Raw genomic sequence first — 1,073,607 nt, forward strand, 5'->3', positions numbered from 1 at the left:
TAAGCCTGCTCGCCCTGCCAAAATGGCAGGTGCCTGGGGGAGAGGGCCGCTGCGATTCTGGCCGCCCAGCTGCGAAGATGGGTGCTGCTGGAGCTTTCTGATGTACGAAACCAAGTGCAGGAACAGCAGCATGAGTAGCGCTTGGGTCGTGGTAAATAAAAACACTGCCCCGCCCGCTTCACGAAGGAAGAATCAGCAGGGCTTCCGCAACGAAAAGGTCCTGGTAGAAATGTCAGGGTGCAAAGAGGTGTCGATTTAACGTTTTGTTACATTTCTGTACTGCCCAATAGCCAAAGATCTCTGGGCGGTTCACAAACAAAAATGGCTTCTACAGATAACCCGATGGGCTCCTTCAGCAGCAGTCCCACAAGCAGCTGTTTGCATCGCTTGCAGCACAGCTTGACTGGGCACAAGCCCAAATTAAACTTTGTGGCTCTGGTTGTAGCATTGCTGAAGACTTGTATGTCGGAAACCTGGGTCCACACCTCCCCTTTCCAGCTTCGATTGTGAGACAACATACCAGGCAAACCAGAATCTGAAAAGCTCCTCATAGAAAAGGCTTGCACTAGCCCTTGTAGGGGTTTCTTTTAATGGGCAGTTGACCACTTTCAAGAAGCAGTTTGGCATAAGGCATATAGGGCTGTTCGAGAAGAATCCATCTAAGGACCCACCCGCCCCAGGCTGTGTTCTTTGCAAGCTGCCATTCTGGGTGCAAATGTTAAGTACCCCACCAATTTATTGAGCAACTTAAGTAACAGTAAATCCAAATCTTTTCTGATTGTGTACATTTTCAATATTGCTTGTATCTTTAAAAACAGCCAAAGTTAAGAATTTGTAAATTAAGTTTTATTGGTATTGAACATTGTACTTCGATGTGAAGGCCATTAAAGTGAAAATTATATACAACATAGATTTTACAAGAGGAGCCATGGCACAGACACTTTTTATCCTTTGAAGGAAACAAAAAAGATTCTACGGTAAAGAAACCCAAAATTGCACATCTATATATGGAAGCTTGATACTCACGTTTTGTAATGTGGGTAAATGGTGGACCACAGAGCTGGATGGCCAGTGAGTGATGAAGTCCCCCCTCCTCATATATACTGATTTGACATGATTTCAGCTATCACTTGCAGGTATGAAATCCTCTGAAATGCTCACAGGACTCACCTGTACATGAACATTTGCTTCAATGGAAGGAGAACCTCCATGCACAGAAAGGGATACATGTATACACGTGTTTCCTCCACTGAACGAACGTGTAATTCCGCTTGCACAGGAGCAACATTTTATGCCTCAAAATATATTGCCATGTTTTCATATGAATCTATACAACCATGAGGACTAGATACTTGCTTATATACACACAGAGGGTACTGAACAGTTGCCAAACGGTGCACCAAATACTGAGTTATACACATACAGAGCCACCAAAAGTTACCATTATAGCGGCACAGCTACAGTATATATCTTAAGAAATTAAATTGTTCACAGATGAAAAGTTTTTAAAAGCACAATTGCTTGATTCCTACAATATTTGGTCATATGCTGATTTACTGGTAGACTGCCAATTCCATGCCAATGTTTGTTGCCCAAAATACAAATACCTACTACTTTCCATTAGCAGAACCATATATATATTTTGAGATTTCATCACTAAACATAGAACTCAGTACTTGGCATAGAATTCAGCATTCTGAAAATCTTGGATGCTTTCCCCCCATTTTAAAGGAAGTTTCTAGTCCTTAGGATAGCAAGGAAAGGTATGAAAACACATTGGGCAATGAATTATGAATAAATGTGCTTAGTTTGCAGAATTGACACAGGGTACACAATTCAGCTTTTCTTTGCAAATTTTGACTTTCCCCCCTTAAACATAGAATACACACAGACCTGCTCATAGGTTACAATATTCATAATAAGATAATAGGCACAACAGTCATTTTGTTCTAAAGGGAACTGTGTATCATTAAACACTCCCAACTATGAACATTTTAAAACAGCAGCAATAAGAAAGCAGGTGCCAATGTTTTTTCTTAACAAACTTTAATAATCTTTGAAGACCAGGTTGTCTGGGATAAAAACACAAAATTACAAGATACTGCAAAATGCTACAGGAAGAAGCGCAGCATTGCTAGCAATATCCCAGTGGTAAGACTGCTTGGCGCTTTGTTGTTGTTGTTAAACAAAAACTGTTGATAACAGATTTTGTGCAACGAAATACGTTCGCAGTATTTGGGGGTAAAATATGTTCTTGTACATAAAAGTACACCGTTATAAATATTGAAATGTATACTACTTCTATGTCCAAAAAAATTGGGCATGAAAGACTCAAAATTAAGATCTGCATACAGTGAATTAGAAGCAAGTGTTTTTGGCCGTCTTCTGATTACTATGGTTCTTTATTGGGAACTACTTCAAAAATAAATCTCAAGACTATCAACACACTTATAGCCCAAAATGCCAAAAATGAGGTAATGCAAAATACCAATAGTGGCCCTCATATTAGATAGCTCAATCACATTTCTACTATATACCAGCACTGGGCACAAGTGTAGACTGTCAGAAATCTAGACTCCATATTCCCCCCACCCCCACCCCAAGACATGGAACCAAAACAGTTCTCAACATTTTTCTGCTTTTTCTTTCAAGCATAAAAATATCCTGAAGACAGCGGACAAACTCCTTGGTATTCTATTCAATACACATAACTTCACATGATATTCAGGGACACAGTCCTGAGTGGCCACACAACTGCATAGCATTAATAAACGTAAAATGATTTCTCACTTTTTTGGAACAGAATATTGCATGTCTTAAGCACACAGATGAACTGTACTTAAAGCTTTAGTATTATTCTATTTGTGTATCTCAGAATTACGGACATTAAGATGCAAGGCTACCTGCAGGAAATAATTATACATATAAAATATCAGAAACTGGTAAACTTGATTTGGGGTTCTTGTTTGGTGTCACCATTGTAAAGATTAACTGATTTAATTAAAAAATGGTTTTCTCTTCCTGCTGTTAATACTATATAGGTTCTTAATTCCACAATTTCCACACAAAAAACCTCTAGCATTACTGCCATGCAGAATGCTGATCATTTCTAGAATTTCAGGTGTTGATTTTAATGTGAGATGATATGATGTCCACAGTACAATTTGCAACTCTGGTTGTACAAAAGTTTCAGGCCGTTCAGAAAAAAGGTTTTTCATAACATGTTCCATTCCTAATGTTCTCTGTGCTCTTGAATAAACACCAAATAACCAACTCCAGTGTTCTCTAGAGTAAATAAATCCCTGTAAGCATTTCAACTGTATAGCTTCAAAAATTAAAAAGGAAATATTGGCTTATGCATTGGAAACAGATTCTTCTACAAACCTCTCAATTAGCCGATTTAAGTATTCCTGCCACTTAGCTCTAATGAACTTTGATTTAAGTGCTTAGAAATTCATTAAAATTCTGTCTTCCAGTGCCAAGGAATTAATGCCTCACAGCCAAACAAGCAATGCCAAAATTGTCTGAAGGAGAAAAAATTGTCTTGATTTACTGTACAATATTACAAACTCAGACACATGGAAAAATACTCAGGCAACGGAAAATGTACAGCTTTGATGTTATACAAAATGATAAAAAAAACTAATGAAGCTTGTGTGCTTGCCACAGCCACTTCACTGCTATGGTTATTTCATTTTTATATCCTTGATGAGCCCCCAGTTTTGCAAAAATTACGTTCTGGAAACAGCTACAGCCATCATAAAAATGCAGTTGATTAAAAAAAAAAAAAACATACGTGTCTTGCCTCTTGCAGTATTGCTTTGTGGCACATATGTCAACAGAACAGCAGTCCAAAATAAAGTGTCAACTAGATTTAATAAATTAATATTCTTTAAGATGTACAATGAACATTCATTTTTAATCCAGGGTTTTAGAGCATGGGTACGGGTATTGCTATTTACACATTTACAGATCTCAGCACTGATAACTTCAGAAAATGCAGATAAAAAGGTGCACAGCCTTGACTGCTATCTGAATGCCATGAGAAAAAAAGCCAAAATTAAAAGATAAAAACCCAGCTGAGAGGATTTGGGGGAAAGACACCCAAAGAATGAAGACAAGTCTATGAAAAAGGACACAAAGGCAAGGGAAGATCAAGTAATTCCATGTGACCATTTCTATTCTTGTGAAGACTGAGGTGGCGGCGGCGACATCCCTTGTTTCCCAGCTTTTCGTTCATAATTCACAAGTCGTTGCCCAACAAGGTACCTAGGATTTTAAAGTTTTAAAAAAATATATATGTTCAGTCCATCATTTCTACAGTTGATTACATTTCATTCTTTTTATGAAGTGAGTAGACTGAATGAGGAAGGTTCCACAACAGGCCGTATTTAAAAGATTTCAATGCTGCTAAATTTACTTAAAGCCATTAAGGTCCAAATAGCTACTATATAGGAAAAAATTAAAAGCTCTTTCTATAAAAAGAATGGAGATTCGCAGTTTGGTCAGTTGTAGGCATTTCTTTTTATTTATAATGTCTTTTTGGTCCTCTTTCCAAATTCCAAATGTAGGGAACTCAGATATGGCTTTACCAACACAAGCATATCTCTTCACAAAAGATCTGATTTCACTAACATTTTGAAGAAAAGCTTCCACTGTTTTCAAGGACAGTATGAAGACAGACATTATCATCCTTACCTAGTCAGACTACAGTAAATCTAACACAGTATTCTATTACATAGTGGTTACTTACAACTGCTTCAGAAAAAGCTTATAGCACCACTGAGCACTGCCAGAGTGCTCTAGATAATATCTATCACTTCCCAGGATTTAAACTTTCTAACAGTTTAGGAGACTATTATAACTATCCCAGCAGATGGATCTCTCTAGGGTAAGTACTCACTTGTCATTTTTTATGTGTTCATAAAGGCGCTTGAACTGACGGACTTGGAAGGATAAGATTCCCATCAAAACCACCACCATGAGTAGAAAAGGATAAATTCGACGCTGTACTAGGTTTTGCATTTCAGGAGTGACACCTGAAAAATAATTTTTAAAAGTGTGTGAGTAAACTGAAGGTATTGCCTTTGCACTTCAAATACTGACTGACATCGTTTTTTTATTATTATTAAGCTACACTGTCCTCCTTAATGAATTACAGACACAAAAAGGCACTAGTGAGCATTGTATAAGGGAAAAACAGTTTATCTACATTTGTAACAATTACGCTAATAAATTCCAGTTAAAACAAAGATGGTTTACTTGGATTTTCTCTTTCTTTATACAGTTTATGTACTTCAGAAAGACACAATTAAATTCCTTCAGGAAGGAAACAACTGTAGATAGACTGTAACAATATATTCACATTAAAATCAAAATAACATAGTGAATTGGAGCAACCAACATGCCAAAACTAACAACATAATACTTTGATTTGTAGTTTTATAGCTTTCTCTACCTCTCACCCAGTGACCTGGTATGTATTACAGAGACCTAACTGAATAAAGCTGGGGATGTTAATCTATCTCAGCTTTGTCCCCCCAGGGTTTTCTGTAGAACAACAGGCTAGACCGGGCGGGCGGAGTTGCAGTGGTCTATCGTGATACTATCCCCCTCACCAGGTGCCCTGGCCCACAGTCTACCAGGTTTGAATGTGTATACTTAAAAGTGGGTGCTCAGGACAGAATAGGGATTCTGTTGGTGTACCGCCCACCCTGCTGCCCAGCAGTCTCCCCTCCTGAGCTAGCCGGGGTGATCTCAGCGGCAGTGATGGAGTCCTTTTGGCTTGTTCTGCTGGGAGACTTCAACATCGATGCTGAGGCTGCCCTGTCAGGAGTGGCTCAGGACTTCATGTCCCCCATGACGACCATGGGTCTGTCCCAAGTGGTTTCTGGCCCCACTCATACAGCAGGTCACACTCTAGATCTAGTTTTCTATGCTGAGCAGGACGACGGTGATCTGGGTGTGGAGAAACTTTCGGTTGTTCTATTGTCATGGACAAAGCACTACCTAGTGGGGTTTAGACTCACTGGAACTCAGTGCCTCTGCAGGGATGGGGGACCGATTAAGCAGGTCCACCCCAGGAGACTGATGGATCCAGATGGTTTCCTGACAGCTCTCGGGGATTTTCTTGTTGCCTCAGCAGGTGATTCTGTCGAAGCCCTGGCTGATCTCTGGAATAGGGAAATCGCTGGGCAGTGAACACAATCGCTCCCGAGCATCCCTTCTCACGGAGTGGAGCCAGACGAGCACCCTGGTTCTCCAGGGAACTGGCGGCGATGAAGCGAATGAGACGGAGACTAGAGCGACGCTGGTGGAAAATTTGGAACGAGTCTGACTGAACACGGGCTAGAGCTTATTTGAAAGCCTACTCCATGGCAGGGAGGGCAGCAAAGAAGTCTTTCTTTTCTGCCATCACTGCATCTGCAGAGAGCTGGCCAGCGGAGCTGTTTCAAGTGGCCATGGGCCTTCTACATCCTGGCCCATGTGATGAAAATTCTGATGACTCAACAGCCTGCTGTGAACAATTTGCTCAGCACTTTGCTGATAAAATCCCTCGGATCCATTCTGACTTGGATGCTGTCATTGATGCAGATCCTGTGGATGTCACTTTGGCTCCTGCTTGTACAGTGTTGATGGATTCTTTTCAATTTGTGCAGCCTGAGGATGTGGACAGGATCCTTGGAGCAGTGAGAGCCACCACATGTATGCAGGATCCTCGCCCCCCCCCCCGGCTTATTAAAGGGGCCAGAGGAGGACTGGCCGAGTGGATAACAGGAGTGGTTAATGCCTCTTTGGAACAAGGTATTGTTCCATTATGCTTAAAAGAGGCGGTTGTGAGACCTCTGTTGAAGAAGCCTTCCCTGAATCCCACCATACTACACAACTATCGTCCAGTCTCTAACGTACCATTTTGGGCCAAGGTATTAGAGCGTGTGGTGACCTCCCAGCTCCAGGGGTTCCTGGATTAAACGGATTATCTTGATCCATTTCAATCTGGTTTCAGGCCTGGGTATGGGACGGAGACAGCTTTGGTCGCCTTGGTGGATGACCTATGCCGGGAACTGGACAGGGGGAGTGTGTCCCTGCTGGTTCTGCTGGACCTCTCAGCAGCATTCGATACCATCAACCATGATATTCTTCTGGGATGCCTCACTGGGATGGGACTTGGGGGTACTGTTTTACAGTGGCTCCATTCCTTCCTAGTGGGGCGAAGTCAGAAGGTGGTGTTGGGGGATGCCTGTTCGACTCCATGGCCATTAGCTTGCGGGGTCCCTCAGGGTTCTGTTCTGTCCCCCATGCTATTTAATGTCTACATGAAACCGCTGGGAGAGGTTGTCTGGAGTTTTGGAGTTTGGTACCACCAATATGCTGATGATGCCCAGCTCTACTACTCCTTTCCACCAGATTCCAAGGAAGCTGTTTCTGTCCTGAACCAATGTTTGGCATCAGTAATGGACTGGATGAGAGAGAACAAATTGAAACTTTATCCAGACAAGACAGAGGTGCTCCTGGTCAGTCAAAAGGCAGATCAGGGAATAGGGATTCAGCCTGTGTTGGATGGGGTTACACTCCCCCTGAAGACTCAGGTTTACAGTTTGGGGGTGCTCCTGGATTCAGCCCTAAGCCTGGATGCTCAGGTTTCTGTGGTGGCCAGAAGTGCTTTTGCACAGTTAAAACTAGTGTGCCAACTGTGCCCGTTCCTGGAGATGTCTGATCTGGCCATGGTGAAACATGCCTTAGTTACATCCCATTTGGATTACTGCAACGTGCTCTATGTGGGGCTGCCTATGCAACATGCTCTATGTGGGGCTGCCTATGAAGAGTGTTCGGAAACTGCAGTTGGTTCAAACAACTGCTGCCAGACTGTTGACTGGGGCTGGTTACAGGAAGCATACAACTCCCTTGTTAAAACAGATTCACTGGCTTCCAGTCTGTTTCTGGGCACAATTCAAAGTGCTGGCTATGACCTATAAAGCCCTATACGGCTCCAGTCCAGGTTATCTGAAAGACTGTATCCTCCCTTATGAACCTGCCCATGTCCTGAGATCTTCTGGGGAGGCTCTTCTCTCAGTCCCACCACTGCCACTTGTACATTTGGTGGGAACATGGGAGAAGGCTTTCTCAGTGGCTGCCCCACGGCTGTGGAACACTCTTCCCAGGGAGGCTAGGATGGCTCCTTCCTTGATGTGTTTCCGGAGGCAGACTAAAACATTCTTGTTCCAGCAGGCCTTTGGGACATAGTTGGAACCTGGGGGTAAGATGCTAAAATGCTGTTTTAAAATGCTCTTTTACTGTTTTAATATAATTTTTACTATAATATAATTGAAATCAGTGGTTCCACGGTCAGCAGTATTCAGCCAAATTAATGGAAGCTGAAACTAATAAAGTTGTGGCCCATTTAAACACAGTCCCATGTTGGGTCTCATACTCCCTCACCCCTCCCATACTTGCCTCCTATGTAGGCATAATCAAATCTTCCAAGGGAAGATCACAGTATGAAAATATCTTCCTGTGCTATAGATGAGCCCTTACTTCCAACAAGTTACTGCCATCTACAGACCAAAATAAGTAATGCAGTTGTTTTCTGGGGAGAACATGTAGCTTTTCTGTAAAAAGGTAATGGTGTCCCCAACCAGTCGTGTCCGACTCTAGGGTGCGGTGCTCATCCCCGTTTCTAAGCCGAAGAGCCAGCGCTGTCCGAAGACGCTTCCGTGGTCATGTGGCCGGCATGACTGAACACCGAGGTGCACGGAACGCTGTTACCTTTCCCGCCGAGGCAGTACCTATTTATCTACTTGCAATTTCTTGCTTTCGAACTGCTAGGTTGGCAGGAGCTGGGACCGAAGACGGGAGCTCACTCCGTCACGCAGCACTCGGGTCTCGAACTGCTGACCTGCCGACCTTCCGGTCTGCAGTTCAGCATCTTAACCACTAAGCCACCGCGGCTTTTCTGTAGGCGGAAGCTATTCACTGCTATAATGGCTTCTATATGACTTTCCTATTAATGAACCTTTAAGTATCAGTTCAAGCATTAATTTCCAGTATGTCATGTCAACCAATTAAAATATGCAGCCACACTGCAAATACCTGCCAGTTTCCCAACCAGTCATTATATTTTAGTTGCCCACAATCAACATTACTTGTGTATCATTCACATAAACAGAACTAAAATGGGTAACCTCAAACGTGAATCATCTCAAGTCAGTCAGTCAGTCACTCAGTCTTGAATGCTCCAGCCATATTTTTCTTGAAGTGTTTGTGGACTCTAGGTTTCTTAATTATATACCTAAGACTACAATCCTAAACACACTAGGGATTAAGCCACGTTGAATACAATGGGACTTACTTCTGAGTAGACCCAGATAGGATTTCATTGTAAAGTACTATTAGACTTTGAAGTAGAAGCTATTTTGCAATCATTTTTACTGGGTTGGATCCAGATATGTGCTCACAGAAGAGTTGTTATAGTGGTGAAGTACCGCAAAAACTCTGCACGAGTGGTGGCACAACAGGCACAGACTGAAATCTGGCCTTGAGGTAAGAGCACATGTATTGGATGAAGCACGTTGTGTGATATGTTGTACAACGTTGTGCAAGGATCTAGTGCTTGAATCCAGTATGCTGGATCAGGATCCCAGCATTGGCAGAATGACGTCGCATAATAAGGAAAACAGTTGTTGCATTTGTACAATGTGCCTTTCATTCGGAAAGGATGGAAACTGGATCCAATCACTGTAATAAAATTGTAGGCTTTAAAAAAATAACTCCAAATCTTATCACCTTTATGTGCTGCTTACACAGTTTCTCCTACATAAATGTGCATATTTAACAAGTTATTTTTGTGTACTTCGAAGAACTCTTTTAGGGTGATCTTTTATTTATGGCCTCCAAACCTAGCACATATTCCCAAGGCTAGAAATTTGAAAATAGAAGTTGGGAATCTAAATTTCACCTAAAGCTCATCACCTGCTCAAGAGAGTTTCAAGGTTTGTATCTGGGCCACAGTCTATGTTGACTCTAAAAGATATAATACGAAGTTCACACTCAACTAGTAAATGAAATACTTTTTTAACCTTTGGGCAAGATACAAATTAAGGTAAATAAAGTGGAACTATCTATGCATATGTAGAGACCTGAAGTTATGCTTGGCAGAACACTCAAGTTGAATTGTGCCAAGTGAACATTTGTCATTCTAGCAAGAAATGGATGATCCTGTATTTCCACTGATTCGTCTTAATCAAGCCTGGGGTCCAGGTGAAGAAATTTGCATGCCCATCTGCACTTACCTAGTAAAGGTACAACACCAGAAGCTATGATGTAAGGTACACAAAGAGAAAGCAACAAAACCGAGATGACAGGTGCTGCAAGCTTCCGTATTATAAAGTGTAAGTCAATATTTCGAATTCCATTTGCATAAACCTGAAGGAACAAGACAAAAGTTAAGATGCATGAAGGAAGATTGTCCAGCACATGCTGTTAAACATTTAAACGACCCAAGTACATCTTTGTGATTGGAAAGGAATATTAGGATAATCCTGAGGACATGTCACCATTACATGAATTAGTTAATATTTCACTAAGTGAAATAAGAAACCTTCTAAATAGGTGTGTCATTATATAAATTAACCAATCTAAGGCTGTGGTAATCAGGATTCACGTTCATATGCTAAAGAACGAGAACACAGATTAGCTCTATCTGCAGGTGGAGTACTAAATGCAGAAGATTTGTTGTTTATATTTAAAGTGAATTTATCTATGGATCTATGAAGGCCTAATTTTAAAAAGTGAAGATTTAAACTAGTAGGTCCATTTTAATTTGTCTTGTTTTGATATTTGATATGCTTTAATATAAAAGAATATTGTTCCAAAATTGTTGTTTTGATATAACTTAAAAGTGGTAGAAACATCTTGCACAGGTGAGAGTAAAAAAAGAGGCTGGACACTTCTAAATTTAAGCTTATATCATTATGCACCAGTTGGTAGCAATGTCATCCTGAGTAAACAATGTGATAAATTCGGTGTAGCGCAATATGAACATTTTTTTAAATTCTTTGAAATCCCTACTATTGTTATGAAGGGTGGAAACACTGGGTTGGAGCCAGACTAAGTTAGTCACACTTACAGTGCAATCCTATACATGTCTACTCAGAAGCAAGTCCCACTGAATTCAATGGGACTTGCTCCAGATACTGCAGCTCTAATTCCCACTGAAAATAACTGGATTTAAGTTCATCACAACTAACTTTTCATATTAATTTCAGTGGGACCTAATTTAGTCTGGATCCAAGTCATTCTTTTTCCCAATGTTATCTATTTCCTCAATATAACTGTAACTTGATTTCTCCCCCACACTGGGGATCCATGCTAAGTAGCATATTGGAAAAACAATGTAGAAGTTCAAGATTGCTGTTTCTGCAGCACAGAAAAGTAGGTGGGGCTCCCCAGGCCACAGAGAGACTATCTGAGGGTCACATGTGGTCTGCAGATTGCCCACCTGTGGCATTTACAATTCAGTGATCAGTATGTTCTGTCTGTTTACCACACACCAAAGAAACAAAGCTAACCTGTTCAATAACTGTTCAATAACTGCTCTCACCTGTTCAATAACTGTTTTCAGCCACCACTGAGGACCCATCAGAGTTATGGCAGCAATTATTTTGGCATGCAGAACACCAAGAGCCCAATCCTAATTCAAAACAAAAACAATTGCTATTATTTATATAACACTATCAATGTGCATAGCACTTTGCAGAGTACAAGAGAACAAGTCCCTACCTAGAAAGCCTGCAGTCTAATTTGACCAAGGTAGACAACAGAGGACGGGGAGGAAAAATGCGGCACAGGTAAACAAGAATGTGCATTATTTCAGTTACATATTCTGTGTTATAGTAGGTCATGGAAACATCCCTGACATTGGAGCAAGTGTGTAGTGTAGGATTTACTGAAAAAGCAGAAGTCCTAATGGATAAAAATCTATCCATTAGGAACTGACCTATCCTATGGCCAGCTGCTGATTGCAGCAGTTCCTTGGCATCATTAGAAAGGCATTTCTTTACAACATAGGGCAGTAAAGGGTATTAGCGGGGTGAGAGACAGGGCTGTGACAAGACATGTTAAGGGCGCAATCCTATCGGGATAGGCGGTCGCCTCCGAACTCAGAGGCAACTGCCTATCCAATGCAGGGCAGGAACAACACAGAGGGGATCTTCTCCTCCGCACTCCAGCTGCCCTGCATTCGCGGCTAGACAGCTGATTTTGGCTGTCTAGGTGCAGGAAGTCAGAGCGGGGGGCAGCAGAGGCCAGATGATGCAAAGGAAGCATAGGAAAGCCACTTCTGCCCTCCCCGCCCCACCTCCAGGAATGCCCTGTTTTCACTGCTCCACGCTGCTCTTATGAGAGCGGAGCACAGGGCCGATCAGCCCTGCCTACCAGGCAGCACGGGAGGGAGTGGAGGTCAGTTCTCAGGGAACCAACCTCGGAGTGTGGGCTCCAAAGTCAGTTCCCGGGAACCAACCTATTCTATGGCTGTCTAGCCGCTGACTAGCGGCCACAGGATTGCGCCCTAAAAGGCTTTTCCGAACACTGAATGAAAGGCACTTCTCAAAATAACTAGATATATTAAAAAATCATTTACAAAAATTGGGAATCATCTAACAATGAAGTACGATAGCTAATAAAGTATAGAATAAGATCAAATTGTTCTCAAATAAAGTGCTGGATTTTAGGACAAGGCTCATTTCTTTCAATGTGCAGCCTACTGAAACACATTTTATTACATTTGATCTTCCTCCAAGGATCTCAGGGCAGCATCCATAGTACTCTCTGCACCTCTTTTATCCCAATCACCACCCTGTGAGGTAGGCTAGGTTGTTCTGTGTACAGTTCTGGTCAACACACTTCAGAAAGGATATTGTAGAGTTGGAAAAGGTGCAGAAGAAGGCAACTACAATGATCAAGGGACTGGAACAACTCCTCTACAAGGAAAGGTTACAACAGCTGAGATTGTTGATCTTTGAAAAAAGGTAAGGGGAGACATGATAGAGGTGTACAAAATTATTCATGGTGTTGAGAAGGTAGATAGGGAGACATTTTTTCCCCCCTGTCATAGAACCCATGATCATAACATGAATCTGATTGGTGGAAAATTCAGGAGAGATAAAAGTACTTCTTCAAGCTGAGAATGAGCTAAGGTTAGCAAGGGATGTTAAAAACAACAAAAAGGCTTTCTTCAGCTACGTGCATAGTAAAAGGCAGAGGAAAGAAATGGTGGTTCAGCTATTAAATAAGGATGGCAAAACGATAACAGATGACAAAGAAAAGGCAGAGTTGCTCAATTCCTACTTTGGCTCAGTCTTCTCCCAAAAGAGGGTCTATGACCCCCCTGGCAAAGGCGAAGTACAGGCTGAAGGGGCAGGATTGCAGCTTGAGATCGACAGGCATATGGTCAAGGAACACCTCATTACTTTGAATGAGTTCAAATCTCCAGGGCCAGATGAACTGCATCCTAGAGTCATAAAGGAACTGGCAGAAGAACTCTCAGAACCGCTGTCTATTCTCTTTGAGAAATCATGGTGGACGGGGGAAGTGCCAGATGACTGGAGGAGGGCTAACGTTGTCCCTATCTTCCAAAAGGGTAAAAAGGAGGAACCTGGGAACTACAGACCAGTCAGTCTGACATCAATCCTTGGGAAAATTCTGGAGCAGATCATAAAGCAATCCATCTGGAAGCACCTTGACAACAGTGCTGTGATTACTCGAAGCCAACATGGATTTGTCAAAAACAAGTCCTGCCAGACAAATCTGATCTCATTTTTTGATCAAGTAACCTCCCTTGTAGACCGTGGGAATGCTGTAGACATCATATACCTCGACTTCAGCAAAGCTTTCGACAAAGTGCCCCATGATATCCTGATGAGCAAACTAGCTCAAAGTGGGCTAGATGAAACAACGATCCGGTGGATCCACAGTTGGCTACAGAATCGGACTCAAAGAGTGCTTATCAATGGGACCTTCTCAAGCTGGGGAGAGGTAACGAGTGGGGTACCGCAGGGCTCAGTCCTGGGCCCAGTGCTCTTCACATTTTTATTAATGACTTGGAGGAGGAGGTGCAGGGAATGCTGATCAAATTTGCAGATGACACCAAATTGGGAGGGATAGCTAATACTTTGGAAGATAGAAACAAAATTCAAAGTGATCTTGGTAGACTGGAGTGCTGGGCAGAAAACAACAGAATGACATTTCATAGGGATAAATGCCAAGTTCTGCACCTAGGAAAAAGAAACCAAATGCACAGTTACAAGATGGGGGATACGTGGCTCAACCACACTACAAGCGAGAAGGATCTTGGAATTGTTCTCGATCACAAGCTGAATATGAGCCAACAATGTGATGTGGCTGCAAAAAAGGTAAATGCTATTTTGGGCTGCATTCATAGAAGCATCGCTTCCAAATCCCGGGAAGTACTAGTTCCCCTCCACTCAGCACTGGTTAGGCCTCATCTGGAGTACTGTGTCCAGTTCTGGGCACCACACTTTAAGAAGGATGCAGACAAACTGGAGAGGGTTCAGAGGAGGGCAACAAAGCTGATCAGGGGACTGGAAACAAAGCCCTATGAAGAGAGACTGAAAGAACTGGGCATGTTTAGCCTTGAGAAGAGAAGACTGAGGGGAGATATGATAGCGCTCTTCAAGTACTTGAAAGGTTGTCACAGAGAAGAAGGCCAGGATCTCTTCTTGATCATCCCAGAGTGCAGGACACGGAATAATGGGCTCAAGTTACAGGAAGCCAAATTCCGGCTGAACATCAGGAAAAACTTCCTGACTGTAAGAGCAATACGACAATGGAACCAATTACCTGGGGAGGTGGTGGGCTCTCCCACACTGGAGGCCTTCAAGATGAGGCTGGACAGCCATTTGTCAGGGATGATCTGACTTGGATTCCTGCATTGAGCAGGGGGTTGGACTCGATGGCCTTGTAGGCCCCTTCCAACCCTACTATTCTATGATTCTATGACTCACACAGAACAGAATTAAAACTATGGAATTCACTACCACAAGATGTAATGATGGCTTTAAAGGGGGATTAGACAAATGCATGGAGGATAAGGCTATCAATGGATACTAGTCCTGATGGTTGTACGCTGTTTCCAGTATCAGAGGCAGTATGCCTATGTACACTAGTTTGCTGGGGAACACAAGCAGGTAGGTGCTATTGCCTTTGTGACCTACTTGTGAACTTCCCACAGGCAGCTGCTTGGCCACTGTGTGAACAGAATGCCAGGCCCTTGGCCAAATCCAGCACAGCTCTTCTTCTGTCCTTATGAGAAGTAATGACTGGCCCAAAGGTCACCCAGCAAGCTTTAACCTGGGTATCTCTGATCCTAGTCCAACACATCAACTTAACATGTGCATCAGCAACTCCCAATATTCCTATTCCCATAGCTGTGTTATCTGCCAGCCTTTAAGTGGGCAGAACAAGCGGCTTTATTTAAGCAGGGTCTTTTAGAACCTTGATATTATTGTATATACTGCTGCAGCTTTTTTGCTGGTTGATTTTTATTTCTTAGGCTGAGTTTTTATCTTATTTTGTTTTGGACTGATTTTCTGTAGCTGTGCACTTTTTGTGAAAAAGCAGTGTACGTTACTATAGTTATTTTCATTTACAACAGTGCCCATAACACTAGGGACACATCAATTAGCCAGTACTCTATGACTCAGGGGCCCAAATACCCCAATCACATTTGCAACAAAGAGTGTGTTGCTCACCTGCCACGGGTAGAATAGTGGTGTCTGATCCAAGGGAACTCTCAAAGGAGCAACAATAACCAGCTCAAACAAAAGTCCAAGCAAAAGCGGAACTACACCTGCCAGCAACACAGCAACTATTAATGTCTTCATTATCTAAAGGGAAAAGAAGAGAGCTTCATTTATTGACAGTGCCATAACAAAATTCTTTAACAAAATTCTTTAAAGTGTTTGTGTCTGTACTTATACAGCATTAAAATTAAGGGGAGCGCAGAGACATATCAAAAAGATTATTGAAGTAATAATAAATAGAAGCGGACTTGGAAAGAACCCGATGGATTACCTAGATCAGTAATTTCCAAGACAGAGCTTTTTGGCAAAAACAGGCACCAGTTCAAAGGGAGCAGTGGATACCAGAGTACTCAAGGAATGGAAAGTGTCCTTCTTTTTGTTGACACATTCTAATTCAGGCTAAATCTGAATCAGAGTTCATTAGGGTTTATACCTGGAATCTGTTCTGAATGCCTGAATTCCAGTCCAGAATATGTGGAAACATGAAAAAGGATGGATGTACTTCTGAATATGTGCTGAATGAGGTTCAACACTAAGGAACCTCTGCCAAGCTCAGCACTTCTGGATTACAACTAGGACTGAAGTTCCTAGGCAGCCTTGAGACCTGAAATCTCTCCTTCTAGAAATTAAATGCTAGTTCTGGTCTTTCCTTTCTCTCCACTCTTTCATGCCCAAATCTTTCTTGCCCAAATACTTGAAGACCTTCAGGCTAAAGTTGCTCTTTTAATTATTTTAAAAGAGCATGTAATTTTATTTGTTGCTTTCCTCTCTCCAGGGGAAATGTATTTGTCACAGTTGCAGCCAGCCAAGGGCTTTTTCACCACCTATTAAGTGTTTTCTCCAAAGCAGCATCATTTCCCCAACAACTTACCATGAGGGACCATTCCTTGACTTTCTGAAAAATCACTTGGCGGCCTTGTGGCATCCAAGCAACAAGCACTGTCACAGCCCGAATAGTAAGCCAGCAAACGTACAGCCCACAAGCAGCTGTGTACAGTTCATGGATTTTGGCAGTCCCTGTCCAAAAGGACATCAGCCAACGGCCAGCAAATACTAAAAGCAGAAAGGTTTGTTAATATTTAATGAAACATACACTGCCATACAATCATAAAATGATGCAGCCAGGATCCAAAGGACTGTGAAACACATTCCATAAGCAAAGTAGCATCAGTCTCCCCCTCCCCTTCAACAGCAGTCCCAGACGACAGTTTCAAAATCAGTTTATAAGTATTATTTATAATATAAATATTTATAATATAAAATCAGGGAGATCAGTTGTTCTAAGAAAGAAAGGCCAAAATTACACTACATTATCACAACCCTTTTGTGTGAGCTTAAGCAGCTAGTTAGATCCCAACTAATAATTCAAACAAATTTGATTGTTTTCATCCCAATATTAAATACTTAAACCGCATTACAAAAAGAAAATTAAGTCAACTGATATTTGCAAAACATTTGCCTCACTTCGTACTAACTTCTGAGATGCTATCAAAGTCCTGCCCAGGTTAAAAGTACTGCCAGCTATGAGATCACACAAAGACAGTAAGAACTATTTATACTATTGTGTCCCAGACACGTAGTGCCTTGATTCGTTTTTTCTTCACTAAAGCTGTGTGATGTAATGGTTAGTTGTTAGACCAGGGAGATCTGGGTTCAAATTCCTACTCAGTCACAAAGCCTACTGGGTAACTTAGGGCTAATCACTTAGGGCAGCCTAATCTGCTTCACTTGCAAAAATAATGGAGTGCGGGGGGAGAGCCACATATGCCACCACAAGCTCTTTGGAGGAAGGGCAGGATGAAAATGCAAGTGATCAAGGCAAAGCAGTTGCACAATTTTCATTCTCAAAGATCCATTCATTCTGTGGGCTAAATCAAGATTTTTCTTTACGATCTCCAGTGAAGTTTGTACAAACAAGGTTGAAATGATGTTACGCTTAAATGAGTAATACCGCTTCCCTCCTGCATGAATACTAAGGAACACAAGAGAAGTAACTAGTGTAATCTGATTACGAAAATTGGATATCCCAGCTACTCAAAGCCAATATTATTAGTTAATATAAAATAAGGATTAAGATGAAGGATATAGGCATTGTATTACTCTACCTCTGTAAGAGTTACAACACAGAATTCTGATTTATGAACAGAAAATGTCAATGGGCTAATTCAAAGTAAAATGATTATACTATTTTAGTTACTAGTTGGGAGGCACAGGACAGATAAAATAGCATGTTCAAATGACTATTATTTAGATGTATTCCAAGATTTACGGCTATAAGTATTCATGCAGCCCAATCCTATACATATTTACATGGAAGTTATGTCCCATTGAGTTAAATGGGGCCATTATTCCCAAGTAAGCATACATATGATTGCAGCTTTAAATAACTAGCTGGTCCAATAATAATTCACATTTTGCCTCTCTCATTGTGCGCAGGCTGCAAGGTACACACAACTCTTTTTAAAGACTTGCTAAAAATGTCAACGCATCAACATGATTTTTTTTAGTAAGCTGCAATCCATAACACACAAAGCTAATATGAATTTGTGAGATGCCAGAATAGGTATTATTTTCATTTTTACTGAAATAAAACTGATCTAGACACCGATTTATGAAAAGAGATTAGCATGTTCAAAGTCAATAGAATATATGCTGATTTTTTGCATTGTGTCTTCCTATTTAATTTTGCTGTTCAAGCAATATAAAATTAAAATGAATTCAAGTGTTTTAATAAGAAACAGCTTGCTATTGTGAAATACATACCTGGTAATGTAAGGCAGATAAAACTTGCAATCAGCAGTGTAATACACATGAAAATGATCAACAGAAATATCTGAAATGCACAGAAGCCAAAGTAGGGAATTGATTAATATATTTACAAAGAACAAAGCATTAAATGGTGACATCTAAAAGCAACCTAGGAAACCATTTTATTTTAATTAGAGCTGTCCTATGGATGTCTACTCAAAAGTAAATCCTATTGCATACACTGGAACTTACTCCCAGGTAAGCATGTATAGCAAGGGTAGGAAACCTGGTGCCCTCCAGATGTTTTTGACTAAAACTCTATCAGCCCCAGCCAGCATAACCAAGCAGAGATTATGGAAGTTGTAATCCAAAAGATCAGGAGGACACCTGGTTGCCTACTCCTGGTATATAGGATTGCATAGGTAGGAGACAGCCATCATAAGTATGTGTCTGGAAGTCATTCAAAACATTTTATGACAACACAATAGGATCTTGTGTCCGAACAGGAATAGTCAACGTTTCTAGTTATCTGAATGCCCACATTTAAAGATTTTGGTTTTTTACTCTAAAACCTGGCTACTGCAATCTGAGCATTCAGTTCTTACAGTCAAAAAACTAGTTTTTAAAGAATCAAGCTAACTTTCTACCTAGAGGAGGCCAATTTCTAAGCCTCCACTCAGATGTGCGCGCGCGCGCACACACACACACACACACATCTGGAGGACAGATTGTCTTCAAAGACTATCATAATATTATCTACAGCTGTAGGATTAATACAGAATTTGGATATGCCTCCCAATTTCTACTGTACGAGTCTTCCCTGTGTGAGCATAATTTGACCAAATGGAAAGGAAGGGCTGGATGGGCACAGGGGAGGCGACCCAGACTACCCATTCTCCACAACAGCCAGCTGTGCTGCTTGCTCCTGTGCCTGTGTGCATGTGCCAGGAGGAGGGGTAACAGAAGCAGCTTCATTAATAATGGGGATTCTCCCCCCCCTTTCCCTCTGGAGCCATTTTATTTTTTATTTTTATTTTTACAATGCCGACAAAAGTATATAAAAGCATACAAACAAATAAGACCAAGTATTATCAACACTTAAAACAATACAGAGTATAATCAAATGTATGATGATTATAACAGGGATTCTTCTGCATCTGGGTGAAGCACCCACACAGTGAAGGATCAACGCCCAATACCCACATTTACACATTTTCCTCTTTAACTAAAGGAAAGCCTACTTTCATTTCCTGAGATAGCAGCCCCCACCATAAGCAAATAGTTACGATGCTTAATAGTCATCCTTTTTATCATTGCTCATTTATATTATGCCAATAGATTTCAGACTATTGAGATGAGGGCAAGGAGAAGGAGAAATGGGAGGAAGATATTAAACATTCACAAATAAACTGCCTTTGGAATTTTTTTCCTGCAGGTACTAGAAACAAGCAGAGAATTAATGAACAAGATGCTAATGAATTACGATATGAAGAGAAGACCCTGCTCAGCAGCAGCAGCTAAAGCAGATGAATTATGCTATGTGATTAAAGCGGCATTTAAAACTACCTACCCTGAGTGGAAATTTTAAAGGCCTACGATAAGGCTGAAAACCAACAGGTCCTCCTTGCTGTAATATGGCTTGGTGGGCTGCATGAAGACCTTCTCCCACAACTGGAATGGCATTATTATTGCGAGCAGGCTGGTTATTCGGCTGTTGGTTTGCATTGTTTTCATTCTCCTCCTGGTCTCCAAGTAAGTAAGAATGCAAATCCCTGGAACAAGGTTCAAGAAACTGTTTACCATTCTGCCTATTATAAATGTCTCTATGATACTGCTTAATGAATATACAGACATGATGATATTAAGGGCAATAATAAGCAATATAATATGGACTAATCAATGACACCCTTTCAATCTATTTTTCATCTGCACCAGTTTCTAACATTATATGGTTCTGACTCCAAAGATCTCATTCTGAAACACTGAAAAGAAAAACAACCCTAACCACAGAATCACACTTCTAGAATGGAGATGAAATCCACATGTGGCAAGGAATATGACTGAAGCAAGCAACCCAAGCACATGCCACTCAGGAAAGCAGGATCTTCACCACTGATATCATCATCATGATTGCTGTATCTTCATACTATTTACCTAGTCAAGCTGAAATCCCCCAAGATGCTCTTTAAAAATCATGAGGATTTTTTCTTTCCTTCCTTCTTAAAGAAACTGGTATGCAGAACCTAAATAATTGCACTGAAGTATCTATCTGCAACTCCAGCCTCACATGTTACAATAATACACTAGTATAGCTATCAGTACTTACAACAATCCTTAGAATTGGGCTCTTAACATTTTATTTTGTGTGTGTGTGTGTGTGTGTGTGTGTGTACACACACGCACTTATAAATTATACCTATCTATATAATATATAAAATATAAAAATGATTTCAACAGTAGTTGCAGAACAGTAGCATCCTTATTTTCTATTTAAATTTAAGAGAGGTCATCTTTATTTAACACCCTTCCATTTTGGTTAGCCTTTAGTGGGCCAAGCTGATGCCCAATCTCTTGTGTGCAGGAATTACTTATTCTTTCTATTCTCAGAGATTGCGCAGACTAGCTAAAAGCCTCAGTTGAATTCAAAGCCTCAGAATTCTTGATGTTTTTCTTTAATAAAACTTAAGGAAAATAAGGATGCTGATAACTGATGGGCTTGTGAAAAAGTGGACCATATTTGTTGCATTTTGGAATGCCAAATTTCAAGATGCTACACACCCATTTGAGAGCTGGACTATAAGGCAGGCTGAGCGCCGAAGAATTGATGCTTTCGAACTGTGGTGCTGGAGAAGACTCTTACGAGTCCCCTGGACTACAAGGAGGTCAAATCAGTCCATCCTAAAGGGAAATCAACCCTGAGTGCTCATTGGAAGGACAGATACTGAAGCTGAAGCTCCAATATTTTGGCCACCTAATGCGAAGAGAAAACTCTCTGGAAAAGACCCTGATGCTGGGAAAGACTGAAGGCAAAGGAGAAGGGACGGCAGAGGATGAGATGGCTAGATAGCATCACTGATGCAATGAATATGAACTTGAGCACACTCCGGGAGAGAGCGGAGGACAGGAAGGCCTGGCGTGCTATGGTCCATGGGGTCACGAAGAGTCGGACACGACTGAACGACTGAACAACAACAACAACAACACACCCATTTGTACTTTTCTCTTTATTGTGAACTGCTGCATTTAATAAGCAACCAATGAATTCATATTTATAATAAACTACTTTTAAAAGCTTCATATTGCCTCCCCTCCCCCTCCTCCCAAAAAGAGAGGAGGGGAGGATACTGCCTCAAGGTCTACTGAAGTTCCAGGAAGCAAGCTATAATTAGAGGAGCCATTACTAAGGAGGCTCTGTCCTGAGTACCCCCCAAACTGACTTCCCACACAGTCTGTTGCAAAAATCTCAGTGGTCAGGTCAGACCATGTGGGAGGCAATGAAGATATGCTGGGCCCAGGCTGCTTTAGAGGTAAGAGTGTAGAATAACCAAAACAAAACAATTCATTTTTTGAAAATGAAAAAAAAAAAATATTTTTTATTATGCAAGAAAATATTCTTGCATAATCACAAAACAGATGAAGTGCTAGTTAAGTTGAAGAACTTGCACAGCAGTTAGACTTACACTGTTATACACTGCTATAAACATTTAATTGACAATGTCTAACACTCCATTTAGGTCTGGCCAATAAAAAAGCTTTAGACCGACAAGTTATTTGAGAGGTACTGGTTCTTTCTACTTACAGTAAGTACCCAGCAGTAACAGTCCATGCTCGTACAAGACCCTTCAACCACTGCCGCGTGTGTCCTTGTTCAAGCAAAGCTGGCAATACCACCTGAAGCAAAAGTAGTTCCAGGGAAAGCTCACTCACAGGAGCATCACTGTGGGAATAAAAGCAAGCCCAGATATTATAAACAACTACCCAATTGCGCTGGTGTAAAACTGTCATTGAGGAGGGCATTATTAACCATGTATAGCTAGGTTTTTTTGTATACATTGCTAACTAGTGGCTACATAATTTTGTGGGCCAAATAAAATAATTGTTGCAGCAATACAATTTGAAAAATCAAGTCTACCATCGTCATCAAAAGGACCCAAAATATAGGTGGATCCTTATGATGCATGTTAATCCCATAAATGATACGTTCAACCTTCACAAATGTAGAAACACCTTGGGTTTTAAGAAGAGGCTTTTAATGAAAATATACTGATCTGACTCAGATGTAATGCGAAACTATGAGACTTGTGCTCTCTCCCCTCACGTAGCCACGAGGACATCAAGTATTCATTCTGTTTTCAACTACCTGTGGTTTATCATTATTTCCAACCCTAAAACTGTGGTTAATCTTAGCTATGGTTTAGGGAAACAAGCCAGAATTCCAAACCATAGTTTGAAGTTGGATTGTTTCCATAAACGGTAGTTAAGATTAACTATGGTTAGTTTAAAACTGAAGCAAAAGCTTCCAATATCCTCCTTGGAAGAAGAAGGAGGAGGGGGATGAGGAGCTCATGAGCCCAAGGCTCATTCATGTAATGCTCAGCTATAGTTTAGCACAAGATCCAAACAAAGCCACTGTTTAACAGAAGTTCGCAAATCCACAGGCAGCAGTTCATTTCAAGTAAGTATACAAAATGCATTTGTAGTCAAAGAGTTAGCAAATTATGGAAGACAGAAAATATTTCAGAAAGTAATTCATCTTACCTGTAGAGCATTACATTATATGGAAGAAAATGAGGCAGCAGATATTTAATAATTCGTATAGGAAGCCAAAGCATGAGCAAGACAATTGACCCGAAGACAATCTGCAACAAGTAAGATACTTTGTAAAAGCTTTCCTACCTATGGTCTTAAGATAAGGTCTGTTCATATACTAGCATGATTCATACAGTGGTTTGGAGGATCATGAACAAGACAGGAGCTCCCTCCTCCCCTCTTGTGCATGGCTTCCATTCCAGTTTACACCACTTCTACCCAGGCTGTATGATTCTTGTTGGAAGAACAAATGCCAGCCAGAGCTTACTGATTCAGATGTCATGGCAAGCCATGGTTACCACTGGACAGGAATCAGAAGGGAGTGAACAGTCCTGCAGCTCATTTACAGTCCCCCCGTGGTTTTGAGAATCGTCTGAATGAAGACACTGTCTTGATTATTTATTTTGTCTTTCCGGTTGGCACAAGTGGTCTACTTGCATAAGCAACAATTTCTGAGCCAGCAAAACAGTTTAGCTACAACTCTGATACTGAAGGCATATTTTGAAGGTTCCTTGATCAAAAAAGCTGATGCAGCAGAACTCTCATTTTCTTGGTCACAGTGTAGGGCAGGGGTGGGCAACTTCAGGCCTTCCAGATGTTTTGGTCTACAACTCTCATCAGCCCTAGCCAGCATAGCCAATGATGAGGGATCATGTGAGCTGCAGGCCAAAACATATGGAAGATCACAAGTTGCCCACCCTTGGTGTAGGGAAACTGCTAACAAAAAGTGTAAAAGAGAAAAACAAGCAGCCAAATGTAATGTGTGAAATGGCAACGGTAAGTACCTAAAATGTGGATTATCTAAATGTGGATTATCTAAATCTAATCTAAAATTATGGATTATCTATTTCACAGAACGCCTATGTCAAATTCTTTTTGCACAAAATTTAAAAATGAAGCAAGAATGTTTATTTAGGTTGAATAATTATTTCTGCTTAGAATATATAAGCTCTAAATTTGAGATACATAACAAAACTGAAGCAGTTACATTTTAAACCTTCAGACAAATATGTGAAACCAAAGCACTTCATTAGGAATGTTGCATATATTATTTAAAAAAACAGTAACAAGTGACAGACCCAGTTCACATTTTTGTTCATACCAATTACAACAGAGGGGGAACAGAAATTGTTCCAACTTTCATGCTTCAGTAGCAATGCTTGTGCACCTGGCACTAAAAAACACACATAAGAACATAAGAAGAGCCATGCTGGATCACACCAAGGTGCCATCTAGTCCAGCATTCTGTTCACACAGTGGCCAACCAGCTGGTGACCAAGAAGCCACAAGCAGGACACGAGCAGAACAGCACCCTCTCAACGATGCTCCCCAGCAACTGGTGTACACAGGCTCACTGCTTCTGGTATTGGAGGTAGCACATGGCCATCAAGACTAGTAGCTACTGATAGCCATTTCCTCCAGGAATTTGTCCAACCCCCTTTTAAAGCCATTCAAATTGGTGGCCATCACTACATCCTGTGGTAGCGAATTCCATAGTTTAATTATGTGCTGTGTGAAGAAGTACTTCCTTTTATCTGTCCTGAATCTCCCACCAATCAGCTTCATGGGATGACCCCAGGTTCTAGTATTTTGAGAGAGGGAGAAAAATGTCTCCCTATCCACATTCTTCACACCATGCATAATTGTGTACACCTCTATCATGTCTCCCCTTACCCTCCTTTTTTCCAAGCTAAATAATCCCAGCTGTTGTAACCTTCTCTCATAGAGGAGATGCTACAGCCCCTTGATCATTTTAGTTGCCCTTTTCTGCACTTTTTCCAGTTCTACAATATTTTTTTTTAGATGTGGTGACCAGAACTGGACACAGTATTTGTATAGGGGCAGTATGATATCAGTGTGATATTGAGCTGAAGCTCAAATATTTTGGCCACCTAATGCAAAGAGAATCATGAGAAACGCCGGGTTGGATGAATCACAGGTCAGAATTAAGATTGCCGGGAGAATTATCAACAACCTCCGATACGCAGATGATACCACCCTAATGGCAGAAAGCAAAGAGGATCTCAAGAGCCTCTTGTTGAGGGTGAAAGTGGAGAGTGCAAAAGCTGGTTTGAAACTCAACATTAAAAATAACTAAAATCATAGCATCTGGCCCCATCACTTCCTGGCATATAGAAGGAGAAGAAATGGAAGCAGTGACAGATGTTATTTTCTTGGGCTCCAAGTTCACCGCAGACGGTGACTGTAGCCATGAAATTAAAAGACGCTTGCTCCTTGGGAGGAAAGCTATGGCAAACCTAGACAGCATAGTCAGAAGCAAAGACATCACCTTGCCAACAAAGGTTCATATAATCAAAGTTATGGTTTTCTCAGTAGCAACGTATGGCTGTGAGAGCTGGACTATAAGGAAGGCTGAGTGTCGAAGAATCGATGCTTTTGAACTGTGGTGCTGGAGAAGACTTACGAGTCTCCTGGACTGCAAGGAGGTCAAATCAGTCCATCCTAAAGGAAATCAACCCTGAGTGCTCATTGGAAGGACAGATACTGAAGCTCAAATATTTTGGCCACCTAATGCGAAGAGAAAACTCTCTGGAAAAGACCCTGATCCTGGGAAAGACTGAAGGCAAAAGGAGAAGGGGACGGCAGAGGATGAGATGGCTAGATAGCATCACCGATGCAATGAATATGGACTTGAGCACACTCCGGGAGAGAGCGCAGGACAGGAAGGCCTGGCGTGCTATGGTCCATGGGGTCACGAAGAGTCGGACACAACTTAACGACTGAACAACAACAGAAGTATGATATTGGATTAGTTTTATTCTCAGTTTCTTTTCTAATTATGCTTAACATGGAGTTTGCCTTTTTTACAGCAGCCGCACACTGGGTTGACACCTTCATCGAGCTGTCCACCACAACCCCAAGATTATTTTCCTGGTCTGTCACCAGGCTATACTTGAAGTTGGGATTTTTTGCCCCAACGTGCATCACTTTACACTTGCTTACATTGAACCGTATTTGCCATTTAGATGCCCATTTTCCCAGTTTGGAGAGATCCTTCTGGAGCTCTTCACAATCCCTTCCTATTTTAATCACCCTAAATAATTTGGTGTCATCAGCAAACTTGGCCACTTCCCTGCTCACTCCTGAGTCCAGATAATTTAAGAACAGGTTGAAAACCATTGGACCTAATACAGATCCCTGTGGGACCCCACTATTTACTTCCCTCCGTTGGGGGAATTTACCATTTTATTCTTATTCTCTGCTTTCTCTCCTTTAACCAGTTACTGATCCATAAGAGGACCTCTCCTCTTATTCCATGACTGCTAAGTTTGCTCAGGAGTTGTTGGTGAGGGACTTTGTCAAAAGTCTTTTGGAAGTCTAAGTAAACAATGTCTACTGGATCACCCCTGTCTACATGTTTATTGTCATGCTCAAAGAACTCTAAAAGGTTAGTGAGACAAGACTTACCTTTGTGGAAGCCGTGCTGATTCTTTTTCAGCAGGGCTTGTCCTTCTATACGCTTACTAATTTTATCTTTAATAATGCCTTCAACCAATTTACCCAGAACAGACATTAAGGTAACCGGCCTGGATCCCCTGTAATTTCCTGGATCCCCCCGGATCCCTTTTTGAAAATTGGTGTTACACTGGCCATCTTCCAACCCTCTGGAACAGAGACTGATCTTAGGGACATGTTGCATATTTTGGTCAGAAGCTCAGCAATTTTATATTTGAGTTCTTTGAGAACTCTAGGATGGATACCATCTGGGCCCAGTGATTTATTTGCTTTCAATTTATCAATAAGGTTGAGAACTTCATCTTTCATCACCACTATTTTCCTTAGTTTCTCAAACTCCCTTCCTGAAAACATCAGCTCAGGCACAGATATCTGTCCTTTATCTTCTGCAGTGTAGACAGATGAAAATAATTCATTTAGCTTCTCTGCAATCTCATACACATAACCTTATCAGAAATTAACCATTTTCCTCTTCTGAAGTACAGTGTGCTCCAACATTACAACCTGCATTTTTCATTCTATTGCTGGTGTACCTTCACATTCCTCACTAGCAACCTTAATTCCTCACTAGCTACCTTTTGCTTCCCTCACACTTACTTCCATTCTTACCCACCCCCACATGTTTGATCCTATCTGCTAAACAAAAAATTTGTTAGAAAAAGCTGATTTGGGACAGGATGTTGTCAACTGGGGGCACAGTTAGGATTTTTTTTAACCCAAAGAACCAAATTATCTTGGGACTACATCTGCTTAGAAAATGTTTTGTTTTAATGAGAGGATTATTTATTATGTATGATTGTATGTTTGCCAGTAATTCAAGTGATCATAGGATAAGTTCTCTTCCCCAGAAAAAATAACCTACACACTCACTTCTGAATAACATTTAAATTATTATTTTCCTGGTCTATGGACTACTTTTCCTAGGCCTTAAAGTCTTTCCTGGTAGCAGAATATGGATAGAAACTGGAAATATGCCCTTACCACTGATAAAATAAACCTCCTGAGATGTCTATAAATAGGCAAGTGAATCATTTCTTGAACTGGATTAAAGTCTGGATCATTTAAATTCCTCAGAAACCAAAGGACGCCAGGTCTCAGGACCTGAAAAGGAAAATTAACTCTTGAAAGGAAAGTGTAAACAGGTTGATATTTGAATGATAAAACATTATTTTTTCCAATAATTTAATATTTATTTTAGAAACCTGAACGTCTTCCCATTGATTTTCAATATGGCCTACAGGCAGGCCTTGCCCAAAACATTTTGCTGCATGCAGTAAAGAAGATGACACCCCCTCTTCCCATTCCATATACAGACACCAACTGGACTGGCAGCTGAATCAAGTGAGCTATTTTTGCATACTGACTAAAGTGAAATTGCTGGGGGGAGAATTACTTTCCAGCGGATCGATAGATGGAATTTGAGACAATATACTGAAGGAGGGGGGGGAATCATAGGGTTGGAAGGGGCCTATAAGACCATCGAGTCCAACCCCCTGCTCAAGTGTAGAAGGAGGTGCTGAATTGTGTCCAACAGGATCAAAAACTGGTAGGGATTTTGATAAGGGGGACTGAAGGCATAATATCTTCAGGGAACCATATTTTGGGAGGTGATGAGGGTCTGAGTACAGGGTATTATGGCAGTGGAGCAGACATGTGAGCAGGGTATGTGTACCACTGATCACAGCCACTTAGATCAGTGGGGAGATTGGGAATGTGCTGCAGGCTCTTGTGCTCCCTCCTTCCCATTCATGCCATGAATTCCCCCCTCCCTTCCATGGCTTGCTGAACACATTTCTCTCCACTCGCCAGTGGTACACCAACGGCAGAGTGCAGATGGTTTGTATATGCAGAAATACATAGAAGGCTCATATCCAGCTCCCAGGAGCAAGAATCATGCCCCACAGTCTACTGTGCAATGTATTTTCTTCCACAGCGGGCCATGGTACAGCAAGACTTTGCTGATTGACTTTGCAGCTTTATCTGTGGGGTTAGCTGTTTCTCCAACAAAAAATTGTTATGTGCCTGGGAGAGAGGGTATGGGGCCAAATCGGGAGACTCGAGGGGGGCCCAATTAGTGTGCTTACGGATCAAGGGAGATATGGTATTGGGAGGAGGGCTACCCAATTTAGGGGAACATGGCCCAGAGAGTTAATGGCTCTGTCATATTCCGCCCTCCCCTCACCTGCAGGCAGCCTGCCCTCAAGCCTCCAGATGCTGCTGTTAAATGCCAAATCGGTTCAGAATAAGATCTCCCTTATCCATGATTTAATAGTGGATGAGGCGGCCGATCTGGCATGCGTAACTGAGACCTGGGTGGGTGAGGAAGGAGGAGTTGGTCTCTCTCTCAACTCTGCCCATCAGGGTACTTGGGTCAACATCAGGGTAGGCTTGAGGGCCCGGGAGGGGGGGGCTGCTGTGGTCTATAGGAGCTCCATCTCCCTCTGCAGGCTCCCTGCTCATGTGATTACTGGTCTGGTGTGTTTGCACCTTGTGCTGGACCAGCAGGACAGACTGGGGATTCTGTTAGTGTACCGCCCACCCTGTTGCTCAACAGAATCCCTAGCTGAGCTGACAGAGGTGGTCTCAGGTGCATTGTTGAGATCTCTCAGACTATTGGTTCTGGGGGATCGCAACATTCATGCTGAGGGCACCTTGTCAGGTGCCCTCAGCTCAACAACCATGGGAATGTCCCAATATGTCATTGGCCCAATGCGTATAGCAAGGCATATGCTAGACTTGGTTTTCTCAACTGGACAGGGAGATGGTGATCTGAAAGAGGGGGCCTTTGCTTCAGTCCCTCTGTCATGGTCAGATCATTGCCTGCTGAGTTTAGACTTATGGCAGCTTTTGCCCTCTGCAATGGTGGAGGACATATTAAGATGGTCCTCCCACAGAGGCTAATGGATTCAGATGGTTTCCAGAGGTCTCTGGGGAGCTTTCCAGCTGATATGGCTGGCTCTCATGCCAAAACCCTGATTGATCTGTGGAATGCAGAAATGACCCGGACAGTTGACATGATTGCTCCTGAGCGCCCTCTCCTAAGTAGAGCTCATACAGCTCCATGGTATACCCCAGAGCTGAGAGCAATGAAACAAAATAGGAGATGGCTTGAGTACAGATGGAGAAGAACTCCTAGTGGGTGCAATTGAACTCTGGTGTCTGCCTATGGTAAGGTACACACGGGGCAGTGAGGGCGGCAAAGAAACATTTTGCTGCCTCCATTCAGTCTTCCATATGCCACCCAGAGGAACTTTTCAGGATCACCTGTGGCCTATTACATGCTGGCCCTAAGGAGACTGTAGACCCATCTGAGGCTCGCTGTAATTCACTTGCTAGGCACTTCTAGGATAAAATCTCCTGCATCCACCGGACTTAGAATCCAGTCTTACAGCAGGTGAATCTGGTGAGGTGTCCAGAGCACGGCCTTGTCCAGCTTTCTTGGATGAGTTTCAGTTGGTACAGCTCAAGGATGCTGACAAGGTGATTGAGCTGATTCATGGAACCACTTCTGTATTAGATCCTTGCCCCTCTTGGCTTATAAAAACTGGCAGGGAAGGAAAACTGGCTGGGCCAGGAAGGTGACAAATGTCTCCTTGTGAGAGGGAGTGGTCCTGGGCTGCCTCAAAGAAGCAGTGGTGAGACCACTCCTAAAGAAACCCTCCCTGGACCTGGAAAATCTTAATAATTTTAGGCCAGCGGCAAATGTTCCTTTCCTGGGCAAGGTTCCTGAGTGGGTGGTTGCCAACCAGCTCCAGACACTCTTGGATGAGACTGATTATCTAGATCCATTTCAGTCAACGTTCAGGCCAGATTTGGGCACGGAAACAGCCTTGGTCACCATCTTTGATGACCTATGTCAGGAGAGAGACAGGGGGAGTGTGACCTTGTTGATCCTCCTTGATCTTTCAGTGGCTTTCAATACCATTGACCATGGTATCCTAAGGGATGACTGTCTGAGCTGGGAGTGGGAGGCACTGTACTGCAGTGGTTTCGCTCCTACTTGGAGGGTCAGCTCCAGAAGGTGGTACTTGAGGAATATTGTTCGGCCCCATGGATTCTCCAGTATGGGGTTCCACAGGGATCAGTTCTGTCCCCCATGTTATTCAACATCTACATGAAACCATTGAGTGCAGACATCCAAAGTTTTGGAGTATGTTGTCATCAGTATGCTGATGACATGCAGTTCTATTTCTCCTTTTCATCTTCTTCAGGTGAGGATGTGGATGTGCTAAGTTGGTGCCTGGCAGCAACAACAGACTGGATGAGGGTTACTATACTGAAACTCAATCCAGACAAGACTGAGATGCTGTTAGTGGGTGGTTCTCCTGACTGGATGGAGGGTGCTCAACCTGTTCTGGATGGCATTGCACTCCCCCTGAAGGCACAGGTTTGCAGCTTGGGGGTCGTCCTGGAGCCATCTTTGTCACCTGAGGCTCAAGTAGCCTCAGTGGCATGGTGTGCCTTCTACCAACTTCGGCTGATGACCCAGCTATGCCCCTATCTGGACAGGGATAACCTGGCTTCAGTTATCTATGCTCTGGTAACCTCCAAGTTAGATTACTGCAATGTGCTCTACGTGGGGCTGCCTTTGAAGATGGCTCAGGAGCTCCAGCTTGTGCAAAATGCGGCAGCCAGACTGATAACAGGGACCAGAAGGTCTGAACATATATAGGTCTGGCTCCCTATATACTTCTGAGCCCAATTCAAAGTGCTGGTTTTGACCTATAAAGCCCTATATGGCCCAGGACCACAGTACCTGACAGAACGTCTCTCCTGGCACGAACCGAACCACACGCTACACTCTGCATCTAAGGCCTCTTCCAGGAGGCTCGGAGTATGGCAACAAGGGAGAGGGCCTTCTCGGGGTGGCTCCTCATTTGTGGAATAATCTCACTGACAAGGCCCACCTGGCACCAACATGGTAATCTTTTCAGCGCCAGGTTAAAACTGCCCTCTTCTCTCAGGCATTTGGCAGCATATAATGAGTCTCTTGACTGTCTCTGGCTGATTGTTTTGTTTTAAATATCTGTTGCTGTTGTGTTGTTTGTTCTATGTTATTATGTGAATGGTTTTATATTTTATATAATGTATTTTAATGGTTTTTAATTTTTGTAAACCGCCCAGAGACCTTCGGCTATGGGGCAATATAGAAATACAATAAATGAATGAAATGAATGAAGACACAGTTCCCTTCAGCTGCCCATCCAGCAGCCAGATCTATTGCCTGTCCTCACATACAATTTATGCCCTTTTGAAACTCGTATAAAATTCACTGGCTCTGCTGAGACAGAAACTCCATTTGGTTCCTCTTCTCCCTGAACGGCTTCCATTCCAGCTAATCATTATATGAACTCCTATATAACTTTTAAGAACTGGTCCCTGAGGTTCCTTGTTTTCCTCTTCCCTCCTCATCCCCTTTTCTTTCTGTGTCATGTCTTTTTAGACTGGAAGCCTACAGGCAAGGACTTTTAAAATGTATTTTATATAAGCTGCTCTGGGAACCTTTTTGTCTGAAGAGCCGGGTAAAAATTTGTTAAATAATTAAATCTGCAATTGCAGCAACCATGTTCCTGTTCTCTAGTATACTGCAATACGATAAGCATATATATTTAAAGCCAGCACACCTTGCAATTCAGTATTATGCTCCATCCCTAACCATTTGTTGTGGAAATGATACAGCTGACACCTAAAAAGTAGTTTCCAAATTAAAGTAACATATTTCAAAGGCTAGTAGACATAGCTTTATGCAAAAAAAAAAAAAAACAAATGAGAGAAAAGTTAACCATTCAACACCCACAGTTTTTCAGTGTGCTTTCAGGAAATCATACTCTAGTCAATGCTTACCTCTCTCAGCAAGAGTATGAAGGATGCAAAGTAGAAGACATATACCATTCCCACTAGCCAGTGTAAGAACATTGTAGTGCCAGGGGCAGACTGAAAGCTCAACTCTCTGTCCTTCAAAGTAGCATCAAACATTTCCTATGAAAAAGGTAATACAGGAAACAGACATGTTTTTCCACTGTTGATTCAAGTAAAATCGCATCAGCTTTTACACTTACAAAACAATGAAGTTTAGTCATCATGAAAAAACACTGAGCCCCTTCCCAAGTCCTTATGTAATAAAGACACCCAGTGCTCTGTAAAAGGATTTTGTAGAACACTGATATAAAACCATCTTTTTCAGCACAGGACTGTAGATTTTAAAATGAATTGTCTTTAGTACAAGGACATTAAGAAATAATCCTCCATCTTCCATTGTGTAGAGAAAATCAGGTTGTCAACAAATCAAGCTAATCCTTGCTTAAAGGGTTTTATAGGCCTTAGGGTGCAATCCTATGCCCTTCTAAAGGCCTTACGGTGTAATCCTACAAGTTTAGTCAGAAAAAGTCCTACAACTCCCAGCAATCTCCAGCCAGCCCTGGAATTTTTTTCTCTCTAAACATGCATAGTATTGCACCCTTAATCTCTTACTAGTCAGAACATACTTGTGCACAGCGATGCATTATTTTTTTTCCATTTTACCAATATAAGCAACCCTCCTCTTTATTGGTTGTTCCTTTTAAAACAGGGGTGGGCCATGCCTGGGAGCTGCACCCAAACCCCACTGCCAAAATTGCTGCCAAATTTGCTGCAGGGGCAAAAAACAAAGCAATTTTGCCTGGGTGCCTTGTTTCCTTGAAAAATCACTGTCATTTTTGCTGCTGCGCCTGAAAATTCAGCAGCAGCAGGGGCTACAAAAATGGCAGGGGGAGGGGGCTGCATGCAGTCCACAAGCTACATGTTGCCCACCCCTTCTTTAGAACGTAGTATAAAACAGTTGTCCCCCAATAAATACGAATCTTACCAAAGAACATATGTCCAGCCACCAGCCACAGATGAGAGGGAAAACACCTATTTCTACCACCACTAACAATGACACCTGCAGCAGGAAAAAGACAAAGGTTTTGTTTTGTACATGTAGAACAACTATTGAATATGGCTTCATTTTAGTAAACGTACTTGCTTTTAAAGACTAGAGTACCTTAACAACTATATAGCACACTCCAAGCAAGCGACGTGATCTCTGAAATTTTACAAGTGCGGCCAAGCCCTATATAATATGGTCAAGGAAATGCAAATACTCCTTAGTGAAATGTTGTTTTGTGGCAATAGGGTAGGAGAAGTTCATAGGAAAAAGTATCAGCTAACAGGAAGTTTGTAAGCAGGAAATCAGTTGAAAAGAAAGTATTTTTTTAACACTGCGGTGATACATTTGCCTGTGTGATGCTTCTAAAAGGGGATAGGACATTTGGGGACATTTAAATACTGGGGAAGCTACATTTACTCAAGCTTTAAATCACAACGTAAGGTTCTCAAATCTACTTGTCAATTCAGCCATTTAGTTGCAAGCTAAGTGAGAACCCCACACAAATAGATGCTAGAAGGATAGGTAAGGAGAAAGGACTCTGTTTTCAAAGCACAGCAGGATATATTGCAATCTCAGACCTAGAAACAGGTTTTGTTAAATGAATCGATTAGCATGTAACTGTAGACTCACAGCCTTATCACATAAAAGTTTATTTGAAAGTAAATCCTATTGAGTTAAAGTAAATGCACACAGAATTGCAGCAGTAGAACACTGTTTCTTCTCAGCAGGAAGCTAATTTTCAATTATCTAGTGATACAGATTAAGCACAGTTTAACAGATATTCCCTGTAAACACATATGGCCAGTGCAAATATAATGCTGGGGATCCCTTCACTACCATTAAGAAATCAGGAATGGGCAACAGGAATGCACACTTCCTCCACCCAGACTTTCCTCTCTCTGCAGCAAGTTTTCTCCCACCCTTAACTGTTACATCAACACCAACGTTACCCACGGTTAAAGCTAACAAGAGTTCCTTCTCTACCAATATTTGAAACCAGGATTTGAAACTGGTGTAAAAGCTTTCCTAAGAGTGCATGCTGGTAAGTGTAATGGTGGTTACTGCTGGTGCCAATGTAACAAATGTAGTTAAGGCCAACTGGGGAAGAGCAGAAGGAATTTGTGCTTTAACAAGAAGGAGCTGGATGGAGCAATCCTGCAGCCTCATCCTAACATCTTAAGGGCAACTAAGAGATTCCCAATGGTGTGTCTGTACCATCTGCACACAGGTTTTCCTCAACAGGGATAAAAAAAGAAAAATCCTGCTAAGTCTTAGAACAATGTACTTATAGTGACCATTCATAAATCAAATACTGAATAAAATAGCAAGTCGGTACTTATGAAAGGATACATGACAAACAATTAATGAGACTGCCAGCAGGACATAGCCAACTATTGTTGTGATTAGGCCTTCAAAGTGAGATGCCTGAACCTGAAAAAAACAGAAAAACATGGACTGTTTACTCCTTGGGGCACAAATCTGTGTTTGTTGCTTATAAAGCTGAGTCAAGTACCATGTATATTGATGGCACTGTATACATCAATATTAGAATTTCCTATTACATTTTTATTTCATTCCTAAATAGTCCGGGTACATTTTAATACCACTTATGACTGCCAAATGTATTGCTGCTTGCAAAACATCTTCATTATTAAGTCACAGACCATCCAAATATTTCATTAATTTACTTAGCTAAACACTACATACATATTAAACTACCATGGATCAATCACAAATTTAAACAGAGATCTATGAAGGATTAACAAAATCCCAACATACACAGATAGTGCAATCCTAAAGCCCGGAGTGAGCACCTTCACCAGCAGAGAGCACTGCCAGAAAGGGGGGACTCTGTCTGCCCTGGAGGTCCCTTTCCACCCATGAATGGAAAGGCACTACTGACAGTTCTTCCACTGGCAGTAGCAAGCATAAGGTTTTGAAACAGGGTGCTGGACCAACTGCATCTAAAACCCCATGGATCCCCCCAAAGGGCCCCAGGAACTGGGCCCTTAGCTATGCCAGCCTGGAGCTGGTGCAGCAAAATCCCCCTCATTGCTTGCAATGGAGGGAGATGCTTAAAAACCTTGCTCCACCAGGGAAAAAAGAAAACTCCACATCACCTTATACCCTGGCTTGTTTGAGCTGGCAGGGCTGAGGATAAGATAATAGGTCTGTCTCATTGCTCCCGCCCCCGCTTAAGTTTGCCCTGTAGGCCACCATTACAAAAATCTAGCATAAGATAATTACTTGAGATAAAAGGAGTAAAACCAGGAATTTCAAAAATCAAATATGGTTTAAAAGGTAAGATTCAAGCATGATGTAGGATTCCATATTCCATGGCAGGGGTCCATACATTTTAGCTTGGCTCTTCCTTTCAAGGAGTGGTGATTTCTCTCCCTCCCTGCTGAGCTTTTGTGGGAAGTGGCAGCAGCAGCAAAGCGCTACTGGTGCTTTCTTCAAAAGCCCTGTGTTGGAGAAAATGAGTGGTCGGCCTCTCCCTCACAAGCGGGACTTTTGCAGGAACAGACAGGACAGTAAAGCATCACTCATCCTTTCCTTCCCCAAGTTCTCAGTGGAGATTCTGCTGGTAATTTCTGCACAAGCCCAATTCATGTGAGAAACACCATCTCTCCTTTACTCCATAGAGAAGTTGGGGAGGGGGAGTGGAGAGTGATTTCTCTTCCACAAGGAAGGCTTTTGACAGAAGCACAGGAGCACTTGCCAGATGGGGAAGAGGCCCACCCTCACTGCTAGCAAGCAGGCAAGCAAATTTATTATATTACTAAAACTGTACTCAAATTTTCATTCTGAACTCACAAAATGCAAATACTTACATATTCTTCAAAGCCCAGCCCAACAATAGAGAAGTGACCAATGTGATAGGGACAAAATGCTAGGAGAAAAAGAGAAAAAGTAATGTAAATGGCTCATTTTGACAACTCTATTATGTGGCTCATTTTTCAACAGCTTGCGAAAGGGGTAGAAATATTTCTGTGTTTAACCAGTTCAGTCTGCTGTATGAACATTGGCCATGTGTGCAAGTCGCTCTTGTGTAATATGCAAGAGCAGGAACGACCCACAGTGAATCTCAGACTCATGCACTCCCACCCTCCCCTCCTCCTCCAGCACAGCTGGGAAGATGGGTTCAGAAGCTTTTGCTTTCCCTTAATCATGTTTATCATAAAAAACCCAAAGGTAGCTATGTTGACCATAAGAAAAATTCCAAAATCTGTATTAATGTAATGCCTTTATTAAGCCAACCAAAAGATAACAAATATGTGCAAGCTTTTGAGAACTCTTGATCTCTTTATCAGACAAGATGTTACAAAAATCAGGTTTGGGGGAGAAAGAATTGGGGGAAACTGACTTGATAGTGAAGTCACAGTATCTCCATGTTCAGATTGCCAAGATGAAGTGGGGGAGGTGGGTTCTGTAGACATTCAAATTAGGCTCTGCAAGTCATGTGATGAGCTACCCTAGGACAGTTCCAGGTCCAACCTTGGTGACTAAACTTTTAGTTTGATTTCTGGGAACGTGCAAATGAACTGTGGCAACTACTTCAAAAGAAAATCAAATTTTCTTTTCTTGACAAGATTACAGAACTGATGCTTAAAACCCATCTAACTCTACTCTAATTTGGACCCATAGGGTAGTACCCAATGTTAGCCCTACTTAGAGCAGACCCATTGAAATGAACAGAGGTTAAGTTAGTCATGCCTAATAAGCCCCATTAATTTCAATGAGCCTACTCTAACCAGGAATAACACTGGATACTACCCATATGTATAGCAATTATCCTGAAATAACTGAAAATATAGTCACTTACCAAAGACAAGTATGAATAGTGTGTTTAATGACACCACCCAGAATACATGTTCCTGAGGGGGAAGTGGAGGAAACAAGTCAGAAATGACAACATATTTGATACGCAATCTTAATTTTTTTAAATCTTTTGTTCTCAACAATGCCTCTCTTACTTTTTTGCTAATTTGTATGTACTTAAATATGGGCTTTTCTCAAATAAAAATTAATGATCAACTCTTGCTACAAGGGGGCTGCACTTTCAGACCAGCATTCCTCATAACAGGACAAAGGCTAGTTCAAGCTGCCACACAGGCTCAATAGAAAGAATAAGAGAAAAAAATACTTAGCATACCTACACAGAAGTGTGCAGTACATGCAGCTGATACTCGCATGATACTCACATGCCACATTGGCATTCAGTGGCAAATCTTAGGTTAATTAAGTAACCCAAGATTTGTAGGGATGAGCACCATGCACAAGCCACTTCCAGTTTTCAGAAACAATCTAACGTAAGGACATAAGACGAGCCATGGTGGATCAGACCAAGGGTCCATCTAGTCCAGCATTCTATTCACACAGTGGCCAACCAGAACTCACAAGCATAACATGAGCACAACAGCATAGGAAACCTAGGTTCATAGGTTTTTAGCGTGACATCTGAACCCAGATACTTTGGGTTGTTTGTGGGTTAAACCCAAAGTTAACCTAAGAACAAACCATGGGTTAACTCTGGGTTGTTTAACCTACCAGCAACCCAAAGTGTCCAGGTTTGAAAGTCACACTAACAGCCTACAAATGCCCCATTCATGGGTTGTTTCTGAAAACTGGAAGTGGCTCACATGCAGCATATATCTCTGCAAATCGTGGGTTAAATAACCTACAATTTGCCAGCAAATGCTGCCATGACGTGCAAACCAGGTCATAGTAACATGTGTAACATGTGTTGAATGTTTCCAGGTTTAACTATTTGGATACTACTTGTTAGATCAATAAGACAAACAGATCATGCAAGACATATTTCAATTACAAAGAATTATTTTAACACAGTACAAATTCACTTACTAAAAAAACTAAGGATCCATCAAGCCCAAGCATCTAGAAACAAGAGATAATGTTGATTACTGACCAAAAAATTATGTGAATCCACAGGAAGTTCAAGCAAAAACAAGATGAGGACAGCAGTTGCAGATAAAAACAACCAAGAAATGCTAAAGAGCAGTTGTGTGCTCTTTAGTATTTGCCAGCTGGTTTTGCTGTTTTTCCACACAGGGTTCAACGGTCTAAGCTTCAAGCAGCTGCTTTTCCCCACCATTTTAACAATACACAGGGGGAGGATCCAGAGAAGCACAAGCTGAGTTCGCCATGCACAATGGGATTTCCTGCCTTTTCCTGCTGCACCCCCACCCCTCAAACTGTTCTTGAGGGCCAGAGCATGAGATGGTACATGAAGGCTGCCGTGGGTGGGGGGAATTGGTGGAATTCAGGGGAGAGCACTTCACATGAGGATTGCCATCCCACTCATGCAAGGCAGCTTTGGGTCCACCCCAGTATCTTTCCTACTACAGAATCACATATCGCTCTCAATTAATGCTTTCCAGTTCTGAAAGGAGCATGAGGATCACTGTCCAGGAGCAACTACACACCGAGAAACATTGAGACCCAATGCTTTAGATACAGACAATGCCCCAGCAATGCTATACTACTAGTGGCCCAGCAAAGCCCCTCAATTAACATTCCCATATTGGGCAGGAAAAGGAAATGGTGAACACGGATACCAATTTGTCAATACAAAGATAGCAGAGACAATGACTGTATCTTGTTCATATAAATATTTGATCTTACAATCACTTCGGTGAATTGTTCGTCCATTTATGAATCTATAGCGTTCACCTGACCCATGTGATTCCCAGTGCTGTGTGGGGTACAACCATGGGGAAGCAGCTCTCATGCCACAATGGTAATATGTGAATTGGGCCATATACACAACCAAGGTCACAAGAGTTTCTATACGGCTAGATGAGGAAAACTATACAAAGCAGAAAAGATAAACAACTCAAATAATAACTGCTACAGTGCCTGCCACCTACACTACCTACGAAAGAAAAACAGCAGGTTCCCTGCCAACGAGATACAGAGCAAGGAGTGCCATCCCACAGTGCTGCTGGAAGGTACGATGACTGGGATACAGCAATCATTGGCTTGGGTGAATCTTAATATTTGGAGGAGTCCATGCAGATACATCTAGGGGACAGATCCTAATGAAGATATCTGAGCTAACAGGTGCAGTTTATGTAATCCTCCCCTTATCCCTTACACACTACCTGGCTATCTATTTTGTTCATCCAACTGCTTGCCTCATATTTAAAGTACAGACCATAAACCTGCTTTTATAGGCTATCTATTCTGTTCATCCAACCAAGACAGTAAGCCCCAGGTTCTCAAATTGTGGAGAACTTCAAGGAGTTACAAGGGCTTACAAGGTTTACTGGGACTCTGGGAACGATCCAATGCTGCTCATCTCTTTCTCTTCCAAAAGCCTGAGTGGGAGTTCTGCAAGCAGCAGCTAGGAGGAGTGCCTATCCCTTTAGATCGGTCTTCCTCAACCTGGTACCCTCCAGATATGTTGGATTACAACATCCCCAGCCAGCATGGTCATTATCAGCCAGGCGCTGTTGCCAGGCAAGACAGTGGGAGTGATGGGGCAGGTGAATAGATGAAGAATCAGTTGCACTAATACAAAAATAATCATTATCCTTTAAGATCCACCAGTGTGATGTATGTTGCTATATGAGAATCTTCACACAGCTGCCAAACAGTTAGCAGTTTGTTAAGGCAGCCCCAAAATGTAGAGCAAGTTTAAGGGGGAAGGCCAGGTTAAAATAAATTAACATATATAAGAACTATGTTACTTCTATGTTCTCTGCAACACAACACTCAACACATGTTAAAAGGTAGAAGCATCAGATTACACATTCCTGAGTAAATGGACAAAGTGGAGGGGGTTGAGAGACTGAGGCCTTGTTCAGCTGTCACTTTAAGCTATGGTGGCTTAATAAACTGTTCACAGTAGCTTATTTTTTAAATAATCCACGATGCCCCGCCACACGAGCAGGCTAATAAGCTACTGTGCGTAGCTTATTACACTACTGTCTGCAGCTTATTGCACTACTCAGCGTAATCAGAGTCATCGTCCCCGCCCCCTATCCCATGGCGCTGTTTCACCCATTAACAGAGGGGTGAAAATCCTGGGTGATTCACAAAGGAACAAAAATCCCTGGTGCACTATCAAACCCCTGCGCAATCATTCACCAAGGAGTGAAAATGCCATGTGCACCAAAAAGGGGGTGGTGGCTATAAAACCTTGGGGTGTTGCAGAATTGGGACCAAACCTCATACAACACTGTAGTGCTCTTTCGTTCATTCACTAAAGTGCTGTAGCATTTTCTCACTAAAGCACTAAAGTGAAATTGCGCATTTCTCCCCATAGACTTTACTGGCATAGAGGCTTTTAAGTGTTCCCAATACCGCAATTGCAAAAATGCAGGAATTCTCACATGTGCAAAAGTGCAAAGGAATTTTTTTTTTTTTTTTGAAGTGGAACAGAGGCAACTGCGGAATAGGGGAAAAATATGCTCACTTTTCACCCCATTCCAGCAAACTGTCAGGGAGTTTCCATTACACAGAGAACTCCCATGAAAAACAGCGACGGCCGTGATCTCAACCGCTCTTGCTGCGCGACTCTGTAGCAAGTAAAATAAACTTCGCTGCCCGACAAATGACACGATAACCCATGGTGGGTTAAATAACCCCTACTGCAGATAGTGGGTTATCAGAGTGGGTTATCTGGGCCAAATAAGCCATTGTGGATTTTAAAATGCCTGACAGACAACACAATAAGCCCATCGTGGCTTATTTAACCCATCATGGGTTATCATATCGTCCGAACCCAGTCTGAGTCTGAATTAGTTGAAGGTCAAGAGCAGGTTTTATAGATGCTCAACAAAATATTTCATGACTACACAGTTAAAATGAAGTTGTCATTCACTGGGAAAAAATACTCTTTTCTACAATAATGCAGGCAACCTTGACAGTGATTTTTCCATATTCTTCAAAGAGTACAGCATGCTTTGAGGGAAATGTATTAATCAGCAATACAAGAACACAGTTGCCTAGTTACCCAAGACAATTTTACTCTGGCAAAGCAAATCATAACACCTCTGAAACCTCAACATTCCGCATTTTGTAAGTTTCAACTTCTCAAAGTTATGGGGGAGGGGACACTTTAAAATGGATACATAGCATGCATCCGTATTCTCATTTTCCAAACACAATCACCAAATGTTACTCTGCTGAACATGGTTGCAACAACGTTCAGAATAATGAAGACTGCACATTCAATTAGTCATGGGATCTCCTAATTCAGACATTATTTTCTATGCAGTGGGAGGGGAACCAAGGAAGAAGCATGCAAGGCTAAGGACTGCTTCCAGTCTCATCACATGTAGAAGCCTGTAAATGTCCCAACAGGCTCCTCGTTAACACAAACTTTTCCAAACCCAGAACATGAGAGCAGTGAACAGACTTAAAGCACAAAACGGAGTTAAAGTTAAGAGGGGGCCAACCAATGTGTTACATAAAAACACAACTAGTGATAGACTGATGCCTTTTTTAAGAAGGAAAAGCAGCTTCGGGAGGATGTAACTGGGATCAGAGAAACAGCAAGGGGGAAGGGGGTACTTAACCCTGCCCCAAATTGCTGCTTTTCACACTGTGTGTGTACCCTTACAAATGTCTCCTTTTCAGCAATCCCAATCTCCCAGTCCCCAAAGGGCTTTTTCCTGTTAAAAAGGAGTTATCTGGCTAATAATATATGTGTTTTGGATGTAACACGTAGCTTGGCAACATGAAGAGAAGGATGCAACATGAAGTGGAGAATGAGGTCAAAGTACAGAAAACCATCCTCAATTGCCAGGTCTGCAAGGCTAAGAGCAAACAGTCTCTGAAATATACGGGCCTTACTCACTCTCTCCCATGTAAGCTCTTCTGCTGCTCGATCCCATTCCAAAGCATTCCAGTTCATGTCATCTAAATAGATAATTATAATTTTAAAGTTGCTAGAGGCAAAGGTCTACCAGAATATCAACACTGCATAACTAGACCGGGATATTATAGCCATTTTAAGATGTGTAGGTGTTCTAGCAATAAAATAAAAAATGATGTTTTCAGTGTTCACACAGATGGATACCAGGATTATCACTTGTACTAGAATCAAAGGTTAGGTTTAACCAACCACTCTGAAAACCTGAAGCATCTCTGTTCATACTACGTTCCCCTTATCACAATCCATTGCTTTTATTATACACTTCCATAAAAATGTAAGGCCACCTAAATTTTTTGTTTTACTTAAGTGTGACAATCAGTATTTAATATTGCTTAGGAAACTGAAATCTGTTTCCATGAAGTAAGGTCTGAAATCAAATAGGCCAAAATACAAACCTACTATTCTCGAATGTGGCATGAATATAGCTGTTAATAAATAATATACCTTGTGCTCCATTGTTTGCATCTGCTGCATCTTCTACCACTACATCTTCTTCATCTTCATTGTCTTCCTCTTCTTCATCTGGTTGTTCTTCTTGGATTTCTGGATTTTCACCCACAACTGCATTCTCAGCTGGCTGGTCCATGGGCTGGTCAAGTGCAGCATTTTCAGCTCCACCATTTCCCACACCTTGAACCTGCACAGAGAAAACGTCAACACAATTTCAGCTGAAGTAGAGTTCTGTTATATTTTGGTGAATGTCTAAAATGTTAGAAATTGTCAATAGCACCTTTCAGCTAGTACAGACTTTTAAACATTAAGAAAAATCATTTTAATTGTTTTAAAAGGTTACATAAAAACATACAAACAGTTTACATACAAACATACAAATAAATCATTTAATACATGAAAGAATTATGTATTACGACTCTCTCAACAGTCAATGTCATGTGCATGAAAACTATGTCAGTTATTTTGTAAAACTAACATGATTTTGAGTGTGTTTTAGGGCTCCACTGCCACAGAGGCCAGAATCCAACCGAGCGCTTCTGCCTCCATTGATTCTCTTGTGCCCTGCTGCTTCTGTTGCACAAGCAGTGGGTCCCGCCAATTCTGTTGTGCGAGTGGGATCCACCGCTTGCATAACAGAGATTTAGTGCTTCCCAGAGGAAGCCCTGAAATGAGCAGAAACGCTTGCTTCCAGTTGCCCCAGAAGTGCTAACTCTTCCTTCTGCAAGCGGTGGGTCCCTCTTGCGGACGAGAATTGGTGGGGCGTAAGGGAATCGGTGGAGGAGTAGCAAGGTGGAGACCAAGAATCTAGAAAAGAAGAGAGAGGATCTCACAAAATATATAGTCCCAGAAAAAAACTCTTCTTAAAATACACTACTATATCTTCTACCCTTCAGAAATAAATCTTATTTGGTACCAGCTGCTCAACCGCACCATCTACAGCTTAGACTTCCTGACATACAAAGGTATCAAATACAGCCAATAATAAACCCCATTTATCAGGGCATCCTTTCCAGGCAATCAGCTGGTGACTTCCCTGGGGAACACTATCCTACATCAAGAACTGAAGGGAAGCAACCAGAATAAACTCAGTCTCAAGTACTTAGAAGGATGCAAGATGCCAGTCTCTTCAACCTGAAAAGGACTGGACAAATCAAGCCTCTGACACAGAAATTATTCTGTGTTTTTCAAGTGGGTTGATGATCACTGAAATGGCAGCAAAACATATGTTTGATTTAGATTAGTTTTCACATGCCACTATCCACAGGTATCAAATCTTGAGGATTTAACAAGGAGTCTGAAGGCATCTTCTCCTAATTTGCTCTCATATCCCTATCATATAAACAACATTAAAAGGTAAAGGTCAAGGTGTCCCCAACCAGTCGTGTCTGACTCTAGGGTGCGGTGCTCATCCCCGTTTCTAAGCTGAAGAGCCAGCGCTGTCCGAAGACGCTTCCGTGGTCATGTGGCCGGCATGACTGAACACCGAGGTGCACGGAAAGCTGTTACCTTTCCCGCCGAGGCGGTACCTATTTATCTACTTGCAATTTCTTGCTTTCGAACTGCTAGGTTGGCAGGAGCTGGGACTGAAGACGGGAGCTCACTCCGTCACGCAGCACTCGGGTCTCGAACTGCTGACCTGCCGACCTTCCAGTCTGCAGTTCAGCGTCTTAACCACTAAGCCACCGCGGCCCTATAAACAACATTAGAGACATGGAAAAGAACATGTTAACATTAAAGGTGCAGTCCTATGCATGTTTAGGCAGAAAAAAGTCTACAACCCCAAGCATGCTTCAGCCAAACACACTAGTTGACGCATGCTGGGAGTTACAGGACTTTTTTTTCTGTCTAAGCATGAATAGGATTGTGCCCTAAAAGTGAAAACCAAGAAGACAGCACTATACAGCTTTCCACAAATCATCTTCAAGGTATCTATCTTATGTAATAAAATCATCCTAAGCTAGTCCTTCCTTGTAAGACAAAATATCCAATTTCTATAAGTTCCTCTTGAAAGTATCCTACTGAATGTTTCTGTATCACAAGCATGATGACATTGCTAAACCATTGTTTAGCATTACAAGAATATCAAGCCTCAGCCTCATGCATCCTTGCTGCCCTGCAGCACAGCCATGAGGAGGTGCTGAGAAGCTCTGGCTTCCATTTTTGAGTAAGTGCAGCTTCTTGTGATGTCCAAACCCTTAGCTATGGTTTAACTATGGGTTGTAACCCACGAACAAGCTGGAGTTCACAACCCAAAAACAAACCATGGGTTTTCTTCCTGGATTGTTAGGATGAGAGTCAGTGGGCAGGTTCGCACAATCACAGAGGGAAAATAAACCACAGTGGTACATGCTGGTCACAAGCTGCCTAATTAGCACAAGCCATGGGTTTCAGGGTGGTTTGTAAACCATCCCAGCCAGCCACCCTTGCCAGGTTCGGATGTCACGACAACCCACACCTGGTGAGGGTAATTATGCTAATTAGGCAACTTGCAACCAGCATGTACAGGGAAGGAAAATAAGCCCACTGGGGCTTATTTTCCCTCCGTGATCATGCAAACCTGGTCAGTGACTGGCCCAAAGTCTCCCAGTAAGATTCATGGCCAAGTGGGGACTAGAATCTGGATCTCCCCAGTCCAACACTCTAACCACTATACCACACTGGATCTCTGAACACAACCATTCTAAGACATTTGATCATGGTAAAGAACAAAACTTTCATGTTGAAAGTAGCTGATACGCCTAGCAATTCTCTGGGTCAAACCCAGACCACATCCATGAAGTTTTTGCAGGAAGAATGCCTTATGCAACAGCCTATATAGATTAATCAAACACATCTTATTGACTGTTCTGGATGTTTGGTGAATGGGGGCGGTGGGAGAGAGAACAAACTAATGTGCAACAGAGAAGAATTCAAGCTGAATATTAGATCTGATAAATTGAAGGGCATATTACCTCATTCTGTTGCCCGACACCATTAATAGCCTGCTGCTGGTTTTGTTCCAGCCACTGTGGTGCTCCTCCATGGACAATTTGTTCACGCAACCATACGAGGCTGATAAATGCACAGAGTGTGCATGTAACCACAAAACAACCTTGCAAACAGTCTGCCAGTAAATTCTCTCTATTAATGAGATAACCAACAGGTTATTTATGACATCACAAATGCCACCTTTCCATTGCATTACTCTTGACTCACTCTGCAATCAGCCACAGTCACTTAGGTAAAGCCCATGAGACCTGTTTTTAAACAGAGGAATAAGGCAAGATCTCCTTGTTGCTCTCCTTGTAAAATAGCACACTGGGGAAGCCTTTAGCTATTTCAGTTTAAATCTGTTTCATTTATTGTGCTTATTACAAGCTGCTCACCAGGCACCTAAAACTAATTATTGTCAAGTTTCTTTGCTGTGTCGTCATGCATTCATCCAACGTGACTGATCGATCCTTTATAATATTGATGCAGCAATTAAAATAAGGGAATGTTAACCCTTTAATTAAAAAAACCCTATTATTTATCTCTTGGGAGATCGCGAGTTCAAGAAAAAAGTGCATGAGAAAGATATTCGAGGTCTGTGAGATGCTAGAGGAATTAAAAGTGGTAATCATTACAGACCACCAATACCTTCCCTGTATAGCTGTATGCCTGTACTGAATCAATCAATATGCAAGCAATGTGATGCATATGATTCAGCACTCCAAAGCAAAACACTCCAAAACAAAACTGTACTGTAAATAATAACCCCGAATAACATTTCATTGTTGTTGTTCAGTCATTAAGTCATGTCCGACTCTTCGTGACCCCATGGACCATAGCACGCCAGGCCTTCCTGTTCTCCGCTCTCTCCCGGAGTGTGCTGAAGTTTAACATTTCATATGTTTACACTAAATTTTTACACTAAACCTTATTTTATTTTTAAACTATGACAATTGGGGTCTGAGCCTAAGATAGTATTCATATATAATTAAAAATTAATAGCCTGCTTTTCTGCCATAGGCTCTGTTTGCGGTGAGCTGACCATCTCTTCTACAAGGCAAATTGGGCTGAAATTCTACAGGCATATACTTCTCTTTTAACAATACAAATGAGATACCACATCTAGACTTCTGAGTAAGCACCACTTAAATCAATTAGATTTATTTCCAAACAATGTGTTTAGCATAAGAGTAACAATCTTTTAAAGGACCGATACATCAATATTTTGTGTACACTAGAAACCAGAAAATGCTTCATTTGTACTTTTGCACTTTTTAATTTACCCAATAATACAGGCTGAATAACTATTCCCTAGTTAATTTGTTCAACCATTAAGAACTCTGTTCACTTATAAAACAAGCATACTGGACTATAAAGGGGAATAAGTCGTTTTGGTCTCCTACTGTATAAGTAAGTGTGGCAGCAGTCAATGTAAGAGAAAGGCAGTGAGCAGCTTAGAAGCACAGTATAGAAAAAATTGCATTAGCCAATACTTACGTTGACAGCATATCTAATGGTAGTGTCAGTAATGAGCTCACAGAGCCAGTAAACAAGCACTTGTAGATACGGCCTAAAGAGTAAAGAATGACAAAAAGGTCAACAACTTCTGCCAATCAAACCAGGGTTCTAAAAGGGAATTTAGGTGCATCCCAATATTTATTTTAACCAGGATTATCAATGCAATCACAATCTGGGGAAATAGTGGAATTGTAGGGGGATGTTCCTACAGTCCAATCCTCATCCCTAAAACCTGATAGTTACACCTCTTCCATGTTCCAAATGGTACTTTTAAATAGTTACAGGAAAATGCATCAGATCCTCCAAACTTCATCATATCAGGTTATTAATGACCGAATAAAATATTGGTGAGAATTTACATGTGTGCGATTTCAGAAGAGTGGGATAACAATAAAGTTGTCCCAGAAGTTGCTTGAGCAGAACAGGCACATATGCAAATAAAAGATGCAGGCAGGCAGTCTACAGAAGAGGAAAATAATATAGGATTAAAGGCGTGCATAAACCAGGTAATAACCCTCAACAACTTTTTACCACTCAAAATCTAATGTTAGACTGCAGCCAACAATTTTAGCAAATACAGGAAATCCCACCCTTGCTATTTGTTACGCTTGTAAGGACCATACCCCAAATAAGGTTGCCACCCTTTCACAGCGTTCATTATCCTCATCTCTCTGCCACTATTTACAACTCCAACATGACTAAAACAGGAGAACAGCAAACTTGCTGTAAACTCCTCCACTGAGTCCCTCAGGACCTAGCGTAACAGGTTCAGGTGTGGTATTATTCCTGTTCAAGCACTAGCAATGCTTGCAGTATCCTAGACTCACTTTGGAAGAATTGTGCACTGAAGTTTGATAGCTGCTTTTACTGCAATGAGTGGTCTTATCTTGCTGATAACCACTGCCTGAGAGCCCAGTGACAATACAGTATTCTTCCCACTACCTTGTAGTGCCCAGCCATTATGTAAAGAAGATTAGATACTTACATGCTGTAAGAGGTACAACTCCCAACCATGCAAAGGCCACAAGCGTATAGTGAAACCAGTATCGTATTGCTGTGCCAATACTTGTAACCAGTCCAGCAAATATGTCTTGGATTGGAAGCCGGGAAGGCATATCTGGGGAATAAACTATGAAAAGGAAAAACACATACAAATGAAAGGAATATAAAATTGTAACAATACATAAATGTATGTAAATATAAACTGTCACAATTTATGTGGGTAATCACTAAGAGTGTTACTTTTGCTCTTTGAAATTAGTGCTAAATCTTAGGAAAAAGCTGCCTTATATTGGCCCCATTCATAGGCAAGTCTTGGGTTAATTCCAAGATTTGGTGCAGCACATCTGCCACCATTTTGAATATGCAACCTCTGATCAAAGATTATTCCATTACATAAGAGCCAAGACACTATGGGTTAATCCAGTTAACTGACAAATAGGTCATAGAGCCCAGGTTTGCACATCATGGAATAGCCTCTGATCAGGCAGATCAGAAGCTGCATATTCAAAATGGGGCAGCACCCCCCCCCCAAATCATGGGTTAATTAACCCATGATTTGCCACCGTTATGTGCAAACCAGGTCACTGAGTTAGATTACTGGTCCATCTAGTACCGTATACACCACCTGGCAATAGCTCTCCAAGAGTCTTTCCCAGACCTCCTTGGAGTTGCAGGACTGAATCAGCGACCTTCTGCGTACAAAGCAGGTGCTCTGCCACCAAGCTACAGCCCATCCCAACCATTCCCTGGCTCAAACTGGGGAAAGAGTAGGATGGATCCCTACCCAGATAGTGTTATTGTTTTGTGTGGGTGCCCTCAGAGTTGGAAGAGGGGGTCAGTTCTGAAAAAGTGTCACTCTTCACAAGCAATCACAAAGAGAACAGCCAACAGTCTCCAAGATCAGTATCTGCACATCACAATAACCAACAGATGGCACACCTGTTCTATTCAGAGGCTTCAGAAATAGCAGGAAACAAAGTAGGCAATTCCTGACACACCACAAGGGCCTGTTCAGTGCTATCCTGCTGCAAGGCACTAAAGTTAGCAGGGGAAGAGACTGAAAAAGAACAGAGCAGAGCAATCCCCTCCCAAATGGTTTGACACTTTGCAGTTGGGGCAGAAACAATATTTTCAACTCCTGCCTGGTTGTCCATCTCCCTTTCCTGACCTGTGTCTGCTTGTATTGTTGTTTGTCACTGCATATGACAGCTGCAATATTAGCTGTTCCTTGAGTGGTTACTAGAGCGTTTGAGAAGTTAACGGCACAGCTGAGTGTTTGCTTTTCAATTTTTTAAAAAACAAACCTTTTAAAAAATGATATTTTTCTGCATATCTGCCGAGTGTATCCATTATAAAGCAGCCACAAGCCCCTCTCCACAACCCTGGTAAGTCCTGTTATGTCACTGCTGCATGGGATTGGGTGAAAGGGGAAGAGGCTACACTAGTATACAGATGAATAATGGAAGAATGTTTACTGAAACATTTGCACACACTTAAAAGTTGGTATAGAAGTGTATTTCACTAAAAGGTAAAGGTATCCCCAACAAGTCGTGTCCGACTCTAGGGTGTGGTGCTTATCTCCATTTCTAAGCTGAAGAGCCAGCGCTGTCCGAAGACGCTTCCGTGGTCATGTGGCTGGCATGACTGAACACCAAGGTGCACGGAACGCTGAGCTGGGACTAAGACGGGAGCTCACTCCGTCACGCGGCACTCGGGTCTCGAACTGCTGTCCTGCTGACCTTCCGGTCTGCAGTTCAGCGTCTTAACCACTAAGCCACCGCAGCCCCCATCATCAAAAAGGTATTGTTACATACATTAAACAAAACTGTCTATACATAGGAAAAATACACCTTTTGTCATTTACAAGCATAAAATCCAGGACAGCAGATTGGTTTTACATATAAAATTCAATTAAAAAAAAAATCTTCCTGTCTTTTGAGTTGCTTTCAGTTTCTTTTCCTTCCAGTATTTCTAATCACTTTTATGAGAAACATCCTAGTATTTCTCCAAGGTTTCCTATTCTAATGAACTAGGAATAGTATGTGAAGGTCAGGCATTATAGTTTAAAGCTTCAAAAGTGTGCTGTCTGCCTAATTTCCACCAAGGCAGTATTCTTTTCAAGGGGTTCCAATGACTTGGTTGAAAATGGTCATACTGCACAGGAAGCCACCTCATACAAATGGCTTAAACAGATTGCAGCAGCTATGTGATTTCATTTTCTGGAAGCAAATATAGCCTTAGCGAGCCTACAGATATAGCTAGGGACTCTCTGTACACTAAAAAATAAAAACTACTTCATGCTAAGCAGGGTCAGCCCTGGTTAGTACTTGGATGGGATTCCGCCTGGGAATCAGGCTTCCTGCATTGAGCAGGGAGTTGGACTCAATGGTCTTGTAGGCCCCTTCCAACCCTACAATTCTATGCTTCTATAAAGGACAGGACAGGACAGGAAAGGTTCCTCCTGTGCAAGCACGGAGTCATTGCTGACTCCTAAAGGGATGCTGCTTTTGCTGGCATTTTCATGGCAGACTATAGCAGGGGGGGTTGCCATTATCTTCCCCAGTCATGACTACCTTTCCCCCAGCAAGCTGGGTACTCATTTTACCGACCTCGGGAGGATGGAAGGCTGAGTCGACCTGAGCAAGCTACCTGGGACCCAGCTTCCGCTGGGATCGAACTCAGGTTGTGGGGAGAGTTTTGGTTGCAATACTGCCACCTACCACTCTGCGCCACACGAGGCTCTATGATTCTATAAACATAATATAAATCCATGCCATATACTTACTTGGTGTGAAAGCGAATCTGTGTTTACATAATTCACAGTATTCTTTTCTGCTGTGTTTGAGCCACTGAACTAGGCTGCAATAAAAATGTATGAGAATAATGCATCTATAGCTTTAAAAACTGCAAGAAATTTTTTGAGTGCCAGGAATTAAGAAAATAAGCAAAATAATTAGTAAGATGTACATTTAAAAAAGGAAATCATTAGTAATTCAAATATTTAGGGAGACAAGAATGGAGGTAATGGTTTTCTTTAAAGACAATTTCTATTGACAGCATGTTTGAAGAACATATGCTTGTAGATCATGAACTGGTTCCAGAAACCAGTTCTGCTAAGCTATAGTTATAGAAAAGATTCTTAAATGCCAACTAGGGCAGAAAGGTGACACATGAGTTTTTAAAATAAACAGCACACAAATACAAAGGGCAAGATCCAAAGGGTAAAACATCTTGCACCCCACATTCATTTTTTAATGCATCCCTTTCTAGTATCAGCTCTCTGCACCACACCTTCCTGGAAACCTATCCCTGGAGCTCAAAGGACTCTCTAGTGAGGCATTCCATAAAACACAAGGGACTAATGCCACAAGGGGAAAATTGGCATGCACGCAAGCCTCTTTGGATTGTGGCAAAGATAAACATTGTAATCATAAGAAAAGAAGCAGCAAGCATTTAAAAAAACAATATTAATGCACAAACATAACCTTTGTAAGAAAAAAAACTTATTATGTCATTAATGTCTAGTAATTAGATAGACTTAAGAATTTTCCAGCCATCTTGGGTAATCCCATTAACTATAATGGGATTAGACTAGTATAAGCAGTTTTGACTCCCCCTCCCCACGCCCTTTACATCTGGTGACTTTCTTGATATGTATGCACATGCTTATGTGAAATCGCATTAAAATATTCAAACCCTCAATCACTGTTTTTTCTTGTTTTCTTTACCTATTAAAATCTGGAGTAAAGCTCAGTAAAAGCAGCTAACGGGCAAGAGTTACCTAGAAGATAATAAACCATTGTTTTTCTGCACAATTACTAAAGATTTCATAAGAATGCCAAGTCACATGCGCACTTAAAGAATAGGTACAGATATATTTTGGAGGAAAATGAAACTTACCATTCTTGATGAATGAATTTAATACTGCCAGTGCATACGCATGGATGATAGAGGGGCTTCTCGGGAGTTCCTTCAGACCGACATACCCTGCATATGTCTGTTGAACACAAACAAGCGGAGTTAACGTAATAAAGCTATAATATAAAGAACTGTCATTATGAGATAATTTTTGAAGCCTCCTGGTGAATCAAAGTTTGCTAAATTATAGAAGGAACAGCCAAAGCAAGATTGCCATCACCTTTTATCCCTTAAATCTTCCATTTGTGAGTTGTTCATTCCAAAATCATGATGATTTCTGAAAGACTACTTTAAAGGAGCACCTTTTGGCATATGTCCTTGAACAGCCGATTGTTAGTGTACCCTTAAAATGCAGGATGTCATAATAAGCCATAAAGGAAAAACAATAGCAATCTCCACACCTGACTCTTTTGCTGACCAACGCAATGGTAAAAGATGCTTCATTCCATATTTTTCCTGTAATCTTAAAACTATTGCAGCAATTCATAATGCATGAGGCTTCGGATAAGCCAAACGCAAATACAGGAAGAATATTTAAATACTCCTGACCAGCAACCTCTTCAAGGTGCAGAAGCTCCAATGTATATACACCAACTTCCCCTCTTCAATTCAATGGATCCCTCCCTCCACTGGAATGAATGACACCACTGCACTCTAGGCACCAAATGATAGAGTGGCTAGAGCAAACAGTATATTGCATTTCTGTTTCCCCTGCATTTTGTAGTATGCCATGCAAACGTTACTAAGGAGCAATTTATAGTGGTAGTACCAATCTTTGCAGCATTTTAAAATACTGAAGCAGAAACCGAGGCACAGTGGAGGGAAAGGGCTGCAAAGCAGGCTGAAGCAAAGCTGCCTAAAGCAGCCAGGCTGTAACCTCACCAATAGTAAACCATGACATCCAGCCTCAACTACCTTCTGCAGCAAGTTCTACCCATTCCATATGGCATAAATCTATAATCATGTACTGTTGGTGGACTACAAACAGGCGCCCATGGTGAATGTAATAGGCAAACTCCACCCCACCCGAAACTTAGACTACTTCCAGGAGGAATTGGCAGAAACCACATTTTTCGAGGCTTGAGGTATGATTTATGAAAAGCAATGCTTTAGACTGCTATTTCACAAGACCTATTTCTATACTAGAACCAACAGCCAAAGTCCCAGGGCTATGGTCTGAGGAACATCATGCAGCCACCTTGCTGAGGCTAAAGCTGGTCTAACTTTAGACAGAGTCTGGATGGGAGACAACTTGGAGACCCCATGTACACCACCTTGAGTTCCATGATGGAAAAAAGATGGGATATAAATGTACTAAATAAATAAAAATGCCAAGTTGTGTTTTATTTATTTATTTACAATATTTATATACCGCTCCACATCAGAAGATCTTGGAGCACTGAACAACAAGGTAAAAGAATAAAACACCAGGTTAAAAGAGTTAAAACATTTTTTAAAAAGACAAATCCCAATAAGGTGGAATTTAATAAACCGCAGCTGGTCATGCAAGGAAGGTGTGACTGTCTTCCTTTGTTTATAATGGAGGCAGATGCCAGTTCTGCTAGAGATCCCCACTCATAATGTAGATTTTAGAGTATATTCTAAGGTGCCTCTATTTACATGTACTAGTGTGCAGGAAGAGTTCTACAAAATGAAAAGCTGTAATTTAGGACTTTTGCTGCTTGGTCAGGCTAAGACTGCAATTTTATTTTGGAAACAGTTTTAAATGATACCAGGGGGCTTCAAGACTTAATCACATTGTAATTAAAATTCTAAACACAAACAAATTGGGAATCTCTTAGATTGCCCTTCATGGGTATCAGTCAGAATACAGCCAGTTCTACTTTCTGAATATACTTACAGCTATCTTTAGAGTAAGACTTCTGGCTCTGGTTTATATGTCGCATTCTACCTGATTATATACTACTTTAATTCTCCATTATAGGTCACATCAAATGTTCAGGGTTAAATGGTATCCCACCAACCCAAAAAAAACATAAAGAGAAGAGGATAGTTTAGAAGGGGCAGGGAAATATATAAAAACATTGCAAATATTAAATTTATCAGCACAGCCAACATTATAAATATAAGGAAATCTCACTACCATCCAGAAAGGTACACAGAAAAATAGGTAGTCTGACTGGTTTTTTACACACACACACACACACACACACACACTCATGTTAAAAGCACAGGCAAGTAAGAAAGCGTGCTTGATCATTAAAACTATGCTTCAGTGTGCAGACAGTACTGGCTCTCCACTTGCCCTTTCAGGATATTAGTGTCCATGGCTTCCATGATAAACAATATGCCAAAACACCGTTTCACTGTGCTCTGCAAAAAGATAGGTAAGAGGCTGGAAGAGGGTTATTACTAGCATAAAAAGTGCAAAAAAATCAATCAGATATATGAAACGAAAAGCAAGTATATTGATTCCTCTATTTCAGAAGGGTCGTGAATACAGGTTAACCAAAGAACCAGTTTAGCATAGAATTTTGCTATTATAATGATTATAAACTTGCTAAACTAAGCACTAAGGAGGAAATACATTTACAGAAGCAAAGTTATGCAGCAATTATGTCTTCAGAACAGCACTTTACTTGCCCATTCTGCTATGCACAATCTAAAATTGTGCACAAAACCTCTATAAAAAATTGAAAAGCTGGCATACTTATATTAAAAAATTAGAATCAGATATGGAAAAGATATGAAAAAATGTTTTTTTCTTTTTTTAACCCTCCTGCAAAAGGGGGGGGGGATTTCGGCATGAAAACAGGAGGGGAGAAAGCTTAAATCCCCCACCTCCTGAATCACCATGGTCCTGAATTGGGGCCACATGCACTTACCTAGAGGTTAAGTCCATCACACATACATGCATAGCTGTGCTAGGAAGAGAAACATCACTTATCCCCAGCTGTGAGGAGCAGCCAAGGAGGCTTTTTTTAAAATGTTAAAGTAAGAAAATAACTAAAACCCTCAGCCACCTCACCCTAAAATTAAGTTAAGCCCCCCACTCCACTCTGAAGATTAATACCAGAGATGTTTCTGTCGTACAGCAGATATATATGGCATATATATGTCAACGCAGGTGCTTTGCAAGGCAAGAAAAGGTGGGGTGAGGGAATCTCATCACAGCAGGAGTATAGACGGGTTGTGCCACAAAGGCCCCGGGATACGTGCGGGAAGCAGCATAACTTAGCAAGCAATTAACCAAGCCACCGTGGCTTGTTTTTCGATGTGGCTTACCGTGATGTGAAACAGGCTCAGTGAGGCAAAAGAAGAGATGCTAACAGCATGCACCTAAAAGTATAAAACTGACCTTTTTGCTATAACCAGCCTTTGACATGCTTTTTTCAATGATGATTTTTTTAAAAAAAAGTACTAGTATACTGCACCCTACAGTGCAGATACTTGTATCAACAAGTCATATGGTTCAGCTAAGTTCATAAACCAATTCATACATTCTCCAAAACTGAGTAACAATTAGGCCTGGAAGCTAGCATCCTAGGTAAACAATATATGACCCTAAGAAAAAATGTTTAATGCTGTATTGAATTCTAAGCACTCAAAGAATACCAGATATATTTTCTCAGTAGTCCTTAACAAATGTGCAAGGTGGACTAGGCTTGCCCGATGCTGTAAATGGGGACCAGAGGCTGAGAGAAGCTTTTTGCCACCTAGTGAGTTCATGCCTGAAGTAACATTTGAACTGCGACATCTGGCTCACAGCTTGCCCTCTGAGATACCAAGGGCTTTTCTACACTGGGGAGGGGGGCGTTATTGTGCACTCGTCATTCCCTATTCACAGTGGTTTGCAGGTTCTTTAGATGCGTTGTCACCCTCCACTTTACTTCTGTGCCTAAAGAGCACTTTCAGCTTGTATTTTTAGAGCAGGGAAAGTGCAGTATTTAATTCTAAAACGGAAAGAAAACACTTGTTTTACTTGTGGTATTTGTGCTATTCTGCTATACCACCGTGCCACCTATTTATTTATTTATTACATTTCAATAACACTCAATAGCCAATGCTCTCTGGGAGGTTCACAACAGTTAAAACCATAAAATAACCTAGAGGCTACGTAGCAGAAAAGCAGGAAAGGAAACTCTCCTCATGCAGTGCTTGGATTTCAATTCTGCCACAAAATTCTGCCACAGATACAGCAGATGAACAGCCTCGTGTAGAAAAGCTCCAACCCTACATCAACTCCCCAAAATCAGGGTTCCTATATGACAGTTCTTTTTTTAAAGCAAATCTAAGTTTCCTTCTTGAAGATAGGAGACCTTCACAAAAGTGTCGAAGCATATGCCATCTTCTCATCTCCCCTGGTGTATGTGTTTTGTCTGAGATTCTGTAGGCCTCTGCAACATGGCTGATTTGATTTAAATCAAATTGATTTGTATCATGATATAAACCGCTTCTTTGAAGGGCTCATTTTAATTATATTAAAATTTTAATGTTCTATATATTTTAAATTGTTTTATTGTGTGTTGTTTGGTTTTAATTTTTGTGAACCACCCAGAGAGCTTTGGCTATTGGGCGGTATAGAAATGAAATAAATAAATAAATAAATAAATTATTTAAATCACAGTTTAAAACAGTAGTGAAGAAGATTCTATTTAACCATTATTTTTAGTAGAAGTACATTATTGTTTAATATAACCTTAATACATATTCAGAGATGTAGGTTTCATTAGAAGGTAGGTACACACTAAGCAATTATTTTGAATTGTTTTCAGATTAATTTTCATCAAAAAAATGGAATAATTTTGCCATTTTAGTACAAAAGCAGAATGAACTTGTGAGGACATTCAGGAGGTGAACCAGCTCCAAGTGATCAATTAATCATGATATTTTTGTCATGATGTGCCACAGTCGCCACCACCAAAAAGGCTTTTCCATTGTAACAATAAGATTGTAGAAGAACTAACCAGAGGAATAAACAAACAACAACATTAACAAAACACACCCGTGGATTTATGTGGGGGATACATGCAGCAGAAGTTTCCTCAGGAGTCAGGACTGCATGTTCTACTCATGTTTGGTTTCACTTTCTATTCCCTTCTCCCACCCCTTGCATTTATATCCAGACTCCTCCTCCTTGTTCAGATCTACTCCATCTCCCCAAATTCTCTATTCATTGACCTTTTCTATCTTTGCACTTAGAGGCAAGGCCGAGAGAAAGACAAAGAGCATGTGCACTTCTGCACACCACCTGAAGTGCAGAATAGGACCAATCAGGTTATCGCCCATCTCCATAAACTGCTGTTAACACATTCATAGACTATAATTACTATTCAATATGATATCTTTGACCTAGGCTCTTTTTTACTAATTGTTTTAAGAAAATTTCAAAATCTGATTTAAATCAAATACATCCAATTTAAATCAAACAAATACAATTTTTTTTAAATCACTGATTTTTATCAACCCTGCTCTGCAATGCACAAAAGTCGATGAGTTAGAGCGGTTTCTGATGACTTCTCCCCTCGCCTAAATTCCACACATTTTTAAAAAGGGGGGAGGGAGGGACGAGAGAATAACAGAAGGATCGCATCCTCTCTCTGGAAACTTTTAACAGCTCTCCAAGTGTTGAGGTAGCATCAAACCTGCTTCCTGAAGACGCTTGGGCTTGGGAACAATACTGCAGGATAAACTACCGCCAGCTATTCATCTATGGGTTTAACCTGAAAACAAAGGAGTAGCTGAGGTGAAGCAGAAATCTATCCTTGTGATGAATACAAAAATGGACAGCTCTAAGATCCTACTGTCTAATGTAAAAGTCACTAGAAAAGCAGAAGACAAGGCTGTGGTTCTGGGAGAAGGGATGCCATACCTGTGGGATGCCAAGTATACGGCGATGAGCCCACTCAGATAAAACGATGAAGCTGAAGGAGGGAACCTACTTTCCCAGCAAATAGGGCTAATTTGTAGTAAGCTTCTCTTGAACACAACCCTAATATCTATTTTCAGGGTTACATTCACACAAAAGACTAAGCCATGATTTAGCATCACAAGGACAAGTCACAGCCAGCCTCAGATGTGTGCACTCCCACTCTCCTCCTCTTCGAGCATGGCCGCAAGGAAAGCGGAAATTGGTAACAAAATAAATCATGCACTGATAGACTCAGATTAGTATGGGTGTCACTGGATAGACTTAAAATCCAAAAGGAAAACTTGCAGAAGGCTTTGAATTCAAAAGGTAAAGGTCTTGGCTATCATCCTAGTAGACATAAGAGGTTTTCAAAAACTGAACTCTCAATTGTGACATGTATACTCTTCAGGACTTTGCATACTGCAATAGAACTATAAAACAACATTTTCTTTGTACTACGGCTCTATGACAGCAGTGACAAGAATGAAATTACCTTCAGGAAAAAGATAAAACTGGGGAAGGGGGAGAGAAAAGCTCATCGTCCTTGCCTTAGCTGGCAAGAAATTGAGAAACTGGATTTCATGTCACTTTGGGGGGGGGGGGAAATGCCTCGGGACATGAAATTGTTGCAAAATATCAAATAGCTGGGCTAATAGGAGGAGTGACCTATTTGCTGGAATCACATCAAAGGATAGCTCTCCAGGAAAGCCAGTAAGCCCCACCCCCACATCCACACAAACCTTATATATGTTGGGACCCTAAGAAACATTTCCATCTTATGTCCTTTTTCCCTATTCATACTCACAACACCTATGTGGGGGAGCGGCCAAAAGTATCCACAAACACCTTTATTAGGGTGGATTGATTTAAATCAGGGGAGAGCAACCATAATGGGGTGGGGAGCCAGGTGACCTGCCCACCCAGCCCTCTATGGGCAGTATGAGGTCAGGGGCATGGTCCCGCCTCTGATGTCAAACAGGTGGGACAATGCCCCCTGACATGATCCTCCCAATGTGGCCACTGGGAACAAACTTCCCCTGCCCCACGCCTTCTCCCACTGGGGAGAGGACATGGGGCAGGCAAAGCCTTTTGTTCCTGGCAGCTATGTTGGGGGTATCATCCTCCTGCTGCTGCTACCAGGAACTAGCCTCCCCTGCCCCACATCCTCTCCCCAGTGGCACAGGGCAGACGAAGCCACTGCTCCACCAATCTCCACTGTTCACCCTCCATCACCCTCTCACAAAGCCTCTGGTAGCCCCCAGGCCAGTGGGGGCGAAGTTCAGCAAGGGGCTGGGGCTTTAGGAGGGTAGTGGGTGGAGCCCAAACCTCCACGGGCTGGAGTAGATGTTGGGTAGAGCAGTTTATGTTCATAAAATGCTCATAAAATGAAATGTCCTTGTCTATAGCAGGGATGAGCAACTTCCTTTGATTCAAGGGCCACGTGTGGTGTTGGCTGGGCAGCCAAGGCAGATGTTTGGTGGGCTGGTGAGTGTTCGTTTCTGATGGGAAACAGGGCATGCATGGTGACTTGTCCTCACATACCTGTTCCCCAGCAGAACCTGTTCCCAGCAGCGGCTTACAAAGTACGGCAAAGGCCACACTAATCAGGCACTTGGAGGCAACACAGCGCAACTGACTGCAGGGTGCAGGTAAGGCCTTACCTACATATAGCTCACAGACTGCGTGTCTATACCCCAAGGTGTACAGAAAGTATATATTCATAACTAAACAACTGAGGAAACTGCAGAGCTCAAATACATAAAGGGCATAAAATCACCCAGCTGAGACAACAGATGATATCTAGCTGTATACCTTAGATTCTTCTGAAAAGAGGGCCTTTTCTGTGGTGGCCCCCACTCTGTGGAACTCCCTCCCTAAGGAACTCCGTCATGCACCCTCTTTAATGAGCTTCCGCCATGGATTAAAAACGTAGTTGTTCAGGCAGACATTTGGGGTGGGTTAGGGTATTTTAGAAAATGTTTTTATTGTAGAATTTTATTGTTTTAAACTGTTTTATTATATGTTGTACATCGCCCAGAGTGGCTGGGTGACCGGCCAGATGGGCGATTAATAAATTTAATAAATAAATAAATTAGCGGCTGGATTACAATGCTTCTGATGACTTACCAGCCCTCGGTCTCCAGTATCAAGCCCATAATTATATTGTTATATTTTAAGATTTTTAAGTGTTGTGAATCATCCAAAGAGCTTTGACTATTGGGCAGTACAGAAATAAAATAAAAAATAATACCATCATATATTATAGTATATTTATAACAACAAAAGATGTACTTCTTCACACAGCACATAATAGGACTATGGAATTCGCTACCACAAGATGTGGTGACAACCGCTAAATTAGCCATCTTTAAAGGGGATTAGACAGATGGGGGATAAGGCTACTAGATATGAATGGCTACATGTTACCTCCAGAATTAGAAGCACCGTGCCTCTGAAAACCAGTTGCTGAGGGATAACAGTGGGACAGGGCTATTGTCATCACGCCCTGCTCATGGGCTTCTTCAGAGGCATGTGGTTGGCTTTTGTATGACACAGGATGCAGGACTACATAGGCCTTTGATCTAATCAAGCACGGCTCTTCTTATGCTCTTAATGCCTGACCTTAAAAAGATTTTCCTTAAGTTCTTTATTTACATACAAAACAACCTTCAAATCAATGGCCCAGTTCACACGTAATGTTAAACCATGGTTTAGGATTATATGCAGGAACCTCATGCTCCCCTCTCTCCTCCTCCAGAATGGCCAGGAGAATATATGGGAAGCATCCACTTCTGCTTTCAAATAACCACAGTTGGTTGTTATGTCCAAACTAGGAACTGTGGTTAGTGGTAATTAAGGTCTCTTGAAACAAGCCATTATTTGAAGATGATTGTTTGTTTCAACATACCATCATTTTTACACTTACCAGTTTATCCAGCTTTGAACATAACAAGCCAGTTAGTTGAAAACAGATGCAAATACTCCCAATATTCTCCTTACAGCTCCACCAGAGGAGAAGTGGGGGTAGAACTCCATCCTAATATTTAATCAGATGAAAGTCCGAAATATGTGATTGGGAATAACACAGCATTATGGCTTTTGAGAATGTTTTGCCCAGAATAGTTAAATTCTAAATAAGAACAACTGCATCTCTGTTGGTCTGACATTAAATGTGAAAAATTGGGGTTCCTGGACAATATATGCTGAGATTCATGAAAAGATGTTTGGGGAGCATCCTAGATCTACTTCTAGATTAGAAGTAGGCAACCCGATGCCCTCCACATATTTTGGACAACTCCCATCAGTCTCAACAGGAGGCTGTTCCAAGTGGTCCGAAGCCTGGTTGGTCCAGTGGCTCCAGAACCACTGGAGCATTCTAAGGCCTCCTGTGAGGCCTTCGCAAGGCACTTTGCAGATAAAATTGATCGGATTAGGAGTGTTATTCCATGCGCTGTGGATACAGCTAGTGAGCAAGAGGTGGCCTGTGGCAAACCAGTTGTGTGGGATCAGTTCCAGCTTCTTCCTTCTGAGGAAGTGGACAAGGTGCTTTCATCTGTAAGGCCGACCACCTGCTTACTTGATCCTTGCCCATCTTGGCTCATTATGGGCTGCAGAGAGAGACTGGGTGAGGGGATCAGGGAGGTGGTGAATGCCTCCCTTGAGGAGGGAGTGATGCCATCAGCCCTCAAGGAGGCAGTGATAAGACCACTTTTAAAGAAGCCCTCCTTGGATCCCCAAGTTCTGAACAACTTTTGCCCAGTCTCGAATCTGCCATTTTGGGGCAAGGTGATTGAGCGGGTGGTGGCGGTGCAGTTGAAGGCACACTTGGAAGAAGCCAATTATCTAGACCCATTTCAGTCGGGCTTCAGGCTTGGGCATGGGACAGAAACGGCTTTGGTCGCCTTGGTGGATGATATGAGGACGGCTCTGGATAGAAGTGAATGCTCCTTCCTTGTTCTCCTCGACCTCTCAGCAGCTTTTGATACCGTTGACCATGGTATCCTCCTGGACCGCCTGGAGGGGTTGGGCATAGGAGACACCGTATTGCGGTGGTTCCGGTCCTTCCTCTCCAGACGGTAACAGAGGGTAGCACTGGGAGAGAAGGTTTCGGACCCGTGGCCGCTCACTTGTGGGGTGCCACAGGGTTCCATCCTCTCCCCGATGCTATTTAACATCTATGCGAAGCCACTGGGGGCTATCATCAGGAGGTTTGGGGTGCGGTGTCATCAATATGCGGATAACACGCAGCTCTACCTCTCATTCAAATCTTCACCAAGGTTGGCCGTAGAATCCCTGTCCAAATGTCTGGAGACGGTGAGTGGCTGGATGGGGAGGAACAAGCTGAAGCTGAACCCTGACAAGACCGAGGTACTTTTGGTGGGAGACAAGAGGAGGTGGGGGGATGTTGACCTGGTGTTGAATGGGGTACGGCTACCCTTGAAAGACCAGGTCCGCAGCCTGGGGGTCATTTTGGACTCCCAGCTGTCCACGGAGGCTCAGGTGTCAGCTGTGAGCCGGACAGCACTGTATCAATTCCATCTGATACGGCGGCTGCGCCCCTACCTTCCTGACCATCTGCTCCCATCGGTAGTACATGCCCTGGTCTCCTCTCGTTTAGACTACTGTAATGCGCTCTACATGGGGTTACCCTTGAAGACGGTTCAGAACCTGCAGCTGGTACAGAACGCGGTGGCTCGCTTGATTAAAGGCAGCTGCCGGCAAGATCACATCACTCCAGTGCTGAAGGAGTTGCACTGGTTACCAGTTGTTTTCCGGGCCAAATTCAAGGTGTTGGTTTTGACCTTTAAAACTCTATACAGCTCCGGCCCATCCTATCTCAAGAAGCGCCTTCAGCAACACCAGATAGGCCGCTCAACAAGATCAGCCTCGGATGGCCTTCTCTCTGTCCCATCAGCCAGGACAGCTAGACCGGTGGGGATGAGGGAGAGGGCCTTTTCTGTGGTGGTCCCCACTCTGTGGAACTCCCTCCCTAGGGAACTCCGCCATGCCCCCTCTTTATTAGCTTCCGCCATGCATTAAAAACGTGGTTGTTCAGGCAGGCATTTGGGGTGGGTTAGGGTATTTTAGAAAATGTTTTCATTGTAGAATTTTATTGTTTTAGACTGTTTTGTTGTATGCTTTGTACATCGCCCAGAGTGGCTGGATGGCCAGCCAGATGGGCGATTAATAAATTTAATAAATAAATAAATAAATAAATAAATAAAACCAGCATGGCCAATGGTCAGGAGAGTTGAAGTCCAAAATATATAGAGTACACCAGGTTGCATAGCCCTGCTCTAGATACTGCAGAAACTGAAAAGTTAGAATGAGGGCATCAGGTTGTTTAACCTTAAACAACCTGGAGTGCTGGGTTTGCACGTCATGACAACAACCCTGGAACAGGGCATTCCTGGAACGTTTAGCAAACAGGAAACAGGCAGGTGGGCGCCGGCATGCTTGCTCACTCGCACTCACAAATTTTCCACTGTTGTTTGATCGTGCGAACTGGGTCACTGAGTTCAGTGGCTCTTGCAGCCCTAATGTACTTTATTTAAAATATATGTATCCCACTTTTAAACACATGTCCAAAGTGACTTACAAAAAGAAGAGTAAAACTCATCCCTTATTCCTTGTGTGTCATGTCTTAAATTTAGATTATAAACCTGAGGACAGGAACTATCATGCTGTTGATGAGGGGCAAAATAGAGTTCCACGAAACCCACACAGAGGTGCAATGGAACAGAGCAATGATCTCACAGTACTATCTTCGGGGGGGGGGGGGGACCCTGCCAGGTACCTCACCTGGTATCTGAAATACTGGAGTGCAGACACTATCATCTATCAATATTTTAGAACATGTTAATTGGGAAATAGTTTAATAGAAGTACAAGGATACGATGATAAGGAAACCATTTATAGTAAAACCATCTCCCATATATATATATATATATATATATGAGAATATGAGGTGGCTGAACTACGCATGATTTACCCAGGAGGGCAAAAAAGAAGAAAAGTGGGTAGCACATGTTTCACCAGCTATGTCCACTATATCCTTTGCATCATCGGGGGAGGGGGGGACTGTCTTATCAAATTCTGACCTCTTACCTCCCATTATGAAGTCATAGAAGAAAATCCAGCAATTGCCTACTGCTGTAGCAGAAAGCAATTACCTCCAACCCTGTTCCTTATCATTCTGCTGTTTTGAGTTGATTCTCCAGAAGTCATAAAAAGGTATGGTTGTTTCTAATATTGCACGAGTGTGAGCTAGCCATTGGAGTCAATTTGGTAAAGTGGGAACTGGAAAGACAGCTGGACTTGGATGTGACCAAATCCCATTCCATCAGTTGAGAGCTCCCACCCTCCAGCTACTAAATGGCACAACTGAGGCCATCAGAAGGAAAGGAAGCGGCCACCAGACACCCTCCATCATGCTCAGATGAGACCCAACCTCTCCAGCTATCAACTACCATTGCCGAGGCCATCTGAGGGAGGGGAAGCAGCAGCCTTCTATTGTGCTTAAATCTAGCTCCATGACCTGCTGAATTACTGCCCGCTGAATTTTGTAACTAGGAATCTAGCACCTGAGTTTGCTTTTTTTCTCCTCCCTTCCAATCCCTTTCCCTTTTGTGTCATGTCTTTTAGATTATAAGCAGGGACTACCTTATTTCTGATCTTCGTAAGCTTATCTGGGAGCCTCCTCAGCTGAAGAGTGGGATAAAAAGGCTTTAAATAAATAAATCTCAATTACAAATTCACTAGATGGTGAGTGCCGTTATAACTTGTCTACCAGTTCCACATGCAGAAGAAAACTGACTAGTGTCTTACTTCAGAGAATGACTAAGGAGGAAAATAAAAACTATAAAGCACATTGTACAACGTGTTATCAAAATGATCCAAAGCAATAACAACTAAATAGTATATTTGTTTTTTACATTTGCTTTCAACTCTTCTTCCATGGAGCTCAGAGCAACTTCAGTTCAGTCTCAGTTTCCAGCAGCTTTTAGTATCTCCACACAGCATCTTAAAGACTAATATATTTATTGTGGCTCCTACCTATGAAAGCTCATACCACAATAGGTATGCTTAGTCTTTGAAGTATCCAAGACTTTGCGTTTTTGCTACAAGAAGACACTCACACACCCTGCTCTTTTGGAAGTTGTGCCAACAGCTTTTGGAGGACAAACGGTTACAAGCACCCCTTCTTTCAGCAGCTAAGAACAAAAACCAGGAGGCCATCCTACCTCCTGTTCCAACTGCAGCTGTCTTGTACTGTAGCCTCACCTCTCTGAAAGGTTACATAAGAGACACACCAAGGGGGGGGGGAATGCAGCCAGCTCCTTCACGCCGCCCCAATCACAAATGCCAAGCCCAATCCAACCCCACAGGGCATACCTTTCCCTACCTGCCAAGAAGTAGTCTCTCTCTCTCCCCCACATACACTTTTAAAGCAAAACGAGCCCAATCCCATCCACGTCTTGTCCTTACATTCTGAACCACCAACTCCCCCTCCTACAGGAGCTGCGAGACAAGCCCACGTAAACCAACACACACCCCTCTCTAAGGTCACCATGTCTTCAAACGAGAGAAGCCCCTTCCCATGTTTGCGTTTCGACCCAGCAGCCCCCCTGGGCAGCCACAACGTGCCTCCCTGTACGCACACGCACACCTCCATGTTTACTTCGACGCTCGAACCACCGCACTCGAGCAGCCGCAGCAAACGCGTACACCCCGGGTCCCCAAGCCCTTCCTCCGCCGCTCACGAACACACAGCAGCGCCCGCCCGCCCGCGCTCCCATTATACTACGGAACGACCCCCGGTATCTGGAGGCGCCCACACCGGCCGAGGAGGGGAGCCGGTGTGCCGGCGAGCTGCACGAACTCGGCCTGGAAAGGCGCGCGTATTCCGCCGCCGCCCCGAGCTCTTCCTCCTCCCCCCCCACCCGGGAGCGAGAGCGGGCTCCAGGCCGTTACCTTCCTCGGCGGTCTCCATCTTGTCCGGGTGACGCAGGCCGGCCGCGCGGGCGGGTGAGGCGTGATGCGATCGAGCGAGAGTGGGACGGCTCGGCGGCGGAGAGCGCGCACGATAGAGAGGAGGCAGAAAGCGGCCGCATGGAGCGGGCCCAGCTGGCTCCGGTAGCCTGGGCCCGCGGCGGCCTTGCCGCGGGCTCCCCCTGGAGGTTTCGGCGCGTCACTGCTTCGTCCGCCGCCGCCTCGCTGGCCAACGTCACAGAGGGGGTTCTGAGCACGCAATGCAATAGCAGCCGCAGCAGCAGCAGCATCAAAGCGGTAAGACGGCGGCGCAGCGACCCACATAACGCTGTATATAGATACAGAGCACTTAATTACGGCGCTCAGACAACAAATGCATGTATCGTTATGTTATGTGGAGATCAGGCAGGCGCCAGCACTGTGTTGTTTCCGGCGCCCCCTGGAAACAGCACTGTTCCAGGAGGCATTCCTTAATTGACCAGTCATGGCTTCTACTGGCATTCTATTTTTTAAAAAGCGTGATTTTAAGATGGCGTTTTAATCTTTTTATTCTTTTATCCTTTGTGTTCACCACTCCGAAATCTGTTCTGGATATGGAGCAGTATTCAAATATTGTAAATAAATAAATAATACATGTCATTACCATATACACAAGATGCATCATGCCTAATTCAATGTACCTCAGGCTTGATACATCGGATGTATGTTTTGTGTACAAAAGAACATAAGAAGAGCCCTGCTGGATCAGACCAGGGGTCCATCCATTCCAGCATTCTGTTCACACAGTGACCAGCCAGCTGTTGACCAGGCACCCACAAGCAGGACACGAGCGCAACAGCACCCTCCCGCCCGTGTTTCCCAGTAACTGGTATACATAGGCTCACTGCTTCTGGTACTGGAGGTAGCACATAGCCATCGGGACTAGAAGCCTTCAATAGCCTTTTCCTCCAGGAATTTGTCTAATCCCCTTTTAAATCCATCCAAATTGGTGGCCATCACTACATCCTGTGATGTGCATGTTTGTGGTATGAAGTGTGCAGTATGTGCTCAGTATGCGATTTTGTCACATTGTGCCAACACTGCTGTGTACACACATCAGTTTGACTGGGATTGCCACCCTTTCGTAATTTCCACAGACCATTCATATTATTTATTTATTCTATATTTAGGAGGTTTTGGTCATGTCATCTGGGAAAAGGGAGATAGTTGTGTATCCATCCAAACATGTTTCAGTTTCAGAAATATGTGTGTGGAGGAAAATGACTTCTTTAGGTAGCAAAGAGCAATGGCAGATATGCTTTCTAAAGGTCACGTACTAAGGATATTTTGTGGAAATATGTTCTAACCCTGTATTTTATAATTTCCTTGATTATTTGGAGTATTTATGTCCTGCCTACTAATTGAAGTTGTCAAGGCAGCTTGTAGTATATTTAAAATACAACAAAATAAAACAAGAGTTGTTGGGGAGGGGCAAAGATGCATACAAATTTTCCACAGACTTCGGATGTTTCACCTGCCGTTCTGCTTCAGAATCTCTGGCCCATAGCAGTTTCCAGAGGAAATGGCTCCTGCAGTAGCCAGATATTAGTCCCTCACAGAACTAAGTGTCCTCACCCAGAGGCTGCTGCTGTGCCCTCTTGCAGTTTTGCGCTTGGTGGCAGACTCAAGAGACACTGGGGGTGGGGTGGGGGGAACAAAGCTGTTTGCATGCTTCCTCATATCCTCAGATGTGCCAACTGCCAGCCTGCTTCTGAATGTTTAAGATCCCACAAGATTTGTTGTTGCTGCAACAGACTAATATGGCTACCCTCTGGAAATGATTATATTTGGTGGCAATCAGCCCCTTCATATCATACTTGTCTTGCTCCAACGACACAGTGAATAGCTGAGCATAATTTCCTAGGTTAAATGGCGGCCAGTGGTACAACTAGGATTGGACCTCAGGGCCAAAGTACGAGGCTCCCAAATGACCACCTAGAGCAGGGATAGGCAACTCATGTCCCTCCAAATCTTTTGCCTACAACTCCCATCAGCCCTAGCCAGCATAGGCAATGGTGAGGGATGATGGCAGTATAGGGCAACACATCTGGACTTAGAGAGTGGCAGGTGATGGGGACAGTGCAAACAGGCCAAGCATCAGCACTTGGGCTGGTATGGCTATATCAGGGCCCACTGGGGGCTGATGCTAACCACTGCAACATCCTTTCTTACTTTTAAAAACATTGTATACTCCAGAGGCAGCTAGCTGGGCATGCAACGTGGTTACAGATGTGATTGATATTATTTTTGCTTTAAATATATACTAACTGCTTCTACAACAAAATAGTGGTTATTCTCAAGAAAATGTGTTTAACATCAGGACAGCAGAAGCAAACTCCATTTTATTCCTCTAGTCATGACAGTGCTGTGGTTTAAGTGAGTATAACATGTGATTTTTTCACAGTGCCTCTGATACACATCCCACAGAGTCAATCCAGGAGGATACCATGGTCAATGGTATCAAAAGCCGATGAGAGATAGAGCAGAATTAACAGGGTTGCACTCCCCCTGTCCCTCTCTCGATAAAGGTCATCCATGAGGGTGACCAAGGCTGATTCAGTCCCATAACCAGGACAAAACCCAGATTGAAATGGGTCTAGATAATCAATATCCTCCAAGAGTGCCTGCAGTTGCTCCGCCACGACCCTCTCAAGTACCTTCCCTAGAAAAGGGGTATTTGTGACTGGGTGGTAATTGTCTAATACCATTGGGTCCAGAGAGGGCTTCTTAGGAGTGGCCGCACTACTGCCTCCTTAAGGACAGCAGGCACCACCCCTTCGTGTAGGGAAGCATTTATCACTCCCTGGACCCACCCAGTCATACCGCCTCGGCCAGCTTTTATTAGCCAGGAGGGACAGGAATCGAGAGGGCACATGGTCAGTCTCATTATTGCAAGCATCTTGTCCACATCATCAGGCCGCAACAACTGGAACTGATCCCACAAAATTGGGCAGATGGTGGCATCAGACAGTTTGACCAGTACTGTACTAACAATGGAGTCAAATTCGCTGCAGAGACAAGCGATTTTGTCCTCAAAGTGCGATGCAAAGAGGTCACCGTGGGTTCTCGATGGGGCCAGGATCCCATTTACTGGGGAAGGTGTTAACAATCCCCGGACCACCCGGAAGAGCTCCACTGGACAGCTACTTGAGGACGCAGTGGAGGCAGCAAATAAGCCATAAGCCAGCAAAATAAGGCAGCAAAATAAATCTTTTCCTCAGTTCATGGTCTTTTCCCTCTTCCTTTCTGTCAGATTCCTATATCAACTTTGTCCCTTTCTTTTAGGCAACCTGCCTCTGGGCTCTTTGCCCCTTGAGCCTCCTACATTCTAGGACCTTCTCCCATTCAATTTTCTAGCCCTTAGCATCCCCTACTCAGCTCCTTCGTCCATAAGGCCCATGTGAGGATTTAATCATTGCCAAACTGACAATTACTCCTTATCACAGAAGATGGACTGTGAATACTTTTTTTTTTTCTGACACAGCAATATTCCCTAAATCTTAATGATATAGGGTGGGATACAAACGTAATAAATAAATAAATGTCAGCTTGTTTGTGGATGTCCCATTACATCACACCAGTTCAACCAGTTGATGTTTGGACACTTCACTTCCAAATGTGCAATACAATATTGATTTTAAAACTTTGGAAGATCCAAAAGAAATACTGAATAACTACCAGGTATTATTAAGTAATAATTATAGTTGCACTCTGTGCCTATAATTAAAGTTGTAATAGTTGACTACACTCATTTTCTGATATTCCCAAATGGACCTTCTTCCTGTAAAGAAGAGATGAGTAAACACATCTTTGATCACAATTAATTTGGTTTTCAAAATGCAAGTTATGAAATACATTGAAAAGAAACATGTCAACCTTGGGGGGATCTTAACAACAGAATGAGAAGCATGTTGGATTATTATCCTGATTTTCATGGAATCAGCTTTCGTCCGTCAGGGACACATGAACCAAGAAAAGCTGAGTGTATCATACTTTTAAAATCCGCTCCTCATGGGTCACAGAGCACTTGAAAGCAACGTACTTCCAGGTTGGGTGGGGGGAGTAGAACTGAACATCATCAACCTGGCAGGTGCTGCTCAACCACTGAGAGAGGCTTGTTTCCCAGCCCTGTCCAGGCTCCCTCTGGCTACCATGTTATTATCCCCAACAGCATCTGAAAGCTCCCCATGAGAGCACCCCACCAGTGCAATTTCGCCCCATTCCAGCCAACAGTCAGAGAGTTAGAGCTCCCACCCCCTTTCTCCTTTTCCAGGGAGTAAATACAGGGAAATACAGGGAAATGCTTCACCCATTGACAGTCTGCAGCCTGTGTTGCTCAGTCATAAAACCCCAGTTGCACACTTCCAGGGAGTAAATACAGTGATCTAACTGCTTTACCCATTCTCATTCTGCAGCCTCTGTTGCCTGCTTTCCCCCTCACTGAGAATCTATAGTGTCTTTTTCCCATTGAGAAAATTGGAGCCGTGCTGTTTCAAGTACTAGCTATCTAACTAGAGGAGGCACCCAGGCTTGGGAACCTGCAGCCCCGGTATTTTGCTGTATTGATACAGTGATACACTAAAAACTAAAGAATGCAGAGAGGGAGGAGAAGAGGTGGTCAGCAGAGGCAGCAGCGCTAGCATAGAATAATAAAATCATAGAATAGTAGGGTTGGAAGGGGCCTATAAGACCATCGAGTCCAACCCCCTGCTCAATGCAGGAATCAGAGGGAAGCAACTCCAGCTAGCCCTTTCCCTCCATGCAGAGAAGCAAAGTTACACAAGCATCAGAGAAGGTTCTCAAGGGGGAGGAGCAGGGAAATGGAGGCTAGCTATTCCCATTGGCAAAAAAGAAGTACAGTATGATTCTGAAGGCATGCAACAGTGCTCTAGCACTTTGATGAGTTGGAAAAGCAAGCTAGTTGCTCTAGTTACCTAGGTTACTGAGGTCACAGCCAGGTGAAAGACACACCCTTAGGAACACCCGATCATATCGAATTTAAAGCAGAAAGGTGGACACACAGCAGCTGAACCGCAGGGGAGCCGAATTAAAGAAAAACAACGGAGTAAAAGTACTCTACAAACATGTGGCTTCCCCACAGGTAAACTCCAGGGTGGCTGCAGACTGGCCATGACATCATGTGCCACAAAAGACCTCCAAACATTCCCTATCCTCAACAAATCACCTGTGAAGACAGGCCCCTTATTCCACCCAGACAGAAGGGAATTGTAGCAAGATTCTATTATTTAAATTTTACCTTTAATGCTGCAGAATTACACAGAATTGTTTATATATTAGTATCACTGTACATGATACTTTTCATAGCTTTACATAAGCAAAAGATAGGTCTCTGCCTGGAGGAGTTTACAAGCTAAATGTAGACATCGGGAGGAGAACCTAGACAAAAAGATAGTCAGTGCTGCTCAGTATTGTCAAATCCACAAACCAGAAAAAAAGACATTCCACACTAACACTTTACTCTTTCACATTTATTTAGTATCAGCTATAGGGTAGGCATCGAACAAGGCAGAATGTACATGTACCACCAACAGAGCTGTTTCGCCAGCAAATATATGTCAACAGAATGGCTGTTTTCTCTATAGTATTGCTATGCCCTTACAAATTATTAGTTGATTAACAAGCTCAATTATTTGTTCTGGTTTGGAGCTCAGGCACAGCTTATCTGGAACTCAGATATAATTAGGGCAAATTTCACTATAGCCTACTCAGCCTAGAGAAGGTGAGAGAGCAAACCACCTAAAAATAAAGTCAACTCAGTCTGTGTTAAAATATGTAGATGTTTTTACATGAGCAAAATTCATGCTGCATCCAGTATTCTGTTCCCACAGTGGCCAACCAGATGCATTAGGAAGCCCGCAAGCAGGACATGAGTGCAATAGCACCCTCTGGCTCATGCTCCCAAGAGGCTGTATTGCTAGGCATACAGCCTGAAACTGGATGGAGGTAATGTACAGCCATCATGACTAGTAGCCATTGAGAGACTTATCCTCCATAAATTTGTCTAATCCCCTTTTAAAACCATCCAAGTTGGTGGCCATCACTACATCTTATGGTAGTGAATTCTGAAGAAGTACTTCTTTTTATCTATCCTGAATTTTCCACCATTCAGCTTCATTGACTAACCCTGGGTTCTAGTATTATGAGAGGATTATCCACTTTCTCCACACCATGCACAATTTTATACACTTTTAGCATATCCCCTCTTACTTGCCTTTCTAAGCTAGAAACTTCAAATATTGTAACCTTTCCTCATTAGGGAAAGCTCTTTTCTGCACTTTCCTCAGTTCTACAATATCCTTTTGGAGGAGCAGTGACCAGAACTGGGCACAGTATTCCAAGTGTGATCACACCACATATTTGTTTAAAGTGATTATGATATTGGCAGTTTTATTTTTTATTCTTTTCCTGATGATCCCCACCATGGAATTTGTCTTTTTCACAGCAGCTGCACACTGGGACAACTTTTCGTTGAGCTATCCACTACAACCCCAAGGACCCTTTCCTGGTCAGTCACTGCTAGCTCAGGCACCATTAGTTTATGTGTGAAGTTAGGATTTTTGCTGCAATGAACATAATTTTAAGCTTGCATACATTGGACCACATTTGCCATTTTAATGCTCATTCCCCCAGTTTAGAAAGTTCCATTTGGAGCTCTTTGCTGTCCCTTTTTGTTTTAACCACCCTAATAATTCGGTGTTTTCACAAACCTGGTCACCTCAGTCCTAACTGCAGATAATTTATGAATACGTTAAAAAACACCAGTCCTGATACAGATTCTGCAGGGACTCCACTGTTTACATCTCTCCATTGCGAGAACTGTCCATTTATTCCTACGGTCTGCTTCCTGTCCTTTAACCAGTGAACAATCTGTAAGAGGACCTCTCCTTCTATCCCATGACTGCTAAGTTTGCTTAGGAGTCTTTGGTGAGGGACTTTGTCAAAAGCCTTTTGAAAGTCCAAATTTCACCGTTTACCGAATTACCCCATCTACATGCTTGCTGACATTCTCAAAGAACTCTACAAGGTTAGTGAGACTTGCTCTTTTATATGCTTGATACTTTTATCTTTAATAATGCTCTCCACCAATTTACCAGGGTCAGACATTAAGCTAACCAGCCTGTAATTTCCTAGATCTTCCCTTGATTCCTTCATAAAAATGGCTGTTACACTGGCCACTTTCCAGTCCTCTGGTACACACACCAATCTTAGGGACATGTCATGTATTTTTGTTAGAAGAACAGCAAGTTCCCACTGAGATCTTTAGGGCACAATCCTATGTATTGTGCCCTCAATGATTTTAAGCCCCTGAACTCAGAGGCTTATGAGCAGCCTATGCAGGGCAGGAGGAGCAGTGGAGGCAATTTTCACCTCCCCATCCTCCCGCCCTACATTTTTCACTAGATGGGCTTTTTTGCCCATCTAGCTGGGGCGTTCTGGAGGGGGCTGGCAGAGGCTTAGGATAGCTTGTATCCTGGCCTCTCTAGTCTCCTCCCCTCCCTGCCCACCAAAATGTCCCCTTTCCCCCTCTCTGAGGTCGAGTTTCTGATCTTGGAGGCCAGCTGGCAGTTCTTTCCACTCCCCCTCACAGGGGGAGGGGGCAGGGGGCAGATCTCCGATTCTCCCCTCCAAGATTTTGTTGCTATCTCCTACCTTGGATCGGGGAATCTGAACTCTCCTATGGCCCCTCAGAGGCTGTCTAGGGGCCTTAGGATTTCTCCCTTAACAACTTTTGGGTGGATACCATCTGAACCTGGTGATTTGTTTGTTTTCAGTTTGTCAGTAAGGTCTAAAACCACGTCTCTTATCACCACCATTTGACTCAGTTCCTCGGACTCCCTTTCTGAAAATACCAGTTCAGGCATGGGTATCTGGTCTACATCCCCTGCAGTGAAGACAGATACAAAGAATTCATGCAGATTCTCTGCAATCTCCATATCCTCCTTTAGTACTCTGTTTAACTCCCTTGTCACCTAACTGAACAAATGTCTCCCTTGCTGGTTTCCTGATTCTGATGTATTTTTTTAAAGAAATATTACTGTTCTTAATGTTATTAGTGATATGCTCCTCAAAATCCTTTTTTGCTTCCCTTATTGTTTGCATGCATTTCTTTTGTGCAAGTTTGTGTTCGTTTTTCTTCTCATTTGGGCAACACTTCCATTATTTGAAGGAAGCCTTCTTTTCTCTAATAGTTTCCTTGGCCCTGCTTGTTAACCATGGTGGTAACCTCTTGGACTTGGTGGTACCTTTCCTGAGCTGCAGTATACATTCTAGCTGAGCTTCTGTTGTTGTGGTTTTTAGTATCCCAAAGAACTCTGGAAAGATATGACCCTGTTGACTTTCCCTTTCAATTCAATTTTTACCAGTCTCCTCATTGTAGAGAATGTTTCTCTTTTGAAGTCCAATGTAACTGCCTTGGACTTCCTTGGCACTGTGGTCACTGTTTCCAACAGCGGAAGCAACTCTTAAGATCTCACACTAGGTCCTGGGCACTGTTTAGGATTAAGTCCAGGGTTGTCTTCTGTCTGGGTAGTTCCATAACTAATTGTTCTAGGCCACAGTTTAGGGTATTGAAACATTTTACCTCTTTGTCATGACCAGAATACACATGTATCCAGTTTATGTGAGGTGAATTAAGTCACCCATTACTACAACACATTCTCCTTTGGATGCCTCCCTGATTTCATTCACCATCTCAAGATCACCCTCACATTTTGGTCAGGGGCCAATAGCATGTCCCTAGCACTAAATCACTTTTGGGGCCTGGTATTGTTACTGACAGTGATTGTGTGGAGGAGTCTGCCAATGTGCACACCACAGGAAGCTACGTGTTCAACATAACATGCAGTTTAGCAGAGTTCTTGCAAATCCATCTGCCTCTTATATGGCATGGCATAGCTTGAATACATCTGCTGAAACATCAGTGTACCCATAGCAGATAAGATGCATAATTCATATTAAGCAGCCAACTTCATCTACCCTGATATCTGGACATCGGGGGGGGGGGGCACGGTGGAGAAAAGAAACTGGGACTTACTGTGGGACATGAATAATAAGAAAAAAATTACGAAGATAAATATAGGTAGAGGGGCTTCAACAATTTGGTTAAAGTTTTACTGTTCAGTGACTGATTTCCACACTTTTCAATGGCACTTACTTCCAAGAAAGTATGTGTAAGATTGTAGCCTTACACCTCATACTAGTCATCTTACATGGAAGTACGATCAGTTTAAATAATTGGATCTGAATCTGTGTGCAATGGATAGTACGCAACACATCCTTCTATGTGTGTCAGTTTTCCTTCAGCTGCTCCCTTCACTTGAGCAGAAACCTTCATTTAAAGACCCTTCCCTTTGGATGGTGGTACAAAATTATCTAACACTGAGATGATCAGAAAAGTGGTGTTTTTGGTTAAGGTTGCCACCCTAAGCATACTTCTGTGGAAATAAATCCATCTGAAAGCAGAGAAACTGAGTGCGTACTTGTATAACATCACCTTAGAAAACTGGAACAGTTGATTTCAGAGGGTTAGGGTGGGTGGCACTGGAATTAGAAAAGTAATGGTGGGAACAAGTACTTAACCCTTTTCCTGCCCACAATTTCCCCTCCCAAAATAGCCCCAAAGTGCCTTCCCCTACCCCATTGGGATTTAAATGCATGTTTACCTGCATTTAAACCTCTGTGTGTGGTGTGGAAGCCATTTGGGGAACAATTTGGAGTGGGAAAACAGCGGGTTGAGTCCCTCTTCAATCCCAGTTATCCATCTGAAAGTGATTTCCCCATTTTCAAAAAAAGGTGCTGGGGTGACGTTACACATTTCTGCTATCTGTAAAGTTTAGTTATTTTACAGTTAATTTGTTTAGGCTAGAGGCAAACTGATACAATACATTTCACATTACACTGAAGTTAGGTAAATCCTGTCAAGAAAACTCAGAAATTTCAGAAGCCCTTGAGTGAACTCTTTTTGTCTAGAAGGCAAGCAAAATATATCTGGCAGTTAGATGGTCATCTTATCAATCAAGTTCCTTCATATAAATATTTAGGTATTTATTTTCACAGATTAGTTAAATGGGGGGGGACCGTGGTGGCTTAGTGGTTAAGACGCTGAACTGCAGACTGGAAGGTCAGCAGGTCAGCAGTTCGAGACCCGAGGGCTGCGTGACGGAGTGAGCTCCCATCTTCAGTCCCAGCTTCTGCCAACCTAGCAGTTTGAAAGCAAGAAATTGCAAGTAGATAAATAGGTACCGCCTCGGCGGGAAAGGTAACAGCGTTCCGTGCACCTCGGTGTTCAGTCATGCCGGCCACATGACCATGGAAGCGTCTTCGGACAGCGCTGGCTCTTCGGCTTAGAAACGGGGATGAGCACCGCACCCTAGAGTCGGACACGACTGGTTGGGGACACCTTTACCTTTACCTTTTTAGTTAAATGGGCAGTTCACAGGAACCGTGTTGTGGGGAGCACTGAGCATAGTAAAGTCTGGCAACTGCTCACTGGCGAGTCTGTTCACCCCTATGTGGTGTTGAACATTCCTAACCCATGTGACCGTGCTTCATATCTGAGGTTTTTCAGGGTCCTGAAATATAGAAGGGCTTTTGTTCCTGTGGCAAGGTTTCATTTTCTCCCGCTGTGGCAGGGATGAGGAACGTGTGGCCAGACCGCAGCTCCCATCAGCTCCAGTCAGCATGGTCATTGTTGAGGGATGATGAGAATTGCAGTGAAGTCCAACAGCATCTGGAGGGCCACATGGTCCCCTCCCCTGTATTGCAAGGTTGGCTTTCAGCAATTCCAACTTAACTAAGATGAAGTCCCTCTAATTCTGGGGAGCCTGAGTTTATTTCCCATATTTCACTGTAGCTAGGGAACATTTGTTAAACCATTAGGCTCTTTTCCAGGACAATCTGATGAATGTCTCCTGGTCTTTTGCTTGGGTAGATCCACATGTAGTATAACATTAAGGATGCAATCCTATGCATTTTTATACAAAAGAAAGTCCTACAGCTCCCAGCATTCTCCAGCCAGGATAGCTGGCTGAGGAATGTTGGGAGTTGTAAGAGGTTGGGTTTTTTTTTTGTCTAAACATGCATAGGATTGCGCCCTAAAGGTTGCATAGTTTTAATACTAGACCTCTAACTGTGTGAATCAAAGGTACTTGTGCTTTATTAGATTTTTTTTATGGTTAATTGGCTAACAAGCTGCTGGTACTGCAAATAATTGTGCAGTTCTGTACCACCCCAATGTTTTTACTCATCTCTGCATCATGAGTTGTTGCCTGGACTTGTGAAATTCTGTAATGTCTTGTACCTCTCAATGTCTTTAATCAGATTATTGTACAATGCAATCGACTGTGTTGAGAGATTGTTTGCTACCTCTGTGTAATCAGATGTAATCATGAGTTCTTTGCATAAATACAAATATTTAAAAAAGGACAGATATTCATCATATTAATATTTCTTTGTTTGGTCTGAGGTCCCTGGGACCAAAAATTTGCTAGCTTTACAATGTAATCCTATGTATGTCTACTCAGAATTAAGTCTCATTGAGTTCAGAGGAACTTACTTACAGGGAAATGGGTACTGCAGCCTAACTCACCTGGTAATCAACCCAATTGAAGTCCATGGCTTCTGAGTAGACATGTATAGGATTGTGCAGCAAGATAAGTAAAACTTTACCTCCTATATCAAACCTGCATAACTTGTAGGCCACAAAGTGCTCAGCTTGGTGGATCGCAACTGCAAATTAATCGATACTCACAAGAGAATCACACCTATTTCTATTGCTGCCAAGAGTTTTTACATATATGAAAGTTCTTTCATTACCATGAAATGTATATTATATATAATCTTTAAACCTTTTATATATATATATATATATATATATATATATATATAATTATTATTATACCCTATCCTGCCCTGCCCCTGCTGATGCCTGTAAGCTGCCCAAGGATGCTAGGTGCTGATACCAACCCTGTACTGCCCACCAATGATGAAACAACCACATACACTGGAGAGCCAGTGTGTGACAGTGGTTAGAGTGTTAGACTGGGACTTGGGAGGTCAAGGTTCTAGTCCCCACTCAGCCATGAAGCTCACTGGGTGACTTTGGGCCAGTCACTGACTCTCAGCCTAACCTACCTCACAGGCTTGTTGCAAGGATAAATTGGAGGGGAGGAGAACTATATAAGTTGCCTTGGGTTCCTTGCAAGAAGAAAAAAGGCAGTCTATAAATGTAATAATAATAATAATAATAATAATAATAATAATAATAATACACAAATACGGGTGCCATATCTATGCCACAGGCAGGACCCACTTCAGTTGTATCATTTGTAGGTGTCTGTGTATGTGCGTGTGTCCCTTCAACACATATCAGCATGTGGTAATGAATTCACATTGTGTTTAAACTTTTTGAGCCCTCATTCTGTGCCACCTAAGAACAGTGCAAATGAAGTATAGATAGTTCTTGAAACATTTATAATTAACTGGTTGGGGAGGTTTGGGGTTTTTTTTAGCATTCCCTTTTATTGTGTTTTCTCCAATAAAGATAATCCTAAGGAGCAGACATGCATTATGGAAGCTGAACTATGTTTCTTTACGCATGTACTCCCTGTTTTTGAGAAGTGAAGTTCAGTTGATCTTTAAAAAGTGCTTGGTACTCACTTTTGCGCTGTGAAGTATGCATCGAGCCACCCAGAAGGAGTCTCAGAATGGAATGGAGTGGCTCAAATACCTCTAGGGACCTGGTAATCCCCTGAACAAGGAGTCTAAAGCCCAACCTTAAGAAAGGGCATATCTGAGGCAAGTGAATATTTTGCTTGTAACAAGAAAATGACAAATTGATTATTTCTTCTGCATCCATTAAAAAGCTCAATGCAAGATTGATCAAAAGGAAAAGTCAGAAAGAAAGCAAAGCAAAGCAAGACATCTCCTAAGTCAAATGTTTCTTGTGCAGATAAAAGATTCCCTATTAACATGGGGTGCATAACCTTAGAAACATTCATAAATGTTATTACAGTAATTAAAAATAAGGCACTGGATTTCATAATAGCTATAAAGAACAAACGTAATAATATGCGTCCATACAAACAGATGCTGACTTGGTAGTTCTTGGCAATTTCTTTGATGCCAACAAAGATACATTTGGCATGAAGTAGCAGCCAATCTGATGGATGCTGAGAAGTCTAGTGTTTCTGCCAAATAATGTGTGACAGGCCCACTGGTAGTTGCCCACATCTGGCAAATACAGAGCATCCTCCCATAAAAATCCTGTATAAGATCTTATCCATGGCCTCCTCTATATGGCACCACTTTGACCCCCCACCCCATCACAACTGCGCAGCAATGCAGTTTCAAATCAGCATGCCCTGCGACACACTCGCAATATACTGCACGCTTCCCCAACAGACTCGCCGTGCCCTCTTTTTTTTTGCTATTATACTGAAATGTGCAGCTGTGCAGTCCCGTGAGTGTGGGGGTGCAACACTTCAGTGGCTGTTTTGTATTTGAGTGGCTCTGCTGTGTCTTTCCATCACTTTTTAGGTAAAAAGTGGGTGTTTTCTGCTCCTTCATTTCCACACTGTCAGTTCCCCAGCCTGAGACTCTCGCGATGGTTCGCACTCACAAGCGTGAGTGATACATGCCTACCCATTGCTCCAAAATGGTGGCCGGAGCGATGTTGGTCCTCCCTCCAAGACCCCCCCCCCCGGCCCTTGGGCACTGAGTCCAAAAGCAGCCATTGTGAAGATATGAAGCTGCAAAAATATGTGAAAGTGTGGTTAAACAGATGAAAACGCCTCTCTGTGCCTCTGAAACTGCGCAGCTGCGAAGGGATGGCCGGAGTAAAGGAGCGTCACGGGGCGACTCGGGCACTACACACGCCTACAACACACCCACCACAAAATGCAAAGTTGGTTTGGGGAAGGGAGAGACAGCTCGCAACCGCAGCAAACCCACAGCAAATCAAAAACATCGCAGCAAAATGACTCCTTGGAAATCTGCATTTTCCGGGCGAAAACCATGGATGGCTGCGAAGTGGCGACTGCGTTGTCTAATAAAAAAGACCTCGACTCGCACCCGCCCCAAAGTAAAAGGCTCGTGTAGCTGGCCCCTCAGATGAGGCTCTTTGAGGCTCAGTTTGGAGTTGCCTTGTCCTGAAGTAACATTTGAGCTCTGGTCTTATGAAATTAAGGACCACGGTGGCTTAGTGGTTAAGATGCTGAACTGCAGACCGGAAGGTCGGCAGGACAGCAGTTTGAGACCTGAGTGCCGCGTGACGGAGTGAGCTCCCGTCTTCAGTCCCAGCTCCTGCCAACCTAGCAGTTTGAAAGCAAGAAATTGCAAGTAGATAAATAGGTGCCGTTTCGGTGGGAAAGGTAACAGCGTTCCGTGCACCTCGGTGTTCAGTCATGCCAGCCACATGACCACGGAAGCGTCTTCGGACAGCGCTGGCTCTTCGGCTTAGAAATGGAGATGAGCACCACACCCTAGAGTCGGACAAGACTGGTTGGGGACACCTTTACCTTTACCTTATGAAATTGCCCACCTGAGCACCATATGGAGCTGTCCGGGGTGCTATCTGAATTCTGAACTCTCACCTTGCCAGAACCTAGATTTTGCCCTAGTTGCCTTGCCTTTCTCTGCTTTGCTGCACCCAGACAGCTTGCCTGGAACCCCCCGCTTAGGCCAAAAGACTCATACTGCTGAGGCCATCGCTTGAAACGAGGGGGGGGGAATCCATTATAAAATAAATAAGTAAAACCAGCGGGAGATACTTACTGCTCTTCTAAAAAGAACTAAAAGGATGGGCATAGTGGATTTCTCTCAGAAGGGAATTCTCTAAGAAGGGAGATTAAAATTGGTTGTGCTGTTAGGGGATGACATTAAAAGCTTAAACATGTGATCACCGGGCACTGGATGTATATCTATTGCAGCACAGCATACAGTCAGGGCCAGAAATATTGCAGCAAGGATAACTGTTTTGGCAGTTGGCCTTTGTACACCACCACATTGAAGTTGAAAGGAAACACACCCAGATGGGAGCGAAGTCAGGACTTTCAGCTGTAATTCAGGGGCTTTGACAAGAGTGGGGCACTAACCATTCAGGAAGTACAGCCAGTGGCATACACACACACTCATCGTTGGTGGCTCATAAGTAATGGAACGAATGGCTGACAAGCAGCTGTATGACCAGGTGTGGCCTGTTTCCTGGGTACACCATGACCAATCAAGCAGATAAAAGGCCTGGAGGTGGTTCTGAGGGTTACATGTGCGTCTGGTAGCTGTTCACTGGAACTCCCAACATGAGGTCCAAAGAGGTGTCCATGCGAGTGAAGGAGGCCATCATTAGGCTGAGGAAACAACATAAACCCATCAGAGAGATAGCAAAAACAGTGGGAGTGGCCAACACAACAGTTTGGAACATCCTGAAAAAGAAGGAATTAACTGGCAAGCTCAGCAACAGCAAAAGGCCTGGAAGACCACAGAAGACAACTAAAGTGGATGACCACAGAATTCAGCTCATGGTGAAGAGCAACCCTTTCACAACAGCTAGCCAGGTCAAGAATGCTCTTGCGGAGGTAGGCATGTCACTGTCAACATCTACAGTCAAGAGACGGCTTTATGAATGTAAATACAGAGGCTTCACAACAAGGTGCAAACCACTGGTAATGCTCAAGAACCGAAAGGCCAGATTAGCCTTTGCCAGCAAACACCTAAAAAAGCCTGCCCAGTTCTGGAATAAGATTATTTGGACTGATGAAACCAAGATTAACTTGTAACAGAATGATGGGAAGAGAAAAGTATGGAGAAGGAAAGGAACAGCTCATGATCCAAAGCATACCACATCATCTGTCAAACATGGTGGAGGCAGTGTTATGGCATGGGCATGTATGGCTGCCAATAGAACCGGGTCACTGGTGTTTATTGATGACCTGACTGCTGATAAAAGCAGCAGGATGAATTCTGAAGTGTATAGGACTATACTTTCTGCTCAGATTCAGCCAAATGCTGCCAAACTGATACGATGCCACTTCGTATTGCAGATGGATCATGACCCAAAACATACAGCGAAAGCTACCCAAGAGTTTCTCAAGGCAAAGAAGTGGGATGTTCTTCAATGGCCAAGTCAGTCACCTGATCTCCACCCAATAGAGCATGCTTTTCACTTACTGAAGACAAGACTGAAGGCAGAAAGACCCACGAACAAGCAGCAGCTGAAGGCAGCTGCAGTAAAGGCCTGGCAAAGCATCTCGAGGGAGGAAACTCAGCATTTGGCCATGTCCATGTGTTCCAGACTTCAGGCAGTCATTGACTGCAAAGGATTTTCATCCAAGTATTAAGACGATCTTTAAGTTGAAATGATGTTGGTTTGTTCCATTGCTTATGAGCCACCAACGATGGGCAGGGGGGTGCATGCCACTGGCTTTCCTTCCTGACTGGTTAGTGCCCCACTTTTGTCAACCCCCTTGAATTACAGCTGAAAGTCCTGACTTCGCTCCCATCTGGGTGTGCTTCCTTTCAACTTCAGTGCGGTGGTGTACGGAGGCCAACTGCCAAAACAGTTATCCTTGTTCCAATATTTCTGGCCCTGACTGTAATTTCAGGCTTCTGTGGGGAAGAGAATCAAATATTTTAATGCTCCCCCATTAAAAACAAACCTCCCACCAGCTATCCAAGGTGCTGAACCCTATCCCCAAAATGGGTTCAGAATCTTGGATAGCTCCTTTAGAGTTCTGGATGGCTCTGACTAAAACCAAGAATAGAACCACAGCCCCACTGAAATTGGAGCCACCAGTCTCCATTACCTCCCATCCTGAATAATAACAGTATATCAGAGAGAAGGCACCCACCTGCAGACTAAAGGGGTACAATCCAGTAGCATGATACATCAGTGGCTGATTGTTCAGCTTGACTCTAAGACTGGAGCTACATTGAATAGAAATGCACTACTAGAACCGAGTCAATATTCATTTTTAATGCAGAATTGAACCAGGAGGTTGTTTGGTTGCTTGTAAAGTCCCTTTAGTGTATTTTTCCAATGTACAGTTTGGAGGCCGCTCTGAATTATGCCTTGATTTTATTAGGCTAATGCCAAATCATAAAGAGGAAGGGGGAAGCCATATAAATAGTGGGCGAGCTCCTTAAAAATACATACAAATAAACATAGGGTTGTAATAGCCTGATGTCTGATCATAACATTTAAGACAAAGAATGGTTATAATTCTAACTGGTTCAAATTCTTGGAGGTTTGAAAACAAAACTCTTGAACATAGTTTAGTCTTTTGCTAACTTGTCCAGTTAGCTGGGCAGAAGATGGTCATCTGTTGTATTTGTGCCTGTTATAATCCACATAATTTTATTATGTGCTATTTTTCTTCATTATTTCATTGTTTGCATTTTATGTTTTTAATGTATTGTACACTGCCCAGAGAACCTGGATTAATTGGGCAGTTTAAAAGGGCAATAAATGAATGAATGAATGAATGAATGAATATAATGCTGACAGCTGTGTTGATCTATATCTATGTGTGTATTATCAAATATCTATGTAGTGTTGTACATACACATGCACACACATACCTCCCCAAACAAGAGCAGTATAACAGCATAATGTCCAAATTATTAGGATCAGCTGACAGTCATGGAATAGTGAGCTGCCAAAGGGCAGTGTAATGGTTAACATGTTGGACTTGGGCTGGAGAGGCTTGAGATTGCATGAGAAAAGGACAGAGAGGAACGCAACATATTCCCAAACAGCCTAAGACCACCAGCTCAAGATTTTCCAGGGATTTCTTTTCCCAGCATCTGGGGAAAACGTTTTTTCTCAAAGTAAAGAAACCAGTTCTAGCAGATTTTTTTTCTATCAGGAGCAGGTGTTTTGTGAAGTTAATGGGTCTTAATTGAGCATTCATGACCAAGCCATCCCCAAATACTTTTGATTACAACAGGGATAGCTCACAACAATATTGTTGCTGGGAAAATCCATTTCTCTCCCCACCACCACCATCTACTGTGAATATTGCAGCTAAGCTCATATGGAACAGAAGTCTGAGGGGTGGCAGATGATGGGCCTGTTCAGATGTCATGCTAAGCCTTTGGTCCAGCGCTCTCTACAGTTTTGGCAAATTTTAATTTCCTTCTACAGCAGCCACAGGAACAAACACTGGAGTGGTACATGGGAATTGTGTCTACAACCAGAGACCATGTCACAGGGCTTATCTTCTTCACTTAAACAGAAACAAAACAAAGCTGAATGTGGGAAGGGACAATGCTGCTTATTGTGTTCCTCTTGGAAACTTCTGGTCTGGAAATTATTTCTCCTCTATGCAAAACAAAGCTAAAAAAAAAAAAAACAGTAACGAAACTTGAGGTACAAGAGAAGCCTGCATCTCTGAATCATGTCTCCTCCTCTTTCCTGTCTTTCTGGATCAGGCATTTAATTTTAAAGCAGCTCCTCCTCCTTATCACAACCTTATATTTCCCCGAATATCAAGAGGAGTGGAGCTAGAAACTGAGCAACGAACTATAGAGAGGTGTTGCTGCTTTTGACATCAGTTGACATCTCGCAAGTTTCTGCCATCACCAAAGGAGTCTTCCTTGGATTCAGATCACAACTCCTCTAACCCAGGTATGTGCAGGTAGGGAAAACATGCCACCCACACTTTCCTGAGGGAAAAAAGTGGTAGTTCTATAATGCTGTGGTGCAATTTGAAAGAAGGAGATCCAAGCACGGCAGATGTTACAGTTGAAGCTGGTATAGTATAGTGGTCTCACCTTCAAATCCCAGCTCGGTCGCAAATTCATTGGGTGGCCTTAGGCAAGCCCCTTCCTTTTAGCTTCAGCCCCCCTCTGCAATAAGTGGATAATAGTGATCTATTTTACAGGGGTGTTATGTTTACAAGGTAATATACCACATGAAGTCTTTGAACACTTAGTAGTGCTATATAAATGTTAAGTAATATTGTTGAAATCAGTGGGATTTACTTCCAAATAAACACACATGCAATTAAGATGCTATCCTTTAAATATGAGGTAGTGAGAATCAAGACATAAATATTTGTTTTCATTGATATACCTCCCACACACAGAAAGATACCTAGAGTCTTTCAAGAGCAATAAATGGAGCATTCTTACAATCATTATATAGCATTTTTAATATCCAAAGTGGTTCACAATCTTCAGAGGGGTAGCTGTGTTAGTCTTCTGTAGTAAAAACAATGAAGAGTCTTATGGAGCCTTAAAACTAACAAATCTATTATGGTAGAAGTTTTTGTGGACTACAGTCCACTTCATCAGATGCATAAAGTGTTATCCTGACTTAAAAGCATATATACACACTGTGTTGCGGGCACTGGGAGAGATTAAAAACAGTGAGGACAGAGGAAAATGAAATGCGGAAAGTACAGGCAGTGACAATTAGCTACAACTAGTATAACTGATGTCATATCTGTTTTGTGGAGGATGGAGAACAACATTTATAGTCTTACACAGCTCGGGACCACAGTACCCAGTGGAATGCCTCTCCCAGCATGAACCGACCCATGCACTATGCTCTACATCTAAGGCCCTGCTCCAGGGGCCTCCTCCAAGGGAAGCTTGGAGGGAGGCAACAAGAGAGAGGGCCCTCTCAGTGGTGGCCCCCCATTATGGCATAAACTCCCTGACGAGGCCTGCCTGGCGCCAACATGGTCATCTTTTTGGCACCAGGTTAAAACTACCCTCTTCTATTACAGTGTGCTCTTTGTTCTATGTCATTACATGAATGGTTTATACTTTATATAATGTATTTTAATGGTTTTTTATTTTTGTGAACCACCCAGAGACCTTTGGCTATGGGGCAGTATTGAAATATAATCAATGAATTTAAATTAAATTAAACATTTTCCATTACCACCAGGCCTGTCTTCTCTTTTGAGCCATAGTAGATTTGCTCAATGTAAGCAAGAAATCTGCAAATATCAAAAGAACAGAGACGTGGTGTTGTACTCATGTACATGAAAGAAACTGCCAATGTGGTGTAGTGACTGGAAATGTTTGGGTGTGGGAAGTTAACTCTATGTTAAAATATCCACTTCTCCACCAAATTCACTGTGTGGTTCCTATTATTATTATTTACATGTTATCTTTCTCTAGGGCATTCAAGGTGGCATACATGAGTGTCCCCAGTGTGGTATAGTGGCAAGAGTGTTGGACTAGGAGCTAGGAGAACCGGGTTCTAGTCCCCACTCGGCCATGGAAGCTCACTGGGTGACTTTGGGCCAGTCACAGACTCTCAGCCCAACCCACCTCACAGGGTTGTTGTTGTGAGGATAAAATGGAGAGGAGGAGGATAATGTAAGCCGCCTTGGGTTCCTTGCAAGAGGAAAAAAGGTGGGGTATAAATGGAATAAATAAATAAATAATAACTCTGTGAGGTAAGATAGGCTGGAAGAGAGTGAGTAGCCCAGGATGCCTCAGGGCTTATTAGACCAGGACTGAACATTGTGCCTCACACTCCCTCCACTCACACACCAAATAGAACACTTCTGTGATTTGCTGAACCACAGTTTCCCATTATGTCCAAATCAGGAAACTGTGGTTTAATCTCTGCTTTCTAAGCAGGATATGACACCAGGATCTGATCCTGGTGTCATATCCTAGTTTATAAACACAGGCTAAACGATAGCTGCCTGCTTTGGATGTAACAGGAAATTGTTGTTAAAACCCCATAATAGTGCTGAAGTTGGGCATCCAAGGGGAGGTTCATGGATGGAGTGCATAGGCATAAGGCTCATTCTCATTCTAATAATACACCATGGTTTATTGAGTCTCTGAATCGGCCCTGGGTTGCCACTCCCACTTCTCAGGGTAATTATTGTAGGGATAAGAGTAGTAAAGGGTTTTGTATATTTGAGTGTTCTGTATATTTATTGCTAATAGTAGCCCAGTTCAAACATACAGAACCAGCAAATAAGTGCATATAATGGAATGCACCAGCTCGGCACTGTAGACAGAACACTGACAGTATGTCACAATTGCAGACAGAAACACTAGAGCAAATAGTAATCGTGCCAATTTGTTAAACAATTTCTTGATATCAAGAGAATCATCAGTGTCGTAATCATCATCAATCATTAGCCTCAAGTTTCAGGTGCTTCTGAATTAACAGTGTGATCTTATGCACAATTACTCTGAAGTATGTTCCCCCCTATGTGCAATGGAGCTTTCTCCCAGATAAATGCATGTAGGATTGCAGCCTAAACTCTTGCTCTAGAGTTGTCTGATATCTTATCTCAAATAATAATACTAATCCATGGGCATCATCCAACACAGTTACTGCACATATGCAAGCGACGTAGCGCCAGCATAAGTGCTCTATAGCGCAATGCATGAGAGTTTGCTTATGCTGGCACTATGTCAACTGTGTAAGCTCAGCAGCCCGGCTGCATACTGCCCCATGCTTTTAATGGCTGCCCTGTATTTCAGAATATGACAAAATCTTACAGATATTACAGTATTGTAAAATAACATACTGCACAGCAGAACAAACATATCTACTCTGTAACCTCCTTAATTTTAGAAGATTGTGAACTCCAGATTTCCTCCACAGCATCAGCCCAATTATTTGGGTTTCTTTCTACATACAATTGATCACTAAAATGCTATTTTTATCGTGTTGACTTGTTGCTATGTAACTACCAGAGAATGTGAAGAATGAAGTAGATTATTACTTTGACTGAAGAAAAATCTAGTGGTGAATGAAGATGCAAACTTGAAGACAGCATCTGTAAAATTAAAGAGTTTTCATCTTCTTTGTTCAACAGAAACCATTCTAACATAAAGTATCAAGGGGATTAGGGAAGGGTTTCCTCACTGGTAGACCCACCCCTGATCCTGACTTCTGCATGCTCATATAACCTTCTGACCTGTACCTGAACACATACAGAAGGTCAGATGAACATGTGTTCTCCATTACCTCCAACAGGTACAGAGACTGTTGCTGCCGTTCCACATACACCACTACACATATTCATTCTCCCTGGATATGTTGTTGGCACAGGGTTCTTCTTAAGTATAAGTATGGACTTCCATTGGGCTTTCATCCATCTCTTGGGGACCAATATTATGTAATAGGCAAGCTGGATCTGGCTTCCAAAATGATGACATTATTATTATTCACAATAAAACATCCCATAATATAATCTAAATAAGCCAAGCACCAATAAAAACAAAACGTAAACTGAGAAAAACATGCAAAAATTCCATAGAACTTATCTGGGATTCCAAATTTCTTCCTGTTGGCCTTCTACATTTTCTTTAAGAGCCCCATGAATACCGAAGTTGGCCATTCCTGCTCTGTACCCATGAAGTATAAATGGGAAGTACAAGTGTTTGTTTGTTTAAAATATTTGCATACCACCCTTCATTACCAAATCACAGGATGGTATACAAAATTCATTAAAACAACAATGAAAATAAAATACAAAGCCACAATAAAAATAAAAAGTCTACTGAGCTAAGTATTAAAATCAGCAAATACCTGGGTAACCAGATTATTTTTAATAGGTGTTGAAACACCTCAAGTTTGGTGCCTGTCACACAGTAGTGGCAGAGAGAATTCTGAACATGTGCAGGTGATAGAACAACCAGGAGGCCTTGATCTGTAGGTCTCAGTAAAAGTTGCTGATTTGCATAGTATTGCTGATGGAAAGTGTGAATAAGAAGGAAGAACAATTGGAATGGCGAAGCAGGAAGAAAGGGTGCTTCCACTTCTGTCTACATGTAGGGTGAAATCAGGGTAGGAACAAATCATTTGTGAGCAAGCTCCTTCTGGCTCAATAGGGCTCCACCAAAATTGTCCAACTTAGCATAGGTAAGTTACTTGGTGGAGTTAGTTGACCAGAACACAAACAAGGAGGTGAGAATCAGGAAATGCTGGAAGAAGAAATGGAGAATGATTGTGCCAACAGCCTTATCTCGATGAGGCATCAGCTTCCAATTCTACCAAAGCCTCTCCACTCCAGACAGTTTTAAGCAAAATAAATGGTCACTTGTTATCCATTTGCCTTGAATGGCCTATACATCTTCTCTAGGGGTAGTAATCCTGTTGTGGAAATAACATTTGAAGTGCCATCATTTTTGTAACTTCCAACAACAATATTGTAAGTGCAGTGTAGAATGTTATTGTGTGTCATGACATCAACTGGCTATGCCATGTGATGTGGATGTCTATGTGTGAATCCTCCCCTCTACCCCGCAACAGGATCCCACCACTGTGTGACTTTAGTTTTTTAGTTTTCTTCTTCCCCAACCCAGTGCCCTACAGATATTTTGAACTTCACCTCCCATCAGCCCCAGCCAGCTTGGCCAGTCATCAGGAGTGCTAGGAGTTGTAGTCGAAAACTTCTGGAGGGCACCAGGTCGGGGAAGACTGCATGAGACAGCATATCAAATGCACAGAACCAGCAGAGGCAGGAGGGATGCGATCTTACAGCCCCTCGATATATTCCATTTACCCCATTTTTGACTATTCATTTACTTACTTAAAATATTTATACCCACCGCACTTGTCCACAATGCGTAAAGCAGCTTACAATGAAAACTATAATGGAAAGCCATTGTAAAACAATGTAGCAACTAACCATAAACAATGTATGAATATGTCTTCCTCCAGTGCTTGTCTCTCTTCAGTGCAAACACACACTTTATTGCCTCATATTCCTGGCTGGAATGTTTGTGTCAGCTCCAAGGTATTCCTCGTCCCAACGTATTATTAGTGTAGATTATATCAACATTTTCACCAAGATCCCTTTCATTGAGCTTGCTGTCTGCAGGCAGTTGAACAATTTCTGTGCCCCAGACAATTACAATGGTTTAATCTTTAGCTTAGTAGCACTCCCCTGGCTTTGAATCAGATCCACACTTTTCTGCGTCAAGCTGCAAGGCTTTTTTAGTCACTGCCACTTTGATGCACCCTGCCCTCTAGCCATCCACTCCAGATACAATAACAACAGCATTCTGATGTGCATGTTTATTATTAATTATCGTTTGTAGCTGGTATTCATTTTGTCTGTTCCTGGTTTGCATACTGCTTCTTCAAGGATGCTGAACAGACTTTTATCCATTTTCATAATCACTACCATTACTATTATAACTATCATTACGACTAGTAACCCTTGTTTTAATCAACACAGTACCATCAATGTGGTACCATACACTTCATGTTGCAAAGAGGCAGGCTGTTCGCAATAACCCCCCATCCTCACTTTTGAATGTTTGCCAAAAAAAATTATTACATGGTTGAATTTAAACATTTTATTATACAGGTTGAAAGGAACAGATCCTTCTCAACTATCATTTCTTCCCAGTGCCTTTCAAAATTGGCAGACCCACAGTTTAGCTTAGTATGATTCTGCTCCTAGCTCAGTATTCCAGGAGTACTTTAGATGTCTTTGTCCCTCTGGTTTGAACCTCTTTCTGTTTTCTGAGCATTCTTCTCTTTCCCAGTCTTATAAGATAGAACTACGGAACACCAAAACACAAGGATGTAAGGCGACAGACAATAGTTTTTTAGAGCATTTGAGGGGTCTGTGAGAGAGGCTCTGTTGCCTGCAATGCATATACTTATACCACTATTGCCTTTGGAATACAGGTCTAGCAGGTTTTTGTAGTTTTTCAAAAACCTGAAAAACCTGTTCAACCAGAGGCAAGGGTGGAACACAAAGGGATGCCACCATCATTAAACACACACACACACACACACACACACACTTGTTTCTTTCCAGCCTCTGCTGCTTCCTGATTAGTCTAGGAAAGGGGGGGGCAATATCGTAATAAAAGCATTTAAAACTGTTTTCCACTCAGAAATGATAGCTGCATAGCATATCAAAATCTGACAAAATTGAAGCATGGGAAAACCCCCAAATTTGCATTTAAAAATGGTGGCCATGTGCTAATTTGCAGTTAAGTGTCATGAACACTATGAGGTGGCCATGATACCTCATGGAGTTCAGTATTTTCAAGTAATTTATGGAAAGTTGTAGACTTTTCATTCTCAAAAAATCATGAGGTGGTATCTGAACCTAACCTGTGAAGGTATACAGAAAAAGTACAGTTGCATGTTTCATCGAGTTACTGTTGAATGCTATAAATGCTGGTTATTTTATGCCATTATCATTTAATATTTTTGAATCCCTCATACAAGTGTTCATATTTTTGAGTCACCCTGTATCTTCTATAATAATAAAAGAGGATGTGCGTCCATCCGTCAGCACCATAGTGCCATGACCGTGAAACCTAGACACCTGAAACTTGGCATACGAATTAAGGACACCCTAGGGTTGTGCACCTCAGGGTTATTTGGCTTATAAAATGCATTAATATGTTTTATTTGATTTAAATGTGCCCATGTGATTGAAGCCTGCAGTAACACCTTCAGCCACTAAGGGCAGACTTCCCTAACAAGCACAGAGGCTTTCTGTCCATACAGTCTGAAGTCAGGGAAGGTTAGTAGGCAGAGGGACAGACTTATACAGCTGACCCTTCCCCCTGCTGTGAGGCAGCCCCCCCTCAAGGAATAGAGTGCCTCGGAGGCAGTGCGGAAGTGCGGGGAGGTCAGTTTGCAGAAAATCAGATATTCTACAGCCATCTAGCCGCTGACTAGTGGCCATAGGATTGCTCCCTAATACAACTAGTATTATAATAATAAATTAATACAACAGCATGGGGAGGGACTCTGTCCTTTGGACTACTCCCTCATGGCTTCAAACTGTATGGACTGCAAAGCTATGTGCTGGTTAAGGAAGTGACTGAAGATAGTACTGCAGGTTTCAAACACAAAGATATTAACATTACTTAATGCATTTTACAGACAAACAAAATAACCCTGAGGTGCACACTCCTGGGGTCCCCTTAGAATGCATAGCAAGCTTCAGGTGTCTAGGTATCAAGGGCTTGGCACCATAGAATCATAGAATAGTAGGGTTGGAAGGGGCCTACAAGACCATCGAGTCCAACCCCCTGCTCAATGCAGGAATCCAGGTCAGAGCATCCCTGACAGGTGGCTGTCCAGCCTCGTCTTGAACGCCTCCAGTGTGGGAGAACCCACCACCTCCCTAGGTAATTGGTTCCATTGTCGTATTGCTCTAACAGTCAGGATGTTTTTCTTGATGTTCAGCCGGAATCTGGCTTCCTGTAACTTGAGCCCATTCTGTATCCTGCATTCTGGGATGATCGAGAAGAGATCCTGGCCTTCCTCTCTGTGACAACCTTTCAAGTACTTGAAGAGCGCTATCATATCTCCCCTCAGTCTTCTCTGAAGACACACATTCCCTTTTATTATTAAATATAATATGCTTATTATGTATAATAAATGCAATTCTATGTTTCTGGGTGTGCAATAGTTATTCCTTAGACCTTTACAATTAAATACTGGCCATTGGGACATTACAAAATAGAACAAGAAAAGCTTAATGAGGCGTTTCACTTAACTGCAAATTAGCACACGGCTGCCATTTACAAATGCAAATTTGAGGGTGCTCCCACGCTTTGATTCTGTCAGATTTTGATATGCTAATCAATTGTCATTCTCAGTGCAAAACACTATCAATTGCTTCTGTTACAAGTTTGCCCACATCAAACTGTATTTTTCCTATACTAGACTGAGACTCAGTCTTAATCTGCGCACAGCTAGGCAGATTGGTTAAAAAAGGGAGATAAAGAAGATCACTATCACAGAATTGCTCACTAGTGTTAATAGCCTGGCTGGGCAACCTTTTGGCATTGGGGAGTGCCATGGGTCCCATGGAGCCCTTTGGGGGCTGCACAGGTGGACAGAGTTGCAGGTGGACCTCAAGATAAGGCAATTGAAATCTCATGTAAGATCCCATCTCACAGTGAGATGCAGCCATATAAATCTACCCCAAATTAGCAAGCAGAGGGAAGAGTTTGTGACCGCACTTGTGTACACTGATGTTGTGTAGGTTCCATTCCTTAAGAACAGGAAGGGAGGCAAAAGGGATCACCAATGAATGGAACAAACAGATGGTACTGGGGATTTAAAGCAGGACTAACATTATATATCCCATTTTATTTTATTCAGAACGTTGCTCGCATCTTATGATGATCTGATAGGGATTGCCAGATGCTAGATCATCTAAGAGCTTCTGTCTCTTTAAGAGCTGCATAGAAGGAAATATTTTACCGGGTGTTGCTGTTCCCTTCACTGTAATACTGAGATGAGAGAAGGTGTATCTAGGAAAATGTTCCCTTTTGTGCAGCCTTAAAGGGACAGGACCTGGCAGGTCTGATCACTGCCCTCAAAATTTCAGTTTAATCTTACCTTTCTGCTGCTTGGTGTGGTATTTTTTACAACAGCTTGTGTAGGTTTAAATAAGTTGAATATTATTAATTGTATTTTGTTTCCATTTCAGTTTTTTAAATGACTAGTGAAGGCTTGCCTTTTGAATATGACGTTGGAAGAAGAAGCAATTATGTGGGGGGTGGCCAGGAAGTGCAAGTCGAGCACATCAGTGCTTATGTTTGCCAACCCAATTATAACACAAACAAAGCTGTGATTCTGGTTCATGACATATATGGATGGCAATTCCCAGATACCAGATACATTGCTGATATACTTGCATCTAATGGATATATGTAAGCTGCTGCCATTATTATTATTATTATTATTATTATTATTATTATTATTATTATTATTCCAAGTATTTATAACCTTTTTATGGCTAAGTCCTTACATAGCAATGCACACAAAATGAATGAAACAATGGTACATTAGTCAGATCATGTAAGTGTACACTAGACGCAACAAACAGATGTATGAGAAAACTGCTGTAGATCACACATGGCTTTTCTACATGAGGCCGTTAATCTGCTGCACCTACTTTTGGTTTTGTCAGAGAATTGAGATCCGAACACTGCACAAGGAGTGTTTGCTTTCCTGCTTTTCCACTACATAACTTCTAGGTGGCACTGTGGTATAGCGAAATAGTACAAATTCACAAGGAGAAACAGTGTTTTCTTTCCACCGTCAGAAATAATACCTCATTTTTCCTGCTCTAAAAAAAAATCCCCAAAAGTGATGTTTACACACAGAAGCAAAGCTGGAGGGTCACAACATTGTCTAAAGAACCTGTAAACAACTGTGAGTAGGGAATTACAAGCACAGTGAAAAGAAACATTTTAAAGGACTTCTTAAAGACCTATACTGAAGGAACTAAGCTAATGCTAACCTGTTCTTTTTACTCTCCTCAGACTCTCTACTCAGTAAGTTTGACCTGGCATGTGGTGGTTTTCATACAGAAAGATTACCTGTGAACTTTTTGTCTGAATGCCTTATTCAAGGGCACTGAACTCATCAAAATGTATATTAGGGAAGATTGCCTGAAAGCTGCCGATGTATAGTGTGTTGTTTGTCTAAAGTCTATAGCAAGTCTGAAAATGAAATTGCTTCACAAACAAAGAATCCCATGGCATCAGCAGGGCTTTTCATAAGCAATGCTGCACAACCCTGCCCCTGCTCCTGCCCAGCTAGGGTCAGCTCCAAAGGGTGGGGCAACATTGGTCATTTGCCAGGGCCTTGACTAGGGAAGTCCCATTTCCTCAACCATTCTTCCTTTACACAGGGCATGCAAGAAATGCAGAGACACTGTGACAGAACAGTGTCCTTTCAGACAGAACAGTATTCTTTCTGGGTGAAAGAACTGAGGGGGCTTTGCCCAGTGACCACAAAATCCTGGAACCTACGCTATTGCCCATCATGCAGTAGCCAGCCCCCCTGCAACCTAAACTGAGTCTCACAAACGTTTTAACATCTTATTGTTGTTCTATACAGAACCATCTGCCCAGACTTTTTCCTGGGAAAAGAACCTTGGAAACCTACAGATAAATGGAAGGATTTTAGGGACTGGTTAAACCACCGAGATCCCATGAAAGTGGACAAGTAAGGCTAATATTTATTTCAAAAGTATAAGTAATTGTATCAAATGAGGAAAACATGCAGTTAAGTGATGCTACAAGGATATACTTCATGGAGTTTGGGTGGTGGTGGTTCATGTTACAGTTCGAGGGCATAATGTCAGGCCTGGGGCCAAGTCCAGCCCTCTTGGGGTCTCTATCTGGCCCTCCAGGGGTCCGGGAAGGCCACACCCCCTTCCCCCAACCACCAATTGTTTGCTGGTTCCCCAGCTTTTGTACAGTTTTCCCCCCTTTCTGAAAGGCTGAAATGCCTCCCCTAAGGCTTACTCAGTTACTGTAAGAGCTTTAAGCTAAAATATGCTGGCATTTCTGGTATTTTGGAACTGCCCCCTTCCCTTTGGCCCAGGCTCCTTTGCTTTCAGTCCCATGCATCACTCCAAACTAGAATTTGGCCCTCAGGCTGTGAGAGGTTCTGCACCCCTGATGTAGCATGATCCTAAGCATATTTACTCGGAGGTCAATCCCACCAGGATCAATCAAACTTACAACCTAGTAAGTGTGGATAGGATTTCAACCATATCTGCTTTTATGAGAACATACTAATCTCCTCAGCAATGCAGATAAGGACCAAGGTTTTGATGGCCTGGGAAAGTTTTTGTCTATATGGGATTCAGCAAAGCATCACTCATGTTCTAAAAGAGGCCTGCACAACTTGTGACCAATTAAGCCAAACACAGCCCAACAGCCATTGATGTTAAGTCCATTAGGGGCTTGATAGAGCTCCTGGCTTTGTTGCCTGCCTGTGACTGCATAAACAGCAGGTTGTCAGGCACTTGGCAGACTACAATACACGGTGACTGAGTGGATCTGGGCTTCTTCCAGACTTGGGGCTTATAGTGTTACCCACTCACTGCTCTTCTGCTGTAAATTACATGTGGAATTGCAGCTGATATTCTACACTCTTCAGGTGTAGCAGTTTTGGGGCCCAATCCTAGGTGTGTTTAAACAGAAAAAGGTCCTACAGCTCCCAGCATTCCTTAACATGCCACGCTGGCGGGTGAATGGTGGGAGTTGTAGGACTTCATTCTGTCTAAACATGCATAGGATTATGCCATTTCTGTGTGAACATCCCACTATGTTCTGTCCACGCTAGAGGGTTTAACATAGTCATATGGTGCAGGAGGGACAGTGCACCTCAGTACACTATTTTAGCAATGTGTTTGTTTTAATCAAATGTTAAATTTGCACTATTATTATTATTAAATTTATTAATCGCCCATCTGGCTGGTCACCCAGCCACTCTGGGCGATGTACAATATACAATAAAAACAGTTTAAAACAATAAAATTCTACAATAAAAACATTTTCTAAAATACCCTAACCCACCCCAAATGCCTGCCTGAACAACCACGTTTTTAATGCACGACGGAAGCTCATTAAAGAGGGGGCATGACGGAGTTCTCTAGGGAGGGAGTTCCACAGAGTGGGGGCCACCACAGAAAAGGCCCTCTCCCTCGTCCCCACCAGTCTAGCTGTCCTGGCTGATGGGACAGAGAGAAGGCCATCTGAGGCTGATCTTGTTAAGCGGCCTGTCTGGTGCTGCTGGAGGCGCTCTTTAAGATAAAAACACTAAAACACATTTTCATTTAAACCATATATATATATATATATATATATATATATATTTCTCTTTTTTAGTGCAGGTAAAAAAAGGATATTAGCACAAATTTTAAAATGGATTTAAATTTTTTTTTTTACACACTGCTAAAATGGTGCTGACTGGAAAAGTAATAGTGAAGGTATGCCAAAGTGAACACCTTGGGCTAAAGGCACCCAACAGGCCTCAATAACCTGAAACATCACTGCTTATGTAAAAAATATGCCCCTTTAAAAGATGGAAGAATAGCACTATGGCAATCTACATCTTCAGAGATTGCTCAGCTGCTGTTTTCCTTTCCTTTCCTGGCCAGGGGTGGGGGGTGTTCAGATTTTGTGAGCTCTAAAAAGAAACAGATTCAGAGAACAATGGTTTGCTGCTGATGTCATGTAGATGCCTTCTAGGGACTGAACAAAGAATAGCAATTCAAGAGTAAACTAAGATCACAAGTTAGACAGACTTGGTCTAAAATATTATGCAGGTGAGAGTGCATTCTCATGATGACTTAACAGATTTCAACTCTCATTACAACATGATCAATCCCTGTCATTCTTCCATGCTCATTTGTTCTTACATGTATGCAGAACAGAGGACTAGAATGAGATTTTCCTCCATTCCTCTTCTGTGTTTCTATAAACTCAGAAATGGGGTCCCAATGCTTTCCTGATTGCCACTCCTTATGTTTATTATGAGGAACCCCAGACATTTAGAAGTGCATGTGCATGCATTTAAAAGCCGTTTCTGAGAACATGAATTCAAACACTTAGTCTGAAATGATAAACCACACTTAAGAAATGCAGCCTCTGAGTGGGACAATGTTCTGTAAGGCCATGGAATTTTTTAATAGGTAGGAGAAAGTTTTGATAATATTGTAATTTCTTTTTAGATATTTGTGTAGATGTCTTAGTTCCCTTTTGTTTATGTCTTAGGACAGCTGATATTTTTATGAAGTATCTAAAGGAGCAGTACAATGCAATGAAGATTGGTGTCGTTGGGTTTTCCTGGGGTGGAATGGCTGTACATCACTTGATGCTGACAAATCCTGAATTAAAGGCCGGGGTATCCCTCTACGGTAGTGAAGAATGCTTGTTCACTTGCGCAGGCTCATATGCTTTTGAATATTTAAGCACTTCTAGATTAATTCCACAGAAGGATGAATTGCAGATTCCAGTGCAACCATTCAGTTCTACTACTACACTGTTCTCGCCGGGAAAGAGCAGGATATCCATTCAACTTTGAGCGCAACATGCCTTCAGGTGCAATCCTATGCATGTTTAGACAGAAAAAAATTCCTACCACTCCCAGCCAGCCATACTGGGGACATCTTTTCTGTCTGAACATGCATAGGATTGCACCCTTAGGAAATTTGGGTCTATGGGGGCTGTAAAGACTGGCATAAGGCTGCATTTGCCAAAATTAATGTGAAAGGGTGAATACAGGACTTCCCTGGCATCAGACCTCACATTTGCTGCAGTTGCATACATCTGTACGTTGAGCTGCTCCATAGTACTGAATCATCCAAGTCTCAAATGTTTTTTCTTTTTATTTGTATGTTGTTAAAACTGATATCCTTTTATGTTGAAAGCATGTGACATAACAGAAGAGACACACTGCTGAAGAAAATAGAAGCCTTTGTTCTCTGAGTTTGCAGTTCACCTTCAATATCTGTTGATGTAAGCTCTTCATTTAAATATGTTTTAGGAATCATCAGGGACTCTAATCAGAGGTATGATTTGCTGAATCCGACCTTTTTTATTTTTGGCGGAAATGATCACACGATTTCTCTTGATCAGGTAAGCAATTGTCTTCAGATTCTAACTCCCTTGGTGACTGATATGCCTGCAGTACATATATGGAAGACAGAATGGAGTACAAGGATCACACCGAGTCCCTACTCTCATGTACCACTTCCATTCAACCTTTCCCACTCAATGCAGTGAAGCTGGGGAATGACGGGGCAGGGCCTAGCGTGCACGGGGATGTTGCAGGTGGGGCCAGCATATGCAGACCCATCCCACTTCTTTGGAATGCGTAACTAGGGCTATAGTAACCTGGTCATCTATACCACCCTAACAAATAATAATTTTACCAAGCATCCAGTGCAGATTTAAAGGATCCATGGGAGTATCCATGTATATGGAAATACCACCATAAGTTGTATGCTTACATTATTTGTTAAAAATATTTAGACTATGTTCTCAGAATTGTTTAGAGGGGTGTGTTTTTAAACTTGGTTTTTTAAAAGAGATGGATTGAGAGTTGTATGAAAGCCATGGTATGGCATCTGCCTTGGAACCTCCTGTCTTAATTCTACATCTCTGAGATGTAGCCTGCACAGGCTGTAACTGTGCAGTGGTGCAGCGGGACAGATAGTCTACTTTGTACATACTCAGAGGTACTTTTCTTATTTAATATTATTTTGCATCTGTTTCTGTAAAGAAGGGGCATCACCACAGATGGGAAAAGAGTACTGCTGCATTGTTGTGGTTAAAGGAGAAGGGCAGAGGCTACAAGAGCAACAATGGCTGAATAGCAGTTACCATTATCATACTGCAGTGATAACTGTTGTTGCATATGACACCAATGGGCACCAGTTGTTATCACTGCAGTATGATAACAGTAGACTGTTGTGTGTAGATTCAGCCAATATCTACAAGATATATATATTTTAGGGCACGATCCGCTGGCTGGGGAATGCTGGGAGTTGTACGACTTTTTTCTGTCTAAACACGCATAGGATTGTGCCGTTTACTTTTTAACTTACACTCTGGTATGAGGGAATCTATTGTTGTTTAGTTGCAGTTAATCTAGCACTGGATTTTAAAGCAAAATATTCAAGGAATCCAGGTTGCAAGTGAGTAAATAATGAAGTTTAATTTTTAACTTCTTGTAAATAACCTATGAATTTGTTTTATGTTACAGGTTACCTTATTGGAAAAAAAACTGAAAGAATACTGTAGAGTGCCCTATAAAGTTAAAGTCTATCCTAAACAAGTTCATGGGTTTGCTCAGTGTAAGCCTGAGGACATGAAGCCTGAAGATGTGCCCTACATGGAAGAAGCAAGAATGGATATGATTGACTGGCTGAACAGATACATTATGTTTTGAAGCAATATATATCACTTCATTTCCCCCTGCCCCCAAATACACTATATTTTTTTCTCTAAAATAGTTATGGATAGCAGTGTTATCCATCAGACTGAAGAAGAGAAATTACATTTGAGAGAACTTGCAACAATAAGTACTAAAATATTTTTATATAGTAGTCCTCAAATAAAATTGTAATTATCTTTGAATGTCAACCATTCACTACTGAAAATCTTTTCTGTCACAGCATCTCTTATAACAAACTTGATTTTTTAAGGGTTGCTCAGTTGTTCTTGGCTTTCCCCCTATTTTATGTGCCATTATCTTTCCCTGAAATGTTAACATGTTCAGAATCTCAACAGTCACTATATTAGTTAATTTCATCTTTAAACATTTCCAGGGCTCTAGCATGCCTTGAAGCTATACTCTTTTAGCTTCTCCAGAAGAGGTTAAAATCCCGCACCCTTACCGGGGCTTCTGCTTCCAGAATCATTGCGGGATTAAGATCGCCTCCTTTACATGTGGTTGTTACCAGGTTTTTTCTTTCTGGGCAAGATAACAGATATTATCATGCTTTGAAGCGCAATAAATTTCCAGTTAATTTCCGGAATCCGGAAATTTATCGCAGCGCCTTCTAGTGGCTATGTAATGAAATATATAGAACTTGCCCAGAAAGAAAAAACCTGGAAACAACCACATGTAAAGGAGGTGATCTTAATCCCACAAGGAATCTGGAAGCAGAAGCCCCAGTAAGGGTGTGGGATTTTAACCTCATGTGGAGAAGCTCAAAATCTCTTATCAAGTTATCCCCATTGAGAATTATGCTGCTATAACGGCAAGAAAGCATGGGAGGGGCCCTGGAGGTTGACCATGTTGTATAAAGGACCCGCAAAAACCTGTGAGTGACCAATCAGGAGTACACAATAAAAACCTCATGTAGAAATGCCCTTTGGCTCAGAAACCCTGCCCCTTTAATTCCAAATAAGTAGAGTTGCTGTGGTTACTCCTTGGCAGTGGGGAGAAGTAATTTTTAGCACTGAAGCAAAATAATTATACAGAAATTCAAAGCTGGATCCTGGCTCAAATTAAATCCTGTCCAGTTTTCAAGCAATAAAAATATAAATAGTGAAGATCAAGGAAGGGAGAGAGATAAAATATGATACCCAAATTACAAACTTGGAAGGACAGAGAAGTAGTGCTATTATCAAGAGATAGTGCGGACGGCCATTTTAGCACACATCTACTACAACATTTCAGGATGATACAGACACCCTTCCGCCACAGTGAGAATGCTGTTCCATGCAGAGAGATTTCTCAAATGGTCGAACTGGCTAGCAGTCTTCCATGAACATAATTACCACCCCCACTCCCATAGTGTCATTATAATTTTAAAAAATTGCACAAGGCTGTATAGAAGAAATTAATGGAGCAGATTGCCTTGAGGTAGGGATGTCTACTTGAAGAAAGAATCTAATGAAATAAAGTACACAAACAGACTAACAATTATGAACTTTCTAGAAAAGTAAGGATAACTTTAGATTTCCAAAGAGGTGGACAAAGAGGTTAAGCATTTGAGAGAAGACCGTTTGTAGCACTGGGAAAGAAAGAGATTGGCTACATCATAAGGAAATAAGATCTCTTTAGACAGCTTCTCCTATGTATAACATTTCCTATTGCAGCGGCACCTCTCTGTATCAGGTTATCTTTTTGGATCTGAATGGGAAGAGAGGCAAAACATCATCACTTCTTATGTGTATTCCCAGACACTTTGATTGGTGAACCTCCCATGGTTCCACACTCACCCCTTTTCAGACTGGTATGCAAACTTCCAAAGTGACACACAGGATTCCTTCACTGGGCTAAAATCCCACAACTTTACTGGGGCTTTCTACTTCTGTTTTCTTTGCAGAATTATGATGGCTCCTTTAGACAGCAAGCATGTGATGTGGAATTGAAAACTTCCTTTCTTGGCAATGCTCTATATGTTCAATGAAACAGCACCATCTAGTGGCTGAATTATAGTGCTACGCCAGCATTACACACTGGCAATATCTTGCTTTTTAAAAATTCCAGCTTATCTCCAATCTTTTTGAAAGTGGGATAAATGGGGAAAAAGCAGGATATGTCCTGAAGGTTGATGATGTCATGTAAAGGACCTGCAAACTTCCATGAGTGGCCAATCACGAATGTGCAATAAATTGCTCATGTAGAGAAGCTCTCAAGCTCAGGAGAAAACATTTCTTCCCATTTCCAGCAGAAACCAGCTGTACAGACCACAATTTGGATGATCCTTGCAGCAATCATGAAACCACACTTTCTACCCAGAGCAGTATTTTACATTTTTAAAAAATTGATTGGTATGCAGTGCAGACAATTAATCACTCATGCCATTAATTAGTTAATTAATGACATTGTCCGACCCCCCCCCCCGGTAACAGAATATTAACTGGACAGCTTACAATAAATAAGTATAAAACAAAAGCAAAACAAAACCATAATATCAAAAACATAATAAATACAAGCATCAGAGTCTCCGTTGTTATTGGAAGGTCTTGTTGAGACTGGTCAGTCAAATTGACCTACAATCCTTGTCTATAAATACTTATTATTGATAACTAAATATGATACACAGGGTCCTAAGCGGGATTGGAAAGGGAACTAGATTGTCCCATTTTGCCAATCAATGGATTGCCGCCTTGGTGTCTGTAACTGATGTGTCCATGGATTTCAGGTTGCATCTTATTCAGCAAAAACTTTTGTTGCATGCCTATTTGACACTGCAACATGTCTTTAATAAGGGTTTGTCTAAGTCAACTAATTGTTGGATGTGTCAAACAGAAGAAGGCTATCAATGGCTGCTATTCCTGATGGCTATATGCTACCTCCAGTATCAGAGGCAGTATGCCTATGTACATCAGTTGCTGGGGAACATGGGCAGGAGGGTGCTGTTGGTTGTACTCATGTCCTGCTTGTGGGTTTCCTGTGGACAGCTGGTTGGCCGCTGCATGAACAGAATGCTGGACTAGATGGACCCTTGGTCTGATCCAGCAGGGCTCTTATGTTCTTATGTTCTAATGCTTCTTTTAAGCATATGATTTGGCAATGCCCATTGGTTCCCCATTTTGGGAGGAGATCATTATATGGATAAATTCTGTATTGGAACACTCCTTAATATTTACTGATGTACATGCTCTTGCCTCTTTTAAATAATCTGCCTGCTTCCTGGAAGTTCATGCATGGTCAGCACAAATAGATTCTGTCAGCTAAACAACTGATATTACAACACTAGAAGGATAAATGGGGGTTCTCCTAGAACCATCCTTGTCACTTGAGGCTCAGGTGGCCTCAGTGGCAGGGAGTGCCTTCTACCAACTTTGTTTGGTTGGCCAGCTACGCCCCTAACTGGACAGGGATAACCTGGCTTCAGTTGTCTATGCTCTGGTAACCTCCAAGTTAGATTACTGCAATGTGTTCTGCATGGGGCTGCCTTTGTAGACGGTTCAGAAGCTGTAGCTTGCGCAGAATGTAGCAGCCAGATTGATAACAGGGGCCAGAAGGTCCAAACATGTAAGACCAACTCTGGCCCGCTTGCATTGGCTGCTTATATGTTTCCAAGCCCAATTCAAGGTGCTGGTTTTAACCTACAAAGCCTTACACGGGTTGTGACCGCAATACCTGATGGAGCACCTCTCCTGGCTCAAACATGCTCATACACTACGCTCAACATCTAAGGTCCTCCTCCAGGTGCCTACTCCGAGGGAGGCTCAGAAGACAACAGCAAGGGAGAAGGCCTTCTCGGTGGTGGCCCTCCAATTATGGAATGATCTCCCCGATGAAGCCCGCCTGATGCCAACACTTTTTTTTTGACCTGGCACCTTTTGGTGCCAGGTCAAGATTTTTTTTTCTAAGGCATTTGGTAGCATGTGATGAGTTTTAATTGATCTTGGATTTGTTTTATGGCTTGGCTGATTGCTCAAAGTTGTTTTTAGATATATATTGTTTTTGTGTATACTGTCTTTTTGCATTTTATTTTTAAAAATTTTGCATATTGTATTGTTAATGTTTTAACCTTTGTAAACTGCCCAGAGAGCTTCAACTATGGGGTGGTATAGAAATATTATCATTATTTATTACAACAACAACAACAACAACAATAATAATAATACACTCATCTTCTATAATGCAATGAATTGAAGATTTACAACGCTTTCTACATTTGAACGGATGGTGTATGGATACTACCTGTGAATGGATATGTATCTGGATATTTGGTCTGCTTTTGTTGAAGTTTGCAGAAACCTGTATTTTCGTGTGTGTGTATACACACACACAGGTCGCCAGCATGGTTAATGAGCAGTGTTAAGGGAGCTATTAGAGAAAAGAAAGCTTCTTTCAGAAAATGGAAGTCTTGCCAAGTGAGGAAAACAAAAGGGAGCACAAGCTTACACGAAGATGATGCAAGCAGACAGTAAGAGATGCAAAAAAGCATTTTGAAGAGCATATCGCTAACAACATCAAGGCCAACAATAAAGAATTCTTTAATTATATCAGAAGCAGAAAACCAACTAGGGATGCAGTTGGCCCATTGGATGACAGTGGAGCTGAAGGAATACTGGAGGAGTACTGAAGGAGGACAAGGAGATTGCAGAGAAGCTGAATGAATTATTTTCATTCGTCTTCACTGCAGGAGATATAGGACAGATATCTGTGCCTGAACTGATGTTTTCAGGAAGGGAGTCTGAGGAACTGAGGCAAATAGTGGTGACAAAAAATTAGGGGTGCACGAAACCCACTTACCTGGTTTCGCAGCTTTTCGCGGTGGGGGGGAGGCGCTTCGCTGCTCTCCCCCCGAAGTTCAGGCCGGGGGGGAGGCTTCCCGCCTCGCCCGGCCGAAATTCAGGCCAGGGGGAGGCTTCCCACCTCGCCTGGCCAAAATTCAGGCCGGGGAGGAGGCGCCTCGCCTCGCCCGGCCGCGAAATTAAAAGTTTAAAAAAAAAAACGCCCCCGTGATAGGCTACGTGACGATTAACGTAGCCTATCACGGCTAGATCTGCAAAGTCAGCCATGATAGACTACATAAATCGTCATGTAGCCTATCACGGGTGACTTTAAAAAAAAAAAGCGCGTACGGATAATGGCGGCCCCCATAGGGAGCCGCCATTCGCGTTCCTTATTTGGTCCCTGTAGTCTACGTAAATCTTTACGTAGACTATGGGGAAAATAAGGGCAACGCAAATAGCGTTGCCCTTATTTTCGCCGTAGTCTACGTAATCTTTACGTAGACTACAGTGACCAAATAAGGAACGGGAATGGCGGCTCCCTATGGGGGCCGCCATTATCCGTACGCGCTTTTTTTTTTTTAAAGTCACCCGTGATAGGCTACATGACGATTTATGTAGCCTATCACGGCTGACTTTGCAAATCTAGCCGTGATAGGCTACGTTAATCGTCACGTAGCCTATCACGGGGGCGGTTTTTTTTTTTTAGTTTTATTGGAATGGCGGCGGCAGCAGCCGGTCGAAAGATCGGCTGCCGCCCCCGCCCCTGACAAAGACCCGACGAACCGCCGCCAGGAGGGACATTTGGGAAAGGTAAGTCCCATCCCGGGGGGGGTGCAGGGGGCAGGGGGGGTGCGGAGAATTTCTCCCCAAAACTTGTTCGGGGGGCCGAACACGTTGGCGCTCGGCCCCCCAAAGTTTCGGGGCGAAATTCTCCGCCAACCCTACAAAAAATGAAGTTCTCAACCTTATTGATAAATTGAAAGTAAATAAATCACTGGGCCCAGATAGTATCCATCATAGAGTTCTCAAAGAACTCAAATATGAAATTGCTGATCTTCTGACCAAAATATGCAACATGTCCCTAAGATCAGCTTCTATACCAGAGGACTGGAAGATGGGCAGTGTAACACCAATTTTCAAAAAGGGATCCAGGGGGGATCTGGGAAATTACAGGCCAGTTAGCTTAACGTCTGTTCCGGGTAAATTGGTTGAAGGCATTATTAAAGATAAAATTAGTAAGCATATAGAAGGACAAGCCCTGCTGAAAAAGAATCAACACAGCTTCTGCAAAGGTAAGTCCTGTCTCAGGAACCTTTTAGAGTTTTTTGAGAGTGTCAGTAAACATGTAGACAGGGGTGATCTGGTAGACATTGTTTACTTGGACTTCCAAAAGACTTTTGACAAAGTCCCTCACCTAAGACTCCTGAGCAAACTTAGCACTCATGGAATAAGAGGAGAGGTCCTCTTATGGATCAGTAACTGGTTAAAGGAGAGAAAGCAGAGAGCAGAGAGCAGAAATAAATGGTAAATTCTCCCAGTGGAGTGCCACAGGGATCTGTATTAGGACCAGTGCTTTTCAACCTGTTCATAAATGATCTGGATTCAGGAGTGAGCAGTGAAGTGGCCAAGTTTGCTGATGACACCAAATTATTTAGGGTGGTTAAAATAGGAAGGGATTGTGAAGAGCTCCAGAAGGATCTCTCCAAACTGGGAAAATGGGTATCTAAATGGCAAATGCTGTTCAATGTAAGCAAGTGTAAAGTGATGGACATTGGGGCAAAAAATCCCAACTTCAAGTATAGCCTGATGGGATTTGAGCTAGCAGTGACTGACCAGGAATGAGGTCTTAGGGTTATGGTGGACAACTCAATGAAGTTGTCAACCCAGTGTGCAGTTGCTGTAAAAAGGGCAAACTCCATGTTAGGCATAATTAGAAAAGGGATTGAGAATAAAACTGCCAACATCATACTGCCCCTATATCAATCTATGGTACGACCACACTTGAAATACTGTGTACAATTCTGGTCACCACACTAAAAAAAAAGATATTGTAGAGCTGGAAAAGGTGCAGAAAAGGGCAACTAAAATGATCAAGGGGTTGGACCATCTCCCCTATGAGAGAAGATTACAACAGCTGGGATTTTGAGTAGCCACTATCTTGATGGCTGCTCTGTCTGTAACCCATTTATCTTGTCTATACAATAAAAATGTAGACTAAAAAAAATACAAAATAAAACTCGTCTTTGGCCCAGAATATAAATAGACTTAAAGTAAATAGTGATATAATTTCCTACAGAGGAACCACAAATGCAAAATGTTTTAGCAGAATTTGCTGGTAGCACCTTTCCAAATTTTGGAGGCCATTAATTGTTGATTTAATATTGCCACCCTTTATATTTCAATATGTGGGTGATATATAATGAAACTTGCCTTTAAGTGACTGAAGATTAAGCAGGCAATTAAACAAAAAAATTGTGTGTTCTTTAAGAGCTTGGCAACAGCAAAACACAGAATAGCCAAACATAGCTGAACTGTGTGTCAGGACAGGCAGTGCGTTTTGTGCTCCAAAAATGTGCCTCTCCCTGTAAAGGGGAGGAGATGGGTGTGGTGAGGAATAAAGAGATCAAGGACACAGTGAGGAATATACTGACTAAGCATGATTGGAGTGGAAAGCCAGAGAAGAGGAGGAGTTCCAATTCCCTCCTACCTACCTGGGTTATCCTAGTTATTCTTTGGTGACATTTTGTAATAAGCAAACTCTCTCTCTCTCTCTCTCTCTCTCTCTCTCTCTCTCCCACTCCCCCCCCCCCGCTCTTTTTCAGGAGAGCTGCAGCAAGCGCAGTGAGCATTGCCAGGGAAGCTGTTAGAGAGAAAGTTAGGCCCTCATTGACAGCCAATTTCCCTCTTTTTAAGATCCTTTGGAGTAGAAAGTCAGTCTTCCTGGCCACCCATAGGAAAAGAAGACTCTTCATTCCAGGTATGTAGGAATCCAGTGTGATATGCCAAACTGTTCTCCACGGGAAGATGAGCAGGAGACAGAGATGCCAGGCAAGTCTGTGGTATCTTGATAACAACAGCTGGCTGACAGATCCCCCAAACTGCAGCAAAATATTTTTTTGCTAAGAGAAGAACCAGTGCTTTACTGCCACAAGCTGTGACAGGGATGTGACTTTAGGAATGTGGTGGTGCAAAGATATGTATGTCAGGCATATGCTGCTGAATACTGTATTGTTGTGGTCAGTGCTGACTGTGCAGCTGGGTCCTTCTGTCATATTACTTCAAATCCAGCGGCTGTGAACTTATGATGAGGCAATAAGCTTTCCCTTGGTGAAAATAAGAGCTTGCTCAGAGGTTCTCCTTCACATTTAGTGTAGTAGTGTAGTGGTTAGATGCTGGACTGGGAGCTGGGAGATCCGGGTTCTAGTCCCCAGTCAGCCATGAAGCTCACTGGGTGACTTTGGGCCGGTCACTGACTCTCAGCCTAACCTACCTCACAGGGTTGTTGTGAGGATAAAATTGAGAGGCAGAGGATCATGTATGCTGACTTGGGCTTCTTGGAGGAAAAGGTGGGATGTAAATGTAATAAATAAATAAATAACTAGTAAGACTTAACTTAGTCAAAGTGTGCAGAGTTCATGCGTGGTGATTGAGAGGGCGTGCCAGCTCCAGGATTTGGGGAACCCTCAGGCTCAGCACCCTCACTGAGCCTCCTTAATCAGAAAGAGGTGAGGCACAAGAACAACAATTATCTCATACTGCCTCTGAGTTTTGCGGGGTTTCTAGGCAAAATCAGAATCCTGAGACAAGGCCCCAATAAATGTTCAACCTCACCACCCCCTGGAGCTGTGGGCTGGGACTGCCCCTCCACTCCCGCCCCGCCTTATGGCCACATGTTGGATATAATATTAACTGGGGCCTTTTGGCATAGCATCCAGCATATGCAAACTTTCCCTTCATGGAGTCGCACTTTGTCGCTGCATGAAGACACTACCCATTTTAAGATAAGTGTGAATACAGGCTCTGCTTTGCTACTTAAGTTATCTAAGCACTTAGACACAACTGTAATGTCATAAAGATCAATGGCTCCTCCCTCACTGAAAGGCTATAACTATGAATAGCCACGCAGAGCTAATGAGAGTTGTGAATACTACAAGGAAACCCCCAAGGCTTCTCTGAAGGGAGAAACACAATTATTTCAGTCACGCATTTTTTTTATTACTGTTAATTGTGTGAGAAAATGCCACGTATGCCAAGGAATGGAAATTATATTGCTTTTTATCAGCAATCTCAAGGAGATTATGGGAACAGTGCCTGTAAGGGCTTTTGTAACTAATTAACTAAAGCTTCCCATGGTTGTGCTAACAAACGGCAAATATAAGTAACAGATATACTAAATAGATACAGTTGATTCTGTGCTGTGGCCTGTTTGGTTTTAGGCCGACAGGCTGCAATGCTATGCACACGTACCTGGGAGTAAACCCCATTGCACTCAGACATTTCTGAGTCAACATGCTTAGGATTCCACCATCATTTTATTTTACACACAATCTGTTGTGCAATCCTAAATTGCTCCTCCTTTCATATTCCACCCACTCTCCCTCCATCGATAGGCCCCAGTACTATATCCCACACCATTTCCAAGGGTCTTCCAACTTGCAGGAACAAATTTTCAGGGGTGTGTGTGCAGAGGGCTGTAGGAAAGGGAGATGCAGGAAAGCTCTGTTCTGTGAATCGGTTCCGTTGACAGAGGATCCACGTCTTTAAGAGATTTCTTTAAGAAGAAAGGTTTGCCTTAACAGTTAAAATCATAGAGTTTGATCCAGACTGCGTCTTGCTTAGAACAGGTCTATTGAAATCAATTATACTTAGTGTAGTCATGACTAACTTAAGTCCCATTGATTTCAATAGTTTTCCTCTAAGCATGACAAAGCCTGGAATGAACCGATAGCACCTAAAACATTATCCTGTCATTTCTGCTAGCCCTAGGGCTTCTTCACATGGAGCTTTTATCCTGCGATTAAGATGGCTCTCTCTCAGCAGTTAGCAGGCTCTTTACATGATGCCGTGAACCTCCAAGGCATCTCCTGCACTAAATGCCCTTTGTTCCGTTTTTAAACAGATCGCAGGTAATGAGCTATCCCTTGTGTTCCACTTGAGTTCCCTCCATGAAAAGAGGAAAAGCAGCAAGGAATGGAGCGAGATCAATGAAAGATAATGGAAGACTCAGATACAGGGAGGAGGGGGAAAGGGGAGGGGGAAAAGAAAGCAGGTGAAAAAGGGAGTCATTGTGATCCTGCATTTAAAACAGAAGCAGAAAGTCCTGTTTTAAATGCAGGATTTTAGGCTGGTGTAGAGATGCCCCTGGTTAAAAATGATCATGTGTTTGGCATCTAGGTAAGGATGTACGAAAGTCACTTACCTTTTCGCGGATGTGATTCATGGGGGGGGAGGCACTCTGTCCCTCCCCCTGGAATCCTTGACGGGGGGGAGATGATCTGGTCCTCCCCCCTGGAATCCTGCCCGGCCGGCTCCGCTCCATGGCAGCTCTACGGAGCAGCTGGCCAGGGCCGTCCACAGCCAGACTTCCAGCTGCAGATGGGCTGCTGCGGACGCAAATGGGAGCCGCCGTAGTGGCTGTGTTCCCTATTTTTCACCGTTTAAGCCTAGTAAATATTTACGTAGGCTATTACGGCGGGGGGGGGGAACGCAAATAGCGCCCACTACGCTATTTGCGTTCCCCTTTTTTCGCCGTAATAGCCTACGTAATTTTTTTTTTTTTTTTGCCATAATAGCCTACGTTTGCTAAAACGGCAAAAAATAGGGAATGCAAATGGCGGCTGCCGTAGTTGCCGCCATTTGCATATGCTGTTTTTTTTCTTTTTTTTTTTTGGTTAGCCGTGATAGGCTACGTAAATACTTACGCCGCCGCATCCACCCCAGGTAAGTGCTGTCCCGGGGGGATTCCACGGGGAGCAGAAGGCCGTTCCGCCATGGATTCCGGGGGTCCGGATTCTCACTGGAATCCGTGGCGGAATTCTCTGCCATCCCTACATCTAGGACTGATCTCATGAGGCTTTTGCTGACTCAGAGGCTCTCTTCACACCTGGCATTTTATCCCACTACAAACTGGTTCTTTTGATTTGGATCGTTTCTGGGATTTAGACTGGCCCTGTATACAGGCATCTCTCAGTGCTTCCCTCCACCCTATACCTTCTCATGGCTGTACGGAAGGCTGATCACTGGTTCCTGTAACATGATTGATGGCTCCGCCCATCCCCCCACTCCTCCGCCGCAGGAGGGAAGTCGGAAGCCCTTCTAGTGACTTCAAAGGTGGAGGGAACCCTCCTTCCAGGTACGTTTGCCTGGGTCCTCATGTTGCTTCCACAGGAAATTCCCATCTCCTGGCTTTCTTCCCACCCACCCCCAACACGCTGTTGTTGCTCTTCAACCTTATTCTGGCTTCCCAATGACCCTGTAAGGTGGGCTAGAAGAAGAGATAGTAGCCGGCTGGCTTCCTAATCGTACTGATGTTTTCACAGGCAGGAGTGCAAGTCCATTCAACGGCTGTAGGCACATACATGCCAACCCTCTGAAGATGTCTGCCCCACCTTCTTCCATGCCGTCCTAGATGGTTGCCACTCAGAAGATATGGTTTGAATCAAAGGAGCGCCTTCCTCCCTGGCATGCGTGCAAAGAAGCGGGGGGGAGGGCAGTCTTGTTTTCATCCCTTAACTTGTGCATTACTGTTTCATTGCAGACCCCAGGAAAGCCACGGCTTACTTCTGAGTAGACATAAAATCGTACTGTAAGTCTACAACCCTCAGCACACTTACTTGGAAGTAAGCCCCACTGAACTTAATGGGGTGTCCTGAACCAACAGAGAATGTTGATTCCAAGCTTGGTGGGATGGGGGATCAGATCTGCCTCCCTTTGTTGCAGGGAGGCATCTTACCCTCTTCTCCCTCCAATCGAGAAATGTGCTCAAGCATTTACATGGCAGACACGTGGTTTGAATCGAGGAAAGTCCTTCCTCAGCAAGACTTGAGCGAAGGCAGGAGTTGCCCTCCAACCGTGCACCCCCCCTCCTTGCAAAGAAGGGAGAGAGTGCAGTTGGAGGGCGATTCACCTGTCAAATCTGCTTGGTCTCCTTCTGTGCAAGGAACCCTCCTGCCCGTTCTTCCCTCCTTGCCAAGAGGATCCCTGCTTAGGATCTCCTGGGTGCTACATGCCCCGCAGCCCATCCTCAATGCCTTTGTCATCCTGATCGTACCCCCAACAACCAAAAACAAATGACCGCAGCTGCCCAGACACAGCAGTTTCTTCTGCTATTAGAGAATTTCATGGGGAGGTCATGGTGCTCCTGTTCCATGGGCTGGAAAAAATACCACATCCTTTGTGTTTGGGGAATACATGGGATTGTTGTTGCTGTTCAGTCGTTCAGTCGTGTCTGACTCTTCGTGACCCCATGGACCATAGCACGCCAGGCCTTCCTGTCCTGCGCTCTCTCCCGGAGCGTGCTCAAGTTCATATTCATTGCATCGGTGATGCTATCTAGCCATCTCATCCTCTGCCATCCCCTTCTCCTTTTGCCTTCAGTCTTTCCCAGCATCAGGGTCTTTTCCAGGGAGTTTTCTCTTCGCATTAGGTGGCCAAAATATTGGAGCTTCAGCTTCAGTATCTGTCCTTCCAATGAGCACTCAGGGTTGATTTCCTTTAGGATGGACTGATTTGACCTCCTTGCAGTCCAGGGGACTCGTAAGAGCCTTCTCCAGCACCACAGTTCAAAAGCATCAATTCTTCAGCGCTCAGCCTTCCTTATAGTCCAGCTCTCACAGCCATACGTTGCTACTGGGAAAACCATAGCTTTGATTAGACGGACCTTTGTCGGCAAGGTGATGTCTCTGCTTCTTACTATGCTGTCTAGGTGTGCCATAGCTTTCCTCCCAAGGAGCAAGCGTCTTTTAATTTCATGGCTACAGTCACTGTCTGCGGTGAACTTGGAGCCCAAGAAAATAACATCTGTCACTGCTTCCATTTCTTCCCCTTCTATACGCCAGGAAGTGATGGGGCCAGATGCCATGATCTTAGTTTTCTTAATGTTGAGTTTCAAACCAGCTTTTGCACTCTCCACTTTCACCCTCAACAAGAGGCTCTTGAGATCCTCTTTGCTTTCTGCCATTAGGGTGGTATCGTCTGCGTATCTGAGGTTGTTGATAATTCTCCCAGCAATCTTAATTCCGACCTGTGATTCATCCAACCCGGGGTTTCTCATGATATACTCTGCATATAAGTTAAATAAGCAGGGCAACAATATGCAGCCTTGTCGTACTCCTTTCCCAATTTTGAACCAATCGGTTGTTCCATGTCTGGTTCTTACTGTTGCTTCTTGACCCTCGTACAGGTTTCTCAGGAGACAGGTAAGGTGGTCTGGTACTCCCATCTCTTTAAGAATTTACCACAGTTTGTTGTGATCCACACAATCAAAGGCTTTAGTGTAGTCAATGAAGCAGAAATAGACGTTTTTCTGGAATTCTCTTGCTTTCTCCATGATCCAGCGAATGTTGGCGATTTGATCTCTAGTTCCTCTGCCCCTTCGAAACCCCACTTGTACTTCCGGTAGTTCTCGGTTCACATGCTGCTGAAGCCTAGCTTGTAGGATTTTGAGCATAACCTTGCTGGTATGTGAAATGAGCGCAATTGTACAGTAGTTTGAACACTCTTTGACATTGCCCTTCTTTGGAATTGGGATGTAAACTGACCTTTTCCAGGCTTGTGGCCACTGTTGAGTGTTCCAAATGTGTTGGCATATTGAGTGCAGCACTTTAACAGCATCATGTTTTAGGATTTTAAATAGCTCAGCTGGAATACTGTCATCTCCGCTAGCTTTGTTGTTACTAATGCTTTCTAAGGCCCACTTGACTTCACTCTCGAGGATGTCCGGCTCAGGTTCAGTGACCGCACTATCATGGCTATCAGGGACATTAAGATCTTTCCTGTATAGTTCCTCTGTGTATTCTTTCCACCTCTTCTTAATCTCATCTGCTTCTGTTAGGTCCCTGCCTTCTTTGTCCTTTATCATGCCCGTCTTTGCACAAAATGTTCCCTGAGATCTCCGATTTTCTTGAAAAGATCTCTAGTCTTTCCCATTCTGTTGTTTTCCTCGATTTCTTTGCATTGTTCATTTAAGAAGGCCTTCTCGTCTCTCCTTGCTATTCTCTGGAACTCTGCATTCAGTTGGATATATCTTCCCCTTTCTCCCTTGCTTTTTGCTTCCCTTCTTTCCTCAGCTACTTGTAAAGCCTCATCAGACAGCCACTCTGCTTTCTTGCATTTCTTTTTCTTTGGGATGGATTTAGTTGCTGCCTCCTGAACAATGTTATGGACCTCCATCCATAGTTCCTCAGGCACTCTTTCTATCAGGTCTAATCCCTTAAATCTATTTGTCACCTCCACTGTATATTCATAAGGGATATGATTTGGCTCATACCTGAATGGTTTAGTGGTTTTCCCGACGTTCTTCAATTTAAGCTGAAATTTTGTAAGAAGCAGCTCATGATCTGAGCCACAGTCAGCTCCAGGTCTTGTTTTTACTGACTGTATAGAGCTTCTCCGTCTTTGGCTGCAAAGGACATAATCAATCTGATTTTGATATTGACTATCTGGTGATGTCCATGTGTAGAGTCGCCTCTTGTGCTGTTGGAAAAGAGTGTTTGCTATGATCAGCGTGTTCTCTTGGCAAAACTCTATTAGCCTTTGTTCTGCTTCATTTTGTACACCAAGGCCATGCTTGCCTGTTATCCCAGTGATTTCTTGACTTCCTACTTTGGCATTCCAATCGCCTATGATGAAGAGGACATCTTTTTTTGGTGTTAGTTCTAGAAGTTGTTGTAGGTCTTCATAGAACCGATCAACCTCAGCTTCTTCGGCCTCAGTGGTTGGGGCATAGACTTGAATTACTGTGATGTTGAATGGTTTGCCTTGGATTTGTACTGAGATCATTCTATCGTTTTTGAGATTGTACCCCAGTACAACCCTTTTCCCACCCTTTTGTTGACTATGAGTGCAACTCCATTTCTTCTAAGGGATTCTTGCCCACAGTAGTAGATATGATGGTCACCTGAATTAAATTTGCCCATGCTTGTCCATTTGAGTTCGCTGACTCCCAAGATGTCGATGTTCAATCTTGCCATCTCATGTTTGACCACCTCCAGCTTACCTTGATTCATTGATCTTACATTCCAGGTTCCTAAACAATATTGTTCTTTACAGCATCGGATTTTCTTTTCACACCAGACACATCCACAGCTGAGTGTCCTTTCGGCTTTGGCCCAGCCACTTCACTCTTTGTGGCCCTACTTGGAAATTCCCTCTGCTCTTCCGCAGTAGTATATTGGACACCTTCCGACCTGAGGGGCTCATCTTCCGGTGTCATATCTTTTAGCCTTGTGATATGTTCCATGGGGTTTTCTTGGCAAGAATACTGGGTTGCCATTTCCTTCTCCAGTGGACCACATTTTGTCAGAACTTTCCACCATGACCTGTCCATCTTGGGTGGCCCTGCACGGCATAGCTTATGGCTTCACTGAGTTACGCAAGCCCCTTTGCCACAACAAGGCTGTGATCCATGAAAGGGAAACATGGGATAGGCTGGGAAAAATGGTGGGAGATGCCCTGGAGGTTCACAACATCATCTAAAGAGCCCATAAACTTCTGTGAGAGAGCCATCTCAATAGCAGGATAAAAGCTCCATGTGAAGAAGCCCTAATATTAACTGCCTACCTCTGAATCTACAGGGCACAGAGCATCCATGCACACACACAGACATACAGCAGTACCTAAGGGCAGCTTCAGCTTTTGCCCTGCATTGAGATTATTTCCAACTTGCTGTATCTTTGTGCATCTTATTTTAAATTTTACAGATGGCTGATGAAGCGGGTCCATGCCCATGCAACATTGGAGACAAGTCTGAATATGAAGGGCTTGGGCATGAGGTTTCTGTGGAGCACATCAAAGCCTACATAAGCATGCCCTCCCTCAGCACTGACAAAGCGGTGATTGTGATTCATGACATATTTGGATGGCAACTACCAAATACCAGATACATAGTTGATATGCTTGCATCCAATGGATACGTGTAAGGAATTGTCCTTATTATTCTCACTCTTACCTTCTCCAACTGGCCTCTCCTACAGTATATTGTGTATTCTGAACACAAAGTAAAATTAATCTATTTGTTTAAGAATGCTTTGTATGGCTAAGATCATACACATAGCGTAAAAACTAAACGTGAAGAACAATATATTCTGAATAATAATACAAGTTGGGGGTCCCACAAGGAATTGCAGGAGGAAGAAACAACTGGGAAATCCCTCCATAGCGTAATATTACAAGACCGCCAAGCTCTGGGGCTAGATGAGTAGCTCCTTGCTCGCCAGGGGCTCATCTACATAGGATGTTTTCTCTAATGCTGCTGCGGTTCAAAGTTGTTAGGGACACATGACGTCATGGCCAATCCACAGCCAACCAGCTGCATCCCTCCTAAAAAGCAGCATTTTCTGAAAGTCCTTTTACTCCATATGTTTTACTCAAAGTGGCTCCCAGGCAGTTCCCCTGCAGTATCCCATCCCTCCACATTAAATCCTGAACATGCCTCTGTGACGTAGCTGTGACCTGGCAGTGAGGTGCTCCAGGGGTATTTTCCCCATTTGCAGTAGGGCTGCTTTCACAATAAACAGCCTCCTTTTCCCATTCAAAATATCAGTAGCCCTGTTTCATTCACAATAGTGGAGTAGCCAGTTTATATGTAGTGGACAATAAAGAATACAGAGCAGAAGGAGAAAGGGCAGCCAGCCGCTATTTCGCAGTGGTGATACACCTGCAACTTCGTAGTCGCGCAATACACCTACAACTAAGGAATACACAGAGGGGGATGGAGAAAGGGCAGCCAGCTGCTGTTTCTCACTCACGCGATACACCTGCACCTTCACAGTCACGCGATACACCTACAATTAAGGAGGGGGGAGAAAGGGTGGCCAGCCACTATTTCCACAATTGCGCAATACACCTAAGGAATCATAATCCTAGTACTAAGGAATCATGGGGGGGGGAGGGGAGAAAGGGCGGCCAACTGCTATTTCTGCAGTTGCGCAATACACCTGCAACTTCACAGTCACGCGATACACCTACAACTAAAGAAAACACAGTACTTCCCCAGTCAGAAGTAAATCTCGCTCCCCTGCAGTCTCAAGCAGGGGAGTAAGCCCCACGGAGTTCAATGAGACTTACTTTCAAGTAAGCCTTCATGGGTATCATGCTGTGAGGTTTACTTTTTTCTCCAGATACAGGATGGGGATTCACCCAAATGCTGGATGAGATAGGAAAGGTGTGGGGCAAACTACCGGGGCTTTCTTCAGGGCTTCCAATAAACTTCCCTGAGCAGGGGAGCATGGACAGGTGGGGAACAAGTCTCTCATTCGCTTAGCATCACCTACAGGGTTGATGACATTTTTCAGGAAATTGGCTTTGGCCTGTCAGGGCACACGAAGCAAGAAAAGCGGGGTTTTAGGTAGCGCATACTCAGCTTTTCTTGCTTTGTGTGCTGCTGATGGACCAAAGCCGATTTCATGACAATCCGGATAATACTCCAACTCGCTTCTCATTCCACTGTTGTGAAGATCCCCCCCTGGCCCTGAACCTGCAGGCTAAACTGGTCATAGTGGTACATGTTCCTTTACATTTAATGTGGACATTTTAAAAAATGCAAATAGCTGGCTCCTGGAGGACGCGGTTATTGGGACTGCAGCAAGCAGGTAAGGGAAGGTTAACCTTTTCCACCTCTGCTGCAGTCCTAATGGCATTTGCTCTTCTGAAGCTGTTCTTTGCATTGGAAGGAAAGCTCCCATTGGGTGTTGACTTTAGCTGTCCTTCTTTCGATGCCCAAAGAGATAAGAGAATAAAGACAAATCCTGCTATTCCTTTGTTGGGCTGCTATGATTTGTTCCTCTAGATATTCCCAGTTTCAGCTTCCATCTTATTAGCCACATGTGTAGTTAATTATCAAGTAGGGAGCTGAATTCCCCAAAACTGAATGCCCACCCTTTCCCACTGCTGTTCCACGAGTGCCTTGACGTTGTGTCTCAGTCGAGGCTTGGAACAGCCACTTCAAGGTGCATGGCAGCAGCTCTGACTGGAGCCAGCTTCCCTCTCCCTACTCAGAGGGGCCAGGGACTTTGGGGAGAGGCATCAGCAAGGGCCTCTCAGGCTGGATGTGGTGGGCCGAATCCAGCCCAGGGACTAGAGGTTCCCCATCCTTGTCCTATGATCACCCAACAAGGAATATTTGGATTGCACAACCCTGGCCTCACTTTGTTGGGATGTGTGGAAGGAGAGAAGAGCAGTGAAATTAATGAGAAGAGTTTATGGACAACACCACAAAGGGTTTAGAAAAATGAAATCCCACCCCAGTCCACCCTTGCCCCGTATTCTTCTGCATGTCACCTTGCTACAATTTTTGGTTTTGTTTTAGCAGAATATTTTTAGTTTTTCTCCATCTGCGCTACTCCCCCGCCCCCAAACACACACATACACACAAACACTTTTTCTAACAACTCCTCTCCCAAAGCAAGGAGGGATTTCAGTGATTATATGGATTGTCCATCCAGTAACTCTAATCCCCAACAGCTGGGTGGTAGGAAAGGAAATAGAAGTCCAGGGCTTAAGCATTCAGTGCCAGGAAGAGAGTGGGGAAATCTAGCAGACCTTGTACCCAGTCTGAGTCAGCCTTTCCAATTCACCCCCTTCCCCCAATCACATACACTTTAGGCTATACGCTGAAAAGAAGCAAGCAGCAATCTGTTTACTTCCCTTCAGTTTAATAGGTAATGGGCAGAATTAAGGCTTCTTCCTGTTCAGGGCTCCAGCCAGCCTGCAACAGGAATGCAGTTCAGAACTTTGGGGTGAGGGGGATTTCAGGAGAAGGGACATAACATTTATTTTTTTATTTTACTTATATACCACTTTATGTATTAAAATCTCTAAGCTGTTTACATATAAATATTAAAAATCAATTTAAAATACACTACCAAAAACAATTTCAACTACAATAACAATAAAAGCAATACAAGGAACAGTAAGATAGAACAGCATATGATTAATTACAATTAATTAATTATAAGCCAGAGAAAACCTGGGTGAACAAGTGCATTTTCAGGTGGCGTCTCAAACATACCACATTTTCTGCCTTCCTAAGTGCACTGTGGAAGGAATTCCAGAGAGTGGGCACCTCTTTCCCCTTTGCTTTCCTCCCTGCTACAGGATGGGAGTCTTTCAACCTCATGGAGCACAACCCCTAAGCCTAATTTCCACCTCCAGGATACAGAATAAGCCTGAGCACAACTCCACTATTGCCATTTTCTTTGCTTTTCTAGCAGATACCCTCAACATTCCCTAGGTCAGCCGTTCCCCAACCTAGTGTCCTCCAGATGTTTTGGGCTGCAATTCCCTGCATTTCTGACCATTGACCATGGTGGTTGGGGCTGATGGGAGCTGAAGTCCAAAACATCTGGAGGACACCAGGTTGGGAATGGCTCCATAGGTTTTGGAAATTCACAGATTCACATTTTGGGAGTCTGAATTGTTTGCTTTAATTTACAAATGAATATACATCTGCATACCTAGGTAGTCCCCCAATAGCTGGAACCAATGACCTTATTCTTGTGTGGCCCCATTTCACATCCAAACTGATAGGCAAAGAATCACCCAAGTTTGGTATTGAAGGTGGCAATGACTTACATGTTTCATGTCATTGATTTCCATTCATACTTACCTGGCAGGGGAGACATCTTGATCATGAAGGAGGTTTTCCCAGGGTGAGGCTCATCCATTGCACTCTGGGTGTGCTGACCCCTGCAATTTCCCCAAATGCAGAAAACTCAACTGCATAATTTTCCTGGGTTCCTTAAGGAGGAAAAAAGGTGGGATATAAATGTAATAAATGAATGAATGAATGAATGAATGAATGAGTGGTAGTGGGGAACTGCGTTCATGCTTTTAATTAAAAAAAAAGAATGTCATTTCCATTCTGCTAATTTTAACATTACAAAGTAAAACTTACTAAGAAATGAATAGTAACCAGCTGCTATTGATTTTCACATATATATTCAATAGGTCAATAGGACTGATCCAGAGATACATGCAAAAGGGCACTGAGTGCAACTAATACCATGCATGGTAATTTATTGAGGATGTGAATTACATCCAGAGAAACGTAGCTATTCATAGCTGACACAATCCGCCACCTGCACTGATTGCCCTGTCTTCCTAGGACATATCTGGAACATCTTGCACTGCTTTACACAGCAGGAAATTGTCCCGTTATGCTCATGCAGTGATGTCCAGTGTGCACATGGAACAGCTGCACTGCAGTGCAAATGCCTCAGAATTCATACAAACCAATAATTGGACAAGGGCAAATATTTTAAACTTGTGCCAGGTAATGGTGCTTCTAATTTTAGTATATTGTAAATGGCTCATTCTCCCCAATATGCACTAAAAGAAATGGTCTTGATATTTGTACAGTTTAAAAACAGAGTCCTTTAAAGCAAACCTTTTCTGTTTCTCTTAGGGCGCAATCCTATGCATGTTTAGACAGAAAAAAGGCTGGCTGGGGAATGCTGGGAGTTGTAGGCCTTTTCTCTGTCTAAACATGCATAGGATTACGTCCTTAAAGAATGTTGATAAGAAGGTGGGGGGTGGGGATGACCCTTCTGTAAAAGAGAGGGGGAAAAACCTTCTGTAGTAGGCTAATATTAAGTGATTTCAAAGAAGGTATTTGATAAGTGAACTTGCATTTATTTCTTTGTACAGAGCAATTTGCCCAGACTTTTTTAACGCACAAGAGCCTTGGAAACCATCTAACGTCCAGTCTGCATTCAAAGATTGGCTAAAGTCACGAGATCCCAAGAATATCAACAAGTAAGAGTACTCTTACTACTCTGGATATTTGAGGCTGATGGAAGGACTAGTCAGTTTAATCTGAACGCATTCAGGGAGGGTTTGCAGATGTAGACCTTGATCAGCTCTGGACATTTCCCTGTGGGGAAGGTACATATGGATTACAGCTCCCTCATTTGTTGTATGGGCAACCTAATGGTGCCTGCCACCATAACTGTTACTCAGCAAGCCAAGTCTTACACTGACTGCAGCCACTCAGATGGCATCTAGTAGAAGAAAAATGGGACAGAGCTAAGCAGCTGAGCTTTATTTGATTTAAAACAGCATATAAAATTCCCTCACTACAGCTTGTTGAGGAAGGGGACAGTCTCTGTGGCCTTGAAAGGAGCTGTGGTGAGGCAGCTCCTGAAAAAAAAATCCTCTTTAGATCCCACTAATTTTAATATCTTTCAGTCGGTCTCCACCATTCCTTTTTTGAGCAGGTGCATAAGTGTGAGTGGGGACCATTTGCAAACTTTCCTGGATGACACCAAGTATCTAAATCCTTATCAGTCTGGTTTCTGACCTGGTTTGGGGAATGAGATAGCCTTGGTCACCCTGATGGATAAACTACTCCGGGAGGTGGGCAGGAGGAGTACAAGATTATTGTTTCTCCTGGACCTTTCAGTGTTCAATACTACTTAGCATGGTATCCCTGGACCACTCCCTCTTAAGTCTTGTCATTTGGGGTGCTTTTGGATTCAGTACTGGTCCTAAATGCTCAGGTGACAGGGTACCCAGGGTACCTTTTACAACTTTAGGCTGATATGCAAGCTGTGCCCTCTCCTATGAGAAAAAAAAAAAGATTGGGCCACCGTCACTCATACCTTGGTAACATCCAGATTAGATTGTCAGTAGCCCTCAACAGTGGCAGCAAGAGAATGTTAATTGCTGCACAGGGTATGTATATTTCATTTTACTTCAATGTCACTGGCCCCCAGTTGATTTCTCAGCCTAATTCAAGGTGCTGTTTCTGACCTTTAAAGTCCTAAATGACCTTGCCCCAGGATATCTTAGGCACTCCCATTTGAACCTAGCTATTCACTTGACAATCTTTGGAGGTTCTGCCCTGTATTTCCTGCCATCTGATATGTGGTGAGCCTTCTCAGTGGGTGGTAAACTTCTTCAGAGGGATACTTGCCTGTCTTCCTCACTAATGGCAAGTCAAGATCTTGCTAGGATGTGTATCAATATATGTAGAATGAAATAGGAGAGTTGAGGTAGCAGACAGGACGAATAACTCAGTGATACAGATCAGTGAGAGGAAGGCTAGAGAGAACAGCTACCAGGAAGTGACTTGTTATTACCTGTACAGAACCAGAGGTGGAGGGACACAGAGAGTGTGGAGTTAGAAGCATGCTTGCTAAATAAAGAAGTTTATTTTACATAACTCCACTTGAAACATAGTTGCAAAGGTTTAGAAGTAGAACCCAGCTAGAGCAGCTCAGAAGAAAAAAAATGCAGCAAGAACCTTTTACATCATGGAGTGAGGCCTGAAACTCCCAGCACCATTAGATTTCACTGCAACTAATCTGGCCCAGACATGGAAGCACTGGAGAGAAGAATTTGAACTGTATCTAGATCTTGCCTTGGAGAGAGAGAAGAAAAGGTAAAGGTAAAAAAAACTGTTATACTACGTTATAGGAGAAAAGGGGCAAGAAGTATGCAAGTTTCTTGGTTTGGGCACTGAGCACTCCTGGAGGAGTTATTCAAGATGCTAGATGAATACTATATACCCAAACAAAATGAAACAGTGGAACACTATTTTTTAATGAGGAAGCAGGGTGCTAAAGAGGAGTTGGATGTTTGTGTTGCAGTATTAAGGACTCTAGCAGCAACCTGCAATTTGGGGGTGATAACAGACTCTCTTATCAGAGACAGGATTGTATGTGGGACAAGAGATCAGCATCTCCATGAGTGACTGTTGCAAGAAGAAGAATTAACATTGAACTACTGCCTGGAAATTGGTAGAGAAGCAGAACTTTCTAAAGAGAGGATCAGAATATTAGCAGGCACACCAGAGATGCAGGTGCATGCTGGCTAACAATCAGAACATTGCTATGAGCGGGATGTGCAGCCCAGTGAAGGGGCACCCAGAATACAATGACTATATTGTGGGAAACAGCATGCAAAGAGGAAGGAAAAATGCCCAGCCTATGAACATGGTCTTTACATCCTTTTTCAGCCCTGTTGTTTTGTTGCTGCTGCTGTGTTTGTACTGTTATTTTATTATACTTTTATATGGTTTGTTTTTATATTAAGACACCTTGCAGATCCTCTTTGGATGGAAATGCAGAATAAATACAAAAAAGATGTGCCAGCATGGTGTAGTGGTTAAAATGTTGGGCTAGGACCAGGGAGACCCAGGTTCAAATCCCCATTAAAGAGCTACATAACCAATTCTCACCTTCTCAAGTTGTCTCCAACTATATCCTATCCATTGTGGGCTATTAACCTGTACCTTCTTTGATAAAAGATGTGCCTGACAACTCTGCCACTAACTAGTAAGGAAGTTTCACACTCATTCTGGCTCCATTAATAGTCTCCTGTCCATACTCCCAGTCTTATAGCATTATGTCCATTTATGGGTTCCCCTCCTCTGGACTGGTGGTTTTCTTGATGATTTCCTCACTCACATTTTTGTATCTTAGGGAAACAGATGTAGTCCTGACATATCTGAAGCAACAATGTAATGCAAAGAAGATAGGTGTCATTGGATTTTGTTGGGGTGGAGCTGCTGTACATCATCTGATGTTGACATATTCTGAATTTAATGCAGGCGTGTCCCTCTGTGGTATGTATCAGATATAATGGGGTATATGCAAATTGATTCCTCTGCATGCATTACAGAGAGGGATTATGGAAGGAAGGTGATACTTCTAACCCAGGACATCTTTTTATCTGTATCAGAATGCAGCCATTGAGGTTTAGACATTCTCATGGACCAGCTGTTCAGAGAATATATCCTGTTCCTTGTACTTTTCCTCTGCACAGAAGCAATTCACATGAAACACATCATGTAGTCTGTACTTTATAACCCGAAGGAGTTCCATCTAGCTAGGTTTTGGTCATTGTTATAAATTCTTGGCTAGCACAGAGATTACATATTCACTCAAATGACACACACTCACAACCCCAACCCCCCGCAGAAAACACGAGTATTCTGCATCAAATGGAAAGCCTCCACAGATACCGGAGGCTCTCCTCTTCACAAAGGCACCCTTCCTTCCTGTCTAGAGGATGATGAAAGCAATGAATGAGGGGGTAGAGCTAGTGCACTCCCCTTCCTCACTTGTTTATGGTCATTGGTTTTTTGAATACCTGAATGAGACTTCTCCTCTGTCAACCAGTAATAGAGGATGTAATGGGGAAGAAGAGAGGGGAAGCAAGCACAGTGCACTGCTGTAACCCTTCTTGGGAGAGGTGAGTCACCAGCCCCTTTGCCCATAATGTCAGGCTGTCTCTGCAGGGTATTTAAGAGAGTACAAATTTGATTTTGGGTTTGACATGAAGTAGTAAAGTATCATTATAAGCTGCTTTGTTGCAACTCATATGATGTGGCCCCACGACCCACCTCTCAGTCATGACCCACAGGCTGAAGACTTCTTCTGGGCTAGATGACTGTTGTTGGTCTGATACACCTGGGCTCTTTTCATCTCCTTACGGTCGTATTTAGCGGGATGTTTGAAAACCTTATTCCTCTTGAACACCAGACTTCCATGCCAGATCACGAATTGCTTTTGAAAGTCCCCCAGTGTCAAAAGCAGTTAGCCATCAGGCATAACAGGCTGCTAATTGAGAGAAAAACATCTAAAAGCTCCCTCAGGTTTACAAAGGTGGTTTCATGGTTCTTTAGATCCTAAACTCCATCTCTAAAGCTAGTGAACTCACCTACTCCATGGTGAGTAGTTGAACATTAGGAGATGGTTACAGAATCAGATTGACTTTGTTTAGGGTGTGATGTAGAACAATTATATCCCTACTTTTAGGATAAGGACAACTCCTGCTTCTGGTATATCTCATGAAGGGCAGCTTGCATATTGGGTGGTACAATATATATATGTGTGTATTGGGGGGGGGGTTAATGTCTGGCTTTGCATAAGTAACAATAATGGATGGTTGAGTTGATAACCAGGTCAAAATATTTTATGGGACTCCTGACATGGAATTTACTTGCAAGTCAAACTTTCTGCCATGAAGCTGTCTTTCAAAAGTCTTTTTTACTCTTCAGGTCATTCTTGTCTCGATGGGATTTACTTGAACAAGAAAAGTGGGACATTTCTGTATAACATCTCTGGTTTTGAACTTTTAGCACAATAAAAAGGTGTTATCAGATTTCTGTGTTGCCAAATGTGTAATACTACTCACTCATTGTATGAAATGAAACAGTGTACAATCAGTAGATGTGATTGTAATTTCCCTTTTTTGTCAAATGTATTCTAGGAGTTATCCTCCTTATGGAGGACAATTACCACCTGCTAAATCCCATGTTTTTCATTTTTGGAGAGAAGGACGAACTCATTCCTCTTTGCCAAGTAAGGTGTTGTTTCAAAAAGCAGATGTTATGGGTTGGTCAAATTTTCCTTTTAAGGATTCCCCTCCCTCCAACCTTGTGAGTCTGGATGATAAAAAAAAAGATTGCTAGAATGGATCAAACCAGTTGAGTAAATTTAGCCTGGCAGATTCCTTATGCTATGGAGATTAGCTGAGTGATGTCTATCCTCAGAGATGGCCATAGATTGGGGATGAGCAACCATTTTGGGCCTGAGCACCAAATTCAAATTTTGGAAGGTTTCTGGGGGTCACATTCCAAAGGTGGGTGGGGCTAAAAGCAAGGGGGGGGCTATCCAGTGGGCAAGACAAAAGAAAAAATTAAGATCTACTTTTTAATTTACAGCACTAGTAAATTTCTGCCGAGTGTAACCTCCACTTCCCCTTCCAGTCCTCCATTGTTGACATGTGGCCTACTGTGATGGTTGTGGTCTTTTCTCCTTTACAAGCCATGGCATAATGGGATGGACTGGTAAAACTGCCACTCACAGTTTTCTTTCCAAGTTGTCATCTGTTCATCTGGAACAAAGTTGGCTTTTGGCAAAGGTTAACTTGGAGGAGAACTGCAGAGATACTGTTCTGAAGGGGGCTTGCCTATCTTTCCCCCCTCCCTAAGAAATGTGCTAATTGAGTCTGGGGTAAGAACAAAGAAAGCAGATGTGTGTAGTAGGAAGTAGTCTATGCTGGAAATGGATCTGAAAAAGGAAGCAGAGAACTGACTTTGTTCTTTGCAGAAAATAGTATAGCACACTGGGTTCCCCTAAACATCTGATGGTGAGACAGAATCTCTTGGGAGTGTTAATGCTGTGAACCCTGATCTTATGCTCAGCCTATATATATGTGCAGTCCTATGTCACAGAAACACCATAAGTCTCCAGTGACTTCCTTCTAAGTAAACTGAATTCTGGGAAAGTGCTGGAACCCCTGAAATGTCTCACCACTCAGGAATGGGGTGGACACGCGTAACATATTGTTACTGGATCACATCCCAAGAAATGCAAGAGCAGTGTTCTGGACATGGAAAATTGACTGTGGAAAATTGATCATGTGGGTGGGAATTGGCTCACAATTCTCTCCTCTTTTTAAAATTCTAAAGGATACTCTGGCTGAATGCAGCTGATGATCCTTTCAGACATTTGAAGGTTGTAAGGTGTGCCTACACATATCATTATTGTCTCTGCTCAAACAATTTTTCAGATAACTTTTTAAACTACATCCTCTTTGCTCAGTACTGGAACCAGAACTTGACCTTGTTTCATACCTGATTTTGTCTGCCTTGGGTTTGGGTGTTTAATCCTATGAGAATCAGTTTAATGAGACCGAGGTGCTGGTGTGTGAGTGAGAGAAAAGCAGGTAGCATTTGTGACGAATGTTTGTTAGGGCAAGATAAGCCAGGCCTTACAATCATATTGTAGGTCTTCAAAACAGTATCATGAATCACAGCATATATTTTTGCAAGTTTCAGGTTTTTAAGCAATACAAATATAATAACAATGTAAATAGTGGCTTGTTGTGCATACAGGCTCAGCAGAGGTGTGCAGAGTTGGGCATCTCATGAAGCTTCGACTGTTATACCAGCTGCAGCCTCTCCTGGACAGGGATAGTTTGGCCACAGTGGTACAGGCACTAGTAACCTCAAGTCTGGATTACTCTATGCTCTATGTGGGGCTGCGCTTATGGTTGGTCCAGAAACTGCAGCTAGTGCTGAACGTAGAAGCTCGACTGTTGTCAGGAACTGTCCCTTTTCAGCAAGTAACACCTCTACTGAGGGAACTGTACTGGCTGCCTATTTGCTACCAGGCTGGGTGTAAGGTTTTGTTATTGGTGTATAAAAAAAAAAAAAACCCAGGATACTTGAGAGAGTGCCTTCTCCCTTACCAGCCTGGCTGGTCACTGAGGTCATCAGATGAGGCACTCCTGGTGGTTTCGCATGGACCTGTGGTCCGTTTAGAGTCCATGAGGAGTAGGGCCTTCAGTGTATTGGCTCCCTCTCTATGGAACCCCCTGCCTGTTGATGTCAGGCAGCACCAACATAGTTTCATTTTCAGTGCCAGCTGAAGACATTTTTAGTTAAACAAGCCTTCTCTGACTGACCAGCCATGGTTTTATTGGTATAATTAGATTTTAAATATTTTAATTTTCTATTTTGAGCCTTTTAAATTCCTTTTTATTGTTCACCACTTGGAAATTTTATTGGATATAGAGTGGTATATAAATCTTGTAAATAAAATAAGTGATCTTGTGATTGCTTCACCATACTCTGTCAGGGTGAATATCAAATCTGGGACTTGTACTAGAACTTTGTCCCCTAAGCCATTGGCTCTGTTCGCATGTAATGATGGCAAATTGTAGGTGGTTAACCCATGTTTCGCCATGGTGTGTGCTCGGCACATGCCACCACCATTTCGAATATGTAACCTCTGATCAACCCAATCAGAGGTTGCTCTGTGCTGTACAAACCTGAACACTATGGGGCTGTTCACACATAACGACAAACATTGGTTTAAAAAACGATGGGCTGTTGGGGACATATGGCCATGCTGCATATGGCCATTTCTTCCACTTTGGTTCATAACCCGATCAGCTCCTTCATAGGTTGTGAAACATGATGTGAATCCAGACTGCTGGGTTGTTTAGGAGCTAAACAACCTAGTGGTTAACCCATGGTTTGTTGTTGATTAACCACTGGGTTGTTTAGCCCCTAAACAACCAAGTGGTCAGTGTTCATACATCATGCTGTATTATTGACAAAGGAGCCGATCATGGGTTGTGTGCTAAAGCGGAAGAGGCAGGCACGGTGTAGGCAGCATGCCTGCTCGTGCACTACAATCTATCCATCTTTAAACCCATGGGTTGTCATTATGTGCAAACCAGATCTATGGGTTAATTGTAGGTTAAATAACCCAGAGTTAACCTAACAACTAATTGTAGGTTATTTTCGGGTTATTTAACCCACAATTAACCCATCGAGTCCAGGTTCACACATCTCGAAGTAATCTCCAATCAGTCCTATCAGAGGCTGTATATTCAGAATGGCAGTCATGGGATAATTAATCATGGGTTAACCTAGCATCCTAGGTTTCTAGCCCTCATAACTGATGCAAAAATGGTCTGTGGCTCTTATCAAAGAAGTCATTAAAAAAGATGTACCCTTCCTCAGTCCTAAAAATTATAAAGCATCAATCATGTGAAAAACTGTACTGATGTTTGATCTTTATGGACAAGTAGAAATGGGGAAAATTGAATGTAGGAAGGTTTGATTCTAATACCACAGTGCAATAAAGGTATGTGTTTAACCATTTGAGCTGGAAATAGCATAGGAAACCTACAGGCTGATGGAGCTAAGATTTCATGACCTCTTATGACATAGAATCTATGTATGGACCAACAAGAGCTCTAGCAACCACAAAATATTACATTAATTCGGTACCAGTAATGAGAGGGTGTTTTCTGTCACAGGTCACTGAGCTGGAACAGAAGCTGAAACAGCAAAGCAAAGCTGATTTTGAAGTGAAAATTTATCCTGGACAAACCCATGCTTTTGTGCATCGCAAAAGAAAAGATATTAACCCTAAAGATAGACCTTATATTGAAGAAGCAAGGAAGGACATGCTGAATTGGCTGAATCAATATATCTAACAATCTGCACTAAGGACATACTTTTCAAATGTCCTTAAAGAAGGATTGTAACACTGAGCGTATCTCACACCACACTGACATAAGCCATTTTCCCATTGCACGTGACCACACACACACAACACACCATCTCTCGGGCTCTCATTCACATGCACACAGCCACAGACAGATCCAGCTGCTGCAATAGTGACCTCCTCCACTGGACTCTGGATGAAGTTCCATCATTTGACCACTTTTGGGAGCTGGTACACAATCCTTGTATGTTCTCAGTGTTAACTTCTCTATGGTGTACTGGTAATTTGATAGATTATATCCCTCAGGCCACCAGTTCAAAACATACAGTGGGCTTGAAATCTGAGGATGGGGCAAGAAGGGACTACAAAGAGATAGATTTAGGCTGAGCATTACCAAATAAAACTGTAAGAAGAGTTCACCAATAAGACACACCACCTCGGGAGACTGACATTCTTTAGTAGTTTATGGCTTATATGTTTACGGTTTTTATGGGACTGTTAAATGGAAGAAGCAAGCTTGTCCTTAACCTGTATTTGCTCTATGCTACAGCTTTGGTGGGATAAGGAAATAACTTTCGTTATCTATTTTCTATGCTGATTCCTTTATTCAATAAAGTTTTAAATGTTTGCTTGTATGTGCATTGGATACCTAAGGGTTTTTATTATTAAATGTATTGAAGAAAGTTCATATTTAAGAATAATTACAAGTAATCCTAGATCAGGCTGATAAATATACTTGATTACTTGCCAAGTACACTTTGGGGGGAATCTTTCAAATCAAAGTTGGATATTTTCTGTATAGCCAACAAGCACGTACACTGGAGAGTCAGCTCCCTTTCTATTTTGTATGTTTATACACCTCTGACAGAACTCTTGGAAAACTTGCCATTGCCAATTCTAATCTCAGCCTTTCTCAAATTTCTACCTTTCCTATTAGCACTTGCTTACATCAGTGAAACAAATAACCTCTCCTCCCTCAGAGTACGCCTTGCCACCGTGACCTGGCTACCTACTTACCCCCTAGTACCTCAGCTTTAATGTCATAATATGTGAGGTTGATCACAATGGAAGAGAGGGAGATAAACAGTGCCTTGGAGCCAAGCAGCTTCATTGCTGGCTGAGTGGCTATGGGAGGCAGAGGCTGCCATTGAGTATCCTGCTGTGGATAGCCAATTACTTAATATTTTCTTGGACATCTAAGTCTTAATGTATGCAGTTGTGACTTCAGAGAGTACAAAGACAACAACTCTAAGGCCAGAAAATCTCAGATTTGAAAGGTTTCCCCACACATGGATACTCACACATACACTGCATCATGGAGCAAGGAACAGTGACGCCTGTGGCTTTCACTGAAGTTCAGCATCAGGTGAGCAGTAACAATCACTGGTGTGGAATTCTGGGACACTCTGTGGCTGGATACTATTTATAAGGGGGGTGAAGAAATTAAGGAAAGTATTGGGGTTTGAGGCATCTGGGTTCAAAGACAGTTGTTTAGAGAATGCTACATTTGCTGCCAGCCTGTTTCCAAGCCCAGTTCAAGTTGCTGTTCTGACTTTTGAAACTCTGAGAGCAATCCTGTGTCCCCTAGACAGTGTCTGGGGGAGATAGGATTTTTCCGTTTCCCAGCTCCGAGCTTGTAGGCAGTGCTATGAGCTCGTAGCCGGGAAACTGTGCTCTCCTCCCCCTCATAACCGTGGCAGAGAGAACCGTGGCGGCTGGTGTAACATGGAAAGGGGCGTTCCCGAGGGTGGGGAGGGGAGGAGACCACGGAAGCTGTTTTACACAGCTTCCTATGCGGTCTTCAGCTCCGTTCCCACCCCCTCCCCAAAGCTGTGCTTAGATCCCGAAAATTGGGTATCTAAGGAAAACTGCAGGGTAGCTGGAGCATGGAAGGAATCCTCTCCTCCGTGCTGCAGCCGCCCTGCATTGGATAGGCAGTCGCCTTCGATTTCAGAGGAAGTCAGAGGATAGCGACCATCTATCTCAATCGGATTGCACCCTAAATGGCTATGGTCCCGCAGACCTAATGGAATGCTTATTTTTTATTATTATTATTATTAAATTTATTAATCGCCCATCTGGCTGGTCACCCAGCCACTCTGGGCGATGTACAACATACAATAAAACAGTTTAAAACAATAAAATTCTACCATAAAAACATTTTCTAAAATACCCTAACCCACCCCAAATGCCTGCCTGAACAACCACGTTTTTAATGCATGACGGAAGCTCATTAAAGAGGGGGCATGATGGAGTTCCCTAGGGAGGGAGTTCCACAGAGTGGGGGCCACCACAGAAAAGGCCCTCTCCCTCGTCCCCACCAGTGTGGCTGTCCTGGCTGATGGGACAGAGAGAATTGGTTCCATATGCAACTATTTGCCCCCTTAAGTAGTCTACTGCAGCTTTGTTCCATCGTCCCTCACTTTCAGAAATGATGTTAGCAATGTTTCAGACCAGAGACAACTTGGTTTAAAATACTGTGAAAGGGTAGCCCTAGAAGATGACAAGGGAGGTGGGAAAATCCACGAGAGCAGAGGCAAATGCTTTTTATTGCAGGAAGTCCAGTTGCTTCCAGCAAACCCTGTGGTATAGAATAGCATCTGGAAAAAATATAACTTCAGAGGATGGGTTGAAGGAATTGAGGAAGATCCTTGCTGCCACCCGCTAACTCAGCTTTATAGCCCTGAAGGGATGACACCAGGGAAATCACAATGACCTCACCAACCCAGGTTATAAGGGCTTACTGGCTGATGCCATGTAAATTATTATGCTCACCAACTCAATTCAGCAGGGCTCAGGGCCTGACACCAAGCAAACTGCTATGACCTCATGAACCCTATTTATCAGGGTCCAGGGGCTGACACCATGTCAGTCTTGAGAACTTCACCAAATTAAGGCACAATCCTATACACGTTAAGATAGAAATAATTCCTACAACTCCTGGCATTCCCCAGCCAGCATAGCTGGCTGGGGAATGCTGGGAGTTGTAGGACATTTCTGTCTAAACAGGCATAGGATTGCATCCTTAGCTGATCAGGGTCTGAGGCTGAAACCAGCCTTATATTCAGGCACTAGCCTGGTAGTAATAGGTGACAAGGAACTGTATGCTTGTGAATGCTGGGTTGGTGAAGGAAACATAGAATGCTCTGGCCCATCTCTTGGCCCAGCATAGAAAGTACGCGGGGTGCTAGAGAAGGAAATCCCGCTCCACCACAGAAATAAAGTAGGCGGTGCAGGAAGGATAGATGTTCTCTATCTCTCTGCCATCTCCAGACAGGCTAGTAAAAATGGCTGCAGTAATGTTGTGGGCTTCTTTACAAGGCTGGGTTGAAACCATGTCAGTCATTCTGACCTCATCAACCCAATTCAGCTGGGTTCTCAGTTCCTGTCACCACTTAAACCATTATGAAGTCACCAACTCAGCTGATCAGTGCCCAGGTGCTGACACCTTGTAACGTGTTATGATTTCACCAGCCCAGCTTAAGAGGGCTTAATAACTGATAACATGCAAATAGACAGCTTGCTACCTGCAACTGTAGTTCTTCGAGTGGTCATCTGTGCATGCAGATATATGGGCTCTGTGCCTACACGGAGCCTCAATTCAGGAAACTTCTATAGCTGAGGAGTTTGGGCCGGAATCCTTCCCCCACCGTCCCAGTGTGCCTGTTCCCAGTGGGTTCCTGCCTATTCCCTCAGTTCCTCGAGACCAACATTGTGGCCTCAGAACTAAGACAGAAACCAAGGCTTTCGAGTACCCAGCACCGAATTCAAGGATGACACCTAAGAAGGGACCGTGAGTGGGTTGTTTTTCTTCTTCATGGTCTCTATGCATCACACATATGGGTGAGTAGCAGGCTAACTTACAACATTGGTGGGTCAGTGTCCTACTACAATACAGCATGACCAAAAGCACAGTCAGCTCCAGCCCTGACATCTAGTCTATAGTGCTTCACAAAGGTAGATGGTGTTGACCAAGTCGCAGCATGGCACAGCTCAGGGGTGGCAACCCCCCTGTCGAATGCAACTGATGTCGCTACCGCACAAGTAGAATAAGCTCAGCCTGGGGCAGACAGTTTGAGTCCAGCTAGCTCATATGATAGTTCAATCATCTTTACAACCCAGAATGTGAAGCACTGAGTTGAGAGAGGCTGACCTTTGCACTTCCCACCAAAGCAGACAAACAGTTGGGGGGATAGTGTAAATTGCTCAGTCCTCGACTTGTAGAAGGCCAGTGCCCAACAGATAATCAACATGTGAAGAGTCGATTCCAACAGCGAAGATGGGGATTTAAAGAAAGCAGGCAATATAATGTCTTGATTCGAATAGAAATCTGATGCAACTTTTGGTAGAAAGGCTGGGTCAAGTCTGAGCACTACTTTCTCTTTGTGGGAAGTTAAATAGGGCTGGCCCACCCTAAGTGCACAGAGTCCACTAGCCTGTCTTGCAGTCATAATTGCAACCAAGAACACCACCTTCCACAAAAGAAGGCATAAGTGTTATCGCCAGTGGCTCAAAGGCTTAGATCATAGAATCATAGAACAGTAGGGTTGGAAGGGGCCTACAAGGCCATCGAGTCCAACCCCCTGCTCAATGCAGGAATCCAGGTCAGAGCATCCCTGACAGATGGCTGTCCAGCCTCCTCTTGAACGCCTCCAGTGTGGGAGAGCCTACCACCTGGTTCCATTGTCGTATTGCTCTAAGAGTCAGGACGTTTTTCCTGATGTTCAGCCGGAATCTGGCTTCCTGTAACTTGAGCCCATTATTCCGTGTCCTGCACTCTGGGATGATCAAGAAGAGATGCTGACCTTCCTCTCTGTGACAATCTTTCAAGTACTTGAAGAGCACTATCCTATCTCCCCTCAGTCTTCTCTTCTCAAGGCTAAACATGCCCAGTTCTTTCAGTCTGTCTTCATAGGGCTTTGTTTCCAGTCCCCTGATCATCATTGTTGCCCTCTTCTGAACCCTCTCCAGTTTGTCTGCATCCTTCTTGTGTGGTGCCCAGAACTGGACACAGTACTCCAGATGAGGCCTAACCAGTGCTGAGTAGAGGGGAACTACGAACTAGTACTTCCCAGGATTTGGAAGCTATGCTTCTATTAATGCAGCCCAAAAGAGCATTGGCCTTTTTTTGCAGCCACATCACATTGTTGGCTCATATTCAGCTTGTGATCGACAACAATTCCAAGATCCTTCTCGCTTGTAGTGTTGTTGAGCCACGTATCCCCCATCTTGTAACTGTGCATTTGGTTTCTTTTTCCTAGGTGCAGAACTTGGCATTGATCCCTATTAAATGTCATTCTGTTGTTTTCTGCCCAGCACTCCAGTCTACCAAGATCACTTTGAATTTTGTTTCTGTCTTCCAAAGTATTAGCTATCCCGCCCAATTTGGTGTCATCTGCAAATTTGATCAGCATTCCCTGCACCTCCTCCTCCAAGTCATTAATAAAAATGTTGAAGAGCACTGGGCCCAGGACTGAGCCCTGCTGTACCCCACTCGTTACCTCTCCCCAGTTTGAGAAGGTCCCATTGATACGCACTCTTTGAGTCCGATTCTGTAGCCAACTGTGGATCCACCAGATCGTTGTTTCATCTAGCCCACTTTCGGCACTTTGTCGAAAGCTTTGCTGAAGTCGAGGTATATTATGTCCACAGCATTCCCAAGGTCCACAAGGGAGGTTACTTGATCAAAAAATGAGATCAGATTCGTCTGGCAGGACTTGTTCTTGACAAATCCATGTTGGCTTCGAGTCATCACTGCATTGTTTTCAAGGTGCTTCCAGATGGATTGCTTTATGATCTGCTCCAGAATTTTCCCAGGGATTGATGTCAGATTGACTGGTCTGTAGTTCCCAGGTTCCTCCTTTTTACCCTTTTGGAAGATAGGGACAACATTAGCCCTCCTCCAGTCATCTGGCACTTCCCCCGTCCTCCATGATTTCTCAAAAAGAATAGACAGTGGTTCTGAGAGTTCTTCTGCCAGTTCCTTTATTACTCTAGGATGCAGTTCATCTGGCCCTGGAGATTTGAACTCTTTCAAAGTAATTAGGTGTTCCTTGACCATATGCCTGTTGATCTCAAGCTGCAATCCTGCCCCTTCAGCCTTTGCCAGGGGGGTCATAGACCCTCTTTTAGGAGAAGACTGAGCCAAAATAGGAATTGAGCACCTCTGCCTTTTCTTTGTCATCTGTTATCGTTTTGCCATCATTTAATAGCTGAACAACCATTTCTTTCCTCTGCCTTTTGCTATGCACGCAGCTGAAGAAAGCCTTTTTGTTGCTTTTAGCATCCCTCGCTAACCTCAGCTCTTTCTCAGCTTTAGCCTTCCTGACGCCATCCCTGCAATTCTGAGCTACCTGCCTGTACTCTTCCTCTGTTACTTGGCCTTCTTTCCACTTCCTATATGTGTTCTTCTTTGTTTTCAGGTCATCTCTAAGCTTTTTGTGAAGCCACATTGGCTTCTTCTGTTGTCTTCCACCTTTTCTTCTTGTTGGAATTGTTTGTGACTGTGCCTTGAGAATGTCCTTTTTTAAAAGCTCCCACCCATCTTGGACTCCTTTTCTCGTTAGCGTTGCTTGCCATGGGACCTTACTGATCATTGATCTGAGTTTATTAAAATTGGCTTTCCTAAAATCCAAGGTATGTGTTTGGCTACACTCAGCTTTTGCTTCCCTTAGAACCAAGAACTGAAGTACAACATGGTCGCTTTCCCCCAGAGTTCCTGTAACTGCTACTTTATCCACTAAGTCATCTCTGTTGGTTAGGATCAAGTCAGGGATAGCCAATTCTCTAGTTCCTTCCTCTACTTTCTGTAGGAGGAAGTTATCCACCACACAAGTCAGGAATTTCCTGGAGGGGCCATGTTTTGCAGAATTTGTCTCCCAACAAATATCGGGGAAATTGAAGTCCCCCGTTACTACTACATCATGCTTCCTTAAAACATTGGCTATTTGCTTTTCAAAAGTTTCATCCTCGTCTTCTCCTTGATTGGGTGGCCAGTAGTAGACTCCGACCATCAGGTTCCTTTTATTCTTTGCTCCATTTATTTTGATCCAGATGCTCTCAATGGGACTACCAAGCTCATCCTCCTGTATTTCTGTGCAGAGATATGTATTTTTCACATACAGTGCAACCCCACCTCCCTTTCTGTTCCTCCTGTTCTTTTTGAACAAGTTATATTCAATTGCTGCATTCCAGTCATGAGAGTCATCCCACCAAGTCTCAGTTATACCTATCAAGTCATAATTTCCCTCTTGTATTAAGAGTTCAAGTTCGTTCTGTTTGTTTCCCATACTCTGGGCATTAGTATATAGACATTAAAGCCTCTGGGCATTAGTGTATAGACATCAAAGGCTTCATAGTCTGGCTTTCTTCCTACATGTGTCTGAAGACTATTATTGGGCGCTATTAGAGCTGTTCTCTCCGTTGCAGTGCATGAGCCTACGTCCATTGTTACCCCCAACTTTACATCTCCCTTCCCCGTAGGATTCAGTTTACAGCCCTCCTGATGAAGTTCTTCATGCTGTGGCCAAACACATTCTTCCCAGCCTTTGTGAGGTGCAACCCATCCCTTGCCAACAGTCCATCTTCCTGGAAGTATAGCCCGTGGTCCCAGAATCCAAATCTCTCTCATCGGCACCACCTTCGTAGCCAGTCATTCACCTGGAGTATTTTTCGTTCCCTTTCTATCCCTCTTCTAAATGGATAACTATGGATGAGAAAACTATCTGGGCCCCAAAGTTCTTGAGTTTCCTTCCCAAAGCTTCAAAGTCTGATGTGATTTCTTCGCAGCTCCGCTTGGCAGTATCATTTGTTCCCACATGGATGAGAAGAAGGTGGGCTTTATGAGTGCAGGCAACCTTTCAGTCACGTCTCTAATCCGTCCTCCCAGGAGACAACATACCTGGCTAGTCCACGGTCGATCCCACGCAGCAAGGAGTCTCCCACTACTACCACTCTTCTCTTCTTCTTCTTGTAGGCCTGGGTTTCATCACCTCTGTTTGACTGACCTTCAGCCTCTTGCTCACTCTCATGTAGGTTCCCCTGTGATTCTTCCTCTGCAGGCTGTCCTCCAGTCTCATCCACAAGTATCTGGAATTGGTTCCACAGCTCCACTGCTTCCACTGGTGCAGAGTGGCGTCTATTTCTTCTTCTCCTAACTGTCACCCTTTTCCAAGGAGTATCCTCTACTCCATTTTTCTTCACCTCAGCATTTCCCACTTCTGCCTCATCTAGCTCTTGCTCTTCAAGCTTCTGGTCTTCCCTTTGCTGCTGTAGTTCCCCCATTCTGTCCAAGAACTCTTCGTGTTCTCTTATTCCCCAGAGGGTTGACAGTCGCCACTCCAGTCCACTTACTTTTTCTTCCAGCAGCGTGATCAACTTGCACTTGTTGCAGGTGTAGACCATGTTGTTCTCAGGCAAGAAAACAAACATTGCACACACCTTGCAGGTCACCACCACTGGAGAGTCTTGTCCTTCCACAGCCTCTTTTCCCTTTTTGTGTCTAGCTTTGTGATTGTTCTAGACTAGCCTGTGCCTGCTCCTCTATTCAGTAGAGGTTAAAAGCAGAGTCCCACTGGTCCATAGACAGTGATCAGCCACAGAAGAGAAGCACCACAACAATCTGCTAGAGATGAAAGTGCTTTAAGCACAACCAAGGGACTCCAGCATGGTACCGCAGGGCAAACTGGTGGTTCCAGATTTCTGATCGCTTTAAGGAAGCTCTTTGCCATCGGGTGTGAGAAAAAAGAAAAACCCTCAATAGGAGGGTGGTATGCAGAAATAGCAGACAAATAAACTTGTAACGACAACAATTTCAACCCTATGTTGAAAAACTACAGAAGAAACTGCAGTATCTGCGGCAAAGAGCATTGGGGAGGGTGAAACTCCTGGGTATGATCAAACGCAGCGAAAGCTGTTCACTTCCTTACATACAAGTGCTGTGTTGATGGCTTATGAGCAGTATTGAGGATTCTGTCCTCTGTCAACCAATGTTGGGACAACTTTGACTCCTGTCACCCAATCCTCCATGCTGTCAGTTGGAGGGCTGTCAAATCGGGGTGACGGATCCGGCTCTTCTCCCTGGTGAAAAGGGATGGGTGAGATGGAAAGCAATGTTACTAGCAGTGCATCATACACAGTAGTAGAGCAAATCACAGCTGACAAGGCCACTAGGCTGTTATTAAGATGCGTTTGGTGCCCTCCCTTCCAATCTTTGTCAGGATCCTGGTGATAAGGGGGAAAGGCAGAAACATGTAGAATAACATTTCTGTCCAGTCGAGGAAAAAGGCATCCCCCAGTGAGTCTCAACCCTGTCTTGCTCTGCTGCAAAACTTGCTGCAGACTGTATTGTTCAGGGTGGCAAACAGGTCGACTTGCGGTTTGCCCCGATGGTGAAACAGTGTTCTCAAACTCAACCTGTCTAACTCCCACTTGTGGGAGGTTGATGCAGTCTGACTGAGTTGGTCCGCTTGTCCACGCCTGCTACGTGCATCACCACTAGTCCAATTCAGTGAAGTAGGCACCAATGGAAAATCTCCATCAGAGCTAGGAGCGGGAGTGATCTTGTTCCCTCTTCCTTGTTTAGGTACACGCCAGTTGTGTTGTCCGATGAGACCTGGACTAGTCTGCTCACTAGATCCAGCTTGAATGCCTGAAGGGCTTTCCGTACCGCTCTGAGCTCTAGCAGATTGATGTGGTGCTTCTCTTCCGTGGCTGATCACTGTCTATGGACCATAGGACCCAAGCAGTGAGCTACCCATCCCGAGACTGAAGCATCTGTAGTCACTACTCGGGATGGTGAGGGCTGCAGGAATGGCATCCCCTCTCACAGGTTACCCGGAAGTGTCCACCACTGTGTTGTTGTTTATTCGCTCAGTCGCTTCCGACTCTTCGTGACTTCATGGACCACCCCAGCTCCCCCAAGGTCAAGTCCGACACCTCCAGAAGATCATCCATCCCTCTTGCCCTTGGTCGGCCCCTCTTCCTTTTGGCCTCCACTTTCCCTAGCATCAGCATCTTCTGCAGGGTATCCTGTCTTCTCATTATGTGGCCAAAGTACTCCAGTTTTGCCTCTAATATCATTCCCTCAAGAAAGCACTGTCACTGCCTCCACGTTTTCTCCTTCTATTTGCCAGTTATCAATCAAGCTGGTTGCCATAATTTTGGTTTTTTTGAGGTTTAACTGCAACCCAGCTTTTGCAGTTTCTTCTTTCACCTTCGTCATAAGGTTCCTCAGCTTCTCCTCGCTTTCAGCCATCAAAGTGGTATCATCTGCATATCTGAGATTGTTAATGTTTCTGCCAGTGATTTTAACTCCAGCCTTGGATTCATCAAGCCCAGCACGTCGCATGATGTGTTCTGCGTACAGGTTGAATAGGTAGGGTGAGAGTATACAACCCTGCCGTATTCTATTATCTTCTTTCTTCCGCTTCTGCGCATTGCTTGTTTAAAAATAATTCCTTATCTCTTCCGGCTAATCTCTGGAATTTTGCATTTAATTGGGCATATCTCCCCCTATCACTGTTGCCTTTTGCTTTCCTTCTTTCTTGGGCTACTTCCAGTGTCTCAGCAGACAGCCATCTTGCCTTTTGGTTTCTTTTTCTTTGGGACATTTTTTGTTGCCGCCTCCTGAACAATGTTGCAAACTTCTGTCCATAGTTCTTCCGGGACCTATCTACTAAATCTAGTCCCTTAAATCTATTCTTCACCTCCACTGCATATTCATTAGCGTATTTGTGAGCTCATATCTAACTGATCTAAGAAATGGAGTAGCACTCATAGTCAACAAAAGGGTGGGAAAAGCAGTACTGGGGTACAATCTTAAAAATGATAGAATGATCTCAGTACGAATCCAAGGCAAACCATTCAACATCACAGTAATTCAAGTCTATGCCCCAACCACTGAGGCCGAAGAAGCTGAGGTTGATCAGTTCTATGAAGACCTACAACACCTTCTAGAACTAACACCAAAAAAAGATGTCCTCTTCATCATAGGGGATTGGAATGCTAAAGTAGGAAGTCAAGAAATCACCGGGATAACAGGCAGGCATGGCCTTGGTGTACAAAATGAAGCAGGACAAAAGCTAATAGAGTTTTGCCAAGAGAACATGCTGATCATAGCAAACACTCTTTTCCAACAGCACAAGAGGCGACTCTACACATGGACGTCACCAGATGGTCAATATCGAAATCAGATTGATTATGTCCTTTGCAGCCAAAGATGGAGAAGCTCCATACAGTCAGTAAAAACAAGACCTGGAGCTGACTGTGGCTCAGATCATGAGCTGCTTCTTGCAAAATTTCGGCTTAAATTGAAGAACGTCGGGAAAACCACTAAACCGTTCAGGTATGACCTCAGTCATATCCCTTCTGAATATACAGTGGAGGTGAGGAATAGATTTCAGGGATTAGACCTGATAGACAGAGTGCCTGAGGAACTATGGACGGAGGTCCGTAACATTGTTCAGGAGGCAGCAACAAAATCCGTCCCAAAGAAAAAGAAATGCAAGAAAGCCAAGTGGCTGTCTGATGAGGCTTTACAAGTAGCTCACGAAAGAAGGGAAGCGAAAAGCAAGGGAGAAAGGGGAAGATATACCCAACTGAATGCAGAGTTCCAGAGAATAGCAAGGAGAGACAAGAAGGCCTTCTTAAATGAACAATGCAAAGAAATCGAGGAAAACAACAGAATGGGAAAGACTAGAGATCTCTTCAAGAAAATTGGAGATCTCAAGGGTACGTTTTGTGCAAAGACGGGCATGATAAAGGACAAAGAAGGCAGGGACCTAACAGAAGCAGATGAGATTAAGAAGAGGTGGCAAGAATACACAGAAGAACTATACAGGAAAGATCTGAATGTCCCTGATAGCCATGATAGTGCGGTCACTAAACTTGAGCCAGACATCCTAGAGAGTGAAGTCAAGTGGGCCTTAGGAAGCATTAGTAACAACAAAGCTAGCGGAGATGACAGTATTCCAGCCGAGCTATTTAAAATCCTAAAAGATGATGCTGTTAAAGTGCTGCATTCAATATGCCAACAAATCTGGAACACTCAACAGTGGCCACAAGACTGGAAAAGGTCAGTTTACATTCCAATTCCAAAGAAGGGCAACGCCAAAGAGTGTTCAAACTACCGCACAATTGCGCTCATTTCACATGCCAGCAAGGTGATGCTCAAAATCCTACAAGCTAGGCTTCAGCAGTATGCGAACCGAGAACTACCGGAAGTACAAGCTGGGTTTCGAAGAGGCAGAGGAACTAGAGATCAAATCGCCAACATTCGCTGCATCATGGAGAAAGCAAGAGAATTCCAGAAAAACGTCTATTTCTGCTTCATTGACTACGCTAAAGCCTTTGATTGTGTGGATCACAACAAACTGTGGCAAATTCTGAAAGTGATGGGAGTACCAGACCACCTTACCTGTCTCCTGAGAAACCTGTACGAGGGTCAAGAAGCAACAGTAAGAACCAGACATGGAACAACCGATTGGTTCAAAATTGGGAAAGGAGTACGACAAGGCTGCATATTTTCACCCTGCTTATTTAACTTATATGCAGAGTACATCATGAGAAATGCCGGGTTGGATGAATCACAGGTCGGAATTAAGATTGCTGGGAGAATTATCAACAACCTCCGATATGCGGACGATACCACCCTAATGGCAGAAAGCAAAGAGGATCTCAAGAGCCTCTTGTTGAGGGTGAAAGAGGAGAGTGCAAAAGCTGGTTTGAAACTCAACATTAAAAAAACTAAGATCATGTCATCTGGCCCTATCACTTCCTGGCATATGGAAGGGGAAGAAATGGAAGCAGTGACAGATTTTACTTTCTTGGGCTCCAAGATCACCGCAGACGGTGACTGTAGCCATGAAATTAAAAGACGCTTGCTCCTTGGGAGGAAAGCTATGGCAAACCTAGACAGCATAGTCAGAAGCAGAGACATCACCTTGCCGACAAAGGTCCGTCTAATCAAAGCTATGGTTTTCCCAGTAGTAATGTATGGCTGTGAGAGCTGGACTATAAGGAAGGCTGAGCGCCGAAGAATTGATGCTTTCGAACTGTGGTGCTGGAGAAGACTCTTACGAGTCCCCTGGACTGCAAGGAGGTCAAATCAGTCCATCCTAAAGGAAATCAACCCTGAGTGCTCATTGGAAGGACAGATAATGAAGCTGAAGCTCCAATATTTTGGCCACCTAATGCGAAGAGAAAACTCCCTGGAAAAGACCCTGATGCTGGGAAAGACTGAAGGCAAAAGGAGAAGGGGACGGCAGAGGATGAGATGGCTAGATAGCATCACGGATGCAATGAATATGAACTTGAGCACGCTCCGGGAGAGAGCGCAGGACAGGAAGGCCTGGCATGCTATGGTCCATGGGGTCACGAAGAGTCGGACACGACTGAACGACTGAACAACAACAACAATCTAACTGATCTGTGGGTCTTCCCTATTCTCTTTAGTCTGATTCTAAATTGTGCAATAAAACGTTCGTGATCTGAACTACAGTCAGCTCCAGGTCTTGTTTTTACCAACTGTATAGATGTCCGCCACCTTTGGCTACAAAGGATGTAGTCAATCTGATTTCGGTGTCCACCACTGTAGGGAGTCCTTTATGTCACTTGGGAGACGGAGCCTGGTGCGGCGAGCACCTTGCTCAGTACTGAAGTTGCATATGAACCAGTTTTGAAGAGGTCTCATATGCAACCGGGCATATTGGACCACCCATGTTGTAGCAGCCATTAGACCTAGCAGACGCTGTACTTTTAATGCAGAGACAATGGTGTGATAGCTGAGCTCTGCTGCTATTGAAGTCAGTACTTCCAGTTGGTCCTGAGGGAGGAATACTCTGCTTAACTGCAAGTCTAAGTGTGCCCCAATAAACTGCAGATTGAGTTGGCTGTAGATGCGACTTTTCGACATTGATTCAAAGTCCCAAATTTTGTAGAAGATTGCAGGTCACCCCTATCAACAACTAAAGACAACATCATGTTGACGCTACCAGCAACCAATAGTCGATATATGGGTACACTTCGACTCCCTGTAGTCTGGAATGAGAGCAGACCACCGCTATACATTTGGTAAATACTCCTGGCGCAGTAGAGAGGCCAAAAGGAAGTACCTGAAACTGGTAAGCATCTGGACCGATGGTGAAACAGAGATAATGCTGGTGCAGTTCCATAATGGTGATGTGGAAGTAGGCATCTTTGAGGTCAATAGAGGCGAACCAATCTAATTGAGTGAGAAGGAGCAGAATTGAAGCCAGAAATGTGAACTTTCCTTGGTGAGACATACAGATTGCATCCTCAAAGGTCCAAGATCAGACAGAGCCCGCCATCATTTTTTCTGTACTGTGAAGCACCTGGAATAGAAACCGTCCTGAAGATGTGTCCTTGGTATAGGCACAATGGCTCCCTTCCCAAGCAATGTTTCAACCTCCTGGTGAAGAACGGGAGACGGGTCTGTGACTTTCATGGTGCCAAGAGGAGGAAGGGCATCGAAATTGGTCCTGTAGCCCTTCTGTACAATGGAGAGCACCCAAGAGTCCATTGAGATCTGGTGCCAGGTTGGAAAGAATGGGTGAGGTGAGCACCAAAAGTGAGGAGACAACTGGAGGGCTGAGCAAGAACGACATTTGATTAGAAAATGCAGCTTGCTTTTAAAGTCTGGTTTGCAACAATAGTTGCGCAGCTTTGATTGCTGGAATGATTTTTTGGAGCCCAATTGTTATGATAGATGCTGCTGAGTTGAGCCTGGCTGCTGTTGCTGGTACCTGGTGTAGGAGCTCTGGTACCCACGCTTCTGTTTAGGAGACTGTTGAGGAAAGAAACTAATACATCATGCCATGGTCCAGGCCTTCTATACTGAATCCAATGTGTCATTGGTTTTAGCATTAAATAAGCCCAGTCCATCAAAAGGCAAGTCCTTGATATGGGCCCTCGTTTCCTGTAAGAGTCCAGCAGACCTGAGTCAGGCATGACGGCATAGGGCAATGGATCCAACTAATCCTTTCATGTCGCAATCGACCTGGTGATGTGATGTATTAATTTATTGCCTCAACCATTGCAAAGCCTCCACTTGGAACAGGTGTCCCAGTTCTTTCTTCTCCTCAGGGAGATGTTCCAGAAGATGACCAACTTTGTCCCAAAGCAGCAACTGATATCCAGACATCGCTGTTTGATAATTGGGTATTGCCCTGGATGAGTAGAGCCTTTTCCCTAGTAGGTCTAGTCATCTACCCTCATTATCAGTGGGTGATGAATGAGCCCTACAGGCCTTGCTTTGAGCTGCCTCCATGACCATTGAATTTGGTGTCGGGTGTTTAAATAGGTATTCGGCAGATGATTCTTGTAGGCAATACATCCCTTCCAAGCATTTGGATATTGGTGGCATTGCAGATGGGCACTTCCAGGACTGTTTTATTGTGTCTTCTCGTGCAGGGAGGAGAGGAATGGCAACAGGTGTAAAGAATTTGTATTTACCAAATTAAACATTGGGTCTTGTATGGTTAAAGCCACTTGTTGGGTTTCCAGCCCGAATGCTTGTGCCATCCTGAGCACCTGGCTGGAAAATTAGCCCACGTTCTCAGATGGGGAGATGGACTCATTCATCCCAACCAATGCATCCGGGGATGAAATTGAGAGGGGCAAGAGGACTGCGATGTTGCGTCACACTGGTAGTCCTCTGCAGCAAAGAGGGGAGATTCTTGAGGTGGAACCTGTAATGGGGTTTGCTTTTCCTCTTGTCTATAGGGGTGAGTAGACATATCATCAGTGCCAAATTGCAAAAAGAGTTGATGTATGGGCTGCAGTTGTGTGGCAGGCAGAGAGGTAATGGCTGTGGTGGCACCAGCTGTTCTTGTGGTGTCAGATCAGTGGGTCTCGACACCATAGCTGACAGTTGTGACCTGCATCAACTGACTCCAATATAAGTTGGGTCAGGACGACGAGGCATGTAATACAACTCGTAGCATTCATCTACGTTCCTCCATCCAATCTTGTGATCTCCCATATCACGAGTCTCTTGATGGATGTTCATCCCACCTATAATGTGGGGATCTGGACCTGTCACAGTAGCGGCTGCACTCGTAAAAACTAGGGGCATGACCCCAATAAGACAAAGTGATGGAATAGATCAACTCAAGTGATCTCTGAAGTTGATCATAGCTCTGACTGTAATCATCCCTTTGATAAGGGATGGTGATGGGTCCCTAATCTTGCCCTCCATCATACAGGCATTCGGTACTGTCTCTATTGTTTGAGGTGGATTCATTGCATGTGTTGGTGAAAACATCACTAGTGGAACAGATGGAATAGTCATCAGTACCAATGTCAGAAGACAACCAGGAGACATTACTGGAGCAGTGGGTGGAGTTGGTATCGATGGACACTATTGAGCCCAAGATACCAATGCGAGTTGTCAGACTCGAGGAGCGCAGCTCATCTCAAGTCAGAGTTATGGAAGACTCTGCCAAAAGTGAAGGCTGCTGTCAATACTGAGAAGCCTGGACTGTTTTCAGGAGAGTCGGAGAGCCTGATGGGTGTGCTCGATCCTGGGATAAAGCGGCAGACTTATCACCAGTCTTTTTCTTCTTCCTGCTTGGGTCAGAGGAAGGAAGACCTGCTTTCCTTGGCTTTTTTTGAAAGCTTCTTAGCCAGCGCAAATGCCAAAGATTGGCCCAGTGTGGGGGGATCTTGTGTACCCAACAGAGTATTGGGTACACTAATACAATGTCTGCTCCACCCAGCAGAGGTGTGGCAGACATGGTTTTTGAACTCTTGGTTCATCAACTGCTTCCAGCGCATGTTTCCAAAGTGCAGCTTTAAGGTGGTTTGCCTATATTCTACGGCCTTGTTTGGAGAAAGCCTGACAATTTGGGTAGGCCTTGACTATGTGGCCTTCTCCAGGGCCCATCTGAGGGCGGCAACTTTGCCCCACAGTGGGAACACTTCTTAAAAGGGGCCCTGTGGCATTCTTGCCCCTTCTTAGTGAGAATTCTCCTTCTCTAAGGCTTTTTTCACCTTCAGCAGGAACCACCTTCTCTCCCACACACCAGGTTTCACTGCCAGCAGGACCTTTATGGCTTAGGTCTAACTCTTTACTCAGTTCTCTATCTGCGAGGACACACAGACTTTACTTATAACCCTCTACTGTTCCCGTTATACCTTCTTTTTACGTAGCCAAGAGCAGAAGGTATAGGATTTGGTTAAACAAATAAACTTGATTAACTACTGCAAATAAGTTCTTGAACAGTAAATACACAACTCTTAATAGTGCTATTAATGTATGTTCTCTCATACACTATATACTGGATCACTCTCAGTCACTTCACAAATCCCCATAGACTTCTCTCTCAGTTCTCAATCGCAAAATTTTGCCTCTTACAAATCTTAACTCTGATCTAAACCATCTCTCAAACTTATCCCATCACTATCTCTGATCTTATCTCACACTATATCTGACTCTCTCAACAAAGAACACAGTTTTATATAGCACACACACTGCACCCCCCTTTACTGTCTCAGCCAATCAGCTCACATATGCAAATCTACCATTCTTCTTGCCAATCATCTCTCTCTCAACATAGTTATACTCACCATAAAATACAGAGATATAACAGGAATACATAATCATAACCATAGACTCATAACAGGCACCCATTACTATGCTTACAGATTATACATATAGAGATGTGTAACATCACACTTCCCCCCTCCCCCCTTTAATGAAAGCAGAAACCCGATCTTACGCCCAAGGTCAGGTTGTAGCATCCATGGGGAAATGCAGTCCTTTCGTTGTCTCAGGTCACAGTTCTTGCTTCTTCTTATGTCGCAGGCACCTTCAAGGCTCTACTTTGTCACCAAACGTCTACCATCAAACTGTTCTTTTCTGGAATATGTGCAATACCCAACTGGCATTCTCGCCGCTTCCAAGTCCCTCTCTGAAACATGACACTGGTGTTCTTCTTGAGTTGAAGCCAGGTCTACGCATGATGATCTGTCCAGAGGATTAATTCTTCTCTCCATGCACACGCACACAGCTAGTCCACCACCTACATGATCGCTACACTCTTTGTCCTCACTGATGGGTAGTCTTCCTCTCACCAATCTCTTTTGGCTGAGATTGGGGTCAGGATGCTTCACACCTCCTCTCTGCTTCAGCTGCCTCACTCTAAATCTTGAATCTACTTCTTCTGTAGTCACTAGGCAGGGCCACTTCAGATCAGATGCAGTCACTAGAGATGCTGGAGAAATTCAAGATGGACTAAAATGAGCTTGGATATCTAAGAATCTGACCTGTGGAATCTGCTGCGGACTGACCTCCTCAGGCCATGCAGAGTCCATGGACTTTCGGATTTTTTTTTACTTTCCAAAAATTTATACATATTTATTTGTAGGAAAATACACAAGTTTCTGCTGGGGAAAGGTTGAATGGAATGGGGAACAATACGCGAATTGTTACGCACTAAGGAAATTTATGTAAATTGTTGCAAACCCTCTTATGGAATTATTTGCGTATTTTTCCACATAATGAAAAAAAATCAAATCCATCTGTGAACAGACGATGGAATAAAAGGTACCTGATAATCTGTGAAACACAGATGAAGCAGATTTTACACAATCCATACATCCCTAGCAGTCACAACTGGCTTTGTATTGAAGAAGTACAGCTGTGTTCTAAGCTTTTGAAAATAGACTTTATAATATTGATTTACACCTTGTAGTGTATGATCAAGTGACTGCCTGCCCCAGTCGATAGCTTTTATTTTATGCTGGACCTCCCATTGCTTCTGATAGGCCTAACTATGCTTGAACAGCCAAGGATATAGAGATTTATATCTTGGGTGCGTAATTCCCTGGACTCTAGGATCATCACACAGTTCTAGATATAGCTCTGCTGTCAAAGCACACTACCGCCTAGTTCTATGTTAAACCTTCATTTCAAATTTTTGGAACTCATTCACTCTATCACTAAATGAATGGCCTTTAGCTTTTTCAGATGGGACAAAGGGGTCAAGTTCAGAAACTATTTGGTTCTCTACTTCTATCCACAGCACTTTTCTAGATGGGGTCATGTATGTTACATTTGCCCTACCAAACATCTGAACTGGCAGATTGTCAGACTGCATAGAGGCCCTTAATAATATCTTTGGGAGTCTCTTTAACTTGTTCTCTCAAGCCACCACATTGCTGGTGGTAAGCAGTAGATTCCAGCTGTTTGCTTCTATAATTCTTCTACAAACTTTGCACTACTTCAGACTCGCACACACTTCTATGAGCTGAAAGTGACTCAGTGGGAAAACTTAATCTCATGAGTATCTTCAGTAGGGCTTCAGCCACAGCTGGAGCATCTAGTAATCTTAGAGTTTTTCACATCAGGGTACTTTATGGTGAAATCAACCTAATGAATCATTTGCCCTTGCTAGTAAATCGAGTGAAGGCGCTTACACTTGCCTGGCAGTATGAGGCTCTGGGAACATTATGCTCATGGAATGGGGCTGACAATCTTTGCTCAGTCTTTCCAGTTTCTAAATTACCTGCATAGGGGATGTCACAGGCTAGCTAGAGTAACTGAGGCCTGAGTCTTCGTGGGACCATCAGTTGTGTCACCAGTTCACAGCTTTATTGTCTCTCCCCAGGCAACTACAACATATCCAATAAACCTTGTCCTCACACAATCTGTTCTTTGGTGTTATCAGAAAAGGGGATTTCTTGTGGTAAGGCCTGGTCCTTTATTGGCTGTAAACTAGTGTCAGTCTCCCCCTCCTGAATGAATTCATTTGCTTCACCTAAGTCCTGTATAGGCAGAGTCTGCTCTGTATCAGCCTCCATACCCTCCTTCTCCTGTACATCAACTGTTTCAGTCTCTTCTCTCTCTGATTCAAGCACAGAGCTTGTCAGCTCTGATACAGTCAGGGCCAGAAATATTGGAACAAGGATAACTGTTTTGGCAGTTGGCCTCTGTACACCACCACATTGAAGTTGAAAGAAAACACACCCAAATGGGAGCAAAGTCAGGACTTTCAGATGTAATTCAAGGGGGTTGACAAAAGTGGAGCACTAACCATTCAGGAAGGACAGCCAGCGGCATACACACACACCCATCGTTGGGGGCTCATAAGTAATGGAACAAACCAACATCATTTCAGACTGAAGGATCGCCTTTAATACCTGGAGGAAAATCCTTTGCAGTCAATGACTGCCTGAAGTCTGGAACCCATGGACATGACCAAATGCTGAGTGTCCTCCCACGAGATACTTTGCCAGGCCTTTACTGCAGCTGCCTTCAGCTGCTGCTTGTTTGTGGGTCTTTCTGCCTTCAGTCTTGTCTTCAGTAAGTGAAAAGCATGCTCTATTGGGTGGAGATCAGGTGACTGACTTGGCCATTGAAGAACATCCCACTTCTTTGCCTGGAGAAACTCTTGGGTAGCTTTTGCTGTATGTTTTGGGTCATGATCCATCTGCAATATGAAGCGGCGTCCTATCAGTTTGGCAGCAGTCGGCTGAATGTGAGCAGAAAGTAAAGCCCTATACACTTCAGAATTCGTCCTGCTGCTTTTATCAGCAGTCAGGTCATCCATGAACACCAGAGACCCGGTTCCATTGGCAGCCATACATGCCCATGCCATAACACTGCCTCCACCATGTTTGACAGATGATGTGGCATGCTTTGGATGTCTTTCCTTCTCCATACTTTTATCTTCCCATCATTCTGGTACAAGTTAATCTTGGTTTCATCAGTCCAAAGAATCTTCTTCCAGAACTGGGCAGGCTTTTTTAGGTGTTTGCTGGCAAAGGCTAATCTGGCCTGTCTGTTCTTGAGTGTTACCAGTGGTTTGCACCTTGTTGTGAAGCCTCTGTATTTACATTCATAAAGTCATCTCTTGACTGTAGATGTTGACAGTGACATGCCTACCTCTGCAAGAGTGCTCTTGACCTGGCTAGATGTTGTGAAAGGGTTCCTCTTCACCGTGAACAGAATTCTGCAGTCATCCACTTTAGTTGTCTTCCGTGGTCTTCCAGGCCTTTTGCTGTTGCTGAGCTTTCCAGCTAATCCCTTCTTTTCCGGGATGTTCCAAACTGTTGTGTTGGCCACTCCCACTGTTTTTGCTATCTCTCTGATGGGTTTATGTTGTTTCCTCAGCCTAATGATGGCCTCCTTCACTCGCATGGACACCTCTTTGGACCTCATGTTGGGAGTTCCAGTAAACAGCTACCAAATGCAAATGTAACCCTCAGAACCACCTCCAGGCCTTTTATCTGCTTGACTGGTCATGGGTTACCCAGAAAACAGGCCACACCTGGCCATGCAGCTGCTTGTCAGCCATTCGTTCCATTACTTATGAGCCACCAACGATGGGTGTGTGTGCATGCCACTGGCTGTACTTCCTGAATGATTAGTAATGCCCCACTTTTGTCAAACCCCTTGAATTACAGCTGAAAGTCCTGACTTCGCTCCCATCTGGGTGTGTTTCCTTTCAACTTCAGTGTGGTGGTGTACAGAGGCCAACTGCCAAAACAGTTATCCTTGCTCCAATATTTCTGGCCCTGACTGTATATTGTCATCCTGTGTCAGTGTGTTAAAGCTGGCTGTTACCGCTCTACTCTTCTGATTAGGGATGGTGTGGATGCCTGACTGCGTCCGGGAGTCCATTGGGCTCCCCCCCTGCCCATACCCCCAGACCGCACTCACCTAGGGATGTACGAAAGGCACTTACCTTTCGCGTATTATGTTTATGGTTGGGGGGGAGGCGCTTCGTTCCTCCCCCCCTGGAATCCTGGCCGGCTGGCTGTGCTCCGCAGGGATTCTGCGGAGCCGCCGGCCGGCTCCGCCAGCAGCCGGACATCCGGCTGCTGGCTAGCAGGGATGCAAATGGCGGCGGCCATAGCCGCCGCCGTTTGCGTCCCTGCAGTCAGCCGTGATAGGCTACATAAATGTTTACGTAGCCTATCACGGCTGACTTAAAAACAAAAAAAACAAAACGCGTGTAGATGCTACGCTATTTGCGTTCCCCTTATTTTCGCCTTCTTAGTCTACGTAAATGTTTACGTAGACTAAGACGTGCCAAAATAAGGAACGCAAGCGTATGCACGTTGTTTTTTTTGGGGGGGGGTTAAAGTGAGCCGTGATAGGCTACATAAACATTTACGTAGCCTATCACGTTTTTTTTTTTTAAAACCTAGCCGTGATAGGCTACGTAAATCTTTAAGTAGCCTATCACGTTTGTTTACTTGTTTGTTTGTTTTAAATTGGAAATGGCGGCGGCGGCAGCTGGTCGGAAGACCGGCCACCACAGCCGCCGCCGCAGCCGCAGCCGCACCACTGCTGTAGCCGCTGCCGCCGCCGCCAGGAAGATCCGCCCAAGGTAAGTCTCGTCCTGGGGGGGGCGGGGGGGCAGGCTGTTCCGCCACCGATTTCAGGGGGCCCAATGCCCTGGCATTCGGCCTCCCCAAGATCCGTGGTGGAATTGTCGTACATCCCTACACCCACCAAGCCCCTGGCCTCACTTGCCCCCATTCATGCCCTCCTGGACGCTCCCCACACTCACCCTGGGTCCCATCTGCGACTGTCTGCTATTTTGCTGAGGTTTTTTTAACAAGAAAAAAGAGCTAATTATAAAGGTGCATATATGTGCACATTCGGACTGGGAAAGCTTGATCTACGCAATATTAGAGCATTATGTCTCTAATATTGCATAGATCAAGCTTTCCCAGCCTGAATACGTGTGTATTTAAATATGCGCATTTTTAATTAGCTCATTTTTTCAGGAAAAAGACTCAGCAAAATGGCAGGTGCTTGTAGATGGGACCCAGGGTAAGTGTGGATGGGTTGCCAAGTTTGTGGGGCCTCAAGCACAGGTCTGGGGGGGCTTGAGGGGGGTGGTGCTTCAGCAGGTGCCCATTGATACCAGGTCGGGGTGGGTTTGCACATCCCTACTTCTTACCTCTGGTGACAATATATATTTTCTCTTCTGCTCCCATAATATCTCTCCTAAGTATAACTGGATCATCCTAGTCAGAATTCACTCACACACTGTAACTCTCTTCCTTTCCCCTCCATGAGATCTTCACCAGGGCCAGAGGAATCTCATTTGGACTCCCTCTGACTCCTTTTATTTTCACAGAATCATGGGAATTATGTTTGCTGATTACATCTTCTCTGAGCAGTGTGATTTCAGCACTAGTATCTAGGATACCCAAATGTAACAAGAATACATAATCATAATCATAGACTCATAACAAGAATACATAACTATAGTTACAGATTATACATATAGAGACGTGTAACATCACAGGCCATATGCCTGTGAGGGCAATCGCAGGGTCGCAAAAAATAAAAGGAAAATAATGTAAATGCAGATATAAAGACAGAAGAACAATAGGGAGAGAAAGAGAGAGAATAAAACCTCAGCTTTTGGCCAAAAAAAAAAAAATGCTCTCAGAACAGAGTCTGATCTCAGAAGTTCCCAAATGAGGCAACCACAACAGCAGTCAAAAGAGAACTGAAGGAAAAGGCAGGAATTCACTGGGGACATGCGCACTGGGACGGTAGGGGAAGGGTTCCCGCCAAAACTCCTCAGCTATAGAAGTTTCCGAAATCAAGGCTCTGCACAGGCACAGAGCCCATATGTGTGATGCATAGAGACCACGAAGATGGACATTAGGACCTCCTCAACCCAGCTTGAGTCTCAGGGGCTGAAACCTGGAAATCATGATCTCACCAGCCTCAGTGAATTGGGTTCTGGGCCTGACACTATGGAAATCATCAGGACCTCACCACCCACCTTATCATGACTCACAGGCTGACCACCTGTAAAGCATGATGACCTGATCACCCATGGTTTCCTTAGTGGTAGTCCTGACCCAAGCCCTTGTTTACAATGTAGAGTTCCATAGATATTACTGCTAAAACTTCCATTTCCAGTTAAGAACAATGCTTTTTCTTCTCCACATAGGGCACTGTTTACCAAGCATTTATTTTTGTGCTGCAAACAGTGATCTTCTGGATTGTGAAACATTTCAGTGACTTGACACGTCTTGACATCTTCACAGTTGTCATGGAAATAGAAAGTGAATTACAAAAGAAATCCAAACTAGTAAGAAATTAGCATTTAAAGATCAGGGGCATGTTTCTACACTATTGGCTTCACTTTGTTTGCAACTTTGTTGCGATGTTTCCCCAATCGCATCTTCTCCTTTTCCAGTTTTCACAGCCCTTAAAGACCCGGCTTGTCATCACTGTAGCCTGGGGCTCTGTGCTGTTTCCACTGAACTCTAATCAAATTATTTTCTTGATGGCTGGGTGGAGTCTGGGTTGGGTCTGATTACCTCATCAGTGTTCCCGCCTCCTCGGCCGTGTTTCCAGGACAATGGAAGGAGAAGCTAATGGAGGAGTACTGGATTTTTAAAAAGGAATCAGCTTTGCTGTGAAGAGAGGCTTCCCCCCTCTCCCCCATTTCTCCTTTACCCTGAAAGTCCAGATGCATCTGCATTTCAGGAGCAAGCCTCATTGAGCACAATGGGAGTTACTTCCAAGAAGACACATATATGCTTGTGCTGGGGAAGGGGGGGGAGAACACAAAGAGGGAAACTAGCCCCCATTTTAACCCAGAGGACCTCATTGACCACAATGGGAGTTTCTTCTGATGAGACAGTAATGGGTTTGTTGGGGGAAAGAGAGCAGTAAACACAAAGAAAGAAACCAGCCCCCGTTGTAACCTGTAGGATATCTACAACAAAGCTGTGAAGTACTTTCTTCCTAAGGCAATTCATTGGATCCTCGTAATCCTACTTGGTCACTTAATCACGCTTAAGGAATTGGGCTTTAACATGTGCCATTTCAATTGAGGGGGAATCTCTGTCAGTTCTGATGTGGGCATTCAAAGGCAAGTCTCATTCAGCACAATGGGAGTTTCTTCTGATGAGACAGTAATGGGTTTGTTGGGGGAAAGAGAGTAGTAAACACAAAGATGGAAACCAGCCCCCATTGTAACCCGCAGGATCTCTATAACAAAGCCGTGAAGAACTTTCTTCCTAAGGCAATTAATCGGAGCCTTGTAATTCTGCTTGGTCACTTAATTGCACTTGAGGAATTGGGCTTTAATGTGTGCCATTTCAACTGAGGGGGAATCTCTGTAAGTTCTGATGTGGGCATTCAAGGCCAGCCTCATCAACCACAATGGGAGTTATTTCTGAGGAGACACTAATGGGTTTCTTGTGGGAAAGAAGGAAACCAGCCCCCATTTTAATGCACAGGATCTCTATATGGAAGCTGTGAAGGAGTTACATCCTAAGGCAATGGACCAGAGCCTCAAGATTGTGCTTAATCTCATTTAAGGAATTGGGCTTTGATATGTGCTGTGTCAATTGAGGGGCTTCTCTGTTATTTCTGTGGTCATTGAGAGGGCAAGCCTTATTCAGCACAATGGGAGAAAACACCCCTTGACTGGGGTCATGGGCTGTGTTCTGGTGCTTATTTTTAATGATGTTTTAAAAGTTGGTCCCTCGGCATCCTGCTCCAAAACAGTGATGAAACTTCTGGAAAACAGGGAGGGAAAGGGTTGGGTCACTGAGGTCAGAGCGACACACCCACAAAGGCTGGGCTACATGCTCCATGGGCAGGACTATGATACCGAACCTAGTGCAGTTGTGGAAACGAGTCAGTAATGGGGCTGAAGTAAGCTGGAAAAGTTGGACCATAACCAGTCTCAGAAAAAGTGGTTTTTCTGCGTTAAAATGTGGGGCTGGTGCTGAATGGCCACGATGTCATGGAAACACAGAGACCTCAGTGCACAGCCAGGTTGGAGTAAATTACTGGTGGAAACACAGCCCAGGAGAAGCAACTTAATACCATATTGACAGATATATCACTTTCCCGTAGCTTACGGAGGGAATTGAAAAAAGCAAATTCCACAGCTTTTTCATAAAAGAAATAAAAATTTGTTTGTAAAATACATACCAAGTTATTGGGAATTAAACAATAGAAGTGGATCTATTAGTTGGACTGAGATGGTGACTTATTGAAATAACTGTTATTTTGAGATGTGACCTATACATGAAATGGGATTTATACTATGAAATTCCTTGCTTGCCTTTCTTGTTTCTTGATGGCCTTGGCTGTAGTTTGCTTCCTTAGTTGGATAAATTTTATAATATGCTAATTTTCCAACACTAAGAATATATATTAAGATCTTGATGAAATATTAGCAATGAATTTTATATTTATTATATCAGTGCTTTATATTGTATATGGAGGTGATTGAGAGAGAAAGGTGTGTGTATAATGAATTCCTTAAGACCACACAATTTCTAATGATCCTCCAATAGAGGTTATCACCACTTTAGCAAAACGAGCCCTCACTTGTAATAATTTTACATTCAATGGAGAACACTGCTTATAACTACATAGTACAGCAATGGACACTCACATGGCTCTTTCTTTCCAAATCTATAAAAGAGAAAAAGATAGGTTGCTCACCTGGGCCCAATCTACATGGCTGATTTAGTATGGAGCGACAGCACATCAGGGTCGTACATGACAGAAGATGTTGTCGCCAATCCATAGCAACCCTGCAGCTTCCCTCTGGAAAAGCTGCATTTTTGGAAAGTCTTTTTAGTGCATCTTTTTACCTTAAAAGTAGCTCTTGTACGGTTTCACTGCAGTGTGCCCTGTCCCCTACATTAAATCCTGGGCCTGCTGCTGTGACCTGGCAGTGACCTAGCCAAGAGGTGGGGCTGCCCCCCCATTCCCTCTATTTCCCCATTCGTAGTAGTACACTTTTGGACACAGGCTTTCTTCCCTACTTAGCACTACTCTGTGCTGATTCACCCTTTCATTATATCGCAGTAGTACTATTTTCCCATTCACAATATGTAGCCTAGCGCAGTAGCTGCTACACCCATTCAGAGTATACAGCCTAGCACAGTATGCAGCCTGTTTTTCCCATTCATAATAGTGCAGTAGCGCTGTTTCAAGCATTCACAATAATGCAGTAGCTGCTTTACCCATTCACAGTATGTAGCCTGTTTTTCCCATTGACAATAGTGCAGTAATGCTGTTTCAAGCATTCACCATAGCCAGTAGCTGCTTCACCCATTCATAGTATGTAGCCTGTTGTTCCCATTCATAATAGCTCAGTATTTTTTAACCTTTCACAATATTCCAATGGTGGTTGAGAGGGGAGAAGCCTGGGGTAAACTACAGGAGCTTAATTCAGCACTTCCAGTAAACTTCCCTGAGCAGGGGAGCAGGGGCAGGGAACAAGCCTCTTTCATTTTCTGAGCAGCACATACAGGGTTGACGATGTTCAGTTCTACTCTGCCCACCCAACCCTGAAGTATGGGGGTTTCAAGTGCTGTGTGACCCATGAAAGTAGGTTTTTAGGTAGTGTATACTCCACTTTTCTTGGCCCTGATGGACCAAAGCGATTTAATGGAAATCTGGATATAACTAGAAAGTGCTTCTCATTCCGTTTCCATGTAAATTGGGCCCTGTTCTTCTTCGTGGTCTCTGTGCATGATACATATGGGCTCTGCACTTGTGAGGAGCCCCATTCAGGAAACTTCTATAGCTGAGGAAATTTGGTTGGGAACCCTCCCACACCGTCCCAGTGCGTATGTCCCTGGCAGGTTCCCGCCTATTCCCTCAGTTCCTTGAGAAGTTTCCTGAACAGGGTTCTGCACAGGCTCAGAGCCCATATGTGTGATGTGGGATCTTAATCCTGCAAAGAATCCAGAAGCAGAAGCCCCAGTAAATTGCGGGATAAAAACCCTGGTGTGGTGACGCCCAAAGAGAGGGAGGAAAAAGAAAAAGCTATGCTGGAATCCTGTACAGGCTTACTCAGAAGTAAGCTATTCTGAACATACAAGGACATATCTATTCATCTGTACACATCTACTCAGTTAATGACTTGTTTGTGAAGGTTTTTTTTTCTTTTCAGAACAATGTAATAATAAATGTCCTTTTTAAAAACCAGGGAAATAGAGCAATCAAAGTAAAAAATTATGCCACAAACAGGCATGGGTCAACTCACAGGAAGGTTTTTCTAAGAATACAGTAAGGTTCAGATGCTTCATAAAGCAATACAGGACCAGGACAATATGGGGCATATTTGCTGTACCCAAGTACTCCATCCTCCCCATTTGGATTTGGGCCTGAAAGACGAAGGAGAAAAAAGCACAAATTGTGACATTGTACAACATCATTACTGAACACGGGGCACAACTGTCAAAGCATCAGCCTAAGCTTCCCGTTTCATGAAATAGCCCTAGCTCTCGTTTTAAGCAGGTAGTTTTTAAATAATTGAATATATGTGTGTATGTGCATGCACGTGCGTATGTGTGTGTTCCACATATAACTTATGAAAAACCAATCGATCAATATTCATTCACATACTTCATCATGACCTACATCATGAGAAATGACATAAGTAATTGTCTTCAAAACAATTTTCATAGCTTTAGCTTACAGAGAGATGGATGCACATAGAGCAATGAGTAATCTGAGCAGTCTTGAATGTATGTAATTATTATTAAGCTTCAGTCCTGAAATGCCATCTGTCTGCATGTGCAAACAATGAACAATTGTTTTGTTAATAATTGCAGAAGAGAACAGTTTACAAAACCCGTTCTAAGGCCTAAAGAGATTTTTTCATTAGGTTAGCAAAAAAGAAATTAAAATTAAAAATCCAATCAGAAGTGAAGAATAAAGGAAAATAGTAATTTATTTACCAAGAAAACAGGTGTTCTCAGCTAACTTTTTCACTTGTCTTTCACTCTAACTCCACCCACCATTCCATCACACTCCCCTGCTGTCAATCATTCCTCCACCCATTCTTCTGTTACCTCTTAATAGTGGTGTACCCTTTTCTTGGTTTGGTGCCTTGAGCACAGCTTCCAGGCTTCTCCATCCACGGTACCTACTATTTCTGTGTGTAAAATGTACACACATGCAGAGAGAGAGAGAGAGAAAGAATATTAAATGCAACGGGAAAGCCAGGCAGGGCAAGAAAACTGCATGAGTCAGACACCATGCTGGTTATTTTCCAGCCAGCTGGCAGCAGTAACAGTAGATGATAGAATCTAGAAGACACATCTCATGGAACAGGCTAAAGGAATTGTATAACTTAGAGAAGATTAAAGGATAAGTGCAGGAGAGGGGGGTGCTGATGGTTGAAAGGTCAGGGATAAATATCCTCTCTCAGACCTGGATCCCAGGTGTTAATTTAACTCTAAAAGGTGTGCTTGTTGCTCAGATCTGCAAACAAGCCTGACCTGGAAAATTCAATAGGAGTCAGAAAGTGTCAGCTAATGTGTTGTGGCTTATCAACACACAAGATCAAACTTTGATCCAGTTTGCATGTAATGGTGGCAAATCATGGGTTAATTAAATTAATTAATCCCACAATTTGCCAGGGTTACATGTCAGTGCCATCGTGAATATGCAACCTCCGATCAGCCCAATCAGATGTTATTTCGTGATGTGCGGATCAGGACACTACAGGTTAATTGTGGGTTTAACAACCTACAGTTAAACTACAATTAGTTTTTATATCAAGAACTTCTTAACTGTAAGAACAATTTAGCAATAAGACAAACCACTCACAGTGATGTAGTGGTAAATTTTGAAGTGCAGGCACTCATCATGACAGTCCCCATAGCCATGACCCCAAGGGGAATCCAAAAACCCATATCTACAAACCAGGTCTAGCAGTTTTCATCTACACCTGGAGCAAATATTTTGTAAAACTAATTAGTCTTAATTGCCCATTCAAACCCAAGACATCCAAAATACTTTGCATTACAACAGGGAACAATATATTATTGCTAGGAAAATGTGTTGCTCTCCAACTACTGTGCAGATGGAACAAGGAATTCTAAGGGAGATGACAGGTGATGTCAGCTTCCCTGCTAATCAAAAGGTGCCAGAACCCCTGAGAGCCCTGGCTCCTCTATACCACTTGCCACCCAGGAAGATTAGGGTGTCTTCTTCTGTAAGTTATGACTCCTAATACATGGCAGTGGAAATGGGTTATATAACCCAGCCTTTCCCAACCTGGTGCCCTCCAGATGTGTTGAACTACAACTCCCACCAGACCCAGACAGCGTGGTCAATGGCCAGGAATGCTGGGAGTTGTAGCCCAACACATCTGGAGAGCACCAGGTTGGGAAAGGCTGATATAAGCTCTTCATGAGCCTGTTAGAAGACTTTGGCTGAACTCACACATAATCTTGAAAAAATTGGCAGTCCTGCTCTACTTGATGCATTCCTAATCTCACCCTTCCTTGAATTCCTACTTTTCCCATTAGCACCTGCTTACACCAATGAAAAAAATAGCCTCTACTCTCTCAATACTCTTTGCCACCTGGCTACCTACTCACTCCCTAGTAGGGACTTCTACCTCGGCCTCAATGTCATAATATGTGGGGTTGATCACAATGGAAGACAGGGAGATAAACAATGCCTTGGAGCCAAGCAGCCTCATTGTTGGCTAAGTGGCTGTGGAATGCAGAGGTTGCCACTGAGTATCCTGCTGTCGATAGCCAATTGCTTGATCAATATTTTCTTGGACTTCTGCTGTTTGCAAGGACAGCAACTCTAAGGGCAGAAAATCTCTGGGAGTTTTCACCACACTCCTAACACCATTATGGAGCAAGGAACAGTGTCTGTGGCTTCCACAGAAGTTCAGCATCAGGTAAGCAGCAATGGTGTGGAGCTGTAGGATGAGTGTGGCTAGATAAGTTTGACATGAGGGAAGAAAAAATTAGGGAAGCTAGTGGAATCTTGAGGAATTTGGATTTAAAGGCAGGTAGATAGAAAGAGTTTCATTGGCTGCTAGTTTCCAGGTTCAATTCAAAGTTCGTTCCAACCTCTACAACCCTAGGGCCTCAGATTGGGGCATTCTCATTGTAAAAAGTAGCACTGACATATAAACACGAGAGCTATGAAGGGAGGAGAAAATCCGAAATACCCCAAAGCAAAAGACTTTAGAAGGATCCAAATGTATTTTCACCAAAAGTTCTTTTGTCACACAAATGATTTAAACAACTATATAACAACATATTTTATTTAATGTAACTGCTCCCTAAAAACTGCTCCCTAAAATAATTTAACTGCTCCCTAAAAGAAGGTTTATAACAGTTACTGCTGCCTTTTTTCCTATTCAAGAAACAAATTTCAACCAATTTTCTAATACAGCTGAGCATATGATGTGTTCCTATGTAGTACTAAAATATGAGAATTTATTTAAGATTTTCACCAATTATATAATTTAATGCAATGGTTTGTAATATTTTCCTTTATAACCTTTTAAGTCGTTCCCTCTGGAGAAAGGAAAGCATTGGGATCCTTTAATTGAAATGTCATAAAAAATTTATTCGCTAAATTTTTTATTTTTCTCCTTCTCCCTTGTCAAGTTCTCAGTTGTAGCACAATTGTATCTCCCTGGGGCTTAGCTCATTCCCTCAGAAGCATTGGGGGGGGGGGTGTTTCAGAAAGCTTATAAAGCTGTATGAGGAAAATACGTAGGATTGTATTGTTTTGGATTTGTATTGTTCAGTTGTATTTTGTAAGCCACCATAGGTCCAGCTAAATTGAGGAAAGGCGGGATAAAAGTTAAAGTAAATTCATAGAGGAGGTGGGGTAGGAATATGCTGAATTAATTCAGATATAAAATATAGAAGATGGCATCAATCAAGTGCATCAACAAAGAGAATGACCAACCCAGCTCAAAAGCGGCTGATACGATTCAAATCAATTATTGTGACCTCATCAAGAGGGCTCAAGGGCTGATATCCTACAAATCAGTATGAACTTACTATACATGGTTTCCCTGGTGGAGGTCTCAGATTTGTAACTGCATGGTCCTGAACCATGGTTGTTTACAGTTTAGGTTTTTGTAGATGTAATTGATAATATTTATATGTCCAGTTCTGAATAACTGTTCTTCCTCTCCACACAGGGCATCATTTACCAAGCAATTATATCTGGGCTGCAAATCATGCTCTTCCAGATGGTAAAACAATTCAGTGACTCAACAGGTTTTGACATCCTCATAACTGTCACAGAAATAGAAAAATTACGAAAGAAATCCATACTGGTAAGAAATTCAATTTTAAAGACAGGGGATGACCAGGAAGAAAAGCAACCAAGTTCTATTATGTATCATTTTCCTATGGCTTCAGGTAGAAATTGAAAGAAGCAAATTCCAGAAAGCTCTAAAAAAATATTTTGTGAAAGAAACATGCTACATTATTGGGAATGAAACCTCTGAAGCAGATCTTTTGGTGGGATTGAGATGGTGTCATGAAATTAGTTGTCAGTTTGAGATGCTATCTATGATTGGGGTTTGAATTATGAAGTCTCTCTTCCTTGCTTATCTTTTTTGCTTTTGATTGATTTAGCTGTAGATTGTTTTTTAAAACCCATCCAATAAACAATCAGTGACCTTATTAAATGATTATATTAGGGTAATGATGAAATATCAGTAATAAATACTGTCTTTGATCCTAACTAGGGATCAGTGAATGGAAAGGCTCTTGTATTCAATGTGTTATATACTATAATCAGTACTATATTGTGTGTGAATGTTAATATGTGTGTTTTATATGTATTAACAATATGTTTATAAGTAAAATATAAGTCATATTGTCTATTCTCTGTGTTCTCCTGACGATTATGCTGTGGGTCTAGATTGGGCAATTCCCCTTATCTCTGAATCACATCACTTGTCCACAGACACAGACCTGTGAATTGAGTTCCCATTTGTTCAAGCGAAACCTACAAGGGAGGCTAGGAGGGCAGCAACAAGGGAGAGGGCCTTCTCAGTAGTGGCCCCTCTTTTATGGAATAATCTCCCTGACAAGGCCCGCTTGGCACCAACACTGTTATCTTTTCAGTGCCAGGTTAAAACTGCCCTCTTCTCTCAAGCATTTGGCAGTATATAACGAGTCTTTTGATCAGGTCCTGAATGGTCTCTGACTGATGGTTTTAAATTGTTTTAGATATATGTTGTTGTTGTGTGTGCTGTTTTATGCCCTTATGTGAATGGTTTTATACTTTAAATAATGTATTTTAATGGTTTTTAATTTTTGTGAACTGTTCAGAGAGTTTCAGCTTTGGGGCGGTATAGAAATATAATAAATGAAATGAAATTAACTAGGATAACTGGCAGCATCTTAGATGTGGCTGGAAGTCCTATCTTGTCTAAACCATATTTCCATTCAAACCCGGCCAAATTAAAAATAAACACATTCCATTCTGTCTGCGGATTGAACAACAACAACGCATGTTTTCTTGATGCTGTCTTCCAATCCCTGCTTGAAGTTAGTTTGTTTAAAGCAGGAGTAGACAACGTGTAGACCAAGAGTGCAGCTTTCAGCCTACTTTTAAAAGCCCTCTGCATGCATTTAGATTGTCAGGGTGGAAACTGAGCCCATAGAGCCCCAGAGCAGTTCTGACTCTGAGGAAGAACAGCAATCCGTGGGAGAGGAGCTCGCTCATCTCTCACAAGCACAGCAGCGGGCAGAGATTTCTCCTGCCAGCATTCCTGGGAGAGATAGTGACCCTGGCAGCGAGAGAGCACTGGAGGGGGGCTTGCTGGATGCTTGGCGCAGACGCAGGGAGCAGCGACAGATGGAGGGCGCCGAAAGAAGGAACTAGAGTGGCGTGCGGAGCGCCAAGCTGGGACATTTCGCCAAAACCTGCTGCACCAGACCTGCAGCCCCACTGCCTCCTCCTCCTCTCCTTCCTCCTCCTCTTCACCCCCAGGCCTGACTAGGCTGCCCCCCAAGCCTGCTGGGGGTCTCCAGTGTGGGGGTCGGTTCCCCACCAGGTGGGTACCTTCCGCACCCCCCCACCCTCCCATCTGCTATTGCATGTTCACCTCCGCTCCTCCCAGTGGGGTGCGGTGGAGGCCCTAGCTTTAGTGGACTCTGGGGCTATGACCAGTTTCATGGATGAAACATTAGCTCTTTTCAACAAGATTCCTACCCTGCCTCTTCCTGTCCCCTTGGCAGTGGAGACCATCGATGGGCATCCTCTTTCTTTGGGCGTGGAGACCCAGATTACAGCTCTGCTCACTCTGCGCACCCAGTCCCATGTTGAGTAGGTTCAGTTTCACTTGGCCAAGGTTCCCCAATACCCGTGCTGGGTGTTTCCTGGCTCTCTAAGCATAATCCTCAGATTTCTTGGGGGCTTTAGCAAGTGGAGTTCTCGTCTCCCTACTGCCAGGAGCATTGCCTCCTGACCGAGGCACCAATCCCAGCCCAGGCCTTAACCCTTTCCTCCTCCTCCTTGTCTGCTTCTGGTAGTTCTTCAGCTACTTCTTCAGCTGTCATGATCCTCCCAGAGAAGTATGCGGTTTTTCGGGATGTTTTTGACAAGAAGGAGGCCGACCAGCTCCCCCCTCACCACCCTTTTGACTGTGCCATTAACCTCATTCCTGGGGTGACCATCCCTGCCAGCCGGCTGTATTTGATGTCGGAGCCGGAACTTCGAGCTCTGCAGGAGTTTTTGGACACAAACCTCAGCCGTGGCTTTATTCCCCCCTCCTCCTCCCCCGCCTGCGTCCCTACCATGTTTGTGCACAAAAAATTGGGAGAACTCCACCCAGTGCATGACTTCCGAGCACTTAATTCGGTCTCAATCCCCGACAAGTATCCCCTCCCCCTCATACCAGAGATGCTGGAGCGCCTGGGGCGAGCCAAGATTTTTACAAAGTTGGACCTGCGTGCCTCCTACAATCTGATTTGCATCCGGGAAGGCAATGAGTGGAATACCTGTTTCAGCACCTGGTACGGAGCATATGAATACCTACTGATGCCGTTTGGGCTCGCCTGCGCCCCCCTCCCCACGTTTTCGTGTTTTATGAATGCCATCTTCCGGGACTATTTGGACACTTTCCTCATTGTTTATCTCGATGATTTACTTATATTTTCTGAGAACCCCCATGCCCATCAGCACCACGTCTCCGCCGTCCTCCAGCGCCTCCGCGAGCACCATCTTTATGCCAAGCTGGAGAAATGCGCGTTTGACCTAACCTCTTTGGACTATCTTGGCTACATTATCTCAGCTGACGGTATCAGGATGGATCCTGCAAAGGTCCAAGCTGTCCTCTCCTGGCAGGCTCCATTCACCAAGAAGGATTTGCAACATTTTCTGGGGTTTGATAATTTTTAGAGAAATTTCCTGCTCAGCTTTGCTTGGCTGACATGTCCTCTCACGGACCTCCTTAAGGGCAGGAAATCTCCTTTTCATTGGACGGCATGTGCCCAACAGACTTTTGAGGAACTTAAGAAGCTTTTTAGTTCTGAGCTGATCCTGTTACATCCCGACCTGAGGAAGCCTTTTGTAGTGCAAACTGATGCCTCTGACTTTGCGGGGGGGGGGCGGTGCTTTTTCAGCCAGATTGGGCGGGCAGCGGGTTGCAACCCTGTGCCTACCACTCCAGGAAGCTGAACATGTCTGAAAGGAATTATACCATCTGGGAGAAGGAACCGTTGGCCATCAAGTCCGCTTTGGAGACCTGGCATCATCTTTTGGAGGGGGCACAGCACCCAGTCGAAGTTAGTACCGATCATCGCAACCTAGAACATCTTCAGACAGCCCGTGCCTTAAACCAGGGGCAGATTAGGTGGTCGCTTCCCCCCCCCCAGTTCTACCTTAAGATTTGCCATGTGAAAGCCTCCAACAACCTACAAGCAGATGCTCTTTCTCATAAGCCTGACGTCCAGCCAGGGGGTGAGGGAAATCCCCCCCCTCTGATTCTTCCCCCCCAGAGCCTGGCGGCAGCTGCAGTGCCTCACTCTTGGGAGGAGCACCTTCACGCTGAACAGGCTCAGGATGCTTTTGTCCGCACAAAAGTGGAGGAATTGGGGCTAGCCTCTGCCCCCCCACTCTACCCCCTCCTCTTTGCGAGGTGGCCTGCTTTACCATTCCGGCCAGGTCTATGTGCCTTCTAGACCCCTCCATAAGAAGGTCCTCCATCAGTGCCATGACTCCCCCACCGCTGGGCATTTTGGCTTCACCAAGACCCTGCATGGAGTGATGCGGGATTTTTGGTGGCCTTGTGTGTGTCGGTACGTCAAGACCTATGTCGCCTCCTGGCGAAGGCCCCCTCAGGCAAGCCCACAGGCTTGCTTCACCCCCTGTCTACCCCTTCAGGACCTTGGAAACTGCTCTCCCTTGACTTCATCACTGACTTGCCTCACTCACACAGTAAGACCACTATTCTGGTGGTGGTGGATTTTTCTAAGATGGCCCATTTCATCCCCTGCTCTGGGTTGCCCACAGACAGGGAGACGGCGGAGCTTTTTTTGGCGCATGTTTTCCGGCTCCATGGATGGCCCGAGGGTCTCATTTCAGATAGGGGGCCCCAATTCACTGCCCATTTCTGGAGGGAGCTACTTGGGCTTCTCCATGTGATGCTCTGTCTTTCCTCCGCCCACCATCCACAGACGGATGGTCAGACCGAGCGCACCAATGCGACTCTGGAGCAATTATTTGCGCTGTTATGTCAATTACCAGCAAGATGACTGCTTTTCCTTGCTGCCTCTCGCAGAATTTGCTTATAACAATGCCTGCCATGCTTCCACCCACCAAACTCCATTTTTTGCCAATTTTGGTTACCACCCCAAGGCTTTCCTGTCCACCCAAGCTCCCTCTTCGGTGCTGGCGGCCCATGAGTTTTTAGAGGAGTTGCGAGCGGTACACCACCTCTTACGGGACTCGCTCAAGCAAGCCAAGACAGCCTACAAGGCCTCTGCGGACCGGCTGCGCCAGCCGTGTCCGTCTCTGCAAATGGGGGACTGGGTTTGGTTGTCCACCCAATGCCTCCCCTCTCACTTGCCCGCAAAGAAGCTCGCATCTTGCCACATGGGGCCTTTCCAGATTATGGCCCAGATTAACTCTGTTGCTTTTCGCCTGGCTCTTCCCCCCTCCATGAAGATCCATCCTGTTTTTCATCGGTCCTTGCTGTCCCCCCTGGTTCTGGCGACCCTCATTGCTCGGCCAGCTCCCCCCCACCGCCAGTGCTGGTGGAGGGGGGGAATTTGAGGTCACGGAGATTCTGGACTCCTGCCTGTCTCGCAGCTGCCTGCAGTATCTGGTGGACTGGAAGGGGTATGGGCCAGATGAACGATCCTGGGAACCCACGGAAAATGTGCATGTTCCGTTGCTGCTGAGGTGTTTCCACCAGCTGTACCCACACAAACCTGGGGTCCCAGGGGAGGAGCACGAGGGGGGGCCTCATGGGAGTGGGGATGATGTCAGGGTGGAAACTGAGCCCATAGAGCCCCAGAGCAGTTCTGATTCTGAGGAAGAACAGCAATCCATGGGAGAGGAGCTTGCTCATCTCTCACAAGCACAGCAGCTGGCAGAGATTCCTCCTGCCAGCATTCCTGGGATAGATAGTGGCCCTGGCAGTGAGGAAGCGCTGGAGGGGGCTTGCTGGATGCTCGGTGCAGACGCAGGGAGCGGCAACAGATGGAGGGTGCCGAAAGGAGGCGCTCTTCTCGTTTGGCGCTAAAACAACGGTCGCGTCCCGAGGACCCAAGGGTAAGAGGGAGGATCTCTCCATAGCCCATAAGTTCAGAGTCTCCCTGCGGTTCTCCTTCAAATGGGGACCAACTGCCTTACCTGGAGCTTAGGCTACTCTGCTATCTATCCCCAGTGCAGTTCCTTGCTTAGTCGCTAGTGATAAGTATCTGTAAGAGTCATAAAGGAATAAAGGAATAAAGCCTTGGAAAGAATCCTCATCGTCTGTGTCCTGAGTTGGCTATTGGAGAGGGCTTCAAGAGGCAGCTAGGGCGCTCCTGACAGCGACCTCTCGCAAGAGCTATCTGTCCTTTCCCTGGCAGCCCGCTGCTTAGGAAGAAAGATGCAGAGAGAGAAAAGGGGCAACTCACCCACTTTTGGCTTTGGCCCCGCCTACCATAACAAACACCCTCCAACAGAGATTACTCACAAGGGAATGCAGCTATTGACAGAAAAAAGATTGCCCACCCCTGTTTTAGGGAATAGACAACTTGGTCCTCTCCATATTTCCTCAGAAGAAAGTCTCAGCGTGTTCAGTTGACCTACCCACAAATAGATGCCCATAAGATTGCAGTCTTATTAAAAATATTGATACCCCAATTTCCCAATGAAATGTTCAATGGAAGTCACAACATATTAACATAATAAACCATAAAATGAATGAAAAGTTTTTTAAAGTTTTTTTTTTTAAAGGAAGAGACACCGTAGATAAAATAGCTTAACAATGATGGATTCATATGTCAGTGGAACTAGGGAACTAGGGAACCAAATGTCTGTCTAAAAAGAGAGGTCTCCACAGAGCAAAGGAAGGGCATTGTTAGCAAGGCAGACTTCCCTAGGAAGGGAGTTCTAGAGCCTAGGTGCAGAAAAAGCCATCTACTACATCTCAATCAAATGTCCATCAGATGTTGGTGGGTGTGAAGAAAACTGTATTTTTACCTGCTTGCTTATGTTTTGCAATATGTGCCATTCCTCTGAGCAAGGCAAGTAGCCTAAAAGCCAGGCTTTGCTACTGGGCGCAAGATAATAATGGGAGCCTTGGTTACAGTTGCTATGGAAGGGAGGCTTCAAGGTGACAGTTTGAAAATACCTGTGGGGACAGGCTGCCTTTGTTTATACAAGTACCAGGTGGATAATAAAATGCAGTGGGGGTTGGAGGTGAGAGGCCAACAAATTTGATTAGTTAGAAGGCCCATAAAGAACTGGTTTGGTGAAAAGTTGTGGCCAGGATTTAAAAAAAATAAAGGTAGATAATTTGGGGCTTGACAGGAGGAGAGATGGTGTCTGAAGAGAGCAAAGCTGAGGAATGAGAAAGCCTTCAAGTCTAAGAGCAGTTCCATAGCAGTGGGCAGTTCCATAGACTTAAGCATCAAAGTTTTTAAAAATGGAACTAGGTAGGATGTTGTCCCATTGCAAGTGGTGGCTTTGACACTCCTGCCCTGGGTTCTGCCTTCTCCAGCTTCTACCTGATGGAACTGAGAAGAAAACCCCCTCAGGACATCTGCCTCCGCTAGGTCAGTTGTCCTCACTTACACAGCCTCAGCCCCTTTTACTCTCCAGGTTAAAGAGACACCCAATATGCCTAATTGGTTCCCTCTACCCAATACAGGAGAAGTAACAAGGAAATATGTTTTCTAATGGTAGGGCAATAAGACAAATTAACATGTGGGATTTTGTATTAAAAAAACAAACGAATAAAAATGTCTTTAATACATAAAGAGTTAAATATTATTATTAATATATGCTTGGTCCTCCTAACCTATGTACCTACTCTACCCCTTCTAAATCCTAATTCCCAAACTCCACTAACTAGACATAGTTTCCTCAATCCCTAAGGCCCCATCTGACTTCTGTCTGTTCATTCCTTTTATAACCTCAGAATCCTCTCTCTCTCTCTCTCTCTCTCTCTCTGACACACACACACACACACACACACACACCTCCCACCTTTCCTTCACTCCCTAACACTCTATTAACCCTATCTTACCTGGGTCACCTCTAACAATGCAACCACATACTTTAATATAACAGGCATAAGTTACAGTGGCAAATGGTGGGATTACCTATATTGTATTGTTACAGTAGGACAAATTCTCCATAGAAGAATTTTATTTTATTGTTTATTTCACAAATTTATACACCAGTTCCCAACAAAAATATCAAAGGGTAAACGTACCAACTACTTCAACATTAACATGTAACAATAGTATAAGATATGACAGTAGTATGATCATTCTATTGATCAACGAACTATAATTGCATCTGGGTGGATCACACCTCAGCAAAAGTCCGTGTAAAGAAAGAAATCTTAAGGAGATGTTCAATAAGCAAAACTGTAGATGCCTGTCCAATGTCATGGGGAGAATGTTCCAGAAGGCGGGTGGTGCAACGTTAAATCCTCTACTAGTAGCACTCCCAAGGCAAGCCTCAGGTCCATGCGGCACCATCAAAAGTGCTCCTTCTGAGGATCACAAAAAATGGACAGGGACATAAGGGGTGAGACAATTGCTAGGGTGACCTGGTCTGAGGTTGTTTAGGACTCTGTATTTTTACAACAAAACATTAAACTTGGCCCAGTAGTTTACTGACAGCCAGTGCAGTTCTTTCAGTAAAAGTGTAACATGCTGTTGAAAGGAGGCCCCTGTCAACAGGCTTGCAGCTGCATTCTGCACCAGCTGCCATTTCTGGACCAAGCCCAAAGGCAGCCCTACGTAGAGCACAAAGCAATAATCCAATCTTGAGGTTACCAATTCCTCAACCACTGTGGCCAAGCTATCATGATCCAGGAATGATTGTAGCTGGTGTACCAGCTGAAGCTGGTAAAAGGAAGTTCTAGCCACTGAGTCCACTTGAACTTCCAGTGACAAAGATGGCTCTAGGCACCCCCCCCCCCACTACATACCTGTTCCTTCAGGGGGAGCACAAGCCCATCCAGCCCAGGCAACCAACCTACTTCCTGGACCTATGACTCACCCGCCCACAGTGCTTCCATCTTGCCAGGTTCAAACTGAGTTTATTGGCCCACATCCAGCCCACCATTGCATCCAAAACCTGGTACAGAGCCTTCACAGACACACTTGATCCAGTTGTGATAAATAGAGCTGGGTGTCATCCACATACTGATGACACCTTTCTCCAAATCCCCAAATGACAGCTCCCAACAACTTCATATAGAAATTAAACAGCACTGGGGACAAAATAGCACCCTGTGGCACCCCATAGCACAAATGCCAGGGGGCTGAAGCACACTCCCCCAACACCACTCTCCTAAACTGACCCAGTACATAGGAACAGAACATACAGTGCCCCTGATACCTATTTCACAGAGCTGGTCCAAGGGGATAACCTGGTCGATGGTATCAGAAGCCGCAGAGAGATTGAGTAAAAGGAGCAAAGTTGAACTCCTCCAGTCCCTCTCTCAATAACAGTCATTCAACAGAGTGACCAAGACAGATTCAGTCCCCAAACCAGGTTGAACTCAAACTGGAACAGGTCTAGATAATGGGTTTCATCCAAGAATGCTTGCAGTTGCCCCACCACAACCCTCTCAATCACCGTAAAAGTGGGGTATTCGTGACTTCTTGGGTCGGCTTCTTCAGGAGCATGCTAGTACCTCCTTCAAGACAGCAGGCACCACTCCTTCACACAACAAAACATTAACCACATCCTGGACCCACATGACCATGCTCCCACCAACTAACCTTGTTCGCGTTGTCAGGTTTTACTATATTGGCAGGTTCATATGCGGGGAGGCAGTCCATAGACATGCAGGTCCAACTTCAGTGCAGTGGAGTGGACCAGATGGCCTTCATGTTCCATTTCAGCCCTATAACTTTCTTTTATCCCTCACACACATCGAGAGTAGACATAGTACAGTGACTAAGAATATGAGCTATGATACCTCAAGTTCAAATCACATCTCACCCACAAGTATAGAATAGCTGGTCCACTCTCAGGTACCTCCACTCCCCATATCTGAAATATGGGGACAATACTACTGATTTCGCTTCCATGGCTTTTGTCAAGATTACTGGAATACCATATTTGAAGTGGTTTGAATGCACAAAAAGTATTTTAAATTATTTTGCAATAGCACAAGTTTAAACCCATCTGGCCTCTGTGATATGTTCCATATTACAAATGGAAGCAAGCTCTCAATCAGTCCCTTATTCATTATTGGGATTATTTTGCTAATTGACCTATTAAAGCAAGATTCTTGGATTCTGAGAAGTCAGGAGGTACCTACTGAGATGTTCTTCTGCTTTATCTCTTTAAATTGCTGAGACAGCCTCAAGACATCTGTGCAGTTTGCTCCTTGTGGTTGCTCAATCGTTGTTGTATGTGCTATAGTCCATATTGGTTTTTGAATTATGTATTGATGTGAGATCTAAATGCAGCCTTTTTGTTTGGATATAACTTTTTTCTTCTTCTTGAAACAGGGAGCCTTGGTATTTGCTGTTTCATTTATCCTGCGGCTACTTTTTAGATGCTTTTTGGCAAAATATCCTAAAGCAAGAGCTACCTGGGTAAAAGTAAATATGTTAAGGCAACAGAGCATGCTGTCCATCCTGGTAAGAGGTTTGCTGATCAAGTGAAACTTCAATAAAACCAATACAGTAAACTCTTATTTGTCAGATTCACAAGCGCCAGACAGAAGAACCTTCCCAAATTTTAATCAAGTAATATTAGTAATACAATATCATCCATAACTATTATTTCATATCACTCTTAATTCCAATATGAACACAGAGCTCTTCTGACTGTTCTCACAAGTGGGCAAATGAGAAGGGCCTCTCTGATCTTAAAGTGCGGGCAGGCTGATATGGGTGTAGGCGATCCTTCAAGTAACTTGGTCCCAAACTTTTTAAGGCTTTAAAGGTCAAAACCAGCACTTTGAATTGGGTTCGGAAAAGCACCAGTAACCAGTGCAGCTGGTGCAGTATAGGTGTTATATGATTGAATTGCCTCGCCCCCACCAATACTCAGGCGGCCACATTCTGCACAAGCTGGCATTTCTGAACCGTCTTCAAAGGCAGCCCCACATATAGCGCATTACAATCATCCAGCCTGGATGTGACTAGTGTGTGGATAACTGAGGCAAGGTCCGTCCTCTCTAGAAAGTTGGTGTACCAGCCTAAGCTGGTAAAAAGCACTCCTGGACACCACAGCCACCTGGGCTTCCCCAGTTAGTTCAGAGTCAAGGAGGACTCCCAAACTATGCACTTGGTCTTTCAGGAAGAGTGCAATCTCATCTAAGACCAGTTGTAAACATCCAAAGTAGTTGGTTTCCCAGCCCCCAGTACCTCCATCTTGTCTGGATTAAGTTTCAGCTTGTTCACCTTCATGCATCCCAAGACAGCCTCCAGACACTGGTTCAAGAGTTCCACAGCCTCCCTGGGATGTGCAGATGGAAACAAGGGGTAGAGCTGAATATCATCCACACACTGATGACATTTCAGCCCAAACCTCTTGATGACTTCCCCCAGCAGTTTCATGTAGATGTTAAAAAGCGTGGGGGACAAGATAGGACCTTGTGGCACCCCACAGACTAATGGCCATGGGGTGGAATCGAAGTCCCCCAGCACCACCTTCTGAGACCGCTCCTCCAGAAAGGACCAGAACCACTTAAAAACTGCCTCCCAAGCCCAATCCAGATAAATGATCCAGAAGGATACCATGGTCAATGGTATCGAAAGCCGCTGAGAGGTTCAGAAGAACCAACAGGGTAGCACTCCCCCCATCCATTCCCCAGCGTAGGTCATCAACCAGGGCAAACAAGGCTGTTTCCATCCCATAACGAGGCCTGAAACCTGATTGGAATGGATCTAAATAATCAATTTCATACAAAATGGCTTGGGGTTGTGAGGCCACCACATGCTCCAGCACCTTGCCCCAAAACGGCAAATTTGACACAGGGCGGTAATTATCTGGAGCCATGGAATCTAAATTTGGTTTCTTCAGCAAGGGCCTCACCACAGCTTCTTTCAAAGCTGCAGGGACCTTGCTGTCCCTCAAGGAGGCATTTACCACCTCCGAGGTCCAGATATCCAGCCCAGCTCTGGCAGATTTCACAAGCCAGGATGGGCAAGGATCTAAAGGGCAAGTAGTAGGCCTCAGTCCTCCAAGCAGTTTGTCCACATCCTCAGGCTGCACAAGCCCAAAGGTATCCATAACATGACTAGATGGTGCACCAGCCCCGTCCATATCAGACTGTCAAAACAATATCATCCAAGTCAGTGCGAATACGAGCGATTTTATCTGCAAAGTGTCTGGCAAACTGTTCACAGTGGGCCTTTGAGGGTTCACGTTCTTGTGTTCCAAGGCCTACACCCAAGAGGCCTTTAACCACATGAAAGAGCTCCGCTGGACGACGGAGCAGATGCAATGGTGGCGGAGAAGTAGGATTTCTTTGCTGCCATCACCGCCACAGAATAAGATCGCAAGTGGATTCTTACCTGTGTTTGATCATATTTGTTCTGAGTCGTCTGCCATTTGCACTCTAACCATCAACACAGTCGTTTCCTTGCCCTCAACTCCTCAGAATACCAAGGAGCTGACACAGTTCTAGGGCTAGGTCGAGCATGTTTGGGAGCGATCACATCAATAGCCTGGGTCATCTCCTCGTTCCAGGCGGTGACCAGGACCTCAGCAGGACCGCCAGCTAAGCCTGCAGGAAAATCCCCAAGAGACCTCAAAAATCCTTCCAGATTCATCAGTCACTGGGGGCGGACCATCAAATTTTGTCCCCCACCCCTGCGGAGGTTATTGTGAATTTTTACAAAACAAACTGAAAACATTACAAAACCTTAAAAAAAGGAATGAAATAAAAATACAACATATTCAAAATCCTCAGTTTCTAACATTACAATATTCCAGAGAAGAAGGGGGAAAAAGGGAAGAAAAAAAAAGGTTAGACATACACTTCAGTGAAAGCAGACCAAATATCTGCATATAAGTCCATTTGCAAGTTATGCCTATATACCACTCTTTCAAATGTTGCTAGTGTTAAGTCTTCAGTACATTGCGTTATAAGTGTGAGCTTTTATCTTTCCAATATCACAGTATCAGTCTTTTAGCAACCAAAAGGGCACGCAAAATCCATTTACGCTGACCATGTGTTACGTTCTAAGAAACAGGTAGGTAATTTAAGAGAACATTTACATCAGTAAATATTAAAGAGCTTTCCAATACAAAATTTATCCGTACAATAACTTCCTCCCAAAAGAAGGCGGCCATTGGTCATTTCCAAAACATATGAATAAAAGAAGCATTGGCTGCATTACACCTCCAACAATTAGCCAAATTTGACAAGCCTTTACTAAAAAGACGTTGTGGTGTCCAATAGACCCGAAACAAGAGCTTTTGCTGAATAAGGCATAACCAAAGATCCATTGAAATGTCCAATACAGACGCCAAAAATGGCAGTCCACTGATTAAGCAAAATAGGACGTTCCAATTCCCTGTTCCATTCCTGCTGTAAACTACTTGTCATATTTTTTTCATTGATAATAAATGTTTATAAACATGAATTGTAGGTCGATACATCTGATCAGCTTCAATAAGTATTTCCATAGCAAAGGAGACCCTGAGGCAGTAAAAGCAGCAGGACCGAATCCACATACCAACAAATGTTTCAGTTGCAAATACTGCCATTCCGCTGAAGCCAGCAGATCAAATTGATCTCGCAAAATTGAAAATACCAAAACTCATCATCGGCCCGCACTAATTGATCTAAAGTAATGATCATCTTATCTGTTCAAGTCTGCCATAAAAACATTTTCTTGCCAATTCTTAAATCTGGATTTCCCCATAAAGTCAATTTAGCATGGGAAAATGGATCAAACTGTCATTGACGTGACATTATATGCCAGACTTCCCTAACTACCAAAATTGTAGGAGGAGCTCTGTCTACTGTAATATGCAAAGAACCTAATGCCATCCACTTAAAGAGAGGCTCCAGACAAGAAGATTACAATATGGAGGAAAATCTAAATTGAGTGAAAAAGACCAACATTTAGTAAAGGTCAGCAAATAGGCCCGATGGTACATAGCTAGATCCAGAAAACCGAACCCACCTTAATTAATTGGAAGTTGCATCCTTTTTAAAGATATTCTTGGTGGAGAGGAACCCCAGAAGAATGTACAAAACAAAGCATTGAGGTTTTGGAAATATCTGCCAGATATAAGTATAGGGATCCCTTGTATAACAAATAATTCAGGGTATGCTATACATCTTAAGTGTGTTCACCTTACCCCATAAACTCAGCTTTAAAAATGCCCATCTCATGAAATATCATTAATCAACTTTTTAAAATTTAAACTAATAATTTGAGATATATCTCTAGGAATAATTATTCCAAAATAAATAATGAACTGTCAAAATTGCCAATTGGCTAATACACTAGAATATATCCTATGTCCAATCAGCATTATTTCTGACTTTGACCAATTAATTGAATAGCCGGACAATTCACCAAAGGTGTTAATCAATAAAACTGATCAGATAATGATCTGTCCATGCGAAAGGAGTCACCACTGGCTTCCCCACCTGCAGATCATTTTCTCCCAATCCAGCACAGAAAACCAGGTCCAAAGTGTGCCCTGCCACGTGTTGGGCAAGATATTATTTGAGACAGGCCCATGGTTGACATGGCAGCCATGAAATCCTGAACCGCTCCTGACAAAGTAGCCTCAACATGAATATTAAAGTCCCCCAAGACCATAAGTCAATAATCAGTGACTGCTAGCATAAAACAGAAAACAGCTTCAAAAACACATTTGTCCAAATAACAGCTCAATTTCATCCTCAATCAACATTGTCTCAAATCAATAAAAACATAGTATTGGGACTCTCAATACTATTTTTATTGATTTCAGCTACTGTTTCTGTATTCAGTGCATACAATGCTTTACACTAATCCAACACACTTGATGACCTTCCCTCTCTGTCACTTCACCCAACAGGAAACATTTAAAAAAGGCACCAGATTCACAACTTGTGTGGTTGTTTCCTGGGTTACCTGCTTGCTTGAGGAAGCTTGTTTAATCAGAGGATTCATGTGGTGTGTTGAGGAGAAAAAACAACGGAACCTGAGATCATTCTGGGTAAGATTCCTGTAGTAACTGTGTTGATGGAGAATTCAGAGCAAGTATGCACAGCGATGGGGGATGGGGAAGAATATCCAAAATTTCTCTAGTGATTGCCTCAGAATTGCCATATAAAACCCCAGATTAATTCTGTTTAGTCTATGCATCCAAATGCTACCACTGTTGTCCCCAGTTCAACTGTGTCCATGTGCATGATAGTATATGCTGCATGCATATAGTCTTTAGCTCTAAGGAAGTGTGTGAATACTTTAAAAATTATTATTTCCAAAAGCTTTATGTACCAAATTTGGTTTTAGATGGCATGAATGTAATAAGATTTTTTTTTAAAAAAAAAATCATGTGTTCATGATTTCTTGTTTTGTAATTTTTATTACAATGTGTGTTATATGCTTTGTGTCCATCACTGGAGAAAGCAGAATATAAATATTTTGAGCAAGAAAGCAATTAAAAATGCTGAGATTAGCACAGTATAGGAAATACTACCAACATGTACCCTAAATAAATTTAACTGAAATTGTGTTTACAATGAGAAGTGACACAATGTGATGTAACCCGTCTTTTTCAATTAACTCAGTACTTCAGAGGTGAAGGCCACATGAAATTACTTTTCAGGTTTATGCCTGTGGTACAATAACTGTGTTTTCTCTATTAAATAGAGAACCCTCCTTTCCCTGTATTTAGTCTTCGTACGCCCCATTCTCTCAATTCTGGAGCTCTGGAACAGGATAGTAGGCAGGAAAACCGAACCCAGAAATGAAGCAATGGAAGAGCAGCAGAAGAGCATGCCAACTGGTAAATTTTCAGTGATTAATTGGGCTAGAAAATTCAAAATGGAAACCCACTTGGGAGTCAGGAGAGCCCTAGGTTTGGTCAGCTCTGACTGCAGCTCAAACCAAAAGGACTTGGAAGGTGTGGTCACCTTTGCTTGGCAGAGTAGTGAAAGTTTAAGAACTACTGGAGGGGAAATGTTGCAGGGCTTGTAGGGGATGTCACATCAGGTAAAATGGGCAAGAGAAATCGTATAGGGAGAAGAATTTGGGGAACTTCCTGGTGAGAATAATTTGGCTATTGAGGATAGCCTTGGGCTACAGCTTTCTCTCATTAAGTGGTGGTGCTGGGTGAGAGTAGTGTAAATATATGAAGCTTCCATATGGAGTCTGACCAATCTAGCCCTGTATTACTGAGGGGGGTGGGTAGAAAGGCACACTAGATGACTGGGCTGGAACTGATATGCTGTGCAGTTTGATTTGTGCCTTCTTGGGGCATTATACCCCTACATGCCTTTGGATCCAGGTACCTTCCAAACACCACCTGTCATATATACACCACTTGGGGCACGTTGAACAGGCCCTACTCAAAGTGCCCCAACATGTGAAGTGAGATGGCCACTTACAAGAAATGACGGCTCCTCCATCATATTGTGAAAGTTACCTGCTAAAGCAGCCTGCCAGGGTTATTCTTGATTGAGTTTTAGGGAAAAGGTTAAGACCTAGGTTTTTAAGAAGGGAATTTTCTGCTCTTGTTTTGCTGTTGAGAATGCTAGAGAATGGTTTCAGTGTACTTGTTTAATTGGGTTAGCATTCATTGTTTTATTTTGTTTTTATACTGTTTTACTATTTTATTTTTCAGCTTTGAGAACTTTTAGATGATAAGAAAAGAAATTAAGCAAACAGGCTACGACACTACATCAGTTAAGCAGTTTATAAAAGAGCAAGCCAAGTTTAGTTTAGTTTGTGACTTGTTCCCTTTGTGCCACCAAATTCCCACTTGCTCATGGGAAATCCTGAGAGTAGAAGTGTTGAAAACACTACTATCTTGATTTTTAAGAACCAAGACTACTCATTAAGGCGCAATGTTAATGCTGCTTAGAGAGCGCTGAGAGGAAGATTGCTAGTGGACCCAGTCAAGGAAGGCTGCTTCCCAGCAACAGCAGAAGCCCTATCAGGCAGTACAGAGAAGGATGAAGGGGGCAAGGGCAACTAGGCTAAACATCCCTCAGGGCCAGTTTGATGTAGTGAGTAATATACAGTATTATGATTTGGACAGAGGCCCAAGACAGAGTATTGGGGAAGACAGATCTAAGGTTCCTTCACACTGAGCTTTTATCCTGCGATTGAGATTGCTCCTTCGTGGAAGTTTGTAGGCTCTTTACATGACATCGTGATCATTCAAGGCATCTCCTGCACTAAATGACCTTTGTTCCATTTTAAAATAGATTGCAGATAATGAGCTAACAAATTACCCCATTGTGTTCCGCTTCGGTTTCCTCCATGAAAAGAGTAAAAGCGCCAAGAAGAGGAGCAAGATCAATGAAAGATAATGGAAGACTCAGATGAAGGAAGGAGGAGGGGGAAGGGAGTGGGGGGAAAGGAAGCATGTGAAAAAGGCAGTTGTTGTGATCCTGCATTTAAAATGGAAGCAGAAAGCCCAATTTTAAATGCAGGATTTTAGGCTGGTGTAGAGATGCCCCTACTCTATACCACTACTCTCATGCTGTTATGTCTCATCTCTCCACCAAAATAAAAACTTACTAATTAATAACTTTTGTTAACTGTGGACTAAAAAATATATCAAGTGAGCAAGTGAGGGCTGCAAAGAAGGCTTACTTCACTGCCTCCATTGCATCCTCATGTAGGCATCCAGCAGAGCTTTTCCAGGTGGTATAGGGACTATTAACATCTATCCAAATAAGTGTGATGCTGCAACCCTCAGAGGCCTCCTGGGACAAAAAAACAAGGTATTTTGAGGACAGAATTGCTCACCTTCATAATGCTCTTAATGCTACTGTTGTAACATGTCCAAATGAGGTGTTTGGTGCACCACCTTATCCAGTTTTGTGGGATCAGCTTCAGTAGCATGAGGACGTGAACAAGATACTTGTAGCAGTTCATCCCACCATGTCTTCTTGATCCTTGCCCATCATGGCTTACTTGAGCTAGCCAAGGGGGTTTGACTGGGTGGGTCCAGTGAGTGGCGAATGCATCATTGCATGAGTGGGTGGTCCCTGCTGCCCTTAAGGAGGTGGTAGTATGATTCTGATACTATCTCACAGTGGCTTTGGATACCACTGATCATGATATTCTAGATTCCCTCTGTGGACTGGGCATTAGGGGCAGTTTTGTGGTGGCTCTGATCCTATCTACAGGGCAGGCCCCAGAGAAGTGGTGGGGGACTGTATGGGAGTCTTGTTGTGGGGTGCCTCAAGGTACCATCTTGTCTCCAATGCTACTTAATATCTGTGTGTGTGTGTGTGTGTGTGTGTGTGTGTGTATATACATACATACATACATGTCAGGGCCAGAAATATTGGAACATGGATAACTGTTTTGGCAGTTGGCCTCTGTACACCACCACATTGAAGTTGAAAGGAAATACACCCAGATGGGAGCCAAGTCAGGACTTTCAGATGTAATTCAAGGGGTTTGACAAAAGTGGGGCACTAACCATTCAGGAAGGACAGCCAGTGGCATACACCCCCCCCCCATCATTGGTGGCTCATAACTAATGGAACAAACCAACATCATTTCAAACTGAAGGATCGCCTTTAATACCTGGAGGAAAATTCTTTGCAGTCAATGACTGTTGACTGAAACAGTGTCCTGTTTCCCGCCTCCCAGCTGAGCAGAGCAGAGCAGAGCAAGCTGCTCCAGCTGGTCCAGGGACTACAGAAGCAGGCAAGCTCCCAGAGAGCGAGCTAACAGAGCGAGCGACCAGGGGGAGCAAACAGGAGTTGGCCAGGGGAGTTCGGCAGGGGAGGTCAAGGGGGAGGCCCCTAACATTTTTTTTTTTTTAAACTAACTTTTTCCCATTTATTTGTCTTGTAACACACACTTCCACACCAGTGGGACTCTGCTTTTAACCTCTACTGAGTAGAGGAGCAGGCACAGGCTAGTCTAGAACAATCACAAAGCTAGACACAAAAAGGGAAACGGGGCTATGGAAGGACAAGACTCTCCAGTGGTGGTGACCTGCAAGGTGTGTGCCATGTTTGTTTTCTTGCCTGAGAACAACATGGCCTACACCTGCAACAAGTGCAAGTTGATCATGCTGCTGGAGGAAAAAGTAAGTGGACTGGAGCGGCGACTGTCAACCCTCCGGGGAATAAGAGAACACGAAGAGTTCTTGGACAGAATGGGGGAACTACAGCAGCAAAGGGCAGACCAGAAGCTTGAAGAGCAACAGCAAGATGAGGCAGAAGTGGGAAATGCTGAGGAGAAGAAAAATGGAGTAGAGGATACTCCTTGGAAAACGGTGACAGTTAGGAGAAGAAGAACTAGACGCCACTCTGCACCAGTGGAAGCGGTGGAGCTGTGGAACCGATTCCAGGTACTTGCAGATGAGACTGGAGGACAGCCTGCAGAGGAAGAATCACAGGGGAACCTGCATGAGAGTGAGCAAGAGGCTAAAGGTCAGTCAAACAGAGGCGATGAAACCCAGGCCTACAAGAAGAAGAAGAGAAGAGTGGTAGTAGTGGGAGACTCCTTGCTGCGTGGGATCGAGACCCAAGTATGTCGCGAAGACCCATGGACTCGCCAGGTATGTTGTCTCCCGGGAGGACAGATTAGAGACGTGACTGAAAGGTTGCCTGCACTCATAAAGCCCACTGACAGGTATCCCTTTCTTCTCATCCATGTGGGAACAAATGATACCGCCAAGCGGAGCTACGAAGAGATCACGTCAGACTTTGAAGCTTTGGGAAGGAAACTCAAGAACTTTGGGGCCCAGATAGTTTTCTCATCCATCCTTCCAGTAGTTAGAAGAGGGATAGAAAGGGAACGAAAAATACTCCGGGTGAATGACTGGCTACGAAGGTGGTGCCGACGAGAGAGATTTGGATTCTGGGACCACGGGCTATACTTCCTGGAAGATGGGCTGTTGGCTAGGGATGGGTTGCACCTCACAAAGGCTGGGAAGAATGTGTTTGGCCACAGCATGAAGAACTTCATCAGGAGGGCTTTAAACTGAATCCTACGGGGAAGGGAGATGTAATGTTGGGGGTAACAATGGACGTAGGCGCATGCACTGCAATGGAGAGAACAGCGCTGATAGCGCCCAATAATAGTCTTCAGACACATGTAGGAAGAAAGCCAGACTATGAAGCACATGGTCTTCGATGTCTATATACTAATGCCCAGAGTATGGGAAACAAACAGAACAAACTTGAACTCTTAATACAGGAGGGAAATTATGACTTGATAGGTATAACTGAGACTTGGTGGGATGACTCTCATGACTGGAATACAGCAGTTGAAGGATATAACTTGTTCAAAAAGAACAGGAGGAACAGAAAGGGAGGCGGGGTTGCACTGTATGTGAAAAATACATATCTCTGCACAGAAATACAGGAGGAGGAGCTTGGTAGCCCCATCGAGAGCATCTGGGTTGAAATAAATGGAGCAAAGAATAAAAGGAACCTGGTGGTCGGAGTCTACTACCGGCCACCCAATCAAGGAGAAGCCAAGGATGAAACTTTTGAAAAGCAAATAGCCAATGTTTTAAGGAAGCATGATGTAGTAGTAATGGGGGACTTCAATTTCCCCGATATTTGTTGGGAGACAAATTCTGCAAAACATGGCCCCTCCAGGAAATTCCTGACTTGTGTGGCGGATAACTTCCTCCTACAGAAAGTAGAGAAAGGAACTAGAGGATCGGCTATCCTTGACTTGATCCTAACCAACAGAGATGACTTAGTGGATAAAGTAGCAGTTACAGGAACTCTGGGGGAAAGCGACCATGTTGTACTTGAGTTCTTGGTTCTAAGGGAAGCAAAAGCCGAGTGTAGTCAAACGCGTACCCTGGATTTTAGGAAAGCTGATTTTAATAAACTCAGAACAATGATCAGTAAGGTCCCATGGCAAACAATGCTAGCGAGAAAAGGAGTCCAAGATGGGTGGGAACTTTTAAAAAAGGAAATTCTCAAGGCACAATCACAAACAATTCCAACAAGAAGAAAAGGTGGAAGACAACAGAAGAAGCCAATGTGGCTTCACAAAAAGCTTAGGGATGACCTGAAAACAAAAAAGGACACATATAGGAAGTGGAAAGAAGGCCAAGTAACAAAGGAAGAGTACAGGCAGGTAGCACAGAATTGCAGGGATGGCGTCAGGAAGGCTAAAGCGGAGAACGAGGTGAGGTTAGCGAGGGATGCTAAAAACAACAAAAAGGCTTTCTTCAGCTACGTGCATAGTAAAAGGCAGAGGAAAGAAATGGTTGTTCAGCTATTAAATAAGGATGGCAAAATGATAACAGATGACAAAGAAAAGGCAGAGGTGCTCAATTCCTACTTTGGCTCAGTCTTCTCCCAAAAGAGGGTCTATGACCCCCCTGGCAAAGGCGAAGTACAGGCTGAAGGGGCAGGATTGCAGCTTGAGATCGACAGGCATATGGTCAAGGAACACCTCATTACTTTGAATGAGTTCAAATCTCCAGGGCCAGATGAACTGCATCCTAGAGTAATAAAGGAACTGGCAGAAGAACTCTCAGAACTGCTGTCTATTCTCTTTGAGAAATCATGGAGGACCGGGGAAGTGCCAGATGACTGGAGGAGGGCTAACGTTGTCCCTATCTTCAAAAAGGGTAAAAAGGAGGAACCTGGGAACTACAGACCAGTCAGTCTGACATCAATCCCTGGGAAAATTCTGGAGCAGATCATAAAGCAATCCATCTGGAAGCACCTTGACAACAATGCCGTGATTACTCGAAGCCAACATGGATTTGTCAAAAACAAGTCCTGCCAGACAAATCTGATCTCATTTTTTGATCAAGTCACCTCCCTTGTAGACCGTGGGAATGCTGTAGACATCATATACCTTGACTTCAGCAAAGCTTTCGACAAAGTGCCCCATGATCTCCTGATGAGCAAACTTGCTCGAAGTGGGCTAGATGAAACAACGATCCGGTGGATCCACAGTTGGCTACAGAATCGGACTCAAAGAGTGCTTATCAATGGGACCTTCTCAAGCTGGGGAGAGGTAACGAGTGGGGTACCGCAGGGCTCAGTCCTGGGCCCAGTGCTCTTCAACATTTTTATTAATGACTTGGAGGAGGAGGTGCAGGGAATGCTGATCAAATTTGCAGATGACACAAAATTGGGAGGGATAGCTAATACTTTGGAAGACAGAAACAAAATTCAAAGTGATCTGGATAGACTGGAGTGCTGGGCAGAAAACAACAGAATGGCATTTAATAGGGACAAATGCCAAGTTCTGCACCTAGGAAAAAGAAACCAAATGCACAGTTACAAGATGGGGGATACGTGGCTCAACCACACTACGAGCGAGAAGGATCTTGGAATTGTCGTCGATCACAAGCTGAATATGAGCCAACAATGTGATGTGGCTGCAAAAAAGGCAAATGCTATTTTGGGCTGCATTAATAGAAGCATCGCTTCCAAATCCCGGGAAGTACTAGTTCCCCTCTACTCAGCACTGGTTAAGCCTCATCTGGAGTACTGTGTCCAGTTCTGGGCACCACACTTTAAGAAGGATGCAGACAAGCTGGAGAGGGTTCAAAGGAGGGCAACAAAGATGATCAGGGGACTGGAAACAAAGGCCTATGAAGAGAGACTGAAAGAACTGGGCATGTTTAGCCTTGAGAAGAGAAGACTGAGGGGAGATATGATAGCACTCTTCAAGTACTTGAAAGGTTGTCACAGAGAAGAAGGCCAGGATCTCTTCTTGATCATCCCAGAGTGCAGGACACGGAATAATGGGCTCAAGTTACAGGAAGCCAGATTCCGGCTGAACATCAGGAAAAACTTCCTGAGTGTCAGAGCAATACGGCAATGGAACCAATTACCTGGGGAGGTGGTGGGCTCTCCCACACTGGAGGCCTTTAAGACGAGGCTGGACAGCCATTTGTCAGGGATGCTCTGACTTGGATTCCTGCATTGAGCAGGGGGTTGGACTCGATGGCCTTGTAGGCCCCTTCCAACCCTACTATTCTATGATTCTATGACTGCCTGAAGTCTGGAACCCATGGACATGACCAAATGCTGCGTTTCCTCCCTCGAGATGCTTTGCCAGGCCTTTACTGCAGCTGCCTTCAGCTGCTGCTTGTTTGTGGGTCTTTCTGCCCTCAGTCTTGTCTTCAGTAAGTGAAAAGCATGCTGTATTGGGTGGAGATCAGGTGACTGACTTGGCCATTGAAGAACATCCCACTTCTTTGCCTTCAGAAACTCTTGGGTAGCTTTTGCTGTATGTTTTGGGTCATGATCCATCTGCAATACGAAGTGGCGTCCTATTGGTTTGGCAGCATTTGGCTGAATCTGAGCAGAAAGTATAGCCCTATACACTTCAGAATTCATCCTGCTGCTTTTATCAGCAGTCAGGTCATCAATAAACACCAGTAACCTGGTTCCATTGGCAGCCATACATGCCCATGCCATAACACTGCCTCCACCATGTTTGACAGATGATGTGGCATGCTTTGGATCATGAGCTGTTCCTTTCCTTCTCCTTACTTTTCTCTTCCCATCATTCTGGTACAAGTTAATTTTGGTTTCATCAGTCCAAAGAATCTTCTTCCAGAACTGGGCAGGCTTTTTTAGGTATTTGCTGGCAAAGGCTAATCTGGCCTGTCTGTTCTTGAGCATTACCAGTGGTTTGCACCTTGTTGTGAAGCCTCTGTATTTACATTCATAAAGCCGTCTCTTGACTGTAGATGTTGACAATGACATGCCTACCTCCGCAAGAGCATTCTTGACCTGGCTAGCTGTTGTGAAAGGGTTCCTCTTCACCATGAGCAGAATTCTGCAGTCATCCACTTTAGTTGTCTTCTGTGGTCTTCCAGGCCTTTTGCTGTTGCTGAGCTTGCCAGTTAGTTTGGAACATCCTGAAAAAGAAGGAATTAACTTGTGCCAGAATGATGAAAAGAAAAAAGTCCCACTGTATTTGCTATCTCTCTGATGGGTTTATGTTGTTTCCTCAGCCTAATGATGGCCTCCTTCACTCGCCTGGACACCTGCGCACGTTGGGAGTTCCAGTCAACAGCTACCAAATGCAAATGTAACCCTTAGAACCACCTCCAGGCCTTTTATCTGCTTGATTGGTCATGGGGTACCCAGGAAACAGGCCACAACTGGCCATGCAGCTGCTTGTCAGCCATTCGTTTATTTACTTATGGGCCACCAACGATGGGTGTGTGTGTATTAGGGATGTATGAAAGTCACTTACCTTTCCGTGGATTATGTTGATGGTGGGGGGGAGGTGTTCCGTCCCTCCTCCCGGAATCCTCGACGGGGGGGAGGCGATCCGTTCCTCCCCCCCGGAATCCTCCATGGCCGGCTGTGCTCCGCGGCAGCTCCGCGGAGCAGCCGGCCAGGCCCAGGCCAGAGCCGTCCACAGCCAGATTTCCGGCCGCGGAGGGATCTGGGTAAAAAAAACAACAAACGCGTATGCAAATGGCAGCGGCTACGGCCGCCGCCATTTGCATTCCTTATTTTTGGCCGTCTTAGTCTATGTAAATATTTACGTAGACTATGACGGCGAAAATAAAGGGGAACGCAAATAGCGTAGCGGGCGCTATTTGCATCCCTTTTTGATTTGCTGTTTTAGCCTACGTAAATATTTACGTAGGCTAAAACGGCGAATCAAAAAGGGACGCAAATAGCGCCCGCTACGCTATTTGCGTTCCCCTTTATTTTCGCCATCATAGTCTACGTAAATATGTACGTAGACTAAGATGGCCAAAAATAAGGAACGCAAATGGCGGCGGCTGTAACCGCTGCCATTTGCGTATGCGGTTTTTTTTTTTTACCCAGCCATGATAGGCTACGTAAATCTTTACGTAGCCTATCACGTCTTGTAAAAAAAAAAAATAACCCCGACAAGACTGCAAATGGCAGTGGCGGCAGCCGGTCGGAAGACCAGCTGCTGCCGCCGCCTGGAATATCCGCCGCAGGTAGGTCTCGTCCCGGGGGGGATCCGTGGGGGTGGGGGGTGGTGGCAGGCCATTCCGCCATGGAGTTCGGGGGGCCGAATGCACTGGCATTCAGCCTCACCGAGATCTGTGGCGGAATTCTCTGACATCCCTAGTGTGTATGCCACTGGCTGTCCTTTCTGAATGGTTAGTGCCCCACTTTTGTCAAACCCCTTGAATTACAGTTGAAAGCCCTGACTTCGCTCCCGTCTGGGTGTGTTTCCTTTCAACTTCAATGTGGTGGCGTACAGAGGTCAACTGCCAAAACAGTTATCCTTGTTCCAATATTTCTGGCCCTGACTGTATATACATATACATACAGTATGTATGCATGTACGTATGTATGTATATACATGCAATCATTAGAGGATTTGGGGTGAGGTGCCACTTATAAAGCCCTATGCAACTCAGGACCAGGCTACCTCAAGGAATGTCACTCTGTATACTACAATCTTCAGGGGTGGTCCTGCTGTCTGCACCGCATCCTCCAGCTTTCTGTGTGGCAGTGACACAGAAACTGCTATCAGTTGAAATGAAAACTTCAAGCCAAATTATTCTTCACAAAAATGTATCTTAGTTAGAATGTCATTTTTCCTACACTCTGCTGTTCTACCTATTAGGCATACATGTCCACCTACTGGGGGTTATTGCTAAAAAGTATGTGTTGGAATAACTACCATGAGATATTTAGCACTCCTAATAATCCATGGAGAGTTGTCAAACAATAACTACTTGAATTTTCTTCTCATTAACTACCTAGAACAAAGTCTAAATTGGTGTTACTTGTTTATAAATGAATTCTTATCCAATTCTTCTGCAGATGGCAGATCTTATCCCTTTAATTGCACTGTGAATGTTCTGAGAACGTACATGTCTGAAACACCATTGAGTGTAAGTCTCATGTAGTGCATCACAGCCCTTCACTTCAATGCAGTCCAGTGTGCTTTCTTCCCTCATACTATCTTTATATTTCATTGAAGGCACCAGCCGGCAACACTGACTTTGAGAGACCGGCAGACTCAACTAGGAACTGGAACATTTTGGGGATTCTTCACACGCAAGGAAAAAGAGTCATCATACAACCAGTTGCCTTCCTAGTAAGAGAAATGTTAATGTAACTTTCCCGATGGATGAGACACCTCAGTCAGTCATCTAACTCAGGGTTCAGCAGACTTCACACATGCAGGAACAACTTTAGTTTTTTATTAGAACCCCGAGATCCACCATCCAAAGCCTGGTGCAAAGACATACCCTTACAATTAAAAAATTGTTTTGTGTATCAGAATTAAACAGAACTCAGTCTCTCCACACAAAATTCCACTCCTAGTTCTCCCACCCGCTCAGCCTTTTTAAAAATGTAAGCAGTATAACTTAGGGTCAGAGAGGGGAGTAATTTTGTTGCTGCTACTGTTAAATATTTTTGAATCAGAAATCCTTGCCAATCTACTGCAAAGTAATGCAAGATCTACCAATAGATCCAGAGCTACCCCTTGCCCAGCCCTGACATGCAGCATCTTAATTTATAAACTTGATGTTCTGTTTTGACCAATTGATGCGGAAACTGGTATTTTTTTCTTCATCCTAGTTTACAGAAAGCCTGTAAATTAGCATTGGAAGCAGACAAGGGGAAAATAATGGCTACTTCAAATTTCAGAGGGAACCTTCACTCTTTGAACTCAGTGATAGACAAGTGTTTGTTTAAATTTAGTCTTTTAAGATTGCATTCTTAATGACAATGATCCTGACAGTAGTCATCACCTCTATACCTTATTCCCATCATATGAGTGTTATGTGAAGTACCATGCACTCCATTCATATTTGTACTTTTGTGACAGTGGCGACCTTTATTAAATGAAAGGCATGGCTATGGCTCAGTACGTCAGTATGGAGATCAACGATCCATGTTGCGTCTGCCTTCACCTTCTGCAGCTCCATCTAAGGTAGGAACAATCCTGACAGCAAGGTGAATTATAGCCCAGTGTAATGGTATCACCTTACATTTCACTAGATGTGCTCATGCTTATGGACAAATGAGCAAGTAGGTTTTTCATAAAGGGGGTGGGTCTACTTTTTATATAAAAATGAACACTTGGGGGAGGGGAGCAAACCACCCCCTGCCTTAATTCTTCCTCCTTTGTTGCTTTAAGCTGTCCCCCCCCCCCCCCAGCTCACTTCTGTGGAACAATTTCTTAAAGGAGTAGAGCACCATGAGGTAAAGTAGGGGAAGGGGCTGGATTTCACTCCCTCCCCCCATACACCCATTTTGATATTGTACCTGGTGTAAGCAACACAGAGATATAGAAATTTTTTTTATATATATTTATAGGGCTAAATGGAATAGGTTTCTTGGACTGAAAAAGATAGCACCGATACAGCTGGTGTCTTCTCTTGAGTACAGATCTGCCTTCAAAAACATTCCATCAGGCATAACAGTCTGAAAGTGCTGTTCCTTATTGTAGATATTTTGATCACACGTCACACTTTTCTGCTGCTTACATTGGTTTCATTTTGTATTAATTGAACTGTTTAGCTTTATTTTGTCATTCTCTTGCTCCATTCCATCTTTTCTTTCCCTTGCTTTTCTTATGACTTCATGTTTTCCACATAATTGCACCAGATTACTAGAATTCTCACACTCCCGGAAGTCCCTTGAAACCTTTCACTGCTTTAAGAAGTTACTGAAATGCCCATCTCAATTAATTTTTGCCTTTCTTCCTTTGGCTTTCTACCTGTGTATTGATCATCTGCAGGCCAGGTTTGCCTTGCTTTTATAGATATTTAAAAACAAGTAGGATTAGTAATTCATACAAGACCAACACTCTACAAGCCTAGTTCTTGATACTGATGCTGATATTCCTCATTAATTAGCTCTTTTCCAGTACTACTGGCTTTGATTGGCCAGAATGATGTGTGTTTCTCAGGATGCTACCATCTTAAGAGTCTAAGACTTTTGTGCACACACGTACACACACACACACACACACACACACACGCTTTTATTACATTTTGTGAAAAATGAAAGCTTGCAAGGTGAACATAATAACTCAAGCATTAACCTAGCCCAAAGTCTTTCTATGATCTACACGAGATCCAAAAGGTATTTCCCCCTTTCATAATGAACTACCATGTATCTTGTGTATTGCCACGTGCAAGCTAGCTGATGGGACGTAATGTAACTTTTAAATCTAGCACTAAAATCAATTTCCTATGACAAAACCAGACGTATTCTTTACTGCACCAGTTCCCTCCCCCGCTTCTTCTCTTGACTTACCTTGTGCAGGAAGCTGAAGTGGAACTGTCAGCGCTCCAGAACAGAGTCTGCCTCAGAACCTCTTCAAGACCCTTTAACTCTACCATCCTCAAATTCTTGGATCCTGAAATGGAAATGGGGAAGCAAATATCACCACTGCGTCTCCAGAGACTGAGAAGATCATCTCAGTGTGCCTTCCAAGGACAAGCTTTATGGACAAGATCTTCATGACTTTAATGTAAAACACTCCAGACATGCCATAGGGGATTGCTTTTCTGTTGGAGATGTTTCTAGTGCTGAACCACAAATTCTATACAGTATATAGAATTTTTGATATTAGATACTGGATATTTTGTCTGAGTGAACATTTCTGTATTATATGTTTTTTGTTTTCTCTTTAAATGCTTTTGCTCAAGTTTGATTGGATGGTGGCAGAGAAAGTAAATGGACAATCTTGATGTCTCATGAACTATAGGGATGCTGATAGAAACTTGAGACACCATTGAGGATAATCTAGATTTTCATGCTCTTTGAAATCAGAAGCATTGTCATTGTAACACTCTCATATTATTTCCCACTTAGTTTTCAGTTTACCTGCACTCTACTAGGACAGAGGACTTGAAAACACCACTAAGATGCTTCACCATGTATTGGCTCCAGGAATGAGCTGATAAGATCAACTGCAACACCTTCATGGTAATGGACTTGCCTCTGTCAGCACTTCCCCGTCAGCACTTGCCCATTTTGCCATCATTTTCTCTGCAACAATGTCTGTCATATCCTTCCTACAGACTTTCAACTATCTTAGTATTAAAAAAAAAAAATTCTTCCTCTTTTAGTTGCTTCTGAATTTCAATAAAGTAGTGAGTTTCTGGCAGCCCCAATTCTTTTCTGCATCATCTCTGCTTGTTTCCTTGGGCACTCTGAAGGATTTCCTTTATTCAAATAGCAAAGGATGGACCTCACACAGCATGCATGTGAACTACATGCTGTAGCTTGATCTGGAAAGCAGAAAAAACGTTTTGCAGCACCTAAGGATACAATCACTGCATCATTTTGGTGTGCTTGAGTCTTCTGCTGAAATTGATTCACATTTTCAGCCCTTTTCAAGGCTGAGTTGGGGTTTCCTACAGCTTATATCCCATCAGTCAACCTTAGAGGAAAGACAACCTGGCCAGGAGGAAAGAGGCTAAGAATGGATGCTTTTGCTTTCTCCTAGATCGGTGGTAGACAACATGAGGCCCAGGAATACAAGCATGCCTCTGGTCAACCTACCCCTCCCACTTTAATGACAAAGCAACAAATGTTGTTACCAGCAAATGGGATTATTTCAAAGCAAAGCAATGGCCTTCTACCACTGCCATCTTCATTTCCCATGAATGCCTCTGGGCCGCATGTGGTGTTCAGAGACATTGTTAGGAAATAAAGATGGCAAGCAGTGACTTCTTCTGCAGTGCACCCAGCCATGAAAAAAAAAAATGGGGGAAAGAGGACACTTCTCACTGCTGTCTGGTAAGCTGGAGAGGCTAGAGAGAGCAATAGGGGGCTAGGAAGGACTACTGTAAGCTTGGGTAGGGTAAGAAGCCAGCAGGGACTAGGGGAGAAAGTAGTGAGAAGCCGATGAGGCTGGGAGCCAGTTGGCAGTAACCTGGGGGGGGGTTGGGGAGGGTTATGTGCTTGTATCTTTGAATGGATGGGGGCTGCATGGGTGTGCGAGAAAGGGTTTAGGGGTGATCCAGAGGGTTTTTTTTTTTTTAGGAAACCTGAGAGTGGGTGTGGCTTTTCATGTGCTTGCAATGAGGGAGTGTGTGCGCGTGTGTGCGCACATGTGAGAGAGACAGACAGAGTCTATGTGTATGGGTGATGAGCCGGGGCGACAGAGATAACAAGATGGGGGGAATGAGCTGGCTGGCTGAGAGAGGGGGAAGAAAGTTTGCTTTCTGTGAAATGGGTTTCTGTTGGCACAGAAAGCTGTGGTTTCAAAGGAGTACTTTTGTGTTCTGCTTTGTACTTAAGTCTTTTGAGCAGATTATTTGTCCTCTGTGGCTAGCCATGCCTCCATGGCTAGCCAGTTTCTCACGTTGCCCTGGACAGTTTCTCAAACTGTCAAGCGTGCCCGAAGAAGACCCAAAGGTTTGGAGATCCAATGAATGGCTGTCATTCCATTCTGTGGGGGAAAATGAAGTGCTGCACTAGGGCTGGGAGGACATTGTTGCTGTAGAGGCAAAACCTACCCAGCAATCCAAACACCATACGGCCCAACCTCCAGTGGCAAGAGCCCTATGGGGACTATATGTTTGTGCACATACAATGTACCTGTACAGATAATTGTTATGGAGCTGAAAATTTCCCACTACTTCATGTTTAGAAGGAAAATTTTCTATGCATTGTTTTATAAAAATAATTAATATAATGAACACAATACAACCCAAGCTGGGCAATGGAATGGATACAATTCTAGTTAAATGTGAAATAAAAAGTTAATAAAGCTTTAATTTGAATATTTAAATCACACAAAGTGCACTTTATTGAATCCCCCCTCCTATTTTAGTTCAACTATCTTTGGAAAAACTACTCAGGAATTTATATAGCACTAGGTCCTAGGTCATAATCTGAAGGCACATGAGGCAACCACCTTGCTGAAGCTAAGCAGGTCTGGGTCTGGTCAGTGCTTGAAGGGGAGATCACCTGGGAACCACATGTAGCCACCTTGAGTTCCACAATGGAAGAAAGGTGGGGTATAAATGCAATGAATGAATATAGCACATAAAATTAACATGACTTTAATTTTTTTTTTTAGTTTTGGTTGCTAAATTAAGTCAAATATGTTAAATCAGGTCTCCATTAATTTAGGGTAGTGGAATGTTTTCCTATTCCAAGTTTCCTGGAAAACCCACATTACTGGCAGAATACACAGAAATACAATAAATAAAGCTTCACTCCACCAGAACCGTACCCATCATGATGGGCATTTTGTCTTGTATTAAAAACAAGCAGCGTTTAATGCCACTTCTGGCATTAAATGTCTAAAGATGCAGGCAAGTAAGATCTAAAATCACGTAACTGAAGGTTGTTTTGAAATACGTGACTAATATCTTTAATTCAAGTCATGACAGCCAGCACTTGTAAAAGAACATCCATTTGAACTTTCAAACTTTATTACAGATTTATAAAGTCAGGTAGTTATTACACCATTGAACTTGAAAGCAAGCAGGTTGTGTGTTTGTGTATATAAAGATTCAACAAGTAAGTTATTAAAAACCAATCATAAATCGATATTCTTTCACTTTCATCATGAAGTACATCATGAGAAATGGCATAAGGAATGGTTTCCATGGTGATTTTCACAATTTTAGATTACACACAAATCAATGCACATACAGCACTGAGTAATCCAAGCAGTTTTAGATATATGTAATTATTACCAAGTGTCTGTCCTGAAATTCCACCTGCACCTATACCAAACTGCCTTGTTCATAATTGCAAAGTGTTTTCTTCTACAAGACTTATTGCAAACAGACTTCTCTCAATTAAGATACCAAAAATGCAAAAACCAAATCATAAGTGAATGAGAACTGAAATTTCAAAACAGCTGAGAGCTCATCTCCATATAAGACATCATACCAAGATTGTGCAAAACCAGCTAAGAAAAATACCAGTTTAATTCCTTAATGTTTACATGGCACTTTTCACCAAGCGACAGCAGAACCACCAATCACTTTAAAACCACAATCGACATAAATGAAAACCACTAAGTATTAAAAATGAATAAATGTTTCTCCGCTCATGGGACCTGATCAAGAGAGTTCACACACAAAAGGGTGTTCCTCCTAATTAGCACCACTTGCAGTAGTACCCATCAGTTTATGCAGATGTGAAAACCCTGTCTAGAAGAGATGGACAGAAATGTGCATCTACGTTATATTTGGTTGGATAAGCACAGAACTCCACATCCACATGGGATCTGACGGATCCACTCATTGACAGGTATTTGTTGTCTTACCTGTACATAGCATCCTCCTTTGCGCATATGTCTGCAAACTGCCCGGGAAATATGTGTTGATGGGCAGCCTTATGATTTAATAAAAACTGACGTCTACGGGATGGGGGCATGAGAACTGTTGTGTGTGTGCAAAGACCCTATCATGCAGGAAACCAACTCTTTGATTGTAATAACAGTGGTACAGATTCACTTACACGTATAGAAAAGGGAGTGGGTTCCCCCTTGGGAATATTTGGAAAAGGCACAATTGTGCTCAATGTTTAGGCATTTTGATGATAAATCCAAGTAATTATTTGCCTCTGCTCTATGAAACAAAATTCCCTGTTCCCTCTGATGAAACATGTCCAGAATGCTAGGCAACGTTGTAATGGGCTAGTTAGATAATGTGTACGTGAACAGCAGGTAAACCAATCTTCAAAGTGCAGAATATTAGGTGTAAACCTATTATAGACCACTGCAATCCTATACCTCTGTGTACAATGTCTTTAAAATTCTATTAGGATAGTGGATTTCGCCCCTTTTCATGTTACAATTTTTAGCATAAAGAATCCTGTTCAAATCACTCCTCTGATTCAAGTCACCAAAAATTTCTACTTGCACGTATTCACAAGCCAGATATAGGTAGCCCAGTGTAAACACTGGTACTGATGTAATTATGAATTTCAGTATTAGAGGTTTCCCACAAGGAGAAGGTAAAACAGATGATGGTACATATATGCCTGCATCTTACAGCAGGAAGGGTGTTAAGGGAATTTAGAGGTTCCAACAGGACTCTGTTGGCTAAAAAAAGTACCTGAAATGAAATATAAAGCCCAACAGCCATATTCAGTGGCCCCTTGACCACAATTTCTTCTTGCACTAAGAAGAATCAACTTAAATCCAGTTTGTTTACCACTGCAAGCAAAGCATAATTCTATACACTACCCAATATTGTTGACAAGCTGCACTAGGCTGAAACTGTTCCGGAATTATCTCTTGTAACACTTTATGATTTAAAAGTTGGTTTTGATAATTTCATCTAGAACCATCATATAATCTGAACTCTTCATTCACATTTCACTAATAATAAATCCATTACATGTTTCTTTCAGATGCAATTTATTAATGATAGTAGCCCCTTTCAGATGTTCTTCCCTCATGTTTGTGTGGGGAGAGGGTGGGACCACACCTGATTGCCCTGCCCCGTGTCCTCAACAGGGGCAGGGCCAACAAGTGCAGCCCCACTCCGATGTCGTGTGTGTGTGTGTGTGTGTGTGTGTGTATGGGGGAGGGGGAAGAAGGTCTGAAGTGGAAAGCCTGCGCTACATCTACAATCAGGGTTCTAAATCATGAGCGGGGCTGTGTATGTAATGCAGGCAACCCCACTTCAGATCTTCCCACCCGATGTGTGTGGGGTGGGAAGAAATGAGGGGGCAGGTGGGAAGAAATGAGGTGGAAAGAAATGAGGGGGCAGGTGGGAAGAAATGGGGTGGGAAGAAATGAGGGGGCACTTGCCAGCAAGTGCAGCCCCACTCTTTCCTTCACGTGACTGTAATCGTGAGTGGTGATCACCTGAGTAGGGCTGTTGTTTCATCTAGTCTTGTATCAAGACAAAAAGTGTATAATCCTGATGAGAAAGAATCCACTTGTTTTCTATAGCAGAATGTGTTAGACATCACTTGTTAAAATTGCTTGTAGTTTTGCATTACTCAAAGATTTACGTCAGAAGCTGGCTATGGATGCACATATACAATTCTCACCACATTCTATTAGCAAATATGCTCATCCACCAAAAATCAGTTATACAGACCAGGTTCACACGATCACAGATGGAAAATAAGCCACCATGGCTTATTTACCCTCCCTGCGCGAGCTGGTTGTGAGCCTCCTAATTAGCGTAATTACCCTCACCGGACGTAGGTTGTCATGATGTGATCATGCAAACCTGCCCATAGTTTTATCTCAACACATAGAGGGTTATTAAGTGATGAAGAATGTAATTTCATCTGTCGTTTCCATGATGAACTTTCAATACACCAAGTTGAATGCATTTTGGACACACCAGCAGCTTCACTTCCACTTTCAAACAGCATAATTATACATTCATCTCTTCAATCCTGTACATCAAAGTAGTCAATCACGGGCTCCTCTTTGAATCCTCTCTCAATGTGGCTACTCCCATGCCTGAAACACAATAAAATGATTTTTTTTAATGTATGGAGAAATGAAAGTGCAAAAGTTTTGTGTGAAAAGGGAAATTTGGTCTTACCTAGGAATTCCTAGGTAATTCCTGCCACTGTGAACATGCATGCGCGCATTTTACACTTGGATGGGTTGCTCTACCCCACCATCACTGAAAACAGAAATTATCTGCTAAGACTGAAATTTTCTACAGTGATGCTGGATAAGGAGGGATTAACATAGTGTTACACTGAGACTACCTTCTGGAACACTCTTCTGCCATATGCTGCATCAGCCAAAGACAACAAGACAATATTGTGTGGTTAATAGCTGTCTTACAGGTGGTAAAGATTGGAAATCTGCTTCTACTTCCTGACAGGACCAGTATATATTTGGACAACTATGTATTTGTGAGCTACAAGGTTTGTGGCTGAGGTTACGGCTGAAAATTGTATAGATTCTAACCAAGAGTCAGGTAAGTATGCTGTAGATAGGAAGAATTTATGTTGATCATTTTAAACTTCTTTGGGGAGATCACTTTAAACTTCTTTGGGGAGATCTATTTGTACTTGTATTAAGCTGCCTACCCACCAGTATTCATTCAGCATATTGTCTGCCACAGAATCTCCTAGCACTTACAAAGGAAGCTTCAAATTCCCTCTTGAAGGCACCTTGAATAACTTTTGTTACATAAATTCCTGGGAAGGCTGTAATTGTCAGCTAAAATTATGGAAGTAGTGCTCAGGGGAGCCACTGGGGCACCAACTAAGTGCGTCTTTAGTGTTTCCATAACAAAGGCAGCATCTAGACTTTGGATGTCAATCTATAAACCGTCTAGCCACATGCCCCTTGGAACTACCCATTCTGATTTAAGCCATTAAAAATGCAGCACACAGGATTGTTCGGGATTTAAGAACGCCCTAGGGAAAGGCTACATCACAGCACTTGACCTACTGTCCACCCACCAGAACCACCACCCTCGGCTCCTCAGCAAGCTCTAAGATCTGATTACTTTAAGCAGGACCTCTGGAAAAGAGAAGTTTCTGACTCACCCCTTCCACTGGGTACTCTTCTGCCAAGAGCCTATGTCAGAACGGTTGCCAACTACTAGGCACTGATCCATGAGTAGGCTACATGGTCTTTCAGCTGTAGGCAAAATAGTGAAACTAAATTGCCTCAGCCTAGAGTGTTTGGACAGGATCTCAGGATCCATGATCTGGGAAGGTTAAGAAGTGACCTGCCTGAGCAGTTAGAAGAGCAGTTGCAGGTGGATCTGTTCCTTTCTTGATGTCCCTTGCTCTGAGATGTGAAACCTCCACATTATCTGAGGGGGACCTTCAGTTAATTTAAAGAACTCTGAGACTATGGATACATTTATCTCTTTAAGATACAAGGTGCTTGGGCCCAGGTAAAGAGGACACAACTTTGCCCTTAGATAACTCTGGTTCCATGGGGCTGCTGCTAATCTCAGCTATACTTTCTGCCTGGATTCTGTTAACCAGGCAGGGCCTCTCTAAGAGTTGAGGGGAGGCCCTTCTCATTGTTGTCATTTGCATGTCACCCTGCTCGCCGGCCAAGAGGAAGTTCTATCACATCAGTCAAGACTGTCCAACACTGTCCAACACCTACTTTAAACTTGTCAGTAAGTAGCTCATGCTTATTTATCTAAGTTTTTCCAGTGAAGAGTATGAGTGCTCTCTAATTCAAAACTACAGGGAATTTTGAAGGTAGTACAATTCGAACACACCATAGATTTTACCATTCTATACATCAGATGCTGCCTTCTTGATCCTGTACTAAAAAATCTGTCCAAGCATCTAAAGGAATAAACAGCTCTTTATCATGCTTCTGGTAACTGGAGAAAAGCAAACGTAATTCAAAACTAGCAAAACTGCAAATACAGTTAACCGAATTCTACCTATTTATATGAAAATAAAGCACTGTGGAGTGACTGAATAAGATCTCTATCAAATAGCAGAAAAGCTTCAAGCTACTATATCACAGTAAAAAGGTAGCTAATGAAGGGTTTTAGGCACACTTTATGTACTAAAACTCTGTCAAAGCATGTAAAGAGTACAGTATATTATACTACTGATGAATAAATCAGAAGGATAACTAAAACTAGCAAGATTTGCAGTTAAAATTAAGCTAGGACTTAATAATAACTTGCATTTTAATAAAAACTTGCATTTTAATGCAAGCCCATTATAAGCATCGACTTCTATAGACGAACAAGCAGAAGTCAATACAAATATTTCCTCCTGCTTTGAGAATCTCCAATGCAATTTCCAGCAGCCTGGGGACCAATTTTGCCCTTGCCCTGGAACCCACTGGGGTCCTCACAACTTGGTGGCGTGGCATCATGAGCAGAAAAAACAACTGGAGGTTTGCTGCCAAAATCTGGTGGTGTTGTGGCAAAGAAGGCCTATTTAACTTTGTTTTAAAGCTAAATAGGCCCTCTTTGCCGCTGTTCTTGCGCCACCACATTTCGGGGGCAAACCGCCAATTGTTTTTTCTTTTTTTGCTGCTGCAGCAAATTCACCAACGGTGGGGGCAGTGGGGGCTGCACAGAAGGGGAGAGGGGTCGCATGTGGCCCACCTGTTGCCCTTTCCTGTCCTAAACACACATCTCTGCACCATTTCCTGCATACCTGAGAATGCTTCCTTTATGCTCCTCCACACAGACTGGAGTCACACCACAACAACATAGGGACCATGTTAGGATGGTGCTGCCCAGCATGCCACTCCCTTTCAAATGATTAGGCTCTGGGCAATGCAAGGTATTTCCAGGTCAACCAGAGGCACCCTCTGCCAAGCATGTTGTTTTTGAGCGATCTGGAAATAATATGGGTCACATGGTGACTGTTCCCTTGAGTAAGGAAATGCATTGGGGAGAAACATGTTCACACAAGCAGTACGATGGACTGTGCTGTACTGTCAGCTGGGCAACTTGCACATGAACGCATCCAGTGTCAATCCAAGAGAAACCATAGGTAAAAATACATCAAACCAACACAAATACCTGAAAGTAGTACTTACTTCTCTGATTGTTTGTGATGAGGAATAGGTGGTGGGGGCCTAGTCTGCCTCTCCTTGGTAAGTAACGATGTCAGAGTAACTGCTGGGCAAACTGATTTCCCTCTAGAAAAAGGAAGCCATAACATGAATGAGCTTTGTCTTAAGATACCTACATGACTGCAGCTAGACTGGACTTATCATTCCTTCAGCCAGTAACTATAACAATAAAAGAGGATATGTATCTGTCAGCGCCGTAACACCAAGACCATGAAATCTAGATACCTGAAATTTGGCATGCGTACTAAGGGGACCTAGGTGGTGTACCTTGGGGTTATTTGATTTTTTAAATGCATTAATTTTCATTAATTTAAATGTGTCTGTTTGAAACCTGCAGTACCAACTTCAGTCAGTAGGTGGCAGACTTTACACATAGCTTTGCAGTCAATACAGTTTGAAACTGGGGGAGTAGTTAGAGGTACCGAGTTACACAGCTTCGTACCGAGTTACACAGCTTCCCCCTCTACCCTGCTGTGCAGTACCCCCCCCGCCCCCTGGGAAAGGAGTCGACAGACTTCTCCCTCAGGGGCTAAAGAGGTGCACTACGTCAGGGCTGTGCCTAGGGTGCTGGCAGGTGTGGCTTCACTCAGATGAGCCAGCCACAACATGTCCACCTCTGACAGCTGTGTAGCTTTGCTTGAAGCCTTTGCTGTCTTGAATCAAGAACTATTCCAACCCATACGAAGTTGGGTCCACTTTCTAGTTTTGAAATACGAGAGTTTTGAAGGGGAAAGCATTTTGTTAATATAGATCTCTTCACACAAGAAACTCACAGGTTAGGATAATGGTTTCATTTAATATCATTCATCGTTTGGAAATACCAGTAAGCACTTCTGTCATACAGAGAAATTCTTTGACAAACACCAAAAAGTGCAATACTGAGACACAGAAACAGAGGTTTTACCAATAAGACGACAGACAAGTCTACAGAGTCCATAAACATTTGGGTTGGGGGAGGCTGTGTAACTAACTCATGATTCTTAGGTTGACTGTTGCTTTATATGAAAATGTAGGTTGATGCCAATTATTACACTGTTCAAATATGTAAAAAGAAACTATATGAACTGAATAGCATTTCTAGCAACAGAAGTGTTCATGGAATATACTTCTCTCAACACAAAATGTTATATTAAAATACCTGTCATATAAATAATGTGTAAGATGTTTACACAGTGGAAATGTAAAAATCAAATTGCTTTAAATATAGCAAATACAAATATTATTGCATTTTAAGGTGATTATTTTGCCACTTATAACAAGAAAATGGAACAACATACTTCACCGCACTGATAACAACATTGCGCTTTGGTTCGTTATCATAGCTCACACTCTCAATGCCGTAAGCCTGAGCAAGCTCATGGATGATTCGGCGGTGTTCTCTGTTCATGGGTGGGAAACAATGGCTCTTCTTTGTATGCTTGCTCTGGATTAGAGAGAGATGTTACCTTTATGAAGATTAGGGAAGATTGAAATATGTAGCTCCTAGATTTCTTTATAATATGGATCTATCTGGCAATGTAGGTAGGACTAGACAATTATCTCCTGTGAATACATATCACTTCTTTGGATCCTGACTATTAACTCCTAACAATAAAAATATTTGATACTAAAGTTCATGTAAGTTTTTATAAATCTACATTAAGTCTCCTCCTCTTAGTTAAAATCTTTAAAAAGCCAATTTTATTTTTGAACACGACTGAAATGCACACACATCTCTTAAAATTAGTATCTTGGAAATAAACAGGTTTTCCCCATTACTAACCTTATTGACTGCTTCTATGAGGGCTTTCATTTCTTTCTCAATTTCACTGACAAACTTTAAATCTTTTCTGAAATAATGAATTACATAATTAACTACAAATACAAGAGACAAGATCAACTGTTATCCACAGCATTTGAAACATACTAAGGATGTTTCCAGCATAATTCAAACAGGGTATCTTCCACTGTTTAAGTGCCATTTCATCATGACTTATTTTAGAGCCATGATAATGTCACGTCTTTCCAGTCTGATTTTTAAAATCTTTTTCCTCTGTAGAAATAATTATTATGCTGGAATGCAATATTCATTGTGGTTTTAGATTCTGATCCATGCTGTTTCATACATATTGAGCATGTTTCATGCAATTCTTCTATGCAGAGGAGAAAAATTATGGAGGAATAGGCCTATAAGAGCATGCAGGTACATGAAATATAAAATCATCCCTTTCTGTATTTTATGTCTGTTAATATTAGGATCAGCACAAATCAGCATTTGGGGGAAGTAGCATAGTCTTTGTGCTAAAGATTCCTTCTGCTTTAACTCTCCGGTAATGTTGTCTGTGATGTTAGCGTGTACATGTGTTTGGGATGACTGATATCGTATATATAGTGACATAATGGGGGGGAAACAACAAAGAGTCTTGGTGGCACCTTAAAGACTAACAAATTTATTCTGGAAAAACCTTTTATGGACACTGTCCACTCCACAAAGCCAGAATGCATTTGTTTGTCTTTAACGTGACAAAAGACTTTGCTATTTTGGCTGCAACAAGCCAACAGCTACCCCTCTGAAAATTATTATAATGGGGAAAATATTCAAAAGCCTCAACAATTTTCTGTGGATTAGCAGGTTACTTTGATGATGATGATGATGATGATGATAGGAACAAACAACAAGCATGCTTGCCCATAACTAAGGGCCAAGCTACCTGTGACAGCAGCAGATCTGTGTCTTCAAGTATGGGTCTGTGCTAATCACAAATAAAGCACTGGGTACAACTGAAGGCACAACAGGAATGTGTAGGCAGGAGGTTCTGAACCTGCTTTCCTGCTCAGTCTATCTCACCAAGGTCCTTTTTCCACCAAGCCAGACTCAGATACTGTAAGTGAGCTGGTTGGAAAGCAGCTACAGAAGAGACACAGCAGGTAGTATCCCACTGATGCTTAAAATACAAGCACCTGCTCGCACTTTCCATGTGATAGGGCAACTTGCTTTTAACAGGGCTGGTCTGCCACCATCACATATAATTTGACCCTGAGCTCCCTGGAGAATACACACAGTACTAAGTATCAATGATACATACCTTCCATCTTCTTTCAAGATATCACTGTACTTGGATGCAGAGGCACGAGCATTAAAAGGATCAGAATTGTCATCAATATGAAGAGCCTCAGCAAACCGCCTATTTATTGAATATTAAAATATATATTATCCAAACACCTGACTACCATCCTATCACATGCCAACATTCAAATAATTCCCAGCATTTTATATGCCATAAGAGACTACCCCACACCACCATCTCTGTGATCTGTCCATACTCTCATCATTGTATAGCAATTACACTACTGAATCTAGTTCTGGGATTTTTTTTTGGCATGATATGGGGAACGCAAAATGATTTCAGTAACTACTGATTCAAAATTATGCCAAATACATGCCCTTTATTTACACAAGCAGTGAATTCCTGTTGACACCTTTGTCATTGTCAGATTACTTCCTGCTGCTGTTTAGACTAACAAAGCACTCCCCTCTGCAGTCTGACCCCAGAGGCTGATGCAATCTGATGGCCCTTGGTGAGCCTCCTATTAGCATGGGTATTGCTCTTATTGAAATCGTTCTGCAGAATGTGGACATGACAAATGGTTGACATACTCACTCCTAAGCACCCTCTCCTGCTGGGCAGAGCCTGATCAGCTCCGCGGTTTTCCAGAGTGCTAAAGGCTATGAAGCAGGGAAGTGGTTTGAATGCAAGTGATAGAAATCTCACTGTGAGTTAGACTGAACACTGCTAAGACCTCTTTACTGCACCTACATTGTAGCAGAGGTGATGGCAAAGAAGCATTACTTCTCTGCCACCACTGCATCACACCCCAACAGAGCTTTTCTGAGTGGTTTAGGGCCTTCTCCAACATGGCCCAGCAAAGAGTCCTGGAGGTACATAGTGTCACACTCGCTAAGCACTTCGAGGATAAATTGCTCACAATTGCCATAACTCTAATGCTTCTACTGTGACAGATCAATCTATGGATGTTCCCAGTTTTCTGTCTATTCTTGTTTTATTGGATACGTTTCAGTTACTGCAGTCTGCGGATAGCACGTATGGCCTGCTACCTGTGCACTCAAACCTTGCTCCTCTTGGCTTATAATATCGATCCAGAAGGTGGTAAATGCCTCTCAGTGAGAGGGGTCAGTTCCAGCCACCTTGAAGGAGGTGACAACGAGGCCGCTCCTAATGCTTATTGATCCAACTGTCACTGGAGACCCAACTGGCCTCTGTGACATCAAGTGCTATTTCTGGCCAGAGAGAGTTTGGCAAGACTTATTAATGCAGTGGTAACCTCCACGATAGGTTACTGTAATGCACTGTACACAGGACTACCCAGAAATGGCAGTTAGTTCAAAATGCAGCTGCAAAGCTGGTAACTGGGACTACTCTCCATTTCCAGGCACAATTCAAAGTGATGGTGCTCATCTTCAGACAAGAATACCGGATTGCTAACCTGCCCTATAGAAATGATATCACCTCTGGAGGTCTTCCTCTTGTTGCCTCTGCCAACTGAAGTATGGCAACTGGCAACTAGGGAGATGGCCTTCTTAAGGTAATTTGCCTGGTGTCTACTTTATCTTTTTGGTGGAAAATCTTTTCTCCAGGCTTTTTAACATTTTAATTACTGGTGACTGGTTTTATGGTGCTGTTATCTTTTTTCTTATTTGTTATTAGTTTTCTGTTATACATTTCATTTATTGTATTTAGTTTTAATGCATTCGTAACTGACCCTGCAAAAAATTATTTTGAAGGGTGGGACAGCAGTCTGTTTAATATAATATAAAGTAATTCCAGCATGTTCTGGTTACCTTCACTTTCTTCAGCATGGTATTTAAGCACTTGCCTGTTAACTGAGGGCGAAAAGGAATTGCACACAAGCAAATGCATGGAATTCCACGCAGATGAGTGGACTAGAGGAGGCAGGATGGAGCGGTCCTTCCCTTCCTCTGCACCCAGCACAGAAACCAATAGGGCTGTCGGAGTAGGGAAGCTCCCTCCTCTCCCAGCATAGAAATGCATTGAGCTATTCCAGGAAGGACTGAGCACTCCCATCCCACAGAAGGCTAGTAACTTTTTTTTGGCAGGCTAGTAACTTTTTGTGAGCTTATTTACAAGGGTGTCTTACTACTCTTACATAATCTAATTGTACATATTGTTATACAGTCTAGAAGAGAGCTGATTTATTAGTCATGTTGAAATAAATGATAAGATCATTACCTACCTGTTTCTTTCAAGAGCTAAACATTCTTCATCACACTGCAGCCTAGATGAACAAGGACACAATACATAAAGTGATATTTACCTGAATACTCTATCACACCCATATACCAATAAATACTTTTTCAGCAAAGCAGCAGAATAGTGCTTATGTTTGCCATGGCTTACCATCAACTTGGCATGTCACAGAGAGATTGTAAATGATAGTATCTGGTATTATTTGGACATGTTGTTTCACTGGAACAATTCTATGTAGAGCTTCTGAGGAACATAACAAGTTGCCTTAAACTGAGTTAGACCACTGGTCCATCTAGCCAAGTATTGTTGACACTCTCCAGTGACTCTCCAGGATTTCAGGCAGGAATTTTTCTAGCCCTACCTGGAGATTCCAGGAATTGAACTTGGGACCTTCTGCATGCAACGCAGGTGCTCTACCACCAAGCCACAGCCCCTCCTTCCTCTCTCACCATCCACAGATGATGGAAAGCTCATGAGCATACAGCTACTATATGGTCAGCAGTGGCAATAGATTAGAGAACAACTTCTGTATCACAAAAGTTCCAGTGGCAAGCCCACAGCCAAAATAGCTAACAATGGGTAAGCCTTGGTTTATTATTTTTTTTATTAAATTCACACCCTGCCTTTCTACAACAAATAGCAATCAAGGTGGCTAACGCTGAAATACAAGATAAAATACAAAATTATATTTCAGCAAACAGCTTAAAAATCAAAAGCCTGCCTAAATAAAAACATTTTGGCTGCTGGTGGATGGATGATAAAGTATTTCATGTCAGTAGTAAATAGATTATATTTAAGCATTACTATCAAGATGTAATTACCTGGTTTGCTTCATTTCCTTTTTTGTAATCAATCTGCTTATCTCTATTGAATCTCCAAGTTGTGGATCTGTTAACTTAGAGGCTATAGAAATAGCAGCTATTCTGGAAGAGAATGATACCGTATGATATATATATATAAGGTGTTTAAATGGTGTTCCAAAAAATTACTGGGTATGTCAGGGAAACTAGTGCTGAGTGCAGTGGCTGAATACACCACCTTAATGAAAGAAACATTAGCCTCAGAAAGCTTTTGTCATTCTGGAATGAGACACTGTCTTCTATCAGGGAGATTTGAAAAATAAATGGAACCTTGCCATAGGAGATTCCATCCATAATTGCCCCAGATCCTGTATTTGAACCCTTGACATTAATTCTGCCATCTGAAAGTCTTAAAAGTTGCATCCATTATTCCATTCAGACAATTACTTTCTTATATACCAAACGAGAAGATGATTAAATCAGCATCTATTAAAATGCCAACTGATTTCCTGATAGGATTTATTAAAAGTACTAGAAGTTTGAATAATTTTTCACTCAGAATCTACAGTTGAGAAGAAGAAATTTTATACTTTCTTTATATAATTTATATATAATTTATATTCAGTAAATCATTCATGCATTTGCTGCTAAGCCAATACACAATCTGTAAATGTGTGAATCAGAAGTATTGTGGAGGTGGACTTCAGTTAAATCAAATTTAGAAATATTACATAGTTGTGATTAATATAACCAAGTATAAAACATTAACAAGTTAATACAGAACCAAAACAAGTATTTCCATAAGAAACCTCCAGCTTGCCATAGTAAAGAGCAGGAGGAATACGAACACTTGCATGTAGCATATATTGCAGAGCTACTACCTATCAGCAGCAAAAGAACACAATTCAATGCCAGTATGAAAGAGTAAGGGAACAAAATTAGTTGAGGAGGAATAGTATTTTCCAGGAGACATGGATCAATTGCTACCATATTAATGCATGCAGAGGCAAAATGACAGCTACATATGATTACTGTACAGAAGCAAGGTTGTCAAGAAAATATATGTGCAGAAATCATAGTCCAAACATACCTTTGATAAGTGCTTGATGCTTCTGAACAAATCATAGTCTCCTTTCTTCTTCCACACTCACATTGAAGTTCAACCTGTTACGTCACAAAAACAATAATTTAAAAGTTCCCCTTAACATGGCAGTAACGTAGCATATTTTTTTTACTGCCTTAAAGCAACAACAGTTAAGCACTCCTTTATTCCCCAAATGAAATGGATTCCTTTCAAATGGATTCATATTTTTAAGACAGTTATCAAATTGAAAGTCAAACTACTATGCTATGACTGAAAGCATTGAAGTCATATCTACTATGATGCCCCTTCATGGATCACTGCCTTGTTGTGGCGAAGGGGCCTGCGTAACTCAGTGAAGCCATAAGCTATGCCGTGCAGGGCCACCCAAGACGGACAGGTCATGGCAGAGAGTTCTGACAAAATGTGGTCCACTGGAGAAGGAAATGGCAACCCACTCCAGTATTCTTGCCAAGAAAACCCCATGGAACGTATCACAAGGCTAAAAGATATGAGGCCGGAAGATGAGCCCCTCAGGTTGGAAGGTGTCCAATGTACTACTGGGGAAGAGCAGAGGGTATTTCCAAGTAGCGCCAGAAAGAGTGAAGCGGCTGGGCCAAAGCCGAAAGGACACTCAGCTGTGGATGTGTCTGGTGGTGAAAAGAAAATCCGATGCTGTAAAGAACAATATTATTTAGGAACCTGGAATGTTAGATTAATGAATCAAGGTAAGCTGGAGGTGGTCAAACATGAGATGGCAAGATTGAACATCGACATCTTGGGAATCAGCGAACTCAAATGGACAGGCATGGGCGAATTTAATTCAGGTGACCATCATATCTACTATTGTGGCCAAGAATCCCTTAGAAGAAATGGAGTAGCACTCATAGTCAACAAAAGGGTGGGAAAAGCAGTACTGGGGTACAATCTTAAAAATGACAGAATGATCTCAGTACGAATCCAAGGCAAACCATTCAACATCACAGTAATTCAAGTCTATCCCCAACCACTGATGCCAAAGAAGCTGAGGTTGATTGGTTCTATGAAGACCTACAACACCTTCTAGAACTAACACCAAAAAAAGATGTCCTCTTCATCATAGGGGACTGGAATGCTAAAGCAGGAAGTCAAGAAATCACCGGGATAACAGGCAGGCATGGCCTTGGTGTACAAAATGAAGCAGGACAAAAGCTAATAGAGTTTTGCCAAGAGAACACGCTGATCATAGCAAACACTCTTTTCCAACAGCACAAGAGACGACTCTACACATGGACATCACCAGAGGGTCAATATCGAAATCAGATTGATTATGTCCTTTGCAGCCAAAGATGGAGAAGCTCCATACAGTCAGTAAAAACAAGACCTGGAGCTGACTGTGGCTCAGATCATGAGCTGCTTCTTGCAAAATTTCGGCTGAAATTGAAGAACGTAGGGAAAACCACTAAACCATTCAGGTGTGACCTAAATCATATCCCTTATGAATATACAGTGGAGGTGAGGAATAGATTTCAGGGATTAGACCTGATAGACAGAGTGCCTGAGGAACTATGGACGGAGGTCCGTAACATTGTTCAGGAGGCAGCAACGAAATCCATCCCAAAGAAAAAGAAATGCAAGAAAGCAGAGTGGCTGTCTGATGAGGCTTTACAAGTAGCTGAGGAAAGAAGGGAAGCAAAAAGCAAGGGAGAAAGGGGAAGATATATCCAACTGAATGCAGAGTTCCAGAGAATAGCAAGGAGAGACAAGAAGGCCTTCTTAAATGAACAATGCAAGGAAATTGAGGAAAACAACAGAATGGGAAAGACTAGAGATCTCTTCAAGAAAATCGGAGATCTCAAGGGAACGTTTTGTGCAAAGACGGGCATGATAAAGGACAAAGAAGGGGGACCTCACAGAAGCAGATGAGATTAAGAAGAGGTGGAAAGAATACACAGAAGAACTATACAGGAAAGATCTTAATGTCCTCGATAGCCATGATAGTAATGTCCTTGATAGCCATGATAGTGCGGTCACTGAACTTGAGCCGGACATCCTCGAGAGTGAAGTCAAGTGGGCCTTAGGAAGCATTAGTAACAACAAAGCTAGCGGAGATGACAGTATTCCAGCCGAGCTATTTAAAATCCTAAAAGATGATGCTGTTAAAGTACTGCATTCAATATGCCAACAAATTTGGAACACTCAGCAATGGCCGCAAGACTGGAAAAGGTCAGTTTACATTCCAATTCCAAAGAAGGGCAACGCCAAAGAGTGTTCAAACTACCGCACAATTGCGCTCATTTCACATACCAGCAAGGTGATGCTCAAAATCCTACAAGCTAGGCTTCAGCAGTATGCGAACCGAGAACTACCGGAAGTACAAGCTGGGTTTCGAAGAGGCAGAGGAACTAGAGATCAAATCGCCAACATTCGCTGCATCATGGAGAAAGCAAGAGAATTCCAGAAAAACATCTATTTCTGCTTCATTGACTACGCTAAAGCCTTTGATTGTGTGGATCACAACAAACTGTGGCAAATTCTTAAAGGGATGGGAGTACCAGACCACCTTACCTGTCTCCTGAGAAACATGTACGAGGGTCAAGAAGCAACAGTAAGAACCGGACATGGAACAACCGAGTGGTTCAAAATGGGGAAAGGAGTACAACAAGGCTGCATATTGTCACCCTGCTTATTTAACTTATATGCAGAGTACATCATGAGAAACCCCGGGTTGGATGAATCAGAGGTCGGAATTAAGATTGCTGGGAGAATTATCAACAACCTCCGATATGCAGACGATACCACCCTAATGGCAGAAAGCGAAGAGGATCTAAAGAGCCTCTTGATGAGGGTGAAAGAGGAGAGTGCAAAAGCTGGTTTGAAACTCAACATTAAAAGAACTAAGATCATGGCATCTGGCCCTATCACTTCCTGGCATATAGAAGGGGAAGAAATGGAAGCAGTGGCAGATTTTACTTTCTTGGGCTCCAAGATCACCGCAGACGGTGACTGTAGCCATGAAATTAAAAGACGCTTGCTCCTTGGGAGGAAAGCTATGGCAAACCTAGACAGCATAGTAAGAAGCAGAGACATCACCTTGCCGACAAAGGTCCATCTAATCAAAGCTATGGTTTTCCCAGTAGTAATGTATGGCTGTGAGAGCTGGACTATAAGGAAGGCTGAGCGCCGAAGAATTGATGCTTTCGAACTGTGGTGCTGGAAGAGACTCTTACGAGTCCCCTGGACTGCAAGGAGGTCAAATCAGTCCATCCTAAAGGAAATCAACCCCGAGTGCTCATTGGAAGGACAGATACTGAAGCTCCAATATTTTGGCCACCTAATGCGAAGAGAAAACTCTCTGGAAAAGCCCCTGATGTTGGGAAAGACTGAAGGCAAAAGGAGAAGGGGACGGCAGAGGATGAGATGGCTAGATAGCATCACCGATGCAATGAGTATGAACTTGAGCACGCTCCGGGAGAGTGCGCAGGACAGGAAGGCCTGGCGTGCTATGGTCCATGGGGTCACGAAGAGTCGGACACGACTGAACGACTGAACAACAACAACAACTATGATGCACTATGCATTTTATTAATTATGCCTTGAGAAAAACTGGATGTGGTGCATGTCTATGGGAGAAATGGCCAAGGTGCTCTGGTTTTCCACTCCCCACCCCCCGCCACAAAAAAATACACTTCAAAGCCTAAGATAAATCTTCTTCAATGCAACATACTCAACTGAATGGATAGGGAAGTTAAGCAAACAAGGGAGGGGAGGAGAATTAAACAAGAACTGGACTAATATTTTAGTGGCTCTTTTAGGAAATAAAGCTGTGGACAGTGAAGCTTTGATACTTGGATATAAGTATGTGGAACCTGTATAAACACATATGGTGAAATCAGTTTAAACCCAAGATTGAAGCTTTTATATTCTGTAGACTGGAGCCACAAGGGAAGCTTAAAGTTTAAGCTATTCTATGCCATCAGTCAAAATGACATGAAATGTAAACTCATATTTTAAAGACATGTCTGGTTACTGGCTGAAACCTGCAATGCATTTTTGATGCCACCTACCTTTGAACTGCAAGATGTTGTAGGACAAGGTAAAGATGGATGGCACGGAGATGTACATGGATGATTACAGTGAAGTCTAAGAATAGTACAAGGCTGCCTGCACTCTTCGTCTATGAGGCATTCCCCCTTGTGGCAGATCCTTTTACATTTGTGCATTCCACATTTTAACATTCGATCACAAGGAAGACCACAGGAGATGTCAGTGAGGTAACAGGGAATATTGCTCCGCAACTAAGTCAGGAAGGAAAAAACAGAGATGATTACTGGACAGGCTAGTAACGAATTAGTTAAGAATGCCTACTGCTGATAGAATATTTAAAATCAGATATACTATCTCCATAGGATAGACTCAAGAGGCCCATCTCACACTGCGGAGTGACATTTTGGCGGACATATGAAGAGAAACATCTACACACATCCTGGACTCCTAAATGGGTTCATCACATGTCTAGCTCAAAAACCAGGCACCTATGTTGCAGTGAGACATGTGACAAACCCATTCACAAAGCATATATCTGCACAGAGGCTGCTATCAGAAGTTAACTTAGGGCGAGAACTATAGAATCACATGCACTACCTATTAGTTCCATTTTAGATAGAGGGCAAATCCAATTCAGAGCTCCTTGAACCATATACTTTTGCTAAAGGATTTTTTTTATTATTATCAGTGAGTCTCTGGGCAAGGGCAACTTATCACACTTCGTCATCACTAATTGTGACTCCAGAAGCAAAAGATTTTAAAGAACAAAAGCAAACTTTGTGGTGCATTCATTTGTTCGTCTGTTCCTCTTTTTTGTCTTAGCTGAGCTGAAAGCCTTCCAGTTCCTTATGTATTTATTATTTTGAATATGCCCAATAACCAATGTTCTCTGGGTAGATTACAAACAGTTAAAAGACTAAAATGCCATATACATAGCTAAAATATAAAACACAACACAAATATTTAAAAGAATAAAATACAATATGATACAAAATAACAGCACAGAATCAATAAAACAACTATAAAAATATAAAACTAGGTCTCTAAAATGCCTGGGAGAAAAGAAAGGTCTTTGCCTGATGCCAAAAAGATAACATAGGCACCAGGCAAACCTCTTTTGGGAGGGTAGTCCATAAGAAGGGGTGCCACAACTGAGAAGGCCCTCTCTGTTGTAGCCACCTGCCTAGCTTTCTTTGGCAGGGGCACCTGGAGGAGGTCTCCAAGGATGACCGAAGGGTCCAGACAGGGACATACAGGAGGAGTTGTTCTTTAAGATACTTCAGTCCAAGCATTGAGGGCTTTGAAGGTTAACAACAACACTTTGAATTGGGCTAACGAAGCACTGGCATCACGTGATCATATTGGCCAATCCCAATTAAGTCACCAAGCAGCTCTATTTTAAACTAACTGAAGTTTCTGAACCATCTTCAAAGGTAGCCCCATGTACAATGCATTGCAGTAATCCAACCAGGAGGTTACCAGAGCATGGATAACTGTTACCAAGCTATCTCTGTCCAGACAGGGATGCAGCTGGTATATCAACCTAAGCTGATAAAAGGGGCTCCTCATCACTGATGCCACCTGGGCCTCAAGTGACAATGATGGATCCAGGAGCACCCTCAAGCTGCGTGCCTGATCTTTCAAGGGGAGTGCAACCCCCTCCAGGACAGGTTGAACACCACTCAACTGGGCAGATGAATCACCTGCTAACAGTACCTCCATCTTGTCTGGACTGAGCCTCAGTTTGTTGCCCCTCATCCAGTCCATTACCCAGCTCAGGCACCGATTCAGGACATTCACTGCCTCACCTGGGTTAGATGAAAAGGAGAGGTAGAGCTGGATGTCATCGGCATATTGATGGCACTTCAGTCCACATCCCCAGATAATCTCCCCCAGCAGTTTCATGTAGATGTTATATAGCATGGGGGATGAAACTGAGCCCTGTGGAGCCCCGTGACATAACTGCAATGGAACAGAGCAGTAATACTCCAGCACCAACTTCTGGAAGGTACCATCCAAGTAGGAATGGAACCACTGTAAAACAGTGCCTCCAGCTCCCAACCCAGACAGGCACTCCAGAAGAATACCATGGTTGATGGTACTGAAAGCCACTGAGAGGTCCAAGAGAACAGGATCACATTCACCCTGTCTCTCTCTTGGCAAAGGTCATCCCATAGGGCAACCAAGGCAGTTTCTGTCCCAAAAGTGGGCCTAAAGCCAGACTGAGATCAATCTAGAAAAATCAACTTCATTCAAGAATGCCTGGAGCTGTTCAGCAACCACGTGCTTGAGCATCTTGCCCAAGAAGGGGATGTTAGCAACCGGCCTATAGTTGTCCTCCACTTCTGCGTCCAGGTCAGGTCAGGTTAAGCTCTCCCAAGGAGGAATTTACAACCTCCTGGACCCAAGCAGCCATCCACTCCTAAATAAATGTAGCAAGCCAAGATGGGCGAGAGTGGTTGGTCGAACTTGGCCAAGCACCCTGTCTGCATCCTCATGCCTCCACAACTGAAATTCATTCACTACAGCTACACGGTGCTGTGGGTATCTGGACTGTTTGAACTACGCTAATAGAAGAGTCTAGGTCATGCAAGAAATGAAAAATTGTATCTTCAAACGGTTGTGTGAATTTATCAGAGTGAGCTGCTGAGGGTGTGACCTATACCAAATAACTGGTCTTGGTGGAATACTTAGGATCCTTATAGGAATCCTGAATAACAGTCAGATATTAAAGCGTTCCTTCCACTATATGAGAAGGGACACATTCTTTGCTGCCCACCAAATGATGTCTTTGCTCCAAGTAGTAAAAACCTAACAGATCTTATGTAAACACTTCCAACATCCTCAGTTCAAGAAAAGAAATGAAATACTGTTCTGTGTGTATGCTGAAAGTGAAAAAAAAAAATCAGTATTAACTTTGCTTTCACTTGCAATCTGAGATGAGGAAACATTAGCTTTGGTTTTGATTGGAATTGCACAGCCAATTAGATGAATTCATAACTTTATCTTTGGTTTAGGATTATGTACATCTGTGGTTTTATTTTGTCCTGTTTACAAGTCAATAAAACATGTGTGTACTCTTTTGCACGGTCTCTAGGGATATTCACCTGAAAAACATTAATTATAACTTTGAAACTGCTAGGATTGCCCAATATTGTATCAGCATCCATCCATTGCTACTAATGAATTTTAAGAAACAATGAATTTCTAGAAATGGAAAATGTTTAGCCCCACACCAGTGTCTGTACAATCGAAAATAAAACATGGCTCTAATTTATCTCCAAGATAAAAATGTGAATCCACTTACTTCATGCCTTCCCATACACCATTTCTGAACGAGGTATGTACATGGTGGACACTTCTCTTCACTATGACAGGAATGATATACTGCAGCAACAGAATAAGGAGAAGTTTAAATAATGGAGGAAAATGTTTTGTAAGTAAAAACAAAAACTTGTCATACTGGATCTCAGTCCTGTAAGCTTAGGAGAAGAGCTCTATATTAGCTCTTATATTAGCACACACAATCTAGGTTAGGGTTTCAGGGGATACTGAACGTCTGCACAAAACACTGCAAACTGTGGCACTATTATTATTATTTTTTTTGCGAGTGTGGTCTTTCTTGACATGGTACATTGCACCATGAGAAGAAAGCAGATCAGATTAACTCAACTGGTACTATAGATCATCTCCCCAAAACTACATTGTTCCATGCTAATTGAAAAAATAACTAATAACAATTAGAGAGCAATCCTATGGTCCCTAGACAGTGTCTGGGGGGCAGGGACGGCACAGGATAGTTTGGATTTAGGGATCCAAGGTCTGAGACAGTGCTCTGACCTTGGACCGAAGAGTCCAAGCTCCCCACCCCTTCTTCCTCATAGCTGGCGCAGAGAGAACCACACTGTCTCAGGGGACTGGGGAGGCCGACTTACAAAGAATCCTCTGGCCTCTCCAGCCTCCTTCCCTCCTGCTTCACAGAGCCCCAGCTAGACAGGCAAAAACACCCACCTAGCAAAAATGCAGAGCGGGAAGAGCATGGAGGCAAAGAACACCCCCTCACTCCTCCCACTCTACATAGAATGCCCATCACCCAGTCTTCAGAGGCTGATGGGCATCCCAATAGGAATGCGCCCTTATTCTACTAACAAATATTGAATATTTTATTCAACTCCCTTTTATCTCAGATAAAAATGCCTAACTGAATGCCTACTTTTTAATATTTCATGATGTTACAACATAATATCTCACAATAAAATACAACTACTAATGGTAAAGATGCTTTGAATGCCCTGACACCTGTATTTTATTATAACAAAAATGTCATGGAATTCATAAATTAATGGATTCCAAGATTCAAATTCAAAACTTAAATCTGCTTTTGCTTTTTCCTTACACCATAATTTTGAAAATGTTCTTCATCTGTTTCAAAATTCTGTTTTAACATCTACAATTTTTTTAAAAATACGGTTTAGATGTAGGTCTTACCTGGATGATCACATTCATGAGGTCTGGTACATGAATTTTTACATTCTGGTGGTCGAGTACCACAGGGAATTGGGGGATAAATCACTGATTCACCACAGTAACAAGTTAATTCCTCAAAACCTGAAGTAAAACAAAAACAAAATTAGTCCTTACTTTAACCATACTTAACAATTAACAGCTTTCTAAGACATGCTGTTGAGCTAAAAGTCAAACTAAAATGTAGGAAGGTAAGTAAATATAGCAATATAGAGGCCAGACACTTTTTTTAAGAAACAAAAATATAGCAGACAAATGATAAGTGAAGCAGAAGCCATGAAAGAGCCTGAGAAGAGCAGAACAGAAAAAAGGAAGATGCATTATGTAAAGAGAATAAGTAAAACCATGGTTGTAAAATTTGTTAAGGATACCACAGAACATCAAGGACTTAAGGCATTGCCCAAATAAATTGAGGAAGGCCTTGAAGATCCTCTTTAATTGTTCTACATAGCTACCTTGGGTTTCAGATTGTAACTAACTACAGAAAAACAAAGAATCAGAAAATTGAGAACAGAGGTCTCTCCGGTAGCAGTTTGCCACTGGCTTCCATAAATAATGCCATATGTTCAAAAGGAGAGCAGAATTAAACTACCTTTCCCCCCCTTCTGCACAGATGTGATTAGTAGCTTCTAACCATGAAAATAAAGTATGAAATAAGGTACAGAAGCTAGAATAATGGATCTTCTCAGTGTCATACACACCCATCTTCCTTCTGGAATAAATCATCCATCTGGGTGACCAATGCTATCTGAGTGCCAAATTCAGGACTGAAGGCAAGATGAAATGGACCCAGATACTCTTGTGTCATGCAAAATGTGTGGAGTTGCATAGCAACCACCCACTTCAGTATCATGCCCTGAAGAGGTATACTTGAACCAGCCAATAGCTGTTACAATCTTCTGGGTTCAGGGAGGGCTTCTTCAGAAATGGTTTCATGTACTGTGTGGAGGATTGCAGCCTTAACACAGTATTTGCGGAGAGGGGGCAAATTCAAGTGAATCAATCCTATGTATTGTACAAAAAAACCCTGACATCCTATTAGGTAGCTAACCAAACAGACCATATGTCAACAGGTAATAGGCACTTATCTAGAAAAAACTGTTGCAACTAAAGCAAATGCTATGGGACTTAGTCACAACTAACTTTTGCTGGATTGGGCCCAATGTGCTTAACCATCAAAATGGAGTTTTAAACAAATTATTATGAATTTGAAAACTAAAGAGCAAACAATCCTAATGTACACTCACTGGTCTGCCAACACTTCTGACAGTTGCCACGGTGACAAGGTTCTTCGCATCTATGGATACCACAATTGAGCTTGCGTCCGCAAATCAAAGAGCACCTGTGTTCCTTATCCTGGGGGAAAAAAGAAGGGAAAATACTAAGTAACAAAACGACAAAAAAATACTAAATATTCCTATCCATAGGTATGCTAAAACGGATCAAAAGTGTAAGAGATGTCTGGTTTCCCCAATACCAATTGATATGACAGTGAAAGGAAGCGTGATTGGAAGTATTTTATTTATTTTATTAAGGGATTTTTGTTCCACCCTTCAAATTAAATTTTCCAGGACATATAAATGAAATATAATCAAAGAAGAACTCAACAATATAAAAATTGACAATAAAAAATATTTTTCATCAAGAATTAACTATTATTTCATTTTTAAAGGCCTGGCAGTCCTTGTGCAGTCCCCTAACTTATTGGTGTTGAGGGACTTCAATGTACATTCAGAGGCCATCCTCACGGGGGCACCTCAGGACTTCATGGAGACCATGGCTTCCTGGGAGCTGTACCCTATTCCAACTGGGCCCACCCATGTAGCCGGTCCTGTGTTAGACTTTGTGTTTCTTTCTGGAGAAGTGGGGAGTGATCTGGAAGTCAGGGGTATATCCACCACCCCCTTGTCATGGTCAGATCACTATCTGGTGACATTGGACTTCTTGGTTCCACAACCCCTCTGCAGGGGTGGAGGACCTATTAAAATGGTCCACCCCAGGCGTCTTATGGATCCCAATGGATTCCTGAATGCGCTTGGGGATTCCCTACAGCATGCAAACAGCCACTTGGTCGAGACCCTAGTGGGTGGCTGGAATGCCGCAATCACTGGGGCATTAGCTCAGGTGGCTCTGAAACGCCCTCTTCCCCTGAACAGGGCTCGGACTGTACCATGGTCCAATCCGCGGTTATGAGCTCTGAAACAGGAGGTGAGACGGCTACAGCACCGGTGGCGGACGTCTCGCTCCAAAGACGATCAGACACGGGCTAGAGCTGTATCTTCAGCCTATCACGTGGCGGTGAAGGCAGCAAAAAAGGAATATTATGCTGCCTCTATCATGTCTGCAGGGTGCTGTCCCAGGACACTGTTCCAAGTGGTCCGGAGCCTGGTCGGTCCAGTTGCTCCGGAACCGCTGGAGCATTCTAAGGCCTCCTGTGAGGCCTTGGCAAGGCACTTCGCGGATAAAATTGATCAGGTTAGGAGTATTATTCCGTGCACCGTGGTTAGTTAGCGAGCAAGAGGCGGTCTGTGACATACCGGTTTTGTGGGATCGGTTGCAGCGTCTTCCTTCTGATGAAGTGGACAAGGTGCTTTCATCTGTAAAGCCGACCACCTGCTTACTTGATCCTTGCCCATCTTGGCTCATTATGAGCTGCAGAGAGAGGCTGGGTGAGGGGATCAGGGCGGTGGTGAACGCCCCCCTTGAGGGGGGACTGATGCCATCAGCTCTCAAGGAGGCAGTGATAAGACCGCTTTTAAAAAAGCCCTCCTTGGATCCCCAAGTTTTGAACAACTTTCACCCAGTTTCCAATCTGCCATTTTGGGGCAAGGTGATTGAGCGGGTGGTGGTGATGCAGTTGAAGGCACACTTGGAAGAAGCCAATTATCTAGATCCATTTCAATCGGGCTTCAGGCCTGGGCATGGGACAGAAACGGCCTTGGTCGCCTTGGTGGATATGAGGACTTTGGATAGGGGTGAATGCTCCTTCCTTGTTCTCCTTGACCTCTCAGCAGCTTTTGATACCGTTGACCACGGTATCCTCCTGGACCACCTGGAGGAGTTGGGCATTGGAGACACCGTATTACGGTGGTCCCGGTCCTTCCTCTCTGACAGGTATCAGAGGATAGCACTGGGAGAGAAGGCTTTGGACCCATGGCCGCTCACTTCTGGGGTGCCACAGGGTTCCATCCTCTCCCTGATGCTATTTAACATCTATTTGAAGTGGCTGGGGGCTATCATCAGGAGGTTTGGGGTGCAGTGTCTTCAATATGCGGATGACATGCAGCTCTACCTCTCATTCAAATCCTCATCAAGGTTGGCCGTAGAATTTCTGTCCAAATGTCTGGAGACAGTGAGTGACTGGATGAGGAGGAATAAGCTGAACCCTGACAGGACTGAGGTACTTTTGGTGGTAGACAAGAGGATATTGGGGGATGTTGACCTGGTGTTGAATGGGGTAAGGCTACCCTTGAAAGACCAGGTCCGCAGCCTGGGGGCCATTTTAGACTCCCAGCTGTCCCTGGAGGCTCAGGTGCCAGCTGTGAGCCAGACAGCACTGTACCAACTCCATCTGATACGGCGGCTGCACCCCTACCTTCCCATCTCCTCCCATTGGTAGTACATACCCTGGTCTCCTCTCGTCTAGACTACTGTAATGCACTCTACGTGGGGTTACCCTTGAAGACGGTTTGGAAACTGCAGCTGGTACAGAACGCGGCGGCTCGCCTGATTAAAGGCAGCCACCGGTGTGATCACATCACTCCGGTGCTGGAGTTTCACTGGCTACCAGTTGTTTTCTGGGCCAAATTCAAGGTATTGGTTTTGACCTTTAAAACCCTATATGGTTCCGGCCTAGCCTATCTCAAGGAGCGCCTCCAGCAACACCAGATAGGCCGCTCAACAAGATCAGCCTCGGATGGCCTTCACTCTGTCCCATCAACCAGGACAGCTAGGCTGGTGAGGACGAGGGAGAGGGCCTTCTCTGTGGTGGCCCCCACTCTGTGGAACTCCCTCCCTAGGGAACTCTGCCATGCCCCCTCTTTAATGAGCTTCTGCCATGCATTGAAAACTTGGTTTTTCATGCAGGCATTTGGGGTGGGTTAGGGTATTTTTAGAATATGAGGTTTTAATGTTTAATTTTACTGTTTCAGATTGTTGTACTGTTGTACATCGTCCAGAGTGGCCGGGTGACCAGCCAGATGGGCAAATAAGAAATTTAATAAATAAATAAAATCACATATTCACGAACTTACCACGCAACAAATTTCACTACACTTGTGTCGTCCACATGACAGTTTCTTGTTACATCGCTTGTCACACAAGAATGCAACTTGAACTACAAAGCAAAAACATTATTTAAATTACTGTTATGCATTGAAAATTAACACGCTTACCCTTAGACTGTAACTAATTCTATCTGGTAAGAAAACGCTTTTAGCTATTGCAAGACTTATACAAGGACTGTATTCAAAATATGCAGAAAGAAAACTACATTGACAGCATAATGTAATATTCACAGACAAGATGCCTTTGCATTTAAGAGAAAACTGTTATATATTCATTGTTTACCACTCATTTGAACTTAAGACATAACTTTCGCTTATTTAATGTAAGATAACTTTAATGGTATCTCATGAAATAAACAGCAAAAGGGGTTATCAGTTGTGGGCAATCCTTGGGGAATATCTGTGTACTTCATACACATGCAAGAATTCTGTTTATCAGCTTCCATGAAAACTTCTGAAAGCGTAACCTTAATGTATACCAGTATATTTTGAACACAATACATCAGTACCTATTCTACTGTGCAATGTTTTTTTCCCCTCAACTATTTTAATAACTATGGAATACCAAGATGACAATGGCCATGATTACATTTATGATATTACATTGGGTTCACAGCATTGGCTGTGATCAGCAAAACTCTGGAAGTGAAGGTGGCTCCTTCTCTTTCAATAGTTAGTAACTGAAAGCTTCAGCTGAGTGCACGGAACTAATCTTGTGAACTGCAACCACAAAATGTAAATACGAAGGGAGGAAGGGGGTACCCAAACTCCCAGCAGTAGTAGGCAGAGACAAAAGGTTGCTTGGATTGAACATCAACTCAGCAAGGTAGGCTGCTACCACCTCTTAAGTCCAAGCTTGCCAAACTTTTGTTGCCTTTGTCCAACTGATCGCTGCTGCTGTCTCAATCGGGAATGGCAAATCCCCAGAGAACATCCTTTCCTCCGGCCAGTGGCACTCTACTGGCTCCTAAATCCATAGGCCAGTCAGCAATGTCTCCCAGACCATGAGCCAGCTCATCCATTCTCTCCACTCCTGAAGAAGCAGCTCCTATGACCAATAGTGGTTAATTCCACAGTTGCTGCTGAGCCTGTTAGGGCTGTCTAGATAGAATCAACCCTAAGCACTTGGTCTTTAGCCAAGCTTGATCTAGCCTGCATTTTTCCTGACTAGCAAAATAACAAAACCCTGTAGCTATGTTTCCAAAGGCTCTCACACCATCTCCCCAAGAGAATACTGTAACCAAAATATGTGCAATTCCAAATCAGCCTTAGTATCTTATCCCATCCCTACCACCATGTGAAGGGAGGAAGGGGGGTACCCTAGTGGTAGGCAGGTACAAAAGGTTGCTCAGATTGAACACCAACCCAGCAAGGTAGGCTGCCACCATCCCTTACATCCAACTCAGCCTGATCCAGGGGACTCTCAGACTGTATAGAACACCCTTCTGGCTAGTAAAACAAGAGCCCAAGCCAGCATCCTCTAGTTCAAAGCCCTAGGCCTGAAACCTTGAAGAGTAGCAATAACCAAGAGGAAAGCTCTGGACTCTTAAATGGAATGAAACACACACATTTGATTATGATAGGTGGCAAGTTTCTTTACAATAAAGGGAGTAACATAAAGAAGAACCAGAGTGAGTACTGTTTGGAAACAGAACTTACAGGGCAAAACAACAAAACTGACCAAACCTGTCTATACATACCAATGGCATGGGTCTTCAGTAGAACAGGACCTCAGGAAGCCAATAATCCAAAGCAGACAATGGAAAGGGCAAAACAAAACTAGATAAAGAAGGTGACTCTCCCTGCTGCTCGGTTTTCTACCCAAAAGCCTTTAGCAAATCTGAGGTAATCCCTATTAGCCAAATATGAGCTAGCTGGAAACAACTTGCCCAGGCTTTCTAGAGGGACAGAAAGTTTTCACCAACCCTCACCCAAATTTATTCATCTCAATTAGTAAAGTTTTACTGTGGCCTTGAAACCAGGGATGGTATGAAATAACACCCCCAGGTGCCTAATGACAACATGCAGACCCAGGCTTATGGAATGGAACTATACAGACTGCAAAAACACAGAAGAATGGATTTCTTTACAATAAATATTGCACATGCTTCTGATATCATATTCATTATATGCTATTACTTTTTTGTTAAGATTATTTACCTTGATTTTTGAGAGAGGCACAGGGAACTTCCTAAAGGAAAGACAATTACTTGCATTATAGCTAAGTTATGTATATTTGACTGACATTCAAAAAAGATAAAGCATGCTAGGATAGCCAATTTTAATCACTGGAAAACCCCAGTACACTAGCCTGATTATGGATGAAGAGATCCAGTAGGCTGTGAGGAAACTGACTGATCTCAGAATTACTCAAAAAGCAGTCAGCTTCTTACACCAAACACTAACAGGTGGGGAGAGGAATGCAAGACAGTAGGTTTTTCACAATCAGCAAGCAGCCTGGAAGTACTAACCCAGGCTAGACTCTGTCCCTGGAACTTCTAATATATAGAAGAGCCTATCACAGTACCTATAGGCAGGAACTTGAACTGGGTAAATGACTGAACACATCAGCAATAGGCTGCACTATGTGCTTCACAACCCCATGGGTGAGTATACCAAAAAATAAAAAGAAATGTGTCCTCTGTAGAAGGACAAACTTCCTTTCTTTGAAAGCAACATTACAGAGTGCTACAGGATTCCCCAACAGGAGATGGTATATTTTCCTAGAAGCCAGTGTGAAAGTGAGTTTATGTCCAGAAACCCAAATACTGAGAACACATGGAATCAGTCATGGATTGGATAAGAAATACTCATCAGATATTAAAATACAGGAAAACCAGCAGTATTTGGGAGTTCACACTTAAATATCACCTAGAACTTCTCCACACAGAGGCTTTATGCCCCATGATTTTATTGGGGCTTCGGCTTCCAGATTCTTTATGGGATTAAGATCGCCCTTTACATGTGCTCCCCTCCCCACCTTCACCTTGATCTACGAGTTATATATGCTTCATTTATACAACCACGAGATGGCACTGTGGTCTAGCTCCTCTTATTGCAGGATTTCCTCTTTTCATGGAGAAATGGAAAACGGAACGTTTGTTGCTTCATTATTTCCATTTCAAATTAAACCGCAGAATTGCTGGGAAAGTATGAGAGTTGCTGAAGGTTGATGACATCATGTAAAGGACCCGCAAACGTCTGTGAATGACCAATCTCAATCGCAGGATAAGTGTGGGGAAGCCCCAAGTTTCAGGCAAGCTGCATGACTTGAATTTTCAGATTTGTATATCATTGGTTCAAGCCCAGTTCACAAGTTAACAAAACAACTTTGATAGACCTACCAGTCACTTCAGAAAAACGAGGAGGAAAATGCCAAATGATCTGTAGCTAAGAGTTACAGATACACACATTTCAAAATATAACACTCTGATGAAAATATTATGTAGGACTGCAATAATTAGAAATTCAATAAAAGTAGCAAAATATATTAATAATGGAGCACACACACTACATACGACAGTGGGGGGAAAACACAGTTTTGCAAGGTGAGATTAAAGGATAACCACACATATATAAAAACACATAGATAATATGTTTTAGTCTTCTGTATGCAAGAGGATGCTAATGTTTTTACTTTCAATATTGTTTCTTATTCTTTTCACAAATTACCTTTGTTTTTAAAGCACATCTGCAGTAAACTTTTGATGTGCGAGAACACAGCCCACATTCTCCTTCATGGCAGAGGTTTTCACATGTATGAACAGCATCTATGCATAATTTAAAAAGTGTATTTTTAACTGAAGCTTTAATATACTGAAACAATATATCTCCTGACAAAAATAATCACAGAAGACAAAATTGTCAGAAACAAAATACTAGTTATACAGAACACTGCTTTCAAAAGCCATTTTGAAACATTTTAACATTTATAATGTACTGAGATGAGTAACATATTATTCACAGGATCTTGTGAAGTAGGTTAGGCCGAGATATTGACTAGCCCAAGGTCACCCAATGAGCTTCATGGTTGAGCAAAGATCTGAGAGTAGGCTGCCCTGGTCCAAATCTGATACTTTAATTGTAGCCTTCCCCAACCTCGTGCCTTCTAGATGTTTTGGACGTCAACTCCCATCATCCTCAACCAGCGTGGCCAATGATCAGGAGTGCTGGGAATTGTAGTCCAAAACACCTGGAGGGTATCAAGTTGGGGAAAGCTGCTCTATCCATTACATCACACTGGCTCTTCACATCACAATGGGAAAATGCTCTATTTAGCAGCTCTTGTTCAGAATTCACCAACTTGGAAAAAATATTGTCTTTATTACAATGCCCACAGGCTTTATCCTGGTGGCTAGAGAGGCAAGAGGTGGTGCAGGAGTACAAACATCTGGTAAAAGTGTTGTTTTCAGCACCTCCTGAAAACAGCTCTTTTCCAGGAAGCCTTCCTTGGTTGAACAGTACAGTACAGTTCAGTTTATTTATTTATTTGATTTTTATACTGCCCAATAGCTGAAGCTCCCTGGGCAGGTCACAAAATTAAAACCTCAAAAATACAACAGAAAATATAATAAATTAAAACCACAGAATGAAAACTCAATCACGGTAAAACCTAACAGCGCTGCAGATATTTTAAAATGCAACAGCAGATTTAAGTCAGCAGAGCAAAAAACTGGAATGCTAAAATGCTAAAAATACCTGGGAAAATAAAAAGGTCTTTACTTGGCGCAGGAAAGAGCACAATGTAGACACCAGATGAACCTCTCTAGGGAGTTCATTCCACAACTGGTGTGCCACAGCAGAAAATGCCTTTTTTCTGGTAGCCACCTGCCTTGCCTTTTTTGGCAGGGGGTCCTGGAGAAGGACCCCTGAAGATGACCTTAGGGTCCAGGCAGGTACATATGGAAGAAGGCGACCCTTCAGATAACTGGCCCCAAGCTGTTTAGGGCTTTGAATGTTAATACCAACATGTTGAATCAAGCCTGGAAAGGGATTGGCAGCCAGTCCCCGTTAACAATCTTGCTGCCCTGTTTTGGACCAGCTGCAGTTCTCGGACCATTTTCAAAGGCAGCCCCACATATAAAGCATTGCAGTAATCCAGACGAGAGGATATCAGAACATGGATAACTGTAGCTAGACTATCTCTGTCCAGATAAGGGTGAAGTTGGTATATCGGCTTAAGCTAGTAAAAAGTGCTCCATGCCACTGACTTCATCTGTGCCTCAAGTGACAGTTCTGGGTCCAAGAGCACCCCCAAACTACAAACCTGATCCTTTAGGGGGAGTGCAACCCCCTCCAGAACAGGTTGAATATCACCCAGCTGGGCAGACGAACCACCCACTAACAGTACCTCAGTCTTGTCTAGATTGGGTCTCAGTTTATTGGCCCTCATCCAGTTCATTACCATGCCCAGGCACTGATTTAGAACAGCCACTGCTTCACCTGGATTTGATGAAAAAGAGGTGTAGAACTGGGTCTCATCTGCTTATTGATGACACCTCAGCCCACACCTCCGAATGACCTCCCCCAGCGGTTTCATGTAGATGTTAAACACCATGGCAGATAAAATAGAGCCCTGTGGAATCCCATGGCATAGTTGCCAAGTCACAGAGCAATAATCACCCAGCATCACCTTCTGGAATCAGCTATCCAAGTAGGAGCAGAATCACTGCAGCAGAGTGCCTCCAACTCCCAGCCGAGACAACCTATCCAGAAGGATACCATGGTCAATGGTATCGAAAGATGCTGAGAGGTCAAAGAGAATCAACAGGGTCACACTCCCCTGTCCCTCTCCAGGCAAAGGTCATCCCACAGGGCCATCAAGGCAGTTTCCATTCCAAAACCAGGTCTGAAGCCCAATTGAAATGGATCTAAATAATCCATTTCCTTCAAGTGTGCCTGGAGTTGTCCTGCAACCACCCATTCAAGTACTTTGCCCAGGAAGGGGATGTTAGTCACCAGCTTATAGCTGTTAACATCCTCTGGGTACAAGTTAGGCCTTTTCAGGGGTGGCCTAATTACTGCCTCTTTTAAAGAGGCTAGTACCACTCCCTCTCTCAAGGAGGAATGTACAACCTCCTGGACCCAGCCAGATATCTGTTTCTTGTTTGATGTGACAAGTCATGAAGGGCAAGGGTCAAGTACACAGGTGGTCGGCCAGGCTTGGCCAAGCACCTTGTTGGCATCCTCAGGCCCCAATAACTGAAATTCATCCAATAAAACTGGACCAGACGATGCCCTGGACACCTTTACTAATGGAACTGCATTAATTGTGGTGTCCAATTCACGACGAATCTGAGCGACTCTATTTTCAAAGTGCCATGCAAACCCGTCACAGCATGCTACCGAGGGTTCCATGGTTTCTCTCCCTGGCCCAGAATGTAACAGGCCACAAACCACTCAGAAAAGCTCAGCTGGATGACACCAAGAAGATGCAATGCTGATGGAGAAGAACTGTCTCTTTGCCACCCTCACCGCCATAGAGTAGGCTTGATAATGAACCCTAACCTGTGTTTGATCAGACTCAGCACAAGTTTTGCTCCACCTGTGTTCCAGCCACCTCCCCTCTTGCTTCATTGCCCTTAGTTTGGGTGTATACCAAGGAGCTGGACAGGCTCTGCTCAAAGGGGGAGGGCACTTGGGCACAATTGTCAACCGCCCAAGTCATCTCTGCAAGCCACAGAGCGTCTTGGGCTCCGACAGGAGCACCAGCCATACCAGCAGGAAAATCCCCCAGAGTCCTCTGGAATCCATCAGAATCCATTAGTCACTGGGGGGCAGATCATTTTAATAGATCTCCCACCCCTGCAGAGGGGAAAGGCCGCTGAGAGTCTAAACCTCAATAGGAATAATAGGCACTCTGTTTTTAAAAAGAGTAATTATAATATCCTGTTCTATTCTTTTATTCTTCGTATCGTTTTATCTCTCGCTGTTCAACGGTCCAGAATCTGTTTAGATGAGGAGCAGTATACAAATGGTGCGAATAAATAAATAAAATATGGAGGAGCTTACAACTGCGTTTCCATCCTCCTTCTTGTATACAAGTTTCTGCTATATAAATTCAATTTGCCACCATGGAAAGTAAACATTTTTATTTAAGATTATTTTTTTAAATCTTTCAGTTTGGAAATGAGGAAGTCTCAAGGAGCTTAAAATATGTAAGAAAGCAATATCCTAATTACCATAGCTACTACAAGGTAGAGGTTTTCCACATGTTCTTCCACACGATGGGATGGGATCTGTGCAGAGTTTACGTTCTGTACACCCCAGCTCTAATAATTTACTAAGAGGTGTCTGTCCACAAGGGCAACAGTGCACTATTTCTGGAAGCCGTGGGCAGGGTTGGCATGACTGGGGATGGCATACTTGCGCACAGCTGTGCATTCCACAGGATAATTTTCTGAAATGAAAAAGATAATTTGTGCTTTGTAAGGGTCACAAGCGTTCACAGAATAAGGCACACATTCTAAGTAGAACTAGTTCCTTACTTGCCACAAGTTCTCAGACAGGAGAAATGCTCCTCGCTTGATCCACACAACACTTCTCGAGAGGTGCTCCCACAGTAACACTCTATATAGAAAATAGCAAGGGGGGCAGGGGGAGAGAAGAGAAAGAGACTTTAAAGGACCTGCAACTTTAAAGGATTCCTTAGTGAAAAAATGGCTTGTTTCTTCTCACATATGGCATATTATGGTATTCAGATCTGAAGTTCAACCACTAGAAGTGTGTATAATTCATGAAAGAAGAAAACCTTTGAAGAACTGTATATTGCTGTTACAGCAACTGGACATTCACCATAAGAAACATCATAAAATGTCTGAATCATTTTAGCAACCAGTGGACTTATTTATTATTAATTTATTTATTATTAAATTTATTAATCGCCCATCTGGCTGGTCACCCAGCCACTCTTAGTATTTGTGGTTAACTTTAGTACTCAGATTTTGCCTCTGCCCCAACTGCACTAGCATGGGGAAAGAAAGAGAAAAGTACTATTCCACTGCCAATGTTCTCCAATCCACTAAATATATTCTATTTTTTGCTGAAGTAGGAATGTTAACTTCTCCAGCCCTGTTCAGTGGTGGCTAGAACGCACTGGAGCTAGTTGAGGGGGGGAGGGCAGGGCAGGGCAGCTAGCTGCAGGTGGAGCCAAGGGTCACTGTAGGCAAAGTAACTTCAAGAGGCAAGTAACAACACATTCATGAGTACAAGACAGAGGGTTGGGCAGAGGTTCTTAATCATAGAATAACACTAAAGCACTCCTTTGAACTCTCATTTTTCTGCTTCAGCTACAGCACATTGCAAAGAAAAAAGCAAAATGAGGTAAGAAATGTCAAGATCATGAGTACAAAGCTGACTGAAAAACAGAAAAACGAGAACGCACAATTGTGAGGGATGGGGGCCTTGGCAACTCCCAACACACAATTACTCCCATTCCCAGGACACCATTTTAAATAACAGGAGAAATAGAAAGAAAAAAAAGCAAAGATCTGGGAGCTCCAGGAAAACCCCACTCACTTCCATGTCCCCATGCCTCCAGTTTTAAAAAAAGTTTTCTTTTAAAAATTAAAAATAATGTTTTTATTAAGAGCTCCTAGGTCCTCATGCCACCCCAATTTAACTTCATAAAGGAAGCAACTTGCCTTCTTGCTGCTGCTGCTTCCCTCTAGTCTCTCTCAAGGGCTCAACAAGCATGAGAAGTATTTAAAAATCCAAGTACACAAATGAATTGTGAGTATCCTGAATGGCCACTCTCTTCAAAAACAAATACCTGGATCCTGATTGGCCCTGAGGGAACCAATCAAGACCAAACTGCTGCCTTAAAAGTTAATGAGAATTTAGAGAGAGTGAACCCACAGAAGGAAGGAAACAGAGAGCAGGTAGGCATCCTCACAAGCACCAGCCAGCCCAATCCCACTCCAGCCAATACCGGCACTAATAAAAGATGGGAGGACAGGAGACTTGCAGCACCACACAGTAACTGATTTGCTCTCTCTGGAGGAAGGGAGACTGAGCTGCGGTGGCACTGTACCATCACCCCTAGCCCTGTTGCTATTGTATTTGTTATTCCCCTCCACTAGCTCTTCTACTTCTGAATACCAATCAGGGAAAGGGTACAGGAGAGCTGAACCCAAAATTCTTGCTTGCTGGGGCCCAAGACCTCCTGTTTAATTACATAATTCTGAGAAATATCCATCCTACATAATCAGTGATTCCTATAAATTTTAGTATTACTTTATTGGCAATTTAATTTCCCATAAATGGTATTAAATAGAAAAGATTTCATGCCATCTCTTACTCACCTTGTTTTACAGTCAGTTCACATGGCTGGCATTTTCCTGAATGGCATGTTTGGGTACAGTTATGTTTACCACAATTCAAAACATTGCCGCATATATTAGTACACTGTATTGCAGTAGAATGTCCACAGCGAACGGAATGACTGTAGAAGAAAACTGAATCGGTTTAGCAAATCAGAATTGTGTGGATATTTTTGCCCATCACCCGCATTCCCCCAATGTTATTGCATATATTTAGGAAAAGGCTGTTAGTATTAACAGGCAAGAAAGGCTTTGATATACACTCTGTTGTGGGTTTTGCTAAATTAAAGAGAGTATATTTTCATAAAAGTTCAAATGATAGGGAACTTTATTTAACAAGGAAAAATGCTTCTGGCAGCACAGTATTAGTGTGTGTTAAAACATGTACTTTTGCACCATTTGAAATGTTAAAACCATTATTTACAATGACATAGTTGTAGCAGCACGCAGCAGGTTATACCAAAATGTAACTTTAAAGCAGCAGATATTCTGTTTGGAAAAATACCCATCAACCCCCTCTGAGATACAAATTTGTTACAATTTGTCTGAGTTTAGCATACCTGTAAATAAGCATTCATCGCTAACACAGCTAGACATATGTTATCCAAGAAAAATTACTTGGAGTAAATCTGTAGCCCAAATGGCATTTCAGCAAACAGGACTTAACACAGCATTTTTTGTTAGTATGTCTACAAGGGATTCTGCACAATCTCAGAAGGGAGTTTGTAAAATTGACATGATGTAATCTGATATTCAATTTGATGTTTCCTGGTAGACAGGACACTGTGGTAAATGTGTGATTTCCTCCTCTCCTAGCCATATCTGGGATCACCAAATCTATATGCTAAATTAAGTCTTGAGCAATTTGAAATGGCAAGTGTTGACTGATTAATCTGATGTTACCTGTTGCATTTTGTCACCAGGGGTGGGCAGAAAGTAAACCTCCAGATGTTTGAGATTTCAGCTCTCAGGAGCCCTGCCAGCATGGCCAATGGTCAGGAAAGCTAGAAGTTGAAGTCCAAAACATCTGGAGATTTATGTTTTGCCCACCCCTGATATATGCCTTAGCCAAAAAGGCACAGCCCCTCCATCCAATTTTCTGTTTTCATTAGAAAAAGTAATCCAGTAGCTCCTTCCCATGTTGAGGTAAGAGCGGAAAGCTAACAAACTTATTCCTACCTTCCAGCGTTCTGACCAATGAGGGCAAAGGAATAACCAAAAAGCACTGGGCTTAATGTCCTAACATTACATTTTATTAATGACTGATAAAATGAAATAACTTTAAACATCTCAGGCTATGTGTATTTATTTTCTGGAGTTTGGCAATGATTCCCTGCTCCAGCTCTCACCACAACATTTCTGGCTATGGGACAATTGTGTATGAGCTGTTTGTTCTATAAAGAGGATACAATTTCTCTCCCAAGTCATAGAAACACAGAGGATTAACTGATTGGATTCAAGCTTCCTAGAGAGGATGAGAAAAGTATATGTGTTGTTCTCTTGATAACAGTAAAAGCTTTGCTACCAAGGGAAACAACAACTTTGAGACCTATTGCAACTAGACATCTTGCCCTAAGTTTTAGCAGTTTATGAAGTCAAAAGCTTTATCTAAATGACTTTGTAATTAATTTGCTTAAGAGCTTTATTGTTTACTTTATTCTATTCTGTCTTCATAAAGAAACTAGTCAGACTTTCCTTCTCTCCCCCCCCCCCGCCCCCCCGTAACATCTTGCCTAATGAAGAGATCTGGAGATCTCAAAGCTTGCAAATTTTTGGTGATCTCTGAGTTGTCCTAATAGAAGTATTACACTCTACGGATTTGGGAGCTTTTCTTATGGCTATATAGCCATTCAGCATCGGGACCACACACTGGAGGAAGAGGATTTTACACCACCTGAAGCTGGGACTCTGAAGGTTCATCCCCCAAACTACTAAGCAAAATTACACAATTTGGCTTCTATTGACTCTTTTACTTAGCACAGCTTTTACATTTAATCTCCAGCTTTCTTAATATAAAAACTGCTTGGCTGATCTCTGCTTCTGTTTTCCACCAACCAAGGAACGTGTCTGGTTCACCCAGGATGGAGACAATTTTGAGTTAACTATTAGATTTATATTTTCAAACATGGGGGATCAACAGTTGTCTGCTACTTTTTGTTTCCAGAGGTCCTAGCACAATATGCAGAACCTCTTCCAGCCTGAGGGCCAAATGCTATTACGGAGAAGTTCTCAAGGGCTGCATTCCAGTGGTGAGCGGGGCTGAACACAAAAGGAGCCAAGGCCAAAGACAAAAGGAGAAGGGCCAAATTACCAGCATATTTTAGCTTAAAGTTCTTACTACCAGTAACTAAGCCCCATTTCAACCTTTTAGAATGGGGGAAAACTTGCACAAAAGACAGGAAACCACCAAACAACTGGTTTTCAGGGGAAGAGGACAGGGGAGGTGACATTTGTCAATTCCCCCCTTGCCCTACAGCCGCTTGTACTTTCTGAAAATCATCTCCAGAGTGTGGGGAACTTTTGCAAAAGTTGTCTCTCCCCTTCTGCTAGCAGATCTAACGTCTTCTGTGGATAAGAGTCCTTCTGCTTACAGAATGTGAAATCTGTATCCAACCCATTATTCTTTAGGATAAATTGACCCCAAAGTGATATATTAAGAAAGTTAAGAAAGTGATATATGGACTTGACATCAGTTTTTCTTTTAGGTCTCCCCACCTGACTTAAGCATTAACATAAACCAAGATCTGAGCTGCAGCATGAGAAGCTTATTGGCTCAACACAATTACCTCCATTTTGTGACATTCATGCAGTTTTATTCTTTATGATTTAACATCTCATACAAAAATCCTGCATGCCCTTTTTCACATAATTAAACAATATGCTTCTTGTTTTTGTAAAGTTTGTAAAGTTGCAAGATAAATTTGCGCACATATATTCTATAATGAACAAAGGCTATACCATTAACACTAGTCTGCTACAAATTAAGGTAATTAAGGGAGGGTATAATGCAATTTCAAAAGCACAGTTAATCTAATCTAGAACTCTGCACTCTAATCATATATAAATTGATTACAGATGATACTATCATACATAAAAAGCAACATAAATCTGAAAGCCTGAGCCTAGTGACCTTAAAATATTTACCTTTCATTATTTTTCTTAGTTTTAATGAAAGGACAAATTTTCATTCCAGGGACAACCTGAGAAAACACACCCTAAGAACTGGTAAAAAAAAAATAATAATAAAGGAAAAAAAGAAAGCCAAATTTTGGCATTGTTTTCCACATCAGCAGCAGCTGTGAAAAAAGAAAACTTGAGTCATCCCAGAAATTGTCAGCTGTTTTCTCAGCTGTATCAAAACTATCTCTAAATTGTGAACTGTCTGGAAATTCTAACTTGATGGGAATCTCACACAGCAGGGGCACAATTAGTCATAACAGGAAGAGTTATTTGTGGTATACATAAAAAGGCAGCATGCAATTGCTAGGCAATCACAACAAAGAGGGTGGCATCTATTTCTGATGTGGGTTTAGCTGTAGAGTCTATGTGAGTTTTATTCACCTGTGCATACAAAAAACACATACAGAAGCATTAGCTTACAATTACAATATCCCACTGCAAGTTCATAAACTATTAATATATTTTCCATGCATTCCTTCTCAAGTAACTTTGTCTTTAATCCCCAACAGCATGCTTCTAGGATTTCCATTTTTGGTAATAGACTCGCCATCATTAAAAGCACTGGCTGCAATCCAGATGAGGGCACTACACAAAGCAAGTCAACTGCAAAGGCATATCTGCATACAGGGGGCATGTAGTCTAGGAGAATGAGACATTAGAAAGATCTAGCCAATTCCCCAAGATTGCCCATGTTATATTTTAAAATACCATTTAATTTTTTTTAACTTTTCAATGACATTATAAAAATCACTTCTAAGTAATTATTTTGTGACAAATAATCCAAAATCAAAAAATGATCTCACCTTGTACGTCCACATTCACATTTTTTGGTCATAAAGGCAGGACATGATGGGCAAGGTCCTGGATGACAGAGACTAAAAAATAAGAAGTACTTAATTAAATTTAATGTTTGCAAATTCTCATTTCAATCGTATTCGTAAAAGCTAGCAGATATTCTCACATACTATAATTAAGGCATCAGGGCACAATCCTATCCATATTTAGACAGAACAAAAGTCCATGCTGGCTGGGGAATGCTGGGAGTTGAAGGTCTTTTTTCTATCTAAACCTGCATAGGATTGCGCTCTTAATGTTTTTAATACAAACAGGATTTAGTAACTACAATGGCTAAAGCGTTGCTAATTTGAAGCACTTTATATCTAACAATATATGTGAACCCTGCACAGATAAAATCTCAATTCTGCACATACATTTATGAAAAGTCATTGGGCAAATGTTTACTTTGTAAAATTGATTCTGCTGTCAAGATTCACATGTTCAAAGAACTATGAGTTTTCTTGGCATAAGTGCAGTGGCAGAAAGTTCAGGAAAAAGGCATGAAAAGGGTAGTACACAGTAGCAGCAGAATGACAGCAGCAATGAAGGAGAAGCTGAATAGGACATTGAAACCTCTCTGTCTAGGTCACTGGATAGCTTGCCCATTTCAGCCTCAGGTTTGTTCACACAATATGCATATTTGCATTATATCCCTCATAGTTGCAGGGTCTTTTCTATCCAAATGAAAGCTGAGATTCTCAAGATGCCATATGCTATGTCTGATGCATTTGCATCCCACCCATCTACACTGCTATGCCTAATACAGACGGTTGGTGCCTGGTACAGACGGAGGAATACACATGAGCAGGAACACACACACACACACACACACACACTCACTCACACTCTTATGGTTAACAGCTTGGAAGAAGGTCCAGACATTGCCCCATTCTTCATTTCAGAGTGAAAGTCACCTCTGATCTTCTAGTCAGTCTTAAATGCGGTTAACCCAGTGTTCACATAACACTTACCCATTGTAAAAGCTAAGAAGGAAAGTGAAACTGCCAAAAAGTGGTTTTGTGAACCGCCCAGAGAGCTTCGGCTATTGGGCGGTATAGAAATGAAATAAATAAATAAAAGAAAGGGCAGAAGAAATTCACACTTCACATAGAAGAAATTCACAAAAGGGAGGGGCTGGGGGGAGGAGTATATGATCCTGCAGCTACCTATCTCTAACATGCCATTAAGTGTTCCCCATCATCAACATCTTCACCAACCTAGGGAGTCCTGCTCATGGTCTCATTAGAAACTTTAAAAACCTGTCCAGGGATAAATAGATCAATAATTGAAGTTATAAAAACCCTAACACACAAGCTCCTTTCTTTCCCTAACCTGCTAGTTTTTCAAGAATTTAGGGCATGTCATCTAGTGCACTCCACATTTAAGAAAACATACTTACATGTTACATAGATGAGGACAGTCTTGAGCTGATCTTCTTTTTCTACAGAGCTCTCCACAACTATGCGGAATTTCATTTCTATTCCACTCAGGATTTTTTACCCTACCTGGAGAAGTAATCCAATACAGAAAATGTTTATATATTTTCCAAAAATAAAGACAGAGCTATAGGTGAAACTGAAAGATTCCAAATTTTTTATTCTTCTTAATGGGGAAATTTTTTAATCAATCCTTTCATGTTTTACACAGATTTAAATAACTTACATGAGGATGGTAAAAAGCATGATCAAATGTCTAGATAACATCCTTGAAACACTCAATTTGAATCACCCCTTCTTCTCTCTTTCCCCAGTCCATGTTTACCCTGTGTGTGTGTGTGTCCTACGCACACCAATTCAAGGATGATACACAGAATTTCACTTCGTGTACCCACAAATACAATTCAGGTTTCCATCATTCTTACACACTTAACCTACAACTCCCCTTCCCCTAACTCACTCCTCCCCAAAACAGGCTAATTCAACACACTTCTCAGCTACTACGATTCAAGCTACATTCACAATGGTTAGTATTCTAGTCTAACTCTTAAACATATTATTTATTTTATTTCTTTCTTACATTTCTATATTGCCCAATAGCTCTCTGGGAGATTGTCACATATGTCATTCCGTCAAAGAATGCTTTAGAAGATGGAGCTGAACATTTCCATAGTGACAACAAACTGCACAGTAGTAGGCAAGATGGCAGCAGCCATGTCAAATAGCATAGGCATATTTCATTAAAATCTTTTTAAAAAAATAATTTTATTTATTCTTTTGCTATTAGAGGAAACTAGTAGATAAACAAGGGAAAAAATTGCATCTTACATTAATTCATAAATACAGATAACAAAGAAGAGTTACAAACATAATCAAATTCATAGCAGTTAAGTTCCCCCTAACAGAAAATAAGGTTGTACTGAATCCTGAAATTTATTGTTCCAATATAAAATAAAGAGATGCCAGTTTTCTACAAATTTACTGATTGTCCCTCTCTGACTCAAATCATTTTAGTTAATTTAATCATCGAGGTCATATCCCAAACCCTCATACACCAATAATCAATCACTGAAGGATTCTCTCTCTTCTACCTATTGCTTATTGCCGTATGGACAGCAGTCAATAGTAATTTCCACATCATCAACTGAAACTGTATCTTTAACATATCCAAATAAAAACATAAATGGGTCCAAAGAATGCTCAACCCCTACAATTTTCATAACTTCATCCTTTACCATCCTCATGCTCAAAAATTTACTATTTGGGGGCAGAACCAAAAAATATGGCATACAGTCAGGGCCAGAAATATTGGAACAAGGATAACTGTTTTGGCAGTTGGCCTCTGTATACCACCACAATGAAGTTGAAAGGAAACACACCCAGATAGGAGTGAAGTCAGGACTTTCAGCTGTAATTCAAGGGGGTTGACAAAAGTGGGGCACTAACCATTCAGGAAGGACAGCCAGTGGCATACACACACACCCCGTCGTTGGTGGCTCATACGTAATGGAACAAACCAACATAATTTCAAACTTAAGGAGCGCCTTTAATACCTGGAGGAAAATCCTTTGCAGTCAATGACTGCCTGACGTCTGGAACCCATGGACATGACCAAATACTGCGTTTCCTCCCTTGAGATGCTTTGCCAGGCCTTTACTGCAGCTGCCTTCAGCTGCGGCTTGTTTGTGGGTCTTTCTGCCTTCAGTCTTGTCTTCAGGAAGTGAAAAGCATGCTCTATTGGGTGAAGATCAGGTGACTGACTTGGCCATTGAAGAACATCCCACTTCTTTGCCTTCAGAAACTCTTGGGTAGCTTTTGCTGTATGTTTTGGGTCATGATCCATCTGCAATATGAAGCGGCGTCCTATCAGTTTGGCAGCATTGAGCTGAATCTGAGCAGAAAGTATAGCCCTATACACTTCAGAATTCATCCTGCTGCTTTTATCAGCAGTCAGGTCATCCATGAACACCAGAGACCCAGTTCCTTTGGCAGGCATACATGCCCATGCCATAACAGTGCCTCCAACATGTTGAATAGATGATGTGGTATGCTTTGGATCATGAGCTGTTCCTTTCCTTCTCCATACTTTTCTCTTCCCATCATTCTGGTACAAGTTAATCTTGGTTTCATCAGTCCAAAGAATCTTCTTCCAGAACTGGGCAGGCTTTTTTAGGTGTTTGCTGGCAAAGGCTAATCGGGCCTTTCGGTTCTTCAGCGATACCAGTGGTTTGCACCTTGTTGTGAAGCCTCTGTATTTACATTCATAAAGCCGTCTCTTGACTGTAGATGTTGACAATGACATGCCTACCTCCGCAAGAGCATTCTTGACCTGGCTAGCTGTTGTGAAAGGGTTCCTCTTCACCATGAGCAGAATTCTGCGGTCATCCACTTTAGTTGTCTTCCGTGGTCTGCCAGGCCTTTTGCTGTTGCTGAGCTTGCCAGTTAATTCCTTCTTTTTCAAGATGTTCCAAACTGTTGTGTTGGCCACTCCCACTGTTTTTGCTATCTCTCTGATGGGTTTATGTTGTTTCCTCAGCCTAATGATGGCCTCCTTCACTTACATGGACACCTCTTTGGACCTCATGTTGGGAGTTCCAGTGAACAGCTACCAGATGCAAATGTAACCCTCAGAACCACCTCCAGGCCTTTTATCTGCTTGATTGGTCATGGGGCACCCAGGAAACAGGCCACACCTGGCCATGCAGCTGCTTGTCAGCCATTCGTTCCATTACTTATGAGTCACCAACGATGGGGGGTGTGTATATGCCACTGGCTGTCCTTCTGGAATGGTTAGTGCCCCACTTTTGTCAAACCCCTTGAATTACAGCTGAAAGTCCTGACTTGGCTCCCATCTGGGTGTGTTTCCTTTCAACTTCAAAGTGGTGGTGTACAGAGGCCAACTGCCAAAACAGTTATCCTTGTTCCAATATTTCTGGCCCTGACTGTATATTTGCTCCACTGGATCCACATCTCCAACACTTATCCTCTTACCTGCCTATAGATTTTACTAACCCAGACTGGTGTTAAGTTCCATCTAAAAAGTAATATATAAGTTCTCTTAAAATTCATACAGAGTGTACTCTTTGCATTATGTTCCTCTAATCCAATCCCAAATGTCTTTTGAGTAATTTGCCTTCCAAAATCATTTTCCCATTTGATCAAACAGACGTTCCTTCCTTATCATATTAAGTAACTATAGTTTTATAAAATTGACTTAAGAGTTCCCTTATGTACCCTATTTGATATTATTGCTTCGAAGCTAGAACAGTCTCTCAGTGACCCATATTTAGATATTAAATTGGATATCATGTGCCTAATCTGCAAATATTGAAATGTTTATCTAGACACTTAAATGAAACGCATTCATGTGTATATTTATTTGTTATTAATTATTACATTTATATCCCCCCCTTTTTCCTCCTTAAGTAACCCAAGATGGCATACATAATCCTTTTCCTCCTCCATTTTATCCTCACAACAACAACCCTGAGAGGTGGGCCGAGAGTCTGTGACTGGCCCAAAGTCACCCAGTGAGCTTCCATGGCCGAGTGGGGACTAGAACCCGGATCTCTCGGCTCCCAGTCCAACACTCTAGCCACTACACCACACTGGCTCTCACTGTTATATAGATTGCCTGTGAATGCGTGCTTGCATACACGCATGAGAGAAAGAGAGAGAGAGAGAGAGAGAGAGAGTGTTTATGTGTGCGTTTATATGTATGTATGTGTACGTATATGTTGTGCATCCATATATATTACCTTGTTAGATTTTTATGCTGCTGTTCAGTATACAGCCAATATATTGGGCAAATCCCGTTGTGTGAATTCTACTCCTTCCATTTTTTTTAGTTAAAAATGATAAAAAGAGACTTAGTAATAGATTTATTCAGAAATATTATGGTTGGATCATAAGGTAAGTTAACTGAAAGAAGTTCATGGAAGTAAAGTCACAGGACCCTCCTGAACAATGTGGGATGAGGTGTGGGAGGCTGATGGGGGAAATCACCCCTAATCAGGCAGCCAGCCAGCCAGTTTGGGGCTGGCTGGCTGACCCTCTCCGCCAACAGTCCCTCACAGGCCCATTTCACATTGTTCAGGAGGGAGGTCCCCCTTGGTTCTCCAAAAAGGGAGTGCAGGTAGCTGCGGGAAGCAAGAAACTTGCTTACAGTGAATTTCCTTAACCTATATGCCTTAAGATCCAAACCAATATGTCTAAATGCTTTCCCAGAAATGTTCAACATTTCAGTGCGTGTTTTAAAATGTGTGTGTTTTAAAATGACCCCAATAGGATCTTTGTTCACGATACTATCAAGCCAGCATTTGCTCAAAACATAACAATTTAAGTGAAATGGAAACAAGGTTAGAAGCAAATGAATATAGTAGATTGTGATTACTGTCAATAAATACAAAGATGTGCGCCCTGGTAGAAACCGGTAATATTCATATTCAGTTACAAATACACTGGAAGGTTCATAATGCTAAGGTGGAAAAATACAATTTTCCTAACAGAGCACTTTCCAAAGGGATGAGACTTTTAAAAACATGACAGATCTTCACCAAGTAATGGCAAGGTGTTCTAAATATGAAAGACACTCACCACAGAAACAGGTATAAATATTAGGAACTTGGGATGAAACATTTTGACAAGTGGGGCATCTCCAACCACAATTGCCATCTGCAAAAAAAAAGTTTGGATTTTTTAAGATCCTCAACCAATACTAGACATGCTGTCTTGAAAAAGTCTCATGTACCACTGATAAATTTGTTGAGCATAAAATTATTTAAGGCATTTACACAAGACACCGTAAGACTATATGGAAGAAGATAAACCTGTGGTTCTAACACTGTGATTTTTAAAATACATTTAGCAAGGAGGAGGAAATACTAACCTTCAGTCTGTGCTGCAGGCGATCTTGCCCACTTCTTAATACAGCTCAAGTGAAATACATGATAGCAGTTTTGACAGCTCCACACTGGGGCCACCACACGGATCACCTCACAACATACCATACATTCGTATTTTTCTGAGGTAAGCTGTTCTATCAGAGACCCTAAGGGAGAGATTTCAGTACATATACACAAATATTATTCGAAGAATAAAAGACAGAAGAGTAGCTATGTTAGCTTGTTGCAGCAAACACAGGTCCTGTGGCATATTAAAGACTAACATTTATTGTGGCGTAACAAAGCTGTTGACGTCAATTACCAATCCATGTATGGCATTTCTGCGTTCTGGATATGTTTCTTCAATCTCACCTTGCATAAACATCTACCACAACTCCAGGCCCATATCTGTGTTCAACATCATACGCGTTCACTATTCATTCCATCCATCTGATGGCACAGGATTCTTTGTTAATTTTATTTTAAACTCTAGCAGATGTTGAAGGGATTCAAAACCCACTGAAATCAATGGGCTGAGATGTGCCTAACCCTGTGTAAGGATCAGACTATTAGAGTACATATGTATTACAAGAACACGTATGTATAGACTGTCAACGGGTACAGAAGTCATAAAACATTCCTCCTTTTTCCGCCCCAAAAACCTCTGTAGGGTTGATTTCCGTTTTAAAGAGAAGGGATTCTATTCCAAGCAAATACTTCAGAATGCTTAGGGATGAAATTCAGATGAAAACTAAAGCATCAGTGTTCCACACACTCTATATCAAATTTTTAAATACGCTTGCTACTTCTATTGTCACAAGTGCATGCAGTGATGTGGGGTGGAAAGTTTTCTGTAACAGATTTTTTTCCTATGCAAATGACCTTATGCAAAAAAATTCCAGAAAAGTTTACAATTCAAAATTTTCCAGAAAACCCACATCACTGCACACATGTAGTGCTGAAGTATCAGCAACTGGCAGCCCGTGGAATGCTTATGTAGGCAGGCACTTTACCTGCAGTCCGCTTTGCATCTACTTCACCCCTATAAAACAGGAGTGAGCAACTGCGGAGGATTGGGGGGATGCACTGGACCCCCCGGAACCCTCTGAGAACCACAGTGCTTCCCTGCCACAGTTGCTGCCACAAGTGGAAGTTGCTGGGCTGCAACCAGAAATAGCTATGTGGCTGCATTCCCAACATAATCTCACTCCCTGCCTGCCCAGGCTGCCAAGCAGCTATTTGGCGGGGGGAGCGCAATTCTGCAGAGAAACAGGGTGCGTGATCCCTGCGCATCTTGTTTCGCAGAAGAACCACTGGGAATTCAATGACACTGCAGCGGTGAGGGCTGCACCATGGAGGTGGGGAGCTGCAAAACTCCCCCTGGCAGGCTGCATGTTGCCCACTCTGCTATGAAAGGTAATAGTTAAAGATTACTAAGCACCTTCTCTCCTTTATGGTTGCCTTAAGGCTTAGTGTTTGCCAAGATGTGTGAACAAAATCCCATCTTCCTCCTGCTGCAAATGAAACATTAGGCTGCTGCTTCCACTTGAGTAAATTTACTCAGGAGGAGGTGCAAAAAAATTGACAGCATGCTATTTTAATCCCAAGGGGAATAATTCACCACACACCTTTAAGATTAATCAATCCTTTTAGTATTCAAAGATACTGTCATTCCCTCTCAAGTGACTTCAAGAGCAACAGTGCGCCATTACAATCCTGTAGGTAAGATCAGCAAATGGCAGCTCCAGAACTTCTGAGACTATACCCCCCCCCCCACCACCACCACCACTTGCTCAACCCCATACACAGGACAGGGGTGTGGATGAACATCACTGGTGATAATACTTGGCAGCAAATTACAGTGGTGAAGTAAGAGCATTGTCTCATCCATCCCTCCTTTTTATCAACGTAGCCCTCAAACAAAACTAGTTGCTGACCAGGCCCTAAGACATTCATTAACCTTGCAGCAAACAATGAGCAGCACAGAGAACTGTTAAGAGTTCAACCAAGTATCACGTCAGATAATATATTTTGTTATTGTTGTTCAGTCGTTTAGTCGTTCCCGACTCTTCGTGACCCCATGGACCATAGCACGCCAGGCCTTCCTGTCCTGCGCTCTCTCCCGGAGTGTGCTCAAGTTCATATTCATTGCATCGGTGATGCTATCTAGCCATCTCATCCTCTGCCGTCCCCTTCTCCTTTTGCCTTCAGTCTTTCCCAGCATCAGGGTCTTTTCCAGAGAGTTTTCTCTTCGCATTAGGTGGCCAAAATATTTGGCCTAGTTCAAACCCAAATCCTTCTGATGTTTGTTCCTCTGAAATCCTAGTCACCCAGATGCATATCAGGAAGCAAAAAGTACCGTGCTACTCACACTTGAACAACATATTTCACTTGAATACACTCGTATTTCACTCGTCACTTGCATAACGTATTTCAAGTACTGGGTATAACAGCACCTTTTATCTCAATATCCACACTTTTTCATCATTGCAGCAGGTGTCCTGATTTTCTTCAAGTACTGTTTCAGATGTGAAGTGTAGTTGTAATTGCCATCAAACAGCAGGCAATGCCAAAACACCAGTCTGCATGGCAGTAACCAAAGCTGAGGGACTTTGCACAGTGGTGCTGCTGACATTACAATATTAGTGTAGCACCTTCACAAGTAATACTGCATTGCATTTCAAGAAGTTATTTTGTTATTACCAAATGAGCATGGTCTCATTCATATACTATGTTGGTAAAATATTATATCTGTATGGAACTCTTTACATTACACACTGACTGAACTACTGTGGAATCAGTCTTGCAAGCCTGCAGAGCACCCTGAGTGCTGTAGAGAGTTTGAGACCTGTTCCAAGGCACTATGGAAAAGCCAGGATCACTGGGTCTCACCACTGCCCCACATGAACCGAGAGTGCACCCAAAGCTTCCTGGCAGCCTGAAATTGCACAGAGAAGATCTGTCATGGTGGGCAAGTTGTCTTTCAAAGAAGCTTTTTAGCCATTACTAATCTTTTCATTGCGGAACCTCTGATAAGCTTCCAAGGATCCACAGGGTCCCCCAGAAGATATTTTAAAAACCACCAATATACTATTTGGAAAGCAAATAAGGTCACTATTTATCTATCATATCCAATTCAAAGATAAGGAAGTTAAAAGCTTAGTCGCCTAATAGCCCATCATGTTTTTGTTCCTTCATCGGGGTGCTTATTCTAACATTACAATCGGAAGTGTGCCATAACAAACCTTTTCGCTCAATTGTACATTTTCCACACATCCATCCAAATTACTTATCAATACAACTAGTTTTGAATAACACAACATACCAAGAAAAAACACTTTTACAGAAGCAACTGCAGAGTCCACAACTGGGCTTTCAGTCCTTCAAAACTGATTAAGAACTGGAAATTTTTACCTGTATGAGTTTCCTTGTTCTTTGGGGCATCATTTTGCTTTTTCCAGCGCCTGCTTTTATATCCCTCTTGAAGAAGAGGTTTTCTCCCATCACGTGTAGCTGCTTCGCACAATGGCTGCGTCTGCTGTTGTGTCACACTCACAAAGTGTGGACCTTTTTCATGCAGTACAGATTCTTTCCTCTTCTCACTAGTGCGTTCTTTTGGAGGATGTGGAAGGGATGCATTCTTAACATGTTTCGTAGTTTTACTTCTGGATGTATCTTGCCTTTTGCCAGTCTCTTTATTACATGTTGGCTCCCTAAAATATCTATTTGCAAAAGGATACTTTTTCCGTGCAATGCTATTGTCAGAAAAGCCATCAGACACTGCTTTTCCAAAAGACGCTTCAGAAGAGTCTGACTGAGTTAGATCTACTACTGGTATGTTTTCAAAGGCCTTGTCCTTCCATTTAGAGGCTATTCTTTTATCCCTTTCAGGTGGATGTTTCTCTTTTTCTTTCAATCCTCTTCCACGTGAATGCATTAAATATGTCTTCTTTGGCTTTGCTCCTCTGTTATCTGCAGTAGCAGCCTCTTTTTCACTGTCTGAAGAGAAATCACTGTATTCTCTAGGATTCATCCTCCGTCCTGGAACCAATCTGGTTTCTAAACATGCAAGATTTTCTGAACCATCTGCAGTTGTTTGCTTTACCTGGTTTTTACTATGCATTCTATCATTCCTGGATCTCTGCCATCGCTGACCATGTAAGTTGCGGCCCTTAGTTTTACCCATACTGTTGAACAGAGACTGATCTGGCTGATATCTACGCTGGTTCTCTGGACTGTAAAAAGTACGCTGATCTGCAGAAGAACCTTCATATTTACTGTGCCTAGGTTGAACAGGAGGTGGTATAATGTTTCTACTTGCATCCTGATCCAATTCCAATCTGGACTGACCGTTCCAATGTAGACTGAAAGTCTGCCTCTCTCTTGGAATGAAGTCAGTTGCATCTGGATTTAAGACACCTAGGAAAAAGGAAAACAAATATACTGCAATAAGCATTTTACTATTCAGGAAAACCAAAAGTGGACTCAATGGGGCAAATTATGTCAGAACAGTGTAGGCTCACTGGGGTATGATTCCAGGCATTGGGAGAGAGATCACTAGGAGACAATGCAGAACATGCTAGCATGATTTTTAGTTCCAAAGACAATTATGTTGACTGGCATTACCACAGCCAATAGTAAGATGCAGCATTATTCCCCAATAACCACAAGCTACTGAGGAGCTATTTTTTTCTTACAGTATAGAATGTCAATGTATAATGAAGTGTCAGTATATTTTATAAATGCAAAAGTCACATTCTATAAACATCTAACCTGTTAACAAATAAATGGTGCTATTCTAGTAATTGTTCTTTCAACAACTGACAAATTCACAGTTGCTGCCTGTAGTCTACTCAGAAAATATTGTTTGTGTGAAGGGAGGAAGTGGGTTGCCCTAGCTCCCAGCAGAATAGGCAGGGGCAAAATTTGCTCAGGCTGAACACCAACCCAGCCAGGTAGGCTGGAACCACCTCCTACATCCACCTCTGTATGAGTTAGGGATTCCTAGACCATACAGGACACCCTTAAGGCTTAGGAAATAAGGGGGGGGGGACCAAGCTAACACCCTCTATTTCAAAGGCTTAGGACTGAAACCTTAAACAGTAGCATTTACCAAGAAGATTACTCTGGATTTAGTACTGAGGCAATTTAGAATGAAGCACACAGACAACCAACTATAAACAGTAGTGGGTTTACTGGGAAAGGAGAAAGGGAAACAAAAAGCACACAAGAACCAGAGTATGTTTGGAAACAATACTCCAAGGAAAAATAACAAAGCTGCCTAAACCTGTGTATGGTTTAGGTTCCTAGGCATGGGCCTTCAAATAGGACAGGGCCCAGAAATAAATAACTGGAGGCAAAAGCAAATCAAAGACGAAGAGGAAGTCAAGGGGCAACTGTAATCCCCCTGGTTATATGCCCAACCCCCTCCCAACTCTAAAGTGATCCCTGTCATGGGCTGGCTGGAATAGCTTTCAGGGGGTGGGCAGAGAGGCTTCCCACAGGAAGGCAGCTGTAATCACTCAGTCCAATTAACTGGGTCCTGTTCTGACCTTGAGACTAGAGACATCCCTAGGTAATACATACACAGGTCGTTTACCACTATTTGCAGCTTCAGCCTTGAGAAACGAAAACTTTCAAACTGCTAGGACACAAAAAGAAAATGGAGTTCTTGACTGTATGTAAAAATACAATTTAAAAATACAACTTAAACAAAACAGTTGACAAATTGCACTTCTACAAGACAGAGCAGAAATAAATGACTATTTTTAAATACCTTCCATTTCAAATAATCTTATCATAATGCTTCATTATAAAAAAAGAGGAAATAAATTATGTTTTAATGACTCTCAGAACAGCCCTAGTACAAAAATTATACATTTTACAGGATCGACAGTCTCCACCTACCAAAATTGCAATCTCCGGTGCAAACAGACAACACGAAGCAATGTGTCACTACTGCATTGCAACTATGGATAATGACTAGCCTAGGGTAACCCAGGTTGACCTGAGATTTGATATTTTAACGGTGCGAAATCTTTCCCGTGTGGACGTTTTCTGCCCCGTTTGCATCTTAGCATGGGCTGCAGCTAGCACTGGACGTTCAAGATGCCCCTTTCCCCCTTTTGCATGAGCGTCACATCTGTTGATGCAAGATGCACTGCAGCAGCAGAGCGGGCTATGGAAGGAAGATTCCCCCCACCCTCCGGGATGTTTTCCAGGGCAGGTTCCCAGCGTCTCCCGCCTAGGGCAGCATGTACCGCCTTAGTAACCTGAAGAAGAGGCGGTATATAAGTTGTAGGACGTGCGAGCGAGCGCGATGACAAACAAGTAAAAAAAACATTTAAGCAGCAGTTGGTGGTGGTGCTGCCTGTCTCTCCCCACCGGTCGCTGCAGTCGAGGGCGCAGGGCAAGAACTCGCCCCGCGATGTTTTACCACCATCCGTCGTCCCGTCCGTTCCTTAAGGCCTCGGGCAGCATCAGCTTTGCCCGGGAGGGGACATGCGGGCGGGCAGCGCCGACGGGCGCTCGGAGAGAAGAAGCAGAAGAATGGCGTTCCTCGGCTGCTTTCCTCGCCGCGATGACGGGACGGGACGGGACGGGCCCGGCCTCCGCCTCGGCCTCCCGCTGGCCCGGTCCAGCTCACGCGGCTCCCCCCAGCTTCGGCTTCCCTTCGCCAGGCCCGGCGGCGGCCATGGCCTCCCCGCTCCCGTGCCCCACGAGTTCGTACCTGAGCTTGGCATCGCCGCCTCCGCCATGCCCGGCGCCACAGCGCGCAAACGGCCGACCAGCCGCCTCAACTACGCGAGCGCCCGCGCGGCCGCCCTCCCGCGAGGCGGCTCCGAGGAGCTCCCGCCTGCCCCGCCGGGACGCGCAGGCGCCGCCGTCCGCCCGCCCATCTCCCCCGCACGCCACCCGCCAGGCGAGAGCGCCCCCTTCCCGCGCCGCGGGGCCCGGCTGATGTAGGCGCGACGAGAGGCTGCCTGAGGGGAGGAGACGCGGCGCCCGTTTCGGCGCTTGGTGTCGCGAGCGCACAGCCGCGCGTCTCGCTGGCGGAACCTTGTCCGCCCGAAACGAGGCAGCCGGCCTCACCTTCTCCCTGGAAGGGAAAGCTGAATACCCGCGTATAGACTCGCCCACACTTCCTCCGAAAATAACAGAGAAAAGGGCATCTCGGTACGGTTGTTGCTCCGCAGGAGTTGCTCTTGGCTCTGTTTATTCCTTGAGGTTAAACATTAGCCGCAAGTGCACTTAAAACACAGGATTTGTGTTTTTTCTTCTTTGCAATTTCTTCTTGGAGCTACGTGGAGGCTGTTCAACTTTGCCTCAAAAGGATACAGTCCAAAAGCTCCCCCCCCCCCCCCCAGCGTGAATGCAACCTAACAGCTGACTCCCAGACATGGCAACTCAAATTCGTCGAGCTGGCCCTACCATTAGGCAGAGGAGACAGCTGCCTCAGGCAGCAGATGCTGGAGAGGTGGGCGCACAGAGCCGTGGCAAGGTGCCTCCCCTGTAGTCCTTAAATTAGCCTGCTGCCCGGGAGGGTGCTTTACTCCCTGGTGTAAGATTCGACTACCAGTCTGGTTGGCTTTGTACAGGGAATGGTAGGAAAGGTGCCATCTTGCCCTGTACCTCAGGCAGCAAAATGTCTGGGACAGCTCCCCCTCTTATGCCATCTGTCCTAACCACTAAGGGCTTAATTTGAGCCAACCCTATATGATCCCATTTCTAATGTCAGAATTCTGTAGAATTGATGCCTTTCTGGCAGAAGTCTTTTGTCCTTACCATCTGCATGGCAGGCATAAATTCAACCACTAAAGCTTTTCCTGCCATGAGGAAATACTGTGATGGAAAATGCTTCACCTGTTGAATATTTCATTTCCATGCAGCTGTTTGCAGCACACAAGAGACTTGCCAGAATTAATGGTGGCAACTCTAGGGACTCAGCAGCCTTGAATACGTGAAGTAATTAAGAGAATATAGTGCCTCTCAGTTTGTGCAGAGTGCTCTTAACTCATCTGAGTACACATGAAGAAAAATTGTGTGGTATAGCTCTGTTGGGACTCTTCTCATTTGAGCCGACCTATGGTTTAAATACTTCTTCACACAGCACATCATTAAGCTATGGAATTCGATACCACCAATTTGGATGGCTTTAAAATGAGATTAGACAAATTCATGGAGGATAAGGCTATCAGTGGCTACGAGTCATAATGGTAGGCAGCATATTACCTCCAGTATATACTATCTACAGCTTCTGTATACCAGTTGTTGCTGAATGCTGGACTAGATGGACCTTTGGTGTGATCCAGCATGGTTCTTATGCTTTTAAATGTTCCCCTGCTCCCATCTTAAAAAACCCCACAAAACTCTGAAGGTAGAAAATCAGCATATTAGCAGGGGAAGGAATGTTTTGGTTATCCATCTCCCTGATGTTTTCAAGGTTAAGGAGCATTCCAGCATCCAATCCGTCATCGCAGTGTCAAGCAGAACAGTCCAGCAAGGTATGTACTTCCTGGTTATTCTGAATATGTAGAATTCTATAGCCCAAATCTCAGTGCTTGCACAACCGGAATTAGGGGATAGGGCTTATAAACAAGCTTAAACCACAGCTGCTCTGTTGTTTCTAGTAAGTGAACATTTTGAATGCAAATACAAATGCATTTAGAAAAAAAAAATCTTGCTACCCATCACAATTTTAGGGACTTGGCAACCTTGAATATGTGAAGTAATTAGAAAGATATTATAGCATTTCTCAGCTTTTATATAACTATTACCCAAATGGCCCTAATACCAATCCAATCTGACAGTTTCACTGCTGTAAAGCCCCAGTGGAAACAAAACCTGCCCATTCAAAAATAATGTCAACAGAAATTAATCAAGACCCCCCCCCAATAAATCTGGATTCCCTTATAAACCATGTGAACACAATATCCAATGCCCCAGTTCCCATATCATGCTAACAACCTATAATCAAAAGTTCAAATAAAACTGCATTCTTAAAATAGATTCTTTAAAAGTTATAATGTCAGAGTATCTAACTCACATTCACCCACATAAAATCATTTGTTTTGAGTGAATAATCTCTGGCCTCCCAAATAGTAAGATCTGTGTTTTAATAACAGCATATCAGACAGGAGATGGGGATACATCCAACCAAGACAACTTCCGTATTCTGTCTACAGAATTAGGAGCAGATTGCAGCAAAGATGGCACTAACAGTTTTCCTGACAGATTTCCTTCTTTATTAATTGTTTCAGGATGTCAATATATTTTCACCACAAAAAATGACAAAGGGAACCATGAGTATGAAAATCTCTAATTGAGGACAGACAAGATGGAGTTTATGATGGCGAAGAAGTCCAGATGGTTTCAGCAGGAAGTATCCGTTCTTGACAGAGTTACACTCACCGTGACCTGGTTGCACGACACGCAGTGGCTCATCATGGGTTATTTAATCCATGATGAGCCATGGCATCCATGGTCACTACTTTGCATATCCAGCCCCCACTCAGGCTTTTTTGTGTCATGTGAACCCAGTGGGTGTGGGTTACTATTTTGCATTACAACAGGGAATAAGATATTGTTGCTGGGAAAATCCATTTCCCCCTAGCTACTATGAGGATTGCAACTAAGATCAGAGGGAACATGGATGTCTGAGGTGGTGTGGTGGCAGATGAAGTCAGCATCCTTGCTAATAAAAAAAGTGCTGGCACTGGCACTTTCCCGTCAGGGAAACTATAAAGGGCAAAAAGCCTTTTGTTGGCCAGAAGTGAGCTTTGCAACTTAGTAGTTTGTGAAGAACAGATATGGCCAGACACCATTCCATGGAGAAACCCCACTTTTAAGTTTTATTGAATCACTAACAGAAATTTCTTGAAATTTCTTGAATCACTAACAGAAAGGACTGGTGTTTTGGTTTATTTTTTAAAAGGGATCTGCCAGTCATCAGTAAGTTAACACAGCAAATTCCAAACCAAGGAAGGAAAGACAGAAAGTACACCAGTTCATGGAAACCAGTGATAATGTACCTGCAATCTAACCCTGTAAATTGGGATTAGTTGAATAAATATAAAACTACATGTTTGTATTATGAGTCATGAATACACCTGTCATATGTACTAACCTGAAAGTTTTAGCCCTTAAAGGGTGAGCAAGTTGTGGGATGAGAGGGGGGTTATAACTTTTTTCTCTCTCGATTGTAATTCTGAAAAACTAAAACACTGGGTTGGATTCAGACTTAATCATGTTTAAAGTAAGACCCACTGAAATAAATAAGACAAATGAGTCATGACTAGCTAAGTCCCATTGATTTCAATGGATCTATTCTAAGCATGACTTAGAATAGATCCAACCCAGAAAGTCATAAGAAACAGGAGTGCAAATAATACAACTCTTCAATTCCTTGTTTTTTGGTATTTATTCATCACAATCCCAAGATGTCTTTCCTGGTTAGTCACTGCCAGGTCAAACCCCATTAGTTTATATACGAAGTTAGGATTTTTTTTACTCTGTATGCATCGTTTCCATTGACAAAGCTAATGAGATGTTGTTTTTTCAGGGGTAGGGAGTTCATTGAGACACTACCACTGAGAAAGCCTTGCTTTTTGTTGCCGTCTCACTTCTGAAGATGAGGTACTCTGAGCAAGGCCTCTAAAGAGGATCGTCAGACAAGTTCACATGGGAGCAGGTGATCCTTCAAGTACCCTGGGCTCAAGCCACTGAGGGCTTTAAAGATCAAGACAAGTACTTTTCAGTTGTTTCTTTAAACAAATTGGTAGCCCAGAAAGCTTTTTGAGCATAGGCAAGATATGGTCTCTATTACCTGTATCAGTTGGACCAATGGAGGGTTCTGGACAGTCTTCAATGGCAGCTCTGTGTAGAACACATTGAGGTAATCAAGTATGGATGAAATGAGAGCATGTAAAACTGTGGCCAGATCCTGTTTTTCCAATAATGAACATAAGAATGTAAGAAGAGCCATGCTGGATCAGACCAAGGGTCCATCTAGTCCAGCATTCTGTTCACGCAGTGGCCAACCAGCTGTCAACCAGGAACCCCACAAGCAGGACATGACCGCAACAGCGCCCTCCCACCCATGTTCCCAGCAATTGGTGTACGTATATAGGCTCACTGCCTCTGGTACTGGAGGTAGCACATAGCCATCAAGACTAGTAGCCCTTGGTTGCAGCTGGAGTTTAAGGCAAAGCTGGCAAAATATCCTGTGAGCTATAAAGTCCACTTAAACATCCTTCAATTGAACTAGTTCGAACAGCACATCCAAACTCAGAACCTGATCTTTTGCATGGAGTGCAATCCCATTCAGGGCCAGATCTAATTTTTTTGGTCAATGATGACTCCAGTATAATGTACTTTGGTCTTATCTGGACAGAGCTTCACTTTATTAGTCCTTCTCTAGCACATTATTGTCTCAAGATACCTGTTCAGGATAGCCACCCTGAAAAAGATGGAGAGACAGAGCTTTGTGTCATCAGAATATTAATGATTTTTTTACTCCAGATCTCCAGACCATCTCTCCCATGGTATTCATGTAGACATCAAAACAGCATGGAAGACAAGATAAAAAGTTGTAGAATCCCAGAGCACAAATGCCATGGAGCAGAGCAGCAATGTTCCAGAAACACCTTCTGAAGCTGATCAATCAGATAGAAATGGAACCACTGAAGTATAGTGCCCCCCGCCTATTCCTGTATCAGTTAAACAGTCCGAAAGGATACTATGGATGCTGATGGTGTGAAAATCAGTGGTGCCATCAGAGGAGGCTTTGAGGCAGAGCCTAGGGCCCCACTCAGCAGAATGAGCAGAAGGGCCCCCAAATGCAGTAAGACTGGCTTACCGCATTTTGAAGTAAGTGAAGTAATACAGATTACCCTTACTGTCTAAAGCGGGTGTCCGGGTTCACACCATCGGGGAAGAAAAATAAACCACCGTGGCTTATTTTTCCACTCCTCATGTGCCGGCCCTGCACCATCTAATTACCATAAATACCCTCACCGGGCACAGCTTGTCATGTCATCTGAACAGGGCAAGGGTGGGTGGTGGGGGCAGATTACAAATCACCCTGGAACCCATAGCTTGCTCTAGGGTTGTGTGGTGGTTTGTGACAAGCTGTGCCCAATGAGAGTAATTATGGTAATTAGGCGACACACAACTGGCACCTGTGGGGCAGGAAAATAAGCTGTGGTGGCTTATTTTTCCTCCCTGATCATGTGACCCCACCCAGTGTGTGTGTAGCCCATGAAGCCCAGAGTCTAAAATGATCTAACTACACCACAGATTGAATGCTAGAGAGGCCCAGGAAAACCAAAAAAGATGTATTTCCCTGTCACTCTACAAGATCACTCTCTTGGTCAGGGACACCAAGACCATTCCCATCCCATTCCTAGGTCGAAAACCAAGTTGAAATGGGTTCATATAGTCAGACTTATCTAGGAACCAGGACACACACACACACACACACATCTTTTTCAAGGCAGAAAAAGGGATCACCTCCCTCTCTCAAGGAGGCATGAACAGTCTCCTAGGTCCAGTCTGTTCCTCTTTCCCAGCATAGCATAATTAACCAGGATGGGCAAGAATCAAGCAGACAAGTACTTTGGGCGCCATTGCTTAGGGAGTAAAACCTGTAGCACTGGGTCAGGATCTCTTTCATAGCAGTGCTACAGTTGTGGAACACTTTCCTTATAAAAGCCTGCCAGGCTCCCTTTTTACACATTTTTATGTGGCAGGTAAATGCATTTCTAATTCCATAAGAAATGTAATGAATTCCTATTGGTCTTAATATAGTTTGGGCTTTTCTTACTGAAGCTTTATTATATTCTTTATTTTTCCATTAGTTTTGTAATTGTTGTCTACTGTTTATTTTTATATTATGGCATATAGTCTATATATTGCATTTGAGAAAACACTATAAATAAATAAGAAAATAAATGCATTAATAATCTGTACATTTTAAAGAGTAAATATAAACAAGTAAATCTGTACATTTTAAAGAGTAAATATAAACAAAACTTCCTGACTGTTACAGCAATACAATAATGGCACCAATTAGGGAGGTGGTGGCACTGGAGGCATCCAAGACGAGGCTGGACAGCCATCTGTCAGGGATCCTCTGACCTGGATTCCTGCATTGAGCAGGGGGTTGGACTCGATGGCCTTGTAGACCCCTTCCAACCCTACTATTCTATGATTCTAAGTAAAGAGATATTGTTGTGGAATATTAATTTCAGCAATGAAACAAGTTCATCAAACAGTACCATCCTATACATGTCTACTCATGAATTCAATGGGGCTTACTCTCAGGTAACAGGAGTACTCCTTAGGAAGCGTGCTTAAGTTTGCAGCTTTAGTGACTTACTTTAGCTAGATTGTTGTCAGGCTATTTAAAACTACCTTCTTATTTCATAGGGCTGGACCAGCCATGTGAGGAAACATATTTTTGCGGCTAGTGTCCCTCAAAACTGCTTATTAACACATCTCCCCCACCCCTTTATTACATTCCTGCCCCTTCCATATACTGGTGGTTGCAACAGCACAGCACAAACATACACTCTAAAAACTATCTACCTTTCCTCTTTAGTTAGAAAAGCAAGGAGAAACACTGCAAAACCCATTCTTAGTCCTGCTCTTCTTATGGAAAGCCTTTTCTGTGGCAGTAGCTCCACAAAGTGGCCATAATGTGCAAGAACTGCTCACCATGCATGGAGGGACAATCTAGGTGGTTAGCAGCTCTTGTATTTTATAGCAGCCACCAGGGAGAAACATTTCCAGTGGCAGCTATCATATTAGAATTGACCTGTGGGAATAGTTACATGAGAATTGTCACTTGTAGTGGATGGAATGTAGAAAAGAATATAAAAGAATATAAAAATAAAACACTTTAAGGAATAGTTGAGCAAAATAAATTTTCCATTAGCATATCATGTATTTTTATATAGTTCTGCCACTATCAGCCATTTAAAGATTGGGCTTATAAATATGATATTTGTTTTGGGAGCAGGGTGAAAAATAGGTTTCCACACAACTTATTTCAAACATGGAAAGCAAATAATGGCTGCCATCCACTATGCTGAATGTGCTCTTAAAACATAAAGTAGCATTAGCAATCATGGGATATCCTTAAATCAAGATTCATTTGTTCCTCCTACCACTGCAGTCACCCTGCCCAACCCCTTTAGCTTCCCAAACCATTTGCAACTGACTCATCCACCCATGTCACTGCTTTAACCGGTATTTGGCTATGATTTTTTTGTGTTAAAAATTATATTCTGTTACACTGAGCTCCCATCCAAGGAACTGGTTAAATTCACACCTGTTAGGTTCAGCAGTGCTGCAGCCTTAAATGCTCCCAGTCCATTCACTGGGCCCCAGTCTTTTTTACATGGACCTAACTCTGACTCAAGGAGATTGGGATGTTACTATCCTGTTATTCACTGAAATCACAAAGTCTACACTGCAGTCCTTCCTAGGTATACTAGCTCTACAAACTAATTGACTAGTGCCAGAACTATTTTTTTAAATGTGGCTTTTAACTCTTTTGGCATTTCAACGGAACTTTTGTTGGCAGGGCATATTCTGGTAGCCAGAGCTATATTACAGGCCTTTATATTATAGGTATATATTACATTATTGTAATTATCTTGCCCTCCCTCCAAGGAGCTTAGAGCAGCATTTTAGCCTCAAGTTGCATTGGTCCCTGTACTTTGCTTCCAATACTTGTGTTATGAATAATGTATATCAAGATCTGTACCCTCAGACATTAAGCTCTAGGCATGCACACAAGAGACTGGTTAGAAATTACAAGTTTTCTTCACTTAGAAAAAAACGTATTTAAATGTTCATCAATACAAATTATACTTGCTACTTAATGAACAACATGCCTTAGGCACAATCCAGTAGCATGACAACATGCCTCAGTGCACTTGATTTCTTCTCTCAGAACCGCTGCAGTTTCTTTTAAATTTAGATTCTTCCATTTGTTCCATTATCATATTATGCATAATCAATTCACAGACTCCAATAAGTTGTAGACACTTCAGTGACTCATTCCTCAGTGCTCTTTTTCTTGGCTGTGCCCACACAGGTTCCTAAGATTTTCATTCCTGCACTTCTATAAAATGATCCATACGTCTTCTTGTATTATTTTTCATTCTTGACAGCCTTCGACAGTCTTCGACAGCTTTCAAACCATCAAACTACTTAAATGTGTAATTAATTTCAGCTCTGTGAACAGGTTAATTAAAGCCAAGCCTATTTTGCAGAACGAAGGCTATAACAGTAATATCACAGAATCTTCCCAGCACATTCTGTAATTAGATGTTGTTGTAAAGGTCTGCTTGATACTTTTTCTTCAGGACACCTGGATTCAATCATCTGTGCTCCAAATTTCATAATAGTAGGGCATCTTGGTACAAAGACTACCTCTTAGTAGGAGAAGGTTCCTGTGGCCTTACCCAGGATCCAGGTGCTACAAACAGAAGGGCATTTGTTATTATTTATTTATTTATTGACAATATTTATATACCACTCCACATCAAAGATGTCTGAGTGGTGAACAGCAACAACAATTTATGTTAAGCTACATATGAAGTGCTAGAGCAAATTTAAGCTAATCTTTACTTTGCTTATGAATGAGCCCAATAAGAAACCAGTCTAATCATACAAATTAATAAAAAGGGACAAAGAGAATCAAGATTTGCTACCCTTTGCATAAACGGATGCCAAAGATTCCCTTCATGCCTTTACTTTTGTTGTTGAATCAGAAGACACAGCAGCCATGGCTTCTCCTGGCAATCCCCCTCCCCTCAGTCCTTTAGTTTCCCCCCACTCCCACTGTCCCCTACCTGGTGTATGGAACAGTTGGAGATCTACTCACTACAGCAGGCTGAGAGGAAAAACAAAATGACACAGGAAGGAATAGCTGTGAGAAGCCATGACTTTTTAATTTCCCCATTCAATGGTAAATGTGAAGGTAGAGAGAAAGTGTTTGGTTGTGACCTGGTGTGGAAATAGGGATCTCTGCAGCTTTTGTTCCATGTCCATTCTCTACTTGGGGTGAGGGTTGAGTAAGTATGTTTTCTAGTGGCTACCACACGGTTCATGGTAATATTTTTTCTCTTTTTCTCTGAGTCTCACAGGGTTGCCATGACAATAAATAAGATAAAATGTGTAAAATGCTTTATATGAGGAAACGTGCTATAGACATGATTAGTAATAATGACTGTCCAAAGTGAGGCCTTTGGTTTTAATATTGGCCCACTCAGCAGTCCATTTGCAAGTGTGTTTGCAATGCGACAACTTTGTTGAATATTGAGATATTGGGCAGTATCCTGTACAGTAGTAGCGCTAACATAAATTACGTTGCACTAATGTAAGCTACTTCGAGCACAAAACCTATAGCATTTTGTTTGCATGATGGCTTTTCCAGGGGAAATCTGTCATGCTAGCAAACACTATTAGGGTTGCACTAGAGGTAGCTTAAACTAGTGCAATGTAATTTATGTTAGTGCTAGTACAGAATAGGATACTGCCCATTGGAATAAAATTTGGTACAGACGTTCAGGCTACAAATCTCCCCTTCAGTTCAGAATACCAGCTTGATCTCCACACTGATCTTCCACAGTGACAGGAAAGATATAAACCTTAATGCAGTGCAGTATCTCCTTTGAAGATTGAGATACTGGAATGAGAGTTGGTCTGCACATCTCCAGCAAAGGAGATCGTTACCTTGTCGTGGTGCTGGAGCTTGAGCACCTCAATGACGTCATGAGCTAAACCGTGAAGGGACACCCAAGACGGGAAGGTCATGGCAGAGAGGTCAGACTAAATACGATCCCTGGGGAAGGAAACGGCAACCCACCCCAGTATTCTTGCCATGAAAACGAAATGGATCAGTACAACCAGAGATATGTCGGTATACCATCGTAAGATGGGACTCCCAGGTCGGAAGATGGTCAAAATGCTACTGGGGAGGAACAGAGGATAAGTTCAACTAGCCCAGATGTGCTGACGCAGCTAGCTCAAAGCCGAAAGGACGGCTAGCAGCCGATGGTGCTGGTGGTGAACGACGAATCCGATGTTCTAAAGATCAACACACCATAGGAACCTGGAATGTAAGATCTATGAGCCAGGGCAAATTGGATGTGGTTACAGGGGAGATGTCAAGATTAAATATAGACATTTTGGGTGTCAGTGAACTGATATGGACTGGAATGGGTCACTTCACATCAAATGACCACCAGATTGTCAAGGGCTCCTTGGAGGGCTCTCTCAGTCTAATCCAGTAGCCAAGTCCAGACACAGACAAAGGGATTCTTTTCAAAGCTTTATTCTTCTTTTACAACTTAACAACTCTACAGGTAGCAACTAGATCTGAGCAGCAGCATCCCTATGCCCTAAGTTGGAACAGTTGGTCCCTGTTTGAAAGGCAATTACTGGCAGACCCCTGAATATAAGGACTAGGGAGAATCCCTCCCCTTTTCCCTTAGATCCTCTGGGCGCAACCGTTCTTTGAGCGCCAACTGGGCGCTACGCCTCCTTTCCTCGCCCTCCATTTGGCGCCGCTCTCTGCATCTGCGCCGCGCATCCACCCAGTCTGCTATCTGTGCTGGGTCACTCCCTGGACTGCTTTCTAATCTAGGAATGTTGGTGGGAGGAATCTCTGTCAGCTGCGGGCCCTGGGAAAAAGGGGCGCGCTCCTCTCCCAGGAGCGACTGCTCTTCCTCCGAATCAGAACTACTCTGGGATTCTATGGGCTCAGTGTCCACCCTGACACAGATCTACTACTGTGGACAAGAGGACCACAGAAGAAATGGAGTAACCTTCGTAATTAATAATAAAGTGGCTAAAGCAGTGCTTGGATACAATCCAAAAAATGACAGAATGATCTCAATTAGAATTCAGGGTAAGCCATTTAACATCACAGTGATCCAAATATATGCCCCAACCACAGATGCTGAAGAAGCAGAAGTAGATCAGTTCTATGAGGATCTGCAGCACCTACTGGATAGCACACCAAAAAGAGATGTTATTTTCATTACAGGAGACTGGAATGCTAAGGTGGGTAGTCAAACGACACCTGGAATTACAGGCAAGCATGGACTGGGAGAACAAAATGAAGCAGGACATAGGCTGATAGAATTTTGCCAAGACAACTCACTGTGCATAACAAACACTCTCTTCCAACAACCTAAGAGACGACTTTACACATGGATTTCACCAGACAGTTGACACTGAAATCAGATTGACTACATCTTTTGTAGCCAGAGGTGGTGGACATCTATGCAGTTGGTAAAAACAAGACCTGGAGCTGATTGTAGTTCAGATCATGAACTTCTTATTGCACAATTTAGAATCAGACTAAAGAGAACAGGGAAGACCCACAGATCAGTTAGATATGAGCTCACTAATATTCCTACTGAATATGCAGTGGAGGTGAAGAATAGATTTAAGGGACTAGATTTAGTAGACAGGGCCCCGGAAGAACTATGGCCAGAAGTTCACAACATTGTTCAGGAGGCGGCAACAAAAAACGTCCCAAAGAAAAAGAAACCCAAGAAGGCAAGATGGCTGTCTGCTGAGACACTGGAAGCAGCCCAAGAAAGAAGGAAAGCAAAAGGCAACAGTGATAGGGGGAGATATGCCCAATTAAATGCAAAATTCCAGAGGTTAGCCAGAAGAGATAACGAATTATTTTTAAACAAGCAATGCACGGAAGCGGAAGAAGATAATAGAATAGGGAGGACAAGAGACCTCTTCCAGAAAATTAGAAACATCGGAGGTAAATTCCAGGCAAAAATGGGTATGATCAAAAACAAAGATGGCAAGGACCTAACAGAAGCAGAAGAGATCAAGAAAAGGTGGCAAGAATATACGGAAGATCTGTATAGGAAGGATAATAATACTGGGGATAGATTTGACAGTGTGGTCAGTGAACTAGAGCGAAGAAGAAGAAGAAGAGTGAGGTTGAATGGACCTTAAGAAGCATTGCTAATAACAAGGCAGCAGGAGATGACGGTATCCCAGCTGAACTGTTTAAAATCTTGCAAGATGATGCTGTCAAGGTGATGCATGCCATATGCCAACAAATATGGAAAACACAAGAATGGCCAACAGATTGGAAAAAATCAACTTATATCCCCATACCAAAAAAGGGAAGCACTAAAGAATGTTCAGCCTATCGAACAGTGACACTTATTTCACATGCCAGTAAGGTAATGCTCAAGATCTTTCAGGGTAGACTCCAGCAATTCATGGAACGAGAATTGCCAGATGTACAAGCTGGGTTTCGAAGAGGCAGAGGAACTAGAGACCAAATTGCCAATATCCGCTGGATAATGGAGAAAGCCAGGGAGTTTCAGAAAAGCATCTATTTCTGTTTTATTGACTATTCTAAAGCCTTTGACTGTGTGGATCACAACAAATTGTGGCAAGTTCTTGGTGGTATGGGGATACCAAGTCATCTTGTCTACCTCCTGAGGAATCTGTATAACGACCAAGTAGCAATAGTAAGAACAGACCACGGAACAACGGACTGGTTTAAGACTGGGAAAGGAGTACGGCAGGGCTGTATACTCTCACCCTACCTATTCAACCTGTATGCAGAAAACATCATGCGATGTGCTGGGCTTGATGAAGCCAAGGCTGGAGTTAAAATCGCTGGAAGAAACATTAACCATCTCAGATATGCAGACAATACCACTTTGATGGCTGAAAGTGAGGAGGAGCTGAGGAACCTCATGACGAAGGTGAAAGAAGAAACTGCAAACGCTGGGTTGCAGTTAAACCTCAAAAAACCCAAGATTATGGCAACTAGCTGGATTGATAACTGGCAAATAGAGGGAGAAAACATGGAGGCAGTGACAGACTTTGTCTTTCTAGGCGCAAAGATTACTGCAGATGCTGACTGCAGCCAGGAAATCAGAAGGTGTTTACTTCTTGGGAGGACAGCAATGACAAATCTTGATAAAATAGTGAAGAGCAGAGACATCACACTGACAACAAAGGTCCGCATAGTTCAAGCAATGGTATTCTCCATTGTAACCTATGGCTGCAAGGACTGGACCATAAGGAAGGCTGAGCGAAAGAAGATAGATGCTTTTGAACTGTGGTGCTGGCAGAAAATTCTGAGAGTGCCTTGGACTGCAAGAAGATCAAACCAGTCCATACTTCAGGAAAGAAAGCCAGACTGCTCACTTGAGGGAATTATATTAAAGGCAAAACTGAAGTACTTTGGCCACATAATGAGAAGACAGGATACCCTGGAGAAGCTGATGCTAGGGAAAGTGGAGGCCAAAAGGAAGAGGGGCTGACCAAGGGCAAGAGGGATGGATGATCTTCTGGAGGTGTTGGACTCGACCTTGGGGGAGCTGGGGGTGGTGACGGCCGACAGGAAGCTCTGGCGTGGGCTGGTCCATGAAGTCACAAAGAGTCGGAAGTGACTGAGCGAATAAACAACAACACAGTGGTGGACACTTCCAGGTAACCTGTGAGAGGGGATGCCATTCCTGCAGCCCTCACCATCCCGAGTAGTGACTACAGATGCTTCAGTCTCGGGATGGGCAGCTCACTGCTTGGGTCCTATGGTCCATAGACAGTGATCAGCCACGGAAGAGAAGCACCACATCAATCTGCTAGAGCTCAGAGCGGTACGGAAAGCCCTTCAGGCATTCAAGCTGGATCTAGTGAGCAGACTAGTCCAGGTCGCATCAGACAACACAACTGTCGTGTACCTAAACAAGGAAGAGGGAACAAGATCAGGCCTGCTCCTAGCTCTGATGGAGATTTTCCATCGGTGCCTACTTCACTGGATTGGACTAGTGGCGATGCACGTAGCAGGCGTGGACAAGCGGACCAACTCAGTCAGACTGCATCAACCTCCCACAAGTGGGAGTTAGACAGGTTGGGTCTGAGAACACTGTTTCACCATCGGGGCAAACTGCAAGTCGACCTGTTTGCCACCCTGAACAATACAGTCTGCAGCAAGTTTTGCAGCAGAGCAAGTCAGGGTTGAGACTCACTGGGGGATGCCTTTTTCCTCGACTGGACAGAAATGTTATTCTACATGTTTCTGCCTTTCCCCCTTATCACCAGGATCCTGGCAAAGATTGGAAGGGAGGGCACCAAATGCATCTTAATAACACCCTAGTGGCCTTGTCAGCTGTGATTTGCTCCACTACTGTGGATGACGCACTGCTAGTAACATCGCTTTCCATCTCACCCATCCCTTTTCACCAGGGAGAAGGGCCGGATCCGTCACCCAGATTTGACAGCCCTCCAACTGACAGCATGGAGGACTGGGTGACAGGAGTCAAAGTTGTCCCAACATTGGTACAGAGAATCCTCAATACTGCTCATAAGCCATCAACACAGCACTTGTACGTAAGGAAGTGAACAGCTTTCGCTACATTTCGGAAGCGACTGACCGAATAAAACAACAACAACAAAAAACTGCACATTCAGTGCAACTTTCTGCTTTTCAAGGACAAATACCAGCTTGATTAATACCCACGCCTATTTTCAAGGGGACTAGCAAACATGTAAAACACAACACAATGCAGTATCTCCTTTGAAGACTGAGAAATCAGAATGAAAGATGGTCTGCATATTCTGGACACAAATATATATTTCAAGTTGAAACCCAGCTCCAGCTCTGGACCCAGTTTCAAGAAAGCCAGAAACGAGTGAGATCTCTCAAACACTTCTGTTTTAGTAATAAATAAACATCCTGTACTTACACTGAGGTTTTCCAGGGCCTGTGTTGCTAACACTGCTTTCAAAGGAAGAGTGAAAATTATGTATGGTCTCCTGTAAAATTTTTCTCTCTCGTCCCTGTTGAAAATCATGGTTAAAACAAGAGGTAAATGCATAATCAATATGGATGGCCTTCTCTCTGTCCCATCAGCCAGGACAGCTAGATTGGTGGGGACGAGGGAAAGGGCCTTTTCTGTGGTGGCCCCGACTCTGTGGAACTCCCTCCCTAAGGAACTCCGTCATGCCCCCTCTTTAATGGGCTTCCGCCGTGCATTAAAAACGTGGCTGTTCAGGCAGGCATTTGGGGTGGGTTAGGGTATTTTAGAAAATGTTTTTATTGTAGAATTTTATTGTTTTAAACTGTTTTATTATATGTTGTACATTGCCCAGAGTGGCTGGGTGACCAGCCAGATGGGCGATTAATAAATTTAATAAATAAATAAATAAAATTTAAACATATTACTTCAACCATAAGTCAGAAACACACTGTAGTTTGGATCTTTTGAAAGGTACCCTGGTGCCCCATGATGCCAAGGAAGGAAGATCACTGTGGCGGATAGTGATATCAATGGAGTCAGCCTGTTTACTCCAGTCTGTTTTTGGCACATTACACCCTGAATCTTGGCTGCTCAACTTTGCGACCCACCAAACTATACACAGCCCATTGGCAATGTATTGTGGCCTGCCAGGGGCTTAACAAACCCCCTGTTTTGCAGTCCCCAGAAACAACAGGGTTAGTATGGCAGCATAACAGGTTTTTGAGCTGAAGAGAACTACGCTTGCTGTACAGTTGTTGCCCTGCTGGAACTGAGAGTGATGATGACTGGGTGGCAAAGACCTGCGCAGTCGGCCCTACCCACATAGGGATGAACCTGGAAACATTACAACAGCTCCTTGGGGCGGACCCATGGAAAATGGGCTTTGATGCTGCAACTGTAACTAAAGGCACCAAAAGCTCCAAATCTAGGTTTCTGATAGGCCACACAACCCACTGCAACCTGCAAATATCTGACAAGTGTAGGCTTCATCCCTGGGGACAGGATAATGTAAAGTCCCTGACCCAATCCAAAAGGGCAAAGTTTCTCAGTATCAGAACAAGAGAGCTGTGTAATCCCTAAGCCATCATGATATTACCAGAGCGTGTGCATGATCTCTCTGACTTTGCACAATCGCAGGGGTAAAAGAAGCAGTCATGGTTTCTCCCCGCTCTCCTGCGCCAATTGTTTACACAATTATCTGCACTGCAGTGCTGGTTGGCATGCCTTCCAAACCTGGTGCGCGGGGTGTGTGTGTGTGTGACTTCGTACCCACCCTACAACCCCTACTGCACGTCATGGGTTGTAGGGTGGGTATGAAGCCACCTCCGCCACACCGGGTTCAGACGATATGCCAACCTTGCCACAGCATGGGTAATTGTGTAAACAACTGGGGTGTGTGCGGCACATACAGGGGTAGGGGGAGAAGCCACGATGGCTTCTTTTCCCCCTGCGATTGTGTGAACGCTGTCTGTCTGTCTGTCTGTCTCTCACACACACACAAACTGAAAAAAGAAAATGCTCTTTTTATCATTTTTAAGTAGGAGTACTTGCTGTTTAAGTATAAGATATTCTGAAATACCTTTCCTGCATTCAGCTCAGAAATAGCTGCCAGAATTTGTTGTCTAGAACCATCAGTTTTAATTCCCAGTTCCTTCAAATCACCATCCGTAAGGGTGAGAAAAGCTTCCATATCCACCTGTGAAATAGCAATCCACAAATATATTGTTTCTCTTCTAGTTTTAGAATAAGAGAATGGAAACATTTACACTTTCCCACCTTCCCTGCCCGTCCCACCCCTTCTTTGGCTCAAACAAGCCTGAAGCCCCCATAAAGTTGTATTTTTCATTCCCTTTCAGAGTCTGAGGATCTGTTAATGCTACTAATTTCTTAACTGTCTGAAGTGCTACAGTCCTAGTATAGCAACTAAGGATGTCCCTCTTTCTAAACTTTATCTGCTGTGAATTCAGTTGGTGGTCTCATGCAAGTAGCTTCACTTCCCCCCTGAAATATGGAGATAATAACTCTATTCTACCATACAGGGTTATTGTAAGGATCACTGAGTTTACATGAAGTACTCTGTACACTCTAAAGTGCTGTATCAATGGCACATATTATTATCTATGCTTCAACCTGAACAAGTCCTAAACTTGTTAAACCATATGCAGGTCAATACATTTCAACCTTTTCCTTTTAGTAACCAGATGCTGAAAAATTAGGAAAACATATTAAAAACTTACATTAAATGAATGTTTAAATATCATTGCACATTTGTTGCTCTTAGCGACAGTTTCTATTTTGTAATATTTTGCAAATTTGCATTAAAAGAGACCATTTACTGTAGCACATTTAGGGTGCAATCCTAACTAGATAGGCGGCTGCCTCCAAACTCGGAGGCGACCGCCTATCCAAAGCAAGGCAGGAGAGGCACGGGGGGATCATTCCCTCCGCACTTCTCCTGCCTTGCTCTTTTTCGCTAGACAGCTATTTTCAGCTGTCTAGCAGCGGGGGGGCCGACCGGGAGAGGAACTTGCCATACAGCACATTGGATGTGTCGTATGTGCAGCTCCGCTCTCCCTGCCCCAGAACACCCTCCAGCCCCGCCCCTTTTAAGTCGCTCCGCGCTCCTCTTACTAGCGTGGAGGACGGGGCTTCTCCGCGCTGCCTCAGAGGCAGCGTGGATGAGGGGGGCAGGCACTTTTCCGGGAACTGACCTCACAGCGCGGGCTCCAAGGTCAGTTCCCAGAAATGAGCATATCCTGTGGCCCTGTAGACAGTGTCTAGTGGCCGTAGGATTGCTCCATTAGTGAACAAAATAACAAAGCACATCAATTTTTCTAAGGGATTGTAAAAGGTTTATGTTACAGCACATTTAAAAAGTTTGTTACAGTTCACTGAACACCACATTGTTATTCTATCTGAGCTGAAAGGCACAAAGCAATATATGCCCAAAAGCATTTGTACTTATATTCTGGGGGTACTGACCTGGAAAAAAACTGTACATATTCCTCTCTTATCTCCTGAAATATTGCTTACATTCAATTGAACTAACTGAAGCACATGAGTGTAATTCTCTCTCTTGGTTTTGAAAAGACACTGGTCTTTGAAAAGCCAGCACTGAGAATGAGGGAGATCACCAAATGTGAGGAGGAGCCCCAGTGACAAAGCATCAAGATAAAAAAAAGTTAAGCACACATGCAAGTTAGGTACCTGTTCAAGTTTAGCAACAGGGTGAGGTGGGCAGGGCAGTCACCTTCCCCACCTCTGATAGTAAGTAACTTAGTTTTTTGGGTAAACAACCCAAATAATCACAATTAAAAACAGCTATGAAAATAGAAAGCCAGCAGGCGCGTAGGGGCTATGCAGTTTATTGCACCGAGTCTCACATGCCTGCTGGTCAGAAATTGTGGGTGTGTGCTCAGTGCACAAAAAGGAGATATTGCTAATAACATTAAGACTAATAACAATAAAAAATCTTTAAATACACCAAAAGCAGGAAATCAGCTAAGAGGCAGTTGAACCATTGGATGAGTACTAAAGGAGGATAAGTACATTGCAGAGAAGTTGAATGAATTGAAGACCTCTGACTTCACTGCAGAGGATTTAGGAGAGATACAAAATGAAAGAAAGTGTTTATACAAAACTTTACCTCCTGCTCCTCAAAAATAGGCTGATACTTCTCAAGTGAAAGTTTTTTAAGGATGCCTGTGAGTTCATCTTTAAATAAAAAAGGAAACTATGTTAAATGTTTTGATATATGAATGGTTGAGAATCTTACATAATTTTATTGACAAGAGCATTTTGACTCCCACAAAGACAAAAGAACATAGCAAGTATCCTCCTTTAGCTGTCAAACTTACCCTGGAAAAGTCCAACCATGCATGTACAAAACCAACAGTGCAATGCAGAGTAAAATGGATCTTGTGCTTGTCTTTTATCTTATATGCACATGAATATAGTATTTAAAGACAAAAAGCTGCTCTGACAGGTGTTTTTAGGGTATCCCCATGGATTATTGGGGCCTCCAGTACAACACCTCTCAGCTCCTTGGAGTACACACACACACACACACACACACACACACACACACATTTGGGGGAGGCAGCAGGGTGCCATTGCTGAGGGTCAGTGAGAGAGGAGGTCTTCCTCCAAACCCACAACAGCATTGCCCCAATAGCTTCAGAACCACTAAAGGTCTTTCTGAGAGAGCAAGGATGGAAGAGCAGGAAATAATCATCCAGCAGTTGCTAAGTGGTTGTTGTCATGACCCCTAAACCTGGCCCCTTGCAACACCCTGAAGAAGATACAGATGAAAAAGAAATACAGGCTGCCTCACTCAGGTCCCTCAGGACCTCCTGCTGGGTCCTCCCAGCTTGAGGATGTGGCCCTTTCATCTTCTTCAGATTCAGAAGATGAGCATTCAATAATATCCCCATCCTCTCTCCACTGTAGAAGCCAGCACTTGCAGTATTGGAAAAGGGCCCTTTGACACGTCTGGGAGAGCCTCTATCTGGTTGCTTCCACTTCCCCTGGAACCCCAAGCCTCAGCAGAACAAAGTATTTGTCTTCCCTCAGTCACCTTTTTGCTGGATGGGCAAGTCCTGTCTAGGTGGTTCAGGGGCTTTAGTGTTTGCCTGAGTTAACCACTGGCAGTGTAGAGTACTGAGATGCAAAGAGACTGATCTCTAGTTGTCTCCTTCTGACAATCAAAGGATAGGGGATACTCTAATAGTCAGGGTGTTAGTATGTTATGGGTTACTTAAAGAATTTTGGTATGTTACAGTAACTAAGCTATAAGATTGGTAGAATCGTGTTTTGTAGTTGTGCTGGACTGTACCACTTCAGACTGTACATAGTGGTACTACATGTCTGAATGGAACCCAAACATTTTTTAATCTCCTGTAGATTAAACTAGCATGCCAGTGAGAAGGGCTCTGCCCTGGCATGCTAGTTTCTATATGCAGAGTTTTCTATATGGCAAAATATCCAAAAGCACAATCCACATTCTGAAGTAGTGCAGGCCAGCAAGAGATGCATCATGTGAACCTGCTGACTGTGTAGCCTAGGACTACTTACCTTCATCAGTCAGAGTTCCACTGCTGGAACCACCACTACTTCTCCCTTGTCTGTGAGAGGAGGAGAGAGAGGACTCTGCACTTTGGACCTTGGGGGATAGGGATGGCGAAGGTGATGGTGTGAGAGTTGGGGATGTGCTCTTTGAAGTAGAAGAATTCTCAGATGGAGGCTTTTTGTTCACATCCAATTTCTGTTTTAGTTAACAACAAATACAGAAATGTTCCTGTTATTAAAGCCATATGATCATACCATATGATTGTTCTTTTTTCTTAATTAAATGCTTAAATGAAGTAGAGAACTCGAGCACATCTTTATCCTGGATATTTTTATCTCCTTATATAAGTAGTCTTGATGGTAATTAAAATGTTCTTACTGATGAAAATATATTTGGAAATTGGCTGTACTGAAAGAGTATTGTGGTGATTCACAGAGCTAGATATGAAGACATCTGGTTACAACCTTTGAAAGAATGTGTGCTACGTGTGCTCAAAAATAAAGGTTGTGTTCCACAACAAACACATTTGCTGAAGGACAGGGATCTGACCTCTTCCTCCAGCTAGCACCCAAGCTTCCTTTATGGAAGGAAGCACCCATATCAATTATTCTTAAGAGCGCAAGGAGTTTGCTGACTGAGTCCAGTGAATCCAAAGAATTTACAAATAGGAAACACACCATTTCTCACATTGAGAGTTTTGGACTCCCCCCAGACTATACCAGCAGATCTGCTATCTCAAACAAAGCATACCTGAGATGTGCAATTTCAGAGAACTGTGCAACTATTTCTGAGCATTTTATTTATATATATAATTTATGTACAGTATTTGTATACTGCTCCACATCCAAAGACCTTGGAGCAGTGAACAGCAGACAAGGTAAAGAATAAAAATGCCATGTTAAAAATATTATTATTATTATTATTATTATTATTATAAGAAACAGTACTGATAAAACCACATTTAATAAACCATGGCTGGTTACTCAAGGAAGGCTTCCTGAAATAACAAATGTTTTCAGGAGGTGCCAAAAGCAACACAACGTTGGCGCCTGCCTGACCTCCAAAGGCAAGGAATTCCATAGGAAGGGGCTACCACACTGAAGGCTCTTTTCCTGGTGGACTGCAATTGGGCCATGGGTCCATGTGGAATCACCAGGAACATACCCTCTGATGACCTCAATATATATATTGCAATATATACTGCAATCTGTTTTTACATTATATTAGAAAGTGCATTACGATACAGTGTAGAGCAGAGGTGGACAACTTGTGGCCCTCCAGATGTTTGGGTCTACAGCTAGGGCTGATGGGCATTGTGGCCATTCAGATATTTTGTTCTACAAGTTGAACACCCATGGTCTAGGTGATGCATTTATTTTACTTAGATATTCCAAAATGTATACCCTGCTTTTCCCCTTTAGTCAAAGATGCCCAAAGCAGCTAGCAACAAACAGAAAATGATGTGCATCATTTCACATTCCAAGGAACTGTTAATATTTTCTATGACTGTGGGGAAACTGGGATATGCCACTGAAATGAGGACCACTGTCACTTCAAATCCAATGCTTCTGGCAGCCATTATTTCACAGTGTTTCTGTAGTTATTGAAAAGTCTCCATACATCTTCAAAAGATTGAAGGTTATGTTTGACTTCTTCCAGGAATAAATGATACATCAGTTTATTTTCCACTATGCCCCAAAGCTTGAGCTATCCTTTGTGCTTCAGAGCAGAGTTACTCTTTCAGTGATTTGAAAATATGGTTTTTCCTGTTGTTACTAATTTACAAACTAATTAAGGGCGCAATCCTATGGCCGCTAGACAGCGGCTAGACGGCCATAGGATTTTTCAATGTATGGGAACTGACCTTGGAGCCAGCACTCCGAGCTTGGTTCCCAGAAAACCACCTCCACACCCCGAGCCCCACCACCTTGTAAGAGCAACATGGAGCAGGGGAAAAGGGTGAATTCCTGTGGGGGTGAGGAGGGGAGGGTGGAAGCGTCCAGCCTCCCCCACACCGTTCTGACTCACCCTGGCTAGACAGCTGAAATCGGCCATCTAGCCACTAATGCAGGGTGGCCAGAGTGCAAAGATCCCCTCCGCGCTCCACCCACTCTGCATTGGATAGTCAGTTGGTCACCCTCAAGTTCGGAGGCAGCTGACTATCCCCACTGGATTGTGCCCTAAGTCAGCTTGCCAGAAGGAGGAGCTATAGTACACTAAACTAGTTGGCTTCTACTCCTGAGTACCACTACTGTAGCTGACCAAAACACCGTACAGCAGACACAATAAACCCACTATTTGTCACAGCCAGGCAGAGCCCTGACTGAATAAGCAATCTATGAGGATGGATCTAGACGTTACACTTGGGGGAGAATCCAACACTGCCCTTGTGTGTGCAGCCTGCCCTGCCAATTCCAGTCCGCAAGTGGCCCCTGCCACCTGTGGAATGGTGATTTAGCACTTCCAGAGGCAAGCTGAAATGAGTGGAAATGCTTGTTCTAGAAGGGGGCAGGTCAACAGAGCTCACATAAGGGAGCTCCTCTGACCTGCCCTTCCAGAAACAAGTGTTTCCGCTCATTTGGGGGCTTGCCTCTGGAAGCGCTAAATTGTTGTTCCGCAAGCAGCATCGGCCACTTTCAGACCAGAATTGGCAGGGCTGGCCGTGCATAGACCAGAATCAGCTACCAGCTCCACTAGCAGATGGGCAGCACTGGATTTTGCCCTTGACATCAGGCTGCCACTGAGAAGGCGTCAAGATCCCACGTCAAGATCTCCTCTTCCTCTATTAACATTTAAGCAATCCTGCCTATGTTATGACATCATCATATCATGTATTTCCTTGCCTCCACACCATATCATTGGCTGCCATTCTTGCTGGTGGAGAAACAACATGGGTAAATGTGCCTAAATGTTATATCAAGTGGTGTGGAGTGTAATGTCTGGTTCTAATGTGAGATGGTCCAAAGTAAGAATTATCCTTCACCTTGCAGCATAACCCCTCAGAGCCTACTGCAGCTCTTTAGCCTGAACGATTTGTCTCCCTAGTGCAGAAATGGGGAACATGTGGGCCTCCAGATGTTGTTCAACTACAGTTCCCATCATCCCTCACTATTGACTATACTGACTACAGCTGATGGGAGTTGCAGCCCAACAACACCAGAGTGCCACATGTTCCCCTCTCCTGCCATAGTGAGGACATGAACCTTTTCCCCTGCTCGGCAAAAAGTTGTCAAAGGGGCCATTTTGATAAGTAAGCCCCATGCTGCTTTGCCCCACTCCATCTTCTGCTGTAGCTTGCATCTTCTTGTAGCTACTCTGAGTTAAAAAAGAAGTCAGAGGAAACAGTCACATAACTGGGCATCACTCACAATTTGATTCTTAGTGACTAGATAACTTTCAGCCCCAACAAAGGCATTAGTTGTGTTTATGAACCGAGGTTTTGATCCAGCATATAGACATGTCTAGATCCCGCTAGACTTTTAGTGGGCATTGTATGTGCTGGATTGCATCCTTGGTTGGTATCCTGATGTTACTACTGGCATAACTAGTTTGCATAGAATGCTAAACCTCCAACATTCTACTTTGCTATAATTTTTTTAAGGAAGTTCTTTAAAACAGGCGTTAGTTTTATGGCTACAGATCCTGGATTAAGAATATACTTCTATGTGGTGTAACTGAGAAGTCTACAAACGAGGCATGCTTCACTACTTCCTTTGTCAGCTTCCAGCTAACAAGAATAATAAGAAACTCAAAAACCTTTAGAATGTGTCCATTGCCAATGATTTGTGCATTTTCCACATCAGGAGGAGAGGGTGAAGGAGCCGAGACTACTGGTATTTGCTGTTGGCTTACTTTCTGTTCGGGTATACCAGCAGCTTTTTTCCTTTGAGCGGCAATTTGAGACAAAACACTATCGGCACTGCCACCTAAAAATCAATAATACATAAAGATACAAAAGTCAAACATGTAACACTTTTATTCTTCCAAATTAAAAAATAACTGACCCACATTTCAACATTTTCAAGTAACATTAAAACCTGCAGTTTACAAATAAAGTGACATTTTGTTTTTTATTTGAGAGAGATGTGTTTTTATAAAATGTAATTCTGAGAAGCTAATAGGAAGGGAAATAAAACATGAGTTCTGTTGTGTGTATGTGCATGTGAGAGGGAGGGGAGTATCTGTAATTGTAAGTTTATGCATGGCATGCCTTTATTACCAGTCTGGTACTGGCTGAGCAGCATTTGCAGGATCAAGTATAAGGTGGATTCAGATCCAGGGCAGGAACAGCAGGGTTCGCTGGTAAGAGTCACACAAAGAAATAACAGTGGAAACAAATTAAGGGCAAGAAGTGGGCTTCAAGAAAAAATAAGCTACCAGGACCAAAAGAAAGGTCTAAAACAGGAGTGGGTAACCTGTAGCCCTCCAGAAGTTTTTGGATTACAACTCCTACCATCCCTGACCATTGGTCACGCTGGCTGGGCTAATGGGAGTTGGAGTCCAACCTGTGGTATAAAAAGAGGAGGGCATGTTAGGTTTATGCAGGCAAAGGCTGGTGTGATGCATAGCTAAGTTGGTCCACGTACAACAGTTAACCTCTTTCTGCTCCCTTTCATAGGGGCTGCTGGAAAGGTGGGGCCTCATTCTAGCTCATCAGTGTTAAGGACAGAGGCCTGACATAGTCATTGAATGGACTAAAGCTTAACTTTGTAAGCATTATGATATAATTCATTAACCAATATTAAATCGGATATTGAAATGACAATGCAGCCTTGTATTGAACAACTCTCCTTGTAGTAGTCATAGGGGACTAGGAATTCCATGCAGGCAGGTAAGTGAGCTAGCAGAAGAGGTAACGTCTCTTCCTGCATGACAGCACAGAAATGCACCAAGGCAGTGAAAAAAGGACAGATTGCTCTGACCCTCTCCCATCAGCCCACTTGGTTGAATTTTTTGTTCTATTAGCTTAAGAAGCTAGTAGCCTGTGTTTCCATGTGGGCTGTGGAGGATGAGCTTCCCCATCTCTGTGGCTGCAGGAAATGCAGGTTATTAGCCTCTTAACAGGATAGTAATTTTTTTTGGCAGGCTAGTAACTTTTATAGGCCTGCTGACATAAATGTGCATTTCATAAAATACCATAAATAATTAATTCACTTTTTTTGTAATAATTGTCTTACAAAACCATCCTAGGTTTTTGTTTTAAAGGGGCATCAGCACTTAAAATGAGCAACTACTATGGTTTTCACTATTCCCATCTGGCTAGCTCCTAAAACTGCCTGACAGCTTTTGTTGCTTAAAATTAATGAGAACATATTTACGTTGTCACATTTGTGTCATTCTGTGTATGGGATTGGAAAGGATACTGATGTGCAGAGTTTAGACACTTGGCATTACAAGAGAGACCTGCAACAAAATGTTCCAAAGTACTGTCACCTCCTAGTGGGTGTACTCCTTTTTGGGGTGCCAGCCAGCAAGCCAGTCATGCCTTCCTCCAGCAAGCCATTCCACTGTCCCCACCCCAGTGTTCCATTTTTCTTTTCCAAATGACAGTCAACAATCCATGGCTTCTGAGCAAGTTCAGTCCTCTTTGGGCTATTCTTACGGTGTGTAAGGGTCTTTTAAAAAGTTTTTTTTAATACTTCTGCAAACCTCAGGGTTTCCCTGAGCATGCTCCCATTCCTCAGTGACCTTGTTTTGGCTACAATCCTGCTGGCACTCACCACTACCCGAGATTGCTATTCGGAGTGATGGAATCTGAACTTTTATTTAATACTATTCGAGAAAAGAGATGATGTATTACTGTGAGTACTGTGAGTACTGTGAGTACGAGAACGCTGGAGACACCCTACAGCTGAAGAAAGGGTATGGAAGTATTATACTTTTAATCTCAGATTACCATGATCAAGTGAAGTGAATAACTGCATCGAACATGTGTGGTGGTATATTTTCATCACTACTAACTGATTTGTACTATACAGAGCCCACTGACTTCGTTTCACTTTCTGGTGGTCTTACACAATTTCTGGCCACCTTTAGGCCTTGAAGACATGGTCTTCAGTTAGGGTTCCCAGATTGTAATTTGGCAAGGATGCAGCTACAAATTCTCTTGTTCTTCCCTTTGCTCAGTCCAAATGTCATCAAGCACTCCCTCTTCCTCCTGACCAAACAGGACTTTTACACTGACCCACAGCAGATCAGGGTGGGTATAGGCAAAAGGAATTGGTGCAGAGCAAGAAGTGTAATGTTGCTGCAGGGTGGTGACCTGTCAAGCTTTACAACCTATAGGCTGTGGTCATACATCTTGACAACCCAGGTTTTTTTTTTAAACCCTGGGTTGTCGTAAATGAATGGGTACAAGTCAGCATCCTTGCTCCCACTGTTGGGGGGAGAGGCCTCCCCAGGTTCCAATCCTGGGTTGCCTCTCTCTCAACAACCTAGAATTCTGGGTTCAGATGCCACAATGAACAACCCACAGACAGAGTGTTCCTGGGTTGTTTAGCTGCAACAGGAGCAACAGAGCTGCCAGGAGCTAGCATACTCTCTCCCAACAACTCAGGGTTTAAAAAACCCCTCTGGGCTGTCACGACATGCAACTGTGGCCATAATGTTCCCTTGCCACCTGATTTCTTCTACCTACTTCTATTAACATGAAATTCTTTCCTCAGCAATGATCTCTGAGACCTTTCAGCTTCCCTTAGTTCCCATGTCCTTCCTGATCAGGACTAGGTTTCCCAACTTTTTGTCCTGGAAGGACTTTGTACCTTTAAGCAAGTACAAAGCCATCAAGGAAATCTTTCCCTGCCACTGTCTGCAGGCTGGGAAAAGCTTAACAAGCAGAATTTGAGCAGGTGAAGTGCTGGGAAAAGCTTTACTTCCTGGCTTTCTGCTTGTTTTGCAGTTCTTAAAGACATAAGAACCCTGCCAGAAATCCTAGCCACCTAGACACTGATGGGTCTGTTTCTGGGAACCTTTAAATAAACAAGGTAAGAATGCAGGCTCAGCCCCAGTCTTCAAACCTGTTAAAACAACTTGTAAGTAAAAGGAATACTGGCCCAAATAAGGGAAGCCAAATATGTTACCTATATTTGCAGAATGTAGACTCCATGTCTTAAAGCCAACTTATTAATTTTACCTCTAATGTAGACTTTGCTTGAATAGCTGAGTCAGTTCAAATATTATTCTTGATCATATTTAGATTGCATATATAAGCACCTGATTTATTATGCATTTCTCCACCATGCCTGTTAACTCCCATGCTGTTGGATCCACCAGAAGAGTGGGGTGAATGGTTGAAGTTGATTGAGTTGGAGGGGGTGGGAGGTCTTCTTGCAAAGGCTGACAGTTTAATGGGCCTAGTACCTCTACTTAAGGATGCCTGGAAAAAGAAATAGAAATACAGGTTTAACTAAACCTTTTGACCAATAATTGCAAAATGGGGCCATCAACTCTAATTCACTTCAATGTACATTCAGGCCAGTAGGTGTTTATAGAACAAGAGGAGTGAAGTGCACAGAAACAAGGCTCAAAGGCAATTCATGTAACTTTTAAATGCATTACCTCATTGTAGGGAACACTCAAGAGCCAGAGTAGCATGGTGGTCAAGGCTCTGGACTTAGACCTTGGAGGTCTGGACCCAAATCACTAGTCAACCATGATATTCTCTGAGCAGCCTTTAATGATGGTCAACCCTCTTCAGCTCAAATCGTAATTGTATCACCAAATGGAATGTTGTCTGCAGATTCTTGACAAAAATATTGGTTTTTTTCCCCAAGAGTTCTAAACTAGCTTGCATTTTTGGTGTATCAGCATTCTTATGCTGTCCCTTGAGAATTGTAGTGAAAGGAGGTGACAGTGGCCACTGGCAGGGGGGCATAGGCAGTCGTTTCACTCACCCGTCAGGTGGTGGTTGCCACCCAAGAGGAAGTGCCTGTTGCCATGGCACAGCTTCTGCAGATTCCACCCAGTCAAGCAGACTCTGATCCCAGTAAGTATGTGTTTCCAGTAGGGCAGGGGACACTCTGGCAGGGATGAGGGGGGTTAATTTGAAGACTTGCTTAGCTCATTTGTTGTTCAAGAAGCACTTTATTTTCTGAATGGTTGGTGGTTTGTTTCCCAACAACCAGTCACATTTACATGATATAGTATTCCCTGACCATGGAGTGTATGTAAGGAGACCACAGAAGCCCCAAATAGGCATGCAAGCTCATAGTACTCAATTAAAATTATGAGCAGAAGACTGTTTTCAGGTGTTCTCCCTGAAATACATTCACATATTGCAAGTTAAGCAAATTTGCATAGATACTATTCAAGCTGACACCATCACCAGGCAGTAGCCTTGGGCAAGTAACTCTTAGGACTTCTTCACATGGAGCTGATATTGTGAGATCGATTGGTTACTCACGGAAGTTTGTGGGTCTTTTAAATGATGCCAGTAAACGTCCAGGACGCCTCCTGCAGTTTACGGTATTACCCCGCAACTGAAAATTGTGGATAAAGTCCAACTTTTCTCTAGGAAGCACTAGAGAAAAGCACTTTACGTTAGGGATGGACGGGCACCTCCCTGTCTGGGTTCTCTGGGCACCTGTCCAGTCCTTGCCCCCACTTGAGCTCCCTACCTGTAAATGTTATGCATGAAATCTTGTGTATATGGGCCATTCATAGCGCCATTTTATGTACAACTAGTTGTGTGTACATTCGCGATTGCCATTTTTTTTCCAAAATGGCGATTGCAGTGCTGAGGGTGGGTCCCGGAGTGCTGACCGCCTGGGGGGACTATGAGTGGGGGCAGGGGCTTGGTGGGCATGGCATAGGCAGGGGGCCCCACTGGATTCCCAGACTGAATCGGGCACCTGCACCATCCCTACTTTCCGTACTGGCACTAAAATCAGCAGCACCATCTAGGGGCTGTGAAATTAAACATATAACTCCCCAAGAATTTATCAAGAAAAACAAAGACAAGCAGCATGTGTCAGCCCATGTGAGGAGCCAATCATGATCTCCCGAAGAATCAGGAAGCAGAAGCCTTGATAATTTGCAGGATAAGCGGTCTGATGTGGTGAAGCTCTCAGCATGTGGCTTGCAGGGTTAAATTAGGATAATCCTGTGTGTGCTGGTCTGAGCTCCCTATAAGAAGGATGCAAATGTGATAAATAAATTACATATTTCTTGATGACTGTGCACAAGCTTCAGTTTCTCAAACTCTGCAGGCTGTGCGTGAGCTGAAAGTTTATATATTCTCCTTAGAAAATAGAGTGAATAAATGTCATCTCCTTACTTTGTGTCTCTTGTTTTCTGAGGTCAACATAAGACAATAACAGTACAATCCTGTACATGTCTACTCAGAGGCAAGCCCCACGGGATTCTATGGGACTTACTCCAAGGTGAGTAGGTGTAGGATTGCAGCCTAAATTTCTATACTACATTTAATTACTAAAAAGTATAACATTTTATTTATTTATTTATATATTTTTATTTATTGCATTTATATCCAGCCTTTTTTCTTCCAAATAATCCAAGGCGGCGTACGTAATCCTCCTCCTCTCTATTTTATCTTCACAACAACAACCCTAAGAGATAGGATGGACTGAGAGTCTGTGACTGGTCCAAAGTCACCCAGTGAGCTCCATAGCCGAGTGAGTGGGGACTAGAACCCGGGTCTCCCAAGTCCCAGTCTAGCACTTGAACCATTACACCATACTGGCTCTCTTGTTGTAAAAGATCTCACATGTCCTGCAAAACTTCAAAAGGACCTTTGATTTAAAGGAGAATGAAACAATGGGTGGACTTCCACTCACACAATGGGACTTTGCTTTGCTCTCCTCCCTGCTGTAGCCCCCATGCAGAGTAGACGTGTGTGTGCGCGTGTGTGTGTGTGTGTGTGCGCGCGGGCGCGCGCGGGGGTGCATGTGGGGCTGCAGAAGGGAGGGGAAATCCATTCTACCAGTAATTTCCCATCTGCTGGCAGGCGGGCAGCACTGGATCCAACCCAATGTGTCTAAACAATCCAGAATCACATGTTATTAAAGATTAAATGAAATGATATTATTGTACTTCTCAGTCTCTTACTTTGTCAGAACTTCCATTGCCATTACTGTCGTAACTGGTAGCTCTGTGTGGATGGCCAAGCCTCGTTTGCTCTTTGCTGCTATCTTTGTTTGTTTGTGTCCTGTCAGAGTTCCACAGCTCAAAACTTGAAGGAGGCAAGAAAGGTGGAATAACAGCTTTCAGTTTGTCATTAGGCAGTCTTGTAAATGGAGCCCCACTTCTTAACTGACCAGGGAGGGAAAAGAAAAGATAAGCCTTAACAGAAGAGAGTTTTGACAGCAGCAACAAAGAAAACAAGGCAATTAATTACAAAAAAACCAATTATGTATATTGTCGCTTATGACAGAACAATCAGATAAAGGAGTTAAGACAAGCAAAAACACCCAACAACAGTTAATCAAACGTTTACAATCAATAAGTTTGAACTTAGAATATCTCTCTCAGAGATGGAAGTATTATTCTGTAACTTCTAACAGCTCACCTAGGCTTCCTACCCAGCTCCATAAACACAACCCCACAAAATATATCTATCCACCAGCTTAACTAATTCCAAGATCCTCCTGCTAACTCCCAGTGAACTCACTCATCCAACTTCCATTCATTCTGTTCTATAGAGGATCCAAATTGATCATGTGAATGATACTGTCTAAGCCAATGTTGACCAGTTTCTTCAGCCTTGGGAACTGGATTCTTTTAAATTCAAGCTGTAGAGGGACTGGAATCTCCTGCCCCCATCATGATGTCATTATCATCCCCCCTCCCTATCCAGCCTCCCAGGGTGAAAAACCTGGTCAGGACTCCTCTTATCAGAAGACCTCTAACGGAACCTCTCATTTCCCAATAGGAAACCAGTTTGAAAGTGGCATTTGACTCTCTACCAAGCTGCTTTTGGTCTAGTCGGTGCTGATCCAAGGTCCTCCCTTTCCTCAGCTTATTCAGCTTCAAGCCAGTTTTACAGGTGGACAGATGCTCCCTTAAATTGCACCCTGCCTGAGGAGGGGCCTTTACTGCAGCCAGCTATGCCACTAGTTTCCAATCCAAACTATCTGGACTATGTAGCTGCTTCTTTCACTTATTACTGGGGGAAATACTACATCATATATGATTATTCAACAAATATTGCAACTGCTTTTTCCTGTTGAGTCAAACACTACACAATATATTTGATAAAAAGCTCTGATTAATAAGAAAACTCAATTTCCTTTTGGATCAAATATTTCTTGGGCAAATGTTGCTGGACAATCTGCCAGACATTTGGGGGAGTAATGATACTGTGACTTACCACTGTTGTCAATAATTCATCATCCTTTCCTGCCTTAGTGCTGCCAATCCCTTAAGATAAAGCAACAACACACACATTAATAGTGCTGTTTTAAACATACCAAATAATCCATGCAAAGTTTAGCCTATATTGTATGCTGCTGAATATAATGGCTCAGATAATGGCTCAGATTTGTCCACAGTGTAACTCTCTTGCTTTTTGAAAAAGAGTCTGTTCCATTATTCCTCTGTATTTTTGTAGATAGTTGATATTTAACAGTTTTAAAAATATGTCTCCATTATCAAAAGTATCCCTTCGCATCAGACAAACCCTCTACAACCACAATAAAAGGTGCCTTCCTTCACTCTCTATTGCTTTTTAAAAATTCATATTTACTGAAATTTTATCCTGCTCTTACTTGGGATTTGCAGTAGTCTTTCATCCAAGGGACTAATCAGATCCATACTTGCTACAGTGTCAGGTACTTCCAGACCATTCATGGATTGTTCAATCTCCAATGTTTAACTTAAAAAATTCATGTAAATTGGACATTTTTTCTAAGCCTAATTGCCACCAGGCACATGGAAATTTTTAGGGGGTGGCAGCAAAAGGGGAAGGGAGAGCTACCACCCCACCTCCAATTACTGCAATTAGACTTAGCAGTAATGTCCCATGGGGGGTGGGTGCTGCAGGCTGGATCCAAAGTTTCTATGGGCCACATCTGGCCTATGAGCTAGCAGTTTCCTACTTCTGACATAGTGGGAAACCATGGATTCACCTTCTGATTGAGGAGGGAAATTGAGTTTATTATCCAATATACACATTCAATTCTCCCTGTCCAATCTCACCTTTTAAACATGTTTTCACATAAAGGTAATCAACACATGATACCACTTTTAAAAGATTCCAACATTTTCCCATAGTTTTGGACAGCTTCACATCTGTTTGAATAGATGACTGGATATATACAGGGCCAGCCCTACCATGAGGCAGAGTGAGGCAGCAGATTTAGAAGGGCAGCAAATTGTTAGCTATTCAGTTTGTTAATATTGCATTTTTACTACTAGAGATGAGGAAAGGTGCTTATGGGATTTTCGGCCTCATGTGGCCAAATAACATGCCTGGGTTTGCATCCTATTCATCTTGACTTGGATGGGTGAGGGGTGCCATTTGCTGCTTCACCTCAGGCAGCAAAATCTCTTGGGGCAGCCCTGAGTATATAGTCAGATACACAGACATAAGTATATTTAACAGTTTTTACCATTGGACTTGCTCTTTGTTGCCCAAGCTGTAGTGGCATCATGATTTACAGAGTTATCACTTTGTAATGGGGCTTTCATTGTACATTCAAATGGTGATGTTGACTCTTCTAGAAAAGGCACAGATGGATTTATGGAAAATCCATGATTGAAAGTTTGGGTCAACTTCAGCTTGCGAAATCTATTGGACATCCTGCTCCACCATGACTAGAAAAGAAAAAGTAACCATGTTTGATTTTTTTCTTAGACAATTATGCACAACAATAAATAATTAGCAAAAATACTCAAAATTAAGTGATGCTAATTTGAAAAATAATCCTCTCAAAAGCTCTGGACACATTCACATTCTTTTGTAAATCTAACACCAGATCTAATTGTTCAGTTCCTTCCTTGGGCCACTGCTCATGTGGAGGGAAAGACTTCACCTGGGAGCCAGGTGTGATCAACCACCACAATGGTACGACAACAGAACATTGTTTATGGAATGCTGCCAACAGTCATAAGTCCAAGAAGAGTTTCATCTATGCCTGAACACCAAGTTGCTCCTACCGAGAAGCCTTGCCAGAGCCTGGAACTTTATAGGACCAGGTGGAGCTGCATTGGTCTGCTGTACTTCCTGGTGTTTGCTGAGCTGCAATACTGCTCTTATGCCACCCACGGTAGTGGTGCTGCAGTGTAGCAGAATAGGCCAACAACGTCCTCCTCTGGCAAGCTTCCATAATGGACAAAGATAAGGCAGCTATGGCTTGCTGCTAGATTCCCCTGCTCAAGACAAAGCCTTATTGAGACAGCACATATGAAATCTACATACCTTCAGTCCTCCCTTGTCATCAGGCAACATTGGGATATCTACAGATTGCTTATTTCTGGTAGAGGGCACAGTTGCTTTGTTGTTCTGCTTACTCTTTTCTTTGTCTACTTGCATGCAGGCTGATGCTAGCAACCGCACAAGTTCTGCATCTGAAAAGGTCACACAGAATGTGCTCGGAAAGAGTTTTCTACCCCAAATGTATCACTAAAGATAAAACTCTCATCTTATGAGAAACACTACACACAAGAGGGAGAGAGAGGGAGAGAGAGAAATACCTGGGTCACTCAGTAGCATTATCAGGTCAAAGGCTGTGTATCCATTTTTAGCACGCAGGTTGACATCAGCTCCTTGATTTAATAAATACTTAACAACTTCTTTATTTCTTTAAAGAAAACACAATGTAAATCACACAGATATATTAAAGACAGATTAGTTTAGAAGAGGGTACTGGAAAGAAATTAACTTTGCTAGGGAAAGTGGAAGGCAAAAGGAAGAGGGGCCGACCAAGGGCAAGATGGATGGATGATATTCTGGAGGTGATGGACTCGACCCTGGGGGAGCTGGGGGTGGTGACGGCTGACAGGAAGCTCTGGCGTGGGCTGGTCCATGAAGTCACGAAGAGTCGGAAGCGACTGAACGAATAAACAACAACAAGTCCTGCCCCCTAATTCCTCCTAAGCTTTTGCTTAGTTATGTTCTATAAACAACAACTATTTCTTGTGCTAAAGGTCCTTGCAGGGCCTAAATGATCGATCTGCTTAGTAATTGATCTAATCCTGCTTGGCCAGCTCAGAGTTATCATTAGCATTCTTAGGGCTTGTTTAACACAATCGGTATCCAGATATTGCTGTTTCAGGATTGTTATCCTAAGTCTGTTTTCTTGAGATAGCACAACCCTAATCTATTTGATCATTATTATTATTATTTAATTCAGTGTATGAGTTGCCCCAAAGCTCTCAAGGTGACATACATAATAAAAACAAACACAATCAAACCAATAATGAAAGCAATAACAAAAATAATTTAAAAGAATGCATAAAGAGCAGCAACAATAACAATCTATGCAAATAGAACATTCAGAGTTCTCCAGCCATAGCTCTTGCTATCTAATCCAATATCATCCATTGTGAATTGTGAATTCTACCCACCAGAGGTAACAGACTTGCTGTTTACATGATGACTTATCCCAGGATGAAAGAGAGAGAGAGAGAGAGAGAGAGAATTCCTTCTGATCTGGACAGACTAGCCAACACTCCGTAATCTCACTCTCATTCATCCCTTTAATATGTAAACAAATCAAAAGTTGTAGTGAGTTCAGGGGCTGTTACCATAAAATAACTGATCCAATAAAGACAGCTTTATTCTATTTAAACAGGGTATTCCATTTAAAACATGGTTTTAGACAATACGTCTTTAACTTGGCTGAAACAGAACTTTGTAAATATTGTGACCATCATTCCCATCCACTAAATCTAGTCTAACAACAACAACAACTTCGCACAACTTTGGTCTATTTTGGACAACCTCTAAGAGTGATACAACCTCATAGCAGGCAACTTTGGTTACCTTATGGTTTTTCCACTTTCATGCTGGACACCGATGCATTGGATGTAACATTTGTATGCGTGCTGTTAATTCCAACACAATAGACTTGGACTTCTCATTCATTTCCTGTATTTTACGTGGGTTTATGACCTTACAGTTTGGGCCTACATGCTTTGGAGTTTACAGTGCAGGTCCTATGTAAATGGTATGTCCAATATATGACCACCAAAGCATCCTGGTGGTACGTGGGGCAGGCAAACACCCCCAGTTGTCTCATCCTTACCATTTGTTTGACCGGTCTTGCTCACATCCAGGGGCTTTAACATCAATAACAATGATATACCCAAACATCTCCATGTACAGGGAAAAAAAATACAGATTGCAAAGGTATCCACAGCTCCTTGCCAGAATATACATACATGGAAAAGTGCTGGGGATGGAGGGAACCTTGAACTTTCATCCAAAGAGATCTTTGTTGAGGTCATCAGAAAGAAAGAAAAACCTTCTTACCTCAAACCAGGAAAATAAAGATATTTACCCATGATACGTGGCCTGCATTAGTGCTGTCCAGCCATGGACATTATCTTGCTTGTCAATATCCACATTTCTTGAAACAAGTAGCTGTACAAGGCACAATTGTCCAGTTACAGCTGCAATCATCAGTGGGGAAGCACCGTCATCATTAATAACATTGGCTTGCGCTGGGTCTTCATCAGTAATCTCTTTAACCAGCTGGAAGTTCCCTATGAGAAAGTAACACTGAGTGACAAATAAAGCGTCTGGGCAGTACAAAGAAAGAGTATTTCTAGGTCTATTGCTAAACTGCTTATAAGAATTATTTGAACAATGCAAAAAAGCATGTAAGCCAAATGTACTATAATAAGACAGAAAGTTTGGTTTTGCAAGCGTTCATCAAGGGTATTTAGTTCTATAATTATTTTAGACAAACAATTTTAAATTCATTGTCTGTTGTTGTTAATCTTTACTGGGGGGGGGGGAGGAGAGGATTCCCTCCATGTTCCAGCTGCCCTACAGTTTGCCTTAGATGCTCAATTTCAGGCATCTAAGCATGGCTTCAGGGAGGGGGTGGGAATGGGGCTGGAGACCACATAGGAAGTTGTCTAAAACAGCTTCCGCCGTCTCTTCCCCTCCCCACCCCCGGGAATGCCCCCTTTTTGCCCTGTCTGTGTTCCATGTTACAAGCATGGACAGGCTGCGATCCTGTCCACCCTGGCTATGAGCGGGAGGGGGCAGGGAGCACAGTTTCCAGGCTATGAGCTTGTAGCACTGTGTATGAGCTCGGAGCTGGGAAATAAAAAAAATCTTATCTCCCCCAGTTGCTGTCTAGGGGACGTAGCATTGCTCTCTTACCGTTTATACAAAAAAGGAACTGTGAAAGAGCCAACACTATGTTTTGGCAAGGCCTACTATGACTGCTGCCAGTATGAATTACTCTGAAACTAAGGTCCTCTTACAGTAATTGGCTAACCTGTTCAGATCTTACAGGCAGGCAGAGTAGACCTATGAAAGAGGACTGGAAGTTACAGGAAGCTAAAAATGTGGGAGGCAAGAGCCAAAAAAATTAGGGGGTGGGGGATGGACTACATGAAGATTTGGGAAAGTCTACATGATTGAGGGAAAGGGAGACAACTGAAGTTCAGATAATGAATTAAAATAGTCAGCCAAATCTTTGGTTGCAGACCACTAGTATACCTCTGGAAGCCTGCAGTAACCATGCCCTAGAATGCATCAGTGGTGTTTAGAATGTTTTAAGGGCTTACCCATTTTCAAAGCATGGAAGATATCAGGTTGTCTCTTCTGTTTATCTGGTGGGGTTGGGGGTGAAGAAAAACATATAGTTTATAGCACAGCTGTAACATGTGCTGCAACAAAAGGCAATGCAGATATTTTAAATAACCCATCTTACTTCAAAGTTTGCATTTGGAATTCTAAGTTACTGAAGGCAAAAAGCAAGGAAAAGGCTTGGATAGTGGCCTATGATAGTGGACTGCTGAGGTACCTTTGCCCTCACCCCACTCTGCCCTGCCCCTCTCCTGGCTTCCTAGGACTGGGATTGTGCCTCCATGAAATGGCTGTAGAGTTTTTTCTTTGACCAGAAGGGGCACTGGGGTACCATCTCCCAGAATGTACAATGAAAAAGAGTAAGACCCAGAAGAAAAACTAGATCAATAATGTGCTGCTATCAAGTCATTGAACTTATCTCTGCAGCCATGCACAATAGGACATGGCCCATCCCTCACATGCAGCGACCAGATGAAAGTGTGTACCTGTATACCAGACCCCAGGCCAGACCATGTGGTGCATCGCAAGTGAAAGGGCAACCTCAAGCCATTATCAGGTGCCTTATGGGCCAGGCAGTCTTGGAGGGAGGAGCCAGCCAGATTGGCACACCCTGACCACCTTGGATCCAGCTACTGTAGGACCCAGGAGGCCTGAGAATCCTGCTTCAGTCAGTTCCTTCCTCCTAGAATCTTGGTCCCAACCCCAGTAAGTCCTAGCAGAGGCTGCAGGGGGTACTCTGGGCTCGCCTCCCATCACTGCAGCCTTGCTTAAGGCTAGACCCCATGTGCAATCTCACCAGGAGCAGAATGTGGTACTGGGCTAACTGGCTCTCACAGGTCTGGGCCAGATGCCCTGCTGAAAGGCACAGAGAGACACTGTGCATATATTTGGGACATGCATTTCCCAATGCATAGCAAACCTTACCAGAAACCAGCAGCCCATGTAGAAATTTAGTCCTATATTCCTGAGAGCCATCTTTTGTACTAATGAAGCCAATAAGACATCAGCCTTGCTGGATCAGGGAAAGGGCAGGAGAAAAGGAGAGGAAGTACCAATATGGAAGGCAGAAATTCTGATTGTAGAGATGAAAATAATAAAAGAGTTTGAGCTGAAAGAGAAAAAGAAATAGAAGGCTTTAAAAAATCAGCCATCAGTACCCTTGCCAAGGGAAAAAGATCGATGGCACTGCCTAGATGCCAGGATGTGATGATCTACACCAGGGGTAGGCAGCCTGGTGTCCTTCAGATATTTTGAATGACAGCTCCCACAACCCTTTACCCTTGGCCATGCTGGCTGGTTCTGATGGGAGTTGTAGTTATAAACATCAGGATGCCTACCTGTGATCTACACAATCTAGGCTGGTGCCATTTCCCCCCACTCTGACAGTGTGTGATCAAGATTCCACGGCCAAGAACAGATTCGGCTGCCTTACAACAAGGTAAACTATTGGTCCATCTAGCTCAGTATTGTTTATCTGTACTGACTTCACAACGGTTCTCCAGAGTTTTAGATAGGGGTCTTTTCCAGCTCTACTCAGAGATGCCAGGGATTGAACCTGGGACTTTCTGCATTGAAAGGATGTGTTTTACCACTGCAGTACAGCCTTTCCCTTAGAACAGGGTTTGGATCCAATTGTACCTCATCTACTGCTTATGTACATTCCTAGTGATGTGATCCCAGCACCGCTCTTGCCCTGACATAGCACTAATAAATTCTCTTTCCTCAATCTCTATGACAGTTTATTCAGCGAATTCCTAAATATCATTGCCATTGAATTAACTTAGTAAGAGAGAGTTCAAGGATTTTAAAAAAGAGGCAGATTGATAAAAATATAGAATAAGAACAAAAGGGAAATGGAATAAAAGCAAAAACATGAGGCTGAAAGTAACTGATTTAAATCCAGCAATTATGGTAGCTGGTTATAAGAGACTTGATGCCCAGATGTTCTAATCCAGCAATTCTTTGCAAGTGTGGGAGCTCTGAAGCTGACATGGTGCTCCCTTGTCTTGAAAAGCATCTTCATACACCCTTTAATGTGGGGAACCGTGTTGGAGATCCCCAAACAGAGCTGCCCCCTCCATTAAAGCCAGTGATTAAGCCCCTTCATAAAAGATCACTGTAGCTACCAAAATTGTGATTATTTCTACTTCAGGAAAAGTACTATCTAGTTGATTATACATCACGTACAAATATCTTAAGAGGGTGGGAATAATACTAGCAACAGTTATAGTTAGCAGACCCACTCAGCAGAATAAATTGGTATGTGCTGGCTCATTCTATTTGTGGAAGTCAGCAAGGCTGGCCCAAGACATTTTGCTGCTGGAGATGAAGGGACAATGAGCCTCCCCCTGCTGCCATTGCACATGCAGAAGACAGGCAAGTTAATCTTATTTCAACACTGGTGATGGGACAGTGTCCTCTACTGCACCTGAGAGCACCAGGCTAGCTTAGGGGCTCAGGGCACCTCCATGGGCATGGCATACAGAGTTCTGTCCTCCAACATCAGCTGCCTATGGTGGCTGCCTCACTCTGCCTAATGGTAGTGCTGGCCCTGGGTCTGATTTCTTTACTAGTCATTTATATTTATTAATAGAACCATGTAAACTTAATACCTTATTACAATATTATGATTTAACCCTATATAATACGCCCCCTTCTCTTTTTCTTCTTTTAATTTACTAACATGATTGTATTTTTGTTGATTTGAAATGCTTCTATCACATTTGCAGTAATATCTGCATTTGGGGAGATGTCAAGATTAAATATAGACATTTTGGGTGTCAGTGAACTGAAATGGACTGGAATGGGCCACTTCACATCAGATAACCACCAGATCTATTACTGTGGACAAGAGGACCACAGAAGAAATGGAGTAGCCTTCATAATTAATAATAAAGTGGCTAAAGCAGTGCTTGGATACAATCCAAAAAATGATAGAATGATCTCAATTCAAATTCAGGGTAAGCCATTTAACATCACAGTGATCCAAATATATGCCCCAACCACAGATGCTGAAGAAACAGATCAGTTCTATGAGGATCTGTAGCACCTACCTACGCCAAAAAGAGATGTTATTTTCATTACAGGAGACTGGAGTCAAACAACACCTGGAATTACAGGCAAGCATGGTCTGGGAGAACAAAATGAAGCGGGACATAGGCTGATAGAATTTTGTCAAGAAAGCTCACTGTGCATAACAAACACTCTCTTCCAACAACCTAAAAGACAACTTTATACATGGTCAACACCAAAATCAGATTGACTACATCTTTTGTAGCCAGAGGTGGTGGACATCTATACAGTCTGTAAAAACAACACCTGGAGCTGACTATAGTTCAGATCACGAACGTCTTATTGCACAATTTAGAATCAGACTAAAGAGAATAGGGAGGACCCACAGATAAGTTAGATATGAGCTCACTAATATTCCTACTGAATATGCAGTGGAAGTGAAGAATAGATTTAAGGGACTAGATTTAGTAGACAGGGTCCCAGAAGAACTATGGACAGAAGTTTGCAACATTGTTCAGGAGGCGGCAACAAAAAACGTCCCAAAGAAAAAGAAACCCAAGAAGGCAAGATGGCTGTCTGCTGAGACACTGGAAGCAGCCCAAGAAAGAAGGAAAGCAAAAGGCAACAGTGATAGGGGGAGATATGCCCAATTAAATGCAAAATTCCAGAGGTTAGCCAGAAGAGATAACGAATTATTTTTAAACAAGCAATGTGTGGAAGTGGAAGAAGATAATAGAATAGGAAAGCAAGAGACCTCTTCCAGAAAATTAGAAACATCAGAGGTAAATTCCAGGCAAAAATGGGTATCAAAAACAAAGATGGCAAGGACCTAACAGAAGCAGAAGAGATCAAGAAAAGGTGGCAAGAATATACGGAAGATCTGTAAAGGAAGGATAATAATACTGGGGATAGATTTATGGCCAGTAAGTTAGAGCCAGACATCCTGAAGAGTGAGGTTGAATGGGCCTTAAGAAGCATTGCTAATAACAAGGCAGGAGGAGACGACGGCATCCCAGCTGAACTGTTTAAAATCTTGCAAGATGATGCTGTCAAGGTGATGCATGCCATATGCCAGCAAATTTGGAAAACACAAGAATGGCCACCAGACTGGAAAAAATCAACTTATATCCCCATACCAAAAAAGGGAAGCACTAAAGAATGTTCAACCTATCGAACAGTGACACTTATTTCACATGCCAGTAAGGTACTGCTCAAGATCTTGCAAGGTAGACTCCAGCAATTCATGGAACGAGAATTGTCAGATGTACAAGCTGGGTTTAGAAAAGGCAGAGGAACTAGAGACCAAATTGCCAATATCCGCTGGATAATGGAGAAAGCCAGGGAGTTTCAGAAAAGCATCTATTTCTGTTTTATTGACTATTCTAAAGCCTTTGACTGTGTGGATCATAACAAACTGTGGCAAGTTCTTGGTGGTATGGGGATACCAAGTCATCTTGTCTGCCTCCTGAGGAATCTGTATAATGACCAAGCAGCAACGGTAAGAACAGACCACGGAACAACTGACTGGTTTAAGATTGGGAAAGGAATACGGCAGGGTTGTATACTCTCACCCTACCTATTCAAGCTGTACTCAGAAAACATCATGCGAGGTGCTGGGCTTGATGAAGCCAAGGCTGGAGTTAAAATTGCTGGAAGAAACATTAACCATCTCAGATATGCAGATGATACCACTTTGATGGCTGAAAGCGAGGAGGAACTGAGGAACCTTATGACGAAGGTGAAAGAAGAAAGTGCAAAAGCTGGGTTGCAGTTAAACCTCAAATAAACCAAGATTATGGCAACCAGCTTGATTGATAACTAGCAAATAAAGGGAGAAAACGTGGAGGTAGTGACAGACTTTGTCTTTCTAGGCGCAATGATTACTGCAGATGCTGACTGCAGCCAGGAAATCAGAAGACGTTTTCTTCTTGGGAGGAGAGCAATGACAAATCTTAATAAAATAGTGAAGAGCAGAGACATCACACTGACAACAAAGGTCCGCATAGTTCAAGCAATGGTATTCCCCATAGTAACCTATGGCTGCAAGAGCTGGACCACAAGGAAGGCTGAGTGAAGGAAGATAGATGCTTTTGAACTGTGGTGTTGGAGGAAAATTCTGAGAGTGCCTTGGACTGCAAGAAGATCAAACCAGTCCATACTCCAAGAAATAAAGCCAGACTGCTCACTTGAGGGAATTATATTAAAGGCAAAACTGAAGTACTTTGGCCACATAATGAGAAGACAGGATACCCTGGAGAAGATGCTGATGCTAGGGAAAGTGGAAGGCAAAAGGAAGAGGGGCTGACCAAGGGCGAGAGGGATGGATGATCTTCTGGAGGTGATGGACTCGACCTTGGGGGAGCTGGGGGTGGTGACGGCCGACAGGAAGCTCTGGCGTGGGCTGGTCTATGAAGTCACGAAGAGTCGGAAGTGAATGAACGAATAAACAACAACTGCATTTTCCTTGAAAAAAAACTAACAAAACTAAAAATCACAAGGTGTGTGTGGGGAAATAATAGTTTGTCTAAATGTGTCTATTGGATGGCTGAGATAAACAAAACTTTGTTCCAGATCTATACATAGATTTTTCTATTGTTGTAATTATTTCTTGGATGGTACAACAATGGGAGTGGGAATACCTCAGAAAGGTTTTATTATTTTGTTATTTTTAAATTATACAGTAATGTACCACCACCACTACTTTGCATGGCAACATCTTGGTTTAATTAGCCTAATGCTACGATCCTATGCACACTTACTTGGGAATAAGCCCCACTGAACAAACTTATTTTTGAGTGAATATGCATAGGCTGAAGGTGAGAGAACCTTGTACACCATTCTGAGCTCTTTTGAAAACTTAGAGCACGATCTGCATGTTAGACAGAGAAAAGGTGCAATCCTATGCATGTTTAGACAGCATTCCCCAGCCCTTGCTGGCTGGGGAATGCTGGGAGTTGTAGGCCTTTTCTCTGTCTAAATATGCATAGGATTGTGCCCCTATTGGTTTATTAAAGAAGAGCAAGATAAATGCATAGTACTAAAATAATGTAAATAAATGTAGCATTTTATAGTGCTGTAAGGGATTTGTTATAGTGATTATAGTGAAGTTCTGGCTAGGACTTTCTCACATTCCTCTGAACCACTGCCTCTCTCAAGTCCTGGCTGAACATTCAGATGTCCAAATGAGGCAGGGCAGGATGAAGGGCTTAGGAAAGGGAGAGGGGATAAGGAGATGCATGAGTCCAGGAAAACAGAAGTCAAGGGAGTAAGAATGCAACAGGCCAAGAGAAGCAAAGGGGCTTAGGAAATGGGAGCTAGGCCTTGAGAGAGGCAGTGCTTCAGAAGAATGTAGGACAGGCAAGAAAGCCGGAGGGAGAAGTCTGATAAGAGGAGGAAAATGGGCAGATAGGAGCTGTACACATAGCCAGAAGCTGCAGAGGTGGGGAATTGCTTAGTTTTGTTAACAGTTTTGTTAAATTAACTATAATTTAAACAGTTTTGTTAAATTAACTATAATATTGTTTTAATCAATGTTTATTGTAATTAACCAGGTTAATTACTCTCCTGACGCAACAAAACTATTTTATTTACTTTTAAATAATTTTTATTATTTAAAATAATATTTTAAATAATACTTACTTATTATTTAAATTATTAATATTTAAATAATTATAATTATTTAATAATTATTAATTAAAATTAAAATTAATAATTATTAAATTATTAATATTTTAAATAATACATACTTATTTTTGGGTATGTCAACTATTGAGTATGTTAAAAGACTCACATATGTCATTTGGAAAAAAATTATTGACAACAAGAAGTTTGTTTGTTTTCTTTTAGGAATAACATATTCTGCAATGCATAGTTACAGGGTGCACTAGAAAGTCCTGCCAAGGTAGGTCCAAAGTTTCCTTGATCTTGGGGCAAAGCACCAATGGTGGCCTCCAGCATTACCCTTCCAATAGCCTGCCTGCACCTTGCCTTACAATGAGTCCTTCCCTATATAACCCAGCAGGTTCTCTGTCCCCAGAGCTGAATGTTCCTCTCCCCTGCCACTTTGAGTGGGCCTGGACCTGTGGAACAAGGCCCAGCTCACCCGCTCTTTACTGTCAGCCATCAGTACTGCAAAGAAAATCATACTTCTTTTTTTCGTATTTATTTATTACATTTTTATACTGCCCAATAGCCAAGGCTCTCTCGGCTATTTGTAAACAGGGATTTCCAAAGTAAAGAAAATAACTACTTGGATATCTGTAACTCAAGACAAAAAGAAGGGAAGTAGCTCCTACCTGCCTGGGGTCTAACTGTTGTTAAAGGCGCCAGGTAATCCTTCATATCTTCATGTTTGAAGTCAACAGCTAGTTCATATGGTGTTTTATGCAGCACATTCAGATGATCGGGACTGGCTCCTTTGTTCATAAGCTGTTGGGCCAAACTCACTCGTCCACTAACAGCCGCCAGCATCAGGGGAGTCCAGCCCATAGTCTTCATGGTATAATTACAATCAGCTCCCCAGTCCAGCAGAAGATGGACCACTGCCTCATGCCCATGCTGGACAGCCGCCATGAGGGGGGTAATAGCCGGCAATTCCTCTTTATTGTTGCCCAAGCTAGTACTCAAGTGGTCATAATTGTCTACGTAAGCTCCAGATTCCAGCAACAACTTAACCACACTGATATGGCCTCCCCGAGAGGCCACAGTAAGTACGCTGGCTCCCAATTTATTCTGCGCATTAAGGTCAGCACCATTTTCCAGCAAGATGCGAGCCACAGTTAGATGTCCAAATCTTTGATTGGGAAAAATTAGAGGAAAAAAGTTATGACACCCAATAAAATGAAACCCCATTCTTTATCTTTAAGAAGCTCAGTCTTTCCATAACTACGTAGAAAACCAGTGTACCATAGTAGTTAGGGAATGAGTTGTGAGCAATTCAAGTCTCAGCCTGTCTGAGTGAGGCAAACCACTGTCCCTCAGTTTCAGCCCCACCACACACTTAGGGTGCAATCCTATCGGGATAGTTGGCTGCCTCTGAGCTCGGAGACGGCCGACTAACCAGTGCAGAGCGGGCGGAATACGGAGGGGATCCTCTCCTCTGCACTCCAGCTGCCCTGCATTTGCAGCTAGACAACCGATTTCGGCTGTCTAGCTGGAGACATTGGAGTGGGGGGGGGGTTGGACAGTGCATAGGAAGCATCGTAATGACACTTCTGTGGTCTCCTCCCCTCCTCGCCCTCGGGAACACCACTTTTTCGCCTGCTCTGCACTGCAGTTACGAGTTCCCCAGAGATGGGGAAGAACCGTGCTGCCTACGAGGCGGTGCAGGAGGAGGCAGGGAGTGAGGTTTCTGAGGACCAAGCTTGGTTCCCAGAAACCAAAAAATCCTGTGGCCATCTAGACATTCTCTAGCAGCCATAGGATTGCTCTCTCCAAAAATTAATTTTTTGGTTTTCAACATTTGTTCTTGAACATCTAGATGGAGGGTTATGTATAGCTCAGAGCTTGCATAGAGCCCTGTGAGTTAGTTAGTCCTAATAAAAGTCCATGATTTTGTAATATGGGAATAATAAGAACAGGCCTGCCTTGCATGGTTGTTTTAAGGAATCCTTAGGTGCAAACTAAATATGATGGCAGCAGCCCCATGTCTTTATTTGCCCCAAAGTGTGTATTGGGAAGAGTCAAATTTAAAGAACAAAACGGGCACATATCTCATGGATGGAAGGTGCTGTGATGCGTCTGTGCATTCGTGTATACATCAAATATACCTTTGTTTGGCTCACACAAGACATAATTTGCATGGTGCCAGACACATGCTCTTACAGCTGGTCCCAGTCAGCACCAAATAAAAGATGTTACTGGGACATCTATGTTTGAACTGGGTCTGGTGTCAGGCTGCTATGACAGGCACAGGAGTAAACCTGTAGTAAAGGGGGCAGTGCTGCTTGTGGCTACTTTGGTTTTGATGTGTGCAACTGCAATAAGGAATGAAAAAATATTAAAGATGGCCTTTCTTTCTAACAATGAGTTGTAGCTCTAGTCTATTATATTTCGTGTAATCTTACACCCTTTTCAGTATCTTGGGGCCATTCCAGATATTATGTGGCAGCAACAACAGGTGTGGAACCAAGGGTACATTCAACAGGGAATTATAGCTGTTCTTGTCTGTTAGGGACAAACTAGACATTTTAGCATCATGGCCTATGTGCTATTATGTATTTCTTTGAAAATGTTTAATATCCAGCCCTTCAGTTTGCAAATATTTCCATAAGAGGAGCATTTAAAACACAGAATATACTGGAGGAGGAGGAGTGAATCCTTTTCCCATCTGTGCTTCCTCCGCAAAATTGCTTGTCACCCATTGGTTTTATCCCTGGTTTGGCTTCCAGACTGCAACACCACAGGGACAAAAATGGCTGGGAATAAATGGTATCAGGGGACAGAATGCAGTCTGGGGAAGGATTCAGAACCCCCCTCCTACTCACCCATGCTGAAGTTTAAATGTCCCCACCTTCCTGCAGTGAAGTGGACAGAAGCCACACTCTAACACATGGGTCAGGCTGCTATAAGATCCACTTTGACCCCTTGATACATGTTTCCATCTGAACATATATTTGTCTCTTTCACACATTGCCTTTTTAACTAAAAACGAAAATACTCCTGAAAAAAGCAGTGTTCCACTATCTCCTAAAAGGCATCTATACTGATGCTTTGAATAATATATACAAGTTTGTTTCCATGTAAATCATAAGAACATAAGAAGAACCACGCTGGATCTGACCAAGGGTCCATCTAGCACAACATGCTACTCATACAGCTGTCAACCAGCTGCCTGTGGGAAACACACAAGTAGCACATGAGTAGGATAGCACCTTACTGCTCGGACTCCTCAGCAATTGGTGCACATAGGCATCTGATACCGGGAGGCAGCATGTGGCCATCATGACTAGTGGCCACTGATAGCCTCGACCTCCATGAATTTGTCTATTTCCCTTTTACAGCCATCCAACTTGGTGGCCATCGCTATGTCTTGTGGTGGCAAACTCCACGTTTAACTACGCGCTGTGTGAAGTAATTCCTTTTGTTCTATCTGCCCTGAATCTCCCACCAATCAGCTTAAGACGATTAAAAGGCAGATGATTAACCGAGAGCTTGACATTCGTTAATCGGCTGGGGGCGCTGTTAGGTAACTCAAGAATTCAAGCAGTCCAGCAGGGGCCTTCCCTTTCTGCGTTAAAAGGGAGGCTAGCGACGTTCGCCCCCCGGGCCCCCCGCTCGCCAGCTTATCCCGACCGTGGGCTGCAGGCGGCGCGCTCGAGACACGCACCTCCAGCCCCGCCTGCGCCCTCCGCAGCCTGCTCTCGCCCTGCTGGGTTGGAGACGCCTCGCCCGCGCTCACCTGGCCGCTTGCATGAGCGGGCTCCAGCCGCAGTGGTTCCAGCTGTGCACCGAGGCCCCCCTCCGCAGCAGGAAGCCCACCAGCTCCTCATGGCCCCCGGCCGCCGCGAACTGCAGCCCCGTGTTGCCCGCCTCGTCAGTGCCGTCCACGGGCACCGAGCCGGGAGGGACGTCCGCCGCAGCCCCAAGCGCGCCAGACGCGCCGCTGCCGGGCTCGGCCGCGGCCGCCGCCTCTTCAGCGGCCGCCGGGGGTCCCAGCAGCAGCCGCCGGGCGCATTCGCAGTCGCCCTGGTCGCAAGCGCGGAGCAGCAGCTGGACACCAGCGGGCACCCCGCACTCCCCCATTGGCGACCCTGACGCGCCGCCGGCTTCCTCTGTTGTCTTCCTCCGCTCCGCCCGTAGGAGAGAAGGAAGGAAGGAGGGAGGGAAGGAAGGAGGGACCCGGCCGGAGCGGCAGTTTCTCCACACACACCGGAGGGGAGGGCTGCATTGCTGAGGCCTCCGAGGCGCGGCGCGGGGACGGATGGTTCCCATTAAAGCGGGAAAGGGAATCCGCCCTGGAAGCTCTCTCTGCGTGCGCCGCAGCTCCCCTCCTCGGTCATTATTCACACGCGTAGAGCCAACAACGGTAACAGCGCTTCTCTGAAACATTTCCATTCCACGCATTCTGAAACCTACAGGGCTCCCTCCACACCCACCAGATTCTTACAGTGCGACCCTACGAGCTTTTACTCAGAAGTAAGACTGGCCTTGCCAAGACCCATACTGCTGCCTGAGGCGGAGCAGAAAGTCAAGGTGCCTACTACCCAAGGCCAGCCAGATTATACTGGCACCTAAATCAGAAAATCCCCCAAGCAACTCTCCTGCTCCGTGCCAGTAAAAATACAATAATCCATTCCATAACTATTGGCTGCCTTTTCGGGACATCCAGAATCTGCTGTTGGAGGCAACTGCCTCAAATGAATGACAGGGCTAGCCTTGTGTAATTGTGTTTAATAATAGGGCTTACTCCTCTCCCAGGAAAGAGCGCATAGGATTGTAAGCGCACTTGCCAGGAAGTAAATCCTACTGAACACAGACTTATCTCTGAGTAAACATGTATGAAATTGCACTGTTAGTGATTTACATGCTATAGATTCCTCAAAATACCCACAACCACAAGTCTTCCACGAACAGCCATGCGCCTCTCTGAGCCCTCACGCCGTTTTAATATAAGTGGTTCCTTTACTAAGGGCGCAATCCTATGCATGTTTTGACAGAGGAAAAGGCCTACAACTCCCAGCATTCTTAGCTGGCTGGGGAATGCTGGGAGTTGTAGGCCTTTTCTCTGTCTAAACATGCTTAGGATTGCGTCCTAAGTCGTTCTAGTGCCACAGCAGGTTCCCTGCAACTAATTTAATAGCCTTTTAGGTTTCTGTATTTTGTGGGACTCTGGCATGCTCACACATTTTTGAGTAGAAGTTGGCAAGTAGTCCTTTTTCCTAAACAGTTTCGGGATGCTAAAACGATTTTTGGTGCTTGCCAAGTGCATCTAAAGGTAAAGGTAAAGGTGTCCCCAACCAGTATTAACTTGTTGGTGCCTTGGAGTAAAATAATCATAAGGGAATCAAGAGTAGCCAAGGAGAAACTGTGTGATGGGATATATTAGGTCTTTTCTAGCCTCTTGATAGTAGCTGCAGTGAAATAGAATATGCAAGATGGACTCCACCTCAATATTGTGACAGGGACAGGGACAAACTTACTGTTCAGTTCTTTACAGATTTTGTAGCCTTCTATTTTACTAATATGTATTTATGTATGTACTAATATGTATTTTATTAATATGTATATATTCAATATGATGGTCTGTTGACTGTAAATAAAGATCGATTGACTGAAACAGAGAACAATATGGTAGCTAGAAAAACAAGACAAACTATGTGGTGATGTAGGCACACCCACCTACCTGTCCCAGAGAACCAACAGAGGTATCCTGTGTGTTAGCAGCCACCAGCCATGATTATTTCCTAACTCTGAGCTGGAATTACTACAGGATTCTGGGATTCCTGAGAGTATTTATTACATTTCTATACCACCCAATAGCCGAAGCTCTCTGGACAGTTCACAAAAATGTAAACTACAAAATACAGCCTAAAATACAATATAAAATATAAAAGCTTAAAACTACAGTATAAAAGTTCAACCAGAATAAAACCTAGCAGCAATGCAGAGATTTAAAATATAATAGCAGATTTCAAACAACACAGCTAAAAGACTAAAATGCTAAAATGCCTGGGAAAATAAAAGGACTTCACCTGGAAGGTAATGCCAAATCTACTAGTCACCACCAGATCCAACTTGTTATTCTTGTTTCCTTCTCTTAAAAGTATTAGAGCGTAGCTGAGCAGTTAGGTGAGTGAGTGGGACTGCATATACATGACACCCTAAGAGGTCCAATTTATGTAATGTTATTAAGGAGTTAAGACGAAGATAGAGAAATGGCAAGTTGTGTGTGTGTTTTTTTAACAAAGGTAACTACTTTCAACCTGAACCAAGACTGGTACAACATTTAACGTACTTTCACACTTACAAGTCCAGAAGTATTGTTAGCTTGGCTGACACAGACAGACAGCATGGGACTTGTCTTGGAGGAGATATAGCAGAGTTTTCACCAGGTCAGTGAAGACAGAGCCAAGCCATGTTTAGAAAATTAGCTATTTTTATATTGGGTTCTAGGCAGGTGGGGAGTGGGAGAGAAGGTTCCAATCAGAGAGGATTATATCTGTGTCAGATTCTGCAAGTATGCACAAATGGCGATACTTAACACATTGTTGAAGTTAAGGAAGTGGTGCTGACAGGTCTAAGGTTAAGGAGATGTCTTTCTTCCTTCCCTCCCACACATTTATGTGGAATGATGCAAAGCACTGTGCCTATACCTGGGCCTGCATTGAGGATTATGGGTGGAGGATGCCTTTGGGCAGAAAAGGGGGAGTCTGAAGAGAATAAGGGTGCAATTCTTATGGCTGGCTGGGGAATACTGGGAGCTATAGGCCTTTTCTCTGTCAAAACATGTATAGGATTGTGCTCTAAGGGAGTTTGGGCCTTCAGTTTGTTGCACACTATATCTCAGGTTTGTGTTAGAAAACATTGAACAGTATCTATTACAACTCTACTGCTAACGTATATTACATTGCACTAGCATAAACGACTAGCATAATGCCTGTAGTGCTTGCTGGAGCAAAAAGTTTTCTAGTGAAACCTGTAGCACCAGCAAGTGCTGTTGGTGTTGCACTACAGGTCATTTACTTTAGTGGAACATAGTTTACATTAGTAGAAGTGTTACATTGGATACTGCCCATTATTTCCTCAAATATCTAAGTAAGGGTGACCTGGATAACCAAATTGGAAAGGATGCAGATCTCTGCCTGGACTGGGCGCATAATGTGTGAGGAGACTCATAGGCAGTTGGTCATACAACACACAAGAGCAGACTTCCTGGACTGGAACAGGAATTCATTTATTTCCTATAGGGGCCAACCACATGATTCCAGGAAACCCATAAGCAGGGCATAAAGATGAAAGCCTTTCCCTGCTGCTGCTGTTCAGCGTCTAGTATTCAGTGGTATACTACCTCTGAAAATGGTGTTCAGTTTAGCTATCATGGATAATACCTATTGATAGAGGCTGGCTGGAACCCTGAAGAGGAGCATATTGCAACATTTTGTTGCAGGTCGTACTTGTTGTTAATAATAATAATGATAATAATGATGATGACAACAAGAACAAACCAAACCTATAGAAAATCATGGATATTCACCCCATCAATGGAGCAAAATGAGTCAGACATCAATGGAAGTTTTGGGATCATGACATAATCATGGATATCTAGTTACATTTAGTTGAGGAAGATTAGAGGGAGAGCAGGGCCATTAGTCCTGCTGAAAGGCCAGCCTCATGAAGGCTCCTGCCCCCTCAGCTGTCACCACCAGCAACCAGTTGGTTACCAATTCCCAGTTCCTCATTAGCATAAACATTTGAAGCAGAACTCAATCAGTAAACTACATAAGGACTTAAAAGTTTATATGCCCTTACAATACACCCCAAAATAAGCTTTGGACTGTCGCATATCATATATTGCCTTGATTGGGGAACTCTCCCCTGCAAGATAAACAATATTTCTATCAAATCAAAGCACTTTTTGCACAGCGCACATTAATGTGCAATTACCCCCAGATGACAATTACAAATATAAAACTGGACGTATGAACCAGGAGAGTGTCCTCTATGTGATGGAATGGAATTGTATCAAGCCCCACAGTTTCTTTGGGCACAGAACATGATAAAGAACGGTGCCCCCTTGCCAATAATAACCAATGTGGGTGCATAATTTGGGTGGTTCAAAGATTATTGTTGGGGTTCATACCTCCAGTTTCTTATTTGTAATTGTCATCTGGTGTCATTATACAAAAATGGCTTTGATTAGGTAAGAATTTTTGTTTTTTTTTAAGGGAAGAACCCCTAATCATGGTGATATATGATAGTAGGTAGTCCAATGCTTATTTTTTTGGCTCTGGGGAATGTAAACATTAGGTGCTTATTTAGTTTATTGATTGAGCCCTGTTTTGAACATTTGCATGAATGAATTGGGAACTAGTAACCAACTTCAGCATCGTATCAATACAGTACACCACCTAATTAATTAATTCGACCTGTCAGCAACGAATGTATCTGTCAACATTTAATTGCTTGAAATTTATTATTACCCATTGAGATTCCCTTTCTGGGGAGTAAGAACTGTTGACAATTATAGCAACAAAAATATGGGGAAGTTAATTTAAATGAATTTTTATTCTATTTATTTAATTTCTTAATCGCCCATCTGGCCGGTCACCCGGCCACTCTGGGCGATGTACAGCAATACAACAGTTTTAAAACAATAAAATTCTACATTAAAACATCATATTTCTAAAAATACCCTAACCCACCCCAAATGTCTGCTTGAATAGCCAGGTTTTCAAAGCCCAGAGGAAGCTCATCAAAGAGGGGGCATGCCGGAGTTCCCTAGGGAGGGAGTTCCACAGAGTAGGGGCCACCACAGAGAAGGCCCTCTCCCTCGTTCTCACCAGCCTAGCTGTCCTGGCTGATGGGACAGAGAGAAGGCCATCTGAGGCTGATCTTGTTGAGCAGCCTGTCTGGTGTTGCTGGAGGTGCTCCTTAAGATAGGCTGGGCCAGAACCGTATAGGGTTTTAAAGGTCAAAACCAACACTTTGAATTTGGCCTGGAAAACAACTGGTAACCAGTGCAACTCCTTCAGCACCGGAGTGATGTGATCATGCCAGCCGCTGCCTTTAATCAGGCCAGCCGCCGCGTTCTGTACCAGCTGCAGCTTCCACACTGTCTTCAAGGGTAATCCCACGCAGAGCACAGTACAGTAGACGAGAGGAGACAAGGGCATGTACTACTGATGGGAGCAGATGGTTGGGAAGGTAGGGGCGCGGCTGCTGTATCAGATGGAGTTGGTACAGCGCTGTACGGCTCACAGCTGACACCTGAGCCTCCACGGACAGCTGGGAGTCTAAAATGACCCCTAGGTTGTGGACCTGGTCTTTCATGGGTAGCCTTACCCCATTCAACACCAGGTCAACATCCCCCAACCTCCTCTTGTCTACCACCAAAATTACCTCGGTCTTGTCAGGGTTCAGCTTATTACTCCCCTTCCAGCCACTCACCGTCTCCAGACATTTGGACAGGGATTCTACGGCCAACCTTGGTGAAGATTTAAACGAGAGGTAGAGCTGAGTGTCATCTGCATACTGATGACGCCACACCCCAAACCTCCTGATGATAGCCCCCAGCCACTTCAGATAGATGTTAAATAGCATCAGGGAGAGGATGGAACCCTGTGGCACCCCACAAGTGAGCGGCCCAGTGTTATCCTCTGGTACCTGCTGGAAAGGAAGAACCGGAACCACTGTAATATGGTGTCTCCAATGCCCAACCCCTCCAGGTAGTCCAGGAGGATACCGTGGTCAACAGTATCATAAGCCGCTGAGAGGTCGAGGAGAACAAGGCAAGAGCATAGGCCCTTATCCAAAGCCCTCCTCATATCATCCACCAAGGCAACTAAGGCCATTTCTGTCCCATGCCCAGGCCTGAAGTCCGACTAAAATGGATCTAGATAATTGGCTTCTTCCAAGTGTGCCTTCAACTGTATCGCCACCACCTGCTCAATCACCTTGCCCAAAAATGGCAGATTCGAGACTGGGCGAAAGTTGTTCAGAACTTGGGGATCCAAGGAGGACTTTTTTAAAAGCAGTCTTATCACTGCCTCCTTGAGAGCTGATGGCATCACTCCCCCCTCAAGGGAGGCGTTCACCAGCACCCTGATCCCCTCACCCAGCCTCTCTCTGCAGCTCATAATGAGCCAAGATGGGCAAGGATCAAGTAAGCAGGTGGTCGGCTTTACAGATGAAAGCACCTTGTCCACTTCATCAGAAGGAAGACGCTGGGACCGATCCCACAAAACTGGTTTGCCGGAGACCACCTCTTGCTCGCTAACGATATCCACGGCGCATGGAATAACACTCCTAATCCGATCAATTTTATCTGCGAAGTGCCTTGCCAAGGCCTCACAGGAGGCCTTAGAATGCTCCAGCAGTTCCAGAGCAACTGGACTGACCAGGCTCCGGACCACTTGGAACAGTGTCCTGGGACGGCACCCTGCAGACATGATAGAGGCAGCATAATATTCCTTTTTTGCTGCCTTCACCGCCACGTGATAGGCTGAAGATACAGCTCTAGCCTGTGTCTGATCATCTTTGGAGCGAGACTTCCGCCACCGGCGCTCTAGCTGTCTCATCTCCTGTTTCAGAGCTCGTAACCGCGGATTGAACCATGGTACAGTCCGAGCCCTGTTCAGGGGGAGAGGGCGTTTCGGAGCCACCCGATCTAATGCCCCAGTGATTGTGGCATTCCACCCACCTACCAGGATCTCGACCGAGTGGCCATTTGTGTGCTCCAAAGAATCCCCAAGTGTGTTTACAAATCAATTGGGATCCACAAGACGCCTGGGGCAGACCATTTTAATGGGTCCTCCACCCCTGCAGAGGGGTTGTGAAACCGAGAAGTCCAGCGTCACCAGCTAGTGATCTGACCATGACAAGGGGGTGGTGGATATACCCCCGACTTCCAGATCACTCCCCGCTTCTCCAGAAACAAACACAAGGTCTAGCACATGACTGGCTACATGGGTGGGCCCAGCTGGAACAGGGTGCAGCTCCCAGGAAGCCATGGTCTCCATGAAGTCCCGAGGTGCCCCCGCGAGGACGGCCTCTGAATGTACATTGAAGTCCCCCCAAAACCAATAAGTTAGGGGACTATACACGCACATCAGAGACCACCTCAATGGATGAATTCATTTATTACGGTCACAGACGGGCAAAATCAATATAAAACATATAAAACACGGTTAAAACTAGTACAGTGGCAGTTAATGTACTACTGCGGCACAGAGCTCTCGAGATATAATCCACGCGTAAAAGCCCGATCATGACTGGGTGGCAGCACTAATTTGTGTCTCCCGGTGAAGGGATGCGGGAGAGGGGATCCCCTACTCAACGCATCCCGTCCCCAGTCGCTCTTTTCGTGAGATGACTTCAAGAGGCGCGGCTGCTGCTTCGCCTTCGCTATTCCCGCCTCGCCCGCCACGGCCTAATCGAAGTTCTGAAGCGGGCAGCCAGGCCGGAGAGCCGCTTCCGCGCTTATTAGACCAGGGAAGGCGGCGCGGGCGGGCCGGCCCCCCCCGCCTGCCCGAGCTTCTTTATTGCGGCTTCAGCCCCGCCCCGCCCCGCCCCCCCCGCTCTGGTCTTGCGGGGATAGCCGAAGGGGCCCGGGCTAGAGCGCTCCTGACCCGCTGGGATGCGGCGGGGCCGGCGAGTGCGGGTCCCCCGCGGGGGAGGGGCGGCGGCGGCGGCGGCCCTGTTGGCGGGGCTCGGGGCGCTGGGCTTGCTGTTGCTGTGGCAACGGGGCCCTGCGGACTCCGAGCCCGGCCCAGGAGGCGAAGGAGCGGCGCCGCCTTCGCTGCCCCCCGAGCTCGCCCAGCGGCGGCTCCGCAGGCCCGTGTATGACAAGCCGCCGCTGGGCAGGGAGACGGAGCTGGGCGAGCTGGGCCGGCCCGCGCGGCTGGAGTTGAGCGAGGCTGAGCAACGCCGCCAAGAGGAGAGCGTCCGGCTGCACCAGATCAACATCTACCTGAGCGACCGCATCTCGCTCCACCGCCGGCTGCCCGAGCGGCGCCACCCGCTGTGAGTGCAGAGCGGGGCAGGAAGCGGCGCCTGGCGCTGTACGGCGGGGGACGCTTCCCTCCGCGTGGGGAAACTTCGTTAGGCGGAGGGTGGAGGGGGCATTTCCGAGGAGGAGACGCAGCAGCCTAGTTTTGCCACTTCAGCTGTGCTGTCTGTTCCTTCGCCTGTGCAGTGCAGAGAGGTAGCTCTGCCAGCCCTTGCAGGAAAACAACAAGGGTCTTGCGGCGAGTTAAAGAAGAACGAATTTATTGTGGTTCTCGTAGCCTTTCGTAGACTGGAACTGCAGTCATAACGGCGTTTGAGTAACCCCCTCTGAAGGTGGTGGGACGTTTCCAAATGAACATGCAGAGGATTGCACTGGACTTACTTCCTCAGGTGCATGAAGTGGTCACCTCAGTGCATTTGTGTGTGTGTGTGTGTGTGTGTAGGAGAGCGAGAGCCAGGCAAAAGGGTAAATCCAATCTGAGTGGGTGTGACTTAGTCCCACCAGGTGGTGAGCTGGCAAAGCAGGATGTGTTGTGTACACAACCACCTAAGAAGAACAATTACTTTCTGTAGTGAATCCATAGGGGCTCCAAATATATTTTTTTGGTGATGCATATTCTCCAGTCATACTAAGGAGCATTTAACCCAGCCAGGTTACCTGTTGTCTTCCTCTAACATGGTTAGAAGATTCTTCTCTACACACACACACACACACCGCCGTTTTTGCATGTCCGCCTTGTCTGGGAACTGCTGAACGCAAATTGAGAGAGATTTCTGCTAGAATGGTGAGCAGTACATATGTTTAGTGCTGTTGACCTGCTGTGGGGATTGCACTCTGTTCATAAGTCTGTGGGGGGGAAATTGTTTCCAAAAGAGAAATTCTTACGAATATAGAAGAAAATTGAATGAAGAAAACCTGCAAACAATTGCTAAAGAAGTGCAGGGAGTAGCTATATGGAGGGGCTTTTCTTTAAATCTGCAATGTGAATATAAAATCTGCATTAGTTGGAACCTACATTTGATCCCCCCCCCCACACACACACACACATTGTTACAGGGCAGCTGTTTTCATTGGCAGCGCTGCTTTCCCCTATTTCTGCTCTTAAAGGGTCTTGTAGTGATGTGAGTTTACCAGAAAATGTTGAATTGGAAACTTTTCTGTTGCCCTAAATCAGATGGAATCTGAGGTCAAACTCTTTATGTGATGTTAAACATGTAATGTAGCGATGCATTTTAAATACTTTAAATTGCAGCTTTGGGGTGTGGCGATCAGGAATATGGCACATGGGGGGTTAACCCTTGTCCTTCCTGCACCATAGTCGCAGTGAAAATCCCCCCCCCCCCTTAAAGCTGCTGTTAGGCCTGGAAGGGAAGTTTCCACTGGCACAAGGCTAACTTTTTGAAAGCTATCATACATATGAAAAGTTGATACATGCAGATTTATGGCATGGTGTTGACTTCCATACAACTGCTATTGCATGTGGTGCCTGTGGCTTGAAGTCAGAGGTGATGTGGGTTTTCTGGAAAAGTTTGAACTGGTAACTTTTCAGTTTGCACTGGAAATTTTTTTAGTGTAATCTAATTTAGCATATTTATTTTACTTCGTCATTTAGTAAATGACAAAGATTGCAAAATGTACCCCATGTTATTTTTTTGTCCCAATGCAGCACAGATATTTTACCTGAAATATTTGATGAGAGAAATTAAAGCACACTTAAAATGCAAGCCTATGCATGTTTAGACAGAAAAGGTCCTACAGCTCCCAGCTTTCCCCAGCCAGCATGGCCAGCAAATGTTGGGAGTTGTAGGACTTTTTTCTGTCTAATCAAGCATAGGATTGTGCCTTTAATGAGATTTAATTGTTATAATACATAGAATATCTATTGAAATACTTGTAAAAAATTAAAGACAGTAGCATGTACCAGAGTTTCTGGGTTTGCATGTCACAAAAAAAAAATTTAAACATTAAATTGGAAAGGGTTGTGCGTGGTGCTCAGCCCTGACAATTCCTGGGTTAAACAACCCAGGAATTGCTGCCATGACATGTGAACCAGGTCATTGTTTAAATTTAAGAAAAAAACAAAGGTACTGAAAACTGTTGATGCACTAATACAGTTTAACAACCCAAAGAACTGTGCATGATATGCTGATAACCACTCATCTACAACTTTGAAACTGTCAGATTTGCCTAATACCGTATTTGGAATTGGCAACCATTCATTGTTAGTAATGAACTTATGAAATGGATTTTTTCTGCAGAAAAATTAAGGACTAGAAAAATGTCCATCTCACATCACTGGAAGTCAGTGTACGCAGAGACGTCATGCCAGAAATGGTTATGAGAATGGGTCCCACGTCATCTCAGTTTTCACACGAGTCACCTCTTTGAAAACACTTCCACATTAAAAAGTATATATGTTGATAAAAGGTTTATAGTGTTTGTTGTGGCCACTACAGTAACAGTGAAGGGAGCTTTTCCCATTCAGTGATGAGAAATAAGAGGAGACCCTATGGAGGCCCTGATTAACACAATCAAAGGCAATTTTCTCAGAAAGGTTCTGACATTTTCCTTTTTTTACCTACCTTATCATCTGTTGTTTTGCAAGCTCATGTTCCAAGTAAGCCTCTGGTGAATCCTAACCTGAAGCAGTTGTTGCTTCAAAACCTTATCACTGGGCTCAGAGCAAGGTACCAGACTTTACAATACACCTAAATGCCAACTGTGCTCATTAATAAACACCAGTGGGGCTATCTACTACATCTAGCGCAAGAATACTTGTGCATCATCGAATATTGTGTATTTATTCTCCTGCATCTAATGCCTAAAAAGCAACTTACATTGGCCAAACTAGTCTACCTTTAAAACAAATATTAAATGGACATAAATCAAGCATAAGAACATCAATAAGCCTGTCAGTGAACACTTTAACCTCCCTGGACATACCATCAAGTACCTCAGGGTGACAGTTCTAAAGAAATTGAAATCAGGGGCTTGCTTGGAATATGAGATTGTAGAGCAGGAGAGGATAAAGAAATTTGATTGTTTTAATCAGCGATTCAATAGGGACTACGGTTTCTATCCCCTTCATGGATCACTGCCTTGTTGTGGCGAAGGGGCTTGCGTAACTCAGTGAAGCCATAAGCTATGCCCCTTCATGGATCACTGCCTTGTTGTGGCGAAGGGGCTTGCGTAACTCAAGGAAGCTATAAGCTATGCTGTGCAGGGCCACCCAAGACGGACAGGTCTTGGTGGAGAGTTCTGACAAAATGTGGTCCACTGGAGAAGGAAATGGCAACCCCCTCCAGTATTCTTGCCAAGAAAACCCCATGGAACGTATTGCAAGGCTAAAAGATATGACACCGGAAGATGAGCCCCTCAGGTCAGAAGGTGTCCTTCCAATATACTCCAATATACTACTGGGGAAGAGCAGAGGGAATTTCCAAGTAGCGCCAGAAAGAGTGAAGTGGCTGGGCCAAAGCCAAAAGGACACTCAGCTGTGGATGTGTCTGGTGGTGAAAAGAAAATCCGATGCTGTAAAGAACAATATTGTTTAGGAACCTGGAATGTAAGATCAGTGAATCAAGGTAAGCTGGAGGTGGTCAAACATGAGATGGCAAGATTGAACATGGACATCTTGGGAATCAGCGAACTAAAATGGACAAGCATGGGCGAATTTAATTCAGGTGACCATTATATCTACTACTGTGATATAATGCAAGAATCCCTGAGAAGAAATGGAGTAGCACTCATAGTCAACAAAAGGGTGGGAAAAGCAGTACTGGGGTACAATCTCAAAAACGATAGAATGATCTCAGTACGAATCCAAGGCAAACCATTCACCATCACATTAATTCAAGTCTATGCCCCAACCACTGAGGCTGAAGAAGCTGAGGTTGATCGATTCTATGAAGACCTACAACACCTTCTAGAACTAACACCAAAAAAAGATGTCCTCTTCATCATAGGGGATTGGAATGCTAAAGTAGGAAGTCAAGAAATCACCGGGAGAACAGGCAAGCATGGCCTTGGTATACAAAACGAAGCAGGACAAAAGCTAATAGAGTTTTGCCAAGAGAACACGCTGATCGTAGCAAACACTCTTTTCCAACAGCACAAGAGGCGACTCTACACATGGATATCACGGATGGTCAATATTGAAATCAGATTGATTATGTCCTTTGCAGCCAAAGATGGAGAAGCTCTATACAGTCGGTAAAAACAAGACCTGGAGCTGACTGTGGCTCAGATCATGAGCTTCTTATCGCAAAATGTCGGCTTAAATTGAAGAACGTCGGGAAAACCACTAAACCATTCAGGTATGACCTAAATCATATCCCTTATGAATATACAGTGGAGGTGAGGAATAGATTTCAGGGATTAGACCTGATAGACAGAGTGCCTGAAGAACTATGGACGGAGGTCCGTAACATTGTTCAGGAGGCAGCAACTCAATCCATCCCAAAGAAAAAGAAATGCAAGAAAGCCAAGCGGCTGTCTGATCAGGCTTTACAAGTAGCTGAGGAAAGAAGGGAAGCGAAAAGCAAGGGAGAAAGGGGAAGATATACCCAACTGAATGCAGAGTTCCAGAGAATAGCAAGGAGAGACAAGAGGGCCCTCTTAAATGAACAATGCAAAGAAATCGAGGAAAACAATAGAATAGGAAAGACTAGAGATCTCTTCAAGAAAATCGGAGATCTCAAGGGAACGTTTTGTGCAAAGACGGGCATGATAAAGGACAAAGAAGGCAGGGACCTCACAGAAGCAGATGAGATTAAGAAGAGGTAGAAAGAATACACAGAAGAACTATACAGGAAAGATCTTAATATCCGTGATAGCCATGATCACTGAACCTGAGCCGGACATCCTAGAGAGTGAAGTCAAGTAGGCCTTAGGAAGCATTACTAACAACAAAGCTAGAGGAGATGACAGTATTCCAGCTGAGCTATTTAAAATCCTAAAAGATGATGCTGTTAAAGTGCTGCATTCAATATGCCAACACATTTGGAACACTCAGCAATGGCCACAAGACTGGAAAAGGTCGGTTTACATCCCAATTCCAAAGAAGGGCAACGCCAAAGAGTTTTCAAACTACCGTACAATTGCGCTCATTTCACATGCCAGCAAGGAGATGCTCAAAATCGTACAAGCTAGGCTTCAGCAGTATGTGAACCGAGAACTACCGGACGTACAAGATGGGTTTTGAAGAGGCAGAGGAACTAGAGATCAAATCGCCAACTTTCGCTGGATCATGGAGAAAGCAAGAGAATTCCAGAAAAACGTCTATTTCTGCTTCATTGACTACACTAAAGCATTTGATTGTGTGGATCACAGCAAACTGTGGCAAATTCTGAAAGAGATGGGAGCACTAGACCACCTTACCTTTCTCCTGAGAAACCTGTACGAGGGTCAAGAAGCAACAGTAAGAACCAGACATGGAACAACCGATTGGTTCAAAATGGGGAAAGGAGTACGACAAGGCTGTATATTGGATGAATCACAGGTCGGAATTAAGATTGCCAGGAGAATTATGAACAACCTCAGATATGCAGACAATACCACCCTAATGGCAGAAAGCGAAGAGGATCTAAAGAGTCTCTTGTTGAGGGTGAAAGTGGAGAGTGCAAAAGCTGGTTTGAAACTCAACATTAAGAAAACGAAGATCATGGCATCTGGCCCCATCACTTCCTGGCATATAGAAGGGGAAGAAATGGAAGCAGTGACAGATGTTATTTTCTTGGGCTCCAAGATCACCACAGACGGTGACTGTAGCCATGAAATTAAAAGATGCTTGCTCCTTGGGAGGAAAGCTATGGCAAACCTAGACAGCATAGTAAGAAGCAGAGACATCACCTTGCCGACAAAGGTACGTACAATCAAAGCTATGATTTTCCCAGTAGCAACGTATGGCTGTGAGAGCTGGACTATAAGGAAGGCTGAGCGCCAAAGAATCGATGCTTTTGAACTGTGGTGCTGGAGAAGACTCTTACGAGTCCCCTGGACTGCAAGGAGGTCAGATCAGTCCATCCTAAAGGAAATCAACCCTGAGTGCTCATTGGAAGGATAGATACTGAAGCTGAAGCTCAAATATTTTGGCCACCTAATGCGAAGAGAAAAGTCACTGGAAAAGACCCTGATGCTGGGAAAGATTGAAGGCAAAAGGAGAAGGGGACGGCAGAGGATGAGATGGCTAGATAGCATCACCGATGCAATGAATATGAACTTGAGCCGTAGCCGCTGCCATTTGCGTCCCTGCAGTCAGCCATGATAGTCTACGTAAATCCTTACGTAGCCTATCACGGCTGACTTTGGGGGGAAAAAAAAAAGCGCGTACGCAAATGGCGGCGCCCATGGGCGCCACCATTTGCGTTCCTTATTTGGGCACATGTAGTCTACGTAAACATTTACGTAGACTACGGCGAAAATAAGGGGAATGCAAATAGCGTTGCCCTTATTTTCGCCGTAGTCTACGTAAATGTTTACGTAGACTACACGTGCCCAAATAAGGAATGCAAATGGCAGCGCCCATGGGCGCCGCCATTTGCGTATGCGCTTTTTTTTTTTTTTTCCAAAGTCAGCCGTGATAGGCTACATAAGGATTTACGTAGCCTATCATGGTGTTTTTTGAAAAACTAGCCGTGATAGGCTACATAAATCTTTACGTAGCCTATCACGTTTGTTGTTGTTGTTTTACTTGGAAATGGCGGCGGTGGCAGCCAGTCGGAAGACCGGCTGCCACCACCGAACCGCCAAACCGTTGGCATTCGGCCTCCCGGAGATTCGTGGAGAAATTCTCCGACATCCCTATATCCAGATAGTTGCCAGACTTCGAAATCAGAGGCTGCCAACTATCCTATGCGAGGTGGCTAGAGCATAGAGAGGATCCTCTCCTCTGTGCTCCAGCCGCCCTGCATTTTGGCTAGATTTCACCAGTACAGCTGCAGCTTTCGGGAGGGAAGAAGCTTGGAGACCTGATAGGAAGCTGTGTAAAGCAGCTTCCGTGGTCCCCTCCCTGCCCCAGGGACAGCCCCCTTTTTCCCATCTCTACGCTCTGTTTCCGAGCATGGAGGTATAGCCAGCACAGAGAGAACTGTGCCGGCTACAAGGGGGCAGGGGAAGGGGTGGGGAGTATGGTTTCTGAGCTCCAAGGCCAGAGCCCTGGTTCTGACCTCGGATCTCAGAATCCAAAGAATCCTATGACCCCCCAGGTGTATCTAGGGGATATAGGATTGCTCTGTAAAACAGTTAGTCTATATGTGTGCTACACTTAACCCTTGCATTTCAAAACCAAAGGAAGATTATTCAAGCTCAGCCCACTCCTGTACAGATTGTTACCCCAATTTCCACTGATGCTACAGTCCAATGCTTAATTAATAGGCAAGTGAATTGTATATTTGTTGGTGGAACCAACTTCTTAGTGAAGGTTCTTAGGATCATTGTTAATTGCTTTCTTCTCATCTCTGCCTGCCTTGACCTAGCCACAGTAGTGGCCCTTGACAACATTTTCTAGCTGGAAATTTTCCAAGCATACCACCCATAATGGCTTGAAAGCGGATGCAGTTGTTTCCACAGTTTATGCTAGCTGTTCATTGCCCTTTCTATCTTGCTGTCCCAACCTGTTCAAGAAAGTACCCTGCATGATACACCTGGGCATTGCCAGCAGTCTCTTTGTCATGTTCACCTCTGCTTCTTAGCTGAAATATCAGACCTTTGTTTCCAAACTTTCTAACATGATCTAAGATAGCTCATGGAGAACAAATTGACTGCGACACTTTACTCCTTGGGACTAGAGGGAGTGTAAAACATTGTTGCACTAGTGTCAGCTAGTGCAACATAGCAGAGTGGTGTGTACTTTTCCATCGCACAAGTGGAGCTCAGTTTTTGTCTATTTGCCTGGCTATAAAAAGCTACTAGCAATTTTTCAGGAATCAGATGTGGTATTTGAAATTTTGCTATGTTTGGGGGCACTTGCACAAGACCACTTCCATACAGGAAAATTGAGAGGAAAATTCTCCTCGTGGTGAAATTTCGACTTCAACCATTATCATGTAATTTAGACCTGAAAGGGAATAATAGGATTTTAAGTGAGTGAAATGGGAAAAGCTTGGGTGAGAAAGAGAGATGGTAATGAATGAATGATACGATGAAATGTGTCTGCTAGAAATGAGAGAATTGAGGAAGTGAATTTTATAGGTACTGACCTTGAAGATCCTTGGTCTGGAGAGGAAGGGAAATATTCAGAAGCCTTGATGTGTAACATCCCACAGAGCCAGAACCAAATTGCTTCTTTATAGGGGAGTGAAGGCAGAGAGTCTAGATCATAGCTTGATATGGCAGCAACATCCTTGGCAGTCTACGGGCTGGGTGGTGGGGGTGGGGGTTAGCACTCTGTCTGTAATTGGCTGTAAAGTTTTAACCTTTTAATTTGTATTGTTAATCAAACCATCACAGATTTTAAAAAGCAACTGTGAAGGGGAGTAAGAGGGTTAAGAGGGATTGCCCCGGAACTCCCAACTCCCTGCAGTGTGGGTGGTGGGCAAACAAATTACCTGGTAGATTGCCACTACACTTAACATCCAAAGCCAACATGAGCCAAGGAATACTCAGACCGTTCAGGACACACTCGGAGCACAGAAATAAGGATTCAAGCTGACACTGTATTTCACACCACAAACCCAGAATTCTAAACAGTAGCAGGACCAAACCAGAAGGCTCTGAATTCAATACTGAGGCTTTAAGTGGAATAAAGTACACAGAAACTCTGAAATAGATTTGAAGTTAATTAACAATAAGAAAGGGGAAAAGGAGTAGAAAAGGTGTACAAATATCAGGAAATCAAAGAAAACTCAAAGCAATCAGAGAAACCCTTTTAAACAATAGAGAACCCCTTTGGAACAATAGAGAACCCTTTGAAGCAATGCTGCAGGCAAAACCAATAAAGTAGTACCTATTCTATCCTATCCTTTACCGAAGTATGGGTCCTCCCATAGACAAAGTCCAATTCAGGATCCAAAAGCTCACAGGCCCAAAAGCCAGTTAGCAGATGAAGAATGAAGATCAAAACGAAGACCAGAATGAAGACCAAATGCAGACCGGATGGAAGCCCACCTGGCAACTGTAGCCACCCTAGCTTTATATCCCCTCCCCAGACCCTTGACATGTGTGAGGTGAGCTTCCATAGCCAATCACTGTCAGGCTAGGTAACTACCTCCGCTTCCTAGGAGGGGATGGGAGAGTGAAAAGCTCTCACTGCAATCTAGCAGAAATCAGTCCATCTAATTTTGGCAGAAATTCATCTCCGACCTTGAAGGCCTGTAGACTAGAAGACCTTATGATAACGCATGCAGGTGGTTTTAGTGCATGCCAGCCCCTCCTCAAGAAATGGAGCTTCTTACGAGCAGCTAAATCTCAAAAAGAAAATGGATTTCTTGACAGCAACTAATCAGAAAATTCAGTCAGATATTTGAAAGAGAAGTGATCTTGCTTGAATAAAATGGTACAAAGCTCAAATGAAGAATAATGTCAATCTCGGTCACAAGAGTGTTCTGTCAAAATATGTTCAACATTTTATTGTAAACAAGCTATATATCCAAACTCTGTAAATCCCAACAATAGCTCTCCTGATAGAACTCTAGTTGCACTTCTAAGATATTTACACGTGACTAGTACTTCCAGAATTGGGATGACATTCGCAAGTAGTACAGGGTGGCAATTGGCACTTGCATATATATTCTGATGAATGTTTGGATACTGGCCTGAACTTCCTAATATATCTTATGCATTACTAAGCATGTCACAAACTGGAAGATATTCCTTAGGGAGCTGGTGCTTAATTTGTGAATGTGCATGATGAAATTCTAGGAGAAACTTCTTCCTTACAGCAGGATCTGCTCTTTACAGTCAGATCTTGCTTTGCTTGTTCACCTCAGTTCTGCATTAACTGTTGAGATATGCTTAATTTCACAATAATTAACGTGTGCTTTTCTTATAGATGTAGAGAGAAGAAATATGATTATTATAACCTGCCAAAGACTTCGGTTGTAATAGCATTTTATAATGAGGCTTGGTCAACACTTCTGAGAACAGTTCATAGTGTTCTTGAAACATCTCCTGACATTCTTTTAGAAGAAGTCATCCTTGTTGATGATTACAGTGATAAAGGTAAGCTGTTTTGGGTTGATTTCACAAAGCACTCTGTTGGCATAGGATTTCTGGTGAAAGTAATAGGGCTTGTGATAGCTACAATACTTAGGGGCAGACCCGTTTAGAAATGATGTCTACATCTTTGTATCAGAGTATGGGGTATATTGTTAGGGTAACAAATACTGAAACTTCCTTGTATTGAGATGCCTTGAAAGTGACCTGCATTGTAGCCTTTGCTTACTACTCCTACAAATTACTTTTCAGTGACCATAGTGTGATATCCTGTCTGTAAACCATGATGTTGTTCATCTCCCACCCTCATCCCCTTAAAAGGTTGGGCTGGACTTCCACTGCTGAACAGTGAAAATGGCCTCTAACATGGAATTGGTCTAAATGCTATTGCTGAGACTACCAGAAGGTGCTAAACAGCATTTAGGCACTATCTGTTATGCCTAGATACCAACCACACCAGCTGAGAATCTTCCAGCTGCCAGATACCATTGCTGAGACCACTGGAAGGAGGGGAAGCAGCAGCCCCTCCACTGTACTTAGATTCAATTCCATCACCTGCTGAATTACTGCTGTCATGCAGATGTGAAGGGCTTTGGAGAACAGAAAGACAAGACAGCCTAAGCCAGGGGTGAGCAACCTGAAACCTTCCTGATGTTTTGGACTACAACTCTCACAAGATGCCGCCAGCATGGCCAATGATCAGGGATTATGGGAGTTGTCAGAGCTTGACTTCCCAGAGATGAGGCACAAGCTGTAATAAAAGAGCTTATTGTGACAATTCTAGTAATTAGCTATCAGCTTTTACAGTTCCAGTAAAGATTCACAGTTAACAGTTCACAATGTAAGTTCTTGAGCAGAAGCAGTCCTTCAGCATCACAAGCAAACAACCAAGCAGCCCTGGGTACAGCTCACAAAATAAAACCACACATATCCAGAGTTTCGAAAGCAGGAAGCTTTCCAGGTGATCAGAGCATTGCTTTCAACAAAGTACTTCTGGTTGCTCTGGGTTAAATACAGGGGAGTGGCCACTAAAGATCAGTATCGGACATTCGATCCTGACAAGGAAACCTGGCTTTTAGACGGTTGCTTTGCCTCTGCTCTTGATGCTGGACTAAGGAAGACAGCCTGAAACTCCTTCTCCTGCAGACACCTCTTCCTTCTGCCCTGTTCCCATGGAAGATGTCTCTGGTTGAGAAGCAAATGCCTCCATCAAATTCATGTCCCCTGTCTGTGGGAGATAGGCCATATTAGGGTCCTGCGTCTCATCCTCTCCTGGCTTATAAGCCAGTGGGAGGCCTGGTAGTATTGAGTTCCCAGCATCCCCTTCTGACTCAGAAATGGTGTCAGAGGCTATCGCTCCTCCCGAACTGGGGCAAGATCTCACAGGAGTTGTAATCCAAAACCTGTGGAGGGTACTGGGTTGCTTACCCCTGGTCTAAACCATACTTGAAAAGGAATGCTATTCAAATTCCGAAACCATTCCATCATTAGAAAAAGGTTTCAGAAACTGAAGCATTGGACAATCCAACAAGGGAGGTGGAGCCAGGGTGGGGGAAGGCATAAGGCAGCTTTCTCCAGTCTGGGGCCCTCCCGATGTGTTCGACCAGACTGGAGGTGCAGTCCAACACACCTGGAAGGCTCTAGGTTGGGGAAGGCTGGCATAAGGGCTGGGAACAACTTTAGTGGATAAAACTGGCAGAATCTATCAGAGGATGATTGGTAAAAGGAAGATCACTGGGGGCCCAGACTGGCAGCATTACAAGTGGATTGTATTCAAAATCATTTTGGAGTATAGCGGCCCTGCTATGTATATGAAATAACTTATCCCACTATGTATATAAAGCTAATTATCTTTTGTAAATTGACTTGGGATAGGTTTGCCCTGAAAGGTGGCATGAAAGTACTTTAAAAAAATAAATAATAAATTAAGCATTAAAATAAATGTGTGGAATGTTCTGATGAAAACCTGGATTGCTATCAACTGCTTTGCTTAACTACATTTTTTTAAAATCTCTTTGTAACAGAACACTTAAAGGAAGCTTTGGAAAACCATGTGGCTAACTTGCGCAAGGTACGGCTCATCAGAGCAAATAAGAGAGAAGGCCTGGTTCGGGCAAGGCTGCTAGGAGCTTCTATAGCAAAAGGGGATGTTCTTACATTTCTTGATTGCCACTGTGAGTGCCATGAAGAATGGCTTGAACCATTATTGGAAAGGTAATGTTCAGACAAATGCTTCTCATTTCTATTCAAAAGTAAAAGGCATTTGGTAAAGCTTCCAATTTTTTTTCAGCAATGTTAACCAGAATGTTAATTGCGTTCTATAAATTCTGTCCTTCCTTATGCTTTTAATGTTAAATACAACCTGGTGGAGAGCAAGGATCATGATGCTTCATTTCACTAGGCTTTCTTAAAATGCATGGTACCAGTTTTTAAATTATTTAGTGTGCAATGCTAGGCCACTAGACAGCTTCTAGACGGCCATAGGATTTTTCGTTTTCTGGGAAACGTGCTCAGAGCCAGCGCTCTGAGGTCAGTTCCCAGAAAACCGACTCCCCACCCCCTCTCCCACTGCCTTGTAGGCAGCACAGTTCGTCCTTGGCTCCGTGCCCGTAAGAGCAGCGCAGAGTGGCTGAAAGGGGGATGTTCCTGGCGGCAGGGAGGGGACAGCAGAAGTGCCGTTACTGTCAGGATTCTTTTTGCCCCCACTGAACCTCAAACGCTGAATCAAACACAGACAAGAGGCTTCAGTCAGCAGCTTTTAATCCATACTTCAAAGGGTCATACACATGCAAATTCTCAGTGTCTCTCAGCCTACAAGGAAATGCCTTCAGGGGGTTCAAAAGGTAGCTAAGAAAGTTGACCACCATTTGAAAGAAAGGCGGTCTCGCTAGCCTAACCTAAGGGGTGGCGGGAGGTCTCTGTCTCTCTCATGAGGCTTCTAAGCGCAGCTGTTCACGCAAGGCCAGTCGGGTAGACCATCTAAGTTCCGCCCCAGCTTTCTCTCTCTTGGCTCTGCGCCTGCGCCTGGTGTCTGTTAATTCAGACTCCCCAAAACCTGTCTCTCCCTGTTTGCTATCTCTCGGAGGGGGGGAGTGAAGAGGGACCCTCCTCCTCCAGCTGGACCTTTGAAACCTGAGGAGCCTGCCTAGCCATGTCTGGACTAGCCTGGGAAAATACCTCCCCCATGTCTGATGGTTATTCTTCAGAATCTGAACTACTATCCCACTCCCTGCGCTCAGAAACGCTCCTGACAGTTACGATGCTTCCTATGCACCGTCCGGTCTCTCTCCCCCACACACACTCTGAGGCACCCTGGGTAGACAGCTGAAATCGGTCGTCTAGCTGCAAATGCAGGGTGGCCAGAGTGTGGAGGAGAAGATCTCTTCCGCACTCCACCTGCCCTGCATTGGATAGTCCGTTGCCTCCAAGTTTGGAGGCGGCCTACTATCCCCATTGAATTACACCCTGAAGCTGCTTTCATTTAAAAAAAAACACTAACATGTATGTGTGTTAGAAACAGCATAAATAACAAGGAATTGCCAAGATAGTGAGTACCAGAACAGGAGGGTAGAGAAAACAGAAGTAGAGGAGATGGGCAAAGAAAGAAAATGGCGGGTGGGGACACGCATACATCTTTTTTCAAAAGATGTTTTCTTACATTATATTGGGATGATGCTACTGGGGCTGTGACTGCTGACATTGTGAACTGGGTTCAGATTCTTGTAGGACAGATGTTGTCATGGGAGTTGTAGAAGGTGTAAAAGAGTGAAGGGAAAGGAATGTATGCATGATCTGAAAATGCTTACTGGTAGATAGTGCTTATGCAGTGTTCCTGACAACACAAAAAAACCTAGTAATTCATTGGCACCACACCCCCAAACGTTAAGAGTAGAGTTGAGGCGTGAGGTCATGACAGATTTTTTTTTTAATGGAAATCCAATGTTGAATGGTTCTTGTCTTCAATGGCCATCCTAATAGCTGGACTTCTGCACTGTGCATGTGACACTAAAAATTGAGACCTCGTAAAAATAATTAAGGGAAGGTAGAATTTTAGATAGAATACCTGCCTAAACACCCAAAGTAATATGATGATGTGGAAAATCACATGTAAATAACGCTTAAAATATTATATTTTGTGGGAGAAATAAAAGAACATTTACACTTTGATTTCATTTAATTGTTGATTAATTGTAGAGCCCAGTGAATTGGCTCCAGCTGAGAGGGCTGCATGCATACAGCCCTCTCTGCATGTCTGCTGGCCCAGGCTGCTTGCCCAGACACATACGCGCACAAGTGCATACACACACTTCATGAGCAGTGAACTGTCCATGTGGGGAGATAGGGTTCTCTTCCTCCATGGGCAGTTTCCTTCCATTCAGTGCTGCATAGTGCTTTGACAGACTCCAGCACAGAAAGGCAGCGATTATGAATGGTTCATGGAGGGAAAGAGTGATCTCTTCCTCCATAGGCAGTTTGCTACCTTTCCATGCCGCATAGTGACAAAATGATTTCCTTTCTCACCCCACAGCATGGAAAAGCTGTTGTCTGCAATCAGCAGCAGATCGGAGATAACATCTTTTTAGTGCTGTGGTAATTGTGTGCAGCAGTGAAACCTGTCATTTCTGATCAGCAGAGCTGCCTTTCTGTGCTGTGGGCTGAAAAAGCACTGTGCAGCACAGAAAGGCAGCAAACTGCCCATGGAGGAAGAGAGAGATCTCTTTCTCCATTGGCAGGACACTGTCTTTCTGTGATGCACAGTGACCCCAGAGCATGGAAAAATTGTTATTTCCGATCAGCAACTGATTGGAAATAACAGCTTTTCAGTGCTGCGTGGTGACAAAGGAAACCCCTTACTTAAGTAAGTACTGCAGGGTGACAAAAGGGTTCCTTTTGTCACCATGCAGCATAGAAAGGCAGTGAGAAAAGGGGATAGGGGGAAAGTGGGGAGGAGTTGGAAGTCATCTAGTGAGCCAGATGGGGAGGTTGTATCTGGCTGGTTGGCCGATCTTTCCCCATACCTGGTTTATGTAATTGGCTATAGAGATCTGTTTTACCGCGTTCAGTATTTGCCAAGCCAGTTTTGAATACTTTTTTTTAACAGTGTGGATAACCCACAAGATGGCAGTGTAGTGCAAGATTTAGGCTGAAAGTAAGTTATTTTCCTCATATTTAACTGTCTTCTGTGTGTATGGACTTCGTAATGATTCACACATTCCCTGGTCCGTTGTTGTTTTTCCTCACAAGGGTTGTTTACTTGTGTGAGCTAGTAGCTCATAGATCTGTCGCAGGGGCATCAATTAGCTAGTAGCAGTGACGCAAGCAAACTGTTATAGGATCCTGCTACATGCTGGAAGTGACCATACCATTATATGCCTAGCAATCTTTTTTGCTGCCCAGTCCTCAAGGTACTGCTGCATCACTGCAGACCTGTTTGGAATAACCTGAGTGTCCTGTTACAAGAGTTCAAGAACTGTAGCTTTCTTCTTCAAGGTCCTTTGTAAAAATCAGCTGGTCAGACCCAGTTGGAAGTCTGAAATTAGAAATAAGATGATGCCTAAACACTGACATTGTATAGGCTGAAATGGTTGGGTCAGCTTATTTCCTAATAAATGATGTTGCTGTGAACATTAGGGATCATTGTAGTTGCTGTGTTCAGCTGGCCAGTAGGGTGGGGAAGAAGGGAAAGCCAATGGGCCAGTTTGCACTATCAGACATTGTTTAGGCAGTGGTGAGCCATGGCACCTGCTGGTTGGCATTTGCATATTCAAACCTTAACCAGGGGTTGTTGTATCATCTGAACCTGGTCACCATGGGTTATGTGAAGGTTTAACCAGGTGGCAGTGCTGCCCTTGGTGTTGGTGCTGCCACCCCACTTCTTCTGGAGGGTGGTGATGGTGGCGGAAGCAGCTCCTCCTCTCCCTGCTTGCTGGCTATGGGGGCTTCCTTGGCGAGTCAGCCGAAATATTGCAAGAGGTAATATTTTGGCCAACTCTGGCAGGAAGCCCCCGCGGCTGGGGAAGGAGGTAGAAGCAGGGAGGCAGGCAAGCACCGGAGGAGGAGGCGGTGACTCTTTCTCCGGTCTTCCCCAGCCACAGGGGCCTTCTGGGAGAGTTGGCCAAAATATCAGGAGAGGTCCCGGCTGTGGGAACGGCCAGGACCTCTCACGGTATTTTGGCCAACTCTGCCAGGGGGCCTCTGCGGCTGGGGAAGAAGGTAGAAACAGATGGCTGGCAAGCAGAGAGGTGGGCGGGCACCAGAGGAGGAGGCAGCTCTTCCTCCCCTCCCTTCTTCCCCGGCCACAGGGCCTCCTGGGAGAGTTGGCTGAAATATCGTGAGAGGTCCCGGCCAGAAGAGACAGCAGTGGCAGCAGCACAGTGCATTGGGCAGGAGAAAAAAAAGGAGTGGCTGGCCGGCGGGCCTGCCAGGCAGGCAGCAGCAGGCCTTTTGGGTAGGGAGAGCAACACAATTTGCCACTCTTCCCATTCTGAGCCGCCTGTTGCACCTGCATCAGGCCATGTCATTATAGGACTGGCCCTCAGTTTAACCCTCACATAACCCATGGTGGCTGGGTTCGGACATCACAACAGCCCCTAGTTGGGGGTTGAATATGCAAAATGCTGACTGGCACATGCCACAGCTCCCCATGGCTTAAACAACCCTTGGTGGGCTGTTTGATCATGTGAACCAGATCAATGACCTGGTTCACATGATCAAAACAAACCACTGTGGTTTAAACAAGCCACAGTGACTTGTGAGCCACAGCACATCCTAGCATGTGCCAGCATGGCTTGTTGGAGGGTTAGACAACCCTCAAATAACCCATGGGCTGTTGCAGGGTTGTTTGAGGGGTGTTTAACCCTCCAACAAACCATGTTGCCTATGGCCAGGCAGATATTATGCAAATCGTGCTTGCCACACACCGCTGCCGACAACAAGCCACCATGGCTTGTTTTGATTATGCAAACTGGCCCAATGAGTGCTTGAGTAGGGGTTGCTGCAGGGTTTTGCCTTCACGCTGCTTGGCTTTAACGTCTGTGAGTAACCTATCCCTGCTGTACCAGTTCTCTTGCTTTCCTTTCCTCACCTTCTCTGACTTTATCTTCTCTTTCTTCCTCTTCCTCCTTCCTCTTCTCCTTTGGCTGTTTGACAACCAGTCTACAGCTTGCCTGTCTGCTTAGATTGTGGTCATCTCACTGACAGACCCAGTCAGGAAGGATTGGCCACTGAGTTCTTGAAGCTACTTGGACAGTGAGTAAAATGAGTCTAAAATGTGCTTTGGAATGTTAGGGGCCGTGGATGTTCTGCTATTCCTCAGCTTTGCATCTGTGTCAGCATCTCTTTTGTCCCAAATTTCCATCACTTTCTTTGAAGATGAATCCTGAAAGAATTAGTAAAAAGTACAGCTAGGCAGCAGCAATATAAGCTTTTTTCTTTTTCTTTTTTGCACCTTTCAGTTACTATATAATGCAAGTTAAGAAGTTTCATTCTCTTTGAACCAGCTTGACATTGTGTTTGTGAGGGAGGGGGGAGGTCAGTGTGTAATAATGCCCCCTGTTATTATTTGGGTCTAAAATATACTTCATACTGGCTGTTATAAATGGTAATGAAAAGGACAATAGAGGTTGCTATCCGGCTCTGTTGTGGTGGCTAAACTCTAAAAAGTCTGAAAATCTCCTGCAGTTAGAGTGTTTGTGCTTAACTTCCGTTTTACAGAGCGCAATTATTAAACTCAGTGCTTGTGCCTTTCCTGCAGTTCACTGATTGTGTGCTTTGTCTAACCTAAGTGATATTCATTGATTATCCAAACTTTCTGCTGTTTTGATTAGGCTTATGGTACTAATGGCATTCAAGCAGTTGCATTTTGTTAGGTTAGAGCAGCCTTCCCCAACCTTGTTCCCTCCACATGTTTTGGACTTCAAACCAGATGTCTTGAGCCCATCATCCCTAGCCAGCATGGCCAATAGCCAGGAATGCTGAGAGCTGAAGTCCAAACCTGGAGGGAACCAGGGAAAGGCTGGGTTAGAGCCAGGTTCTCAAATTGTGAGATGAGATGCCCTGGGTGGGAGTGGGATGTTGCAAAATATTTTCAGGTGCTTTGAAATGGGATCTGCTGTTGTCACAAGAGAAATGGCAGATGGGGCATATTCCATCCTGAAATCTCTCTCTTGAGATACTATGTGGGCACCCTATGTGCAGGCAGTAGCGGGAGGAGGGAGATACTTAGTTGTGCTTTGAATTAGCGCTTAAAGCAGCTGGGCAAGAGAGTAAAGTTGACAGATAAGGGTGGACACTTCTGCTAAAACAAAAACGTTAACCACTTGCCCCCATCCGTAGATCCTCATCCCAGCACTGCAGGTTGCACATGCTCAGCTATTTGGAAAATGTACATTCACCCACCAAACAGAGGTTGATGCAGGGTGGAGATTTCTAGGGATTTTGAAGCCAAGGCAAAAAGATTTTACCCCTTTTGTGGTGGGGGGAAATGGAATTTTTTTGGGGAAAATTGAAATATATGTAATAATATCTTTTATTCTTTAATGCTGTAGATTGTCTTACATAAAATTACACTATACACTTTGAGCGAGGAAAGCCTTTTCTGAAAAAGTATTTCACTCATTCTAAAGGAGAAAATATTTCATAGGAGGTTTTTTTCATTGGAAAAATTGAAAAGAAAAAAAAATCCCAATTTTTCTGATTTTGTCCCCCTCAGGCCTTCATACCTCTAGAGTAGAGTTTGGGTTGTGGGCAGAGCAAGCAGAAGGTACAATATGTTTAGAAGGGGAAGGGATTCCAAATGTTTGAGAGAAATTGAGTTAGAAGCAAAAGTATCATCTTATGTTCACTTAAAAAAAAATAGAAGGAAGTGTTATAAAAATGTCCTTTTTTATAACAAAAGGAATGAAAAACAATAAATTACTTAACCTATAAAAAGGATATGTGTGCTAGTTTTCCTCCATAATGGCCTTTGACATCAACAAGCAAATAATATTTCTTTATAAACTTAGAATTAAAGAAGAACCATCAGCTGTTGTCTGTCCTGTGATCGATGTAATTGACTGGAACACTTTTGAATACTTGGGAAATGCTGGAGAGCCACAGATTGGTGGTTTTGACTGGAGACTGGTCTTCACTTGGCACATTGTGCCAGAGAGGGAGCAACAACAGAGGAGATCCAAGACTGATATCATCAGGTCAGGATGATTTCTACTTATGTTTAAAATCTGATAAACCCATTGAGATTAATAATAATTGAAAATGACCACTCAACACTGACCCTGAACATTATATCTATGACACATAGCACATACATTTCTAGGTTGTCATGCTACAATATAAATTCTGCTTTTAAAATAAGATCTGTAACCCTTCCTCTTTCCTTTTAAGAATGTGGGGCCAGGCCTAGGAAAAATAGCACTCTGCGAGGAGTGCTTTCAGTGCCCCCCATCAGCATACAGCTTTCTTTTATTATTCAAGCTTGAGTACTTTTTAAAAAAAGGTTAACAAGGTTTATTGCTTTTCTTTGCCCTAGCCTACTGCTAGGGCAAAGAAAAGTACACTCAACAAACACCACGTCACCAAGCTCAGCTTGGCACCCCCTTCGACTTGGCACCCAGGACGAACACTGAGCTCACTCATCCTTGAGGCCAGCCCTGCATAAATGTATTTTTGGGCTGTGCACTTCTTAGCACACAAAGAGGTAAACCAGTGGCTGTGGAGCGAGAGGCAAATTCGAATATTTAATAGGGGACAAGGGAAGATCACTAGTGTTCAGTTCATATGTCCATGGCAAATGCAATATTGGTTACAAATGAATCATAGTGTATCTGGAATGATTTTTACGCTGTTATCTTCACTGAATACCAAGATGTTCTCTCTAAGTTGCCCTTTAATAGGGCTGAACAAACTCATTCAGAAATAGCAGTGCAAAAACTTGCCTCTAAATCTTTTCCTCCAGCAAATTCTACAGACTTTAAACTCCCCCTTTTAAATTTAAAGTGGTGCTATTCAATAGTGCAGTTTTTCCCAACCTGGTGCCCCCCAGATGTGTTGAACCACAGCTCCCATTCATTACCATTGCCCATCCTAGCTGGGGATGATAGGAGCTGAAGTCCAAAACATTTGGAGGGCACCAGGGTGGAAAATGCTGCCTTACGGGTTACAAAAGAAAACTGTTCCAGGCACCAACAAACAAATGACAAGTGTCTCAGTTTTTAGAAGGTAGCTTCAACACTACTATGAAGAAAAGAGGCAAAAATTTGAGCTGCTACTAGGAATTTCTGCTGCATTTTTTGAAGACAAGTGGGAGACACCACTTGTGGTTGATGCAATTAAAATTAGAGCACCCACAAAGAGCTCAAAATTAGAGCACCCATGGAAGGCTCTGATAACCACAGTAATATATTTCTTATTCGGTGTTGAAGCCTGATGATGTTGTTGTTCTATAAGAGAAGCTGAGATTTTTGCAAAGGTCATAGCAGGTCCCCCTTATATAAAGCACTTTCTGCTGTGAGGGCAAAAGGCAGAAGATTCCTATTTACTGTCCCTTGCAAATTCATACAACTTAAGCTTCTGTATTGGCCCTTTCTCTTTGAACATATGCAGTGTTATCAGATATTCTGAATTCTGTGTTCTGTTGTTGTTAAACTGTGTTCATTCTCTCCTTAAAAGTTGTTTGTATATCACTGGCCTGATTGTACATCCTGACTGTTCTTTGTCTCATTCAGCTTAGTTGAGCCCTTGCTATATCACTCCTGCTTGGTTTGTATAATCAGCCCAGAAAATTGAAATAGAGGGAGCTGGACTCATTAGTGACATCTAGTGTTGCTTTATTATCTTTCCTTTTATCTATTACTAATTGGCATTGGATTTTGAGTCCTTTGACAAAGGGAAAGGGGCCGTCTGCTACATCTGCTTCTGATCCTTCCTCATTGTCATTTTGCAGATGGGGTATGTATATGTGAATGATGTACATATAACTGGTTCATTTAGAGTCCTGTTGAAGTGAAATTCTTGACTTTTTAATGGATCAGTCTTTTTAAAACATTTAAATTCATCAGAATAGTGTCTTATGGGCTTTGGATAGATTAAGCTGCTGATATATCTATCTGTCTGTCTGTCTGTCTGTCTGTCTGTCTATCTATCTATTTATCTATCTATCTCCTAATCAGTTTTACAACATTAACTGTCATGGCTTCCCTGTAAAGGATCCTGGGGATTGTAATTTAATCAAGGATCCTTTGACTGTCTAATGACCTTGTTGTTGTTCAGTCGTTAAGTCGTGTCCGACTCTTCGTGACCCCATGGACCATAGCACGCCAGGCCTTCCTGTCTTCCGTTCTCTCCCGGAGCGTGCTCAAGTTCATATTCATTGCATTGGTGATGCTATCTAGCCATCTCATCCTCTGCCATCCCCTTCTCCTTTTGCCTTCAATCTTTCCCAGCATCAGGGTCTTTTCCAGTGACTTTTCTCTTCGCATTAGGTGGCCAAAATATTTCAGTTTCACCTTCAGTATCTGTCCTTCCAATGAACAGTCAGGGTTGATTTCCTTTAGGATGGACTGATTTGACCACCTTGCAGTCCAGGGGACTCGTAAGAGTCTTCTCCAGCACAACAGTTCAAAAGCATCGATTCTTTGGCGCTCAGCCTTCCGTATAGTCCAGCTCTCGCAGCCATACGTTGCTACTGGGAAATCCATAGCTTTGATTATACGAACCTTTGTCGGCAAGGTGATGTCTCTGCTTCTTACTATGCTGTCTAGGTTTGCCATAGCTTTCCTCCCAAGGAGCAAGCGTCTTTGAATTTCATGGCTACAGTCACCGTCTGCGGTGATCTTGGAGCCCAAGAAAATAAAATCTGTCACTGCTTCCATTTCCTCCCCTTCCATATGCCAGGAAGTGATGGGGCCAGATGCCATGATCTTAGTTTTTTTAATGTTGAGTTTCAAACTAGCTTTTGCATTCTCCGCTTTTACCCTCAACAAGAGGCTCTTTAGATCCTCTTCACTTTCTGCCATTAGGGTGGTATCACCTGCGTATCTGAGGTTGTTGATAATTCTCCCAGCAATCTTAATTCCGACGTGTGATTCCTCCAACCCGGCGTTTCTCATGATGTACTCTGCATATAAATTAAATAAGCAGGGCAACAATATACAGCCTTGTTGTACTCCTTTCCCCATTTTGAACCAATCGGTTGTTCCATGTCCGGTTCTTACTGTTGCTTCTTGACCCTCGTACAGGTTTCTCAGGAGACAGGTAAGGTGGTCTGGTACTCCCATCTCTTTCAGAATTTGCCACAGTTTGTTGTGATCCACACAATCAAAGGCTTTAGCGTAGTCAATGAAGCAGAAATAGACGTTTTTCTGGAATTCTCTTGCTTTCTCCATGATCCAGCGAATGTTGGCGATTTGATCTCTAGTTCCTCTGCCTCTTCGAAACCCAGCTTGTACTTCCAGTAGTTCTCGGTTCGCATACTGCTGAAGCCTAGCTTGTAGGATTTTGAGCATAACCTTGCTGGCATGTGAAATGAGCACAATTTTATGGTAGTTTGAACACTCTTTGGCATTGCCCTTCTTTGGAATTGGAATGTAAACTGACCTTTTCCAATCTTGTGGCCACTGTTGAGTGTTCCAAATGTGTTGGCATATTGAGTGCAGAACTCTAACAGCATCGTCTTTTAGGATTTTAAATAGCTCAGCTGGAATACTGTCATTTCTGCTAGCTTTGTTGTTAGTAATGCTTCCTAAGGCCCACTTGACTTCACTCTCGAGGATGTATGGCTCAAGTTCAGTGACCGCACTATCATGGCTATCAGGGACATTCAGATCTTTCCTGTAGAGTTCTTCTGTGTATTCTTGCCACCTCTTCTTAATCTCATCTGCTTCTGTTAGGTCCCCCTTCTTTGTCCTTTATCATGCCCGTCTTTGCACAAAACGTACCCTTGATATCTCCGATTTTCTTGAAGAGATCTCTAGTCTTTCCCATTCTGTTGTTTTCCTCAATTTCTTTGCATTGTTCATTTAAGAAGGCCTTCTTGTCTCTCCTTGCTATTCTCAGGAACTCTGCATTCAGTTGGGTATATCTTTCCTTTTCTCCCTTGCTTTTTCTTCCCCTCTTTCCTCAGCTACTTGTAAAGCCTCATCAGCCACTTTGCTTTCTTGCATTTCTTTTTCTTTGGGATGGATTGAGTTGCTGCCTCCTGAACAATGTTACAGACCTCTGTCCATAGTTCCTCAGGCACTCTGTCTATCAGGTCTAATCCCTTAAATCTATTCGTCACCTCCACTGCATATTCATAAGGGATATGATTTAGGTCATACCTGAATGGTTTAGTGGTTTTCCCTACGTTCTTCAATTTAAGCTGAAATTTTGCGATAAGAAGCTCATGATCTGAGCCACAGTCAGCTCCAGGTCTTGTTTTTACCGACTGTATAGAGCTTCTCCATCTTTGGCTGCAAAGGACATAATCAATCTGATTTCTATATTGACCATCTGGTGATGTCCATGGGTAGAGTCGCCTCTTGTGCTGTTGGAAAAGAGTGTTTGCTACGATCAGCGTGTTCTCTTGGCAAAACTCTATTAGCCTTTGTCCTGCTTCATTTTGTACACCAAGGCCATGCTTGCCTGTTCTCACGGTGATTTCTTGACTTCCTACTTTAGCATTCCAATCCCCTATGATGAAGAGGACATCTTTTTTTGGTGTTAGTTCTAGAAGGTGTTGTAGGTCTTCATAGAACCGATCAACCTCAGCTTCTTCGGCCTCAGTGGTTGGGGCATAGACTTGAATTACTGTGATGTTGAATGGTTTGCCTTGGATTCGTACTGAGATCATTCTCTCGCTTTTGAGATTGTACCCCAGTACTGCTTTTCCCACCCTTTTGTTGACTATGAGTGCTACTCCATTTCTTCTACGGGATTCTTGCCTGCAGTAGTAGATATAATGGTCACCTGAATTAAATTCGCCCATGCTTGTCCATTTTAGTTCGCTGATTCCCAAGATGTCCATGTTCAGTCTTGCCATCTCATGTTTGACCACCTCCAGCTTACCTTGATTCATTGATCTTACATTCCAGGTTCCTAAACAATATTGTTCTTTACAGCAACGGACTTTCTTTTCACCACCAGACACATCCACAGCTGAGTGTCCTTTTGGCTTTGGCCCAGCTTCCGACCTGAGGGGCTCATCTTCCGGCGTCATATCTTTTAGCCTTGTGATACGTTCCATGGGGTTTTCTTGGCAAGAATACTGGAGTGGGTTGCCATTTCCTTCTCCAGTGGACCACATTTTGTCAGAACTCTCCACCATGACCTGTCCGTCTTGGGTGGCCCTGCACGGCATAGCTTATGGCTTCACTGAGTTACGTAAGGCCCTTCGCCACAACAAGGCAGTGATCCATGAAGGGGATCAGGGTCTTACCCTATCTTTAAACAAAGTGAGTCCCCAAGAGCGCTTGCATAAAATAACAAAATAAAATCCAATACATTTAAAATGATCAAAAACCTCTGATTAAAAGATCAAATGAAAACTATCTGTGAAAAACTACTGGACACAATGAGTAGCCAAATTAGGCACCTCAGCATTCCATTTAAAGATATAAAGTATACATATACATGAGAAATATGTTTGATTTAATGGAATGTACTCCTAAGTAAGTATACATTGAATTACAGCCTTACATCCCATCTTAATGGGATTCCTTAGGTGCTCCTACATTTTTCAAAATACTTCCATTGTCTCAAGAAGTAGAAGGCTATGCGCTGATGACAATAGCATGCACTACATCTTCCAGTTCTCTTCATTCTAAAACAAAACACCAATTCCCCCACCCCCAAACTGTAGACTTCAACCCCAATACTTTAAGCCAAATGTTTGTTTTGTTTTTCATTTTCAACCTCTTTTGGAATCAGGAAAAGCTACATTTTTCCTGATGAGATTCAATTTTGACACTGTGAACTGAATACAGGTATTTCTGTTGATGTCTTCCCAAAGTATTGAACGTTGCAGTATTGCAATGAAAACTGCTGTCAGAGTTCCTGATGGAAAGCTGGAATTGTTAAGTATTTTAGTTATAGATGTATATCCTGCTTTTTTACTAGATGCTTCAAAGAGGCTTACAACATTTATAAAATGGAATGATTGCACCAAAAGTCACACACTCAAGAACAAAGCAAAATAACCAGACTCACAGGAGCAGGGGCTGCCATCTGATGTTCTTTCCCACAGGGCAGTTGGTGTCAGGGCAACTGATGCCTTTCTTCTTTAGTTTTGGCCTGGTAATATCTCTCTTGCAGAACACAACCCCCATCAATGTCAGTTTGCACTGACTGCAGTAATCAGTCAGTTCTTGAGCTTATGTAGATAAGTTGTGGTTGAAGGTCTTAATCTGAGTCTATATTACCTCTGCCTCTAGAAATATTTTCTGAGGCAAGGAGAAGCAAGTTCACACAGACCGAGTACCACAAGAATTACATGTGAGTGAGTACCACAGCAGTTTCAGTGTCAATAGTGGTCCTGAGCATAATGCCATTCTTGCACATATGCTCCTATGAGTAAATCGGGCCAAAGTATTGCTTCCACATTCTAACTCTTCTTCTGAGGAAAAAGTGCCACTTTAAAATGTATCAGGAATTAGCTTGCCAATATTTATAAGAACATTAGAGCCATGCTGGATCAGACCATGGGTCCATCTAGTCTAGCATTCTGCTCACACAGTGGCCAAGCAGCTGTTGACCAGGAAATCACAAGCAGGACATGAGTGCAACAGCACCCTCCCACCCATGTTCCCTAGCAACTGGTGCACATAGGCATACTGCCTCTGATACTGGAGGTAGCATATAGCCATCAGGACTAGTAGCCACTATAGCCTTCTCCACCAGGAATTTGTCTAACCCCCTTTTAAAGCCATCCAAATTGGTGGCCATCATTACATCTTGTGATGGCAAACTCCATAATTTAACTATGCGCTGTGTGAAGTGTATTTCTTTTGGTTCTGCCCCTGGCCTAGTTTAATTTATTTAATTTATGTGTATACCATTTTTCAGTGTACAACCTCCCAAAGCTGTTCATAACATTTTGAGACAATAAAGTAGCAGTGAAAAACCAGATAAACTCATCATTCAAACTAAACATCCTAAAAAGCCTGGGTCAATTAGAAAAACTCTTCACCTAGCACTGAAAAGATAACAGACATGATGCCAGGCGTGTGAAAGTTCCCTGTGGAATGAGTTCCAGAGGTGAGGTGTCACAACAGAACAGGCCTGTCTTGGGTCAGCCCCATGCTTTATCTCAGATGGTGCAAAGATCCAGGGTCGGAGTGTTTTCCGTTAGAAGTGAGGTTGAGTAGAACAAATGCTGCTTTCAGGAAGGATTCTGGCTTTGAAGGGGGAGGTTGAAAGGTTTCAGTCAGTATGTTGCTTGAAAAGATGTATGTGAGCTGATCTATACGTGTCTAAGCATCCTGGCCTGCTCATTCAAGTGGCAAAGGTGTCTTGTGATTTTTAAAAAAACAGCAAGGGGAAAGTGACTATCCCTCCAGCAACAATATTTGGACACACCGCCACTGTCAGTGGTGTCACCTAGCATGTGGTGTGGATTTTGTCACACCAGAATGACGTTTTAATAAGTTTGAGCATGTAGAAATACTTGCTACATACTCATTACTTGTTTCATGCATGTCATGAAGCTACATGAAAAATGGATCAACCCATGAGGTTAACTTTGTAACATCACAATGCCAATTGAAGGTTAGGTCTCATTCTAGCAATTTGCAGTAGAATTATTCTTAAAAGTGGTTGCTGTGTATAGTGACTGCTACTGGACTCTGTTCTGTTAATAGTACCTTACAGGTGGTGGGCTCTGATTTTTTCTGCCTTCTGTGTATTGTATTTGAGTCTACAGTCCTTGTTTCCTGTACAACAGCAACAAGGCGTACAGTGAATGACTTCTTTTCTCTGATGGTTTGGTAATATCATTTATTCACAAAATAGGGCACGCAGATACTGTGGAAAATGGATTTGTTTAAGGATACAGTATAGTTAATGAGATATTTTAAGTTTAAAGGTATTACAATTTATGCAGAACAATAACATGTTGGGCTTAACAGAACCAGTTAAATAATTATCAAAAGTTTAAAATAGTATTCAAGAGTTAGTTATGGTTTTTGGATATATGATAAGTGAGTCAAACCTGAATTTATTGGGGTTCATTTAGGAAAGCGACAGAGGATTTATATCCTGCAATTATTTGGAAATCAGTGGACTGACACACCTGTTAGATACCTTGGGATTGCTCTATCTTCCAGTATTGATAAATTAGAATTAAATTGCATACCTATAATTAAGATGAAGTTAAGAGTTTTAGGCCTGGAAAAATTATATAATGTATCATCCCTTGGGAGAATATCTTTAGTTAAAATGTTCCCAAATATAGTTCTCAGATTTCTTGTATGTTTCAAAAACTTTTATTGGCTGTGCTAAAGCTAGTTTTAAAAATGACAAAAGTTTATACAGATGTTTTGTTCCAATGGGAAAAACAGAGTTAAAATTTAAACACAAGATGAATCCAAAAAGAAAAGAGGTCTGGCATTTCCAAATCTTAAACAATTGTTATGAGGCTGCACATATTCAGGCTTTGCCAGAATGGATTAAATATGAAGGACATTTTGTCTGGCTAACTCATAAGCAAATTAATAGTTTAGTAGATACTTTCCATGGACTAGCCATAAGAGGGTAAAACTGGGAAATCCAGTAACTAAGGACACAATCCTTTTCATGCATAAACAGAAAAATGCCCTGTCTGAACATACATAGCATTGCTCCTTTGGACTCTTAAAAATTTGGAACCAATATAAAAATATTGCTTAGAGATTTTTTTTTAATATTAAGTGGTATATAAGTATTATTAATGAACAAAATAAATAATAAATAAAGTTTGTCCTGGGTCATCTCTGTGGGGTTCATTTTATGTGAACACAGTAAGATCAGTGTTGAATTGTAGCTGGGAACAAGCTAGACTGTCAAGATTAAAGGAGATAATTAAGAATATTAAGGGTGCAATTCTATGCATGTTTAGACAAAAAAAACCCTACGACTCCCAGCATTCTCCAGCTTTTTAAGGACTTTTTTTCTGTCTAAACATACATAGGATTGTGCCCTAAGACAATTCCATATAATAGTCAAGAAAGTCAAACTAAGATTTTGGAATACCAGTATCTCCCAAGTGACATGTGGGGTTCAAAATAGGTTAAGAGGTGAGGAACTACATAATGAAATTGAATTTAAATGAATTATAGGTGGACACGATAAAGGAAAATTGTCTGAAATATCAGATGTTATCTGAGGCTGTTAACAAAGTTAAAACAGCTATTATTTAAAATGGAATCAGGATTTTATTTTTTTTAACAGTTATGTGGTATGAGGGTATTCTGGGAATGCAGATATGAAATCACTGCGCATTCATTCGGTTGAAAATAAATTTAAATGTATGGAAAGGTAGCACCTTAGGCTCTCGGGTTTAAGGGTGCAATGCTAGCTGGGGAATGTTGAGAGTTGTAGGAATTTTTTCTGTCTAAACATGCATAGAATTGCACCCTAAAAATCTTTTCCCAATCCTCTTCTCATTGTTGGAGATGTGACTATGAAAAGGCACGTTTAATAGCAATATGGTAGACATGTTGGGAACGTCAGTGTTTGGGCATCGAGTACTTGAAAAGATTGAACGTATGGTGGGTGTAAGAGTACCATGTGAACTTGTAGTAAGAATTTTAAGTAAAGCGGTAAGGAGGTTTTCATTTAATCTCAGCAGCTAAAATATTAATATCACAACATTGGAAGAAATCAGAATTTTGCACTACTCTACCCTAGGAATTTAAATGCTGGTCTGTGCTAAAAGGGCTCAAGTTTATTATTTAAAATATAGAGAAGGGAGGAGGTATCATGTTATGAATAGTATTAATAAGTTTCTTTTCAGTAGTGGTATGGTGATCAGATAAATGTTAATAGTTAGAATGTGTTTTTAAATGTCTAAGGGCGCGATCCAGTGGGGATAGTTGGCTGCCTCCGAACTCAGAGGCTGACTATGCAGTGCAGGATGAGCAGAGTGCGGAGAGGATCCTCTCCTCCGCCCTCTGACCTCCCTGCATTAGCGGCTAGCCAGCTGATTTTGGCTGTCTAGCTGGAACGGGTTGAAGTGTGTGGGGGGAGGCCAGATGGCGCACAGGAAGCGTTGTAACAATGCTTCTGCTGTCCCCTCCCCTCCCTGCTCCAAGGAATGCCCCTTTTCCCCCGCTCTGCATTGCTACTGTGAGCGTGGAGCTGGGGACAAACCTCGTCTTTTATGAGGGGGCAGGGGTGGGGAGGTGGTTTTCTGAGAACCAACCCCAGAGTGCCTGCTCCAAGGTCGGTTCCCGAAAACTGAACAATCCTCTTGCCATCTAGCTGCTGTCTAGTGACCATAGGATTGTGCCCTAAGTTGATTAATGAAGAAGAGAATGACTCTATTTATGTATATTGTGTTTAGGTTGTATAAAATTAATAGATTTTAATTGATATATTAAATATTGCATGCCATAGATCATCTTGCAGATGAGTGGAGTTTGCATGGGCTCACAGTGATGGGCAAAATCCAGTATTCTAATATAAAATTGGAACTTGAAGGGGCACAATGTCCAAGGCCATTCCTTAAACGATTTTCATCCAGGGCTTAATTCCTTTTTTAATCATCCAGGAGAGGAGACTCCACAGCCTTCCTCATCAGCTTAATCCATTGTTGAGCCACTCTTTTAATTGAGAGCAGCCGTTCTTAAGTTGAGAAGTTGTTCTTAAAAGCCCTATCCTATTAATGTTTAATGGGAAGCAAAGTCCATGAATTTCAGTGCAACACATCTAGACTACATGCTGGCCCTAAGGACACAGTGGATCCGTCTGAGGCCTGTTATAATACACTTGCTAGGCACTTCCAGGATAAAATCTCTTGCACTGGGACTTAGACTTCAGTGTTACAGCAGGTGAATAAGCGAAGTATCCAGATCACAGCCTTGTCCTGTTTCCTTGGATGAGTTCCAGTGGGTACAGCTCAAGGACATTGGCAGGGTGCTTTGACAGTTTCGTGCAACCACTTCCATTTTGGATCCCTGCCCCTCTTGATTTATAAAAACTGGCAGGGAGGGAACAGCCACCTGGGCCAGGGAGGCGATTAACACCTCTTCATGAGAGGGAGTGGCCTCAGGCTGCCTGAAAGAGGTGGTGGTAATACCACTCCTGAAGAAACTCTCCCTGGACCCGGGAATCTTAATAAGTTTAGGCCAGTGGCAAATGTTCCTTTCCTAGGCAAGGTCCTTGAATGAATCATTGCCAACCAGCTCCAGATGCTCTTGGATGAGACATTATCTGGATCCATTTTAGTCAGGGATCAGGCCGGGTTTTGGCAGGGAAATAACCTTGATTGCCCTGTATGATGACCTATTGTCAGGAGAGAGACATGGGGAATGTGACCTTGTTGATTTTCCTTGACCTCTTGGTGGCTTTCAGTACCATCGACCATGGTGTCCTGGGATGATTGTCTGAGTTGGGAGGTACTTCATTGCAGTGGATTTACTCTTATTTGGATGATTGGCTCCAGAAGGTGGTGCTTGGGGAATATTGCTCAGCCCCATGGATTCTGCAGTATGGGATTCTGCAGGGGTCAGTTTTGTCCCTCATGCTATTCAACATCTACATGAAACTGTTGAGTGCGGTCAACCTGAGTTTTGGAGTACGTTATCAATATGCTGATGACACACAGCTGTATTTCTTTTCATCTTCATCAGATGAGGCTGTGGATGTGCTAGATTGGTGGCTGGCTGCGACAATGTATGGATGAGGACTAATAAATTGAAACTCAGTCCAGACAAGACACAAGATGCTGTTAGTGGGTGGTTCTTCTGACCGGATGGAGAGTGCTCAACCTGTTCTGGATGGGGTTGGACTCCCCCTGAAGAAGCAAATTCATAGCTTGGGGTCGGGGATCTCCTGGAGCCATCTTTGTCTCTTGAGGCTCATGTGGTCTCAGTGGCACAGAGTGCCAACTTCTGTTGGTGGCCCAGCTACACCCCTATCTGGACAGGGATAACTTGGCTTCAGTCATCTAAGCTCTTGTAACCTCCAAGTAAGATTACTGCAGTGCGCTGTGGGCTGCCTTTGAAGATGGTTCAGAAGCTGCAGCTCATGCAAAATGCAGTGGCCCAGATTGTTAACAGGGACAAGATCCGAACACCGATTCTGGTCTGCTTGCACTAGCGGCCTGGGCTCGATTCAAGGTGCTGGTTTTGACTTAGAAAGCCTTACATGGCTCAGGATCGCAATACTTAACGGAGGACCTCTCCTGGCATGAACCTACCCATTTACTATGCTCATCATCCAAGGCCCTCCTCCAGGTGCCTCTTCTGAGGGAGGCTCAGAATGTTGTGGCCCAGCTCCAGTGCTGCAGTGGGCCTTATAGTTTATAGCCAGAATCTGATCAGAAGTGATCCAGAAGGGTTTGAGCCTATTCAGCCTGTGAAATGTCAGAATCAGTGTGAGCTTATCTCTGTCAGTGTTCTCAGGGGAAAGCAGGCTCTGAGTTAATTTACTCCCATCCAGCTGCTAGCTTTGGCCTTGACAGGGAAGGAAGCTGGCAGCTTCTCTGTGAAGACCTAATAGGAAAGGTGAGGGGTTTTTGGAAGTGTCACCCACGTTGAAGTGTCAACTCAGGAGGGCAGAATGGAGATGCCCTGTTTGGGCAGGAACCTCGTTGATGGGCTAAAATCTCTTGTCAGTTATTTAGGAGAAGGGCTATCTCAGCCACACTTTCGCTTTTAAGCAGTTGCCCAGGCTGGGAGCCTTTGCTAGGAGCATTCTTATCTTCACTGGCCAAAATCCTCTCTGTTTGGACTTATTACTGCTTGAGCTTCTTGAGGCACCGTTCACTTGGACTCTCCAAGTGAACTGTTTTAAGGTGGGGGCCAAATAACCTACTACCAGTCCTTCCATGGGCTGTCTGATATCAGTGGGCTGGGCTGCTCCCTCCAGCCGGGATGAAGTGCTCTTCCAGTTGTCACTTTGGTTGGGACCCGGCTTTTCTGCACATGAGCTTTCCCTTGCTGGGGAAAGCCTGCACACAGCACAGCTGGCCCCCACCAAGGTGCCAGGTGGAGGAGTGCTCATCCACCCAGAGCCTGTCATAGCTCTGCTCAGTGAAGCTCCCCCCCCCGCCCCCCAACCCAGCAATCTTCCACCTTGCACCTTAGCTGGAATGACTTTGCCTGCTTCCACCTTCTCTCAGTGGGCAGGATGCAGGGTGAGGACACTTGGGAGGACAACTGACACACTGAGGGGAATCCCTCTGTTATCAGGTGGGAGGGAGAGTGGTGCACAGGGGAATCCTAGGTGTTATCTCAGATCATTTGATAGGAGATAACAACAGGGATTCCTCTCCCTGCTATCCTCCAGATGGTGGGGGTTTGGGGATGGAGCAGGAAGGTGGGTGCAGGCCACATGGGCAACCTCTGCAGGCAAGATTGGGCTCATGGGCTGGAGCTTCCCCATCCCTGCCTTAGTGGGTAGAGTAAGCAGTTATTCCTTCTGTTCCTTCTGAGATCCTTTAAAAAACATTTGAAACCATCAGCCTATTCTCCTTTCCTTTCTTCAAATCTCCTTTTTCCTAGGCTGAGCATACCCATTCCTTCAGCTTTCCTCATATGATGTGTCACACTCTGAAACCTTGCACTTTTCAAGATCCCTCTTGTACTGATGTGCCCAGAGCTGCTTTCATTTTTAGTAAAGGCCAAAACAAATCGGGTTTGATTAGTTCAGCTGCCTCTTTATCCTCTCAGTGTCTCCCTTTGTGTGGAGGAACATAACCAGTGTTCTTTGTTTTCCATTTCCTTCTGACATGTTCAACAGAAAGCCCTTTGTCCAGCTGCAATTTATTTTGTGTCTTCTCTTTTCTGCTTTAGTCATGTTCTGGAAGCTAGTGTGGTGTTGTGGGCAGACCCGGGTTCAAATCAACACACAGACATGGAATTCACCTTGAGCAATTCATATTCCTTCACCTTAACTTACCTCACAGGGTTGTTATGAAGATTTATTAGTTGCTGCTGTTCTTGTTTTATCAATATGTATATCCTGCCTTTCCATAAAATAAAAGGTGGCTTAGGGCACTATCCTATGCAGGTTTAAACAGAAAAAAGTCCTACAACTCCCAGCATTCCCCCAGCCAGCGCTGGGGAATGCTGGGAGTTGTAGGACTTCTTTCTGTCTAAACCTGCATAGGATTGCACCCTTACAAGTCCAAAACATAAAATGATAACAATTATTATGGGAGATAAAATGGGGTGAGTGCGGGGAATGACACACCCATGCGAACTATCCTAGATTCTTTGGAGGAAGGGCAGCATAAAAATGTAATGAATTAATGTGCTATATCAATATAATCTGGCCTTCTTTATATTGCTTGTTGTTGTTCAGTCGTTCAATCGTGTCCGACTCCATGACCTCATGGACCATAGCACGCCAGGCCTTCCTGTCCTTCTTTATATTGCTATATCAGTATAATCTGTTAGTCAGCTGCATGCATGGAGGCAGAGTATAATACCCAAACCATTACATGAATGTTCTTTTCTTTCTATCTTCCAGATTATTTTAAAGGTGTATCTGTTTTGATTTTCTGGTATTTTCACCTTTTTCTTTCCATGGGTTTGATGGCTTGTGTTTCTAGCTGGAGCTTTAAAAACAAACAAACTAGCATCTCTTCTGGCCGCAGTACTTCCCTGTGAATCTGCCCCGTTTAATCTTCCTAGTTTGTGTGGAGGATAATTAGAATTTAAGTATATTCATCATATATATTTAAGAAGCAACTCTTTATATTTTTGCTCTGTACTTTGCCTCCAACTGTTATCCTTTTAAAGTATTAAATTATGTGGAATTATTAGCTCAGTAATAATCACAGAGCTAAAAGGGTTTAATCATGGGTAACAGGCTGCAATCCTATGATCTCTTGGAGGGCATCCTGGGGCCATAGGATTCTGTCCTCAGAGGGGGAGATCCAACCTTTGATGATTCCTCCCACCCCCGCAGAAACAGCCCTTACCTCTCTAGTGATGGAGCTCCAACATCAGTAGAGACAAAAAAGGAGTAGATTGGGGAGAATTCTTTGGACATGCACCCCTAGAATGGTGGAATAACTATACCAGACTTGGAGCTGGCATAGTTCATTTCCCTCCTATAGACATTATTGGGAGGGCAACAGTTTAAGGTGGAAAAAAATACCATTCTCCTTTAGTTGTTTTGGAGGTTCCTTTGGAGCTTTCTGGTGCAAATAGCAGGATTGGTCTGTTAGCCAACTGCATGAATGGAGGCAGGGTATAATAACCATTTTTGACCAAAGCTTGCCTGTAGGATATCAATGTCCTCCTCCCTGCTTTCTAGATAAGCTAAGAGTGATTATTAAGATGTTTCATTCTGGTCCATAGAGATTAAAAAAATATGTACCCTTAATATTATGGCAGTGAGATGTGGAGCCACAGAATGATACTTAAAGAGAAATGGTGTGTTAGCTAATGCTAGGGTTACTTTAAGAACATAAGAACAGTTGTGCTTGATCAGACCAAAGTTCCATCTTTGTTCTGTTCCCACAGTGGCTAACCAGGTGTCTATGGAAAGCCCACAAGCAGGACATGAGCACAATAGAACCCTCCTGCTCATGTTTCCCTGCAAATCATACTCAGAGGTATACTGCCTCTGACACTGGAGATAATACATGGCTATTATGACTAGTAACTGTTGATAGCTATATCTTCTGTGAATCTGTCTAATCTGTGAATCTGTCTAATCTGTGAATCTGTTTTAGAGCCATCCAAGTTGGTGGCCGCCACTACTTCTTGTGATAGCAAATTTCATAGTTTAATTATGCACTGTGTGAAGAAATACGTCCTTTTATCTATCCTGAATCTCCCAGCATTTAGCTTTAGATGACCCATGTTGAATTATGAGAGAGGTTATCCACTTTCTGCACACCATGCATAATTTTCTACATCTCTTGTCATGTCTCCCCTTACTTACATTCTCTTGTTACTATTTGCTGCCCTTCCTGAATATTTTGGTTCAGGCACGGATAACTGTTCTCCATTTTCTTCAGTGGACAGATTCAAAGCATTCATTTTAGCTTCTCTACAATCTCCTTATCCTCCTTTTAGCTCCTTTGTTATCTAACAGTCCATGCCTCCCTAGCCAGTTTCCTTCTTCTGATATATATGAATAATTCTTATTGTTAGTTTTGATGTTATTAGCAATATGCTCCTCAAAATCCTTTTTTGCACCCCTTGTCTGCTTGCATTTCCTTTGTGCAAGTTTGTGTTCTTTTAGTTCTCATTTGAGAAAGACTTCTAGTTTCTGAAGGAAGCCTTTTCTCTAATAGCTTCACCTTCTTTCCTTCTGATAGGTCTCCAACTATGGCTGGTGGACTCTTTGCTATCAGCAAGAATTACTTTAGCTATCTTGGTTCTTATGACACAGGAATGGAAGTCTGGGGAGGGGAAAACCTTGAATTTTCATTCCGGGTAAGTATATTATTGGAAGTGTTGCCTAAAAACAAGCCTCCTTCCTCATTTGGTTCAGTATGTCTCATGCATGAGGAAATGTCTTGCAAAGGAAATATATAAGACCTGAGGTAGCCTAAGCTGTTAATAAAACAGTTCCTTGCGAAGATTATGATGAATACAAAATTTGGTTCAGTCACTTCAGCTTTTATTGATTGATTGATTTGATTTATTAGCTGCACATCTGGCCAGCTACCCAACCACTCTAGGTGGCGTACAATACTAATAACAAATTTACATAATTTCCTCTTCTATCAAGATCTTAGCAGTCATAACATCACATTTTAATAGTCTAATATATTGACTGGTGATCTGCAAGCCTGATGTGAGCTTCGGCTATTGGGCGGTATAGAAATGAAATAAATAAATAAATGTGCCCAGTGAAGCAATTTTATCTGGCTCCTGACAGTCCTACCAAATTTTAATTAATCTAAAAATATTGCCCACAGTTTGCCTCATAAGGAAAATGCAAACTTTTGCTGGACTGGGGTCCTTGGGGTTTGTGTGCAATGTGATATCCTGCCTTAAGTACATGTGATCCATACTGCACTTCTTCTAGGTAGTGCCACATTTTATTATCAAGCTTTGCTATATACGAATGGTTTAGGTTGAATGGCAAAATACAGTTCTATCCATCAGACTACTGTTGGGAGAACACAGTGGCCCCTGGCAATACAGAAGTATTTCCTGATTAGGCAAGGTTCCCAGTTGCCCAGAGGCTTCTAATCACGTTCAGCTGGATGCAGGTAGAGACACTTTGTAGACCTTCCTGCTTAACACAGAAAGATCTTTCAGGAGCCCACATGCCAGGGAACATTGGGCACAGGGCTTGCCTGTGCACCTCCACTCCTCTGTACAGTTTTAGTGTGCGGGCAAATGCCAGCTTAGTCCTTCGGTCTTACTGAGCTTGCAATATGGAGTGCTTTAAGAAGATGAATGTATATCTCTACTTATTTCAAAGAAAACTAATACATACTGTGATTATTCAATTTAATATCACAACTTTAATTTCATGTGTTTGATAATATTTAACTGAAGACATCTAATGCACAAATGAGCCAATAATTATTTAATGGTGTGAAATGCCCTGGCAGCTTCTTCTGTCCTCTTAACTGAAGTGTCCTCCACAGCCACCTGCTGACTTGTATACAAAATACATGCCTCTAAACTGACTGACAAATTTTTGTGAACCTCCCAGAGAGGCTACGGGGCGGTATAGAAATATAATAATGTAATAATACAATAAATGAATACATGAATAATTGCATTCTTTGTAAAGGCGGAAATGCCCATTTGCCCTGTCCTTTCCTTTAGTTGGGGCATAATTCATACATGTCTGGAAACAGATAGGAAACTTAGTTTTAAGAGGAGAACATTTAAAAGCTGGCATGTTCAGAATTAATAAGGAAGAGATCAAAGTGTACGAAATATCAGTGTAGTATACTACCAGTAATAATCATGCTAGTCCAGACTTCCCCAACCTTGTGCTCTCCAGATGTTTTGAACTACAACTCTGAGCATTCCTGATCATTGGCCATATTGCCTGCAGCTGATGGGAGTTGAAGCCCAAAATATATGGAGAACACCAGCTTGAGGAAGACTGTGGCAGACTGGTGACATAAGATACCAGTACAGTATTTGACTGTGTGCACAAATGGCTTGAAAGATCAAATATGATGCTGATTTCTAGAAAATCACAGAAATACTGTGTATATATAGAATAGATTTTGAAACATGCATGGAGTTTTTTAAAAAAAACTGTAGATTCTGCTACAAAGCAATGCCAGCCAAAATGGGTAACTGGGAAATGGAAAGAGATTTTGGGGGGAAGTAGGGCAGGTCCAGGGTGTGTGTGCTCAACTTCCCAAATATCAGGTCTGAATAGTATCTTGAACCACTGCAGCGTAAGCAAATTCACAGGACAGGGTGTAGGTTTGCATATATGTAACAGATACTGTTTGGTTTTTGGTTTTGTTTTAATTAGATCTGGCAGTGTGGAGGAAGTCTTGAGATCCATCCTTGTTCTCATGTAGGACACATTTTCCCAAAGCAAGCTCCCTATTCACGGGCAAAGGCTTTGGCTAACTCTGTCCGTGCGGCAGAAGTGTGGATGGATTCATACAAAGAGCTTTATTACCACAGAAATCCACATGCACGCATGGTAAGCTTACTATTAATTGTGCAAGCAAAAAAAGACAGATCCCTTCCCTGAGGAGCTTACAACCTACATTTTACTCTGGGGGGGGGGGGGGACAAGGGAAAGGTAAGGCTAACAAGGGATAACAGGACAACATTACAGACAGGACTGTGTGTGTGATGCACTTTTACAGGACTACAGAAAATCTGCTTCCTGATAACCTTAGATTTCATTTTCAAAAAACAACAACAGCAAATTTCTATCACTGAAAGTTGTAAAGCTTTGCTTGAATGTATGAGAGCAAAGTCTGCTGAAAATCTGGAAATGAGAGGGATGGCTGAACAAGCTTTTCAGGATTGAAGTTTCAGTGCCTTTTACCACTCACCATGACTAGCAAAATCAGAATGAATTATGTAAAATGGCACACATTGGCGGAGTAATTTTGCAAAATAAGAGAGAATATGCAAATTTTCATACTTTCCACAACTTATAGAAGACACAGTACTCAACTATTCTAGGCACAGAATTTGGATTGCCTTGGTGCAGATTTTTTTTTTTTTTTTTTAGTACACTGATCATCACTGATGAGAGGGGTTGTTAATCCATCCCACAAAATTGGTAAAATTCCCAAGGAATTGAAACGTTATTGTTTTGCCAATTTGAAAAAAAGAATATGCTGTATATCAGGGATGGGGAACCTTTTTTGGCTCAAAGCTTAATTGTTTCCAGGCAAGCAAAGCCTGATTGCAGTGGGGGAGTGATAATTTTTTGAGGGGGGTCACAGTGTAGGACACAGCAGCAACACTCCCCCACAAAATCCCCCCGCCCCTGCTGCATGTAGGCTTTAAGAAGGTCTCCATTGATGCCAGTGGATACTTTTTTCAAGCCTAAATGCAGTGGAGTGGGGCTGAAAGCAAGGGGGATCTGTTATCTTCTATCTCTGAAGAGTGATTTTGGTTTTGGGGGAGGGCAGAAGGGGGTGGGACTAGGGAAGAGGTGGTGGAGACAGGAGGAGGAACTGATCAGGTGGATAGCGACTCCTCATGGTTCCTATCAGGCCTATGGGCTGGAGGTTTCCCATGCCTGCTGTATATATGAAAGGAAACAATTTGATGCAGAATTACAATTATTGCCAACCAATGTGATGGGGGGGGGGGAATGCAACACATACAAAAACACTTAAGCAAACAAATTCCCATCAAATAGCCTCAAAACGTGGGAAATCTACCTAAATATATGATTGGTGGGCTGTGTCCAGCTTGGTAGGGCACAAATCATGCAAACCTGACATACTTCATGCAAATTTTACTTTATTAGGATCCCATTTTTCTCTCTGGAAGGTTTATGCTGTAGCTTCCCTTCTGTTGAAGTTTTACTCTGGGTTGTATTTTTAGGAGCCTTATGGAGATGTGACAGAAAGAAGACTGCTTCGAGAGAAACTGAAATGCAAGGACTTCAAATGGTACTTGGAGAATATTTACCCAGAACTCCATGTGCCAGAGGATAGGCCTGGCTTTTTTGGGATGGTAAGCTAAATGCTTCTTTAGAAGGTGGTTTCAACAAGTGCCAGGCCCCCTCTCTCTTTCAGGATGGATAGGCAAAGCAGAAATCAGCTCTAAGTTAATTTAGCAAATAGAACTGAATGTTACAAATGGTGCAGTTGGGTAGATAAGGGAATTAAAATGTTGGTTAGCTCAGCTAAAGTAAACTTGTGTATAGTAAACTTGTGGTTGGCCAGGTTTGTGACTTGGGGAGGAATAAGGACATCCATCATCATGGAGTTTGGCCTCCCATGGTTCCTGAATTTTTCAACCTTTTGATTTTCCCACAGATGGTTCAGCCGTTCAGGCAGATTGGGTAGTTGCCTGGGATGGCATAACTGTGAATGGTTGTCCACCATGCGAGAAGCAACATGCAGAAGCTTGTTGCTCTACTGTGGAAGACCACCATGGGTCACTGCCCCATCCACTGCCATCCTGGTCAGTAAAAAGGCTGGTCTGGGCCAGCTGCGAAGAGCAGGACCCAGGAATGATATCACTCCTAGGCACTGTCTGTTCACCAGCCTGCAGAGGAAGAGGGGGTGGCACAGCCAAGGCTGAGGAGGCTGTTGAAAATGCCACCAGACCCTCAAGGAGGGGTGTGGAAGGAAGAGGAGAAACAGGGACATAGCAGTGAGAGGAGGAGGGGAGAGTGAAAGGCAGCCCAGAGTGAGGAATACTTGAAAGGGAAGAAGTAGGACAAAGTCATTCTTGTGCCTTAGTCCAGGAACTGTGCCAAAGTTGGTCCAGCACCCACTATCAAGGATTTTGTGGTGATGCATCAAAGATTGGATACCACCCTGCACTCCACAGAACACTGAGGCAGGTACTCAGGCCCACATGGATAGGAGGAATTTAACCACCAACCTGAGGAGAAGCAGACATGTGATAGTGGCTGGAGACTCCCTACGGAGAGGGACAGAGTCAGCTGTGTGCACAATGGACATGTCATCTTGGGAGGGTCTTCCAGGAGCATGTTTTCAAGATGTGACGGAGAGGCTACTAAGACACATTGAACCAACTGACTATTGTCTTCTCCTGCTGATCTATGTGGGGACAAATGATACAGCCATAAGAAATGTTAAATGGATCTCTAAAAACTATGAGGCTCTGGGTAGGAAATTGAAGGATCTGGGGGCACAAGTGCTGTTTTCATCAGTCCCTCCTGTCGAAGGTCAGGCCATTGGCAGGGAAAGAAGGATACTGAAAGTAAACAGCTGACTAACAAATGGTGTCATCGGGAAAGGTTTGGTTTCATGGACCATGGCCTTTGAAGGACCCCTTGAGGATGATGGGGTGCACTTCACAGGGACTGGGAATAATTTTTTGGCAGAAGCCTCGCAACTTTGATCAAGAGGGCTTTAAACAACTCCAGGGAATGGCAGGTGGCAAAACCCCAGAGCTAACTACTGAAGCAAATATCACAGAGAAGAATGCAAAGGACAAAGGAGGAGACAAGACAGTAGTAGGTGGATTCCAGTAATTTGCAGGAAAATCAGCAGGAAAACCAGGAAGATGGAATACCCATGACTTCAGATGTCTATATACTAACACACATGAGCATGGGAAACAAACAGGATGAATTTGAAATCCTAATATATGATGGTAAGTACAATCTGATAGGTATCACTGAGATTAAGTTGGATGAGGCTTGTGATTGGAATATAGCCATTAAAGGGTATACCTTGTTTAAAAGGAATAGACCCAACAGGAAGGGAGGGGGAGTAGTGTTATCTGTAAGGAATGTATACACCTGTGTAGAAATTCATGATTCTGAGAATAGAAGCCCTGTTGAAAGCATTTGGGTAAAGACAGAAGGAGAGAGAAACATGAGTGATATTCTTGTGGCAGTTTACTACAAACCGCCCAGCCAGCCAGAAGACATGGATGGTGCTTTCCTGGAACAGATGGCAAAACTTTTACAGAAGCAAGCAATAGTAGTAATGGGAGATTTCAACTATCCTAACATCTGCTGGAAGTCTAACTCTGCAAAAAATGGAACATCAATAAGTTTTTTACTTGTCCTGCTGACAACTTCATCTCTGAGAAAGTGGAAGAAGGAAAAAAGGGATCTGCTGTCCTGGACTTAATCCTGACCCACAGGGAAGAAATGCTAGATGAAGTGAAAGTGGCAGGAATCTTAGGAAAGTGACCATGTTATCTTGGAGAGGGCTGTAAAAACTGAGCTTAGTCAGACACATACCTTGGACTTCAGCAAAGCCAATTTCAAAAAGCTCAAGGAAAAGTTGGTTGGGATCCCATGGCTAGAAATCCTGAAGGAAAAAAGAGTTCAAGAGGGATGAGAGATCTTGAAAACTTAAATACAGAAAGCACAATCACAAACCATTCCCATGAGAAGGAAAAATGGGGGACATTTAAAGAAGCCTGTGTAGCTTCACAGGGAGCTCTCTGATGAGCTGAGGCTCAAAAGGGCGATGTATAGGAGATAGAAGGAGGGATCTATTACCAAGGAGATTTGCCCAAACCTGCAAGGATGTGGTCAGGAAGGCAAAGGCCCAGAATGAGCTGTAGCTTGTGAGGGATGCTAAAAACAACAAAAAGGGCTTTTTTGGCTATATTAGGAGCAAGAAGATGATTAAGGAAAAGGTAGGTTCGCTGCATAAGGAAGATGGTGAATTGTTAACAGATGACAGAGAGAAGGCGGAATTACTCAACTCCTATTTTGCTGCAGTATTCTCCCACAAGTGGAGTTCTGTTTTGGAGAAACAAGTGGAGAAACATGAGCATGAGATAGTTTGAAGTTCCTTCTCAGCTGTCTCTTCCAGCTTATCTTTGGGTTGGCCAGCTATGCTTTCCACTTACCTTTATCCCCAGATTGGGCAGAGAAGGTCCAAACCCTGAATGTCTGTACCTGCCTGAGATGCGGTGAGGTTATTGGCTATTCTCAATAAAAGTTGTCTTATTTGATCTTTGCCTGTACAGAAGGGATGGGCTCCATTTGAACCAGAATGGAACCAAAAAGGTGGCCAAGCTGCTTTTGAACTGAATCCTGGAGGGAAAGCATGCAGGAGCTGAGGGGCTCCCAGTTTGAAATGAATCTGCCCTAGGGGATAATGGACACATCAGAGACATTTGGAGAGGGGCACTATGTATAGGTGTTCCTATGCTAATGTTAGAAGCCGCCAAGATGGGAGATGGGAGAGTTGGAGTGCTTGATTTTAAAGGAGAACATAGATATAGTGGAAACTTGGTGGAATGGAGAGAACTAGTGGGATATAGTGGGTACTATTGCAGTAGTGATACTGCAAACAGTGAACAGTGATCGGCCAGATGCTTCCCACAAATATTGTTACCTCCCAGCAACTGTACTTTGCTGTATGCTGAAGCCTGTGGTTCTGCTTGTGCAAGGTAATCCTCCTCTCTCTATAAATATAGTCTCACTTATGGAGGACTGTTTCACATCATTTTTGGTTCATGCATAAGGATTATTTGCCACAGGAAAGGAGGGATGCTTTTTCCTGGGAATTATCCCTTCACATCTGTGCCTATATGTGTGGTGCATGCATAGGGAAAAAGCACAGACCACAGTGTGTGAAGAGTACCTGAAAATTCCCCCTAAGTACTGTATAAATCTAATTTAGGAGTATACCAAATAGCTGGCTAACAAATGCTTCTCTAGTAGCTTTCCTGTTGCTGTTTGGCAAGAGAATCGCTATCCAGTTTTGTTAGGGCTGCCTTTCCTCCAGTGGAAAGCATCTTGCCCTGCCATGCTTGCCCTACATTATCTTTCCTCCTTTCTACTAGTTTTATCAGTTCTTGGCAGATCCTTGCTTTGTGAAATTCTGTGCTTGTGATGCTACAGTGAATTTCCTTGAGGGGGAAATTATTCTTGCTTTTGTGTAGCTCTGGGGCCTGACATTTTGAGTTCAATACAAATGAAAAAAGGATCAGATCATACTACAATAGCTTTCAGTGGGAAGTAGTGTTTGCAACACATAGTGCTTCCCAGCAAAGTAGTACACAACTCCCGGATGTCCTCCCAATTAACATGACATAACAGGACATAATCATACTATATCCTTGCCCAAGGAAGCTTTGAGCTAGCATCAATAGTAAAGCATACCATAATAATTACATTATAAATAGTAATTCATACTATAATAATTGTCTGCTTCAAAAAACAGTAAAAATTGCAGGACAAACATTTTCTTGAGCTATTTAAATCTTCTTAAAGCACTGAATACAAAATTATTGTATCATAAAAGTGGTCCATATACCAGCTAAAGGTATTTTGACCATTGGTGTTCCACAGCAGCTTGTATGTGACAATTGAAGTCCAATTATAGCGCACGCTTAGGAAGCCTTCCTGGCACAAGGAATAGTCAGCCTGTTTTAAACAGATCTTCCACCCTTAAGGAGAGCCTCATCTAATTTCCATTGTGTGAATGTAGGGCCACGTAATAGGCTGTTGCCAACTCAGTCTATTAAAAAAACCTGGGGAGAAATATAACAATATTCTGTATGTTCAGTTCTGCTGCGCCAAAGTGATGGTGCCTTGTTTAAGTGTTCCTATTGCTGCATCTATTGAGATACTGAATTATAAGCTACTAAATCAATTTTTTTTTTTAAGTGCAGTGACTGATGGGGTGTTTGGACTGTGGGCTGGTATCTTTTAATGGCCTTCTGCTGTCTTTCAGCTGAAGAATAGAGGGATGGCAAATTATTGCTTTGATTATAATCCTCTCAGTGACCATGAAATAACAGGACACAGAGTCATATTATATCCATGTCATGGCATGGGACAAAATCAGGTAAGATCTCATTTTCACCCTCATTGAGGGTCAAAGCACTTGGGAGAGTGTTGGCATGTATCACGTTCCTCGCCTTTTGTCTTTGGGGCTGCCTTCCACTGCTAATTACTCTGTGAGCTAAATTCATGGGTCTTCTATCTCATAACTCTCCTGACCAATCCCCACTCCCTTCTCCTTCTTGCCTCTGAATTATGGAATATCATCCACCTATCCTCCTTAGATGCCATGTGAAAATTGTTTTATTCCCTTGAGCATTTGGTGAGTAAAAGTATTATTGTTTTGTCATTTAGACTTCTTTACATGAGGCTTTTTTTGTGCACTCGTAATCAGTCACTCGTGGTAGTTTACAGGCCCTTTACATTACTTTGTCAAACTCCAGGGCCTCTCCTGTGCTTTCTAACCATTATTGTGGCTTTTTTCTTAATGGGGAAAATGCAGTATTTCCCCAGAATGGTGCTATGAAGTGCTCCAGCAGCTCCATGTATTTCCACTATACCATGGCTATACCACAGTGCCATCTAGTGGTTGTATAATGAAATATAGAACTTGCAGAGAAAGGAAATCACTGGGGGGGGGGAAGCATCTGTAAAGGAACCAAACTTAATCCTGCACAGAATCTGCAAGCAGATGCCCCAGTAAAGGTGCAGGATAAAAGCCTGGTGTAGAGGAACCCTTGTTCCCTGCCTGTTTTGAACACAGTGGGATAGGATTGCTATGCAAGCCTCCCAATTACCACTAGCCACTTGCACTTCAGTAGAGCTTTGATCAGTCCTCCTTCCACCCAGTTCCCTGTCATTTTCTTTTTCCTGTAAATGAGCTATTTTATGTGTGTTTGCTTCTTTACATTTGTTATCTGCATGTTACTACTTTGGCAGCATTTAGTGCCTGGGAAATTAATTACCACAAACAAGCTGTAACAGGGTAACAGTCCAGTAAGTTCTGATGAAATGTGAACTCTTCGCAGAACTTCACTTCACAGTTCTGCTGGTTATCTATCAATTTAATTCCTCATCTGAAGGACTAAAAACTTGCTTAAGACTTGTTTTTTACATTTATGCTTTATGCTCTTAAAATGCTCTTGGTCTGAATGTTGCACATTCATAGTTGAACTTTAGAAGAGATTTGTGTTTTTTTGGGTTTACAGTTCTTTGAATACACCTCCCACAATGAAATACGTTATAATACACGGCATCCTGAAGTCTGTGCAGCTGTTGATCCAGGAACTGATTATTTGACAATGTACTTGTGTCAAGACAATATCCAGAACATTCCTGAAAATCAGAAATTTGTCTTTAGAGAGGTAAGGAGGCTAACAGTTGCTGTACAATGTGAACAAAGAGACTTAATTGCAGTGTGTTTGCAGTAGCAGCTCAGTCCCTAAGAAGGGCTTCAAATGAAATTGCTCTCTAGAATGTCAGGATGGCAGTGCCACTTGAGCTCACTGCTTCTCAGCATGGATCATTCAGCGCCAAGCACCCTCCAATCTGCTTTTCCCACCTTGTTTTCGTCTCTGTTTAACAAGAAGGCTGCTTCAGTATGTCATCAGAGCTAGAGCACTAGAAGCTATAGGATTAAACTGTGCTCCAGAGCAAGAACTAATGACATTGTGCTGGTGTACACAGATGCTTGCACAGTGTGACTACCACTTGGCAGGGCAATTGGGAAAAGTGGCAATTTTTCACTTTCTTGAATACACCTAGTAAACGCTAGCTGTGTTGCGCAAGCGTTGGTTTACGCCAGCGCAACAGCATTAGCACTGGTACTGGGGCACAGTTGGGTCCTACCCATAGTCCCCCTGTACTCCACAAACATGGATACATAATTGCAACAGGGTGTTGAGTGGATTTCCTGGACCTAGCCATGTAGATCATGACAAAACACCACTTGGTCAGCACAGCCCCAGTTGGTGCTGCCCTGTGTGGATGACAAGGTATCCTCCAGTTTTATGATGCAAATGGGTACACACTTTCTCATCTGTACACTGTTTATGTGGATCCATCCCATTGTCAGCAGCTTGCATCCGCCCATGAAAATCCATCTGGCATGACCAATTAACTTAATAATAACAAGAGGAAGAACAGGACACATTCTCAAATTTTACATTTCATCTCAAATTAAACGTGGGTTTTTTCCCAGATTTTTTGTAGTTCCATAGCTATATGTTTAATTGATGCTTCCTTACCACATAGATTGTCTCCATTATGTAGTGATAATCTCTATAATTTTGTCAGAACTTTCATAGGGTTTATATCTGAATTCTAAGCTAGTTGAAATAGTTTTGCCAGAACTCTATTCCAATTCATTCCTATACATTTTCGCCATTGACCAGCAAAAGCCGAATCCCACAGTTCTGTGGGTTTTAACAGCAGCTCCAGTTAATAATGCCTTTACTGCCATTCCCGTGGTAGAGATTGTGAAGCTTACTTAAGCCTGACTCCGGTTGCCAAATCTTCAGATTCTGAATCTGAACAAATAAATTATTTAGATGGAATTCTGCTTCTCTTTATCCTTCCACTAGTCTCATCTTTCCATTAGACTATTAAGAAGTTAAAACAAAGGATTTTTAGTATACATTTAACATATATACAACTGGACTCTCAAATTGAACTCTGTCTCTGCTATGAATGATTATTTTGTCATTGCCATATATGATAATGTATTCTGTATCATCTTTGCAGGATGGAACTTTAGTCCATATGCAGACCCAAAAGTGCCTACAAGCTGAATTTAATGCCTACAATGGCAATCCAGCACCTTTATTGCGACCATGTTCCAATTCCGAATACCAGAAATGGTTTTTCAAAGAAAGGAGCTGATACAGAAATCCCATTTTTTGGCTGATCAAGATAATCTTTGGAACTGAAGCAAGTAAATCTCCAACAATTGTTTATATGCAGAAGAGATGTATTTCTCCCTCCCCTTTCTTCCTCTTTTTTTGGAATTCCAGCAGGCATTGATGTCTATCTTTAATGGTTACAGATTTCTCTGTAGAGGAAATATGTACGTTATTTGGCAGCTATATGAGTTTTCCAGAAATTTATTCTCGTTTTTTTCCCAGAAGGCCATGTATTTTTATAATCCTGTTAGGCATGGTAATGCAATACAAGTGGTTGCACTAACACTGACAATTTAAATATTTATTTTTTTTACTAAAACATTCTGAAGCAGTGCCTTTCTAAGAGATATTAAAATAAAAATACTAGAGAGGCTAACATTTGCTGTGAAATGTGTGACTACAAAGCACAATCCATGTTGATTTTGGTTTTTTTGTGTATCTTACAGCTTAGAGAATAGTACATTTGCACAGACACTAGCGAACCATACAGATAGTACACATTGGAAATTGCTATGGATATAGGTTGTCATATTACCATAAAATATCAAATAATCATGCTGTGTCATGGTATATTAGAATAAAATGTCTGATCATCTAGGTTTTTTTAATAGCCTTTAAAAGTAAAGCAATAAGTGTAATCTTTATTTAGCAGGAATACTGAACTAGGTGTATTGGGGACCTACTTTTAAAAGAGTTTTGTCATGCGGAGTCATTATTGCTGGAAAAAAGAATTTGCACAAGCAGACTTGCTAATGGGGAAACTATGTGTTAAACTGCATCCAAGTGTAACAAAGCCCTGACAGCCTGTATACATTCAGGAGGGGTAAACTGTATCAGGGAAGTACTTAATCCTTTTCCTGCCAGTCATTGTTCCTGTAAAGACTCCCTTTCCAAGATGCTTTTACCCACCACCAGCATTCTGGATCTACATTTACCTTATACACATGAGTCTGGAACTCTGTGGGTACAAAAGTAGCTGCCAGGTAAGGTGGAGTGTTTCAGGTGAAACACAGCTGGCAGCAGAAGGGTGGAGCACTTCCCTTCCTTCCTGTCAATTCCTCATTGCAAATCACTCCCTCCTGAAGATGATTTGTAATGGAGACGGGGGTTGTGGGGGAGGCTTTGATTCATATGGCTGTGGTGTTATGGGTAGTTTTATCTCTAACAGTTAAGGGGACAAAATATTTAGTTCATTTTAAAGCAATTACTTTAAAATAATAGGGTATTGATTTTAAAAGAACCATTCAAATAAAACTACCTCAAGCACAGACCGGGCATCAAACTCAGCATACTCTTATTACAACATGCCTTTTTAATATGAGAATTTTCAGAATGAAAAACAAGATGGGTAATGTCCCTGTGCCCTGCCAGCATGTAACTGTTGACTTCAATAAGACAAAAATAACATGCATATATACCAGATGATACCAGCATACTAACATGAGATTTAGTATATTGGAGCAAGCAGCTGATAGTGGGTTGACGATACAATTATGTGGCCAGTATTCATCCTTGGTACTCTAGCATGGGAAAGACATATAGACCTGGTTTGCATATAACGCTAACCCATGGTTTATTTAATCCATGGTTTATTGCCCTACCCAGGGTTTGTCTGGCAGATGATTAAACAACCTGTGGTTTGTTTTCTCAATCCCTGTGTTGTTTCCTTCCTTCCAAGTCACCTGCTCCCTCCTTGTATCCCAAATGCCTTTGTGGCATTGTAGTATTTGCATGTAGAGCAGCTGGGGTTTTTTTCCCTACTCTTGCCTGCCACCTGTGCAGCCTGACGAAACAACCCATGGTTGAACAACCCACGGTTCTGGGTTCAGACGTAACGACAACTCATGGCGTAAACAATCCAGAGTTCACAACCCAACAACAAACCTTGAGTTCTTTTTCTGGGTTGTTTGTAGTTAACAAACTATGGTTTGTTAGTATAGATGGGTTTGCACATCACAACAACCTAGAATTCAACAACCCAAGGTTTAAATAAACCATAGGTTAGCATTATGTGCAAACCAGGTCACTAACTCTGTGGTGCTTGGCACTTCCACACAAAAGGATTTTTCCATGACTTGGGCCATTCATTTACCGCAAGGGTGGACAGAGAATAGATTGGGATCTACTGGTAGATCTCTGGGTGATTTGCAGTAGATCAGAAAGGATTTCTGACCCTCAATTGTTTGACAATAGTAGTACCAAAATGACTCAGCCTCACCCTAAATTTTACTGCTGAGATTAAGAAAGTTTGGGGTAATCTGGAGTGAATTATTGCATGAAAGGACTGTGAGCTTCATTCAGCCTGGGCTCAGAATTCTTTGATTTTACATATATGTCTTTTGCCCTAGGCTCTGAGTAGTGGATCTCGCGCTTCTATTAAAAAGACTAAGATCCTGCAAGCCTGAAGTTTGCCCACCCCTGATTTACTACATTTTTGTTTTTGACCCTTTCACTAAGTGAATGAACAGAGCCACTGACTTGATAACCCTGCTCATCTGCATTAAAGAAAAGAAGTGTGATTTGGTGTAAAGAATGCTGCACAGCACTGCACTTTCTTCTCCCATCCCCCAAGATCATTTCCTATACTTTTGGTTGTGTGTTTGAACACAAACAATCACGAAGTTTCCTTACTTGGAAGTTGTTTTCACTTCGGTAGAACTGGCATTTAAGGTGTGTGTGTGTGTGTGTGTGTGTGATTGTAGCTTAAACTTAATTAGAAACTATTCTTGTAAAATATTTACTCAGCCTTGTGTGGTCTCAACATAAATGTCTGCATTGTCAGTTTGCACAGATCAAGCACTGCCATTTCACACCTTTTTGTACTGTAGTTGAGGCTGGACAATTTGGTGTCACAGGGTAGCCTGAAATAATGTCAGTATGGAGTTGTTTGTTACCACAGTGTTCCTCTTGCAAATTTTTGTGCAGACATAGGACTGGAAATATAACACTCTGTTTGCCATGAAACATGGTTGGCAAATCAGGAGTATCCTCAGGAATGCACACTCTACACCCCCCCTCCCCCCAGCCTTTACCTTCCTGGAGCTAATTTCTCCCTCCTCCTTGTGCCACTGTTAACCAGCTCATCAGCACAGTTAACTCCAGTTAAAGCTAGCCAGATTTCCCTTAAATTGGGACCTAAAACCATGGTTTGAAGTGGGCTTCAGAACATGCACTTAGGGCAGGTGTGGGCAGCTTCTGGCAGTCCGGGAGCCATTTTTGCCTCCCTGACCCTAGCATGGGGCACCTGAAAAAAAGGCCAAGATTGCCAGTTTCCTGCCAAATTTCAGCAGTAAACCATTCCATAGCCCTTTACAGAACTACAATGGTTACATTTAGTTTCCAAGCTAAAATTAATCGTTTTGGCACTCCAGGGTGGCTACAGAGTGCCTAAAGGACTAAATATGGCTTGGAAACAAGCTAGCTTTGGCCATTTGACCACTCTGTAGCTGCTACACATGCCATTTTTTTATAATTTAAAAAAATGGGGAGGGGGACAATGGGGGGCAGGGAGTACATGCAGTCCACAGGCCACATGTTGCCCAACCCTGGTTTAGGGAGACCATGATTAGCTTTTAACAGTCGTTTATGTTGATGCTAACAAACTGCTCAACTGCACTGTTCTGGTAAGGGAGTTCATTTTCTTGAGACTGGCTCTCAATTTTTTAGCAGGTAGTCAGCATTAATTTTCACCAGCCCTTAGTCTTTCTTGGGCAGATTAGAATGGAAGAATGGGGTGGGCATTTTAAGCTACATTTGAAATCTACATGGGTAATAGGGAATGCATAGAAATAAAAAGCTTGGGATGGATAGCATCTGAAGCGATGAGAATTGTTTCAGATGCCAACCTCAAGGTGTTAGTTTTGACCTTTAAAACCCTATATGGTTCCGGCCCAGCCTATCTTAAGAAGTGCCTCCAGCAACACCAGACAGGCCGCTCAACAAGATCAGCCTCAGATGGCCTTCTCTCTGTCCCATCAGCCAGGACAGCTAGGCTGGTGAGGATGAGGGCGAGGGCCTTCTCTGTGGTGGCCCCCACTCTGTGGAACTCCCTCCCTAGGGAACTCCACCATGCCCCCTCTTTAATGAGCTTCTGCCACGCGTTGAAAACTTGCTTGTTCAGGCAGGCATTTGGAGTGGGCTAGGGAAATTTTAGAAAATGATGTTTTAATGTTTAATTTTATTGTTTTAAAACTGTTTGTATTATTGTACATCACCCAGAGTGGCCAGGTGACCAGCCAGATGGGCTATCAAGAAATTTAATAAACAAAATGTGTGTTGGTAAAATCTGGGTTCACTGATAGCAATATTCTTGCAGTGCCAATAATTTGTCAGTTTTGTTACTCTTCAGATCAGGCATAATTTTGACCCACAGAGTGATCAATTGATAGATATGAAACTGAAGAATAGTTCAAAGCTGCTTCTTCTTAAGTGCCTTAAAATGTATGCCTTCTTACTCTGATATTATTGGGAGGTTTTTTCACCTTGTCCTTTGTAATCCTTGCTATCATGCAACTGCTAAAACAATGGAAAAGTATGATTAGTATTGTTTACTAATTTTATAAAAGTATGCTTTCTGCTTTGTAATGGTTAGATATGTATGTTCTTCCAGGATTGTGGACAATCACGTACATGGGAAGTTTTTTAAGAATTTTAGATTAATGTAATTGATACAAAGGACAATAAAATATTTCTTAATTTATAGTTCAACATTTCCTTTTAATCTTTTTAAAAAAGCTAATCTCTTAAGGGCCTTATTTTCCAGAGCTAGGGTGCTGGAAGTAAAATGAGAAATGTTATCTTGCCTGCCAGTTTCCTTTTCCTGATAATGCAACTCTCTGTTTGCAAGTTTTACATTCCTTTTGAATTCAATACTGGATTAAATTACACTACTTACCACTTAAAGTACCAGTTTTTAAAAGTCCATCTCATTTGCATTTAGATAACCACAGGATTGTGACCCATGAAATCTTAAGAATATCTAAAGAGAAGCAGTAGGTCATTACAGTGAATTTGGAAAGGGCAAATGGACATTTATGGAACCTTTAAAAAGTTTTATTTACAGGATAACAGCGTTGTCACAACATACACCCGCTTGGACAAAACCATAATCCAATACTAGGATGTCGGTATCAGTGACAGAGAAATAGAAACAAAATTAAACATTATTTCTTAATCATTTGTTCCCCTCTCCCCACAGCTACCTAAAGCAGCAATTAGGCAGGTGGGTACTGAAGAAGAGGGCCCTTTCGATAGTTGCACCCTCATTGTGGAACTTGCTCCCAAGGAAGAGCTGCCTGGCACCTACTCTACTGTCATTTAGATGCCAGGCAAAGTCTCTCCTATGTATTTGAGCTCTTGTGGGTGCATGTGTCATTTGAGGTGTAATATTTTTGAATACTGTTTGTAACTACTGCTTTTTCCCTGCATTGTTGATTAATGTATATTCTGTGTACTTTTGACTTGTTTCTGCTGTTTTTCTGATAATTTGCTAACTGCCTCGGATGCTAGTAAAATCAGGCAGCATTTTTGTTAACGTACTATAAAATATATTCTATAATCGCAGGTGGAGTACATGCGAAGGGAATGCCTGTAACCTGCAGGGACCCCTTTTGTTCACTGCGCCCATACATGCAGTGGCCACTACCTATCTCTACAATACTCCTGATAGTGTAGACCAGCCCACTTAGTCTTAATGGTAGTTGAAATGGCTTTGCTCCAAAGAACATTTTGTCCCCCAAGTGCAAGCGCTTTATTTGTCTCCATAGAAGTAAATGGCAGAATTTACTTTTATACACAGAACCTATATTGGGAGGATTAGAACTCACCCTGGACACCTCATTCCCTTGTGGGGGTGGGGTGGAGGAAGATAGGCTCTTCCCCCAACAGTACTGCAGTTTGTGTTCTATTTTGTCCCATAGAACCTAGAGTTCATTACTAGCCAAGCTTCCTTTTAAAAATTTAAATATACAAAGAGGGAAAAATTCAAGCCGAAGAATAGGCAACAGAAACTAAATGAACAATGAGTGCAAAATAATTTTTTACTTCGCATATATTTATCCTTTGTCTTCCTATCTTATCAATAAACAAAAAATGTAAACAGTATACAAAGTCTTGAACTTATATACAGTGTAAACAGTGTATACGGTCTCCCTCTGGGTGAGAAATGGGGGAGAAGTGACTGTAACACTCCAAATGAGAGATGGAGTGCGCATGAGCCTGCCAAAGTAGTTCTGAATGTCTGGGAAATAGTTTGCTGGTAGGTTGGCAAGCCTGATGTCCTTTATGTGACCTGTGGCTTGTTAGTTCCACTATTATTTGTGACTGTGTTACGTTAGCTGTGGGTGATTGATTGGATGAATGGAGTATGTGAATTTTGAATGGTTGTGGGTGTGTTTGAGTTGTGAGTGTGTAGCAGCCATATTGGGGGTCAGACTAAGTAGCCTCATGCAGTCTCATGCTTCATGTTCTTGCTGAGCTCTTTCTCCCTTGAATATATTGTTGTAAGCTGACGGGACACAGGAATTCCTTATCTTGTCAAAGGTCATACAATTGTATATCTTGTTCTCTGCTGTTCTCTTCCGTTCTCTCCTTATCATGGCTACCCTATAACCCAGTTCTTGTTTTATAAACAATGGTGCTAAGAGAAGAAATGTTGAGGACTGCAACCCCACGCGGGAGGGGGAGGAGGAGCCATTTCATATGTGTCACATTGTCTATAAAACCAATGTGCTGATGTATTTCGGGGCTTCTGGCTCTTTGGAAATGATTCCAGCCTTAAGCCCGCGCGTTAAATAAAGAATCTCTTTTTCCTTCACTCCGTGGTCTCTCTGACTCTGGGTTCTGCAACATAAATGGTGCCGTGACTCGGATGTGGCAGGCTCTGAGCCAGACAGGTGGCAGTTGCCTGCTCTTGATCGCCGCACTGGGAAGACGAGCTCGGCGCATGCCTCCCTTTCTTGGCGCCACCGACCTTTTTGTCGAGTGAATGGGAGAAAGCCTGCACCGGGATCGCCCAAACGGCAGCAAGCGGCAAGAGAACCTTGGGAAGCGGAGGAAGGAACTTGAGCCCTGCCTGTATCGCAGCTGCAATTGAGTTGAAACCCACAATGGAAGCCTTCAGGAGAAAGGCAAGTATATGGGAAAAAGAGGGCCCCGCCTTTAGGGAGAAAGGCCACTGGGCAGAAAAAAAGAGGGCCCTGCCTTATGAAGAAGGTCAGTGTTGGTGGTATACGTATACAAAAAGAACCTACTCCTTGCGGGTAGAAGGGGGGCCTGATCACACCCCCGAGCGGGCGCCAGTACCCAGCACGCCAGTACTCAGGAGGAAGCTGAGGAAGCTGGGGAAGCCGCTTTCCGCTCTGGTAAAAAGTGGGAAAAGTGGGTGGCAGGGACATATGGATGCAGTGGAGAGACTGATGATTGTGTGAGTGGCTACTGCGGTTTCTGACGCATACCATTGACCGTCCGGGTGCCCAGGCCAGTAGCAAAGTGCGTGTTGTGTAAAATCCTCTTGTGTTGGCCAGTGAGACCCCTTACTCACTGACCAATTCCCATTCCCTAATTGTGTCTGTCTTCAATTTAGGAGGGAGGCTATGGGTGGTGGGGGAAGCAAACCTTGCACCCCCTTGGGATGTATGCTAGCAAATTTTAAGAAAGGTTTTAGTGGAGATTATGGGGACCCCCCCATGAATCCTTAATGGTTGCAGACTTTGTGTGAAATAGAGTGGCCGTCTTTTGGTGTAGGATGGCCTACTAAAGGCTCTTTAGAGCCCAGCAAAATCAGCTGTGTATATGCCATTGTGGTTGGGAGACCTGGGCACCCCGACCAATTTCCCTACATAAACTCGTGAGATTCCATAGTCCGCGCTTCTCCTCCATGGCTAAAGAAATGCCTAGAATCCCAGGCAAAAGTTTTGGTGCTCAGAAAAGAAAAATTGGCCAAAAAGAAATTACAACCAGTGTTAGAAGCCCCGTGTGAAGATCTGGCAGAGCTAATGGCGTTTCCACCTGCGTATGCCCTGCTTCCACCACGGGCCCATGTTACTGTAAGACCGCCCCGTCGAGATCCAGATCCTGTGGCTCCTGAGCCCCTGCCATCCCCCCTACAGAGGCATTGCCCCTCGCTTTGACTTAAAACTGTCGCCATCAGTTTCAAGCCCCACCGGCAGTAATTCGCCGATTTCAGCTACAGTCCTCAACTCCCAGATATTGTCTGCCGAGATTTTCATCTCTACGAGATCGGGAGGTTCCCCTCTTACACCTCAATCAGCATTAATAAAAGAAACTGAAGAATTGAAGTGTTGGGCAGAAGATTTAATAAAATCGGCAGTGACCCTTAAAAAGATGTGTTCTCACAAAAAAGGGTCTACTGCTCAAGACTTGCACCTCCTTGAAATGTATGTCAAACAAAGGAGGAAAAAGGTTTTTTTAAAAAGATTCAGAATAGAGAGAGAAAACAGCAAAAAGCTCAAGGTCGAGCTGAGAGGAAAAAAAGAACAAGATCTGAGGCTGTTAATTAGAAAAATGTTGCAGGACAGTCTGGCTTTTAACAAAGCGTGGGAGCGTGAGAGTGTAAGGCCGAAGAAGTAGCTGTTAGCCTAGCGCGCCGAGGGGGGGGGGGCAGAAAAATTGCCCACAACGTTCTGAGTTGTGCAACATCATCACCTCGCCTAATTGAGATGAAATCCCTAAGAAATGGAAACTGAAAATGAAGACCCAGAAGATGAAGGCAAAATAGAAAATAAAGGTGAAGAATCAGCCCCCAGAGCACAAGCTAGACCCCTCTTCGAGTGAAAAGTGTGCCATAAGACTGTCCCAAAGCAGAATGAAGCGGAAAGACCATGTTGAAGATCTCTGTCAAGGTAACCGTGTTTAGCTTTGAACTGTGTTAGAATTGCGTAGAGCCTGTAGCTACTGACCATCGGCTATATGATTTCTGAAGAGCGTAACCATTAAGCTTTTGCCGTGGGATTCCCTGCAATGAAGAAATCTCACTGATTTGAGTGTCCAGTGTTACACTGCCTAAGTGTGTGTGCTGAAGAGACCGAGAAACCAGACAGCATGTTCCTGGCCAAGCCAAAATCACGCTACTACCATGCTCCTGAAAGCTGCAATAAACTGTGTAAGCTGGGAGACCCAACCTGATTGAAAAGAAAAGAAGGTACTGGAACAACTGTCTTAAAAAACAATGAGATCTGTGTAGCTGGCTGGCTGACGCTGTCAGTGATGTTACAACTTTAAATTAAGACTGTTTTCCTGTTTGAGACCCCAGCGAAGAAAGCTGACCCAAGTTATTTGTTGCCCGTGCCAAAGCAAAGATTTAGCTTCCCTGTACCTCATCATGTCCTGTTTTGAGCTTGGTATTTACAAATACAAACAAACTGAGAAGCTTGCCTTTGAAGTCCTGCAAATCACCCCACCGCCTCCCGAAGATTAATGGCTGCTTGAAAAATGCAAGTATAAGGTGATGCCCATCACCCCCCAGCGTCCTGAGTTTCGGCACTCAGTGTTTCAGTGCTTTCGTGTACCAGGTTAAAAGGAAAAAAAGAGTAAGTTTTTAAAATGTCTGTGAGAACCTGACAGAAGTAAAATAAAATTTACAGAGGAGTTGCCCAGGTTAAAGCGTCACGGCTAAAGAGCTGAGCTGTGCCGCTCTGTTTAGACAGAGGCCTTGCTAAAAAGTTAAAGGCCCTTGTCTGTCAGAAGGGGTGTAGGGCCACACTTCCCCTTTTTAAACTGATGCAAAAGTAGAGAGCCTTTGCTGGAAACATCTCATCTTCATTGCCCAGAGCCTTCTCTGTTTGCCTCCATCATTGTCTGGGCTTTTTAGAGACACTCTGCACATGGACTAAAATTTTAAATTGTCAAAGACTTGCCATGGACAGTGCTGTGAAGCTTTTGATAAACTTGAACTCTCATCGCTGTGGACCGTGTGTCTATGTTTGTAGTCAGCTCAGTGTACAACAAGCTAAGTTTGATCTATGACTTTTAGATTTCCTTCTGCTAAAACTCATGCAGCATAGAGTTGCCGATGCAAAAATGGTGACCTAGAACTCTTTGCGTGTGTGGGTATGCCCGTCCCTTGATTTTAATGGGCCCTGAGCATGCCAGAAGAGCAGTATAATTGCTGGATCTGCTCCATCATGCCTTACCTTGCAAAAAGTGCTTTCCATTCATTGTGTTAAATTGCAGAGAAAGTTTGTTGTGTATATTTTATGATTTCTTAGATATCATAAAATATATGTGATATTTGCAGATTAGTGTTAGTTGCAACTCCAAATGATACTAAGTGTGGTTCCCAATGGATGACAAGGAGAAAAGACAAAGGCAAGTAGAAAAGAAGGAATAGAGAAAGTAGCAGACAGATAGAGAAGAGAGAAAAAAAGAAGAAAGAAAAGGCAAGAGACAAAGAAAAAAAACATTTGTAGAAAAGAAGCGTGGCCATAGTTGCCCCCAGGGTAAATTAAAAGCAGCTGTTTGTGCCTGGAGCTTATTACCTGGGGTAAAGTAGCCACAATAATGTAATAGTTCTTTAAGATGAAGAAAATGTAACTAGAAGGAGAAGAAGAGCCTATCCCAAATGTGTGTCATTGGGACTAGTGTAAGGCAGAAAGGTTTAAGTAAGTGAGTTTAACTTGAAAAAGACAAATAAAGAGACAAGGCTGGTGCATGGAGCAGAAAGTTTTATATAAAAAGTTTGAAACATGATCTGCAATACAGGCAGATCAACAAAGAAAAAGAAAGCAAAAGAAAGAGAAAAAATTTGTCTTCCCATACTAATAAATAAAAGTGTTATCAAGCACTTTGGGAAGCGAAGTTGTTTACAGGAAGCTGTGCCTGAGAACCAAACACTTCTAGCCTATGCTGAAAATGCTTGCTAGTGTTGTGTTGCCTCATGGGTAACATGTATGGTATAAAACCCATTTAGCCCAATAGCTCGTGGTTCAGAGAAGCTGTCTGATCCAACCATTAGGTACGCCTGTGTGCTGTAAGTTACCCAATAAAGTCTCCTTGTAAGTAACCCCCCCCCCCCGCTGGAATCCCAAAACACAAGTGGGGCTAGAGCGCCTCACCCAGTATCAAACCCTGCTGTTAAAAGCCATGAAGGCAGGTATAAAGAAGTCAGTTAATATGACCAAAGTGTCTAAAGTGCTGCAAGGTGCCACCGAGGCCCCAGAGCGTACTTGGAGCGTCTTTCAGATGCCTATCGCCAGTACACCCCCCTCGACCCAGAGGCCCAAGAAGACGTAAACGAAAAAAGAAAAGAAGAAGACCCGGCAGAGGCAGAAGATTCTTAAAAAAGAACCAGTGTGCCCAGTGTAGACAAGATGGACATTAGTGGCATGAATGCCCAAATAAATCAAATACAAAAGAGAAAACCAAAGGGGCCAGAATGGGCGAAGAGGGAGACAGCTTGAGAGGGGCCGTGACATTGACTGTAAGGGGCCGTGACATTGACTTCATAATTGACACTGGAGCGGCATCAAGAGCAAGCAAACGTTAGCCTTAAACAAGAAGTCCAAACACTGAGCAAAGTTCTTCAAGCCAAGCGTCGCTTTGTCTTAGAAAATAAGCCATTCCCATCACAGAAGTTCATCCTTTCCAACCAAGAGTTAAAGTATGAGTTAAAGAGGGAAAAATAACCCTTTGACTCCCAGATGGAGAGGACTGAGAACTGTCATACTTTCCACCCCCGCAGCTATAAAAGCAGCTGGAGTTAAACCCTGGATACATTGGACACGAGTCAAGAGAGCGAGAGGGGGAGAGTAAACTGTAAACAGAAATCTTGAAAATCCTTTAAAAATCATTCTGAAAAAGCAGTAAGAAGACTCAGGCTAGACCTTACTGTGGACACACCGGGAGACTGTCCCCTGCATATGGTCAGACCTGCAACTGGAGAATTGAAGAAGGGGACTAGACCCTACTGCAGCTTGCCAGGTGAATAGCTGCCCGGCGTACGGTCAGATCCCAAAGAAGATCAAACATGCGTGTTGTAGTGTTGCATTGTGTTTCCTTAATAAGGTGCAAAAAGGGGGGTCTGCCCCTGGAAGAAGTTTGTCCCAGTGATTTGCTGATAATTACTAGCTTCACCTGGCTAACATCACGAGAGTAAAGCATTTTTGTTTGCCAAGAGATATACCTGTAAACAGGCTTATTAGCTCTTGCCTAATACCTGTCTGTAGACATCCTAGGAAAATTCAGAAAGATACCATATTAAGAGTTTATGGTGTAAGTTTAACTTATTCCCAAAATGCTAATTGGGGCGTAGTTGCAAAGATCCTACCCCCTACAGAGTTCACTCTACGCACCCCCATCGTTGCTGAAACAAATACTATGTGTGCATGAATGCTTAACTGTCAAAAATTTTCCAGAAAATATAAAGCTATCCCTGGCCCCCTTCCACTGTAATAAAATTCAAAACATATCTTTTAATGATGCCCACATACTTTTGCCTCATGGATGGTTTTAGACATGTAGTTCCCGCACTTGGTCATTCATTCCTGCCAACTTGTCTAATAACCACCCATGTTGCCTCAGCCGCCAATTGAACTGGTGCCAATTCTTCCCCTGTGGCCCGAGAAAATCTGTAGACAGCAGCCTCGAGCACTCCAACTAACTAAAAATTATAATAGTCATGTGCAGTTATATTCTGACTCAGAAAAATTAGCCTTAGCAATGTCACTGGTTGGGGTTCCAGGTTTAGCCTTGGCTGATGGTCTAGAGATCAACCGGTTAGCTTGCAGCTTAGCCAAAAGCATAAACGCCACCTCACAAGCATTGTCATTGTTAAATAAAGAGTTGCGTGATCTAAGAGGTGCAGTTCTAAAAAATAGAGCTGGTATAGATTACCTCTTCCTTCTTCATCATTTAAATTGTGAGACACACCAAAAGCTCTGTTGTTTTAACTTAACTGATAATGGCAATGCTGTAGATGAACAGATCAACAAGCTGCACAATATAGTAGCTAACAAAACAATAAGACAAAAACAATTAGCTAAATTAGTTAACCCCTTGGCTTCCAGATCTTAGCTGGCTTGAAGCATTGTTCATCCTAATTCTACCAGTGTTGTTCATAAAAGTTCTGTTATGTCTCTGCGTTCCTTGTCTTATGCGCTGTTTAACCAATCTGTTTTATGTCTCAGCTAGTAAAACTGCTGCCCTCTACGCTCTAATAGCCCAACAAGAGGCTAAGTAATATGTATGTCACAAAAAGCTTTGTATAGTTATCAGAAATGCTATAATTGTAATGAAATTATGCATTTAAGGGGGGAATGTAGCAGCCATATCGGGGGTCAGACTAAGTAGCCTCATGCAGTCTCATGCTTCATGTTCTTGCTAAGCTCTTTTTCCCTTGAATATATTGTTGTAAGCTGACGAGATACAGGAATTCCTTATCTTGTCAAAGGTCATACATTTGTATATCTTGTTCTCTGCTGTTCTCTTCTGTTCTCTCCTTATCATGGCTACCCTATAACCCAGTTCTTGTATTATAAACAATGGTGCTAAGAGAAGAAATGTTGAGGACTGCAACCCCACGCGGGAGGGGGAGGAGGAGCCATTTCATATGTGTCACATTGTCTATAAAACCAATGTGCTGATGTATTTCGGGGCTTCTGGCTCTTTGGAAATGATTCCAGCCTTAAGCCCGCGCGTTAAATAATCTCTTTTTCCTTCACTCCGTGGTCTCTCTGACTCTGGGTTCTGCAACAAGTGGGTGTTGAGAGTATGCAGGAAGCTCTATTGTGGCAAGGATGTGCTTAGAAAATACAGGGATCCATGGAAATGGTGCCTCTATCCCAGTGACTTGGGGCAGAAGGAGATATGATAGGAGGGGGGGTTGGGACATCACAATAGATATTTATACACTGTTCCCCTTCTACCCCCCTCCTCTAGCTCTCATGTACCTGGTAGCTCATCCACTGTGCCCTCGTCTTGTGGTACTGCTATTTAATGCCAGGTCGGTCTGCAATAAGACCGCACTCATCCACAACCTAATGATGGATGAGAAGGCCAATCTAGTGTGTATTACTGAGACCTGGATGGATGAGCTGGATGGGGTTGACCTGACTCAGCTCTGTCCACCTGGGTACTCAATGCAGCACCAACATAGGTTGGAGGGCCAGGGTGGGGGGCCCATTTGGATGGTCTGCCCCAGGAGACTGATGGAATCTGATCGATTTCTGAATGCTCTTGGGGATTTCCCAGTGGAGAAAGCTGTTGATCCAGCTGAAGCCCTAGCCTCACTGTGGAACAGTGAGATGTGGAGGCCATCAGCTCGATTATACCGGAATGCCCTCTCCAGTGCTGTGGAAACCGTTCTGCTCCCTGGTATACTGGGGAACTACGGGCAATAAAACAGACCAGATGTCAGCTAAAGCGCAAATGGTGCAAGTCTTGAAGCAAACATGACCAAGCACGCTGTAGGGCACATAATCATGCCTATTGTGCGGCGGTGCAGGCAGCAAAGAAGGCTTACTTTGCTGCCTCCATTGCATCCTCAAGTAGCCATCCAGCAGAGCTCTTTTGGGTGGTCCAGGGGCTAACCCCCCCCCCCCCTTGGTCTCCTCAAGGACCTGCTGTGACCTTTTTGCATTACACTTTGAGGACAGAATTGCTTATCTCCGCAGCAAACTTGATGCTGCTGTTAGAGCAGTTCCAGTCGAGGTGTCTGATACCACCATCTGCCTGATTTTGTGGGATCAGTTTCAGTTGTTGCAGCCTGATGATGCAAGGTGCATGCAACAATGCAACCGACCATGTGCCCTCTTGATCCTTGCCCCTCTTGGCTAATAAAAGCTAGCCAAGGGGGTATGACTGGGTGGGTCCAGGGTGTGGTGAATCCTTCCCTATGGGAAGGGGTGGTCTCTGCTGTTCTTAAGGAGTCAGTAGTGCAACTACTCCTGAAGAAGCCCACTCTGGACCCAATAATATTAGACAACTACCTCCTGCTCAAATATCCCTTTTCTAGGAAAGGTTCTGGGAGGGTAGTGGTGGAACAACTGCAGGCATTCTTGGAGGATACTGATTATCTAGACCAATTTCAGTCTGGGTTCTGTCCTGGTTACGGGACTGAATCAGCCTTGGTTGTCCTGATGGATGACCTTTATTGAGAGAGGGACGGGGGAGTGCAACCCTGTTAATTGATCTCTCATTGGCTTTTGATACCATTGGCCATGGTATCCTCCTGGAGCGACTCCTTGGGATGGGTATCAGAGGCACTGTGTTACAGTGGTTGTGGTCCTACCTGCGGGCCCGATTTCAGACAGTAACATTGGGTGAACATTCCTTGGCCCCTTGAGCTATGGGGTTGCGCAGGGTACCATTTTGTCCCCAATGTTATTTAACATCTTTATGAAGCTGCTGGGAGCAGTCATTAGGGGATTTGGAGCCAAGTGCCAACAGTATGCTGATGACACGCAGCTCTATCTCCCTGTGACATCTGAATCAGGAGAGGCTGTGCAAGTACTGGATCAGTGCCTGAACTCAGTAATGGGCTGAATGAGGGCCCATAAACTGAAGCTGAATCCTGGCAAGACGGAAGTCCTCTGGGTGAGTGGTTCCCGGGTCCTGGAGATAGGGTCATTGCCTGTTTTGGATGGAGTTGCCCTTCCTCTGAAAGATCAGGTCCGTAGTTTGGGGGTACTCTTAGATCCATCACTGTCGCTGGAAGACCAAGTGGCCACAGCAGCTCAGAGTGCCTTTTACCAGCTTTGGCTGATTTGCCAACTATGGCCTCTCCTGGGCAGGGATAGCTTGGCCACAGTGGTACAGGTGCTAGTAACCTCAAGACTGGATTACTGCAATGTGCTCTATGTGGGGCTGCCCTTGAGGCTGCTCTGGAAGCTAGAGCTAGTGCAGAACAAAGCACCTCAGCTGTTGTTGGGAGCTGCCCCTTTTCAGCATACAACTCTTTGACAGAAGGAAATGCACTGGCTGCCCATTCACTACCAGGCCAGGTTTAAGGTTTTAGTACTCATATACAAAGCCCTAAATAACTTGGAACCAGGATACCTGAGAGATCGCCTTCTCCCTTACCAACCTGCCTGGTCACTGAGGTCATTGGAGGGCTTCCTCCTGGTGGTCCCACATGGACCTATGGCCCGATTGGAGTCCACCAGGAGAAGAGCCTTCAGTGTGGCAGCTCCCTTTCTTTGTAACTCTCTGCCCCTGGAGGTCAGGCAGACACCAACACTGCTTGTTTCCAGCGCCTCCTGAAAACAGCACTCTTCCAGGAGGCATTCCTTAATTGATCAGTTATGGTTTTTATTGGCACTGTGTTTTTAAACAAGTGTAATTTCAATGTAGGGACCGCGGTGGCTTAGTGGTAAAGATGCTGAACTGCAGACTGGAAGGTCGGCAGGTCAGCAGTTCGAGACCCGAGTGCTGCGTGACGGAGCAAGCTCCCGTCTTCAGTCCCAGCTTCTGCCAACCTAGCAGTTCGAAAGCAAGAAATTGCAAGTAGATAAATAGGTACCGCCTCGGCGGGAAAGGTAACAGCGTTCCGTGCACCTCGGTGTTCAGTCATGCCAGCCACATGACCACGGAAGTGTCTTTGGACAGCGCTGGCTCTTTGGCTTAGAAACGGGGATGAGCACCGCACCCTAGAGTCGGACACGACTGGTTGGGGACACCTTTACCTTTAATTTTAATGTGGTGTTTTAATCTTTTTATGCTCTTACTGTTTTATGTTTTGATTTGACCGCTCCGAAATCTGTTCTAGATATGGAGCGGTATATAAATATTGTAAATAAATAATTAAGCAATTTGTTCCCCAAATTATAAAACTTGACCATTTTCTCTCACATTAAGTATTGTATAAAGGATTTTCAAATGCTTTTATATAATGTGTGAGTATTGACATTATGGCTATGTGCCAAAAGAACTTGTCAGACAACAGATGGGCACAATTTCTTTTCCAGTATGAGGCAAGGGTTTAGCATCTGTTAATAAACTGACCATCTTTCCAATATCAGTACCCCTTTAAATAATTCAAAAACACTCATTAAGCAGTTGTGTAAAATGTTATATCCTGTGATCTGCTCAATGTAATATAGAGCAGAGCACCAATACCCTTTTATGTTATCATATTTCCAGAAAATATGTAAACAGTATGTGTTTTACTGCAGTTCCAAAAATTATCATGGTCTAATCCATATATTAATTTCAATTTATATGGAATCAGACACCATTGGTGGCATTCTTTTAAATTCATTACAAGTAATGTTTTTGCTACATTCTCTTTGGCATTGCCATGTAAGGGAAAAACTGGAGGCTGACATTTCAGGGTCCCTGGTAGTGGATACCTTGGCATACTTACTTTAAACAGCCTCAGCTTGGCCCTGATGTTGCAGGTAAGGTTCCTTTGGGACTGGGATAGATCATTCACATTCACTCAGATTTCTTTAAATTCTACAAATAAGAACTAGAACAATTACATAAGCTAAATGTATTTATTAAAGAAAAATAAAGTTTAACGCACACTCAAACCTTCAGCCAAGCAAAGCCATACTCACACATCCTGCAGCTGTATGCCTAGCACTCACACCTGTACTTTATCAGCAAGGGGATCCTCCTTTTTCAGGCAAAGTTTTGGAACTGTCATTACAATACAGAACCCTCCTATTGGAGGCCCTGTAACAGGGAGAAAGACACCCTTGTCCTAGTATGCTTGAACTTAAATACTCTTCCAAACTTGGTGACGTCATTCTTACTACATATTCTAAAATCTTTACATTTATTTTTACATTATAGGTCATCCTATTCCCAGAAAATCCATCCTTTTGTCCCCCAAATCATCTCCCTCCTTGACTTCAGGTGCTGACTACAAAACAGATCTAAGTTCTCCTTTTATGTGGTCAACACCTCATTTTTTCTTCCACTTATTTCCAGACAGGGGAATCCCAAATCACAACATGTTCTTATCTATGACCCCTTACTTTTTACCTAGTTTCCTTATAAGGAAGAAACAGTTGATAACCTTCCAACTGACAAAACACCTCTTAGTTTATATATGGCATCTAGCAAGCTTCTAATACAATAAATATTGCTCCCCTATTTGTCCCATTACCCGTTAGCATTAACCCCCCTATAAGCACCCCTTAAAACTCTAAAATTGCCATACCCCATATTGTACCCAAATGTAAATTGCAAGTTCCAAGAAAAATCCATACAGCCAAGTTCCTTCAGAAAAACCCAGTCTTAAATATCTATTCAGGTTATCTTGATGATTTGGTAGTCTTCCTATTTGACTGTCTAAAATATTCAGTGGCTTGGATCAAAAGTTTCTTTCTGCTGTTGGGAGTGGCCTGTGAGTGGAATTATGCTCATAGCATGCTCCTACCAGCAGAAGGAGAAAGGCATATTTTCCATTCTCCTTTTCCACTTGCAATCCAAAAGCTTCGGGGCAAGCGGGGACGGGACTTTGGAATAAAGGGGGAGGGGCTACAGGGTGGGGAGTGAGGAATTGGTCTAACTTCCTCTAACAGGAGCCTCCGCTGGATCACAAGCCCTTCCATGAACCAAAGAGCCTTTCCATTTGCAGAAGGAAACTCAGGATCCAAGCCAATTTATCTTACCCACCAATCCTGTACTAGTTGGCGAGAATAGTATTACTGTTTTTATTGCCTTCTGATAGTTCCAAATTTCCTTTGTTGTTGTTGTTGTTCAGTCGTTCAGTCATGTCCGACTCTTCGTGATCCCATGGACCATAGCACGCCAGGCCTTCCTGTCCTGCGCTCTCTCCCAGAGCGTGCTCAAGTCCATATTCATTGCATCAGTGATGCTATCTAGCCATCTCATCCTCTGCCGTCCCCTTCTCCTTTTGCCTTCAGTCTTTCCCAGCATCAGGGTCTTTTCCAGAGAGTTTTCTCTTCGCATTAGGTGGCCAAAATAGTTGAGCTTCAGCTTCAGTATCCGTCCTTCCAATGAGCACTCAGGGTTGATTTCCTTTAGTATGGACTGGTTTGACTTCCTTGCAGTCCAGGGGACTCGTAAGAGTCTTCTCCAGCACCATAGTTCGAAAGCATCAATTCTTCGGCGCTCAGCCTTCCTTATAGTCCAGCTCTCACAGCCATACGTTACTACTGGGAAAACCATAGCTTTGATTAGATGGACCTTTGTCGGCAAGGTGATGTGTCTGCTTCTTACTATGCTGTCTAGGTTTGCTGTAGCTTTCCTCCCAAGGAGCAAGCGTCCTTGAATTTCATGGCTACAGTCACCATCTGCAGTGATCTTGGAGCCCAAGAAAATAAAATCTGTCACTGCTTCCATTTCTTCCCCTTCCATACGCCAGGAAGTGATGGGGCCAGATGCCATGTTCTTAGTTTTTTTAATGTTGAGTTTCAAACCAGCTTTTGCACTCTCCACTTTCACCCTCAACAAGAGGCTCTTTAGATCCTCTTTGCTTTCTGCCATTAGGGTGGTATCGTCTGCATATCTGAGGTTGTTGATAATTCTCCCGGCAATCTTAATTCCAACCTGTGATTCATCCAACCCGGCGTTTCTCATGATGTACTCTGCATACAAGTTAAATAAGCAGGGCGACAATATGCAGCCTTGTCGTACTCCTTTCCCAATTTTGAACCAATCGGTTGTTCCATGTCTGGTTCTTACTGTTGCTTCTTGACCCTCGTACAGGTTTCTCAGGAGACAGGTAAGGTGGTCTGGTACCCCCATCTCTTTCAGAATTTGCCACAGTTTGTTGCGATCCACACAATCAAAGGCTTTAGTGTAGTCAATGAAGCAGAAATAGACATTTTTCTGGAATTCTCTCGCTTTCTCCATGATCCAGCGAATGTTGGCGATTTGATCTCTAGTTCCTCTGCCTCTTCGAAACCCAGCTTGTACTTCCGGTAGTTCTCGGTTCGCATACTGCTGAAGCCTAGCTTGTAGGATTTTGAGCATAACCTTGCTGACATGTGAAATGAGTGCAATTGTACGGTAGTTTGAACACTCTTTGGTATTGCCCTTCTTTGGAATTGGAATGTAAACTGACCTTTTCCAGGGTTGTGGCCACTGTTGAGTGTTCCAAATGTGTTGGCATATTGAGTGCAGCACTTTAACAGCATCATCTTTTAGGATTTTAAATAGCTCAGCTGGAATAATGTCATCTCCGCTAGCTTTGTTGTTAGTAATGCTTCCTAAGGCCCACTTGACTTCACTCTCGAGGATGTCTGGCTCAAGTTCAGTGACTGCACTATCATGGCTATCAGGGACATTCAGATCTTTCCTGTATAGTTCTTCTGTGTATTCTTTCCACCTCTGTGTGTGTGTGTGTGTGGGGGGGGGAGTAAATGGGCAGCAAGAGAGGAAATTGGTTTGCTCAAGCCCTTAAAAAACCTATAGTAAGTACTGTAGAAGTAGGGATGACGCTTGGGGTGGGGACTGAGGTAAGAATAGGGATTAAGTACAGACTCCCTACAAATACTGTTCTGTCTATCAAGACAACTAGAGAAACACCATATGGACAACTATTGAATAAATGATTGGATTAAGTGGAAATATCACACAATATATTAGGTTGGGCACTAACAGTTTTTCACATACAGCTACAGTCTTCAAGCACAGAGAAGTTGGAAAAGGTCCACATGGTTGCCTCATTCACAAGCAGCCCCCGGACACATGGGATCAGGTCACAGAAAAGAAGCTCTCACATGGTTGTAACTGAATTTTAAGAGCATATGCGTGAACATGCAGAGGAGGGTGACAGGAGATGGTTGGTTAGGGACTATATTTCCCTCACCCTTTAGGCAAGCCTGTTTCATTCTCCACAAAGAGGATGTACTACAGAAATTGCATGTTCCATCAGGAAAACACATACAGGGAGAAAGCAAATTCTTCAAATCATAAGGAGTGGTATTGCGTTTCTGCCAATCCACGGCTTCTAAGCTTTCACACAAGAAGAAACCAAATATGTCAGAAGAATTTAGCAAGCGCCTCAGAACTGGAGAAGTGAGATATGCACTATGAGATATAGATGTGCACTATACAGGGAGGTTTCAGGAGGAAGGAAAGGAAAAAGGACACCTTTCTTATTCCCAATCTCTGAGACGACACCCCGCCCTGCCCCAATATATAGTAATCCAGTAGTAGGAATCAGAGTTGGGGGTTGTGTGCCATGAGGTTAAAATCTTTCATTCCCCCCACTCCACTGCTATTTGGGGAGGTTTCACATGAGGGGAGGAGGAAAAAAGGACATATTTTCTCTTTACCATGTGAGAACCCTTCCACACCCCATTCCTGCTGTACAACAATGAAGCACTTAGGTTCAGAGCTGGCAATCAGCCCCAAACTTGAAGTTTTAAGTACTTTGTGGCACAATGAGGGAATACAGAAGTTTTCAGGAGTTTGGCTGGAGCCCTGAATAGGGGCACACCTGTTTCTTGCAGGTCCTCACTTGGTAATATATAAAGGCCAGTTCTCAATGTTATTTCTTTGCTACACACTAGCATGATGTCTCCCCATCTGGAGAAGAAAATTAGGCTGAAAAGGGGTGACTTTTATTGCTCCAGTATCCCAAGTGAGAAACATTAGACACACGTGCACACACACACACACACAGCCCAGCAAAGCATGTTGTTGTTAACTGAAACACAAACATTGGCCATGGCCTGCTTGAGTAACTCTACCTGGGAAGATGTTCTCTGGAGAAATCTTGATGGGAAATTAGAGATGTAAGAAGCCTTGTGAAGTTGAGCCATTAGGATATACAAATAGATCCTGTGTGTAAATTACAAGTATATGGAGCTGAAGAAGTGGATGTAGATCTAAATCAACAGATCATCACTTCCATATACTATTCACCATATAATCTGTTGCAACTGTCTGCTTAGTGCGATAGGTGAGGTTGTAACAGGCAGGTGCATCTATCTATCCACTGGGAACATAAGGAGGCTGCTTTTGATCAACACACCTGCTCCCTAGCAGTACACTTTGCCAGAGCTTCTCAGTGCCAGTATTCTTCACAGGGAGCAACAGGCCATGGAAACTGAGAAGATAATCAGCTGCAGAATATTAGTTTGGTACTAAATAACTACATCTGTGGCTGAAGTGTACATATGGAAAGAACCACCATTTTAAATACTGAAAATACCACACCAGCACAAAAGAATCCACATATCAATAGTGGTGTGTGTGTGTGTAAGTGTAAATATAGGATTTTTCAATGGCAGGATTTTCCTACACAATTTTTTTACACCAGTTGCCATCAAAGCAGCAGTGAGAATGTTTCATACAGTGACTCATGAATAGTTCCTGGTATCTGAGAACAAGAAACACTGGATAGGACAAGCCTGTTGGGTATTGTGGGGGTGACGCATGGAATATAGAGTAAATAATTACACTGTGTGTGTGTGTGTGTGCGCGTAAGACATGAAACTAAAGGAAAAAGGGATAGAAAGGGAGGAGGAAAACAAGCAGACTCAGGCACTACTTCTTAAAGTTACATTTTAAAGATTAATGTACCTTAACGTTAGGAGTTGCTGCTGTTATTCCTCCCACAGATTGAATCTGTGATTGAATCCCCCCCCCCCAGTACTTTGGTAATCCATTTGATAGATATACTGGCCAGCAAATTGAAAATTGACCCAATATATATTAATTCATCATCATAATGAATACTGATAGCAATCTCAATTCTCCAACTGGCTGTCTTTATTAGGTAAAACAGTACCATCCACTCATAAGAGGTATCAGCAGACTTAGAAAAAAACAAGGTTTGCAGAAGTAGAACAACAAAAACCCTCAGGAAAGAAGAAAATGTAAAAGAGCCTAATCAGGACTGAGTGTGTTCAGTAGCCATGGAATGTTGACTGACAGTTGGGAGGGGGTGGAATGAACTGCAGCATTGTGTAGGAGGGCATGGCTGACTGACTGAACACTAAACAGGAGCACTCCACACTGCAACATTTTGTTGCAGGTCCCACTTGTTTATTTAAAATATTTATAGGCCGATTTTCCATTGGAGTATACATTTGAAGTGCAGCATGAATGCTCATTCGTTCAAACATTTCTTCAATGTCTTAAGATCAAATCTTAACACAACAATAATAGAAATAGAAAACACACAACCAATTAAAAAACCCTTTAGCAACAGACCAGCTTAGAGTGCAATCCTATGCATGTTTAGACAGTCAAAAGTCCTACAACTCCCAGCATGCTCCAATCAGCCATTCAAAATTGTGGCCTTACATGCCAAAGGCCCACCTGAATAAAAATGCATTTGCCTGCCAGTGGAAGGACAACACAGAGGGAGCTAACTTAAGACATCTCTACACCTGCAGTTTATCGCATATTCATGATTGGCTACTCTCGGAAGTTTGCGGATCCATTACACGACGTTGTAATCCTCCAGCGATTTTCCTGCCATTTCCCCCTGCCTATCTTGTGTTATCCCCAAATGGAAAAAAATGCAGTATTTTTTCAGCCCGTGCAACAGGAACACCATTACTTCCCCGTGTATTTCTCCCATAGTGCAGAGAAACCATGTGTGTCCGGCTGTGGGCGGTTGGTCTGTTGGGGTGTGTGGTTATGATGACAGCAGCGATGTCAGGGCGTTGGGCGTATTAGTATAGAGACCTGCCAGCTTGCTGCCATGCTGTGACTAAATGCAATACACTGACTTTTGCTCCTGACTTTGGCTGCTTACTCCACAACACAGAATGGCCAGCAGGCCAGCAGTTCGCCGGGAAACCAATGCCTGTGGGGGCAGTGTTCAGGCAGTTCAGTGGAGGTTGCTGTCTACCTGCACTGCATGTCAATCATAACCAAACTACCAGTAATCTGTTTGGGGAGGGAAAGGGGCAGGAACCAGGGAGGAAATTTTGTGATGTCCCAAGTGCATGTAATGGCTTTTCACAGAAAAGTAGCCACCATGTGAAAAGGTAAGGAATGGAATATAACGGGATAGAAACAACTGTGTAAAGGATCTAATCCTGCGATGAAACCGGATGGAAAAAGCCCCAGTATTGATGTAGATTTCTGCTCCCATGTGATGTACCCCTTCACCTTTCCTGGCAGGGAGTTCCAGGCTTGAGAGCAGCCACCAAGAAGGCCTTCACTCACATCCCCACCAAAGGCACCTCTGATGGTAGCGTAAACAAGGACCTCCTGGTAAGATCTTAAAAACTGGGCAGGCTTGTATGGTAGCCTGGTCCCAAGCAATATAGGGTTTAAGAGATCATAACCAGCACTTTGAATTGTGACTGGAATTAGACTGATAGCCACTGAAGCTGTTTTAACAGGGAGTCATGAGCTTCTCTACATAAACAATTTATTGTACGCTCGTGACTGATTGGTCACTCACAGAAGTTGGCGGGTCCTTTCCACATCGGTGTCAACCTCCAGGATATCTCCTACACTTTTCCCCAGAGAACCCACTTTCAAAAAGATTGGCAATAACGCGAAAAGGGACATTACTCCGATCTATCAGCTGTGTGAAATGCACTATAATGACAGTGCAATCTAATGGCTGTAGACCAAAACACACAGAAACATATAGAACTTGGTGAGGAAGGTCTTTCCTTGATTCAAACCATGAGTCTGCTGTGTAAAGGAGCCCCTTGTAATCTTGCAAAGAAACTGAAAGCAGAAAGCCCCAGTAAGGATGCAGCTTTTTTGCTTAATGTAGAGAAGCTCATGTGTTCCCTGCTATACCCTTAATGGCTGGCAGCTGGATGTGTAAATGGATTCAGTTGAAAAGCACTGCATGTGACATGATGTGAAATGATAATTAAATGTTCTTTCTGTGAGCCTTAAGTCAGAGGAAGTTAGTCAAGACTATCCTAATTTATTTCAATGGACTTACATGTGTCAAACTTTCTTTGGATCACAGCCATGTTATATTTGTGGTGGCTCATTCAAAACTTGAAGTTGCTTGAAGTTTTAGTTACCACGTGGTAAATATGCGAGTTGTTTCTGGGGAAAAAAAATATAGATGACTCTGGGAGCAATTCATATAATTGGTCACATGTGTTTACATGAAATTATACTCCATTTAAAACGAAAAGCCTAACAATATTGGTAACCTAATCCTAAACATAGGAGTTCTTGCCAATTTTAGTGAAAGGCCCCATTAATATTATAGGAACGTTACACTTCTAATAACCTTCAATCATATATGATATTTTATAGCCTTACAGATTTATTGAGTGAATGATGAAGTGACAAGAATTTTATTTCTGTGTGAACTATAAATGTAAGAGATTGAAAGACCATGATTCAAAATTCATGTCCTCTTTTTCTTTTTCTGATTTAAAATAAATGTGATGAGCTTTCAGCCAATTCCCTTGAGCAGACTTCTCTGTAATTTGATAAAACACTCTAGCAGAATATAGTCAGAGAGCTAACATTCTGTGGAGTTATCTGAAATGAAATCTTTGCACATTTGATTTGGCATTAATAACTCGCTATAGAACAATGCTTGGGGGCTAGCCTCTCTGTGTCTCTGCATGTATGTATTTATTTGATACAATTAATAAATAAATTGATACAGTACAATTTCGATGAGTCTATATCCAGTAATGCTGGTTTTATAATTAATTTACTAACATTATTTTTTAAATATGAAAAATAATTAGGACCTATATTTTTAAAAGGTACAATTCTACAAATAAAAAATTGTCTCTAGGAATACTTCTTCAATTTTTTTGTTAGCACATTGCACAGAAAATATGTGTGGGATTCACTGTGGGAATCCCTATGGTACTTGTTTTGGATGTTTTATACCATATTTTATTCTTTAATAATTTAAATTCGAACCCATTTTAAGGATAAGGTTCAGCACCTCGGATAGCACCTTTAGAGTTTTGGCTAGTGGTAATTAAAACCTAGAATGGAATTCTCTTTCCTCCAGAACTGGGGTCACCAGCCACCACTGCGAATTTGGCAAGTATCTTGGGCGCCACTACAAAATGGTTTCCATGGGAGGTGTGGCAAAGGTCAAGTCATGTGCTCAAAAGACTGAGTACAAAGCAGAGGTGGAGTCTGAACCCCAACACACTAAAGAACTTCTTTGAACCCACAGCTTTCAGCATCAACAGAAACCTAGTTCACAGCAACCTCAGCAGCCAATAAGAAAATGTGTTGTTGTTATTGTTGTTATTGTTATTTTAATTGGGGGGGCACATTTTAATTGGCAGTTAACAAGAAAAGTGTCTGGGGGCACATTGGTGCCTGTGGGCATCACGCTGCCTACCCTGGTATATAGGATTATAGCCTAGTAAGTGCGTATCCTCTATATACTTTCTGCTGATTGCAATTGTTTTATCATTGTTCCTGAAAAGTGAGAACCTTTAGGGAGATATACACAGTGGATACATACAAGAGTTTTAACATAGATTTGAAAGTGAACAGAGCTAAAAGATTTAAAATAATTAGGAATAAAAGGACATATAGTGTTGAATGACATTAATTAGACTTCCTTGGAAGGCCTCTGATTGTTCTACTATATTGTCTATGGATTATGTACAACAGGGATGGTGAACCTCTTTCAGCAAGATGGCCAAATTCATTTTCCGAGGAGTTCTCGAGGGTGGCATTCCAATGGTGGGTGGGACCAAAGGCAAAAGGTGCGGTATCAAAATACCAGCATATTTGAGCTTAATCCTCTGGCTACCAGTCACTAAACCTTAGGAGAGACATTCCAACCTTTTAGAATGGGGGAAAAAACGGCAAAAGCCAGGAACCACCAAACAACTGGCAGTCAGGGGAAAAGGACGGGGTCAGGGAAAGGGAGTGTGGCCATCTGGGGAATCCCAAAGGGCTGGATCCCAGGCAGGCCAGATTTGAGGTTGGATACTCATGCCTATTCATAATAGCACCCCACATCTCAACTAGTAGCTGATAACAGCCTTTGGTTTTTAACGGTTTTCCTCTTAGCTTTGAATTTCACAAGATTTTTGCTTCTGAATTAATTTCTTCAGTCATAATGCTTTCAGGAGCCTAATATCCTCAACATAACTTAATTACCTGATATTAGACTAAATCTAAACCTAAAATTATTTCTAGGATGCCTTTAAAGGTATCACTTACCTTGATCAAGAGAAAAACTAAATTTAATGGTAAATGAAACAGAACTATATGTTTACCATAATTTCCGCATTTGAATACAATTTGAATACATAGTCAAATTTCTGTATTTGACTGTGATAATTGGTTATGCTTTGCTTATTTTAAATTAGATTTTATTGTGACACATGCTATATATTAAGGGAACGATCCTATGGCCACTAGACACTGTCTAGAGGGCCAGAGGATATGCTCTTTTCTGGGAAACCGACCTTGGAGCCTGCACTCTGAGGTCAGTTCCCGGAAATCTGACCTCCCCCCTTGTCCACGCTGCCTCGGAGGCAGCGCAGAGAAGCTCCATCCCCCACGCTTGGAAGACAACTGCGGAGCAACTGAAAAGAGGTGTTCTGGGGGGGGGGCGTACTGGGGCAGGGAGAGTGGAGCTGCGTGTACGACACATGCAATGTGTCGTATGGCAGCTTCCTCTCCCGTTCCTCCCCCCCGCCCTGCTAGACAGCCAAAAACGGCTGTCTAGCAAAAAGTAGCAAGGCAGGACAGGCACAGAAGGAACAATTCCCCCCCCCCCCCGTGCCTCTCATACCTTGCTTAGGATAGGCGGCCGCCTCCGAGTTCAGAGGTGGCTGCCTATCTAGTTAGAATTGTGCCCTAAGGGTATTTTTTGTTCTCTGCTTTGGATTTTTGGGTGATGTGATTGCTAAATAAATCTAAATAGAAATCTAGGTTCTTAGATTTTTCTTTCTCATTGGGATGGTTCATGGCCTGTACAAACCTTTATTTTGTTCTGTTCTTTGCAGCTACCTTTTATCAGCTAAAGGTAAGATTTAAAACCCATTACTCATCATCTCTAAAAATGTGCTTATGTTATAAAATAATAATAGCAAAACCCCCAACAACCTGTTATAAACTGCCTTCTCATAATTAACGCACAGAGCAGTATCTCACAAACCAGACTAAAAACAACATCAACTTTGTGTGATAATAGAGGTGGAAGGTGGGAAAGAGCTCCCATCATCATTTAAAAGACCGTAACCAGGTTCGCATGATCACCACTGTCCACCATGGCCTGTTTAAGCCACAGTAGGCTGTGGGATGTGCCGGGCAGCTTTTGAATATTGAAGCCACAATTGTGGCTTGTTGTGTTGCCTGAACCCTGGTGGCGGGGTTGTGTGAAGGTTAAACAAGTCTCGCATGACCCTAGAATAGACCACGGGTTATGCAAGGGTTGTTTAACCCTTGAACAACCTTGCCTAACAAGCCGGGGCTGCAGCTTGAATATTCAAAATGGACGCCCATACACACCGGTACATGTTGCAGCCCACCATGGCTTAAATAAGCCACGGTGGGCTGTTTAATCATGCAAACTGGCCCATTGTTCTCTTTCCTGCCAAAGAGCCACAATCAATACACCAACCACAACACAGCCAGTAACACTTCTTGGCGATTGTCTTTCTTAATTCTTTCTATCTTGGTATGTCAAGTGCTTTCAGAGAGAAGGATGATCAGAAGGCATTGTGCAGCTATTCTGTCCTTTCTTCCTTAGTTTTCATGGTAAGAAAAACGATGGAAGAAGTGGTGGGAAAATACAGTAGGATTCCAAGTGAATGATGTCATCTGGACCACACAAATTTCTGTGAATGAAGCAGGGCAACTGAACATTAAAAGCCTAGCCTGGAAGCACCCGTCCACTTCCTACTGTGTAATAGTCAACTCCATTCAATTTCCTGGTTAAAGATTTTTGTTCCTTCCTATTCCTTGCCACACGTTTCTTGTGTGCATTGTCTCTACCCTTCTTGCCACCTTTACCCTCTGTACTGTGTTCTTTCCCTCAATGTCTATCTCAAATTTTTACTTCCTGACTTTTTTTCTTTTGTATCCTTTTGCTGTCCCAGAGCTGCTCCATGTGGACCAAATCCTTTAATTAAAGTTTTATTTACTTGTATTTGCTGAAAGGTTTTTAAGATTATTTTTCATTAATTATCTTCACCACCCTTCTTGGTTCCAGTGTATGGATGGACATTTTTAATGCTGTCAACAGAATGATGACATAGAACTGAAACAAGAATGCATCCACAATACCCTTCTAAAAATGTCTGGAAATGCAGCAAAACCCATGAGTCAATGTATATTCACACAGCAGTACCACTATAAATACAGAATGAGGCTCATTATATATGACCCACTGGTGAAGCCGTATTGCTGGGGATGATGCTATCTGTTAAGGAGTAGCTGCATTCTACTACACAGTGCGTGAACAAGGCATGTTCCCAGGAAATATGGTAGCAACCTTTACAATTTTACAAGGTCACTGGTGTAATTGTTTTTAGGATTAAACATGTATTTGATGGACTTTAGTCCATAAAAGCTTATGCCATAATAAATGTGTAAGTTTTAAGGTGCCACAAGACTCTTTGTAATTTTTAATTGTTAGGATTTTTCACTCTATAAAGTTTCTCCTGGCTAAAGCTGAACGCCTGCTTTATTAATTATAATATTCATAAAAACACAAAAACCTTTGGTCTGCTGCAATTGAACTTACAACCCCACTATACTTTGATCATTTAAAATGTATGGTTCATCTAATTTAAATTCCTTTAACATTTGCTTTATTAATTTTGTATTATGATTTTTTTTAAAAGAACTTAATATACTAGAAAGTCAAACACCTAACAGTAATCTAGGGCTGTTCCTGCCAACAAATTAACCTTTGCTGCAATCTTATACCTACTTATTAGGGAGCAAACCATATTAAACCCAATGGGACTTACTTCTAAGTAGACATGTATAGGATTGTGCTGATTCTACAAAAAAATTATCTTGTTAGCTGTTTTTCATAGAAAAACATTGGATGGCATTCATTTTATTTTTCTGTCCATGCTAATTTGAGTTCCATATTAAGGCCAATGATGTTAAGGCAGTTGTCCTACAGCTGACAGCTTACAACTCCTTTTTACCATCCTCCTGCTTGGATTAATATTTTGGCCCTGCTGGCTCCCTCTGTCTGGTTGTTTATCTATATAATGCTGTGAAGCTGGAAAGTAAGAGCTAGTTTTGGGGGGAAGTCTGAAATAAAAGATTAAGAAAAACATCTTAATCAGGCTGTTTGCAAACTGGAAACATCTTCATCAGAATGGATGCATTCAGTTTTGGCTTGAAAAGGGTAAAAAAGCAGACCTGCAAGATATGTGGAATCTAGTCAATATTTTAGACCTGTGTGCAGATGTGTGAATGAGTGTATAAAGGAATGGGTGTATATGCAGGAATGTGTCCATAAGTTATTTTGTTTGTTTGTTATGTGAAACAGATATGAGGTGGAAGGGTCTTGAGGTGAAATAGAACTGCCTTGCAGGATCAGATCAAGTTCTATATAATCCAGCATTCTGTTTGTGAACCGTTGCCATCGCTAGAGACAAACAATGCAATGGCATTCACCTTGCTTGTGAACTTCCAGAGGTTGACCAGTGTTGCAAACAGAATGCCAGACTAGATGTACTTTGGTCTGATTGAGCAAGACTATTCTAATAGCTGTTAGCCATTATAGCTAAACGGAACAGCTATGTATAGAGGAAATATACTTCTGATTTATTTCCTATCTACATGTGTTAATTTAGCTGTCATGGATCTATCCTCCATAAATTTGTCTAATTTTAAAGGCCAGTGGCCATCACCACACTCCCCAGGTAGCGAATTCCATGAGTTAATTATGCATTGTGGCTGAGCAACATACTATAGACCAGCCTTTCTCCAAACTGGTGCCCTCCAGATGTTTTGGACTTCAATTCCCAGGAGCCCCAGCCAGCATGGTCAATAGTCAGGAATACTGGGAGTTGTGGTCCAAAACATTTGGAGGGCACCAGGCTGGGGAAAGCTGCAACAGAGTATACAGAGTCTACGGGAAGGATGTGTTTTGCATGGCGGTATGCTTCTTCACAGCAGAATATAGGTAATGTGGAATTGGTCAGCCTTTTCAAGGTGAGGATGTACAAGGTGGGGACGTGTGGAGATAGGAGCTAATGTGTGTAAAGGTGCAGTCCCCTGTCAGCCTGACAAAAGGACCAGCTGTGCACAACTTGTGATCCACCAGCTGCAATTGGCCCACCTGCTATGTTGGTGGCAAGGCCGGCCCTCACCTCAGGCAGCTGATTTTGGGTGTCATGCAAGGGCAGCCAATTATTAGTTATTTAGCTTATTATTGTTGAATGTTTACTGTCAGGAGGAGGGGAGGTGAAGTATGTGTGGGATTTTTTGCTTTAGGTGTCAAAATAACTTTATAGGTTGGTTTGTTGCTCTGCCTGAGACAGCAGAATGACTTGGCCAGTTCTGTTTGGTAGCTCATCAGAGGCTTCGTAAACCTTCCAGGTTTGCTTCAAAAATAGAGAGGGGCTGACAGGCAGACATCAATACATAGACGGTGTGCTGTGTTTGGCTGAGTCGGACTCAAATTCTGTAGACCTTCCATGACACCTTCCTAATGATTCTAGATATGTTTCAGAGGCATGAATTCAGTAACTGACCACACGCTTTGCATGCAGAAGGCTGCAGGTTCAATCCCTGCCATCTGTCATAATTTTAAAAGCTCTCTGGTGATAAGAACTTGGAGAGCTGCTACTGCCCACGAGAGCAGCCATGCACAACTTCTGATCCAGGAAGCTCTATACAACCTACCAAGCATGCATGGTCGCCTGCCTGGAGCTTGGATTTACCTCCTGTTTTTGCTACCTGCCTCTGATTGCAAGGAAGTGGGGAGGGCTCTCAAGAATCTGTCAGACCATAATATGCCTGGCGGGCTGCCTTAGCGGTTGTGCTGGCCTGGAGAAGACAGTACTGGGCTAGACGACCGATGAACAAATGCTCTGACCCAGTATCAGTCAGCTTCACACATTCATGTTTACTGTAAAATACCCCCCTCCCCCTTACTGCGCTCAACGGAAGTTAAAGGACATTTGCCTTCTTTCTGAGGATCACAAAAGAATAGATAATGGGCCCTTTCCATGTAAAATGAATGCACAAGCCGGGCGCCTCAGCCTTTACCAACAAACGCCTCCAAGCGTGTGCCCGGTCAACCCTTTAACTTTACAATAAATAAGTAAATAAATCCGTGCGTTTGCGAAAGGACACAGGGAGAGGGCACCTCCGCGCACAAACGCCTCGAGGAAAGGGAACAGCCGCGGGGGCCCCGCCGCCCGCTCCCCGCCAAGCATTCCTTCCCGCCTTCCCCAGCGGCCTTCTCTCTCTCTCACTCGCCCCCACCCCCACCGCCTTCCAATGGGCTCTTGGACGTGCCCAAACCCTGCATCTCTTGCGTCTCGCGTTTGTGTGTGTCGTCTCCTCGGCGGCGGCGGGTAGAAGGACAATTTCAAGCTGCGGCAGCAGCAAACAAGCCCTCTCTCGGGAAGCAAGCAAGCAAGCAAGCAAGCAAGGAAAGCCAAATAGCAGGAACCGCAGGGTGGCAGCGATCGGGGCGGGCACACGAGGGGACTCCCGCCTGCTGCATTCAGGAGCCGCCGCCGCTGCCTCTTTCTCCCGGTTTGGCCGGTTGTGCGCGCCACTCGGTGCGCGCCGTGTGGCGTGGCGTGGCGTGGTGTCTGTTTGCAGCGGCGGCGGCGGCGGCGGCGGCAAGAACCGCGGCGGCGGGAGGGCTCCGGGGGAATGCGGCACTAGCGTCCCCAGCCTTGTGGAAGAGCCAAGACATCCCCCCCCCCCATCTTCACCTCAGCCCTCCTTGCTTTTACGCGTCGTCTCCGAAACCTACACCGGGAAGACAGAGCGCCCTCGCCCAGCCTTGCTGTGGCTGAGTGAGGGGCTGAGGAGGCGCCCTCGTTGTTTTTGGACTGGGGGTGGGTGGGAAGGGGGGCGGCGGCAGCAGCTCCGTCGCTGCTGCTGCTGCTTCTGGTAGTGGTTACATTTGGCCGCCCCGAGGAAGGAACAGGCGCCATTGCCAGGAGGATTAGAGTCGGGGGGGCCGCAGCGTGCGCGCCCCTTCCTCTCTGCCGGTACCTTTGCCTGGCAGAGGGCAGCGGGCGCCTCGTGCTATTGCCCCCCTGACCTCCCCCGCAGGATGCTTGCCTTGCCCCGGCGGCCGAGCGCGGCCACCACCTCTGCCTTGCTTCTGCTGCCGCTGCTGACCGCCTTGGCTTGGGCGCGGAGCAGCTCTCGGGGGCTGGCGGGGTTGGCCCCCAACGCCGCCGCCGCCACCACCCCGATCGCCATCATGGGCTTGATGCCGCTCAGCGACTCGGTGGAGAAGGGCAAGATCGGCCGGGGCGTCCTGCCTGCCATGCAGCTGGCCATGGAGCAGATCCTCAACGAGTCCTTGCTCAATCCCTACTCCCTGGACCTGCGCTACTACGACACCGAGGTGAGTGAGGCAGGAGGCGGCTCACTGCGCGGCCAGCGCCGGGCACCTTCCAGCAGTTGTCATTGAGCCTGAGGGATGGGGCCAGGGTGGGACCTGTCTTGGATGCCAACCTGCCGCCAGCAGTTTGGCCTGAGAGGACAGGATGAAAGATGACGAGGGGGGTGGGCCGTCCGTCCGTCCGTTTAAATGGAGTCACTCCAGTTCGTGTTTGCGTTCCTTGACACAGGCGTATTTATTTGCTCGCTTATTTATTTATTTGATGCCGACCTGCAAGCAGCAGTGATTGGCCTTGGATAGAAACGATGCGAGTCGAAAGGAGAAAGGCATGCTGAAGACAAGAGTCACTCCGGGTTGTGTGCCTCCCCAGCGCCTTTTAATGCCAATCTGCAGCAGCAGAGGTTGGCCTTGGATGGAAATGATGCGAGGCGGAAAAGGCATTTGGAAGGGATTCTAACTATTTTAAACGGAGCACTCTGGATCTTGTTCAGGCACCCCCTCCCCCATTGACACGCTCACTGGCCTTGCTTCCCCTGTACCACGGAAAAGACCGTCTGCTGCTTAGCGTTTGCAGCTCGTTTCAGCGGCTCCCGGCCCAGCAGCCTGGGCTAAACCTGCAGCTCTAGCTGTGCTGGGAAAGCGCCGCCCGTTATTTAAGCAACAGATGCACGTCAAGGATTTGTGGTTGGCGAGCTCGGAGCAGGCGCTTGGCCACCCGCATAGCTGAGCTGCAGCGTTTGCGTACTTAGAGCGCCACTTGATGCTTTCTGTGAACTCCTGAAGGGCGAACCAGGGGCTAGTCGGATTTCTAGCGCGTAGCAGGGGAGAGGAAGGCAAGGCGGAAAGAGAGGGAACAGGTGGGGTGGTTTGCCCTTCCTTCCTCTCTGAGAGGTGTGTGCCCAGTGGTAGGGGAGGAGGCGAAGAGAGGATCCTGGCACTCGCCTCTTCCAGGAGCAGGACCAGCCGCCAGTGCTACGATCAGTGGACACGGAGCATCCTCTCCTGTTCCTCCTGGCACTCTCTCCTCTTCCGTCTCAGTTCTTACTAGCTCGTTGGCAGGTGCACATTTATACAATGGGACACAATGCACAGGCTAGTTGAGAAGAGAAAGAGGGCTGAGAAGAAACGTAGATGAGTATTTGGCTGGCTTAAGCACCTATTTGTGAAATCCAGTCAGTGCATGCCCCGAAAGAGTTAATTTTGCAGTTTCCCCCTGGTTGTCTCGTCGTCCTATGTCCGCCATGCATAATTCTTCCTGTAAATGCTGGGTAACACAACTGCACACTTGAGGAGGGTGTGAGAAGGCCAAGGGCTTTGGACCATTGCAGAACTACTAGTAGAAAACTCCTTATGCTGTTCAGTTTTACTGTGGTATTAATCAAATGAAGTGATATTATTGGGGTGGACACATTGGAGGCTTATTGTTTTGTGCTTGATGTTTGGTCACAATTCAGGCAAAGTGTTTGCAGCAAATAAATGCTGATCCAATGTTGGACCTTTCCTGAAGGTGGCAGCATTTTCTTATGTAATATTGCCAAGATAGATAACCGTGCTGTAAGGAATGCCTACTGAAAAGCAAAGTGTTAACTTTTCTCATCCAAAATTTGTCTTAAGTGACACTGTATAAAATAACAATATAGGCTTTCCCCATTCATTTAGTAGAAATACTTGCAAATGTGCAATGGACAAATATGCTATGGGTCATATAGTTCACTGTATTTGGCCCCTTTTGGTTTTGAAATTACTGGTTTTATTTAAAGCTGTTATTCACAGTTCAGCACAGTGCATTTTCCATTTCTGCTTAGAAAGGAATGCATGGAACAGTACATTTTGTGGAATTTTTATAACTGTTGATCAAGAGTTCAGCTGTGGTTAAGCTAAGATTGTAATTACTTATCCATAGAAAAATTAATATTGATAAATTATGAGCTGCTTAATAAAAGCATCTTTTGTACAATACAAAATACAGATCAATTATCACCTTCATTAAGAATTATTAGAACGGATGACTAGGGAATGAAATTGTAATGATAAAAAGGAGGTAGGCAAACATGCAATGTTTTTCTCTTCATGTGTCAGATACAGAAAATCCTAATTTAAGTGAAAAGATTTGAGACATTCAAAATATTAATGATAAACAGAAATTCAAATAAACAGGACTTATATTTACATTAGGTTAGATTCATAAGACTACATGAGGTCATTTAGGGAATTTGTGAAACTAGGAGTTTTGTCAAAGTGACAGTAGGACATGCATTACTTGATAACTGCACCACCAAGTAACATTGTGCATGCATGAATGGACCATTACAGATAGACCACAGACAGAACTTTCATATCTCATCAGCGTCACCTCACATATAATGCTTTGTAACAGAGTAAGTTCACACATCCTGTCATCCGTTCAGTATGCATTAATCAAGGGTAGAGAAATAGTGATGTTCATGCATGTGTGAATCAGGCCTCACAGAATGATGATTTGAGATTAGTCTAGGATACTTGCAGTCCTTGAGAAGCTTAAGTGTATAATCTTTCTGTTATGCTTGTATGTTAAAGAAAATACTTGTTTCTGTTTCTCTATTCCAGTTGTGTGTAGTTGTATGAGGCTAGTTGCACCAGACTGTGGATGGGGTGTGCCTCTTATTGTACATATAACTGAAAGCAATGAAGTGCATAAAAATGAATGACAGCTGCATCTTGATACATATCCAATATTCACCCACAGTTCCCAATCCAGATAAGAAAATTCATGTATGAAAGATGCTTCTGTGTGCGGATCTCCTTATCTGGTTCAGAATATGTAGGTTGAGTAATAATTCTTTAAACATTTACACTGTAGCTCCTTCGTATTCCAGGGAAGTAATAATGTAAACCAAGAAAGACTTTGATCTTCTGAGTACCCTCATGCTTGTTAACATATATTTCACTCATTTGCTGATGTTAAACTGATGTGCTCAATAGGAAAAATGTACAAGTAAGGTTACATGGATGTTCAGAAAAAGAAGGAAGTGTGTGATCTCGGCATTAAACAGGGCTTGAGTTTGTAAAGAGTGTGTCGCTATCTGTGCCTTTTTAAACCCACCTCTCATGTGACTAATTTCCTATAAGAATCTAATTATGATGTAGTGAACCATATAGCTTGTAAGTACACTGTCATGTGTGGTGAACACACACATACCAATTTTACTATGTATATATGTGGGGAAGCTACGATGGGTGGCATTTTTGTGGCGTACACACAATCTTCTACCATTGGTCTTCAGGTAGTAGGCTGTGACCCAAAACAGTGACACCATTATGCCTCAAGTGAGCTGTACCTTCTCTGTTTTCTTCTTTTGGTTAAACATTTTTTTTTAAGGCAAAGATAGTGTACGTAGCAGGAAGGCATTGCCACCCTTCATGCTTCTGACTAAGTCACTATTTCTGCACGCTGAGTAACTAGTATAAACAATTAAATGAGCCTGTGCACTATATGAAGGGCACCAGTACATTTATGTTTTTTAAAACAGGACAGGATGGCTGCTTGACCTGAGATGAAAATATTGATATAGTTATTAAATAAACATATAGACACAAGAATTGCTCATAAAACACAGTCTTTTGTAATTTAACCCTGAATACATCCAGCAGCAGGACTTTATACTTCATTGGTTTTTTCCCCCCAGAATTTCTTATCTTGACACTCAAAATCTGAATGATGTCCCTAGACGGGAGAGAGACAGATGTCTCTCGAGGGGGAGTGAGAGAGATGGTAAAACTGTGGATCCTGTGTTGCAAGCTATGGTTAAAAGTGGGTCCTAAGTCTGAAACAGTTGAAGCCTACTGTTCTATGCAGAAATAAAAGCCTTATAGGAAATATGAAACAGTTATCAAAAGAGAGAATCTTAAGTGAGCTGGCCATGATGCTAAGTTTCCCAGGCCTGTACATGTAAAATGGAGTCCCTAGCATCGTTCCTGCAGTATAAAAACCCAGGTTGGCAAAATATTGTTAATGTCTTTTAGTGTTATTGGAAGATATACAGGTGGTTGTATCCAACGTTAGTGTACCTAAGCCCTATTCATTTCAATGGGTTTACTCATGGGTCTACTCTTAATAGACCAATCCAATGTCAGGATTAACATTGGGTATAACTGAGAGCCTTTAGCTGACTTCACTTTAGAAATTGTTAGGTATATAATAGTTTGCTGTTGAACAGAAGATTAATGAGGACTTCTGTGACCAGTATGGTTTCAATAGCTGGAAGTATCTTAAAGGGGAAATTGTTGTCCATTTCTTAGGTATTTGGTTACATCTAGAGAATGAAAGGAGGGATTAGAGGATGATACGAAGGTAAACAGGCAAAATGAAAGTGGTTATCAGTTTTCTTCTTCAGTTGTCAGAACTAGAACTCTTCCCATCCCCCCTGGAAATAAAAGCTTTGCTTCCTGAACCCCTAACAAGATCCTCTGGTGGCCTAACAAATTTTGGATTACAGTCCATAGCTTTGATAACACTAGTCTAATTATTAGACTGTATGGCTGGCAGTCACAAGGATCAATACTTGGTTTATGAGTCATCAGGTCCAAAAGTGCAATGATATTAGGACATTATGAGATAGTTACTATATAATACATTAGGGAACCATAAGTTAAGTTTTGAATATAGGACTTTGATAGTAATGCAGCGTTCACACATACCTTTTCGTAGAGCATTATATTACTCCTGCAGTAACTTCAGCAGCAAAATACTGCACTATAGTACTCTTCTCAGTACCAGTTCAATTGATGGAAGCAAATAGGGCAAGGAGTGGCTAGTGATGCTAGTGACAGCTTGCGTTGCTCAGGAGAAGTGGAAGCTACATCAGCTCCCTTCTAGGAAAGTGCACACAGACAGTTGGCGTGGGGAGAGATAAAAGAAGAAAAGGACATACTAGCTTCCTTTTCTGCCCTCTGAAGGAGGGAAATAATATTCTCTAATGCAGTAATGTTTTTACTGGCAGTTGAACTCAAGGGCTGTAGTCCTAAACAGATTGCTTAACTCTCAATTACTTCATGGGAATGTAAACAGCCTAAATATGTGCAGGAGTGCAACCAGGGTCTTTTTAATCTTTTGCAAGCAATATCTAATGTGAAATAAATTCACTTTAAAATAATTTGTGACATGCTAACATTTCCAGTGCAGTATTTGACTCTGAAGTGGCTGTACTTCATTTGATTAGATCTAATAATTAAATTGGCTTAATACGTTGTTTTATTGTAGAGCATTTATGCAGTGGTGTTTATACAGGACTAAAGAGGGCCAGGGTTAAAAAAATGGTATCCATCCTAAGCTAAGATGGTGTGGGCCAAATGAATTAAAGAAATAATGAGTTAATGGAAGAGTTTAAATTTAGTATAACCATCATCTATTTATTTATTAGTATGCTACTTTCCCACAAAATTGTGCCCGAAGCAACATAACTAATGAACAGTAAATATAGTTTACAAGGTATCAAACAGCAATAAATAACAATGCTCAAAAATGTAATAGAAACAATTACATATAACCATAATGTTGGCAGATAAATGCTTAGCAGAAATACCAATACTTACAATAAAACAGTACAAATAAACTAAACTAATCCAACAACTGCTCACTAAACAGGAGAGAGAACAAAGCACAATACTTAATAATATATATTATTAAAATATATAAATAACTCTCCATTCCACATGAGTGCCCTTTACAGTTAGGCAACAAGCACAGATTAATAACCACACCTCTCACTTATGGCAGCTTTCCTCCCAGATCTCACCAGCATTTCCTCTCATAGTTCCTTCCCCATCACTCACCTGGGAAGGTAAAGATCACCAGCCCTTCTTCATGCCCACAAAGTTTTGACATTACTCAGCCTCCCTCCACCAAGCACCCCTTCCAGCACTGGTTTTCAGGCAGCAGGCTTTATTAGACTCCAAGGTGGTGGGTGGGGTGAGGCAGTTGGAAATGCTCAACCCCTTGATGTTTGCTGCTCTCCACCAAACATTCCTTCCTAGCAGCACATAGGAAGGAGAATTCAGTATTCTTCATCTGATAAGCAAAGTTGTTGTATATTGTGCTCACAAATAATTCTATTTCTATTAATCAGTGGCAGGGAAAAGAGTGTTAAAAATAACAAGGCTGGTTTATTAAATTTCTTCCTTAATCTATTGCAGTTACTTTAATTTTTCTGCAAAGCATGATCAGGGGCTTATGAAAATTCTGTACACCATTTGAAGAAAAAAGTAAATTAAAGATTTGGCCTTGTGTCTGGTTTGTGGCACAGTTATAAAACAGTTACAGATTTAGTGTTAGGGACATAGTCTCACATAGATGAGTGTTAGTTTTTCTTACACACATACGTTCGTGCATTTTGGGGAGTGCATGCCTATTCAGAAGTAAGACCAACTGAATTCAGTGGGGTTTACTCCTAGTGGTTAAGACACTGAACTGCAGACTGGAAAGTCGGCAGGTCAGCAGTTCGAGACCCGAGTGCTGCGTGACGGAGTGAGCTCCCGTCTTCAGTCCCAGCTTCTGCCAACCTAGCAGTTCGAAAGCAAGAAATTGCAAGTAGATAAATTGGTACCGCCTCGGCGGGAAAGGTAACAGCGTTCCATGCACCTCGGTGTTCAGTCATGCCGGCCACATGACCATGGAAGCATCTTCGGACAGCGCTGGCTCTTCAGCTTAGAAACGGGGATGAGCACCGCACCCTAGAGTCGGACACGACTGGTTGGGGACACCTTTACCTTTACCTTTAATACTGTTTTGCTTCATGCCTGTCTGGAAGTTGTGTCACCTGTTGCTGGGTATTTGGGGTACTTGTGATAACTCAGTGGTTTTTAAAAATATCTGCATGGGCACTTCCTTTATGCTGCTTGCAAACAGTTGCTGTAGTTTACAGCACATCAGTGCAAGCCCTCGCTTACTGGAGTAACTTGGAAGTTCAGTTTAAGGGAAGCAAGTCACTTGCTTTCTTCCTTGCAGTCTCAGGCCTAAAGGGAACAAGGGAGTTCCGTTTTGAGAATGAGCACATCAAATTATATACACACGCGCGCATGGAGGAATCTCTAAACCACAAGATGGGAATGCTCCCTTACTGTGCTTTAAAAAATTTATTTATTTATTTTTATCCTCCTCTTCAGCCAAAAAGGCTGGAATGACGTACATACAATCAGTGAAATAAGACACAGCACACAAGGAAAAAGGGATGGGAAGAGGAAAAAATTAAGTAAACTTTCAGCAGGGCTGGTGGAATGGGCACACTTCTCCTCTCATCTCCCTCAGTACTGCCTGCTCGAATGGCTGCTGGTGATGAGAGCTATGGAAGTTCACCCTTAGACACACTTTCCCCAAGCCCCAATTTCTCCCCCAATTACCCTTTAAACTGCAGATGAGGAAAGCCTTCTTGTAGTTTAAGGACTGTGGGATGCATCCAAATGAGTATCCCTATAGGCTCAACTGGGGGACCAAAGTAGGGGCAAGTATGGGGTCTGAGGCGCTGGCTGGAGAAGCGTTCCTCCAACTGGTGCTTTGGTCACGGCCCAGCTTTGCTGCATTATGGAAACTGGGGAAAGCCCTGGGAAAGCAGTGAAGCCCCATTCCTGTCTGAAGCACTGGCTGGAGGAACTCCATGGAACGTTTCCTATTAATTTTTTCCCATTCCATTAAGAGTAGAATATGTTTTATGGAAAAATATAGCAGGGAATTTTTTTCTGCAGAAAATCTTTCACCCGACATCACTGTCCAATGTATAAGTGATGCTGGGTATGTAACAATACTCAGACAAAACCCTTACCCAAGTTGGGTTCCATGTGGCTGGCATCATGTTTAAATCAGGTTTTTGGTCCCTCCATGTGCTGCATTAGTAAGCCAGTACAAAGTGCACCTGGGCTATGGATCCCACACATATTAATGCTGCATGTGTGACATGAACTGCATGGAACTTTATTTTGCATGTCCATTGTCACTTCTAAATCAGGCCTCAGTTATTAACATGGCAATTGTATATGTGTCTACTTGGCAGTAATCCCCACTGAGTTCAATGGGTCTTGCTCCCAGTTAAATGTGTATAGGATTTTTCAGCCTTCATATTTTTTAAAAAAGTGAGAGATTTAACGAGACATCCTAAATATTGGGTACTAAGAAAAGATAACTGAGTTTGTAAAATCAGGCAGTTTGAAGCCTATATGTGGTGAATGTAGAGTTTCCCAGGCAACTTTAAAACCTCTGTTGAGGCCGGTATCCCGATGGGAAAAATAGTATGTAGTCATGAACCCAGGGAGTGTTTCATAATGGCTGTGCAGAAGGGTTATAGTCATATAAGCAACTATAGATCTCAGACTTTCTCATGTTCAGTAGCTTGATTTTGTGACACCAATCAAGGTTTTTTTATAAGTGTTCCTTACACTTCTTTGTAAATGGGGCGCAGGGTGGGGTGGGGGGAATAAGCCAAAGTGAATGGCGATCATATACAATGTAAGATTCCCCCATTAGCAATTCTGAAGCCTGATCCATTTTATAAGCTGCATAGTTGAGGTACCATGTTTCTGGCAGTAGCAAAAGGGAGGATTAAGACCTGAGACTGCAGTATTTGGCTGGTGCTGAGGTTTTCCCAGTGGAACTGGGGAAGTATTAACAGCAGCTTCATGTGCATAAATCAGTAGGTCACACACACGCACACACAGAGCATTACATGCCTGCCGGTGTGCAGAAGTGCTGAAAATGATATTTTAATATATCAACATTTCAATGAACAGACAGATCTGTATTCTGAAGAATTATTTAATTTGTTTATAAATTTGTCAACTACAAGTGATGATTTCTGCTAGCAAAATGTCCAAAATGACAAATACTTAAAATTAGATTTGGCAGAACAGTTTGCTTCAAGAATTATTCTTGTGAGGAACTGATTCACAGCAGCACTGCTGTGAGCAGGATTACTGTCCAAATTGGAAAATCCAGCCTTGGAGAGCAGTTTATCCTTTAATAACAATTAGCTCTGTTCTTAGAGGGACACAGCAGCCCAAGGAAGTATCAACTTCAAAATGTCAGACTGACAGACAAGCTGAGGCCTGTTTGCTCTAGAGATGAAAGCTCCAAAGGGAGGAAGGAAGTCAGAGAGAAAGTCTAAGAAAGATGTTTACATGGAAATGGAGGATGGGCACTTTGATAGTTTGCATGCTGCTAATGATCAGATGTTCTGAGGAATGACCTACTGCTCAGCCTCACACTTTCATATCTGTTCTTGGACTTATACCTGTCAATCTTTTTACGGAGCATGGTAACCTAATGGCAGGAGTGTTACCTGCCATTCATATAGCCTTGAAACATTTACGCAGGCACTCATGGATTCTGAAGAACTACAAGTTCCATGTATCATTAAAGGACACTCAGGTAAAACCTAATGCAGTGGTTGAAAGCATTTTGGTTGTCTGTTGTTTCTAAATCTTCTTGAATTTGTTATTGTTTTTTCAGTTTCCCCATACACAAGGGAATTGTGTGGCAAGGCAAATGAGTGCCAGAGTCCTTAATTTCTTTTCAGTTACTTTCTGTTGTGGTTTACAGCAGTGAATGAACCTGAGATTCATTCAAATGGCATCTAGAGCAACTAATGCAAAGCAGGGCAGGGCTCCTGAACAGTTACAATTTGTCACGCCGTGTATGTGTGTATTTATGTATGACAAAATATATATGTCTCTTTCTCTCCCCCCCCACACACACCCTGTCTGTCTATATCTGCGTAAATTATAAGTCAGGCCACTATCCATTTAGCCCAGCATTGTCTACAACTGATTAGCAGCTCCTCAAGGGTTCAGGCCGAGGAGCCCCCATTCCTGGTAGTGCTGCTGCTTGAAAGCCTTTTAACTGGAGATACTAGGGACTGAACTTGGGAAGAGAAAGCATTTTGCTCAACCACTGAGAACACCTAAGAAAAACTGCATATGAAGAAATTTCCTCTTTTACGTAGCCTTATAAAGAGGGCTCTTTAAAGAGCCTTGCCCTCTTCTGTATCTTGTGACCCTAATGGCAACGCTGCATAGCTTCTGTTCAGTTAAATAAAGTTCTGTCTGCCTCAGCTTGTCAGAAGTAGGGATGGATGAATCGGTTAATTTCAGTGTTGCTTAGTTTCTCTTTTTTCTAACCTTAAATTAATTTCATCCTATTTCCGCATCAGTTCATGATTTTTTTTTAAGTCCACATGAAAATGTGTACTGTTTTCAGGCACATTTCTCCTACTACAAGCATTCTGGAGATAGGGATGCTTGTTTGGATGCACATTGAAATTCCCCTGAAGTGTTTAAACTACAAGAAGGCTTTTTTCCTCTACAGTGTAAAGAGTCATTGGGGGAGAAATTTGGGCTGGGAGGAAGTGTGTCTAAGGGTTACTTGCACATTTCTTTAAAGCACAACAAGGTAGCATTTCATCTTGTGGTTTAGAGATCCCCCCCCCCATCTGTGTGTGTGTGTGTGTGTGTGTGTGTGTAGTTTGGCTGAGGAGCCATGTTCTCCAGACATAATATCCCTCATCCCTGTTAGGTCTGAGGCTGCAGGGGGAAAAACAACCTGCTTCCTTCCCTTCAGCTGAACTTCCAGCTCCAGTGGGTGAGGGTGTACACGGATGTGTTGTTCTCCCTGCAACCATTCCCTTGCAGGATAAGGGCCGTAAGCATGTAGTTTTCTTGGAAAGGGGCTTGGCTTTTTTCTTCAACAGGATTTTCCTGGATAGCTAGATCAGGATGCCATGGGATTCATCTCTAGGGACCTCCTTTAACCCTGTCGCTTCGCCTGTTCTAGTCCCCAACGTAACTGTATGTAGCTCTCCTACTAATAATTCCCCCTATTTGTTAAACATGTGTGGGAAAAATACCCATCTCTAGAAGAATTTGCTTATTTATCTAGAACAGTGTTTTTCAAACCTCCTTCCATGGTGGATGCCTTCCCACACTGATGTGTCTGCTGTGGAACTCCTGTGCATTGTAGAAGGTTCCAGGGTGTATTCTAAAGCTCACACTCAATTAATATAGGACACTGGACAGACCTGCTGGCCGCCCTGTCACACTGCATGAACTAAGACCGCACCCCAAAAGTTGCCCAAGCCCTCCCTTTGTGGCTGCACATTGCATGGAAGAACAGCAGTGCTGGAGAAGCTGTCTTTTAGGAAAGTCTGTTTGCTATTACCAGCTTTCTAAGTAAAGAACTTTTGATCAGCTTCTGAGGAACTTCCAAGGGTTCTCTGGAACACAGTTTGGAAATCAACTTTAGAAGATGCCTAAGAATTTTATGTGACAGTTCTCAGCAGAAAGGATTCCTAAAAGAGAGACAATTTGAGAGCCACTTTACAGTAAACACAATTTATTCTTTCCTTATATGTTGACTAGTCTCTGTCTTCTAAGCTTATGTGTCAGCTGTCATAGGTACTTGTCACTTAAGAGCTTTATAAGTGACATTTCCAAGTCTCCCTGGATTGCCTGCTGAAAGAAGGACACCAGAATTATTTGAAATTTCTCTCTGCTTCCATCAGTATAGTCATATGGCTATCATCTCAGATTTTCTGATGGCAGGAATTGCCCCTCTTTTTTATTGTAAAATTCATTGTGAAATGTAACCAAACAAGATTTGCTATAACTGTCAAGCCTTTGCTATGCTATATAATGTTGTATTCATTCCACTTGGTGACTGGAATTTCTCTGTGAGCTGTTGATTTAAGGTTAATGAGCAATTGTCACCCTCTTTCATCATCAGAGCCTTTATTTGATTACCTTTAGTGTTCCCTCTGAATATTGGATAGAAGGAAGCTGAGATTTAATTTATGCTTATATTAAATGTGAAAAAATGATGTGATGTTATTCTGCATTTTTAAAATGAAGACATTGTTATTTTGTTCTATATATCAGAGCAAACCAATATGAGATGTGAGGCTCCATAGAAACCTCTGAATTCAACAAGCTGTTCCTAAGTTGGTTATTCTAAAAGCAATAAAGATCATCCGGTTCATTCCATTTGTTACTTAAAAGGGGAGAAAAACTACGTAGATGGTATTGTTACATGCATACACCCCACCTCTGAGCAGTGAGATGTTTCAAGGGAGTTCCAGGATTTATCCACAATTCAGTTTCCTTAGGAGGTCACTGGAGACTTATGATATTTCTGTGATATAAAGTTTATTTACACATATATACAGGCTGAGCATAAGTTGAGGGTTCACAGTAGAACACTGCTCCTATCAGATGTCTAGGATTTCCTGCAGAGAGCAAACTCAGCTCTCTGCCTCCTTTCCAGATCCTGGTTCAGCCCAGATTAACTGTTACACGCTATGGATGTCTACATTAAGCAAGAAAAAGCATCCTTTCCGGGGCTTTCTGCTTTTTTTTTTTTTTTTTTGTGGGATTAGGTTGGGCTTCTTTACACAGCAGACACATGGTTTACATAGAGAAAGCACCTCCCTCCCTCCCTCCCTGGCATGTGTGCAAAGGAGCGAGTGGGCAAGGTGGAGTCTTGCTTTCATCGCTTAACTTGTGCTGTACTGTTTCTTCGCAGTCCTAGGCACATTTACTTGGGAGCAAGCCCCATTGACGTCAATGGGATTTAAGTCTGAGTAGACATAAGATCATGCTGTAAGTCTGCAACCCTCGGCACACTTACTTGGGAGTAAGCCCCACTGAACTTAATGGGGTGCTCTGAATCAACAGAGGATGTTGATTCTGAGCTTGGTGAAGAATCAGGTCTGTCTCCCTTTGTTGCATGGAGGCATTTTACTCTCTTCTCCCTCCAATCAGTGCTTGAGAGACATGTAGTTTGAATCAAGGAAAGTCCTTCCTCTGCAAGTTCATGGTGCTAAGCCAGCAACACACACTTCCAATATGGCACCTTTAACTGTTATTACTAGTTTATCTCCAATCTTTTTGAATGCACTCTAAAGGGGAAAATGTGTGCAAGGCATCCTGGAGGTTGACAATGTCATGTAAAGGACCCACAAAATTTCATGAGTGACCAGTCATGAGTGTGCAATAAATCACTTGTGCAGAGACACCCACAGCTTCTATTGTTCTTCCCCCAGACAAAGTTAGCATATTCCTGAGGGAGTGGTGAGAGGAAGGTACAAGATCAGTCCCCAAAAACATGTATGTTGTTCTCCATCAGTGCTATTTCTATCAATGGCTACTAGTCATAATGGTTATATTTCACCTGTGGTATTGAGGCAGTATGCCTCTCAATCCTAGTTACTGGAGAACATGAGTGGGAGGGTGCTATTGCATTCATGTCCTGCTTCTGGGTTTCCAACATGCATCTAGTCCACCATTGTGGGAATGGGGGGTTGGCCCAAGACATTTTGCTGCCTTAGGCAGAGAAGCAGATGCCCCCTCCCAAGTCAAGGTGCATATTACCTCTGAACATACACAGAATTGACTTTAAAGGAACATTTTATTTTAGATCTCTAGAGAGAACAAAAATAATCCAAACTGCTGTGCAGTCTGTCTATTGGTATATAAGTAGTAAGGCAAAACATAAACCTCACTCCTAAGTGTACAGAATTGGATTTTAGGGCTGTTCCTTTAAATGTGTCCTAACCAAAATGTTTAACCCAAGGATGTGAAGATTATGTATTCTGATGAGTGTGTGCGTGCGCCATGAAACACACAATAAAAGGCCTCGCTTAACAGCCTACTTGATCTAGTCTAGTGGCTCAGCTTTTGTAAGTGTGGACACAACTGCCCAACCTAAGTGTGGACACAGCTTTGTTATTTAAAGCAAGAAAGAGTCTTGTGGCACCTTAAAGACTAACACATTTATTTTGACACCGACTTGTCTGCCCTGAGGGATCCCCCAATCTATGAATTGCCCTCCCCAGCTTAATTTGGGGCGTCTTTCTTTTTTTAGTGAGCTATGCTGCACAATGAAGCCCCAGCCCACAGCCACTCACTATTTTCTTTTCCTTTTAGAATGTCTCTGGGTCCACATACGGTCCAGGGGCATTTTAAGAAATAAAGATGGTGGTGGCTGGAGGCCAGAGCTTAACTTCAAAGTGAGTCCTGCTGCCTTGGAAGATTAAAAAAAAAGAGGGGTCAGGTTTCTTGGCAGGTGCTGAAGGAGGTGTGCAGGGGCAGCACTAAGTGCAACTAAAATCAGTGCAAAGGAGTAAACATATGTACGATCAGACTGCAACACTGCAATTCTCAGCATATTCTACTTGAAAGTGTGTCCCATTGACATCAGTGCTTAATTCTCACTAACCCTAGTTAGTACTAGGTTGCAAACAGAAAGATGTAAATACTGTGCTAAATGAAATAAAATGTCATATCAAAGGACAAGCAAAGTGAGGTACTTCAAATCCTCTAAGACAAAATGTTTGCAAAGAAGCAGAAAGTTCACTGTAGGATTTTAAGGCCATTCTTGGGTAGTTAAATTTATGGTTCATTCCACATTGCAGAGGATAAATAGGGTTAATTGTCTCTATATCATTGAGGTTGTAAATATAAGGATGAGCTATACAGGCAGTTGGAGTGAGTGCAGCATGCTTAATTTTCACTGCCTTTCCCCCCACAAATACATTTTACTTAGCATATAAAAATAGAGAAGTATTTGTTGAGCACTTACTTTAATATACTAGCCCCACACCACCCACGCACAGAGACGTCTCAATCAGTGACTGTTTTTATTTGGGGGTCCACATCATAGAGGAAAATAAAACAAATTACTGGAGAGGAGGGAGTATAAGGGGTGTTCAGAATATGAAATGTGTAATTAGCAATATTTGGTATATTAATAGAGATTTCAAAACCTACTTTTCAATTACAATCCAATAGAAGTTTAGCAATAGCTAAGTTGATTTTGAATAATACTTCCCAAAAATGGGATTGCAACATTCAAAATATTAATATTTAAACGTCACACAATCATTATGGACAACCAAGCGGTCATTCAAGTTAATAGAGTCACACATTTCAGGCAGATCATTGAACTTTTATCAGAACAGCGCCTTATATAAATTGTTCAGTTGAAATGTAACTCAAAATAATGGGATGTTGATGTACATCAAATATTCTTCCAACTTGTTCTACCAGTTTGCAAGATAACTGACGCCAAGATACTTTTTCATTAGAATACATTGTAGTCAAAGCTGTATAAATACACACATATGAAGCTGAGTCCTAAATTCTGCTGAATTGACTACATAGCTTGATATGAACGAAGCATAACATAATGAGGATTAAGTGAAATTATAAACAGTGATGATGTAGAAAATCTGTTGGCGGGGGCACACCACTCATTTTTAGAGAATCCAAAATATTTCTGCAGAATTATATTAACTGAAGTTGAACCTTCCTCCTGTGAAGCCCAGTTATAATTATGTTGGCAAAATAGTTTTAAAATGTGAGAGAGGGGTATTCCCCTGTCATAGCCTGAGAGGTCTTCCTCTAGTGGGAGGTTTGAGCCTTGATCCATACAGGTTTCATGATTCCAGTGTGCTTTGCAGTTTCTTTGCCCGTACTTGCCTTGCTAATTGGATATTCCACAATCTGCTTTTCTCTCTAACCACTTGTTTTCATGCCCTTCTGAACTTTGATGTTTTACCACCCATTCACTACTAGTAGAATGCTTTGAAGATAGGCTACTACTGTGTTCTTGTTTTTTCCCCATTTCCCCCCCATCTACCCACATAATTTATCACATATAGAGTAAAATATATTAAAAGGAGAGAAAAATAAATCATCTATTGCATGGTGTCACATTCTCTTAAGGTGTTGCAGTATAAGTAGAGGATTTCAAGGGAGTGCAAGAAATACTTGTTATTGATCTATTAATTTATTAATAGATCAATAACTGAGCCCTGTGAAATAAGCAAATATATTTCACATGTCACTGAGTAGACAAGTTTGCTATTATCAGTGTTCTTGCATAATATTAACAATTGACCTGTCTGGAAATTGCATTGATGGTTCAGTAGAACGTGAATTGCAAGAGGGGGATTAGAATAAGTGATTCACAATCTGCTATCTGTGTTTTGTATTTTAACCTGAACAGGTCTTATGACCTCAATAAAGAGACTGACTGGCTGACTCAGAACCATAATGATTTTTACCATATATAGTTGACCCTTATATTCCAGATAGACTTTATGTTTTTTGTTATCAGACATGTACAGATTTGTGAGGGGACAGTAGCTGCAAGATTGTTGATAATTTAGATTACAAGTGTTTTGGAGGCTTCTGTTGTGCAAATTAGGAACAGACAGTAAAACTCTTCCTTATTCCCACATGCACACACAAAGTCAAAGCCATAGCAATTATATCCTGATGAAATGGGCTCTGATCCACAAGAGCTTATACCACAATAAATTTGCTAGTATTTAAGGGACCACAGGTCTCTTTGTTATATCACGTATACAACGTAGTTGTAGTTCCCAAGATCCTCATGGAAGACGGGAGGCAAGAGTATTGTAACAAATGTTCCTCTTCGTGTCAAAATGAAGCAACAGATCTATACAATCAATAGCACAACACACCAGAAAATGAAACCCACTGCTCCTCTACAGTGGTAAAGCTAAGGGTTATAAGTTGGATGTACAGGTACATGGAGCACATTATGCTCTAAATATATGTTTAAAAGGGCATATTTCACTTTTAACGCTCTTCCCCCACCTTATGCAGTAATAACACTTTGGCAGACAATATGTAAAACCTGTTTGGGATAAAGCACACCTCTGTACTTCATGAGATCTGATCACTCAGCAATACAGACTCAGCAAGCTGTTCAGTTCAGCCTCAATTCCTGTGAGTCAAACATATCAATTACTAAGCCTATTTAGTGTGCCTAGAATAGATGTGTGCCCTACAATGTGTTAACACAAGGGGAGGTGGGGAGAAAGAAAGAAAGTACAGCTTGCCAATCACACTGATATCCATGTTACTCGCTGCTTTCCTAGATTCCTTGTCATCTACAAGAAATATCTTGATGGCACTGGGACCAGCACCATCAACACCCAACTCAACACGCTGTCCAAAAACCACCTTCCTGCTTCACTTACTCGAAAACACTCAGCCCCTCCCCACACACAACAAAGCTCTGATGTGAGCCCACAGGAAAAGGACAGGCACTGGCTCAGCAGGTCAAGAGAAGATAGGCATCAGGTATGAATAATAACCATCACATATGTCTCCCTCCTTTGCAAATGACATTTCAGTCGCTACAGTCCTCCCATCCTGCCCCTGCCAAAGGATGCCTTAGTTTTTCAGATTGAAGCATTTGAGGTTTATACTAAAGCTTCTTGAAGCAGGTGTGGTTGCTGTGTATATACTGGTGTAAATAACAGAGTGTAAAATGGACGTGGGTGCCTGTAAGTCATGCAGTGTAGCGCCACAGCCAATTTGGGACATCTGGTGTGTGTCCCCCTGCTTGGTTTGTTCACATTGTCTATCTTGCCTTCCTCCATGGGGTTCATGATGGTGTATATGGTATCCTTTTATCCATTTTATCTTCACAAAAAAGTAGCTTAGGCAAAAAGATATTAATTGGCTCAAGGTCTCCCAGTTAGATTCATGGCAGAAGAGGAAGTTGAAACCAGGTCTCCCCAGTTCCAAGTCCGACATTCTATCCACTATACCACACAGGCTATTGTCAACACGTGCATTTAGAAAACATGCATCTACACTTCATGCCTTACATTGGTCACTGTAAATGCTGGCATCTATGCAGCAAGCATATTTTTTCATGTAAAGTGGGAATTGCTTCTCAACTACTAATTAAAATTACCCCTGGAATTCAGAGGGTTGGTGGTTGCTGCCGACATGAGAAATTAATAATTAATATGGAGGCAAGTTGACCAATTTATATTGCTGATATGTGCAAAGACCCTTTGAATGAAGTATGGATAGTAGCCATTTTGGAGAATGTGGGAGGGGGGGAGTGGCCATTGCCCTGCCACAATCTGACTGCATTTGAGATTGGAATAAAATCAACGTAATAGGAATTCTGGATTTATTAAGCGCATTTAAGCTTGCCATCCTTCTCTGAAGTAGTGTCCTTCACTCATTAATGGTTTCAAACACTTCGTTATCTTTTAATATGTTATTTTTGGCATATTTTATTCATACAGAGTAAACATGGGAACCTTTATTGGGCAGAAAGGCAAGATATAAATGATAAATAAATAAAATGAACACACTGATTATTCTCAGAAAGGAAAATTCAACTGGTTCTTTGATTTCTAAACTAAAAAAACCCTTTCTGCTTAACCAATAGTGTACAGTTGTACAGCAGCAACAATTTAATCTGCAACAGATCAAATGTTAGCATTTAGACTCTTTTCTTACACCCTGAACATGCTTCAAAAACATTAATAAGCTAATGGTAACATTTTCTTGCTGTGAGGTAAATAGGTGCTATGACTAATTTTTCAAAACCAAGATTTTTTGAAAACCAAGATTTTCACACACAGAGAACTGAAATGCTTTGCTCTTTGAGAAAGCCTGTGTTAAATATTCCACCCACAGACTTGACTTGAACCCTTCTAAGTGAATGGCAAAATTCGATTGAGTTCAGTGGTGCAGAAACTGTAGTAATTTTCATTCTTTCCAATACTTAGGAATGCAGGCTCATCTGAGGATGCTAGAACATCCCTACCTTTGGGAGCTGGAGGTGTTACAACCTCCCAGCAGCACCTATAAAAGGGACCTAGATTTGTTATTTGCATTCCATCTTGCCCCTGACACCCCTGACAATCCATGGGTGCTTGTTGCTCTGAACTCCTACATTTCATTAAAGGAGCCATATCTAGCAGATTATGACACCATCACACATCTGTGTCTGTAAGGGATCTCCAGGGATCTCTAATTTCCTTTCCATAACATTATGACATTTTCAGGGGTTAAAGAGAATCCTGAACTTGGGAGAAATTTGCTGGGAGTTTGCGACTGCAAAGGAGCAACAGTTGTGCTGGGAACATTTCTTGAGTGCCAATAATCCCCCCCCCCCTTCTTCAAATGCTTTTGTGTAGACACACTCTGGGAAGAGCAGCTAGCAAATGTTTCTCTGATGCTGGGGAAGGTGGGGAGTTCTTCTTTAGGTTACAGTGCTGTGCTTTTCAGTTGTTCATCAGACTGAACAAAGGGATTGATAGGAAATGGCTTGACCTGAGTGGCAGGAACTCTGGCTTGTTGCCTTGCCTTCTTCAGTCCTGACATTCATTGTACAGGGGCAAGCGCTAGTTGAGAGGTACTTCTCTGCTACCTTTGAAGAGTGATTTGTTAAGAGATGTACTGCATATCCAGTGAATCTCTGTATTCCTTTAGTAGAAAATGCCGGTGAGTTTCCTTATTTCCTTATACTCAGGTCAAGTATGTGTGCCCATCGTATGGAGAACCTGAAAACTGTTATTTCATAGATAATATGATGGCTATTAAGAATACTATTTTAATAATCAAGTATTCAAGGTACTCCTTTGTTAAAGGGGTCAACATTTTTCTACAACTGCATCAATTTCACTGTCCAGTCACAAGAAAGAGTCTTGTTGGATCAAAACAAAGCTCAGCAGTCTCTTTCCAGTAGGGATGACCTAGGTGTCTCTGGGAGACACAAAAGCAGGGTATGAAGGCAGTAGCCCTCCATTCTTGCTTGTCCTCAGTTCAGTCCAACAGGGTACTTTCCATGGAGATGTGAATGAGTGCTAATTGTTGAGTATGTTCATAGTTCCGAACCTCTGTCCCTGTTGTAGGTTTGCTGAAAGAATATGTTGGCAATTTCCACAGCCAGTAAAACAGCTCCTGAGTTGTTTTCTCAGAGCTTCATAACTTTGAAAGGGAATTTCCAGAAAAGCAGTACGTTAAAAAATATTGATGAAACCTATCTGGAATTTTTGGAAATCAATATTTTTAAATCCATTTAGTCAGTTTCAAACATTGTTGTGTTGGTAAATAATTTTAATAGGAAGGTAGTAATCTTTTGTGTATTGTTTAAATTCTTGAAATAGTAGCAGCATATGTGTTGTTTATTAGTTTACTTTATTTGCAAAGAATTAAGTGGCCATTTAAAAACCCAACTGTTCTCATTAAGTTATGGAGCCCTGAAACAGTCCAAAGCTGGACTTTTCAGCTGGTTGAAATAATTATTTTCCTCTTGAGGTTTACAGTGTAGGTTGTTTTTATTGTAATGTATTATATTGTATTGTTTTTAGGTCATTTTATGTACACTCCTCTGAAAACCTTTTTGAGATGAAGGCACAGTTTATACATTAAACACTACAATACAATATTAGTAGTGTTTACATTTTTCTGTGTTTGGTTCACCAATAGAATTCTGTAAGAGGTTAACCTTATTTATGGTGTGGTTTGTGCCTTTTTAGAGTCATATTAACTACCTTATTAGAAATTCACAAGCAGCTTTTCAGATGTCATGTTTATACCAAGTACATTTTTAAGAAGGTTAACATTTTCCGAGGAGCTCATATATTCACCATACATTTACATTGCTTAATTGGACCCCTTGTCTAGTTTAAAAGGTCTGAGGAGTGGGATAAGTCATAAAAATGAAAAAAAAATGGGGAGAACAAGGTAAACATTGATATCATGTAGCAATAAAAAGGCCAAGCCAGATATGATGCTAAATGCACACCTGCCTCTGAAAATGGCATCTGCAGTTCTAGCTCCTCTCCCCACCTCTGTAATGGCTAGTAAAATTTGCTTGTATCTTGAAATGATGGCATCTGATGTTTCCCCATTCCCACTCCACTGGCTACTGTTACTGGTGCTTGTGGGCTGAGGCCAAGGCACAGAATGTCATGATGATACAACAAATAATTCTACAACATTTTATGGAGGGGAAGCAGGATGCAGAGATGCTTTTTGTATGTGTGCTGGACATGTGTTAAACATTACATCTGGCTTCAGAGTCTAATGGTTATTCTGTCATATTCTGAAATTTATCGTATTCTGAAATTTACCGTGCAATCCTCTGCATGTCTACTCAGATGTGAGCCCATTGTGTTCAGTGGCCCTTACTGTCAGGTAAGTGTGTATAGAATTGCAGCCTTCGTTTTTATGCCTTGGCTTTATGTTGGCTTCCAAGGCCACAAGGTGGCTTTTACTTTAGGGAGCATCTGTTCCCTTGTATTCCCCCCATCCTCTCATCCAGTCCAGGCTTGCTTCCTATTCCTTCATCTACTGAAGTCAAAATGTGGAGCAGTCTTTACAGCGGTGGCACCTACCTGTTGGAACCTCTTCACCTGAGAGGCAGAGCTCGCCTCTCTGCTGTTTTCCTTTTGCTTATAGGAGAACAAGTTGACATTCAGGAGTGCACTTTAGGGCTGGTGTTGTGAACAGTTTTATCAGCAATTTTTATGGCTTGTGTTCAGGTGTTGTTTAGTGTCGGATTTTATGTTCATTTAAGTTTAAATTGTTTTAAGTATTTTTAATGAATAGAATAGCAATTAATACATTTTATAAATCATTAATTAGCTAATTAGCAGTTGTGTGTTTGCTCATTTATTAATATGTAGCAAAACTGGAATGTCTGCTTTTTGCCTTGCCTTCCCTACTTGGTTGGAAAGTTGGGCTTAGTTCCCATTGAGATCCTCAATCTATGCCTGGGCTGTACCATTTGAGAATGTAGGTGACTGAAGTATGACTGAATACTCCTTTATACAAAAAAAATCCCTGCATATAGAAAAGGAAAATGTCAGGAAGAAGCCTAGCTTATTTTTCTATATGCAGATATATGTAGGGATGTATGAGTTATATAAAATCTGTTCTGTCTGCGTTTTGTGGATTGTCAGGCACCTTTCATTACATCGTCCACCCCTCAACAGAATTGGTTTTGTTTAAAAATTCCAAATTTGTGCAAATGTGCATTTTTGCACATGTGAAAACATGCAATTTCCCCACAAAATGCACATTTTCATGCTTTAACCTATGGAAGAAATGCGCATGTTTGGCTGTTTTTTAAAAAAAAAACACATATTTTTCTATCATGAAGTTTGCGCAAAATTCAGAAAAGTTAGAAAAAATGGGATGCCAGTTTGTGGAATCTGCCCAACAGGGGAAAAACCTGTCTGCTGTGGAATCAGCAGGTTGGAGTCATAAAAATCCAAACTCATTTTGTTCTGTTGCGGATTTCTCTGACATCCCTAGATATACAGTCAGGGCCAGAAATATTGGAACAAGGATAACTGTTTTGGCAGTTGGCCTCTGTACACCACCACACTGAAGTTGAAAAGAAACACACCCAGATGGGAGCAAAGTCAGGACTTTCAGCTATAATTCAAGGGGGTTGACAAAAGTGGGGCACTAACCATTCAGGAAGGACAGCCAGTGGCATACACACACACCCATCATTGGTGGCTCATAAGTAATGGAACAAATGGCTGACAAGCAGCTGCATGGCCAGGTGTGGCCTGTTTTCTGGGTACCCCATGACCAGTCAAGCAGATCAAAGGCCTGGAGGTGGTTCTGAGGGTTACATTTGCATTTGGTAGCTGTTGACTGGAACTCCCAACATGAGGTCCGAAGAGGTGTCCAGACGAGTGAAAGAGGCCATCATTAGGCTGAGGAAACAAAATAAACCCATCAGAGAGATAGCAAAAACGGTGGGAGTGGCCAACACAACAGTTTGGAACATCCTGAAAAAGAAGGAATCAACTGGCAAGCTCAGCAACAGCAAAAGGTCTGGAAGACCATGGAAGACACCTAAAGTGGATGACCGCAGAATTCTGCTCATGGTGAAGAGGAACCCTTTCACAACATCTAGCCAGGTCAAGAACACTCTTGCAGAGGTAGACATGTCATTGTCAACATCTGCAGTCAAGAGACGGCTTTATGAATGTAAATACAGAGGCTTCACAACAAGGTGCAAACCACTGGTAATGCTCAAGGACCGAAAGGACCGATTAGCCTTTGCCAGCAAACACCTAAAAAAGCCTGCCCAGTTCTGGAAGAAGATTCTTTGGACTGATGAAACCAAGATTAACTTGTACCAGAATGATGGGAAGAGAAAAGTATGGAGAAGGAAAGGAACAGCTCATGATCCAAAGCATACCACATCATCTGTCCAACATGTTGGAGGCAGTGTTATGGCATGGGCATATATGGCTGCCAATGGAACCGGGTCACTGGTGTTTATTGATGACCTGCCTGCTGATAAAAGCAGCAGGATGAATTCTGAAGTATATAGAACTATGCTTTCTGCTCAGATTCAGCTGAATGCTGTCAAACTGATAGGACGCCGCTTCATATTGCAGCTGGATAATGACCCAAAACATACAGCAAAAGCTACCCAAGAGTTTCTGAAGGCAAAGAAGTGGGATGTTCTTCAATGGCCAAGTCAGTCACCTGATCTCTACCCAATAGAGTATGCTTTTCACTTCCTGAAGACAAGACTGAAGGCAGAAAGACCCACAAACAAGCCGCAGCTGAAGGCAGCTGCAGTAAAGGCCTGGCAAAGCATCTTGAGGGAGGAAACTCAGCATTTGGTCATGTCCATGGGTTCCAGACTTCAGGCAGTCATTGACTGCAAAGGATTTTCCTCCAGGTATTAAAGGCGATCCTTAAGTTTGAAATGATGTTGGTTTGTTCCATTACTTATGAGCCCCCAACGATGTGTGTGTGTGTGTATGCCACTGGCTGTCCTTCCTGAATGGTTAGTGCCCCACTTTTGTCAAACCCCTTGAATTACAGCTGGAAGTCCTGACTTGGCTCCCATCTGGGTGTGTTTCCTTTCAACTTCAATGTGGTGGTGTGCAGAGGCCAACTGCCAAAACAGTTATCCTTGTTCCAATATTTCTGGCCCTGACTGTACATTATAATCTGCACATAGAAAACTAAGTTAGGCTCACACCTTCTTGTCAATATGCTGGTTTTCTATGTGCAGGGATTTTTATCTTATCTTATCAAAGAGCATTTGATGACATGAGTGCCTACCTGCAATATGAAGTGGTACAGCCCAGACATTAGTTTACCATCTAATTAAAAACTAGGTCTTGGTTTCTTCTAGGCAACTGTTCTTTTTCTTCTACTTCTTCTATACTGTTGGATGAGCAGCTCAGTCTTGTAACTGCCTGCGGTAACTTTTGTGGTGCAAGGTGATGCTTGTGTTGCAACACCGACTGCTACATTTTGTACACGGTAATCAATGCAGAGTAGGGATGGTAGCTTTAAAAAAAAGGTCCCGTTTCTGCACAGTTAACAGCAGCCTGAGTTGACACACACAGAAATTAAGCAGCACTCTTCTTAGCATGGAAAAAAATGGTTGAGAAAAAGCACCTACTTCATTTCCGTGTGTCATGCTGCTAATAGCACAGGTACAAGTTGGCAACCATGGGAGCAGAGCACCCCCCAGTTCCTCTCAGAGCTCTTAATCAATGGAAAGTCCCAGTTGTATTAGCTGAACTAGGATGGGTCTCAAAAAGCCAAGGCCAGCCTTGTTCCATGAGTGTATATATATAAATTCTACTGTTCCATCACAGGGGGTTGTGCCAATTCTCAGCTCTACACCCCACTGCAAAGGGTCTGTTGTTCATGTTCTAGGAGTCCCAAGTTCCATCTTGTTTCTGTAATCAGAGGCTAGTTTTCCTGGAGAGTCACTGAAGAAGTGATTGGAGGATCTTTCCCACCGTCCAAATTGGGCTGATGGCAAATCCCAACCTGAAAGCTGCTGCTCTCTATACACACACAGGGCTCCTTCACACTGAGCTTCTATCCTGTGATTGAGATTGCTCCTTCATGGAAGTTTGTGGGCTCTTTATATGATGCTGTGAACCTCCAAGGTGTCTCCTGCACTAAATGCCCTTTGTTTCGTTTTTAAATAGATAGCACATAATGAGCTATCAAATTACCCCATTGTGTTCTGCTTCAGTTTCCTCCGTGGAAAGAGTAAAAGCGGTAAGAGCAAGATCAATGAAAGATAATGGAAGACTCAGATACGGGTGGGGGGAGGAAAGCATGTGAAAAAGGGAGTCATTGTGATCCTGCATTTAAAACGGAAGTAGAAAGCCCTGTTTTAGATGCAGGATTTTAGGCTGGTGTAGAGATGCCCACAGTGTCCCTTTTTGAGTTGCCAACTCAAGAGCCAAGTGATATGCCTCAGAAGGCTGGCTTGAGCCTCAAGTTGCTCGTTGCCATACTGTGCTTTCTACAGAATGCACAGAAAAGTGAAGGATCCATTGTAACACTCCCCCACCCCCCTTTATTCACTAGTTTTTCTTGAGATATGTTTGGGAAATCTTTTATTTCACCTTTCATTTGACATGAAGTATGAAAAAGTTCTAATTTAATCAGAGTTGTTGAGGAAGTGGTAAGCATCTTTTGTCTTGGTAATCAGTTACCAAATTATACTAAATATAAAGCAATTACAAGTGTATTTAAAGGGGTCATGGGGCAAATCAGTTTAAAGCACAAGTTTTAGTTAAATCGGTGCAATTTTTCTTTTGGGGCAAAACTGCACTCTGTAAAAAGTAACTTGCCAGCTTGTTTTTTTCCAGACTTCATCTTTATTTGCACTACAAAATATATTTCCAATTAGGACAGTACATCCCAACACTAAGTTCTCAGTGTGATCATGACAGAAGATTATTAGCTTAATGTGTGCCTGCTTGAACTGGGGATGGAATGGGAGTTGTAAGGATCAGAATCATTCATGGAGCAGCACATAATTACACCGGCATAGAAGATTTGAAAGAGGAAAGGTTGCTTTTACATCTCCCACTTAGTATAGAGATTTTGTCCAAGTTTTCACACCTGTGGCCTTTGTGATGTCCGCAAACAGCCACAGTATGTGTGTGAAATAAATCTGCATATTCCTGCTAATTTTCAAAGGTTCATTTAAAGCTAACATAACACTGTGAAGCAGGCAATTTGTGCTTTTATTTTGCTGGACTCGCCAATGTCACAATGCTTCCAAAGTTCTGATAACTAAGGCATGTTTTTTCCTGAATTAAAGTTAGAGGCACACTTCAGCCTTGTGTCCAAAATGTTTTTCTTTTATAGTGTGAAAAAGTAAGAATTATTACCCACCCTCAGAGGAACCTGCCTGCTCACAGTCAGTCTTTGTGAATCACTGTTCTGAGCCAGCCTCCTGAATGGAAGGAGGTAAGCCCAGAACAGTGACTAACACAGAGACACAGCAGGAAGCCTCCTCTGAAGATGGGCAGTTCTGCTGTATCTGTACAACAGGAGAGGCTGAGGCTGCAATCCTATTAAAATCTATTCAAACTCAATGGGGCTTACTTCTGAGTAAAAATGTATAGGATTGCACTGTAAATGATCCACTCACCCATGATAGCAACATTATCTCTCCCTACTGGAGGCTGATTGGAAAGAGGCAAGCCAGAGCAGTGAAGCCAGCAGAGAGGAGCCATGAGCAACCTTCTTTGTGGACAAGTGCTTTGGGCTCATAGGAGCCTTTACTTATTTTGTTGATTTCTGGCACCAGATGAAACATTTTGGGAGAGATAATATAACCAGATTTAACCTGTAAGCTGTTTCCATTGTAGGTTTCCAACTTGTTGTTATAACATTGTGTGGGGACCCAATGGGTAACCCTGCTACATGTGTCTAATACAGTGAGAAGCTGTGCTAATGGTCACTGTTCACCTCATTCCCAGCAAACAACTGCAGGCAAAACTGTCTGTACTTTACTGGGTGCAGGGGTCCAGAGAATACGCCGCCTAGCTTCCATGAAGCACTCAGGCAGCAACACTGCTTTGACTGGGGAGAGCCATGGCAATGATCTCCGGCAAAGAGCTGCAAGCTCATAGCACCCTTGTCCCTGGCTGGGAGCTACTGTGACTATTCCACCTACTTGCAAGAGCACTAGTAGTTGTTGCATGGTAACTCTTCTGTGTGTCTTCAGACTTCAGCTATATCTGGGGTTTGCTGGGAGTCAGCTGGTCCACAGGAAGTGAGGATTGCACTATTAGGTATTCATAATGGATTTACAGTTCAATCCTGTACATGCCTACTTCAAATTAAGCCTCACTGAGTTCAATGGGACTTACTCCCAGGTAAGTGTATATAGGGATGCAGCCTTCAGTGTAGTTTAAGAGGATAAAAACCATGACTGTTTTTTGTCAGATACTGATGAGACTTGAGAGTAATTCCAATTGATTTCACTGGGATTTGCTTCCAGATCTATCTATTCAGTATTTCTAAGCCTCTCTCTTAATTTTTCTAAAAGCACAGTAAGTTCCCACAACTCTGTTTTGCAATTCTGTTAAAGTATGCTGACAAAGCTGGAATATATTACAGCAACAAAACACTTTAACAGAAACAGCTTTACGTAGTTATGCTGCAACCAATCACTTTGTGTAATTACGTTAACATTACATAATTTTCTAGTGCTCCCTAAAGATTAGATTTAATTTAAGGTACAGTTATGAAATCCTTTATGAAATTAGTCTGTGATAATTAGCCCATCTCCTGTCTGTCACTGACTCCAGTTTCAACGGAAAACTGCATTGTTTCAAGAAAACAATGTCACAGGCAAGGTTGGATAAACTATAACACACTGTACAGTAGGGCCCTGGTAGAACTGGAGCTCCTGCTGTAGTGTAGGTGTTTGAAAGTCCAGTCGTATTTTGCTGAATAGCAGTGGCAATGTATAGAATGTGACCAGGACTCCCAAAACCAGGGCAGGGGATATCTCATCCCCTTGCTTTGGCTTTGAGAACAAGCCAGATCCGTTGTGCAGGAACAACAGTAGTTGCCATCAGCTTCGCAATAACTGTATTGGGGAAAGGTCAGTACACAGCTCAGAAGCACTATATAGGAGATGGGCAGGCAACCTCTTATAACTTGTAGTGAAGAATCCTAGGGGCAGTGAGAGATAGGACGTCCATCTAAGGCTGGTGTATAGTTTTAATTTTTCTTTTAAAAATCATAGTAATATACATATGGATATATTGGAGTGAGTTTGGTCAGCTTTCTTCTGCTTAAAATACTCTGGGTGATTTGAATTAGTTGAAAGGAATCTGATTTTATTAATCATAATAAATTGAATCTTAGCTATACAGAACAATAAGACTTTTGGATATTTCTGGATACTTACTGGGATGCTCCCTTTGTCTTTCTTTGTATTGGTGCTGCCCTTGTGTCTTTTGTGGTATGCATGCTGCAGAAAGCAACTGTACAACAGGGCATAGGATCAATTATATCATTTTTTTTTCTTTATGGTACTCTATAGAGTAGAGTAGCTCTATCCAGTTCTGTGTGCTCTGCTCTTTAAATTCCCAAGTGCATAGGAGACAGTGGATGTTCCCTTATCATATAACAAGGAAGTATGGCCAATTCTGCATTTGTAGTGACTTGTAAGATGGGGGCAGTGGTATAGTGGAGCCAGGGCTCATCAGGGATACAGCAAGGGCACTTTTTGATCAGTAGGGATGCCGATGTCATCTGTCAACCCCTCAAAATCCCTGTTCCCTCTGAGCTTAGCTGCAGTCCTCATAGTAGCTTGGAGGGGAATGAATTTTCCCAGCAGCAATATATAGTTGTGAGCTATCACTGTTGTAATGCAAATTATTTTGGAGTGGCCTGGTCGTAAATGGACAATTAAGATACAATAGCTTTTTGATCCTGGTTGGAATGAAAACAGCTAGATCTGGTTTGATGATACCTATCAACGCCTGCCTGCATTTTTCTGACTCTCTTTGGAGTGTGTGGCTATATGGACTGCACTTTACGATAAGTGCCTGCAATTCAAAATGTACCGCTACATCACTGCATTTGGGCAGCCTGTCCAGCACGAGGATGCAGAACGGCTATGATGGTCTGTATCACTAAACTCTAAGAGGTGAAAAACACCAGAGGAAACATTGGAATAATTATTTAACAGTGCAATCTTATGAACACTTGGGAGAAAGCCCAACTTAATGGGACCTATGTTTGGGAAAAACACATGTAGGATTGTGCAGTAGTGAGATACAAAATAAGAGCAGTCAAATATTTGTATTATAATGGGACCTAATGAACAAGATTGTATTGATCCAATATTAAAGACATGAAGGCTGCAATTCTGTACCTGCTTATCTGGAAGTAAGTTTCATTGAGTTCAGTGGGACTTACTTCTGAGTAGACATATATAGGATTGCACTGTAAAATTCTTATTTCCAAGAATGAAGGCCAAGCAGTTGATGAAGATATGGTATTGATCTCATTAGATGTAGTCTCTCTCTCTCTATCAATATTCCCCATGATGAGCTCATTCTGAGTTGCAGCATTATGTGGATTTACATGAGAAACCATTTCCACTCACTCATTTTTTGCTCTTACCGTTGGACATAATTATAGAATAATTATTTTGCTGTCATAATCAGTTTTAAGAGGGTTACTATGTACAGCCTTTTTGCTCCTAATTTAGCCGCTTTATTTATTAGTGTTTTGGAGGACCATAATGTATGTCCATAATTTTTTATGATAAAATTGTCATATGTTATAGTTTAATTGCTGTTTTGATAGTATTTAGAAATACTGAAGATTGTAATATTTTTTTCCCAGTGGATTAATTCCATATTTACCATGTTAAGTTTTCCTCTCATTCTGGTTCTATTTTTATGTCTTGTCTGACACCATAGAGTACATTCAATCATGCATGTCACCAGTTAGACTCAACAAAAACTACCACTGGATTGCCGTTTGACATTATACATTATTTATATTATTTTGTGGTTTTAAGCTTTCATATTTTATATTGTTTTATGCTGTGCTTTTTAGTTTTTGTGAACTGCCCAGAGAGTTTCGGCTATTGGGCAGTGTAGAAATGAAATGAAATGAAATGAACGAACAAATAAATAAATAAATTATAACAATTATAGTCCAATCCATTTTAAATGGAATATGCCACTAGGACAAGTTCTGTGATTAAGACATAATTCCACTGATCCCTCTGATAACAATGTGGAAGAGTGGCATTTTTTAAAAAAAAATTATCAGAGAAAATGATCTGAACCATATCATATGGCACAGGTATTGAACCTCTTTTAGCCTGAGGGCCAAAAGCTCTCAGAGGCCACATTCAAGCCTTCAGTGGATGAAGGCAAAAGGGGTGGGACCAAAGGCAAAGGAGGTGCTGCCATAGCAAAAATACAAGCCTATTTTAGCTTAAAGCTCTTCGTACCAGTAACTAAGCCTTAGGAGAAGCATTTCAACCTTTTAGAATGGGGAATAAATGGCAAATGCCAGGAAATGACCAAACTGTTGGCAGTTGGGTGAAAGGGGGTGGGACCAGAGGAGGGAACAGTGACCATCTGGGGAACCAGACTGGGACCTCAAGTGGGTCAGATTTGACCCACGGGCCTGACGTTCGACACCACTCTCATATGGTCAGCGCTGGCCACTGTACATTCTGCCACTAGCAGAACTAACTTGCTGTAGGTAGGCTAAAATCCCTAATTCTGAGTCAAGGATAGTATACACTGTAGATTGTTAGCATTTAATTTATGAGGTTATTGTGTTATTCAACTATACATGAACAAAATCAATAAACTTTTAAAATAAGATTAAGCATGTCATGCTTAAATACTCCTAGCATGTTTTGAACAGTGTGCCAGGATGTCCTATACCACCTAGACATGGAGTAAGTTGCAGTAAAATACAGAGAATGTCCTTTTGCATTGAGATTTTGAACCTACAGGGACTGGAATGTTGCGATTTCTAGCCATTTTAGATGTGGTAGTCACTCAAGTTATGCTCAGTCACTCCAGGCTAGCTCTTTCATTAATTCCCAGCATGGTAAAAACTATATTCTTAGAAGATAATGCACAAACTGTAAAATTAATTAAGTTTTGTACATCATCATGTGGTTATGCTAACTGGGAAAGACAAACAAGTATCTGAAAATACATATAATTGAGCACAATAACCTTTATCACTAAACTCTTACTTAAGTGAGAAACACCAGAGGAAACACTGGAATAATGATGTAACAGTGCATTCCTATGAAAACTTGGGAGATAACCCCATGGAATTTAATGGGACTTCCCTCAGAGAAAAACACATGTAGGATTATGCATAGTGAGGTACACAAAAGAAAACCAGTCATCGAATCAGAAATGCAACACTGGCACAACAGTTTCTTTGCTGTGGGTTGTATTAAGCATTACAGCTTATGCAGGATCACCATGGAAATTACACACTAGATTCACAATTATTGGATTTACACACCGAACACTATTCATGCCAGAGTTGCTGCCAGACTGTGTTGACTGGGGCTGGCTAAAGGGAGCATACAACTTTCCTGCTAAAACAGCTTCACTGGCTCCCAGTATGTTTCTGGGTACAATTCAAAGTGCTGGTCATGACCTATAAAGCCCTATACGGCTCGCGTCCAGGTAATCTGAAAGACCATATTCTCCCCGATGAGCCTGCTCGTGCCCTGAGATCTCTAGGGGAGGACCTTCTCACAGTCCCACCACCATCACAGGCTCGTCTGGTGGGAACATGGGAGAGGGTCTTCTCGGTGGCTGCCCCAAGTCTCTGGAATTCCCTTCCCAGGGAGGCGAGAGTGGCACCCTCCTTGGTGTGTTTCTGCAGGCAGGCAAAAACATTTTTGTTCCGGTAGGCCTTTGGGGAAAAATAGTCTGGATCTGTGAGAATATGATAGATTGGTACTATTATTTATATTGTTGTTTTTGAAATTCTGATATTTTATAACATTTTAATATTATTGATGATTTAATTATATTTTTAACTTTTGTATATTTCTATTTATATGTTTTAACTGTACAAATTTTTAATGTTATAAAGCCACCTTGAGTCCTAGTATTGGGAAAAGGTAGGATATAAATATACATATAATAATAATAATAATAATAATAATAATAATAATAAATGTCTAAGGATTACAAGAAAAGGTTGGATATGTTAGTGAAGAAAAATCACAAGGAACTATTTTTAATACGTTGTATTAATTTTTTGAAGTTTTTTTTGAGTGTATTGGTAACTTCTGTGTTGATTTAGAATGTGAGTTTTGTTAGGACTAGAACTTACCTTGGTGAGGTTATATAAGGGCCAAACTAAATAAGATGTGCAAAATTAATATCCATTTTTTCTTCGGCCAGAAGGGTGCTGGTGGTGTTGGTGTTGCAAATTGGATTGTGATGCAGGGAGAGAGAGGTTTAACCCCTTTTTCATGCCATTTTCTTGATCTCAAACACACACACACACACGTGTGTGTGTCCCCCCCCCGAATCTGCTATCTGCTCATCTGAGGAAAACATGAGACTACCCATATTGGTGATTCAAATATAAATTGACAACAGTCAAAGTATTAGTAGCTGCTAAATGGGAATCAGCAAACTCTCTCTCTCTCTCTACAGGAAAAAGGCTCAGTAAGATGTGGTATACAGAAAAACTGGTAAAATTAATAAACTATATTCATAATTGCTAAAACGCATTTGAGGATTAAAAAAGAACCCCTGGGGGAGCTTTGTAGAGTACCAAATGTGAGAAATAATATGAGTAGTATTGAAAATGTACTTGCTGTAGGGCTATAATGGTTAGAAAGTTCTAATCTTTTTACAATATTATAATTTTTTTTCAGGCTTTGGTCCCTTTGGTTTTGCCACCCAAGTCATATAATTATAGAATACTAGCTGAATTGTAGGCAAGGCATTTTTGAATATGAATTCTAATAAAATTATTTATATTAAATTGTTATGGCTACGAGTGGCCACATAAAATTATTTTGTAGACTGTGTTTGATGCATGCGTAGCCATCCGACATCCCTGTTTCAGCAGAACTAAGTCAGAGCGACTGGTTTGCGCCCCCTTTTTCTATGATTTGTATATTAAAACGCTTTTGAATAACCCATTGTGGCTGTAACAAAAACCACCCAGTTTGAAAGCTTTGCTTATTAGCTTTGGTAGTTTCCAGACCAGATTTCTTATTTTAATAGTTACCCTCATTAAAAAACTAAGTAGGGGTAAAGGAACAAGAAGTTAGTGATTTGCTTAGTGACATCTCTCTCAAGGTTCACTATGCACAGAAGCCAAATATTTTTCTTTAGATCATTTTTGGTGCTCATTATCATTACTGTAAGGCTATAAATGCTGTGTGAAATTTAGAATTAAGATTGAAAAAAGCAAATGGTTGAACTGGGAGTTCCAGAGTTCCAGGAAAAAACAGTATCTTCTTGATCTAAATAAGAAGTGAATATTTTTGTTCTGCAAGGTCAAAATAGGAGGTTGTTATTGATATGCTCACCTTCCACCTGTCCTGAACTGGCCAGGCTTGCACATCTGTGGGACACTGACCAAGGCTTGAATGGAGCTGTCCAGGACCAGTCAGCCATATATTGGGCAAGAGATGCTGGATTCCTGGGAGCTAGATTCATTTTTCAGAAAGAGGCTATACAATGCAAGACCTGGGAGAATTCCCAGGCAAAGCAGACATTGCTTCCACAGGGATATGAGCTCATTTGAGCACTTAAGTAGCAAGGCATGTCGGCTAAGAGACAACGGGAATATGAAGAAAGGCAGGCCTGGAAGGCTTCCATTTGACATTGCTGGGTGGCCTTCAGGTATGCCCTCTGCTCAGAGTTCACAGGAGAGTGGGGCACCTTTGGTGGTTGGTGAGATAGTAGTGCTGTGGATTCTACTTCTTTGGTTTTGAAGAATCTGAATTCCCACTCTCAGGGGCAGTCACACATATCAGTGTATGATTGATGTGTATTTGGTCCGTTTCCTATACCCTTGTTTAAGGAACAACTAGGCCATGTCTAAGGGACAGTGTAGGGGGTGAGGGAGGGCAGGGATATCCTCATCCCCACTTTTTCCAATTTGTTTTAGCTACAAGCCTGAAATAACATGTAATAATTTCATAATACACCAGCAGTATCCCAATTTAGAGTACAAGGTGAACGAAGATAGGGTATATGTAATATTCCCAAGATATTTTATTTGTGAATAATACTTATGTACCACTTAATATAATAAATCTCAGTATATTTATAACCATTACAGAGAAGGTGTTAATAAAGTCCTTGTATCTAACCATCAACTGAACAAGGCCTATAAGATGTTTTGTAATAAGAAGAGAGGGGCATTAAAAGATAAATGGGCTTTATTATGTTTTGTCATATTGAATAATAATAATACAAAATGTTTGGGAGTTTTGATTCTAAAGCTGTGTCAGATAAAATGGCCCCAGTTTGTTTGTTTTTTAGCTAAACCTTGGGAGATGTATTTGGTACATTTTTGTAAGGGAATTGTGCTGGTTCATTTGCAAGAGTTTGTCTGATATATTTTCTGGAATGGTCTGATATTCAACCCAATGAGATCAGTGATTTAACTGGCCAACATAAATTGAATAAGGCACCAGGGTCTGATAACATTTTCCATCTGTACTAAATAACAATTTGAATTGGTGGGTGTGACGAAATGGTATTTTGTTTTGTTATTTAATTGTATATTTTAAAGTTTATGAGCTTGATTGATGTATCTTAACATATCCTTTCTCCTAAAGGCTATGGTGAGAGGGAGGAGTTAGAATGTTCAGATTTAAATGGTGTCTCCTGATTGGTTGTTGTTTTTTTCAGTTGGGAAAGAGAGGGAATAATAGGCACTTGGTTTTCTTTAGAGGTTGAAATAGGGCTTGGCTTTCTGAAGGGTAGGGTTAGGGTACTGGGCTCTATCTTTGGGGGTGGTTAGATATCCCTGGGAGGTGGATTGAGGTATATTTATTATTTTGCTGTGTTATTATTATTAGAAAGGGTAGAGTAGGTAAAGAATTAATAAAAACTTCATACAAGAATTTTTACCACATAAAACTCAAATGGCATTGAAACATCTTATTCTGTGCAAATAAAGTTTCATTTTTAATTTGCTCTTTCAAACCACACCATTCTCTATCTCATTTGTTACTAGAAAAAGGGTTAAATGGAATCTACACCTACATAGAAATTGAAGGTTCTCTCCTCATGAGGAGGGTGGCGGTGGCGGCATCCTAATAAAGTAGTTGCTTAGGTTATAGTTGATGTATTCCTTCCACATACACTTGCTCTAAGGTATTACCTCAAGGAAGAAATTGAGAGATTATAGAGGTACTGAAATTCTGAACCTAGAATCAGTACTTGGTGCTGTCAGTATTTATGAGGAGTGGTGATGTTACAATAATCACAGGTGGGGAAGGTTGATATGTCACAGTGGGTATCCCAGTTACCGTCCTTTTAACATCCTTTAACATGTTGTGAAGTAAGATGAGTCATTTCCCAAATTTATGGTGTAAGGTAACTGCTGCACCAGTTTACAAAAACGGGATAGGTATGATCCTAGCAAGTATCACACAGCTAGTCTTCTAGTCTAGCCTAAATAGGTTAGGCTCTTATTTAATCGCATTTCAGAATGGATGGAGAAAGTTAAAGTTCTGGAAGATGAACAAATTGGCTTTAGATCATGGCTGTTTAGCTGCAGATCGCTGCTTCCTTTTGTCTTATTTTGCAGAAAAGTACTCATCTCCAAAAGGGGAACCTTTTTTGTGCATAGGTTTAAAATCTGCTTTTGATTTAGTTCCAAGGACTTTGTTATGGGCAAAGCTGGAGGCACTGGCTATTGATAGTAGATTTTTGTTTCTAATTTGTATAGTCAAGCTGAAATGCAGGTGCGTTGTGGACAAGGAGGACACCTCTCTAATTCACTTTCAATTATGAGAGGAGTACATCAAGGATGTACATTAGCTCCATTTAAAAACATTGTTTAAGAGTTATGTTACTAGCATTTTAGCCTCAATTGATCCACATCCACCAATGCTAGTCTTTTTGCAGATTTTTATGTTACTTAATGCAGTTAATGCTGTCCTGGTCTGCCAGAGAAGACTGGGTCTTTTTTGTTCGCTGTTTATAGTTCTAAAAACAAATTATTGATTATGATGAAACTAAGATTATGATTTGCTCTAAACATAAGAGAATTTTCAGACAGACAATAGATAGTAATCAGACTGAGCAGGTCTCAAGTTATAAATATTTGATTATTTGTTTTAAATCTTCTTTTGACTTCTCCTTGCAAAGAAATAGAGCAAAGGCTATGGCAGATAACTCAGCATCCTGCAATTGGCTGCTTTTATCACACTAAAGGTAGCTCCCATGTACCCCCAGCACTACAAACTGCACTGCAATATGGACTGAAAGTGGTGCAAACAGTCTTCCTCAGGTCTATTCTTGGTTTTCCTCAATGTTTTTGAGTTGCAGCTCCTTATTTGGAGGTTGGGTTCCAACCAGTGAGATTTAGGGCTTCTCTACACTGAAGCAAAAATACCACACACTTACCAGGGCTGCGTCTTCCGGATTCTTTGCAGGATTACAATTGGCACAATACATGCACTTCTCCCCTTTTTTCGGACAATTCCTTTGTGGGCAATTTCCATATGTTTCATTTAGACAGCCAGTAGATGGCACTGTGATATTGTGCGATTCTGGACATACACCATCTCCTTGATGGCAGTTTATATTTATTACTGCATTTTCAGCGATTTAAAAAAAGGTGGAATAAAGCTTAAAAATGACGGGAGAGGCACTGGAAGTTGACAATGTCGTGAAAAGGACCCACAAACTTCTGTGAGTGGCTGATCAAGAGTGCATGATAAAAGCATGTGTGAAGAGGGCCTCAGGGCCTGGCTCACTGCTTTGAAGCTTTGGTTTTTGCTATAGTGTTCTGATGCTGTAGGTATTTTTGCTCGACTACATAATGATAATTATGTTTCCTCATAGATTAAACTGCTTTGAAATATAATATATGCATGGAGTTTTGACAATGAAGGGAGCTAAACAGGCTATTAGGCTAAAACTTTACTGTCTCACAGAGTTCAAGGTTTAGACCTCCAAAATATGCAATCTTTAGAAAATACTGTTATTTGTAGATCCAAACTCTGTGATTAAAGTGGTAAAAATATAGTAGTTTTAAATCTTCCTAAATATAGATGTGCTGTAACAGTACCTAGGTTCAATGTTTTACCTTCTGACTGCAACAAGGGGGATTTCAGAGAATTTCTTTTGCTGCCTGTTAATATCCTAGTAGGATTGGAGACGTTAAGGCTGTCACACATCTTATCATGTTGCCCATTTTATGCAGACTTTAGAACAAAATTATTGTTAGGATTTAAAGAAAAAATTGAATGAGCTAATTGGATGTTACATTTCTATAAATAGCAGACATCACAGATTTTTGCAAATTTTTTTGTAACTGCAATAAGATTGGAGAAATGCTGATTTATGTTTAAATTTGATTTTTCTTGTATTTATGCTGATCTTTGTCCATAATACAAATCTTGATAAAATAGTTAAGAGCAGAGACATCACACTGACAATAAAGGTCCGCATAGTTAAAGCAATGGTATTCCCCATAGTAACCTATGGGTGCGAGAGCTGGACCATAAGGAAGGCTGAGCGGAGGAAGATAGATGCTTTTGAAATGTGGTGCTGGAGGAAAATTCTGAGGGACTGCAAGAAGATCAAACCAGTCCATTGTTGTTGTTCAGTCGTTCAGTCGTGTTCGACTCTTCATGACCCCATGGACCATAGCACACCAGGCCTTCCTGTCGTGCGCTCTCTCCCGGAACGTGCTCAAGTCCATATTCGTTGCATCAGTGATGCTATCTAGCCATCTCATCCTTTGCCTTCAGTCTTTCCCAGCATCAGGGTCTTTTTCAGAGAGTTTTCTCTTCACATTAGGTGGCCAAAATATTTCAGCTTCAGCTTCAGTATCTGTCCTTCCAATGAGCACTCAGGGTTGATTTCCTTTAGTATGGACTGATTTGACTTCCTTGCAGTCCAGGGGACTCGTAAGAGTCTTCTCCAGCACCACAGTTCGAAAGCATCAATTCTTCGGCGCTCAGCCTTCCTTATAGTCCAGCTCTCACAGCCATACGTTACTACTGGGAAAACCATGGCTTTGATTAGATGGACCTTTGTCGGCAAGGTGATGTCTCTGCTTCTTACTATGCTGTCTAGGTTTGCCATAGCTTTCCTCCCAAGGAGCAAGCGTCTTTGAATTTCATGGCTACAGTCACTGTCTGCAGTGATCTTGGAGCCCAAGAAAATAACATCTGTCATTTCTTCCGCTTCCATATGCCAGGAAGTGATGGGGCCAGATGCCATGATTATGGTTTTTTAATGTTGAGTTTCAAACCAGCTTTTGCACTCTCCTCTTTCATCCTCAACAAGAGGCTCTTTAGATCCTCTTCGCTTTCTGCCATTAGGGTGGTATCGTCTGCATATCTGAGGTTGTTGATAATTCTCCCAGCAATCTTAATTCCGACCTGTGATTCATCCATCCCGGCATTTCTCATGATGTACTCTGCATATAAGTTAAATAAGCAGGGCGACAATATACAGCCTTGTCGTACTCCTTTCCCAATTTTGAACCATTTGGTTGTTCCATGTCTGGTTCTTACTGTTGCTTCTTGACCCTCGTACAGGTTTCTCAGGCGACAGGTAAGGTGGTCTGGTACCCCCATCTCTTTCAGAATTTGCCACAGTTTGTTGTGATCCACACAATCAAAGGCTTTAGCGTAGTCAATGAAGCAGAAATAGACGTTTTTCTGGAATTCTCTTGCTTTCTCCATGATCCAGCGAAAGTTGGCGATTTGATCTCTAGTTCCTCTGCCTCTTCGAAACCCAGCTTGTACTTCCAGTAGTTCTTGGGTCGCATACTGCTGAAGCCTAGCTTGTAGGATTTTGAGCATCACCTTGCTGGCATGTGAAATGAGCGCAATTGTACGGTAGTTAGAACACTCTTTGGCATTGCCCTTTTTTGGAATTGGAATGTAAACTGACCTTTTCCAGTCTTGTGGCCACTGTTGAGTGTTCCAAATGTGTTGGCATATTGAGTGCAGCACTTTAATAGCATCATCTTTTAGGATCTTAAATAGCTCAGCTGTTATACTGTCATTTCTGCTAGCTTTGTTGTTAGTAATGCTTCCTAAGGCCCACTTGACTTCACTCTCGAGGATGTCTGGCTCAAGTTCAGTGACTGCACTATAATGGCTATCAGGGACATTCAGATCTTTCCTGTATAGTTCTTCTGTGTATTCTTTCCACCTCTTCTTAATCTCATCTGCTTCTGTTAGGTCCCTGCCTTCTTTGTCCTTTATCATGCCCGTCTTTGCACAAAACGTTCCCTTGAGATCTCCAATTTTCTTGAAGAGATCTCTAGTCTTTCCCATTCTGTTGTTTTCCTCGATTTCTTTGCATTGTTCCTTTAAGAAGGCATTCTTGTCTCTCCTTGCTATTCTCTGGAACTCTGCATTCAGTTGGATATATCTTCCCCTTTCTCCCTTGCTTTTCGCTTCCCTTCTTTCTTCAGCTACTTGTAAAGCCTCATCAGACAGCCACTCTGCTTTCTTGCATTTCTTTTTCTTTGGGATGGATTGAGTTGCTGCCTCCTGAACATTGTTACGGACCTCCGTCCATAGTTCCTCAGGCACTCTGTCTATCAGGTCTAATCCCTTAAATCTATTCCTCACCTCCACTGTATATTCATCAGGGATATGATTTAGGTCATACCTGAATGGTTTAGTGGTTTTCCCTACTTCAATTTAAGCCAAAATTTTGCAAGAAGCAGCTCATGATCTGAGCCACAGTCATCTCCAGGTCTTGTTTTTACCGACTGTATAGAGCTTCTCCATCTTTGGCTGCAAAGGACATAATCAATCTGATTTCGATATTGACCCTCTGGTGATGTCCATGTGTAGAGTCGCCTCTTGTGCTGTTGGAAAAGAGTGTTTGCTACGATCAGCGTGTTCTCTTGGCAAAACTCTATTAGCCTTTGTTCTGCTTCATTTTGTACACCAAGGCCATGCTTGCCTGTTATCCCAGTGATTTACTGACTTCCTACTTTAGCATTCCAATCCCTTATGATGAAGAGGACATCTTTTTTTGGTATTAGTTCTAGAAGGTGTTGTAGGTCTTCATAGAACCAATCAACCTCAGCTTCTTCGGCATCAGTGGTTGGGGCATAGACTTGAATTACTGTGGTGTTGCATGGTTTGCCTTGGATTCGTACTGAGATTATGCTATCGTTTTTGAGATTGTACCCCAGTACCGCTTTTCCCATCCTTTTGTTGACTATGAGTGCTACTCCATTTCTTCTATGGGATTCTTGCCCGCAGTAGTAGATATAATGGTCACCTGAATTAAATTCGCCCATGCTTGTCCATTTTAGTTCGCTGATTCCCAAGATGTTGATGTTCAATCTTGCCATCTCATGTTTGACCACCTCCAGCTTTCCTTGATTCATTGGTCTTACATTCCAGGTTCCTAAACAATATTGTTCTTTACAGCATCGGATTTTCTTTTCACCACCAGACACATCCACAGCTGAGTGTCCTTTCAGCTTTGGCCCAGCCGCTTCACTCTTTCTGGCGCTACTTGGAAATTCCCTCTGCTCTTCCCCAGTAGTATATTGGACACCTTCCGACCTGAGGGGCTCATCTTCCGGCGTCATATCTTTTAGCCTTGTGATACGTTCCATGGGGTTTTCTTGGCAAGAATCCTGGAGTGGGTTGCCATTTCCTTCTCCAGTGGACCACATTTAGTCAGAACTCTCTGCCATGACCTGTCCGTCTTGGGTGGCCCTGCATGGCATAGCTTATAGCTTCACTGAGTTACGCAAGCCCCTTCGCCACAACAAAGCAGTGATCCATGAAGGGGAAACCAGTCCATACTCCAGGAAATAAAGCCAGACTGTTCACTTGAGGGAATGATATTAAAGGCAAATCTGAAGTACTTTGGCCACATAATGAGATGACAGGATACCCTGGAGAAGATGCTGTTGCTAGGGAAAGTGGAAGGCAAAAGGAAGAGGGGCCGACCAAGGGCAAGATGGATGGATGACATTCTGGAGGTGATGGACATGAGCTTGGGGGAGCTGGGGGTGGCGACGGCAGACAGGAAGCTCTGGGGTGGGCTGGTCCATGAAGTCACAAAGAGTCGGAAGCAACTGACCGAATAAACAACACCAATGTCCATAATAAATCTTTGATTTGATTCTTCTGAACTGTTCAGAATTCAGGAACTAGGCTGCTTCTGTTCTGAGTGTGGTTGGGGGTGGTGCGTTGGAAGCTGAAGTCCAGTTTTGGAGAAAAGGATATCTGATATGGCCAGTGCAGCTATAATGTGGCCCACCTTTTAAAGACTAAGAGATTGAAAAAATAATGGATAATTCTCTTCCTTCTTCAGTAAATCTCCCCACCTGCATGAATTCCTTTGACTGTTCCCTTTCCATCCTTAATTGTGGTGAGCAGAGCAGTTGAGTTTTTAAAGAAGGGAAAGGCTGGGAATGGTGCATGCAATCTCAGGGCACATTTCTGATCCCTTAATTATGGTTAAGGAATGATTTATGTTACATCTCCACCAGCCCATAGGAGTCTAACAAGCAAATGGGTTGTTTTTCTCTGTGGTTGATTTGTTGAGGAGAAATGCTACTATGTTGTATGCAGGGGCTACCCTAAGGTGTTGGTAAAGATAGCTGAAGTATTGGCTTAATTAAGAACGGTAAGATGCAAACATGTGCTAATATACTTCAAACGCTTTCACAAGTGATATGGGGAAACACATTTTTCTTTGCTAATTTGTCTGCTTTGAACTTGTTAATATGGTTGTCACAGTATCTAATGTGGGAAACATTTTGTTTTAAATTCAGATAAAAGTCCCTACTTATTTAACTATTTAATCTGAATGATCTGACAGATTCACATTGTCCTCTTTCTTTGAATGGATATGGCTTAAGTAGGAGCATTAGTGTAATTGCTGAATATGAAACATCTGATCTCCCTGGCCAGCTGGCCTCTCCTAAGATAAATGGTGGGAGGGAAACTGTGTTAATTGGGGCTTCCTTCCACCTAAGTGTATGCAGGCCAGTTTAGAATCTCTCTTGTTTACAATGCAGACAGTTAAAGAATGCCATATTGCATTTCCCATGTTTAAGAAATATTGAGGTAGATAGATGTAGACACTACCACTACTACAGCTATTCTAGCTTGTGTGTGTTTATGTTTTTCTTCCCTGCAAAGTTGTTCCACACATTAGCAACAAACCCTTTACACAGGGAGGTGCAGGCAGTCCTGCGTCTCTGATGTGTGTACCTCTATGATAATGCATGTTTTCAAACACATACCAGTCATCTTTATGTTTTAAGTGTATGTTTAAATCTTTGGAGTATGTTTCAAAAGAAGTAATGTGTGAAGAAGCCTGTATACTGATGCAACTACTTTGTATTCTGTGCTAATTATGATTGTTAAGCATGGCTGAATGATCTTTCACTTTCCAATCAACAGTTGTACCAGATCTGTCAGCTTGACACACTGTCAGGTCGATATAAATTGTCGTGAACGCATCTTAGGTTCAGAACAACGGTGCTTAACTTTGTGTGCCAGAGCTGAGATTAGTATAGTAAGCTCTGTAAAAAGGTACAAAGTACGTCTATTTGGAAACGTATTTACACCTGGTCTGAATAAAGTTGTTTCTATTCAGTCTGAATCATGACATTGAATATTTTCAGACAGTTGCCTGTAGCTTCCTAACTCCAAGATCTTTTGCCTGAGGCGGGCGTGTGGGCTTACTCCAACGGCTCTTTTCATGTTTGCTTGGGCTGTAGTCAAAGTGAAAGGCAAAGCAGCAAAGAGGGTGTAGAGTGCCCAAAGATCTTTTCTACATGAGGTGTTTATTGTGCACAATAAGTGTGCATAACTTATGGTTGTTTATGGGTTCTTTAGAAAATCTTGAGATCCTCCAGTTTCGCTTTTGGTTTTTAAGAGCACTTTCCTGGCTTTTTTAGAGTGAGGAGAATGGAGTATTTTTCTGAAAGTGAAAGAAAATTTATTTTCCTACTTGTGTAATTGTGATATTCTGCTATAGCACAGCGCAACCTGGAGGTTATGTAGCAGAAAAACAGGAAAGGAAAAGCTCTTCATCAGTCAGTCAGACACTCTTTATTACGGCCCAATGACCAAAGTAAAAAGCTCTTCTTGTAGAGCTCAGGTCTCAATTCTGTGGTGAAACCAAGTAGATGCAATGATTAATAGCCTTTTATAGAAAAGCTAATGTGCAGGGAGGGCTGGTGGTCAGGTTGTTGCTCATGAGTCTTTCTCTGTTTCCAAGCTGGTCACTACTACTGTGTGCAAAGGCTTCTGGGATATTCTTTTACATTTCATGCTCCACCAATTCAGCCACCCACCCCTAGCTATTTTGCATTTGGTGAGGTATCCGGGAAAGATTGCAAATCCTGCAACATAAGGGCAATGGTAGATGTATCCTGTAAGTAACTAGGGTTGTGAGGCCCAGAGTCTCTGGGCAGGAGCAGAGGGAGTGAAATCTTTGGGTGAGAGTTCTCCACTGGCTGCATTTGTTCCCTGTCTTTTTTTTCCCCACTGTTCTCTGGCTGGCTGATGGTGAGCCAGGGAGGGAGCAAGCGTGCCTGCTGTTGGCCCTGCTTTTTGTTCTGCCCCCTTGGAGCCGTGGGCCACCTGCCCATCCTACCTGCTTGGCCAGCTGCTCCCTCACTTGCTGGAGTAGCTTTCTCCTGCCTGCCCAGTTGCTGATCAAATCAACTGAGCTCATCTCACAACATGCTGGACAGTGGCAGCTCCAGCTGCTTCCCTGCCTGAGCAATGATGATGGTGTTCAGAGCCAGCTACTGAGAGAGGCAGGAGAGTTTTAGGGGTAGTGGCTGCAGCCCAGCCAGGGAGAAACCGCTCAGCAGCGGGGTGGGGGGGGAGAGGAGAAAGTGAGGTAAAAGTGAGCTAGGAAGCGGGCTGAATTTCTCAGATTGGTGGGCTAGATCACTTTTGGGAGTTGAACAGGGAAGAGGGATGGAGTGCATGGTACAGCCCTTTTTGCATGGGCAGTGCAGCACCGCCTCTAATGATGATGATGTTTATAATCAAACTCCCTCCCTGTGGAGCTGTTGGCAGAATAAAGTGGTAAACTGAGAGGAGGTGCCAGAATTATTATTTTTTGCCTGACTTCTAAGCTGTGCTTTACATAGCTATTCAAGTAAGCCCGAGTGAGTCAGTGGGACTTACTCCCGGGTAAGTGTGTATAAGATTGCAGCTTAAATGCCATTGTTTGCTAGTTCCTTTAAAATGCAGAATAATATGAGGCAATAGTCTTTGATAGATACCCTTCCCCTTTGCAAGCTTGTAAAACTAGATGTCATAATAAGAAAGGGGTCTTCATCATATACCTTTGCATGTGATATTTAGTTAGGCCCCGCATTGATAGAAGTTGGGAAATAGGAATGTTGTCCGGAACTCAAAGACATTTTATTCAGTCCTTCGATATATAAGCTGGTCTGTTGCTGAAGGGGTTTTTAATTGGTTGGCTGAAGTTTATTTTTTTATTGCTGTGTTTTTTATTTAATATCTTTGCTTTTATATTCTGTTTTAATTAATATTTTGTTTTTAATCTGTATTTTATTATCAGCTGCACTGAGTGCCATTTTTTGGCAAAAAGGTGCTGTGTTGGCCATAAGAAAAATTCTAAAATCCATATTAGTGTAATACTTTTATTGGACCAACTCAAAGATCACAAAAATTGTGCAAGCTTTTGAGATCTCTTTATCAGCAAGATGTTAAATAAAGCAGATGGGAGAAAAACAACAGCTTCTAGACTACTACATCTAGTTAGCCTTTTCCTTCCCCCATTCCTTCTCCTTCACAGCTACTTTTTGTAACATCTTCCCTGATGAGGAGATCTGGAGATCTCAAGAGCTTGCACATTTTTTTTTTTGGCAGTCTTGGAGTTGACCTAATAAACATATTGCACTATATGGAGACCCCTTCATGGATCACTGCCTTGTTGTGGCGAAGGGACTTGCGTAACTCAGTGAAGCCATAAGCTATGCCATGCAGGGCCACCCAAGACGGACAGGTCATGACAGAGAGTTCTGACAAAATGTGGTCCACTGGAGAATGAAATGGCAACCCACTCCAGTATTCTTGCCAAGAAAACCCCATGGAACGTATCACAAGGCTAAAAGATATGACGCCGGAAGATGAGCCCCTCAGGTTGGAAGGTGTCCAATATACTACTGGGGAAGAGCAGAGGGAATTTCCAAGTAGCGCCAGAAAGAGTGAAGCGGCTGGGCCAAAGCTGAAAGGACACTCAGCTGTGGATGTGTCTGGTGGTGAAAATAAAGTCTGATGCTGTAAAGAACAATATTGTTTAGGAACCTGGAATGTAAGATCAATGAATCAAGGTAAGATGGAGGTGGTCAAACATGAGATTGACTACGCTAAAGCCTTTGACTGTGTGGATCACAACAAACTCTGGCAAATTGTGAAAGAGATGGGAGTACCAGACCACCTTACCTGTCTCCTGAGAAAGCTGTATGAGGGTCAAGAAGCAACAGTAAGAATCGGACATGGAACAACCGATTGGTTCAAAATGGGGAAAGGAGTACGACAAGGCTGTATATTGTCGTCCTGCTTATTTAATTTATATGCAGAGTACATCATGAGAAACGCCGGGTTGGATGAATCACAGGTTGGAATTAAGGTTGCCGAGAGAATTATCAACAACCTCAGATATGCAGACGATACCACCCTAATGGCAGAAAGCGAAGAGGATCTAAAGAGCTTCATGTTGAGGGTGAAAGTGGGGAGTGCAAAAGCTAGTTTGAAACTCAACATTAAAAAAACCACAATCATGGCATCTGGCCCCATCACTTCCTGGCATATAGAAGGGGAAGAAATGGAAGCAGTGACAGATTTTACTTTCTTGGGCTCCAAGATCACCGCAGACGATGACTGTAGCCATGAAATTACAAGACGCTTGCTCCTTGGGAGGAAAGCTATGGCAAACCTAGACAGCATAGTAAGAAGCAGAGACATCACCTTGCCAACAAAGGTCCGTCTAATCAAAGCTATGGTTTTCCCAGTAACAACGTATGGCTGTGAGAGCTGGACTGTAAGGAAGGCTGAGCGCCGAAGAATCGATGCTTTTGAACTGTGGTGCTGGAGAAGACCCTTACAAGTCCCCTGGACTGCAAGGAAGTCAAATCAGTCCATCCTAAGGGAAATCAACCCTGACTGCTCATTGGAAGGACAGATACTGAAGCTGAAGCTCAACTATTTTGGCCACCTAATGCGAAGAGAAAAGTCACTGGAAAAGACCCTGATGCTGGGAAAGATTGAAGGCAAAAGGAGACGGGGACGGCAGATGATGAGATGGCTAGATAGCATCACCAATGCAATGAATATGAACCTGAGCACACTCCGGGAGAGAGTGGTGGACAGGAAGGCCTGGTGTGCTATGGTCCATGGGGTCACGAAGAGTCGGACACGACTTAACGACTGAACAACAACAACAACTATATGGGGTTCAGTATTTACATAGCGTTCAAAATGCTTCACATCTATTACTCTTCTTGCAATCCTTGCAACAGCCCTTTGAAGTGGGCTAGTGTTCCTTAACCACATATTGTACAGGAGCAGCAGATTTGCTTAGGGCTACCTGCTGTGTTTGTGGCCCAGGCAGAATTTGCCCCCTCCCCTCCCCAAATAATCCCTAATAACCACATGTGATAATTAGAAACAATCTCAAGGTCAGGATAAAAGTTACTGGAATATTTAAAAAGGTAAAGGTAAAGGTGTCCCCAACCAGTCGTGTCCGACTCTAGGGTGTGGTGCAATCTCCATTTCTAAGCCGAAGAGCCAGCGTTGTCCGAAGACAATTCCGTGGTCATGACTGAACACCCATGTGCACGGAACGCTGTTACCTTTCCCACCGAAGCGGTACCTATTTATCTACTTGCAATTTCTTGCTTTCGAACTGCTAGGTTGGCAGAAGCTGGGACTGAAGACGGGAGCTCACTCCGTCACGCAGCACTCGGGTCTCGAACTGCTGTCCTGCTGACCTTCCAGTTTGCAATTCAGTGTCTTAACCACTAAGCCACCGTGGCCCCTATACTGGAATATTTACCACCATCCAAAAATTATTGAACTTAAACAACAAGAGTATGTATACATCAAACATATGAAGATGGCAAATTGTCTTGAAACTCTCCATTCAAGAACTCAGATTTGAAAGCAAATTGTTTTACAGTGTATTTTTGACACACTGTCATGCAAATTCTAATGTAGCCACAGAAAATGCCATGTCCAGTGGCAGTGGGGGAAGTCAGCTTGGCTAGGGAGAGGAAAGCAGCAGCAGCACCATAACCTTCTCCTCTACACCCATGTCCTCCATGATCTTTTTGTGCATGTGGCTACTTTTGACTGTGCACAAATGGAGCAGTGCTAGACCAGAAATGGGTAGAACTACCAAAGCACATAGAATCTAGATTTCTAGTGCTTGTTGTCAGTGCTGTGCATGCCATCCCAGTAAGCAATGCTTATGTGGAGAGGGTGTTTTCACACACGCGCAACAAATGCGGTCATGCTGGATTTCCTTACCGTTACAGTTGGATGCATTGTCGTAGTGTGGGTAGTTATATTACAGTCTGAATCGAGGTATCTTGCAAAAAGAATAGTGGGATTTCTTTGAACAGAGAATGATCAACACAAGAAGCGTCAGTGGGCTGTGGATAATTTTGAGAGGGATCCCCACTAGTCAAGGCTTATCAACAACAGCAGAATCCTAAACATATCTACTCAGAAGTAAGTCCCATTGAGTTCTATGAGGTTTAGGCTCTCCTCTTCCTACAATGGCTTCTGGTGACTGGCCTGAGGGCACTTAAACCCTTCTTGCTGGAAGCGAATAGATTAGATTAAATGTTCCCTACCCAGGCTTTGTAAACAGGTGAAAAAGAATGATCTCACTTTAGCTAGACCTGATAACACCCCCTTTTAGCTAGGATTTCTATCTTAATTTCCAACCAGATAACTATTTTCTCATTGGTTAGATTTTGTGTTTTTTTAATTTGAATTACATGCTCTGAGCAACTGTGGTTGATGCATAATGTAATATGCTTAATGATATCAGGGCCCGCCCCCTGTGACATCACCAGGGCTGCCCCCCATGACATTACCAAGGGCCGTCCTTAGGTCTCAGGTTTGGACCCTGAAATCTCAGGGCCTGGCATGTTCTGGACCTGGCAACCCTTTAAGTAACATTAGAAGCAGCTGTTGTTTTCTTTTTCTTAATCTGTAGCCATCCTTTCTGTTTATCTCTCCTATTCCAGCATGGTCAATGTTTAGGGGAGTTAACTGTATTCATTTATTTAATGGGTTTCAATACCACTGAGTAAAATCCTCTCAGAGGATCTAACAAAATTAAAAACAAATAATCAGTGAATACATAAAAACTCACCCAGCTCTCTCAGTGGTTCACAACAGTGAACAGTGAAACCTAGCTTTAATAAAATGGTTATTAAAATAAATGAAGACTAATTAAGGGAATATTTGATCAAAATTACAAATATTTTCATGGATTCTGGCTACACAGTTAGAGTTTTCAAATAGAACTTGCCTTTTTATGGGCCTTTCCTTTGCCTGTTTAATATGCTATGCATGACTTTAAGAGATTTCGATGTTAAGACACAGAAGGGCAGGCTGTAGCCATCTGCATCGTACAATTAAAAATGACCATAAGAATACTTATAATTTGTTGCTTATTGAGTATTTTGCTGCATCTTCACAGTGTTACACAGTGTTAGCTGTGGACGTGTGTGTGTGTGTGTGTGTGTGAGAGAGAGAGAGAGCGCAAAATTAAAATGCATTTAGTAATAAAATGTTGTGTTTGTTTATTTCCCCAGTGTGACAATGCAAAGGGACTTAAAGCCTTCTATGATGCAATAAAATATGGACCTACGCACTTAATGGTTTTTGGTGGAGTATGTACAACTGTAACGTCCATCATTGCTGAATCCCTAATAGGATGGAATTTGGTCCAGGTAAGGAACAATGGCCTGTATATGTGTATATCTCTCAGATTGATTAATGGCTTAAAATGTTAGGACACTCTTTGGAATATCAGTTGTTTCCATTATTAATAGTTCCATTACAGGGGTGGGCAGACCTTAGGGTTGCATGATCTTTTTTTTTTTTTTTTAATAGAACCTCAAAGTCTACCAACAGAAAATGGTGCCTCAAATGGTGGATCCAGATTGAAAATGTGGCTTTAGATACAACTAGTTACTCCATGAGCCATATACAGAGATGGCCTGCATACACAAGTACAGATCTACATCTGAGCTGCTATTCTAATACCATCCCCACAAAATGGCCAACAGAGATGGATAAAGAATTGCTCAAAGGCAACTAATTAATACTGATATCTTATAGGCGGGGGACAGTGAAGCTGAGAGAGAAGCCCAAAGCCACCCATTGAAAACATGGCAAAGTTTTGTTTTGTTTTGTGTATTTGCAGTGTTTAAGGGCCAGCAAGTTGTGCCAGCATTCTGGATCATAAAGTTCCATTTTAAAACACCAGGGGCTAGCTGGAACGTGTTGGGAGTTGTAGGACTTTTTTTTCTTTCTAAACCTGCATAAGATTTCACCCTAAGGCTCAGATATATACATCTTTGCCAGGGAACAAAGAGTGCATAGGATTGCATATGAGCAAATTCCCAACTCTTCTACTTCAGTGAAGGCCAAAATATGTTAATTTATGTAATGATTAGCAACCCTGTCTGGGTTTTAAATTTAAATTTAAATAGTTTAATAAAATAGTTTAATAAAATATTTACATTTAAATAGTTGGTTTTTTTTAACTTTTCCGTCATCAGCTGTGAACCCAATGAAAGTCATACACTGCAAAGCAATTAGCTTTAGAAAAATAGCTCCCATTGGCTAATTGCTATGTGGATTGAACCTCCTCTCCCTGTATGTTGTGGTCTCAATGAAAATCACCCTCTACATACATGGTTGCTAACCATATAATAAGAGTAATGGCAAGTTTTACCCTAAGAAACAGCATGTCCCTATGCATGTTTACTCAGAGGCCTACTGAGCAAGTCCTATCTATTCCCACTGATTTCAGTGGGTCCTATTCCCAAGTAACTGTGCATATAATTGCAGAATTTAAACAAAAACAAAAGCAGCACATACTGTCATGGAATACATTCCAATACTATTTTGCTGAACATAACTAGGATTAAAATTTGAATACTCTTGTCTACTAAAACTTCCGTAATGTGCTGTCTGTCTATCTTTGCGTCTCACTGAGCTGTTAACTCACAAGGCAAGCATAGCAAAATATGTGCAAACCACATAATGGTTTGTCTGCCCGGCTAGGTGATATTCAACTTGCTCTGGAGGGTGTTGCACTCCCCCTAAAGGATCACGTTCGTAGTTCGTAGGGGGTGCTTTTGGATCCAGAACTGTCACTTGAGGCACAGGTGAACTCAGTGGCACGGAGCACTTTTTATCAGCTTAGGCTGGTATACCAACTACGCCCTTATCTGGACAGAGATAGCCTAGCTACAGTGATCCATGCTCTGATAACTTCTTGTCTGGATTACTGCAACGCATTATACGTCAGGCTGCCTTGAAAACGGTCTGGAAACTTCAGCTGGTCCAAAATAGGGCAGCAAGATTGTTAACAGGGACTGGCCAATGAACTCATATTACACCAGTACTTTTCCAGCTTCACTGGCTGCCAGTCCATTTCCAGGCCCGATTCAAAGTGCTGGTGTTAACATTCAAAGCCCTTAACGGCTTGGGGCCAGGTTACCTGAAGGATCACCTCCTCCCATATGTGCCTTCTCGGACCTTAAGATCATCCTCAGCAGCCCTTCTCTGTGAGCCCCTGCCAAAGGAAGTGGGGCGGGTGGCTACTAGGAGGAGGGCTTTTTCTGCTGTAGCTCCCTGGCTGTGGAATGAGCTCTTTAGTGAGGTTCGCCTGGCACCTACATTGTATTCTTTCTGGCGCCAGGTGAAGAGCTTTTTTATTTTCCCAGGAATTTTAGCATTTTAGCTTTCTAGACTTTTAGCTTTACTGTTTTAAATCTGTATTTTAAACTCCTGCACTGCTGCTAGGTTTTATTCTGGTTGTATTGTTATACTGTGGTTTTAATGTTTTATATATTTTATATTGTTTTATGGTGTGCTCCTTGGTTTTAATTTTTGTGAACCGCCCAGAGAGCTTCGGCTATTGGGCGGTATAGAAATGAAATAAATAAATAAACAAACAAACAAAATAATCGTTCGAATCAGTTGTAATATAATTATGGTATGTTTCGAACAACATTGCCTAATCTGTAACTTAAGCCCTGAGCAACTATTTCATTGTTCCTATGGCCCAAGTAGGCAAACAGTGTTTAGAGAGGGTTGAAAGAGGGCTGACTTCAGGTAGTCATAGCAGCTGCCAGCACTTCTAGCTGCTTAAGTCACCTGAACACTTCTTGCCACGTGCTGCTTTGTTTTCAAACTTCTGTATGAACCAAGAAGTACAGCACAATCCTATATAAGCCCCGCTGTATTCAGTGGGACTCATTCCCAGGAAAGCCTTAGGCTTTCATAGAATCATAGAATAGTAGGGCTGGAAGGGGCCTACAAGACCATCGAGTCCAAGCCCTGCTCATTGCAGGAAGCCTGATTCCCAGGCGGTCTCCCATCCAAGGACTAACCAGGGCTGACCCTGCTTAGCTTCCTAAGTCAGACGAGATTGGGCACATCCAGCCCTTTGCGCGATCTTCCTAAATTCACTTACTAGGGAGTAAGTCCCATTGGACACAAAGGAATGTACTTCCATGTAAACATGCATAAGGTGGTGCTGTAAGTCTGTGATCCTCATTATGGTCTTGTGGAAGTAGTGTGCATCAAAGATAAGAACATAAGAACATAATGGAGATGGAGGACTGCCTGCTGTAAATTTTATCTGTGTACTCCAATATGTAGGAAGATATACTCTGCATAGTACCCTAAAGCCATTGATTAAAGTTTCACCTGGCAGTTCTCTGTTCCAGTTCAGGATTTAGTCATAGAATCATAGAATAGTAGGGATGGAAGGGGCCTACAAGGCCATCGAGTCCAACCCCCTGCTCAATGCAGGAATCCAAGTCAGAGCATCCCTGACAAATGGCTGTCCAGCCTCGTCTTGAACTCCTGCAGTGTGGGGGAGCCCGCTACCTCCCCAGGTCATTGGTTCCATTGTCGTATTGCTCTAACAGTCAGGAAGTTTTTCCTGATGTTCAGCCGGAATCTGGCTTCCTGTCACTTGAGCCCATTATTCCGTGTCCTGCACTCTGGGATGATCAAGAAGAGATCCTGGCCTTCCTCTCTGTGACAACCTTTCAAGTACTGAAGAGCGCTATCATATCTCCCCTCAGTCTTCTCTTCTCAAGGCTAAACATGCCCAGTTCTTTCAGTCTCTCCTCATAGGGCTTTGTTTCCAGTCCCCTGATCATCTTTGTTGCCCGCCTCTGAACCCTCCCCAGTTTGTCTGCAACCTTCTTAAAATGCGGTGCCCAGAACTGAACACAGTACTCCAGATGAAGCCTAACCAGTGCTGAGTAGAGGAGAACTAGTGCTTCCCGGGATTTGGAAGCTATGCTTCTGTTAATGCAGCCCAAAATAGCATTTGCCTTGTTTGCAGCCACATCACATTGGTGGCTCATATTCAGCTTGTGATCGACAACAATTCCAAGATCCTTCTTGCTTGTAGTGTTGTTGAGCCATGTATCCCCCATCTTGTAACTGTGCCTTTGGTTTCTTTTTCCTGGGTGCAGAACTTGGCATTCCTATTAAATTTCCTTCTGTTGTTTTCAGCCCAGCACTCCAGTCTATCAAGGTCACTTTGAATTTTGTTTCTGTCTTCCAAGGTATTAGCTGTCCCACCCAATTTTGTGTCATCTGCAAATTTGATCAGCATTCCCTGCACCTCCTCTTCCAAGTCATTAATAAAAATGTTGAAGAGCACTGGGCCCAGGACTGAGCCCTGCGGTACCCCACTCGTTACCTCTCCCCAGTTTGAGAAGATCCCATTGATAAGCACTCTTTGAGTCTGATCCTGTAGCCAACTGTGGATCCACCTGATCGTTGTTTAATCTAGCTCACTTTGAGCTAGTTTGCTCATCAGGATATCATGGGGCACTTTGTCGAAAGCTTTGCTGAAGTTGAGGTATATTATGTCCACAGTCCACAAGGGAGGTTACCTGATCAAAAAATGAGATCAGATTCGTCTGGCAGGATGTGTTCTTGACAAATCCATGCTGGCTTCGAGTAATCACTGCATTGTTTTCAAGATGCTTACAGATGGATTGCTTTATCATCTGCTCCAGAATTTTCCCCGGGACTGATGTCAGACTGACTGGTCTGTAGCTCCCAGGTTCCTCCTTTTTACCCTTTTTGAAGATAGAGACAACATTAGCCCTCCTCTGGTCATCTGGCACTTCACCCGTCCTCCATGATTTCTCAAAGAGAATAGATAGTGGTTCTGAGAGTTCTTCTGCCAGTTCCTTTATTACTCTAGGATGCAGTTCATCTGGCCCTGGAGATTTGAACTCATTCAAAGTAATTAGGTGTTCCCTGACCATGTGCCTATCGATCTCAAGCTGCAATCCTGCCCCTTCAGCCTGTACTTCGCCTTTGCCAGGGGGGTCATAGACCCTCTTTTGGGAGAAGACTGAGCCAAAGTAGGAATTGAGCACCTCTGCCTTTTCTTTGTCATCTGTTATTATTTTGCCATCTTTATTTAATAGTTGAACCACCATTTCTTTCCCCTGTCTTTTACTATGCACGTGTCTGAAGGGATGCTAAAAGCACTTGTTGCTTTTAGCATCCCTCGCTGACCTCAGCTCATTCTCAGCTTTATCCTTCCTGACACCACCCCTGCAATTCTGAGCTACCTGCCTGTACTCTTCCTTTGTTGCTTGGCCTTCCTTCCACTTCCTGTACGTGTCCTTTTTTGTTTTCAGGTCATCTCTAAGCTTTTTGTGAAGCCACGTTGGCTTCTTCTGTTGTCTTCCACCCTTTTTTCTTGTTGGAATGGTTTGTAATTGTGCCTTGAGAATTTCTTTTTTTAAAAGCTCTCACCCATCTTGGACTCCTTTTCTCATTAGAGTCACTTGCCATGGGACCTTACTTATCATTGTTCTGAGTTTATTAAAAACTGTCAGGCTACATTATGAATGACTGTAAATGACATCTGAGGTAGGATTGCTTACGCGTAGGGATGTACGAAAGTGACTTACCTTTTCGCGGATTCTGTTCATGGTGGGGGGGGAGGTGTTCCGTCCCTCCCCCCGGAATCCTCAACGGGGGGGGAGGCGATCCGGTCCTCCCCCCCAGAATCCTCGATGGCCGGTTGTGCTCCTCGGCGGCTCTGCGGAGCAGCCGGCCAGGCCCAGGCCAGGGCTGTCCGCAGCCGGATTTCCGGCCGCGGAGGGCTCTGGGTAACAAAAAAACCCCAACAACAAACACGTACGCAAATGGCGGCAGCTACGGCCGCCGCCATTTGCGTTCCTTATTTTTCGCCGTCTTAGGCTACGTCAGTATTTACATAGACTAAGACAAAGAAAAGAAAGGGGAACACAAATGGCGTAGTGGGCGCTATTTGCGTTCCCCTTTCTTTTCTTTGTCTTAGTCTACCTAAATATTGACGTAGACTAAGACGGCGAAAAATAAGGAACGCAAATGGCGGCAGCTGTAGCCGCCGCCATTTGCGTATGCGTTTTTTTTTTTTAAAACCCAGACGTGATAGGCTACGTAAGTCTTTACGTAGCCTATCACGTCTATGGGGGGGGGGACACAGACCGCAAATGGCGGCGGCGGCAGCTGTTCGGAAGACCAGCCGCTGCCACCTCCGAAGCCGCTGCTGGAGCTGCCGCCATCCGGAACATCTGCCCCAGGTAAGTCTCGTCCCGGGGGGGATCCGCAGGGGGTGGGGTGTGTGGCAGGCCGTTCTGCGATGGATTTCGGGGGCCAAATGCACTGGCATTCGGCCTCACCGAGATCCGTCGCGGAATTCTCTGACATCCCTACTTACGCGTTAAAGATTGATTTGGCATCAATGAATATAGCTTAAACTTGTCAGGTGAAGTGATGGTGATATTGCCATAGCAATGCACCTTTAATTGTGTACTAACACAGTTATAGGTGATGAGCAGATGAAAGACAAATCCTGCGTACCTACCAGGCTGCAATTTCATTATTCACCCCCATCATTGGGGATTGGACTCGATGGCCTTGTAGGCCGCTTCCAACCGTACTATTCTATGATTCTATTCTTTTAAATTAAAAAACTGATAATTCAACATACTGGCTAATTTCAACATACAATGCAATAGATGACATGCAGATACAACATCTTTCTTCGCACAAGGCTTTATTAGAAAAAATATTGATTAGCAGGAGAAGAGCTATAAGGAGGAAACAGAATGTAACAAAGGGTATTCTTGGAACATATTGATCACATGCTACTGAAATATTGGAGAGAGAGCAGGAAAATAATTGGCTAAGCTACCTTGCGCATTACAAAGCTGAATTACAACTTTACATTGTGTTCTTCACCTAGCCTTTCTATTTGTTGATTAGGAAGAGCTATAGCAAGGTTGTAGCCATGCAAAAAGGTGTGTGTGCTGAAGGGGCTTGGCCTTTGAGGAATATTCCAGACTCTCCCTTGAATGTTAGCTTTCTTTTAAAGAAAGAAGTAAGGCTCTCTATTGTCTTACTTAAGGACATGCAAGACAAACTATGCAAATGGCATTATATTTAATTGCTCACTAGAAATAAGCTTGCTCTTGACTTCAAGTGTTGTGGTCAGTGAGCACAAAGTTACTGGGATAAAGTTACACTATGCAAGTGTGGTGTAGCAGTTAGAGTGTTGGACTAGGACTGGACAGACCTGGGTTCTAGTCCCCATTCTGCCATGATGCTCACTGGGTAACTTTGGGCCAGTCATTGACTCTCAGCCTAACGTACCTCACAAGGTTGTTGTGAGAATAAAATGGAGAAGAAGAGGATGATGTATGCTGCCTTGGGCTCTTTGAAGGAAAGGTGAGGTATCAATGTAACAAATAAATAAAAGTTCTTTGGTGCTTGGAAATTATTTTTAAGTTTGGCAAAGTAGTATTCTATTTTCAAATGATTTAATAAGCTAAATAACTTTAATCATATTAAACTATTTGGATGTACCCTTTGTTTGATGGTCCCCAAGTATTTCTTTATTCCCCCCTCCCCAATATAGCTAAGTAGGGAAGAAATTTGTTTTTCATTTTGAGTAAACAATAATGGGGTAATGTTTGGCGAAATGCTGGGACATTGCAGAGGGGAAAAACATTCTTGTAATCCCTTTGACCACGGAAGCCCTACCCCTTGAGCAAAAGCTCAATTCAATAGGATCAGAAAGTGAAATCTCCACATAAGCACTGAATTATTTTAAAAAATGAAGTGTGTAAACCAAATGTGTTCTTGATGCATGGATTAATTTTCTAAAACTCCATGGAATCAGAAATAATTGGCCATCATCACTGTTGCAGCCATCCTCCTTACAGTAATCTTGTGATGCCTGGCTTTCAAATGATCAGGGGATGTATTGATTATATTTTCCCCCGTTTCTCAGGTCATAGGATGTATTGCCCTTTATAATTAGGTCCATTACAAACATTGAAGGGGAAAGAATGTTGAGATTAAACCCCTTTGAAAGGCAATTTGCAAAAAAAATGTATAGGATTCTAGAGAAGAAAGAATGAAGCATATTCTGTTTGATATGAGAGTCTCAGAAAAAGAGATTCTTGTTTCAATTGTGAGCCTGTAGGGGCAGCTGGTGCAGTTCTTTTTGCGGGGGGGGGGGGGCGGAGTTCGGACTCTCTGGCCTCAGATCCAGGAATCTGAAAAATCCTATGCTCCCCCTGCCCAGATGGTGTCTAGGGGCCATAAGATTTCTCTCCCCATAGCTGTTCTTGTAAATGCTTGCTTTCATTAGTATTTTATTGAATTGTTACAGAGTTGTGGTATGGTTGTATAAATGTTTTTTTAAGGCCTCTTCTTTCAGGTTGTTGGATATCTGACACAAGAATGAAATGGTTATAGTTGACCTCAGATTGTTCTGTAACTTCATCATAGGAATGCATAATTATTCTTTTGATATTTAAGCTGCATAGAAAGCTAATCATGGATGTAGCGTCCTAGTGGGGGTGAGGGAAACAAACGAAGCTGACAGTGGGAGCTGGTTTAGCCTATAAAAACAAATGCAAAGTGCATCTTTAATTTGAAAGATGTCTGTGGGCCAGCTCATGCATAACTTTGGAGGAGGTGTCTTTGTTGTTGTTATTTTGCAGATGTGGAGTCATCTATGTGTCTACATTCACAGGAGAAATGCCATCTATGAGTTGGTTGTTATGGCTTGCTGGCTGTGATTTTCATTGACTCAAACGCTCCAAAATGAATGCTGAAGTGGTGAAAGTTATAAGTGAGATTTGTGGGTTATTGGCTTATGCTCTACCTCTCGTTCAAATCTTCACCAAGGTTGACCGTAGAATCCCTGTCCAAATGTCTGGAGACAGTGAGTGGCTGGATGGGGAGGAATAAGCTGAAGCTGAACCCTGACAAGACCGAGGTACTTTTGGTGGGAGACAAGAGGAGGTTGGGGGATGTTGACCTGGTGTTGAATGGGGTACAGCTACCCTTGAAAGACCAGGTCTGCAGCTTGGGGGTCATCTTAGACTCCAAGCTGTCCATGGAGGCTCAGGTGTCAGCTGTGAGCCGGACAGCACTGTACCAACTCCATCTGATACGGCGGCTGCGACCCTACCTTCCCAACCATCTGCTCCCATCGGTAGTACATGCCCTGGTCTCCTCTCGTTTAGACTACTGTAATGCGCTCTACTTGGGGTTACCCTTGAAGACGGTTTGGAAGCTGCAGCTGGTACAGAACACAACGGCTCGCCTGATTAAAGGCAGCCACCGGCGAGATCACATCACTCCAGTGCTGAAGGAGTTGCACTGGTTACCAGTTGTTTTCCGGGCCAAATTCAAGGTGTTGGTTTTGACCTTTAAAGCCCTATATGGCTCCGGCCCAGCCTATCTTAAGGAGCGCCTCCAGCAACACCAGACAGGCCGCTCAACAAGATCAGCCTCGGATGGGCTTCTCTCTGTCCCATCAGCCAGGACAGCTAGGCTGGTGAGGATGAGGGAGAGGGCCTTCTCTGTGGTGGCCCCCACTCTGTGGAACTCCCTCCCTAGGGAACTCCGCCATGCCCCCTCTTTAATGAGCTTCCGCCATGCATTAAAAACATGGTTGTTCAGGCAGGCATTTGGGGTGGGCTAGGGTAACTTTAGAAATGTGGTGTTTTTAATGTTGAATTTTATTGTGTAAACTGTTTTTATTGTTGTACATCGCCCAGAGTGGCTGGGTGACCGGCCAGATGGGCGATTGATTGGTTGAATGAATGAATGAATGAATGAATGAATGAATGAATAAAATGCTGTATAGTGACTGGTTAGAATCCAAAGATGGCTTCATGCCCATGGGATTGGGCAGCGATATTTTTGACTTTTTCTTTCGACAGCAAGGCTGCTATGCCATATATGACAAACCACCTTTGAAATTGCTCTTGGTTTCAAAAGTGGTTTGAAAACTACACATTTAAGCTTTTAACAAAATGTGCTTAAGTTGGTTACTTCCATTTTGAAGGAGGAGGAGGTATGGGCTCCTGATCAGGACTCCATGCCACTTTCCATAAAATAATCCCCCCCCCCCCCCCGCCACTCGTCTGTTGTTTGTTCCAGAAGTTCTATTTAGTGTTTGAGGGAAAGGATCAGCGCAAGGACCGGGGGGCTTCTGTTGGAAATTGGATCCAGATGCTTTTTCTTCAGAATGAAAATGGCAAGCTTAATTGTGCTTTGTTGAAAGTTTGAATAATGTCACAAATAGTTTGGCTCTGAGAAACATAAGCTCAATGTCCCCTTGGGCTTGCATATCTAGTTGTGCAGTTCTTGGCCAATCCTGCCATGAATGCAGGTGCAGGAGAAGCTATGAATGCCAACTGCCCCTAGAGTAAGATTGTTCATGGGATTTTCCCCATTGACTTTCAGGCATGAGGGAGACAGTGATTGTATCTCCATATCACACCGAGGAACAGAGGTGTGGTGGGAAGCCTGTATATGTGACTGTGACTCATTTTGGCAATATCTATTCAACTTGACAGCCTGCAAGAGACCCCCATAACCAACAGTGTTGTTGTCACGTGTAGCTGAAATATTATGTTTAGAGAATTAGCACCGCTTGAGATACAACAGAAGCTTAATGAATTTTTTTTTTTTGGTAACAAATTGACTTTGAAATTGCCCTCAGTTTGAAAAGTGGGTTGATGGAAGACTGCTCTCTGAGAAACACAAGCTCAAGGCTCCCTTGGGCATGAAGAATTAGTTGTGCACTTCTTTGAATCCTGGATAAAGCTTCCATGAATGTCTGAAATGGCTGCTGGTTCCCTAATTTGTGATGTGTGTTTTTTATGTTTATCATTATTTTTATGGAAATTTATATATTTAGTCAGGAATGTGAGAGGCATTCCCCATATTCCTGGAAGTCTAATAAAATGGAGGCAGAAGGGGGATAAAAGTAGACCCTGATCCCTCTAAGTTGAGCTTTGAGGGATCAGGGATAATTTATTGCTGCTGCTCCCACTGTCGCTGCTACCACCACCTGCCTATAAAACACTGCTGGAAGCCCTAGGAAGGAAAGAAATGTGGGTGGGTTTTTTTGATGCTTTGCACCTTTTCCTCCTTTTCAAGAACAGACTTCTGGCCATGGTGCTTTGAGGGAGGGAGGCCTCTGAGCTGCTTGGTACCATTGGCAAGGTCTGTGCCCCTATTAAATAAGTTGCCTTACGGCTGCATCCTAACAGTATTATGCAGATCCAGTGGGAGTTTCACATTTCTCCAAGCTGGAATAGCCTCCGATCTGACTGATGCACAGATATCTGGAAGGGCAGCTGGGAAGCTTTAGCAAAGTGAATGCTTTCTGTCTCATCATGGCCTCTGGTGTAAATGGAGATGCTGCACAGAGGTTGCTGAAGTTTGACAAGGTAACAATGATAGTTCTGTGTCTGCCATCATGCTAACCCTGCACATCTTTAAACATTTAGCTGTCAGTTAAAACAATTGTTACTCAGTGACAAAATGTGCCTGCCTGCCTGTGCTGTAGTAATTCATTAGACATTGGAAATAACGTTATTTCCAATGTCTAATGAATTACTACAGTGCAGGCAGGCACATTTTGTCATATTTTGACACATGGTTGAATGTGTCATAAGGACTAAGTTATTCTGTTAAAAATAAATGTCTGTTCTTTGTGCATGATATCTGTATCACTGCTTGAGCTAATAGTGGTACTTTGGTCTTATTTGGAGAAATAATTGGCTGCATCTTCAGCTATTTACTGGAGGAGACACAAAAGAGCAGCTGGGTAAGGACTATGTAAAGTGCTTGTGAAGTCTGTGCCCGCCTTTTAAATCAGGAATGGCAGCTTTTTCAGTTGCCATTAGGTGGATGAAGGTAAGGGCATGCATAGGAGGTCTTCTTATCCTTTTGAGGGTAAATGTTGATGTTTGAGTGTGTGCTTCAGGTGTTTATGGCAGGCACATTTTATCCAGTCGTGAGCAGCAGCAGACTACAGTGAAACAGGCAGGGCTGGCCTTTGGTGGTGACGTTCTAGTCAGCCAGGTCTTGTAGATAAGTAAATGTCTTTGACATGGCACCAAGTAACCTAAGTGCCATGATAATGACATAGTCAGGTCCAGCTTCTGACAAATTGAAGAGGGGGTAAGGCACAGATGGAGCAGTAGGTAGTCTATTACTAAAGTCTCCTTGATGGTCAGACTAATGAGCAAATCTGACCTGGAAGCTGTAACAGAGTCAGGCAGTACCACATCACCTACTCTAGCCTACTGCTAAGAGGCTTCCTTGGTTATCTGCCCGGTTCCCTATATTTTCCTCCAGTGACCAGAGCCCGGCAATTGCATGACAGTGGAATTCCCACCTGACTTTCTCTAACTTCAGCACTCTTGTAGGCTGGAGTCCTGAAACATGATGTTTGTTATGGTAACTTTTTCTCATTCTGCTCTTTCTTGGAGCAGGAACCATGGCCAAGAATAAAAGTGCTAGTCCTACTTGGCAAAGCATTCGCAGATGAAATATAAAATGGAGACATGTGACAAAGACTACAGGAAAAAAGTATAATGTAGGCTGTTGTTGTTGTTGTTGTTCAGTCATGTCTGACTCTTCGTGACCCCATGGACCATAGCACGCCAGGCCTTCCTGTCCTGAGCTCTCTCCCGGAGTCTGCTCAAGTCCATATTCATTGCATCGGTGATGCTATCCAGCCATCTCATCCTCTGCCGTCTCCTTCTCCTTTTGCCTTCAATCTTTCCCAGCATCAGGGTCTTTTCCAGTGACTTTTCTCTTCACATTAGGTGGCCAAAATAGTTGAGCTTCAGCTTCAGTATCTGTCCTTCCAATGAGCAGTCAGGGTTGATTTTCTTTAGGATTGACTGATTTGACCTCCTTGCAGTCCAGGGGACTCGTAAGAGTCTTCTCCAGCACCACAGTTCGAAAGCATTGATTCTTCGGCGCTCAGCCTTCCTTATAGTCCAGCTCTCACAGCCATATGTTGTTACTGGGAAAACCATAGCTTTGATTAGACGGACCTTTGTCGGCAAGGTGATGTCTCTGCTTCTTACTATGCTGTCTAGGTTTGCCATAGCTTTCCTCCCAAGGAGCGTCTTTTAATTTCATGGCTACAGTCACTGTCTGCGGTGATCTTGGAGCCCAAGAAAGTAAAATCTGTCACTGCTTCCATTTCCTCCCCTTCCATATGCCAGGAAGTGATGGGGCCAGATGCCATGATTGTGGTTTTTTTAATGTTGAGTTTCAAACCAGCTTTTGCACTCTCCTCTTTCACCCTCAACAAGAGGCTCGTTAGAACCTCTTCACTTTCTGCCATTAGGGTGGTATCCTCTGCGTATCTGAGGTTGGTGATAATTCTCCCAGCAGTCTTAATTCCGACCTGTGATTCATCCAACCCGGCGTTTCTCATGATGTACTCTGCATATAAATTAAATAAGCAGGACGACAATATACGTCCTGCTTATTTAATTTAAATAAGACAAGGAGCCTTGTCGTACTCCTTTCCCAATTTTGAACAAATTGGTTGTTCCATGTCCAGTTCTTACTGTTGCTTCTTGACCCTCGTTATTGTAAAAATGTGATCCTAATTTCACTTCCTTGCCACGGAATAATGGAATGTCAGAATTGTGGCCCCAGGCCTTAAAACCCAGAAGTAATACAACTCTAATAATAATTTAGGAATGCTGTAATTTGTGTCATTTTAATAAAATTATCTGCAAATATCAAACTGCTCAGGGTAATAAAAATGAAGTATTTTGTTGTGTCTAGACTTTTTAAAACTTTTCTTAAAATCATAATTTATATAATGGACATCTTGTTCACTTATGTTTTATTTCAACATCACTTCAGACAAGGATGATGAAAGCATTAGTTCTTCACACTCTTTTATCAACATATTTAGATTTAAGTGAGAGGCTATCATTTATTTCACATTAGCCGACAAACTCCAAAGAGAAATTCTGGAGAACAGAAACCATAAACATGCCTGAACTAAAATTTTGAACAATCTACTTATGTATTAGTGCCCTGTGCGATTGCTGCACTAATCAGTATAACTTAATCTTGATTAACATTCCTTTTTTAAATAACAGTATTAACATCAAAGAACAACTGAGTATTGCTGGTAAATCGTTGTGTGTTCCTATACACACCCACACACACACACACCAGCAATGGAGCAACAGTTTAAAGGAGTTAAAATTAAACCGAAGGAGCATAAATGGGATTATATGTGGATGATGTAGAGCAATCCTAAAGTCTTGGGGAGGGCAGCTGAGGAGCTGGTGGATGCTGCAGAGTCTGCAGCAGTGCAGAGTTTCCTTTCGATGGGCAAAGAGAGATTTGGCTCCTTGCCTGAGGTTCTGTACCGCTGTGCCAGAAGATAATATGGCTTCTGCAGTTGGCAGGAGTCAGAGGACAAGAGCAGCATCCAATGTTGGTGATTGCCACAGTGGGAAATCGGGGTGGGGGGAGAGCGGTGGGGGATACTAGTGGCAGTAGTAACATCTGTGGCTTCAAAATTGGTATATGAGTGAGGAGGAGGTGGCAGTGGCTGGGGAATTCAGCAGAAGGGGTGCGGGAGTTGTGGGCCAGGTGTGGGTTGCCCAGATGTGCTCTCACCAGAACATTCTGACCAGTTACATTTTACCAACTCATTAGCTGCCAAACAATTGGCCTATAGTGGAGCCTATGAAGTAAACAGAATGTTTGTTAACAGGTCTATCACAACTGGACCTTTTTATCTATCCAGTGTATAAACACCTGAAGCAACTGTAAACTTACTAAGGCATAAAACTGCTAACCCGGTAATGTTAACATCTTGGCAGACAGTTGGCAGGCTGCCAACGATAGGCCTCATTTACAAAGTAACTGCTAGGCTTCATTTAGAGGCAAGTTTTTAAATTCTCTCAGTTAACCCTTATAACAAGGGTTACATAATACACTTATTTATAAATGTTACATGATATTTAAAACATCTTTTCCCTCAGGATTTTTATATTCTCCATATGAGTATGTGATGCTTGCGTTTGTAAAGGTATGTGTGTTGCATTTACACTTAGAACAGCTAGGACAGTAATGTGTGAAGGGGCCCTTACTCATGTTCAGAGGTATTCTTTCCTCATCCTGGAAGAAGCATATAGATACTGTATTTATTATATTATTTATTTTATTTGTGGCATTTGTATACCTCTGAATATCATAAAATCTCTCAGTGGTTCACAATATTAAAATACAATATTGAAAACACAGCATTAAAACACAGCATTAAAAACACTTCCAACTAACGTAAAAAATTCAAGGATCAGTAGAATGGAGCAGCATAATTAATTTATTTTCAGCCCAGGGAAAGCCATGTATTCCCATATATGACTTTTGGATTAGAACATGGATAGCCAACTTCTGCATTCTTGGGGACCAATCTATTTTCCTGTGGTCTTGGGGCTGGAAGTGTAATGAACCATAACAACTGACCTGCTCACATATGTTCCAGCTTCCTAAAAAAATTAGCACCATCTAGAAATAAGGGCATCACAGATTTGGAGCTTGTTGAACAATTGCTTATTCTGTCTTTAGGAGATTGTATGCAACGTGTGGATCTCTCCCATATAATTCAAAAACTTTTTTCTTTCCCCCACTTTTCCTTATAAGTGAAACTGTGATTAAAGATGTAGCCTCCAGAGGCTAGATAAAATTGTGTTGGGGCTGGATCTCACCTGTGGACTGTCACCTGGACATCCCTGCACTAGACTGTATTATTAACTTCATATACAACAGCGTGCACTGTGGTAGTGAGGGGCTTAGAGTTGTATGAGCAATGGAGTACAGGTTGTCTGGATCTGGTTCACACTGAGGACTTGGGACAAGTCAGGTTCAGTTGCATACTGACTAAGCAGGAGCCAGGTTTTCCAGAGAGGCAGGAACAGGAATAGTACAGCAGTGCATGGAGCTCCAAGTGACACTGGGTCTGGAGGCCAGACATGCTGCCTATATGCTGCTCCAACAAGCAGCAGATCATAATTGAACCTTAAGTATGGTTTTGGGTTCCTTTATGCTGGTTAGCCCCACGTTCTTATTAAGTGAGGCCTTCTCCCTTAAAGGGGTCTGGTCTGTTTCAGCTGTCTTGGGCTGCAACAACATGGAAGTGGCTGTGGTGTGGTGATATCTTCATGGCTAGAGTCCTCAGAATCTGAAGACAGCAGTGTGACTTTCTCCAAACACAGGAGACCTGGACCTTGGGGCCTCCCTGGAGAACTAGATCCTAAGGAGGTGGAAAGCTAATGACACACTTCTGTAATTGAGACCTTTCCCTGGGTCAGGTCCTGGAGCATGACACACTTTTTAAAATTATGCTCCAAGTAGGAGACAGTAAAATCTATGTAAATACAGCAAATATTTATACATTTATAAATATATCAAATCCATTAAAGACATTTCATAAATTGAATATTTTTATCCACATTACTTAGCTAATTCCAATTAAATTTCCCTAAACTTATTAAAAAACATACAGTTCCTTTCATAAATAAGAATAATTTAGCTAACAAGCTTTCACTAACTAATCCATATTACTAAAATGTCAGCAGCAGAAGAATGTATTGGTATTAAAATATGTTACAGTTTAATCCAGTTAAATTCATCAATCTATTAAAGCATTACAATAAAGCAGTGGATAGTACAGGTGAGATAATTTTAATCTATATAAGAGCAGCAGAAAATCTGCTCATATCTTCAGTCCCCTCCCCTCAACCACATACATAGTCCATGCCAAGAGAGTTTACCAGTAGTCACCAACAATGGCCAACAGCCCATCTCTCACCTGGGCCACCTTTATGGACTCCTTTTCTTACTAGGTGGCCCCAAAACATATACTACCAATTGTTTTTGTTATATGTACCAAATGGAGTGGTGCCCTCCCAGCATTTTCAACAGCAGCATTTGTAATTAATTGTGCTTATTAAAAAAAAAACCATGAGCATTTTGTCTACGATAATTTTCTGTACTATTTCTAAATTTTTAATAATGACGTTGTATGGTAGCAAATCAAATGATTTGTAGAAATCAAAGACGTAATAAATAATAACAATAACAACAACATTTTATCCATTCAATTACTTTGTCAAAGCTATTTTCTTACAAAACCATATTGATCACCTTAATGATGATAAAAAATCTTTTTTTTGTTTATTGATTTTCTTCTGATTGAAGTTATTCCTTTCCCCCTTAATGTTGACATAATGATAACTACTTTGAATGTCTCCTTTTTGTCAGCAGCCAATACATTATTTGGGATTTACAGTGAGAGTCAGACCTTTTGAAATCATTAATCAAGATAAGATTCAAGAATGACACCATTAGGAATGAAGAAAGAGACACGAAATCTGGTGCAGGCAGAGAAAATTTATGTTGTGGCCTTTCCCCCCATTTCAAATAATTACAGATTGTATGGTGATAGAGAGAGTCAGTGGGCATCTCTACACCAGCCTAAAATCCTGCATTTAAAACAGGGCTTTCTGCTTCCATTTTAAATGCAGGATCACAACAATTCCCTTTTTCAGGTGCTTCCTTTTCCCCACCCCCTTCCCCATCCTTCTCCCCATATCTGAGTCTTCCACTATCTTTCATTGATCTTGAGCCTCTTCTTATCGCTTTTATTCTTTTCATGGAGGAAACTGAAGTGGAACACAGTGGGGTAATTTGATAGCTCATTATCTGCGATCTATTTATACGTAAAGAGCCCGCAAACTTCCGTGAAGGAGCAATCTCAATCGCAGGATAAAAAGCTCAGTGTGAAGGAGCCCAGTGAATAGTGAAGATAATTTATTTTATTTTATTATTTATTTTATTTATTTCATTTCTATACCGCCCAATAGCCGAAGCTCTCTGGGCGGTTCACAAAAATTAAAACCAAACAACACACAATAAAACAATTTAAAATATATAGAACATTAAAACCACAATATAACAATACAACCACAATAAAACCTAGCAGCAGTGCAGGAGTTTAAAATACAGATTTAAAACCGCAAAGATAAAAATTTAGAAAGCTAAAATGCTATAATGCCTGGGAAAATAAAAAGGTCTTCACCTGGCACCGAAAGGAATACAATGTAGGCGCCAGGCGAACCTCACTAGGGAGCTCATTCCAGAGCCGGGGTGCCACAACAGAAAAAGCCCTCCTCCTAGTAGCCACCCACCTCACTTCCTTTGGCAGGGGCTCACGGAGAAGGGCCGCTGACGATGACCTTAAGGTCCGAGAAGGCACATATGGGAGGAGGCGATCCTTCAGGTAACCTGGCCCCAAGCTGTTAAGGGCTTTGAATGTTAACACCAGCACTTTGAATCGAGCCCGGAAATGGACTGGCAGCCAGTGCAGCTGGAAAAGTACTGGCATAATATGAGCTCGCAGGCCAGTCCCTGTTAACAATCTTGCTGCCCTATTTTGGACCAGCTGAAGTTTCCGGACCGTTATCAAAGGCAGCCCCACATATAACGCATTGCAGTAATCCAGACGAGAAGTTATCAGAGCATGGATAACTGTAGCTAGGCTATCTCTGTCCAGATAAGGGCGTAGTTGGTATACCAGCCTAAGCTGATAAAAAGTGCTCCGTGCCACTGAGTTCACCTGTGCCTCAAGTGACAGTTCTGGATCCAAGAGCACCCCCAAACTACGAACCTGATCCTTTAGGGGGAGTGCAACCCCCTCCAGAACAGGTTGAATATCACCTAGCCGGGCAGATGAACCACCCACTAATAGTACCTCCATCTTGTCTGGATTGAGTTTCAGTTTATTGGCCCTCATCCAGTCCATTACCGTGCCCAGGCACTGATTCAGAACAGCCACTGCCTCACCTGGTTTTGATGAGAAAGAGAGGTAGAGCTGGGTGTCATCTGCATATTGATGGCACCTCAGCCCACACCTCCGGATAACCTCCCCTAGCGTTTTCATGTAGATGTTAAACAGCATGGGGGATAAAATAGAATGGAACAGTGCTTGATTTGTGGGTCTTGATCACATAGGCTTTTGGTTTTTATACATCATTAACATGATGTATCTGACATGAGCAGTGATGGGATAATAGCTGCATGAGTCAGCAGTGTGATGCAGCTGCAAAAACGGCTAATGTGATTTTATGTGGCATTAATAGAACTATAGTTTTTAAGCCTTGAGACGTAACAGTTCCACTTTATTCCATACTACTTAGATCTCATCTGTCCAGTGCTAGGTGTCACACTTTTTGGAACCGGTTCAGAGGAAGGCAACAAAGATAGCCAGTGGTATGGAAATCAAATCCTATGGGAAAGGTTGAAGATACTGGGTATGTTTAACATGAGGAAGAGAAGACTAGGGGGGTGGGAACATGACAGCAACCTTGAAATACTGAAAGGGCTGTCACGTATAAGAGGGCAAAGACATGTTTTCTGCTGCTTCAGAGAGCAGGACTAGATTTAATGGGCTTATGTTACAGGAGGGTAGATTTCAGTTAAACATTATGAGAAACGCCTTAATAGTAAGAGCAGGTCAAAAATTGAACGAATTACCTTGGGGGTGATCAGGTCTCCTTAACTGGAGGTCTTCAGACCGAATCTGTACAGCCATCTGTTGGGGATGCTTTACCTCTGGATTTCTTATACCAGTCAGGGGTTGGACTACATGTTTTAGAAAGCCCCCTCCCAACTCTATGATTCTATGACACTGTGAAGGAATCCCCTGCAAGATAGTGGCTTACTTCAGTAGCCATAATGATATGTCCGTACTTTTTAACTTCTCTGTTCTCTCTTTCGGTTTCCCTCTTTTATCTTAGATCAGGAATGGCAGCTTCTATATTCTCAGAGGGGCACTGTATTCACCAGACTGTGGTTTGACTCCTGAAAGTTTGTTTTGTCTCACAAATGGGTCCCTTGCAAGGAGTTAGACTCTACAATAAAATTGGCACCAACTGCCCCTGCCCCTCCCCCAAGCGAGGGCAGGAATGAGATCTTGTTTGTAACACTGGGTTGAGACATCTCACTGCTTTGTAGTGCCTCCAGAGTTCAGTGTGACTGCAAGAACAACTCCAAACTCATCACCCAGTTAAGAGAAGGGCGGTCTTCGTCTCTGCAGTAATACTGCTTTGGGGTACCCCTGAAACTCAGCATGACTACATGCTGCTTCTGAGTGCCTCCAAAGGCCAACATGAGGCTAGGGACAAGCCTCATACTCCCGCTTTGGGCTGGGGCATGTGCCACAAATGAGCTTGCAAGAATAAAAGATATGCTTACCACTGGTGAACATGTTTATAGACCTCTGTCATAGAGCACATGCATTTTGACAAAGCTGGGGTACTGCATACAGAATCTGAGAGATGTAACTTCGAGGTGTGAAATGTCTCTGTTTCTTACAACCTGAAAGCATGATTATTTTCCTTATGAATGAAGGAGTAGACAGAATTTTTATCACACTATGGTTTAAATTTGATGTCTCTGGGGCCAGATACAGTGGAGGAGAGGAAGGTCTAGGGGCTGCCAGGTGACCATTTTTTAAAAAACTTCTCCTGTCTTAGATAAGAATTGCTTGCAAAAAGGTTGTTTTGTTAATGGATACTTTCTATACAGTATAGGTTGTTGTTTTGGTGCAAGTGTTGGTTCCCCTTTCTGTCGGAAAACAAACAGCACAGTGATAGATTTTGTGACTCTTCGATGCAGCTGCGTTAATGTTCAGATCATCTGCATAGAGACATATAAGCTAAAACTGATTTGTATAACTTTGTGCGATGGAGGCTGCAGCTGATTGGCAAAGATACATGGTGACAGTCTTGTGAACTGGAGATACAGACATACCAAATCGAAAACTTCAGTCTGTCAGATGTGACATGTAGAACAGAGCTGCCTGGAATATGGTCAGATAAAGCCAGGTTGGAAAGCTGTATTAACTAAAGAGTACGGAGTGACTGATCAGACAACCCTGAGTCAAAGGAGTAGGGCTGATAAAAAATCAACAATTTTAAATTTTTAAATCAGAATTCAATACTGTTAATTTGTTAATGTCTGTCTTTAAATAAAAATAACCGAGTTTAAAATGAACTCTGAATTTTAATTCAAATATGTTAAAACCTATCCTTATAATCTCTTAAAAGTGAAGTACTTTGCCCACATAATGAGAAGACAGGATACCCTGGAGAAGATGCTGATGCTAGGGAAAGTGAAAGGCAAAAGGAAGAGGGGCCGACCAAGGGCAAGATGGATGGATGATATTCTGGAGGTGATGGACTCGACCTTGGGGGAGCTGGGGGTGGCGATGGCTGACAGGAAGCTCTCGCGTGGGCTGGTCCATGAAGTCACGAAGAGCCGGAAGCGACTGAGCGAATAAACAACAAATAATCTCTCAAAACAGAGGCATCAGCATCTGTCAGACACATTGCCCTTTTTGAACTACATCTGAAATCAGGGAACTTTTGTTTAAACTGTGGTTAGTTCAAAGTGGAATCCAACTGTGGTCTGTGATCTTCCTGGCTTGTTCCCTAATCATAGTTTAAACCATCCTTCCCCAACCTGGTGCCCTCCAGATGTTTTGACTATAATTCCCAGGATTCCAGTCTATTAGCTGGGGTTGATGGGAGTTGAAGCCCAAAACATCTGAAGTGGCCTAGGTTGGGGAAGGGTGGCTTCAATGAGCTGTGGTTCCTTAAGTTTGTAAAAATCCGATGCTGTAAAGAACAATATTGTTTAGGAACCTGGAATGTCAGATCAATGAATCAAGGTAAGCTGGAGGTGGTCAAACATGAGATGGCAAGATTGAACATCGACATCTTGGGAATCAGCGAACTAAAATGGACAGGCATGGGCGAATTTAATTCAGGTGACCATCATATCTACTATTGTGGGCAAGAATCCCTTAGAAGAAATGGAGTAGCACTCATAGTCAACAAAAGGGTGGGAAAAGCAGTTCTGGGGTACAATCTTAAAAATGATAGAATGATCTCAGTACAAATCCAAGGCAAACCATTCAACATCACAGTAATTCAAGTCTGTGCCCCAACCACTGAGGCCGAAGAAGCTGAGGTTGATCGGTTCTATGAAGACCTACAACACCTTCTAGAACTAACACCAAAAAAAGATGTCCTCTTCATCATAGGGGATTGGAATGCTAAAGTAGGAAGTCAAGAAATCACCGGGATAACAGGCAGGCATGGCCTTGGTGTGCAAAATGAAGCAGGACAAAAGCTAATAGAGTTTTGCCAAGAGAACATGCTGATCATAGCAAACACTCTTTTCCAACAGCACAAGAGGCGACTCTACACATGGACGTCACCAGATGGTCAATATCGAAATCAGATTGATTATGTCCTTTGCAGCCAAAGATGGAGAAGCTCTATACAGTCAGTAAAAACAAGACCTGGAGCTGACTGTGGCTCAGATCATGAGCTGCTTCTTGCAAAATTTCAGCTTAAATTGAAGAACGTCGGGAAAACCACTAAACCGTTCAGGTATGACCTAAATCATATCCCGCATGAATATACAGTGGAGGTGAGGAATAGATTTCAGGGATTAGACCTGATAGATAGAGTGCCTGAGGAACTATGGACGGAGGTCCGTAACATTGTTCAGGAGGCAGCAACGAAATCCATCCCAAAGAAAAAGAAATGCAAGAAAGCCAAGTGGCTGTCTGATGAGGCTTTACAAGTAGCTGAGGAAAGAAGGGAAGCGAAAAGCAAGGGAGAAAGGGGAAGATATACCCAAATGAATGCAGAGTTCCAGAGAATAGCAAGGAGAGACAAGAAGGCCTTCTTAAATGAACAATGCAAAGAAATCGAGGAAAACAACAGAATGGGAAAGACTAGAGATCTCTTCAAGAAAATTGGAGATCTCAAGGGAACGTTTTGTGCAAAGACGGGCATGATAAAGGACAAAGAAGGCAGGGACTTAACAGAAGCAGATGAGATTAAGAAGAGGTGGCAAGAATACACAGAAGAACTATACAGGAAAGATCTGAATGTCCCTGATAGCCATGATAGTGCGGTCACTGAACTTGAGCCGGACATCCTAGAGAGTGAAGTCAAGTGGGCCTTAGGAAGCATTAGTAACAACAAAGCTAGCGGAGATGACAGTATTCCAGCCGAGCTATTTAAAATCCTAAAAGATGATGCTGTTAAAGTGCTGCATTCAATATGCCAACAAATCTGGAACACTCAACAGTGGCCACAAGACTGGAAAAGGTCAGTTTACATTCCAATTCCAAAGAAGGGCAACGCCAAAGAGTGTTCAAACTACCGCACAATTGCGCTCATTTCACATGCCAGCAAGGTGATGCTCAAAATCCTACAAGCTAGGCTTCATCAGTATGCGAACCGAGAACTACCGGAAGTACAAGCTGGGTTTCGAAGAGGCAGAGGAACTAGAGATCAAATCGCCAACATTCGCTGCATCATGGAGAAAGCAAGAGAATTCCAGAAAAACGTCTATTTCTGCTTCATTGACTACGCTAAAGCCTTTGATTGTGTGGATCACAACAAACTGTGGCAAATTCTTAAAGTGATGGGAGTACCAGACCACCTTACCTGTCTCCTGAGAAACCTGTACGAGGGTCAAGAAGCAACAGTAAGAACCAGACATGGAAAAACCGATTGGTTCAAAATGGGGAAAGGAGTACGACAAGGCTGCATATTGTCACCCTGCTTATTTAACTTATATGCAGAGTACATCATGAGAAATGCCGGGTTGGATGAATCAGAGGTCGGAATTAAGATTGCTGGGAGAATTATCAACAACCTCCGATATGCAGACGATACCACCCTAATGGCAGAAAGCGAAGAGGATCTAAAGAGCCTCTTGTTGAGGGTGAAAGAGGAGAGTGCAAAAGCTGGTTTGAAACTCGCCATGATCTTAGTTTTTTTAATGTTATCTGGCCCCATCACTTCCTGGCATATAGAAGGGGAAGAAATGGAAGCAGTGACAGATTTTACTTTCTTGGGCTCCAAGATCACCGCAGACGGTGACTGTAGCCATGAAATTCAAAGACGCTTGCTCCTTGGGAGGAAAGCTATGGCCAACCTAGACAGCATAGTAAGAAGCAGAGACATCACCTTGCCGACAAAGGTCCGTCTAATCAAAGCTATGGTTTTCCCAGTAGTAATGTATGGCTGTGAGAGCTGGACTATAAGGAAGGCTGAGCGCCGAAGAATTGATGCTTTCGAACTGTGGTGCTGGAGAAGACTCTTACGAGTCCCCTGGACTGCAAGGAGGTCAAATCAGTCCATCCTAAAGGAAATCAACCCTGAGTGCTCATTGGAAGGACAGATAATGAAGCTGAAGCTCCAATATTTTGGCCACCTAATGCGAAGAGAAAACTCCCTGGAAAAGACCCTGATGCTGGGAAAGACTGAAGGCAAAAGGAGAAGGGGACGGCAGAGGATGAGATGGCTAGATAGCATCACGGATGCAATGAATATGAACTTGAGCATGCTCCGGGAGAGAGCGCAGGACAGGAAGGCCTGGCGTGCTATGGTCCATGGGGTCACGAAGAGTCGGACACGACTGAACGACTGAACAAGAAGTGGATACTTCCAGTCTCCTTGTGGCCATGCCAGAGTAGTCCAGGGTAGGGGGGAATATGCAAGCCTGACCCTTGTGCATGCAATGCTACACTGTACCTTAACATGAACATTTGAAGCAGGCCACTAAGTTAAAGGCTGCTCTTCTATATAGAACAAAGAACCAGGGAAATATCTGACTTCTGAGGTTAAGCATTAGGATACCACAATAAATCATGTAATGTATTTATTATTGTGGGCTTTCTACTGGACTCAGAAACTAGTAAATCATCACAGTTGCCTACTATTCAGGAGGCACTATCCTGTATCTCACCAGTATCATCTGCTAAGCCCATCTGAGTGATCTTATGCTACTTATTTATTCCCTGTAGGTACCTGATCTCTGCATTGTGTTCTGTTTTCAGATCATGAATATTTATGATTGTGCTAACCAAACAGTATGGATATGTATTTTTCCATTCCTTGAGAAACAGTTTTGCCCAATAACTACTGTCCCTTGCTTTTGGAAAATACTGGACAGGGGATTATCGTCCCTTCCTGTGCATATGTTTTACTTGAAATGAAATCCCACTTTGTTCACTCTGTTCAACTAAGGGTCAAACTTACATGTTAAGTTAATTACATAGTGTGCCGTTAACTCTCTATTTTTTATTTTCTCCAGAGTAAGCAGGCAGACTCCTCCCCACTCTGGATCAGAACCATTGCACATGGGGAGGGGAGGTTTAATCCTCTCCCCCCAGTCACTTCCCTCCCAAACAGCTGGATCGTATCCTGGCTTTGCCGCTTGTCCCCATCGACATGGCAGTTGCTTGGAGGAGTGTCTCCTCCAAGCACTGACTGAGTCACTTGCCGGCTTTGCTCCTCCTGTGCTTTCCCTGATTAAGAAAGGTGAGAGGGGAGTGAAGTGGACTCAGCGGCTGCCTCGAGACCAGGGCTTATTTGCTCTCTGCCCCCCTTCCTTAGGGGCAGGGCTTCAGGGAGGGGCACTTAATGGGTGTCCATGCAGGGTGGGTGTGACAGCCTGGTCAGCCAAATTTGGTTCCCCAACTCTGCCTTAGTAAACTAATATGTTTTAGTTGTTATAGAAAACAGTATATACACTTCTCAGGAAATATATGGATTTCAAAAGGGGAAATTTGATGGGAATTGATGATTTAAACTGGTCTCTGTTTTTCTCCTCCCTTGTTGATTTAAATTGATTTGATTTAAATCAATCCACCCTGGGCAGGATCCATTAAAAAGGGAATATTGATCTGTAGGCTGAAGAAGTTTGTTGGCAGCTTGGGCTATGGAAGGAAGTATAAGTGTTTGTTGGCAGCTTGGGCTATGGAAGGAAGTATAAATGTTTCTGGTCAGAACTTGACTTGGCAATGCTGTTAAAAGATAAGTGAACTGTAAGTCCTTATGCTTAGAGAAGATCAGGAAATTCCCCTGCCAAGGGAACAGAATCTTGTGAAAGGAACTAGAGTCATCTTGGAGCTGTCTTTAAGAATTCATGGAGGGAAGCTGAGGTCAAGTAGAACTGGTTTCCTACTTTTTAAAATTTGAAGGTGAAGTCCCTGGGTATGTGAAATACTTGTTTGCTAACATCCTTTTAACTGGCATAAGGACTGAATGGTAGTTTCTCCACCTTCTACCTGAAAAATATCATTATAAAGTTTATTGAAATAAATTACCATGCTACAACTACAGTAACTGATTCAGTATTTAGGAAAGGATGTTCCAAGTCCTTTAAGGAAACTTAAAATGTACAGAATGACAGGATTAACCTGCAAGAACGAAGCAGCCTACTGAAACCCAAGGAAGCTGCTATAGACAAACTTTTAAATTACTTACTCCCTACTACCCATCCTTAACTCCTGGAATCCCATTTTTCTGGGTGAATGTTTGCTGCTTTTTATTCTTGCAAGGGTGATGAGACCTCTTTCAATTTCTGCCTAAAGTAACACAGGAAAGAATTGTGATGATAGCTTGGTGCTATATTCAGGGATGTATGTATACTGTGAATATGTGAGAGTGCAGAAGAAAGCATGGAATAAAGTACTGGGTGCAGAAATTAGCTACCTGGGAATCCCATCTAGTATTTTAAAAAGAAAGCAAGTTTCTAGAACTTATGGCTATCTACAACTTATGGCTACAAAGATATGCTTGAAAATATGTGGGCAATGGCTGTTGAAATCTCAGGAGCCAGGGAGACGTGTGGGAAGTGGAACTTTAGTGCTCTGTATGGCTGCTTGTCCCTCGCTATGGCTAGCAAAACCCAAATGAATTAAACAAAATAAGAGAAATTATGCAAATTTGCTCAGTTTGCATCATTTAGACATGTTGCACAATCCAGCTTTGTGAAGAATTTGGATTGCCTGGGTGTAACCCTGATCATATTGCATTGATTAAGCTTTTGCTTGAGTTTCAGCTTCTGTAGAGGAGGCAGTTCTGCAAAGAGAATCCTAATTCAGTGACAAGGGAGTCACTACAGCGTCTCATTGAATATTGCCTGCCTGCTTTCTCCCCTGCTGTTGACAACAGCATACTTTTTTCTGCCTCTCTGGCTCCTAGAATACTAATTTCGGATAAGGCTGCATTCGATTTCTCATTATTACTTCAGGAGAGGAGCTGTCTAAAGAGTCTATTTCTCATTGTTCTCTAACAGTATTGTTTGTGAGGTGTGCAGGATTCCTAAATTGCCACTGAACTAAAACAGTGCTCATACAAAGTCATCAGCAGCATTATGAAAGATAAGTACTTAGAAACACACTTGTTTGCTGTTCTGACTGTTGTGGTTTTGATGGGCATAAATGGTCAGGAGGACAGGTGGATGCATGCCATGAAAAGAAAATGTAGGGGCAAGCTTGCAAATAGATTGTGCAAGGTGTTGTTCTCTTGAACAAGTCCCAAGGAAATGAAAAAAATATGGTGTGAATATATCCATTGTTTGTTTCCAAACATATTTTAAAGCAGCAGAGTTGGTATGCAGTAGTGTAATTTGCATTCTTTTACAGATATACAACATAGGGAAAATCTAATCTTCATTTCAATATTATTATTATTGTTATTATTATTTATTAGCATTTTTCCTGTAAAACGAATCTGGATCTTGCTGCATTCTGAAGAAACCCAGTGACAGAGATGGATGCTTTAACAGCCTTTAGTTTTAATGACCTATCTACGTGATCCTGTAATGTTTCAGTAAATTGTATTGTTTGTCTTTTGCTCAGTCTTCATGCAAGTCTGTCATAATGTTATATTCAGATTCTTGGAGGCAGGGGCAGGGAGGATGCCTTTCTGCAGATCTTTGTCAATTTCACCCCCCCCCCCAAGAGAATTGATAAATGATCTTGACATTTTTACTCCTGAGACATGAAATTGACAACTCAAGGAAGAAGTGTGCTACTGTGGATGAGTCAATAGCCTTACATTGGTTTAAAATTAAAACCTCACTACATTTTTTGGCATTTCTGCAAGGGGAGGAATTAGCTTTGCTTGTATTTGGCCTTGAGGATTCCTTTTAGGGACTTCAATTCAGAGTAAGTGTGATCTTTCTTTTTTTTTTAAAGAACACCAGTACCTCTGGCCAGCTCACTGTTGCCATGCATTCAGTGACTATTGTTATAAACTATGTATTTACTTGGTATGCTTGCCAATGGCATAAATCCCTTCACTTAAAAATAAAGATGATTCTTTTACCTATGTTGATAAACATTACTGTAGTTATTACAAAAGTAACCAGAACACATGCTCCTAAAATGAACTCCTACCTGCAGTTAAAACTTGAATATATCAAATGGAGGAACATTAAATCTAGCCTCTCCAAGTACAATGTCTGTAGGCCCTGCCGAAATCTGAAATGGCCCTCCTGCATGCCATTTTTTTTTTTTTAAGAAAGGGGTTAGAGGAGTGCTCCGTTGCTTTTGTAGTAATACTAAGGGAGTGCTCAGCTAAAGAAAGTAGCTCAGGCATGGGGGCATAAGTTACCTCTGTTGTCATTAATGATGTATTGTGTACTCTCTGGTAGGTAGCTGTGATGCTTATGGCAGCCACAAACTAGTAGCACTAAGATGATGGCAATGGAAGCACTAGCAGATGGGAAAATTGACTATACAGTCATTATGGCTATATTTTACTTCCAGCATCAGAGGTACTGTGCCTCTGAATACTGAACATGAGTGGGAGAGGACTATTGAACTCGTGTCCTGCTTGTTGGCTCCCCTTAGGCATCTGGTTGGCCGCTGTGGAAATGCTGGGCTTGATAGGTCTTTGTTCTGATCCACCAGAGTTCTTCTTATGCTGTTATGAATTTGCCTAGCAACAAAATGTTGGCTTTGAGAGCTGTGAATATGTGATTTTCCTGCGCCAGAGCCAGAGATTCTTGCCCGCACTTTAGCAAAAAAACGTTTGGGTAATAGCACCACATTTTTTATGCTAATATGGAAAATTCCCTGGTTAGGAAACAGCAACATTAGGCCTTTGGGCAAAATCTGACTTTCTGAGGAGTGCCACTTGACCCCTCAATGACCAAGCTAGACGCAAAAGTGGTCTGGAGAAAACTATACCTTTGGCAACAGAACACTTGAGGGAGTAGGGGTTGAGGTTTTCATCTACCACCCCACAGCCAATTTCTGAAAGTGTCAGTCCATAATAATTAATTCCTGGTGTCCAACTACATCAATAGAGGCACAAGGTTGGCAAAATCAATTTCTTCTCATTTTTGGATCCTTTTTAAAATGTGAATATTTAATGCACAGTTTAAATACTTATTCTGGACATTCTAAGTCCTACTTTGTATATACTATAAAACTTTATGACTGCCTTAAAGCATAATTCTCCATCACAGGCACGTTTATTCCTTCCCAGTGATTGATAGGTGGTTTGTATATAGTAGACAATTGCGAGTTGCATCATCACCAGTACAGTCAGATATCCCAAGACTGATCCAAGGGAAGTTTTCCACAACCATCACACTAAAGGTCAGTGTACAACTGGAGGACAAGAATGACTGCAAGGGAAGATGGAGGCCATATCTGGCATAAACTGCTTCCTACTCTCTCTATATTAATATGGAGCACAAGTTTTTGTTCACTCCATTTCGACCCCTAAAAATTATCCAGTTGAGTTTGGAACAGTCTCAAATTAAAGCTGCCGATGTCTAGATCTGCAGAAAAATAATCACATCCTTGAAAATGAATTGACAGCTTCACAATTAATTGTTAAAGTTTATAATAATTTGTATTGTGGAGATGAATGGGTACACAATACACGATCGCATACATTCACTATTGATGTCTTCAATTGTAGAAAATAATTCTGTTTTTAAAAATTAGTTGAAACGTTGATAATTGAATGTTAATATTTTTAATTTAGACACAGTCTCACTTCTCACTGTATTGTGATGCAATTACCTTGCAAGGCCGATCTACGTGTGCTCCCCACCATTGCTAATGCTCCCCATGTTACCTCAGTCAAAACCTGTCTGGGTTTTCCCTCCCACCACATTCCAGCAGCTGGTGGGGCCAGAGCCAAAAGTGGGAGGAGCCACTGAAATGACTCTTAATTTTGTCCAGTGCGCAACAGGGGAAAGAACGCACATTTGCATCCCATTCTCCTTTATTTTATTTATTTATTTATTTACAATATTTATATACCGCTACTCATCAGAAGATTTCGGAGTGGTGAACAACATGATAAAAGAATAAAACAATGGTTAAAAGAGTTCAAACATTTTTTAAAAAAAGACAAACCCCAACAAAGTGGAGTTTAACAAACCACGGCTGGTCATGCAAGGAAGGCCTCTTGAAAGAACAACGTCTTCAGGAGGTGCTGGAAGGAATACAATGTTGGCGCCTGCCTGACCTCTAAAGGTAGGGAATTCCACAGGAAGGGGGCCACCACACTGAAGGCTCTTTTCCTGGTGGACTCCAACTGGGCCATGGGCCTGTGTGGAACCACCAGGAACATGCCCTCTGATGACCTCAGTGACAGGGCAGTTTGGTAAGGAAGGAGGCACTCTCTCAGGTATCCTGGTCCCAAGTTGTTTAGGGCTTTGTACACTAGTACTAATACCTTAAACCTGTCCCAGTAGTGAATGTTCCCTCAGCAAAGGAGTTGCATGCTGAAAAGGGGCAGCTCCCGACAACAGCTGAGCTGCTGTGTTCTGCACTAGTTCCAGCTTCCAGACCAGCCTTAAGGGCAGCCCCACATAGAGCGCATTGCAGTAATCCAGTCTTGAGGTTACTAATGCCTCAACTGTGGTCAAGCTATCCCTGTCCAGGAGAGGCCGTAGCTGGCGAACCAGCTGAAGCTGGTAAAAGGCACTCTGAGCCGCCGCAACCACTTGGGCCTCCAGCAACGATGATGGATCTAGGAGTACCCCCAGACTACAGACCTGATCCTTCAGAGGGAGTGCAACCCCATCCAGAACCGGCAATGATCCTATCTCCTGAACCCGGGAACCACTCACCCACAGGACTTCCGTCTTGCCAGGATTCAGCTTCAGTTTATTGGCCCTCATCCAGCCCATTACTGAGTCTAGGCACTGATTCAGGACTTGCACAGCCTGTCCTGATTCAGATGTCACAGGGAGACAGAGCTGCGTGTCATCAGCATACTGATGGCATTTAGCTCCAAACCCCCTAATGACCGCTCCCAGTGGCTTCATATAGATGTTAAACAACATTGGGGACAAGATGGTACCCTGCGGCACCGCATAGCTCAATTGCCAAGGGGCCGAGGAATAGTCACCCAATGTTACTGTCTGAAATCGGGCCCGTAGGTAGGACCGGAACCACTGTAGCACAGTGCCTCCAATACCCATCCCTCAGAGTTGATCCAGGAGGATACTGTGGTTGATGGTATCAAAAGCCAGTGAGAGATTGAGCAGAATTAACAGGGTTGCACTCCCCTGTCTCTCTCTCGATAAAGGTCATCCATCAGGGCGACCAAGGCTGATTCAGTCCCGTAACCAGAACGAAACCCAGACTGAAATGGGTCTTCCCCGATGTGCATGAGCCCCCCCTTTGTAGTTGGAAGGAATCAATAATTGTAGTTGGAGTAAATAATATTGGTAACTTGGAGTAGACAATGAAGTGGCGTGGCCTCAGAAGAGCTTGGAGGCCTGGGTTGGGAGGCCTGGAGGTCTGCATTTGACTTATGGACCAGAGGTTTTGCATCCTTAACTGCATGCTATAGGATGTATGCCAGGGGTGTTGAGCCTCTTTCAGCCCGAGGGCCAAATTCCAATTCGGTGATGCTCTTGGGGGCCTCATTCCAGTGGTGGGCAGAGCCAAAGGCAATGGGAAGGGTCCAAATGACCAAAAATACCAGCCTATTGTAGTTTAAAATTCTTACCTGCCAGTCACTAAGCGTTAGGAGAAGCATTTCAACCTTTTAGAATGGGGAGAAGACTGGCCAAAAGCTGGGAAACCACCAAACAATCGGTGGTCAGGCGAAAGGGTATGCAGCCATCTCTTGAACCCTGAAGGGCCAGATTGGGAACCCAAGCAGGCTGAATTTGGCCCTCAGGTCTGAGATTCTATATCCCTGATGTATGCAGTCCCCAGTACCTTGGGCTGTCCCTGTCTAGGGAGAATGTATGGTGTATCTCCTTCAAAAACAGAAAGATATTTTCTTAGATTACGATTATTACATATTGGTGGTGCTACGACTTACGAAGATATCAGAACATATAATGGGGTAGTATGTTGTACTTTTAAAGATACTCAAGCGTGTAATTTACTAATTGAAAATGCAGGATGGAAAAGATGTTTAGAGATAAATAAATAATGGTAAAATCAACATTTAGTACTTGAATAAGCACTTTGAATTGTTTACATGCACTTCCGTTATGAAATCTTTCGCTGCGTGATATATATTAAAACATGAAGTGATTTCTTTAGCAATCAATATCTCAAGTTCCACTCTGCTGATTTACTTTTTTTTTTTTAAATTAAACCATTTACCACACAGATTTGGCAACAAATTCCGAAAATCAATTTTGGGGCTAATTCCATCAAAATAATAGGAAAATGTGTTTTCTGTTATGTATAACTCCAAAACTGCAGCTCATAGTGATTTCCGCTTTTTTTAAATTTTGAAAAAGCTTTCAAAACTGAACATCTTTCTTGGAAATCTCAGGATCAGGTAAAACAGCTGATTAACAAAGTAACTAAATCATAAATTACACACACATGGTTGTGAATTTTTTTGCAATGGGTATAGCTGGTACATTACTAATAGTAGCCAACATATATATTAGCAACTACTAACAGCAAGATTTGGGGTGGGGGGGATATTAGAGACTGCGTACTTTTGCCTTTGGCCATACTCATCAGTGGAATTTGGTCCCTGAGACTTCCAAAAGTGAATTTGGCCGTTGAGTTAAGAAAGATTCGACAACCCTGCTTGAACCTACTATATAAGCTTCCTACCCTCATATCAGTTAAAATTCCTACTTGCATCACCATGCAGGAAATGAATGGGAAAAGTTTACTATTACTCTGACTGCGGATATGATGGAGTAGTTAAATCACACTAAGGTAGCCTTCCCCAACCTGGTGCCTCCAGATGTTTTGGGCTACAGGGTCCAGCATTCCTGACCATTGGCCATGTTGGCTGGGGCTGATGGGAGTTGAAGTCCAAAACATCTGGAGGACACAATGTTGGGAAATGCTGCACCAAGGTACTTACAATTCGCATTGCATTATCTTGAATTTGTGCCCTAGGAAAATCTTAAAATAATTTGTGTAGAATTTAAATGCAAGTTATCCAGATGTTGCCAAGAAGGGAAACCTTGTTACAGGTTTCAGTTGAGGTGTTTGCTACTCCATCCAGTTCAGGGAATAAGTTTTATGTGTAAAACTAAGACTACTTTTGAGTAAACATGTATAGGATTACAGTGTAACCCTTCTAGAACACTGCATATGATAATATGTATAGAATTCAGTTACTGTTCACCTTGTCTCATTGTTTAACACAAATTCCTTTCCAAATTAGTTAATGGACAGCTTTGTACAGTAAAGGTCCACCTCTGCTGAGTCTGTTTCTGTTGGTATCCTAGAATTGGGCACAGTGACTCCACCTTGCTGATTTATGCAAAGCCTTGTGCGGTCCCAAAAGGCAGATGCAGTCTGAAAGGGACAGTTGTCAGTTACTATAAGAGTGGTGGATATGTCATAATTAATACCATTGCAGGCAGATGGCTGTCATTATAAGTAGCAGAGAGGGCCTATGGCTATTGCACCTTCCACTGGCTAAGAATGCTCTTTCCACACTGAAATGGTATTTTTGCTCCTTTATTAGAGGATCCATGCATGAGGAAATGCTTTTATTTCAGATTCATCCAGAATAACTTGAAAAACCACCACTCCTCATATACAAGCATGCACTGAAAGAGGAAGAGACCCAGTAGTTGAGTGCATGCTTCCTTTGCACGCAGGAGGTCCTTTACATGCAGATTCAATCACTGGATTAAAAGATCTCAGGTAGCAGGGCTGGGAGACCTCCGCCTTGGTTCTTAACATGGAGTGCATGTCTTCCCTCACAATTTCTACATTTCTGCTTAACCAGGGTGTGGCTGGATGGAGCAAAGGAAGAGAAGCAAGGATGATGCTTCCATAACATAAGAACCTGCCCTAACCTACTTTTGGTGGTCTTAAGGTGCACTTGGAGTGATACCACTATGGGTGTGGTGTCCTACTGGAACACATGTCTTAATGCTTGCAGCTGGGTCAGTAAATCTCTGTGAGTGGTTAAGGAAGGAAGTTTCTGACTGGGCCTTGCCTTTTCCTCTCCCCTGCCAAGTCAAAGCTTCATTGTTGCTTCTACTCTTACAGGCCAGGATGTCTAACTCCACTGTTTCTCAGTATCTCTTTCACTTCACAAAAAGCAAACTGACAATAAACCCCCCCCCAGAAGGACCTGTTCTTGCAGCACACAAGAAATACTGACATCAAACCCTGCAAAAAGCTGCAGGTAATATGAATGGTTTATTCATTCACATTGAATAAACCTGCAAGTGTCCTACACATATCAAGCAAAGCTATTGTCAGGGTAGAATCCGTATTGTCATCCTTGTACAATGACTGGAGAAGTTATCTGTTACAGAATTTAGATCCATTCTTCTTAATAGAATGATAGTTTAGATTTCTGCCCCTGAGAAAGAGCTTTGCTTCAAACTAAGGTTATGTAAAACCTGTTCTTTTATTTCTTCATATATTCCCACCTTTCCATACTCTGGCATTACACTTTGAAGATATTAATCTGTAGACGTGAATATATAATGCTTTCAGTCCATATCAGAATCATTGTTGTTCATCACATGCATATTATCATCTGTAGTTGGCTAAATTGGACGTTTGCTTGCACATCCGTTAGCAGCCCTCCTGTTTTTCAGAGATACATTCTCAAGCCTATTGTTTGTTCCGGGGATTTACTTGCACCTTGGTAATGAAATTCTTGGATATTCACAACATCCTTATTTGAAACATACAGGGAATTTGCATTTTGGACAATGAACTATTCATAAATTATGGCTTTTTTTGGTCAGTATCTCCCAACATCACTTTGAGATGTGAGCATGGAAAAAACTCAAGTCCTTACTCTCAGTTGCAATATTCCTTTCCTAAGCCTCATAGCTTGCATATTTTCAGAGCTTCTTATTAATGAGAGTTGAGTTTATGATCTCTAGGCAACTTGGCAGCATTCCCCTGGCTGTGGCTAATGACCTTGAGGTGCCCCTACTCTTATGTGTCAAGGGGATGGAAAGAACTTGTAGCTGCCCCAGCAACTTGGGGTCCTAGGCTTCAGAAGCTGCACATTTTTTCAGCTAGTATTGCATTTTAATATATTGTAGTGCTTAAATTATGTTTAATTTGTGTTTGATCTAACTGTCTGGGCACCTAGAGCTTTAGGTTGATGAGCAACTAATAAATGTAAATAATAAATAAATAGGGATACACCACACATGGATTTAAAATTGGACACAACTTTATTGGTTACTTACAGTCACAGAAATACATGAAGGAGAGAGAGAGATCTTTCCCCACCTGCCATGGCCTGAAGAACTGGTCCGGCTATCCACCTACAATTTTCCTTCAGGCACCATGGCACAAGCTTGAAACTCTTGACTATGAATGAAGCCTTTTAACTCGTCATATTAACAGACAAAGAGAATATAGCTCCAGCAGCCATCCAGCTCTGCCGTGTGCCCTGTACTGTCAACATCCTGAATGGCAGCTGATTATAGCAACCAGCCAACTTGAAAATGTTATTCTGTCCAAAGCCTAAACTGATGGTTAGGATATCTTCCTAAACTCCGTAGCCTATGGGTCTACTCTTTCGCTTCAGTGGGCCATCTTCCTGTTCTCCTGAACAGAGGCCTTAGAAGGTGGGAAGGGGCTTTTTATAGGAACTCTTCCCACCTCTTGTTTCTAAGTGTCACAATGGCTAAAAACTGCTATCATTGCGAGATCTCACTCTCAAGCTTCATGATGGCTAGGAACCACCCCCTACCATCATGAGACCTCACTTCCAGCCTCCATTGCGTTATGGTCCCAGAATCCTAGATGTAATTTGAGACCTGCAGCACTTAGTAGAGACTAATCTAATCCAGTCTGCAGTGTCCATCTTGTGACTGAGTCTAAATGAAAACCATATACATCAAACCAATTTTTGTTATCACCCTCCTTCCCTGTGCCCCCTGCTTTGCATAACATCTAGTTTGATGAAGAGTTCTGGAGAAGTAAAAAAGCTTGTTCACTATTTTGTGACATTTTGGTTGGTCATAAGAAAGCTATTGCCCAACTGTGGATTTTGGAATTTCTTTTATGGACCAAAGCAGCTCCTTTTGTTCTTTTCTAAATTAACTTGCAGTTATGAAAATAATTTCATTATTTTTTGTCCTGGACATTAATCTCGGCTCAAACCTCCAAAGGGTGATTTTTAAGGCTCCAGGGATTCTGTGTGGGGCATACAATTTTTCACTAACTTTTTTCTCTAATAGATTTTTCATATGTAAATGCCTAATTCTTTGAGTATGCTACAATTAGGATGTTAATAGTTTCCATTGTCTTATTTCTTAACATATAAACAATGTAAGGAAAGTGTAAACTATTGCGTTGTTGTGTCTTAAAATGTTTAAAAGTATTCCAATACAATAATTTCCAAGTAAAGCTTTGAATTTCTTTGAATACAGCATTTAAACCACATTAAGCGTACTTGATTGATATTTTCCCCTAATCAAATATTTCAGTTCAAATACCTTGGGCTGTCGGAGAAACTTGGGTTATTTATACAAGATATAAAATTAATATGGTTTATTTCTAAATGTTTGTTTACCAAACCTAAGTCAAATTTAAGTCAAACATGCTAAATCAGATTTAGGGCAATTGACATTCCCGATTCAAATTTTTCCAACAACCCCCCACCCCCACCCTACCTCCTCATCGTTCTGTACTTTTATAGAATCTCATTTTCAATTCCTAGCTCTAGAAGAATTTTGTGGGGAAATGATTATTGCTTCTGAGCATTGCATGCTAGGCAAATCCATATTCCAAACCAAATAATTACAAGTTGTGGCAATATTGGCAATGTGCAAGATGGCATGCTACATGTAATCTTTTTGTTGTTGTTGTTGTTGTTGCCAGAAACACTTACATGGAAGCAGGTTCCATTGAAAGCTTAATTCCAATTTGTGTGTGTAGGTAAGTTGTAGGGAACTGAGAATATTTTAAAGCAAATTGAGAGGATTGACTGCTACCATTACTATATGTCCAGCTATTAACGGGTTGTTAATGCATTAAGTGAGGAACTTTGCTGTCTTGGCAGTTAAACCTTAAATCTGGGCATCACAATTAGTTACTAATTTTCTAAAGGAACATTGAAAATAATTGTATTTTTCTGCATGTTTGCCAGCTGCCTCCGGGCAGCTGTTTAATACAATCAAAACACCTGAGAAAGGAACATAAGGTGTTTTTTTGTTTTTTTTTTAAGCCAGTGTTTACTTGTGATATGTTTACACATATTACTACTTTACAGGATGAAGAAACAAAATAGCCTTTTCCAAAACTAAAACTGTGAAATGTTATAAAACACTTGGTACTCATTGTAAAGGTTCATTGGTAATGGCAGTGCCTTATGCTTAATTAAAATGCCTTGACATTCATTCTAAAATTCTTAAAACAAATAATCTGTGCTAGTCGATAACCAAAAATTCCAAAATTGATGTTCGGGCAATATCTTTATTAGGACGAACCAAATATTGTGGACAAGCTTTCAAGATCTCTTCATCAGGCAAGATGTTACAAAAAGGAGGGTGGGTGAGAAGAAAGGCCAACTTGATGTTGATGTCATGAAGTCTGCATGGCCAGAACCTCAAGATGGAGGAGGAGGGAGCGCAGACTTAAACACAGCAGGCCAGTGATCCTCACTGTTTTTCAAGCAGGAGCCACTTTGGCTCCAGGCACTGCCACCGAGGCCACTTGGGGGCTTTTCCTGGTGTGTGTGTGTGTGTGTGGGGGGGTCCTCTCTTCTCCCCTCCCCTGGTCAAGTGGTGATGCTGTGCACTGGACTCACTGGAAGTCTTTTTGGGCCTTTCCAAATCATCAAAGCGAGGTGTCAGTCAGTCAGTCAGTGAGGGTTTCTCCACACCAGGCTTTTTATCCCACAGCTTACTGGGGCTTCTGCTTCCAGATTCTTTGTGGGATTAAGACTGGCTTTTTACACAGGCTGACACGGGCTTTTTTTCTGGGGATTTCCTTTGTCTGCAAGTTCTATATGTTTCATTATACAGCCACTAGATGGTACTGTGGTATAGCAGAACTACACAATTAAACAAGGCCATTAAAGCAGATTAGCATTTATTACCATATTATCCCCAATCTTTTAAAAACCGGGATAAAGGTCAGAAAGTGTAGGAGACACCCTGAAGATTGACGATGTCATGTAAAGGACTGGCAAACTTCCGTTAGTAACCAGTCATGAGTGCACAATAAAAGGCTTGTGTAGAAATGCCCTCCATCCGTCACCAGGCAATGTCCAGGCAAATTCCAACAAGTTCACTTGGTCCTTGGATTGGGATGAAGCTTTTTCTCATCACTGAGTGCTCTGCTATATTCAGTGGTGCAAAATCTTCCAGTGTAGGTCCACATTTCCCTCCCTGTTACCCACACATACTCGATTTCCCATAGACCTGCAGTACCTGTGCAAAGCACCACTGCAGTTAGCCAGTCATGTTACTCTTTGCCTCTTGTGTTTCTCCCCAACCACAGCTCATTGGCTGCTCCTGCATTTTCCTCCCCCACCCCTGCCCTGCTCATAGCTGATGAGCTCTGAAGCCTTTTCTTGCAGCCCAGATCAGAGCAGCCAGCCCACTGCTAAAGCAAAAGGCAAAGCTAGAAAGTCCCTGCTGAGAGTGACTGCAAAATGAGAGAGGCAGGTGGAGAGCCGCACTTGAGGTAACTGTGACCTGCCAGCAGCCTTTGGGTCTTGCAGTGAAGAACACTGGATTAGGCTCTGTTAGGTGTCATGCAGGTTTTGGGTTATACCTAGGATGGTTGGGACAAACATGTAATGGTTGATTTCCCTATTTTGGGGCAAACACACCAAAACCTTAGGCAAAACACACAGGTTCCTCAATAGGCAATATACAAAAATAAAGTAAAACATAGCAGTTTTTATATGAACAAACCTGGAGATTAATTTTGGCTGGAGTGCTAGGTAAAGTAAGTAGACGCCAAATTGGATGTTGTTACATAGTGGTTGGAGAGATGGTAATCTCAAAGATTAAAGTTTAGCCTTCAAGTAAAAGATACTCATATTCTCATTTTTCCAGTCCTAAGTTTGTTTTGTCCAGTTTTCACATCAGTGTGCAATTAAAAAAAAAAGTCTGCACAGAAATTCATATACCTTTTTGTGTGCTTTTTTCCTAGTCTATGCATTTTTGTATGTAATTCTGCCTACTATACACATTTTTGAAGATTCCCCTAATATAATGCATTTTTGTATGTTATTTTCATGACCATACCCATTTTTGTGCACACGTGCCCCTAACGTACACATTTTTATACACACATTTTGATGGAGAATTACACTGCAAAAATCAGAGAAGTGCGTATACCAAAGGATAACTACATTTTAAGGGGCTGCGGTGGCTTAGTGGTTAAGACGCTGAACTGTAGACCGGAAGGTCGGCAGGACAGCAGTTCGAGACCCGAGTGCTGCGTGACGGAGTGAGCTCCCGTCTTCAGTCCCAGCTCCTGCCAACCTAGCAGTTCGAAAGCAAGAAATTGCAAGTAGATAAATAGGTACCGCTTCGGCGGGAAAGGTAACAGCGTTCCGTGCACCTCGGTGTTCAGTCATGCCGGCCACATGACCACGGAAGCGTCTTCGGACAGCGCTGGCTCTTCGGCGTAGAAATGGAGATGAGCACCACACCCTAGAGTCGGACACGACTGGTTGGGGACACCTTTACCTTTTTAACTACATTTTGCTTTGCATGTTGATTCAGGAAATGCAAATCAGGTAGATTTACATTAAGATGTACACCAAACACATTTCTCCTCCATCCCGTGTGTGTGTGTGTGTGTGTGTGTGTGAGAGAGAGAGAGAGAGAGAGAGAGATACTATGTAGCTCTTCTTCTTACGCACCTTCCAGTTTGGAAAGGTTTTCCTATTAGAATAATTAAAAACCCCTTTCATATCCACCCCTTCTCCATTAATGCTGGTCAAGAATTCTAATAAATAGATTTTCAGGGATCAGGTATGGTTAATTCTACCTAAATCTCCCCAAGTATGCATCATGTTATAAACATCCACACTGTCTTGGTAACCAATTTCTAGAACTATCTTGACATTCCAAAGATTGATCCTGTTCAGACATCACACTACACTATGATGGTTAGGAATTTTGAGCTAACCATGTTGGCTTAGTCTGAACAGGCATCTGTCACGACCATGGTGGTTTATTAACCACCAACTAACCATGTTTACTAACCACTTGCTGCAAGATGGTTAGAGGGCTCTACTGTGGCGTAGTGTGATGTCTGAACAGCCTCTGTGGTTAATTGACAGCTGCCATAGAGCTCTGTGGCAAGAGCAGCCAAAGAAGGAGTAGCCACTGAGCACCAAAATGGCCAACAGCACCAAGCACCAAAATGGCTGGCAGCACCAAAATGACCGACAGCACCAAGCATCAAAATGGCCGACAGCGCAAAGGCCGCTGGGATGCATGGCTGCCCATCCTGAGGACTGTGGGTTTCTGCGAGAGGGAGGGTGGTTAGAGAATGGTTAGTCTAACCATGTTGTGGAACATGGTTACCTGCACATGTGGCAGTAGCACTCACAGTGGTTAGCAGTAACCACCATGCACCATGGTTAGCCTAAGCCCCCTCCTCCAATGTGCATCTGAACAGGGCCAAAATCATCATCTAGCTAATCATCGGCATCACCGTATTTAGACTCTTGCAATCCTGTCCATACTCATTTGTGTCTTACACTTACAACAAAATAGATGTTTATTACATTTCTATACTGCACTGTAGCCAAAGCTATATAGGGTTGGGCTTCTAGCAGCTACATAGTTGCTTTAGAGTGCTGAAGACACTTCACATACATTATCTCAGCAATCTTTACAACAGAAACTGCCACAAAATAGCTGCCATGGATTTACCAGACAGAAGTGACTGGAGTCCCTTTGTCTTTTTTCCCCTTCTTTTTTTCTTGGTAGCTGCATGTGCTGCAGAGGAAAGCACTGGCCTACAGCCACCTGCCATGTTCATTTCCTAAGAATGTCTCTGAGCCCCATGTATAGCCCAGATTAATTCATGGGAAATGAAAGTGGGAGCAGCTGTAAGCCCTCATTTTGCTTTGAAGCAATCCCAGCTGCCAGTAAGTAAAGTTGTTAATTAAAAAAATGGGAGAGGTAATGCAGCTTGGTGGGCACAAAAAGAATGAACCCAAGGGCACATTGGTGCCCACAGTCATTATGTTACCTACCCCGATCTAAATGGTTCTATAGTTACACTTCCTCAAGCCAGCATTTGTTTTCATGATCAGCTGGAGGACATCAAAGACACACAGTAGTTTGATAATCCTCTGAAAACAAGAGGAGAAATAACGTCCATAATTGGGATCTACTGCAGACTTTTATTATCTCAGTGGCAGTGAAATATGAGAGAAGTGAACAGGCATTTTGGAGCTGGCATGATAGAATTCACACTACATTTCACATTGGGTATGCCAGCTCCTCCAGGGGTCTGGAGCTTGTGAATAGTGAAAAAGGTCTAATTGGTTTTCTTCCTTTCTTTTAACATAGAATTTTATCTTGAAATTGTTAAAAAATATGAGCAACAAAAGGAAGAATAAACATGTCAATACAATAAGATCACTAATTAAGGGGGAAGGAAGCTTAATGATTACAGTCCTTAATGTATCATAGGTAAACTTGTTTTTCTTGCATGTAATAAGTTATCCTACTGATGAGGTTTGTTTACTCAAATGGACTGAGTCCAGCTAGCACCTTCCTAAGGAGGAGCTGAAACGTTGGAGAAGTGTGGAAAGGGACACAAACTAAGCAACAAAAACACCTAGTATTATTGCCAAAGTCTTTCCTATCAAGATTTCACAGTTTATAGGAAAAACACTGAAGTACTATCTCAGATCACAATCAAATTGTGACAGCAAGCAGTTGTCCTCCATGGATCGTCTAATAGTCCTATACCATAATTCCAAATTTCTTCTTGTGACTATTTAGGCGGCTGGAAAGTTCCAAATGAACAAATTCTTCAGCTTTGTCCTATTGGGAATATGTGGCATAGTTGCACTTGTCAGTGAAAGTGTTTCTGCCTATGGAAAACTGGAACCTTTGGTTGACCCTATAAATTAGCTTATTAGCAAACAAGCCCTGTGGGAAGCACTTACTAGTTGTGCTGCCATCCCTTTTCATATTTAATTTATTAAAATCTTTGGTTAAAATTCATAATTAGTATCACTGCTGGATTTTAGGTCCACTACAATCCAAAGATACGGACATTCATTCGACAATTATCAAACAGAATGTTTCTGTTATTAATCTTGATTCCACACCTTTGCATTCCATAATGGTGTTCTAAAATAAGTTCCCCTCTTACTCATTCTAGCTATAAAAGTTCACAAAGTTGTAGATCCAGTGAAAGGGTTCCATTTTTTTTACGCGGAAGGAATAGCAGCAGCACCTCTGTGAAACTAGTGCATTGTCACCTCTTTCTCAAACAACAGTACTTTCTCTGCCCCCATCCCAGATTCTGTGGTATTCATATTGTCTCTTCAAAAGGGTTAAGCTGCTGATGTTACTCTTGACTTTGCTTCCACACTGAGAAGAAAAATAGCACTGATCCCATATTCCTTTGCATTGTGTAAAGCGATATGGTGGATGAGGCCTTTAAGAAGGAAAATCCACAAGTCTCTGCCCAGGAGTCAGGTGAGTTCTATACAGGTTCATGTAAGAAGATGCAGGCTGTACAGGTGTTGGCTGCAACATATTTCTGTCTCCATTCTGCCTGAAGGGAAGCCTCATGTGGCTCTTGCTTGCCACTTCTTGCACTGAGTTCTCAGGTGCAACAAAAGCACCAGTGGTGAATCCGCCCTCATGCTTGTCTTCCTACTGTGGAGGGGCAATTAGTCACCAGCAACATTTCCCCTTGGCTTCTGGAGCTGAGGAAACTGGTTGCTAATAGAGAATCTGTCCTGTGTTCAGATTTCCATTACAGGAAATCTGAACACAGAGTGAGCCCAGAGGGAATACATCATGGCTACCATTTTTCTTGGGTCACAGGGAAGTACTGCCAGTGAAGGAAGAGGGCAGGAAGAAAAAGAAAAAGGTGTTGGGCAATCTCAGTAATGATTTGCTGGGCTTCTTGTGTACCCTATTGAACTCCTGAAAGTGATCAAATTATTATTTTTTGATAAACTGATACTCAATGTTGAAAACACTGTTTTTGTAAAGGTACCTCCCTCATGCTTGTTCTCAGTTGACATACAGGATGAACAGATGCAAAGGAGGGTAGAGCCCCTCTTGATTCTTCAATAGGAATCATGTGTGGCTTCTATGTAGGGTTGGAAAAAGCTCTACCTTCTGAAATACCCTCATCTACCACAACTATGGCAAAAGAGGACTGAACCCTGCATGACAAGTCAGACCTACTGTGATTCCTTATTCTACTAAACTATTAAAATAATAATAAGGACTCTGCCTTACTTTGTATCTGGCCACCCTAGTAACATATTTATTGGAGTGCAACAATTTCATTCTGTGGAATCTGGAGGCACTGATGCAATGCAGAATGAGTGTCATGACTGCTGTCTGCTTCACAGCTGAGATGTTGGTTTCTTGTAGTTGGAGAAAATAGATCAGTTCTCATACTTCTATTAAGTGTATTGAATGTGGGGTTTGGCATGAAACCATTTGCCACATCTTCTGGTCACAGACTCATAATTTCGTCCCAGGTCTTGGGTGCAGCAGGTACTAGGATTGCCCATTCTTTTTCCCAGCAGAATTTCTGTTTAACATCTGCATAACAGGTAGAAATTGATATGCGAACCTTTCTCTCCATTCAGCCTTTGCCCAGCATAAAGTTATGGTGTGGATGGAAAAGGTTTACTTGTCAATTTCTGCCTGTTCTACCTGTAACAGCAATATTGTATAAGCAGCAGCTCTAACATTTCTAACACTTGCTTGCTTTTCCTCCTGTGAAGTGATCATGAACAGCACTGCCTGCACATCATTGTAACAATAATAAAACATAATAGATTCTGTACAAAAACGCTTCAAGTTTATTCCAAGCAGGGTGCTCTTAATAATGACTTCACAATGACATTGATACATACCACATTTTCAGAAAGATGATTTTTACTTATTGTTTTATGATATATTGCAATCCTGCATTGATTACTCATTTTTTTAAAATATGATCTTTTATCTGCATTCCATACACTCTTAAATTAGAGGTAGAAAGGCTGACATGACAGCCCAATTGTTGTGATTATAAAGCAGTTACTATCACAGCTGTTTTCACACTTGCAAGCTCTTGGCTCTAAAGACGTCAGCTGATAGCCATGTGTAACATTAAGTGCGAGCGTTAAGAACAACTGAGAGTGAAAAAGCGGATTTAAGGGTAATTAAACTTTCCACTTGTATCACCTGCACAGGGCAGACTTAATATATGTTCATATACTAAAGACAGTACTGCAGTTTGTATGTTTTAAAACACACTTCCTTCTCTTCCTGCATCCACAAAGGGTTGAGTCACCAAGCACTGTTGGTTCAAGATAGAACTAAGACCTTTATTACTTATTTATTTATTATTAAATGTATTAATCGCCCATCTGGCTGGTCACCCAGCCACTCTGGGCGATGTACAACATACAATAAAACAGTTTAAAACTATAAAATTCTACAATAAAAACATTTTCTAAAATACCCTAACCCACCCCAAATGCCTGCCTGAACAACCACGTTTTTATTGCATGACGGAAGCTCATTAAAGAGGGGGCACGACGGAGTTCCCTAGTGAGGGAGTTCCACAGAGTGGGGGCCACCACAGAAAAGGCCCTCTCCCTCGTCCCCACCAGTCTAGCTGTCCTGGCTGATGGGACAGAGAGAAGGCCATCCAAGGCTGATCTTGTTAAGCAGCCTGTCTGGTGCTGCTGGAGGTGCTCCTTAAGATAGGCTGGGCCGGAACCATATAGGGTTTTAAAGGTCAAAACCAACACCTTGAATTTGGCCCGGAAAACAACTGGTAACCAGTGCAACTCCTTCAGCACTGGAGTGATGTGATCTCGCCGGCGGCTGCCTTTAATCAGGCGAGCCGCCGTGTTCTGTACCAGCTGCAGTTTCTGAACCGTCTTCAAGGGTAACCCCACATAGTGCGCATTACAGTAGTCTAAACGAGAGGAGACCAGGGATGTACTACCGATGGGATAGCTGATAGCTGCTGTATCAGATGGAGTTGATACAGCGCTGTCCGGCTCACAGCTGACACCTGAGCCTCCATGGACAGCTGGGAGTCCAAAATGACCCCCAGGCTGCGGACCTGGTCTTTCAAGGGTAGCCGTACCCCATTCAACACCAGGTCAACATCCCCTAGCCTCCTCTTGTCTCCCACCAAAAGTACCTCGGTCTTGTCAGGGTTCAGCTTCAGCTTATTCTTCCCCATCCAGCCACTCACCGTCTCCAGACATTTGGACAGGGATTCTACGGCCAACCTTGGTGAAGATTTGAATGAGAGGTAGAGCTGCGTGTCATCCGCATATTGATGGCACTGCACCCCAAACCTCCTGATGATAGCCCCCAGCAGCTTCACATAGATGTTAAATAGCATCGGGGAGAGGATGGAACCCTGTGGCACCCCACAAGTGAGTGGCCACGGGTCCGAAACCTCTTCTCCCAGTGCTACCCTCTGGTACCTGCCGGAGAGGAAGGACCGGAACCACCGCAATACGGTGTCTCCAATGCCCAACCCCTTCAGGCGGTCCAGGAGGATACCGTGGTCAACGGTATCAAAAGTCGCTGAGAGGTCGAGGAGAACAAGGAAGGAGCATTCACCCCTATCCAGAGCCCTCCTCATATCATCTACCAAGGCGACCAAGGCCGTTTCTGTCCCATGCCCAAGCCTGAAGCCCGACTGAAATGGGTCTAGATAATCGGCTTCTTCCAAGTGTGCCTTCAACTGCACCACCACCACCCGCTCAATCACCTTGCCCAAAAATGGCAGATTTGAGACTGGGCGAAAGTTTTTCAGAACTTGAGGATCCAAGGAGGGCTTCTTTAAGAGCGGTCGTATCACTGCCTCCTTGAGGGCTGATGGCATCACTCCCTCCTCAAGGGAGGTGTTCACCACCGCCCTGATCCCCTCACCCAGTCTCTCTCTGCAGCCCATAATGAGCCAAGATGGGCAAGGATCAAATAAGCAGGTGGTTGGCCGTACAGATGAAAGCACGTTGTCCACTTCATCAGGAGGAAGAAGCTGGAACCGATCCCACAAAACCAGTTTGCCACAGGCCGCCTCTTGCTCACTAACTGTATCCACAGCGTGCAGAGTAACACACCTAATCTGATCAATTTTATCTGCAAAGTGCCTTGCGAAGGCCTTACAGGAGGCCTTAGAATGCTCCAGTGGTCCAGGAGCCACAGGACCGACCAGGCTCCGGACCACTTGGAACAGCCTCCTGGGACAGCACTCTAGTCTCTATGTGATATATTGTACATCTGACATTTTCATAGCTTTTTGTTTGGTCTGTTTTCCCTGTCATTCTCATCTGCCCAGGGATGGGCCAAGACATTTTGCTGTCTGCATAAAAAAGCTAATGCCCCCTTGCCCAGCCTTGGGTACTATGCACCTTGACAAGTTATTTTGGCACCTAAGGCACAAAATCTCACAAGAGCTTCTCTATGGAAGAAAAAAGTTGTATTATTATAACAACAACAACTATTTGCTGCCTTTTCATATCACCCCAAATAAACTTGAAGTGATTCTATGTACAATCCTACCAAAGTTAGCACTTCCAATGGGGGAATTGAAAGCCAATTATTAACACTCCCTTTACAGTTAATGGGACTAAAAAGTGCTTGCATTTACCTAGATTGTGTTCTTTTAAACAGTGGCTGCTTTTAAATGTTATTGAAGATATGGGATATCCAATCACAAATCTTCTGCCATTTCATCTAGTTTGTCCCTCAGTGGCCAAGTGGGGCATAAGGATAGATATATCCTTTTTTTTCTCCCCATAGTCAGAAAAACAGAGATATTCTGTGGAGTACAAATGTACAGATTGTGTAAAATCTGTTCCATCTGTGTTTTGCGGATTGTCAGGCGCCTTTCATTCTGTCGTCTGTCCATCGCCAGAATAAATTTTTCTTTTGTTTCCGAATTTGCACAAATGTGCATTTGCACAGTTTTGCATGTACAAAAATGCACATTTTCACACTTTAGCTTATGGGGGAAATGCACATTTTTGGCCACGTTTTTTTTAAATTTACATATTTTTCTATGAAAAAAAATGTGCAAAATTCAGGAAAGTTAGAAAACTGGTCCACAAGTCTGTTAAATCTGCTAGACAGGGGGAAAACCATTCTGCTCCGGAATCCTCATGTCAGATTCATGAAAATCTGAACTCATTTGGTTCCATTGTGAATTTCTTCGACATCCCTACTCTGCAGAAATCATCTGGACATGGAGCTTCCTTATTCAACTATCGTGATTAGAAGCCACTGATGGACCTGTTTTCCATGTATTGTTCTGATATCCTGTGGTAATGTATTGCATACATTGATTTTGAACTCTGTGGAAAATTTTGTTTATATGGAACCTACTACTTATCAACTTGGGTTGAGATAATATTTTCTCTCTAATTCATCTCTCTAAACAGTTCAAATTTTAGAGATGTATTGCAAAAAAGTCTTGGTCCCTTAAGCTTTTCTTTATAAGTAGGGTGGCCAGATGCAAAGGAGGATAGGGCTCTTATACCTTCAGTAGTTGTGTAGAACAAGGGTGGACTGAAGGTAGATCTAGATCTAATAGTAGATTTTTGGGTGGTTTGCAGTAGAGTGACAAGAATTCCCAACTGTTTAATAATAGCAACAGCAAGATGACTTCCCCACCATCTGCCCTAAATTATATTGCTGAAATGAAGGAAGTTTGGGGTAGCCAGGAGATGTTTGTGTGGAAGGACTGTGAGCTCTGTTCCGATCGGGTACTCAAATTCCTTGTCTCAGAATTGTTTAATTTGAAATATACATCTTTTGCACCAGTTGGTAGAATTTGGGGTTCAAGTACACAGCAACACAGATCCTGTAGTCTTCCCATCCGTAATGTAGAAGGCAGCTGAGGTTTGGCAGATGAAGCTTGTCATGAAAGGGTAAGGAAAGCTGCACTCTTTGGTGCCTTCACAAAGGGCTTTGCCAAGGCTTGTCTTGTCTCAACTTAGCTCTCTTCTCACTGTCCAAAGAAGCCCTTGCAGATTGCCCTCAGTAACTTTGGACAAAGAATTCTCCGTATGTTTTTGCTTATTGTCACGTTTTCCTGCCCTTTGGGTTGTTTTTTTGAACCACCCTGAAGGACCAGCCCAGGTAATCACAGAATGGCATGAGTTGTTAATGGCATTAATTGATAAGTATTGCAGGCTCAAAAACATGGCTATGTCATAAAGATTAGCGTGAAAACAGAGCTAATTAGCTAGTTGTGTATAGATGCTTAGATAAGAGTGTCTCTAGTGTAGGTCTATAATTGTAAGAAAGATAAGAACATGCAGAAAATAAACTAAAAGCAAAATTCTGCAAAATTCTTCCCTTTTGTAGAGCTCTGGACTATTGCGAGCGGAGATGGGTCAAAGAAGAGTCAGACAACGAGGCTTGGGTTGAAAATTGGGCCACATTTATTGAAATATCTGCAAAGGGGAACCTAGGATGGGCATCTGACTTTGCCAGCGACTAGCTGGCACTTCTCGGGCGAAAGCACACCCAGCCTGAGGGGTGGCGTCGATCTCGCCGCCCCTCCGGACTGCCCCTTCTGGGGGAGGTAGACCTTCCGGTGTCACCCCCAACCCGGTGCCGCACAACACCTGGGTGAGTGAGTAGGGTTGGTCTCCCAGGCAACCCGTATCCCCCTGCCGAGCCGCACAACCCGTTCGGGGGGCCTCAGGAGTCACCTGTCACCATAAAGTGCCTCTGCATGCACACCATCCCTAATCCCTTTCTGCTGTTGTCCGTCCTAGCCGCCACTAAAATGTGACCTATGAGAGATTAGACTGTATTCACCTACTGGACGCACCCTAGCCCCAATAACAGTGTGAAGTAGGCAAAAAGACATACAGTAAAAGGCCAATTTTAACTGTGAGCCAAAAATTCCTACATGGCTCCCAAAAGGGCAACCGGCATAAACCCACACTGCTTAAGGGAGGTCGGGAGGGAGCTGCGAGAGCGAGAGAGCTGGTTTGGACGGGGCTCTGCCAACTCCTCCCCTGCTTGGTGGTGCCACGGGGGGGCACCCAATAGGCAGCAGCCACCTCTTCTCACCCCACCCGCCCGCAATGTCCCCTCCCTTTTGCCAGACAAGCTGGTGCTGGGGTTAGGGTATTTCTCTTGACAGCTTTTATTATTCCTACCAACATTTTTGGCCAGAAATACCTGTCACTCATCGTTAAAGTAGGTTTCTCGCATTCTGGGACTTTTATCCTAGACCAGAATGGAAGCTATTAAGAAATAAGCATATTTTTGTTCAGTTTCTCTCAGCCTTGTCTGTTAATGAAACAGATTAATTTTAAAGGCTCTCTTGAATAAGTTCTTAATTTATTAACATACTTCCAAAGGATTGGCAGCAGCTAATTAAATTGCATTTTTCAGAGACGCACATTTGATTGTTCATGAAATATTAAAAACATTTTCTGTAATATTTCCTCAGTATTTTTTTACTTCTGAGTTGCTTCTTTGATTTGATAAAGTAGCTGAAAAGGGACTAGTGAATTTTAAGTTTTTTAAAAAAGAATATTATGTTTCTTCTAGGAGAACCATAAGTAATATTGAACATTGCTTGATTCTCAGGCAGTGTTTGAATTTATGTGTTTCTCTATAGCACTAAGACAGCCATATTGATTTCACTGAGCACGTCTTTGTTTGTTTAAAAAACATTTTATACAAGCTGTAAAATAGCAATATGTTATGAGAGTTGAAATAGATACATAGTGTAATCTCAACAAAGGATTCCATTGTATTCAAATATCATGATAAATTGAAAATGTATCTCATATCAGTTGATGAATGGCGTTTTGTTCTTTTCCAGTATACAAAAAAATTTGACCACTTTTGAACAAACCTGTTATGTTTTTCTACTTTCACTTATGCGGATATAGTTGACAGGTTTTGCCATCATTACATATTTGCACATTTCATTTTCCATTTGGCCAACTGAGGAATTATTGGTAGCTTCTACATCTTGTGTAACAGACCCAAGTTATTATAATCATATATGATATAAGTTCCTGACAATTAATGAGCATATGAAAGAATCACTAATAGCAATCTTCCACCTGATATGAATGTTTAAAAATTTTTCTATTTTTTTTTTAGTTAGAGTTTGTGATATAAGAAAAATGGTTTGATTGCAGCATGGAGTCCTGTGTTATTATGGAGAGCTGGTGTTGTGTAGAGGTTCAGATCCCCATCTAGCCACAGGGCTTACTGGGTGGCCTTCAGGTAGACACTGTCTCTTATCCTAACCTACCTCACAGTGTTGTATTGAGCATAAAGGAGGGAGGCCTTATACATTACTTTGAACTCTTCAAAGGAAGGCTGGGTTAGAAATACAATAATGGGATCCTGAGATCTGTGAACAGAAGGAAATCCATGGAACCAGACTTTCCTATTTCCTTGTGGAAACCTAAAAATCCTGAAGTTAACATATTAAAAATATTGTGAAAACATATAAATGTCTGTTCTGTAATGTAGTATTGTTACGATTATGAAGGTTATGTGGGAGAGGGGAAAAGGTTACCTCTAACTGAGGCTAATTACTCTGTGACTGAGGCCTGTTGTTGGCAGGCAGCCCACTGTCAGTAAAGCTGTTACTGTTTTTACCAAATAAGCTGGAATGGCCTTAATGGTTCATAGTTAGACCTGTCAGCTTATATATTAGACAGGAGGATTTAAAGGGTCAAATTTTGATAGGTCATTTATGAACATTCAGTTGGCTCTCTTTGGCTTATAGTTATAGGCCAGTAAACTGGCAAATACTGAGGAATTGTAAGTCTTTGGTCAGAGGCTCCTGACTGAAACTGTATAAAAGGGGTAGTTCCAAACTGGCTGATGGAAGCCTGTCAGAGAAAGAGTATCAGTCTGAAGAAATTAAGGGTCCATTGTGAGTGACAGCTGAGGGATGTTCAACCCAGTATCTTTTAAGTGAGTCTAGAGGGTGAAATTTCAGTCTTGTCTTCTGTGCCATTCCAGGGGGCTGTCCTCATGGGGGATTTGCTGCAGGTTGGGAGCATTTCGAGGTCCTTGGCGGCAGATGACATCGTGGCAATCTGCAGCCACCCCAGAGATTTCTGGTGGAAAAGCCGCATTTCCTGAGACTACTTTTACTCTGTTTAATTTCTTTAATTTGAGCTCTCCTTGCTTCTGGTGCTATGTGCCCCAACCTCCGCTTTTACCTCAGTATGATAGTCCTGCCCAGGGGTGTGTCTTTCACCAGGCTGTGACCTCACTGAGCCTTTCCAGCCTTCAGAATCACCCTGCATTCCCATTTCACCAGTAATTGTTCAGTCATTCATTCGTGTCCGACTCTTCGTGACCCCATGGACCATAGCACGCCAGGCCTTCCTGTCTTGTGCTCTCTCCCGGAGTGTGCTCAAGTTCATATTCATTGCACTGGTGATGCTATCTAGCCATCTTATCCTCTGCCGTCCCCTTCTCCTTTTGCCTTCAGTCTTTCCCAGCATCAGGGTCTTTTCCAGGGAGTTTTCTCTTCGCATTAGGTGGCCAAAATATTTGAGCTTCAGCTTCAGTATCTGTCCTTCCAATGAGCACTCAGGGTTGATTTCCTTTAGTGTGGACTGGTTTGACCTCCTTGCAGTCCAGGGGACTCGTAAGAGTCTTCTCCAGCACCACAGTTTGAAAGCATCAATTCTTCGGCGCTCAGCCTTCCTTATAGTCCAGCTCTCACAGCCATACATTACTACTGGGAAAACCATAGCTTTGATTAGACGGACCTTTGTCGGCAAGGTGATGTCTCTGCTTCTTACTATGCTGTCTAGGTTTGCCATAGCTTTCCTCCCAAGGAGCGTCTTTTAATTTCATGGCTACAGTCACCGTCTGCGGAGGTCTTGGGAGCCCAAGAAAGTAAAATCTGTCACTGCTTCCATTTCTTCCCCTTCTATATGCCAGGAAGTGATGGCATATAGAAGGCATATAAACCAGTAATTAGCCTCCATAATAATGTACTTCTCAGATGTTTGTATTACTTTACTTCTTCACTGTTGTGTTAAATCACAATTCTGATATTGTGTAAGCTTGTTTCTTTGATGTTGCATAAAGTCACTTCTCTCATCTGGTGAGGTCTCAGGAGCCTGTCATTGCAAACAGGGCGAAAGTGTCCAGAGGAGGAGAAAGGTGTGTGTGGGGGGGGGCGTTGTGTGGAAGTAATAACTCCGCAACAGTTTGCTGGAATGGGGTGACATTGGGGGGATGACATGCACTCAGGGGGAGCCTTCAGATGCTGCATTTGAGAACTGGGGATTTTGGCTTCTCAGGGCAAATGTGTGCACATTGGGGAACAGGGGAGAGAGAGGAATAACTCTGCAACAGTATGCTAGAATGGAGCAAAATTGAAGGTGGTGAGGTGCTCTCAGGGTGAGCCTTCAGATGTTGCCGTTGAGAACTAGGGATTTTGGCTTCTTAAGGCAAAAGTGCACACATTGGGAACAGCGGAGAGAGGAATAACTCAGCGGCAAATTGCTGGAATGCGGTGAAATTGTGTGTGGGGGAATGCTCTCATAGTGGGCCTATTAGTCGCTCTCCATTCATAATAATGTAGTAGCAGAGGGGAGCCTGGACAGGTCTCTCTCATTAGTTGAGCAGTCCCTGCCAATATGATGACGTTCAGTTCTAGTCCCCCCACCCCAATCTGAAGTATGGTCCTTACAAGCACTGTGTGACCCCTGAAAACTGGATTTTAAAGGTACAGTACATTTGTCTTATCTTGCTTTGTGTGTCCTTGATGGACCAAAGCTGATTCCATGAAAATCTGAATAATACTGCAATGTGCTTCTCATTCCGTTGTTGTGAAGATCCCCCCCCCCCCCCGAGAGCTGGGGTGGAGTTAAGGAAAGGGCAGTTATATGAGTTTTATTTAGGGGCGTGAACTTTGTTAATGATTTAACAGTTTGCTTAACATGACAATATATCACTTATAGATAATATCTAATCTTATATAATATTAGTATACATTATAAATAAATAAGGTTTCAATAAAAATGTATTTGTTTTTACTTTTAAATAAATCTTTGTGTCTGTTCATCCATCCTTAATGTCTAATACCCCACTACTGTAATATTGATAGAGCGTTAAGGGGAAGGTTTTATTAGGGTTTTATGGCAGCAGTAAAATTTAAGGGATAAGTAGTTAACTTATAATACTGGCTGAGAAGGATCGGTAGTTAGATCCTCCACAGTTTGGAAAAGTTTGGTGGGATAGAAACCCACTGATAGGTGACAGATAGGAGAACAGACATAAATATGTCTATAATTCATTTTTCTTTTTACAATTAACACATATCAGTATCTTGTGTTAGATTAAACTAACTGAGGTTTATTTTCAAATTATTTTGTTTTACAGCTGTCATTCGCCGCAACAACGCCAGAGTTAGCTGATAAGAAAAAGTATCCTTATTTCTTCCGGACAGTGCCATCCGATAATGCTGTGAATCCTGCAATTCTGAAGTTGCTTAAATATTTTCAGTGGAAAAGGGTGGGAACTCTGACCCAAGATATACGAAGATTTTCTGAGGTAAGATGTGAAGGCCTAGAACAATTAAAGGAAAAAGTCCCCCCCTCCCCATTTTTCCCATTTTCCTTTTCTTTTCCGAAAAATAGTAAAATCTAAATAGTAAAATTATAATCCAATTAGTTTTGGATTATAAAATGTTTTCTTTTAAAATGTTGAACAAAATATTTAGCCATATTTTATCTGATTTGATATCTATTTTCTAAAGTGATCATATATTGCCACTGAGCCTTTACTCCCCCCCACCCCCAGTGATTTCCCAAAACTATGTAATAGGAAGATTTGTATAGGAAGACTCTAGATCTAACATTTCTAGAAATTTCGAAGCCATGGGGTATGCAGGGGGAGGATTTTTTTTTAATCCTTTCTCTAAGATCCTCAGCATAGTTATTTCTTTGCTTTCTTAATAAAATTATTTATCCAATGTGTCTTTTACATGCATGTGACTGGAGTCACCATATCATATTGAAGGACATGTGCATTCTCAACAATTTGTTTTTTATTCAATAGTGTCCTGGTTTCTGAGCTTCTTCTGGTTAGATGAATGTAGTTCTAAAACCCACATGTAAGAGAAATGCTGTAGGTTATCCTGCCACTGGCACCACCTGGAGCAAAGTCTGGTTTATTCCACCTGTGTTTTTTAAATAAATAAATAATGTTGAGATTTGGGTCTATAAAACTCACTGCCACAGGTTTTAATAATGTTCCCAATTAGACCTCACTGTTAGGAAATGCTGCCTCAGTTATAAAACTGCAGCCACCAATATAATATGTATGTATGTATGTATGTATGTATTTATTTTTACATTTATATTCCCCCTTTCTTCCATCATAGAACTCAAGGTGGTTACATAGAATTCCCAGTTGATCTTTCCTCCAAGCACTGACCAGATCCAGACCTGCTTAGCTTCAGCAAAGTGGTTGTCTCATGTGCCTTCTAACCATGCCCTGGGACCCAACAAAAAGCTGTATACCTAAAAGAAACCCAGTAGCCTGTTTCCAGTGGCATAGGCATAGAGACAACTTTTCAAAACAAACAAAATTTAAGATGTTTATCAAGGGAAAATATTTACAAAAGGGAATCATCACCATCACCACCACCACCATCATTCATTCATTCCATTGAATAATCATTTCATTTCATTGAAAACCTTCCAGAGAGTAAACCGCTCTCTGGGCAGTTTACAACAATTCATAAAAAGATATAGCAACAATATTACAAAAATATGACATCATGATAAAAACAGTCTAAAAAATTAAACAAAATTTAAAACAATTTAAACAGCTAAAAGCAGTTTCAGTAAACAATTTTCCCATAATAGTCCTGATCAAGACAGCAGACAGAGATGCCCCATTGTATGCCATGAAATGCCTGAGAGTAGAAGGCAGTCTTAACCTGATGCCAAAAAGATTACAGTGTCGGTGCCAGGTGGGCCTCAGTGGGGAGCTCATTTCATAGTTGGGTTTTAAGGTTCTTAAATTAAGGGCACAATCCTTTGGGGGTAGGCGGCCACCTCCGAACTTGATCGTTTGCTCCATACTTCTCCTGCCCTGCATTTGTGGCTAGACAGCCGATGTCTAGCTGTGCGAAGGTGGAGCAGGGGAGGAGGCTGCCGGACAACACATAGGATGCGTCGTACCAGCATTTCCACCTTCCCTGCCCCGGAACGCCCTGTTTTGGCCACTGCATGTTCCTCTTCCAAGCACGGAGCGCGGGGCTGTTCTGCACTGCCTGTGAGGCAGGCAGAAGGGGGGAAAGGTCGGTTCTCCTGGAGCCGACCTCAGTTTCCGGAAAACCACATATCCTATGGCCATCTAGCTGCTGACTAGTGGCCATAGGATTGCTCCCTAAATAAGATTAGTTACCATTCCTAATAGTTAAGAGAGTCTTTCCCAGCTAGGTAAGCTCTCAATAGCTTTTCCATCAGACCAGATTTCCCTGAATTCCACCCTGACCCGTTCCTCACAAGCAGGAGAAAATGCTGTACAGCAGTCTTCCTCTGCCTCTAGCTTTTCTTGCTTCTTCTGGCTTCTAAGCTGATTCAGATCTTTGAGGTACTATGTGATGAAGTTCCCTCTGGTCATACATAAAATAGGAAGCTAAAATGTGTTATGTAAAACTTGGTTTGTTCATAAAGTTATCATGTTTGGTATATTAAATTGAAAAATATAATTTATTCAGATAACAATAACAAATTTCCTGAGTTTACTTTTAAATGTTTATTGTAATGATAATTTTATGAGCAAACCAAGTTATACTTAATATATTTTTGTTCCTAATATAATAAAGTGACTTTATTATATTAAACTCTTTATTATATTTAAGTAAAAAGCACTTAAAATAGTTTTGCATATTTTTCTATTCCCCCCTCAAAAAAATTTATGGGGTTTTGGAGGGGGGAGGGAGCGGGGGAAAACATTTTTTTTAATGGCTTCAAAATTTCCAGAAATTTTACATCTCTAAAATTAAGATCTGCTTAGGGCGCAATCCTATGTAGGTTTAGACAGAAAAGAGTCCTATAACTTGCAGTATTCCCCTGCCAACATAGCTGGCCGGGGAATGCTGAGAGTTGTAGGACTTTTTTCTGTCTAAAGCTGCATAGGATTGTGCCCCTAATGTCTTACATTAGAAGGTGATTGCAAAAGTTCCGTGTTCTTTCCACAAGGCTGTGGTGGTGATGGTGGAGGAGAGACAATGAGACATATATATCAAAAGCTACTCCCTACTCATGGAAGGAGTGTTAGGGAGGTTTTTAACTCAGTCTTCTCTGGGATGTGCGAAATTTGTATATGAAGAAATGTACTGTGTTTTTTAATGGCGAAGTATTCAGACTGCAGCCAGTATAGCCTGTTTGAACTGATACAATCCAGGAAGGATTGCATGATTCACTATTTTCTTCTTGTTGAATTGGGCCTGAGAATGGATATTATTGTTGCTGACAAATTAACAGATGAGATTGTCGATACTAGCCTTCCCCAAAACACTTAAGGTGTTTTGGACTACAACTCCCATCAGCCCTGGTTAGCATGGCCAATAATCAGAGATAATGGGTTTTGTAGTCCAAAATGCATGGGGGCACCAGGTTGGGATGGCTGGTCTATACTTAGTACTTGTTGTCAGATATTGGGGTGTGGAGGGTACAGTGAAACTAAGATTTGCATTAATAAGTCTTGGCTCTCCAAGTGTCAGGGCAGAAACAAGGATAATCTAGCAGGGCAGGGGCAGGCACATAACAGATGCAACCAGTATTTTTGAGGGGGGAAACACTCAGGATTTTGAGGCTGTGATTTATGGTTCATGCTCCTCTATCCCTGATAATTGTCTATATTAGTAAAACTTCTGTACAATTCCAAAGAGGTTTTACTATTCTATGGCAGGGCATAGATCTCTTTATTCTGCTGCCTTGGGGGGGCGAGTTCTTAGGAGACTTCCTGTAATTGTGTGAGCCTTCTTTTCTGTCTGTACATGTGGATTTTTATGAGCCCACCCTCGTGGAAGTCTTGCACATTAAGAAAAAGTATTGCATTTGTCAAATGATCCTCATAAAATTACTGTACACCTAGCCCTAGGTTAAAAGTCTAGATTTATGTCAAGTGCATGATTGAGAAACTAGAGTAAAGATGGATGTTGCTTTTCCTCTGCTCATAGGCTTTCTTCCCATGGTGCCAAATATTCTGCAAGTCTTCCAACCCAAATGTGCATTTTTAGTTTTGAGGTTTTTTTCCTCTGGGGTTAAATTCTAGGACAAAAGGATATGACCGGAGCCATTAGTTAAAACCCACTGTCCAAAGAGAAAAATAACTGGTTGAAAAGCCACTAAATAGTTAATGCATGTACTTTTGCCTACTTACTGTGCCTGCTTTAGTTGTAAGAAGTAAATGTCTGATCATATTAAGTAAAGATTCTGTTTAAAGCTTTCAGTTGTTTTTGTCTGATGTATGGACAGAACTTATTCTGGAACACTAAGATCCTAATATATTCAGCTATTTATGTGCATGCTTACCTTTATATCACAGTAGTTGAGCATACGTGCAAATGTTCAGAAGTTATAGACAAATACATACAGTTAACTATGCATGCTTTTAAATGAACACTGCTATTTTTGTTACCAGTTGCTCTAAATTCCTGTGATGAGTGCCTTTACTCTTTTGCTTCCTCCTTCCACCTCTCCAAAACGTCCCCTATGGTCACATATGAAGGGAAGGGCACACACATAATGGAATGTAAAAGACTGGGTCACTCAGTTTGCACATGGACTAGAAGTTAATTGCCTCCCTGTATAATAAATACAATGGTTCTGGAGAGTGTGTTTGCTGTCCCATATGCTTGCTCTCCAAATTATTCTGTGCCAATTTCTAACATACACACAAAAAGGACTATCCAGATTTGCCACTGGCAGCAAGCTCTGGCTAGCTGCCACTGTCCAATTCCTTCTTAAACCAAGGAAGATAAGGGCTTCTGGGGCTGCTGTTGTGGTGATGATGATCATCCTTTTTTAAAGTATCAGTTATTAGGCAATGCATAACAGTAAAAATGGTAAAACAGTCATTTAAGAAACACAGAGTCCAGCAGTCAGGAGTAAAACAGATGTAGGTCTATACGCACCTTTCCTATTTAACTCAGGTTGATTTTCAGTTTTACTATTTATCTCTTCTCCTCCTCACTGTATCAAGTAATTTTGTTTCAGACCACTGGAGACTCACTGGGGGTTTGACAAGAATGTCTGAACACCTAACACAAAACAAAGGACTATTTTACAAAAGTAAGGTATATTTAGGAAAACAAACCTCAAAAAGGACCCCCCCTCCATGTCTAATATACTGGTTTAATTTTAGATATTAAATTTATTTTTGTTGTTGTTCAGTTGTGTCCGACTCTTCGTGACCCCATGGACCATAGCACGCCAGGCCTTCCTGTCCTGCGCTCTCTCCCGGAGAGTGCTCAAGTACATATTCATTGCATCAGTGATGCTATCTAGCCATCTCATCCTCTGCCGTCCCCTTCTCCTTTTGCCTTCAGTCTTTCCCAGCATCAGGGTCTTTTCCAGGGAGTTTTCTCTTCGCATTAGGTGGCCAAAATATTTGAGCTTACATTTCTATACCGCCCAATAGCCAAAGCTCACTAAATGCCATAAGTCATGACAAAATACTGAAACTTCAGTCTTACTCACATTTACTACTGGATAAACCCTACTGATTTATTGGGTTTACTTCTGAGTAAATATTTATTTACATATTTATTTCATTTGTATACTGCCCTTCCTCTGAAGAGCTAAGACCAGTACACATCGGGTTAATCCAGCAGTCCCCAATCTTTTTGGACCTGTGGATACATTTGAGAATTTGAGAAGCTGCTCTGGACACCACCACAAAATGGCTCCCACAGAGGATGTGGCTAGTCACATAATGACTACAGTGGGAGCCTAGCTAGTCAAAAGCCAAATAATTCATCCAAGAAACAGTACAAGCAGAAGAAGAGTCTGCAGTCCAAAGCCAATCAATATATTTGGCCCCACAGAAGCGCTACAAAATACCCATTTAAAGTTGCAATCCTGTGTATGCTCCCACTCAGTGGGAATTGTTTCTGAGGAGCTCTACATAGGTTTGCTCTGCTTATCACATCCACACACCTTTTCTTAGTTCCAAAGGAAAGGAAAATGTTCCCAGCCACAAAAAGGAAAGAAAAGGTTTTCTCCTCTACCCCAGACTCACCCTCCTAGCGCTCCTACCTCCTCCTCTGCCATCAGAGCCCCTGCCCCGGAAGGTGGTGTGTGTATGTGTGTGTGTGTGAGAGAGAGAGAGAGAGAGAATGAGAGAACGGTTTGGGAATGGAGAGAGAGAGCAATGCCAGGGGCTGGGAGGAGGAAGACTAGAGAGGTAAAGGAGTGGAGGGGAGGGGAAGAGCAAGGTAAAGATGCAGGGAAGAAATAGTGGTGCTAGAGGTTGGGAGGGAGGGGAAAACAGCAAGGTTAAGAGGTGGAGGGAGAAAAAGAGCGAAGGTAGAGGCTAGGGACATCTCTACACCAGCCTAAAATTCTGCATTTAAAATGGGTCTTTCTGCTTCCATTTTAAATGCAGGATCATGACTCCCTTTTTCATATGCTGTCTTTCCGCCCACCCTTTCCCCCCTCCTACTCCCCGTATCTGAGTCTTCCATTATCTTTCATTGATGTCGCTCCTCTTCTTGCTGCTTTTACTCTTTTCACGAAGGAAATGGAAGTGGAACACAATGGGGTAATTTGATAGCTCATTATCTGCGATCTATTTCAAAATGGAACAAAGGTCATTTAGTGCAGGAGACGCCCTGGAGGGTCACGGCGACATGTAAAGAGCCCACAAACTTCCGTGAAGGAGCAATCTTAATTGCAGATAAAAGCTCCGTGTGAAGAAAGCCTAGCAGTGGAGAGAGAGAACAAAAGGGAAAGGCCTGTGCTGGAGGAAGAAGATTGGATGGGGTCAGGAAGAAACTCTTCCTGGTCTTTCTGCCCTCCAAACAGCTGATCAGCAGGAAGCTCCGGAAAGGATGTGGGTTTTTGCGGGGGTTTTGCTTAATGTAGAAACACCCTTAGTCTGTACTTTTTCTGTACTTCCCATCTGCCTTTCTACCCAATGTTTATATCAATATCCCTGGAAAATTGGCGGTGATACGAGAAAGATTTCAGTTTACCTTTTCCTTCCTCCCTCTTCCCTCATGTTAAATGTGCATATTGATTCCCATTGCTAAATAGAGAACTTTAAACAGATGAACGGGGATTGGTTCTTCCAGGGATATCAGTGGAGAACAAGGGACTCTTTCTTTTTATAAGAAAGTAGTAGAATATTCTAAGAGTGTTGATCAACCCTCACCCCAGTGAAGGAAGGCAGCATACAGTGAAGCAGTTTCCCAGCCAACATGCGTGGTGAATGCACTTGGCACATCTCACGAGAAGCAAATGACGTTGGGCAATGGGCCCTTGTGTCATTTGGCTGGCAGAGGGCTGGGGGGGGGGTGTCATCCAGCACCCCAATCCACGCACTTGCACTAACCCATAACTTAGAGCTGTGTGCATGAGCAGAAAGGAGCCCACACAAAGCACCAGGTTCATGACTAGGAGGAGGAGGAATGCACCAGAATTCATTCTGGTTTTGCAGGTTCATGAGTTTGTTGTTAAATGCAAATCCATAATTGTGGTTTAAAAAAATCTCTAATTAAAAAAGCCAGGAAAATAACCAAGTGTTTAATGTTTGCTTGTTTAGCAACTGAGATATGTTTATTTTAAACCACAGTTTCTGCTTCACAAATAGCAACACGCTGAGAATTTGCTGAAGTGAAACTGAATTCTGGTTTATTCCTTCTCCCTGTTGCAGGTGAGGAGAGGGGAGGGCAAAGAACGTGAGCCTGAGCTCCCCTCTGCTTGTGCACATAGTGCTAAAACATAGTTAGTATTATGTGTGAATGCTCCCAAAACGGTGCTTTTAGAAACAGAACAAAAACTGGTGTTGCTTGCTCAAGTCCACATTTGTCTTCACATGGTAGGGGCTGAATATAATGTGCAAACACTGCTTTGCTTAGGTAGGTTTTCTATTACACCATTCCTCTCATGTTGTTTCTGATATCGAGGAATAATGAAAAAGTAAAAAGAACTCCCTTGTTCCCCCCACCCCGCCTCCTTACCTCACGCCCAGTTTCAAGTGAGTCTCCAGAACATAAGCTTGGAGGCACACAAAAAAAGCTCTGCGATGACAGAAGTGACAGAAACAGAATATGCCGAATAAATAACAGACATTGCTATTGTAGTATTTTGTCAGATCCCAGTTCACTCTTTACACTGCTCAGGTAAGTAGATAATTTGCATGAGGAGAAGAAAAGACAAAAACAAGCTGCAGAAAGTAATATATGAATTGGCCCCAAGTGAGCAAGGCCTTCTTTCTCACAGCACAACCCATGCTCTCCTGTTCCCTTTCCCTACAAACAAATACAGATGATTGCTCTAATTCCTGTAACAGTTTTCTTTCCAAGATAAGCACAAATTCCTCCAAGTCTCATTTTTGCACTGTAGTGTCTTACAGAACTCTAGATAAGGGGGCAATTATGAGTTTTTTCTCCTTGGGGAGCAACTGCTCCATTTCCTTTTTAAAACCCATCACACTGGAGGCAACTACAGAATTAAAGCATCATTCCTGAGGCCTCGCCCCCCCCCCCCATCTATTATCTTGGCATCCTTGGAGGCCCATCACAAGTCTCATCTATTGTCTGGTTTTCCCAGACTGAATAAAAAGCTTGTTTCGAACTTCACCTTGCATCCAAACCAGTATCTGTATGGGATCTATAATAATGATTGCATTCCTAACCAGGCTGGAATTTTACCCCTTTCTTTGAGAGAATAACTGGTTCCCTAAAAGGGGCAACTGTTATGTGGAATTGTTAGCAGAAGTGAGATGAACAATCCAGTTAAAACCAAATATGGAGAATATTTCTCCTGAAACTGCATATGGCCCAGTTCTGCGTTGGCTGTCTATATGCAGGACATGTAGATGTACACCCCACAACTCCTGCCTTCAAGTGTGTTCTGCATGATTTGCAAGCTTCCACACGCAAACAGCTTCTACCTGCAGTGTGCAGCTGATAGTCAAAAGTGAAATATTTTGGCTTTCTTTGGCAAAAAGCTCCCATATCCTAACACCCTCTCAATTTCTGTTTCCACCCTCACACCTTGCATACATGAGTACTTGCAACCCATTTTCACTTTCATGCAAACACAATCAGGCACCAGTTGCTCACTCTTTCACAATGCTATTAGCATTTACTCACTCACTCACTCACTCACTCACAATATTTATATGCCACCCAGTAACAAAATTCTCTAGGTGGCTTACAATAACAGTAAAATAACAACATACAACCATAAGCAATAAAATATAAAACAGCGAATAATATCCTCTTGTCAACTTAATCTGTTGGAGGAGGCTGACACTTTGGTCTAGGAAACATGAATACTAATACCTTTGCTGTCATGGAACAGGAGTTTGCAAGTAGCCTTGGGCAAGTCATTCTTTCTGTCCCAGCCCCAGTTACCATCTGTATAATGGGAATAATAGTGCCTTCTACCTCACAAGTAGAGGCCATGCACAAACACAAAATATTGTAAAAGAAGTTGAAATTGCAAAAACTATCTTTCCCCCATAGTTTTTAAAGTGTTTTTAAAGTGTAAGTACATCTAAAAATGGGAAGTGTGAATGTGACCAACAGCTGTTTGTAAATGTATGTATCCTATAGGTATGCCTGTCAGATAATTAGGATGGGCTGCACCTTCATATTGAATTTACACTCAGTAGCAAACCTGGGTTTGTTACTGTGTAATGTGTGAAAATGACATTAGGTGATACAATAGTAGTATTCAAAGGTCATAAATCAACCTTCAAATGACACAAAGAATAGGCTGCTCCATATGTGCTTAGCCAGTGTGGGTCTCTGTCTTAGTGCACTCTTGCAAGATTGTTTACAAAGTTTTCATCAACTAGGGTTCCAACCAGGGCATTTCAGCAAAGGGTAATTGGCTTTCCTATGTACCCCCAAGGGCTTAATTTGAAGACTGCAGGAAAACTCACAAGTCTCGCTGAGGGCCTAATTTAGGCTGCAGAATTGTTATTCCCAATGATCATCTGTGTGGAGGAGGAAAACGAGTCTTGATTTAGACCCCAAGCTGATAGTAGCAGGGCTAGCAACTGGAAATAGTGAGGTTCAAAAAAATAAGATGCAAAAAATAAAAATAGCCCATTTCGGTATATTTGCAACACAATTTCCCCAGTAAATCTGCCTTGCTTGCACTCAGTGTTTGCAGTGGATCTGCATGATCTTTCAGTGTAAGCTGTACATGCAGCTGTGCTGCTGTCAACAACTCTTGGTGTGAATTAGTAGCTCCTGTCTAGAGATTTGTATGCTCTCTTTTTTAGGTTTATATCTAAGTCTTTGTAAGTGTACACCTAAAATCATGAATGTGACAAGCAGTTGTTTCCCAACACCATTCTTTAGCACTCAGGCTGTGGAACTCCCTGCTCTGGGAAGCCCAGCTGCCCACCTGTCTGTTGGTATTCAGACACCAAGTAAAAAAACATAGTGTTTTGGCATACCTTCAATTTGTTTGGTGCTTGAACCTCACTTCTCCCTCTGGTTTAGTTACAAAAACGTTTTACTTTTTTGCTGCTTTCATCTCTTTTTGAATGTTGATGTATGCAGTTACGTTTTTATTTTTTGTTATATTAGCTGCCTTAGGGGTTGTTAGGACAGAAATTAAATAGAAGTCCTTTAAGAAATTATTATTTATTATAATAAATAATATTATACTAATATGCTCGGATTGGCTGCAGCTCATTTTTGAGTATACACTTGGCAGACCCAGATGTGCTGATGTTTTATCTGTAAAGGACTCTCTTTCCTAGGACACTCTTTTGGCAGCTTTGGGGGAGCAGCAGGATGATGGTGAATTGGGTAAAGTAGACTAAAGGTTATTTGTTTGCTCTGAGAGCCCCATATTGTACCTGTGGACTGGGGTCTAATATGATTTAGTATAGCAGCTTTCCCCAACCTGGCATCAACCTGATTGGTACAGCCCCCAGTTCTTGGACCATTTTAACCTTGAATGGTCACAAATAAGGTTGACACGCATTTGTGTGTGTTTAACCTAAAAGTTTATGTTGCTTTGCATATATATTGAGATACGTACTGCTTGTGAGAGTAGTTCCAAGCATCCTTCCACAGTGGTCTCACCATTTCTAAGATATGTGCTATATTTGTTTGTTTGAGAGTTTGTTTCATCAAAACAAGTAACCTCAAGATCTGGCTTCCTTAACATAGCACTGTATGACAAACTTGTTCATAATGTTTGGCGTTTCAGTTGACGGATACTATTTGATAACTTTTTTTTTTTTTTTTTTTTACAGAACCTAACATGGTGATACTGGTTATTACCTTCTTACAGTTTATCACTCCAGACTGAATAGAGGAAGTGTCCCCCACCCCGAAATGTTGCTCATCTTTAAATTCATGGCACATGACCCCCTTTATAAGAATAATTTCCTCTAAAACATTTTGTCATGTTCTAGTGGCCAACTTCCAGTAGGATTTTTTTTCTGCCAACCACGGCCTCTTACTGGAAATGTTCACAAAGTACAGGAAGTAATCACTAATGTTCTCTGAGCAGCAGAATGCTAGCTATTTCAATCGTTGGTTCCAGTGTGGTATTTTTATAAGACAACATGGCATGAGCTTTGTGCTCAGTATGCTTCCATTTATCTTTACTTGAAACCAGGAGCTACACTGAGGTGCAGTAAGAGTTGATTCACTATCTAGTCATAATGTAGTCTTCAGTCCTGTTGCTCTCTCATTGTTTCCTTTTTATATGAATTTGGGGAATTAATTTTAATTTCCAAGCTGTCCTCCTGGGATCCTGTCAGACAACTATTAATTTTCCTGCAAGATAAAAATGTAATTATTCAGTCTCTGGCAGATTTAACAAGTGCAAAGGATGGAAAAGAAGAATGATTGGTAGTTATCCTTGGCATCCATTTCCCAACAGACCGGAGGCTGACCTGCTAGCCATTGTGCCACTTTTTAAAAGCTTACTAAAATGTGCAGAAGTGGTATTTGTGTTAGTTCCTTCCCCTTGGTGTTTTCCATCAACATCAGTTTCATTTCTGTAGATACTTCAGGACAACTTGTCTGTCACAATAAGGATAGCAGATCGACAATGGCAGCTGTCTTTGGCTTAGTTGCCCTAGGAGTAGATTGAGGAGAGCTTAACAAGGCCTAAAGAGTTATGTACAGGATTGGGGAAGATGTTTGTCTTGTGCCAACATGGCTACTTCTTATTCTTTTTAATACATTCAGTAAATGATGTGGGTTCATTTTTCTTTTTTCAGATATTCAAGGCTAAAAGTACTTGTTGCAATTATGTAGTTCACAATTTGCATAGGAAATACAATCTTACGTATAAAGTGGACTTAGTCAAGAGCAAGAGGTTGGATTCCTTTTTATATTATTTTATTTAAAGATGTTTATGCTGCTCTTCCATGGGAAAAAAATATCTAAAGTAGCTTGCAAGAATAACAACAATCAAAACAAATGCAAACAGCAATGAAATGTGAAGTAACAAAAAAATCTATTGAAGTCTTAAAAGCAGTGAAAAATAAAGTAGGCTATTAAAAACCTCAGAGAATAAAAAGGTGTAACCTATTGTCAGAACAATTAAAGGCATTGGTGCCTCCCTCACATGTCAAAGGAGGGCATTCCTTAATCAAGGAGAGGTGTTAAAAAAGCCCTCTCATTGTTCATCACATCTTTCTTGGTATAGGCACTCAGAGGAGGGCCTCTGAAGTAGACCTTAAGTTTCAGGCAGGTGCAAAATGTCATAGTGGCCACTTGGAGCCGATGAATCATATCTGAAGTCTAGGCTATATGTTAGAGCAGGGATGGGGAACTACCAGCCCATGGGCCAAATGTAGCTTGTGGAACCTCCCCACCCAACCTGTAGCCTCTCCTCCTGATGCCCTGCACAGCAATTAGGCTTTAAAAACCCTTCCATTAGTAGCATTGGAAGCTTTTTAACAAGCATAATTGCCGTATGTGTGTGTTGGGGGGGTTGCAGCTGAGGAGGGAAGGGTTAACATGCTGCATGCATTGCAACTGCAGGGAAATTGCCCCCCCCCCCCCGTAATTAGCTGTGAAGAAGCCACCTATTGGCTCAGTGTTGGAGTGGGTGATCTATAATAATAATAATAATAATAATAATAATAATAATAATAATTTATATTGCACTCTATATCAGAGTGCATTCCAATTAACCCATAAACATACAACACAATTATATAAACAAAGTCAATAATTACACTTAAATAAACTACTAATCAAGATTTTAACTACTGACAGCCAATCAATTAAAGCAGCCAACCAATTTGAAGCCCATTTACAAACCGAATTCTTCCTCAATCCATACACCAACTTCTATGACTCTGGACTTGAACAATTCAGTTTTAAAGCCTTGTTTAAATTTGTCCACCTCTGGTTCCATACGGAGGTATAAAGGGAGAGAATTCCACAGTTGTGGGGCAAGATGAGAAAATGCCCAGAGCCTAGAGTTTGCCACCTTAGCCCAAGGCACTAAGTTCGGAATCTTCGGACTGAGTTCTCCTAAGGGGAGCATGCCATACAACCAACTCTGCCAAATAGCTGGAAGGGAAAGATGCAGACCCTTAAAAGTCAAAATAAGGAGTTTAAAATTTGCCTATTTGTCATGTATGTGTATGATTGTGTGTGTGTATTTGGGAGAATTGCAGCTGAGGAGGGATTTGTGCTTAGCAAGCTCTCACAGACATGCAGAACATTTAAAAATGTTTATATATGGGATTTCTGATCTTCAAAGTTCCTTCCATCTTTATTTCTCATGGAAGTCTTGCAAGGTATGGATGTTTCTTTCTGTGAGTATATTTACTGTTTTCATGGAAGAGTCTTTGCTCAGTAACTGAGAGTATCTCCATGATTTGGTTATTTTAAGGTTAATTATCTAAAAGTACAAAGCCAATACACAGAACATAGACCTTTGGCTTATCTAATCTGATAACATCCTCTACAGTGAGTCAGTTAAAACCATTATAGTAATTGGGCAGCATCCAGTGCTTCCAGATGCACCAGCAGAACCCATCACCAGCACAACAGGAAGCTAGCGCTTTCTAAAGCAACCAGAAACAAACCAAAACCCTCGTTTCCGGAATGGTACAGGTCGGCAGAGCTTGTTCTTGTTCCAGAAACGAGCATTTCAGCTTGTTTCTGAAGTTACTCTGGGAAGTACTGTTCTGTCGATGGTGGATCCTGTGGCGCAACATTATCATTAGAGGCATAGGGGGCAGAGTTGGCCTTCTCCCAATGACCCTAGTTCAAAGATCCTTCAATACAGTGGTCAGCTGTATGTGCACTGCTGTATGGAAGGAATTGCATATGTTGAACACCAACCAATATGATTGGTGCAGTCAGTTTTGACAGAGTAATTATTACCTCTTTATGAGCAAAGAGAGCCAGGCTCTAGCTTGCCCTCAAGCAAATTATCTCTGCTTTTAAAAATGAGTACTTACAGCATCTGTTCTCAGTCCAGAGTCTGAATATGTTTTCCCTATGCTCCCAAACTATTTCACATGTATATCGGGACCAGTGGTCTCAGTTAATAAGTGGTCAAGCAGGGTAGTGGAGATGCCCAGTCCAAGATCAGCTCAATCTGTGCCTGAATGATGTTTTGCTCAAGTTAAGGAGCCATGCTAGAATCACTTGCTTTATAGGACCAGGTGGAGCCCTCTTGGCCCTTTATGTTTTCTGATCCCTGCTGAATGGGTACCTGCAAATCCATCTCCAGTGATGGCACTGCAGCACAGCAGAGAGCAGGCCAGCAGCACTCTCCACCAGTAAATGGCTGCAGTGGTGAAGAATGCAAGGTGTCTGGGTCCCACTGTGTAGCCCTTGGTGCCTTCAAATGGGAACCTGATAGCAAGGGGGCCTATAGGTTGACAGGTGTTGTTCAGTCGTTCAGTCGTGTCCAACTCTTCGTGACCCCATGGACCATAGCACGCCAGGCCTTCCTGTTCTCCGCTCTCTCCCGGAGTGTGCTCAGGTTCATATTCATTGCATCGGTGATGCTATCTAGCCATTTCATCCTCTGCCGTCCCCTTCTCCTTTTGCCTTCAGTCTTTCCCAGCATTAAAATTTGCTGGAGGAGGGTGAACATTTGTGATGTTTTTGCTTGGGGAGTGGTTAAAACTACTGTTCTGTGAACACAACTGGATTCAAGTCTAAAAATGTTGGTAATAGGCATAGTTGGTTGATTAAACCATCTCTTTTTATAGCCTGTCCTAAATTAAACACCACCTCAATGAAGTAGATTGCAATTTGTGCCTCTTTTAAATAATAGCTTTGTTGAAACTGAACAAGATCTAAACTGTAGCAAGAATAACATGTAACAAAACGAGTTCTCTGTACTTGACCACTAATCGTTCTGTGTTGAGTCTGAGGGAGACTCAACACAGATTGAAAAAGCAAAATTGATCCAAGCGTGAAAGCACTTACACTGGAGATTACACTAATTGGCAGGAGCAAAATTTGTTTGTAATTAAAAGCTTCTTTCCTTGCTCCACCTTTTCACCTTGTATTCTGTTCTTTAAAATGTTTACTTAGAATGAAACCCTGCCGAGGTCATTGGCTCTTACTTTGTAGAAAGGATGATTAGGATTGCAACATTAATGTCATGGGGGGGTAGCTAGAATTCAGATATAAATTGCTTTCATAGTCATACCGTTTCTCCAGTGAACCCTGGAAACTGCATTTCTGTGAGCAGGCAGGGAAGGCGGGATTTCAGATGTTTAACAGAGGATTTTGTTACCTTCACCAAAGCACAATTCCCAAGTTTGCTTGGGTGGAAGTTGTCAATCTAAATAGTTTTTAAAAATCAGTATGTCTGCCTCCTGAGGAATCTGTATAACGACCAAGTAGCAACAGTAAGAACAGACCACGGAACAACGGACTGGTTTAAGATTGGGAAAGGAGTACGGCAGGGTTGTATACTCTCACCCTACCTATTCAACCTGTACACAGAACACATCATGCAACATGCTGGGCTTGATGAAGCCAAGGCTGGAGTTAAAATCGCTGGAAGAAACATTAACCATCTCAGATATGCAGACGATACCATTTTGATGGCTGAAAGTGAGGAGGAGCTGAGGAACCTCATGATGAAGGTGAAAGAAGGAAGTGCAAATGCTGGGTTGCAGTTAAACCTCAAAAAACCCAAGATTATGGCAACCAGCTTGATTGATAACTGGCAAATAAAGGGAGAAAACATGGAGGCAGTGACATACTTTGTTTTTCTAGGCGCAAAGATTACTGCAGATGCTGACTGCAGCCAGGAAATCAGAAGACATTTACTTCTTGGGAGGAGAGCAATGACAAATCGTGATAAAATAGTTAAGAGCAGAGACATCACACTGACAACAAAGGTCCACATAGTTCAAGCAATGGTATTCCCCAAAGTAACCTATGGCTGCAAGAGCTGGACCATAAGGAAGGCTGAGCGAAGGAAGATAGATGCTTTTGAACTGTGGTGCTGGAAGAAAATTCTGAGAGTGCCTTGGACTGCAAGAAGATCAAATCAGTCCATACTCCAGGAAATAAAGCCAGACTGCTCACTTGAGGGAATTATATTAAAGGCAAAACTGAAGTACTTTGGCCACATAATGAGAAGACAGGATACCCTGGAGAAGATGCTGATGCTAGGGAAAGTGGAAGGCAAAAGGAAGAGGGGCCAACTAAGGGCAAGATGGATGGATGATATTCTGGAGGTGACGGACTTGACCTTGGGGGAGCTGGGGGTGGCGACGGCTGACAGGAAGCTCTGACGTGGGCTGGTCCATGAAGTCATGAAGAGCCGGAAGCGACTGACCAAATAAACAACAACAACGTATTTGTGGTGAAGGAAGGGGCCACATGTCAGTGGAGAGAGCAGCTTTCCCCACTCTGGTGCCCTCCAGATGTGTTGGACTACAACTTCTGTCATCCTCAGCAATCACTGCCATTTGCCATGCTGGTTGGGGATAATTGGAGTTGTAGTCCAACACATCTGAAGAACACCAGGTTGGGAAAGGCTGGGATACAGGATATGTTTTCCATGGAGGTTCCAGGGATCTCCGGTTCAGAGTATTTTGTGTAGAAAGGCTTTGAAATACCTTTTCCTGAAGCCTTGGAGAGCAGGGCTGTATAGACCTGTGGTCTATATATGGCAGCTTCATATGGTTTTCCATTTCATATTAGGTTATTTTTATTGAAATTTATACTAAAATATGCAGTGAGGACAATTATGTATAAACTCTGCAGCTTCATCATATAATAAATATATAACAGTACTTTGTATTTTATGCTTTTAATTTGTACACTGCAGAGAGATCTTTGTTTATTGAGCAGTCAAAAATGTAATTAATTAATTAATTAATTAATACATTAATAGTATTTGTGAAACATTAGATATGAAAAGACATACATCAAATTTTCAAGAAATAATTATAAACATGAATATCATTGTAAAAGCTTTGTCTCCAGTGTTCCGTAAAAGACTGTCAACTCTTCGTGAATTTTGTTTTGTTTTGTTACATCTTAATCTCAGCATTTCATCAGTTTTGATAATTTTGCTATTTATCATACCTTAGTAATTCAGTCCTTAACTGTAACCATGTTTACAATGTGCCAGTGTCTATTTATTTGTTCCTTTGCTAAAAGGGCTTCCAGGGCAGCTTACATGCAATCAGTAAAGCCCTTGTCTGCCATTTTATAATCTAAAAGGGAAGAGGAATAAATGAAATAGCCTTCCAGCAGGACTGATGGAATAGCCCCACTTCCCCTGTCATCTCCCTCTGTTCCAGCTTGCTGAAAAGGCTGTTAGTGGTGAGAGTTAAGGGAGGAGGATCCAATGTTATCCTTCTTGTGTAAATCTATTTATCAGAACATAAATGCAAATCAGAACATAACACAAATCAGGCACACCATTATTTAGAAGACCAAGAAGTGCAACTTTTTGAGTTAGTGGTGCAGCATAATCATCTGTTATTCATATAGCCATGTGACCCATTCTTCATCAATGAAGTTTTAAATAATTAGAGTTCAATCCTGTGTGTGTTTACTTAGAAGTAAGCCCCATTGTATTCAGTTGAGTTTATTCCTAGATAAGTGTGCATAAGAGTGCAGCTTTATAGCGTAATCCTGTGCATGTCAATTGAAAGGTAAATTGGAACTGAGTTCAATGGGACTTGCTTTCAGGAAACTGGGTACAGGATTGCAGCCTTAAAATGTTTACGGTATTATTATTTCTACTATACGTAAAGGTCTTTACTGTGTTACCGCTATGCAGTTTTCCCTAAAGCTTTCAAGTATTAACAAGTGTTTAAATGCAGGTATTTACATAAAATTAACAGTACTAAAATATAAACCAGTTAATCTCTTACATAAGATTTCAACAGCTAAGTGGGAAAAATAATATGAAAGATATTTGAGCTGAACAGTGGGAATTTGAACTGATTTCAATGCACTCTTCTGAGTTCATGTCTGTCCTTCTCGATGCCTGTAGAAAACATGGCAGAGAGTAGGAGAGTAGTTAATACAGAATATTCAGGTCAGAACAGAAGAGTGTACACCACTGGAAAAGTGCAGTGGAAAGTTACAGCTACTTCTAGAAAGTACATTTCAGTACTTAGCTGAAGCCTTATGACTGGTTCACGTATGCGTATAGGAACACCGGAAGCTGCCTTATCCTGAGTCAGACTGGTCCATTTAGCTCAGTATTGTCAAGATTGGTTAGCAGTGGCTCTCCAGGGTTTCAGGTAGGAGTCTTTCCTAGCATTACTTGTAGATGCCAGGGATTGAACCTGGGTCCCTCTGCATGCAAAGCAGGTGCTCTCCCATTGAGCTGTGACCCAGTGTATGTTCAGTACTTCATGACTGCCCCATATATAATCAATACGTGTCTGTGCGCGTGCTGTGAGAATCTAGTGTCCTTTGTAATTGGGCTCTCTCTTCCATTCATCCTCCTACTCCCCCATATTATAACAGGCACTTTGCTGGGATATACAAAACTCTAACCCACCCAGTGCGGGTTGCTCTTGAACTGTGCGTTGTTGTGTTGTCTGAATGCAGCGCCCTTTTCCGCAGGGTGGGATATCATCTTGTCTGAACGTAACAGTTTTTTTCCACAAGGTGGGTTATCGTGTTGTCTGAACACAGCGCACTTTCTGCAGGGTTGCTCATTAACCATGCAGTATGGCTTGTTAACCACCTTGAACAACCCAACAACAAGCCATGGTCAAGGTGGCTTGTTCGAGAAAAAGAAACCACACTGCATGGTTAACAAGCCACCCTGTGGAAAATATGCTGCATTCAGACAACACAATAACCCACTCTGCGGAAAATGCATTGCATTCAGACAACATGTTAACCAACCCTGCGGAAGACATGCTGCATTCAGATAACACAATAACCCATGGTGGGCTAGCGTGTTGTGTGAACTCTGTCAGTATGTCACAAATATGATTTATATTTGAGTGCATATCTAAGAACACCTTACTAAAATTGGCAAATGTAATAACAGTAAGTCTTGTGACATCTTAAAGACTAAGAGACATCTTAAAGACTAAGAGATTTATTGTGGCATAAGCTTTTGTGGGCTGCACTAGGTACTTCGTGAACCGACAAAGTGGGGTCTAGTTCACAATAAGGTTGAAATCTTATGCAAGAGAGGTGCACAACTGTTTTGGCCCCAAGGGCTGCATCGGGTGTTTGCTGGAGCATCGGGTGCTGCACATACATATGCACACACACGCCACATGCACTCACGCATATGTGTGCATGCACCACTCACATCTCTCTTTCTCACTCACACATACTCTCTTTCTTACACACACACCAGTCACGTTTTCACGCACACCACTCATACCTTAGCATCAACAGCATCTCTTCCATATCACAGCATCAAGCTGTTGAAACTCTCTTTCCTCTTCTCCCCAGCCACCCAGCCTGATCCCCCTCCCCTGCAAAAGAGAGGAAAAATGCTCTAGGAATAGGCTTTATGGTTTGTGCCATAGAAGCCTTATTGCTAGAACACCTTAGGAAGGTGGTAAGAACCTTCAAACACTGATTCCTAGCATACTCCAGGGACTCTTTAGGAATGAGCCTTCTATGGCTGGGTCTGGGCACCATCAGACAAGGCTTGGGGGGCTGCCTATGGCCCATGGACTCCACTTTTTGCAACCGTACTGTATGCACAAATTGAAGTCAGTCTTACTTCTGGTCGACATGCACAGGATTGCACTGTAAATCTTTTAGGCTGTAAAATGTCACGAGACTCCTCATGTTGAATCCAGAGGAGCTTCCTTAATCAGAGGAAGGCCTATTCTATTGGAGAGAGCTCCTCTGGATCCAACCCTTCGTTGTGTTCGCTGCAATGGACTAACTCTCTGGAGTTTGTCAAATAGTAGAGGTTTTCTATCAAGCTATAGTTGTTGTTTTTTTACAAAAAGTGGTACAGCTAATTACATTGGTATTCAGTTTAAAAAAGGAAGAATGAGAAGGTATCCAGCATGTATTTATAGAATATAACAATGAACTAGGAGGCTTATAGTGCCTTCCAGGAAAGACATCATAAAAAGGATTCAGAAAAAGAAAATTCATTCAGGGACTTAGTATAGTTTTTGTTGGAGCCGAGCTTAAAATAAGGTGACTTTCTTGGAGAAGTTACAACTCATTTCGGCTCTTTAGTTTGACTTTCTATAGAATACTAGCCATATACTTCTTCTAGCAACTCTGGAGTTGAATCCATTAATTGAGCTAGAACTGTTCAACTAGAACATATTGGACACATTAGAGAGAGTGCGCGTTTAAGTTTCATTGAATGCAGTAGGTCTTAACTGCACAGTTAAATGCTGAAGTCTCATTGATTTCAGTGTTATTAGACAACTAGATTGATTACTGCAATAATCATGAAAATGAAATTCTAAGAAATAATATATTCTATTAGACATATTATAGTCAACCATTTATTTCTGTTTTGTTTCTTGCCACTTTGGTACCTAGCCTCTCGCTGCTTCATAGTAATGTTAACATTCTAAGAAATTAGTGATCCCATGTTTCCATTTAAAGGCATGATGAAGGTTAGATGCTGTCAAGTTGTTTGTATCTAGTTGTCCTCTTTTAAAAAATTATTGTAATATAATCAAGCTAAATTTGATGTGCTGTGACCACACCTGACCTTTTCTTCCTCAGATAAGGAGGGGCAAACTGTTAAGCTGCCTTTCCTTGCCCAGGTGTGGTCTTCTTGTACATGTGCAGTCTACATGTATAAACAGCAGCCTAGGAACTGTGTCTCGACAGCCCAATTGCTGACATCTGCCCTGCCTCCCCCATTTTTCCCCCTGTCCTACCACTCCAAGCCATGCCAGGCATTTTAAACTTTCCACAATGCTCCCAACTGCCCAGACTACTGGACAGTATAGAAATGTAATAAATAAATGAATAAAAAACCCTAGAATTGCCCTGGGGCATTGTGGGAAATAAAAGGGTGGCTAGACCCAGCTGGCCAGTGTTGCTAGGAGCCCTGCCTCCAAAGCAAGGTAAGCCTGCCAAGGCCCATTGGCAGAGGAGGGAGCCTACCAGACGACACTTTACCCAGGCCCCCTGAAACCTGGAGCTGGCTCTGTATGAAGCAGCATGCTGAGTAGGCTTTCCTCACCAGTAGTTCTGCTTGGGTGGAAGGGCTGGTGCCTACCCACCAACCTGCCATTTGAGTGGGAAGAGTGCAGCCTGCTTCATGAAGAGACAGATTAAAGCTCTTCCCTGCCAGCAGGTCTATCTTTTAACAGAAGAACTTGGCACCACTGGCTGTACACCCTTCTATTTTCAAGGAGATCCCCAATCTATATTCCTCAGGATGTCTTTCCAGGCACTTCTTTGCAATATTTTTTTCAGGGTATCTAATTTAGAAAGATATTTAGTTTCCCAAGGGGTGGGGGGAATGCACACCCAACCCAAAATTAGGAACAGTACCAGGATGATGTGTAGCCTGTGCCACAGATCTTCATTTACTGGTTGGATTATCACTTATTCTTAAATGAGCATGCTTTCCAAATATGATTTACATTTTTATTTATAACTTCAGTTAAAAAAAGGCAGTCAGAATTATTATTGATCTATTGAATGAGTAATGTGAAGAAAAAAATCCTATAGATAAGTACTTTGGAAACCAATTACCTATAGTCCTCACTCTAGGTAATTGTTGATTTCCATTAACAATCTGAATGCTATTTTCATAATTGTTTACTAAATTGTTTACTAGCTCCTCTGAGGGCCAGTTTCATACTGTTTGGCACTTCCCTGGAAAGCAGGGGTAGTATCCAATGTTTGTCCTCCTTAGAGTAGACCCATTGAAATAAATGGATCTTAAGTTAGTCATGACTAACTTTAATGCCATTCATTTCAATCCTGGATTTGTCTTACAGTTATGGTTGATTGCTTGAAGTTGTTTTTAGATATATGTTGTCTTTGTGTATATTGTCTGTTTGTGTATTTTTATGTAAATGGCTTTTAACCTCTGTATACTGTATTTTTAATGTTTTTGATCTTTGTAAACTGCTCAGAGAGCTTTGGCCATTGGGGGGTGTAGAAATGTTAATAATAATAATAATAATAATAATTTCAATGGATCTACTCTAAGTAGGACTAGCATTGGATACTACCCCAGGATTTTTCAGGGGGTAGCCTTTTATGAGATCAATTTCCTTGTGGAGAGACTCATGGTAGCAAGCACCCAGATGGCCTACACTAGTTTTAAAAGCAGCATCAGTTCCCCCAAAAGCAGTAGTATAAACCTTCTTGTGAGCCAGCTGTAAAGCGCAAGACCTGTTTCTCTTTCATCTACTACACTGCTTCTAAAACTGTTTCTTCTAGCCCCTACCCAAGCAACTGGGTAGCATTCAGTAGATTATAGCCATCACTGCACATTTAAACAACAATTTTCTAGTCATAGGTGCCCACTAAGAAACATTTTTGGCTATTATAGTAACAAAAACCAAGGGCAAAGGACTTTGCGCATATACAGAGTGGATTGTTATAAAAGTATATTACTGGAGTGGCCATGGGAACCATTTCCATATGGCTCATCCCATGCTATGGCAGTAATGACTATAGAAAGGAACCATTTGAGCCTGGCAAAAAATGGTGGTGGTTCTTCATGATCTCCATACATCACATATACAGGCTCTGTGCCCGTGCAGAGCCTCGATTCAGGAAGCTTCTGTAGCTGAGAAAGTTTTGGCAGGAACCTCCTTCACTGTCCTACTGCACATGCCCAGTAGGTTCCCACTTATTCCCTCAGTTCTTCTTCGACCACCATTGTTGCTGATAATATTTTTGATCCAAAACTGCTGAGAATTTATTCCATTTTTATTCTGTCTTTATCTGTCTGTCATATTTTCTGTCTTTCTAATGTTTTCATTTGTTTTACCTTTTATTTTGTGCAAACTTTGCGATTGTAGTTTTGCCTGAGGGCGTATGGCCCTAAAGGCACCCTTTAGAAAATGTGTCCACTGTGGTAGCAAGCTGTCACCCTCAGACAGACACTCACTTTGTTTATTTTGCTTGGGGGAAGGCCATGTAGTAAAGTCTTGCCCGCATTATCAAGCATTCTCCAAGCAAGCTTGTCGTAATCATTCTGACCATCTTCAGGCAGTTCTGTGGAAGTGAGTGCTGGAGGCTGCGGAGACACCTAAGGCCACAACAATTCTGCCTCCCCTGCCTCCGAGGGCTTCAATGCAGAAGGTGGCTCAGGTCATGGACCCTCCATGGCCCTCCTCAACTACTGTGCCTACCCTAACCTCAGGTCAGATGGATGTGCCACTAACACTCGGGATGTCTTTGAGTGTATTGGTGGTGAAGAAATTGTCCAAAAAGGTGCATGCTCCGAAGTCGAATGACTTGCAGAAAAAGAAGAACTCAGAAGAGCCCGCAGCGAAGACCACTAAAAGGCTCCTGACCCCACCACCTGTGGTGGACTCATCAATTCCATTGAGGCCAGAAGACTCGGTACCAATAGCTGATACAATTTACGTTACCTCAGCATTGGAAGGGGAGACCCAGGACTCATTGCCATTGCATGAACAGGACCAGATGGTCAGTTGGGTTCAATCTCTTTGGGATCGTTTATGCAGAGCCTCCCTGGACTCTTTGGTATCGATGGGCTACTCTTGGGATAGGAGGCCAGATCCCCAACATTATTCTACTCTCGACACCAGTCATGCTCGCTGATGTCTGATTGGGATAGGCGATCCGAGTGGTCGTTATCACCCAGGACTTAACACTGGAACAGTTGGCATCATAGACAGGAGAGAGAGGATCATTACCATTATACCTATGTGGATGTTCCTCCACCTAGAAGGATACCGGTGCTGTCCGCTTTGTTTCACGCCACAATCCGATGATGTCTAGTGAGCTAGTGAGTTCTCCACCCTCTGTGTTGATACACCTTACTTTATCTTTCATCAGGACAAAGCAGTCCTAAGACTGGACATTCAGTCTCTACCAAAGGTAGTATCCAATTTTCCAAGATATCATCCTGCCGGCCTTTTTTCCAGCTCCCGCATCAGATCTGAAGTTGAGGTTACATATGTTAGATGTTTGCCGGGCACTGGTATTCTATAAATCTCATACTGGGGGATTCAGTCTGTTGCCCTGCCTTTTTCTTTGTTACGGTGGGAAGAAGAAAGGTTTGCCAGTATCGTCACAGTGCCTTTCATCACGGGTAGTGCAAATGATAGCCCTTGCTTACAAGCTGGCTGGATTGGAGCTGTCTGGAATGATTCAAGCCTACTTAGGCAGGGCGAAGGCAGTATCACTGGTATTCCAGACCTCTGTCGAGCAGTGATGTGGTTGAGGCCATCTACTTTTGTCAGGCATTACCGGTTGGACGTATGGTCCCAGGCGAACAGCTCTTTCAGGAGGGCTGTACTGTCATCCATTCTTCACTAATCACTGACCCACTGCCTGTAAGTGAGCTCATTAATTGCCCACATGTGTGATGCACAGAGACCATGAAGAAGATGGACAGGTTGCTTACCTGAAACTGTGGTTCTTCGAGTGGTCATCTCTGCATTCACATAGCCCACCCACCATCTCCACTTTGGTATCGATGATTGAATGTGCCTTGATACTGAGGTGTTATTGATTACCATTGGGTCCAAGACCACAATGGGGGCTTGATAGAACTGAGGGAATAGGTGGGAAGCCGCTAGGCATATGCGGTAGGATGGTGGGGGAGGGGTTCCCACCAAAACATTCTCAGCTATAGGAGCTTTCCGAATTGAGGCTCCGTGCAGGTGCAGAGCCCGTATGTGTGAATGCACAGATGACCACTCAAACAACCACAATTACAGTTAAGCAACCTGTCTTTACTCGTAATGCTGGTGTTGCTGGCCCAAAGTAGTGGGGAGACAGGTAAATTCCTACAGATCATGCTGGAATGGAGTGGGATCCAGCCACATGCAAAGAGCTCCCATGCTGCTCTGGTAATGTATGAATCAGCCTTGATTCTGCAGACTTCTTGCTTCTTAGGTACTTTACCTTTTTTCCTATTGTCTAGCAAGCTGCTCCTCAAATTCCCTTTTTTGGGTGCCTAATTATAGTTTTACATTTATGAAGAGTTCTTTATTACTGCATTTCTGGAGCATGTCTTTGTCTGTGCTGTATGCTTGGCTTCCCTCCAGTGCTTGACATAAAAGTTTCTTTGAACCATTTTTAATTCTTATGTGTCAGCATCCTGGCTTCTTATTCATTTTGTGTGGAACTCTTTGTTCTTTTACAGACATTGCATTCTACAGAATGTTCCCCATTTTTTAAACTGTAAAGCTTTTATTTCTGCCCTCCTGAAAGAGTAGCCAGGAGGTGTGATTCTGTTTCTTTAATTTATTTGTGTGTGTATTTCCATTCCATTTTTCTAAAAACCAACGTGGTTAACAGGATATAATACAAATGAACTGTTAGCAGTTTATGGCTTTATAAGTAATCATCAGAACGTTTGATTGTGTCCAGGAAGCAGTGTCTTTCTTTAAGAACGGGTGAGATGTGATATGACCCATGTAGCCAGGACTGGGCTGTAGCCAGGCAGCAGCAGCATATTGTACTAATTGATGTTTCAGGACATTCAATACATTGTGGTAATAGTCTGATCTAGAGGTTGCCTGGGTCTGGATAACTGTGACGAGGCTAGTTCTGTCCAGGAGAGATCATAGCTGGCATTTCAGCCCAAGCTGCTGGAAGGCACTTCAACCTCTGGTGGCAATGCTTGATCTAATGGAACCCCAGAGACTATGAATGTGTTTCTTCAGATGACCCACTGGCCAAGGGTCTAGGCAGAGCATCAGTTTATTGGCCCTTATCCAGTCAGTTACTGCTTGCAAGCACCAGTTCATCAGCTTCATCACTTCACTGAATCTGACTACTATAGCTGGGTGTCATCAGCTGGTAATGTCTCACCCCAAATCCCTGAATGATCTCACTCAGCAGTTTCATGAGAAACAAGATGGAACCCTGCAAGACCCCATAGTATAAATGTCATGGGAGCAAGCAGTAGTCTCCCAGCACCACCTTCTGAAATCAGGTGTCCTGATAGAAGCAGAAGCACTGAAGTACAGTGGCCCCAACCCAGATAGCCTTGGCATACTATGGTTGATGGTATTAAAAGCCACTGTGGAATTCAAGAGAACAAGCAGGGTCACACTCTTCCTGTCCCTCTCCTGGAGTACATAATCCATTAGAGTGAACAGAGTGGTTTTTATGCTGTAACCAGGCCTGAAACCAGATTGAAATATGTCTAGGTAATTAGTTCCATCCAAGAGCACCTGGAATTGCATGGCAACTTCTCATGTGGCTTGAGGCTCAGGGGAAGTGGGCTGCAGAAAACCTGGTTACTGGCTTTTCTGGGTCAAGCAAGGCAGGCAGGGCAGGGCATACTCTCAACAGGCAAGGCCAGACTGCACACTGTGAGAGGTGTTGGCTGGAGTATTCTTCCACAAAGAGAACTGTTTTCCCAGTAGAGGGCTGCAGACAACTGAGATCTGAAAAAGGCTGGCAAAGCCTAGAGCCAATCTACATGGAAACGGATTGTGAGGCGGTTCTGGTTAAATACGGATATTCATGAAATCAGGTTAGCCCCCCCCCCCCCGCATCATTGAAGCTTTTAAAATCAGTAAGGCTCTGCATATTTTTGCACTTCCATACATAACAGCCTTATTATGCTTCCCTCCCCACTTGTGCTCAGTGAATATTTAAAGGGGCAGGCAGCTGTTGAGCACAGGATCAAAATAGCTTCCTTTCAAAGCAGCAGGGCTGACTCCCATCCCCAAGGCAATGAGTTACTTCCTGGTAGACATAAGCCCCTGCCCAATGCAACCCCTCCCTTCCACATATCAGCACCTCTTCCGCCAGCCTGCACTGAAGCCAGCTGAGGTCATATGGACTCCCAAACTGCACTGAAGCCGCTGTGACTGGACTTGTGCTTTTGGGCAGCTGGGGTTTCTTTTCCCTGCAGAAAGAACTTGTATGTAAAAAGATGTGGCAATAGTCAGAAGGTGCTTTTTTTCTTATATTCATGGGCAGGACTAAACTATAATGCATTTTTCCTGAGTGGTTTCCTCTTTGGAGGTTCTTTGTAAAGGTTGATGAAATAGCTGGCTAAACTGAAGAATTAGCAGATAATTTGAATTGAGCCAAGCCAAGTAAACATCATGCACAGATAATTCTTATATTACCTGGCTTTGTAAACAAGAAAAGTTCCAAAGGGGTAAGTGGGATCAGAGAAGTAGGAGGAAGGGGTGCTTAACCTTTTCCCTGACATACATTTTCTCCACATACAAACACTTTTTTTTTTCATTAAATAGTGTTGGCTGCTGTGTGTGTGTGTGTGTGTGTGAGAGAGAGAGAGAGAGAGAGAGAGAGAGAGAGAGAGATTTGGAACCTCATGTGAGGGGTGATTTGGAGATGGAAAACAGCAGTCAGGGAAAAGGTTAAGCACCCCCTCTCCTCCTTCTCTGATCCCATTTATTTATTTATTTATTCATCCATCCATCCTCCCAATAACCAGCCATAAAAATCTTGAATTAGGTCTCTGAAATGCCTGGGGGGAAAGAAAGGTCTTTGCCTGGTGCCGAAAAGATAACAGCATAGGTACTAGGCAAATCTCTTCGGGGAGAGTATTCCATAAGTAGGATGCCACAACTGAGGAGGTCTTCTCTCTTGTAGTCACCCACCTAGCTTCCTTCAGTGGGGGCACTTGGAGGAGAGTCTGAGCAGGAGGAGATGTACCTTTAAATATTCAAGCCCCAAACCGTTGAGGGCTTTAAAAGTGAACACCAACACTTTGAATTGAGCTTAGAAATAGACTGGAAGTCAGTGCAGCTGATAAAGCACTGGAATCACACGATCATATTAGCCAGTCCCAGTTAGTAACCTAGCAGCTCTGTTTTGAACTAGCTTCTGAACTGTCTTCAAAGGTACCCCCACATCCAGTGGATTGCAGTAATCCAACCAAGAGGTTACCTGAGCATGGAAAACTGTCACCAGGCTATCTCTGTACAGATAGGGTCGCAGCTGGTATATCAACCTAGGCTGATAAAAGGGGCTCCTGGCAACCAAGGCCACCCGGGCCTCAAGTGATAATGATGGATCTAGGAGCACCCCAAGCTGTATCCCTGATCTTTCAGGAGGAGTGCATCCTCCCTGTGCCCCCAAACACTCACCTTGGCAGATGAACCACCCGCTAACAGTATCTCCAAGTTGACTGGGGCCCCATCTACATGAGCCTTTTACTCCAGGGTGGCTGGGAGTCAAGGTCCTTTGGGACAGACGATGCAGTCGCCACTTCACAGCCATCCGTGGTTTTCTCCCAGAAAATGCTGATTTCCAAGGAGGTATTTTGCTGCGATGTTTTTCATTTGCTGCAGGTTTCCAAGGTTGCGAGCCATCTGCCCCTTCTCCAAACTGACTTCACATTTTGCAGTGGGCATGTTGTAGGCATGCGTAGTGCTTGCATCACTCTGTGACGCCTCTTTACTCCCCCCGTCCCTTCGCAGCTGCGCAGTTACAGAGGCACAGAGAGGCATTTTCATTTATTTAATCACACTTTTGCACATTTTTGCAACTTCATATTTTCGCAATGGTTGCTTTTGGATTCAGTGCCCAAGGTCCAGGAGGTTCTTGGGGGAGGACCAACTTCGCTCTGGCCACTATTTTGGAGTGATGGGTAGGCACTGCTCACACCTTGTGAGTGCGAACCATCGTGAGAGTCTCAGGCTGGGGAACTGATAAACAGATGGCGTGGAAATGAAGTAGCACAGAACACCCACTTTTTACCTAATGAGGGACGGACGGACACAACAGAACCCCTAAAATACAAAACAGCCACTGAAATGTTGCATTCCCACACTCACAGGACTGCATAGCTACGCATTAAAATACAATGGCAAAAAGCATGATGAAGTCTGTTAGGGAAGCCCGCAGTAAATTGTGACTGTATCCCAGCAGAAGATAATTTGAAGCTGAAATGCTGCACAGTTGTGACAGAGTGAAGGGTGAAAGTGATGCCACGTAGATGGAAATGGAAATTCAGGTTGTTGGCCCTCATCCAGTCCATTACCCAGCTCAGGCACTGATTCAGGACATCCACTGCCTCACTTGGATTAGGCATCCTCATGCCTCAACCACTGAAACTTATCCACTACAGATAGACCAGATGGTGCTCTGGGTATCTCCATTAATGGAACCACACTAATAGTGGAGTCCAAGTCATGCTGGATATGAGCTTTTTTTTAATCTCCGAAGTGTTGTGTGAATTTATCACAGTGAGCTGTTAAGGGTGTGACCAATTCCATGTCAGGGTCATATTGCAATAATTTCTTCACCATCCATAACAGCTCTGCTGGACAAAGTTGTGAAGATGCAATGAAGGTGGAAAATAACTTCTTTGCCATCCTCACTACCACCCAGTAGGCTTGATAGTAAGCTGTAATCCATGTTTGGTTGCATTCAGAACGAGTCTTTTTCTACTTGCATTCCAGCTGATGTTCCACTTGCGTCATTGCCCTCAGCTCCAAGGTGTACCCAGGAGCTAATTTGGCTCTGCCGTGGGGCCGAGGGCCCTTGGGCACAATTGTGTCAACCGCCCTGGTCAATTCCATGTCCAAAAGAGTGACCAGGGTTTTGACAGGAGCACCAGTCATACCAATAGAAAATCTCCTGAGCCCTTTCAAAGCCACTAAGCTCCATTTGTTTCTTGGGGCAGACCATTCTAATAGGTCCTCCACTCTTGCGTAGGGGAAAAGATGCTGAAAATCTAAACCTGAACAGGTAGTGATCTCACCATGACAAAGGGGTAAATGTTAAATCCCCCACGTTCAGGTCACTGTCTTCCTGCCCAACTGAGAAAACCAAATCCAAAGTGTGACCTGCTACATGTGTTGGGCCAATGACATGTTGGGACAGCCCCATGGTTATCATGGTGTCCATGAAGTCTTGAGCTGTACCAGATTGAACATCCTTGGCATGGATGTTGAGGTACTACAGGACAATCATCCTGGGAGTCCTCAGCACCAAATCCAAGACTATCTTTGTCAGCTCAGGTAGGGAGATTGCTGGGCAGTGGAGTGGGTGGTATATCAGCAGAACCCCCAACACTTCCTGGGTTCCCAACACCAGATACAAGCACTCAAAACTGCCACTCAGGCAGACAGGAAACCTGGATGTAGAGAGGGAATCCCTATAGACCACAGCAACCTCTGCTCACCAACCCTTGAGTCTGTGCTGATGCACTACCAGATACCCAAGTGGATACAGCTGGGTGAGACCAATTCCTCCCTCTTCACCCAATTCCCCCCTCTTTGCCCAATTCCCCCTTTGGAATGGGCTTTTCCTGTTGAAAAAGGGCTTTCAGGTAATTTTACTTGTTTCTGCATATAAAGTCTAGTTGTGGCCATTAGCTTTTGTGAAAGGGCAATTTTGAAAAATAAGTAGCCAAGTGTTAGAGCAATTTCTATTGACTGATTCATTATGGTAAGTTTCTGTTGCAGACTTTGTCACCAGTTAAATACTATTTTTAGCATTGTGAAGTTCTATTTTATTTTATATTATTTAGTGAAATACTGGGGGTTAAAAAAGAAAGGTGTTACAGTGTGGTTTCATGTAGTAAAGGAGATTACTAGGATCTAATGAAGAAAATCTTAATTCCTTGGTTTCAGCTTCAAATTCCGCTCCCATCTATCATCCAGGGAGCTGTCCAGTGTGCTGAAACCATGGCCTTACCCATCAATGATCTCGCACCTTCTGTGTCTTCTTTCAGGATTGCCTGGGATCTTGGCATTGGATCACTGGTTCTTTCTCCCCACCCCCCAAAAAAAATTATGTAGTGAGTGTCTCTGTAATTGCAGGATTGCCTGGGATCTTGGCATTGGATGACTGGTTCTTTCTCCCCCCCCCAAAAAAAAAATTACGTAGTGAGTGTCTCTGTAATTATTACATGTTAGAATCCCTGAGATTAGTAATTTCTTGCTAGATCCCTTTTCCCATGCATGTCAGGGTCAGACACGCCATCCTGCCTTTTTCCAAGGAGTGTTAATGTCAGAGCACACCAACTACAGTGTTTGTCAAAGAGGAAGCCAGCAAGGAGATCAGACTGTGTAGTGAATGGAGCTGTCTGCCTTTTCCTCTCGTCTCAAGCATACCAGGGTTGGAGCTCCCTGATCCCAGAATGCCCTGGAAGAGTGAGCTAAAGGCCACTTGCTAAGCTTTGTGGCTAAATGTGGATTTTAACCCATGTCACAGGTTCAGTCTAAACATACTAGCCACTGTGTCATATCTAGCCCTTGCAACATATCCAAAGGGGGCTTTTTAGATTAAGACAATAATTAGCATTTTGTATTAGGCCTCTCCTGCAGTAGAAGCATTCTTATTGAAAAAGTAAAGCCAAGGAGTTGTTAATGCAATGCCTGATCACTGCCCACTGGGATCCACATGTAAGCTGGTTTGAGTTTTCTAAAGTAAAATAAAATAAATTAAAATAAACAGGTCTGTAGATATCAGTTTGTCTGGCCTTATTAGTCTGTTTTGTTTTTCTTACCGCATGTAGTGTGTATTGGATGGTCAAGAATGCCAGTTGTTGAGTCCTTGCTCTCAGCAGAGTAGGGTAACTGCCACTGTATTATAGGGTTTAGCTGTAGGCAAGAGATCATGTGGCTTAAGTAGGACGCCAGTGACTGGATGTCTGGTCTGTTATTTCAGATTATTTTCCCATGTCTATCTAGTTTACAGGTTGTTCTTTAAACAGAACACTGAACTTCAAAGATGTTATCAGATAAAACTTCAAAGGCACTTCCTGTCAGAGAAAAATAAAAATGCTAAGCTCAAAACTGATCCCTGTATTTAGAAGTGGTGTGTCTAGTATTGTACAGCATCAGTACTGATGGACTAAAAGGGTTTTAATTTATGGTATCAATTCAGTATCTGTAGATTTCATTGTAAATGATATGAACAGTTTCTTCCAAAATCTTTCCCATTTCCGTAACCTGTGTAATGCTGATAGTTCTAATGGTATCTCATGCAAATAAATATTTTATTGTATCCTTCTTACTTTTTTATTTTACCCTTTAAAAACTTCACATCTCCTGTTTATGTACTTCTTTCCCCTTGTATGGCATTTTCTTCTGTTGAGATTTTTTTAAACTCCAGCTCTTTCTTGTTACTTCTTCTGTTCTGTTCATTTTGGGCTCTCCTATATCTTCATGTGCTGTTCCATCCTTTGTCTCTAGTTACTGCTTTGCAATCTTGTGACGTCAATGCTTCCTTTTTTTGTAATAAAATGAAAATCTGAAACAGCATTTCCATTTTTATATCCTAACTCTTTGCACATAGGCAGCAGCCTGTGCTTGTAGTATGAGGCCTTCATAATGTACTGTAACTAGAAAATCACTTTCATGAAAATAGAAAATTATTTGCTACAATTTTAGATTTAAAACAACCTTTCTGCTGACATACTTCTTTATTAATCCCAGAAACTATAATCCCTTCCTCTCACATGGGTATGCATTGCAGCTATTTTTTTTAAGGAAGCATGATGGTTTTAGATGTTTATTGTTTTTATGATTTCCTCATATTTAACTATGAAATCTAGCAGAATATCTTTTTCCATTTCAAACAAAAAAAAAAGGGACATTACATAGGAATCATTAAATGAGGAAAAACTCAGCCAAATTCTGATTTTACAAACCATCTGTTCTGTCCAGTTCACATTCATTATGAATCCCTGATGATCAACATCTGGTGGGATTATGTCCCCCCACAACATACATACAAACACATACACACACAAAACAAAGGATTTATTCAGCAGTACTTACATGGAGCTTTAGTTCATTGGGGAAAAACTCAATGGTAATAAGATGAAACAGGAAATGTTACTGGAATTGTGGATTTTAGCTTAGAACTGTTGTATAAATGCTTTAGCTTTCATGTGGAATCGTTATGCAGGCTAATTATTAGCAAGTTATCAAAAAGTGAGACACGTTGAAATTAATTATACTAATATAATATTATTACGTTAACGGCCAAGTGAAGCACTGGATGGAGGACTGGGCTTAGGGGAGAACCATGTTCAAAATCTCGACATAATCAGAGAAGTTCTCAGTTTAGCCTAACTCTCAGAGTTATTGTGAAAATTGTAAAAATTTAAAGACAATTGCATGTCCTTCCCCTTATATTGCTTAAATTTAAGAAAAAAACAAAGGTACTGAAAATGGTTGACACCCTAATACATTTTAGCAGCCTAAAGAACTGTGCAGGATATGCTGACAACCAGTCAGCTACAACGTTGAAAGTTCCAAGCTTGCCTGCTATTGTATTTGCAGTTGGTATCTCATTCGTCGTTATTAATGAACTTATGAAATGAAAAATTTTCTGTGGAAAAATAAGAAAAATGTTCTGTTTTGGAATTTTTTCTGCCTTTTCCGCCTTTGGTGGGATATAAAAAAGTAGTTCCCTGTCTAGTACAGGCTACAGAATCGGACTCAAAGAGTCCTTATCAATGGGACCTTCTCAAACTGGGGAGAGGTAACGAGTGGGGTACCGCAGGGCTCAGTCCTGGGCCCAGTGCTCTTCAACATTTGTATTAATGACTTGGAGGAGGAGGTGCAGGGAATGCTGATCAAATTTGCAGATGACACAAAATTGAGTGGGATAGCTAATACTTCGGAAGACAGAAACAAAATTCAAAGTGATCTGGATAGACTGGAGCGCTGGGCAGAAAACAACAGAATGACATTTAATAGGGATAAATGCCAAGTTCTGCACCTAGGAAAAAGAAACCAAATGCACAGTTACAAGATGGGGGATACGTGGCTCAACCACACTACAAGCGAGAAGGATCTTGGAATTGTTGTCGATCACAAGCTGAATGTGAGCCAACAATGTGATGTGGCTGCAAACAAGGCAAATGCTATTTTGGGCTGCATTAATAGAAGCATAGCTTCCAAATCCTGGGAAGTACTAGTTCCCCTCTACTCAGCACTGGTTAGGCCTCATCTGGAGTACTGTGTCCAGTTCTGGGCACCACACTTGAAGAAGGATGCAGACAAACTGGAGAGGGTTCAGAGGAGGGCAACAAAGATGATCAGGGGACTGGAAACAAAGCCCTATGAAGAGAGACTGAAAGAACTGGGCATGTTTAGCCTTGAGAAGAGAAGACTGAGGGGAGAGATGATAGCGCTCTTCAAGTACTTGAAAGGTTGTCACAGAGAAGAAGGTCAGGATCTCTTCTTGATCATCCCAGAGTGCAGGACACGGAATAATGGGCTCAAGTTACAGGAAGCCAGATTCTGGCTGAACATCAGGAAAAACTTCCTGACTGTAAGAGCAATACAACAATGGAACCAATTACCTGGGGAGGTGGTGGGCTCTCCCACACTGGAGGCCTTCAAGACGAGGCTGGACAGCTATTTGTCAGGGATGCTCTGACTTGGATTCCTGCATTGAGCAGGGGGTTGGACTCGATGGTCTTGTAGGCCCCTTCCAACCCTACTATTCTATGATTCTATGATAGTAAGAGAAAAAGAATTATCATGTGTTTTTATACTTATGGTCACTTGCAGACATTGATATTTTCAAGATGTTGTGGTGCTGCATGTGTTCCTGGGTAGGGGGCTTATTATTGCTGTAACTAAATAGTGACAATATCTCAAAAGCCACACAATGAACAACATCTCTTTAATGAGGTGTGTTATGTTTTGGGCCATCCTTCTGATAGTCACTCCTAGAGTGATGTCAGAAAATGCCCTGTCAGTTTTATGGTGGTAGAGGGACAGTGGCAGGATCTCTGGTGAATTTACCATTGTATGTTAATAGATTTGCTTGCTGAGTGTGCTTTTTTTGGATCCAATGTCAGTTGGGAATCAGAATTCAAAAGCACCAAATAGAATTGATTCTGGAACAATGGAAATGATGGAATAGAATTGTGCATGGTAGCTGCCCAAGGAGCATTGGACAGACAAACTGAGGTGCGAATCTGCTATGCTGGAGAGAAATGTCTCCTTCCCCTCCTTGTAAGCTAGGGCCCTTTATCCTAAAATATTTATAGGATGAAAAATATATTAACAGAACCAGTACTTGGCCTCTAATCTCTTGTCATGTGCCTCTGCTTAAAAATATGTTTTTTCCTCTCTGCCCAGATTTTCAACCCCTTAGCTATTCTTTGCCTCTTTCTGCTCTTTGCAAATGCTTCATTCTCCAATTTTCTTGTTATTTCTTGTTGCTTTCAAAAATCATAGCATCTTTACTTGTCTGGCTAGTTTTCAGAAGGTTGACTGTGTACTATTTATCTTTTGATTCCAAAGCCAAGTGTTTGATTCTAAGTTGAAGGAATTGTGGAAGTATCTCTATTGCATCACAGTGCATAGTAATGAATTAATTAGTTTGTCCTGCTGTTACTGCTCCAGTAATAAACTTTGGCTTCCCCAAAACTTTGGACCATAAGGTAGCTGACTCTATCTATATAGGGAGCTATATGGGTAATATAAACCTCAGTGAATAAACACAGACACTGAAGTGGGGTGGTAGAGGAATATATCTGCTGAAAAGATGCAGCTGTGGCAAGAATTATATTTTTAAAATGAGTTTGCACAGAAACCAATGTAATCTAGCAAGAAAGTTCAATCAATTCAGGGATTTTTCAGGGAACAATCAGGTTGTTGTTGTTGTTGTCTGTACCCTTCCATAAAATCAAAGGCCATTTAGGAGTATACATTCACAAACACATTCAGCCATCTGCCCTGGCAGATCATATAGATTTGAGAAAGCAAGAGTAGGGCAGTGCCTAAATACTTGGTTTGGAAGTGGGAACCCAGGTTTGATGGGAGGTCTTGGTCAAGTCAGTATCTCTTGGACTAACTCTTGGTTGGGGTGTGGATAATAGTCCACTCTTAAGTTCTTTGGGAAGGAGAGTTGGATAGAAAGTAATAAATTGTGTACTCAATGTGTGGCACTCCATTTAATAATGTGTCCGGTCAAGGATACCTAGCTGACTGTTACCCTCTATATACCCAGTCAACTCCTTACAAGCAACAAACAGGCATGGGTTGGCTCACAGGAGGATTCCCATTAAGATGATCTGCCCCAGGCGTCTTATGGATCCAAATGGATTCCTGACTGCGCTTGGGGATTCTTTGGAGCATGCAAACGGCCACTTGGTCGAGACCCTGGTGGATGGCTGGGATGCTGCAATCACTGGGGCATTGGATTGGGTGGCTCTGAGACAGAGCTCAGATTGCACCATGGTTCACCCCATGGGTGCAAGCTCTGAAGTGGGAGGTGAGACAACTAGAGCGCCAGTGGAGGAAATCTTGCTCTGAAGACAATTGGACATGGGTTAGAGCTGTAGCTTCAGCCTACCACATGGTGATAAGAGCAGCAAAAAAGACTTTTTATGCTGCCTCTATCATGTCCGCAGAGTCCCAGGTGGCTGTTCCAAGTGGTCAGGAACCTGGTCGGTCCAGTTGTTCTGGAACCAATGGAGCATTCTGAGGCCTCCTGTGATGAGTTTGCAAAGCACTTTGCGGATAAAATCAACTGGATCAGGAGTGCTATTCCATGTGCTGTGGATACAGTTAGTGAACGAGGGACGACCAGTTACAGACTGGTTGTGTGGGATCAGTTCCAGCTTCTTCCTTCTGAGGAAGTGGACAAGGTGCTTTGATCTTTACGGCCAACCACCTGCTTACTTGATCCTTGCCCATCTTGGCTCATTATGAGTTGCTGGGAGAGTCTTAGGGAGGGGATCAAGGTGGTGGTGAATGCCTCCCTCGAGGAGGGAGTAATGCCATCAGCCCTCAAGGAGGCAGTGATAAGACCACTATTGAAGAAGTCTTGGATCCCCAAGACTTGAACAACTTTTGCCCGGTCTCGAACCTGCCATTTTGGGGCAAGGTGATTTGAGTGGGTGGTGGCGTTGCAGTTGCAGGCACACTTGGAAGAAGCCGATTATCTGGATCTATTTCAGTTAGGCTTCAGGCTTGGGCATGGGACAGAAACAGCCCTGATCACCTTGGTAGATGATATGGGGAGGGCTCTGGGTAGGGGCAAATGCTTCTTCCTTGTTCTCCTTGATCTCTCAGTGTCTTTTGATACTGTCGACCACGGTATCCTTCTGGACCGCCTGGAGGGGTTGGGCATAAGGGCCACAGTATTATGGTGGTTTCGTTCCTTCCTCTCTGGCAGGTACCAGAGGGTAGCTCTGGGGGAGGAGACTTCAGACCCTTGGCTGCTCACTTGCAGGGTGCCACAGGGTTCAATTCTCTCCCCGATGTTATTTAACATCTATGTGAAGCAGCTGGGGACTATCATCAGGAGCTTTGGGGTACAGCGTCACCAATATGCGCATGACATCCAACTCTACCTCTCATTTAAATCCTCATGTCTGGAGTCAGTGAGTGGCTGGATGGAAAGGACTAAACTGAAACTGAACCCCGACAAAACCGAAGTACTTTTGGTGGGAGACAAGGGGAGGTTGGGGGATGTTGACCTGATGTTGAACAGGGTGCGGCTTCCCCTGAAGGACCAGGTCCGCAGCCCGGGGGTCAATTTAGACTCCCAGCTGTCCATGGAGGCTCAGGTGTCGGCCATGAGCCAGGCGGCACGGTACCAACTCCATCTGATACGGCGGCTGCACCCTTACCTCCCTAACCATCTGCTCCCCTCAATAGTTCATGCCCTGGGCTCCTCTTGCCTAGACTACTGTAATGCGCTCTATGTGGGGTTACCCTTGAAGATAATTTGGAAGTTGCAGCTGGTGTAGAATGTGGCAGCCAGCCTGATTACATGCAGCTGTTGGCAAGACCACATCACTCCAGTGCTGAAGGAGTTGCACTGGTTACCAGTTGTTTTCTGGGCCCAGTTCAAGGTGTTGGCATTGACCTTTAAAATCCTATATGGTTCCAGCCCAGTCTATCTTAAGGAGTGCCTCCAACAAGACCAAGGACGCCGCTCAATGAGATTGGCCTTGGAAGGCCTTCTGTCTGTCCCATCAGCCAGGACAGCTAGGCTGGTGAGGGCTAGGGAGAAGGCCTTTTCTGTGGTGGCCCCTACTCTGTGGAATTCCTTCCCTAGTGACCACCACCATGCCCCCTCTTTGATGAGCTTCCGCTGGGCTTTGAAAACCTGGCTATTCAAGCAGGCATTTGGGGTGGATTAGGGTTTTTTAGAGCAATGTTGTTTTGTTCAGTTGATTATGTAAATTTGTTGTATTTTGTGTTGTTATTTGTATTGTACGCTGCCTAGGGTAGCTGGCCAGATGGGCGGCTAATAAATCTAATTAAATAAATAAATATATAAATGACCAGGGCAACATGGGGTATCTTTGCTGGTCCTAGGCAATCCATCCTCCCCACCTGAAAGATTAAGGAAAAGCATGGGTGCATGGAGGGTAAGTTGTAAGCAAGCACAATTTGTGACATTGCACAACTTCATTACTGATCATGGGGCACGTCTGTTAAGGCATCCGCCTAAGCTTCCAATTTACTGGCTTTGTGGAGCTTGAGCCAACATGACATAGCTTTAATTCTGGTCTTAAACTGGCAGGTTTTTTGATCATTGAATTGATTTGAGTTTGGTTACATTAGAAATGTGGAGAGAAAACATGAGGAATGTGTAGAAAGAATATTCACATGATAAGACCCCAGTTTCCTATTGTGTGTTACAGATTCAGGATTAGTGTTTTAGGGTTAATCGGTTTTAGGAGTAAACCTGGCTCTTGCAGATTGAAGAGGAGTGGTATAGTTGTATAGACTGGCTTGGCTGCATAACCAATTACTTGCAGCATGGCATCTAAATTACAGTTTCATTTCCAGAATGCTTGCTGGGAAATTCCTACTCCCACCCTTCATATTACTTAATATAACACTTGTACTGAATGATGATTTAGTAGGTTGTGGTGGTGCAAGACAGTGAAATTTTCAGTGGTGGATACCAACACATTTATTTCGCTTTTCTTTCATTCTGTGACAGGTACGGAATGATCTGACTGGTGTCCTGTATGGTGAAGATATTGAAATCTCAGACACAGAGAGTTTCTCTAATGACCCCTGCACAAGTGTCAAAAAGCTCAAGGTGGGTGCAACTACTTAGGTAGTTTAAGAAGCAAATTGGGCAGTAGAAAAAAAAATAAGTGGCAGTAACAACAACAACATGGAATAGATTCCCCTTCCCTCTGCATGCTCCCCAAATCTACTCCTGAGGTTCAGGGGACCCTCCAGAGCAGATTTGGAGGAAGTGCAGGCAGAGGATAGGAAGATGAAGTCCCGTTGTGCAAGCAGACTTCTCCTCCCATGATGTTGGATGTAGTTCAGTGAGACATAATTTAGCCATGGCTAACTTACACCCCATTAATTTCAGTGGGTCTACTCTAAGTATGATTTAAGTTTGGATCCAACTCCTATCTGTAGCACTATGTAAGCACCATGTAAGCTCCAGTGGCTGCTATGGGAGGGAAGTATATATGAACGAGTTCACTGTGCAAATTTCACTGAACTGGTAATGTGGATAAAATCAGTGTACAGAGGGGTGGTGGGATTGTGCCCACTCACCAGTCCTCTGACATTGTCTCACTTTCTGGCATTGACCTAATGTCTAGTGTAAACATAAGGCCATTAATTTTAATGGGCATGTCTCAGAAGTATGAAATTTTTACACTTTAAAATCAATGTGTGTGTGTATGTTTGTGTGTGTCTATCTAAATATGTATGTATGTATGTAGATAGAGAGTGAGAGAGAAAGAGATAATATGTATCCAGTGTATACATGCTGGAATGAATGCATGCATATGTGGGCCAAGGTTAACATAAAGATGAATGCGATTTGGCTGCCACACTGCCTGTAGACTTTAACTGACATAGCTGAATGTGTGAAGGCTCTTTCCTTTTTCATATAACATCCAATTTTGCACAGGAAATCTAAGCAAGGGTGATTGAATTTGTCTGTTAATGGGTTGAGCTTCCTTCACCCCCACCCCACCCCTCTATCTATGAGACTTATGGCTTTATTGCCCACATCTCTGTCATTATCTATCTTTAGGTTGTACGTTGCTTGGATGCTGAACAGTAGATTATAGTTTTCATGTTTATTACATTAGCCCTTAAGGACTGGCTGAAAGTCGTAGGAGATAAAGGTTCCCTGGTAGGAAGCAGAAGCTATTCCAGTTGACTGACACTTTATCCCTTCACTGCAAATTCCTGCTGATAAGAAGTAGGGCATACAAATCTAAACTCTTAATGCTATCTTGCTATCTTTTTATTTTCTGGGCTCCTCAGCAAAACTAGACATTAGTGCATTAGGTGCCGTGTACAATTTTTGGAAATCTGAGGAGATGCAAGTTTCTCAGTGAGCATATGGAGTGAATTTTTAAGGTAATTCATTTCATTATCAAAAATTAAGTTCTTTGATATCGTGATACTTTCAGTTTCTAGTAAATTAACCTGGAATGTTTAATTTGCTCAGGTAAATGTGACTTGAGTGAATGGGTTGATTTAACACTGTAAACAGAACCTAGAAATTGTGAGCGCCACTTTTCGTTTGTATTCTTGAAGCTTTTCAGAATTTGGAGGTATCATTATTAAGGTGTCATTGTCCATTTTTTTTTTGTATTCTGCCCTAGTTGCTGCTAAAATGTGTTTTGAGGGGTGGGGGGGTTCAAGCTGTTTCCTGGAAAAGTCAAAATTACCTCCCAAAAGCTCGACTGGCACTGATGAAATACACATGTGATCATGTTGATGTGACTGCTGGGGCTGCTACTGAATAGTGTCCACTCCCACTCCCTTACGCCTGGAGCCTTTTTTGGAATGATTTTAGTAATTGTTCTTGTTGTTTATTAAAAATTAGTACATATCCATGTGAGCACTCATTTAGCTCTTTAAAAAAATCAAAAAGAGCAAGGACACGTTACCCATTCATTCACCAGTGTTCTGACATTTCAGAATATGTTCTTTTTTTCTCTCTCTCTCAATTTTCTTTTATGAGTGTCAGGGCCCAGCATCAGCACTGCAGTGAGCCTTGTAGGTCGTAGCTAAGATTTGAGTAGAAGTAGCCTGGAAGGGCTTGGGCCTATTCAGCCTCTGGAATGTCAGAATCTCTGTGAGCTTATCTCCGTCAGTGTTCTCTGGGCCGAGCCGGGGCAGTCACTCAACTCCCTGTCCACCTGCTAGCCTGGCCTTGGCAGGCAGGGAGGCTGGAAGCTGTCCATGAGAACCTGACAGAGGTGGGGTGCAGTTTGCAGAAGAGTCGCTCAGGTTGGAGGGGTGAGCAGTGATGCCCTGTTAGGCAGGGGCCTTGCTGAAAGGCTAAAGGCCCTTGTCTGTCAAGGGATCTGGAGGGGGTGTCTTAACAGTCATGTATTCCTGTTTAATGCAAGGACGAAGACCCTTTGCTAGGAACATCTCGTCTTCATTGCCCAAAGCCTTCTCTGTTTGGATCCATCATTGTCTGGGCTTTGGAGTCACTCTGCCCATGGACTCTGCCTTAATGGGAACTTTGGATTGCTAAAGACTTGCCATGAAAAGTACTGTGAGACTTTTCATAGACTTCAACTCTCATTTGCTGTGGATTGTGTGTCTTTGTTTGTAGTCATCTCAGTGTATTAGCAGGCTGGGTTTGATCTATGACTTGGACTTTCCTCTTCCTGGATGCATGCAGTGTGGAGCTATCAATGCAAAAGCGGTGGCACAGAACTCCTTGCATGTCTGAGTTTACCCTTCCCTTGATCTTGATAGGCCTTGACCATGTAGCCTGGAGTTATCAACAAAAGATTCAAAGTTGGACTCTCTGTGGGTGTAGTTTTGTGTAAGCCTTTCAAGAATTTATCCCTTCATTGCCTGAGGGCTCATTCCAGGAATCATTCCCATTCCTTGTCTGGGATTGGAACCAGCCCATGTAAGGATATCCTGGGTTAGATATGCCAGGAATCCCGAGTCCCTTCCCTTGTGTTCAGAACCGTGGAGATGGTGCCAGGGAAACCACATTGACAAGGAATTCAGACACAGTAGTAGTGTTTAGCTTTGGACTGTTCTGGATTACATAGAGCCTATAACTACTGACCATCAGCTATATGATTTCTGAAGAGTGTAACCATTAATCTTTTGCCATGGGATTTCCTGCAAGAAAGAAATCTCACTGATTTGTGTGTTTGGTGTCAGATTGCCTGAGCATGTGCGCTGGGGGGTTCGGGGAACCTGACAGTGAGTAAAATTGACTAGCTAGAAACTGCTCAGAATCTAGCCAAGTCAGTTTCACTACTGCACTGACAAGAGGGAGGTGCTGCAATTAAGAATTAAGAAACAAACTGAACCTCCCTTTAATGAGCCTCCCCCTTTTCTACATTGAGTATATACAGTAATCAATCCACCATTGCTGGATTTGGGCTAGTGCTATGGTTGCATTAAATTGGAAATTGCTCCGCAGAAGTAATTATCTATGTGTGGACTGATTATTATTTGTGAAAGATAAAACAATCTGAGGAGCAGAATGTCTGTCTCAGTGTAACTCTCACCAGAAAAAAACAGAGTAAGTTGGAGGATTGCAGTCTTATATCCTAATCCCAAACACAATACTTAAAAGTGAGTCCCATTGGTTTAAAGAGAAGTTACTCCAGAATAATGTATTAAAGATTGATATGTAAGGCATTCTGTAAATCATCAGAGGAAAAAATTGAGTATCCTTTTAAAAATTATAATAATCTTTATGTTAAAAAAGTAATTATGATATCTGTATGTTATAGTAATATGTATACTTAATGAAAACAAATCCAACTCTACTATGCCATGCATTCTCAGTATTAAGGCACTTAACTGCATTGAACTTATTCTGTGATATGGAGTAAATCCATAACTAGTGGCAATGTAAGCAAAAGTACTGAATTTTTGTTTAAACGCCTCATCGTTATTTGCTTCATTGGTTTCAGTTGTCTCCTTTCTTTTAATGTAAGGTGGAATAGAGTAAATAAATGGGAAAGTGGCCATTGATAATTACTTTGAAGCAGAATTGAGAAAAGAACAGAATGTTGTTGTTCAGTCGTTCAGTCGTGTCCGACTCTTTGTGACCCCATGGACCATAGCACGCCAGGCCTTCCTGTCCTGCGCTCTCTTCCAGAGAGTGCTCAAGTCTATATTCATTGCATCAGTGATGCTATCTAGCCATCTCATCCTCTGCCGTCCCCTTCTCCTTTTGCCCTCAGTCTTTCCCAGCATCAGAGTCTTTTCCAGAGAGTTTTCTCTTCTCATTAGGTGGCCAAAATATTTGAGCTTCAGCTTCAATATCTGTCCTTCCAATGAGCACTCAGGGTTGATTTCCTTTAGGATGGACTGATTGGACCTCCTTGCAGTCCAGGGCACTCGTAAGAGTCTTCTCCAGCACCACAGTTCGAAAGCATCAATTCTTCAGCGCTCAGCCTTCCTTATAGTCCAGCTCTCACAGCCATACGTTACTACTGGGAAAACCATAGCTTTGATTAGACGGACCTTTGTCGGCAAGGTGATGTCTCTGCTTCTTACTATGCTGTCTAGGTTTGCCATAGCTTTCCTCTCAAGGAGCAAGCGTCTTTTAATTTCATGGCTACAGTCACCGTCTGCGGTGATCTTGGAGCCCAAGAAAATAACATCTGTCACTGCTTCCATTTCTTCCCCTTCCATATGCCAGGAAGTGATGGGGCCAGATGCCATGATCTTTGTTTGTTTAATGTTGAGTTTCAAACCAGCTTTTGCACTCTCCTCTTTCACCCTCATCAAGAGGCTCTTTAGATCTTCTTCGCTTTCTGCCATTAGGGTGGTATCATCTGCGTATCTGAGGTTGTTGATAATTCTCCCAGCAATCTTAATTCCGACCTGTGATTCATCCAACCCGGCGTTTCTCATGATGTACTCTGCATATAAGTTAAATAAGCAGGGTGAAAATATGCAGCCTTGTCGTACTCCTTTCCCCATTTTGAACCAATCGGTTGTTCCATGTCTGGTTCTTACTGTTGCTTCTTGACCCTCGTACAGGTTTCTCAGGAGACAGGTAAGGTGGTCTGGTACCCCCATCTCTTTCAGAATTTGCCAAAGTTTGTTGTGATCCACACAATCAAAGGCTTTAGCGTAGTCAATGAAGCAGAAATAGACGTTTTTCTGGAATTCTCTTGCTTTCTCCATGATCCAGCGAATGTTGGCGATTTGATCTCTAGTTCCTCTGCCTCTTCGAAACCCAGCTTGTACTTCCGGTAGTTCTCAGTTCGCATACTGCTGAAGCCTAGCTTGTAGGATTTTGAGCATAATCTTGCTGGCATGTGAAATGAGCGCAATTGTACGGTAGTTTGAACACTCTTTGGCGTTGCCCTTCTTTGGAATTGGAATGTAAACTGACCTTTTCCAGTCTTGTGGCCACTGTTGAGTGTTCCAAATGTGTTGGCATATTGAGTGCAGCACTTTAACAGCATTGTCTTTTAGGATTTTAAATAGCTCAGCTGGAATACTGTCATCTCCGCTAGCTTTGTTGTTACTAATGCTTCCTAAGGCCCACTTGACTTCACTCTCGAGGATGTCTGGCTCAAGTTCAGTGACCGCACTATCATGGCTATCAGGGACATTCAGATCTTTCCTGTATAGTTCTTCTGTGTACTCTTTCCACCTCTTCTTAATCTCATCTGCTTCTGTTAGGTCCCTGCCTTCTTTGTCCTTTATCATGCCCGTCTTTGCACAAAATGTTCCCTTGAGATCTCCGATTTTCTTGAAGAGATCTCTAGTCTTTCCCATTCTGTTGTTTTCTTCGATTTCTTTGCATTGTTCCTTTAAGAAGGCCTTCTTGTCTCTCCTTGCTATTCTCTGGAACTCTGCATTCAGTTGGATATATCTTCCCCTTTCTCCCTTGCTTTTTGCTTCCATTCTTTCCTCAGCTACTTGTAAAGCCTCATCAGACAGCCACTTGGCTTTCTTGCATTTCTTTTTCTTTGGGATGGATTGAGTTGCTGCCTCCTGAACAATGTTACGGACCTCTGTCCATAGTTCTTCAGGCACTCTTTCTATCAGGTCTAATCCCTGAAATCTATTCCTCACCTCCACTGTATATTCATGCGGGATATGATTTAGGTCATACCTGAATGGTTTAGTGGTTTTCCCTACATTCTTCAATTTAAGCCGAAATTTTGCAAGAAGCAGCTCATGATCTGAGCCACAGTCAGCTCCAGGTCTTGTTTTTACCGACTGTATAGAGCTTCTCCATCTTTGGCTGCAAAGGACATAATCAATCTGATTTCGATATTGACCCTCTGGTGATGTCCATGTGTAGAGTCGCCTCTTGTGCTGTTGGAAAAGAGTGTTTGCTATGACCAGCGTGTTCTCTTGGCAAAACTCTATTAGCCTTTGTCCTGTTTCATTTTGTACATCAAGGCCATGCTTGCCTGTTATCCCGGTGATTTCTTGACTTCCTAAGCAGAATTGAGAAAAGAACAGAATAAGGGACACTAAATCAGCACCGAAAGATAATAGAGGAATCTAGAGAAGACGAGGATTTGTCAATTTATCAGGAAAAAGAGGAATGCCAATCATATTAACTTATAGTGGAAACACTGGTAAGGACACCCACTAGAAGAAGCACTGCGGTTTAAAAGGGCTGTAATATCATGATAAACTATTCCACATAAAATAGGCTAATGTAGGTGGCAAATCTCATAGAGGTGGCAAACCTGGCTCTGGGATATAAAACTTCAGTCTGCAGGTGAGATCTCAGGGGACTGAGCACTCTTCCTTTAAAAAATAAATCATTCTGCATAGAATACTAGCATGTCTTGAAGGGGGGTTCTACCCTAGTTTTCTCCCTGACATGCTAATTTCCAACGTGCAGTGACTGATTGATTTACTTTTGCATGGAGGGCCCTAGAAGCATGTAAGCCCCCACCTACAGTCTGAAGTATTATAGCCCAAATGCAGGTTTATCATAATAAAGAGAACTGAACTTTACTGATTTCCATTTCAGGAATGTAGTATTTGCTTATCCACTCCCAGTCTGTCCAGCCTACCAAATACTTGTCATAGAAGAAGGGGGGATGTGACTGAACTGCTGCCTGTCTGTCTATTTGTCTGTCTGTCTTTCTATCCATCCACCTGTCTTTTCATCCATCTGTTTTACCCTGTCTTTCCAACTCAAAAGCCTTACACAATGATAAAATAACAGAACAAAATACAACGAATAAAAACGGAGAAAAATATAACTGTCAAAACATGCTGGGTACCACAGAATTATAGGGAGAGAAACTGGTAACTACACCAGTTACACACAGAGCCAGTGTGGTGTAGTGGCTAGAGTGCTGGACTGGGAATCAGGAGATCCGGGTTCTAGTCCCCACTCGGCCATGGAAGCTCACTGGGTGACTTTGGGCCAGTCACAGACTCTCAGCCCAACCCACCTCACAGGGTTGTTGTTGTGAGGATAAAATGGAGGAAGGAGGAGGATCATGTACGCTGCCTTGAGTTCCTTGGAGGAAAAAAGGCAGGATATAAATGCAATAAATAAAATAAATACACACCTCCCCCCAAATCCTGTTGGAATAAGAAAGCCTTTGGCCTGAATTAGTATATACATTAGTATAGACATTGGATAAATTAACGACTTAACAGCAGAATTGTGATAAGCATATGATCCACTCTGATCCCTGGTTCTACTCTGATCCCTAGTGTCTGGTGTCTGGAAGAACAGAAGAATATTAAGAAAGCTAATCTTAAAGTCCTGTTCATAAGAGTTTCCTGTCTGCCTCTGGAACATCTTGAGAAGCTCGTTTTCAAGGATCTGACATCTACATCAGTCTTGTCACTTTACTGCACCATATTTTTGGCCCAGAATCCCAGCTGGATTAAGGTTCAGAGGGAAACACTGCCTTAATTTAAAATTTTATAGCTCGCCCAATATGCTTTGCTGTGGAATCACCTCCCCCTCCCACGCACACATACACACATGCACATGCACAAACACATATATCCACAGTATTAGTATAGTCTGAGTTGGGACTGAGTCCATAGAAGTGATGGACTCAGTACAGAGGGAACAGGTTCACCTAGCTCATCCCTCTCCTGCTGGGCTCTCCCTTTAGTTAGCCTCCCTAGCCTGGCAATGGCTGGTGCTCCGTATAGGGCTATGTATGCTCCCTGCATGTGACTGAATGCCATGCAAGGTTTGCCTTTCTCAACACCGCCCTCCATCCCCAGAGCCCAGGAAATGCTGTTGCTGTTTCTGGGTGGTCCTCCATCACACTAACCTTAGAATCATTTGGTTGCTTTCCCCTTCCAAGCTCTCATGGAATTCAGATATGGTTATTTTGCTTGGGGCAGGGATAAACAATTTGGTACCCTCCAGATATTTCAAATGACAACTCTCATCAGCCCCAGACAGCATGGCCAGTGGTCAGGGATTATGGGAATTGTAGTACAAAGCATCTGAAGGGCACTACGGTGTCTATTGCTGGCTTAGGGAGAGGTGTACTTACCTTAAAAAATTAAATTAAAAGCCACCTTGTTTAAACATCAGCTGATTTTGGATTCATTGGGTGATGTTAAAAGAAGTATTATGAGTTGCTGTTCATTTGTGTTACAGTTTTGTATACGAGTAGTCTTTTGTGGGAAAGATTATTGATGTCATTCTGATCCTGAAAATGAAATGACCTCCATTGATGATGTTTCTTAATGTATCTTTTGATGGTGCATGATTAGTGGTGATGCTTTTATCCACTTTCTATGCAAACTACAAAGGAATATAATATCTTCCTCTGTGAGGGTAGTGTGCATATACTATTCAACAGTTAACCCATTGGTATCATCAAAGCCTAGGGTAACGTAAAAAGAAAGAAAAATATTAAAACATTTTCATGAGCATTTCCTGCTATGTAACAGCGATATCCTATGCACATGCTTTAGCTGCAGTTACATAAGAAGAGGTTTATGGTGTGGTACCTAAACTGGCATCCTATCTCTGGCTCATAGGATTTTTTTAAAAATTGTTTTATTGTGTGCCGTTTGGTTTTAATTTTTGTGAACTGCCCAGAGAGCTTCGGCTATTGGGTGGTATAGAAATGAAATAAATAAAATAATAATAATAGGACAGAGCCAGACAAGTCTGCTCCATGTATTTATTTATTATTAACATTTAGATGCCACCTTACTTGCTAAAAGCCATCAAGACTTTCCAGTGGCGGACAGGTCTGAAGGCAAAGGGGACAGGTCAAAATCAAAAGGGGGTGAGATTAAAATGCTGGCATATTTTGGCTTAAAGCCTTTACTGCTAGTAACTAAGCCTTAGGAGGGGCATTTCAAACTTTTAGAATGCACAGTAGCCAGGATACCACCAAATGATTGGTGGTTGGGGGTGAGGGGGTGGGACCTGGGGAAGGGGCGTGGCCATCTGGGGAATCCCAGTGGGCTGGATTTTGCCCCAGGAAGGCTGGATGTGGCCCCTGGGCCTGAGGTTCCCCATGCCTGATATAAGGCATTAAATAAAATCGGCAATGGGTATAGATACTATGCCTGTGATCAACAAGAAGAGGAGTTTTAGAATCAGGTTATTCCATGATTGTTGTGATTTCTTTCATATGTCTTTTTTCTTCCAGGGAAACGATGTCCGAATTATCCTTGGCCAGTTCAATGAGGAAATGGCTGCAAAAGTATTCTGCTGCGTAAGTAAAAAAGAATGTAGTATTATGTGCTCACCTCATTGACCAAATTAACTATTTGTTAGTTAATTTAAATTGTTAACAACAATTAGCAAATTTGGGAACATGAATTAAATACTGTTATTCTGGCAGAAGGTAGATTTCATATGTTTCCCTGGTTTGATTTGTCTATCTGATGTATTTTAGCTCTGCCTGCGTACAAAGCACAGAGGGCATTGTAAAGGTTGCACTAATTTAAACGAAAGATATGCAAATGCTATTTTATTTTATCTTTTGTTTGAGAGATCCAGTGTTAGGCCTGACCTGGTATTTATGCATTTTCATCAACCAGAACCGGAACGCAAAACCAAAAGAAAAAATAAATACACTTACATTAAAATTAATATGTACAAGTGTCTTCATGAACTCATGTATATGCAGTGCAATCCTATACATGTCTACTCAGAAGTAAGCTTTATTTAGCTCCACGGGACTTATTCCTGACTCTGGCACAATAGTTCTAACTATCAGGGCTGCAACTTGGCAAATTTTTATGGTTACATCAGCTAATGGGAGTGCATGTCTCTGTAGAAAATAATTGAAATAAACAAGTAAAAGTTCATTTGAACAAATTATTCAATCATTTTATTGTAAAGTCAATGTTAAATAGTAAATGTAAAATTGTTCAAATTGAACCTTTCCCTTTGGTGATTTAAATCAAGCTACCTTTTCCATCTTTGTTTTACAAATCCTTCTCTTATGGAGAAGCTCAGTAGAACTTTACTCTCAAGTAAGTGTGCATAGGGTTGCACAGTGGTCTATTACTGCTGTATCAGAGTGAAGGAGAACAAGTGCAGTAACTGTTTTTTCTATCTTGGACTCTGTTGAGTTGTATTTTGCCTTTCAACAACAATTTGAGTTTTCATCATTTCCGAATTTTGGTTTTAATTTGCAGCAAGAGGTGCAATTACAACCTGATACAAATTAATTGGTGCTGGGTGTTGAAGAGGCAGATTAACATGATAACCTGTTAATACGAATATGTAGAGCATTTCAGAATTCGTATTTTTAAAAACATTTTGTAAACTGCCATGGATTCTCTGATAAAGGATATATTAAAAATAATCTGATACATACATGCATACACGTGGATAAAGTATTTTAAGCTTCAGTCCTGTTCTTGCCCTCACACACACAGTCCATGTGCATTGAGCAGTGTGCAGAGTGGTACTGCAGGACTATTGTATAACCTCATGTTCCACAACATGCCAACTCACCCAGTATGCTGTGGCTGTGCATAGGACACTGTATAGTATGCAGGCCATTTACTTTCGGCAAAGGCCCTTGCAAAGTCTCCTCTATCATTTTCCAGAATCCAGCAGCCTATAGTTCTTCCAGCCACCTGTGTGTCATTCTGCTTAGCAGGTTTGGGTCTGGTCACTGCCTGAATGGGAGAGACCTGGGGACTTTATGTACACCGCTTTGAGTACCATGACTGAAGCAAGGCAGGTTATAAATGTACTAACTAAAAAATAAATACTTCTGCTTCTGATGGGAGTAGCCTAAGTGTGGGGAGCTTGAGAAAGGGCGGTGTGTGTGTCTGTCAGTTGCTGGAAGGTGAGGCATAGGACTCCAGGAGGCCTTCAACTGGCCAGACTATGTTGTAGCATGACAGGTACAATTACAGTATGCTGGGTGAGGAGGCGGTATGATGAGGGTAGTGAGGTTGCACCAGAGCCCAACAGCAGCCATTCTGCAAATTGCTCAACATGCATGGCAGGAAGGAAGCAGAATTGCAGTCTTGCTCCTTCGTAACTTTACAGGCCCACTCTTTCCTGAGTTATTTGGCCATTCAGCTTAGAAGCTGTGGTCTATCAGAGCTTTGCTTGATAAGCCCATGAATTACAAAGGTGCTTGTATTATAGCAGCACTCAGTTGATGGCATCTTGTGTACTCTGTGCAGATTCTGCATTGCACATAAGAAGACATACAAAGTGAGGATTTCATTCATTAAATAGTTGTCTTAGAGTGCAATCCTATGCATGTTCAGACAGAAAAAAATACTACAACTCCCAGCATTCCCCAGCCAGCATGGTTGGCTGAGAAATGCTGAGTGTTGTAGGACCTTTTTCTGTCTAAACATGCAAAAGATTGTGCCCTTAGTTTATGTTTACTTTTTCAAAATACAGTTTTCATATTTAAAAAGTGGCTTTCATAGCTAAGAGCATTAAAATTCTTCAGAATCATGTGTGATATATGCTGTAACTCTTTCTCCAATAAAATTGCTTCCCTTTTTTATATTTCCACTGTAGGCATTTAATGAAAAGATGTTTGGCCCTAAGTATCAGTGGATCATACCTGGGTGGTATCAGAGCTCCTGGTGGGAAAAAGCTATTCCAAAGCTTAATTCATCACATTGTCTTGGTATAAACCTTCTTGGTGCCATGGAAGGTTACATTGGAGTGGATTTTGAACCTCTCAGTTCCAAACCAATAAAAACTATTTCAGGAAGGGTGAGTTAATTTCCTTTCTACCTTTTGGGGGATTTGAAGTCATCCTCAAAATGGGTTGTCTTTTTACCAGCAAATTATCAGTTGCATGCAGCAACTATGTTATTGATTTCTCATCATAGTAGGTTTGCAGCCCAATGCTAAACTCTGATTTGTTGTTGTTCAGTCGTTCAGTCATGTCCGACTCTTCGTGACCCCATGGACCATAGCACGCCAGGCCTTCCTGTCCTGCGCTCTCTCCCGGAAAACTTTGATATTCAAGCACAAAAATAGGGCTTATGACATGGCATGGTTTCTCAAATGGAGCTGCCAGGGACGTTGATATTTTCACAGAGTTATGGAGATGACAGTGAGGGGCATGTGGAACAAAAAAGAAAGACATTAAATTCATCTAAAAGATCACCCCATTTTCTGGTAGAGCTAGTTAATAGTTATCTGCCAACAGTGTTGGCAGGTTGGAAGCAGCCTAAGTATACTAGGGATGCTCCAGGTGTACATAAAAAGAGGAGTTGCTATACTCTGAAAGTGCACTCTCTGCATTCTTGTCAAATGTACCTAATTCTCTCCTGCCTTGACCTCTGGAAAAAGGTGTTCTAGTTAACAGCAGAACATGGCTATGCACAGTGCTGATTGGCTAGTGGCACTGATGTCATGTATTCTCTCCCTCTTTAGAGCTGCTTTCTGAAATGGGTTTTTCCTTATAAATAAGGTGCTGAAAGAATTTTAGACTGTTAAGTGTCACTTCAAATATATTAAAAGAAAAAGGCAGCTCGCCTGCCTGAAGCTTCGTGGGTATGGGGGAGCAAGACAAGGCAACTCTCTCAGCAGTGGAATTGTTAGAAAGTATTCTGTCAGAGCCATTGCCAAAGTTGCAAGAAGCTGGGCTTATCCTGCAGAGGAAAAAAACACATGCTGACTCATATTTTTAGGAACGTATGTGCGCACCCAAGGAGCTGGAGATCCTTTCTTAGATCATTTTCTGTTAGTGAACATGAACAATTATTTGGAGCTCCTTTTAGCAAATGACTTTCACAATCTTACTTATTTCACATTTAGAACAAATATTATTTAGAATCCCAGCAGTATGCCACTTCAGAAGTTGGTGTGAATGGATCACTTAGTCAGTCCTGATGCAGAGTCTAGGGAGCAGGGGAGAAATAACTTTCACTATTAGTGGGCCCCTTCTTTACAAGCGTTTCCTCCAAAATAATTACTGGTAGGCTGCTCCCATAGGCTCACCCTTGCCAGAACTCTTTAGGCTGTCCAGCTGTATGAGGAAATTCTAAGCCCTAGCTCTGGGGGAAGAATAACAAGAAAGGTGATTTGGATTTCTTGGCCAAAGCCCAGAAGACACAGAACTTAACAAAACCTCGTGAAATGTCCTAAGAATACAAGGTATCGCTTAGCAACTGTGCAGTCCTATACATGGAGAAGGCTTGAGTGAGAAATTCTCTTTTAAAACAATGCAGCTAAATATCTATATACAAAAAGGAATGTTTTTATGTCTGCCATTCTTTATCTGGGTCAGCAAACCATGGGGTTTTCTGCAGTCCTCAGAGTGGGTTTCTGGTGGTGTCAGTCTTGCCACAGTGGCAAGTCTAAACATGCATAGTATTGTGCCCTTAGTGTAACTAAGCTTAAGTATGCATGCCTGAAACACATTCATATACTTCCCCAGCCTCCATCTCCCTCTGTTTCCTATGTTGTCTTCTCTTCCCCAAGTCAAATTTTGGATTGTAAGCAATTTGGGGCAGGAACCTGTCCTCTTATACTTTCTGAGTGACATGCCCATTGATGGTGCTATATAAATAATAAATGATGTATTCCTCTTCTGAAACCCTTTTCAATGCCTTTCTTGAGATCCACATGACTGCAAGGGGGCACCAATGATTTTAATTCTGCTTTAAGCATTAGAGTGTGAATTTTAGGCACAGATTTTTAACGTGCTGACTAGTGAATCAGTCTTACGTTCTTTTCACAGACACCACAGCAGTATGAAGAAGAGTATGATCAGAGGCGTGGAAATGTTGAGCCAAGTAAGTTCCATGGCTTTGCTTATGATGGAATATGGGTAATTGCCAAAACACTGCAGCAGGCAATGAAGATACTCAATGCTACCAACAAAAACCAAAAAATTGAGGACTTTAACTACACCAACAAAGAACTTGGAAAAATTTTCCTGGATGCAATGAATCAGACCAGCTTCTTTGGTGTAACGGTAAGCCTTCCCTAATTATTTTTAGCTGAAGTCTGTAGTTGTATCTTCACTGGGAAATATTTCAGCTGTTGGTTACTAGAGTGTTCAGCAAATAACATTTGTAGGTACTTAGAACATGAAGCTGAATTGAAGCTCTGTGGCTTTGCTGATGGCTACTGCTCCAGGGACTTCAGGGGATATCTGTCCTTAATCAAGATAATCAGAGTAGTTAGCGAGTAGCAAAGGTATAGAATTTCTACCAGCCTTTCAGTGCAAGTTATGGGAGAGATGGGGATTCTGATCTACACTTCTGAATGCAGAATTAGAGGGCCGTGTTTCTTCTTGATTAGTTATTACAGTCTGAAAGAGTGTGATCCTATGTATGTAGACTTAGGGGGCAGCTTTCTCTAGCTGCTGCTCAGACTTCTTTTTCAACTAATTTGCTGCTGCATGAATTAGATTAGTCTAGTGGTTGACCCTTAATGCCACTTTGCATTCTGTGTTTTAAAAGTACATCTAAAGTGATATAAGTGTACACCTTATAAATTAAAATTAAAATGAGATCAACATTTGTCAAGGAGACAGTATAGACAGGGGCTTCCTGCTGAGTGTAGACTGTGTGGCAAACTTCGATTGCTATTGTCCAATGTGTGAAACACCCCCCCTCCTCAATTCAGCCATCTTATAGGAAGTAGTCGTCAGTGTATCTTGTTCTGCCTTTACAGCTAGACCTTCTGTCTCCTCTTGGGGGAAAGAATAGTCCACCCACTCTCTGTTGGCATTAGGTATCTGTGATTTTCCGAAGGACTTTGGGGATCATCTCTGAGGTCCCTGTTAGGTCTTTCTTTCTGCTGATTGGCTGTTGTGTTTTGTTTTATTCATTTTTTTCCGGAATTTGAATATTAAATTTGTGAGCAACCTTGGAGACCTTATTTTGTTCAAAAGGCCAGTGAAAATATGTTTAATAATAACAAACATAAATAATAAAATTAAATACTGGGAAGCAGTTGACAATGGCCTCCTTGTGGAGAGTGACCCTCCTGGCAGCCATAACATGTAGAATCATATGCCTTCCATACTCTTGCTCCACGTTCATGGCAGCCACCAATTGGAACATGGTGATTCTTAATGCAATGGCAGCAGTAAGAATTTCTACATGGGACAGGGATCGCTCATCATGGGGAAGCTGTTTTGGTGGCCTTCCCATGGCAAGTGTATAATATTCCACAGCATTTAGCATCCTTTGTCTTCACACAGTCAAAATCTCATGATACTTCAGAGTTTGAATCTTATGTTTCCTTACCTTAATTGTTATAAACATTACATTCCACAACCACTTAATGATGTCAAATCTTGGTGGCATGGGATGGCATGGTAAAGCAATAAGTGAAGTATTAAGATTTCCCTTCGTGGGAAACTGGCCCCTTTAATATTTTCTAAATTACCTGAAATGGAATTTGCTAGTAGAATCTACATCCTGCTGATTCCTCCAGTAGTTTCTTTTTCACTGAGTTTGGTAGTTTTGAAAAATCAAAATAACTGCAAAATCATCTGCACGTCTAAGGTAATTTTACTTGGGCACATGAAATAAATGGATGGGAAGTTCTGCTGCACAAGCCTCATTGAAATGAATGGCAGCTGTCCAAGAGAACAGTTATGCCAGACTCTAACGTAGGTATGCTGATTTTGAATGTACACAGATTTTTTTTTCTTTGCCTGTGATGAAGTGTTCAGATATTTAATCTCCCTGTTGCAGCCTGAAATGGCACAGACCAACATCAGAGGCATACTGTAAAGCTGTTTTCAAGTGTTTTGCCTTTCGTGCGTTTGGTTCTTGTGATGGATTTCAGGATAATATTGCAGCCTGAAGACAAGGCCGCACTGATCTGACACTCAACAGGTTTCATTGTTGATGTTGCTTTTAGGGATACTGCCAAATTGCTAGGGCAGAAATATTTCTGGAGTGAATTCAAGACTTGCTGTATTGTGTGGTCAGTTCTGCTCCCATTTTTGGAAGGCATCAAAGGCCTCTGATGTGCTAACCCCCTCACAAAGCTGTAAGCCTCTGCGTGTACACCAACAGGCCTAGCTAGTCCAGACTTGGGCAGAACAGCATTGAATTATTCTCTTGGACAGAACTTTTCAGAATGGAATCATGTAGTTCTACTTACCTCTGATTGTTTTAGCTATCACCTAAAGAAGTAAGGAAAATTAACAAAGAAAGTGGAAAATTTGCTTTCAAGGTTTTCAGCAGGTGTTTAGGCTAATCTTAAGATACATTGGGCCTAATAATAAAGCAGGGATGGGAAACTTGTTGTCCTCCAGGTGTTGTTGGAAGACTACAACTCTAATCATCCCTGACTATTGGGTGTGCTAATGGGAGTTGGAGTCCAGCAACAACTGGAAGGCCATAGGTTCCCCACCTTTGGGATAAAGTCTCACTACACTTGTACATGCACATCCACTGCAAGGGGGGAGGGAGTTAAATAAAATACAAGCTGTTTACTGTGCAAAATAATGATCTTTTGGAGAGCCAGCCAAAAGGAAAAGTTAAGTAGTGAACAACCTTTACAATAGCTAATGATGCTTGCTAAACAGAAGGCATGTAAATATTTTATGGGCTTCCCAGTTTGGTTCCTTGTAAAGGTCGGTCAGGAAGTCCATCCATTTTAAAGTGTGCAAGAAGCCTTTTAAATAGCCACATCGATGTACACAATTCCCTAGTGCATTTTCTTGGCTTGGCTTTTTGTCTGTGAGAAAACAACAGGGCTTCTCTACAGACATGCGTTTGCTTGGCAATCTGATCCAGACAATATTGTCATATAGCAGGCATATTCCAGAAGGGCCTGGCCTAAGAGGAAATTTTCACACGATGGAAATTCCCGTGAGAAACATTAAGACAAATACCTACACTTTCAGAATAATTTCCATGCCCTGCCCTGCCCCCCAACTCTCCTGTTCCAGCGGGACAGAGGACCTGTACTCTAGGGAGAAATCTAGGGAGAACTGATCTGAAGCAGAGGGCAACTAGCAGCAGGATGCAGCAGCAAAGCAAACATAACAGAGAACTCAGATACTGCAGGACCTGGGAGAGCTTCCAGGGAGAGCAGTTGTTGATTCTACAACTGTGGCACAAACTACACATGATATTTGATGTGTGATTGCAATTAACTTCAGTTTAAAAAGAAAAGGAAAAGGAGCTGTGGGGAGCTGGATGGGGATCACAGGGAAGTGTTTTAACCCTTTCCCCTCCATGGCATCATCCGAATGAAAATTGTTCCCCTCCAAGCTAGTATTTGCTACCATGGCAAAGCACAGCTGTGTGGGTGCACGTCTTAATCTTTGTTGGGACCATGACACAGGAGAAAAGGTTTTTAAAAAACCCTCCCATACACCATGGCCCCAATCCTGATTGCCCCCCCTCCCAGTGGCTGCTATTTTTTTTAAATACACATTAAATGTGATAGTGCATTTAACATAACATGTCAAATGCATCCAGCAGTTCCCCTTGCCATCCAGAGCGCCAACTTCCTTTTTAACTTCCTTAGAAAGGGGCAAAGATTGTTTTCCCCCCCCACTCCACTGCCCTCAGTTGTGCTGTGCTCAGAGCGGTCAGGAGGGCTGAGTCACAGCATCATCTTCTCAGGAAAACTGTCAGCCATAAAAATACAATCTGGAGCCAATGGCAAGTGCCAGCACCTGTACTGCCAGCAAAGGAGTACGTTGTGAAGCATTCAAATATACATTCAAATAGAACCACAGAGCAAAAGGTTATAGCTGAAAACACAATTCTTTGTCAAAGCATTCTCTGCTAAAGCTGAATTGTATCTCCTCTTCCACAACTGTTAACAGGCTCATATAGAGCAGCACATTAATTCTTCTTCAGCACATTCAAATAAAGGACATTGCTTAAGATAAGAGCATCTGGCAACTTCACGGATTTTTTACAGTCAGTTTATGATGAAACCTTTCCTAGCTAGCCCTAGAGTAACTCCATGATATGTCCCTCTCAGCAGAGCAGCAATCCTTACAGCTAAGTCATTTGCTAACCAAACATTTATCTACATTTGGATGCTCAAGGACTGCCTGAGGATCAAGAACTATTAGGAATTTTTGAAGTGCTTTATAAATTCACTAGCCTTTCTGTGTGTGTTTTTGTTAATGAATGGAAACCTATTAGTCTGGGAATGCCTTGTGAAATCGTAGGAAAGGTGGAGTTTTTTTGTCACATCCCATAAAGGAATCTTAAAAGCAGATTGCATTATACTGCATTAAAATAGGTCCCAAGAATTTCAGGATATGCTTAAACCAGCAGAAGGTTTTATCTGTAATGCACCTGATATTTACGAAGCTGAACTAGATAAGGGCTTACTGATATATTAGATTTTAATATGTTTACCTGAATATCTAAAAGATGAATGGTGACAAGTGTGTTTGTAGACTCATAAGGGTTCATTTATTAGAGAGCTGGGATTGGCTGCAACTTCCTGTTGAGTATACATTCAGCAGCAAAGTTGGGTTTGTTGCTGTTTAATTCATGAAACAACCCTGAGAGTTCTTATTTCCCAACACTTCCTAGAGCTATAATAAATGGTGTCTGGAATGTATATTGTGAGCCTGCCTTTACTGCAAAGTAGGCTGTAGAAAGATGTGGGCATGAAAGTTTAAATGAATATGTCTTTTGGTTGTTGTTGTTGTTGAAAGATACATGCTAGGATATTGTCCTACTAAACTAGGTTTATCTCTCATGTACAGATGTCAACAATTGTAATTACAGTAAACACATATTAAAGTTCAGGTATGGAGAGTTTTTACTCCTAGGACCATGGACATTTAAACGTCTCTGATGTGCATTGCCCTAGCTTCCATGTTTCGATAATCTGTTAGATGTTTTTTGAAGATACCTATCATGTATCAACTGTTACAAACAGATAGGGATGTCGGAGAAATCTGCAATGGGACCAAATGAGTTTGGATTTTTATAAATCTGACCCATGGATTCCGCAGCAGGCCATCTTTTCCCCTGTTGAGCAGATTCTGTGGACTTGTGGACTGTTTTTCTAACCTTTGGGAATTTTGCGCAAATTTCATTGTAGAAAAATATGTAATTTAAAAAAAACGCGGCTGAAAATGCACATTTCCCCATAGGCTAAAGCATGAAAATGCACATTTGGGGGGCAGGATTGCACATGTTGTGGGGATTTGTTCATTTTTGCACATGCAAATTGGTGCAAATTCACATTTCCACAAATATGGATTTGAGCAAATTCAGACAGTAAAAGCAAATCCAATTCCATCAATGAGCGGATGATGGAACGAAAGGTGCCTGATAACCTGCAGAACACAGATGGAATGGATTTTACAGACGGAATGGATTTTACACGATCTGTACATCCCTACAAACAGTTCCGTCTTTTCACATAAATTGAGCACACACCAATGGGCTGCAAGCTGGAGTGTGATAAACATTTGTTTGATAACTATTCAGTCCGCTGTTAGCAACCAAATAAATTAAACACACTTAGCATTTATGTAGCACTATTGTGGAGGATTCAAATGCTGTCATACACATTATCTACTTAATCCTTATGACAACCTTGTAGAACAGGTGCATTATTATTTATCACTATATTGCATGTGGGAGACTGAGACTCAGACATTTTATTATTACATTAATATCCCGTCTTTTTTCCTCTTGCAAGGAACCCAAGGCAACTTACATAGTCCTCCTCCTCTCCATTTAATCCTCGCAAAGATTAAACATGTGGTAGGTGATGCTGAGAATCAGTGAGTGGCCCAAAGTCACCCAGTGAGCTCCGTGGTTGAGTGAGGACTAGAACCCAGATCTCCCGAGTCCCAGTCCAACACTCTAACCATTACACCACATTGACATAGTAATTTTCCTAAGGCCACCTAATAGGTTAATGGCTGGAGTGAGTTTTGAAACAGGTACTTCCAGTCTCATATCTTAGCCATGCAGTTTTGCTTCATTCTATAGGATTGTTGTTTGGCTAGATGACTTATGGATAAATGATGAACACATACACATACAGTTTTTCCTGCATCCCTAGTTCTGCCCTGAGGCATGCTTTACTGGGGATTTCTGTAAATGTCCTCTTTTTAAATGTAAAAGTGATAGCAACTGGCAACTTTTCACTATAAAAGACATCAGATATTTGGACAGTTTTTCCAAAATGGGCCCAGCTGCCATACATTCTTTGCTCCTCCTCTAAGACCAGTACTTTAACCTCACGAATCTATGGAAGAGCACTACTGTCAATACGTTCGGTAATTTTTATTCTCACTTGCATTTTAAAGGTCAGGAGGACATATTAAAAAAAAAGACTTTAAAGTTAATTTTTAAAGTTAACTTTAAAAACATTTAAAATGAATATTTGGCCAAACTTTGTGCATCCTCTTTTGCTTACAAAGTGGAATTTTAAGAACGTAGTATGGAATCCTTTCACCTTTGTAACTAAAGACAAGGAAGCATTGCTTCTGCAGGAATTTTTCTGGGGTCGTGGTTCAAAGCTGCACAGTGGTGTGTGATTATAATTCGCGCACATAACACACACTGCTATGATACAGCTGTACATTTTTCTTGTGTGTCTGCTCATGCTTTGTTGCTTAGAGCCATATTACATGACATTTAGAAGCCCACACACAGTAGCAAAAAATCCTAGCAATTTGACAGTATTAATGCAAAATGGTGTTCTAGGCACATTTCACACAGGAGGCAACATCCAATTAGATTTTATTTGGTCAGGTATATATAAAAAAAAAACACCCTGAGAACAAGAGGGGGGAAAACAGATGCACAAACATGGAACAGCAGTCTTAAGATTGTTGTACTGGATATTTTATGGCATCACTGTCCTTATCATAATGTCGACAACTTCACATGACTTGTCCTAGAATTAGTTTCTCCTTCTTGGAAGCATTAGGGAACACTCTAGCTGTGGAGTCTGTTGACAGTGTTTTTGGCAAGGAGAGGAGAAATGGGTATGCTTGATCAAGGTTTAGGTTTCTACAGGAGCCTGGACTACTCGCTATACTTTTCACATTGTTATCAGCAACTTTTACATCAACATAATTCAGCGTTTCCATGGCTTGAGTTTTGAACTACAGAATGTTCTTTTGGATTTGCACCCCCCCCCCCGAACTGCACATTTTGTGTGTAGTTGCACATTTTGTATATGTAAAAAGGCAAAAGTAGCTATGCTGGTCCATGGGGGGAAAAAATCCAAAATATACAGTTGGGCGATATCTTCATTAGGACCAGCCAAAATTCTACAAACTTCTGCAAGCTTTCAAATTTTCCAGAACTCTTCATCAGGTTAGGTGGTACAAAAAGCAGGGTATGGGGGATGAAAAAAAGTCCAAACATTTGGCCAGGGGTTACGGCCATGAGGTCTGCTGCTTAGATGGACCCAGTCTCAAAATGGAGATTTGCAATCTGAATTAATTCGTCAATGGTAGGGATGGAACCAGAGGAAGATTTTCTGCCACCTGGAGGGAGGCTTTGCACAGAAGATTCCATCCCCTCCAACCACGAAGTAATACTCACAATTTGGCCTCAGTTGACTTTTTTTACCACCTAAAATTAATTTCCGGCTTTGTTAATATAAGGACTGTCATGATTTTCTGCGCTTCCGCTCTATGCTGACTCAAGAACCTGTGTGTTTTGCCAAAGACAAGAGGCAGATTAATTATAGCCAGCTTTTGTGTTCTCAGAAATGGAGATCAGCCATTGCTTCTCCTTCCCAAAAGAAGCACATGCTTTGCATGCAGAAGATCCCAGGTTCAGTCCCAGGGCTGGAAAAACTTCTGCCTAAAACCCTGTAGAGCTGCTGCCAGTTAGTGTCGACAAAACTGGGTTTAGATGAACAAATGCTCTGACTCAGTATAAGGCAGCTTCCAATGTTCCCATATTCCTAGGTGTAATCCGATACCTGCAGCACCTAGCACTGACTAATTCGCTCAGACTGCAAATCTTCATTTTGCGACTGGGTCTATCTAAACAGCAGACCTCATAGTCACAACATCTGGCCAAATTTTTGGACTTTTGTTTCTTTCCCCAGGAAGATTTTCTTGAACAACTTTGTTTTCAATAGAACCCTGAGATCCACCAACTGGAGGCTGATGCTGAGAAGACATACAATGAGAATTAAAGGATTCTGAGCCCAGGAACTTGTTTTGAGTACCTGGACTGAACAGAGCTCACAGTCCTTCCACACAAAAATCCATTACCCCAAGCTTTCTTCATTTCAGCAATATAATTTGGTGTAGGAGGAATTTGTTTTGTTGTTGCTGTTACTGTTGTTAAATGATTGCTTGTCAGAAATCCTTGCCAATATTGCCCAAAGATCTACCAGTAGATCCAGATTTACTCTGTCCCCTTTTCTGTTCTGGAGAACTTAAAAGCTTGCACAATTTTGTGGAATTTTGGTTGGATCTAATAAAGATATGGTCCAATTGTGGATTTTGGACTTTGTGTATGTTTGCACATTTTTTTAAAAGTCCTGACAACATCAAAGAACAGGTTCACCATTTCTTGTAGATCTGGTGACTGAGCATCAGGTCTACCAAGATAAGAAGACCTATCCTCTTAAAAATTCGTATACTAGTTCTGCCTCTCTTTTGTTCCTCAATACTGGTGTCCAGACATCTTTCTGCCTACAGTTAAAACCCTCAGTGCTTTCCCTAGCTCCCTTCACTGCTGTAATGGCCACCAGGGAAGACACCCACCTCCCCAATGGGTTTAAAATGAAACAGGAAGTTACTTCTCCAAAAGTAGGTGTGTCAGAGGTTGTGATGACTTCATTCATTGGCTAAAACCCTGGAAGGTGGGAACAGTCTATTTTTGCTTAGAAAATGAATGGCCAGGATAGTGGCTGTGCATTTTGCCTCATATTTCATATACTCTGGTTTCTCTTTGGATCATACAAATCTTTTGCCTACTTTCCCAGGTTCTTCAAGGGCTAGAGACTTGCTTTAAAAAAAATGAAACCTGGGAATCTGGGGATTATGGCTCATCCAAGTGGATGAGTGTGTAAAGAATAACACTGCAGTCCTAAGCATTCTCACCAACATATTTCTCTATAATGACATTCTAAAATCACTGTAGTGCTTTTATAATTTTGTTGTATTGAGGACCATTATTGTTATTTACTTGTTCTCTGTAAACAACCACATTGTCCTATAGCTACCATTTGGGAGTTGCTGCGTTTCTCTTATTTGGCCATAAAGGAGCTATAGGTTGGTGAACTGTGAACACAGCCAGGGGGTTCTATTAAGTTTTCACTGCATCCACTTGCACTGCTGAATAGGCAAGCTGCTGTTCAGCTGCGTTGCCTCTTCATTATGTGGTAGAAACCTTCACAAAGCGTCCTTCTTTTTCATCTACCCTTTGGGGATAGCGGCAGAGGCATCATATACTGGAACATTACAGAGAAATTGTGAAGCAGAATTATGGAATGGAATTTGGGAGTTTTAGGTTGCACGTCCTGGGAGTGAGCCCCATTGAACTCAATGGACTTATGTTTGAGTAGACATGTATAAAATTGCACTGTTAGCTTTGCCAAGTCAACATTAGAGACTGTGACTAAGGATGGAGGTTGGGAGTTACCTTGTTCTTTCACATATTGGGCATTTTAAAATCTGTAAACTGAAACCTACCTACCTGACTCCCCAAGACTTGAGAAGAAAAAAGCACAATACATAAAAGGGTGAAAGGTTTTGACTGTGGGATATGTTAGAGAGGCATTAGAAAGGGTGATGGATTAAAATCACTTCCTGAGACATTAAAGTTTCAGTAGGAAGACACTTTCTTAATGTGTCCCCCCTCCCCTTCTCCATTTACTATTTCCTCCTCTTGTTTAGTCTTGACAGTCTGTCATGATGCAAGTGATGGATTTCATTAGCACAGCCCTGGTTGTCAAATGCAAATATTTAGCCTGTGATGTAGAAGCATGACATGTTAATTTTTAGATTATTCTCAGAGAAGATAACAAAAGAGAGAAAACTCATGTGAACCTTGCTTGAGAGAAGAAGGGAGGACACGTTTGCAAGCATCAGCTCTTCTGAGCACTTTAAGAGATTTTGCTTAATGAAGCCTTTTTCTCAGTTGTAATAGTTTAACAGTATGTTAAATCGGGCCCCAGTTATGTGGATGTCATCCAGTGGCTTTTCAATAAAAAAATATTAAAATATTGATGTTTGTTTAGTAATTACAGATAGAAGGGTTTTTTTGGTCATAGCAATATTCTGATCTGCAGATTTATTTATTTATTTTGGCAGACTATGTTTTATATTATTATCATCAGTACAGTAACAAAACTAGTGGGAGGGAAATGAAGTGAAGGATTTTGGGGAAGGATATATACTCTAGGTTCTGGGTGTTATCAGGGTGTCCTGGTGATGAGTGCAGGCATTTTAATAGGCATAAGTGTCAGTGAAGGCAGTTGAAAGAGCATTATAGGTATACAAGTAGGTTTGTTGGCAATAGGCAGTCTTGATCTTCACATTTAAAGAGCTTCCTTAATCTGTCTGGAAAATGCTTTAAGTACACCTATTTCTGTTAGATTTTTAAAGCTAAGCAGGTCTCATGGTGGTTAGAGCACTGGCTTGGAAGTTGCTTTTTGAGCACCCTGAAGAAATAGTGGGATATAACTATAACAACAACACCAATAATAATAATTCCCCAATTGTTTAGAGTGGGGTATAAATTGAATAACTAATAATAATCAGTAATAATCTGGAAGTTATTTTCAGAGTTATTATGACATAGCCTTTTTATTTCAGACTGGATAGACTTGGGTTCAAATCCCTGTTCAGGGATACTCACTGGGTGGCCCCAGATAAATTGTTATTTTTTAGCCTAACTTACCTTGCATTGTTCTTGTGAGAATAAAAAAGGAATGATTAAATGTGACAAATAATGTAAAAATTGCCCATATTTTCCCAGTTGAGGGTTTATGTGATGGCAAAAGTAAGAAATAAATGGTTGAAGAACCTTTCAAAATGGATGAAGAAAACTTACTTAAGAAGAGTCAAACCTGCATTTCACATTTTCTTTTTTACAAAGAACCTGATTCTCAACATATTAGACTATTTTTCCTTTGTTTATTCTTTGTATCTTTTCTACTTAGTGAAGCACAAGGAAAGTTTGCGTGCCACAAACACACAGAGTGAATCAATGTATACAGCTTATCCTAGCACAGATTAGTGTCTGCTTAAGGCTTTCCATCTCTTTTATTTTGCAGCCATTACATTCCTTTTCTCCATTCTGTTTTCCTGCTGGCTCAGATATTAGGAGTGCTGTAGGATTCTGCATTCACAGTTAAATGTGTAATGGCAAAAAACAGAAGATACATGCAAGAGAAGTGTTTCAAATGACCGTGTCTAGCTTTCCACGCTTGGCCAGTTTTCTAGTCGAGAAGTCATTCTTCTAGTGAAGTGTCATTAAAAAGAAATAAGGCTATGGTAGATGAAGCAACAACTTGCATTTAAAATAGGCAAATAAACATTCTGCTGCAAATGGTAATATGTGTGTATAATACTATGAAATTGTATATATCTGTTCCTCGCAGCAGGGTAGCTGAAACACAAGCACTTTTGCCTACAATGGTGGTTAGTAGATTCACAAAGGTGAAAAGCAAAAAGTGAACCAGTTCAAGTCTTGTCTTGGGCTGAATGCAGAGCGCTTTACCTTTTGGGGAGGGGACCATAGTCCAGTGGTTGAACACTGACCTTTGTATACAACAGATCCCTTGTTCAACTCTCAACATTGTGTGTGTGTGAGAGAGAGACAGAGACAGAGAGAGTAGTTTGGCAAAGGGTGGGAACATGGAGGTAAGGCTGCTAATGTATGAGTTAATCCAGCCATGCGTGTGAATACTCTTGGAGTCTTGTTTGGGCTTGACCCCATCAGGTTGTGCTCAAGGTTGAACTGTCATTCTTTACATTGATGTAGTTATTTCAACTGTGAAAAAATGTAATTCATTCAGAAGTCACTGGCAGACAGTTTTGTAAAGGCCCACTAATGTTATAATTCTGCAGCTATATTGAGAAGAGCATAATTAACCATTCTGTCACTATTATAACTGTATGTAATTTCATTACATTACTTTGTCCTTGTTCGGTTTGATGGCATTCCTGACAACATGTACAACTAATAAGCCATCTCTGGGGAGAGAAGCAGTTAGTGTGGTGGTGCTGGTGTTTTTTTAAAAGGTACTCTGATCACCAGTTGTACCGTGCCTTTTATTGCAATTGTTATTTCATTAGTGCTGCTCTCCATTCTAGTTGAATGTATTCATTTGTGAATGTATCCTGTGATTTGGAAACTACATTTCTAAAAGAGGAGATTGTCATCTGTGTGAATGATTGATCTTGAAAGCAGTGGCTTCCATTTAATATGATTAGAATGTTGGTTTCTTCAGCAAATTTTCCTGTGAGCCACATAAAAGGGTTAATGTGAATTGGCAGGCCAGATGGAAGGGGACTTGAATTTTGCAGTTGGAGGATGGAGGCATAAAGTGCCCACATCCTCCAGTGCTGTGGGAAAGAGATTCCCTGCTTTCTTTCTATGGGGGGCAAAGGGGAATGCGAATCCCTTCTCTGTGTGTTGGCATGGGGTGTATATGAGCACAGTAGTTCTTTGTATTGGGAGAGTGGGGGAAGGAGGTTGCAGAGAAAGCTTTGCTAAATGCCAAGCTGCTTTGCCCGCCAAAACGCAGCTTAGCTGTTAGCTGGATCACCTCTGCAACCTCCTTTCCTTGCTTCCCGGAAAAACAGAAAGAACCACTGTGCTTCTTACCCTGTTACCTGCTGTTTCTTGCAGGCATCTAAACACTGTACCTCTCACTTGTGGCTTCTTCTCCTGGGTCTGTGAATTTTACATCATTCCCATAGCCCAGAGAGTGCTGCCATTGAGAAATAGGATGCCACATTAGTTTTTTTTTTTTTTAGCAGATTGCTCCCAGAACTTTGGAATAACCCACTTGAGCTTCAAAGTATTTGCTTGTAGCTACATTCCACGGTCTCATGGGGAACTGCCCTTTTGAAGCTGAAAAATGTCAGAGAGCTCTTCTGATTCCCTAAGAAGAGGCTCATTAATAGAAACTTCAAGAATGGCTTTACTCCTGAAATGTAATAGATACAGTTTGAATTCCATCCAAATTACTGGATTTGTTAATTGATGCTCTGTGCCATGAGAATATCTCTGATGCAATGGTTGTTTCTGTGTGGGTTGGGGAATGTGCATAACACCCCCGATAAATTCAGTAGCTTTATTGAAACTCTTTTTGCTTCCCTCTAAAATCCCTAGATGTTTTGCCCAAGGAAGAAATTCCATATTTCCCTCAAAATATATTGTTCTAAATGCAATTCAGTGACAATTTTAATAAGGGAACACCCCATATCTTCCTTTTCTGGCCGCGAATGTGCACTTATAATGCTTACCATGGATAAGTTATTGCTGTGTAATATTAAGCCAGCACATCCTATGAATTCTGAAAATATGTTATCTGATTTTGCTCTCTTCTGTTATACATCTTAGTATAACCCACATTTGTTAATTGTATTGTTCCCCTATGAAAATGGGACTTTTCGATAGTAAAGGATGATCCTTTGTCTCTTCGCTCACTGCTTTGTTCCTTCCTCCCATGTGTCATTCTCCTAGTTCTACCCCATTTAGAATAGCCCACAGTTGCAAACCATAGCCTATAGTCTACAAGGGGTGTACACAGAAGAAAGGGGGAAAATGCTTTTGAACTTGTTTCAGATAGGGGCCACTTCACTTTGGACAAGACCACCTTTGCTTTGGATCCAAGGCAGAACCTTGCTTTGGTGTTCTACTATCGTGGGGATATCAACAAATGTCTATAACTTCTTTTATTTTGTGGCAGAATGAAATCTGCAAGTATAGTTTCATCTGAGGGGATGAAACCTGCCAAATTTCAGAAAGACAGATGAAAGGTTTACAAAAGGGGAAAATGTTGGATCCCTTACTTTGGTTCCCAGCAATCCTGGGGGCAGTGGCAGGCCCAGCCATCACATTGGACCTTCAGAATCAAATTTGAATGTTTTTAGAGCACTCCATCCCACACTTCATCTTGGGTTTCTGAACATGCAGACACTCTGACTTCACCATCAAGTCAGAATTTTTTCTCCCCTATTTGTTGCTGTGTAATATGATCCTGACCACACACTTTGCTCCTGAAAGAATCTCTAGTCCATGTTCTACCACCATCTGCGGTATAATTGGTGGACATGGGAGACAAGGCTTTCTTTATGGTGACACCAAAGTTCTGAAACACCTTGCCACAAGTGATCCAGCTAGCCACCTTTCTCCATGCCTTCAGATGTCTGTTAAAAACATCCCAGCTTTGAATACATTTTCTGGATAGAACGTGGCATGAATATATGCTTTGAAAAATAAATAGGCAACTTTTCCTATAACCAGTGGTGGATTAAACGTGGACCTGATTCAAAAAGTCTTTGTGTTTGTCCTCAAAATTGTGTGTTTAGTTTTTTTATATCTCTTCAATGAACAAGCGAACATTCATTTAGGAGGCATATATGTATGAAATCTATATTGCGATTTCTAGTGTACTTTCCTGTCTTTTGTTACATGGCATGCATCATTCATTGATTTCCACTTTGTACTGTCTGTGTTGATATAATCTGTTCCTCCAAATAGGCCATCTGCAGTCATTCAGAACAAAAGAGATGCATATCAAGTCCTGCATAAGGAGGAAAAGTCACTGCGTATAGCTATCAGACAAAAATGTGCTCCTGCATCTATACACAGGTGCTTTCCTGTCATGCTTCTCAGCCATTGAATTCAAACAGCTAATGATGTTCATCAGATTTAAATTCTTCAATATGGCATGAGGTTCCTAAAAGTGCACAGAGACAGTGTGACTCCAGGTTAGTACAGAAATATGAAGAAGAGAGTGAAAGCTCTATTTTACCATTTTGTAAAGAAATCCTGTGCTTTAGTCTTTCCTTGGACTACGTGTTGCTCAACCGTATTAAAATGAATACTACTGGAGTAGTATCAGCATGTGTCCTGTTTATGTCAATGGATTTACAAAGGAGACTCCTGATAGATGGTGTTATTTATGGTGTGGCTTGTGAAGGTAAAGATTCAGAGCCGATGAACTCGCAAGCAGTGCCAGCTCCAGGTTGTTGACAGCCTTTGGGCAAGACCCCCGCATTGGGCCCCCTCCCTCAGCGAGTCTACCTTGTAACCGCCATTGTCACCAGCTGATGTTGCTCTTTCTCCTTTTTCTCATCATTGTTACTACTTGCTTGCTTGACAGGCAATCAATTATCCTCCCTCCTGAACAATAACCAACCAATTATCCTCCCTCCTGAACAGACAATGATTGGGAGGGAGAGGCCCACACAGTTGACTGTCCTCACATAGTTATGATATTCTATTAACAGTAATGATAATGATGATAATAATAATAATGTTAATATCATCTTCCTTTCATTTCATTTTACTACACTGCCCAATAGCCAAAGTTTTCTGGACAGTTCATAAGAATTTCAAGTCACAAATACAAATAATAAAAACATAATATAGAGTCATTAACATACAAAATTTAGATACAATTTAAAACAGATAGAAAACATTTACAGCAAGATACTGGACTTGATAAAAACAATTTACATAAATGTCCCATTGTATTTCATCAAATGCCTGGAAGTAGAGGACAGTCTTAACCTGATGCCAGAAAGATGACAATTTGGCTGTGGGCATTCCATAATCAGAGGGCCACCACTGAAAAGAACCTCTCTGTTGTTGCCACCCTTGGAGGAGGCACTTGGAGGACGGCCTCAGTTGTTGATCATAGTGTCCAGATAGGTTCATATTGGAAGAGGCACTCCATCAGGTATTGCAGTCCCAAGTCATGTAAGGCTTTATAGGTTAAAACCAGCACCTTGAATTGGATTTGGAAACATGAAGGCAGCCATTGTAAGCAGGCCAAAGTTGGTGTTATATGTGCAGACCTTCTGGTCTCTGCAATTAATCTGGCTGCTGAATTTCACACAAGCTGCAGCTTCTGAACAGTCTTCAAGGCAGTCCCACATAGAATGCATTGCACTAATCTAACTTGGAAGTTATCAGAACATAGCCTACTGAAGCCAGGTTATTCTTGTCCAGAAAGGGGCATAGCAGAGCCACCAGCTGAAGCTGGTAGAGCCACCAGCCGAAGCCACTGAGGCCACCTGAGCCTCAAGTGACAGTGCTGACTCCAGGAGAACCCCCAAGCTATTCAGGGGGAGTGCAGCCATTGCAATGCAGTGCTCCTTCAGGGGGCTCCTTCAGGGGGCTCCTTCAGGGGGCTCCTTCAGGGGGAGTGCAACCCCATCCAGAACAGGTTGAACACCCACCATCTGGTTAAAAGAACCACCCACTAACAGCATCTCAGTCTTGTCTGGATTGAGTTTTAGTTTTAGTCCCATTGTCACAGCCAGGCACTGATCTAGCAGATCCACAGCCTCACCTGATGAAGATGAAAAGGAGATGGAGAGCATATTGATAGCAGCACACTCCAAAATGCTGGATGACCCCACTCAATGGTTTCATGCAGATGTCAAATAGCATGGGGGATAAAACCAACCCCTGGGGAAACCCATGTTGGGGAATCTATGGGGCCAAGCAATATCCCCAAGAATCACCTTCTGGAGCTGGCTATCCAAGTGGGAGTACAACCATTGCAATGCAGTACCCCCCACTTCCAGCTCAGACAGTTGTCCCAGAAGGATACTATGATCGATGGTATTGAAAGCCACTGAGAGATCAATGAGAATCAACAGAATCATACTCCCCGTGTCTCTCTCCTGACATAGGTGATCATACAGGGTGACCAAGGTTGTTACTGTACCAAAATCTAGCCTGAGCCCCAACTGAAATGGATCCAGATAATAATTGGTCTTATTCAAGAGGGTCTACGGCTGGTTGGGAACCACGTGCTCGAGGACTTTGTCCAGGAAAGGAACATTTGCCATTGACCTAAAGTTGTTAAGACTGCAGGTCCAGGGAAGATTTCTTCAGGAGTGGTCTCAGCACTGCCTCTTTCAGGTGGCCTGGGACCACTCCCTCTCACAAGGAGGAATTAATCACCTCTCTGGCTCAGCTGGTTGTTCCCTCCCTGTCATTTTTATAAGCCCAAAGTGGCAAGGATCCAATATAGAACTGGTTGCCCAAAACTGTCAAAGCACCTTGTCAGCATCTTCAAGCTGTACCAACTGAAACTCATCCAACAAAACTGGACAAGGCTGTTCTCTGAATACCTCACCTGATTTACCTGCAATAACAGTGGAGTCTAAGTCCTGACAGATGCAAGAGGTTTTATCTTGGAAAAGCCTTGCAAACATATCACAGTGGACCTCTAACGGATCCATAAGGTCCCTAGGGCCAGTATGAAATAAGCCCTGGACGATGCTGAAATGCTCCTTTGGGATCCATGTATTCAACAGAGGCAGAGAGATATTGTTGCTTTGCCACATTCACTGCCTCTGAGTATACCTGAGCATAGGCACACAGCAGTGTTCAATTTCATCCGCTAGGAGTTTTGCTCCATCTGAGCTTAAGCTGTGTCCGATTTTGTTCATTGCTCTCAGCTCCGGGGTATACCATGGAGCTGTATGAGCACTACTGCAGAGAGGGTGCTCAGGAGCAATTGTGTCAACTAGCCAGGTCATTTCTGTATTCTACAGATTGACCAGGGTTTTGACAGAAGAGCCAGCCGTATCAAGCGGAAACTGCCCCCCCCCCCACCGCCCAGCTGTCTGGAAACCACGAGATTCGTCGGCCTCCAAAGATGGACCACCTTAAGAGGTCCCCCAACCGTGGAGAAAAGAAAAGCTGCCCTCAGTCTAAATGTCAATAGGAGGTGATCTGACCATGACAAACCATCTAAAGAAGAACATTATCTGTAGTTTGGCTCTTAGGATAAAACATAGGAAGCTGCCTTATACCAAGTCAAACCCTTGGGCCATCTAGCCTAGTATTTTCAACACTGACTGGCAGGGGTTCTCTAGGGTTTCAGGCAGGAATTTTCCCAGCCTTACCTGGAAAAGCCAGGAATTGAACCTGGGACCTTCTGCATCCAAAGCAAGTACTCTATCACTGAGCCACAGCCCCTCTAAAATGTGTTTGCAATAATAAAGCTTCAAAAGATGTAATGAACTTAAAGAACATTTTCAACAATGCAGATATCGGAGTCACATTACCGACTAAGATATCAATTGAACATCAGTAATATCTAGGGATACCCTCCTTTATGAAACAAAGGCTGACTCTTTGAAAGAAAAATGCATTGCATTTGTTATGGACTACCTTCCTGCTGCCTCTAATTACCACCAGATAATGAAAGATAGTTACCCTATTATATCCTATTGTGCTGGTTTAACGGAAGCCATTAATTCTCCACCATGCATCACATTTAGAAAGCCACCCAATTTGCATAAATTGTTAGTTAAAGCAGCACTTACACAAGATATTTGCAACCAAGGATCACACCAATGTAAATCAGCATGTTGCATTACCTGCAGTTACCTCCAAGAAACCACTTCTTTTAGGAGCATAGTTAATAACAAAACTTACTGCATTAGACAATCACTAACATCCACTTCCACCAATTTGATTATTTAACTGAATGTAAAAAAACACAAATGGAGGTCTATGCAATATGCAGGAAAAACTACAATGGACCTAAGAACAAGATTCTGTAACCTCAAATCTGTAATTCTTACCAAAAACTAGAGCAGGCTGTTGCAAGACGTTTTAACTCACCTGCACATAGTCGCTCAGATTTACAACTGCTTCCAACTGAACAAAAGACATAGACATGTATGACAGAAAGGAAAACTTCTGGATCTACAGGCTCAGAATTCTTAGTCCATATGACCTTAATCTGGAAGATAATTCAGAAGCTTTATACCACTCATACCTCTGATTTTTTCTCCTTTGGAATTTTCATTTCCCAGCATTCCAAACTGCCACTTTTGGTATCCATTTAACATCACAGCTCCACGTTTAGCTCTAAATATATTTTGAAATTACTCTATTGTTCGTCTGTCTTTATATATACATCTGTATAAAGGGAAACAGAAGTAATATCCAGGACACAAATTATTGTTGTAAATTATTAAAAGGGATGTAGAATATCCACAATTTATCTTTTTTTAAAAAGAGTTGTTTTATTTCACTGACTTAAAAGGTAACCATTTTGTTTTGGGCTTCTTTGAGCTGGAAACGAGGGATAGAAATTTGCTGGAATAACTAAGATGAATTTCTCCTGTGTCTTCCCTGTACTATTAAAAATGTTGCCATTGATTTTCTTATCCTGCAAATGCTCTCTAGTTGTCAGTTCTGATGCTCAGTGGATTGTAATTCTTCATACATCACTGCCCCTCATCTATAGCAGATTTGATTTCAGCAATGAACTAGACCCCTCACCCCTCCCTTTCTCTCTCTCTCTCTCTCTCTCTCTCTCTCACACACACACACACACTTTTTCCCTTGGAGAGATGTTCTAACTGTGAACTGTACTCATGAAGCATGGCAGAATTTTAATAAAACAGAGGCAAATTCATTGCCACAATTAATTTCTATGGATTCATAGATTTTGAAGTTACAAAAAGTTACAGAATCAGCTTCTTTGACCTCCAGTATGAGAACAAGCCACAGGATTTCCTCAAGATCAACAACACAAACCATAAGTGTGCATAAGTTTATTTTGTAATGTCTCTTTGAAATCACTGGCAGTTGAATGCATGCAACTATGCACAGGATTTCAACTATAAGCTGCAATTCAGAAAAGTTATGCATGCTTAAATATCCTTGTTTTCATGGAAACTAGTGGATATACTGTAGCCAGGGACCTGGTTCTCACATAACAAACCATGGTTAATTAAACCTTAGTTTGTTGCTACATATGAACCAGGTTTAATTAACCATGGTTTGTTTAATTGTGGGTTGTTATGTGTGAACCTGGAACTATGTGTTAATTATGGATTATTATGAAGCCTGGGACGACCATGAGCAAAGCACCCTCTCTTTCTCCTCTTCTCCTCTTTTGTGCCAGTTTTAGCACTTCATTCTTGACTTGTATTAAGCCAGAGTTCCCTGTTACATCAGAACAGGGGGATTCTGGTGTAATCTCAGTTAACTCACCTGGACAATGAACTAGGATTGGATCAGGCTTCTAAATGCCATGGAATGTGACTCTAAGCAACAAAGCATGTTCACATACAGAAGGAAATGCACTGGTGCATTGTAGTGGTGTGCTATGCCTGTAAATTACAATCACATGCCAGTGTGCACATTTTAAAAATCCTTTTTAAAAGCCCTGAGGCAGCAGTAGGGAAGACCAGACAGGCATCTGCAGTCAGTGGTGCTTCTCAGCCATTCTTGGAAGCTCTGAATGTGGCTGCTGCCAGACAGACAATCACAATAAGCAGTGAAAACCCCTGGAACAGATTCTGGTAAGTTTGTTCTACATCTCTTTCAAAAAGCTTGTGATTGAAAGCAAAAGAAGAGCCCTAGCAAACTCATTCCTTGCTTAGAAGCTAGATTTTATCTATCTATTTATTTATTACATTTTTAGACAGCTCAATAACAGAAGTTCTCTGGACATAAAATACAAAATAATAAAACAATGATAATAAAACAGCACATAATAAAACCAGCAGCAAGGCATAAAACAGTGCAGCACATAATAAAGCCAAAGTAAAACCACCAGCAAAAATAAAGTAGAACAAAGATCTAAATGCCTGGATGAATAAAAAGGGGTTCACCTGGCACCAAAAAGACCATAATGTAAGGTGCCTGGTGAACCTCTCTGGGAGGGCATTCCACAGACTGGGTGTCACCACTGAAAAGACCATCTCTCTTTTAGCCACCTGCCTGACCTTGTTTGGCGGGGCACCTGGAGGAGGGTCTTAATCAAGACCTTAGGGTCTGAGTGGGTAAATATGAGAGAAGATGCTCCATTGGGTAAATTAGTACTTTGGATTCAGTCCTGAAATGGATTGGCAACCAGTACAGATGGTTATCTGGGATAATATAATAACATTGGCCAATACCAATCAAAATCCTAGCTGCCCTGCTTTAGATTAACTGAAGTTTCTGGACTATTTCCAAATACAGTTGACCAGAGCGAGAATAACTGTCACAAGCCTGTTTCTCTAGGTAGGGTTGTAGTTGGTATATCAGCCTAAGCTGATAAAAGGTGCTCCAAGCTTTCCCTTCAGTCTACAAACCTGATCCTTTAGGGGGAGTGCAACCCCCCCCCTCCAGAACAGAGTGAACACCACTTAACCAGACAGATGAACCACTCATTACCAGTATAATAATTCCCCAGCACCACTTTCTGAGATTGGCCATCCAAGTAGGAGCAGAATCACTGCAAAATAGTGCCACATCCCAACTTAGACAGTCTACCCAGAAGGAAACCATGATCAACAGTATCAAAAGCTGCTGAATGTTCCAAGAGAACCCACAGCATCAAACTTTTTCTCTCTCAGGGTGAGTCTCTGTTCTAAAACTAGAACAGATTGAAATGGATCTAGAAAGGAGGATTGAATTGGATCTAGAAAATTAGTTTCTTCTGAGAGTGCCTGGAGTTGATCATTGACTACGTGCTTGAGCACATTGCTCAGGAAGGGGATTTTGGCAACCAGTTTTCATCTTCTGGGTCTGAGTTATGACCATGACAAGGGACTAGATGTTAAACCCTCCTCCTTTTGATCACCACCCTCCTGCTCTTGATTGAGAAACCATTTCCAGAATGTGTCCTACCAAATGTGTTGGGCCAGTGACATGTTGGGACAACCCCATGGTTGTCATGTTGGCCATGAAATCTGAACTGCCATGGAATCAACAGCCTCAGTATGTATGTATGTATGTATGTAGAGTTCCCCCAGAAAAATAATCCAAATAGATAAGTCAGTCATAAAACTACAATCTCCTCTCTCCCTACCCTGGTGTTTTCCTTTTATGGAGTGTTTCCTGTGGGAGGTTTAAAAATGTTTCCAATTGACCTAAGCTGCCCTCCAAAGTGGGTTTGAAGCTTTGGGAGTAGCTCACTTCATTTCAGTCAATTTTGGACTTAGACCTGCTTCTCTTTGGAGGAAGTCTAAATACCTCCAATGTGGCCTGCTTCAGTTCAGTATTCAGGCTTTGTCTGAAGCAAATAATTTCCCTAGTTAATCCCATGGTCAGCATCGCAGAGACCCATTTGGGAAACTTATATAGCTGAGGAATTCAGGGCGGGAACCCTCCCAGTGTGCATGTCCCAAGTAGGTTCTCGCCTATTCCCTTTTGACCACCATTGTAGTAGCCTTGTTGGAAACTTCTCTGCTATTCAGTGAGCTATTGCGAATTGCTGAGATTTTATTCTATGTTATCTTATTTTTCAGTTGCTCTCTCTATCTTTCTCTTTGCATTTTGTTTGTTTTTTGTATTTGCAATTCTTTCATTTTATAGAAAAGGACAGAAATTTAGAAAGGAAGACAGGTTGCTTACCTGTAATTGCAGTTCTTCAAATGGTCACCTGTGCATTCTCCCACATACGAGAAACTTCTATAGCTAAGGATGTTTTGGCAGGAACTCTCCCCTACTGTCCCAGTGCACATGCTCCTAGCAGATTCCCGCTTATTCCCTCTTAAGACCACCAGTTGCAGCCTTGGAACTGAGTGCAGCCTCGATATCAACACTGACATTTTATTTATATACAACATGTGTATACTGCTCCACATATAAATAGATTCTGGAGCAGTGAACAACAAAAGATAAAATGAAGAAACATGATAATAAGATTATTCTTTTAAAAAACAGAGTGCCAATGAAATCAAGGCTGGTTGACCAAGGAAAGCTTCCTAGAAAAGAGTTGTTTTTAAGAGGCGCTGAAAACAACCCAGTGTTGGTGCCTGCCTGACCTCCAAAAGCAGGGAGCTCCATAGGATTATTGACTGATTGATTGATTGATTGATTGATTGCATTTATACCCCGCCTTTTTCCTCTTGCAAGGAACCCAAGGCGGGAGCCTCCACGCTGAAGACTCTTCTTTAGGTGGACTCCAGTTGGGCCATAGCGCCATGTGGAACCACCAGGAGCATGCCCACTGATGACCTCAGTGATTGGGCAGGTTGGGAAGGGAGAAGGCGCTCTCTCAGGTATTCTGGTCCCAAGTTGTTTAGGGCTTTGTACACTAGTACCAAAACCTTAAACTTGGCCCCCTAGTGAATATTGACATGAATTATTATTATTTATTATCATTGTGACATTGACACCGAAGTGGGGACAGTTGTCTGAATACACAGGTGACCACTTGAAGAACTACAGTTACAGGTAAGCAACCTGTCATTCTTTCTGCATTTCTGGCAGCTGTGTCCTTTTCTATAAAACAAAAGAATTTTCCCTGAAATTCCACTTGCACTTTCCCCCAACTGAGCGAAGTATGTTTGACCATATTTCAACTTCAAGAATCAAGGAGGAAGATTTTAGCTCAGGGTTTTCACCTGCATTTGATGACATGGCATTCCTAATTCCAAATGTTCAACATTCTGTTTCAGCTCTTAAAATCAGGATATAAATGTGAGACTTCAGATTGTGACCAGTATTCTTAAGTGTATGAAGAACTGGCCATCTTTTCTGATTTCCACCAGCAACGTTATACGCAGAGTGTTGTGAAAAGAAGGATGCTTTCTACTTGGATTTCAAGTGTAATAATTTGTTCTGGAATTTAATAGATACATTTTAAAATAGATTCCTAGTACTTTTGGATCATGTTCTGAAAAATGTGTTGTGTTCCAAACAGTCTCTGTTCTTAATTCCCCGCCTCCTCACCATAGCAACTTGGAGTCCCTCCTACGTTTGTTGATAGCAATGACTGTTTGAGTTAGAAAGTCAGTGCTGAAGCAGATGGAGTGTGTGTTAGGTGCTAAACTGGCATAGAATAATCTGACAATAAAGTAGGCATCAGGTAGCCATTGTGGAATTTGATCACAGTATTACCTTGTCAGGATTTAGTCTGTATGTCTCAATCCACATTTAGCACCTTAAGAAAATACCACCTTGTTTGGTATCTCATTCAAGTAATTAAGTGCCACCACCATTATGCCTGTTAACAGCATGAAAAGTGTCACAGGGAGCCAACAGGGTGGAATAGCACCCCAAATGCATTTCCCACACCTTTTTTTCCTCCCTTACTCCGCTTGCAGAGATCGGTGATAAGAGTATACTTCCCAACTGTGCTGTTTGTCCTGGCAGCTGTCTGGAACTCAGACAGAATGTATTCAGTGGTTTGAATATGCAGTTCACCTTTCTTTTCTGATAAGCTACCTGGCATATTGTGCCTCAATTCCAGGCCAGTCAAATTAGCGTCTTCTGAGCACTGTTTGGATTCAGGCAGTAGGTACTAAGTGGCATATCAACAAAGGGGCCAAAGCCATTCCCCATAAACTACCGGGCCCATTCTGCCTATGGTGGGTGGGAGAGAGAGAGAGAAGGATGAATGAGTTAAAAGGCAACAGAGAGAAGTAGAGCTGAGATTCCAGCACCAGTTGCTGCTGCTGTTCAAGATGCTTTCTCAGACTGGGAGGTTCTGGAACCTCAAATTATTTATGGCAGGATTTCGAAAGGTTTGAATGCAGAAGGATTAAGATGTAAATGCCCTTTTAACAAGGTAATTATTCCAGGCTAATACAGAATAGAAAGACATGATACATTCTAATGTTCATTCTCCTCTTTTGTCTTCTCCTTTTCACCTCCATTGCTTCCTTTTCTCTTCTGAATTGGGTATCTAGTATCCAGGGCTTTCTTACATCAGCCTTCCCCAACCTGGTGCCCTCCAGATATTTTGAACTTCAACTCCCATCAGCACCAGCCAGTATGGCCAGTCCTCAGGATTGTTGCGAGTTGTTGTCCAAAACATCTGGGGGGCATTAGGTTGGGGGAGGCTGTTTTACATTCGCACTCACACCACTGCCCTTAGGTGTCTTGAGTGGCTCACTTACATGAGCTGTTTCAATTGATTTATTGAACCTTTTTTCAATACACTTCTGTGGCTGTCTTTTTTTTCCTGGAACCACCTTTAATGGATGCATAACAGAAATTCAACAGATGAACTTTCCATCACTGCATTTTCATGCTAGTGAAAATGTCTCCTCTTGAATTTCTGCCATACAGCTTTCCTCCTGCAGAATACCTGCTTCTATAATACAGACCAAGAAGGCTTCCCATTATTGTTCTTTATTAAGAAAAGAAAACTCACACCACTCTTGCATTTATAAAGTATAAAACATCTGGAGGCTGCAACTGGAGTAACATAAGAAGAGTCCTGCTGGATCATACTAGCTAGTCCAGCATCCCTTTTTTCCACAGTGGCTAACCATATGCCCCTGGAAAGCCCACAGGCAGGACGTATGAGCAGTAGCCTTCTGCTGCTGCTTTTCCTCAGCAATTAGCATTCAGGGGCACACAACTTTTAATCCTGGAGATAGCATATAGCATCATTGCATTGATAGCCTTATCCTCCATGAATTTTTCTAATCTCCTTTTAAAGCCATCTTAGTAGATGGCCATCCACCATAGCTTGTGGTAGTGTGTTCCATAGATGAACTGTGCACTGTGTCTGTCCTGAATTTTCTACCATTCATCTTCATTGGATGACCCCAGCTTCTAGTATTATGAGGTAGGGAGAATAATACCTCACTATCCGGTTTCTCTATACCATTCATAAGTTTATAAACCTCTGTCAGGCAAGCTAACTTTGATCCAGGACTGGCCTGACTATATAAGCAGCCCAGGGAGTCACTACTTGTGACAATATCTTTAAAGGCACCAATGAAGTAGTATGAGATCTGAACTATGCCCCCTGGCATTATCTCAGGGGATGTTTGGGTTTAATTCTTGGCTTGCATGTACCCCCCAAGATGTTTTTAAATGTTGCAATGGATGCTGGGATGCAAGTCTGGGATAGTGCATGGCTGCATCTGATCCACAAATTACATCCCAGTGCCATCTATGAGCTGGAGTCTCAGTTCGTGTCTACTGTGGGGGTTGGATGTGCATTGGATACACACTTGGCCCTATTCTGAGCTACTGTGTGGGTGTGCTGGTTGTGTTATCTTCCATAAACACTCTGAGCTTTCTTAAATCTGAAAATGCGGTTTGGTCTTCTTCAAATATGATTTATTTGTTTGTTTGTTGTCTTTATATAGCCTCCTCATAGCACAAGTTCTCTGAGCAGTTCTCAAACAAAATATAACGTTAAAATAATAAAACAATTAAAAAACAATTTGAAACTAAAGCACAATTAAAGCACAGATTATAAACTGGAAGGCCCACACTATAAGACGTAAGTTATTTAAAAGCCCTGGGTGAATGAAAAGGTCTTCACCTGGCACCAAAAAGACCATAAAGATGGAACTACGTGAATCTCTCTGGGATGGGTGCTCCATAACTAGGGGGCTACTACAAAAATGCCCTCTCCCTAGTAATTATCTTGCCTTGATTGAATCTTTTATTCGCTGTCCTTCAGTTCATTCTACCTCTCCCTCTTCATTCAGCGGGGGTATTCAGAGCAGGGCCTCTGAAGAATATCTTAAGGAGAAGGTGGTCTTTCTGGTAACCTGGTCTAAAGCCGTTTAGGGCCTTAAGTGTAACTCCCCCTCCAGCATATTTAATTGGGCCAAGAAATTAATAGAAAGCTGGTGCAGCTGACAAAGCAAAGGTGTAATATGGCCAGAACACGCAGTCCCAGTTAATAACCTTGTGGCCCTATCCTGGACCAACTACAGTTTCCAAATTGTTTTTTAAAGATCTGTGCAACACACTGCACCAGTCTAAATGGAAGGTTACCAGACTGTGGGTAGTTATAGCCAAGCTATCTCAGTTCAGATAAGATCACAGTTGATGTATCAGCTGGAGCTGATAAAAGGTGCTCTGAGCTACAGAGGTCACATGAGTCTCTAATGACTATGCTGGATCAATAAGCAGCCTCCATACTGCAAATGATCCTTTATGGGTGTGTGACCCAATCTAGAAGAGGCTGAACACCATTCACCCAGATAGATGAACCCACTGACCAACAGTACCTTCATCTTGTCTGGACTGAATCTCGGTTTGCTTGCCCTCCTCCGGTCCATTACTACATCTAAGACTGACTCGGGGTTTAACTGCAGTTCCCTCATGCTTTCAGGTTAGATTGCCTCTACAAGCCTCATCACACGAGGCTTTTTATTTCACAGTTTACTGGGGCTTCTGTTTCTGCATTCTAAGCGAGACAGAGGTCAGCTGTTTACACAGGCAAGTTCTCTACAGCCTGGGGGCAGAGAGCACACAGTGAATCAGTGGGTCTCCAGAGGGATTCAAGTCAGTCTCTCTCTCTCTCTCTCTCTCTCTCTCTCTCTCTGCAAAGCAGCGCAGGGTGTGTGGGTGTGGCTTCGTTGCTGTCCGCTGTTTACATGGGGGTTGCCATCTTCTTCTTCCTCCCTGGCCAGCTCCACGCTTACTTTGAGGTTCTCCTAACCAGGCTAAGAAAACTCTCCTCACAGCCCAAGTCAACAGGCAGACACATGGGGGGGCGGGCAGGAGGGCAATTGTGATTTTTCTGCTAGCCCAGTGGCTTCTTTCCGGGCTGTGGTGCAGAATCACACATTTTCACACAGCCATTAAAGTGGATTTACATTTAAATGGTAGATTATATCCAGGTTGACAGTGTCATGTAAATGACCCTCAAGATTCCGTGAATGACCAATCACAAGTGCACAATAAATGCCTTATGTAAAGACAGCCTGGTTCTACATTTTGCAGTCAGAGACAGAGACCTCCTTTGATCAAGCTATACACTAGCCCTGGGATCATGATGTTACCAGTGGGTAGGGAAGGATTGGGATTAAAATATATATTAAAAAATAAATCCCTTTAGGCTGCAATCCTATATCTACCTACATGGGAGTAAGCCCCTTTGAACTCAATGGGCCTTACTTCTGAGTAGACATTTATAGGCCTATGCTGTTAATCTTTTAATGTCTCCCCCATATTTAATGTGGATCCCAACTTCTGTCCAAAGAAAAAGGGACATTTCAGGATTCAATTTACTTTTTGATTTGTCCCATGCTTGAAGAATATATCCAATGATACTTTAAAGGGGTTGGATGTTCAGATCTTCCCTTAATATAATGTTTTTAAACATGAAGGAAAGGATTTAATGGAAGCAGTTTTTGTAGAAATTTTGTGGTATTAATGCTTCATTGTTATGTTATATATAAACCTAGTTCATATATACTTCCATTGCCCTTCATTTCTCTCTTTGTCCTCTTTAGGCTCTGATCTGGGTCACTAACTTCTTTTGTAGATCGAATGTGCATATAAAATCATCTTCTGGATCAGAGATCTTTATGCTTCAGTTTTCCTGTCGACTCTGTTTCCTGTTCTTTTTTAAATTATATTATTTTCTTCTTAGGCACCCAAGTATCATTTTGCTGAGTTTCAAATCTGCATTTGGTTTTTTGTTTCCAGGCATTATTTGGGAGCTAAAAAAACAAGTCAGGTTTCTTGTGACCTTCTTCTCAATGATTTTCTGTGCTGGTGGTGCCAAAGTTATTTAGGACCATTCTGTCCTCAATGACATTACATTTCATCATTTGTCCTTTTGATGTATAACTTTGTTCAGATTTCAGAATTTCTCCACAGATCACTGATCCTGCATATGTGTGTGCGTGCACACGTATTCTTGAGACTGATTAGCATTATCTGAAATATTTCTTTTCAGATTTAAGAATATTTGTTCAGGGATTTTTATGTTTTTTGCTGAATGTTGTAATTAAACAATTTACAATTTAACAATTTAATGTTGTTAAATGAGTTTGGGGGAGATGCGTGAATTGGCCACTGAGTATGTGCACTATTGCGGGAGGGGTATATGGCATTGGGGATATTTGATCCTGTGGGAGATATATCAGACTGTAAATAAGAACATGATATTATTTGTTATTAGATAGTTGTATTTATTTGCATACTTTAAATATTAAATAATAAAGATTCCTAATTTTGCTGACCCTTTTGACATTAGCTTAGCACAGCCTTCTGCAACCTGGTAGCCCCCAGATGTGCTGGACTACAACTTCCATGTTGGCTTAGCACATCAATTGGGGTGCTGCAGGAGCAGCTGCAGTAAGACTCTGGTAACATGAGAAATCTGAAGTGGGGTTGTCCCATGATGCAATTCCTTCTTACAGTGGCATTGTACCAACTCCTGGGAAATATGACACAGGCACAGAAAGGAGATCTGTCATTGGCTTCTCCAGTTTGACTTTCTGATGTGACTGGAGTGGCTGAGAAAGAGACAGGCAGCAACTCCTACACCACCGAGGTATCATCAGAAGAAGAAAGGCAAAAGCAAAGGGGCAGATGAAAGGGATGTTTTATTCAATGAAAAAAAATCCAATGCATTTTGGACCACACACAGGTCCTTCTTCAGGGCAATTTAGTGTAATATAGCAAGTGTTGTTTCAACTTCAGACTCAAGTCTCCTGTGCTGTAGCACAAGAGACTGGCATCTGAAGAGGAAACAACACTTGTTACATGATATTAAATTGCCCTGAGGAAGGACCTGTGTGTGGTCTGAAACACACTGGAATTTTTTTCATTGGATAAAGCATCCCTTTCATTGAATAAAACACCCCTGTGCTTTTGGTTTTTGGCATTCCTCCTGGGGTTCCCTTCTTGTTGGCTTTGGATCATCAGAAGCACTAAGACAACTAAAGACATGAAGAGAGAACATCTGTGTCCTTGCATTTGTTAGTTTATTATTTGTTAGTTAGAATATGCACGGTTATGGATTCATATGTATTGTTTCGGTTGAAGCTAAGGGAACAAGCCAAAGGCTTCACAGAAGAGGTGGGTTCTGAGGAGGCAATTGAAGGAAGAGAGAGAAATTGCACCAAGTAAATGTTCTGGAAGAGAGCATTGGGGTCAGCAAGGGAGAAATGGCATTCCAAGGAGCAGTAGGCCTTGGGGCAGTTATAGATGGTAGAGTTGGAACATGGTGAGTAGTGATGGAAGAAGTGATCCTCCACTGGTGAATTGATGTTGCTGTCACATCATCATTTGGTTAATCTTGCCATAGCTTTTTACAAACGCTGCTCACTTAGTATTTTTGTACAGGTTCTTCTCCATTCCAAGGAAAGCTGTCCATTTAGATTACCAAGAGAAGGAAAAGCAGTGTCTTGCTTAATCATCTATAATTAACTACATAGGGACAAGCTGTCTCTTTAATGTAGCAAACTAGGGCATGATGAGATCTGCTGTTGGAACTAGACAAATTTCAAATTGGAACAGGCCACACGTTCTTCATGGTGAGGGTTATTAGTCATTTGAACAACATATCTGGGGACCTGATGACAGTTAGAAAATGAGTAATCATTAGATCTCAGGCCTAGTTCTCACAGAGATGTTAAACCTATGGGTTAAATGCAAGGTTGCACAGGCAGATTTCTGCTCATTCAGTGGGTCTTCCCCTTGCTTTCCTCCCTGCTGCAGCCTCCTGCATGCCCCCCAAATATGTTCTGGAGGGTCTCCCAGCCCTCCAGAACAGATTAGGGGTGTGTATAGGGGTGAGGGAAATAAATTCTGGTAGTGGTTTCTGTTCCATTGGCAGACAGCCACTGTTGGATACAACCCTGTGTCCGTGCTGTTCAGTCAGCAGGCGGGGGCACATATGACTGAATATTCTTCCATACAAACAGAAGTCCCTGCCTATGTTAACATGCATGTCAAGGACAAGACTTCTAGCTGAAGTTTTCCCTGAGTTGCTAGTTTTAAATGTAAAGTGATTTGTTGTTTTTGTTATAAGGATAAATGTTCAGTCATGTGACCCCCACCTATAGACTGAGGTAGTATAGCCCAGACAAACTACAGTGAGAACAAGGCCACATTGTAAAAGGTCTCCACTGCATTATGTAGAAATTGTGGACTCCTTATATGAGAATGGGAAACATCATGGGTGAATAGGCTCATATGGAAATAGGGAATTTCCTGTGGGGCATGTTAGGGAAATATGACTTCAGGAGGCTGTGGCTGGACCACATCGAGGCAAAATTTTGTTGGTCTCTTCCTCTGCTCCAGCAATGTCAAAGTCCACCAATTAATGGTAGAAGCAGTTTCAGACTATTCCCAGACTCTTTTCAATGTATCTCTCTCAACCGCTTCAAAATATTGACTCATATTTTCCTTCCCAGCTCAGGACATTTAGTCAAGGCCCTAGTGTACATGCTGTATGAGAAGGTATAAAGCAGCTGTATAAATATGATTAGAACAATTAGCTTCTCCATTAATAATCTAAAGGCAGGTCTATATATGCTACAGAATGAAGTGTTAAAGTCTTGAGGTGGTAGGATGGACTGCACCATTTCAGATTGCAGGCTAGGAATAATATTTTGAATGATCCCTCATCAACTTTTTTAAAACTTCCCTACAAGTAGAAAATTGGCTTATCAGGGAGAGAGATTCCTTCCTGATCTTCTCCCTGCTGTGCTAGTTTCTGCTTCAACACTCTGCTGCCTCATTCTGTGGTATTTACATCTAGCCTTAGATCATGTGCCATATAATAGAAGCTTCTCGTTCCAGCTGACCCTCACAATTTGGTTTTGAGTGTTCACAATTCCACTGTCACATCTTCTGAGAATCATTTCAGCTCTTTACGAGCCTAGTTCTTTCACCCTACATTTAGCTGTAGGTGGCCTTTGTCCCCCTCCTCAGCACTAGCTTCTCTTGCCACACCACATATTCTTAATTCTATCATAGAATCATAGAATAGTAGGGTTGGAAGGGGCCTACAAGACCATCGAGTCCAACCCCCTGCTCAATGCAGGAATCCAAGTCAGAGCATCCCCGACAGATGGCTGTCCAGCCTCATCTTGAATGCCTCCAGTGTGGGAGAGCCCACTACCTCCCTAGGTAATTGGTTCCATTGTTGTATTGCTCTAACCGTCAGGACATTTTTCCTGATGTTCATCCAGAATCTGGCTTCCTGTAACTTGAGCCCATTATTCTGTGTCCTGCATTCTGGGATGATCAAGAAGAGATCCTGGCTTTCCTCTCTGTGACAACCTTTCAAGTACTTGAAGAGCGCTATCCTATCTCCCCTCAGTCTTCTCTTCTCAAGGCTAAACATGCCCAGTTCTTTCAGTCTCTCTTCACAGGGCATTGTTTCCAGTCCCCTGATCATCTTTGTTGCCTTCCTCTGAACCCTCTCCAGTTTGTCTGCATCCTTCTTAAAGTGTGGTGCCCAGAACTGGACACAGTACTCCAGATGAGGCCTAACCAGTGCTGAGTAGAGGGGAACTAGTACTTCCCAGGATTTGGAAACTATGCTTCTATTAATGCAGCCCAAAATAGCATTTGCCTTGTTTGCAGCCACATCACATTGTTGGCTCATATTCAGCTTGTGAGCTACAACAATTCCAAGACCCTTCTCGCTTGTAGTGTTGTTGAGCCATGTGTCCCCCATCTTGTAACTGTGCATTTGGTTTCTTTTTCCTAGGTGCAGAACTTGGCATTTATCCCTATTAAATTTCATTCTGTTGTTTTCTGCCTAGCGCTCCAGTCTATCAAGATCACTTTGAATTTTGTTTCTGTCTTCCTTTTTTGGGGGGGAAATACTTTTTATTCTATTTTTATCTTTATAAATGAAATAAACAGTACCAACAACCTAATCAGTATCTACAGTTTCCCAGCAATACAGAATTCTTAGGAGGACACAGCAATAACGAAAAAGAAAAAAGAAAACAAGGAGAAAGAAGAAGAAAGCAAGAAAGAAAATTAAAAAATATTAAAAAGTTGCTTAAAAGGATTAAATTTAAACTCCATTACACACAACCTTCAAATACCATTCTACTAAAAAGTTATAACTATAACATTGTCAATATTACAATTCAGTACAGCATAGATAATCAATCTTACATTTCAATATCATATCATCAGCCTTATAACAAGGAAGCAGGCCTACAATTAATTTCCAATAACCATATATTGCCCTTCAGTTAACATATAATAGCAGAGCTTAACAATTTAACCAGCCAAAAATATTACTAACCAGTCTCATACTAATGATAGTAATAATAATAAAAAGGAAGGAAATTAGAAAGGATAAATAATAATAACAAATCACTAATAAATTTTATATTGTTATATAATAATAAAGCTTAAAATCAACCTTACAACAATCACTGATGTATTTTTACTAGATATATAAATGAGTGTGCACATTTCTATACACCCTCGAACAGTAAATTTAAGTTTGTTGTTGTTCAGTCGTTAAGTCATGTCTGACTCTTTGTGACCCCATGGACCATAGCATGCCAGGCCTTCCTGTCCTCTGCTCTCTCCCGGAGTGTGCTCAAGTTCATATTCATTGCATTGGTGATGCTATCTAGCCATCTCATCCTCTGCCGTCCCCTTCTCCTTTTGCCTTCAATCCTTCCCAGCATCAGGGTCTTTTCCAGTACAGTATGTCATATCCATTTAAAGAGAAAGGATTTAAAAGAAAAGGGGGGAAAATTGTTTCTGTCTTCCAAGGTATTGGCTATCCCACTCAATTTTGTGTCATCTGCAAATTTGATCAGCATTCTCTGCACCTCCTCCTCCAAGTCATTAATAAAAATGTTGAAGAGCACTGGGCCCAGGACTGAGCCCTGTGGTACCCCGCTCGTTACCTCTCCCCAGTTTGAGAAGGTCCCATTGATAAGCACTCTTTGAGTCCGATTCTGTAGCCAACTGTGGATCCACCTGATGGTTGTTTCAGCTAGCCACTTTGAGCTAGTTTGCTCATCAGGATATCATGGGACACTTTGTCAAAAGCTTTGCTGAAGTCAAGGTATATTATGTCCACAGCATTCCCACAGTCCACAAGGGAAGTTACCTGATCAAAAAATGAGATCAGATTCGTCTGGCAGGATTTGTTCTTGACAAATCCATGTTGGCTTCGAGTAATCACTGCATTGTTTTCAAGGTGCTTACAGATGGATTGCTTTATCATCTGCTCCAGATTTCCCAGGGATTGATGTCAGACTGACTGGTCTGTATTCCCAGGTTCCTCCTTTTTACCCTTTTTGAAGATAGGAACATTAGCCCTCCTCCAGTTATCTGGCACTTCACCCGTCCTCCATGATTGCTCAAAGAGAATAGACAGTGGTTCTGAGAGTTCTTCTGCCAGTTCCTTTATTACTCTAGGGTGCAGTTCATCTGGCCCTGGAGATTTGAACACCTTCAAAGTAATTAGGTGTTCCTTGGCTATATGCCTATTGATCTCAATCTTGCCCCTTCAGCCTGTACTTCGCCTTTGCCAGGGGGGTCATAGGCCCTCTTTTGGGAGAAGACTGAGCCAAAGTAGGAATTGAGCACTTCTGCCTTTTCTTTGTCATCTGTTATCATTTTCTCTTTATTCTCTTGGTATCTTCTTGCAACATCACAGCTTCTCTAGTTTCTCTTACACTCCCAAATTCTTTCTGGCCTGTCTCTGAGAAAAGAGTGCTTGCTGAGGAACATGCTGTTGCCACAGTGGCATCATTTGAGAAGAACTGGGCACAATCCTGCCCCTACTCCATGCGTGCAGAGGTTTCACAAGTGCCCACGCATACTAAGAGTTAGGCAGGTGCAGCAATGCATATTCCCACACTAATCCAAAGGAACAGAGCATACATTGATACCCCATCATTGTGCAATAGCCATGCCACCATGCACAGCACAGCAATGCAATAGCCATGCCACAGTGCCCAGCAACACAAGGCCAACCCCTGACTCCAACGACTGGCAGACCAGACCTTTGAGTCATGCTTAGAATGTGCAGGTCTCATTCAGTCTCTGAGATGATGCAGGGAAGTGGAGAGGAAGAACTGATTGAGGCACCTGCCCAAGGGTGCAACCTGAACAGAGACACATCAGTGGGCATGTGCTATATTGATAAGTAATTTAAATAATTTTAAATGACACCATGTTTTTTTTCCAGTTTGGAATAACTAGATTTTTTTCAAGGTGATAGGTGAAACAGATATTGACTTGCTGAGGGGCTAGTTGAAGGCAGCAGACTAAGTACAGTGGCGGCGTTGTACTTCTTGTTGTTCTTTGCCTGCAGGGTAGCACAGCAAAGAACATTCATCCACTGAGTAGTGCTAGCAGGAAAGGAGGAAATCGTAGATATGACTGTTGTATCTCCAAATCTTGCCAATTACTCATCAAAGTGGTCAATCAACGACTAACACATTCCAGGCAGGAAGACATAACAGTGAAGGACTGCCCTGATTGTATTACTGACTGCTCATGGCATTAGGGAAGAAAAGTAGCACATTGTGTTGTTTAGATATATTTTACTCTAAAGTTTTTCGTAATTGGAAGTATTCCCGGTTATTTAGAGCAAGAGTTGATGCAGAATGCACTGTCTCAGGATTTTCTACACAAAACTAGCAGCATTCTTTTGTGTGTGGGACTGTTCATACAAAATGCAAGGGACTGTAAACTTTTGCAGTGTGTGCTTCAGTGATATGAAAGGCATCACACACACACACACACACACGCAGTTGAGGCATGCCTCAGCCTTAGGGCCTTGTCGCAGCTGTAAATCCAGCTTGTGATATGCCTTTCACTTCAGCAAGAGACATGCCAGGAAATACTGCAGCCCTAATTGTGCATTGTTAGAGTGCATGGGGCATATTACATTACTTGGGTTATAGTTCTTCCTTGATTTTAACAGTCAGAAACAGGGATGACAAATGGAGACAAACGCTACAATAATAAAACCTCTTACTTATATTGACTCCATCCTGCTGGCTCCCACCATGCTTTTTCAAGAACACAACACATGGAAACCGCAATTCAGCCATCATCAGAATCCATCCCTTGTTGAGAAATGGCATAATAACAATCGTAGGGTACTGCATGATTGTGTTTAGTGCCTTTTGTTCAGGCTAGATCCTCAGCTCCCAAATTAGCTTTAAAAGTTTTTTAAAAAGCAAAAAGGTCCATTAAATCACAAAACATGCATAAGAACATAAGAAGAGCCATGCTGGATCAGACCAAAGGGTCCATCTAGTCTAGCATTCTGTTCACACAGTGGCCAACCAGGTGCTGACTGGGAACCCACAAGCAGGAGATGAGTGCAACAGCACCCTCCCACCTGTGTTACCCAGCAACTGGGGTACATAGAGATACTGCCTCTGATACTGGAGGTAGCAGAGAGCCATCAGGACTAGTAGCTATTGATGGCCTTCTCCTCCAGGAATTTGTCAACCCCCCTTTTAAAGCCATCCAAATTGGTGGCCATCACTACATGTTATAGTAGCAAATCCCATAGTTTAACTATGCGCTACGTGAAGAAGTACTTCCTTTTATCTGCCCTGAATCACCCACCAATCAGCTTCATGGGATGACCCTGGGTTCTAGTATTTTGAGAGAGGAAATTTTTTTTATCCCTATCCACATTCTCCACATTATGCATAATTTTGTGCACCTCTATCATGTCTCCCCTTACCTCCTTTTTTCCAAGCTAAGCAATCCCAGCTGTTGTAACTTTCCCTCATAGGGGAGATACTCCAGCCCCTTGATCATTTTAGTTGCCCTTTTCTGCAGTTTTTCCAGTTCTACAATATCCTTTTTTTAGGTGTGATGACCAGAACTATGCACAGTATTTCAAGTGTGGTTACACCATAGATTCGTATCAGGAGAGTATGATCTTGACAGTTTTATTTTCAATTCCTTTCCTAATTATATTGATCATGGAGTTTGCCTTTTTCACAGCAGCTGCACATTGGGTTGACATTTTCATCAAGCTGTCCACCACAACCCCAAGATCTCTTTCTTGGTCTGTCACCGCTAGCTAAGCTCCCATACAGTTAATGCATTTATAGTGGTTAATGTGATAAAAAAAAAAATTGATAAGGCAAATCAGTTAAATTCTCATGGACTCCAGTGAGCTCTGGGTCAAACTGCCCAAGAACGTAAGAATTGCTTCACTGGATCAAATGGTCTAAGTCGTCCAGAATTCTCTTTTTAACATCAGCCAACCAGATGCCTCTGGAAACTCACTCACAGGTCACAAAGTGTGATGCTTTCACCTTGTTCATCCCCAGCATGTGGTGCTCAGAATTATACTATTTCTGAACATGGAGGTTTCATTTAGCTGTCACAGCTAATAATGGACAGTATGAAATATTTCCTATGTAAGACATAAATATTGATTAAACAAAACAGAACTATAAAAGATTGCCCAGCCCAGGTCATCTGAACCCTTAAGAGAATCTTAATGAAAGGTTTCTCTTTATATTTTATACTCACTGCCCAGAATGCTATATCTGGAATGAAGGATGAGGAAAATGATGGTAGAATCTAAACTGGGGCCCTTTTTGTTTCTAAGGCACCAGAAACAAAAAGAGCTGCAGTGTAGATTTTTGCCAATATATTTTTGAAATCCAATTGCCGCTCTGTGAGCACACATTAATGAATAGAGCGCAGTATCCACTGTGTTTATAACACGACCATGTGCCACACACAAATGCATAGTGCTGTAATTATGTGAGAAGTAGGAGGCGTTTGAAAAGTAATGTGTGCTTTATCGTTTGTGTTTATAGTGCAAGCACATGCCATGAGCCACATTATGTAACTTCGAGAGAAGTGGAAGGTCATGCTGCCATTTCGGGTTACTTTTTTTTAAGCCAGTAAATGCATGTGAACTTGTGCAACTATGCAAAATAAAGATTGTGTGGTTATTCACAGCTGTGCAGCTGTATAGGTGTGCATTGAAAAATACCTGCAACCCACCCACCCCAATTATAATGGCTAATCAACCATCCTGGTTGTAGAAGGAGAGGAAATGGAGACTACTCATAGATTACCTGTCTGCAAATCTCTTCCCTCTACCTGAGGGAAAAGGAGAAGATGGGGGAAAATGTTGCAAAACAGGCTCTATAGCTCTGAAGCTACTCCCACCAGTCAGAGTTAAAATACAGTTGACAGGAACACATAACTTGGTAGTGCATGGGAAGTTCAATCACTAGTAAGAAAAGTAAAAAGTCATATAAGTGGTCTGGAAAAAAATGGAATATTCAGAGAGAAATATTAGGACATTAGGTTGGGAAGTGCATCAGATGCTACATAAGTGAGCCAGATGTTCCAGTACTGAGATAAAATGCTACTGTAGATTGGTTCCATGTCATAGAAAAGAAAGGAATGACTTTCCTTCCACCTTGCGCTTAAGCACCATTCCACAAAATATGCTTTTTCTAAATAAGCCTCTCTCCTTGTCTTCACCAAAACTTTTGGTATATAATGGGAAGAAGTGGGTCAGACCTATATGTCATGCCCATCTGCTTTTTTGAGGTTCTAGCAAAGGGAGAATTATCTGCTTGTAGAGGGTGTGCTAAGATGTTTCCTTCACTGCTGAGTCACTGAAATTGGAGGTGAGTGGGTAGGAAAGCCTTCTGTGATTCACTTCATAGCAAGAAAGCTGAATTCTCAACTCCAGACCTTGAAGGAATCAGGATTTAATTATCACAGGCTGCTGGAAGGTTGCTTGAAGGGAACACCAATTTGTGCTCTGCACTACAGGCTGAGGTTGTATACAAGGTAAACACTTGCATTCTGGACTCTAAGACCATAGTGAAGATAAGAAATCTCTACAGAAGGTTAATAAAATATGCATCAAGAAGTAGCTAAGATGGTATTTGTTCACCAAATATTCTCAATAGATTTCCAAGTCTATAATGTTTGGAGCATGGTATTACCAAATTTGCTGTCAAACTATGTCCATTAGGCATATGCATGATGTTTATAACAAGATTGATGTGCTGTATTTTCTGAATTAACCTGTGCCTTGGTAGGACAAGCTGAGATTTTGCACCACTAAGCAGTGGGGAAAGGTTAAGCCATAGATGTTAATGCAGCGTTGCCAAGAGGGGTAATCATGGCAGTAATGACCATCAATGTAAGACAGTTCATGCCCACTTTTTTTGTCTTGGAGCAGGGAAGATTTGTGTACATGTGCTTAAGGGCTGTATGCCAGTAACTCGATGTTTCATCTTGGGTATCATATTCCCTGCTTGCCCTTCAGCCCTCCAAAGTCTCTTATCTATTCTCCCAAATCACCTTTTCCACCGTCCTTTAGAACCTCTTTGGCCTCTCCACCTCACCTTTGGCCTCTCCATCTCCCCTTTACTGTGTTTGTGTCATGTTCTTTTTCCACTTTCTACCCCTACTCTTCCCTGCTCTACATCTACCTTTCCATACCATGCCATCCTGTTTTCTCACCCTCTGCGTCTTCATCCTCCACTTCCTTAGCTTTCCCATTCCACTCACCCTTCATGTCTCCATCCACTCTTTGGCTCACCCATGAGCTTTTTACAATTGCCACAGACTCATTGTCAGGCCCGAAACAAGTAACTTTTTGTCAGCTTCATTCCCTTGTTTGGGTATGATGATAACATAGTGACCTACATCTCAGGGGTCTTGAGAGAACAAGGAGGATAAAAACTGGAGGAAGCAACATTTGTTTGGGAATGCATAGTTGTTTTTATTTTCCTCATTTAACACTTTGAGGAGGCAGGATGGGGAATTGGGGGACAGGGCTGGAAGGGCAGAGGATTTGATGAGGTCTAGTGCTGCTCAAGAAGGACTAGATTCCAGTCTGAACTTCCCCTGTGGATTGGCCTTGGGCAAATCTCTTTCTCTTTTCTCTGCTTGATTGGTCATGGGGTACCCAGGAAACAGGCTCCACCTGGCCATGCAGCTGCTTGTCAGCCATTCGTTCCATTACTTATGAGCCACAAACGATGGCAGGGTGTGTGTGTATGCCACTGGCTGTCCTTCCTGAATGGTTAGTGCCCCACTTTTGTCAACCCCCTTGAATTACAGCTGCAAGTCCTGACTTTGCTCCCATCTGGGTGTGTTTCCTTTCAACTTCAATGTGGTGGTGTACAGAGGCCAACTGCCAAAACAGTTATCCTTGTTCCAATATTTCTGGCCCTCACTATACGTTCTGTTATTGAATTTGGGGCAATATAGTGGTGGACTGATGGGGACTGAAGACCTCTGATTGGTTAGGAGAGCTTGGTGTCCCTCAAGGCTTGAGTTATGCAAAGGTGGGTAAGGTGGAGGTCTGTCTGGAGATGAGGACACTTGAAGACTGGGACATATTTCTAGACAGGGCTTTAGACTGGGCAGTTATTGAGCTACCTTGTGGGTACTTGACTAGGGTAGTGACTTGGAGGTCAGGAAGGCATTTCCTTTTATTTAGAGTTCCCATTGTTTGTATAATCACATGAAGGCAACTTCTATTAATTTGATTAGAGGAGAAGACACACAGGTCATGAACTTAAATTCCTCAGATGCTTTTAACTTGCACATTACCATCAGGAAATGTCTGTTATTGGCTGCCTGCGATCATCCCTCTTACACAGCCTTCCAAAACAAAATGAATACTCTAGCTAAGGTCCTAGAGCAGGAGTGCACATCCCACAGCCTGGAGGCTGCATGTGCCCCCTCAAGTTCTGTTGTGGGGGGGCCCATAACCCCCTGATGCTACTTCTAACACTTTGATTTTTTCCCCATTTGCCACCACTGAGCAATCTGCAGCTCTGCTGCTGCCACCGACGAGTAGCGCTTCTGTCATTTTTAGTCTCCCCACACTGCCAGTCACCATTCCTTTCCCCTTACTGCTGCCAATCGCTTCCAGGGATCAAGGTTTTTTTGCATTTTGCTGCTGTCAAACAATCCAACCCTCTGTATCCACCACTGTCAAAGCAATGAAAAGAATGTTGCCCCCTTGCCCCAACTGCTACTGTGGCTTCTGCCACTGCCTCTTTCACTTTTACCGATCTCTCCCGCTGTCCCTCTTTGTACTGCTGATCAGGCTTACTGAGATGTTTCTTTGAACTTCTGGGAGGAAGCAGGAATGGTAGAGTCCTCTGAGTGTAGCTGCCAAAGCATCTTCTAGGAGACACTCTTGCAGCTTGTCTCAGAGGGCTCTATCACTCCTGCTTTCTGAGTACATTGGTGAACGTTCTCAGAGCTGCTGGTGCCACTGCTGTCAGAGCACACTTTTCAAAAGGAAGTGGAGATTCTTGAACTCATGGAAGAGAAAATGAGGCACAGGGAAAAAAAATGGGGTACATGAACTTGCAATATGAAAATACGGGGGAGGAAAATGACAGGTAAATGAATAGGAAATGGGAACAGCACGGAAATCATTTGAGCAAACCATCACTATGGTGGGGGTGGAGTTTAATGCGGTCTTCGGGTTCAGAAATGTTGTGCACCCCTGTGCTAGAGCGATGTGAACAAAATACACATGAAAAAGCCATAGTGACTGAGCTTCCTAGTAACACCTTCCTGCCCACTGTTTCTCTCAGCAAATGCCTGCTGCTGCAGCTTCTGCATTAGTGATAGGAGGTAAACACACAGGGTTAGGAATCCCATCTTTGCATCATAATTCATAGTTCTACTCTCACTGACATTGCTGGGAACAGAGCACATACAGAGATAAATATTCATGACAGCATCCTCCTTTATGGCTACAGGGCTGCAACTTGGAGAACATGTTCATTAGCTTTGAAATAAGGTGTTGGGGGCATTGCAGAACCACATCTATGTTGAAGGAAAGTGTAGACAGGAACATGTTATTTACCATTCCTCAGATTAGAAGAACTTCAGACACTCATTTAAGTTACTGGATTTAAAATGGACAGAGAGAAATACTTTTTCATCCAATTAACCTCATCTGTTGTTCTTTTGCAATGGTAGTAGCATAAATGGATCCAGAAGAGGATTATATAAATTAATGGTCCATTGATACTGATTAACTGAGATGCATTAACTATTAACATGGGAATGCATTCTCATTCTTAAGGTGTCACCAGTCCTCTGTTTGCATGAAACTTAGAGTGAACAACAGATGTATCAGCCCATAATTGCTTAATGGTTTCTTGAGTGCTTCCAGTCCGATCCATGCTGAGTTGCTGCACTGAGACCGTAGCTCACAGAATTAGGAAGAAGGGTGTAACTTCCCTACCCCTGCATGATGAGCTGAGTCTGTTAAATTCCCTCTATTAAGGTATCTATGTTGTGGTTCACCTACGTAAAGTCCTTTCCTGAGGAACTCAAAGAGAGCAAAAGGGGGGGGGGGTAAAAAAAACCCACCTACATATATCTTCCCAAGATTACAAGAAATACAGGGCTGCAGCTGAAAAAAAGGAGCCCTGGGTCATGTTGCCCTCTCCTCCGCTGTAACATATAAACATCCATTATAGTTTACCCCATGTTCTGACATCCTTATGCAGTGCATTATCCTGCTTCTGCCAGCAGCAGCCACTGATCTGGAGCCAGGGTTTGAAAACCCACAGCATAACATTAGGATACCAGGTAAGCTGTCCTAGTTGTTACATAGGGCCCTGTGTTCTTGGTAACATTTAATTCCACCTTAATTGCCAACTAGAAACAGAGAAGCAATATGAAGTGAGGAGTACACGTGCTCCCACTTCGTGTGGATTTGTAAGCAGACTGGGAACAGAGGTTGGTGCTTTGACTTTGGGCCCAGTCTCAGAATACACAGGGATGGGTCTGAGGGTGCACTTCACCCTTCCCCTGTGAAATTGTTTCACACTTTTGTGAACCACTGTCCTAGATAAATTCCTTTTCTGCTCATATGAAGTTAAGACACAGACTTTAATTGGGTGTCTCATCCATATAGATGTTCTCAGTCTTAAATATTTTATGTGCAGATAATGTCTTTGGCATCACAGGTGTCTCATGTTCACTTAATTAAATACTTTTTGATTAGTCATCATTAATAAGAGCACACAGAGTTCCTATCAGTGTTCTTTAGACATACCAGGCATTCTTCTGTGGTTCCTTTTGGTTCATTTGGAAAATAGAGATGAAATGTGATCTAATCTGAGCAGCAATTATTTGCATTAGATGTTGTACCATTATTAATTATCTTTATGAATATGAGTACAAAGTGTGGAAAAGTCTCTTTAAACACCTTACTACACTGGCTCTGTCTGGAGTTGAACATTGTCAGATTGTTGCTGCATAATAAGGATTATAAATATTCACTGAAGACTAGTGTTAGAGATGGAAAAATCACTCTTTTTCTCTTTATAGCTTTCTACACTGAGATATGTAGAACAGAAGAAATATCTCATTAGTTATACTTTGGAATCTTCTACATTGCAGAAATATTATGCACCAAGTTAAAGACTGCTGGTGTGGAGATAAATAAAAAGGAAATAAATAAAAGGAGGGGTAAATAAAATTACAATAGTATGAACCTTCCATCTTCTAAGAGCCAATCTATACATTTCATAGAATGAGGTGGTAAAATGAAGGGGCAGAATTCTGGACTGTATTGCCTCAGACTGAAGGTGGGGGATTGTATTTTTGAACACTTCCCTATATTAAAATTCCTTGAATGCAGTAAACTAGCATATGAGGGGGGAAGATTTGGCACAGCCATCTCTCTGATGTGCTAGTTTACAACATATAAGGACCTTGTGATGTGGAGGAGACTCAAGATTTTTTTTAATGTGAAGTCTGAGGCACTATAGTCCAGAATTCTTCCACCTCAGTCTACACATAAGGCAGAATTACATAAGCCCCATGCAGTTGTTCTCCACATGTAGCATCTTCGTGTTGAGAAGGAGGCAGCTGGACCACATGGCATGGACGTCTAAATTAGCCAACTGCTTACGTAGACAGTCAGGACCTTGAATGCACAGGGTTCTCGATCTTGTAGTCTTTCCCAATGCAGACTTCAGTGCCAACACATGGGGTGGGCCAATGCTATGCATGATTTCGGGGGTAGAGCCAACAGCACAGTCCCACTGCCCCCTTCTCCATGCCTAGAAGCTACATGTGGAGAACAACTGAATAGGGCTTTAGAATCCTAAGGTTACAGAATGGATTATACTATTCAGACTGCAGGTGAGGCTCACATTTTGAATACTCTTTAAAAAAATTCTTGCAAGTAGAACATTAGTACAGTAGTTGTTGTTCAGTCGTTCAGTCGTGTCCGACTCTTCGTGACCCCATGGACCCCATCCTGCGCTGTCCCCTGGAGTGTGCTCAAGTTCATATTCATTGCATTGGTGATGCTATCTAGCCATCTCATTCTCTGCCGTCCCCTTCTCCTTTTGCCTTCAGTCTTTCCCAGCATCAGGGTCTTTTCCAGAGAGTTTTCTCTTTGCATTAGGTGGCCAAAATAGTTGAGCTTCAGCTTCAGTATCTGTCCTTCCAATGAGCACTCAGGGTTGATTTCCTTTAGGATTGACTGATTTGACCTCCTTGCAGTCCAGGGGACTCGTAAGAGTCTTCTCCAGCACCACAGTTCAAAAGCATCCATTCTTCGGCGCTCAGCCTTCCTTATAGTCCAGCTCTCACAGCCATACATTACTACTGGGAAAACCATAGCTTTGATTAGACGGACCTTTGTCGGCAAGGTGATGTCTCTGCTTCTTACTATGCTGTCTAGGTTTGCCATAGCTTTCCTCCCAAGGAGCAAGCGTCTTGTAATTTCATGGCTACAGTCACCGTCTGCGGTGATCTTGGAGCCCAAGAAAATAAAATCTGTCACAGCTTCCATTTCTTCCCCTTCTGTACGCCAGGAAGTGATGGGGCCAGATGCCATGATCTTAGTTTTTTTAATGTTGAGTTTCAAACCAGCTTTTGCACTCTCCTCTTTCACCCTCAACAAGAGGCTCTTGAGATCCTCTTCGCTTTCTGCCATTAGGGTGGTATCATCTGCATATCGGAGGTTGTTGATAATTCTCCCGGCAATCTTAATTCCGACCTGTGATTCATCCAACCCAGCGTTTCTCATGATGTACTCTGCATATAAATTAAATAAGCAGGGTGACAATATGCAGCCTTGTCGGACTCCTTTCCCAATTTTGAACCAATCGGTTGTTCCATGTCTGATTCTTACTGTTGCTTCTTGACCCTCGTACAGGTTTCTCAGCAGACAGGTAAGGTGGTCTGGTACTCCCATCACTTTAAGAATTTGCCACAGTTTGTTGTGATCCACACAATCAAAGGCTTTAGCGTAGTCAATGAAGCAGAAATAGATGTTTTTCTGGAATTCTCTTGCTTTCTCCATGATCCAGCGAATGTTGGCGATTTGATCTCTAGTTCCTCTGCCTCTTCGAAACCCAGCTTGTACTTCCGGTAGTTCTCGGTTCGCATACTGCTGAATCTAGCTTGTAGGATTTTGAGCATAACCTTGCTGGCAGGTGAAATGAGCACAATTGTGCGGTAGTTTGAACACTCTTTGGCATTGCCCTTCTTTGGAATTGGAATGTAAACTGACCTTTTCCATTCTTGTGGCCACTGTTGAGTGTTCCAAATGTGTTGGCATATTGAGTGCAGCACTTTAACAGCATCATCTTTTAGGATTTTAAATAGCTCAGCTGGAATACTGTCATTTCCGCTAGCTTTGTTGTTAGTAATGCTTCCTAAGGCCCACTTGACTTCACTCTCGAGGATGTCTGGCTCAAGTTCAGTGACCGCACTATCATGGCTATCAGGGACATTCAGATCTTTCCTGTATAGTTCTTCTGTGTATTCTTTCCACCTCTTCTTAATCTCATCTGCTTCTGTTAGGTCCCTGCCTTCTTTGTCCTTTATCATGCCCGTCTTTGCACAAAACGTTCCCTTGAGATCTCCAATTTTCTTGAAGAGATCTCTAGTCTTTCCCATTATGTTGTTTTCCTCGATTTCTTTGCATTGTTCATTTAAGAAGGCCTTCTTGTCTCTCCTTGCTATTCTCTGGAACTCTGCATTCAGTTGGGTATATCTTCCCCTTTCTCCCTTGCTTTTCGCTTCCCTTCTTTCCTCAGCTACTTGTAAAGCCTCATCAGACAGCCACTTGGCTTTCTTGCATTTCTTTTTCTTTGGGATGGATTGAGTTGCTGCCTCCTGAACAATGTTACGGACCTCCGTCCATAGTTCCTCAGGCACTCTATCTATCAGGTCTAATCCCTGAAATCTATTCCTCACCTCCACTGTATATTCATCCGGGATATGATTTAGGTCATACCTGAATGGTTTAGTGGTTTTCCCTATGTTCTTCAATTTAAGCCAAAATTTTGCAAGAAGCAGCTCATGATCTGAGCCACAGTCAGCTCCAGGTCTTGTTTTTACTGACTGTATAGAGCTTCTCCATCTTTGGCTGCAACGGACATAATCAATCTGATTTCGATATTGACCATCTGGTGATGTCCATGTGTAGAGTCATCTTTTGTGCTGTTGGAAAAGAGTGTTTGCTATGATCAGCGTGTTCTCTTGGCAAAACTCTATTAGCTTTTGTCCTGCTTCATTTTGTACACCAAGGCCATGCCTGCCTGTTATCCCGGTGATTTCTTGACTTCCTACTTTAGCATTCCAATCCCCTATGATGAAGAGGACATCTTTTTTTGGTGTTAGTTCTAGGTGTTGTAGGTCTTCATAGAACGGATCAACCTCAGCTTCTTCGGCCTCAGTGGTTGGGGCATAGACTTGAATTACTGTGATGTTGAATGGTTTGCCTTGGATTTGTACTGAGATCATTCTATCGTTTTTGAGATTGTACCCCAGTACTGCTTTTCCCACCCTTTTGTTGACTACGAGTGCTACTCCATTTCTTCTAAGGGATTCTTGCCCACAGTAGTAGATATGATGGTCACCTGAATTAAATTCGCCCATGCCTGTCCATTTTAGTTCGCTGATTCCCAAGATGTCGATGTTCAGTCTTGCCATCTCATGTTTGACCACCTCCAGCTTACCTTGATTCATTGATCTTACATTCCAGGTTCCTAAACAATATTGTTCTTTACAGCATCGGATTTTCTTTTCATCGGATTTTTCTTTTTAGTACAGTAGGTAGAACGCTAAACTAGAACCTTTCTCTGTAATGCGGTAGTTTTCAGCTTGTGGGGAGATTTTTTTTTTAAATGTGCATGACATTAAAACAAAAACCCTGGTATGCCCCAGCTATACACTAAAGTTCTGGTGCCCACTACTCCCTTGGGGTTCTACCCCCTTATTTTGTTCCATGTGTAGACATGGCCATAAAGTTATGACTCCCTCTTGCAACTGTCCCATAGAGCTGCTCAGAGAGCTTCAGCTATTGAGCAGTATAGAAATGTAATAAATACATAAATAAACGGGCATTATTTCCTAAGAGTTTATGTCAAGAGAAGCTCATAGCAACCATGGACTTGTGCCAGATAATTTCTGACCCCAAAGATTCAGCTGGATATACCTTGGGCCTGTGTTTCTCTCCTGGATAGGATGAGCAGCGATCTGGGAGTAGGGAAAATTAATATAGTGCCATAGTCATGGACAGATCACTGCCTGGTTGGATTTAGGCTCAGTGACACCGGCACCCCCGAACCTTTGCAGGGTTGAGTAACTTGTTAGGATGGTCTGCAACAGGAGGTGATAGGAATAGACTAGACGTGGGCTAGCATATTTAAACTAAATCCAGACAAGACGGGGTGCTCTTGATCAGTAGAACCGATCCAGGAATTGGGGTTAAACCTGTGTTGAATGGGATAGCACTCCCTTTTAAAACATAGCCTTGTAGTTTAGGTGTTCTTCTGGACTCGACCTTGACCTTGGATGCTCAGGTCTCTGTGGAGTGCCTTTGCCCAGCTGAAGCTGGTGTGTCAACTACACCCATTCCTGGATAATGCAGATCTGGCCAGGGTGACACATGCCTTATTTCTGTCTGTCTGTCTGTCTGTCTGTAAGTATGCATGCATGCATGCATGTATGTATGTATTATATTTCTATACTGCCCAATAGCCCAGGCTCTCTGGGTAATTCACAACAAGTAAAACCATAAAATACTACATGACAGAACACAATATAAAACTTTAAAAGTTTAAAAGTACCACGTAAAGCCCAGCAGCAGTTACAACTCAGGGAAAGCCTGGGTGAGAGGGTACATTTTAATGAGGTGCTTAAAAGATGTCACATTTTCTGCCTCCCAAACTGCACGAGGGAGGGTTTTCCTAGGTTCTGGAAGTCACTTTCTCAGTAACAGCCTTCAGGAAGTTGGTAAAGGCCTTCCTTGCTAACTTGCTATTTTAATCAGTCTCTACTTTTAAGTATATTAAATATTTCGGATTGCTGTGTGTTGTGTCTTTCTGCTGCTATTTCTGTGTTTTATGTTACGGAATGATGTTTTTAATTGTTTAATTATTTACTTATTGTGAGCTATTTTATTATTTATTTATTTCATTTCTATACCGCCCAGTAGCCAAAGCTCTCTGGGTGGTTCACAAAAATTAAAACCACAAAGCATAGCATAAACAATATAAATATGAAAGCTTAAAACCACAATATAACAGTACAACCAGAATAAAACCTAGCAGCAATGCAGTGATTTAAAATACAGATTTAAAACACCAAAGTTAAAAGTCTAGGAAGATGAAATGCTAAAATACTGGGAGAATAAAAAGGTCTTCACCTAGCGCCAGAAGGAGCACAATGTAGTTGCCAGGCAAACCTCTCTAGGGAGCTCATTCCACAGCCAGCGTGCCACAGCAGAAAAGGCCCTCTTCCTGGTAGCCTCCCACCTCACATCCTTTGGCAGGGGCTCCCAGAGAAGTACCGCTGAAGATGATCTTAGGGTCTAAGAAGGCACATCTGGGAGGAGGCGATCCTTCAGATAACCTGGCCCCAAGCCGTTAAGGGCTTTAAATGTTAATACCAGCACTTTGAATCGGACCTAGAAATGGACGGCAGCCAGTGCAGCTGGAAAAGGTACTCACATAGTGTGATCTCATTGGACAGTCCCTGTTAACAATCTTGCTGCCCTATTTAGGACTAGCTGAAGTTTCCAGACCATTTTCAAAGGCAGCCCTATATATATAACGCACTTCAGTAATCCAGATGAGAAGTTATTAGAGCAGATAACTGTAGCTAGGCTATCTCTGTCCAGATAAGGGTGTAGTTGGTATACCTAGAATCCTTCAGAGATAAGGTAGGCTATAAATGTTTTTAAATAAATAAATAAAGCAACTGTTTCAGCCTCCTGTCTATAGGATATAAATCTAAGGGGCTCCAGCTCTTGTCTTGATTGCACCTGAAATATAAATGGGATATGATTTTAAAATGAATGAATAAACTGTATTTACAGGGCTTCTGCTCTGATGGACAGCTAAAGTGCAGAAGGCAACATTTAATTCAATATTACTCCACAAAAATGTGTTGATTATAATGAGAAAAGGGAATTACATCAAGTGCGCAATCCTCTGTTCTCTAGACAGCATCTGGGGGACATCAGATATTATGGTTTCTGGGATCTGAGGTTGGAACCAGGGCTCCGACCTTGGAGCCCAGAAACCACACTCCTTGCCCCCTCCCCTGCCCCCTTGTAGCCAGCGTGCTTCTCTCCATGTCAACCATGTATCCCTGCTCAGAAACAGAGTGTGGAGACGGCAAAAAGGGGGCAGTTCCAGGGACAGGGAGGGGAGGAGACCATGGAAGCTGCTTTATGCAGCTTCGTATGTGCATCCTGGCCTCCTTCCCTCCCCCTCCTTGAAGCCGCACCTAGATGGGCAAAATCACCTGTCTAGGGAAAACACAGAGCGGCTGGAGCACGGATGCTTCAAGGCTGCCGACTAACAAGATAGCACTGTGCGCAAAAGTTACTCAAGGAAAGGTAAAAGGACCTTTCCGGCATGTCATCTTTCCAAAGTAGTTGTTACTGCTTTTACATTTGCTAAGGTCCTTGTGTAAGAAACCTGCCAAAGAGCTGGTATACCATAGTAGTTGTGCAATGAATCAGAAAATCCCTGGTTTGAATCTCACCTCTGCCATGAACTCACTTGGTGACTTTAGACAAGCTGCTCTTTCAGTCGCTGTCCCTTCTCCATCTATAACGTGGCAGATAATAATAGTGACTTACCAATTATTGTAAGGATTGCAACTAGATAAGGGATGCTTGGAAGTGCTATACAAATGTTAAATATCATTACTGGAATATTATCAATCATTTAATTTGAGACAATCCACTCTCCACCAGCTCCTAATGCGTTTGCTGTGATTTTTGCTATGATCTTTGATTTTTAGGGGGGAAATTATCATAGGAATAGAATACTAAATATTTTCTAAAGTTGGCCCAAGACATTTTGTTGTGAAGGATAAGACTGGTAGCTGAATTTTACTTCAGCGTTGTTGAGGGGACAGCATCCTTCACTACACTTGAGGGTAGCAGGCTAGCTTAGGGGGTGCAGGGCAGGCTGTGTGGCATATGCAGGTGTGTTATCCAACACCTCACTTCTGCTTCCTGCCCCTCAACATCTGATGCCTGAGGTTGCTGAGTCATTCTGCCTAATGATAGGGCCAGTCTTGCCCTCGGAGTAGATTTTCAGGGGGCACAGGGTGGTGCAGAGGAAAGGGAAGGCCAGAAAGGCCCAGTCCATGAACATGAGCTACGTTCTGTTCACAGAAGTAAAGTTAGGATCCAGGCCTGTGTGTGTGTGTGTAAAACTCTGCTGGCTATGTGTGCAATTCACTTACTTCCGCCCCTTCTAATGCAGGCACTTAGCCTGCTAGAGGGCAACCCCCACGGCTTTCCTCACATTCATTTGCACACAATTAAATGTCCTGTCCTTATGGCTTATATTTAAAGGGCCTACCTCTTTTGAGGGCTTTTAATTTAATAGTGTGCAGTTCACACCTTTCTCTGCTGTGGTTCCTTGTCCACAAAGAAATTAGTAAAAGAATTCAGTCCCCATGTGTATATGTATACTTTAAGTTAATCGCTTCTCAGCCTTGCAAGAATATAATTTATTCATACACTAACTTCTGCAGTTTTGGGAAAGATCTATCTCTTTACAGTGATAGACTTGGTTTTGGATAGCTATTAAGCATAAAATGACTAGTTGTCTTTGTCAGCAGTTGAACATGGATTATCCATCACATATTTGCTCTAGCGCTGCCTTACACAGAACAACTATGAGGTTATGTTATAAAATAAGTTGTGTAACTGTAACTCACTTAGTTTATTGAAGTCTCTGATTTCCAGGTATTTCCAAGTATATTTTTAATCCATTAGAAAAGTCCATAGTAGATAGTTAATCTCATTTACAGTAAACTGCAGCTTCATAAACCTTATTATAAGGTATCTATTTACTTTGTTTAGGGCCAAGTTATGTTCAGAAATGGAGAGAGGATGGGGACCATCAAATTTACACAGTTCCAAGGTAGGTGATGAATATTCATTTATTCCCTTACATCGATATTATTATTATTGTTGTTGTTGTTGTTGTAGTTGTTGATGTTGTAAATGGCAGCCCAAGTATGTGGACTAGAGATGCATTCGCCCTAATAGCTGCTTCACATTTTACAGTAGCTTGAAAGGAAATTAACTGAATATGTGGTGATAAAATATGGCAGAATGCCCAGAAATAATGGGCTTTCGTTTTGTTGGTGGGGGAAAATGCATTTGCTTGAAACTCTTCGTTTTAGCTCTTTGTTTAAAAATATAGATGGAATCATACATGTGATCTAACATATAGAATTGGAGAAGTATATTGAAGAACTGTTATAAAGAATAAAATACCATGTGCTAATCTCTTATCTTCCTGAAAAGGGAGACAGATTTAGAACTTACAAATTTAGAACAGTTTTTCTAATAAGTTTTTTTTTAACTTTCTTTAAAAAAAAAAAAAAAAGATAAGAAAATATATTATGAAACTTAATCAAACCTGTGTATTGATGAGGAATTGTAGCACTACAATGGCTTGGGATAATTCCAGGAATGGAGTGCACTCAGAAAAAAACAAATATACAGTTTAATCCTTTCTTCGCAGAGAGGGTTATCATACTCCATACTCGATCAGACAACTTTTTAATGTCTTTCTTGCTGAGCAGTGTTGCTTGAAAGAAGCAATTTAAAGAATTTGGATTTCTGACTTACCCTTTTTGTTATATTCTCACTGCATGTTTGAAAGGTAGTATACACGATTTAATATTGAAGGGTTTTTTTAAACCCATTATCAAATAATTGGAGCTGTCAATTGATTAAATAATCTTTAGTTGACTTACAGCACACACCTATGCATGTTTACTCAGAAGTAAGTACCATTGAGGTCAATGGGACTTATTTCCAGGTAAATGGGTTTAAGATTGCAGCCGTACACATCTATCTTTCAGTTGATACATTAATCAGTTCAGTTCATTATGTTTGGATTTTGCCAAAACCTCAGTATAGGTTGAGATATGGAAGAAAGTGTAAGACCACTTACAACTATTAAACAAAAGTGTATTTATTTATTTTAAAAATGGGTATGTCACTTTCCCAGCATGTTTTGAACACAACAGAACAGGATAAATATTAAAACCACATTAATATATATAAAACCATACACACAGCCACTCAAAGGCATCCCTCTAAGGTAGGGGTGTGCCACAGGGGTGAGGGTCTGGGGACCAGTTCCTCCCCCGCAAATCCATTGGGGGCCACAACCGTCCCACCACTGCCGCACCACTGAATTTGCCACCAAAATTCAGTGGCACAGCAGGGCAAAAAAGCAGCCATTTCTCTTTAAAACAAAGCATGTGGTTTTAATGTTTTATATATTTCATATTGTTTTATTGTGTGCTCCTTGGTTTTAATTTTTGTGAACTGCCCAGAGAGCTTCGGCTATTGGGCGGTATAGAAACCAACTAACTAACTAAATAATAGAAATGTGGGAAGCAAAATGCTCTTCTGGAACGTGATTTTGCTTTAAAACAAAGTGTGTGCCCCCCCCCCACACACCTTGTCTGAAATAGAAATCACTGCTTTTTTGCCAGCACCAACACAGAATTCTGGTGGCAAATTTGGTGGTATGGCACCAAACGTGAAGGTATGGGCCACAAAAGAGGCTGGGGGTCTGTGTGTTGCCTACCCCTTCTGTAGGGGGAAATCCCGAAGGCCAGACAAAAAAATGGATCACTTCCCAAAAAGCAAGCAAAGAGTTCACAGTTCCTGAATTCTAAAAGGAGATTGTTCCACATCCTCAGGTCAGAACTGTAAAGGATCTGCTTCTAGCTGCAAATAGTCCTATTGCACAGATATATGGTAACTAAAGCAAGATCTGGTTTGACAAAGGGAAATGATGGCTGAGGGTGGCTGATATAGGGAAATACATTCTCTTAGGTATGGGGGCCCCAGGCTATGTAGGGGTTTATAGGTGAAACTCAGCACCTTGAATTATGTCCAGAATGCCACCACCCAGCTGCCAGTGGAGGAACAAAGAATGCAGATGATTGGGTCTCTTGGTATTTAACTGGAGAAGCTTCCAAATCATCTTCAAAAGCAGCCACATCTAAAGTGCATTATAATAGTCAAGCCTGGTAGTTACAGACTCGTGGATCTGTTTATGCAAGGCTTATGCAAGGGCTGCTTATGCAAGGGCGATTTAATGCTTCTAGAAGAAGCCCTGGAACACGTGACCTGCCTCCTTCCAGAAACAAACTCATTTAGCGCCTTGGAAGTGCTAAATTGACAATTAATTAATTAATTAAATTTATATACTGCCCAACAGCCGAGGCTCTCTGGGTAGTTTACAGCTTCACACTGTGCAACCGGTTGGGGCTGCTTGTGCAAGGGAATTGGCGGGGCCTAAGAGAATTAGCTGGTTAGTAAGCACCCCACTGTGTGAGTCTTTGGCCCAGTCCCAGGAGCTATAGCCAGTGACACTGATTCTGAGTCAGACAGGGAAGCTGTAGAGTCAGGCCCAGCCATGGAAGGCCAGACGCCTGAGAATTCAGTTCTACTAGGCCTTCCACTAGTAGGCCTTCCACTAGCCAGGGGAGGGTGAGACGCAGGATGCTGATAGGGCCTGTCTTCCACCTGACCTTGACAGAGGCTCCTGCTTCTCGACCAAGGATGTGTTTCATGGGAACAGGGCAGCAGGAGGAGGTCTCTGCAGGAGAGCGAGTTTCAGGGATGTCTCCTTTGGTGCATTGTCGACTAAAGAAGGTGGTGCAGAGGCACCCGATGAGGTGCAGCAACCACCCCAGAGCCAGGTTTCCCTGCCAGGATTGAATGTCTGATAGTGATCTTTAGCAGCCACTCCCCTGTATTTAAACCAATACGACCAGCAGTAGACTTTACTGGAAGCAACACTTTAGTAACCTGGAAAGTGTATCGGTTTCACTGGAACTGTGAACTTATTTTGGATTTATTCTGTGTGGTAAACCCAGAGCTGATTGGGTCCTTTGTTGTGATGCTCATGAACTGATTTTTATCAGAGAACTATGTTGCAATCTCTTAACTATGGATCTTTATTGGGACTGTAAAGGCTTGTAGCTAATTACTGTAATTACTGCAATAAAAGGTTTGACTTGTTTCCAGAAAGTTTTGCCTTGGCTCCAGAAAGTCAGGTTACAACGCATTGGATTCTTCCCCTTGTGCCCTGGAGAGGTTAACTATCCCAAAACCCAGTGGGGTGATTGTCATCCCATTGATGTGGATACACAGTCTTGGTGTAATCCTTGAGCTTACCTTGCTTTTTAATAAACAGATTGCTGTGGTTTCTAGCAGTTGTGCTCAAGCCCCCAGCTCCTGGGAAACCATAGTTGAGGGCTCCTATGTAGCTGGGGAAGAAGATACTATCAGTAACCTATGCCGACCTTCTGATCCACACATCCATAACGTCCACAACAAAATTACCACCAACATTTTCTGCAAAGTTCCCCAGAACGTTTTGGAATCCATTTGGTTCATAAGTCTCCAGGAGCCTTAGGTTATTCTAACTGTTCCACCACCCCTATGGAGATGGGTAGGAAGATCAGTCCATGCCTTGATCAGATAGTGATCCAGCCATGACAACATTCTAATATCAAGATCACCAACTACTGAATGAGCAGAATCTTGCCTAGTGCAAAAAAGTAGGTCCAGAGTACACCTGTAAGCAGAATATTATAAGGGTACTTATGCCTCCCCTGCTCTGCGCCACAAGTCTGTTGTTGGAGGCCACACCATATCCTGTGGTGTTTCCCACCAGCGGCATCTTATCGCTAGACAAAGAATAGGATCAACTGGAAGTAGACCAGATAACAAAAGAAATGGCTATTGCAGTGAAATTACATGCAACTGCAGTGTTATATGCCGTTTAGCCTTTGTGAAATAGCTTGTGTTTTTGAAATGTTTTGAGCTTGATTAGCTTCTCTACTAGTATTAGCTTCTCTATCCACCATATTAAAAATCTGCATGAGAAGTTCATTCCTTCCTCCTCTTACACCACTAACAGTTTCTTTCTCAAAAATTTTTTTCCAAGCCAGTTTTCCTTCTGGGCCTACAGCCAACTTGATAGGATGTATGAAAATATTGTGAATGGGCTTTGATTAGTGCTAGTTAAAACCCAAAAGATTTGGAAGAGTCTTATGTGGATTCTGCCTGGAGGAAATTGAGCACTATTTCTGTGCATGAAAAATAATTAGGTAGCAAAGACTGAGGACTGCTTCACACATGCATGAATCTAACTTGTGTTCTCTGCATTTGACTATCAATTTAATATGTGAATCAACTCCATTTAAAAGCATTGGGATTAACATGACATGAAAGTTTGGTTTGTGCTGTTAAATCTATAATAGCCTGCTCACACATGCAGGGCATCACTTGATGCAGCAATTGTGAAGGTGTGAAACGTGCATGAACCAGACTTTAATTGCTCTATCTTCTTCACTCTCTTGAGGTGCTCCTAGGAGTATTTTGCAGGTCAGTAAAAGGGCCCACGTTGTTAATTAGAAACAATTTTGAAAAACTTGGTTTGATTCAAATTATTCAGTGTGCTATGTACAGACATGATACATCTTGCTCTTATTAGATATTTTATCTTTTTTATCTCTCATTTCTTCTCCACAGTAAATGCCTCCAAGGATTTCTTGTGCAGTCACCAGCCCACAAAAGTGTGTTACTTTTTTCTTTAACAAGCCAGAAAGCAGGAAATAATTTTCAGTTTACACAGTTCATTTTCACTGTGTTCTTCCACCATTACATGTTGGCTACAATCCAGTGCAGTTAGGAGTAGCTTAGCCTCTTGAAATAAATTGAATTAAGTGTCCATACTTCTGGGTTGGATTGTAGCTAATGTACCAAAGCTCACTTTAGTTCATGCCTTTCAAAATGCTGGCATAAGTACAACATATTGCTTTTAGTACATTATAATAAACCTGTAGGACTTAAGCCAATAGTTAGGTACAGTACACTGATTTCAGTGGGACTTCAGCATGCGTACCTTCCTCTGGATTGTATCCTGCATTTTAGGTCAGCGACTTTCAAACTATCTATCTTGCGGGATCTCTTTCCATGTTGTGTTGTCTGCTGAGGCCCCCTGCATGACTGTCATAGAACCTCCTGTGTTGCAAAGGATTCTGGGGCTTTTTTCTTAGATACAGACACAGTTCACATTAGGGCATTGTTGGGGGCTGGTGAGTTTCTCTTTTGTCCTGTGTGAAATGATACTGTGCCCCAAAACACACTCTACACTTGTGGAGGAAGGTCTGTAGTGATTGACTGCAGAGCAAACGGTGTTTAAGGAAGTGTTGCCCTTGCACTGTAGAATCTCTTGTAAGCTTCCAAGGAACAAAGCAGCATAAAAAGGACAATAAATGACTCAAAAGACTAATGTCAATAAAAAAGAGTCAAGGCGCATATACTACAAGGAATGCAATACTTATCAATTCATTACATAACTAAAAAATCAACATCAAAGATAAAGTGCCATCACAGATGCACTATTGGCACATTAACATTTATGAGTCCAGTCAAGTTGTTTTGTTGAAATAGGTTCAAATGAACAAACAATGTGATATAAATTCGAAGATAAATGATTTGACAGCTTGCTGTCAGGAGGTCGCTCCCTGTTGCCTTCTGAAATGCTCAGGTAGCCAGAATCAACACACAGACAATAGGGCTCTTTTCCAAGGCTTTATTCCCATTCAACCTAATGACGCTTACAGATGCTAATTGCTTGATCCTATGAGTGAGACTTAAGAGGGCTGCCTACTCGGGGGTTCTAACCTTAGGAATCAGTTGATCTCTGTTTGAAGAGGAAAGTGGGAAACCGCTGTACTTATGAGCTAGGAGGAGAGAGTCCACCCCTTTCCCGTGGGGCATCGAGGCACTGCTGTGGAGCATCAGGGCACCCGCCATCTCGTGCTTGAGGGTGCGCCGGCGCCTAGTGTCCAGAAACTGCTGTTGCTCCGCCCTCTCCCTGCCAGGGTCACTATCACTCTCAGGAATGTGAGCAGGGAGGGGCTCTCCCCCGGCTGCTCCTCTGAAACGCGCGCGGGTTCCTGTCCCATGGTTTCTAACTCTTCCTCAGAATCAGAACTGCTTTGGGGTTCTCTGGGCTCCGATCCAACCCTGACACTTACAGAATTGGTCAATAAATTTTCAGATAATTTGTTATTAGCAAATTGAGAGCTCATTTGTGACGTTTTGTCTGCAGGCTCATTTGGGGAAATAATTGCTCACAATGTAGGGCTGATAAGCATAGTTAGTTATGGAAGTCACAGGGGCAGCTTCTGTGAGTGACGATTTGTGCCTCCTCAGAATGCTTCACTCAGGGAAGCTGCCACTGGGATTTCCACAAGTGCACTTACCTGACGATACAAGCGAGTAGATTGATTGCCCAAATGAGTTAGCAGCTATATCATACGGACTCTTTCCTACTAGTCAGATATACTGGATGGTATCAAGACGTTATGGCTCTTATGCTTCCCACATAAACTTTGCAAACCATGTAGGAGATAGATTGTATTATTTAAAATACAGATTTGAAATAGAATTTTGACTGAGAACACGCTGCCTTGAAACACAATTCTCCAATTTCTGGTAAACAGAGTAGTACTCCTACTACCATTAACAATGCAACTGTATGCGTGTCTACTCAGAAGTAAGCCCCATTGCATTTAGTGGGCATATTCTCAGGTAAGTGTGTATAGGATTACAGCCTAAGATGCTTAATTTTATTTTCTGTTGTGTAGTATATGTGTGTGGGTTGTGGTGTTGTTTTTTTTAAAGTAAGTATATAGTATTGAGCATTTTAGGAGCAATCCAAAAGCCGTGCCTCATTGTAAAAATATAGACTCCCTATGCAGAGCTTGGGGGGGGGGGAGCTTCTCCTCTCATTTTGGTCGTTCAAAAGGTCAGCATAAAAAATGTTCTAATACAAAGCCGTTCTTGTCTGACTTTGCTAATGTGACATTTGAAGCAAGGTTGTGACAGTATGATGTGACAGCTAACATTGTCTAGCATTAACAAATAGCATGAAGTCTGGCTGTGAGAAGGAAGCCATTCACAGACCATTCGGTCCTATACTTTCTAATCCAAACATTGCAAAGAAAAAGCTCAATCTAATATACATACATTTCAAATATTATCACCCCAAGCCACAACCCAATAGATTTTGGATTCTGCATTTGGTGGGGATAAACCACTTTGAATCCAGGTACTTTGCTTTAGCAGTTTCAGCTTGGGATAAAAAGCCACATGATCTTCCTTTGGTTGCATGTGTACTTGTCCTGCTGCTTTAACATGTGTATGTCTAGCTGCAGTATTGTAGGTTAATTGCACAACAGTAATTGCAGTAAAATATAAATCAGGAACTGGTGGCTGCAGGGCCATATCTGTCCTCCCAATAGTATTTGAGAGATCTAATGAGCCTTCAAGTTGTCTACTCCATGGCAAGAGGGTATATGTATAGGATGTAGTCTATGGGACTGGATAGCAGACCCTTCTGGGATGTGTACTGGACCCTGGTCCACAATCTACTCCTCAAAATTGACCAGGGCTGTAAAGGAAGTTGTTAACATGTCTTAGCATGTCTTTTTCTTCTTTAGTGTGTTTTATTATTGGGTTAAAACTGCAGCAACAATAGAAATGAGATGTTTTGTTTTTTTGTTCATTCATTACATTTATATCCCACCTTTTTTCCTCTTTAAGGAATCCAAGATGGTGTACATAATCCTCCTCCGCCTCTTCATTTTATCCTCACAACAACCCTGTGAGGTAGGTTGGGCTGAGAGTCTGTGACTGGCCCAAAGTCACCCAGTGAGCTTCCATGGCCAAATGCGGACTAGAACCCAGAGCTCCCAACTCCAAGTCCAGCAGTCTAGCCACTATGCCACACTGGCTTTACTTATTTGGAATAGTTATATGCCTCCATTCAACAAGAAGTTCTCAAAGCAATTTACACAGTAAAATGGAGTGACCAGAGAGCTTCAACTAGTGGACAGTATAAAAATGTAATAAATAAATAAATACCCTAAAGCATGTTAATTCTAAAATGTTAATTACAATTTCATCTGCACTCTTCCTTGAAAATAGATACTTTTCGTCTGGCTCTTGGTAGAGAAGGCTTTTGGCACTGCTGGGAGGTGGGTGGGTGGAGAATGATGTAAAAATTCCTCTTCTCATCCCTGTTGTTACAGTTTTTTCAATGTCAGGCCTACAGGGGAATAGCCCCCCCCCCCGCCCCGTCCCGGAAGTGTGTTACTGAGTATCACGCCAGGGCAACACAAGGTTAGCATCCAAAGGGGTAAAGGATTTACCTTCATTTAAGCAGATGTGATCAATATTAGTATTAAATTTTACCTACACTTTTCTTTACACACTGATGAAACATATTCAATGAAGACTTCATCTCTTATTTTCTAGCCTATGAGCTCACCACCCACATAATTTTGGATGCTGCAGATTTTTTTTAATTTGCTTTGGCTGCTGTTGTTTTTTTCATTATCTGCTCTTGCTTTTATTTATTCATGTTTTAAATTGTGGTTGTTGTTTTTAAAGATTTGCTTTATATTTTATTTGTATATTATTATTATTGTTAGTCTTCTTGAGTGCTTAGTGCAAAAAGGTGTGGTCTAAAAATGAATGAATAAAAGAATCTTATTGTCATGTCTTTATGGCATCATGTGCCAAAAAGAGAGAGTTCACTCCAGCTTCACATTTTTATGAACCGTGGTAACTAGGTGGCAAAGGTTTTTTTTCTAGCTGCATGAGTGTATACATTTAAAGTGTTGTTATTTCCAAAGAATACAGCAAAGTTTTCAGGCTGCATAAACAGTTAAGGGGAAAGAAATTGTAGCTGGGATCCCCACGAGCCTGAAATTTCCTCAACTCTCTGTCTTAACAGAGGGAGCTCTGTGTTGCGGTTTATTCAGTGGAATCCTCCAGCTGGAACAGAGCCATGCTTTAAATAGGCTGTCAGTCTGAATTTACGCATGGAACTGGCTTTAGGCTGTTTGCACTAGGTAAAACTCTGGCCTTCCATAAATGCATGTTGTCAGTCTGAACAAATCCACTTCCTGCCTCCTCTAGCTATCTTGCAGGAATCAGCACTCTACAGGACAGTTCTTGCTTCCACTACAATGTATGTCAGCACTGTTCAAAGAACCACAGACACTATGAGAAATCGGTTGGTCTTCAGTGCCCCTCCCTACGCTGCTAGTTTCTCTCATACCCAAAGTCAGCATAATTAGTAGCTACTCCTTTCAAAAGACATAAAAGAAACTGTATAACACTTCCACCCCTGACTTTCCATTATGATTGGTGTTTAACTGCATTCGGAACTACTTCGCATACAGGTATAGGAGAAGTTAAGTTTGCTTATTTTGCGACTGCCTTTATAAAGCCCCTGAAGTTTGCCCCAGAGTCTGGCTCTTCATCCCTAGTCAGCACACAGATGTTTCTGCCTTTGCTGTCAGTGGAGACACTACCACTTATGCATTTTTTAGATAAGATCATCCTTAACCTGGATCCTGACTTCCTACCTGAGAGGAATCCTTCCTTTTACAGAGATCAGGCAATTTTTATCCTGACCATTTATCCTAAGCTGGTGCAGCCCCAGTGGTGTGGCAAACCATGGGTATGTGTAGAGGTCTTATAGTCTATCACATAGGACTACAGAGTTGAGGAAGAGTTCTAGCCTTTGTCTGCTGTAAAAATGGCAGCAAGATTGTAGGACCTTTACCATAGCAGGCTGTTTATATGACCTCTCACTACTGAAGCCTACATGGCAAAAGGGGTCATTCCTGTTGGCCAGGTCTTTGTGTGAAGAGATCTGTAAATCCAGCCACTTGGTTGAGTGTTCACATGTTCAGCAGTTACTACAAAACCCATCTTTATCTTTTGGCTGAATAAGCCTTTGCTCTCAAAGTGTTTCGAGGGATTTGGGATCAGGTTTTTTACCTCATGTCTACCCATTACAGAGCACTAATACCAAATACCACGTCTTCAAGTGTAATCCCCAGAAGAGTTACCAGAAAATGGTGATTGTTGCCCATGAATTTCTGTTCTAGATAGGGATGGACGAAAGGGACTTACCTGGTCCCGCAGCTTGCTTCGCGGTGGGGGGGAGGTGCTTCGGTTCTCCCCCCGAAGTTCAGGCGAGGGGGGGAGGTGCCCCCCCTCACCCAGCCGAAATTCAGGCCGGGGAGGAGCGCCCCGTCTACCCGGCCGCGAAAAAAAAAGTAAGTAAAAAAAAAACACGCACACACCCGTGATAGGCTACGTAACGATTTACGTAGCCTATCACAGCTCGATTTCCAAAGTCAGCCGTGATAGGCTACGTAAATCGTCACATAGCCTATCATGGGTGACTTTGGGGAAAAAAAAAAAAGCACGTACGCAAATGGCGGCGCCCATGGGGCGCCGCCATTTGCATTCCTTAGTTTGGCACGTCTAGTCTACGTAAAGATTTACGTAGACTACGGCGAAAGTAAGGGAACGCTTATTTTGCGTTGCAAAATATATTTGCGAAAATAAGGGCAACGCAAATATATTTTGCAACGCAAAATAAGCGTTCCCTTATTTTCGCCGTAGTCTATGTAAATCTTTACATAGACTAGACGTGCCAAACTAAGGAACGCAAATGGCGGCGCCCCATGGGTGCCACCATTTGCGTACGCGCTTCTTTTTTTCCCCAAGGTCACCCATGATAGGCTACGTGACGATTTACGTAGCCTATCACGGCTGACTTTGGAAATCTAGCCGTGATAGGCTACGTAAATCGTTACGTAGCCTATCATGGGTGTGTTTTGTTTTGTTTTTTACTTTCCTTTCTTATTTTGCAATGGCGGCGGCGGTGGCCGGTCAGAAGACCGACCGCCGCCACCACCGAACCGCCGCCGAACCGCCTCTGGGACCCGCCACCGAGAGGGACATTCGCACGAGGTAAGTCCCATCCCGGGGGGGGGGGCCGGCGGAGAATTTCACCACCAATTTCGGGGGTCCGAATGCGTTGGCATTCAGCCTCCTGGAGATTCGTGGAGAAATTCTCCGCCATCCCTAGTTCTAGAAAGCATCCTGGAAAGTAATATTTCTATTCTGGAAAATACTCTGGGAAGTTCTCCCTGCCAGTTGTACATAGTTGTTAAAACTTATTATTCCCTGTAAGGATCTGGCCTATATTATGTGTTATGATCAAGTCACAGACCCAGCATTGGTTTCTTTAGTAAGACGTTTAGTGATACATAAATCTTTATATTTAGGAAGGCAGGAAGAGGTGGGCTTAACCACAGGCTATTTGGCATTCACTTGAGCATCTGTGTTGAGTGAGTGGGGATGGGTAGATGCTCCATATTCAGGGCTACTGTCCAGAGTGTCTACTAGAAGTAAGTTCTTAAGAAGTAAGAACTAATATTCCTTTTTTCCTCATCAGCAAGAGAGAGAAGTTTGGTACTTAACATTAGAGGCAATAGGTGGTTTGTCAGCCAGAAGATTTTAGTATTGAAGCTACCGAGCATTTAAGGATTTAATGCCTGTTAGACTGATTCCAGATCAGAGGAGAGTTCCACTGTCAGAATGTGCACTGACAGGTGTTAATGCTGCTAATAGTCAGCAACATATTGTGACAGTTCATTAATACCCCCAAAACCTCAAATGGTTCATAATTTAATTACTATAGCTTTCCTTCATTCAACGTATTTACAAAAATTACAAAACGGAAGCAAGCCTTGTCTTTATCAATTTAATCCTTTTTGTTTCTCTCAGGCATCTGACTAGGGAACAACTCATGTAGAAATAGCTGGAACTAGCAAACTCATTAACACTCCAGGACCAGCTGACATTCATTCTTTTCTTCAACAGCAGTGCCACCCAGCAAGAAGTGTCTGTAAAATTCTCCATCTAAGAAAACTTTCCATAAATATTAGCTTGACCATAACTTGGTTCCAAGGAGATGCCCCAAGGGCTGGGTAGTTGAAGGGCAAAAGATATTCTGTTCTGTGAACCTTTGGGCGGGGGGGGGGGGGGGAGAGACAGCCAAAACAACTACAGTTGTTTAATCTAGCCACACGTTAAAAGGGAAAAGTGCAGCAAGGACTTTCTAACAATCAAGTGGTACGACCCGGTCAAAGATAAGCACTTTTAAAACTCCCCATGGTTTTGATGGGAGACTTAAGCATGTGCTAAGAACTGAAATCAAATAGGGCTGGATCTTGCCCAAAGTTATTAATGATTGAATCAAACTCGTAGGAAATGTGATGAAGAGAAAAGACAGTACAAGAGCTCAAACTGTAGGAGAAGATATTTGGAATGTATCAAAATGGAATAATTAACTATTAATAGATATTTTGATCAGCAATGGCCAACTGTGTGCCAAAGGCTGAATTTTGCCTGTATTTTTTTTAATCTGTCCCCAGGGGCCCCAGCACATTCAATCATTGTCGGGAGAAAAACCTCTATAGTCTCAAAATAGGGATTGTGATTATATTTTATGGTATATTTTATGTATTTTATTGCTGTAAGCTGCCTTGGGTCTGCCCTGAAAGGCAGCCAAGAAATGTTTTTATTAAAAATAAATATATAAATATATAAACATAATAAAGAAATAAAGAAAGAGTGGAAGAATTAATTTAATGGCACATCTCTCAGCTGTGTATATAATGCACCAGTCATGCCTAAAGACATGTGCTCAGTTGTTATGAAGCTCTATAGCTAGGTGGCACGGACTGTTGTAGAGCTCTGTGTGTGTGTGTGTGTGTGCGTGCGCGCGCGCGCGCACGCACGCATACACACACACACACTTCCATAAGGATGAAATTAAAATATACTTCCAGTCTCATGACTACTCTCTGGAGAATGAGTACCCTCCCCTTCCCTCGAATGCAGAAGTTGGCAATCATCAAAACATAAGAGCCCTACTGGATCAGGCCTATCCAGCATCTTGTTTCTCACAGTGGCCAACCAGATACCTTTGAGAAGCTCACAAGCAGGACATGAGGGCCATAGCCCTCTCCTGTTGTTTTTCCCCTGCAACTGGTAGGAGGTATGGTGCCTCTGGTCCTGGAGGTAGCATATAGCCATTATGACTAGAAGCCGTTGATAGCCTATTCTCCTTGAATTGTCTAATTCCCCTTTAAAGCTATCTGAGCTGGTGACTATCACCTATCCCTGATTTAGCTAATGAAACAGGATAGCACTTCTGACTTGCCTAGGCCTCTTAAGAGACCTGTGGTCAAGATAATCCTCATTGGCCTCTATTCTCTTTCCTCTACCCAACCTCCTGCTTTCCCCAGAGCCCCTCATTTCACTCTTTGTATAGTCTTCCTGTGAAGGAAGCAATGTGTAATTTTTCTTTCTTTCCCCTGACGATCTGGTCTTGTACTGAGAGAGTACATCTGGCATTGGGAGAGATGGGTCAAGTTAGCCTCCTGTGGCAGCTGGAGCCAGGAATTCTCTGACTTCCCAACTAAACCAATAGCTTTGTCCCTTTCCAGCCATGTGACCTTATGAAGCAAGCATTCCCCTTTAAAGTTGGTAGTTCTATTAGGTAGCTCAGATTTAATCAACAGCTGCAAATGGTACTTAAGAAAATAATCACAGCAAAGTGGGTCAACACGATTCGGAAGTGAGTCAGGCCTTTGGGAATCCTGCCCAGTCATTTGTTTTAATGAGTACCCAAGGTTTTAAAACCAGCTTACCAATTTTAATCAGCGACAACCCATACTATGCTGAAGTACCCAAGTGTATGTAAAAATGGTCATTAAGCACTAGTTCATAGAGGTAGGCTTTTTAATTGCAAGCTGTAATCGTTTTATTTTATCATATGGTCTGATCCGATGAGGATCATAGTTTCGCATCTCTTAAAAGACCTAATAAAGTCTAGGATTTGAATGATATTGTGAAGTGCCTACTTGTGCACACATTTTGAGTATCATTATTTGTCTTGTTCTCATTCTGCATACAATAAATGATAAAGGACTACAAAGTGTATTTGCAGAAAATGTCAACAAACCCAAAAATGTTTGTGCAGAATTGGTATGCACGCACGCACACTCACACACACACACACACACACACACACACACAGATACCTATTTGTGATCCAAAGTTAAGCCCTGTTTAACACTGCTGGCTATAGAAATGTTTGCACAAAGTAAAACATAATGTTTCCATCGCCATCCCTACCAGTCCTCAACTGGTGCTTATTTTTTTAGACAACACATAGATAGCTTTGACTTAGATTCCTGCACTGAGCAGGGGGTTGGATTCGATGGTGTTATAGGCCCCTTCCAACCTACTATTCTATGATTCTGTAATCTGATGTCCAAAGCAAATTGCTTCATGGCAAGTCCAGCCCTGCTTTTAGGTCCTGTTCATTTCAGAGGGACCAATGTACACATATGCTTAGCTCTCCCATTGAAATCAGGGGAATGTAAAAAATTGAAATTGCACTATCAGAATGCAAAGCCAGCCTGAACAACCAGGTGCCCAGCATTTAGATGTGTGTTCACATATCCAGGATTGCTCTCTTCCTCCCTTTTTCCACATTCCAGGATCGCTACCAAAAAGGAAGAAAAAAAGTATCACCGAAAAAGAGGGCAGAAGAAGACAGATTTGCATAAAGTGGGCATGTGCTAATTTATATGTATTGATGCAAATTTAAAACAATTACTATAATTAAAATTAAAATACAATATATCTCACCATTGTGGGAAAGACTTTGACCATTGACCCATGTGCCTGCTCAGTCTGTTGTCCTGTTAATGGGCAACTTCAAGGCTGCTTCTTTCCCTTATTAGGGATCTTTATCTTTAAACCAGACTTGGACTGGACAGCCTTTCAAATTGAGGACTGTGATCTGTGAATTAGGACACATGGGTATCCTTTCCAGAATGCCATTACTAATCCAAATTGAAGTGGCTTTTGATTTCAGCAAACTGAATTTTATTTAAGCTGGAAAAGAACTAAATACAAAATAATATTATTGGGGCATGTTAATTTAGTATATATTTTATTTGATTATTCCAAATAAAAAAATTCAGATGAAATATTTTCTACCTCTGATATCATTCATTTAAATTACTAGGTTATATGCAGGTGTAAGCCCCAGAATCCGTTTTCATGCTAGGTCTTAGATTTGGAATATGTGATGTACTAATTAAGTACATCACATACTTAATTGTGATGTACTTAATTAGTACATCAAGAGCCAGAGTTCTTTTGGTTGACAGTCTACCAGTTGAGTGGCAATAGCTTCACCAGATGGGGTATCTTCCCATCACTCCTATCTTCCCATAAAGCTTCCACCAACAGAGTATATGGCATTGCATGGAAAACCGACCTGTCATGGTGCAGGGCGAATCCTTGGGGGAAATGACATCTTGGGTATTCTTGAGTTCTTGTGGGCTAGACTCAAGAAAGGCCTTAGTACTAGTACCCTCAAATGTCAGGTGGCAGCTTTGAATGGTGTTTTGTGTTCTGAAGGGAAGGGTTGCATTGCTTAGCACCTCACATCAAAAGATTTCTTAAGGGGGCAGCATTATTAAATCCTCCTGTAATCCATAGGTTTCCCTTCTGGAACCACAGTTGGGTTTGGAAGGCCCTTATTGTCCTGCTTTGACTGGAGCAAGCTCTAACTGCAGTGAGGTCAGCAAATCTTCAAGCCTACAGGTGGCTACAACAGAGGTGGTCTAGATCCAGGTAGAGGTCAGAACACAGGCAGGCAGTCAGACAAAGAGGATCAGGCAACAGCAGGAGTGGTCAATATAACAACCAGTAAGTCAAACACAGTAAATCAGCCAGGTACGTTATGCAGTCCAGAAGCAGGGTTGTTAGGCAGTCCAAAAGGTCAGGAAACAGAGCATCAATCACAGAGCACAGTTCAGGAAGCAAGGTTCATGACACAGAGTTTGAATGGACAATGTTGTTCCAATGCTGGCTAGATTTTCAGTGAAGGTTTTTAAGCCCAAAGCCTGCTGGATCCACCCAGAGCTCAGACGCAGTAACGAAAGCTCCCCTTCCAGAACCTTACTCCTGAGGAGTCACTTTTTCCCAAGGAGACCTTTTCTGGAGGCCACCACTACTTTGCACAGGAGCCCTACTAGCCTGTTGCTTAAGGCGACAACACTCCTGGTGGCCAGAGGGTTGCTCAGCCCCTGCCTCAGAGGGAGAGCCCCTTTCTTCTGACAGGGATGGCCCTTTAAGCATCTCCCCCGAGGGCTCAGTCTCCTGTGGGTCTGGTGGCAGTCCTTGGTCTGGGGTGCCCTGGGCTTCTGGGGCCTCTAGCTCTTCCTCTTAGGAGGACTCCTCCAGTGGGGGGCATGACACTTATAGCTGCTCCCTTTGAACTTTTGGCAGCTTGTTCCCTAAAGATTGCTAGCCTTGCTGTTGGTGGCCATAACCTCTGCGAGGCGGGTCTCAGAGTTGGGGGCCTTGTCAGCAGTTCCCCAACTGTGTACCTTCATCAGGATAAGATGGTTTTGCGAATGGATCTGGTCTTTTTACCTAAAGCCCTTAGGTTCTATTTGGATAGGATAGCGGGCATTAGGAGGACAGATGCTTTCTTTGTGTCTCATCAAGAGCCTTCCTTTGAGAAGAATGTGTCTGTCTCCACTATTTCTAGATGGATGAGGGACTGCATTGCCTTGGCATACCAGTCTGTGGGAAAATCATCTCCTTCAGGGACCATGGCACATTCTGTCAGGGGTGCGGCTGCCACTTCAGCCTTTCAAGCTAACACCTCTATGAAGGAAATATGCAGGGTTGCAATGTAGGCTTCCCCCTTCATGGATCACTGCCTTGTTGTGGCAAAGGGGCTTGCGTAACTCAGTGAAGCCATAAGCTATGCCGTGCAGGGCCACCCAAGACGGACAGGTCATGGCAGAGAGTTCTGACAAAATGTGGTCCACTGGAGAAGGAAATGGCAACCCACTCCAGTATTCTTGCCAAGAAAACCCCATGGAACGTATCACAAGGCTAAAAGAGATGACGCCGGAAGATGAGCCCCTCAGGTCGGAAGGTGTCCAATATGCTACTGGGGAAGAGCAGAGGGTATTTCCAAGTAGCGCCAGAAAGAGTGAAGCGGCTGGGCCAAACCCGAAAGGACACTCAGCTGTGGATGTGTCTGGTGGTGAAAAGAAAATCCGATGCTGTAAAGAACAATATTGTTTAGGAACCTGGAATGTCAGATCAATGAATCAAGGTAAGCTGGAGGTGGTCAAACATGAGATGGCAAGATTGAACATCGACATCTTGGGAATCAGCGAACTAAAATGGACAGGCATGGGCGAATTTAATTCAGGTGACCATCATATCTACTATTGTGGGCAAGAATCCCTTAGAAGAAATGGAGTTGCGCTCATTGTCAACAAAAGGGTGGGAAAAGCAGTACTGGGGTACAATCTTAAAAATGATAGAATGATCTCAGTACGAATCCAAGGCAAACCATTCAACATCACAGTAATTCAAGTCTATGCCCCAACCACTGAGGCCGAAGAAGCTGAGGTTGATCGGTTCTATGAAGACCTACAACACCTTCTAGAACTAACACCAAAAAAAGATGTCCTCTTCATCATAGGGGATTGGAATGCTAAAGTAGGAAGTCAAGAAATCACCGGGATAACAGGCAGGCATGGCCTTGGTGTACAAAATGAAGCAGCACAAAAGCTAATAGAGTTTTGCCAAGAGAACATGCTGATCATAGCAAACACTCTTTTCCAACAGCACAAGAGGCGACTCTACACATGGACGTCACCAGATGGTCAATATCGAAATCAGATTGATTATGTCCTTTGCAGCCAAAGATGGAGAAGCTCCATACAGTCAGTAAAAACAAGACCTGGAGCTGACTGTGGCTCAGATCATGAGCTGCTTCTTGCAAAATTTCGGCTTAAATTGAAGAACGTCGGGAAAACCACTAAACCGTTCAGGTATGACCTAAATCATATCCCTGATGAATATACAGTGGAGGTGAGGAATAGATTTCAGGGATTAGACCTGATAGACAGAGTGCCTGAGGAACTATGGACGGAGGTCCGTAACATTGTTCAGGAGGCAGCAACGAAATCCGTCCCAAAGAAAAAGAAATGCAAGAAAGCAAAGTGGCTGTCTGATGAGGCTTTACAAGTAGCTGAGGAAAGAAGGGAAGCGAAAAGCAAGGGAGAAAGGGGAAGATATACCCAACTGAATGCAGAGTTCCAGAGAATAGCAAGGAGAGACAAGAAGGCCTTCTTAAGTGAACAATGCAAAGAAATCGAGGAAAACAACAGAATGGGAAAGACTAGAGATCTCTTCAAGAAAATTGGAGATCTCAAGGGAACGTTTTGTGCAAAGACGGGCATGATAAAGGACAAAGAAGGCAGGGACCTAACAGAAGCAGATGAGATTAAGAAGAGGTGGCAAGAATACACAGAAGAACTATACAGGAAAGATCTGAATGTCCCTGATAGCCATGATAGTGCGGTCACTGAACTTGAGCCGGACATCCTCGAGAGTGAAGTCAAGTGGGCCTTAGGAAGCTTTAGTAACAACAAAGCTAGCGGAGATGACAGTATTCCAGCTGAGCTATTTAAAATCCTAAAAGATGATGCTGTTAAAGTGCTGCATTCAATATGCCAACAAATCTGGAACACTCAACAGTGGCCACAAGACTGGAAAAGGTCAGTTTACATTCCAATTCCAAAGAAGGGCAACGCCAAAGAGCGTTCAAACTACCGCACAATTGCGCTCATTTCACATGCCAGCAAGGTGATGCTCAAAGTCCTACAAGCTAGGCTTCAGCAGTATGCGAACCGAGAACTACCAGAAGTACAAGCTGGGTTTCGAAGAGGCAGAGGAACTAGAGATCAAATCGCCAACATTCGCTGCATCATGGAGAAAGCAAGAGAATTCCAGAAAAATGTCTATTTCTGCTTCATTGACTACGCTAAAGCCTTTGATTGTGTGGATCACAACAAACTGTGGCAAATTCTTAAAGTGATGGGAGTACCAGACCACCTTACCTGTCTGCTGAGAAACCTGTACGAGGGTCAAGAAGCAACAGTAAGAACCAGACATGGAACAACCGATTGGTTCAAAATTGGGAAAGGAGTACGACAAGGCTGCATATTGTCACCCTGCTTATTTAACTTATATGCAGAGTACATCATGAGAAATGCCGGGTTGGATGAATCACAGGTCGGAATTAAGATTGCCGGGAGAATTATCAACAACCTCCGATATGCAGACGATACCACCCTAATGGCAGAAAGCGAAGAGGATCTCAAGAGCCTCTTGTTGAGGGTGAAAGAGGAGAGTGCAAAAGCTGGTTTGAAACTCAACATTAAAAAAACTAAGATCATGTCATCTGGCCCTATCACTTCCTGGCATATAGAAGGGGAAGAAATGGAAGCAGTGACAGATTTTACTTTCTTGGGCTCCAAGATCACCGCAGACGGTGACTGTAGCCATGAAATTAAAAGACGCTTGCTCCTTGGGAGGAAAGCTATGGCAAACCTAGACAGCATAGTAAGAAGCAGAGACATCACCTTGCCGACAAAGGTCCGTCTAATCAAAGCTATGGTTTTCCCAGTAGTAATGTATGGCTGTGAGAGCTGGACTATAAGGAAGGCTGAGCGCCGAAGAATTGATGCTTTCGAACTGTGGTGCTGGAGAAGACTCTTACGAGTCCCCTGGACTGCAAGGAGGTCAAATCAGTCCATCCTAAAGGAAATCAACCCTGACTGCTCATTGGAAGGACAGATAATGAAGCTGAAGCTCCAATATTTTGGCCACCTAATGCGAAGAGAAAACTCCCTGGAAAAGACCCTGATGCTGGGAAAGACTGAAGGCAAAAGGAGAAGGGGACGGCAGAGGATGAGATGGCTAGATAGCATCACGGATGCAATGAATATGAACTTGAGCACGCTCTGGGAGAGAGCGCAGGACAGGAAGGCCTGGCGTGCTATGGTCCATGGGGTCACGAAGAGTCGGACACGACTGAACGACTGAACAACAACAACAATGTAGGCTTCTCTGCATACATTTTCCAAGTACATTTTCCAAGCATTATAAGATCAGTGTCTTTGTTTCTGCTGATGCAGCCTTTGGAAGAAGGCTTCTGGCAGAATAGATGCCATCACTGCAGGCCTGTCCTTCATTGGGACTGCTCTCTTTCATCCTGATGATGTGGAATGACCTCCGGAAGATAGAAACGAAAGGGAAGTTTTCTTACCATGAATTTCTGTTCTCGATTTCTTCTGGAAGGCATTCCACTCACCACTCTTCCTGCAGTGCCTTGTGACCCTCTCTTAGGGCTTTTGCCTTCATCCTACATGTGGGGAGGTAGTCAGGTTCTCTTGGGTTAATTCCTCCCCATCCTGTTGCTTTTGAGGGGGTTTGCATGCTTACTATTAATGTTAATTAGTTCCAGGTTTAAAGTTTACAGTTCTTAAGGGGACTGAGGACTCGTGGACTTAGGGGGTGAGGGGTTGCCTTAGCTTTTCCAGTTTTGGTCTGGGAGACTGGGGTGGCTCTTCCCCTTGGAGTGGATCATCTTGATTGGCACTTCCCACTGACCAGATGGAGGGGCTAACCCAATGATGTGGAATGCCCTCCAAAAGATACTGCAAACAGGAATTCACAGTAAGAAAACTTCCCTTTGTTTGTTCCTTCTGCTATATATTAACAAAACAGATGGCTCTCTTAGAAACCCTCTTACGAGAACACAAATTAAGGATTCTTCAAGTAATTGATTATACAGTTGCCTATGAAGCTTTAATTAATATGTTCTTGGGTATAGTATATTGCTAATGCTATGTGTTTGTTTGAAGTGAAAGTTAGATAATTAAAATGCATATTATTGAGATCTTGGTATCATGTAATTTTGCATTTAAGTAAAGAGGGAGGAGTTGCAAAAGGACTAATGAGAACAATCTTTTTGGTAAGGAAGGGCAGGAAGCCAAACCATTTCAGATTAGATTTATTAGATTTTTTTAAAAAATTAAATGAACATGTGTCTTCCAGCAATAGTAACGTTTATGAATTGAGGCCCTAGTCCAGCTCTAGTTGTCTGACAGTGCAATCTTATACATGTCTATTCAAAGATAAGTCCCACTGAGTTCAATGGGGCTTATTCTCAGGTAGGCTTTTAGCTGAAAGCGCATCCCAATCCACATTCAGTCACAAGTGGCTATACATAACTACATACAAAGAAAAGCTGGATCAGAGCATTTGTTATACTACATTCTCGTGAAAACAAGCTAACAATGTTAGATACTTCATTAGAGATTGTTCTGCAATAGCTTGTGGGCAGAGAGCCTGGCTGCATCCAGATCTCTGGCATATACTAATACTCTTTCTCCAAAAACAATAGCCAAGGAAGGTTTAAATTTATATTGTTTCTCAAACAGAACCACCACCCCACCCCATGACACGTGGCAAATCTTTTTTGAAACAGAACGGAATTTCATTAGCAGCGTTTCATATGGCCTGGGAAAAGTCTTCCACTCAAATGGGAAAAGTCATAAGTTCTTCTTCTTGGTCTCTGTGCATCAGACATATGGGAAACTTCTGTAGTTGAGGATTGTTTAGGTGGGAACCCTCCCACACCGTCCCAGTGTGCACGTCCCTAGTGGGTTCCCACCCAGTCCCCGAGTTCTCTTTTGACCACCTTGCTGGTTGCCTTGTAGAGAACTTAGGCCAGAGAATATAGCAAGTTGCTGGGGGGCTTTCTTCATTATTCTCTTTTCTAATTTTTCATTATTCTTCTACCTGTAGTTAAAAACAAATTAGATTAGTTTCTTCATTCACAGTCATTGATTGCAGCAGCTCTCACGGGTCTATGGCCTTAAAGGATCGATCCTCTGACTAGTCTCTCCAGCCACAGAAAACTTACCAGTGAGACGAGTGGCAATATTGCCATGATCAGGACCTATACTATAGTCGCACTAGATACCTTGGGGCAATGTCTCCTCGATACCAACCGTGTCCTTCAGCATCAGTATCATGTCTCCTAACGGAAGGTGTTTTTCTTCCACTGCCTCTGGTGCTTCCTCATCTCTTCTGAGGATCCAGTCACTGTCCAAAGATCTGACTACCAAGCCAATGGACTTTCCTGGGACAGCTTCCCCAGACTGTCCTCTTCCACCCTCTCCAGTGTCAGTAAGGGAAATATGAGATGGGGCAGCAATGGATCCCGAATTGTCTCTTAATTCTATAGAGGACTACCAGTCCTGTTAGACATCATAATAATCGATACCGCCCTTGATCTCATCACCTAACAATATGGTGGGCACTCAAGATAGAGCCTCTCTGTCTGAAGATACGGTGTGTTTTACAGAGCAGGTTTTGAGTATGGCAGTCTCTGGGTATTGACACCTAACAACCTGCTGAAAGTATTTGTGTTTGATGCAGAATATATCAAGGAATCCATGCCAGTAGCAATCACTTTTCTTCCCGCACTGCCACAAACAGTTCAATAATCTTAGAAGGCAGCATCATCGATGATGATGTCATCAAGGTGACTCAAATCCATGTATCATGTCCAAGGAAAGGATGCAGGATTTCTTTTCTCACACCCACAACCCAACTTGATCATAGTTGAATCTGCACAGGGAAGATCACAAAAGATCCACACATCACCAGTGGATAAAGAGGGCCACAGAACTTGATCTGTTAGGGCAGATGTATCCTTCAGCAGCTTCAGGACTTCAAGTGGCTAATTACCAAGCCACCATGTCTCGTTATCAATTATTTTAATGGGAAAAGATGAATTCCTTATGTGATTATCTGTCTGATGACCAAAGGGAACTCGCAAGGGTGTTCCAGGCATCCTTGATATCAAGATGTCAAGACAACAATCAATACAACACATCATCAGGCAGATTGCGACACTAAATCAGTGGTCGGAGTGATGGCCCTAAGGGGACATGCCTGGTTACGTTCGGCAGGTTTGACTCCAGAGGCATGGTCACGGATAGAAGGCTTGCCATTTGATGGGGAAGGCCTTTTTAATGCAAAAATGGACAAGTAAATGGTTTCTGTTCAATAGGCAACATCAAAAAATGGGTCTAGGACAAAAACAACTTTCTTACAAGCCCCATCAATGGTTTCGACAGCAACAGCTGTACCAGTCATGACAGATCGTACCTCTTGGTACCAGCCACATTGACATCAGAGAAAATATTCTTTACTAGATTCCACCAGACCTGTGGAAATATTCTTTGATACGAGTAAACTTGGCGGCTATTTCTGCTTCCCATGATTCAGTACAAGGGTTCTCTGTTTTTACGCACCCTCTGATTTGTCAATTCCTAAGGGTAGCAGAGGCAGTAAGCCTATGTACACCAGTTGCTGGGGAACATGGGCAGGAGGGTGCTGTCGCACTTGTGTCCTGCTTGTGAGTTCCTGGTCACCAGATGGTTGGCCACTGTGTGAACAGAATGCTGGACTAGATGGACCCTTGGTCTGATCCAGCATGGCTTTTATGTCTTAAGGGGATTAAAAAACCTTGTGCCCCTGGTATGAGCACCAGTACCTCAGTGGAGTCTATCAGTTGTACTCCAGGCCTTGACATCGAAACCGTTTGAACTGCTTGCTACTGCTGATCTCCATCTGCACTCATGGGAAGTTGCTTTCCTGGTAACTATTATGTCATCAAGAAGGTTGCGTGACCTTTGCGAGTTGATTCACATATGATATTTCATAGGGACAAGGTCATGCTTCATCCAGATATTGCCTTTCTCTCTAAAGTAATATCGGATTTTCATATTAACCAGACTATCATTTTATCAACTTTCTTTCCATCGCCTACATCAGAACTGGAGACAAAACTGCACACTTTGGATGTTCACAGGGCATCAACCTTTTACAGGTCGAGAACTGAGTCTTTTCATAAAACATAACGTCTCTTTGTGTGTTATGGAGGTCCCAAGAAGGGTCTCCCGGTATCATCTCAGAGACTAGCTTCATGGATAGTTCAGACTATACAGTTAGCATATGAAATCTCTGGGTCAGAACTTTCATCACTGGTCTGAGCGAACTCAATACAGGGTGTGGCTGCATCTACTGCCTTTGGAAGGGGTGTACCATGGTTGGTCTTGTGATAGAAACCCTAAACTTTTGTGAGGCACTACAAGCTTCACATTTGGGCTTGATTGGACTGCATGTTTGGTCACACTGTCTTGTCCTCAATCCTGCAGTAGGACACCGACCTAACTTAGGTAAATCAACTTTGTTAATGTGTGATGCACAGAGACCATGAAGAAGAGAGGTTGCTTACCAGCTGTGCATTCATCTGTGCATTCACAGAACCCACCCACCATCCCCACTTCAGTGTCAATGTTGATATCGATGTTGGTACCGAGGGATAATGCTTACCCTCAGATCCGAGGCCATGTTAGGTGGTCTCAAGGAACTGAGGACTGGGCGGGAACCTGCTAGGGACATGCACAATAGGACTATGGGGGACGGTTCCTGCCAAAATGATCCTCAGCTGTAGAAATTCCCCGAACTGAGGCTCCGCGCAGGCACAAAGCTCATATGTGTGGATGCACGGTTGACCACGAAGAACTGCAGTTACAGGTAAGCAACCTGCCTTTCCATGCACCTAAAATAGCTCTTTGGGTCTATTATCTTCTGAATATTTATTTGTTTGTTTGTTTGTTTCTTGCATTTTTACCCCACACTTCAGCCAAAAAAGGCTCCCAGAATGGCTTACAAAGGTTAATACTAAGACAGTTCCTGCCCTCAGGCTTACAATCTTACAGACATGACACAAAAGGAAAAGGGATTGTGAGGGAGGGGGCGGTGAAGCAAATATGTCGCTGACCGATGTATTGGTTTCCCCCTTGTCATGACGTTCTTCCTGGGAGGCAGGAGGTGCATCCTCCCAGCAGCCCTCGGTCCTCTGGCTGATGGACGAAGCCAGAGTTGCAGTCCCAGAGAACTCTGATGTATCTACATATGTAAAATACTGATTTTGAGTTTTATGCCATACGTATGACCGATGTCATACATATTTTAAAAGAATTAACTACAAAATATTATGTATATTAATACAAAATATTATTCGTAATGATAATTTGTATTACTCTTGTATCTCCCTCTCACCCTCTTTTGCCTTTCCCATTGTCTAAATTCAGTTGTAAGTTCCTTGGGAGCAGTGACCTGTCATGTCTTTCTCTTATGACACTCTTCGGTTAAAGTGTCATGTGCAGTGATGCAACTATATAAATAATAATAAATAACAAAATAAAAGGTTTTGTTAGAATGAGCTGATAAGGCTGCAATCCTATTCACAGTTATGTGGGAGTAACTGCCATTGAACTCAGTCACGCTTACTTCTGAGTAAACATGCATAGAATTGCATTGTAAAATGTAGAAACATAACTATTTAGGGAACAACTAAAATGCACTGCCTGTTCCAGCTAAGGTGAGCTGTGCATGCAATTCTTGCTAGATCGAGAGCTGCATGTGCAAATCCAATATCCATTCAAAATGACATTGGAATGTGTATCTGAGCGCTGATTCCATTTATCTACATTGTATTGCTTTCAATATAATGTAATTCAAATCTGCCTCTGCACTCTGGCACAAGTAGTCACAAGTAAATATGATTTTAAGCATTTCTGCAACTGGACTTGGGTATATATCTTGGAGATTAGAGTATCCAAAAATTAAATACACTGGCCATATTTCAAATTGTGAAAACAAAACAATAATCAAGACTTGCCATATTGTTGGCTGCTTTAACTTGATGTGTTACCTTTTGCCTTGCAAGTGCCATTTTTTTCATAATATTTGGGTGTGAATCCTAGCATATTAAGGGCACGGTCCTATGGGGATAGGCGACTGCCTCCAAACTCGGGGGCACCCACCTATCCAATGCATGTATGTTTGTTTGTTTGTTTATTTCTATACCGCCCAATAGCTGAAGTTCTCCATGTATAGGTGGAAATAATTGGAAAATAATTACTATAATTTAAATAGAAATAAAATATATCTCACCATAGTGGGGAAGATTGTGATGAAGGGAGCAATCCTATGGCCACTAGACACTGTCTAGAGGGCCATAGGATATGTTCTTTTCCAGGAACCGAACTCGGAGCCTGCGCTCTGAGGTCGGTTCCCAGAAAACTGCCTGCCCCACTTGTCGACGCTGCCTCCGAGGCTGCGCAGAGAAGCCCCATCCTCCACGCTGGTAAGAAGAGCGTGGAGCGACTGAAAAGGGGCAGAGCTGGGGGGCATTCCGGGGCAGGGAGAGGGGAGCTGAGTGTATGACACATCCTATGTTTCGTACACGCAGCCTCTTCTCCCGGTCAGCCCCCCGCGGCAGAAAATAGCAGGGCAAGAGAGGCGCAGAGGGAACGATCCCCCCATGGTTCTCCTGCCCTGCTTTGGATAGGCGGTCACCTCTGAGTTCAGAGGCGGCTGCCTGTCTTGATAGGTTGCGCCCTAAGTGACCTGTGTGCCTGCTCAGTCTGCTGTTCAGATAGGTGCTAACTGTTGATGGGCAACTGCAGAGCCTTTCCTGTCTGTTCTTATGGCTCTTTATCTGTAAACCAGGCTTGGACTGGACAGCCCTTCAAACATGGAACACCTTCAAACAGAGGACTGCCCTCTGACAGCCTTTCAAACTTGGGACACCTTCAAACAGAGAGGACTGTCCTCTGACAGCCCTTCAGACAGAGGGCTGTTCTGTAAAGTAAGAGACAATTAGCTTCACTGTTGAGCACAGTGTGCTCCAAACAGTGAGCATTATGCTGAATTACAAAACTTTTTTTCCTCTGTGCTACAAATGTAGGCCCCAGGAAGAAGTCTGGAAATGTTTTTTTTGAATATTTTAAAGTGTGTCTTTTTAGTGAGTTTTATATTCTTTCTTACCTATCCTGGAAATCATGCATACATCCAGTCCCATTGTAGACTATGAAAAATAAAGGGGGCTGTGAGCTCAAGATGTTCCTGTGAAGGTTTGAGGCCTACAGAGGCAAAGGGAAAAAAGCTCAGGCCTAGAGGCCTGGAGTGTTTTGTTGGAAGGGGGGTATCACTAAGAAGAGTAGTTTCATTTCCCTGGTTAAGTTTCATTTCTTCAGGGTTGAGACAGTACTTTCAGTTTTGAGAGAGGAGGGTATAAAAAGAGAGCAGGAGAGCTGGTAAGAGCAGAGTCAGGGAGACTAGACCCTGCAGAGGCAGCAGCCTAGAGAAATCTAAGTACAGCTAGGGTAAAGGAACTTGTGTTTTGCAACTTTTATTTTCTCTTAATGCCTTTTGTATCACTCAGCTGTATTGTGTAAATACTTTTAGTTGTGATTTGCTTGCTTTAATTTACCAGTAAACTGTTGTGATTAAACCCTGTGTCTAGTGTCAATCACCCCACGCCTACAGCCTAAACCCCATGTTACTGGGATGGGGAAGTTTAAAAGAAAGAATTGAGAGCCAGTGTAGTGTAGTGGTGAGAGTGACGGACTGGGAGCCGGGAGATCCGGGTTCTAGTCCCCACTTGGCCATGGAAGCTCACTGGGTGACTTTGGGCCAGTCACAGACTCTCAGCCCAACCTACCTCACAGGGTTGTTGTTGTGAGGATACAACGGTGAGGAGGAGGATAATGTAAGCCGCCTTGAGTTCCTTGCGAGAGGGAGAAAGGCGGGGTATAAATGCAATAAATAAATAAACTCTTAAGGAGGCAAGAGAACCTTAATGAGTTGCTCAGGGGGTCCAGGTCATAACGGGAACCCTGACAATTCCATACAGCCAAGAATGGGAAATCTAATATTCCCATGTCATGGGTTGTCATAGTGAAAAGCAAGGTGGTTGTAAAACATAAGCTCTCTACTTTAGGAATGTAGGAACCAAGGGTGTCGTTAGGGGAGAGCCCACCTAGGCACAGGCCCCGGATCTTTTTTGAGCTGTGCCCCAGATCTTTTAAGCTGTCCTAATTGTCATTTGTTTTACATTTTCCCATTGACTTGCATTAGAAAATAGAAAGAGCCATAACGTTTTTGGTTTGTATGATAAATACATCAAATTTGGAGATCTGGTAGCTCCCATGGAGCTGACTGAACCTGCCAGATTTCAGACAGTTAGGCCAAGTGGCTTTTGTGCTAGCCACAGGTAAAATTTGCTTTTTTCAAGAAACTCTGTCAAAGTAAAAAGATTTCTGTGTGTGTGTTTCCACATAAGTGCATGGAATTTGGGGACCTGGCAGCCTCTCTGGAGCTGACTGAACCTGCCAGATTTCAGACAGTTAGGTCCAGTGGCTTTTGTGCTACCCATGCATAAAGTTTCCATTTCTCAAAGACAAAAACAAAAAGTAAAAACTGTCAAGCAACACAGGGGATTAGAGATCTTAATCATAAGGAGTTTAAGGTGACCATTAGGAGGTCACTATCCCTAATCTCTGGTCTGGTGTAGGGTTGTTGTTTTTTTGAGGTGCAAAAAACCTCTCTCCGTTTAATTTTCTGCACTTACATGCCCACTTGTGGGAGCTTGCTTGAAATTAAATTTTGAAGAGGGAGATGTAAGGGAAGAAAGAGTTCCATGTGAAATGCTGGTATTTCACACAGCATCTGATTTCACTGCCCCAAACTGGGATCTTTGGCTTCTGCAGAAGTTTAGTAGCTTCAGTACAGAAAAGGATCCAATCAGCCTCCACAAACTTCTTTCTCCCCCTCCACTTTAATTTTTCCCAGATAGCTGTAGGACTCGAATTATTCCAAAAGGAGGGTTAGGACAATGTGGCGTCATGATTGAAGAACTGCTGAGGCTTTTAAATAGGTTCTAGAGGGGTTTTTTTTTTAAACAAAAAAAGCTAGAAAAAGCCCTCAGCCACCTCACCTCATAAAGTTAATGTAAGTATGTGAAATCCTTACAAACCCTCCACAGCCTCCTAAATTCCTCTGAAGTGCTACCTCTCTGAAAGGAGCCACTTGACTTAAGGAATTCTCTCTACACCCCCCCCCCCGCATTTCCAATCACCATTCTTCTTTTCTTCTTCTCTCACCTATCCTATTCTTTCTTCCTATTCTTTATTCCACCCAGGGCATATCTTGGGGAATTCTTAAAGAGAATTCCCCTCCATGGGCAAGAGAAGTTCTGAACTGTATTTGACTTTATACAAACAGACAAGATGGTTGGTTTTTGTCCTTCTCCTCACTCAAGCCTGTGAATATGGGTTCACATGGTTGCAGAGAAACAAATCTGGGGCTATTTTGTTTGTCAGTTGCCATTATCCAGCAATAGGAAGGGCTGTAGCTCAGTAGTAGAGCACATGCTTGGCATGCAGAAGGTCCAAGGTTCAATTCCTGACATCTCCAGGTAGGGCTAGGAAAGAATCCTGCCTGAAACCCTGGAGAGCCGCTGCTGCCAGTCAGTGTCAACAATACTGTGCTAGATGGACCCAGGGTCTGACTCGGTATAAGGCTGCTTCCTGTGTTCCTCTGAACAGAAAGCTTTAATTTAAAAAATAGGAGGTTTTGGTTTGTTTTTTAAGTGGAGGGGAGATAAATACTGCTCATTTGTGCAATCCTATGTATGCCAACTCAGAAGCCCCATTATGTTTAATGAGGCTTACCCTCAAAAAAGTGTGCATAGGTTTCCAGCAGAAGTTACTTTTGCAGGGAGGTTTGCACCTTGATGTTCTGTCACGTTTACTCAAAAATAAGTCCTGAGTTGTGAGCATGGTACTGCAGGCTTAATGCCTACCCAATTCCGGCTAATGAATTGACTACCCTTTCAGCTCAGTCCTATGCAAGTTTTGTCATTTGTGGTGGTGGTGGTGGTGGTGGTGGTTTTGCATGAACTTTAGCTTCAGTGGTGAGGGAAAGGCACTTAATACATGCTCAGAGTTTCTCCATAACTTAGCCCTAGGTTTGAAAACAGACTCATTGGCTGAGTCCTGGTGAATTCTTGGCACAAATGAAGTTATGGGGAGGACGATACAGTGACAGCTTGTGCATAACAAGGAAGAGGTAGAGGAGAGTTGCACAAAACAAAACATCTGTTTGTATGAAGAGTTGCTGGAGGATGGTAGGATGAGGAGGGATGGTTGCATAGATGGGAATAGAATTGTTAGGGGGAGAATGTAAGTGCTCAGTGTTGAAAGAAAAGCATTCTGCATATGCTAAGAGGCACTCTCTATTTAAGAACATAAGAAGAGCCATGCTACATCAGACCAAGGTCCATCTAGTCCAGCATTCTATTCACACAGTGCCCAACCCACAAGCAGGACATGAGTGCACTAGCACCTTCCCACCCATGTTCCTCTGCTGCTAACATTGGTGAAATGTAAATAAATTCTAGTAATTCTAAATTTGCAGGTATGTATATCCTTCAGAAACTTTGCAGATTTCTTGCCTGGGGGGACACCTCTAATGACCTGTGCATTTTCCTACAAATCTACCCAAAAACTATTGGGGAGGGGGGGAATGGAAGGGAAAGCAAATCACTCCCTCCTCCAAATTGGAGAACTCCCCTTCCACATGAACTGCTACACCTATCCTTCTAAAACTTTGCTGGTTTCTTACTTAGGGACACCTCTAGGCTGTCTGTAATTTTCAGAATAATGGTCCACAAGGAACATAGAGAGAGAAATATGTCCTCTTTTGGAGACTTCAAAATGTGAAGGCCACCCTTGCACAAAACCCCTTGTGGCTATCATTCTGAAATTTGGTAGGCACCCTCTCCTCTGATGGGGCAATGAATCTGAAATTTTTATCCAGTTCTTCCAAGGAATAACAATGTTATTGGCAGTTCCCTTTAAAAGAAAATCAAAATATGAACCCTGCACCTATTTTTTCTGACATTGGGCAGGTGTAATCCCCTTCTAGGGGGCTACTGTTCCTGAAATTACCATCCAGTTCTGACCAAGAGAAACAAGTTACAGTTTTTTTCTAATTTCCCATGGTAGTCAACAGGAAGCAAAAAGACTCATTTTTCCAAACCTTCACTCAGGTTTGGTGCTGAGCTGAAGTGGACTGACTACAAACTGGCCCGAGCAGAAGTGGGATGTTTTCCAAAATTTTGAATCGGGGTCTGAGTTGAAGTGGGGTGTGGCGAGGGTCAGTGCACACTTCTTATGTATGTAATCTATGCACACACGTTATTACACCACATGCACCCCCCCCCACACACACACACACACATATATTAGAGGTCCGCTTAGATTCAGCGATGTGTGTGTGTGTGTGTGTGTGCATGTGTATGCGCGCGCGCGCGCATGCATGCAAATTTGTGTTATGGGCCTGTGCCCCAGATCTTTTAAGAACCTAGCAACGCCCCTATTAGGAACATCGTATCAGATCATTGGTCCATCTAATCCGTATTCTCTACACTAACTGGAAGCAGCTCTCCACAGTGTCAGATAGCAGTCTTTGCAATACCTACCTGAAGCTGCTTTGGATTGAATTTGGGACCTCTTGCATGCAAAGCATGTGCTCAGCCACTGGGCTATAGCCCTCACCCAAATTATATCCTTGTTCAATTGTACCTTGTAGTAAGTTACAGGTGAATTTTAATGACTTTCGTTAAGGGGTAGTCCTCATCTAACCCCAGAGGCAATTTTACTGGCCTCAGACAGCCCTACCATATTTTAGTATGGTAAAAGGCCTGCTCGTCATTTCATGAAAAAAAAGTGTAGCGGGGGAGTTTCCAAGTCTGTATGAATTAGAGAGGGTCCATATTTTATTGTGTTATGACTTTTTAAAATTTGCATGTATCATGTATGCAGTTGTTTGTAGTTGTATATAATGCTATTGCCGGAGTGGATGTGTTGCTTAACTTGGGAGTCCTGTAATTGCTTGATGGTGGCAATTTTATTAACCATTTTCAAGCGAATCAGTTTGTGTAGCAAATACTCCAGACCACTGACTAGAGATTAGGAAGGCCGCTGAGAATACAAAGCTTTCTATTCTTACTTGAGCTGATAAAATTTGTGTATGGGGTGTGTGTGTGTGTGTGTGTGTGCGCGCCCCATTATGTCATAAGGGAATAAATAATATGTCATTATGAGAACCATAGAAGCTGACATGTGCAACTCTCCCCTCTTGACTGTTAAGAGAAGTGCTGGAAAGAGCTACTTTGTTCCTGATTTTTACATATTGTAAATTCCTTAATTCTGTTGGCTACAGCCAGAAATAGTTCTGCAGTGGAATGTTTCTGTCTGCTGCTGCTCATCCATCAAACACCATCTCATAACTAATCCTTTTGATCACAAGAATCTTCTCTTCTAAATCTGTCATCTGCACTTATTCAATCTTTGATGCCAGTGGGAAATCAACAATAGCTAAGTTGCTGTTAGAGGGGTAAAGGTAAAGGTGTCCCCAACCAGTCGTGTCCGACTCTAGGGTGCGGTGCTCATCCCCGTTTCTAAGCCGAAGAGCCAGCGCTGTCCGAAGACACTTCCGTGGTCATGTGGCCGGCATGACTGAACACCGAGGCGCACGGAACGCTGTTACCTTTCCCGCCGAGGCGGTACCTATTTATCTACTTGCAATTTCTTGCTTTCGAACTGCTAGATTGGCAGGAGCTGGGACTGAAGACGGGAGCTCACTCCGTCACGCAACACTCGGGTCTCGAACTGCTGACCTTTCAGTCTGCGGTTCAGCGTCTTAACCACTAAGCCACCGCGGTCCCCTGTTAGAGGGGTGGGGAGTAGCTAATTTTATTTACAGATGAAAATAGCTGCATTAGATAAAGCTATTGCATAGTGGAAAGACAACAGACATGTGATTTGGTTGAGATAAGTCTACAATTTTTAAATCTCCAACATACCTTCCCATTTGTTTTGCATTTTTTTTAAAGCCTTGTTTCATGTTGCTTCAGAATTAATTTTTGCAATATCTTCTTTTAAGCCCTGGTTCTAGGCTAGCTTATGCCATTGATCCAAAGGTAAAAGGAAAACTCCCTTTTGTTCACCCATCAATAGCAAAGATTACTCCAGGATATTCTGTATTCATGTATAGTAGAAGTTATTTAGGGTGCAATCCTATGCATGTTTAGACAGGAAAAAGTCCTACAACTCCCAGCATATACTGGGACTCGTAGGACTTTTTTCTCTCTAAATATGCATAGGATTGCACCCTTAGCATAGGATTTTTAGAAGTCAGCGTAAAACTGTTTGTATGTGTGTATTACTGTTTTGTAGGACTCCGTGAGGTAGATCAGTGCTGCTTTCAGAGAACTCTTGAGTAGAGGGTTGTGCATTTATGCTCCAACATTGTCAAATAAAGCTTGAAGAGTAGTTGTTTCTGGCTTGTGCGTCAGTCTGTGACAAAGCTGTTTGGATTCACGTATGTCTGCCTAGTTTCTTGGGGTTCCTTATTGTGAAATACCCAACAACATAGCAATGAGAACAAGGTACATAACTCAGCAGCATTTGGAACAGTGAATGACTGCAATAGCTAAAAGAAATTGCAATCTGCAGCAAGATCAAGAAACACCCTGTCTGCCGCTTTGATGGAGCTGCTAACTACAATGACTTTTTTCAAAGGGGAAATTGAGCTTGTTTGGCAATTAATTCTAGGACTAGCCTGCCTTGGCTGAAAGACTAACATTCATGAGAGTTCATATTGTTATACTCACCCCAGGTCATGGGAGGCTTACTGCATTCTATAATATTTACGTTTATTTACAAATATACAGGTTGGACATAGGCAAGGGCAAACAGCTTAAACACTCCAACAGACAACAACATCCACTGCTCATGGTCAGATCTCCAGAGAGAGGCATCTCCCCAAGAAGGCTCTTTCTCTGAGCTTGCAGAGGCCTGCAACTCAGCTTTCTATAGCCGTATTCATGTATTACTTGTGTGTAGGGAATTACCATCTTCCTCTGACATCTGCATGCTAAGTGTGTTAAATGCACAAGCAACTGCACATGAAGGGGTTGTATGTGACTGGGATACATGACTGCAGGGATGTCTCAATCACATGGAGCCCCTACACATGACTTCCTTGGCAGACAACTGTGCTCAATGCACAGATATTGGAGGAAGAAGACATAATGTTGGAGCATGGCTGAAAGCACAGGGTCACTCATCCTTCAACACAATAATGCCCTACATCAAGTAATACATGAATAGGGCTTGTGTCTCTCTTGGAAACTGAAGTCTATTCTTTGTTTCCCTTCAAAGAATCTAAATTTCACCATGCTTAGGTATGAGATGGGAGAGGGATGTCTGCTTTTGCCGCATTCAGAAGACTTAAGAAATATCCAGCTATCAAGAGCAATCTCCCTTAGCAAAAGATGTACCTGCCGACTTTGTCATGGATTATGAAAGATTTGCATTCATTCTGGCCCATTAACCCTCTCCTGTCAAAGCCCCAATCTTGCAACACTATTACAGATATGTAGACAGAAACCCTTAAGGGTATAACTTGTGAGATTAGTATCATTGAGGAAAAATGTGGTAGCGCCCCTGAATATTGGCAGACTTAAACTATTATAGGGCAGTAGGGAACTTAAACTATATTCTGGACTCTACAGAGTGTTTTGTTTCCTTATGTTATTTATTTATTACACTTCTAAAGTGCCCAATAGCCAAAGCATTCCTTAATAATTGTTCAGTTGTTGGTCTTCTCCACTTTCTAGGACAGCAGAGGTCAGACCTTTCAGCTCGAACAAATGGGTTACTTTTTAGGGTATGTTTGCCCCTTATAGAAACAGGGGGTTCTATACAATGGCTTTCTGCTTCTTATTAAAGACCTGGGAATTCTCCAGTAAATATTCTTTATTCAAATACTGTAGGCTGGAAGTCTAAAAATGTGACACTTTCCATTTCATTGGCTGAACCTGGCAAACTCTCAGATTATTGATTAAATAAACAGTACATCAAAGGATAAAAATTTTGACCCACCCCACACGACCAATCAAGCCACAATTTGTTAACTAGGGTTTGTTTGTGAGCTTGCTGGAATGAGTGAGTGTGCTGGTTCTTGCCCTCTCATCTACTTCCATTTTCAATTAACAAACCAGGAAACTCTGTTCCTCGGTTGTTTTGTGACATGCAAACCAGAAAACTCTGAGAGTTAACCCATAATTTAGAGAGTTTAGGGAGAGTTAACCCGCTCTTAAAGAAGCCCTCCTTGGATCCTCAAGTTCTGAACAACTTTCGCCCAGTCTCAAATCTGCATTTTTGGGCAAGGTGATTGAGCGGGTGGTGGCAGTGCAGTTGAAGGCACACTTGGAAGAAACTGATTATCTAGACCCATTTCAGTCAGGCTTCAGGCCTGGGCATGGGACAGAAACTGCCTTGGTCGCCTTGGTGGATGATATGAGGAGGGCTCTGGATAGGGGTGAATGCTCCTTCCTTGTTCTCCTCGACCTCTCAGCGGCTTTTGATACCGTTGACCACGGTATCCTCCTGGACCGCCTGGAGGGGTTGGGCATTGGAGACACTGTATTGCGGTGGTTCCGGTCCTTCCTCTCCAGCAGGTACCAGAGGGGAGCACTAGGAGAGGAGGTTTCGGACCCGTGGCCACTTACTTGTGGGGTGCCACAGGGTTCCATCCTCTCCCCGATGCTATTTAACATCTATGTGAAGCCACTGGGGGCTATCATCAGGAGGTTTGGGGTGCAGTGTCATCAATATGCGGATGACACGTAGCTCTACCTCTCATTCAAATCTTCACCAAGGTTGGCCGTAGAATCCCTGTCCAAATGTCTGGAGACGGTGAGTGGCTGGATGGGGAGGAATAAGCTGAAGCTGAACCCTGACAAGACCGAGGTACTTTTGGTGGGAGACAAGAGGAGGCTGGGGGATGTTGACCTGGTGTTGAATGGGGTACAGCTACCCTTGAAAGACCAGGTCCGCAGCCTGGGGGTCATTTTGGACTCCCAGCTGTCCATGGAGGCTCAGGTGTCAGCTGTGAGCCGGACAGCACTGTATCAACTCCATCTGATACAGTGGCTGCGCCCCTTCCTTCCCGACCATCTGCTCCCATCGGTAGTACATGCCCTGGTCTCCTCTCGTTTAGACTACTGTAATGCGCTCTACGTGGGGTTACCCTTGAAGACAGTTCGGAAGCTGCAGCTGGTACAGAACGCGGCAGCTCGCCTGATTAAAGGCAGCCACCGGCGAGATCACATCACTCTAGTGCTGAAGGAGTTGCACTGGTTACCAGTTGTTTTCCGGGCCAAATTCAAGGTGTTGGTTTTGACCTTTAAAACCCTATATGGTTCCGGCCCAGCCTATCTTAAGGAGCGCCTCCAGCAACACCAGACAGGCTGCTTAACAAGATCAGCCTCAGATGGCCTTCTCTGTCCCATCAGCCAGGACAGCTAGGCTGGTGAGGACGAGGGAGAGGGCCTTTTCTGTGGTGGCCCCCACTCCGTGGAACTCCCTCCCTAGGGAACTCCGTCATGCCCCCTCTTTAATGAGCTTCCGTCGTGCATTAAAAACGTGGTTGTTCAGGCAGGCATTTGGGGTGGGTTAGGGTATTTAAAAAAAAAATTATGGTAGAATTTTATTGTTTTAAATTGTTTTATGGTGTGTTGTACATCGCCCAGAGTGGCTGGGTGACCAGCCAGATGGGCGATTAATAAATTTAATAAATAAATAAATAATTTGTTGTTGGGTTAAGTCTGGGATGTTTAACCCCTAAACAACCCAGAGTTTCCGGCTTTGCATGTCACAAAATAATCCAGGAATGGGGCATTCCTGGGTTGTTAACTGGAAGTGGCAAGTGGGCAAAAGGCAGCCCACTCACTCCTGTGTGCCCCCACAATTGAACAACCCAGGAATTGGGTATGTGAACCAGGTCAATGTGTAATTAAACCTCTGAAAAAGTGAAGGGATTTTAGCTGTTCTTCTGTGCTCAAAATTCAAGTTTTAGTATTGTCCGCAGCATATTTCTGTGTGATTTGCAAGTTGACGCAGGTGGGGAAAGTTACAATTTTTAACATGGGAATAATGTGCAGGAGTGTTTCCACTACCCAAAAAGCACCTCTGAGATTGGTAATGATCCTAAAGTAGTTCAGTAGAAAACTAGAAGACTTGGAGTCTCAAGTTAAAAAGAATAGGTATGTGTTTCTTATGATTATAGTAAGTTGCATCCATTCTTTACTTAGATTCCACTATATTAATGTTTCATTAGTTTTATTGAGAAGCGTGCTATGGTCCATGGGGTCACGAAGAGTCGGACACGACTCAACAACAACAACAACAACAACAATTTTCCAAAAACTGCAACAATAACTTATAGTATCTGAAACAGTATCTCTCTGCTATAGTCCATAAGGAGAGCCTTGCTGGATCAGACTAAAGGCCTTTCTAGTCGAGCATCTTGTTTCGCACAGTGGCCAACCAGATGCTTCAGGGAAGCCCTCAAGCAGGAACTGAGGGCCATAGCCCTCTCCTGCTGCTGTTCCCCAGCAACTGGTATTCAGAAGTATGCTGCTACTGGTCCTGGAGGTAGCATATAACCATCATGATTAGTTGCCATTGAAAGTCTTACCTTCCGTGAATTTGTCTAAGCCCCTTTTAAAGGCATTGTGGTTAGTGGCCATCACCACATTTTGTGGTGTCCTTAGACATGCCCCTGCAGTTCTGACGTCTTAAAACTCATCTCTTCACACAGACTTTCCCTGAATCATAACTCAGCCAGCTATGGTTTGTAGCACATAGTAGAGTGTGCAGTTTTACTGTTGATTAATTTTGTATTGTGTGTTTTATTGTTATATTTTATTGTTCACCACTTTGATACCTCTGTGGAAAGCAGTATATAAATTTGAGTAATAAATAAATAATTTTCAAAACTAAACAGCCCCAAACGTTTTTACAGGGTAGCTGCTCCAGCACTCTGATCATTTTGCTTGCCCTTTTCTGCACCTTTTCCAGCTCTACAATACCTTTTTTGAGATGCCATGATCAGAACTGTATACAGCATTCTAAGTGTGGTCACACTGTAGATTTGTATAAAGACATTATTACATTAGCACTTTTTGTTTTGCTCCATTTCCTAATGATTCCCAATATGGAATTCACCCTTCTCACAACTGCCACATACCAGGTCAACATTTTATTTAATGACATTTATTGGATGCCTACAACCCCCCCTCCAACAAACATTTTTAGTGAAGTTTATGAGAATTTTACAAAATGTACCAGTCAGTTACTTACCAGCTTACTCCCAACTATCAGTGCATATGAGTGTCAAGGTTCCACTTATGACCTGGACCCCCTGAACAACTCATTAAGGATCTTTTGCCTCCTTAAGAATCCCACGTTCCTTCTTTTAAACTTCCCTTCCCAGTAACATAGGTTTTAGGCTGGAGATGTGGGGTGACTTACACTCTAGACACAGGGTTTAACCACAGCAGTTTACTGGTAAATTTATTTATTTATTTATTTCTATACTGCCCAATAGCCGACGCTCTCTGGGCGGTTCACAAAATTAAAACCAAAGAGCACACAATAAAACAATATAAAATATATAAAACATTAAAACCACAGTATAACAATACAACCAGACTAAAACCTAGCAGCAATGCAGGGATTTAAAATACAGATTTAAAACACCAAAGCTAAAGTCTAGAAAGCTAAAATGCCTGGGAAAATAAAAAGCTCTTCACCTGGCGCCGGAAAGAATAAAGTGTAGGTGCCAGGCGAACCTCACTAGGGAGCTCATTCCACAGCCGGGGTGCCACAGCAGAAAAAGCCCTCCTCCTAGTAGCCACCCACCCCACTTCCTTTGGCAGGGGCTCAGGAGAAGGGCTGCTGAGGATGATCTTAAGGTCTGAGAAGGCACATATGGGAGGAGGCGATCCTTCAGAAAACCTGGCCCCAAGCTGTTAAGGGCTTTGAATGTTAATACCAGCATTTTGAATCGGGCCTGTAAATGGACTGGCAGCCAGTGCAGCTGGAAAAGTACTGGCATAATATGAGCTCACTGGCCAGTCCCTGTTAACAATCTTGCTGCCCTATGTTGGACCAGCTGAAGTTTTCCAGACCGTTTTCAAAGGCAGCCCCACATATAACGCATTGCAGTAATTCAGATGAGAAGTTATCAGAGCATGGATAACTGTAGCTAGGCCATCTCTGTCCAGATAAGGGCATAGTTGGTATACCAGTCTAAGCTGATAAAAAGTGCTCCATGCCACTGAGTTCACCTGTGCCTCAAGTGACAGTTCTGGATCCAAGAGCACCCCCAAACTACGAATGTGATCCTTTAGGGGGAGTGCAACCCCCTCCAGAACTGGTTGAATATCACCTAGCCAGGCAGACAAACCACCCACTAACAGTACCTCTGTCTTGTCTGGATTGAGTTTCAGTTTATTGGCCCTCATCCAGTCCATTACCATGCCCAGGCACTGATTCAGAACAGCCACTGCTTCACCTGGGTTTGATGAGAAAGAGAGGTAGAGCTGGGTGTCATCCGTATATTGATGGCACTTCAGCTCACACTCTTGATAACCTCCCCCAGCGGTTTCATGTAGATGTTAAACAGCATGGGGAATAAAATAGAGTCCTGTGGAAACCCATGGCATAATTGCCATGGCACAGAGCAATAATCCCCCAGCACCACCTTCTGGAATCGGCCATCCAAGTAGGAGCGGAACCGCTGCAGTGCGGTGCTGCTAACTCCCAGCCCAGACAACCTATCCAGAAAGATACCGTGGTCGATGGTATCGAAAGCTGCTAGAGGTCCAGGAGAATCAACAGGGTCGCACTCCCCCTGTCCCTCTCCCGGCAGAGGTCATCCCACAGGGTGACCAAGGCAGTTTCTCTTCCAAAAACAGGCCTAAAGCCTGATTGAAATGGATCTGGATAATCCATTAAATTCAAGAGTGCCTGGAGCTATCCTGCAACCACCCGCTCAAGCACTTTGCCCAGGAAGGGGATGTTGGCCACTGGCCTATAATTGTTAACATCCTCTGGGTCCAGGTTAGGCTTTTTCAGGAGTAGTCTGATTACCGCCTCTTTTAAAGCGGCCGGCACCACTCCCTCTCTCAAGGAGGAATTTACAACCTCCTGGACCCAGCCAGACATCCCCTCCTTGTTTGATTTAATAAGATATGAAAGTCAAGGATCAAGCACACAAGTGGTTGATCGGAATTGGCCAAGCACCTTGTCCGCATCCTCAGGCCTCAATAACTGAAACTCATCCAATAGAACTGGACAAGATGGTGCTCTGAATGCCTCTACCAATGGCTTAAATTAAAGCAAACAAATTACAGTTAAAGGCATTTACACAACAGAGCTGATTGATACAAAAGGCACTAAAATAAAATAAAAGTTGCAAAACACAAGTCTCCTTACCCTAGCTGTCCTTAGACTTTTCTAGGCTGCTTCTTTCTGCTCACTCGTCAGACTCTGCTCTCACTTCAGGCTCTGGCTGTATCTGCTCATACTGTCTCTCTCCCTCTCTTTATAGACCCTCCTCCCTCAGAACCAAAAGTACTTCAACCCTGAAGAAATTCAACTTAAGTGGAGAAATGAAACTGACACTTAACTGGAGAAATGAAAGTACTCCTCTCAGGGTTACCCCCTCCCAACAGAAAACTCCAGGCCTCTAAGCCTGACCCTTTTTCCCTTTACATTGGTAGGGAAATGTAACTCAGACTTTCACAATGAGAATTTAAGATTTTCCCCTCAATGTGCATCACCAAGAGAATCCAACCAAATACATTAAACACCCACTGGAGTAAATAAGATGAACCAGCAAAAACAAAATAAAAGCCCCTTCACATGTAAATAATGTGAAGGGGTGTATTGCCCCTACAGTAGGCTTCAAACTCTTAATTTAGAGGTGCCAAGATAGTGATAAATCAGATCCAAGTTTACTTACAAGGAGATACTTTATTGAGTACAATCAGCACACAGATGTACCCAAGGGTTGTATCAGGCAGCTTCTCTGAACCCAGAGCCAAGGGGTACAATGGGTCTTATACTATACATGTTAGCAGTGAGGCAGCATGACAGCAGCAACTGTTAATTAGCATCCATCTACCACTTCCCCATCATAGACCAGCAGTGCTTGTTCAGAAGGAAAACAATCTGAACTTTCCTACTACAGACACCTGGTTGCTTTAAGGCAAACAAGCTTCACTTTCCAGGGGCGTCCTGAGAAGGCCCTCTAGCTCATTAGTCTGGAATGTGCTTGAGGCTGCACCTTCAGCCTTATCGCTCTTTGACTCATCCTGGTAAATCAAGAGGCCTGTTAGGGAAAACAGCAGCCTTCTGAACCAAAGTCAGAGAGCATTATGGGGCATCTAAGCCCCTCTAAAACTACTAAAAGCTTGGTTCAGGCCTGGGGCCTTAAAGGGGGCATCATGCAATTAATGGAAGTGCAGCTACACTGGTCATCCCACTCTGGGCATTGGGCATACTGTGGCACTTGCCCCAGATGTCTGTCAGGCTTAGCCCAGGTGCTCTGGGCCCTGTGACCTAAGAGCAAGAGTCAGATTCAGAGATGGATCAGGATGATTTAGAACCTGCTCAAGCTGTGAACTGTAAGGAAGCTGGGAGCTCATTTCTGCCTCTGTTCCCAGCAGAACTGGCTGATTCTCCTTATCAGCCACAACCAGAGACAGCCTTGAGAGTGCCCCCAGATTTATAACAAGCTGAAAGTTTTCCTGTGGGAACCAAGGAGGCCATAGACTCAGTCGAGGAGGGGGACCAGGGGTTGTCTCCAGAATTAAGATGTCAACAAAAGAGGGCACAGCAGAGACTCCCCATGAGGCCGAGTTCACACCCACAGATGAGATCTTCCTATAGATATAGGTGGACTGACAAGGAATTCAGCCCTGCCTCTGTTTAAAAGCCACAGAGCTATTTCTGAAAACCATGTCTTCATTACTCAAAAAACCACCTTGCCCAGACTGATCCTGAACCCTGAACTCTTATCTGCCTCGAATCCTTTGCCTTTGGGTACTCTGACTTGGGATATATATAGCTGGACCTAGAACTCTGTATTTGACTCTGTGAGGACTATTTGCCTTGGAATTTCCTTTTGACCTTTATCGTGCTTGCTTAAGGACCAACTGTTTTATTGGAACTATAAACTGTGTGAAGAACTGTGCCATGAACTCTTCCTGTGTAGCTGACTTGCTCCAGTAAAACTGAGTTCATTGTTTATTTAAACCTGTCTCGATCTGTGATGATTTTATAGGAGCTGAGCCTGACAATGGCCATGCATTGGTGTGGACAGTCTCCAGTGTAGAAGCCTATAACAATAACAATGAAATGGAGGTTTTCCTTCTTCATAACCTGGCATACCTAATAATATCCATGTGTAGGGCTTTCCCACTGATAATGGGAGGTTGGAAGGGGTCCCTTCCCCTCCCCAGCGGCCCTCCACAATTACTTCTGCTGCCTCAGCCTCTGCCATTCTTTCATTCCCAGGTGGAGTAGATTGCTGCCTGCCCACAATGACCACCCTGCTTTGCTAGAGGTCAGTGTCATGTGGGGATATCTCACCACAGTCAGGGACTTTGCTCCTGGAGACACTGGGCTTCTGGGGAACGGACTCCTGGCTAAAGAGGAAACAGATGCACTGCTATAGGTAGACTTGCCAGCCCCAGCCGTGCTCTGAATGGTCCTGCAAGGAATCTGGTGATAGTACTGGGCTGGCCTTTCCTGCTCGAACAGTGAACATCACAACTGCAGTTTCCGTGGTCTCTGAATCTCCTCAGCCTTTTTTGAAAAGATGTCTCTCTTTCTGAAGTTGAAAAATAAGAAGTATGGCAGAGTTCCACCAACAGCTTATTCATTGGAACTAGGCAGGACTGGAACTTGGAGGGGGTTCTTTCCCTCACAAGAAAGTGCATACAAGTTTGAAAGTGCATACAAGAGAAGACTGAGGGGAGATATGATAGCACTCTTCAAGTACTTGAAAGGTTGTCACAGAGAAGAAGGCCAGGATCTCTTCTTGATCATCCCAGAGTGCAGGACACGGAATAATGGGCTCAAGTTACAGGAAGCCAGATTCCGACTGAACATCAGGAAAAACTTCCTGAGTGTCAGAGCAATACGGCAATGGAACCAATTACCTGGGGAGGTGGTGGGCTCTCCCACACTGGAGGCCTTCAAGACGAGGCTGGACAGCCATTTGTCAGGGATACTCTGACTTGGATTCCTGCATTGAGCAGGGGGTTGGACTCGATGGCCTTGTAGGCCCCTTCCAACCCTACTATTCTATGATTCTATGATTTGCATAAGCCCTGCCTTTAGGAGCAGGTGAGAGGAGCAACCTATTCAAGGATGCCCTCCTCTACTGAAGGAAAGGGGATACAATCTCTTATGCTGTATAGTCCAACTAACGAAAACTTTTGGGTCTGCTTTTTCCAACTGAAATCAATGGGACTCAGACGTGCTTAATTTTGTCCAAATTGTGGCCTTGCATTTAAAGTTGAAATTTACATATGCCTTTCAGTATAGTAATGTGATTCCAGTATGCAGCTGCAGGGGGTTGTTAATTCTTCTCCCATCCTCAGGTAATGCTAGGAAGTATGGGTACTTAATTACAGTAAGAACCGAGTGCATTAAGCTTTTTGCAAAGATATTAAACAGAAATATTGAGTTCTTGCCTCCCCCCACCCCCTGTGTCATGATTGACAGTGTTACCCTCTTTATCTAGTAACTGGCTCCTTAAAGAACTTTATTTAGTCTTGATATGCTTAAAGGTTTCTTATTATTCTTTACTCTGTTGGCCACAGATGACTCATTGATATCTTTAGTTCCTTTTATCAGTTGCCTGGCAGGTAGGAAATGCAATTTTACCCATTTTTATCATGCATAATTTTTCTCCCTTTGTAGTATTATTTATACGTTACCTAGGATTTTTTTCTTAGCCAGAGCGATTGAAGAAATTAATAACATCTGTTAAGTCTCAGTTTTATTATCCTGAAGAAGAATTCACTGCCCTGCAAATAAGTTAAACTTTCCCCACTGGCCTGTGGTTCCTGCTCTTGGTTGTAGAACAGTGCCAATTGATGTATATATTCCCTGCAACACCCTAACCCACCCACCCCAATCATCTTCATTGGTGGCATTGGCATCCCCCCTATTAGCAAACTTGGGTGCCTATAATTTTGGCAGCCAAACAAGGTCATCCCAAAATAAGATAGTGGTTTTTGCATATTTGGGGGCTCCCTGAGTATGTGGTATATGTTTGTAAATTAAAAGAAAAAAAAAGTTGACCCACCCTTACTATAAAATGTCTCTTTGAGCTGCTAGGAAATACAGAATGTTGGGGCCATAGAGATTTTAAAAAATAACTCATCTCATTGTCTGAAGAGGGTACTTCTGAATTCACACTGAATGAAAAAACCCAGGAACATCTGTCTTTGCTACTACTTTTGTTCCTACCGTGTTTAATATGCACACACTGCTGCTCAATCACAGATATGCTAAAATCCTGGATTTCTCCATTCTTTTCTATGGGAGCTCTCACATCTGACCTGGAAGAGAAAAAAGAGGATTCTATAGGAACTGGAAGTTGGGGATAGATTGTAAGTTTAGTAATTAATGCTACGTTGAAGGCAGTCAAGCCATGGAACGTTTTAAGGTGTGAACTGGGTGAAAGCAAAGGAAAATGGGAAGGGGAAAGTTGGCTTACTTAAACCCAGCTTATACTATTTTAGCATTAAGGCTGGGAAAGGGGGGATATGCACCCTGAGGTTAAACTCCTTCCCTATCTGTATATCAAGTAAAATGTTCAGGGCTTGTAACACAGGGGGCAAGGTTTCAAAAGCTTGGGACTGAAAAATAGGTTTCCCCTGCAAGCCCCAGACAGCACTACAAGGCCCCTGTGCTAGGATGGAGCCCTGAACAGGAACACTCCTTTTAGGGGCTGGGGATACACTGCAGCATTTGTAATGGGGCTCCACTTGTTAGCCTAGGTTCCTGCTGGTCACAGCTCATAACTGAAGAACATTTTTTTCATTGGATTAAAATTGGACACTTCACTCTTTTATACCTGGAAAGGGTTACATTTAGTGTGAAAGGGTAAGGATGACCTGCCCTCAGAGGATCTCACCTGCTATTTTTCTATGCAAGTCACTGTGTTGAGCATTCCACTTGAATGGAAGAAGGCACGCCCAGAGCAATGACTCACGGCAGAGAAACCATGGGCAGCCTCCTGCCCCATCTTTACATTTTGTGATTGAATGTTCCAAAACCACCCCTGATTTGAAGGAGACAAAACCAGAGCACTGTGACTCACAGAGACACAACATACAGCCTATTCTATGGACAGATGCTATTGGCTCACTATAACCTTGTAATTAATTAAATTCATACAGCAAATTAGCAGTTCTCTTGCTAATAGTATGTCTCAACACACAATCTGGGAATGACTGCTGAATCCACACTATATTGGTTTTAAACCATTTTAGCAGTGATGGATTCCCACAAATAATCTTGGGAACGGAAGCTTGATGAGATGAGGAGAATCCTGTTACACGTTCTTACCCATCCACCCACCAGGCATATCTCACAGGTTCCCTTGGAAGGGAGAAGACTGTTAAACCCACTAAAGTCTTTCAGTTTCTAATATCAGGTTTGCAATTACTGTTAACTATCCTGCTTCTGAAAAGCCATATTTTTCCATTCTCAGTCTCTCTGAATAATACCTTTGTATACATGCTACAAAATAAATAAACTCTAATGAAATTGTAAATGAAACAGTTATCTAATTGGGACCTTAATCTTGCATTGAGGATTCAGATGGTAAGGTGTTATTTGTTTTCAATATTATCTTATGGAGTGGAAGCTTGGATACTTAAGAAGAACAATCTGAGGAAAACTGAACCCTTTGAAATGTGGATATATTGACGCATGTTGAAAATACTGTGGACTGATCAAGTACAAATGAGAACGTACTATGTGAAAGTAAGCAAACAAACAAAACTAATAAATATCAAGAGAATAAAATTACAATACTTTGGTCATATTATCCGAGATGAAAATAAACTACAACTTATTATGCAAGGGAAAATTGAAGGAAAAAGATCAATGGGAAGAAGATGAACATCATGGTTAAAGCATCTGAGGCAATGGTTTAGCTATACTTCTATACAATTATTCAGAGCAGCGGCATCAAAAACCAAAATAGCTACAATGATCACGGTAATGCGTTCTGCGTGGGGTTACCCTTGAAGATGGTTCGTCAGCTCCAGCTGGTACAGAATACAGCGGCTTGCCAGATTAAAGGCAGCCACTGGCGTGATCACATCACTCCGGTGCTGAAGGAGTTGCACTAGTTACCAGTTGTTTCCCGGTGCCAAATTCAAGGTGTTGGTTTTGACCTTTAAAACCCTATATGGTTCCGGCCCAGCCTATCTTAAGGAGCGCCTCCAGCAACACCAGACAGGCCACTTAACAAGATCAGCCTCTGATGGCCTTCTCTCTGTCCCATCAGCCAGGACATCAGCTAGGCTGGTGAGGACGAGGGAGAGGGCCTTCTCTGTGGTGGCCCCCACTCTGTGGAACTCCCTCCCTAGGGAATTCCGCCATGCTCCTTCTTTAATGAGCTTCCGCCACGCATTAAAAACGTGGTTGTTCAGGCAGGCATTTGGGGTGGGTTAGGGTATTTTTAGAAATATGATGTTTTAAAGTAGAATTTTATTGTTTTAAAACTGTTGTATTGCTGTACATCGCCCAGAGTGGCCGGGTGACCGGCCAGATGGACGATTAAGAAATTCAATAAACTAACTAACTAACCTCCGATAGGATATGGCACCTTAAGAATAAGAAATAAATTGTGTGAATGCTGGAGAAGTATTCAGTGCTTCCAAACGTGCAATTGTGCTTCTGAGCACCTACCATATATAGTGCAACTCCTGTGTAGCTAGATATGCCATACCCCAAACCTTCAGGAACTGCTTCCAATGCAGCACAAGGAGTTCAAGTCAGAGGATAAAATAGTGTGGCCAAAAAAGAGGGAAATGCATATCCTCAAAAGAAAAGGGGACATAGATTTGCATGAAATTTGCATATGCTGTTTTGTGTGTATAGAAGCAAATTTAGAAATACTGTAGTTTAACAAGAAATGCATCTCATCATAGTGAGAGAGAGTGTGATCAGGTGACCTGCATGGCTGCTTAGTCTACTGTCCAAGTGCAAACTGTTGATGACCATTCAAGGCACTTGCTCTGCCTTCTTTATCTTTAAACATGGACTGTACAGCCCCTCAAACAGAGGACACCTTCAAATAGAAGACTGTCCTTTTACATATCTCTAAGTAGAGGATGGTCCTTTGTAATGTAGGATACATGGCTACCCTAGGAGAAAAATGGGGAAGCCTTAGCATGTACTCAGGAGTGCCTATATTCACCAAATGGGTTTCTCTGAATCAGCCTTCCCTAACTTGGTGCCCTCCAGTTGTTTGGGACCACAATTCCCAGCATTCCTGTCCATTTGACTTGTTGGCTGTGGCTGATGGGAGCTGAAACAGCTGGAGGGTTGAGGAAGGCTGCTCTGAATTCTAGTCCTTCAGATAGGTGGAGCTGCGGGTTTAGCTTCCAGGCCATCTTTGACTGTTTGTTTTGCACTTCATTCCTTCTTGCTGCTTTAGAACCCTGCCTCTTTTTTTTGCCTAATCTTCTTGGAAACCTCATCTTGGAGAGCTGAATTCATTGTCAAAGCTGCTACTTGGAGTTCTGGACCTGACTTGGTTGCATGCTGGGAGTTGTTGGGTGCAGGCCTTTGTTTCTGGGACACACTCCAGTCCATGGCTCTCGTGTTGAGTCCTGACAGCATTCCCCTGACAATGGGGAAAAAAGTATTAATTCATAGCTGGAGTAATTTTAGATAATGTTTGGAGACAACTTAGGCTTTGTAATGTTTTGCATTGTAGTAACAGTAAAATATGGTACCAGTGATGCTTCTAAATGTTGCCATAGCTCAGGTTCCATTTAGCTTCTGTGAGTCATTTCATATGCTACCTTGACTGTAAGTATAGCAACAACAGGAGAGGCAGAAAGGTAAATATAGCAGCTACTAGAAATGAAGAACATGTGAACTGACATAAACAATTCCATTTGCTTGTTTCTCTGCAGACAAAAAGGAAGTGAAGGTGGGAGAATATAATGCTATACTTGATTCACTGGAAATCATCAACAACTCCATCAAGTTCCACGGTAAGGGAGGAATATAGCAGAGGGCACAGGAATGGAATAGATTTCTGTATAATATTTAGGGCACATGCAGTGCAACAAATAGAGATGTTTCAGCACTACTGCAGGAGGTGGGGGAAAGTGGGTAAAATAAGCAATTGACTGTGGCTTGGAGTGAGAGATGAGTAAAGGCTTCTCCAGAGGAAAGCTCTGCGCACCCCAGCTTTCCCCCATTATATATGTGGGCAGAAACATTGATCATGCACGTGAGTGGTAAAAGTGTGTGTGGGGGAAATCTATAAGTACATATAGTATAATCTTGGTATTGTAGGCCTTCTCTTCTCCTCTTTAACTATTCCTGTACTCTCCCAGGGGTCCAGAAGGCAGTCTGTAAATTTGGGATAGTACCACCTCCTGTTCAGAAGGCAAGGAGTTCCATGAATTTTTTACAGGATCCAGGAATTTTTTCTGGAGCTCTTCAGTGTTCTATCTTCGGCAGAGTTTTAAGTCCCCTTTTATTTTTATCTTATTCCTTCTAGCTTCTTCTTCCCATTGCCCTTCCCCTAGTATATGGTTGGGGCTTTGAGATGCCAGCTAAAGCAGTATGAATTTCCACCACCACTTTGCTGTCCACCAGGAATATGTACCATTGGGCATGGTGAATCTCTTCACGCTAGAGTCCAACATTCAAAGAAGATTTGTAAGTGCCCTACAGCACAGATGGAGAACCTCTGGCCTGCTAAGTTTGGCCCACCAGGCCTCCCTATTGGGCCCCCAAAGGCCTCCAGAGAGGCCCTCCCTGAAGCCCCGCCCCCTCAGAGAAGAGAGTGGAGACAGGAGAGTGGCTTCTGACTGAGCCATGGCTTCCTTGAGGCTCCACCTCATCTTTCGCCTGCCTGGGAAACAGGAAGGGAGTGAAGCTGGCTCAGGACTTCTGCCCCTGATTGACACTGAAGTTCATTGTATGCTGGACTCCTTGGCTAAACCTCAATTAAAATGGTTGCAGTTGTGTATGAACTGCAGAATTCATGGTACATTGAGAAAAAAAGCAGTAATTTAAATCCATTGAATATTTATCTTTTCCCTGGTACATTGCTAAACCCGACCATAATATGTAGCCTCATTAAAAAACATTCCCATCATCTTCTGACTTGTGCAACCAGGACTTATTCTTTTTGGGCTAAGAGTTTATTCCACTGAATTTCAAATGTTGCTGCTCTTGCGACAGCATTCATGACCTTGTGACAGCACCCAGCTGCTGTAAGCTTGACTTTGCTTAGAGCTGCCATTTCCAATACTGTAAGAAATGCTTAACATTTGTATAGTACTTTAAAGTGTGCAGAGTGCTTTGCATACATTTGCTTAGTAATCTTACCAGGATTAGTGTGATTTCCTTACCCTGTATGGGTCGTTTAATAATATCTGCTTTCCCCTCACTATGGCTGTGTTTCCACCAGCGATTTACTCCAACCTGGCTGTGCAGTGAGGTCTCTGTGTTTCCATGATGTCATGGCCAATCAGCCCCAGACCCGCATTTTATCGCGGAAAAACCGCTTCTTCTGAGACTGGTTATAGTCCAACTTTTCCTGCGTTCTTCGGCTCCATTACTGAGCTGTTTCCACAACTGCACTGGATTCAGTATCATAGTCCTGCATCTGGGGCATGTAGCCCAGCCCTTGTGGGTGTGTCACTCACCTGCCCCTGTCCTTACCTGAAGCAGCTGCATGTGAAGGAGAGGGGGAGATGCTGGAGGGAGCAGTCAGGCGGAGATGAAGAGATGCACACATAAGCAGCCCTGGCATACAAGTGCAGTGTCCACCCACCCTTGGTATCCCTATGAAGTTCCCAGTCAAGGTGGTGGCAGGGAAATCAGGAGAGCCGCAAAGATGGCTTCACAGAGCGTACATATAAGTCACTTTAAGTCACATCCCCACTTTAGGGGAAGAAAGGGTTTAAAAGGGGAGGAGACAGCTTTTTCGTTCCTTCCTTAAAATGAAAGTGTGCTTTAAAACTCACTTTAAAGGAAAACAAAAGGGCTGGAGCAGAGCAGAAGCAAGAGGGGGGAGCGAGGGAGGCAGAGATGAAGAGATGCACAACTAGTATATCATCCACTGGCTCTGTTTGCCATTTTCTCCCTGTTTATTTCCCCTTTAGCTCTTTGTCCCACTTTGTGTGGGCATGTGCTAGGGGATGTTACTTCTGAGTAAACTCACTGGCTGTACAGCTTTCCTTTCCTGGGAGTAAGTGCAATTGAAATCTGTGTGGCTTGCTTCTGAGTAGGCATGCATAGGAGTGCATCCCTTCTGCATTTACTTGGGGTCTCCCTTCTCAGCCAAGCAAGAGAAAGGTTTGACAGTTAGGATTTCAATGGGTATTAAAAGTGCCTTCGACTGGGAAGCCAGCCAGCCCCTACTACTTCTTCTAGCCCACCTTGCAGGGTCATTGGGGAGCCAGAATAAGGGCGGAGAACAACAACAGAGCTGGAGGGGGGAAGCCAGCCACTATCTCTTCTCCTAGCCCACCTTGCAGGGTTGTTGGTAAACCAGAATAAGGGGGAAGAGCAACAATGGGGAGGGGCAGAGAGGCAGCCACTAACTGCAGCGGAGCACAAGGGGACAAGGGCGGGGGAATTGGCAAGAGGAGGAGGTGGGAACACTGATGAGGTAATCAGACCCAACCCAGACTCCACCCAGCCATCAAGAAAATAATTCGATTGGAGCTCAGTGGAAACAGCACAGAGCCCCATGACACAGCGATGATAAGCCAGGTCTTTAAGGACTGTGGAAACAGGAAAAGGAGAAGATGCAATTGGGGAAACGTCACAACAGAGCTGCAAACAAAGTGAAGCCGATAGCGTGGAAACACACCCCACGTTGCAGAGGGGAAACTTGCAGAGGCAAAAACTGAATTAGAGCCCTCCTTGTTCACAATAACACTGGCCTAGGGGCAGAGCTCCTGTGCCTTTGATGGTTGCATAGAAATTGAGGGTCTGGCCCTACTGCCTGGGAATGACATTCAGCTTTCATTGCCAGTTAATAAATCATAGAAACATAGAATAGTAGGGTTGGAAGGGGCCTACAAGGCCATCGAGTGATGGAGTGCATGATTTCATTAGAATAAATACAATATGTATTTAACTATGACCTGGTTATACTTAAGAGCCAGGGCAATTGTCAGCCTCTGAATGAATAAAAAATGAAATGCATGTATGTCCATAAACTACCCAGAATATCTAGGATACATCATTGGCATCTCTCGTGAAAGCATTCCAGGTGGCGATACATATGCTTTTTCTGTATATAAATAATGTACAGCAGTGTTGCTATACTTTATACTATTTTGTAAAATCAAATGACTTTAATAAACACATTTCTTAAAAAAGTATCCCAAAGCTTCTGCCTAAAATCTCAGGGAAGCACTGCCCATCACGGTAGATAGTACTGGACTCACTGGGCCATAGTCTTGATCCAGGATAGAACAGCTCCTTGTAATTTATGCCCTACTTGTAATTCTGTGGAAAGTTAAGACTTGAGCAAGAATAAATGTGTAGAAGTAGGGCAGTAGTAGTTTTGTTTTTGTTGGTTTCTTACTTTATTTGTATGTTAATCCAGTTTTTCTTTCTGACATTTTAGGAAAGGAACCACCAAAGGACAGAACAATTATCCAAAAGCAACTTCGCAAAATCTCCCTGCCTCTCTACAGTATTCTTTCTGCACTCACTATCTTGGGAATGATCATGGCCAGTGCTTTTTTATTCTTTAACATCAAAAACCGAAATCAGAAGTAAGCTTTAGATCAGCGCTGGGAGATCTTTTTTCTGTTGAGGGCTGTGGGTGGGGACAGAGCCAACATAGACAGGGTCACCTCTTTATCTCTCTCTTTCTGCCATCCTCTTTTCTCTCTCCTTTCCTCCCCTCTTCCTCCCCACCCAGATTGCTTTTGCCAAAGGTCTGAACTGATTGCTTGCAGAGGGCTTTTGAAATTAGTCTGAGGGCTGCAGGTTGCCCTCCCCTGCTTTAGGTGGTTACATTTTGTCCTGCTTCCCCTGCTACACCCCACCCCTCCCCGCTTTGCAAGTCCTATGAATCGGTATGGTTAGCATTAAAGAGATCACGTGGTACCAATTTGTAAAGGCAGTGGGCATGATCCAGAGTTAATCACTTCACTTATGTACTTCCGTGTCGGGGAGAGTCCACTCTTAACTGCACTCAGGGGGACTTATTTCCGAGTAAACATTCATAGGAGAGGACTGCATGTCCCTTTGCTTTCAGTGGAAGAATTAAGCACATACTCCAGCTGAAACAAATGTGTCTTAAAAGTGCTTAACTTTGGCTGGATCTTGCCCAATATTTTAAAAAAAAAACTATTCTGCTTAATTGATGTTACTGTATATTATCTTTGTGTTGGAACGTTTTATTAAATCCTTTTATTCTGTTAGATCAAAATTAGTGTTTTCCACTGTGTATTATTAGCATAATCCCCAGCTAATTAAACCACTGTGTAACATAAGGAGTTGCTTTTAGTATAGGAGATCAAAGACATTTAGCCATAATAATGCTAATCTAAACTTATTTATAAAGCAAGGACATATATTTGCATATTTCTACAATTCTGCAGATAAAGCTACTTCAGTTATCCTGCATAACATATTTCATTCTTAGATTGCTTCCAAACAGAGCTATTTCCAAGTGTCCGTGTACTGAAATGGCACACCTAGCACTTACAGGTCACATAGGGACAATCTAGGTAGCTCTTACTTTTTTTTCTGATTCTGATCTCTGTGTGTGCGTGTGTTGTATTCCAGCAATCCTTTTCTTGTTCCAGTCATTTTTCTCATTGTGCATACATTTTAATTCCAATGTATGAGCCTGTGTTTCAGATCATGAATGAACTTATCTTCTTCTAATGTAATGTTTTAGAAATACACCATTTTTAAAAAAACAATGAATATTAATTTTTGTTATCATTGGAGATCATTGATATGGCTTATCAGGGCAAAAGGATGCATTATCCTGATTCTGTTTTTGCCCTCCCAACCTCTTGTACCAGATAGCTATGATGGTGCTGGACTATTTAGAGCAGAGGTGGGGAAACCTGTGGCCCTCCAGAAACAGTTGAGCTACAAATCTCTGACCATTGGCCATGCTGGCTGGGGCTGATGGAAGTTGAGAGTCCAACAACATTTTGAGGGCGAGAAGTTCAGCTCTGACGTAGAGAATGCATACTCTTGTGTGAACTTCTCTGTGGAGCATTACAGGACTTTTTCATTCGGGGCACCATTCTTGTGGAACTCCCCCATTCTGCGAGGCTGTCATTCTTGTGGGAGAATGGGACTGCCATTCTTGTGGAACTCTGTTCTTGTGGAGACAGCAGACAGATAGCAACAGCTGGAACAATTGGAGTCTGGGTAAAGACTCTTTTGAACCATCACCCCCCTCAGATCTCCCAGTTGCTGCTGTCCCAAGAAACAATCCAGAACCTGCAGGGACACAGATGGGCTAGGTAAACCTTACCTCTGTCGAGTAATTATACCTCCTGCCAGGTGAAACTTGGCAGGACACACTTGAGAAAGGGGTACTTATTGAAGGCCTCTTCCAGATGGCAGTTCACTGCCAAACGGGATGACCCCCTTGGGGGGGTGCTCCTTTGGGGTTAACTTTTGGTGTGGCTTGAAGGCAAGGCTACCTTGTTATCCTCTGAGGGAAGTGAGTGAGGCTGCTGAAAAGTTATTTAAGTCTCAAGTCCCTTCTGGGAGGCTTGGTGGCCCTTGGGGAAAAATTCTTGAGAATAAAAGATGTCTGGGCTGTTTTAAAGTTATTTTTTATCTGAACATCGATCTGAGGGATAGGGAGTGGGAGTTGCTGTAGTCGATAGAGATTCCCTCTCCCTCTCCAGACTTCCTGTCCATTTAAGCGCCAATCTTGAGTGTTTGTATGTTGTCTTGGGCACTCAGGACAGATTAGGGATTCTGCTGGTATTCCGCCCCAACCTGAACTGATGGGCATGGTCTCAGATTTGGTGTTAAAACTCCCAGGATGATGGTTCTGGGGCATTTTAACATATATACTGAGATATCCGGGGCAGCTTAGGACTTCGTGGCTGCCATGATAACCATTGGGCTGTCCCTTCATGTTTTCAGCCCAGTACATGTGGCAGAACACACTCTAGATGTGAGGTATGCATTCAGGCAGGAGAATAGTGATCTGGGTGAGGGATTTAATATCCATTACCTTCTCATTTCAAAGTCTAAACCTGCTGAGGTTTAGACTTTCAGTGGCCTTTCCGCTCCACAGATAGTGATCTGAAGGTGGGGGATCTATTAAAATGATCCACCCCAGAGGCTAATGGATTTCAGGGGGCCCTGGGACGTCAAAGTTAGTGCAGTCCCAGGAATTGAAATGTCCAGAACACCATCTAGTCCAGTTGTGTTGGATAAATTTCAGTTGTTCAGGCCTAAGGATGTGGACAAAGTACTTAGTCATGTTTGGCCAACCATTTGTATGCGTGTCCCTTGCCCCTCTTCGCTTATTACATCCAGTAGGGAGAAGATGTCTAGCTGGGTTGTAAATATCTCTTTGAGTGAGTGGGTGATACCAGCCTCTTTAAATGAGGAAGTAGTCAGGCCACTTGTGAAAAAACCTAACCTGGATGCAGAAGATGAAAACAACTGTAGGCCGGTCGCTAATATCCCCTTCCTGGGAAGGTGCTGAAGCATGTGATCACTGATCAACTCCAGGCTCTCTTGCATGAAACTGATCTTCTAGATCAATTTCATTCCAGTTTCAGGCCTGGGTTTGAAATGGAAACTGCCTTGGTCACCCTGTGGAATGACCTGTTTCAAGAGAGGGACTAAAGGATTGTGACCCTGTTGTTCCCTTTGGACCTCTCAGCAGTTTTCGATACCATCAACCATGGTATCCTTCTGGATAGGCTACCTGAGTAGGGATGTGGGGGCAGTTTTGCAGTGGTTCTTCTACTTCGATAGCTGATTCCAGAAGGTGGTGCTGTGCCCTATGGCAATTGTGCTGTGCAATTCCACCAGGCCCTGATTTATCCCCCATCAACATCTACATAAAACCACTGGGAAAGGTAATCCAGGGATGTGGGCTGGGCTGTCACCAATATGTGGATGACACCCAGCTCTGTCTCTCCTTGTCATCTAATACAGGTGAGATAGTTGATGTTCTGAATTAGTACTTGGGCACAGTAATGGGCTGGATGAGGGCCAATAAACTGAGACTCAATCCAGACAAGACAGACATACTGGTGGGTGATTCATCTGGCCGGTTAAGTGGCATTCAACCTTCCTGGAGTGACTTGCACTCTCCCTAAAGGAGCAGATTTGTAGTTTGGGGGTGCGCTTACATCAATCCTTGTCACTAGAGGCACAGGTTACCTCGGTGGCTTGGAACACCTTTTATCAGCTGAGGCTGATATACCAACTACAACTCTACCTGAACAGAGATAGCCTTGTGACAGTTATCTGCACTCTGGTAACCTTCCATGTGGATTATTGCAATGCATTATATATGGGGCTGCCTTTGAAAATGGTCTGTAAACTTCAGTTAATCCAAAATAGGGTGGCCTTAGGAAGCATTCCTAACAACAAAGCTAGCGGAGATGACAGTATTCCCGCTGAGCTATTTAAAATCCTAAAAGATGATGCTGTTAAAGTGCTGCACTCAATCTGCCAACAAATTTGGAACACTCAACAGTGGCCACAAGACTGGAAAAGGTCAGTTTACATCCCAGTTCCAAAGAAGGGCAATGCCAAAGAGTGTTCAAACTACCATACAATTGCGCTCATTTCACATGCCAGCAAGGTTATGCTCAAAATCCTACAAGCTAGGCTTCAGCAGTATGCGAACCGAGAACTACCGGAAGTACAAGCTGGGTTTCGAAGAGGCAGAGAAACTAGAGATCAAATCGCCAACTTTTGCTGGATCATGGAGAAAGCAAGAGAATTCCAGAAAAACGTCTATTTCTGCTTCATTGACTACGTTAAAGCCTTTGATTGTGTGGATCATAACAAACTGTGGCAAATTCTGAAAGAGATGGGGGTACCAGACCACCTTACCTGTCTCCTGAGAAACCGGTATGAGGGTCAAGAAGCAACAGTAAGAACCAGACATGGAACAACCGATTGGTTCAAAATTGGGAAAGGAGTATGACAAGGCTGCATATTGTCGCCCTGCTTATTTAACTTATATGCAGAGTACATCATGAGAAATGCCGGGTTGGATGAATCACAGGTCGGAATTAAGATTGCCGGGAGAATTATCAACAACCTCAGATATGCAGACGATACCACCCTAATGGCAGAAAGCGAAGAGGATCTAAAGAGCCTCTTGTTGAGGGTGAAAGAGGAGAGTGCAAAAGCTGGTTTGAAACTCAACATTAAAAAAACTAAGAACATGGCATTTGGCCCCATCACTTCCTGGCATATAGAAGGGGAAGAAATGGAAGCAGTGACAGGTGTTATTTTCTTGGGCTCCAAGATCACCGCAGACGGTGACTGTAGCCATGAAATTAAAAGACGCTTGCTCCTTGGGAGGAAAGCTATGGCAAACCTAGACAGCATAGTAAGAAGCAGAGACATCACCTTGCCGACAAAGGTTCGTCTAATCAAAGCTATGGTTTTCCCAGTAGCAATGTATGGCCGTGAGAGCTGGACTATAAGAAAGGCTGAGCGCCGAAGAATTGATGCTTTCGAACTGTGGTGCTGGAGAAGACTCTTACGAGTCCCCTGGACTGCAAGGAGGTCAAATCAGTCAATCCTAAAGGAAATCAACCCTGACTGCTCATTGGAAGGACAGATACTGAAGCTGAAGCTCAAATATTTTGGCCACCTAATGCGAAGAGAAAACTCCCTGGAAAAGACCCTGATGCTGGGAAAGACTGAAGGAAAAGGTGAAGGGGACGGCAGAGGATGAGATGGCTAGATAGCATCACTGATGCAATGAATATGGACTTGAGCACACTCCGGGAGAGAGCGCAGGACAGGAAGGCCTGGTGTGCTATGGTCCATGGGGTCATGAAGAGTCGGACACGACTGAACGACTGAACAACAACAACAACAAGGGTGGCTAGACTGCTAACTGGGACTGTCCCATGTAATCAGATTATGCCAGTACTTTTCCACTTGCGCTGGCTGTCAATCTACTTCTGGGCCCAATTCCAAGTGATGCTTTTAAGCTTTAAAGTCCTAAACAGCTTGGGACCAGGTTACCTGAAGGAGCATCTTCTCCCATATTTACCTTTGTGGACACTAAGGTCAACATCTGAGATCCTCCTCCTGGTGTCCCTAGCAAATGAGGCAAGGTGGGTAACTACAAAAGAGACGGCCTTTTCAGTGGGGCACCCCAGTTGTGGAATGCCCTCCCCAGAGAGGCTTGCCCATCGCCTTATGTTATGGTCTTTTCAACATCAGGTGAAGAAGACCTTTTTATTCTCCCAGGCATTTTAAGAACAGTTTTTGATGCTTTTAAATCATTGCGGTTTTATTTTGCTGTTGGTTTTTCCTCTGGTTTATGTGCCATAGTGGTTTTACTCTTCGCTGCTGGCTTTATGTGGTTTTTATGTGCTGTTTTTATTCACTGTTTTATTCTTGTATTTTATGTTTTTAATATATTGTACTCCACTCACAGAACCTGGGCTATTGGGTAGTTTAAAAGTGAAATAAATAAGGGTGCAGCCCTATCAAGATGCTGCCCTCTAGACAGAAGCCTCTGGTCTTGGAAGCTTCCGAGATTCCTGTGTCCTGCTGGGCTGCTGCTAGCAGGATGGGAGGAGCGACAGAGGCAGTTTTCACCACTCCATCCCCTGGTTTGTTGGTTTGTTTTAACTTCTTCTTCTAGATGGGCCTCTGAGCCCATCTAGAGGAGTCATGCTGCCAGAGCTGGAGAGGCCATAGGATTTTGCAGATATCACCTCTCCTCTCCCCTTCCCACCCACTCGAATACCTCCCTTTTGACCTCGGAAAGCAGGCGCTGCGGTTCTTTCCATAGTGGCTGCAAGCGGGCAGGGAGGGATCAGATCATGAAGTCCCCTTCCTGAAGTTGTTGCAGCGTCTGCAGTTTCAGGAGGAGGAACCTGAAAAATCCCAAGTCCTGGGACATTCTCCCAGAGACTGTAGGATTGTGCCTAAATATATCATTTCTCCCAAGAAAAGCCTGTCAAACTCAGTTCTTTAAGAAAATACAAATTTTTGTTGTTCCAGCTTAAGTAATTTTAATGGTGAAGTGAATTCCTCTTGGTGGTTCTCTTATTTGATTGTAGGTCTTTGGCTTTATGTGGTTTTATATACAGTCAGGGCCAGAAATATTGGAACAAGGATAACTGTTTTGGCAGTTGGCCTCTGTACACCACCACATTGAAGTTGAAAGGAAACACACCCAGATGGGAGCGAAGTCAGGACTCGCAGCTGTAATTCAAGGGGTTTGACAAAAGTGGGGCACTAACCATTCAGGAAGGACAGCCAGTGGCATACACACATACCCTGCCATCGTTGGTGGCTCATAAGTAATGGAATGAATGGCTGACAAGCAGCTGCATGGCCAGGTGGGGCCTATTCCTTGGTACCCCATGACCAATCAAGCAGATCAAAGGCCTGGAGGTGGTTCTGAGTGTTACATTTGCATTTGGTAGCTGTTGACTGGAACTCCCAACATGAGGTCCAAAGAGGTGTCCATGCGAGTGAAGGAGGCCATCGTTAGGCTGAGGAAACAACATAAACCCATCAGAGAGATAGCAAAAACAGTGGGAGTGGCCAATACAACAGTTTGGAACATCCTGAAAAAGAAGGAATTAACTGGCAAGCTCAGCAACAGCAAAAGGCCTGGCAGACCACGGAAGAAAACTAAAGTGGATGACCGCAAAATTCTGTTCACGGTGAAGAGGAACCCTTTCACAACATCTAGCCAGGTCAAGAACATTCTTGCGGAGGTAGGCATGTCATTGTTAACATCTACAGTCAAGAGACGACTTTATGAATGTAAATACAGAGGCTTCACCACAAGGTGCAAACCACTGGTAATGCTCAAGAACCGAAAGGCCCGATTAGCCTTTGCCAGCAAACACCTAAAAAAGCCTGCCCAGTTCTGGAAGAAGATTCTTTGGACTGATGAAACCAAGATTAACTTGTACCAGCATGATGGGAAGAGAAAAGTATGGAGAAGGAAAGGAACATCTTATGATTCAGAGCATACCACATCATCTGCCAAACATGGTCGAGGCAATGTTATGGCATGGGCATGTATGGCCGCGAATGGAACCGGGTCACTGGTGTTTATTGATGACCTGACTGCTGATAAAAGCAGCAGGATGAATTCTGAAGTGTATAGGGCTATACTTTCTGCTCAGATTCAGCCGAATGCTGCCAAACTGACAGGACGCCGCTTCATATTGCAGATGGATAATAACCGGAAACATACAGCAAAAGCTTCCCAAGAGTTTCTGCAGGCAAAGAAGTGGGATGTTCTTCAATGGCCAAGTCAGTCACCTGATCTCCATCCAATACAGCATGCTTTCCACTTCCTGAAGACAAGACTGAAGGCAGAAAGACCCACAAACAAGCAGCAGCTGAAGGCAGCTGCAGTAAAGGCCTGGCAAAGCATCTCAAGGGAGGGAACTCAGCATTTGGTCATGTCCGTGGGTTCCAGACTTCAGGCAGTCATTGACTGCAAAGGATTTTCCTCCAGGTATTAAAGGTGACCCTTAAGTTTGAAATGATATTTGTTTGTTCCATTACTTATGAGCCACCAACGATGGGGTGGGGGGATGCCACTGGCTGTCCTTCCTGAATGGTTAGTGCCCCACTTTTGTCAACCCACTTGAATTACAGCTGAAAGTCCTGACTTGGCTCCCATCTGGGTGTGTTTCCTTTCAACTTCAATGTGGTGGTGTACAGAGGCCAACTGCCAAAACAGTTATCCTTGTTCCAATACTTCTGGCCCCGACTGTAGAATGGTACTATTCATTTCTGTCTTAGTGACCTGTCTTGAGTTTCGATGTTCCTCTTCTTTGGAAGCGGTGCTCTGGTTTGTGAAGTTGCTGCCATCTGAAAGCACCCTCAATCAAGTGATTGTTTTCTGGTCTACTCTCAATAGGTTGATAAAGATGTCCAGTCCCTACATGAACAACCTCATTATTCTTGGGGGGATGCTGTCCTATGCATCTATATTCCTTTTTGGCCTTGATGGATCTTTTGTCTCTGAAAAGACATTCGAGACCCTTTGTACTGTAAGTAATTCTGAACTGTTTTAATAGAGATACTCCTTAAGTTTTGTGTAACACAAGCCATTCCACGTATTATACTGTGGCTTTCTGTAGAGGTTGTAGTACTGCTATCCACAACCACTTGTGCTTTTGAAATCTGAAAAAGTACTGCTTTGGATCAGAAAGGCCACAATTTGGAGGAATGTGGAGCACTTGTATCAGCTTTCAGTTAAAGTTCAGTCTTAAATGTGGTGTTAAGAGAGGGAAGGGTGCTGTCTCAAGGGGATGGTGATCAGACCTCTTCTCAAGGACCCCTTTCTCTGCCGCAGTGATCTAGCCTATTTCAGACCACTCTGTAATTTTTTTCTATATTGGGGAAGTCAGTTAAGCATTTGTGCATTAAGCTGATGTGGCAGCCCAGTTCCAGCCTTTTCTTGTTTAAACATCCTTCCCTGACCCTTTTCAGTCTGGCTTGCATCCTGGTTTCAGGACTTAGACAACTTTAGTAGGCCCAATTGATTGTCCTAAACTTGAGATAGATGGAAATGTGGAATCGATCTGCCTCCCTGCTGGTTGTCCTCACCCTCTCAGTGGTTTTTAATCCTGTGGACCAATATATTTTCTTGAATAAATCTTGAGTATAACTGCATTCATGACTAAAGTGTGTTCTTGGGTAAGTATAAGAACCTTATGACCCCTGCTGCTGTTTCTCAAGGGTTTTGCATAATGCAGTTTATTAAGCTAAGCCATCATCAAGACTGAATATAACCACATTACTGCATTTTTAAATGTTTCATATAATTGATAAGATTTATTCAATGGCGGTAGTCGGTGTATAGTTGTATTGCCTGCAGTAGGCTTCGAACTCTTAATTTAGAGGTGCCAAGTTAGTGATAAATCAGATCCAGGTTTACTTACAAGGAGATACTTTATTGAGTACAATCAGCACACAGGTGTACCCAATGGTTGGATCAGACAGCTTCTCTGAATCGTGGGGTAAATTGTATTTTATACCATACATGTCAGCAGTGAGGCAGCATGACAACAGCAAGCGTTAATTATCAATCATCTGCAACTTTCCTAGCATAGGCTAGCAGTGCTTGGTCAGAAGGGAAACAGTCAGAGTTTTCCCACTACAGACACCTGCAGCTCAGCATAAACATAGCTTCACTTCCCAGGCACATTTTGATAAGACACTCCACTTATTAGTATGGAATGCGCTTGAGGCCGCTATCAACCTTTGACTCCTCTCACATCCTCAGAGGCCCACTAGCAAGGGAATTGCACTAATAATGAACCTAAGCAAAGCATTATGAATCGCTAGGCCCCTCTAACACTACAGGTAACTTAGTTACAGACCTGGGGTCAATACATTAGTTAAGGCCAATCAGACAGTTCATTGTTCCCAATACTTTGTAGCTCAACCTGAAGTCTAAAGAAGACATGGCAGACAGCTAGAAATTAAAGTCATAATACCTTTATTAAGAAGATCTAAAAATCACAAAGCAGTGAACTAGCTTGTGAGTTTCACAGAACTCTTACTAAAAGTGCAGTCCTATGCAAGTTTAGACAGGAAAAAGGCCTACAACTCTCAGCATGCCCCCAACTAGCATGGCTGGCTGGGGCATGCCAGGAGTTGTAGGCCTTTTTTCTGTCTAAACTTGCATAGGATTGTGTTCATAGGATCTTAAGATGGTGATACAGGAGGCTCTTCGCAGACTAAATTGTGCTCAGTGCAAAAGATCTTAGGTTGCACCAAAGCATGCAAGGACAAAGAAGCAGTGGCCACTTGCCCTTTGAAGATTTAAAAGCCAGCACTTATTCAAATTTCTCTCTAGCGCTAATCAAAATCATGGGTCCCTGTTAAGACATACAGCAGAAATAAAAAAAAATGTGATTGTTCTGATGTAAGGTAAACTGGAATGTTTAGATGACATACTAGGTATAGAAGCAAAATTGAGCAATATTAACTAGTGGTTGGAGGGTGTATGCTCTCTCTCTCTGTGTCTCCCTCCCCCCCTCTCCCTCCCCCCACTGCACAATAATATGTTGAGACTTTTGATTTTGCCTAAGGAAACAAGTGGCTTGAGTGTCCTTCCACAGGGATTGATATGGTTATAGGCATGGGCAGATTGCCTAAGGGTCTTTTCTTGTAAATGATACTTATAAAGAGTTTCCAGGAAAGCAGTAGTATATCATAGGTCATACATAATCAAGGGCAATGAGAGCAGTCAAGGAGAAAATAGAGGACGGAAAGTGAAGGGTATCATAGAAGGTATGGGAAATACGAACTGTCTGAACTGACAAAATATTTGGTCCAGTGCTACTCCTCTAGCATACATCACTGAGCAATACTTGACTTCACTGTCCCCATGTGCCATTAAAAAACTTTAAAAACTTAAAAAAACATTAATGGAACAAATCCATTAAGCGCAGAGTTAAAAGGTTAGCACATTTGAAGTGTCAAGGAAAGGTAAGTATCCAAATGCCCAAATAGAGCAATTAATGCCCTCAGTGGCCTTAACTATGCAGTGTGACATGATATTTCAAAAGGAACTGAGAACTACAGATTTAAAAGAGGACATGTACCTAACAATCAGGACAAAATGGAAATGTCAAAATGAGGCAAGTATTCTTAATACTGTGGGTAAGGAGGGGCTAGAAAATTAGAGATCCTATACTTTTATACTTTTTATTATTAAATTGGCTGTGAACTTCAAATGTGGTGTCCAGTGAATTAATGGGTTTTGGAACTTCTGTTACTTTATGTGCATAGGTAAGTACTAGCTGCTGAGGTAACGAGTTGCCAATCTGCATTCTCTTGCTTTTTGGCATTTAAGCTTTTCTAACCATAACCTTAGTTATGCACTTGAAGATGGAGTATTTTGCCCTTGATTATATATGACTTTTGATATACCCGCCTTTGTGAAATAACGTCTACTGAGACACTTGGCTATATTATGACTTTCTCCTTATGGCAAGTCTGCCTGCTTGGTTTCTTATGGCCAAGGTTGCTTTGTATACATTCAGGAAAAGCTGGATTTTGCAATCATGCCGAGAGTGAATTCAGTTGCTGAGTTTGTTTATTGATTGATTGATTGCTCTTTTAAACTAGCCAATAACCAGTTTCCTGGGTGGTGAGCAATACATTAAGAACTTAAAATACAAACAATAAAATAAAGAGTAAAAACGGCACATAATAAAACCAAGATAAAACCTGCAGCAAAGAATAAGAACACTACATCATATAAAATTAAAGTAAAACCATGAACAAAGTTAAATAAAGTCTTAAGATCTAAAAGCTCTAACCAAAAAAACCCCATATCTATGACAGCTATTTGGCCAAAATGGGGCAAATGAGAAAGAAGAAACAAGTATCAGCATTTTCCAGGATTTGCAGGTACTGTGTCAAAAAACATGACAAAGAACAACAAGGCTAAATCAACATGTGAAAATCCCAAATTTACTATCACAACAAACGTAGGTGGTTGAACCTTGCAGACTTTAATGAGATGCAGGGTTACAGCCTCAGAGTAAGAATAAAGTGATTTCTAAATATGATACTGTATTAAAATGTTCCAGAAGCGGCCATTTGAAGTTTCATTTCACACAGGGGCCCCAATCCAGCTCTAGTTCCGTGCAATTAGTCATGTTTAACAACCAGATGGGTTCATATTGTGATTGTAAGTTAAGGCGCAATTCTATGCATGTTGGTTGGGAAATGCTGACTGGGGACTACTGGGAGTTGTAGGACTGTCTAAACATGCATCAGATTGCACCGTTGGTATTATTTATTAGGACTCTTCTAGGTGAGGAGAAATCAATCTATTTAGGCTGCAGTCCTGTGCATACTCCTCTGGGAAGTACGCCCCTCTGAACAGAGTGGGGCTTACTTTTGAGTAAATATGCATAGGGACTTATTGTGCTATTTGTAAGATTAGATATTATCTCTGTCACTTGACTTCCTGACTTATTCTTTCCCTTTTGCACTAATTGTGATATTTGGAATTCATTTCCAGACAGTTTATAATTATTTCAAGCACTAAGAAGCAAGACAAGATGTAGCCTCATTCTGATTAGTGTCAAGTTATTTGGCCCTGTGTTTATAACCCTATTCTTAATTTTAAGAAACTATTGTATCTTGTAATTACAAGATGATAGGCAGATCGAAAGTGAAGAAATATATAATGTGATTGCAAATGCCTAAGTGAAAACTACCTCAACTGGGCTGAAAGTATCTGGGTGCGTGTGTTAGCTTTTGTGAACACATCCCCTTTTCAAGATTAAAGAGTTTGCTTTTATTAAATCAATTAAGTAAGATGATGTTTATGTTTGACTCTTAATGTTTATATCTAATGTTTATATGTTGCCTAGCTTTTTCACTTGGAACAATACGGTTGCCTGTGCTAATGTGTCTGGGAAAAAATGGAGCACAAAAACTGCAGCATAAATGCTAATAATGCAGATTTTTTTAAAAAACTGCATCGTCAACATTGCCAGCTGAACACTCTGTCCCACATTTAGAATAGCTGGGACAAAAAAACATAGTCCTTTCATTGCTTTTAGATTTCTTTCCTTCCTTTTCCCTCTCATTGTCTAATGCATATCCCTTCTTTTATGTGATTCTTCTTTCATCTTCTTAAAGGCTTTACTTTTACAAATCTAATTGAAATCTGTAGAAATTAAAATGTTAACTTTGTAATTCAGTTTCCTTTTATTTTAATGGAATTTAGGAATGCCTAATCTCCATTGGATTGGTACCCACTTTTCTGGGCAGAAATATATGCACATCCATTACTATCCATCCTGGTTTGTAACGCTCTAGCTCATGTCTGGTTCATATATAGAAAAAAGAGTTCCTACTTTTTTCAGCTGTCTTGTAAGCTTGAACTTTTTTTAAAAGGGGAGGTGACATTTCTCATATTTTGGGACTGTAGAACCGGTGCTTAAGAACACACATTTGTGTGGTATAAACATAAATTTGATATAAGAAGGAGTTTGAATCTTTCCTTAGCCTAACCTATGTTTGCAGATCACAGGTTATTAAAGCTAGTTATGAGAAAAACTGAGTCTCTTCTTCATTTCAGGTCCGGACATGGATACTTACAGTGGGCTACACAACTGCATTTGGGGCAATGTTTGCAAAAACATGGAGAGTCCATGCAATTTTCAAAAATGTAAAAATGAAGAAAAAGGTGAGTGGCTTGTTAGGAGAGCAACATGCCAGACGCCCCGATTCAGATGTACTGCTAAATGTTTGCTGCTTAGTTAGTTTAGTTTAGGGGTGCAGAACTTCAGGTCTGGTTCCCCAGATGACCCCGCCCCCTTCCTCTGGTCCCACCCCCTTTCCCATCACCACTGATCATTTGGTGGTTTATCAGCTTTTGTGCAGTTTTTCACCCATTTTGAAAGGTTGAACTGCCTGTCCTAAAATGTAGTTACTGGCAGTAAGAACTTTCAGCTAAATTATGCTAGTATTTTTTGTATGTTGGCCCTACCCCATTTGCTTTAGGCCTTTTCCCTTCTACCCCACCTACCACTGGAATGTGGCCCCTGAAAGCTTTTCTAATATGGATTCAGCCCTTAAGCTAAGAAAGGTTCAACAACCCTGGTTTGGCTGCTTCTGCTGGTGGGAGGAGCCAAGCAGTAGTAAAACAGCACCCTGCTCAAGAACGATAAGCCGGAATTCTCTGCAGTTCTGGCTTGTTATTGCATGTGAATGTGGCCATTGTGTCAAGGTTTGCCCTTCTGTATCACAGAATCATAGAGTTGGAAGGGGGATCCCTGTCAGTCTCTGCCTGAATACCTCCAGCGACGGAGAGCCCACTAACTCCCTAGGCAGTTAGAGGGGGGGATCAGGTGATGCAGACATGACAAAGCAGATATTACTCCATTAAAAATACTTTTGGGGGCCCTGCCAAAACATTCCTGAGGTTTTCCTTCCTCTGTTCAGGTTGATAGTGATAAGGTGCATTCTTAGATTATATCCCATGGGATGGGGCAGCCAGCCGAGTTGTGTAGCATTGTAGGGTAGAAGCATTGGGCAAGGATGTATTGTGCATGTATGATGGATTCTGGATGTTAAATAACATGTTCTGCAAGTGTAGGTATGATGTATGACTGATGCTTTGTAGCTTAGTCCTGGGCATGTTGCCACTGTCCTCTTTTTTTTTTTTTTTGTGGTCATTTAGCTGTCAATCTACTCTGAGGTAAATGCTGATATATGGGTGGCCAAGAGCCTTTGTCTCCTTTCATTTCACTTGTTGGCACAACTTTCAGTTTCATGCATGGCATTGAGAATATTTGGGCTTTTGTCAAAAGGAGACAGTTGGTGTCCTTGCCAGGTCACAGGCTGAAGAACTGAAAATTCATCCCTGGTGGGTACGGGTGATGCAATGTGCTGAAGTGATGGAAGACCCTAAGATGGTGGATATCTCAGAGAAGGGAGCAAGGAGCATTTCCTTCCCATCATGTACCATTTGCCATTTAACAACATAAGAAGAGCCATCAGAGAAAGGCCTTTCTAGTCCAGCATTCTGTTCACACAGTGATCAACCAGCTTCCTGTGGGAAATCCACAAGCCATGAGTGCAATAGCACCCTCCTACTAATGTTGCCCAGCAACTGTATACAGAGGCAAACTGCCTTTGATATTGGAAGTAATATATAGCCATCATGACTAATAGCCCTTGATAACTTATTCTCCATGAATTTGTCTAATTGCCTTTTTCAACTGTCCAACTTGGTGGCCACCAATACATCTTGTGGTAGCGAATTCCACTATGCGGTGCGTGAAGAAGTATTTCCATTCAGCTGTCCTGAATCTCCCACCATTCAGCTTCATGGGATGGCCCTGGGTTCTAGAATTATGGGTGAGGGAGAAAATGCTTCCCTATCTACTTTCTCCACACCATGCATAATTTTGTACACCTCTATCATGTATCCCTTTACTCACCTTTTTTCCAAGCTAAAGTCCCTTTTGCAGACCAGTGATGCCCTGTTCCATGTGTGGAAGGGAACTCAGGGAAAATAGTTTGCCCCACTTCTTTTTTCCCTTCTCTTCCTTTGGCCTTTTCTACTGCCACCATGTAGAAACATTTTTCCCCTAGCTGCCTCCACCAAACTAGCCTTAAAATTCCTTGGGTCTCAAGTATCCACTTTGAGGTAGTGTGGAGGTCGGCTATTAGATGTGGAGTGTGTAACCCAACAAGAAAAGAGACCACAAAGTTTCACGTAACAACACTTAAGAATTTACTGAAAATTGTGTTACTATGAGAAGTTTTTATCTCTGAATGGATATACTCATACAGCACATAACACCAATAGAGTAATAAAATAACCAGGGATAAATGTATTCAGTTACCTAACTAGACTCTTGCTCCTGTTTCATCCTAGTCCCTTCCCAGCAGTATCTTGTTATCATGGTTCCAGCATTCTCATAACTAGTTCTTCTTTGTGGCCTCTGTGCATCATACGTATGGGCTCTTGGCCTGTGCGGAGCCTTGATTGGGAACCTTCTCTAAGGATTCTTTGGCAGGAACCCTCCCCTACCGCCCCAGTGTGCATGCCTTTAGCAGGTTCTCACTTATTCCCTCAGTTCTCTTTCAGTCTCCATTCTGGCAGCCTCACAGAGAATCTTCTATGTTGGTTTCCTGATGGAAATTAGAACTTGCTGAGGTTTAATTATTATTTTATTTCTTTCTTTTCTATATTCTTGTTTTTCAACTATTGCATTTGATTTTGCATTTTTATTTGTGTTCGTGATCTCGCGATCATTTTCGTAAATGCACCCACTGTGGCAGTATACTCCCTCCAACAGCCGGACAGTCTCTGCGCTTTTTGTTTGGGAGAAGGCCATAAAGTGGACATTTGTTCTTTCTGTCAAGCCTTCATGAAGCAAATGAGGCATGATCAATCCATGAGATTTCGAGCCGTGCTCAGGGAGAAAGCCTGACAGGAAGTAGAACTGGCAGAGATAACTTGCCCAAGGTGTTGAAAAACACCCCCCCCTTGGGACATCAAAGACCCTATTCCACCCACTTGGGGACTCTTCGATGGCTCAGGGATGAAAGTTCCCTCACCTCCAACCACTTCTAACGTTGGGAGTACTGATCTGCTGACACCAGGTTGATCACTAAATATTGCTGTGGCCAAAAAGATACCTAAAAAGGTGAGAGCACATAAGTCTCAGTTGGAGCCAAAGAAAAAGAAAACATCCCTAAGTCGCCCACAGCTCCGGTTCCGATCCCAATAGTATCAGTACCTATGTCGGTGTACTCCTATGTATAGTTGGTTATTGGTTCTGTCTATGAGAGCAGGGATCCATCACCTGCAATCTTCTGCAGGATCTCAGTCTCTACATCACTGTGGAGAAATCTCACTTGACACCAACACAGCATATCCAGTTTATTGGTGTGGTACTCCACTCCACTTGGGGCCAAGCCTTTCTTCCCTCAGACTGGGCATCAGCATTAATATGCCTTGCAGAAGACTTGTCTGCCCAGATGATTGCCATTGTTTCACGGATACAGAGACTGCTGGATTCGATGGCGGCCACAACTGCAGTGGGGGCATTGGCAGAATTATGAGAACCTCACAAAACTGGTTCATTCATATGTTCGACCCAACCTTGGATGCACATTGAACACACCTGCATTTTTCCCAAGGAGATGGCTGCAATGCTGCCTTGGTGTACAGATGCCTACAGTCTTCTCCTGGGTATCGTTTTCTCTCTACCTTCCCCATTTTGGCTGTTGGCAACAGACACTCCCCTATCGGGATTGGGCGCACACTTTGGACCCCTGAAGGTTTAGGGCAAATGGACCAAGTCAGAGGCTATCCACCATATCAGTCTCTTAGAACTCTTGGCTGTCTAGAAAGCCCTGAGGTTGTTCAAGATGGAACTACAAGGGTGCTTGGTTCAGATAGTATCCAACCACACCACAACTATTTACTTGCGCATTGGACCGGTAGCAGTACATGTAGTGGATGTGGACAACTGCCTCGCAGACATCCTCAGCAGAAATTATGCCATATTTCATGAGTGGGCAGTGGCTCCATTGGTAATCTCCAATCTCTTCCACAGGCAGGGCATTCTGGACATAGACCTGTTTGTATGAGCAAGGAACAGCAAGTGCAGGCATTTCTGCAGCAGAACAGGAGTGGACTCAGGATCATTCAAGAATGCCTATCTTTACTAGTTGTCCTGCTCTGGTACTGCCCCTCCAGGACTGAGGCTGTTTTAGAGTGGCCCCAGCCAGCTGTGTGTTGCTGCCAGAAGAGTAGGAAGAAGAAGGGTCGGTTACTGTGGGGACTAGAATTCCAAAGCTTAGGAGGTATCAGTAGCATGGTCAAAAGAAGTTTGCCAAGGTGAAGACTCCAAGAAAAGGTAAGCATTTGAAGAATAACAGGGAGCAGGCAATTAAGTGAGGTCATAGACAGTCTGGGTCATAAATCAGGAATACCAGAAACAAAGAAACAAGCAAATGTAGAAACAGAGTTAGGCACAGATTATTGGTTCTAGCAAAGATGTCACATCTTTGCAAGGCTTTTCAAGGCCATATGTTCCTGAGGTTCCTGAGTCCACCCAGCCCCAAACACTCAAGGACCTTCAGACACCTTCCTCCTGAGAAGACCTTGATTGCAGCTGAGAACTGTGCCTGGGTAGAGGCAGATGAGCAAGCCTGTTCAATCGATGTCTCTCCTGGGGAGTTATGAGAGGACCCTGCTCCTGCTCAAACTCTGAGCTCTCTGGTGAAACACGAGATGGCCCTGGTTGTTCACCGTCAGTCTGACAGGGTGCCTCCTGTATCTCCTCTGTTGGTTCCTCTTCTGGTAAGGCCTCTTCCTCATCTGATGAGGAGTCGCCAAGGCTAAGCATGACACTAGTGGACAAGTCTGTTTCTATACCATTTTCCACCTTTCCCTCTCCTCACCAAGGATATGGCAAAAATCAGAATGGACAAGTGGAACTGCATCCTCATCACCCCGTGGTGGCCAAGACAACCTTAGTTTACCCTTCTCCTTCATCTATCAGGTACGTTTGCCTCCCATCAATCCTGAACCTCTTGATATAGGACCAAGGCAAAATCCACCATCTAAATCTGCTCACGCACTGCCTGACAATATGGAGAATCCACTGACTGACTCTTGTGGGGTTGTTCTGGAGGCGGTTCAGCGCATCCTTGATGTGGCATGTAAGCCAACTACAAGAAGGGTATATGCCAGTAAATGGGCATCTTTGTGTACCTTTGCGAACCCCCATTGGTTTGATATAGTTCAGTGACGATTGCAACAAGTTCTACAATTTATGTTATCCCTTCACGAGAAGGGGTTATTGTTGTCTTCTCTAAGGGATTCTCCACACTGAGGCTTATTGTTCTGCGATATTACCGGGCCTTCTGCTTCTGGATTCTTTGTGAGATAGATCCACCCTTTACATGAGCTTCCCTCCCCACCCTTTTCCCCTGTTCATCTGCAAGATCTATAAGTTTCATTATACAGCCACTAGATGGTGCTGTTGTTATATAGCACCACATCCTCTTTTCACATGCAAATTCAGACTGATTGAAAGTGGATCTTTTTGTTAGCTCATTATTTCCATTTCAAATTAAGTTGGGGAAATGCTAGGAAAACACTAGACAGGCACTGGAAGCTGACAACATCATGTAAAGAACCCGCAAACCTCCATGAGTAACCAGTCTCAACTGCAGGATAAAAGCCCCCTGTGGAGAAGCCCTAAGGGTTTATTTAGCAGCAATTTTCCTCTTTTCATCAGCCAGTAGACAGAGTGTTGGTCTTCTCACACTGTCAGTTCAAGCAGTTTCTCCATGGAGTGCCTAATCTCACTCTGCTGATCCAATGCCTGGTTCCATTGTAGAGTCCATCTGTTGTTCTACAGACGTTGACTACCAAGCCATTCAAGCCACTAACTATAGTAGACCTCTGACTACTTTCCTGATAGGTGACTTTCCTAATGGCAGTTACTTTGGTGCAGGGATCTAGTGAATGTTGTGCTTTGCATGTTTACCCACCTTATCTATCGTTTCATCGTGACAAGGTGGTGCTCCATCCCGACTTCATCTTTCTGCCTAATCTCTGATTTTCATCTGAACCAGGACGTTATTTGCCAGCATTTTTTCTATTGGACTCAACATCTATTGAATCCACTCTTTATACTTTGGATAAAGTATATGCTCTGGCATTTTACAAATCCTGGACTGAGAGTTTTCACAAGTCACAGCAACTGTTCCTATGTTATGGATACAAGTGACATGGTTTGCCTGTGTCATCTCAGAGCCTCTCCTCCTGGGTGGTGAGCACCATCAAGCTGACAGGACTCCCGCTTTCAGACCCTGTTGGAGGTCATTCTACTTGAGTGGTAGCTATGTCTGTGGCATTTACCAAAGGGGTTCCTTTTCCAGACATGTGCCAGGCAGGTATGTGATCCAGGCCATTGACATTCAACAGCCACTGCAGATTGGATGTTCAGGCTAGAGCTGACTGCTCTCTGGATCATGCTGTTCTGTCAGCCGTTCTACAATAGGACACTGAACCCACCTCCAGTAAGTCAGCTTGCTACTCACCTATGTGCGTGATGCACAGAGACCATGAAGAAGGAAGACAGGTTGCTTACCTGTAACTGTAGTTTGTCGAGTGGTCATCTCTGCATTCACACAACCCACCACCATCCCTACTTTGGTGTTGATGTTGATACCAAGGTTTCTCTCAGTTCCAAGGCTGCTTTGGTGGAACTGAGGGAATAGGTGGAAACCTGCTACAGACATGTGCATTTGGGCAGTGGGTAGAGATGTCCATTGCCAGGAAATCTGGCCCTTTTGGGGCCCGATGGATACCCATGGCACCCCTGACTTGGCTTGCATTTGTGAGCTGATTTTGTTCCTGAAATCCAGGAACTTTTGGGGGGGCATTTTTGTGTGTGTGTGTAAAAAGCAATTTGTGCAAATTGCAGCCATAAACTTTTGACCTTTTGGCTGAAACTAACCAGCAATACACAAAAAAAGATGTAACTTCATAATATCCCCAAAAGCAAATTATATACAAAAAGAGAAGACGGTTCTGTTTCTTCACATCCCAGATATTATAACCTTTTCTCATAGGAGCCACTTGATAGTTTTAGTTGACCCTTTAACTTTTTCTCTTTTTGGCACCTTTTCCAGCTCTACAATATTCATTTGCAGATAGTTCAAGTATTTCTTGAATTAAGTACATATTGGTCCAGTTTGCCCAATTATTGTGGCTTAAACAAGGTATGATGGCTTGTTTAAGCCATGGCTCATGCCGGGCACCGTTTGTCTAATTACCCATCTGGGCACAGCTTGTCATATCATCCAAACCTGGGTGGCATGGCTTGTTGGATGGGAAGACAACCCTCAGATAACCCATGGGCTGTTGTTGGGTTATTTGAGGGTTGTTTCCTCCTCGAACAAGCCATGCTGCCTGGGTTCGGATGACGCGACAAGCCGTGACCAGGCGAGTAATTAGACAAATGGCACCTGCCATTTGCCAGCATGCACTGTGCCTTAAACAAGTTTGTTTAAGCCACGATGATCATGTGAACCAGGTCATTCTGATGGTGACATAGGATTTTCTACCAGAGCAGAGGAACCTTCTGTACATACCACTGGAGTTCTTCAGATGTGACAGTGCTAATGCAAATTAGGCCAAGTTCAACTAGATGTAGAATAAAAAGTGGGTGGACAGCTGGGGAATATGCCTACAGAACAGAACAGTACAGGAAGCACAGCAAGGGGAAATATCTGGAGACATACATGGATATATGTCTCCTGGAGAGACATATGTCAGCCGATGCAGACCCAACCTAGCAGATATTAATGCCAGCCATAGATATTGTTGAGAAGTTTCCTGTCTTCTTCTCCAAGCAGTAGAAAGTTCCAGGGACTACCTCTTTTTATTACTTAAATATTTATTACTTATTTAAATATTTATATAATGCTTTTTAGGGCTGAAGGCCTTCACAGAGCAGTTCAAAATTAAAATCCAAAACCAATTCAACACGTGAAAATATAACACACAACTAAAAACCTTCCGGTATAACATGATTACATTAAAACATAAAAAACAAGCAGATCAGTTTCCTTTAGAGAAAGGAATACTGTACTGTAGTCTTTTCTGTTTCATTCTACTATTCTCCCTCAGACTTCTGAAACTTAGTCTTCCCTTTTAAGGTTACTCTGCCTTTTAGTGTCCCAAAGATACCACCTTGGAAAGTAAATGTGCAACTGAGTATGTTCATCCTGTGTTTTCCTGTTGGGATTTGTAGAATGGGGCAAAGGGATATTAAAGATTCACTAAGCAGGAGTGCTTCAACCTTCCCTCGCTCGTCTCACCTAAGAATATGAGAAGAGCCCTGCTGGCCTGGACCAGACCCATCCAGGCCAGCAGGGCTCTTATTAGGTTAGGCCCAGTTAGAGATGTGAAGGCCTGGAAAGAACCGGAAAAAAATGGGCGGGGGGGGGAATGTTTTTTCCGAGGACTGTTTTTGTTTTTTTCCGAAAAATCGAATAGGTTTGGAATATGTAATATTATCTTTTAGAATTAAAGGTAATATATTTATATATTGTTACCCAGCCTTTACTCTACCCAACATTATTTCTAGAAACTATGTAACAAGAACACTTTTATAGAAAGACTAGCAATGTAAAATGTCTGGAAATAATGAAGCCATGGGGAAAATGGCCCCATGAGAGGTTTTTTTAGTCCTCTCATTCCCAGCATAGTTATTTCTTTCATTCCTTATTAAAATGATTGATCTAAAGGATATTTTACTGATAGACATTTATGCTCAGTTTCCCAACATGTGAGTAGAGTCACCATTGTGCACTCTTGACAGTAAATGTGCATTCTTGACAGTTAGAGTCCTGTGTTTCTGATGTTGTAGCAGTCATTCAATATAGTTCTAATCTATACAGATAATAATTACAAATTTACTGGGTTTACTTTTAGAAGTTTTAAAATATATTTTTATGAGCACACTAAGTTATATATAAAATAACTTCAGGAACAGAAAGGCGGCTTTATTTTCCTAAAGCAGCCCTCCCCAACCTGGTGCCCTCCAGATGTTTTGGACTAGAGTGCCCACCATTCCTGACCATTGACCATGCTGCCTGAGGCTGATAGAAGCTGAAGTCCAAAATTTTTGGAGGGCACCAGGTTGGAGAAAAATGTCTTAAAGCAACAAAGTGACTTTAGTTCTGTCAAGAACACTAAAAAAATTGCTTATTTTTCAGTATTTCCCAAAATTTCTGTTTTTTCCCAGAAAACCTGGAAAAAAACATTTTTTTCCTATGGCCTCACAATTTCTGGAAATTTTACATCTCTAGGTCCAGTTAGGTTCATCTGGGAAATTCACAAGAATGATGAAAGGCAAACGCTCCCCTGTTGTTTGTCCCTGGTACCTAGTGTTCAGAGTATACTGCTTCAGAACATGGATGCTCCATTTAACTTTCATGTAATAATAATTAATAGACTTATTCTGCATGAATTTCTCTTATCCTTCTTACATGTAATCTAAGCTTGTGGCCGTCATTACATGCCATCACATGGCACTGCATTCCATAAGTTAATTATGTGCCATGTGATTAAATACTTTCTTTTGTCTGTCCTAAATACTGCTAGAAGTTTGTTTGGATGATCTTTGAGTTCACTCTTCACCTTCATTCTCTTGCACAGCTGCTCTAGCAGTTGACCCAAATGGAAAAAAATGGAACAATTCCTTAATCTAGCTGCTGCTTACAGGGAGTTGTATCCAGTGTTAGATTAACTGAAGTCCCATTCATTTCAATGGGTCTACTCGAAGTAGGACTAACATTGCATACGACCCAGAGTTTCCACTCAGGATATCACAGAAAGAGAGAGTGGGAGGGAGTAACACCCAGTCTCTCTTGTTTATGAGCATCTGAATATAATTCCCAGAGTCCCAGCAGTTGCAGCCCTCATCTTGCGCCTATCTTCCCATCCTCCCGCAGAAGACTTGCAGCACTGTTTGAGAACCTAGTTCTATGGTCCACTAAGTTCTATGAAGAAATACAAAACGGTTAACATCTCTTGACTAGGGTAAATGTAGTGTGAATCCAGACTAGGGTAAATTTATTTTTCGTAGTTATTGGTTTGTTTCCTGAAGAAATAGAAAAACCAATAATTTTACAAGATGTGTATGTTTAGAGAATGTTGTACCTAAATTCTGTGAAAATGCATGAATTACTCTTCTGCCCTTGCATTGACTAAGGCTGGTACAAAAAGGCTTTTTAGCACTGCACCTTCTGTGACCTTGAGGTTGCTGTAAACCGACAAAAAAGTTTGCTGCAGTGAGAAAATACATGGAAGCCTCAGATAATGCTTGAAGAAGATTCATATAAGACTTACAGGACTGATTAAAGGACAGAAATGAGACCTTACAATGTTACTTTAGGAAATTTGCTCAGCTTCTCAAAAAGCTTGAAATCGTGTGCAATGTTAGAGGGGCATGTGCCCTCTTGAAGGTGATTGGATCCACATAACATAATTGTTCAGGATTGGACTACTAGGGAAAAGGGATCCTGGCCTCATCCACTGGCCAGATAACCAACAATTTCTAGGAACTTTTATCCCCCTCCTAGCATGAAGACTATAAATGGTGGTCCAGTTAAGATGTCCTACTTCCTGATCTTCAAACCTTTTTGGTGATCAGAAATGTGCCCCAGGCTTATGCACTCTCTTGTTGCCCTCTCTTCTCCCATTCCTTGCTTGCTCTAAATAAAGTTTGCTGCGATGTCAGAATCAGAGCTAACCATCAGGCCAGCTGCCTGTGGAAGTACTGGGAGGCAGGAGCGGTCCTGATTCCTCCTCACTGGGATATTGTTATCTGATCTATTTGCAGATCAGAACCAGGAACAAGTGCTTACGAGGAGGGCTTGAACTCTAGCTGTCTGTCACCACTGAGATAGCACTGCTAGTGGGCACCAAAGGACAATGCCAGAGGATATAGGCCCTCTGGAATGGACATTAGATGTAGGGTGTGTGAGACTGTTAGTTTGTTCTAGGGTTCAAGATTTACATGTGGAATCCTGCTTCTCATATTGAAAACAATTTTGTTCAAACATATTTGTGAACCATCTTGAAAATCTAGATGATAGAAAAGTGGAATATAAATGTTTTAAATGAAAACAGCAACAACAACTATGGTTAGAGGTGACCAGGATTACCCCAAAACAGGATTTGAAAACTGGGTTGAAGTGGGTTTGTAAACCATAGTTTCAGACAATCCCTGTTAGAGTTAAATCCAATTCAGATGTAACAGTAAACTGTGACAAACTGTGTTAAGGAGGGGAGAATCTATGGGCAGAATCCAATGGGGCAGTTATGTCCCTGCCGATTCCCTTCTGCTCTGCCAGCTTCCCTCGGCAAGCGGTGGGTCCTGCTGATTCCGTTGCGCAAGTGGGACCCACTGCTTACACAAGGGAGATTTAGCGCTTCCTAGAGGAACACCCCAAACAAGCAGAAACACTCATTTCCAGAAGGAGGCAGGTCTGCGGAGCTCTCTTGTGCAAGCTCAGCTGACTGCCTCTTTCCAGAAGCGAGTGTTTCCGCTCATTTTGGGTTGCCCTGGAAGTGCTAAATTAATGTTGTGCAAGCAGCGAGGGACGCTTGCACAACAGAATTGGCAGGGCATAAGAGAATCAGGGGGGGCGTAAGCGCCCCTTTACATTCTGCCCAAAGCTTGCAACGGGAAGTCCACAGCATGTTCCCGATCTTCAAACCATATTGAGAAATGTCATGCCTTCAGTTGAGCCAATGAAGTCAAAGCATCCTGGCTGTACAGAATAGTCAGGTGGCTGACAACTGCTGGGATTGTCTTTTTTAATCAGTACAAACTCTGTTCAGGATCCAACTTGGAGTGAGGGTACAGCGGAGGGCAGTTTAGTGAGTTTAAAGAAATCTCTGTGCCTTAGTTCTTGTTCCCCTTCAAGTTTTAAAGATGTAAAATTGCAGTTGTAAGTTGCCCAAAGCCTTAGGTGAGACAGAAGCCTGAACAAACAAAATTTAGGGTATTAACCAATTCTGCAGTAGGTTTTCCTATCACACCAGGCCGCACTTGAACTATCCAGAGGCCTCCAGGTTTGCTGTGGCCTACATGGACTATTCATAACAACTGTGGTTACTGTGCAACCCTGGATGCATCCACTCCACATGCATTGGAACATTTAGGGGCTCTGTGCAATATGTCTTAGGGAGCAGTGTGCAGAACGCAATCTGTGCTGAGAAGGTAGGCATCAGGGTCCCTAAGCAGGTGCCACAATCTAGCAGAACAACTGGATTTCAAACCAGACATGTAATGGATGTCCTAAAAGCTAATCTGATAAATTCACATTATTAGTGAATTGGAACTAATGAGATTCACCCATCAATACTAATTTGACTTTCAGTCCTGTGCTAATACTCAGAGGTAACAACCAGTGAGTTCAATGGGACTGGATTTAAGATTGCAACCCCAGATGTTTTATTAGAACATTGAAACCACTCTCTTTTATGCTTATGGATAATATTAGATGTTCTTCAAACTTCTGTCTGGATCTCATACTAGGTGGGGATGGGGATGAATTTGTAGAAGTAAAAATCTCCATGTTAAATAAAATGAGCACCACCACCAAATGCACTATTAAGAGACCATCTGTTGAAAATGAACCAACATATGGCAATTTGCATTTCAGGTTTTTTTCCAGTATTGTGGAGCTTACTTCAAAATAAGAAAAATAGGAACGTGCTGCTTAAAATTTTAATACGTGAATTAGTAGAATATTTGGCTGAATTTTCATAGCAACTGTCACCTGTTGTAATTGCGTGTAATTTGCTTAGTTAGTGAAAGATGCATTTTAGTTCTTGGAGCAATTAATAAAATAAAGTTACTTTATTTTCTTTAATATGACAGTGTGTTTTTAGAGTAACGTCAATATTTCATTATCAAGTAGGATAAGATAGGCTGGAATCAGAATGAGGTCAATGGGTCTTCAAGTCATTGGGTCTTCTAAATAGGGATGTAAAGAATTACATTGTAAATTACTTTCAGTTAGTTCCCATGTAAATTAATGGAATATAAGCTAGGTAATTACTCATTTACCCCACTGATTTCAGTGGGACCTAAGTGCAGCTAACTTACTATGTATCCAACACCATGTCTGTGCATTTCATCAAACGGGATCTAGGGAGAAAATAAAATGCAACCTTTTAAAACAGAGGTAGGCAACCTTCAGCCCTTGACCTAATTTTGTGCAATCCTTAACCTAATTTCCAAAGCTGAATTGTTACTTTAACAATACTTTGGCTGGAAACAGTCATGAACATATTTCAGCATAAACATGAGCATCAAAAGCATCTGATGGGTTTTTATGTATGTGCAGAATATTTTTACATTCTGAATATTATTGTCTGTTCTATTGTCTTCATTCTGTATGATTTAGATATTTGTGCTCCTCAGACAGGGCAGGCAAGCAGGAAAGCAAGCAAATGTAACTTGCAAGATGACCTTTTCCTGTCTTCCAGTATCACAAAATCTTTTCTATGCATAATTAAAAAGCCTTGTTAGAGTGGTACATAGCTTTATTTATGGCTGTTAAGAAAGGCTCCACAGGAATCTCAGACTTATATGGGAATACCCTCCTGTGCTGTCTTTTTTCTCTCCCTAGATCATTAAGGACCAAAAATTGATGGTGATAGTTGGAGGGATGCTGTTGATAGATCTTTGCATCTTGATTTGCTGGCAAGTTGTTGATCCCTTGAGGAGGACAGTGGAAAAATACAACATGGAGGTATGTCACGACAACCACTTCTATTTTCCCATTTGCTGTTGGGGATTGTAATGCAAAGCAATTAATGAAAATGTATTAGAAGAGGTCAGGCAGGAATGTTTTGAGTGGACTAGAAAGGAAAAAAACTATTCATGACAAAAGAAAATTGCATCTACATTGTAAATACAGTCCTGCATCTCTGCCATACTTAAGAGGTTTTAGATGCAGTAATGTTGTAAACACAGGGGAGTTCTCTGCTAAGAATCTATGAGAGATGGTGTTGCAATAAATAATAGATTTTCAGACTCCATTAGCAGAATTCATGAGGAACTAATGCAAGCTAGACATAAAATAAAGACTTAAAATAAAATAATCTGTTCAAAAGATCACTATATCCAGAGCTAAGTTGTCATTGCTATTGCAAATCTTTAGGTATTGTAATGCCAATATCCATTATTTTACTCAGCCTAGTTCATTTATGCATAATGACTGGTCCTGCTTTCATGTCATTCCCAAAAAGGTCACCCTGGAAATATAAAGGTCAAGGATGACAGGACTCATAGTATGCTGTTTGACTAATCAGACTTCCCAGTTGTGTGTGATACTTTTTCTAGAAGGAAGGTCTTCACGAAGTAGAACATCTTGAAAGCAGAAGAAATGGCCATATTGTTTAGTAAAAGCAGTTCTCTGTGTACAATTGCTGAATAACCTAAGTTTGCATCAAAGTGAAATATGTTGAATAAATTAATTTATAATGCAATTTCTGTTACACATTGTTTGTCTACTGGTAAGAAAAATAGTTTTTTTCATTAATGTAAATGCCAGCTACCGATGCTTCCTATATCTTCTGATCTAGTTAATTGTAATTCCTATTACGCAGTAGCAAAAGTAGCAAGGTTTTTGGTGTATTTGATTTATAAGAAAAAGATAAATTGGAGCAGCCACATTTACTAAAGTTTGAGATGTGCCTGGTAGGTTTTGTGAGCCTCTAGTAAATGTGGGAGATGATGGCTGTTTCAGTGCTTGTAAGAGGCTATCACATAATCTGAGAACCTACGCTGTGTTCTCTGAATGGCAGCTCATATTGTTGATTTGAGACTAAGAGATGTGTGAGATACCGTTCTAAATAATTTTCTATGGTTGGGAAGGAAATCAGATACTTGTTATAAATTTTATTTGCCTGTTCTTACTGTATACCATTGACTGGAGCTGTGCATCTGTTTTTCTAAGTCAGAGATGTGTTCTTGTAAGTCACTTCTCCATGATCCATGAGGCCTTTGGCACACAAAACAGCCTCCTGAGAGATGATCAGGCACTGTAAGAAGGCTGAAACCTTCTAATGATAAGCACTGCACATTCATGAAATACATACACGCAGGCATAGCTGGAAGATTACACAAAATTTTGAAGAGAGATTTAACATTAAAATGTGGACTATATCTTTTGCAACTTGAAAACATTTTTTTTTTCTTTATGATCAAAACACTGGGCAAATGTTTGGTAAGGCAACATGGGGCCAGACAAAATTGTAGGGTAATAGCTCCATAGCCAGAGATCTTGGAGAGCTATTGCCAATCTGGATAGACACCATTTAGTACTGAGCTTGATGAAAACCTTGACCCCCTATGCATCTGCTGTGAAAAAGGCAATTTCCATGTTCAGCATAATTAGGAAAGTAATTGAAAATAAAACTGCCAAGATCATACTCACCTTATACAAATCTGTGTTGTGACCACACTTGGCATACTTTATATAGTTCTGGTCACTGCACCTAAAAAAGGACATTGTTGAGTTGGAAAAAGTGCAGAAAAGGGCAACTAGAATGATCAAAGGGCTGGACAAAGTCCCCTGTGAGGAAAGGTTACAACATCTGGGTCTGTTTAGCTTAGAGAAAAGGTGAGTGAGGGGAGACATGATAGAGGTGTACAAAATTATGCATGGTGTGGAGAAAATGGAGAGAGAGTCATCTTTCTCCCTTTCTCGTAATACTAGAACCCAGAATTATTCCTTGAAACTGACTGGTGGGAGATTCAGAACAGATTCAAGGAAGTACTTCACATAGCATGTAGTTAAACTATGGAATTTGCTACCACAGTACGTAGTGATGGCCACCAATTTGTGTGACTTTAAAATGGGATTAGACAGATTCATAGAGGATAAGGCTATCAGTAGCTAGTAGTCCTTATGGCTATATGGTATCTCTAGTATCAGAAGCAGTATGCCTCTGTATACAGTTTCTGGGGAACATGAGTGGGAGGGTGGTATTGCACTCATGTCTTACTTGTGGGTTTTCCACAGTCAGCTGGTTGGCTACTCTGTGAATAGAATGCTTTCATCTGATCCAGCATGGCTGTCCTCCTTCTTGCCGCTGCTGCTAGTAGTAGTAGTCGTCGTAGTAGTATTGCATTTTTATAGCACCCCATAGCCCAAGCTCTCTGGGCGGTTAACAAAGATTATGTTCTTATGAACTGTTATTCAGATTCTATATATAAAGCAACTTCCTACATTCATATATTCGGGTAATGGATTTACTTATATAATAAATCTAGCCTATGGCAGTTCGAAAGCAAGAAATTGCAAGTAGGTACCGCCTCGGTGGGAAAGATAACAGCATTCCGTGCACCTCGGTGTTCAGTCATGCTGGCCACATGACCACGGAAGCGTCTTCGGACAGCGCTGGCTCTTCGGCTTAGAAACAGGGATGAGCACCTTACCCTACAGTCGGACATGACTGGTTGGGGACACCTTTACCTTTTATAGGCTACTAGCTGGACATCTCTGTTCTAAATAATGTCACCCAAGCTTCTAAGCCTCAGACAGCCTTCATCTATTATTTTCATTACTATCACCCAGAATCTCCAATGTGCAATTTTTTTCACAATAATATTGAGACATAAGTTACTATTTTCCCCACTTTATAGTGATGGATGTGTTAACAGTGATTTCCAAGATCACCCAGTATATTCATGTCTTAATAGGGATTTGAACCATCACAATGATCTTGTAAATACTGCAAAATTTAAACTCCCTGGTAGCAATTTCCACATTATGTTTGATTGTGGGGCATAATGGTCCTGTGGTCCTTCAGTTCTCAATGGGGATGGCCTTTACCAGAGCATTTCATTACAATCTTGCTTTGTCCATTGATTTTCTTTGAATTTAGAACAGGTCCACATATGCAATTGTGTATGTTTCTTTATAACAGTGCAATGGTTTTAACCTATATCAGCGTCTTAGTCTGGGGGTCCTGATCCTGTCAGGTCCCAGTCAAACCAGATTCATGGGTTGCCAAAGTGAGACTAAGTCACAAATGGATCAGGTTAACAGTTTATTGATTACTCAAAGATGATATATGGAGGCAGAAAGAATATACAAAGAAAGCTCATCTCCTTTCAGTTGACAAGAAGAGAAGTCCTCTGTCACAGCTGATTGTGTGCTGGAGTCCCCACAGCACATGAGACGCCACCCCACAGACCAACAGATTCTCCAGGCTGGTAGCATGCATATTCCCCCTTGGAGGAAGACCAAATTGGTCTGCTCTTAGCACAAGCTTATATAGTTCCCTCCCTCCTTCCCGACGATGCTTGAAGCATCACAGGCTGGGAAATCAATAACCCTTTCCCTGAGAACAGGGGCCCAGCATTCCACCATGGGAGGGGGAGTTTTTCAGCTCCTCTGTGCTAATCAAGGCATGGCATCCTTATCTTTAGAAGGATGAGGTAGCTCGGCATAGGCCTTGCAACTGTAAGGTTTGTGGTACTTCCTTGGTACAAATTAAGGCGTGTGAGAGGCTTCTCGAAACTGCTGATTATACAAGGGGCCTACCTTTGTTAGCTAAAGCCTGCTAAAATATCCTCATGATATTAAGCTACACAAGTCTCTTTGCATTCAAACAGCATTTGTCAGTTCATATCTGACTCCTCACCAATTCTTCTGGTGTCAACCTGTGACGCTCCTCCCTAGGGTTCTACCTTCTCCAGCTTCCACTTGATGAAACTGAGAAGAAACCCATTCAGGATGTCTGCCTCCACTTTGGTCAGTTGTCCTAACCTACCTACTTACTCTGCCCCTTCTAAATCCTATTCCCCAAACCCCACTCACTAGATGTAGCTTCCTCAATCCCTAAGGCCCTACCTGACTAACTCAGCTCTCTCCTATTAAAACCTCAGAATGCTCACTTGCGCACACAAGCCCCTCCTACTCACTCCCAAACATTCTTTTAACCCTAACTTACCTGGGTTACACTTAACGATGAAAACATAAACATTAATATAACAAGCATATGTTACAACTCCCCCCACCCCCATTACAAACCGGAGAAAAGAACTTGGACACCGCGCCCCCCGGCAAGTTCATTTCAGAGGTTTAAACAGGAAAGGTGGTAAAGGAATCTTTCAGTAAAATTGTCCATCAGTTGAACTCGCCATTTCACTGTAAAAACAACAACAACCCACAACAACAATAACACTCTCACCATCTATCAAGTCAAGGAAAGAAAAGTATTGTTCTGGATACTCAGTTCAAAAGAACAATACTTAGTCCTTGGTTGATTGAAGATCTTCACTTGATTGCAGAACAGGAACTCTCTCTCCTGGACAGTCCATCAGCAACCACGTTCTCTCAGCCAGCTGCATGTTGGATCTTGGCCGAGTATTCTTGGAGTTTCCATGACCTGCACTGCAACAATTTGTTATAGTTCGTTATTGTCTGTTTCTTGGATTTCTTTTCTTTGCCAACTTTCTCCTGTAGCATTTGGTGCTCGGAGACTGGGATTTCTTCTTCACCTTTGTCAGCTTCTCTAGATCACTCTGCACTTTTTCTTTCTTGGTTCTCCTACGCCAACATCCTCAGCTGCTAGTTTCTGTTTCCTGGCTGGCTTCTCTTTCATTTCAGCATTAGATGACTTTGTTGTTTTTGGAGCCATGACTGCTACAACAGGGGTGCCTTATCTGTCTTCTGGGACACCTGCACCAGTAATGTGGACGACAACCTCTCTTCCACTCTCAGATTGTTCCTTCAGCCTCTGCGTCAGAGTCATTCCCGTCTGTTGATGAGTTCTCAGCGGAGGATGCTTTCTCAAAAGGCTTTGCAAAAACACTGATAGGAATATCAGTGTTTCCTGAACTCTGTTTGGATAGCACAGGGGAAGCACATTTTCCCTCAGTGGATGTCAGAATCTTTAAATGACCTGAGATACCTTTCAAGAACCCTTTCCTCCATTCAATTTGGTATCAATATAGGTGTTTAGATCATATTTAGCTCCAACCACATAAGGTCTTTCCCCAAGCCCCGGCTTTTGGTTTTGCTGAGCAGTGGCTAAGTTAACCTGTGCCCTTTCCCCAAAAGATTTCAGACCATTCTCCCAGAAGGATTTGTTCCCTTTGGGCTTCTCCAAAAGAGGATTCTTGTGATTGTGCCTGCGTTTTTAATATTTCCAAACTCTGATCACTCCCAAGAGCGTTTCTGAATTCACTGTCAGCTTGAGCTGGATTATTTGTAACAACTAAATCCACTGTCTCACTGCCTGCCATTTTATTTTTGTTGCTAGACAACAGCTTCATCGACAAGTCTGTCTCTGACACTGTGTAACCAACTCCCTCTTTCTCTGCCACCATAGAATCACTCTTCTTCGCCCCTTTTTAGGACCTGGTCAGAATGTGTATTTGCCTCTCATGAGACATAATATTATTTCCCAAAATAAATGGTTCACATTGTTCAGAGTTAACACCTACTTCAAACTCTCCCTGAGAATCTCTCCAGGCTGCTCTGATTTTCGCCAAAGGTATTTGAACAGATTCCCTTCTTATCCCTTTAATCTTAATGGTTTCCTGAGGTCAAATATTCTCAGGATTAACTAGATGTTAATGTATTAAGGAAATATCAGCACCAGTGTCAAGTACAGCCACATATTCATTTCCATTTAGGGTCACTTTCTCCCTCCCTTGATGAATTTGAGTGTCATCCAATTCATCTACCTGATCCCACTTCAGCATACAACAAAGTGAAGCCTCAGGTTGGTCTAGTCCCATGTTCCTTTCAATTTGAAAACGCCTGAGGTAGATTTTTCTTTCTTCTCACTCAGTCTTCAACAATTAGGTTTAATATGACCAATTGAAACCACAGTTATAACAAGCTTTGTCTGTGTTTCCAAATAAAGGTTTTACTTGAAATTTCTGTCAAGATTTTCAGAGGTCTGTTGATTTTTAGCACTACTGATCCATTTCTCAATGTAATCAGTAAGCCTTATAACCAAATTCCACAAAAGACTTACATGGTGTTACTGTACTGTTCCTAAATTTCTTTCTGAAAAATTCTGGCCCATATCTAAACCTTTGATATATAGCAGCCTTAAAGGTTTCAAAGTCCATTACCTCATCCACAAGAAAGCTATTACATACTTCAGACAATTATCCTTTAATTAAACTAGGAATAAAGCTCATATAATCATTTGGAGCTATATTCCATATCTGAGCAGCTTTTTCAAATGTGGTGAAAAACACTTGTGGATCTTCCCCAGCCACATATGGGTTGAAATCCTTAGAGGATAATGTAGGAGGTCTGGCTTCTTCCTCAGTTCTCCTTTTATCCTCCCTCAACATTTTCTCTTTTTCCAGTTTAATCCTTTCCATCTCAATTTCTTTTTGGCACTTTATTTTTTCTAATTCCACCTCTCTGTCTGCCTCTTTCTGTCTTGATTTTTCCAATTCAATCTCTCTATCCCTCTGTTTCTTTCTCTCCTTCTGTCTTCTCCAATTCAGTCTCTTATCTCTCTCTTTCTGTTGCATCTCTGTCCTCAGTTTCTTTCTTTCAAAGTACTGGGGCGACATTTCTATATGTGCATGTCTTAGTGGATTTACCTCAGCCCCTCCAGCACCTCTGCCTCTGAGGTGATATGTTAACATCAATTTTAATTCATCTACTGACTTCCCCTCATAAGGGAAATTCAGGCTCTTACATCTCTCTAAGAGTCCTTCCTTCTTCATGATTAAAAACTCAATTTGCCCCAGAGTTTTCCTCACCCAATGTTACTACTTGGGTTCTCTTGAGATGGGTTTAGGATTGATATCTTGTAACACTAGTGTACTTTCCTGTCACCTCCTGACTGCAGAAGTATCTGTCTATTTATAATTCAGCAGTTTATGATGAAATAAAGCCCCTTTATTTTGGATCCATTTATTTTAGATCCCACCACTCTGCTGCCACTTGTGACGCTCCTCCCTAGGGTTCTACCTTCTCCAGCTTCCACTTGATAAAACTGAGGGGGGAAAGCCCTCAGGACGTCTGCCTCCACTTTGGTCAGTTGTCCTCACTGACACCCAAAGCTTCAGCACTTTTACTCTGGGTCAAAGAGATACCCAATATAATTAATTGGTTCCCTCTACCCAACACAGGAGAAATAACAAGGAAATATGTTTTCTAATGGTTGTGCAATAAGACAAACCAACACGTGGGATTTTGTAGTTAAAAACAAAATTATTTAATAAAAGAAGAGTTATATATTATTATTAATCAACCTATGCTTGGTCCTAACCTACCTACCTACTCTGCCCCTTCTAAATCCTACTCCCCAAACCCCACTCACTAGATGTATCTTCATCAATCCCTAACCCCCCATCTGACTTGTGTCAGTTCATTCCTTATATAACCTCAGAATCCTCACGTGCACACACACAAGCCCCTCTCACCTTTCACTCACTCCCAAACATTCTTTTAATCCTAATTTCCCTGGGTTATACTTAACAATGCAACCATATACATAAATATAACAAGCATATGTTACACAACCCACTACAATCAGTCAATCACTTCCAAATCTGGTCTTTGGTGTCCTAGATGAAACACCAAAATTGTCCTCATCTCAACTAAATGCTAGAGCTGCTCAGCTTGGCACACCCTCTTCATCCCATCTGGCTATATAACTTGTCAGGTCTTGATAAAGTAGCCTTCTAACCCATCACTTGCAGCCAGCCCTGTAAGCACTTGCTTTAGTTCATGGCTTCAATTCATGTTACAGGCTTCTGCTGCAAACACAGACTCAGTGGTTGACTCTCTTTCATTGGAACTTTATTGTATGTGGCAGCTGCTGGTGGTGATTGTGTAGAATCCTTTGCCTGATCCTTCCTTGCACCTCTATAGTACTGGCCTTCACAACTGATATCACACCAAATCTGTACAGCAGTTCCCCAGCCATTTATAGTGGCCTGTCTGGTGCTTGACAACCTACTGATTTGTAGTACCAGGCAGGCAACTAACACAGGAGCTTTAGTAAATACCAGGTAAGCCTGCCATACATGGCTTAATGGGCTGTGTTTGGTTTATTGGTCACAAGTTGTGCAAGCCTTCTTTAATACAAGGCAGGGGTGGGCAGAAAATAGATCTCAGATGTTTTGAACTTCAACTCCCAACATTCCTGACTATTGGCCATGGTGGCAGGGGCTTCTGGGGGTTGAAGTCCAGAACATCTGGTGATCTACCTTCTGCCCACCCTGACATGAGGGGGACTCTACCCTTTCTTCCTCTTCATCAGAGTCAAAAAAAGCAAGAGAATAAAAATGGGATTATATATCCAGCAGGTCAAAGTCTTGCTGGAACAAAAATACCTTCAGATGAAAAGACATCAGGGAGTTCCAAAGCCCAGGCACAGCTACAGAGACGGCTTCTCTCATGTTCCCAGCAGCTGTATTTCAGACAGCGGCAGGGCACACAGGAGGGCCTCCTCAGCTGATCTCAGTGGATGGGCAAGAAATGGTTCTCCAAGTATCCTGGGCCAAGGCCATTTAGGGATTTAAAAGTTATGAACACCACTTTGAATTTGGCCAGGAAACAGACTGAAACCCAGTGAAGCCAGTATAAAAGGAGAGTTGCATGCTTCACCAAACAGGCTTCAGTCAGAACCAGGGCTGCAGCATTTTGGATGAGCAGAAGTTTCCAGACCCTCTTCAAAGGCAACTCCACATGGAGTGCATTGCAGCAATCCAGTCTTCATGTAACTAAAGCGTGTACCTTCATGGCCGGGTCTGCTTTCTCTAGAAAGGGACACAACCAGCACACTGATCTTAGCAGCTGTGGCTGGAAGCACTTTCACCCAGGTATCTTGACATTAAAGAGCCCAAGAGCATCCCTAAACTTCAAACTTGATTTCTGAACTGAAAACAAACCCATCCAAAACAGGTTGAAGCCCTATTCCTGTCTTCTGCCAGCCAGAAGCACCTTTGTCTCATCTGTTTCAAGTTTCAGTTTGTTAACCGGCATCCAGTCCATTACTAACCTCAAACATCAATCAGGATTTCCACAGCTTCCCTGAACTGAAATGGAAAAGAGAGAGAGAGAAAGAGAGAGTTGGCTGTCATACTATATTCCCAATCACTGTATGATCTCTCCCAGCAGTTGCATGTCGATTTTTAACTGCTCCAGGCATGGGCCAAAGCACTGCTTGGAAAGCTAAATTTTTCTAGATGTTGCCCTAAGTTGATGATTTACACAGCTCCTCGAATTACCCAGTGGTAAGGCCAGCCCCGATATGTTTGCTCTAAACGTGGGTGTCTTAAGACATTCATGTGTCTCTGAATCCTAACAGATGAAAGGCAATTGCCAGGGGTCTACAAATGTTGGCTTGGCTTACTAGCCAGCTGTTATTTGTGGTCACCACTAATTGCCTTCCTCCCATCCCCTGGATGGGAGAGAGGCAGGGACTTGTCTCCTCTGTGCAAGTATGAAGAAGACAAGCAACAGTGGAAGTCTTTTGTGCTGCTCAGAAGGGACTCCTGCTGTCTCTTACTTGCTCAAAAACTGTAGTGTAAAGGATCCGTGGTGCCAGGTGTCATGCTTGCCACAGTTCTGAGAACACTTGGCCCTCTTGAGCTGGGGAATGGATTTGTAGATGTCTGCCAGTCCACAAACAAGTCTAAGACTTGTTGAGATAACTGCTGGAGAGGAAAAATATGCTGCATTGGAAGGTGTCATAATATCGTGGATAAACTGTAGTTGCAAATACATTCAGTGATACAAGCATATTTTATACATCAACATCAAGCATAGGTAGAGATATTGGGTGGGGGAAAATGGATAATTTAGAAGAAAATAAGCTTACAGTCAAAGCTAGCATACACAACATGAATTGTTATTTTTCTGAGGAAAATAACATTTGGATTCCCAACTTTCGGATGATCAGTGACCTTTCTTATAGTACATCTAACAGCAGAATCTTATACATTTCCTCACAGAAGTAAGACCCATTGATTTCAGTGAGGCTTACTCCCAGGTAAGTAGGTATCAGATTCCAGCCTAAAACTAATTGATGGCACTTAATTTTTAAAAAGCAAGTAAGATATACTGAATATTCTGAGAATAATCAGTTGCATTGTTTAAAATGTTATTACAATCACTTTAGTGTACATATTCTCAGTAGATTACAAGTAAAACATTAATGATTAACAACTCAAAATAAAAACATAGAAAATAATAGGCAATTAATCAAGGCAAGCCATTGGATGTAAAATTTACATTGTAAAGAAATTGTCACTTTAAGAACTCTTGGTGGGAATTATCACCCATGTTAATAGTACGAGGATCATTTTTCCATGTGTTTTTAGTGAATTTGTTACTTTTGAGTAGGTACTTTTCCTTGTGAAACATTCCCCGGCCATATCGGGTTTTCTGCATCTTTTGAGGCAAGAAAAATAGAATGAGAGAAATTACAACTGTTGATTAGGAATGGACAAATCTGTCAATTTCAACTTCTCTCCCATTGCTCATTTTTCCAGTCTTTAGTTAATTCCATCCTATTTCTGTATCAGTTAATGATCTTTTTAAAAAGTCCACACAGAAATTCATAAGCACATGATCATTTCTCCTAATAGACACACTTTGTATGCAATTTTGTCCAATATGTGTACTTTTGTAAGCAAGTTCCCCTAATTTAGTTCATTTTTATGTTATTTTCATGAATATATGCATTTTTGTATGCACTTTCCCACAATCCCTTAATGCATAAATGCATACATTTATGTCTGCATTTTTGGATTGTGGAGCTGCCTCCCAACAGTCATATAACTGGGAATACTGAAGGATAACTGCATTCAGTTTGCAAATTGGACTAGGAAGTGTGAATGAATTTCTCCATCATTCCTGCTGTTGGTGCCCAACAGTCACCAGCTGCTTATGTTGACTTGACTCAGTTACGAAAACTGGGTTGTGAATGATTTACAAATCTTTTCCATTCACTAGAGGGAGAGGAACCTTCTCTTATAATGGCCATGAGCTATTAGTCTCTAATTTATTTTATCTCTTTCATTGTAAACCTGTGATGCGAACTTGCTGCACAAATCAAAAGGATCAAAAGGAAATCTATGTCTTCACTTGAAATACTCATAATGCTGATAATCAAATATCATAGAATCATAGAATAGTAGGGTTGGAAGGGGCCTACAAGACCATCGAGTCCAACCCCCTGCTCAATGCAGGAATCCAAGTCAGAGCATCCCCGACAGATGGCTGTGCAGCCTCATCTTGAATGCCTCCAGTGCGGGAGAGCCCACTACCTCCCTAGGTAATTGGTTCCATTGTCATATTGCTCTAACAGTCAGGATGTTTTTCCTGATGTTCAGCCGGAATCTGGCTTCCTGTCACTTGAGCCCATGATTCCATGTCCTGCAGTCTGGGATGATCGAGAAGAGATGCTGGCCTTCCTCTCTGTGACAACCTTTCAAGTACTTGAAGAGCGCTATCATATCTCCCCTCAGTCTTCTCTTCTCAAGGCTAAACATGCCCAGTTCTTTCAGTCTCTCTTCATAGGGCTTTGTTTCCAGTCCCCAGATCATCTTTGTTGCCCTCCTCTGAACCCTCTCCAGCTTGTCTTCATCCTTCTTAAAGTGCGGTGCCCAGAACTGGACACAATACTCCAGATGAGGCCTAACCAGTGCTGAGTAGAGGAGAACTAGTACTTCCCGGGATTTGGAAACTATGCTTCTATTAATGCAGCCCAAAAGCACATTTGCCTTTTTTGCAGCCACATGACATTATTGGCTCATATTCAGCTAGTGATCTACAACAATTCCAAGATCCTTCTCGCTTGTAGTGTTGTTGAGCCACATATCCCCCATCTTGTAACTGTTCATTTGGTTTCTTTTTCCTAGGTGCAGAACCTGGCATTTATCCCTATTAAATTTCATTCTGTTGTTTTTTGCCCAGTACTCCAGTCTATCAAGATCACTTTGAATTTTGATTTTGTCTTCATGAGTAGCTATCCTGCCCAATTTTGTGTCATCTGCAAATTTGATCAGCATTCCCTGCATCTCCTCCTCCAAGTCATTAATAAAAATGTTGAAGAGCACTGGGCCCAGGACTGAGACCTGTGGTACCCCGCTTGTTACCTCTCCCCAGTTTGAGAAGATCCCATTGATAAGCACTCTTCAAGTCTGATTCTGTAGCCAACTGTGGATCCACCTGAGAGTTGGTTCATCTAGCCCACTTTGAGCTAGTTTCCTCATCAGGAGATCATCGGGCACTTTGTCAACAGCTTTGCTGAAGTCGAGGTATATTATGTCCACAGCATTCCCACAGTCCACAAGGGAGGTGACTGATCAAAAAATGAGATCAGATTCGTCTGGCAGGATGTGTTCTTGACAAATCCATGTTGGCTTCGAGTACAATCAGTGCATTGTTTTCAAGGTGCTTACAGATGGATTGCTTTATAATCTGCTCCAGAATTTCCCTGGAATTAATGTCAGACTGACGGGTCTGTAGTTCCCAGGTTCCTCCTTTTTACTCCTTTTGAAGATAGGAACAACATTAGCCCTCCTCCAGTCATCTGGCAATTCACCCGTCCTCCATGATTTCTCAAAGAGAGTAGACAGTGGTTCTGAGAGTTCTTCTGCCAGTTCCTTTATTACTCTAGGATGCAGTTCATCTGGCCCTGGAGATTTGAACTCCTTCAAAGTAATGAGGTGTTCCTTGACCATATGCCTATTGATCTCAAGCTGCAATCCTGCCCCTTCAGCCTTTGCCGGGGGGTCATAGACCCTCTTTTGGGAGAAGACTGAGCCAAAGTAGGAATTGAGCACCTCTGCTTTTTCTTTGTCATCTGTTATCATTTTGCCATTCTTATTTGATAGCTGAACAGCCATTTCTTTCCCCTGTCTTTTACTTTGCACGTAGCTGAAGAAAGCTTTGTTGTTGCTTTTAGCATCCCTCGCTAACCTCAGCTCATTCTCAGCTTTAGCCTTCCTGATGCCATCCCTGCAATTCTGAGCTACCTGCCTGTACTCTTCCTTTGTTGCTTGGCCTTCTTTCCACTTCCTATATGTGTACTTTTTTGTTTTCAGGTCATATCTAAGCTTTTTGTGAAGCCACACTGGCTTCTTCTGTTGTCTTCCACCTTTTTTTCTTGTTGGAATTGTTTGTAATTGTGCCTTGAGAATTTCCTTTTTTAAAAACCCCACCCATCTTGGACTCCTTTTCTTGTTAGAGTCGCTTACCATAGGACCTTACTGATTATTGTTCTGAGTTTATTAAAATTGGCTTTCCTAAAATCCAGGATACGGGTTTGGCTACACTCGGCTTTTGCTTCCTTTAGAACCATGAACTCAAGTATAACATGGTCGCTTTCCCCCCGCGTTCCTGTAACTGCTACTTTACCCACTAAGTCATCTCTGTTGGTTAGGATCAAGTCAAGGATAGCCGATCCTCTAGTTCCTACCTCTACTGTCTGTAGGAGGAAGTTATCCAGCACACGTCAGGAATTTCGGGGGGGGGGGGATGTTTTGCAGATCATGAGCCTAAGCACGTATTTTTTGTATTATACAAGGATTCTATATATCTGGAATTGAGGGAAGTAAGACTGGCAAGTTATGGCATGTGAGGAGAGAGAATCACTCACACAACAGAAAGTACTGTTTCCCTCTTTTTTAATGCAGTAGTGACTTGTTAAAAATCACAGGTTGTATGTCAGCTGGCAGTTTGTCAGCAGAACAGAGACTGGTGGCAGAATGAATTTTTTTTCCTTCTCCTGCAGTCCCCACCCCCGCAGATCTGCTCCAGAGGGTCAGGGGATCCTCTGAAGCAGATGGTGGGGGAGGGGGGGCTGCAATGGGAGGAGAGCAGGAGGAAGTCCCATTGCCCAGGTGGAAATCTGCTTATGCAATGTTGGATTTAACCCCTTTTAATGACACTGATCTCACATCCTGAAATTGGTTGGGAAGGGAAGTATTTAAAAAGTCTAAACGGCCTCAGACCAGATAACTGAAGGGCTGCCTCCTCCTTATGGTCAACTTCAGAGGCCCTGTTCCAGCTGCCTTCATCTTTGGAGGTTAGGTGGGGAGCTACCAAGAATAGGGTGGCATTATACGTATGGAATGTCCTCCTCAGAGTCACCCATTTGGGATTGACTCTGTTGTCCGGTTGGATTGATTCCTTCATTGCTGCTGTCTTATTTCTTTTATTGGAATTTTTTTTGTTTTTTCTTTGATATCATCTTAGGTGTTTTGTTTTTTCTTTGATTTGTTAGCTGAATTGAAGGTTTTATGAGAGAAAGATGGTTATATAAACATTTTAAATAAATAAATAAGAATTGCATCGCTTCAGAAACTGAAAATCTGTCATGTAAGCATCAGTTTAGGCATTATCCTTTGTGAAGACTGCAGGAAAGCTCTTATTTATGCTCACTGTTATATTTGAGAAACCTGACCTACTGGTGCATACTTGCCACCCATACATTTCCCTGGCAAACTCCAGATGCACTGAAGGCTATGTAGGCAGTAAGGAGCTTTGAAATGCATGTGGCATTGATATGAATGGGCCTTTCCCAGTTTTAGCTACATGATAGCAAGTGAAGTCAGTGAAGAGTGAAAGCAAGAGAGGTTGATCTAAATGAATGGGCAAACATTTTTTCAAGACATGCATAAAAATAATCAAAAACAAGGAGGTGTGTTTCAGCACAACTAAAAATGTTCATGAAAGTTTTGTTTCTGTTCAGCTGTATGTGATATTAAAACACTGGAGAATGTTCCCATTTACCGTTAACCAAACTGTATTTTGAACATGGCTTTTAGACCCATTTATAAATGCTAGTGCTATGTGCCAACGGCAGTGTGTTTAAAATTTCAGAATGGCGTTTTTCTTTAATCTTTTCGGCACTTACTACCTGTCTCCCAGCTGCTGTTTTATCCACCCATTTCCAGTGTTTCTCTTTTCATCTTGCTTTGCTTTGACAGCACACATATTTGTGTATCTGTTTGTGTTCTTGCAACTATCTTCTGCACGTACAAGATGACTTTTTTGGAAAATGGGAACATAAGTTATTAGCATACCTTGGTTTCTTTTAACCCTTCCTTGGTATAAATTAGCTCTGCCTTGATGGCTTGTCTGTATGAGTTAGCAAGCTGGTCCCAGAGCATGGTTTGAAGATGTATGAAGCAGCAACCTCTTTAAAGCAAATCAGGTCTGAGTCTGGTCAGTACCTGGAGGGAACATCCAGGGATTCCTAAGTAAATTACCTTGAGTTTTGTCATGGAAAAAGGGTGGGATATAAACGAACAATAACAGTAACACTGGTTAAAAATGATCACTCTACAAGGCCTACACTTAGTTTCAGGTTTCCCGATCCCCTCAGTGCACACGCTCAGGCAATCTGACACTGGACTCCCAAAGCAGTGAGATTTCTTTATTGCAGGGAATCCCACAGCAAAAGCTGAATGGTTACACACTTCAGAAATCATATATCTGATGGTCAGTAGCTATAGGCTCTATGTAATTCCAGAACAGTCCAAAGCTAAACACTACTACCGTGACTGAGATCCTCAACATGGTTTCTCCGTTGCCAATTCCATGGTTCTGAACACAAGGGAAAGGACTCTGGATTCCTGGGTACCTAACCCAGACAGTGCTTTCACGGAGCTCCAACCCCAGACATGGAAAGGGAATGGTTCCTGGAATGACTCCATCAGGCAATGAGGGGATAACTTCTTTAAAGGACTAACAACCCACACCCATAGAGACTCCAACTTTGAATCTTTTGTTGATAACTAGGCTACATGGTCAAGGCCCATCAAAATCAAGGGAAGGGCATACCCACACATGCAAGGAGTTCCAGGCCACCGCTTTCGCATTGGCAACTCCACGCTGCATGAGTTCTGGCAGAAGGAAGTCCAAAAGTGGTAGATCAAACCCAGCCTGCCATACACTGCGCTGACTACAAACACAGACACACAATCCACAGCAATGGGAGTTCAAGTCTATGAAAAGCCTCACAGTACTTTTCATGACAAGTCCTTAACAATCCAAAGATCCAGTCCATGTGCAGAGTGCCTCCAAAAGCCCAGACAATGATGGATCCAAACAGAGAAGGCTTTGGGCAATGAAGATGAGATGTTCCTAGCAAAGGCTCTTTGCCTTTGCATCAGCTTAAAAGGGAAGGCGTGACTGTAGGACACCCCCTCCAAATCCCTTGACAGACAAGGGCCTTTAGCCTTTCAGCAAGGCCCCTGTCTAAACAGGGCATCGATGCTCAGCCCTCCAGCAGTGAGGCTTCAACCTGGGCAGCCCTTCTGCAAACCCCACCCCACCTGTGTCAGGTTCTCATGGACAGCTTTTAGCCTTTCTGCCTGCCAAGGCCAGACCAGCAGGTGGACAGGGAGTTGGGTGACTGGCCCTGCTCTGAAAATGCTGACAGAGATAAGCTCACACAGACTCTGACATTCCAGAAACTGAATAGGCTCAAGCACTTCCAGGCTACTTCTAATCAAATCCTGGCTATAACCTACTGCAGTACTGAAACTGGACCCTGGCACTTAGGCATACAAGACAATTGACAAGAGCAAGGCAACTGACTAGGGCAACATGTGCATGCAGCCCCCGATACACCCCAAAATGAAAAAACAGAATAAAAATTTAAAATGCACTCCTTAGAGGTGATAGAGCGCTAAAATGAACAAATTTAGCTTGTTTGCAAGCTATATTTGTCAATTTTAGCACTCCGTAGCTACTGTGGACCATTAAAATTGACAAGTTTAGCTTGCGAACAAGCTAAATGTGACTATTTTAGTGCTTCTGAGCACTATGAAGTGGTTTGTCTCCAAAGTTTGGTGGCAAACGAGTGATTTTTATTTTATTTTACTTCTGTTTCTTCCCCTCTCCCAGTGAAACCCACCGGGGGAGAGGGTGTCTGAGGGACAAAGATGACCCCTGGGCCACCTGCAGTTGCCCAGCCCTGGAGTAGGGCCTGTAACTAGATGCAGGATTATAACCAGGGCTGCATATGCACTGTGATTCTGCAAGAATTCAGAAAAGGTGTGGAATATGGTGTAGGTTGAGATCCTGTACATTTATTTACATTTTTTTAAAGCAAAAAAGATACATGCTTGAACGTGTGTGGGTATTGCTTTCTGACATTTCAGAAGCCAGAGAGATCACTGAAGTAGATTTCCTGCGGCTGGTGACAGGATTTTGATGCCATGTATAAGTCTAAATAATAATAACAATAACAACAATAACAACAACAACAATAAATAAAACATAATTTAAATCATGCAGATGTTCATACAGTTTATATATATGTTAATACAGTTGTACAGTTTAAAGTATTCCGCTTTTGTTGACCCAGAATTTAGATTGCTTTGGTGCTTAATTAACACTGAGTACATGTGGCCCTCATGATAACCTGAATTATATTTCTTTTTCCTTTTTTCATGCCTCCATTTCCTTTTCTCTAGCTTTCATTTTGCCAAACAGCTACTGAGGGCAACAGCAGTCTAGGCTTAGGGGTGGTGTCGTATAAAAATACAGTCCTGTATCAAAGGTATCCAATGTGTAACTCATCTTGAATAGAATTGGTATATTTAATGTTCTAGGCCTCAGATGTGCTAAAGTGGGAGGAACATGATACAGGTCTATAAAAGTGTGCACAAATTGAAGAGAATTGATAGAGAATGTTTATTCTCCCACTCTCAAAATACTAGAACTTGGGGTCATCCAATGAAATTGATTGGTAACAGATTCAGGACAGACAAGAGAGAGCACTTAACACAATATGTAATCAATATATGGAATTCATTGCCACAAACTGTGCTCGTGTTGTCTTACATGGCTTTAAAGGGAGATTAGACAAATTTATGTGGGATAAGTCTACTTATGGCTATTAGTCATGATGACGATATGAAACCTCCATGTTCAGAGGCAGTATGCAACTGAATACTAGTAGCTGGGAAGCAACATTGGTCTTCATGCCTTGCTTTTGGGCTTCCTGGAGGCATCTGTTTGGCCACTGGGAAGCGGGATGCTGGACTAGATGGATTTTTAATCTGACCCAGCAAGGTTTTGCTTATATTCATAACTTGTTATTCTTACAGGCTGCGCTGAAGTCAGTGAAATATGTTGTCCAAGGGGACTTCAGCACCCACACCAATGGCCTAACTAGATCTTATGGGAGATCATGGCTACTGCTGGCCTGCATCTTTCCCATGCATCTCCCTGGTAATATCTGGTAAAAGACACGAATGCCACAACATTATCACATTCAGCACTTCCCAACTAAGTGGTGGTCAATTAATTAGAGCAGGGCAGGGATACACTGAATGCAACAGCATCATGTCACACATTTCTTTTATTAGATGTTGCTGGGGAGATGTGAATTGGCGGCAGCCATGCATCCCCCACAGTGTCTTGTTAAACCTTGAGGCCAGCAGCTCAGGCTTGCTGAGAAATTATTAGCCTCCATAACAAACATACGTATATTCAAAACAGTATATTCCAACAGTCTGATGGCAGAGTTGCACATTCAATACACAAGACTGGAAATGACCTCTCCAGTTCTTGAGGTATCAAGCTCACACCATTGTTATGGCTGGGTACTTCTGAGAGTATCTCTATCCACCTTAGTATGCTCCTGCCTGGGTGCTAAGTTGCATACATTACCCGAAATTCAAGTCATGGAGCCAGTTGGGTTCCAGGGTTTGCTGAGCTTTGCTCTTTCAGGCCAGATCCATACATGATTAGAATTCTGGGAGCTGCTTCCCCATAATTCAATCACACAGTGCTCCAGTAGCTTCACTAGACAGGAGCCTCATGGGTTGACCAAATGATGTAATTCCTTCCCACACCAACTTCATCATGCCCAGTGGGATGATACTGGCAGGGAAAAGAACAGTGTCATTTTTGCTTCCTCATGTGGTTACCCTGTAATAAGAACCAGACTGTGGGAAGATGGCCTTCACAGTGCACCACTAACATCCTGAACAGCAGGCTGAACTACCCTGTTGATACAGACATTCCCAAATGTTGTTGATACTTTAAGTGAACAAAATGGAGGGCAGGCAGTTAGAAACAAGGTGCCACTCAAATCATGCTGAAGCTAGCCCATGGTGGCACAAATTGCTTTGATGTTTTAATAACTGCACTTTGGTGGTATGTGTTTAAATTCATGGCATTTTATCATTAGGTATTTTAGCTTCATAATTTAAATTTGCTTCTCTTTTACAAGCTTCGAAGATGGGTGGGATGAAAAAGCAATATGTTTATTTTAAAAAATAATCCTCTAATGCTGACTGACAATAACTAGACCCTGTGCATAAATAAAAAGAAAGGCACAGGCTTCTGTCGGGCTTACAAAGACACTAGACACACAAAGGAAGGGAAGTGGAGAGAAAAGATAGAGGAGAGAGATCAGTTTGACAATGTTTGAATGAAGACATGAGGCATTTAAATCCAGTTCAGGCCAGGCTAATACTCCCTTGCCAGTATTCTTGCCAGGGGCGAGTGTGCTTGTACTTGTGACTGCGTTCGCCACATTTGAAGGTACTGGATATCATCATTTAAAACTTCTCGTTTTTCACAACTTGTATGTTGTTGTTTTAAGTTGTACAAGGGGACTTAGTGGAAACACTGGAGAGCAAGATATGGTAATCAATTGTGAAAGGTTGGTGTTCTAAGTTATTCCCCCTTTCAGTCCTTTAAAATATTCCTGGTTTTGCTACACAGATTTTAAGGTCAGGAGGGACCGTTGAAATAATCTGTTCTGATGTGTTGCATAACATCCACAAATTTGATTTTCTTTAGCTAGTACCATATCAAGCCCACTTAATCATCCTTCTTTAAAAGATATCTTTGTAAAAGCCAGTTGTCCATGATGATCTGGGCTGGTTGGCAAGCTGGATAATGTTGTTAACACAACTTGAGAGACCAAGTATACTGGGATCTGTGAAAAGAAATGTAACAGCCCAGCTGTTAATAAGTTTCCACTGAATTCAGGTTGGCTTAACTTCTTCTACTCTGTGGCGGTGAGGGTGGCAAAGAGGCAGTTCTTTTCCACCAGCATTGCATCTTCTCATTGTCGTCCAGCGGAGCTTTTCCGAGTGGTTCGCGGCCTGTTACATTCTGGGCCAGGGAGAGAGACGGTGGAACCCTCAGTAGCATGCTGTGACAAGTTTGCACGGCACTTTGAGGATAAAGTCGCTCAGATTCGTCATGAATTGGACACCACCATTAATGCAGTTCCATTGGTAGAGGCGTTCAGAGCACCATCTGGTCCATTTTTATTGGATGAGTTTCAGTTACTGAGGCCTGAGGATGCAGACAAGGTGCTTGGCCAAGTCCGATCGACCACTGGTGTGCTTGACCCTTGCCCTTCATGGCTTATTAAATCAAACAAGGAGGGGTTGTCCGGCTGGGTCCAGGAGGTTGTAAATTCCTCCTTGAGAGAGGGAGTGGTGCCTGCTGCTTTAAAAGAGGCAGTAATTAGACCACTCCTGAAAAAGCCTAACCTGGCCCCAGAGGATGTTAACCATTATAGGCCAGCGGCCAACATCCCCTTCCTGGGCAAGGTGCTTGAGCGGGTGGTTGTAGGACAGCTCCAGGCACTCTTGAATGAAACGGATTATCTAGATCCATTTCAATCGGGCTTCAGGCCTGGTTTTGGAACGGAAACTGCCTTGGTCGCCCTGTGGGATGACCTCTGCCGGGAGAGGGACAGGGGGAGTGCGGCCCTGTTGATTCTCCTGGACCTCTCAGCAGCTTTCGATACCATCGACCATGGTATCCTTCTGGATAGGTTGTCTGGGTTGGGAGTTGGAGGCACTGCACTACAGTGGTTCCGCTCCTACTTGGATGGCCGATTCCAGAAGGTGGTGCTGGGGGATTATTGCTCTGTGCCATGGCAATTGTGCCATGGGGTTCCACAGGGCTCTATTTTATCCCCCATGCTGTTTAACACCTACATGAAACCGCTGGGGGAGGTTATCCGGAGGTGTGGGCTGAGGTGCCATCAATATGCAGATGACACCCAGCTCTACCTCTCTTTCTCATCAAAACCAGGTGAGGCAGTGGCTGTTCTGAACCAGTGCCTTGGCACGGTAATGGACTGGATGAGGGCTAATAAACTGAAACTCAATCCAGACAAGACGGAGGTACTGTTAGTGGGTGGTTCGTCTGCCCGGCTAGGTGATATTCAACCTGTTCTGGATGGGGTTGCACTCCCCCTAAAGGATCAGGTTTGTAGTTTGGGGCTGCTCTTGGATCCAGAACTGTCACTTGAGGCACAGGTGAACTCAGTGGCACGGAGCACTTTTTATCAGCTTAGGCTGGTATACCAACTACGCCCTTATCTGGACAGCGATAGCCTAGCTACAGTTATCCATGCTCTGATAACTTCTCGTCTGGATTACTGCAATGCGTTATATGTGGGGTTGCCTTTGAAAACGGTCCGGAAACTTCAGCTGGTCCAAAATAGGGCAGCAAGATTGTTAACAGGGACTGGCCTGCGAGCTCATATTACGCCAGTACTTTTCCAGCTGCACTGGCTGCCAGTCCATTTCCGGGCCCGATTCAAAGTACTGGTGTTAACATTCAAAGCCCTTAACGGCTTGGGGCCAGGTTTTCTGAAGGATCGCCTCCTCCCATATGTGCCTGCCCGGACCTTAAGATCATCATCAGCGGCCCTCTCCGTGAGCCCCTGCCAAAGGAAGTGAGGCGGGTGGCTACTAGGAGGAGGGCTTTTTCTGTTGTGGCACCCCGGCTCTGGAATGAGCTCCCTAGTGAGGTTCGCCTGGCGCCTACATTGTACTCCTTTCGGCGCCAGGTGAAGACCTTTTTATTTTCCCAGGCATTTTAGCTTTCTAAATTTTTATCTTTGCTGTTTTAAATCTGTATTTTAAACTCCTGCACTGCTGCTAGGTTTTATTGTGGTTGTATTGTTATATTGTGGTTTTAATGTTCTATATATTTTAAATTGTTTTATTGTGTGTTGTTTGGTTTTAATTTTTGTGAACCTCCCAGAGAGCTTCGGCTATTGGACAGTATAGAAATGAAATAAATAATAATAATAATAATAATTCCTAATAAGTGTGCTTAGGATTGCTGTTTGAAAAACTGAAATAGGTGAGCAGATGCTCCATGTGATAGATCTCTTGGTGAGTTGCGCCATTTCAGACTGCAGCAGGTGCAGGGAGTGAATGTCTGGATGCTCCCAACATAAAATACTCCCTACACATGTAAAACTAAAATGTAAGGGAGAAAGTTCTAGGTTACTGTGAAAGGTTTGCATTGCTCCTTTACAGTTGCAGAAAATAAATTCTTCTACATTTTCTTTCTCAGTACCATTGTCCATATTTTTTAATATATGTATGAACCCAGTTACTATTTCACACGCTGATCTCTTCTAAAATCTTCCTTTGTACTTGTTATAAAATGGTGACTTTTCGTCAGGGCCAGTACAAGCTCTCCTGCCACCTGAGGTGGGAGAGCATACATGTGCCTCTGCTGTGTCTCCCTCCCCCCGTCTCTCCCTGCCCTGGCATCTGGCCCCCACACTGCATGCTGTGCCTCCCCCCCCCGGCATCTCCCCGCCCCTCCATGTCTCCAATCTCTCACTTACTCCCCATTGCCATTACTGCAGCCACTGTTGCAGCTGCTGCTGCTGCTCTCTGAAGAGCCTCAACGGCCTTACAAAGCACCCAGACTGGCTCTGCAAATGCACAGTGAGAGAATGTTTGGCGGGGCTCTCCAGAGGACGCAGCTGCCCGGCAGCAACCACCCAGCGGTACCCATGGGGGCAGGGAGCTCCTAGTGGTGGTGACATCATCTGTCTAGTGGTGCCTGGGAGTGGGAGCATGTAGTGGGAGCATGTAACTTGCTGTTCCTCCCTCTCCACCACCTGAGCGGGGGGTGGGGGAGAGTCACCCTGCTTCATGGGAGGGCCATCCCTCCATCCCTGCTTTTCATGCTACCTAGCAAATACATCTTGAACTAGCAGTGATTCTATACATGTCTTTGCATCACAGCCCAATCAATATTGCAACATTGGAAAACATTAGAAGCATCAAGCCAATGAATTAATGTGACCATATGATCAAAACCACTGCCACATTTTTAGGCATCTAAATGAGGCAGAAAATATTTACCCTGTGTAGGAGACACACAGTGTTTTAGAAAATGGTCATTTATAATTTTAGATACTCCCAATGATATTTTTATTAATGGCTACATGAGACCTCAGTTATGAATTATAGATAGCTGATTTCAGAATAGCACATTCTACGTTTGTATTGCTTATTCCCACCAGAGTCCCAATTAGCTGACTCTTCAGGGGGAGCAAATATTCCGTCATCCACTGTAGCCCTTGGCTGTTTTGCTCCAATTTGTTCTTCTCATACTAAATTAATCAATGTACAGCTGAATGCAGCCATCTGAACTTTGCAAGCCAGGGCGTTGCAGTGACAAGCAGTACTAAAGATGCTTCCCTACACAGAATCAGATTATGGGTTCATCTAGTCCAGTGCTGTCTACACATACTGGCAGCAACTTGCCAAGGTTTTAGGCAGAGGTATTTCTCAAGCCTGCTGAGATCCTGTTTTAACTGGAGGTGCCAAGAACTGAACCCGAGACCTTTTCATACAAAACATGGGGTCCACTACTGAGCTCTGGGCCTTCCCAGTATTAAACAGTATTGTTTTGCCCCATACTCCATGTGATAACACCATAGATGTATGTATGTATGAAGCTGTGTGTCCCATCCCCATGCTGCATTAGGCAGAGTGAAGCAGCTGCCTTAGGAGGAAGATGCGCCTGATCTCGTCTGATCTCGGAAGCTAAGCAGGGTCAGCCCTGGTTAGTACTTGGATGGGAGACTGCCTGGGAATCAGGCTTCCTCCATTGAGCAGGGGGTTGACTCGATGGTCTCCTAGGCCCCTTCCAACCCTATGGTTCTATGCTGTTGGGCTGGAAATGGCAGTGAGATGTTGGAGAACAGAGCTGTGCATGCAACCCAGCTTGCCCTTGCCCCCTAAACTAACCTGCTGCCCTCAGGTGTGGTAGAGGATGCTGTCCATTGCCAGTGTTGAAGTAAGATTCAACTGCTAGTCCAGTCCAGCCAGCTTCTATACATAAAATGGAGGAGACACCATCGAGCCCTTGTCTTGGGCAGCAAAATGTATTGGGCTTTTCCCATTCTCAAGACTCCTTCCCTGTTCTAAGCCTGTCCCAAAAAGCAACTCTGGCCCTAGGCGCTGTGTGAGACTTTAATCCCAGCCAAAGTGACAGCTTTCTCTTCACAGAAGTTGGACTGCAGACATTCTGACAGCTTTCTTCACTGAGTAGTTGGAATGTTCATGAATAGCATTTTGTGCCATCACACCAGCTCAGCCAATTACTAACAAAGGCTTCTCATTGCAACACATTATGCATAAAGTTATATTGTGTTCAGATAAAAAATATTATATAGATTCACAGCCTTGTTTTGGCAAACCAGGTTTTTTTAAAAAAAAAAAATATGCCAGTATGTATGTGTTTCAATGCATGTAGGTTGAAATTTAAATAACAATTAACATATAATCCAAGCATATGTATATATTATTTAAATGGTACTTGCCAGGGAATTCAATCAGCTAACAGCTAGATTAGAGAGAACTTTATCAAAGGAGAGTGCATTATGAAATGAAGCATGTAATTGGTTGAGGCAGGTTTTGAGGATGCTCAGCCTACTGCAGGCCAGAGTTTGTTAGTCAGGTTATTCTTTGAATATCATCACATCCATCCATTTCTACTATCTGTTTTAAAATACACATTTAATCCTTTTCTGAATCACTCTAGCCCTCTTAGGAGCCAAATGTGCCTATATAATAGAGCTCATTTGCAAACCCGTTCTACAGCTCAGAAGAGAAGCAGGCAGCCAGAAGCTGAAAGTGAGAGCTGTCCGTTTCAGCTGTTCCTGCCTGCTGCCTGCTGGCGGCCATTCTATGATGGGTGAAAATAAAGGTTTGGTCTTGCTCCTGTTAAAGCCCTTGCCAAACCTGCAATTGCTTAAATAGAAGCTGGCTTGGGCCCAGTTGAAAGAAATGTTCTGCATTCCTATAAAAATAATCAGTGCCCCTTATTTTTTAAAATCATCTTTACATCAGTTTCTAGGGAAACAGATGACATTGTGATAACTGGAAGCTAGCAGTAGAAGCTGACTCAGCTGGTGGCCAGTTTTGTTTCAGTTTCCATGGAAACAGATTTGAAAATGGCATAAATAACCTCACCAAACACAGACAGTTCTAAGAAGGGCGGACAAACATCCTTTTCCAGTCACTTACCTGGGCTTTCTTCTTCCCCTCAGCAAGCGTTGCCTTGGACTAATCAAATTGGCTTAAGATCATAGCCTTTCTAGCACAGGGTATGCTCTCCAAGAATGGCCGGCATTAGGTCATTTTTAGAGGAAGGTATGTGTAAAATGTCATAGCTGCCATCCTGCTCCATTAAAACCAACGGTGGTTTCGAGTTCACTTTCACAGGTGGAGGTTTGCACTCATAGCAATTGTCTGTGAGATAGTTTGGCCTCTGAGAACAACACTGGCTGAGTTCTTGTAGCAGGAAGTTGACTTGTGGGTTAGGAACATAGGGAGCTGCCATATATCGAGGCAGACCATTAGTCCACCTAGCTCAGTTTTATCTACACTGGTTGGCAGTGGTTCTCCAGGGTTCCAGCCAGGAATAGAGTGGCTATGTGTCTTCTTTTACAAAGGACAGCCCTCTACTTGAAGGGCCGTGAGAGGACTGCCCTCTATTTTGAAGGCATCCTCTATCTGAAGGGCTGTCCAGTCCAAGTCTGTTATAATGATAAGGCACCATCAGGAGGAAGAGCTGGGCCTTCAGGTTGCCCATCATCAGCACCTGTACAGCAGACTGAGCAAAGCAAACATGTCACCGGGTCACAGCCTTCCACACTCTGGTGAGATATACTGTATTTCTATTTAAATTACAGTATTTATTCTTAAATTTGCATCTACACGTATAAACTAGCATATGCACATTTTATGTAGATCGATGCCTTCTTTGATTGTCTTTCTTGGTTATGCATGTATTCTTTTTTTGGTGATTCACAGCTGGCCACCCCAACCAGGAGTTTTTCTCAGCCCTACCTGCAGATGCTGGGGTTGAACTTGGGACCTTTTGTATGCAAAGCATATGCTCTGCCATGGAGCTATGGCCCTGGTAGCCCTTCCAAGACACTATTTTTAGGCATAGCTTGTAGCTGTGATTTCCATCATATCGGTTGTAATTTTGCCAAGATGTGTATTCGTTGATGTGGCTTGAATAGACTGTGTTAATGTGCATACATGAATACATGTCACCCAGAATACCACATAACTGGCCTGGAAACATAATACTGGAAGAGAATATAGTTTGATTACCATTGCTATGTTGACTCTCCATGACCACTCTCTCTCTCCCTCCCACTCTCTCTCTCCCTCTCTCACACACATGCACACTCACACACACACAGGCACACAGACAGCACGGGCTTTTTTCTATTTTCTTCCTGTTCTGTCATTAACTTTAGCCAAAGGAATAATTGGTTAAATCACATCAATATGTGAACATCTCTTACCACTCCTTCTTGGCCCTTGCTGTGTGCTGCAGCAACAGCAGATGGCACAACTGACAGCATTTTCTATTTCTGCAGTTCTTAATAATATAGCAGTCCTGTTGAGGCCTAGACCTAACAGTCCAATGCCCCCTTAGCTCCCTGCTATGCCTCACTTTCTTTAGGCATCCTGTCTCTTAGCCAGCCTCCATAGCATTTCTGTTTCCAGTCTCCCACCTAAAATCTTCTGTCCCTCCAGTCTTTAACTGTTGTGGGATCTTTTAGAACCCCTTTCTTATTAGACATTTTATTTATTTTTATGTATTTGTATAAGCCACTCATCAGCATATGTTCTCTGGGCAGCTCACAGAACAAAGAATAAAATACAGTATTAAAATACTACAACGAAGACAATAAAATGCAGCATAAACACTTCCTTGAGGAGGAAAAAGAAAACAAATTTGGAGCTCAGATTAAGGGACAAAACACAACTCAAACATTGAGAGCTTGTTGTTGTTGTTTTTAATGGAAATTGTGTTTAATACCTGGGTGAATGAAAACGCCTTCACCTGATGCCAAAGGTGAAAGGTGAGCTTATCTGAGGAGGTTATTCCAGAGCTGGGGTGCCACCATCTAGAAGGCCATCTCCCTAGTGGCCACCTGTCTCACTTCTCTGTGAGGGGTGGGCACACAGAGCAGAGCCTATGAAGGAGATCTTTAGGTTCAATATGTATATGTGGGAGAATGTAATCTTTCAGATATCCTGGTCCCAATCCATTAAGGGCTTTAAAGTTTAAAATTAGCCGTTTAAATTGGCCCAGAAACAGACTGGAAGCCAGTACAGCTGATAAAAATGCTCAGTCCTTTAGTAATCTTGAATCGCTAGTTTGGACCAACTGCAGTTTCTGGACCATTTTTAAAGGCACAATACATTGCATAATCCAAACTGGAAGTTATAGTGTAAATGGGAGGTTCTTTTTCTTCAATTCCGTACCCTTTTCATCAAGCTTTCTTCCTCTTTCCTCAGGTTCCTGTGTCTTTTCTGTTCTCCCTCTGCTGTGGCAAGGGTTTAGTGCCATCTAGGTGCTCGCAAGGCCTGGTTGCAGGGTTCGTCTATGGATACTGTTTCTCAGCAAGGTCAGGTTTCAGGTAGGGATGGGCGAACAAGCAGTGTTTGAGTTTGCCAAGATACTCTGAACATCAGTTCGCTGCTCATCTCTCCTCAATTTGCACTTGCATTTGTGATTGCTGTTCATTTTGCATGAATGGGAAAATTGCACAAAATGAACAGCCATTGAACATGAAAGCTGTGCAAAAAAAGTGCCTTGTGATGCTTTTCCATAGCTGAATCCTCTCCCATTAACTCTGGAGCCTCCTTCTGAGGACTAGGAGTCAGGATCCTCTGAGGATGAGGGTTTAGGATCCTGGTCTCAATCCACTGTCTACATCCTAAACTGTACTCTTCAGTCTTCTTGGCAATGGGTTCTCTGTTCCTTTGCTTCTCTAACTTCAAAGACCTTTACCTAAAACTGCCCTACAAAACTACTTCTGTTCCTATGGCCTAGATTCAGTTTGAATCCCTGCCAAACTTCCCTTCCCTCACAGAAATTGGACAGTGAACTTCCTGACAATTTTGTATCTCTCCACCCACCTGAGGCAGGCAAAAACATGCACTGCCACCATATTGCACCCCTTCTTCCTACTGTAGCCTTGTGTCCCCTTCCCTTTACAGTGTCGCGAGCCACACCTTTCCTCATCATGTGCCCCCCCACTGCTTCTCCTTCATTTCATTTCATTTATTATATTTCTATACTGCCCCATAGCCGAAGCTCTCTGGGCGGTTCACAAAAATAAATAAACCATTGAAAGACATTATATAAAGTATAAAACCATTCATGTAAGGACATAAAACAGATAGCACACACAACAACATATATCTAAAACAATTTAAAACCATCAGTCAGAGACATTTATCCAGGACCTGATAAAAAAAAAACAACTTGTTACATGCTGCCAAATACCTGAGAGAATAGGGTTTTAACCTGGCACCGAAAAGTTGACAATGTTGGCACCAGGCGGGCCTCATCAGGGAGGACATTCTGTAAATGGGGGGCCAACACTGAGAAGGCCCTCTCCCTTGTTGCCACCCTCCGAGCCTCCCTTGGAGGAGACTCCTGGAGGAGGGCCTTGGATGCAGAGCGTATCCTCATCTGTGCCATCTCACACATTGTCTTGTCAGACCCCTCCTCCCCTTACCTTTACCACTGCTACTGCATTGGCTCTCTGGAGAGCCACGTGGTTGAAACAAGTGGCTAGTGTGACTCTCACAAGAGCCCACCCACCTGCCATCCATCTCTTGCTGAGAGAAGTCTCACCATAAGCCAGAGGGTGGATGACTGAGAGCAGCCGCCTGTCTGTTTGCTCCAAGGATCCCCTCAGAGTGAAACAGAGGGTAGGCAACTGCTCTGCAGAGCTCAGCCAGCTGTTCTCTCACTGTGGCATTTGCCACAATGGGAAAGGGACTGGCAGGGTTCTCCCCACTTCCTGGGTGAGCCAGCCCTGCTGAAAAGTGATGGTAGCAACAGCCTTTTCCCAACCCTTTTAAAATTAAAATACAAGCAGTGGCAAAACTGCTGCAATTTGTGACCTTGTGGCTGCCTTATTCTCCTATAATGCCTGAGTTAGAACTATATTATGACATGATATAGCATCATTCTAGCGACATGGGGGCACCATCCAGAGACATAGTGCCATGTTTTTTTCCCCAACAATTCTTCTGGAATGACACTACATCATGATGTAGTATTTTTCCAACAGAGACATTATGGGGAAACATGGCAGCTTTTTGGCTACTAATTGCAGCAGCTCTGCCTCTGCTTGCCATTTCATTCAAGCAAAAATAAAATGGGTGAGGAGAGGCAGTTGCTCTAAAGGTAAGCCCCAACCAAGAAAAGCAAATGAATTATTTCTCACCCCAACAAAATATTGTTGAAATGCCCCCATTTCTGTGGTATGAAAGTGGGGAAAGAGGAACTTTCACCATAGCTCTGACCAGATCACCATATTGTGAAGGAGTTTCCAATTCTGATCTATGAAGGGGAACATACTCTATATGCACAAAGGCATTTCCCATTCTACATGTGATACATTTCTTCTCATAGGATTGAAGAGACATTTTCTGCCTGTATAAACTCTAGTTAGTAGTGATACTATAGATAATCAAATATACCTCCATAATTATTGTCTCACTTGAATTATCTCTGTAAATGAGCTTATAGGCAATGTTTATATAAATAAAACTCAATTAGTGAATTGACCTTTGCTATGAAATGATCATGTGCATATTTTCACAAATTTGATCTAAAAATCACAGCTAATTGCTTTAATTTGAGCTGAGTTGAACTGAACTGACAACATTCAGGTAGCAGTTTGTCCTTCACCTAATTTTAATGGGCAAAGATGCTAGGTTTGATAAGGAGCCATTTGACTAGCTACAAGATAGAACCAGAGTGTTCCAGTTTTGAAAACTATTCTTGTATTCTACTAACCCCTTAGCTCATACGTTGTACATTCTCCTCACTTTTGACTCCAATCAAACATGAAGGTAACCCTTACAGAGAGCCAGTCGTCACATTCAAAATGATATGGCACCATGCTGATGACTGTATCACTTCAGAATACAAGTGGGGGACTGCATGTTTGGATCTCCCATGTAGAAAATTAGTACATCAGATTGCTTAGCCTTTTCTTTGAAGATCTAGATTTCCATGTGGGGAGTTTGTTTATAAAAACCCAGTGCTGCGGGCTCTTTACATGACGCTGTAATCATTCAAGGCATCTCCTGCACTAAATGCCCTTTGTTCCGTTTTTAAATAGATTGCAGATAATGAGTTATCAAATTATCTCATTGTGTTCCACTTCCATTTCTTTCGTGAAAAGAGTAAAAGCATCAAGAAGAGGAGCGACATCAATGAAAGATAATGGAAGACTCAGATACGGGGAGTAGGAGGGGGGAAAGGGTGGGGGGAAAGACAGCATATGAAAAAGGGAGTTGTTGTGATCCTGCATTTAAAACAGAAGTGGAAAGCCCCGTTTTAAATGCAGGATTTTAGACTGGTATAGAGATGCCCTGAGTGTGCATTCAAATATGCAGTCCTTCAACTGCAGCCTGACATGGTACAGTCCCCAAAAGCCCATACCATGCAGTTGTTCTAAACATTTCCTGCTCATTCGAGTGCAGATCATGAGTGTTTGTACCTTGTGTTGGGTACCCGGGACAGATTAGGGATTCTGTTGGTGTACCGCCCACCCCACTGCCCATCAGACTCCCTGCCTGAGCTGACGGAGGTGGTCTCGGACTTGGTGTTGAGGACCCCCAGGATGATGGTCCTAGGGGATCTCAACTTCCATGCCGAGGCCGCTGTATCCGGGGCGGCTCAGGACTTCATGGCTGCCATGACAACCATGGGGCTGTCCCAACATGTCATCGGCCCAACGCATATAAAAGGACACACGCTTGATCTGGTTTTCTCGACTGGGCAGGAGGATGGTGATCTGAAAGTGGAGGAATTAACATCTCTCCCTTTGTCATGGTCAGATCACTTCCTGCTGAGGTTTAGACTCCTGGCGGCCTTTCCCCTCTGCAAGGGTGGGGGACCTATTAAAATGGTCCGCCCCCGGAGATTAATGGATTCCAATGGATTCCAGAGGGCTCTGGGGGATTTTCCTGCTGGTATGGCTGGTGCTCCTGTCGAAGCCCAGGTCGCTCTGTGGAATGCAGAGATGACTCGGGCGGTTGACACGATCGCGCCCAAGCGCCCTCTCCCTCTGAGCAGAGCCCGGCCAGCTCCTTGGTATACACCTGAGCTGAGGACAATGAAGCAAGAGGGGAGACGGCCAGAACGCAGGTGGAGGAAAACTCGTGCCGAGTCTGACCCAACACAGGTAAGAGCCCACTATCGAGCCTACTCTGTGGCGGTGAGGGCGGCAAAGAGACAGTTCTTTTCCACCAGCATTGCATCTTCTCAGTGTTGTCCAGCGGAGCTTTTCCGAGTGGTTCACGGCCTGTTACATTCTGGGCCAGGGAGAGAGACGGTGGAACCCTCGGTAGCATGCTGTGACAAGTTTGCACGGCACTTTGAGGATAAAGTCGCTCAGATTCGTCATGAATTTGACACCACCATTAATGCAGTTCCATTGGTAGAGGCGTTCAGAGCACCGTCTGGTCCATTTTTATTGGATGAGTTTCAGTTACTGAGGCCTGAGGATGCGGACAAGGTGCTTGGCCAAGTCCGATCGACCACTGGTGTGCTTGACCCTTGCCCTTCATGGCTTATTAAATCAAACAAGGAGGGGTTGTCCGGCTGGGTCCAGGAGGTTGTAAATTCCTCCTTGAGAGAGGGAGTGGTGCCTGCTGCTTTAAAAGAGGCAGTAATTAGACCACTCCTGAAAAAGCCTAACCTGGCCCCAGAGGATGTTAACCATTATAGGCCAGTGGCCAACATCCCCTTCCTGGGCAAGGTGCTTGAGCGGGTGGTTGTAGGACAGCTCCAGGCACTCTTGAATGAAACGGATTATCTAGATCCATTTCAATCGGGCTTCAGGCCTGATTTTGGAACGGAAACTGCCTTGGTCGCCCTGTGGGATGACCTCTGCCAGGAGAGGGACAGGGGGAGTGCGACCCTGTTGATTCTCCTGGACCTCTCAGTGGCTTTCGATACCATCGACCATGGTATCCTTCTGGATAGGTTGTCTGGGTTAGGAGTTGGAGGTACTGCACTACAGTGGTTCCACTCCTACTTGGATGGCCGATTCCAGAAGGTGGTGCTGGGGGATTATTGCTCTGTGCCATGGCAATTGTGCCATGGGGTTCCACAGGGCTCTATTTTATCCCCCATGCTGTTTAACATCTACATGAAACCGCTGGGGGAGGTTATCCGGAGGTGTGGGCTGAGGTGCCATCAATATGCAGATGACACCCAGCTCTACCTCTCTTTCTCATCAAAACCAGGTGAGGCAGTGGCTGTTCTGAATCAGTGCCTGGGCACGGTAATGGACTGGATGAGGGCTAATAAACTGAAACTCAATCCAGACAAGACGGAGGTACTGTTAGTGGGTGGTTCGTCTGCCCGGCTAGGTGATATTCAACCTGTTCTGGATGGGGTTGCACTCCCCCTAAAGGATCAGGTTTGTAGTTTGGGGCTGCTCTTGGATCCAGAACTGTCACTTGAGGCACAGGTGAACTCAGTGGCACGGAGCACTTTTTATCAGCTTAGGCTGGTATACCAACTACGCCCTTATCTGGACAGCGATAGCCTAGCTACAGTTATCCATGCTCTGATAACTCCTCGTCTGGATTACTGCAATGTGTTATACGTGGGGCTGCCTTTGAAAACGGTCCGGAAACTTCAGCTGGTCCAAAATAGGGCAGCAAGATTGTTAACAGGGACTAGCCTGCGAGCTCATATTACGCCAGTACTTTTCCAGCTGCACTGGCTGCCAGTCCATTTCCGGGCCCGATTCAAAGTGCTGGTGTTAACATTCAAAGCCCTTAACGGCTTGGGGCCAGGTTACCTGAAGGATCGCCTCCTCCCATATGTGCCTGCCCGGACCTTAAGGACATCATCAGCGGCCCTTCTCCATGAGCCCCTGCCAAAGGAAGTGAGGCGGGTGGCTACTAGGAGGAGGGCTTTTTCTGCTGTGGCACCCCGGCTCTGGAATGAACTCCCTAGTGAGGTTCGCCTGGCGCCTACATTGTATTCCTTTTGGCGCCAGGTGAAGACCTTTTTATTTTCCCAGGCATTTTAGCATTTTAGCTTTCTAAATTTTTATCTTTGCTGTTTTAAACCTGTATTTTAAACTCTTGTACTGTTGCTAGGTGTTATTGTGGTTGTATTGTTATATTGTGGTTTTAATGTTCTATATATTTTAAATTGTTTTATTGTGTGTTGTTTGGTTTTAATTTTTGTGAACCGCCCAGAGAGCTTCGGCTATTGGGCGGTATAGAAATGAAATAAATAAATAAATAAATAAATAAATAAATAAATAAATGTAGATCAGCTTAGCATTAAAGACTTCCATAGCAGAACTCTCCTTTCTGGTGATGTGATTTAAAGAACAGGCTACCAATAGTTTGCATTTCTGACAGCTGAATACATGACCTTGGATTCCCAACATGCTAAGGGAATTTTACGGAATCTCAGCATAGATGGTACAACTGGAGCACTCCACTAGAAAATAATATTTGAGGGAAATGATCATTCAACAGGGCCTAATTTGTTTCGTATAATATAGAATACTTGAGGTAATCCAGCTTTAACAGGGATGCAAATACATACATTCCCGGAGGGAGCAATCCTATGGCCACTAGACACTGTCTAGAGGGCCATAGGATATGCTCTTTTCTGGGAACCGACCTCGGAGCCTGCGCTCTGAGGTCGGTTCCCGGAAATCCGACCTCCCCCCTTGTCCACGCTGCCTCGGAGGCAGCATGGAGAAGCCCCGTCCTCTGCGCTCGGAAGACGAGTGTGGAGCGACTGTAAAGGGGCATTCCAGGGCGGGGACAGCGGAGCTGCGCATACGATACATCCAATGTGTTGTACAGCAGCTTCCTCTCCCAGTCAGCTCCCCTGCTGCTAAACAGCCGAAAATGGCTGTCTAGCAAAAAATAGCAAGGCAGGAGAGGCGCAGAGGGAATGATCCCCACGTGCCTCTCCTGCCTTGCTTAGGATAGGTTGTCGCCTCCAATTTCGGAGGCGGACGCCTATCTATTTAGGATTGTGCCGTAAGACTATTGGGGAGTATATCTCTTTACAACAATCTTTATGCCAGCCCTACAAGGTAAGCCAGTATTGTTTTGCTCACTTTACAACTGGTGGGACCTCAGTGAACTGAGCAAGCTCATGGCTGTGTCACATACAAGAGACATACTGGTCCACAGTTCTTATTCCCTCCACACTGGTGCAGCGTAGTACTAACAGGAAGAAATTCTGTTGTGTTCAGCTATTGACAGATCGGCTTAGAACACATTGTGTGGCCCTCAGTAGAAATGCACAGACATTCCACTGCTTACCCAAAAAGGAATTGAGCCCTTCAAGTGTTCCATTCAAGTGCTCCAAGGGCCAGTACACTCCCTACCTGCTGTCTTGTCCCCAAGAGTGGGTGGGGGGATACTTAGTTGAGTCACAGGACAGGGTAGCATGTGTCAGTGGCTTCTCTGAAGATAACCTTTCCTCTTTCTAGTATTTTCAGCAAGGAGTAGGAGTATCATGAGAATGTGAACAGGTTTGCTCTCTCATAGGCAAGCACCCCTGCTCAAATTCTTGCAAACATAATCAAGGTGGACACAGTTCACCTTAGGTAGATCCCTGCCTTGATTCTTTTCTCACCTCTCCATTGCCTGCTACCCTATTCCCAAGGGGGGAAATATACATACCATGGAGCATAGGATGGGGTACCAGGCTGTAGTGACTCCTTCAAAGACAGGAGACCAATAGTTAATTAGAGCAGAAGTGGTTGCTTGAATTCTCGTGGTACCCCTACAGTGGTGCAGCTAAATAATTTTCAGCCCTGGATTTAATAGTCTGGGGGGAGGAAGGGTGCTTTAGATGGCTATGTGTGTTACTTCAGTTGTGAAGCGCACAATATTTATCTTCTCCCCTCACCACCCTCCCTATCACCATTTCATGCTTTACAAATGCTTCTACTTTCTTGATATGTAGAGCAAAAAAAACCCTCACAACTGTTTGCCAACACTGATAAAAAAAAGAAATATACTGAGCATGTGCAATTTTGCATTTTGAACTAATAATAAATAAATCATCCACCATCATGGCTATAGGAATACAATGGAGTTTGCTTCCGCTGCTCTTATGCTAAATATGTTTTCCTGGGAATAAACACAATTTTCTTTTAGAAAAGGATAATATATTTTTAAAATTTAAAAAAAAATAACTGGAGCATCTGTAACCAGGTACATGCCCAGCTGGCTGCCCCCTGATGATTACATGCTTTTAAAAATAATAAGAAACGAGCATCAGCCTCTGTGTGGACCTTGCCATTCTCATACCGGCCCAGTTTGCCATTGCCCTCACTACCTGCCGCCCTCTGGGTCATCATTTGGGTTGGGCCTGGGCTGCAGGGTCCTGGACTTTGGCCAGGAGGTCCAGTCCTAGCTGCACGACTGTATCCCCAGCCCTCTTTGATAGTACTGGTAAAAGCTTTCATAAGCTTGTTTAGAAAGACTAGAAAAGAGGATTTGGACAGAAAGAAAGCACCATTCCCTTTGCACTAACTAAATCAGGAGTCCCCAGTGTGGTGCCTGTGGGCACCTACATTTTTTATTATTTTTCCCCCAGTTTTTAAATATACATACATAGATTTGTATGAAATTCCTATAACTTTCTAGCAGTTATACATGGGTTTCAACAAAAGTGGACCAAATTTCCAAATGTATCCATTTGAAGGTGATGTCTGTATGCCACCCATTCAAATATTGTTAGCACTATAAGGTTCTCAATCCATTGCATTATAGAGGTGAGTGTTTATCCTTCCAATGTTCTAATATCAGTCCATAGACACGACAGGTAGACACCAAAGCAGCAACCCATTGATTAGGCATTTTGTGGTGGTGCCCACAGCAGTTTCACAAATATCAAAATGTACCTATGGTTCCAAAAGGTTGGGGACCTCTGAACTAAACCATGCTATAAGGAGTACAGAAGACTAATATGGCAAGAGCAGGGTTAAAAAAGCAATGGGAGAGGGGTTCAGAATGAGACCTTAGCACTGGGGATAGAGGTTTAACCACCACCACCCAGTCAGAAGCTGCAGGAAAAAACATACAGCTGACATACAGGTAGTTGTACATTTCCCACCACCATAGGGCAATTAGCAACTCTGGGGAGATTTTTTTCAGGAATATAGCATGAGGAGAAGACTTAAACACCCCCAGCACATAAATCCCAATCTGACTTGGGGGCCTGTGATTGCTATTAATTTTTTTTTAAAAAATACAGGCAATCCTGTCATAGATCTTGCAAGATCACATCTGGTTTGGTACTTGGGCACTAAATGGAATATTTAAAAGGAGTAGAGCAAACTTTCTATTTTTAAGATAGAAACAAAACAATTAACAGGACAATTTTTGTTCATAAATCATACATAAATGTTGCTTTATGAGTTGCCTAGTATGTTGTTTGCAGTAGTACAAGCTAATTAATAGGATGCCTGCTTCCATTTCTCACTGAAAGATGAACATTACCTTCTAGTCTGGTCCAGATGCAAATGGCTAACACAGACGAAAGAGCAATGCCACAGCTATTACTGCATCTTCCTTCAAATGGTTCGTTTGCCTTTGGCTTTTGGATTTCATAGTAATGAAGATGAAAGATTGATTGGCTCACTGCTGACCTACTTTGAAGAAATGAAAGAGCAGGTGGCTGGCTTCTAACTGACGCTGAAAGCAAAAAGCTGTACAAAGAGGGAGAGGAATAGATGTTCTAGGGGAAGTCTGTCTTAGTACACAAAACAATTTCCAGCAAAGAAGCATTCACAAATGGCACCTTTAAAAACAAATTGCTGGGGGGTGAGGGTGGAGCTTACACTAATAGTTCTTGTGCCTACTTCTATAAACATGTTTTGGTTTCTGCTTAAGGAGATAGCGTATGAAATTATTTCCATTAATACGTTGGATCTTAAAGCTGAATACTTCAAACATTCTGAACTTGTATAAATATTTGCAAAACCTCATTGTGATTGAAATTCATTTAATCTCTGCACAGAAATGGTACATCTTTGTCCAGATTCAAAATTAGTATGTCCTCTATACTTTCTATGTACCATGAGACCATTCAAAAACATACCGGGGAATAGGGCAGCCATATATATGTATGTGTGTGTGTGTGTATATATATATATATATACACATACATATACACACACACGCACACACACACGCACACATATATACATACATACATACATACTCTTGCCTTGGTGGTTGCCTTAAAGCAAGAAAATTAAACCATTATTCCCATATTCCACAAGTTGAGTCCCCACTCCACACCTACCCCTGCTTCCAAGCCTCCACCCCCATCAGAGGAAGTTCCCATTAAACACCTCCAACAGAGAGGCCTTTCCACATATCCATTAAATCGTTTATCGAACTGAAACTTTTCCATTGCTCTGTTAGAACGCACCTTAGTTTGGCAGATAGAAGCATTTTCCCAAGCTATCTGCCCATTGTCATCTGCCCATTGAATTGCAAGATGCAGACAGAATTTTCTCTCAAACATTTCCCAAAGGGCCAACCCCCTCTGGCATCGCACAGGGCACTTGTCTGTTAAGATGGAGGTTTTTCTGGAAAGGATGCAATGGGGAGGAGGGAGGAAAAGCAGGTTCTTCCCTTGGGACTAGTGGGGTGCAACTATATGTTTCCCCCACCTTCTTGTGAGCACCCACAGGACAGTTGACAATTAACATGGAAATTCTTGCAAGTGTCTTGCTTCCCAATCCAGGCCAAAGCGGGAGGTTTCAGAAAACATACAACGTTCTTCTCCAAAGCAGATTATAACTTTGTTTCCCCCAAGAGCTTTCTTAGAGTCACCTCCCAGAGGAATCAGTGCACAGAGCCCTGTGAGAAATGACAAGAATATTTCACCCAGAATTGCCTCATGTCAATGCACCCAGGGGAGTTAGTTTTCTCACTAGCATGCCTGCCTGTCAGAACCTTATTCCCATAAGTGCTTAACAGCCCAGAAAATATAACTGAAAGATTACCATATGCAGTGTTGGCAGCTCTTGTGAAGTTGTTGCTAGCAACTTGGTTTTGATTCTGCTGCATAAGTTCTGATGGAAGCATGATTAACCTTCATGCAACTTATATGCAGAGTACATCATGAGAAAAGCCGGGTTGGATGAATCAGAGGTCGGAATTAAGATTGCTGGGAGAATTATCAACAACCTCCGATATGCAGATGATACCACCCTAATGGCAGAAAGCGAAGAGGATCTAAAGAGCCTCTTGTTGAGGGTGAAAGAGGAGAGTGCAAAAGCTGGTTTGAAACTCAACATTAAAAAAACGAAGATCATGGCATCTGGCCCCATCACTTCCTGGCATATAGAAGGGGAAGAAATGGAAGCAGTGACAGATTTTACTTTCTTGGGCTCCAAGATCACCGCAGACGGTGACTGTAGCCAAGAAATTAAAAGACGCTTGCTCCTTGGGAGGAAAGCTATGGCCAACCTAGACAGCATAGTAAGAAGCAGAGACATCACCTTGCCGACAAAGGTCCGTCTAATCAAAGCTATGGTTTTCCCAGTAGTAATGTATGGATGTGAGAGCTGGACTATAAGGAAGGCTGAGCGCCGAAGAATTGATGCTTTCGAACTGTGGTGCTGGAGAAGACTCCTACGAGTCCCCTGGACTGCAAGGAGGTCAAATCAGTCCATCCTAAAGGAAATCAACCCTGAGTGCTCATTGGAAGGACAGATAATGAAGGTGAAGCTTCAATATTTTGGCCACCTAATGTGAAGAGAAAACTCCCTGGAAAAGACCCTGATGCTGGGAAAGACTGAAGGCAAAAGGAGAAGGGGACGGCAGAGGATGAGATGGCTAGATAGCATCACCGATGCAATGAATATGAACTTGAGCACGCTCGGGAGAGAGCGCAGGACAGGAAGGCCTGGCGTGCTATGGTCCATGGGGTCACGAAGAGTCGGACACGACTGAACGACTGAACAACAACAACTGTGGAGAGGCAGAGATGAAACCAAAGTCCCACCCACTCTGCCACTTTGTGTTTCAGATGACAGATGATATACTTGAGTCAAACCTCAGCAGCTACATCATTCAGCAGTAATCTAAAGTCTACAACTTGGTTGTCACTTCCCTGCCACCAGATCTCTAGCCAAACAAGGGTGTTGCACCAGCTAAAGCAGGTTGGCCAAACAATGAGAAAACAAAAACTTTGGGATTGCCTAATAAAGGCTGTCTGTGTGAGCTCCAAACTTGTCAGGACACAAGGAGTCAACTTTACCACTTCCTAGAAGAGTCTTTAGGTTTTTGCTAGAAGGTTTTTGCTTTGGACACAGTAGAGCGTAGGTGACCAACCTGCAACACAAGTGATACAGATGGCACAGGCAGCAGGAGTTTATAGCACATCTAAACAGGATGCCCTCCCATGCTACTCAGCTGCCTGCTCTCTCTAGATTATAGATTTCTATCAGCAGACTACAAGCACAGGGGGCCACATATACCAGTGTACAAAGGAGTCTCTTGTACTTAACTTGTGGCACACTACCCCCGAACCTTGTCACCATTGCAGTGCTTTATTTATTTGTTACATCCCACCTAATACATGCTCAAGAACACCAGTTCTCACACATGCACACACACCTGCAGAGAAAAATTAGAATTTATCCATACATGCTGCTAAATAATTCCAGGGACTGCACAATTTCAGACTGAATGTGGGGGACTGAATGTTGGAATCCTCCTTTGTATAAAATTTCCCCTGCACATAGATTCAGGCTAGAGCCCTTTCCTTAATGTTCTGCTTTTTCATAGGCAGAGAGATTTTGACATTTGTAGAGGCATTTAAGCATGAATCCTCCCCTCCCCCACGTGCACACACGCACAAACCATGCATAAATACTTGCCACAGCTTGAAGAGGTACAGTATCAGGAACATGATTGTTATGTGATTTCTCTGGATCTCTAGGTCAGACCACGTTACGTCATGAACTTCCCACCATGAATTAGATTGGATCGATCATCTCCAAGACTAGTTCTTGCTGAATATAATATGTACGATACCTGACCTAGAAGGGCCCTCCTGTTTGTTAAGCCTTTCTATAAATTTATATCTAATGTTTCATACATATGGGGTCACGAAGAGTCGGACACGACTGAACAACAACAACAAAAATGTTAGTAATGCTACAACATTCTTACACATGTGCAGCAATGTGGGGTGAAACATTTTCCACAGGAAATTTTCCAGAATGGAAAACTTTCTGGTGCTTTATTTTTCCATGGAAATGTTTCCATATCCTAAGCTCATTAGTAACAATGAATGGAAGCCAAAGGCAAATACACTATTATGCAAACTTTCAAAGTTGTAATTAATGTTTTCAGGTGGTTATCCCTAGCAAGAATGTAATTCAGATACATATATGTCTCAGGATGAAATGGGACTAATAAGTAGTGACTGCGAAACTGAAGGTGTCCCAGCAATCTCAGTGGAAGAGACTTGAACTGTGTTGAAACAGATGAGTGGTTGTCAGCATATCATGCATAGTTCTTTGGATTGCTAAAATTTATTAGGGCACAATCCTATGGGATTGCTGCCTGTTAGACAAAAAACCTCTGAGCTCGGAGGCTTCTGAAAATCCTATGGTCTGTCAGGCTGCTGCAGGGCAGAAGGAGGACAGAACCAATTTCATCTCCTGTTCCTCTCCCACTACAACCCCCCCAGCCCCCCAGCTAGACGGGCCTCTGAGCTTGTCTAGCTCACTGGGCAAAGACAGAGAGTCCGTAGGATTCTGCAGATCCTTGCTTCTCTTCTCACCCCCTTCCCACCCACTGGAACACCGCCTTTTCAAACTCTATGAGATCATCCGAGGTCACTCTTGCGACTTTGGAAAGCAGCCTTTGTTGTTCTTGTGGGGGCAGGGGGAGGGGTTGGAACACAGAGTCACCCTCTCGAAGTTGTAGCAGTGTCTACCGCCTCAGAAAGGGGACTCCGAAAAATCCTATAGTTTCAGGACTACAGGATTGTGCCCTTAGGGTGTTTTCAGTACCTTTGTTTTTGAATTATATGTAATCAATGTAAAGGAAGTACATGCAATTGCCTTTACATTTTTGCAAGTATTCCAATAAAAACATCTACATGTTAATTTTAATTTTAATTGCATTAACCGTGCTTTAATTTTCCCCTCACATATTTCAGGTCAAATACTTGTGGTGTGTTGGGGCAAAAAATTAACATGGTACTTTTCTGAGCTTTGTTGTTTACTAAATGCAAGTTAAATAAACATGCTAAATTAAATCACTCTATAGGGCATCAAAAAAAATTCTGATGCAAACTCAAAAGTTTTCCAATACAAATTACCCTATGCAATTACACTAATTTGCATAGGAAAAATTTCAAATTCAAAATTTTCCAGGAAACCCATGTAGAGATGTGAAGGCCTGGAAAAGAACAGAAAAATTTGGGGGTGAGAGGAACATGACTTTTTTTCTGTCCCCCCCCCCCCCGGACCATTTTTGTTTTTTTCCAATGAACTGGAACATTTGAACCTGGTTTGGATTGCGTAATATTTTCTTTTAGAATTTAAGTCAAGGTGTTTATACATTGTTTGTTGTTGTTCAGTCGTTAAGTTGTGTCCGACTCCTCGTGACCCCATGGACCATAGTACGCCAGGCCTTCCTGTCCTCCGCTCTCTCCCGGAGTGTGCTCAAGTTCATATTCATTGCATCGGTGATGCTATCTAGCCATCTCATCCTCTGCTGTACCTTTCTCCTTTTGCCTTCAATCTTTCCCAGCATCAGGGTCTTTTCCAGTGACTTTTCTCTTTGCATTAGGTGGCCAAAATAGTTGAGCTTCAGCTTCAGTATCTGTCCTTCCAATGAGCAGTCAGGGTTGATTTCTTTTAGGATGGACTGATTTGACCTCCTTGCAGTCCAGGGGACACGTAAGAGTCTTCTCCAGCACCACAGTTCGAAAGCATTGATCCTTCGGCGCTCAGCCTTCCTTATAGTCCAGCTCTCACAGCCATACGTTGCTACTGGGAAAACCATATCTTTGATTAGACGGACCTTTGTCAGCAAGGTGATCTCTCTGCTTCTTACTATGCTGTCTAGGTTTGCCATAGCTTTCCTCCCAAGGAGCAAGCGTCTTTGAATTTCATGTCTACAGTCACCATCTGCGGTGATCTTGGAGCCCAAGAAAATAACATCTGTCACAGCTTCCATTTCTTCCTCTTCTATAAGACAGGAAATGATGGGGCCAGATGCCATGATCTTAGTTTTTTTGATGTTGAGTTTCAAACCAGCTTTTGCACTCCCCTCTTTCACCCTCAACAAGAGGCTCTTTAGATCGTCTTCGCTTTCTGCCATTAGGGTGGTATCGTCTGCGTATCTGAGGTTGTTGATAATTCTCCCAGCAATCTTAATTCCTACCTGTGATTCATCCAACCCGGCGTTTCTCATGATGTACTCTGCATATAAATTAAATAAGCAGGGCAACAATATACAGCCTTGTTGTACTCCTTTCCCAATTTTGAACCAATCGGTTGTTCCATGTCTGGTTTTTACTGTTGCTTCTTGACCGTACAGGTTTCTCAGGAGACAAGTAAGGTGGTCTGGTACTCCCATCTCTTTAAGAGTTTGCCACAGTTTGTTGTGATCCACACAATCAAAGGCATTAGCATAGTCAATGAAGCAGAAATAGACGTTTTTCTGGAATTCTCTTGCTTACTCCATGATCCAGCAAATGTTAGCGATTTGATCTCTAGTTCCTCTGCCTCTTCGAAACCCAGCTTGTACTTCTGGTAGTTCTCGGTTCACATACTGAAGCCTAGCTTGTAGGATTTTGAGCATAACCTTGCTGGCATGTGAAATGAGCGCAATTGTGCGGTAGTTTGAACACTCTTTGGCATTTCCCTTCTTTGGAATTGGAATGTAAACTGACCTTTTCCAGTCTTGTGGCCACTATTGAGTGTTCCAAATTTGTTGGCATATTGAATGCAGCACTTTAACAGCATCATCTTTTAGGATTTTAAATAGCTCAGCTGGAATACTGTCATCTCCGCTAGCTTTGTTGTTAGTAATGCTTCCTAAGGCCCACTTGACTTCACTCTCTAGGATGTCCGGCTCAAGTTCAATGACCGCACTATCATGGCTATCAGGGACATTCAGATCTTTCCTGTATAGTGCTTCTGTGTATTCTTTCCACCTCTTCTTAATCTCATCTGCATCTGTTAGGTCCCTGCCTTCTTTGTCCTTTATCATGCCCGTCTTTGCGCAAAAGGTTCCCTTGAGATCTCCAATTTTCTTGAAGAGATCTCTAGTCTTTCCCATTTTATTGTTTTCCTCGATTTCTTTGCATTGTTCATTTAAGAAGGCCTTCTTGTCTCTCCTTGCTGTTCTCTGGAACTCTGCATTCAGTTGGATATATCTTCCCCTTTCTCCCTTGCTTTTCACTTCCCTTCTTTCCTCAGCTACTTGTAAAACCTCATCAGACAGCCACTTTGCTTTCTTGCATTTATTTTTCTTTGGAATGGATTGAGTTGCTGCCTCCTGAACAATGTTACGGACCTCCGTCCATAGTTCCTCAGGCATTCTGTCTATCAGGTCTAATCCCTGAAATCTATTCCTCACCTCCACTGTATATTCATGCGGGATATGATTTAGGTCATACCTGAATGGTTTAGTGGTTTTCCCTACGTTCTTCAATTTAAGCTGAAATTTTGCAAGAAGCAGCTCATGATCTGAGCCACAGTCAGCTCCAGGTCTTGTTTTTACTGACTGTATAGAGCTTCTCCATCTTTGGCTGCAAAGGACATAATCCATCTGATTTCGATATTGACCATCTGGTGATGTCCATGTGTAGAGTCACCTCTTGTGCTTTTGGAAAAGAGTGTTTGCTATGATCAGCGTGTTCTCTTGGCAAAACTCTATTAGCCTTTGTCTTGCTTCATTTTGTACATCAAGGCCATGCTTGCCTGTTATCCCAGTGATTTCTTGACTTCCTACTTTAGCATTCCAATCCCCTATGATGAAGAGGACATCCTTTTTTTGGTGTTAGTTCTAGAAGGTGTTGTAGGTCTTCATAGAGCTTCTTCGGCCTCAGTGGTTGGGGCATAGACTTGAATTACTGTGATGTTGAATGGTTTGCCTTGAATTAATACTGAGATCATTCTATCATTTTTGAGATTGTACCCCAGTACTGTTTTTCCCACCCTTTTGTTGACTATGAGTGCTACTCCATTTCTTCTAAGGGATTCTTGCTCACAGTAGTAGATATAATGGTCACCTGAATTAAATTCGCCCATGCTTGTCCATTTTAGTTCGCTGATTCCCAAGATGTCGATGTTCAATCTTGCCATCTCATGTTTGACCACCTCCAGCTTACCTTGATTCATTGATCTTACATTCCAGGTTCCTAAACAATATTGTTCTTTACAGCATTGGACTTCCTTTTCACCACCAGACACATCCACAGCTGAGTGTCCTTTCGGCTCTGGCCCAGCCACTTCACTCTTTCTGGCGCTACTTGGAAATTCCCTCTGCTCTTCCCCAGTAGTATATTGGACACCTTCCGACCTGAGGGGTTCATCTTCCGGCGTCATATCTTTTAGCCTTGTGATAGGTTCCATGGGGTTTTCTTGGCAAGAATACTGGAGTGGGTTGCCATTTCTTTCTCCAGTGGACCACATTTTGTCAGAACTCTCTGCCATGACCTGCCCGTCTTGGGTGGCCCTGCACGGCATAGCATATGGCTTCACTGAGTTACGCAAGCCCCTTCGCCACAACAAGGCAGTGATCCATGAAGGGGTTATACATTGTTACCCAGCCTTTACTGCCCACAAATGTTTTCTAAAACCTATGCAATAAGAACAATTTTATAGAAAGACTAGAGATGTAAAATGTCTGGCAATAATGAAGATTTTTTTAAAAAAAAAATCTCTGTAAGATTCACAGCATAGTTATTTCTTCCATTCCTTATTAACATTATTGCTCTAATGCAGTGGTTCTCAACCTTCCTAATGCCGCGACCCTTTAATACAGTTCCTCATGTTGTGGTGACCCCCAACCATAAAATTATTTTCGTTGCTACTTCATAACTGTAATTTTGCTACTGTTATGAATCGTAATGTAAATATCTGATATGCAGGATGTATTTTCATTGTTACAAATTGAACATAATTAAAGCATAGTGATTAATCACAAAAACAATATGTAATTATATATTGTGAAATATTTATTTCTAATTACAAATAAATGAAATTTTGTCTTGAAGCATGGTGTAGCATGGGTAACAGTCTTAATATAACAACAGTAAACTACATTGCTACATTTTGCGACAGTATGCGTAAAAAGCCTGGTGAATAAACCCATAGCGGCTGTGACGTGCAAACTGACTCAGTATCTCAGCAGCTTGCTTAAAGAGCCATTGCCTGATTCTGCAGTCACTGGCTCTTACGACATGAGGGCAGTGAGGACTGCATGGGGGGGTAGTATCCTCCGAGTCCAGTGAAGCCATATTTTTTGGGCTGGAGGGTCTTTGAATGGAGGAGGATGGTTCCCCGAGTTATGCATGGAGCAACCTCCAATTGGAGGTTGCGTATTCAAAATGGTGGCGGCATGTGACCCCGGCAAATCTTGGATGAATTAACCAATGATTTGCTGCTGGATCTCTGTCTCTCAGCTTAATCTACTCATTCATGAGTAATAATTCATAATAATAATAATTATTATAATAATAATATAGTAATTATAGTAATAATAATTCATTATTATCATGAAGCTGAAACACCGCTTCAACTTCCTCGAAGGAAGGGCTAGTTATAAATGCAAACAAGCGATCACACTTGCAAGAAAGTACAGATTCTTCAACTCAATGGTGCCTTAATTTCCCAGTAAATATGCTGGGAATATTCCCAGTAAATATCCCAGAATAGAGGTGAAAATCAAAGTCAATGAAATCCCTGCTAAGGGCCATTAGTTAGGACCAAGGCAAATCTCTGTGGTTCATGGAGCAATCCTATCCAGATAGGCCGCCACCTCTGAACTTAGGGGAGACCACCTATCCAAAGCAGGGCAGGAGAAGCACAGAGGGACTGTTCCCTCTGTGCTTCTCCTGCCCTTTTTTGGCTAGACAGCTGATTGAGGCTGTCTAGCTGTGGGAGCACGGAGCGGGGAAGAAGGCCGCTGTACGACAGAGTTCCACCCTCCATGGAACACCCCCAGCCATGCCCCTTTTTGGCCGCTCCATCCTCCTCTTGCGAGCGCAGAGGATGGGGCTGCGCGGAAGCGGGGAGAGCTTGGTTCTCCAGGAACCAACAGGTCAGTTCCCAGGAAGCAACATATCCTATGGCCATCTAGCCCCGCTGTCTAGCGGCCATAGGATTGCTCCCTCAATGACCTATCATTATCATAATTTGCATGACATGTGAAAGTCCATAATGGAAGTGCTGCATGAACTCTTATCTTGACACAATCCTTCAGAAATAGAGAATTCAAATAAAGACATTTGCAAAATGGTTAACATGATATTCTCATGCATAATGTTCTTTCGTGAGCCTTCTGGTACTGTGGTTATTGTGTCTTGTTTTTATCCTCTGCATCCATAGAGGGCATGGTGGTAGCAGCCAGCTATTAGTTCTTTTGGATCTAGTCGCTCTAAACCCGAAGGCTGGCCGTGAGGAGCACAGAGCCTAAGCTATTTGGATTTTCCCTTCTCACCAGCATAAACATTTACGGCGCATCAACTGTGTGACTAAAGGCGCAATCCTAGGGCTATTTAGACAGGAAAAAAGTCCTACAACTCCCAGGATCCCCCAGCCAGCCAGTGCCCAAGCAGCTCGTGCACTGGTCTGGAAAATAAACGCACCGCAGCTAAAGGTGGCCGCTCAACCGGCCTGGGAACAATGGGCTACAAAGCTGCCACACCGCCTAACCACGTGTGCCACGGAACGTGCCCTCAGCTGTGCAGGGATAAGGGAGGCCCCTTATGTCCTGTGGGTTGCGGCGCTTGTAGCGGTGGGCTCCGCTCCTAACACAGGAGGTGCCCGCTCTATCTGAAGGTTATCAGCCACTGCAGCAGCAGCAGCGTCCCTCTAAAGCAGCAAACTGATTTCCAAAAAAGTCAGGGCCAGGCGCCCGCGCTCACCCAGCCCTCGCCTGCAAGAGAGGGCTAACCGCGCACTGCAGCCCTTCCACCCGGCCCCCTTCTCTTCCTCCGCTGCCCCGCCTGCCTTGGGGCTCCAGCGGGAGGGTGCTCGCGCGCGCGCCGCCCTGACCCCCTCCCCTGCGCGACTGGAAGTGGCGTACGTGCAAAGCGGAGCTGGAGAGTGGCGGCGCAAACTCCTCCCCTTCGGCTCAGGCAACAGCCAGAGAGGAGGGAGACGAGCGAGGGCAAGATGAGCAGGGGCGGACGGCGACAGGCTTTGCCCCTCTTCGCGCTCAGGCTGAGGGGGAGAAAGTAAGCCTCGGCGGCGGCAGGAGGGGGCACTCCCAAGCCCCACGGCGGCGGCCACCTCCAGGGCCTCGGCCGCCAGCAGCATGCCTTAGGTCCTAAGGACCATTTTCCGATGGTCTTAGGCGACCCCTGTGAAAGGGTCGTTCGACCCCCAAAGGGGTCGCGACCCACAGGTTGAGAACCGCTGCTCTAATGTATCTTTTACTGATAGACATTTAGGTATGCTCCAAGTCATGCTCAGTTTTCCAAGATGTGAGTAGAGACACCATATTATAATATGGCAGAAAATGTGCCTTCTTGACAGTTTGGGTTTAGTACAGGTCTTGTATTTCTGGACTTGTTCTGGTTAGGTGCTGTAGCAGTCAATTAATGTAGTTCTAATCTAAAACCCACATGTGAAAAAAAAAACACTGTAGGTTATCCAGCCACTGTCTACAGATGCGACGGAACAGCACGTGGGCTATCCCACCTATATTTCTTTTTATTTAATTAACTTTGAGGCTTGGATCTATAGAACTCACTGCCACTGTTTTTAATAAAGTTTGTAATTAGACCACACCACTAGGGAATGCTGCCTCAGCTGCAAAACCTCTTAATGGCTGCCATTAGAAGAAACCCTCTCTACCTAAAAGAAACTCAGTAGCTTGATTCCTATGGTGTAGGCGTGGGATTGACACTGCCACTAGAGACCACCTGTCAAAATGAACAAAACAATAAGATGTTCATTAACAGAAAGAATTTACAAAAGTGAAAAAAGTCACTCTTCAAATAATAAGTTGAGATTGCTTAAAGGTTCTTAAATATGGTTGCTTGCCATTCCTAAGCTGAGTCTTTTCTAGCTAAATAAAATCTTGATAGTTTTTCCTTCAGATCAGTTTTCCCTGAGCTCCACCCCACAAACAGGAACAGGTTTAGGAATTTCCCTAAACTTTCTTTCAAATAGGAATAGATGCTGTAGGCCAATCTTCCTCTTCCTCTACTTCTTCCTGCTTCTTCCAGCTTCTAGGATGTTTCAGATGTTTCAAGGACTACTTGTTGATGTTCACTCTGGTCAGACATTAAATAGGAACCTAAAATATGTTATGTATATCTTCGTTTGCTAATAAAGTTATAATGTTTGTTATATTTAAAAGTATAGTTCATTCAGACAAGAATTACAAATTTACTGAGTTTACTTTTAAAAGTTTTAAAGTATAATAATAGTTTTACAAGCAAACCAACTTACACATAATATAACTTGAGGAACATAAAAGCTGTGTTATGTTCCCAAAGCAGCCCTTCCCAACCTGTTGCCCTCCAGATGTTTTGGACTACAATGCCCAACATTCCTGACCATTGGTCATGCAGCCTGAGGCTGATGTGAGCTGACATGCAAAACATCTGGAGGGCAATAGGTTGGGGAAGGCTGTCCGAAAGCAATAAAGTGACTTTAAATCTGTAAAGAGTGCTAAAATAATAAGTTTTGCTTAGTTTTCAATTTCCCCCAAATTTCCATTTTTTTCCAAAACACCCCAGAAAAAAAAAATTCCCATGACTTCAAAATACCCAGAAATGTTACATCTCTAAACCCATGTTACTGTGCATAGGTGTGCTTATTCAGAGCACAGGCACACACTGTGCCTTCGAGGAGCACAAAAAGCAAGAAGATTCAGTTGGTTGTTGCAGATTTTTAAATGATAATTCCCATAACACACCAGGGGCTTTTCCTTAATTATGGCTTTTTTAATGAAGGCAGTTTGTCAAATAGATAAGGATGGATTTCATTGAGACTCTTTAATATTGCAGGTTTTGCTGTGCATAATTAGTATGAAAACAGGATTTTTTTAAGCTATAGTGTCCTAAATATGCAGTGCTATCTCTAGGAATGAGGAAAGGCACAGATTCCTTTTTTGCCTGCACTGATGATCAACTTTGAGCTATGATTATGAATTCGTAATCAGGAATAATCCACATAGTGCTAGGAGCTGAAACAGGATGATGAAGGCAAGTCTCTGAATAACATGTGGAAATGCACTGACATTTCTTCAAGGTCAGTCACCTTCTTTCTATACAGAGAGTTCTTTAAAAATATGTATTTTGAAACGAATTTAGTGATCCAGGGATGCCATGATTCCAGCATTGGATTTGGGATCATATATGTTTCTGTACAGTATGAAAGTTGGACACATGACTTTTAGTACCTGATTAATTTGGACATTAATTCAGCCAAAGTTAAGTACACATAGGTCATCTTTATTTAAATAGGAGAATTAGACACATCCTTAACTCAATCAATTGAAATTATATATGCTTAACTTTAGATGATTCAAGTGTATACTGATACAGCTTTCACAATATCCAGAATATTAAAGTTTATTTTTTGCTAGGTGCAGCACAAACACTTCATTCAGAGAGAAAACACCTGGATTCCCTGCAAAGACAGCACAACCTTGAGCAAAGATGTTTTGCTTTTCCACCACAAATAAGCAATGCATTTTTTCATTAAAATTATAATTTGGAAAAGCCTATTCTTGTAAAGTGTGAACGCTGAGTTACTAGTATTTTTAAATAATGACAAAATGGTTTTGCCAAGGGCTGTACCGACTATAGTTCCTATGCTGAATTTCACTGGGATAGAAATCTCCCGCCTCCTCCCTGTAGATGTTCAGCTTTTTTATCCTATTCAGTACCATTGCTTCCCCTGACTGCTACTGCTTTCATATTGTTTCCTCCACCCATCCACCCACCTAGCTGGTGCTCCTTTCTCCTTCCTAAGTTAGTCGTAGGGGTCATCCCAGCCAATTAAGGATCAGGCACTGAAGAGGATGGCTTCACGTGCTATGTAGCCAATCTGATTTGGCCGTATGATGATACCACTAAGAGCAAATAAAGCTAATTGGGAATGCAAGGATGTGTGGGTAATGCAAATGAATGAGTGAGAATTTTCACAAGTGCCAAAAGATCACCTCAGAAGTGGGGATTTTTTTTGACACTGCTGAAATGTTCACAAAAATATGAGTAGTTTTCGCTCAGCCTTGGTTTCATCTGCTTTAACTTATGCCTGTATATTTAGAAGCATAGGCCAAACTACTGTGTTGCCAGGATTAAACTTAGAAATGTAGAGGTAGAGGGGTTGATCCAAATATATTTAACTGTGATTTTAAAAGGATATTATAAATGGAAGAGCAACATATTTACTATGTTGACAGTTCCTTGTATCTTCCTGCCTTATGGATCAGCTTTCTGGGGTAATGCTTGCTGCTTTAATTATTAAAATATTGTAAGACTTGGAAATTAAAAGACCTGGTAACTTTGTAGTGTGTGAGCTGAACATTGGTATTTGGAATGGAGACATTTTGGGAAGATGCCTCATTATGAATGTTGTGTACTTTTGACTATGTATTCATGATTTATAGATTTATGCCAGTGGAACTTATGAAACATGTCATAATAGAATTAGGTTTCTGAAATCTATTTGTTTCTTCTTCTTCTTTCCTTTAGTATTTCCATCCTTACTGGCATGTTTTGCTTGTTTGTCTAACTCCTTCAAGTGAACAGAAGCTGTAGCTTCTTGCTTTGATGTACATCCCTTTTGGTTAGGAGATCATCAATTATTTAGAATTTCCAAACCCTCAGAGTCCAATACTTTGAACATAACAGTATAAATAAAGCATTCTGAAGATCATTTTTAAAATGGGTCACAATTTTCAAAAGCCCTTTAGCCATCAAATACTTGAAAAATCAGGGAAATCCTTAATTAATCTGCATTTGTTAGCTATGACGTAAAGTTGCTTTGAAAAAACACAGCAAGTATAATATCTTCCATTTACATGACTTATCCTGGATGATCTTATTTGGCAACCATTGTTATTAATCATGGGCTCAGTACTGAAATGGGTTTGTCAGAAAACAAGAGCTCAAAGCCTTAAAAATAGATAGTACACAATTAATAAACATATTACATTTTTATTTAAATAAGCTATATTTAACATGAACAATCATTGTGAATATTCAATGTGCCTTATTTAAATTTCATTCCACTCTAGTTTTCCAGTTTATTATTATTTTTATACAGTGTTTCCTGTTTCAGTCTTGTAGTTGTGTCCAGAATTAATAGTTCCACCAAAGACTTGACATAGCTGTATTTCTTCCTTGTGTGAACTTGATTAAATCACATACTAGCTGTATGAATATTTTTTAAAAGTGGCTTAATTTTCAACATTATTGAATATATTATTATTTAGCATTGATGTAGCACATTTTTGAGTGTTCAGAGCACTTCATATGCATTAGGAATCATTATGCCAACCCTATGAAAGCTTGGTAATATTACTACCTTAATGCAGAAGAAGTTGTGTTTAGCCGGCTGAGAGATAGCATTTTGCCCACCTACTAAGGCCACCTACTGAAATAGCAGAAATGAAATTTGAATAGGCACTAGCTCAGCTCAGTCTCTTATCCAGTGAACTACATTCGCTCATCTTTTATCTCTATGCTAGACACCATTCTGGCCCATTGACTTCACTGAGACAGAAATTGTGTAGAGCCGTAGTTTTTGAACTGTGTACCAGGGAAGTCTGGGATTCCATGGAAGTTCATAAGGGGTCATCAGTAGCAGGCAGGCATCCCTGAAATACAGCTTGCTCACTGCTTTTTATCATGCAGCCATTGGGGAGGGTTGCTTGGGCATGTTCTACTGGTCATATGAGTTTTTTGCAAGGTAATAGTGAGGCTCCGCAGGCCTGACTAGTACACTGCATGAAAAGAATGTGCAGTCTAGAACATGTAATAGAGCAAGGGTGGGCAGAAAGTAAATTTCTGGATTTGGACTTCAAATCCCAGCATTCTTGGCCATTTGCCAATGCCATGCTGGCAGAGGCTTCCGGGAGTTGAAGTCCAAAATATCTGGAGGTCTGCCTTCTGCCCGCCTCTGTCACAGAGTCCTCTATAATATACAGGGATTTCTTCCCTTCCACTAGTAAACGTGGAAGGGGTTTCCTAATGGTAGAAAAAACTCATGCCAAGAGTTCAGTATAGGGGCCACAGTGCATCAGGTCTCATAACATCCACTGTAAAACCTTGAAAGGTTCCAGCCAAAATTGGTTATGATTTCCAAAGACAAAATGTTTTGTGCTGCACACAAGGAAGTGGAGCTGCATTTTTTACTTTATTAAACCAAATAGAAAGTGATTCATTGGCACTTTCTTGAGTTCCAGGAGCCAGATTTTATTAAATTAATCATTTCGAACAAAGCGAAGATTCACCCTCCCTGCTACTAGTACATCTGCTCCCTACTTCCAAAGAAGACAGTTTGACAGAGGTAAAAGCATTTGTGAGCAATTTGTGATTCAGTGGGAAAATCTAGGTAAGGAAACTGATGCAGTAGCCTGGTGTTAGCACTCAGATGTTTGCAATCTAATTTAAAATGCAGGAAATTAATATGGACAGGTGTTATGGATCTTACTGGCTAGCCAGGTTTAGAGGCAATTAGGATGCTTAATTGATACCATAAATTTGGGTTATATTCATAATTCCATCTATTATTTTAGAAAGTGTAAAAATACTATGGAGAAGAGGCTGTTCAGTTTAATATTTCTGTCCTGTGTTTGGAAAGAAACAGAAATATATTTTTGTATGTCATATATGACATCATTTCATATGTACTCACAAAGAGATCACATTGCAGTTGCAGTGAGTAAAACATTTTAAACCAACATGCTTTAGGTATCTAAAAAAGCTGCCATAGTAATTCTCTGGGCTGTCCGAATTATTATTATTTTTAAAATCTGGAATGACAATATAAGTTAATTGGGTTAACCTTTGATATAATGTATTTGGAGTAAGAGGATGAGATGGCTAGATAGCATCACCGATGCAATGAATATGAACTTGAGCACACTCCGGGAGAGAGCAGAGGACAGGAAGGCCTGGTGTGCTATGGTCCATGGGGTCACGAAGAGTCGGACACGATTGAACGACTGAACAACAAATTTGGAGTAATCTTTGCACCATTGTGTTAAAATGGATTAACAACTGGTTGATTGTTATGCCTCAGCAATAGGGAATAAAGTTGAAATGTTTTGAGTAGATTCCCAGTACTGGTAATGCTCTTTAAAGAAAAGTAAAACATCTAATTAGCAAATAGTCTAATAAGAAATGAAGAAATGAACAAGACTGAAGTGGACAAAGAGCTTGATAAATGGGAATCAGATTGCTTGCTAAACTGGGCTAGATGCAACAGTGTGAAATTTAGTAGAACCTCATCTAAAGTCTCTTTATTAATATTCTATTATCATGTTACTACAATTGCATGGTAGCCATCAAATGCACACACACATACCCCATGCTCCTTCATCTCCAAGACTTGTTAATAACATATGGACATTTTGATCACATGGGTGTGCCACATCACGTTCTGTATGAGCATGTGTTTGCTTCTGGTGCTGCAGAGTGCATGATCCTGAAAGTATTCCACTAGCATGCCTTTTTGAAATGAACAGGACTTGCCCAGGACTGTAGGAGTTAGGGGGACAATTCTTACCACAGACTTAAATTTGGTTAATAGTGGAAGAGTTGAGGTGAATGATTTGCTGGGAACAAATGGTGGGTGGGGGTCAAAAGAGAACCCTGCAGAGACATATGCAGAAGCACTCCTTAAGCATTCCTGATGGTGAAATAAAAACTATACGTTGTGATTGAAATGAATGAGTAAAATTGCTTTGATCGTAATTTTGATGCTTTGTAAACTGTCCTGGAAACTCATTGAAGGGTGGGTCTTAAATCCCTATGCATTAATAATGCTAGTTCTCAACATACCCAGGGCCATTGTCATAGGAGGCCAATTGAGGACAACCTTACCCAACCTGGTGCCCCTCAAATGTGTTGGGCTACAATTCTCAGCATGCAGGCATCTGGAGGGCACCGGGTTTGGGAAGGCTGCTCTGAGGGATATTCCAAGTCCCTTTCCTGAACGTTCAGCATTCATTTAAAAACAAAATAAGCCTCTAGCCTCTTTTACTTATAGACATATAAGGGAATGTGTGCAATTGCCTACTTAGAAACTTGCTCCCAACGCCTGGTAATCCAGCCAATGTATGTATGCAGAGGCACTGGGGTTTTTGACAAGCAGTTAGGTATTTGGCACTTCTAATTTCATTAAAATGCTTTAAATATAACATTTCAATAATGCGTTCTAATGAAATATTGCATAGTTTTCCACAAAAGTTTTTTTTTCCCAATTGCAGAATCAGGAAACAATTCCTTTGCGTTCTCTTACAAAGGAGAAATTTCTGTGCAGACAATGGCTTATAGGCTTATGTTGAATAATAAAACTGTTTTTCCAGAATGTGAGGATCCTTAATTATTGCTAAAAGTTTTCAGCACTGGTTAGCCTTGAAGCCATTGCTTTGCTAAATAAGCATTGATATGCAAGAATAGCTGTACCCCTCCCCTGTCAACATATTGGTACATTTCATTAGCAGTCACAAATAACAATGGACAGAGTTGGTTATTTGTCTAGACTACAGGTCCACATTAATGCCCTCTTCCATAGGCACAATGGTGAATTTTCCAAGGATACAAGCTCATGCTATCTGGTACTCCCTCTCTACTGCTAATTTTACTTGTGTTGCTATGGTGCAGGGACCAGAGAAGTGGGGGCGGGGGGAACCAAGCAGTGACGCTTACATGTGGTTTCTTGAGGGACTGAGGAACTGAGCATGGTAAATGGGTAATAAACATGGAGCCTTGCATACTTCATTGTGTTGGGGAGCAGGGAGGAAGAATGATGGAAGCACGAGTATATAAAGAGTAAAACAAATAATTGCTCAGCTGTTATTTTGCAACACTGCCATTATTTCTATAATACCTTAATGTGACTTGGTGCTCGCTCTGCATTGCATAAATCTAGTTTCCAAGGATTTTAGCTGGTGTGGTGTAGTGCATTGGCTAAGAAATACATGAGCCAAGATACCTCTGGTTCAATTCTTGCCTCAGCCATGCACTTGCTAGGTGGCTTTAGGCAAATGAAAATCCCCATCCCCCATCTCAGCACCCACAATACGAGGATAGTAATGTGATCTGCTGCACAGCATTGTTGTAAGGACTACTAAGATAATGTACATGCTATATAAATCCTAAGTGCTATTATTTTTTGTGAAATTTCTGCTTTCTACCAGGTGTCTAATGAAATCGTTTGTCCTTCCTTTTTAATGCCAAATGTCTTCATTTTGCAAACATTTTTACTGCAGGCCAGAAATGGGTGCAAGGGGTAGGGGCCTATAAAATGTGGACTAAGTAGACAACACTATATTGAACTAGACTTTTGTAATTATCTTTTTGAAAAATACCTATTTAAAGGAAAAATAGTATTTTCCTATCACAGTGACCCAAATACTGTGAATGTTAATATGTGCTAGAGGAGAATTAGTCCAGTGGAAGCAGGTCCAGATGAAAATGAATTATTTAAGAGACCCTGCCATAACACGTTTCAACAAACCAACTTTAAAGGGTATTCAGGGGCCTCCAAAGATAGTATCAAATGTCATTGTTTTATATCACATCCTTGAGTGATCTCAAAAACTCCACGGATGAGTTGCAACATTCTTTAATATCAGTGTTAGAATTGTTTCTGCTTTTACTTTTACATTTTTTCTTTCTTTTATTACATTTCTGTACTACCCAGTAGCCAAAGCTCTCTGGATGGCTATGCCCCAAATTGTTATTTTATGTTATTGTGTTTTTAAATTGTATTTTGTGGTTTTATTCTCTAAGCCACTCATTGAACATTGTTATTGGGCAGTTTTATATAAATATAGTAAATAAATAAATATGCTCCATACTGGGTGGTTGATTTTTCATTTACTGTTGATATCATCCACTCATTCATTTGTTCATGAGGAGCCAGATGACATATTTTATTTCCCAAATTGTCGCTTCCCCATTTTTGTTTTCAGATTTCATCCATCTTTTTAAATGGCTAGCTTTTAGAGATGCTTGGAGCCTCCATCCCAACTTTAGCACAATTATTTCAGATCCAAACTAAATAATAGGTGCTGTGGTCTCACCTGGATTGGGGGTGTGGTTGGTGATGGTGTGTGACTCCTCTTTTCTCCATTATCTGGCCTCCTATCCACTGTTACCTATCCTACAACATTGCTGTGGTATTCCTGGAGTTGAAATTGTACCAGATGCCATTCCAGTTTGAAGATAAAAATGAGGCAAAATTGACTAGAGGATACAAAAACTAGTTTACAAAAGGCTAGTTCAATATTTTGTTACTAGTTAGCTCATACTGAATGTACAGGCTCGTATTTATTATTTTATTATATATATTTTTTTACAAAATCATTTGATGAACTATGATAATTGATTTTATACAATCAAATTTGAGGTTCCCTAAATTTGGGGTGGGGGTAGAATGGAATAGTGGTAAGACTTGAAGAAAGCTGAGTTGCTTTCATTAACTCTCCTGCTCCTTCAGCCAGGAGGAGCTTTCTCAATGAGACATTGATTAAAAAATGCTTGTGTGAGAAGTGCTAAGTAATTTATCCTTAATGTTATAATCTATTCTGCTTCACAACTACAAGGGGGGGGATGCAAAATCGTGTACAAAACCAGTTTAAAATGGATGGTTAAAAAAGCAGAACCACGGAACTACACAGAACCAGCTGAATTGCTGTGGAAAGTCAACATGGGGAAAAATCATGTGCATGTCAAGGGAGAGGTGTAATAAGTTATCATAAAACAGAATTCCTCCTCTGTGTTTTAGACATCCCTATCATTATTAATTATATTATCACCACCACCACCACCACCCTCACTCCAAGGACCTAGGACAGTTAATACCAATTTCAACAAAGTTATCTCTATCATCTGCCCTTTTTTCTTACATGTAGTGATACCCGGTATGAATGTTTAGACAGAAAACAAGTGTTCCGCACATGCAGCAGTCCTGCTGTGTTTGGTGGGAGGTTGCAGGATTGGCACATTTGGATAAAATCCTGCCATCAACTACAGGTTCAGAGTGACATATCCATTAATAACTACCTATAGAACCCCCTGTACACACACACCCAGAGACATGCAATCCCATGTATTCAGGGACTGTGTGCATATCATAAGCATATGGGTGGGTATAATGATCGTGTGGGTCTTTCCCACCCACTTTGTATCCTTCCTTCTAGCAGGACGACAATCAGGTGGTAAAGACCTATGTGACCAGTCCTGCAGGCATGGTTGTAGTATTTAAATCACATTGCAGCTGGGTGGACTAACACCACAGGGAGCAGCTCCTACATAGTTCAGTGTCTGGACATGAAGGATACCTGAATATGTGGTCAGTGGGAAAAGGCGACACTGTCAGCAGTGTACACTGACATTAAAACACTCCTGATTTCAAGTGAATTATTTTTCTTTGACACATTTTCAGGTTCCTCTTCTTAAGTATCATTCGTTTAAGTCCTGCCCTACTAAACCTGCAGGTCTTCTAAGCTTACAGAAATATGTCGATGTAGTGTAGTATGCAGGGCCTTAGTAATGCACACTCACTATTCAAACTACTGGGCTTTTTCTGACTCATTAGATTCTGCAATTCCCTCTTTATTAAGAAGCTAGTGTAGACACTGTTAGATGTGCAAGAGAACTTTTCCTACTTTGAAGTACTGTGTGTGTGTGTATCTATATCTATACACACATACACACACACACACACACACACATACATATATATTCACTAGAGACACAGTGAAGGTGGACAAATACCCACTTTGAAGTAGTAGTGAGTATGTCAAAATACTCCCAGAGGATGGGAACTCTAAGTCTCTGTGTTGCAAGGCAACACCTATGGGGAAAACTCTAATGGCAGGCTGTTTACTAAGAATGTTAAGATGAAAGAGTCTGGGGAAATTGTCAGACAAGATGAAATCTTCTAAATTCTTCCTGTCCACAAGAAACATACAGGAGAGCATAGGCCACAAGTTTACAATGAGGTGACAGCATCTGGGCAATTTACCTTTATAAAACTTAGATCACGGTTTCTCAGACTTTACCATGAAGACCCCTAAACTGTTTGAGCACCATGTAGCTGAGATAAAAGAGAAGCGTTTTGCCCAATTGTCATTCTTCTCCCAGTTCTGAAGGTAGGTGAATTAACATTAAATGGATGGACAAAGCAGTACAGATCTACAGTATTTTTAAGGTTCTTGAAGGAAATACCTATGACATTAGAAAATAATAGAAAATAGTTATGGCCCACTGTACTGTCAGCTAGCACAGTGAAAGATTAACATATAAGCAGTCCATGCTCTCGCAAGGCTCTGCTTGGAAATAGGTCAAGGCAGGCAGAATAGCACTGTCTTATGCTAGATCACTAATAAAATTATATGTTTGGTGCCAAAATTTGTCCATAGCAAAATGTGGGCAGTATCCATGCCTGCCTGCGTGCCAGCAGGACCCACCACTAGCACAACAGGAAGCTAGCAGTTCCTAAAGCAACCAGAAACAAATCAAATGGCTCTCTTGTTCCAGAAACAAAAGTTCCCACTGGTTTCTAGGGTTGCTTTAGAAAGAACTAGCATACTGTTGCACTGGTGGTTGGTCCTGCAGGCACAACAAAATGAACAGAGTTGCACAGACAGCACTGGATACTGCTCTTTAAGTTTAATTCTGTGGTTCCATAAAGTCAGAATATTCCACAAATTCAGGCAGCCCGTCTCAAATCCTGAGTGTTTTCTCTGAGCAGTATCCAGTGCTGCCACTCCAGTTACACCACTGACATAAGTGACCTCTAGCACTATGCCAGTGGCATAAGCTGGTGTGACAGGTTTCCATGGAAAACCCATTGCACTAGCTTATGTTGTTGGCATAGTGCTGGAAGTCATTTATACTAGCGCTACCTCAATAGTGTAAGCAGAGTGGCAGCATTGGATACTGCTCAGGGAAAGCACTGAACATACATCTAAGGGTTTTCAGTGTTACAGAGTTTTCGGGGACATGGCTACAAAAGTTCTGTATTATTTTGAGGGTTGTGTTCTTGTGATATTTTGAGTCTTGAATGGCAAACTGCCTCCTTTAATCTCTTCCAATAGTTTGTTTGTTTATGTTATTTTTGTGTTTATAGGCCAGTATTGCAAAATTATGTTTAAACCGAGATGCATTTAAAATTTTGAAATTTACTTCTCACCATTTCTTTTTCAATCTGAGTCAGAAGAGCAAGCACTTTAAGACCAAATACATGATGAAGTACAACCTTAAGCAAAATATAATGCAGGAGAACAAGTGTTCACACAGCTATATGATTACAAAACTCATGACAATGTGCAAAAATGCATGAGTGGCATCATCCAGGGCCTAAATTAGGCCAAACAATTCGGAAAGCTGTGTATGATGTAAGTAATGGAACAGAGCAGATTCTGCATCATGAACAGATTTCCCCAACTGAAATCGGTTGCATTGGTCTGGGAGCCAATTCTACTCCTCAAAATGTCTGCCTGAGTTTTTTCTAATAGACCTAAGATCTTCCCAAGAAGAGGCAAGTGAAAATGTTTATTTTGGGGCTAGCTTTTCAGTTGCGGATTGAAATTTTTTTTCTTCTTCTCTGTTGTATTTTATGACTCCTGTTCATTAGGTTGTCTTGCTGTATTTTGTTGTATTTTGTTGTTTTACTTGTATGTTACCTTCAGTGGAGATTTTCTTTGGAAAGGCAGTGGAGATTTTTAAAAAGAAATAATTAAAAATGGAACAATAAAAAAATAAAATGGTATTTCTCTCTTGCTAATAAAAATGGAATTAGGAAAGGTCATGTGCTTTCCTTAGCAACTGCAGGTACCTCCTTAGAGAGAGCCATGGGTTTAGGCTGGTAACCACAGGAACTTAGCAAATAACATGCATGATAAATTAATTGCAGTTGGAGACCTGCTGTGTTTAACTAGGCTTTTCTGCTGTTCCTTTCCATTCCTCTTATTCAACAGATTCCTTTTCCTAGGCCATCCACCCCACATTCAAAAGAACAAAACAATGTAAATATGTTGAAACTCCTTTAAAGTTGGGGGTAAAATATATTATCCTTTATTGTGCTTGTGTTCAATATACTTTAGTCTGCAATACTTAATTTGACCTGAGCCTGAAAATTAAGTGTTTCAGCCAAAAATATGACCCCAGTTGTACTTCTGCTGCCACTATTTACTTATTCTGTGAGTGGAAACAAAAGGCTGCGAACCACACTGTGGCCACTTAAAAACGTATGTGACCACTCTAGCCTTGAAGGGAGGCTCTTGTCTGTTTTTTTGTGGGTACATGATAAACCCAGCATAACAAAGCCTCCTACTTTCCCAGATTTCTGAGTGGTTGCAATCAGATGACATGGTTAGAGCATGGATGGAATCTATAAACTAGTACCTCTCTGCATGGCTAGAATGGCAAACAGTAAATGTTTAAATAGCCATCATTTCTGTATCCATATCTGTTTCAGTATCATATAATGAGGATTTGTTCTTTGTAACAATTGAGGCAGTTCATCTGAACTGGAATTATGAAGGAATTTCTATGCTAGTAATCCTGGGAAGAAATCAGGGAATGGGATGGAGAAAACCTCCCATGCAGCTTGTATCTTAGTTCACCTGCCTAAGCCACAACATTGTTTTACTAAATGTTTCCTTAAATCATGTTCTCTTCTTGTGTCACAGACTGATGGCATAATCAGTTAGCTTTACAGATCGTAAGTACCTGTTTGTTTGTTTTATTTGATACATTTGTATACTGCCCATCAACCAATGGTTTTCAGAGTGCTTCACAACATAAATATAATAAAACCAAATCAATACAAAATCATATGGTAAAACAACAGTAAAAATCAGCAAGTAAAAGCTCAGTACTTGAAAAGCCTGGGTAATTAAAAAAAGGTATTTCCTGGCACCAGAAGGATAACAAAGAAGGCACCAGGTGAGATTCTCTGGGGAAAGGATTCCATAAATGGGTTGCCACTACTGAAAAAGCCCTATCTCTGGTCACCACCCACATCACCTCAGATGTATATTCTCAACACACAGGCAAGTTTATATGAGAACAACTGTTCTGTCAAGTACCCAAGTTACAAGCCATCTAGAGCAGGGATGGGCAGAAGGTAGATCTCCAGATGTTTTAGACTTCAACTCCCAGCATTCCTGACCTTTAGCCATGCTGGCAGGGGCTTATGGGAGTTGAGCTCCAAAACATCTGGAGATCTACCTTCCACCCACCCCTGATCTAGGGCTTTGAAGGTAATCACCAAAACTTTCAATTGTTCACTGAAATGGTGCAGCAATATAAGCACTTGAGTAATATGTTCTTAATGCCTGGTCCCAGTAGTAGCCTACTAGCTGTATTATTAACCAAGTGTAGTTTCTAGGCAGTCTTCCAAGCTAGTCCCTTGAGGCATTATGGTTATCAATTCTGAATGTGACCAGAGCATGAATTACTGTGGACTGGGTAGCTCTGTCGAGAAGAGGCTGCAGCTGACATGCCAGCTGATAAAAGATATTCCACACCATGGAGGCTTGTGCCTCCAGATAGTGCTGGATCTAGGAGCTCTCACAGACTGTAAAACTGATCCTTTATGGGGATTGCAATCCCTTGAAGAACAGGTTGAACACCATCTCCCTGGGCAAATTAACTACCCACAGCATTTCCATCTTTTGGGGATTCAGTGTATTGGCCCTCATCAAGGCCATTGCAGACTTCAGCACTTCCACTGACTCTCTTGAATTGGATGTAAAGGAGAAGTAGAGCTGGGTGTCATCTGCATACTGGTGGCATTTCACTCCAGATCTCCAGATGACCTCTCCCAGTAATTTTATATAGATGTTAAAGAGCATGGAGGATAAGATCAAGTCTTGCACAGCCCCACAGCGTAAGTGCCATGGGGTTGAATAGCAGTCCCACAGCATCAGGTTCTTGAATTTGGCCCCCAAGTACTGGTAGAAATGCCATCCTTCCAACTTCCAGCTCAGAAATTGTATCTAGAAGACTGATGCTATAATCATACCAATAATATTTAGCATTTATATTGTGCTTTAGAGTGTTTATTTACTTATTACATTTCTATACCACTTGTGACATTCCTGCCTGAGCTTCTACATTTCCACAGCTGCCTCTTCAAAAACTGAGAACCAATCCCCTCAGGTGCGCCTGCTTTCACTTTGGGACAGCTGTACCCACTGTTCCACAAGCTTCAGCCCTTTTACTCTCTCTGGATTCCAGAGAAACTCAATTGATTCTCTCAACCCACTACAGGAGAAGTAGCCAGGAAATAGATATAATAAAGGTAGCGTAAAAATCAACACATGGGAATATGGATTTTTAAAAACAAATACTTAAAACATGAGAAGTTATGTTATTATTACTTATAAATTCTTGTTCCTAACTCCCCTACCTACTCTACCCTCTTAAAATCCCACACACAAAACCCACTACCTAGATGTTGCTTCCTCAATCCCTAAACCTTATCGAACTAACTGTCAGCTCATCCTTTATATAACCTTAGAATTCTCTCTCTTACACACAAGCCCCTCTCATCTTTCACTCACTCTCTGGCACACTATTAACCCTATCTTTCCTGGGTTACATTTAACAATATTTAAAAAATTACATAACAAGACAGGCAGATGTTACGCTGCTCAATAGCTGAAGCTCGCTGGGCTGTTCAAAACAATTACTTTAAAGTTCTTCACACACATTATTTCATTAACCTTTGCAAAACACACACACACACGCCCAGTATCACTATCTCCATATTGCCAGTGAGGGGGAGGGGCTGAGGCTCAGATGCAGTCGCTAGTTTAAGGCCATATAGCGCCTTCATAGCTAAGGCAAGACTCCTTGCTGCATGGGATCGAAACCCAAGTATGTTGTGAAGACCCATGGACTGACCAGGTATGCTCTCTTCCAGGAGGATGGATTAGAGATGTGACTGAGGGGTTGCCTGCACTCATAAAGCCCAGTGATAGGTATCCCTTTCTTCTCATCCATGTGGGAACAAATGATACCGCCAAGCGGCACTATGAAGAAATCACGTCAGACTTTGAAGCATTGGAAAGGTAACTGAAGAACTTTGGGGCCCAGATAGTTTTCTCATCTCTCCTTCCAGTAGTTAGAAGAGGAACAGAAAGGGAAAGAAATATACTCTGGGTGAATGACTGGCTACAAAGGTGGTGCCGACGTGAGATATTTTGATTCTGGGACCACAGGCTATACGTCCTGGAAGATGGACTGTTGGCAAGGGATGGGTTGCACCTCACAAGGGCTGGGAAGAATGTGTTTGGCCACAGCATGAAGAATTTCATCAGGAGGGCTTTAAACTGAATCCTGCAGGGGAGGGAGACATAAAGTTGGGGGTAACAATGGGTGAAGGCCCATCCACCACTCTAATAGCACCCAATAATAGTCTTCAGAAACATGTAGGAAGAAAGCCAGACTATAAAGCACATGGTCTTCAATGTCTATAAACTAATGCCCAGAGTATGGGAAACAAACAGAACAAACTTGAACTCTTAATACAGGAGGGAAATATGACTTGATAGGTGTAACCGAAACTTGGTGGGATGACTCCCATGACTGGAATGCAGCAATTGAAGGATATAACTTGTTCAAAAAGAACAGGGAGAACAGAAAGGGTGGTGGAGTTGCTCTATATGTTAAAAATACATATCTCTATACAGAAATACAGGAGGATGAGCTTGGTAGCCCCATCGACAGCATCTGGGTTAAAATAAATGGAGCAAAGAATAAAAGGAACAAGGTGGTTGGAGTTTACTACCGGCCACCCAATCAAGGAGAAGACGAGGATGAAACTTTTGAAAAGCAAATTGCCAAGGTTTCAAGGAAGCATGATATAGTAGTAATGGGGGACTTCAATTTCCCCGATATTTGTTAGGAGACAAATTCTGCAAAACATGGCCCCTCCAGGAAATTCCTGACTAGTGTTGCTGATAATTTCCTCCTACAGAAAGTAGAGGAAGGAACTAGAGGATCGGCTATCCTTGACTTGATCCTAACCAACAGAGATGACTGGGTGGATAAAGCAGCAGTTACAGGAACGCTGGAGGAAAGCAACCATGTTATATTTGAGTTCTTGGTTCTAAAAGAAGCAAAAGCCAAGTGTAGCCAAACATGTACCCTGGATTTTAGGAAAGCCAATTTTAATAAACTCAGATCAATGATCAGTAAGGTCCCATGGCAAGTGACTCTAACGAGAAAAGGAGTCCAAGATAGGTGGGAGTTTAAAAAAAAGGAAATTCTCAAGGCACAATTACAAACAATTGCAACAAAAAAAGAAGGCGGAAGACAACAGAATGTGGCTTCACAAAAAGCTTAGCAATGACCTGAAAACAAAAAAGGACACATACAGGAAGTGGGAGGCAGGCCAGGCTACAAAGGAAGAGTACAGGCAGGTAGCACAGAATTGCAGGGATGGCATCAGGAAGGCTAAAGCTGAGAATGAGCTGAGGTTAGCAAGGAATGCTAAAAGCAACAAAAAGGCTTTCTTCAGATACATGCATAGTAAAAGACAGAGAAAATAAATGGTTGTTCAGCTATTAAATAAGGATGGCAAAATGATAACAGATGACAAGGAAAAGGCAGAAATGCTCAATTCCTACTTTGGCTCAGTCTTCTCCCAAAACAGGGTCTATGACCCCCCCTGGCAAAGGCGAAGTACAGGCTGAAGGGGCAGGATTGCAGCTTGAGATCGATAGGCATATGGTCAAGGAACACCTCATTACAATCTCCAGGGCCAGATGAACTGCATAAAGAAACTGGCAGAAGAACTCTCAGAACCACTGTCTATTCTCTTTGAGAAATCATGGAGGACAGGTGACGTGCCCGATGATTGGAGGAGGGCTAATGTTGTTCCTATCTTCAAAAAGGGTAAAAAGGAGGAACCTGGGAACTACAGACCAGTCAGTCTCACATCAATCCCTGGGAAAATTCTGGAGCAGACGATAAAGCACTCAGTCTGTAAGCACCTTGAAAACAATGCAGTGGTTACTCGAAGCCAACATGGATTTGTCAAGAACAAATCTTGCCAGACGAATCTGATCTCATTTTTTGATCAGGTAACCTCCGTTGTGGACTGTAGGAATGCTGTGGACATAATATACCTCAACTACAACAAAGCTTTCAACAAAGTGCCCCATGATCTCCTGATGAGCAAACTAGCTCAAAGTGGGCTAGATGAAACAACGATCTGGTGAATCCACAGTTGGCTACAGTATCAGACTCAAAGACAGCTTATCAATGGGATCTTCTCAAACTGGGGAGAGGTAACGAGCGGGGTACCTCAGGTCTCAGTCCTGGGCCCAGTGCTCTTCAACATTTTTATTAATGACTTGGAGGAGGAGGTGCAGGGAATGCTGATCAAATTTGCAGATGACACAAAATTAGACGGTTTAGCTAATCATCCCAGAGTGCAGGACACTGAATAATGGCCTCAAGTTACAGGAAGCCAGATTCCGGCTGAACATCAGGAAGAATGTTTTGACTGTTAGAGCAATACGACAATGGAACCAATTACCTAGGCAAGTGATGGGCTCTCCCACACTGAAGGCATTCAAGATGAAGCTGGACAGCCAACTGTCAGGGATGCTTTGACTTAGATTCCTACATTGACTCAGCAGTCTTATAGGCCCCTACTATTCTATGATTCTATGATTCCTAAGTGGTAGTTTACCAAAGTGCTTTGTAAGCCTACCTTATGTAATTTTCTCCTGAGTTGTGAGGAGAATTTTAATGTTTTCTTACATCCCCCAGGTTTCCTATCAGGTGCAGATGTATGGTAAAATTCTCCTCATCACTTGGTACACGACATTACCTGTGACATTACTCCCATAAGTCATCTCCTGTTATGCCCCACTGAAGAGTCAGTTGAACCACAGCTGTCCTTATATTTGCACCTGCACATAAGTCTACATCTTCAAGTTTGTTTTATAGCCATCAAAATACTTTCCTAGGATGAAGTAATCTATGAACTGCCTCATTTCTTTCAGAACGAGAGCTCTTAAAATAAAAATCTAAAGTATCTGAAAAATGAGAGGAATTGAACTTTCCCTATGACAGCTTGAATAAAAGAAAACATAGCTGTGACGCGTACAGACAGATGGCTGCTGCGGGTGGAGTTAGCTTTTAATGGGATGCAAATCAGGATTTAAAAAAAATAAAAATAGCTTTCTTTTCCTGAAAAATAATTGTGTAATAAAATATTAGCTATGAGTAACAGAATATTGATTTTGTATTCAATGCTAGATGGAAGAGCTCCATATACCACTGATTCTCTAGACCTGGAGATTTTAAGAGGCATGTATTATCCCTTTCAGTCATAGCTAAACATAATTCCACATTTCTCAGGACAATTCTCTGTGAGCAGACAAGACAGGGAGAGTTTATAGAATAATTTAGTGGCAAAGCTTTTCCTCATCTGTACCCTACTGCAGGTATGTGTGTGGGTATACATGCTGAATGCTCCTATACCCCCCCCCCAATATCTATACATAGAACATTTGTGTCTTGAGGGATTGTCTTTGTCTACATGTATTACATAGAAGTAGTAGGGATCAGTTTCAAATAACAGGAAGTAGGCTTAAATTTGATGTGTTAACTTTAATTTTGAATAGTTATGAAGATTATTTTCAGGGAATAACTAAATCCTTTTTGCAAAATCTTTTGGTTGCTGCAAGAATTGTATTAGCAGATCACTAGAACATGGCATCGGTTCATACAACGATAACAATTAAGGTCTCAGCTGTTGCTGAAATTGCTATGTTAACACAGAAGCATTGCTAGGTACAGGATATTGCTCTAAAATGTAGAACCTAAGTCTATCACTGTTCTTACTCTTTGACCAGGTTCACATGATCACAGAGGGAAAATAAACTAAGGTGGCTTATTTTTCCTCCCGGTGTGTGCCGGGTGCGAGGCACCTGATTAGAATAATTACCTTTACCAGGCGTGGGTTATCATGATATCTGAACCCAGGGAGGGTGAGCGGTTAGGATGGTTTAAAAACCACCCTGAAACACATGGCTTGTTCTTGGGTTTCAGGGTGGTTTATAACCCATTCCAGCCACCCACCATCACCAGTTTCAGAGATCATGACAACCTGTGCCCAGAGAGGGAAATTATGCTAATTAGGCAACTCATGACCAGCATGTGCAGTAAGGGAAAATAAGCCACCTTGGCTAATTTTCCCTCCATCATCGTGTGAAACTGCCCTTTGTGATACCCCTTGGATTCTTACAGTGCAATCCTATATATGTCTACTGAGAAGTAGGTCCTAGTAAGTCCAATGGAACTTACTCCCAGGTAAGTGAGCACAGGACTGCAGCCTAAGGTTGTCTCTAAGCAAAAACCCCACATCCTTTCCGGGGCTTTCTACTTTCAGTTTCTTTGCAGGTTTAGGATGGGCTCCTTTACACAGCAGACATATGGTTTGAATCAAGGTAGTGCCTCCCTCCCTCCCTGGGATGTGTACAAAGGAGCGCGGGAGGGGGGAGTCTTGTTTTCATCACTTTACTTGTGTTGTACTGTCTCCTCACAGTCTCCAGGAAAGCTACAACTTACTTCTGAGTAGACTTCAGATTGTGCTGTAAGTCTACAATCCTCAGCACACTTACTTGGGAGTAAGCCCCATTTAACTTAATGGGGTGCTCTGAATCAACAATGGATGTTGATTCTGAGCTTGGTGAGGTGAGGGATCAGATCTGTCCCTTCATTGCAGGAGGGCATTTTATCCTCCCTCCAATTGATCAAGAAATGAGCTCAAGCATTTACATGGCAGAAACATGGTTTGAAGTGAGGAAAGTCCTTCCTCGGCAAATTCATAGCGCTATACCAGCATTACACACTGCTAGTATGGTACCATTAACTTTTATTACTAGCTGAGTCCTGATCTTTTTGAAAGCGGGATAAAGGGGGAAACGTGCAGGAGACATCCTGGAGGTTGACAACATCGTGTAAAGGGCCCGCAAACTTCCGTGAGTGACCAATCACGAGCATGTAGAAAATCGCTTGTATAGAGACACCCTAACAGAAGCTTCTTGGATTGCTGCTACTCAGTTTGTTCAATGTAACCTTTAAAGAACAGAAGTACTTTCGAAAGTCCCTGGAGCGTCTTCAGTACTTGTTGAAACGACTGGAGCCAGAGAATTATTTCTAGCTCAGCAGAATGCACCAATGCAGAACACACATGTAGGATAGGTTTAATTGGCAATCGTCCGTTGTGAGTATTGATACAAGCCCACAAATATATAGAACTGGAAACTGGCCAGAATACCTTTTTGCTAAAAAGCAGAGGGTTAAAAATTAATGCGATAACAAGACTTTAGCTATAATAGAAAATATTTTTTCTCTAATGGTACCAAACATAGATAAGCTGCCCCCTCCCCACTGTAGCCTTGCGGAATGTTTTGAGTGAGTCATTTCTTTGAAGTGTAAATGCACCTTAAGAGGGATGTTAAATATTTCAAGTAATTGGTATGAACATGAAATCTTTCATTAATGTCTCGTAGCCTTCTGCAAAATGCAGATAAGAAAATGAACAGTCTTGTGAAGGAGAAAAAATCCTCAAATATTCTGGAAGGAACATGTTCCTGGCCAGAACTGCACCTCCCTTCTTTGACTTCCCTCCTCGTGTGGCGTCTGTGTCTACTGCAAAAAAATAGTAGTAAAGTGGAAAATTAAAGCAAGCGTGCACATGTTAATCTCCTTGCCACAGAAGCGGTGCCTAATGCTAACGTGACACATGAAATCCAAGCAAGCAAACCTAAGCTATTCTTCTACCTGCTTCAAAGAAGACCTTTTTGAATGGCGTCCATTTTGAAATGCTTTTGTCTGTGCCATCTGATTGATTTTGAAATGTATTTTAAACAACATTAATTGATGTCCATTTTGAAATTGATTTGACTGGCTTAAAACAAAATGACAACAGTAATTAACATCCTCTTTCATAGTTAATTAAGGGAAATTACATGCTAAAAATACAAACATCAGAGCATGGGGCTAATTATTTAGGCTAGATTGTCATTTAAGCACAATCTATAATAAGCGCCATCACAAAGCTGTGTGCAACACGCAAGAGCTTCCAGGCATGTTAAGAGCTGCTTTTCCATTGATGCCTCTTTCTGTGACATGGAGTGAAGAAGAATGCTAGTCTGCCACTGTGTAATGTGCAGCTGGCATTACAGAGTGTGATGTGGAGGAGCACGGTGAGAAGCATTTTGATGCAGAACTGTGCAAGGCGGAGGGGTCCAGAATAACAGAACCGTCTGTTGGCAACAAATTGAAGGGGTGGCAAAGGCAGGAGGAAAAAGGAAGGCTTGACAGTGAACACATAATAGGCAGATTCAGTGTCAGGGACTCCAGACGCTGAAGCTTGAACTTAGCCCAGTGAACCACAGCCTTTTGCTGTGGATGCTTAGCTTCAGAGTTCTCTTCATATACAGAAGGAATACAGGAGGGTGCAGCATTGGCCCTTGTAATTGACAGGCAGCATGAAGCCTCTCAATTGGACAGCCACAGTTCCAGAAACAGACAGCAGCAACCCTGGATTGAAAAACCTCATCCAAGGTCTGGATTTTAGGAGTGGTTGCCCATAGCTCAGCTTGGCCCTGATATTCAAGAAGTGATGTCTGGCAGGCAAAATATAGGTAGATGCAAGATACAGATGGGAAAGTATTACGCCTTAAAGCAAGCAGCCTGTGCAGCAAGTGTCAAAAACAAATATAGTTGCTTGCTTAAAGAGAGCGGCTTGTTTTTTTGTTTGCTCCATTTATATCCCACCTTTCCCTAAAAGTGCTCAGGGTGGCTAACAATAAAATCCACAATAAAAGACAAGTAATCCACAAACAAGCAAAATAGGGGCAGAGAACTCTTTCAGCCCAAGGGCCAAATTTCATTTCAAAAAAGTTATCAGGGGCCACATTTAGGGATGTATAGACTGTGTGAAATCCGTCCCATCTCTGTTTCACAGATTGTCAGGCACCTTTTGTTCCATCATCTGTCCATTGACAGAATTGGATTTTTTTGTTTCCAAATTTGCACAGATTTTCATTTACGCAAATGGGCATTTGCAGAATTTTGCACATGCAAAAATGCACAAATTCCCTCAAATGCACATTTTCACGCTTTAGCCTATTGGGGAAATGCACATTTTTGGCTGTTTTTTGGGGTGGGGGCTTATTTTTCTACAACAAAATTTATGCAAAATTTGGGAAATTTAGAAAACCAGTCCATGGAGTCCGCCTGACATAGGAGAACCTGCTACACTGTGGAATCCATTGGTCAGATTCACTAAAATCCAAACTCATTTGGTTCTGTTGCAGATTTCTCCAACATTCCTAGCCACAATACAGTTGTGGCTGCGGCCAAAGGCAAAATGGGTGGGGCCAAATATACCAGCATGGTTTAGCATAAAGCTTTTACTGCCGGTAATTAAACCTTAGGAGAGGCTTTTCATCCTTTCAGAATGGGCGAAAATATTACACAAAAACTGGGAAACCACCAAACAACTAGTGGTTCAGGGGGGAAAATGGGGCCGGGGAAGTGGGCATGGCCATCTGGAAAACTCCAGTGGGCTGGGTGGGGACCCCAGGCAGGCTGGATTTGGCTCCCAGACTTGAGGTTTTGCACCTCTGAAGTAAAATATTGCAATAAAATCATATACAGTCAAATTAAAAATTGCTGTCAGTTAAAAACATAATTAAATTACAAATACAGATTAAAACACAGAGCAGCAGAGAAAGCAAAACAAGAAACCAGTCCAGTAGGCTAAACACCTGTTTAAATAAAAAGCAGGTGCCTATTAGCAGAAGGCTATCAATGAGGGAGTATTTCTTTTCTGCCATCATTGCCATGGAATAGGCCCCACCAGGCTCTAGCCTGTGTTTGGTTAAACTCATGCCAAGTTTTTTGTCAACATTGTTCTAGTTATTGCCCCACTAATTTCAACACCCTAAGCTCCCCAGAGAACCAGGGAGCTCATTTGGCTCTAAGTGGGAGAGGGCACTCAGAAGCAATCATGTCAACCGCCCAGGCCATTTCTCTGTTCCAGAGATTGACCAGGCCTTAAACAGAATTTCCTGTTGAGGTGACAGAAAAATCCCCAGGAGCCATCAGGAAACCATTTGGTTCTGCCAGTCTCCTGGGGCAGACCATCCTAATCCAAGATCACTATCATCCTGCCCAGCATAAAATACCAGACCAAAAATGTTCCACTGCATGAGTGGGGCCAGAACCCACTTGGGAGCGACTCGTGGTTGTGACAGAGGCTATGAAACCCTGAGTCACTTCTGACAGGGCAGTTTCAGCATGAACATTAAAGTTGCACAATACCACCAATGTGTGAGACTCCAACATGACCACCCTGGCTAACTCAGGAAGGTCACACTCTGACCCTTGGACGGCAGAGTGGACAGTCCATCAGCAGAATCCCTATTCTGTCCCAAGCACCCACTTTCAGAAGTACACACAACTGGAGGACTGCTAGATGGGGCACAAGGTCAGGGAGGTAAAAATATGATAGATGGCTGCAATTTCACCCCCACTCCCCATCCAGATATTGCCTGCAGCTGCACAAAGAACCCAGGAGGACAACACTGAGAGAGGTTGATTCTCCCAGCTTCATCCGACCAGGTAATACAAGCATGGTTGACATTCTCATGCAGGCTGAGGTCCTGGATGGCTGTTGTTTCTCCATACACTGACCTGGCATTCAACCCAGAGGGATTGCCACCAAGGCAACTGAGAATCAGCCTGGAAGGGGAGACAACCAATCAAGTTTTCCTCTCCTTTCTTTTTGTATGTCATCAGAAAACAAAGAAGAAACGTCCTACTCCTCAGGATATAGGACTACTAGCTAACATTACTGTCAGCACTGCCAGTCTGCAGTGTTGCTATTTGCTCCTAACATCAATGTTTGAAATTGCTCTGTGGAGTCTTCTCCCCTTGCAGCCGAATGTGAGACAAAATGGCAGATGAATCTGCTGAGTTTGGCTGAAAGTGGGGTGATCTTTCCTCATGAGGTTTGATTACTCATCCGCACTCTTGAGCTATCCCGAAATAGGCCAACAGGAGTGGGAGGATGGTCCAATGGAAGCTGCTTCTATCTTTCTGCCTAAAGGGACAAGGCAGGGGTCTTTTTTCCCTAAAGGGCCCCCAAAGATACCTCCAGTACCTTTTCTTGAATTGTTTTGACAAACTTAATGAATGAATCTACTGAGAACCAAGACAGCTAATAAGCCAACCAGTATTAGTACCTCCGTCTGACAAAATAATGGACTGCCTAGAAGTTCTACAGGCTAATGCTCCATGGCAGCCTTTACTTCCACAGTAATCCTGCTAGCTGAGGGAAATTGGTGTCTTGAAGGATGCATGTGACAAACAAAGCCACTCTGCGGCTTCGGCAGTGGCTTTGCAAGTGTCAGCCACCAACTCTTTTCTAGGCCTTAGAGAAACTCATAAGCTGGGCTGTGAACCTGTATATATATATATATATGTTTTCTGCGTTTTGCATACAAGAGAAAACACTGTCAAAGAGGGCTCTACTTTTGAGCTTAGTATCAACTCCCAGGGTGTTTGCCAAGACTCTAGTAGCCCTGGTGGCTTGGCTTTGGATGCTAGGAGCAGCAGTCTTCTTTTATCTGAATGACATACTAATCGGGTCACAGTCCTCAGTGCTGGCTTGGAAGGACATCCAGTTTGACAATTGCTTCGGGAATTACAGATTTCTCCGAAATTTGTAGATGAGTTCCTTGCTTCCATGACAATGAGAGCAGTCCTGGACATGAAACAGAAAAAAATGTTCCAATAACTTACTCAAGAGAGGTAATTATGACTCTGGCTACAAGTGTTCAAAGCAAGCGGATGGTGAATGTACTGGAGCTGGCCCGGTTGCTGGAAATGACAGTGTCCTCTCAGGACATGACAGCCAGGGTACAATTCCATGTTCAATCGTTTCAGAGATATGTCTTTGCCCTTTCATCAAGCAAGAGTTTCCCTGCAGCATTTCCTCATACATGTTCCTTGATGAGCAAATTCATAGGATGCTGGATGTTTCTGGGGAGGCTGTCACAGTGGATGACACAACGAGAACTTTTCAGAATCTTAGTCATGATTTTCAGAATCTTAGTCAAACGCCAGGTTGGATGAATCACAGGTCGGAATTAAGATTGCCGGGAGAATTATCAACAACCTCCGATATGCAGATGATACCACCCTAATGGCAGAAAGCGAAGAGGATCTAAAGAGCCTCTTGTTGAGGGTGAAAGAGGAGAGTGCAAAAGCTGGATTGAAACTCAACATTAAAAAAACTAAGATCATGGCATCTGGCCCCATCACTTCCTGGCATATAGAAGGGGAAGAAATGGAAGCAGTGACAGATTTTACTTTCTTGGGCTCCAAGATCACCGCAGATGGTGACTGTAGCCATGAAATTACAAGACGCTTGCTCCTTGGGAGGAAAGCTATGGCAAACCTAGACAGCATAGTAAGAAGCAGAGACATCACCTTGCTGAAAAAGGTCCGTCTAATCAAAGCTATGGTTTTCCTAGTAGTAATGTATGGCTGTGAGAGCTGGACTATAAGGAAGGCTGAGCGCCGGAGAATTGATGCTTTTGAACTGTGGTGCTGGCGAAGACTCTTACGAGTCCCCTGGACTGCAAGGAGGTCAAATCAGTCAATCCTAAAGGAAATCAACCCTGAGTGCTCATTGGAAGGACAGATGCTGAAGCTGAAGCTGAAATATTTTAGCCACCTAATGCGAAGAGAAAACTCTCTGGAAAAGACCCTGATGTTGTGAAAGACTGAAGGCAAAAGGAGAAGGGGACAGCAGAGGATGAGATGGCTAGATAGCATCACCGATGCAATGAATATGAACTTGAGCTCACTCCAGGAGAGAGCGCAGGACAGGAAGGCCTGGCGTGCTATGGTCCATGGGATCACGAAGAGTCGGACACGACTGAACGACTGAACAACAACTCCCCAGTTCTAGTCTAACTCTAATCACAACACCACACATGTTTCCAGCCTGGAACTTTAATTGGGTGCTCATAGCCACCCTGCCCCCTTTTGAAACTTTAGCTAAAGTCCCTATGAAGGAGCTTTAACCTAAAATCCTTATGCTGGTAGCTATTACATCCACCCATACAGTATTAGAACTGGATTCATTGTCAGCCAACAAGGATATGTTTCAGGATATAGATATATAGATATCCCAGTCCCACACATGGAAGGTGGCACAAATTTGATGACAGGTGGGCTCTAAAGTTTTATCTAGATAAGACTCAAGGGATCAGATGCCTTGTTTGTGTCCAGCAGATCATCTTCTTTGGGCCAGAAAGTTTTCATGTCTACTTTCTGCAGGTGGCTCAGGGACAGCATGGTGGCAGCTTTGGTGAACAATTTCAGATAGCACTTCTCTTGTCTATAGAGACTGCATTTAGGCTAGTGGGTGATTCAGGAATAGCTGTGAGCTGCCTGCTGGCTTCCTCAAGGAGGAAGAAACATTCAACCTTACTTTAAATTCCTGTCCTTGAGAGAAGCCAGCAGGCAGTTTACCCACCTGGGTGTTCTGGCTTAGATCAAACTCATAGTGCATGTGGGGGAGGTAGACAAGGCCTCAAAGGTCTTGTCCACTTCTGTAAGTTGTATTATTTTGTTTAGTTGCCATGTTGGTTTCAGCAGTTCCCTGTTCAGGGTTTGTGAGGGCAGGGAAGCCCCTTCCACTGGCGGGGTAAGATGACCCCGCCTACCACCAGGAGGAAGCACTTTCTTGAAGGTGGAGACTGCCGTCGGCATCATTCAAAATGGGAATTTACGGTAAGTCAAAATTTCCTTTCTATATGCAGTAAAGAGATGAATGACTCAAAAGTATTTCCCCCCCCGAAATATGTTAAATGGGTAATGATAATGATGATGTTATTCATTATCGAGAGTGGAAGCGGATAGCTGAGAACCTTAGAGCTTGTTTCAATCGATCCATTCTGATTAAAGTGGCTGAGAAAGAGAGAAATTATATTGGGAGACAGTCTTTTCATCATCAAAGGCTTTATTTTTATTCTCTATGTGAAATTGCATTTTTTAACCCACAGGATAAAATATTTTACATGAAGTTGTTGGCATATGTCAGAGTATGCACAGGTCACAGATTTATTTCTGACCTTCTTGTCTGAGTCGCTGTGGAAACTGAAATGTATCTTCGCCAACTTTTTCTTTCTGTCTCATTTCACTGCATATGTTGTAAAAAATTCTGCTTTCTAGGCAAGCTGGCTGCATCAATCCCATTCGCCATCCTGCCATCTGTGGAATAATTAACTTTCTTGACTTAATGGGAAATCAGGAGGAATTATAACTGCTTCATTTGTTTCCCATTGCCTCTGAAAGATCACCAGTTAAGTCCTGCTATCCAGCCAGCCAGAAACATATTTCAATGATCAGGGTGAGCAGGCAACTTAGTTATAGCCTCTTTTAAGAAAAGCATTTAGCTTTAGCAACAGCAAGGCAGATTCCGAGGGAGTCACTTCTCTGAGTACAGTACTTGCACCCCCATGCAGTTGATGGCAGAATCCATTTCTGGTAGCCAGAAATTTTAAGTTTGTGTTTTGGTTCAAGATCACTGCACCACATAAGGCCTACTCTTGTTTAAGATTCTGCAACAAAGACATCCAAATTGTGTGAACCGGAATACATTCTGCAAATGTTCCCTATTTGCTTAGTATGGGTGTGAAATATGCATTACTTATTTTTGTTTTGTATTGTTTAGCAGGATTGAAATGGATTTTTGCAGTGTGTAGCAACAATGGTGCAGAGGAATCAGTCCTTGATCTTGTTTCAGACCTTGTGTAATTTATTCCTCAAGAGCACCTATATATCTTTGGCTAGCTCACTCTTACACAATGACTACTGTAAATAATAAAATAGGCCTATATGCCAGCTATGCATGCCAAAGGTACAATTCCCTTTGCTTAAGGGTGACTATTTTATTTATACTGATTATATTACTATATGTATTATAATGTATAAAAAAGGAACACCAACAAATGCTTTTGAAAAACACTTGATTTTTATTCATTTTTTCTCAATATATGAGAGCCAGTGTGGTGTAGTGGCTAGAGTGTTGGACTGGGAACCAGGGGATCTGGGTTCTAGTGCTGACTTGGTCATGGAAGCTTACTGGGTGACTTTGGGCCAGTCACAGACTCTCAGCCCAACCTACCTCACAGGGTTGTTGTTGTGAGACTAAAATGGAGAGGAGGATTATGTATGCCACCTTGGGTTCCTCAAAGAGGAAAATAAGGTGGGATAGAAATGTAATAAATAAATAAATAAATATATTCTTGAACTTTGTTATTAATGTTGCCACATGAAATCTCTTTCCTTCCCAACTATCAAAATCTAAAATGGTGTTTTGGTGGGCATGAGAACACTGGGAATGATAGTGGTGGGCACCGGGAAAGGGATAATAAAATGGTTCACAAGCCATGGTTTATTTAACACAAACCAGTTTCTGTTTCATGAAGATGCATGTAAAGGGGGTGTTTCCACCAGTGATTTACTCCAAGCCGGCTGGCTGAGTGTTGAGGTCGTTAGGGATACATGATGTCATGGCCATCCAGCAGCCACCCCGGAGCTTATCAGGGAAAAACTGGATTTCCTGACACTGCTTAAAGTCCAATTCTTTTCCTCAAGTCGGGTTCTCCCCGGTATAGTTGCTGTGTGCCCCAACCCCCATATTTACCTTGGGTATGCTAGCCCTGCCCACAGGTATGCCTTTCACCCTGACCCCAATCAAGGGGCATTTCCTCCCATTGTGCTGAATGAGGCTTGCCTCTCAATGACCACAGAAATAATGGAGAAGCCCCTCAATTGACACTGCACACTTTAAAGCCCAATTCCTTAAGTGTGATTAAGCACAATTCCTTAAGTACATTTAAGCACGATCTCGAGGCTCTGATTCATTGCCTTAGGAAGTAATTACTTCACAGCTTCCTTATAGAGATCCTGTGCATTAAAATGGGGGCTGGTTTCCATCTCTTTCACACAACAAACCCGTTAGTGTCTCCTCAGAAGGAACTCCCATTGTGCTGAATGAGGCTTGCCTTTAAATGTTCACATCAGAACTTCCAGAGAGTCTCCCTCAATTGAAATGGCACATTTTAAAGCCCAATTCAAAGCCTAGTTCCTTAAGTGCAATTAAGCCTGATTTCGAGGCTCCGATTCATTGCCTTAGGAATAAAGTACTTCACAGATATCCTGCGGGTTACAATGGGGGCTGGTTTCTGTCTTTGTGTTTACTGTTGTCTTTCCCACAACAAACCCATTACTGTCTCCTCAGAAGTAATTCCCATTGTAGTCAGTGAGGTCCTGAGTATTAAAATGGGGGATGGTTTCCCTCTTTGTGTCCCCCCCACTTTCCCAGCACAAGCATATGTGTGTCTACTCAGAAGTAGCTCCCACTGTTGTCAATGAGGCTTGCTCCTAAAATGCAGGTGCATCTGGACTTTCAGAGGAAAGCAGAAAGCGGGGGGGGGGAGCCTCTCTCATTGCTTGAGTAGCCCCTGCCAGTCAGATGACATTCACTCCAACCCCCACCCCCAGCAGGAAGTGTGTTCTGTGAAGCAATTTTTACCAGTCCAGAGAATTTGCTCGTGGAACCCTGCACACAGCAAGTCAATACCTTTTAAAGAATTTGGTACTCCTCCATTTGTTTTTCCTTCCATTGTCGTGGAAACATGGCCTACTGCAAAGACTGCAAGTTCAAGTTCCTTTTCAAATGTTTATGTGATTTAGATATATGCCCCCTATCTGTTTAGCAGATAGGGTTCAAGGCTGGGGGGGATCTGCACGGTGGTGGGTTTAGTTCGCTCTCCACTTTGTTGCACTTTTTACTGGAGTTGAATCTGCTCCATCTGGGGACACACGGGGCTCGAAAACCCGGATTATCCCAAAGCTAGCCTGGGGCTCTGTATTGGCCCCAGGCCTGTAACCAAGTCACCTGTAGTTCTAGAGGGGCCTAGAGATCCATAATGCATTGCTTTGGTTCATTATTAGTGCAATTGCCTTGCTAGTGGGCCTCTGAGCATGTGAGATGAGTCAAAGGTCGATAGTAGTAGCCTCAGCACATTCCATGCCAACAAAGACTAGTATCTCATCAGGGCCTAGTATGTGCCTGGGAAGTGAGGCTATGTTTATGCCAAGCTGCAGGTGTCTGTGCTGAGAAAGCTCAGATTGTTTTCCTTCTGAACAAGCACTGTTAGTCTATGCCGGGAATGAACACTAATTAATGCTTGCTGCTGTCATGTTGCCTCACTGCTGACATGTATGGTATAAAACCCATTTTACCCCATGGCTCTGGGTTCAGAGAAGCTGTCTAACCCAACCATTGGGTTTGCCTGTGTGCTGTAAATTACTCAATAAAGTACTCCTTGTAAGTAAACCTGGATCTGATTTATCACTATCTTGGCACCTCTAAATTAAGAGTTCAAAGCCTACTGCAGGGGCAATACAGGCTCTCGGCAGGTCATATGGCAGTTTACTGTGAATTGTTTGGGTGGCTACTGAGTGGAGCCCCATCCACATCATCATTTAGAGAGCCTGTTCCATCCCTCCCACTCTCACTTCATTCTGCCCCTTCTTCCTTCTCTGGCCAGTGTGTGTGTTAGCACCCCCTCCCGCCCCATCCTATGTTCCCATTCATTTTTTTTTATTTATTTTCCCTCTAAAACCGCAATAGAGATAGGACTAAATGCGCAGACCCGTTGATTCCATTTTACTTGGAGTGCTGGAACCATCAGGTGGAGTAGTTATTTCCTAGGGGACTTTGCCCATTCCCCCTTGTTTCCCCTGTGGAAGTAGTTGTTCCCATTCCCATTGAGAAAATCCCCAGGAGCTCAGCAGCAATCCCTCACATTACCTCAGTAGTGGGGACACTCAATCACTTCAGATAGCTTGCTTTCAATCTTTAACATATCCCCACCTTCTTACTCAGAAGTAAGAAATAAATCTTGCTCCCCTGCAGTGAAACGGTTAAAGCCTAACTGTAGTAACTCACCCTAATGTGCTTTTTCACTTCTCTGATGCTCTCTTCGATCGCTATTGTGAGGTTGTGTTTCTTTGATCTTTAGTTTGCCGTTCTCTGCTTTATTGTAGTAACTATTTTTCCTTCTCATTGCAAGCATGGGGAAGGAGAAAGGGAGAACGGTGGGTGGGAAACAAGCCTTACTCATTGGTCTCCCCACCTTTTTTCTCTATGTCCACCCACCCCACACCCCACTTGTAAATAAACCCACCCCACCTACCCACCCCCCAAGCAGCTGTGGTTGGTGAAACTGGAGCTCTTACTTTGGGTTCACAATGTAGCAGCAATGCACTATTTCGACATGGTGCTTTTACGCAGTATTGATTTAAGGTGATTTTTTAAAACATTGGAGGCTGTTGAGCAGAGCACACCTATACTTCTGGGGGGATGGCCGCCAGAGGTTAGTAGCAGGCAAGGTGAACTCCTGAAGGGCCAGCTGCAAAATGACGGAAACATTGGGGAAACACTGGGAGGTCATGGCCAAGTGAACGACACACCCCTGGGAAGGGCTATCATGCCGAAGTAAATGCGGAGGGTTGGTACACACTGCAACAGAAGTGCAGACAAGCTGAATTAAGGGAAACAATCGGACTAAAAGTAGTCCCAGAAAAAACAGGTTTTGGGCAACCAACCTAACTCCCAGGGTCGTAGTAAGAATATAGTGGAATAACCTGACATATGACACACTGAGCTCCTTGCTGTTCCTTAGAGAAGTTGTTTGGTTGTCATGTTATTTGTCATGACTTTAAGTTACTTAACAAAGAATCTTAATCAAATAAATTCATAATAATTATAACAATATTTATCAATTACAAAGCAGCAAAAATTGCAGTACAGAGATAACAGACAAAACAGCCCCTGACTGCAGGCTTACAAATTAACAGAGACAATACAAGAGGAGAATAGGAATGGGGAGCAAATTCAGATGCCAGTTCTTAAAGTTACATAACTAATCATATAGAAACCACCTTCAATGGCCACTGAGGAGACAGATCTGGGAGAGGAGGGGCCAAAATGGCAGTTAATTCTAGCTGATCCGGTGTGCTTTGTTCTCTTGTTCCCTCCTTCTGAGGCAGCCAAATGGACATGGGTACTGAATCTAATAATAGGTCACAGATCATACATTAACGTAGCAATGGCCCTTTTAAATTATTAGAAAGAAGCAGGGGATGTTGTCTCAGAAAGCGTCATGATCCAGTATTTATTAATTGCAGCCAAGAGCATAATTGCCCTAAAATGGTAAATCTTTCAATGTGTTAATGATTCAACCCTGGCAGATGAAAGTCTTGAATATCCAGTTAGGTGAAAACTGACACAAGGGAAGAAAAAGAAAAGTGAGTTCCTTGTAATCTGATCACCTTTTATTTGTTGCAATGACGCAAATCCATGCACAGAAACTGTTAAATATTTACTTAGACATTCTGTCAGGCACCTTTTTAGGCAAGTTCATCCTTTGCGTTAGGTCATGAAGATAAATATGATCAATAACAAGCTACAATTTGTTCATTATAAAGAAAATATTTCACCAAGTTTTGTATTTTATTCTGGCATTTATATGAGATTCTGTTTTAGGATTTTATGGGCAACTAATAGTTATACTCGGAGTAGACCCACTGAAATACATGGAAAATCAGTCGTGATTAACTTAACTCCCACTGATTTCAATGGTACAACTAAATCTTGAACCAACGATATATTCAGTGTTTTGCTAAAGGGAAGAATACTGTCTTGCTTGCATTGATCTGTAACATGCATTAATGAAAACTGTGTGTAAACATATACTTACATCCACTGTAAAACTTCATTTTTAAAAAAGAAGTTGGAAGGAAGCTTTCATATTAATGCACTTTCCCCCAATTATTCTTGCATTTATATAGGCATTTTAGATTATTGCAGAGGAGCAGACTCTCAGTGCTTCTGCTTTTACCCAAAGCTTGGTATGAACTGAAAGCAAGGCATGAGCATCATTTGGGGGGGGGGGCACTACTAACTTGTAACATGGGCCCCCTCCCACACACATTCCAGAGTCCCATCCCTTACATACAATCTCATGAGTCATAAAAGAAAAGTTTCTATTTTAATTCTGAAAGTACATTTTCTACATTTCTGAAATTACACGATGGCCCATACCACAGGTTTTTCCTATTTTTATTTAATATAACATCCAGCCAATAAAGTTTGCTGACTATTTTGTACCGTTTTGGTTGGTCCTAGTTAATGTATTGTCTGAGCCAGACTTCAGAAAGGTCTTGTCTGTTTAAAAAAAAACCCGGAGGATTGATTGGTGTCCTTTTGCGTCTTTTAGTTGTCTTTCGTTAACCTCCTTAGATTTCTGGCTGTCCAATTTCTGTTTATAGTCAGACATGACAGTATGGGGGTGGGGTGCCCAAGTGCAGAAACCAGACATTTGCTCACATATGTTTTGGGACTAGATATCAGCAACTCTGGCTCCCACAGTCCCTGGGATGAATGTCTCTGATTATTATGGCACTTTGTCCCTCCCACCAGCTGTCTTTCCATCCTGTTTATGCACAGGGACAATTAGTTCTTGAGAGAATATGTCACACAGGGAAGCACAAATCTCTCTACCTTTCAAACTATGGATCCCAGTTTAACTACACAAGCACTCTGTCTCTCTGTTCTAGAGAAGGGCCTGGACCAGCAACTCACTGTTCAGAAAGTTGCTTGCTATGATCTCACAAGTCCTGGACAATAAGTACATCAATACAGGGAAATGAGTTTACATACATGTCCTCAAACATTATGTTTAATTTAGACTCAGGTTTGTTCCTTGTGGTAATGCGGTTACAGACTGGGCTACCCCACCCCTCACTGGATTGCCAGGCCCCAATAAAGGATATCTCCCCCACCCCATGTGTGGGCCCTGAGTGAGAGATTAAACTCTTCCCCCTCCTCTCTGTTATCTGTATGTGCTACAGGGCTTATAGGGAAGTGAGGCTCTAAATGAGAGAGTCCCCTCTTCTTTTGAGTTCGCTGTGATACCTGGATGACTTGGTTCAAACTACGCATGATGTTAATCACATACAGTTTTTCTCCCAGCATTTTTCCTTCCTAAGGAGCTGCTCAAGCTTCAGTCTCTAATGGAAGAGCAACGGAGAGGACTGGGGCATCTTAATCCTTTCCACTTTGCTAATTTTTATTTGCCCTCTCAGGAGAAAGCATTATGATTAAGTTCTTCTTTGTAGTCTCTGTGCATCACACATATGGGCTCTGTGCTTGCGTGGAGCCTTGATTCAGGAAACTTCTATAGCTGAGGAGTTTTGGCAGGAAACCTCCCGCACCATTGCAGTTCCCGCTTGTTCCCTCAGTTCTCTTTCGACCACCACTGTGATAGCCTCATTAGGGAACTTCTCCGTATTGAGTTTGTCTGAAAGCATTTAAAAGCTGCAGCTTCATTCTTTCTTCATTTGTCATTACAGACTGGATGTTCGGGCTAGAACTGGTGGTACTTTTAGTTATGTTGTCCTTTCCTCTGTTTTATAATAGGACACTGACCCACTACCTTGTAAATTAGCTTGCTACTTGCCCATATGTTTGATGTACAGTGACCATGAAGAAGAAAGACAGGTTTCTACCTGCAACTGTAGTTCTTTGAGTGGTCATCTGTGCATTCGCACAACCCACCCACCATCCCCTCTTTGGTGTCATACTCGAGTTTGATGTTGGGTACCAAAGGTATTTCTTCTCAGTTCTGAGGCTACAAAGTCGGTCTCAAGGAACTGAGGGTATAAGCAGGAACCTGCTAGGGACATGCACACTGGGACGGTGGGGGAGGGTTCCCACCAAAACAATCCTCTGCTATAGAAGTTTTCTGAATCAAAGCTCCACGCAGGTGCAGAGCCCATATGTGTGAATGCACTCGAAGAACTACAGTTACAGGTACAGTACCTATTGAAGATTGCAGCATGGATGCCTGCTTTAAATCAGTTTTTAAAAAGAAACTGGCGGAGGGGAAGATCTACACATAATTAATTTTAGATGTGAGTGAACCACAGGGTCTGTTACTTAATGCTGGATTGTTGGAGAAGAGAAAGGAGCAGCCAGAATTAAATGTAAACTTGCTTCTGACAACCATATCCATGTACCTCTGGCAGTGTAGTTACTGAGAGATTGGATATGCATACATAAAGAATTATTTATTCATTTATTGGTTATCAATGTCAACAGTGCTTTACAGAATAACTTTTAAAAAATCCATCTTCCAACTGATAACAAGAAAGGGAGGAAAGGAAGAAGACAAGGTAACTTAAGCAAATGCACTTAGGTTTCATTTCAGCTGGGGTTGAGAACTAATGGGTTAAGCCAAAGGCTTAATATCTAAATCGACGAGCAGTAATTCATAGTACCAAGCCAAAATCAGGGCCTTTGAGTTGGTCTTACTGTAATTGCTAGTTCTGTTATCAGTCATGGCCCCCTAAATATTGGGTATCCTACTAATAAAAAGCTTTAGGGTGATAATTTTAAAAGCCCCAAGGAACATTGACTCTTCTGCTGCAAAGGGTCAGTGTTTCTAGGACTGAGGCCTTCAACTAGTATGTAATAGTCTCTGTGAATTGTATAATCTGTTGTTCTTGTAAAGAGTTTAACTGATTGTTCTGTAGAATTTCTTTCCAAAGGGGAATTAGCTATACCAGCTGGAGACAGCAAATACTGTAAAAGTAACCCTATCATAGTTGAATGAGCCTAGCAGAACTGTGCATGGCAACCTGCCATTTGGATTGTGCCAGGGCTCATTCATATTATTAAGGTTGTTATCTCAGGATTGTTATTCTATGGGTTTTGTGTAACCTTATATACACAAAAAATAATTCCAGGGTGCTTCATCCTCTCTCTGAGAGTCTAGGGTCATTTATACATGAAAGGCAGCTGCCCAACATTACTGACCTCTTCCTGCAAGGTGCAACTGCAAGGATGGGGTGGATGTGTTCTAGGCCAGTTCATATAAACAAATCAAAAGTACTTCATGGTTTGTTATTGGAGGACAGCAGATCATGTAAATCACACATAGGGAACACCCAGCCCATGTGCAAGTACGGCCCACAGGGCTTCCCCATGTGGCCCACCAGCTGCTTCCCCAGGCCTCACCCCCTTTCCCAAGGCAGGGAAAAGCTCTTATCAGCAGCTGATTGGAGATAAGAGCTTTTCCCTGCTCAGCATTGAAAAAGACTCCATGCAGATCAGCTGAGATGGGCAAGGAAGTATTTATCAGCTCCCTTTCTCAGGTGTGAGCAAGGAAAAGCTCTTGTCTCCAATCAGCAGCTGATTGGAGATAAAGCCTTTCCCCAGCTCACTGCTGAGAAAGGAAACTGAGAAGTACCTCCCTCCTTAGCTGATTTACATGGACCAGGTGGTGGAGGGGCTGGGAAGTGTGTGTGATAGTGAGATTTGAGAGTGTGAGTGAATGGATGCATGGCAGATGCATGCATGTGTTTGTGTGAATGGGGTCTGTATGTTAGAATGTGTGGGAGCATGTGAAGAAATGCCATGTATATAACTCTTGCTATTCTGTACTGTTTACTTTGTGTGGCCTCTGACAGGCTATAATGTATCTGTGCAGCCTGAGACCTTGCTTTTTTTTTTTTTTTTACTGTCAGAGGCCTGTGTAGTAGCTGTTTAGTGACACTCTGAAAGGGGAGAGAGAAACAGTCACTTCGAATATTTAAAATGGGGCCTGGATCAGGTAAATTCAATTTTGATTGGCTGGGGCTTCTAACTAGGTGGAAAAGAGTGGTTGGGAAATGAGAGTTAAAGGGGTTGACAGTTGAGAGTCTGTTGGGAGTCAGAGAGGGAGAAGGCCTGATGATTGGTGTGGGGTGTTCCAGAAGGACAAGGAGAAGGCTGAGGAGAAAGTGAGTAACTACAGGCCTGAGTAGTAAGCAATTCCCTCTCTGTGGACTAACCATATGTCGCTGGCGAAGATCGGGAGTAGAGATCAGGTGGCTGTATTATGCCAGGAGGCTGCCCTAAGATATTGTCAGAAGGAGGTTACATAAGTAGGCAGTAAAATCCAGATAGACTGCTGAAGCAGCCAGTAGCATAACAGGAGGGGTTTGGTGTCAGAGGAAGACTGTACCCAACAGCTGGACCTGGTTGTGAGTGTATTTGGCTGGAGCAGAGGTTTAGGGAATATGGTCTGAGGTAAAAGTAGTCATTAAGGGCTTGTATTAGCAGCAGTGTCTCTTGAGTCCTTAAGAAGTGTCAAAATCATTATTGTGAAAATCCCAAAGTAAATATTAGTAATCCCTTATGTACAAAATATCTCTTGAATAAACTAACTTGTTTAATGGTTCTTCTTGTCTCTAGTGTTGGTGCCCATCTCGTGTCTAAGCCTGTTATATCAGACTACTAGGAGGTTTTAAAGTATTCTAAAGTATTCTAAGAAAATTGGTGGCAACTGAAAAGGGTCAGCTTGTGGAACTCTGAGTTATAGTAGCAGAGAGTTCCTTAGGCCCTGAAATATAAGCATTTGCTGGAAATAAGAAACCCCATCGGTGGGATTTCCCAGAGAAGGAGCATTTTCCCAATAAGTGGCAGCATGAGGAGAGGACATCCACATAGAGCAGAGCTTTCCAAACTGTGTGTCGTAACACATTAGTGTGTTGTCGGCAGTGTGTAGGTGTGTTGCACGAAAATTGTGCAGAAGGGCACCGCGGAGTTCGCTTACTCATGTTTGCTTCGCTTGGTCCCTCCCCCGGAACTTCCTAAAGCGGCTAATGTTAAAGCAGCTTAGCTGCTAAGGCTTAGGTGCTTTAACATTAGTTGCTTTAGGATCACGTGGTGTCTTGATGCAGGATGCACGTGATTGGCGGTGTTGGAGCAGTATGGTGAGGAGTGTGGAGAATTCGAAGTTAGCAGAGCAATTAGTCGAGCAATTTGCAATCAGCTCAGGTGAGAGGCTTCCCCACATCCTCGGTGTGGCTGCAGGGCAGCGGGGGGGAACAACGGCCCGCTGGACGCCCCCAGAGCAGGGAGGGCTGCGCCGGGCAGGCAAGGAGCTTCGAGCCTGCGCTCCCCAGAAAGGTAGAGGTGCGAAGGGAAGGGAGGCACTGCCCTGGGAGCAGAGCTTGGCTGACACCGGCGCGGAGAAGTGGCAGTGGCCACTAGCCCTGCGTGGTTTCGGGCGTGTCCTTCGCGGACTTCTGCACCGCACTGCCGTGCGGCCAGGCCAAAGTAACACACAGGTGGAAACGCCACCTGGGACTGCACCGAGTGGGCCGTCCGCCATCTTGGCCAGTCGGAACGGAGCTCAGTTGATTTCTGCCATTTATTTTTATTTTTACTCTACTGTAATTGTGGATTAACCACCCACTGGCAGTGTACCACCGGAGAGTGCTGGAACTGGACTCTGGACATAGGCACTGCAAATATTTACAGCAGTATAGCCTTGTAGTGAGACATATATATATTTACACCATTTTTGTTGGACTTTTGCTTCTCTACTTCATGTGTTTTTGCAGCTGAGCTCCTACCTGGACCTATGTGTCCTTATGTATTGTAAATACTTTAGTTAATTTTGTTTATTTTTCACATTTTCTCCTGGTCCTGATTTCTATCTTTATCTCACTTTATCACTGTGGGAGTGGAGCGCAGGTGCTGTTATTTTCATAAGAAAAAACAGAGAAAGATAAGCGCTAAAAACAGTCCTGTTGTTTTCATATTTAGTTAATGCTAAAACCTAGAAATAAATTTGCATAGATTTATTCATTAAATTGCAGTTAAATTACCCATAAAATGGCTACCTTTCTAATTAAGAAAAGGAAAGCTGGTGAAGATGACATTTGCAATGAACAAAATGTAGCGGCTATAGAGGAAGCTACGCAAGAATCAACTGTTGAACAGTCTGTATTAGTACGTAAGAAGTGTAGAGGAACAATTTCCAAGCCTCGTTTATACAGTAAAGATTATATGAAACTTGGGTTCACATTTTCTGGTAATGAAAACAATCCTTGTCCCCAGTGTTTAGTTTGTGGGGATATACTTGCAAATGAAAGTATGGTACCAAATTAATTAAAGCGTCATTTTACCTCAAAACACTGTCATTTGTCAGAAAAACCAGTAGGGTACTTTTTTGAGCTTTCAAAATCTATAAAGAAGCAGTCTGCATCATTCACAAAGAGAATGAAGACATCAGAGAAAGCTCAAAAGGCAAGTTACTTGGTTGCTCAAATAATTGCCAGAAACAAGGACCCACACGCTATTGCCGAAACCACCATAAAGGAATCTTGTTGTGCTATTGTTCGAACAATGTTTGGGCCCAAATTTGAGATAGAAGTTAATAAAATCCCTTTGGCAGATAACACAATCGGAAGACGTATTCAAGACATGTCTGATGACATTAAGCAGCAAATGAAGGATATTTTTCAAGACGATAATATGATCTTTACATTGCAATTAGAAGAAGCAACAGATGTCAGTGGGTTAGCACAATTATTGGTTTTTATGCGCTTCATTCATACTGACAAAATTATTGAGCAATTCTTGTGTTGTCTAGAACTTCCAATGAGAACTAGAGGTGAAGATATATTTAAAACTTTTGATTGCTTCATGAAGGAAAATAATTTGCAATGGTTACATTGTGTAGGAATATGCACAGATGGCACACCCTCAATGGTTGGTTCAACAAAAGGTTTTATAGCTTTAGCAAAGAATGAATGAAAATATTATAATTACTCATTGCTTTTTACATCGCGAAGCACTAGTCGTGCAAACCACTGGAAATGAATTAAGAAAAGTTTTGGACAAAGTGGTTCAAATGGTCAATTACATTAAAAGTAGACCTCTCCAATCAAGAGTATTTGCTCATATTTGTGAAGACATGGGGGCAAGGTTTAAAAAGCTTCTACTACACACAGAAGTTCGTTGGCTCTCAAGAGGTCGAGTGCTTTGTCGTGTATATGAATGGAAGGAAATGATGCTTAAACTTTTTGAGGAAAATCAGCAAAATGAATTCTGCGATCTAATTCAAAGCAAACTTTGGTGCACAGAATTGGCATATCTTGCTGACATATTTGAACATTTGAATAAAATAAACACCAGTATGCCAGGAAAAGGAGAAAATATCTTAACAGCTGTAGATAAAATTTGTGCTATGAGAGAAAAAATAGCAATTTGGAAAAGGAAAGTGAAAGAAGGAAATTTTGAAATGTTTTCCAAAACTGCTGAGTGCCAGCTAAAATGTGATATCAGCTCGCAAATTGTTGACCATTTAACATTGCTTGGAGAGAAAGTTCATCATTACTTCCCAAATGTTGAAATCCAAGACTATGATTGGATCAGAAATCCATTTCTTTCAACTGCAATGAGGAATTTTTCACTTATTGAAGAAGAAGAATTAGCTGACATAAAAAATTATCGAAATCTGTTAATGCTGGATGAACAGGGTGACTTAGACAGCTTTTGGATTCATATTTCAAAAATGCATCCAAACACAGCTAAAAAAGCGTTAAAAATTCTTCTGCAGTTTTGTACTACATACATTTGTGAAGTATCCTTTTCAATGATGGCAAACTTAAAGACACTGAAACGTGGAAGCTTAAAAATGCTTGATGACGAAATGCGAGTGTCTTTATCTAATATTCCACCAAATATTGAAAAGCTTTGTTCATCCCGTCAACCTCATACATCCCCTTAAAATGGTAAGTAGTTATTGGTGTTATTAATTTTTTTTAAATTCTTGCACATATTTACATACTGTTACTCATAAATGACAACAACGTATGTTATTCTCTTACAAATGATATATTTTTAAAAATATAAATGAAAGGTTTTCATGAGATATGTTGTATCCCCATACATTTCATTATTACAATTTATGTATGTGTCCGTATCTCTTATAACGGGTTAGTTTAACCTCTGGTTTGCTAGTAAAACTGAGTTACCGTGTCACAAAATGATGCATGTCTAAAAAGTGTGTCACCAACAGGAAAAGTTTGGAAAGCTCTGACATAGAGTGTGAGGGGGCCCTCTAGCAGTATCTCTGCCCATTTTGGGTGGGGTCTTCCAAAATCTCAGCCCAGGGCCAATTAAGCCATTGGGGCTGAAAAAAGGTTCCCCATCCCTGAAGTAAACAGGACCCCAGGCACCAGCAATTAGAAAAATCCAGAGACTTCGAAAGGTTCACAACAGTGCCAACTATGCCTATCTAGGCACCACAATTATAGTGTTCTGTACGTGACGGTGTAATGCTTTATTCTTTCTCTCTCTCTCTCTCTCTCTCTCTCTCTCTCTCATATATTTCTGTCTTCTGCGTGATTTTGTTTTTGTTTTGCGATCCTGTGATCACCCATACAGGTGTATGGCCCTCAAGGTGCCATTTACAAACTTTGGCCATTGTGGACACTCCCTGTGTCCTTTTTTGCCTTGGAGAAGGCCATGTTGTCGAGCTTTGCCCTCATAGTCAGGTGTTTCCAAAACAAGCCCGGCAAAATCTCACTGAGTGGCTGCTTTGGAAGAAAGCGTTGGAGGCAGTCACGGAGCCAACTGTGATGGCTCAAGCACCTAATCCCCCATCTGGGGATATTCCTGCCTCTCAGGGGCCTGCTCAAGTTTTGGGGAATATATCCCCCCAGCATTCTGCTCAAAATTCTCTGAGCATGAGAAAAACCCCTACTCCAGGGAGAACGCTGACACTTCCTTTGGCCAAAAAGCTGACTAAAAACGCCAAAGCACCAAAACAGGCAGTGCTCTCTTCTTCAGAACTGAAGAGAAAAAAAAAAAGCTTCTAAGAGGCTGGCAGGCTCCCCTCTTTGGGATCAGTGGTCCCCAACCTTTTTGGTGCCAGGGACCGGTCCAATTTTTCCGCAGACTGGGGGGGGACAGATCACCTCCCCCCCCGCGGACCTCCGTGGACCCAAGGTGAGGGGTTTTGCACACCCCTGTGGCCCGGTTGCTGACAGGCCATGGACCGGTACTGGTCCACAGCCCGGGGGTTGGGGACCCCTGATCTAGATCACCAACACCAGCAGTTCCTGCTGATGCTTCCAAGAGGCCTTGGGATTGACCGGCGTCCCCCACTGTTCCACCAGTGCTTCTTTCACCTAACCCAATGGCCATCTCAGCATCGTGATCAGACGCAATTCCTATTATGTCGACTTTGGAGGATGAGATCCGGGATTTCTCCCCACTTGAACCACCCACTCTGCCACTTCGTCCACATTGTTCCCCAAGGGGCAAGGGTTTCCAAGACAGATGCTGAGGCTCACCTGACTCCTTCTTTTCGGTTGCTTCCATCAGGCAGAGTCAGTCCCCTAGATTTTACAAGCAACCACAACAGCAGTCCAGGTCTCCAGTGAAGGTGTAATAAGATAAATATATTGACCAGAAGCCAGGACCCCAATAAGGAGAGTAACATGACACCATACTGAGACGTTGGGTCTCTTTTTCCATACAACATATTTGAGCGGCCTTGCAAATAAAACATCTTACAAAAGTGCTTATTCGGGATGGGAGAAAAGTGATTTTCAAGCTCACCTAAATTCTCTGAAAGTAACTTTGAAGCTTGTTTCAGGTCAGTCCCGTTTTTGTTTTTGACATGTTCAAATAGGAAAAATGCACTTTTTCAATGGGAAAAGTGTGCGTTTCTGTGCATATTTTTCAAAAGTACACACTTTTCTCCCATTGACTAAAATGTGAAGATGCAAATTCTTTTGAAAAATGGGCATTTCAAAGTGTGCATTTCAGAAAATACACATTTTTCTTACAGAATCACAAATGCAGGAATTTGCAAACATTTCTCGAAAAAAGTGCTCCTGTTCTCATTCAAGATTGCAAACAGAAAATAAATTCTCATACGGACTTTAAAAACCTGGCTGTTCAGGCAGGCATTTGGTGTGGGTTAGGGTTTTTTAGACCAGTGTTGTTTTGTTATGTTGCTTTGTTCAGTTGACTATGTATATTCCTTGTATTTCGTGTTATTAGTATTGTACGCCGCGTAGAGTGGCCGGGTAGCTGGCCAGATGGGCGGCTAATAAATCTAGTAAAATAAGTGAGTGAATGAATGAATGGTAATTAGTACTCAGAAATGACTACTAGAATTCCTGCCCACACATATCAATGTAAGTCATTTGTGGCACTGTGGCAGTCTAAAATAAAAAAGTAGAAAAGAACAAGCTCTCATCCAATTTAAAAAAGCCCCCCAGCCTAGTCTCACGGGAGGCCATTTTTACTACAAGGAACCTGATAAGGTTTTACAAACCTGTAGCTGTAGGCCACATCTACATTTCATACATGGTACATCAAAAAGGTGTAGAGTCTGGTGTTCAGGGACCCTAAGGAAGGAACTCTTCCTCTCCCATGTCATATGGTGAATGTAGGTGATTTACCAATGAAAATCAGATGCCAGGGATAAACGGGGGGGGGGGGGGGCTTCTGTCACCTTCAAGTCTAGATGGACTTTTGGTCTGTTCCAGCACAGCAATTCTTATCCCATAGCTCGGTGGTAGAGAATATGCTTTGCATGCAGAAAGTACCTGGTTCAATCCCTCATATCTCTAGTTAAAAAATGAACGTCAGGTAGCATAGCTGGGAATGGCCTCTAATGGTCTGACTGAGGAGCTGCTACTGCTGCCACTTACCATTACTGCCTCCTCCCCAGGAGGATGTTGTTCCCCACTTCTCACGCTCTCCCACCAACCCCAGATCCTCACAGGGTCCTGATGCTGTCCATGTTGAACACCTACGTTGTGTTTATATACTGCAGAGGCACATATGAGGTACCTGAAAGATTGCCTACTCCTTGTATAGACCTGCCTGAACACTGCGGTCATCTTCAGAGACTCTCCTGGTTGTACCAGCTCTTGCAGACACTCATCTGGCAACAACCAGGAGGAGAGCTTTCACTGTAGTGGCACCTGTACTCTGAAATAGTCTTCACCCAGGTAGAAGACATGCACTGACACAGTTACAGTTTCAGCACATGCTGAAGTCCTTTTTGTTTACCTCAGAATTTGGCGGCTTGTGATGCCAGACTTCATGTTTTTTGTGTGTTGGAGGTTCTTGGATTGTATTATATTTGTATACTGTATATTCCCCTTCATGGATCACAGTGAAGCCATAAGCTATGCCCCTTCATGGATCACTGCCTTGTGGCGAAGGGGCTTGCGTAACTCAGTGAAGCCATAAGCTATGCTGTGCAGGGCCACCCAAGATGGACAGGTCATGGCAGAGAGTTCTGACAAAATGTGGTCCAATGGAGAAGGAAATGGCAACCCACTCCAGTATTCTTGCCAAGAAAACCCCATGGAACCTATCACAAGGCTAAAAGATATGACGCCGGAAGATGAACCCCTCAGGTCGGAAGGTGTCCAATATACTATTGGGGAAGAGCAGAGGGAATTTCCTAGTAGCGCCAGAAAGAGTGAAGTGGCTGGGCCAAAGCCGAAAGGACACTCAGCTGTGGATGTGTCTGGTGGTGAAAAGAAAGTCCGATACTGTAAAGAACAATATTGTTTAGGAACCTGGAATGTCAGATCAATGAATCAAGGTAAGCTGGAGGTGGTCAAACATGAGATGGCAAGATTGAACATCGACATCTTGGGAATCGGCGAACTAAAATGGACAAGCATGGGCGAATTTAATTCAGGTGACCATTATGTCTACTACTATGGGCAAGAATCCCTTCGAAGAAATGGAGTAGCACTCATAGTCAACAAAAGGGTGGGAAAAGCAGTACTGCGGTATAATCTCAAAAACGATAGAATGATCTCAGTATTAATTCAAGGCAAACCATTCAACATCACAGTAATTCAAGTCTATGCCCCAACCACTGAGACCGAAGAAGCTGAGGTTGATCAGTTCTATGAAGACCTACAACACCTTCTAGAACTAACACCAAAAAAAGATGTCCTCTTCATCATAGGGGATTGGAATGCCGAAGTAGGAAGTCAAAAAATCACCGGGATAACAGGTAAGCATGGCCTTGGTATACAAAATGAAGCAGGACAAAAGCTAATAGAGTTTTGCCAAGAGAACACGCTGGTCAAAGCAAACACTCTTTTCCAACAGCACAAGAGGCGACTCTACACATGGACGTCACCAGATGGTCAATATCGAAATCAGATTGATTATGTCCTTTGCAGCCAAAGATGGAGAAGCTCTATACAGTCAGTAAAAACAAGACCTGGAGCTGACTGTGGCTCAGATCATGAGCTTCTTGTTGCAAAATTTCAGCTTAAATTGAAGAACGTAAGGAAAACCACTAAACCATTCAGGTATGACCTAAATCATATCCCTTATGAATATACAGTGGAGGTGAGGAATAGATTTAAGGGATTAGACCTGATAGACAGAGTGCCTGAGGAACTATGGACGGAGGTCCGTAACATTGTTCAGGAGGCAGCAACTCAATCCATCCCAAAGAAAAAGAAATGCAAGAAAGCAAAGTGGCTGTCTGATGAGGCTTTACATGTAGCTGAGGAAAGAAGGGAAGCGAAAAGCAAGGGAGAAAGGGGAAGATATACCCAACTGAATGCAGAGTTCCAGAGAATAGCAAGGAGAGACAAGAAGGCCTTCTTAAATGAACAATGCAAAGAAATCGAGGAAAACAATAGAATGGGAAAGACTAGAGATCTCTTCAAGAAAATTGGAGATCTCAAGGGAACGTTTTGTGCAAAGACGGGCATGATAAAGGACAAAGAAGTAAGGGACCTAACAGAAGCAGATGAGATTAAGAAGAGGTGGCAAGAATACACAGAAGAACTATACAGGAAAGATCTGAATGTCCCTGATAGCCATGATAGTGTGGTCACTGAACTTGAGCCAGACATCCTAGAGAGTGAAGTCAAGTGGGCCTTAGGAAGCATTACTAACAACAAAGCTGGTGGAGATGACAGTATTCCAGCTGAGCTATTTAAAATCCTAAAAGATGATGCTGTTAAAGTGCTGAACTCAATATGTCAACACATTTGGAACACTCAACAGTGGCCACAAGACTGGAAAAGGTCAGTTTACATTCCAGTTCCAAAGAAGGGCAACGCCAAAGAGTGTTCAAACTACCGCACAATTGCGCTCATTTCACATGCCAGCAAGGTGATGCTCAAAATCCTACAAGCTAGGCTTCAGCAGTATGCGAACCGAGAACTACCAGAAGTACAAGCTGGGTTTCAAAGAGGCAGAGGAACTAGAGATCAAATCGCCAACATTCGCTGGATCATGGAGAAAGCAAGAGAATTCCAGAAAAATGTCTATTTCTGCTTCATTGACTACACTAAAGCCTTTGATTGTGTGGATCACAACAAACTGTGGCAAATTCTTAAAGTGATGGGAGTACCAGACCACCTTACCTGTCTCCTGAGAAACCTGTACGAGGGTCAAGAAGCAACAGTAAGAACCAGACATGGAACAACCGAATGGTTCAAAATTGGGAAAGGAGTACAACAAGGCTGCATATTGTCACCCTGCTTATTTAACTTATATGCAGAGTACATCATGAGAAACGCCGGGTTGGATGAATCAGAGGTCGGAATTAAGATTGCCGGGAGAATTATCAACAACCTCCGATATGCAGATGATACCACCCTAATGGCAGAAAGCAAAGATGATCTCAAGAGCCTCTTGTTGAGGGTGAAAGAGGAGAGTGCAAAAGCTGGTTTGAAACTCAACATTAAAAAAACTAAGATCATGGCATCTGGCCCCATCACTTCCTGGCATACGGAAGGGGAAGAAATGGAAGCAGTGACAGATTTTACTTCCATGGGCTCCAAGATCACCGCAGACGGTGACTGTAGCCATGAAATTAAAAGACGCTTGCTCCTTGGGAGGAAAGCTATGGCAAACCTAGACAGCATAGTAAGAAGCAGAGACATCACCTTGCCGACAAAGGTTCGTCTAATCAAAGCTATGGTTTTCCCAGTAGTAACGTATGGCTGTGAGAGCTGGACTATAAGGAAGGCTGAGCGCCGAAGAATCGATGCTTTCGAACTGTGGTGCTGGAGAAGACTCTTACGAGTCCCCTGGACTGCAAGGAGGTCAAATCAGTCCATCCTAAAGGAAATCAACCCTGACTGCTCATTGGAAGGACAGTTTCTGAAACTGAAGCTGAAATATTTTGGCCACCTAATGCGAAGAGAAAACTCCCTGGAAAAGACCCTGATGCTGGGAAAGATTGAAGGCAAAAGGAGGAGGAGATGGCAGAGGATGAGATGGCTAGATAACATCACCGATGCAATGAATATAAACTTGAGCACATTCCGGGAGAGAGCGGAGGACAGGAAGGCCTGGCGTGCTATGGTCCATGGGGTCACGAAGAGTCGGACATGACTTAACGACTGAACAACAACAACAACAACAACAAATACTGCAGATTGTTTGGGGGATGAGGAGTTTTTTTTACTCTTATTCTTGTACACTGAATAAGATTGATTTATTTATAAATAAATTATGGGGCAAAAAAAGGCTCGGCTTTTAAAATGAAGCAGAGCTGTCTATAATGTGGGCATTACCCAGCCATAGAATTGCCATCAGGTCATTTGGTTTTAAAAGCTGAGTATTTGATGACTGACTTTGAATTTCCATACATTTGAATGAATTAACATGCAGATTACTGAAGGTTTTCAAGGTCTGACTGCATGCAGCAGTAGCTTGTGAGAACTTTAATGGAACTTTGTTGTATAGAATTGCTAAAGAACTTAACAAGCCTGTTAATATGAAAGCATTACTTTTTAAAAAATTTTGTCAAAATGATTGTACTGAGGGTGGCATTCTGTAGTGAGCTGAGCATTGGGGCACTTTCTAAAAGCCCACCCTTTCTAGAAGCCCACCATGAAGATGCTTTAAAGACCAGCCTTAAAGCATGTCTAGACATTAATACCTGGTGGGACTAGAGAGGGCTGTGCTACATGGTTTGAGCAGTGATGTGTGCACTCTTTACAGAAGAAGAGAGCATTGAAGGCCAGTATGGGAAACTCAGACCTTTGGGCATATGCACATGCTTGTAATATAAATAAGAGACTTTTTTCTCCTATGAGATGTCATTGAAAAATTAAGTAAAGTTCTGTGCTGATAATGGCAGCGCACCAGCTCATCATAGCAATGGCAGCAGAGAGTAAAAAAAAAACACCCACCTGTTGGATTTTAGGGCCTGTCTTTGCTCAGCTGTGTAAAGGTAAAGCACTGTCTGATTTCTGTGACATCTGCCAGTCTGGATTATCTTTTAATGACTGCCTTTGTCTATGGAAGCTTTGTGGGCAGTCCTGGAAGTCAGGTTTTTTTTTTTACTTCCATCCTATCTGAAATAGTAGTAGAATGTCCAGATGCAATTTGGACAAGGCCCATGAAATAATACAGGTACAGGACATGGACCTGCCCTCTTAGGAAGAAGGAATTTACTTTTTAAAATACATTCCTCATACAAAGAATTCCTGAGATAGTTCATGCTGTGGTTCCCAAGGGAAGGGGAGTCTCTGAAAGATAGGGCACTCAGTGGCTTTGAGGGATAACCAGCATCTAACAGGCTTGGTACCTCCTAGCTTACCATTGTCGGAGGAAAGTGATAAAAGAGAATGAACTGCAGCAGCTGATCTGTGGTAGCAGTTTAACATATTCAGGTACTCAAGTGGCAGTTGCCATTATCACACTAGAAATATAATGTGGTGTTCCATGCTAAGATGAAAATGACAGCATTGTAGAGAAATGTGCAAGCCCAACCTTTGCATGTTTACTCAGAAGTCATTCCCAGTGTTCAGTTGGACTCACTCCTGATGTATGAGTATGCATAGAACTCCTGACGTATGAGTATGCATAGAAATGCATAGGAGTATGCATACTCCTGAGTATGCATAGAATTGCAGCTTCAATTGTAGGGCACCTCCGGTATCAGTATTAAGGGTGCACAATGATTCAGGGCAGATTCTGAGACAAATGATATATTTCATTTCATTTGTTATATTTCTATACCGCCTCATAGCCAAAGCTTTCTGAGCGGTTCATAAACTGGATTGCTTCTTAGATTGATTTGGAAGAACTTCCCATTACATGCACCCTCATTAATGATGATTCTGCCTCCAGAATTTTAATGAAAATGATTCCTGCTCTCTTCCCTTTTGATATCTACGATATATATGTACAATGACATATCTAAAGTCGGTATATGGATGACGTTTACATTGGTACAGAATGCTAGCTCCTACTCTAGAGTTGACACCTGCTTTTTATTTTTATTTATTTATTTAAAATATTTATTGGGCTCCTTTCAGGGCAGGAGGCCTCTCCAGGCAGCGTACAACAATAAAACACATAATAAAAACTGATGCAATAAAAACAGTAAAAACACAATAAAAACAGCAACAGTAGCAAGCATTCTAAAAACAACAAACAGCAACATAACAGACAACTACTGCTACAACCGAGCCCAATAAAACATAATCAGGGGAGGGCCAGAGTAAAATAGTAAATTTTCAGGGCCTTCTTAAAAGCCTTTAATGTTGGGCCCTGCTGAACCCCTAATGGCAGCTTATTCTAGAGGTGGCGGGCCGCTACAGTAAAGGCCCCCTTAGGTGGTTGCCTGCCTAACTGCTCTCATAGCTGGGCAAATAAGAAGGGCCTCTCTTGTGATCTTAAAGGGCGGACAGGCTGATAAGGGTGAAGGTGGTTCTTCAGGTAATTTGGTCCCAAGCCATTTAAGGCTTTAAAGGTCAAAACCAGCACTTTAAACTGTGCTCAGAAAGACAGCAGTAACCAGCACAGCTGGTGCAGTATAGGTGTTATATGATCTAATTGCCTTGCCCCCATCAACACTTGGGCAGCCACATTCTGCACCAGCTGAGGTTTCTGCACCATCTTCAAAGGAAGACCCATGTACAGCATGTTACAGTAGTCCAGTCTTTTAAAGGGAGTGCAACCCCATTTAAGACCAGTTGTAAACTTCCATCCAGAGTAGTTGGTTTCCCAACTCACATTACTTCCACCTTGTCTGGATTAAGTTTCAGCTGGTTTACCCTCATCCACCCCAAAACAGCGTCTGGACACTGGTTCACAAGACTGACTACCTCCCTGGAATGTGTAGATGGAAACAAGAGGTAGAGCTGAGTATCATCTGCATACTGATGACACTTAAGCCCAAACCTCCTTATTACTTCCCCCAGCCGTTTCATGTAGATGTTAAAAAGCATGGGAGACAGGATGGAACCTTGCAATACGCCACAGGCTAATGGGGTAGAACAAAAGTTCCTCAGCACCACGTTCTGAGACTGCTCCTCAATCCTTCCAGGAAGGACTGGAACCACTTTTAAAACGTCTCCCAAGCCCAATCCAGATGGTATCAAAAGACACTGAGAGGTCCAGAAGAACCAACAGGGCTGCACTCCCCCCATCCATCAACCAGGGCAACAAGGGCTATTTCCATCCCATAGCCAGGCCTGAAACGTGATTGGAATGGATCTAAATTATCAGTATCATCTAACACTGCTTGGAGTTGTGGGGTCACCACATGCTACAGCACCTTGCCCAAGAAGAGCAAATTTGAATCTGGGTGGTAGATATTGGAACCATAGGATCTAAATTTGATTTCTTCAACAACAGCCTCACCACTGCTTCTTTCAAAGCTGCAGGAACCTCACCTTCCCCCAAGGAGGCATTCATCACCTCTGAGGTCCAGGTACCCAGCCCAACTCTGGCAGGTTTCACAAGCCAGGATGGACAAGGATCTAAAGAGCAAGTAGTAGTCCTCAGTTCTCCAAGTAGTATGTCCATATCCTCAGGTTGCACAAGCTGAAAGGTATCCATAACATGACAAAATGGTGCACTAACCCCACCCATCTAGCCCCATCCATCAACTTCTCAAACTTAAAAAATGTTTAAGGCTTGGAATGGAACCTTGGTGCTTCAGTGGTGGCACCTGTGCTTTGACATGTCTTTCTCTTTATATTCTTTTCATTGGCAAGTGCAAACTTGTATTTTAATTTGCCAAGCATTCTCTGCTTAATGTCTGGTCTACTACTCCTGTTTTCTGTGATTGCTATTGTCAGGGTTCCACTTATGACCTGAACCCCCTGAGCAACTCCTTAAGGATCTCTTGCCTCCAATGACCAATACACCAATGACAAGAGGGGTGTTAAGTATACTAGTGTGACCCACTGTTCATCTATGAAATGTTGAAGGCCTTAAACTAAGAAGCTTTGGGTGGTATTAGACTCATCTGTACTTCCTTATCAGTTCATCTTTCTATCTAATAACAAATGTGGGTGGTTGAATGCCCATCAGTTTGGAAATGAAATGGGGCCACCCCCAAAAGGGATGGTTTATACATATATGGGGGACATAATAGTGCTACATCTAGCCACACTCCTACAAGGGGCTGAGGATACACTGCAACATTTTGTTGCACACCCCCACTTTCTATTCACGATCCTCAGCATAGGAAGAGCAACGTAACACCCAAACAATTCCATTCTCAATTCTTCTATTAAGTTTGAATGAAAAATTTATTCACTGAAATTTCTGTCCCACACCATTTTGAATGCTCCAGATAAGTAACAGTAAACAAACAGTACTAAAACTACTTCCTTGCCCAAACCAGCTATTTTATATTTGAGTTCCATTCTGGAGTACAAAACACAGCATATGAAGTCTACTTCCTGTCCTTTCAGGAACTGAATCAACTGTAGGCAATAGGAAGGAGCATTTCCTAAGGCTAGCTTTTTAGATTTTTGACAGGTGTTATGTTTCATTGTCAGAGAGGGGTACTTCCCATATGTCAGGACTATATGATATGAAATGATATGACTGATATAGACGTTAGCCAGGAAGTATCACAGAAAGAAAATTCACAAAACTAGTAAAAGGAATTGTATTAATCAGAGATTATCAGGCATTCTGAGGTGTCTAAGAATTACATCAGCTGTAAAACTGATATGTAAGGCAATGCGATGAGCATGACACAGCACTCCCAAATAACACAAGTGACCAGTGATGGCACATCCCATTTATAAATTTAAAGATTTTAAAAATTATAAACAGATTTTAAAATGTGGAACGGTTCGACATAAAACGCCAGCTTCAGTCACTGAAGCTGGCATTTTATGCCAAAATGTTTCACATTTTAAAATCTGTTTATAGTTTTTAAACTCTGTAAATTTATAAACTTGATGCACTATTGTTGTTTTGTTTTGAACTGTAAAACACAAATTCACTTCTTTTATTTAAAATCCCATATAAAAACCTGCCTGGCAGTTGCAGAGTGTTTTGAACTAAGGACTTTCACCCAGCCTGCAGTGGCCATTTTTGTCATATTCGTCATTTAGTCAGTCATGTGAAACGAACCTTCCCCAGGTATTTCAGAACTTGCATACATGTTAGGTTCTGCAGCTTAGAGGGCACTGCACATACAAACACCCCAGTGGTCTTTTGAATATACCCCACCTTACACTCACAACATGCCTGTCATTATCGCAGTAATTTTGCTGTTAATAAGAAACAGGGTATTTGTTAAATTAGCACAATCTGTTGCCTTATAGTCTGATGCCATCTAGTGGTTCCAAGGGGAAACTGAGCCATATCTGAGGTTGGATACTTTATAGCCTCCTTTCTATTTTGTTAGCACATCTTTTTTCCTCCCTGTGTTATTCGCTTTTTAAAAAATGAAACGACATGAATACACCCTGTGATGGTTTTATGATAATAGTCTTTTAAAAAGTAATTCAGAAGACATTCTGGCAAAACCAAAGGTTTAATGATTAATCAGTCACCAATACCGTTGTGGTCTGATCTTTCCCCAGAGAATCTAAGCAAAAGGCAGTGGTTGAAATTTATTGCCTCAGTTCTCTAGCAGAAATCGGTTGGTTATTGACAGAGATTTCCTGTTAGGTGGTTTTGTTTCCAAGGTTTAGGCGTGTTCAGTCAAGTATTTAAATGATCGACTTAAGGAAATGGGAGTGAAGATTAAGTATCTGATGCTAAACTGGACGTGACTTTGTACCAGATCCCTCCAGTGCAGAGAGGTTGGGAAGGGTGATTTACAGCACAGCAATGGAAGAGGAAGGAACCCTTCTTTTATCTGCACTTTTCTCCCAGGAGCAACTTTTAAAAAGTGCCATTTTTCTCCTGGTGGATTTTACTTCCAGCCACAGAGCCCACTGAGCTTTGAGAAGGTAAATGTGAGCAGGAGATGGATTCCTCCCCCCCACTTCATGTTGCACTTTAAATCTCCCCTCTCCACTTCCCTGCTTTGTGGGGATTCAGTAGCAACACAGCCCCGACACAGAAGTCTGCCAACATCACATCTAGTTCAACCCTGAGAAATGTTTTTGTTTTGTTTTCTTGTATACATTTGGGCTGTTCCCCCCACTCCTGCTGTATTTCTCCATTTTGAACATGTTACCATTCTTACTCTCCATCTTTCCCAGAAGGCCATGATATCATGTGTGACATATTTTTTGCTCTACAAGAGGACTGTATATTTTTTTTTAAGCACTGAAGATAATTAAAAATATAAATTAAGAAGGGCCCAAGTAGCACAAAAGATGGCCACGTTTATGAACTTCGGTAACGCTCTTCATTGCATAATTATTTTAATGAGTAATTCATGAAGAACTGGATGCCATTCTGTTTACACTAGATTTTTACCACTTGCAAATTCATGTAGCCCATGTTGGCCCTCAGCTTCTACCTTTTTGAGCTAATTCTACTTTGTACTGTAGTGTTTTGTCTGTACAGACACTATTACTGATTTTGTTGTTGTTGTTTAAAATTTATATCGTCCCCTCTGGCCAAATAGGTCCTTAGGGCAGCTCGCAAAACAAAATCAATGCACTACCCAATAAGTAAAAACTACCCAATAAGTAATTACATTTAAAATCAATCACAACATTAAGGGGAGTTTGAAAACCTTTTTTCTGTCTAAACGTTCATAAGATTTTGCCCTGAAGAGCCAAGATCATTTGGGGCTTCTTCACATGGAGCTTTTATCCTGCTATCGAGATGGCTCTGTCACGGAAGTTTGCAGGCTCTTCAGATTATGCCTTTACCCCACACGGTGTCTCCCACCATTTTCCTCGGCCTATCCCGTGTTTTCCCCAAACGCAAAAAATGTGGTATTTTTTCCAGCCCACAGACCAGGAGTACTATGACCTCCCCATGAAATTCTCCAATAGTGGACGAAACCGGCTGTGGGCATTTGTTTTCAGTTTGGGGGGGTACGGTCAGGATGATGAAGGCACTGAAGGAGACTGAGCAGATTTGACAGGCGCAAGGGCTTGTGCTCTCTCCCTTCCTTGCAAGGAGGGGAGGGCGCACAGTTTTGAGGGCAACTCCTGCATCTGCTCAAGTCTTGCTGAGGAAGGAAAGAGCTGCACCTGACCCTCCCCCCTGCTGATGAGTTTCCCCTTTGCTTCAAGGCGAGCCCTCTGCCAAACTGCCCAAATCCTGGCTGCAGCACAGCACGCTGCCCGCTCAGCAACAGCAGCACCAGACGGCACCAAAGAAGTGCCTAGCTCTCAAACCACGTGTCTACCATGTAAACGCTTGAGCACAATTCTCGATTGGGGGGAGAAGAGGGTAAAATGCCTCCCTGCAACGAAGAGAGACAGATCTGATCCCCCACCCCACCAAGCTCAGAATCAATGCCCTGTGTTGTTTCAGAGTGCCCCATTAAGTTCAATGGGGCTTACTCCCAAGTAAGCGTGCTGAGGGTTGCAGACTTACAGCGTGTCAGTCCCCATCCACCAGTAACGTGCAAGCAGAGGAAAAGGGGCAGGAACCAGGGAGGAATTATCGCTGCACCCAAAGCGGCATCACTCCCCCCGCCCCCCATGAGAAGGAAAGAAACAAAAAGTAATGCGAGGGGGGACAGCCATCTAAAGAGAACAACCCAGTCCTACAATGACACCGGATGGGGAAAGAACCGGCATTGAAGTGGAATTCTCTGGCTGTGTGATGGAGCCCTTGGCAAAGGCCCTCCTGAGACAACAGGGGTTTGTAAGCCTTCTCAAAGTTGTAAGGGAGCTTTCCTGGCATGCTGGCCTTTCTAGGGAGATAATTCCATAACACCCTGAAAGGCCACTCCTAAAATAAGGATGGGCAACTTGTGATGCTCCAGAAGTTTTGGCCTACAACTCCCATCATCCTTCACCATTGGCTATATTGGCTAGGGCTGATGGAGTTGTAGGCCAGAACATCTGGAGGGTCACAAGTTGCCCGCCCCTGCCCTAAAAAATGCCATTTTTATCTAGATCTCAAAACTGAAATGGAGTCACCTCAGGGCCAACTCAAGACTCCTTTGCTGAGGGAAGTGCACTGGCTGCCCATTTGCTACTGGGCCAGGTTTAAGTTTTAGTAGTAGCATACAAAGCTCTAAACAACTTGGGACCAGGATACCTGAGAGAACACCTTCTCCCTTACCAAACTACCCAGTCTCCGAGGTCATTAGAGGGCATGTTTCTGGTGGTTCCACATGGACCTATGACCCGATTGGAGGCCACCAGAAGAGCCTTCAGTGTGGTGGCCCCCTTTCTTTGGAATTCCCTGCCCTTGGAGGCAGGCACCAACACTATGTTGTTTCTGGCACTTCCTGAAAACAGCACTGCTCCAGGAGGCATGCCTTTACTGACCAGTAATAGTTTTATTGGTATTCTGTTTTTAAAAAGCATAATTTTAATATGGTGTTTTAATCTTTTTATCCTTTTGCTATTTTACCTTTTATGTTCATCATTCCAAAATCTGTTTTAGATGTGGAGAGGTATACACATATTGTAAATAAATAAAAAATAAGACATTTTGCTGCCTTAGGCAAAGTTCAAGATGGCACCCTTCCGTTTCATTTACAAAAACTGACTGGATTGGCAGTTGAATCTTTTTACTCCAACACTGGCAATGAGAAGATGTCCTGTACTGGAACCTGAGAGCAACAGGCAAGCCTAAGGGCACAGGGCAGGCCACAGAGCACACACAACTCTGCCCTCCAACCCTGTACTCCTGGTCCTGCCCAGCTCCCATCATCTGCTGCCTGTGACAGCCACCTTACTCTGCCTAATGGTAGAGACCACACTGTGAGCTAGTATTGCTCCTAGAAGCTTGGAGGCAGGCACAACTTGTCACCCACCAAGCCAAGCACAGTCCACCAGTTGTACCTTATGCCCCACCAGGGCTCAGTTTAAACTTGTTTTGCTGCCTGACTGGGGCTGCAAAAATGAGGGAGGGGGTATCTGCCCTTCTCTAGGCTGAGTCCTGGCTTTTTGCAAGCAAAAACAGGGAGCAATGCAATAGAATAGTCAATTTGGCAAGCAAATGGTCAAGCATGCAGGTTTCAGTCCAAGAAGGTTTAGACTAGGCAGGAATGGTCAAAATCCAGGCAGAAGTCAGAAGGCAGGCAAACAACAAGTATCAGGCAAAAGCAGGAGTGGTCAAGGTAGCAGTTAAGAGGTCAAACACCGTAAATCAGGGACATTACTCAGTTCAGAAGCAGGGTCAAGAAACAGTCCAGGGTCAGTAGCACAGAGCGTCCATCATGAGGCAAGGTAGCAGATACTGACACTAGTCGAAGCATTGTTTCCAGCAGTTCTCAAGTTACCAGTGAGAGCTGATATATCTAACACTTCTAGAATCCCACCCAGTGCTCAGCTGCTTCCTGTTAGAGGCTTGTCAGATGTCCTCCTCATGAGGGCCCAACTCATGAGTAGTCCTCTTCAGTAAAGCAAGCACTCCTTCACCTGGCAACCATGCTATCATGGGCCTTAAGGTGCTGGCATTCTTGGGGGCTAGGTGGTGGCTCAGCATCTTCCTCTGCCTCAGAAGCCAAACTCTCTGCCTCTCTGGGAGGCAGATTCAAAGGCATCACCCCTGAGGGTCCTGGACCGTCTTGGCTAGTACCAGGGTATCCTGAGGGGCCAACTTGCTCTGACAGTTCTGGCTCCTCCTCTGAAGATGACTCCAGTCATGCCTGGGGTCATGACAGAGAAGCCACGCTTTATGGGCTGGTGTGCTATATTTGATTTTGTGGGTCAAAATGTGTGCAGGCCTATCTAATGTAACTCAACATGGCAATTACTTTTATGTAACACCAAAAGAAGAAGAATCATTCTACATTTCATCATTTTAAAAAAAACGACCAGCCACACAGAGATATATATAATAACTGTTTCTGTAAATAACAGAAAAGCAAAACTGGCAGATTGACAATGAATTATCCCATTTTAATTCTGACAGGTATTCATGAAAGGGATTGAAAAGGAACCAAGTTCTTCCATGACAACCTGCTTGTGGAGATTCCCATGTATTAATAAGGAAGATCACAACAGCAACAGAAATGTCACATTCTATTAACAAAAAAACGCCTTTTGAATGCTTAATTGCTTTGGCTTAAAGCTGAGGTTCCCAATATGGTGCTCATGGGCGTTAGTGTACCCACAAGCACCTCCCTTGGGGTCTGTCAGGCTCTCTGCCCCTCCTGATTTTTAACAACTTTTTAAATTAAAAAAAAAATTAACTGGGAGGCCAGCATGCTACAAAGCAGTGTCAGCCTCCAGCACTGCTTCATCTTTATGTCCAAGAATAAACGGCCTCAGAGGCATTCTTAGAAAATAAAAATGGTGGGTGGCTGCAACCCAGAACATTGTTTTGAAGTGTGCCTGGCCACCCCCCAAAAAGAAAAATGTGTGTGTGGGGGGGGTAGGGAGCATCCTAGGTGGCTAGAGAGGGTGAAGGTGGGGCAAAAGGGATATGAGGGGGTGTTTTGCCTTTGCTGTGGGTGGGAGCATGCCTTTTTTAATGTTATGTATGTTAGCTGCTTTGTTTGTTTTGGTGTGGTGCGGTATGTTTTTTGCCTGGTGTCTGGGGTTGTTTGCATTTGAGGGGTATGTGTGTTTTGCCTGGGGTTTGTGGGAGGGGTTGCCTGCTTGTGTGTGTGTAGTGTATGCTGGTTTTGCTTTGTTTTTGTTTGTTCATTGGTGTGATTGTGTGATGTTGTTAGATAAAAAGTCCTTGCTTTCGGTTTAGAAGAAAAGGATGCCAGGCAGGCAGCAGTGGATCCAACACTATTTTATTGAACGTTTTGCAAAACGGGTGCAGAGCAGTCTGGACCCCAAGACACGTGTGCAAAAGCCCTTTATATCATATCGCTTCTATTGTTCTTACCAGTAACCAATGAAACAGTTAGTACATCGGCTCACTAAGTCAATAGCCAATAAACAGTCACTATCAGCTTACCAAGCTGTTAGTCATGAGCGTGTCAGTATGATTCCCTTTTTGCTCCGCCTACATTTTCCCGCCACTCGGGCTCTTATGTAACTTGAGATGCCAACGGTTATGGAGTCTCCTTTTTTTTCCTAACAATTCCCTCCTTTAAGTCTTTATTCACGTCTTAAAGCATTTAAAACAGAGTTTCTTTATCAGCACAATAAAGCAAGAGCATCTGTTTTGACAGAGCGGTTTCAATTAACCGCTGGGATAAGCCTCTAGCGCAGGGGATAATGCAACAACCAAATAACACTAAAACTCCTATCATCACTACAAGCAAAATAAGGATTGAGGCTGCTAGGTGTTTCCATTTTCCAAACCATCTCTCTAACCAGGCAGTCACGGGGTTGTTAATCCCTGAATTCTCGGCTAATTCGTCAGACAAGGCGATGAGGCCCTGCAAAGCCCTTGTTACCGTGCCATCTGGGGAAGTGTTGTTAGGGATGAAGGTGCAACACCGTCCACCTAGCATGACACAAACCCCTCCTTTTTCTGCTAACATCATATCAAGAACACGCCGATTTTCCCAAGCCATTTGGCTGGTGGCATCTAGCTGCTCAGCCAATCCTTTTACAGCATCTCGAGTATAGTTTATAAACCTCTGTTGATTATAATAAACGTAATTGATCCAATCTACATTTTGGTTAATGGTCACCCACCAAAACAGGGTAGATTCAAATCCTGCAGAAATTTGATTTCTTCCTTTGAACTCGTCTGGCACTCCCCTTGGTACTCCTATGGAGTCAATATATATTTGATAATCAAAAGGGGTTACTGATCGTTTCTGCCGGGGTTGGCCAGTCTTCTCTGCTGGATGATATGCAATTGAAAAGGGGACTGCCAACTGAACTAACCCACAAGCTCCGGACCAATTGGAGGGCAATACTTCATACAACTCTACACCACCACAATACCACCAGAGATCAGCTCGTGGGATTGAAAGGGAATTATTCCTAAAGCGGGTGGAATTAACACATCTTACTTTACTCGTCAGGTTCCCTGTACGCCCCTCTGTGTCTGCAAGGTTTCGGTGTATGCATCCGGTATGGTTTCTTCTTTGCAGGAAGACTGTGGAAGGTCTGACGCGATCCTTTAATTTGAGTGGGGGGTATAATTTATTGAGGGTTTGGCATTCCTCATGCATCAGGGTGTTGGAACAAACGGATCACACAGGTGAGGAGGGAAGGAGTGTCCCACCCCAGTGGAAAGGGCAGCACCTTTGCTACTGATCTCCCTGTGGCACAAACAAAACAGTCAGACTTATTTAAAGACTTGGCTGTATACTTTATCCACTCTAACCACACATTATCAGTTTCCTCTGTTATTGGGATTCCTAACCTGGTTCTCCAGGGACGCCTCTCTTTCTCGGGGATCTGTACCAGAAGTGGTTTGAGGGGTGTTGGTGTGACATTTCGGGGTTTTATCTTAAAGCTGTCAAGCCCAAGTCCTTGAGGTATCACCATCCACATTAATATTTCTTTAACTAACATTACCAACACCACCCACAATACTTGCTTCATATTACAAGTTTTTTGTAATTCAAACCCAAGCTTTTCCCAGATGTTGTGACTTGTATATTACAGACGATTGTGGCTCCTGGATGGCTTCTTCGCCTGTGTCCCTGGCAGCTTCCGGAGGGGTGCCAGGGAGCAAAGGACCGTTGCCCGTGTCCTCCTGTTCTTTCCAGGTGACAGAAGGAAGCAAGGGTCGCTTAAATGGCTTTATCCGGCTGCAATGTGTCCATTTACTAGAACCCACAAGCTTTACACACGAGTGGCTGGTTGGTCCCACCAAATAAGGCCCCTCCCACCCTTCCTTTAAAGCTTCTTTATTCCACTTTTTCAGCAACACCTCGTCTCCCGTCTGGAAGAGATGGATAGGTGCATCTAACGGCAGTCTCTGAAACGGAACGGAATAAGCTCGTAGCTGTGAAAGAACAGACTGTAGAGAAGTCAACTGATCCCTTAGCATCTGATTACCCACCTCCCACTTGACTTCCTCCCTCCTTCCGCAGTGTACCCGAGGCGGGAACCCAAACATCAGTTCGAAGGGGGACAATTTTATGTCCTTTCTTGGCATCCTTCGAAGCTTCGTTAAAGCTATTGGCAGAGCCTCAACCCAAGTGAGCTTCACCCCTCGTTGGAGTTTGGTTAAAGTCTCCTTGAGGCTCCGATTGATTCTTTCAACTTGTCCACTTGCCTGGGGCCTCCAGGGGCAATGTAAATGCCACTCTACTCCCAGAGCTTGTGCCAGCCCCCGTGTAATAACTGAGGTGAAGTGTGAGCCCTGATCGGACTCTATAACTTCGGGCAGGGAGAACCGGGGCACCACCTCCTGTAACAATTTAGCAATAACAGTTTTAGCTTGGCAGTTCCTACATGGAAACGCCTCTACCCACCCTGTCATTTGACATACTATTACAAGCAAATACCTGTAACCCCTACATGGGGGCATCTCAGCAAAATCAATCTGCACCCTCTGGAAAGGATAGTAGGCCCATGGTCGCCCTCCTTTTGGAGGAGGGGGTGCCCTGGGAGGGTTGGTTTTCTGGCAGACTTCACAGGTTGCGGCTAGTGGATGGGCGCATACAGTTAAGCCAGGGGAGACAAACAGCCTCTTGCAATAGTTGATCATGGCTGATGCTCCAGGGTGTCCAAGAGAATGGTGAACTTGCTCTAGAACAACCCTCTGCAGGGTCTGTGGAAGAAGCAGTCTTCCATCTGTCATCTGGATCCATCCGTCGTCGCAGGGACTTATTCCGTGTTCTTGTGCCATCTGTAACTCAGCAGGGGAGTATGTGGGGCGCTCTTTTCTTTTGGGTAGAATGAGGAAAGTTCCTTGGATTCCCTCTCTGGCTGCTCTTTTTGCGGCCTCATCTGCCTTCTGGTTTCCCTGTCTCCATTTTTCCTCTTTTTCTTTCCCATGGGCTCGGACGTGGACAACAGCTACTTGTGAGGGTAGCTGGAGGGCATCCAGAAGATCCACTATTAGGCCGCCATTAGCCACTGGAGATCCGTTTGCTATAAGGAATCCCCTCTCTTTCCACAGTTGCCCATGAGCATGCACAACGGCGAAGGCATTTTTGCTATCGGTATAAATATTTACTCGCTTTCCCTTGCTGGCTTGCAGGGCTCTTGTCAGGGCTACCAGTTCAGCGGATTGGGCGGAGAAATGAGGAGGCAGCCTTTCCTCGCACACACTCTCGTCTAGAGTAACGACGGCCGCTCCTGTGTAGCGCCTTCCATCCAACATATAGCTAGTAGGGATGGCGGAGAATTTCTCCCCGAAACTTCGGGGGGCCGAGTGCCAACGTGTTCGGCCCCCCGAACATGTTTCGGGGAGAAATCCTCCGCCCCCCCGCCCCCCCCGGGACGGGACTTACCTTCACCGAATGTCCCTCCCGGTGGCTGGTCCGGCCGGCGGTTCGGCGGGTGTTCGAGCGAGGCGGGAGCGGCAGCCGATCTTTTGACCGGCTGCCGCCGCCGCCATTGCAATGAAAGAAAAAAAAAACAACGCCCCTTGATAGGCTACGTGACGATTCACGTAGCCTATCACGGCTAGATTTGCAAAGTCAGCCGTGATAGGCTACGTGAATCGTCACGTAGCCTATCACGGGTGACTTAAAAAAAAAAAAAAAAGTGTGTACAGATAATGGCGGCCCCCATAGGGAGCCGCCATTCCCCTTCCTTATTTGGTCGCTGTAGTCTATGTAAAGATTTACGTAGACTACGGTGAAAATAAGGGCAACGCTATTTGCGTTGCCCTTATTTTCGCCGTAGTCTACGTAAACATTTACGTAGACTACAGCGACTAAATAAGGAACACGAATGGCGGCTCCCTATGGGGGCCGCCATTAGCGTACGCGCTTTTTTTTTTTTAAGTCACCCATGATAGGCTACGTGACGATTCACGTAGCCTATCACGGCTGACTTTGCAGATCTAACCGTGATAGGCTACGTGAATCGTCACGTAGCCTATCAGGGGGCGTTTGTTTTTGTTTTTAACTTTCGCGTTCGCGGCCGGGTGAGGCGCCTCCTCCCCGGCCTGAATTTCGGCCGGGTGAGGCGGGAAGCCTCCCCCCCGGCCTGAATTTCGCGGGGGAACCAGCGAAGCGCCTCCCCCCCACCGCGAACATCCTTCGAGGACAGGTAAGTGACTTTCGTCCACCCCTAATAGCTAGATCCATCTACAAACAGATCTCTGGCTCCCTCTATTGGTTCATCCTCAAGGTCCGGTCGGCCTTTGATGTCTAGGTCTAATACTTCAAGGCAGTCATGATCTGGGAGTCCCGATCCGTTTGTGCCCAGTAATGTTGGCAGTAGTGTGGCGATATTAAAGCTAGAGCAAGCCTTAAAAGTGAGGTTTTCGTTTGTTAGTAAACCTATTTCATATTGGGAATGCCGGGCTGGGTTGAGAAATTTGCTTCCTCTTCCGGATCCCAAAATTTGTGGCACCCCATGCGGCACCCAAACTTCAATGGGTCCTCCCATCGTCATTTTCTCGGCCTCGGTACAGATCAGAGCTGTTGCCGCCACTGCTCTCAGGCAACTTGGCCATCCTCGTGCTATGACATCTAGGACCTTGGAATAATATCCCACTGGTCTCCAAGAGGGCCCTTTTCGCTGGCAAAGCACTCCCGAAGCTATGCCCTTATTTTCATGCACATAAAGACTAAATGGCCGGCTGGGATTTGGTATGGCTAGAGCAGGTGGTGACACAAGAGCAGCTTTAAGACTGAGAAAAGACTTATTCATTTCCTTAGTCCATTTCCATTTATCCAGTCTATCTTTCTGCAGCGCCTCATACAGCGGCCGCGCTGTCTCCCCATAGTTTACTATCCATAGTTGGCAGAATCCGGTCAACCCCAGGTAGGCCCTCAATTCGCGGGGGGACTTAGGGACAGGAGTGTCACGGATGACTTCGACTCTTTCTTGCCCTAGGCTCCGAGTCCCTTTAGTTATGTGGTAGCCTAGGAATTTTACAGTTGGTTAGGCCAACTGTACTTTTTCTTTTGACACTTTATACCCCCCCCCCGCTAGATAGTTGAGGAGGGAAACCGTCCCACTCAGGCACGCATGCTTGGCCTTGGCTGAAATCAGGAGGTCGTCACAGTACTGGAGGAGATGCACCTCTGAGTGCTGCTGGACCCAGGGTTCGAGATCCTTTTGGAGCTGCTGGCCAAAGACCACCGGTGAGAGATTCAGCCCCTGAGGGATGACTGTCCATGCTAATTGAACTTTTGACCCCCCCCCCTGGGCTTTCCCATTCAAAGGCGAACAAAGGCCTTGAATCAGGGTGGAGGGGGATGCTGAAAAAGGCGTCTTTTAGGTCTATGACAGTGAACCAGGCGTGCTCTTCCGGAATTCCTACAAGGAGGGTGTGTGGGTTGGGGACCACAGGATGGGGGGCCTCGATCTGCTGATTAATGAGCCGGAGGTCTTGCACTAAGCGGTAGCCCTTGCCCCCCCCTCCCCTTTTTGGCACAGCGATGATGGGCGTGTTATAGGGAGACATTATCTCAATGAGCCGGCCTTCTTCTCGGAGCTTTGTTATTACTGGTTGTAGGCCCTCCTTTCCTTCGCGGGAAAGGGGATACTGTTTCACATGAACAGGCCTTGCTCCCTCCTTGAGGGGAATTTTGTATGGTGCTGCCGACTTGGCACGAGAGGCCCCTCCAATCCCGGCCCAAGCTAGAGGGTTGACTCTGTTTTCTATTAAGCTCCAGTCCTCGGTGGCCTCTGGGATGGATTCTTCTGCAACCTTCAAAAGGGCCATTTGGTAGTTACTACTCTGCTGTTTAGGGAGCCGTATCTCCATCCTTCCGTCAGGAGTAAAAGCAATCTCAATTTGGAGTTTAGTCAATAAGTCCCTCCCTAGCAATGCCACCGGACAGGAGGGGGTACAGACAAATGCATGTTCTAGGTGTGTTTTCCCAACCTTGGTGAACAGGGGACGAGAGAGGGGCACTTGAGTTGCCCTTCCCTCGACCCCCATTATGGTGGTGAATCCCCCACCTCCCGTTGGGGGCTCACTGAGGGGGAGGACGGACAGGGCGGCCCCTGTGTCCACAAGGGCTTTGTAGGAGTGGCCCCCAACCTTTATTTTGACCATGGGGTCCCGTCTTGCCTCAGAGACGGCTAAGAGGGGGCCGGGCCCCGGTCTGTCCTAATCTCTTTCCTGTTCATACAGAACTCTCTCTGCTCCTCCTGTATTTTCCCCTCTCCCTTTCTGCTTCAAAGCCTCACAGTCACGCTTCCAGTGCCCCATTTTCTTACAAAAGGCACATTGATCTTTCCCCAGGGGAGATCCTTTCCTTCCCCCTTTCCTCCCCTTTCTAGCTCCCTCTTTGTCAGGTGTAAGAACCGCAGCAAGGAGCTTGGCCTGCCTCTTGTCTTTTTCTTTTCCTTCTTCTTCTTCTCGCGCTCATAAACCTTTTGAGCTACTTCAACTAAAACTCCTAGGTCAGCTGCCAACCCTCCTTCAACTTTTTGCAACTTCTTTCTGATGTCCTGGCAGCTATTTCCCACGAACTGAGTCGTGAGGATCCTTAAATTATTTGGATCATTCAAGTCAATGTCAGTATATTTAGCGAAGGCTTCCCTCAGCCTTTGGAGGAACACGGCAGGAGGTTCATTTTTGTCTTGCTTTAGAGTCAGGACTTTTTGCAAATTGGGGGCCCTTCTCGTGGCTTGCTTCATGCCTGCTAAAATGAGTCGAAAATAGTCAGCATGTAAGCGTCTATGTGCCGCTGTGGCCACCCCCCAATTGGGTCACCCTGTGGGCAGAACCTCCTCTGTCTCCTCCTCAGTTGCCTGGGGATTTTCCTCCCTATACTTGGCTCGTGCCCCCGCAAGGATGGTTGGCTTTTGGCTGAGAAAACAGGTGTTCAATAGCATTTGTGTATCGTCCCATGTGGGGTTGTGAGTAAGCCTCACATTCTCCATCAGAGACAGGAGTGGCCCGGGATCCTCTTCAAAGGAGGGGTTAAATTGTTTCCAATTATACAAATCAGATGTTGTGAATGGGACATAAACAAACATCATCCCTTGAGGATGTTGGGCGGTAGGGTCGGGGACTTCTCTGATGGGGAAGGTGAACTTCACCGGTGGTTGGGGGTCCTTTCGCAGGTTGTAGTTAGGTCCCCCTTTTGCTTCTTTCTGTAGGACCTCCAATCTTTCCTCTAGGGAATATAGACGATCTTGGAGAGTGTCCTGGCGTTCAACTAAAGGGGTGGGGTCCTCTGGTACTATTTCGTGAGAGGGGTCCTTCTCGGGGGCATCTAACCGCTGGGTGGGCCCCTCGGGAGAAGGTGGTGGTTGCAACGGGCGTGGTCGCCCTGCGACGGCTGTCCCGTAGGGAGGAGGAAGCAGTAGGTCCTCCGGTGCCGTGGCCACGACCCTGGGTGGTACTTCTTTGGGTGGTTTCCTTTTGACCACCATGGGAAGGGCAAGGGACATGCATTTAACAACCCACGGAGCGGGCCTGCCGCCAAGGGGCACACAAGTTGCCCACGAATCAATATAAGGGAACTGGTCCCAACTTCCCGTCTGTGCTACTATTGTTCACACATCAGATACCAAGGTTGGGTCAAAAGACCCCTCGGGTGGCCATTTGGGTTCTAATATTGGCCATTCCCGGGTGCAAAAAAAGACAAGACGATCCTTTGTCATCTTAGTTCCATAATCCTGCTTAAAACGTGACCAATTGCTCAAACAACACTCCAAGGGCGTATGGGACTTCTTCGCAGACTTAGATTGGGACCCGCCCATGACGGTGGGAATTTCAATCAGCAGTTCTTGCGCTTCGCCCTCCTCTGACCTAGCCCGTCTCCGGGGCAAGGAAATGCAGATCGGGGCTCCCCACTCGCTTCGCCCGTAGGCGTCTCACACAATCACAAACACACCACCGTCCCGTGTTTATCCCCTAATGTAAGCTGTTTCACTTACCCCAAAAGCCTCTTCTGTCCCGCCCGCAGCTGCGTCCAGCTGCTTATTGATCCACTGCCGGTGCCTAAAAGGAGTGATCATGTCTCCCTCTTCCTCTGGCGTTGGTCCCCAGGCGCCTCCTCCGCCACCGTCGTGAGGAGAAGGCAGTGTAAAACAACCGCCTGTGGCCACTTCTCCTCCGCGGCCCCTCGGCTCAGCACGAAGGGGACGCGCCCCAAAGCAGGATCCGAGTCACAGCACCAAATTGTTAGATAAAAAGTCCTTGCTTTCGGTTTAGAAGAAAAGGATGCCAGGCAGGCAGCAGTGGATCCAACACTATTTTATTGAACGTTTTGCAAAACGGGTGCAGAGCAGTCTGGACCCCGAGACACATGTGCAAAAGCCCTTTATATCATATCGCTTCTATTGTTCTTACCAGTAACCAATGAAACAGTTAGTACATCGGCTCACTAAGTCAATAGCCAATAAACAGTCACTATCAGCTTACCAAGCTGTTAGTCATGAGCGCGTCAGTATGATTCCCTTTTTGCTCCGCCTACATTTTCCCGCCACTTGGGCTCTTATGTAACTTGAGAGACCAACGGTTATGGAGTCTCCTTTTTTTTTCTAACAATGTGGCTGAGTGTTTTGCGTGTGTGGGTGGGTGGGTGGGTGGGTGGGTGTGTTGGTTTCTCTGAACATCACCAGTTTGCCCTCTATGAAATAGGTATGTTGTTGTCCTTTGTAGATACATGATTTGATATTTGGAGCTTGGATCCCACCTCTGCCTTGTTTCTTGGCCAATTTGCTTGTTTCTGAGCCTCAGTTTGCTTTCTGTGAAATGGGTGTTGCAGCCGAAAACTGTGGGTTCAAAAGAATGGTTTTGTGAAACTCAGAACTCACCTCTGTCTTGTACGTAGGTTCTTGGCCAAGTTTCCTTTAGCCTCACCAGTTTGCCTTCTGGGAAATGGGTGTTTTGTAACTGAACATGCCCACAATGGTAGCAATTTTATGAATGAGAAGAACCCTTCATGACAACCATTTTGTGAGAATACCCACAACATGCTCTCAGCATTTCAAATGTGTCCACCAATGCCAAAAGTTCAGAGACCCCTGGCTTAAGGCTTCTTGCTTATCTCATGTGAAAAGAGAATGTAAGCATTAGGCAACTGACTATTGTCCTGGTAACAGTCGTACTGAATAGCAAAACTCTACAAACATGCATTATTTCTTGCATACCACACAAGTTACTACTAGTGAGTAGGCAACTTGGGAGAGAAAGTAGTTTAGTACTACTAACCCTAAAGAAGGCACCTTTTAAAAACTATTGCATTCTATTTCTAAGTTATTCTCTATATTATATAAACTGTTATTATGTGAAGCAACATAAAAGGCTGTCAGAAAAGAATATTTAATGTCCCCAAACCAGTTTCCAGTGAATTTCTAATGTGTACAAACTTTGGCTGCCAGAATTGTTAGGTGAGCAAGAGTTCACACAATTTCATATTTAATAGACAAACAACTGTGAACATTAAGTGATCACAGTACTAAAAGAATAATCATAATTAGCTTTAATATAGTGCTTTACATACATTATTTGAGTAATCCTTACAATAATCCTGTAATGAAGGTCGGTATTATTATATTCTAGATTCAGAGCTGAAGGAGCAGCGGCTTGCCTAAGGCCACTTCATGAGCTTATGGCTAGGGTAAAACTTAAACCAAGAACTTTATATCAGCTCTTTAAATTTTCAAATATTATTTGTTGCTGGACACATCTTGTGTCAAAGATGCACATTAGTCTAGGGACAATAGTGCTGTGTGTGCTGCATTCATTCTCAGATTGTAAGGTTAGTTCAGGGCTTCAAAGAAATGGCAAAGTGCTAGAACAGGCTGGCAAAGAGCCACTCACCTGATTGCCTAGTAAGAATCATATCCAAGCCATCAGAAAGGGGAAATATTTGTAAGTCACAACAGCTGGTTGTTGCTATTGTTGTTGTTACCTCTTTTCTTTCAGCCCAGCAGTGTGCCACAAATAGCAAACACAGGCAAATGTGGGCAAGTGAGCTAGTAGTTTCTGTGGGCAAGTAACTTTTGTTAGCAAGACATTGCTAGAGCAATTACCTTGATCATTACCACCCCAAGGCACACCAAACCCAATACTCAGCCACTTTGGGCACAATCCTATGCATGTTTAGCTGGCTGGCAAATGCTGGGAATTGTAGGATTTTTTTCTGTCTAAACATGCATAGGATTGCGCTCTTCAGTATTTAGGCTCTGGGAGATTCAGGTGTGGATCCAAGACTGGTAAAGAAAACTTACTCCACTCCAGCCTTGCTATAATTGAGGTGGAATTGGGAGACCCAGAAGCAGGGTTACATGAAATGTGAGAGTATAATGTGGTGGATCTCCAAAGGCAGCCTGGATACAGGTAAATTTTGTCCCATTTTTCTAACTTAGAAATGGAAACTTTTGTGATTGTGCAGTGGCTACTGCAATGGGCTCCCTGGCCCATGATAGCATCTCTCATGTGCAGCTGCAGTAATGCATAATGTTAATCAGAGTGATAGCTTCTTTTCAGCCATTCTCTAACAAGTAGAGCATAAACAGATCTAGTTTTTACAACTGTTCATCACTGGAGACATGGCGAAAACCCATGGCTTGAAAACATCCATTTTATGCTTGTCTCCCAATTTCCATTTATTTCACTGTTTATTAATGTCAATTTCAGATTTTTTCCCCCTTTCTTCTTTAAGGAGTGGGGAATTGGATAATAGCTTAGCAATATTCTCTTTTATATGACAGTTATGAGTAGTCAGTGTGAAAATATGTCCGGTAGAACTATGCTAAATGGAATCTGGTATGACATCTGCTGTGGAAAAAAGCTAAATTATTTAAGGAAAATGCTGCATAAAGGATTCAGTGATGTGAGCACTTGGGGCTAAATTGTCTGTTTTATGATGCAATCCTATGCATGTCTACTGAGAAGTAAATCCCATTGAGCTCAATTGGAGTGTGTATAGAATTGCAGCCATACTCTGCTTTTGAGATATTTCTAAACTGTCATTTTATCCTGAAGTTGCAATACAGGGATTTGCTTTGTTTAAAAAGACAAAAACAAAGCTGCAGTAAAATTATTTTTTTTTTAAGCAGTGGGAAAGTCAATGGTTTTTTTAAAGCAGTGAGAAAGTCAAGACTGCCAATGGTTGTTGTTATTTTTCTATATACCAGTTTTAAAAACGCATAGTATAACCTAGTTGACTGAAAAAAGCCTAGTTGTTTGAATATTCTCACACTAAAAATTGCAGGTTCCATATATAGATCTTAAATTGTGAGCAGGTATGAGGAATGTAACCCATTTAGGTTTGTTGTTTCCTCTTTGAGCTGTCATTAATGGGTCAAAAAGGATAGCCTTTGTGTCTACATCTTTGCTTTTTATTGATCAGCCTCAAAGTCAAGGTGAGCATACTTTGATCATTAGGAAATGATCAATTAGGAAATGATTAGGAATAATGTACTGCATTCCCAGCTCCAAACTTGGAAATAAGCCTAGCTGAGGGGAAATATCTTGGGCGGTGGGGGTTGCAGAGAAGAATCTGTACGTGGCTAGTGGGGGCCTGGCTAGTCAAAAGAGGTGGAGGGAGAGAAAGAGCGAGGCTAGAAGCTAGGAGTGGGGGAGAAATAGCAAGATAAATGGGTAGGTGGGAGAGAAAGAGCAAGGCTAGGGGCTAGGAAGGGATAGAAGACAGCTAGGGACAGGGAAGGGAGAGAAGTAGCGAGGAAAGGGGCTGGATAGAGAGAAATTGCAAGGGTAGAGGCTAGGAGGAGAGAGAGAGCAAAGGGGAAAGGTCTGTGGATGGGAGAAGATTAGGTGGGGCCAGGACCAGCAGCAGGTTCAGGAACAGGAAGGAGAATCTGGTGCTGTAAAATTTTTCAAGTTTTAAAAATTAAAAATAAATTTTTGAAGGGGACAGGGAGTGGAGAGCTTTGCGAGTGCCATTGGAGGTCACCACAGGTGCTGCATTGAGGACCCCTGATATAATACATAAAATGTCTTGGTGAAAGGTTGGGGAGTGGGTTTGTGTTTTTCTTATTTAACTTTGTGCACAGCTGCAGTTTCCAGGGTTCTCTGAAAAAAGGAAATTATTGAACCAGTTCGTCTAAGTTGTAGATACCTCTGAATAGTTATTAGTCATTGGACCTAAATCCTTGCAATACCTCCCATGTAGCAGGTCTCTGCAAATACCTTATCCAATGCCTAGTGTTAGGTTGAGGAAGCAGTTGTTGATCCTTCATAAGGAAGCAGAAGTGCTTTGTGCCTGCTTTCCTTCATTTGAGAAGGCAAATTGGAACTTGCTGGCAAATGTATTTAATATTAATGAGACTCAAAGAAGGGTTGTCCATCAGAATAGGAAGGAAAAGCCTTAATTGCTTTTAAATTGGAAGGGCCCCAGCCAAATGAAATTCAGATATTAAAGAAATAACCTTGCCTTCAAATTCGTGGAGGAACTGACAAAGCCTTGGAGGACTGGAGAAGGGCAAACAGAATTATATTTTCAAAAGTGTGAATAAGTTAATCCCAGAGTACGAAAGACCAGGTAGCAGCTTGTCAGCAACCTTCAAGTAGCTAAAACAGATCATAAATCAATTTGTGAGCTCCAAGAGAGAAGCACATCCGTTCCTGAATAATATAGCTGATCTAATAGGCTGGGAGACAAAGTCTGTGTAATATATCTTGATTTTAGTAAGCCATGTGATGGAATGCCACATGCCATGCTTATATAAACACAATAGGGTATTATGAGCTAGACAGAATTGCTGTTGGGGGATTGCCCAAACTGTTGAAAAGTTATCCCCAGTTTATTACTCATTAATGATTCACTGTCAAATTGGAAGAGGGCCAGGTGTTAAGCTAAAAACTGTTTTCACCTGTGATTCAAGTGAAGGAGTATATTTGCAATTTTGCAGGTAACACAAAGTTAGTTTTTTGTACATCTCAGTTCCCTTTCCACTGACTTCTTCAGTACCAGCCCCTGACATCAGGGTCATGCCACCTTCTGATGCCTCAGCACCATGGCAACGTTTTGTTACTGATTCCTTTAATTGTATTGTTAGTAGTTTGGGCTGTCCCGATTACTGTGAATGAACCAGGGATTTACTTGTAACTGATGTCCTTTTGAGTGGTCATCTGCATACTTGGGGGAAGGGAGGCTTGGGCAAGATACTCTTATTGCCCCCTTCTGTGAGTGGGCCCACCTCCTTGCCACAGTCACCACTGCTTGTTCATTTGCCCTCCCCTGCTGGCCCCAATCTGCACCACTACCCACAAGGAGAGTGCAAGGCAAGTGGGGGCTACTGCTTCTCCTTGCTGTTGGCAGTGTTTGCGTGTGTGGAGAAGGCAGATGACCAGGCAGCCATGATAAGGAGAAAAAACAAGGTCGGGAAGCTCTGGGAGTCAGCAGTGGGCCTCCTGCAGAAGTGCAGGACTCAGCAGGTACCCAGCAGTGCCAACCTCAACACCAATCCTGCGTACAACCTGCTCACCTTCCCACCGCTGCTTCCCAAGTGGATACTTCTTTAGACAAGAGGATGTTCTGTAGCAGAACACAATAACTTGCCCCGTCCTTTGGAGCATGTTCGGAGAGGCTCTCTGAGGTGAGGGACAGGTCACTTATCAGCTGCTTGTTCACAGCAATCAAGACAGCTCAAAATAATATGGAGCAACAATAAAAATAGACATGACTAATTTTTTAGAGATAGTAAAAGTCTTCCCAGTATAGCATTTTCAAGACAAAAAGTCTTCACCTCTGGTGGAACATAGACAGTGATGGGGACTGGAGAGTTTCCTTCGGTAACAGTTCCACAGTGAGGGTGCCGCTCCGAAAAACACCCTGCTCTGTCCTTGATGGGCTGTACCTCCTCTGAGTACAGAGCATGGAGCTGTATCATCTTCAGATATAAGAGCACACAAGGAATGTGTAAAGGGCTTCCTAAGGGGTGCTGGGCCACAGCCAGATAGAGCTTGACTGAGAGGATACTTTGGAAAGACAGAACTAGCATTCAGAATGATTATGAAATATATGGAGAACTGAGGTTAGACTATTTGACATTTATATAGTGGACTTCAAGCATTCGGGACGCTTTAACACATTTCCTCAGTAATTCTTTCAATTGCCTTATGGCAGGGGTGGGGAACCGCTTTCAACCCGTGGGTCAAATTCAGTTTGGGAGAAGCACTCAGGGGCCACATTCCAGTGGTGGGTGGGGCAGAAGGCAAAAGAGGCAAGGCAAAAGGGGTCAAGCTCCTCCTGCCAGTAACTAGCCCTTAGGAGAAGTGTTGTATCAGTAGTAGGAATGACTTCAGGAATCAGCAGGCCTCAAACACAACTGTTCTTTATTCAGCATGCACTGAAGTGAGGGCCTAGCAGAAACTCCACCCACTGTTCCTGCTCCCAGTTCTGCAGGAGCTGCCAAGGCTCAAAAACAATGACTAACCCACAGTATCCCCTAGAATACATAGCAAGAAGCATTTCAACATTTTAGAATAGGGGGGAAACTGCACAAAAGCTGGGAAACCACAAAATGATCAGTGGCTGAAGGAAAGTGGATGGGGCTATGGGAAGGGGCCATAGCCACCTGGGGAAATGTGGAGGGCTGGATTTGATCCCTGAGCCAGAGGTTGCCCACTCCTGCCTTATGGGGAAGACCAGTAAGTGTTATTATCTCTATATTAGACAAGAAGGTCTAGGTCTGAAAGAATAACAGGTTACCAAAAACTAAAGTGATTTTGTGGCTTACTTTCCACACTGCATATGCCCAGCATAGAAAGTATTATTACTTCTTCTAATAGTGGATTCAAGGGGCAGTATCCAACTGTGTCATTCCACTAGCAGAAACTAGGTTCTGAACTATGCGCAAGAGGAGAATCCAGCTAAAGTTACATTTGTGCAAGTATGCTTGCACAAGTTTGGTTGTGCATTATGCTTGTACAACCAGTTGTCCAACTGGTTGTGCATTACACTTGCACAGCCGGTTGCACAATAGCTTGCACATGCTTAATGCACAACCAGTTGTTCAACGGAAAGATTCAGCAGGGCTCTGCTAGTGCTATTTGGGTTTGCAGAATGGCACTGTTGGATATACTGCCCAAGTGGTGAGTGCTGGCAGGATTGTAACCAAAATGGGGGCTACTGAGGAACAAGAGGAAAGTATCAGCATGCTTGGAGGAACAAAAAATATTTTAAAAAAACACAAAAGCTAAAGCCCCCCCCCCCCCCGATCCCACCCCAAAGCAGTCCAAAGAGGACTGAGCATGATCAGTAGCTGTCAGGGTTCCCCTTATGACCTGGACCCCCTGAGCAACTCCTTAAGGATCTCTTGCCTACTTAAGAGTCCACCTTCTTTTACCTTTACCTTTCTAATAACATTGGTTTAGGCTGTAGGTGTGGGGTGATTAACACTCTAGACACGGGGTTTAACCACAATAGTTTACTGGTAAAGCAAGCAAATCACAACTAAAGATATTTACACAATAGAGCTGAGTGATACAAAAAGCTTTAAGAGTTGCAAAATGCAAGTTCCTTTACCCCAGCTGTACTTAGAAGCTGCTTCTTCCTGCTCTCTCTTCGTGCTTTGATCTCTCTGACTTTGCTCTTACTGGCTGTTTTGCTCTCTTTTTATATCTTCCTCCCTCCAAACTGAAAGTACTGTTAAAAACCTGAAGAAATGAAACTTAACTGGGTAAATGAAACTGAAATGTAACCAGGGAAATGAAACTATTCCTCTCAGGGATACCCCCTCCCAACAAAAACTCCCAGGCCTCTAAGCCTGACCTTTTTCCCTTTTGCCTCAGTTGGCCTCAAACCCTCACAGTAGCCAAGGAATGTAGGGTGACAATTGGGGGGGGGGACCCCATTCTTAAATTCTACCCAATTCTTTTACTCCACCGATCTTGTTTTATCATGTTTGAAGAAGTCCGGTGAAATCAGCTTATCAACACAGATCAGGACTTGTTTAAATAGGTGAAGCCTGAAAGAAAATGTTGCAATGTATCCTCCCATCTAATAGGAGTTCATTGGGAGGAGGATAGAATCCCCTGCTAGGAGGGAATGACTGCCTGGAAACCTGAACAAGAGAACTCTCTCTCTCTTACTCTCTCTCTCACAGAAGCGCACACACACACACACACACCTCTGTTACCAATGTTCTGATTGTCCTAACTTTCTATCACACTTTAGACTGACATGGGGTGCTTCCAGACAAGGCTTTTATTGTACAGTCTCCCTGCCTTCTTCACATAATTTACTGGGGTCCAGGTAATGTTGTCTTCTATTTGTAACCCTCCCATGTTTTCCCACTGCTTCGTCTGCCTTTTTTCTTACCACAGAAAATCCATTAAGGAGGGAAAGATGGAATAGCTGCACATTGCATTTTGATTGATAACACTCAGAGCCAACCACCTGGAAGCACCCCAAGAAATACAACTCAGGCTCAGCCAATAAGAGCAGGCTTGATTCTTAATGGCTGGATCATCAGGGCAGAAGGGAAGTTTGGACTCTACTCCAATGTGTGAACCCCTGTCTTTTCTCCCATAGAAGTGAATGGCTTCCACAACTATGGGGAAAAATAAAGTACTGTACCTGGGGACACTGCTGTTACATGTGGCCTGATGGATATCTTACAGGGAGGTAAAATGTCTCTGTGCACAGAGTGCAGAGAGATGCATTACACAAACATATCCAAGGAAACCTTGCAATATACACATCCTCTTTTCACTTGCTGTACAGATGCATACACTGTCCGTCATAATTATTAGCATTTTACTAGCCATACATATAAAAGCCAGTTCTGCTCTTCTATCATTTGATTACCCAGTTTGGAAGGGCAATTGAGATAGTAAGATGGTGGAAGGAATGTCTCTGGTTGAGGAGCATGCATTGATGTATTGCCTATGAGGTTCATCACATGAGGCTGAAATCCTGCATCCTTACCAGGGTTTTCTGCTTCCAGTTTCTTTGCGGGATTACGATGGGCTCCTTTACATGGGGGACATGTGATTTGAACTGAAAACTTCCTTTCTGGACAGTGTTCTATATATTTCATTATACAGTGCCATTTAGTGGCTGCATTATAGTGCAACACCATCATTACACACTGCCAATATCTCGCATTAACATTTCTTATTGGCTTATCTCTAATCTTTTTAAAAGCGGGATAAAGCTCATATAGCGTGGGAGATGCTCTGGAGGTTGAAGATGTCGTGTAAAGGACCCACAAACTTCCATGAGTGACCCATCATGAGCATGCAATAAAAGCCTTGTGTAGAAATGCTCTATATGGTTCTTGCCCTCTTCTGTACAGGAATATGGACAAGACATCCATATCTGTGACTGGCTGGTATTTATTCAGGAATATGTTATTTTAATTTTCCATGGAACTGTTTCCATTCAGGTCAATGGGAGAAATTAAAGCATTTGTCTTGGAAAAACAGTTGGGCCCAAACCTGCTTTTTAGCCCATGTTGTCAGAGGTGGGACGGAGCCAGGTTTTAACCCCATGGCAAAAGTGTCCCAAAAATTATGGATTGCATTTCTTTAATACAGAATGACATAGTTTCATGGCCCAAAGGTGAGAAACTCGAAAGCACATCTCTCCTGGACCCTATTGGGCTGGGGTCACAATCTGCCCTCTGGGTAGGAATGAACTGGTACTGAGTACATGTATAACATTATAAGAATTCCAGAAAAACATGCCACTCACTTTCTTCATTAGAAAACATGATGGCTTAAATGGAATTTTATTCCCCCCCCCTCAGATCTAACATTCTCTAATTAAAGCAAAACTCTGTGGTTACGTTAGGTAGGTGTGACGGCAGCATAGAATCAAGCAATTGCTCCTCTCCAAATGCATCAGGCTTATAAAAATCAGTGTCTTTTAAACAAAAGCCCACACAAGAGAAAATGATAAATTATGGATATATTCTGTTGAGAAATTTTCTTGGTTAGTGGTGACGGTAGAGAAAATATGCATCTACATGAGGTGAATCTATAAATAGTTCTAACAGCATTGTCTCATCTCCAAATCTCAGCCAAGAAAGCATCTTCTTATGAAGTTGTTTGAACAGAGACACAAACAGAAAGGCCAGCAGGCCTATTTCAAAGATAAATAATGTATGGATATTATTGAGGTGAAGTGGCTAGCTCAGAGCTTTCTTTATTTTAGAAATGTGCTTCCCAATACTTGTGGATGACATTACACTTCCTTACTTCAATAATAAAAAAAACTGGGTTAGATTCCATATGTTTTGCAGCAGCCCTATCAGCGATGTGAAATATTTAGGTCAGGCAAACTATACCAGGTTTGAGCTCATTGTTGTTTTAAAATGATATTAAGATGAAATTGGCTATATTTTATACATTTATACATTTCCAAACATACTGGCATCATTGCCCAGATAGATAATGTAGCTTTGGTCTAAAAATGTAGTTCTGTTCTTTCCATCAGATATCATTGCAGAAAAATTTCAGATAACTGAATATTAAAGGATGGGATCCCAGTTGGATGTGGATGAATGCTAGCTAGTAGCTAAAAATATTTCTTAGCAGTGGATTTGAAAGTTCTAAGCAAAGTGGATTTCCTCTGGGAAACTGACAACTGAAAGGTATTTAATGTTTTAAGGCTCTGCTGGAGCAGGATAAATGTGAAAACCTAAAGGTCATGTTTTGGCTGTTTAGAAGCCAAACCTTTCTCTGAAAATGAACAATGGAGCAATTCAATGCTGCCATCCAGTGGATCTCAAATTTGGGGAACCATTGATTCCCTAGTGTTGCCAGATTGCAACCTGGGCCACAAGAGATGTTGCTGCTACAGTACCTCCCGCTCAATTCCTTCAGATAGATCTTGGTGTTATCACCACCACCACCCACCCCACAAAGGGGCTTCTGTCTTGCCCTACATTAGTTGGGGTACAATCCTATGCATGCTTAGACAGAAAAAATCCTAAACCCCCCAACATTCCTTAGACAGCCATGCTGGCTGGGGAATGCTGGATCCTGTAAGACTTCTTTCTGTCTAAACATGTATAGGATTGCACCCCTAGAGATTTAAAATTCTCCAGGTTGCAACAAGAGGCAACCCTATTCCATGGAGGGGTAGGAAAGCACAGGAGGCCATGATCTGCAAGCTGGATTTGTCCAACATAGCATAGCCACCTTTTTTCCTGCCCTGCTTCTGCATATATATGCAGAATAATATGCAGAAGGTGACATAACTTTTCCCCATCACTTTTATCTCCATGTCAAGAAACACTTTGCTTGCCTAATTTCTCTGCATCATGCTGCAAACAAATGCACAAGTGCTACATCAGTAAAGGTAGTAGCCCTAGTCTCATCTGTTCTGTGCCTTGGCTGTTCTATGTTCCACCTCTGTAAGCATCCCTCCCCTAATTACTGACTCTCAGATACACTCTTTCTGGGCTTTCCCCCAATGGACGACTCAGTTTTTCAACATGGTTCCCTCCTGCATTGTCCCAAAAGTAAAGAAGATTGTTAAATGCTACTTAGTGTCTGGGGGTGGGTGAGGAAGATGCTATTCCCCCTGCCTAGTTTTGAAGATCTGTTGTGTAGGATGGGAATGTTACAACATTTGGGCACACAATCTGGAAATAATTTAATAAAAGACAGTTTGAGATAACCTAAATGGGGGCGGGGGGATAATGTTCATGCTACACTGAGTATTGTTGTAGATGTACAATAAGGGCTGTGATAAATCCCATGAGACTGACAACTGAAAGCCTTGTCAAGACTCAGCAGATGTGGAGGAAAATGCTTATTGGCGAAAGCATTGTATTGGGAATGGCGGACTAACATGAATCCATTCACATGCTGAGCTGCTGAAAGCACACTGCAGACTCCCTGCCAGCGTTAGAGATACTGCTATGTTCCAGAGGGGCTGCGGAAGCTTCATCCTCATCAGAGGCCAGGACAGCCTCAACTTTTCCAGGAGGAGACACAAAGGTCATTTTCCCTGCTATATATTAGTATCCAAACACATGGTCTGAGTTTATCCGTCAAAACAGCATATGTGTTTAAGATCACTTAAGCAAGGATTCCACTCCCTGTAACAGCACACATTATTGTATGCACAGTAAGAAGAACCATTACAGGATGGCAAAAGGGTAGCTAAGTTTTGTTGTTTGGTGTTTTAGTTTCGGTTTTTTGCTAGCTTTCAATTCATTCCATCTTCTGTATCGTAATAGCAATCCATACCCACCATTTGTGGACACTAGAGGAAATCACTTATTAGGCCAAGATGCACTTCATTCTTGTATTGTTTGGTTGCGGATTTTCAGGAAAAATATAGAAGAGCCAAAATGAGCACCCACACAACCCCCTCTCCAGTTTCCCTACTCCAGCTGTTGGCACTCCACAGTATGGAATACTTAGGTAAAAGCACAGCAGGCAGTGGAGAAGTATGTTCATTCCTTAATTTGGGATGAGGGCTAATCTGAGTTTTCACATTCATGACCCTCAGCCTCCAGCTCCAAGCCCCCATCTCAGATTCCCAACCATCATCTCCTTTCCCATGGCCGCTTCAAACATGAAGGACTTGCTCTCTCCCCGTATAGGTGGCTTTTTGTGTGCGTTATGTTCAGTGGAGCTGCTTGTGTGAAATTAAATCACTGAGACTGCTGCTTTTGCCAGTCCCTCTCTTCAGTTTGTCAGGATCCGGTTATTACAGTTGAGTCCCCGGCCATGGGGGCAGAATCAAGCCTGCCCTAACTAAATTTAAAAGCCTGTGTTAAGGAAAATGGGAATGGTCTCAAACCCACCCATCCCCATCTGCAGTAAGAGGACAACGATATAGGCCATCCTTGCAGGGCTCTTGTAAGAGTTATATAATCATGCATATGAAGTGCTGTAAACGTAAAAGTACTATATAAATGCCAAATAGTATTAGTGCCTTCTCCAGTATTGTAGTTGACTAAATATAATGCATAATCGGGTTTGAAAAGGATTGTGTGACTTTTAAATGACTTACAGCAATCTTCCCCAGGTTGGTGCCCTCCAATGACCATGCTGGCTGGGGGTGATGGGATTTGTAGTCTGGTGTATCTGGAGTGACTCAGGTTGGGGAAGGGTGAATTGCAGTGATGTGACTGACAGATGTACATTCTGCTTTATATTTTATTTGAGCAATGAATCATGGACCCAAGAACCAGCTTCCAATTCATCTGCATTTCTTACAATGTTTCTCTCTTTAGTAGTCTCCAGCCCAACCACAGTATTTTCCCCTGTGCATATAAACCAAGAGGAACATACATCAAATACAGTCCTTTCTTTCTTCTTTTCTATCCACTTGCAGCCTGACCCTGCAGGCCGAGATATTTCTATTCTTCCTATTTTGGAGCACTGTGAAAACACTCACATGACCATTTGGCTTGGCATTGTTTATGCCTACAAAGGCCTACTCATGGTAAGTCTAATGGTAAGTGTAGCTCAGAGCCAGTATGGTGTAATGATCAGAATATTGGACTAGGGCTGGTGAGACCTGAGTTCAAATCCCCACTCATCTTTGAACCTCACTGGATCAATCACTCTCTCTCAGCCTAAGCTATACGTCACAGGGCTGTTAGGATAAAATGGAGGGTGGACGAGGAAGAACCAGGTGCACTGCTCCAACATCCTTGGAAGAAGGGCAGGATAGAAATGCAGTAAATAAATAATCACCCTGTCTGCCGTATTTATGTAGTGCTTTTTAGAATAAAATGTCTGCATTCGAGTGTCATATGTTGTTCAAATAGAGTTAAAATGCAGAGAAGTGACAGTGAAAACCAAGACTTAAATGGAGACTATGGGTTCTTCTTTCATTATAAGGACTGAGCTGAGTGAACTATTTGTCATAATGTACTCCTAGCTCTCCCATGTCATTGGGATAACATCCAGATAACCCTATGTGGTTAAGGGTAGATCATGTAGTTATGTACCACACTAAAATGCCCCATTAAATACCATTTGTCACGATCCAGCCAAAGTAAAGGAATGTTAAGTCCCGTTGATTTCTGTGGGAGACTTAAGTATAGGATCAATCAGTGGAATTTAGCTGTGCTGAAGTTTTGCTGACTTGTGTCCTGTGTTTGCATTTACTAGCGTAAGCTTCTTAAAGTATAACATAGGTATAAGCAGAACTCTTTTGATGTCTTGTATACTAATATATAACTCTGCTTATTGTGTTACAGTCATTACGTCCTCTTTTTTTCTGATTTCAGCTATTTGGTTGTTTTTTGGCTTGGGAGACTCGAAATGTGAGCATTCCTGCTCTGAATGACAGTAAATACATTGGCATGAGTGTTTATAATGTAGGCATCATGTGCATTATTGGAGCTGCTGTTTCCTTTCTCACACGAGACCAGCCCAATGTACAATTCTGCATTGTGGCACTAGTCATTATATTTTGTAGTACCATTACACTCTGCTTAGTCTTTGTACCTAAGGTAAGAAAATCAATTTATGATGGATCTTGCTATTTGCATATAATGTTTGTAGGACAATTAAATTCACTTCTGCTAGAATCCATTGGGAACTTGCACAAGCCCCATGGAAATGAATAGGGACTGCAAAAGTACATGGTTGGCTCACTGGATTGTGTCCATGGTTTTTAAAGTGTAAGTTGACAGCCAGTGTCGTGTAGTGGTTAGAGTGCTGGACTAGGGCTGGGAAGACCTGGGTTCAAATCCCCCATTCAGCCATGAATTTTGTTAGCTGTCCTTGAACTAGTCACTGTATCTCTCAGCCTAACCTACCTCACAATGTTGTTTTGAGAATAAATTCGTGGGTGGGTGGAAATGACTGTGTATGCCTCCTTCAGCTCCCTCTAGGAAACGCTGGATATAAATGTATTAAATAAATAAGGTGGCCCTTCCTAGGGATGTGCAGTTATTTTTCCAGGATAGTTTCCCTGACCATGTGTTGATTAGACAGGGACCTAGTTCTCTTTAACTAGGCAGTAAAGCTGTGTCTAGACCAGTCTTCTCTCACCTGATGCCCTCCAGATGTGATGGACTGCAACTTGTAGATCAACGCGTCGGGTTGGGGAACACTGGCCTAGACAGTACTAGTTCAGAGTGTAGGTGGAGGTCCAGTGATTAATTGGTCCTGTATACAAAAAAAAATCCCTCCACGTACAAAACTAAATGTCAGAATGAGAGAGGGAGAGTTTTCTAGCCTGGCCTTATTGCTAACATGCTAGTTTTCTGTATGGAGGCTGTCGCTGTTTTTAATTGGAGGAGCATTCAGTCATGTGAACTCCCACTTGCAGTCTTCAGTGATACAGCTTGGGGAGAACTAGGCCTAAGAAACAGTGCTGATCTGCCTTTATCCCGAGCCCCAAATGGTTTCCTCTTCTAGATTATGAAGGGCCAGATTTCCACAATTATCCTTAATACTGTTGTGAGCTTTTTGAATTTGGGTTATACTCTACCCATGGATAGAGAAATTCCTTGAAGAAGAATAGTAGCATTTCAGATCCTTCTGAGATCTGAACAATCATGGTTTTCTATGCAGTCCACCTACTTTGGGTTAAAACCCTTATCCACATTGCTATGTGAATGGAATTTTCCAGTGCCTCCAGCCAGTCTAGTAAATTATGCCAACCCCAAAGAAAAAACTTCTAAAAGGAGGAATAAAACTTTTTAAGATATATTTTTTAGAAAAAGTGTTGACAGGGCCCTTCATCATTCCCTTGGGAGTATGGAAGCCAGAAGTGTTCTTCGTGCACTGCTCCAGTAATGTCAGAAGTCTGCAGTCATACAGGAGGAGTCCACAGTGTGCTTCCAGTTTCCAGGAGATGTGACACTGGCGTGGGAAGGAGTCACATCACCAGCTCATTGCATATGATATCAGGCTTCTGATTTTAGTTAACTGGCATGTTAAGAAGTCTTCGCTAATGGGTGGGGGGGGGGGCTGGAGGGAAGTGTCTGGATAATTTGAGCTCACATGTATGCTAAAATGGGCTACCTACTGCTGAAGACTTTATTTCAAAATACAACATTTCACATTTAACTCTGTGTTCTGTAACTCTTCCTTTTGGCATAGAGACAAAACCTGTTTTATGAAATATTCTTCAGATTTTTCTCACGGCTCTTAAAACTTTCAGTTAATCACGCTGAGAACAAATCCAGATGCTGCCACTCGGAACAGAGGGTTCCACATCACTCAAAATCAGAAGAAAGATGACTCAAAAACATCGACATCTGTCACCAGTGTCAACCAAGCTAGCACATCTAGGTTAGAAGGACTACAGTCAGAAAACCACCAGCTGAGAATGAAAATAACTGAGGTATTGCTAACAGTGTGCTCTGGTTTGACCATTCTGTTCTGTGGACATTGCACGATTTCTCAGTGTTGTAGATCCATGAAGCAATCTGAAACTCAAGAGCTGAAACAGATGCGACATAGGAGATCCACAACTGGATTTCACCATGTTACTTTTAACTTAAAGCAACTGTGATATTGTGGGGGGGGGGGGTTGGATTAAGACAATGGCACTGTGAGAGGGGAGAGTTTAACTTTTTCTCTGATATAAATCCCCCCAACCACCCCATGCTGCTATTAGCAGCACATTCTCACATTCTTGATGGTAATAATATTTCTTTGTTGGATTGATTTTCTATCCTGGCTTTCAATCCAGGATCTCACAGACTGCTTACAGAAAATGCAACACTGTGCAATTTCTTCCCTTCCAGTTGGTTTTCTTCTTGTGTCATGCCTTTTGGATTGTAAGCCTGAAGGTAGAGACTGTGTCATATTATTGGTATTTTTATACTGCTTTGGGAGGACTTTTCAGCCGAAGAGTGGGGTCTAAAACATTGTCATCATCATAGATACAAGTACAGTTTCTGCCTCCTCCAATACATAGTATTGCTCTGGGATAGCATACCTACCTCTCAAATAACTCAGTCCTCATTAGGCTGTTGTGGCTGTTCCTGTCGTCAGTCTCATGCTCCCGATGGTGGCCTGGCTGCGCACTCTGTGTTCCCCCCAGGACTTCAGGTCTTTTCCCTGTCCAGGGGCAGAGAGGGAGGAGCCAGGTACAGCAGTTGCGCACATGTTGCATTTATATAGTGCTTTCGAGTATCACGAACCCAGTTCTCACAACAATCCTGTAAGGAAGCGGGACATCATCATCATCATCAAAACTGCTGATGGAGAGGAGGGCTGGTTTGCCTAAATCCATTTAGCGAGTTCCTGGCAGAAGTGAGAATTGAAGCATGGACTTCCTGAAGCATAGCTCAGACTTTTAATGATACTCGGTTCAAAGCACTTCATATTGGGCTGTTAACCACTTCACTAAACCAGGTTGCTTCAGTGAAGGGGGGGGATCTCCCCCGCACACCCTGAAATGAGCGGGTTCAGGCGGCAGGAGGGAAGGATTCAAATTGCATTTACCTGTAGTAATGTAGTGTGGTGAGCAGTATCAGTTTTCTATTTCCCTTTCCTTATCTGTGAGAATGGAAGCGATGCATTTAGCTAACCAGCAAGAGCTTTTCTGGTAAGTACAGCTTGAGGGAAAATGGTGGCCACACCTGCCCATAGAGCTCAAAGCTCTTGTTGGCTAGTTGGCTTAGGGGGCAATCCTATGCATGTTTAGACAGAAAAAAAGTCCTACAATTCCCAGCATGCCCCAGGCAGCGAGTTGTAGGACTTTTCTAAACATGCATAGGATTGTGCCATTAGTATATAGTTTTCTTCCCCTTCTGCAGACAAGGAAAGGAGGATTATAAAGCAATTACCATTTGCCCTGCTACATAAATAAAGGTAAATGTAACATGCCCCCTTCCCTCCCAGCACACAGACCAGTTTGTTTCTGCTGTGTCCCCAAAAAGAAATGCATTCCCTTAATTTGTCCCCTGTTAATGGGGTGGTGAACTGAGTGAAAACTTTTCAAAACAGCAGCCCTACAAGTTCATACAAGTCTCAATAATAATTCAGTCTTATTATTTCCATATGGGGGGGGGGCGGTTCAATAAACTACTCCTGTAGTATAGTTGGAGCCACTGCCACTTCACACAAATGCAGCTCCCGGCTTACCCGGGGAGCAATGTTGTGGTGGCACGCAGTCCCAATGGGGAGGCGGCAGCTGAGCCGCTTAGCGGCAGCGGTGCCAAGTGTGCACCCACATGAGAGGCAGGGAGTCAATCAGGGCTAAATTGGCTCAGCGGGAAGTGGCTTTGTTGGTGGACTGGAGGGAAAGCTTCCCTCCCTCTAGCCTGCCAGAGGCTGTTGAGAGTGGGGCCTCCGACCTGGCTTCGGCACTGCCATCTCAATTTAACTTTGTAGGCATGGAAGGTGTTGAGCTGGATACATTTGTAAGAGGAACAGGAGTGGGCCCCCTGTTTTCCCCTTCAAGAACCATGTGAGGGAGTGGCATTAAGACCCAGCTCAGCATGGGGCTGCAATCCAGGCCACACCCCAGGGAGGCAGAAAGGGGCTCACTTCAACCGTCTGCACCATGGGGTGTGCCTCTCACTCCTGCCCCCCACAATGAAGCACCTGGCAGGCAGGTTGATGGGATCAGACTGCAGGTGGGTAGCCCAGTTAACGGATCCATGCCCTATGCCCCCAGCAACTCTGTTCCAAGCTGAACCAATAAAGTTGTGGCCTGTTATTTAATCCGTCCAACTCTTATATCTGAGTTTGTTTCCCCACCTCCCTGTCCTGCCCTAAAGGGACTAGTTCACACACAACTGCTTAATATTTGAGTGAGAAAATTAAGCACTTTTAGATCCCACTATTCTCCCATTGAAATCTCTCCTGTTGAACTCAGTGGGATGTACCAAACTTTAGTTGGATTGCACCATAGCATAGCTGTTCTAGTTGATGGTGTCTCAGGAAAAAAAATGGGTGGGGGCTCATTATCATATGTATTTTTACTGTCATCTCTCTGCTTGGAGCCTGTGGGTTTGCTGTAAAAAAGTTCGCTTTATCTTTTCAAAGAGATGAGATTCTTTGAGTTTGCCTTTTCATCTTAGATTAGAACGTGTATTATTTTTAATTAGACCTGCCACCTTTTAAAGTATGTTTGATGTGTATTTTTTCTTATCGTTCTTATAAGAAAAGGATATCTCCTTTATTTATCCCTTTATGGATGAGCTATTTCAGCAGCACTGGCTGCTTGTGCATTCAAGTTGAGCATGTTTTCAAACAACCCAACTCTCCCTGCACATCCTGCCACTCACCACACCCTGCTTCCTTAATTTAAAAAGATCCTTACCTTTTCTTGGGGAACAGGTAGGGATGTATGGACTGTGTAAAATCCACTCCGTCTGTTTTTTGCGGATTGTCAGGTACCTTTCGTTCCGTCATCCGCCCACAGACAGATGCGATTTTTTTTTCCTCATGCGGAAAAGTACGGAAATAATTACGTAAATATTTCTGTAAGTATTTACATAATTTATCCCAGTATGTAACATCTAGTGTATTGTCTACGTTTCCTCAGCAGAAACTTATGTATTTTTCTATGGATTTATATGCGCAAGTTTTGGGAAAGTAAAAAAATCATCCGAAAGTCCACTGACTCCGCAGGGCTTGAGTGGGTCACTCCGCAACAGATTCCACAGGTCAGATTCTTAGAAATCTGAGCTCATTTTAATCCGTCTCGAATTTCTCCAGCATCCCTAGGAACAGGGCAGTGGAGGCTGTAACAAGCTGTGGACGGCAAGCAGAAGTGTCATTGGTAGCTAAAAATAGTGGGGCTTGATCTCTGGACCCACCATCTCTGACGGTAAATGGTGGTGTTAGGTGAATGTCCCAGTTTGAGTAGGGGCAAGCTCAACCTTGGGACACTCAAATAATTTGAGCCGGGGTGCTCATATTTTCAAGCCACTCCACCTCAGATAATCACTGCTGGCACTGCAACTGCTTCTGGAGATCCTGTGACAAAGGGTGGGTGAGTACGCAGCAGCAGTAAAGATCAGGAGCAGCAGGGGCCTCCAGTTGGTGGTGAGCCCTGGCCTGTGCCCAACCATGCCAACAGTGGGCATTGGATCTGTATTTTAACTTGAAAATATCTATCCGCTGACTTAAAATTTGATTTAGGGAGCAATCCTATGCAGATAGTCATCCACTTCCAAACTTGGAAGCAACTGCCTATCCAATGCAGGCAGGCGGAGCGTGAAGGCGATCCTCTTCTCTGCACTCTGGCCACCCTGCATTACCACCTACACAGCCAAATTTGGCTGTCTAGCCAGAGTGGGGTGGGGGGCTGGATGGTGCATAGGAAGCTTCATAACAATGTTTCCCCTGTCCCCTTCCCTCCCCCAGGAACACCCCCTTCTCCCCCACTCCACGCTGCTCTTGTGAGCATGGGCAGAGCTTGAGACGATCCATGCCACCTATGAGGCAGCGGGGGTGAGAGCGGGGAGGCGGTTCGCCAGGAACTGATCTTGAGTGCTGGCTGCGAGGTCGGCTCCCAGAAACCAAACAAGCCTATAGCCATCTAGCCGCTGTCTAGCGGCCAAAGGGTTGCGCCCTTACCATGGCAAACCCCCTCTGTGACTTTATTTTATTTTATTTTTATTTATTAAATTTCTTGATCACCCATCTGGCCAGTCAACCAGCCACTCTGGGTGATGTACAACAATACAGACAGTTTTAAAACAATAACATTCTACATTAAAACATCATATTTCTAAAAATACCCTAACCCACCACATTTTTAATGCATGGTGAAAGTTCATTAAAGAGGGGGCATGTTGGAGCTCCCTAGTGAGGGTGTTCCACAGAGCGGGGACCACCACAGAGAAGGCCCTCGTCCTCACCAGCTTAGCTGTCCTGGCTGACGGGACAGAGAGAAGGCCATCCGAGGCTGATCTTGTTAAGTGGCCTGTCTGGTCGCTGTCTTAAGGCACTCCTTAAGATAGACTGGGCTGGAACCATATAGGGTTTTAAAGGTCAAAACCAACACCTTGAATTTGGCCCGGAAAACAACTGGTAACCTGTGCAACTCCTTCAGCACTGGAGTGATGTGATCATGCCGGCAGCTGTCTTTAATCAGGCGAGCAGCCGCGTTCTGTACCAGCTGCAGCTTCCGAACCATCTTCAAGGGTAACCTCACATAGAGCGCATTACAGTAGTCTAGACGAGAGGAGACCAGGGCATGATGGGAGCAGATGGTCAGGAAGGTAGGGGCGCAGCCGCTGTATCAGATGGAGTTGGTACAGCGCTGTCTGGCTCACAGCTGACACCTGAGCCTCCATGGACAGCTGGGAGTCTAAAATGACCCCCAGGCTGCGGACCCGGTCTTTCAAGGGTAGCCGTACCCCATTCAACACCAGGTCAGCATCCCCCAACCTTCTCTTGTCTCCCACCAAAAGTAGTTCGGTCTTGTCAGGGTTCAGCTTCAGCTTATTCCTCCCCTTCCAGCCACCCACCGTCTCCAGACATTTGGACAGGGATTCTACAGCCAACCTTGGTGAAAACTTGAATGAGAGGTAGAGCTGCATGTCATCTACATATTGATGACACCGCACCCCAAACCTCCTGATGATAGCCCCCAGTGGCTTCACCTAGATGTTAAATAGCATCGAGGAGAGGATGGAAGCCTATGGCACCCCACAAGTGAGCAGCCACGGGTCTGAAACGTCCTCTCCCAGTGCTACCCCCTGGTGCCTGGTGGAGAGGAAGGACAGAACCACCGTAACACCATGTCTCCCATGCCCAACCCCTCCAGGCGGTCCAGGAGGATACCGTGGTCAACGGTATCAAAAGCCACTGAGAGGTCGAGGAGAACAAGGAAGGAGCATTCACCCCTATCCAAAGCCCTCCTCCTATTATCCACCAAGGCGACCAGAGCTGTTTCTGTCCCATGCCCAGGCCTGAAGCCCGATTGAAATGGATCTAGATAATCGGCTTCTTCCAAGTGTGCCTTCAACTGCATCGCCACCACCCGCTCAATCACCTTGCCCAAAAATGGCAGATTCGAAACTGGGTGAAAGTTGTTCAGAACTTGGGGATCCAAGGAGGGCTTTTTTAAAAGCGGTCTTATCACTGCCTCCTTGAGGGCTGATGGCATCACTCCCCCCTCAAGGGAGGTGTTCACCACCACCACCCTGATCCCCTCACCCAGCCTCTCTCTGCAGCTCATAATGAGCCAAGATGGGCAAGGATCAAGTAAGTAGGTTGTTGGCCTTACAGATGAAAGCACCTTGTCCACTTCCTCAGAAGGAAGAAGGTGGAACCAATCCCACGAAACTGGTTTGCCACAGACCGCCTCTTGCTCACTAACTATATCCACAGTGCATGCAATAACACTCCTAATCTGATCAATTTTATCCGCAAAGTGCCTTGCCAAGGCCTCACAGGAGGCCTTAGAATGCTCCAGCGGTTCCGGAGCAACTGGACCGACCAGCCTCCTGGGACAGCACTCTGTGGACACGATAGAGGCAGCATAATATTCCATTTTTGCTGCTGTCTCCGCCACGTGGTAGACTGAAGATACAGCTCTAGCCCGTGTCTGATCGTCTTTGGAGCGAGACTTCCACCACTGGCACTCTAGCTGTCTCACCTCCTGTTTCAGAGCTTGTAACCCCGGATTGAACCATGGTGCAGTCCAAGCCCTGTTCAGGGGGAGAGGGCGTTTCGGAGCCACCCGATCGAATGCCCTAGTGATTGCGGCATTCCACCCACTCACCAGGGTCTCGACTGAGTGGCCGTTTGCGTGTTCCAGAGAATCCCCAAGCACGTTCAGGAATCCATTGGGATCCATAAGATGCCTGGGGTGGACCATTTCAATGGGTCCTTCACCCCTGCGGAGGGGCTGTGGAACTGAGAAGTCCAACGTCACCAGATAGTGATCTGACCATGACAGCGGGGGAGGGGTGGATACACCCCCACCTTCCAGATCATTCCCCGCTTCTCCAGAAACAAACACAAGGTCTAGCACATGACCGGCTACATGGGTGGGCCCAGTTGGAATAGGGTGCAGCTCCCAGGAAGTCATGGTCTCCATGAAGTCCCAAAGTGCCCCCGTGAGGACGGCCTCTGAATGTACATTGAAGTCCCCCCAACACCAATAAGTTAGAGGACTGTACACACACATCAGAGACCACCTCAAGCACCTCAGCCAGGGAGTCAGTTGTGCAGCGGAGTGGGTGGTACACGAGTAGAATCCCCAGACTGCCCTTCGGGCCCAACCTCCAATACATGCACTCCGCAACCTTGGTCTCCCGGAGAGGTGGTCTGGTGAAGACCAAGGACTCCCAGTAGATAACATCCACTCCCCCTCCCCGATCCCCAGCCCTCAGCTGCTGTGCATACGAAAATCCAGCTGGACACATGGCCGCAAGAGTTGGAGCAGCGGCCTCAGCCAGCCAGGTCTCCATAATACATGCCAGGTCTGCACCCTCATCCAGGATCATGTCATGGATGAGGGAGGTTTTCTGGGTAACAGACCTGGCATTGCAGAGCAGCAGACAAAAGCCAGAAGATGGAGTCATGCCTCCCCCAGCCATCCTTTGGCTCTGGACAGGCCCAGAACAGGGGACAGATATTACACATTTCTCCCTTGTTCCCCTTACCTGGCCTGGCCTGCCCCTAGCGCTGCACCTGCCGCCCAGCCTCAGTATGTTCTGGCCCCCAGCACTCCCCCCACTGCCTCTGTCAGGTGGACACATGCCCCCTCGCTCCCACCTATCAGGCAGGCTACCCACCCCTAAAAACACAAAAACTCACCCCACCAACAATTAAACAAAAATCAAAATAATACATCCCCCTCACAAATACTGTCAGGCAGGAGTCCACAGGGAGGGCGGCAGCAGGCATGCCCTGTTCCCCAGGTGGTGGCTTCTCTTGCAGATCCTGGCTCTCCCAGGCCACCTCAGCCAGCCAGCTTATATAGCCCTTCCTGGAAGGGACAGGTGGAAGCAATCAGCACAGCTGGCTCAGTACCTGGGGGCCTGGTCCTGCCCAGTGTGGACTTCTTACTCCACACTGAAGGGAAAATGGTTATTCTTCTTGGTTGGCCATTGTGTCTGCTAAAAATCCTTATTCCTGAACGCAAAATTACATGCTAACATTTTTGACCCAGGTAATTCAAAATGTGAAGTGTAGCTATGTCAGAAATGACTTCTTGGTATTAAAATCTTACATTGTTTTTGCATGAGAGGCTTACATTGCATTTGAGCTTCTCTTGTTCTACTTATGTTAATTTCTAATTATTACTGTTCATGCATTCTTGTTCATGCTGAAGGGAGAAAGTGTAATGTAAATGAGCATTCTGACCAATTGAGGTTTTACAATTGCATTACAAACTTGACTGAAGCAAAGACCACTTTAATCCTTGTGTGAAAACGTCAGAGGGCTTAATACTCACCTGCCAAGCATCAATTAGCCAGTAATGACTTGAGAAATCCTAGGAAGGGTGTCATCGTTAGTGATCTCAAATGACCAAATCAGTCTGCAACACATTTTCTTAAGGAGGTGGTGATTGTATTTTTATCCATCAGTTCTCCTCTAAAATTTCTCCATCAAAATAGTCTGACTTTTGGATGACAGTTAGATCATATGGAAGGAAGGGCCTTGAAAACCTAAATGCAAAATGTTCCCTTTCATCTGACTTCAAAGGCACATTTCCAAATGCAACATTTTCCTTAATTCAAATGGCTTCAGGGGGAATGCTATTGTCATAGAATGTTGTTGGAGCCAACTTGAGGTTGAACCACTGCTGTGAGGTGGCAACATGCAACACAAAGAGAAAATATTTTTGCACATTCTGCATGTGCTACCTGACCTGGACAGAAATGCAGGCTTATTGTTGTGGCCAAACCCCAGGAGATGCAAGTGCTGCCAAAATCCTGGTCTGAGGTGTGGATGTGGAGCTCAGTTTCCTCATAGGGAAACTGAGGAAGAAGACATCGAATGAAGTGCAGTGAATTTCCTGTTTGACAGGAAATCCATCCGGGCCTAGGGTTAGAACCAGACTTAGACATACTTAGAGTACACCCATTGATATCAATGACACTGAAGTTCATCAATGAGACTTAAGTCTCATTGATTTCAATGGGTCTACTTTAAGTATGACTAAGTGTGGATCCAATCAAGCTGGCTATAGAGGCTGTGAGCTGGAAGATTTCAAAGCACAGAACATCATTCTATTTTATTTTACTTTAGAGAGAGAATGGAATTAAACCTGCTCCCCTCTATTGTAAGGCTGAAGAGTTATGAAGTGGTAGAATATTGCAGAGCTGATGAGTGAATCTGAGATACTCTTTAAAGAAGAAGAAGAGTGATATGTTTCTTACAAGAAGGAACTATTGAGAGTGGTGTTCAGGAACATCGCAGATATAAAAGTATCTGCTTATGCACTAGGCAGAATTCTTGGAGCAGAACAAAAGATATTAGAGAGGTTTTTGATGAAGTTGTTTTCTTTTGAAGACTTGACTTGTAGAGTTACTATAATCGGAATGCAAGCAACATACCTATTTACTCCAGTTTACATAGGATTCCCAAATGGAGCGTCCATATGGTCAACCGTCTTTGAGTATCTGCAGCAGCTATCAGTTCTGCCAGCTGCCACAACCACCCACAGAGAGCCTTCTTGCAGTCCTTTCTCAATGCTGTTGTCCACCTGCTACCTCACCCTGATTACTTACTTGATTCCTTCTGCTGCTGCTAAAAGCTGGCCACTGTAGGAGGGTGAATAAGTGCCCAGGGCGGTAGGTTGGAACACTGGAAGAAGGCTCTGCAGAGCAGCTGTAACATGGGCCAAAACTAGCGCTCACCTGCAAAAATTTAAAGACACATGGCCTTACCTATAGGCTTACAATATAACAAAGCATGAGACATGAGAACTGAACTTAGGAGGGGATAACATCTACAGACTTCATACAGAGTTACTGCTTTGGTGTGCACAGGCTGAGGACGTATTTAGCACTGAGGGTAAGTTTAATACACCCACTTACACAGTTCATTGTTTGCACTACACGACAGCCCACTCTGGGTTATTTAACCCATGGTGAGGCTGTGGGGGGGAGGTGCGGCCGCCATTTTGAATATGCAACCCCCACTCGGGGTTGTCCTGTTGTGCGAGCCCAGCAAGCATGGGTTCTGCAAGAGTTAAACGACCCTCACATAACCCGTGGTCTGGGTCTCGCGAGGGTTTCTTTACCCACACTCGCCAGGTTTGCACAACGTAACAACCCCTGAGCAGGGAATGTATATTCAGTCTGGCACCTGCAGGCACTGCAGCTTCTCATGGGTTAAATAACCCATGACAAGCTGCAGCATGTCATCCAAACTGTTCTCACACACAAATACACACAGTGGCCCGGTTTGCACAGTCAGGCAGTTAACAAGCCACAGTGGCTTGTTAACTACGCTGCATGTGCTGGTCACATGCTTGGGGGATTTTTTGGCAGTGTGGCCACTTGTGGCATGGAAGCCCAGCCAGCATGGCTTGTTGCCATGGGTAACAAGCCACACAGAACCCCGCAGTAGCCCATGGGCCGGTTTGCACATCAAGATAAGCCACCCTGAAAACAAGCTAGTTAATTGCTTGCTAAGCCACGCTGCTGCTGGCAGACAATCAGGCACTCGCCATCTTGCCATGGTTTGTTTCCCTCTTCATCCTCCCACCTGCTCCCAGCACATATCTCAGGGGCCTTTGCAGCACAACTTGTGTATACTCTTGCTGTGGTGAGATCCCCCTACTGCTTTTCTTGCCTGTGGAGCATGTGCATTGACATATACACACACACACACACCATATCTTTGGAGAGTGGGGCTTACCTAACTTTTTAGGGTGAAGTTGCGGAGGGTTTTATTTTCTTTCTTTAATGCTTAAAAAAAGCCTCCTGGGCTGCTCCTCACAGCTGGGGACGAGCAACATTCCTCTTCCTAGAACAGCTATGTGTGTATGCATGATTGACTTACCTCTGGGCTAGCCCATGTGCCCCCAATTCAGAATTTAAGCTTTCCCCCCTGGTTTTCATGAAGGGGAATTTTGGCATGAAAACAGTAGGGGGAATTTAAATCCCCCCTCCTGAATTGCCATGGCCCTGAATTGGGGCTATGTGAAGTTACTCAGAGGTAAGTCAGTCACACATACACACACAGCTGTGCTAACTCTGTTCACAAGGAATAAAGCTGGTTGCTGTCAAATGAAGAGGTGAGCTGGAAGAGGAGGGGTGGAAGGCACTGCAAGGATCAGTCAGGTTTTTCATTATTCTTGCTAGGCATCTCTGTAACCCTTTCAAACAAGCCATGCAGAAGCCATCGTGCAAGGTTTGCACGTCATGCAAGCCACTCTGAAAACAACCCACCCTGAATAACCCAATAATAAGCTATGGGTTCTCAGGGTGGCTTGTGCATGGTTTACAATCCATGCCCAATCCACCGTGCCAGGTTCAGACAACATGACAAGCCACTCTGAAACAAACAAGAGTGACAACACACCATGGGTTGTTGTGTCATGTGAACTGTGTCCATGGGTACTGGGTGGCTTGTTACCCAGTGCAACAAGCTACCCTGGTCAAGTTCGCATGACACGACAAGCCATGCTGCCAAGGGTAATTATGCAAATCCCCCCATGCGACTGGCATGCGTAGAATCATTAACAAGCCACTGTGGTTTGTTAACTGCCTGCCGACTATGTGAACCCAGTCTCTCTCTCTCTCTCTCTCTCTCTCTCTCTCTCAATCAAATAGTAGAGTTGCATGTTTTTTTATATGCCAGATCGGGGGAGGGGGCAGGGCTGAATGTGTTGTACGCTCCGCTAGGCATCCATGGCAATTATTTCCAGCTAAACATCCGTTTAACTGTTTAAGGTTTTATAAGGTTTAAGGTCTGTTTAAGGTTTTAGTACTAGTGTACAAAGCACTAAACAACTTGGGACCAGGATACCTGAGAGAGCACCTTCTCCCTTACTAACCTGCCCAGTCACTGAGGTTATCAGAGAGCATGTTCCTGGTGATTTCACATGGATCCATGGCCTGATTGGAGTCCACCAGGAAAAGGGCTTCAGTGTGGTGGCCCCCTTCCTGTGGAATTCCCTGCCATTGGAGGTCAGGCAGGTGCCAACATTGTGTTGCTTTCGGCATCTCCTGAAATCATTGTTATTTCAGGAAGCCTTCCTCAAGTGAAGGGCCATGGTTTATTAAATTTGGTTTTATCAGAACTCTGTTTCTTTAAAAAAAAAAAGAAGTAACATGGTGTTTTTATTCTTTACCCTGTCTGCTGTTCACTGCTCTGAGGTCTTTGGATGTGGAGCGGTATTCAAATACTGTAAATAAATAATAAATAAATAAAATATGTGGGCACTACACAGATGAAATACAGAGAGTGGTTTTTGCTGTCTTGGTGCCCATGGATCTATTGCTAGAAATAATTGCAATTTAAGCTGTTTCTTTGCATGTGTACCTTTATGCATGATGGGGGGGCGGGGGGACACCACACATACCTAAGAGGAAAAAATAACGTCCATAAAGAGATTTCAAGAAAGGACAAGGAAGGCTGGGTATCAAAATGCTTTAATACTCCTGTAAAATGCTTTTCTTATAACAGTTGGACAAAACCTTAGAAGAAGTCACAATGCAGCTTCAGGACACACCTGAGAAGACAACATATATTAAGCAGAATCATTATCAGGAACTCAATGATATTCTCAGTATACGCAACTTTACAGAAAACAAAGGTATGGAATTTGGTAAGAATTTGGTTTTACAAAAAGCCCATTGTGTGAAGGGGCAGAATAGGAGCTGCTGCTATATTGTTCATAATACCCCTGCTTTGACATACAACATGCCCTTGAACATTAATGTGATTTGTAGAACATGTGAATGAACATATGTGAAAGCAATCCATTAGGGCAGTGTTTCTCAAAGTTTTTGAGCTTGGCCTCTCCCCTACCTTCATAACTTACTCTGCCTTCTTCTCTCCCTCAACTCAACTCCGATAATCTCTTTTACGGGTCAACATCCAGAGATTCTTATGCACAGTCACCCACAGCTCCCTGCTGCTGCATGCAAGGACCTGTGGACTGGGGTGCTTATCCAACATTGGCATGAGAAGAGGGATAGGACAGAACATCTCACCCCCTCCTAAAACTACACAGAGGAATCTGTATTTGGAACAAAACAAATTGCTTGACCTGAGCTCCCTTCTTCGCAAAGCAGGTTTGGGATAATGGGGGCAGCGAGGATGGAATCATCCCTACAAACATCCCTCTAGGGTTGGATCCAGATTTAGTTGTACTTAGAGGAGACTCATTGAAATGAATATGACTTTAGTTAGTCATGACTTACCAGTACCATTTATTTCAGTGGGTCTACTCTAGTCATGACTAAGTGTGGATCCAACCCCTAATATAGAGGGTCTTCTGCCATGGGGCATTCAACCCATTCAGGTGCTAGAAGCCTTCACCTGCTTCGGGGTTCTGTCTTCCCTTAGAGCTTTGTGCCCACATTCAGGTGTCTTACAGTTTGAGAACCATTGTGATAGCATCAAGTTAAAAAGGGTTTGCCAAGTTCTGATAATTTTTGACACCTTACTTTCAACTAGGGTGGACCTGAATGGTGTATATACTCATCTCATTTTCATCTTTGATAAACAGGGTTTGCAGGATTCTCCAGGGCAGGGCAATCTATAGGTTTGGGGAAGTCTCTCCTGGTGGTGGGCATACAGAGCTCCAGCAAGAAATGACACCACATGGAGGAGCTTCCCCTCAGCTCCCTGTCTGGCTAGTAGGCAACAGGTTTCTGGCATGGCTTGCAGCTGAGCTCTTGTGACACCGTTTGTATTGTACTTCAGCAGCTTTTTAACTTGTGGGAGCGATCTGCCCTTTAAGGCAGGGGCTTGGACTAGGCTTGGTTGTGCCCTGACCACCAAAGTCTGAGAAAAAGGGTGTTGCTGAGGAGAGAAGACTGTTCCTGAGGAGAGACAGCCTTCTGCCCTGGCACAGCTTCCTCGGCTGGGCTTCTCTCATGCAGAGCAGGAAAGCAGCCAGCGCTGAACCAAAAGAGGCTGGTGAGCATCGCTATTTGACCTGCATATTTTTGTCACCTCCCCACCACCTGATCCGGTCGGGAATGAGGCAAGGTGGTTGCTTGGCCACGGTGACCCACCACCCTGTGCATCACATGGCTATACCCCATGGCATTTCGCAGCACCTCGTAGCAGGCAGATGCTGATTTGAGTGTTGCAGAGGAGGCAGCAGTGGTGATCACTCTCCTCAGTCACAGTTTGGGGACCAGCACTCCACCTCTGGTTCGTAGCCATGAAATGTCATCCAGCAGCAGCTATAGCCCATGGATGCCAAGAAAGCAGTGAAGGTGCTATAAGTAAGGTTCTCTGGGGCCTCTCCTGGTTTTCCTGCCCCGGAGGAGGAGGAGGAGGAGAAGAAACCGCTGCTGCCACCACCCCTGGTGATGGTGCTGAAGATGGCTGCTGGAGTTAACTGTAATGAGAGTTTGTGGGCCTCAGTTGTGTTTACATTAAGAATAAGCAGTTGGTTTTCTTCCTAAGAAGTTGGTGTCTCTCCTTTTGTGGAAGGAAGCTACAGAACACTGCTGAACCCCCATTGCAGCATTATATGGAGTGGAATGGCAGCTGTCTCTCCATATTCTCCTCAGAGAAAGCAGCTACTTCTTCCCTCCCCCTCACGATGTACAGGGATGAAGTGTAACAAAAGACAAAGGATTCCACTACAGCTCAGCAGTTCATGGCTTTCTTCACGTGGAGCTTTTATCCTGCGATTGAGATGTCTCCTTCACGGAAGTTTGCGGGCTGTTTACATGATGCCTTGACCCTCCAAGGCGTCTCCTGCACTAAATGCCCTTTGTTCCATTTTTAAATAGATCACAGATAATGAGCTATCAAATTACCCCATTGTGTTCCGCTTGAGTTCCCTCCATGAAAAGAGTAAAAGCGGCAAGAAGAGGAGTGAGATCAATGAAAGATAATGGAAGATGCAGATACGGGGAGAAGGAGGGGGGAAAGAAAGCAGGTGAAAAAGGGAGTCGTTGTGATCCTGCATTTGAAAAGGAAGCAGAAAGCCTAGTTTTAAATGCAGGATTTTAGGCTGGCGTGGAGATGCCCCAGGTAAGAGCAGAATGGAAAGGAAAGGAAGGGCAACCCTCTCTCCATCCTCTCCTGAAAAGGCAGCTACCTCTCCCCTTCCCTCATGAGGCTCTGGATTGGAGAGTGGTAGGGACCAACTGGCAGCACTGAGGCCTGGCCCTTGAGGTAGGTAAAAATGGAGAGGGATGGTCGCTCCCTTCCTCTCTCAGCTGCCCATCCCCCTCTCTCTGAGAGATCAGCACTAGTACCACCACCCGGGAGCTGAAGCACATGTTGGAAATAGACTCTTTTTACATTTGTCTACATTCAGCCTCCCAACAGGGTTGAGCAGTATCTTCTTTCTCTGAAGATAGGCGCTTTGTGCATTAATCTATTGAGAAATAGTGGACAATTCAGGAGCCTGAGAATTCCTGAATTATAGTCCAAATATAGATCTGACAAAAGGAAAGTTGGCAAAGCAGTCTCTGAGAAACAGTCTGCCTATTTCTCTTCAGAGAATGGCATGCTCTCAAACCTAGGAGTTGTTCTTGAGGAACCAATTTGATAGGAATTAGGGTAAAATTAGGAAGACCTTGGAACTAGAATTACGAGAACTAGTCACCATTCCCAACCTTCTAGCAATACCTACCATCTCCACCATCACACACCAAAACAACAAAACCTTCTGATTAAGAAACTGATTTTTGGCTGTGTGGCAGTTCCCCACTATACTCCCACATGGCAAGTGTAGCCTGACACTGCATTCCTGCAGAGAGCATGTGCGATCTGGTGGATGGTGTGTTGCATTTTTACTGGAGAGATCTGCATACAGATTCTTACTTGACCATAGGGCGTTCTGAGTGGTTTTGAGAAAAAAAAAAAAATCCCAGCCTAGTTAACCTCTAAATTGCAAAGAACACAAATATGTTAAATAACATAATCCTCAAAATAATCGTATTTTGTTGTTAAGCTGGACATTTCAAAGAATGTATTTGCTAGGAGCATCGCTTCGTCATGGGGAAAGGTTTCAGAAATACTGTAAAGCTGAATATTTCCCTTAAAGGCCTTAGCGGTTTTAGCCATATCACTGTTGTTTTCTTGGATGCCTCTGATTTTATTCTCATTTTGCCAGGGTTATGCTGAACAAAGTTAAAAGTCCTTCTGGAAACTAAGGCGAGAAGGTGTTTTCCTGTGCAAGAAGACTAACCTTACATCTGTATGCTACCCACGTAGTCATATATTTCTTCTCATCCTTGGTGAAGAAAAGAAATAAGAGGGGTTGATGAAATCGTTCAAATATTCAATGTGATGATTCCTGGCCTCAGAATGAGAACTGCTCAGCATGGGAGTAACTTCAGATAATAGCTGATTAGTGGGTACAGAAAACAGCCTCAAGGGACTATACCTTGCAAATTACAAAGGCAATTTTGCTGCATTTTCCTAGAACTAGGTTTTCTGTCCCTAACAATAGCAGATCTCTGCTGGACTTCAAGGCAAGGCCCTGCAGAACTTGGACTTGCCAATTGAGTCCCAGAGGCATGCAATGGTAACATAATGGGACCCCTAAGGATGGCAGTATTGAACCCCTTCAAGCATAAGGTGGTTCATCATTGCATAAGAAATTAATGATGGAAGAGCTCTCATCCTGGAGCAGCAATAGTGATCCCAGGATTCAGATCTCTCTGGCATCTGTAGATTCTTCAAAATCAGTCTCCATAAAGGTTTCTGAAACAGAAGGTTCCAGACTCTTTTCATCCCCAAGCAACTTTATATAAACTTGGAGAGTTTATGGGGATCCTTGACCTGCAAGAGGTACATTTTTTCCTACCCAGACAATATCCTCCTATGGTCTTGTTCAGGGAAGGAGAGGGGGATATTCAGGCCTACCTTGCCTATCTCAGAGACTACTGCTCGCTTTTACTGTAACTGAGAGCTCTCTTCCTCTGATGCAGGCATGATCAATGCTGGGCTCACAACAAAATTATATAATAGATGGCAGCATCCAGCATCAGACACCGCCCAGGTCTTTGGGCACATGGGGAGTTTATAATGCCAGGTCAACCACTAGGCATCATGGTCTTCTGACAAGAGTGTTTGGTCTGGATTCCACATGGTTGTTTTCAGAGGGTCTTCTGCCTTTTGGCTTGAAATTTCAGAGCTAACATGCCTACAGAGTTAAGTAAAGGATGTTTGGGTATCACTATGTTGTTTCTGGTCTCCACCAGACTCAGCATAGGAATATCCATAAGAGCTGCAGAGTCCTCCTTAGTCTTGGTATCTACCATTTTTGCAAAGCATCCTGGTTCAGGGGCCAGGATGGCCTGGCATATCCAAGAAAGCATCAGCTAGCTGTTCTTGAAGGCTACCAGCTCAATGTTCTGGGCCTTCCAGGATAATAGCAAGGGACTAATAGTTCCTACCCATTTGGGCAGCAGGATTTTAAGGCCTATCTATATTCACTACAGGGGCATGAAATCTTTCATTCTCCAACAAGAAGTCTGCAAGGTCATAATCAAAATGGTGGTGTATTTTACCACCCTACCAGGCATTCTGCATAGCAGTAACAAAATTACTTCAGTAGACTGGCTTATCATATATGCCTTCAATGAGCCAGAGTAAAGTTTCTGTTCCGATGTAGCATTGAGCTTCAGCGAGCCACACACACAATTCCGCACCCACATATTTCTTTTGGTGCATGTGCACATACATCCTACCTGGTTCAGCAGTTCCCCACTTGGGATCCACAATGTGATCATCCATTCAGTGGAGATTGAAGTTAGGGTTAAGTGTGTATCCAAGAACTGAACTTGTTCAGTCTCTACTGAGGTAATAAATACAAGCTCAGCACAGATACCTCAAAGTGTTGTCAGCCTTAGTTGCCACTCTGGGATTCAACAGGGAAATTGTTAGGCTTTAGGGTGACTTATCTGTCCCAGGGTTATTTCCCACTTAAAGGCATTACAGTTCAGAAAAGTTCTGCACCTTCCATAGAATATAGGAACGTTCCTTTAGTTGAATTAGCATATAGGGTAGAACTCTGCAGACCTGACCATACAGTAGGCATGGTTGCATCAGACCATCTCTTTGGTTGATGTGTCTTCTGAAAGACTGTGTCTAGCATATGAGAGAATATAATCCCACCCTGGGGCTATACTGCTTTTCTAGCTCCCAAATGTATAGACTTCCCCACCTTGGAACCACTGGAGAAAGGAAAATGAGAACTTGCTGTAAATTTCCATTCACAGGGGTTCCAGGGTGGGGCAGCTGTCCCACCCATTTAAGAGAGAGAAATATGAACATAACAAGCAGAAGCCATTAGCCTCTGGTTTGTTCTTTTTGGATTTCTGAATCGTCAGCATCCAACCAAGAGATTCTGAATCCAGTGGGATCTCAGGGGGTTTTCTTCCAGGCTCTGGGCTTAGTCTGGGAGTTGAGGGGAAGCCCTTCCCCTTGGTGTCATTTCTTGCTAGGGCCCTGTCCACCAATCAGGAGGAGGTGCTTCCTCAAACGTACAGAATGGCCCACTCCAGAACCCCTGAGAAGGGAAATGTATGGTAAGTTCAAATTTTCCTTTTTCATGGCGTTTTAAAAATTTGCAAAACCTGTTTAGCTAGAGGGGACGGGGAGAAAAGCAATATATGTTGGACTAGATGGTCTCTGAGATCCCTTCCAACTCTGTGATTCTATGTGAGCTGAGCCCTCCCAGACATTTGGCAGTTTCTAATATGGCCTGCAGCAGCCCTACCTCACAGCTCAATCACTTTCAGAGACAAGATGCCAAAAATTGACTGAATCCTTTTTCAAAGCCACTTATCCCCATTTACAGTGCTATAGCCATTCAACAAAAATAGGGTTTCTCTGATAATTATATTGAAGGGCTCATGGCACAATAGATGTTCATAAGTAGGTATGTTGAAGCCAAAAGCAAAGCAGCCATAGGCCATATTGTGCCACATACTGGTCTTACAGCAGACACAGAGTATTCTTTCATCAGTGACTTGTTCTCAATAATTCAAACAGTCTTAGAGGACAGACTATAAAACCCAGGAACCCAAATAAAGCTTGTAGATTTTCATCACTCAGAAATGAGGCTAAATTCAGACATTTTAATTCAAAACTATGCAATTCATAACAATCTAAAACCCCTTTTTTGACCTATAGTCCTTTAGACATAGTCCTCTCCCAGAGTAGCAAAGTTTTACAGTTCTGCTGTGCAAAAGAGTGTGAAACAGCACAGTGCAGTTCTGAATCACTGGTCTGCAGCTGCTTTCCTGAAGGTCTGAATCAGCAACGTGTGGGGCTCACTCAACAGGCCTTTCACATCACCGCTCTAGTGTGCTGCTTTCTGAGGGGAAGCATCTGTACTCATAGCCAGTCTCTAGAAGGCAGGAGGGACCTGCTGTTTGGAACTGTGCCTTTTCTTTCTTATGTGGCAACTCTATTTCAGTGTATGACTTAGGAATAATCCAGTGCTCTGAATTCCGGCATGGTAGTCTCTGTGTGGATATACCTCCTTGTACATGCCACACACAGTTTGCTGTGGAGCTTCTGTTCTTTTCAGTGGCTCTTCCCCAGGACTTCTGCACATACCCCATTGAAATAGTGCTCCAGCTCCTTCTCATTCCCTCACTTTTTTGTCATGAAAGAGCAAACGAGAACGACATTTTAAGTGTGTATCTGGTCTACTCAGCCAATTAAAAAAAAAAAAAACAAGTAGTGACTGGAGAATATGTTTGTCTTTGTAGAATTATTTTGAATGTGTATTAAAATAGACAATGCCACTGCAAATAGATTTGAGGTTCTCAGGAAAAATAGGTGAACATTACTTTAATACAACACTGTCCCAGATAAAGCAGCCCGGCTGCACTGTGATGTTTCATGTAGCAGGCAGGAGGATCAGAATCCTGACATGCAGGTAAATAGTGAGGCACCACTATTTAAGGCCAAAATGTGAGGGAGCTGGAACTCAAGAGTTCCAATCCCAAGACTTAGAGAATACTCCAGATATTTATTTATTACATTACTATACTGCCCAATAGCCAAAGCTCTCTGATATGTTACTATAGAACCTGGCCACTCCTGAGGTAACTGTGCTGTGTGCCAAAATGTACCTCCAATCCCTAGACTACTGTGTGGAGAAACAAGAGGCCCCCAATAATATGTCCCTCTTCTAGTTACAAATGTTTATCAGTGCTTTGAGAGGATGTTAATTTCTGTCTAGCTGGCTGATAAAAATACTTTGTTATTACAATGTATTATTTGTATAGTGCCATCTATGTCCATATACTTCGTGCATAGTATAGGAAGAGGGAATGGGAGGTGCACTCAACAGAACTAGAAGCAGCTTTAGTTGGCTGCCAAAGGTGTAATTTACAGCCCTTTGGGAGCAGTGGAGTCAAAAGAGTCATGTAAGCAAATTGTGTTTGGTCTGAGGCATTTGGAACAAAATCAGGGGTTCAGAGCATATTTCTAAATTAGAAAACTCTAGGTCTTGAGTAATTCAGTTGTGCTTTTCTGGAAGAGAGGGAATGAATGCAAATCAATTATTTGACTGCAGGCTCTAGATTTTCAAGCTGTTGGGCAGCAGGGAAGTGCCAGGAGTTCTATGGGTGGAGAACAGAGTTTGGCATTGTAGCCCCCACAGCCCCCAACCTAGACACAAGACATGAAACGCTGGCACGGATATGATGGCCAAGTCTTCTAGAGGACAATCCTCAGTTTGAAGGCACTTTCTATTGGAAGGGCTGTCCAGCCTAAGTCCAGTTTACAGGTAAAGAATGCTAAGGGGGCCTGGAAGATGCCCACTCAGAGTTAGCACTTGAACAACAGACCGAACAGGCACACCGGTCAGCTTGATACAGTCTTCCCCACTATTGTATCAATTTTTAAATTAGATAACTTATTCCTAAATTTACATCTATACATATACATTAGCATAGGCAGATTTTATGCAAACTGGTGTCTGTTTTTGGTGATTCATTTCCTCTTGTTTTGGCCTACCTAGGCAGGGGGGGACAAAATGAAGTTCCAAGGAGGAACTTCTTTAATTCTCCATCCAGCAACCAAGGCTTAGGTTATAATCCTATGGCCCTGGGAGGGCATCCCAGGGACCACAGGATTTTTCAGATCTCCCTCTCCAAGGGCGGAGAGAGAGGTCTGTCCTCAGAGAGGGAGGTAAGCCTCCTCCATGGCCTTTTTGCAGCTGGTGCTCCTTTGATGCAGAGATGGCAAGAAGGAGGCATTTCAGGAGACGCTGTAGATACTCAGGATCCGAAACTCTCCTGCTTGCCAGAGCAGGGGAAAACTATGCCAACCCTGCAGCTGATGTAGTTTATTTCCCTCCCATTGGAATCAATGAGAGTGAAACTATTAAAGGGGGGAAAAGCCTCCAAAAAAGAGATGCACGCGTGCACACCACTTCCCACCCTGCCCGTGCAAGCCCAGCAAGGCATATGAAAATGTAGCTCCTCTGTCTTGGATTCTCTCTCTCCCACCTCATAGGAGTGCTTTGCCCATGTTGCTGTTGCCGCATTTGCTGTGCTCTGGAAAAATACTCTATCAGAAGTGGAAAACGCTTCAATTGCTGCGAGGAAGAAATTGGATCTCTACCTATTTTGTTGTTGTTGTTCAGTCGTTCAGTCGTGTCCGACTCTTCGTGATCCCATGGACCATAGCACGCCAGGCCTTCCTGTCCTGCGCTCTCTCTCGGAGTGTGCTCAAGTTCATATTCATTGCATCGGTGATACTATCTAGCCATCTCATCCTCTGCCGTCCCCTTCTCCTTTTGCCTTCAGTCTTTCCCAGCATCAGGGTCTTTTCCAGAGAGTTTTCTCTTCGCATTAGGTGGCCAAAATATTGGAGCTTCAGCTTCAGTATCTGTCCTTCCAATGAGCACTCAGGGTTGATTTCCTTTAGGATGGACTGATTTGACCTCCTTGCAGTCCAGGGGACTCGTAAGAGTCTTCTCCAGCACCACAGTTCGAAAGCATCAGTTCTTCGGCGCTCAGCCTTCCTTATAGTCCAGCTCTCACAGCCATATGTTACTACTGGGAAAACCATAGCTTTGATTAGATGGACCTTTGTCGGCAAGGTGATGTCTCTGCTTCTTACTATGCTGTCTAGGTGTGCCATAGCTTTCCTCCCAAGGAGCAAGCGTCTTTTAATTTCATGGCTACAGTCACCACCTGCGGTGATCTTGGAGCCCAGGAAAGTAAAATATGTCACTTGCAGAGTAACTGCTTGGTGCTGGCTTGTGGTGTGAAACAAAGTTGAGCTGGTTTAGAAGAGGGAATAGAAAAGAAATGACACCACCCCTACAGTATTCCTTACCAAAGGAGGCTCATAGGGTCAGCTCACTAGCCATTTTTTAGGGAAACTGTTAACAAAAGTGTGTTTCAGAGGGCTTTTAATCTGAGGGTATTTCTTGGATGCTGTGTATTGGCCTTCAGCGGACCTATTGTGATATTTTCATATTGTTAATTATTTTAATATTTTTAAGGGTGCAATTCTACACGTTTAGGCAGAAAAAAGGCCTATAATTCCCAGCATGCCCCAGCCAGCCTGACTGGGGCATGCTGGGAATTGTAGGCCTTTTTTGCCTAAACATGCATAGGATTGCACCTTAAATGGATTAGTGTTTTGTTTCAAGAATTTAAAGTCTATATTTCATTTATTTTCCCTTTTGTGTTTGCTTTTTTACTGGATGGTTTTGTTTTGGAAGATGGTGTTTCATATAATGATCAATATAAAGAAGTTGAATAAAATAATGATTTTGTGCAAAGTGTTAAACAGGCAAAGGTAGAAATATTTTTAAGAAAGTGAAAGCAGAGTCAATTTGCCTTCCAAGAAACTCACTTGGTATAACAAGACCTTTGCTTTTAAATAGACTTTTTGTATACAAATACACGTACATATACATATCCGTATTATACAAATGCAGTCAGGCCCTAACTAATTGTATTCTGAGGAATTTTTAATGGTTGAAATTTTGGAATATAAAGATGCATGGCAGGCTATTACCCCACAATGTTAAGATTACACATTTTATTCCGCTGAACAAAAATCATATGCTCAGTTACCAGTCATGTCCCCCATTGTTATTATTATTAAAAAGTCACTATGAGATATCAGATCATGCCCTATTTGTTTTGATAAATAATTTAGAATTATTTTCAAAACAAAGGCAATGACATTTGAACTCTATTCTTCTGCAAAACTCATACATATGGGATCTTACTCCTCGGGGACTGAATAGAATGTATTGTGTAAATATGTTCAAGTGCTGGAAATGTAATGCTCAAAGAGCAGACTTGTATCACACTTGGTAGTTGTGTTCCAAGGCTCAAAAAGATTGGCTTCAGATTCAGCAGATAACCGGGATAATAGTGACACATGAAGCTTTAACAATTCTTCTTAATTACTTATAAGATGACTAAAACAACCAGGTTATGCATTATTAATTTGTTACTTTCCATAAAAATAGTGTTCACCATTAGAAATCCTGTCATGTTCCTTCTGTTTCAAAAATTTGCATTATCAGAAATGGTTTAAAAGAAGAAATAATCCTAATTAAAGATGTCCACTTCTACTGATGCAAACATGGCAACCCTTTTTTAGGTACTGGAACCAGAAAGATTGGAACTGCCAGTTATGTTGTGAATCAACCTGCTTTGTAGTTATCCTTTCTTTTTCCTTTTCTGTTGATACACCTTGTTTGGTTCTTGTATTCTGTATGGTTTTTTTACTTCCTTATTTAATTTTTGTATGTTTCTTTCCATAAAAAACTAAATTAGTAATTTTTTAAAAAGTATTTCATTTTTAGCTGCCACAAGAGCTATTGTTGGCTAGTTGGGGATGCTTAACTTTTAGAATACATAAATAACTTTGAGAAACACTGCTATAGATTGGAAAATAGTTCTTGCTGTTTTGCAGATAAAATGTAACTTTGAAAAATACATTATCACTTTTCTGAAGTAATGTCAGGAAATGCTCTCCTTTTTCCTAGATGGTGAAAAAGCTGTATTGAAAAACCACCTTGATGAAAACCCACAAGCACAATGGAATACTACAGAGTCCTCCAGAACAAGCAAAGACTTTATGGAAGATATCAACTCCCCAGAACAGTAAGTAGCATAGCTCCTTATTTTTATTTTTTTTTTGCATTTTTAGCATTTCCTTTTAAGTCTAAATACTGATTACATACAGAATTATGTTACAAAGTATCCTTTGAGATACACAATAACAATTGTCATTATGCTCTCGGTCTTTTCAAGCCAATGTTTAATGGCTTGAACACACACATATTTATGGTGAGAGCTGGTAAAATTCTTTTCGGCTTTGAGGCCTTGTTCACAGTGCCCCATCAAGCATGGTGATGTTTCTGTGGTACTTCACTACAAAGTCCTGCGCCAGCATTGATGCTGCTGACCTCACTGGCAATGGCGGCCAGTAGCCAATCTGAAAGTAGGAGGGAGGACATGTCACTGGAGGCGGACCCGGGGGGTCACCAGGGGTAGAGCCAAGGGAAGGCACTGGAGGTGGAGCAGTCTTTTGAATCCCCAGCACCCAGCAATCCATACCACAGAAAGGGAAAACTGAGGCACATAAACTCTGAAATTGTATGTAAAAGGTGGGGTGGAGAAATCACACAGACACACAAAAGCACTCCTTTGGACCCACATTCTCCTATACCAACAAAAACTCCCATTCAACAGCAAAATCAAGTGACTTCAAGATGATAAGTGCATAGTGTAGGGGATGAGGACATTCACACAACCATACAAAAGCACGATGCTGCCGCTGCTAATGATGATGTTCTATGGAGATATCCTCTGGGCCAGATCAAGGCCATGATGAGCCATGTGGTTTAGCCATCTGTAGTGGGCCCCCTACACTGAACTTATATATGACATTTGTGCACACACACACACACAGTCAACAAAATACAATTACACCCCCCCCCCCATCACTACATATGTTAGTGGAAATCATCTTCCATGCTTTCCTGGAAGGAAAAAACGAATAGCTCCTCTATGGCAGAGAACTTAAATACAAACACAAGCTTCCCCTTTTACGGCATACAGACACAGAAACCATAAATACGCATTGAAGCTCTCTCTCTCTCTCTCTCTCTCTCTCTCTGTCACTCACACACACTCAAGAAAGAGACATAGACTGATTCACTGCCTCATTCAGACACAACAGCCAAACAGGACGCACATGCATACACAGCCAGTGCTGGTCCAGGCCATTTTGCTGCCAGAGAAGGCCCAGCAAATGCCTCCCATTTCTCACTGGATGATCTGAGCTAGTCATTTGCTTTCAACCTCACCGAACTCACAGGATTGTTGTGAAGGTAAAAATGGGGGCATCTATAGTTTCTGCAGGAAAGGCAAAACATCACTATGAGACCCAGTGTAGTGTAGTGATTAGAGTGTTGGGCTGGGACTACGGAGACCCCTGCTCTAATCCCCACGTAGCTGTGAAGCTCGCTGGTGGCTTTGGGCCAGGCATCGACTCTCAGCCTCACCTACCCCACAGGGTTGTTGTGAGAACAACATTGGGAGGAGGACGACCATGTAAGCCAGCTTGGGCCCCTTGCAAGTGGAAAAAAGGCAGGATATAAATGTAATAATAATTTAAGTAAATAATTCTATACTAGAAAAACAGTTGTCTTACACTGTGTTCAAAATAAGCCTCCCTAGCTTATTGGTCATCTGTGCTCTGCACGTGTGTACTTATTTACATGCATGTGACAAGATGCACCTTACTTGGACATTTACCTTATAGAGACCACGGGGAGGGAGCTTGAAGACTGACGCCAGCTCTTATAACTGTTATTAAACATTAATAATAAAATAAAAACCCATGCTCTTGCTTCTCATATGGCCCCAAAATGCACCTCCCTCTTCTGTAGAACATCAGCTCAAAAAACTGTATTAATAGCCAAAACAATGAAATGTCTTGTGACACCTTAAAGGCTAAACATGCACTCTGGCGTAAGCTTTTGAAGACTGTAACCACTTCATCAGATACATGGAGTATTATGGTTTTTTTCAGGATTATATACAGTACATATGGTGGTGGGGAACTGCAAACAGTGAGTCAGAAGGAAATTAAATGCAGGAAAGTATGTAATGAAGGAAAATTCCCTCTTTTTTTATTAAATACTTCACAGTCCCGTCCCATCCCCCCACTAACAATACCAATTGTAATAATAATCCACACAAAAGCACTCCATTGGGGTCACGTCTTTTGTTCCGGCAAAAGCCCACATTGCAGAGAAGGAAACGGAATCACGTGACTTTAAAATAATGAGTGCCAAGTGAGTAGAGACTGCGTTGTGGATGGGAGAGATCACACAGCACAGCCCACACAAAAGCATATCTTTGGACCCACATTCTCCTGCTCCAGCAGCAACTCCCTTTGCACAAAGAATCAAGCGACTTTCCAATCATGAGTGGGGAGGGGGAATCCATCATCACAAATCATCATCATCTCACACAGGAAGCCCTTGGAACACAGCAGCAAGTTCTCAGAACACCCCCCAAAATCCACCCCTTTGCATATCCACATCCCCCAAGCCTGGATGCCTTTTCAGAAGTAACGGTGGCAAGAAGCAGTATAATACAAAAATCCAGCTTGGTGCTTCGAAGAAGAAAAACTTTAAAGAGTGCATTGCAAATACAATGCAGAAAGAAAGGACATAAACACACACACACGTGGTTTCTCTCTCCCTTGCTTGCTTGCCTGCTCGCTCTCTCCCTCACTAATACATTCATACACACACACTTCCTCACTCTCCCCTCCTCTTAAAAATAATTTTAAAATCCAAAATACTCAGTCCCATGGTGCTCCATTCATCTCTCTCTGCCTCCACCAGCTATGTTCTTGCTCTAACTGCAGCTACTAGACCAGATGACCTACCGCTGCTGTGCAGCTGCTTAACAGCTGGCTTTTCTTTTTCAACTTCTCTACTGATAGCTGCCCAGCTGCTCTGAGCGCTCCACATGGACGCCCAATAGCCTGGCTTAACGGCTCTGCCTCCTTCTGCCTAGGCAGAGAGAGCCTCTTTAATTATTTATTTAAAGTGGTAGGGGATCATTTCCCGAAGGCGCCCTACACACTCCCCCATTGCTTTCCTCATTGCAGAGGAATGCTCTGAACATGTGCAACTGTTGCACATGCTCAGTTTGCAAACTGAAGCCGCTGCCAGGCTTCAGCAGGAAGGCCTCCGCACAACAGAACAAGGAAGCAGCCTTCCAAGCAAAGTGACCACGATGTCTTTGAAAGGTTTTTGTTGGGGGGGGGGAGTCTTCTGGAAGGGGGTTTGCTCCCCCCACCCTGCACTTCTCAAAGTGTCCCTTGGGTGGCTTACAGGTAATTACCACCTTGCTTCTGCAAATGAGCAAAGACAAAGCAAAAGACCAAGGCCACGTATTAGGAAAGGAAGGATTCCAACTTGGATGTGTACTTTGCTCATTCCTTCAGGTGGCTGCACCCTTTTGCCAAGTCATCCACTGAATTTTTGTGGTTGTATGATGGCTCATAGTGAATACACATGAAGGTGAAGGACCCTTTGTTAGCAGCCCTATCTCAAAGTCCAGGCACACGTTCTTCCGTTTATCTTTCTCCTTTTTTTCTGTCTCTGCAGCATACAGCGTCGACTCTCCTTACAGCTGCCCATTCTTCACCATGCCTACTTGCCATCAATAGGAGGGGTCGACGCCAGTTGTGCCAGTCCGTGCGTCAGCCCCAGTGCCAGTCCTCGGCACAGACATGTGCCACCATCTTTTCGTGTGATGGTCTCTGGCCTGTAGGAGGATATCATAGCTTCCTGAACTGCTTTTGGTACTCAGTGGCTGGACTGAACGTGTTGTGTCAAACTCTTGCCTTCTACATACTCCTTACTCTTATCACAGAGGAACTAGTGTTATAAGGCCATTGTCAAGGGAGGACCAGCTCCACTGCTGTGGCAAAGCATGCGAAGTGGAGAGGGTTACCCAGAGGTTGATCTGTAGCCTTACTTGTGGACATTTTTATTTCTTCACGAAGAAAGTCACCAAACCATGTTCCTTCCCAAATTTCTACTGGAGGCAAGGTGGCTGGAAACATAAACTTGACAAAGAACAGAAACAAAAGATCCCACTCAAGTGTCACTAAGCTTTATAAGGCTGTTGAAACATGAAACCATGTGCAAAAAAGAAAGGGCAATCACATCAACAGAGAGCTATATTAACTGAAATGGATTCTTTGTTTTGCAGGGATTGCATTCAGCTGCTAGAGGCACCACTTAGTTGGGCTGACATTCATTTCTGGGACTAAGTTCAGGGGGGAGTTGGTGTTTAGAAATAGTTCCTCAGGTGTCATTGAGACTTGTACTCAGCCCAGCTCCAGTCCTCTCGAGACATGCTTGGGATGGAGGAAGCCTCCAGGGCGGGAAGCAGTTCCAGAATCAAAATCTCAGCATGGCTACCAGGTAGATAGTCACAGAGCAAGTCTTTGCAGCCATCTCTTCCTCCTGCTAAGATACAACAAGGCTTGGCAGGGGCCCAGAGCTGACCATCTTCAAGCGGGCGGAAAACTAGGAATGACAGTGGTTAAGGCTGAGGATGGATATTGGAAGTCTTAACGTCACAGGATGAATTGTCCCCCCACCCCAGTTTGCTTGATTTAAACCACAACATAATTACAGTACAGTTAGTTTAGCAGAGGAGGGGTGGGGGTGGGGCGCTTGGGCACCACACTTGGCTGCTGCAGCCAAATTCTGCAGAGGCACAAATAGTATATACACAACTTTTGCTTCGTATCTGCGTGTGTGACAGTGATAGTTGAGAATAAGACAGTCTGAACCAAGTTTGCCTAAGCAGGGCAAAAATACCCTTTGTCTTTTGAATTGGAAAACTAAAGGTGAAAAATGGATATGGTTTTTAAAAAAATTAAAAACACAACGTACTTTTTTCCTGTTGTGGTTTCCCCCTGAGAAGTTATGATTTAATGTACTCCTTCCCCAAGAGCAACTGAATTGTTAGGAGAGCGCAACCTGAGAGAGCTCAAGTGAAATGTTTGAGTGCTTCCATCACTTACTGATAAGGTCTGACTCAAGCATGCACTACCTGTGTGCTAGTGGTTCTGTGCAAGCCTGCAGGGATTAAGATTGTTTATGATCCAGTGAGGGGCAAATACCCAGCACAGACAATTTCAGAGGGCACATTTCCTTCTGGAGACATTGCCACAGTACTGAGATGCCACATTGTCTGAAGTTCTTATTGCTGTGTAGTCATATGCCAGGTCACTCATAGCCCCACGTTATGCATCCTACATAGGAAGGGCATAGAAACAAGGCCTAATTTTCCCCTTTGCCTTACTGTACTATAGGACATTCAGGGCAAACAATGGCCTATGCATTTCCATGCCTCTGTGACTGCACTTTTTAACTGCTGGTACTTGTACCGCCTAAAATACTGTGAAGTACCATCAGTTGAAAATCACTGATCTATGAGAAGGCCCCATCAGGGCAAACAATGGCCTATGCATTTCCATGCCTCTGTGACTGCACTTTTTAACTGCTGGTACTTGTACCGCCTAAAATACTGTGAAGTACCATCAGTTGAAAATCACTGATCTATGAGAAGGCCCCACCCACCCAACCTGTCCATAGATTGGGCCTAGTCGTGCAGGAATGTACACATGCAAGGTCTGGTTCACCCCCACTATGTTGTGATGATGTACAAACCATGTGAAACAGCAAACTTGAGAGCCTGGTTATTGGCTGGAGACAGACAAAATATTTTTTCCCCTTAAGAGTTGGACACTCTTCCCACTATTATCTCTGTTCAGAGTTTTTTGTAGGGCTTTAAAAAAAATCTGCAAAACCTATTTGCCCAGAGATAACGGCAGGACAAAATAAATGGAATGATGTCTTGCATACAACCTTCACTTCCCTTAAACACCATTGGCTATCTCCAGCCTTGGCCACTCTCATTGGATGTCAATTTGGCTTGCAACATTACTGATACTGGCCACCTTTTCTAAATCTTGTACTGATTAAAGCTTGTCAAATAAGGCCTGGTACAGAAGGGGTTGTCATTTCCTCTCTCATGCCATAAGAATGGATCTTTTTCCACCAATGTTCCAGAAGCATTTAGTATCTGCATGGGAGAGAATATATACCAACTGAGTCCTTGCAGATGCCCCTGATCCCACCTTCCTGAATATTACATAAATCTTAATCCACTGGGGACATCACAGAATCTCTTCCTGAACACATATCGCTGAGATGTCATGGAGGCACCTGCAAGTGTTAGGACAACTGTGAGTAAGTCTACCGCACAGAAAGTAGAACACATTACTCCGTTTGAGCACTAACCACTGAAGGTGTTGCCTGGTGTGTGGGTGTGGATGTATGTATGTGTGTTGACAGTATTCTCTTAATTTATTAATGAACTTCATCAGGACTTTATTTAATACAAATATTACTTTTCAAAAAAGGACAATAATACTGTATATAATGTATACACAAACATTTCTGTAGAAAATATTATTCCAACATAGCAGGAAACAAAACAAAAAAAATCAAAAGTATTGGACTGTTGGCGGTGAGTGTGTGTCTGTAACTCTTTGTGTATACTGACTGTGCTGTTTCTTAGGTTTAAATCATGCAGTACATTCTTTGTCTCAAATACAACTGTAGTTTCTCCCACAACATTTTTTAACATTTCCTGCAGAAAATAAGACCCACAAAGTGACTATAGCTATTTAATGTTTCTGGGGGTTTTATACTGCAGCAAAAACGTACTGTAAAAACTTAAGATGAGGCTGTGCCCCAATGGCATTTTCCAACAATGTTAGTGCACAAATGCTTTAACCTAGACTGAAACTGTCAGAATAATTTTTTTAAAAAAGCGAGAGAGAGAGAGAGAGACAGAGTACATAGAGAATTTCTTGTATACCCCTTATACTGCATGAAAATAAATTTTTAATAAATTGTTGCAAAAATCTGTTTTATTAATAAAATAGAGAAAATCTAATTAACTACTCCTTGGTGGTTCTCTTATTTATTCACAAATACCCTTATAAAATTGCAGGCACAGGGCTTCTTCCAGCTAGGAGAAAAAAAGGTTCACCCAGGCACCATTTGGGGAGGGATGGAGCAGTCTACCTCCCTTTCATATTTCAGACTACCTGTTGAGTACAGATGGGCATACGCAGGCTCCTGTCTGATAGAACAGGAATTAGTAGAGATGTTGAGCAGGGCTGTTAATTGACTCTCCTTCTTATTAACATATGTGGGAGTAATGCAGTTAAAGGACTTTTGAGTCCTGAGTTCAGTTCTATGCAGTGCAGACCCTCTTGTTTGCCAAAAGTATGGTGCTACTTTCACTTACTCATTAGACTGAGAATACAGTTTTAAAAGTTTGGGGTTTATTGCACTTAAGAGCATCTCTAGTCATGGGAGTAATTAGTACTGGGTATTCCTATAGCTATGTTGAGGGCAGAGGTGGATCTCGCCCCAGTTATTGTTACAGTTGATAGATTTACTGGTGACAATTGTATAATTTGTCTAACAGCGGTCTCTTAAAGTTACATTTAGTGAAAACAAGTGGTTATTAGACATTGGACGAGCAAGCGTCAACACAGGTACGGCTCAGTTGGGGAATTCCTTAGCCATTTCTAAATTGCAATCTGTGATAAACATTTTTCAAGTGGGATGCTCTGGATTACTTGGCCAATATTAGATCTCCATCATTTTCAAGATACTGTTCTTAAATGTATCCCTCAGTGTCAGGCTTATTTTTCAAGTCTATACCCTCAGTTAGGAAAGCATTTACCAGCCTAAGGATTCAAACAATGCCATCAATCAATCAAATAAAATCATCCTGTGTTGATGGCAGATATTCAAACATCGATGTTAGAACATCAAAATTATCTTAAGCATGGTGAAAAATATCGAGCATTATCTTTTATATTGCCCCCTTTATAATTGCTACAGAGATTTCTCTCTGCATTATTGGCTCTGTACAGCGTCAATTAGATGATAATCTGTGTTTTAATTTCTGATATATTTAATACATACAGAACAGCATGATTCACTGTAGTGGCCAGACAACTGCTGAAAAATGTAAGAGAGATAAATTAATTTCAGAACCTGATTGATACCCTTCGTCTCTCATGGATTTTTACACAAGATAGTTTATATCTTTGCTTGTTCGTTATTAAAATTACATTATGATGGCCAATGGTTGTAAGAAACAAACAAACAAGTGGTCTTGGATGGAGGATTTTCAGCCTCATCAGAGATACATCCATCATGATGTACCCTGATAAACATTGAAATGTGAATATGCAAATATATTAGCTGTGTACAGTGATCTCCTAAACTATACATATTTTAAATCATGCATGGAGCCCTATGATTTCACTGGGGAAAAAAAGACCAAAAAAATGAAGGTAGGCTAACGCCCCAATCCTACATGCACACCAATACATGCAAAGACCATGTGATTAGCAGACTTCCCCACCATCACCACTTTGCTTGCTCAGAACTGTCCCTCTCCATTTGTGTAAACAGCTCTACATCATAAGGGGTCAGTAGATTGTGGTTTAGCTATTGGCCCTGATATGGAGGAATTATGCCATACCCTGTCTTAAATTATTTGAAGTAGGGCTCAGAATGAAGATAAATGCCACTGATGCACCTAAACACCAACAGAAGTATCAGGGAAGGAAGGCAATTGACTTAGCAACAGTAATCCTACAAACAGAGCTGTAAGGTTCAGCATCATTACCTCCATGTTGCCTTTGCATGGGGGTGAAGCTGAGCAATAGCTTCCATGGAGGCACCTCATGAATTGGTGCAAGAAATGTTTTTAACTTGAGGACTTCTTAGTTCTACTTGTAGGTATTATAGAACATCAGCTCTCTGAACTCTTGAGTTTTAAAATGTCTTATATTTCAAACCCAAGTATGTTGCGAAGACCTATGGACTCGCCAGGTATGCTGTCTCCCAGGAGGACGGATTAGAGATGTGACTGAAGAGTTGCCTGCACAAATAAAGCCCACTGACAGGTATCCCTTTCTTCTCATCCATGGGGGAAAAAATGATACCACCAAGTGGAGCTACGAAGAAATCACATCAGACTTTGATGCTTTGGGAAGGAAACGCAAGAAGTTTGGGACCCAAATAGTTTTCTCATCCATCCCTCTGGTAGTTAGAAGAGGGACAGAAAGGGAAAGAAAAATACTCCGGGTGAATGACTGGCTACGAAGGTGGTGCTGACAAGAGAGATTTGGATTCTGGGACCACGGGCTATACTTCCTGGAAGATGGGCTGCTGGCAAGGGATGGGTTGCACCTCACAAAGGCTGGGAAGAATGCGTTTGGCCACTGCATGAAGAACTTCATCTTTAAACTGAAGGAGGGAGGAGGGCTTTAAACTGAATCCTATGGGGAGGGAGATGTAAAGTTGGGGGTAACAATGGATGAAGGCTCATGCACCACAATGAAGAGAACAGCTCTAATAGCTCAATAATAGCCTTCAGAAACATGTAGGAAGAAAGCCAGACTATAAAGCACATGGTCTTCAATGTCTATAAACTAATGCCCAGAGTATGGGAAACAAACAGAACGAACTTGAACTCTTAATACAAGTGGGAAAGTATGACTTGATAGGTGTAACTGAAACTTGGTGGGATGACTCCCATGATTGGAATGCAGCAATTGAAGGATATAACTTGTTCCAAAAGAACAGGAGGAACAGAAAGGGAGGTGGAGTTGCACTATATGTTAAAAATACATATTTCTGCACAGAAATACAGGAGGAGGAGCTTGGTAGCCCCATCGAGAGCATCTGGATCAAAATAAATGGAGCAAAGAATAAAAGGAACATGGTGGTCGGAGTCTACTACCGGCCACCCAATCAAGGAGAAGACGAGGATGAAACTTTTGAAAAGCAAATTGCCAAGGTTTCAAGGAAGCACGATGTAGTAGTAATGGGGGACTTCAATTTCCCCGAAATTTGTTAGGAGACAAATTCTGCAAAACATGGCCCCTCCAGGAAATTCCTGACTTGTGTTGCTGATAATTTCCTCCTACTGAAAGAAGAGGAAGGAACTAGAGGATCAGCTATCCTTGACTTGATCCTAACCAACAGAGATGACTTAGTGGATAAAGTAGCAGTTACAGGAACTCTGGCGGGAAGCAACCATGTTATACTTGAGTTCTTGGTTCTAAAGGAAGCAAAAGCCGAGTGTAGCCAAATGCATACCCTGGATTTTAGGAAAGCCGATTTTAATAAACTCAGAACAATGATCAGGAAGGTCCCATGGCAAGTGACTCTAATGAGAAAAGGAGTCCAAGATGGATGGGAGTTTAAAAAAAGGAAATTCTCAAGGCACAATTACAAACAATTCCAACAAGAAAAAAAGGCGGAAGACAACAGAAGAAGCCAATGTGGCTTCACAAAAAGCTTAGAGATGACCTGAAAACAAAAAAGGACACATACAGGAAGTGGAAGGAAGGCCAAGCTACAAAGGAAGAGTACAGGCAGGTAGCACAGAGTTGCAGGGATGGCGTCAGGAAGGCTAAAGCTGAGAACAAGCTGATGTTAGCGAGGGATGCTAAAAGCAACAAAAAGGCTTTCTTCAGATACATGCATAGTAAAAGACAGAGGAAAGATTAGTTAATTCAACTATTAAATAAGGTTGGCGAAATGATAACAGATGGCAAGGAAAAGGCAGAAGTGCTCAATTCCTACTTTGGCTCAGTGTTCTCCCAAAAGAGGGTCTATCAGCCCTCTGGCAAAGGTGAAGTACAGGCTGAAGGGGCAGGATTGCAGCTTGAGATCAATAGGCATATGGTCAAGGAACACCTAATTACTTTGAAGGAGTTCAAATCTCCAGGGCCAGATGAACTGCATAAAGGAACTGGCAGAAGAACTCTCAGAACCACTGTCTATTATCTTTGAGAAATCATGGAGGATGGGTGAAGTGCCAGATGACTGGAGGAGGTCTAATGTTGTCCCTATCTTCAAAAGGGGCAAAAAGGAAGAGCCTGGTAACTACAGACCAGTCAATCTGACAATAAATCCCTGGGAAAATTCTGGAGCAGATGATAAAGCAATCAGTCTGTAAGCACCTTGAAAACAATGCAGTGATTACTCAAAGCTAACATGGATTTGTCAAGAACAAATCCTGCCAGACTAATGTGATCTCATTTTTTGATCAGGTAACCTCCCTTGTGGACTGTGGGAATGCTGTGGACGTAATATACCTCAACTTCAGCAAAGCTCTCGACAAAAGTGCCCCATGATCTCCTGATGAGCAAACTAGCTCAAAGTGGGCTAGATGAAAAAAATATCAGATGGATCCACAGTTGGCTACAAGATCCGACTCAAAGAGTAATTATCAATGGGATCTTCTCAAACTGGGGAGAGGTAACGAGTGGGGTACCGCAGGGCTCAGTCCTGGGCCTAGTGCTCTTCAACATTTTTATTAATGACTTGGAGGAAGAGGTGCAGGGAATGCTGATCAAATTTGCAGATGACACCAAATTGGGCGGGATAGCTAATCATCCCAGAGTGCAGGACATGGAATAATGGCCTCAAGTTACAGGAAGCCAGATTCCGGCTGAACATCAGGAAGAACGTTTTGACTGTTAGAGCAATACGACAATGGAACCAATGACCTAGGGAGGTGGTGGGCTCTCCCACACAGGAGGCATTCAAGATGAAATTGGACACCCATCTGTCAGGGATGCCTTGATTTGGATTCCTGCATTGAGCAGGGGGTTGGACTCAATGGTCTTATAGGCCCCTTCCAACCCTACTATTCTATGATTCTATGATTCTTTATTTAAGGTATTTTTACCATGCCTTTCATAATAGCCTCAAGGTTATTTAAATTGTTGCATAGGACTTACTTCTGAGTAAACAAGTATAGGATTGTGCTGTTAGAAGTATGTTCAAGTTTCCAGTTGTTTTCCCTAATATATGGTGGGGAAAGTGCTGTTTCAAAGCATGTTTACCTAGATTTTCAGACATTAGTCATTACCTCAATGGAGCTTTTCAAAACAAATTTTGCTTTCTAAACTACTTCTTGGATTTATTGCTTCAGCATCCCCCTCCCTGTTCACAAATGGCCTTTCACTGTTCCCTGGTAGGTTTTTTTTTTTTTTTTTTGAAATGCATAATTTTCTATGGCTCCTTCCCATGAGAAACTCTGACCCCAACTACAAGTTCATTGCATTTGAAAGCATAAATGCTATTCATGTTTAGAACATGGTTCTGCACATCAGAGAAAGTACTATCTCTTAAGAGATGCAAAGACTGCTAGCGTCTTTGTGGGGAGGGGCTTAAATTTTATTGGGATAATTCAAAATGTGGTCAATTTGGGAAAACAGAGTGGGAGGAGACTAATCAGAGTTCTGATTGTAGGTGAGACAATCAAGCCAAACCTTGAAAAAGAGGTAAGCTTAAATTATAGTCAGGGCCAGAAATATTGGAGCAAGGATAACTGTTTTAGCAGTTGGCTTCTGTACACCACCGCATTGAAGTTGAAAGGAAACACACCCAGATGGGAGCGAAGTCAGGACTTTCAGCTGTAATTCAAGGGGTGTGACAAAAGTTGATTGGTCATGGGGCACTAACCATTCAGGAAGTACAGCCAGTGGCATACACACACACCCATCATTGGTGGCTCATAAGTAATGGAATGAATAGCTGACAAGCAGCTGCATGGCCAGGTGTGGCCTGTTTCCTGGGTACCCCATGACCAATCAAGCAGATAAAAGGCCTGGAGGTGGTTCTGAGGGTTACATTTGCATTTGGTAGCTGTTCACTGGAACCCCCAACACGAGGTCCAAAGAGGTGTCCATGCGAGTGAAAGAGGCCATCATTAGGCTGAGGAAACAAAATAAACCCATCAGAGAGATAGCAGAAACACTGGGAATGGCCAATACAACAGTTTGGAACATCCTGAAAAAGAGGGAATTAACTGGCAAGCTCAGCAACAGCAAAAGGCCTGGAAGACCACAGAAGACAACTAAAGTGGATGACTGCAGAATTCTGCTCATGGTGAAGAGGAACCCTTTCACAACATCTAGCCAGGTCAAGAATGCTCTTGCGGAGGTAGGCATGTCATTGTCAACATCTACAGTCAAGAGACGGCTTTATGAATGTAAATACAGAGGCTTCACAACAAGGTGCAAACCACTGGTAATGCTCAAGAACCGAAAGGCCTGATTAGCCTTTGCCAGCAAACACCTAAAAAAGCCTGCCCAGTTCTGGAATAAGATTCTTTGGGCTGATGAAACCAAGATTAACTTGCACCAGAATGATGGGAAGAGAAAAGTATGGAGAAGGAAAGGAACAGCTCATGAGCCGAAGCATACCACATCATCTGTCAAACATGGTGGAGGCAGCGTTATGGCATGGGCATGCATGGCTGCCGATGGAACCGGGTCACTGGTGTTTATTGGTGACCTGACTGCTGATAAAAGCAGCAGGATGAATTCTGAAATGTATAGGGCTATACTTTCTGCTCAGATTCAGCTGCATGCTGCCAAACTGATAGGATGCCGCCTCATATTGCAGATGGATAATGACCCAAAACGTACAGCAAAAGCTACCCAAGAGTTTCTCCAGGCAAAGAAGTGGGATGTTCTTCAATGGCCAAGTCAGTCACCTGATCTCAACCCAACAGAGCATGCTTTTCACTTCCTGAAGACAAGACTGAAGGCAGAAAGACCCACAAACAAACAGCAGCTGAAGGCAGCTGCAGTAAAGGCCTGGCAAAGCATGTCGAGGGAGGAAACGCAGCATTTGGTCATGTCCATGGGTTCGAGACTTCAGGCAGTCATTGACTGCAAAGGATTTTCATCCAGGTATTAAAGGCAATCCTTCAGTTTGAAATGATGTTGGTTTGCCCCATTACTTATGAGCCACCAACGATGGAGGTGTGTGTATACCACTGGCTGTCCTTCCTGAATGGTTAGTGCCCACTTGTGTCAAACCCCTTGAATTACAGCTGAAAGTCCTGACTTTGCTCCCATCTGGGTGTGTTTCCTTTCAACTTCAATGCGGTGGTGTACGGAGGCCAACTGCCAAAACAGTTATCCTTGTTCCAATATTTCTGGCCCTGACTGTATATATAAGCTAAAAAATGTTCTTGTGCCAGTGCGCATTTACAACAGAAGCTACTCACCCATTTTCTTTGCATTGCCAGTTTCACACTCTGCTCTTCTTGCAAAGGACTATTAGCCAGTCTTCTCCCATTTGGTGCCTGCTTATGGTTTAATCCACAGATTGGAATCTCCATGCTTCCCCCTCCCCACTCCTTCAACAACTTGCGATTCTAATGAAAACAACTTGTCAGTTAGCACAGGCTTGGAAATAGCGCCTTGCCTAGTCATAGAATAGTAGGGTTGGAAGGGGCCTACAAGGCCATCGTCACATGTATAGAGGCCTGAGTATATCCTAGCTGAAGACCATAATGGTTGAATAAGCATGAAAACTATTCCTACATACAAGTTGAATATTCCTTACAGGATGCAGAACACATATCAAGTAAAGGCCTTGAAGGATTTTGATTAATTTATGGCTTGGCATTACTATCATCAACAGCCCCTTCCTAAAATATATGGATGGCCTCACAGCTATGCACAAAAATCTGTGTCATTTTCATTTATAACCATACAAGTATATGACACCTGACCCAGAGTTGGACAATTGTGCCATCTGGCCTGATGTGACTGGCAGGAGTTCTCCTTTAACTGAAGATATGTGGGCTTGAACCTTATGAATGCAAAGCATTTGCTCTACCACGGAGATGTGGCTTCTTCCCCAGGTATGAAACGAGGAAGTTCTGGAAAACAATTAATTTCTGTTTGCAACAGAGAAATAGTTTTTCCAAGGAAATGTATTGGAGTCAATAAAATTTTCAGCTCTACATAGGAAGCTCCCCCAAAGAGACCATTGGGCTACCTTCAGCTTAAATAAAGACAGAAAGAGACATCTATTCCTATTACAATAATTATATTGGTATTGCATGCTTGACATTTGATTATACATCCTTTTTATGACTGACATATTTGAATATGGCTTTTAGATTAAACATCCACTGGCCTCGCTTTTGGTGTGTGTGTGTGGGAGGGGGGGATGCTAGCAATTCTAGCAATTAGTTTAAAGCTTTCAATAAGTTATGTGTAGTAATTTAGATTAAAACCTGCCACAATAGATGCAAAAAGGGTAAGATTTATGGAGTGGCAACTAAATCTAACATCAGCACCACACAGATGAGAACAAGAAAATCACTGTCCTAATTCATTATTACCTTTAGACTGCACCTTTCTTCCACGATGAAACTTCAGGTGAAGAACAGAGGGTACCCAGGCCATCTCCTGTCGAGGCACTGACCAGACCCAGGGCTGTTTAATTTCATGAAAGTTGCTGATGGAGGAACTTTGCAGGGTACAGTGTAGCTTGGTGACCCTCCTGTGAAGCCATGTGCCACGCTGCACATTAATACATTTCTACCATAACACCAATGCAACAATGCCTGTGGCAATTGTTTTTTGTATGAAGGAACTCCATGACTACACCATGCCTTTTAGCGGCTAAGAAATGTACCCATTTGAACATGAGAATCAGGCTAATAAATTGTTTTAAAAGTGAATGCTGCACTATACCAGAATAAGTCTTGGGAACAACTGAATCTTGTCTCCATTGAGGTCTGAATCTGATGACTGCTTCTTGCAAGAAAGGGCATTCCACTGAATAAGAAATCCCTCAAATAGCCGCTGATCACCACAACCTTAACATGTATCTACGTATCCGGGAATCAGAGTTGCAAAGAAATGTCAAAGGTCATTAAAAACCCTGAAACAGTTAGGACTTGAGCCCATTCAGAGCACAACTAAAAACAAGGGTTTTTACACTTAATATGTAGGGGAAAATGTGCAGTATATCAGAAATTCACACTATATTTTTACAAAAAGGGAAGGAAGCAGGAAAAAGCGGCTTTCCTCCTCCGAGTGTGGTCCTGCTACGCCACCCAGTTCCCTTCGAGGAGGACGGGCATCCCATGAAAAGCACTAACCAAGGAAAGCCATGCACTAAGCTCATGAGAAAGACCTTCTATGAGGAAAGATGATTAATAAGGCACACAGTGGTAAGCTTCATTATACAAATCCTTTAAACTCACACCTCATTATCCAAACTGCTTTAATAAATAAGCTCAATTTAGAATGTGTCAGATGCCACAGCTTTCAGAATAGGACATGCAAAACTTTTTTTTTAGAAAATGAATGACACTCAGACATGTCAAGAAGTGGAGCTTGCCTGGCCAAATGTCATCATTTAAAGACTGTCTCTATTAATATTGAAGATCTTGACAGTGTAGTCAGCCCCACAGCTTGCCAGCTGCAGCCACTTGCTGCTCTCTGCCGTGTCCTGCCCAGCTCTGCCCACGCATTTTCTCCAACACAGCTGCTTGACAACAAGAGTGTGGCTTTGGCTGCAACAAAGACAGACGCTATTAGTGGAAGGAAACCCAATTCATCTCTCACAACTGCAAAATGTCAAACTCAGCTGGACTCTGTCAATTCAAAACGTCAGCATTTATCTAATTAGCGTGCTCCTTTTCAGCACTGCCAGCCTGGAAAAACTAAACTTGTCACTTGCCTGTAGGTATTAAAGATGCCAGAGCTATAATCAGTGCAAATGACATTTCTTCACTTCATCCCATCAATAATTTAAAAGCAATCTACTTATTTTCACGGTAATTTCAGGTCAAATATTGCCATTAAGAACAGCCAACAGAAAGCTAGGAATCATGGCACTTAGAAAGTTTAAAAGAAGTGTCAGAGAATACATCAGCTCAAAGCAAAGGCTCTGTTCAGAAGTACTGCCAAACCATGGTTTGGTGTTCAGAAGTGCCCTTGGGGGATCTCCCCACTCCCCATTCAGAGGTTACCTTCTCCCCGCCTGGTTTTCACCAGCCATTGTTCACCATGATATCCACATTAGAAGCCTGTGGTTAATGCCTTGCCTCCAAGTCATAGTTTATAAACATGCTTCAAGCCATAGTTTAAAATTGTGGTTCGAAGGCCATCTTAATTTAATAGGCTACCAATTTCGATGTCATAGCAAACTTTCCTTAGCAAAAATCTGGAGGGGAGGAGGGAGTCCATACACAAGCTGGTAGGGGTGCTATCTAAAATGTAGTTTGCCATTACATCCAGATGGAGCACAGAGAACTGCAACCAGAAGACTGTGTGAAAAGATTTAACCACCAAGCTATTTGCCACATTTCCTATTGCGTTTTGAGCATATATATGGCCTTCCTCAGAGGAAACTTCTCAATTAAAAGCAAAGAATAGATCTAATTCAATCTCCTCCAGGTTGCTCCTGAGTGCAAGAACTGGGAAACTGAAACTGACAATCTACAACATTGACCTGCTATAGAATTTAATGACTCCTCAATAAATCAGACCCTGTGCGTAGTGGGAGCCGTTTCTTGGGGGGAGGGGGAGCAAACAGAGTAACCGCTTTGGCACCAAATTCTGGGGGCAGCAAATGTTGCCCTGAAGGGGGCCGTGCTGGCTGTGTGGGGATGGTGGCAGCGATGGCACTCCAAGCCCTAGCTGGCACCAGGAGACACAGCCGCACACACAGCTGCTGCCAGGAGGACCATCCCTGGAGCTGCAGGCCAATGCCTCACTCTGAGTGGTTCTCAGAATGAGGCAGAGGTCTCCCCAGCTCTGCTGCTGAAGACAGCCTAACTCTGAGAACCCCTCAGAGCTAGGCATGGGGCGGCGTAGGCTCTCTGGGAAGCCCCACCAGCTGCTTCCCTGCTGTGGCAAATTCCATAGCAGAAAAGTGGCTGCCGAGACTCTCCCGAGAGCCCACCCAACAGCGGTCCAAATGCCTCACTGTGAAGGATCTTCCTCATAGCAAGGTATTCTGGCTGAGATGGCCCGGGAGACCACCTGTGCGGGCAGACAAAGTGGAGGATGGCAGTGGCCAAAGAGGATCGGGAAGGGAAAGAGAAGAGGAGAAGCAGGAGGCAGCAGCGGCCGGAGGGAATACATGGGGAAGGGGAAGAGAAGAGGCAATGACGAGGAGAAGGTGACTGTGGAAGGGAAAGAGAAGAGGAGGCAGCACTGTCAGGAGGTAGGTGAGTAGGAGGGGTGGCAGCTGGGGGTGGGGGAAAGGAGAGGAGGAGGGGGTAGAGGTGGTAGCAGTGACAGCAGCTGCTGCCAGAGTGGACAAGAGAGAAGAGGGGGCAGCAGTGTGTCTGTCTCTGGGGTGCCAAAATAGCACCTTGCCTCGAGTGCCAAAATAGGTCGAGGCGGTCTTTGAAATAGTTATGTCAGGCTACAACAATGGAACTGTGCAAAGCTGGAAGTAAATTTCCCAGTGGACTCTGTACCACGTGTGGGGTGTACACGGAGGCAGGCAAATCCTCTGAAGGAAGAACAGATGTTGCTGATACACTAGTGAGCCCTTTGGGCCGATTGAGATGAATGGAAAAGTTAATGGCGTGGTGAGAAATTCAAACATTTAAGGTCTCGCAAGGCCTTTACAGTACAGCTGCAGTTACAAGCCAGATTTCAAACGGCATTTAACATCAGCATGGATATGCCTCTGCTATACATGCTCTCCTGTCAGATTTCAGGATTAAAAAAACAACAATCCACCCCCCTCTCTCTCGAATAGAAAGATGGATGGACAGACAGACAAAGGACCTTAAGTAAAGACTGGTTTACACATGCCTGTACATCACTTTGTTTCTCCGTACATGTTGACTTGCAGCTGATTTAAGTAAACTACTGGAAAACATTGCATTTCAGGCAATACAGAAGTTCTGTGATCTATGATGGACCCTGAGTTACGCCTCCAAGCGGTCACCTGATGTTAGCAAATTATATACCTGCATGGGTGAACAAGGGCTTGGAGAAACAGAAAAGGCTCAACACTCTGCACAGACCGTTGGTGGGGAGCACGTGACCCTCGCCGCTCCCTGTGTGGCCCATGGAGCACCGCCCACTTTCCCTTACGATCAGCTGAGAGGTAGGAAACGGGCTGCTACTAGCAGTGGGGAAACAGTGATCTAGAGCAGGACCGCTGGGGGGTGGGGGGGGTGGAGAGGTTTTAACCTCACCCGCCTCCCAGCAATCCCAATACAGAGCTCACTCTTTCCTCGCCACTATTAGCAGTGGGGAAAACAGTGGTCCGCGTCAGGATTCCTGGGGGAGGGGGAAGAGTTAAAGACTTTCCTTGCTCTCAGCAGTGCCAGTGCAGAGATCAGGATCGCTGGAGGGGAGGCTATAAACGCCCCACCCATAGCAATCCCATCACTTGATCTCAGTGAGCAGGGAGGGGAGGTTTAAGGCTCCCCATCCTGCTACACTGAGATATGCATGGAGGGCGGGGGAGTGTGTGGGTGTGCGCACACATGCACCACACATGTATATATTTATTTATTTATTACATTTTCATAAGAAAATCAGAAGAGCCCTGCTGGATCAGACCAAGGTCCATCTAGTCCAGCATTCTGTTCACACAGTGGCCAACCAGCTGCTTGCCACTGGTTGGTGATACATCCCACCTTTTTTCTCCTCCATGGAACCCAAGGTGGCTTACATGATCCTCTGCCTCTCCATTTTATCCTCACCACAACCCTGTGAGGTAGGTTAGCCTGAGAGTTAGTGAGCGGCCCAAAGTCACCCAGTGTGCTTCATAGCCGACTGGGGACTAGAACCTGGATCTTCTGAGTCCCAGTCCAACACTCTCACCACTACACCACGCCGGCTCTCAGTGTGTATCTGCACGCATGGAAGTGCGTTATATACGTGTGTCTGTGTGGGAGGTGTGCATGCACATTTCTGTGCATGTGTCTGCAGCCCCAGCCTCGCCCTCCTGCACTGCAGGTAGTCCGCACGGCCAGAAAGGCTGCCTACACCTGCTCTGTGCATGTTTAAAATACTGTCACTATTCATTCCAGAGAGCCAAAGCAAATCCTAGTTCCATTTTAATTTGAAGTCTTGGCTGAATGTGAACTGGAAATTCAGTAAGAGGCTATATGGGGGTATATGCCCTAGCCAAAACAAGGATTATTTCATGTATACAGAAAACCAACATAAAAGGCCCCAGTTTGAACCTCACCTCTGCCATGACTTCCCTGGACAGCTTAATGCAAAAGCCACCTGCTCTCCTCCTCCTCCCTGCTTCCCACATCTGCCAGATGAGGCAGATATCATTATTATTGTTTAAAGTTTCCAGAACTGAACCTGCCAACCAACCCATACTGGACTGAACCAGAACAATTTAAATATCAGCTGAACCAGAACTAGAACCTGCTTTATAAGAATGTGATGGCTTGATTAATTTCTTTTCACCCCCATGAACAAGTGGCTCTAGTTTTGCTGTTCCTGTGCAGCAGACAGGAGTTCCAGCAGTTAAGCAACTGTTCTTGAAACAGGAGCAGAGAAAGACTGAAGAGCAACTATGCAGAGTCACAGGCATCCAAAACAGCATCACTCTTCTGGTTCCCCTTCCATGCAAATCCTGCTGCTACAATATCATTGCCCCCACCTTCCAAATTTTTTGGATTTTTTTTTTTTTTTTAATTAGGAAGGCATTACAAACACCACAAAGGCACCTGGGATATGTGCCGGGAGCGGGCAGGAGTACTGAGGGGAAACAAGGCATGGCAAGCTGCAGAGTGCCCAGTCGTCTGTTGGGAGTAACAAACCACCAATCCACTGTGGCGTATTCTCAGGGTGGCTTAGTGTGACGTACAAACTCACCCTGTTTCCGCCCAGCAATCTCTGCACTGGGATAGCTGAGAGGAGAGCCAGATTAAATCCCCTCCACGCCCCCTGCCCCCTAGTGATCCTGAGCCAGATCTCTGCATTGCGATCACGGGGAGGGGACAAGGTTAAAGCATCCCCCACATCAATCCTGATGTAGATTGCCATTTCCCTGAAGGTCACCCATATGTGCCTAAGGCGTCGCTATAAAGGTGCCAAAGGAGTCCCAAAGAACCAATACAAGAACGCTGGCACAGCCAAAATGCTAAGGCAACCATGAAATAATGCCCTTGCCTTTTGGACAGAAGAGATTCGAAGTAGATTACCTGCTGTGTGTCTCAACACATTTAGTCCAGTCAGAAAGTGGCTTCCATTTGTACAAATGAATCTTCCCACATTCGGTCCCTACTGCAATGATGTAGCTAAAGAAAAGGGACAGTTCTATCAGTTATTGAAGCTACCTGATTACCCAGTCCTGTACACTTGCATTTTGAACCATGTTCCACATCTTAAGCACCAGTTTTCAATTCCAATCAGGAGAGCATGCAATTTAATTCAAAACGAGAACCCCGTGAAGCATGACTGTAATGGATAATACAAAAGAAAGCTCTGTTTAACTCTATAATTCAAAGATTCTGTGAGTTTTAAAGGTGTACAGTTTGCCAGAATGGATCCTTAGAGCAGCCTTCCCAACCTGGTGCCTTCCAGATGTGCTGGACTGCAACTCCCATCATTCCCGGCCAGCATTACTAGAATCATTGGCCATGCTGGCTGGGAATTTTCTGAGCTGTGGTCCAACACATCCAGAAGGGACCAGCTTGGGAAGGATGCACTAGAGGACACATCCCGCCCCCCTTTTGTCAGCCTCGCAAGGTCTGCAAGTTGTACCAACTCACAGTATAGATGCCCTTTCTTTTCCTGTAATGACCAGACTGGGCATTTGCTCCACATTGTGCACAGCTAGACAAATACACCTGCTTAGACACAGCTAAACATAGCTGAGATGCACAACATCTTTTTTTAACGTGAGGCCATAGAAAGGCATCTCTGGGACGTTGCAACCTTTGAAGATACACAAAAAACGGTAGTGGTGGTGGGGAATGAACAAAGTTGAAAGGGTCCATGAGAGGAATAAGATGGATGGCTTCACAGAGAAGGAAGACTGAGCCTAATTAGGGTGGACGGCGTGGGGCGTGTGTGGCTGCTGTCAACCTGCATCTACCTTGTAACATTTAGCAAAAGAAATGTGCAATGGTCATGATCACATTCAGCCATTACTCAGCCCAGATCCAATTTACTGATTGCCAAACGAGATGACATCATGTTATATCACGTTTCTTTTATTAGATGTTACAAGGAAGAAGTGGATTGACAGGAGCTAGGTGACACCCCCCACCCAGGGCCCACCACCACCACCATCATAATATCTAGTTAAACCTTAAAAGCTTCATCATGCTAAGGGAAGGTCTGACCTTTTTTATGGGATATTACTTTGAGAACTAAAAAACACACATTTGCATGAAGTTGTAAACTGTAAACTTGATGCCGCCAGATCCACCCCCATACTTGTGAAACCCTGTCGAAATGTCATGTCCATGAAGCTTTAATCTCTCCCTGCTTTTTAAGGCACATTAATCAGTTGCTATAGGGCCTATGTATACTACAACCTATGCGCCATGTACACATCATGGACAACAGCTGGAAGGGGGAGGAGCAGGGAGGGGCACAATAAGCGCATGTATGAATAAAAGTTAGAAGCAGTGCAAACTGGGATAAGAAAGACTGATAAATGCAGCCACAGGAGTCATCCACATTTTTGTTTTAGAAAACCAATCGGTATAACATATCCTTCCCCTGCATATGGACCCAGGAGCGACGTACCTCCCATCAGGAGCAAGCACATGACTAGCACTAATGGCTGTGACAGAATCCCCAACATCCAAGACTGGCGAACAAAGCTGGATCACACCCAGATCATTCTCTTTATTCTCCTCTGCTGAACAACATTTGCCCCAAATAATGACCTGTTTGAAATGCAAAATACACTCAGAAAACCATTCATTGACACAGGGTTACACACTTACAACGATTACAGGCCTGGAACAGGTGGGAGTTTCTCCTTCTACAGCACCTGCCCCCCACCCCCGCCCCAGGATGAGAGAATTCATTCATTCATTCATTCATTCATTCCATTTCATTTCTATACTGCCCAATAGCTGAAGCTCTCTGGGCAGTTCACAAAAACTGAAACCACAGATACAGTGTAAAACAATATAGAATATGAAAGCTTAAAACCACAATATAACAGTACAACCAGAATAAAACCAAGCAGCAATGCAGAGATTTAAAATACAGATTTAAAACACCAAACCTAAAAGACTAGAGTGCTAAAATGCTGGGAAAATAAAAAGGTATTCACCTGGCGCCAAAAGGAGTACAACATAGGTGCCAGGAGAGCCTCTCTAGGGAGCTCATTCCACAACTGCAGAAAAGGCCCTCTTCCTGGTTGCCAGGCACCTCCCTTCCTTTGGCAGGGGCTCCTGGAGAAGGACCAGTGAAGATGAAATCCTCCATCCATGGGAGAAGGATTTTTGGTTGAGCTCAGAATTTCAAAATTCTGTTTTTCTCCCTGCTCACCCACTTCTCTTCTTCTGGATCCAAGTTTATTGTGAGCTCTCTAAAAATATGGATCTATATATGCTACTCAGAAGCTATTAGCCATCCTGAGCCCTTGGGATACAGCAAGATAAAATCCAAATAAATAACAAACAAGCAAGTAGCAGTTTCTTAACTTCACTAACCTGCTTCAAGTGCAAGTCCTGCTCATGGGAGAGAAACCATCCCTCCTTTTCCTCCACTAAGAACTTGGAAAGAGGAGAGGTGGTTTCACGGTCTTCCGCTGGGCCTTTTCAGAACACAGCCACAGTGCGATGCTGGCTGCACCTTCTGCAAAAGGCCAGCATGAGGGCAAATGCCCCTCCTGCCCTGCACATGATGCAGGACTTGGGGAAGGGAGGGAGTGGTGGTGACCACAGTTAATGGATTGCCAGGAAGCCCAGGCAACATTCGTGAATCTCATTTTCCATGAACCACCATTCAGAAAGGGCAACATGCTGCATTACTGCTTCTATTAACAATGACCGGTGGCACAGAAAAAGTAGTACTGTAACGGAGCCAGGGTTCACCAGGTCAAAGTACTGGGACCTGTGCAAGGGCATTCCCCACCACCCACCTCAAGCTTTGCTGTTCCCTCGGAGCTTAGCTGCATTCCTTACAGTAGCTGGGCAGGGGGGTATGAATTTTCCTAGCAACCATATATCATACTGTACAATATACTGTAATGCAAAGTATTTTCGGGGGATCTTGAATGGGCAATTAAGACCCACTAGCTTTACAAAAGATGCTCCCAGTGGAGATGAAGACTTCTAGAACTGGTTCACAGATATGGATCAACACTACTGCCACATTTTTGGACTCTCCTTGGGGCCCGTGGCTATGGGGATTTTTGTGGTGAGCACCTGTCCTTCAAAAATTACTGCTACAGTACTGCTAAAAAGACAGCCAAATATATCACAGCATGTTTTTATGGGCAAAAGCATCTGACCAGGTGGGTTTATGCCATGCTACAGTATCTTTGGTAATCTATAGGGCGCTACAGGACCTTCTGTTAGTCCTAGAGCACTATAGCCACGGCTACCCCTGTAGAAATTTGTCTCAGTGGTGAAATGAAATGAAGGACAGCTAAAAGTCATGATAAATATATAATAGAAGAGAGGCACAGAGAAATGCCTAACTATACAGAGTTATCGATGAAGCTGTCATCACTGGAACGAAGTACAAGAGATAGCTGCTGGCTGCACCCCCAGGCAAAACAAAACAAAACAGATGTTGCCTGGGGGCATCACATGCAAAACCCTTCCTCGGTGTACTAACTGGCTAAGATTAATTTAGACATGGAAACAATTCAGAAGATAGCAGCGTAGGAAGTAACACTGCCAATCTGACACAATCCTAGGAACCCGTCAGAAATGTCACAGATCGGTTACTGCCGTTTCAGAAATGTTCAAAGGCAGCGTTCATGTTGGTAGGATGTAAAGCTAGTCACTATCCAAGTCTATCCAAGCCGCGGTGGCTTAGTGGTTAAGACGCTGAACTGCAGACTGGAAGGTCGGCAGGTCAGCAGTTCGAGACCCGAGTGCCGCGTGATGGAGTGAGCTCCCGTCTTCAGTCCCAGCTTCTGCCAACCTAGCAGTTCGAAAGCAAGAAATTGCAAGTAGATAAATAGGTACCGCCTCGGCGGGAAAGGTAACAGCATTCCGTGCACCTCGGTGTTCAGTCATGCCGGCCACATGACCACGGAAGCATCTTCGGACAGCGCTGGCTCTTCGGCTTAGAAACGGGGATGAGCACCGCACCCTAGAGTCAGACACGACTGGTTGGGGACACCTTTACCTTTTTATCCAAGAGCTGGCTTAGATCCACAAAAACGGTGAGCAGCAATTGAATGTTAACCACCTTGTCATGGTGAAAAATGAATGGTGGGGCTTCCTACGGATCTGAAGTTGGGGGAAAACAGAAGGTACTCCAAGTTTGCTCACTGCAATTCTGAGATGTTTACTGGGGTGATAAAACCAGCAGAACTGTAGATTTACTTTATGAAGGCTTAAGCTCTGTGAAAGCCACTGCCAGTTAGCAAATAGTGTACAAAAACATAGAAAGCTCTATTATTGTACAAGAAATGTGTACAACCCAGGATTAACTGATAGGTATTATTTGGAAAACCATCTTTACGAGACGGCTCACCACCTGGAAAGAAAGGATATTGCGGAAATCTGTAGAGGGCTTAAGGAAAGATAACAACTGAGGGCATGGAAGATTTTTCACGTGACTATAGGCATGTGCAAAAAATTATCTTGTTATAGACCATGGGGTAAAAATCAAGCAAAATCTAAAGCTCTTGTTCACTTTGTTAACAGCAAGGCAAAAGCGACCCTAAGCAGGGGCTGCAAAACAGAACATGATAATACGTGAAAAGACAAAAAGGTAATAGAGTGACTCATTACTAAAGGAAGTTTTCTGTGGTTTAATAATCCAGTTATACACAACCACCCATTCTTCATTCCTATTGACAATGAAATCTAAGAATGTGGGCAGCTGAAGTTACACATTCATCCCTTGTTATCCTTGCATTTCTCATCTCCCTCTGCTCTCTCTCCTCTGCCAAATTTTAGGCTGTAAGCTTCTTTTAAAAAGGACCTGTGATTTTCTGTTGTTTATGCTCTATATGCTTCGTATATATTGACAGCACTGTACCAAATCATCACCATGGCTGGCTATGATATTCAGGCATATGAAACTCGATGTACCAAGAGTTCTGGACAAGGCTGTAGAGATGCTGCAATTCAGCAGGAACACAGAAAAGGTAGAGGATGTTGTACTGAGCACAAAACTTGGCTTCCAGGAATTTCAATTTTCATTAAAAAAAAAAAATTAAAACCAAAAGCCCTTATGGTTGCAAAGATAGGGTTGAAAGTGTGTGAACGGTGCCTTGTAAAATATCAAAAGTAAGGAGTGGCTAAGGGCACAATCCTATGCCTGTTTAGACAGAAAAAAGGCCTACAACTCCCAGCATGCCCCAGCCAGCCATGCCCCATGCTGGCTAGGGCATGCTGGGAGTTGTAGGCCTTTTTTCTGTCTAAACAGGCATGAGATTGCACCTTAAATTAGATTTCTAGCAATCAGGGATCGGTTCACCCTGTTCTATCCTTGCAACAACCCAGTGAGGTAGGTTAGGGTGAGAGAAAGTGATTGGCTCCAAGTGAGCTTCACAGCTGAGTGGGGATTTCAAGCAAGGCCCAGTCCAGCCCCTCTAACTGCTGCATCATGCAAGCACTCATAATACATTAAATAAAATTAAAGAATGTAGGCACATTTCTCAATTGGCATAATACATACAGATTTCATACATTTAGCATTTCTTAGCAGAGTTTTTGATTGCCTGATTTCATTTATTTTTAGCAAAGAGTATACACCACCCTGGTTCATGCCGCACATTGAAAACCAACGATCCTTTTCAAAATAAATGCCCTTAGTAGGGTTTTATTCCTTCAAGTATAACAGTATGCAGAATATGGCTATAGGAAACTTCCTGCTGGATAAAAGCATCACATAAGTAAGTGTGCAAAATCCAGCTCCATTTCTATACTCACGAATTTCAGAGTTACAGAGCTAACAGTAGATGCATTTGTGCAAAATTCCTTCTCTGTTTTCTAATACACTCAGCAGCTTTCCTCTGTGGCCTTTCAGTAACAGAATACACAAACACATAAAACAGGTAGTCAGGTTCCACATTCAGTGTGCACTGAATTTACGACAGTTTGGATTGTTAAAGGTATGTTCATGTTAATAACACATTGTACATCTGTGTGTAAACACATGCTTCTTTAGTTCTCGCCCCAAATAGGAAATAAGTATTTTTCTTATTAAAAATAGCTTTTACTCTGGTTGTATTTTTATTCTGTGATTTTAATATATTATATTATATTTTATATTGTATTTTCTGTTGTATTTTTGTGGTTTTAATTTTGTGAACTGCAGCTATTGCATGGTAAAAAATGAAATAAACAAACAAATAAATAAATTTTAGGAATGCTTAGCTGCCCTGGACACCCTTTTTAAGGCAAAACGGTGGGGCATAAGTGTTTTTCATAAATAAATATTGATCTGTGTGGATTCTATGTATGTACCTGGATAGGAATCACTGATGATTTACACATGAGCCTTCCCTAACTTGGTGCCATCTGGATGTTTTAGACTACAACTCCCAGCATTCCTGACTGCTGGCTGGGGCTGATAGGTGTTGAAGCCCAAAACATCTGAAGGGCACCAGCTTGAGGAAGGCTGACTTACACACTCATAAGCCTTCAAACAAAACAATTTTGCAGATGTGGAACGCACAAGAATGCAAAGTCCAAATATATGTATCTCAAAGGAACCCTAGATGCAATGTAAACCAGTGTTCGAACAGTGCCCACATCGAACAGTGACCACAAAGCTCTCCACTCCCTGCCACCTTTAAATAATTTTTTTAAAACTCTGGAAAAATGTTAGGGCGCTCTTCTTTCTCTCCTGTTCTAGCCTCTAGCCCTCATTCATTCATTCATCTTCTATATATATAAAAGTCAAAAATTGTATGTGGGTCTGTGTGTTTGTGGCTGGCTGCAGGGCCGTCTGTAAGACAGGGCATAAGGGGGAGCTGCCCTGGGCCTAATCACAGTGCAGGGCCCACTGAGCCTGCCATTTCGGCCCTAGAGTGGCTGCCGCTTTTAGTTCACATTCTCACTTGCCAGACGGTATGACAGGAGTCACTGGGTTACATTATTACTGTGTTTATACTTCCCCTTACTAACAAGTGCACCCTCTCAATCATGGTACAGGCCAGGCTTCTGATTTCAGCTACCCATCATCCTATTGGCCATCTTTCATTCTATTGGTCTCTCTCCCATTCACTCTGACTTCCTTCACCTTGGATTGGCTGGCTGCCATTTGTTCCCTCCCCTTTACTCATGGTTTCTTTTCTGACTGTGGAGAGCATTTAGTTTCTCTCCCCTGTTCCTGCAATATCCAGCAAGGAAGCCTCTGTTGAACATTTTAATAGTGGTATGAGATTCAGTGTGGATTATATTGTAGTAGTGCTTACAAATTCAGTCTCTTGCATTTTTGTAGTGTTTTTTATTCAATCTGCTCATTATAATTGTTGTGCTTTTTTAATCAAGTCGGGTGGATTCAACTTTTTGCCTTTCTTATGGGGCCTTTCCGAGAAGCATAAACATACCTTAATGTGTTTCTAACAAATAGTGCCTATGATAAAATTACATCCCGGCAACGCCGGGTATATCAGCTAGTTCATTATATTTCTATACCACCCCATAGCCGAAGCTCTCTGGGCAGTTCACAAAAATTAAAAACCATTAAAATACATTATATAAAATATAAGAACTATTTACATAATGACATAAACAAATAACACACACGACAACAACATATATCTAAAACAATTTAAAACAATAAGCCAGAGACAATGAAGAGACTCATCATATGCTGCCAAATGCCTGAGAGAAGAGGGCAATTTTAGCCTGGTGCTGAAAAGATGACAATGCTGGCGCCAGGTGGGCCCTGTCAGGGAAATTATTCCATAAATGGGGAGCCACAACCGAAAAGACCCTCTCCCTTGCTCGCTCTCTCTCTCTCTCCCCCTTTGCCTTGCTATTTCCCCCTCCCAGCCTCTAGCCTCGTTATTTCTCTCCCCACTCCACCTCCTGCACCTGATTAGCTCACTTTTGATGAGCCAGGCCACCACAGCAGCGATTATGTGACTAGCCACATCCTCCATGGGAGCCATTTTGTGGTGGTTCCCACAGCAGTTTCTCAAATTCCCAAATGTGTCTACCGGTCCAAAACAGTCGGGGAGCCCTGATGTAAACTGTCTAGGCAAGGAAACCTCAAGGATGGCTGGAGGCATGAACTCACATCAGCGGAGTGGCCTTTGGCAGGCATTACCTTTTTGTCTCTGCTTCCAGTAATGAAATACGCACTGTCTGGGGTCCAGGCACAGGACCAAATGATGCGGCTGTGCACAGCTGTGTTTTGGTCCGTACAAGCGAAGAGGCAGAAAACAGGTTCTGGAATGACAGATACAAATAGAATATTGTCTCTCCTGATTGCAACAGACAGAAATTCTCACAGAAAATGGAGCAGTAAAGGGTTAAAGAGAAGTGAAGAGTAGAATAGGGATGGCAACTGATGGCCCACGGATTGCATCCAGCTGACCATCCAAATTCCTTGTGTCATCCACCTCCTCCTGTGCTTCTGACCTGGAAGGCACCCCGCTGTGTCACTGCAGAGGGTGGGAGCATAGTGTAGTAGTGCCTAGGAGATTGAGCTGAGAGTAAGGATGTCCCAACTCTCCTCTGACATGAACCTCTATCTTACCTTAGTCTAGCCACTATCTCTCTGCCTCAGTGCCCCATCTGCAATACGCAGATAATAATACCGACCTATCTTACAAAGTTGTAAAGATTCAATATGCTCTTTAACGGGGCATTCCTATTCATGTCTAGTGAGAAGTAAGTCCCACTGAGATCAAAGGGCCTTACTCCCAGGGAAGTGTGTACAGGACTGCAGCTTAAGTGGTATATAGATGTATATTATTACGTGGCCTGCACCAGGCCCAGGAGAGGGATCATGCGTTCATTTGCAGTTGTTTTGTTTTTCGTACAGGAGGATACATACAACATTTAGATTGATAACCTGGAAGCCACCTGGACTCCAACTGTTTCCAACTGGATTAAAAATCGAGTCTGGTCAAGTTGTAATCTTTTAAAATGCTGGCAAATAAAAAAGGACTATTCTTATGCACATTTTTCCATGTTCACACTCAGCGAATATAAAAGGCAGAGCAGGGTTGAGGGGAGGACTACAAAATCCAGGAAGGGGTACCTTTTACACTGGTGCCAGTGCAAATCCTACAACTCCCAGCATTTCCCAGCAGGCTGGGGAATGCTGAGAGTTGTAGGTGTTTTTTTCTGTCTAAACATGCATAGGATTGCACCCTAAGTTTCCTGTACATATGGCCTGTAGAACTCATCTCAAAATTATAAGCATTAATAGCATCTAGATATGCCCTATCTTCCTTAGCAATTCCCTTTATAAGAAGAGGTGAAGTCTTCATTCTTAAGACACCTTAAAAAGCCACAACGCTAATTTTCAACTACTGACACCAACTCCTGTATCTTACCTGATTCTGATGGGCTGATATCTTTACATTTCCAAAGTGACCATTTCCTGTCTCTGGAAACGGCTAACAAGAATTTATCATTGGGGGAAAAGGAAATCTGTGTCACCGTCAGACTGTGGAAAGATAAGCTCTGTAGCTGCTTCCAAGTTGTGGTACTCCACAAAATAATGGCTGCATGTTCTTTTTTAGAAGCCTGTAAAATAGGGAGCAAAAGTACTGAGAATGAGCAAAAGCACTGAGAATGAGCAAAAGCAGACTTTAAAAAGAACAACAAGAACTCTCGGATAACAACACCAGTATGGTGTAGTAGCTAAAAAAGTTGGGGAGATACTGTGAACCCATCTTTTTCTGATGAAAAAGCATTCTCTTGGCAAGAATCCTGACTTGATCCTGACCTTAAGTTCCTTTCTTTATTAACTACCACATACCAGTTCATCAGGAATTATATAAATATTAGGAAGAGAGCAGAGAGATTTCAGGACAAGAACACCTGTCCTCATCTTTCTTTCTTATTTTTATTTATTTAATTAATTAATTTATAAACCACCCTTCATCCACAGGATCTTGACTTCTCTTCTCCCTTTGGGACAACTCAGAAATATCATATGGATAAGACATTTCCCCTTTTTTAAGAAAGGCATGGTCCTGAAACAATTCTTAGAATTTTTTTAAAAATGAGTTTTTCTTATTTCAATACCACTATTGTATTTTTGTATCTATTCCATGCTATCACTGCATATCTTGTTATAATGTAAATACTGTTTGATATTTTGAAGTAAATTAAGTTTTATAAAGACTGTATCTCAAGCCTCTGATTTTTATCTGTCAACTACAAATGCCTACTGGACCCACAGTAACAGGCTGTACTTTCTCCTTAAGAGAATTCATACCACCTAGTTCGCTGATAACGTAGCGTTATCTAAATACCAGGGATACACATCTCTCTCTTAGAGGTGAACGTGACACTTTGTTCCATTTCTTCTTATAAACCAAGGTTGGGAAACAGGATTGGTCCCAGAAGCCAGACTACCCACCTCCTAGATCAATCTGAAGGGCCAGATAACTTTTATATTCCTCTCTCATCCATAATATGAGCCATACCAATTTACTTTCCTCATAATATTTTGGGATATTTGGGATTCCTAACCCTTCTTTCTCCCAGGATTAATTTGCTGTTTGGTTCCTCATGCCATCTTTTATTCTACCCCAAATCATTTGGACCCATTCTTGCAGCATTCCGATATTTTACAAGGTACATTTTGAAACAGAAAACGTAACTTTGGGAAAACATACATTTTTAATAGCATTCATTGTTCCCATTAAAAACTACTTGATGTGTTTGGGCTTCAAGAGGTTCACGTCCTGCCTAAACTGGCATGGGATACCATTCACATTAAAATGGTCAGGTTTGCCATGGCCTTACAAAAAATTATTTTCACTTTGTTCAACAGCCAATAAGCCACATATACAACTGATAATACATGTGAGGAATAATCCACTAAATACACAGCTGTGCAGTCTTTCTTCGGATAATTTTTTTAAAAATATGCATCTTAAAATATGCATAGTTAAGATATACAGTACTGTGCAAAAGTCTTAGGCCACCATTAGATTTGTTGTTTTAGCAATGGTATAATGACCATATATAATTATTTCTCAGTCTCTTCATTAGAATACAACCAGAAAATACAGGAAATTTGTATGCAGTATTCAACAATAGAAAAAAAATCAGAAAAAAACAGCTTCCATAGGCTAAAGTGGCAAGTATTTAGTGTGACCTCCCCTTACACTAGAGTAACAGCAGGCGCCTGGCCAGGAATTGTCTTCATGGAAGGGTAGCAGCCAAGAAACCACTTTTGCAGAAGGGAAACAGGGTGAAAAGGCTAAGATATGCTAAAGCTCAAAAAGACTGGAATGAGGATCAGTGGAAAAGAGTATTATGGAGTGATGAATCCAAGTTTGAAATTTTGGGGTCCAACTGTCAACATTATGTGAGAAGAAGAGCTGGAGAGAGATGGACAAATGAGTGCTTGCGCCCTTCAGTAAAACATGGTGGAGGGTCTGTCCTGGTTTGGGGCTGCATTTCTGCCAGTGGTGTTGGCGATCTTGTCCGTATTGATGGGATCATGAATGCTGAAAGGTACAGACAGGTTTTTAATTCATCATGCCATTCCTTCTGGAAAGCACCTGATTGGGAATGGTTTCATTTTTCAGCATGATAACGATCCCAAGCACACTGCTAATGCAGTGAAATCATATTTAGTGAGGAAAACAGCTGATAAAACACAGTCATGGACTGGCCTCCACAGGGTCCAGACCTGAATGTTATAGAGGCAGTATGGGATCACCTGGAAAGAGAAATAAATAAAAGACAACCTACATCTAAAGAAGAACTCTGGGGAGTGCTGAAAGAAGCCTGGTATAATATACCAGAAGATTACTTCAGAAAACTTCAGGATAGTCTCCCCAAAAGAGTTCAAGATGTGCTTAGAGCCAAGGGAGGTCACACTAAATACTGACTGTTGCCTGTACATATTTCCTGTATTTTCTGTTTGTATCTTAATACAGAGACCGAAAAATAATTATGGATGGATACTAAAACTTTGCTAAAACAACAAAGCTGGTGGTGGCCTAAGACTTTTGCACAGTACTGTAGATCTTCATCTTCTTTTTAAATGAACAGTGCCTCAGGATTAAGTCAACCTCTCGAGGCAGGAAGACTCCCAGTAACAGTTGCTGGGGAGCAGCAGCAGGAGAGAGCGCTGCCCTTCCCGCTCGTGGGCTTCCCCAATGCATGCAGCTGGCCACTGCCAGAGGCAAGAGGGTGGACTGGCAGACCTTCGGTTTGATCCAGCAGAACTCTTCTAACGTTCTTAAGGCCACCCATTGAAGGCCCACAAGTCTGTGATCCAAACCGCGGAGCCACTTTTTTTTAACAACCTTTACCTTTTCTTACCTTACATGCTGAGGCAATCACACTTCTTGCATTATTGCAGGCAACACAAAAAATTTCATAGCCATGTCCGTATCTAAAATAACAAAGAAAATGAGGCAGTAAAAAGGCAGGTGATTTCTAATGCTGGACCTGTAAACTACTGATGGAGAGAGCAATCCTATGCCCCCTAGACAGCATCCCGGGGGGGGGGGGGGGATAGGATTGTTCGATTTCTGAGATCCAAAGTCAACCTGGGCACTGACCTCAGTGCCCAGAAACCATGCTTCCTGCCCCCTCTCCCCCTCATAGCCAGCACGTCCCCCCAGCCTGTAACTGACTACATCTCCACGTTCAGAAACAGAGGGTGGAGATAGGGAAAAGGGGGCAATCCTGGGGGTGGGGAGGAGACCGTGGAAGATGCTTTATGCAGCTTCCTATCGAGTCTCCAGGCTCCTTCCCACCCCCTCCCCGAAGCTGCAGATAGACAGGCAAAATTGCCATTCTAGGTAAAATGCAGGGCAGCTGGAGCACGGAAGAGAGGATCCCCTCCAAGCTCCAACTGCCTTGCATAGGACAGTCAGCAGTCTCTGATTTCAGAGGCTGGTGTCTATCTGGATAGGATTGCACCCTGAATCAAAGGTTTTCACAAATTTTAACCAACAAAGAATCTTTTCTACATCTGCCAATCTGAGGAGCCCATGCACTTGACTTTTGCCATTGACGTCCTACGCACTGCAGAGGATTCTGAGATATGTCTTCGGATGCATGCTCATTTCATGCAGGCCAAAACACATAGGGCTCCTTCTTGGAACAAAACCACATATTTCCTTCCCACATCCTGAGACTTTGTCTCTTTATTCCGTCAGACCCTATAGAACTACCCTATAGCTGTGCATTGTAGGGGAAGATTGGTCACAGCGGGCAAGCAGTTTATCAGGAAAGCTTGCCTGCCATCACAGATCTTCCCATTGAGAAACTGCTCCTTAGAGCAGAGTCTGAAAACAACTGCACTATGGAGACATGCCACACCCGATGAATTAGTTCAGACTTTAGACCTGAAGTCAATGGCTGCAAGGGGAATGGATATACCAGCCTTACCCAAACTGGCACCCTCCAGCTATGTTGAACTATAACTCCCATAATCCCCAGCCATCCCTGACTATTGGCTGTGCTGGCTGGGGTGGTGAGGATTTGTAGTCCAACACATCTGGAGGGCACCAGGTTGAGGAAGGCTGGTATAGGCAGGGATATACATTCCCCTTCCACCCATTGACTTTAGCTCTAAAATGTTTACCTACCTTACTGCAATGCTTTCATGCTTGTAGTGTGATCAGTTCCTCTTGTTACCACATAAAGCAGACTTCATGAAATGCTTTTATTTCTTTGCTTTTTAGCAAATTTAAATGGTCCCAACATTATACCTTAATTTTGCACTTTTAGTTCTAGTCTCCAAATTCAATTTTTGCTGTTGAACTTGTCCATGTTTTTCAAAGTGTCAGATACTAACCCTCCAGCTCCAGGCAAGATAGGTCTGAGCTTATCAAAAGTACAGAACTCTTAAAATTAGTCTGAGGGCCACTGGTTGACCACCTCTGTGGCCCTCAGACTAATGGAAACAGGCTGCACACCAGTCAGCTGGGCAGATGAACCATCCACTAACAGTACCTCCTGGCTTCTTTGGAAGCATTTCATCATAGTTCTCCATTTGCATATAGCAGAAAGCTACATTTAGTTGCTGAATCCTGGAATATTTTGCCACTCACGCAAAGGGAGGAGCAAAGCAGCCGGAAAATTTATGCATATGAGTGCATACTGCCCATGCATATCCTGGCTTATTAAGCCAGGATTGTAAGCTTAGTATGCTGTGCAAATTGTGTCATTGAATACATACAATATCAGTCAAACTGGAAAGTTTCAAAGTCATAGTTACATTTTTTTCAGGCAATGATGCCTAGGATATATTTGAGCATGCTAAAATAAGTACGTTAACAGCTTTCAGTGCCTTCATGTTTTTCTTGAAAATTTAAGTAGTGTAAGGGAAGCGCACACTATTTGTCATAACTTAAAATACTTAATATTCCAATAAAAATAATTGCTAAGTAAAGCTTTGAATAAAATATTTAAGCTACATGGGGAGAGCAACCCTACAGCATCTGGGGGGCCATAGAATAGTTCAGATTCCTGGATCCAAAGTTAGAGAGCACTCCCACTCCCCGTCGCAGCTGGTGCAGAGGGAACTGCTCCAGTTGCCTCTCCGAGGTTGCAAAAACTACCTCGGAGGGGAGGAAAAGGGGGCAGTTCTGTGGGCGGGGAGGGGACTGGGGAAGCAGGGATAGGAGCTGTCCCCAGCCTCCTTCCCTCTCCCTCTGCAGAGCTCTAGCCAGATGGGCAAAAAAGCCCATCTAGCAAAAATGCAGAGCGGAGTTCGGAGGCAAATGGGCATCCAGATAGGATTGCACCCTAAGTATCTTTATTTACTTTTTTTCTAACATATTGTAGTTCAAATACTTTTGGCTATTGGAAAACCTTTCACATACAAGGCATGTAAAATTAAAATGTCCTACTTTTTTGGTTTGTTTACTAAATATACAATCAAATAAACATGCTAAATCAGATCCCAGTTGATTTAAGGCACAGAAAATGTTCTGGAATGCCCACATCACTGTTCACTGCCTGCAGCATCAAGCAATTATTTCATGTGTGAATAAGTCATAACAGACAGAGCTTTCATATCACCCAGTGTCAACACAATACTTTTAAATGGCAACAGTTCACATATGTGGCTAAGAGCCATGATGTGTTGGGCAAATCAAATCATACCAAGTGATGTACATGCACATGTCAACCAGTTGTTATTCACACTGCAGTTAACAAGTAAGAATCTAACATCTGGTATTATCAGATGTACCAGTTATACAGCTGTAACAGTTTCTGAAAATGTAAAACAGACATCTGAATATAAGCATTAGATACTGCTGCACATACATTGCAACCAAGTCTCTGAAGATAAAACAAGTTATAAGATTTATTTTATCTGTTTGACAGTCCATGCTTCCCAAAATGTAATCTTCATATTCAGACAGTTCAGTAGAACTCCTATGCACCATTATCTCCTCAAATATTTATCAAATTAAAAATTTATTCTGAAATCTGATACTGAGGCTACAATATTCTGCACAGAAATGCAATTGCCAAATGGTTTATTTTTAGCAAGCCAATTCCTGTTTTTCCTGCTGCTATGGAAACATTAAGTCTACATTTTACATGATTTCACATTGCTTCTTTCAAGATTAATACCACACAAATACAATTGGGAACCAACAATATTTTCTTATTGCCTGTCAAAATACATTACTTACTACTTCTGAAAAACATGCAGTAAAAGTCAGAGTCTTATGGAAAGCTAACTAGACCAATCAAGAGCTGTTATGATCAGGCACATACCTCACCTGCCTCTAGCAGAGAACCAGCTTACAGGTGTCCTGTTTATTGCTTACAAAGGTGTAACTGCCATCACCTTCTCTTTAAAGCCACCTAGTTCTGGTCAGGAAAGGAAAACCAGCCTTGCAATATCAGAGATGAACTGGGGCTCAGAGCCCCGGTTTGCACTATCACGAATGGGAAATAAACCACCATGACTTCTTTCCTCCCATCCCCCTGCACATGCTGGTTGCATGCCAGGGGGATTTGCATAATTACCCTCGGTAACAAGCCACCCTGGCCAAGTTTGCACAACATGGCAAGCCCTGAAATTATGCAAATCCCCCTGGCATACGACTGACACATGCGCACAAGGGGCAGGAGAAATAAGCCACCATGGTTTATTTCCTCCTCAATGATTGTGCAAACTGGGGCAGTAACTCCTGCCTTGCTCAAGCTGTAATTTCCCCAGCATCTCACCTTACCAGTTTTATATCACAGATGAGTGGTTAGGCACCTGAGTAGGACAGGTCTTGAGTTATAATGCACCGGACACTTCCATCAGTTTCCAATTCATGTATATTTATTAAAGAGTTAAGACACAGAGAGGTACAGAAAAGTGGCTTTTAAAGAATATAAACGATAAAAACTGGTGCTTACTTAACAGAAATCCTAAAATATTTATATCATCTCACATAGCGGAGAAACCCATGCAGGTGAAGGCTGGGCTCCATTGGTGTATGGGGAAACACAGAGTTCCCGTGGGCCATCGAAGAATGGAGACAAGCTAAAGTTGTGCAATTTTTATTGGGTGATATCCAAGGGGGCGGGAAATAAGGCTCCAATCAAATAGGACTCTGACTGTACCAGGTTTCTCACGTAAGTATGGATTGCAATACTTTACACCTCGCTGAAGTTATGAAAATGGCCGGGTGGGGGTGGAACGTCTTTTGTCTCAGACCCTCTCTGTGGAATGATGCAAAACCCTCTTCCTACGTCTCATCTAATTTGGGGGGATTATGGCTGAGAAGGTCTTTAGCCAGAGATGAAGGAGAAGGGTGGAGGACAAGGGCACAGCAGATGTGATCAATTACCTATATGTAGGAAGCTTTTCCTACACAGAAAGGTACGTGGAGCTGTCAGGCTACATGCAGCCTGAATGCTCTCTCCTCACCCCCAAAGTGCATTAAGTACTTTGCCTGACAGAAACTGCGGCACCAGCTTTCTGAGGTTGCAAAAGCAGCCTTGGAGGACCTCACAGAGGTCAGAAGGAGCGGGGGAAGAGGCCAGGAGATGAAAAAGCCCCAGCCCTGGCAGCATGCCTCCTCTAGACCGGCCCACCTAGAGGAAAAAGCAAAAAATGGATGACAGAGAGGCACAAATCCTCTCTGCCACTCCTCCTGCCTTCTCGGCAGATACTCAGAAACCTCTGGGTTCAGAGGCTTCCTTCTAACGGGGGCGCAACCCACAGGACTGTACCCTAAATTGTGTTTTATAAGGCTGCAATTACTTCCTAGCAGAGAAGACTCAAAAAGGCTTAACACACCCAGAAGGGTTAACGCACCCAGACAGTGGGTGTATTAACCATTGCTATGCCTTCATTCACTGGCTAAAAAGATTGAAAGGCGGGAGAAGTTTCTCACAAAACAAATTGGCAGAGTAATGGCTGCACATTTTGCCTCATACCTTGGGCTGTACAAAGGCTAGAAACTTACTTGCTTTTTTTAAATGAAAGCTGGGAATTCAGAGATTCTGAATCTCATCAGGCTGAGGGGAGGGGGTAACTGCCCCCCTTGCCCCTTCCTGCAGACTCCCACGCTCACAAATCTGAAGTCTGCCCACCACCGCTCTAGACCACTCGGAATGAATGCTGGGAATCTGCAGATAATGGCTCACCCGGGGGGAGGGGGAGACTTTTTGCTCCATCTTGCAAATGCACATAAATACACGGCCCATGAGCTATGTTCAGCTTGGTGGTTTACAAGTTCTGCGGGTCTGTCGACATGGCCCCTGCAAATGGGCTGAATCAAACCATCTCACGATTCCCCATCGCTGCGAATATTTTCAGGCTCCTGTGCACAGACTCAGTAGATAGCCAAATTGCCTGAAATTATGACTCTCATGCCACCTTCAGCCTGCCAAGAATGAGAGACTGTGAAAAACTGGCATGGTTTGCAAAGTGAGCCACTTCCATTTACATGCTTTTAATGGTACTTGTGAACGTTTTTATTTGTTTTGCCAGCCAACTGGTAAAAACTACCACCTGCTGCTCCTACTTGCCCTCTTTCCCCCCTTCTTTAGCTGGGGCAACCAGGGTTTCCTCCAGCGATCAGGGCTGATGGTTCAAGAGTTCAGTCGGCTGTCCATTGAGAGACCTTCCATCCTATGCTCAAATACACGCATATTTCATCCAAGTAAACAACTCCTTCCCTGAACAAAGAGCTGTGCCTGGATTACCCTGTAGCTTCTAAAGGCACTTGTTTCACGCAACCAGACACTCAGTTGTTTACTGTCCATTTCTCAGACTCAGCAGGGAGTCTACTTGGGATCAATGCAGAAACTGTTTCATGCTTACCAAGTAGTGTAGTGTAGTGGCTGCAAATGCAATTTTTTCAAATCTTAGGTCCGTCACCAACACTTCCTTCACTTAGCAACACATACCCTTAAGTAAGCCACTTTCCCTCCGCCCTCCATCTGCAAGTCAATAGTAATATCTTACCGGGGTGGTGGTATTGTAAGGATTACAAAGAATTCCTGAGGGACTCACCAAATCCTGAGCCTGCATGTCTTCCAGAAGCAACACAAGACCTTTTTATTCAAATTGACTGTTAGTGACCAATTCATAGGGTAGAGTTATTAGCGTACTATTACTTACCTCGAGCCCTTGGGATGGAGTAGGCCATAAGACAAATAAATACATAACATATTGATTAGATGCTAAACATTGTTATTTAGCATCTGTATGCTAGAGAGCCAGGTTCAACCTCCACTCAGCTGGGAAGCTTACTGGGTGAACCCTGGGCTGTGGTGAGAGTAAAATGGAAGAAAGTCATATATGTTGTCCTGCGTTCCTTCTACATAATGTGGGATACAAATGTAGTTTTTTAAAAGGACATGCATCCATCTGGTCCTGACCTAGCTCAGAACAACATATTTAATGAGGGAATGGCCAAATTGTAGGAAGATGGCTTAAAAAGGAAGGCATTAAAACAACAGTTTCCAGCTCTTTTCATTTGTTTCTAGATCTATCAACAAAATAACTTACAATTTTTGGGTTTCAGGCCATAGCGTGTTCTGCAAGAGATGATCTTCTGTGGGAGGTTCTGGAATAAACAATTTGGTTTAGAACTGTGTTTTTTATTTCTCACACCATTTTTCCCCATTTATCTATTTTCTCAAATATCCGTTCCATAAGCCTCATTCCAGAACTATACACGGCATTTTTACATGTTTGCATACCTGTAAGACTACATGGCTGAAAGTAATTTTCACGATACTGACTGGAAGCATTGCTAAGTTTTTCCTCCTCTTCAGTTGTCTGAGCTGCCGTATCTCCAGCTGTAAAAAGTGTTGTTTTTAAAATCAGCAAATAAGCAAGGTGCGCAAGATGAAATAACCAGTACTAAGTAGAAAGAAACAACAACAGTATACATATAAAAAGTATCTAAATGAAGACTGGCCCATAATCAAATTCATTTTGGATAGCGAGGCTAGGAAATGTTACGCTGTAAGATAAACTATTTGGGCCTCATAATACAAACCAAGGCAGGACCTGGAAAAAGGTCAGCTTTCACAATGGGGAAGAATGGAAAAAACTGGTATAGTAGCATGCCCTAGATCTCATGCTACACCTCAGGCCCATCTGTTCACTCTAAAAAGTGGTCAAAGTATGAGAAGTGCAATGTGAGTGAGACAAGTTTGACACATTCAAAACTAGGTGAGGAACATGCTTCCAACACCTATAGGGCATATTATTATTGCATTAAAAATAGAGAGTACATTATATATACACCCAAGTAAGAGACAGCTCCCTTCACCACACTGCAGTGTAACCAAGAAAATGGATCACAGAAGGGGTTCTGATGACGCAAGGAGATGCAGACGGGAGTGAGCTCGGTTCCCAAAGGCTGAGGTCAGAAAGGGCAGGGAGCAGAGTTCATGATGCCCACCAAGTGTACCCGGCTTCCAATGGAGCAATTTTAAATAAAGTGCTACACTTTGGGGATATTGCTGTGGTTAGACTGTGTGGTCCAGCCCTCCCACAGGAATCTAATAGGGAAATGCTTTGTGTTTCCCACACAGCGCATGCAGAGACACACACACACACACACACAACCAGGGATTTTTGCAACAGACATGCCCTCACCTGCACACGTTTATATACACCCCAACCATAATCATGAATGTTTTGCTAGTCATATGTAATGTTACTCTTGTGTAATTTCTTGGATTTCCTTCTTCATAATAGTTTTAATATATTAAAATTCCTAAGCGGTTCACGTTAAAATTTCTTATGGCATAGGCATTTTTATTGCTCTCTGGAGTCCCAATTAAATTTAATCCTCAGAATTAGGCCCAAAGCCTGGGATGTACTGCTCTGGACTTCTTGTCCTTTGTCATATTTAGACATGTGTCCATTTCTCATTCAGGACTAAAATTGTTCGAGAACCTTCTAACCTTCTGCATGTTACTATAGAGAAGGCAGAATTAACTCAATTGGCTTCCATTCTTATTGCCCCATTGAAAAGGCCCTGTGAGTATCAGTGTTTCTGCTCTTTCGCTCTGGCATTTCTTAGACCCCCATTTGAGCTCTCTAGGCCTATTTCTGTAGCAAATGCAGCCTGCAGTTTCATAACAATTGCACTAAATTTATTAATAAAGGAAAGAAGATTCATTCAAAAAAAGAAAAGCTTAAAATATACACAAGAGAATAATTTTACCCAGCCATCATGTATGAGTGTGAGTCATGAAGTGTGGCATTCAAAGGCTTTAACTGGTTGTGTTCAAGAAAGAAGTTTGCAGAAAAATATGTAGTCTGTTAGAGTAGAACAACATGGGAAGATGTAGCACACAAGAATTCAGCTGCATCTCTGTTATCGTCTGCTGTTACCATCTGCTTTGTAAGATCCAAGTCTAAGTAGCAGGGCAAGCTGTGCATTGAAATAATAAGATAGCAATTTCACTGCATAAAAGGAATAGCTAAGGAGGACTTATAACCTAGTGCTTGCGAAGCCAGATGGTCAGAAAGAACTATGCAACAAATTGGCTGCTCACTTGCAGACCACAAGGGTTCTATTCTCTCCCCGATGTTATTCAACATCTATGTGAAGCCACTGGGGGCTACCATCAGGAGGTTTGGGGTGCAGTGTCACCAATACGCAGATGATATGCAACTCTGCCTCCCATTTAAATCCTCACCAAGGGTGGCTGTAGAAACCCTGTCCAAGTGTCTAGAATCAGTGAGTGACTGGATGGGAAGGACTAATCTGAAACTGAACCCCGGCAAAACCGAAGTACTTTTGGTGGGAGACAAAGGGAGGTTGGGGGATGTTGACCTCGTGTTGAATGGGGTGCAGCTGCCCCTGAAGGACCAGGTCCACAGCCTGGGGGTCATTTTAGACTCCCAGCTGTCCATGGAGCCTCAGGAGTCAGCCGTGAGCCGGATGGCGCTGTACCAATTCCATCTGATATGGCGGCTGCACCCCTACCTCCCTAATCATCTGCTCTCATCAGCAGTTCATGCCTTGGTCTCCTCTTGCCTGACTACTGTAATGCACTCTATGTGGGGTTACCCTTGAAGACAGTTTGGAAGTTGCAGCTGGTGCAGAACGCAGTGGCCCGCCTGATTAAAGGCAGCCGTCGGCAAGATCACATCACTCCAGTGCTGAAGGAGTTGCACTGGTCACCAGTTGTTTTCTGGGCCCAGTTCAAGATGTTGGTATTGACTTTTAAAACCCTATACGGTTCCGGCACAGTCTATCTTAACAAGCGCCTCCAGCTACATGACGGATGCCGCTCAATGAGACCAGATTCGGAAGACCTTCTGTTTGTCCCATCAGCCAGGACAGCTAGGCTGGTGAAGACTAGGGAGAGGGACTTTTCTGTGGTGGCCCCACTTTTTGGAATCCCTCCCTAGTGACCTCCGCCATGCCCCCTCTTTGATGAGCTTCTGCTGGGCTTTGAAAACCTGACTGTTCAGGCAGGCATTTGGGGTGGGTTTGAGGTTTGTTTTTTTTAGAGCAATGCTGTTTTGTTCAGTTGATTATGTTGTATTTTGTGTTGTCATTTGTATTGTACGCCACCTAGAATGGCCAGGTAGCTGGCCAGATGGGCGGCTAATAAATCTAAGAAATAAATAAATTGTAAAAAAAAAATTGTAAAGGTGTCCCCAACCAGTCGTGTCCTACTCTAGGGTGTGCTGCTCATCTAAGCCGAAGAGCCAGCGCTGTCCGAAGACGCTTCCGTGGTCATTTGGCCGCCATGACTGAACACCGAGATGCACGGAACGCTTTTACCTTTCCCGCCAAAGCAGTACCTATTTATCTACTTGCAATTTCTTGCTTTCGAACTGCTAGGTTGGCAGAAGCTGGGACTGAAGACAGGAGCTCACTCCGTCACGTGGCACTTGGGTCTCGAACTGCTGTCCTGCCGACCTTCTGGTCTGCAGTTCAGCGTCTTAACCACTAAGCCACCGCGGCTGTGTATATGATTGTCACAGTGCTGGGTAATGATGGATGTACATATAAGAAGTAGCTACATGCTATGATAGACTTCGGCTGCAATCCTATACACGTGTACTGGGAGTTCGTCCCATTGAGTTCCAAGTAGAGATGCACAGGATCATGCTGTTAGGGTAAATGTTTGGAACAGAAATAGCTGTAATCATAAGAACAAGAACATAGCCATGCTGGATCAGACCAAGGACCCGCCTAATCCAGCATTATGTTCACACAGTGGCCAACAGCTGCTCATGAGGAACCCACAAGCAGGACATCAGTGCAACAGCACCCTCCTGCCCATGTTCCCCAGCAACTGGTGTACATAGGCATACCACCCCTAATATTGGAGGTAGCATGTACCACCAGACTAGTAGCCACTGATGGCCTTCTCCACCATGAATCTGTCCAATCCCCTTTGGTGGCCATCACTACATCTTGCGGTAGTGAATTCCATAGTGTAACTCTGCGCTGTGTGAAGAAGTCCTTCCTTTCATTTGTCCTGAATCTCCTACCAACCAACGTCATGGGATGACTCCAGCTTCTAGTATTATCAGAGAGGGAGAAAAATGTCTCCCTATCCACTTTCTCCACACAGTGCATAATTTTGTACACTTCTATCATGTCTCCCCTCACTCGTTTCTTTTCTAAGCAAAGCAATCCCATAATACCTCTTGGAAGGGGCTGAGAAGAAAGCAATTCCTGGAACACAGGAAGCTGCCATAGACCATCTTGGTCATTTGTCTATCTAGCCCAGTACCGACTGGCAGCAGCTCTCCAGGATGTCAGGCAGAGAGGGGGTCTTTCTCATCACTGCCTACCTGATGTTCTTTTAACCGAGATGCTGCCGGGGATTTTCGAATGCATCTATTGTGCTTTTATTCAGCAAACTGCCCTGGAAATTTTGAACTGAAGGGCAGTATAGAACTATTTATATAAAGAAATAGAACAAAACTTGGGAACTTCTTCCTGCCACTGACTACGGTCCTTCCCCTAATAAGATCTCCGGTGGTTGGGAATGGGTATTTAGCATTCCCCCATCCTCACCATGCCTAGCAAAACGAGGAGTTATTTATGACATTTTTAAATCAGTATCAATCTTTATTTTCATCTTCCATAAAAAAAAAGACAAAGTCACACTAGCATCACATCATTAGAGTGGATATAAGGAATCAACAATGCTCAAAACCATAACTAACTAAATGGTCAATGGACAGATTAGAACGGTAGATGGTAGAGATATAACAATAGAGAAAAGGAGGGAGAGAATGGCAGCATTTGGCTGTCATGACAAACCATGGTTCATCACAGCCTTCCCAATCTGGTGCCCTCCAGATAAGTTGGACTACAATCTCCATCATCCCCCAATCAAAGAGCATAGGCAAGTGTCATGTACCCTCCCCTCCCTAAGCACAGTTGTGAGAATGAGATTGGCAACTTCCACTTTGGTTTTTTTTATTAACTCCAGTTTAGCATTACAACCCTAAACACAAATCCTATTGAACACACACACATATACACCCCTTACCTTGAAAGACAGCCTTATTGGACAAACCTAAGGCTGGTACAGTAGCCCCTTCTGGAAGATCCATCATATGCTAAAAAGAAAAATGTCATCCATAAGTAATTGGGTCTTTATTTCCAAAATTCATTAGGCCAACCAAAAAAATCACCAAAAATTTGTGAAAGCTTTCAAGATCCCCAGATTTCTTCTTCTAGCAAGATGTTATAAAAAGCAGGGGTGGGGGGGGCAGGGAGTGACTAGATGGTAAAGTCACACTGTCTGCAAGACTTCACCATCTAGTTACTTTTGGGGAAATGTTCTTATGGTCAACACCTTTGCTTTTTTTGTGAGTCTTTATTTGTAAACAAACTGTCCATCTCACAAGCTTTAAAAAATCTGGATGATCCATCATGTGGCCTTCCAAGACCTGAAACTTGGCGTACATGTTACCCAAGACATTCCGATAAGCAGAAAAATCCAAACCCAAATTCAAACTACATGTTTCAACTTTCTGGGTCATATGGAAGTATCCTAATAGCGATGATTCCCCTGTGGGTAAGCAAGTTCCACAGTTCCAAGTTATTTCTATATCTTCAAGGATCAGAGAAGGAACTATAGTTCAGTGGTCTTGCCTGCTGAAGATCCCAGCACCTCCAGTTAAAGGATCTCAGGTAACAGAGCTGAAAGACTCCTGCTTGACACCTAGGTGAGCTGCTGCTAGTCACAGTAGCAGTACTGGAACAGTGGTCTGACAGAGTAAAGCAGCGTCATATGCTCATGAATCCGCTAAAAGTCAAATCAGGACTCTAAATTTATCATGTAGAAGACAGCAGTTGATTTTTCTGCTTTAAAAAGAAATAAATACCTACTTACACCAGAATAAAGTTTGTCCAGAGATATTCCAGAAACGTTGCTGAAATTTTCCATGAAATTCCTAGGTGCAGTAAATACTCGAAGTACTTTCTCATCTGCTCCAGACACAAATTGAAATCGCCCGATCATCGCCAGACACTGCATGTCATATCCATGGACTTGGGGCCTTGCCATTTCATGCCATGACACCTAGTAAAGTGACCATTTGCATTTATACATGGACAAGTCTCACAGTCTACAGGAGAGGCATCCAAGAATCGAGAATGTTTAGCCCCATCAATGTCACCTGTAGAACTACGTTTTCCTGAAAATGTACATTCATCCCGTTCCCCATAAACAGCCTCCACTGGAAATACCAGGGATCCTCTCGTACTTATGACAGACAGAGACAGATAGCTGAATTTCCATCCAGTGTGCAGGAAAAGACCCTTAATGGAAAATGAACAGGGATTTCAACTTAAACTCCAACACCCTATCCCAGATTGAATCTAGCTCCATTCACCACTTCATGCTAGCTCTAAATTTCTCTTTAATATTCTTTATTCCTCAAAGGAAACAGAATGCTGCATAAACCACGACATAATTAAATCTAAAAGGAAGTCTACACACAAGAAGAGTTTATTTTTAAATGACTCCTTCCAATACAAGGACTGGAAATTCTCACACATCAGCAATATTGTGGTAATATCATGGTAGCAAACCAAGATCAGAGCACAGTGCAAATAGATTTTGGGGAATTTGAGACAAGCTGTTGTTCAAGTTTCACATTTCATTCGAAAATATTTGATCTATCTACTTACACATAATTTAACAAGCTTGCAAAAGAAAAACCCTACCTCTGCTTTGTCCTCTCTTTTCCATGGAGCAAAGATTCTAGTAGTCTGGTCAGAACCAACAGAGATGATGAATTCTCCCTCTGGATCCCACTTCACATCTTGCACACCATTGAAATGCCCTGAAATCACCACTTCTGGAGCCCATTCTCTCTGTTAAATCAAGAGCACAAATATTATAAGTTCACTGAACTGAGCTAAAAGGTATCGGCTAGATATGGAGATCTCCTTGCTGCAAAACTATGTGCAGAGTTGAAAAGGGAAACATTTGAATTAAGGTACCCCAGATGCGAGCAGACCTGCTGACAGATGTTGATGGTCCATCACACCATCAAAAAGCATCACATGTGTGAACACCATTGCTTACAACAAAGGGCAAGAATGGCATCTGTGGAATGATAACACACATTTTTAAATAGATTTTAAAATGTTTATAACAAAGGCTCTTACAAAGCCTTTCACCCTAGCCCCTCTACCCACCAAGGCATCTTGTTTGGGCCTAAAATTCACATCATCCCTGAACAGTGGTCATGCCAGCTGGGGCTGATGGGAATTGTAGGGGGAAGGCTGCATAAAGGGATAGCTTGGGAACGAGCTCTAGCCCAGTGGTAAAGCAGGGACTTTGCAAGCAGGAAATCCAGGTTCAATCCTGGCCGCAGGTCATAGGGCTGGGAAAGACCTCCGTCTGAGACCTTGGAAAGCTCTCCTGTGGGAGTAGGCCATACAGGGCCAGATAGATTAATGATCTGACTCAACATAAGACAACTTCTCATATTCATTTGTTCCCACACCCTACCCACACAGCCCAAGAGACACATCCTGGTAATCTAGGCGTATTTAATCTTGTTTGCTACTAATTATGGTACAAAAAGAAAAATAACAATCAATGCTTTAGCGGAAAGGTGGTGTTCAGAATGGATTTACAGTCTGCTGTGTCTAATAAGCAAAAGGTCATCTCCTCCTATATGAAGACATTTATCACACATTTCCTTGTGTAACAGTAGAAATAATCTGTCTTGCCTTGTTTACTGAAGTCTGTTTCCAAAGATGCAGGGCTCCGTGGAAAGCATGAGCAAGAATCATTAAGCCATCTGGGCTGAAGTGACAGTCAAAAAACCCAAGTGTATTTCCACCCACTTCTCCTATTCGGACCTTTTTGAAAAATTGGATACAAAATACATGAGCCAATCATCAGCCTTCTTCCTACTAAGCAATGGCTGAGAACTTAACTGTAAGCAAAACAACAAAACCTCGTCTGTGGTTTAGAATTACATCCAAAGTAAAGTTAGAAGAACGTGATTCTAAAGGTACACAAATGTCAGGATCTTGTAAAATTAAGAAGCCATTAATTCTGCCTCTTTTTTACGGCTCATGATTGATAGACTTACAAATCTCACATAAAAAGGTAATCAATAATTGTTTAACTGTTTTCCGGGGGCAGGGGGCAAGATCAAATGCTTGCTTATTTACTAGTAACATACTAAATTTTTAAAATTAATCTCCATGGGTTTAGTTGCCAAGCTCATAGGCAGCTTGCAATACAAACATAATAATCAGAAGTACATTTTCACACAATGCCTAACCAACCTTATGTAATTCACAACCGCAAGGGCCCAGTGTTGATATAACACTATCTCCCTACAAAGCACGATTAGCAAATCAGGACCTAGCCTCATAAACAATCCTCTCCCCCCACCCCCCACCGCTCCACTGCTTTATCTAGAGTTAACCAAGTTTTTGTGTTACGTGCACAGACACAAACAATGGTTAACCCAAGCCAAGCTCCCTTGTAACTATGGTTGGCAAAGCCACTTTGAACCATGGTGTCCGGTTTATAGAAGAATCATGGTTTGCATCAGTGCACATGTAATTCAAAACCAGGAAGGGATGGGGGGAGGCAAATCTCTTTAGAGAGGGAAGGAGTGTGCGTTCATAAGACTGGCTTCCAATTTGCAGATGATTCTCTTCAGTAAGTCAGTTTTACTTCCATTCTAGGCTAAGGTGCAGCAGTGACCACTCCCTTAGCTGGCTTTTAAAAAAAATTACAAACCCGTTACAAGATGGTCTATCAATGGCTATTAGCCATAAAAGCTAAATAGAACTGCACTGACAGAGGCAGCATCCCTTTGCATACCCAATCTTAGGGACATTTCATAGTGCCATCAGAAATATCTAATATTTATTTTAGAATAAAACACCAAGATTCCAGCACTCATAATCCATGGAAACTAAGGATAAAATATATGGCAAAGTTCAGTTCGCTATATATATAGTAAATATATAGGAACGTTCAGTTTAAATTCAGAGGCAGGCAGGATGGATTTCAGGAAGTGTGGCTTCTCAACTGCACAGACTCTTTGTACATCATCTCTGCCCCTGCCCCCCCCCACACACACACACGCGCGCGCGTGCACAGACATAGTCTTTAGCTACTGCTAAATCGAGTTTTAGGTGTTCTAAGTACTGCAGAATGTTTCTCTTTCTCCTTCCACTGAAGAAAACAGACTTTGGGGATTAAAAGACTTTCTGCTTCAGTTCTTTGGGATTTGAATTCACTTGCCCTTTACTTAACTTCTCAAGCTTGGTGATGGGGGCAGGGGAAGCATAATGTAAAAAAGACATGTCTACCTGTTCCAACCACACCCCAGATTCGTCATCTGGAGCCCACAGGATCACAGTTTTGTCCATTGAAGCAGACAGCAACCTCATTGGCTGTTCCATCCTGCCATCTACAGTAAAAGGGAAAAAATTACCCTTGTATGTTAAGTATTTTTATCAAATATTGTGTATGCAAGGAAAGGCAAAGAGCTTGTAAGATAACCGTACAGCAGCATGGTGCAGAACCGACTGGCCTGAAGAGAGGAGAAATGTCTAGTCATAATTTACAGTGCTCTAAAAAAGGGTGTGTGGGCAAAAATCTTGTAAATTGGATACTGGGTACTGTAGTATTTCTCTTCTATGGCTGTTTTAAAAGGTTATGTTTGCAGGTGAGTGCTCTCTTGATCATACATTTCAAACTGCACAAATCCAGCCCCAGTCATGAGGGAGGGGAAAAAAATACCCCGCCAAGTGCCAAGGATAATCATTATTTGGAATGGACCACTGTGTGATTCATTGGTCTTTAACTGGTGAATCATGACCCGTCAACTGGTGAATCGTAGGTTGAGATCTGTCTCAAGGTGGGTTGCACTGACAGAGTCCTGGCGATCTTTTGGAAAGAGGGGGGGAAAGATGAGAGGTGGGGAAAAATCTGATTCATAATCAACAAATTAAAAGTGGGCCCAACTTTAAGTTGGTACTAAACGTGGATTCTGGGTCTGGAAAGGTTGACAGCCACTGTAATCATTGTCAGGTTTTTTCTATTTAGAATAGGAGTAGGCAATATCAGCCCCCACCTTCCAATCAGTGGTCTGCTGCCAAAATTCAGCAGCAAAACACTACTGAGCCTTAGCAAGGCCAAATTTAGCTTGCTTTTAATCTGTCAGGGGGTTTTTTGCTAGCAGCAGCAGGAATGTGGCCTGCAGAAGGGTCCAGGGGCTAGAAACTGCCCTGAAACTGCTCAAATTTGCCCACCTCTGATTTAGGAGAACATGAGAAAATACACCTAAGGGTTGGTACAGATGTATCACTGCCAAATTGATTAAGCAAATGGGGAGTAGGGTGCCGGATCATGTGCTCTCTCCCTTCTGAAGTTCAAATTCCCAATCCTGGGCCTAACCACTGTTTGCCATTACATCAACATTGATGTTAACAGTGGTTAGACCTAATCAGGGCACTCACTTATCCATAGATGTGAGACCATCGTCTGATAGTGCAAGCAAAAATATATTTATTAATAGCTTTTTTTTTGCAAGTGTTCATCTATGTGTTTATTTAGCCAATGATATTTATCTAATATAAAAGATGAAAAAACAAACAGAAAATATTGTGAGTTATGTGGGGACTCGGGTTAGCTGAAACCATGTTTAATGTTACTGCCAGTAACATAGCAGGTAAGCTCTAGTAAGCCACTCCAGAATGGGGAGTGGGGAGGGAAAATGAAAAAGTTTGAATACCACTCCCAGTTGCTAAACAATAATTCAGTAATGGACAATATTGCTTTTGTAACAGCCCTAAGAAGAATGCAGCTTCTCCAGAATAATCCAACTGCATACCCACACAGAAGGGAACTACTGTAGAACACTGGAAGGAGCAAAGAAGACACAACTGAGCCACTGTATCATACAGCAGTGACCTTAAATGCAGCACAGGTGGCTATTGCACAGAGCAGCACCACACTGATATGATTATTGCAATAACAAGGCAGAACTAGATGAGGTGGAGAACGCCGGGCCAGCAACAGTAATGGATGTGCGTGAAATGATATCATGTCCTGTATTTCCCAGCCCCTGCTCCGCATCACTGGCTGCCACAGGTGGGGATAAGAACTTGGCATGGGGCTGCCATTTTTGATAGCAGCCCACGTTCTTCGCCATGTCTAGCTGTACCCCAAATAATGGCTCACATACTTCTTACCTTTGAAAAATGAAGGCTGCCAGTGAATGGCATATACCCAGTTTTCATGACCAGCCAACACAGAGTCCAGAGTAACAGCAAAAGATGTATCTGAACCTACCGCAAAGCAAAGCAGAAAGAATAACAATCTTCAAGGATGGATACAGAGCCAAGAACGTGGTCGAGACTCTCTGTGTATGAAACTGCACCAGTGATAATATCATCCTGTCAGACAGCCCCACATTTCAGTCACAAAGTAATCCTGTTACTTTCCTTGAAATTAATTAAATGCAAGTAAAAATATAACCTGGACCTCTCTCCCTTCCCAGAGTTAACTGCAGCTTTGAATGGAAAGCAAGGGTGATACAGACTCATGCAATGAGGAGTTAAGAAGTGCCCAGCCATTGTGCAAATAACTCAGCCTTGCAGAGTATTCTACAAGAAAAATTATGAGGCTACGTATACCCCTGTGTGGCACTGAGCGCCTTCAACAGTTTGTCCGGGAAAGGGGATATGGTGGTGCAGGATCACTTTTGCACACCCAGGAGCTTTGATGCAAATACTGTACACCTTCCGATCTCGTCTGATCTCGGAAGCTAAGCAGGGTCAGCCCTGGTTAGTACTTGGATGGGAAACCGCCTGGGAATCAGGCTTCCAACACTGAGCGGGGGCTTGGACTTGATGGTCTTGTAGGCCCCTTCCAACCCTATGATTCCCTATATGCACAAAACACAGCATCCTATTGATAGGCAAGATCTGTGGAAAGAAACTAGTTTCCAGTCGCAATATTTTTCACTGGATCAAGATAAGCATAATATATTTCTCTGCTCAATGAGTAACACGGGTATAAAACAGAAAAGGTTAAGCCCTTGTCCTGCAAGACAGATAAAGAAGGGCTGGGGAACAGCTATTTGTGATGTTTGCTGAAATAAAGCACTTATCTGTCTCAGCTTAGTTACCAATACTCTTGGAGAACAATACACTGGTTGATTTTTCTCAGAAAAGGAGAATCTTGAACACAAGAATGGGAAACCTTAGATTCTAACTGGCTTTTAACCCTACTGAAAACTTATATATAGTCTCTGAAAAACCAAAAACAACCATTCACAAAGCACAGACTTACCACTATTATTTCTCACATTGAAAACGTTCTCCTTCAACCTAACAGTGTCCTCATCTTGGATTTCAACAAGTGATGAAGTCACATGCATCTTCCAGATTCTTATCAGACAATCTTGAGCACAACTAGCCAAGAAGAGATCTCCATCTTTTAAAAAAGTTAAACCAATGATTGAAAACGAGAAGACTTTATGTCAGAAGCTTATTCACCAGAAGAAATCAGTATTTACCATGGGAAAGTCACGAACCAATACCTTGGCTAAGCAGAGAAAAAAAGACCTATTTCTGACATGTACTGCATAGAATGCTGTGGCCAGGGTTGTGTGTATGCTTAGATTCCATGGGAGAGCAGAAAAAGTGCAGAATGTGGAAGTGGGTGTAGAATTCAACTTCCCAAGAATCTCAGTTACCTTTTTTTTTTAAATGGTAAGGGCCTAGCCCTTATGGTTGTTAAGATATGCTTGAAAGTGTGTGGGCAATGCCTGCTGAAATCTCAATAAAGGGAGGTGGTTTAATGTGACTTATTCAGTGTGGAATTTTGGAACATGGCTGCTGATTACTGTCAGGAATTTCTTCATGTTAGACCACTGGAGCTCCTAAAGCAATGCTGCCTCATCTTTTTGAACCCAATGATGCTGGATTCCTGCATAAAGACCTTTAGGCAATTGTGTACAGCTGCAAAGTTATGTGCAGCTTGTAACTGGAAGTCTCCAAAGCAACCAACTGAAGTGCGGTGGATTAATACAATTTGGGAGACTATGAGTATGTATAAGCTTGGTCAGCCAGTGCAGCGAGCACGGAATCTTCACGTGAAGAATATTACGACACCATGGTTTCCATGCATTTCCTGTGCTAAGGCACTTCACGCTTTTGTTCCAACAAAATACAGTTGCCTATATTTTTTTCTAATTACTGTGCGTGAACGCACAAAATGGCATACACCTGCACACGCTCCTTTCATATGTTGTAGGGCTTGCATTTGTACTTTCATTGGAAACTGAGCTCCTACTCAGATTTAATTAGTGAATTCCTTTGTCTCTTTAGTAATTGTGATTTATTATTATGCACGTTCTTCTTCTTTTTGTTGCCATTATTTTGTCAACCTTGTTTCAAAATAAAATAAAATCTCATGAGATTTCCAGCAGCTGGGGGCAGGGCTTCAAAGTCCTTGCTCCTCCCAAACCCAGAGCCATACAAAATAAGATAATATGCAAAATTTGTGAATTGAATAATTTATTCAGAACATAGCATTTGGATTTCCTAAACTCAGAATTTAAATTTCTTAGTGCGAAGTATACACAGCCCTAGTAATGGCAAGGAGAAACTGCTCAGTTTGAAATTGCACTTTACATTCATTAGTTTTGCCACTGAAGATATCAGATTGTTTATAAAACCTCATCCTCCTGGACCAAGCCCCTGCATTCGAAGGCCACTTTGTCCCTCTGTCTGTTTCAACAAAGCTTGAAAAACAAGAAGCTTGGGCCAGGAGTCCCTATCCTGAAAAAAACACTCATAAAGCTCCCCTGCACTCTAAACTGAAAGGGTATTTCCATGTCAGCACTACCCAAAACAGCATACTTGTCCATTATGATCTGATCGAATCCTCTAAAATTATCTTAACCTATCAGCAATGCCAGGAAATTCACGCAGGTGGAATTACTAAAAAAAATAAAGATGACAGAACCCTCATCAAGTTCTCCCATCTCACTTCCTGCATGGCATCCACTGGGTCGAAAATCCTGTGCAAATAAGATTAACATGGTCTCAGAAGCTTGGCTCTTGCTCTGTCTGACACATTAGATTATTAAAAATGCCTCTGCTGTACTTCATACCTACCACAAACTGCCCATTCAACCCCTCTTATCCAGTCTTCATGGCCATGGAGTAGCAAGGTTTTCTGAAACTGAAAGAAAGCAGTACCCTCAACACAAACTTCTGTTTTTCAACATTTTGTATGGAAGCTTGGGGGTTCCCCTGGATCCAGCTTTGCTGCTAGAGGCTCAAGTAGCTGGTTCACAAGTTTGGCAGCAGTCACCCTGGCAACTTCCTGACTGGATTACTGTAATGGGGCCGCCTTGGATTTGGAAGCTTCAGTTAGTACAGAATGCAGCTGCCCAAATTCTGACTGGCGCAGCTCATTCACACCATATCTCGACCATGTTAATAGAGCTCCACTGGCTGCCTATCTACTTCTAAGCCCAATTCAAAGGGGTAGTACTGATTTTTTAAAAACTAAACAGCTTGGGACACAGGTACCTAAAGAAGCACCCCCTCCCATACGATTCTCCTCACACTCTCAAATAATCAGCACCCATCAATCAGTCTCTGGGTCACAGAAGATATTCCCATAGGCTGAATAAATACAGTTAGAACAAAACTAAAAACCCCCAAAATGACATGCAATTTGTAGGATAAGAGGCACAAACTATAGCTACCTGTCCAGCCTGCTGCACGTATAAGTGAATTTTGCAGTCATCACCACCACAAGCCAGTACTGGTACTGAAATGACAAAGCAGTCTGTGAAGGTTTGAGGCCTACAGAAGCAAGAAAAAGAAAAAGGTCAGGCCTAGAGGCCTGGAGTTTTTGTCAGGATGGGGTATCCCTGAGAGGTTTAGTTTCATTTCCCCTGTTAAGTTTCAGTTTCTTTTCCCCAGTTAAGTTTCATTTCTTCAGGTCTGAAGCAGTACTTTTGGTTTTAAGGGAGGAGCATATATAAAGAGAGCTAGTAAGACCAAAGTTGGGGAGACCAGAACCTGAGGAGGGAGCAGGAAAAAGCAGCCTGGAGAAGTACAGCTAGGGTAAAGGAACTTGTGTTTTGCAACTTTTATTTTCTCTTACTGCCTTTTGTATCACTTAGCTCTATTATGTCAATACCTTTAGTTGAGATGTGCTTGCTTTAATTTACCAGTAAACTGTTGTGGTTAAACCCTGTGTCTAGAGTGCCAATCACCCCACACCTACAGCCTAAACCCACATTATTAGAAAGCGGAAGGTAAAAGAAGGAAGGTGGTCTCAAGGAGGCAAGAGATTCTTTAGGAGCTCAGGGGGTCCAGGTCATACGGGGAACCTGACGAAGTCATTGGAAATGTGCTGCTTCAACTACATTTTTTGAAACAACAGAAAAAGAAAATGGTCACAAGAGAAAGCACAACATATACTGAGAAGCAGGAGAAAAACCTGACGCTGAAATCCTACACATACTCACCTGAAAATAAGTCACATTACACTCAACAGGACTTACTTCTGAGTAGATATGCATAGGATTGCACTGCAAGGCTTTGTTAAACAGATTCTGGGCATCCTTGGATCTGTCTAACAACTTTTTTAGATTTTAAATACTGCCAGATTGGATATCCTAGAGTCTAGACTATTCTGTCTGGTAGTACTTAAAACTTCACAGATTTGGAAAATAAGTTGCAAGTAGCATAGTGGTTGTGTGAAAATGGAAGCTGTCTACATAGCAGCCCATAGGATCACATATTAGTATCCCAGCACTGTAAGTTTTGGAATATGCTTTAAAACAGAATGCTTGCCCCAAACTTTGAAAATTGCCACAATCCATGAACAACACTGAGTGGAATGTTTAAAACATTTGTTAAATGATTTGTCAAAAGATTAAAAAATTATGTAGACATACTTACTGTCACTGCCTGGCAAGAAGGACAAAGAAACATCCATAGCAAACCCATTTCCAAACAGTAGGGTCTGAAGGCATTTAACTAAGGGAGAGGAAAAAATAGTTTTGCACACCAGCAGTGAGGATTACAGAGACAGCCAAAGGAGAACAACCAGGCTATGCTACATAGTACAGCGACAATGAAATAAAACCTCACCCAATATTAATGTAAAGGGGTATACATCATAAAGAAATATAACAATACAGAATCTAGCTGAGGTCTAAAAAAGCTGATAAGGAGAGGTTAGAGTGAGTCACAATATAAACATGATTTGGCAACCTCTCCTTTTTACTCTCACTGGAACGTGGCACACTGAGAGATGGTCCCCTCTTATCAAGGGGACAAACCTCCCTCTATTTCCATTATTTCATCACTCATTACTATATTAACTGTATGTGAAAGTATTGGACTGTGATAAATAGTGAGGCAAATATACTTTACATAAACCATCTGTGCACTGAACAAAACATAGCTATCACTTTCGACCTTTCTTAATTATCAGTGCCTCCTTTATTCAAGATGTGTAGCTTATTTCCTCAGGCAGCAGATATCGAAACTACATAAGATCTGAACACTATCCAGGCATTCGGTACCCATGGCTACCAAATGTGTGAAGTGGCTCTCTAGCTCTGGCCCCTAGATGCTGACATGCATGCCAGCCACAGACCTTGACTGACGCATGACTGGCATCAGTGTGAAGGGGGGGGGGGGCGCTATGCAGTCAGGGCTGCCTACACCAGGATATGCTTTGGTGGATCCAAATAAAGGTCCACCAGCTCCCTCTGGAAGCAGGAGGTGAAGAGTCCCAATCACCTCACCCCACAATCCTGATGAAGATCCCCCTCACTGGTATTAAGCTTAGGAAAATGCTCAATAGCTGCTCAGAGGGGCAATCTTCATCCAGAACGCGGGGGAGGGGGGTGTTAAATCTGTGAGGAGGTGTCATGTGAGCGGGAGCTGTGTATGCATGAACGAAAGAGAAGGGGGCAGGGGTTCCACCTAGTGCCGGACTCATCCCCGCCCATGCAGCCCTTACCCCTGAAGGAATGTGGTCCTGGGGGGTAAAACGACTGCTCACCTTTGATATAGATATTATGCCACTAAACCTTGCAACATGGAAAGTGAAGACACTTCTCAAGATATTTCTTGACAGAACCCCTGCTTCCACAGCAAAGTAAAGAAGCTTACCATCCGTTCCTTCCTTGGACCAGATTCTGACAGTAGAGTCAGAAGCTGCAGAAGCTACTAGTAGATTTGACTCTGCTGTGGTCGCATTTGCTGTGTAAACAGCATCCAAAGCGCAAACTGCTTCAGTGTGACCGTCAAGGTGAATGGTGTTCACAAGCTAAACAGAAAGTTATAACATTACATGGAGGAATGACAATAACCCTGAAGTTTAAACCAAATTGCCATGCAGAGTTTTCAGAATTGTCCAACCATGGAAATAACTGGAATGCTAAAGAACTTTAACAGAAGTATAACAGTAAATTTTTTTAGTGGAGAGCATAGGTAGGCCAATTACAGTGTGCTCATTTTCCATTAGAAAACATGCACTCCATACAATGTTCTGTTCACAATTTATTGCAGTCTTTGTTTCGATAAGAACTAGGATTTCATGAACTTCACAAAAGCAGCATTATTGGTCTTTCATCCATTTTCTAAATCTACTTTAAATAGCAAAAGATTTGTACAATCTGAAGCCTGACCTTTTTTCTTTTTTACAATTTCAGCTAAATTACAGGAAAAAAGGCCTACACCCCCCAGCACGCCCCAGTCATTCCTTTAAACATTCCTTTTTAGAGAAGAGGGTAGTCCCTATTTAAAACTATAAGCACTTGAATATGCCGCTTTATTTAGCCTTCTGCTCCACCAGTTAATAACACTTCTATAGTAAGTATAGGAAGTGCTTTGCAGTCACTGGGTCTGCTGTCGCACCAACTGTTTTTCCTGGAATATATCCTGGGAACAGCTGGTAGAGCCCACACCTCATCCCAGTAGTATTTGTCATTAGGGCTCCTAGAAAGCAGGTCTCTCAATAAACAGGTATTCACTTCCATCACCAGAACACTGCCACCACCTCCTCACATGGTAGATCTGCTCAGAGAGAGAAGAGGAGGAAGACTTCAAAGTACTGTTTTACATGCAAGCTACAGGCCTTCCTCACAAGTGCATCCATGGACAAAGAAGAGATCCAGCTTCACTGCTGCTGTCTCCAGATTCAGGAGCAAACATCCCAAGCAGGCCGTTCACTCGCAAGCAATTCCTGCACATCAGCACACAGATTTACCAAAGCAAGGCAGAGCAAAGTTAAGGCAACTTGTCTCTTCTTCTGCTGCAAAGAAACAGCCTCCTGTGGACACAACCTTGATTATTCCACCAATCTCCTACTGCCCATCAGAGGAGGAGAACTAAGGCTGAATGTCACTGTGGTATTCACTTGATCAAAAAGGTAATCCACACCAAGACAGCTGGATATTAACTCTCACAAGCCCTTCAGTAAAGTCACTGGTTTGCCGTTTGCAGTTGTATACATTTGCAGCCTGAATGTCAGCATGGGACTAACTGCAGTCCTGCTAGCTGCAAAACTAAGAGTTGCAAAACTTGATTCAAGTCAGAGAAAGGCACCTTGAACATTAATGACATGGATATACACAGCTATAAAAAGAGGGGGCAAGCTGGATTAATGAATGCGTGAAGTGTATGCAATTACACATGATGCACCGGTTAGTACACGAGTTAGGAGAAATGTTTTCTTATCATCAGAACAAGATGACATAAGAACAACAGTACATTCAATTAAAATGAAAAGTGGCAGGAGACGCAAAAACCAATTGCTGCTTTTGAGGAGCTTTCTAATGTGAGGTGCTTTTAGGCTAAGACTTAGCAGACTAGAAAAGTATGCTGATCAAAAAATATCTAGTGTAACTCTCTAAACTCACAGGTTCTGGAGAAAGCTCTGCCAGAGGTATTCACTCACCTACTGGTTTACACACCTCTTCTCACTCCAACCCATCCACCACCATGCTTGTCCTGCTCCCTTCCCTGGTACATACACATGGATGGTGGGCTATGTGCCCCTTCCTAACCCCGAAAATAATACTCCTGAGACCATAGAGCAGATGAAGCCCTCCTTGTGCACAGCACAGGGTGGGTTATGTCTTCCTTTGCAGCTGGAGTAACTTTCAAGAATACAAAGGGAGAGGAAGCCTGGCTTGTAGTCAGCCGAGAGAGCACTTGCTCACTTTCTCCTTTCCAGCTTTCGAGCAGGTTCCAAGTTAAACAGGGTCGTGGAATTGAGGCCAAACGATCCCTCTTAAATCACCAAAATGCCTTTGCTACAGTAAGTTGTAGCCCAGTGAGAAGTAGTTTCTGAGATTTCACATAAGCACAGAATGTGGCACTGATTGCAGAATTCAGCTTCCTGAGAATATCAGGTCTCATGTTAGAAAACACAGTTTTCTAGCCCTGAATGCTGCAAGTATAAGCTTAGTGAGATTTTTCTCACCACACCCTTAACACTAAGTACACACATACAACATATATACAAATGACAGCCTCTTGTACAGATATCTTTCATTTTCACGGTGACACTCTTGAACTTCGAATCCAGATAACTAGCAATTAATACTTTGCATTACAGGATTTCTTAGTACAACACAGTCTTTGCTGTAGAACTTTGGAAGCATTGTAAAGGTTAGGTTAGGAAGAACAGAAGGGTTCAGAAGTTGTTCTGGTTTGGGTTTGTTCTCTCTTTCATATAGAAACACGACATGCATACAAGAGTTTCAACTACAGAGTTTTAACTACAGACAACAGTGCCTCTGCATACCTTCTCATTTTGTGTCTCCCAAAGAATAAGACATTTGTCAGTCCCTCCAGAAATCAATTCTGTCTCACAAGCTGTGACAAAGGACGAAATAAAAATGTTGAACAATCCAGATACAAAAGATTTTCCAAGGACTACTTGTTGCTTTAGTGGCTCTTCTTCCCAAAATCAAAATCTACAAACAGATAACTTTAAAAACAATTTGTTTAAGTTTCTTTCTAGGTTACATAATTTCCAAAAGAGGGGGAACTAGGGACATTTGCAGCTCTAAGGAACCTCCTGAACAGACTCTCAATTATTTTGCCAGGACAGGGATTCTCCTGTCCATCTGGTTATTATCAAACATAAAAATTCTTTGTACATATTATAGCCTCTTAATAGGCATCTTTCACTTTCAAAGGAATCCTAAAATTAAGCTTTGAACTACATAATCATTAACGAACATTCCCAATTTCAGGATTACTTAGCTCAATTGTTAGCATACTATTCTGTTTTGCAAGTGAGAATTTTACAATAAATCTAGTAATTTACGATGTTCAGAATGTTTAGGTATCAGTTACACTATATTTGGCGCCTTTCCTCCTCAACTTGAAAATGGGTGCAGGGGGCTACCCTGAATGTAAGAACGTAAGAAAAGCCATGCTGGGTCAGACCAATGGTCCATCTAGTCCAGCGGTGGCCAACCAGCTGTTGATGGGAAACCCACAAACAGGACAGGAGTGTAACAGCCCCCTCCTGCCCATGTTCCCCAGCAATTGGTATACATAGGCATACTGCTCCTGATACTGGAGGTAGCACATAGCCATCAGGACTAGCAGGCATACATAGCCTTCTCCTCCAGGAATTTATCTAACTCCCTTTTAAAGCCATCCAAACTGGTGGCCTTCACTATGTCTTGTAGAAGTGAATTCCATAGTTTAACTAGGCACTATGTGAAGATGTACGTCCTTTTATCTGTCCTGAATCTCTCACCAGTCAGCTTCATGGGATGACCCCGGGTTCTAGTATTTTGAGAGAGGGAGAAAAATGTCTCCCTATCCACTTTCTCCATCCTATGCATAATTCTGTATATCTCTATCATGTCTCCCCTTACCTTCCTTTTTTCCAAGCTAAACAATCCCAGTTGTCCCTCTGGGATACCTTATCCCTCCCTGTACCCTGGCAAGCCCTAGGGTCACAGGAAATGTCACTCTTAACTGGGCATTAAAGTACCCATCTTTGTCACTAGATTAAATCCATAATGGATTGTCAGCTGCCACCACCTACTGAATATAGACTCCACAGTAGCTTGGCCATGAGGCCCAAAGCAAGGATGTGGGGTGAGATGGTATAGGGTATTCAGCATCACCTTGGATCAAACCATACCAGTTCTTCCATTTCTAAGAGGTTTCAATCACTCATGGGTGCATGTCTTGAAAAACCTGTCACAATGAGAGCCCTACAGCAATACATTTCAAATGTAGATGTCCACTGGAGGGCACTCACACAGCAAGACTCATAACCCAGAGAATTCTTCTGAAAGCTGACAGTTCAGAAGAAAAACCCATGGGCTGGATCCAAGAACCATGTAACTATTTCTGCGTGCCTAAGAAGGTTTTGGACTTGCACTTCTGACATATCCCCCATGATGTAAAACAAGTCACTTCTGAAACTGAAGGGAGTTGCAAAAGCAACCTGAGATAAGGACATGGGAGCCTGCTGTTTAAATTGATGGGGAGAGATTAAAAAATCCCACTGGGTATGACAGTATGAATATAAGATGCTCTTTGCATTTTAACTCATGCAATCAAGCTAGCAGAGTACAGTAACTATCCTTTTCTCCCATTCATGCTTCCAATTGCCATACTGAATTATTATTTAATAAATTAATTACAGTCTCATAAAAGGTATTCATTGCAACTACAAAAAACTACAAAACACTTGATAAATGAGTCCAAGCTGTATTAAAAAGATAGGTACTAGTGGCCCAGAAGCCTTCAGGGGCTTCCCAACTCACCTTATGATAGCACCTTGTAAGGCCCCAGGCCTGTAAGCAAGCTAATAGTAGTTTAGAGAGGCTTGGAGATCCATAATGCTCTCTGCTTTGGTTCATTATTAGTTGCATTTCCCTTGCAGGTGGGATGCTTGGCTTGTAAGATGAGTCAAAGCTTGATATGGCTGCCTCAGCACATTCCATGCTAACGAGCTCTGGTACCATTTATCTTATCAGAGTCTCGGATGTGCCTGAGAAGTGAAGCTATGTTTATCTTAAAGCTACAGGTGTCTGTGCTGGGAATATTCTGATAGTTTTGCTTCTGCCAAATATGTTACCAAGTACTGCTAGGCTATGCTGAGAAAGTTGTAGATGCACTCTAATTAACACTTGCACCTGTTATACTGCCTCACTGCTATGCCTGAATGACATGTATGGTATAAAACCCATCTTGCACCACAGCTCTAGGTTCAGAGAAGCTGTCTAATCCAACCATTGGGTATGCCTGTGCGCTGTAAGTACTCAATAAAGTCTCCTTGTAAGTAACTCTGGATCTAACTTATCACTGTCTTGGCTCCTCTAAATCTTGGCAGCCCATGGCCGGGGCATACACACCTTACCCCAGAAAGAACATTCTCTCCCTACTCCCACTATTCACCTCAGCAACTTTCTAACAGCCCGTTCGTTGTCTGTGCCTTGGAGAGTACAGCCGAGGTACACAAGATGGGGAGGAGTCTGCCAAAGATGGTTGCTGCTCACAGCGGGCTAGTTCAGATGTAATATCAACCCAGGGCCTGCCCTACCATTAGGCAGAAAAGGGCAACCACCTCAGACAGCAGATGCTGGGAGCAGTGGTGGCACCTACCTGACTGTTCCCCTCTGTTGGAGGACAGAGCTATGTATGCCACAAAACCTGTCCTGGGCCCCCTAAACTAACTTGCTGCCTCGGGTATGGCAGAGAACACTCTGCCATTGCAAGGGTTGAAGTAAGTTTCAACTGCCAGTCCAACTGGCTTCTGTATGGGATGAGGAAGAGGCATCATCTTGACCTTCCCACCTCAGGTAGCAAAATGTTTAGGGCTAAACCATGGGTAGGTGCTATGTGAACAAGCTTTTAATTACTCTTGGTATTGTATGCTCCCCACATCCTCCCACCTCCTCTTCCATGCTGTAATTCATTCCCTCTCTTCTTGGTTTGAGACAACCCGCGGCCGTGTCAAAAGCAGCCAACTATGGTTTTCACTTGCCCTTCAAACTAGAATTGGAAACCATCATCAAACTGTGGTTTCTGAACCTGGTTTTCAGGGCATGCACAAACCATAGGTTGTCAGTTCAGACAAAATGGCAAGCTACAGTTAATCTCAAGCCAGAAATGGAGGAAGAGAACTGTGGTGTGCAAGGGGAGATGGAGCATGAAGGCCCAGGGGTCCTTAAAGGCTCATTAACATAGCATTAAGCGATGACTTCATATTATATCTGAACTAACCCTATAGAAAGGAAGGGATTCAAGCATTCTCAAACAGTGTCTCACCTTGGATGACAGTGAATCAGTGGACAGCAGTTTTAGCCCTTCCGTTTTTGATGAATTCAAAATGTGGTCTCCATTTGAAAATTAGTTGCTGACTAGTGCTGGGGAAGCTTCCTTACTAAGCAAAATATCCCCACCCCCACCACTTAATTTAAGGCAATCAAGGGCGCAATCCTATGAGGATAGTTGGCCACGTCCAAACTCAGCCTATCTAATGCAGAGCAGCTGGAGTGTGGAGGGGATCTTCTCCTCCACACTCCAGCCAGCCTGCATTTGTGGCTAGACGGCCAATTTCAGCTATCTAGCCGGGGCACCTCAAAGCGGGGGGGATGGGGGCGGGGGGGAGGCCAGATGGCACATAAGAAGCGTCGCATTGGTGCTTCTGTTGTCCCCTCCCCGCCCCCAGGAACACCCCCTTTTCCCCTGCTCTGCACTGCTGTTACAAGTGTGGAGTCAGGGATGAACCACATCGCCTATGAGGTGGCAGGGAGGTGGTTTTCTGGGAACTGACTTTGGAGTGCTGGCTCTGAGCTCAGTTCCCAGAAACCAAAAAATCCTATGGCCATCTAGATACTGTCTAGCAGCCATAGGATTGTGCCCCAAGACATTTAACAGTTTGGGGAAAATGACTGGAGGAAGATTTTAAGTTAAAATTCTAACTTTTTTTTTACTTCCTTCAAGGAACCCAGAGCAGCATACTCTGTCTTCCCCAGCTTCACACATTTTATTCTCACAGCAAATTTGTGAGGTAGCTTACATGGAGAATGTGTAAGCCTAAGTGTAACGCTATTCACTATACCTTTCCATGTAGATAATATCTACTGAAGCCAGTTCTGACCTATTCTCCACTCCAACTATTATATCTCATATGTTTTTCATGGACTGTAAACTTCCTGACCAAAATGTCTTATCAACACTTTGGACAATTCCAAGTACATATTTGTGCTATGTAAAAGTAGGCACCGTACTTTTAAACATGTTTAAACTGTACTTACACCCATCATTTTTGTGAATCCATTGGACACAATTAACTCTGTCAGTGTGACCGTTCAGTGTGCCAACTACTTTTCTTTTCTGGAGAGAAACAGAAGAATGCAGAACCAGATTTGTCAGTTATAAAGAGGATAAGTGAAACCTTTCCATGTTAAGAAAAAGATAGAACATTCTTCCTCCATAGAGGTTTGAAAATATGTTGTTGAAATAGTTTCATTTTTCTGCTGCCAATGGTATTAAATGGGTAAAATACTTTGGGAGAATATTGCAATATGCTAGAGAATATGTATTTTAACCATTCAGGAACTGTGTGCAACCATCTGTCTGACACTAGCAAAGCAACGCGTGCAACACTGAGGCTACAAGCTGATTCCACATGCACAATATGTAATTAGTAAAGGTTTGTATATATGTATGGAGGCTAGTATGTATCTGGAATGACTGACAGGTGAGTGTGAGGCTGGGTTTGGCAGAGTGTGGGCAAGAATGACAGTTTGGCAAGGGGGAGTAGCTGAGTGAGAATGGAATGCAGTGTGATTGGATGAGAGCTTGTGCAGAGAAAGGTGGGGTAGTTGCTTCTAGAGAGTCAGGTAAGTATGGGAGTAAAATAGATTGGGAACAGCTAGATAAATCTGAGATTAGACTGGGAGATAAGAGTGAGAACATCTAGTGAGATAGCCTGTGGGTTAGAGAGGATGTCAGATAGTGTGAGAGGTTTTAAACATAGAACTAAAAGCAAGAGTTATATTGTGCAGTTTATAGTGTTGCCTTATTTTAATCATCATTCCTGATATCCTTTCCTCATCCCAACCCAGTTCCTATTTCCAATCCTGTTGTACCAAATAAACCTTTGTTTTCAATTTTACAAGACAGTTTCCTTTTTAGTTATTAAGAAGGGTTTCGTGGAATAACCCCCACGTGCTGGCTGCTTGGTCTGGGCTACCAAAAAGAAAGAAAGCAGCTTGAAAAGGGTTACTGGTGGCAGCAATTGAGAGAGTGGTGAAGCATCACAATACACAAACAGAGAGTTGTGGGTGAGAGTCTAAAAGTGGCAGTGTGAGGAGAGACACTGACCAAAGCACCTGACTTGGTGACTAGAAGTTGGATCGTAAGGTGTTCAAAAAGGCCTCGGGTCCTCACACGTATACATCTTTCATTTAGTCTAATGTTTTATATTCTACCTTTCCATAAATCATGCACAAGGCAGCTTGGTGACTCATAACTGAGTGTGCAAATCGACTCCATTGCAAAGCATAGTTTGAATTTATGCAAGTCCTCAGATTAGCTTTCTTTCTCAGTCTTTCATGTTTAGATGAGGTTTGATCATTTTTATCGCATTTTTATCCTCCCCTTCTTCCATGAGCTCAAGGAAGCATACATGCTCCCTCTGTACGTTTTATCCTCATAGTGCTGTGATGTTGGTTAGGTCAAAAGGGAGGGACTGTTCTAGAATCACCCAGTGAGCTTCACGCCTCAACAGGGATCTCAAGCCTCTGTCTAAGCCCCACACTTTCGCCATTATACCATACTGCAAGCTCGCTGGGCATTCAACAGCAACGTGCGAGGCAGACACGTAGCAGACTACGCTTTTCCCATCATTGCTTCCCGGTTCTGGGAAAAACTTAACCCGTTGAATTGCATCTAGTTAAAGGAGCAGGAGCCTTACAAGCAACTCTCCCCCTGCATGCCTCCAAAGCGTACGTCTAGGAAAGGTTCCCCTTGTCTTGCTGAGCTAGCCATAAACCCTCGCCCTCCATTCGAGTCTCACCTGCGGGTCGTAGAGGACGACAGAGCGACACGAACCGAATGCCAGGAGTCCCCCTCTTCCCCAGGAAACCACGCCGGGGCCGGCGCGGTTTGCGCAGCAAGCTACATGGCACGCTTCTAAGGGTGCTGCCATTTTCCCTTGCGCTCGCAGATGTTTGCCTCAAAGCGGCCGCCGTACAAAGCGGGAGCCGAGGGATTTCGGCCGGCTCCGACGAAGGAGACGGCAGCCGTCCTCAAGGTGGCGCCCGCCGTATGCTTTGGGCTGCAGCTCCCAGCAGCCTCAGTCAGCACGGCCAATAGTCCGGGATTATGGGAGCTGTAGTCCAAAAATCTTTCGGGGCGGCGGGCGGAACCACGCTGGGGGAGGCTGGCTGCAGCCTGATGGTTCTCCAGCAAGTTTTCCGTATCCCGATTGTAGTCGGTGGGCTCTTCCGTGCGCAGGACAAGCGTGGTGTAAATGTATAGGAGTCAATGTAAAAAAACGAAATAAAGAATGGCAGAGCTCTAGAGCAGCCTTCCCCATGCTGGCTGGGGATCATGGGGGTTGTAGGCCAACATATCTAGAGGGCGCCGATTGGAGATGGTTGAGCCAGAGGCTCCCTTTCCTTGGAGTACTTTAGAACTGTCGTGTGGAATACTCCGAAAACGACAAAAGAAGCCAGACAAAGATGCCTTTGGGGGTCTGGAAGAGGGTTTTTTTTTTGGGGGGGGGGTGTAAAGGCGCCTGCATTTTTAAATGCCTCGTGACAGGTAAAAAAAAATGGACAGACGGAGATGCAGTGAAGAAAAATGCTGCACCAGTTGAATTTCTGTCTTATGATTTCTAGAGGTAGCCGTGTTAGCAAAAACAACAAAGAGTCTTGCGGTACCTTAAAGACTAACAAATTAATTCTGGCATAAGCTTTCGTGGATCGTGTCCACTGCCTCAGATGTATGGTGTCAACCATAAATTGGCAGATATGCAATCTTGTAGAGGCGCTACAAATTTTCCCGAAGCCCATCACTGTATCCGCCTTGTCATAACATTTTCCAATAAGCTTTCTCTGAGCACTCATTCGCTAAAAAGACAGGATTAAAAAAGAATATCCATTGCAATGTATTTAAAGCAAGGGTGGTCGGTGGCTTAACACGGTAGTCTTTCAAGACCATTCCCAAATGACCAAGGAAGAAAGTATTTCAAATAGCGTTTGAAATACGTTAAGATGGCTGGGGAGGATGAACCATTACAGGTATAAGACATCAGTCAGTATCTCCACAATTAAAGGCAGATACATAAAGAGACCCGCCCCCAAGCCTGGAATGGTTCGATGCTTATATGCACACACCTGCCCCACTTTCATCTCCTTCTATAGCCACAAATCTATTGGAATGGGTTGGAGTGGTGCAGAATTGCTTATGGGAAGCTTGAGCTCCACAGTTAATCTATACAACCTCCACTTCAGTTCTGCCAAGGACCATAAGCTACAGTCTTAAACACACAAGGGAGTAAGCCCCATTTAACACAATCGATTTACTTTTGAGTAAAGATGCGTATGATTGCACTGCATACCTCTTAAAGATCTAATTTGACAGCTCTTCATGAGTCTCTTGCCACATGAAAATAATCATCTCTACCCCTCCTTTTCAATTGTAATTTTTTTTTGCTATTCCCTGGAACAACCCAGTTATCATCTCTGTTTTCTGTCTCTGGCAAATCATACACTCTAAAAAGGGTGACGTGTTGCCAGAAATATTCTGCCGGATGGATAACTTTACAAGAGAAGAGGCAAGAGCACTGCATTTCTCATTCTTCTTTCTAACTCTTCTATTTTCAGACTTCATATTCTGAGTGCCACCAGCTCTTAATTTCTGTCTTTTTTCCCATACTCACACCAACAATCTAACCAGAGTTCAACAGCCACGTTTTATTTATTTATGTAATACATTTCTATACCACTTTTCTGCCAAGGCAACCAACTTTTCTGCCCCACAAATGTGGGATTCTAATTGGAGCCGGGAGTGATGGGCATTTGGAACCTCTGTTGTTTAAAATATCTCTTTGGGATACAACGCATTCTTTTGTGGGGCGGGGCCTGAGCGGTTAACACCGCCTTATTCTTGCACTTTCCTCTGTTTCCCGCGATGCTGGCTCCACCCTCCTCCTGAATTCAGAACTTCCGGGATTGTCTGGGATCTAAGTAACGGGCGTTGCTAAGCAACAGCTGCTGTCTGTGTTGAAAGAATTTTTGACATTGCAAGGTGTACAATTAGTAGCGCGCTACATCTGAATGACAGGTGTCAAGTTGAATAGGTCTTACTCCATTTTAAGAGTCTGGATCCCATTATTAGCAGTGTACATATTATTTGTATCCATTGTTTACCCAAATTTATCAGACACCTTTCCAGAGAATACTATCCAATTAGGGTTGCCAGCCAATTCTACTGGCCCTGGTCCTATGCCATTAACAGCCAGAAATACAGAAATATTGTAGGTGAAGGTTTTTTCTACCACCTACACCAGGAGAAGCTACCTAGTAATTGGAAAATAAAGCCTCAGCTGCTTCTTCCTCCAGTGTGGGGTGCCATTGTTGTATGGCTAAATTTAGTATTCTTCTCCAAGGCACCCAAAAGCAAAGGTGGCTGTGTTGGTCATAAGCAAAATTCCACAATTATATGAGTGTAATACTTTTATTAGGCCAACCAAAAGGACACAAAAATGGGTCCTGTCTCTTATGAGGTTAAAAAATATATTTGAGCCTCTCATGAACAGTTTGTTTCTATGCATGTATGTTGTTCATGTAAGACAGAAAGCAAAATGTATTTAAAATTTAAGGTGCTTTGGCAATTGTGATTACATCCAAAATTTCTCGTGGTGTTTTTAAGGAGAGGTTGTGCACAGTTTTTTGTTTGAAAAATCTGTTTTTCCTTTCAGGCATTATAGCAGGGAAGGATGGGTGTGTGTTTTTTCCTGCTATAGCAAACACACTTTTGCCTGGCTTCCTGGTTTGTTTGTTTGTTTGTTTTAATCCGTTTTATTTATTTGGGGCCCAGGTAACATTTATTTTCTCACTAACAAAAACTGAGCCAAAATGTTAAAAGTCCTACAGTTTCTGAAAGATTCTCCTACTATATCTGGTATGTATACATGGTAAGGGAGTTCCATCAATAATTTCTACAAATGTCTGTTGACATGATCATCTCAAAGAGCGATGTCACAAATATTTGTATAATGATGTCAATGGTATTTCACTTTGGCTCATGGGAACAGGAGACCCTTGTTAGAATCCCCTGCTGCTGTGCAGACTGGCAAGGGACCAGCAAAAGATCAGAGTGTGTGTCCTGTGCAGACACACCCTTTGGCTTTCCAAAACCAAGTAAATATAATCAATTAAAATAATACAGTGCAATCGTTTGCTAATTATGGCTGCCTGCAGTACATTCAAACATGTTCTCAAAATCTTATGCTGGCAGGGCACAGATTACCTTCCTGAAATAGAATATGTCAGCTCAGTCAACAAGTTTAGGCTATTGTTAGCCGCTCCTGTAACCAAACACCTTTTTCTAAACAATTTCTTTAAGGGTCTTGTGGTGGCACTGCATATTGAAGGATGTCTCTGCCGCTGTAAACTGTGGGACGTTGCAAAACAAGATGTGGATGCTAAATTGTTGGCGCTGATTGTGTCAGAAGCATTCAGGGCAAACCTTGAAAAGGAACTTACTGCCTGAGTCATATGATAGTCCTTGTACATGGGATGAAAAAAACATGTTTTATGATGGCAAGAATACTTCATACTAGGGAACATCTTGTTATCTAATGCTGCAAATGCTCCAGCTCCTAGGGTTTGTATATCCAAGCCATCCACTTTGTGGAACGCAAAGCAATCAATCAGATTGCCAGTTTAAATTTGATCATGCCATATTGGTTGCTTCTCCCATATAAAGCTATAGGTCAGGACATCATGCTAAATATTTAAGATTCAGCAGCAGCAAGTCAACAGAATGTAATGTTAGTAATTAGACCATGGATATGAACTGGGGCATGAAGCATCTTATTTGGGAGCTGCTTTTTTTTTTTTTTGTAACCCTTGCCTCTTTCATTCACCCTTCCCTTTGTTGTATCTCCCACTTAAAAACTTCATTCCTCAGTTCAGGAACCTGCCTTTTTGTGCTTATTTTTCTAATTGTATACTTTCTTTCATGTATTTTATTTATTTATTTATTTACAACATTTATATACTGCTCCACATTTAAACAAATTCTGGATCTCTGAGTGGTATACTGTAAACTAGTACTTAAAGATAACCTATGACAACAACCTTGCATTCTGTTTTATGTATGCATGTTTTTCTGATTTATTGCATGCAGGTAGCTGTGTGAACATCCTGTGATTTGCAGATGCTCTGTGAGCAAACATCATATGCTTAGACCATCTCAGAAGTAGCATTTCAATGTATGTTCATAAGTAATTTTACAGTGCTGTCAATTATCTGATGCAATGTTGCATCTGTTCAGGGTAATTCATTAAAAACGTAAGGTACAATCTACCATATGTTAGTCTTCACGGCATGCCATTTAAAGCAATAGAAGTGGACATAGTTGTGGCTAACTTCAAATCCCATTGATTTCAATGGGATTTTGTGATGACTAACCTTTGCTGGATTGTGACTATAGTGATTTGTAATCTCACTGAGACCAATGAAATTACATCAGTATGTAACGCCTACAAATTGCCTCTTTCGGGTGTTCTGTTGAAATCCTAATAAAATACCCTCTGCTTTCCCTTCTATGTAACACATTCCAGTTTAAAAAGCTACCCTTTTTAAAGAACCCTTTTTAGAACCTCCTTCCTACTTTGCAGAACGGCATTTATATTTGGCAAGAACTTTTTTAAGGAGACAGGCAGGAATGTGACCTTTCCTTGACAGCTTTCCCCCACGTCTTTAAAAATGCAGACATGTTTATTATTAATTTGTTTAGATTTGTAGACAACCATATCCTATAGGCTCAAGGTACATTAATAAGACTACAATTTCCACATTAACAACCCCCTGTGCACCAGAAGAAAGCTTACATTTAAAGGTCCTACAGCACATTTGAACGCTGAATGGGCTTTGGTTATTCTCTGGGGGAATTCCATAAAGGACCAACAACCAATGAATAAGGCGTAACTTTATTTCTCTTATCTGATAAGACCATATTGGCTTTACAAGCATTGATTAACGGGACATGCGGGGGGGGGGGGTTCTAGTGTGTCACTTTGGCAATTTATAGAGTTGAGATTACATTCTGAATGTTACAGCATTTGTTTCTTCTTCATCATCCGAGGAGGCAAAGCCTAAATTATCTGTGTAATGTCTAGAGTCTATAGTTCAGACTTTATAGTTCGGAATATCTGTTCCTTATTTTCTTAACACATCTCTGATCGTCCCTGTCTTTACATTCCCTTCTCTCTGTTTCTTCCTTCTCACCTCACAATACCTCTTAACATCACACACATGCATGTGTGCAAGGGTGCTTTCACACACACATAGATATAGATATGTGTATATGTGTGTGTGTATATTATATTTGGGGGGATTCTAAAGCAAACGTTGTAGAACCAGGGCATGTGTCAGTTGTGAGACACAAGTTCATTAATTTCCCACCCTACTACAGGGACTCGGAACAGCTACCGGAAGTCATACATTGTATATAGAGGTATATTAACAAGCTCTTAATAAAAACAGATCACATGATTGCCTCAGGTGAAGAAGAAGAAGAAGAAGAAGAAGAAGAAGAAGAAGAAGAAGAAGAAGAGAAAAGGGGGAGAATAGGGGGGAAAAACAGAACTTGGAAATGTTGATGGCAACAACAACTTCCACATAGGGTTGTATCCAATGTCATTCTGCTGATGGAAGCAATTCTGTCACCAGAACTAGGAGGTAGGGCAATATTCTCCCACCCCTCACACACACACACACACACACAGCCCCTGTGCACCCTCAGAATCTGCTCCAGAAGGCTGGGAAACCCTCTGGAGCAGTTTTTTGGGCAGCATGGAGGGTTGCAGGGGGAAGGAGAAAGGGAGAAAATCCAGTTGCCCTCGGCACTGGCACCACTAGGGATTTTTGTTGGTTACCGTGGCAGGGAGAGAAATAGTTGAACGTCCCTCCACCCCCATGGCCGTGAGGCTGCTCAGTGCTGGTATTTACATAACACAAACCCAATCATGTTAATTGTATTCATGCAGCTAACATCATGTCTCCCTTGGCCCTGAATCAGGCTCTGACTCCCTGCACCACTGGAGCTGCTGGTCAAAGGAGGGAATTACAGATAGTGCTAGATGAGGCACTCTCAACACAGCGCATCACTCTTCTGTCCGTAGGAAGTCATACAACATGAGGGGTGCTTCTCTTAATCTGACCAGTTCGTTGCTGAGGAAGACCGCTAGGACTTATCATAGAGTCATAGAATGGTAGGGTTGGAAGGGGCCTACAAGGCCATCGGGTCCAACCCCCTGCTCAATGCAGGAATCCAGGTCAGAGCATCCCTGACAGGTGGCTGTCCAGCCTCGTCTTGAATGCCTCCAGTGTGGGACAGCCCACCACCTCCCTAGGTAGTTGGTTCCATTGTCGTATTGCTCTAACAGTCAGGAAGTTTCTCCTGATGTTCAGCCAGAATCTGGCTTCCTGTAACTTGAGCCCATTATTCCATGTCCTGCACTCTGGGATGATCGAGAAGAGATCCTGGCCTTCCTCTCTGTGACAACCTTTCAAGTACTTGAAGAGCACTATCATATCTCCCCTCAGTCTTCTCTTCTCAAGGCTAAACATGCCCAGTTCTTTCAGTCTCTCCTCATAGGGCTTTGTTTCTAGTCCCCTGATCATCTTTGTTGCCCTCCTCTGAACCCTCTCCAGTTTGTCTGCATCCTTCTTAAAGTGCGGTGCCCAGAACTGGACACAGAACTCCAGATGAGGCCTAACCAGTGCTGAGTAGGGCGGAACTAGTACTTCCCTGGATTTGGAAGCTATGCTTCTATTAATGCAGCCCAAAGTAGCATTTGCCCTTTTTGCAGCCACATGACATTGTTGGCTCATATTCAGCTTGTGATCGACAACAATTCCAAGATCCTTCTCGCTTGTAGCGTTGTTGAGCCACGTATCCCCCATCTTGTAACTGTGCATTTGGTTTCTTTTTCTTAGGTGCAGAACTTGGCATTTATCCCTATTAAATGTCATTCTGTTGTTTTCTGCCCAGCACTCCAGTCTATCCAGATCCCTTTCAATTTTGTTTCTGTCTTCCAAAGTATTAGCTATCCCGCCCAATTTTGTGTCATCTGCAAATTTGATCAGCATTCCCTGCACCTCCTCCTCCAAGTCATTAATAAAAATGTTGAAGAGCACTGGGCCCAGGACTGAACCCTGCGGTACCCTGCTCGTTACCTCTCCCCAGTTGGAGAAGGTCCCATTGATAAGCACTCTTTGAGTCCGATTCTGTAGCCAACTGTGGATCCACCAGATCGCTGTTTCATCTAGCCCACTTTGACCTAGTTTGCCCATCAGGAGATCATGGGGCACTTTGTCGAAAGCTTTGCTGAAGTCAAGGTATATTATGTCTACAGCATTCCCACGGTCCACAAGGGAGGTTACTTAATCAAAAAATGAGATCAGATTCGTCTGGCAGGATTTGTTCTTGACAAATCCATGTTGGCTTCGAGTAATCACTGCATTGTTTTCAAGGTGCTTACAGATGGATGGCTTGATCATCTGCTCCAGAATTTCCCCAGGGATTGATGTCAGACTGAGTGGTCTGTAGTTACCAGGCTCTTTCTTTTTGCCCCTTTTGAAGATAGGGACAACATTAGCCCTCCTCCAGTCATCTGGCACTTCACCCGTCCTCCATGATTTCTCAAAAAGCGGTTCTGAGAGTTCTTCTGCCAGTTCCTTTATTATTCTAGGATGCAATTCATCTGGCCCTGGAGATTTGAACTCCTTCAAAGTCATTAGGTGTTCCTTGACCATATGCCTATCGATCTCAAGCTGCAATCCTGCCCCTTCAGCCTGTACTTCGCCCTTGCCAGGGGTGTCATAGACCCTCTTTCGGGAGAAGACTGAGCCAAAGTAGGAATTGACACCTTTGCCTTTTCTTTGTCATCTGTTATAATTTTGCCATCCTTATTTAATAGCTGAACAACCATTCATTTTCTCTGTCTTTTACTATGCACGTAGCTGAAGAAAGCCTTTTTGTTGTTTTTCGCATCCCTCGCTAACCTCAGCTCGTTCTCAGCTTTAGCCTTCCTGATGCTGTCCCTGAAATTCTGTGCTATCTGCCTGTACTCTTCCTTTGTTACTTGGCCTTCCTTCCACTTCCTGTATGTGTCCTTTTTTGTTTTCAGGTCATCTCTAAGCTTTTTGTGAAGCCACATTGGCTTCTTCTGTTGTCTTCCACCGTTTCTTCTTGTTGGAATAGTTTGTAATTGTGCCTTGAGAATTTCCTTTTTTAAAAGCTCCCACCCATCTTGGACTCCTTTTCTCATTAGAGTCGCTTGCCATGGGACCTTCCTGATCATTGTTCTGAGTTTATTAAAATCGGCTTTCCTAAAATCCAGGGTACGCGTTTGGCTACACTTGGTTGTTGCTTCCCTTAGAACCAAGAACTGAAATACAACATGGTCACTTTCCCCCAGAGTTCCTGTAACTGCTACTTTATCCACTAAGTCATCTCTGTTGGTTAGGTTCAAGTCAAGGATAGCCGATCCTCTAGTTCCTTCCTCTACTTTCTGTAGGAGGAAGTTATCCGCCACACAAGTCAGGAATTTCCTGGAGGGGCCATGTTTTGCAGAATTTGTCTCCCAACAAATATCGGGGAAATTGAAGTCCCCCATTACTACTACATCATGCTTCCTTGAAACCTTGGCAATTTGCTTTTCAAAAGTTTCATCCTCGTCTTCTCCTTGATTGGGTGGCCGGTAGTAGACTCCAACCACCAGGTTCCTTTTATTCTTTGCTCCATTTATTTTGATCCAGATGCTGTCGATGGGGCTACCAAGCTCATCGTTCTGTATTTCTGTGCAGAGATATGTATTTTTCACATACAGTGCAACCCCACCTCCCTTTCTGTTCCTCCTGTTCTTTTTGAACAAGTTATATCCTTCAATTGCTGTATTCCAGTCATGAAAGTCATCCCACCAAGTCTCAGTTACACCTATCAAGTCATAATTTCCCTCTTGTATTAAGAGTTCAAGTTCATTCTGTTTGTTTCCCATACTCTGGGCATTAGTATAGAGACATCGAAGACCATGTGCTTCATAGTCTGGCTTTCTTCCTACATGTGTCTGAAGACTATTATTGGACACTATTAGAGCTGTTCCCTCTGTTACGGTGCATGAGCCTACATCCATTGTTACCCCCAACTTTACATCTCCCTTCCCTGTAGGATTCAGTTTACAGCCCTCCTGATGAAGTTCTTCATGCTGTGGCCAAACACATTCTTCCCATCCTTTGTGAGGTGCAATCCGTCCCTTGCCAACAGCCCATCTTCCAGAAAGTATAGCCCGTGGTCCCAGAATCCAAATCTCTCTCGTCGGCACCACCTTCGTAGCCAGTCATTCACCTGGAATAGTTTTCGTTCCCTTTCTATTCCTCTTCTAAGTACTGGAAGGATGGATGAGAAAACTATCTGAGCCCCAAAGTTCTGGAGTTTCTTTCTCAAAGCTTCAAAGTCTGACTTGATTTCTTCGTAGCTTCGCTTGGCAGTATCATTTGTTCCCACATGGATGAGAAGAAAGGGATACCTATCAGTGGGCTTTATGAGTGCAGGCGACCCTTCAGTCACGTCTCTAATCCGTCCTCCCGGGAGACAACGTACCTGGCGAGTCCACGGGTCTTCGCGACATACTTGGGTCTCGATCCCACATAGCAAGGAGTCTTCCACTACTACCACTCTTCTCTTCTTCTTGTTGTAGGCCTGGGTTTCATCGCCTCTGTTTGACCTTCAGCCTCTTGCTCACTCTCATGTAGGTTAACTTCCCACTGCACCACCAGACTACAAGCCTTCAGCCTGCCTATCTGTTGCCCATGGTGCTCTCCTGCCTTTACACCTGAACAACTGACCCTAACTAGACACAATATTTTTGTAAAGTGCATCATTAACATTCATTGTGGTTTTTCATGTGCAAACTGTGATTTTTCATGTGCAGTGCAATCATGGCAGCTGTCATATTTCCCAAGAGCCAAAGTGATAGCAAAGATACTAACAGTTTACACTTATTCTAGGTGGAGCAAAAGGATATTCCATTCTCCATCCTCCACAGCAGTATGTTCTCAAGAAACCTTAGACTTTTAATATAGGGAAACAACATGTATTTAATAAATATTTATCACAGAATGCTTCTCTGTGGATTTTTATGGTTGGAAGTAAACATAGACACACAGTTCTCACCATTATACCAGTTTTAAAGTATTTCAAAGTGCTTATAATAATCATTTTCAAAGTAAATATGTGACATTAGCAAGGGATACATAAAACTTGTATCCCTCTAAAAACCAAGAGGTTTTACCCAAAGAGTTCAACTTGCGACCAGATCCGATGTCAAATTTTTAAACTGTTTTTACGTGTGACACTGAAAATCATCTTTGAGCCTCTGTCTTGTTTCCTGTGCAATCTGTGAACATTACTGCAGGATAGGCCATTTTTAAATAAACCATACATTCTAGCCAATATAGATTTTGCATTCTCATTACGGGATTCAGAAGGGCTTATGTGTTGTGTGTGAAAACACCTTAAGTGTTTTCCACATCTTAACTATTTTCCAGAACCATGGTTTTGATTTTTTATAAATCTCCATTTTAAAAATTTGCACCACAAAGTCTTTGTCCTCAATACTGTTAGGTAATTTTAACATCTTTCCCCCCTCCCCCTTGTTTAATTGGCATCCTTCAAGTTGGTATCAGCCACAATAATTCATAGTAACAAAGAGTGGGAAAAATAATAATCAAATGCTAAAATTAATATGAAGACATTTTATAGGATTTTCCACTGACTGCCTAACTATGAAGCTATGCATAATTAAAAATAATTGAGAAGCCTCATTTAGAAACATTCTTGTAGAACAACATAAGCCAGACAACTCCTGCTCTTCTGCAACCCAGGGAGACCTGTTATCATTCATAATTATATGAATCATATTCATAATCATATTTTGTCAGCAGAATAGTAATTCATATTTCCTCTGCAAATGGGAAGGTAAGCGCTCATTAATGTAGAGGCGGCTTGATTTGCCACTTTCCTATTCTGGTTTTAGACTGCACTTCCAGCAATCAGTTTGTGTAATGCAGTCATATTGCAGACAACCCAGTCCTGGAAACAGGAAGAAAACAGAATAATGTTCAAGTAGAAATGCTTTTAGATTGAAATCCTCAACACCTCCCAAATGTTTTGATGTTCAGCGGCAAAGCATAAGGTCATATACTATGGCCGGAGTGAGACATTACCAAGGATGTGTGGCTCCCACCAAAAGCAGCAGCTCTGTGACTCTCCTACGTTCTCCCCAGTGGGTGGTAAAACAAGAAGACTTGGTTTGCATATAACTCTAACCCATTATTTAGTTAACCCATGGGTTGTTGAATTCTAGGTGGTTGTGATGTACAAACCCAGCTGCACTAACAAACCATGTTCTGTTAACCATAACCATAACCATAAACAACCAAAAAAGAAAACCCATGGTTTGTAACTGGGTTGTGAACTCTGGTTTGTTTAAACCATGGCTTTTCATTACATTATGAACCCAGCACTGTGGGTTGTTCATAGGTTGTTTCACCAGGCTACAGAGCTGGCGGGCAAGACTGGCCAATCTTCATGCCAGTACTACAGTGCCACAAAGGCAATTGGGATACAAGGAGAGAGCAGGCAAAGGAGGAGGGAAATGAACAATCCAGAGATTGAGGGGAAAAATAATGGTTTGTTCAATTGTCTGCCAGACAAAACCTTGGGTAGGGCAACAAACCATGGTTAGGTATTAACCAGGTCAATGGTGCCTTGCATTGCAGCTTTCCTGACCAGTGGTATAGTGGAGCCAGGGCTCACAGGGTCAAAGCAGCAGGACTTTTTTATTGTTGTTCAGTCGTTCAGTCGTGTCCGACTCTTCGTGACCCCATGGACCATAGCACGCCAGGCCTTCCTGTCCTGCGCTCTCTCCCAGAGCGTGCTCAAGTTCATATTCATTGCATCGGTGATGCTATCTAGCCATCTCATTCTCTGTCGTCCCCTTCTCCTTTTGCCTTCAGTCTTTCCCAGCATCAGGGTCTTTTCCAGAGAGTTTTCTCTTCGCATTAGGTGGCCAAAATATTTGAGCTTCAGCTTCAGTATCTGTCCTTCCAATGAGCACTCAGGGTTGATTTCCTTTAGGATTGACTGATTTGATCTCCTTGCAGTCCAGGTGACTTGTAAGAGTCTTCTCCAGCACCACAGTTCAAAAGCATCAATTCTTCGGCGCTCAGCCTTCCTTATAGTCCAGCTCTCACAGCCATACATTACTACTGGGAAAACCATAGCTTTGATTATACGGACCTTTGTCGGCAAGGTGATGTCTCTACTTCTTACTATGCTGTCTAGGTTTGCCATAGCTTTCCTCCCAAGGAGCAAGCGTCTTTTAATTTCATGGCTACAGTCACCGTCTGCGGTGATCTTGGAGCCCAAGAAAGTAAAATCTGTCACTCCTTCCATTTCTTCCCCTTCTATATGCCAGGAAGTGATGGGGCCAGATGCCATGATCTTCGTTTTTTTAATGTTGAGTTTCAAACCAGCTTTTGCACTCTCCTCTTTCACCCTCAACAAGAGGCTCTTTAGATCCTCTTCGCTTTCTGCCACTAGGGTGGTATCGTCTGCATATCGGAGGTTGTTGATAATTCTCCCGGCAATCTTAATTCCGACCTGTGATTCATCCAACCCGGCGTTTCTCATGATGTACTCTGCATATAAGTTAAATAAGCAGGGCGACAATATGCAGCCTTGTCGGACTCCTTTCCCCATTTTGAACCAATCGGTTGTTCCATGTCTGGTTCTTGCTGTTGCTTCTTGACCCTCGTACAGGTTTCTCAGGAGACAGGTAAGGTGGTCTGGTACTCCCATCACTTTAAGAATTTGCCACAGTTTGTTGTGATCCACACAATCAAAGGCTTTAGTGTAGTCAATGAAGCAGAAATAGACGTTTTTCTGGAATTCTCTTGCTTTCTCCATGATCCAGCGAACGTTGGCGATTTGATCCCTAGTTCCTCTGCCTCTTCGAAACCCAGCTTGTACTTCCGGTAGTCCTCGTTTTGCATACTGCTGAAGACTAGCTTGTAGGATTTTGAGCATCACCTTGCTGGCAGGTGAAATGAGCGCAATTGTGCAGTAGTTTGAACACTTTTTGGCATTGCCCTTCTTTGGAATTGGAATGTAAACTGACCTTTTCCAGTCTTGTGGCCACTGTTGAATATTCCAAATTTGTTGGCATATTGAGTGCAGCACTTTAGCAGCAGCATCTTTTAGGATTTTAAATAGCTCAGCTGGAATACTGTCATCTCCGCTAGCTTTGTTGTTACTAATGCTTCCTAAGGCCCGCTTGACTTCACTCTCGAGGATGTCCGGCTCCAGTTCAGAGACCACACTGTCATGGCTATCAGGGACATTAAGATCTTTCCTGTATAGTTCTTCTGTGTATTCTTGCTAAAAGTGGTATTCTTGCCACTTTTTTATTAGCAGAGACAATTATGTCATCTGCTAATCTGTTTCCTTGTTCCCTCTGAGTTTAGCTGCAATCCTTACAGTAACTGGGAAGAAATTGATTTTCCCAGCAACAGTATCTTGTGGCAAACTATCCCTGTCATACTGCAAGGTATTTTGGAGGGACTTGGTCTTGAATGTATAATTAAGACCCATTTGCTTTACAAAAGACATATATAATACAGAGAGAAAGAGATGGATCATCACAGCTACCTGCATTTTTGGACTCTCCTTGGAGGCGTGGCTATGGGGGCTGTCATTATGAGTGACAGAGCTTGTTTACTAAACTCCGAGGCAGAACACCTGCATGGGCTTGAGAGAGCAGTTGGAATTAATGAGGAAGCAGGCCATCTCCACCACAGCGAGGCTCCCCTTCCCTCCTGTTTGTACGTATATTACACTAATAATACGAAAAGCAATAGGCAACAGTCACTCATGTTGCTTCACAGGAATCATAATTTATATACAGCCTGAGCTTCCCATGCAAGAGCAATTTCATTCTCTTTGTCCTGGCACCAAAAGCCATTCCTACCCCTAAATAGACCAGTAGAGCGGCCCATACCTCCCTAGTGCCAGTGCAACCCAGCACTGGCAGAAAGGTAGAATCACAGAATCATAGAACAGTAGGGTTGGAAGGGGCCTACAAGGCCATCGAGTCCAACCCCCTGCTCAGTGCAGGAATCCAAGTCAGAGCATCCCTGATAGATGGCTGTCCAGCCTCGTCTTGAACGACTCCAGTGTGGGGGAGCCTGCTACCTCCCTAGGTCATTGGTTCCCAATTATAGCAAGGTGCACTGGTGGGGACAAGTGAAGCTAAGATAGATAGATTTACCCCCGTTTGTGTGACATACAATGCCCCTTTACCTCTTGTGGTGCAAGCAGAAATTTGTAACACAACAATTATAGTCTTGGATCTAAAAAGGGTTACAGGTATCTCTCACAGAAGAGCCAATTGCCAAAGCAGCATATCCTGCTATTAAATTCCCCTCTCACTCAGCTATTCTGTATTCATACATTCACATCTTTAGATCAATTACTTTGTCCAGGAAGGCAGAATCTGGGTGCAGCAAGACCCTGGGTCCTGTGGTGACACAAATGCTGCCAAACCTGAGTGAAATCCGAGAAGCTGCCTGATTCTTTGATGTCAGAAGTCTTGATGTCGGGGAGCCTGAAGTGAAGCAGGTGGGATGGGTCATAGACAGACAGCTGGCCTAATGGTACGATTGGCCCTCTTAAGTGTTTGTCTACAGCCAAGATGAAATAATGTGTAACCCAGGGGACAGACACAATGTCACCTGCTTCTCTCCCTCCCTAGATATGGCTGCTAGTTCTCGCACCCCCAGTTCCCCTTGACCTCCATGTCTTGCTATCACCCATGCGTCACCTTGTCCCTACTCAGTGCTGCAACCTTCGCCTATCCTGTACCCTGTATGCATGAAGATATGAAGCTGCTTTATAGTAAGTCAGGCTATCTAGCTTAGTAATGTCTACTCCTAGATATTTTTTACCATGTTCAGTCCAAGGGTCAAATTGGCTCTGGGCCAGAATGTCAGGGGCCACATGACAACAGCGGGTAGGACCATTGCCCAGTGTGGGTAGAGCCATTGCTGGCATGAGTCCCCACACACAGTTTCACACTGTATTGGCCCCAGGCCTGTAACCAAGTCGCCTGTAGTTTTAGAGGGGCCTAGAGATCCATAATGCTGTGCTTAGGTTCATTATTGGTGCAATTTCCTTGCTAGTGGGCCTCTGAGCATGTGAGATGAGTCAAAGGTCAATAGCACGGCCTTAGCACATTCCATGCTAACAAAGGCTAGTATGTTATCAGGGCCTAGGATGTGCCTGAGAAGTGAAGCTTGTTTGCCTTAAAGCTGCAGGTGTCTGTGCTGGGAAAGTTCTGATTGTTTTCCTTTTGAACAAGCACTGTTAGCCTATGCTGGGAAAGTTGCAGATGAACGCTAATTAACATTTGTTGCTGTTTTGTTGCCTCACTGCTAACATGTATGGTATAAAACCCATTTTACCCCATGGCTCTGGGTTCAGAGAAGCTGTCTGATCCAACCGTTGGGTACGCCTGTGTGCTGTAAGTATTCCATAAAGGCTCCTTGTAAGCAAAACTGGGTCTGGCTTATCATTATCTCAGCACTTCCAAACCTTAGCAGCCCATGGCTGGGGCACACACACACACACACACACACACACACGGATGCACACACATGCACTCTATCCTCACACACACACATTTCCCTGCCCCATCTCCTCAGCTGATAGATGCAGATTGCCTGTGTAGGTGGGTGGGGGATTTCTTCTGCCCCAGAGCTGAGATAAGAGCTTCTCTTGACAGTGAGCCTGGGAAAAGGGGCAGAGCCTGGGGGAGAAACTTGGTGGATGGATGGGGAATCCCTATAGGCTGTATTAGGATGGCGGGCCAGAGGTTCCCCATGCCTGGTCTACAGTCAGTGGCTATCTTACCAGAGGTCCTTCCCAGCCTTCCTACCTTGAGATCCTTTTAAGTGGAGACACTGAGGGCTGATGCTGGGCCCTTCTGCGTGCAAAGCAGAGCCCCAGAAGGTACTGCCACAAAACCACTATGCCATACCGACATGCACAGTACATAGGGCATTGCCAAATGGCCTGTTAGCTGACTTTCAAGCAGGCAGCCAGAGAAGCAAGGTGAAAAATGCCCTGGCCCAGCTTTCATTATCAGATTCAGCTAGAGGACAAGAGTTTCTGGGAATGTGTGTCTTTGCCTTTCCAGCATTAACTCCTTCAGGCTTGCAGAACATTCGCCTGGCTCCAGTCATCAGAATTAAGAACCAGAAGAGAACTGGTGTCCCTTCCCTCCCTTGGCATGTAACACCTGTATTATTATTATTAAATAAAATAATTTGCTTTAAAATGCTTTGTTCTCATGATAGTTTAATTGTTGCAAGGTGCACAAAGAGTAGTTTTGGAAAATATTGAATAAATAAATCACATCTGCCAGTTCCTCTCTGACTCACTCCCAAAGTACACTGCCAATGTGGGAGAGGCGGGATTTATGAATCTCTCCACTGCCCCCGCCCCCACAATCCATCCCCTTTGAAAATGTAAAATTGAAATATTTCTTTCCTCTCCTTTGTTATTTGTGCCCACCATACAATTGCTGTATTTGTGTTGGACTTTCTGTATTGTTACTAAAAATATTTTGATAGATAATAACGTTTTAAAACATTGTAAATATTTGTCCAGGTGACTTACAATGATAACAATATAACAAAGAAACAATTTTAAAGCAGATAAAATAATAAAATTCTTCAGCTGGCAGTGTTTAATTGGGCTGTGCTTTTGTTGCCATTTTTTTTAAAGTTGAAATACATGACTCCATTAAAAATAAACCTTGCTTACAGAAAATTAGAAGGCCAGGTGTTCTAGGTTAGCCTTTTCCCTCATGTCTAGTTTTTTTAAATGTATTGATTTTTAAAATATATAGAGAGATGAGCATTCAGTGATGTGAACCCCTGTAGAAGAGGTGGGCAACTTGTGGTCCTTCAGACGTGTTGGCTTGCAACCCCCATCTGCCCAAGGTAGCAAATGATGAGGGAGGAAGGGGGTTGTAGCCCAAAACATCCAGAGGACCACAAGTTGCCTAGCCCTGCTCTAAAGTGATACAGCCCAGACTTACTTTCCACCTTCAGGAGTACTAGGTCAAAGTCTCGTGCTAAGGACCGTTTTTATGAGACAAACTAATTCTCCAAGACTGGCTATTGCCAAATCCCCCAACTGTTATAAGAGTTGACTAGGATGATTAATGGGAGAATTTGGCACAACAGATCTCCAGCACAATCCTGTGCATGACTTCCCAGAAGTAAGCCTCACTGAGTTCCATGGGGTTTACTCCCAGGTAAGTGTGTATAGGATTGCTGCCTTAGAGGTATCTTCTGGCTGCAAACATGTATTGTTGTGCACCATGTTTTGTCCTACCTACTGTCTTGGCCATTAACTATTAATGCTGATCAATGGATAGTCTAACCCAGTTAACAATAGAGACCCGGGCAGCCAGAATGGACAGGGAGGGTGTGGCTGAAAGTACTACTTGGCTGCTAGTTCTGAGTGGTGCCAGAGATGAGGAGAGGGGTCCTGTTATTATCACTTAGGGGGCAGGGACTGTGCCTGGGGAATAGATAGCAGTGCCTAGTGTTGGCCAGTAACATTGGGGATAGAGGGGTGGGTAAAACAGGTTGTTAGATATTTGGCCAGAGAAAAAGCAAGAAGCCAGCATTTTGCTGCTGGCTAGCATGAAACAGTATTAGAGAACAGCAAGGCTGTGCTGATGCTTTTGAGAACACTGATGCTGCTGTAAATTACTCCCTTTCTGGGTAACTGCCGGTTTTCGCCTTGCAGATATAAGCAGATATGAGAACAAACACCATGAGTCTTCAATCACAAAGAAACATACCTGCAATGGCTACCCCTGGACTTCCTACTAAACCTGGAAGTCCTAGAATTTATCTCTGAAATTGGGTGGTTTCAGGGCTGGCCCAAGTAATTTTGCTGCCAAGTTGGTACCCCTCCCCTGCAGTGTCCAGAAGCCCAACTGGACTGGCACTTGACTCTTACTTCAACATTGGTGATGGGCTAACGTACTTCACTGCACCTGACAAGAACAGGCTAGTGCAGGGAAGACTGTGTGACACACAGAGCTCTGTCTACTCACCATGCCTCAGCATCTGCTGCCTAAAGCGGCTGCCTCACGCTATCTAATAATCGGGCCGGCTCTGGCTGGTTTTGCTTCCAGACAGAAACTAATGCAATCAATGCATTTGTTTCTCTCTCTCTCTCTCTCTCTCTCTCTCTCTAGCTCTCTCTCTCTCTCTCTGAATAGATAGATATAGTAATTAAACCCATGTATGTGTGCACAGCTACCAAAGCTTTTTTTTTTTTTTTTAATAACCATTGGCACTGATATGTATCAGCACAGAGCAACCACATCTTTAAAACAACATTTAAAAAAATGGTGAAAGGGGCTGGAATGAGAGAAGCTGCTGCTGCTACGGCTGTCTCTGGCTGCTCCTCCACCCACATGAAAACAGCATCATAATGCGAAGCGGTGGGGAAAACAAGCTGCCATATGTGCAGAGACAAAGCATGCCAAGGAATAATAGCAAGAGGTCATGTGCACCTGCGCAAAGTTCAAACATTGACAGTGTTTGGGGAATGGGAAATAGATGACAAATAGGCGGAGAAGATAGGAACAGCACCCGAGTGTTAAACTCCTCTAGGCCATTATTACAGAAATCCTGAAATACAATAATAGAGCTTTGGTGGGTAGGGCCAGTGCGGCTGGCTGGTAAATGATTCACCGCATTGTGTGCTCAGTCTTAGGCAACATCATTAAGGTTAAAAGGACCGTCTCCCTTCACACCATGCCTGCTTTGGCAGTAGTCGGGCATTTCATGCACACTCATTTTCCTCTGACATTTGGCTAGTGAAGGGGACAGCTGTAGCTTAGTGGCAGAGCACCTGCATTGTATGCAAAAGGCCCCAGGTTTGGTCCCTGCTATCTCCAGGTAGGACTGAGAAATATTCCTGTCTGAAACCCTGGAGAGACACGACCAGTCAGTGCAGACCAGCCTTCCCGGCCTGGTGCCCTCCAGATGTTGTGGACAACAACTCTAGCCAGCCCCAGCCAGCATGGCCAATGGTAATGGATGATGGTAGTTGTAGTACATAACAACTGGAGGCTGCCAAGTTGGGGAAGGCTGGTGTAGACAATACTCAGCTACATGGCTGACTCAGTATAAGGCATTTTCCTATGCTCCTAACTTGTCATCTGAACCAGCTGATTCCCAAGTCACTTGGCACCCCCAATCCTGTTCTGCCACTTGTGCGGTTGTGGCACAGGTAAAAGGTTGTGGCACGATAGCTCAGACAGGCCTCATGATAGTCAAGAGGGGCAGGTCCAATGCCATGCAGGTTTGACCCAGATGCCCATTTAAAGCCCTAACCCCCCTCCCCCCCACTCATTAAACTTAAAGTGAATCCACTGTTTGGACTATCTGTGGTTAAGAACCCACACCATGGTTTAAGTTTCCAGGTGTACAACAGGCAATGGTTTGCTGCTTGTGTGCTTTCATTTTCTAACTGCTCAGCACTCCACTTTGTAAGTTACTATTTATTTGTTACATTTCTACTGAATGAATTTTTCTCATCAATCTTCACTGCAGAGGATATAGGACAGATACCTGTGCCTGAACCAATGTTTTCAGGAAGGACGTCTGGGGAACTGAGGCAAATAGTGGTGACCAAAGATGAAGTTCTCAACCTTATTAACAAATTGAAAGTTAATAAATCACTGGGCCCAGATGGTATCCATCCTAGAGTTCTCAAAGAACTCAAATATTAAACTGCTGATCTTCTAACCAAAATATGCAATATGTCTCTAAGACCAGCCTCTGTACCAGAGGACTGGAAGATGGTCAATGTAACACCAATTTTTAAAAAGGGATCCAGGGGGGATCTGGGAAATTACAGGCTGGTTAGCTTAACGTTTGTTCTGAGTAAATTGGTTGAAGGCATTATTAAAGATAAAATTAGTAAGCATATACGTAGATGGACAAGCCTTGCTGAAAAAGAATCAACACAGCTTCTGCAAAGGTAAGTCCTGTCTCACTAACCTTTTAGTTTTTTGGGAGTGTCAATAAACATGTAGACGGGAGTGATTGTTTACTTGGACATTGTTTACTTGGATTTCCAAAAGGCTTTTGACAAAGTCCCTCACCAAAGACTCCTGAGCAAACTTAGCAGTCATGAATAAGAGGAAAGGTACCCTTATGGATCAGTAACTGTTTAAAGAACAGAAAGCAGAGAGTAGGAATAAATGGTAAATTATCACAATGAAGGGATGTAAATAGTGAGGTCCCACAGGGATCTGTATTAGGACCAACGCTTCTCAACCTGTTCATAAATTATCTGGAATTAAGAGTGAGCAGTGAAGTGGCCAAGTTTGTCAATGACACCAACTTATTTAGGATGGTTAAATCAAAAAAAGTTTGTGAGCAGCTCCAAAAGGATCTCTCCAAACTGGGAGAATGGACATCCAAACGGCAAATGTGGTTTGTTGGTTTGTTTATTGCATTTCTATACTGCCCAATAGCTGAAGCTCTCTGGGTGGTTCTCAAAAATTAAAACCACAAAGTACCAAATACAAACACAGTATAAAATATAAAAGTGTAAAACTACAGTTTAATAATACAACCAGAATAAAACCTAGCAGCGGTTCAATGTAAGCAAGTATAAAGTAATGCACGTTGGGGCAAAAAAATCCCAACTTCAAGTATAACCTGATGTGATCTGAGCTAGCCAACCAAGAAAGAGATCTTGGAGTTGCAGTGAACAGCTCGATGAAAATGTCAATCCAGTGAGCGGCTGCTGTAAAAAAAGGCAAATTCCATGTTAGGCATAATTAGAAAAGGAATTGAGAATAAAACTGCCAATATTGTACGGCCTTCATACAAATCACACTTCGAATACTGTGTACAGTTCTGGTCAGCATACCTGAAAAAAGGATATTGAAGAGCTGGAAAAAGTGCAGAAAAGGCCAACTAAAATGATCAAGGGGCTGGAGTATCTCCCCTATGAGGGAAGGTTACAACAGCTGGGTTTGTTTAGCTTGGAAAAAAGGAGGCTAAGGGGAGACATAATAGAGGTCTACAAAATTATGCATGGTGTGGAGAATGTGGATAGGGAGGTATTTTTCTCCCTCTCTCATAATACTAGAACCTGGGTTCATCCCAGGAAGCTGATTGATGGGAGATTCAGGACCGATAAAAGGAAGTACTTCTTCACATAGCGCAGTTAAACTATAGAATTCACTACCACAGGATGTAGTGAAGGCCACCAATTTGGATGGCTTTAAAAGGGGAGGAGAAGGTTATCACATTCCTTGAGAAGAAGGCTATCAATGGCTACTAGTCCTGATGGCTATGTACTACCTCCAGTATCAGAGGCAGTATGTGTATGTACACCAGCTGCTGGGGAACATGGGCAGGAAGGTGTTGTTAATTCCAGAAATGAATCATGTGTTGTGTGAGGAACTGTAATTATATGAAAGCTGCCAAGAGCTTTTGCCCCTTAGAGAGAAATTATAATTTCCTGGCCCAATTTAGACTGTACAAAGCAAGACTCTTAACAGTGATCTGGCTTTTCTATTAATTTTCTTCCGGAATCTATTTACATCTGTGTACGTTAACAGCTCTCAGCCCAACTTGAAGAATTATTCCGGAAGCTGTTTCTAAGGCACACATTGGTTAATGGCAGCCTGGATCTTTTCCATGGGGGCAGGGAACCCACTACCATTTAGCCAGCCTATGACCCAGCCTATGACAGACTGCTGTACTAATATATAGATAAACAATTCACTTTTAAAAAGCCACCTGCTTGCATTGTTCTGTTAATCCTCATTGAAGATTAAATATTTAGCAGTGTTTCACCTAACTGCTGATCAAATATTTAAGCCTCCTGGCAATTGTGGTTGAGGCTTCTAGTTATGTTCACTAAAGATGTACCTCTCAATATATTATTTGCATTACTATTATACATACAAAAAGAAGATTTTGTACGCATTCTTGGGATAAAAATCTTGAGATTGCCCCACCAGCCTGCTTTGCCTATAATTTCTCATTTTGTGATGCTGTTCTAGTAGTCTTATCAAATAAAGAGTATGTGCAGTTTGACCTTAAGCATATTTACTCAGAAGTCCCATAGTGTTCAATGGAGCTTACTCCCAAGTAAGTGTGTATAGCATTACACCCACAGAGAAAATAAAATTATAACTGTGTCAGTTAGGGCACAATCCAGTTTGGAAGGTTCTTTTGCTGGGTCAGTTAGGGAGCAATCCGGTTCGGAAGGTTCTTTTGCCGGGTCAGTTAGGGAGCAATCCGGTTCAGAAAGTTCTTTTGCCGGGTCAGTTAGGGAGCAATCCGGTTCGGAAGGTTCTTTTGCCGGGTCAGTTAGGGAGCAATCCGGTTCGGAAGGTTCTTTTACTGGGTATGCCCCCAGCATGACAGCTGCACTGGTGCAACTCCCCTGATATGCCGGCAGAACACTCCACCAGTATAAAAATGACGTATGCCACCCCCTGGCATAATCTGAGTGTAGGATGGCTCAGCCTGTGATTGTATAGTGCATATAAGCTTTCAAGTTTTAGAACTCTTTTTTGTTGTTCAGAATGATAAAGCAGAGTTAAATTTGGTAGAGAAAGAGAAAAAAAAATACTGGAAAACTCTAGGCAGTGGGGCCTGGTGGCTCCAATGTCAGTGCAGCTGTGAATCCGCATCGGAGCCACCAGCCTCAACTGGCTGTAGGCTGGAATGAGTATAAACTAGGGGTGTAGAAACTCAGGCTGAAGTGCCAAATCTGGCCCTCCAAGGCCCAATCTACATGGCCGATTCAGTGTGGAGCGACAGCACATCAGGGTCGTTCACGACAGATGATGCTGTCACCAGTCCACAGCAACCCCACAGTTTCCCTCTGGAAAAGGCACATTTTTGGAAAGTCCTTTTAGTGCATCTTTTTTCCTTAAACACAGCTCCCATGTGGTTTCGCTGCAGTGTGCCCCATCCCCGCACATTAAATCCTGGGTGCACCTATTTCTGTGACCTGGCTATGATCTGGTCAAGGGGTGGGGCCACCCCTTTTCTTCCCCCATTCCCTCTTTTTACCCATTCACAGTAGGGATGCTTTTCCATTCACAATATCTAGCCTCTTTTTCCCATTCTCAGTATCGAAGTATTGAAACAGTGTTGTTTCAAGCATTCACAATAGTGCAGTAGCTGCTTTACCTATTCACAGTTTGTAGCCTGTTTTTCCCGTTCATAAGAGGGCGGTAGTGCTGTTTCAGGCATTCACAATATCCCAGTGGTGGATGAGAAGGGAGAGGTGTGGGATAAACTACAGAGGCTTAATTCAGTGCTTCCATTAAACTTCTCTGAGCAGGGGTGCATGAACAGGGGTGGGGAACAAGCTTCTCTCATTTGCAGAGCAGCACCTCCAGGGTTGATGACATTCAGTTCTACCACCCACCCAACCTGAAGTTTCAAGTGCTGTGTGACCAGTGAAAGCAGGTTTTAGGTAGTGTATTCTCTGTTTTTCTTGCTTTGTGTACTGCTGATGGACCAAAGCGTTTCAAGAAAATCAGGATACAACGAGAAAGCGCTTCTCATTCCATTTCCATGTAGATTGGGCCCAGGGTTCCCAAGATGGCTCCACCCCCTTCCCCCCAACCACCAACCTTTTGGTGGTTTCCTGGCTTTTGTGCAGTTTTTTAATTCTAAAAGGTCAAAATGCCCCTCCTGAGGCTGAGTTATTGGGCAGTAAGAGCTTTAAGCTAAAACAGGCTGGCATTTTGGCCCTGCCATTTTTCCCTTCAGCCTCACCCACCACTGGAATGCAGCCCCTGAGAGCTTCTCCAAAATGGAGTCCAGCCCTTGGGTTGAAAGAGGTTCAACAGCCCTGATATAAGCCATAACATTGATGGTCTTCTTCACTTTCTCCTAATTTTGATCCAATAACAGGTATCTGGTCTTTGAGTATTTATACACATGCCTGTCTTTCAGGATGCCTTCTTTCAGTATAGTAAGTGTGGGAGAGACATTGTGGTGCTGCCTTATAAGGAATATACAGTGCCAGCAAGTCCTCCCCCAAAATGAATATTCACATACATTCATACAATGTATAAGGTTCCAATATCGATTTTATATACCACATTTGTATCCCACCCTTCTTTCAAGGAGCTCAAGATGGCATACATGGGATGATTGTTTTATCATCACATGACTATGCTGAAGAGAAGGTTAGGTTGAAAGACAGTGGCTTATCTGGGGTCACCAGAGTCAACCCTGGCCTCCCCAGGCAGCTGGTGGGCCCCACTGCTAACCCCAGCCCTGAGACCCCCTTTAGGAAAAAAAATCTGGCTCAGTACTCTAAACAGAGGCAGCTAGATTTAGCCACCATTCTAATTTCCCACAATGCCCTGGGGCAATGCTACATTGAGGCCATTTTAGGAGCTTTGAATGGCAGCTAGACTCAGGTTCCCAGCACTGCTTGGGGCACAGTTATCGCTGCTGCTCACTGCCACCACCGGATAAGCCACCAGGGCCCAGTAATGGAGGAGGGAGCCCAGCAAAGGGCACTTCTCTCAGCCCTTCAATTAGAGGTCTGTCCTTTGTCAAACAGGACACATGGTCACCTTGAGTGGCAGAATGGGAGAGAGAAGGGGATGGTTCCATCCATGTTGGCCCTGCCCACCAGCTCTGTTTTAGCATAAGTGTTTAGTACAGTATCAAATACTCTTTATGAAATAAACTATTTGGTACTGCACCAAGCATATAATTAATTAACCAATGTTTCTAACTCTTGCCAATTCCAGCTGTATTAGGATTTTAAATCCAGAACCCTAAAGTACACAGCAAATCACACACCTCATTTCATACATAGCTATAATACTGTGTGTAGAACGCTGCATTTTATAATTCTTAATTTGTGTAGGGTAGCTTGAGAAGGGTATTCCATCAAGGCTCCTAAAAGAAAAGAGAAGAACATTAAAAGTATTATCGTTCATATAAAATCACCTAATATTGGAGAGCGCAGATGAGCCTCTGAGCAGAGCAGCGGCTATATCCATTTCTACCTCTGCAGATCTAATCACTAATGAAACATCAGCCTGACCTGGAAACAACAATGCTGTCGTCATAGCTAGCAGCATCTGTGACTTTAATAATGTTACTGTCTGCAAGCCCTGGATGGTCCCTGATAACAAAAGACAACGCTTTCTGAATTGACTCTAAAAGCAAAAAGATGGGAAAGATGGTTTTAGGCAGGCTTCTTGCTCATTACATGTTGTTTATAGTCTAGTTTTCAGGAGATGCCCATGCTATAAGATCACAGAAGCTTTATTAGTAATTGTAGTGGTGGTGGGACCCTTCCCTTCACTAGATCCCACTGTGTCTGAAACGTAGGGTGCAGTATCCCCACCCTTAAGAATGGTGTACTAGGAGTTCCACAAGAGGCAAGGGATGTGACCACTCCTAGCTCCTTGTAAGGCAGTGCTTGAACCACAGGTAAGGTTGTTGTTATTCGTTCAGTTGCTTCCGACTCTTCGTGACTACCCACCCCATTATCCTTTGCCTTAGGGCGCAATCCTATCAAGATAGGTGTCCACCTCCGAACTCGGAGGCAACCGCCTATCCAAAGCAAGGCAGGAGTGGCATGGGGGGATTGTTCCGTGTCTCTCCTGCCCTGCTATTTTCTGCTAGACAGCTGTTTTCAGCTGTCTAGCCACGGGGGGCTGACCGAGAGAGGAGGCTGCGTGTACGACACATAGGATGTGTCGTACACGCAGCTCCACTCTCCCTGCCCTGGAACACCCTCAGCCCCGCCCCTTTTTAGTTGCTCTGCGCTCCTCTTCCGAGCGCGGAGGATGGGGCTTCTCCACGCTGCCTCTGAGGCAGTGCGGATGTGTGGGGAGGTCAGTTTTCTGGGAACCAACCTCGGAGCATGGGCTCTGAGGTCAGTTCCCAGAAAAGAGCATATCCTACGGCCCTCTAGACAGTGTCTAGTGGCCATAGGATTGCTCCCTTAGTTTCTATACTTAGAAGGCTACGGGAAACCATGATTTGGCTAAAACTGGGAGGAGTCAGGGGATGTCAGTAACACTCCCCCAAACCAATATTGCCCCTTATAATTTGAGCACTGCTGTGAGGTATGAAATGGATGTTATATGAACAAAAAAAGGTGCTGAGATTCAAACTTACTTGGAAGCTGTAACCCTTGAGCCGGAATGATGGAACCTCGCTAGTCTCATGGAGGACTAGCTGTGGTTACTCAGTGGTGAGGGAAAGACACTTTGCACATAATCAGAGACACAGTTTTTATTATTACTTCACCATATTCCAGGATTCAGTTCTAGCATTAAAAACAGATTCCAGGGCCAAACACTTGCTTAAAATAAGGGTTTTGCGTAAGGCTGCCTTGTGGGTTCATGGCAGAGGTGAAATTCAAACTGGCCACTTCCAGATTCATCATTCAGTCTCTTAAGGCACAATCCAATGCATGTTTAGACAGAAAAAAAGTCCTACAACTTCCAACATTCCTCAGCTTGCAGTGCTGGCTGGGGAATGCTGGTAGTTTTTGGATTTTTTTTCTGTCTAAACATGCATAGGATTGCACCTTTAACCACTAAACCTTTTCCCCACCTGCCATTTGTCCACTCCAAATCAACCTCCTTCCAAATGGCTTTTCCACATCCATCACATCTTTGCAAATACACATTTGGAACCCTATAAGGGAGAAAGCTGTCGGAGGGGAGTGGGAGTTATTTGGAGCAGAGAAACTGCAGGCAGGGGAAAGGGTTAAATAGCCCCATTGCTTCTCTACTCTAAACTCCACTCTCCCAAATCTGCTTTTCTTTTCTTTCCTTTTTTTTAAAGAAGTGCCACTGGGTCTCTTACACACATTTCATGTGTAAGCTGTGGTTAGCCCCTGAGCAATCAAAGTGATGAAAAATCAAGTGATATGGAGGCAAGTATGAGCTTGCCCTAATGGCAAAGAGAAGCTAAACTGTTTTCCCAACCCAGCAGGGATGGAAATTAGGGAGGCTGGGAGAGCAACCGCCTCAGCATTTCAGGCCACATAACATTATTTCCTAGGAGCTATGAGAATGCTCAGTGGCAGAGCCCCTGCTTTGCATGCAGAAGGTCCGAGGTTCAATTCAAGGCATTTCCAGGTAGAGCTGAGACTCTTGCATGAAACCCTGGAGAGCCACTGCTGGTGAGTGTACAGGATGGATGATTGGTTTGACTCAGTGAACTGGTTCACACGTCACAATAAGCCACAGTGGATTGTGAGCCTTGTTTGTGTTAGTGTGGGTTACTGTGATGTCCACAACCCAGCGCAGACAATTCAGTGTGGTTTGTTAACCACGCACAAGCCTCCCTGAAAACCTAAGAATATTTACTACGAAGTAAGTTCCATTTAACTCACCAGGATTTGTTTCTGAGTAAACATGTTTGAAGTCTGATCATCTGAACCATGCAGTGCAAACCTAAGCATGTTTACTCAGGAGTATGTGTTCAACACCTTCTAGAACTAACACCAAAAAAAGATGTCCTCTTCATCATAGGCAATTGGAATGCTAAAGTAGGAAGTCAAGAAATCACCGGGATAACAGGCAAGCATGGCCTTGGTGTACAAAATGAAGCAGGACAAAGGCTAATAGAGTTTTGCCAAGATAACATGCTGATCATAGCAAATACTCTTTTCCAATAGCACAAGAGGTGATTCTACGCATGGACATCACCAGATGGTCAATATCGACATCAGATTGATTATGTCCTTTGCAGCCAAAGATGGAGAAGCTCTATACAGTCAGTAAAAACAAGACCTGGAGCTGACTGTAGCTCAGATCATGAGCTTCTTCTTGCAAAATTTCAGCTTAAATTGAAGAACGTAGGGAAAACCACTAAACCATTCAGGTGTGACCTAAATCATATCCCTTATGAATATACAGTGGAGGTGAGGAATAGATTTAAGGGATTAGACCTGATAGACAGAGTGCCTGAGGAACTATGGACGGAGGTCCGTAACATTGTTCAGGAGGCAGCAACTCAATCCATCCCAAAGAAAAAGAAATGCAAGAAAGCAAAGTGGCTGTCTGATGAGGCTTTACAAGTAGCTGAGGAAAGAAGGGAAGCGAAAAGCAAGGGAGAAAGGGGAAGATATACCCAACTGAATGCAGATTTCCAGAGAATAACAAGGAGAGACAAGAAGGCCTTCTTAAATGAACAATGAAAACAATAGAATGGGAAAGACTAGAGATCTTTTCAAGAAAATCGGAGATCTCAAGGGAACGTTTTGTGCAAAGACAGGCATGATAAAGGACAAAGAAGGCAGGGACCTAACAGAAGCAGATGAGATTAAGAACAGGTGGAAAGAATACACAGAAGAACTATACAGGAAAGATCTGAATGTCCCTGATAGCCATGATAGTGTGGTCACTGAGCTTGAGCTGGACATCCTAGAGAGTGAAGTCAAGTGGGCCTTAGGAAGCATTACTAACAACAAAGCTAGCAGAGATGACAGTATTCCAGCTGAGCTATTTAAAATCCTAAAAGATGATGCTGTTAAAGTGCTGCACTCAATATGCCAACAAATTTGGAATATTCAACAGTGGCCACAAGACTGGAAAAGGTCAGTTTACATTCCAATTCCAAAGAAGGGCAATGCCAAAAAGTGTTCAAACTACCATACAATTGCGCTCATTTCACATGCCAGCAAGGTTATGCTCAAAATCTTACAAGCTAGGCTTCAGCAGTATGTGAACCGAGAACTACCGGAAGTACAAGCTGCATTTCGAAGAGGCAGAGGAACTAGAGATCAAATCGCCAACATTTGCTGGATCATGGAGAAAGCAAGAGAACTCCAGAAAAACGTCTATTTCTGCTTCATTGACTATGCTAAAGCCTTTGATTGTGTGGATCACAACAAACTGTGGCAAATTCTTAAAGAGATGGGAGTGCCAGACCACCTTACCTGTCTCTTGAGAAACCTGTACGAGGGTCAAGAAACAACAGTAAGAACCAGACATGGAACAGCCGAGTGGTTCAAAATGGGGAAAGGAGTCCGACAAGGCTGCATATTGTCGCCCTGCTTATTTAATTATATGCAGAGTACATCATGAGAAACGCCGGGTTGGATGAATCACAGGTCAGAATTAAGATTGCCGGGAGAATTATCAACAACCTCAGATACGCAGACGATACCACCCTAATGGCAGAAAGCGAAGAGGATCTAAAGAGCCTCTTGTTGAGGGTGAAAGAGGAGAGTGCAAAAGCTGGTTTGAAACTCAACATTAAAAAAAACTAAGATCATGGCATCTGGCCTCATCACTTCCTGGCATATAGAAGGGGAAGAAATGGAAGGAGTGACAGATTTTATTTTCTTGGGCTCCAAGATCACCGCAGATGGTGATTGTAGCCATGAAATTAAAAGACGCTTGATCCTTGGGAGGAAAGCATCGATTCTTCGGCGCTCAGCCTTCCTTATAGTCCAGCTCTCACAGGCATACATCACTACTGGGAAAACCATAGCTTTGATTATACGGACCTTGCCGACAAAGGTCCGTATAATCAAAGCTATGGTTTTCCCAGTAGTGATGTATGGCTGTGAGAGCTGGACTATAAGGAAGGCTGAGCGCCGAAGAATTGATGCCTTCGAACTGTGGTGCTGGAGAAGACTCTTACGAGTCCCCTGGACTGCAAGAAGGTCAAATCAGTCAATCCTAAAAGAAATCAACCCTGAGTGCTCTTTGGAAGGACAGATACTGAAGTTGAAGCTCAAATATTTTGGCCACCTAATGCGAAAAGTCACTGGAAAAGACCCTGATGCTGGGAAAGACTGAAGGCAAAAGGAGAAGGGGACAGCAGAGGATGAGATGGTTAGATAGCATCACCGATGCAATGAATATGAACTTGGGCACACTCCGGGAGAGAGCGGAGGACAGGAAGGCCTGGCGTGCTATGGTCCATGGGGTCACGAAGAGTCAGACATGACTTAACAACTGAACAACATTTATTTATTTATTTATTATTTATTTATTTCATTTCTATACCGCCCAATAGCCGAAGCTCTCTGGGCGGTTCACAAAAATTAAAACCAAACAACACACAATAAAACAATTTAAAATATATAGAACATTAAAACCACAACATGAGTTCAACTGGACCTACTTTCTTTTTTATTTTCTTTCTTTTTTTAATCATGACATTTTATTTTATTTTGAAACAAGGTTAACAAAATTAAGGCAACAAAAAAACCATACATAATAATAAATCACCATCACTAAAGAAACAAAGGAATTCACTAATTATAAATCTAAGTAGGAGCTCAATTTCTAATGAAAGTACAAATGCAAGTCCTACAACATATGAAAGGAGTGTGTGCAGGTGTATGCCATTTTGTGTGTTTGTGCACAGTAATCAGAAAACATATAGGCAACTGTATTTTGCTGGAAAGTTACCAAAAGCTTGACGTGCCTCAGCATAGTAAATGAATGGAAACTATGATATCATACTGTCATTCTTCACTTTAGGATTCCTTGCTTGCTGCACTTGCTGAGTAAGTTTATACATACTCAAGAGTCTCCCAAATTTTATGAATCCACTGTTTTTTAGTTGGTTGCTTCAGGGACTTCCAGTTACAAGCTATACAAAACTTTGCAGCTGTATACATTGCCTAAGAAGGTCTTTATGCAGGAATCCAGGATATACCTATCTTCTATTAAATGTGCTTTGAAAGAGCTACACTGGCTCCCAGTCCATTGCCAATTACAATCAATGTTCTAAAGACCTAAAGGCTTGGGACCTATTTACATGAAAGACTATCTCCAGCATGAACCAGCTCAACTATGAAAGATTATCCTCAGTCCCAGACGCTTATTTGGGTCCCACCACTATCAGAGGTAAGGTGGATGGTGAGTGGAGAGCCTTTTCACTTGCCATGCACTGTTTTTTTAAAATTCCTTCCACAAGGAGATGTGCCTGTTGCTAAGACTGAGTTTTGGGGGGTACCAGTTGAAGATCTTTTTATTCACCCAGGCGTTTTAGATCTATCCATTTTTATTTGTTTTGATGTTGGAATGTTATCTTCTCTGTTGCTGTCTTCTATTCTTTGATTTTATTGTGTAATCGTGATTTTAATTTTTTTTTAATTAAAACAAATGTAAACTGGGTTGGGAGCCTTGAAGGCTTAAATGGGGCTGCAGTTCCTATACATCCTTACTTTGGAGTACGCCCTGTTAAACTCCATGGGACTTACATCTGCACATAAATGCATAGGACTGAGCTGTAAATGAATGAATGAATCAATGCACATGGACACGAAGACACCGTCTAGTACACAGTCTGCTGTTTCACATGCTAGACTGATGAGAATGATACTGAATTGTTTGGTGTCATTGCATGTGATAAGACCATTTCAATTTCCTAACATATCTTTAATTAAAAACAACAACACCCCACTCTCTTTGTTTTTAAAAATCAATGCAGGACAGGCCATTGTAGAGGAAATTAACACAGCATACAGCAGACGGAGAACAGCCTTCTGGTGGTATTGGTGGTGGTGCTCTAGCAATTGTCCTTGGTATGAAAATAGGAGTGTTATAAGTGAGGGTCCCTATTTTAATCTAGGGAGGTAGAAAGCTCCCCCACACTATAGGCATTTAAGAGGAGGCTGGACAGCCATCTGTCAGGGATGCTTTGACTTAGATTCCTACATTGAGCAGGGGGTTGGACTCAATGGTCTTATAGGCCCCTTCCAACCCTTTGTTGTTGTTGTTCAGTCGTTCAGTTGTGTCCGACTCTTGCGCATTCTGTCTATCAGGTCTAATCCCTTAAATCTATTCCTCACCTCCACTGTATATTTATAAGGGATATGATTTATCCCTTCCAACCCTACTATTCTATAATCTGTAAAATGTTGGAGGAGGTATACATTATCCACAATTCAACACAGAGTGCAACAAGCTTAAATCCACTGCACTTGTGGCCATGAGCTTTCATCAGAGAATCTTGCAAAATGCCCATAGAAGTGTTTGTTGTCTCTCACAGTATGCTTGGTTCAAATAAGGCGTGTATATAACCGGGGTGTTTAAGAAGACACGCCTGTTGTTCACACTCGCAAACATTGTAGTCGGTTGTCCTCACTGCAAACATGACGGCCCTGTGTGGCTGTGGGGACTGGTTCACACTTGCTTTTTCATTTGGTAAAATTTATAAAAGTTGACACATACGGGCGGTGCAGTGGCTAGTTGGCCTACAACTGGGGAGACCTAGGATTAAATCCATGCTCAGCCATGAAATTAACTGGATGACCTTGGACAAGTCACACACTGTCTAACCAGCCTCAGAGGGTTATTGTGAGGAGAGGAGGAGGAGCCACGTGTGACACCCATTGCTCCTTGGAAGAATGGTAGGATAACAACATAATAAATCCCGTGTCTATCTGAAACTGGGCATCAATTATACCAATGTATAAACGGGGTATTTACATTGCAATCTGAGATGCCTTCAGGTCACTTGATAAACTCGCAAAAGTGCGAACCATCTAAATGGAAAGGCACTGTGTTCGAAGGGAGAATACATGTTCCTGTCTGCAGTGGGTGCGCGAGTTCCGCGACAGTTCATTCACACGTGCAAGGAAGTCGCCGTCTGGTGCTGCAGGCACCGAGTTGGGAAGATGCGTGTGTGAACACAGACGCTGAAGGGGCTCTACCAGTGGCGCTTGACTCGCGTACCAAAGGCAGGGGGGCAGGAGGCTTGGGGACAAAAATTGGTGAGTCATCCCCCCACCCCAGCCCCCACCTGACGGACCGACAAAACCAGCCCGAGCCTCTGAGGCGGCCCTCACGCTCCGTTTGCAGCTGGAGGGAAGGGCGAGGGCAGAAGGCGGGAAGGAGGAGGAGGAGGCTGGGGCGGAGCAGAGCAGGAGAGCCGCGGCTGCAGCCACTGCCTCCTCTCCCCGGCGGGTCCCGCGCGGGCGGGAGAGCCAAGAAGGAGCGAGCTGTGCGGCTCCGGAGCAATGGCCGCGTTTCCCGGCGGCGGCGGAGTATCGTGGCCGCGCTCTCCGCCGGGCTCGACTCTCGCCTCGGCTCTGGGTTGGGAGCCGCTGCCCGGGCTGCAGATCCGTTCGCGCTCAGTGGAGCAGACCCTGGTGCCGCTCGTGGCGCAGGTATTGGCAAAGCGAACCGCGCTGGCCGCGGGGGTCGTCCCCGCTCCCCTGTTCCCGCCCCGGTCGGTCGCTCCGTCCTTGTAGAGGAGCTCCGGACTACCGGGATCCCCTGTGCCTTCCTTGCGCCCTTATCAGCTCGGATCTAGTTTGGGATAAATGCTATCCGGAGTCACTCCGGATCGGGGCCTGGGTAGGCTCCCCCCCCACAAATACGGCTTTGCAACCAAACTAGCTCCGGTTTAGTTTTGGTGCTTCCCCCCCCTCCCCCGAATGGAGTTTAAAAGCGGCTCGGGGATGGGGACTGATGCGAAGAGAGGGGGGCGGCTCGTTAGAAAGCCTTTCGAAAGCCCCCGGGAGCAAGGGCGCCCGCAAAACCACCCGGGTTGACCTCGCCGCCCGCGCTTTCCCCGCAAAGACCCCACGAGCGCCCGCAGGAACCGCGACTCGGAACATCGCTTCGGCCGCACAGCCGGCTCTGTTCAGCGAAGCCTGCTTTTAAAATAGGAAAAGCGCGCAACATTCCCCTCCGGTGCAGGCGAGGGCTGCCGGTTGCGTTCAAGACGGGCACCTCTTGGAACTCCAGCCCGGCCTTTGTTGTGCGTTGGTTTCGCGTTCCCTTCAGGGCCCAGACTCGTGTACCACTTCTGTTCTGTTTGAATACTCCTCATCACGAGCTGTAATCCTGGAAAGAGTTTCGACTCACTTCCGGGGGATTAGCGGCGGCGCTCAGCGCAGCCCTTGTTCTGCACGCGAAGTTTTTGCATGACCGGAGGGGTGTTAATATTGCATGAATGTTACCTTATCCGAGGACCATGTGCAGCACGTATTCCTGCAGGCAGCAGCGTGCAAGCCGCTTCAGCGCCGGAGTTCGCCACCAATAGTCCCGTGGAACTTCAGGAGGGGTAGATCAGTCGTTTTCGAAGCAGTGACCCCTAAAGTCGCCCCATAGGCTTTTAAAGAGATTACTCCAGAGTAAGGAAGTTGCCACTTTAGCTTCCTTTAGGATCCAGTGCTTCGAGAAAGGTAGCTTACAGTGCAATCCTGTACATGTCTACTCAGAAGTAAGACCATTGCGTATAGGATTGCATCCTTAATATTGCAAACATCGCCCCCCCCCCACCCTAAATAAGGTTACTTGGAGCTTTTGAAACCAGTAAAATTTACTCCCAATTAGATGCCGTTACGCAGGGAATACAGTGGGCACAGCAGACAGCCATTTGCACAGCAAGGGTTGAATGAATGGGTCCTGTGCAATAGCGATCTCCCATTCGTTTCAGTGGGAATGTTCTTCTGATCATCCAGGTAGATTGTGCCTGTTGGTGTTGGCCCTTGACAAAGCAAGGTGGCAATTCATTCTGCTTTTGGACTAATCTCTGTTCAGCTAGTGTACTTCAGCAGGAGAGTTAAGAGGGTTGTTGAATCGCAGCATTAATTTCGTTGAATGTCAAGTCTGTGGGTGTGCAGTGAATTTAAAATATCTCAATTGGCAGCCAGAAAGAGTGGGAAATTGGAGCAAAAAGTAACGAAAACATATTTGGGTTTGAGGAGCTGAAACTCGAAAACATGATATTTGACATTCTTGGTGAATGTGTTGTTTTTTAAAAGCTGTGCAAAAGAGTGGGCACACGAGAGACTGCTGGCCGTGCTGTAACAAATAAATGACACTGGCTTTGTCCAATGTCGAACATTTATTTATGGCATTTATATGATCCGTTATATGATTAAACCTTTTTGTGATTTTATTGTACATGGTTTGTTGTGAACAAACTTAGCCAGAGTCAAGCTTGCTTTGCTGCTTTGTAAATGGGAGAGTGTTCAAGTACTGTCACTATATCTGCTCTAAACTATATTTAAAGTTCATGGAAATTACTGGTCATCATTTTATTTATTATCCTCTCCTGTCCAGACAAATACATATTAGTAGTTTGTGGCCTATTGGTAGCCTAAAAGAACCATCAACTTGCTTTCAAGTTTCCTTGCTTGATCACCTGGTGGGGAGTCTCACTTGCCACAAGTAAGTAACCAAGTAATTTTTTACTTGCCTGATTACATCAGGCAAGGTAAGAATATTGAAACAAGTTATATAGTGCAGTGCATCCCATAGCATGGTTTACTCAGAAGTAAGTCTCACTGAGTTCAACAGGACTGGGCTAATATCTGGAGCTAATAAACACACGGGGAGAAAGAGCACACCAGCCCCGTCCGAATCAAATGCAATTAGATTACCTGTGTATTTCCTGGAACAGAGGAAACTGTCTTACACTAAATGAGACAATTTGTTCATCTAGGCCAGTATTGTCGATTCTGACTGGCAGTGGCTCTCCAGGGTCTCAAGCACAGACCTTTCATTATATCACCTCAGACAAAACAAGGATTCTGGTGGTATACTGCCCGCTCCCCTGCTCAATAGTCTGCCTTTCTGAGCTAGCTGAGGTGGTCTTGGGGTTGGTGCTGGAGTCTCTGCAGTTTGTTGTACTGGGAGACTTCAGTATACATAGTGAGGCCACCTTTCTGGGAGTGGCTTAGGAATTCATTGTCTCCATGGCAACCACAGTCTGTCCCAATTAGTATCTGGTCCCACTCATTCAGCAAGGCACACTTTGGATCTGGGTTTCTGTGCAGAGTGAGATGATGGTGATCTGGGGTAAAGGAACTCAATAGTTCTGTTGTCATGGACAGATCATTAACCGGAGGGGTTTAGACTTCCTGGGAGGATTGGAGGGAGGGGCAATTAAGATGGTCAGCTCCAGGAGACTCATGGATCCGGATGGCTTTCAGATGGCTCTTGGGGATTTTCCTGTCACCTTGACAAGGCAATTCTGTCGAAGCCCAGTTGATCTCTGGAATCAAGACATGGCCTGGGCAGTTGAAATGATTGCTCCTGAGCATACTCTCTCACGGGGTGGAACCAAATGATCCCCTTGGTTTCCTGGGCGATGAAACGAGTGGGATGTCGACTAGAGCGATATTGGCAGAAAACGTGAAATGAGTCCGATCAAACATGGGCTAGAGCTCATTTGAAAGCCTACTCTGTGGCAATAAGAGGCGGCAAAGGAATTATGCTTCCCTAACACCATTGCAGCTGCTCTGAGTTGCCCAGCGGAGCTTTTTTTGGGTGGTCAGAGCCTGTTATGCTGTGGGCCACAAGAAGGAGAGATGGACCACTTGATAGCCTTCTGTTATCAATTCGCGTGAAGCTTTGCAGATAAAATCAGTCGTATCTTTTCCAACTTGGATGCAATAGTTGATAGAGGTCCAGTGGATGTAACTCTGGCTCCTGCTTGTCCAGTTATAATGGATACTTTTCAATTTGTACAGCTCAAGGATGCGGACAGGATCCTTGGAGAGGTGAGGCCTACTATTTGTGTGCTGGACCCTTGCCCTTTCTGGCTTATAAAAGCAGCTGGGAGTGGGGGGATGACCGGCTCAACGGGTAAAGGTAGTGGTGAACGCCTCTTTATGCCAAGGTGAGAGTCTGTTGTGCCCAAAGGAGGCTGTGGTAAGACCTTTGCTTAAAAAACCCCCTCCCTGAACTCCACTGTATTTGATAATTTCCAGAAGGTCGCCAATATTCCATTTTGGGGCAGGTTGCTGGAGCATGTGGTGGCTTCTCAGCTCCAGGAATTTCTGGATGAGATGGATTATGTAGATCCATTTCAATCTGGCTTCAGGCCTGGTTATGAGACAGAGACTGCTGTGGTCACCTTGGTGGATGATCTATGCCAGGAACTGGGCAGGGGGAGTGTCCCTGTTAGTTCTGTTGGACCTTTCAGTGATTTGTGATACCATTGACCATGGTATCTTTCTGAGGTGTCTGTGTGAAGTGGGATTGGGAGGCACTGTTACATGGTGGCTCTGGTCCTTCTTGGAGGGGCAATATCAGAAGGTGGTGCTGGGGGATTCCTGTTTGACACAATGGCCACTGACCTGTGGTTTGTCTCGGGGTTCCATCTTATCCCCTGGGTTATTTAACATATACATGAAACCACTGGTAGAGCTAGTCTAGAGTTTTGTGGTTTGGTGCCACCAATATGTCGATGACACACAATTCTATCCTTTCTGTCTAAATCCAAGGAAGCTGTTCTGGTTCTAAATTGGTGCCTGATGTCAGTAAAGGGCTGGATGAGGGCAAACAAACTGAAGCTTAATCCAGACAAGGCAGAGGTGCTTTTGGTTAGTCAGAAGGCAGATCAGGGAATAGGGATTTAGCCTGTGCTGGATGGGGTTACGCTCTCCCTGAAGACTCAGCCTCACAGTTTGGGTGTTTCTTGGACTTAGATTTGAACCTGGATGCCCAGGTTTTGGCAGTGGCCAGGAGCGCGTTTGGACAGCTGAACTAGTGTACCAACTGCACTTGTTCTTAGAGATGTCTGAGCTGGTCACAGTCACACATGCTTTAGTTACATCCTGTTTGGACTACTGTAACATGCTCTACATGGGGCTGCCTTCAAAAACTGTTGAGAAACTTCAGCTGCCCAGGATGCTGTGGCCAGACTGTTGAATGGGGCTGCTTTCAGGGAGCATGTGACTCCCTTGTTACAGCAGCTTCACTGGCTACTGGTCTGTTTCTGAATAGAATTAAAAGTGCTGGTTATGATATATAAAGCCCTATATTGCTGGGGACCAGGCTACCTGAAATACCACCTTCTCCTATATGAGCCTGGGCAGTACTTTAGATCTTCTGGAGAGGCCCTTCTTTCGAGACCTTCAGTGGTATGTTTGGTGGAGACATGAGAGAGGGCTCCCAGGCCATGGAACTCCTTCCCAAGGAGACAGGCAAAGACTGTTTTATTCAAGAAGGCCTTTGGCCTGTTTGTTGGGTTGGGTGCTGTTTTTAATTTTTAAAATATCTGTACTGTTACATTTTTATTGTATTTTCCTGTATTGTTTTATTGTTTTAATAAGTTTTAATTGTGCCCATAAGTTGCCTTGAGTGCCATTTTTTGGTCAGAAGACAGGGTACAAATAAAATAAAATCAGTAATCACCTGCCCCTGCTCCTGTTTAATAACTGGAGATGCCAAGGATTGAACCTAGGACCATCTACATATGAAGCATGTGCTCAAGCATTTAGTTATGTTTGGTGTCTTCTGGATGTCTCGCTGTGTTTGATTGAAGTGGCAAAGGGTGACACTTCTTTCTGCTCAAGATTTCTCCCTCACTTGTTTGTCCCTGTTATATACAGAACTGTCCCCTATGCGCAGAACCTTGCAATAATATTTGGCATCTCCCCTTTTCCCTCCACATCCAGGTACTCTTCAGTATATTCAAACTGTACCCTTTTCTTATTGCAACCACTGTTAAAATTTTTATGAGCATCTTGGTCATCTCTTAACCATGTTATTTCTGTTCTTCCCTGTTGCATCTGGTCTTCAGTCTTCTCAAAATATCACTGTTCTCAAATCCCTTCTCATCCCTCTACTGCTGTGATCATATCTCTTGCTTTAACTCCCTTTGCTGGTTATCCATCACTGGCTACATTAGCTTCAAGCTTCTAGTCCTTGTCTTTATAAGTCTTTCCTTAGTAAATCTCTTTCCTCATCTCCATTTGCAGATATTTCCTCTGGCAATGACACAGCATGTACAGCTATCAAGCTATCAGCATTGTGGAATCTCTATCTAGTTCAGAAGATGGCAGAATGTCATCTTGGCAACACAAGTTACCATGGACACTTGACTCCTGTTATTTGGAGATTATATTTCTTAGAGGTTATGGTAAAAATCAGGGTTGCCGTCCTTGGACAGAATCCAATGACGCACAAGCAGACGTCTCTTTGTACAATAGGTCTTTTTCCTTCTTCCACCTGCAGCCCCCCTATGCCTCCAAAAATCTTCTCTGGAGAATTCTGCAACCTTGCAGAGCAGATTTTGATGGTGTGCAGGGGAGAAAGGCAATCACCCCCCCCCCCCATTTCCTGTAATACTGACAGAAGCAGTTCTATCAAATGAAAAATGTGACTGGATTCCACCCCTTATTTTTCAGGCCAGCTGCTAGTTTGGGCATGAGAAGTTGAAAGGTTGATGTTGTGGAGCAGAACATTTTCCGCCAATGTTTTTCATTGGGGAAAAAAATCAATTCCTAAAACGTGTATTGTCTCACAAATTTAATTAGTAACATAATGAAATAATAGAATGCTAGTCAGAAGGAGCACTTTAAAAGTTGTAATTTAACTTGTTTCAAGTGACTATCCTAAAGAAGTATGCATGCATAAACCAGGCACAGCTTATTGGATGTGCTAAAATTAGTATGTTCATATTCTTCAGTGCCTTAATGTTTCTAAATTCAAACAGTGTGAGGGAAGTATATGCTGTTGAGTTGTCATGCCTTAAAATATTTATAAGTATTGCAATAAAAATGATTTCCAAGTAAAACTTTGATTTTGTGTGAATATAACAAACCACACTAAGTGCCAATTATTAATATTTTTCTCAGTCAAATATTTTAAATCAACTACTTTTGCTTATTAGAAAAAAACGCATTTGAGATATTTGTGCAGCACATAATATTAACATGACATGCATGTTTAGTTTTATTTACTACACATAAGCCAAACATGCTAAATCAGCTCACAGTTGATTTAAGGTGGGGGAAGGGCACCTTTTCCCATGGGCCACTGACACGCAGAAAAAGTTGAGCTGACGGTGGGTGTCGCCAGAGCCAAAGAGGGTGGAGTTTGTACATTTCAGGCTTGCCCAGCTATTTCCCTCTCTACACCACCCCACCCCACCCCTTCTCCCTCTCTCTCTCTCCCCCCTTTCTTGTGTGTACACACACACACACACACACACACACATACACACAGCAGAAGAGGGAGCAATTCCTGGAGGGGTGGTCCAGAGAACAAGAGTGCTTCCACAACATCTGGAGAGCTGGATGATGAGAGGTGTGTTTTCCAGAAAACCGGTATCACTCTTATGACGGCTACAGAAAGTAGAGGAAGGAATTAGCGGATTGGCTATCCTTGACTTGATCCTAACCAACAGAGATGACTTAGTGGATAAAGTAGCAGTTACAGGAACTCTGGGGGAAAGCGACCATGTTATACTTGAGTTCTTGGTTCTAAAGGAAGCAAGAGCCGAGTGTAGACAAACACGTAACCTGGATTTTAGGAAAGCTGATTTTAATAAACTCAGAACAATGATAAGTCCCTTGCCCATGGCAAGCATAACAAGAAAAGGAGTCCAAGATGGGTGGGAGTTTTTAAAAAAGGAAATTCTCAAGGCATAATTACAAACAATTCCAACAAGAAGAAAAGGTGGAAGACAACAGAAGAAGCCAGTGTGGCTTCACAAAAAGCTTAGAGATGACCTGGAAACAAAAAAGGACACATACAGGAAGTGGAAGGAAGGCCAAGCTACAAAGGAAGAGTACAGGCAGGTAGCTCAGAATTGCAGGGCTGGTGTCAGGAAGGCTAAAGCTGAGAACGAGCTGAGGTTAGCGAGAGATGCTAAAAGCAACAAAAACGCTTTCTTCAACTACTTGCATAGTAAAAGACAGGAAAGAAATGGTGGTTCAGCTATTAAATAAGGATGGAAAAATGATAACAGATGACAAAGAAAAGGCAGAAGTGCTCAATTCCTACTTTGGCTCAGTCTTCTCCCAGAAGAGGGTCTATGACCCCATTGGCAAAGGCGAAGTACAGGCTGAAAGGGGAAGATTGCAGCTTGAGATCAATAGGCATATGGTCAAGGAACACCTAATTACTTTGAATGAGTTCAAATCTCCAGGGCCAGATGAACTGCACCCTAGAGTAATAAAGGTACTGGCAGAAGAACTCTCAGAACCGCTGTCTATTCTCTTTGAGAAATCATGGAGGACAGGGGAAGTGCCAGATGACTGGAGGAGGGCTAATGTCCCTATCTTCAAAAAGGGTAAAAAGGAGGAACCTGGGAACTACAGACCAGTCAGTCTGACATCAATCCCTGGGAAAATTCTGGAGCAGATGTTCAAGCAATCCATCTGTAAGCACCTTGAAAACAATGCAGTGATTCCTCGAAGCCAACTTGGATTTGTCAAGAACAAATCCTGCTAGATGAATCTGATCTCATTTTTTGATCAGGTAACTTCCCGTGCGGACTGTGGGAATGCTGCAGACATAATATACCTCGACTTCAGCAAAGCTTTCAACGAAGTGCCCCATGATCTCCTGATGAGCAAACTAGCTCAAAGTGGGCTAGATGAAACAATGATCAGGTGGATCCACAGTTGGCTACATAACGGATTCAAAGGGTGCTTATCAATGGGATCTTCTCCAACTGGGGAGAGGTAACGAGTGGGGTACCGCAGGGCTCAGTCCTGGGCCCAGTGCTCTTCAACATTTTTTTAATGACTTGAATGAAGAGGTGCAGGGAATGCTTATCAGATTTGCAGATGACACAAAATTGGGTGGGATACCTAATACTTTGGAAGACAAACAAAATTGAAAGTGATCTTGATAAACTGGAGTGCTGGGCAGAAAACAACAGAATGACATCTGTCAGGGATGCTCTGACTTGGATTCCTGCACTGAGCAGGGGGTTGGACTCGATGGTCTTGTAGGCCCCTTCCAACCCTAATATTCTATGATTCTATGACTGTGCCTTGGATGTAGCAGGGACTGTTCATATCAAAGGTAATACTCTTCAGTATAGAAGACAAAAGTGATTCCAAGGGATGGGTCGCAAACTGTGTGGTGTCATTCATCCTGTGGGAACTAAAGGCCAGTTTAGTTGTTGATGACCCTATACCAGGGATGGGGAACTTGTGGCCCTCCAGATATTATTGGACTGCAACTCCCATCATTCCTCACCATTGGGTGTGTTGACTAGGGGTGATGGAAATTGCAGTCTGGCAATATTTGGAGGGCCACATGTCTCCCACCCTGCCCTACACACAGTGGGGAAAGTCTCAGGATTACACATGGACACCATGCATAGGGAGTTAAATGTGGCTCAGATGTGCACACATGTGGTTGCATGTGTCATTTGCCTTATTTTCACTTTCCTTCCCTTTTGAGAGATGGAAGGCTTGTGGCAAATCATGCATCTGTGCAGATGCCTATGTCACATTTTATTTTGTACAGTGGGGTTGTGGACAGTGTTGAGACTTGCTCGTGCACCGCATTGTATTTCTGAGATTGTAAGTATTTGAACCAGCCCTTAAAAACTGTATCCCTTTCTTCTGTGGGTGCTGAAGGTGGCAGCTCACCAGTATACATATTCTTAAAAAAAAAGAAGGTCCTGCCCATTCATAGTAGAAATCCCAGCTATTACTGTGATACTTTTATTGTGTCTAATATTTAGCCTAATATGTCTTAGCTGCCATAAAAGCTCCCATGTACCTTCCGTTTGTATGCAAGTTGTTTGAGCCTTGCCTCTGCGGTAACATTAGCTGTGGTTGCCTGGGGTGGGAGTGGGAATCTTCTGGAAAATTTACCAGAAAACCCCCAAAGCTGTGCAAGCTTTTATCAGAAAGATGTTTCAAAAATAAACCTTGACTTGATGGTGAAGTCACAGCGTCTCCATGTTCAGAGTCCCCAAATGAAGTGGGGGAGGAGGGGTCTGCAGACATTCATATCAGGGGCTTGCAGATTATGTGGTCGTTACAAGGTTGGACCTGGACCTATCTCTGGGATTGCTGGGGACCAGAAAGGCAATAATGTTGGGACCCCAATTTTGGGAAATTCAGCATCCTCCCAGAGTGTGAACACTGTGTTATCCATTGGTTCCTATCTCTGTTGGGCCATGCTGATGTAGAAACAATCCCCCGGTTTGCAGTGAAGTTTCCAAAGTATCCGTATCAGTAACTTCTTCTAAGGATACTTGGTCCATCACTTTGTCTCTGCAGAGTGACAAAAGGAATGTAGAGGAAACAGAAATTCTAGCTGGGGTTGGAGAGGGGTTGTTGGGTCTGAAAAGACTTGTTAGAAGAATCAGTAGTTATAAGTAGCATTAATCATTAAATCAGTAAAACAAAGCTACTACAGAAATGTAACAGATAATGAGGTTAAATGTTGGCAGTATGCTACTTGTTGGGTCAGGAGTGGTGGTCAGCAGAACAAGTCCACCTGGAGATAGTAGGAAGAAAGCTGGTTCTCCTGGGCAATGGAGGTGATGATATAAACTAAAGTTTGAAGGCAGATGATACCAGAGATGGTGTGTGTGGTGTGCATACTGTATGTCCTTGCTCAGCAAGGAAGAATCTTGTTTCTGTTTGACGCAGGGGTATCATAAACCTCTCACATTGCCAGCTTCAAGACTTTGGGTTTTTTTCAGTGCTACCATTGCAAATTCGTTTGTTATATCCATTCTTTACATAGTCTGTACTCAGTAGTTTACAGGCAAGAAAAGCCTTCAGGTAATCCCAGGGTAAATCTCACAGCACATTGGTGAGTGCCAAACTTTTGGGCTGTCTCTTAAATGGAATGCACACCCAATTTAGTGCCCTGTCATTTTGAATACTAGTAAATAAGGAACTTGACTATTAACTTGACTATTAACTGAAAGATTTTTTCAGACAGGAAATAATAAAATTCTAGCATTACCTTAGCTGTGCATAATAAACTGGTATAGACCAAACTGCATTATGAACAACACAGTATTTAACTGCTAAGAGAAGAGTCAAGATACCAGTGTTTAAAAGATGCATACCATTCTACATCATTAAATACGAACAACTGCCCAAAAGGAGACTTTTAATAATTGGTAAGGGCATGGAGACCTACCCTAAAAGGACACTACCTTAGCCCTAAGAACTGAAATATAAGAGGCTATTGTTTTGAATCAAATGGCATAAGGGTTCACACGTGTGTTCATCACTTGATAAATGCAACAATCATTGCCAATCAACCCCCACAGACAGAGCTTTCATACCCTCCCAAACAATGCTTTTCAAGAGACGCAATGCTCTTCCTTGCATTCATCTTAACCGTTGTGATGAGATACGTAGTGATGTATATGTACAGGTACGAATCAGCTTTAAGTGGCTATAATTCCACCAGTTCAGAGTATTGAAAGTGTGCAACCTGAAGAATTGACATTGTAAGATAGTTGTAGACCATATCTTACTGAAGTGTTGAAGGGGGGCAGTTGAGCCGCTGATATATAAAAAGAATTATGGCTGAGATCAAAGAACCACATAACTCCTTCCATATGCCCAAGGCTGATTTGATTTGTATTTCTCAGAGAGTGGAACAGCAGTCCCCAAGCTGCAGGGCAAATAACTTTTGAAACTGAGGGGGCTTTGAAACATCCTAAAAATATGGCATGGGAGTCTGGTGTTCAAACAAAAAAAGTAACAAATCCCTCTGTGTGCACCCAGTCCCTTAGATTTGCCTGAAGCAATTTTGGATCCTGGCCTACAAGTATGTATTCAGGCTGCAGTCCTATACACACTTACCTGGGAACACTATTGAACTCAGTAGGACTGAGGAGACACGCATAGAATCAGCCACGATGTGATTGAGTCACTTGATGTGAATTTTGTCATCATTCAGCATGCTTTAGCCACCTTGCCTTATCAAAAGGCAGAGTTATTAAGAGAGCTGTAAAAGAGTGGGCATGCCTAACAGGTGGAGCAAAGCTCACGCATTTACAAAACTTAATATGAGATTCTAATGAAAATAAGCTGTTTTTATGAGTGCATTTTGTTATGGTTAGTATAGCAACTGTATCTTAGATCCTCAAAAGGTAAATTCTGCTGCATATACATGTCACTTGGGTAGAATTTTGTACTGGCTGCTGTCATGGCAAAAACTGAACCATGCTGATCTTGGGAAAAAGCACTATGTGCAACATGTGGCGTATGACTTTTAACACAGAATTTGGCAGCTGCTGCTGATTTCTGAGAATTTCAATTGTTATGAAGAAAGCCTTAGAGCTGCTTGGGCATTTCAAATACATATTTAGTAGGGGTGAGAAACTGGTGATCTCCAGGCCAAGTCCTGCCTCCTGAGGGGTGCTGTCTGGCCCTTCAAAGACTAATTTTTCTTCTTTCCCTTTCACTACCTAACTAGGCTCTGAGGATGGGGGGTGGGGCAGGCGAGAACTGAGTTGTACAGAGAATGAAAGAGAAAGAAGGAATTCACGGTGTGTTCCTGCTGTCTCTGCTCTTGCCATCTATGCCTTCTGAAAGCCCTCAAAGAAGGGGGAAACGGAGGTAGCCATGGTTGTGGCAATTGAATGTGCCAGCAGGCTACTTAACAGGGCTTGGCTCACCTCGCTCTCCAGTGGCATGCTTAACAAAAATAGTGGTTGACCAGGGCATTCAGGATGTGATGCCCATTTAATTTTGCATGGCTCCTGTCACTCTGGTTGTACACACCCATTGCCCCCCTGAATGTTTGCAAGTCCATTCTCTCTCCTCCATACTGAACAGAATCAGAACAGCCCCTGCCTCCCAGGAAGAACAACATGGCAAGAGGAAGACCAGCTCCCCCCCCTCCCCCCGAGAAGGAGCAGATGCAGGGAGTTTGTTCCCTTATTCCTTCCCTTCCACTAGACAGAGCACTCTGCTCCAGCTGGCAGTTGCCTGAGGATTGTTGAACCAAAGGAAAGCACCCTTCCCGCAGCCAGAGGACTAAGGGCTGCTGCTTGGCTGTGTGTGTGTGAGAAAGAGAGTGAGTGTTTGGAGTTGTTTCGTGGTATTATTACTGGTTGCTTGTAAGCAGCCTTTGATTAAAAGGCAGGGTATACATATTCTAAATAAATAAATAACTTCAAAACCCCACTATATCTCAGATGCACCACAGCCCCCATCCCCGCCCCCAACTGAGCAAACTTGTGCAATGCAAATTATGGTAATTAAAATATATTGGTGCAGATATGACTGCTATGTATAATGCTGGTAGTAGATTTATCTTGGGCTACAATCCTGTGCACTGTTAGGTTATTCAGGTGTGGGCAACTTGTGGCTCTCCAGTTCTTCAACTGCAACTCCCATCATCTCTCAGCATTGGCTATGTTGGCTAGGGCTGATGGGACATGCAGTCTGAAACCATTTGGAGGGGCTGCAAGTTGCCCACCCTGGGTTATTTAAATCCTATCCATTTCAGTGGAGTGTAAGCAGCCTGTGTTCAGAATTGCTGTTTTTATGTATGTGAGTGCTTTCTCATATAAATGCTTTTAGCATAGACGTTTGGGGCTTTTGGTGCAGATTTTCTTCACTCACTTTAGTATGAGTAAGTTGTAGCAATTAGCTCTGTATTATTGAGCTATTCAAAGTTTCCTTCACTGTGACCTATGCTTGGATTAACTGAGCACTTCCTTGATTTTTAACATAGACTTAATCTGTCAGGTATGCAGCTAAGTAACAGATTTAACTCCTGGTAATATTAATACCACTTCAAGAACTCTAGAAGCTTAAGGCTGTGTGAGGAAAGAGGCCCTTGGTATTTGAATACCAGTGGTCAGTATTCCAAGATGTGGTCAAATTTTATTGAAAGTCAGCAGTGCAGATTCACTATAATAAAACATTATTCACTAAAGGTGAAGGATTTCTCCCCATTGAAAGTTACAGGCTAAATCATAACTTACATTTATCTGTGAATTTATATAGTACTATGAAGTCTGTCTGTCTCTCTCAATGTGTCAGACCATTTATATAAAGTTAACTGTAGATGTAGAAGTTATACATGTGTTGAAATGATTAAGATGCTCCTTTGTGTGCTGTTCTCTCTTGGAATGTTCATTCCCTGTTGTATAATATTTCAAAATTACACTTGCATTACAAAAATCTCATCCAATGAAAGAGTATTATAAGAAAATAAGAAGAGCCATGCTGGATCAGACAAAGGGTCCACCCAGTCCAGCATTCTGTTCACACAGTGGCCAACCAGATGTCGACCGGGAACCCACAAGCAGGACATGAGTGCAGCAACACCCTTCTGCCCATGTTCCCCAGCAACTGGTGTACATAGGCTTATTGCCTCTGCTACTGGAGGTAGCACATAGCCGTCAAGACTAGGAATCTCCTCCAAGAATTTATCAGATTTTTTTAAACTCCTGTTGTTGTATTAGAAAGGAAGAGCTCTGAAATGTACTGCAGTTAAGAACCATTTGCAGTTTAAAGGCTGCTTATTAAACACAGCTGTGGGTTTCAGACTTTGTTGTGAGGAATACTGGCATGATTTGAAAGCTTTTTGAATGATAGTTTTTCGATCCTTATGGATGATACAGTCTGTAGCCCCAGAGTAGTGCTAGGTATGGTCAAGTTTGATTGGAGTGTTGTCAATGCTCAATGGACTTCTCAGGCATCTAGTGTAAATTGAGATTGTACCCTGAAATGTGTCCCAGAATTCATGATGGCAGATGTACAGGGGTTCTACAGCAGACAGATAGATGGGGAAAGGGTTCCCTGAGAATCGGGAACGTGAAAACCACTGGAAAATAGAGGGACACACATTTATTAAACTTCCCATTGCCATGGTTCTCTGGATATATCTGGCATACCTTTGGCAGCAAAACAGTTTCTCTGCAGCTCAAAGTTTCTCTTATTGGAAATTGGTGTTCAGCAGGCCTCATCATTACAGGCATTCAGGCTAACTCTCAAGACTTATTTGTTTACTTTGGCCTATAATTGAGGTAGGACTTTATTGGATGCCATTGTGTATATGGTGTTACCTGGCTTTAATTGTTACTTTTGATTTTATTATTTTGTTTTTATCATTGTTCTTGTATTTTGTCATTTTAGATTTTGTGTGCTGCCTTAGAAGGATTTTCCTTAAAAAGTGGCTTATAAATCTTTTAACTAAATAAAATAATAAATAAATCAACCCTTCAGGATCTGATGTAGCCCGATTAAATTTTATGACGGTTCTAACTCTGGCTGGTCTATGACCAGATTCAAATTTTCACTCTGCCAGCATGCTCACTGGATGACCTTAGACCAATCACCCTCTCTTAACTTAATCTACTTCACAGGGTAATTGTGAGGATAAAAGAAGGGGCCATGTACACCATAATAAATAATGTAATAAAGAAATATTTATAAGCAAGTATATGCTAGTTTGGAGATAATAGATAGTTTTTTTTTACTCTTCCGTATTTTCTGTGGCCTACCTCTTTTCTCTTTGGAAAATGTGAAAAGAACAGTTATGTGTTCTGTAGAAAAATTATTTTTCCTTCAGACCTTGTATTTTAAGAGTGTGAACGAAACAAAAGTTTGCCACAGCTCTGAAATATGTAATTTTAACAGTTTTAGCTGTACTTCATATGCAGCTGTTTTTATAATCTTAAAATTTAAAAAGGATATAAAGCTAGCCTCATCTTTTTAAGGAGAAGATTTTTTAAAGGATATAAATCTAGTTTCTTATTTTTCTTGTCACCATCACAGTTGCACAGTGCCATCCTGTGGAGCTGCTTCTGGTGATGAGGAGCTTGTTCAATAGAGGCTCAGGATGGTGGTGGTGTGAGGGGAGGTTTCAGGTGGTAGAGCTTTCTAATGCTCACTGTGACCAATTTATGTTACATTTTGCAGATAAAATTGCTCATGTCTGTGCCGACTTGGCTGCCATAATTTTAACAGAATCAAAGATGGATGCAGCCCATAGGACATGATCTGGTCCTTGTAGGACTGAAGCCTATCCTGTGTACTCTCAATCCTTGCCTTTCCTGGCTGTTGAAATCTGCAATTATGGAGAGAGATAATAAATGCTTCTCTGAGAGAAAGGGTAAGGCGGCAGTAGTGAAACCCCTTTTGGACCCCACCCCCCAAGCTTAGAGCATGTCACTTGGGATAATTACCATCCAGTGTCTAATCTTCCATTCTTGAGCAAGGTGCTGGAGCAGGTGGTGGCGTCTCAAATCCAGGTAATCTTAGAGGAAATTGATTATTTGGATTTATTCCAATCTGTTTCAGACCCAGTTTGGGGATAGAAATAGCCCTGGTCACTGTGGTGGATGTCTTATGCTGGGGAATGGATGTGAGGAGTGTGGCCCTATTAGTTCTCCTGGACCTCTTGGTGGCATTTGATACCATCAACCATGGTATCCTTCTGGGTTGCCTGGTTGGGTTGGGCATAGGAGGCACAGCACTGTGGTGTTTCCTGGAGCCCTTCCTGGAGGAGTGGTCTCAAAAGGTGGTGCTGGGGGACTTCTGTTCCACCCTGTAGCCTTTGGCATCCTAAGTGCTGCAGGTTTCTATCTTGTCTCTCATGTTAACATCTGTATGCAACCACTGGGAGAATCATAGAATAGTCATAGAATAGTAGGGTTGGAAGGGGGCTACAAGGCCATCGAGTCGAGCCCCCAAAGAAGGGACTTCTCCCTTCTCAAAAGGGAGAAGTCATCCAGAAGTTTGGGCTCTAGTGCCATCAGTATGACATGCAACTCTGCATTTTGTTTTCCACCTATTAATCCCAGGGAGGCTGTAGAACTCTTGAGGAGGTGTCTGGAAGTGGTTTTGGGATGGATGAAGGGTAGCAAGCTGAAGCTTAATCCAGACAGGACAGAAGTGTTGTGGGTAGGGGAACTGGCTGATCTGGATAGAAGAGTGCAACCAATTCTGGATAGTGTTTCACTCCCCCTGAAGGATGAGGCTCTCAATTTGGGGGTTCTCCTGGACTCAGAAATGTCTGTGGAAGCACAGTTAACAGGAATAGCCAGGATTGCCTTTCAGCATATTAGGCTGGTATACCAGCTGTGACTCAACTTGGTGATAGTGGGCCTAGCTGCAGTTACGCAAAAACTAATTAGTCAGACTGGGGTACTGTAATGTGCTTTGTGTGGGACCGCCTTTGAAAACAACCTGAAAACTTCCATTGGTACTGAATGTGGCCACTCAGGTGCTTGTTGGGGTTAGGTGGGCTGAGCACATTACACTGGTTCTGCAGCAGTTGCATTGGTTCCAGTGTTTCTCTGGGCCCTATGCAAAAATGATGGCCTTCACCTTTAAAGCCCTAAACAGTTTGGGGCCATTTGAAGGACCACCTGCACCTGTATGGATCTGTTTGAGGCTTGAGTAGGCATCAGAGGCTACTCTGATATGTGTTATCTGATGTGCTAGTTGGCCTGCCTTTAAGATTGGTTAGACTGGCAGGCACAAGAAATGGGGCCCGTTCACTGGTGGCCCCCACTCTCAGGATCTCCCTCCCAAGGGATGTACAGTTGGCCCCTTACATCTTGGCATTCAAAAAGGCTTTAAAAACCTATCTCTTTATAGTGGATTTTAATTATGCTGAAAACTTGTTTCTGGTGGCTGAATTATATTTTAAAGCATTGCTACTTAATTTTTTTTGAAATTTTAAAGTTTGAATATAATGCAGTATCGTTATTTTTATATCATTGTTTGCTGCCTTAAGAGGATTTTATCCAGAAAGCTGGCCTATAAATATTTTAAATCAATCAGTAATGCAAAGCATCTTGGCATGTAAACCAGTAACTGAGATCTGATTATTCTGCAAAGGCCCTTCCTCCCCAAAGACATTACATGATTTAGTGATATTGCTGATCTATTCTCAGCTGTTAAATGCTTTGTTCATAGCAAAGGCTAAATTATCTACTAGTGGGTCGGAAAACAAACATTCTGGTTTTTATATTATTTCCTTCTGGGTGAATGTGATAAGCCCTTGTCCGCTGTACCAGAAATGGGAAGAGCTACATTCTGTGTCATATTTTTGGCTGAGTGCCTGAAGGGGGGTGGGTGATGAGTAGACTGGTTGCGAGGTTTAATGGCTTAATAGCCCAATCCTCTGCACATTTACTCAGAAGTAAGTCCCACTGTGTTCCCAGATAAGTGTGCATAGGATCACAGCCTAAATTACCTTTAAAGCCGTGGCTTTATTATTCACTGGAGGCTTGAGGGTAAGAATGTGGAGCAGATGGCTTCGGTGTATCCTGCCCTGTGTGAATTAAACATTTCCATCCCTGTACCCTGAGTGCAGCACTCTGCTTCCTCATCTTCCCATCTTTGACTAGTAGTGGTTTTTCAAGGGTTTAAGAAAGACCCCCTTTTTTCAATGCTACACCAACTGTTGGGAGAAGAGAGGGAATCTTGTCTTATACTACAGACATAGAGTGACCGAATGAGAGGTTAACAAACTCCCAACACTTTTCATCCATAACTAGGAGGATATTGAAACGTTCTTTAAGATGTAATTGTAGGAGGAGAGAAAATGAATAGGCTATACTTCGGACACGATGGAAGATACCTCTAGGGCAGTAATTCCAGTAATTCTATTACTAAGATAGCCAGTAACATGGTATTCCTATCATGATGTTTGGGACATACCCAGAATCTTCCAAACGTGTATAATTTAGGAGTTATTTTAGGATGAAGGTCTCATATCATTTGATAGGCTTGATGAGTGCTGTGTGGGATGGATTGGGGGATGGGGAAATGTTTCTGTTTCTAATTATCCTCTTGCCTCCTGAGTTTAATTCTGTTGTTGTCTTTCCCATTAGCTCTGCAGCTCAAGGCTCTAGCTAGCAACAAACTATTTAACACAGTTGTCAGTTAGAATGTTTCCTACGGTCTTCCCGGAGTCGTGCTAATTTCACTCTGTTGGCGGTTCTTAATTGTCTGAGCAGCAGTAGAACAACTGAAGAGTCACTCTGCGTATCAGCTCTCATCTGGCTGATACAATGAGGTTCTGTGTAACAGAATAATTGCTAATGGTTGTGATAACTTATAAACACCGATTTGCAAGTCCCATTCATCTCAAAAGAAATTAGAAGAGCTTCTAATTAGGATTGGAGGTGAAATGTAGAAAATCAGAGTGGGCAACTTGGACAACACTGAGGGTCCTATCAGAAATACATCCAGAGTAAAATGCTGTAGCAATTTTGTTGTTTTTGTTTTTTTAGCAGCATATCATTAATAAGTTTTGCTGTCACACTCACAAACATTTTATTATTACAATAATACCCCAGTCTTCCTCTGAGGAGCTTACGGTGGTCTACATATGGTATCTACATGGTCTCCTATCCAGGCCACTCCAGACCTGCTTAGCTTCAGCCATAAAACTGCACCATTTGTCCTCTAGCCATTCTCTAGGATGCTGTAAATGCCAAATAATAGTTTGTGGAATAAAAATTTAAACATTTAAAAAATGAAACCCATGTTTCTCAAGACAATAGAATCCATGAACTATATGTTGCCTATATCTGCATAAGATTGTTGTGACTTGTGAGGCATTTGTAAAAAGCATTGCAAAAAACTTAATCCACTTGTAACAAATTTTAGTAGTCTGCCTACTTGCCTGGAAGCAAATGTTACATGGCCTGGATAGATATTTAGCTGCATGACTGTCTCAAGAAATAACCATTTTTATACCCTTCCCTCCAAACTCAATAGAAATATTTCTGTCTTTGGCTTGTTTCCAAGGTGAACTTCCCACTTGTCCCTGTGATCTGGGGCTGGGGCACTGAATAACTTGAATGCGAGTTAATTTGTACAGGCTTGTCCGCACTTGAGAGATGACCTAATTAATATTGCTTGATTTTAGGTCCGTTAAATCTATCATGAACATGGTATCTCATGTAGCTGGTGTTGTATCTGACACCTTCCTGGATTTCTCCAAGCCTTCGATTCATCTATATAGTTTCATGGTTCCTGTGGTGACTGAAGGACACGTGCTACTGCGTCACCATGTCCACTTCACTGTGCAGTGTTATAAATGGCTACTCACTTCCCTGCGTATAACGTGAACACCATCCATCAGGTCTTAGCAGCATTTGGCTTATTAACCGGGCATTCTTAAGTAGGTTTACTCAGGTGTCAGCCCCAGCGCAATTTACTCTCTAGTGCTTTAGGACTGCATCCTAAGGGCACAGTCCACTGGGAAGTTCTTCTGTGCAGCCCCATTGAAATGAATGAGAACAGAACAGTATCGTGCTTTTAGGTTGCTTCCATGCATTTTAGTGGGGTTTGCACAGGATAACTTCCCAGAGGCTTGAACTCTTAAGATAGCAGTCTCTTTGCTATTTCCAGAAAGAAAATTAGACTTTTCTCAATTTATTTCCAATCTAAATGGAAACAGCTGCTGGTGGTCTATGCTTAACCCCCCCCCCCCCCGGTACATTACACTATAAGTGAGCTTGGAACTATCTAGTCAGCTTTCAGGCAAGTCCCAGTGTCAAGGAAACAGGCTGAACTCATTTGTATAAGGTGGGGGTGGAGGACAAGTGGCCTTGTGGGCCATGTGCAGCCCCCATCCACCCTGTTGCCCCCCTCCACCCCTATTTTTTTCCTTAAAAAAAAAAGAGAGAACAGGTTGTGCTGGGCCACCAAAATTTGGTGGTAAACTACTATAGAGGCTTAGAATGGACAACTGTAGCTTGTTTTCATGCTAAATTTGTCCATTCTAAGTGTCTGCGGTGGCTATGGAGGCTTAGAATGGACAAAGTTAGCTTGTCCCCCCCCCCCCTTTTTGTGGTGCAGAGGCGGTGGCGGCAGAGGGAGTGCAGCTCGTGATGGGTCTGGGTGGGGGTGGGGAATTGGCTCCCAGACTGACTGAAGTTGCCCACTGCTGGTATAAGGATCAGTTGGTTTCAAAGTGCCCCATTGTGATGAATTTTTACATTTTATTTCCAATATTAGATTTCTGTTCTTCTGTTGGTGTGCTGGGGAAAACTAGAATTGGAGTATTTTTGCCATCACTGGAAAATGCAAGTAGCGGTGCCTGTTTGGGAGGCACCTGGTGTCATGCTTGTGCCCTGATGAATCCTTAGTGCTTATTATTCATCTACTGTCCATTCTACCTCTTCCGTCTTCTGAGATGAGATGTGCATTCAAGACTACGGGCTTCTTTTTGCAGGCAAAGAATCCCAGATGAAACACTTTCTGCTGAGAAATACCCCAAGCTAAGCATATGCTTGCAAGTGAACCCAAACCCAGTTGGTGGAATTTGACATAGTTTTGTGTGTGGCTTATCCTGGGATGAAAAAAAAGCACAGTTGTGGCCTGTGATTATCTAGGAGTTCTTTTACTTGTTTTTAACTCATTTTACCCCTTGAATCAGATATTAAGGGGTTATTATAATTTTCCAGAACAGAGAAAAGTATGTAAGTTAGCACTTTCCACTGTATTGTCTGTGCAATTGCTCTTCATTGGGCTTTAGTTTGTGATTTGTGTCTCCCAGTTTCCATCTAAAAGGTATAAATGCTGTTTCTATATAGGAACATAGGAAGCTGCCTTATACTGAATCAGTCCATCTAGCCCAGTACTGACAACACTGACTGGAAGCGGCTGTCCGGGGTTTCAGGCAGGATTCTTTCTAGCGCTACCTGGAGATGCTGGGGATTGAACCTGGGACCTTCTGCACGCAAAGTAGGGGCTCTACCACTGAGTCATGGCCCTTCCCTATATTTGAAGGCTTACTTAGCTTTCTGCATAGAGTGCCTGATTTTAAATGCCATTGATATAGGCGTTCTTCCCAGAGACATATAATGGTCTTGATTTGTTGTTTGTTTTGATGTGGTTCTTTGTTTCAGATCTGGGAGCGGGGATGATTTCCCTTACTGGCAGATCCCCTTCAATACCAGAGTTCCGCAAAAAAGAATTACAGTAGGTTGCCACCAGTCAGCTCACCCACCCAGGTCGATTCAGCTGGAGGAGTTCTAAGCCCTTTTGCCAAAGATCTCCCTTCAGCCCAGCTCTAGAAAAGAAATAGAAAGGAAGGAACTTTGGATCTAGTTGCCTACAGCCCAGAAGACACAAAACTTAACAAAACCTTGTGAAATATCCTAAGAACTCAAGGGGTAGCTTAGCAACCACGCAGTCTTGCAAATGGGGACGGTTTTCTTGAGAAATTATCTTTTAAAACAATGAAGCCAGATGTCAAAATATAAAAAAGAAAGGGTTTTTTTTTGGCAAAGTGAGATGGGGAATGGAAGAAAAAGGAAAACAGACAACCACACATACATAATTCCAAACAAAAATAAATAAAGGCAGTCCAATGCAGCTAGTTAGTTACATGTTATCTATGTAAGTAGAATCTTGGGTTTCTGCAAAGGGCTCTGTGGGTGTGTTATGCCCAGATTTAGCCCCATGTCACCATAATGAGAAATGATGTGAAAAATGCAAAGATTCAGGGGTAATTGCAAGTTTCACCATGTGGGGTTATTTTAACATGATCCATGGGTATTATCTGGAACGCATTGCCACAAGAATTAGCAATGGTCTCTAGTTTAAATGGCTTTAAAAAGGGGGGGGGGAAGGACTAGACATATTTGTGGGGGATAGATCTATCAGCAGCAATCATCCATAAAAGCTTAAATGCAAACTCCATAGTCAGAGGGAATATAGTTCTGATTTTCAGGTGCTTGGGGCAAGAAACAGTGGAAGGCAGGGTGGGGAACGCTTTTGGGCTGGAGTGGGCTGGATGAACACCATCTGCAATCCTTCGCAGGCCAGGTGATGTTAGGGGGCACAACTATCCCTCCACCACCATCCAGTCCCCAGGCAATGCACCAACTGGAGCTCCAGCTGGCACTTCAACTGGGAACCACCTTCGTTGCATGTGGGCATTCCCTAGGTGGGGAAAGCTCGTGTGCAAAGAAGCCCACCTAGGCTGGGGATGCTACGCCTGCCCCACATCATTCCAGTGGAGAAAGGCACAGTGTGAGCAAGTCCCAGCTTTGTGTGGCATGCATCATCCCCATGGAGGCTTCTCTCCCAGTGCTGGTCAAGTAGCCCAGCACCCACATCCCCACTGTTATTTCCAAGCTGAGACAGGAGATACTATCCAAGAAGGCAGTGTGGGTCGGAGGTTCCCCATCCCTGGTGGAGGGCTATCTGCTTTGCTGTGTCTGTGAACTGTACTAGAGTATCTTGGTAGGTCCCTGTGGAGACAGGAGCGCTGGACCGGATGGAATCTTGGTGTGATCTAGTACAGACTGTTCTTATCTCCATTTCTTGCAGTTTGCAAATTCAGCTGCATGGTCTACATGAGGAGAAAGAAATATAGAAAGGAATATTCATCACTAAAGAGAAGCATCAGAATGCACATTTGCTCATGTCTCATTGTAGTTTTTTGGTGTTGTTAAATGAGAAGGGTCTTGAGAGAGTGGTGAAACAGGAATCCATGGACAGGCCTCCTTTCAAAGACAACTTAGTTGCCTCAGGTTAACTGGAATGCTTGAGTGGGGGAGAAAGAGAGAGCACAGGATGCAACTCCATTTCCAAGAAGTAGATTATCATCATCATTAAACCAAATGCAGTGACCCAGTGCAAAATAGAAGCATGTTCAGTGCAACACAAACACAGCCTTATTGCTTTCTTTGTTTAACGTAACTCTAAATTTAGTTGATTAGAAGAAAACATGCAGTCTTAAGTACTTGTCTGAACAAGAGTCAGGGGTGTGTCTTTTTTAAATCTTGAGATGATTAATCTGTTTATGTAAATTCAGGGATTATTATTATTGTTATTATTGTTGCTTATACCCCACCCTTCTGGTGCATCTGCTTTACTCAGAGCAGTTTACAACAGTAATCAGCCAGAATAATCCCATAACGGAAATAAAATAACAGCATAAAACTGGAAATGGGTTTAGCAGATAAAAACGAAGGTCTACACATAATAATTATCTGCCCAGAAAGACAAATAGTTGCAAGAACAAGAAAACTGAAACCAGTCAGCAAAAAACAGTAATAGAAGGGGCCAAATGGATTTCATGGGGAATTCCACAATCTGAATGTGGCCTTTTGTGCAGCTTTTACTGAGGTGGTAAACCAGCGCCTGTTTTGTACCATTTCAGACTCCAAGTGGGGCTCATAAGGTTGAAGGCTTCTCCATACAAAAAAGAATAAATAAGTATCCCTACACATAGCATGTTGGGGAGAAAGATTCTCTAGTCTTCTCTCTGTGACAAGCTAGTTTTCTACATGCAGTGAGGTGTGCTTTTTGTATGGAGGACCAGTCAAGCATGTGAGTCCCTGCTGCAGTGTAGTCTGAAGCAGTACAGCCATTCAAAATGATGCAGAACAAAACACTTTCACCACTTACAATTTTTAGCCCTGTTCATGTAAACAAATTGCAGACTGAAATTAATTAGCAACTGTAAATTCATAATAAGTATTCATCTTGAATTGTGTGAATCTAACTTTCTCAGTCTTGCACCCATAAATGGTTTGGTTATAATTTCACCTATGGGTTAAGCTCGTAGGAGAAAAGTAAAGTTATTCTCTTAGAAAAAAACAATATCCACAGGTATAAGCAAAACATTTATGGGTGCAAGACTGGGAAAATGTGTGAAAGCTATGTGTAGATTGTAGTGCGTGACAGCTGCACACACATCTTTTTGACTGTGCGTTCACATCCTCAGAAGTCGTGATTTGTCTATGACTCCCTAGACTGTGTGCTACATGTCGATGAAATGTTTACATATTTTCCTACAAGTACTTTCTATGAGGGAGACATTGATAACACCTGAAGTAGCCCTGAGTGACCCTTGCTATTGCATCTAACATTTGCTTTAAAAACTCCCAGGAACAAATTACCCTTATCTTGCACCTTTATTTGATGTCATCCCTTCCCATCACTGTTCCAGCAAAGGACAAGGAATCTTTTTCTGTCAAGAGCTGCATTCCGTGGGGGTAATCTGTTGGGTGCTGTGGGGCCAGAGCTCAAAGTGGGTGGGGCCACTCCTCTCTCTTTTCTGACACCCCCTTTATTTCTCACACACTCACACTCACACACACACACACACACACACTTCCTCCCCATTCAGTGTGGTGCTGCCAGAGGAACAGATCACCCTTGTCAGAGTCTCTGAACTGATTGCTTTTGGACCATTTTTCAAATAGGCCAAGGGCTGCATGTTACCCACCCCTGGTCTTCTTCATAGGTTACACCAGAAGTAGGCAGTGTGGTGCCTGCAGGCACCAATGCACCCCTGGATATCTTTCCTGGCACCTGTCAAGGTGCCCTATTCCTCCTACTCCCCCCCCCCACACACAATTAACACATTTTCTTACTGGCAGCCGGGATCGCTGTGAAACAGGTTTCTGTTGGTGCTGAAAACTGTGGGTTCAAAGGAGATGTAGAGTGTGTTGGGGCTCAAATCCCACCTCCGACTTGTATTCAGTCTTTTGGGCAGGTTACTTGTCCTTTGCCACACCTCTCAAGGCAGCATTTTTGGTGGTTCTCAGTTTCTCAAATTGCCAAGTGTGCCCATGGCCTAAAAAATTGACTACTCCTGGATTTACTTATTTATATGATACAGGGGAGGGGCACATGCCCACTCCTTTTGTAAAGAAAATGATTGGTTGGTAAGTGTACTGACAGGGTCTTAGTCTGTTGTAGCAAATACAACTGTCCTGTAGCATGTCGAAATACTAACACTTTTGTTGTGGTATGATTGTTGAGGCTTTCATAGTCATAGTCTTTACTTCATCCAATGAGTATAGTTTTAACGTTATTTTTTTCCTTTCAGGTATTATTTTGAGCCAAACTTGCTGGGTACAAGACATGCAGAAGTAGTGTTTAACTGGTATATCTTTTTCTTTTCAGATAACCACTCTCATTAACCATAAGGATAAACCAAAGCGGTCAGACAAGACTTTGAGGGCAGTCCAGCAAGTGGGCCAAGCTGTTAATCTGGCTGTTGGGAGGTTTGTTATGGTGGGCGAAGCTATAGCCAGTGAAAACCAAGAGCTGAAAGTGGAAATGAAGGTTGCCTGTACTGAGGCAAAACAAGCAGGTAGGTGGGTGTTTATAGAACATGAGAGGCTTGCCATAATCTCTGCTGTGAACCCCCCCTTCCAAACACTGCCTTCCTTCAGCTCTTCAAGGTAGTTTGGGAGTTGGTGATTAAAGCCATTTAGTGTTGATCTTGTCTGCAATGGAGCTTTGCAATTTAAATCTTTTTAGTGTTTGGAGCAGTGCCTGTATCTTCCCACAGGGAATTCCTCTAGCTAGGATGTCTCCTGTTTTACTGAAATTGTACTAACTCCTGCCGCTGATCTGGCCCATGGCCAGTTGGGTAAAGCTGAAGCATTAACCCAGAGGAATTGTGGGATGACCCAGCCCTTCTGATCTGATGATTTAAAACGGAGGCGATGGTTATGATTGCATTGGCTCCTCAGAACATGTTCTGTGGCTTCTAATCTACTCAAGAGTTTTAGGGGGCTGAGTGGAGTGGCAGAAAATCCAAGGTGCCTGGTCAGGTTGACCAAATTCTGCATTGTCAGGGGCCACTCTGTTCTTTAGGTGGCAGTACAGAAGGTTCTGGTATGGGAGAGATGCACTAAGCAACAAAAAGTTTGAAAAAAAACCCCTCATTCGCCTTGGAGCACTGGAAAATACCATATAACGTGACGCTAGAGCCTTACGCAGGTTTCAGAGCATCATCCCGTTAGACCCACATAAGGGGAGAGCAGGGGCACGCTACCTGGCCACACCCTGACAAGGATGTAATGGAGGGGGAAGGGTCAGCACATACTTCCTTGTGTTCCTCCTCCTCATGTGAAGATAAGAATGACTGAACAGGGCTACTATGCTACAGGGATTGTGAGCCCTGCTTCTTCCCCACCATCTCTCGCCCAATAGTATCTAGTAAACTAAAACATATTACATGATGCTGTCATGTTGATGAGTTGCCCTGCTTCCAAAACAGCAGTCAAAGGAGTGAACTAGGGGTGGGGAAGGTCCCAGTGCAATGTCATTAAATCACGTGTTTCAGTTTATTAGTCATCACGGCAAGGGTAGGGAACACGTGGCCCTTCAGATGTTGTTGGACTACAACTCCCATCACCCCGAGCCAGCATAGCCAATGTTGAGGGATGATGGGAGTTGCAGTCTGAGAATGCCTGGAGGGCCACATGTTCCCCACCCCTGCATCATGGTAAAAGAATTAGTGGGGTTGCAAGGCTGCTGCGTGTGGCTGTAGCCTTGCAGTCTCCAGAAAGTGTCATTTTAGCCTCTGAGGTTGGGCAAACTGTGTCTTATATAGCACTTCAAGGAATGGTAATGGGTTGGAGTTAAGCAATGTCAGGGAGGCTTGCATTCCCCTTTGGCCAGTGGCACATTCAGGGCAGGACTTTGGGCTAGAAGCCAAGGTATCACTCATCAGAATGAGCAGCAGGGCCTTCAGTGCAACAGGGCTGGCTTACCACATTTGGACGTAAGTGAAGTAATACCCATTCCCATGTAAAGAGCACCCCCCAGCTCTGTTCATAAGAAAGGAACCTCCAACTTCCTAACTGCGTCCCTGCCCTTGGTAACTAACTGCCTGCATCTCCTAGGAAAGTCTTGCCCTGCACCTGTTGGTGTAAGTCAGGGTCCAGTTCTCAGTATTTGGAACAGCTCTGATTATAGCTTTATTTGCACCAATTCACATCATTTGTAGGTGAGACGATTGCACAGCTCACAGATGTGGCAACCTTGGATCATCCAGAATCTGATGGCCAGATAACTATTTTTACGGACAAAACGGGAGTGGTAAAAGCTGCGAGACTGCTGCTTTCTTCAGTGACTAAAGTGTTGGTGCTGGCTGACAGAATAGTTATTAAGCAAATTATAAGTTCTAGAAACAAGGTATTAATGGTTTTTGAATTCAGGCACTACATACTTGCATGTCTGAGTGAGTTGAGTGAGTGAGAATGATAATTTTTCATTGCATTTTATGGGTGTGATTCAGTCAAATTAAAACACGTTTCAGTGCCAATGGGAAGTAGTTAAGGATATGCTTAAATTTCCTATTAAAATCAATGGGACATAGAAGTACTTAACTTTGGCTTGATAATACTTAATATGTATTAACTGTTACTGGAGCAATAAGTAACCGCTTCACACATCACTGCAGCACAGCAAAGCATAGGATTCGACTACAGTGTGCTACAATGGGAATAAATGAACATACATAATTTGAGTTGAATGGCCAAATAAAAGACTGTTTTATTCAAGCAGGCCTTTGGTGTCTAAACAGATCTGTTGGGCTGGATGCTATTTTTATTGTGCTGTTGTTGTGTTTTTAATGGCTTTTAATGGTATCTGGATGTTATTGTTCTTATCAAGTTTTCTTAGTGATTGTAAGCCACCTTGAGTGCCATTTTTGGTAGAAAGATGAGGTACAAATAAAATCAAACACATTGATAATGTAGAATATACAGTCAGGGCCAGAAATATTGGAACAAGGATAATTGTTTTGGCAGTTGGCCTCTGTACACCACCACATTGAAGTTGAAAGGAAACACACCCAGATGGGAGAGAAGTCAGGACTTCCAGCTGTAATTCAAGGGGTTTGACAAAAGTGGGTCACTAACCATTCAGGAAGGACAGCCAGTGGCATACACCCCCCCCCCCATTGCTGGGGGCTCATAAGTAATGGAACAAACCAACATCATTTCAAACTGAAGGATCGCCTTTAATACCTGGATGAAAATCCTTTGCAGTCAATGACTGCCTGAAGTCTGGAACCCATGGACATGACCAAATGCTGAGTTTCCTCCCTCAAGATGCTTTGCCAGGCCTTTACTGGAGTTGCCTTCAGCTGCGGCTTGTTTGTGGGTCTTTCTGCCTTCAGTCTTGTCTTCAGGAAGTGAAAAGCATGCTCTATTGGGTGGAGATCAGGTGACTGACTTGGCCATTGAAGAACATCCCACTTCTTTGCCTTCAGAAACTCTTGGGTAGCCTTTGCTGTATGTTTTGGGTCATTATCCATCTGCAGCATGAAGCGGCATCCTATCAGTTTGGCAGCTGCTTTTATCAGCAGTCAGGTCATCAATAAACACCAGTGACCTGGCTCCATTGGCAGCCATGCATGCCCATGCCATAACACTGCCTCCACCATGTTTGACAGATGATGTGGTATGCTTTGGATCATGAGCTGTTCCTTTCCTTCTCCTTACTTTTCTCTTCCCATCATTCTGGTACAAGTTCATCTTGGTTTCATCGGTCCAAAGAATCTTATTCCAGAACTAGGCAGGCTTTTTAAGGTGTTTGCTGGCAAAGACTAATCTGGCCTGTCTGTTCTTGAGCATTACCAGTGGTTTGCACCTTGTTGTGAAGCCTCTGTATTTACATTCATAAAGCTGTCTCTTGACTGTAGATGTTGACAATGACATGCCTACCTCCGTAAGAGCATTCTTGACCTGGCTTGATGTTGCGAAAGGGTTCCTCTTCACCATGAGCAGAATTCTGCAGTCATCCACTTTAGTTGTCTTCCATGGTCTTCCAGGCCTTTTGCTGTTGCTGAGCTTGCCAGTTAATTCCTTCATTTTCAGGATGTTCCATACTGTTATGTTGGCCACTCCCACTGTTTCTGCTATCTCTCTGATGGGTTTATGTTGTTTCCTCAGCCTAATGATGGCCTCCTTCACTCGCATGGACACCTCTTTGGACATCATGTTGGGGGTTCCAGTGAACAGCTACCAAATGCAAATGTAACACTCTGAACCACTTCCAGGCCTTTTATGAGCTTGATTGGTCATGGGGTACCCAGGAAACAGGCCACACCTGGCCATGCAGCTGCTTGTCAGCCACATGTAAAGTTCCATTACTTATGAGCCACCAACGATGGGTGTGTGTGTATGCCACTGGCTGTCCTTCCTGAATGTAGTGCCCCACTTTTGTCATACCCCTTAAATTACAGCTGCAAGTCCTGACTTCACTCCCATCTGGATGTGTTTCCTTTCAACTTCAATGTGGTGGTGTACAGAGGCCAACTGCCAAAACAGTTATCCTTGTTCCAATATTTCTGGCCCTGACTGTATAATTGTGTCTAAAAATGCAAAACTGATCTCAATGTTTTGGGGAAATTTTTTTTTTTTTTTGTCACTGATAGACATTTGTCATTGATGGTTTTTCAAATATATTTGTCAGGTCCTTGTAACAATGGAACAGCTGGAGAAAGTGAGTAGTTTTCAGGAATTTGTGCAGATATTCAGTCAATTTGGAAACGAAATGGTGGAATTTGCCCATCTAACTGGAGACCGACAAAATGTAAGTATTTAGAAGAATTCTATTTGTCTTACGGTCTAAACAAAAAGTATATTAGTGAAAACATTACATTCTCCCCAAACCTGCCTTCATAGGGGAAGAACAGCCATCTTCATTCTGTCATTTTCATGTTTGTTATTTAATACCTTTTTATGTATTCCCTACTTTGCACAGATGAACAACTGAGAATATCCAGGAAGACATAAATGGCTCTGAACATTGAGATTCCATTTAGTATCATGGCAAGTAGCTAAATTTGCCATGATACTAAATGGCAAATTTTGTATCTCTTGCCTCATGTCCAGAAGAGGCAAGAGACCTCTGAATATACTAATCGCGAACTCATTCTCTGAGTGCCTGTTCGTATCCAAAATGGCACCATCCATGCACAACAGGGAGGAATCAGCTCGCTTGAGAGAACCCCAAGGTTTTTAGAAGTACAAAAAGCCTCTCCCCCCCCCCCCCCCGCTCTTTGGTGAAACCCCTCAAGAAACAGCCCAGTGAGGACTGAGCGTGCTGAGTGGGCATGGAATACTGACTGACTGTTGCAGGGAGCAGGAGCGAGAATGTTAATCAGGGAGGGGGAATTGAGTGGCTACCTCTAAATGCTAGCTGGCAGGGACAAATAACGGGAGAGGACCTCTGCTTTCATGCCCTGCTTCTGCATTTTCCAGAGTCCTCTGGCTAGATATGAAAAAACAGAATGTGGCCTGGATGGACCCTTGGTCTGATCTAGGAAGGGGGTTCCTACACAGCCTTCCTTCTCGGATGCTTAATGGGGGGGGGGGGTTTGCAGAGAAAATCTGCCCATGAACTAGGTTTCTTCTGTAATCAGGGTGGGTGAGTGAGCCCTAACATGTGACAAGAGATAAATGGGACCTGGATAAAATTGACATAAATGAAAAGAGTTCCAGTCCACTCTGGAATACCTTGGTGAGGAAGTCCACATCTTGTGCTCCGCTTGCTTAGAGCAATGTTGCATTATTAAAGATCCATGTGGGTTAGTCTCCATTATCTCTATTCCATGTTTGTTTATTTCGTATTTATTTATTCAATTTATATCCCACCTTTCCACCAAAAATATGGTACTCAAGGTGCCACGTTTGCATTTGGTTGCAAGTAATTGAACCCACATGGGTTGCCAGATCACAGTGAAGCAGTGACAGTAATAGCCCAAACTGGCAGAACTCCTCTGTCTGGATCTTCTTGAGTTTTCCCCAACCTGGTGCCCACCAGATGTTTTGCACTTCAACTCCCATCGGTCCCAGCCAGCACTGCTAATGATCAGGAATTCTGGGAGTTGAGGTCCAATATATCTGGAGGGCACCAGGTTGGGAAAGGCTGGTCTAGATTGAGCAGCCATTTCCTTTATCCACCCTGTCTCTTGATCAGCTTCCTTAGCACACTTGTTTCCCCCCAAAACTCAGTAGCATGCAGTCACTTCTGACCTTAAGTCCTGTGAAGTGTGTTCAGAATCTCCTCTCTGACTAGCCCCTTTCTTGCCTCATTTCCCCATGCCTTCTGTCCTTTTCCTCAAGACCCTTTCTTTTGCTTATCTTTCTCAGTCCATTCCCAACCCTGCTCCTTTTCTTTAGCATCCTTGCCTCTTGGGCTTCCTGTCCCATAGTTTCCCTATAATTGAGGATGTCTTCCCAGTTCTTCCTGTGCAAGGTTTTAGTCCATCCAAACTGACAACTTCTCCTTAACTCAGAAGCAGAAGGTGGACTGGAAACGGCTTAGTTCCCTGAGCAACTTAAGGATGCCACTGCACCAGCTAGAGGCGTCATTGCCACAAGCACAATGTGCGAGGAGTGGAGCCTCTCCTGTGCTCTTTTGTTGTTAAAATGTTGATTATAGTATGACTAGTTAGAGAGACTGTGGTGTTGCCTGTTCTTGTAGACACATGGATATAACATTATGCTATTTGGTGTTTCTCTTACACCTCAGCTGCTGGAGTCATGTTACTAGGTGAGAATCTCAGCTTACAATTTTTGTTAAAGTAAGTTTCTGTAGTAGGTTCACATACTGCAGAGGTGAAGTAGCGCAGGCAGAATTCCGAAGCTGGAAGTATTGCAAATGCAGTAGAGGATCAATAGCCACCCAAGAGTTCCACTACTGCTCTTGAAATCTCATAGTTCAGTGGTGGTGAACCTCTTTCAGCTTGAGGGCCAAAATCAAGTTTGGAGAAGCTCTCAGGGGCTGCATTCTAGTGGTGGGGGGAGTGAAGGCAAAAGGGGCGGGGCTAAATACCAGCATATTTTAGTGTGTCTAAGCCTTAGGAGAGGCATTTCAACCTTTTAGAATGGGGGAAAAAACCTGTGCAAAAGCCGGGAAACCACCAAATGATCGGTGGTCAGGGGATAGGGGGCAGAGCCAGGGGAAGGGGGCGTGGTTACCTGGGAAACCTCAGAAGGACAGATTGGGACTCCAAGTGAGAGTCCCAATCTGTCCAGAGAGCTTCGGCTATTGGGCGGTATAGAAATGAAATGAATGAATGAATGAATGAATGAATAAATAAATAAATAAATAAGTGGGACCACCCCACCTGGAGTCCCAAGCAGAACCACCCCTCTCCTAGTGGTTGGATGCTTTTTGATTTGTACCAGAGCCAACAAAGGTAGCTTGTTTTTTTCCCTCCCCCTCCTCCCCTCCCGTCGGTAAATCAAGAGCATTCTAGAAGGCAACAAAAGGTGCAGCTATCTTTTCTGAAAGACGAATTGACTCAATGAAATGAAGATTACTGTTGAAGCCTCGTATCTGAGAGCACTGCCGCTCTGTGCCCCATCCTTTAGTAGAGAGCTGAAGCCTTGTGTTCCAGTGGTACTCTGTAAGTTGTAGTTGGGTCTGCTGGTGGTTTAAGCAAGGATTTGTGGGACAGGTCAAGTCCTGCACAGCTGATGCCAGGCTTCTCGTGAGGTCTGGAGCTGCTTGCTGAGGGGGTCTAGTCCAGGACTGGGGTCCAACAACAGGTCAGTTTCCATCTGGGAATCCATATTCTGTATCTCTTCAGTGGAGCTACCAGTGGAGTTTCCTGACGCTGCCTCCTTGGAGTCCATGTCTGAGTTGCTACTCAGCACTGGGAACAAGGCACAGAAATACTTGATGTTTTAGCTATTTACCTGCATGAAATAACATTCATGATTCCAGACATCACACATTTCTTTATAACGAATGGAGATTTTTTTTAGAAAGGAATGACAGAGGTAGATATACTCAAACTGGTATAGACAGTTCAGCTGCACCAGACAGCGGGCTGCTTTGAGACCTGCATCCAGACCTTCCACTCGTACTGGAGAAAGGGATCAAGTGGCAATTTTTGCCAATTCCTTCTTCCCCCTGAGCTGCTACTCCTGAAGGTTGGGGGACCTGTGGAACAAAATTGGGAAGTGGCGCTGGGGGCTACAGGGGAAAGGGGGAATTGGGGAATATTGGTGTGTTGCTCCCTTCTTCCATTGGGAAGCCTTTGCTGGATCCCAGTTCCCTCCACGAACTGGAGGGAAGTGGGAGCCTAGATCCAACTCAGTAAGTCTCAAACAAGGGAGGGCAAGAACCTGAAAGGTGTTCATAAAAGGTTTTCCTTATTCCAGCATGTTTTAACTTCTGAGTCTTTTGGATTCTATTTCAGTAAACCCTGTTGTGTTGTAAGAAGAAGCTTTGAAGTCTTATCTTAATCTATTGAATGCCTTCATATAAGTTTACAGTACATACTTAAGCTGGTTTAACAGTCATTCCCTCTTCAGAGGGAACTAGGGATTTCTAACAAAATTAACGCTTTCACCGAACTACAATTCGCAGGGTACTGCCGGAGGGTTGGGGAGAGCCATTATCATTAAACTGTTATAAAAACAACATATAGTAACGTAGATAGGCCTACAGTAGTTGAAACCCACAGACAGAAGAGTTCAAGTTTCAGCATCCATTGTGCTGAATCTGTATGAATCTTGTATTCTGAAACCTACAGGAAAGCTGCACAAATGTTCACCCGTCTCCTCTTCTAAAAGAAATATAGTGATTTTTGTCTTCTGTGACATATGATTCAAATAAATAAAGGGTATTACAGACTTCTGTTTTGTCAATTGATTTTGTCCTCCCTTGTCAGACGAATTTATTTGTCGGTAAGTAGCTAAACATTTAATTACTATCCAGCAAGAGTGTGTTCCTTTCCTTTCCTTAGGATCTGAAAGATGAAAAGAAAAAGGCTAAGATGGCAGCTGCTCGGGCTATTCTTGAGAAATGTACCATGATGCTTCTCACTGCTTCGAAGGTAACTGGTTTCCTGGGTTCATCGTTGGTAAAACAAGGACTCGAAAGCTGCTATTGGGAGCCTCTTTACGCCAGCAACGTATGGAAAAGAAATCGACTGAAGCAACATCAGTCAATACATAGGGAGGCTGGAGGGTTTTCCAAAGGGCGGTGGTAGAAATATTGACAAGTGCAGTGATTGGCTAATTGACGGGACTGATAATCAGCCTCGGCGATTCTGCTTGAGGCAGGGTGTGTAGTATATAGGGATTCATCTCAGCAGACTGCACAAAGACATCTGGGTAACTTTTTCTAATACAATTTATTTTCAAGACTTGCTTAAGGCATCCTGACTGTGAATCTGCACGTGTAAACAAAGGAGCAGTGTTCCACAGAATGAGGCTAGCTTTGGAGCAGGTAATAGAGATTGTAACGGACTCTCGGCTAAGTGGAGAGAATGAATCGGGCCCGATGAGCATCTATACGGGCATCAAGGAATTCAAGGTGAGGACAAAATAGTTTTCGTTTTGTTTTGAGGATATGGCTTAAATCCCAAGATTTAAGCCATATGCCATACACCACATGGTAACTGTTTGTGTGGATTAACTTCCCCTGTGGTTTGGCCAATTTAAACCAAATGGTGCCAGTTTCTCCCGTTTTGGGGAGTGGGAGCCACTGCATGACTGAAATGGACCAAATCACTGGAGAACCTGCTTCATGTAAAACATCTTCTGGTGTGATTTTTTCAGATGGCTGCATTACACACAACCATCTATGTGAATTGTTGTACGTGTTATTTGGTTCTAACAGTTGCTGTGCCACTGAAGTCCGTCATTCTTTCATTCCTGCAATTCATATCCTCAAGAGAATGGGATGGGATGCAGCTGTGGGTTCCATGTGTGTGACTTGCAGCTAATTTCTACTTTCTTAGAGATGTGCATTTTCATGCTGCTTTAGTGATTCCAAATTGCAATTGAAGTAAATGAATCATGTACATGTATGTGAAGTTACATTTTTGGAGATTAATAATCAATATGAAGAACTTGGATGCCACCTTTAGGTTCATTAACAAAAAATTCTAAGCACTAGCTTAAGGGAAGTTGGACAGGATGAAATAGATGATAATGATAATGCTTGGCATTTAGAGTATTCATAGTGCATTCCATGCATTATTTTAATAATCCTTACAACAACCCTATAAAGTAGGTTATGACCATGTTGCAGGGGGTGAGGCTGAGAGAATGGTTTACCTAGGACTTCAGTCTTTTAGGGTGCAATCCTATGCATGTTTAGACAGAAATTGCTGGCTGGGGAATGCTGGGAGTTGTAGGACTTTTTTCTGTCTGAACAGACATAGGATTGTGCCTTTAACCACTGTGCTACACTAGTCCTGGTACATCAGTGTTTTCTGCTTTGGGGAGATGTCATGGTTTTTTTCACTCCCTTTCTCAGAATAAAGTGGAAGGTTTGCGGGAGAACCTTTACCTTCTGTCAAAGGAGAACCTTCGGGCAATGTTGCGAGTTGTCCTTGAACACACAGAGGATTTTACTGACTCTGCTTATACTAGCCATGAGAATAGGGAACGCATTTTGGAACTGTCCAAGCAAGCAAAGATGGAACTGGAGCAGCTGGTGTCAGCGTGGATGTGTGCTGTAAGATATATCTTTTTTCTAGCAATGCTGATAGGTTCACCTAGGCTCGAAAACAAATACACTTCAAGATCAATTTCCATGAACACTTTATCTGATAATGCTAGTAAACTCTAGTAACCCATCACAATATTTGCAAACACCATGACTGTAATTAACATCCAGTTGCCGGTTTTTTAAAGCTATTTTGCTTATTTGAGTTCTGCAAACATTTAAAAAATCAGATCCAAACCCAGACATAATTATCGGTTATATAAATATCTGTCACCACAGGTCAGTATAGAACAAATCACTTGTGTTGGACATAGTCTTTGTCCTCTAGAGTTTTCAGTCATCCTTGCTGCTTGTTGACATTAGCTCAATAGGTGCAGTGAATGGTTTGGAGCACCTGATGGTGCAGCATTGCTGCTGCTAAGCAGGCATGGTTCTGATTTATACTTTGGACAGAAGTCCACTAGAGATTTAAAGCTATTAGAAACTTTGAAGCCTAGCAAAATACACACATCAAAAATGGACATTTTGTAAAAAAAAAACAAAAAACACCATTGAAATATATGCAATACTTTTAAATCAAATCTAAACTTTCCTTCCTTTAACAACATAAAATACATTATTGCTAATCTAGTTAGCATATAACATTGCACTATTTGGAGTATTTAGGAAATTCACACAACAGGTTTATTTATTTAAATATTTTTTGGGTGTCTTTTAGGGTACAAGCCCTCCTAAGGTAGCTTGTATAAAATAATCCTATGCACATTCACTTAGAGGCAAGACCCACTGCATTTAATGGAGCTTACTCCCGGGTAAGCATGCTTAGGGCTGCACCCTCAAAAGTATAAATGCCTTACAGTGCAATGCCATATGTCTGCTCAGAAGTAAGCCCCATTGTGTTCAATAAACGCAATGTGTTTAGCGGGGCTTACTCCCAGCTGTACGGGATTGCAACCTTAGTTTTGTATAAACACATTTGCAAATATACCTAATACTTGAGAGAGCGCTGCAAGCTGCTGCCTCCTGTGTTGCCTAAGCACATGTGTCTTCGTTGCTGTCATTTGGGAAGTAGGGAAAAATAAAAGGTGAAAATAGAAACCACAAATGTTGTAGTAAACCCAAGTTTATTTAGTCAGAAACAATCTCGTACGGTCACAGTATTAGGGACAAGCAACGTATTTGGATGTCAAGTTAAACTTTGTAAACATTGAAAACATTGCACTTAACAGTATACACAGGAATTAACATCCTCTACTGCTGTAGTAGATTGCTTTCTGTAAAACCGTTTATACTAATGTTCTGGGGGAGTAAAACTTGCTTTAAAAGTATTTCACTTATTCCAAAAGAGAAGATATTTCATAGGAAGTTTTTTTCCCTAGCATTCCCCCAAATGTACAGTTATTCTGTTGGAAAAACTGGAAAAAGTCCTTAGGAAAGGAACACAGTCTCTAAAGACAGTTGGGATCCCCATGTAAAAACAAGATAGAAGTATAGGGTGGGATTCAAAGGTTGAGCAGGCAGAAGAGGCTGCTTGTACAACCAGTCCCTTCCTTCCCCCTGTGTCCCATAAGAAACCTCTTTGGGGGGCTGGGGGGCCCTCCTAAACAGCTGTAGTAAGCTGGGAAGGGGGAATTGGCTGCAATCAAATTGGAGGAACCTTGTGCCTGTGGGCCACTCTTACAACGAGCATACATGGTCTGTCCCCCGTGCCATCTTATCTTCACAGTAACCCTGCAAGGTAGGTTAGGCTGAGAGAGTGACTCAAGGTCATCCAGTGAACTTAATGGCTTGAACCCAGGTCTCCAGCACTTTGTCCACTTTGCTGCACTGGCAAATGCAACGGTTCTGTAGAATCAGTTGAACAGAAACAAAGTGGATGGTTGTGTGCCATTAATTTTGTGGTAGAGAAGCATACTGGCAAGACAGAGTTTATGTCGCCCAATCCTAGGCATGTTTACTCCAAAGCAAGTCTCACTTGGTTTAATGAGCCTTACCTCCAAGAAAGCATGCATAGGGTTGCAGCTCTACTTCTAAAATCATGCTTGAACGATGATGATGATGAAACCTCTGCAAAACTGAATTCTGAATTTCCAGAAATAATATATTTTGTGGGGGTTGGGAATTGTTTCTCTTTAGCAAAGTCAGAAGAAAAAGGATGTTGCGGAAGACTTGGAAGTAACCATATTAAAAATGTGTCAGTGCATGAACGAGCTTCAGAGAGAAGTAAGTGTAATTCACTACACTCTGCCAGAAGTTTTGAAGCTTCTTGGGCTTTGATAGAAGTCCTTCAAAATAAATACATAGCTGAGCAGAGATATAATCATGAAAGAGTAGTTCCCACTAATTGAATCTGCTACCCAAGCCTTTTTTATGGAGAGGTTGAAGTAATTACCTGAACAGAAGCCTGTGGGCACGACTTGCATGCAAGAATACAAGTTGATTAGTAGTTTCAGAATTTGGTTCATATTCCTCATGAATCTCTCATGCTCTGATTTATACACCTTATGGACCAGTGACTGTTCTGGGAGCTCTTGATGAGATAGCATTTTTTAATCTAAGTGGGTGCAGACCTGATCAGGGAGATTATTGAGCTGGGGGCATGTAAGCTGCTCACCTAAATAATAACAAGACACAAGACGTGTAGGAAGATACGTCAACACTCTTTAAGTCTGTTTTGTCATGAGGAACTGGAAAAAGAATCAGCTAATTCAGGCCCTAGGGAAAACAGTTGTGTAATGATGACAGGAACATAGGAAGCTTCCGTTTACCAGGTCAGTTACTGTTTGTCCCTCTAACCCAGTGTAGCCTACTCTGACTGGCAGCAGCTGTTCAGGCTCTTGGGCAGAGAGGTTTTTCCCAGCAATTGGTACCTGATACTTTTTAACTGGAGATGGCAGGGATTGAACCTGGGACCTTCTGCATACAAAGTAGGTGCTCTCCCACTGAGCTGTGATGTATAGATGGATGTGTCATTTTCAGTGCCTTTTATCCAGAAAGAAAAATCCAAAGACCAGAGTAGCTATATTGCCTTACTTGGTTCCTCATAATAACCCAATGAAATAGAGTTGCCGATAGCAATGCGATTTATTCCTGGCTGAGCCAGGTATTAATTCAGTGCTCAGCCATTGGCCATGCTGGCTGGGAGTTGCAGTCCAACACACCTGGAGGGCACCAGGTTGGGGAAGGTTCCTGTAGTTGGATTACATGGCATACTCTTGATTCTGCTTCCTTATGTGTTCAGGATGTGTTTACACCGCTCAGTTCCTTTCTGGGAATAAATGGAGAGACAAGTTATCCTTCCTTGCCTCTCCTCTTTCTTCTGGGATTCTTGTGCTGCACTTTGTAGCTTGTGAGCAGAGCTTGTGAGCACGAACAATTGCTCACATGCACTGTGTGCATGCCATGCTGAAGACAAAAATAACATTCTGTGCTAGGGGGATCCACATTCTGTACCAAGAAATGTTCAGTTCTCTGACTGTATAAATTAACTCTTTCCATCGTTTATTCCAGTTTTGCTAGGAGCTTTACAGGCCATTGAAGGCCTGCTCCTAACCATAGGAAATTTAGTTTAGCACAAGCCTCTGAGATTTCCATAGGCAATCGCTCACCCATTTTCAAGCATATCTTTGCCACCATTAGTGCTTGAAACTTCGTATATTATTTAAACGAAAGCTGAGACTCTCAAGAAACTGGTATCTGTGTTCCCATGGAAATCATGTAGCCCTGTGTGTAAGGACTCTGCATGCTAGGCAAAATAGTAGAGTTGCAATGCTTAATCAAGAATCCATCCTAGAGTTCTTAAAGAACTCAAAAATGAAATTGCTGATCTCCTAACAAAAATATGCATCCTATCCCTAAGATCAGCCTCTGTACCAGAGAACTGGAAGAGGGCCAATGTAACACCAATTTTTAAAAAGGGATTCAAGGGAGATCCAGGAAATTACAGGTCAGTTAACTTAATGCCTGTTCTGGGTAAATTTTACTCCCTTCTCCCTCTACAGTCCAACTCTGTTATTTCTGATGTTCTTTGTTGCGCATTATGCATTGCTCTTTTTCAGGTTTGTTATATTAACCCAGTCTTGCAAATAAGTTCACAAAAGCAAGTAGCTCACAAAAAAATGTTTTACTAGTGTGGTCACATACTCATTAGTCATTTGTAGATTCAAAGAGAAAAACCACCAGCAGCAGCTTTTGTATATACTCTAATCACCTGGAAGTAATCACTGTTTGCCGTAGGCTACCTAGTAACCTACTGTTCTGTGTTGTTTTTTCTAATACCAAAGCTCCACAGTGCAGCAACATCTGTCGCAGCAGACCTGATAAAATATCATTCAGACCATCTCATTCTGAAAGCACTGAAAATCTGTGGAGCAGAAGGAAACATAGAAGCCGTTGCAGAGCATAGCTGTAAGCTCTCTGAGCAGAAAGAACAATTGATTGAAGTAAGTTGGTGGTGTTTTCATTAATGTATTTAATGTAGGAAGAAAGGGAATTCAAGACACCCTGACTTCTGTTTATTTTCGGGTGCACCTGTGAAAGTCATATACAGGCTTTCCCCCCTGGAGTTGCAGCATTGATAACTGTTTGCCGAGCTGTTAGGCCATTTTGTTAGGCATGCCTGTGCTGTGCTGTATTCTTGGCAACTTGTGCTTCCACTTGGGTGGGGTGGGGTGTATTAGGGTAGCATAGTAGACCTGCAGATAATGCCTCTACTGTAAGGGTTGGTAAACTGGAAGTCTGGAATTGCATATATGGTGCAGAACATCAGGCCCAGGGGCCAAATCCAGCCCTCCTGGGGTAGCAGTCTGGTCCTCTGGGGTTCTCCCAGTGGCCATGCACCCTACTGTTAGGTGGCTTCCTGGCTCTCGTGCGTTCCCTCCACCCCGATTCTAAGAGGTTGAAGTGCCTCCCCTACAGCTTAGTTACTGGCAGGAAGAGCTCTAAGCTAAGATATGGTGGTATTTTGGGGTTCTTTGGCCCTGCCCGTCTTGCTTCCAGACCCATTGACCACTGGAATACAGCCCTGAGAGCTTCTCTGAAACTGAGCTGGGCCTTCAGGCTGAAAAAGGTTCTACACCCCTGCTCTATGACAACAGACCTTGTTAGCTGGTGACTTCAGAGGGTGGGAGTTGAGGTGCTGTTCCCCTATAGTGAAACTAGTTGCTGACCTTAGAGTATCACTGTTTCTAGAATCAACACAGCGCATCTTTAAAACCAACATAACTATGGTGCCAATGCTACCAAACGTTTAGTACCATTAATTTCAAAGGGAGACGGCCAAGTATAGTCATGGCCTCTGAGTAGCTAAAAATGTATCCCAGATCATTGCCAAACATCTAAACAGCAGTAGTAGGAGGGAGAGATTTGCAGGGCAGGGGGTGCTGAGCCTTGGTGAGAGCTGTTCCCCTGCACTCTCTTCCCTCAGCCACTTTCCTCTAGGCAGTTTTGGGGAGGTTGGAAGAGAAAGGTGCGAGGGGCAGGCATTACCTCCTCCCACCATAGCATTTAAGATTTTCAGCAGAGATCCAGGTTTCTTCAAAGGTCAAGTTTGACCCCATATTTCTGGATGCGTTCTCTAAATTCTAAAAGCTTTCATTTGGCAGCCATAATATAATGTTACATTGTGTTCCTTAATGATTCCATCATTGATAGGCAGATTTTTTTTTGCTTTTCTTCTTAGATATGTCATTTATTGAGGCATGTCTCTGGAACAGAGCCACTGGAAATTACTTGTCTACATGCAGAAGACACTTTTCATGTGACTGGTCCTCAGGTATGTGTCATTTTTACCTTGCTGTGTTGAAAGAGATGCTTTCAAGGTAGACATGTCCTTGTGGCGTGCCTTTTGGAAACATGATCACAGCACATTTAGGAGGCACTGTACTACTCTACCATACATTTTGACAGTGACCACTCTCAATATTTAACCTATATCTGTCCCACATCTTTTTCTCCATCAGAGAGAAGATAAAGCAGCCTTTCCAACCTGGTGCCCTCCAGATATGTTGGACTGCAACTCCCATCACTTCCAGCCAGCATGGCCTTATGGAATTATGGGAGTTGCAGTCCAACACATCTGGAGGGCTCCAGGTTGGGGGAGGCTTAGATAGAGCATAAACCATGGTTACATGAGAGTCAGTGCTGATGTCACTCTGAACTAGGGGAACTTGTGGCCCTCTGAATGTTGTTTGACTCCCAACTCCCATCAGCCCCAGCCAGCATGGCCAATGGTCAGGGATGATGGGAGCCCTTCTTTAAGAAATTGCACCAATTGCTCTGGACTTTTTTTGCCTATGTAGAAGTATTACCTAAACTAATAATTTGCAATAGCTATCTGGAATTACATGCCTTATTATTATTAATACAATTAAAGTGTGTTCTCTTGGTTCACTCAGTTTAAGAAAGCTGTTTGTTGATAATGATTTTGCACAAAATACTCCCAATGAAATACCTTAGCGTTTGCAAGGCTTTGCTAAGCAAATGTTACACCAGCCCTTTTTAATACAAATGAGAGGCTGTTTATCCTTTGCCTCTGGGGATGGATGCTGATTAGCAATTTCATGTTCTGTAGCAAGATCTGCTTTGTTTCCTTCAGATAATCTCTGCTGCAGAAACCCTGACGTTGCATCCTTCCAGTAAGATTGCAAAAGAAAATCTGGATGTGTTCTGTGAGGCTTGGGAGTCCCAGCTGAGCGACATGTCCCTGCTCTTAAGAGAAATCAGTGATGTGTTTGAAGGAAGACGAGGTGAGAGGGCTGTTCTTAAATACAGGCAACCTACTGTTCTTAAATACACGCTACCAGTTTACAGCTCGCGCATATTCTGAGTACCACATAAGATGGGTTCAAGGATCGAAACTACATTGTTCATAAAATTCATGTGTGCAGTCTGCTGAGAGATTTCATGATATTAAGCAGTATACAAATATTCTCAATCAATTGTTCAGTCTGTAAGTCAACAACTTGAAGCCACTTAACACTTTATGCAGCTCCACAGGTACCCTCGTATTTGCCACACTAAAATGTGTAAATTTAAGTGTGGATGGCAGTTGTACACCTCCCAAAACAGTGGGTGCCTGACAGGGAGCCCCAGTTGGAGTATGTTTAGAGACGCACAGCTCATGCTTACAATGATTAGCCCAGCCAATACTGGAGTAGCTGTGATGCTGTGTAAAGTGTAAAGCAGCTCTTGCAAGTGTCGGGATAACGACTCTGAATCAGTCTACTCTCTTTTTTTTCAAGGAGATAATGAGTATGAAGCTGAGATTGAGCCCTTTGTAATTTTAATTTCACTGGGACCCCCTGAGACTGGCATGGCACATTTCAAAAGAGAATTTAGTCTTGCCTAATTATATTTTTAGAGAAATGGTTGTTAAGCTTCATACCTCAAGGAATCCTTTCTGCTTTGATTTGACACCTAAGGAACCCTTGCTTGCCAGCCATGGAATTCCTGCACATTGCATAGAATTTTGGACAATGTTCTTGGGTGCATTTTCATTTCTTGGGCCTAGCAATTCCTTCACATGAATTGGGAGTGTGCTGGATGATGCCCCAGGTGTCTCCTTAGGCTGCAAATTGCAGCAAAGGGGTTTTTAGGCAGCTTGTCCAGCACTGAGGAGCCTTACTAAATCTCTACGGTTCCCCTAGCACATTATAGTTTGAATAAGGCTTATTATACAAAGATGGTATTGTGTGTAAGTCTTGTTTTTGAGTAAGTCTTGTTCTTTATGGCGGTACAACAATAAATTTTCAAGCATTCACTTTAGGGAGTGCTTAGTAATAGAAAGCAGTTGAGACTTATTTTTCATGAGAGTTGTAATGAGGCCTTCTTTCATTCTGACTGAACTGTCCAGTACTCTTGCAAAACAAACACTCTTTACTTCTGTACTATCTGCTCTCATTCTGCTCGCTTCACAATGTAGTGAATGTAGCTATTTGATTTTTAAACTGCTGTCCTTTCTGCTTGGATGGGATCTCTCTGATGACTCTACACAACTTTCGGCCTATTTTCTGTGGTTGGTAAGTCACCTGGTATTTGTATAGCATGTAGAAAAGAAACTGTAAAAGAGAAAATCTGTCTCTTAATGTCCTTGCCTGAGGCATTGTAGTATTATTTGCCAAGAGACTTCTCATTTTTAAACATAATTTAATTTTCTTCAGAAGAGTTTCTCTTTGGCTTTTCAGTTTTGGGGAGGAAACTTTTTCCATTGGATTGTGCCATTCTTCATGTTATAGAAATGTAATGTTTGAGGTATTCATTCAGTTGTGTATTTTATGGAAAACAATCACTCAGGGTAAAAACATTAGGTTTGACATTAGACAAAATCAGACATATAGCTTTCAATCCCTAAAGCCACTGCAGTATGCCAAAGGGGAGGGTGATATATGTCCAGCTATCCTCTCCAATTCTTACTGCGCTGTCTTTAGGAGGCCCAGGATGTGTCAGGACCCTCACATGTGCTGACTATCTTGGACTTCCATGCCTAGGAGGGCAAAGTTGTCCATCGTTGAGACTCCAGGTCAAGATGAAGAATGTGGACTTAAGGCTGCGCTATAATTTGCAGTCCCAGATGTTTCTTTCTTGTGGGTACTACTCACATGGTGTGAAGACTGAGGTAGTGTTTATAGAGAAGAAGCCTTGCCATATGTCATTCAGATTTATTTATTACATTTCTGTACCGCTCAATAGCCGAAGCTCTCTTTTCTCCCCCATCCATACTTGTAAGTTCTGTTCTGCAACTTTTTCCAGAGTCATAGCTAATTGGCTATTGTCTGTGATTCCACTCACTCGCTTGCGCACTCTTTGCGACTCTTTGTACACTGTGTCTGTGAGACTAAACTAAGGCAACGATCAACAACATACAATGTGGCACGTTAAAAAAAATGTGGAGACAGGGCAAGACTGACAGCTGAACCAGAATTCACTTTGCTGGTATGCGCATCTGTCATAGAAATTGAAGTCATATAGAAGCTGAGCTCACATCAGGCAGAGAAGAACCTGTTGTAGCTTCTGCTTTAATATTACGTCAGTCTCCCATAGACAGATGCGTGTGCAAGCTGGGTCCTCCTAGGTTTGCTATAGGGCACAGTTCTTGTGCTCTGAAGAGTTGTCTAGAAGAAGAATTTCAGCAAATGTAGTTTCTCTGCAATTACATTCCTCATAAGAGATGTCTAGCATTCTTCACATAATGATTAATCCAGCCCAGGTTGAAGGAAAGGTTTCTATCCTGCTGGATGTTTGGTTTTAAAGGAGAACTGGTTGTTATCCAACCTTGCTGGTGTCCTACAATAGAAAGCCATTTGTCAGTATGCATTCTTTGACTCTTAGAAATGGAAGAAATCCCCCCAGTCCTTCTTAAATGGATATCTCTTCCTGCTTGTCCTGTGGAGGGCTTTTCATCTAACAGATATCTATAAAGGGAAAAAACTAAAGGTTTGACATGGTTTGAGGAGTATGAATAAGTGCTCTTTGGAAATAGAATAGTGAACAAAGGCAAGGAAAATATGTACCTATCGCACCTGTTCCCCCCCCCCCTAATTTCAGTTCCTGAATTATATTTAAAAGCACAACAAACATATTGGACAAAAACTTCTTTCTCCTTTTGAGGCCTTAGTTCTGTCTGATGGGGCTAACATTGCAGTTCTGAAACAGTAGAAGTCATTTTAACATTGATTATGATTTGTGTCTTTAGATGGAATTTTTTTTCCAGCTAATAGGATCAGATCCTAAATTGGGATTGTTGATTTTTACAGTTCTTCTTTTCAGATGTTCATAGTTACCGAGAACGTTTCACTTTATACAGAAATTGTCTTCCCCCAGTAAACACATTAGGTTCAATGTGGAAGAATTTGGTCATGTATTAGCCCCACTGATATCACTGGGGAAAGTTAATCATGAATAATTTAAATTCCATTAATTTTAGTGAGACTTTAGCATAACCGATCCTCTTTGGATCAGGGCCAAAGTATGAAGGGCAGATGTATGTTCCTAAATATGCAGTGGACATACATAGGGGATCTACAGCCAATCAAACTCCCCGACCGCACACATGTGCCCATGAGGGCAGGGGGATATGGGATCTCTTCTTTCACACATTACGTGTTTATTGTGGCAGAAAACACCTGTGGAATGGCAACATTGCTGTGGGAAACACAGTTTATGTATACAGCTTGAGGCAGGTCTAAGTATTTAATTTACTCCCGCTGAACTGACTGATACCAGGTACTGCCCCCAAAGAAGGTAGAATTAATATTTGATCTTTTTTAAAAGCTCTTTTAAATTGGAATCTAAACCCAAAGCACACCTCTCCACTTTAGGAGTGAGTTATGCCTAAATGACCTTAAACTTTCCATATTGCTAAAATGGTGTTGCACTTTAAACTGTATTGTATGAAATTACCAATGAAATGTTTGCTTTATTTTCTATATAGACTTTGGAAATGTTACATACTATGCAGCTAAAATCTATTGAGTTTTTGTGCATTTATGAAATGGCCGAAATGTTATCCTAAGGGAGAATGGGGGAGAGAGGTATCCTTCTAAAACAATTTGCTATATTTTGACTGTTTATACGTAGTCAAGTGATTACTTGGCATTCAGTGCAAAACTTGAACCATGGGGTGATATATGCTGTTATCCAACTCTACCCTATTCTTCTGTAGATTCATTCATTCATTCATTCATTCATTATATTTCTATACTGCCCCATAGCTGAAGTTGTCTGGGCAGTTCACGAAAATTAAAAATAATTAAAATACATTATATAAATATAAAAATCATTCACATAATGACATAAAACAAATAACACACACAACAACCTATATCTAAAATAATTTAAAACAATCAGCCAGAGACAATCAAGAGACTCATTATATGCTGCCAAATGCCTGAGAGCAGTTTTAATGTGGTGCCGAAAAGATGACAACGTTGGCGCCAGGCGGGCCTTGTCAAGGAGATTATTCCATAAATGGGGAGCCACCACCGAAAAGGCCCTCTCCCTTGTTGCCACTCTTCCAGCCCCCAAGATTAATTCACACAGTTTTGAGGTGAAAAAATTGCCCCCAAAGCTGATGTTTCCCCTCTGTACCTGGCAGTGTCACGAGTTGTCACATCCTAAAAAACTCTTATTTCACACGACCAATTTATTAGGTAAAGATTGAGGGGGAAAGGTCACCTTATGACAGCCTTCCTCAGCCTCCTGCCCTCCAGATGTGTTGGAATGCAACCACCATTATTCCCAGCCAGCATGCCATGGAGGGCAACAGGTTGGGTAGGACAGCCTTATGATAACACTTACACCTCAGAAATGATACTGTGGCCCAGTTCAGACAAACCTGGTTTAGATTTATGCGGATGAACTGCACAAGACTAGGGCTTGTGCATTCCCCCTCTCCTCTTCCTTCATATATGAGAGAATGAGAGAGTGAGCTTCTGCTTTTCCTTTAGAAGAAACCACACTTGTTTGATATGTACAAACTCGAGAGCTGTCATTTGTTGTGATCAGAGTTAAAACAAACCACAGTCTGAAATCACAGTTTGATCCTAGGTTTGTTTTCACTAACTGTAGTTAGAACTTACAGTCCCCAGAGTTCATAACAGGGAACTGTGCTTTGTTCTACTGGAAGTTTTCTCTTTCCTTCTCTCCTCATGCGCTTGGGGCGGGGGGGGGAGGGGGATTGAAAAAGTGAGTGAGCCTGAGGCCTTGTGCAGGCTCATTTGTGGTCATCTAAAAGTGTTTGAGATGATCATCTGAACTGGGCCTGTGAGTAGACCTGCTGATTATGGATCATATGGGAATTAATATTTGTCTTGAAAAGAAAGAATGTGACTAAGCACCCTGTCTCCCCGTTTCTTCTTTTGAACAGTTTGTTTATTTAACATATTTGTATACCAGCCTTCAGCCAAACAAAGTTGTGGCTAGGCACTTGTAATTTGGCTCTGATTCTCAGTTTAAAGTCTGAATAACATTTTTTGCCAGTGTTTGAAGCTCTCCGGCAAGACTATACTGAGAAAGAGCTGTGTTCAGAGGAAGCTGAGGACATGGTACTGCCAAAATGAAGCACTTTTAAATCCCTGACTTCTTGGCGTGATTTTAAGCACATGCTTAACTCTCCCATTCAAATTAATGTGATATAACATATCTAATCAACCCAATATCTTGAAAGCAGCAGCTGCTATCAGTTTTCAAATCTGATTTTTAATTTGGGCTGTTGTAGTTTGGTTTTGGAGAACAAAATGATGTTCAGTGACTGAGCAAAATACTTCAACCCATGGCTTTACACTACATCATCTTCCTGTGTGTTTATTCAGTTCTAGTATCACTGAACTAATGTTGTCTTTTGCCTTGCTGTGAAAAAAATTCTGGGAGTGCATTCTTGATAATGGGAAAGATATCCTTAATTTCTTTGATAGAATTAAGGTTGCAATTAGCCTTTCTAATTGAGAGGAAGATGGCTACATGCTAGAAGTGGGCTGAACGTTTAGTGGGCTAGTCTCCTCAACCTCACCCCTTAATTTATAGACGTTATATTTTTACAGTAATGTAATTTTTTTAACTTGTCACTTTACAAATGTTGGGTTTGATATTGGGAGGGTGATGGAAAAGGTGTGCTTTTAATGTCTGGGAGGCAAATGCTCTTTGCTTTTGATGATGGTTAAAGACGGAAGAGCAAGCAACCAAAATGTGCTGGACACTTTCTAATAAACCAAGTGTATTTTTACAATGAACTGTTTGGCTCAAATTTTACTTGGGTTTTCTTTACTTCATGGGAGAAGCAGGAGTGCAGTTGGTTTAACTTCAGCACTGACTTGGCATGCCCTGCCCCCCCCCCTGCAGTATTTCTCAGCTTCCTCCTCAGTCTCACCCACTTCCCAGTTTGTTCCTTCATTTTCCTTTTGCTATATATTCTGCCCTTTTTTCAGCACGTTCAGGGTTTTTATACCTTTGATTGACAGAAGCCAGGAGTGAGTGAAGGGAATACAGAATATTCCACAATTGCAGTTGTTTTTACATGCTTTCTGCTGAAGTACTTGGGTTTTGGCAAGTACCAGAGGTGGAGCACTGAACTGGAGAGATTTTTTGACTGGTTCAGTGTGGTCATAACTGTGTTTTTAGCTACCACCAAGCAGTGCACCATTTGTTTCTCTCTCCCCCCACTTCCTTTCTTTCCCCTGAAATATATGACCTAGAACAGGGGTGGGAAAATTGTGGCCCTCCAGCTGTTTTGACCTACAAGTTGCCCACTCCTGACCTAGAATCTTCTTTCCAGTATTCTAAACGTAGGCAGACAAAACTGCTAATATTTGCTTTGTTTCTTGGTCTCCGGGACCAAGATTGCTACTGAGTTGTGGCCTGGTTTGGAAACACTTGCTAGCGAGGAGGAAGCTGGCACGCCCCACCCTCTCATCCATCACAGAGCTGTCACATGGGACGCAGATCCTCCCTTTTTGAAAGAATCAGATGTGCAAATCAGGTGTTGTGCACAAAGTGCTTGTATAACAAATGAGAATTATCTGTGTGGTGGACGGGAGTGGGCACGTGCCAACCTCTCCTCCCTGTGCATGGAACACTGCCTGGTACGTGTGCCTCAACCAGACTGGTGTTTCTAAAGACTCTTTAGTAGCAAATCTTTTTTCATATCTAACTGTAAAAGCTTCAAATAGCTAGTGTTCTAGTGTACTAGTACCAACAGTGATTGTAACTTAATTAATTTGCCTCTCCAAATGCAATTTCTGAATCATCTTGGAGGGATGACATTCAGCTGTCAAATCTATCCATTCTGTGATGACAGAACAGGTCAGATGTAATTAGATCAACCTTGTAAAAAAGCCTACAGAAATGACTGGTCTTCAAAAGACCTCTTGTCCACAGACAAACATGGAAATGCAGGTAACTAGCCTTCTTCCAGGCTAGTAAAAATATTTGCCTTCAACCTAGTGGAACAATCCATCCCTGCTCCACCAGCCTGCTGCATTTCCATGATGGTCATAGAGGAAGAGGAAGGGAAGACTTCCCTTCCTCCATGGCTAGCACAGAAGCCAAATGAGTTACTGGAGGAAAGCCGGAGTGATCTGTCCTTTCTCTTCCAAGCCAAGTTCACCCTTGGCTACCAGGTGAGTTATTAAATAGAAGGCTGAATTAGGTGCGCGCGCGTGTGCACGCATATATGAAACATTTCTAATCTGAATACCAAGCCCCTCTAGCCGATCCAGATGCCATCAGAATCCTCCAAATAATGTCCATGTGATCTTAGGGGAGGGGAGTGATACAAAGGTGAACTTGCAACCACCCCACTTCTTCTTGAAAACTACTGATGGTAGGGCAAGACAGACACATGGCTGCATATGCATCCAGCTGCAGAAATTGCTGAGAGAAGACACACTATCACAGCTCAGACGTTGTACTCAAACATGGTTAAGGAAGCTTATCTATGGTTTGGCATAACGTCTGAACTAACCGTGGCCTGTTGTCAGACTACAAGTGAGACTCAGAAACCATGGTTTGAGGTGGGTATGCAAACTGTGGTTTGCACTGACTATGTTTTCGTATGATGTCTGAATTGACAAACCATAGCTACCGGTGTTAATGCCACCTCCACAGTCAGTGCACCATAGAAATGGAAGTAGTGAACAGATGGAAAATGAAATCAGGCAAGCAGCTCTAAACCATGGTTTGGCTGCTAAACATTTGGAAGTTCAAACCACGGTTTGAGTTCTAAACTCTGATTAGCCTAACCTGGTTTTGGAGTGATGTCTAAATTTAGCCACTACCTCATAGAAAACATTTGGAAAGGTGATTCCTGTGATACAATAATACCGGCACTATTCAACCAAAATTAAGCCCTTTAAAGCCCCATGGGTTTCAGCAGAATAGAATTACATATATGTTGTCCTTGAAGCTTTGGCTATAGGGTACACTGAATAAATTGAAATCGAAATTACATGCTGAAGTTGATTTCAGTAGAAGAGACACTAGCATGTACTTACCCTATTGAAATTGATGGGACTTTAGCAGTGCAATCATATGCATGTCTACCCAGAAGTAAGCCCCACTGAGTTATATCGCACATCCTTCAAAGTAAGTGTGATTGCAACCTAAAGTGCTCAATTTTGGCCAGCTTTGGACTGTATCATTTAGTATTTACAGAGAAGGTTCCCCCACCCCAAGGACTTCACATTCTTTATCTCAATAATCCTTACATCACCCTTATGATAGGCAGTATTTCGGATGGAGGCTTGTAGTACCACGGCTGGCTCTGGGCCACTCTGTAAGTTTACAACTTGAGGTGAACCTTGAACCAAGGATTTCTTGGCTCACAGCTCAGTCTCTTAACTGCTACACTAGGTGTCGTGTGTGATGTCGGCTTTCTTTCCCCTGTAAAATAATTTTTCCCACTTGGGCATTCAGAAAAATAATGGAAGATTTTAGAATCGTTGAGAAGGAGGGCTTCTACTCAACGTGCCAGGGGTTCCAGGAGACACAAATGTAAGCAGTAGCAGAATTTCCCTTTTTATACTGAATGCAGAATGCAAGTCCTATGTGACCTATGAAGAGGAATCATTAGAGGTAGGTAACTTTTTTTAATGATTATTTAAAAAGCCGACAGAAATGCAACAAGATGTCCAGTGCATGCATGAAATCTACATGACCAATTTTGGTGTGTTGTTCTTAGGGGAGAAGCGTGCGTACCTGTCACTGCCCAGGCCAGGGGTAAGTAAATTCACTTTTACGGCGGTGGGGATGTCTTTACATTTTTCACATGCTGAAAAAACTAATTTGCTCCGTTCCACCACATACCACCTCCTTACTTACCTTTTTTTTTCAATGACAGAAGCAAAATGTCATCATTATGTGTGCGTTTGACAGAGAAACCTGTTTACATTATGCATTATTCTCTCAATCAGAATATGAAAGATGACGAGCCTTTATAGAACATCAGTAAATGTATTGCAAGCATTCCTGGAAACATAGAAACATTTCTGGATGCCACTGGAATCCCCGCCCTCCCCCAATCATAGGATTATGAAAGAATGTTAAGGGGAAATCCCTGAACCCTTCATTCATAGAATCATAGAGCTGGAAGGAACCGCAAAGGTCATCTAGTCAACTCTCCTGCCGATGCATGAAATCCATGACTATCGCACCCCAAATAGGTGGCCATCTATGGGAGCTGCTGTAGTTGTGGATTTATGCTATTAGGCGCAGTCTAGTTCATTATGGGCTCATTGTAGATGACATGGATGGCCCTCCCCAATCTGGTGTCCTTGAGATGTATTGGACTACAGCTGCCATCATCCCCAGCTGGGTAGCACCAGGTTGGGGAAGGCTGGAATATACAATACTGGGCTAGATCGTCTGACTTAGTATAATCTGACTTAGTATAATATCTGACTTAGTATAATATGTGAAAGCAACTTTTACCAACAACCATGCCATCCATGTCATGTACAAAAAGGCCATAATGGATTGTCTTTATTTTGTTATTTTTAAAATAGATTTATATACCACTTACCATATTTAAAAACTACTACTTCTATTGGATTGCATCTAACAGCAATCCATTGACCTCAGTCATCTGGAGGTTGGGGCAGAAGGAGGCATGTCCTCCAGAAGCAACACTCACCCTTGGGAATAATTCAGTTTCCTCTGGGGGGTTACTGTTCACTCCAGCTGCAAGTACATTGTCCCCCATCCTTGATTGTAGCTTTGCTGTACTCTTAAACACAGATCGATTCATAGTAACATTGGAATGAATTTCCATTTAGTAAACATTTTCTTTAAAAATGTTTTTTTAAACAGAAGCATAATGCAAATTTGAAAGCCCTAAAGCCAGTCAGACTTGATAGTGAGGTAAGATGCTTGTTTTATCCGTTAGTCCAAATTTGCTCAACTTATTAGCTTGAATAATATAATGAGAAAAAGGGGAAATAACATTTATATCATTTGCAGGAGCAAGCAAAACTTGGGAAATTAGGGTTAGAACTACATAAGCTGACAACACGTGTTGACTCTGAGATGGAGAAATGGGAAGACCCAGAAAATGAAATTGTCCGACATGGACAAGGCCTTTCCAGCATGGCCTACTCCATGTACCTATTTACAAGGTAACAATAAAAGGGGGAGGGAAGGAGGAATATAAGGGAGAAAACAGTTTGTAGAAGATAAGTTATCCTTTGTCTTTCCATGACCCTGCCCCTTCATCAAAAGCTAGACTGCATTTTCCTTGGGATTTAGCCTTTCTTTTGCTTATGTTAATTCAAAGTCTAAACTAGATGTTACACTAAATACGTGGCTTGAACCTGAAAATGACAACTGTGTAATTCACAGTTTGCTCCCTTCTGTAATATCAGGAACAAACTCATATAACTTCACTCATGTTATAACGTTCTGTTTTACCACAACATTAGCTTGCTGATCTCACACCAGGATATTTCACAAGCCCGACTTAATGTTATTAAGGGGAGGGGGAGCTAACATGTTTGGTTGCTGGTTTTGGCAGCAGCCACTTCTGGTGTAATGCCTAGTTTAGTCTGAAAATCACCATGTATAGAAAAAGATGGTGCTTCATAAAAGCATATATACTAAAGCTTTTTGCTGTTGAAGTAAAATGTGGTCTGACCTGACTAGAAAAACTAGCCAGATGACTGCTTGAGGCAGCAGTATTTTATGAGCACTGATGAAATACCACGCAGTCAGTCAGGTGTGTCCCAAGATCTCTTCCAGAACTGAAGGGGATGCTGGGAAATGTGTTGGATGGATCATGGCTACATGCGACTCAAGTGTCACCCCATCATCTTCTGTAGCGTTGGAAGAGATCCTGGGGAGCCTGTATTCTTTTTTTCAGTCACATAGACGTGATGTCGTATCTAGGGAGGGGAAGGTGGTATCAACAAGTCTGAGAGGTGATTAGCAGGCATTTCAGGTTGCTGTTCTTTCCTCTTCTGAACCTTAGCGAGACTGGGGAAAACTAAATGAATGTAATTGCAGTAACTTTCCATATTTCACCCATACTTGAAATCTCATGTTGTGCCTCTGAGTTGCATATTTGCAGAGTCCTTGCCTTTTGGTGTGTGTGTGTGTGTGTGTGTCTGAAACACGAACAGCCCAATCTTCTGCATGTTTCCTCAGAAGTACCATTGAATGCAGTGTGGCTTACTCCCAAGTGTGCACAGGATTCCAGCCCAAATAACCTTAACTCAGTTCCAACAAAAATGGCTCTCACGTTGTGGGTGAAATGATGCAAAATCATTGTGCTCCTGTATTTTCAACCAAGTCAGGAACACACTTCCCAACTCTAGCCATCAAGATATCCGTTCGCTCCTTAGCAGAGCCTTTTCTGAACCACTCAAGACTCTTACTTTTCTGTACCTTTAACTACCCAGTCCTCCAGAGTCATACTCACAGGGCTTATAGATTAAATTGTTTACTCTTGTTGGTGGAATTATTTCTTTCTTTTTTTTCTCCTTTAGAGGGGAAGGACTGCTGAAAACCACTCAAGATTTATTTCAGCAGGCAGAGGTAATGAAGCAGCTAAAATGAGTTCATATTCATAAGCTACTTTTAAATTGCTGTCAGCAAAATGTTATTATTAGGTCTAATTCCTAGAACTATATGGTTCTATAGCAGATATACCTAGCAATGAATTTTTGAGGCCTTTGATGCTTGCTATGATGCCCCTGAGCCACCTAATGAAAACAGCTGTTCAGGCTTAAATGAATATTTTCCCTGAACTCATTCCTCTAACGGAGCATTGTGAAATTTAAAACATGTCTAATAAGTTAATCTGTTTGCAGGCATGTTAGTATTTTATACTATCTCCGTTTGGGGATTGTGTACTGGAGCTAGGAGGGGAACTGGGGCTTCCTTCATCCACTGCGAGTTGATTTTGTATCCTTCCCCCAATTGTATTTGGGTGAGGAGGATGTTGTTTTATCACCACCCAAACTTGTCCGTTTCCCTTGGAGGAGCCTGTTTCTCCACCACCTCCCTGACTGGATCCTTTTCAACCTGCAGTCTGCGACAGACTGCAGAGGGGGGTATAGTTGGCCAGTGGTGCATGTGTGTATGTAGAATATTATTACCAAAAAAAGCCTCAATACAATTCTTGTGAGCTGCCCAACTTACAGCCCACCAAGCCAAACAGCTCATCAGCATATATGGCAGCTCAAGCAAGGATTAATAGCCCCTTGATTTTTCTTGCCTGCGTGGGACTGGAAAAACAACTGGAGTATTGTTGTTCTGGGTTGCATTTGGGTCACACATTGGGCAGGCCCAGTATATGTAGTTGAGGGGAAAGCAGGGCTTTTATTTTTTATTTTCTGTTTTTAGGGTTTGTATTTAACTCTCCCCCCTTTTCTGTTAGGCCTTTGCTGCAGAAGGATTAAAGCTTGTCTCGGCTCTTCTTACATTTTCTAACCAGGTACTGTACAGCTTCCCAAATACGACAACAGTTGCTTTAAAAAAATTCTCCAGTCCATGCCTTAATACTAGAAGTTTCTGGCCTTTGCTTTTCCTCATGACTTACAGATTTCTTCCATTATATAGATTCTGTAGTGTTTAACGTGCCTCACTGGCTGACATCTGTTTCAGCTAGAAGATGATGACAAACAATTGCTTCTTCAAGAGATTGACAAGATGGTCCCTGTTTATCAGCAGCTTCAGGTAACAGCTAAGACCCCTGTTCAGGGTAAAACTGCAACTTTTACAAAGGTAAGCAATTTAATAAGTTTTAAACAAAGGCTTGCTATGGAAACATTTTCCCATCTTATTTTTGTTGTTTCTGAGTAACTGAGATAACAAAACCCAGTATTTGGTTGTGTATGTTGGATCTTGAGTAGAATGTACAATGCTGCTAAGTTACTAAAATTGAGCAGTCCTTAACTTAGTCAGCATCCTGGATGGCAGACCACCTTGCAGTGGTGCTGTCAGGATTGAAACACAGATTAACCAAGCAACTTAGTAGTCTTCTGGAAACAAATGTTGTGCTCAAAAAGTATCACTATGTCAGCAAAGAAATATGGGTCTTGGATTTTTTTTTAAGCCTACAAATATCTTAATGCCATCAGCACCTTGTAAAAAGAGTGCTCAAGCATGGCTGAAGTACAAACTGGTGGAATTGTCTCATGAAGCTCATTCCAAATGGGTCAGCATATTGCTTACTTCACAATTTTAATAAAAATAATAAAGACTGCTTTCCTTTCTCAATAGTTGTGAGTAGAAGGTTCCCTTTAAAATGTGCATATGTGTTTTAAGAGAAACCGTTACCTTTTTAAGAACATTCAAACACAAAATCACTTTTGTGGTGATGAAAAATGTAATTGATCTAGGCAGCTAGCTATTTGATTAAGGGTGCAGTCTTATCTGGATGCCAATCAGTCTCTGAACTCGGAGGCTGATGGGCATCCTATGCCAAGCGGGAGGAGTGCAGAAGCGAACTTTGAATCCATGCTTCTCCCACTCTGCATTTTTGCTAGATGGCAGTTTTTGCCTGTGTAGCTATGGCTCTTTGGAGAGGGAGGAGGCTGGGGAGGGCTGGGGAGGGCTGGGGATAGCTCGCATCCCTGCTTCCTCTGTCCCCCCCCCAGAACTGCCCCCTTTCCCTCCTCTTTGAGGTTGCATTTGTGACCTTGGAGAGGCAGCCAGTGCAGATCTCGGACTCCTTGGGTCCAATGCCAGAGCGCTGTCTGGGGGCCATAGGATTGTCCTACAACTTCCAGCATGCCTCAACCAGCTGTGGCTGGCTGGGGCATGATGGGAGTTGTAGGACTCCTTTTCTGTCTAAACATGCATAGGATTGTGCCCTAAATCTCTGACTCAGTTGACATCTGCACTTTTGGGGCACAATCCAGCAGGAAGCTCTGCAAAAGGCCAATTTAAGTGAATTGGAGCTGTGTGGGTGCACTTTATCATGTCCTTGTGCACTTCTTGTTCATGTCAGTGGGACTTGTGCAAGAGAACTTCTGGCTGGATTATGCCCTTTACCTCTTTCAGAAACAGGGATGAGGAAATAGCAAAAATAAATAAATTGTAGTGGAGTTTGAACCACTAAGAAGTGTGCTTAAGAAAAATATTTAAAACAAGGGCCACTATTTTAAATGGAAACCTTTCATGAACTCTTCCCCCCTCCCTCTGCCCCAAATCTGCTATGTATTTAGGTGGATACCTGTATTCACAAAGCAAAGTATATTCTGGATATACTGGCCCAGGTTCTTCCACTTAGCTGCAAGTTACTGAGAAAGGTGAGTTGACATGTATGTAAATGTGGTAAAATGAGTGCATTTCTGTGTGGAGCACTACCTTATTTTTTAATTTATTGCAGCACAAAGCAGGAAATGGCTATCTTAGAGCACATCATCCTTGGAGAGAAAATGGCCTGCATGCAGCTGCAAGAGAAGGCAGAGGCCTGGCTGGGAGAACAGACTCCTTCGGGATCAAGTCCTTGGAACAACATGTAGCAAACCTTACAGTTTTAGAGAACAAACAATTCTAAGGTGCTTTTTTAGGAATGAAAAGATTTCCATAAGGGGGCTGTACACTAAACCCCTCCTAATTGCTTTCTTTTGAGAAAGGTGAAACCAGGTTAGAAAAAGCTATTGTAACCTTTTCACATCTAATAGATGTCATGGTACTTGGCAGTTAACAAAAGCAAAAAGTCAGCTTCAATGGCTGCATATTTTTGTAAGGTGAATAACTTTTTGTTCACTGTTAATACTGCTAGTTTTGTAATCACGTACACTTATGATTGTCTTACTCTTCAACCCCAAAGATGCTGCTATGAATGCTTAGGCACATGGACTGGATGGGCTATATGAAAAACTACTGGTATTTTTTGTTTTGTTTAACAGTCATCCCTAGTGTGAGCCTAGGACCCTGGTCTGCAAGTACTGACTGTGGAGGGCTGCTTAGAAAAGGGAGGAACAGAGGCTGGGCCAGCATCTCAACCCCCACCTCCCAGTGGCCTGCCGACAAGTTCTGTTGCCAGAACTCTTGCCTATTGGTGGGCGATGGCAGGGAGGGCAAGGAGGAGAGGCAGGCGGCAACTCTTAAGCGGCTTAGGTCTAAAGGGGTCCATGTTGCTGCCCCTTTGAAGCATTAGTTATTTACAAGAAAGCTTTAATGATGAAAGCCTTCTGAAATCCTCACTTTTCACAAACACATTTAGGTTACAAATAAAAGATCAGTAGTAGTGTTAATGAAGCCAGCTACAGATAAGAGCTTGCTTTTGTCTTGCTCCTTTTTATATTATACACAACTTCATATTCATTGAATTTTTACAGCATGATCTAAGCCACTTTATCAGAATTCAGTTCTAAGGAGTCTAGTGAGACTAGCTCCCTAGGATTCCAGCCTTAAATGTAAAGTTTAAGCCTTCACTTTTAGCAGGTGGCAGAGCAAAGTTCCAAGGTAGTTAACAATTTAAGCTTTATAATTCCATTTGGAAATAAGGTATAGCTATTAAGGTCAGTCACTACAAAGGGCATTACTTGTTTCGTAGAGACTAAAATTCTTCTCTGAGCTTGTTTGAGATATATGTATGCTTGCTATGCTAACTGAGATATCACTGAGTGCACTGGTCCTACGTTTCATTGTTAAGATTTTAGTGTCATCACTCATTCCCCCCCACCCCATCTGGAATAGCGTAAACCAAGAATCTTAGAAAATGATTGATATGGTTACGATAAACTGTGCCATTCATCTTTTACCTTACCTTTAGGATAGAAACTGGACAAATAAGTAGTAAACAGAGGATTCCCTATCGCATTTGACTCCAACATATGAAGTGGGGGGCTATGAGGCAGAATATAACTTACCACCTGCTTTCCCTTTTCCTGTTGCAACCCCAGTCCTATATCTGCTCCCCATCTGAGGCACATGTAGAAAAGTGGCAGGTGTGCAGAAAGTTTAAGACTCCCACTCATAACTTCTTTCCTGCAAATCATCTTTTTACCTTTATACATCTGAAGCCAACACAGGATAGAGATGGCTGTTCGCTGGTGAGTGTCTAGTTCTGGCTTTGGCTACCATCCACTTTACTTCACTTAGGTGTATGTTTCAACACTAAAATCTTCAAGGTAACAAAATAGTAATGAAAGATTGATGATACGCTCTAAGATTTGGGCTTTACTAATAAGGTAGAGATGATCATACTGTACAGATGGAATACTGATAAACAAAAGCTTTTATAGACATTAGAAACAGGACAGTATTTTGGCATTGCTGCTTTAAATACAACTGTACAGTTATGGTCCATCTGCAGTTAAGGTATTTTGAAGTTCCACTGAGGTCACTGGGAGAGATTTAAGTACATGCTTGATATTCTTATGAATAAATGAGCCTTTAGGTGCTTAAAAATTGTCTTGATTGTGCCTCATGTGCTAAAAATGAACAACTTTTCAGTCATGTTGCAATTCCAAATTTTGAAAACCCATAAAGTCACTTTATCATGGGATATACTGGAAGCTGTCTTAAACAATTCATTTTTCTGCTATGAAATATTTAGTTCTCATTCTGTGTATTGTATCATGTGGAATTAAAACGTTTTGTCAAAACATCTTCATATTCTTTCCGTGTCAAAAGCCCCTGAGTTATTTTTTTGCTTTCTTCAAACTTCGGTAATACAACGGCGATGTATCCCTCTGTGGAAGGCTGGAAAAAAAAAACACATACAGGAGAAGTGAGACACAAAGAAGAGGGAAGGCACAGAGGGGAAATGTGGCTAAAAATTCGTTTGAAAGTCTCACCTTTTCTTGTAGGAGAGATGGATTGTCCAGAATATTTTCATTCACTTCTATCAATCTCCCTCTTATGCAGCTGCAGAGAATTTCCAGTTCAGAAAAAGCAAGATCAGTAAAAGCAACACAGTATAAACAAAACTCTACCTACTTACCTATATATAGTATACTCTTCTCCATCTGAGCAGAAAATTCGACACAGAGGGGCAAGTTCTGTTAAAAACTGAGCACCCTGGGTAGAAATACAGCATGCAACTAATTAGGATTGTGAGAAAAGGATAAGCAGCAAGAGGCTACATTCTGACACCAATGTATATGCATTTAATACTTCAATTCAAGGAATGTAGTTTTATTCACCCATTTGTCTTCATCAATCTGTTTATTCCCCAATCTAAGAGCACGAGGACTCTGAACACTGCTATGCCCTGGCTTTAACCTGCTCTCCTCCATCCTATCTTCCATGCAGGAAAGCAAGCGACCTCAGACTTTCTCTGTTCCCCTTCTCACAGCAGGAGCGGTAGAGGGAATTCAGACAGACTGGACCATACCACAAGAGCAGAGACCCTCCTCTCACTACACTCTGATCTCCCCTTCCTCCCATAGGTCACAAGGGAGAGAGGAAGGGGACAGTATCTGACTTAGCCAACAGACCACTTTGAAAAATGAGGCCTCTGTCACACTCATGTATTCAAAATGGCTGCTTGTAAAGTTATTTGCCCGCAAGGGGGCATATATACTTAGGCTGCTGCACAATGTGTCCCCCCATCCCCACTACTGATCGCCTCTTAATGAAAAGCAAGAGGCATAGGGTAGATAACTAATCTTTATGTTAAAACAGCTCCTGCTCTGAGGCAGCAGGATTTGCATTTTTAAAAAGTACATGACAAAGTTGCTTACAGTTAAAGTCTTCCGCCGAGTTATAAATGAAATGAACCATACCCACCCGTTTAGACTTTCCAGAAACTTTATTTTGCAGCCTGCTGCAGTTTGCACTGATCTGGTAACTAATACTCTCAATTGATTTTCTCTTTCGAAGAAGAGGATGCGCATCTGCTATAGTGATGACACAGATTCTACAAGAAAAGAAGTTAGAACAATTACCTATTTAGTCTCCCTCTCAGGAACTAACTATCTGGCAATACTAGGGAAACTGATGAATACAGTAAATTATGTTACTCTGGAAAGTCGCAGTTTCTTTACAACACTTTTTGGCCAGAAACAGGAGACAGCAAATACAAACATTATGTACTGAAAACATTTTTTTAAAGTTAACAGGGTTTCACCAATACAAAATCCTGCCTAACTTTAGCTGGAGCAATTGGAAGAAGAGGAGCCCTATGTGCAACAAATGTACACTTCTGTTCAGAAAAGCAACTTTTTGCTCCAAGTGCCAGGCCCAGATCAATTGTACTGTCCTTTGAATGTGCATCTGAGTTATGCTTGTGATTCCAAATCCGGCAAGAGACACACATGCTTAGGTGTACAAATCTCCTTAATTCCATCAAGTGTGAGGCAAGTATATATTACGAGTACGTTAAATTTGTCTTGAGCAAAGTTAGCTAAACAAAGTTCAAAAACATAATTACCTTGCTAGATTCAAACCAGAGGCCCATGTAGCATTCTGTCTCCAACAATGGTCAGACAGATCCTATGGGCACTCCTATTGGTCATTATCTTCATGCCATGCTTGAACAGCGTGAAGACAATGGCCAAGCCCCACTCATCCCTAGCATCTAGTGTCTAGAAATTAGGGATCTTTGAGAATTTCATTTGTTGGGTGAAAAGTCGATGGATTTGTTCCAGTTTGGCCCAAAGGATTTCATTCTATTTCCCCCTGCTGGTGTCAACTGGATTTGTAGTGAGTTGAGACAATACGTGGATTCTGGTTTTTTTTTTTCATGTTGGCAATTTGCGTAATGGGGGGGCTTTAAATTTGCATAACAGGTCACAATTTTAAAAAAATATATTGATCTTGCGTAAATGCGCACAATTGCGTGTCCACTATATAGCCCTGCAGAGACATATTCCCCTCTTGTCAATGTCCTTGTCAGTTTCATCCTGTCCACAGACTTTGTTTGCCCTGCACAGCCCTGTCCAGAACTTGTCAGTTCTTCCCCCATCTCCCTCCAGAAGTGCCAAAGTGGAGGATAAATCCACAAGTTTATTGACAAGTATGGAATATGGCTCTGCTAGGCTAAACAACTTAGTGTGTGGAGAGGATGAAACTGACAAGGCTATTGACAAGATGGGAATATGCCTCCACAGGACTTGTGATTGCACGCACTTCTGCAAGATCACCAATTTAAAAATATTTTTAAAATATTATGATCCCATTTGTCCAAATCTAACGGCCCCCCCCATTATGCAAATTGCCAACCCAAACCCCAAATCCATGTACTGCCTCAACTTGCTACAGATCCAGTTGACACCAGCGGGGGCAAATGGAATGAAATCCACAGGGCTGAATTGAAAGAATCCTTCAACTTTTCACCCCCCAAATGAAATTTTCCTACATCCCTAATTTCAGGGCTGCCAGGTGAACTTCCGATTGTGTGTACTTGTGCAAGATCACCAATTAAATATTTTTTAAAATTACACCATTTGTGCAAATTTCAAGTCCCCCCCCAATTTGCACACATTACAATTTGTGCAAATTGAGGACCACTCCCCGCCCCCATACACAAAATATTTCTGGAACGAAAAAATTCCACTACAGTATGCCACTACTTACTGGAATGGAAACACTCCAGAATCCTGTCAGGTTTAAACAGAATGGGATTCCCAGCACTGCACATCCCTACCAGAAATACACTCTGTACATCAGCCTTCCCCAAACTGGTGCCCTCCAGTAGTTTTAGAACTCCCATCAGCTCTAGCCAGCATGGCCAATGGTCACGAATCCTGGTAGTTGAAGTTCAAAACATTTGGAAGGCACCAGACTGGGGAAGGTTGCTATGAGTATAAGATACGGAAAGTGAGACACACAAAAAACTTGGAGATAATGAATTTTAGAATATCAACTGCCCCATTATATATTTGAAAAATGAAGGGCCATAACAAGCTTTCTTCAAATAGTATACTTCTAAAACCTGTAAACAACATATAAGGCTTTGTGGGGAGAGGGCTACAAAACTCAGCAACTTCTCATGGGACACATATTTCCATTATTGGCAAGTTTCAGTAGCCAACTAGTTGCCCAGATTATATTCTTAGATCATTTTTGGTTGCTCAGTTGCAGAACAGGTTCAGCCCTCATTTACCACACATGCAACTCAATTGAAACTCCTTGTGGATTGTGCATTTATATGTAGATCCAGAACCAAAATGGTTCAAAAGCAGTGAGGTGCTGAAAGCAGTAAAAGGCAGATTGTTACAGGTTTTGTTAATTTTTCCCCACTTTCCCCCAGAAGTCTGAGGGCTAACTACATACATTTCTGATAATCAAAGGTCACAATCACATGTGCCAAACAAAGTGCACAAGTCCAACTGAATTAAGAGACTTGCTTCTAAGTAGGGAGGCATGGATTGGACTGCCAAGGTGTTTGATATTCCTCCTCTTACAATAAGTTTGGTGTGTACAAAGGCACCAATAAAGCTTTTTGTGGAGCCATCTTCTAAGGGCCTTCCATTACATTTGAGTTGATAGCTATGCTGCCAAATAATAAGGAATACATCAGAGGACAAAAATCTAGTCTTAACAGGCCATTCTAGATTCTATTGTGCAAAAGATGCAGTGTTGTTACGGGGCATCCAAACACTCTCTACCTAGCTAGCATCTATACTGCAGAGAAACTCCTTTCCTAGCTTCAGCTACACGTTTTGTTGACAGAAAATGATAGTTAAGTCACTGGCCCCGGTCTAGTAGCGTGCACTGGCTATTGGTCACTGCAAAAGCATGCTAGTGATATAATTTCTGATGGGCAGCACACTCTCATCATAATCCGATAACTTTTTAAAAGTACTCTTTCACTTCTCTGAAGTTGGATTCTCTCCACTTTATCACTCCAGTGGCAACACTCCTGTAGACTTGAAAATTGGTAAACAAAATCTGGCAAACAGCATCAAGGCAACGGCCTATCCTGTAGCGCTTCCACTCTGTTTTATTAACTTTGGCCCTAGGCTATGTGCTCCTACTCTCTAGCAGGAGGACACAGATCAGTCTTGTTTAATTAAAAAATGGAAATGTGATCCTCCTCCACTGCAGCTATCCCATCTGTTCTCAGACTTCTAAGATTCTTAACATGCAGAGAAATACTCAAAGAGGTGGCAGAACTCTTCAGACTTGAACTATCACTTAGTGACAGAATCATTTTGACACGTAATTCTTTTGAGGTGGGAATAACGTTTGAATGACTGCAGAAAATATGTTATACTACTAGTACCATGGGTTTTCATACTGGGATTGTAAAAATCTTATGCTCATTTATTGGGAATTAATCCCACTGAACACAGAAGCACTTCTGAGTAAACATGCATCTAAATGGGCTGTAATGCTTACCTATTAGAATGCTGCAGTATGCAATGGTCCTCATATGGATTGCCTTTTACATCTGGAAAAAAAAGGATTACTTGACAGCTTCTAGACTAGAAATGTGCGGAGTGCAGGCTGAGTGAAATTGCCTTCCTCTACGGAGGGAGCAATCCTATGGCCACTGAACTCTGTCCAGAGGTCCATAGGATTTTTCGGTTTCTGGGAACCGAGGTCGGAGCCACAGCTCTGAACACAGTTCCCAGAAACCATGCTCCCCACCCCCTCATAGCCGATGTAGTTCTCTCCGCGCTGGCTACATCTCTATGCTCAGAAATGGAGCGTGGAGATGGTGAAAAGGGGATGGTCCTGGGGGTGGGGACCATGGAAGCCGCTTTACACAGCTTCGTATGCACCACAGGGCGTCCTTCCCTCCCTGAAGCCTCAGCTACACAACCAAAATCAGCCATCTAGCCAAAAATGCAGGGCAAGATCATCTCCATGCTACGGCCACCCTGCATTGGATACTCAGCAGCCTCTGACTTCGGAGGGTGCTATCAATAAAATATGCCCTAAAGCCACAAAAGGTATTCTGGCACCTCCAAGCCTGACACATATATTATGACATAAGCTTTCATAGACCAGAGCCCACATCATCAAATGCATGGAACGTCATCCCATGCTGGTAGAGATATGTGTGTGTGTGCGAAAGGAGAAGGAAAAAAGTTAGGTTGGAGGGGAATGAAATCCAAGAAATATAGACAGCGATAATCACATTGACGTTTAGATATATGTAAAATAATTTACAGCGACAAAGCAGTGTTGACAAACATGCTAGCATTGATAAGTGAATTAGCACCTGTAGCGTTGTTACTAAAGCTGCAATCCTATGTACGCTTACTTGGGATATCATCAGTGGATCTGAGTCACACTGATACCATTACTATTTATGTTATCAATATATCTGGCATTTTACAGAATAACAAAAGCAAAACAGCCAGGTCTCGCCTTGCCCCAAGGAGTTTCCAATATAAGTTTCTGCAGCAGGAGAGGAGAGGCATGGATGATAAGGGATGGCTACCAGCCAATGCAGTTGCATGTACAAAATGTTGCAGTGTGGGAGCGGCCTGCCCAGGGTTACAGCCAGCAAGCCATGCCTTCTTTCAGGCTCCTCCATCCAGCGCCCCCATCCCCCCACTCCAATAATCAGCATTCCATGGCTGCTGGGAATAGTAAGTCCTCGCTGGGCTGTTTTTGGTGGTGATGGGGCGAGGCTCCCCCTACTGAAGGTTCTTCTAAATACTTTTTGTACTTCTGCAAACCTTGCGGCCTCCCCAGACCTGCTGATATTTCCCTTTTCTCGTGCGGTGGATGTGCTCTTTGGGCTGTCTTAAGGTTTGGTATTAGGCCTTCCAGCTGGGGTTGGACTACAGCTCCCAGCATCCCCCAGCGCTCGTGTTGGCTGGGGATACTCGGAGTTGTGGTCCAACACAGCTGGAGGACAGCGGGCTGAGGAAGGCTGCTTTAGAGCATTTTTAAAACTACTGGCCCTGCAACCCCGAAGCGGTCACTGAGCATCGTTGTCTCTTCCCCCGCCCCCGTCCCAATCCGGGAAAGTGTGTGTGTGTGTGTGGGGGGGGGGGTCTTCGTGCAATTATTCTCCCTTTACCTGGTTTGTACCAGCGGGTAAAATACCGCTCCGTCACGCCGGGCACCGTTGCCATGGTAGCTGGGGCCTCGGGGCCTTCCTCCGCCATGATACGCAAGCACGAACTCAGCCACCCCGGAGAGACCTCTGCGGTTGAGTTTAGGACCCCTCCAGCCCTACACCAAAGCGGGAACATGGAGAGCCATAGAGGTAAGCGAACGGCAACCCGGAACAGCCTCAGAACCTCAGCGTCGCCGCCGCCGCCGCCGCCGCCGCAGAGATCAAGAGCTTGGCGTAACTGAGAGGCAGATCTCGCTGTTGGAGGAGGGAGTTTCCGGGTTTACACTACGGGCCATTTTTAAATTTCCCCCGAGTCAGAAGTAAGAGCTGCCCAAAGAAATCAATCAAGACATCCGGGACTTTAGCGGGGCCGCGATTGGGCACCAGCGTGCCCAGCCCCGAACGAAAGATGGAAGCAAGCCGGGCGAGCCTGCGCATGTGTAGTCAGAAGCAGGCCCCACTGAGTTCAGTGGGACTTGCCTCCCCTAAGTCCTGTGAGAGAAAATGTAGGTTCGGGAGGTGGGTGGGTCGGATTTTAAGGGCGCAATCCTATGCATGTTTAGACGGGGGGAAAGGCTTGCAACTCTCAGCACGCCCCAGCCGGCATGGCTGGCTGAGGCACGTTGGGAGTTGTATGCCTTTTCTCTGTCTAAACGTGCACGGGATTGTGCTCTAAACCTCGAAAACGAGCGCCACCAGCGCCCATGTTAATGCAAACGCTACCCTTGGCCACGGGGTGGGGTTGCGGTTAGTGGCTGAGAGAATGGCTCACGACAGCCCTGCGCAGTAGCCCACCCTCTCAAGGCTGCAGGTTAAAAGGCGGGGCCGAGGTTGCTTTCGGGCTGGATTGCCAGCACTCCGCTCTGGTGGGAGCAGCCAAGGTCAGTCGAGCACCGTTTCTCCCTCGTTGCCCGGTCTCAGTTGCATGTAGCAGCCCCGTTGCGCTTTTTAAATGTTTCTAAACTCAAGACAGACCCAAGAGTGAGAGCCATTGGCTGTGCAGGCAGGGGCAGATGGGAGGTGCCGTCCCACCATGTGGAGGGCCACATGTTTCCTGCTACGCCGCCTTGATCTGCCCAAACCGGAAATTCAGATTGTGTCACTCTACTCTCTATCTCTAGAAGCGTGCCAGGCTCAACTTTCCGCGCCCAACGGATCGCGGCCACGCGCGGGCATCCCGCGTGGAGGAGGGCAGAAGCGGATGCGCTGTTGATCGCTGGCTGATTTGCAGTGGACCAGCGAGAGATTCTGCCTCCCTCCTCCTTCGGATAGTGCGCAGCTGGCTGCCGTCTTGGCGCCAGTTTTAGTTCGGCATTTTGAGACGCACCTGCGTCTCCCTCCCACGGACAAAGCCGCTCCTCCAGACAGCCCCTTTTGGGGGGAGTCGGGCAGCTGCCGCGATCGGCCTCTCTTCTCGCTGTCCTCCCCGGCCCCCAAATACCGAGCCCCTCCCGGCTTTTCTGACTCCTGTTCCACAAGTCGCTTTCCTGGAACTCTGGTGAAGTGCTACAAAAGGTCCGTAGGAACTAAGGAAGCCGAGGGAAAACCAGGAGGTGGTGGGGCTGGGGGGAGTGAGGTTTGTTTTTTCGTAGTATGGAAGGAGCGCCAGCGGAATTCTGGCAATCAAAATTAATTCCTGAGCTGGATATGCACTCAAGGGCTCCCTGTCCTTTAGGGGTGTGCACCTTGCCTAACAACAAAGCGGGGGGCGGAAGGGTGGGGGCTTCCCTGTGGAAAAAACGAGTACGTGCGAGGGAGAGGAGACAAGTTATTCATGAGAGAGGTCTTCGGGTTTCTCCGATATGGGAGATAATGCTATCACTTTGATAAAGTGCAGGGGCTACAATTTTAAGTGTGGCAAGGGTAAAGGTTGCAGCAACCCTTAAATATTCTGGAGGAAAACCACTTTGCATATACTCAGAGGCACAGATCTCCTTAATTTTAAGTGTGCAGAGGGGACAAGGTGCAGTTCCCCTTAATGTGGTGAGGGAAAGAAACTGCTGCAGGATTCTTTAAAAAAAACCCCAAAGTAATGGAAGCTTATTGTCAGCCCACTCCTAATCTAATACAGAGCAAGCGTAGGGCACCACAGAAATATGGAATGGATGGGCACATGGTACATACAGCAGTTCCCCGTTGCATATGATGCGCTTACCCCTACATATGTCAATATTCAAATGGAAACCAGAAATAAGAGCATTGTGACTTCATAACTCTTGCCTTTTTACACTGACTTACACATTAAGGCAATATAATAAAGGACTAGACTCACAAGAGCAGCACCAACTCCTAATTGCAGCTGCAAATGGTAGCCATCTTGGGGGCAATAGAGGAAAAATGGCTTAATTAGCGTTAATGCTGACCACTCATTCTATTCATTACATATCTGTTATGTTTCATTATTTTGCTGTAAGGTGTCAACTCTTTCAAAGGCCATAACAGCTTCATATTGTTCTTTTCTGTAGCCCTAGATTCCCCCACCACACCTCATTCCCGATTTAGAAGCATGATGGGGGGAGCTCACCTAAACATCTGGCTACTACAGAGCTGTTTAAACACACAAGAAACCTGCCAGGAAGGTGGGCAAGGGAAAGGGAGCAGTCGAAGAAGGAGTGGGAATTAATGGGGTTAATAAGGGGAGGGCTTGTCAATTTGTCAGAAACATGCATATTATTTTCATTCAGTTCATGCTTCTAGGGGTTGCCAGATTTTAAAAAAAAATCCTGATAGGGTTCCTGTGCATTTCATAGCTGCATGACAAGCACAATTTCACAAACTAAGCTTTCCCAAGGATGAAGATGCAAGGTGCCATTATTCAAGTGAAACCCGATAGTCCCATCAGGAGGGAAAATAGCTTTATGTGCTTTCTTAATAAGCATAGCACTAAGAACATGGCAAAGCAGGCAAGTTTTGCAATGGGAGAGGGAGTTAGCTAAGCATCTCTGCCAAACCTCTCCTTGCTTAAGCAGCACTCCTCAACTTTTTGTCCACATCTAGTTATTCTGAATAGTGTTGAGACAAGGTGGGTTCCACCTTGCCTCTTACTATTCTAAAACCATCTAGCCTGTGCCCTATATTTTTAAGGTATGTTTAGTCATTATAGATAAACACTGACCACAATATACAAATTAGCTCATGTTGATGTACTACAATATAAATCGTGGTTGCTTCATCATGGGCTACATTCAGTGTTGTGTGAGCAGATTGTGCAATGAGACTTCCCCTTCCTCTCTTCCCCTGTTGCACACCCACCAACTCTGCTCTGGAGCATCTCCCAACCCTCCAGAACAGATTTGGGGGGTGCACAGGATGAGAATTATTCTGCTAGCAGTGTCTGTTCCACTGGTGGATGGGAACCATTAGATACAACTCTGTAAATAAAGGTAAAATATGGTATGTTCAGGATAGCAGCCTGACCAGTTGGAAACAAGATCCACTGAAATCACCAGGATTTATTTCTGAATACATTTAGTAAATTAAGATTTGCCTGCTTAAAATGGGGGACAAGGATTTACATCAGATCAGAATGTTACCTTTCATTGAAATGTGTCTTTAACGTTCATGTTGAAGTCCTATGTACCTCAGACTTTAAAAAAAACACCCTCGAAGCAGCCAGATGTAAATGACAACATTCTTGCATAGCATAGTCAGTTATGAGTAGCCTACTTGGAACTCATGGAACCTATCAAGTTAGTGTGAAAAGAGGGCACCTTCTTCTTTGGGAAGAATGGAGGTATGCATTTATACATTATACTTGTCTAGGGATGTACGAAAGTCACTTACCTTTTCGCAGGGGTGCTTCGTGGTGGGGGGGAGGCACTTCACTTCCCCCCCTGAAGTTCAGGTGAGGGGGGGGAGGCTTCTCGCCTCGCCCGGCCGAAATTCAGGCCAGGGAGAAGCGCCGCGTCTCCCTGGCCGTGAAAAAAGTGTAAAAAAAAACAAAACACAACAACAACCCCGTGATAGGCTACGTAACGATTAACGTAGCCTATCACGGCTAGATTTCCAAAGTCAGCCGTGATAGGCTACGTTAATCGTTACGTAGCCTATCACGGGTGACTTTGAGAAAAAAAAAACGCGCGTACGCAAATGGCAGCGGCCTATAGGCTACGTAACGATTTACGTAGCCTATCACGGCTGACTTTGGAAATCTAGCCGTGATAGGCTACGCTAATCGTTACGTAGCCTATCACGGGGTTTTTGGGTTTTTTTTACACTTTGTAATGGCGGCGGCGGCGGCAGCTGGTCAGAAGACCGGCTGCCGCCCCCCATGAAAGGCTGACGAACCGCCGCCGGGAGGGACATTCGCCAAAGGTAAGTCCCATCCCGGGGGGGTGGCAGAGAATTTCATTGCCAATTTCGGGGGGCCGATTGCATTGGCGCTCGGCCCACCGAAGATTCGGGGAGAAATTCTCTGCCATCCCTATACTTGTCATTTCACAGCTTAAGAAATTAATCTCCTAGGAAGCAATAGGAGATGCTAAGAGAAAGGCTGGATACAAATTATCTTCAAAATATAAAGAGGGAAATCAGAGTATACTCAACTGTTTAATATCAAAAATTATATCCAGAGTATACAGATACCAGTACTGAGCAATAATAAACTGTTCCTTATCAAATTTGAGATTTGTCTGCTCCAGTCACTGCCACTAAGTAGATAGTGTGAGGCAGGTAAAGCAGAGGATGCATGAGTTCAAGAGTCATCATGTACAATTTTGAATATAGAATTTTTCTATGAAATTTCCTTTTATACAGTTAGGACACTACCTTTTTATAGACCTTTCCGACCATTCACCTTACAAAAACAATTATAGAAGTTATACTGGAGCATATTTCCTCAACTCCTCTGACCTATTAATTTTTTAAAATGGTATCCAGTTTAGTAGAGTGGATGGTATTGGGCTTGAACCTGGAAGCCCTGTATTTAAATTCTCTGATTTTGTATCTCAAATTTGCCATTGTAGCCTAATTTGCATATGTAACATACCAGTAGTTTGGTTTTGTCCAGCAAGGGTTTTTGTGAGGTGGATAAAAAAAGTACTTTTTACAGTAGGAAAACTACTAGCGCCCAACAGGCCTAACTTAAAAGTTTTCCACACACATAAAAAAGATGCTAGACCCATGGCAGTATCCATGGTGGACATACCCTTGGCACCTTTACTTCTCTAATAGCGGGTTCTGCATCTATCTGGCAAATTACTCTGCCTTGGAGTAAGCAGGAGACCAAGAGAGCCCCATAGCAACAGCCTTGCTCTTTAATGCAGTACCAGTGAAATCTACGATCACCTCAAAGATGACCATTGGGAAAAGTCAACAAACTAGATCCCTGCCAGAGCTATGGAACAAGTTAGTGGTAGCAACAATACATTACTGTAACACACACATGCTTAAAACTTCATAGCATCAAGCTCTCAAGAATCCAGCTCTAGGAAGTGAAGGATGTTCTTTCCACCACTGTTTCTATTTTTAGGATATGCAAGGTGTGAAAAAGTTGTTCTGACTCAACTATTCACCCTCTGCCAATTGGCTGCTTAAGACTCACGTGCACCACTAAATTTGGACAGTACTGCAACTATTAAGTGTGCACAAAATGCACAGCTCAAAACAGAATTTTCTGCAGTCTCTTCCTACTACCCATGTTCCTGTCTGTGTAGTCCATTCCTGATAACTCTCCCAGTATTGTGACATCACCTCTGGCAATCTGCTTGCCAGAGCATCTGCTCTGTGAGGGGGAAAAGAAGCAAATGCAAGAGATAAATGAGGCAATTCCTGCCTTTCAGACGAGGTGGCTGGGGGAGAGGAGAAAACAGAACATTTTGCCGCATTCTTCTCCCCAACTGTAGGACTCTGTTGCTGTGAGGTGCCTCCCTAACATTCCATCTGGCTGGATGTAGATATGTCTAGGTTGGCATTGGTACCCGCACACTACTTTTTAACTAACACTGTGATCTCAGGAGGAAGGGAGGGAAAATCGGCAATACCAGTGGATAACCTATGGTGGGCCAGACAAAAGGCCAGGGGGGACTGCACGTGATCACGGACTATGTTGTCCGTTCTTGTCCTAAATCGCATAACTTGTCAAAAAGATGTCAAGATTTAAATTTTTGAGGCAATAGACGTTTTTACTTTAGTACATTTAATTATTCCAAAAACTTAACACATAGACAAAGGAGCATGTAATTCTAATGGCAATCCAATTATGAAATCCCTTCATTAGGACACTAGTTTACATTACCATAACCACTTAAGAATAACTCAGAATACTATCTTTTCTTTTTTTCTATGAATAGCAATAGTGAAAATGATAACTTGTTTTTTCTATATCAACTATATTAAAAGCAAGCCCAGTTCACATGTTCGTGCCACTTTAACATACACAAGACAAAACCTGCATGCTGTAGCTATGTTCACAATATTAAATAACTTCTTTTAAAAGTACAGGTTAAAAGCTACTTCCCTTATAGCTTTAGCTTCCACTATGTTTGGCACAATTCAGTTTGTAATAGGCCAGTTTCTCCATAGTGCAACATACAGTACTCTGGTATGTATGCAAGCACTTCACATTACTAAAATGCCTAATCTAAATGCCTAATTAGAAGGGAAAAAGAAGTGCCTATCGTCAAACTTTCAGTACAAGATCAGTATCAAGAAAGTAAACAAAATTACTATGTGTTGGGGAAACATAGAGTGACATTTCCATGAAAGGAAGAGCTCCTTCCATTTGTGGAAGTGACTGAGATCCAGTGGAGGCACCCCACTATTTTTGTCCACTCCACCTCTCATGCTGCTCTGGAGGGTCACAAACCCCCTGGAACAGATCTTTAGAGTGCTGCAGTGGGAAGGAGGAACTGACAAAAATCACCTCCCACACTTCCTTTATAACTCATTAAGTCCAGATCTTACCCTACAAGTTTATACTGAACACAATTTTATGTTCAAACACAGAGATAAGTAACATAATACCAAATCCTAACAGAATTCCAGCATTCTGTAAGAGGAAATACCCCCAGCGGCTACATCCATGATCACTAGCGTCATTGTGGAGCATTTCAGGCACCTGGATTCAAAAACACCACACACACAGTTTTAAGTCAAAAACATTGCGGAACAATGTATCTGCATATTCAATTGTTAAAGTTCGTAGTAATTCGCCTTTATATCAGGGCTGCAGAAGCTCAGGCCTGGGGTCCCAATTTCACCCCCCTGGGGTTCCCCAGTTTGCCCAGCCCCCTTTTCCAGCCCCCAACCGTTTGGTGTTTTACTAGCTTTTGTTCTGGGCCTCTCGGCCCCACATTCTAAAAGGCTGAAATGCCTCTCTACGTCTTAGTCACTGGCAGTGAGAGCGTTAAGCTAAAACAAACAGATATTGCTCTGCTCAACACTGGACTGTGGTCCCTGAAAGTGTCTCCAAAATGGAATTTGGCCCTCAGGTGCAGAACCTCTTTCACCCCGTTCTATGTGGTACATGTGGGATTTGCTATAAAATGTTGCAGTGTATCCTCATCCTCTAACAGGAGCGCTCCTGTTCAGGGTTCCAGCCAGTCACATCCACATTCACATTCCTCTGGTATATTCTATGTCGTTAGGAGGTCAAGCAAGCCAATTTACTCTTCCCCTGACACAGTTATCATCCCCCCGCCCCCAACAGACACTCCACATGCCATGGCTCCTGGTGTCCACTGACCATGCCTGGTCTTTACCAGGCTATTGGGGAATGTTGTCCCCCTTTTTGGTTTTTTTAAAAGGGTTTTTTTTGTACTTCAGCTTACGCTTTCCTCTTGTTTCTCAGTGGACCTAATTACAAGGAATGATGACTGACTGCTATGCCAGCTGCAGGAACAAACTGTTCCTCTGTGCCTTGCTTGTAAGCTTTCTGGATGCATTTAACTGGCCACTATTAGAATACTGGACTATATGAACCTTTATTTGATCCAGCAGGGCTCTTATGTAAAGAAATTCAGATACTGGCATATTCTTTGGGTACATTTCTTAATGTTCATATTTCCTCCACACACCCCTATTAATTTATTTTATTTTATGACCCAGTCTAGAGACTGGCTACATCAGTAAATAAGGACATACTGACGTCAATGCCAGGACAATGTCTCCAGAGGAATATCTCACTGGCATTCTAGAGCAAATCTGTGGCTGCAACTGTTTAGTACCAATATCCAGTGCTATTTGTATACTTACCATATCAACAAGGGCCACATACATGAAGAGCCCAGCAGTAAGTGCAAAGATCCACATGGAAACATTGTCAGCATAGTGACCAATGAGTATCCCAGTAGCCATTCCAAGGTATGCCAACATAGCAGAGAGGGCGTTATAAAGAACAGCTTGTTTGACAGTCATGCCAGCTTTGAGAAGTACAGCAAAATCTCCTTTAAAAAAAGACACACAAACACTTTTATACTGGTCAAAACAGCTTCCCCAAAACATATTCTGAAGCCTTAAAAGCTCTCCTGCTTTCTTTAAATCAAGTCTTTCCAAACTTCAGAAGGATAGGAGAACCAAGCAATAAGCTTATTAGCCAGAGTTAATGTTAAACTTTGCAATTCTGCATGCACATGCACACACAAAATGTATCTCAATTTTTTCACCTCTCTACTAGAAATCTATTGGGACACTCCCACAATTTTATATTACTCCGGAATAAAAATATTTAACCCCAAAAGTCCTCACAATTATTCATTTTAGAATTTGCCATTAAAACATGCTTTAAATCAGTGGAAAATTGACATCACTTGCTTTAACCAATTATATTAAGTTGTTTTAAGCACCACAATTAAACAATATTAAGGATTATGTCACTAATTTGCATTAAAGAATTGTGATGAGAAACTGCCATTCAACAATGAATATTGCAATACTAAGTGTCAAACCTTTTGTTTCTTCTATTAGTCTGGAAGGAAGATAAAACTCATTTGCTTAAAATTAAGGAATTATGGGATCGAAGGTCTCCCAAGGTGGCTCCTGTATTATAATGTCTTTACAAATCTGTGGTGTAACCACACTTGGAATAGTGACCTGGTTTGCACAACACGGCAGAATATACAACCCCAGGTTGTTGTGTCATGCGAAACCAGACAGCAAGGGTTATTTGAGGTCTAAATAACCCTTAACCCTATAAGACCATGGCTTATGCAGGAGTTATTTAGCCCTCAACCCCCTCCACCTGGGTTTGCATGACATGACAAGTGCATATTCACATTGGTGGCTGGCACATGCCGCAGCTCCTCGAGGGCAAGTTAACCCACAATAAGCTGTTGTGCTGTGTGAACTAACCCATTGTGCACAGTGCTTTTTGCCACCTCTCAAAAACGATATTGTAGAGCTGAAAAAGGTGGAGAAAGGGGCAGCCAAAATTACTAGGGGGTTGGAGCAACTCTCCTATGAGGAAATGTTACAAAATTCAGGACTATTTAGTTCAGGAGAAAGGTAAGTGAGTGAACTGCCCAGAGACCTTGGCTACTAAGTGGCAGAGAAATGAAATTAATGAAATAAAATTATGCATGAGGTGGAGAAAGTGGATAGAGGTTTCTCTCCCTCTCTCATAATACTAGAAGCTGGGATCTTCCAATGAAGCTGAGTAGTGGGAGCTTCAGGGTAGACAAAAGGAAGGACTTCTTGACAGCAGTGCATTTGGGATTTGCTTTCCAAAAGATGTGGTGATGGCCACCAACTTAGACAGCTTTAAAGGGGGATTAGACAATTCATGGAGGATAAGACTACCAAAAGCTACTAATCATGATAGCTATGTACTACCTCCAGGATCAAAGGCAGCATACCTCTGTATACCAGTTGCTGGGGAGCTACAGGGGAACAGGACTATTGCCCTCCTGTTGTGCTTATGAGCTTCCCACAGATCTCAGGGTGGCCAATATGGTAAACAGGAAGCTGGACTAGATTTATTTCGATCCAGCAAGGTTCTTATGTTCAGGCAATTCTAAAAACATCTTGGAGGATGGGAAGCTACTGTTGTCGTTCACATAAGCTGTAGTTAAGCAATGAAATCCTCTAATTTGTATTTGGCTGATTAGTGTTATCACCATTGCCATTGAAGTATGGATACAATAATTTACTGTTCACCAACTCAAGTGTGTCTTACCTAATTCATGTGGTAACTCATGGCAAAAGACTGCAACAGAAGTACTTAAGCCGCTAGATAAACCTTCAGTAAAAGCAGCCCCTAGGAGAAGACAAAGATCATTACTGAGAAGTATTCTCACTTGGAAAATGCGGTTAAATCTGTATATAATAAAGGGCTAACCACACCCATTGTGCATAATATGGTCACTGTACTATAAGCAGCATATACTAGAATCAAAACAGACAGAAGGGAGGACAGCAAAATTACCAGGAGTAGAAAATATACTCATATAAAGCAAAGTTAGAAGGCTCCAACTATTCATCTCAGAAAAAATGGCTAGGATTGAGATTCTAATCATATTTCCCTTTTCAGTCCCACAGAAGCCAATAGACTCTCTGGCCCTGTTCGGATGCACATTGGGGAAAGGTGGTTTGGCTAACCATGCTGCAGGGTGGTTAGCGCTAACCACCGCGAGAACCTCTGTCACACGTGCCGGTAACCATGGCCTGCAGCATGGTTAGCCTAATCACTCACTAACCACCATGGTTACCGCTAAACTCCACAGTCCTCTGAACGAGCCACCATCCATCCCGGCGGCCTCAGCAGAGGAAGTTGCTGTGGGTGGCCATTTTGGGGCCTCAGTGGAGGAAGCTGCTGCAGGCAGCCATTTTAGTGCTCAGTTTCACAGCAAAGGCCAGCAGCCATCTTGGGGCTTGGCACCACAGCAGCTGCAGGCAGCCATTTCATGAGGGCTGGGGGGGGTGCAGGTTTGGGGGCAGGTGCACCATTTGAGGCAGAGATGCTGCTGCCGACAGCTGCCGGTCGGCCAGGGATGCTTCCCCTTATCATGGCGGACACCAGTGCTTGTGCCTGGGAGTTATAAGAGCTCAAGGTCACTGTGCCAATAACAGCGGTGCGGGATCCAAAGCATCTTTTCTCCTGGTGTGCTTCTCCAATTTTCATACTGCGGGCAGGAATGGAGAGCAAGGAAGCTGGCTCTCAGCTGCCGCATCATGTGTTGCTAGGCAGATTTTCACCATGGAGCTCTGGAATGCTGGCAGGAGTAGCTGGGCTGATTTCAGCCTCTCTTGCCGTAGAGCTCTATGGCAGCACTCAGTTAACCACGGGGGCCTGTTCAGCTGCCATGCTAAGCCATGGTTAGGACCGCTAACCATGTCGCAGCAAGTGGTTAGTGAGCGTGGTTAGTCCATGGTTAATAAACCACCATGGTTGGGAAAAATGCCGTTCAGACATCACACCAAACCATCATGGTCGGCTCAGAAATGCTAGCTATCATGGCTTAGTGTGATGTCTGAACAGGACCAGTCTGTAAATTTGTTAAGGAATCAGATGTACCAGAGGAATATATTACAGGTATATAAAAATCATGAAAATATGAAGAGCTTTAATACTAAGTAAATTGATAAAGAACTAAGAAGCATCTCATGAAAGGAACATTCTGCTGATGTAATGAAAAGAGAAAAAATATTTTTAGGCAATGAACAATTAACCAACAAGAGTATAGCTGTATACTCACATGTGTGTATGTACACATGCACACAGACATATGGCCTGATATCCTTACAAAGTTTTAAGGAGTGCTCAGTTTCTTTGACAATATGATGAGCACTTTTTTTTAGTACTTTGAAAACAGTTCATCCCGATTTTCAGGTAGGATAAGGAGTAACCAGCTAACAATGAGAGCCCGGCCTTGTTTTTGTATAAAGTAAAATTGACAACATTTAAAAGGCTAGTATCACGAGCACCACTTTATTTTAATCCATGGCTATCTTGACATTAGTCAATGGTGTGTACATGTTTTGCTAGTTATTTTTTAGAAGTTAAATACAAGCCTTAACTAATTCTGGATCTACAATACATCTGTCACTACATGGGGAATGTACTGTGAGTCTTACACATGATAGAATCTTGACAGAACTGAATCCAACACAAGGCTTCCATCTTTCCCCTTCTATACCAGTATAAACCCAGCAAAGAAACTGTGAGGGATCCAAGGCTAAGAAAAATGGGGAGCTGCCACCAACACTCATGAACCAGCTTTAGGAAAAAACCAAGATACACTAACCGATTGCGAGACCATCACTAAAGTTGTGTAGTCCATCACCCATAATTACCATCCAGGCTAGAGTAGCTATACCAGCATCTTTCAGTTCTTCACGAGAATAGCGCTGGGTATGGCTATGTGGGTGATGGTTCTGATGGTGATGGTGATGCAAAATATGATGGTAGTCGTGGTGATGATGACTGAGATGATCTGACTGTCCTAGTGTGTCATGCAAATGTGAATGGCATTTATTTCTACATCCCCTGGATGCATATTCATGGTCAGCGGCCTCTTGGTGGGAGTGAGCTATCATGACTTCTTCTTCTTCTTGTACTGCTGGCTTCTGTGAGATGAAATTTGATGGATCTTGCGAATGTGCTCCCAAGTAAGCTTCAGGTCCTCAGTAAAACAAAGGAAAAGCAGAAGTCAGGTAAATTCTCAAATTAATTTGAAACAAAAAGCAGAGTGTTCAGGAACATATTTCCATTTTACCTATTACTGCATTTTCAGTATTTGAATGCATTATTCCTAGAAAACTTTAGATCTTTCTATTTCTACAGGTCTCAGTGGGTGGTATACAATGTAGCTAGGTGAAATGTATTTGTTTCTGATCTATTTTTATATGATTCTTAAGGTCAATTTACACATGCAAGCCACACATATTTTCCCCATCACATCATATGTTAGGATCATATAGAGAAACATAAGAACTAGTCTACATGTGAATTCAGCCCACAGCCACCAGCAGCTATTTCTGATGCCTGAAAGGAGCATTGCTGCGATTGCAAAAATGCTGTCAACCACCGTGGGCTAATCCATAAATTTCTCTATGCAATCCTGTACATGGGAGGGTGTGTGTGGAGAAAATAACCAGTCTGCTTGCGTGTATGAAGTGGCCCAAGTTACAGCAGGAGAAACGTGTCTCAAAATGTTTCATCACAAAACTCTCAGAACTTTAGTCAGAAAGCAACCCCCCCTATGCCTTTGGTGAGGCCACACCAAGCCTTGAAGGAACAGGGTAGCAGAGCTCAACCTCAGCATGCTCATTTTGGTCAAGATGCTGAGATAATTTAATGAAAGCACACATGTGCTTTAGAAGGATATGAAAGAAAAACTAGAAGTTTGAGGATGGTAAAGATGAATTCCAATATGTAAGAAGCCTGGACCAGAGAGAAAGCACAAAGGTCACAAGGCAATAATTTCCCCAGAAAAAAGCCTTTCCTGAAGCAAAAAGCCTGAATGGAAGACTGTGCTGTAATGAGAACAGAATGCCATGTTTGAAATTATGGCTGTGGTAACCCCTAGTGGTAAAGTGAAGGAAGTTGCTAGTGAGTTGGGCACCGTGATAAACTATGGTGAATATGGAATCAAGAAATTCAGCACCACAAGTCAGGACCAAGTATCAAGACAGTCTTTATGCTACAGCCACTTACCCCAAGCAAGCACCTTCTACATTGTTCTCTAGCATAGTTTCTACAGCAATTAGCTTTGCCATGTGAGGTTTTATTTTACAGCAGTAATGGCCATCTTCCTAAGCCTGAGAGGGCAGCTACTGGAGCCCTCATCAGCCAAGCTGCTTGAGAGCCAGGCTACCTCAATTACAGACAGGCTATGACACAAGGTCAGAGGTGCCTTGACTACTCTTGCTCTATTTTACATCAACAATAAAAAGCACCATAATGGGTGGTATCCAATTAATCCCTCCTGCCTACAAAGCAGCTTCTGTCAGCAGAACAGGAGATTCTCTCTCCCTCCTGTAGCCTGCCACGTACCCTCAAAATCTGCTCTGGAAAGGTGGGGTGTTTGCTCCAGAACAGATTTGAGGGAGGCCACAGTGGGGAAGAGCAAAGGAGAAAGCCCCATTGCGCAAGTGGAAGTCTATCCCATATTAGATGAGCAAAAATACATGGATGCAAGGAATATTACTATGAAAACTACACATTTAAATTTGAAACCAGTACTACCCACTTGCTTTTTGCTCATTCTTAAGAAATCACTGGAAACAACAGTCAATGCTACACTACTAACCACAGCAAAACGCATAAACTTCCTAAAGATTCAACACAAAAATGAAATATAAACTAAGCACCCAAACAGCAAATTATGTTAGACAAGGCAGTATAAAAGTGCTCCCTTTGCAGAAAGCCACGCATTACAGCACTTGAAAACTGGACTCCTAATATCAAGATAAATTAGAAGGAGCTGTAACAGGCAATTCCACAAACCATTCATAGCTTCAGCAGCAACTACATGCCGCTCAAAGTGAGCTGTTATCCTTTCTTGCTTTTAAAAGCAGAGAAAGTAATTTTAAATATGATTCTGAGAGAGGGGATCACCAATTAGTATAAACCAACAGTAAAAACACATCCTGTATCAATGAGAAATGGTTCCTGGAAGAGAAGATCTCATCCACATTGAACTGCTAAACACAACCAGACAGGTACATTTTGAGGATGTAGATTCATACTACTGACATAGGCTATGGGTCAGCCTCAACTTCTGAAGCCATTTCCAGAGCATTTCAGACTATGACCCAGATTGCACATTATGGTGACAATTCCTGAGTTGTTCAGTCTAGGAATTGTGATGACTGGAAAACATAAGCCACATGCATGCCATTTCTGATTTCAGTGAAGTAGTGGATTGGCTTTTACCAACATTTCAGATTTGGACAACCTGATCAATAAGCCAAAATACAAAAGACGATGAGGGTTGCAACACTATATGTCTGGGATGAGTCCACGTGCCTTGAGATGTCTGACAGCTCTGATTCTGAATCAGAGTTGGAACAGCTAGATCAGAGCCTGGGGGAGGGGCCACCCCTACTGAGCCAAGATTCTGGGAGAGATTCCTCTGAAGGCCTTGACAAATAGATAGCCCAGGTTGAATTCCTGCCCCCTCCCTGCACCGTCAGAACTCAAGTTTCCGAGAAGGAAGAGGGGGATGACTTGAGAGATGCTAGGGCGTGTCGCAAAGGAGAGCAGGAAAAGTTAGGGGCAGGACTCAAGACACTCTGCCAGGATAGCCGCTCTTGGAAGCCAACATAGGAGGGAGCCAATCTAAGGGACAGGCATCATTGTGAAGTGAATGAGGTTCATGCCCAAACTGTTGGCAACTTCACCACCCTCTAGTTTGTCTCCTCTAATTAGAGACCGCAGATTAGTTGTTTAGGGGCCTAAGGCAGTCTGAGAGCTTCCTGGAATCTGCATTTGTAAAGAGGCTGGTCTCTAGCAAAATAAAGTAGTATCATCCTGAAGCTTTGTCTCTTTGTGGTGTTGATTGCAAAGTGGAAGAACAATTCATTTCTGACATTATACTGATTACCTGGGAATAAGCCCCACTGTACTCAGATTTTTTTTTAGTATAAGATTGCAGTAAGTTCATTACAAACCTTAACTCAGACTTTAGTCACTAATATACCATCAGTGTGGTTAGAATTACCAATCAGTATGATCATGGCATGAACAGAATACTTTTGTAAAGCAATCCACTACAAACCTTTTAGTTGATAAGTTTAAATCAATTTGATTCTAGGTTTTTTAAAAATACACACGCTTTCAACATATGTTTATTGACTAAATATAATTCTAAATAATGCTAGACATTTGGAATTCTGAACCAGAGAAGTCGTTATGCTAGATAAAATTGATCATGAGTAAATAGGAATGCTCTGATGTGTAATATAATTACATTTAATTTTACTTAGTTCAGTGACTTTAAATGGAAGTAACATTGACATGAGAATTTCTTGAAATCTGGTTAGCCATTAGAAATCTACTCGACATACTTGCATACGCCAAGCCTGTCATCTATATGACAGAATTCAGCAATAGCATTAATTTGTAAGCAACTGGCATGGTTCATAAGGTTAAATCATTTATAATACTATAGTTATAAAGATGATGTGTAGCTTCTTGGAACAGCTGGGATAGTATGGTGCCTAAGGGAATGAACTAGATAGTGAAACCAAAAGGTCTCTGGTTCAAATCTTACCTCTGCCACAAATTAAAAGCTCCTCCATCCCCACCGCACACACACAGAGTGCAATAAGATTATAATAATACTGACCTACCTTACAAAGTGTTATTGGAATGATTGCAACAAGGTAACGTATGCAAATCACTTTGAACAGTCTGAAGTGCTTTCTAAAGCACTACGTTATAGTAACAGTTGTAAAACTGATTGATTAGAATGTATATTTATATTTTTATTATTGTACACTGTCTAGATTTATGATATATGACAGGTGGTATAGAGACTTTAAAATAAATACATAAATGCCAAATACTATTCCTTTCAATCTTCAACAAACAAACAAACAAACACACACCTTAACGGGAGGCCTCAGTGCTGCCATTACTTTTGGCATCTGGAATAATGAAATGACAGCATCTCAGATGCTAGGGACATGTCATTTCTAGGGTGATCAACATTTCTATTAAGCACTCGGACACTCTGAAAAACTTCCAAGTCCCAAAAACCGTGGCGTTCCAAACACCAAGGAGAAATAGATCCCTTGCCAGTGCTGCAGCTATATAGTGTTTTTTTGGGAGGCAGGGTGAGAAGGGAAGAGGACAGCTGTGGTAGTGGTGAACAGCGGTACTACCATAAGCTCATTACAAGCTCAGCCCAAACTTCAGTAGTATTTGGCCTCAGCTCATAGTGAGATCAAGGGTGTATGTGAACTTACTGAATTACATTCCTGCACTGTGGGAGTTGTCAGATGACCACCAGAAGTGGCTCCTTTGGACCTTCTTGGTAGCTAAACCACTTATATTACAAAAACCAATGTCCACCCTCAAATACACAAAGATCTAACTGCACTTTCGGTGCACCTCTTACTGATAGCTTGAACATTACAGACACATTTCTGAAGATCTGGTCAGCATATATAGAGACTTTTGCCTAAGACTTGAGCCAAGGGATCTGAATTTCACTAATCTTGTATGAAGGCTCACCTGTATGCACGTTTCACCTGATATGATGACCCCTTATATATAAACTTGTTTATGTGGTTTCCCCATGCCCAGCATCCCTTCCTCCCTTTTGTCTCCCCTTTTATTTGGTGGTTGGTGTATTTCAGTTATTAAGTATTGTGAAAGTTGTTATACAAAAACTTATCCTGACCTATCACTAAGGTCTTCTGAAGAGGCACTCCTGGTGGCCCCACATGGGGTGGAGATCCACTTGGAAACCATCAGAAGGATAGCCTTTCTTGTGGCAGCTCCCATCCTATGAAATGGCCCTCCATCTGAGACCAGGCATGCATCTATGCTACCTTGTTTTCAGTGCTGGCTGAAGACTTCTCAGGCAAGTATTTCTTGACTGACAAGTAAATTCCAGCCACTGCTTTTTTGTTTTTCACTGTAACTTTCTTGTATTTTTTGTTTTATCTTATTGTACATTGCTCTGGTCTCTCTCGGTGTGAAGCAGTGTAAAACATAATAAACAAAGCGCTCTACATCAAGATAGATGGGAGGAGTGTATAATCAATTAAAACATAAATATTCTCTACAATGATCCTCAATCAGAAGAGAACCAAGCAGGAATGCAGTTACCCACCTTGAGGCAAGTGCATAGAGCAGGGACTTCCCTCTTGAGGAGGAAGGCCACACAGTGGTTCCTGTCCTTTTCAATGCTAGAAGTTTCCAAGATGTTGCTCTGTGCAGACACAAATCCTATGTGTGTGACTGCACAGAGACCATGAAGAACCGCTTGTAATATTTTTGACTGGCACAGCATACAACATTTACTGAAACTTACGATCATCTGTATCTACTTTTTCTTCGTTAGTTGAAAGCTGCGAGTCATATTTAGACAGCTGCTTCTTGATTTCTGCTTCATCATCTTCATTTTTTTTCTGACTCCCCCCAAAATAACAACCCCACATTGAAGTTATTGACATTTTAGCCACACGTCTTGAATGATACATATCTCACAGGACTGTAGAAAGCAACAACAGACAAGGTGGAATAGACTCAAAATTAAGAAAAAGCTGAAATACTTGAGGGAAATCTCACATAAGTAATAAAGATCAACAAGCAAGCAACATAATCTAAAGGAAATATTTCAAACAAGATTCTAATTCACTATTCATCGTTTCAATACCCAATAAGGAATCTCATTATGTAATTACAATAAGTACTTTTAAATCTCAAAGATTTTAATGGGGGAGAACTCAGTAAAAGTTTAACTTTCCTCTGGATATCAGTGGTTATTAAAAAGATGCTTAACTTTAGCTACCAGAGCACAATTATTCTAAGGGGCATTGGTGTGCAAGTGTGGGCTCTATTCAGGGCAATTGTATTCAGGCCAACACAGGCTCTATTCCATGAAATATCTGGCAGACCTGGAGCTGTGACTAGTATGCTTGGTGGGCAGGAGCTTCCTGCTCCCTCATTATGTTCAGCAGGGGTAAGCCACCTTTTAGGCCCATGGGCACATTTGGAAATTTGAGGAACTGTCCTGAGCACACCCATAAATGGCTACAATGGGCAGACATGGCTAGTTTCAAAGGACAAGTAACCTGTCTAGAGGCACTCATGGGAAATTAAGATGTCTCCCACTTTGCTTTGAAGCAATTCCAGCTGCCCATAAGAAAATACAAAAACATTCTTTAAATAAAAATTTTAAATAAAAATTGGGAGGAGTTGGGTATCTCGGTGGGCACCAAGGAAAGTGTCGGGGGCACACATTGCCTAGCCCTGGTGTACAGGTTATGCACAATTCAAGCCCCATGCAAACCATCCCTTAGTATTCATAGACAGAACAAGTTAAAGCTACTTTTCAAAACACTGCTTTCCTACCTTTTTTTTCTTGTCTTTAAACTGCTTAATTAAAGTGATCAAGTGCTCAACAAGAAACATAAAATATAGTCCTCCAAGTGCTGTAAGGCCCTTCCATGTAGAATCCAAATAAGCAGTTTCTTCTGAACTTTGAAAAACAAGATGCTTAAAAGGGGGATCTTTATTGTGTTCCACTAGTGGTTTCTCATGATGGTGATGGTGACTTCCATGAGACTAAAAGTTGAAAGGGAAAAAAGTTAATTCAGACAATTTTCCAGACAAGACAAGATGGGGTGGGAGGAGAATGGAATGGAGGAGTCTGTCAGTCCCAGATTGCTCTTGGTATCTGGGAGGTATATCTGGAAAAATGAACAGCAGCTGTACCTCTGTCCCGATATAATGAAAAGTGATTTATAGAAAAAGACTTGCTCTACACATGCAGAACACTAAGTGGTATGATCCTGAGGTGGTAAAGTATCACTTCAACTACAGGTAGTGGCACTAGTTTTGAATGCTTCCTCATGTAACATGGTTAACCATAAACATTTATCTACTTACAAGCTTCTCCTAATGAAATTTACAGCTTTTATCATGCCCCAAATAACACATGCCCAGTTAATACAAGCAAAAAGATGGTACTTACATGTGGAAGGAGATGTAAAAGAGCATCTCCACTTAGGGTACCAACAGCTAATGCCACAAGGAAACTTAAAAGGAACTTGAAAAATACACGATTCATAAGAGGCACCAATATTACGCCCAGTAATGAAAGAAAACTGATGATGGAAATGGATATAAATCCACCAATCCAAGCTGAAAAGGAGAAAAAAAGCTTTCAACGAAATGCTTCATTCACACATTGCTTTCTTGAGTAATGGGTTTCTTCCTTCCACATTATTTCTGAGGCAGGGGGAGCTGGTAGAAGATTGTACATAACATTTTGAGCACTGCTTGGTCTTAAGAAAGGGTACTGCCTCCCTTGCTTGTAGTTCCTTGTCCTTCAGGACACAACCACAAAGTCTGTGATTTAGGAGAGTCATCCAAAATAAAGGTTTATTTTGTTTTTAGTACAGAATCAATAATAGGAGGTATTAAAATGGGGAAATCTTGACTTCAACAAACCTACCTATTTGCAACGAATACGTTTTTGGAGGAGTTTCTGCCTTTTCACTTGTTGCATGAGTTATACAGAATCTGCCATCAATCTGGTTAATGATTGCTGGGCAAAGATAGCTAAATTCTGTCACTGTCAACAGAACTTGTGTACTCATTCCATGAGAAAGCATCAGTTTTGATGCATTGAGGCACTGTAGAAGAGGGAAAAAGTATTTCAGTAAAGTATGCACATAAAGACTAGGCGATCTATCTTCAAACTATGGTACCTCCTTTCTTGACTGACTGGTAAGCTTCAAATGTTTTGTTAAAAAAAACAGGCACAAAGGATATGTGTTCATTATGTGAAAACAAACAAAATATGGGCTTGTAGCTCTAACTATACACATTAAACAAGAACCTGGAAGAATCGTGCAACTAGTCCTGTGAGCCCAGGGTTTAAAAAAATATGTTCCCTTCCCCCCACAAACAGCAGCACCCCCAGCATGTGGGGCAAACTACTTGTGAAACAGGAATTTAAAAAGATAAGTTGTGAGATATTGCACATTATTCAAAGTCAAACATTGTATTGGGCAAATGCAAGCTGCTATAAGTTTGAAGCTTTGATACCAAAAATATTAGAGGCCCAGGAACAACAGGACAAAGTAAAATAGATTTAATGAGGCTAGTTACAGCTGGGCCAAAAGCTTTCACCCTTCCAGTGTATTACTTCATGGCATTCCAAATTGGAAATAATCCAGCAGACAACTGGACCCTTGAAGGCAATTATTTCTGTAGAGGTTTGGCATTCTATAATGTTTTGAATGATCAAGAAAATTAAAATCACTTGAAGTTTTATTATGTATGTCCTCTGAGGTCTACCTGCATACATCCCTAGGAAATATATTGCCCAAATAGATACATTCTTCTGATCATTTATTTGGGGAACTGGTTAAAGGCCTTGAACTGCAAATAGATTAGTTATAGCTATTTGTTAATAAGGGCAGATTTGGTCTTCCTAACTTCAAAATCTACCAGAACACCTTTATGTTAGCCCAGAGACAATATTTGATGGGGGAGAAGTTGGGGGTAGAATGCCCTGACTGGGTAGAATTAGAAAGGCAGAAAATAGCACCATTAGAAAGGTGGATAGCCCTAAATTCTAACCATCTACATAAGCCTCACATATATAGCCCTACCATTATGACTACAAGGAAGGCGTAGAGGGACTTGGGAACATCTTTGACCCTAATTCACATGGAGACCTCACACTGTGGGGCAAACCTAATATAAAAATTTGAGGTAAATCAGTACTATAGTGCACATGGGTAAATCTAAGAGTCAGCACTGTCACAGCTCATTGACAAAAGAGATTGTTTCAAAACTTTTGAGACCTTACGTTAGAATTTAAGCTCCCTAAAGCTGCCTTCTGGCAATATTAACAACTTGGACGTTGTCTGAGGGCTATGTTCGGTCCAGATGCCCCTGCAGCATCAGAGATTCCTGGGGTGCTTGCATTCCTACTCTCAGCAGAGTCATTTTCATGGGCACACAGATTTCTGTACTCTTATGGCAGAACTGAACTGGCTCCTACGCTAGATGAGTTGCAGATCAGATGGACCGCTAACTGGAGGGGCCGCTAGATACTTCTCAGTGGAGCTATATCCTCACAAACACCAAAAACTCTTCTCTAGATTTGCGGCTGCACTTAATCCAGCAGATCATCTTGAATGCACACCGGGCACCTGACAGATTTTTCCGGCTGAACATCCTGAAGCATAATAGGTGCCGGAGATGCTCTAAAAAGAGAGGGACTCTAACCCACATGTTATGGTCCTGCCCAGTTATTGCCCTCTTCTGGCATGAGGTAATAAAACATCAATTTTGTACTAGATACAGCAGTGGATTTCTCTGCTTATAATCTGTTGTTGGGATACTTACCACTGCAATAGGACACTGACAAGGGATGCAGACTCTGGATTCTATGGGCAGCCTTTGTGGCCAAGCATATTGTATTGAAGAACTGGAAATCCCCTACTACACCACATATAGAACAATGGACAGAGGACCTCTTGGACTTGGCCATAAATAAGAAAGTAGCATTTAGCAGGCGAGAGGCAAGCGAAATATATCTAAGTATTTGGCCCATGTTCTTGGAACTGTTTGATAGTTAGGCTAGATCTCTGAGGGAATATGAAAGCTATTATTTGGACATCACCTTCCCTGTTCCCTTCATTTCTGTCCCTCCCCTGCTTCCCCCTTGTCTTTTATCGCCTGTGTATTTTGTTTGTTTTTGTAAGTCTGTATGTGTAGCTAAATGTTCATTTGCTGTACTAAAAAAAATTAAAACTTTAAATAAAAAATATGGCTTAAAATTTCAGGCCAACTCTAATCAAGAGACTAAATGTTTGTCTTTTTAAAATTAAACACAGGCAATCCAGCCTATAAATAATCACCTATCTGATCACTTGCGGTGAATAAAGAATCACTTCAAGATGACAGGCAGGGAAGATTTTGCAAAAAGACTGTAGGTTCTTTCCCCCACTTTATGCCCAATATGTCAGAACTGACTGAGGACTGGTCATTATTGGCTTTATTAACTTAGTTCGGGTCAGATGATCACCTGGGGGAACCCAGGAAATCCATTTGAAAATTTGGATTTGGAAATCCAAATCTTGCACACCCCTAATTTTCACCCAACCTACAACCCACAGCTTGCAGTATTGGTTTCAGGGTGGCTGAAAATGCACTATGCCCACGCTGTATTCAGGCACCATGGTGTGGGTAATGAGGGCAATCCAGTGCAGGGGTGGGAGAAAAAGCTGATGCTGCATTGTTTCCCCCACCAATCATCTGAACAACCCTTTAGTCTTGCAAATGTCAACAAATTAGCTACCCTTCCATTCTGTTTGTCTATGCTAAGTGATGTGTAACTGGAAAGCTGGCCTTCTCCATTAGCAGAAAAGCTGGTGCAATAAATGTTCATTCTTATACAGGGTCTACTATTTCCACAAGAACAAACTCATTCTAGCAGCCTCACACTTGCAGGTCACATGGAAAGCTTAGCCGTGTAAGCTTACTACGTGTGCCATGTCATATTTTAAATGTACTTTCCATGTATGCTGGCTCACTCTGTACAGTGTTCGCATGCCAGCAGCCCAGCCACCCAGACTATCAATTTCTAGTGTTCTAATGTTACTGCCTGGCAAGTACATTTAAATGTGAGTATGCATGCAGTATGTGTAGAAAGCTGTGCAGTATAGTGGTTAGTGTCACACCACGAGCAAGGAGACCCAGATTCAAATCCCCAGTCAGCCATTAAGCTCACTGGGTAACCTTGGGTCTGTCACTTATCACTCAGCCTAAACTACCTCACAAGGTTGTTGCAACAATATAAAAAGGCAGAGAACCTGATTCCAGAGTCTTTCAGTAGCCCCTAACCCAAATGCCCTAGGCAAAGCTCTTCCAGACCAAACCATGCCTTAGGTCATATAGAGGAGTAGTAGTACTGAAATCTTTAACAAGCCTCTTTTTTCAATTTCATAATTTATGAAGTTTGTTTTCAGCTTGCTTATACATGCTGAAATAACAAAGAAGTTTAAGGTGAAACCAGAGTTTTATCTTTTCTTGAAGGGAAGTGCAAGCTCATCCAATTGAGATTTTGATACCCTCTTGACTCCAGTCAGACTGTGACCACAAACCTACACGTACATATATTTACAGAATTCTGACAAATAATGTTTTACAAAAGATGGGCTTATTAATGTTAGCCATGAAAGGTGAAGCCCAGTGGTATAATGATTTACTGAAACTTGAGAAAAGTTAGTCATAGAGCAGCTAATCTAACAAGGTCTTCTAGCAATGAACTACAACTTTATTCACCAAAACTGTTCTTTTTAATTTTGCTAAATATTAGAGCCTTTCACACTCTGGCTTGATCTGGAATTACTTGTTGTCTCCTGGTCATGATCACCAAGGTTGCTGTTGTTGTTTAAGAACCCAGGCTTTATTTTCAGACATGTATTCAGCCACTTACCTGATGGCCTGAAAAAAATCCCTCCAGGCACCCAAGCAACAGACTTCTAATTTCTTGCTTGACTTGGAAGATAAGGATATCAGTGGCTACTAGTCATTATGCCTATGTACTACCTCAGTATCAGAGGCAGTATGCCGCTGAATACCAGTTGCTGGGGAACACAAGCAGGAGGGGCCTATTGTGCTCATGGCCTGCTTGGGGGCTTCTCATTAGCAAAGTGGCTAGGCAGATGCCAACAGAAAGCTACACGTGACAGGTCTTTGGTCTGATCCAGCACGGCTCTTATGTTCTTATTACTTGCCAATAATAAATACAATATATGACTAATCATGCTATTTATGGTACCTGATCTTGATATGTAGATATTTTTCCCTGCTGTTTTTCTAAAAGAACTGTCTTAAACTACATAAACTTTGAGAGATCGCACAGAGAAGTGAATGTAGTGTATGTGAACTACTAACACCCACATATGATTTGCCCACAGACTTGAGAAATCCAGAATGCCAGAACACGCCCTAACCTACACAGGTCTGTAGACAAATGGAACTCCCAATATGCAGCTCCACAAATAACTCCCGTTTGAAAACATCTGAACTGACCCTTATATGGTGCCTCTATGGAAGTCTACAGAATACCCAGCAAGAGACAATCAATAAGGGTTCCTCTAAGAATAGAAAGGATTACAGTATTATCAAATATCACGACTTTCCTAAAACAAAACTAAAACAAAAAATTCCAAGTACCTCTTCCGTAATTTGTTTTCTTATTTTAGAATACATGTAACTTCCTCTTTCAGATTTTCTCAAGGATTCATTTGCTTTTCCACTTACAAGCAAACTCGCATTGCTGCTCTCAAGAACAATATTGGGAGTGGGACTGGCAAAGCCCATGTGTGTAGACTTCAATTCTGCAGTTTCTGAATGCTGTGGCAGAGGTTTGCCCTCTGTGGCCATGGTGTAGGTGGATGCTGTTATAGCAACTGCTGTGCTCTTGCTATTCACAGGACCCTGCTTGTGGTCAGCACTCTCTATTTTAGGCAAATCCTGATTATTCCGAAGATCTTTGTTTCCACCTGCAGATTCGTCACTAGGGCAACCTGTTTTCTCAAAGTTTGTACTGAGGGTAACGTGATTATGATGGTGGTGATGGTGCTTGTGATCTAGGGAAATTCTTTTCACCTTCTCAAGGCCCATATTCTGTAGCAGTTTTCTAAACCCTTCAATAGTCAATGTTTTGTTCTCCCCATAACGAGAAAAGAGTTTCTGAAGGTGATGTGTCTGCATATGTGTGGCCAGATCAACATTGATACCAATTGCCTTCTTGGGAATGAATTTCTCTGCAGTTTGAGAAATAGTGGCTGGTTCCAAGCCATGGTGGTGAGCTTCACAAAACAAGTGTATGGAAAATAAAAGGAGCAAAGTCACATAAAGCTTACTTGCCATAGCAGAGTCCTATAAAAAGAGAATGACATAAGAAAGAAATTAAAACAATTACTCATGTATGCTATTCTCAGATTGATTCAGCAGCATGTACATAAAATATTTTCCAGAAATTACTGCAAATTTAAAATGTTAAATTGTACATTTTTCTTTTTATATGTGAAAATTATATAATCACAAGAGGAATCTGCAAAACAACATTGCAGGGTAGACTGATACTGCTCAGAATTCCAGCAAGCCAACCATGCCCAATTCCAGGATATTCTACTCCATTACCACTCTCTCCAATTGTCTATTTCCCCCACCAGTCAGCCAGCATTCTGTGGCCACTGAATATGCTCAATTTTCACTGAGCTGTTTTTTTTTCAGGGGGTGGGTGTGTTCTAAAAAAGAAATTGTACTTCTGCAAACCTTGGGATCCCTACAAGACTGTTGATACCTCCCTCTTGTGCGTGGATGTTTCCACTTTGGATACATAAAGATCTGCACTCAGAGAATGAGTTCACTATTATTGGTAAATCAGAGGATAAGACGTTGGTACAAATGACTTATTACACTGTCAATTCTGACTCACCACTGTATCCAGATCTACACTACTATTGGCATAAATATTCCTTCAAGTTTTCTAAGAAAACAGACATGCCATAGGAAAGTAGTTTCAATAAAAATCACTTTGATTTTCTGACCAATATTTGTTAATGCTTATAGCAGGGATGGGGAACATTTCTGGGTCTGAGGGCCGGAATCTATTTTGGAGAAACTCTCAGGGACTGTATGTAGAAATGGGCAGGGCTGGAACACCCCCCACCCATTCTATTTTTACCGATTTATAATAGGAATTATGTCTACATAGAAACATAAGTACGATATCTACTCACAAATAAGCAGGACAAGCCTCTGCATGTCTATTCAGAAGCAAGCAGGACTGAATCCCTCAGCAGCACTTTCAAATAGCATCCCAAACATCAAGTGTAGGGTTGTGTACTCAGGACAAGGCTCAGAAGGAAGCAGGACTGAATCACGCAGCAGCAGCGTCTTTCTTTCGGCTGGAACTATCCCTGCCCCCTCTGCCCTGCAGGAGAAGCTCTCACCTTTGATCAGCAGCTGATCAGAAATAAGTGATCTCCCCTGCTAATCCCTGAAAAAGGTGCCTGTTTCAGCACTAAGCAGAGGAGAGCACTTACCTGTTTCCCGCCTCCCAGCTGAGCAGAGCAGAGCAGAGCAAGCTGCTCCAGCTGGTCCAGGGACTACAGAAGCAGGCAAGCTCCCAGAGAGCGAGCGAACAGAGCGAGCGAACAGGGGGAGCAAACAGGAGTTGGCCAGGGGAGTTGCAGTGGTTGAAGAGACAAAGGAGACAAAGGAGACAGAGGCTAAGAGGTAAGTGGGTTGCAGGAAGCCCAGGGCGCTGCCCTTTATCCTTCTGACTGGCTGTGAGCTCACCAGGAGCTTCTGAGAGCTCCAACTGAATTGGAGGGGTGTGGCCTGAGTACTCCCAGCAGCTGACTGGGCGGGAAGCTTCAGTCTGTTTCCCGCCTCCCAGCTGAGCAGAGCAGAGCAGAGCAAGCTGCTCCAGCTGGTCCAGGGACTACAGAAGCAGGCAAGCTCCCAGAGAGCGAGCGAACAGAGCGAGCGAACAGGGGGAGCAAACAGGAGTTGGCCAGGGGAGTTGCAGTGGTTGAAGAGACAAAGGAGACAAAGGAGACAGAGGCTAAGAGGTAAGTGGGTTGCAGGAAGCCCAGGGCACTGCCCTTTATCCTTCTGACTGGCTGTGAGCTCACCAGGAGCTTCTGAGAGCTCCAACTGAATTGGAGGGGTGTGGCCTGAGTACTCCCAGCAGCTGACTGGGCGGGAAGCTTCAGTCTGTTTCCCGCCTCCCAGCTGAGCAGAGCAGAGCAGAGCAAGCTGCTCCAGCTGGTCCAGGGACTACAGAAGCAGGCAAGCTCCCAGAGAGCGAGCGAACAGGGGGAGCAAACAGGGGGAGCAAACAGGAGTTGGCCAGGGGAGTTCGGCAGGGGAGGTCAAGGGGGAGGCCCCTAACATTTTTTTTTATTTTTTTTTTTACTAACTTTTTTTCATTTATTTGTCTTGTAACACACACTTCCACACCAGTGGGACTCTGCTTTTAACCTCTACTGAGTAGAGGAGCAGGCACAGGCTAGTCTAGAACAATCACAAAGCTAGACACAAAAAGGGAAAAGAGGCAATGGAAGGACAAGACTCTCCAGTGGTGGTGACCTGTAAGGTGTGTGCAATGTTTGTTTTCTTGCCTGAGAACAACATGGCCTACACCTGCAACAAGTGCAAGTTGATCACGCTGCTGGAAGAGAAAGTAAGTGGACTGGAGCGGCGACTGTCAACCCTCCGGGGAATAAGAGAACACGAAGAGTTCTTGGACAGAATGGGAGAACTACAGCAGCAAAGGGCAGACCAGAAGCTTGAAGAGCAACAGCAAGATGAGGCAGTGGGAAATGCTGAGGTGAAGAAAAATGGAGTAGAGGATACTCCTTGGAAAACGGTGACAGTTAGGAGAAGAAGAACTAGACGCCACTCTGCACCAGTGGAAGCGGTGGAGCTGTGGAACCGATTCCAGGTACTTGCAGATGAGACTGGAGGACAGCCTGCAGAGGAAGAATCACAGGGGAACCTGCATGAGAGTGAGCAAGAGGCTAAAGGTCAGTCAAACAGAGGCGATGAAACCCAGGCCTACAAGAAGAAGAAGAGAAGAGTGGTAGTAGTGGGAGACTCCTTGCTGCGTGGGATCGAGACCCAAGTATGTCGCGAAGACCCGTGGACTCGCCAGGTATGTTGTCTCCCGGGAGGACAGATTAGAGACGTGACTGAAAGGTTGCCTGCACTCATAAAGCCCACTGACAGGTATCCCTTTCTTCTCATCCATGTGGGAACAAATGATACCGCCAAGCGGAGCTACGAAGAGATCACGTCAGACTTTGAAGCTTTGGGAAGGAAACTCAAGAACTTTGGGGCCCAGATAGTTTTCTCATCCATCCTTCCAGTAGTTAGAAGAGGGATAGAAAGGGAACGAAAAATACTCCGGGTGAATGACTGGCTACGAAGGTGGTGCCGACGAGAGAGATTTGGATTCTGGGACCACGGGCTATACTTCCTGGAAGATGGGCTGTTGGCTAGGGATGGGTTGCACCTCACAAAGGCTGGGAAGAATGTGTTTGGCCACAGCATGAAGAACTTCATCAGGAGGGCTTTAAACTGAATCCTACGGGGAAGGGAGATGTAATGTTGGGGGTAACAATGGACGTAGGCGCATGCACTGCAATGGAGAGAACAGCTCTGATAGCGTCCAATAATAGTCTTCAGACACAGGTAGGAAGAAAGCCAGACTATGAAGCACATGGTCTTCGATGTCTATATACTAATGCCCAGAGTATGGGAAACAAACAGAACGAACTTGAACTCTTAATACAGGAGGGAAATTATGACTTGATAGGTATAACTGAGACTTGGTGGGATGACTCTCATGACTGGAATACAGCAATTGAAGGATATAACTTGTTCAAAAAGAACAGGAGGAACAGAAAGGGAGGCGGGGTTGCACTGTATGTGAAAAATACATATCTCTGCACAGAAATACAGGAGGAGGAGCTTGGTAGCCCCATCGAGAGCATCTGGGTTGAAATAAATGGAGCAAAGAATAAAAGGAACCTGGTGGTCGGAGTCTACTACCGGCCACCCAATCAAGGAGAAGACAAGGATGAAACTTTTGAAAAGCAAATAGCCAATGTTTTAAGGAAGCATGATGTAGTAGTAATGGGGGACTTCAATTTCCCCGATATTTGTTGGGAGACAAATTCTGCAAAACATGGCCCCTCCAGGAAATTCCTGACTTGTGTGGCGGATAACTTCCTCCTACAGAAAGTAGAGGAAGGAACTAGAGGATCGGCTATCCTTGACTTGATCCTAACCAACAGAGATGACTTAGTGGATAAAGTAGCAGTTACAGGAACTCTGGGGGAAAGCGACCATGTTGTACTTGAGTTCTTGGTTCTAAGGGAAGCAAAAGCCGAGTGTACTCAAACGCGTACCCTGGATTTTAGGAAAGCTGATTTTAATAAACTCAGAACAATGATCAGTAAGGTCCCATGGCAAGCAATGCTAGCGAGAAAAGGAGTCCAAGATGGGTGGGAACTTTTAAAAAAGGAAATTCTCAAGGCACAATCACAAACAATTCCAACAAGAAGAAAAGGTGGAAGACAACAGAAGAAGCCAATGTGGCTTCACAAAAAGCTTAGGGATGACCTGAAAACAAAAAAGGACACATATAGGAAGTGGAAAGAAGGCCAAGTAACAAAGGAAGAGTACAGGCAGGTAGCACAGAATTGCAGGGATGGCGTCAGGAAGGCTAAAGCGGACAACGAGGTGAGGTTAGCGAGGGATGCTAAAAACAACAAAAAGGCTTTCTTCAGCTACGTGCATAGTAAAAGGCAGAGGAAAGAAATGGTTGTTCAGCTATTAAATAAGGATGGCAAAATGATAACAGAGGACAAAGAAAAGGCAGAGGTGCTCAATTCCTACTTTGGCTCAGTCTTCTCCCAAAAGAGGGTCTATGACCCCCCTGGCAAAGGCGAAGTACAGGCTGAAGGGGCAGGATTGCAGCTTGAGATCGACAGGCATATGGTCAAGGAACACCTCATTACTTTGAATGAGTTCAAATCTCCAGGGCCAGATGAACTGCATCCTAGAGTCATAAAGGAACTGGCAGAAGAACTCTCAGAACCGCTGTCTATTCTCTTTGAGAAATCATGGAGGACCGGGGAAGTGCCAGATGACTGGAGGAGGGCTAACGTTGTCCCTATCTTCAAAAAGGGTAAAAAGGAGGAACCTGGGAACTACAGACCAGTCAGTCTGACATCAATCCCTGGGAAAATTCTGGAGCAGATCATAAAGCAATCCATCTGGAAGCACCTTGACAACAATGCCGTGATTACTCGAAGCCAACATGGATTTGTCAAAAACAAGTCCTGCCAGACAAATCTGATCTCATTTTTTGATCAAGTCACCTCCCTTGTAGACCGTGGGAATGCTGTAGACATCATATACCTCGACTTCAGCAAAGCTTTCGACAAAGTGCCCCATGATATCCTGATGAGCAAACTAGCTCGAAGTGGGCTAGATGAAACAACGATCCGGTGGATCCACAGTTGGCTACAGAATCGGACTCAAAGAGTGCTTATCAATGGGACCTTCTCAAGCTGGGGAGAGGTAACGAGTGGGGTACCGCAGGGCTCAGTCCTGGGCCCAGTGCTCTTCAATATTTTTATTAATGACTTGGAGGAGGAGGTGCAGGGAATGCTGATCAAATTTGCAGATGACACAAAATTGGGAGGGATAGCTAATACTTTGGAAGACAGAAACAAAATTCAAAGTGATCTGGATAGACTGGAGTGCTGGGCAGAAAACAACAGAATGGCATTTAATAGGGACAAATGCCAAGTTCTGCACCTAGGAAAAAGAAACCAAATGCACAGTTACAAGATGGGGGATACGTGGCTCAACCACACTACGAGCGAGAAGGATCTTGGAATTGTCGTCGATCACAAGCTGAATATGAGCCAACAATGTGATGTGGCTGCAAAAAAGGCAAATGCTATTTTGGGCTGCATTCATAGAAGCATCGCTTCCAAATCCCGGGAAGTACTAGTTCCCCTCTACTCAGCACTGGTTAGGCCTCATCTGGAGTACTGTGTCCAGTTCTGGGCACCACACTTTAAGAAGGATGCAGACAAACTGGAGAGGGTTCAAAGGAGGGCAACAAAGATGATCAGGGGACTGGAAACAAAGCCCTATGAAGAGAGACTGAAAGAACTGGGCATGTTTAGCCTTGAGAAGAGAAGACTGAGGGGAGATATGATAGCACTCTTCAAGTACTTGAAAGGTTGTCACAGAGAAGAAGGCCAGGATCTCTTCTCGATCATCGCAGAGTGCAGGACACGGAATAATGGGCTCAAGTTACAGGAAGCCAGATTCCGACTGAACATCAGGAAAAACTTCCTGAGTGTCAGAGCAATACGGCAATGGAACCAATTACCTGGGGAGGTGGTGGGCTCTCCCACACTGGAGGCCTTCAAGACGAGGCTGGACAGCCATTTGTCAGGGATGCTCTGACTTGGGTTCCTGCATTGAGCGGGGGGTTGGACTCGATGGCCTTGTAGGCCCCTTCCAACCCTACTATTCTATGATTCTATGATTCTATGATCTCCAGTCAGCTGTTAATCAGAGAAGAGCTTTTCCCTCTGCAGCAGATGGGCCAGGGCCAGAAGCTGATGGGCTGATTGAGTAACCTCCGCATGCCAGAGATTCCCCATCCCTGGTTTACAGACTGCCTTTCTAACCAAATGGAAGTTCAAACTGATTCAGAAAAAAAAGAAATGAAAGTGAATTTAACAATACAATCCTAAAAAAACGAGAGGAGAAAAATCAAATTTCAAGGCAGCACCCACAATTATGTATCAGCAATCTTCCATCTTTAATACTTGTCTGAACAGGCAACCTGTCTTTGAAAACTTGACAAGATTGGACTCTGCTGGACCCGAATTCCAAAGTCTCAATTCTGTGATACAAAATGCTTTGTTCTACAACTGAATTTGTCCTCAACAATTTAACCTCAAGCACGGTCTCATCCATAGATTTAAATGGCTGATCTCAAGCTATTAAGAGCTTTATAGATGATTACTACCAGTAACAAAATAGTATGTTACACAAAGGAACGATGTAATTATTTTAAATTGTGCCTAGGCACATATTGAAGAACTATGGTAGTTTAGCAGGTGCTGAGGAGAAGCTAGATGGAAAACCTGCAAACATTTCCTCTTTGGTGACTCTAGACCCCTTCAATAAGAACCAAGAAGGCAATTTTATCTCACAATCCTGGTAAATCTCATGCTATGACTACTACCAGATGACTTGGTGGTAACTACATAGGTAGATTTTTAATGACTTCATATAGAAAGATTGTTTCAGACAAGGACAGCTTATCACTTGTGAATAAGTATCTCCTTCCTCCCCACCCGCAAGATTGCTCTCTCCTTGTCCTCCCATCTTTGTTTATAAAAGAAAATCTGTACATGGGTAGATATTCTAAAAGTTTGATTTTTATTATTTTATTTGTTGTTTTTAACTGTTTTATCATGTGCCCCCCCCCGATATCATTTTGTTATACGGTGGCATAAAAATATTGTAATAAATAATCAAAAAGACAAAAAGCCATAGAATAGGGCTCTTGGAATGTTGTGTTATTAGGCCCATATGAATCCCACTGCTGATCGCTATGTTTTACATTCAGGGAGATGATCTTTTTGAGCATGTATTTGGAAGTTTGCTTTCTACAGAGTGGAGATTTAGCCATGCTTCTTATTTAAACGTTCTGTGTTAACTCAGAATCCTTCACATTGCATTACAACATGATTTGGTCCGCTAAGAAATATAATTCTGCCTATTTTGTATCTAAATAGAGCTCAATAATATTAATCAGGTCCAAAACTGAACAAGACAAAGGAACAGCTCTCTCATTGCAAGGACTAAGAACATACTTGATGCACGTACCACAATGGTCTAGCACAGCCTTCCCCAAAGCGGCGTCCTCCAGTTGCTTTGGATGACATCTCCCATCAGTCCCAGCCAGCATGGCCAATAGTCAGGGGTGATGGGAATTGTAGTCCAAAATATATGGAGGGCATTAGGTTGGGGAAGCCTGGTTTAGCAGCACCCTCCAAAGTCTGTGAACCCTTCAGTCCAACCTGTGCACATGCACTCAGAAGTACTCCAGCCAGTTCAGAGGATCAACAAGACCTCGGTTGTTGTACATCATTTCCCTTAACCACTTTGCTTACTGGTAGTGGGTGCATCTGCTTCTTTCCACCTACCTCCTCAACGGTTGCTTATAGTAACCTCAGGTGAGCAGCAAGGCAGGTAACAAGCCTGTGATAAGACGGTGGGCAGGTGATGGCTACTGTCTTGCAGGTGCATTACTGGCCTGGAGCCCATGACTCAGGAATTATAGCGTCCCCGCCCCCAAGCGTGCCCAGAGGCAAAGGCACACAGGGCTCCAGCAACCTTCCACAAGCTCTGCAGAGCAGCACATTTTGGCAGGTCACGGCTTGCCCTGCGGAGGCGAAGAAAGCAGCATCTGTTCCTACACGACTATTAGAAAGGTACCGGAGGAGCCCTGCCACCCGTTAAGTAAGAACAAGTTCGCTGATTGCGGCGACCGGGGCGTGGGGCCCATGTAGCCCAGCCCGGTCTGCCTTTGGGAAGGGCCCACAAGCAAGGCGCGAAGGCAACACCCCTCTCCTCTTTGTCCCCAACACAGAGCGCCCGGAGACAGGCTGCCCCTGCACATGGAGCCAGGCTCACTTGGCCCCACGACTTCCCCCTTCCGCGGCTCACCGGCCGAAGCCGGGTTCTCACCCATTCACCCGAGCGGCCAGCCCCGCCTCTCAATCGCGGCCTGTGTGCGCGAGAGATGCAAGGCGGATGTGGAAGAGTGACGGTTGCTGGTCGTTTAGCGTCGAGCACAAGGTCCCCCGCCCCCACCCGAGCACGGGGCAGACGCGCTTCGCGCACGCGCGCCTGCCCTCGAGGAGGAGGAGCGGGGGTCTCCCCGGGCCCCTTCTTCCCATCTCCCGGGCAACCGGGGCGACCGACGGGGCTCCTCAGGCAAGTGCACTCACCCCACCTGGAGCGCCGCGCCGCGCCGCGAGGCCCGGCCTCTTCCCGGGCTACCTCCTTCCCCCTCACACAACGCCTCGTCCGCTTGGATCAGCAGCACAGCGCCCCGGCCTACGGTCGAAGAAGGATGCGGCGAATCGGGATGCGGATTGGTGTCACGAGGCCTATTAAGAACCAATCGGCACTGCGGGTGTCTTTGCTAAATAAGGGGGAACAGCGAGAACAACGCGAGACAAAAGACCCGCGTGGTGAGGATGGCGGCGGGCTGTCCGAGCGTCAACTGAGTGGCGCTTTAAAACGGCGTCATGTAAAGAGCCCGCAAACTTCCGTGAAGGGGTGCTCTCAGTTGTACGATAAAAGCTCAGTGTGAAGGAGCCCAAATACTGGAGAAAAAGACGAATCAAGTCTGGGTGACTGACTTCTTACGCCTAAGAACATAAGAAGAGTCCTGCTGGATCAGAGCAAGGGTCCTTCTAGTCCAACATTCTGTTCACACAGTGGCCAACCAGCTGTCGACCCGGGACCCACAAGCAGGACAGGAGTGCAACAGCACCCTCCCGCCCATGTTCCCCAACACCTGGTGTACATAGTCATACCACCTGTGATACTGGAGGTAGCACATAGCCATCAAGATTAGCAGCTGCCGATAACCTTTTCTTCCAGGAATTTGTCTTGGCCCCTTCTAAAGCCATCCAAATTGGTGGCCATTACTACATCCCGTGGTAGCGAATTCCATCGTTTAACTCCGCTGAATGAAGAAATCCTTCGTTTTATCTGTCCTGCATCTCCCACCAATCAGCTGTTTTAATCTTCCCTCATAGGGGGATTTCTCCAGCTCCTTAATCTTTAGTTGCCCTTTTTTGCACTTATTCCAGCTCTGCTGTTGTGCAGTCGTTAAGCTGTGTCCGACTCTTCGTGACCCCATGGACCATAGCACGCCAGGCCTTCCTGTCCTCCGCTCTCTCCCAGACAGTACTCAAGTTCATATTCATTGCATCGGTGATGCTATCTAGCTATCTCATCCTCTGCTGTCCCCTTCTCCTTTTGCTTTCATTCCAGCTCTACAATATCCTTTTTTAGGTGTGGTGACCAGAATTGTACACCAGTGTGGTTGCACCATAGGTTTATGTAAGGGCAGTATGATATTGGTGGTTTTATTCTCACTTCCTTTTCTAATTATGCCTAACATGGAGTTTGGCTTTTTTTACAGCAGCTGCACACTGGGTTGACATTTTCATCAAGTTGTTCACTACAGCCCAAGATCTCTTTTTTTGGTTGGTCATCACTAGCTCAGATCCCATCAGGTTATACTTGAAGTTGGGATTTTTTCCCCAGCGTGCATCACTTCACACTTGCTTACACTGAACCTCATTTGCCATTTAGATGCCCATTCTCCAATTTTGGGAAGATCCTTTTGGAGCTCCTCACAATCTTTTTGTTTTCACCACCCTAAATAATTTGGTGTCATCAGCAAACTTGGCCACTTCACTGCTCCCTCCTAATTTCAGATCCTTATAAACAAGTTGAAAAGCGCTGGTCCCGATACAGATCCATGTGGCACCCCACTCTTTACTTCCTTCTATTGGGAGAACTTACCATTTATTCCTACTCTTTGCTTTCTGTTCTTTAACCAGTTACTGATCCATAAGAGGACCTCTCCTCTTATCCTATGACCACTAAGTTTGTTGAGGAGTCTTTGGTGAGGAACTTTGTCAAAAGCCTTTTGGAAGTCCAAGTAAACAGTGTCTACTGAGTCACCCCTGTCTACATATTCACTGACACTCTCAGCTCTGAAAGGTTAGTGAGACAGGACTGACCTTTGCAGAAGCATGTTGATTCTTTTTTGACAGGGCTTGTCCTTCTACATGCTTATTAATTTTCTCTTTAATAATGCTTTCAACCAGAATCAATTAGTTGGTCTTTAAAGGTGCCACAAGATTCTGTTGTTCTTGCTGCAATAGTCTTGTTGTGGTCAGCAGCACAGTTGGACTTTCAAGGATCACACTCACATGGTCAGCACCCGCAAAAGCTTTATTTAAGATGGAGTAATGAATCACTTTGATGGGCCACCTCAGATACCGGAGTGACACAGAATGGAATTTCCAGCCATCTGATATAGGTGGTGATAAACAACTTACGCCAAACCACATTCCTCCATGCTTCCCCCTCCCGTACTTGCTATTCATCATTGTGGTTTCTCATACAAGAAAGCTAATGCATTACATCTCTTGCTTAAAATCCAACGTAGCTTTGTAAAGGTTACAGCAGCTGACAGGAAAATACTCACCCAACTATAAGCTCTGGAGGAAGCTACAAAAACCCACAAACTACATCCTGTTTTTCTTCACCTCCGCCAAGCTAAGCTTTTTATAAGTGTTCTAGCCTTGTGTACTTGTTCTATAGTTTCTTATAGCCACTAACTTAAAATGGAGTCCCTTTGGGCAAAGCTGAATATCCATTTCAGCCATGACAGTCTGACAGTGTTAAACTACCCTCTGGAAATAGTTATTAACGCTATCCAGTAAAATTCACATCTGAGTGCAGATCTGAACCCTGCACAAGGGTTCTTGAAGTTTTGTCTTTGAAGGTGAGGGACTTTCTTTTAATACCTTGTGATGTGATTGGGGAGGGGGGAGGAAAAAGGACAAACAGGGTGTTCAGATAAGACAAAACAGAACTCCATGACCTAAAAGCTACCCTTTCCCCAGTTTACATTGATTCAAAATCAGTGCCTGTGCATGGGATGTGCAGCCCAACTCTCCAAAAAGATCTGCTCTGCCTAGCACTGTCATTTTATGTTGGGCCTCAATTGGTCTACTGACACTCATCCAAACACATTTCAAAGGTGGCTGCTATAGTGCTGCTGCAGTCCTTATGCCTTAAGTTACCTACCTAGAGTACTAGTACACCAGTGAATTTCAGCCTGAGTCTGATGTTGATAAAAACCTACATAATATCTGAAGCTAGTGGTGTGGTGAGGGATGGCATTCTTGGTAGGTCCTTACCTGAACTGGGCAGGATGAGGGTAGAGCACTGAGGGAAGGCATAAGAGACAGCTGGCAAAGGGCTCTATTCCCTTTATCTTAAGACAAGATATATTTTATTTCTGCAATGCTAATGTTAGGCAACTTAGATTCAGTTTCATTCCGCTGTTACTGTTTTTAGCTGCTGTTGCTACTGTTATTTATATTTCTTGATGAACTGTGTTCTATATCATTTCATGTTCTTTATAATGAAGTTTGTAGAATTAGAGAAATATTTTTATGTGGTTATTATCAGTACTGTATTTTGATTAGGAGTTTAGAAAATGCTTTGAACTGTTTCAGTCTTCTCAGAAAAATAATGGGGGAAGGATCTAGAGATCATCTTTGGAGTCTACAGAGATTTGAACTGGGAGCCTCTGAGTGGTGGTGAATCACTGAAGACTTCACAGTAAAAGAAAAATAAGGCAATATTGCTTTTCTAGATTCTAGCATGGTCCACTCTTGTCTAACTTGACTTGGTCAATAATTAGCCAGATATCTTTTAAATTTAAAATAATTACTCCTCTTTCCCCTCCCCACCCCCTATGGGAATCTTTATTTAAGAGCACACCAACTGTGCTGAACTATCACCACAGCTTCCCTGAATCTTGAAACATTAGTGAAGGCATTTATGCAGTATTGCTCATCAATCATTAGAATCTCTCTTTCTCTCTCTCTAATAATCTTTTCTTCAAGTTCTGTATAATGTTTCCTTTTTCCTTTCCCATTAAGGCTGCAAACCTATACATACTTACCTGGGAGTAAGCCACATTGGCATCAGTGGAACTTACTTCTGAGTATATCTGTATAGGATTGTACTCCAAGCCCTTCAAAAGACAGGGGGCACAATCAAGCAAAATTAAGCATTTTTAAGGCTGCAATCCTATTCCCACATACCCGAGAGTAACATCCACTGAATTCAGCTACTTCTAAGTAGACAGGCATAGGGTTGCACTGTGATTCCTATTCATTTCAGTGGGAGAGTTAGGCATATGCTTAAATCTCTCTCACTGAAATAATTGGGACCTAAAGGTGCTTAATTTTGGCTGGATCATGTCCGTAATGAGTATGTAACCTCAATTCGTTCCAGTGAAATTTATGGACCAAAGCACTAGTGTTTCGGTGATCATCCTTAAGGGACAAATCATCCTGAGTTGGACAGTTCTCAGCATCTATTTGGTTTTCCTGCATAAGTCAGAAAATGAAGGAGTTACTGGTTAAGTTCTATAACTTGCAGAATCAGACCCCAAACTCTGTTGCCAACCTGATGGCATCTCCAGGGAATAGAAGACATTAGTAACTGGCCTGTCTGTAAGTGATTCCCCACGACTATTAGGCTGGTTCATTCAGAGCCTAGCCTGGTGGACATTTGAAATATCTACTCTAGAAGGATGAACCATCTCCATGGCAGTGTGTATAGGAAGACTATGCAATTCAGCTAGGGGGCTATCAGCTAAAACCGCCTTTTTTTTCTTGGAGGAGATTATGTATCTTTGATTTCCAGGTTTTTGAACTAGGCCCAGAACCAACAGCCCAAATCTCTAGGCCTTGGAAGGCAATGGCAGCTACCGCTGCCGCCACCACCACCATCTCATCTCACCTTACCTCCTTCTCCTTCTAATTTGAAGTGGAGTGCACACAACTGCCCACAGGGCGCTATAGCAACTAACAGATAAATAAAACAGTTCAAGTGACAAAGGGGGACAATAGGGTTCCTAGTTCCTTTAGACCCCCCTTTATTAGCCCCACCTCAAGACTGCAACAAAATAGTGGACTTCATTACTAAGCTGCGTTCCCCCCCGCCAAATATTTTTATTGATTTTCTTACAAATGTGATGCAATTACATATTCATTAATTATAAACATACAAAAAATCACAGTGTGAACTGCATACAGGTGATCAATGACGTTTTACAGTTAATTAGGGGTTCTGATGTACATACAAAAATTAGATGTCTCAATGTACTTAAGTGATAACCGTATTAGTTATGTTCTTCCATGTATCCCAAAACATTTTCTGGCAACACCCATGTGAGTATGGAGGCTCTGTGTTGGTTTTCTTATTGACAAAATGTGTAGTAGCTTCTGAATTTTCATAAAAACAATCTTTATAATTGACCTGACACATTAATTTCTCCATTAGTGCAATAGACCTGAGTTTGTACCTCCATATAGCCACTTAATTCTTTTTTTCCAAGAGGATGCTATTGTTAATTGTGCTGCTACCCATATAAATGTTAAGAGAGCTTTATGCCTTAGATTTTAATTTTGCCTGTTCAATATGGACAATAAACCCAATGCTGGAAAGAATTCAGTTTTCCTCTGTCTCATGAAAATATTTTTTCCAGAACTGATTGGTTGTGGAACAGAGCTACCACATATGTGCTTGTATTTTCACATTTCCTCCAACATTTCTGCAATACAGAACTATTGATGTAACTCATTCTCACCAGAGTGAGATACCATCTGTATGGCAGTTTTATTGAATTTTCATTTATCTTTCTTGAAATAGATTTGAAGGGTGCACTTGACCACATTTTGGTCCATTACTGAGTTGTCTTAAGCCACTCTCTCCCAGCTACAGCTTCCTGTCCCCAACCTGCAATAGTGATAGATATATAGAGATGATAATATATTTTGGCATTGTTGTAGGGCAATTAAAAATATTTAAACTCCCCCAAATTATTATTTGTTTGTACGTGAAATAAGACCTTCAGTAGAAAGACCTGCTTCCTTGGCTGGCAGGCAAAGGGAAGAGGGGACACACTGATGCCCAGTAACAGCTTTGCCCAAACCCTGGAATTCTCTATTATTTTCTACAGGCAGCTCTCATGTGCCCTCAAGGAGACAAAAAAGCGTATTTAGCATGAATTGGGACGTTCCCTCTCAGAGCAATGTGCAATGAAACCACTACGGATATCCCCTTTTAAGACCTTGAGGTTTGGATCTATGATCCTCCCTGCCACAGTTTTTAATAGAGTACCCAAATAGATCTCACAGTTAGGGAATGCTGCCTCAGCTATAAAACTTTTAAATGCTGCCACCAAAATAAACTATACCTTATAGAAATTTAGTAGCCTGGTTCCTATGGTATAGAATCACAGAATAGTAGGGTTGTAAGGGGTCTGCAAGACCATCAAGTCCAAACCTCTGCTCAATGCAGGAATCCAAGTCAAAGCATCCCTGACAGATGGTTGTTCAGCCTAGTCTTCAATGCCTCCATTGTGGGAGAGCCCATCACCTCCCTACGTAATTGGTTCCATTGTCGTATTGCTCTAACAGTCAGGAAGTTTTTCCTGATTTTCAGCCGGAATCTGGCTTCCTGTAACTTGAGGCCATTATTCCGTGTCCTGCCTTCTGGGATGATCGAGAAGAGATCCTGGCCTTCTTCTCTGTGACAACCTTTCAAATACTTGAAGAGCGCTATCATCTCTCCCCTCAGTCTTCTCTTCTCAAGGCTAAACATGCCCCGTTCTTTCAGTCTCTCTTCAAAGGGCTTTGTTTCCAGTCCCCTGATCATCTTTGTTGCCCTCCTCTGAACTCTCTCCAGCTTGTCTGCATCCTTCTTAAAGTGTGGTGCCCAGAACTGGACACAGTACTCCAGATGAGGCCTAACCAGTGCGGAGTAGAGGGGAACTAGTACTTCCCGGGATTTGGAAGTTATGCTTCTATTAATGCAGCCCAAAAGAGCATTGGCCTTTTTTGCAGCCACATCACATTGTTGGCTCATATTCAGCTTGTGATCTATAGCAATTCCAAGACCCTTCTCGCTTGTAGTGTTGTTGAGCCACGTATCCCCCATCTTGTAACTGTACATTTGGTTTCTTTTTCCTAGGTGCAGAACTTGGCATTTATCCCTATTAAATGTCATTCTGTTGTTTTCTGCCCAGCGCTCCAGCCTATCAAGATCACTTTGAATTTTGTTTCTCTCTTCCAGGGTATTAGCTATCCCACCCAATTTTGTGTCATCTGCAAATCTGATAAGCATTCCCTGCACCTCCTCATCCAAGTCAAATGTTGAAGAGCGCTAGGTGCTCTTCTTGGGTGCTATTAGAGCTGTTCTCTCTGTTGTGGTGCATGAGCCTTCATCCATTGTTACCTCCAACTTTATGTTTCCCTCCCCTGTAGGATTCAGTTTAAAGCCCTCCTGATGAAGTTCTTCATGCTGTGGCCAAACACATTCTTCTCAGCCTTTGTGAGGTGCAACCCATCCCTTTCCAACAGTCCATCTTCCAGGAAGTATAGCCCGTGGTCCCAGAATCATAATCTCTCTCGTCGATACCACCTTTGTAGCCAGTCATTCACCCGGAGTATTTTTCTTTCCCTTTCTATCCCTCTTCTAGCTACTGGAAGGATGGCTGAGAAAACTATCTGGGCCTCAAAGTTCTTGAGTTTCCTTCCCAAAGCTTCAAGCTCTGATGTGATTTCTTCGTAGCTCTGCTTGGCGGTATCATTTGTTCCCACATGGATGAGAATAAAGGGATACCTGTCAGTGGGCTTTATGAGTGTAGGCAACCCTTCAGCCACATCTCTAATCCATCTTCCTGGGAGACAGCATACCCGGCGAGTCCATGGGTCTTCGCGACATACTTGGGTTTCGATCCCAAGCAGCAAGGAGTCTCCAACTACTACTACTCTTCTTGTTGTAGGCCTTGGTTTCATTGCCTCTGCTTGACTGACCTTCAGCCTCTTGCTCACTCTCATGCAGTTTCCCCTGTAATTCTTCCTCTGCAGGCTATCCTCCAGTCTCATCCTCAAGTACTTGGAAACGTTTCCATAACTCCGCTGCTTCCACTGGTTTAGAGTGGCTTCTAGTTCTTCTGCTCCTGTCACCCTTTTCCAAGGAGTATCCTCTACTTCATTTTTCCTCACCTCAGCATTTTCCTTTTCTACCTCAGCTTGCTGTTGCTCTTCTAGCTTCTCTTCTTTACTTTGCTGCTGTAGTTCTACCGTTCTGTCCAAGAACTCTTCATGTTCTCTTATTCCCTGGAGAGTCGCCACTCCAGTCCTTTTACTTTTTCTTCCAGCAGCGTGATCAACTTGCACTTTTTGCACATGTAGGCCATGTTGTTCTCAGACAAGAAAACAAACATTGCATAGACTTTGCGGGTCACCACCACTGGAGAGTCTTTTCCTTCCATAGTCTCTATTCCTTTTATGTTTCCACCTTTCTGATTGTACTGGAATAGCCTGTGCTTTGTCCTCTATTCACTGGAGGTTAACAACAGAGTCCCCTGGTATGGAAGTATGCGTTACAAGAAAAACATTTTTTAAAAAAAAATGTTAGGGGCCTCCCCCTTGACCTCCCCTGCTGAATTCCTGTTTGCTGTCCCTGCTCGCTTGCTCTGATCACTCGCTCTCTGGGAGCTTGCTTGCTTGTATAGCCCCTAGACCAGCTGGAACAGCTTGCTCTGCTCTGCTCAGTTAGGAGGCAGGAAACAGACTGAAACTTCCTGCCCACACAGCTGCTGCGAGTACTCCGGCCACACCCCTTCAATTCAATTGGAGCTGTCAGGAGCACATGGTGAGCACACATTGACTCAGAATGGAAAGTCCCCTGGTCTGTAATTATACTTATTTGCTTTCTTTATGGAAGAGGAGGATGGCAGCATCAAGGGGAAGGAATAAAACCTGCGGGACCACCACCAACTCCCCCAACTCCTCACTTGGCAAAGGTTTCTAGAGATGCTGGAGATGTAGAGGAGTTGCTGGCTCTGATAAAAACGTTGTCTTCTCAATTAGCAGAACAGGCTAAGAGGCTGGATACAATCCAAGATTCTATTACTAACCTTCAAGGGACTGTGGATTTAATTAATAGTCCTTTGCAAAAGATGGAATTGAAGGTTAATGCTCTGCAAGACCAGGTGTCTATGCAAGAGACAGCTATGCATGCCTCTCATAATATCCTGTCTGCTAGAATTTCTCAACTGGAGGCATATACTAGTAGAGCAAATCTGAGTATCCTTAGTATCAAAGATCTGCCTGCTGATATAAGTCTGTTTAAATTCTTGGATAAATTTCTGCATGAGCTACTTGCTCTGCCATCTGATTATTTACTTGATATTGAGCATGCATACCGTATTCCAGGTCCAGTTCGTGGCACCAAAGGGACTGCCTATACTGTTATAGTTCAGTCTGCAAGAGTTTCCACAAATATCACATTTGGCACTTGGCAAGGGAGGTGGGATAACTTTTGGGGGGGGCAACACGAGACAAAGTTATGTATATACATAAATTCATACATCCAACAGAATCATCCCTAGTAGGCTGTTTGGGCTTTGGCACGTATTTTCCTTGCTGCCAAGGCAAATTTTGCTACCTGAAAGCATCAGTGCCAGAAAGAAGGACACATATCTGTTCTGAAGGTGTTCTATTTAGGAGGGTCTGGGAAATAATGGCAAGAAATTTATGCCTAGGATGGCCATAGAGAGGGCATCTTAGTAAGTAATGAGAGACATCCTCAACCTCCCCAGACCCACAGATACAGAGTCTCTGATGGACTGGGGTATTGTCAGATCTTCCCTCCGAGAAGGCAAAAGGCATGCATTGTAGACGCAATGCTGTAAATGATTTCTGTAAGTGAGGCACAGTCAGAGTTGTAAAGTAACTCTCCAGACCAAATGACGTCTTATATAATGGGTACCAGCAAGAGTAAGGCATTTGTGAGACTGTAACCAAATCCATCCACTTAGAATAAAGATAATTTTTTTCTTTAAGCCTCTGCTTTACTCTATCAGAAGGGAAAGAAGGAAAGGACTCAGTATCAATTCCATAAGCTTGCAACATAGGTTTGGTCAGCTTTACCCAAGACTTTTGGGATGGGGTCTGACGTTGCTCTGGAAAGCATTTTTTTTGGAAGGCGGGAATCGCTCATATGGATCAACTTGAGCCAATACAAAGCGAAAGCAGCGTAAATAGATGTTTTAGCTGAAATCAATCCTACTTCTGCCCTTAGAAGGGCCCCAGGTGTACTCCAGGGGACAATTAAGAGAGATCTCGTAAAAGAGTTCTGAACCACCTCAAAAACAGAGGCATTCGTGTATCCCCATACCTCAGCCCCATACGTCAGTTGTGAAACTACCTTCTTCTGAAATATCTCAACTGTAGGGGCAACCAAACTTCCCACTTGTGATTGAGAGAACTGAAGGAGAGATTGAGTAGACTGGGATGATTTCAGCTTAATTACATCTAGATGTTGTCTCCACAAAAGTCAGGCATTGAAATTAAGGCCCAAATATCTAAAGTTGTTCATTTGTTCAATGGATTCATTGTCCAATTTCCACATACGTGTTTTCCTTTTCTTCCCAAATACTACAATTTTAGTCTTAGCATAGTTAATGTAGCAGCCATATCGGGGGTCAGACTAAGTAGCCTCATGCAGTCTCATGCTTCATGTTCTTGCTGAGCTCTTTCTCCCTTGAATATATTGTTGTAAGCTGACGAGACACAGGAATTCCTTATCTTGTCAAAGGTCATACAATTGTATATCTTGTTCTCTGCTGTTCTCTTCTGTTCTCTCCTTATCATGGCTACCCTATAACCCAGTTCTTGTATTATAAACAATAGTGCTAAGAGAAAAAATGTTGAGGATTGCAACCCCATGCGGGAGGGGGAGGAGGAGCCGTTTCATATGTGTCACAATGTCTATAAAACCAATATGCTAATGTAAATCGGGGCTTCTGGCTCTTTGGAAACGATTCCAGCCTTAAGCCCGCGCGTTAAATAAAGAATCTCTTTTTCCTTCACTCCGTGGTCTCTCTGACTCTGGGTTCTGCAACATAAATGGTGCCGTGACTCGGATGTGGCAGGCTCTGAGCCAGACAGGTGGCAGTTGCCTGCTCTTGATCGCCGCACCGGGAGGACGAGCTCGGCGCATGCCTCCCTTTCTTGGCGCCACCGACCTTTTTGTCGAGTGAATGGGAGAAAGCCTGCACCGGGATCGCCCAAACGGTAGTGAGCAGCAAGAGAACCTTGGGAAGCGGAGGAAGGAACTTGAGCCCTGCCTGTATCGCAGCTGCAATTGAGTTGAAACCCACATTGGAAGCCTTCAGGAGAAAGGCAAGTATATGGGAAAAAGAGGGCCCCGCCTTTAGGGAGAAAGGCCACTGGGCAGAAAAAAAGAGGGCCCCGCCTTATGAAGAAGGTCAGTGTTGGTGGTATACGTATACAAAAGAACCTACTCCTTGCGGGTAGAAGGGGGGCCTGATCACACCCCCGAGTGGGCGCCAGTACCTAGCACGCCAGTACTCAGTAGGAAGCTGAGGAAGCTGGGGAAGCCGTTTTCCGCTCTGGTAAAAAGTGGGAAAAGTGGGTGGCAGGGACATATGGATGTAGTGGAGAGATTGATGATTGCGTGAGTGGCTACTGCGGTTTCTGAAGCATACCGTTGACCGTCCGGGTGCCCAGGCCAGTAGCAAAGTGCGTGATGTGAAAAATCCTCTTGTGTCGGCCAGTGAGACCCCTTACTCACTGACCAATTCCCATTCCCTAATTGTGTCTGTCTTCAATTTAGGAGGGAGGCTATGAGTGGTGGGGGAAGCAAACCTTGCACCCCCTTGAGATGTATGTCAAACAAAGAAGGAAAAAGGTTTTTTTAAAAAGATTCAGAATAGAGAGAGAAAACAGCAAAAAGCTCAAGGTCGAGCTGAGAGGAAAAAAAAACAAGATCTGAGGCTGTTAATTAGAAAAATGTTGCAGGACAGTCTGGCTTTTAACAAAGCGTGGGAGCGTGAGAGTGTAAGGCCGAAGACGTAGCTGTTAGCCTAGCGCGCCGAGAGGGGGGGGGGAGGAAAATTGCCCACAACATTCTGAGTTGTGCAACATCATCACCTCGCCTAATTGAGATGAAATCCCTAAGAAATGGAAACTGAAAATGAAGACCCAGAAGATAAAGGCAAAATAAAAAATAAAGGTGAAGAATCAGCCCCCAGAGCACAGGCTAGACCCCTCTTCGAGTGGAAAGTGTGCCATAAGACTGTCCCAAAGCAGAATAAAGTGGAAAGACCACGTTGAAGATCTCTGTCAAGGTAACCGTGTTTAGCTTTGAACTGTGTTAAAATTGCATAGAGCCTGTAGCTACTGACCATCAGCTATATGATTTCTGAAGAGCGTAACCATTAAGCTTTTGCCGTGGGATTCCCTGCAATGAAGAAATCTCACTGATTTGAGTGTCCAGTGTTACACTGCCTAAGTGTGTGTGCTAAAGAGACCGAGAAACCAGACAGCATGTTCCTGGCCAAGCCAAAATCACGCTACTGCCATGCTCCTGGAAGCTGCAATAAACTGTGTAAGCTGGGAGACCCAACCTGATTGAGAAGATATTGGAGCAACTGTCTTAAAAAACAATGAGATCTGTGTAGCTGGCTGGCTGACGCTGTCAGTGATGTTACAACTTTAAATTAAGACTGTTTTCCTGTTTGAGACCCCAGCGAAGAAAGCTAACCCGAGTTATTTGTTGCCCGTGCCAAAGCAAGAATTTGGTGGCCCTGTACCTCATCGTGTCCTGTTTTGAGCTTGGGATTTACAAATACAAACAAACTGAGAAGCTTGCCTTTGAAGTCCTGCAAATCACCCCACCGCCTCCCCGAAGATTAATGGCTGCTTGAAAAATGCAAGTATAAGGCGATGCCCATCACCCCCCAGCGTCCTGAGTTTCGGCACTCAGTGTTTCAGTGCTTTCGTGTACCAGGTTAGAAGAGAAAAAAAAAGAGTAAGTTTTTAAAATGTCTGTGAGAGAACCTGACAGAAGTAAAATAAAATTTACAGAGGAGTTGCCCAGGTTAAAGCGTCACGGCTAGAGAGCTGAGCTGTGCCACTCTGTTTAGACAGAGGCCTTGCTAAAAAGTTAAAGGCCCTTGTCTGTCAAAAGGGGTGTAGGGCCACACTTTCCCTTTTTAAACTCATGCAAAAGTAGAGAGCCTTTGCTGGAAACATCGCATCTTCATTGCCCAGAGCCTTCACTGTTTGCCTCCATCATCATCTGGGCTTTTTAGAGACACTCTGCACATGAACTAAAATTTTAAATTGTCAAAGACTTGCCATGGACAGTGCTATGAAGCTTTTGATAAACTTGAACTCTCATCGCTGTGGACCATGTGTCTGTGTTTGTAGTCAGCTCAGTGTACAGCAGGCTAAGTTTGATCTGTGACTTTTAGATTTCCTTCTGCCAGAACTCATGCAGCATAGAGTTGCCGATGCAAAAATGGTGACCTAGAACTCTGCGTGTGTGGGTATGCCCGTCCCTTGATTTTAATGAGCCCTGAGCTTTCAGCCAGAAGAGCAGTATAATTGCTGGATCTGCTCCATCATGCCTTACCATGCAAAAAGTGTTTTCCATTCATTGTGTTAAATTGCAGAAAAAGTTTGTTGTGTATATTTTATGATTTCTTAAATATCATAAAATATATGTGATATTTGCAGATTAGTGTTAGTTGCAACTCCAAATAATACTAAGTGTGGTTCCCAATAGATAACAAGAAAAAAAAGACAAAAGCAAGTAGAAAAGAAGAAATAGAGAAAGTAGCAGACAGATAGAGAAGAGAAGAAAAAAAAAAGAAGAAAGAAAAGGCAAGAGGCAAAGAAAAAACATTTATAAAAAAGAAGCGTGGCCATAGTTGCCCCCATGGTAAATTAAAAGCAGCTGATTGTGCCTGGAGCTTATTACCTGGGGTAAAGTAGCCACAATAATGTAATAGTTCTTTAAGATGAAGAAAATGTAACTAGAAGGAGAAGAAGAGCCTATCCCAAATGTGTGTCAGTGGGACTAGTGTAAGGCAGAAAAGTTTAAGTAAGTTTAACTTAAAAAAGACAAATAAAGAGACAAGGCTGGTGCATGGAGCAGAAAGTTTTATATAAAAAGTTTGAAACATGATCTGCAATACAGGCAGATCAGCAAAGAAAAAGAAAGCAAAAGAAAGAGAAAAAATTTGTCTTCCCATACTAATAAATAAAAGTGTTATCAAGCACTTTGAGAAGCGAAGTTGTTTACAGGAAGCTGTGCCTGAGAACCAAACACTTCTAGCCTATGCTAAAAATGCTTGCTAGTGTTGTGCTGCCTCATGGGTAACATGTATGGTATAAAAACCCATTTAGCCCAATAGCTCGTGGTTCAGAGAAGCTGTCTGATCCAGCCATTAAGTACGCCTGTGTGCTGTAAGTTACCCAATAAAGTCTCCTTGTAAATAAATCCCCCCCTCGCTGGAATCCCAAAACACAAGTTGGGCTAGAGCGCCTCACCCAGTATCAAACCCTGCTGTTAGAAGCCATGAAAGGCAGGTATAAAGAAGTCAATTAATATGACCAAAGTGTCTAAAGTGCTGCAAGGTGCCACCGAGGCCCCAGAGCGTACTTGAAGCATCTTTCAAATGCCTATCGCCAGTACACCCCCCTCGACCCAGAGGCCCAAGAAGACGTAAACGAAAAAAAAAAAAAAGAAGACCCAGCAGAGGCAGAAGATTCTTAAAAAAGAACCAGTGTGCCCAGTGTGGACAAGATGGACATTAGTGGCATGAATGCCCAAATAAAATAAATCAAATACACAAAGGAAAAAACCAAAGAGGCCAGAATGGGCGAAGAGGGAGACAGCTTGAGAGGGGCCGTGACATTGACTGTGAGGGGCCGTGACATTGACTTCATAATTGACACTGGAGCAGCATCAAGAGCAAGCAAACGTTAGCCTTAAACAAGAAGTCCAAACACTGAGCAAAGGTCTTCAAGCCCAGCGTCGCTTTGTCTTAGAAAATAAGCCATTCCCATCACAGAAGTTCATCCTTTCCAACCAAGAGTTAAAGTATGAGTTAAAGAGGGAAAAATAACCCTTTGACTCCCAGATGGAGAGGACTGAAAACTGTCATACTTTCCACCCCCGCAGCTATGAAAGCAGCTAGAATTAAACCCTGGATACATTGGACACGAGTCAAGACAGCGAGAGGGGGAAAGTAGACCGTAAACAGAAATCCTGAAAATCCTTTAAAAATCATTCTGAAAAAGCAGTAAGAAGACTCAGGCTAGACCTTACTGTGGACACACCGGGAAACTGTCCCCCTGCGTACGGTCAGACCTGCAACTGGAGAATTGAAGAAGGGGACTAGACCCTACTGCAGCTTGCCAGGTGAATAGCTGCCCAGCGTACGGTCAGATCCCAAAGAAGATCAAACATGCGTGTTGTAGTGTTAGTAGTGTTGCATTGTGTTTCCTTAATAAGGTGCAAAAAGGGGGGTCTGCCCCTGGAAGGAGAAGTTTGTCCCAGTGATTTGCTGATAATTACTGGCTTCACCTGGCTAACATCACGAGAGTAAAACATTTTTGTTTGCCAAGAGGTATACCTGCAAACAGGCTTATTAGCTCTTGCTTAATACCTGTCTGTAGACATCCTGGGAAAATTCAAAAAGATACCATGTTAAGAGTTTATGGTGTAAGTTTAACTTATTCCCAAAATGCTAATTGGGGCGTGGTTGCAAAGATCCTACCCCCTACAGAGTTCACTCTACGCACCCCCATCATTGCTGAAACAAATGCTACGTGTGCACAAATGCTTAATTGTCAAAATTTTTTCCAGAAAATACAAAGCTATCCCTGGCCCCCTTCCACTGTAATAAAATTCAAAACATATCTTTTAATGATGCCCACATACTTTTGCCTCATGGATGGTTTTAGACATGTAATTCCCGCACTTGGTCATTCATTCCTGCCAACTTGTCTGATAACCACCCATGTTGCCTCAGCCGCCAATTAAACTGGTGCCAATTCTTCCCCTGTAGCCCGAGAAAATCCGTCAACGGCAGCCTCGAGCACTCCAACTAACTAAAAATTGTAATATGTCTCTGCGTTCCTTGTCTTATGCGCTGTTTAACCAATCTGTTTTATGTCTCAGCTAGTAAAACTGCTGCCCTCTATGCTCTAATAGCCCAACAAGAGGCTAAGTAATATGTATGTCACAAAAAGCTTTGTATGGTTATCAGAAATGCTATAATTGTAATAAAATTATGCATTTAAGGGGGGAATGTAGCAGCCATATCGGGGGTCAGACTAAGTAGCCTCATGCAGTCTCATGCTTCATGTTCTTGCTGAGCTCTTTCTCCCTTGAATATATTGTTGTAAGCTGACGAGACACAGGAATTCCTTATCTTGTCAAAGGTCATACAATTGTATATCTTGTTCTCTGCTGTTCTCTTCTGTTCTCTCCTTATCATGGCTACCCTATAACCCAGTTCTTGTATTATAAACAATAGTGCTAAGAGAAAAAATGTTGAGGATTGCAACCCCATGCGGGAGGGGGAGGAGGAGCCGTTTCATATGTGTCACAATGTCTATAAAACCAATATGCTAATGTAAATCGGGGCTTCTGGCTCTTTGGAAACGATTCCAGCCTTAAGCCCGCGCGTTAAATAAAGAATCTCTTTTTCCTTCACTCCGTGGTCTCTCTGACTCTGGGTTCTGCAACATTAATAGACAAATGCTCTCTTGTGAAAAATGTACTCAACTTTCTCAAGAGCCTTCGCATACCAATTAATGTAGTGGAAATCATTGCGATATCATCCGCATATAGGAGGACTGAGAGTTTAACATCCTGAATAGAAGCTGGGAAGCATTCCAAATCACTCAGTTCTTGTACAGTGCTATTAATATAAAAATTAAAAAGAAAAGGGGCCAATAAACATCCCTGATGCATTCCTTTATCAGTTGGGATGCTTTCTGATAACAATCCATTCGCCCCCAGCCTAACTCTTAAGAGTAGTGTCAGAGTGAAGCATTTGGATTAAAAGAAACAGCCTTCTATCAATGTTTGTGGCAGATAGCTTTTGCCACAAATGATCTCTATCTACAAGGTCAAAGGCTGAACTAAAATCCACAAAAGTAACAACTCTTTCCTATCATACTGAGAATATTTCTGTATTAGGTGATGGAGAACAAAACACTGGTCTATTGTAGATTTCCCCTTTGCAAACCTGGCCTGTTCTTCAGCTAAAATCAAGTTTTCAGCTGCCCATAACTCTAATTTGTGTAAAAGATATTTAGTATATAATTTTGAAACAACATTAAGTAGACTGATTGGTCTAAAATTATTTGGATCTGCTTTAGAGCCTCTCTTGTGAATAGGAACAACAATGCTCACTTCCCAGCCCTGGGGGATTTTTCCATGCTGGTTTAAATAAGTAAACATTTTAGCAAGAATTGGGCACCACCAAGTAGAATTTTTTGTTGTTTATTCGGTCAGACTCTTCATGACTTCATGGACCAGCCCACGCCAGAGCTTCCTGTCGGCCATCACCCCCCCCAGCTCCCCCAAGGTCGAGTCTGTCACCTCCAGAATATCATCCATCCACCTTGCCCTTGGTTGGCCCCTCTTCCTTTTGCCTTCCACTTTCCCTAGCATCAGCATCTTCTCCAGGGTATCCTGTCTTCTCATGATGTGGCCAAAGTACTTCAGTTTTTCCTTTAATATCATTCCGTCAAGTGAGCAGTCTGGCTTTATTTCCTGGAGTATGGACTGGTTTGATCTTCTTGCAGTCCAAGGCACTCTCAGAATTTTCCTCCAGCACCACAGTTCAAAAGCATCTATCTTCCTTTGCTCAGCCTTCCTTATGGTTCAGCTCTCACAGCCATAGGTTACTACAGGGAATACCACTGCTTGAACTATGCGGACCTTTGTTGTCAGTGTGATGTCGCTGCTCTTCACTATTTTATCAAGATTTGTCATTGCTGTCCTCCCAAGAAGTAAACGTCTTCTGATTTCCTGGCTGCAGTCAGCGTCTGCAGTAACCTTTGTGCCTAGAAAGACAAAGTCTGTCACTGCCTCCACGTTTTCTCCCTCTATTTGCCAGTTATCAATCAAGCTGGTTGCCATAATCTTGGTTTTGTTGAGGTTTAACTGCAACCCAGCTTTTGCACTTTCTTCTTTCACCTTCGTCATGAGGTTTCTCAGCTCCTCCTCACTTTCAGCCATCAAAGTGGTATCATCTGCATATCTGAGATTGTTAATGTTTCTTCCAGCAATTTTAACTCCAGCCTTGGCTTCATCAAGCCCAGCACGTCGCCTGATGTGTTCTGCGTACAGGTTGAATAGGTAGGGTGAGAGTATACAACCCTGCCGTACTCCTTTCCCAATCTTAAACCAGTCTGTTGTTCCGTGGTCTGTTCTTACCGTTGCTACTTGGTCGTTATACAGATTCCTCAGGAGGCAGACAAGATGACTTGGTATCCCCATCTCATCAAGAACTTGCCACAATTTGTGATGATCCACACAGTCAAAGGCTTTAGAATAGTCAATAAAACAGAAATAGATGCTTTCCTGAAACTCCCTGGCTTTCTCCATTATCCAGCGGATATTGGCAATTTGGTCTCTAGTTCCTCTGCCTTTTCTAAACCCAGCTTGTACATCTGGCAATTCTCGTTCCATGAATTGCTGGAGTCTACCTTGCAAGATCTTGAGCATTACCTTACCGGCATGTGAAATAAGTGCCACTGTTCGATAGTTTGAACATTCTTTAGTGCTTCCCTTTTTTGGTATGGGGATATAAGTTGATTTTTTCCAATCTGGTGGCCATTCTTTTGTTTTCCAAATTTGCTGGCATATGGCATGCATCACCTTGACAGCATCATCTTGCAAGATTTTAAACAGTTCATCTGGGATACTGTCATCTCCTGCTGCCTTGTTATTAGCAATGCTTCTTAAGGCCCATTCAACCTCACTCTTCAGGATGTCTGGCTCTAGCTCACTGACCACACCATCAAATCTATCCGCGATATTATTATCCTTCCTATACAGATCTTCCGTATATTCTTGCCACCTTTTCTTGGTCTCTTCTGCTTCTGTTAGGTCCTTGCCATCTTTGTTTTTGATCGTACCCATTTTTGCCTGGAATTTATCTCTGATGTTTCTAATTTTCTGGAAGAGGTCTCTTGTCCTTCCTATTCTATTATCTTCTTCCGCTTCCGCGCATTGCTTGTTTAAAAATAATTCCTTATCTCTTCTGGCTAACCTCTGGAATTTTGCATTTAATTGGGCATATCTCCCCCTATCACTGTTGCCTTTTGCTTTCCTTCTTTCTTGGGCTGCTTCCAGTGTCTCAGCAGACAGCCATCTTGCCTTCTTGGTTTCTTTTTCTTTGGGACGTTTTTTGTTGCCACCTCCTAACAATGTTGCGAACTTCTGTCCATAGTTCTTCCGGGACCCTATCTACTAAATCTAGTCCCTTAAATCTATTCTTCACCTCCACTGCATATTCATTAGGAATATTAGTGAGCTCATATCTAACTGATCTGTGGGTCTTCCCTATTCTCTTTAGTCTGATTCTAAATTGTGCAATGAGAAGTTCATGATCTGAACTACAACCAGCTCCAGGTCTTGTTTTTACCAACTACATAGATGTCTGCCACCTTTGGCTACAAAGGATGTAGTCAATCTGATTTCGGTGTCGACCGTCTGGTGAAGTCCATGTATAAAGTCGTCTCTTAGGTTGTTGGAAGAGAGTGTTTGTTATCAGCCTATGTCCTGCTTCATTTTGTTCTCCCAGACCATGCTTGCCTGTAATTCCAGGTGTCGTTTGACTACCCACCTTAGCATTCCAGTCTCCTGTAATGAAAATAACATCTCTTTTTGGTGTACTATCCAGTAGGTGCTGCAGATCCTCATAGAACTGATCTACTTCTGCTTCTTCAGCATCTGTGGTTGGGGTGTATATTTGGATCACTGTGATGTTAAATGGCTTACCCTGAATTCGAATTGAGATCATTCTGTCATTTTTTGGATTGTATCCAAGCACTGCTTTAGCCACTTTATTATTAATTATGAAGGCTACTCCATTTCTTCTGTGGTCCTCTTGTCCACAGTAGTAGATCTGGTGGTCATTTGATGTGAAGTGGCCCATTCCAGTCCATTTCATTCACTGACACCCAAAATGTCTATATTTAATCTTGACATCTCCCCAATAACCACATCCAATTTGCCCTGGCTCATAGATCTTACATTCCAGGTTCCTATGGTGTGTTGATCTTTAGAACATCGGATTCGTCGTTCACCACCAGCACCATCGGCTGCTAGCTGTCCTTTTGGCGTTGAGCTAGCTGCATCATCACATCTGGGGCTAGTTGAACTTATCCTCTGTTCCTCCCCAGTAGGATTTTGACCATCTTCCGACCTGGGAGTCCCATCTTCCGATGGTATACCGACATATCTCTGGTTGTACTGATCCATTTAGTTTTCATGGCAAGAATACTGGGGTGGGTTGCCGTTTCCTTCCCCAGGGATCGTATTTAGTCTGACCTCTCTGCCATGACCTTCCCATCTTGGGTGTCCCTTCACGGTTTAGCTCATGACATCACTGAGGTGCTCAAGCTCCAGCACCACGACAAGGTAATGATCTCCTTTGCTGAAGTCCAAGTAGAATTAGATCTAAACAATCTGAATTAGATCTAAACAATTCACCAGGAAGCATATCCTCTCCAGGGGCCTTTTTAGGAGGCAGGGAGGCAATCAAATCATGCACTTCATCCCACGTTACTGGTTCCCAATCAGGGCAGGAAGAGAAAGACAAAAAATCCCTGCTGTAAAGGGGATCAGATGGAGTCCCAACAAAAGATTGTCTAAACAAGGCTGAAAAGTGAGCTTGCCTCTGTGAGGAAGTAATTTGATTATCAATAGAGCCATGAGGTCTCCTTGTCCCTTTTGTCAGTAACATCCAGAATCTAGTTGAATCTCTTTCTAGAATTGCCAGCCCTAGCTCCATCCAGGATTGTCATACATACTCGTTCTTTTTCTGGCGCAGGAGATTTTTATACTCTTTGTGCATGTAGACAGTAAAATTTTCTAAGGAGTCTTCTTGCCTCAATCTCCTGATTGCTCCTGCCAGCCTACGTTTCTGGGCAATGCACCGTTTATCAAACCAGCCTTGACTAGTGTGCAGGCCTGGAAAAGAAGGTTTAGTAGTGACCACAAATGGTCTAAGTTCTTTCACTATTTTCCTATAAGTTCCTAGGGGGTCCAGGGAGGTAAAAAATTCCTCTCTCAAAGATAACATCTTGGGGGTTGCTAGAAATAAATTTATTTTTTCTTGCAGCTTCCCATTCCAACACAGTCTTTTTTCTCCCTGGGTTATTAAATTATTTGCAGAAGCGAAAATGAGGGGAACTTTTCCAGTTGGTAACGAAAGATACATCTGAATTGGCATGTGGCAAAGTTATGTTATTTCCAGATTAAACTAAAGAAATTGCTGACAAAAGAAGGCAATTTACCAAGGCGAGAAATCAGGCAAGACAAATGAATCTGCAATATCATATCAAATATCCTGCTATATTTTGCATTCTTTTTGAAGGCCAGATGAAAAAGTTTTTAAATCATGAAATAGCGGAGGTTTGGCTAGCTGGCGTTCAAAGTAAGGCACAGGAGACATCTTCCCCAGCCTCATGAGCTGGGAACTTTTCAATTATCATTCTTCTTCAGATATATTTGGAATATAAGGTCCGGGCAGTATGCCAGTCCGGAGGACTGTTTAAATATATCCCCCTTTTTTTCTCTCTTTTTCTTACTTCCTCTTTTTTTACATTAGACATGATATACTGTATAATAAAATTCCTGTTTGTGTGTGTATAGATATGTATACATTCATATATAGATTTAGAAATGATACCGTCTAAAATATAGATAGCACAAAGTTATTATTATTACTTATCCTTTTTAATTTCCTTCCTTTTTATTATTATTACTATCATTATTATGAGACTTTGATTAGTAATATTTTTGGCTGGTTAAATTGTTAAGCTATACTATTATATGTTAACTGAAGGGCAATATATGGTTATTGGAAATGAATTTTAGGCTTGCTCCCTTGCTCTAAGACTGAAGATATGATATTGAAATGTAAGGTTGATTATCTATGCTGTACTGAATTGTAATATTGGCAGTGTTATAGGTATAACTTCTAAGTAGAATGATGCTTGAAGTTTGTGTGTAATGCAGTTTAAATTTAATCCTTTTAAGTAACTTTTTATATTTTTTCTTGCTTGCTTTCTTCTTCCTTTTCCTTCTGTTCTTTTTTTTCCTTTTTCATTATTACTGTGTCCTCCTAAGAATACTGTATTGTTGGAAACTGTAGATAATGACTAGGTAGTTGGTACTGTTTGTTTCATTTATAAAGATAAAAAATAGAATAAAAAGTATTTTTTTAAAAAAGAAAGTCCCCTGGGCTTACTCCAGCCCACTCACCACTTTGCCTTTGTCTCCTCTTCCACTGCAATGCCCCTGGCAAATTCCTGTTTGCTCTCCCTATTCGCTCGCTCTGATCGATCACTGTCTGGGAGCTTGCTTGCTTATATAGACCCTAGACCAGCTGGAGCAGCTTCCTCTGCTCTGCTCTGCTCAGCTAGGAGGCAGGAAACAGATTGAAACTAGGGTTTCAGGGACTGACACCACCCCTATAGGATTGACACCACCATCAGAGACAGCCTTGCAAGATGAACAAAGTTAAGATGTTAATTAAGGGAGTTATTTACAAAAAGGGAATAAACTGTCTTCAAGTAATAGGTTAAGATTGTTTAATAGTACTTAGATTACATATGCTAGATTAAATATGTTTGGTTACCATTCCTAATATGTAAGAGAACCTTCCCCAGGCAAATAAGCTCTCAGTAGTGTTTTCCACAGACCAATTTTCTCTAAACTCCACCTGAACCAACCCTCACAACCACGAACAAATGTGTTCTCCTCTGCTGCCTCCAGCTCTTCCTGTTGCCTCTGGCTTCTAGGATTCTCCTCTTTCAAGGACTACTTATTGAAGTTCCCTCTGGTCTGGTCAGACCTCTCCCTGAAACCTTATGGTGCTGGACTTTGCTACCTGCTTGAGATTTCACCACAACCTTGCAGCAAAGCTTCCTGCTCCCTTCAGCAACCAGCTCTGGTATTCAGTAGGGGTATACGAACTCACCTCCGAGTCCGCTGGGGGGTCCACGGGGGGGGAGGTGATCTGTTCCTCCCCCCGGAATCCTCCCCAGCCGGCTCCACTCTGCGGTGAGTCCACGGAGCCGCTGGCCAGGTCTGTCCGCTGCTGCCCTGCCTATCTTCAGACGCAAATGGCGTCTGGTGTAGCGGATGCCATTTGCGTCCCTGGTGTTTGCTGTGATAGGCTATGTAAAACTTTACGTAGCCTATCACGGCGAAGAATACAGACAGGAGCACACGGGACAGGCAGCAGCGGACGGTCGGCAGCAGGTAGGATCCAGCCCCACGCGGATTCCCCTGGGTGGCGGAGGTGAGTCTTCCGTTCCGCCGCGGACTCCGGGGGCCCGGATTCTTAGAATCCGGCCTCATTGGAGTCCGTGGCAGAATTCTCCCGCCATCCCTAGTATTCAGATGTTCTTCCAGTAGTTGTTCTCTCAGACTGAAAGGCTTTCTCCTTCCTCAACTCTGCTCTCCTTGGCCACCAGCTCTCTTCAAACCAACCGCATCAACTTCACTGCCTAGTCATTTTCAAACTGTCAGCTTGAAGCCTCCCTTCCACAGCAACTGTCACCAAGGCAGCAACTACTGTTTTATGCCCAATAGGCAGTAGCAAAACAAGGCTTCTGTTACATTATACATTATACATAGTTACATTATAACCTCATTCAGAGGTCACTGACAGAATACAAACACTGCAAAACCTTAACAAAGAGATAAAATGCAGTGGATCTGTTTGCATGACATGACAGCCAACTGTAGCTTAATTTACCCACGTGGGCTGTCGCGTCATGCTGGGTGCCCATGGGTGCCATTTTTGCATGGCGCCCACAAGCTCCCAGCTTACCACGGTTTGTTGTGTTGTGCAAAACCAAGTGACAGGGGCTTTTGAGGGTTAGACAACCCTCAAATAACACTAAAGCAAGTCTGGTCTGTCTAACCTTCAAGCAACTCATGCTGCCTGGGTTTGCATGATGTGACAAGCCATGGCAACAACCCCCGTGGGTATATTAAGCCACGCTGGGTTGTTCCGTCATGCAAACCAGGTCATTCAGATGGGGGTGGCAGAGAGAGAAAGAGGAAAAGGACTGGCCCCATCCACTTTAGCCTCTGACTTTGCCCACCATTGACTTCAGACCCATCCACCACCTCCATGAGACCCCTGCAAAAGATTATCCCAAGGGGATGTGGCCCTCAACAGAAAAAAAGAAGTTATCCACCCCTGTTCTAAACCATCCTCAAACAATTCAGTCCTATGAGGAATGAATTCAAGAAACATTCCTTGAACAACCTGGTCATTACCAAACATTTTGCCTGACAAAAGGCAATGCTGGCATGGCATGGCCAGCATTCATAATAATATGCTTGTCGTGTTTTGCAAGGAATCTTCAGTAGAATTTCATCGCTTTGTGGTGGCTATTCCCAACATGTCAGCCAGATGATTTTACATCCTTTATCTCTACTTTTTCATTCATTAAGCCGGTAGTTTCTTTGAGATATTGTTCTTCCCAGTTATAAACACCTCCTAATTATAAACACATATTTCTGTTCCAGGCAAAGATGGGATTTGACCACAATAACCTAATGGCATTTGTTAATTGTTGGAAATGTTACCATTAGCTCTCTAACACAAAGATTTTTAATCGCTACTCTCTCAAACATCATCATCAGTCATAATTAGGATAACCTTTATACTGGGCATGTTTTCCACCAGAACATCTGGAACCTGATCTACATTTTGTACTACATAACAATTTCCCGTCTTATTCCTAATGATGACCTTACAAGAGATTTTGTGCTGCCCCCACCATTTTGCCCACCATGCCTTTCCCATGAGTGGTCATTAATATTTTAAGCATTTCATTATATTTCCTACTTGGTTCCATTAACTCTGATGCCATGAACAAATTCCCGAGTTTGGAGGATGGGTTATTAGTCATAATAGTTCATTAGGCTTAACTAGTTTCACTCATTTCAGGAGATGATATTGAATGAAAACATGTTAATTATCAATATGTTTCCTTTGCTTTGAGCATCTGCTCACACACACACAAGGCTCTTATTCTGTATCATTGCAGTTGCTATTAATAATGCACTTTATACTCTCAGCTGTAATTAACTGCAAAACCCAGGCTCAATCCATAATTCTGCAGGGCCATGTAACACTGCAAATTGACATGCTGCTTCCTCCCACTCTCCAGCCCCTGAGCCCTGAAACCCCCCAGGAAGACTTGGGCTTTAGAGATTACATAGCTCTAATGTTGCATGACAGTAATAAAAGCTGCTGTGTGACTGATGGGAATTGTCGTAATAACACCTGCCAAGGAGTCGGCAGCATCCCATTCCCTGACTGGGAGATATAATTGCTGCAACCAGTAGCACCAGCACCTGAGGTTTGTGATCTCTCATCCCCAGTTATGCCTGGGTTTTGCAGGGCCTGTGCAAGCTCCAGTGGAGGAAGAGATGAAGCATTGCACCAATGGGCAGCAGGGAACTTTTATATGGATCACAGCTTCCATCTGTAAAATTATACCGCAGTGATTATTTTTGTCAGTAATTAATATTTCAGACTGGATCATTTTCATATTAATGTTTCATGATAATTAAACAAGAAAGCTTAGTAGCTTAGAAGGAATTCTGTCTTCAAGGTGAATATTTTAACCACAGTCTTCATGTTTTTCTATCCAGCATTTTAATGATTCTAAATTATCACACAAAGGAAGGTTTCCCAAATGTTTGGTTACTCAGAGCTGTGCATTTGAGAAGGAGGTTTCTGTGTACCATACATTTATAATGGTTAGTAGGAAAATAATAGGACTCTGGCACCTTTTAGTTCACAAAATGTAGGAACTCCAACTGAACTATTGGGATGAGATTCTTGAACAAATTAAGGTTTCCTTTGGCAACAGTGTCAAAAACATTTCCACATCTTTATCTTTTGCCCTTGTTTTCCAAGATAAGTAATTACTTCTTTCAGTGCAAGCCAAATACGTATAGTATAATTACAACACACACACACACACACACACCCCACTTTCACACAATTTTGAAAGCTGAGAATGAGAACACATTTATTCTCCAGTGCTTTCTTTTCACGTATTCCTGTCATAATGACAAGCTTTTCTATTGTCATTTTCTTTACTGGAGAGTTGGGAGATTCTGAAAAACTGTCAGAAATATAGTTTCAAAGAACTGTGAAGACTTAAGGAGCTCTTACCTCACCCTCTGTTCCTCAGAACTGTCATGAATAGTAGCATGAAGCAGTTTTCTTCTTCATTCTAGAACTATGAATTTTCTTAGACAACCTTCTTAAGGTTGTTCTCAACAATTAAGAAGACAACCTTCTTAACTTCCACATTTCTGTCTCAGAGGTGTAATTTTCAGTGGAGCTTAGCTTTCACTCTGGTATCGTTTGCATAGTCACATGCAGTTGTATTAATTTTTGGTTTGGCATGGTCTATGAGTATGAGCCTGAACTGGTAACTTTATTTACATATTATACATTTGCCTGTCTCTGTAAATATGTTTTTATATTTGCAGGTGGAGATATTGTAGTCTCCATATTATGGATTTGTATGGGAAACTTATGGTGTGTGTATGTGTTTTCTATATATTTTTACATATGAGACCATTGAAGACCTATGGTCGAAACGCATTTGAGATCTATATCTATATCTATCTATATCTAACAATATGATAGCTATACGTTTTAGTTTGACAGTATAAACTTTTTATTCAAAGACATGGTTATTTTCCAGTGGATTTTTTGCATATAATTTTTTTGAATGCTATATTAGGTATAAGGTATTTAATTCTGAAGATACAAAGTTGCTATACATTAGGGTCAGTATCCTATACTGATGCTGCGCTCCTGCTGTCACTTTTGTGCCAGCGGAAGCAACTGCTAGTGCAACAGGGATTTTGTGGTTCTAAAAGTAACTCCGAAAATTAGCATTTATGTTCGTTTCTGGATTGGGATAGGTCAGCGGAGCTCCCTTCTGCAAACTCTGCTGATCTTTCCTGTTCCAGAAACAACTGTTTCCACTCATTTCAGATTGCTTATAGAACTGCAAAATTCCTGTTGCACAGTCACTCCTGCTGGTGCACACCACCCATTGTTTGTGAATTTTGTTTGTTTTCACCAGTTTATACTTTCCAGTTGATCAGTTGCCTTTTCTTGGCTTGGGATACATTTCCTTTTGGGTTTGCTCAACCTTCTATTTAACATTTTGCATTTCCTCATCCTTTTGGTGTTTTTAATATTAATCTTTTTGTTTTGTTTCTCTGAGACTGTGCTGAGGAACTTTGCTTAGATGTCACCGTAGTGGAAGTTGCACCCTGTTGATCCTCTGTTTCTGTGGCAGTACTGGGATCTTCTGTTTCCCAACAGCAGGGGAGGGGAAAGGAGGGGAGGAGTTCCTGAGTTATGTCATTGATATAAAGATTAAATAAAAGTGGTGCCAAGATGCAACCCTGTTTAACACCCCTTACTGTGGGAATAGGGTCTGAAAGGGCACCCGCCATACCAATTCGAATTTTGACATCAATATTGGAATAAAGCTGCTGTTTAAGAAATAGCAGGCATTTATCTAGTGAACTGGCATCTAATTTTTCCCATTAGCGCTATCGGTCTATAGAATCAAAAGCAGATGATAAATCTACAAATGCAATATATAACTTTTCTGATGACCCATTAACATATTTTTGGATGCGGTAATTCAAGGCAAAGCACTGATCAATTGTGCTATGCCCCTTGCGAAAGCCAGCCTGCACAGAGGATAAAATCTGCTGCTCTTCCAGCCATTGTACCAGCTCAGCTGGGGTAGGGCTTAACTTACTTGACCATAGGTCCCATGGAAATCAATGGGGCAAGTTAGTAATAACTTAAGTCCCATTGATTTCAATGGGAATGTCAACTGATCCACAGTTATAGTGTCTTAGTTTACAGCCCTCTGTTTGAAAGGCTGTCAGAAGACAGTACTCTGTTTGAAGGGGTTCTCTATTTGAAAAGCTGTCCAGTCCAAATCCAGTGTAAAGACAAATAACCTTACGGAGGAAGAGCAGGGGCTAATTGACAGTTAACACCTGGGCAGCAAAAGTGAGCAGGCACAGAGGTCAACTGGTTACAGTCTTCCTCATTATAGTGAGATGTATTTATGTTTAGATTATAGTATTTATAAATTTGTATCTATACATATAAATAAGCATGTGCCCCCTTTTGTCCTCTTCTTTATTATGCATAAGTGGCCACCCTGAATTCAATGGGTCTTACCTCTGTGTAGACATGCATAGGATTTCACTGTTCATCTTGATCCAACCTAGTGTGTATATTAGGCCATTAGGAGAGATTATGCAAAAGCATGTAGTTTGATGTTATCAGTATTTATGACACTCAGCTCTGTCTCTGGTTTCCAGCCATGTCAGGTCCAATAGCATCAGTCTTTAGCATTTACCCGTATCTGGTGATGGTGGTGCACAGGATGCAGGTTGAACTTAAAGTTGAACCCAGACAGTATTCTGGGCAAGTCTCATATGGAAATCTCAGACCTTCATGTGGTGGCAGGGTTAGTCACTTGCAATTTTGGGGTTTTAAAACAAAAATATTAACAAGTCGATCTTAATTCTTTACCCTGGTGGCACTTGGGCGTAACTTCTAAAGTCACTCATTCAAGACTCACAGTGCCCAACAAGAATGAGGGAATGGTGATTGGCTGTGTATATTTTGGGGTCAGGGTGGTGGTGGTAGGCTGTGATCCATTCTATCTTAGCAGTAGCTATAATTCATGCCTTTTAAACTTATTTCTCTCTCACTTAATTTCATTTTCATTTCATATATTATATTTCTATACTGCCCCAAAGCCGAAGATCTCTGGGCGGTTTACAAAAATTAAAACCATGAAAAAACATTATATAATATAAAAACCATTCACACAGTGACACAAAACAACACACGCAACAACATATATCTAAAACAATTTAAAACTATCAGCCAGAGACAATCAAGAGACTCATTATATGCTGCCAAATGCCTGAGAGAAGAGGGCAGTTTTAACCTGGTGCTGAAAAGATGACAGTGTTGGTGCCAGGCAGGCCTCATCAAGGAGATTATTCCATAAATGGGGAGCCATCACTGAAAAGGCCCTCTCCCTTGTTGCCACCCTCTGAGCCACCCTTGGAGGAGGCTCCCCGAGGAGGGCCTTAGATGTAGAGTGTAGTATATGGGTAGGTTCATGCTGGGAGAGGTGTTCTGTCAGGTACTGTGGTTCCAAGCCATGTAGGGCTTTATAGGTCAAAACCAGCACTTTGAATCAGGCTTGGAAGCATATAGGCAGCGAGCACAAGCGGGCCAGAATCGGTCTTATATGTTCAGACCATCTGGTTCCTGTTATCAATCTGGCTGCCACATTTTGAACAAGCTGCAGCTTCCGAACCATCTTCAACGGCAGCCCCATGTAGACTGCATTGCAGTAATCTAATTTGGAGGTTACCAGAGCATAGACAACTGAAGCCAGGTTATCCCTGTCCAGATAGGGGCGTAGCTGGGCCACCAACCGAAGGTGGTAGAAGGCACTCCGTGCCACTGAGGCTACTTGAGCCTCTAGTGACAAAGATGGCTCCAGGACGACCCCCAAGCTGCGAACCTGCTCCTTTGGGGGAGAGCAACCCCATCCAGAACAGGTTGAGTACCCTCCATCTGGTCAGCAGAACCATCCACTAATAGCATCTCAGTCTTGTCTGGATTAAGTTTTAGTTTGTTAGCCCTCACCCAGTCCATTGTCACAGCCAGGCACCGAATTAGCACATCCACAGCCTCACCTGAAGAAGATGAAAAGGAGGAACAGAGCTGCGTGTCATCAGCATACGGATGACAGAACACTCGAAAACTCTGGATGACCACACTCAACGGTTTCATGTAGATGTTGAATAATGTGGGGGACAAAACCAGCCCCTGCAGAACCCCATAGTGGATAGTCCATGGGGCCGCCTCAAGTACCACCTTCTGGAGCTAACCCTCCAAGTAGGAGCGAAACCACTGCAATGCAGTGCCTCCCCCTCCCAACTCGGACAATCACCCCAGAAGGATACCATGGTCAATGGTATCAAAAGCTGCCAAGAGATCAAGAAGAATCAACAAGGTCACACTCCCCCATTTCTCTTCCAACATAGGTCATCATACAGGATGATCAAGGCTGTTTCCATGCCAAAACCTGGCCTGAACCCCAACTGAAATGGATCTAGATAATCAGTCTCATCCAAGAGTGACTGGAGCTGGCTGGCAACCACCCGCTCAAGAACCTTAAATGAGACTTTAGGGCTCTGATCCTATTCATTCAATCTTCTGTTATGTTTCTATTCTGCCCAATAGCCAAAGCTCTCTATGTGGTTTACAAAGATTAAAATGTAAAGATATAAAATATAAGATATAAACCTAACGTACAAAAATATAATAATTTTAAACAATCAGCAGTAAATCCAAGGACCCCTTAAAAATCTTATCATGTGCTGTCAAATGTTTGGGAGTAAAGTTTTAACCTGGCACCGAAAAGTCAACAATGTTGGAGCCAGGTGGGCTTCTCTGGGAAGAGTATTCCATATTCACATTTACCTGGGAGTAATCACCGCTGAACACAATGTGATTTATGTCTGAGTCGACATGCATTGAATTGTGCCGCATAATTCCTAACTTAGGCTAGATTGTGCCCATTGTATTACAAATGACAATAAACATTCTGAAAGTATAATATTACACTTTCAGGGCACTATCTGGTTAGAGTTCAATGGAAATCTAAAGTCTGAGTGTGTTTTGGGGGTGGGGTTCCCGACAAAACCAAGAAAATAGCAGTTGTCAGGAGTCCTGGGCATCACAGATACTCCCTTTTTAACTTTGTCCTCTTTAGAGAATCTGAGGAATATGATTTTTTTTAATAAAGGGCTTGATAAAAAGTATAATTTGGAATATTCATTTATATTTTTCTTGTGAACTTGCACAGTAGAACTTTCAAATGTCACAATGTTCTGTGCATCACCCAGTGAATAAACCAAATTGTTGTAATTATTTCATGATGAGGCATTGTACAAATGTTCTCCCTGTGTCACTGTCAGACCCAGCTCCCACTGAGTTGAGGTGAGGCAAAGACAAGAGTGGGAGCAAAGAGAAAGTGGTCTACAATCAGCAAGGAACAGCAAGAGCAGATATTCAGCCTGCTATAAGCATGATAAATAATAATAATAATAATAATAAAATATAAAGTAAATTGTTTGTTGATATTGCACTTGGTTAACACTCAGCAATTTCATATTCTAGGGTAGCAGTATAGTTCCACAAAAACAAATGATAGGTTAAACAAACTCATTTATTATCCAGCAAAGAAGGCCTTATAAATTCCTGAAAACTCAATAAATCAATTATTTGTGACTCTTTGTTTGCTCCACTGGAATAAGCTCATTATTATTTTAATGCAAAAGTCTAGGATTTGCACAAAATTTTGATTACTTTTTGCATCATGAAGAAAACAGATAATGACAAAGCATGATTCTGAGATGTCATTATTTCTAATCCTTAATCTCTCACTAATCATAATTTAGTTGGTGCTTAGCCTCGGTCTTCAATGTGCAATTTGCAATTACTGCATGGCTTATATACAGTCTATGCTAGCTAAGACATAATAGAGCTCTCTTTATTAGATTTGCAGCTTTTGTGAATCTTAAGTGGTCATTATATTATATTCTAGTGTCCAGTAGTCCTCAGAGATGGACACTCTTGAATCCTAAACGGGAAGAGTATAAAACTGCACATGGCGCCACCTTTCTGTTACTGATACAGATGTGTGCATTTGTGTAAGAGGGCCAATTCAGATATTGACAGGCTCTGTAATAGGCCATATGCACTGGGACATGATCCAGCGTTTCAGGAACAAATGTGTGTAAGAATGCATGTGCAAATGCACTATCTTTCTGCTCCTTCTGGACGAGTTATGAATTGTGGAGACTGGCAGGTTGCACATACATTCCAGCATCTGTTTACCTTTGGTTCACCCACAAATACATATACATCACATCACCTGATTTCCCTACCCTTGTATGTTTGATGACTAACAGCTGAATATGTGAACTCCAAAGAAAAACATTGTGACTGAGGTGATGGGAGAACTTCTATCTTTGGTGGTATATTTGTGACAACCCACATATGCAAGTCATCACTTGATGTTGCAGTGGGTGAACCAGCTCTCATATTATTTCCTGTGTGCAATAGCAGTTGCACATGTTCCCAAGACCTGGCTCCATGCGCCACAATGTTAGGGCCTGAACATCTGAATTGGAAAGTTAAGTCTTCAGTGGACTGTTATCCTCTTCTGCTGCAACAAATTGCTGTTTTAGTGTCACCATCTTTGTGTTTTGGTCTGCACTCTATAAAGGGATTCCATTTTCCATTTCTGCAAGCTACAATTTAAAAATCGGGAGTGGGAAAGACTGAGACACTAAGGCAGCAATCCAGTGGCCCATGCGACAGCATCCCAAGGGCCATAGGAGAGATTAGATCTCCCCCTCTGAGGTCAGAGACATAGTTCCAGTCTCGAAGGAATAAATCTGATCTCAGGTGCCTCCTTCCTGCCCCTGCAGATCTTTCTGTGGCACTTCCTTCTCCAACATCAGAGACAAGGGAAATGGCCTAATCAGAGGCATGGGTGGAGCAGGGAAGATGCCGGATAAGCAGTATCCAAAGGCTTCCCAGCCCTCCATCATGGAGGAAAATTCAGCCTGAGAGCTGGTCTAAATGTGTACCTCCCATTGCTCACAATGGGAGGGAAATAGGTTTTTAAAGACAAAAATGGGAGGAAAGGAGCAGCAAGCACCATTCCTTCCTCCCTTCTGCCCTGCCAGCAGGAGCCCGATCTCAAGAGTACTCCAAACAACAGGATCGCCCTGTAAATCTGCAATCCTATGCACGCTTATCTGGGAATAAGCTCAATTTAACAAAGTAGGACTTATTTCTGTGTAAATATGCAACAATGTAAGGTGTATGTCAGTTTATAGAATGAAGTGGTGAATGTGCACATGTGATCGAGCCTGCACATTACTTCTCATGGATGGTGACAGATCTTCCCAAGGCTATTGCCAGGCCTATCAACATCTGAACCAGCATATAAAAATAAGGGTTACATTTATTACTCTCCTCCCTTCTGAGGGAAGGACATCCTGTACACTTATCATAAGGTGCTATGATATACCTTTGGAAAAGCACAATCATTTGGAAAGGCAAGCAGAACCTTAAATAGCTTAATTGATTCATGTAGCTCCTTGATTCAGGATGGCTGTGATTCAAACTAAGCATCTTGTTGTGTTAGCTTGTGGCTGTATGGGGCCCTTACTTGCTAAGCTCGGGTAGTGAGGGCCTTTGCTTTGCTCTATTGACAAAGTGTGGCCTCAGCTTTTATATTACTCCTACTACTGTGATGGTGGTGGTGGAGGAGGAGGACTGGAATGAAAAAAGCTATGGGGCACTTTGCGGCTTGCCATGGCTTGTTTCCCCCTTGGTCCTCCCGCCAGCTCCTGGCACATATCCCATGGGCCTTTGCAGCGCAACCTTGACAGCCTACTCTGCTACTACACTAATGAGAGCATTTGCTCATTAGTGGAGTAGAGGGGTTTTTTGTAGGTTTTTTCCCCCACCTTTGGGTAGGTTTGCAGAAGTTTAATGTGATTTTTTCATCTTCAGGGACATTTGTGCAAATTTAACATTATTATCTCCCATCTTTGGGGAGATTTGCACATTTTATTTTATTTATTTTAACTTTTGAGTAGATTCATGCAAATACGCTAAAGTGCAGTAAATAAGTTACTAAGGAGTAGTAACTGAGCTTTAGCAAATTTGCACAGTAACTAAGTTACTAAATAGTATTTCCTGCGCTTTAGTGGATTCACACAAATCTCCCCAAAAGTTAAACTAAAGGGGAGAGAAATCCTATGGCCACTAGACACTGTCTAGAGGGTCATAGAATTTTTCAGTTTACCGCCTCCGAGCTTGTAGACAGTGCTCTGAGCCAGGAAACAGCTCTCCCCGCCCCTTCACCTGCACCCTCATAGCCAGCATGATGGCCAGCCACCACCACCTCCATACTCATAAACAGAGCATGGAGAGGGTGAAAAGGCGGCATTCTCGGGGATGGGGAGGGCACCGTGGAAGCTTCATTATGATGCTCCCTATGTGCTGTGTGGCCTCCCACACTCCCACTCCAAAGCACCCCAGCTAGACAACCAAAATTGGCTGTCTAGCCACAAAAGCAGGGAGGGCAGAGTGTGGAAAAGATCCCCTCCGTGCTCTGCCTGCCCTGCATAGGACAGTTGGCCGCCTCTGACTTGGGAGGCGACTGACTATCCCGATAGGATTGTGTCCTAAATAAATAGAATTAAATTTGCTCAAATCTCCCCGAAGTTGGGGAAAAATTAGTGTTACATTTGCGCAAATCTGTAAGGGGGGAGTTAAATATGCACCAATCTTCCCAAATGTGGAAAAATAATAATGCAAATTTGCACAATTTCCCCCAAAGGTGAAAAAATGTTAAATATGCACAAATCTCCCTGAAGGTGGTAGGGAAACATTACATTTAAGCTAATCTTCCCAAAGGTAGGGAAAAAGATGTTGCTGTCTAGGGAGGCAATGAAGTGGAGGAGTAAATTAATTCGTGTCATTGCAAGATGTGATAGAGGGGGGATATTGTTAGGTGTGGCTCTCTCGCCATTTTAAACAACCCACGCTGAAGTGACTCTGTTGGGTTCAGATGTTGCAACAGGCCACCCTGAGAATATGCCACCCTAAATAACCCTACTACAAGCTATGGGTTCTCAGTAGAAAACAACCCACAACAGAAAAGATGTGTTGGGTTCAGACATCATGCTAAACCACCCTGCAACCACCCATGGTGACAACCTACCGTGGCTTAGCATGATGTGCAAATCAGGACACTGACTGGCAGTGGCTTTCTAGGGTTACAGGTAGGAATTTTTCCAGCCCTATCTGGAGGTGCCGGGCATTGAACCAGGGCCCTTCTGCATGCAAGTATGTGCTCAGCCACTGGCCAAATTCACCATTTTCCAATATGACACCTTTTCCCTAAGCAAAGCTTTCAGTAAGTTTATAACAGCTATCAAAGGCGCTTACCCTGCAATTGTCATCTTTTTATCCTGAACATCCAAGACAGATCAAACACTAATTTCACTGGGCTATGCAGACAAATGCCAGTTATTAAAATGTTGGGCTCTGCCTCCTTCCTCAGTGAAGCCCCACCCTTGTCACAAATTTTAAGAAAATAGATTATTTTGCTTCATTGGAATTGCTAGGAAGGCTACTGAGAAATTGTTACCTCCCACAGAGCAATATAAGATGTCTTGTTATGAAATGCCAAGTGAAGAGCAACTGAAAATGTGTAATAATATATAATTAAGAATTTGGAGATGTAAATAAGTAACAAGTAGTGATTAAAGGGGAAACACACTAAGACACAAGCAGATATACAATGAATTCAGGGTAACTGATGTCGAACACTAATTAGCAAAGTATCTAAAGAGAGAGTGCTGAGTTAAAGCCCATCGCTCAAGGTCAAATGATTATTTGCGGGATGAAGAGATGTGATATGAATTACTAGAAAATATCAGATATTGAGTTCTGAATAAAACATGTAATTGAGAACATTTATGCAAGATATATGTACTATACATTGGTATTGATTTGCATAATTTAAAAAATTTGACCCTTCCATAGTTCCCATTGTAAAAATCTACACTATATATAACTTTAATAGCCTTCCTATCGAAGAACACTGTTTTATTTCAAATCCATTAAAACATGATTTACAAATTCTCTTTGTACAGATCTTGTTTTTACAAGTCTGTATAACTTAATTTTTGCATAGTATAACATTAACATAATATAACTTTCCTTTTGGTTGTTGTTCAGCCGTTAAGTCGTGTCTGACTTCGTGACCCCATGGACCATAACACGCCAGGCCTCCCTGTCCTCCGCTCTCTCCCGGAGCGTGCTCAACTTCATCTTCATTGCATCGGTGATGCTATCTAGCCATCTTATCCTCTGCCGTCCCCTTCTCTTTTTGCCTTCAATCTTTCCCAGCATCAGGGTCTTTTCCAGGGAGTTTTCTCGTCGCATTAGGTGGCCAAAATATTTGAGCTTCAGCTTCAGTATCTGTCCTTCCAATGAGCAGTCAGGGTTGATTTCCTTTAGGATTGACTGATTTGACCTCCATGCAGTCCAGGGGACTCGTAAGAGTCTTCTCCAGCACCACAGTTTGAAAGCATCAGTTCTTCGGCGCTCAGCCTTCCTTATAGTCCAGCTCTCACAGCCATACATTACTACTGGGAAAACCACAGCTTTGATTATACAGACCTTTGTCAGCAAGGTGATGTCTCTGCTTCTTACTATGCTGTCTAGGTTTGCCATAACTTTCCTCCCAAGGGGCAAGCGTCTTTTAATTTCATGGCTACAGTCACCGTCTGTGGTGATCTTGGAGCCCAAGAAAATAACATCTGTCACTGCTTCCATTTCTTCCCCTTCTATATGCCAGGAAGTGATGGGGCCAGATGCCATGATCTTCGTTTTTTTAATGTTGAGTTTCAAACCAGCTTTTGCACTCTCCTCTTTCACCCTCAACAAGAGGCTCTTTAGATCCTCTTCGCTTTCTGCCATTAGGGTGGTATCATCTGCGTATCTGAGGTTGTTGATAATTCTCCCAGCAATCTTAATTCCGAGCTGTGATTCATCCAACCCGGCATTTCTCATGATGTACTCTGCATATAAGTTAAATAAGCAGGGCGACAATATGCAGCCTTATCGTACTCCTTTCCCCATTTTGAACCACTCGGCTGTTCCATGTCTGGTTCTTACTGTTGTTTCTTGACCCTCGTACAGGTTTCTCAAGAGACAGGTAAGGTGGTCTGGCACTCCCATCTCTTTAAGAATTTGCCACAGTTTGTTGTGATCCACACAATCAAAGGCTTTAGCATAGTCAATGAAGCAGAAATAGACGTTTTTCTGGAGTTCTCTTGCTTTCTCCATGATCCAGCAAATGTTGGCGATTTGATCTCTAGTTCCTCTGCCTCTTCGAAATGCAGCTTGTACTTCCGGTAGTTCTCGGTTCACATACTGCTGAAGCCTAGCTTGTAAGATTTTGAGCATCACCTTGCTGGCATGTGAAATGAGCGCAATTGTATGGTAGTTTGAACACTCTTTGGCATTGCCCTTCTTTGGAATTGGAATGTAAACTGACCTTTTCCAGTCTTGTGGCCACTGTTGAGTGTTCCAAATGTGTTGGCATATTGAGTGCAACACTTTAACAGCATCATCTTTTAGGATTTTAAATAGCTCAGCTGGAATACTGTCATCTCCACCAGCTTTGTTGTTAGTAATGCTTCCTAAGACCCACTTGACTTCACTCTCTAGGATGTCCAGCTCAAGTTCAGTGACTGCACTATCATGGCTATCAGGAACATTCAGATCTTTCCTGTATAGTTCTTCTGTGTATTCTTTCCACCTCGTCTTAATCTCATCTGCTTCTGTTAGGTCCCTGGCCTCCTTGTCCTTTATCATGCCCGTCTTTGGATAAAACGTTCCCTTGATATCTCCGATTTTCTTGAAGAGATCTCTAGTCTTTCCCATTCTATTGTTTTCCTCGATTTCTTTGCATTGTTCAATTAAGAAGGCTTTCTTGTCTCTCCTTGCTATTCTCTGGAACTCTGCATTCAGTTGGGTATATCTTCCCCTTTCTCCCTTGCTTTTCGCTTCCCTTCTTTCCTCAGCTACTTGTAAAGCCTCATCAGACAGCCATTTTGCTTTCTTGCATTTCTTTTTCTTTGGGATGGATTGAGTTGCTGCCTCCTGAACAATGTTACGGACCTCCGTCCATACTTCCTCAGACACTCTGTCTATCAGGTCTAATCCCTTAAATCTATTCCTCACCTCCACTGTATATTCATCAGGGATATGATTTAGGTCATATCTGAATGGTTTAGTGGTTTTCCCTATGTTCTTCCATTTAAGCCAAAATTTTGCAACAAGAAGCTCATGATCTGAGCCACAGTCAACTCCAGGTCTTGTTTTTACTGACTGTATAGGGCTTCTCCATCTTTGGTTGCAAAGTACATAATCAATCTGATTTTGATATTGACCATCTGGTGATGTCCATGTGTAGAGTCGCCTCTTGTGCTGTTGGAAAAGAGTGTTTGCTATGATCAGCGTGTTCTCTTGGCAAAACTCTATTAGCCTTTGTCCTGCTTCATTTTGTACACCAAGGCCATGCTTGCCTGTTATCCCGGTGATTTCTTGACTTCCTACTTTGGCATTCCAATCCCCTATGATGAAGAGGACATCTTTTTTTGGTGTTAGTTCTAGAAGGTGTTGTAGGTCTTCATAGAACCGATCACCCTCAGCTTCTTCGGCATCAGTGGTTGGGGCATAGACTTGAATTACTGTGATGTTGAATGGTTTGCCTTGGATTCGTACTGAGATCATTCTATCGTTTTTGAGATTGTACCCCAGTGCTGCTTTTCCCACCCTTTTATTGACTATGAGTGCTACTCCATTTCTTCTCAGGGATTCTTGCCCACAGTAGTAGATATGATGGTCACCTGAATTAAATTCGCCCATGCTTGTCCATTTTAGTTCTCTGATTCCCAAGATGTCCATGTTCAATCTTGCCATCTCATGTTTGACCACCTCCAGCTTACCTTGATTCATTGATCCGACGTTCCAGGGTCCTAAACAATATTGTTCTTTACAGCGTCGGATTTTCTTTTCATCACCAGACACATCCACAGCTGAGTGTCCTTTCGGCTTTGGCCCAGCCGCTCTGACCTGAGGGCTCATCTTCCGGCGTCATATCTTTTAGCCCTGTGATACATTCCATGGGGTTTTCTTGGCAAGAATACTGGAGTGGGTTGCCATTTCCTTCTCCAGTGGACCACATTTTGTCAGAACTCTCCGCCATGACCTGTCCGTCTTGGGTGGCCCTGCACGGCATAGCTTATGGCTTCACTGAGTTACGCAAGCCCCTTCACCACAACAAGGCAGTGATCCATGAAGGGGTTCCTTTGGGTTACCTTGGGATAGACCTTGGGAGTTTTTTCAACTGAATAATAACCTAGATCCCTTCCTCCAGTCAGCTTTGCATTCATTCCATTCCTGAATATAAAACATGTACTTTAACTACATACATATACCATTATAACATTTTAATTTTTATTGCACTTATAGACTACAGTCCCTTGCAGTTACCTTGGTGGTGGTGTTTTTTAAATTAAACTTGTGAATAGCTAACTGCGCAGGATATAGCCTATGTGTTACATAAAATTCACTTAACAAAATTATAACAAATCTATAATTAATTATAATTATAAACCAGTCCTTTATTAAGGCTTGTTGTACTAATTCGTACTTATAATATCAGAGGTAGGTAATAAGTGGATATGGACAGGTAGGGAGTAACAACATAAAGTTTAGTGGTGGGACAGGAGTACCCAGAAGACGGCAGCAATACAAAATATGAAAATCCAACAAAAAGAGAGCGAGAAGATGCTAGGAAGTCTTTTATTTGAGAAACACTTTAAAATGTTAACTGTGCCTGGTGTGTTTCGAGTGTGAAATACTGTTAAGTGTAAGCAACTATACAACCATGTTAAATAAACACAAATCAAATCACGCACGTATACACATTGTAATCTTAAAAATTAAGATACAGGAATGCACACTTTAAAAATATGTTTATGAATAACATTGATAGCATAGTGTTGTAATTTTAAAAATGCAAGTTGTATATTTCTTAAAAAGTCAGAAAGGTATATTGATTGGTTTTTACATTCAAATGGCTGTTAGCAGTTCCAACAAAAATCTCCCTCTTCCCCCACGCAGAAGCTGCTATGAACCCTGGGAAGAAAGCTCCCACTGGTGCTGTTAGGAGATTCTTTCCTGGGGCAAGACTTTGGGGGTAGGTGGGGTGATTTTCCTTGGGACTGTGGAGGGGATTACCCCATCCCCTACTGCCATGGTCCCAGCTGTGATTGGGGGGTGGGCCACTGTATGACTGTTATTTGGAGATAAAAACATTGATACAAAAAATGACATGGCAGGTATCGTTTGGCTCTCATCGTAACGTGTGGTGTCAGTTGCCACAAGAGGTGGCACTAGCTTAGATGTGTGTGTTTTTAAAGGATTAGACAAAATCCTGGAAGACAAGTCAATCAATGGAGATTAGCCATGACAAGCCAAATAAAACCTAATGACTACATGCAGAGTTACCTTTGGTTGCTGGAGACTAAGGGAAAACCAACAGGGCATGGTTATTATTATACTAGGCTCTGCTTGCGAGTTTCCATCTGAAGGCAGAATGTTTCAGATAAATGTACCCTATGTGCTGATCCAGGAAGGCAATTCCTGTGTTCTTATGTTCTTGATATGCTATGTAAGCTGTATACTAAAAGGACTGGCGAAAAATGGTTGTAGCAATTGAACTGTTTGCATCAGTAACTTCCTATATGCACTCTGGATAATTACAGTCAGTACAAATCAGCTGCAACGTAGGCTTTATGGTACTTAAGGGAATGGTTTAAAACAGTGATGGCTGTGTCTGAGCCATTATCAAATTGGGGAAAGAAAGAGAATAAGTGGAACGGGAAACTCCCTTCAACATGAAGACAAGCCATGTGAATTACACTCCCAAATGCTGTTAACTGCCAAAAGTGGGGTACCCGGCGTAATGAATAAACGATGGCTCTCAAAATATGCAGCAATGCATGTCTACTCATTCTACTGTTTAGCTTAGAGATTTTATATAGCTGGTGGATGGCTGCCCAAGTATGCATTTACATGAAATGAGTGACACCTGATGAATTCAATAAAATGTTACAGAAGGAAATGGAATCCTACAACTACCCTAGTACGGCATTTGATTCTACATCTCAAAGACTTTATTTGGATAATAACTTGAGTTGGATCAAAATAAGAATGAGGATCAGGCCAGATTTACTAATAGGTAGGTACTGGCTGCTTTCTACTACCTGCAGTTTATAGCCTTGATTGATCAACTGCCCTATGGCTGAGTAAAAAAAAAAAAAAAAGGAGGAGGAGGAGGAAGAGGAGGAGAGCTCTCTCTTAGAATGCAATTGTTCCCTCCAGCTAAACATCCCGTAATCTTTTCTTTCCATCCAAAGCACATTACAAACATATCCCCATCTATTCTCACTCCCCTTTATTTGTATCCCTCACGTTGCTTGGTGTGCAAAGATAGTGGAATATGTGCAAGAAATTATTTGTCTATTATATTTATACCGCATTTATACATTTCCACTGCTCTGCCTCTCCTTTGAGTCAAAGAAACATGCTGGAATTGGTGCCAGTTTTTTCGACCTGTACAGCCAGCCAGTCAGCCACATTGCATGGCCCACTTGCATCTAAAGCGTCCTTAGTTTGTGAATTGTTGGGAGAATGAAATCCTTGTGTGCTGAGGAGAAAGGAAATAAGGGGGGAATTAAGAACTGGGTCGTGGGGAAACAGAAAAAGAGGAAGGTGGTTAAGAGATGGGACTTGTGGTGGTGCAGAGAGAGAATTGAGAGTGTAGAGTATAGGGTGTTTAGAGAGAAGTGTTTTAAGGAGTGAAAGGAGAAAAGCAGTGAGGATTAACAGAAAGAGGAGTTCAGAGTGACCTGTGAGGATGCATAGTGAAAAGAGTGAACATATTATGGGGTGCATAGAGAAAAGGAGGAATTAACAGGGAATGGGTTAAAAAGCACTGAGTTGAAATTACAACCAAAATGCATTTCTGCAATGAACATAGCAATATGGCTGACATGAGTTAATAAAAATGTAAAAGAGGGCCTCAGAGTTATTTGGGTTGTGTACCTTTGGGGCAGAGGATGTCTATAGCCATGATGGGAAGGAGGCTTCCTTGAATAAGAGAGTAGAAATAGCCATGGGTGATTGTGTGTGGTACATGGATGTCAACAGGAATTTTTCCAGAGGGGGGAGGGCAAAGCTGCACATTGTTGTGTGATTGTAACTTGCACACATAGCATGCAATGCTACAACACAGATGTGCATTTTCCTTGTGTGTCTGCACATGCTTTGTTGCTTAGAGTCATATTCCATAACATTTAGAAGCCTGTACAGTATGGCAGAAAATCCTGGGAATTTGACAGCACTAAAGCAAAAGAGTATTTCAGTCAAGCGTCACACACGAGGTATCATGAACTCCAACTAAGGATATATGGATTTTGTAAAATCCACTCCATCTGCCTTTCACGGATTGTCATTTGCCTTTCATTCTGTCATCTGCTCATTGACAATTGGATTTTTTCCAATTTCTGAAATTTGTGCAAATCCCCCCAATGCACAAATGCCCCCCAAATGTGCATTTTCATTCTTTAGCCTATGTAGGAAAATGCACATTTTTTGAAAACAGATACACAGACACAGAACAGCAGACTTAAGAATGTCATATTGCATATTTTATGGCAACTTTACATGAGTTGTCCTAGAATGATTTCCTTCATCTTGGAAGCATTAGCAGTGGAATCTGTTGATAGTGTCTTTGGCAGGGGGAGGAAAAATGAGTATGCCTGATCAGGCTTTAGGTTTCTACAGGAGCCTGGACTACTCACTTGTTATCAGCCACTTTTAACATCACCATAATACAATGATTGCATGGCCTGAGTTTAAACTGCAGGAATGTTCTTTTGGAATTGGATTTTTCCCCTTGGAACTGCACATTTTGTACACGTAAAAACCCCCAAAGTAGCCATTCTAGTTCATGAGAAAAAAATCCAAAATCCACAATTGGGCAATACTTTCATTGGGACCAACCAAAATTCTATAGAATTATGCTTGCTTTTGAATTCTCCAGAACTCTTCATCAGGCGAGGTGATACGAAAGGCAGGAGACGGAGGATTTGGCTATGTATTATGGCCATGATGTCTGCAGTTTAGATAGACACAGTCTCAAAGTGTTTTTGCTTTTTGTTTTGGCTGAGGAATGGGGAAAAAAATCTTTAATTAAATAAATACATTATAAAATTGAGCTTTGCAGTCTGAATGAATTAGTCAATGGTAGGAATGGAACCAGAAGGTTTTTTACCGTTTGAAGAGAGACTTTGCACTGAAGCTTCCGTCCCCTCCAAACACTAGGTAATACTCACAATTTGGCTTCAGTTGACTTTTTTTACTTGGGGCACCTCCTAAAATTAAGCTCCGGTTTTGTTGATATAAGGACTCTCATGTTTTTCCTGCACTTCTGCTTCATGCTACCTCAGGAACCTGTGTGTTTTGCCAATGGCAAAAGGCAGATTAGTTGTAGGCAATCTTTTTATTCTAAGAACAGGATATCAGCCATTGCTTTGCCTTCCCAAAGGGGGAGATGCCATAACTCAGTGGTAGAGCGCATGCATTGCATGCAGAGGTCCCAGCTTTGATCCCTCGTGTCTTCAAGTAGGGCTGGAAAAACTCCTGCATGAAACACTGGAGAATCACTGCCAGTCAGCGTCAATAACGGTAGGCCTAGATAGACCAACGGTCTGATTCATTATAAGGCAGCTTCCTACATTTCTGCGTTGCTAGGTGTGATCTGATACCTGCAAAACCTACTAATTCATTAAGCGTGCAATCCCATGCATGTTTAGACAGGAAAAAGTCCTACAACCCCCAGCATGCCTCAGCCAGCCATAATGGCTGAGGCATGCTGGGAGGTGGAGGACATTTTTCTGTCTAAACGTGTGTAGGATTGCGCCCTCAGACTGCAAATCTCCATTTTGAAACTGGGTCTATCTAAATCGCAGACCTCATGGCCGTAACACCTGGCCAAATTTTCGGACTTTGTTTATTCCCCCAGAAAGGTTTTGTTTGTTTTTTCCCCCCCAGGATCTACTTTGCTTTTCACTAGAACCCTGAGAGCCACTAACTAGGGCCTGATGCAGAAGAGAATTAAAGGATTCTGAGCCCAGGAACTTGTTCTGAGAAGGTGGAATGAATGGAGCTTCCCAGTCCTTCCACACAAAAATCTATTCCTAGATGACCTTTCTTCATTTCAGCAGTATAATTTGGAGTAGGGATAATTCATTGTGTTGTTTTTATTGCTAAACAATTGCTTGTCAGAAATCCTTACTGATCTACTGCAAATTGCCCAAGGTTCTGATAGCAGATCGATGTCTACCGTCTGCCTGCTCCTGTTCTAGAGAACTTGAAAGCTTGCACAATTTTGTGGGAATTCGGTTGGTCCTAATAAAGGTATTGCTCAAATATGTAAATTTGGTTGGTCCCAATAAAGGTATTGTACAAATGTGGATTTTGTGTTTTGTTGCACATAAAAAAATAGGTTAACAAAAGGCCTGACAGCATCGAAAAGCTCCTGTCTGTACTCATACCTTTTCTTTTTGGGTGGATACAGTGCTGTCCAAATTTAGCCACACTGAAATTCTGGATTTCTGAATTGATTTTTTGAGGCAGCAATCACCACCTGCCAAAGGCTTTACAATGAGCCAGGAAGTTCCTTCTTCAGACTGTGGATGTGTCAGACATTGCTATGCCTTCATTCATTGGCTAAAACCCCTGCAAGGCAAAAGCAGGCTATTTTTCCTTACAATTCGAACAGGCAGAATAGGAGCTGTGCATTTTGCTTCGTATCTCAGGTTCTGCAAGGGCTAGAGAGTTTTTTAAAATGCAAGCTGGGAATCTGGGGATTATGGCTCATCCAAGAGAGTGCAACTGCCCCCCCATGCCCCTTCTTTTAGATGCCCATGCTGTGATAACAAGGCATTTTTGCAGGTCCAAGGTCTAACAAAACTCAACTAGAGTTGCTCAGTTGGAAGGGATGGTGGTAATGATATAATAGTTATAAGGAGTTTTGGAAGGAGATTTGCTTTGTTTCTCTCAACACTTCCTCTACATTCTTTGTCTTGTATATAAAAGTCAATTCTCATATTACAGCAAAAACAGGCAGTGACAAAGATCAGCATTATCAGGAAAACACCAGAGATCACGGAGAGAGCAATCCTATGGCCACTAGACAGTGTCTAGAGGGCCATAGGATTTTTCAGTTTCTCTGAATTGAGCTTGGAGCCAGGGCTCCAAGCTTGGTTCCCAGGAACCATGCTCCCTGTCCCTCCCCCCCCATAGGCAGCGTAGTTCTCGCCAGTCTACGTGCTCAGAAACAGCATGGGGAGGGCAAAAAGGGGGCATTCCCAGGGGAAGGGAGAGGGCTGCAGAATCTTTGTTATGAAGCTTCCTATGTGCCATGTACCCCCCCCCCACACACACACACTCTGAAGGGTCCTGGCTAGATAGCCAAAATTGGCCATCTAGCCACAAAAGCACTACAGGTGGAGCGCAGAGGAGATGATCCCCTCCATGTTCTGCCTACCTTGCATAGGGTAGTTGGCCACCTCTGACTTCAGAGGCAGCTAACTATCCCAATAGGATTGCGCCCTGTGGTAGAAAACAGAAGATAGCGTCTTTTTCAGGAAGCCAGAGGTGATTTGAAAAGGGGATCACCCATCAAACCACTTTTGCCTCTCATAAACAGGTTTTGCAGGCTTTGGTATGGTTTCCAGAACCAGTTTGACCAGAAGTAACAGTGGGACAAAATTAATGTGTGCACGAAATGGCAAATTAGGCCTGTGCCGAACCACGTTCAACCCTTATTTTATTTAATTTATACATTAATTAATGTCTTTCTGTGCCACAGTGCACAATGATGTAGAATTGAATCATGCAAGTGCCAAAGGAGACACAACCATTCCTTCCTTTTATGTGTTCCAACCCTCCTCTTCCCTATGCCAACTAAAGGGTCCAATGTATGGGGTCTTTTGCCAAAGGGTGCCAGCAATCCTGGAGCCAGACCCAGGTGGTTGATCACGTATTTCTGGTAAGTTTTGAAGGGCATTTTCATATCTAAAAGCATGTGGTAGAAGTGTCTTCAAGAGCTGCAGTTGCCTGAGGCTTCTAGGCACATGTTTTCCATTTGCTTTCAGACGCATGAGTGCCTTTCAAACGTTACAGAAAAGAGATGAAATGGAAATGCAGGGAATTGTCTCACTCCAATGTGTCTGTATAGGTTTTTATTAGAGGTACAAATATAAGTTGTTGCCTTTTGATGAAGTTGCACACAGCATGCAATGTGATGGAATCTGGAAAAAAAATCAATAATCTAATCTATATAGGGCCTGGCAGTAATTACGAGTCACAGGAACATGTAAACAAAATCAAAGAAAATAGAATCTGAGAAGAGCAACAAAATTCCATTTGATTCTGTAGAAACTGTGATGGCTTAATAAAAATGATGCCACCCCAGAAAACCCTAGGTTCTGTAATTCTGTGGGAGATGGGATTTTCTAATAGAGTTGCCAGTGCCTTCACCAAACTACAATTCCCAGGATTCTTTGGTGAAAACATAAGTAGCATAAAACAAATGTGTTTATAGTGTAGATAGGCTCCACGTAAGAAAAAATGGACCAAAAACGTAACCCTGTGACTCTGGTATGCAACAGTGTTTTCCTTACCAATTCTGGTTGGCAGGAGGAGGACATGGTTGCACTGACTGGTTGCTGGTGTGAGAGATGGTGGTGATAATGATGGTACACCTATTGGGAAGATGATCACTTGGCTATCTGATTTCTTCCTTTGGACTGAAATGCCACTTTTATGCCAATGATATCCAGCCCGCCTGCCCTCCCTTCTCTTTTTCTTTCTTTCTCTCTTTTTCTCTCTCTTTCTCTCTCTCTCTCTCTCTTTCTTTCTTTCTTATAGCATATCTACCTGGATGTTGGATCATTCTCTCAACCTTAAGAATTCTAGAGGAGCCTGAACTACTCACTTTACTATTACCAGCCACTTTTTACATCAGCTAACAATACAACTTTTGTATTACCTGAATTTTGAACTGCAGCAGTGTTATTTTAGAATTGCATATTTTTACCCAGAACTGCACATTTTGTGTATGGTTGTATTTTTTAAAGGCCCTAATAGCATCAGAGAATGGGTCCACTATTTCAGGTAGATTTGGTGACTGAGCACCAGGGCTGGGCACCAGGGCTACCAGGATAGGTAGACTTGGGCTCCGAGAAATGTGTAATAGCAGGTCTATCCCTCTGTTGTTTCTCACTGGGTAAATATGGTGTCTGAACAATATCTTTCCATACGCAGCTGAAACCCTCGATTCTTTCCCAGACTCCCTTCACTCCTGTAATGGCCCGTGGGCCAATGGCCATTACAGAGATGAAGGGTGTGGTTAATATTACCTGTTCAGCTTGCAGTCCACCCCTAGGCTCTGCTCTGGAGGCGACGCACAACAGATTCAAGTACCTTCAGAACTGGGTCATTTATTACTACAATACATGAGAAAACACTAACGTCTGAGGAGCTATGTGGCAGACTCTCTCAGCTCCATGGCCTGCACTAAGTAAGAGAGAGATGGGGAGAGGCTCCACTTGGTCCTCCTGCAAGAGCGAAAAATGGCAGGTTCCCTTAAAGCTATAAATGTCTCAACAACCCCTTCTAGCTCTTAAAAAATTGCACTGCTGCTCCAATCAACTTCACAGCCCCATCTGCATTTCCCTAAAGCACCAACATACCAGGACATTGCATAACACTGGACTACACTGCCGAATTGTTACACATTCCTCTAACTCCCACTCCCCACTGCAAAATGGGAATGACAACACTGGGCAACTTTGCAGGACTGGTTTAACCCATGCTGGTTTCAGCCACAGCCGTGCCTCCTGCAATGTGGGTATAATAATGCTGAACTTTATCTGCACACATTGTCAGGGTAATGTTAAAAAAACTGTTTATAAACTAAGGAAAAAGTATTACCAAGTCATTAGAAAGATCTTGAACGCCTGTCTGTGCTGGTGCCAAAAGGGCAACAATGTGCATGAAAATCAAGCTTCCCTAGGGAGCAGTGCTGTAGGTGGAGTCAGAGCTCACAGGGATACAGCACAAGAACTTTTATATTCACAAGGTTGTTGTGGGATAAAATGGAGAGGAAGAGGATCATGTATGCTGTATTGGGCTCCTTGGAGGAAAGGTGGGATATAATAATCTTCTCTGCACTCTGGCCACCCTGCATTTGCAGCTAGAAGGCCAATTTCAGCTGTTTAGCCAGGGCGCCATGGGGGGGGGCGGACAGCACATAGGAAGCATTGTAATGGCACTTCTGTCATCCCCTCCCCTCCCCGCTCCCCGGAACACCCCCCCCCCCGCTCCTTGCTATTCTTACAAGCGCAGAGCCGGGAACAAACCTCGCCGCCTATGAAGTGGCAGGGGAGGGGGTGGGGAGGCCGTTTCTGGGAACTGACTTCAGGGCCCTGGCTCAGAGCTCAGTTCCCAGAAAATGAAAAATCCTATGGCTGTCTAGCCATAGGACTGCATCCTAAGTGTCTTTATCAATGCAGTATGCTCTGAGTAAGGTGTGGGTTGGAGGGCAATCTGACAACAAAACCTATTCCAGCCACTAAGGGGATTGGTCAGGGTTGTATATTAGCCCCTACACTACTCAATCTTTATTTAAATGACTTGATTGGGAATTGTTTAGCATCTGACTTTCATATACCAAAATTGGCTGGGACTAAAGTCTTGCTATTGTTGTGTGCAGATTATGCTGTCTTTATGTCATTAATAGGCCTTAAATGTTTATTACGTGTTTTTATGACTTATTGTAAGGATACTCTGTGGACAGTTAATTGTAGTAAAGCAAAGATTATGGCTTTTTCCAGAAGTAGGTCAACAAATAAGTGAATAGATGAAAAGCATATAGAGCAAGTCAAGAAGTTTCATATCTGGGTATTATATGTTGACCCATCTTTAAGTTACCTTTATCTTTTACAAAAAGATGTTTTTAGCAGTTCATGGTTTAAAGGTTTTACCATTAAACTGCAGTTGTTAGGCCTTTCTATGGATTTCCTCAGCACACGAAATTATTCTGTTATAAAATTCATTTTAGAACAAAGGATCAAGGATACTGATTTTCAATACTCTATATCAAGCGCTCGCAGATTTTGCTTTCCAACGCACTTTGGTTTAACTTTTTAATTCCCTAGATATGCCAGATATCTGGATAATTCGAGTATCCCCAGGTATTGCCACATCTTCTCTAGGAATAGATTTAAATACCTTCCTTCTGCAATATTGGAAGGGCGCTACCAGGATGTCCCCTATGAGGATCGCTTGTGTCTCTGTGGAGATGAAGTAGTTGAAACTTTAGGGCATGGTTGTTGTTTTTAATGTAGCCTTCATAGGGAGGAATGTAATAGACTACTACTTTGCCCTATTATGAGGAAATGCCCTGGAAGAACATTGGAACTGTATTTGGAACATTCTTGGCTGGTACAAACAAGTCAGCAACAGAGTTAGTGGCTAAGTTCCTCCTCTCCATACAAAGGTTTTGTAACATGATTTCATCATCCTAATTATAACATGTATTCTGTGTTTTATCTTTTCCATCACATTGTATTTTAATTATGTTCATATATTTAAAATATGTGTATGTTTTAATTGCTATTCCTCTGCTTGCTTTGTAATGAATTAATAATTATGTTTTTTTAATTATCATGATTCACTGTTTGTTTTAATGGATCCATGACCACATAATAAAATGAACTGGAACCTTGAACCTTGTACTACCTACAGTCTCATACACTGATGGAATTAAATGAACACAAATTACCTTCCCCACCACGTAACCAGAGAGGGGGGGAAAACGCAGCATAGGATCTAGTGTAGCCCACCCACCCACCCACCCACACTCACCCACCCACACTCACACCTTTCCCCAAGAGCAAATATATAGGCCTCCTGTTGGTTTTGCCTTTCAGATAGCATGATGAATTTGGGCAAATAGCTATAGATTTCTCAAAAGAAATGTCTATTATCTAGATGAGGAGGGAGTGTGCACAAAGGGGATGACTAATTTGGAAACTGCATTTTCACGGGCACAGCTTTGCCTGTATGCAACTCAGTGATCACATTACTTATTTTGGTGTACTCGGAGTAAATTAATTTGCACAAATCCAGAGGAAAGAAAGGTTATGAAACACAAGATGGAGGACACAGACCCAAGCAAACAAGCAGGCCCAGAAGAAGCCCAAACAAGTAAGCAAGCCAGTAAGCTTTTATTTAAAAGCACATGGAGCATTTGGCGTGCACAAGCAAATATTCAATGCCAATATGTTCTGTCAATCATCATCATCAGTTACTTCAGCAGCACAAATTGAGAAGGGTTCGTATTAACGATAGAATCCACCCACACCAAGCACCATATATATACACACACATACTCACGCAAATAAGAATTCATCAGTTTGCAAATCCAACACACACAGACAAAGCCCAAATGCATTTTTACACAAAATGGCGACATTGACTTAAATTAATTCCCCTAACCCCTATTTCTTCAGTCACAACCGCAGAGAAAGCTTTTTAAATTAATTAATTGGGGATTCTGGTGGGAATTTATATATATTTATATAGTGTGTGTGTGTGGGGTGAAGGAAATGACCTACCAGCCATCCAACCACCCAGAAATGAACAACGAAGATCAGCGCCCAGCACCAGCAAGGAGCGCACACGCACACACCAGTAAGATCATACCGGGAGGAGGAGGAGGATTTTCTTGAGTCTATCTGTCTACACACACACGTGAAAAAAAACCCAATGCCGCTCAGCTGCTACTGCTGTTACCAGCCTGCCTCGAGACGGAGCCACTTAGCACACGCTGCCGGCTTGCATCTGGAGCCAGGAGCGGCTCGCACAGCGCATGCTCAGATTGAGCCGCCCCTGGCTAGCCCACAAGCGCTTTGATTGGCCACTGACTGGCCAGGCAGGCAAAGGCTATTTGAGCCGGCCCAGCCCGCCACATCAACCCTTTTGGCAGCTGGGGCTGCGGCCTCCCCCGTAGCCCTCCCTCCCCACCGTGTTTTGGAAAGAGCAGTGCCACACTTGATTGGCTGCCCGGCAGTGCCTGCGGAAACAAAGCATGTGCTTTCCCCCCGCCCCACGCCACCCCGCTTTTACTTCTGCAACCTCGTGGTGGTGCTGCCCTCCAGGAAGGAAGCCTTCCCGGTTTCATTGTGTGCGTCTGCACGCACACGTGCGCAATGGCCAAAACGATGCTGCCGCTGCCAGATAAGAGCCCTTCCTAGTCCGTGCAGCACTGCAACAGCCCCAGCTATCTCAAGCAAGCACAGGAGGAGGAGGAGAGATGGCCGGGGAGAGATGGTGACAGAGAAGGGAAGCAGTGGAAGCTGGAGGCTCCGATTTGTGGGGCTATAATTCCATTCTGGGTTTTATCCCCGTTTTGGGGACAGGGTTCAGCACCTTGGATAGCTCCTTTAGGGTTCTGGCTGGTTCTGACTAAAACCCAGAATGGAATCATAGCCCCACTGAAATCGGAGCCACTAGCCTCCACTGAAGGGAAGGGAGGTGGGTCGGCACCCCACCAGAGAGCCGCAACTGGTCTATGCTTTGTGACTTGTCTGAATCAAGAGCGATTTATATCTATTTTCTGCCTCCCCTAATAACCACTCACCAGTGTGGTGAGGTGGCTAGAGCTGAGCTTGCATCACAGAGGCCTTGGTTCAAACCCCAGATCAGCCACGAATGACACGTGATGGCCTGCCTGACATTCACTGCAAACCTTGCCTCTGTCTAAATGGAATTCTATGTCTTCCCTCCATCGCTAGCGTCTGTCGACTTCAGTCATATTCTGCTCTATAGGCTAATCAGCTTTACAGGCCAGAAACAGCATCGAGTTAAACATGCTTAAACCTTCTGAAAGCAATAGGCTGAACTCTGTGCTGGACTGAGTCCAGGATGTATATTTGCATGCGATTGTGGCACTAAAGATGGGTTGTATCCGATGTTAAGTCTTGCTCAGGGTAGACCCATTGATTTTTTCCCGAGTATTTATAAACTACTTACATCTAAAGATTTCAAATAATAACGCCCAATACACAGAATATATCTCA

The 1,073,607-nt window shown here is 43.0% G+C and overlaps 12 protein-coding genes and 3 pseudogenes across 41 annotated transcripts; 7 read left to right on the forward strand and 8 right to left on the reverse strand.

The window, feature by feature from the left end:
• Window positions 1-826: 826 nt before the first annotated feature.
• MARCHF6 (membrane associated ring-CH-type finger 6) lies at window positions 827-66,401 on the reverse strand. Of its 9 annotated transcripts, XM_084850595.1 has the most exons (28): window positions 66,372-66,401; window positions 58,132-58,209; window positions 55,772-55,825; window positions 52,508-52,604; window positions 51,393-51,466; window positions 48,591-48,734; window positions 47,585-47,657; window positions 46,069-46,237; window positions 43,109-43,301; window positions 42,587-42,648; window positions 38,626-38,658; window positions 37,586-37,637; window positions 36,594-36,652; window positions 35,110-35,190; window positions 33,874-33,942; window positions 33,697-33,771; window positions 32,697-32,831; window positions 27,834-27,953; window positions 23,325-23,425; window positions 22,366-22,503; window positions 20,137-20,338; window positions 18,582-18,651; window positions 16,690-16,871; window positions 15,768-15,902; window positions 11,600-11,689; window positions 10,290-10,422; window positions 4,904-5,039; window positions 827-4,269 (listed from the first exon to the last, which is right to left on the reverse strand). In XM_084850595.1, exons 6-28 carry the CDS (start codon window positions 48,718-48,720, stop codon window positions 4,179-4,181), a joined length of 2,529 nt encoding a protein of 842 aa, XP_084706721.1. In that variant the 5' UTR covers window positions 48,721-48,734; window positions 51,393-51,466; window positions 52,508-52,604; window positions 55,772-55,825; window positions 58,132-58,209; window positions 66,372-66,401; the 3' UTR covers window positions 827-4,178. The 9 variants fall into 9 exon arrangements, 8 of the variants coding, with proteins under 8 accessions (XP_084706721.1, XP_084706722.1, XP_084706717.1 ...); XR_014790304.1 differs by lacking the exons at window positions 55,772-55,825; window positions 58,132-58,209 and adding an exon at window positions 9,350-9,735; XM_084850596.1 differs by lacking the exon at window positions 55,772-55,825.
• Window positions 66,402-66,626: 225 nt separating this feature from the next.
• Window positions 66,627-100,324, forward strand: LOC146347418 (carboxymethylenebutenolidase homolog). 3 transcript variants are annotated; one of them, XM_084850601.1, is made up of 7 exons: window positions 66,627-66,686; window positions 84,876-85,071; window positions 93,854-94,076; window positions 95,272-95,379; window positions 97,941-98,083; window positions 98,713-98,804; window positions 99,934-100,324. In XM_084850601.1, exons 3-7 carry the CDS (start codon window positions 93,862-93,864, stop codon window positions 100,117-100,119), a joined length of 744 nt encoding a protein of 247 aa, XP_084706727.1. In that variant the 5' UTR covers window positions 66,627-66,686; window positions 84,876-85,071; window positions 93,854-93,861; the 3' UTR covers window positions 100,120-100,324. The 3 variants fall into 3 exon arrangements, with proteins under 3 accessions (XP_084706727.1, XP_084706728.1, XP_084706729.1); XM_084850602.1 differs by having other exon boundaries at window positions 84,876-85,081; window positions 99,934-100,311; XM_084850603.1 differs by lacking the exon at window positions 84,876-85,071 and having other exon boundaries at window positions 99,934-100,311.
• A 7,289-nt stretch (window positions 100,325-107,613) lies between these two features.
• Window positions 107,614-129,751, forward strand: LOC146347419 (carboxymethylenebutenolidase homolog). Of its 4 annotated transcripts, none has more exons than XM_084850612.1 (7): window positions 107,614-107,856; window positions 111,419-111,684; window positions 115,799-116,013; window positions 120,744-120,851; window positions 123,521-123,663; window positions 125,313-125,404; window positions 128,880-129,751. In XM_084850612.1, exons 3-7 carry the CDS (start codon window positions 115,799-115,801, stop codon window positions 129,057-129,059), a joined length of 738 nt encoding a protein of 245 aa, XP_084706738.1. In that variant the 5' UTR covers window positions 107,614-107,856; window positions 111,419-111,684; the 3' UTR covers window positions 129,060-129,751. The 4 variants fall into 4 exon arrangements, with proteins under 4 accessions (XP_084706738.1, XP_084706737.1, XP_084706736.1 ...); XM_084850611.1 differs by having other exon boundaries at window positions 111,637-111,684; XM_084850610.1 differs by lacking the exon at window positions 111,419-111,684.
• Window positions 119,696-119,827, forward strand: LOC146347420 (U1 spliceosomal RNA; annotated as a pseudogene).
• Window positions 129,752-147,672: 17,921 nt separating the features above from the next.
• LOC146347421 (metaxin-2-like) lies at window positions 147,673-148,891 on the reverse strand (annotated as a pseudogene).
• Window positions 148,892-161,025: 12,134 nt separating this feature from the next.
• On the forward strand, window positions 161,026-189,744 carry LOC146347422 (uncharacterized). Its single transcript, XM_084850613.1, has 6 exons — window positions 161,026-161,157; window positions 171,032-171,163; window positions 186,599-186,715; window positions 187,454-187,558; window positions 188,899-189,106; window positions 189,451-189,744. The coding sequence occupies exons 1-5, from the start codon at window positions 161,059-161,061 to the stop codon at window positions 189,097-189,099; spliced, it is 654 nt and encodes a 217-aa protein (XP_084706739.1). The 5' UTR covers window positions 161,026-161,058; the 3' UTR covers window positions 189,100-189,106; window positions 189,451-189,744.
• A 2,201-nt stretch (window positions 189,745-191,945) lies between these two features.
• Window positions 191,946-244,659, reverse strand: NFX1 (nuclear transcription factor, X-box binding 1). Of its 6 annotated transcripts, none has more exons than XM_084850615.1 (24): window positions 244,477-244,659; window positions 241,161-242,165; window positions 237,752-237,913; window positions 237,460-237,537; window positions 232,827-232,932; window positions 231,394-231,465; window positions 227,393-227,532; window positions 225,578-225,659; window positions 225,272-225,489; window positions 221,763-221,860; window positions 220,251-220,281; window positions 218,058-218,140; window positions 215,052-215,160; window positions 213,769-213,888; window positions 212,588-212,667; window positions 209,301-209,531; window positions 205,264-205,337; window positions 204,195-204,296; window positions 203,360-203,401; window positions 201,172-201,270; window positions 199,869-199,935; window positions 199,384-199,529; window positions 198,071-198,172; window positions 191,946-195,034 (listed from the first exon to the last, which is right to left on the reverse strand). In XM_084850615.1, the coding sequence occupies exons 1-24, from the start codon at window positions 244,502-244,504 to the stop codon at window positions 194,962-194,964; spliced, it is 3,348 nt and encodes a 1,115-aa protein (XP_084706741.1). In that variant the 5' UTR covers window positions 244,505-244,659; the 3' UTR covers window positions 191,946-194,961. The 6 variants fall into 6 exon arrangements, with proteins under 6 accessions (XP_084706741.1, XP_084706745.1, XP_084706744.1 ...); XM_084850619.1 differs by having other exon boundaries at window positions 191,951-195,034; window positions 199,434-199,529; XM_084850614.1 differs by lacking the exon at window positions 191,946-195,034 and adding an exon at window positions 197,692-197,866.
• Window positions 244,660-250,551: 5,892 nt separating this feature from the next.
• On the reverse strand, window positions 250,552-300,117 carry ANKS6 (ankyrin repeat and sterile alpha motif domain containing 6). 2 transcript variants are annotated; one of them, XM_084850622.1, is made up of 16 exons: window positions 299,987-300,117; window positions 288,654-289,150; window positions 281,325-281,369; window positions 280,082-280,286; window positions 278,274-278,380; window positions 277,999-278,147; window positions 277,190-277,394; window positions 275,950-275,999; window positions 274,689-274,892; window positions 271,836-271,998; window positions 268,380-268,549; window positions 264,629-264,818; window positions 263,202-263,269; window positions 261,135-261,251; window positions 259,502-259,595; window positions 250,552-253,233 (listed from the first exon to the last, which is right to left on the reverse strand). In XM_084850622.1, exons 1-16 carry the CDS (start codon window positions 299,998-300,000, stop codon window positions 253,184-253,186), a joined length of 2,328 nt encoding a protein of 775 aa, XP_084706748.1. In that variant the 5' UTR covers window positions 300,001-300,117; the 3' UTR covers window positions 250,552-253,183. The 2 variants fall into 2 exon arrangements, with proteins under 2 accessions (XP_084706748.1, XP_084706747.1); XM_084850621.1 differs by lacking the exon at window positions 299,987-300,117 and adding an exon at window positions 291,758-292,157 and having other exon boundaries at window positions 250,557-253,233.
• GALNT12 (polypeptide N-acetylgalactosaminyltransferase 12) lies at window positions 299,453-351,766 on the forward strand. Its single transcript, XM_084850623.1, has 10 exons — window positions 299,453-300,039; window positions 310,014-310,183; window positions 312,202-312,391; window positions 319,183-319,368; window positions 335,628-335,745; window positions 337,769-337,945; window positions 339,316-339,447; window positions 344,118-344,231; window positions 345,376-345,531; window positions 346,910-351,766. Exons 1-10 carry the CDS (start codon window positions 299,654-299,656, stop codon window positions 347,045-347,047), a joined length of 1,767 nt encoding a protein of 588 aa, XP_084706749.1. The 5' UTR covers window positions 299,453-299,653; the 3' UTR covers window positions 347,048-351,766.
• Window positions 351,767-379,425: 27,659 nt separating this feature from the next.
• GABBR2 (gamma-aminobutyric acid type B receptor subunit 2) lies at window positions 379,426-826,489 on the forward strand. The gene is made up of 19 exons (XM_084850624.1): window positions 379,426-380,446; window positions 429,107-429,244; window positions 482,796-482,966; window positions 522,097-522,198; window positions 531,704-531,769; window positions 534,058-534,258; window positions 536,237-536,473; window positions 587,659-587,719; window positions 635,714-635,794; window positions 639,403-639,553; window positions 647,878-648,010; window positions 653,074-653,181; window positions 666,687-666,809; window positions 795,362-795,472; window positions 796,266-796,490; window positions 798,152-798,334; window positions 810,553-810,682; window positions 822,050-822,167; window positions 825,698-826,489. The coding sequence occupies exons 1-19, from the start codon at window positions 380,147-380,149 to the stop codon at window positions 825,861-825,863; spliced, it is 2,805 nt and encodes a 934-aa protein (XP_084706750.1). The 5' UTR covers window positions 379,426-380,146; the 3' UTR covers window positions 825,864-826,489.
• LOC146347427 (uncharacterized) lies at window positions 671,734-673,771 on the reverse strand (annotated as a pseudogene).
• Window positions 826,490-837,058: 10,569 nt separating the features above from the next.
• ELP2 (elongator acetyltransferase complex subunit 2) lies at window positions 837,059-888,450 on the reverse strand. 2 transcript variants are annotated; one of them, XM_084850626.1, is made up of 22 exons: window positions 888,309-888,450; window positions 886,543-886,621; window positions 882,051-882,121; window positions 879,410-879,566; window positions 878,186-878,263; window positions 876,979-877,043; window positions 876,380-876,446; window positions 874,548-874,691; window positions 873,446-873,541; window positions 871,559-871,659; window positions 869,951-870,082; window positions 868,934-869,083; window positions 868,098-868,286; window positions 867,249-867,318; window positions 862,464-862,562; window positions 862,270-862,327; window positions 855,606-855,678; window positions 852,650-852,842; window positions 851,413-851,534; window positions 844,735-844,877; window positions 843,180-843,275; window positions 837,059-838,553 (listed from the first exon to the last, which is right to left on the reverse strand). In XM_084850626.1, the coding sequence occupies exons 1-22, from the start codon at window positions 888,438-888,440 to the stop codon at window positions 838,397-838,399; spliced, it is 2,472 nt and encodes an 823-aa protein (XP_084706752.1). In that variant the 5' UTR covers window positions 888,441-888,450; the 3' UTR covers window positions 837,059-838,396. The 2 variants fall into 2 exon arrangements, with proteins under 2 accessions (XP_084706752.1, XP_084706753.1); XM_084850627.1 differs by lacking the exons at window positions 837,059-838,553; window positions 843,180-843,275; window positions 844,735-844,877 and adding an exon at window positions 847,724-847,856.
• Window positions 888,451-921,540: 33,090 nt separating this feature from the next.
• Window positions 921,541-981,088, forward strand: CTNNAL1 (catenin alpha like 1). Of its 3 annotated transcripts, XM_084850628.1 has the most exons (19): window positions 921,541-921,790; window positions 947,216-947,405; window positions 949,053-949,240; window positions 951,527-951,646; window positions 955,818-955,907; window positions 956,219-956,389; window positions 957,338-957,538; window positions 959,666-959,752; window positions 961,813-961,971; window positions 963,210-963,302; window positions 964,125-964,275; window positions 973,200-973,237; window positions 974,327-974,377; window positions 974,477-974,631; window positions 975,997-976,045; window positions 976,890-976,946; window positions 977,117-977,236; window positions 978,682-978,765; window positions 978,846-981,088. In XM_084850628.1, exons 1-19 carry the CDS (start codon window positions 921,641-921,643, stop codon window positions 979,014-979,016), a joined length of 2,325 nt encoding a protein of 774 aa, XP_084706754.1. In that variant the 5' UTR covers window positions 921,541-921,640; the 3' UTR covers window positions 979,017-981,088. The 3 variants fall into 3 exon arrangements, with proteins under 3 accessions (XP_084706754.1, XP_084706755.1, XP_084706756.1); XM_084850629.1 differs by lacking the exon at window positions 957,338-957,538; XM_084850630.1 differs by lacking the exons at window positions 978,682-978,765; window positions 978,846-981,088 and having other exon boundaries at window positions 977,072-977,127.
• Window positions 979,629-987,621, reverse strand: ABITRAM (actin binding transcription modulator). The gene is made up of 6 exons (XM_084850631.1): window positions 987,396-987,621; window positions 985,757-985,808; window positions 982,202-982,331; window positions 981,414-981,490; window positions 981,268-981,337; window positions 979,629-981,172 (listed from the first exon to the last, which is right to left on the reverse strand). The coding sequence occupies exons 1-6, from the start codon at window positions 987,568-987,570 to the stop codon at window positions 981,047-981,049; spliced, it is 630 nt and encodes a 209-aa protein (XP_084706757.1). The 5' UTR covers window positions 987,571-987,621; the 3' UTR covers window positions 979,629-981,046.
• A 4,343-nt stretch (window positions 987,622-991,964) lies between these two features.
• SLC39A6 (solute carrier family 39 member 6) lies at window positions 991,965-1,021,759 on the reverse strand. Of its 8 annotated transcripts, none has more exons than XM_084850633.1 (11): window positions 1,021,647-1,021,759; window positions 1,020,840-1,021,078; window positions 1,012,249-1,012,956; window positions 1,007,504-1,007,684; window positions 1,007,021-1,007,190; window positions 1,006,399-1,006,611; window positions 1,005,356-1,005,452; window positions 999,614-999,991; window positions 997,546-997,626; window positions 995,628-995,818; window positions 991,965-994,491 (listed from the first exon to the last, which is right to left on the reverse strand). In XM_084850633.1, the coding sequence occupies exons 3-11, from the start codon at window positions 1,012,945-1,012,947 to the stop codon at window positions 994,339-994,341; spliced, it is 2,163 nt and encodes a 720-aa protein (XP_084706759.1). In that variant the 5' UTR covers window positions 1,012,948-1,012,956; window positions 1,020,840-1,021,078; window positions 1,021,647-1,021,759; the 3' UTR covers window positions 991,965-994,338. The 8 variants fall into 8 exon arrangements, with proteins under 8 accessions (XP_084706759.1, XP_084706761.1, XP_084706762.1 ...); XM_084850635.1 differs by having other exon boundaries at window positions 1,021,384-1,021,757; XM_084850636.1 differs by lacking the exon at window positions 1,020,840-1,021,078 and having other exon boundaries at window positions 1,021,652-1,021,759.
• Window positions 1,021,760-1,073,607: the final 51,848 nt, after the last annotated feature.

This window comes from Heloderma suspectum, chromosome 4 (genome assembly GCF_057233095.1).
Source record: "Heloderma suspectum isolate Gila_16-S chromosome 4, 16-S_ref, whole genome shotgun sequence".
NCBI lineage: Eukaryota > Metazoa > Chordata > Lepidosauria > Squamata > Helodermatidae > Heloderma > Heloderma suspectum.

What these genes read in the sequence shown, in the direction of transcription:
- CTNNAL1 (XM_084850628.1), top strand. Translation starts at nt 921,641, where the DNA reads ATGGCCGCGTTTCCCGGCGGCGGCGGAGTATCGTGGCCGCGCTCTCCG. An exon ending in TTATAAGTTCTAGAAACAAG is followed by an intron (nt 949,241 to 951,526) that starts GTATTAATGGTT and finishes TATATTTGTCAG; the next exon opens with GTCCTTGTAACAATGGAACA. An exon ending in TAACTGGAGACCGACAAAAT is followed by an intron (nt 951,647 to 955,817) that starts GTAAGTATTTAG and finishes TCCTTTCCTTAG; the next exon opens with GATCTGAAAGATGAAAAGAA.
- ABITRAM (XM_084850631.1), bottom strand. Translation starts at nt 987,570, where the DNA reads ATGTTCCCGCTTTGGTGTAGGGCTGGAGGGGTCCTAAACTCAACCGCA. An exon ending in TTTCTGGAAAGTCTAAACGG is followed by an intron (nt 981,491 to 982,201) that starts GTGGGTATGGTT and finishes ATTTCTACCCAG; the next exon opens with GGTGCTCAGTTTTTAACAGA. An exon ending in GAAGAGTATACTATATATAG is followed by an intron (nt 981,338 to 981,413) that starts GTAAGTAGGTAG and finishes AATTCTCTGCAG; the next exon opens with CTGCATAAGAGGGAGATTGA.
- LOC146347419 (XM_084850609.1), top strand. Translation starts at nt 107,904, where the DNA reads ATGAGCAGGAGACAGAGATGCCAG. An exon ending in CTTGCATCCAATGGATACGT is followed by an intron (nt 116,014 to 120,743) that starts GTAAGGAATTGT and finishes TTCTTTGTACAG; the next exon opens with AGCAATTTGCCCAGACTTTT. An exon ending in AACTCATTCCTCTTTGCCAA is followed by an intron (nt 125,405 to 128,879) that starts GTAAGGTGTTGT and finishes TTTCTGTCACAG; the next exon opens with GTCACTGAGCTGGAACAGAA.
- LOC146347422 (XM_084850613.1), top strand. Translation starts at nt 161,059, where the DNA reads ATGCTCTTCCAGATGGTAAAACAATTCAGTGACTCAACAGGTTTTGAC. An exon ending in TACGAAAGAAATCCATACTG is followed by an intron (nt 161,158 to 171,031) that starts GTAAGAAATTCA and finishes TTCTTGAAACAG; the next exon opens with GGAGCCTTGGTATTTGCTGT. An exon ending in CTTCTGCAGCTCCATCTAAG is followed by an intron (nt 187,559 to 188,898) that starts GTAGGAACAATC and finishes TACCTTGTGCAG; the next exon opens with GAAGCTGAAGTGGAACTGTC.
- SLC39A6 (XM_084850636.1), bottom strand. Translation starts at nt 1,012,947, where the DNA reads ATGGCAAGTAAGCTTTATGTGACTTTGCTCCTTTTATTTTCCATACAC. An exon ending in AACGTATTCGTTGCAAATAG is followed by an intron (nt 1,007,191 to 1,007,503) that starts GTAGGTTTGTTG and finishes TCTCCTTTTCAG; the next exon opens with CTTGGATTGGTGGATTTATA. An exon ending in TAGTGATGGTCTCGCAATCG is followed by an intron (nt 997,627 to 999,613) that starts GTTAGTGTATCT and finishes GTCTTCTCCTAG; the next exon opens with GGGCTGCTTTTACTGAAGGT.
- GALNT12 (XM_084850623.1), top strand. Translation starts at nt 299,654, where the DNA reads ATGCGGCGGGGCCGGCGAGTGCGGGTCCCCCGCGGGGGAGGGGCGGCG. An exon ending in TGATGATTACAGTGATAAAG is followed by an intron (nt 310,184 to 312,201) that starts GTAAGCTGTTTT and finishes TCTTTGTAACAG; the next exon opens with AACACTTAAAGGAAGCTTTG. An exon ending in TCCAAGACTGATATCATCAG is followed by an intron (nt 319,369 to 335,627) that starts GTCAGGATGATT and finishes TCCTTCTGATAG; the next exon opens with GTCTCCAACTATGGCTGGTG.
- NFX1 (XM_084850614.1), bottom strand. Translation starts at nt 244,504, where the DNA reads ATGGCGGAGGCGGCGATGCCAAGCTCAG. An exon ending in GAACAAGGAAACTCATACAG is followed by an intron (nt 237,914 to 241,160) that starts GTAAAAATTTCC and finishes TCTCTCCCTTAG; the next exon opens with GGTCTCTGATAGAACAGCTT. An exon ending in TTAGCTCTTGAAAGAAACAG is followed by an intron (nt 201,271 to 203,359) that starts GTAGGTAATGAT and finishes TTCAATAAATAG; the next exon opens with GCGGTTTGCTGAGGCTCTTC.
- LOC146347418 (XM_084850601.1), top strand. Translation starts at nt 93,862, where the DNA reads ATGACTAGTGAAGGCTTGCCTTTTGAATATGACGTTGGAAGAAGAAGC. An exon ending in GATCCCATGAAAGTGGACAA is followed by an intron (nt 95,380 to 97,940) that starts GTAAGGCTAATA and finishes TTTATGTCTTAG; the next exon opens with GACAGCTGATATTTTTATGA. An exon ending in GGCCGGGGTATCCCTCTACG is followed by an intron (nt 98,084 to 98,712) that starts GTAGTGAAGAAT and finishes AATATGTTTTAG; the next exon opens with GAATCATCAGGGACTCTAAT.
- ELP2 (XM_084850626.1), bottom strand. Translation starts at nt 888,440, where the DNA reads ATGGCAGCACCCTTAGAAGCGTGCCATGTAGCTTGCTGCGCAAACCGC. An exon ending in ACGTGCAGCAGGCTGGACAG is followed by an intron (nt 876,447 to 876,978) that starts GTAGCTATAGTT and finishes GCTTTCTTTCAG; the next exon opens with TTTCAGAAAACCTTGCTACT. An exon ending in CAATAAGGCTGTCTTTCAAG is followed by an intron (nt 862,563 to 867,248) that starts GTAAGGGGTGTA and finishes CACTTTTTACAG; the next exon opens with CTGGAGATACGGCAGCTCAG.
- GABBR2 (XM_084850624.1), top strand. Translation starts at nt 380,147, where the DNA reads ATGCTTGCCTTGCCCCGGCGGCCGAGCGCGGCCACCACCTCTGCCTTG. An exon ending in CTGCAAAAGTATTCTGCTGC is followed by an intron (nt 531,770 to 534,057) that starts GTAAGTAAAAAA and finishes TTTCCACTGTAG; the next exon opens with GCATTTAATGAAAAGATGTT. An exon ending in ATGTAAAAATGAAGAAAAAG is followed by an intron (nt 653,182 to 666,686) that starts GTGAGTGGCTTG and finishes TTCTCTCCCTAG; the next exon opens with ATCATTAAGGACCAAAAATT.
- ANKS6 (XM_084850621.1), bottom strand. Translation starts at nt 292,101, where the DNA reads ATGGGGGAGTGCGGGGTGCCCGCTGGTGTCCAGCTGCTGCTCCGCGCT. An exon ending in GCAATGGAAGTTCTGACAAA is followed by an intron (nt 271,999 to 274,688) that starts GTAAGAGACTGA and finishes TTCTTTTTCCAG; the next exon opens with GCATCCTTAAGTAGAGGTAC. An exon ending in AGAAATGCATAATAAATCAG is followed by an intron (nt 268,550 to 271,835) that starts GTGCTTATATAT and finishes ATTGATTTTTAG; the next exon opens with GTGGCAGTGCCGATAGTGTT.
- MARCHF6 (XM_084850589.1), bottom strand. Translation starts at nt 54,432, where the DNA reads ATGCGACATATAAACCAGAGCCAGAAGTCTTACTCTAAAGATAGCT. An exon ending in CCATTAGATATGCTGTCAAC is followed by an intron (nt 46,238 to 47,584) that starts GTAAGTATTGGC and finishes TCTCATTAATAG; the next exon opens with AGAGAATTTACTGGCAGACT. An exon ending in TCTCATTAATTGTTTGTCAT is followed by an intron (nt 33,943 to 35,109) that starts GTATCCTTTCAT and finishes CATATTATATAG; the next exon opens with GGCTTGGCCGCACTTGTAAA.